The 1,113,264-nt window shown below is 40.2% G+C and overlaps 47 protein-coding genes and 4 long non-coding RNA genes across 129 annotated transcripts; 28 read left to right on the top strand and 23 right to left on the bottom strand.

Moving 5' to 3' along the window:
* The first annotated feature begins 7,792 nt into the window (after window positions 1–7,792).
* Window positions 7,793–13,545, top strand: hspb7 (heat shock protein family, member 7 (cardiovascular)). Its single transcript, XM_028021367.1, has 3 exons — window positions 7,793–8,333; window positions 12,588–12,712; window positions 12,788–13,545. Exons 1-3 carry the CDS (start codon window positions 8,168–8,170, stop codon window positions 12,965–12,967), a joined length of 471 nt encoding a protein of 156 aa, XP_027877168.1. The 5' UTR covers window positions 7,793–8,167; the 3' UTR covers window positions 12,968–13,545.
* Window positions 13,546–14,671: 1,126 nt separating this feature from the next.
* On the top strand, window positions 14,672–25,547 carry zbtb17 (zinc finger and BTB domain containing 17). Of its 5 annotated transcripts, XM_028021344.1 has the most exons (16): window positions 14,680–14,868; window positions 14,985–15,079; window positions 15,821–16,071; window positions 16,192–16,380; window positions 17,715–18,035; window positions 18,114–18,197; window positions 18,626–18,879; window positions 20,368–20,510; window positions 20,598–20,898; window positions 20,980–21,067; window positions 21,846–21,962; window positions 22,099–22,219; window positions 23,302–23,432; window positions 23,542–23,802; window positions 23,894–23,983; window positions 24,680–25,547. In XM_028021344.1, exons 3-16 carry the CDS (start codon window positions 15,867–15,869, stop codon window positions 25,087–25,089), a joined length of 2,715 nt encoding a protein of 904 aa, XP_027877145.1. In that variant the 5' UTR covers window positions 14,680–14,868; window positions 14,985–15,079; window positions 15,821–15,866; the 3' UTR covers window positions 25,090–25,547. The 5 variants fall into 5 exon arrangements, with proteins under 5 accessions (XP_027877127.1, XP_027877118.1, XP_027877108.1 ...); XM_028021326.1 differs by lacking the exon at window positions 14,985–15,079 and having other exon boundaries at window positions 14,672–14,868; window positions 23,924–23,983; XM_028021317.1 differs by lacking the exon at window positions 14,985–15,079 and having other exon boundaries at window positions 14,679–14,853.
* Window positions 25,548–26,060: 513 nt separating this feature from the next.
* Window positions 26,061–31,205, top strand: ddost (dolichyl-diphosphooligosaccharide--protein glycosyltransferase subunit (non-catalytic)). The gene is made up of 11 exons (XM_028021355.1): window positions 26,061–26,322; window positions 27,012–27,122; window positions 27,218–27,304; window positions 27,390–27,493; window positions 27,582–27,676; window positions 28,004–28,097; window positions 29,637–29,785; window positions 29,893–30,040; window positions 30,119–30,239; window positions 30,339–30,445; window positions 30,626–31,205. The coding sequence occupies exons 1-11, from the start codon at window positions 26,091–26,093 to the stop codon at window positions 30,773–30,775; spliced, it is 1,398 nt and encodes a 465-aa protein (XP_027877156.1). The 5' UTR covers window positions 26,061–26,090; the 3' UTR covers window positions 30,776–31,205.
* Window positions 31,206–31,772: 567 nt separating this feature from the next.
* On the top strand, window positions 31,773–53,813 carry plekhm2 (pleckstrin homology domain containing, family M (with RUN domain) member 2). Of its 5 annotated transcripts, none has more exons than XM_028021270.1 (20): window positions 31,773–32,353; window positions 34,758–34,864; window positions 37,615–37,724; window positions 37,832–37,931; window positions 38,066–38,153; window positions 38,237–38,411; window positions 39,343–39,402; window positions 43,169–43,439; window positions 43,527–44,306; window positions 44,388–44,457; window positions 45,437–45,527; window positions 45,703–45,761; window positions 45,946–46,034; window positions 46,935–47,067; window positions 47,188–47,378; window positions 48,711–48,776; window positions 48,865–49,024; window positions 49,436–49,615; window positions 50,727–50,843; window positions 51,294–53,813. In XM_028021270.1, exons 1-20 carry the CDS (start codon window positions 32,294–32,296, stop codon window positions 51,429–51,431), a joined length of 3,045 nt encoding a protein of 1,014 aa, XP_027877071.1. In that variant the 5' UTR covers window positions 31,773–32,293; the 3' UTR covers window positions 51,432–53,813. The 5 variants fall into 5 exon arrangements, with proteins under 5 accessions (XP_027877071.1, XP_027877066.1, XP_027877080.1 ...); XM_028021265.1 differs by having other exon boundaries at window positions 31,774–32,353; window positions 45,697–45,761; XM_028021279.1 differs by lacking the exon at window positions 39,343–39,402 and adding an exon at window positions 39,104–39,118 and having other exon boundaries at window positions 31,774–32,353; window positions 45,697–45,761.
* A 1,043-nt stretch (window positions 53,814–54,856) lies between these two features.
* Window positions 54,857–74,851, top strand: ano11 (anoctamin 11). Its single transcript, XM_028025473.1, has 24 exons — window positions 54,857–56,396; window positions 56,564–56,725; window positions 58,624–58,750; window positions 58,828–58,982; window positions 59,079–59,186; window positions 59,519–59,655; window positions 59,743–59,800; window positions 59,891–60,001; window positions 60,085–60,250; window positions 61,166–61,256; window positions 61,811–61,907; window positions 62,008–62,151; window positions 62,394–62,531; window positions 63,153–63,251; window positions 63,342–63,444; window positions 63,732–63,843; window positions 63,935–63,989; window positions 64,083–64,180; window positions 64,357–64,493; window positions 65,446–65,651; window positions 65,749–65,885; window positions 66,634–66,724; window positions 66,937–67,068; window positions 72,958–74,851. The coding sequence occupies exons 2-24, from the start codon at window positions 56,594–56,596 to the stop codon at window positions 72,979–72,981; spliced, it is 2,658 nt and encodes an 885-aa protein (XP_027881274.1). The 5' UTR covers window positions 54,857–56,396; window positions 56,564–56,593; the 3' UTR covers window positions 72,982–74,851.
* A 2,596-nt stretch (window positions 74,852–77,447) lies between these two features.
* arhgef19 (Rho guanine nucleotide exchange factor (GEF) 19) lies at window positions 77,448–105,274 on the top strand. 2 transcript variants are annotated; one of them, XM_028014829.1, is made up of 16 exons: window positions 77,448–77,801; window positions 95,047–95,743; window positions 95,826–96,320; window positions 96,956–97,088; window positions 97,171–97,256; window positions 97,341–97,597; window positions 97,686–97,846; window positions 97,960–98,112; window positions 99,187–99,316; window positions 99,487–99,561; window positions 99,652–99,741; window positions 99,843–100,006; window positions 100,664–100,822; window positions 100,914–100,993; window positions 101,081–101,185; window positions 102,029–105,274. In XM_028014829.1, exons 2-16 carry the CDS (start codon window positions 95,068–95,070, stop codon window positions 102,181–102,183), a joined length of 2,919 nt encoding a protein of 972 aa, XP_027870630.1. In that variant the 5' UTR covers window positions 77,448–77,801; window positions 95,047–95,067; the 3' UTR covers window positions 102,184–105,274. The 2 variants fall into 2 exon arrangements, with proteins under 2 accessions (XP_027870630.1, XP_027870639.1); XM_028014838.1 differs by lacking the exon at window positions 77,448–77,801 and adding an exon at window positions 77,822–77,909.
* On the bottom strand, window positions 103,508–118,524 carry LOC114143099 (uncharacterized). The gene is made up of 11 exons (XM_028014866.1): window positions 116,847–118,524; window positions 111,018–111,132; window positions 110,051–110,197; window positions 108,670–108,756; window positions 107,848–107,935; window positions 107,634–107,770; window positions 107,396–107,542; window positions 106,970–107,056; window positions 106,641–106,716; window positions 106,411–106,487; window positions 103,508–105,930 (listed from the first exon to the last, which is right to left on the bottom strand). The coding sequence occupies exons 1-11, from the start codon at window positions 116,939–116,941 to the stop codon at window positions 105,799–105,801; spliced, it is 1,188 nt and encodes a 395-aa protein (XP_027870667.1). The 5' UTR covers window positions 116,942–118,524; the 3' UTR covers window positions 103,508–105,798.
* Window positions 118,525–119,052: 528 nt separating this feature from the next.
* On the bottom strand, window positions 119,053–142,736 carry ttll10 (tubulin tyrosine ligase-like family, member 10). 2 transcript variants are annotated; one of them, XM_028014859.1, is made up of 13 exons: window positions 142,643–142,736; window positions 128,758–128,851; window positions 127,286–127,561; window positions 126,571–126,721; window positions 126,283–126,401; window positions 126,035–126,155; window positions 125,525–125,628; window positions 123,249–123,435; window positions 122,853–123,024; window positions 122,158–122,298; window positions 121,194–121,310; window positions 121,025–121,118; window positions 119,053–119,591 (listed from the first exon to the last, which is right to left on the bottom strand). In XM_028014859.1, the coding sequence occupies exons 3-13, from the start codon at window positions 127,542–127,544 to the stop codon at window positions 119,182–119,184; spliced, it is 1,875 nt and encodes a 624-aa protein (XP_027870660.1). In that variant the 5' UTR covers window positions 127,545–127,561; window positions 128,758–128,851; window positions 142,643–142,736; the 3' UTR covers window positions 119,053–119,181. The 2 variants fall into 2 exon arrangements, with proteins under 2 accessions (XP_027870660.1, XP_027870650.1); XM_028014849.1 differs by lacking the exon at window positions 142,643–142,736 and adding an exon at window positions 128,938–128,985.
* A 42,291-nt stretch (window positions 142,737–185,027) lies between these two features.
* mib2 (MIB E3 ubiquitin protein ligase 2) lies at window positions 185,028–236,060 on the bottom strand. Of its 4 annotated transcripts, XM_028015831.1 has the most exons (20): window positions 235,902–236,060; window positions 231,675–232,004; window positions 221,258–221,653; window positions 219,632–219,803; window positions 211,978–212,084; window positions 210,657–210,851; window positions 209,522–209,664; window positions 209,049–209,156; window positions 208,845–208,949; window positions 207,547–207,709; window positions 206,835–206,968; window positions 204,202–204,350; window positions 203,371–203,527; window positions 202,048–202,202; window positions 193,579–193,705; window positions 193,197–193,457; window positions 190,450–190,628; window positions 189,956–190,149; window positions 189,012–189,077; window positions 185,028–188,829 (listed from the first exon to the last, which is right to left on the bottom strand). In XM_028015831.1, exons 2-20 carry the CDS (start codon window positions 231,682–231,684, stop codon window positions 188,588–188,590), a joined length of 3,063 nt encoding a protein of 1,020 aa, XP_027871632.1. In that variant the 5' UTR covers window positions 231,685–232,004; window positions 235,902–236,060; the 3' UTR covers window positions 185,028–188,587. The 4 variants fall into 4 exon arrangements, with proteins under 4 accessions (XP_027871632.1, XP_027871642.1, XP_027871621.1 ...); XM_028015841.1 differs by lacking the exon at window positions 231,675–232,004; XM_028015820.1 differs by lacking the exons at window positions 231,675–232,004; window positions 235,902–236,060 and adding an exon at window positions 228,511–228,677.
* Window positions 236,061–238,634: 2,574 nt separating this feature from the next.
* ubiad1 (UbiA prenyltransferase domain containing 1) lies at window positions 238,635–243,735 on the bottom strand. 2 transcript variants are annotated; one of them, XM_028023148.1, is made up of 3 exons: window positions 243,549–243,735; window positions 241,364–241,966; window positions 238,635–239,606 (listed from the first exon to the last, which is right to left on the bottom strand). In XM_028023148.1, the coding sequence occupies exons 2-3, from the start codon at window positions 241,938–241,940 to the stop codon at window positions 239,119–239,121; spliced, it is 1,065 nt and encodes a 354-aa protein (XP_027878949.1). In that variant the 5' UTR covers window positions 241,941–241,966; window positions 243,549–243,735; the 3' UTR covers window positions 238,635–239,118. The 2 variants fall into 2 exon arrangements, with proteins under 2 accessions (XP_027878949.1, XP_027878958.1); XM_028023157.1 differs by lacking the exon at window positions 243,549–243,735 and adding an exon at window positions 242,726–243,542.
* Window positions 243,736–245,847: 2,112 nt separating this feature from the next.
* mmp23ba (matrix metallopeptidase 23ba) lies at window positions 245,848–259,573 on the top strand. 2 transcript variants are annotated; one of them, XM_028024794.1, is made up of 8 exons: window positions 245,848–246,399; window positions 252,446–252,582; window positions 254,035–254,174; window positions 254,607–254,774; window positions 254,863–255,027; window positions 255,915–256,025; window positions 259,040–259,166; window positions 259,245–259,573. In XM_028024794.1, exons 1-8 carry the CDS (start codon window positions 246,202–246,204, stop codon window positions 259,417–259,419), a joined length of 1,221 nt encoding a protein of 406 aa, XP_027880595.1. In that variant the 5' UTR covers window positions 245,848–246,201; the 3' UTR covers window positions 259,420–259,573. The 2 variants fall into 2 exon arrangements, with proteins under 2 accessions (XP_027880595.1, XP_027880604.1); XM_028024803.1 differs by having other exon boundaries at window positions 246,283–246,399; window positions 252,450–252,582.
* A 2,172-nt stretch (window positions 259,574–261,745) lies between these two features.
* cdk11b (cyclin dependent kinase 11B) lies at window positions 261,746–283,988 on the bottom strand. Of its 3 annotated transcripts, none has more exons than XM_028019885.1 (21): window positions 283,965–283,988; window positions 282,325–282,455; window positions 281,830–281,969; window positions 281,619–281,746; window positions 281,363–281,510; window positions 280,803–280,865; window positions 279,797–279,933; window positions 279,006–279,131; window positions 278,819–278,917; window positions 278,301–278,438; window positions 278,145–278,219; window positions 276,777–277,006; window positions 275,662–275,752; window positions 275,454–275,575; window positions 275,252–275,357; window positions 274,995–275,116; window positions 273,363–273,470; window positions 272,852–272,968; window positions 272,335–272,483; window positions 264,083–264,272; window positions 261,746–262,257 (listed from the first exon to the last, which is right to left on the bottom strand). In XM_028019885.1, exons 2-21 carry the CDS (start codon window positions 282,439–282,441, stop codon window positions 262,165–262,167), a joined length of 2,499 nt encoding a protein of 832 aa, XP_027875686.1. In that variant the 5' UTR covers window positions 282,442–282,455; window positions 283,965–283,988; the 3' UTR covers window positions 261,746–262,164. The 3 variants fall into 3 exon arrangements, with proteins under 3 accessions (XP_027875686.1, XP_027875694.1, XP_027875704.1); XM_028019893.1 differs by having other exon boundaries at window positions 280,803–280,862; XM_028019903.1 differs by lacking the exon at window positions 280,803–280,865.
* Window positions 283,989–289,646: 5,658 nt separating this feature from the next.
* szrd1 (SUZ RNA binding domain containing 1) lies at window positions 289,647–297,093 on the top strand. The gene is made up of 5 exons (XM_028014403.1): window positions 289,647–289,808; window positions 291,567–291,731; window positions 292,296–292,345; window positions 293,268–293,534; window positions 295,235–297,093. Exons 3-5 carry the CDS (start codon window positions 292,299–292,301, stop codon window positions 295,344–295,346), a joined length of 426 nt encoding a protein of 141 aa, XP_027870204.1. The 5' UTR covers window positions 289,647–289,808; window positions 291,567–291,731; window positions 292,296–292,298; the 3' UTR covers window positions 295,347–297,093.
* Window positions 297,094–298,138: 1,045 nt separating this feature from the next.
* atp13a2 (ATPase cation transporting 13A2) lies at window positions 298,139–319,470 on the bottom strand. 3 transcript variants are annotated; one of them, XM_028014374.1, is made up of 29 exons: window positions 319,326–319,470; window positions 313,447–313,505; window positions 312,918–313,085; window positions 312,342–312,400; window positions 312,184–312,247; window positions 312,007–312,086; window positions 311,673–311,750; window positions 311,523–311,592; window positions 309,617–309,751; window positions 309,462–309,528; window positions 308,777–308,908; window positions 308,405–308,566; window positions 307,369–307,479; window positions 307,246–307,292; window positions 306,985–307,173; window positions 306,694–306,900; window positions 306,085–306,195; window positions 304,102–304,258; window positions 303,901–304,012; window positions 303,699–303,823; window positions 301,535–301,719; window positions 301,287–301,379; window positions 301,118–301,197; window positions 300,708–300,860; window positions 300,481–300,577; window positions 299,516–299,739; window positions 299,243–299,394; window positions 298,981–299,153; window positions 298,139–298,411 (listed from the first exon to the last, which is right to left on the bottom strand). In XM_028014374.1, exons 1-29 carry the CDS (start codon window positions 319,336–319,338, stop codon window positions 298,244–298,246), a joined length of 3,471 nt encoding a protein of 1,156 aa, XP_027870175.1. In that variant the 5' UTR covers window positions 319,339–319,470; the 3' UTR covers window positions 298,139–298,243. The 3 variants fall into 3 exon arrangements, with proteins under 3 accessions (XP_027870175.1, XP_027870183.1, XP_027870193.1); XM_028014382.1 differs by lacking the exon at window positions 319,326–319,470 and adding an exon at window positions 316,137–316,263; XM_028014392.1 differs by lacking the exons at window positions 313,447–313,505; window positions 319,326–319,470 and having other exon boundaries at window positions 312,342–312,395; window positions 312,918–313,051.
* A 675-nt stretch (window positions 319,471–320,145) lies between these two features.
* Window positions 320,146–324,923, bottom strand: LOC114148928 (succinate dehydrogenase [ubiquinone] iron-sulfur subunit, mitochondrial-like). The gene is made up of 8 exons (XM_028024441.1): window positions 324,864–324,923; window positions 323,186–323,319; window positions 323,008–323,093; window positions 322,743–322,879; window positions 322,522–322,638; window positions 322,281–322,382; window positions 320,701–320,823; window positions 320,146–320,621 (listed from the first exon to the last, which is right to left on the bottom strand). The coding sequence occupies exons 1-8, from the start codon at window positions 324,921–324,923 to the stop codon at window positions 320,541–320,543; spliced, it is 840 nt and encodes a 279-aa protein (XP_027880242.1). The 3' UTR covers window positions 320,146–320,540.
* An 8,610-nt stretch (window positions 324,924–333,533) lies between these two features.
* tmem240a (transmembrane protein 240a) lies at window positions 333,534–353,580 on the bottom strand. Of its 2 annotated transcripts, none has more exons than XM_028021917.1 (4): window positions 352,708–353,580; window positions 352,115–352,221; window positions 344,803–345,011; window positions 333,534–336,154 (listed from the first exon to the last, which is right to left on the bottom strand). In XM_028021917.1, the coding sequence occupies exons 2-4, from the start codon at window positions 352,204–352,206 to the stop codon at window positions 336,000–336,002; spliced, it is 456 nt and encodes a 151-aa protein (XP_027877718.1). In that variant the 5' UTR covers window positions 352,207–352,221; window positions 352,708–353,580; the 3' UTR covers window positions 333,534–335,999. The 2 variants fall into 2 exon arrangements, with proteins under 2 accessions (XP_027877718.1, XP_027877709.1); XM_028021908.1 differs by having other exon boundaries at window positions 352,632–353,577.
* Window positions 353,581–356,402: 2,822 nt separating this feature from the next.
* Window positions 356,403–365,776, top strand: otud3 (OTU deubiquitinase 3). The gene is made up of 8 exons (XM_028013396.1): window positions 356,403–356,552; window positions 358,090–358,392; window positions 359,992–360,140; window positions 361,331–361,443; window positions 361,564–361,686; window positions 362,643–362,775; window positions 363,862–364,049; window positions 364,862–365,776. The coding sequence occupies exons 2-8, from the start codon at window positions 358,187–358,189 to the stop codon at window positions 365,024–365,026; spliced, it is 1,077 nt and encodes a 358-aa protein (XP_027869197.1). The 5' UTR covers window positions 356,403–356,552; window positions 358,090–358,186; the 3' UTR covers window positions 365,027–365,776.
* Window positions 365,777–366,127: 351 nt separating this feature from the next.
* bcas2 (BCAS2 pre-mRNA processing factor) lies at window positions 366,128–990,606 on the bottom strand. Of its 2 annotated transcripts, XM_028013804.1 has the most exons (8): window positions 990,595–990,606; window positions 989,636–989,637; window positions 368,421–368,513; window positions 368,247–368,317; window positions 367,949–368,110; window positions 367,820–367,870; window positions 367,647–367,727; window positions 366,128–367,549 (listed from the first exon to the last, which is right to left on the bottom strand). In XM_028013804.1, exons 4-8 carry the CDS (start codon window positions 368,306–368,308, stop codon window positions 367,423–367,425), a joined length of 483 nt encoding a protein of 160 aa, XP_027869605.1. In that variant the 5' UTR covers window positions 368,309–368,317; window positions 368,421–368,513; window positions 989,636–989,637; window positions 990,595–990,606; the 3' UTR covers window positions 366,128–367,422. The 2 variants fall into 2 exon arrangements, with proteins under 2 accessions (XP_027869605.1, XP_027869599.1); XM_028013798.1 differs by lacking the exons at window positions 989,636–989,637; window positions 990,595–990,606 and adding an exon at window positions 369,733–369,936.
* Window positions 376,614–407,900, top strand: trim33 (tripartite motif containing 33). Its single transcript, XM_028012736.1, is given in 22 exon segments — window positions 376,614–376,637; window positions 376,639–376,659; window positions 376,661–377,294; window positions 384,158–384,276; window positions 384,394–384,547; window positions 385,795–385,924; window positions 386,647–386,763; window positions 386,899–387,013; window positions 388,994–389,140; window positions 389,574–389,691; window positions 389,925–390,229; window positions 390,969–391,160; window positions 392,569–392,769; window positions 396,309–396,441; window positions 396,552–396,615; window positions 399,430–399,580; window positions 400,573–400,931; window positions 401,064–401,175; window positions 401,256–401,330; window positions 402,227–402,379; window positions 404,810–404,860; window positions 407,166–407,900. Coding segments are annotated over 22 exon segments (3,597 nt in total). The 3' UTR covers window positions 407,388–407,900.
* On the top strand, window positions 408,751–417,816 carry slc66a1 (solute carrier family 66 member 1). Of its 4 annotated transcripts, none has more exons than XM_028013647.1 (8): window positions 408,751–409,063; window positions 412,099–412,292; window positions 412,374–412,503; window positions 412,825–412,912; window positions 413,668–413,822; window positions 413,923–414,015; window positions 415,874–416,059; window positions 416,989–417,816. In XM_028013647.1, the coding sequence occupies exons 2-8, from the start codon at window positions 412,102–412,104 to the stop codon at window positions 417,082–417,084; spliced, it is 939 nt and encodes a 312-aa protein (XP_027869448.1). In that variant the 5' UTR covers window positions 408,751–409,063; window positions 412,099–412,101; the 3' UTR covers window positions 417,085–417,816. The 4 variants fall into 4 exon arrangements, with proteins under 4 accessions (XP_027869448.1, XP_027869440.1, XP_027869433.1 ...); XM_028013639.1 differs by having other exon boundaries at window positions 408,752–409,063; window positions 412,079–412,292; XM_028013632.1 differs by lacking the exon at window positions 408,751–409,063 and adding an exon at window positions 410,901–411,017 and having other exon boundaries at window positions 412,079–412,292.
* LOC114142053 (bile acid receptor) lies at window positions 419,493–433,820 on the top strand. Its single transcript, XM_075410489.1, is given in 10 exon segments — window positions 419,493–421,949; window positions 429,080–429,478; window positions 429,559–429,699; window positions 430,307–430,431; window positions 430,516–430,650; window positions 430,652–430,781; window positions 431,920–432,036; window positions 432,189–432,278; window positions 432,352–432,465; window positions 433,325–433,820. Coding segments are annotated over 10 exon segments (1,554 nt in total). The 5' UTR covers window positions 419,493–421,852; the 3' UTR covers window positions 433,531–433,820.
* Window positions 435,931–450,695, bottom strand: brpf3b (bromodomain and PHD finger containing, 3b). Of its 2 annotated transcripts, XM_028012609.1 has the most exons (13): window positions 450,323–450,690; window positions 445,707–447,262; window positions 445,453–445,609; window positions 445,220–445,351; window positions 444,618–444,746; window positions 443,869–444,181; window positions 443,488–443,778; window positions 440,942–441,538; window positions 438,895–438,976; window positions 438,722–438,810; window positions 438,552–438,646; window positions 438,311–438,465; window positions 435,931–437,070 (listed from the first exon to the last, which is right to left on the bottom strand). In XM_028012609.1, exons 2-13 carry the CDS (start codon window positions 447,236–447,238, stop codon window positions 436,887–436,889), a joined length of 3,756 nt encoding a protein of 1,251 aa, XP_027868410.1. In that variant the 5' UTR covers window positions 447,239–447,262; window positions 450,323–450,690; the 3' UTR covers window positions 435,931–436,886. The 2 variants fall into 2 exon arrangements, 1 of the variants encoding a protein (XP_027868410.1); XR_003594908.1 differs by lacking the exons at window positions 435,931–437,070; window positions 438,311–438,465 and having other exon boundaries at window positions 438,628–438,646; window positions 438,884–438,976; window positions 450,323–450,695.
* mapk13 (mitogen-activated protein kinase 13) lies at window positions 452,358–466,169 on the bottom strand. Its single transcript, XM_028013387.1, has 12 exons — window positions 465,962–466,169; window positions 463,479–463,608; window positions 463,289–463,347; window positions 460,443–460,548; window positions 460,281–460,310; window positions 458,241–458,288; window positions 456,973–457,087; window positions 456,179–456,250; window positions 455,699–455,778; window positions 455,109–455,187; window positions 453,790–453,963; window positions 452,358–452,605 (listed from the first exon to the last, which is right to left on the bottom strand). Exons 1-12 carry the CDS (start codon window positions 466,072–466,074, stop codon window positions 452,520–452,522), a joined length of 1,092 nt encoding a protein of 363 aa, XP_027869188.1. The 5' UTR covers window positions 466,075–466,169; the 3' UTR covers window positions 452,358–452,519.
* LOC114142161 (voltage-gated potassium channel subunit beta-2-like) lies at window positions 470,564–484,433 on the top strand. Of its 2 annotated transcripts, XM_028013291.1 has the most exons (15): window positions 470,564–470,710; window positions 472,273–472,589; window positions 472,858–472,901; window positions 473,150–473,187; window positions 473,933–474,012; window positions 474,797–474,841; window positions 475,048–475,092; window positions 476,053–476,096; window positions 476,364–476,450; window positions 479,422–479,507; window positions 480,147–480,267; window positions 481,920–482,014; window positions 483,544–483,664; window positions 483,797–483,885; window positions 484,215–484,433. In XM_028013291.1, the coding sequence occupies exons 1-15, from the start codon at window positions 470,660–470,662 to the stop codon at window positions 484,314–484,316; spliced, it is 1,365 nt and encodes a 454-aa protein (XP_027869092.1). In that variant the 5' UTR covers window positions 470,564–470,659; the 3' UTR covers window positions 484,317–484,433. The 2 variants fall into 2 exon arrangements, with proteins under 2 accessions (XP_027869092.1, XP_027869101.1); XM_028013300.1 differs by lacking the exon at window positions 470,564–470,710 and having other exon boundaries at window positions 472,484–472,589; window positions 473,024–473,187.
* LOC114142567 (galactose-specific lectin nattectin-like) lies at window positions 487,955–495,687 on the top strand. Its single transcript, XM_028013908.1, has 7 exons — window positions 487,955–488,055; window positions 488,216–488,310; window positions 488,420–488,459; window positions 490,799–490,890; window positions 493,415–493,549; window positions 494,068–494,179; window positions 494,381–495,687. The coding sequence occupies exons 2-7, from the start codon at window positions 488,254–488,256 to the stop codon at window positions 494,446–494,448; spliced, it is 504 nt and encodes a 167-aa protein (XP_027869709.1). The 5' UTR covers window positions 487,955–488,055; window positions 488,216–488,253; the 3' UTR covers window positions 494,449–495,687.
* On the top strand, window positions 496,230–515,271 carry mthfr (methylenetetrahydrofolate reductase (NAD(P)H)). 3 transcript variants are annotated; one of them, XM_028012923.1, is made up of 12 exons: window positions 496,230–496,460; window positions 497,071–497,332; window positions 498,066–498,304; window positions 499,666–499,776; window positions 499,997–500,190; window positions 509,771–510,021; window positions 510,950–511,084; window positions 511,246–511,426; window positions 512,702–512,884; window positions 512,971–513,072; window positions 513,153–513,272; window positions 514,552–515,271. In XM_028012923.1, exons 2-12 carry the CDS (start codon window positions 497,085–497,087, stop codon window positions 514,771–514,773), a joined length of 1,986 nt encoding a protein of 661 aa, XP_027868724.1. In that variant the 5' UTR covers window positions 496,230–496,460; window positions 497,071–497,084; the 3' UTR covers window positions 514,774–515,271. The 3 variants fall into 3 exon arrangements, with proteins under 3 accessions (XP_027868724.1, XP_027868733.1, XP_027868741.1); XM_028012932.1 differs by lacking the exon at window positions 496,230–496,460 and adding an exon at window positions 496,481–496,563; XM_028012940.1 differs by lacking the exon at window positions 496,230–496,460 and adding an exon at window positions 496,616–496,772.
* Window positions 502,625–506,512, top strand: LOC114142596 (uncharacterized). 2 transcript variants are annotated; one of them, XR_003595066.1, is made up of 3 exons: window positions 502,625–502,674; window positions 505,675–505,893; window positions 506,163–506,512. It is a non-coding gene; the product is annotated as an uncharacterized LOC114142596 (long non-coding RNA). The 2 variants fall into 2 exon arrangements; XR_003595067.1 differs by lacking the exon at window positions 502,625–502,674 and adding an exon at window positions 503,946–504,140.
* LOC114142107 (solute carrier family 2, facilitated glucose transporter member 1-like) lies at window positions 518,655–526,189 on the bottom strand. The gene is made up of 10 exons (XM_028013194.1): window positions 526,023–526,189; window positions 525,015–525,107; window positions 524,023–524,183; window positions 523,697–523,937; window positions 522,640–522,802; window positions 520,817–521,004; window positions 520,421–520,525; window positions 520,236–520,337; window positions 519,944–520,147; window positions 518,655–519,482 (listed from the first exon to the last, which is right to left on the bottom strand). Exons 1-10 carry the CDS (start codon window positions 526,038–526,040, stop codon window positions 519,276–519,278), a joined length of 1,482 nt encoding a protein of 493 aa, XP_027868995.1. The 5' UTR covers window positions 526,041–526,189; the 3' UTR covers window positions 518,655–519,275.
* LOC114142138 (sodium-coupled neutral amino acid transporter 3-like) lies at window positions 530,778–555,850 on the top strand. 3 transcript variants are annotated; one of them, XM_028013257.1, is made up of 17 exons: window positions 530,779–530,950; window positions 533,728–533,812; window positions 533,907–533,976; window positions 535,083–535,231; window positions 535,402–535,517; window positions 536,294–536,367; window positions 536,462–536,554; window positions 536,660–536,741; window positions 549,832–549,914; window positions 550,425–550,483; window positions 550,990–551,106; window positions 551,283–551,362; window positions 551,665–551,765; window positions 552,604–552,728; window positions 554,247–554,391; window positions 554,961–555,064; window positions 555,159–555,850. In XM_028013257.1, the coding sequence occupies exons 5-17, from the start codon at window positions 535,426–535,428 to the stop codon at window positions 555,261–555,263; spliced, it is 1,260 nt and encodes a 419-aa protein (XP_027869058.1). In that variant the 5' UTR covers window positions 530,779–530,950; window positions 533,728–533,812; window positions 533,907–533,976; window positions 535,083–535,231; window positions 535,402–535,425; the 3' UTR covers window positions 555,264–555,850. The 3 variants fall into 3 exon arrangements, with proteins under 3 accessions (XP_027869067.1, XP_027869058.1, XP_027869049.1); XM_028013266.1 differs by lacking the exon at window positions 535,083–535,231 and having other exon boundaries at window positions 530,778–530,950; window positions 536,294–536,363; XM_028013248.1 differs by lacking the exon at window positions 535,083–535,231.
* LOC114142249 (nucleoprotein TPR-like) lies at window positions 537,422–547,910 on the bottom strand. The gene is made up of 2 exons (XM_028013411.1): window positions 544,990–547,910; window positions 537,422–538,650 (listed from the first exon to the last, which is right to left on the bottom strand). The coding sequence occupies exon 1, from the start codon at window positions 546,199–546,201 to the stop codon at window positions 545,188–545,190; it is 1,014 nt and encodes a 337-aa protein (XP_027869212.1). The 5' UTR covers window positions 546,202–547,910; the 3' UTR covers window positions 537,422–538,650; window positions 544,990–545,187.
* LOC114142603 (uncharacterized) lies at window positions 538,666–540,810 on the top strand. Its single transcript, XR_003595070.1, has 3 exons — window positions 538,666–539,130; window positions 539,172–539,296; window positions 539,505–540,810. It is a non-coding gene; the product is annotated as an uncharacterized LOC114142603 (long non-coding RNA).
* Window positions 543,363–545,001, bottom strand: LOC114142586 (RNA-binding protein 12-like). Its single transcript, XM_028013929.1, has 2 exons — window positions 544,932–545,001; window positions 543,363–543,758 (listed from the first exon to the last, which is right to left on the bottom strand). Exons 1-2 carry the CDS (start codon window positions 544,977–544,979, stop codon window positions 543,549–543,551), a joined length of 258 nt encoding a protein of 85 aa, XP_027869730.1. The 5' UTR covers window positions 544,980–545,001; the 3' UTR covers window positions 543,363–543,548.
* On the bottom strand, window positions 557,536–576,946 carry ccdc22 (CCC complex scaffolding subunit CCDC22). 2 transcript variants are annotated; one of them, XM_028012960.1, is made up of 16 exons: window positions 576,581–576,945; window positions 576,327–576,504; window positions 575,262–575,394; window positions 574,050–574,156; window positions 572,662–572,740; window positions 564,716–564,885; window positions 562,860–563,075; window positions 562,617–562,787; window positions 561,108–561,227; window positions 560,910–561,026; window positions 560,735–560,836; window positions 559,841–559,948; window positions 559,592–559,687; window positions 559,376–559,435; window positions 559,206–559,280; window positions 557,536–558,155 (listed from the first exon to the last, which is right to left on the bottom strand). In XM_028012960.1, exons 1-16 carry the CDS (start codon window positions 576,628–576,630, stop codon window positions 558,042–558,044), a joined length of 1,896 nt encoding a protein of 631 aa, XP_027868761.1. In that variant the 5' UTR covers window positions 576,631–576,945; the 3' UTR covers window positions 557,536–558,041. The 2 variants fall into 2 exon arrangements, with proteins under 2 accessions (XP_027868761.1, XP_027868753.1); XM_028012952.1 differs by having other exon boundaries at window positions 562,617–563,075; window positions 576,581–576,946.
* Window positions 577,177–590,239, top strand: tbc1d25 (TBC1 domain family, member 25). The gene is made up of 7 exons (XM_028012757.1): window positions 577,177–578,166; window positions 579,531–579,640; window positions 579,751–579,905; window positions 580,025–580,152; window positions 580,430–580,618; window positions 581,375–581,650; window positions 583,941–590,239. Exons 1-7 carry the CDS (start codon window positions 578,122–578,124, stop codon window positions 585,576–585,578), a joined length of 2,541 nt encoding a protein of 846 aa, XP_027868558.1. The 5' UTR covers window positions 577,177–578,121; the 3' UTR covers window positions 585,579–590,239.
* Window positions 591,114–594,063, top strand: ndufb11 (NADH:ubiquinone oxidoreductase subunit B11). The gene is made up of 3 exons (XM_028013877.1): window positions 591,114–591,343; window positions 592,595–592,725; window positions 593,860–594,063. Exons 1-3 carry the CDS (start codon window positions 591,170–591,172, stop codon window positions 593,987–593,989), a joined length of 435 nt encoding a protein of 144 aa, XP_027869678.1. The 5' UTR covers window positions 591,114–591,169; the 3' UTR covers window positions 593,990–594,063.
* On the bottom strand, window positions 594,267–602,731 carry LOC114142278 (mitochondrial carrier homolog 1). Of its 12 annotated transcripts, none has more exons than XM_028013488.1 (14): window positions 602,425–602,731; window positions 600,988–601,183; window positions 600,605–600,689; window positions 600,003–600,109; window positions 599,627–599,686; window positions 599,406–599,463; window positions 599,165–599,200; window positions 599,035–599,086; window positions 597,525–597,584; window positions 597,363–597,456; window positions 595,772–595,819; window positions 595,611–595,678; window positions 595,274–595,349; window positions 594,267–595,181 (listed from the first exon to the last, which is right to left on the bottom strand). In XM_028013488.1, exons 2-14 carry the CDS (start codon window positions 601,132–601,134, stop codon window positions 595,107–595,109), a joined length of 966 nt encoding a protein of 321 aa, XP_027869289.1. In that variant the 5' UTR covers window positions 601,135–601,183; window positions 602,425–602,731; the 3' UTR covers window positions 594,267–595,106. The 12 variants fall into 12 exon arrangements, with proteins under 12 accessions (XP_027869289.1, XP_027869298.1, XP_027869305.1 ...); XM_028013497.1 differs by lacking the exon at window positions 602,425–602,731 and adding an exon at window positions 601,339–601,885 and having other exon boundaries at window positions 600,988–601,267; XM_028013504.1 differs by lacking the exon at window positions 602,425–602,731 and adding an exon at window positions 601,339–601,885.
* Window positions 604,057–631,788, bottom strand: stk35 (serine/threonine kinase 35). Of its 3 annotated transcripts, XM_028013330.1 has the most exons (4): window positions 630,983–631,788; window positions 627,832–628,640; window positions 605,434–605,544; window positions 604,057–605,077 (listed from the first exon to the last, which is right to left on the bottom strand). In XM_028013330.1, the coding sequence occupies exons 1-2, from the start codon at window positions 631,503–631,505 to the stop codon at window positions 627,898–627,900; spliced, it is 1,266 nt and encodes a 421-aa protein (XP_027869131.1). In that variant the 5' UTR covers window positions 631,506–631,788; the 3' UTR covers window positions 604,057–605,077; window positions 605,434–605,544; window positions 627,832–627,897. The 3 variants fall into 3 exon arrangements, with proteins under 3 accessions (XP_027869131.1, XP_027869139.1, XP_027869123.1); XM_028013338.1 differs by lacking the exon at window positions 605,434–605,544; XM_028013322.1 differs by lacking the exons at window positions 604,057–605,077; window positions 605,434–605,544 and adding an exon at window positions 613,909–616,865 and having other exon boundaries at window positions 630,983–631,787.
* pdyn (prodynorphin) lies at window positions 653,670–655,901 on the top strand. Of its 3 annotated transcripts, XR_003595025.1 has the most exons (4): window positions 653,735–653,863; window positions 654,074–654,287; window positions 654,584–655,429; window positions 655,685–655,901. XR_003595025.1 is itself a non-coding variant. In XM_028013783.1 (3 exons), the coding sequence occupies exons 2-3, from the start codon at window positions 654,165–654,167 to the stop codon at window positions 655,139–655,141; spliced, it is 681 nt and encodes a 226-aa protein (XP_027869584.1). In that variant the 5' UTR covers window positions 653,670–653,817; window positions 654,074–654,164; the 3' UTR covers window positions 655,142–655,901. The 3 variants fall into 3 exon arrangements, 2 of the variants coding, with proteins under 2 accessions (XP_027869584.1, XP_027869577.1); XM_028013783.1 differs by having other exon boundaries at window positions 653,670–653,817; window positions 654,584–655,901; XM_028013776.1 differs by having other exon boundaries at window positions 654,584–655,901.
* On the bottom strand, window positions 657,892–664,922 carry gmeb2 (glucocorticoid modulatory element binding protein 2). Its single transcript, XM_028013206.1, has 10 exons — window positions 664,665–664,922; window positions 663,095–663,252; window positions 661,857–661,939; window positions 661,609–661,733; window positions 661,423–661,526; window positions 660,806–660,963; window positions 660,388–660,456; window positions 660,164–660,301; window positions 659,956–660,078; window positions 657,892–658,696 (listed from the first exon to the last, which is right to left on the bottom strand). Exons 2-10 carry the CDS (start codon window positions 663,214–663,216, stop codon window positions 658,143–658,145), a joined length of 1,476 nt encoding a protein of 491 aa, XP_027869007.1. The 5' UTR covers window positions 663,217–663,252; window positions 664,665–664,922; the 3' UTR covers window positions 657,892–658,142.
* LOC114142427 (tumor necrosis factor receptor superfamily member 5-like) lies at window positions 674,323–699,966 on the top strand. Of its 3 annotated transcripts, none has more exons than XM_028013703.1 (10): window positions 674,323–674,506; window positions 683,029–683,160; window positions 697,302–697,395; window positions 697,526–697,651; window positions 698,145–698,300; window positions 698,450–698,537; window positions 698,623–698,807; window positions 698,902–698,933; window positions 699,026–699,071; window positions 699,267–699,966. In XM_028013703.1, the coding sequence occupies exons 2-10, from the start codon at window positions 683,029–683,031 to the stop codon at window positions 699,278–699,280; spliced, it is 873 nt and encodes a 290-aa protein (XP_027869504.1). In that variant the 5' UTR covers window positions 674,323–674,506; the 3' UTR covers window positions 699,281–699,966. The 3 variants fall into 3 exon arrangements, with proteins under 3 accessions (XP_027869504.1, XP_027869513.1, XP_027869522.1); XM_028013712.1 differs by lacking the exons at window positions 697,302–697,395; window positions 697,526–697,651; window positions 698,145–698,300; window positions 698,450–698,537; window positions 698,623–698,807 and adding exons at window positions 685,138–685,231; window positions 685,367–685,492; window positions 686,167–686,322; window positions 686,472–686,559; window positions 686,645–686,823; XM_028013721.1 differs by lacking the exons at window positions 674,323–674,506; window positions 683,029–683,160 and adding exons at window positions 695,550–695,710; window positions 696,108–696,204.
* LOC114141796 (myelin transcription factor 1-like) lies at window positions 704,586–734,650 on the bottom strand. 13 transcript variants are annotated; one of them, XM_028012666.1, is made up of 23 exons: window positions 734,403–734,625; window positions 730,186–730,213; window positions 729,957–730,008; window positions 727,616–727,652; window positions 727,465–727,533; window positions 726,484–726,698; window positions 725,194–726,282; window positions 723,777–723,896; window positions 723,193–723,283; window positions 722,802–722,915; window positions 722,490–722,707; window positions 721,840–722,042; window positions 721,413–721,628; window positions 721,069–721,217; window positions 718,837–718,899; window positions 713,608–713,676; window positions 713,293–713,355; window positions 713,050–713,133; window positions 710,917–711,138; window positions 709,908–709,999; window positions 708,021–708,124; window positions 707,680–707,823; window positions 704,586–704,985 (listed from the first exon to the last, which is right to left on the bottom strand). In XM_028012666.1, exons 2-23 carry the CDS (start codon window positions 730,189–730,191, stop codon window positions 704,842–704,844), a joined length of 3,564 nt encoding a protein of 1,187 aa, XP_027868467.1. In that variant the 5' UTR covers window positions 730,192–730,213; window positions 734,403–734,625; the 3' UTR covers window positions 704,586–704,841. The 13 variants fall into 13 exon arrangements, with proteins under 13 accessions (XP_027868467.1, XP_027868483.1, XP_027868476.1 ...); XM_028012682.1 differs by having other exon boundaries at window positions 727,616–727,649; XM_028012675.1 differs by having other exon boundaries at window positions 734,527–734,600.
* LOC114142172 (protein-serine O-palmitoleoyltransferase porcupine-like) lies at window positions 737,824–753,180 on the top strand. Its single transcript, XM_028013312.1, has 13 exons — window positions 737,824–738,272; window positions 740,674–740,810; window positions 741,142–741,334; window positions 743,310–743,353; window positions 745,361–745,542; window positions 745,631–745,761; window positions 747,812–747,937; window positions 748,061–748,161; window positions 748,628–748,704; window positions 749,699–749,762; window positions 750,503–750,588; window positions 752,022–752,132; window positions 752,853–753,180. The coding sequence occupies exons 2-13, from the start codon at window positions 740,675–740,677 to the stop codon at window positions 752,952–752,954; spliced, it is 1,353 nt and encodes a 450-aa protein (XP_027869113.1). The 5' UTR covers window positions 737,824–738,272; window position 740,674; the 3' UTR covers window positions 752,955–753,180.
* Window positions 756,497–767,857, top strand: suv39h1a (SUV39H1 histone lysine methyltransferase a). Its single transcript, XM_028013346.1, has 6 exons — window positions 756,497–756,647; window positions 757,306–757,454; window positions 758,895–759,554; window positions 762,409–762,555; window positions 766,365–766,494; window positions 766,602–767,857. Exons 1-6 carry the CDS (start codon window positions 756,602–756,604, stop codon window positions 766,733–766,735), a joined length of 1,266 nt encoding a protein of 421 aa, XP_027869147.1. The 5' UTR covers window positions 756,497–756,601; the 3' UTR covers window positions 766,736–767,857.
* foxp3b (forkhead box P3b) lies at window positions 775,254–793,922 on the top strand. 3 transcript variants are annotated; one of them, XM_028013444.1, is made up of 12 exons: window positions 775,254–775,296; window positions 775,496–775,586; window positions 786,834–786,927; window positions 787,155–787,314; window positions 789,216–789,308; window positions 789,668–789,755; window positions 790,788–790,856; window positions 791,307–791,412; window positions 791,946–792,010; window positions 792,159–792,260; window positions 792,375–792,496; window positions 792,590–793,922. In XM_028013444.1, the coding sequence occupies exons 3-12, from the start codon at window positions 786,846–786,848 to the stop codon at window positions 792,690–792,692; spliced, it is 990 nt and encodes a 329-aa protein (XP_027869245.1). In that variant the 5' UTR covers window positions 775,254–775,296; window positions 775,496–775,586; window positions 786,834–786,845; the 3' UTR covers window positions 792,693–793,922. The 3 variants fall into 3 exon arrangements, with proteins under 3 accessions (XP_027869245.1, XP_027869236.1, XP_027869227.1); XM_028013435.1 differs by having other exon boundaries at window positions 775,256–775,296; window positions 786,839–786,927; window positions 791,934–792,010; XM_028013426.1 differs by having other exon boundaries at window positions 775,256–775,296; window positions 791,934–792,010.
* On the bottom strand, window positions 801,563–822,974 carry LOC114142059 (paired box protein Pax-7-like). Of its 8 annotated transcripts, none has more exons than XR_003594959.1 (10): window positions 821,341–822,974; window positions 820,453–820,691; window positions 820,161–820,299; window positions 819,929–820,054; window positions 815,408–815,607; window positions 814,028–814,187; window positions 812,159–812,349; window positions 810,664–810,931; window positions 805,236–805,712; window positions 804,805–805,125 (listed from the first exon to the last, which is right to left on the bottom strand). XR_003594959.1 is itself a non-coding variant. In XM_028013112.1 (9 exons), the coding sequence occupies exons 1-9, from the start codon at window positions 821,423–821,425 to the stop codon at window positions 803,678–803,680; spliced, it is 1,524 nt and encodes a 507-aa protein (XP_027868913.1). In that variant the 5' UTR covers window positions 821,426–822,972; the 3' UTR covers window positions 801,563–803,677. The 8 variants fall into 8 exon arrangements, 6 of the variants coding, with proteins under 6 accessions (XP_027868913.1, XP_027868930.1, XP_027868945.1 ...); XR_003594958.1 differs by lacking the exon at window positions 804,805–805,125 and having other exon boundaries at window positions 805,236–805,379; window positions 805,494–805,712; XM_028013112.1 differs by lacking the exons at window positions 804,805–805,125; window positions 805,236–805,712 and adding an exon at window positions 801,563–803,793 and having other exon boundaries at window positions 821,341–822,972.
* On the top strand, window positions 826,044–831,016 carry LOC114142500 (tumor necrosis factor receptor superfamily member 14). Its single transcript, XM_028013815.1, has 6 exons — window positions 826,044–826,205; window positions 826,307–826,396; window positions 828,652–828,777; window positions 828,871–829,029; window positions 829,112–829,196; window positions 830,512–831,016. The coding sequence occupies exons 1-6, from the start codon at window positions 826,181–826,183 to the stop codon at window positions 830,684–830,686; spliced, it is 660 nt and encodes a 219-aa protein (XP_027869616.1). The 5' UTR covers window positions 826,044–826,180; the 3' UTR covers window positions 830,687–831,016.
* Window positions 831,230–937,546, top strand: prkcz (protein kinase C, zeta). Of its 9 annotated transcripts, none has more exons than XM_028012994.1 (18): window positions 831,230–831,805; window positions 843,137–843,258; window positions 845,310–845,399; window positions 846,491–846,541; window positions 881,744–881,829; window positions 890,386–890,517; window positions 893,342–893,432; window positions 895,153–895,208; window positions 895,311–895,505; window positions 900,983–901,080; window positions 903,140–903,226; window positions 905,942–906,077; window positions 906,228–906,315; window positions 906,529–906,648; window positions 912,567–912,646; window positions 912,820–912,909; window positions 925,086–925,201; window positions 935,106–937,546. In XM_028012994.1, exons 1-18 carry the CDS (start codon window positions 831,729–831,731, stop codon window positions 935,191–935,193), a joined length of 1,803 nt encoding a protein of 600 aa, XP_027868795.1. In that variant the 5' UTR covers window positions 831,230–831,728; the 3' UTR covers window positions 935,194–937,546. The 9 variants fall into 9 exon arrangements, with proteins under 9 accessions (XP_027868795.1, XP_027868786.1, XP_027868802.1 ...); XM_028012985.1 differs by having other exon boundaries at window positions 895,287–895,505; XM_028013001.1 differs by lacking the exon at window positions 890,386–890,517 and having other exon boundaries at window positions 895,287–895,505.
* On the bottom strand, window positions 937,614–946,926 carry LOC114142457 (Fanconi anemia core complex-associated protein 20). The gene is made up of 4 exons (XM_028013754.1): window positions 946,654–946,926; window positions 945,172–945,325; window positions 943,785–944,245; window positions 937,614–942,483 (listed from the first exon to the last, which is right to left on the bottom strand). Exons 1-4 carry the CDS (start codon window positions 946,794–946,796, stop codon window positions 942,411–942,413), a joined length of 831 nt encoding a protein of 276 aa, XP_027869555.1. The 5' UTR covers window positions 946,797–946,926; the 3' UTR covers window positions 937,614–942,410.
* Window positions 961,624–1,033,618, top strand: skia (v-ski avian sarcoma viral oncogene homolog a). Its single transcript, XM_028012866.1, has 7 exons — window positions 961,624–963,038; window positions 1,025,847–1,025,963; window positions 1,026,095–1,026,210; window positions 1,026,497–1,026,783; window positions 1,026,860–1,027,188; window positions 1,028,561–1,028,791; window positions 1,030,483–1,033,618. The coding sequence occupies exons 1-7, from the start codon at window positions 962,133–962,135 to the stop codon at window positions 1,030,651–1,030,653; spliced, it is 2,157 nt and encodes a 718-aa protein (XP_027868667.1). The 5' UTR covers window positions 961,624–962,132; the 3' UTR covers window positions 1,030,654–1,033,618.
* Window positions 1,033,619–1,084,255: 50,637 nt separating this feature from the next.
* LOC114142609 (uncharacterized) lies at window positions 1,084,256–1,084,893 on the bottom strand. The gene is made up of 3 exons (XR_003595071.1): window positions 1,084,707–1,084,893; window positions 1,084,421–1,084,632; window positions 1,084,256–1,084,349 (listed from the first exon to the last, which is right to left on the bottom strand). It is a non-coding gene; the product is annotated as an uncharacterized LOC114142609 (long non-coding RNA).
* Window positions 1,084,894–1,090,273: 5,380 nt separating this feature from the next.
* LOC114142626 (uncharacterized) lies at window positions 1,090,274–1,091,075 on the bottom strand. The gene is made up of 3 exons (XR_003595082.1): window positions 1,090,902–1,091,075; window positions 1,090,508–1,090,813; window positions 1,090,274–1,090,425 (listed from the first exon to the last, which is right to left on the bottom strand). It is a non-coding gene; the product is annotated as an uncharacterized LOC114142626 (long non-coding RNA).
* Window positions 1,091,076–1,113,264: the final 22,189 nt, after the last annotated feature.

Here is a 1,113,264-nt window from a genome sequence, read left to right as displayed (position 1 = left end):
GGCTTTTCCGAACGTTATGGTTTCAAATACCTTTTTCTAAGAATAGCCCCAATCCTGTAATTGTTTCACACTTCATAGGAAATCAAAGTTTAGCCTCAGTAACCTGTGGAAGGTCAATGTAATCATTGTTCACATCATTTGTCTTCTTTTAATGAGCTCCTAGCTAATGTTTATCTACCTCCGTTATTTATTCCATGTATGCTTTTAATTAGCACTTGTGTTATTTTTAGAGCCTTGAAATCAGCATGCTGTGAGCATCAGCCCTCTCACATCCATATATACAAATACACAGACAGAGAGAGAGAGCTCTTCTCAGTGTAAAACTTGTTTCCATGGAAGCGGCACACAAAGAGCGTGATGAAAAAAGTAATTTCTTTGCTGAAAAATAGAATGTAAATCCGATTCATTTTTAAACACCTTTCAGTCATTATATATATATATATATATATATATATATATGTATATATATATATATATATATATATGACAAATGCTTTGTCATTTGGTGAATATCTACGGAACAAAGAAAGAAAGTTAGAAATTTAAATGCAAACTGTACCTGTGATCACCCAAGGTTTTTCTGAGAGAGGGAATCAAATGGCATAAAAAAAGAAGAAAAGAAATGGAAAAATAAGTAAAATGGAACCCAATTTATAAGTTGAATTTAACTCTTAGTTGCATTATAACACATACAGTATATGTGCCGTTTAAAACTGTCCTTAAATTGAACTGCAACTGAGTGTCTAAGAGGGGACAAAGGGAGCTTCTGGCTCTGCAGCTCCCCTAGCGGTGACTAAAGGACATGCAGACTTTACACTAGCATCAGAAGAGAACATACAGTATTTTGTCATAAGTAAAGTCACTCAATTTGCTTATACCAGCAGTTTGATTTAGAGTAAGACATAGATAAAGGTTAGGCTAAGCCAAAAATTATTAATAGCCCTGGTAAGTTTAGTTTGTAAGTATTTTTAAAAATTTATTTTAAAACCTTTTTCCGTTTACAAAAAGAAAAATGAACATTTGGTGAATGGTTTGAGTGCTGTAATGTCAATAAATGGTTTTCCAGTTACAGTGGACAACCACATAAATAACTTTGTTATTGCTTTCATTTTATTGTTTCATTACCGTTAGAGAGACTGTGGTCTCACTTCCTAACAGAAACAAACTTCCAAAAACTTCTTAAATAGAAAAAAAATTGTTCAATTAAAAAAAAAACATGAAAGAACTTGAATCTCACATTGCTGTTTCTGTCTAGTATCAGTGCTGCATCACAGCTAACTGCAACAGGAAGCTAGAAAATCTCTTATAGAGGCATAACGCAACCCTGTATAAACTCTTAACTACATGGATCAAAAAACAGGGAGCAGGTGGTGGGCCAAACGAGTAAACAGCATGATGAAAAGCAACAGTGCTTGAAACATCACTTGTTTGGTGAAGGAGATAACATTATTTTGGAGCCCTGTGATGTTTCAGCTTTTTTTTTTTTCTTTGTACTTTTTCTATTTTCCAAGAGAAGCAATTCGACTGCAAATTATTGCAATTGAAAGGGAAGATAAATCACATCTGACAGTGTTTGTAAACTCCTTTTCCTGAGCTGCAAGGCCAGACATGTGGGAGCTGGAGAGTGAAGGTGACATCAAAGCAGCTTGCAAGGACAAAGTGGTAAATGTAAAGCACAAAGTCATTTGTAGTTTGCTCAACTCAGTGTTTAATTTGAAGCTGAAGCTGCCTCTAATCAAGAATACACTGCATTATTGATTTCTTGTAACAACATGCACAATGTGAGGTCTATTTTTAATGGAAAACAGAGCAGTGAGACACATACATGCTATTTCAATCCTACTCAGTTCGACTCGCTATCTGCCAGAGCTTCTTGATTAGATGGTTGTCAGTCTAGTCTAGGTTAGATTTTGCTTTTCATCCTCTGGATCAGATTTTTTAATAACTTTTATTTGCAATACAGTGCACCCCTGTACGGAGCTAAATAGGTGCCATAAAATCTGTTCGAAAGAAACTTTTAACAAACTTTTTGCTCATGACTTGGAATTATTATGTGCCCTGTTTTAGATTGGTGAAGCGCTCGAACCTTCACCAACGACAGCTTATCCAGACTCAAATATGTGGTTCACCAACTCTGCCCAGATGTGTTCTTGGCCTGCCGCAGATGGTTGAATCTCTGGTCACAGAGGTACTCAACTCAATGAGCCATAACGAAAAGGGTAAAAATGGGTGTTTGGAAGAAGATTTTTTTTTCTTGAATGAAATAATTTTAAAAAATCTTTACAAGCATTTTGAGATAAAACTCTAGTATGGAATATGGAAAGTTGTCAAAAATATTAAGGATCATGTAAGTTTACTAAAAACTACTTAAAGTCAGTCTCCATTGACATTATGGAAACAAGCCTGTGTGATTCAGTATTTTCCCCCAGTCTATTATAAGCCTGGCAGGCCACCAGGCTTTACTTATGCCCCCACCAGGCTAGTTTTCTGGGGGAAACCTCGCATAAGCACGAAGGAATGCATGTACACACACACACACACACACACACACACACACACACACTTATAGCTTGAATATCTGATAACTGGATCAGGGTGTCTTTTTATATATCTTCCTTTTACTTGGTTGCTTTCTCATAAATGTTGTTTTCTTTTTTTTTGTCCCAGAAACAATTGCTATCCACATTACAGTTTTATGTAATGTTTACTTTTGCAATGTTTACTATAAGTATGTTTATTTAAAGTGATGATTTGGATAATTTCTCAGAAAAAAATCCAACAAACAACGTCCCTCTGTTTAGTGTCAAACCTGATTACAGAATAAATAACCTGGCATCAGCCGTGCAGTTTGTGTTTATTTCCACTCACTCCAAGATACATAATCTTAATGCCTTCAGGTGGCAACCACACTGGCTGCCTAGATAAGATGAACCTTTTTATTAAAGGTGTAATGATTTCGGGAGCTTGGCAACACACGCCTCTTGCATCTTATGATTTAGAGTGTCCTTGAATCAGGCCAGTTGCTATGATACAATCTTTTCTGGCTTTCCCTCCAATTGCTCTTTTCTTCATGAAATACAACAGGACAGGAGTTCTTGTCAAAGGCTGAGAAACTCATATTTTGGGACAGTTAATATTTGTGATTTTAAATCAATTTGTGTGTTTTCACATGTTGCTAAAACTAAATCAGGATCACTGACAAAGAAATACAACTTTGAGAACGTTGAGATCTTAGGATACAGCATCTATCTGTCTATGCACCCTAAGAATTGCTAGGTAAAAAATGTCATTTTTCTCCAGCCTTGTCCTTAACTCAGGCAAGGCCTGGGAAGGAAACATAGCAAGGTTGGGTTTAATCCATCATACTTCGTTACACCCTCAAGAAATTATTTAAAGTGACTAACGTGCAACCGAGTATTTTGAAAATAATAACCCAGAACCTGGATTTGTAAACAAGTCATAATTAAATTAAAGTAAAAATCCATTCCTTGCAGGCTCACAGTTGGTACCAATTTCCAGAGGACAGGGAAATGCTCTGGCAGGATGCGAAGCCAGTAGCTTCATGGTGGAAAACAACGGTTCTAAGATATCATATTATTGTTGAACGTGACATTCAAACACCTAAACCTTACATAAACATACTTGTTTTGTTGTTTTATTGTTGCAATACCTATGGCCTGATTCCTCCAAACGGGAGATGAGCTCTTGTGGAATGGATAACGGCGCATTCCAGTTGTAGTCAGAACTGGGAAATTCCGATTCCCAGTCAGAAAAAGCACTTGCTTATGTGGAGTACAGCTAAAAATAATGTTCCTAAGAGGTGTTGCGAACATTCTCGATGATGAAATCCTGACTTCTCCGACAATGTAGACTGGAACACTTTTATGTGCGGAACACAACTCCGACATCGGAGGCAACAGAATCCATGTGCAACATGTTCGACATGGTGGATTCTGAAGAAGGAGGAAGCTTTTTCTAATCACACATTTTCACTAACTGGTTAAAAAAAACAAACATCCAACATCTATCCCAGCAACATAACCCAGCATTTGTTTTAACGGAATAACCCCGCAAATTTTAGAGTGAGTATTCTCAGAAACCATTCCAGCCTTTCTTGCTCGATAATCTCCCATCAAAGTCACATTTGTCAGCCTGTCATTTTTGCTCAGCTTTTGAAGCCTCTCCATCAGCACTCATCTGCGCCTCACTGGGAAAGCAGCCTGGTCACAAGCTTGACAATGTACTGGAAAATACCCAGAGGTTGTTTGGATTCTGTATCCTGTCGAGTCATTTTTATGATTCATGCACCGACTCGTTTAATCATGGCGGCTGTTGAATTTCTATTTAAAAATGAACAAAATAGCAGTCAGTGTGTGATATAAATGTGGGAAGCGTGACAGATGTTACTGATATAAGTGAGAAAAAAAAATATTCCACTCATAAATCCTTAATTTTCTGCCCACCTGATGGCTTGAATCTTAATGGTGGCTTAAGGTTCTCAAGACGAAAGCCACAGAAAATCAACAATATTCTTGTTGTTAGGGAACTGAGGGGGCCCGACATGTTCCCTGTTTGGGAGGAGGTGAGTTGCTAGGCTGGATTTAGACCCTGAGCAGGGGCCTCTCTGCTCTACGGTGATAAGGTTGAAATCAAATAATACTTAGTTGAGTGATCTGCAATGTCTGGTAACCTTAGAGCTATCTTCAATAAAGAGGCCTCTATTTGGCAGCAGGCACCGGGGGGGTTTTCAAAAATAATAATGGCAGATGTTTAATGACGGGTAGAAATCACTAGCAAATCAATGGAAGTGTTTGCCTGTCTTGAATTCTGTGCTGCATACGGCATAATGAAACACAACATCAGAGAGCCCATAAATGGATTTAAATGGATTAGCTGTCAGCGGCGCTAACTAGGAAAAAAAGAGTAGCGTTTCCTAATCATGACCGGCTGCACACCTCACGCAGATATTAATAGTCACCAAGTAATGTCACCACTAAGTCCTCTGTTCCTGCCTGTGGGCTTTGTTTTCAAGCACATTCTTTCCATCTTTGTTTTGCCCTTAACTTATCTGCAGAGATATGAGACAGGGCGTTCCCATTTAAAGAGACAGAGGAGACAGTATTTTTCCAGCTGATCTGTAGCAACTAGCCTTTAGAGCTGGTGAAGTAGAAACAGTCAGACTTGTTTTGTATGTAGTTTTGTCACACTGTGTTCAGTTTTTGTCATGTTACAGCAATTAGTTTATATAAAATTTACAGTTTATGTGAACAACAATTATTAGATTGTCTTGGGGGGGAAAAATGAAAGGTTCAGATTAGGATGTCAAAAGTTTCTGATCAGTTCATTTGAGTTTAATTTGTGGATGTATTTAAGGACAATGCCTGGAACTCTGTTTTCTTGTGTAGCAACATGGAAACATTAAATAAAATCAGCCATGACATCAGGAAGCCACGGGTGGTTCTAGACACAGGGGTCGGTGTCTCTATAGAGCTGATCCTGGCCAATGATGTGACCCCTGTACTGAGCGGACACTAAATGCATTTCTTATGATGATATGTGCTGGCCCTTGGACCAATTAAATGTTTTACTTTTATGGTTTTACTTTACAATTATTTAAAAATTAAGGTTTTACAATTTTAGCTTCAGCTGCACTGAGACAGAATCACAGCTTTCATTTGCTAGATTAAGGATCTGCAACTTGCCACAGGTGACTTTTTGGCTCTGTAGCTTATATTTAACAATGAAATATTGTCCTTGTTTTTGCTTGTCTGTTTCATTCTTTTGTTCTCTGCCCTCATGAGAAAAATTTGGCTCTCCTGTAAATTTAATCTCAGACCACCACTGTCAGAATTCATTCTTGATGGAGCAACTTTTAGATGTCTGAACGTTTTATTTATGTCTGCTTAAGTAAATTATATTCAAGTTTGACTGAAATGTCAGTGACCAGCTGTTTGGTGAAGCAGTTTCTATGTCCTAGAAATTGACATATTTTTAGTGTGAATGGTGTGAATTAACACACAGAACCAAAGCAAAAGGCCTCGTAAAGATGCTGGTTGAAGCATTTAAGCTTGTCATTATTCAATGACTTCTTCCTAGCAGAGACAGAAAGATGGAATTTCAAAATATACTGTATGCAGAGCGCTGTGAACTTTTTGTGTTTATATTTGTGATAACGTCTAGGTCCATTCATCTGGAATGGAACTTGATTCGTCTCAGAAGATCTGTTGAAATCTGTCACAAGCATAGTGTTTTACTCTATTTTGCCTCTTATAATTTCATCAACTATGCACTATGCACCAAATATGCACAAAGCAGAATAAAGCGTTTACTTTTTATTCAGTATGCTTTTTAAGAGCTAGTAAGCTCACCATCTGTTTTGACTGCCATCGGCTATTGTGTACAGTTTGAATCAGACCGGTGCATTAACTCCTGAGAATCTCTGTTTTATTTCTCAAATAAATCATACTTTACAGAAACGTAAACAAAGTTTCTTATTGTTGGGAACAGATCTGTTTTACCTTTCATTGCCAGAAAACTTCTTTTTCTCCACACTTGGTTACGGTGATTTTATTTACATGAACGATTCTTTCTGAAACTGTTGGATGCTGTCTACCATAGTGCTTTAAAATAATAGTAATAAAATTAACCTATAGTGTATAACTGTTACCATCATACTTGACGACTATTGCATAAACAGTGCAGCCCTCATCCTGGAACCAGCTGCAGCTCTGAAAGTCTCCAATCGATTCAGTTTTTAAAAGAAACCTGACAGTTTACTGGACGTGTTTTATTACTTTTTATGTTTTCATTTGTGTTTTTAGGGTTGTTGTTAGGGATGGATATTCATCGTATCATTTATCGTAAAAATATTCTTATCATGGTGAGAATTTTGATTCATGTTTGTTACAATAAATTCCCATTAATGATGTTTTTAAAAAAAAACATGCTGTCTACATTGTTGTGATTGTTAGCGTTAGTATTTTTTTTCCACTGTTTACTCAATGAGGGTATTATTATATATAATTACATTTGAAAATATGATATGCGAGCAATTTTAGTGATTCAAATCACGCTTGTTTACGTGGCTGGTGTCCTGAAAAAACGTTTTGCAAACGAATGTTTTGGAGTGCAGTATTTGTGTTTGATGTATCATGCAGTCTCAGCCATACAGTTACCTAAAAAATAAGTAACAAATAGATTTAATCATCACTTTTATCGTTTGCACAATAGCACGTCAAAATATTGTGATAAAACTTTAAGTCCATATCGTCCAACCCTAGTTGTTGTTTTTGTCCCTCTTGTAGATCTGAACAAAGGTAGACGGTACAAATAAAATTGATATAAACATCTAAAAATGGCACTTTCAAAAAATATTGCGTTTTACAAAAGATACAGATTTTTTGGTAGTGACAAAAGATTCACTGCTGGATCGCACCTTTAATGCTATGTGTTCATTACACTAGAGACGAAAACGAATAAACACATGATTAACAAGTGATCAAAGAGATGAAATAAACCCTCTCTAATGAGATCACACTACCCTGTAAAAACACTGGACTGCAAGTCATTTGATGGCAGAGCTGTCTCGGCTCCGGTTTCAAGTCAAAGACGTGGGGTTGAATGTTAAGAAAGCTGAAGATCCAGACAGAAGAAGCGATGGGGTGCAGTGAGAGTCAGAGAGTGGACGGAGAAGCTATTTTAGGGATGATGTGCCTGGAATGACAACTGTTGTGCCCCTCACTCCCCTAAACCCCCTCTGCTCATTCCCTCACTCTCTCTACAAATCCCTCTCTCTTTCTCTCTCTCCCTCTCTCAACCTCAGGCCCTTCATCACGCAAAACTTTTCCAACCACAGACTCTCCTCTTCATCCCTCTGTGCGTCTCGCGATAAAAATAGAACAATATTAGCCTTTTCCAAATGAGCTGTGACACATGTGCCACCTCCCCAGCATGCGTGAGTATATAACGTCGAGGAGTACTCTGCTGTCGGAGAGCAGGACAATAAGTCCTAAAGAAAAAAAAAACCAGACATAAAAGGAAATCATTCAGGAGAACAAAGTAGTTGTGTGATTTATTTTTAATATCCAGACCTGCGCCAGGAACAATCCGCTTCTCTCCGCCTCCTTCTGCTCTCCTCCTCTGCCTTATCCAGCACTTGCGACCATCCATGAGTGTGACCAACTCCTCTGCCTATCGATCGGAGCGCAGTTTCCACCAGACTTCGTCCTCGACCTCGTCCTCTTGCAACCCTTACATGGAGAAGAGCCGGGGGCTTTTCGCCGAGGATTTTGGATCCTTCATGAGGCCTGGGAGTGACGCCTTGGGATTTTCCAGTAAGTTGGGAGGGAACCTTATACCCTTGGGGCTCATTTTGTCAGCAAGAAAAAGTTGATCAAGAAAGAATAAAAGTGCACCTGGATCTGTGAAAGTGATTTATTCTTCTTCCAAACAGATGATAAAATATGTAAGTAAGGCGGTCAGAGGCAAGAGGGAGTTTGATGTGGCTGATGTGAGTGAACAAAAGCTTTTGTATGGGAGACAGCAAAAAAGATGCAGCTGATGCAAACAAAACAAATGCAGAAATGCAGTTTTTTCTGCACTTTTCTGGCTGAAATACAGAGTAAAGTCATGAAGTGTTGCACTTTAAAGTATGCTGTTTGTTCTTGGACTCAGCAATACCTCCAGGTGGTGTGAGCTAGTTGGATATTACTGCATATACAAAATACAAGTGTCAAAATATGACATGGGAACTTTAAATAAAGTCACACCACAGGCTGGTGTCCTCTATAGGTCCAAGGTCACGGTAGGATTGTTTGAAACTCTATACCAGCGCCATCTTATAGGATGGGTACACACTGCATAATGATATAAAATGCCTAGTTGACGTATTTAAACATCTTGACCTGGAAAGAGGGAAGGGTTTTTAGGGTTAAGTACAGCATAAATGTAAAGTGGAAGGACAAAATGCTTTTTGATTCCCTTTGAAAAAGACCCAGATTGAAAAGTCATAATAACATAAGTGAACAAGCAACAACATGAAGACAAAGGAACACACAGCACTCAGGTCAAAAATGAAGTTGGGGAAGTGAGAGATTAAAATAATATCTACTTTTCCCTACATGCAAAACTTCTGCCTCACCTTAGGCATACCATCTCCACGGTGATACTTTGCCCTTACTGTACAATATATATGTTTTTTATTCTGTTTTTATATATATATACATATATATTCTATCTTTGTGTGAGTCTATTTGATGTGTTGTCATTTTGCTGCTGTTGCACAGAAATTTCCCCACTGTGGGAGAATAAAGAAGTATCTATTCTTCCATTCTATTCTGTGCGATGGCGGCAGCATCATGTTGTGAGGATGTTTGAAAGCTTTTCACAGTTGCTGGGAGGCTGAATGGAGCCAAATGCAGGACGATGCTGAACAAAAGTCACTGTGAGGCTGCATAAGACTTGACACTGGGGTGGAGGTTTACCTTCCAGCATGATGAAGACCCAAAACATGCAGACACAGCTACATTAATATTGTTTAGATTAAAGTACATTAATGTCGTGGGGGTTAGGTCTAGTCAAAGCCTAGACCTAAAATCCGGTTGTGAATGTATCGCAAGTCTTCTCGGATGTGCGCTGCCTAATCTGACTTAGTTTGAGCTACTTGTTTTAAAAACAGAATAGGCATTAATTATTGCACATGGTAGAGACATTCCCCTAAGTTCTTACCACTGTAATAGCAGCAAAAGTTGGTACTACAAAGTATGGCCTCAGAAGGGATGAATACAAAATCACATTATTTTTATTTATTTTTTTTAATTAGAAAACCACAAATAATTTGTCTTCCACTTTGCGTTCATGTTCTACTTTACGCTGGACTGTCACATAAAACCCAATGCAACAGAGGAACATTTGAGGTAGCTCCACTTGCAAGGCAAGAGTGTCTGAGCGCAGCAGTTCTGGACAAACTCCTGACTGTTTGACTTCACATGCTGAGTATCTGGGATGACGCCTGCATAAGGAATGAGCAAATGGTTGCTGGGTGATCAGACTCTACACACAACACACACACACACACACACACACACACACCCTACATGCACAGAGTTAAAATGATGTCATGTACTGAAACTGACATGTGCAGTCAGAGTTCACACACTGACACCGAGAGTCACGTGATACTTTAGTGAACCCAGAATCCACCTGGTTTCTGGGTTCACTAAATAAACTGGATATGCCAAACAGGAAAAAATATTTTCTACTAAAACATTAAAACTAACCAGCTTTTAGTATTTAGTAGATCAGATCATAAACAAAGAGCATGCATAGTGACAAATCCTGAAACCTGGGTCTGACAATCCTTTCACCTCTACAGATTTATTTTTGCTCTTAGCCACATTGTTTTCTATTGGAGCTTCTTTTAGATAGACAAAAGCAGTGCATGTGCAGGAAAAAGTCTATACCACTTTGACAGATCAATATTGGGAAAATGACCCATTGTTGAAGAGCGCCATGGTGTTGGTAAGGTAGAGACGGAGAGAATGAAGCCAGTTGAAGCCACTGAGTTGGTGGCTGATTTATGCCTCATTTATGTTCGGCTGAACTTCACAGCAACTCTTATCATTCAGCTGATTGATACCAGCTTGTTGTTTTAATCAACAAGCACTTTGTATTGCCTTGTAGCTGAAAATGGGCTATACAAATAAAATTACCTTTACCTTTAACATCACGCCCAGTGATGGCTTTTAATACTGGTTATATGGGGACTTGGGGGGCTACATAGGGAGGTGCTCAAGTACCTAATTAAAATAAATCTCTGCACTGCACCCTGAACTGTTTTTTATTGCTCCTAGGTAAATGTAGTCAGAGGACAAAAGGCAACCCCTGCTTGCTGGAGACTATTTTATATGCTTTGTGCAGCAGTGGACTTCATTATATCCTATCATAGAAATTAGTTGATTGTCTGGATTTTGATAGTTCAGGTGGCAACAGATAAAGGGGCTCATCCAGGGTGCAGCTAATGGCTATTTTTGGTTTGTGTGCACAAACAAGGACATAAAAGACACATTTTGTTCCAACGTCACAGCTGTTTGAAATGTTCACAGAAAATGTAGTCCTCGACGGCCGGTATCTTGCATGTTTTAGTTCTTTCTCTGGTGGTAGTAACAACCTCCTCAGCATGTCAACGTCTTTCTTAGGCCTTCTAATGATCCAGGTGCGTTAAACCGGGGACAGAACTATGACGGCCCTCGAGGACCGACTTTGGACACCACAGTGAATTGTTTTATACAGTTAATGTGAATATCTGTATCTTACATACACACTAGTTACATGACATTTACTAAATACAAAAAAGATTAAAGGTTTGCCCCCAGTGGTCTTAGAATAGAATGTGTAAATTGTATTTACATTTGTGGCAAATTTAAAGTATTTATCCTTTAATCTTTAGGGGTTGTGGGATTTTTCAATTGCATTCTTCCGTCAACTAGTGCATTCTAATGCAGTAGTTAATAAATAATAAAAAGGATGTTGGGTGTGTGATTTGCTTCCTGAATTCTTTTTATTTGTTGTCTTTTTCATGTTTTTAACATCTTTTAAAGTTTTAATTAATAGTTATTTTGGTGTCCTGAACGCCCTTTTACATTTTCTCATGTCAAGACTGTCTGTTTTTTTACTCCAATACTGGACTATTTTTTGTTTTAGTTTGCTATTACTTAGCTATTATTTTCAAGAGTCACTGGTGGCATAATTATTGCTGTCGATCCTTCGCGATGGTTGCTCTCTTCTGCTCCGCTCACCGCACAGATTTTCCGTTGAATTAAAGTTTGAGGACAGTGATCAGAGAAAAAAAGTTGACTTCGGATCTGGTGAACCAAGCCCACATTTGAAATCGCCTGGTATTCCTACGGCTCACAGCTTCACAGCTCCACCAATACTTAAAAGTGGAAAGGAGGCTCTTTCCTGATACTAATTGTTTAATGTCAAACTTATCTGTTAGGAGTAGAAAAGCTCAGTATGGTTTCAAACCGTTCCAGAGAAGTTAGCCAACTATGCATGTTTATGTTTTTAATAGTAGGGCAAAAATGATGTTTTCTTGGTATTCTCCCTAGACAACAAGCTGCAATGTAGATGATGTCTAGAGCAGTGGTTCCCAAAGTGTGGGGCGCGACCCCTAGGGGGTGCGCAGTGCCATTGCACAGTTACACAAAAGTGTTTCACTGTACAGATGGTTTGTAGTTTTGTTGCAACCTGAAGTGTGAAATAAACTTCAGTGGAATTTGAAAACAAAATGTGTGTATAGGTTTATGTCTGGTTGAACGATGTGTGTGCCCAGTTAATTTTTTTTTTTTCATGTCATATCAATAGTGCATGGTAGCAGAACGTGATTTTTCTATAAGTTCCAAGAAGAGTAAAATTTTTCCTATAGGAATTATTAGTGGTGCCTATAAATAATGCAATTGCCGATTTTATTAAAAACGGTTATTCCTTCACATGATATTTTTTCCCAATGGCACCAATACCTGTTAACATATGTAACTATACTTCCTTTTAACCAAACATATTTTCTGCTTTTTGTTTGGTGTTTTCAGGTGGGGCTGGAAATATCAAAACTATTGACGATTCGTATCAGTTTACAGTTGACGTCCGAGACTTCTCTCCAGAGGATGTGATCGTAACAACATCCAACAATCAGATAGAAGTCCGTGCGGAAAAGGTGAGCAGTGCGTTGGATTTTTAGTGTGAGAAACAGAAGCATTGGTCCTCCATAACATTCAATATCTCTCTGCAGTTGGCCCAAGATGGTTCAGTCATGAACACTTTCACCCACAAGTGCCAACTCCCTGAAGATGTGGACCCGACATCGGTGACGTCGTCCCTGGGCCTTGAGGGGACTCTGACGGTCCGGGCGCGCAGACAGCCGGCTAAACATGAGCTCGCACAGACCTTCCGCACTGAGATCAAAATCTAGAGACAGACCGACTTCCTCAGCACAAACTCACCACTTTTTGTGTTTTTAGAGTTAATAAATGTAACTTCAATGGATGAGGATATGAATTGTCGTACGTAGACACAAAAACGTCAAATTACCTGTTCCTACATACAGGTTGGAAACAAAAGGAGCACGAACATGAACTTGCAGGTACCAGGAGAATACATAACTTCACTGACTCACAAACATAATTCAACAGTTCTTTTAATACTTATTATATTATTATTATTATTATTGTATCCCTGCCACACAGGTACATATTTGCCTTTTGCTTCAGTGGCATCAGAAGACATGAGTCCATGGAAAATGAATATTGTAGCAGACACAAGTTTTTCATAAGCTAATCTGTCCAAACACTGCTAAAAAAGAGAGCCACAACTTTCACACACCATGTAAAAACATACATACACAGCACAGTTACACACCTCAGCATAACACAAAAAGTGAAACGGATGTCATGACCTAGTTTTTGATTGCTTCAGCAACTAGTTCTCTGACCACTGGGGCACTCACAGCGCCTTCAAATTTCATAGGCAGATGGTCAGTTGATCCTTAAATATAAACAAACATAATCTAAATGGTGATGTGTTAATAATCACCCCATCCTCACACTGCAGGGCACAGCCTTGATCCCAACACACATGCCCTATTCAGAATCGATGCACACATGCCTCAAATCAGTCTCTCTTTTCAAACAATATTAATTCTGATGTGTCATCCATATTAATTTATTGTATTTTTTTGTGTGACAAAACTTGCAATAAACATGACAACAAATAAATACAACGTTCTGTTTTGCTTTTTTTTTTTTTTTACAGAATATATCAGCTAAGAAGTCACTCAAATGAAAATAAACTTACCAAATTTTATTTCATGATCATTTTTTTTAAAAATAAGCAACATCAAGCATCATTATTATGTTTCTTCACGCTCTATTTTAGGACATATTTACAAATTTCTCATTTCAGCTCAGCAATTTAAAACTACAATATGTTGATTTTCATTTGAGTGGAGTCAGAAAACAATTGCCCCAAAGCTAAAGCTTATCACGAACACCACATGATTCTCTCCTCCATCCAATTTATTACAGTCTGCCTGGTACAGTTTAGCATACAGCTGGTTGGAGCCTTTCCTAGTTCACAGGAAGTGACAACCACAAGGCCAGCTATTTGCAAAATCGATCTGAAGCTGAAAAATGATTTAGTAACTGCTTTTATCATGTACCCTCTACTCATGTTGTGATAAAATTGAAAGAAGCTATTCAAAGTGAAAATGTTAAAAAAGTATTTGTTGCACAGCACCCTCCAAGCTTATTGCCAATGTGAACAAATATTAAAACAGGTATGTTTTATTGCAGTAGCACGATTTAGTTCAAAATGGCTTGGAAAAATCTATATAAAATTACATAAAATTAGTATTATTCAGAACAACAGTGGCTCAGGAGGTAGGGGTTAGACTTGCTGGGTTGCTGGTTCAAACCCCTGCTTGGCCTCTCTGTCTTGCTCTCTAACTATATTTATATATATATATATATATATATATATATATATATATATATATATATATATATATATCTGGTACATAGAGAGAGAGATCCCTCCATCCTTTTTCTGTACACACTTGTCCCTAGTGGGGTCGGGAGGGGTGCTGGTGCCTATCTTACTTATATATAGATGACCGATTTTATTAACAATAATTTACGAATCATTTTGCGCCATCTTGTGGTCATTGTTTGCCTAACAAATGCTCCTACTGCGCCTGCTCGTCCGGCACATCCGGTTGGTCCCTATCAATCGATCAGAGAGAAGAAGATGGCGGTGGATGTGCTACGCAAGGAAGGATCGATCACCGAAAAACTCGATTGGGTTCGTTTTTTTCTCGTGAGTTAGAAACCAAACGCTACCACGTAAATTACTACTGTGAAGCCGGAGTGAAGAGGTCGCAACAAATTGGTAATTATGGAATTTTCCTTCTCATGTAATAATGGCGCTGAAAGAGGGCTTAGAGACGGAGCTAGCCGTGAAAACAACAAGACAGGAGAACAGGCCTGACTCTCCGCTCCGACATCTTGTTTCTTCACTACACATGCATGTAGGCACGCTAAATTAATCCCTGATAGCAAAGCTGCTAGGATGGAGGAATTGTAATCGATGCGATGCACTGTCAAACCTAAAACTGTTTACTTTAATGTACTGCATTCATGTTCATGTCTGTAAGCGTGTGCTTAACCAGTAGGGCAAAAGTTGAACTTTAGTGTATTGCCACTCGTGTTTTTGCTGGTATTTCTCACATTGCGCTCTATGCTTTTGTTGGCTGCAATGTGTTATTGTTTATTAAAACTTTCATTATAATAAAAAAAAACTAAAGAAAACCTGTATTCATTCCACTAATTGCGTGGTATGAATTATGAATAGGGTCACTACAAGGTGTTCAGAGCAATGATTTTTAAACAATGGTTTTTGCTGCTCTGTTTAAATGATCCCCAATGTAAAATTTATTTAGTCAATTTATTTTGACTTGTTTACCTGTATTCTTTAGGTTACATTTTCTTTTCTTTTTAGTATGTACACTTAGATGTATATCTGTTTTATGTCCCTATTTTCAATCATTTGTTAAACTTGTCTTTTTTTTACTTGTATATCTATTCTTTGCTTTAGAGATATTTACTATATAATTGTATTTATTTGTCTTTGTTGTGTATTTTTATTAAAATTTACACCATTCAGCTTTTTTCTTACATAAATATAGACTCATACAGGGTGAACAATTCACATTAACTGAAATGAGTTCAGGTAAAATTAAGAAGCTTAAGCGTTCCTTCTGTTGCTTCAGATACACAGCGACTGAGCTCTGTCTTCGCCCTTTGACCCTGACATCAATGGAGTTCCCGTGGCACAGCGGGGAGGTTCTGGAGCAGCTCAACCGGCAGCGTAAGCAGGGGCTGCTTTGTGACTGCACCTTCGTGGTGGACGGCGTGGACTTCAAGGCCCACAAAGCCGTGCTGGCAGCATGCAGCGTCTACTTCCGAACCCTTTTCTTGGACCAGAAGGATGTGGTGCATTTGGACATCAGCAATGCTGCTGGTAGGATCCGATTGTGATGTGGAAACTTTCTGACTATTTTAGAAGCAACTACGGCTGCTTATTCGTCATCGGCTCCTAACCAAATCTTGTATTTCTCTGTGTTTTCTTTTCCTTATGCAGGTTTGGGTCATGTCCTAGACTTTATGTACACCTCCAAACTGTGCTTAAATCCCAACAATATTGAGGACGTGCTCTCTGTTGCCCACTTCTTGCAGATGCAGGAAATCATAAATGCTTGTTCTGCATATCAGTCGATGTCAAATCAACCTCCATCCATCATAACTCTGGATCTTCCTGATGATCAACCAGGTCTTTAAGTATTTGACTGTTTGTGTGTGTGGAGAAGCTGAGAATAATCAGATTAAGGCTGCACAATTTGAGTTGTAAAGCTAATGCTGAGTGTTGGGATGATACACTTCTTTAAGGCAGTCATATAAAGAGGTTTGTATCACTAAGCAGTAGAAAATAACTGTATTTAGTCATATTTTCAAATGTTTTGACATGACGCTTTTGTTGGACCGTGGAGAAAATTGTAAAACTAAACCCTGACAATACAAACCGTTATAAGAAATTTATCATGATAAATAGTAATACGATGAATACCAATTGCAGTAACAGTTGCATTTGACGTATTGTGCAGCTCTACATTAGATGACTTTATTTACTCTGAATTTTGCTCTGTACCAGAAAACCCTGTTGTCTTGAAGAGAGAGTTTGTTGATGAACCAAAATGCAGAAAGGAGTTGGAACATGGATCATGTTGAAAGTTTTAAAGAAAAAACAAAAACTTACAAAAACAAGCCATGGAGAACACATGGAGCCAGAGCAGAACTACATTAACAGGAACAACAGGGAGGCAGCAGGATAAACAGGATTTAACAGGAGGAACAAGCAAGGCGTGTGAGCAGGAGAAGGGTTTAAATACTGTGAGGGTGAATTCTGGAACAAAAGTGCCTGGGCTGATTAGCTAATGGGTTGCAGGTGTGAGGAGAGACCAGTGAGGTGGACAAAGGAGGGGGAAAGAGGAACCAACAGGGAAACTGACTAGACCCCAGGATGGGAGTCAGTGGGGCTTAATGAAGTAAATGGATGAAGAAAAAAAAAAAATCAATACAAGGAAATAACAGCAGCAAAGAGTCCAAATAACACAGGTTATGACACCTGTAGATGAATGTTCGGCTAGTGGTTTTAAGCTCGAGACCACTTGGCTTTATGTGGCCTTAAAAAAATTTGGGCTTTGGGCCACTCAAAGTCTGGAAAAGTCAGCAAAGTCGATTCATTCCTGTAATCCCTCAAATTCTGCTGAATTAAAAATAATGCTGTAAAGAACAGTTGGTTCACACTGATGCCAGTTATCGCCATTGCTGCTGCTCAGCGTGGCACAACAAAGGGTAATTACTTTTTCACAAGGGGTCAGGATTTGGTGTATACATTTTTTAATTTTAACAGTAGAAGCAGTATTTGAAAACCGCATTTTGTATTTACTACATTTGTTTAGTCTGAAGTGTAAAGGTATAAATACATGTACATTTTTGTTTTTACATTAGATCATCTTACAGTCTGCGGCTTAAATTTGAATCTTTGTTTTTCCATCATATCCTTATACCCTAACACATCTGGTCTCATATTTCCTAACAAACCAGGTGAAAAGGCAGGTGGAAGAGAACAGAAAGAAAATCAGCTGTCAGAAGTTGCAGGACAAGCGGAGGAGTTTCCGTCTGGCACACCGACAGAAGATCTCAAGAACTCACAGAGTGAGGATGTGAACGGAGACATTTCTGCTGATCCGGAACAAACCGCTTCTCAGCCGAATCCCATCAGAAAGCACCCGGGCCGGGGAAGACCCCCCAAAAGCTCTCAGGTTTCTGCACAGAAGACGGTGTCGGTGAAGGAGGAAGAGGAGGGTTCTTTGGCAAACACGACAGGATTTCAGGACGACCCCTCGGATGCTGACTACGCACCCAGTAAAAACATTTTTATAAGATTTTAAGGTCCATAAATTTGCATGTAGCAAATCTTATAACCGGGTCATTTATCTGCAGAACCACAGTCGAGATCTTCAGGCAGCTACTTGAACTCGCGTGGAAGAAGGATCAGAAAACCTGCTCGACGTAGGAGTTCACCTGGTGAGCTGTGTGCTTGTACCAGCTTCCTTTGATATTTACCAGGCTGTCCGCGCATTACATCTTAAATCAAGCGTCATTAACACTGTTAAGACCTTTATGAATGAAACTTAAGACTAATGTCATAAAAATGTGCATATATAAATGTGCAGCGAGAAAATAAAAAACTACATAATACATACGAGATTAAATAGCCCTGTCATGACAAGACCTGTAATTAACGTATTCAAGGTCAACTTACATTTTTTAAATAAATTTAAGACACTTTAAGGTCTTAGATTCATTTAAAAAGTGTTTAGTTTGAGTTGGTGAAACCTCCAGAAACCCTGTCTAAACTTGGGACAAAAATGTATAGCATAGAACTGTTTTACTTTTTGTCTTTTGTTTATAAGACAAAACGCCTTACATGCTTTTGATTATAATCTTTCCAGAAAATGACTTGGAAGACGAAGGTCCATCGAAGGGAAAAAAGGAGAAAAGGGCGAGGGAGGACGAAGAGGTGGCGGACAGACAGGAACTACATGATGGGGAGGCCAGTGAGGGAGAGGAGGTGGAAGAGGCAGAAGACGACATCGAACTGCAAGGGGAAGGAGACAGCGAGGAAGACGGAAGACCATCTCAGGCATCATCTATGAGCAACCGAACCGAATCGAAGCCGTACAGCTCTGTGACGCACAAATGTGGGGTGAGACATAAAGCGTTTGTAGGAAGTGGCGTTCTGACCGTGTCTGACTTTAATCTTTCTTAACACTATTCATCCAACTTGAACTTTTGTATTTTATTGGGAATTTAGATGAAAGTATAAAACAAAGTTGTGAGTAATTGTTACGTGGAAGAAAATTACATCATGGTTTTCCAAATTTTTTAATGACTAAAAATCTAAAAAAAAAAAAAGTCATGCACTTATTTTCAACTTACCCAAGCCGATGCTATCTGCCCTCCAGTTCACAGGATGTGTCTAAATCCTGTGTCTACCAGCATCAATTTTGATGTGAGCATTGATTTTCAGGTATCGACGCAATTTCCTAGCTGATTTCAAGTTTGGACTTTGACTAGGCCATTGTTACGCATAAATATGCATTAATCTGGGCAATTCTACACCTTCTTAAATGTATGCCTTAAATGCCTGACAGCAAACCGGATCTCTCACTGTTTTTTTGTCTTGCTGCTCTTCCATGAAGAGTTGGGCCTTAGAAATAATGATTTTGTTCATAACTTCTCACACTTTAGTTTTGGATCTCCAACTCCTCCAGAGCCACTTCTCTGATTAATGTTCTCCTTCACTTTCTTTATATTTGATGTGGACAGCTGGTTATGTTCCAGATGATGGATTGAGAAGAGCTAAAGTTTTTGGGGTATTGTTTTGTGACCCCACCCTGCTAGAATTTACACTGAGAGCTGTTTTTAGAAATTTATTTGTTTAAAAACATTGAAAACCATGTCTAACTTTTCTTCTACAAATATGCATTACTTCATGCTGATCTATCAACCGTGTGCAGACGTCAGTCAGGGTGTATTCACAGGCTAGAAAGTTCAGTTCATTTGGGCAGGTGTGAATGCATAATCAAACTGTGATGAGGACCAAAAAAGCAAAACTCTGATTCAAAAAACATGGGTCTTTATTCAGTTGAAGTGAACACTGAACGCCAAGCGGACCGGAGACCGCTCCAAAAGCAAGAATGGACTAAACTGCAGGCATTTTGGGTGAATGTCTAGAGCGTAAGCAGGAAAAAAAGGCTCGTGGTCTTTTACCAAAGACAAAAGAGAAATCGTACAACTGCTAAAATCTGACTCTACTCCATTTTTGTTTACATTTTGTGAAGAAGGAAGTTGCGCTCAATGTCTTCTTCAGCAGTTTTCGTGTCGTTGTCTTCATTAATTCTTGGTGCAGCGCCACCACTGGCAAGAGGGGGAACAGGTTTTTCAAAGGGTCTGCGTTATGTGGCACAGTGCAGAGAATGTGTACTGCACCAGCTAAAAATGTGGCAAATGTTGCAAGTTTAGTTGCCTATGAAACTGAATCAGCCGGAATATCAAGATTTTTTTCTTTTTTAAATGCCGGATAAAAAAATAAGCTAGTTGTTAGTTTAAACTCCATTGAGTTTTGCACACTGTATCATTCAGTTTCAGTGTCTTGTTTTTTTATGTCAGCTCTTTTCTTTTATTCTTGTAGGACTGCGGGAAGAAATTTACCCACACAGGTAATTTCAAGAGACACATGCGTATCCACACTGGAGAAAAGCCATTCAGCTGTCGGGACTGCAACAAGGCTTTCTCTGACCCTGCCGCTTGCAAAGCCCACGAGAAAACACACAGGTGAGGTTCACATTTTCATACATTCTTCCACCTCTTTCTACTCAGTCAGCTTCATATCCTTTGTCGCACCATCGTCACCCCCTGTAGCCCCCTGAAGCCGTACTGCTGCTCCACTTGTGGGAAGAGCTACCGGCAGGTCAGCCTGCTAAACCTGCACCGGAAACGGCACACGGGTGAAGCGCGCTACAGCTGTGACGTCTGTGGCAAGCTTTTCACCACTTCGGGGAATCTGAAGCGCCACCAGCTGGTGCACAGCGGGGAGAAGCCGTACCACTGCGACTTCTGTGGCAAAGCTTTCTCCGACCCCACCGCCAAGATGCGACACCTGGAGACCCATGATACGGAGAAAGGCAACAAGTGTCCGCACTGTGACAAACGCTTCAACCAGGTGACAGTATTGCATTATAAAGTAAGGTAATTACATTTGCAATTTTTTGTGACGCATATTTTATTTTATTTTTTTAACCAGGTAGGAAATCTGAAAGCTCACCTAAAGATTCATATTGCAGACGGGCCCCTGAAGTGCAAGGAGTGCAGCAAACAGTTCACCACTTCAGGTAAAGAAAGAAATTGTTTTTTAAGAAAAACTTTTAAATAAGTAAAAAAAAAAAGTAACAAAATCTTTACTGGGAACATTGGTGTTTATGCTGAAACTGCATTGTCCCTGGAACTTCATCATGTTTTTTTACACCATTGTAGTGCTGAAATGTGAAGTTTAAGGTTAAAAATACAGGATATTCAAAAATATGTAAATTGTGGATCTTATTTGTATTTAGGTCCCTGAGAAGAGTTTAGATCAAACCCAACTCAATCCGACCTGATTAACTTTAATTACAGGTTCACACTTAGTCTCTGCTTGTTTCCGAAACATGGAACTGCCTTCCATGTTTGAGCGTGAGGAGAGGTTTTGATTACAATCATTACAAGTTTTAAGAAGAAAGACATGAAGTCCTGGTTTCAAAATAAAATAAAAATGTAAGCAAAAGTATTAAAAGTTTTGGGGACAAAAGACATGAAATCCTGCTTTCAGACTAAAAGTGTGTGCTCTTGGATTATGGCAGAAAAATTCCCCCATGAGCTGAATATTATTCAGATTATTCCAGTTTACTGGTGCACCCCTAGTATGTGTATTGATCAATGAATCAAACTTGGAGCCAGTATTGGGGGGGACGGGGAATGTAAAACATATGTATTCATAAAATCAGCACTTTTCATAATTGAATGTCTCATATGTTTAAGTTTTCTAAAACGTCATTTTTAAACAAAGTTGGCATCATTGTTTGGTTTCTTTGAATCATCTGATCTCACCTTTGTGGGTTGGTGTGTGCTTTTTAGGCAATCTGAAAAGACACCTGCGTGTTCACAGCGGGGAGAAACCATACGTGTGTTCGCACTGTCAGAGAGCTTTCAGTGATCCCGGAGCTCTGCAGCGCCACGAGCGCATTCACACAGGTAATCCTGTCACGTTCTGAACTGTTATTCTTTGCTTTATCAGCTACATTTTCTCATTTTCCTTATTCCCCAAAGAAATTCCAAATTAATGTTGATTATTTCCCACCAACATGAGACAGTGTTGTATGTGTTACAGGAGAAAAACCCTGCGTCTGTCTTGTGTGCGGCAAGGCTTTTACTCAAGCCAGCTCCCTCATTGCTCATGTCCGGCAGCACACCGGGGAGAAGCCCTACGTCTGTGATCGCTGCGGCAAAAGGTGAGATTTAAGCCCTATGTCAGTGTGGAAATAATTTGCACGTGTTTTATTTTGCATTTAACTAAGCTTGGAAATCTGAGATTTTTCAATGATGATAGATGTGAAAGAGAGAACAGAAAAGTAAAGACATCTTGAAATATTTTGTAAAAGGACAGAATGTAAACATGTTTTTTTCTGATCCCTATGTTTAGTTAGAGATGCAGCAAACCAAAATTAATATCTGTATCGGTCCAGATATTGATAAAAATTCTAGATCGGATATTGTGACAATGGGGTAGATCTTTTTTTTTTTTTCCTTTTTTTTTTCCGAAGAGTTTTTGCGGCGCTAGTGGCTCGTATTTTTTCTACAGTAGGCAGACAGGAAACAGGGAAGGAGAGGGGGGAAGACATGCGGCAAAGGTCGTCGGGACCGAGAGTCGAACCCGCGACGTCCGCGTCGAGGACTAAGGCCTCCAAACGTGGGGCGTGCTAACACCCTGCGCCACCACAGCACGCCCCGGGTAGATCTATTCAAGCTTTGTGTTTTGTGCTCTGAGCAACTATTTACTATTTATTCTGCATTATATTTAGAATTTCTAATGTCACTTTGTGAACCATTTGAAAGTAGGTTTGTTGCAGTTTAGTATTTACATGTTTGACCAAGGAAGTCACCCAATTGTTTTAGTCAGTTTCTTTATTTATTTTACATTGGCTACTATACTCCTAATTGCACTGACTGAACAAATTAAAGTTGAGCTGATTTTACATTTTTGACCAAGTTTGTACTTGAGTGTGCTGTACTGGTACAGAGTTAGCAAATAAATTTGTAATTCAGTACATTTATGTCTCTATTTAAAAAAAGAACAATATTTTAAGTCGATTCAGTTTTTCTGTATCCGATTGTATCGGCCGATGTTAGACCTCAGATATCAGTATCGAAGTGAAAAAGTGGATCGGCGCATATTTATGTTTAATGATATAATATTTCATCTTCTGTAATAAAGAGTAGGTCAAATTGACCCCAACAAGACTTCTACAGCTATGTTCTCTCTGCCCATCCTGTCGCAGGAATACTGACCTGTTCCAACTTAATTCCTCAACAGGTTTGTGCAGTCCAGCCAGTTGGCAAATCACATTCGACACCACGACAACGTGCGACCACACAAGTGCCAGATGTGCAACAAGGCATTTGTGAACGTGGGGGATTTATCCAAACACATCATCATTCACACAGGTAAGAACTAACTTTGGTACGAAACTCAGTTTAGAGTAACGCTGGAAATCTGTAGGCTACTTCCTCTGAAAACATTCTGGCTTGTAAAATTTCGTCCGTCTGGTTCCAGGTGAAAAACCGTTTCTTTGTGATAAATGCGGCCGTGGCTTTAACCGGGTGGACAACCTGCGCTCCCATGTTAAGACTGTTCACCACGGCAAAGCCGGCATGAAGAGGCTGGTGCTGACGGGGGGAACCATCGAAGAAGTTAGCGACGACTGTGCTGAAGCTGGGTCTTCGGATGAGATCAAGATAGTCACTGTTACCACAGAGGACATTGTCACCCTTACGGCCGAGGCCCTGGCAGGAAGTGCTGTGGCTCAGCTCACGGGTCAGTATCTTTCTCTGAACAATGCCTCAGACAATAGGCCCCATCTTTTATAGGAAATGAAGATAGACGCTTGTCCTGTTCTGGTTAACAGTCCTCCCAGTGACTGCCTCGGTGTCTGCAGATGAAACGGAGGCTTTGAAAGCTGAAATCACCAAGGCAGTAGAGAAGGTGCAAGAAGAAGGTAAAATCTGAACTGTTCTTTATCTCTTAAAATTTGAAAAACGTCAGATAAACTGTAAACAGTGATTCCACAATCCTATGATTCTTCCATACAAAGTTGGTTCATGTTTTGTGGGGAAAAAGTCACATTTTTCTTACACTTGCAGTGATTTTCAAAAGAATTCATACACTTGTAATTTTTCCACAGTTTGAATGTTACAACCAGTTTCACTGGGATTTTATGTGATATACTAACAAATGAAAGGGACACATGGTTTTCTTTTTTTTTTTAATACTTATTTTTACGGGATGTAAAATGAAAACATTTTGTGGTAATAAATAAATAAATTAGCTCTTAATAATTAATAATTGTTTAGAATTATGTATTATTTGAAAAATTTGTCAGTACACAAAAATGTTGAAAATCTTGAATCATTTTCCCATTCCTACGCTACATCAACCTAATAATCCACATTTTACTACCATTATATTGTAAGTTACTACGTTTAACATAATTAGATTTAATCATCAGCATCAACCATAAACACAGGAAGCTGGAGGATGAAAACTGGTTGAAAATTGTGATATTTCATGTCTTAAAAATTTTTTTAAATAGATTTTAAAAAACAAAACTTAATAATAGGCCTTTATATCTTACAAAATGACATACAATTAGAGACATGATTTGAAATGACAGTACAAATTTTCTTCTGCTCAGACCCCAACACCCAGATCCTGTATGCTTGCGACTCATGCGGCGATAAATTTCTGGACGCCACCTCTTTGGCTCAGCATGTTCGGATCCACACGGCCCAAGCCTTGGTCATGTTTCAGGCAGATTCCGACTTCTACCAGTACACCGCGGCAGCCGCCACCGGAGAGGGGGATGATGCTGCTGCCGCTGCAATCTGGCAACCTGCGCCCGGACAAGTTATTCAGCAAGAAGAGCTGATCTTCCGTACAGACGAAGAAGAGGGGAAATCAGAGGAGATGCATGGAGAGCAAGTGTCAGAGACTGTCATTCATGTGGAGGAGGCGGTTGAAGTGGAAGAAACTACTTCTGAGCACCAAACAAATGAGAGGGATGGAGAAGAAGAAAAGGAAGAGAATGTTAAAAGTAAAGATTAGACGTAGTGGAACAGGTTCATCTGTGATGTATAAAATGTTGCTTTTGTTAGAAATCTAATTTATACGAGAGGAAATTAGGATATTATGTTTCTTGATGAATTATACATTAGGTTATAACATGATGTTTAAAGAAAACTGATCTGGATTCAATCATTTTAAATAAAATGTATTTTAACCTAATTTAATCTTTAGTGATGCATTTGCTTTACTCTTTACAGCAATAGTTTGGTAAAGAGTTGCAGAGATGATTAAACAAGTTTGTATAGTTTGTTTGTTTTAAGACTGAAATGTAGGACTGTGTTTTGTCCTTTTATGCTAGATTGTAAATCTAATAGAGACTCGTATTTTTCCATTTTTTGATTAAATATCTACTCTTTCTTCAAACGTGCACTGTGTTTCACTGTGCTTAGTGTACAGTGCTTAATTTAGGATTGGTAAATAAACATGAGTCTACTGAAGACTTAAGTGAGAGTTAAGAACCTTTAGCATACAAGGTTTGAAATTTTTTTTATTTGTATTTTTTTTTTAGCAGGTTTCACCCATCCTGTGCTTGCATAATTGCAAGAAAGTCCTAATATATCAGATTTATAATCCTGTAGTTTTGAGCTGATTTCAAGGTGTTTTACTCTTTATTTGATATGTTTATTTTGCCACCTGTAAAAATAATTTGCAGTAAATATGTGTTGAATTGCTCAGACTTGGTGTCTGAGTCACTTCTGTTTGATATGCAAAATTCTTTATTTTTTATTTATTTTTGGCTTAGTTCAAGAATAACATGTACAATTTGAACTTATTTCTATAAAACTATGCGACAATAACAGATATTTAATAAGTGTGGCAATTCAAATTCCTTCTTTCCATATTCCTAATAAATAACACTAACTTAATTTCATTGGTGGAGTGGCTGTCAGCCCCGACGCGTTCCTTCCTGTGATTGGCTGGATGTTGGGGTCAAAGTTGAGTATACCTCCGCTAACGCTGACGTCGACTTGTGTAGCAAAATGGCGGCGTTTACAGCAGTAGGGCAGGCGGACCGGTTCGGTTCTTTATTATCTAAAAAGCGAACCGGAATGAAGAGGACAAGATACTGGACGCTTTTGGACTGCAGTGTCCTCGTGTTGCTTTCGTTGGCCTCCATGCTGCACGGCGCTATGGCTGACGGGAAAACGCTGGTGCTACTGGACAACCTCAACATCAAAGACACCCATTCAATCTTCTTCCGCAGTCTGGCAGGTCAGTCAAACGATGGCATATCTTTACATTTGTAGTTTTAGCATCATAAACCCAATTAGTCCCACCTGTGTGCGGTTTTAAAGCGTTTTCTAGACCATTTGAAAATGCTTGGACAGAACTGCTTCCGTCATTCAGCACAGCATGGCTGCTAACCTTTGCTAAACCAGTTTTGGTTGTCACCAAATTCCATAAAAAAACACTATTAAATTTCGGTAAAATATGTAACGTAACTAAGCTCAAACATACTCGATCAGGGTTAATGTTTCCGAGTGCAATTAAAAGACTTACTCACAGATAAATCTCAATTTTTATCATAAACCATATAATTTATTGTGCAGAGTTTCCTGCTAAACCACAAATGAATTACATAAAGAGATAATTGTCAGTAGCAGCTGATCAACTAAATATTTTTAATGTTCTTCATTCAAATGCTGAGTGCACAGAATTAATACATCTCTGTTTCTGTTGTTGTTCACAACATTTCCAAAAACAAATGGATAATTCAGAATGGAAGAAAAAATTACTACTTGTTATACGTGCGTTACAGTATTTACTTAGAGGCATTTCTATACATTGATTGCTTTTAGCTGCAAAATAATGGTTCAGGGAGATTCAGAGGTCTCCACAAACCTTAATTTACCAAAGGAGTAGAGAAAAAGGAAAAACAGAAACTTGTTTTATTTTTCCAGATCGTGGATTTGACCTGGCATTCAAGACTGCTGATGACCCCTCTCTGTCCTTGATCAAATATGGGCAATTCCTCTACGACCACCTAATAATCTTCGCACCGTCAGTTGAAGGTAAATTTCACTTGGCTTTTTATACCTTGTGTTAACTTTTTAACATGAGAAAAAGTTTTTAACTTTAAAAACATTTTTTCTGGTTGTTTTTGCAGACTTTGGTGGAAATATAAACTTGGAGACAATAACATCCTTCATTGATGGTGGAGGCAACGTCCTGATCGCTGCAAGTTCAGATATTGGTCAGTCGACAGATAAAATATTTACTTTATAATTAATATATACTTGTTGAAATGCACATTATTCATAGTAATTCCTGTAATGCAGGGGACCCTCTGAGGGAGCTGGGTAGTGAGTGTGGCATTGAGTTTGATGAGGAAAAAACGGCTGTTATTGATCACCACAACTATGATGTTTCTGATCCTGGAGAGGTAAACAGCTTGGTCTTCACAGTATTTATATTGATGTTGCTCCAATCCCAAGTTTTGACTCTCTTATTTTCTGGTTATTGGTTTCCAGCACACCCTGATTGTTGCCGACCCAGAGAACCTACTCAAAGCTGCCACGATTGTTGGCAAACCAACCAGCAAGCCTGTTCTATTTAAGGGTGTTGGGTAAGTAAAAAATAATAATTAAAAATCAAATTGCAGTGTCTGCTTGTAAATTAAAGACATTATTTTAATTGGAGTTGAATATACAAGAATGTTGGTTGAATAGTTTTCCCTTTCATGGTGGATTTTCAATTGGTTTTTGTTTTTTTGGTGTGTTTTTTCACCAATGAACTTGTAAAAACAACTTGTAACTAACCTGTCACTTAATTGAACGTGTAACTAATTTGTTAGTTTTTGTATTAATTTGGAATTATAACTTTTTATTTAAAAAAAAAGAGTCTTATTTAGGAATGTGAAGCTTTAAATGAACCTTGTGCTGTATCATTCCAGCATGGTTGCTGACCCAGACAACCCACTCGTCCTCGACATTCTCACTGGTTCTTCAACTTCTTACTCCTATTTCCCCGACAGACCCATTTCTCAGGTAACACCACCTCTTACTGTCCGGTCTTTTTTTTTCTTTTTTTTTAATTGAGACATTTTCTTAAATCTGAACTTTGCTCAAAAACACTGGATATATAAATCCAATATGATTACCAAGCCGCATCACCTAGAAACTAAACTACATCTAAACGTTGTGGTCCGATTCTTTCTGAGATTCGTGTGGACATGCAGAATTAATATTCGACTATTTATTATTTAATATTTTCAGAATGTCATATAAGAGAAACCTTTGCATAAAGATGCACCAGTCAGTCTGCAAGAGAGCAGAATCATATTTTCCCTTGACGTCCTCGGTTCAGTGATCAGGAGGTAAATCACAAAAAACAAAAATAAGCATTTCTTTTCTCCACAAATGAATTAAATTAACACTCCCAAGTGTTTTAAGTTTTTAAATGCATCAACAAAAAGCATATACTTATATTTGTTGAGTATAGCAACATTCAGATAAAGGTTAGTGATGAATGCTTTGGTGTAGAAATTGGCAGATCCTGATATTCCTTGATTTGCTGTTGGACTCAACTGCTAACTCTTTTGGATAACTTGCAGGACTGTCGCCTTTGTGTTTTATTTTTTTGAAAAAGCAAAGTACGGGCAGGTCAAACCTGCCCATAGAAATTAGTGTCAGCCAGGGAGACACAGATCAGTTATTCTCTTATTTGTCCATGGAAACAAATGTCACTTAAACGCTTTTTACATTAGCATTGCGGATGTTTTAAAATGACTAGTTTGTGGTTTTATTTCTTGTGACTCCAGTATATGTTGAAGGGCAGAAACTAAATGCGTGCGTCAAAGAGTACACTCTAGTTTTGAACTAGTAAAACCTAACCTAGATTTAGATTTTATTTTGTTCTGGTCAACTAAAAAAGGAGAACGTAGTGCACCCCATTGGATATAAAACAAAAAAATCCATCTGTCTTGTAGCAATGCTGCTTGGCAAAAAATATATTTGGAAAGCTTGTGAGTTTTCTGGGCGTTTTTATTTTTTTCATTGGTACTCCATTTGTAGTGAAAGTACATTTGCTGCTTGAGCAGCATAATTGAATATATAACAATCTACTGATGCCAAGCTGCTTATTCTGCTATTAATTCTTGTTTGGTGTCATTTATGGGATTGGAAACTTGAATAAATGAATCATTTGGCAGTTAAAAATTTATTAATTTAACAAAATAGGATCACAGCAGTGTGTGGGACATTCATACACCACCTTGGAATGAAGCCTGGTTGCACTTTTGCAGAGGCAACATTTTGTTCTTCAGTTTACTACAAGCTGTTTGGCCTTAGCAGTGACAAGCTTTTCCTGGGTGCAATTAGCACAACGCTTCTCAACCCACAAATCAACAAAACGTTTAATTTCAGTTTTACTTCATAAAATATGCCTTATTTGCTGTTTCATTCTCATAATCAGCCTCTTTTTTTAGGTTAAAGCTAACGATTTGAGGAGTGTAATTTGTTGTAGATGGCATAATATTTTCTGTTAGAAACTATGGGGTTGTTGAAGGGAGCTTTTTACCTTTGCAGTACCCCCATGCTGTGGGGAAGAACACACTGCTGATCGCCGGGCTGCAGGCCAGAAACAATGCCAGAGTGGTTTTCAGCGGCTCCCTGGACTTCTTCAGCGACGCCTTCTTCAACTCTGCAGTGCAGAAAGCAAGACCAGGCTCTCAAAGGTATACATCAGTTATTTTTGCTTTGTTGCTTATGTAAGACATTACTTTGATTTTTGGTCTTATAAAACCCCCCCAAAACTAACTTCCCCGTTGTCTGGGTTTCCCAGGCACGAGCAAACGGGGAACTTGGAGCTGGCTGTGTCTCTGTCCCGCTGGGTGTTTAAGGAGGCGGGAGTGCTTAGAGTGGGAGCCGTTACCCATCATCCTGTGGGAGAGACGGCTCCTCCTGCAGCGTACACAGTTACTGACCTTGTGGTGAGTTTAACAGCAATCGGTACAGTTTAAGGTTTGCATAAGTGAGGAGCTGTGGATGCGAATACAACCTTCTTTCAGGAATACAGCATTGTCATCGAGATGCTGTCCGAGGGCCGCTGGGTCCCCTTCGACGGCGACGATATTCAGCTCGAGTTTGTGAGGATCGACCCCTTTGTCAGAACTTATCTCAAGAAAAATGGTAAACTTGAACACATTCCATTATATAATGTATTTTTATTGCATAAATCTGTACGTTTTCTGTTGATTTTTACCGATATGTTTCATGGTTTTTCATCAGGAGGTAAATACAGCGTTCAGTTCAAGTTGCCTGACGTGTACGGAGTCTTCCAGTTCAAGGTGGACTACAACCGACTGGGATACACACATCTCTACTCATCCACTCAGGCAAGCTCAATAAACTTAACCTACCTGGGTTTACACTCATCAAATTACTTGGATTGTTTGCGCTTTAAGAGATTACGTCACAAGGATTTTATTTGAAGTAATTTTCTGTTGGTTATCTTGCCCATTTATCCATAAAAGATGATTAGGATTTAATTATTCTGTACGACTTGTCCTCTGCAGGTTTCAGTCCGGCCCCTGCAGCACACTCAGTACGAGCGCTTCATTCCCTCAGCCTTCCCGTACTACGCCAGCGCCTTCTCCATGATGACAGGACTTTTCGTCTTCAGTGTAGTCTTCCTGCATATGAGAGAGAAGGAGAAGTCCGACTAAAGCAAAGACGACAAAAAGTGTGAAATTTTAAAGTGCGAGGGGAAGAATTGAAACTGAAGGTCCTTATGGGTCAAAGGTGTCATTTTGAGATTTTGTTCATATTTTGTTAAGGGCATGTGGCTGGTGTGTGTGTGTCTGACAGGGTGCTGGCTGCAATTTAATGCAGTAGTTTTTCTTTTTTTTTTTGTTTTAAAGATGTATCTTAAAATCTCCCAGAGCCCCGTTTGTTGTGAAGTCAGTCCGCTTATGTATAAAAGTTGCTCCACATTTGGCTAAAATATAAGAAAGAGCAGTTGCAAATCACTTAAATTTAATCTACTGTCTTCTCAGAAAATGCACTGAAAATGCCAACAATTTTTTTGTTTTTGAAAAAAGATTTTTGAAAAAGCTGCAGACCTCTTTGAAAATAAAATAACCACATTCCACTTGACATGAGTTTGCGTTTTTATTACAAAACATACTGTGCCTGTGAAGAAATATTTATACCCATTGAGCTTCTTTTTACATTTTTATGTCACCTGTAATATGATACCCAAATCCAGTGAAACCAGTCGTCTGTACAAATTGCCATCTCATTATAAAAGAAGGAAAGCATCAGCCAGGACGTTGGAAGCATAGTTATGTTATAAACATTACCTCAAGTTTGGATATCTCATTCATTTCGATTAAATTATACTTTAGTTATCCCATAGGGAAATATGTCACTTTTAATAATTTTATTAAAAGCGTTGTAGATGTTGATGGTTGTGGGCAGAAAGGACCTTCTGTAGTGGACAAGAAGAAAATCATAAAATGTCAAAGTACTCTGGTGTTAGTCTCAAATAAGATCAACACTGAATGTTATAGCTTTAACCATAATTTTAAATATGGAAATAGAATCCAAATTACATAAAAATGTGACCAACCAGAAAGTTATTAGTTCTAATAAAGGGAAGTCCTTCATAATAATAGTATGCATGTCATAAAGGGAAATGCAGGATAATACCTCTTGCCTTTTTTTTATTATTAATATACTTCTTGCCTTTCACACAAAAGTCACGTTCAGGTGACGTAACCCTCCGCCGGTTGGATTTCCGTTCACACCTCAGAAGACGTTAGCATGCTGTACGTTTCATTCATCGACTAAATAGCCAAATGCTCCCAAAGGTAACATTTAACACTTTCCCGACCTGAGTGACACGGGTTTTATCTAAAGAATGCTCTACGCTATCTGTTCTGGGCCGAGAAGTCGCTTATTAGCCTCGAAGAAGAAGAAGAAAGTGCAGGTTTAAGCTAACTCGTAGACATTAACGCTAAGCTGAAGCGACGCGCAGTTTGACTGACACGAGCGTAAACATTTTAAACTAACGAAAGAGTTTCCAGAACTGAAACCACAAGCTGTGTGTTTAGTTTAGCGTAAAAATGCAACGGAGGGTTTGTTGAGCAGCGAATGTGGGCGGCGTTAGCTTTAGCAACAAAAGAGCGTCGCTTTGGGAGAGTCAGCTGACTGACTGCCTTCTGCTGCCAACTGCCCCAGTGATGGATCAACTCAAAGTGAAGGACCGCATATTGGAAAACATCTCGATGTCTGTCAAGAAGGTAAAGCTCTAAACGGTCTGAATTTACCGTTTTTGATGTACTTATAGTAGCAACATCTACTCCACATGCTTGAGTCATTGTAGCTAGTTATTAGGTCATCTTCTGTTTGCGAAAGAGGGCAACTTTCAAGCTGGAAGGACACCAGCAGTTTATAAGGGCCTTGCCCCTGCGGGAATAACTAATCAAAGAGTGAACTTGCTCAAACGAACCCTCGGTTTGACAGCTAACACTTTAATTTGAACATTATAGTTTGTGTTTTTTGTCCACGGTCAGCAGTAGCGGCACTAACCCTCCTTGTGCTCGCACACTGCGGCAATGAAGAGTGTAAACAAAGCTGCAATCACTCTACAGATGGATCCGCGACATCACAATGAAACATTAGCAGTTTCCTCCTCCTCTCTGTTTATAAGAACATACTCCGTGATGATGAGTGTAATGCATGCAGAAATGCGCTTTTCGTCTTCTTTCTGCTGATTGATTAAGTGAATGCTCAAAACTGTACACGTTATTATTTTTCTGAGGGTGATCTGATTGTTAGTATTTTTGAAGAGTTGTCTCATTGCAGTCTGATTGGATTAGAAAGCTTCTTTTTTGGTAATGCACCTAGATAAGCTTTGACTAACGACCACCTTAACCCACCAATGAGAAGAAAAGGGTCAAATTTAAGTGTACTTGCTACTTAATTGCCTTCATTGCCCCCCATATTAATTTGGTGTTTACAAACTGTGCCTTTAGCTTTCAAGGTTTACCTTGTGCGCTTTACGCATCACATGATGCAGTTGATCTCAGCTGCATTTTGAATTGAAAGGTTACATTGATTTTCTTGATGTCCTGTTGTGCTGTCCCTTGTAAAAATATTCATGCCCCTTGCAGCTTTTCAAACTTATTACAAAGTCGTGCAGATTTACACTTCTAAAGGCAAATAGACAATAGCTATCCCTCAGCCAAATTGAATAAAGATTATTTAACAACAGTTAAGTCTTGCCACATATTCTAAGTTAGATATAAGTCTGTACTTTGACTTGGCCAATCTAATGCACCAATGTGCCTTGATCTAAGCTACTCCTGTCCACCCCTGGCTGTATGAACACCTTAAGCCATTTGCAGACCCCTGTCAATTCAACTCCCCTATTCTATCTACCACCATGTTTCACAGTGGAGATCTGTAAGTTTTTGCAGCAATGTGCATTTGGCATTTTGGTCTTCTTCTAGGGTGTTGACATTGCACATAGTTTCCAGCTTACTAACAAGAAAAAATAGAACTAAATAAAAATAATGGGTACTTTTAGTGTCATTCTACTGTAAAGATTAAATGTAATTGTAAATGTAAAAATAGCTAAAACTTGCATTTGTTATATGTCTATTTTTTTAACTTCAGTTGTAAATGTAAAAATAGCTAAAATCTGCATTTGTTATATATCTATTTTTTTTAAAACTTCAGTAGTTTCTTTATCATTTTTAGTCAAAGTTTTTAAGAGCCGTTGTGGAAGGTCCAGAGAGCCAGTTGCAGCTCCGGAGCCTTGTTGCAGACCCCTGATGTAGGGTATGAATAGTTTTGGAAGTCACATTATATAGTTAGGTTCTAAAAGTCACTTGAAGCATAATGAGCAACACAATGAGCAACACTGGAACTTTAACTCGATCACGTACAGTGACACCTATTTTCATTTAGCTGTCATTATTTTTTAGAAATCAATTTTCACTTTGAAATTCAGGGGGGGAGGAGCTGTATTTTTTGTTTTTTTGTCAAAAAAACCCCCCAAAATATATTGATTCTGATTGATTGATTGATTGATTTGTTAAAGCAATAAAAAAGAGGAAAACATACAAAGGGATGAATATTTTTCATACACATTTTATCTTTCCCTTAACATTCCAACATTGACTCTCTGTGTATCTAACAGGGGGAGTGTGATTTATCTATGTTTCCAGGAACATAGGGCAGCTAAACTGAACAGCAACTTGCTTAAATCTACAATCCACAGACAATAGTTGGCATTTTGCCTGTTTTCTAGCAAAGCTGTTTCAGGTTCGTGTTGCAGACTGCTTCGTTTACTGCTTGTATGAGTGCTTTCAAATAGCTCCCTGGATTATGTGCTAGTCAAAGTGATTCCTCTGCTTAGACCTGTGTTTTTTGTTTTAGTTGTTGTCTAGCTGCACAATTGAAATATGCAGTAAGCATCTTTAAAAGAAGCTAATTTATAAAGTTATCATTTTAACCTTGTGCTGCAGGGTTAAAAGCATACCCACAAAGTCAGTCTTCTGCAGATGACCTATTGTGCAAATTCACCAACTTTTTAAACCCATCGTATTAAGAAATGCTTGGAATTCCTACTCTGAATGCCTGAAAGACTTGCACCTTCTCTCTCTGTAAGAGCAATCTGATCTGCATGTGTCTTTACAGTTACAGAGTTACTTTGCAGCCTGTGAGGATGAAACTCCGGCTATCCGCAATCACGACCGGGTCCTCCAGCGTCTTTGTGAACACCTTGACCATGCTCTGCTGTATGGGTAAGATATTTACTGCAAGATAGCTGCAGAATGTTGGAAATTAAAGAAACATTACTTCAAATTCTTTGTGCTATTTTGCGTGGATCAGATTGTTCTGATTGTAGTGTTACATATGTATGAGAGCTGTGTACGTGTACTTTTATTGTGACGTGTCATTCGGTAAATGAGACTTTTAATGCAAAGTTGACATTTCAAATGAACTTTTAATGCAGTTTTACAGTTGACACTTGTAATGCACTTTTAATGCAACTTTTATGGCAGTTTTCTATTAAAAGTTTCATTATTTACCATATGACACTTTATGACAATTCATGAACATTTATGAAGACTGCTTCGTGTTCACAAGAGGTGTTATGACATGTTTATGACAGTGTCATGTCAGTCTTATGCACACCCCTTCAAATAGTATTATCTGTTATGCTTTGCATCTAAGGTATTACTATTACCAAATACCATGTTTCCAGATTTTAAAGACTAATCTTGATTTCTAAATTTACTGAAATAACAGTTGTTGCAATTGTTTTCCCATTTTTAAGTAGCAGCTCTTTTAAAAGTGTATTTAAGCTAGATTCAAAAACAGCATTTCAAAGTGTGTAGAATATTATCAAAGGCCTTCAACTATTTTGAAAAGTGGAAGGGTGGGTGTATAAAAAAAGCATTAATACAATTCCAACATTATGTTTTTTTTTTGTTTGTTTTGTTTTTTTTCTTTACTTTGAAAGCTTTTCATGTGCCTGCAGTACCATGTAGATTTTAGGAAATACCCAGGTCTAAGAAAAACATTCAGTCATTCGATCAAACAGCCTCAGACATAAAAGCATCACTTTTCTTTGAAAAACCCATCAGACTTCTATCTCTGAGGCCATTTGATCGCATGTCTAATGACAGTTTTCTGAGGATATCTGAAAATTTACACTGTACTACAAGATAATACATTGGCATTGATTCAACATAGTGGCATGGCAATATAGTTCTCTAATGACTTTATCAAATCCTCTTCTTAAGTCATTTTCTACAGCTATAAACAAACGGGACCAACTATATGTCTGGCAAACAGAATGACTGCACTGCGTGTGCATAATATGTTATATTTATTTCTTTCCCACTCTTCTTTGCACACACTGATATGTCACTTTGCATCCGTTTGTGTCATGTTTCATCTGATATCATTTTTTGGTTTTCTTTATGTTTGCATGTCTTCCTTCCTGTTTCACCACTTCTCTATTGGTGAAAAGAGTTGAGCCATGTCTTGCTTCTTCAGATTTTCCATTTTTTTATTATTTTTGACAGTTTCTCATTTTCTGCAAATAAATAAAAACTTTTTGCTGGGAATTTCAGAAACATGTTGTCAGTAGTTCATAGAACAATGTTCATTTTACTCAAACACATTCCTATAAAAAGTAAAAACAGAGAAACTGATAACTTTAAGTGGTCTTTTAATTTTGTCCTTAGCTGTATTTATCCACTAACAATGATGACAAAATTTTCATTCTGAATTGTTTTAAGTAGCTAACACAATGGTAGCACAACGGTTTCTAAATAATTATGTTGTTAACTGTCACTACTTGGAGGATTTCTTTATTGTTCAACAAGCTCACAGTGATATGACCTAATGTACTACAGTAAAATTAGTATTAGGCAAAATAGCTTTACAAGACCTGTATAAATCTTTAACACTGACTGACAAGCCATAAAACATAACAAAAGTACCTACTTCTAAAGATATTCTTGGTTATTCTAGGTAAGAGTCCTTTTGTGTAAAGAGCTTATACCATTAGCCAAACACTCAGAAGATAAAGGATGTTGCATATACTTGATTATGTATCAGATCCTAGCTTAATTTCTCAAATATTTTCTTCAAGGTGCTTTAAATTCTTTGTTTTTGACATATCTTATATTTGCTCAACATCAATAACAATATATAGCACTCATGGGCATATATAGCAATATTTTTTGCTATTCTAATGTATACCGAAGCATTCCTTTACAATGGCACTGATACAATGATATCAGTGAAATGTTTCCCAACTTTGTCTGAAAATCAACAGTAGACATTGTGAGGTTATTCTTTTAAATTATACAGTTTCTTGTTTGTTTACTTTTACCTTAGTATAATTATCCATGTTCCCACTTACCGTAACTTGGTGGAGGGACATCTGAATTTCCCCACTGTGGGACAATAAAATAGATATTTCTATTCTAATCTAATGACAGGGTGTCCTTAAAAAGTAGTAATTTCATTTATCTAAAATTAAGGCCTTATTCTCTTAAATTCATTTTAAACAAGTAAGTTGGCCTTTAATGCGTTTATCATTTTGTCTTGGCTGGACTTGCATTTTCTTGTAGGAAATTTTTGTTAGGCAAAAGTTTAAGTCATACTCGGACATCTTTATTGCGTTCTGTGACTCGAGACAGTTGAGGCTAACTCTCTGCTAACATACCCTTGCTACCCAGCTAGCTAGCTAGCCTTTTTGCGTCTATCATTGTAAGCGCAAATTTATTGCCATTTGGCTGCATTATGTTCGTACATTTCTAATAAGTCTTAAATTTATGCTTGGTTTCACAAGCATAATGACATTAAAACGATCTTAAGTCTAAAATTTTAATCTGCAGGAACCCCAATTGGTGCTCTGATCTTCTCAGGTCAATCTGCCTGAGGATAGATATTATTTACGCAATATTTTAAACAACCTGACATACGTTTCCTATTTGTGTTAGCCATTTCCTTTATGAATGTGTTATTGTTTTAGGCTGCAGGACATATCGTCAGGCTACTGGGTGCTGGTGGTTCACTTCACCAGGAGGGAGGCTGTCCGACAGATAGACGAGCTGCAGCACATAGCCACCAACCTCGGTCGAAGTATGACGTATTAACTGCATAGGGAATTGCATTTGAAATAAAAGGAAACATCATTTATTAGACTGTCAGATGCATTCATTAAAGAAGGCTTCAACTGTTCTGTGCAGGTCGAGCATGGTTGTACCTGGCGTTGAGTGAGAGCTCTTTAGAAAGCTATCTGCGCCTCTTCCAAGAGAATCAAGGATTGTTACAGAAGTATTACTTCAAGTATGTTAAGATTTTTTTTTTTATTACCATTTTTAAGAAATGCATGTGACTGCTGTTAAAGTTTTCTGCTTGGACTTTTACTGTTCACTTCATATGCATTAAATGCCTTAAATCATAATATCTTTGACTTGTAGAAATGCGTTGGTCTGCAGTCACGACCACCTTACGCTGTTCCTTACACTGGTGTCCGGCCTGGAGTTCATTCGCTTTGATCTGGAGCTGGTCAGCATAAGCTTAATCACAACATTATCACACACTGCAGTCATCTGTGTCCTTAACTTGTCAGACGCCTGTTCCTGGTTTAGGATGTGCCCTATCTGGATGTAGCTCCATACATGCCGGAGTACTACAAACCACACAACCTGCTGGACTTCGAGGAAAGGCTCCCCAGCTCGGACAGCTTGTCTCTGCACTCGTTTACCTCCCTGACCTCCACCAACCTGGAGTGGGACGACAGCGCCATAGCTCCCTCCAGTGAAGGTAGAGCATGCTGTATTTTGTCTACTCACCCTGTTTCTTACTATACGTCTTTACCTAAATTAGTATAGTAAAACCTGGCAGTGAGATGCAGACTGATTTTCATTTTTGTTTTTTATGCTTAAAGTAGGACTTGGCAATATTTAATTCTGCCTTTGGTTTATCTGTCTAAAGAACATTGTACCAGAAGTCGTCCTCTTTGTCTACGTTCTTTCTGGGAAACTCCAGTCTGGCCTTCATGTTTTTCTTGGAGAACGAAGTTTTCTTTCTCATTGTATAGATATTCACTTCTACATCCACTGATGACATTTTAGGGTGTTTCTATATATGCCGTATCATTTTAAAGAGTAAATATAAGGTTTATTCAACAGGGTAAAAAAAATGCTGACTTTGAATGTTCTAATCATATGCACCAAATGTAACAACTAGGAGTGTTTCAGCCATTTGAAATTAGAAGTAATGTGGGGTTGTTTTAATTTATTCATCACCAGAAATGTTTTTTTATAGATTTGGCAGAAATTTTAAACTATTCCTTTGTTTTTCTTTTTTAATTAGTTGATTTTTTTTCTGTATTTTTACAATTAGTGATAAATATATGTCAAAAGATGTTAGCTAAACATCCAGGCTGTCATGGGTTGTGCTATCATTTCTTCACATGACTGTATTTTATTTCATATGCTCACCGATGGTGGCAGAATACCTTCACTGGGGTAATTGCAGCGCTCAGCCCCCACAAAGCACTGAGCCAGTTCCCTGTTTTAGTTCCCATTTCTCATTGTTTTACCCTCATTGGTTTAGTTGTTTGACATTCCATGTATCATGTTATTTTACTGTTTCTCTGTCATTTATTCAGACTCATCTGTCTTTTGTTTCTTCAGTCAGACTTTTTCTAATTTTCAATGTTATCCCTCCTTTTCTTTTCTTTTTTTTTTAGATTATGATTTTGGTGACATGTTCCCCGTGTTGCAGTCATTGCCAAGCTCAAACTGGGAAGGTGGGACAATGGTCAACCCTTCCTTCCTGCTTACTCATTCCATATTTTCTCTCCCTCCTTTATAGCATGAGTTTGAGCACAACTTGGGATTAAATGCATGCTGGGAACCTGAACTGTAAAACAGCCACTGATGCAAGATAATGTATCTGAATTTGATAAGATGAAGTAAATGGAACAAAAAAATTAAAGGTTTTTGGCAGTTGGTCCTGAAAGATTTAGTTTTCTGTGGTATTTAAGGCAGTATGTTTAATGTACTGTGTTTACATCAAAAGCAATTATGTAGTGGCCAGCATCTGATTATTATGATCTGTTTACTTTGTGGAAGAATTCCACAGCTTCACTAAATTTAGACAAAACAATAAAGCATGACAAGCTCTGAAAGCTTTTGTTTTAAACAGAAAGAAACACAACCTTACTGCTGCAAAAATAATGTAGCATAGTGATCATTTCAGTTATAATTAAGTGTGCACCAATAGTAGTTTTCCTGCCGATCACCAATCTTGAAAAAGCCTGAACTGCTGATTCCGATGTTGTGCAGTACCAATTTTTGTCTGAAAAGTCTCTAAATATAGCTCATTGGATATTATTGGGTTTATGTGTAAGTATCAGTTGATCAGCCAAAATTAAGGAAATCTGAGCTAATTTATCAGAGAAATTTAATCTGTTTTCAAACACTTGTTAAAACCGTGTTATATTTTAACTCAGATTATTATTTTTTTATAATTTGACAGAAATATCTTTTAAGTGATTCATCATATTTAGAAAAAGAAGCACATTATTTTCTGATGTTTATTGGATTAATGATACAGTTGAAACAGATTTACATAAACTTTATATAAATACAATTATTCCTTTACTTTTTGGCATCAACTGACTGTTCCTAGTTTAAGTTAATCAGTATTACAAAACATGAAACCTTGTGAAGATGCTGGCATAAGCTTCTTAAAGATAGAAAGAAAACATCTGTAACTACAGAGTCGACATAAATAGCCAGATTACAATTTTCAAAAACGTGCCCTGTGATCTGGTGCAATTTAACTTTTTACAAAGATTCAAGAACCATTGTTACATTTGGAGAGATAAGGGGATGAGCTTGCAAGCATGAAACAACATCCCAACTGTGAAATGCACTGAAACACTTCAGGAAGAAAGAACTAGATATTGGAGGGCATCTCAAGAGGTCAACCAGGAAGTTAAAGCTTGGGGTCAAATAAGTCTTCCAAATGGAAATTTGTTATAAGGTGGCTGAAGGATAAAGTCAGTGTTTAGGAATGGACATCACAAAGCCCTGATCATAGATCCATGTGCAACTAAGGTGACCTACAAACCTGAGTCTGTTACACCAAAGCTCAGTTAACTATTGTGAGAAATTTGTGGAAGGATACCCAGATTATTTGACCCACCTTTAAAGGCAACTCCATCAAATGCAAAGGAAATGTAAGTAAACTTCTAAATTTGAAGAAAGTTAATATATGTTACCAAAACACCCCTGGCAACACTGCAAAATGTTGTTGTTATTATTATTATTATTACTATCATCATAGGTAGATATTTTTTATGTTATTTCCTAAAAGATACAATGTCGCCAATACCTGTTTATGCTCCTCTGGCAATTTTCATAGTTGTTTGACTTGGATGGTCCCTTTATTGCTATATTGCAAACAGACTATGAAATAAATCAAATTTCCAACAGATCAAGATAAAAAGTTGTTCCATTCAGTTAAAACAAATTTTATTAGATGAGGAGAGACGGTCCTTTGGGGATGCCTATGAAACCCAAGGGTAAAATAAATAGAAATACATTTATATTATCTCATACTTTTGTAGTCATACTTATTCAAATGTCATAAATCAAAATAGAAAAATGAAACAAACTGTGTTTATGCACAGTAAAGTGAATCATTAATTTGGGAATTTATTGCTGGGTGGGTTACCTGTCTGTCATTTTCTGCATGTGTTGCTTATTTGGAGAACTGTCTCATTCAAGCTTACTCTGCGTAACTGTTGACACAGCAGTGGGAAAGCCCGAAGCAGCTGGTACTCACCTTGTCCTTTCTAGGCTTCTCTCTTTACTGTGTATCTCTCTGTGTTGCATATTATGGTGTATCTTCTTCCTGTTGATGTCTTTCACTGGCCTAGGTTCAGCTAAGCTGTAGTGTTGGTTGAAAATCAGCCAATCAGTTTTACAAGTGACTTGTTTGAAATATTTAAGATTACACTTTAGGTTCTCAAATTGCTTGAGAATAAACAGTTATTTGTCAGTTTCTATCCTTGCCTTTTAGCTGTAGCTGCTCCAGTAACACTGCTTGACCTGGGCCTGTGACTCTGCAAAGAAACCCGCTGCCTGATATGTCTCATATTGTGTGGTGCCTTTGTTTTTATTTAACCCTTTAAAAAAATAGATTGCTTTGCCCTAACACTGGCTATTTCTATGCTAATGAGGAAATGCACAGTATTTCTGTATACTTGTTTGGTTGGTCAGCATTTCAACACTGCAAAAACGCACAAAAGAAATTAAAACCAAATCAGTTCCTTGTAAATACGGTGCTGGTGAGAAGTTTATATACACCTGACTTGATTGTAAATCTCCTGGGTTGGTAAAAGCATTACCAACTGAATGCTTTTTTCTGTTGGCAATTACTATACAACAAACAAATTCTTTGACTTGGCAGTAATGAATAATTAAATGTAACTATTTGAAATAGTTGATTTTTCTAGTCCACATAAGCTCAAATGCAAAACAAAAAAAATATACATATGTATTCTTGCTGGATGCTTTCTATGCAGCCCTTCGTAGGTTGCAGAGGAACCAAATAATTCATGAGCCATCAACAAGCTTCTGATAAAATTGTGGCTGGATATTCAACCTCCGTTATTATGAAATGTTACCTTTTTTAAACTAACAGATTTACCAATAGGGACCCAGCTTTTAAATATATTAAACAAATTGCCCTTCCATAGATTTAATGTTGCATGGACTGGTTTTATTATTTTCAAAAACAGATTTGAAGCCTTTTGGTATACCTGGTTTTGTCAAAGTTTCCAACATCAAGCTGTTGGTTTGAGGCAGGGGTGTCTTGATACAGTTTATTCTTTTTCCGATACAATACCAATATGGCAGCTTTGACTATTGGCTGACACAGATACTGACTCAATACATTATCAGCACGAACCATACATACATTTATTACTTATTTTGTAGTGTGGGATGTTAGAAAAGGCTTGATTAAGTGATACTACTCGAACAGAGAACAATTGTCGACAGCAATAGGTATGAGAACAACTAGCTAATATGTCTGACAGTGAGATACAAGCACTGAAGTATATAAATGCTGGAGTGGATTGCTTCTATCAGCGTCCTTATATCAGAGATTTTAAATTTCCAGAATATGCTTAAAAGTGAGTTCTGTGCCGAACAACTCAACCAGTTTAAACAAATTATCAATTCTGCCATTGAAAATTCTGCTGGAAGCTTGTTGATGCTTCCAAAAATGTGTTATTTTACTGCAACTTTCAACACATAAGCATATGTTTTACCATGTAAATTCAAACTTGTGAAGACAACACAGCTCAAATATTCTTTTAATGAGTGTAATAAAGTTTTCATTGGCACTGTAACTTTTGTCAACAAGCCAATTGACATAAATTCTGCTGCCACCAATGCAGGAGAGGCAGTCTGTGTATTTCCTTTACTCTTTAGATATAAACCTGGACAACAGCTGCATTTGCATTTACTCAGTTATCTTTTTGCGGCTCTTGACAATAGAGGGTGACTTGACCGACCAGGCCAGCTGCCCACGGTCGACTGGCTCTGATCCCCAGACGGTCGTCAGTGACACAGTAGTTGTCACCAGCACAGCCGTGGGGAAAACGGTTGCTCGCCTTTCCCCGAACAGCCCCACATCTCGACACAACCCGTTCAATGAGGACTCTGACACGAACACCTCAGCGGACGTCACACCAGTTCATGCAGCCAGCTGTCGGAACACCACCGAAGATGAGACCGAGGTCAACGGCAATGAGCTTGAAGTCATCAGGTAGTGAATGTTTTAGGGTCTTACCTTTAAGAAGCATCTTTTGCTTATGCGGGAAGCTAAATTTACCATCTTCATTATCTGTCCTAGGATGGCTAAACGAAAGAAGCCAGCCAAGAAGCGACGTGGCAGGGGATCTACGGATTCCAGCAGCAGCATCCATGCCTCGCTCTCCTCTGAACATGAGGAGATTGTGAACCACAGCATGTTGCAAGAAGTTGACTCGATAAACTCCACTGTAGCGCTACTGGACAGTGAAGGAGAGCAAAGCAGGAGCAGAGTGGGGTCTGCGATTGTAGAGGAAGGGGGCGAAGAAGGGGTGGAAGGCTTGCTTCGGCTCCCAGAGATGACAGACACCTCCATGGACACCGTTGGACAACCCCTCCGGGATGTCATGGAGAGGCTCAACGGGTCCTGGGTACCCCCTGAAGAACAGGATCACAATCAAAGCTGTGATCAGAGGTCCCTGACTCCGGTGCAGCAGCCCTTTCGCAACGATTCCGAAGGAAAACCTCCTGACCCAACTCCACAAGAGACGTTTGACTCCTCTCTGGCCGACAGACCAGACTGCCTGCAGACCTCTAGTGTGTCTGCGGACCTATGCTGCATTACCACCGACAGTACAGACTCTGCTGACACAAGTGGTGGCCACAATGACTCTACAGAGCAAAGCCAGTCACAGACTCTTTCAGGTAGCCTTGAAGATGAGGAAGAAGCAGAAGAGCCAGCAGGACGGAAGCTCCACATGAAGGAGGAGGAAGAGGAAGAGACCGTAGAGGGAGATTCAGCAGGCAGAACATCTGTAACCGAGGAAACGGAGCAACAGGAGAAACTCAGTCCTTCTGAGATTTGTCACCCAGCAGAGTTCAAGTAAGATGTCAAGATATGACCAGATATTTGTTCTGGTGCTGGTTCTCATTGCAAATCTAATCCTCTTCAACCACGTTGCAGGGTGGACAACAATCACCTGCTTCTTCTCATGATCCATGTTTTCAGAGAGAACGAGGAGCAACTTTTCAGAGTGAGGATGGAAGAAGCTTTCTTTTCTTTTTTCAGACTTTTTCTAAACCTCAAGAGAGTCACGTCTCAATTCATTGTTCAACAATTAGATTAACAGATTGATTTGGCATCACAAATAAAATGTGTAGAGAACAAAAATTCCACTCTGTCCCTTTAAGAAAGTTGAAAGTTTTGATGTTATGTCCTCTTAGAAGTGGCTATGAAACAGTCTTTCTTTGGAAATGTTGCAAGGCCCACTTTGTCAATGCCTTTTACACTTCTTCCTTATAGACTGACAAATTACAAAAGTTTGCTCTTTTACAACCATGAGGTGCCTATAATCAGGGTGCCTGCACTTAAAGTCTTAAATTCATTAATCTAAAAGTAAGGCTTTAAAATGTCTTAAAATTATTTTAAAAAGAAGTCTGTTGGCCTTTAATCATATGTCTTCAATTTTGCCTTGACAGGATTATTTCATTTCATATATTCAGTGTATTTTTTTTTCTAGACTTTTCTGTCAGGCAAAATCTTCATAGCGTTCTCATGAGAGCCTCAGTTGTCTCTCATGAGACAACTGAGGCTACCAGTAATTACCTGCTAATACCCTTCCTAGCTAGCTTATATGTGTCTATCGTGGCTAAGTTCAAATGTACCTCCTGGATGACATCCACACTTCTTCTGTGGAGATGTAGGTCTTAAATTTCATTAAAATTGGTCTTAAAGATTTTTTTAAAAGTCTTAAATTTGACTTGGTGAAACCTGCAGAAACCATGTTTAAAATGTTCTAACTTTGCCACATTTGCTTCTAAGTCTTCTCAAAAAGCAGGAAGAACAATCTGCCCATGAGGACTACCTCTGTATATAAAAATTGTCTGCTTTCCTTCACATTATAAAAACATCACAGTAAATCCTCCATGGAGATGCTAACAATAGTAAATGCTTCATTAGAGACAAATAAAACTCCCTAAGGATTTCTCTGCCATTCATTTTGTGTTTTCCAGATGTTGAGAATGAGTACAGGTCACATGGAGGGGGACCTGCAGCCTCTTTATCTGCTGCTGACTGACTGTTACATCTACTTACTAAGAAAGGGTGAGTAAATAACATAATCAGCCAGCACCTCTGGCTCTGGTATCCAAAACTGACACCAGCCCTATGTCATGGGAAACCTTAGAATTTGTGTGCTGCACAGAGTTTTTTTCATGGATCATATATTTTGCGATTCATTTGGCATACATTAATAACTGCCTATTATTGTTAGGAGCAGCTGAAAAACCCTACACAGTAGAAGATGCTGTTTCCTATAATGAGCTCGACTATCTCTCTGTAAGTCATCTGCACCTCACAAGTTTATCTCATTTTTTCTAGATAGATTTCAATACATTTATATTATATTTTTCTTCTAAACTTATTGCTTTTGTGTTATTGCTAATGCAATGATTGACAATGATAAAACAGGAGATTTACTTAATATGTTTTAAACAAGATAGATCTAATTTTTTCCCATTAGGTGGGCCTTGACCAACAGACAATAGCACTGGTTTGCACCAACAGAAGAAGGAAGTTCCTGTTGGATACAGCTGATGGCTCGCTGACTGTGTAAATTCACTTATATTGGTTTTTATTAATATTCTTGACTTATACGTTCTCTTTGTGTATTAAAAGAGGTCGCAAATGCAATTTCATTCTGTTCCTTTTTTTGGACAGATATTTACACCATTGGCTAAATTGTCAAATTAACTTTTGTTTTTTTTTATACATTTCTTGCAAAGTGCTCCTTTTTATTGTAAAATGATGATCTAACAAGATTTCAGTCTAAAACTTTTGATTCGATATCCCATGGTGACCTACTCCTCCCCTACGACGCTTTTTCTGGCCGTTGACAAGCTTCCAACATAATTCAGTCTAAATATTATCCACTGCTAGCAGTAGATCTTATAAAAGCCAGATGTTTTGCTGGTGTGTGAACCAAGTCTTACATTCACAACTGTTCATCAGGTAGTCCATTGCAGAAGTTTAATATTACACTGCTTTACATATTATCCTTTATTTATACAGAAAAAAATCTCTTGAGTCAATGTCTCATTTACAAGAGAGATCTGTTACATACGTCACAAAAGCATAAAAAGAACAATACAGTCTACTAAACACTTACGCATTCTCTAAAGTTTGGAATCATTTTATCTTGAACACAACCAATTGTGTCAGCGTTTCAACTATCTCGTCCCAACTGTGACCCTTACATGAAAAGAGATAGATTATAAACCTTAGAAACGACCAAGTATCCGGTCACTATTTTGAAACTGCTGGAACATCAGTGTGACCCTATAGAGAAGGTTCTGATCTGGGAGATCTCAAACATTTCTCCATTCATCTTTTCTGACTTGTCTCCTACTTCCTGCCACTGACAAACATTCATCTTGGAAAACTGTTGGTTTCCTTCTCACTGAGTGATTGCCTGTCCACTGGCATTCAATCTCCTTTCTCCTTCATTTTTAGCTGGTTCCTGTCTGTGCTGAAGTCCGCCATGGTCCACGGTTGTCGAGAGCCTCCATATCCAGCTGTTCTGACAGATGCCACCATGGAAAAACTGGCCTTGAATAAGTTTGTCTCTCAGGAGTGTCATTGTGAGGTAGAATATTGTTACAACTGATTTGTGCTGTAGCAGCTTTCGACAACCAAACCTTCCAATCATTATGACATTTGTTGCTGATTATTCTCAGGTATCTGAAGTGTCTATTATTATTCTCAGGTATCTGAAGTGTCTATCCAGCTTTATTCACTGGTTCACTGGGAGGACCCAATGGATATGACCATGTCTCCCCAAGGAGGCACACCCACCTCTGGTGTCCCTTCCAATATCAAAGAAGGTTCTCTGCAGTACAGGGCTGGGATCACGTACCTCGGTAAAGAGATGTGGAAGAGCTGCTACGTCATCCTCGGGTACAGACCATACTCATGTTCATATTTTCCTTTTCAAACTCCCCTCCAGTTGTTTTTATGCTGAATAGCTGAGTCTTTGTCTCCTCGGACCAAAACTGGAGTTCTCTAACATAGGAGATTAGGAGATTTTCCATCTCCTTCTACTGGGAAGATGAGCTTAAATTGCCATCCAGCCTTGATTTTCTCCATTCCAGTTTGAATCTAATTCTTGCTCTGACTGTGGCTATGGGCAAAATTTCAAAACTGTAGTTGACTCGTTTTGGGTTTTTTTGAGTTCCTGAATTAACAGACAACATGCCATGTCTAAATGGCATGTTTTAATGTCTTATTCTAAAGTGTGACTAAAGAAAATGTGACATTTCATATTTCTACCTCTGTGAAACAGGAAGTTCTAAATTACAGATTGAAAGTTCCTACATAACATCATCAAGTAAAGTATGATTTAAGTCATTGGGATATTTTTATATAATTTAATTTTGCCACCAATAACCATATTTTTGGTTTTTGCTATTGCGGGATTTCTCCCCACTGAATAAATGTACTCAAAATAAGATTTTTTTACTCATATTAAAGTTGCAGTAACTTTTATAAACAATATACATCTCCATATTTGTTAAAACTGTTACCATGTTGTGACAGATAATATGCGAAAAAAAACTAGCTCCTTCATCTCCTCTTCGTGCTAATATCACCATCTACAGAAGTGCACCGCTCTTGGTCCAAAAACAACCAATCAGAGTCAAGAGGAGGGTCTTTGCGCTGTCAATCAAGCTTGTAGCGACACTGCTCAGTATGCTTATGGAGGAGAAACAGCTTACAGTTGGAGAAAAACTATTTATTCTCTGTCATTGGTGGTTATGCTAACTGCGCTGAGCATTCATGACGGGAAACCAGCTGTAGCGTAGCAGAAAGAGAGAGAGTGTGAACAGCATTATTGACAGCACTAAGACCCTCCTCCTGGCTCTGATTGGTTGTTTTTGACCAAGAGCGGTGCATTTCTGCAGATGGCTGAAGGACCACACAGGGAAGCAGAGGAGCTTGATTTTTTTTTTTTTCACAGATTAACAAACATATTGCTTATTAAAGTTACATACTGCACCTTTAAGGCTTTTTCACATTATAGAAGTACTTTATTCATCCCAGCAGGGAAATTACTTAAAGAGGGGTACTAATGACAGCGAGTGGTGCTGTATCATTTGAACAGGTTTTATTACATAATATAATTTCTTGTATAATTTGTTTCTTTCATGTTTTACTGAAAATATTAATCTGACAGTCTGTCCAAATGTCATCCAGTATATGAAGCTAAATGTTTGTTCTCTCTTTGTGCAGCAAAGGGATTCTGTACTTGTATGCAGAGAGGACAGATGTGACCCCTCTGATGTCTGTCACCATGGGGTAAGTCTCAGAAAGCTCAACTTCCAGATTGAAAATGATGCCCTCTGAGGGGCTCTCCCTGTTTAGACAACTCTTTGTTTGTCCTCAGGGGGGAACACTGTGGAGGGTGCCGTCGCTCCAACAACACAGAGCGTCCCCACGCCTTCCAGGTCATCTTGACAGAGCGCCCCCCACTGGTACTCAGTGCCAACAATGAGCAGGACATGGCCGAATGGATGCAGCTTCTCTGTCAGTCTGTTTCCAAAGGGGTAAGTGGAGAAAGTTGGAATAATGCGCTGTTCATATTACAAATTTTGCATCCATTGGTTTTAAGTTAGAGATTTCTATGGATAAACTTAGGAATGGTGGAAAAGAAAAACCTTATTATGGACAGGATTTATTTAATGTTTGTACAATTTTCATCTGTATGAGACATTATAAGCAAAGGTTTCTCATTTTCTTCAGCTACCTTGCTAAATAGGGTATTTCAAAAATATTTGTCCCCTTTCTATGTTCTTATGAATAGCTTTTTGAACCTTGTACTCTTGTTTTCTTCCATTAAACATTTTCATTTGCTTCTGTTATTTTTTTTGTTTTTGTTGGATTTAACAGACATTATTTTGGTTGCATAATTTCCTATTGAATATGGACCTATGAAAACTACAGCCCCTTTACCACAGGTTATCCCTCAGGGTGTGGCCCCCACCCCATGTATCCCATGTTGCCTGGTGGTGACGGACAAGCGGCTGCTAACTTGTCATCAGGATTGTCAGACGAGCTTTTTCCGTTCGCTGGGCAGTGTCGATATCTGTGATGTGACCACTGTGAGCTTGGAGTCTGACAAGGAATACTGTGTTATTGTGAGTGATCTTCTGCTTACCTTTGTCTGTGATTGGTACTTCAGAAAATTACTATGTGTATTTTACTAATACTTTAGGTAACGGCTATTTCCGCTGCCAAGTGTTCTTCCCATATCATGTTGATTCCTTTTACAGAATAAATAAGGACTGTTGGGGATACTTCATTTAAACAGTTTCTATGGTAACCATATCTACTTGAGTTATCAGAAAATAGAGCAGTCAGTAACCAATTCCTTTGTATTCAGATATTGGGTTTAGATTTTCTAATCATACGTGATGCGTATTGAGTTAACATGGTTCATACATAGGTCCTGAATTGTCTGGATCTTTATTTGACGATTTTCCAGGACTTGAAAATGAAATGGAATATGGAATAGTGTTTTATTTTTTAAGGCAATACATCTAATAATGTTTATGATGTGCACACTATGGCTTTACATTAATTTATAACAAATTGACATTCTTCAGCTCCTATTTGCTACATCAAACCTTGCTTTTTGGCATTTTATTATTTCGGTTTCTTAACTTTTTCACAAAACGGCAATTACTTTATTTTTAGTACTTCAGACAACTTCAGACATATGATCCTTCGACTTTGGCTTTTTAAAATACAATTAATATCAACTAACATACTAAAACTGCTACAGTAAAGATACCAAGGTTCTCAAATTGTGCTTTGAATAATTTCCATCTAACATATGATATCCCAATCCATAACTGATAACTAAAAACGTTACAGATTTTGAAATAAAGCTTGAACTCAACAATGCAATGGTGCTAATCAACCAAACTGGTTGAGATTAACTTGTTCTCATGGTACAGATTTAGATGAGAAGCAAATTTTTCTTTTACTTGTATGGCGTGTTTTGTCATCTAAGGAAAATTGGACGTTCTGTGTTGTTTTTCCCACTGATCAAAAATACCCAAATTAAAGATCAGATGTTTTGATGTTTCAAACTTTGTTCTAGAAATTGAATTCATTTGAAAGAATCTTTACAAGCTGTGACAATACCTGTGGAATTGTTTCTTGTCTTTGTGTTGCTTTTCCTAATGAAAATCTTCCCATTTGGGCTTTTTCCAGTGCTGTAACATCGGCTTTTGCTCTCTACAGGAGTTTGCAGCAGATCGAACTCAGTTCCTCCCTCCATGGGTGTTATACTTCAGCGGCTGTGAAGAGAGGGATCGGCTTCTAAATGCATTAAACAAGACATGGAAAGACATTTTTCAGGTCAGAATGAACTGTCAACCTTGTTCTTGACGGGATAAAATCAACATGTAGTGGTTTTACAAATCCAGCATCGGTTAGGCAGGAAAAAAAAGAGTTTAGAAGATAGTTTATCAGGGCTTCCTTCAAAAAACTTGCTAAGCCCGTTGGCTGCTAGGCCACTTCACCAACAGCCAAGATGACAGAAAATATAAAAATATTTCTTAATAACTATGTTGTTGGAAGATATTATTGACAATACTTAAACACTAACTATAGATTTTAAGAAAATTGCAAAAACAAATAAAATTTCTTTAATATCTTTTCTTTTTTTTTTTTTTGCACTTCGATTAAGCAAGTTGTGCCTAGCAGCCCGCCAGGCTTAACTTTATATAACTTTATGCAAAAAGAGCTTTATAGCATGTTCTCTTGCGCTGTGTAGTTAAACATGTTGCCTGTTGTCGTCATACACAGGTTGACCTCCCGCACCACGAGCTGTTGGACCCGCTGGTGCAGAAGCGCTGCGGTGAGGCCCTGGAGCTGATGAAGAGTGCCTGGCAGAGGGCAGACAGCCTGGCTCGAGGCAGAGCCCAGCGGGAACCCTGGTGCTGACACACACACACACACATATCCACACCCCATCATCTGTGTGTGCTTCCCTGGTACGACACAATCCAATGGAGGGTTACGTATCAGAATACTCAGAAGTAACATTCTGGTCCATCAGACATGCGGCGGTAATTTTGCTGAAGCCAAGTTTCAGAACTACTTCCATTTAAAACATTTAATGCTAAAGTTGTGGTGCATGTGCACACAGAGATATTGATTCCACTAAAATAGCTACATTTGGCAGAAACGGTGAAGGTTTGTTGTCATAAACCTCTAACCTTTAACTCTGAAGATTTTGCTAAGTCTGAAGCATGACGAGAATCAGCAGCTAGGAAGTTTTCTTTTATATGTCTGCCAATCTGAGTGCTTCATATTATACACATCTGGATGGATTCACAATTTTATCCTGCACAAAAATTTTTTAGGATACTCACCGCTTGCGTAATGCACACAACTGTGTGAATTTGAAGGTCTTTTGACACTGATGCTAATGCTAACTGTTAAAACGTGTCTTGATAAAGCTGACCTGAAGTGCAAACGTACAAAACTTTACGGTGTCGGTGCACGAGCGCTGACGCTGGTCTGATATTCAGATTAGCTGTGAGCGAGAGTACACACCTTCACAAGGAGTAATTCTCACATAAACTTTAGACAAGACCCTGCGGGAATGAAGATCTGAAGCAGATGTTGATATTTTACACATATCAAGCACTCTGGGAAACACACTCATGCCTGATATTTGCTGTTCTAGAAGTTGAAATGTTTCCACCTAAATTTGCCTTTTTTTTCACGGTGTGGAGACAGATAACATTTGCACATTATTTTTGCTCTTTTTTTTTGGTACTAGGTTTATATTTTTCTCTTTCCAGAAGTATTGGAGGAGGAGGATTCAGATGAATTATTTAAATTGCTAGTTGATTAGATTAGTTGGGATTTTTCTGATGTTTGCATCTATGTATATTAGTGTTGCAGTCTGTTTGAATCATATTTCACAGAATAATGTGTTATTTGACCAGACTTCTTCCTTTGATTTTTGTGTCAAGTGTTGATGACATTGAACTTTTATTTATAAGTTTATCATTATGCTCACTGCAATGCATGATTTCTAAGGAAATCCTCACCTTTTTCTGATTACTTTCTTTTTTGATGTAATACTAAGGCTTCGCAGAACATAAAAATTGCAAAGATTTGAATCTCAATACAATCTCTCCTACACAATAAAATATTGGCTGTCATTAAAACATGAAATAATGTGTTGACAATTTTGCCTTTTATGATCTGTAATGGGTAAATTGACTAATTTCAGCTAAATTAATCCTTTTGACATTTTAAACAGATGCCTTTTCAGGTATATTTGCTTTCAGATCACTGAAATTTACATTTTGTTTTAATTTTATCTCAGATGTTCTCTTCTTCCAATTAAATTTTACGTTAAACAGGCACATGGATGTGAAACCTAAATACTCTAAACGGACTTTGAAGAACTTCCACCAGGTGTTGCATTTTAGGCTAAACAAGTTTTATCAGAAGTGCTGTTTTTATACAACTTAACTCTGTGGTTAAATATGCACTGCATTAACATGCCTCTTAGCCATATACATACATGTGTACATCTTGTACAATTTACAGTGTGTTACTCCTGTGTTAGCATTAATTAGGTCAGTAAACCTTTCTAAGTGCCACTTGGTCTTGCTTTTTTTTTTCTTTTTTTTTGGTAACAAAGAAATCTCAGGTGAATAAAGGTTCCAAAACCTTAAGAGTCACCTTGTGTGTTTTTGTTTTGCTACAGCGTCTCTTGAATCTCAGTGCAGTATTTTTTAAATCACAATTTTCTTTAAGCTTTGGGACATTGCAAGTCTCAGTGCAGCGTTATGAAGCTATGTTTACACACACATGGGGAGGAACATTTGGAGAAGGTTTTATAAAAGGTTTTGCTCTTTGCAAGAAAAATAGAGTCCGAATTCCTAAAGGATCCGTTGGTTTGGGAGCGTAAAGTTGGAGATGTTGAAGACTTGAAATGTTTCTTCTGTGCTTTGAATTGTGCCTGTGGACTGTATATGAAGAAAAAGTTAAGGAAGTGTTCTTGAGCGTTTGAAATTCAGGAAATTGCTGGTCAATGATGGATAATACCTTGTAAACGATGTGCTGTCAGAGTTTTTCTGTTTTTTGTTTTTCCTGTTTGTTTACATGCACATTGCATAGAATATTTGTATTATTCATTGGATTTATTGAAATGTAAATAAAGCACTAATAATAATAATAACAGTCTGTTAAGTCCCACTTAACCATATGCATGTTTTGAAAGTTTTATATTGTTCTGAATCTCAGAGAATGTACAAACAAAGCTTTGGAAAATGCAACTAAATAAACTGCAAAGAAAGTGGACTCCTGCGGTGACTCTGTGGATTTTAAAGATTCTCGTGTTTGGTTTCAACACTTGCAAATATAATCAAGGATGAAAGCTGCGGCAGTCATGTTAGAGCAGGACCAGAAACTTTACAAGTTACTGCAGCTCAGTCGAAATGTTTTTTCTTTTTTTGTTAAATGCAACATTGTAATCTGGAATTACACTGCAGCACACAAAGCAGAAGCTCCCTGTCTTTAGGGCAACAGGACTTTGAGTTTGTTGTTTATTGTATGTCCTTAAAATATGAACATGCACTCTATTGGTTCTACATGTTTTGTTGAAGAATACCTTGTAATTATCTTTTCAGTTTTTAGAGAAGGCAATGAACAGAAAAGTCTAAATCCTACGTTGTCGTCTTGCATGTAAAACATGGTGATAACTGCAGAAAACACAAAAGAATAAGATTATTTTCACTTCTGACATTCAATATTTCGTTAGTTCTTTCTCATGCCGCTGCAGTGGATGGACAAACTGCATCTAGTGTGTATGTAGTCATACATACACACACACACACACACACACACACATATATATATATATATATATATATATATATATATATATATATATATATATATACTGTATATGTATGTATACTGTTAGCACTATGTTATTACTAGATTTCACTGTTTGTTTCACTTAGAGCAACAATAACACAGTGAAATTGGGTTTGATGAAATTCCTAAATATAGGTTCTATAAGTGAAGGTTAATTGAAAACATCAGTACTGTCTGCTTCAACAATTTATTTCTTTGGCTTCTTGTTAGCTTCTTATATCATTTATTTTGTCTCTTAAGTGGAATCAAAATGCCTTGAGAGCATCACTACAGTGACGGAACCATGAAGCACTTAGCATATTTTTTCATAAAACATAATGAAAATGATGCTTTTGGGGGAATGGGAAAGATACATTTTAGGAGATCTGAGGGCTCTTGTGCTAATTTATATATATAAAAAAAATACTTATTAGCATTTATACATCCCGTGGGGAGGGCTATTGCTATAGTATTTTCATTCTTGCCATACTGGTGACGCTGCCAATGTTTTATTTATTGCTGGAGGAACTTGGCTGATAAAATGGAGTGTTTAACTGGTATAACTGGTATATATTTAAGAAATATATAGTAGCATTACAACACAAAGCAGGTAAATTTTAAACAGGCACTTTTCTAACTTCCTGTGTTAGCTACCTTTGCCGTAGTACTAGCTTGTACAAAAGCAGAACCAAGTACAGATTTAGTTTCCCTTCTCTATTTAGTTACTGTTTTCATCCTCTATAATAGTGCTGAAGTGGAAAATTGTCTTTGCATCTGTCCGTGTGAAGCAAACTATTCTCTAGAGTTGAGTTGGTAAGTTTCTTTTTACCACAAGAGGGCGCTGCATGTCATTTTACCATATTAATTAGAAAGTCAGTGCCGTCTGATCTGTAGTTCAGATTTTATTAAAGATGCATCAGGGGTCTTTTTATTTAAAGTGTATGACTTTTCATTTTTTAGAAAATGTGCTGTATTTTCTGCAGCATCTATTCGTATCCTGAGTCTTCCCTAAGGATTTGTGGACAAAAGATTCTTGGATGTTCTCTTAATCTAAACAGAATAAGCAGACAGGTTTCTTTTCTTTACTTCAGTTAATCAAAACTTAAGAGTTAAGAGTTTTGTGGCCTAGTCAAAGTCTAAACTCACCTGCACTGGTGCCAACTTAAGCAGGCTGTTCATCCTGGAAAACTTGAGGTTATAGAAAAGAAGAAGACTCGCATCCCCACAGCATGGTTCGCACCACCACAGGAATGTTTTCATTTCCCCCATCAAACTTATGTGAAATCCTCTAAAGTCGTCACAGATCAAATTGCATACAGATTAACTCTGTTTACTAATTCAACAGTTTCTCTATTTTTATATTTGGGGGCACCAGAGTAAAGGGAGTGGAAAGGCTTTCCTGCATTTTTCATTCATGATTCATTAATTTCATTAAAAGGCCAAAGTTAAGATTTTGTTGAGATCTTCTATTAACATTTTCTTCACTAGCTTTATGGCTCTCACCAAACTGAAAAGTAAACTGTCATCTGATTTCTCTCTCTCTTTTTTTTTCGTCCCCTCACTCCTGCGTTAAAGTTACAGCCACGCAGGGCGTAGCTCTCCTGCTGATGTTCATGCTTAATAAATTATGCAAATGTTTGTCACGTTCAAACCTGGCTGTGAGAATGCACTAAATCTTCTCTCGTGGACACAGGAAAACGCACTCAACAGATGCGTTTTTATCTTCTATTACAGTCACAGAGGGCTTCTGCTCCTGACTCCACATTCAATTATTTATGCCTCTGAAATGTGCAGGGTGCGTCTCTCATGCTGGGATGCAGCAAAGCAGAGAATGTGCCGCTGCCCCTGAGTTGGATGCATTACGGTACTCCACAGCTAATGCAGTGGCACTGAAGTTGGGGGTGGTGTGCGTGTAGGTGGGTGGAAGGGGGGGGACTTGAAGGATACTGAGATGAAGAGGAGGAAGAGCACAATGGAAGCACAGACTGTTACAAATCCCCCAGCCTAGTTTTCACTGCAGAGAAGGTATCCATTCATTTATTTGGCTTGCTTTGTTATTTCTTTAAGATGCTGTTTGCACAATTCTACTTCAGAGAAAACTACAGATTTTGTATGTTGTTGCACAAGTTTCATGTAAATCATCAGTATACTGTGTTTTGTTTTGTTTTGTTTTTTTATTTATATTTTTGTAGACAGCCAGCAGTGCGGTTTTTTTTTTCATTATGATGAAGAAGAGCTGGGAGGTGCGGAGTGGAGACAGAGAAGTCCTTCTGGATTTGGACGCCAGGGGTGAAGCTCACACCACAGACGGCTACGGCAGTCTGCAGAACGGGGACTTTTTCCCTTTACGATGTGTAAGCACCTTTCTTTTTTCTTTTTTCTTTTTACTTCTCTCACATAATTGCATACTGTGCAGCACACCCGACATGTGGCCAATACGTTGCTCTGTTTCTCTGCCTCATCTTTTCGCACTTCACTAACTTCACGCGTTGAGCTGGGAATCTGGATCTGCAGTCTCTGCTGCTGGAAATTCTGATGCGCACACAAGAAGTTGCTTGTGGGCTAAATGACTGTGCCGTATATAGTGTGTATGTGTGTTATCATGCAGAAAGCACAGGGACTGCTTTCTGTCTCCATGTTTCCGGGCTCATTACTGCAGAGTGCAGGCTTTTATGGTGCAGTGTCTTGCACAAGAGTGTGGGGTTTAATCTCATCCAAAGGCAGGGAAGTGTTCGCCAGCAAAGCCTCAGATTAGTGATCTTTGAAAGCCAAAATAACAGTTTTCCGCTTTAGAAGGAAAATTATGCATGGTCTTCAAAACACTACAAATAAAAAACCTGAGAATCATGTGGTGCTTTTGTCTTCAGCCCATTTTACTCCGATACCTCTAAATCAGTAGTGTCCAAATTTGTTTTTGCGCCTGGTGCCAAAACTGCCAATTTCAAACTACTGGCAAGCCACAATATTCATGACATTTAAAATGCAAACAAATATTTTATTGTAACATTTTTTTTTTTTGGTTTACCTACTTCAAACAATTTTAAAAAAAAATCTATAACTCCTTAAAAAAAAAAAAAAAAAACATAAAATAAATGCATTGGATATCATCAGCAGCTCGGTTTCTGCTGCCCCAAGGTTGAGCTACTGGCATGTCAGGAGAATCATGAGACCAACATTAGGGCTGAAACAATTAATTTTATTAATAGTGATGAATTATTATTGGAATAATCATCAATCAACTTAGTAGTCCATTAATTGCTAACTGTCGTATACATACTCAAAAAAGGCCTTTTGCTGAACTCCCGCCCCAAACACACACATTCAGAGCAGTAATTAAGCCAAAACTGTACAATATATATATATATATGCATTTTGCATTTAAGATATAAAATGTATTTAAAAACATCTTTGTTTGTCAATGTGTTTTATCCAAAACTTCTCAAGTGGTTTTTTTTTTAATATATATTCACTCAGTTCAAACTGACTGACGGAATGCAATGGTTTGCTTTAAACAACAAAATGTTTATTAAAAAAAGTTAATTATTTGTTTATTTCATACTTTTAATGTATTTCTAATATTGCATAGCAAAGGCCCTATGTGGTCAAATGAAAAACCAGCACAATAGTATTTTTTTTTATCTGATAATCGATTAATTATCAAAATAATTGATAGATTAATTGATTACTGAAAGAATCATTATTTGCAACCCCAACTGCAGCAGCAACAGCCTCTCCAGACTCCTATCATGATACGAGTTACAGCAACATTTAATTTCCCTTTGGGATAGATAAAGTTTCTTTGAGTTGAATTGCATTGATTTGGGGGTGGAGATTTACTTTCCAGCTGGACAAAACAATAAGTTCAGATCCAGTGCTGCAATAGGACATTTAAGATAAAAATCAACTTGTTTTAGAACAACCCAGTTCGGTTGAGAATCCGTGGCAAAGCTCGACAATTTCAGTCTCTTACTGCGCAAAGCTGGCAGAGACGTATCCTGAAGACTTGCTGCTGTAACTGCAGCAAAGGGTGACTCTAGAGAGGAGGGAGCGCAATACAGAGGCAGAAAAATGCCAGGATAATTTTTATTTTCATCACATGTTGCAGTTTTAAGCTACTTTGTGTTGATATAACACATAAAACTCCAAGAAAATATGCTACAGTTTGAGGTTTTACATTGACAAAACGTAAATAAATGATTTAACACTGCAAGTTACGTGTTTGTCATATTGGCCAAATCACGTTCCTTCTCAGTTTTCAGCCGCAGCTTCAAAGTGCCACGTCCACGGCGATGATCCAATTAATTTGCACTGTATGACAAGAGATAACCAAGCGGTCTCAAAGATGGGCAACCACTTCAGAGATGGACGAACTAAAATTGGTATGCATCACCAGTGTTGTTTTGAATCATGTTTGGGCTTCCAGTTAATTATTTTAGAATTTAATGTTGGCTTTCAGATTTTGTGCTGGTGTGGGAGATCCGGTCACGGGGCAAGCAGCGAGGGAAGGGGAAAAGCAACGGGAACTGTGAGGATGGGGAGTCTGCACAACAGGCAGAGTGGAGGGACAAGTTTGTCCAGAACCTCCAGAGTGCCGGACTGCTCTTGGAAAAGGTGCTGTTGTTTATTTTGTTAGTCCAGGAGGACTGTCAGAATTCATGTTCTTTAATGTCACTCACCAGCTTTTCTCTTTCCGCTCTCTCCATTCAGGAGGAATCTGCAAATGAAAAGAAAACCATACATTTTCTTAAAGTCAGCGCCCCCTGGGATGTGTTGGTTTACTATGCTGAGGAACTTTGCCTCCGAGCTCCACTGCAGGTCAGCAAAGCTGTTCCTTACAATCATTTAATGGGACCATTTAAATATCTCTGTCCCTTTTTTGGAAACTAATTCATATTAATCCCATTTGCCGTGGAGCACACATTCATTTGCTACAGAGAGATGGTATTAAGGAAAGATAAAACTTGTCTTTTTAATAAATTCACTGCCATCCAAAACTATTTATATCCCCTTAACCTTGCCCAGGGTCTCTGTAGGTTTCACTAACTCAAATTTAAGTCTTTTAAAGACCCATTTAAGATCATTATGAATGGAATTTAAGACCTATATCGCCACAAAAAAGCAAATTGTAAGTCTCTCGGGATTTCCAGGCCCAGCAACACCTGGACCTTAACACATCTTCCGTTGTTCTAAGAAGACTCTGCGTTCCCAACATAATGATGGAATCGGTGCCAAACAGGCCGCTGGACTATTACACATGCGCCTTCCGCAAGTCAAAGATGAACAGGTGAGTTCCACTTGATATCAGCGACCCCAAGCACATCAAATTCAGACCCGGTGTCTGTATGTTCATGAATGAATTGCTTTTATGTAGATTCCTCGGCTCCGAAGACCAAGACAGCTACTTCACTAACACTCAGAGACACCAGGTTGTAAGTAAACACTCCTGTTACCGCATAGCAGTGTTTTGGGATGGTTGTGTTTCCCACATCCTACAGATGAAGTATTGTGTTCTAACGTAGGTTTATGAGATTCTAGCTCGGACGGTGTACGGCAAAAGAAAGAGGACGGAGGTTGGCGTGGACAGACTGGTAAATGAAGGGGCCTACACAGCAGCTTATCCTCTGCATGAGGTGAAAGATTGTTATCTGCTGGGTAATGTTTACCTTAGCTGTGTTTCCCTCTCTAATAAGCCTCGTTTTTTGGCTTGCAACAGGGACCTTTCAAGCTTCCGAGCCACGAGATCCATCCTGACGAGCTCAACCAGAGGCAGGTCCTGCACTACTACTGGGCTCGCTGGTGCAAATGGTTCAAGTACCAACCACTAGATCACATTAGGGAGTACTTTGGAGAGAAGATTGCCCTCTACTTTGCTTGGCTAGGTATAAAATCATTCTTATTTTTGGAAATATCTGAGTTACTCTGTATACTTGCTAGAGCTCCATTTTCAGAGTGAAGAACGTAACTTAAAGGTGCAGTAAGTAACTTTTAAAAAAATATATGTTTTTTTTTTATATATATTTCTTAAAATTGTCACCATTTTGGGACAATATAGTAGGAAACAGATAATATGTGAAAAGATTGATCTCCTACACCTCCTCCTTGAGCTACTATTGCCATCTAACACACACACCGCAGATGAAAACTTTATCCTTTTAAAGTGTCTAAGCAAGCTCACTTCAAATGGCCTGAGCTGGGGCACCAATATGTAGGAATATTAAAAGTACATTGCACTGTATTAGTGTTGCTGAGTTATTTAGTGTCATAATGAACTAGTGTCTTCCTGCTGAGCTAACTTTATCTCTCTTTATTTCTGCTTGTCCTTGTGATCTCTCTCTCTCCGGCTCAAAACGTAAACATTTTTGAGAGCTGGGAACTCTTAAAATCAAAATGAAATTAGTCAATTAACCAACGTTGTCCTTCAACTGATGAACTAAAACAAAACTTCAAAACTCCTTTTAAAACCTTGAAGGGACGACACTGCTGAACTGCAAAAAATAAATGAATAAAAATAAAAAATCGAGCTTATAGCCTACTGCAGCAGCTGTCTGGCAGATACTGTTGACAGAGTATCATGTGTTGAGCAAACAAACAGCAGGTGGAAGTATGTTTCATAGGAATAGATGAACAACAGGACCAGAGCAGCATCAGCAGAAGACATGTGGATGTGTTTGGGACAGTTAAACCATTAGAACCGTCTCTTGCAGCGCAACATCAACCTCGGAGCAGCTTTGTAGTTTCATTTCCCCTCCATCAACTGAGAGCTGCACTCTAATGGAGCTCTGTGTTCCCTGCAGGTTTCTACACAGCCTGGCTGCTGCCGGCGGCCATAGTGGGAACGCTGATTTTTGTGTCAGGAGTCATGTCCATGGACACTAACACACCAGCGTGAGTCTCCAATGAAAACGCAAAGAGTACCACAGGAAATACTACACATGCTTCACTGCAACATAGAGCAGAGCGGCTTTATATGAAGCAACATTTAGAGATGATTAGCAGCGATTATTAATTTAGCCGAGGTAATGATACGACCACAACTTCTGGCAAGAAAGATCTGTTCGTGCAGAGAAGTTGATGGATTTTCTACTTCTGAGGCTGTCGAGTTCGATATTTGGCACCAGCTGCAGTGGAGCACCTAATGTACAGATATGAGATTAGCATTGATCCTCTGAGGAAAAAGCATGTTATAGCTTTCCTCCAAGGAATGCTGTGATTTGCAGGGAAATAAACCTTTCTAGAATCTTCAACACTTATTTGCGAATTAAGCGAGACACATTGAAAGGGTAAATTTCACCAAGCGATAGTAGAGCTTTGCAAACTTACAGCGACAGCCCATAAACATTTTCACATTTTCTCACTCGATGACAAACTATAGTGTGTTTTATTCCAATTTTAAGCCAAAGTGATGTGCATTTTTGAAGATTATTTGGGACTGTCAACAGGGAGGACATTTGTACCAGTGGTGCGAAGTATCCGATGTGTCCCCTTTGTAAAACATGCGATGCTTGGAACATGTCTGATATCTGCACCATGGCAAAGGTAAGCTATATTTACTCCTTCAATTGCTGTGAAACTCAGTTTAGTCACAACATGAACAAGCTCAGAGCTTAAACCTGTTCCTTGCCACTGCGTGCTACAGCTTGGGTACCTGTTCGACCACCCCGGTACCGTGCTCTTCAGCGTTTTCATGTCCTTCTGGGCCGTGACCTTTCTGGAGTTCTGGAAGCGCAAGATGGCTACTCTGGCCCATCATTGGGACTGCATGGATTTCCATGAGGAGGAGGTTATTTGTTACATTAGCATGAGCATCCCTATGCTGATTTATTCTCATGGTTCCTGCAAATGGAAAGACTGAAAGATGTTGTGGTGGAGTAACATGAGAAAATGATAGTATTTAAAAACTTGTTCCATCCATTTCCTGACGTTAATTTATCACAAAACACCTTCAGCAGTACCTTTTCATTTAGAGAATGCACACTAACAAAGCTTTGCTGAATAGAAACCTGACCTGCTGGTTCCTCTCAGGAACGTCCCCGTCCTGAGTTTGCCGCCACGGCCCCAACTGTGGAGGAAAATCCAGTGACTGGAGTCAAAGAGCCGTACTTTCCAGAGAAGACGAGACTGTCTCGCATGTTCACTGGCTCCATGGTCATTGTCCTGATGGTGAGTCGTGTCTGATGGCTTCTTACTTGACAAAAATGTAGAGGTGTGCAATACTGAGAATTTTGGTGTTGATCTTATTCCAAGTAAATTCAGGGATATTGTCGCCGATACCAATACTTTTTAAAAATAATGCCATCATTGTCATTGAGCGTTTTGGCAATCTGACTTCAGTAGGTTAATTATAAGTGTTAGCATAAGTGTTTTTATTAACTAAATACATTAGAAAATAGTGTGTATGTATAGAAATAGCATAGCTACTGAAACCTTTTTATTGGCAGTTTCAGGACATTGGAGTTGTCTCTACTCAGTGAAGTTAAGAAGAGGTATAACAAATTGAAGTGATAGCCTCATTGAACTAAAGATGATCTGATTATCTTTGTCATTGTTCCTACATTCTTCTAAAGAGAACTGGGACAATGGTAAAAAATAAAATAAAATAAAAAATAAAAATCAAGCAGCTCCACCATCAATAAAAACCTCAGAGTAAGGCACAGGATAGATCATGAAGATTGCTCTTCAGTCAACTTTCTGGCTGTGAACTATCATGGTAGACGAATTGCACTTTCTGAACATTTTTTTTTTTAACCAAAACAATTCCTCTGCAACATAATGTCTCCTCAGCTGTGTGTGGTGATAATCTTCCTGGTGACAGTGGTCATGTGTCGAGGAGTCATCAGCGTCATGATGTACCAGAGCGGGAGCCCTGTGCTGCGTACAGAGGTATGTCAGATCTACGCACAACATGTCAGATTCCTTTGTTTGATTTAAAATATGTTAGAAACTTTAGCGCTGATGTCATTTCCTCCTCAGGCTGGAACCATAGCTAACATCTGCAGCAGCATTGTGAACCTGGGCTTCATTCTGGTAATGGGTCAGGTTTATACGGCCTTAGCTGAGCAGCTCACCAAATGGGGTAAGAGTCAATGCAGAATTGGGAAACATCTGAGCTGTAAACGATCAACACTGTATTTGTCTGCAAGGAAATGTAAGCTGAAAGTTTTCAAAAAAGAAAAGATAACATTCTGTTTTTGTTTTTTTTTACTAAATGATGAAAACACCAAATTCATCCTTTTAAAGGCTGGCTTTTGTTAGAGTGAAATCTGCTAGTACCTTACTCAGATACAGTATTTAGCAATTCCCCTTAAATCTTTTTACATGTCTTCAACTTCATCACTGCATTCCTCTGCACTCACATTACAGAGATGCACAGAACCCAAACCCAGCATGATAACGCTTTCACCCTCAAAGTGTTCATCTTCCAGTTTGTCAACTTCTACTCGTCTCCCTTCTACGTGGCTTTCTTTAAGGGAAGGTAAGACATGGCCCAGTCACATGAAACACTTGATCAGACGTTCATTCCTCTAGAAATATAAGCGGTTCTCTTTTTGTCTCCGTGTGTTTAGGTTTGTAGGTTACCCTACAAACTATGGAACCTTGTTTGGGATGAGAAACGAAGATGTTAGTGCTTTTTTAATATGAATTCTTGGGATGTTTCACACTATCTTCCTGTGTTGCTGCATTGAGTTGTTTCTGTGCGCCTTGTGATTTCAGTGTGGTCCTGGTGGCTGCCTCATTGAGTTGGCAGAACAACTCTTCATCATAATGGTGGGAAAGCAGCTCATCAACAACATCCAGGAGTTCATTATACCGTATGTTGCCACTTGTACAACCATGCTGCTGTTGTTAGATCAAACTGAATTCATATCTGTGTGGTTTCCAAAAAGGCCATCTTGTTCATTTACAGTGACGTTGCTTTTCTTTACATCCAGTCCAACTGATAAATGATTATTTACATGTTAACCCATCTATTATTCCTTGTATGCAGCAAAGTAAAAGCCTGGCGGCAGAAAAGAACCTTGGCCAGCGTGTTGGGAGATAATGAACAAGACGAGCCTCGGCGCTGGGAGGAAGACTACAAGCTGGTACCGTGTGGGGGCCTGTTTGAAGAATATCTGGAAATGGGTAATTAGATAAGAACTTGTTCTTCTTTGGATCAATTCCCAGATCAATAAAGATGTTATTAATACAAAGCCCTTCTCACGTATTGGCACAGCTGGTCAATATGAGAGGAAATGGGTTAAAGGTATAGAACAATCTCCTGAGTTTTTAAACGTGAGTTTATAAGGAGAGTAGTTCATGATCTAAAGGACCTGAAGGTCATCTGGGGTACAAATAAGAACCTGTTTTTATCCTCATTGAGCTGGAGAAAGCTAAATGGAGAAAGTTCATGTAGTTTACATGTTGAATGAGGGTTAATACTGATTAAAAGATGAATATCACAAGTTCCCAGAGGCTGTGTGGCATCCTGTGTTTAGCAGTAATTGGCTCTTGTGATTAAGATTTTACCGGAAAAGTATATTTTTAAGATAAATGAATGACAGACCAGTGCAAAGTTGTGTAAGAAATGCTTGCCTTACCCCACAGAATTGGAAACAGAGCCAAAGGGTTTATGTTCATGGCAAAATCCCATGGTTAAAAAAAAAAGAGTTTTCACAAAATCAATGGGGGCATGTTTTTTGGCACTAATTGATAGTAGATAGTAATGTAGCTGATTTGGTTGTTAAAAAAAAGAGTCAATGTCTAGGATTTTTTAATATGTAACCCTTGACTGTCTGTTTTCCTTGGGCATAACTACAGCATGATGTGATACAGAGGCCTCTTTTTCAAACCAAGCCATTAAAAATAGGAGAGACAGGAAGTGTTGATCCTCATAATTTATTAAATGGCTGCAAGAAGACAGAGAATCTCCTAAATTTCACCAGATGTACAGTTAGCAAGTCACCAAGCCTCTATAACAACCCTTTCTTTAAGGCCTTTGAACACACCTTCACCAGCAGGACCCATAGTTCTGGAGGGCATTAGTTGTAATTTTATGTTTGGCTGCTCAGAGTAAAACTGTCTCCCTGTCCTCCAGTCCTCCAGTTTGGGTTCATCACAATTTTTGTAGCAGCGTTCCCCCTCGCGCCGCTCTTCGCTCTCCTGAACAACTGGGTGGAGATTCGCCTTGACGCCCACAAGTTTGTGTGCGAGTACCGCCGACCGGTGGCTGAGCGGGCTCAAAACATCGGAGTCTGGTTCAACATCTTAGAAGCCTTGTCCCATCTGTCTGTCATTGCCAACGTCAGTAGATCTGTAGTTATGCTTTTACAAGATGTTGCATAGTTATCACTAAGATGAATATGTGTTTAACAAAATGGTGATGCTTTTATTTTCTCAGGCCTTTCTAATCGCCTTCACATCAGATTTTTTACCACGCCTGCTCTACCAGTACAAATTCAGGAATGATCTTAATGGATATGTTAACTTCACCTTGGCCTATGCACCACTCAACTACACTGACTACCCTAGGTGCAGGTATGGTGGCAACATTGAATTTATAAGTCAAGGCTTCTCGAAAACATTGGAAATAAATTAATTCAGAAAGTTTTCTACATTTTGGTGTATTTTAGAGAAGTGTATAAACAGGTTCAGCGTTATTTTCTCATTTATTTATTTTAGCTAATGTAAACATTGGGGTGAGTCTGAATGCCTTGCCGTGTCGGTGGCAATTACTCTTTACAAAAGCCGGAGGAAAGTAAGATATACTTTCTGTAGCATCTTAACTTCGTGGTTTGTTGGTCATTTTTGTTCTCAAGATTTATTTACTAAAACTTGAATGACTCATTCAAGAATGTAATTTTTCTTTTATAATCTCTAGTAACAGTTATTCAAAGTGTTTACTTTTAGTACTTCTAAACTTGATTTGATTTTTGGATATTATCCGAAGAACCCCGTGTTGGTACTTTATGACCCACAGATTAGGGGGCCGTCGACTTAATCCGATTGATTTGAATGTGAATAAATCATTATACCACTACTAATTTTTTTTGTTGAGATAAAATATTGTTGAGTTCATTTGAATGTAAATGTTTAACTGAATCAGGATTAGGTGTTTAATTATATTTCTGTTCAATACAAAAGTTGCATTTTTCTTTTGCGTTTTTGAAATCCTAGACTTGACCAGTAGAGGGCAGTGTAGGTCGCCTTCCAAATTGAATTTGTTATGACTTCTTGTTCTGCAGCTGTACATGCTCTGCATTGACTGTGCTTCATTTATTTCCAGATATAAAGCATTCAGAGACAATGATGGAATGTATACACTCTTCTACTGGGAACTCCTCGCCGTGCGACTTGGTTTTATCATTGCATTTGAGGTTTGAATGGAGACACTTGAAATCCACTAATGTTTAGCTTAAAACTATGGGTTTCTTCAGTTGAATCATGTTCTCCCTGCATATTTGTCTTCTAATACAAGTTTTAACGGATCATTTCCAATAGTCAATCCAGAGGTTAGAAATAATTTAATTATTCCTCAGTGTAAAGGGTGCCATCTTGTTGTCTTCTTTCTTTTTTTCCTTCAACATAGCATGTGGTGTTTTTTGTTCTGCGAGCCATTGACTGGATCGTACCTGACGTACCCGAGTCCTTGGAGCTGAAGATCAAGCGAGAGCGCTACCTGGCCAAGCAAGCGCTGGCTGAAAACCAGGAGGCACTGTTGGTAAGTTGAGGTCAACGAGAAACCCGACGCTGTTCAGCCAGATCCAACTCAGGTCATTGAGACAGTGAGGCACACAAAGTTTTATGTACTAATAATAAGACATTCATATATTATTTAATAAACACTAAAGACCAAAATCCATCAGCTGAATGTTTTATGGACAAATGTTAAACCTGTGTTTTTGAGAACATGTCAAGAAATGTGTTGCTGTGTTAATGTTCTAACATCTGGGGAGCTGTAGCAGTTATAAATCACAAAACACCAGGATTTGCTAATTGTTGTTGTGCTAACTACTATTAGCATTGCAAGCCAAAGCCATATAATTCTCTTCAATCTTTCAATTTAAACACAACACAAATATCTTGCAAGTAGACATTTTAAATAACTGTGTATGCCACTGGCCTAAAGAGATTCCAGCTGCCAGAGGTTCCAGTAAATAGGTTCATTACATTGTATGTGCATGTCAGTCAGACTGGATGCTAAACTCCTGGATGCTCGGAGAGTTGGAATTCTGACTACAAAGGCTGTTCTTGTTTTATTTCCAAATGGGAATTTGGAAAATCCCACTTCTGAGCACAAAGCGTTAGTTGATCACATCAATTGTGTGATCAACTAATAAAGCCATGTGTTTATTTTAGCACTTATTAGCTACATCCTTAACAGAGTAATTAACAGAATCCAGAAAACCTACTGTATTTTTGGTTCAATTTCAACTTGGTTTATTACACAAGACACAGTGTGCTATCTGAGACACAATATACTGTACATCAATTATACAGACCCCAATTAAGCACAAGTTATGTTTGGTGATTTTCTGCAGTTCAAACAAAAAGTCAGATTCAGATATACTGTCTACTTTAACTCTAATTCTTATACAACAGCCACATTGAATAGGTACATCATGTTCCACATTATTATGCAAGTGATATTTTCTCAGATTTTCTTAAATGGTCAATGCAAATGATGCTCAGTATAATTTTCAAGTCATTAACTATTACAGTATGAATCAAAGTTTACTGAACAAAGCTCCCCATGAGAACAGTATTTTTTTCAAAAATAAAGAAACTCAAAATGCACTGTTCCAAATTATTATGCACAGCAGATTTTCTAAACATTTTATGGATTATAAAGAACTGCAAACAGTCATTCTTTGAATGTGCAGCATTAAGTGTTCACATGTACTAAAATCAAAAGCTATTTCAATCAAAAACATCTTAACAGACAGAGTTACATGTTAACATAGGACCTTCTTTGATATCACCTGCACAATTCTTGATCCATTGAACTTGTAAGTTTGTGGAAAGTTTCTGCTTGAATTTCTTTGCAGGATATTAGAAAACCTTCCCAGAGCTGCTGGTTTGATATGAACTGCATTCAGATCTTCTGCTTGAGGAAACTCCAAAGGTTTTCAATAGGGTTGAGGTCAGAGGAGGATGGTGACCACACCATGAGTTTCTCATAGCAGCCAATGACACAGTGGTATTCCTTGCAGCATTCATTGTCATGATGAAGATGATTTTGCTACTGAAGGTACGGTTCTTCTTTTTGAACCATGAAAGAAAGTGATCAGTCAGAAAGTCCATCTACTTTGCTGAGATCATTTTCACACCTTCAGGGACTCTGAAGGGGCCGACCAGCTCTCTCTCTCTCCCCATGATTTCAGCCCAAAGCATGACTCCACCACCTCCTTGCTGACATCACAGCCGTGTTGGGACGTGGTGGCCGTCCACCACCAATCCACTACTGCATCCATCTGGACCATCCAGGGTTGCACAGCAGTCATCAGTGAACAAGTCTGTTTGAAAATTAATCTTCATGTACGGCTGGACCCACTGCCACCGTTTCTGCTTGTGAGCTCTGGTTAGGGGCCCAGTAGTAGCTTCATGCACCGCAAGCCTCTGGAGGATCCTCCACCTTGAGGTTCCAGAGGAACCAGCAGCTTCAAATAACTGTTTGCTGCTTTGTAAGGGCATTTTAACAGCTGCTCTCTTAATCCGATGAATTTGTCTAACAGAAACCTTCCTCATTTTGCCTTTATCTGTACAAACCATCTTTGTTCTGAATCAGCCACAAATCTCTTCACAGTACGATAACGCTTCAGTTTTCGTTAAATATCTAATATTTTCATATCTTGTCATACGGCACTACACTATCTGATGATTTTCGTCAGCAGAGATCCTTTCTCTTTCCTATATTGCTTGAAACCTGTGGCCTGCTTAATAATGTGGAACATCCTTCTTAACTAGATTTCCTTTAATTGAGGCCACCAGACAAACTAATCAACCAGCTCTCTGAAATTAATTATAGTGATTCAAAGAGCCCTGACACACAATACCATCTATAAATTTAATAGCACAACAAAAAATGTTATCTTTATGACACTTTAATCCAATTTGCATAATAATTTGGAACACGGTGTAGTTGGTAAAACATTATCAAGGGAAGATAAGATAAGATAAGATAAATCTTTATTGTCATTGTCACAAGGACAACGAAATTCAAAGGGTGCCATCAGTCGGTGCACATGCCCAAAAACAAAAAATAACTGTCTCACAGACATCTGAATCATTGACTTTGCAGCAATCTTTCATTCCCTGCAAGGATGTGGCAACTGTAGGGAAGAAGAACCACTCCATTACTTAGATCTAATTCTGAATTTGAATCAGAGTCTGTGCCATCTCTTTATAGAACCTATTAAATACCAAGTCACTTATATCATAAAAGCAAAGAATTGACAGAGAGTATACTTTCACTTCAGAGTAGCAGATTCCACAGTAGCATCCAGGTGTAGCTTTATGAAGCTATATAACAAAAGAGTAAAATCAATATGCATTTAGCTCGGTACAAACACAAACACAGGTGAGTATAAGAGATTTACAGGAACCTGATTTCAATGAATGCATGGACAGAATGTTTAGTGTTCCACTTTAAGCTATAACATAAACTGTCTGTATAAACAAAAACTAGCTTAGTAATTCACCCGAAGCAGAGTATACATATGCTCAAACATACACATCCACAACCACACCCGATTAGGAAGCGAAACCGTCTGTCATCATCAATAAACCTCTAGCGTAATTCTTTCTGACTGGATACTTCACCACTCTTATCAGAAGTAGAAGAGTAAATTGGTTGGCGTCCTCGAATGAGCTTGAGTTTTAACAAGGTTGACGTCAGGGCTTTGGTAATTCATTCCCAAATGTTAAAGTCGGCTGGCTTTATTCATTCTAAAACCAGTTTTATTGGTGTTTGGACTCACTTTCCTAGTGGAAAACCTGTTTATGTTCAAGTTTCAATTATCAAGCTGGTTTTTCTTTTTTGCAGGAAAGCTGGAGAATTTTGAAACAGACTCCGTTTTTTTACTCTATCGTCCTTGTTTAATCTACCAGTACCAGTGGCATCAAAACCGTCCCACAGCATGATGTTACCATCACCATGCTTAACAGTCTGTACAGTTAGGGTTAGTCTTGGGTTTGAAAAGCATCACCATGACTGCATAGAACATATTCACCATCCAATAATGAAGCTTGAAGGTATTCGGCTTGTCTGTGTGAAGCTGCGAAGGTAAGTTGAGCTTGAAAATGTTGGTTTTGCAACATCACCTTCTGTCTTGAGCTGAATCTTCTTGATCCATCAGAATATAAAACTGGTTTTGATATGGAGACAGACAGTAGCACCGGGTTGTACAAGTTTGCAGTTCTTGCTTTGCTTGATGCTATTTGCCATCATCCTTACTATTTTCCTTTCTTCTCAGATTTTTTCAGACCATGCCAAAGTGCTGACGCATTACTGAAGTGTATGTTTACCTATTATTTCAAACGGAAGAACTTCTGCATTTATTGGTGCCTGCAGTAGCATTGTAGTAGCCCTCGTGCTAACATTAGCATTTTAGCTAGTTTTTATATCTTACTACCTTTGTGAATGAAGAAAGTCAATGTTAGTCAGTACGCTAGTGATAGCCCACATGCTAAAGATGGCCTTTTAGTTAACCATTGCATTGTCGCTAATTCTGTAAATGTAACAAAGAATGACATAAACAATCTGTTTTGTAAATCTTTTTATGCTTTAATGGTCACACTTCAGGCCTACTAGACCTAACTTTTCATCACAGCCTAACATTTGGATCAGAAAACCACAAACTTTGGCAGACCCCTTTTAAATTTTTCAGAAATATTCTACTTTAGAAAATGTCCCCTAAACTTCCTTGAACTCCTTGAACTTCCCCCTGGTTCTTGGTAATGATTGAGTTTTGTCAAGCAAATACTTTTTATGCTGCCTTTATCTGCAATGACACATTGACATTTCTGAGCTTTCATCACCACTTACGAAAAGATATTTTTGAAAAATGTATTTATTTTAGCCTTTATGTATAATTTGGATCCTGTAAGACTTTCTGTAAAGTCCAAGTGAATTTAAATGCTGGTGGCTCCTTTTAAAGTTGCAAGGTATATAACTATACGACCCTGAAGGACGTAATGTTCAAGCACAATATTAAAAGCTCAAAATTCTGATGTAAAACTATTTGCTAGACAATGTCAAACATTGAGAAGTTTTAATTATTCTTTTCAAACATTATCAAACTCGCCATTTTGTAGCCAAAATACCTCAGAAATATACAGAGCCAAGCAGGAGAATCAACTAATTTCAAGTTAAAACCCAGCTTCACACAAAGACGTTAGCATAAATGTTTGGCTGTTGAACTGGACCGTTCAAGGTCGATATAAAGCTAATTTTCTATTAGCAGCTTCACAGATCTTTTTTACAAACATTATGAAGACATATTAAAATATAATTTTATCTTGGCTTTTTTCTATTCTTCCTCTTTTCAATCAATCAATCAAATTTTATTTGTATAACACATTTCAGCAGCAAGGCATTTCAAAGTGCTTTACATCATATCAAACACAGAGACACAAAGCAACATAGAATCAACAATCAAAACACGACATTAAGTCAGGTTCCATCAATAAATTTGTAATTGATTATGTTGCAAATACAATCCTAAACAGGTGGGTTTTTAGTCGAGTTTGCATCCATAAAAGGTTTACCTGTTACACTCCTACTGTGTTGTATGGAACAAAATACCTATTGCTATTTTTATTCCCACTCACAATCACACAGTTTAAAATGATGTAGACAGCATTTTAATGGGCTTCTGGCACAAGGCTCCATACACCTCGTTCACGGAATTTCGAGCAGGGACTCCGCCGTCCCTCACGGATTTTTGTGCAATTCTATGGTACCTGTTAGTGTCTAGAATTTACAGGGTTTGTGTTACGCACAGTGACCCTCAGTCACTCGCTGTTTTTCTTCCGGCACTAGGCTTCGTACACCTCTCACAGAATTTCACTCTGGGACTCCGTCGCCCCTCACGGATTTTTGTGCAATTTCAACATAGAACCAACAATCAAAATATGACATTAAGTCAAGTTGTGTCAATAAATTTGTAATTGATTACGTTTCAAATACAATCCTAAACAGGTGGGTTTTTAGTCTAGATTTAAAGCAAGTCAGTGTTTCAGCTGTTTTACAGTTTTCTGGAAGTTTGTTCCGAATTTGTGGTGCATAGATGCTGAATGCTGCTTCTCCTTGTTTGGTTCTGGTTCTGGGGATGCAGAGCAGAACCAGAAGACCTGAGAGGTCTGGAAGGTTGATACAACACATTTCCATAATAGGAACATTCTCCAAGGTTTCCCATTCACTGATACTAGAGTTTTTAAATTATAGGGTTTATTAAAGGTACCAACAGCTGAAAATTACTGCATCACAGCAAAACTAATCTGTGCCAGCACTATTCAGTTTCCATAGAGCAGCCGCTGTGACAAAACTAACTCTCATCTCTCTTCCTTCTTTTTATGTCTAAATCTAATTGCACCGCCCCACTTGAAGCAAGCGACACGTCCTTTGGATTGATGAATCGGGACTGGAATGGAATGCTGGGAGGAAACATTCGAGGAAGACGCTCCTTTGAATTTAGAAAGATAATTTTTTCATCATTTGAAAGTCAAAAAGCCAGCTCCAGATGAGATTCTTGATGCTGCTGCACGCATACTGAGGCAAAGGAAACTAAGGTCACTGGGTGGCTCTTTCACCAGGAGGATTCTAACTTCAGTTGTTGGATATTTGAGCTATAATTTAGATGGGCTTTCCTTTTTGGAGCAAGGCGTAATTCATCAAGCATGAGGAATAATGACGCCGCTTCTCTGCAGATTAACTTGATTTATGACTACCAGCAGCTACAGCATGCATTGTTGATGCAGATGTGTACAGAGTCTCGCAAACGTACTCACAGCCCCTTTATCTTTTTTTTTTTTTTTTTTTACCCTTTGTCACATTGCAACCACAAACGTCACTGTTTTACTGGGATTTCATCTGTCAGAAAAAAACATTTGTAAAGTACAAGTTATATTCAAAGTAAAATATGTAGTTTATCATATTTTTTTGTCTTAAAAATAAAACTCTGAAGAGTGTGGCCTGCATTTCTTTTCACCCCTTTTACTCTGACTCCCCTGAAGATACAGTTCATGAGAAGAAAATAAATCTCTTTGGCCTAAAGGCATAACACTGTCCACCCTGAACACACCACGACCCCACCGTGAACCCTCTTTCTAAACTCTGGACATCCGTCGGCATCTTTGTTAGCCGAGATCAGTTGGCTAATCTTTATTTAGCCCAGAAAATGCACATATCCGGTCCAGATTTAGCGCAACCAAAGGCTTTATTAGCTCAGCTATGTTTTTAAGCATGATTAGTCTCACCACAGTTCAACGTTGTTTTGGTGAAACCGTCTTCCTAGCAAAATAGTTTTTTGGGGGATATCAGTGGCAACATCATGACTTGAAATGTTTTGAAAAGTCCCAGTCAAAAAATCTGAATAATCTAATCTAATCCACTGCTACTCTTAACGGAATCTAATCTAATCTAATCAGTGGGAAAACAATTATGTTTACAGATGTTCTGCGGAAGGTTTGAGCAATTGAACGAGCAAAAAGGTCTTCAGATGAAATGTGGTGGAGACATGGCCTCGACAAACAAATTTTGTTTGTATCAGAGTACAGGGGTCTGAATATCTTTGTTTATGAAGCGTTTGGTGTTTGTCACATAAAATACCAGTAAAATACTATGAAGTCTGTGGTCTCACACGACGAAATGTTTATTATGAAAACATTCTCGTGGAACTCTATGTTACCTTTAATTAAAAGCTGTAGTTTGTGTCAAACCAAAATATTTTTCACTGGTAGGAGTTTTTGTTTTTTTCCTGAAGGATCCGTCGGGTGAAAACCTGACTCAACCTCGGTCTGCAATGTCAGCTCTCTGTTAATCATTTGTAGTCTTTAACCTCAAGCACAGATAACCCAAATTTTTCTCACACTTGAAAATGCCTCTGCAGAGACATGAAAGACAATAAACATCCGACTTCCTGGACTCAGTCGGGGTTTCCCACTGCTTGAAAACCAACCGCAATCTATAAATCGGAGCTTTTGCTCTGACCTCAGCCTTGAGGTCAAAGTTTGCCTTCCATTTTTATTGCTGGCTAATACTGTAAGGCTGCACAGAGGGCCAGCTTTTCTTTACTCTCCTTGTTAACTTTCAGAAGATTGTAAAATTTGTTTTCCCTCATAAGCACGTCAGGGGGTTTTTTCTACTTGAATGAACTGAGCAATATTGTATTAACAGTATTGTATGTACTGCTGAACAAGAAAGTTTTTCATTTCAGAGTTGCTTTTTTTTTTTTTTTTTTTGCATTTTAGACCAGAATAAAGCTAGTTTATTGAACGCAGCACACTGCTGCTTGGTAATTGTCTCTGCTGAGCGATGAAATGCTGCAGGGACGAACGTTCATTGATCATCCCCGAACCAGGCTCCTTCCTTCGTTTCTCCTTTTTCTCTCCATGTTGCATCTTTCTCTGCTCTGCAGAGACGTATGAAGAAGATCCTGATTTATGAGCAGACAGAAACAGACAGGCGTTCGTTAATGATTTCTCTCTTCCTCTCACACTATCCACCAATGGCTCCAACCCTTGGGCAATTTCTGACTTTTGTTTGATCTCCTCTTCTCCGCCTCACGTTTTTCTTCACTCGTTTCCCCTCTTCCCTCTTAGAATTGTTTCTTCTTCTGCTCATTTAATTCCTGGCATCATCTCTCTTTAATGCCCTCTCCCCCTCCCTCTCTGCCTGTCCTCCCTCTTTGCCACGTTCATCTTTTGAATTGTTGTGATTGCTGCGCGTTCCTCTGCCATGGCCTGCAGGAAGAGTGAGTTAGTACATGTCTGTCAGTGAGCGCAGGTATGCGCTGTGGACACTGGCTGGATCGCTACACCGCCTGCAAGGGCGAGGAAGCCAACGCTCGCATGCAGGAGCTGCTGAAGGAGAGCTGCGAATCAATTGCCTGGGGGTAAAGATGCAGCAAAGCCAACAAAGCATAAGACGCACCAAAACTCTGCTCTGTTGCATTTGTGCCGTTTTGAAACACACTGTAGATACTAAGAAATGACTGGCACCGAAGCCGTTATCTGTTGCTGGTGTTTTGTTCTGCAGACTATTTTTTTTCTTCCTTCTTTTTTTGTGCTCCAGCGAAAACGCAAAAACAATCAGCGCATCCAGCACTGCAGAGTAAACTGCTGTCCCGATTGAACCCGCCACCCTCTTCCCGTCATCTCTGATAAGTGAACACAGTTGACACACAGCAGCGAGCGCACCGAAATAGACGAGAGCTGAAGAAACCCTGGGCAGCTCCTTCCTATCGCAGCATGACGTTTGGATTGGGAGCAGGCTTTCTTTTTGGGGTTGGGGGGGGGTGCTAACAGTGCATAAAAGCGCAAAGACATGCAAATTATTTTTCTGCAAAGTTTTTTTTATGTGTTGAATGTGCTTGCAGTCAGATAGCACAGAACAGTCCCTCCTTGAATGTAAGAGCTTTGCAACTTTAACGTGTTTTGATTTGATGCAGACTGCTATAAATTAGTAGCACAATAACAGGGTGGATTGAATAGATAAAAAATCTGTAATGTGTGGTGTGGATTTATATTCTGCATCACTACCATACTCCAATATTAATAAATCGAATCCAGACATTTGGACCAAACGTTAGAAGATGCAGAACAAAATGTGACAGAAAGGCTGACGTCACACGTTACCCTGACACGAGTCGCCATCATAACACATAGCAGTGGCAGGGTCATGCTGTGGGGCGTCTTCAGTAGGAACAATGAGAAGGTGGATAAAGATAAATACAGCATGGTCCTGGTATAAATGTATTTTATGTCCTGTATTTAGCATTATTGGGATTGTGTAGTATGTGTAAGACCAGCACAATGTGCAGTGAACATACAGAACAATATATTCTATATTTAAAAATTCCAAGATTTTCAATTTCATTTCATTTAATCTGTAGGTGTTAATATATGGTTGTTTGTATTCTCGCTAGATATTTTCATATTCAATGAGGTCCATTTTGTTACTGTGCTGATGCAACAATATAATATATAACTGTGGCAAATGTCTTTCTAAGGTTTTTACAAACACAAATCTCAGGGATCCTAATCAATTATTCACGTCTGAAATTTCAGCTTTGCTCAGGCTCAAATCTACACTTTCTTGTCCTTTAAGTACCGTTTTAAAAGAGCAACGCCAATGTTCATGAATTTTCTCAACATTTAAGTTTTAAAAGAGAGAACATGGAAACACCACACAAACACAGAAATGCACAGAGGAGAGGGAAGGAAAGAAGCAAGAAACAATAAGGGAGGAAGAACAAGAAGATGGTAGAGGGTGAAAGGACAAAAAAAAACAATCAAAAAAAAGAACAACACAACAAAAGAGAGTATAAAAAGAAGGATAAACGAAATGTGGAGCAAATGAAAGAAAGAAGTGAAAGAAGGGAGGACAAAAAGTCAGTATGAAAGAAAAAGTAAAACAAAAGAGATACGAAGACACAAGGAAGGAAACAAATCTTAGAGCATGAGAATAAATGCAAATAATTTTGAAGACTTCTCCAGACCTGGAAAATCCTGAAATCAAACCTCAAACTTTTCCAGCCTGCATAGGACTCGGATTTATTTAGCCCCCCTTTAATCTGACACATCCAAATTAAATGAAGGTCTGGCCTCGCACAAAAATAGCAGTTTCAGGTTAAACAGTGCAGATACTGTACACTCATGGAGTATGAATCCTTTTTCAAGGCACTGCATACACTTTCGTATCGGAGGGTCATCATTTTTCGTCCCTCTCCCTTTCTCCTCTTTCTGTGTCAGGGCAGGTGCTGAAATGAGACACTAAATAACTATTAGAGGAAGGGCAAGAGAAAGGGAGGAGAATATGAGAAAAAAAGGAGAGCTCTTCCTCAACAGTAGCAGAGAGAGAGGAGAAAGAGAGAGAGAAGGAGGGTGGGAGGGTAAAGAAGCTCAGAGAGAGACTGGATCTGCATTATAAGTAGCTATGAGAGCAGCAAGTGTCGGGTGTTTTCAACCTGTTTTTTAAAATGCTCTAATGCGAGGAAAAGAGCGAGCGGAGCAAAAGGAGGAGGAACCAAGAAGTGGGACATCAGTTCTGAAAAGTCTGCTGTGATTAGGAAGAAAGCCAAGTGCAAAGAAGGGAGGAGGGGAAGCCGAGAGGAACACAAGGCAGCAATGGATTGCAGAATGGCTCGGCCTGACCCTGGGACGGCCTGCTGGATTCACACACTGCCGCTGGACGCTGTCCAGCACACGCTCTAGGCTGCGAACGGCGGAGAGGTACGGGACCGGTCGTCCCTCAAAATAACTGAGCACATAAATCAACATTTTAGCACCTTCAAAACACATGTCATCTGAGCACTTTGTTGCAGCAGCAGGGAGTGAAAGGTGAGCTGTGCTGTTTGGGACCAAGGCTGTGCTTCCTGTTTGTGTGCTTGGTGCAAGCGAAGCTGTGGAGCTCATCCAGGTGACCTGCAGGCTCAGGAGGAAAATTTAGGATTTGTATTTGGAGACAAAAACTAAATTAAAGTCCCTCTTGGATGGAGAATGTCAAATTATCCAGCTCAAGCAGATGCATGTTTGGTACATGAGAGATGATTAGCTTCCCTGTGCACTTGATTCCCTTTGAAGACGCTGTTGCTTCTTGCATCGGTAATGTTTCCAGCAGCTCCTTAGGCAGTGAGGCTTTAAATGCGACGGCTGCAGCGCAGCAGTGAGCCGCTGCAGAGCGAGGCAGGTAAGTGCATGCCTGGAATATGTTAGATGAAAGGCTGGTGGGGGAACTGTACGTGGCTAAAAGTTGGCGCTCGCCTCTCTGTGGAATAGTTCAAGGTAAGGCTGAAACCTGCGCACTTACCTGTGGGCACTGCCAGGCAGAGCACTTTTTACTCACCCGCAGGGGTGTGTGTGTGTGTGTGTGTGTGTTTTGAAATGTGTGAGTCATATCTTCACTCAAGTTCTCGTCCAGTTGTCGTGTGCATCATCCAGAGGTGCCTTGGTTGTTCAAACTTTATCAGAGAGAAGGTGAGCTGAGGTGAGACCGTCTGCCCACCTGATGACTAAGAGCTTTGTCATGTGAGGCGTCTGCAGCCATGCCTGTATAAAATAGTCTGGCGGTAAATAGGCTGGTGCACAATATGGTGGTGTAAATGGTCGGATTTACTACCTTAGGTCCAGATATGTGTACAGTGCCCAAAAAGTAGAGTGAAGTAGGAGTAGTACTACTTAAATATACAGTATGTATATATATATATATATACACACACATATATATATATATATATATATATAAATTATTAAAGTATTAAAGCAGCTGTCCAAGAAATTACTCAAATAAGAGTTCAAAAGTATTTGGTACAAAGAATATTCAAGTACCGAGTAACAAATCATAACATAAAGCATTCAATGATTAAAAATGACATCATCAGAGCAACCGAAATATAAAGTTATAATGTTGGTACTTTAAGGAGCAAAATGAAAATAATTCCTATAAATAATTTTAAAATAACACAATCAGGCAAATTTTTATTTTGTTTCCAAATTTATTTGTTTCAATATGAAACTTTAACACAAACTGAAGATGTTTTTGTTAGTCAGTTTTGTCAGTGTGTGTTTGTGTCTGGTAATGTTTTGGTTAAGCAAGCTTGTTTTTCGTTTAGTGAAATTACGCAGAGTGGATAGAGTAACCAGAATTTTGTTTTACTCAAGTAAGATCAACAATATTTTTATAAAGTTACTTAAGTAAGAGTAAAAAGTGCAGTGTAGGAAAAATACTCCTAAAAGTCCATTTTTCCCCCAAAAAAGTTACTCAAGCACATGTAACTAGACACTACCTAAACAAGTTACTGCTGACCTGAATGCACCACCTGCATGTTGGGTAAATGTGTAGCAGCACAACGTATAAATCTGGACCTTGAACCACTTAACTGCTGTTTATCACAGCCAGTTGGTCCTCTGCATGATCACTGACCGCTTGATAACCCTTTGCTTTGAAATCCTCTCTTCGTGAGAAAGAGATCAGAACCAGGCCAAAAAGCTGTGAATGAATTTCTCCACTATAGGCTGCTTTAGATTTGATTTCTTTACGCAAGTCTGCTCACATAACACTCAGATGTAAAGTATGGCCACCCTCCCACTTCCTTCTTCCCCCGCGAGTGTCTGGAGAGCACCTGCCCCCATCACCTGCCAGTCAGACGGCGGCTGTCTGAGCATGTAGGGGTGAGTCTGTGTGTGCACCATATAGGAAAGCAGGCGGGATACACACATCAACTCAGTTCCGTCATTTAACTAAAGCTGCACTCAAATACTCCCTCTGCTGCATCTTCGGTTCATACAACTCTTTGTAACAGCGTCGTATGTTTAGGATGTTTACACTAGAAGCTAGATCAAAAATACTTTGAAAGATTTTGTGTTTTTTGCTGGACGTACGTCCGTTTTCAAGTCCTACCTTAAATTCTCTTTTTTATTTACGTCTGAACTTTGACTAGGCCGTCCAAACATATAAATATGCTTCAATTTGGACCATTCCACTGTGGCTCCGGCTACATCTTTTTTTTTTTTACTGGAAGTCGAATCAAGTCGAGTTTATTTGTGTAGCACATTTCAGCAACAAAGCAGTTCAAAGTGCTGTACATCATAAAAAGATAACGCAGCAACCAGTTATGAAACAGGCAGTAAACAACGTCTCTCGTCTAATGTCATCATCAGAATCACAAAGCAAACAAATCGGATATAATGATCAATGTTCCACTTATTATGAATCAAAGGCAATTCTAAGCAGGTGGACTTTCATTTGCGCTAGATTTTAGATAGAGGTGTCAAAGTAAAGGAGTCTTTGATGCTTTTCAGATTCTTGTTTGTAAGACATTTAAAAAACCATTTAGAGTTTTCATTCCACATCAAAGCGTTCCACTATTATTCCCACCTCACAGTTTTCCAAACCATTACGCATCACCGACTTAAAGAAAACAGCAGTTTCAACACAGGCGCTGGAGTTATTTTAAACAAACTCGGTCACTTTTTCGCCGTTTTGGCTCGCGGCCCAGATGCCAGCAGCTTTAATAGTCCATAATAGCAGCTTTTGCTCCTGCGCGTGCATAGTTTCGGTGTTTTCTTGCTTCCTGTCTCAGCCCAGAGTTCAGTTTCAGAGGAATGAGCATGCCAAGTCATTCGGGGAATGTGGAATAGAGTCTCAGTGTGTCAGAGAGGCTCATCTGGGACGGTAGCTGGACATGCCCTTGTCATGAAGCCAAGACTGTAAAGCAGACCACCTACTGAGTTAAGAACCTCATGCATTCAGGTGGTAATTATTAAACCGTGTAGCAGCAGATGTAGAAAGGTTTGCTCTTATCTTCCAGAAAGCAGGAGCTTTGACACGTTCTAGGCAGCAGTTCTCCTTCTGCTCCTCTCAGGATTATTTTGTCCAATGCACGAAGGCTGCATCAGTCAGAATCTAGACATTCGAGCCTCCGGCTGTGAACACTGCGGACAGCCCTGCACACCTGTCTGGCTCTGCAGCCCTCAGGTTATTTCACATTCAGCCTCGGCCAATTTAATGCAGTGTGTGCTGCACTTTTTTTTTTTTTTCTACTCAAACGGTTTGCTTTTGGAGGTTGACTAACACTTCTTCAGGGGAATAGTTTGTTGTTTTTTTGTTACCCTGTGTGTCTTTGCTTCTCCGAGAAAAACTAAAACTCCAAACAAGTTGCTACCGGTCATATCAAAACACTTCTAGCTTCTTTTTTTTTTCCATATTCTTTCCAATTGAAGCTGTGCAGCACCCATAGCTGCAAGGTTGTCAGTTGTATGTGTTTGGTGTTCATACTTACCCAATCGCATTTAGAAGACAACACATGACTTTTCCATCCATGTCCAGATAAGAAACGTTGGGAATGGGGAGTTGCTGATAGCGTTGGAGCAAAACGGAGTTTGAAAACAGGAACGAATAGCCAGAGTTAAAACTTGAGCAGATAAATGCAGGGGCTGCATCAGAAAAGTAGGTCACGCTTTTGGAAGGATCTGCTGCACAGGATCAGATTTGAACCAGAATGCTGTGACTGACAGTTTGAGCCCAACAAGCCCAGCCTCTTCCTTTTTGACAGATCAGGACGGAAATAAGGTGCATTGGAGTCTAACAAGCATGCAGATTGAGAAAAACAAGAGTTTGGATTTTAGAAAAGCTTTCACAGAAAGCAAACTGCATTTTAAGACACTTGTAACTATGGAAAATGATCAATCCCAGCCGTCATTAGTGCATAATTTGCAGTTATAAATTGAAGTTGCTCATGATGCCAACAAGGATGTAAATCACTTGCTTATTGTTTTAGCAAAAAGAAAGATTTAATATATGTCAAAGTATTTTTAGATCATCTCTATCCAACGCAGAACCGTCTACGTCAAACCAACGCAGATCACACTGGAGAAACTGTGAACTAGCCCTGATTTGTACAATTAATAGAAAGTTTGACTTAGTTCAGTTCAGTTTACTTTCTTTTTATAAACTTGTTTAAAAAGAGTAGATTTTTTTGCAAAGCAAGAAAGATAAATAAAAAATGTAACAAAAACGATTAAAATTTAGAAAAATAAATAAAAAGCTAAAGTTTTTATTTAGCTTTTTATAATAGAAAGTTTGACTCAGTTCGGTTTAGTTTCTCTTTATAAACCTGTTTAAAAAGAGTAGATTTTTTTTTGCAAAGCAAGAAAGATAAATAAAAAATGTAACAAAAACGATTAAAATTTAGAAAAATAAATAAAAAGCTAAAGTTGTGAAGCAGTAGCTTGGAACCCCTTCTGCCCACCAACGTTGTGTTTCCGCAGTCATGATTTTATATCAGACCAGGCGATAACCTGAGGAAACAGAAACATTTTCTTAATTTTCAAATGGTGGAAATTAAGAGATAGAAAGCTAACCAAGCCAACCGTGCCCCATTGTGGGAAGTAATTTTCTCCTAAGATCTAATAACAGCTTTCGTCGTTCTGGCAACAACCACCACCATCACAAGTTTGTGATGACAGGCAGTGAGTTTATTACACCGTCACTCCGACTCCTCGTTGCAGAATTGACTTCAAGCACGAACACTGTCTTCAACTCATATCCATCATACTTTTCCAGAATTTTACTAGATCTGTTTTCTTTCTGTTTTTTCTTTTCTTTTCGTTTTGGGAGCCAGTACGGTGGCACAGTTGGTTTGGTTCTCAGTCTGGGGTCTTTTTGCATGGAGTTTTCATGTTCTCTCTATGTATGCATTGGTTCTTATTGGGTACTCCAGCTTTCTCCCACAGCCCAAAAACATTAATTGATTTCTCTAAATCGCCCCTTGGTATGACTGTGTGTGTGTGTGTGTGTAGGTGTGTGTGTGTGTGTGTGTGTGTGTGTGTTTGTCCTGTGTCTCTGTATGATGCACTGTAATGGACCGGCGACCTGTCCAGGGTTTTCCCCCTGACTCTCGTTCAATTACCACGGGAAAAAGTCCCTGGCAACTCTGTGAAATAAGTGGGTACAGATGATGGATGAGTAGATGTTTTTTTCTTTTCACTAAGTTGCGTGTTTACTGGTGTGTTTCAGACGGTGCTCTTTTACCCATGTGTGTTTGACCTTAAGGTCACAAACAGATTCTCCTTCCAGATTTGCTGCTATACAGCAGAATTCCATACTTTGTTAATTACGATGCAGCATTTAGTTCCTGAAGAAGATAAGAATACCCAGTCATCACTCTACCACCACAATGTAAGCCCATGGGTATGAAATGTTTCTCTGAAATGTTGTTAGTTTCACACCTGGTGTATCTTGAGACTACAGCTTCTTTTACCTGCTCAGTCTGCTGCACATCTTTTCAAAACTCTAAAGGATCATCAACATGTTTGGAATGTGAGAAGAGGCTTTGTTTGTGCTTTGGTCAGCATTTAGCGTGATTGTTTCTTATTGTTGTGTTGTGAACTTTGACCTCAACTGACACGATTAGGTCTGCAGCATTTTCTCCTGGAAGAATTGTTGGTGTGGTCGTTAAGTTAATTTTGGCCAGCCTCACCTGGGAAGAGCTTATATGGTTCCATGTTTTCATCGTGTCTCTGTGGTTTACTGGTGACCCAAAAACCTTAGAAATGGCTCCGTGGGGTTCGCCAAACTTTAGGCTAGTGAAACTGGACCTGATGAAGGTCAGGAGCCAAAACATGTTAGTCTGCTAATGAACTTGTTTGCTTGCACTTCTGGAGTCTTCACTTAACCAGATTTTTCACCCTCTCCATGCCGTGAAGTTGAGCCAAAAACTTTTGACTCACTTGTGAAACTAAACACAAGTTTCTAAAAACAATTAGTGAATTTATGATTTAACAAGATGTGCAATTACTTTCTATTCGTGCAGGGACAAGTTGGTTTGAAAAGCATTTTTCCCCTCAGTACATGGCAATATTGTCTGAACTCTGTTATATAAACACACTTCATTTTTGAATGATATTATTTTTGGGGGGGAGGAAAGGGGGATCAGAAAGACTTGTCTCAAAAAAAGTACTAAAACAATGAAATAATTTTTCAAAGCACTGTGTTTCCTTTCTTTCTTCAAAACAAGGGCTTCAACCACGCATAACAGTAAAGCACTCAGCAATCCAAAACCATGCAGGATCTAATTATACCTCTATAGTTGTTGATGATTCTGTAATTTCTAAGCAAACGTCATGAGAACAAACAAAAAGCCAGCCATTAGACATTTACTGATTATACCATCCCAAGGCTTCCTGGTGCCCAACAGAAACTTCAACCTTTGAAAAATGGATCATAAAAAGCAGTTAAATCATTCACTAAAACAGCAAAGCCACTCACGGCTTGAGCAAACATTAATTAAAAAAAGTAAACAAGGCATATATTAGACTCCATTTTTAGCAGTGGGGTAATACAGTGTTTGGTATTCTACTACTTACACTGATAAGTGCACTCAAGAGATAGCAAACAATGGAAACGTTGAGATTCATGAGGGGTTTGTTTTGCACGTTTTCAGCCAATAGTGTGTAAAAATGTCAGCTGCTGTTGCCACACATGTTAGAAACTCCAATGACACAGGGGAGGTTTCTACAAAAATGTTATTTCTTATTTCACCCACGCATGAGATAAAACGGACAGAACAGGAGTTAACCAAGTACTGCGTCCGAATTGAAACTCAAGGCAAAGTCTCATCATTCTTTACGGTTCAGCGCAACAACCTGGTCAGACTTCACTGGAACTCTTTCACAGGATAAAATGGACAATTGTAATATTATGTGGTATAATGATGCTAATACCAGTTGTTTGTGTTGATGTCTTTAATCCGATTAGGCACTTCTCCACGGTTCTATCCCAGTTTGGAGGACTCCATTGCGGTCTGCTCCTCCTAGCTGTGGTCGACTCTTTGATTATGTTTGCAGCGACACTCAGCAGTGGAGAACCTCGAGGTTGTGTTTCTGATGGTCTCACATAAACCCAAATATTTCATTTTGTTTTATGGAAATTCCTTGCTGGCCCAAACATAATGAGCACAGTTCAAGACAGCCGAATGGTTTGCCATAAATATATCTGTATTACCTTATTTTTTACCATGTGAAACCATTAGTGCAACTGAATTAAAACAATCCTGCAAAGAGGAGTGAAAGAGATGTAAAAGACTCGTTGTCTGTCACAATGAGCGATTAATTAATTAGTGATTAACAGAAATGAACTTGATCATTTCTGTCCTGATCATTAATATTTTTCAAGGGAAATACAGTGACAACATAACTTATTTTTTGTTTCTGTGGTATGTGTGTATTTTTGTCAGTGTTATTTATTGTTTTTGATTGTCGCATTTTACTTTGGATATCACCACCTTCCTAAAATAATTGCCTTAGTCTTTTTTCTTTTTTTTTTGCCAAAAGTGTTTTAGGCCAAAATAAATAAATCAACCCCTGATTTACGCCAATAGATGGCAAAGTAAAAAAAAAAAAAATCACTTTTGGCAAAAAATGACTTAGGCCATTATTTTAGGAAGGTGATGATATTTAAAATGTCTTCCATTTCCTGTGCTAAGTGTTCTTTACAAAATTACAGGTTATTGGTTTTTGAGATGATGAAATTGCATTGTTATTCCATTATCAACATATCACTTAAAAATATTTCAAAACAACAATATTATCATTTATCGCAATCATTTCTGGAACAATGTATTGATTTATCGCCCAGCAGTATATATTATTGTGACAGCTCAACAATTGCTGGTTTGTAAACACTTAATAGCAATTGTGTTGGCTGGCTATTAGGTTTAGGAGGCTTTGTCTTTGTTGCATAGCGATTGTTTTGTGTAGCTTTGCTAGTTTTTTCCTTTTTTTCTTAACAAATGTGTTTATTCCTGAAACTAAATATGATTTATTCTGGCAACCTCTCTATAAATTCAACTTGTCTGAGATAAGGACTTCTGGCTAAACAAACCCGCGAGCATTACTTTTGATGCGAGGATTTAAATTATATTTTTTGAACTCGGACATCTTATTTAAATAAAGCAGGTCTCTAATGCCAGAAAACATCTTGTTCCTTTCAATCTCATTGCTTACAGACACCCCGAGTCTGTCTAAAACTACTGATTATGGGATTTTCAGGCTTTACTACCTGTTCAGCTCGTTATTAACATGGCAGCTTTTGCGACTTATGACAAAGCGGCATAATTGGATCAGGTTGTTGCAACAAGTTTTGTCAATGGCTCCTTTGTGTCCTTCCTAGTCACAGCGTGCATCTTCTGCTGGAGTGGAAAACTGAATTTGCAGGGAGTCGGGGTTAAAGGTCCCGAAGCTCTTGCGTTTACGTGTGAGATGGTCACCATTTTTCCAAGTCTGGAAGCAAACTATTGCTGTTTGTCTGGCACTGTAAGCGGGAATCCCCTTGGGCGGGTCAGGGTCAGCTTGTTGCTTTCAGTCAGAAGCTGATGGATGCTCATGCTCACTGTCACCCAGGTGGACCTTGCATTGCGGCGTTCTGTGGGTGTGTAGGCAGGTACCATCATGGTGTCCCAGAAGGTTCTGACTACGTAGCCTGAGGTCTTGGAGGAGGATTAAGACAACCAGAGGTATATTCAAGCATTTGGGTAACCCTCCCCTCGGCCTTCTCCATAGCCATGCTCACCTGTCTCTGTAGGCGAAAGCTGGAAGACAAATGAAGACATCCATGACCCGACACAAAAGAGGATGTCCAACTTCAGGCGAAAAAGGTGGACACCACCTTGACATCAGGTGTGACTTCTCTAATTGGAATTTTGGAAGAGTTTGTTTTGGCAAGAAATAAAGAAACCCATTAGTACGCCATGAAAGTTTTTGTTGGTTTTCATTAATCCATTTAAGCCAACTCATATCTACAAAGCTTGGCATGAGTTAGCATTCTCATGAAGTTCAAGTAAACAGACAAAGATACGTTTGTACTTCGGAGGACACAGGTTGAGTCACATTATTAATTAATTACTCAACCGTAGAGGCCAACAAAAGGCGAGATTCAGATTTGTGAGGTGGTGGAAAGTTACCAGAACCTCACTGCTTATCACCCGTCGACGAGAGCAAAATGAATCACAAACTTGTCTGTGTTAACGGAGTTCTTTTTCCAACAAGTGAGGCTACATGACATCATGTCTTGTCTCCGCCGACAGAGCTGGGCTCCTTAAATCCACATCTTGGCAATTAGTGGTCTAACGTGACCAAGTAAAACTGCGATTTTGCACATGAACGCCAGTAGGTCTCACCACACTGCGAGGACACTCGGCTTTGTCTGACCAAACACGCTCAACCTGAGCTCATGGAGAAAGTTGTGTGCCAACAAAGGGACAAACTGTGAGATATTTTTTTAAAGTATTTCCTATTACTGTTTGAGTAACAGGATTTGATTATTTCCATTTGTACATTGTACACTTGTGTCAGTTGTATCAATTTGTGTTCAAAGTGCTAGAAATATATTGTTCTCTAATGTTATCTTTGCTCACATGAACTTGTGAATAATGGGAGAGGTTCAAACGCATCTGCCCTTTTTGTGTATTCTAAAGTTTTTGTTAGAAAACAAATTGTTCTGAACATTTTAACTGAAAAGGTAACCCATGTAGTTTTCACGTCCTGCACATTTACGTTTGGTGACCTGTCAGATCCGGTTTCAAGTCTTCTACATCCCTTTATCAATGAATTACAGCTCTACAGACTTTATGAGCAACCCTTTGATGAAAATGTGAATGTTAAACACAGGTATCCCTTTTTTTTTTGGCTCAGACGGCTTTTATTTGAGAGTAGTTGGACAGAAAAGTGGGTAATGAAAGAGGGGGAAGACATGCAGCAAAGGTGATCAGGCCGGGAATCGAACCTGCGACTGAGGTCTCCTTATGTGGGTTGTGCTCTACCCCAGAACCACCACAGCACCCCGGTCGGTACCGGATCTGTCCCTGGTGAAGCTTGCATCATGACGTCAGATGTAGGATATGAACGCAGCATTTAACTTAATTGTTTCAAGTAAAGTCAAAGTAAAAACGTCCTTTAAGTTAAAAATGTGTAACTTTTAAGTTAATTCGACGCAAAAAGTAAGATGTCATCACTAAACCTAAAGAATTAAGTGAGATTAATGTAAATTAGTCCATGACATGAACTACAGCTCAATTACACTTTTTAGAGTGTGGTTCAAAATGGCCTCCAGTGAAGAGTGACACACCTGCTAGTCTTCTTCCATCTGAACTGTGTTCAGACCTTCAGGCTTGTGGGGATACTTGTTGTGCGATCTAATCTTCAGTTCTTTTTGCATTAATTTTCAATTAAATAGAAGTTAGATGATCGACTGGACTATTTTTTTCCAACAGTTTTACGTTCTTTCTCCGGAAACAGTCAAGAGCTTCCTTGGCTTTGTGTGTTTGTGACTATTTTCTTCCTTGGAATCTTCATTCATTTCATCTTCACAGTTTCATCAAGAGTGTACACTTCTGCTTTCATCTTCTTCTTCACTAGTAGGAAGTCTGCCAGTGCGCTTCAAGGCAGCCCACACAACTATGCTCCCACCTTTAAGCTTGTCCTTTGGTTTGGTGTTTCTGCGGTAAAGTGCAGAGCCACTCTTCCTTCACACATGGTGTGTGCAATGACGTCCAAAGCTTAGTTTTGGTTTCATCTGAGCAGACTGGATTTTCCCAGTTTTTCACTGGTTTGTCCAAGTCTTCTGCAGCTGATCATAAAGAAGGTTCAACATCCTTTCTTTACAAAAGTGTGCATAAAGGACGTTGCTGTTGAGTTATTTCTTTGTTTACTTGAGGAAAAATAAAGCTGCGATTTCATTGACTTTCTTATAGTCTCGCTGGCTGTTGGACAAGGTCTTTGGCTTTTCTTTTGACTGCCAGAAAGTTTTTAAGAGGAGGATTTGGTGAAATGACGTTCTCTCCCCTTCCTGATTGAGGCTTACGCTGTTTTGATTTTCATATTGTTCAGAGCGATATTTTAGGCATGAGGAAACTTAAGGCTATCAGTCAATATTTAGCCAGCTGGTACTGATTTGCACATACCAGCAGGAATGTTTTCTAAAAATAACTGTAAAGTGATGTTTTTGCCAATCCAGCCCTCTCCCAGTGAGAGTTGTTGCAAACTGAGTAAAGAATATACTTTTTGGAACATTTTTAAATTTGACTTCAGAATAAAATGCTTCTTCTTCTCTGGTGGCTATTTACCGTAGAGTCATGGAAGATGGAATTACTTTATCAATGGTGCCTTTAATCAGTTGGATTAATCTATTGTCTGTGGCGGGCTGTGTGTGTGTGTGTGAGAGTTTTTTAAACAAAACACAACCTTTGATCCGAATAGTGAGTGAAAAATATAGCCTAGAGTCAAGGTAGGAAGTGCTTTGTGGGGCATGAACAGAATATGACTTAGAATTTGAGCTAAAAATAAAAATCTGCAGGTAAGTTGTGAAATGTCATTGAGAACCAAATATATAAGGATTTCTTTAAGCAGGGTTTTTTTTAAATCTTGGAATAATACTTTAGTCTCTGATTGTCAGACATAAGCAAACGCATTGTAATCCATTTTAACTGTGTAGAGGATTAACATGATCATTTTCCACTCACATGTTGCCTCTTTAAAACGCTGTTAGTGTAATTCTCCCAAACGTTTGCAAAGTAAACGGAGCAGACCTTTGCGTCCTCATAAAGCGCATTATCTCCTGCCTTAAATCCGTTTGTTTTAACATTCTCCCCTCCGCCCTGGGAACCATGAAATGCGCTTTAATGATGTGATTACGTAACATTTTGCTGCGTCAAGGAGCTGAATCAGCAGCGGGTTCGGGCTCCCTCGCGTGATCCACGAAAGGATTATTCGAGATGGAAATGTAAAACATTGAAAAGTGCTCCTCGTGTGACTGATGGCATTAATGACGAGTCAGAAGGCCGTTCGTTAACTTCCCTACGCCAGACGTGGCGTCTTGGATCAGCCTGGTGAAATTACAGGGGATGAAACTATGGCAGCAAAGTCCTTAACAGTCACAAATAACAGCCTGGTGTGACAAGCAAAATTACACGTCTAAGGAGTAAAATTTTAATGGCGTGATATAATTGTATCAATGCGAGGAATGTGCAGTTTAGCTTGATGCTTTCATGTCTTGGTGGTGAAGCTTACTGTGATTTTTTTTTATGATCTTTTGAAGCTTTTGATCAAATAAGAAAAATGGCTAATTCTGTCTTTAAGATGGGGTTGGTTTACGATGGACTTAGAGTTAGTGCAGGATTGAGAGAAGAGTTATTCACTTAGATTGCAGCATATAAATCTTTTGGTCTGGATAATATATTGCAAATAACTCAGCTTTGATCTCCAGGTTACAGACGGTAGCTGCAGTTAAGCAAAGTTTGCATAATGCTGAAAACAGAGCAGGATTACAGCGTAAGCAGTGGTTGATCACCTGCAGACACCATTAAGATCGGGTCATTATGCAGCCGTGGTATGGATGTATTTATATGGCTCAGTGGCTGCACTATATGAGTGGATGATTGGAAGTAGTTCCCACACCCTCTCAGGTGTCCTGTGCTCAGGGCAGCCTGGCACAGGTAAGCACACAAAGGTTTTCTTTGTGTGCGGCCGGGAACAGGTAACCATTTGTGCCAGCCCTGCAATGTGCATGAGTCTTTCTGAAACAAAGACGGGTAGGATTTTCTGGCCGGCCTACCCCACAAGAGCAGGTGTGGCTTTTCAGTGGCTTCGTATTCGCCGAATGTGGCACAAGTGCGCTCGGTAAACAGAAAGATAAAACTGTGATTTCCACCCTGCGATTCCCAAGACAGCTAGCAGCATACGGAGACGGATAACCTTTGAGAAACAAACGTTTAAGTATGCTTTTGTGTTCTTCAGAGACACTATGTGAGTGTATCTCGCAAGTGCAAAAGAAATTTAATATAATATTAATAAAGGTAAACGAATAGGAAACAGTCATAGTTTGTTAATATTTGCGGCCTTTGAACATGAATATGAATGGCGAATGATAAATGACCTCTATGGTTTAATAGCTCTCAGGTGCATGCTGGCAGGAGCAAATAGTTCAAAGATAAAAAGTTAAAAATTAACATTCAGTCGGCCTTTTTGTCTTAAAGTGCTCACTGTACACTGTTCACTCTGTTTTAAGCAACTGCAAGGTGAAATTAAAAGGAACATTTGCTTTTATTTCTTCTGTGCAGCTCTTTTGAAATGACAGGTTCACTAAGGAATACGTTGTAAAATCAGTAGACTGAACTACGTGAAGCTTTATGAAAGATATCTGACTTTGTTGTGTTGGGTGTTGAGCGGATTAGATTCACAAAGGACGAAGTTGGATTACGTCATGTTCAGAGTCCACTGCATATTGTAAATTAAACTAAACATGGACTAGTCTGCGGGGCCTCTCAGGACAAAAACGATGTTTTGTCTCTCACACACTACTAAAGATTCATACACACTCACAAAATATTGAAATTGCACATATATACTACTAAAATGTCATACACTATTTTCTCTCTCACACACAAAATACTAAAATTGCGCATGTTCACTATTAAAATATCACACGCGCATACAATATTTTGTCCTCACACGCACACATAAAAGACTAAGATTGCACATATAAACTACTAAAATATCACACACACACACACACACACGAAGCATACAGACACACTATTCTGAATGATACTATTCAGATCGCGCATGCGTTGATACCACAGTGAAGTTAGCTTCAAGTTGGGTATTGGCGCTCCACGGTGTAAGAGTTTAGCTCAAGGTTGATCCGATTTATGGACGCTAATTTCGGCCAGCCGTTCTCTACCGCGCCCTCACCTCCGAGCGCTGGTATTTTGTGTTTGTGAGAGAGAAAAATTGTATGTGTGTGTGACATTTTAATAGTATATATGTGCAATTTGTATATTTTGCGAGTAGTAGTAGTCTATGAGAGACAAAACCTAGTTTTTGTCCTAAACGGCCCCTCATAGACTAGTTTCCCTTCCTTCATCAGTTTATGGTTCGTGTTTGTAGCCTGACCTTTTCCAGCTAACTGTTCAAATCTCTTCTGTACACTTAGCTGTTAATAAACCTTAATTTATCCAAACTGTCACTAAAGCAGTTATTTATTATTATTATTATTATTTATAGCTATTTCTATCAGAACAAGAATCCAGAGAAACCCTTACCAGTTTATAGTTTACAGATGACTTATTCTTATTAAACATGGGGAACCAATATGTAGTTTTACACTTTTACCTTTTTGTCTTTCTTTCGGTGTGTTGTTTTGTTTGTATTTCTTTCTAATTCATGTAAAGCACTTTGAACTGCTTTGTTGCTGAAACTGTGCTATCTAAATAAAATTGCCTTACCTTAATTGCTTCATTACTTTAGTTGTAAAAAAAAACAAACCAAAATGAATCTGAAAAGTTGGCTGATAATTTCTTCGATTGGAACTAGAGCCACAAATGTGACCAAATGTACCTCTAATAACATTTTGATTATACTTAAGCACATCAGCTAATAAAATGTCAACAAGTTCAACTATTGACATTTGTTCTGTCATTCTGGCTACTTGTGTGATGGACGGAGAGAAAACTCATGAGTTAAATTATAAAGTAGGCTGCAGCTTCATTCCTCTGTTTGTCTTTGCAGCAGGCTCTGTACAGTAACATCATTTTTGATGGTTAGAGCATGAACCTTCAATAGTCCAGTAAAAAATTTGTTCATTTTAAAGCAAGAGGAAAGGCGTATATTAACTAATACTTCAAACAAAGACACATGAATGCGCTAAAAGCCTGAGCTAAGCCTGCTAAGGGCTCTGCAGGCGTGCCGATTCTGAAAGCTTTGTGTCATTTTGTTCTTAGCCTCATGGCATCTACCTCTTCTTGTCACGGTCTCCTAGACGAGCTTCTGTGTGTAAAACTATTGAATGATTGGTCAGAATTTCGTGGCTGTGTTTGCTGCTGAAAACAAAACCCGAGCACTCAACTTCCAGACGTGGATCTTTCCAGTCAGAGAGCAGGACGGATAGTTTTGAGCAGCAATTATCCGAGACAGGCAGAAAGCATTTGCTGCTGGACCAAACACTGAACTTCCACCTATTCGGTTCTAGTTCGATGCAGCGGGTCAACAGCCCAGCGTCGCTGTCTGTCTTTGTTGTTTTTCACTGAAAATAAAATTAGATGTTGCAGCTCATCAGTAATTATTCCTTCTCCTCTGAGCCTGTGAATTTGTAATAGTCGTCGTCCCGCTCTGTCATGATTTCTGTGTTTATTCCACTGTTGTTTGACTTCACCTGATTCTGCCGGGCCCTTTACACACAGCAGTCACCGAGCTCTTACCTTTGATGGAAAATATTGACTGTTTTCTGGATAAAATAGCCAATGTTTGTCTTCAAACGTTCTTAGGGTGCATAACTATTACTCTCAAATAGACAGTTGCTAAATGTTGCTCAGATGAGCTGGGTTCAGCTTAAGTTTCTAATGTAAGAAAACAGCATTGTTGAGGCCAGTGTTCTAACAGGTCAACGTCTTGAATGACGTCGTGAATGTGCTGATTTTAACATTTGTGTTTGTTGGTTTTCTATTGTCTTGTTGTGATTTCTCCCTCCCCCCAAGTCTTTGTTACAAGTCTGTCCAGGTCTTTTTTAAAATCTGGGTAAATTGTTATAAACTTTGTTTTAAGGATTATTTGTTTTGTCTCCTTTTTCTGTTTCCTGTTGCTTGTTTTGTTGTTCAGTTATCTGCTCCTTGCTTAATGCTGTGAACCAGGGCAACTTTGCGCCCTGGTTCACAGCACTACTTTTATGTGCCTCTACAGTTTTGCCCATCTCAGGCACGTCCTTTCCTTAAAAAAGCCAGAGAATAGCTGCTTAAAAATGGAAGAATTAGGTTCTCTCACTTTAACTGTTTAACAACAGCAGCCAAGCAGAAGACAAGAATGTTTGCCTTCTCTTGTGCATGAGACTGTGTGGTGATGTACGTCAGAGTTCCTGTAACAGGTGTTTAAAAGCAGGTCTTGAGGATTAGCTGCTCAGGAAGCAGCGGCGTAAAACGCAACAGAGCGGCCCTGGTGTGTGTGTGTTCAACGACTCTGTCGTGTCATTTTCCTCCATAACCAATTTCTGGCTTTTAATAGAAGTTCACAGCAAGTATTCAGTCGAGCAGCGATACCTGCCATCAAAGACACTGACGGGCTTTGTGATTGCTTGGTGCAGGTGAAAGGCGAGAGCGTGGAGGACGTGCCGTCTTCCTCTGTCTGTGTCGCTGTTGTGGGGTTCTGTCTGGGGCTGCCGTGTCGCTGTGTTTGTAGATGTTAAGTACAGGGGCCGGATGCCATGTGGAGAAGTCTTTAATTAGAGCAGGTAGACATTGCTCAGGAGACACACCAGACCAGACGTCAGTGTGTGGGTGTGTGTGTGTGTGTGTGTGTGTGAGTGTGTCTACCTGTGAGGACTGGGCCTGGCTGTTAAACATCCTGCACATCTCAATAGTTTTATTTTCTTTGTTTGTTTTACCTGTGAGTCTTTCTATAATGCGTGTGTGTTTTAATAATGTAGCTGCATGCTTTCAAAAATACACCAGGGTGTGCTGCACTCCTAATCAAAATCTACAGTCTGGGAGAAAGTTTGAGGTATTCATGTTTAACTCTACTGGATCATAACCAGTAAGGACTTTTGGGCTGAAACAGGCTGCTCATCACCTGACCAAAACTTTGAGACCGTTTGTTAAGAATTTGACTTGTTCAGGTTAAAACTAGACTATGAAACTTTTATTTAAAAATATGTTCTTTTACATATTTATTAAAATAGTCACTATGTTTTGACACTTTGACATATGACAGATAATCAGTGAAATAAATCAAGCTCCTCTTCCTCCCTGAGCTACTGTTGTTTTTTGGAGAAATCCAAACATGTCAAAAACGTATTTTTATAAAAGTCACATACAATACCTTTACAAGAATTGTATGTTTTATCACAGCAGTACGATGTCACACTGATTCCATTTGGGATCTTTCACACTTGCATGCAAATTAATTCCATTTTTGTTTTATATCTGTGTTGCTGCAGCTCCTATGTGGCTGTCTAGCCATGCTCCCTGCGTATGGATTCTCACCTTTTCCTGATTTCCATCCCCACCTTCACGCTTTTCGCTGCCGAGGAGAGAGCCCCAGCATGTGGATTCCTGGCTCCGGAGAGTCCCACAGTCCGAGCGAGTCCAAGGAGGGTCGGCCTCTCCTCCATCCCATCCATCCCAACCACGTGGCGGTGTGCCAGCAGGAAACGCTGGCGTTTATTGAGCTACAACAACCAGCACCTTCTAAGTTAAACTGTCTTGGCTCTCAGAGGCAGAGCAGTGATCCAGACGCACACTCCCAACCTCTAAATGGTTTACAACAAACTCTTAATGAACTGAATGACATGCAAAAAGGCAAACACAGGACACACACTGATCATGGAATGAATGTAAACACTCCGTCACACGCTGTGGATGACGCTGAGGTTGTTCAGCAGACCAGCACCAGGACTTCTTGGCAGGACCAAAACGAGAAGCCTCGGACAGTAACGACAGTTTGCCGCCCACTCCACGCAGCTCTCAGCCTCCCTCTGTCCTTTCCTCTGTCCTCTTTGTACACAAACAGGGACTCCTGGGAATCTCGGGTACCTTACTCCTCATCCTCACCAGAATGTCCAGAGTTTCCAGGCCCACACGCCAGCCAGCCTCAGAGGAGAACATCACATGGATCTCTGAAAGAGAAGTCTATTCGTGAGTGGACGGAGCAAATCAGATTTTAGAAGCTTTTAACTCGTTTTCATTTAAGGTAAAATGATTCTTTTCTTGTCCTCAGGGCGAAAGGTGCAGGTTTATTCTCCAGACAGCCCAAGCGATGAATCACTCAGCAGTCCAATCCTGGAGGCAGACTACATCTTCCCCGGACCTTTTGCCTCTTTTCTGGAGGAAGACCTCAGTGGATTATCTTCTCTGGATGCAGCTTCAACTCCCTCGTCCACAGCTGGCACGCCAGATCTCCCATGCATCAGCCATGGAGATATTTTCAGTGTTCAGTCAGAACCCTTGCAGATAATAGAGGACTCAGAATCCGGAGCGGAGGAGGAGGAGGGCGGCATCGTAGAGACATCGCTTCACCCAGCAGGGAGCTTTTTGCCACGCAGTCGACAAACTGACCAAGAGCGTCGGCGTTTCTCAGCTTCAGAGCTAATATCAAGACTGCAGCTCTCCCAGAGGAAGAACTCGTTCACCTTAAAGCTGGGCAAGTCATTGTCTGCTCGGGTGGCCTCCAAAGACAAGCAGAACTCCAACAGCCTGAGCCCCAACCTGGACTGTGAGTGGATGGATGGATGGATGGATGGATGGATGGATGGATGGATGGATGGATGGATGGATGGATGATATTATGACATGTTATGACATCACACAGTTGTTGCAGAAGTTTTGGATGCTCATCTATGATGCAAAATCTTCCTTTCAACTCAAAAGTGTTGTGTTGCATTGAGAAAAATAACAGCTTAGGAAGATTTCAGCTTTATCCTGCTGGAAGAAGGCATCAGAAGATGGGCACAGTGTCAGAAAGGGATCAAGATGGTCAGCAACAACACTCTGGTGGGATGTGAGGTCAAAACAAGGCTCAATTTGTACAATTTGGTCCAAAGTGTGCAAAGAAAATTTCACTGCCACCACCTCTCTGAACCATTCCCTGGAATGCAATTTGGATCAATCCTTTCATGAGGATTTAGCACTGTCCTTTCTTCTTGAACCAGGGAACGTTTTCAGCAGTCCGTTACCATCTAATGTTGGTGAACTTGTGTGAATTGTTGTCCGTTTGTCGCTAACAAGAGTGCCACATGGTTTATCTAAGTAGGGCTCAATCTATTTGCATTGAATCATTCAACTGCTGCGACTGACTCAAGTTTGATACGTTTCTTCACATGTTCAACGTTTTGTGTTTATTCGCTATAGATAAGTGTAACTCTAGACATCGCAGCTCGGGAGGCTCTAGTGACAGCGGCACCTACAGTCCTGTTGGAACTGGGCTCCCACTGCCCAGTGGCGACAATGGGATATCTTCTTATCGGTGGAGCACTAAACTTGGGTAACGAAAATCGAATGTGAGAATACGTTTTTCCAGTAAATCTATGAAGTTTAAATAAAATCTGGTTGGTGTGGTTTCGCAGAATGCGTAAGAAATCCATAGAGGAAGACTTGAGCATACCTTCATCATTTCCCACTTCAAATCGCCTGTCACGTTTTTTGCCAAGCTGTAAGTTTGCCTAAGTTTGCCTGTCTTACCATCTGTTATTCCTGCAACAAAAAAATTCTCCTGTCAACATTTTTGATTTTGCAGCGATCCTCTACCAGGAGTACAGCGATGTGGCAATCAACCGAGAGATCCAGAGGCAACAAGGGAAGGATCCAGGAACAGAGGAGGAGGGACTCAGAGATGAAGGCTCAGATGGAACTCCATCTCCGTCAAATCTTTCTCCATCCAGCTCGTTTCGCTCTTCTCGAGGCTCTGCATTTGCACTGTGGCAGGATATACCTGATGTGCGAACGAGCGGTCAGTTAGACACCTTCAGCAACGAGGAGAGAAAACTGCAGGAGGTGACGGGACGTCAAGCTTGCCTTTTTTTGGGGGGGTTGTTTCATCCCTTCTTTGACTTCTTCAATTCTTTGTGTTTTCCCCCTTCAGGCAAAGTTTGAGCTGGTAACTTCTGAGGCGTCATACATTCGTAGCCTGACGATTGCTGTGGACCATTTCATGTTGTCTCAGGAGCTCACAGAGTGTCTTGGGGCTCAGAGGAAGCAGTGGCTCTTTTCCAAGCTGCCTGAAGTCAAAGATGTCAGTGAGAGGTGAAGAGATCTGCAGCTGATTGCCTCCCTTGCACTCAGACTCTATGTTTTAACACTTTCAGCTGTCATTCCTCACTCCCTGAGAGCGTTCTCTCCTCCATCGCTGTCTGCAGGTTCCTTCAGGACCTGGAGCACAGGCTGGAGAAAGACATTCTCCGTTTTGATGTGTGTGACATAGTCCTGGATCACTGCCCAGCTCTGAGAAGGGTCTATTTGCCTTACGTAACCAACCAGGCTTATCAGGAGCAGACATACCAGCGGTTGCTGTGAGTAATTGTTTTTGGTTTATGTTCAGTCGATCTGTTTCAGAGCTCAGTACGCACTCTTGGTGCGGTCTGTGCTTCTTGGTTGCTTTTGTGCAGAAGCTCTAAGCCAAACCTTGGGCTATCCAAACGCAATAACAAAGAGGCTTGCGAGAGTATTCATCGCTCTTGAATTTCTTCATTTTTCTCACCATTATGACCACAAACACCATTGTCTTTATTGAGATTTTACATGCTAGACTACTAGAAAGTAGGGCCTGATTGTAAAGACTAAGGAAATAAATACATATTTTTAAATCCTAAAATGAATTCATCTGTAACATCACCCATAAACTCTGACCAACTTTCCTCTCTCTATAAAAATATTTACCCTCACAACATAATGCTGCATCACCCATGATTCATGGTGGGGATGGTGTGCCACATAACTTTTATTATATCGTAACAAAGAGTGGAGCTTTGGTCTCATCTGGCCAGAGTTCCACCCTCTTCATGTTTGTTTTGTCCCTCATTGCAAACTCCATGCAGGACTTTTTCATGGTTTTCCTTTATCAACGGTTTCGTCTTGCAATTCCTCTGAAAGCATGCATATTTAGTTTTCTCTTATAGTTGTAGGAATGGGAACGTAACAGCATTCTGGGTGCCATCTTGTGGCAAATTGCTAATGCTTTTGGGTGTCTAAGAGGCTTTAATGTGTTCTACCCAAGCTTTCAGATTCATAACAACATAATAATTGTGACAGAGACTTACGATTCAAGCTGTTTGAACCAATCAAATGAAACAATACAACCCTGTTCATTCCTGATTACTCCGCACATTCAATTAGAAACCAGAAGACGCCTCAAGACCCCCATACTTTGAGAATGAGTGCATTAATGTCCTCTGGTGTTGCAAAGTCCAACTTTATCCTGCTTCTATTCAGGTGTAAATTTTCACCTGCATGACTTAACTTGTAGGCAGCTTTTCTTGGCTGAGTTAAACTTTTTTTTCTCTCTCTCTCTCTCAGGAGTAAAAACAGCTGGAATTTTGATTCACCAAAAAAATCATTCAGAGTTTCATTTGTAAATGCCCTCTCAGGCAGGACAACCCTCGCTTCCCTGGCATCCTGGCTCGCCTGGAGGAGGACCCCATCTGCCAAAGGCTGCCCCTGACCTCCTTTTTAATCCTCCCGTTTCAGAGGATCACACGACTCAAAATGTTGGTGGAGGTACGACTTTAAACTTTCACAGTAGGGATCCTGTTCACCCTCGAAACATTCTGTAAACGGGGTGTCTGACTGATATTTTAGCGGAAACCATGTTCTTTCCGTCCAACTTTGTGAAGCTGAAATCCAGTTTACCTTAGGGCTTGCCTTCTTACACCATCTTTACTTTTCAGAACATCTTAAAGAGGACAACACCGGGCTCCAGAGATGAGGACACGGCCACAAAGGCTTTCAACGAGCTAAAAAAGGTGGTGACCGTCAGCTCTAATGACCAGAAGACCGGCATCATCACGGATGAGGTGTAGCAGTAATAACAGTGTTGGTGTGTGCCTCCTTAGATCATCAAAGAGTGTAATTCCAGCGTGCAGTCTATGAAGAGGATGGAGGAACTCATCCACCTCAACAAGAAAATCAACTTTGAGGGCAAAGTAAGTTACTTTTGTGAATTTTTCTTGTTGCTTTTAGCAGCTTTGAGCTCAATTTACCCAATTAGCCGACCCATCCTGAGTCTGGTTTTCTTCCTCTGCAGATCTTTCCTCTCATCTCCCAGTCCCGCTGGTTGGTGAAGCACGGTGAGCTCCTGGAAGTGGACACCCAGATGATGAGCATTTCGGGATCAAAACTCAAGCTGCCCACCAAGCCAGTGTACCTCCACTTGTTTAACGACTGCCTGCTGCTGTCCAGGAGGAAGGAGTAAGCGGCGCCATGTGGCATTAAACTTTAATTTGACTGCCCGTTTAGTGCGGAGATCGTATCCCATGTTTCTTCAAAACATGTTGCTTTTATAGTTTTTAGCTCATGTATAACAGCAAGGATTTGTTTGTTACATTTCCCAAAGGGGGCAAATTTCTGTTGTCCCCTAAATGAATAAATACAAAGAAGGGAGGCTGCCAGTTTTAACTTATCATGTATCACCTGGTTTCATGTTTATTTTCTCAGGATTTGTATTTCAGAAATACATATGCACTGTTTATATATATATATGTACATTTGTACTTTATCCTTGTTTTATTTGAAATCTAAGACGTTTAAACTAAATTTAGTCATTTTCTAAAAAAACCCACAAAAAATCAAATAGGCAGGGTTCATTTGCAGTCATTCTAGCAAAATGTTTCTTAAAAGATCTTAAAGCAGGGGTGTCAAACTCATTTTCATTCCAGGCCACATCAAAATCATGAATTTCCTCAAAAAGTCTGTAGCAGAATGAATAAATAAAAGTCATTTTTAATAAACTGTTTTTTCGGTTACTGCACTAGAATTATAATTACACATAATAATTAAAAAATTTGTATTAAAGTGAAACATTGGGCTTAGATATCAATTGCAAAACCTCATCTGTTTTTGTTACAGCACATGGAAGTTCATGGTGTTTGTGCACGCTAAGATTGGAGAGCTGAAAGTGAAGGATCTCAGCCAGAAGCTGCAGGGAATCTCAGGCTTCATCTTCCATCTGCAGCTGTGTGAAGGCCAGCAGCTCAAACATCAGATCCTTCTCAAATCACACACAGAGTAAGTCAAAAAAGAAGAAAGAAACTTTCTCTCATCATCTCCACTCAGGGCTACTTTATGTTAATCGTTCCTATTGGTTGTGTCTGCCAAGGAGTGGTAAGCAGAGATGGATCACAGCAATGTTTCCATCTGATCCATTTGAAGACATTGAGCAGGCCAGTGAAAATGATGGTAAGTAGAGATGTTTATGTGTGCAGCACATCAATGTATCTGCGCTAACATGTTTTTTTTTCTTATTTTTATGTGTTTTTATTGCAGATATATCCCAGGTGCAGTGCATTAAAAGCTATCAAGCCCAAGAACATGATGAGTTAACTTTGGAAAAAGCTGACATTCTTCAAGCTAAAACCATTACAAGTGACGGTAAGAGTCTTGAGCCAGTTTTAAACATAGTGCCTTGAAAATGTACTTGTGGCCCTTGAATTTTTTTCACATTTTGTCACGTGAAAAATCCAAGGGATTTTTTAAAAATCATGCTAACATAAACCAACAGAAAACAGCGGTAAGATATAAATTTGGTTAAAAACGATACATGACTTCAACATACCTTTACATGTGAAAAGTGTTGTGTGCATTTACTGTCATTCTGATGCCCCTAAAAAAATCCTCTGGAACAAAATTCTTTCCAAAATCACCTAATTAATAACAATTGTTGTAAATAACACCACAATTGAACTTATTAGTCTGCATGCAAAATGCTGGAAAATGAACACAGCAATGTGAAACACGGCGTATCAAAGTATGTTAGAATTAATGGGAGGACAAAAAAAAAAAACATTTTAGATGCTGCAAATAAGTTTGAGACCAAGCTTTGATGTAGAGCCATGCTTTAGATCAAAACATATTTGTCTATTAGAACGTCCAGACTTAAATCAAATACAGAATCTGTGGCAAGACTAATATTCAGTGATTATCTTTGTCCTATAATATAACAGAGTTTGAGCTGTTTTATCAGGCCACACTTTTGGCAATTTTCCTTGTAAAACATTTTGAAAGCCACTTCACATTTATGCATGGCTTTGTGTTGGTCTAACACCTAAAAAAAATAACGTTTGTAGCAATAATGTGACAAAACGTGTAAGAGTCTAAAGGGTAAGATATGAACTGCATTCCAACTTCCTCGTGGACATTAGCGAAAGCATTCTGCGTGTCTAAAACGTGCAACGCTTGGATGCTTGATGTGTAGGTGCTGATGTGTCTCTGCAGGCTGGGTGGAGGGCATCAGGCTGTCAGATGGGGAGCGGGGCTGGTTCCCCAAAACCTACGTGGAGGAAATCACAAGTCGGAGCGCTCGCCTCCGCAACCTCAGAGAAAACATCCGCATCAAATGTGTCACACAGAAACTGAAAGGGGAGGACTGAGAGCTTTTACTGCAAAGCTGCGATCCGGATGATCGATTTCATTTAAGGTGGATGTCTGGAATTCTTACAGTCAGCAGGTGCTGAAATAAGACTTATTTTTTTCCTCTAACATGTTAAAAAGACAGCAAAAATATAAATTTCTATTTTACATTTTCATCTCAAACTTTTCACCTGTAAAAAAAACCCGGCTACATTAACAATTTAAAGCTCAAATTATTTATTTTTATCAAAACATTTTTACGACTATTTTAGTTTGGTATACAGTGAAAAAACTTTGAAACAAGGATTTAACCCAGAAACAAAATTGTCTGCAATTTCTCCGGCTGAATATATCTTCAGATTGTCCCATGCAGACATGTGAGCTTCGGAAGGCACACAGGATAAACTCAAGACATCAGATATTTGCTGCTGCAATGCCTCAGGACACAAGCTTTAGGCATCGCTTCTTCTCTTCACAAGGCCTTAAAACTCTGCTCTGTCTTCTGCATACGACCAAATCCTGAGCGGAGCAACAGATAAATTGATTTCTCAGGAGAGTTTCTGTATCTGAAACCATTAAACTGAGACAGCGGGAAATGCTTAAGTCGCCTCTTTTTAGGCTTTCATACCAGAGAGCCATATTTGACTGGACTCTTTCACTGATCATAAATGAATGAGCAGGAAATGAAGGCCTGTTTTACCTTATACAGTAGTTTCTAATTCATCGAAGTGTAGAAAAAAGTATTTTATTACTCCGTATAGCTGTTGAGGAGAAACAAAGGTCAACTAAAAAACAGTTGACTTTTCTGTGGTTAGCTGGGCAGGACTATAAAACTACCTCCTGCCAAATTTTTGTTTTGAGGAAATAGGAAAAATCCAGCAATGACCCAAACAAAGAAAATATCCCAGGTAACGAACTATTTACCTGGTAAACATTCCCACTTGTATGTAAAACAGTTTTTATATATATATATATCTATATATATAGATATATATAGATATAAATTCTCTGTTACGTCCAGAACTCTGTTTCATCCCTTGATTTTAGTTTTCATCGACTCTTGAGTTAAACTAGTAAAGAAAAGTTTTTTAGTGAGCGACTGTTGAAGGTCCCGTAAAACACTACAAGAAAGTTTAGCTCCTTTCACCTGGAACCAAAGGAAATATGTTTTGGCCCGAGTTATTTTGCAAACTACTGTTTTTCTATTTACAAAGCATGAATCCTGAGACAATGCATCTCCCTGTGCGGAAAGCAATAATTTTCTGTTCAAACTGTTCCATCAAAATCTATAATTTAGCTGAGTCCTGAGGCGGATGCATTTCTGAAAAACACGAGCAGGTTTTTTTTTTTGTAAGTTTCAAACACTTCATCCTTCTGTTGTAAATTGTAGCCAAATTTTCACTGCTGAAAATAAAAACCCAAATAATGATGCACTGTTTACTACTGACAAAAAGACCTCCTGTGTGGGATATTTGCTGTTTTTTAAGAATTTGTGAACGGACCAGAATACGGTGGTTAGGGTAGACCTTTTCATATTTGTTTACTGTATATAAGGAAAATAACGTGTTTGCTATGAAAAGTGTACAAACATATTCAGCTCCACTTAAACCTTGACATACATTCACCTCCATAAATCCCACATCACTTTAGGCATTTTCATGATTTGGCCAAGAACTGATTATACTGCCAGTTTAAGTATCTTGACACCCTATGTCATTATATACAGCAGCGTTTCCCAACCCTGGTCCTCGAGGCACCCTGACCTGCTTGTTTCCCTTCAGCACATCCCTTTCAGATGATTACAATTCAGTAAAAGCCTGTTAATCAGCGATCAATTGAAATCCTGTGTGCTGAAGCAGAGAAATGCCTAAAACATGCAGGGCATTGTGCCTTGAGGACCAGGACTGAAAAACACTGACATACCGAACAACCTAGTCACTGAAGTCCATGCTTTGGAGTAGCGAGGAAAAGTGTTTAAAGTAAATGGGGCCTGACTTGTCCAGCAATGGACCAGAAGAGCATTGTGGGATATGTAGTATAAGCATTGCATGCACTTTTTACCAGTGGGCCAATCCTTGTAGGGATTTAGGGTGCATTCCCTGTTTAGTCCGTGTTAATCAAACTCTAGTCTGTCTAGATTCTAGACAGACTAGAATCTGTCTAGAACCCCACCTCCCCAAATTGGGGAGGTGGGAATGCGCAATTAAACTCTGTTGCAGACAAAAAAATCAAACACTGATCTGCCTAGAAATCTCGGTCTCGGTTCAGCTGAAGTGAACTCTGGTGTCGTTCAAATACATGTGAATGCAAGTGGACTGGAAACCGCTCCAAAAGCAGGAATGGACTACAGCACAGAGCGTTCTGGGTAAATACGACGAAAGCAAACGTGTGAGTCTAGCGCCACCAGAAGAAATGGTTTGTGGTCATTTACCAAAAATAAATCCTACAACGGTTAAAATCTGATTTTGTTTACATTGTGTGAAGAAGGGAGCTGCGCTCAGTGTCTTTTTGTGTCGTTTCCTTCAGCGGTTCATGGTGCAGCGCCACCACAGGCTGGGGGACGAACATATTTTTTCAAAGGTTTTTTTTTTAGTTTGATAGTGCAGTGAGAAAGCAAACCACACCAGCTGAAAATGTAACAAATGTTGTAATTTCGCTCCCTGGTTGAGCTGACTCTACTGGACTTTTCTTAGAATTGTGAAGCAATTATTTGAATTCCTAAACTAATACGACATTTATGCTCATGATGTGTGGTTGGAAAGTGATTCCATTTACAAATCTGTGTGAAAAATATAAATTTTACTTTCACAGATGCTTAAGTAAAAAATGTGCATGCTCTGACCTCTGACCCGGCTTTAAGTCAGTGTTTTTCCACTGTAGCTCCTTTCAGTCAGCATTATTTGATGAGCAGCCCAGTGTGACTGAGCTGAGATCTGTTTATGGACCACTATAATCCACTTTTCCAGTGGCACATGCAATGTTTCGGACTTTCTGTCAAATAGCTGTTTGTTGTAATTTAAACTGTTGCTGTTGTGGCATCTGTATTTATGTTCCCCCAGATTCTGATGTGTTTTACTGTAGATGGCGTTGTGTATAAAGAGTTAGAACTTGGCTTGTTTTCTTTGTGTGACTGTAATTTATATGCAGAGACATTTGAATTTGAATCGTTTCCACCGGTGCTTTTGGTTTTTAACCCTGATGCCATTGTCAATATAATGCCATTATACACTGGACTTCTGTACACTACTATAAATGTTCCAACCCTCAGATAAACACTGATTCTTGTTTATTGCTCAGTAAGTGAGTCTTTATTTGAAAACTGTTTATTAGTAAAGTTCTACATACATAAATGTACAATATTTCCAGCCCTGGCTTTCTGCTCTGTATATTTACCGTCTCTCCTCTAAAACCAGGTCATGACCTGGTTTCAGTCTGTTCACACATGAAATAGTACCGTAAAACCTTTCTTTTACGGTACTTACAAATAATCAACTCAGCGAATTATATCTAAATTAGGACAAGAACTTTCCACCCTTATTCTGGCAAACATCCAAGTAAATAAATACTTTATCTAAAAGTTGATTTGGACTTATATTGAACAGTCCAGTTTTAAAGATTTTCCTGAGACCTGCAGGTCAGCTCCTGCCGTTGATGTGACACTGGTCGCCTGCTAAAATCGGCTCCTGGGACTCCTTCCTGTTCCTCTGCAGCTTTGGCACTAAGGGAGGAGGCGGCTGACTCATAATAATGTGGCTGTCTCTGTCTGGCTGTGGATCGAAGAGAAAAAACAGCTTGGTCAAAGTCAACTGTCAATATTCCTGGGAAAACATAAGAAGGAGAAGTTCCTCAGGAAAGAGTTAGGAATAGCATTTCTTTAACACAACATTCTGCCTTTAACCCTTCTTTGATGCTGAAAATGTAAAGAAATAAAATTTTTGACTGCAAGTATGTGTTAAGTAACTCAACAGAGTCACTGATTTGCTCAGTTCTCAGACCTTAAGTTCTTATCTTTTTATTGGTTCTTAAGTTCTTATCTTTGTATAATTTATAGTTATTATCATTTTATTATTTAATAATATTTATGTGCTGTGTGAAACTTCTGCCCTTATCGTTGTGTTTTTCCCTTCTAAACCTCCGCCCCCCCACTTTCTCTTTGGCTGCAGGTACCGCAACACATTTCACATTACTGCGCGTAACTGTGCATGTGACAAATACAGCGAATCTAATCTAAGATAAATGAATCTAACCTGCTGCAGATAAAAAATCCAGGCCTGATAATCCTCCACGCAGGTGCAGGAGACCTGCAGCGTCTCCAGCAGCTCCCCTATTGCCAAAAAAAACCCAAAAAAAACAGCCGTTCTATAAAGTCAGTAAGTGCATTTGCTTTTTCCCCATTTGGGCAAAATGGCAAAAACAAAAAAAAGGAATGTTTCTTCTTAAAAAAGGAAAACAGCAAAGCATTTTCTGACGCGTTTACCTCTTAGTTCAAACTCTAAGCGTCCAGGAAGTGCTGAGCGCTCCACTGCTTTGATGCTCTGTCTAGCCAACCTGCCCTGTCATAGACAATATGAAAAACACAAAGAAGGAATTTGTGCATTTCCTTAACTATACTACGGTACATTTCTTGATTTTTTTAAAAGATATTTTAAGAAAACCACATGTAGCAGGTTCGATTTGGAAGATTTTTCCCCGAAACTGGTGTTGTAAAACATAAAATGCTGTAATGATTATTTTCACACAAATCTGTCTCATGGTGGTGTAAAAGCTGTTATTATGGATTTTCCTCTCAGAGTCATTATACATTACCTCATATTTTATATGCAGCCTCTTACTGTCCACAGAAAGCAGCAGGAGATCTTGAGGAAAGAGAATCATCAGTCTTTCTTGGAGACCCTACACGACCACAATTATCAATTAAAAACACTCTAAAACGATATCTTTCATAGTTTATAATGATCTCAAGCTTGCAGTTTTACTGCATTGTTGCCATGGTACCTCTTGGAAACTAAATGAAAACAGATGTTGAAAAATACTGAATGCCTTCTCAGTATTTTTCAACATCCTCCTCTGAACGATGTTCATCAGTGTACGATGCACGATTAGTCACATCGTGTGCAGCAGCATGGGGGCCGTCATAGCGTTGCAGTTAAAATAAGCTCTACTATTAAACTAATCCTGTTGGGAATGTGCTTATAAAGCAGTCCTGCAAATAAAATCAGAAAACCCGACTACCTGTCTTTGAGTGTTGATGATGTGAACAATGGAGGTGTGTCCAGGCTGACCCATGTGGTGTATGGGTGAGCCCTCCCAGTTCCATATAGGGGCCTGCATTACATATTTCTTCAGTTCCTCTCTTTTCCAGTTTTCATCACAAGGCAGCTAGTGAACAAAGACATAAGCGCGATATCAGTTGCGCCACTCCAGCCATCCACAGCTGGAACCAGATGTGCAACAGATGTGAAAACATTACAAGATAAGAAAGAGCACACTGGGAGGGACTCATGGGTTGCATCATGGACTCATATCTCCGGTCTTCTATGTGCTGAATCCATCTCTGTGACTCTCCTGCACTGGCACATGTAAACACCTTGGAGTCCACCATTGCACCTGGATGCAAAAGACAGAACTGGGTGAATTTACACCCAAGTGACAAATCTTTGCTGAGATTAAGAATTTCCACTCACTGGTGATTTCAAACATGTGTGTTGGATGTGACGCATCCAGCTGCAGGGATACGCCTCGAACAGACAGGCCAGAAACAGGAAGTATACCCTGCCAGTTAAGAAAATGCAAAACCTTTGAGTGACATGCATTACTCTGCCAGCATTTAGTAAATTCTATCAGCAAACTAAGGCTGCGTTCACACTGCAGCCTGAAGTGATCCAATTCCGATTTTTTTGTCAAATCTAATTTTTATTTTATTTATTTTTTTGCTGTGGCTGTTCACACTTATATGCAATCTCCAGTTTGAACTGCAAACGACCTTAAAGGGTCCCGCATGCGCAGTAGAGGGCGCAATAACGTCACACATATAGAGCGTGCTAAGTGTTCATGAGGAAGCAGTAGTGCTCAGTGTTTGCGGAAGTAAATATGGATGCTAACGGTGGAGGACAGCTTACGATTTTGAAGTTGTCCGACCGTAGCCAGCATACTACCAACTTAATCCTCATTACAGTCCGCCGTGGTTGTTTTTTTTCTTCCTGCTTACGCGTATCAGGACACAGGATATTGACGTTTGTCGAGTACCAGTGACGTTCAGGTCAGATGAATGTGACCTGGACTTTAGGTCACATTTGAATCGGATACATATCGGATATCCAAGTGGCCTGGGTCGCATTCGAGAAAAATCCGACTTGTGTTGTTCAGACTGTCGTGAAAGGATCAGATACAGGTTGCATTACGCCAGAAAAACTGGAATTGGGTCACTTCAGAATGCGGTGTGAACGCAGCCCAACATGGTGAGTTAAATGGATGGATAAAAAAACTGACAGATTGGAATATAGTACCTCGTAAATGAAGTCTTCTTGGGAGTGATCCAGGGAGAGGATTAAAAGGTGAAAAGGAAACAACAACAAGAACCGTTCACTTTGTTCCTGTGAACACACAAAGCAGAGGGGCAATCAGCTTTCTGTTCTTGGTTGTTCCATTGAGAGAAAATGTTCTGCCTCAGTGGAAAGCAATAAAGTAACTGCACTACAATAACTAAATAAGGTGGACTGTTAATAAATAGCTGATAAAAAAACTTTAAAATTAGTATCTAAATCTGTTAATTAAAATAACAAACAGTAAACACAAGCAAATTGCTAGGAAAGTAGAAAAGGGCTTAGATGAGGCCTTAGGTGTTAATAAAGTAAGTAGTTTTTGAATTTGCGTTGAATTTTTAAAGAAATCTTTCAACGTCATAAAAACATCCCACATTAAGAAATAATTTTTCTATTAATCACTGCCACCACAATTTTTGCAACCCTTGACTGACGTTTAGATTACCGTACATGAAATTAAGTTGTTTTTTTTTTGTATTGTGTGATTAAGTGTGTCCAGGAACTTTTAAATAGTTACTTCCTGTTTAGCTATGGGCTGCACAGTGGCGCAGTTGGTAGCACTGTTGCCTTGCAGCAAGAAGGTCCTGGGTTCGATTCCTGGCCGGGGTCTTTCTGCATGGAGTTTGCATGTTCTCCCTGTGCATGCGTGGGTTCTCTCCGGGTACTCCGGCTTCCTCCCACAGTCCAAAAACATGACTGTCAGGTCAACTGGTTTCTCTAAATTCTCCCTAGGTGTGAGTGTGTGTGTGCATGGTTGTTTGTCCTGTGTGTCTCTGTGTTGCCCTGCGACAGACTGGCGACCTGTCCAGGGTGAACCCCGCCTCTCGCCCGGAACGTAGCTGGAGATGGGCACCAGCAACCCTCCTGACCCCATTAGGGACAAGGGTGAACAGAAAATGGATGGATGGATGGATGTTTAGCTATGTTATAAATATGATGTGACGCAGAGGTCCATTTCTATTAACTACTCCTCAAAATGGAAAAGTTAAGAAAACATGCCATCACTGATCCTCATTAATCAGGAAATTGCTAAAAGAAAGTTGATGCTTGCCTATTTCTACGGCCAGAATGGTAGCTCAAAAGTCTAAAAATGGAAATATGTCAAACGAGCCTGAATGCTGAATAGTTATCTTGCCATCACTCACAGGGAGGAGGATGGTAAAGAAAGGGAAAAAAATGAGTCTGTTGTTGTAATAACACATTTTTGATTTCATGTTTTTATTTTGCCAAAGTTTATTACAAGTGTAAATATGTGTAGAAGAGGCCAGCAAAAGGCACATATTTTGTGAAGAAGTGATTTTATTTGATAAATCCCCAGTACCTTCCTAACATCTTTCCATTTTACCTCTGAATAGTTGTTGCAGAGAGACACCACAGAGGAGTGGATGACCTCTCCGTAAACATGAGCGGGTTGGCCCTCCCAGCCCCTGATCGGCTGCTGAGAGTAAATCCTGTGGTGGAGCTCATCTCTGGTCCTGCCCCACAGCACCACCTGCAGGCACAAGAAAGTATGAGTGCAAACCACTCTTATTTTTTTTATTTTGGAATTACAGGGACAAACATTCTCATCTTCTCATCTTTAAAGCTTTCTGAAAACCGTAAAAAGTTTTCTTTGCACTTTGGCTCTTTTTTCCCCCTCACATTTTCAGCCTTGAATTTGACCTTTAAAATAGTGCTGTTGTTTGTCTGAACTATGACCTTTTCAAGCAGAAAAGTGTCCTGCAGGGAAACAGTGAACCAGTGTTGTGTCTACACACAAAAGGCAGTTGTTGAATGGCTCTCCACTCAGGGTGTCATGATCTGCAGGAGGCCATGACCAAAAAAAACAACTTAACAATCATAACAGCTCAAGCAAGTTTTTTTTTTTTTGCCTACATGTCTGTAGAATTTTTCACAGGGTCACTAAACATAGAAGTTACAACAGAAAAAAAACAACAACAACAAAAAAACTACTGTTAAAGAATTACGACTAACCTGTTCTATAAAGACAATTTTGTCTGGACCCAAAATGAGTGAAAAAGCAGCTAAAGAAAAATCCAGCAGACTTTTAGGAACAATTGCTCTTTGCATGCTCAATATCAAAAATAAGGGTTGGGGAAACAACGTGCGTGACTAGTTTTATTTTTATTTTTTATCTTAGGTAAAAGAGAAAGAATTAAAAATCTGTTTGATCTTGTTTTCTTGCAGAGTGTATTATACATGTGAGTGTGAGAAAATGGAAAAGGTTTGTCTGCCTGATATTTCCTGAACCACCTCTGCACTCTCACTTTAAAGACTTCAGATCTGCAGTGGGTTTGTGGCTTTACTCTGACCTCCCGTTCCAGGTGTCGCACTGAGGCTTTACACGGCGGCTGTGGTGCCAGCTGCTGCTCATCTCTGCTGTTCCTCACCGACAGCTGAACTCTGTTTTCGCTCAGACTCCATACTCTGAAAACACACACACACACACAAGCAGACATGACACATCGTGTGTCAGCGGTCAGTGATGAACTTGCTGCAGCAAGTAAAATGACTGTGGCTCTGCTGCTTTGTACTCTGTGTGAATGTTTAATTCGTAGTGGCTCTTAAGTGTCAGAAATGCAACAGAACTGTGAATTTGCTGACGTTTCTTTTTCTTGAAAAATATGCTCTGTTCAGCCGGAAACAGCCTTTGTCAACAATATGAAGATAACATAAGGATGAACAGTATTAAAACCTAATGCTAACGACATGTCTGCATCCCCCCAGCCTAGACTAATCAGATTATAGAGATCAGAGGGGAGACAGACGTGCTGCTCATCTATTCCTGCAAACAATTTGCAGCTTTATCCTCCAAAAAGAATGACTGTTGAGTAGATTAGTTTGGTAGAAGTTAGAACACACCAAACCAGTCATTGCACTGGAAACTACACAGAATACAGAAGGATTTCTCTTAAATCATGTTGATGTAAAAATGAGTAAACAGACACAGTGTTTTGAAAAAGGGTTTTCTAGTCTGGTCTTCTGGTTCTGGTTTGATCTGCATCCCCAGAACCAGACATGGAGAAGTAGAGGTTTCCACATGTTTGGATTAGCAAACCTTTGTTTATGCTTCTCTAATCTGGAACAAACTTCCAGAAAACTGCAAAACGTCTGAAACGCTGAGTTCCTGCACACTGTGGATTATTATGATGCGCACAATTATTAGGCAAGTTTTAGTTTTGACTATATCATAATTTCATGCATATTTTACAACTCCGAGCTGTATAAACCTGAATGCTTATTGAATATAAACATGTCAGCTGATGTGTGGGCCAAAGGAGATCAACACTCTGTATCAAGTGTGCATAATTATTATACAGCTTCTTTTCTTCGGGCAAAATGGACCAACAACGAGATTTAAGTGGCAATGAAAAGTACAACATTGTAAAAAGTCTTTCAGAGGAATGCAGTACTCTTGAAATTGTTAAGATATTGGGACAATGACAACAGAACCATCAAACATTTTGCTGCAAATAGTCAACAGGGTTTAGGACTAAGGTGTGAACTGAGTTTAGGTCAGGTTTCGGGTTCGGCATGTACTGTTAATGGTTAGGTTTACAGTAAATCCTTGTGGAGATAGACAGACATTATGTGTGTGTGTGTGTGTGTGTGTGTGCGACCCAGATGGATTGGTTATAGTCCTCCACTAGTGCTATCAGACCAGTGTACTACAGCATATGGTCTTGCAATACACAGCATGTGTCAACTGGCATCTCACAGGCTGACTCTGACTATTTCTGCATTTTAAACCTTAACCATATCACACTGCAAATAGTGTTCACACTTTACTGCAAGTACCACAATCCTCTCTTAAAGAATTTTTTTTTTTTCACCCTAACACCTTCCACAGTTGGCAGCACTGTTGCCTTGCAGAAAGAAGGTCATAAGTTCAAATCCCACCCTCGGGTCTTTCTGTATGAAGTTTGCATGCATGCAAACTTCATACAGTGTGCACGCAAACTGTATGAACTCACATTTAATAATACTCCAGGTACTCCGACTTCGTCCCACAGTTCAAAAACATGACTGTTAGCTTAACTTCTCTTTCTAAATTGTCCTTATGCCTGTTTGCGCGTGTGCATGTGTGTGTGGTTACTTTCCCTGTCTGATAGGGACTATCATCAGGATGGTCCCTGTCTGGGTAGTCCTTTCATCATTGATTATCCTGTCCCTGATGAAGAAAATGTCCTCCCATGACATAATGCTGGCAATTGTTGAAAAGCTCATGGGGATGAAGAGAGACGTCTCAGAGAATGCTTAGAGTTCTGCTCCTGGAGTGGCTCTGAAACAAATCCTGGACGGAACGATCAGATCCAATGATCCTTTTAGCTCCCTTCACTATCGTCCCCAGGGATACAACTAGAGTCTTATCTACAGCTAGAGTTGTAGATAAGACATTCTACATCTCAGCGAGATGTAGAATGTCAACAGACTCAACCACTGCTTTGCAGAAGTGTCTGATGATGATAGGAGAGAGGCCGATTTTACCATCCCAGCAGTGTTCTATCGTTAAGGACTCTGTACTTACAAGAATTTAAAATAGATGTGCAACATTCTTTTTAATGCCATAAAACACATCCTCTGTGACGCTATTGTAACACTGGTCATAATTTAAATGTTTCCAATGCGTGACTCTGGTTTTTGGGTCATACGATGTCAGGAAGCAGCTCTCTAACACTATACTCTTTGCATACTTAGGAAAGCAAGATTACACGGTCAGTACATGTGCATGTGGCGGTTGCTCCAAGTCCAGTCTGTCGAGTTCTCCCAGAACATTAGCATCAGTTTTCTCCAGACGTTTAGATCAGATTAGATCTGGTCAAATGCATACGTTTCTGTTCCATGCCAGTGACAGTGAGAATTTGCAATATGTCATGTTTTTAACATCAAGCACCGCATATTTAAAATGAATGATCTTCTTTTGATGATTTAGGAACTCTGAAAGCTTCAAAAAGAAACCATTATTAATTTAAGATTTCAAACTTAAATAAGGATTAATGTGTGAAACCCTGAATGTGATAAAATAGCGACCTGGTGAGAAAGTAATGCTGATATGGAACTCATGAGTATTTTTTGAAACCCACATTTAATAATACTGATGACTTCTTGATACATTAGCACAGTTTTAATGTAGCCTATCAATGCCCTAAAGTGGCATGTCTAATAAATTCCCTGTTCAAAACATCTAGACACTCTGCCTTCTGCTGACCACGGAGAGCTGAACAATAGCCAACCAGACTGATAAGTAAATCCACTTAGTTTTGGTGCAAAATGGATGTGTAGCTGAATAGGAGCTCCTAGAATTTTGAAAACCAAAGTGAAAGATGCTGTTAAAAACTATTCACAATACCTCTGACGACGATGAACGATTGTTCAAACAAAGACGTCCAAATTATTTCTGTATTTTTAATAAGCAATCCAATCTAAAAGATTCAACGAATCCTCCAGAAGAGCGAAGTACTCACTTACCAATGTTGGCTATGAACATTTTCTACAAAAACTTAAATCAAAATTGTGAATAAGAAATTAACCTTTAGGGTCATAATGATGACATTTTTGCGGCAAATCTGAAAAGTTTCATCTGGAAATCTAACACATTTGTTGTCTCAGGAGGAAGTGCCCTGAAAGAACTTTCATTGGTGTTGAGTCTATCTATCTATCTATCTATCTATCTATCTATCTATCTATCTATCTATCTATCTATCTATCTATCTATCTATCTATCTATCTATCTATCTATCTATCTATCTATCTATCTATCTATCTATCTATCTATCTATCTATCTATCTATCTATCTATCTATTGATAGATAGATATAAATGCCTCTTCCTTTTGTATTATGACAAACACATTCCAGTGCAAGGAAAGAGAGCAAATTTTCAGTTAGTATTCATGTCGGTTGCTTTTGTGACCACATTACACTATAAATGCATAATCATAGCAAGCACGATTGTAGTATTACATTTCGAAGGAAATGTTCTATCTTCTCACGCTTAATAAAATACATCAGTACTCTGAAGGAAATATATCACTTTTCTGTGCAACTACAAAAGCAGCTCAGCACGGTGATCACTACGTACTGTTGTCAGATATAGATGCTGTGGATTTGACCGATGAGATAACTCACTTCAAGCATTGGGTTTTTTTTCTTGCAAGTCAGACATTTCCTCCTAAAAGACCCATCTGGGTTTATGTTGTAGTCTTGGATGACCAGCTGTTTTAAGTGGCATTAATTAAACAACCCATAAGAAGCTGCAGTTCCTGTTTGCGATTAGCTTCCTGGTAATCCCTGCTGCCTCAGACTGATGGAGGATTTGTCCAGCCCTTTACTTTGTATTAAACCTCTCCACGCTCTTGTCTGGCAATAATCTGCTAATCATATCAGTGTCGCCTCACCAGCTTCACAAGTTTGACCTGGGGGAACAGGAGTGCTTAAGTTTGTCTGTGTCATTCTTCTTGCTGCCTGCTAGTGGTTAAAATATCATATCGATGCTGATAGCATCAGCCTGACGCAACTGTTTATCCATCACCACAGATCCACCAAGTTTTCTGACTTGAAACACATCCTGGCACTGTGAATAGTTTTGCAAATGTATTGATACTTCTTGAGCTTTTTCATATTTTGCAAAATTGTGTGTATTATACTTCATATGATTGACGGACATAAAGTAGCACGTAACTGTTAAATGGAACGAGCATAAGTTGGGATTTTCAAAATCATTTACTAATAAAAGTCGGGAAAGTGGGGGGGGTTTCTGTGTTTAGCTTCTCTGACTCAAACGTTTTAGCTGCAAGTCTTTTGAGGAATGTCGTCATCTTTACACATACAGAAAATACAGAATAGCATAGTGCTATAGTACAATATTTTGTTGCGAAATAACTCAAATTCATTCATATTGGAGCGAGAGTCACATAGAGCACAGGGTTCTATGTTTTCAAGTTCTCAGTTGGATGTTGGCCTGGACTTTGACTGGACCATTCTAACTCATAAATGTGCTTTGATCCACCCCTATCTCAAATATTTTGCAGCTTCTAATAGTTTTTCTCCAAACATTTTCCTTCCCTGTCCCTTAAAGAAAGGCATTTTCACAACATGATGTCCCCGCCACCCTGTTTCTCTTTGGGGACGTTATGTTTATGGTTAGTTTTATATCACAGCTAGTGCTCTGCAACTAACCCAAAAAGTTTCGTTTTGATCTTATCTGATAAGAGCACTTTCTTACACATGTTTGCTTTTCGTCACGCATGGCTTATAGCAAACCTTAAAAAGGACTCCTTCAGGTTTGGTGGATTGAAAAGAACTGTTTGAGATGTTCAAACAGTTCTGTGATGTCACAGAATGTGAAAAACGCTATATTTGAATCCTGTTGTCTGTAAAATCCTGGAAATTATCTGACTACAGGGTTCTAATTCATGTGTTTTAAAACAGTCTTGCAACAAATGTTTGTAGTTCTCAAACCTAATAATATCCTCTTGAACTTAACCCGATGGTTTAACTTCCTCATCTCATGAAGTCCAATATTATTTAGCTTTAAAGATTTTGCAGTTTGATTTTATCAAGAGGAACATGAAAATGGAAAGGAAATGACTTGACATTTGTGGCATCCAAAACTGAAACTGCCAACTTACCAGAATCCTGAGGTTTTGATGTTTTTGTAAAAAAAAAAAAAAACATTAAAGATTCTGATTCATTTTTTAATGCAAACCAACCAAAGTTATTGCAGAAAGAAAGAAATCAGATAAATTTCTTACATCGTTATAACATCAAGTAGCTGTAAGTACTTTTGAACCTTTGAAGACACCATACAGTCTGAGCATGGCCTTGCAGAACATGGTGCAGTTTTGAAAACATGAAGGAGCTCCTACATTGTTTTTACATTTTAACAACCTGACAAACCTGACAAACCACAAAGGTGGTTTTATCTGGCAGTATGGCAGTGTTTCACTTCATACCATACTTCCTCTTCCAGAACTTACAAGACCGTGTTTAAAAATGTAAGCTTAAAATGATGCAATTTGTCTGTCAAATTCACATTTCAGGCGATGCGCTCCCTTTAATCCTTGCAGCTCTTTTTTGCTCTTCTTAATATTCCAGACCAACTAACAACCCTAAGCCCAAACCAAGTTGCGCACATCTTACCCCAAATTGTCTCCAGAGAGTTCCAGCAGTTCAATTTCATCTGGACCCACTTCGTCCACTCCCGTATGCCTCTGAGTCACGCTGCAGCATCCCATGACCAGCAAGGACCTTACGCTGTACGTCCTGTCTCAGCAAGCCGTCCGCACACTGAGAACCGCCTGCACTCATCCAAGCAGTTTGTGGCAAAACAAAACCAAGCAGACAACATGAAAAGTAGAGAGGTTAGGGGAGGTTGGGTTTAGAAGGGGATCTTGTTCCTCAGAAGAGGAGGGGCGGCATAAGGAGAATGAGCAGTAGTTCCCCCTTTCTAGCGGCATGCAGAGCATATTTCCGTAGACTCCTTAGAACAAAAGATGTCGCGGCTCTTAAAGAGGTACTGAAGATAAAAGGTGGTAAGGTTTTGGCAAGTCACAGTTCAGAAGCTGTTCCTTCCTGTTGAGAGGTGGCAGAGGACTGAGCTGCTTCCTCACTTTGCTTATTTGACTCTGCACATGCCGGGGATCTGCTGCTGTGAGAAATGAAAGCTGTCTGTGATGTCGCTCAGACACACTGGCTAAACAAAAGATGGAAAAGCTCTTACACCTCTTCTTGTTGACAACATGAGTTCATTGATGCCTTTACTGAGAAGCAGATGGATGGTGAAGCAAACTTCTCGTTGGGAAAGATATGCGGTCACGCTCACCCCATGTTTGCTGACTTCCACCCTGAATGTGGTTTGTCGACTGAGATAATTGCGAGTTATGACACAGCAAGGTAAAGAGCTACAGTCAAAACAAGCTGCAACAGCTGCGAGGCGCAGGCCAGTGGCAATCTTCCCGGTTGGAGGACGATGAGAGGGTTTGGATACAGTCTGTGGAAGGACACAAATGAAGTCTCAACCTCTGTTGGAAACTAGGTCACCTGGCAAAATGCATGTTTCCCCATGAACAGACCAAGCAGAAACAATTTGCATTGCCCAATTGGGAGGTTTCACAATTAAACACAAGATGCCGTTTTCAATAACTACTGCAGTTTCACAAATAATGCATTCCTCCATCAGAATAGCATCTTTCATACTTAGTACAGCACAATTTATCAACTTCGCCATTCATGATTCATAGCTTTCCTGGAGAATCTTAGCCTACTCCTTTCCACTTCTTTCATATTCTTAATTCAGGCGACCATTAGGGTCACTTTATTTTCCTTGGCTTCTTCTGAAACCAAGTCTTGACTGATTTTGAGATATGCTTTGGATCCTTCTGCTTCCATTGATCCCCGAACTTGAGCTTCCTCATTGGTAGTACCACATTTTTCCTAAAGATGGTCTGGTACTTGACTGAATACATCTTACAAACCACATTCTGCAGTTTCCCAGTACCAGAGGAAGCAGGGCAACCCCGGAGCATCACTGAGTCAATGCAATGTTTCAGTATAACAAGCCGTACCTCTGATCTGCAGGTCTGAAAAGATCCAGTTTTAATCCATCGCTCCACAGAACAGAACGTCCAAAACCCTTTGGTTTATTTACAAAGTTGTGTGGAAATTGGAGTGGACTTTTCTTTTTGTTTTTTTGTCAGTGTTGGTATACTTCTTGCCTGAAGTTCAGGCAGGAAACCCTTCAGTGTTTATTATGTGTCTTTTCCTGGTAACTAAAACCACTGTGGTTGCTGCCACCAAGTCTTGCTACAAAGCTACGTCTTTGGCGGTCAGCTAGGGGCTTTGGTCAACCGCCTCCTCGACGACAGTCATTAACAGCTTCCTCTTTTAGTAATGCCTAGGTGGTGGAGGCACCTTCCTCTTAAACTTGTGAAGTATATTTAAAGCTGCATCTCTTGATACATTCAGGGCCTTTTCTATCTATTTTATTATCTTTTAGTGTAAAACAGTGAGCTCTTCTCTAACTGTTTGGGCAATTAACCTGACTCAGCCATATTTCTACAAAATCTAAGACAGTAGTCCAGGTACTTACAGTTTTCTATCTCAAACACACTTCATGCAACTTCATGCAACTTGGCTGATTGCATCAGGTTTACCTAAGACACCACTGGGTTTAGTAATGTTACACTGCAAAGTCAAATTTCTTTTACGTCATGTTTGATACATACATTTTTATAACAGCTGAAGGTAACAAAGTTTCTTGACTCTGCGATAAAATGGCACTATGTGCCTGGAAAATACATAATAGACTGCCTTCCTGTGCAGAGGAAAACAATAAAAATAGACAATGTTGTGGAAGAGAAAGGCAGTCTTTATTGTCAACCAAAACCGTTTGAGTTTTTATCAGAAGGCCTGCAGACAGAACTGAAGTCACCTGGATTGTAAACGATGACAGAAACGTGGGGATCTTTCTCTTCAGCTAAGCCTTCGGTTGCTTCCCATCATCTTCGGCTTTCAAACGACCCTCAGCAGAATCGCATTTGCTCAGCTTCTGTCTGACTCCAGGTACTGCGGTCTTCCTCCTGACAACCTTCTGGCATCCACCTACTGACAGTGCGTTTTGATAAAGAGGTAACGTTTCTGTCTCAGTGACTTCAGTCAGAGGATCCTCCTGTGGTGCAACATTCCCTTTTGTGATCTCTGTCCTGGTCTTGTGCTGTCTGGGCTTCCTGTTGTTTTTAGCTTTCTGGTAGAACTCACTACTATCGGTCCTCTTGTTGTCGACATGTCCTAAGACACCGCAATACAGCAGTACAAAGTCCTGTTGATTGACTAAAGGAAGGATTTGCTGCCTGAGACGACACTTGTTGAACAGCTCCAGAGCTAAATCTAGGCAGAAAAAGCAGTAGAGGAAATGTTTAGATCTTTTAGCAAACATAAGTGCCAAGAATGAGAAATCTAGCTCATGCATAATGAGTGAATGTGCTTTGAAATATGCTGTGTGAAGAAAGTTGAACCTGAATTTAAAGATCATTGAAATGATACTGGCTAGTCATTTTGTGGCTGAAGTAAAAAAAAAAAAAAAAAAACATGTGAAAGTGAGACTTTTGTTAACTGTATGTCATTTTGTGAGTCTTAAAAACAATCCTTATCAATTTAAAATAGCACAATAAAAACCTGAAGCAGAAAAGTTTCAGTCAGTCGGCAGTTTGAAGTGCCAATTTATGGAAACATAATATGAGTAAGCAGTGGGCAGAGATAAAATCAGAAACCAAGACTGGTTACGTTATATCTCAATTGTTAAAAAATGCTGAAGTACAGGCACATGTTTAGTCAGGAGGAGAGATACTCATTAACATCCACAATGTGATTTTTAAAAACCCTGGAGGCAAAACATGTCTTTTACCAGTGTTTCTGCTAAATGTTAAGAATTATTTTAAAAAACTGATTCTAAAAGCAAAGTCTTAGAGAAGGATTTGAAGATCTGCCACTTTATTACTTCTTCAGCTGCATTTGCTCAGCTTTCTTTTCATATATGATTTCTAGTTGTGCTTTAGGAAGTCCAGTATTGTTGTTCGTGGAAAAACCAGACGCTCCAAAACCCAGGCAAAAATAACCGTCTTTTGAAAGGGGTGATCCTAAAAGTGGTCAAAACAACTTTCAGCTGAGATGGATTAAATGTATGTTTACAAAATTAAAATCCAAACAACTTGCTATGTTACCCACTAGCAACTCTGCCATGGGAAAAAAGTATCTAATAAAGTTTTGCTCGAAAAGATTAGTTGGCTAAAGTCTGTAGGTGTCAAAGTTATTTAATTCATTTGTGATTGAATTCAAGTCACATTCTTAAAAAAACACCAGAATCCATTGATGACATTCTATGTAACTTGTTTATGTGTTGTCAAGTAAACTAACTTAAATTCAAGTTGTTTTTCCATCCATGTACAGCAAGCCTTAAAATTAAATGATAGTAATCTCAAAAATGTCTTTAAACAGGACTCTAAAAGTCCAAACAGTATTCATTTCAACTTCTTTTAATCTGAACAAATATGTATATATTTCAGTTAGTATGCCATAAAGGAAGGCTGTGAAACAAACACTTCCCAGAGGGGAGAAATTGGGTCTTAAGTAGAAATAGACACTCAAGTTGACGTAGCGCAAACCTGTAGCTAAGTAGAGGACCATGAAACAACACTTAAAGAACATTGGGGAGGTTTCACACTTAAGTGACTTAAGCAATTAAGCAGTAACACATATCATACCCGCAACTATAAAAAAAACAACAACTTGTGCTCAAAGTTTGCAGCATGTGCTAAACTGACCCAGTGCTTCTCCAACAGTGCGGGGTATCACCTCCTTCAGCACCTCGCAGTTTCTGTGTAAGGCTGGATTACAGTTCATTTCCAGAAGCCACACCTGGAAGTGTCACATGAAGACATAATTTACCAGCATATTAATATCCAGCTCTGCCTCAGAGGTTTAAAAATCCACCTTGAAGTCCTCGTCGATCATGAAGTCGCAGCCAATCAAGTCAAAGAATCCAGGGCGGCAGTCTAACTTGGTCTTGACGGCAAAGAAGCACTGGGTCATGATCTGTTGCATGCGCTTCTGATATATGAACAGAAAAAAAAATATATCCATAAGTTAATCCGTACTTTCTCATGGCTTAGGGTCAGTGTATGTTTCAGAATCTACTCATTGGCCAAGCTCGTGCGCACAAACAACAAATTTGACAAATTTGCCAGCACTGGGTAATCACAGTGGATCGTCCAGCAGGACAATAATCAAAAACATATAATCAAATGACAGAATTAGTTTAGTCACGCCAGACGTTTTCTAATATTTTTCTTACAGTAAAATATTATGCCACTGCTATAAAAAACATAATTTGTTTCAAGGAATGTACCATCCTTGTCTCAACGTGTCAACGTCGTACAGATTTCATGTTCTACCTCTCTAACAAAACTAAACATTTTATCTCTCAAAGACGGATGAGTTCCTTTAGTGCTCTCTTTAAATAATCTGATGCATTAGTGAGTTTGGGCACATTTTAGTATGTCATAAAACCCACGATGCAGATACTCGGTGCGGTTATGACGTCTTTAAAAATTAAAAGTCAAACTCGCATCTAGATTTATAACTGAGCTGCATCAGCAGGTTTCTGAAGAAAACACAGAGGTAGTGGCTAACTTTGTAGACCATGAAAGATGCCACAATCAAGGTTTAGAGTTCTATTTAACAAAGCTAACGCTAAAAAAACCCGGCTTATTATAATGCATGTCAGTATGGAGAAAAACAACCTGTAATATTTCCTTTTGAGCCATAAGTTGATGACTCTTCATACATAAATGAGCTCATGTAAAACTAACCACATTCTCAATTAGCTACCAGTGCCAACTACCACTTCTGTGCTGGCAATTGGTCCCTGAGAGCTACAGCACACCACAGACCTCACCGCAAAGGCTCCCAGCACCCAGTCCCTGGGCAGGCCCTTGGCAACCTGAAACCTTTCGTTGACGTAGGTGTTGAAGCTCTCCATAGACCATACAGTGTCCTCCTTGAGCAGGCTGTACAAAGGGTTTCTCTTCTGCATGTACTGGAGACGAACAGCAGGGGGAGAAGAGACACACAAAACACAAAAGTGTAGGCAGCAACTCTTTTTAAAGGCTTTGAATGACTCAGTATTGTGGAGATGCATGACTCTTTTTTTATTTCAGCTCAGCTATGACACCGGGCAGAAACTAGAATGTAAAAAGCAGAAGGAAAACAAAGCAACAAGGTTTATTGCTGGATGAACAATTTCAGCTGTGTTGTACAGCAAGTTGTACTGGAGATCAGTACTGTATACCTCTGTTAACCACTCGACAAAAATGTTCTTCAAAGTTATTTCATATTTTCCAGATTTCAGACAGAAAGCCAAGTCAACGCTGCTCGTATTTTCTGAAATGCTTTGCTTTGGAAGTACCCAACAAGAAGTTTAAGACTTAGGTGTGAATTGAGTTGGGTTAGGTTTAATGATAGAGTAGGATTGGTGTTAGGTATGTACTGGTAATGGTTAAGTTTAGGGTAAGAAATGAATGAAAAATGAATGAAGGTCAATTCAAAGTCCCTGTGAAGTTAGAAAGACACACTATGTGTGTGTTTGTTTACCTGGTTGGTGAGATGAGCAGAGAGGTTTTTGGATCTGGGATCGTAGACGTCACACGTCAGTCGGACATACCCATGACGAAAGAAGACCATGTAGGGCGCAGTGGAGGCAATGAGAAGGTAAGAGCGCACATCAAACTTTCTGCCGTTTAGTAGAAGGGGTTTCTGGATGTAACTGGGAGAAAAGAAAATACAAAAAAAAACTATTTTAAAGGCCACGTTGCTAAGAAAAAGAAATGTAACTTTCTAAAAATAAAGTATGTTAGATATATTGACATGTATTTAAATATAGTTTTTAGTTGTATGACCGTGGCTGGAAGTAGAGAAAGGGATTAGGGTCAATCCTTCTACTTGTAAGGATAATTTGTTTTACACCTTGACAGTCGGGCGTTCGCCTACCGCTGGACAATGTGAGCCTGAATCGGGCGGAGAGGCATCTTACGCTCAGCCTGGTACTCCTCCATCTTCTGTAGCTTCAGTCTGAATTCGGCCACCTCCTGCTGGTTCTTCAGGAGGAAGATTCCTTTGCCCCGGTTCAGGCCCGTGGGCTTACAGATCCACATGCTGCTCTCTGCGTTCTCCAAGTCTGCCACCACAAACATAGCCACATCAATTACATGTCGACCTGCTATTGAAACAGTTTGTTCTTCTGTTGTGCAGGAGCAGGCATGTCGAAGTAATTGTTTATTATATTTTGTCCTGGAGCTGTTTCAGTTGCTCCTGTAACTATATAAGCTTGGCATTGAGTGAAACCTCTCTAGTTTTGCAGTCAAACATGAAGAATTAGTCAAAGTCAAGCCTTTACAGGTACAAGACATGTAAAGTTATTACTGTTTTAAAAAATACTTTTGTGCTCCAAAATAAATACACAAAACACAAATCTGATGAGAATGGTAATCAGGTAAACCAGGAGTGGAAAGGAGTGGAACATTCCTTTCCGGAAGTTGTAATTGTTAATGCTTCTTACATTTTACTGCTGTTTTGTGACACTTATTGCAGACTTTTACTCTAAGGGCAAAATTACACACTCTGCTTGCGAGAGCTAAATCTGTTTGTGAGTTAGTACATTTCTAGATTTGAATCTCGTCACAAAGATAATCTAAAGATCGACAGACGATGTCTTTGACTGCATTGCTTGCCATGCATGTTTAAACCGCATGCATAACCGTATACCAAGGACAAGAATCTGTCTTTCCACATCATTTTCAATAAGTTGAATTTAACATCATTCAATTTGTCACAACATCTGTTATGTGCATTTGATGTTTTCTACTCTTGCTTTTCATTTTCAGTCAAAAACAAGATACTTACTTAAATACCGTACTTACTATATAAGTAAGTTTCAATTCAGCTTACTTGTACAGCGCCAATTCACAACACGTCATCTCAAGGCACTTCACAGAAAAAGTTAATGAAAACCACATTCATGCTTCGTATCAAACAAGGCAACAAGTTTAGTTCATTATTCAGATTAGTTTAAAAGTTTCTATCTAAAGGAATGCACCAAATTATATCAACAAGATTCCTTCCTTATTGTTTTTGTCAGTATGCGATGCAATAACTTTGAGAGTAAAGATTTGAAATTACGTTGCAAGCATTGAGAACTGTTTCTGAATTTACTTAATTACTTATAACTTTATAATGAACCACTTTTAGAGGGGATTTTCAGGGTCTTTGTTTCCAGCAGCCAATTTCTTCCCATTCTTTCAGCTGCGTTTATGACAAATACAAGAGGTTACAGCTTAATAGACTTCTTCTTCTGTGTGTCCACTTACTCTTGCTTACTCATATTCCTAGTTTTCTTAGGCATACACAGCACAGAACATGAAAGAGCAAGGCAGGCTGAAGTAATGGGTTTTAGGACATCTGCACAATACTTTACTTTGGAAAAGTAAAGTATTGAAAACTGAAAATTTTCTTTTTAATGGACAATAGTAGCTCACAACTACCTGCAAGCCTTTTTTTGTTTATTTCACAGTACAGAACGTGAGACTTGTGTCGAGAGTGTAAACCGGTTTACATCTTTAACATTTCTAGTTTGACTTTGTTCTTTTTTCATGTTTTATTCTTCTCTCGTCTATCCCATGAACCCATCCGTCAGCTAGAGATCTAAACCAGCTGTTTGAGACCTTCTCCTGTTTGCTCAATGATAGCTGTGTTTGACTAACCTGTACTCCACTTACCACAATGTGTTTGTGATGAACCAATCAATCTAGATCTAGTCATTTTTATCTCCAAGTCCCAGCACAACATCAACTGTGTTTTTCTTTTTATCATTATAAGTTAGGAAAGACCTTCATCTGCTTCTCATAGCTTTGTTCAGAACGGCAGCAACGCTGCGTTCAGGATCTTCTTGTTTGTGTCTCAGCCCTGCCCTCTGCTGACTCATCTCCATGGCAGCAGCATGCTACCCTAGTGATTTTATCAGTGCCTCATGGGAGGTGAAGTGCATTATTTTCCAACGTTTTCAACCCCTTGATCAAACACTCACCTAGGCAACTGTTGTCCTAAGACCATCCAGAACAAACTTCTTTTCATTGTCATGCTCACAAGCAGTTATGTATGATTAATCTTTGCCAAGTGAAGCCAGCAAACGTGGGGTATATCCGGTTTAACCGGTGAACAGTTGTCGTTGCAGCGGGACGTTAGTTTGATGTACACAGGATGTGTTTTACCTGTTTCACCCTCCTGTGGGGCGTTGCGGGAAAAGAAATCTTCCCTCTCTTCCTTCACATCCATGCGGAACGTTGTAGGAATGAACTCCTCCATTTTCAGCCTCCTGTAAGGGACATTTTTTTATTTTTTACATATAAAAGTCTGAAAGTGTGTCATGTACTCGGTCAGATCCCTTTAATCCGATAACCGTAAATAAAATCTCAGCCAATCCACTGCCCACAGAAGTCACTTAGCTAGTAAAAAAAAAAGAAGAAAAAGAAAGTCCACTTGTGAGTATTTTAATCTCGGTATAAATCCAGCTGTTACCTGAAAGGTTCAGGGTCTTAGCTTGGGGTGTTTTCACACCTAGTAGTCTGGTAGACTCAGTACGATTGGGGACCAAAATTTGCAACAGTTATTACATTTTCAGCTGGCGCGTTTCGCTTTCACACAGCACTTTGTCAAACAATCCAAACCCTTTGAAAAGCCTGTTCCCCCGGATGAAAGGGAAAACTGGCTGTTTGGTTTACCTGTGTCCGTCTTTATATTTGATTCTGCTGCTTATTCTCTCAAATTCCCGCAGGCTGGTGAGGAGGCCGATTTTAGTGGTGAGAACCATGTTGTTGGGTATCTGGAACACCAAGTGTCTACCTAGAAACAAAACGTGTGAATTTATCATTTTAGAAACGTGTGTGTTTTTGTTTTTCGGCTGTCTTTTTGTTTTGTTTTGCACAGTTTAAATTGAGAGTTCATCTTGTATTGTTTAACTCTACAGCACCTTGCTTGAAGCGGCTGTAGTTCATTTGAGATTTGGTCTCGCACCACTTGAGCCTGAAATCTTCCCTTTGCTTGTTATAAATTCTCTTCCATCCTCTCCTCTCGCAGTAGCTGCACACTCTGTGAGAAATCAGCCACATACATAGAAGCAAACAAAAAACCAGAGGTAAGAGCGGAGAATGAGTCAAAACCTTTCCTCTGTTGCAGTAAAACAAATGACTTTGTGACTTTCTAAGAGGCTTTCATGTTAAATAGGATAATATTTCTGTGTTTCACATCTCTTGCTCACATTTCAGCCCCATTGGTTCCTCCAAAGAAGTAGAATGGCCCAAGTCCACGAGGCTCCTCTATCTTGATGTCTTTGTAATGTCCTTTGTTAGAGCAGGGCGTCGGGCCCCTTGGTTTGGACCTTTGGAAGCTGTCCTCCACTTTGGATCCATCTGATGTTTTAAAACATTTTAATATTGCATATTTCAACAAATACACATCATGCCTTGTAACAGCATGACTGCAAGTTTTTCACATTTTATCACATCATAACAACCTTAATTTTTTTTAATTTTTTTTTTTAGTTTTTCAATTCAAATCTGAAAAAAGTGGTGAGCAGCTGCATTCTTTCTTCCCACATGTTGACTGTGGAGGAGCTGCAGAAATTCAAAGGTCTGGAAGATTTGTTAAAAGGACAAGAAGGAGCAAATCTGGGTTTTATGGAAGAGTCCCAGGAAGAATGCAATTGTTAAGCTGGTCAGAGCTGATCCACTGCAAAAACACAGAGTCTTACCAAGTACATTTGTTCTAGTTTCTAGTGTAAATATCTTACACTTGAAATAAGGCCAAACTATCTTACAAGTGAATTTTCAGAAAGATACATGAGCTTGTTTTAAGTCAATAATGCCTTAATAAAGGTGATAAACCAGTAAGACGTCCAGATAAATACTCAATGTGTTGACAGAATATCAAACTATTTGTATAACGGCTTGCTCTGCTCTCACACGTACACACACCTGTCTGTCCACATGGTCTCTTCTGCTTGACAGAGAAGTGTGAATGTTTCCTTCCCTCCTCCCGAGTCAAAGCCCCCTCCCTGTGGGCACACTCCAACCCTTCTGATGTCATTTCCTGTGAGTCCGAGCAGTCAGGTGACACAGATTGTCCTGTTGTTGGCTCCTCCTTCTTTCCATAAAAAATCTGCTTGTTTTCCTTTGCCAGTGTGTCTTCACTGTACATTTCTTGGCAGCACTCAGATGTTATGGGCTCTTGCATAAGCACTAATCGACCTTCTGTAATGTTAAAATCGCACAGTTCAATATATTTTATTGGGTTCCCAAGTAAATAAAAAAAACACAAAGAAATGCATAGTTGTGCATTGGAGGTAAATTGATTGAGGTTTCTTGGTTGTTTTGTTTTTAGACTGACATTTTTGTCTGTGTTCTCAGGAATAGCTGAATCAAATGGGTGTATTCTCTCCATTTAAACTATTAAATGACAACTAGTTGACTTCATATTTTTCTCTATTGCTGTTCTCAGAAGTCATACATGGGCTGGCGTGTGGTTAGCTGTGTCACCTTCTTGGAAGAAGCCACCAGCTGAGCCTGTCAATACCTTCATGTTTTCTTACTAGAGATGATTCACTTTGTCATGTTTTTCTGTTTTTAAGCTGACCTGGACTTTTTAATCTTAAGAGTTTATCAGTCTTGCTTTCTTCTTAAATATATTCACAGAAGGACATACTGCTCCCTTTGTCTGCGTACTGATTTTCTTTTTGCCAGGCTTTACTGGACATTTCTTACTTCTATTACAACAGAGTCAATCCTTTTCACTGTCGCCACATGCATGCTCAGTATGACTGACTGCTGCACAGTTAGCATCTCTATGCAATTAGCTGATCTTAGGTGGGAAAACTTTCCGTTTGCCAATTAATTGGATTTGAGTGCATAATAACTCAATTGAATGCATATCATTGAATTAGAATCTGTGTTTTTGAATTAATTAAACTGATATAAATGGATCTTAAAATGGACATTGTCTCAAGCTTTTTATGTCTTTAGAGAGCCTTGAAATGTTCAAAATTAAACCTTGTCCTATTTTGTCCTTTCTGCATAGCTCTATGCCAGACGTCATGTTCATTAACCCTGTGTCAAGCTTTTTTATTTAAAACATTTATAGTTATTTTTCTGGTTCACAATTATGTAGAATCCCAATAATCACAATAAAAACCATGAATCTTGCTTATATGTTGACATCTATGTTGTCAGAGAGAGAAGTGTCATATTTTGAAAAAAAAAATGAAATCATAAAATTAGACTGACAAGTCATGATAGAATTAATTACTACATACTGGGGTTTTACATTTAATTAACTCACATTTAAACATCTTTAAACATAGAATAAAATAGCAGAAATTTCATAAATTTAAATTAAAAGTATTCTTAGAGATAACAGGCATATTCCGACCAGCAGCACTGAGTTTACATACCTGTAACTCCATGACTAATACGACTTGAAGGCAGAGTTTATGGAAACCTTTCTAAGCCGATTCTTCTGCATCCACCTCCACTCTTATTGACCAACTGCAAAACAAAAAATAAGAGAAACAACAAACTTTGCAGGAAATCATATTTGAGATCTGCAGTTTTACCCTCCAAAGGAAGCTAACCTGGAGGGCTAATGTCAACAAGAGCAGTTACCGGCTTTATGGGTCTCTTAGCAACAGTTGCCATTTGTAGAATGAATATTACAACAACAACAACAACCTCTGAAGACAAACTCACAACTCATGTTTAATGTATTCCTTGCATACCCCCCGTCTAAGCTTAGCTTCATTCAATATTTATCTCCAGTAAGCCTTTTCTCTGTGAACCGTTTGGTAAACTTAGAGGAGGGTGTCGGTCAAAACAGGTATTATATGCTGATCCAGAGGGTTAAATAGCATTTTAACCTGCTCTTTAACACACAGTGTGCATTCTCTCATAAAACTGGAATGTGTATATCCCTGTGTGTGTAAATATGTATATATGTTCATTAATAAGAAACTAATTAAAACATAACTCATAAACACATCAGAATCAGTTGCATTTATTAAGTTCAACATTAATTTGTGCTGATGACTCAGTTGATGATATTGTTAATCAAACTCTACTGACAAATTCAGAGCCAAGGTATGCAGTTGAGCAACATAGCATTTGTCTGCTTGCAAGGCAAATCCACTAATTACCTTCTGTCTCTGTGATTTGACTCAGGAGGAAACACCCAGGCCCAAATACCGTTGGAAATTATGAATAATCCCTTCCCTTCCCCACAAAAGCACAATAATTGACAGGAGGCGGGCGCCTCCAAGGCCCAAAATCATATAATTATGCATCCAGTGTGAAAAAGTCATGCATCAATTTTAGGTCCACGTTGTTGAGAACGTTTTGTGGATTTTAAATTTACTCAGGGCAAAACAAGTAAAATTGTTTGATTTTTTTTACTTACTTACTTTTTTTTTTTTTTTAAGAATTAGCAAGTTGTAGGATGACAAGCACAAATATGCTACTTTTTATTACTGCAACTAATAAATAATTTTCCCCAAAGCGTCATTTTAGAAAAAAGGTGAGTATGACGGAAGGCAAATCTTAAAGGGATGTGCTGCAGTTTTTAAGTTCTATTAAGTTAATGAACTTCAGTCTAGAAAAACATTTATGTAAATACTATTTTGTGAACCCCTAATGCCATCATTACCTTAGCATTTTAACAGATATTTACAAAAAGCAAATGATTATTTACATAGAAAGTACAATTCCAGAATGGTGCCACAGTAATAGCTCTGTTACCCTCATTCAGATTTTAATTTTTGAAACTTTCATTCCAGCGTTTTTGGCGGCGCAAAAAGCTTTTTGCGACAACCGTCCCTTCTGGGCCTGGATGCTGTGCAGCTGGATTGTTTTTTTGCCAATGGTTTTTATAATTTGCGCTTTTGTTATGATGCGTAACCGTAGCAACAAGGTGGTTTACAACATGGAGCAGTTGGTTAACATGAAATAATATCACAACATGAAACCAGAAATCCCAGAGTAGTTGAAAAGGAAGCATCGCGGATGCAGAGCAGGAGCAAACAGGAGACAGAGAGAGCGAGAAAGTTCAAACTGTCTCTTTCTAACACACGGATCTGAACATTTACAACTCAAACATCCTCATTTTGTCCTCAGTCCACAGCGTAGAGGCGCATATTTTAAATTACCTTTTTGAAACACAATCTTGTCATTTTTGATGCATGTGTATTATAGGAAATCAGGTGTCACTTTTAAAGAGTCACCAGTTCACTTCTGTTTTTAAGCTTTAAAAGGAAGAAAAGAAAAAAAAACTGCAAAAAGGGGGATGATACCATTTTTTCTGCTGCGCACATCGGCTAAACGGAAAAAACCATCACGTTTTACAGTTTTAGAGCGCTGTTGGGTTTTAAAGTGCCTTTAGCTGTGCCTGGATTTCAGTTTATTTCAGTTATTATTATTATTTTTAATTTTTTTTGCATTATGTAATGAAATGTCTTGTGCTGGAGTCTAGATGCAGAACCACAGTTATTAGAGGCAGACCTGCCATGTTCCTGTTTAGCAGAGCTTTGTGTGGAGCCAGTGTCAGCCACACCTTGATAAAGAGCCGCCATCTGATAGACACACCGTGCAAAGTGCTGCGTAGGTGGACAAAGAGAACAGGCTTGTTTTACAGCCCCGTCGACCTTGTGCTTCAACATATGCCAGCAGTCTGTGTGCATTTGTCTGGGTTAGGAAACGATATCAGAATAAACACCACCATTATGTGTTTATCTCTGTTATTTTCCGTCAGGTTTGATGAGCTTAATGGCTTTAACTTAATTGAAAATATGTAAGGCATCATTTAGAAAGGATTTTTAAATTCTATTTCCCATAGATGACTTTACAGACTCCAGCTTATCAAAGCAACCCATTACTGTTGTAGTTCTTTAACTCACTTCAAATAACTCAACCACATCAAACAGATTCAGCAACAACTTCTAGAGGGTGAAAATGTTGGTTTTCTCAGACACATTGATTATTATATGAAAACTAGGTGCGTACAGGTGTGTGTTTCAGTCCGTCTGTCTCAGGGCGGTTACACTATAAGTTGTGTGTGTGTGGGGGGGGTGTATGTATTTGGAGATTCGCCCATTCTCATGTCATCTCAACTGCCTGCTACTAGGAAGTGCTCAGCAATTACCGGGATGCAGCCTGCAGCAATGGTGTCCCTGCTCAACCTATTATTTGGAGGGATTCTCCTTGTGGAGGTGTTATATTGGAAGACATGGAGTTGAGTTACGCTGTAAAGAAAAGTCTGTCTCAGTAGGGCCTCCCTTTCCCCTCCTATTCATGATTTCCTTATAGAATTTCACTGGGTAGAGGGTATGAGGCCCATTCTAATGGAGAGAGGGGGTCAGTTTGTTCCCAGGGTATGCATACGCTTATTTCATCTTGTAAAAAAGTATCACTGACACAGCGACATTGTGCAAATGTTTTCCCTATATATGTTTATCTTGACAGTTAGCCTTTTTGTGGGTCAAAAATTCCTGAAATGAATTTATGTAAGTCTCTCCAATGGCTTTACCCTACTTCTTGGACTGAGCTTGTTTTCTAGATATGGCATACCCAGTTGGTTAAGCGTCTGAACTGATGTCATCGAATAAATTAGCTGCACCCTGTAGAGCTATGAAAAGACATATGAATCATAGCTAGATGGAAAAAGACTCACAGTTTACATCAGGAGACACTGGTAATTAACTAGGGCAAATATAACCAAGAGAAGGAAACACTCCAGTTTTAGTATTGCCTCAGGATGCACCAATTAAAGTGTGTGTGCGCTGAAATCTCTGGGCTCTCTGCAGATCAGATCAGACGGCGGCTTCAGAGCAGTTCAGAGCTGGGTCAGCACTTGAACATTTTGCAAACATGAACTTTGAAGAATTGTTTGCCATGTTGCTCAAGTGAGTCTAACTTACATACTTTGCGACACATTCGAAAGAAAAGTCGGCATTTTCAAAGGAAACATTAAAAATTAAAATAAATCCCTGTACATTAAATTCAAGTGCATCATTATAGGTGAGAAAATAATATACAAAAATGCTACTGTAGAAATGCAAGATTTTTTTGGTTTATGATAGAAAACTAAATCAATCAATGACCATTTGGGTGTCACTGTTTCTTAATCTAGGGATTTTACACTCTGTAATGAATCAACAATTTTGATCCAGCAAAGTTGCATCTGACTCATTCCAACACAACCTGGAACCATCCTTTCATTCTGATGATCTGGGTCATGTGTCGGGTTTGACTACACCATGTGCTAAAGTTGAACACGCTGTACCACATTTTCAAGACGTTGTTAATGAAAAGCAACATAACCGTTAATAAACATTTCATGAATCTTTCTAAATGTAGGCCCTATATACAGTATTATCGTTAAGTACATTGTTGAGATAAAACAACATAATGTAACTGGTGTGGAGTTATACCAAACCTCAGCTAAAAGATTTCTGCACCCACTGGAAGATTGATTAAAGGAACAGATTGATTAAAGGAACAGATTGATTAAAGGAACAATGCACAATTCACATATTTTGAAGTGGAGATTTTCTCAGCATTTGATCATCAGTATTTCTCTCAGCATCTTTACATTAACAAACTTATTCGTTTCTGCAAATCAGAGTTATTAGGTTTAAACTGTGACCAACATAAAAAATTACCATTAGGTTTGCATTACTTACATAGGGATCTGTAGCTTTCTACAGCCTAAAAAAAGACTACACTGAACTACTAAAAAATGGTAAATGTTACGCACATTTGATAATTAAACATCTGATAGGCAATATAAAAAATCAGTATAATAGCCTCTGGCTGTATGGGTCAAAAGGTCAAAAAACTGAATTTTTCATATAAATTTTAAAATAGATATTGTACAAAAGAAACATGTCAACAGGTCATATTAGTCATGTTCAAATAAATAATTAAACTGAAAGTGGTGGCATTGCTTTTAGTTAAATCAATTGAAACGTGTCACACGTTTGATCAGACAGTTAAAAGTGAAACAGGTTGAGCCAGTAAACTGGTCTACATAAACTAAACTGAAAGAAAAAGCTTAAACCACAATGACCACCTGGATAAGGATAATGCAGAACCAGTTCTGTGTTTCAAATTAAATGACTTTGAAATTTAAGCCAGTTTTTGTTTTTTTTTTGTTTTATAATACCAAGTTTAAACAAAACGTTAAATTTTGCAGTGTACATGGCGTTTATGATTCTGGTTTGATCTGAGCTGTGCTTGCCTGCCACTTTCTTCCACAGTAATGCTCTGAGATACTATCTGACTGAAGAGAAAGTGAAACAGATTTTTTTTTTTTTCTTCTTCTTCTTGTAACTGCAGCATAGAGAAGACAACATGTATGAACAAAACAAACTTTACACCTTTGACCTCAAGAGAAACAGACAACCCTACATGTGAAGATGGTTTAGTAAATGTTTTTAATAATTCAGTAAAAGGTTTCATTTTGGCAACTTTTACAGATACAGTTGGCTTAAGTGGCACTGCGACTTACTGAGGCCATTGCTTCATTTTGTTTTGCTGTTTACAAGTAGCAGAACAAAGCTGACGAGGTGTCTCAAAAATTTGAATATTAATGTTTTTCTTCTTAGCTTATTTTCAGAATGACATCTACGTCATGGCAAATGTGTATTTATACACGCGTAAATAAATGTAACTAAGATGGGTGTGTGTGTGTGTGTGTTGCTCACTTTAAGTGTACGTCACCACACCTGCAGGAGCCGTTCAAGCCTTTTTGTCGTGTTCCTGTTCTACTCCAGTGGCAACCCAGCTTAGCAGACCGGGCCTCCGTCAATGCAACCGGCAGAATTGCAAAAATCCTGTCTGATTGCGCTGAACATGCACAGGCCGGTGCAGGAATCCTCCACAGGCTGTCCGCCAGCCAGGAATGCAAACCGTCGACGTCACCGGAGCAGACAGCAACAGAGGCTAACAGTGTGTGCTGCTTTGGACGCTGACATGCTGCAGCTTCACGTGTTTTCTTATTGTAATGGGAATAAATATGATGCAACGTTTTTGAGAGATCATGACCGAATTTCTGAAATGAAAACATCGAGACAAAATTTTTGCTTTAAAAAAGATTTTAAAATATTGTTGAGCAGCACCTCAAAAATATGAGCTGTTAACCTTTTAGCATTAACAATGTCCTGTTTTGGCCTTTTGAATTCAGTTTGTGCAAATCTGACATTGTATTTCAAATGGATTAAGTGCAGAATTTGAAATTCACTGATGCTTTAAAAGTTCACAAATTATTATTATTATTATTACTTATTCATAATGACAATGATTCGGATATTTTAGAGTAAATAGCTACATAATATTATTAATTCATTCTAAATACGTGCATGCATTCATACCTGAGCAAATTTAGATTTAAAACTTTATTCCTGATAATAAATGCTGCAGATGTCACTCAAAAGATAATGAAGTAATGCAGCAAGAAGGTCCTGGGTTCAATTCCCGAGTTCCCAGGGTTTTTCTGCATGGAGTTTGCATGTTCTCCCTGTGCATGCGTGGGTTCTCTCCGGGTACTCCGGCTTCCTCCCACAGTCCAAAAACATGACTGTTAGGTTAAATGGTCTTTCTAAATTCTCCATAGGTGTGTGTGTGTGTGTACATGGTTGTGTGTCCTGTCTGTCTCTGTGTTGCCCTGCGACAGGCTGGCGACCTGTCCAGGGTGACCCGCCTCTCGCCCGGAACGTTAGCTGGAGATAGGCACCAGCACCTCCTGACCTCATTGGGGACAAGGGTGTAAAATGGATGGATGCACAATAAGCATCAATTGTTTTAAGTTGTGCTTTATTTAAAAGGGAGCATGTAAAACATTTGTAGCGTTCTCAGTAATCCATGAAATGAGCTCCAGAAGTGTGGTTGATAACTGGCCTCCTTGCCATCACCCTAATCTGTAGCTTCCTGCTCAGAACCTGGAGTCGCAGTGAGACTCCTCCAAAACATTAATATCATTTCCTGTCAGAAGAAATTTGTTGGTAATGTTACTGGTTACTTTAAACCTAAATCTTTCAGGGGTGCAAATCATTTTCAGTTTAACTGTAATATATAATATAATGAGTACAATTATAATACTACTATTAATAATTGTTATTACTATTATTATTATTATTAGTAGTAGTAGTAATAATAATAACAAAAATTATAACTGCTATTATAATTATAATAATAATAACTACTATTATATTAATTGTACACTATATCTTAAATATTACACACAATGCCTATTTTAATGCAGTTAGTTAGATCTAAATTTTGTGGTATTCGCCCTTTTTTATTGTTGTAGAAAAGTAATCCAACCTTTAATCATTTCAAATATAAATGCTGACAGTGTAAAAATACTTTAGCATCATATTTAATCTTCTCATTGGGACTAGAATTTAAATTTGCTTAATTATGTGTTTCTGGTCAGTTCTGTTCCCACCATGTACTGTTTTTTACTCATTACAGTAGATAAAATAAACAATAATATTAAATCTCATGTTTAATAACATATCAATGGAAAACATAATAAGATTTTATTAATTAGTCCAACTCTGTTGAGCATAACTCTAGCTGATACACTTATAGGAAGCTGTGTTTAATTGAATTACAAAGGACAAAGTGGAACAATCTGTTTCTGCCTTGTAGTTGAAGAGATAAAAATGTTCCTTTTTGCTCACAGTCCTGTGAAAAGTGAAGAGTGGGTTGGGTTTAATCATTAATTAATCAGGATGCCAGGATTAGAGTATTTGAATATAGAGTTACAGGAAGCCATTATAACTACCCATAAATAACACAGCTCATATAATAATTTACCACAACCAGTTAGAGGCTGAGAAATGTAAGTCCTATTGAACTTTTTTTTTTTTTTGGCAAACTAAAACAGATTAAACATGTTTCCCTCCAAGCTGAGTCGGATTCCTGAAGAGTGCCGTAAGGATCGTGATGTTTCTGGGAATTGTAAACTCTCCCCCCAGGCCGAGGCGATCAATGAGGCTTGAGGCCTGCTATGTTAAGCGGCTAAATGGTTTTTCTGTTTGTGTTCGAGCTGATAACATCTGCTGACTGCGTTTAGACAGTCAACTGAAACCCAGAGTCAGTCTAATGCAATATCTATAGTCTATAGTCTTGTGTCTCTGACGTAGATAACAGACTTTTTACCTTCATGGGTGTAAAAGAAACCAAAGCATTTCTGCAGACACAGTTGCCTAGTTTGAAGCACAGAAAACACGCCTTGTGCTGCCCGGGTTTATCAGGCCGGCCTACTATGTGCCGCCATACAGGGAGGCACAATGAGGGCTTAGCTGATGGAGGGACCTCATGGGTAAATTGAGGTATTTAAAAAGAAGCTCTGTTCGGTGGTAACCTGATCCACACCTGACTGAGGCTCGGCATTCCGCTGCGTCCGAGGGAAGAGTTCACGATTAGCAGGAAAGCTGCAGCAGAAGGAAAAACTGTCTAAAACGTGTTTTAAAGAACAGAAAACAAACAAAAATACCATTTGTAAATTTAGCCCATTTATTAAACATTCCAATTTGCATTACAAAACATTATTATGCAGTATTAAGTGGCAAACGGATTTTGTACAGGATTACAAGTTTTAAAAATATCTACACATTATTCCTGGAAGAAAAGGGGAAAAAAACAAACAAATAACTGAAGACAAAATGAGAGGAAATAAAATTAACATTTCACAGGAAAGTCATTTTAAATACAAAATGTGTGAATGTCGTTCTGGACAGCCGATTGAAGAAGAAACTTTGACTCGTGACACATGGAAGAACCCAAACGAAATTCATCCATCTTCCAGTGCAAGGATCACAGTTCCACAGTAATCATCACTCAGCGCCACCTGCCACTAAATGTCAATACGTTGCTGCTCAGGGCTTGACTTTAGTCAATGCAAAGCACGTCAAATGCACAGAGGAAGAGGAAGGGGGTGGAAGGGAAGTAAGAGAGCAGAAGGCAGCGCCATTTAATGGACGGCATTACCAGACAGTATTAGACACCAGTAATTACATCTAACCATGTCTGGTAAGACGCCTATCAACAGGCTAGAAGGGATGACCCCTGAGTGTTCATCTGTGCTAAGAGGAAGTGCTGGAGGAAACAGAACAGCTTGAAAACCCTTTTCTTTTTTTTTTTTTTGGCCCTTTTGTGTGCTTAAATTTGCAAAGCATGCAGTGAAGTAAAAGCGTGAGTAAACAGACCAAGAAACGCGAAGAGAGTTAAGCGAGGTTAGCTGAAACGGTTCTGTTAAATACAAAACATGTGGCAACGTCACAAACGTGAAGCATAATAGCACAGGGGCATTAAAAAAAAAAATTTGCTATTTCATGTTGCGGTGGCTTGGATAATGGAGCCTGGAGGGCAAATAAAGGTGTGGCTCAATATCTGTGGGGTATATCTCCCTCCTTTGACAAACGCAGTGTCTATGCTGGCTCTGTTCTTTACTTTTTTTAGTCTGGTTTAAAAGTTTAACGCTACATCTTTTGAAATACTATCACATGAACTAAGAATACATTTACAATTGCTTTACAGTTGTTACTTACAAGCATTTAAAATTTTAAAGAAGGCCTAAAGTCTGTTGCACATCTTCTTGTTAGTGGGTTTCGTTTGACTTTCTTTACGTAGAAAAAGCTTGGAGGAACTGAGAGAAAGCCAGAGCTGTTTTTTTTCTTCCTTCCTTTCTCTTTAACACATGAGGTCCTGAAACGGAGCTCATGTGTCCGTTTCAGGATGTGCCACGCAGGTAAAGCACTGCCGACCAATCACTGCTAAACAGCACAAAGACCAACGCTGTTCAGGGGGAGGGAACAAGGAAACAAGGCCCTGCAGGACCAGTGGAACCATCAACCGACTGCTATTCTTTAACTTGGGTGGGGTTGAGATTGCTATAAAGGCTTTTTCTTTTTTTTTTTCAAAGGCAGCGAGACAAGAGGAAAAAACCCACATTAGAAATCTATTCTTTTCACAGAAGTCTCTGTTTGGTTGAAACTTTACTCAAGGAAAACGTCTACATGCTAATGTTTATGTATTAACATCTGTCAGCGCCTTTCTTTTCAGTTTGAACAATCAACAGTACAGAGTAGCCTGGGGGATGAGGGAGGGTATCCATGGTGCTAGTTTAATGTAAACACAAGTCCAAAACAAAAAGTACACTTCTCTTGGAATTACCCTAAAATTCAAAGCAACCAACTTTACCCTTCCACGCTGGCCTCTAAAGTCGACCGCATCTCGGCAACCGTCCCACAGTCAAGTTGGAGGAACACAGCCGCCCAGGAAACATCGTTACCAGACAGTGTTAGAGCAACGGTTGTACAATCCAGCACTGTCGGGTAAGATGGATCCTGGGAAGCACTTCTGTCACTGCGCAAGCATCAGGTCTGATCCCGGAGGCTCAACGGGAGTAAGTTCCTGCGGGGAAAGCAGTTTTTCTGGTCGCCGTCAGCAGATGAGTATCATCATCATTACCAGGCAGTATTAGAGAAAGGAATGATATCCAATGCTGCCTCGTAAGATGGAGATAGTCACCCAAAAACGTCCACTATCTAAACTTATAGCAGAATCATCAATACTTGGTTGGAGAATATGAATTAATGTTTTCAATTAATGTTTTTAATGGTTAACAAAGTCTAACTAGAAACCCCCGACTAAAGTTTCACTAAAGAATTTTCAGCTTCCAACCACAAAGTAACAGTGGAAAACCCTCATTGCCCCGACAGCCGATAAATTAATGTCATGTACTTGCCAGTGGTGTTTTTAAATCTACGTTTATATTTAAGGCATTAAAATGCTTTGCAATCATCATGTTTGTTATTTAGTTTAATTTAACTAAACAGCAACCTTACTGGATAGCAACCCAAACGTTGGAAAACAAAATAATGAGTGGCATTCTCTCACATCTAATATGTAAAAGTTTGGGTGAAATGTAAGTTCACTGAGCGGACTAATTTATCCGGCTATACTTTGAAACAGGAAAAATCTTCATCTTACATATCTGGTCTCCATAAAGACAAAGTCTGGCCATTTAGCCAAAGAGAAGGGTGTCCACAGATGTCCAGTGTCTAAAGAAAGAAGACTACGCCACGAAACAAAATGGAGAAAAAACTCTATCAGTAATGGTGGCGACACAGAGTTGAGCAATCAAGGCAAATTAATAGTTTTACATTTGCGGTGAAGGTAATGCTCAAAGTGAGCCAGAAGCAGCGTTGCAGTTGGAAAAGGAGACGCGTGTATGCGGGGAACACCCTGCCGATGAGTAAGTGGCAAAGCTGTGATGTGGCGGGGGTTTACCGCTTAAACCTGCTGTCACAGACGACTGGGCCACAGAGGCTGTTAATGATTGCCGAAACCTGTTCTGACTAGTCTACACCTATGGCACGACAAAGTTTGGGAGGGCTTCTTCTCACACAATGCATGGCTGTAAGTCATTTATAAATGGCCACCAAGTTTAAGACGCCCCTCCCCCCCCTGGAAGCTGGTTGGGTTACATATCTTACTGTATCCGAAGCTCTTTGAGATTAAGCTTTGCGTTTCGCATTGGTGATTTTGTCACGTCTGTCTCGACATATGCTGAAAGAGAAGGATAACTGTCTCTTTTTTTTTTTTCCCTTTATTCCACCCTGTTTTTTCCGTTGAGTTCTGCCGGTCCGTTGTCTTTGTGTTTGCCGTGTGATGAAAGGCCGATGGAATGCCGTCTGGCTCGATCTGAGCCAACGGCGCGAACGCAGAAGGTCACAGAAAACAGCCCTCATTTACTGAATAACACGGATATTTCACAGGTACGACGCGTGAAGTCCTCACACCCTGTGCTGGCATTTTTAGAGTTTGTTCAAATTCTTTGCATTTTAGCCTCAAGTTCCCTTTTTTTTCCTATGGCAAACATGCAAATAGACGTATCCCTACTTCCTTGTTCAAGTCGTCAAATAATTACAGTTTTCAATCAGGAAAAAAAGGTTTGCAATCATCCTGTAATGCAATGCAAATGTTGCTCAGGAAGGCAGGGTGAAGGAGGCAGAAAAGAGGTTTAAGGGAGGGGAAAATTTCAGGAAAAAAGAAGGTGGAGAAGGAAAACAGAGAATGCACCTGTAACCTTACCGTCGTGAAAGGTACCCCACGGAAAGAATGCAACAAAACCAAAGTGAAGAAAACAAGTTTAGAGTGAGGGAGCTGAAAAGGAGATCTTGAGTTTCCAGCCGGCTGCTTGAGAGCGCTTCGTCTTCCCTCCAGCCAGGCAGGCCCCATGAAATGAGAAAGTCAAGCAGACCTGCTCTCCCAGACTCTTAGTTAGTTAATCATCAGCATTATAAACCAGTGCTGCAGGCCGCTCTGAGGAAGAAAAGAGGAAGAGATATGAAGAAGAGGGTGAGCCCAGAAAATTTCAAGCAGGTAGAAACAAAGCAGTGGGACTGATCTGTACCTGAACAGAGTAGAAGCTTGTTTTGCATCTAACCGACTCAAACGTCCTATCAGTTTCTCCTCCATTTGTCCAGATACTTCCTCTCCCGCTTGTGGCTATATTCTGCAGAGTTTTTTTTTTTTTTTTTTTCCCCAATTGTTGATCACGGTGCTCCTAGCAGTGGGAGTCTCAACAGCTACCCACGCTTCTTTGCCTGTTGGTAGTGAGGCGTGATCAGGTAACTCTGCCCTCTCTGCTGGAATGTGACTCTGCTGCGAAGTGAACAACCCGATAGGTAAACCGGCCTGGACCTTAATCAATAGTTGCTGTCTTTGTGGGAAAACAATGGCAGAGAGAAACCCAAAACCTTATTTAACTCCCGGCCTTATCTCATCTCAAACTAATTGGCCCTTCAGAGCCGGGCCAACACAGCTACTGTGATATTTAGGCCAAAGAACTAGTTATCATACAGCTGCCACTTATTGTGCTGGTTTCTACATATATATTCATTGACGGAGTTGGTTTTACATATTATTTGGTTGCTCCACCCCCATTCCCTCTCTTAGACTTACCGTCTTTGCTACCTCTGTATTTTAACTGATTTGAATATTTCAAATGAAAGACAAAAATGTTCCACTGATTTGACTTTTTGAACTTCTTCTCACAGTTTTTACTCAGTAAAGTTTCACTTTTTAAATGTTTTCTATTTTACTACTAAACTTATTCGTTCCTACTATTAGGGAAAAGTTTATATCTTTGACTAAAAGCTGTGAAAAGTTAAATATTTAAGGCTTTTTCAATTTCAGGCAATTCAATCTGCTGTGAACAACATGCCTGTTGTCATCCCCCCTGAGGCACCAAATGTAACATAAAATCCTTTTTTTTAAATCTTATTTTATTTTTATTTAAACTCTACATCCAAACTTTAATTGCCACTCTGAGGATAAATAAAGTTTTTTGAATTTAATTGAATTTGATTAAGAGCTAAAATGCATTTAGTATTTTGAATAATAATGCCTAATCACTATTCTTCCCTAATAAAGAAGGTGAACTTGATTTCAAGGTGTCGCATTCGCGTTTTAAAAATGGCCCTGGCACATAATGCTAAGTCATACACCTCTGTGTCAGCGTTACTGTTGCTTTAAATTCTCCTCCTCAGGTGATAAGAGATAAACTTTCACTTGAATTCAAACTGTGGCTCAAGCTTTGACAAACACTTTCAACTTAAGGCCGCCTCTCCCAAAGCTTAAATGACAACGAGTCGAAATTCTGCCCTGCACTTCCTGCTCCGCTGCCGTACACCAGCAGAGTTGGCGGCACTCATGTGACCAGCAGCTATTTGGGTGTACAAAGAGAAATGAACAAATGTTTCCTCCTCAGCCAATCACAACCCTCCACATTGCTCCGTAGTCTTCCCTGTACAGTACTCGGTCGACATTTTCCCTCCATTTTCCCCCCTTCTCTTCCCCAGACATCCCGCGGCTAGTCCGCCTCGTAGCGCCGTCGACAGCAGCCCAGACAGCAAGATAATATGCACCTTCCAAACTCTGGAAACTCTCTGCCGTGTTTAGCCTCTGCCCTGCCTGAACTTGCCGCAGTACCTCAGAGGCAGGAAAAGTGGATGAGCAGACATTTTACATCCGGCTCGCATCCACTTCCCAGCAGAAAGTGAATGAAGCTTGTAAGCTCCATCTTGAAAAGCCAAAAAAAAAAAAAAAAAGAAGAAGCAAGCAGCGACTTGTTAGAGAAGGATATAAAACTAAAAACAAGGTTTTAAAGTTTAATGGGTTATGGAAAAATGTTCATAAGTGAGTTTTACTGACGATGTTTGTTAAAAGTAACTGGCTACTGCTTCCAGATAATTAGTTTGTAAAGCAGATTCTTACCGGGATGCTGCTGATGTCTCGTCGTAAGCAGAATTTTAGCTCTTTAGAAGAAGGAGTCAGCGTTTGTCTTCATATCCTTTGACAAGTCTGGCAGTTTGCCTTTACCTGCCCCAACTGGTCTATCCAGTTTAGGAATGAGCGTTAGCCCCTATTGTTTCCTCTTCTTTCTCTCTGCTTAAATGGAGTTGGAATTTGATACATTATTATTTTCGCTTCTCATCGAAACTCGCTAAACCCTGCGATCCCACCCAAGAACACCAATCTTATTTGTTTGCCACACATTTTGCAGTTTTAGCAGTTCTCTTAAAAGTTTTTAACTGCCGCGTCGCTGAGCAACAACTCATGACGACTACTAACTTCAAGACGGAGAAAGAAGACACAGAAGGGATTTTTTTTTTGTTACCCTATCTTTCCCAGGTGCGGTCACCGAGCCAGAAACCCAAGACAAGAGGCATCATTGTACAAGGGCTCTTGCCGCCCCCGTTGGCTAGTCTTCCTCGTTCCTGTTCCCGCTGAAGGACGGTCGACCTCTCGGGCGGCGATCTGGGCGGAAAGAGAAAAAGCTGTCCCTCTCAGGTAGGTTGCAGCTGAAGAGACGGAGGATGAGCCAAGCCCCGGAACAAACCCAACCAGTTTGAAGCGCGTCACTTATCTTCCTGTCGCCGAAGCGAGGCTTGTTTTTTTCCATGAGCTCTCCTTGGCGGTGTGAAGCGGTTAAGCTCCTCAAGAAGACAGAGGCTGAATTTGTAAAGGGCTTGGTTTACATGTAGACTGACCCACCCCTCCACCCTCTTTTCCCCACAGGTGTAATTTTCAGGTCACAGCCAATCTCCTTAGCCTCTGGCGCTCACAGGTGCGTCCTCCATAGGACTTCAGCCAATGGTAGAAAAGACTAACCCCCCCAACACCATCAACACCAAACACCTCCTGCCCTCAGACTCCCACCACACTGGTTGCCTCACCTCCACCCTCCTCATAAGCCCCTAGGTACCTTGTTGTGTGTTTTTTATGATGTCAGCTCAAGCTTCTGTGGGAACGACCTCCTCTGTTCGTATTACAACTAAGACAACAACTGCGCCTCCATCAACATGAACTGCTGAACACAGCCATGATGTCTAAGCAAAGAATATAAATTGAGAGGCCCGACACAATGCAAGGGTCAAGCATCAACCCTTTAGCTTACTTTTCAGCTCATGAGCCCTCTACCTCAAATACCTGCCCTTTGCTCTCATGACTTCCCTCTCCCTCTTCTTGAGTACATACTCCTTCGTTTTGTCCTGGAACAATAACCCGGATGAGTTACAGCAAGCACGACAGCCGAACAAAGTGCAGGTGAGTAAAACCTGAGAAAGACACACCAGCAACTTTAGGTCAGTTTGGGGAGTCAGAAGCAGAGTAGGTGGGAGGCAGAGATAAAGAGCCTGCTGGGGATTTTGACCCATGAGGGCCCAACAGGGGGCTTACTCCACAGCCTGCCCTGAGTTTTACTGGATGCGGGCTGGGCAAGGCGTTAACTTTCGGTCCTGAGGTTTAATTATTGGGATTAGACCCTCAACAATGAGAACAATGCCAGAATCGTATCTCGTTTCTGGTGGGGTGTGGCACAGGTTGCTGCTGAACCGCACTGGTAAAGATGGAAGTAGAGGGCTATTTTTCAATTTGAAAGACATAAAAGAAGTGGACTTCATTTTGTTTGATGGTTTTGCTTTTCTAAAGAAAAACTGATCTATCAATGATATTTTTCACATAGTTATACCTTAGTTCTTTACTATGATTGGCAGCTTTGTCTGAAATCCTTCACTCAAACTTATCCTAACTAGAAATGGGTTGTTGAGTGATATCAAGATAAGTTTGTCAGTAAAAAAAAAAAGCAAAAACATTACATCATCATCATCTACAGTTATTTTAATGAGATGCCAGTCAATGCACCACAGTGATGTACTTGTTTGATTCAGCACCGCCCCTCCCCCACCTGTTGATACTCATTTCCTGTCAGTTGGCTGATTATTCTTTTTCTGTTCCAGTTTTATATATATAGCAAAACCATGGGATTTCTAATGATGTTTGAAAAAAAATGCAAATAATTAGAACCAGGATATCCTAGAGTCTTAGCATGAACAGGAACCTCTGGGTTGATTGCAATAAGGTTTAAGCTTAGTCATTTATAACAAACTACTAATTCTTTTTCTGACCCTTTCAGAGGGAACAGGTAGTGAGTTTCTCTGCCCTGAAAGGTCGGCTTTGTTTGGACTTTGAATTTGCATACCAAATGAGTTTTGGAGTGAAGCACAGAGGCCTGACCTGAACTCATTTGGCTACCGATGGGTATCTGGGCAGCTAGTCACGCAAGATAGGATGTAAGGACATCCATCAGTGAGGCTGAGCAACAGCTCCAGGAACCACAACCAGACAAAGACACACAGAGAGACACATATGTTTGCCTGCTTACACATCCTCACACACCAAAGTGCAAATATACATCCGGATCCGAGGCCTTTTTTTTTTCTCGTACATTCAGTGGGCTGTTTAGCTTTCATTGGCTGTTTGTGATCTTTGGAAATCAAAACTGAAAAATGTTTGCCTCCTTAATTCAATATTTGAATCAAATGCCCTACATGTTATGCATGCATATGTCCTTCTATAAAATATTCATAATGATAAGTGTTCTACACAAACTTTAATTCAGTCTGTTTTAGTTTTACTAATAATGCAAGCTGGGAAGTAAACTGTAACCAGCATCTTGTTGATCAAGTAACAGTTCCCACCAAAATGACATAGCCTCTTTTGGAAGCTTATTTATGGCTCTAAACTATGGACATTTTAACACCCCGTTGAGTTGGTGTTGAACCATTGCATTTGTCACATTTTCAGCTGGTGTGATTTGCTTTCACACTGCCCCGGGGTCAAACGAACCAAACTTTTTGAAATGCCTCTTCCTTCCCTCGCCTGTGGCGGCGCTGCACCAATAACCACTGAAGGAAACAACACAAAAGCATCTGAAGAAGACATGAGCGCAACTTACTCCTTTGCAAAAACGTACATAAAACTGGAATAGCATCAGATTTTAGCGATTGTAGGATTTCTCTTTTGTCTTTGGTAAAAGACCACAAGACATTTCTTCCGCTAGCATTGGAATTGGTTGTATTTATCCAGAATGCCCTTTTCTATAGTCCGTTTCATGCTTTTGGAATGTTCTCCAGTCCGCTTGCATCCACATCAGCATTCAAACCACAACAGCAACCTAGGTTTTTAGGCAAACCAGAGTTTGCTTTTGTTGTCCATATCAGAGTTCGATTATGCATTCACACCTCCCCAAATGAATCAGACTTTTTAGAAAAGAGGCCTGACCTGAACTGACAACCTGGCAAATTAACTATGAAAGATTAAAGTGGACTAAACAGCACTGGTAGCACCCTACATGATCTTAGTCACATACCAAAAATGAACAAGGAGATTCAGACACGCAGGCTGAAGAAAAGACTTCTTTTTCTGTGGGTAACATCTACGTGTCCACATTCCAGTCTCTCTACAGCTGCTTTGATACAAAAACAAATACTGTTTTGGGCTTTGAACAGTTTGCACACAGCAAAGAACAAGATACAAAAAAGACTGGAAGAGAGTCGATGAGATATTCAACTAATAAGCATCATGCAAATCTTCATGTCTATTGTAAGACATGCAATTAAACACAATGAAGTATGACGACTGAAGACAACTGCTGATAATAAATTTGGCAGCTTTGTTCTTCATAATAACTAGTAGCATAAAATACACCATAAAAAATACCACAACAATGAGGCAATTGCTTGTTGCAGCTTTACATTGTTACTTATGTAACTTCCTGTATCAACCAGTGTTAAGGAAGATTAAAAAGGCCAAACATTTATGTCTCATGTCTTCTAATGTACAAAGTAAAAAAAAAAAAAGTCTCAAAACAACATTCGACAGGTGAGATTGCTGTGATATGGAGATACTTAAATAAAATGTTCTATCTCTTCTCCTTTTCTTATTGCTATAGTTTACACGGGCTGAACCTCAATTTTGTGTCTTAAATAAAATTGTAGTGTCCATCCAGTGTGATCACCGTTCTGGTCTGTATGTCTTCTACAAGATGTTTTATTGAAACTAGCTAGTTGCAAGCTAGTAGCTAGTTGCAAGCTAGTAGCTAGTTGCAAGCTAGTAGCTAGTTGCAAGCTAGTAGCTAGTTGCAAGCTAAACTGATAGTCATGGTAAGAAAAAATGCAAAGACACACCCTGCTGACATTTTGACTTTTACAGACAGCCTCTGATGAACTTCCATTCATCCATTGTCTACACCCGCTGATCCATGCAGGGTCCTGGGGAGGGAATGATGCCTATCTCCAGTGGTCATTGGGCATGAGTCAGAGTTACAACACCCTTGAGAGATTGCCAGTCCATCACAAGGCCTCTCAAGAACTTGCTTGGAATTTTGAAAAATGTCAAATATGTCTAGTAGAAGTAATTTTCTTATTGAAAAAAAGAAGATATAAGGTCAGATTTCTAAACTCCAGTAATTTCTCACGTCTAAAATGGTTTGTGCTTGGATCATGGGAAAATGGTGCATTAAGAAAAATCATGAGAAAAGCGGTTTTGGCTCAATTTTAGTACGTCCTGTTCCATATGGATGCAGTCTATCGTTTTCTTTTGTCTTTTTACTAGCCTGAACTCGCCATTTTGAACTCCAAAACGTAATACTCCAGTTTTCCAAAAAATTTTCTGTAAATACTTTGCATGTTGAAGCATTTGACTAAACGTTTGTGATTAACCACTGAAATAATATTTAATGTTTGAAATCTGGGCTTTCTTTACCGACACAAAAGAAAGCACTCTCTAAAGCTGGGAGAGTGTACAAAGGGCTCTTTTTTCACGTGAATATCAAACAGGTGCTAGTAAAGTGTTTTGACCCAGCATTAATAGAACAGCATTACCTCCCACCCTCAGCACACAATGCATAATGATGCATAATAGAACAGGTGTTGCAAGCTCAAAAGTCAGGAAAAGTCTCCATTTTAGATTAGGTTGTAGTCTGATCACATACTTGTAAAATGCAAAAGATTTTCATAACTATTTCACATTCTTGCTGGTGTCATCATACAATTACCAACTGTAATTTGTGTTTTAAACCTAAACTATTTTCTTTTTTGATCCCTGAATTGGTTTGTGTACTCAAAGTGCCTACAGTCACAGAAATCTGAGTGCTTTAAATAGTTTGCTGCAGTAAAGTAAAGACTAATAGATAGAAATACGTACAATCTGTATTATAAATTATTCTTTGGACATTTTCAAGTCACTTGACCAATCAGAATCTACTGTTTCTTTTAAAACTCATCATGTATCCCACCTGAGGGCTTTGTGGAGCTGCTGTTATTGTGCTCAGCCACCTGAATGTGGTAATAGATTCAAACCAGTGACTTCTAACTACACAACAAGCAATTTGCAACCGGAAAGACAGAAAGAAAATTATGTGTGCTCCAATATTTAAATGGACATTATTGGCCTACACTCAAAGCTTTATATTAATTGTGAAGCACGGTGGTGGCTGCTGCATGTTATGGGGATTAGACAAAGACAGTGATGAGTGTTCAGAGACGATTTTCATAAAAATCTGATGAAGATTGAACTTTTTTTTTTGCGAAGAACGGGCTTATATTTCAAATCAAACATATTTATGGTATTAATTTCTCAGATTTTTGTTTAAAAAATTGAAAGCCATTTAACTTTTTCCTTCCGCTTCCACTTTCTGCTGACCTATAACACAAATTCCCAATGAAGTTTTCACATTGTTTCAGCTTCTAATGAGACAAAATATGAAAAAGTATGACAAGTATTGCAAGGGCCTGTAAGCCAGACTATCAAGGTACCTCTACAAGGAACTGTGTGTTGCTGCGTTTCCATGGCAAATGTGTGAACATCTTTGTCAATATTGCGTGTGTTGCTTAATTAGTGAGTGGGGAAAGTCTCAGCCGCTATTAGAACGTGGAGCGGGTCCATTCTGCAGAGCCAACACACTACTGTGGTTGTTGGGTTTTATGTTCAGCACAGAGAAAAGCACAACTTTTTCTGGTATTTTAAGGGAATTTGTAAGGAAACTGCGCAAGTCAGGGCTTCTATTCTCGATAGAAGCCCTGACTTCCTTTTGTGCCAATATAAACAATACATTATTACGTAATCTGAACACATCTCAATCCGATCAAGGAACATTGCACAAGAAAACACAACATGACTAATTCCTGTTGCGTATTGTAATTGCAGCTCGAGTCATTCAGTTTAAAGGATTAGGTGAGGCGTTGCAGAGATGTGGGCTTCTATATGAAATGAATCAGACCGCAATCACAAGAAAATAAAGCTCAGAGAAGCTAAAATATTTGATACATTTATTTTTACAGTGACAGGTGGCAATAAACATAATGCTACATTCTTCTCTCTCAAGACTCAGAATGATGCGATCTTCTGAACGCATCCAACAACATAGCATCTGTTCAAGCTGATTTCCACGGAACCCTGCAATCACCTGGGTCCAGGTGCGATGTGCAAAGACGAGAACACACAAAAGAAATGTGGTTAAATGTTTAAAGAAAGAACTACAGAGTAGAAAATTGTTTACCAGAAGATCTATGAGTAAGAAAATGCCTCTGTTCTAATACCAGCTTGAGCTGTTACTTTACTCTGAACTATGTTGAAAACTGGAACATATCTGTAAACCCTGTTTCATTAGATAAATACAGGCTGTGGTAGAACATGTCATTAGATATTCAGTGCTTTTAGGTTAAGAACTGTAAGTCATCGCAAAGTCCAGCAAGTCTTTGCAGCTGACGCCTTATTAATAAAATGATTCGTTTGATGCATGTAGGCAGCCCACATGGATCTTAAAAAGGATAATGCACTAGGTGCTTTATACTGCACATAGTATAATGTGCAGTATATATTATTTATTATTCATCTGAGATGAATAATTAAAAACAATCTTTCCAACAGTTTCTAAACCAAAAAAAAGTATGCAATCATAAAAGGAGCAGATCATATCAGCTGTTTTTGCCGTTATTTATTTTCTGTCTTTTAAATTGGGGGCCTTATCGCTCAATATGCAGCATGTATGTTCGCGGCTTTCATGTTGTTTTATCCACCTGTCTGCAGCCCTGCCCTTCTGCTCAGGTGACTGCGGGATAATTACAGAGATTTACATTGTCTTCAAGGAAATTGGAGGAGTTAGCCCAGGTGTGATGTTTATAGGCCCCTCATTACTCTGATCAGCACTCAACCGCTGATTTTTTGACAAGTCTCCAGCCAATTAGTGGTCTGTCTTCCGCAGCAGCAGACATCCACCGCCGCCTCAAAGTAAGAAATTAGCAGCTGAATATTCCTTTCTCTTTGTGTCTACAGGTTTTACTGCAACATCTGTTTGCCTAAAATCCGCGTTGACACCTCTTGTGTACAAGAGAAGAGAGCTGAATATATTTTTTGACAAAGCCAGAGAACTACCGAGGGAGCGGCGTGCACGCCAGCGGTCTAGCAGCCACAGCCGTGCTCCGACTTGCAGACTGCCACCACCAGTGGGTAATTGGCCCCGCAGGATCCAGGGTGGGATGGTGCGTGCAGATGGAAGAGTCGTATCCCATAATCTCCGAGGAGGGCATGTTGCTATAGGGAAATGGAGTGAGGCACACCAATTATTACCAGCGTCTTCTTCCACAACACACCTGTTTGCCTTGCCTGCTGCTTAACCGGCCAGCTGAGAGTCATGACCAAAACCCGAATGAATGGCCCTCTGTTAGGGCACTTTTAGAGAATCCATTGGATGCAGGTTTATAATTTATTCTTTCAGCATTTTCAGTATTTACGCTGTGTGTAAAAAGTCACAGCTTTTTGTCCTTACTGTCAGACATAAATCGGGTTAGGTTAACCTGATACATTATTGTTTGTATAACATTTAACGTAGTTTTTTTTTTTTTACTTCACCAGTAACACCTGCATAGATGTATACCAGTATGAACGTGTGTATGTACATGCATATATAGTCACACTTATTGTTTTTCAGTATTTTTTCTGCACTCTGGTAGCTGAGCAACGACATTTCGTTGCCAAATTACCTGCTGCGTCTTTGTGCAATGACAACAGTGGAAGTAGGTCTCTACACTTGAACCATTCAGGTCAGCTTGGTTTGCCAAAATTATTTATAAAATGACAGAACAATGTAAGAGATAAAATGTTAAAGAATTGTTGTTTGACTTCAGATCTAAAACGTTTGCATAAACCTTTATCATATTTGGTAGAATTTTGATTTGGATCAAATATTCTTGGTATTTTTACAGAAAGCTTCTTATACTGGTTACCTGGAACTTTGGGCGACTTCTGGCCAAGTCAGGTGTGTACTCTGCTTTGCTCACTCACATCTTTGAAGATGCGTACAAACAGTAAATGCTCAATAAGATTTACACTCCAATGCATCACTGTTTGATAATTGGGATCTGTTGGAATGTAAGTGTGATTCAATTGAAATGGCTTATTTGTAAAGTGCCTTAAGATGATGTGTGTTGTGAATCGGTGCCATGTAAATAAACGTATTTGAATTGAACAGAATAAAATTGGACCAACAACAGCAAAAGTCAAATTCATGAAAGAAATGTATTATTAACAATGCAGAAATCTTACATACCCTGCTATTTTCCTATAAAACAGCAAAAATACACAAGTCCGTACATGTGTAAATATGTTTCACAAATCAGACTAATTCAACTACAAACAGTAGCCATTCATCCATCCATCCATCCATTATCATACACGCTTATCCCTGCTAGGGTCACCAGGGTTGCTCCAGCGATCAACAGGCAAGAGACGGGGTGCAGCATGGACAGGTCGCCGGTCCATCGCAGACAAACAATAGCAGAACCCTAAGTCGTATTATTCCGTCTGAGTGATTTTCTTTCTGTAGAGTTTTTTTGTGTTGTATAAATTATTATTCTAAACTACATCTGTTTTATGTAATCAACCCAATTTACCCCTTTTGTTTAAAGTTTTAATAAAACGTTTGAAATAACCAATGAGCACAGAAAGCACACCTGACTTTGCAGGTTTGTTGCTGATCCTGTCCAGATGGAAGCTCCCATCGTACAAACATCACCCAACTACAGCCGGATGCTGCTGTTTCTTTTTCGCTTTTCAACCCTGTTGTCACTTTTGCCTACGAGCGTTTACATTTGGTTCCCCGTCTCTCTGAGGCTCCGTGCAGCAGGCTGCAGCCTTCATGGCATGTCTGTGTTTGCATGTGTTTGTGCTGCTTGGTGTGCCCATCAAAACAAAGTAGCAGCCCATGCATGGCGGGATTCAGCCATTCCTGATGGGAGTTGACAGAGAGGTGGCTCTCTGGACAACATGTCACTACAGCAAACTAAAGAGCCCTGACCAGGTGAAACGGAGCGCTGAAGCTGTAAAGATATGCTGGAAAATGAATGAATTGAACATAAGTGATGAATAGGAAATCTTATTTTAAAATAATGTATGTTTTCAAAATACTTTTGAGATTTGAGTGTAGGGTTGTAGCGCTTTTGTTGGAGATCTGGTTAGTTTTTCTGCTCACAGTTTAGCATGTTATGAATTATTCCTTCATTTCTTCATATTTCGTCTCCAATCCACCAGACTTTCATAAGTTTTCCAACTGAAGTCACACTTATGCTGCAAAAATAAAAGACTTCAGACTCGACTTTTAGGATTTGTATCCTAAAAGATTTTAGACTTGACTTGTACTCGTGGTTGGAGACTTGAGTTTTGGTAACAGTTTATATCCAATGTAGTGAAGCCAGTGAGTTAGATAGAAACTGCAGCTGCAGTTTATGTTGCGTTGAGAGGATGAGCTTGATTATTATCCAGTGACATTGATGAATTATTGGATCACAGTGACTCATAATAATCTATTTATGTTGGCTGTAACTTCATTATAATGACCACGTGGATTTCTCTTCAACTCAATGATGTATTAAGTGACTTTTGATAATTTCAGAACAAAATAAATCTGACAATCTATCACTGTTAAGCTATTTTTAAGATAAGGACACTTCTGGCTGAAAATATTAAAATAAAAGCACCTCCTGTTTCGTTCAATTAGAAGTTTAAGACCATTACTTACTACACTATGTCTTCTTCATAATGTTTACTTATACTAAATATTTAAACCTATAGAACAGAAGCCTGAAATGAAAATGTGAACATATTTTTTTTTTTTTTTTTTTAAATCTCAAGCTCAGAATGAGCAAAAGAAAACCTTCTAAACCACATTAAATGCAATATATAGTGAAGCCATAAACGAGGGTTCTAACATATTTCCTTTAGGTTTTGCTTTGAAACGGTGAACGTAATCACTGACCAATTGTCATAATATAAAATGGCTTTTATGAATGCTGAATTAAATAGATGAATTAAAAATAAAAAAAATAGGCTTGCTGTGGTGGCGCAGGGGGTTAGCACGCCCCACGTTTGGAGGCCTTCGTCCTCGACTTGGACGTCGCGGGTTCGACTCCCGGTCCCGACGACCTTTACCGCATGTCTTCCCCTCTCTCCTCGCCCTCCTTCCTGTCTGCCTACTGTACAAAAAATACGAGCCACTAGCACCGCAAAAACTCTTCGGAGAAGGAAAAAAATAAAAAAATAAATAAAAAAAAATAGATTAAGGCATAATTGTTCCTAAAAATGTATAGATTTAAAGATAAATTTGACCTATTCTTGCAATGATTCTGGCCTACAGATTCCTGACCTGCAGTGATGCAGTTAAAGACGACCCAAATCTTTCATGAGAAAATGTTTATTTCAGTCACTGCTTGAATTTTGGACTTCGACTTATGGCAAAAGACTTGCTGTGTTCCCGAACTTCCCAATAATATTTAACCAGATTCTCTGAACGTTTTTCTCTGGTTTTGTATATTTTTATTTTTATATTTTTTTGGACTTTAACTTCTTTCTCACTATTTTTCAGTCACATATGTGGCCATTTTTAAAGGTGCAAAAAAATTCTAATCCCAAGGGATGAATTAGTCACGTCTTGGCTTTGCTTTCATCAACCTGTCACAAACATACGTTGTTGGTTTTTTTCTATTTTGTTTGCAGCAAACTTGATCTGATCAACCAATGATGAATCTCTCTGCTATTTAGAAAAATTTTTTCTATTACTGAAAATTCTTTGAGAAATTGTCAATCTTTTATGAATATCTTTTTTATGCCTGACAGTTTTTTTTAACTGCTTCACTCACTATTAAGCCAGTACCACACTACATTTTGTCAGTGTCAGTTAAAAAAAATGAGTAAAAAGTTTGCCAAACATTAAAGAATGTCTTAAAAGATCACAAGAAAGAGACCAGTCCTTCAGTTTGTTTGTATAAATGTAAGATGACCAAGCTGATCCATATTAAAGTGCTGTCTGTAAGCATTGTAAGAAACCTTCTTTTATTGCTGCCACTCATCTCACGTCGTTTGACCCCCATGAAGATTAAACATAATAAAGAATTTATTTCCTTCTAAGCCTTCTTGTCCTCCCTTTTAGTTTTTGAGTGCAATTGGTGAATATCGCTCTTCTCCTTAACTCCCTCTCTGCTCAGCTCAAATATATGTTTTGGCTTCGACGATGAGGATTACAGAGAGCGGCGCGTCTTCCCAGGCTATAAATCCCACTTAATTGAATCCCTTCTTCTCTTTACCAGCAGTGATTTAGCAGCAAAAGGCAGCAATGTAATGAAATGCTTCCATGACGGTTTTATGTGATGAAATCATGCAAAAACATGGAGCAAAATCTGCATTAGTAATACACTTGGATTTTAGTATTTTGTCAGAAAGACAAGTATTCATACTCCTGAATGTTTTTCACTTTTTTTTACATTACAGCCACAAACACAAATATTTTTAATCTGTATTTTATGTGCCAGACAGACACAAAGTAGTCTATAAATAAAGATCATTTTAAAACCCTTTGAACCTTGTATCTTTGGTGCAGTAGATATTCTGCTCTATTCAACTGAAATACATAGACATTTTTCATATCTATTTATCTTTATATTATTTGTATTATAGAAGATGGAATGTAATCTAAAAGTTTTTCCTTCCCAGGGAAACACTCAGTCCTTAAATTTAAAGTGTTCTCAAAGCTTGAGGAAGAACAATTTCCAGTTTTCTGAAGCCAAATGGGTCAAATTTCCCAAAGACAAGCTTGGTACAAAAGCAACACGTCAGCCTCTCTCCACAATGAAACATGGTGGTGGCAGCATCATGACCTGGGTTTACTTTCTTGGATAAAATCCTGTTAGAGACTTTAAAAGATCAGAGATTGAAGCAAGGGTTCACCTTCCAGCAGGGCGACAACTCTGTTCATGCAGCAAGGACTACAAAAGGTAGTTTTAATTAAATTATTTTTACAGAATGGTCCAGTTAAAGTCCAGGGTTAAATGCAATTATGGAGACTTGGAAAATGATGGTCAAAGATGGTCTGAGTCCAGTTTGACTGAGCCTGAGCTAATTTTTTTTCCAAAAGAAAAAGAAAAAAAGAGTAGACAAAAATAAAGAAATAAAACAGTTAAGAGACCCTCCCCTAAAAGCTTAAATGCAGCAAAATGTTGTTTTGCAAACTGTTGACTCAGGAGTGCTGAATGTGAATGTCTTACTTTTCTGTTTTCAATTTGATATGTTCAAAATCATTTATCTTTTCCTTCCACTTTATAATCATCTACTGCTGTGTGCTGCTCTGACTACAAAAATACATAGAAGTTTGTATTATGTGTGAGAAAGTTCAAGGGGTAGAAATACTGTTACAAGCTTTCTGCTCTGCCTGTTTTATGTTATTTACATCCAATTGCATTGCCAAGGTTTCCTCTTGTGTCTGTGGGGACATCTGACATAATGCCTTTGCAACTTAAGAGAACACATTGCAACCATGACACTAATGTGACTTAACAAATGCCTTCCAATGTCTTTATCTACTTCCAGTCACACCAACGTGCCTGCTGAGGTCTGTAATCGTGTTTTTGTCGTGGCCCTGACCTGCAGAGGAAGTCAAGCAGTGCATGTGAAGATGTTGGAGTGGGGAGGGGCTGTGTTCCTTGGTAACTGGTACCAATGGGCTGCTTCCTGATGGTGTCTTCACCTGAACCATGACTCCCCAAAGAACCTCCACATCACAAACATGTCTTGCATCATGAGCACAACCCGCTGTTACCCTGCACACTGACCCCATGACACACTCTGTGGGAGAGGCTGATCATTATCCAGTGTACATTTACAAGTCAAGGCTTTCAGTGAGTCAGAGACAAGCATGCAGCTCTGCATAGGTTGGTAAATGTGTTTTCACAGCTGACAATGCAGTAGACTTGATTTGATTGGGGGACCAAAATTGCAACATTTGTTGCGTTTTCAGCTGGTGCAGTTCGCTTTCACACTGCACTGTGTCAAATGATCCAAACCCTTTGAAAAACCCCGATAACCCCCTTAGCCTGTGGTGGCGCTGCACCAAAACTACTGAAGGAAACAATGCAAAACCCTCCAAAGAAAACATGAGCGCAAAAAGGAAATAGCGTCAGATTTTAGTAATTGTTGGATTTCTCTTTTGTCATTGGTAAGAGACCACAAGTCATTCTCTCGCTAGCGTTAGACTTGCACAATTGCTTTGGTTTTATTTACCCAGAATGCCCCACACTATGGCCCGTTTCCTGCTTTTGGGGTGGTGGCTGGTTCGCTTGCATTAACATTCAAACACCACTTCAATCGAACACAAACCTAAGTTTTTAAGTTTTTGGGGTCCACTGTGGAAGCCTTTTCAATAATTCAGAAACTTAGATTTGGATTAATGAAAAATTATATATTTGAATTTAGTTTTTCCCCCAAACAACCAGGCAAGTCAAAAGATTGGCTGAGGCTCTGCGTGAAATCAGAACTGTTCTACACAATAAGTATTATAAATGTTTGGAGCAGCGTGCTACTGTATTACTTTAGCTTTTTATTGACTTCTTTATCTTATGAACACTGGCTGCCTCTAATTCTGGCAGAGGATTTGCTTATCCAAATGCTGCAGTCGAGCAGGACACAACATGCATCGACTTTTTTCTTGCTCAGAGTGCTTTAGTCTGCACAGCAGTCTGCTTTCGTATATCAAGCTTTTGCTCTTCATGGCTTGGTTCATTTCTTCTTGGTGTTACGTTACTGAGTATCGATGCTCTTGGAGATCAAAACATATTTGGGAATAGATACTAAAGTTGGTTTTGCCATACAATCTTTCAATCTGAAATAAATGACTACTGAAATTTGAACCTGTCTCTGTACCTTTGGAAAACAGATGTACATACAGTACATCCCAGTGAGTGTTTTATGATTCAATGTAGAGAGGAACCTATATGATCAGAGGAAAACTAAGTTGGGGTATATTAGGTAAGAGAGAGAGTCTTAAGTCTAAATCTGGTTTATTAGGGCTGTAAGTGTAAACATGTTTTAGTCTGGCCTAAAAGGTCTGAAAGAAAATGAGAAATGATTTGTGTTGAGCTTTAATGAGCTTAATTTTTGAAAAATTCTTAAAGCTACAGCCGCATGTGGTTCTGTGATGGATCCTGTGCGGCTGTTTGAAACTGAAATTTCCCCACACTCCTTGAAGGCAGCACTGACAAAAAGCTGCATAACCTGAAGCGCAGGTTGTGAACTTCTGTTAAGCTAGCTGTACAAGTCTGCAGTAGTTCTCAGTAAGACTGTTGAGCAGGAATCCAGGGAGTTTTTAAAGAGAGCTAACTGGTGAATTAGTGATTATCTTGGTGTATTACACCAAAATAATGTTTAACATACAGTGTAAAATATGCAAATGTTAGAGGTCACCACCTCAAATCCAAATTGAGCCACAGGAGTAAATTGTCCTACATGCTTCTGCATGAGACACCTCCACATCCGCCGGTTTGGCAGACGGAGCTCCAAAGTTTTCCGTGTGTCTGTTAATGAATTTTTGCTATGCTTAAACAAGCTACGTCTAATTATTGTCCTGTTTCCACTGACACACACGTGAAGGAGTTGATTCAAGCATCTAAAGACAAACCTAAAGACACTTGTAGAAATTAAACACTGTTTCACTAAGAGCCTTAAGGACTGAGAAAAATAACAGTTTCAGCAATGTGGTGTAAAGCTAATCTTGAAATTGCTGTGTGGCTCTTCACAGTGATGATGAATTCAATTTGGCTCTTAATGCTCAACTGGTTTGCCACCCTTGAGCTAAAAGTATATAACTTTTACAAAAATATGTTGTTGTAGTTTTTTTTTTACATATTTGTTCAAACTGTTACCATGCCGTGACATTATAGTAGGAGACAGCTCATCTGTGAAAAAATCCAGTTCCTCCAACTCCTCTCAGTCCTACTATTATCTGCAGAAATGCACTCCTCTTGATCAAAAACAACCAATCACAGTCAGAGGGAGCATGTTAGCACTGTCAATCAACCTCATGTACTCGCTGCTCAATGTGCTAATGACAGGGAAACAACTTACTGTTGTTTACCAGGAAAACCATTTATCCACCGTCATTGGTGACTATGCTAACTAGCCTTAGCATTCACCACATCAGGCTGTGATGTGGTGAACCGGCTGTATCATAGCAGAGAAGAAGGTCCTCTTCCTGTCTCTGATTGGCTGTTTCTGTCAGAACTGTGCATTCATGCAGGTGACAGCAGGACGTAGGAGGTAGAGTAGCTCGATTTTTCAAATTATATATTTGTCATGAGATAGTAATAGTTTTAACAAATATGTAAAAAGAAAAAAAAACATGTTATAAAAGCTGCATACTGCAACTCTAAGTATATCTGGTAAATCAAAATATTGCAAACTTTCTGTGCTGCCTCTGTCTGTCTCTCCCTACGTTCGCTATCTCACAGACACAAAAGGCTAGCATGCTGGGCACTCCTTTCTTTGTTAATGTCAATTAGAGCTTGACTGAATGAAATACAACACAATTGTCACTGCTGTTAATGCTAATATCTCAGTAAACACATTACAGGGGGCTAATAGCACTGGATCAAACAGCAGGCCTTTTGGAAGAAACAGACAGGTGTGTTTGGAGATGCTACGCTAACATAGCACTTCATAATGCCCTAAGAGCAAACACACACAAGCCCTTTAAAAGCACAACAATACAAAAAATTGTCCCTGAAGAAGGAGCGGCCAGCTTGTTGTTTAAAGACGAACACAATGCACGGCGAGCTGCAGGTTAGCATTTACTCTCATTTCCTAAACAAACTTCAACGTCTCGACCGTGAATGACTGAAACTTGACCCGACCAGCAGGCCTGCAGGTGTGTTTGACAGGCAACAGGGGGAAACGATGCATGGGTGGGGGTGTGTGTGGGGGTGTGTGGGCGTGAGTACATGCAATGTTGGTTCAGGAAGCAGGAAGCTGTCCTCTGACATTGAACTTCTCAAAAAAACGTCACAGCACCAGTCCTTCTTTCTGCATTGATCTCTTTAACTAACTTTTGAATTTATTAACTCTTGAGGATTAAGTTATATTTTCTATACTTGCCAAACCGTTGGAACATATGAAGTTCTGGTTAGAGGATGGGTACACTTTACACACTTTGCCTTATGCTGACAAAACATTCTTCATCCTGTAAAAGAATCAACGATGTTTTAAAGAGTTCAAACCTCTCCTGTTTGTCTTTAGGCCAAAATTATTACAAGAACAGTTAGGAATTTCAATCTAGTCGTTTTCATAAGCAATTAAGCATTAATCATTTAGCATTTAATTCAGCATTCAAAATAACTGATAAAAGATTATATTATGGTGACAATTGATATATAACAAATGTTATATTTAATACTTCAAGAAAATAAATAAACATTTAATTCAAAGAAAGATATTAAAACCCCTATAGTTTTCTTCTCTTCCCTCTCAGCGTTCGAATTTGGGATTTTTTTAAAGAAATAATTTTCTAAATCTACATAAAAAGCTTTTATTCTCAATTAATAGTAAAAACGTTCAAATATACATTGCAACATAATGAACAAGACATAGTGAAGTAAGTTATGGTGCTAACATCTAATTGAATGAAAGCAAAAGTGCTTTTATTTTGGAATTTTAAGCCTCAAGTGTCCTTATGTTAAAAACAGCTTAATAGTGATGGATGATCGAAAGTCATTTAATACATCATTGAGTTGAAGAGACATCCATGTGGTCATTACAATGCAGCTACAGCAAACAAAGACACATTATTATGATCCAATGGATAATAATCAAGCTCATCCTCTCAACGCAACATAAACTGCAGCTGCAGTTTCTATCTAACTCACTGGCTTCACTACATTAGATATAAACTGTTACCAAAACTCAAGTCTCCAACAACGAGTACAAGTCAAGTCTAAAATCTTTCAGGATACAAATCAAAGTTGAGTCTGAAGTCTTTTATTTTTGCAGCATAAGTGTGACTTCAGTTGGAAAACTTATGAAAGTCTGGTGGATTGGAGACGAAATATGAAGAAATGAAGGAATAATTCATAACATGCTAAACTGTGAGCAGAAAAACTAACCAGATCTCCAACAAAAGCGCTACAACCCTACACTCAAATCTCAAAAGTATTTTGAAAACATACATTATTTTAAAACTGTGTTTCTCAATTCCAGTTGTCACGCCCCCCCAAGCCTCCCTGCATGTTTTAGGTGTTTCCCTTCTGCCGCACACCTGGATTGAATATTTTGTTGATTAATAGGCTTCTGCAGTACTTGATGGTCATGCAATCATTTGAATCAGCTGTTCTGGAGTAGAGGCACATCTAAAACATGCAGAGCAGGGGGGGGTCCGAGGACTGGGTTTGATTTCCTATTCATTACTTATGTTTAATTCATTCATTTTCCAGCATATCTTTACAGCTTCAGCGCTCCGTTTCACCTGGTCAGGGCTCTTTAGTTTGCTGTAGTGACATGTTGTCCAGAGAGCCACCTCTCTGTCAACTCCCATCAGGAATGGCTGAATCCCGCCATGCATGGGCTGCTACTTTGTTTTGATGGGCACACCAAGCAGCACAAACACATGCAAACACAGACATGCCATGAAGGCTGCAGCCTGCTGCACGGAGCCTCAGAGAGACGGGGAACCAAATGTAAACGCTCGTAGGCAAAAGTGACAACAGGGTTGAAAAGCGAAAAAGAAACAGCAGCATCCGGCTGTAGCTGGGGGATACTGCCAGCTGCAAAGACGAATGCAGAATTTGTAAAATGAAAACATTCATCAGAGCTGAATCAGCAACAAACCTGCAGAGTCACGTGTTCATTTCAAGATTTGATTAAAATGTAAAACTAGTTTGTGTGCTTTTACTTTTGTCATAATGGGAAAAAAAGTTACAAAATGTTTTTTATGATGAAAATGACTTAAAATATCACATACAAATACACAAATCAATCATAGCTGCCAAATTAGGCAAAATACAAAATACACATGCTTATAAAAATGATTCTTGGATGTTCAATGTTTTTATTTAATTGTCATTATTCTGTAGAAATTAGTTTTCATTCTGACATTAATGGATTTTTTTTGTACATTTCTTGTCCAAACACCCTAATTTAGTTTTTACCATGATTGATTTGTAATATCAATAAAAAGGGGGAAATGTTCAAGAGGGTTAATACTAGGGTGCTGAGATGTGGCAAGGAGAGATCACAACCTACATAAGGAGGCCTTAATCCCTGACGCGGCCGTTTGATTCCCGGCCTGATGACCTTTGCCCTCTCTCTTTACCCACTTTCCTGTCTGACCACTCTCATAAAACGTCACTAGAGCCAACGAAATCTCTTTTTTAAAAAGGGTGAATACTTTTCATAGGCACTATAAAAGGCCCCAACTGATTAATATTAAAATTTTACAGCTGCCACATGCTTTGCTGTAGTTGAATCTGCCATGTGTGCACACGCACACACACCCCTACACACACGTTGCATGTCGGCTTGTTTCTGAATGTGTGCACAGAAATGGAGGAAGAAGTTTTAGTTGAAGTGTGGAAGTGTTTGCAACTGGAGAGGTGTAAAAAAAAAAAAAACAGCACACAAGTGAGACAAGTCAAACCAGAGGGCAGAGAGGAGCCGGGTCCCGGCGAGCAGCCAGAGCGAACTGATAGCTGAACCGATTAGCGCATATCGATTATGCGCATATTCGTCAACTATTTGTTTTGTGCTGCTTTTTATAATAATCATTGAAAGGAAAGTAGTCTTTTTGTTTTGCTTTTCAAATAAACTGGCACCATTGGCTGGGGCTTTTCACCATAAATTTAAACTTTCCAGTTCGTTATTTAAAACTTGTTGCATATTTTACAGACCTGCAGAGCCATTCAATACATTAGGATATTATTGAAACGGCCATTTATTTCAGTAGAACACATTATACAGATTAATTAAACGCAGATGGATATTTGAAAGCTTTTATTTCTGTTCACTCTGAGTTTCTTCCATTGAAGCTCAACAAAACATTTAAAATTGGAATATTACATCAGACCAAAAACAAAAAGTGAAGGAAATGTGGGCTTGATGAGATGTAGGTTTAATATCTGCTTAAACATTGCTATTTTCAAAAGATACTTCTAATCCAACAAACGAGATGATGTTTATGACTATTTATATCAATGCTTACCAAAATGAATACAACTAATACTGCATAATTGATTGATTATTACCACTTTAAAACATTGTACAGTAAGTATATCTGACTTCTTGGAAGATAAGAAAATTAGGATGACTAAGTACTTTTGGACAGTTCTGTTTTACACAAAACACTGTTATGAAAAAAGTGTGAAAGAGCAAAAAAAAAAAAACAAACAAATTAAATCCACTTTGAGCTACACGGGCAGCATAAATAGAGCATTGAGCTTGCGTAACTCGGGAGGTCAGTTTGAAGATGAAAAATCTGAAATGCTTCACACACCCCTCTGTTTACCCTGCATCCAATTCAACCTGCAAGAACTCTGAGTTTGTCCTCAAGAGTCCACTTGGCCTCTCACTGTGAGTAAATGATCGCCACATTTGACTCATTTGTGTGAATCAGAAAGAAATAAGTACCAAAGTCCAGAGGCCTAAACATTACCCCAGCGTCTCAGCCTCTCGACCGCGCCACAGGAGGAGAGCTACACATTAACACGTTCGGCTCTCTCAGCCAGAGCTTTACAACCTTCTAAACACACCCTTTGGATCAGGGCGCCACTCTGTAAACACTGCAACTTTCCAGACGCTGGGATCGGCGGTTCGTACAGTGCGCTCAGCCAATCGGAAACCAACAGAGAGCTGTTATATTCTCCTGCGAGAGCCTATGGGAGGCCAGCAGCCGTGGAGGCCAGCTGCTCATCGGGTGATGGGAGTGCAGCTAAAGGTTGTGTTTTGGCAAGCAAGAGTGTATATACACTGCTTGATGGTGGTGTTTTATGGCCTGTGCACCCTGCATGTCCATGTTTATACAATCTATTATCTCATCGTGCAGCATGACACTGTTTAGTCCTTTTGATCGAACTTTAGTCCGTTTGTCTAGACAGTCTGCTTCGTTTGGGGAGGAACGAATGCGCAATCAAACTCTGATGCGGACCACAAAAGCCAACTGTGTTCCGTCCAAAAACCTAGACATTAGTTCGGTTGAAGTGAACTCTGGTGCAATTCGAATGCATGTGTGAACGCCAAGCAGACCGGAAACTGTACCAAAAGCAGAAAGCAGACTATTGCGAGGGGCATTCTGGGTAAATACAATCAAAACAAAGGAGTCTAGCACTAGCAGGAGAAATGACTCAGGGTCTTTTGCCAAAGACAAAAGAGAAATCGGATAACTGCTAAAAATCGGATGCTACCACATTTTTGTTTACATTTTGTGAAAGAGGAAGCGCTCGGGGTCTTCTTCAGAAGTTTTCAAGTCATTTCTTTCAGTGGCTCTTGGTGCAGCGCCACCACAGGCAAGTGGAGGGACAAGTTTTTCAAAGGGTTTGGCTCATTTGATACAAGTCGAGTGTGAAAGCGAACCACATCGGCTGAACATGTAACAAATGTGGCAGTTTTGGTCCCCAATTGAAGCGAGTCTACTGGACTATCAGCTGTGACAACACCCTCACATTAAACAACGTTTGAATGAAAACACTTTAATTTTGCCAAGAAAAACCATAAAATGATCAAATTCAGCAGTATGGTCTACGTTTTTTTAAAACTGAAGTAGCCATTAAAAGTTTAAACAGGAGAAAGTTTCGATCCCCAGACTGTTTCAAATCCGATTGGAAGGACAAGGTTTTCAGTGGACATGGGAACACCTGCAGCTGTAACCCTTGCTGACCTACCTCCTGATGAACGCAGTAACCTGCAGCATCGCAATAACGATCCCCCAGATCTCTTCATCTCCGCTAAACAAAGCAGCACAGAGGGAATCCTCCAAAGTGGCAGCCTAATTCCTGTCCCCCCTCACAGTGGGACCCTTATGCTCTCCGGCTCAGATGGACTGCATTGAAAAAGAGAGCTGGGAAAAAGTGAAGCAAAGATGCTGCCAGCTGTGATATGTGTTGAGAGGAATGCACCGGTGTTATCGCTCACTGAGTTATGCAAGAACGATTTGGTGGAAACCTTTGCCTGGTACAGTATTGGGCCTCTGCCTCCTCATGCACAAACTACACACACACCCGCACACACACACATGCCTAGATACACAAAGCCAAGTAGCTCCTGCCTTGAAGATTTTCTAATTACCCTGAGTGAATGGGAGGCAGACGGACACACAGAGGGCAGACTGCCTAGGTTATCACACACACTTCCAAGACTCCCGGATCTTCTTCCAAACATACGGCCCTATTTTTAGCTTTCATCTGTGGTGCTTTTCAGTCAGAGCGAATGAGGGGCATGGGAGGTACCGAAACCAGAAGATCTGTTTGGGTGCCACTTTGTAACCTGAGCCAAATTGAAACCTTTTCTTTTGAGGTTCATCCGCTTAAAAAAGAGGAATAAAAAAAAAAAAAGCCGATACTTGTTAAATTGTAGCAACAACAGCACACGTTACTATATTTTCAGTAAGCAAAAGTTCTGATGAATATTCTAGGGAAAGAACCCTCCACATTTATTGGCACTCCTGGAAAAGATGTGTAAAACGTTTCAAAATGGATTAAATCTCACAATCAATATTTAATTTGAGTACATTTATTCTGAACAAAGGTGAAGGAATTCTTGTTTTAAATCAAATCACCACTACCAAACTAATTATCAGCCACTGTTGACCGTTCAGACAATCCTCTTAGCCGATAGAAAGGATCACAAATGGATCTTTGACTATTCTTCTTTGTACAGCTCTTCCAAAATCCTGGATTCTTTCTTGTAATCTATTCAGCTCACTGAAACGTTCTCTATCAGATTCAGTTATATCCCAATTATAAAACAATGCAGTCATGTTCAGATTAGTGAAGAAATTATCCATGAAGCACAGCTGATTACACTGAGTAACCTCACATCAAGATGGAGGCAGTGGAAAAGAACGACAACATGATGCTACTGACAGCAGTAGCTCAGCTGATTGGACCCTCCAGGAAGGCCTCACAGATTAACAGAAATGTAACTTCTATAAAGAAGAAAAGAACAGAAAACAAAACCCTTATTATAGCAATAATTGGGTATAATGTATGATCGGAGAGGAGTAGGAGAACGAAACAGAGGAAGGAAATGTGGTCTATTGCAACAAAAGTACTGAGATAGCTCAGGGTAACCAAGGCCTAGACAATAAACTTCATCACAAAGGATTATAAGCCTAGCGTGGTTCCGTAGTGGAGCACGCACATGCCTCCAGTTAACATCCCAGGACAGGTTAACATATTTCACATGTTTACATTTGTGATGGTAGGCTAGAAAAGGTGTATTAGTTTTTAACTGGCATCATGCTCAACTCAAATGTTTGGCATGTAAATAGCATCTAGTGGATGTTGTAGAGACTCGGTGACCCCAAAATGCTGCGAAAATGAGCTCCACGTTGTGCTTGGTGATAAAGTAAATATGGGCCCAATGACTAAATGATGCAGGTCTCTGTAACACAGGGAAACAGGAAGTCATGGATTAACAAGTAGAAGTTCTCAGAAAAAAAATGTAAGTAGGAATTTAAGATAAATTCACACTGCAAAAACACAAAATCTTGCCTGGAAGTTTTTGTCTAATTTCCAGTGCAAATATCTTACTGGACTTGAAATAAAACAAAACTAACTTAGAAGTGACTTTTCAGCTAAATATAGGAGCTTGAGTCAATAATTCCTTAATTTTTTATGAATTTCTTTGAAGTGCAGTTATATTTATTATTGTTTGGTGGGGGTTTTTTACGTTAACATGCGGTCCCCCAAATTAAAGATTGTATTTGTATGAAAATTTCTATGCGAGATTAGATAGCTGCAATAAGAGCTGAATTTATCAAAAGACGACATATTACTCCTTTTTCTCACCCAGCTAACTGGACGGTGTGCTGATGCTATCAACTATGAGTAACGATGAGTATTCCTCCAAGTCTGCGCCGTCCCTGAACACACTCCAGTCTGTATGCTCAAAGCAGTCCTGAAGTGCAGAGGAGGCCTCCTCAGTCCAGACCTGAACTATTCTGGTGGTCGGCTTAGTTCTGCAGGCCAGAGGCTTGTAAGCCGACCACCAGAATAGTTCAGGTCTGGACTGAGGAGGCCTCCTCTGCACTTCAGGACTGCTTTGAGCATACAGACTGGAGTGTGTTCAGGGACGGCGCAGACTTGGAGGAATACTCATCGTCCGTTCTGTCCTATGTTCAGTTCTGCACCGACGCTGTCCTCCCTGTTAAGACCATAAAAGTGTTTCCAAACCAGAAACCATGGCTGGACAGCACAGTACGGGCCCTGCTGAAAGCCCGGGATGCTGCCTACAGGTCTGGAGACAGGTTGGCTTATAGCAGGGCCCGGTCGGAACTGAAAAAAGGTATTAAGCAGGCCAAGCTCCAGTACAAACAGCAGATTGAGGAACATTTCATCAACAACAACCCCCGAAGCATGTGGAGAGGCATTAGAACCATGACGGACTACAAACACAGCACTCAGCTGACCAGCCGCGACCCCACCCTGCCTGACACCTTAAACAGTTTCTTTGCCCGCTTTGACACGGCGGGCAGCAGAGAAGCCGTACATCTACCCCAACTGGAAGAGCAGCACCAGCCCCTCGTCTTACAGAAGCATCAGGTGACGTCCACCCTGAGGAGGATCAACACCCACAAAGCTCCAGGACCGGACAAGGTGTCAGGCCAGACGCTGAAAACCTGCGCCGACCAGCTGGCAGGAGTGTTTCTGGACATTTTCAATCTGTCCCTGCAGCTCGCCATGGTTCCTGAGTGCCTCAAGTCTTCCACCATCATCCCTGTACCGAAGAAGAGGTCCATCACCAGCCTGAACGATTACCGGCCCGTCGCTCTGACCCCGGTGATCATGAAGTGCTTTGAGAGGATTCTTCTGAGGTACATCAGAGACTTCATCCCCACAAACCTGGACAGCCTTCAGTTCGCCTACAGAGCGAACCGGTCAACAGAGGATGCTGTCTCCATCACTCTGCACACAGCCCTGACCCATCTGCAGCATCCCAACACCTACGTCAGGATGCTATTTGTAGACTTCAGCTCAGCATTTAATACCGTCATCCCAGACAAGCTGGTGCTGAAGCTACTCGAGGTGGGGCTGCCCGCTTCACTGTGCCACTGGATCAGAGACTTCCTCACCAACAGGCCTCAGGTGGTGAGAATAGGTGGCTCAACATCATCCCCACTGGTCCTCAACACAGGCATGCCGCAGGGCTGTGTGCTCAGCCCAGCTCTCTTCACCCTGTTTACACACGACTGCGTGGCCATCCACCCCACCAACACAGTCGTGAAGTACGCGGACGACACAACAGTAGTGGGTCTCATTTCAGACAACAACGAGACCCACTACAGAGAGGAGATTCTGCAGCTCACTCAGTGGTGTTCAGCCAACAACTTGGTGCTGAACACAGGGAAGACCAAGGAGGTCATTGTGGACTACAGAAGGTCCAGGAGGTCGGCTCACACTTCCCTTCTCATAGATGGAGAAGTGGTGGAACGTGTGGACAACATCAAGTTCCTGGGCCTCCACATCACGTCTGACTTCTCCTGGAACACAAACACCTCCCACCTGGTGAAGAAAGCACAACAAAGGCTCTTCTTCCTCAGGAAACTGAGACGGGCTGGACTTTCCTCACGGCTGCTCGTGAACTTTTACAGGGCGACGATCGAGAGCATCCTCTGCCTCAACATGACTGTGTGGTATGGTAGCTGCACAGCACTGGAGAGGAAACAACTGACACGGGTGGTGAGAACAGCACAAGGCATTGTGGGATGCCCCCTCCCAGACCTGGACTCCATTTACACAGACCGGGTCAAGAAGAGAGCTGGATCCATAGCCATGGATCCCAGCCACCCGGGCCACAGACTGTTTGTGCCGCTGCCATCAGGCAAGCGGTACAGGAATATATGGACTACAACAAATAGACTGAGAAACAGTTTCTTCCCCACAGCCGTCAGAGCCATTACTCCCTGCCGCCCCCCCCTCCCACACATATCATAACCTCGCAGTCACACATACATATCCCCCACCCCCACACAGTCATATTGTTCTGCACTTTGCACTGTCACATCATCTGTACTTTGCCATAATTGGACCTGCTGCTACTTCTTTGGTGTGGTTGAGTTCCTTTAGTTAATTTAGTTGTATATATTGTTATTATTATTATTGTGTGTTTGCTTATTTATACTGTATATATTTGACCTTTTGCACGGGAGCTGCAATGGAAATTTCGTTGAATTCTGTTCAATGACAATAAATGCTATCTATCTATCTATCTCTCAGCCTTGCATAAATCTCATTGAAAAATTGCTCTGTCCAAAAGTGTCCAATCATTTCTAAGTGAGTCTTTACAAGAGTGATGGCCTTGGAAGTAAACAATACCACAATACGCTGTCTTGATGACTTCTGCATGGCATGCCATCATTTTTCCTTAACCACCATTTAGCTGTCGATCTGCATGAAACACTCCTTTGAAACTATTTACGGATCCCTGGACTATACAGAGCGCCAACGAGCTGCGGCCTGGAGCTACGGCGCTGAACAGAGCAACAGTAAGGCGAGGAATCGTGGTATCAGGTGAACACATGAAAGAGGGGAGGTCGCTGGATTTAAGGCTTTTTGTCTTTGGGCGTTCAAAGGAGACAGCTGTCGACTGCACAGGGCCTGGCTCTATTCATGTGGGAGGGACCGCAGACAGAGAGCACGCCAAAAAACACACACATATACTTCAAAGGAAGGGGTGTGTGTGTGTGTGTGTGTGTGTGCGTGTGTGTGTGTGTGTAAGTGTGAATGCAAGCCATCTCCCCACTGATTGTTGCTGTTATTATCATCATTTAACAATATGCTCGCTTTTATTCATGTGACCATAACTGTATGTTTATTCTCAAGATCTCTTTGGTATCTGGGCTTTTCATCACATACGCACGTAATCATAATCCCTCTGTCTAACCTACAGCGCTTTGCAAAAGTATGAACTTTCTTCCATTTTGTCTCGTTGCGACAGCAGACGTCAACGTCTTGTGCTGGGATTTTATGTGAGAGTCCAACACAAAGCAGAGCAAAAATTCACATATGGAAGGAAAGCAGGATTCTTAAAATTTTTTGCAAATAACATTTTTTTCAAAAAATGGGGCGTGCATTTGCATTCAACTCCCCCTGCAAAATCCCTGTAGCTGTTCCATTAAAGCCTCAGAAGTTTCTTAGAGAACATTAGTGACCAAACAGCATCGTGAAGACCAAGACACAGGTCAGGGAGAAAGTTGTAGAGAAGTTTAAAGTGGAGTTAGGTAATAAAATAACCCGCGAACAGCTTACTTAGGAGTATCTGTGGTCATATTTACTCCTGCACTTCACATATCTGGCCTTTATTGAAGAGGAAGAAGGAATCCATTGTTCAAGTCATTAGAAATCAACACAGCCTGTGTGTATGACTCTAAACACACAGGCAAAGCTAGTCAAATCAAGTCACGTTTATTTGTACAGCACATTTCATCAACAAGGTGGTTCAAAGTGCTTTACCCCATAAAAACATCATGCAGTCACCAATTGCTAAACAAGAAGTAAACATTACATTTTGTCAAATGTTATCATCATCAAAAGCAAATGTCAGCTGTGTTGGCAGATACAGAAAACCTGTAGTGCCTGCATATAAACACACAGATTTGAGATTCTTATTTGAAAAGACACACAAAAAAAAACACAATACGGATTGTGCTTGTAACGTGACGAAATATGAAAATGTTGAAGTAGTACGAAAACTTTTACAAGGCACTGTCATGGTAACCATTTTAATATCCCCTTAGGTTACACACCTCTTCTGCATTTAAACCAACCATTCGCTCACGAGTGGAAATTCCCATGTTTGCCACCTTTCCCTGTGCAGACTGTCTGAACACACCAACCCAGGTCGAAGTTGAAAAATTACAAGCAGTTGGTCATTTTGGTAACAGATTACTATCAATTGGTTATTTTGTCAAACCAGAGGAGAATATTTTTGAGGGAGGAACATTATTAATAGTGCAATGTAAGAATCGTAGTCAGCAGGCCAGGTGTGTCTGTAACGGATGTGAAGTGTGAATTTAAGTGGGATTTCAAATCGCCGCCTATCTTCTCCTCACCTCTTACCTCAGAACACCTGACCTGTTTCGTTACTGTGATGAATATTATAACTCACGCCTTCTCTTGGTGTCTGAAAGATGTCGATTTCTGACTTTGGAGGGCATCTTAATTGTTATCTTTTTGATCCGGTTTAGTCTTTTGGGCACATTTCATACGTTTAAAAAGCAATCTCGCATCTAATGATGCCATCTGGTGTTGGTCACCCAGGAGTCCTGTTATTTTGAGATCCATAAAAGAGATAAAAAAAAAGTCAAATTATCTGCAAGATTTCTGGAGGTTTTTATAACTTTATCTTTAGACTTTGGTTTCTGTTTTGTCTATTTGTTGTTCAGGACCAGAGTATTTTTAGGAGTTTAAGAACACCTATCTTAAATGTAACTTTTTAAGGCAAGTCAAGTAAAGTTTATTTGTATTGCACAATTCAAGAACAAAGGCAGGTCAAATTGCTTTACACCGGCCCTCTAGGACCGACTTTGGGCATCACAATTATGTATAGTAACCAGCTTTGAAAAAAAGCAATAAACATTACATTTGTCAAATGCCATCATCAAAATCATTAACACTATTAATCATCAAATGTACATCAAATCTACTGACCACTGTTCCAATTATTTCTAATAAAAAGGCAAACAGGTGTGTGTTTGGCCTTGATTTGAAGGAATTCAGTGTTTTGACAGTTTTGAAGTTTTCTGGAAGTTTGTTCCAGATTAGAGGAGCATAGAAGTTCAATGCTGATTCTCCATCTTTGGTTCTGGTTCTGGGGATGCAGAGTAGACTACAACCAGAAGACTGTCGAGGTTGATACAAGAACAACAACAACAGCAGATCTTTAATATATTTTGGTGTTAAGTCATCCATTGATTTATAAACCCACAAAAGTATTTTAAAGTTTATTTTCTGAGCTCCAGGGTGGAAGAGTAAGAACTTTGGATCGGCGGTTAGTAGCCCGCTGTCCCAGAAAGACAATTTATTCATATTGTTTGGAGTTTAATCAATTCAAAGTACCCACAAATACAGAGTTTAAGAGGCTTAAAATAAAATGTTAGCACCAACAACGTGATTTCAGAAAAGCCAATAGCAGAAAGCTTGACATACACTAGTTGACTAAAAGCAAGAAGAAAAATCTGTCAGTTCTTGTAAGACTTTTTGTTGGATTTCTCCTGTTTTTCAAATACATGAGTTTCAGGTGCTGCTTGGTATGGCTAATGTTTTCAGTCCACAATTAACAATATACTTTCACAGTAAAATACATGCACTGCAGTAAACCTTAGTGTCCAAAGATTAATTTTTAAATTTTCACAAATTGTAAAAAATATTGAGCGAGATTAGCTCAAAATGTAAACGTAAACATTTTGTAGAGTATTTTGGCTCTGAGGGTGTGAACTTGGAAGAGATAAAGAAATCGGTGACTGCCCGTCCGGATTTAGACTTCTTTTCTTTTTTCAACATTTAAAGCGAGAATCAATCAAAAAAAACAAACTTGAACATGTTGAGGATAAAAGTTGAATTTTTTGTTAATGAAAACGCTGCTGGTGGCTGGATGCTGATCTGTTTTTTTAACTCAGATAGTGGTGCCTCTAGTGACACCAGTTTTCAGAGGGTGTCACTAACACCAAATAAAAAGTCAAAAACGACATTCCGTAAACAACAAGGAAATGAACAGAGAAATTAAATTTAACAGCAACTAGAAACCCAAACCCTGTTCCACTAACACTGATAATCCTATATGCTCAATATTGTTAAGAAGGAATAACTTAATACAGGTGGTGGATGCTCTTTAGTTGAATACAAAATTGTATGAAAGATCTGGGTGAGCCACTGACGAAAGCATCTGGTCAGTAGTTTAAGATCATTTGATTGACATTTGCAAAACAAAGCGAGGCAAAGCATTACTTTTGAATCCTCCATTTTGCCATGTGAACAAACATTTCCTTTTACCTAAAAGGATTTTCTTTCCTCTTCCTGTTGGCTTTTCTGATTCTTCCATGCGACTTCAGTCTTCAGTTGACATTTGCATCGGAGGCAAATCAGTCAGGCTGCATGAAAGGAGAGCTGTAGCAACAGAGCAAAACATTGGTATTCCTAAAATTAGGAAGCCATGGCAACAAGAGATGACTTTCATACTATTCCCAGGGCTCTCTACTATTTAAATAGTTATCTGAAGATGCATCATGGTGTTTGAATGTGGACATGTTTGAAGTAATGAACAAAATAAATTCAACTAAAACCTTTTTTTGTTTCATTCACTTCCTGTATTTTTGTTTTTAGTCTATAATCAAGTCTAAAACTGCATGTCAGCATGTTGTAACCCTGTATTTCTAATCCATACTCTCTGGAGCACAGAACAGAGTGAATAATGAGGAAACACAACACCCCGTCTCCTGAAAGCATCCCTTATATTTTCCTATTCAAATAACTTTGCATTCGCTGGGATGCAGCTGTATCAGCTGCAGGAGACAAGGCCGTTTTGTCATGCTCACACCCCTTCCTTCCTGACTTTGTTGGGGTTTTTTTCACATTAGCCCCTAGATGCGAAACGTCATTTTTGACCAGACAACACTGAGACAAAACCTTTTGTTCACTGCAGTAAAAGTCTAAAAAGGAAGGATTAAACTCATCATAATCAGCAAAAAAAAACTGTGCAATCACTCGTAGTAAGTTGTGAGGAAATGTTAGTCATCATATAAAAAATTTTTTTTTAAAATATTCTAAAGTTTTCTTGCAACTAAAACCAAATGTTTGAACAGAACTTTTTGAAACAAACATTTCATTTTGGGATGAAAGTGGCTTGAGGTAAAAGCAGATTTTGCTGACCTTTGGTTACCAGGGTTACCAAGATACAGCATTTATGTTCGTATTATGAAAAGGCTTCATTTGAAAGTAAAACCAACATTGATTATTTGTTCTCCAAATATTTTAAATATTGTTTTATAACAGACATGAGAAAACCTCAACTAAGTGGGAGTAGTTGCTCATAACATAGAACAAACTTAATATGTTTTCCTCCTTGAGATTAAGACTGGAAAATATTTCATGCACATTTATCTGTTTGGGAATAAATGATTGAATAACAGCTTTTTTTCATGGTTGCTTGTAAACACAACATTAAATTTGGCCCCTCCTCCAAAAATCTTCCTGTATCTAATTCCTTTTCACCAGATGTGATTGTCAAAGAGCAGATGAGCGATAACTCCCACATCATTTAACATTCAACACACTGAGACACTTAAAGCCACCTCTAAACAATTAGGTTTTCACATTTAATCACTTTGCCAAGCAGCTTTGTCAATCCACTTTTTAATGCATTCATTGTGGCACAATAGGGAAGGAAAGTGTAACAGCTGAAATACCCAAAGCTACTCCATGCTGTTCAGCTTTTCCCTCGTCTGAACCTTCTGACTTTTTCATCATGTTTTAAGAAATTTGGAGTGTCAAACGTGCTCGATAAAGCTTTACTAACATACTCCGAGAAAAAAAGAGACGTTCATGTTGAAGAATGTGAAGCAACTGATACTATTGCTTATTTAAAGTGAATTTGTTGTTAGCAGAAAACAAAAATGATTGAGCACAAACAAAACGAATGGCAGGTAAGACACGGTGGTGGGACTGGTGAGCTTTAGCTGATGTGCCTCCCACCCCCAAATAAAACCGTTCTTTGGGCCTCATCGGACTTTGGGCCGGCTCTGGGTATGCAGCGTTCTCCAGCGAAGCAACACATGGCATCTGGGTGTCATCGGGCTGTAATTACCCAGCTCCCCATGTAGTTTACCCATCTGCTGCGGCGGCTCCCTCCACATATGGGCCGTATGCTCCTATAGGACGAGTAATGATCACCTTCTTAACAAATCTGCTGTGAGCCAAGACAACAGCAGGACTTAAAAACAATGCAGGCCAACTGGGGGTCTACGGGCGGAGGGGAAAGAGGGTGGGAAGATATGGTGGTTAAGCAGGAACTGAAAGGTGCGGCCGGTTTGAAGGGAGGTGAACGAGGGTCACACTCTGACACGACTGTTCAGGTCGCGATGTGGACGAAAGTGTGTATTTTTATTGCTGGATGAACAGTTTTTTTCTGAAACTGGAAGGTAAAAACATGCCATAGCTACATAAATACATGTGTGGAGAGCTTAAAGCACACACATGCACACGCACGCCCACACACCTCAGCTCAGGTACCAACAGGGTTGAGTCTTACTTGGCGGATATTGCATCAGAATCAGTCTGGGGAGGAGAAGGCACACGAAGCAAAACAAGGCGATCACAGGGCGCCTCCCGATTTGAACGTGAGAATCAACACAACCTTTACATTGCTGTCCACTTGTCCAATAGGATTCGATCTCAGTTTAAAGGCTAAGTGAGGATAACTGGACCAGCATGACAGAGGTCATGCTCCAGGCGGTATGTTTGTGGACATTTTATGGCCCGTTCCTAGAACTGGTCTAACTTTATCATTGACTCTCCAGTTTTTACATCAGCTGTGCTGGGGTTGTTTTCCACCATGGCCTGGTTTGTGTGTGGGGAGACTCTCCTGCAGGGAACAACTTTAGGTTTGTTGATGAAACGTGCAAAGCAACGGCTTTAAGCGGGTCGGCTGGGGTGCAGGTGCCTTGTAACCAAAGGTTGCTCCTCTTTAGGTGACTTTAGCAAGATGTTTTGGGTTTGTTTGTGAGACAAATTAGTCACTTCTATGGACATGTCATTAGATTTGAATGTTTTATTGCTTCAGGTCAAAGAAAATTACATTTACTTCACCAACATCAGAAGAAGAACAGGCAAATCCATCAACTATATGTTAATGTGTTAGTTTTAAACCATCATATGAATCCGATGATAAGCATGTTTAAATGTTGTTTAAAGGTTTTTAACACGACAAAAAGAATTTCAACATACTTTACAACAAAAGTGTTTATGTTATATCATAGTTGCATATATTTCAGTTCAGTCCATTGTGATTTTATTTGATGCAGTCTAAAATTCAACACCAATAAAATCAGATTAAACAAATAAAATTAAACCTATCAATAGGGCTTTTTTTTTTTTTTAAACTGCTAATGTAGAATTTAAGTTGAGCTTAGATGATTTGGTAAAAAGTGTCAAATTAAACATTCTGCTAAAACTTAATTTAAAATGATGTCATGGCTGGAGTCCAGGGGTGGGCAACACACTTAGAATTTTATCACAGTATTTTAAGGTACTATTTATAATTGTGATAACAATAAAAGTCACAATAAGAATGATCTATCACGTCTTTTTTAGGTAACTGTATGCAAGCAGCAGCATTCATAGCACCACAAACTAAAACTGTTCTTGAAAAACATACCAAATCGAAAGATGGTTCTTCAGAAGGACAATTATTTAATTGTGATTTATATCATTAACTGCAGTCAACGAGATTTTTGAATTTACAGACATTTATTGTTGCTCTTGTGGACAAATAGTAAAAATGACATTTGAGTCAAGTTTTTTTTTTAACATTAACTGAAATGTATCAATCAAAATCTGTGTCATGACAATACATTTTTGACTATAAAAGATAAACAATCTGATAAATGCCCACCACTTCTGCAGGCTATAAGAACATTGTGTAAAAGTAACTAGCCTTGCAAAGCATCACTAAGGTAAATAATTTAAGCTTTCCCAGTCCAAGGTGCTCTACATCAAAAACAAGTATATCAACAACACAAAATACAAGAAGCAATGACAAAAGAAAAAAAAAACTTCATAAACTAAAGAGACGACTGGAACCTGGAAATGCTAAACAAAAAGGTGCTTCAGACTTTGGCAGTGAAGCTTATTGCAGAGGAGAAGCAGAAACGATAACTGAACAAAGAAATATTATTCAAGTTTCGTCTTCAGGGATTTAGCACTATTAGCCCTGGATGACAGCAGGGGAGGACTGCGCTTTCTTCTTGTTTGCTTTCGCCCTGCCTTTACAAAACATTAACCCTCTAGGCCCCGAGCGTGCGATCTCATTTACCTTAAGATACCCATGTGAAGAGGAAGCACACCTTGAAGCTTTAACAGAGCCAAGTGTCGGCCAAAAGGCAGCTGATAAGAAATCTCAAGCTTCAAGACAAAAGGTCAATACAGACTGAGAAATGAAAGGGCAATGTCATAAAATCCTCTTATAGAGCTTGGAAACCTATAAATACTGAAAATGTGAAACATAAATCATAATCTGTCCTTCCCTTGTTTCAAAAGCAGATTAGAAAATTTATAAAAGCCTTTTTAGCCTCTCTGGAAATAAAACAGGAGATCAGCATCATATGGATGATAATGACGATGATGATGTGTTTGTGGATATACATTATCTGATCAGTTTTAACAAGAATATTCCTGAAAGGTGTGTAGCTACTTGGTGCAACCAAAACATCACGTAATTGTGTTAGCCTAAGAACGTTCCTGAAGCACCAAGTCTGTGAGAGAAGAGTCATTAAATTAGCAACTAAAACCAGTGCAAACAACAAAAAAATTGAAAATATATACTTAAAAAAGATAATCTGCTATTCTAAGAGAATTACACTGAAATGCCTCCAAGTACGGTGAAGAAATGTGGATCCAGGAGCACAACTTGTTCAGCCTCCTCCGTCTCCCCAGAAGGAGCAAATAATAGATTCCTTCACCAAGTGTTTTTGTTTCTTCTTCTACAGATCTGACTCATTTTTCTGCCGTGTGCATAACGCCATCAGAGCCAGACATTACAAATGGATTACAGAGGGGAACAGAATTTCTTTTTCAGTGTTTATTTTATTAATTAATTTTTTTAATGAATGCATGTGTTGCAGACATTGTACTTCATTTAGACTCATTCATAGGCTCATACCAGGTGAGTTGTAATAATATTTTGAGATTTGTATGAATATAAACAATACAAAGAATTGTATTGTATTGCAGCTTATTTTATAACCTATTCATAGAGTTACACGCCAATGTATTTAAACTATCTGCATCATCAGTTTTTACCCAATTATGTATAAAACTACCTATTGATGTAGTGCAATTTCGTCACCTTCCTAAAGTCATTTTCTACAAAAGCAATTTCTGGGGGTTTTTTTATGTATGTAAAAACATACATTTTTTTTTATGTATGTAAAAAACGTCAGTGAAATAATTTATTTCTTGGAAAAAATGTATGTTTGTTTCTAACAGTTAGGATAATGTATTTTAAGTTGTTTGGTTCACGTTTTAAGATTTGTGTAAAATGATTGTATTTTATTTCGGGTCAAACTATTTTTTTTGTTGAAGGTTATCGCGAGATTTGCGAAAGGCTGCGAGACTTGAATAAACAGAGAAGGAGCAGAAACCTGGAACAGAGCTACGTGTAGCAGCTTCTTGTCTCCTGTAGCTGTCAAGGTATTCTGTAGTTATGTTTGTAATATTTTGTAAATTTATTGGTTATGGTGTTTTAATTACTCAATATTTTAATTTAGAGTGGGACGATGAAGAATTAATCTGTTATAGACCTCCGAAGTGACTGTCTGTAAATGTATCTATGTCAAAAGCTTTTGTCTTTTATTTCTATAGTTTTGGCATTTAATAAAGGATAGCCGTGCTAGTGTTGTCACTTTGGAGCTACAATGTAAAATATCTTTTGGCAAAAAAAACTTGGGCCATCATTTTAGGAAGAAGGCCATTTGGATTAGTAAAACAATTCTTCTCTAATGGGTATGGAACCAAAACGGTTTCCAGCCAAGGGACCCACATCCTTGTAAGTCCTTGGAATGAACATTATAGGAAACAGTGCAGCATACCGATGCCACCGGAGAGGCTTATAGGAATATTGTACACTGTTCAAAAAGTCACTGTAGAATTCCCAGTAACTTCCTGGCAGCAGGTTTTCCAGCCAGTTACTGTAATGTTTATACTAAAAACAGTGCAGTAACCTAACTGTAGTCCCATACTGTAATTTGTTTTACAGCAACCTTACTGTAAATTTTTTACAGTAACCTTACTGTAAATTTTTTTACAGTAACCTTACTGTAATTTTAATACAGTTTTACTGTAATTTATATTATAATAGCATAAAAGAATATATAACAGTATTTATAGTACATGGTTATCGTGATTTCATCACATTTTTATAATAATAAAATTATTGTATTCCTGTAGTAGAACTTTTAAAAAGTACTTAAACGGTGAAAATCGGCCCCGCCAACAATGACTCTAGCCTGTTAAAGTTCGCCTCCAGCCGGTAAATATCCCACAATGCAGCTGTACATTTAAAATTTACAGTACAGCTGTAAATTTCCGCACATGACCCAGCGGTCCAATCACGTCCCATATACTTTCCTTACGCATTTCAGATCACAGTAAAGAGCTGTATTTTCAAAACCCAGCCACCTTACTGTATTTTCATGCTGTAGTTTTTACAGCCATTTGTTACAGTGAAGGTAAACAAAATTATATTCCCTATTATACTGTTATTATTCACATTTTAAATTTGTGGTAAATATAATACAACACATGTTAATATTTATGTGTCTCACATTAACTGGAGAAAGTTTTATGGTCAGCAGTGTGATGATTGACAGAAACTGAGCTTGAAGCTGTTGACAATAGAATAGAATGGACTTTATTGAAGACCTCTGTTCCTCCTCTTCCCTCTTCATCTCACTCATAATATGAATGAGACAGACATGTCAAATCTGAGTTTTTCATAATCATAAAGAAACTTTCATGTCTTACACTCAGCTACCCTACAGGAGCTTTGTAAAGCTTGACAATCGCCTAGGGAACAGTCTGCTTCCCTACACGACAGCAACCATTCCTGGCAACTAAATAACGCAGCAACGCATGCCGCATTAGCAAATTCACAGCAACTGTTTGGCTGCTGGTGATGAGCTTGTTGTTGTTTGTATTGGGACGGAGACGCAGTCGATTCAGCGCGACCCGTTGATGGGATAACACGTGTTTAGTGACAGTGCAAACACCGGGTTTCATCCGGCGGAGTCCGGACGTTGGACCCAAAGCCGCCGACAGTCCCCCACGTCTTGGTTTCCATGAAAACATCTAGAAACGTTTCTCTTCACAATTTAATTCATTGTTGCTTCAAAGACTGGAATTGGGCCGCTCAGGCCGGCATACAAAAAGTCAGACTTGGGTCACGTCTGGGCAGGAAAATTATATTTAGTTGCATTTGTCTGCTGTCTGAATACAGCAATAGCTGTGTGAACTTTCAGATCAACATGGTAAATTGAGTGATAGGAACAGAAAACACTCTGCCAGGATAGTAAAATCCTGGCAAAAAGTTAAAAACTGTGAGCTGACACAAGCTGAACGTTTTACACAATTTAACTTTTAAAAAAACCAGCTAAAGTTTACACCATTTATCCCATTATATATACAGTATCATAAGGGCCACATCATGAACAGTACAAATAGGTATGCAATTTTCTTGCTACTCCAAACTCATTTCATTTCATTTCTATGCTACTGAATAGACCAATTATATTCTGTTTAACAGAGGACAAAATGAGACGAGGTAAAGTTGAAGATTTATGAATTTTCATTTTAAACTTCATTGGAAATCATTGTGAAGCTCATTCAGTTTATGAATACATTAAGAGTTTGGGGTTTTTTTTAAAGGCAAAAATCATGCTTCATATATATAAATATATGCTTCATCTATGCCATCCAGTGTAAGTGACTGCTTGCTTGTGTTGTGCTAAGATCCAAACACAGAGATCTGAGTCTTGTCTGGATTTAAACAGCTGACTTATGTCTTGAACTCTAAATGCATAAACCTTTTTTTTTCCAAGTCCAAAGTTGGAGTAATTTAGTCTTTAGTGCATCTCTTATTAAAGTAGATGCTCTACTTGTCCTGTCTTCCTAAATGTCTGTAATTATCATAAATTCAACAAGACGCCACATCTGTCACCATCTGTTGTATTTTCCTTCTTGATATAATTTTATGCAAGGTTAATTATCCATGTTGTTGGGCTGTGGGAGGACAGAGGAGAAGCTACTGTGTTTCCTGTGTCATTTAGCTGGAATTTGCTGTTCCTGAAAAGAAAAGAAAAAAAATCCGTGGTTGTTGAAAGCTGCCATGCTTGATTTTTCGTGTAACAGTTCCAGCTAAAGTGCTGCTACAGGAGCAAACGAGAGGCTGAGGAGCAAAACTGACAGCTCAACGATTAACAGAAAACTTGAGTACTTGATTTAATTATCTGTTTTTCTAACACAATGGAACTTAAATAAATCAAATCCACAGTTTTATTCTGATATGCATTTTCAGTAAACAATCCAGAGAATCTGAAGACTTTCCAGGAGCAACACAGAGACTTTCAGAGGTCAATGAGGACGTTTAAAAAAAAAACTAAAAAAAACTGACTGTAGCTCAACCTGTTCTGTCACAGCACCACCACAACAGCTCTGACTGGTGTCCCGGCCAGCATGAAACCTGCCAACAACTGAACAACTGGAATGGGAGGAAGCATCGACGGGTAACCTTAGAAATGCTTACTGGCACTTTTCTCCACCATTACAAAAACAAATGAAGGAATTAATATACTTTATTAATCCCAAAGGGAAATTCACAACTTTCAGTACAACCCGTCCAAACGTTTAGACCGGTCACTGAGACTGCATCCCTTCACCCAGAGGGGAGGCGCCACCCTTTAACCAAAGTAATGTGGTAATTGCAAAAGAAAAAATTTTATTAATTGCACTTTTAAGGATGACATATTTAGTCAACCAATAACACAGAAACACAGCTTTGTTAAAAAAAAAAAAAAAGACAACTTTGCTTTCCATTTAAACTGGAAACATGTGCAATTAAAAAGTAAAAGAAGGAGCCATCCACATGAAATTGTCTATTAATGTTTTAAAGTGGTCAAGAAGTTTTGCACATTACCGAAATTTTACATCTTACACCTTTGGTTCAGTTCAATTTTGATGGGATCTTTAGGCTAAAGCCTCGAATTTTAGCCCAGTGTTTTAAAAACGGATGACTTTAGGTTATTTTGTTGATCCAACCCAATGTTACACATGAACTGACCCAGGGTGGGCTCAGCAAAACAAAATTGGGTCACGGGTTTGACCTGGACTGCTTGGTTAGGTTTTCAACGCCCCCAAATGTTTAGGGTACTAAAGTGTGGATTGAATGCCCATCGCCTTGAGAGATTAAGTAAATAATACATCAGTTTTCTACACTTTTTAACCCTTTCAGTGGAGAGACATGAAAGGATTAAAAAAAAAAGCCCTGTAGAGTAAGAGCACATAAGCTAACGGTCAGAGGAAGCCAGTGTACCTTGAGAGAGAACGCACTGAGCACACAGAAAGGCCAATGCCAGCGTTTGAGCTTTAAAACCTTGAAACCTCACTAAAGTTTGGTGGGGTCATTGCTTAGTTCAAAATTGTAGCCTGTGAAAATAATGACAAACCTTCTCAAGACCAACCCTGGTGAAATCAGGCAAACAGAAATGTGTCAAGAAACTGATTTATTCAGCCGTGATTCAGAAAACTGACATGTAACTCATGCCTGCTGCTGCATCTGATTAGTTATATTGAAAAACTGGCCTCTCTATCACACTGGTTCTGTCGCCTGTAGAGAATCTGACTGAGCGCGCCTCTTATTTTACTGAGAGTTGTTAAATAAATACATTTCACTGGTCAAACCCTCTGAGACACATCTATCTAAAACAGGAGCTTTAAACAAAAGCTAGGCTTGTGGTTTTTTTCAGTTCTGTTCTAGCCTGGAACCACCTAATGAAATGATTTCCTCTTCTTGTATTTCTATTCATGCAGGTGATTTTTCCCATAAGGGAACAGGAACATCTGACCAAACACCCAGAACAGGCAGCAAGGCTTGAATAACTGCTAAAAAAAATCACTACCAAATGGAGAAGTTGTGTCCATGATCAATCAAATGAGCTACTTTTAAAGTGGTACTTGTTTGGACCTTCTAGCAACATCCTTCAACACAAAAACATGAATTACTTTTAGTTATGCAGCGGTGAGTCAAGATCTAAAAGTCACTCAGAGACGTGTTTCTACAAAAAACAGTGTGGAGATTTAAAAATCATCCAAATGTGGGCATCAATCAGCACAAACCTGTTAACAGATACAGGTAGAAAATTCAGCATTTTCGTTTTCGCAGCTTTTAGTGTAAAAGCTGTTGTTTAACCACTTTAAGTTGTTCTGGTTTTTTCATTGTAATTATGTGGATACTGTTGTAGAACCTTGCATGGTGGAGTGCTAAAGAGCCTGATCCCAAATATATTTAGTCTGTTTTTGCTTTTTTGTCACACTTACATTTTTCGAATCGTCAAACAAGTATTGGATTAACATTAGAATAAAAAGCTGTTTTCAAATCATGATTTAAATATTTACGGGTGTTGAAGCTATTCAAACAAACCTGAAAAAGTAATTGACCCAGAATCTAATAAGTAATTGTGTCAGATTTAACAATCGTCAATGGCAACAACTGCATTAATCAGGTCTGGGGTCGGCTTGTGAAACAGTTCTCAGTTCTCTAAATAATTGTTGTTAATAGTTGTTTAATCACAATTAATTCATTATTTAATAAGGAGGGCAATTACTATTTCACTTAGGGGCAGGTTGGTTTGGATAGTTTATTTTCCCCTAAAGAAATGAAATCATAATTTTGAAAATGCTTTTTGTTTTCACTCAAGATATTTTTATCCGTTATTAAAATTTATTTCATGACCTAAAACCTTCAAGTGCAAGGGAAAAAAATATCAATACATATTTAAGGGGACAAATACCATTTCACAGTACTGCATGATACGCAGTTTGACACAACTGCTTTATTTACAGTAAAAAATAAAAAAAGTTCAAATTGTAAAAATATAAAATGTTTAAACTGAGGAAACGGCGTGTAGTTTTTAGCTATTTGAACGTTTTGCTGATGGGAGATAAATGCAGGGTTGTCAGGTTGAAGCTCGCGTCATAATATGGCTTCGGTTCTGTAAACAAGTGCGCCCTCTGTAGGAGACAACATGCCCCTGTCGTCATTTAATTTAGAGATTTAAAAAAAATATAAACAACACAGATAGCTGATTGGTAATAACAATAAGACAGGGAAAGAAATGTAAAATGTTTTAAACTAATTAAGGAGAATGTAGATTGTTGGTTTGTTATTTAGATCCACACAACAGGAAGTGTCAGTTCATTCTTAGTATTTTTATCCACCACTAGGTGGAGCTCTCCCCTACTGGGTTTCTCCTGTGTTAACAAGTGAACGAAATAAAATCAGAAAACATTTTTTTTAATGTTAAAAAAAAAGTTAAAATAATACAGAACACAAAGTAATGGAATTAGGGCGATGGTAGCAATCATTACCTCCACATATAATAAGCAACATGACAATTTATAAATAAATATGAAGCTGTTAGAAAGATTTCGAAGGTATGAAGCAATATTTCTGGAGGAACAAGGTCAGGACAAACCATATTTTCATCATGGGAGAAGTGAAGGTGGTTGAGGAATATAAATATCTCAGTGTTCGCCTGGACAACAGCCTGGACTGGAGATGCAACTGTGAAGCCGTACAAAGAAGAGACAGAGCAGACGGGACTTTGTGAGGAAGCTAAGATCATTCAAGGTTTGCAGCAAGATGCTGAAGATCTATCAGTCTGTTGTTGAGAGCATCTTGCACCTGAGGTGTAAATGAAAAAGGAGTAAATGTCTTAGGGGTAGACAAAAAATCTTTGTCTACTCCTAAGAAAAAGAAGAAAAGGGATCAGGAAACGTGTCTCATTTAAAAGAAACAAAAAAAAATCCCTCTGGAATGGAACAGGATCACAAACTTAAAACAAATCAGGAAAGAGTTGACTAAATATAGCACTTTCAAACACATTCTGACACACTAACACAAGTCTGAAATGACAGTGAGTTCGAGGCCACTTGCCAGCTTACGTCACGTTTCAGTGGATGTTTAGTGGCTGCCCTGTAGCTGCTCCAGCTCACTGTTACAGTTAAGCTGCCAAATGCATAAGAACCAAAGTTCATATAGAAAATAGAAAGAAAATGAACAAATCACAGGAAACATCTGCATTCCCACCACTTTCTTCAACCCTTCTGGTGGCCGAGAACAGCAATAATCAAACATTGTAAATCTACCTCATAACGCTGGTCATAAATATTCTTATGTATTTATGACATTTACAGCCAGATAATAAATCAAAAAGAGGACAACCCATTATTTTTGTCAGACATGCAATTTCTCATTGAAAAACTGAACCATCATTTCAGGAACATGTAGAAGATTTTCATTTCAGACACAAAGAAGTTTCTGAAACAACAAACTAAAAGTAGAATTTCAAATAAAGGCGCGTCGCACAGCTTTCGTTACAACAATAACCCATCAATTTAAAATAAGTAAGTTACTGTTGCCTCAAAGAGGTTCGTTCATAAAAACAAACTTTAAAATAAGGACTTATGAAGGAAACAAAAAGTAATATGTATTCTGGTTAGAGGTATACCCATCAATCAAAAATTTTAAACTAACTCACACTTGATTGGTAAAAAAGAAAAGAATGGATTTTTTTTTTTTTTTTCTGTTCAGCTCCAGCTTAAATCAGAAAGTCAACATATTGGTCGTTAGTCACACGTTTCTGGGCAAACTGAATTCTAATTCATCTTCAAAACTGACAAAATATCTCATAAAATAGCTTTAAAACCCGATTCTTTCAGTTAAATGCTGTTTCTGTAATAAAACAAATGATCCAGTCTTTAAAAAACAGTTCCATATTTATTGCAAAATATTTTTGTACAGAATTCAACTGAAAAAGAACCATCAACAGAGGAGGAATGGACAGTAAGGCCAACATCAGAACTCCGAGAGTCGAACTGTACAAACACAGACAGTAACATTTTGCTGCTTTAATTAAGAACTTTTGTACAGAAACCGTTTCGCCGCGCTCACAGCAAGACTCCTTAAAAAGGAGGAAAGGAAATTAAAACAATTTCACACATTTTTTTCTCTTAAACATTATTGCCTCGCCTGTAAACCCATCAACTCAGAACACCAAAGGACAATCTTTAAATACTGAAACTTCTATAAGAAACATGTCCCTTGATTGATAATGTCTCACAAAATATAAATATATATATATATATATATATATTATATAAGTACATATATAGTTGTAAAAAGCTCAGAACGGCTCACGTTTTGGGAATGAGAGTAGCGTCTTCTGTCGTAGAGGTTCAGCGTGTGACTGCTGAAGCTAGAAGGCTAACACCACAAACAGAGAGAGAGAAAGAATACGTCCGATCCGGAGTCGAACCCGACGCTATGCTTTGTTTCGCTTTGTAACACACCGCTAGAATAATCTGCCCCCCGTCTGACGTTGAGGGGGGGTTGGGGTAGAAGAGTGCATCTGTGTAGTAACGGGCGTGCATGTTCAGGTTCATGTTCATGTTCATGTTCATGCACAACCTCATGCGATTTGGCACTGATGTAAAAGTCATTTCCTCATCATAAACCACAAGGATATCCTAGCTCTTTTTTTTTTTTTCTTTAGACGTTTTTGTTTTTCTTCACATATTAAAAAAAAGGCAGCGTGAGACAGGATACATTATCTCCCCTACCAACATTCAAATGTACATCTTTAACATTGTCTCTCCCACCGTCGGGGAGACACTGAGGACATTAAAAACCCCTCCTGTCTCTGGAAGTTCCAGATAAAAAATAAGAAAAAAGATTCAATTAAAATTAGACTAGATTTGTTGTTGTTGTCGTTGTTATATATGCATAAGCCCTTCAAAGAAAACACAACATACAAAAAAAAAAAAAAAAAAATTTTAATAAAACGACGAAGCTGATGTACAATCCAGAACTCCAGAGGAGGAAAAACGGGGCGGCTTGCTTCTGAAATACTCCACTGGTAAGACAAGATGTGAACCTTAGACAGAAACACACAGACTGTGTGTTTGTGTGTGTGATTACACATTGCACGATACACCTGATAAAAACTAACAAAAAAACAAATAAAAACAAAGCATGAGCCTCTTTAAATAGGGGGAATCCAGTGAAAAACCCTAAGGAGCAGACCAACACAATCAGACATGAAGTTGTGTGGAACCTTCTTATATTGATTGGGGATGTTTGGACAACACCTGGCACCAGCACCCATCCTGGACAACCCAACCACATGGAAACAACCCTAAATACATGCTATGACGCATTTCAAACCGCCTTCGTAGTTGGTCTGCACTCATTGCATCTGCAGTAATTCCTACTGTCTAGACTGTTTTACCATGAGGCCTGATGATGACGGGAGTGTCATCATCAGTGCTGCTGGCTGTGTGACCATCAAGATTCCCACAGAAAATAAAAACCAAACTCGCTCATCTGCAAGGTCCAAGGGGCTCACATTCACAGACTTGGAGAGGTATTGTCAAAGCATATAGCTGAGCGGTCAGACACAGAAATGACCCCAAACTGACCTGAGCCAATTTCACTAAAAGAGCAGAGTTACTCAAACTGCTCCTGGATAAAAAAAAAAAAAAAAACAACTAAAACAAAAAGCAGAAATAAAAACCATCATTCTATAAATCTTGTTGCCCTAATCAGCACAGTTGTTGCCAAAAGTGACAAAACAGATGCTTTGTTCTCTATAAAAAAGATTTTCTTGGTTAAAAATGTTGAATAGAATCAATAAAAGACGCTCTATCACAAGTCGTGATTTTTACAGATCAGAGGTCATCAGCCAGGGTAACAGCTTATGAGGTTCCTCCTCAGTATTTTATATATTTTATATTTTTGGAGCTGAATAAGGTCAACAGATTATGAAATAACTCATGAAAAGCTCATATAACTTTCTCAATTTTTCACATTTATGCAGCATAATGCTAGTAGCCTAATAACGGTGAGTGGAGCAGCTGCTGGCCGCCTGCAGACCCTCAGTGCTGCGCTTATGATCAGCTTAACTCATCATAAGTATGAAGCAGAAATAACAAAAACATGAAGAACTGATATTAATTTCAACTGTCATAATGAGTGAGGCCTATTTTCTTGTGAACCAGAGAGAATGTGTGTCAATATGAGATTTCTAGTATAATTTGTGAAAAGGAAACTTGAGATGCTTCAGACTAAAAAGATAATCCATGTTAATCCAGATTTGGATCCAGTTTTTTTTTTTTTTTTTTCATTAGGAAGAGTTTGCACCTTCTCACTTCTTCATTTTGTATGTTTTGAAGGGAAATTGAAGTCTTTTCGCAGAATCTGCTCCACAACCGTCCACATTTCAACTGAGAATGACACGTTTTGTGTTTATTTTAGTCATTAATGCCAAAATCTATTTGTTTTTGTTACATTTCCTCCTCTTGGTGATCCACCAGAACAAATCGATACAACGCACTGTAATGGTGTTGGTGAGAGAGTCTGGGAAAGGGCTCCTAAAACATTTATGGATAGTCCAAGTGCTTCCAAGATGCAATACCCTGAGTAGCAGACGTAGGCTTGGGTTAAACCTCAGTAGAGACAAAACACAAAGATAAACAAGACAAAACACCTTTCACACATAAATAAAACTTTGTAGTCAAAGGTACATTGGCAACCACAAGCGTAACCCTAGAGTAAGACAAAACCCTAGTTTATCTGTGACAAAACAAGTCGTTTTCAGCTGGATAATATGCATAAACTCATGCATATATAGTGTCTGTCTCCCTTTGCATATAGACAGAAGTGTTTTGGGGTCTGCATAGAGAGCTTTCAGCTATACCCTCTCTCTGCAGAGCCTTACATTGAGAATTAAGAGATGGATGTAAATGAGAGCGATGTACTTCACGGGCCAAGGAGCGCCAGGACAACAACCGATCTCTGTGCAGACATGTAAACAAAAGAGGCCAGAAAACCACAGAGGATGATGGGTAACAGACATCCACTTAAAGCAGCAGAAGGGTCGGACAAAGTACAACAGGAAACACGAGGAGGACCCCCTCAGTTGCTCCTTTATCAATCAAGAGGATTCAAAATGGAGGGAGGCGCCACGTCCACTCTGCCTCGTGCGATTCCTCAGAGCCTGTCCTGCAGCAGGAATTTAAATTAAAGCAATGTTCCTCCGCTGTTCCAGATGGAAATGAACCCAAAATGTAACGGCAAACTCTGAGCGATCTACAGCAGCGTCTCTTTAGAAAAAAAGTCGAACGAATGTTTGACCGCCGCTGGTGAGGTGCGGCGGCCAGAGGCTAGAGGGCACGAGAGCGGCGCAGCTCCGCAGCCCTTCCCGGGGTCCGTCTCTGGGGTCTGTGGGCCGGCGGACCCAGGAGGACACAAACCTGGAGCTCAGACAAACAACTGGATCCGCTCCCGGATGGTCTGCCTGCAGATGGGGCAGGTCTTGAGCGCGGCGCTGCAGTCGATGCAGGAGGCGTGGCCACACTGGAAGACCAGCTTGATGTGGTTGTCGATGCAGATGGGGCAGGTGATGCGCTCCTCCATCTGCCTGTAGCGGGACTGCAGCTGCTCCAGCAGGTTGTGCTGCTCAGAGTTCTCGGTGCCGGGGCTGCAGTCCACCTCGGTTTGGTCTGCGGAGTCAAAATCATTGACAATGCCCAGTTTTAATCCAGAGTTTTACGTGTAGTTGCAGTATTATTGTGCAAGATGAGACTGGTCGGCTGTTTGTTGCCACTCCATTCCAGGAATGGACAAAAGCTAGCTCCGAAACGTTCCACACACCAGAAAATAAAAGTTTCTAATCTCCTCTTACCTTGCCGTATTTTCTTGGTTATTGTGACCTGACATTTGATGCATTTCTTCATGCGATGTGCACATTCTGTTAAGACAAAACTAGTGTTACTGACTACAGGGTTTCTACAGGTTTCACCAACTCAAACTTAAGACTTTTTATGACCATTATGAAAGATCCTACAGGCCTGTGGCAGTAAACAGTAAATCAGTTAATACCATAATAAATTAAAACCAGCTCCATAATTTCCATTTGCATGATTTATTATTTTCTGTTTTTTCTCTCTTTCTACCAAAAACAGGATGAGTCTCAACTAACCCTTTTATTAAAGTACAATTTTGTTTTCAGAGGCTTCATAGGTCATTTTATTTGTTGTTTCTGTTGTTTTGTTTATTTAATTTTGGATATTTAAAAGGTGTTCCAGTTAAATGTTCATTAAAATTGAAAGTTTATTGATCTTTGAGAATGTCTTCTTGCATTTTTTTATGCCATTATCATTATATTACTTTATATTAATTGAAAACTGTCTCAAAACAACATTATCATTTATTGCAATAACTGCTGGGACAACTTATCGTCCAGCAAAATGTGTTATTGTGACATATCTATCTCTATCTCCACAGAAATGTACAAACTTTCTCTGGCCATAAATTTATATTTACCCATCATAGATGCAAAAAAAAAAAAAAAAAAAGCTAGCTAGCCAGCGTGAAGATGTCTGTGTGACTCAACCTTTTGCCTGCCAGAAAAATCCCATGAGAAAAATAAACATACACATAGAATATACAATTAAATAATTCTGCCGAGACAAAACTTAAGACACGTGATTAACAAATTTAAGGTAAATTTTAAGGCCTTAATAGTAGATACATAGATTTATGGCTTTTTAAGGATCCGCAGTCAATCTGGAATACATAGAAGACACTCCTCCCGACACCCCTCACCACCTCAGCTTGCAGACGTACCTTCACAGGCCACGCTGTGCTGGCAGGGGCAGAACAGAACCAGCAGAGCCAGCTCAGAACAGATGAGGCATTCACTGGGACCGGCCGGTGTGGGAAAAACCAGGTTGGTCATGGTGTTGGGCGTTGTGTGGACCCGCCGCAGGCTCGCGCTGCTCAGGCCCTGCCCACATGTGATGGCCTGCAGGCGCTGCAACCTGAACGACAACAGACAGCCATAAGAGCTCCTCTGAAATGGCTAACACGTCAACATAAAAAAACTACAGCTTTTTATCTAAATCAAACTCTCACATGGATTTGTTGTCATAAAAAATTTTCTTTATGAGCTACATTTCATTCCTAGCCTGTCTTGTACAATGTTTCTGCTTCTTGCTATCCAATGAAAATGTAATTTTTTTTGGGGGGGGGGTATTGTTAATTTTATACTCAAACCAAAATAACCTCGTCGTTGCCCTGTAATCATAGCTGACTTCTATGCCAGTTTTCTGAACACGTACCTGTGCTTCTCAGAAAAGTTCTTAATAAGCTGCATCATGGTGCTGTCTCCCACCAAGTCCAGAGGACTCTTGCCCTTGTGGTTGGCGTAGCTGATGTCAGCACCTTCCTGGGCCAGAAAACAAGCAATCGCCATGGCGACGTTCAGCTCGGTGTTCCCCAGGAGACCCGAGGCATTCAGCTGTGGACACAGAAGGAGGAAGACGAGAGGATAAGGAGAAGGAGGACGGAAAGTCTGAGCTAAAACCATTATGATAAAACCATTATAAATGAGATTGTGTTATTCCAAGAGGAAATTCTAAAAACAAAAGTCAAAGATGCAGGAGAATTGAGCATAAGAGAAGTGTAAGAAGTTCAATGAGAGTCATCCAGATTTAGACGCTACATAAACCCACATCTAATCAGCACAGAAGAACTCCCAGGACAACTCATCTGCTGACGGTGGCCAAAACAGCCCCGAGCACTCAAGTCTAGCCACCTTCATGGCTGTGTATGGGTGGGTTGGTGTGTGTGTGTGTGTGTGTTGGCTCAAAGCCCATGATGCTGAGAGGAGCTGCAGTGTTAGCAGTGATCTGGAGCGGTGAGGATGTTCTTTTAAATCATGAAATATTTACACCATGTAATGGGACAGAGCTTGTGTGAAATGTTTCACATCAGGGGAACAACAGAAGGTTTTTTTCTAAGAAAAAATAATAGAGTTTGACAAAGGGTTGCGTTGATGCCTCTGAAATACAAAAGGGACAAACATTTTGATGACAGTGCAGTTCTGGTCTGCACAATTCTACCAAACATCAAACTGACTCCATACTTATAAAGCACACTTTAGACACAGATGAGTCGGCTATTGACCGCAAATGGATGATCAACACTAATCACCGACCAGGCTAGTCGTAAACCCAAAAATCTATTTTTTTCCGATCAGTGAACACACCATAAATAAAGACAACTACATCGAACAAATATCACCCCTCTAGGTGGATGCTGTTATTGAGAGAAGAAGATGAAAAGTTAGCTGATTTTAGCATCCGACCGTTCTATTACTACTAGCCATGCTAATTGGTAGCATGGCACAGACAAAATGCTAACTACATCATATTTGTTCTAGTAAAACCCTGTTTCACAGCTAATGCTCACACGCAAACACTGTAAAATTACTTCTGGTTCTAATTTAATTAATCAGTGATGACCCTACAGAATATATTTTATTACTATTCTTATAAATTCTCACGCTAAAGTTTGTAAAGAGAAATCTGAGTCAACTAACACTGGAATTTGTAGATCAAAGCTTCAAAGGAAAAAGAAAATGGGAGATCAGAAATTGTCCACAAAATTGATCAGAGTATTTCTAGTCTTCCATAATGGAAACAGCTCAGTAAGCACCACAGACCTCCTAACTAAAGCTTCATCTTGGCTTATTTCCATTCTTGAATTTCCCTCTAAATTTATTCCCAATAACGCTGTGGATCTCGTACAAATACAACCTTTAAAACAACAGAGCTGTCCGTGACATCATCTTTACTTCAAGAAAGTGAATCTTTTATGTTCTGTACCCATATTTTTACTTTTATTAAACACTGAAACTATAACACATTACTCAGGTTATATTTAGCTCCACTTCTCTGCACTCTAACTTTATTACTGTCTCTTAAGTTAATCTGGGTTCTTGCGACCTGCTTGCACAATGAACTGAGGTCCTTTTTCCTCAGATAAATCTGTTCCAAGCTCAGCCACATAAATCCCCATTTTACCTTCTTTCACCTTTCATCCTGCTGTTTACCTGGAACCCAACTAACAGCTTCGTCCTAAACATATCCCAGGAGACTAAGCATACACTGTAACATTGATTGGTTAAGGTCTGTTGCCTCACTGAGTTTCTTATATGTTTCCCAGAGCGTCTTTTTTTTTTAATCTCACTTGGAGACTATATTTATCTCTTTAAGGCTACAAGAATTAGATGTTTCTATTTTAGAGTAGATCAGCAACGTCTGGTTAGGTCTTTATTACTTTATTTAGCTTATGTTGACTTATATAGGGGTTATTTATTTATTTTTACCTCTTTGTTTTGTAACTGTCACTTCAAGTTCTTAACTACATACTTGGTCATTTTGTTTATTTAGATAGATTCAGGTATTACACTTCAAAAACACAAAATATTACTAAGTTTATTTGGTGTAGTTTCTAGGGCAAATATTTAAGTAAATTTAAAATAAGACGAAACTAACTGACATGTCATTTTTAAGCAAATAATTTTGAAGGAGCTTGTTTTAAGTCAACAATTCCTTGTCAACAATAAACAAGGAATGTAAAATATGAATTTCTGTGCTCGCATAGCCATCATCTTCTCGTAGCTGAAAGTAGACATAGCGAAAAAAGAATTTTTATTTTAATTGTATTTTTTAAAGCAAATGTGTTATCTTTAATCCAGAATTTACCAATAACACTTCTTAATGGCATAAAAAATATTGGTACACCTACAATGCAGAGCAACTGATATTTTCTAGACTTGCGCATTAGTTCTACTAGCACCATGACGCTTTAAAAATATAATCTACATCCTAAATATTGATGAAAAAGAACAAATTATAAGTGAAATAATCTCCCAGTGCAACTTGCACTTTGAACTTTGTGATTTGAGGCCTTTGGATGAGTTTCTGTCCAACAATGCCTTTGTAATTCCAAGTAGAAAGTAACAGTAATCTATCATTTAATAAGCCCACCCTCCATGTTTAGATTCCCCATCGGCCCTCACCCTGCAATAGAGCGACGTGGACGAGCAGCCCTCGCTGCCCTCCTCCGTGCTGCTGCCCCCTGCTGACGGGGTGAGCATGACGTTGGCCAGCTGCGGGCGAAGCAGGGCCACATGCATCGCCGTGTCACCGTCCTCGTCCTCCATGTTGACATCGGCGCCCTCGTCCACCAGCAGCTGCACCAGGTCCGTGTGGCCCTGTGTGACGGACAGCTGCAGCGGTGACTGGTTTCGGTTGTTGCGGATATTGACATCACAGCGCCCCTAACAAGAAACAAGACGAATGAAGTGCTTTTTTTTTTTTTTTACATCAAATGTGGATTTAAATGAATAAATAAAAATGAATACTAAAGAGGCGACACTGGAGCTCTTATTTCTGGCTCACCTCCTTGATGAGGACCTCGGCAACGTCTCTGTGGTTGTTGAGAGCAGCCAGATGAAGGGCAGAGAAGCCGTCTTCCTTTTTAACGTCCACCAGCTGTCGAGCTCGGGCCAGGATCTTTTCTGTGGCCCTGAAGACAAAATGAACAGACAACTTGACCAGTCACAACTCAGATTATACCCATTCAGAAACTATTCGTAAGCTGGCAGAGGAAAAACCCAGAAAACACGACATGTCTGTCAGATTTGTATGTATTAAAGCAACAGCAGAGTACCCAAAAATTGTACTCAAATAAGAGAAGCACTACTTCAGGTAATTCAACATAGTTTTACTGAAGTAAAAGTAAAAAGTAGCCAAAGTACCAAAAAAGTATTTGGTAAAAAGGCAACTCAAGTACTGATTACTGATAAAAAGAGCAATTATTTTATATTTATGTAATATCAATTATATAAATCAGACGAACAAAAGAATGAAGTTATGTGGACATTTTGATATTTTAAAGATTAAAATGAAAATAATATATATAAATAACATAGTTACAAAATCAGGCAAAATGAACTTTTTTTCCAAATTTCTTTCAATACTAAACATATGAAACTAACAAAAACTGCAGGTGTGCAGGTCTGGTAAAATTTTTGGCTAAAACAAGCTTGTTCATTATTCAGTAAGGCTACTCACAGTGGTCAGCGGTAGAGTAGCGGTACTTCATAATGAAATTACTCAAATAAAAGTTAAAAAAAACACAGCGCACTAAAAATAACCCTAATAGTTTGTTTTTTTTTCAAAAAATTACTCAACAAAATGTAACTGAGTAAATGTAACTAGTTACTACCAATCTCTAGTCAACACTTTGAAGGACTATGTATAATTTTCCCTTCACTACAAAATGAAATATTAGTTTCTGCTTGAATGCATCATTGAAAATCCCAATAAAATACACTGACATTTACTGTTGTGAAGAGGAGAAGTTTAAGGTGAATTTTCTTTATTTTGTGACCTTTTTTCATACATTTGATTCAACATGGAGTTGTTGTTTTGTTTTGTTTTTTTTTCTTCACAAAAGCACCGTTGTGTACGTTTCATTATTCGTTTACAAAGCGCATAGTTTTCATAACAAGAAGCCCTCATTATTATAAGTCGAAGTTCCTGACATCTGAACAGAACAGCAGCTGGTTCAAAAGCTGCAAACAAGACAATCTGAGCAGAAAGTGTGCTCTTCAACATGACTCGAGACAAAGTCCCAAATATTAACCTTCCTGTTTGCCATCCATCAGGATTAGTCAGGTTGCGGCGCATTAAGCTGAATATCAGTCTGTTTAATTGCAGAGCGTAATGAGGCCTCAGTCAGTGAAATGAGACCATCGCAACTTTGTTTGCAGTTTATGCAGTGCAAGTCTGGGCTGCGCCGTTTGAATACCCTCTCCTCTCTGCCTGAGTGGGCTTTATGAAATGTGAAATTGAAGCCGACAGCCTTAGCAAGCGCCCAGGAAGCTGGCAAATCACCACAGAGGCATTAGTGTGACATGAACCAAAACTTCTGGAGGAAGTTGGGTTTAATTTACTGCTTGCCTCTGCAGGATTTTACTGTGTGGAAACACTGATGGCACACACGCTGACAGACGACCCTGCCGTCCGTTGTTTCAAAAGCGAAGAATAACGAGGAGAAGGGCGGAGAGCATCGGCTGATGTACTAAGACCTCTGTAGAAACAGCTTTTACTAACATGATTAATCGATTATAACAACTCCTTATTCATTAGTTGCTCACTGCGAATGCATTTGGAGGTGTGGGCTGAACCCGTTTGTAGCAGAGTCAGTCAGATGTGACTTGGATTGCCTGTGTGATTTAAAGGCATCCAAAGAAGACATTGCCAGAGGTCACAGCTACCTGCATTGCAGATCTGTAAGCTGGTGGTCCAAGCGCTGACTGAGCCTCTTATACAGCAGTTCCTGCTTTCCACGTCACAGTCAAAAGATTAAACTGCTCAGGTTTTTTTATTTAATGTGGCCACTCCTGTCTGTACCAACTCATCCTCAGTTCTCTGCTTTCACATTAAGACCTACGTAGTTGACCATGAATGAATTTTGAGACGTTTTGGTATGTGATCAAAGCTCAGTGAAAGCAAAATAAATTCAAAATGCAAATAGTTCTGAGTGAAGTGAGTCCATTCAGACTCACGTTTAAACTAAACTTATTTTGTGTATATAATATATTATGTGAAATTATTAATCCTGACTGTCATGCTATGAAAATATTTGACAGTAGATGGAAAAAGGAGTGATAAAGAGAGAAAAGTAAAGTTACAAAAGGGAGAAACGTCATGAAGTCAAACCAGAGCGGCATCTCTTCTCCAGTATAAACCGTTAACCCATTATCTAACCCATTTGTGTCTTCAGAAGATATCTGGCAACATGCCTTGTTCCTTCACTTTCCCAGGCCTCCCTGTGAACTTGGCACATAGCTGTCTTTTTCCATTTCCTCAAACAAAATACATAGACTGATAAACAATCCATTTTTGTCTTTCTGTCACAAAAAACAGATGTTCACAGCTGCTCTCTGAAATAACTTCAGTTTATGAATTTGGAAACAACCCTCAATTTATCTGTGCAAGACAAAACATCAACAGATTAACAGATTGTTTTAGTTTGGGGTAAGTGTGGGGTTAAGTGTGAATCACATGTTTTTCCTAGTCCTTTTAGGTCAATATATTAAAGAGCAGATATAAAAGATCACTGTACAAATGATGGCAGTTTTTTTCTACTGGGTTTAAATATGGAACTTGCAAAATTGAACCAATCACTCTATGGATGACTCAATCGAGACAGATCTGGAAAATATGCGTTGTATGTCCTAAACTGTTCTAGACCAAGTTAGGAACCCTGTAGCCATGACTACAGCTCACCATAAAAACAAATGACTAATTCACACAAAACTTTCAATATTACTAAAATGTATTATTTATAAAAACTCAGACCAGCGGAGATTTGAGAAAACTCTGAATTGGTGTTTGCTTGTGTACTAAACTGAAATTTAGGGTGGCGCTCATTAAAGTCTGCCGCAAATAATGCGTCAGCATATCCCCATACTTAATTTGATGTAATTCTCAATCAACATTGTGTTACGTTTGATCAATTTTGTATTCTAACACGCTATTTAAAAAAAATAAACCTCCTGGCGCCATGTTTAATTCCTAACAGGAAGCTGTGGTTGTTTTGAAGCAATCAGAGTAGCTGACGTAGATTTTAGCTTTGCACCACACCGCCCCCTATGGGTCAGGCATGTTTAAAACACCTCTTTATTTTAGTGGGTTCATGTGGATGAAAACTTTTCTGAAACGGATTCTGTGTGCACAATATTAGTTTTTAAATGACACGGCGGAGATATTCTGTTGGCTACGTGTGTACAAGGTCTAAGAGTTATCAAGTTTGATTTTGTTACAAACCTATGTTTTATGACTCTTTCCAAACTGAGCAGAAACACTGAAGAATTAAAAAAAAAACACAGTTAGCTAACCTAACAAAGACAAATCACTTAAACTGAATGAGCCTTGACCTTTAAATGTAATGTATACACACACACACACACACACACACACACACGTGTGTCAGTGTAAGTGCAGTGAAGGACGTTTGATGATACATGAATGAACTAGTAAAGAGAGTCATTCCTGAACACTGTAAATCATGTCTCTCTTCATAGCGTGAAGCAGCTGGTGTCAGGCTGAATGAATGCTGAAGACTGCAGCCTGAACTCAGAGACCTGAACACACGACTCGTGCCAGAGCAGACTGAACATTAATTAAAGAATTGCCTGCAGAGGTCCCAATTCTCCTGCACTGTTCTTGCTCACTTGCAAGTTGTGTCTTTTATTTTGTGCACATGTAACTCTCCTGTACAGATCTGAACGGAAATTATATTTTTAGAACAATCAGGAGGGTCCGTATCTTTTTAACTAGGTCAGATTTGACAAGGCGGTATGCATGAAGAATGTGACAGGAGTAAAGAGAAATAAAGATAGATAAAATAGGGGGAAAAAGTAATCAGGGGCGTTCAAAGAAATAGCCTGATAACAAGAATCAGACGATTTTCAGCCATTTGGAAAGGCAAAAATCTGACTTGTTTTTTTTTTTTTAATCAGTGAACGCACTACAGCTAAACACTCTTAGGTCACAGTAACTACCACCGATAGTTATCTGTCACACTATCACTACCAACATCAAAATAGTTAAGAAGAAAATGTACCTAGAAACAGAAAGGCTGAACTTATTGCCTACAAAATTGCTTTGCTTTTTCCCCTCACTCTCCTTTTACCATTTGTAATAAGACAGCCTGTATTTGGAAATATGAACTACCTACAAGAAGCACTGACAGAGACTGATGTTTATGCTTGCTAATGATACTCAGACTAATTGTGATATACAGTATATTTATATATATATATATAGTTATATAGTTTTTATAAATAAATAATATATATATATATATATATATATATATATATATATATATATATATATACTGTATATATATATACTGTATATATATATACATATATATATATATATATATATTGTTCGATCGAAATCAGAAAGATCGATCGATAGATAGATCGATCGATAGATAGATAGATAGATAGATCGATAGATCGATCGATCGATAGATAGATATAGGCAACATAAAAAATAAGTTCTGTAGCTTTGCTAAATGTTAAATGCTTAAAAACTATACAGTTTTCACACAAGCTTTCCCAGATTATTAAGTATGAAAAAAGGCTTCTTTTGCAGAAAACTGACCAATACCAGTCTCTAAGTCTTAACTAATCGAAGATTTCTAATCTATCCCACAACCTTTGGATTTGTAGGTACAAAATACAAAGCTTTGCACATGTCACCTCAATCCATCTGCTAAATTTCCTTAATTTCAATGATTAAAAAAAATGAGAAATTGTGTCCATTGGGAGAGGGAACTTTCCAAATAACCTACTTTAACTATTTACTTCGTATAATCGGTCTTTGGTTAAGAATCTTGATATACTGTGTTTCTTGGTGGCTCCTTTAAATTCATAAAGCAAACCAATTCAGGTGTCAAAGCTAGCTCTTTTCCAGATTTCACCTTTTGCCAGTGTAAAGCCTTGCTTTACCGCATGAAGACACTGAAGGAAGTATCCATGCTTTCATGTCAACACTTTCAGATGACTAATCTGAAAGTGTTGAAAATGACTGATCTATGTCAACTTAGATCAGTCATTACTTCATTGCTTGCAAAAGATAAAATATTCTGCCATTTGAATATAAACAGGAACTATAAGTAGAGGCTTATCACTCAACTGTTGACCTTACTAAACTGACTTCCTGTATTTTTAGGTTCTTTTCACAGGTTTGACTTTCAGAAGCTACTGTACATCTGTTTATAAGTACTATAAATGATGGAATAGTTCACCAATCTATATGAACAATAGACAGTAGGGCACGTTTCAAAACCCACCATGTTTATTTGGCTTTCAACTGAAGTAGAGATTCACATTTTCTATTTTTATATTTCATTTCACTTTACAGTTTTCTTTAAACATTGCAATGTTTATTCCAATTCTATTTTTGTTTTGTCATTGTGAAAACACACTCTGAGTAATCCACTAAGTCTCTTCCTGCCTGGTCAGTGTCATGCCCAGTTTGTGATTGAGATTTACACTCTGTGCCAGACAAACGGACTAAGGAGCCTATATGTGACCAGTATCATATGTGACCTATATGTGACCAGTATCAAAGACACTTGGTGGAAGTGTGAGACACTGGTCACATGTAGCCAAGCGTAAAGAAATATAGGCAAGCTTAAAGAAATGAATTTTCTCAAGTATAAAGAAAATGGCTTTCCCCATCTTTCATAACTTGTTGATATCATTCATTTTTACTATGAAAGTAGCATGTTTCACTAGATTTCTCTAAATCTAATAAATTATCAGCTGCGCTAAAATTACAGGAATTCACTTTGCCCCTAATTGGCATGTTTACAGAGAAAGCTGCGATACACACCTCACACAAATAAGATACACTAATTGCACCTTTCAGGGACAAGCTTTTAAGCAACGGGGACAAGAAGGGATGGCGTTATCTTGTGTGACTAACCACAGGGAGAAGAACATTCAGGTACCTTGTTTATTGTTTTGTACAACAGCAGTAGTCACACACACACACACACACATGCACGTACACACACACACACGTACACACACACATATGAAGTGAGGGCTGGTTGCTATGAGAGCAGATATGAAAAATAGAGACTTCCATGGTGTCTCTTTTGTCTGGAAATTTTTGGTGTCAGATTGAGGCTGCAAAATATATCATAATTTATCAATATCGCAATATACATATCATGAAGATCTTAATGGGTTGTATTAATATGAGCTAATTATTTAAGTATCTTAGATTCTCTACTAGCATGCATCTGATGACACTTGTTGCAAACTGCTGCAGAAGGCTGTTTTAGGAGCTAAAGAACTAAAATCATTAAGAAACTAAACCAAACCAGCAGATGTCAACAAACTACAACTAGGTATTTTATGTAGCAAAATGGCACATAACTTTTCAATATGGTTGCTTACTTTTGCTAGTGTTCTGCAGCTCTTCAGATGATTATTCAAAATACAGTTAGTGTGAAGGTTTCTGGTAGAAAAAGTGAGCTGTGTTCACTCTTGCAGACCCGGCAGCAGAAGCCTCATTAAGAAGCAGAAAAATGTCGCTCATTATGCTCCTTTTAATGTCTTTCAGTTGATGAAATTTAAACCATCTGATCTTGAACTGAACATCAAACAAACTCTTTTGGACACAAAAATGAGATATTGAAGGTTTTGATTTGTTCTTTTACTAAAATGGAAGAAGAAAAAATTTACATTAAAAGCTAAAATATGAAATAAAGTTTGATTAATGTAAAATTGATGTTTTATTGCAAGCAACATGCCAGGCATGTCCAAAATTTTTGTCACTTGGGTCAAAATTGTTGAATCAAAAATGCTAGCAAGCCAAAAACAAATTAAGTAGTTCTTCATTGTAAATTAAAAAATTTAAAAAGGATTTTGTACATTTGGTGCATTACAAGAAAGGCATCTAGCTTTTTAAAAACGTTTTGCATCAATAAAGTAACTTTATTCTCATGAGGGTTTAGGGTTTAGTTAACTCTCTTTCAAAAATGGTTGTATAAGTTTAATAAATTACATAAAACCTGATTAGGGTACAGCAAAGTTGGCTTTTCCGTAAAAGTCTTGAACATGACTCTACTTATTATAACAAGACAAATATTTTGTACCACACTTAACTTTTTCAGTTGAAAGAAAATGATGTCAGTAACAACTTCATTCTTATTAAAAGCCTCCATCTGTATGAAGCACCTGTGCTGAATGGATCAAATTTGTATCATTCTTGAATTGCAGCTGGAGGGGCAACACTAAATCAGTCCTGGGGGCATAAATGACCCTCTGCCCGCACTTTGGAGACACCTGCATTAATGCTATGAACCTTTTCATCTTCTGTTTTTACTTGTTCGTCTTAAATTATTTTGATTAAATAACAACTCTGCTACATTGAAGAATTTTCAGCCATTAGAAACAAAAGCTTGCTCAAGGTCATGCCACAGCATCGTAATACTTAAGTCCAGACGTTGACTAGGCCACTCAACAACCTTGAGTTGATAGATAGATATTCTCCTTCAGAATGTTCTTGCACAAAGCAGAATTTATGACTCTGTTAACTACAGCAAGTTGTCAAAAAAAAAGACAAAAAAACAGAAGATGAAGAAGAAAGGCGACAAATACTTTTCACTGCACTATCCCTGGTATTTACAATATATATTGATGTCAGAAAAGTAAACAGTGAGCTTGTCCTTCCTGTGAAACGTTCTCTGAGACTGATGAGAGCTTGTTTGGATTCCTGGAATGTTTTATCTAATTTGCCCCCAAACAATGAAGTTACTGCATATAGTCTGGGAACAAGTTTGAGTACAAGTGTGTGTGTGCATAGAGAGACAAAAAAATACAGATTGCTGCATTTCTGAGAGATATCGACTCCCAGCCTGCTGACAGCAGCAACAACTGTGTGGGGGACGAGCGCTCTGCAAGCTCTCTGTAACAGATAGCTTTGAGAATTGACCTTGGGATCCTCATTTGAACTCACAGGAGAGATTCACACACACAGAAAAAAAAAACACATCCTTTCCAAAAATGAGATACATTCATTCTAATGAGATGCTGCAAAAGAGCAGGATACAGAACAATGTGAAAAGTGTAGCTACATAAAAATTACTCTGCATTTTTCTAATAGAAAGGATAGATGGAAGGGACTCGACATATAGAAATTACACTACACTATTATTTGTTTTTTACCTCAAAGGGACTGCTGCTTAAACTGATTAGCTTTGATATCGCCCGATTTTCATTGCTCAGCGATTTCAAAGTTTAATCTTTGGACATGATTCCCACTTACAATTTGTTTCCTTTGAGGGCGGCGTGGTGAAGCAGGTTGAAGCCTCTGTGGTTCTGCTGGGTGAAGTCAATGTTGGGCACTACGACCAGGATCTCAATGATGCTGCGGAAATCCTTAGCAATGGCATCATGGAGCGGCGTGTCCCCGTATGAATCCTAACAGAGTAAGTTGACAGGCAGCACAATAAGAAAAGATGTTGCATAAGTTAAAAGAAAACTGAACCTGGATGCTTTTCAACGATAATTAAAAGCAAACGTTTGTTTTAGTCTGAAGACCTCTGAATGCCTTCCATGAAACATTCTTCCAAGTCAGTGCAAAAGCAGACGGAGAAATAGACCATATGCACATTTGTCACAGATAAAACACAAACACACTCCAGGCTGACATGTTTTTAGCTGAGTAGCCACATCATTCAAGCAGAATAAACTGAGTTACTTAGTCAAATCAGGGCCAGGCTGCAGGCATGTTAGGCCATCTGAAAAAAATCTATTCAAACAAATAAATTATCTTAATGAGACAGTAACACCGGGTCAGGAAAACTATAAATAAATATTCATACAGAGTTCCAACAATTTTTTTCATTTCTACGGAATTCTAAAGGAAGGAGATAAAGACTAAAAATGGATGAACGACGGAGGGCAGATTAATTCATCCATGGTCGGTCGGAAAATGCGTAATCTATATCTAAAATTTGTCCAGACAGTGTAGGACCCCTGTATCCATGACTACGATGTCTGATGGTACAAGATTTTGAATTTCTTCCCAAGATATTTCAACAATCCTGTCACTATTTTAACAAGTCAAAGTAGAAACAACAACCAAAAGTAGCACAAAAAAAAGAAAAAGACAAAAAAAAGAGCTTTAAAAGAAAAAAATATCCATTAGAGTTGGGCATGTCACAATAAAATTTTTTGCTGGACAATAAATTGTCCCAGTAATGATTGTGACAAATGATAATATTGTTGGTTTGAGACCATTTTCAAGCAATATAATGATAATGGCATAATAATGGACTTTGATTTTGTAAAGAACTACTAGAACTTGAAGACATTTCAAATAAACAAAATAAAGCCAAAAATAAGTAAGATGTAAATAAAAACCACAAATAACCAAAACCATAAATAAAATGGATTATGATGAAATAAAATATTAATTGTCAGAGTAGAAATTATTGAGCTCATTTTAATGTATTATGTGATAAATTGATTAATTGTGACAAGCTTAATTAGGGTGTTTTTTTTTGTTGTTCTTTTCAGGGCGTGCATGTATAGTACAACATATTGTGGTTAACACTGGAGAGGTAAGCACTCTGCACCCGCTCACCTGGAGATTGACGTCAGCCGCATGTTCAGTCAGCACTCGCACCACGTCAGTGAAGCCCTTGTTGACAGCGATGTGGAGCGCCGAGCACATGGAGTTGTTCAGTACGTTGACATTCGCCCCTTTGCTCAGCAGCAGCCGCGCAATCTCAGCCTGGTTACTGAGTCAAAACAAAACCAATGCAGGTAAATTATACATTCTTTTGATTGGCAAGTCTTCATTTTTATCAAATGCTGAATTAATTGTGAACTAAATTAGCAATCGATTAATTGTTAACTGGAGTATACAGATTCAAAAACGGTCAGTTGCTGAAAGAACAACATACTCAGGGAAACCATTAAAACTGTACAAGAAATATAAAATTTTTGCTTTAAAGGTGAACAGAAACCTTTGTCTGTAAATATGTTTTGCCCAGAACTCCTGAAGTGTCATAGTTTCAGAATCACCTGGTTCAAATTCTGTTATAAAAAACTAATATTAAGGACCTTTTGCTATCCAATTATTAATTGATTAATCCAAAAAACAGTCACCAGATTTATCCTACACAGTACTGCTTTTCATGTGTTGATAGCAGAAGCATTTATTTGGCTGCTGATGCATCCTTTGCTACAAATGATCACGTGCGCACTAGAGGGATTTTATGTTGTTGCATTTTAGGCAATAAAATGTTTTTCGCGTTTAAAAAAAATTCTGCCCACTTTTTTTATTTGATTAATCGATTAATCATCAGAACAGTCGACGGAAAAGTCGGTGACTAGAATGATTGTTCGTTGCAGCCCTAATCAAAACATTTCATCAACTGAGTGCAGCACAAGAACATGAATGCGCCCTCACCCGAAGGCAGTGTAGTGTAAAGCTGTGTCTCCGTCTTCATCTTTGACCTCGACGGAGCTGTTGGCCTGCAGCAGGGTCTTCACCACCTCTGTGTGGCCTTGGTGAGCGGCGACCTGCAGAGCCGTCTTGCCTTGGTTCTTGATATCCACCTGGCAGGAGCACAGACACAGTTGGAGATTCATCCGAAGCAGAGAAGCAGCGCACACCAACAGAGCTGATCAAACACTGGCAGGAAATAATCTGCGTATGGACAACCATGCTCGTCATACACGTGACGGGAGATAATCCCACCAGACAGTGGCGTCATAGCAGAATGGATCCGAGGGGGCACAACAAACACAGCAGCGAAAGTGTTCATCCCCCTTAAACCTTTCCTCATTTTCTCACTTTAATAACAACAAACTCCAATGTGCTTTACGTGGGTTTGAAGTAATTATGGCTGAAACAATCGGATGAATAAAGTATTGAAAAAATGTTGTCAACTAAATTAGTGTACAGGCTCAAAAAAAAAGGTAAAGAAAACAACATATTCAGAACAGTAATTAAGCCAAAGCTGTACAGAAAAATATAGACATTTTGCTTTAAGATAAAAATGCCTTTGTCTATAAATGTGTTTTAGCCAAAGCTCCTCCAGTAGTAAAGTTTTACCTTCACCCAGTTCAGATTTACTAAAGGAATACTACAGTATCGCATTTTAAGAAAATGTTAATTTTCTTTATTATTTCTTTATTTCCATTTTTAAGGTATTTCTAAAACTGTATAAAAAAGGCTAGTAGGGTTAAATGAAAAATTTGTAGCATGTGATTTTTTTATCTGATTAATCAATTAATCATCAGAATAATTGATAAATTAATCAATTTCAAAAATAATAATTAATTGCAGCTCTAGAAGTAGCAGAGAAACAAGAAATGCATAATATATAAGTGTGTAATGAACTTGTGTTTAACCCCTCCAGACGTTGACGTGGCTGGAATGTGAAAAAACGTTAAAAATGTCGATGGGGTGTCAATACTTTTGCAAGGCACCGTACCTGGACACGCTTTCCGAAATACTCTAAGGTATAAAAAGTAGAATAATCTTTAACAAGAAATTTTATTAGTAAAAAAATAAAAAAAATAGGCATAAAGATTTAAAAAAACAATATAAAGAGACGTCTGTCAGGACGCAGCATGTTTAACGTCTTTCTCCTCAAACGAGTTCAGATTGTTAAATTATTTGTATCCTCACTTTATAAGTACTGCACATGGGTTATGTGGAAAAGGGCTGTTTTTTCCCCAAATCACTGGGAAACAACTCGCTCTGTCTGACTGAAGGTTGCAGAGTTCCATTTATGAGGTTTATTTAATCCTTAGAAAGAGTTTTCCCTGCACATAAAACACGGCAGTGACGTAGTCATTTCTTTGTGAAGCAAGTGTAAAGGTACAAAAAGGTAAAAAAAAAACCAGCATTATCACATTTGTGCCTTTCTAATGTAATTCATTAGAAGGGCGCTCATACACACCAGAAGATATGGTTTTAAAGCTGGGGTCTTTAAGTCCATCAAGGGCCAATGTCCTGTGAATTTTAGATGGGTCTCTGAGAAAGGGACACATCTTAATGTTGCAGGACATCAGCCCTTAAGGCTTGGAGTAGAAGATCCATAACGTAAAACATTTTTTTAAAAGTAATGGTTAGAGTTTTCCTAAATTTGTATGGATGTTTCCAAGCAAAGCATTGGGGAACTTGGTTAAACATGATGGTAATTCTGATCAATCTGTGTTTTCTGACATAACTTCTGCTGTTCCTTTTCTTTTTATCACACAAATATATGATAGGCTTTGAATTATACTTCCCTTTCATGTTTTTTTAGATGTCTGGATTGAGATCTTACAGTTACTATAAATAGACACATAAATGCCAAAAATGGGGAAAAGTTTACCAGTGAACTTGTTAACACAATGACATAAATGAAATTAACCACATAAAAAATAACAAACATTTGAGACTTTTGATTTAGAAGGCAGTGTTGCGGTCACAATGGGAGTAGATCCAGAGTTCTCTTGTGGAGATAGGACCATCCCGAAGGTCAATCGTTGCTAATGCACTCCACCAATAAGGTCAATATATCAACAAAGTATTAACAACTATTAACGGTTGTATGTATGATTTATTTCAGTTGTTTTTAGATTGTTTGATTAATTTACAATGAGGGATGTGCTGTGGTGGTGCAGAGGTTAAGCTCAACCCACATATGGAGGCCTTAGTCCTCAACGTGGCCGTCGCAGGTTCGATTCCCAGCCTGGCGACCTTTGCCGCATGTCTTCCCCTTCTCTCATTACCCACTTTCCTGTCAATTAACTATCAAATAAAGGCCACTAGAGCCTATAAAACCTTTAAAAAAACAAAAAGAAACAAAAAACTGGTAATTTACAACAAAATCTCCAACAGATCATTTCTACTTTGTCATTATTGTGTGCAGAAGTTTTCTGCATTTCTCTTTTCTTTAGAAAACGCAAGTAACAAAAAGAGGAAAATGTGAAAAATAATCAGAATGCAAAAAAATAATAAAAAATAGAATCTGTCTGCACATCAATGTGCAGTTTTGTCTCTTGAAGCAATGAGACACACCCCTGACTGCAGCATGTCGCACTAACCTTGTCGGGATGTTTCTGCACCAACTCCCGCACTTTGCTGGCACTCCCGTGGGCTGCCTCGATGACGAGCCGGCCGGGGTTGTCCTGCTCCGTGGACTGAGACAGCAGCTTCTCCAGCACGGAGATGACAGTACCTGAAAAGATACAAAGAGGAGCAGGGAAAGGTTGAGGGAAGGGAAGACACAAGAAAGAGGGAAAATGTTACTTTCTTTAATCCAAAAGTTAACTGCAAAGGATGTTCGGCAGGGGAAGGCAAAATCTGAATGCTGCAACTGCTAATGAATTTGTCAGAACCGAGCAAAACCAAAGGAATGAGTCAAAATGTCCCTTCCATGCAGAGTGAATCTGACCACACACACACACACGTCGGCATGTTAGCACCTTTCAATCCACTGAGGTGAACATAAACACAGAGTATGCCATCATTAAGAGGCTGCTGAGAACTTCAGACATGATGACAAATGTCTGCTGAGCTGCCAAAGCGTCTTGCTGTCAGCACACTGGACCATAACATGCTTCGGGTGAAGAGCGCTTAAACAAACAGACACCTTGTTCGCACATTAATGGAAAAAAAAGGAAAAGAGAAGGCCCTTATTGGCAGCCTGTGTGAGGAAACATGCAAAAGCAGAGATGGAGCTAGGAGGAAGGCTGGAGAGGACTGAAAGAGCGCAGCGTTTGAGTCGGGCCCCCTCGATTCCCGCAGAGGCCTTACTTCCAGATTCGTTGGGGTTCTCGGCCGTCATGAGGTTGGCATCAACCTCTGCAGGCTGGGCCGTAAGGCACGCCGGGTTGAACGTCCACGTCTGACCTCCAAACGCCACCCGCAGGTCACCGTCAGCGTATACTTTCAGCACCTTTCCCACCTGGCCAAGAACCTACAGACAAAAGGCACCAAGTTAACAAACATCCTGCAGAACGTAGTCTGGTTACAATTCGTTTTGTAATTTAGAGATTTTCCATTTCTAATTCGGATACAGGTCAGGTATATTACAGATTTATTTTGGTACGTGAAGTAAGTACATTTATAAGAGATGTACGAAGAAACCAGATGGGCCGACTTATCTTCATCTGCCTCTTTTCCCCAATCAGCGAACACACCGAACATATGAGCTGCTGCATTACAACAACAACAATCCTTCACGTGGACAGAAAACCTAAAAGCTATCTCCTTCAGGATCAGAAAGGTTCTACACAGCAGAGCAAGAGCAATGTGAGAAGCTATTTAAAAGTAGCTATGTCAAGACATATCAGTGTTTTATTCAGGCATAGTGAGAGAAAGAGACTTTCAATAGATAACAGTAAGGTTGAAGGTCTTACAGCAAAGTAAATCTGTTTTATCCATCTCTCTGAGAACATACTAGATTTTGAAATGCTGACAGCCTTTTCGAAGTTGTGGATCACAGAAAGTATTTTTATTGTCCTGAAAAAACATACATATTAAGGTGGTTTGGTGATGCGCAAACCTCATTCATCTCTAAGGTAACAGCTTAATATGTTAACGTATTTTAAAACAGAAAAGTCTTGCTTTACAGCTTCTCCTTGATGCTAACATAAATAAGCACAACAGAAAGGCTAGATATAAATATATAACATTTTTAGAGTTACTCTTCTTAAAAAATTATTTTTAAAAAAATCCATCTGATGAAGTTTTCTTCTAGTAGGTCAAAGAAATCAGCCACAAAATTATGACCGGGGCATTTTAGTTGTACGAGTGAGGTAAGTCAGACATGGGGCGATAATCAAGTTAGTTATAAAAAGGCAAGCAATACTTTCACAAATAAAAATAGTGATCATATATAGCCCAATGGAAACTTGTTTTTACATCAGAATATGGACCTTTCACCACCAAATAATTTAATTCAATCTTTCTCCTTTTTAAAGGGAGATTGCATTAATAATAGGGACTCAAAGTCTCAAGACAATCTGTGTAAACTTCAGTTCTTCGTTTTCCTAGATCAAAAATCAAAGCATATAAAACTAGAGTTAGATAGAAAGTAAAACTTAGCATACAGGAGTCATGCTGTCTGTCCACTCCCCATGGCCAGCCTGAAGTCTCTTCACATTTTCCAGCTCATCCAGTACTTTAACCAGTTCGCCAACTCCAAAGGTGTTCACCTGTCGGAAGAGAAGGGGGAAAACACATGAATGAATCTGTGAAGCTAAATTTAAATCATACTGAAGATGTGATCAGAGAGGTTTTCTGTGATTCGGTACTTTGGTGAGAGCTCCCGGGTGGAAAGTCCAGCGGATGTTGTTGCTATACTGGACCCGGACGTCTCCTCTGTCAGTTATTCTATGAACCGTCCCGATCCGACAAATGTACTGCAAACATAAATAGGTTGTGTCACTCCAGGTCCCCCCACAACTCCCTCCACTGCTGCTCTGACCTCAACGTTGCCTTTGGCAGCTGTGACTGAAAACGTGAATGCTCCGTTTGCCTTCATTTTATTAAAGCATCCACCTGAACCACTTATATAATATAAAGTCTCTGTGAGCCAAGCGGGCTCACATGCTGGACTTGTGACTGCATTCTCACTGCACATGTGCACAGGACAAACCAACTGGAAAGCAAAAAGAAGTGCATTTTGTACTTTACATTCCACGGAAACCAAGAGAAGAGTTGAGTAAAGCTGCCTGTTCTCATGAGTGGGATGTGAATTTCTCACCGGAAGGGATGCTTCTCGTACCTCTGCCATTTTGGGATTCCACCCTCCGTGTCCTTCCTGCATCTGTCGCAAGATGTCCACCTCCAATAGACATTTGACTTTGTCTCCCTGCTGAAACGAGTGGCCATCAGCGCTCTCCTGGCGCTGGAGCTCTGCATGCTCACCTGGATGGGGAGGAATCAGCAAGAAGACACCATCAATACTCGGGGACAGATTCAGAAGGATAACCTTTTAAATATTGTACTTGATGTTTCTACGCTGTTAGGTCTTGAAATCAAAGTCAAAATGTTTGTTTGGGCAGACAATTTTGCCTTGTAAGGTCAATTCTGAAAACGTAAAAGTTTCCAACCTAATGACACAAACTAAAACATTTTGTTGTGGAAATTTACTGCAAATATCCTCAAAAAAGTTTGCATTTGTTGTTCTATTTATATTTAAAAATATTACTTGGTCCTTATTTAATTTTTGCCAAAGTTATTAAGAGTGGAAAGTCCAAAGAGCAACAGGTTACAGACTCCTGCACTAGCCCGGAGTTGAAAAGCAGGAGAAAAATATATGGTTTTATTTTATTTTTGTCATAGAAATGAAAGACACATGTACCTATATGTAGATACATTTCAGTGCACTGAAGTGGCTTCCAATTAGTGACTTGTGTGTAATGTCATCCAAGGATAAATGCAGCTGCTGTTTGAAGACTGACGAGTTTCTACAGATTAAAACTAAAAGTATCAGCAGGCAGGAACAGGGTTGTGGAGAAGCTTAAAACAGAGAATAGTTAATTACTAAAATAAATGTTAGTTTATTTTAGTAGCTAAAACCTAGTCCTAACCTGGACCCAGAATTTGCTGACAAGACCTGAACATCAGTAAATAAAGATACAAGTCAATTTTCAAATTATTATTGTAAATTGAAAATCATATATTATTTTCCTACAACTACTTTGTGTTGGTCCATTACATAAAATCCCAAAAGAATCACCCAGACACACACAGATGCAAAATTTTTCGGGTTATTGAGGCGTGCGGTTAGAATGGTATTCATATGGTGAGGCATTTTGAACACATACTATGTTTAAAGAAACAGCACAAAAAAAAGAGGAATTTCAAAGAGGGAAAAGATTAATATTTTTGTAGTAGAAACAATATATCTTACTGACCAAGCTTAGGTAGGTGATCTTTGTAGTAGAAGCCTCCCTGGCCATCTGACACGTACTTCAGGTCCACTTTGCCTTTGTGGCCCATTCGGTAGACATTGGTGGTGCCATTGGACCAGGTGACACTGGCCACGCTGCGGCCAGACTCCGTGTCCCAACCACGAATGTCTACTACTTTTCCAACCTTACCCTCCCCGCCTAAACATAGAAATACAAACACACACACACACACACAAAAATAACACACACACACAAAAGAGATATGCAAAAAGCGGAGCTGCATAAGTTTGTGGGAAGAAAAGCTCAGTGAAAATTAAAATCTGACCATTATGTTTAAGAATAGCAAATAATAGTTATGAAAAAAACACACAGGGTAGAACAGAAACATGCAACACATGGATTAAACACTTAACTGACAAAACACACTTGTCCATTATTTCTTTAAATTATTCTTTCTACACATACATTTCAGAGCCATATTATAAGAACACGTATTTTATGATGTCTTTAAACTATTTAAGACACTTGATTGCTTTACTTCTAATTAACTCCAAATAAATCAGTGAACTACATAATGACTTGTTTGGAAAAAAAGGGGAATGTGAGAATGCTCAGAAAGGCCCACATGCACTGGCTGAATACACCATTTAAGCCTGATGAGTGAGTTAACCAAACCCCAGGGCAGAAACCAAAAGGACATTTTGACTCATTCAGATTCAGACAAACAAACAAACAAAAAGTTATGACCACTCTGTCTTTCTTTGAAGGGAACATCACCAAGCGATCATTTTCATTTCAGTTTCTAATCATTTCTAAGCACAACTGAGAGCAAAGCCGTGCTTATCTGACAGAGGAAGCATTACAGACAGAAGCATGACATGTCACATTGTGCAAAAACATGTAAGTGCAGATGTTCACAGATGACAACCAATACACAAATAACTGAACCACAGAGTTCAAGTAATGGGACCCCCCCCCCCCCCTCCCTTCCAAATATGAAAAAAAAATGCAAAGAACACGTTATAAAATAAGCATTCGATAAAGACACTGACACAAACAGGCTGGCGCATCTGTGGGACAGACTCAGATGACTCACTGGCGGTGTAAGTGCACCCAGACACACACAGATGCAACATTTTTCGGGTTATTGAGGCGTGCGGTTAGAATGGTATTCATATGGTGAGGCATTTTGAACACATACTATGTTTAAAGAAACAGCACCAAAAAAAAGAGGAATTTCAAAATGAATACAACCAGGTCGGTAACAAGAACAACTCCTACCCTCACCCCTCCTCCTTTAAACACACAAACACACACCACTCACCGTCTTGGTTCCCCCAGTCCCAGTCTGGTCCACGGACGACTTTAACGCCCTGGAAGATTCCTTTGAGGATGATGCGTGGGAGGTTCTGCCTCGGTGTCAGGTTCACTCTGTGACAGAAAGAAGAAAGATGTGTCAGCTCACACCTGAGCAGACAATTTGAATTAGTGGTTTTTCCTAACAAGTATAACCTTAGCGCACACTAAGTATACCAAGTAAGACCAAAGTAGTGGAAAGCTGAACGACCGTACTTAGCTTCTTGTGTAACATCGTGAAAAAAAGAAAACTCTTCATTGATAATGCATCATTTTTTGAAGGAGGCAGTTACATTAGGTAGCCAATTTTTACACAGGAGTTGAAATTCTGCAGAAGTCTAGAAATGTACTAAATTACAAAACTTTACTCTACACTTATTACTTTCCTATTGTGTGGGATGGTGGGGTTCCAGATAAAACAACAATAATCAATAGTTCACAACGACTTATGTATAAATGCATGCCTGTAACAAGGTGCACCAAGGTTTTATAATGCTGATAAAAAGTCCAAAATTCAGACATTACACAGTCACACACACACACCCACACACAAACACCCCTGCATTTTAACTTTATTCCACCTTGATCATTAAATTGTCAAGTGATAGCACCACAAAAACATCGGTGCTATGATGCATAAGCGGATCCATTTGGTTATGCTGGCAGAACGTCAGAAATATTAAATCCAAGGATTTAATCTACTGATCGTTCATGATAGAGTGCTAGTTCTGCTTTAAGAAACAAACAAATATAACAAAAAATCTTTCCACATGTCTTTTTGGGCTAAGGAATATCGGTTTTTGCAAGTATTAAAAAATAAGTCAAGTATAAGATCAAATATCCTGATTTATAAAAGCATCATCCAGAGACCTAAGTAGTTAGACATTCTTTTTATTAAAAAAAATTAAAATCTAAATAGTTTTGGCCTATTAATTAAATTAATCAAAACTAAGAACTCGAATCATGTTCAATCTACAAACTGCTCAATAAACAGCTTGTGCTTGGATGCACTTCTGTGAGCTTAAATAAATGCAGATAAAGATTAGAGAGAAAAGCTTTAATTCAAAACTGAAGACAATCATGCAATTTCTTCATGTTCTCTTGGATACTAAACTCCTACGTCTGCCCTGGAGCACATTTTCCTCTACTTAATGTCCAATAGTCTTAGAAAAAAAAAAGGTCAAACCTAGAATTGACCTCAGAAAACATGACATTGGCATTCTGCAGAGAAAACTGAGGCATACCTTATTGTGAAGATTTGATCAGGCCTGGTTGCAAAGGAGCTGCCTATTCCCATACTTCAACAGGATCCAGCACCAGCTTCCATTGCAACCAAACAGCTCTCCGACGAACGCAAAGTCAATTAAAATCAGATGGAATTTAAAAAGAAAAAGGAAAGAAAGAACGGATTTTATGAGCACTCCTTTTTAAGGTCGTAGACGTTTTCTTGGCATATCAGGTCCCTTTCATGCTAAGTTTTTTTGCTAGACATGCTTGTAGGATCCTCAGAGCTACAGTGGTAAATAGCTGCCCATTTGGCTCGTAAAGCCAACTAACAGTAAATCTCAGCGTGTGGCTGAGGTCGGGCAGGTTTGTGCAGAGGTTTTAGCCTAATCCTAGACAGCAGAGCGATCAGAAAGCACCTTAGGGCAAGTCATAAACATCCACATGCTGCCAAGTAAATGCCGACGTAAATATACAAATGCACCATCTATAAAATGAAATAAGGTTATTTTTAGAGCTTTACAGGGGGGGGGAAATTATGAGATTGCACTTCGTCATGCAAAACTGATTGATAGACCGAGTCAAATGATCAAAACAAACAAGAGTAGCACTGCTTACGACAACAAAGCTTCCTTATTACTATGAAACTGTAGCAAGAAGCGGATGTGCAGTGACAGATGTTCTAGTTTTATGACAGGGAAACATGACCTCAGCGCTTGACATTTGTTTTTAATTGCAGCCTCTCTTCCGAGGGATCAACTTTTGTAATCCTGCTGAACCAAATGTCAACCCCGATAACAGAAAGGATCAAGAGCAAAGACCTGTACCTACTGGCACACAGGCAGGTTCAGCTACCACTCGTCAATACTTACAACAAACACACAAGAACAAAGGGCAAAGTGATCCCTGCGTATTAAGCTACTCGTTTGATTAAAAGAAGTTTTGAAGTGAGGTTTTGTATGAAAGGTATAAGCAGTTAATGTCTTACCTGCCGTAGATTTTGGTGGAGTCATTTAGTAGAAATGTTAGGTTCAGCTCAGGTTGAGCCTAACAGCTCATCAGAGAAGAGCCGAGAGTCTAGAGTAAAAATCAATACAAAACATTTCACTTACCAACCATTATGACACTGCTGCTTTTTATACCACTGTCTAGATAATTGTTGGTTTGTATGTAAATAAGGCAAATAAGCATCTGGATTTATACTAAACAAAGATACTATGAATAGTATCTACTGTATATATAATGTTAGCTGCTTATAAACTTTACACAGAACCTCACTTTAGAAATTATGAACTATCCCGTTAATATCAGTGCCTTCTGAGGTATGCTAGCCAGTAAAAATATGTCCAGATTAAAACAAATGTGTTTGGTTCATTTCTTTTAACATCTTCAAGAACAATTAAACAGTGAACCAGTGTTGAGAGTATGGAAATGAGAAGCTGTATGAAAAATGAAAATAATTTTGCAAAGAAAACCAATTGTTCCCTGCAGCCCAAATGAGGCAAAATATGCATTAAAAGCTCGACTTAAAGGTTAGAAAATCAACATAAAAGAAAATAAAAAAAATCACACCCTGTTATGGGTCTGACGTGAGCACGGACTGGAAAACAAACAATGATCCTGTGGCAGCAGTGTAGTGCTTTATGTGCAGAGTAAAGGATTAGACAGAGACTTGATCCGATTGGTTCCCTGGAACTGCATGTGTGCTGTTTGTGTAAGAAAGAGCCGATTAACTAGCTGCACACATCCCAGCTATTTGTAAACATATGGTCCAGACGTATGCCTCCAGATGCTTTGTCCAGCAGTCACAGAGATGTTCCACAGTCCGATTCAGTGTGAGAATCAAGCTTGATGAAATGGATCACTAAGAGAGCTGCCCTGAACACCAAATGTAAAATAAGAAACAATATTTATATATACATATAAATAAAAGATAATTCGCCAACATCTTCTTCTACCCAAACCTGTTCCTGATTTGCCTCTCGATGCTACCTGGGTATCTTCTAGGAAACTTAAAATTCTTAATCCGAACATAATCCATTTAAATCTGATGTAATTATAAAGGGACACTTATTAACGGTACATCCGGCTCACATCGCACACCATGTTTACAAAAGCGAAACTCGTCATCCCGTCAGGAGACTGGAGTTTCAACTACCCCGGTCATTAACCGCAACTCCAATAATTTGCCTTTAAGGCGTCTTTCAGTCTGTCTTAACACCCCTTTCATAAATCTTTCCTGGCTCTACGATAGGTCACACATATTAGAAAACCAAGCTAAATTTGGCAGTCTGGACACATAGCAGTGTGTCTCATGATTGCCAGAGTATAAATTAGTCTTTTGAAATGCTGTCAATGAAATTTGGGTCAATGTGGTCTAGAAATAAAGAGCCATTGTGTGTTAAGATGGGGAATACATATTCCTCGCCATTTGGCTGTCCCATTTGTTTGACAGGTACAGCAAATAACTTTCATGTGACGTCCCAGATGTGAAATCTGCGTCAGTGTTGGTCAGAATGCAAAATATCATTTTTGGAGAAATTGCAAAGTCTGCAACTGGAAACAAAGTTTAATTTAGAAAAACAAATAAATAAATAAATATCCCTCTTTGTAGTTTTTGAGTCTACTATAATCATACAAATGATTCGACACAATCAGCCAATTTCAACAATAGCGTCATAAACACATTCTCATGAGATGTTGGAGAAAGTGCTGAAAAAGAAAACGACTGCAAAGATAAATTTAGCTGTTTACAAATATTTCTATAAAAAAAAAAAAGAAACACGGATGCAGGTTGACAACAGACCAAAAACCCAGAGCAATAAACCAATTAATTTAGGATTAGCTCATTCTACCCCCCGTGTTACTCGCTGAAGAGCAAAATAATTTAAGGATATAGTGGTTGCAAAAAAGCATGCTTCTGTAAAAACTAAGGTTAAATTAATCGCCCTTTATTGGGGATGTAAAGCTGTGAAAAAGTTGTAGCATTTCTAGAATGCTTCAAGAATAAAGAAAAATGTAAGAATATCTTATTAATTCAATACAAAAACAAGAAGATTAAAATTGGTGAATTGTTGGGAAAAGCCCTCATGACCACAAACATGTCTGCCGCTATAAAGACTCGTTAGCATTTGAGGCTGTTTGAATGTTACAGGCAGCTAGGTTTTATTTCTCCTCCATACCAGTGAGGATTGCCTTTAGCTTGTGCATTATGTCAAATGAGTAATTACACAAAACGTTTGGTTGGTCAACCTTCCTTTATCCATTAGATCTGTTCCTGTTCTTTGTGTTAGTACTGTTATGTAGAGATACACTGCGATATTTTTGCTCTAGGTAATCATACTGTAAGAATCTCAGTAGTCCATCACTGCATGGATTAGTTGGTTAGTATATGACAGGCTGTATCTCATGATAAAGGTTAAAAAAAAAATCATTTTGCTAGTAGATATTGATTATTGGAAATACATGCTTATGTTTCCTTTAAGTGAACTGAGTAGATAACAGAAAGAAAGAAAAAAAAAACAGAATCTTCAGTTGTCTGATCAAAACTGTATATGTTCAAAATACTAAAACTGTAAATGTTCAAAATAATACAAGGCGCAAATGAACAGGACCATATACACCTGGATGCGAGTAAAGCCTAATTGGGAAAAATAGGTTATTTTTCCCAATTAGGCCTCTCATCGTCTTTTGTTTTGGATTTGTACTATATAAATACACTGGCTTCTTGCTGTTCTTGTTAGTTATTCAATTCTCTCATTTCGTGTTTACTTCCTGGCTCATCCCAGCTAGGTTCTGACTAGTTTCCAACCTCTCGAGGGGCAAAAACAAACCAAAAAAGGAAAAACAACAAAACCTGATGACTCGGTCACATTGAAAAGAGCAGTGAGTCATGATTCCTACACCTATTTGCAGCATTCATTGGACAAGCAGGCTCAGGGAAATAAATGGAAAGGGGCTGGACCTGTACCAGGCTAAACTCTAGAAGAAATCTGGGTCATACATATCACCTCGTTAAAATGAGAACAGGCCATCCAGCTGACATTCAGACAGTGCCGCGAGCCGTTTGGAGCGTTGCTGTGAACCGATGCAGAAGAGAGGATTCTGAAGGGACAACTCAGTCGAGTAAATCTGGGTTCACAGGACACTTGCAGTCAGCTCACTAAACATTTGTACAAATCTAAGCCACATGTGGTTTGTCCAAGCTGACAAAAGAACAAAGCTATTTGAAAATATGTGCGCCATTAGAAACAAACAAACAAAAGCAATAAAAATCCAAATTATTTACCGGTAACTGCAGTGATAATGAGGCAGGTTTGTTTTTTTGCTTTACCTAGGAACGCTTCTCTTCAGCTCCTTGAAACTCACATGCAATTATTTTGTAGTAACAGACAAGATTCAATATTCACTTGAAGAAAATACACTAAAAAGACACCACAGACCCGGTTTTTCTAATTTTAGGTTTGTATCCAAAAAATACTTTGTTTACCAAATGTGAGCAACTATTGATTGATATGTGTCTACTACAAGCTAAAAGACTGACAGCACTATTCTGGAAGAGAACAACAGGACCAGGTATCAAACAATGGATCAGGCAAATGTTGAAGACTTTACGTCTGGAACACATAACATATCTCCAAAAAGGGAAAAGTGAATTATTTGAAAACATTTGGAGACCCTTCAGAAATTTTGTTGAAGATCTGGACTTGTCTCAAGATGAAGAAACCAGCTAAAGACAAGATTAATGTCAAACCATAATGTTAAACAAGGGAGCCTCAGCAGTGGACTATTATCTCCTGTATACTTAAAGGAATGTATGTAGATATGTATCTAAGAGGGCGTTTGTTGGTCTTGTTTATTGTATTGGTTACATGGCAGGTATATCTGTAAAAAATACAATAAAAATATTGTTGGAAAAAAAAAAGACACCACAATGGATTCCAATATGAGAGAAAGACACTAATGAATTGAACATAAAAGTAAGGTTTTCTTCTAAATGAGAATCAAATTTTATTTGATTTTATTAAGGCTTCTTTGCTTTCTGAAACCCGGTTCCATGCTGGTATGGGCCCTTTTCACAACTGTAGTTCTCCATACTCTCTTGGGGTTATTTATAACTCATTGTCCTTCATTTTAAAGACCACCGTTTTTCTCGCTGTTGGTGGGTATTAAAACAAATTTAATACTCACAGTCTCAGAGACACCATAACAGTCCTACAGTATGTCTCATTATTGACGGGATGTGCTTTTCCTGGTTTAGGCCTATAACGTCTGTGCCAAGTGCACATTACTGGGCACATTGTAATGTGCCAAGTAATTTATGCTAGAACTAAATATCTTTGGGTTATACATATTATGAGTCTTTTTTTGTGATGTCGGCAAACTTTGCATAATTTAATTTAACATTTTACAAACCACTTAATTAGCTGTGAAGATAATCTTGTGCTTATTTGGAAACAAACCTAATTCCAACTAGAAGCCCTAGCCAAAAGCTGAGGGAGACACATATGAGAGAATTTAAGCCTCTCTTTTGTATATGGCTTATTTAAATAAATGTAAATAAGATACATTTATTTACTTGTGATAAAAGCAAAATTGACACCTTGATCTGGGGTATTATGATCACCTGAAGGTTTGTTGCATTATAACTACTTAATCAGAGTAAGCAGCATCAATTTTCAATGAGAGCTCTTGTATAAATGGAGTCCACCTTTACCGCTGTTTAAATATGAATAGTAATAATATGGCTAATTAGTGGTGTATCTAACAAAGCAGTAAACCTTTCATAAATCAGTAATCAGTGTGGAATAATTCCGTTCAAGTTTGACCTGCTGATACGAAGTAGTTTTTATGCATTACCTCGAACTAATGTGGTCCTGCTGCCTCTTTTACATTTTGTCATAAAAAAATACTGACTTTTTTTAAATTTAAAATTTTACCTTAATAAATGTCTATTCAGGGCAGAATAATCCAGCCGCGGTTAACTGAGTTTAAGTGTTTTAGATTTTCAAGCTGGAGACATTCAGATGCAGCTCTAAAAGCTGCAAAATTCTCCTTTAATTGGACGTCAAGTTGAAAACTATGAATTTGACTCCTGTCTGAGCAACATTACTCACCTGTGGCACAGACCTAGATTTTATTACATTTCTGCACCAAACAACAATCACACTCCCTGCTGACGAGACATACAATCAACCAAAAGAAAGCAAAAGAAGGTATAAGTGACAGATAACTGTTTTGTGTGCATCCATATGAACCACATAAAAACTGCAACTTATCTTCCTTTTTTGGGCTGGAAAAGATTTGAGCTATGAAACGTTCTGCATAGATTCCTGCACACGGACAAGATCATTGAAATTTGGGGAATGTTAAAATTAAAGGTGAAGTGCAGCACTCACGGCTGGGAATGGGCCGTCTCATAACGCTCAAACGGATGACTGAGGTCGTGCTTGTTGTTCATGTAACACTGGGTACACAGGTCGTAGTCGAAGCACACTTTGCACTTCCACCGCATTCCCATGATGCCATGCTTCTTGCAGCTGTCACAGATGATATTGGAGTGACGGACTCCTGCAAACAGAACAAGTGGTGAGGAAAAGGAAATGGCTGGGCACATTCCTGACATTTCAGTTTTCTATTTTTAACTGAAGGAAACAGTTTTACCTACAGTGTGGAGAATGGACCAAACTAAACCCAACTAATGTGGCAAAACATTCAAGTTATTTGATATATGTTAAAGCATAATAGTATCTAAAGCTAACAAACAGTAAAGAGGATCAAAGAGGTTCAAACAATTGAACAAAATACTCTCAGCCCCAAGGCCTCTTTTTTGTCTTTTGCTGAACTAATTGAAGGAGCTTCTGAAGCAGAAGTATGTTGTTGTAAAGAGTGTGTGTGGGTGTGTGTGTGTGTGTGTGTGGGGGGGGGGGGTGTGTGTGTGTGTGTAATCCCAAATAGACCATGATGGGTGATGACAAGACCCCTGAAAATGGGTTTCGCAAAGCTTGAGCACAGACGATGACATACAAGCTGGAATATTGCAAACAAAAAAACAACAAAAAAAAAAACATTTTAGGAATCAGAGGAGAACAGAACTATTTCTTCACATCGTAATAGAATAGAAAATGTACTTTTAAAATTAAAAAAATATAGAGAGATTTTTGGGAGAAAAATATAACAATTATTCATGAAGATGCACAGAGAAATCTGTTGGTGACCATGTTTGTCTGAGTTTGGTGTGGAAGTTGAGGGAACTCAGAGTCAGCTGTATGTAGTTAGTTGTTTAAAGATTAATTCAAAGGAAGCACAAAAAAGCTATATAAAATAAAACTGTATTTTTTACATTATTTACGCTGCAAGAGAAAGAGGATTTCTGACAAATAAACTCAGAAGAATGTTAAAAAGTCTCAAAGTAGCTCATTTCTGTTCTACTTGAACTGTCCACCTCTGGCATGGAACATGCTGCGATTAGAGGAGGTGGAAGTTTCATGGAAGTTGAGAGCTAAACTGTTAATAACCAGGGAGACAGAAATGTTAGCACTGCTAGCCATGCTATGTGGTAATAAGTTGCTAAAAACAGTTTAAAATGACAGCACTGTGAACTTTCACCTAAAAATGTTATCAATGTAAATCTAATCATTGTACAATTTTTACTTAATGGGTAAAATGAATCTGATCAGAAGTAGGCCAATCACAATACCTTTTGCTGGATGATAAATTGTCCCAGTGTTTGTGATGAACTATAATATTGGGGGGTTTTGTTATAGTTTAACATACTTATATGATAACCTATAGCAATGTTATATTTTATCATATAAGTATTGATAATGACATAATAAACCAGTTCACGCTCTCAAAAAGCAAAAATCTTTGATTTTGTAAAGAACTTTTAGCACCGAAACTGTAAGATCATTTAAATCCTCAAAATAAAATATGACAACTAATTTATCCAGCAATTAATCGCTCAAAGCAACGGGTGTAATCATGAGTTTATGTTTTAGCACAACCTGATCTTCACTGCTTACCAATTTGAGCATTGTCATACAGCAGCAGGTCATAGGCAGCTTGGTATCCTGTGCGGTAGTTGGTTCGTGTGCCGCTGTCCCACTGAACCACCACCGTCTTGTCCGGGGTCGTCGTGCTCCCCTGCCGACCGATTTCCACCACGGTGCCCACGTGACCCTCGCCGTCGTCCTGGTTTCCCCACTTCCAGTCCAGGCCACGCACCACGCGCATCCCTACCTCCATGCTGCCTCTTTTCGGGCCTGGCCTGCAGGCTGCGGGCAAAGGCCGAGGCCTGGCAGCACAGTCACCCCCGCTGCTGCGCCTCCGGGCCTTGTAGGAGGAGGAGGCGGATCGCACAAAGGGTATCGCCGGGAGAGACGGCACCAGCGTCGTTTCCGGGAACAGATCGGGGGTGACTGAAAGAAAGAGCAGGAGGAAGCGCATGAAGCACGTTACAAATGTAGAGGTAACCACTGAGAAATAAGCTATGAGAGAAATAAAAGTGTCTTAAAATGCTTTGCCTTTGGCACCAATCGAATAAACATGAGATGTCGTTTAGATCAGATTCCAATACTTTTAAACAAGTTAATCCTCCGACCTGTATGCACGTTCACACAGCCTGCGCACAATTGTCAGCTACTGCTGAGGGATTCGACACAGCGCGCCATATGTCTCATTAATTTCAGAACATAGTTCTGTTGGCTGGTGGATCGTTCACTGGAGGCCTCACTGTGTGTCATGGCATACTTCTGCAGAGAGCAGCTGGACTTGACTGCTACGTCCTGCTGAGCTAATCAAGCCCTGACCTGGCACAAACACTCACCGACAGCCTTGTACCAACATCCTTAACAGGATCCACAACTATTGTTGACCTCATTTTGGCTCCTCCGTAAGTCTGGTTCATTTTTGTGTAAAATTTCCAGATGCCTGAAGATAGCACATCCATCTGTTGAAACTGTTTTATTCAAGTAAAAACACAATGGGAACGTCCTCCCATCGTCCTGTTCTGGAAGGAAATGGGTTCTACTTTCCAGATATGGACAGATTTGGTTTCAAATGTCCATCAACCCAAAAATAAAAGCAAAAAAACTTTGTGAGCAAAGACAAATGGGGCCCTTAGCCATGAAAAAGCATTCACTCCAAAAGAAATAAAAAGCTAAATTTACAGTTTACAAATGCTTACAGCACACTTGATGTAATCTGATGAAACTAAAACAAAAAGTAAAACATTTTTGGACATTATGTTCATTGGTACATTTGCTGTAAAACAGGAATGTCACCACATTGCTGAAATACCGGTTAGTTAGCTGAAGGAAGGACTGGTGCACTTTACAAAACCAATGGCTTCAGGAATAAAAAACATGATGTGAAAATATTGAAATGACATCTCAAGACCTTGGCCACCAAGTTTTAGCTTTGGTGCAAGAAGGTCAGTGACCCTGCAAACACCACCAAATTAGTTACAAAGTGGCTTAAGGAGATTTTAAAAATACATTAAAGCGACCATAACAAGGCCCTGATTCCAGTCAGGGCCAAATCATTGGTTTTATAGACAACTTTTGGAAGAGCTGGAAAGGTGTCTGCAAGCAAGACAGCCTACAGACCTGACTCAATAATGACCGTTCTGTCAGGAGCAATGGGCCAAAATTCCAAACAATTGAGCAAATGTATATAATGTGACATGCAGGAAACAGTAATTATTTTTGGTCATTCTAAACAACCAAAAACAGGAAGCATTCAGTGTGAATTAATGTTTGGTTTCAGTTCTGTAAACGTCTGAAACTGGAAATAAGAAGCCAGAGCCTCGTCACAATAAAGGAGGTCTAAGGACTTGTGTTTCAACCCTATGATAAACAGCACCAGTGGTTTTAATGACTGCAGCTGAGGGCTAAGTGCTAGAGACAGGAAGCGATACAGAAAGGAAGCAACATTTAGAGGATACGAAAGCTCGAGTCAGCAATACAGCAAGAAACTTCTGCTGAGGACCATGATAATCTAATTACACTCATTAGTCACATATGATGTATTAAGACATTCATTTATGCTCTTGCAGTTTTCTTCCTTTCTGATGCATACAAAAAGTTGTGGGATTTCTGTGTCTAATCACACTACAAGAAAAAAAAAGACAAAGAAATTGAAAATGCCAGGAAGCACAGAATAGTTCTCAGCAATAAACGCCTCGTGTGTGAGGTTTTGTGTGCACAATGAATTGTTTTATTTTAAGTGGCGATATTTTTACTCAATAATTTGCAACAAGTGTCCATCGTTAATGAAATAAAATGTATGTTTATAAACTGCTCTTATTATCAGGTCTTTAAACAAATTTACCACAAATGTAAAGCGAATAACACCAAAATAACAAGATGGAAAGAAGCTGAGATTACTCATACTGCATCTTTATCAAGATTGCAAGGTGATTTCTGCATTAAGCTGTCCCTGCTTATGATTGAAAACATTTAGGATGTGGGTTGTTTAAAGAAGAGAACGTAAGCTGTTAGAATCTTTTTTTTAGGTCCAAAATGTCAGCTCAGCACACATAAAAAAAAAAAATCCAGCCGCCTAATCTTAAAGAATGAAGATGGAGGAGGTCCTTCTCACTGAAGAAGTTTATAGGAAGCTCCTTGTCAGATCATTTTAACACTAGAACTTCAAAAACCTTAAAACTGCAGAAGAATTGCACAAGGAAAAGAAACAAAATAGTCCATCACTGAAATGCAAATACAACGTAGGACCTGAGAGAGATAACGTTAAAAATAACTGTTTTAATTTTATCCAGTAGGTTTCTTCAGACTGGAAGTACTATTAACATTTTGAAGTAGCAGAGCCAGAGTCCCAATTCAAGGAAGTAGAAAGATTAGGGTTATGAGGAAGCATCAAAACTCAAACATTTTGGCGCTCATAACCAAAGATAAAGCAAAATAAAGACAAACATATATTTGGTCAGCAATTAAAAGAAGGGATTGATAGTTGAAATACCCATGATGTTTTTTATTGATTATTGAGAAAGGTTTAAAATCATTTTTGACATGTTAGTTTTTTTTAATAAAATGAAAATAACTCTGTACAAAATTGACTGTCCTCTTACATTGCTTTAGTATCTTTTGAGAGATGTCTTTCTCTCGTACTTTAACTTCTTCTTTTAAAAAAAACAACTGAAATTCACAAACACACAATCCAGAGAAAAATCTGGCTCAGTTTTCAGAACTAAGGCAACGTGAAAAGTGAGGGCCTTCTTAATGAATCAACCACTGGGAAATCCGAGATTTACATCGTAGCAAGTGTTTAGTGAAACTATTTCTTGAAACTTTGTTGCAAAAAGAAAAAGGAACATATCCACGCTTGGGAAAAAAACCCAGCAACTATAAAGTTCATTTGTTATTAAATCTTCAAGGCTCTTTTATTGAAGTTTCTGCGTTGCACAACATAATGACACCAAACTGTGAAACTTTTAAATGTGGCATTAACTGTTTATTGCGAGTCACTACAACAAAAGCCAAAAGAAAAAAGCGAAAGAAAAGCAAAGCAATCAAACTGTAATGTAGCTGATGATGTCATTTTGGCCCAACAGGTGAAACCACAGAGGATGTTTTGTTATTCCAGGGGTCGGCTGTCTGCTGTCCATTCCTCTGTCATGTTTGTCTGTGTCGGCGTGTGTGTGCGTGTGTGTGCTTGTCATGACTAGGCCACCTGTGTTGATGAAATGTCACTGCCAATCTGCAACAAAGGGCTAGAACATACGGGATTACAGCTCTCTGCCTGCAATAACAGATGGGTTGGCTTCCGTCACACACTGCCGAGGGCTGGTTGCCGATGCCACCGTCAACCGCCTCCGCAAAATCAGCCTTTTAGCTACATTGCAAAACACATGTATTCAGAACCAGGAGATATTTTCTGTAATAGACAGAAAATTACAATTCTGGTGTTCTAAATGGTGTCACACACCATGTGCTTCAGCAACATAACTACATCAACTGTAAATTATTAAAAAATAAATAATAAAACTCTACAGGAATGACCCGCTTCCTATAAAAGTTTTCCCATGATAATGTCGGTACTCAAACTTTTATCCACTGCACCACGCAGCAACTTGCATTGCATAAATATCATACTTTAACAGAAATGCTTAGCTTGAACCATCAAATACTGTACAGTGTTGTTCTTCTAAAATTTACATCTACACAAACACAGCTTAATAAGAGTACAGATATGTAACTAACAGTCAGGCAGTGGCTGGTCAGTGACCCCAGCCCTTATGTTTTTTTTCTGTCCAAGTAGAAAGAAAATGATATATGGTTTTTCATCTGTATTTTGTATGCAAAATTGAAAGTGTGGCATGCGTTTGTTTTTTTGTTGTTTTTTTTTACGTCAACCACCTTTACTGCAATATCCATAAATCAAATTCAGCAACAACCACCTGCCTTCAGAAGTCACTCATTGGTAAACAGAATATGCCTGCAAGTAATTTAATCTCAGGATAAATACAAAAAAAATGTTTTTTTTGTGTTTATACAAAAACAAAGTTCTTAGCGATTTATTACAGAGCATTTGGGAACAGAACATCGTGAAGTCTGGTGTGCCTCCAAGTAGTTGCAAAGAAATTTATTTCCACAAATTATTGACATAAGGGGGAGAATATAAAAGCATGTCACATTTTCAGATTTTATTATGATTTTTTTATAATAAATCATTTATTATTTTCCTTCACTTCACAATTAGACATAAGTTTACCACATAAAATACCAGTAAAACAAACTCGGGGTTTTGGCTGGCATGTGACAAAATACAAAAACTTAAAGGGTTAAGAATACTTTTTTAAAGCTCTTAATCTGTACAAAAGAGAAATCTGTTTTTGTAGTATAAACCTGACCTGCATTTTCTTTCAAATGTGGCAGAGCGCGATTTAATGTAAAGTCTAGAGTTTGCACTGGTTGTCAGATGAGGTGTTGTGATGTCACCAGTGCCACAATGACGTTTTGCTAAAGAGGATCCATGACAGAACAGAAATGATTGACTATTTCACTGTTGCTGTACTGTGGAACCTATTTAGAATCAATAAATGGTTCAAACATCCATGTTTGAAAGCTTTAATAAATCTGAGAAGAATAAGTTCCCCAGAAGGGTGAAAACACAGCTTTGTTTTTGGAGCCCTTTTTTGCTTTTTTGCTTTCCCACTTACATTCTTCATACCACTAAAAAAATGTTAGGGTCAAGTAAAGGTAACCTTCTTAAGCAATCAGCCTGATCGTATTTGAAAATGCATCTGCCCTCCTTCCTAAATGATGAATAAAATGTAATTAACCACATTTTTTTATTTTAGTTGCACTAACCAGAAATCACTTAAATAAAAGCTGTCTGCTAATATAAATGAGGCTAAATTATCACAAAAAACAACACATCATGCCCTGAACTAAAAAGAAATAAGAAACAATGACTGAAGAGGGTTACAAAGTTTTTAGAACTGCTGTCTGCAAATGGAGAAAACAGGGAACTGCGGTAAATGTCCCCAGAAGTGGCTGACCTTCCAAATTTTACTTCAAGAGTGCGTTGATGGCTCATACAGGAGATCCATTTTGCACAACTGCACTGTGGCACACTTGCTGTACATATATTTATATATACATATCTGCATTTTTTTTTAATCTTTGCAAAGACTGCTCTTAAGTTGCTTTTTATATTAACAGCATTTTATATTTTTACAATTTATAGCATTTTATATTTTGTCTTGTATTTTTTATTTTATCTACAACTACTACTCAGTGGTAGTTGTTATTGTGTCTTGTCTCTATGCTGTAACTGCGAAGTAATTTCCCTGCTGGGATGAATAAAGTACTTCTATTCTATTCTATTCTATTCTATTCTATATTCATAACAGGACCCAGAACATCCAAAGCACTGCAGGCCTCACTTGTCTCAATTAAGGGCCGTGTTCGTGATTCAAAAAGACTGGGCAAAAATGGCCTCCATGGGAGCGCTCCAACAGAAGAACGGCTGCTGAACGAAAACAAAACAAAGGTCCGTCTCACATTTGATCAAAGAGTCTATTGATCTTGACTTTCTTTTTGTGAAGTAAAAAAAAAATGCATCCATCTAAAAGCCTCAAGGCCTAAATGCAACTAAATGTTTTCTCGCATTATATTTGCAGGAAAACTACATTATTATTCACCAGATTTTGTGGAAAATGTTCTATGGACTGGTGACACAAAAGTAGAGGATTTGGAAGGTGTCTGTCCTGTTACATCCAGAGGGAAAAAAATCAAACAGCATGTCAGAAACAGACATGTAGTCAAACATGGCTGTGGTGGTGTGATGGTCTGGGACTGCTTTCTAACTTCAGTTTCTGGATGACTCGCAGTAATTGATAAAAATCATAAATTTTCCTCCCTTTTGCAATCATATAAAGGAGAATACCGAGCAATCAGTTTGTGACTTTACGGTCAAGAGCATTTGCATAGAGCACAATTGTCCGAAGCACACCGCTAAACGACTCAAAAAAGACACATGTTGGATTTAAGTTCAGTTGCTTAAATCCAACTGAGCTGCTATTGTATGACATTTTGCAGACCGTTCACACTGAAAATCAATCCAGTGTGGCTGAATTAACAATTCTGCAACATTTCAAAATTCTTACAGGTTACTAAAATTCGTTTGTTATTCTGAGACATTTAAAAAAATACATCAGAACAAGAACAGGAGACATATGTAAGGGTGCAAATAGTTTTTCACAGCTATTTATTGCTGTACTCAACAAGAACTGGTGCAGTTTTTATAAAGAAATTAGTAAGAAGCTGCAGAAATGGGAACCTGTTGAACACATCTGGTAGCAGATGGGACAAAAAAATCAATAAGAATCTAGAGTAAATAATACATGTACTAACAACTTTTTGCCTGCATAAAACTCCATAAGTTGCCACCTTATTTTTAATTCATAAAATTAACAATGTCATCTGTATCCACAAAATAGCTTGTAAGTCTAAACATTGATGTAATAACATGTAACTGAGCAACTATCAAATTAATTCCTGATGCTCTACATTGCCATATTTAAACATCCATCAGGGATTACTTCAAAAGATGTCTTTTCAAAGTGCAATAATCTCAACAAAACTCTAAAGATTTATTAATATTCACTCATAATCCCCAGAGCTTTTTGAGAGCAAACATTTAAAAAAAAAGAAAAAAAAAAGCCACACACACAAAGACGTCCACTGATCCCCAAAAGCACCCAATGGAAACTTGACAAGATTAAGTCATTATCACAAATTATCGTACTCACTCCCCATGATCTTCATTCCACTTTTGAACATGCCAGAAGCCGTGCAGGACTTTGTTTTCGCACACGAGCTTACAATCCCACTAATATCTCTGCGTTTATCGGGCTGCGAGAAGCGGCTGGAAATCAGCAGCTCTGTGGAACTGTGGCTCAAACTAAACAGGGGACTGAACCCGCTCTGGCACAATCTTAGTATTTGGTTAGCTGTGAACTTTGATCCATGCTTTGGAAGATACTGTTTTCCATTCTGATGTGGGTTTTTTTTTGTTTGTTTGGCAGATGTCGATCAACAAGCAGGGTTACTTATCTGGGTGAGAAAGAAAAATAATAATAAAAACATGAAACCTGTCTAAAGCTGGGCAAATAATGGAAAAGGTCTAGTTCTTTGAGAGGACTATGTTTAAGGTAAATACATTACTTTTACATTTGATTGCTAATCACTAGACGACTCTGCTATAAAAAAAAAAAATTTAAAACCAAGAGGCTTTCCAGACAGTCTGCCCTGGGTCAAAATTTGTGTTAAACATTGTTTAAAAAGTTTACGCTGTGCCAAATTTTGCTACTTGCACATTAATCTTTCAATTTATACCAGAAAAAAAAAGTCATCAATTTGTAAATTAACATAGCCATTAATCATTCTGTTATGGCACTGAAATCCTGGTTTCATGATCGTTTTCAGGATAATCAGGTACCAAATGTTTTCATTCCAACTTGTAACACCCAACGTGATTTAGTAACCCAAAATGACTTGCACAAGTTTGGGATCACATAACAGACTGGTGTGATAACGAGTCTGCAGGTTAAGGCAGGGATGGTTGTCAGCAATTTGTTGCACAAAACTGGACATGCCTGATGCCTTATAGAGGAAAAACTACAACCACACAGGCTGGGTAAGGTGGAGAACGTGATCACAGGTTGCCTGTAAAATAGTGTTAAATGGTGTTAAAGATAATTTATTCTGATAAATTTGGGGGAAAAAATAAACTGAAGTAAGCTGGGAGGGATTTTTTTAACATGTTATCTGCTAAAGCGTTCTGACCTTCACTGCCTGCCGTAGTTTTTATGACGTCATCGGCTGAGATTGGAGTGGCTTGCTGCTATTTGACGCTTCTGGCTTTCTGGATTTCTGTTAGTGTCTGTAGAAATGGAAGGAAATAGTGTGCAGTCTTTTCATTTAAAAATAATTATTTATTTAGTTGTAATAAGGTCGAAAAATCCCATTACTGATTCACAGATTAAGCAATTTTTTTTAAACAGAGGATGAAAACCTCGCTTTAATTTTCTTGCGTTACTACTCTCCTGTAAAAATCCCTTATACTACTTGTAGCAATACATTTTTAAATATTTGTGTTGAATTTTAAGTTGAAGCAAAACCAACTCATAGTTAGATTGCAGGTAAAACATCTGTAAGCATCATTTCACTAATTCAGAGGTAGATTTAGGTCTGGGTCTAACATGCATATGCTTTGACTCACAACAAACTATGTTATGAGTTGTAGGTTGAATTATTTCTGTCTCATCTGACCAGACATGCCCACTGGTTGCTTCTCTGATTAATCTTCTCATTGCCCACAATGTTGTTTTAGATCGACAGCCATGTCTTAGTAAGTTTACACTTGTGCCATACGCTTTACTGAATTTTTAGATGATATACTGAACAGTTTGCCATGTATTGTCAAACCTTAGAATATTTTTTTTATAGTCTAACTCTGCTGTAAGCTTCTCCACAACATTCTCCCAGACTGGGTTGGTCTCAATGATGCCGTTCGTTGACTGATGTCAACGAATAGTTGACATTAGATTAATGTTCCCTACTAAGATTAAATTTCACACAGGTGTATTCGGTTGGATAATTATGAATGCCAGTGATTATACCGGATTTTATGTGGGGGCATCACATCAAATGGGTCTAAATGCAAGTATACACCAGACTTTTCTGAATTTGAAACAGAGTTTCCGCTGGTTTCCCCAAATCAAATTTAAGACCTTTTTAAGACCATTGTGCACGAAATTTAAGACGTGTATCATGACAGAAATATACAAAAGAAAATTGTATATTTTATAGAGATGCCAAGCTTTTTTGCCCAGAGTGCACTTAGCACCGCACGGATTGGCAACAGAAGACAAGCTTACTCCAGTCAACTGGCAATAATTTACACTTACCACTAAGAGACACAAACAAGCTAGCTAGCCAGTAATGGTCTATTAGCAGCTGGTTAGGGGTAGCCTCAACCACCTTGAGTCACAGAATGTAATGAAGATGTCTGCATGTGATTCAAACTTTTGCCTGACAGAAAAGTCTCACAAGAAAAATAAACTACATAAAAGAGTAAATAGTCATATCATGACCAAATTTAAGACCTCTGATTAACGTATTTAAGGCCAACTCACATTATTTTAATAAATTTAAAACGTATTAAGGCCTTAATTTTGAATACATGAACGTAAAACGTTTTAAGAATGAAAAGCCATGTATACTATTTATTGATTGCACTACTTTTATGTTCATATTGTCAACCTCAAATCTTCATAAAATACACTAAAATTTCTTGTTGTGATGTAAACCTTCAAGTGGCTTGAAGGCCTGCTTCACTTTTGTTAACCTGTTAAAGCGTCTGCTGATTCATGTACAGAGTCCACACAGTGAAACAAAACTACAGGGTCAACTCTGGCATCGCGTATCCATCACCTCAATGCAGCACCACCAGGTACAAACTGGGACAAAGAGGGCTTCGCACACCCAACTCCCCCAACCCCCATTTAATCAGCACTGCTCTGTTCCACAAATGGCGACACTTACAGCCAGTGCAAACAACAAACTGCTTACTTGGCACATCATCTCGCTTTACTACAAACCACAGCAACATGTGCAGCGGCATCGCCGTGGACCGACACCAGCTGCACGCGTGCTGCCTTTGCTCTTCATCACCCCACCTGCAGACACGTCCTTAACAACTATTGACGTGCAATATAGTAATAATTCCTTTTCAACAGGGGAAATAGAAGATGGATATGTTCCACTGTCCCTCCCGCGCCGTTGAAGTCTCATTTGTTGAGAAAAGCTTTAAAACAAACTGAAATATAAGAAGAGAATCACCAACACGGAGAGAGACGACTCACACTGCATCACCTGATAAATAAAGCATGTGCCTGTTTGGCTGGTTTACCTGTTGGCATACAGATGTGCAGCGAGACCGACAACAGCAGGATGCAGCTCTGATATTTAGCTACATGAACCCATCAGATGTTTAAAATAAATAAATAATTAGCCACCTGTAGTCCAGGAAACAAATGGGAAATGTAGGAAAAAAATATTTTAAAAAAGCCTCTGTTGTGATGCTCTCCCTGAATGAACCGGCCGACGAATGAGGAGGAGGAAGAGGCGGAGGATTAGAAGAGCCAGGCCAGCATTCCAGGGATGTGATTTATAGATCCAAGTCCTCTTTAAACAACATCCCCGACGTATGGACAGACAGGTTGGCCGTGTAGGATCAGAGCTGGAAGAAGAAGAAGAGAAGAAGGCTACTGGAGGATGCAGGCAGCATTTAGTCCTTTGTGCGTGGTGTCAGCAAGGATTACCACTGTAGATGAGGAGGAGGAGGAGGAGGAAACGGAGGAGGAGAGCGAGAGCGCTGCGTTCAGCCTGACGTTCCGCTGCTTTCGTATAAAACTGGGCCAGTGGGCTTTGCTCTGTGCATGCTGTATTCCATCACTGGGTGGGGGGGGAGGTGAGCGTGTGAAGCAGACGCGTTGCCTTTATGGGCCAATATGTGCAAACACATGCGCATCAAAAAGCTCTGCATAAAGATGTACAGCCTCCCCCCCCCCTTTCCTCTAGTAGCCTGTGGGGACACTATTCGCCCTACTGCCAGCCAGAGAGCAGAAGACAAGAGGGGAGGGGGGAGGGGCGCACATTACAGGGGCATGGTCTGGATGTTTTTCCTTTTCTTTTTTTTTTTGAGGGAAAAAAAATGGGTGTGGCTGGAGGCAAATCTGACAAATGGACACCTGTCACAATTTTCAATTTCAGGCTTAAAAAATCTTTTTTTATTATTATTATTATTATTATTTTTATTTTGCTACGTCCGCTGATTCCCTAAAGCACAGCCAGGAAGGAGCAAAGAGGGAGACTGTCTGCATGCTTCCCGAAGCTTTCATAGCCTTGGAATATTTACTTTAATGTGGCCACAGCTGCAAGAGACAATATGGTTACAAAAAAAGAAAGAAAAAAAAAAAAACAGACGACGCAGCGTTCTGCTGATCCCGGCAAACACACGTGAATCTATACAGCTGGCATTGGCAGGACAAGCACAGGCAAAAGAATGAATGGGTGTTTAGGAAATGGCTGAGACACAAGCTCATAATGAAGTTTATTACGGCACACTGCAAGCTGGTGAACAAAGCTATCGCTGTCCAATGCAACATTCATGTTGGTGTGAAACACATGAAGGGAGGCATTCAGTCCCACAGCTCTTCTCCGCTTCACGGTTAAAAATAGAAAAACATTTCAGCAGATGTCTGTCATCAGAGTCAGAGGGGAGATTAAAGGTAAAGGCTTACTGCCAAGCAAATACCAATGAAATGGATAATAAGTCAAAAGTTTCAATGTAGCGAGCTGCAAGGCAGAATGACTAGATCTCTAGTCTAAAAACTAAAAGCAACTATGGTCCAACGAGCTGGACAAAAACATAAATGACATTATTTATAAAAATCAATGTAAAAAACCTTTTCATTTTATAAAATTCAGAATTTTATAAAACGAAGGACTTAATGTGTTTGATTTTTTTTTGTATGTTGTTTTTGTACAAGCACTGGATAGGCTCTGGCTGAAAGGTGCTATAAAGTTGCCTTTAGCTTCCAGTTGCTGAAGTAAAGAGCAAATATAAATGTTTCTATATTCAAACGTCTTCTTTGAATACTTATTTACACTTGAGAAATGTTAAAATCTAATTCCAGTTACTTCATATTATTAAACATAGACTTGTAGTTTGATTCTGAAACTTAAGACATGGATTAAATGCCCACTAAATATTTATTACACTATAATAAGTACAAATATTTTGACGTAAAATCAAAGTGCTGCAAATTTCCTAAAAAAAAGTAAGTGAAGTTGGTATCTTAACTTACTACACACGTATGTGTGGATTTATGCATCCACACATATGTCCCTGACCGTTATCCGATTTTTACTTAACTCTAAACAAAGGGCATCAAAGGACAATGCTGTTTGTTGATGCATTTGCTGGTTGAAAACTGTAGGAGTTTACAGCTGCGATGCATTTAGCAAGCGGAAAAAAACACCCAAGCTTTTCCACGTCAAAGGAAGATTAGCTAACTGATTGGTTTATCACGCTTTGGCAATTACAGTCGCTTCCTTATGCTGACTGACCCAAAAATTAGCATCAAGATTAGAACTGGGTTTATATTATAAAGAGCAAGAAAAGCCTTTTTACAGAACAGGGCATATAACACAACACAAGGGCACCAGGCGAAGGGCATGTCTGACGCAACAAAAATGCTAACAAAGATATTATCTCTCAACAATGTTTTGGGTCAAACCCTTAACATCCTGATAAGCAGCTAACTCCATGTTTACTGGCATCTCTCAACTCTCAGGAGCATCAGTTCTTTCTCACAAGGAGCCAATTCACCTGTAGGCATAAAGTAATCATAGTCACTTGTTTTCAAATTTGTATTTTCACTTTGAATGAAAATTAATACAAAACTGTACTGATTGTAAGTTGCATTCTTCCGTTCAGACGATGCAGATACTGAAACTGTCTGAACTAGACTAAAACTTATTCTTGATTCACTCTCAATACTAAGACAAAGCAGCAGTTTTTAAAATGATACCTTAATGTTTTGCAAGAAAATAAAGCCTTTGCTTTTATCTTTCAACAGTCATAATAATTTTTATTATTTGATCAATGAATGAAGTCACAGCTATGACTACAATATCGGTGCGTTTAGTATTGCATTCACAAAGGATTGCTTGGGTACTTTTCTGGAGTGGTATAATAATTCACTTATTAAGTAAAACTCGCTTTACCAAGAATATGTCTACATTTTAGTTTTAGTCAAGTTGTTTTCAATTGATATGCTCTAATCAGAGATTAGCACAACAAATACTTAATAACAACAACAACAACAATAATAATAATAATAATAATAATAAACAGCAATAAAATAACATTGTAAAATTCTCTATTTATTCAAAATAACTAAAGTATAAGCCACTGCCATAATCTGCAAACGCACCAAACAACAGCTTGTACTTTGACATACTTTTGGAGGGGTTGATAAAAATGAAATCAAGATTTGGGGTTTATGTTTTGAAAACTACTACCTTTATCACCATGTAGTGGTGACCAGTAGTACATATTTATCTTTCTTCTATTTATTATAGTCCTTAAGAAGAAAAAAAATGTTAGTCAGAATTGTTATCAGGAGTCCAGAGTTTAAACAAAACTGGTATAACGGCTGTAATAAAATGAATAAATAAATAAATATAAATGAAACATGTATATGTTTCATTGTGGTTCATATCACTGTCTTACCAGATCAGACCAGCATCTTCCCAAAGTTGGTAGCTGTTCTTCTGAGATTAATTCACACATTTTGCGCTCATATGCTGAACCCGTTCCACAGTTTGGTAATCCTAACTGACATAAACCGGAAAAGTGTAGTCTGACTTTCCATTTATCTAAAAAACGCTCTTACGCTTTTCTTTCAAATTTTCCAAGTTCCTGCTCACTGTCATTCACAAAAGTCCAGACAAGTCCTGTAAAGTCCAGGACTCTCTTTTTAAAAATCAGGGCTTTTGTGTGGTTTTCCCCCACTTTCAGTCAGGTGACAGTCAATGCACGTCTTTGAGAAGCAGAAGCAGAAGCAGAGGCAGAGGCAGAAGCCTGCAGCTTGGCCGGTCCTGACAGGTCTGACCCCACATGCAGCCCGCCTCCAGGCAGAGACAACACCTTTCCCGTTACTCCCAACCGACACTGTCAAAGCCACACGGTGGATTCACCCGTTTTCAACACATAACTTAAAGTCATGACATTTTTTATCTTATTTTATTTTATTTTTTTGTCAGACAGGAGCATCTCTAAATCAGAAGAAGAAACAGCTTCCTCAACAATACGTCCCTATTAGGATTGTCATAATGAGCCATTTTTTAACAAGAAAATTAACTGCACCCCCGCAAATCTCCACTGAGGCATCCCACATTTTAAACAAACTCATATTTATGCATATAGATGCGGACACTCTGCTGTACTTCTCATCGCTTCAAAGCATAATCAGACTGTACGCAGCTGTAAGCCTGTCTAAGGCTGACGCTAGCTTGCTAACAGCTGCCCTGCCGTAAACTCAACTTCCCTCGCAGCGGGTCCACTTACCGGCTCCTTGTCAAGAATGTTCACTTTGCAGTCAAATGAAACTCCATACTGTCGTAAACTAATAACCCCGACTTGGTTTGTTTTAGGATAAATATGTATTTACAAGGCTGAGAGGTTTTGCTGCACACAGCCATGACAACACTCCCATGCATTGCGTCACTGGTCATGCTGCCTTCACTGGCTGCTCGTAACAAGCAGCATTCTTCATGACAGCTGATTAAAAGAACCCAAATATAGATATCCGGGGTTTAGTAGAGGTTTTGTTAGTAACGTTTGCGGTTTATAAGAAATACGTCAAAATGAAACAGCAAATAAATGAACATGTTTGCTTTGTGTATGTTTATTAAGGTAATTCGTGTATTGTTAGTTTGTTATTTGCTTTATTGCTTCACGTCAGTTGGCACCCCAAGTAAAGGTGTGAACCAAAACTTTAAAAGACCAGATAATGCTGCATTTTTGCTTATGCAGCATTATCTCACTGGAAATTAGAGAAAAGTCCGACCTCCATTTTCAGTACGCGTATTACGTGCAGGAAAAATCCTAAATGTAGAAACCAACTGATTTTAGTAACATCACTATAACAATAATAATAATCAGTTTTATTTATAATGCCTTTTATGTCTCCAATTGAAATCACCTCACTGAGGGCACAATGCTGGCACCACGCTGTACAGTTGTTTTGCTGTTGTGATGTTGTTTTGTTTGGTTTTTTCTAGCAGACGAGCACTCATAGCATTTGACAAAGTCTGAGCACAGAAAGAACAATTTGTGACCATTCTGCTTTGTGAAATGTCTGTAAATCCTTTCTTCTCTGAAAGCTTCTTCTCCAGTCTCATTTTGTCCTTTCTTCGCCTCACCATGTGTTCTCTAAAGGGCAGATGTCTGAGGATTGGAAAAAAAGATGGAAGAGATGGATTTTGTCTTCCAAAAGACCCGATGACCTATTTTCAGGGGGTTTGTTGTTTTGTTTTTGTGTTTTTTGTTTTTCTGGTTTTCTGGCACACTCCTCAAAGATTTTTTGTTTAAAATATCCTGGTATTGCAAGGTGTTCATAGTGCTTTGCACAAGATTTCCAAAACATTTGGGAGAAAAACAGTCCCAAAGCATCACAGACTCCAAAATAATAGTGGGCATTAGGTATTTTTCAACATATTCCTTCCTTGTATCATATCCAACTTGCTTGAACTGTTTGTTGCCAAAAAAAAATTTCTGTCAATCTATCGTAACTAAACCACACAGTTTCAGTTAAAATCCTACAAGAGTTTAGCAAATAGCATATGTTTTCAGGTCCTGGCATGCCTCTTATCCAAACATTTGACCTGGAGATACCATCTACTGGTTGTCATAGAGACTTGGTGATTCCAAAATGTTTGCTGACGTTCTCCAAATGTGAGCTTTTGAGATGTTTTTGTGCCTTCCTATGTATCCACAGTTCTCTATGCATAACAGTGTGCGGTGGGTCCTTATCCAGCCAGTCAGTGGCTAAACGAAATTACCTTCTGTGTGACACCATTTTTGTACCTCAGGAAGTCATGGATTACAAATTAGAAGTTTCTAGAAACTTGGAAAAACTTTAAAACATAAAATATAAACACTTAGTTACGTTTACCCAGAATGGATTGTTAGGGGTGGTGGTAAGAGATACAGTATTTGAACTAAATTAACAATTTTTAGAAATATATTTCAGAGACGGTGGTTGTCAGCTTATGCTGCCCGCTTGTACTGCAATAAAATTACTTATCTGTGGCCAGAGTTGATCTGGGTGTTTGATGAGTCACACTAAATTATGTACATAATGCTTATAGTGTCTGTTGTTGTCTCGTGGCTTCTGCAAAATATAGCACAAGCCACGTCAGATCTCCAAGTCTTTCTTCACTTTCAGCATTATTTACCTTGTCACTTACATGACAAGGTAAATGTATGAAACGATGTACTCTAGAAAAGATTACAAAACAACTTTGAAAACCGTGTTGTTGAAGCATAAATGAAAAGGGCATCTGAGGACAGCAGTATTGTAAAGACACAGCAATTCTATGATTGCCGGAAAATAAAAAGTGATGCAAATACAAATATTGATTTCTTTGGGACCAAATCACTAAAACTGCTGAAGTGAAATATCTGGTCACAGATATTTCACTTAGATATTAGAGATTTTAGCATATATTTACTCAAACATGGAACAGCTGCCAATGTGCTGGTTCAATACTGCCCCCTGCTGACATGTGACATGTTTTTCTTCTTTTATTATTTTTTGGTAAATCTAGTTTTCAACTAAACTGTGATGCTATATTAAAATGTGTATATCCTTAAACTTTTTATATTACCAGGCCCACTATACCTTATAAAAACGGTAATGTAGACTTGAAAGAAAATAATGTTGCTATCTTTTAATATGGCAAAAGAGGTGTTGTTTCACAAAACTGATCAATAGAAGAGACATGTATAATAATAAAAGCTAATTACAAATTTCACAGAACCAGGTTACTTGCAGCAATCCTCCCACCCCCTTAATCCCCACCTACAAAAACAAAATGTTTTTAAATTTGCTGTCTTTCATATTGATATAAACTGGTCTAAAATAAGCAAATTTGGCACAAAAGTTAAGATTGAAGAAATTTCTGAGGTGCCAATTCTTTTCACAGCACTGATCAGATATAAAGCAAAAATGTGTTCAATGTTTGTAAATATTCTGAAATATGCTTTCATATATGTATAAAAAAAACATTGAAGACATTTTTGCTCTACATCTGATTTTAATGCAAAGTGTCAGTACTCAAGTAAGCATCTTTTGACCAAAAACAGAGACATTGTAGATCAGCACAAGTGAGTTTTATTACAATGACCTCAAATTATTTGGCTCTTGAGAAATAAAAATGACAAACACCAAATGGACTCTGAGTACCATAAAAACAAAACAAAACAAAAAAACAACATAATGTTGAGGAGTATGGTTTATTATATTTGTGCTGATATCATGTACTTTACTACAAATCCGGCAGCTGCAGATTTGCTTTTCTCTTAACAGATTAAAGATGGTTTAATACTGTCAGAAACCTGCTTTGTTTTGTCACTTTGAAAGCTAAACTTTTCAGCTTATAAATTAGCAAATAAATTAAAGCCAGCACAAGCCTTTAGACTTTTTGTTTTTACAAATAAAAAGAGGTACTATAAACTAGTGAATAATAAACAAGAGTTTCAATGCGTTGACTCTAAAGAATCACAGTAGCGGCAAGCTGCCGGGAGGCGCCAGAATGATCCCAAAAACGTAGAAGAGTCCCATGAGGAGGTTGAGCTTGGCAGTTTTTTGGGGGATCTTGGCGTAGCAACGACTCCTGAACTGCTTCTCCAGAGGGAAGGCCATTGGCAGGGTGAGCAGCGGTAGAGCCATGCTGATGGTGTACCGGGTGGCGAGGATGCAAAACAGCACGTACGGGACGAAGAGCAGGAGATTGTAGAGGACGTAAGACAGCGTGGGGCCTATGAGGATGGCCAGCGTGACGATGCCGGCTTGCTTGTCCGAGTCCATGTCTCTTGTGTTGTTGCTGTGCAGGATGGCTTCTGTGTTGAGGGCCAGCGGGATGGCGTAGACCAGCGGCAGCACCGACAGGTAGCCCACCTGCACAGCATGGGCGAACATCACCGCCAGGGGGCCGAAGGTGATGAGGATCACTATGTCTCCCAGGGCAACATACTTGAGGCCGATGCCTGGGGAAAAGAAAAGAAAGAAAAATGGTTTGGTTTGTAGGCTGGGTATTGAAAGGCAGTTTATGATGAAAGTTCAGTGTCGCAGGTTTGAATAAGAAGAACAAGCATACACCGCCTCACAGGTTATTTTGCTTTTAAGCATCACATAATAAAGCCTGGTCATTATAATGTAGCGAACTCATCTTTATATTCCTGAGGAAGCACATGTACCTTGGCCATAGCTGCTGACAAATGCTACAAAAATTTCCAGAATTTGTTTTGTTTAGTAATGGTGTAAAACTTAAGCCACAAGATTTTTTTTGTGCATTTCAATTCAATATCTTTAGATGGAAATTGTATTTTATTGAATCATAATGTGAAAAGGTTTTTGACTAGGATCTAAAATAATGTGTGCACTTCCAAGTAGAACATTTATATTTTTCAATTTGGAACAAAAACTGCAAATATGTGATGCAGAAATAAGCAACAGATAAAAATTCTACTTTATTTTATGTCTTTCTGCCTCTTTCCAGCATTAATTTATTGTTAGAGTCAATATTTTTGCTTCACTATGTACTATTTGATGTAGAAACAAAAAGCTTTATTCCAACCATATTAATGTCTGATTATTTTGGCAAGAATGAGTAAAGAATTAGAGAACAGAAATGAGAAACATTGCTCCCTGTATTGCATAGGAAGCCATTCTGCATCTCCTTTCACTATTCAGTTTGGGCTTTGTCAGGTCTAAATACCTATTAGAGACAATTTTACACAAACACAGGAAAGACAAGAGAGTTAGATTCTTTGTTTCTCGCAAGGAGAACGGACAGAGATGTGCTTTCAGTTACAAATCTCCTACCGCTCTGAAAAACACATCTCCCGCTCTTCTGTTTTATTGATTTTAGGAACCCTGCCACACGGGGCGCTGCAACTCTAGGGGGTGGGGTCAAAGCATTTTAGTTGCAGTGCTACAAGACAATCACTAAACTAAACACATGGTATCTACAATCTAAATCCTTCCTGCTCCAGGCACGGCGTCGAATAGGACACGTTGTATAGCTTCAAAGCCTCCAAGCACGGCGTCGAATGGGACACGTTGTATAGCTTCAAAGGCTACATAATACAACAAATATTTGATAATACTAAAAATATAATTTACCCAACAGGCTTTCTCCCATTGAGCTGGATTTCTCCGCTAGAATTTCTACTGGGTTGATCAGCAAACAGAAGGAGAAAGTTATGAATAATGACAATAATGTTTTAAAATTTGAGTCTGACTGTAGGTGTAGCAATGGCAGCAGAGAAAGGGAAGGAAGCAATTCAGTCTGTGTTGGTCACGCTTCCAAATATTAAATTAACATCAACAGCTGCCTCATTCAGATCGGCACTTTTTTCTTTGCAGAGAAGGATGGTTATGTGCAGAGCAGGCGATTTCTGTGAAGCTCTTTAGCGTCAAACTGGCGCATTGCATACGTCACTGCCAAATGTTAGTGATTAGGTAAAATTTCAAACTTCTACACAGACGTTTCTCAAGACCCAAGTGAACCTCCAGCAAGCAATTGTTTCTCAAGAGCCAAGACTCCAGACCCTCTGTACAAAGAAAGGAGTAGTACAAATGGCTGGTTATTTCTCTAATTTTAAATCTAAAAATGATTACTAATCACCCACATATACTGTTCACATTCCTGCCATTTTACAAAGACTTTATTTTAAAAGATACCAATATGCAATGTCCCCTACAGCTAAAAGAAAAACATTCAGGTTGGAAATCTACTCACCTCCAGTGTATAAAAAAGAGCTGGAAAGACCCCCAAAGTAAATAAGGGCGAGGTGCTCCAGCTTGAGCGTCGATAGGAAGTAGAGGAGAGTGGCGCACAGGCACCCCAAGGAATACAGCAGCGCACCGAACATGACGACATCCTGTGGTGCCAGAATTTCATCGACGAGAGTCCTGTCGTCACTCTTCTTGTGGTCGATTCCTTTGGAGAAGTCGTAGTAGGTGTTCACAAGATTCCCGGCGCCGTGGACCACGAGGACGGCCACGGCGCACACCATCAGGACCACCAGGTCCACAGAGCCGTCCAGCTTGTACGCCAAGGCACTGCCGAGGGCCACGGGTATGAGCGAGGCACTGAAGCTCCACGGCCTCAGCGCTAGCACGTAGGCCGCGCACTTGTGTCTGACGTCGGAGGCGACGCGGGCCATCCTAGAGACGTGGTTGGCCGTGGCAGGGTGGTCTGATCTCGAGTTGTTGGCGTCGGTCTGCCACTGCTGGCCATTGTGACCATTCGATCCAGCCAGCACAAATGTCTCCACTCTGTTGTGCCTCTGATCTTTAGCCATCTTCCTCAGCATGAGCAGCGTTAATTAATCTGGTGTTCCTGTGGGGAAAGAAAATATAAAACAAAGCAGGAAGCTGACATTCAGAGTAAGGGTGGGAAATATGGATTTCCACTTCGATCACAATTTTTCGTGGTGTTTACATCGTACCTAAGAATTACATCGATAACCTAACCGTACACTTAGTGTTTAACAAAATATTTATGAAGTTACAGCTCCACAAAAACTGTAAACAACAAAGCCATCCTTGAACAACCCAGGAAAAGTAAGAGTAGTAAAACATCTTGCAAATTACAGCAACAAAACTGTAAGGGACTAAGGATCTATGCAACAAGACGGTAGTAACAAATACAGACTGAAACATGTTATTCACAATATTGTCTGTAGATATTATTCAACTAAAAGGCTTTTAAAACTGTCATGAAGTCTTTTTTTTTAGACTTGCTTTGTCTCTTTAATCTAAAAATAAGGAGAGGCTAGCTGCAGTCATGTGCCAGGGTCGTTTTAATAAACGAAAAGGAACCCAAAATGGCAAACAAAATTGCAGGACTGACCTCACGAAAATCCTCACAACTTGCATCAAAGTACACAGCCCAGCTCAATAAAATATGATGATTTGAATTACTGTATATTTACAGGTGGGATGGTATGTGTTGGCGTGTGTGTTGCTAACTTGTCAACTGGAGGCGTAAAGTTGCTAGAGTGTGGAGAAAGGTAAAAACAGCAGCGCAGCCCCAAGGCATTACACTCCCACCACCCAGCTCTACTGTAGGGAACACACCTGAATTTGGACTTCTCACCTGGTTGCTGCCACACAAACTTCACACCATGTGAACCAAATAAGTTGATCTTGACATCATCAGACCGCAGGTTCTAGTTTCAGGGTCGTGGCAATCTTCTTGTAGCCTATAGTCCATCTTTATGTTTGGTAACAATTCTTGTTTTCAAATCCACTGTTTGTGTTTTTTTTTTTACCATGTTAAGCTTCCAGTGACTAGTATAAGAGAGCACTGATGCGATAACAACAAATTTAACACGCCTGCTACTCCATTCACACCTCAGAGCTTGTAACACTAGCGGTTTAGACATTAATGGCTAGGGAATAGCAAACTTACATTATTATACGAACTGGCTGCCTCAAGTACAATATATTAAATATTGTCCCATGATAAAGATACAATATTTACAAACGTGAAGTGAGGGTTGTGCTCACTTTTGTGGGATGCTGTACCTGTTTTGTTTCCGGATCAGAATCTATACATATGGGGCCGAGTTCTTTTAAAATATGTTTAGACACATTTTAAATCTGAACATCAACGAGCCTTAAGCGTAATGCTTTAAACTCCTATTCAAACACTTTTGCTAAAAGCATGTAGACCATGTCTGACACAGTTAGATAAGTGCTTTTCACAGTGATGTCGTTCTTTACGCTCATTCTGATTGGGTCTCTTGTCGACCATGCGGGATTCTGCTCGAAACTACATTCAGGTGAAGCCAGCTCGGACAGTCAAACGAACTGACCCTAACTGTTGAGATTATAGGATTAGAGCTAATAAGCTAGCCGCCTAGCCTTAAGAGGGGTAACTTAGGGCGGTGAATATCAGTGACGGCAGTAGCTCTTACCTGCTACGTCTTTATTATCCGACCAGAACCCGGTTTCTCTCCGCTTAAAATCATATTTCTAAGCTCAACGAGCCTGGCGCTGCAAAAAGCAACGACAAAGTCTACGTGTCAACTCCGAGGGTAAAGTCACTGGTTGGCTACGGAACGCTTTTTCTCCCACACGAGCGCGACGACGCGTGAGGGACAGAAGAAACTGTGTATCTCGCACAATGGTTCCGCCCTGAAAATATGTTAATAAAATAAGACGCGGATGTGCAGGGTTGTCAATTAAAATGTACAAATTCGGTTATAATTAGTTATAAATAAATAAATAAGTTTTTTTCCTTTGGTTCATTAGGCGTTAATAACGGAAAGGGGAACAATGTATTTGCTAATAGAGGTCAATGTCATTGCTCCCAAATTATAGTCAAGCAACAGATTATTATTTGCATGCAAATATTTTCTCCCAAGACTAAGTAGTTGTAAATAAATCACTGCATAATCATTAAATACCTTGCGTCAGGTGCAATAAAGTAGAAAGTGCTGCTGATTTATATATAAAAAAAAGTTTGTTTGTTTTTTTATTTAGTTTGGACAAGCTCTTGGGCAAAATGTATAAAGCAACAATAACATAAAAAAACCCCAAAAAACAAGAACTCACTGATCCAGGCTTTACGTTCTGTAGTTTGCTCTCACATGGCCTCATTGTTCTTGTTAGTCTTTGGACCCTCAGTTCTCCATCTTGCACAGCTGGACTTCATGTCAACCTGAACGCCTGTGTACATATCTCACAATCGACAGCAAGCCTAGATCTATCACTGGCACTTTTTGTCTTGCATTCCCCCATAATAGTAAGCATTTGTACTTTCATTGCTTCTACAAATTTAATTATGCAAACCTCATTCATTTCTACCAAATAATATTATATTGCATGGTGAAATGCTTGCCTGTTAAGCCAATGGTAACTATTAGTACAGCAGGTAATACTAGCTATTCCTAGTTAACTTTTATATCACTTTTAGTAATAGCTACTTCCTAGCTGAGTGTCTTTTCATCACATTGTATGACTCGTTTCAATGTGAATAATGACACTCTCGTATTTTCTGATTGTCTTTTGCTTTTGTTCTGAGGATGTTTCACGCATTTTGTTTTTCTTTGAAACACCAGAACTCATCTTCTTCTAAAACAGTAATGATGTCTGAAAGCATTTGCAAGCTATAACTTGCACTTTTATTTTACTTTGGGGGTATTGGTTCCTTCTTTGCTGAGTGGCCTTTCAGCCCATGGACTTGTTTCACTGTCTTGCCATCTTTGGCCAGCATCTTCACAAAGTCTTTTGTTTTTGTTCTAGGACAGATTCATACATTATGCACCTCTAAGTGTCTATCTCTGGGATGCAGAAACTGTCTCCTTCCTGAAAATTATTATGACTGGACATTCCAGTGGTGTTTATATGGGTGGATAATTGTTTAAACAGATGAATGTGATACCTTCAAGCAACTGGAAATAGTACCCAAAGATGAAACAGTCTTGTAGAGGTGCTCTAGTCTCTTCTTGATATCTTGGCTGATTTCTTTCGATTTTCTCAATATCTTACAAAAGAAGGATGTGTATTTGAGGTGTTACCCACATGTTGTTAAAAAATTCAGATCTCTAGCCAACTTATCTGAGTCAGGAAGCAGGGATTTGTCCTGCAGGTCATTGTGTCCTTGGGCAAGACACTTCACAAGCCTTGCCTGCTCCTGGGGTTCTGATGGCACCAATTCAATGGCAGACTAATTTTGTTTGTTTGCCCTAGTGTGACCACATTGTAGCTTACTTACCACTATCAGTTTTGGTGGTGTGCATGAAAGGGTGATTGACTGATTGCGTTGTAAAGTGCTTTGGAGTCCTCAGACTTGATAAAGCGCAGTGCATATGCAGATAATTTACCTTTTACATGTGATGCTCTTGTGAAAAATCGCAAATTACACGATGACCATGCAGCAATTCAGAAATTCAATATGATGCTCATGTGAAATTAAAAATCTACATACTATTGCACACATGAAACGTATAGCTAATGTCCATTAGAAAACCACAAACTGCAAACTGTGGCATGTGAAGGCCATTTACTTCAGGTGCAGCCCCCACCAAGGATATGAATGATATTAATAGCAGTGGCTTGCTATGGGAGGAATAAGAGCAACTAAACATCCAGGCAGGTGAAGAAAAAAAAGAGGGCTCCAGCCCCCCATGTGCTTTAAAATACTAACAACGCCCCTGTCCGTTCTCCTGTGCCCAGATGCCTGTGCATGAGCGTTTTTTTTTTTCCCCCAGGAGGATTACATAAACACTAAAGAAAGAGAGAAAAACAGAACAACCCATCTGATAGTGCTGTAACTGAGGTTTCGTGGTTGGAAGCAGTGGTGCGACGGACAGCGCGTTTGGTTTTCATTAGGTCGTCTCGACACTGACCCCCTGCCCCGACTACAGCAACGTGAATCCAGCCCGCTGGCAAGGCAGGCAGGCAGGCAGGCGTGCTGCTGAGCGGAAGAGAGCCGAGCAGAGCTGATGTGCAGTCTGCACTTTCCTTTACGCGGTCCGCAGGCTGGACTGCGCTCCCGCACAGAGTGACAGAAAGCTACACGCAAAGTTGCGCGCAATGGGCATGAAGTAGCGCCGGCGGGCATCGATGGTTGGAGCTTTCTTCGCAGACAGACGCAAATACTTCCCACAGTGTGTCAGTGCTGCAGCCATGGTGAGCTGCGGGACTCCTGGAGGTTTACGCAGCGGTGACTGGTGTTCCGCTCCTCTGCTGACCGCAGCGCTGCTCAGCCTTCTGTTCGCAGGGATGCATCTAACCACCGCGTTTCCCTCCTGGAGGTTAGAGGTATGCTGTGACCACTCGGTGACCCGGAGGACTCGGAGTTAGAGCTGCGCATTAAACTAATTAAGAAGCTGGTTACCTTTTTATTCATTTTTTAACGACATATTCTGTCTATATAATTGTCCGAGATAATACATTTCCCAAAAATAATCGTGATTTTTCAGAAAGTTACAACTGAATGTTAACTTTTGAAAGACAGCACTAGTACTTCAAAACATTCTAAGTGCTGTGAAAAGATTGAATTTGAAAATTTGACAAACCTCTTTATGTGGAGTCTTGAGACTTCTAAGGAGCTGGATGATTTCCTGCTGACTTTTTTTTATTATTTATTTATTTACAATTTATCATAAAGGACTTTAATTGATATTAACTGTTCAGCCTAATCACTACCAAAAGCTGGAGTCATTTAAAGTAATGGACATCAGATCTAGTTAAAGTTCAGTTCAGTTGACGTTAGATGAATACCAGAATTGGTTTCGGCAACACAGTGGATCCTTGTAAGGTAATGTCTTCAGTGAATAGGAAAAATGTCTTCCCCTACACATTACTTCACTTCTCTCCAGCCACCCACTGTGATCGAGAGCCTGAGGGACAGCTTTGTGTCATTTCCTTTGCCACACATTCTTATTAGCTGTCATTCAAGAGAACTGCTGCGTTAACTTTTATTAGATAAACTGACAGCATAAATCCGGCATGTGAAAAAGATTCAGTCCGCTGTGTATTGCAAAAGTATTTGCACCACCTGAATTTATTCTCTTTTTTTTTTTTTTTTTTTACCTCACCTCTACCTTACTTTCAAATTTAATTATTGGGGATGTTCTGAAATAGACTAACACAGAGAAGGGCATAATATGAAAGATGATTTATGGATTTCTTTTTCTTTATTTATTTTAGCAAATACAAATATGAACAGTGTGGTGTTCGTATGTATTAAGCTACATAGACTTATCCCGTTTTTAAAAGAATGCTTTGCATATCTAGAGACTGACTTTTTTCCTCTTTTGTCAAATATTCTTTACAAAATAGCACAAACTCACTTAGATTGAGTGTCTGTGAACATTAAGATGGAAGTCGTGCAACATATTCGTAATGGGACTTAGGCGTGGGCTTTGACTGGACCATAAATCTGCTTTCATCGAAACAATTCCACAGTAGCTGTTGTATTTTTAGAGTGGTTGTCTCCTCAACTTTTACCAGCTTTCCTGCCCATCTTGAAGAACAAAAATAATAATAATAAAATCATTCACACAGCATGATGCAGCCATCACCATGTTTGTCAGGGGGATGATGTGTTCAGGATAATACGAAGTGCTAGTGCTCCACCTCAGACAGTATTTTGTATTGGTCTTATCTGACCAGAGCATCTTCCTAAATTTCTTTCACTGTGGCAAACTGTAAGCAGGACTTCTTATTACTTTCTTTCAACTGAGACTTTTTACTTGCCACCTATTCATACAGACTAGATCTGTTTTGCTCTTGGTAGGGTTGAAGTTGGTCGCTCTAAATGTTATTTTGCGGTACTTCGGAAAAGAGAGTTTAATATAACTGAATTCAGTTCGAATCTAAAAGTACTTTATTGATCTCAACGGGAAATTAGATGTGCGATGACACACTTGTCAGATTTATTTGTTCTAAAGCATTTTTGGAAACCACGTAAATTTACCCTTGACTTTTTAATTATGTTTTGATTTGTGTTAGTCTGTCCTCAGAAAACCCCAATGGAAAACGTTTAAGTATGTGGTCGTAGCATGACAAAATGTGAAAAAAGAAAAAAACAAGTCAAAGACCTTTGTAAGGAACTCAGATGTACATCATTCAACAAACAGACTGTTTTAAATTACATTCAAAATGCAGCATTTGCTGCAAAAAAAAAGGATTCTTGTGTGCGTGTGTGTGTGTGTTGGAGATGAGGAATGAAAATCATAATCCCTTGTTTAGTAGTTTGAGGCTAAGCTATTCCAGACTCCCTCTAGAGTCCTCAGAGATGTCTCCCCGCATGTTTTAGTCTGCGAGCTCACTCACGGCTTCAAGGTTTAGTCTAGAGAGAGCCTACTCCGGTCCTCGCAGTTCCCCCAATTCATCTTCATTTGAGCCAAAGCGTGAGTGCCGATGTGCAGTGACACGGCACATGGAGAGAGGGAGAGAGCTGTGCTGGCCTGAATGCATCAGACGCCTCATAAGTCACCGAGTGCATGACTGCGAGGTGTCAGCGGAGGTCAGTAGAGCATATTGGGGAAGTGATTTGGAAGAAAAAGAGCATTCTTTGAAAATTGAGGGAGAGACTTTATCAAGTTTCCCAACAGAATGCGCCTGCCTCTGTTTCAGTATTTTTGGAAAGGAAGTAATATATTACTCATGACGGGGCAAATCTGGAACAGAATCCAGAGGATAAGGTGCAGAATGCAAAATAAAGGGTGCTCTAGTTTACCCCAGACAGGTGCTGCTACAGAACAGGTTGCATCAGGTGAAGTTTTTGACTAACTCCATGATGATGTAATGGCACACATGAAGAGAATGTAGTATTTATCATAAAATAAACTGTAGTTCTGCAGTGAGACAAGCCAGCTCTTCGACTGAGTCCAAAGCGTTTTCTGGGCTTTTTGCTTGTGAAAATATGCCTGATGTTTTTAGAATGCTGCTGGTCACACTGAAGGCATTGCACTTAATTCAATCCGAATGCAACTGGTAAGCTCTATAAACGCTACCTTAGTAAAAATAACACAGTTTCACAGCATTTATACAAAAATGTTAAACTGATGTTAACCACAATCCAATTGCATTTACGCGAAACAGAAAAGCAGCAATCCTCCCAAGTGTTGCTAAAATAATATAACACTTCACAATGTAACCGTAATGAAAGTGATGGGCGGTGCTCGTTTTGATTCCACACCATGACCCCTTGGATTTTTCCAAATAGCGGAATTTGTGTTTCTATAAAAAACACAAGTCAGCCGGCACACCACCAGCTTCAAGGAACGGGCATATAGAATAAACGTTGCTTTAAAAGTCGCCCAAAAAGTCTGACCAACATCTGCTGACATCTAAAGTTAAACGGAGCAAATCAGATTGATATCAAATTGAGCCAATAAATGCAAGACTTAGGTCAAGTCAAGTTCACTTGTGTGGCACTTTTCAGCAACAAGATGGTTCAAAGTACTTTACAACATAAAAACGTCATACAGTCACCAATTGCCAAACAAGCGATAAACATTACATTTTGTCAAAAGTCGTCATCAAAATAATCAAGCAAATACTTGTTGTACAGTGTTCCACTTACGACTAATCACATGTGTGCTTTAAGTCTTGATCTGAAGGAACTCAGTGTTTCAGCAGATGTGTAGTTTTTCTGGAAGTTTGTTACAGATTAGTGGTGTGTAGAAGCTGAGTGCTGCTTCTCCATGTTTGGTTGTGGGGATGGAGAGCAGACCAGATCCAGAAAACCTGAGTGGTCTGGAAGGTTGATAGAACAGCAATTAATTTAAGTAAGCTGATGCTGAGAGCAGCATGTCCCTCACATTTGACATAATGCAGTCATTAATGGGTGTTTTACTGGCAACTGCCAATGGCAGACTCATCCGTTCAACTGCCAAATGCGTCATGATTCATTGCTCCAATGCACATCTCCACCGCTTCAGAGTCCAGTCCAGTAGTGGTTCAAACCATTGCTCCCAACTTGCTGCATTGCGATTGGTGATGTAAGGTTTGGATGCAGCTGCTCTGCCATGGAAACCCATTGCATGAAGCTTTTTAGTCACAGTTCTAATACGAAGGCCAAATAAAGTTTGAAAGTCTGTCTACTGAGTCTGGGCACTACGTGCCTCAGCATCTGCTGATCCCACTCTGTGATTTTTAAGTACTCCACCACTTCAAGACTCAGTTGCTGCTGTTCCCAGTAACTTCCACTTTGTTATATTACCAGTAACAATTGACTGTGGAATATTTAGTTTGGAGGAAATTTCACAAGTGGATTTATTGCACAGATGGCATCCTATCATGTTACCGGACTGAAATTTACTGAGCTCAAGAGCAACCCATTCTTTCACAGACGCTTGTTGAAGCAGTCTGCATTTTGTTGTGATTGGAATACCCAAATTCAATGATATGGGGGCATGGCTGGGTACTTTTGGCAACATTAGTCTACGAGACCATTGCAGCCAATAAAGTATTTGATCAAGCATCTTCTTCCCCATTTTACTATTAGATCCACTGTGCAGGGCTTGAGGGAGCTGGAGTTTATCTCCAGCAGTAAGTGAATGAGGAGGGTGGCAGACCCTGGTTAGACCAGCTGTTGATCAAATGTCAACAGGTCACACAGAGACACAAAGGCAACCATTGGATATTTATGATTTTTTTACAAAACAAAGCACCAGATCACAGGCTTTAAAATCTATGAGAAAATGTATACTTCAAAATTTGGAGTTTTTGTTACTCATCCCCACTTTAAATGCCTTCAATGCTTCAGAGCTTCATTTCTTAGAAATGCTTTTGCACAAAATTTATTGACAATCATACCAAACAGATTTCGTCCAGACAATTGCCATTGTTTCGCACTAGCACCTTAAAGGGATAAAGGTTCTGTTAAAATTTTAAGCAGTTATCACCCACGCTGTCTTAATTTAGTGTTATTCCAGATTAGGCGTAGACCGAGGTGGACATCTAAATTCCTGAAAGAACTCGAAATACTGCAACACTGCTATTTAATGACCCTGCTTACTGCTGTCATTTTATAGAACTGAACTCCTGAGTCTAACACACTCAAAGAGCAGAGCAAGTGGAGCTCTGTGCCCATTACTGATCCAGCTGCGGGTCGATCCATCTGGTCCGTCAAGAGTCACTCTTATCTCATGAGTCCATAAAACCTTTGACAAATCTGTCTTCGGATGTGTCTTGGCCCAGTCTTGACATTTCAACTTGTGTCTTGTTCAGTGGTGGTCGGGTTTCAGCCGTCCTTACTTTGGCCATGTCTCTGAGCTCTGAACATCTTGTATTTCTGGGCCCTCCAGGTAGGTTGCAGTACTGGAATGTGACAGCACTGGAAGATAACGGGATCCTGGTAGCTTCACGTTTGATTCTTCTCAAATCTTTGGCAGTTGATTTACCTGTTTTTTTCCTCAACATGTTTCTTGTGACCCTGCTGACAATTAGCAGCAAAATGTTTGATGGTTCTGTGAACACGCCCCAATATCTTAGCAGTTTCAAGAGTGCTGCATCCCTCTAAAAGACTTTTTACAATTTTTGGACTTTTCAGAGTCGCTTAAATCTCTTTTTGTCCCCATTTTGCCTGAGGAAAAGAAACTGCCCAATAATTATGGTTGATCTCCTTAGGAACCACCCTCCCTCATTAAACAAAGCATTCAAGTTTATACAGCTCGGAGTTAGAAAATATGCATGAAAATGATAAAAACTAAAACTCGCCTAGTAAAATTGTACACAGTATATATCAGGCAGAAATTCTGACCAGAAATGCTGTTCTCTTTCTCCCTAAATTTCATGACAGGTTTGTTGGGTGTGCACCACCTCCTATTTACATTTCCTGTGTAATTAATCATCTTATTGTAAGTTTAAAGATTCTTAAGTAGTGATCACATGAACCATACCATGCCATGGTGCTTTTGAGTTCGGAGTTGCTTTAACCCTCCCGTGGTCTTAGTGAAGACCACTCAGGAGGAGTGCGCTAAAGGTCATGGTTGGACAGTGGGGAAGTTAGCGGGGTCAGTGCACAGAGTAAAAAACCTGTGAGGTCTACATAACTCCATCTCTGAAGACCGCAGAAGGGTTAAGATAGTAGAAGTCCACTTTAGACTCGGGCTCTCTTACGGTTAGCTCCAAACTCCAGCACCGACTAATCTGAATGACGCTGTACGAAGATGCAGATCCAGTAGATGCAGAGGTGGCTTCCAGCTGCATTGGAACCCACCTCACCTTTAACAGGGAGCCACTTCAAAAGTTCTGAACTAGATCTTTAATACGGCGTGAAGTCGAAGTGAGCACTCTGTCTTCACTTCGCAATCTGTAATGTGAAACATTAAAGGTTTTTGCTTTGTCCAAGGAAGAAGCTCACACCACCATGTTGGTCATCGGGATCCGCAAAGAGGCCCGCTCACAAGTCCTCCACCTGTCCAGGAACAAGCGCTACACCCTGACCCCAGAGCAGCTCAAATGGGACAAATTCAAGCTAACTTATAAGTATTTACTCACACACTGTTCCCTTACTAGCACAATTAAGTAGACAAGAGCATATCAAGACTTTGAGGGCGATGACACTAACACCAAGACCAAAGTGGAGGAAGAGAAAACTAATGGGCTCTGTTCATAACAATGCAGCTGTTGATACAAACATTTATAGAAAACACATCTGTTGCATTTCTATAGCAAACTGGCACTTCCTCAGACAGATGCAATGCCGCAACATTTAAGGGAACCCAAACTTGTATGTCGGCAGACCCTCAGCTACATGCTGCTACTTGTTCAATGAATCTGGCAAGCAAACAGAGCAATTATGTGCTGCCAAATGTTAGCTAACTTAGCATTAGTTGCAGGCAGAGTGAGTAAAATTGGGTGGCTTAATGGTCTTTCTTTGTGTGTCTTGTACAGACAGAAAAATACCCAAGTATTTGCACTGGAAGTTATTTATTCTAGGTGTTTTCTCATGTCTCAAGTAAAAAAGAAAACTGTAGGGAGTTTGAATCCTGTCAGGATTCAAACTAAAACGAAGGGACATTGCAATCGTGGTCTTGATTGGTTTGAGAAGAAAGGCCTGAGATTCCTCTGATCATCATATCCGAGACATAAAAAAAAGTAGAAATGTAGTCGAGATTTAGACAAGACCAAGACTTAAATAATGTGGTCTCCTTACCGGCCTTGTGTGCTACACAAAACAGCTTATTGCAGCTTGCAGAAAGTGCTGAATAAATACCAATTTACTTGAAGCAGTGCGCGTACCGTCACGATGGTTTTAGCGGGACAATACAAATACTTTCGTCTTAGTCAAAGTCTGCCGTTGCAAATATTCAAAACATTTCTGAAGGTACTTAAATCTGACATCTGTGGATGTGGTCTGAAGAAATTGTTTATTCCGAATTGAAAAGCTTACCATGTTTTTCTCACGCATTCCAAGGTACACACTGACTTGTTATCCACCAAAAGTGGCTCCACATCACCGCCATGCTTAACTACAGAAAGCTACTATAAAATTGTACAGAAAGGACTTCAAACTGTTTGGATACCATTGTACAAATTGCTTTGAAGAAAACCTTCACCAATTTTTACGTCCTCTGGCGTCCTCAGTCAGCCCATAAACTCTTCAGTAAGAGATTAGATTAGAAAAGCCAACACTGAATTTCACCAACTGCGGTGATCTAAAAGTCCCTACAAGAAGATTACAGATGATCTGATTAACACATAACCCTCATTAAAAGTTCCTGCACAGATCTAACCCTGGCTGAGATACTCAAGAAGATGAAGTAATGGAGCTGTACTCAGCGACACTTGTGGGAATTTGTGCGCTACTGAACAGTAGCTGCTGTGTTTTTCTTTTATTTATTTATTTTTTATTTTTTTTATTTTTTTGCTGACTCCTCAGCTGCAGAGAGGAATGCGTACAGAGAGCAGTACTAACGGCACGGTGCTTCCCAACAGGTTGCTGTCTTTTCCCACAAACCTGATAAATGCCAGCGACACGCGTCGAGGCATTGCCAGGGCTTTTGGCCTGTGGAGTGACGTTTCCCCGTTCTCATTCAGAGAGGTGCCAGCTGACGAGGAGGCAGACATTAAGATTGGTGGGTGCTTGCTCTGCCTGCATGCTGCTGTCTCCAACAGATGTTGCTTGGCACCCGGCTCCAGAGTTCTGCTTTGCTGTTGCTTTTCCTTAAATTGCCGTGTGCCGAGACTGGGGTACAAAGCCTATATTCAGCATGACTCATAATTCTGCAAGAAGAAAAAAAACTGTAAAATGCTTGACAGCTTCCATAGCAAAGCGGTGTGAATTATGCTTTATTCGTACTTCTGGGACTAAACTCAAGAGCCCGGCATAAATTGTCAGTGACAAGGAGAGGCATGGTTGTCATCCTGAAGGCTGAGGCTTTAGCAAAGAGCTCTCTGTCTTTGGTAATTCATCACTTCCCATCTGCAGTCTGCAGAGAGCAGAAATAATGGGGTGAGGGCTTCCCTCCTTGACTCAGAGGTATGCATTCTTCTCTCTCTCTTGGCAGGATTCTACCCGGTCAACCACACGGACTGCTGGCAGTCCTACCTGCACCACTGTTTTGACGGCATCACGGGTGAACTGGCTCACGCCTTCTTCCCTCCAACGGGCGAGATCCACTTTGACGACCAGGAATACTGGATTCTGGGAGACATGCGCTTCAGCTGGAAGAAAGGCAGGAATATGTATATATGTATATATTTTTTTGTACCCACAGACAATTAGTGAAGTGAACGACAATAGCAGTTATGTTCGTGTTGCAGGGGTTTGGCTGACAGACATTGTCCACGTGGCGACGCATGAAATCGGCCACGTCCTCGGACTCATGCACTCTATGGATCCGAAGGCTATAATGCACCTGAATGCTACTCTGACAGGACGCAAGCAGATCACGCAGGATGAGGTCTGGGGTTTGCACCGTCTCTATGGTACGTTTGTTGTTCTCCGGTTTGAGACATCCCTGTCGGACCAGAGCAAGATTTTAGAAAGTTACCATTTGAAACTGCTGAATATTTTCTATATTGCCATTTTGGCTAGTGCAAGGGGTGTCATTTACTCAATTGCGAAAGTTCAAAAAGATCAAATTACCATGGAGAGGGTGGGCAACGAAAGAAAGACTGAGACATCTGTGGCATAAAGGGATAACGCCTGAAATATTTTTAATCAAAGATTGGAAAGTGTCTAACACTGATGCTAAGGCAAGCTCAGATGTGAGTCAAGACAGGTGAGCGAATACTTTTGGCAGCATAGTGTAAGCGGTAAGTTGATGTAAAAAAAACACAATTCATATATATATATATGAAAACAACAACAACAATAATAATAATAATAATAATACAGACCTTTGGGCACTTAAATAACTTAAAAACAACATTATATGTAGGAGAAAACATAAGAAACTCCATATATATATATACATATATACTGTAGGCCAAGGAAGGAAAGAACATGAACAAAATGATCAATTTCATCTGTGAATGACAAAAAAAAGCTGAAACATTTTGTACTCTGATCCTGGAATTGGAGGAATTACACTCAGATAAATACGTTAAAAACTGGTTAAATAACACGCAGTGACACATCTTTGGATCAGAACCAAAGGGAAAACAGACCACCGAGTTTGTCTTTGACGCTGACAGCCAACGTGGCATTAATGCACATTGCATAAACTCATGAGTCATCATTAGTGTGTATTACAGTGACTCATTTTTGTTGGCACAAAAAAAAATGATTGGGGATCCAGCTTTTCCTTTTGCTGCTGACTGGTCCTGCTCCTCCTAAATCCACCCTCTAACCTCCCCACTCTTTCTTCCAGGATGTTTGGATCGCTTATTTATCTGTCCTTCCTGGGCTCGGAAAGGCTACTGCGACAGCAAGCGCAGGCTCATGCAGAGGCACTGCCCTTCCAGCTGTGATTTCTGTTACGGTAAGGCTGCAGAGAGCAGCAGCAGCAGCCCGGGGAGGGGAAAAAAAAAAGAGAAAGCTTTCACAGCGTAAAGAGCTGCTGTGAACCGTTTGCCAATGGAACAGCTGGAGCCAACAGGTCCAACCTCGTAGAGCTGTGATGGAGTTTTTTTAAGTGTGTGATTTAAGAGGGGAATTAAAGTGTATTTCTACTGAAGGAGAAGCCTTTCCTCGAGGCTCGGCGGAGTTGGTACCTGTTGGCTGCCATCTAAAGGGACCTGCTTCGCGTGCAGTCCACCACATCAGCAGTCTGAGGGCCTCCTTAGGTTCCACTGTGGGATGCTCTTCTTGCACAACAGGAACCAGCCCCTCTAAACTATCACAACCCTTGCATTTCTTGGCTTTCCAGTGGGTTTTGTCAGCAACTGGGGGGACAGTTCGGAGACAAGCGCGAGGATACGATTTCTGGCCTGCAGGAATCTGTTCCTCATTGTTGATTTCAGAGACGCTGTACGGCTGTGGAAAATTCCAGAGCCACTCCAAACCGCTGGAATTTCAGACTGTGGCTCGAGGGTTAGAGACGCACAGGGTCAATTGGGATTTTTGCGGCATTAACGAGAAAATGAGGGGCTCTTAAGCAGCCTAAGAACTGATCGCAGACTGCTCTGTTTGTGTTTGTCAGAAGCCAGATGGGAGATGTTATAATGACAGGAGCCCCACGGCCCCGACAGGTCAGCATCACTCTCTCAGATGAGGGTTGGATCACGACATTTATGATAATCGGGTTTTAGTGGAGGTGCTTATCGGGGAACAATGTTGTATTTTTATATTACGAATGAAACAGAGATGAAACTATTTTTTCATAATATGCATTAATAGTATTGGGATTTTGTGTGACAGACCAACACAAAGGTCCATATAATTGTGAAGTTGAAGATTCCCATCTTCTATTTTGGACTAGTTTAAATTTAAGCAACATGCTGAGACAAAATCTACCGCAAAATACACGTGCACTAGGGGTGTAAACAATTAATTGACCTGCGGCTAATAGTCGAATGGTTTATTAGATTAAAGTTAGTTCCAGTCGATTAACTAATAACGTCCACCTAGACATTCTTTTAGTGTTTAGCCGAAGGCAGAAGGAGCTGCTGGTCATCCTACAGCGGAGCCCTGTTGATAACAGAATAAAGATGGCGGGGGCATACCAGAGCGGGAAAGAGAAATGGTCCAAACAGAAGCCAGTGTGGGATGAAAAATGCTCTTTTTGCGGTTCTGCTGTGAAACGTAACACTCGGCAAACTCCTTATGTCACGCCTTAACAGTGCCGATTCAGCCGAGCTGCTTGGCGGGAGCAGCGTCAATTTCTCATTCAAAAATTAGAGATGTGCTACGACAGAAAAGCCGAGGACACGAACGGAAACAACGGTGACATTATAAGAGAAGGCATGGTGGCAAAAAAAACTGGCTGATGTTGGGGGCTGTCGCGAGTTAAAGAATTTCATGGAGGGAAGTTTTAGCATTCCTTCAAGAGTGACCACAGACACTTCTGTATGAACATCTGTCTGTTCACGGAGAATTAAGTGTTTCACATATTTATTAATTTTTATTTCTATTCAGCAATCTAAGAGATTCCTGTTTTGTTATATTTCACAAATGTCTAAATTCAATAATAAGAGAAAACTACAATTTCCTGTTTATTCACTCAGTATTTAATACAGCTGACACATAAATAATATAAATTTTTTTATTTAATTTAATTTTGCATATTGTGAAACATTCAGCCTTTCATGCTTTTGAAAGACGGTTAGCCCTCTGGATTTGAGAGAAATCTCAGGTTTTTAAGAAAATGACCACTTATCAATTAATCCTTAGTTGATTAACCCTACACTAACTCATTAACCAGTGACTTACACCTAATTACTACATAGAGTATACCTATGTGCCATTTAATGGTAGTAGAAATACAGCTGTTCAGATCTTTAAGCAAGCATCATAAAGACTAGAGACAGCTCACAGATAAAACTACAAAGAAGTTTAAATCAGGATTAGGTGGTAAAACGATATCCAAAAATTTGAATATCTCACCAAGCACTGCTCAGTACATTAGCCAGGAATGGAAAGAGAATGGCACACTACAGTAGACGTGCCAACAGCTGTTCATATAAACTGAAAGTCTAGAGCTAGAAAAGGATTAATCAGAGACGCAGCCAAGACGTGGTGAAGATGCAGAGGTCCACAGCTAAAACTAGGATAGCTTTAGCAGATAGAGTATTCGTTGTGCAGTCCACAAACCTGGCCTTTTTGAAAAGGAGCAAAAAGAAATGTATTGTTGTATTAAAACTGGGCTAAATTGATTAAAAGATCATTAGTGGCTGCTGAAGACTTGAAACTTCGGGTTGGAGGTTTTCCGTCTCATGTGGCCATGACATGCAACGTACAGTCACTCTACAATGGTGTGGTTTACATCAAACAATACTTGTGTAAGAATGGCCCAGTCAAAGTCCGGGTTGTACATTGAATCAAGAATCTGTGGTAAGATCTGAAAATTAAGTCAACAAATTTGCTTAATCCAGCTTATTTTGTAGAGAAGAATGACCGTCAGTGGCCGTTCCTCTTAAGACCATCTCAGTAATCTTAAAAGACTTGCAGCTGGAATAGCATGATAATAATAGTAATAATACACTAGAACATAAATGCAGACTAAACTGCTGGAGATAGGCACCAACACCTAATGATGCATGGATGGAGGATAAATGCAAAGTTTTCAGATGTTTCTTTGTAAACAAATAGGGGAAAAAACACATGTATGTTTGATGTCCTTTTTTTGTAATTGCGCTCTGTGTTGCGTCAATTTGCCCAATGAAATCCCAACACGAATGCTGAAGTTTGTGGACGAAATACGTACAAGTTCGAAAGGCTTGAAAGCTCTGAATGACGCTTCGCTGTTAGCTGCTCCCATTAAAGGAATAAACAAATTGATTGGATATCCACATCCTTTTCTTTGTTTTCCCTCTAACGTGTTCATTCCCGTTGCAGAATTTCCTTTCCCCACTGCCGCTCCCACACCCACTCCACCTAGGACCAAACACAAGCTGGTCACTGAGGGAAAGAAGCTAACTTTTCGCTGTGGGAAGAAAATCGCATCAAAGAGAGGCAATATATAGTAAGTTCATGTGACGCGTCATCACTTGTCCTATGGCTGCGGTGACGACACTCGAACAGCGTCTGCCTTCTGTTTCAGCTGGTACAAAGACGGGGAGCTGCTGGAGCACTCTCACCCAAACTACATTTCTTTGAAAGACGATCACATCACCATAGTGGCCAACGCCATCAACGAAGGCACGTACACTTGCATCGTAAAGAAAAGGGACAAAGTTCTCACAAGCTACTCATGGAGGGTACGCGTGCGCTTCTGATGGAAAGCCGCAGAGCACACAGGACTCTAGGGCACATATTTCAATTTTACAAAAGAAAAAGAATCTTGTATCATCCATAAAACCTGTCTGCCTTTCATTGTCATTTTGTAAATCAATGTTTGTACATGCAAACAATAAATGGTTTATACTACCCAACACTGAAAAGCTACTTTTTTTTTGGCAAATGTGTAGCTGTTTGAAGCAACGTTAGTTTTATTGGAATGGTATCATGGAATCTGAGAAATACCAGATTTCAAATCCAAATTCTGCCAGAAAACCCAAGAGATTAGAATTGGGTCTTTCACCCAGGACTCCGCAGAACCCAAAGAAATATAGGACTGAAATGATTAATGAATTAAAACTAATCAAAACTAATTTTGTAGTCAATTAATCGTTAAATTGAAGTAGAAAGTTGTTTTTTTTTTTATGTTTTTTTTTTTTGTTGGAGCAACGACACATTTGGAGCAATAATTAAGTCAAAACTGTACCAAAACATAAATACATTTTGCATTTAAGTAAAAAAAAAAAAAAAAAAAAAAAAACAGCGTATAAATATGTTCTCCCAAAACTCCTCAGGTGGCATACTTCTAGCTTTTTTTTTTTTTTTTTACAAATTCTATAAACAAAATATATAAATAAAAATATCTAAGACACATCGTTTGCTACCCAATTAATAGGTTAATTGAAACAATAATTGTTAAATCAACCCTAAACTGTATTGATAAGTCAAGCAAAAAGAACTGAGCTTTTCATGTGGACGTTAGAAATATTTCTTTAGCTGAAGATGTATCCTTTGCTACAAATGATGAAGCATGCTAAAGAAATGCTATGTTGTTGAATGCTAACTTATTGTATTTTAAAAAGGAATTGAAGTATTTTTTTGCATCTTTTAAGGTATTTCTAATATTGTTCCCAAAAAAATTTTTTTAAAGGCTTAAGCAGTTAAATGAAAAACATGCAAATTGTGTATCTGATTAGAATAACTGATAGAATAATTGAACTGAATACTAAAAGAATCCCTTGCTGCAGCTCTAAAGAGATTCCCTCTCTGTACGCTAATATATATATATATATTTTAACCCTCCAGTGGTCTGAGTGTGATGATCAGGAGGAGCGTGGCAGATATCACGGTCGGACAGCGTGTAAACACGGGGCTGTCCCGTGAGACCACCCAAATCCACACAGACAAAAAAAAAACTGTCCTAGAACTGTCCACACACGGGGTCAGTGCGACCCCGCCGGAACCGAACACGGGGTAAAAAGCTTGTGGAGGCTTTTAACATCACATCTAGTGTTGTAAAAGCAAGTGGTGAAAAGAATTGAGGGGGGTGCTAATGAGTGTGACACCAGTGACTTTTGTTGGGGTTTTTTTCCACCTTCTAATCAAAATGTTCACTTCTCTAAAGTTCCAGCACAGTGCAGCATTAAAAGAGAAAACCTCTGGGTGTGAAAGATAATTCCACACCATCAGGGGAAAAGAGGTGATTTCTTTAAAAAAAAAAAAAAAAAAAAAATTACATAATCAATCCTATTTAAAAAAAGAAAAAAAATCTCCCCCACTCCAACCAAAAGTAAATCCTTACACGGTCGATGAGTTTTCCTTTTCAGCGCCCCCAAAAAGTCACAGAAGCCGTTTTCTCTGATGCAGCGTAATTACACACCCACCAAACTGAGCCACTGAAGCAAAAAAAAAAAAAAAAGAGCCGTAATTTCAGCGGCCTTTGGAGATATCTGGACCTTAAAACCGCACATGGAACATCTCAGACGTCTAGCTTACTTTACTAGCCTGGCAACGAGGCCAGCAGTCTGCCTCCAGGGACTCCGCAGCCAGCCCCACTCGCAGCTCTTTCCAAGCTCATTCAACACATCAGGTGTAATAATCTGCAGAAGGAGCTGTGGCGGAGGCAGGGGACAGATAAAACTGATTAATGAATTTTTCCATTTACGGCTGTCTGCAGAAGAACCAGGACAAGCGGAGGGGCGGGGATGAGGGGGAGGCGGGAGGAGGTTCTACCCGTCCAGCGAAAGCAGCTCGCAGCCTTGCAGGAACCGAAGCGAGGCTGTTTATTTTTCTTTGGCTCTCAATCAGAGAATTTATTGGTTTAAATCTGATGCCATAAAGCTGGTTACTAAACAAAGGCAGTCAAGTTTTTTTGATTTTTTTTGCTACTTAAAAGAACAAAAAAAGAAAAAATTGAGACAAAGTGTGCAAATCAACTTTAGTTCTCTGAATTCAACAGTTTAGTTAAAAGACTGGACTTCTGCAAGGTTTGATTTTCCTGTGTTTGTGCAGGCTGGGCAGGCCTTGTAAATACAGCAGACAAAGCAAAGTTAAAATTTTTATTTCTTACAAAAACAGTCAACCTAACGTCATGTCGGCAGTAAATTTCTGATGGATCATATGGCAAGTATGCATAATTATACAGTAGCTCAGGTAGTCAGGGAAGCATTTAAAAATAAAAAAAAGGTCAAACATGAGAGCTAAACTTCTAGATGGTGCATTCCTGCTGAGGAGCAGAAACAAGTCACTTCTGAAATGTTGAATTCACAGAAATGAGAAGATTTCCAACCACAATGAGTCCTGCTGTTGGACAGTCCTGAGTATCTGAGATCAGTTGTTGTTTAGCAGACACCAAGCTGGTCTGCAGCGGCAAAGCCGCCTGGCTTCAAACACACGAGTCCCAGAACTTGTTGCTTTGTTCCTCTCAAGCGAGGCAGAGAAACGTCCCGGCTGGTTTCTCCTGATCAGAATTTGAGGCTGAACCCGGGCCCAACAGCAGACACTCCGAGGTTGCTGGTCGTCAGGTGGAAACCAGTGTCTTTCAGGTCGTCGTCACCCTGGTGTTAAAAACAAAACAAATGCAATTGTTTTACATTTCTATGTTTGTTATGTACAGCCCCTTAAAAAATTACTCATACGCCTTTATTTTTTCTCTCCACATTTTGTCACGTTTCAACCACATTGGACTTTAGGTGATGTCTCAAAGTATAGCAGGACTCTGTAAAACATAGAAATGTTTTACAAATAAAATTTGGAGAAGTGTGCCATGTATGTGTTTTCACTGAGGCTCAAGATCGATGTCAAAACCAAATTTTCGAGATTTTGGTCTAGTTATGGACTCTAAATTTTTACTTGATCATATCGTGGTCTTGGGATGGAGCCTTCGAGGCCAAGAGATTTTCCTTTTTTTGTTTAGTTACAAGAATAAAGCCACAATGTTAGCAGAATAAAGGCACAAAATACCAGAAGAAAGTCGTAAATTTAGAAGAAAAAATTGTTTAGACGAGAGCAAAGCTTGGATAGAGTTACCCAGGTGTGACGTGACCAGATCGTCAGGTCCGTGATTTTTTCTTCAAAATAGACACAGTAGTTGGCTCAATCATTTCAAAGTTCAACTACCGAAGATAATTTGATTTTGATGTGTTAAAAAATTTGTAAAATCGATGCCAAAGTACAACTTCACAAGATGCTCAACATTCCTCATTTAAAGTTTATTCTTGTATTATTCAGATTTTATTGTCATACGACTTTTTTCCTGTGTTATTACAACTTTCTTCTAGTATTATTTTAACTGTCGTACAACTATCACAAGACCTTACTCTTGTAATTATTTGTTTTCTTAGCCTTGACGCTAATATTCTGTCGTACAGCCTGGGATGTGCTAAACTGGGTGCATTAAAGTTAGGGAAGCACCGATCCACTTTTTTCATTTCCGAAACTGATAGCTGAGGTTTGGTATTGGCCGATACCGATCTGATACAGAAAAGCAACCCTGAATTGACTTAAAACGTTTCTTTTCTTTCTTTTTTAGAAACATAAATGTATGGAACTACAAATACATTTGGTCATTCTGAACCAGTACAGCACACTTAAATACAGCAGTAGCTTCACAAACTTGGTCAAATATGCAAAAACAACTCAACTTTAATTGAAACTGAAACTAGCTAAAACAATAGGTTGAGTACCTTCATCAAACATGTAAAGAATAAACTGCAACAAATTTTCTTTCAAATGGTTCAGAAAGTAGAATTAGACATTTTTAATATAATATAATTGCCCTGCCTAATCAGCACAATGATTTCCTTATGTGGGGAAAGATGGTGACTGCATGATATTTTCCTGTATGACTGAGTTGGTCAATTGCAAAATATCCAAATAAATACTTTAAAGTTGGTATTTGTATCTGGAAAGAAGCAAGCAAACTGAATACTTTTGCAAGTGTTTAGCACAGACCATTATAAATTACACTGGAATTATTTTTCAAGTGGATCTTTTATTGTTAATCCAAAGAAGCAGCCAAGAGAACGCTAATTATTAACACAGTTATCGATCATTCCGGGTTCGGCAGCTTTATGGGTTTGGGCGTTTCTCGAGAATAAAACTGAAATAACAACCAACAGCTTTTTGGCCCGCTTCCGTTTCGTCCGGGAAGGTGGAAAATATTGAAACTGCTGCTGAAAAGTTTCAATAATATCCTTATGGGTGAGCGGGACCGCTGCAGAAAACATTAGAAACTTCAGGGAGCACATCTTGGAAAACACAAGGAGGAAATAGTCGGACACTAAGCAGAAGCTCGAGGGTCTGTAATCTATTTAACACAGACAGCACTAAGAAAGCCTGGTAGCTGTGTGTAATGGAGAAAGTGGAGTCTAATGTCATTACCAGTTGACTGTATCCCAGGCCTCCCTCAGGCGGACGAGGGCTGGTGCCTCTCTTCACCCTCTGCTGCTCGCTCTTGGCCGGCCAGGTGGGGAACATAGAGGGGTCGATCGGGAGAGGCGTCTCCCTGAGGTACTCGTGCTTCAAAGCCTCGTCAGCTGAGATCCTCTTACCGGGGCAGTAGGTGAGGAATCTGGAAAACGGACAATCACTTATTATTTATTTGTTGATCTTTAAAAGGTGCAAAAGTGCCTAGTTTGGACTGCGATGTGAAATGGGGCAATTATTATTTGAATTTCTCCAGTGCCTGACTTGTGCATAGCTGACCTTGCCTCTGATTCTTTCATCGCAGGTTTGGGGTTTAGCTCATTCAGAGCCGTCTCTCTCCATTTGGAAAACAGATTAGGGCTTTTTAGGCAGAACGAAATACAAAGGAATCCTCTTTCTGTGCAAGAGCCAAAAAAAAAAAAAAGAAAAAAAAATGGTGGAGAGAAACGGCCAGTAGATGCTGCAAGAGATGGTGACACACACCAAACTCAATTTCTTTTTCTAACACACTACCAAAAGGCTAAAACCAATAGCAGCCAACCATTTCTGTGTTAAAAAGTAGTGAAATTGATCCAAGAGTGATGATTTGACCTAGAATCCACCATTTTGGAAAGTCAATGCTTTCAATCAACCAGCAACTGACTCCTGTCATTTCTCTTCTGGGGCGCTGCTAAATTAGCCGCACTTCAGGGTGTGTGTTTGCTGCTACTGTTTTAATGTTTTAATGCTGTTTTAATGTTAATAATCGTGATGTTTACTGCGTCAGATATATGAACATTCATATGTGTAAGATTTCGCTGATTGCCAGATAAAGGGGGATTGCTTGGTGGTGTGATTCCAGCAAAACTTGGATCTCGGGGTACATCTTTTGCTTGTGCCCAAGATTATTTCATTCTACCAATGTGTTTTAGTATTTTTAGGTAGAAACGCCTCTGCCGTCTGGCGTCATTAATTGATTCTAAAAAGTTCAGTTTATACAAAATTTAGCCTGTTGTTTGTTCAGAGTTAAGATACTACACAATCAGGGTGATCCCAGAAAATGTGCTAAGCCTGGTAGTCGGGGCGCTGAGGCGGACCACCATGTTTTTGTATTAAAAAATGTTAAGTTGAAAGGAAATGTAAAATATTGCTGGGTAATTCTGTTACTGGAAGACATTGCTGACAACACTTAAACCCAAAATCATATAGTCTTAAAAACAACAAATCAAAAAACCAATTAAAATAAATATCAATTATTTGCACTTCCCTTAAGTCCAAATTAAGTCATCAGTCAGTGGATCTACAAACACGACGCCAGGCTGATCACATTTAGAACAGGCCCATGACATAAATGAAATAAGCAGCTCCTTAAGGCGCCCGGACCCTCAGGGGCCCCATATGGCCTAATGATTTAACACAGACCAGACATAGAATTTGATCACTGAACGCTCATTGCGCACCTCTGAAAGCGTGACTACAGCTTATATTTGCAGTTCACATTGAGCTGAGCAAGCAGAGCAAACGCAGTGGCTTTTAAACTTGATAAAGATTTCTCCAAAGAAACATGAGTCCTCACGGGGGGCGTTGACATAAATGTCGACGCAGGTGAGCCGATGTCCAGCTTGAGTGAAAAGAGGCCCAAGCTAATAATCTCCAGCATTGGCCTTAAAGAGACAGTGTGCTTTTTAAGAGAATCAAAAAACTGTGTAGGTGGAGGAAAAAAATGTGGTGAAAAATCTTAATTTTGCAAAAGTATTTGTGTTTGGACATGCTGTAAGACTGAGGATTCTCAACATCTATTCTTGGAAGTCCGAAAAGTTAAATGCCCTGACTTGGTGTCTCAATGACAGCATTTCTTATTGATCCAATTAGGGTCACTGAGTGCATTTAACTCCTAAACTTCAACATCATCACGCATCAAAACATCAAAAACAGCTGCCAGTAGAGTCATGGCAAAGCCGAGTCAACATGTCTGCAGTGTGTAATTATTAAAAGAAAAATCACTACTTTTAATGTCTTTAAGTAGCTCTTTTCAGGACCCGGTAATTGCAGAGATTTGTTTAATACCGCCAATTTGATTACACATAAATGGTTTAAAAACTTAAATACTTGGCTGAATACAATGGGTTTACTCAGCTGAATCGGACTAAGGCACAGCTGAAGTAAAACACTTCAAATGGTTTTCAACTCACAGCACTTTATTTTTCATTACCTACCAGATGCTGTACATCTAAAGCCAGACGTTTGATCTAACCCACGACCCATCACCACTGTGGTTTGGTGCAAAAACTGCCCTTCAAGTTCTTCTTTTTTTTTTTTTTTACAGATTCAGTTTCTTCAAAACATTCTGGACATGTGAACGCAAAATACTTACCTGGTTGGATTTAATTTTCGGTATGTTCCACAATTTATTAAACAACAATTCTGATTCACGTGGCAAAGGAATATTTTGCTGCGTTGACTGACTGAAGTCAGGTGTTTCTTTATTCACCGGAACGCCGTAATCACTTCCTGACTTTACCCGTTTACATGCTAACAACTTCAGCAAATAAAGTGGCAAGTGTATTTTTTGTGTTTGCTTCTTTACAGTTTCAAATTTCCTATCAACCTTAAACATTTAACTCAAAAGCACACTTGATAACTGCCCATGTGCCCCTACTGCCTGGCCAAGTAAGTTTTCTGGGGGAAACCCTGAGCCTTCTCTCATAGGAGAGGAAAAGGAGACAGTGGCTGATTTTCAGACCTTTGTGGAGACAAAGATTGGTGGTCAATCACAGATCTCCCAAAATTAGGGCTGTTGTAAAAGAATATTTTAGTAATCGAGTACTCTATAGAATATTTTTACGATTAATCGAGGAATCTTCTCTCTCTCTAAAACAGTGACGACGCGATTCCGAAAGCACAAAAGCTATCGCAAAATTCAATAATCCTTAAGCCTGACAAACCCAACCCAAACCCTGACAAAGCGCTGCACAATTCAACACCAAGCTGCTGCTAGCACTTCACAACAACTCATAGGCGGAAATAAGAGCGCTGCCCTCCACAAGTAATGATCTGGGGGGAACATGGTGCGCTTAGGCCTGTCACGATAGCAAATTTTGCTCAACGATTAATTGTCTCAAAAATTATTGCGATAAACGATAATATTGTTTGAAGACCTTTTTACACTGATTTAATGGAAATGACGTAAAAATGCATGTGATTTCCTGCCAAAGATAGATGCACTTTATTTTCTAAAGAACACTTAACACTGGAACTGATAAACAAAATAAACAAAACGACCAAAAACCAAGATAAAATGGATTCTCAGTCTCCATTAACAAAAAACGCACTTGAAAAAAAAACTAAACATAAAGCCAAAGTGGAAATAAATACTGCATTCAACCAAAAGATTATGAAGTCTGTATATTATATTCCCCTTCAGTAATAATTATATTTAAATAGAGAAGATGGGCACATCGACTACCTGATGCAATAGTTCACACTATATGATTTTTTGCTCCTATTTTTCCCCTTACAACAATCTTAAAACGTTGGTCTTTCTAAGATTGTGTGGTGTGTTACGGTAGATCGTCGTTGCCTCTCCGATCTAAATCAGGGATTTTCCCCGACTGGGATCTTAACTACACCTGTTGAATGTGACAGGCAGCCAATCAGAAAGCGCGGATTCTCCTCCGTGTTTTCTGAGGGGAAATTACGTCGGGGAATCCCAAACAGCTGACACGGCGCAACCCGAAGTCCAGCGGATATTGGAGATAATATGTGGAAACAACATTATTGTTTATTCAACATGCAAAGAATATAGAAATGACAAGAGGAGGAGTTGGAGCGAAATCGTTACCGCAGTTGATAAACCCGGTAACTTTTCAGCTGTTCTTCGTTAATGTGACGTAAACAGGTTCTAATGATTTTCATTCAGTCAGGACTTTACGCTGCCACTAGAGCCACACGCATTGCAGGTAGATTGTAGTAAAGCATTGATTAATGCCTGGTTTTAAAATTAGTTCACTGAACTTGTAGCCATTATTCTGTGCCCATTGTTGGACACCACACGGCAGGAACGAACCCGATCGAACCGTTATACCTAGGATTTCTGTCGGCTAATGTTTGGTCTGTCAGGTTTTGAAAATGGGCCGACAATCAGCCGACAGCTCTAAGATCATGTCGTCCGCTGGGCTTTACACTAAGGAAATGAGGAAGGAGGGTCAGTGGAGAGCACCGGAGTTGAGCTTTTTTTCATTCAGTGTCATTAACAGAAAGAGAAAAAGGCCGGAAGAGACGATAATGCCGATAATTAAAATGACGTGGATAGTTTTAATTTATCGTACGATTAATTGATTTACCGTTTATCGCGACAGGCCTAGGTGCGCTACATAATAAAATGTAGTTTAACGAAGCTTCGAGGCAAATTAATTTTCCTCAAGGAATTTTAATAATCGAGGTACTCGAATCATTCGAGGAATCATTTCAGCCCTACCCAAAATTAAGAAAATCTGTAGCACAGCCCTTGTTGGGGGACGGGAAGCCCCTTTGCGCTAGCTGCCTCCTCGATATAGCTAGGTAGCTCGAGGAGGAAAACATCAGGGCCGGCCCAAGGCATAAGCAAACTAAGCAGCCACTTAGGGCCCCAAGTCCAGTAAGGGGCCCCCTCAGTGGAGGTGATTTTTTTTTTAGTAATAATTTCTGTCATTATAATATCAAAAACACACAATTTTACAATAGACTGATTTGCTTTCACAATAATATATATTTGATAATGTATGTAGAAATTATTATTTTATTGATAAAAAGAAAAAAAACATAAATTGCCCTTGGGGGGCCCCTGGTGGCCGCGGTAGGTACCGCACGCTTTGCCGGTAACGAGCTGCTGCAATGTGCAGAGGGCATCCAAACGTCCAAAGCTCCGGTCAGAAGTTAAGTTAGAAAAACAATGTCTCTAAAAAGGACTTATCCTTCAGGGAGAGAGAAAAGAAAGAGGAAGAATAGAAAAAAGCCAAGAGAACGGTTTGTTTGAATGTGTCTTGGTAATGTAATGTAATGTAAAAGATTTGTAAAGCTATAGCTTGATAGCAACGTGGAACGGTCCAGTTCAACAGCCAAACATTGAATCTCCTGCTTGGCTCTGTATATTTCTGATTTTTGGTCTGTCAGTCACACCTCTCACTGCAGAGCACCAGAGGACAGAGACTGATTTTTAAACCTTTGCTGACAAAGATAAGATTAGGGGATAAGATCAGCTTCACATGATCACAGATCACAATCCCCCAAAATTAAGGAAATCGGTGCCCAGAAATCAACTGGTTGATAAATCAATTGGCCAATAAATGTATCCTGTATTATACATGTATGTAATGTAAACAGCACTGCCAGAGATGCAATAAGTTTATAGCAGGTCTGTGAATGATTTAATGATCGGGCTGCTGATTGCAGCCAGTCCACATTGTTAGCAGAACTAAAGGGCCAAAAAAAACACATTTTGCTTAGGGCCCCAAGGAGGCTTGGGCCAGTCCTGAAAAACATATACTAATGTTGGATAAACGAAAGGTTATGAATGATTCAAAGAAAATGCTGCATAGGATGCTGGTTAGGCAGAGAGATCGCTGTCCCAATGCATGCAGCATCACATACATCACAGTCTTGTTTTCCACAGAAAGGAATGAATATAAAGAATTTAAACTTTGCATCAGCAGACGATGAAGCTTAGATAATTCGGATAAGATGATGGAAAAAAAATCTTGATTCCCCAGGAAGTTGAACAGGTTTAGAAAGTACTTCTGGTGCTGAGGCCCTTCTGAAGTCTGACAGCAAATACAGCAATATTCAAACACATTCCCAACACAAGGATGTGTGACATTCCAAACAGTCCACTGGAATCTAAACCTACAGACTCCCACACTACTCTGCCCTCATGCTTTTTACCCTGAACGCCTCTCCATGTTGACCTTCCATGGTCTGAACAAGTCCCAGGGTAAAACGTTTTCCGACAAATGGAGAGTTTGGGCAGCCCTGGCCAGACTTCCACTGGACTGTGATTCCTCAAGCAGCACAGTGGACTTGCTGTTAGTGTCACGAGTGTAGACAAAAGACTCAGCGGGTCAGGAAAAATCTGAGTAAAAAGACTCTCGCCCTGCAGCTGGTGAGCAAATATTTGGAACACGCAAGAGAAAATTACGACGTCATTACTGCGATATGAAAATGATTTTCGTAAGAACGGTGCTGTCCAAACATTTCCTTGAAGAGCGGGTCGTGAATTGGAACGTGTACTTGGATCTGACTCTCACAGGGGCGTATTGACGAATGACCGACCCGTCACTGTTGTCATGTTTCGCATCAGCTCGCCAAGAACGTTCCGACCCGACGGGAAAAAAATGTACAGCAGAAGGAGCTTAGCACATTTTAAACATGTTTCGCTCATTTATAGAAATTTTTACTGTATGCTTGTAACTAACTAATGAAGCATGCTCTCTGTTTATGAAATATTCAATACTGGCTACCGGTTCATTTAAGGTTCTTTTCTTATTATTCCTTGTAATTCAGCTGATAATATTGCCATAAAAATATTTTTTTTTGTCTCCTGCAATATCACCAAATGTTCCAAACAATGTGACAAATAAAACTTTTTTAAAAATGCAGCATTAATCACACCGACTGTTGATCTGTGTTTGTGTGTTATGCAGCAGTTACTGTGCAAAAAGCAAAGAAGAGTCCCTGAGGTTCCCAAACCAAACCACCTTCTTTCCGTGACTACACCCTGAGATCCCGACAACGAAATACAGCAAACAAGATCAAAGACAGGGGATGAAGTTAAAACAGTTTACATTTTCTTCATTTGTTTTTGATAGTTATGCTATAAAACATAAGAGATTTTGTGCCTTCATGAAAAATGTAATGTGTGAAGCTGTGAAAAATATCATTATTACAACTACTAACGTTACCAGTTATTGTGATATAGCATTTTCACACCACTGCACAAGTATGACGTAGCAGGAGTGGCGAATGAGTGGTGCATCATTGTTAAAAGTGAGTACAATTTTTTTTTTAGATAATCAGACAGCTTGCACAAATTTCATGCACATATTCAATAAAGGGATGCACGATATTGTGCATTATATTGTGGTGAAGTCAGCAGTATGGTTGTTTGTTTAAAGATATTAAAAAAGTAGTGAAATATAGATAATATCAGTAAATATCAGTTATCAGCCATAAGGGCAATATCAATATCCAATACTGGTCCAAATTTTCATATCGGTGCATCCCTATTTCAATGTTAACGTCTTCAGCCAAAATAAAGTTGTTTAGAGCCACAAAAGCAATGTGACTCTTTGAAACAAAAAGCTTCTTTTTGCAATTTGGACTATAGAAATTTTAGTTGGATTTAAAAAAGAAAAGAACATTTATTTACATTTCACACATTTTTTTAATAGGAATTTCAAGCCTAAGAATAAGGATGCACCCATGGCATTTTTGGGGGGCAAATCACTAATATTTAAAAAGTCTGACCTGCCGATTTAGATTTTGGCCAGTATGGATTCATTTTTGCCTTAAAAGTTACTAAATAATAAGACAGTCGCTAAGTTGGCGATAGTCGGGTGACTATTGTTAACCAAACATGTTCAGACATGCACAGGTCTGTCAATCAGCTCTCTCTCACGGCACAGCAAAAGTGAACTGCAGCTTATTTTCAGACCTTTGTAAAGCTAGATAAGATCGGTTTCTCATGCCAGCGTCGGCCGATCGTTGATCTTATAAAATTAAAGAAATTGGGGCCAGTTTATTGGTGCAAGTCTACTTAAAAACCACAGTGGAGGTTAAGAGTTGAAACAAACTACTGGTGAAACTGGGATCTGGACTTCACCGTAAAAGCCATACTGTGTAATTTTTGGCATATTGTCCAGATCATATTTCCACCCCAGACAACAACAAAATTACGGATTATTATAAACTTTCTATGCTCCTCGATCAACTTTAAAAAATCAAACTAAAAAACCTTGTGTATTTTACAGGAAACAATGACAAACAGTGGCACGAGTGATTAAGAACAAAAACAATTATTTCTAAATGTGGGGGTTTTTCCCCATCGAGTAAATTAAAAAAGTTAAATTAAAGGTTGGATCTTTTGTCATTAAAAAGTGTGACGCTATGTCACTTTAAAGAAAAAAATGTATATTTTTAATACTTTTTATGCGTCTTTCTCAGAAGTGCCAATGGACTCCAGAAAAAAGTCTTACTTGTTCATGAGGTCGAAGCCTTGGTCTGACAGCAGCGCTCCGAAGCGCTTTCTCAAGTTGTTGTAGGGATACTCTGTGAAGCTCATCTTCTTCACAGCAGGCAACTCGCTGTAGCCAGGCCAGATCTTCTCACTGGGTGATCCCAAATCCTGCAGTCAACACAAACACAAACACACACGTCAACTGCTATACTTGCATAAGATTGATATAGTTAGTTAGAGAACAATTTCCCTCCTGGGAGAAATGAAGGATGCATTTTTAATTTGTTAGTCGTAAAATAGGAGGCATTAATACACGCATGCAGGGCTATATTGCTTTACAGCATGTGAATCACTAAAATATGGAAAGCTTCTTGGTCTAGTCAGCTGTCTGCCAACAGCTCCCCCTGGGAAAAACTGTTGAACTACGTTCTTAATCCTCTTAACACTACATTAAATTCATAGGCAGTAAACATGGTAATTTTGCTCTTCGCAGTTACAATTTAGCTTAAATTTGAAGGCCAAATGATGGCATTCACCTTGTAAATCTTGTTAATTTGGTCAATTTCAGATTTTCCAGGGAAAAGAGGTTTCTGGGTGAGGAGCTCGCCAAATATGCAGCCCACTGACCACATGTCCACAGCCGTAGAGTACTCCTGCAGAGAGAAGAACAAACACGGCGGTAATCCACAGAAACATCAAGCAGACGGTCTTGCCTGGCAAAATTCTGTTTGAGTTCATCATCATCCCCCCCCACAAGAAAAGACAGAGAGTGTGGATGTTCTCCAATAGCTTTCTGGGCCTCTGCCGTCTGGCTGAAACAAAGCCTGTGCTCTACAACTCCTGCAACAACTTGCGGTATTTGGTGACTTACAAGCCAAATGCTTCACAGATGTTGTCTTTTAATGGAAATATATCTCTGAGACCAACAGTCCAGATGATGCAATCAGTCTGAAAAAAAAAGTTCATCACTTTTGTCTGGAACGTCAGCTGCTGCTTAAGTATTTCGTCTGACAGCCCCTTTGCGGTTTGCAAAACTTGAGATCTCACCTTGGCTCCGAGCAGCAGCTCTGGAGATCGGTACCACAGAGTCACCACAACAGGGGTGTACTGCTTCAGGGGTGAGCCGTACTCCCGCGCCAAACCGAAGTCCCCAATCTATAGAACAAGACAAAACAAGGGAAACTGTAAGACCTCAGGGTTTTTGCTGGCGAAGGGGTTCATGTCTTCGGAGGATTTCCCCAAACACGTCTATATCAAGTTTCTCGAATCAAGTACTAATCAGTTGTTTTGTAAAATATCAAGATGGGTCAAATTTAAAGCTCACAGGTGTCTACGCAATTTTTTTCAACTTGGAGATTCAGAAACATTTGCATTTGGCTTTTTTCAACTATGTTTTCCCAATGGAACTTCTTTCCCTGGAACCTTTTAATTTACCCTGGCTGTTTCTCGTGCGTTTTTCCACTGCAGGTTACAAAACAGAGACATTTGTGTAAATTATATCCGCAGATGCTAGGCTGCAGCAATGTTGACGAACGTCAAGGACAAGCTACGAATGTGTGGGGGAGAGACTCCTGTGATGAAAAGAAAATATAATACGCTCAGCAATAAAACTATAAATGATGACTAGGTGATTAATTAAGGCATAGTCACTATACAGTCTACAGAAAGATTAACTGCAAAAACTTCAAAAGGTACTTTGACACTTTTTAAGCAAGAAAGAAGTGATAGAGTTGAGATTCTTTCAAAGCGGTTGCACTCTGAATCTGGGAATGCACCACTTTTTTCACTTCCGATACCAAATCCAGTATCTGAGGTTCAGGTTCAGCCAATACCGATCCAATGGAGAAAAATAGTGCTGAATTGACTTAAAACATTTCTTATAAATATAAAAAATTGGGAAGGGAGGGAGTTGGGGGGAGCGGTTTGCGTTAGCCACTGTTCACATTTAGATTCCAGTTGAGGGCAGAGGGGGTAGCCCCCCACAAGATGCCGCCCTGGGCGGTTGTCCATGTGACATATACCATTTCTATGGAGTTTGTGCGGTGAGGCAGCAGTTGCTTGCACTCATTCCAACAAGCGAACAGTATAATTTGTTCATGTGAAATTTCTAGCTCATACACGTAGACACGCAGGCTACCAACACTACACAAGAAAGTTGAAAATTGATCAACTTTTGTCGTCATTTCGCTGCCGTGTCCCATGTATTGGGTTCAGCTTGAGTGGAGGAAAACGGAGGCTTTTAACTCCCCGGGTGTTGAGCCGTTACCATGGAAGCAAGAGAGGAGGAGTAACTCCAGAGTGAAGCTTTTTGTCATCCAGTCTCTTCGATAGAAAGAGAAAGAGACGCAACAAAAACAACCAAGCATAATTATCGCCCTCATTTTCTTATCGAGCTCATTTTAATTGATTTATTGTTTATCATGACAGGCCTAATTTTAAGTATAATTACTTAACTTACATAAAGTTTTAACAAACTTGATTCTCAGACTTTCCTACCTCTTGTTATCTTTACATGGCATGAGGTAATTGAACCTCTTTTTATGTTTGTCACAATCGCCTTCTCTACCTTTTATTCTACACAGAGGCCATTAACCCATCACACACACACACACACACACACACACACACACACACACACACACAAACGTACTTTAGCTTACAGTTTCTGGGTCAGCTTACCTTGAGGATTCCCTTGTGGCTCAGCAGCAGATTAGACGTCTTCAGATCCCGATGAAGAATCCAGTTGTCATGGAGATGTCGGACTCCTCGAAGGAGCTGAAGCATTAGAGTCTTTATTTCTCCTAAAAGAAAAAGCCTTGCATGAGGTTCTAATAATTGCCTGCTAGTTAATAACCTTTTTACGTCACAAAAATGTCAGAATGAATTTTTCACTACTTTTACAAGAAGAAGAAGAAAAAAAAATTATGCCACAATACCAGGCAAGAAAGGCTGCTTCATGGTTTCCATCAGACTCTTCAGGTCATGCTCTACATAGTTCATTACGATATAGATCTTATCCATATTGCTTCCAACAACAATTTCCTGACAACAATGCAAAAAAGAAACAAATAGGTCATTCTAGAAAAAAAGCCAAACAGCAAATGTTATTCACCCAAACTTATTGTCAAGTTGCCTCACCCTGACTGTGACGATATTTGGATGTTGGGCTTTCAGAATAGTGTTGATCTCTCTTAAAGACGTGATGGGAAAGCCTTCCTTCTCCTTCTCCATCTTCAACCTCTTTAAGGCAACAATCTCATCTGCAAATATAAAACAGCATTCATCTAGAGAAAGCACATTAAAAAAACCACAAAATCAAAACATAAACAGGAGTCTATTTACATACCAGTCTTCTTGTCCTTGGCTCTGTACACCACTCCGTAGGTTCCTTCCTCTATCCGGTTCAGACACTGAAACTCTTCAACGCTGCGGCAACCCTAAAAAAAATGTCATTACGAATAATCAAATTTTTAGAGGTTTATTCAATTAAGGTAAGGATGCATTTTCTTTTCTCTAAAGCATCACCTTGTGGTTAGTAGAGTGACTGAAGGGAGACTAAACAGTCTGTCATCATGACACAGTAATTTGTTCTGATGCAAGGCTAAATTTAAGTGCTTATTAAATCTGGTTGAATAAAGAGCAAAGACCTTTATTGACAGAATTTCCTTAACTCACAAAACCGAAACCTATGTGAACATAATCGAGAGGCTGTTGGGAGGGAAACGATGTAAAATGAAACTGAAACAAAAAAAAGAAACATTTCGATACTCCACGATTGCCAGAAAAAACACAAGTTCACAATTGTAGTGGTTCCATTTAATCAAAATCACATATATTTTTAAATATATATCACAAATATATTTAAACCATTTAAAACAACCTTAAATATGCACTTTAAGTGGGCTATTATTGTTACAGGTTAATTTTCTAAACTGTAGGAAAGTAATTGTTAGGGATACTCAACATTGGTGCAGGTGTCAATATCTGACAGTAATACTGTCAGATATTGACAGTATTACTGTCAATATCATGGCAGCATTTACCAATATTTTATTTGATAGAATGTTTTATTTGATTACTTGATTAATTGTCAGAAAAATCAATAGAATACTCGATTACTAAAATAACTGTTTACAACAGTACTAATCCTGATACACTGGTGGAGCTGTTTTGAGTCAGTTGCCATGGCAATGAGTGTGCGTGTAGTGTAGCCGTTACGTGGTTTTGTGTTATTCTTCAACAATTTTCCTGCGTTATTTTTCCATTTGTTGTGGTGCATTGTACTAAATTAATAACATCTCCAGGCTTTATTTAGTGAACAGAATTGTTCTACCAAGGTAGCGAGACTATGGATGGCATGTAAAAGAATCGTCTTTTTGCCCTTCACCGTTGTGCACATGCTCGAAATTTCCAAATGTACACAACATGCAACGTGTCTACATTCGTAGAGCTAACACTTACCTGTAAAGCCGGCAGATATTTGGGAAGCTCCTTCTTCAGCTCCACAGGTGAAACTGGCGGGGACTCTGGAATGTAGTTCTCCTCGGGGGTGGGCGAGCGGGAGTGAGTTTGGGATTGAGGGGTGGGGTCACCCTCTCTACCTTCCTCTTCGTCGTCCTCCTCTTCGTCATCCTCCTCCTCCTCCTCCTCGCCGGTCTCCTCAGAATCGTGGTCAAAACGGGATTCTGGAACTGCGACAGCAAGAGCGAAGTCAGTAAAAATTATTTGATTAAGTTTGTTTGATGAGGGCCATGAATTCAGAAACTACATGATCAATGTTGTGATTCTGTAGCTGAATTTATTTTTTTTTGTTCTTTTTTTATGGCAGATGCTATTAAAGTCCAATCTAACAATGCGTTGAACTGACTGTATTAAAATCAACAATCTAATAAATCAATAAAACAGTTATTTTCTTCTGTACAACAAGCAAAAGAATATCACTTTGTGTATGTATTCTTATTCTTTTTTTGGTTTAAAAATTTAAATTTAATATTTAAATTTCATGGCACACAAATTGATCTGACATATCAAGCATACTGAGGCATTTTAAAATGATTGGTGCAACAATCAGTTATGAAACTCAACTCCTAATCTCTGTTGTTGAAGTGCTAATAACGAGTTTGAGCAAACCATGCCGCTAATTTGTATCAATTATCTTCTTTTTTTTAGCTGCAAAGCTTGCAAAAGTGTAACATAGGCTGTGAAGATTATTATTTTGCTGATCCAGTTAATTGTTTTCCAAGAGATTTAGAACAAAAAGATTGAGTGTCACAGAAAGCAGCCAAAAAACTAATCATTACATTTTATGACGTAACGCCCTAAATTTACAAACTTCTTTAACTCAACTCCTAATCTCTGCATGCATAAGATTAACTGCAACCACATTGAGAAGTCAAATATGAACATGATGAACAAAAAACTAAAATTCTGATAAATCGTTAGGAACGAATTATAAAGCAATAAGAGTGATGGCTATTCAGATATCTGGAAGAAACTGAACAGTTGGGACAAAGTGTTTGGTGCCATCAAAAAAATACACAGGAGAGATCCAGAACCTCATTGGTGAGTAAATTCAGCAGAAAACTGAAGAAACGTTGAGCTTTATTTTACGGCATCTCAAGCATTTCAATGAAGAATAAGACTGTAATAGAAATGTCTTCTCTTAATCAACTACAAAGAGATGGACTTAAAAGCTAGAAGCTCCTGAAAAAAAACAATTAAGGAGCTGTCAGCTGAAGATGACCAGCAGTTGAGAAATAAGAAAAATGTTTGTGTCAATTTCACAAAAATGCCAGTGTCTGACAGCTCATGAATGTGGGCTTCACCAACCTGCAGGTATGTGCTTTCCATTTTCTCTCTCTTCCTCAGCATCTTCCTCTGACTGCTCTTCCTCACTCACATCCTCTAAATGGGGAAAAGGTCATGTTTTTATTATTATTATTAGGCTTGAGGGACATTTAGAAACAGAAAAACAACACATTTTACCTGCACTCTGCTCAGACCGTCCTGATGCTGATACAGACTCTCCTTCGTCTTCTTCTTCTTCCTCCTCCTCCTCACTCTGGCTACTGGACTGGTCCTCTCCTTCCTCTTCTTCCTCCTCCTCGGAGCCTGACCCTGATGCTAAGCAAGACAAAGAGAATTTGACTGTCAATCAATGAAGCTGGGAAGGTAAAAAATAATCAACTTATAGTGTAGAAAGAGGCACGATGCAGATAATCTGAATTTTTATAACTGTAAAAGGAATAAAAATTAAATTTCCTTCAAAAGTATTTGGGTTGCAACACTAGTCAACTAGTTATTGATGGAACTTGACTTAATGTCGTGTTTTGATTGTTGATTCTATGTTGCATTTTGTTTCTGTGTTTGATATGATGTAAAGCACTTTGAAATGCCTTGCTGCTGAAATGTGCTATACAAATAAAATTTGATTTGATTTTTGATTTGAACATGAGTTTAAAACTATATGGTCATGGTCATTGTTAAGTGCAGCTCCACTTTACCAATGGAGGATTCTGCCGTGCTGGTCTTCCTTTCAACATCACTAATGTCTTGGAGGTCTGCAAGCAAGTCTTGAACATCTGGCCTCTCCTCTTTTGATGCTGAATAAATTTTTTAAAAAATGACTATAACAACAGCCGACATGGAAATGATCTGAAGAAGGACACAGGTTTTACGCTAAACCCTCACCTGGAATTTTCCGTGGCTCACTGTGCTCAGACCGGTCCCGAGAGCCGCGAGCCGGACTGCGACTACGGTGAGCTTGTTTTGACTTGTCGTCGTACTCGTCGGATAGTATGCGATGGTGAGACGGTACTGTGAATGAGAGCACCTCAGATTCAAAAGAGAGCTTTGCGAATTTACAGGGTGAAACTGATGAGTCCTTTCTGTTAATAGAGATGCACAAATAAATTGGCTGTGGACCTAAAGCTGAGAATTTTCAACTTGATCGGAAACTCTGTCATTGAGCCTATAATGTCACTTTTGGTTCCAATATAAATAATTTACTTTTCAAACCAGAAATGCATGAAATGTGATGCTCAATGCAGTCAGTCACAAGAGCAGATGAAAAGGGGAAATCGTAATCTCCTCAAGTTTGTACTGACAGGCCAAAGTTTAATCATAGATTGAAAAATCTGTCACGACACTCACTGATAACAAATGTATTTAGCGTAACTCATCAAGATTAGAACTGTCAATTATATCAATTTACATGCAGTTAAAACATTGTGGAATGCAATTGTAACATTGGTAATGTATTATTTCTCTCAATATTGTGGTATTTAGCAAAAAGAAATCATTTTGGTAATTTTGACTGACATAAACGAGACATTTGGTCTGATTTAACTTCAGAAGAAACCAAAAGATGCGTGTGTCTTTTTATTTCTGATTTACTGTATATGATTTCATCCCACTGAAGACAGAACATCATTCAATAAGCAGGGAAGAATGTAAAAAATACATCCTTTCTAAAGACTAACTTTCTCGTCGACTCCCTCTCTCTTTGTGTCGATCGTCCACCCTTCGCTCTCTCTCTTTAAATTCCCGTTCCTCTTTCTGTTGCTCACGAATCTTCCGGTCTCGTTCGCGCTGGCGCTCCTGCTGCTCCAGACGGTCTCTGTTGTCAAAAACATCGAACAAGAAGCAGATTGTTTACACCAGCGACAAAATGAAGAAACTTTGCCACATCATCCAAATGTTTTGTGTGTTTTTGGTTTAGATGCTTTTAGGGAATAAATGCACAACTACAGCAAAACTTAAGGATGGGCAATATGTCCAATACATTTGTGTAATAAATCCTGATTTAATGACATTAAAGCACAGCTGTTACGATAAAGGCCTAATGGAGCACTTTGGTAGAGATTTTGATCATTTGCATAATTTTCATAAGTTGTAACCAGCACAACTGATATTTAATTTGAACACTGGCATATTTACACCTTGTCTAAAATGGTTTTGCCAAATTCAAAATGATTTATTATAACTTAAAATGTAAAACAACACCAGTACTCAGGTAAGGTGCACTGTTACTACTTAATATCTATGTACTATCTACTACTTAATAGCCTGCATTTTGATCATTATGTATATTTATGACAGATATTATTCAACTTAATTATAAATGTTACAATTATTACTATTACTATTATCATTATTATTATTATTAGAAATAGAATTTTCATATTCTTCCCAAGTTCCCTCACCAACCCACTCATGTTTTTGGTTTATCAAAATAAAATACAATGTTTCGACCCAAACAATACTGTAAGTCTTTTTAATTAGCTGCAAATACTATATTTTAAGTTACTGTTAAGGTCTGCTGCAGTGACACTGTATGAAATTACATCTAAACCCTGCTGTAATTATTTTAACTGTCGTGCTGAGTAGAAGCACGTTGTTCACAAAACCTCACAAATCAACAACAAGTTCAACAGACTAACCAGACCACTGAGGAGCTAGCAAACAACCACCTAAATGTTTACTTACTTAGCATTAGCCGCTAGACACCTAGGAACAGCTGGAGGAGGGGAGTGTTCTTGGAGTTTTCTTCTGTGTGTAATGAGGACAAAATAGCTTCAATTGCATTTGGTGGACAATCAGAAACACCTGAGTCTTTAGTAGCACCGTACCTGAATATGGCTTTAAAGGTAATTTAACTTTCAAACTCTTAAAACTGACTTGTTCGGATATCAAACGGATACCATGGTACACATGGAAAACCAGTAGTCATTTCATTCCTGCTACATAAAAGTTAATTTATGAAGCTGAAGGAAACAGACAAAACAGAAACTGATGTATCTGAGCAAAAGCGTAAACCCGCAGGACCTGTGAGCCCACCAGATCTCTGCTTTGGTAAATCCTCAACAGGTTGTAGTTGTTTAAGATGTAATATTGTCATATCGCCCACCCCAAAGTTTAACATATTATTAAAAAAAATAACTACATTTATAAAATCTATTACATCCACAGATGCTGGGGTGGTTACATTTAAAACCATATTGGCTTTACTACCATGAAATCAATCGATAACTAACATTAACGCTCACCTCTCTCTGCGAGAATGAGCTCTGGCTTGTTCCCTTCGTTTCTGCCTCTCCCAGTCTCTGCGTGCCTTGTCTTCCTCCCATCGTCGCTTCTGGCGATCGCTGTCTCGCTCCTTTTCTTTGTCTTTGGCTCGCACATGTTTACCTCCAGCTTTAATCGTAATCAACAGAGGGAAAAAAAGCAAAAGAAATGATCGAAAGTTTGGTAAGACACTCCGTCAATCACGTTCCTGTGTGCGTAATCGATCAAACATCTCACCGCCTTCAGCAGAGTGACTGCGGTGACGTCTTTTATCCTTTCTCTTCTCCTCCTTTCTGTGATGCGTTTTGTCCTTCCTCGCAACCTGCTGTGGGGGCTTGATTGCTAATGACTCGTCTTCCTCTCCTCTACCAGAAACATAACCCAAACCCTGTTGGATTTCACTATTGACCGTTACTAATTAACACATCTGTATCATGATATAATCTACCTGTCCTCTGTCGAGTCCTCCCGTACGTACGGGGAATTACGAATTGTTATTTCCATTCTTTGATCTCGTAGTTCTCCTTCCTCCGGAGTGTCTCGTTTCGGTTCCCGATCATTCGTCTGTGGAACAACGCCCTGTGAGAACTGCGTAAAACAAGACGACATTTATTAGTGTCTGAAATCCAAACCCTTATCAATATCGAGTGACAACAGCTAATTATTAGAGCAAGCTCAAATCAGAAACAGCCATATTTAAAATACACCTACAAAACTCAGTTAGCTTTTTGGGCTTTTTTGTGTTACAATTGTTAAGAGAGAAAAAACAATAAATGCTGATCTGATACAAAAAAATTACAAATTAAAAATATCTCTGAAAATGAAATTGTAATTTAGTTTATTAACATTACCAGGAATATTTTATGAATAATGCTCACATTTTCATAAGCATGCATGTTTTACATTGTTACAATATTTATGTTTTTCCTTAAAGGCACTTTACATTTTTCTGGCGCTTAATAACCGTTTTCTCTTCTAATTCTCGTCGACGTTTTTTTTCCTGCAAGATTTCGTCAAGAGTTTTTACTTTCCAGGTCTCCTTTTCGTCCCCCATCAGCATCCACAATCCACCACCTGATTCACATGACAAACACAGACGTACACAAAGATTTATCACAGCATTGGTGTTACAGATTTCTCTTCTCAAGAGGCATTAGTAAACACAAGCCTGACATTTCTATTTAAGGTGGCCAGATTGGTCCCACCACTCCTATTTGGCTGGTCAGTTTCAAACTCCTGAAAAAAAAAAAAAAACGTTTTAAACGCAAGTTAGAAATACTAGAGCTACTTTAAGAAGTTATCTCTCCAGCATTTTGGGCAACAAATTAGAGACGCATTACAACATCGAATAGGAAGAATATACTAAGCTGTGAATCTAGCAGAGGTGAAAGTGAACTGCTGTTAGTGAGAATTAAAGTATATGCTGCGCCTAAATAAAGTTTTTTTGTTGTTTTTTTTAGTTCAAGAAATTGTTTCCGCCGCAACAAAACCACACGAGCGCAACTTTGTTTTTGTATATATATATATATATATATATATATATATACAGTACAGACCAAAAGTTTTTTACACACCTTTGTAATTCAATGGGTTTTCTTTATTTTCATGACTATTTATAAGGCAAGAAATCCCACTTATTAACCTGACAGAGCAACACCTATGAAGTGAAAACCATTTCAGGTGACGACCTCTTGAAGCTCATCAAGAAAATGCAGAGTGTGTGCAAAGCAGTAATCACAGCAAAAGGTTGATACTTTGAAGAAACTAGAATATAAGGGGTATTTTCAGTTGTTTTACACTGTTTTGTTTAGTGCATATTTCCACATGTGTTATTCATAGTTTTGATGCCTTCAGTGTGAATCTACAATGTCAATAGTCATGAAAATAAAGGAAACTCATTGAATTAAAAGGTGTGTCCAAACTGTTGGTCTGTACTGTATATATATATATATATATATATATATATATATATAGTATAGATTAAACAGTAATGCATTTGTTTTCAAAATGATTCATGTCTGACGTTACTGCAACCTTTTTGAGTTGTATTCTCCTGTTAAAACAGCGTTTAGGTACACAAAACACTAATAATATACAGTACTGTTCATACGTAAGCTGCATATGGACTCAACATATATATGGACTAACCCGTTTCCACCTTACAGTGCTAGTTAACGTTGCCACAGTCGTGTTATAAGCAGGTTTATATAGCTAAGTCAGTAAAATAGCTTAAAACCTTAAACTCTATGACGAATTTGTTAAGCTGTACGCAGCGTGTAAACTCACAAATTGCAAAGAGTAACATAGCAGCATGTTAAACTTTCAAAGGCCGTTTTAAGTTTTATGTTTGACAAGAATGCTAGCACGGTGCTAGCATTAGCAAACTTTAGCCTATGCTAGCATGTGAGACCGTTGCTTAAGAAATGCTGCAGGTTAAAATATACATTTTACAAAGAAATACATATCACAGTTCTTATACATTTTAACTGGCGTGCGTGTAGCAGTTTTGATATCTTAAAATAAAGTTGTGAATGCAGAGCTTGATTAAAATAATCGCTGAGAAAATAAAACACCAAAACACACCTGAAAATGCGCAGCGGAAATTTAATCGCGTCACAAACGTTCACACTGCTTCCGGTGTGAAACAAAACCTTCCGCTTGAATAATTAATTAGCACATCTAATCGAATGAAAATTTACGAAATTCAAGAAATCTTTTGTTCTATTTAAAAAAACACTGTGTCACTGCCCCTTATGTTATATCATATCACGTCATACTCAAAGTATAAACTGGAATACAGTTTGCATTTTCCCCTATACACTATTAATAACTAACTATTAATAATCAGTAATATTAAAACCTTATGGTCTGTTAATTAAACCATAAGGCAAAACATTCAAGTCTTTTTCTACTTTCAATTTTTAATTTTATGTAAAAATGACCCTTAGCTGCTGTTATGCTTCATATCCCGTATTCTAGATCAAAAATGTTTTTGTTGTTGTTGACAAAATGAATAGCATATATGCCAGGTGAGCTGTCAGGAACATATTTGATGCCTTTTTGTTCCATGCTTTGCATTTCTTTGTATCTGCTCAGGATGTGATCAAACCCAGAATTTAAAATAGCAAGTAATAAACTGGGTTTATCACTGGGAAAGTGTTATAAGGTTAAGTAGAAGAACTAGAACAGCTCATAGATTTATGACAGAATGGAAACTGTGAACTTTGGCCAAAGTCTGACACTGAGACCGAGGCACTGCTTTCTTTTCAAGGATTTGAAAGAAGACTTTCCAAACTTGCTGTTGTCAGCCACAGGTAAGACTGACAGAGTTATTGTTTGACATTAGTTTTGAAGGTAAGAATCTATATGAGGTTCCTTTTTTACTCATCAAAGTAATCAGCCAACCTCACAGATATCAAACCTCATTTTAAATCAAATTCATTTCCTTGCTAGTGCAAATATTGACTTCCTTGTAACATCTTGTACCTCTCCTGCGTCTAGACTGACACTGACCAGGGAATAACTACACAACAACCCATAATAATAGAAGAAGACACTTCCAATGGAGTCCAGTGGGGAGGGCAGCGTGCATTATGACTGCTGGAATGAGAGTAACATCAACATGAACGTGGAAGCTTCAGAGTCTACTGCAAGGAGGTGAGACGAAGATGAATCCCAAAAATCTATTTCACATGTAGGGAATAGTTTTCTCACACAGTCGAGTAATCGGCTAAACTGCTAGGTTCCTTAGACAGGGAGGCACAACAGTGAAGAAATATTTTAAACTTGTTTTCATAATACATTTATGTAAATAATTTCACCATTTTACAACCTTGGAAAGTTCTCCAGACTTTTCTAAGGGTCTTTTTAGAGTGATGCTGCTTTTTACTTGTCTTCTCTATAGTCCTGTGTGACATGTCTATCTGTAAAATAAGCGAAGTTGATATGTGAAACACTAACTAAAAAACTATTTCCTGCATGATATCTATAATTGAGACGGAAAAAAACTAATGGGATGGAGCCTGGGAGCATGAATTAGTTGATCATTTACTCATCAAGATTGAAAAATCTTTCAGCTAATAGCTCTGCTGGACTTTTAATATAAAAACTTCAGTATCCACCAAGGTGGAAATTAAATACCTAGGAACATTTGAACAAAATATTAGTCAACTGCCATTTGTACAATTTATTTCATATCAAAATTGTTTAGTAAAAGCATTTTGCACATGACAAGGTCTAGTAAAATGGGCAGAACCTTAACTCTAATCTTTCATATCGTTGTGTAAAAGTTTTGACCCAGTTTCACATACGTAACTGTTTAATCCAGCCCCATTGGAGGGTTTCAAAGTTCACAAATTAAAGTTTTATCACAATATTTTATGGTAATGTTGTGATAAAGATAAAATGATAATACAAACTATTTATTACTTCTCTGCTATATAACTGTAAGGCTGTGACAGCATGACACATCAATCGCAGCCTCAAAAGCACAAATACTGCCCTGGAAAACATATGCATTTTTAATACGCTCAATGAGGACACTAGTCACAAAAAGAAGTGTGATTTGTATCACTAACATGCACACAGTAACAGAATTTAATTCAAAAATATTAATCAATATTTATTGTTACTTGTTTCATTAAACAAATAGTGAATAAACTGGAAAATAAATAGAAATAGAAATATTATTCATTGGAATTTATTGCAGCTGAATTCTTATCATACAAAGAAATTTCTTGTGATAAATAACAAACTATCCTTATTTCCAACTCGTCCAGGTTATAAAGCATCCAAGCAGCTTCAAAAGACCACAAGAAAAATGTTTGACTGGGATTTTTTGTTTGTTGTTTTTGGTTTTTTTAAATGCTGTATTATTCTGAGTGTAGCAAGATTCACATCTTCCTAAAAGTTAGATTTTTTTTTATCTCATCCACCCATTAATGGGAAGCCTTGGGTATCATCCAGATGTTTTTTCACAAACGTGATACAAACTTGGGTATAAATGCTGGTATTTACCTCAGATTTCCTAAGAATCTGGTTGATCAGCTATTTTTTTTAGATATGACCAGGTTGAGTCAAATAGCATTCTAAAAATATATATATATAAGAATCAGAATAATAATAAATGAATTCATTTGAAAGTTACATTTTGTATTCACCTTGGTGACCTTTGTCTGAAATTAAGATCTGAAACTTTCAAGCAGAGACAGGAAAGATCTGTAGGGGCACAAATATCTATTCTTTGCTGTGTTTATATGACAGGTTGATGGCATCAAACTACCTAAATACTCAATTTAGAGTGGGTTGTTTGCTAAATTTCCTAAATACAGCACCTAGTTTAAGTTTGTGATCATTTTAATGCATAAATTATTCAAAGATACAAGTTAATTGTATTACACAAGCACAAAAACAGTCTTCTGAAAGTAGTCAGATGCTAGACAAAAAAATAATTATTAATTATTTAGCTCTATATTAGAATTTTTATGGTTCATAAACCCAGACAAGAAAGCAAGGAAGGCGACGAGCTTGAGTAGATAACAGATTTTGAGTAGATATTGCCCCTTTGGCCATCTCAACAGTATTTTCAGATTCTGATTTATTTTTGAAATAATTATGTTCAGTAACTTTTTGGTTGGTCTAATTCATAGGCTCTACAACAGACTGTGCATCGGAAACACTGGGATCGCGCTGAAGGCTGTTGGAGCGTTAGCTGCACTGGTGGGGATTTACGTCATAGGTTATGTGACAGGATACTATGTCCACCGGTGCCCATAGTAAAGAGTGTGTTTGAAATTTTGTGAAATTGCACATTGACCTAACCAGAGTACTGTCTGCAGAATACAGAATAATTTTTTTTCAAGTAATTGGAAAATTAACAAAATTACAGAAAACGTTTTGATTGAAATGTTATCCCTATTGTACGAATGTATTTCTTGGATTTAGCATGATGTACTTTTGACACTTTACTTGTAGTAAAGTGCAGTTAAAGCTCAAATAAGTAACTACTCATATGATTTTAAGAATTATGTGCTTACATAAATGGTGAAGTGTGGCTGCATTTTTTAACATATAGTGTCAACAGATGCATTGCATTGTGTTCTGTTTATTGTGTTCATGAAACAAAACACAACAAAAGACTTTCCAAAATGCTAGAAAATAAAATACATTTGCCAACTGTTTCCTCTATTTGTACATTTTTAGAATTTCCAATCTGTCACCCATTTATAATCTGGCCATTGGTTCCTTTTGGATTAGACTTTTTGCTTTATTGTGGAAATTAAGGAGATGAGATTAGAATTATCTGCAACATCAGATACATTGTGCCAAAGTTAACTGGTTAAAGGTCTCAAGCAAGATGAACCTTACATCAGTACAGGAGAACCATCATCGCTCAGGATTTGAATGCACAATTATGATTACTGATCAAATAACTATAAGAAAGGTTGAACAGCCATGAGTGACAACCGATCTCTAAACTAAGGTTTACAACAAAAATGGGAAGGAAAAATAACAAGTATTGTATTCTGTGTTGACCATTACCTTAATATTGAAATGATAGTCCACTCCACAAAAACCCGTTTGGATTTGTTTTGTTGCAAAAATCATTTTAATAATCTTCATACGTATATCTTCATAAGTAAAATTTCATAAGTATATCTAGATTATTTATGTGTGCTTGTGAGTCTAAAAGGTGCTTCCTTTTAGACTCACATTTTAGAGAACTAAAATAAATCAAGTTGTTTTAGTTTAAACTCATATAAATTAGATAACACAGTGCTTGCAAAAGCATTTATACACCTTTTTCCTACATTGTCACATTGTAATCACAAACATCAATGTATTTTGTAGAAATGTTATTCATAGAGCGACCTAAAGCATAAAGCAGAGATTAATTGGAGAGTGAGAGGAAACTGATACATGTTTTTAAAAATATTTGATGTCATTTTTCTCTTTTTGGATTTACAACTGTAAGCTTTTTGGAGTCTCAAAATATTGCATATCATTCTTTGCCCCAAAGACCAAGTTGAGTCAGAGAGGATGGACAGCATCTTTAAAGTTAATTACATTTTCTAGTTTGCGACAGATTTTCAATGGGATTTAGTTTCTGGACTTTGACTAGAAACATGAATGTATTTTGCATGCTTAAAGTTGTTTTCCTGCTGGAAGCCGAACATTCACTCTCGTCTCAGCTCTTTATGTGACTAGTGAGACGTTATCAAATTACCTAACTACTCAATTTAGAGTGGGCTGTTTGCTGAGTTTCCTAAATACAGCACCTGTATTAAGTTTAGAATAATTTTAATGCTTGAATTATTCATAGATCCAAGTTAATTGTATTACAGAAACACAAAAGAGGTCTTCTGAAAGTAGTCGGATGCTAGGCAGAAAAATTCTAATTAAATATTTAGTCCGATATAAGAAGTTTTATGATTCCAGACATAACCGGAAGCAATGAAGGCACCGAGCTGAAAAAGAGAACAAAACAAACACCCTGGTGGGGTCGCCACAGCAGACAAAAGTATAAAGATTGAGTTACTAGGTTTTCTTCAATGATTGCGTATGCATCTTCCAATGAATTCCCCAGCTCAAGAAAAGCAATTCCACGCCACCGTGTTTTAGTCCTCGTTTAAGTGGTGCTTTAACCATGTTCTAGTAGCAAATCAGGAACAAAATAAATGCATTTTTCAGTTTTTATACTCATGACCTGGAAAAAATATTTGCTGCAACCCAAGCTAACACTAATGTCTCCATTTTATGTAAACAAAGACACAAATAAATATATTCACCATATACATATTAAAAGTGATTCATTAAGAAATAACTTTCATAGGTACCAATAAACCATCTAGTGCCTACTTCAGCTTCCACTGTGTTGGCAGCCATATTGTATTTTGAAGTTGGGGCTGGTTAGAAACCCTCAGTGTTCATTCTTGGACTTCTAACTTCACTGGGCCTTTATGCTTATTGTTCCAACTTGGACAGTTTTACTTCATTCGTGTAGTTAAGTAGACTTAGCATACAGATAGGCATTCATATAATTAATATTAATGGTTGCAGTGCTTGGAAAACGTTGCATTTAATGAGGTTGTATTTGTTTAAAAATGCTTTTAACTATTGTATGAGTATTAGTGGTAGGAGGCATGTATTACGTAAATACATTATTTATTTGTTTTTTTACGGTAGAGCAGAACAAACCTGCTCCATCATTGAGGACTTGTGTAGTCGTAATTCACTTCCTGTATCTGTGGGGAACTCCGCCATGGTGACGTCACAGCTCTCAGACGTCGGAGGAGGAGGAGGAGGAGGAGGAGGAGGAGAAAGAGGTTTTAGAGGATCTCCGCTCAGCCAACTCCACGGCGTGTTTGAGAAAAATGAAACATGGATGAGGGGTTCACCGAAAGTCGGGAGGAAGCTGCCCATTGTGGGGTAAATAATTAAACACGCAGCACGATTTTGGTTTCATGTTATTATACTTTGAGGACCTCCGTAATTCGGACGGGTTTCCCTGTAGAAGTGATCTTATCGCTGCTGAGTGTCAGTGACTCCCACGGGCCAACAATGTGGCTACAGCTAATGCTAGCTCGAAAAAACTTAGCTAGTCGAGTAACAATCGTCACCTACTGAGTTCCCTCTATATCAGACTTAATTAAGTGCATCAGCCTGACTTGTTTAGCATTTTTGTTTAAACCGGATAAAACATCTGCAGTCCTTTGCTAAGAATGATCAGCTAACGCGGCTAGGTGCAACTGCTAAGGCTAATGCTAACTAACGTAATGCTATGTTGCCTAGAGCCGCGTTGACATTTTGACAGCTTATTTTGGGTAAATAAACGCATGACACTCAATTGCTTTCTCTCTTCTGTTCAGTTCAACAAATAAATCCTAGAAGTAGTAACTGAAGAGATTTTAGACGGCGAGAAACGAGCTCTGTTCGTCAGTCAAGAGTGAAACTGTTTCTTTTTTTAATAAACTCAGAAAAAAATTGGATTTGTAAAAGTTACAATTAAGTCATTAATTTATGTTTAATAAAGTTAGCGACATTTCTACGCCATTCTTGGACATGGAAAGAGTGTTGAGTTAACCCCCTGATGTTGTCAAGTAGCCCTGAGTAGAAGCTACTTGTGTTACCAAACTGCTGCTTCACTTTTTTTTCAATCTTAACTTTATGTGTACAATGTTTGATTACAAAAATAACATAATCATTTTTGTAACCCTTAGCTTCTAACATGCGTAGCCATGTGTGAGGTAGGCAAAAAATAACGTTAGGCAGATTAACAGGATTTTTAACGGAGTTGCATCTCAAAGCTACAAACAAATTTTATTACACCACGTTTTAAATGATGTCAAGATCATTAATGTAGGTTAGACCTTTTGAAATCAGATATGCTAGGCTAATAGTCATTGAATTGACCATTTAAGTTAAGTTTCTACATTTAGCTGAAATTAACAAGATAACTGGTTTTCACAGATTTCCCCACCTTTACGCTATGCTCCCCTTTACTGTACATTCACAATAACATACTGTATGTGAAAATGTATTATTATGCTATATGAACCAGAAAGAACAGCTTTAACAGCACTTTATATGAGTAATATATGTTCAGTAAGTGAAGTCCAGTCATGATTTCTAACAATTTGTTGATGCTGGTTGCTTAAAGCTACAGATCCAGTTGAAAACAGTATTGCCACACGATTATGGTGTTTCTCTACCAAAACAAAATCTTGTTTCATTTAGGTGTCCTGAAAGGTGCTGATAAATAAAGTGCATTATTATTATTATTATTATTATTATTGTTATTATCATTGTTGTTGTTATACTTTTCACACAACTGCAAGGAGTTTTTTGTTTGCAGAAAACCTAAAACACCGAATACTTGTGCATGGGCTTGCCACAAGACGTGACATTCAACTTCATAATCACAGGTTGAGACTAACATCCATTTTCCAAGAGAGACCTGGGCATGAGAACCACAATCCACTGTGCTTCTCAATTTGTTTATATTTTGGTACTAAGGAGAAAGAATTTGATGAAAGTAACGTTTAGAAATAGTTCCTCAAACTTCCTGACTGGATTTATTTTGGTCAAGGATGTGGTGAATTTTAATTTAGTGATTATGGTTGACAAGTATTTATTCTCAGAAGAATTTATTCCAACACATACAAATGACTTGTCTTGTCTTTTTAGAAATAGGACAACATCCAACCAAGAAGCGACTCTAAGACCTGAATGATGTTCCTGGCCCACCAACCAAGCCGTTCACTGTTTGCCAAAGCTTGATCAAAAATGGTCCTGGTGGAAGGGAGGCTGCCATAAAACAAGTTTTAAAGACGCAAAAAAGGGAGGAAAAAGGTGCGTATGGTATTATTTGTAAAAACAACAACAAAAAAAGTGTTGTATTTTAATCAATCTTTTGTTAATGTGTTTCAGAGTCATTCAGGAGTGTATTTTTTTAGCCATATGTAAAACAATAGTTGTTACAATTTTGCGCTTTCTCTCCATGATGCTTTGCTTTGCCTGTCACCAAATCTGAAGTAGCTATTTATGCGAACTGCTAGAAGAAATTCTGTTTGCTCATAATAGTTCAATTCAGTTAAAGAATGAAAAGTTTGTTTCTGCCAAGATTGACTTTAAATGTCAATATTTGTAATTACCTAACCTAAGTAATACAGTATTGCTGTCTAGTTTTTTTTCCTGTTAAATTGGAATGATTTTTGAGCAGTACTTTATGTCCAATGTTGGCTAAATGGACACACAGTGTAGGACTTGGCAGCTGTCCCCTTGTGTATAAATAGCTTGTAACAGAACCCTGCTTTCCATCCTCTCCCCAGCTTTCTACCTACTTTGCTCTTTCCTGTCCCAAATCAATTTGATGTTTGTTCTCATGACTTCCTGTTTGCCCTACTTTTCCTTCAGGAAATGGAAAAACGGTTAGAAGAGAAGCTTCGCATCAGCCAGAGAGAAAAGTAAGAGCCTTAAAATGTTGAAGTTAACCACCTAAAGACGCAGTTGAGCCGTTTGTTTGCAGCTTTGAGCTGAAAGCTTCACTCTTTGTCATTGTTTACAATTGAACATCAGTTAAACCTTACCACAGTAGTGGCATTTTTCAACATTATGAATGAAATCTCAGCCACTTTAGGGAAAAAATTAAGCTTGGTGTTAATACATAGGGCTGTCACGCTAACAAATTTTGCTGAACGATTATTGTGATAAATGATATTATTGTTTTGAGACCCTTTTCAAGAAAGTTTGATGCTAATGGCATATTAATGCAAGAACACCTTTAAAGTCTAATGAACATTTAACGCTGGAACCAGAAGACATTTTAAATATCCAAAACAAATAAACAAAACAACAAATAAAATGAATTATGAAGAATCTGTTAACAAAATTGTCCTTCGAAAAAAGGACTAGCTGAAACGAATATACCAGACTGAAGACTTTCTCATCTAGTTTTTGGTAAAACGAGAGAAAAGACAAAACGGATCAATTATGGAATTGGAAATTATTGAGCTCGTTTTAATTTATTATGCGATTAATGGATTTGTCGCTTATTGCGACAGGCCTATTTATACTTCAGAACAAGATTCTACCTGTTATGTCTTCTGACACTTCAGTGGATTTGCATTTGATGAGTGGTTAGCATTAAGATATTCGCCCCAATGCTGAAAGAAGCTGTTTGTTAGTCCTGTTTTTATCACTTAATAATTTGGACCAAAAATCAGCATGATAAATATTTGAACCTTTGAGCGAAACTAAAAAAGAGTTCCCAGACAGGCTTATATATTGCTACAGAAAGCTGACCAAGCAGGACAAGTTAAATCGAAGGAAGGCTGTCGTTTCTTTTAGCTCTAAATTGATCGTCTGTGCATGTTTATTTCTCCCCAGGGAGGCCAGTAACTCCGCTCGATCACCATTAAAGACCACCATGGTGATCCAGGACAACTCTATACCAGCAGGACCCCCGCCTCAGATCCGCATTTTGAAGCGACCAGCAAGTAACGGGTCATTAGCATCGTCCATGAACCCAAACAGGCCCACTCCGCAGGTCAAGTCTCTGGCCCAGCGTGAAGCGGAGTATGCGGAGGCCAGGAAACGAATACTGGGTAGTGCCTGCCCAGAGGAGACTCCTCAGGAAAAGCCCAACACTGACAGGTAACGCTTACTAATTTGAGGTTCAGAAGCTGTATGCGGTGGTACGATGTGTGGCTCGGTGCGCTGTTCTGTCTGTTTCCATTGTAAAAGCAGCTCATTCCTGGGAACCCTTCTGTAGTAGGTCAAAGGACAAGGGTATGGGGCATGGGTAAGGGCAACTAATGGCGTCACACAACACAACCTGATTGGTGGACAGAAAAGTGTTACTGTTTGCGACAAGCAAGAGACCTACTACTGTGTTGGCATTTGGGTTTAACCCTGTGGTGGAATCGCTCTCTTGAAAACGCCAGAGCATAAAATAGCCCATTCCAAACCGCTGGATGTAAGTGAGGCATTGGTGATTAAAAAAAAACTTTCTATGCTGCACTGGGACCAGAAAGACAGTCCTCAGTTATTCCATAATCCTACAAGGCAATTTGTTGGATATATTTGCACACTTGTTTACAAACAGCTTTGTTTTTGGCCTGTATTACTGAGTACTTGCCAGAGAAAGTATGTTGAATGACTTGAAAAAATATCCAAATGCTTTTCACTCTTTACTTCCTGTTGGTCACATCTTTGTATGCTGAGCATTAACTTTTAACAGGACAATAATTTTAAGACACAATAATCTTTCACGTTTAGTTTGGATCGTATATTTTCTTTCACTCTAACGTCCACAAACCTTTTCATTTTAATTGCCTTCTCGAATCAGAGGAAAATACTTGAGGTGTTTCAAAACCTACAATACAGTATTAAAGTTGTATTGTAGGCAGGGAAACAATACAGGGAAAAAAAAAAAAAGTAAGAAAATGGTAAAATAAAACACTAAATATCTGTATTTAGTGTTTTCCCTTGTATTTGGAGATTGGGTTTTAGTTTCATTACAGATCCTGTTTGTCTTGATGCCCAGTACCACTGTTGGTATGTCGGTGCCCTCTAGTGGCAGGCTGAAGACATTTTCATGTGATCAACCTGTAATTTGAGGATGAACTGATTGGGACTTTACCAAAGGTTATGCTGTTGTTTGGTTGTTGTTGTTGTTTTCTTAACTCCCTCACGTATTCGCTTAAGCCAGCCTGACGAATGAAATAGTTTTATCACTAGAACCAAAGCTGCATACTTGGCTTGACAATGACCTAAAACCATCCACAAACACAGTGTTAGAGCTGATCAGATTGAAGTAATGCAGGACTTTTATTTGTTTTAATACTTGTGCCAATGTCATACATATGACCAACTAAACAAAATGTGTGAGTAGAGACTCTTAAAGCACTTAATTTTTAAAAAATGTGGAACAACAGTGGTAATTTTAGAGCTAGCTCTTCTTGTGAAGGTGGAACAACATTTTCAGTAGACTATAACTGTGAATGTCTGGAGGCCTGTCAGATCGATTTCAAATGGCTGAAAAAATCATTACTTTTGAGAAACTTTTCAAATCGATGCATAGATGGCGGCATCCATTACTACTTCAGTAAACAGTGTGACGTCAACGTTCTGCTTCTGCGCATGAGGTGTCGCTTTGGGGGTCGTAGGCTGTTCACACAGAAGTCTGATTGCAGTCGCTTTTGATTGGTAGCATTAACGACCATGTGGGGACAAAAAGTTGGAATTGAGCTACGAGAGTATAATTAGTATTAACTGCAGCAGACGCAACGCTGGTGGGGGGGAAAGCCGCCGTGTCCTAAATTCTTTCCGTTTCTTCTCGTTTCTTCTCCCAGGCCAGTGCGCAATAATTCCACAATGCCTTCAGAGGACACCAGATCAAACAATCACACTGTCCGCCAGCCCGCCGGCCCAGACGGCACCCAGGGGTTCCGCCAGCACAGATAAGCGGGTCTCTGGGACGCCCCAGCCACGGAGGGGAGGGGAAGAGAGAGATTAAGAGCCACCTGAGATCAAACTCAGCACCGTATTCTGTAAACTTCCTCCCTTCGCTTCCCTCATATCAGCCTGCCGGCGCGGCTCTACCCCCTCTTCCCCTTTTTCACTCTCTCAGCCGGGCGGCGAATCGAACTACTCCAGCAGGAAGTGCGAGCTGAAGTGTGCTCTTCTCTCTCTCCTCCTTGCTCATGTTTATTTGGCACTGTGATTATGGACTTATTCTGGACTCACTGTGATGATCCCGGCCCCTTTAAGAGACACCCCTGAGCCTCCATCCTTTTTGTTTTGTTTTTTCTGTGTGCTGTCTGTCTAGGGATGTGTAAAAAAAAAAAAAAAAGCAGAAGCAAAGACTCGAACTTGAGCAGTTTAAGGATGAGGTGAAACGAGGGGTCATATCGAAACTAAATCGGCTGGTTCTTGTACAGCAGCTTCTTCCCAGCAATAATAGCAGACGTTTTCTTTTCCTTTCTTTTTAATCACTTGCACATAAGGCGTGCACTGATATCAGTCGAATACAGTTCTTAACACACCGCTAAGCCTGTTAATTGAAACAGTGTTAGATTTTTAACTTTAAAACAGGAATTGAGAATCCTATTCCTCCACCGTCTCATCTGGTGGTAAAATCGAAGCCGAGATGCTGAGAACGGTTCAAAAATATCAGTGCACAATCTTGTATTAAAAGAAACTGCCATTTATTTTTAAAATCAAAGGTCAGGGGTTACGTGTGTCAAGTTATGTACATGGCAAGTTTTTTGTTTACTTTTTGTAAGCTTTTAGCCGTCTTCCTTCGCATACTTTCTATTTAAGAGTAAGATGGAATGAAAAGGAGAGAATGGATCCAAGTCGGGTTTCAAGTAGCTTTTCTGCCCTTTTTTATATGAAATGACAGCATTATAAGAGCAGTATTTAAATAAACCAAGAGGCCCCCTTTAAAAAAAACAAAACAAAAACATTTTTATGATTTGAAAAAGGTGTTGGCAGGAATCCTAGTGACATTTTTAAACACATTTTACTGCTGTCCTGTTTCCACCCAGTCAGTGACGTTTCTTCACAGCTTCCTACGAAGTAAAACTTAGGAACTCAGGTCCTTGTGAATGAGACTGAATGAATGAAATGAACGAAGATTGTATTTTTCCAGCGGGGTTTGTTTTCTCGGAAGACTAATGTACGTATTTAACTTATGGTCCGCACTTAAAAGCGGTGCTCTGTCGAGCTTAATGCAACAGAGGGGGCGGGGGGAGTTGCTGTCTCAAGGAAAGTCATTGTATTTTTTTAAATTTTTTTTTAATGTTTCCATCTTGGTGTCAGACGCTGTAGGACGATGATCGACTGCTATAACAGAGCGGCACAGCAGGTTGTGAACCGGAGAACAGGACCGTTGTGCCCAGTAACATGTTTTTTCTCACCTTTAATTGTCCAGAGGAGATCTCAAAGCCATGCGACATCATCAACACAAAGACTTGTAATGGGTGAATTCAGCTTGTGCCTCCTGGATCACATCTTTACTTCCTAGTTGTTGATTTTTTTTATTTTTTTTTATTCCTTTTTGGTTTTTAAAAGAAAAATTAGTATATTTAAAGCGGGGAATTCTCAATATAAGAGATTTTAGTTGAGGAAAAACAATCTAGTGGCAGAGCAGGAACAGGAAATACAAACTGCCTGTAAATACTGATTTAATAAAATGATTTACTTAAAATCAGATTTTCTCTGTGCTTCGTCCGTTGTGACAAACCGCCTGCTGACCGGAAAGAGAGTTAATTTAAACGTCTAGAAAACAGGAAATCTTATAATATACAGTTGTGCAAGTTTACATGTAGAAATTAGACTTTTTTTTTTTATCCCTCACAGTTTAGTAGTAGGTAGTTAAATCAAACTAAACTTCTTATTTTGGGCCAGAGTTAGCAAAATTATTTCTATTTGCTAGTGGTGCACCAATTTATCAGCTAGTCGATTAAGGCCAGTCCCTTAATTTTGGGGATTGGTGATTGGTCAATACTCGCATGTGAAGCCCACCAAGTCCTGTCTGCATGTTTGCAGTTAACAGTCACCCCACTGTTGCCCACTCAGCAACGTTTTGGCTATATTTAGCCGCATTTCAGACAAAAAAAATAATTTTTACCGGCCAAAATCGGAATCGGCAGGTCAGGCCGATTCCGATCTGTAATTGGTAGTTCGATCTTTAATCTGTAATTAAAGATCAGTAATCGGCCAGAAAACTGCAGTCGGTGCACTCCTACGATTTGCTAAATGCCACAATAATAGAATGTCAGATTTATTAATGTCTCCAAATCAGTTTTACAGAATGATTGCTTGGTTTATATTCCTTCTAAATATTGAGCAAGCCATAACAAGACAGATTTTTCAGGGTAATAGTGCAAGTGTGGTTGATGACATTTTTCTAGTGGGTTGCATTTCTTGGACCACTCCATGCAGTTATGCAACAGTTGTCTCTGATCAGCAGGATGTCTACCAGTCTTTATAGACATTGATTGCTGAAAGGACTTCTTAAAGCATATTTGTCTTGTGTCTCTTGACTTCCTGGTTGTTGATTTTACTAATTTGGTTTAAGAAAAACTTGTAAAATTGTTTGGGAAATTTTAGTTGACAAAATCTACTGGTATAGTAGGAAAAGCTAAAGGGCTGAAACTGAAAATGTACTGAAATAAGAAAAAAAAAACAACTTTGCTTCATAAAGATGCTAGATCATTAGCCTTCTTAAACTTCGAACACGCAGACAAAGCTATACATAAAAATAGCTTTTATTTTTTTTCAGGTAAACATTGCATTGTTGTCCAGGGAGGGGATGCCGTTTAGAAAATCCAACGTGGTTAAAGCTCAGGTGAGCGCTAGCTGAAGGAGATGACTGTGCTGTTTGTGGGGGACAGGGTTTCATCAAGTGGCGGCCATGATGCCGAGTCAGACAGCAGAGCCTTCAGACGTTTGTACTGCTTCTTGGATGGACGCCTCCCTCGCAGCAACCGGAGGCAGTTCAAAACACCCACATCTATCAGCAGCTGGAGAAGAAGAAAAAAAACATTCATCCAGATTAAAGTGTTGAGGTTTTTAGGATTTTTTTTATGGTATTGGGACAGCCAGGTTTTTGTTTTTTGTTTTCTCGTGGGTTTTGCCAAGCATGAACAATGATGACATGTTATAATCTTATGCAAAGGCTGGTAAAAAGTCGAGAATAAAAAATAAAACTTTCAAAGTCCTCGAGAAAAAACCTAAAACCTACAGGCTTCTATGTAAAACATGACCAGAACTTTCTTCAGTTTTTCCATTCAGCTTCTTAAAAGCCTTTCTGATTAGTTTCTGTTTTGCTTTTTCATCCAATTTTGGATGAATATCAATTGTTTCACCAAGACACCCGCATGTCCAAGGTTACTGACGGACTTCCCTGTAATATGGTGTTCATGTAATGCTGAGAATTTTCAAAAAATATTTCTGCAGACTGATAGCTTTCCGCAATAAAATCAAAAGATGCAAATATGCTGTCAAGAAACTGGGACATCTCAATGTTAGCTTTGTCTTACTAGACCAAAAAGTACTTGGTGTGTTTTTGCAGTGTAGAGTGTTGACTTACCTCTACCACAAAACACACCAAGAGGTTGAGAGCTGCCATGGCAACGAGCAGCATCTTAAAGTTCATGTCGTTGAAGTCGTACAGTTTGAATATTCTCCTGAAAAAAGGACCCGGATACAACACCAGAAAGGTCACCACGGCAAAGTGGATCAGCAGCAGGCAGAGGAAGATCACTGGAAGGAAGAGCGGTGAGAAAGAACAGCAAGGTTAAAGAAGTCTAAACCATTAACTTCCTCATTCCTGAACTTCTTTGCTGACTCACCATTATGATAGAGAGGTTTCTTATGAGGAAAGCTCTTGGTGACTATCACTGCCATGATGATGTACTGGTAAGCCGATAAGGCAAACACGGACGTGTTCTCCATGTTGGGCAGGTTTTCTGCTCCAAATACTGTTGAATTTAGCGGAATATACCTATAAAAAAAACCACAATATTTATAAAACAAACTAAATCAAATGTTGACTTCTTGGAAATGTGTAAATATTGTCCTCAATGAAAAAACAAAACATATTTCAATTGGTAACAATGGCTAACCATTCTTGCGTGGTGGTGATGAAGAATGCAGCTAGCTGGCCCAGAACGACGGTGCAGGTGTGAATGAAGAGGCTGCCAAACACGGGCAGGGCCAGCAGGCTGGCTGGGGGTCTGCAGGGATGCAGCTCCTCACTGGGACCTCCCCTCCCCATCACGATGGCCAGCAGGGTCACCAGGAACAAATCACAGAACAGGAACTGCAGGTCAGCCATGATTGTCTTCACCTGCAGGCCAAAGGCAACGCATTTGTTGAATTGTAACATAATGTCATTTGAAAATGTGAGACTGATCACATCTAGGATTGCCCAGGGCTTGATTCTCGAGCTATATTTAATCTTATATTTACCCTGTTTTTTTATTTTTTATTTATTAGGCTCTAGTGACCTTCATTCAGCAGTAAATAGACAGGAAAAAAGGGGGAAAAGAGAAAGGGAGGACATGCCCCGAGACCAGGAATTGAACCCAGAACATCTATGATGAGGACTACAACCTCTGCACATGCTGCCGAGTCAAATATTAAAAATATTTGATGAATGACGGAAAAATACGGTTGGCCTCACACAAGGCCAATCGTATTTTTCCGTCATTCATCAAATATTTTCTGCTTTTGTTTAACTGAATGTTTTACTAGTATATGAATGATGCTAAACAAATAAACTGTATCGAGTAGAATGAACATTTTAAAGTAAGCAATGCTTTTGAAATTTGTAGAAATATGAAGATGAAATCTTGTGATTTCAGGAAATGAACGTTATGCAAATACACACAGAGCCACAAACAGGGACAACATTAGAGAACATGTGCATAAAAAAAAATTATTTTGTTCATTAAACTATGAAAGACAATAGTAAAGAAAATTCTGTTACGCCAAGAAAAATATGAGACCTGGTTCAAAGTTTTCACTGAAATTACAAGTAGTAACAGATTTTATGCTGAAAAAGTGGAGTTTCTTCGTTGCAACTCACTGTGTTCAGGATGAGGACAGAGCAGAACTGGATGAGGCTGTAAAGCGCCATGTACCTGAAGAGACTGAAGGACGTAACAAGAGAACATCTGCCCTCTCTGCAAAATAAATAACATGAAAATGATTCATCTTCTACTGTCGCCACACACGAAGGGTTAGTTCAATCTTAAAGAGCTCATCCTCCGTTTCTCATCTGACTCCTTCCTTTAGATCCGCCCTGATCCTCACCTGATCAGCAGTGGGACACAGCTGATGTTTTCCGTCTTTGAGGTGAACGGCGATGCGACCGATGCCTCGGCCTCGGACAGGGAAACCCCGACGTCGGCAGCTCTCAGGGCCCCGCAGTCGTTGGCCCCGTCCCCGCACATGCCTACTCGATAGCTGCCGGAAAATTCATTATGAAACATACATGATGATACACTGTCACTACGTCTCTGTCTAAGTTTAAACCAGCTTAAGCTGAGCTTCATCTGAGCGACACAAAAAAAAAATATTTTCAGTCTCAACATAAATCTATACCAATTGATATATTGCAGCAGTGCAACAATTACACAAAAACATTTTTCCATTTTAATCGGATTTTTCCCTTTTATTACTCGTATTTTATTGTACGTGTTCAAACAAAAACCTGGACTTACTTCAGTTTCTGCAGCTCCTTCACCAGCTGGGTTTTCTGGTCGGGAGCCATGCGCGCAAATACAGTTGCTTTCATCAACACCTGCAAAAGCGTGCGGTCAATGTCCTCCCTGGATTAAGGAGTTCTATTATTGGGAGAGCTTTCTGCACGCATTATAAAGTTTAGATTACCTTCGGAAGATATCCAGGGAAGTGGTCGCAGAGGGCGGCGAAGGACTTCCCATTTATGGCGAAATGATAGTCGACACCAGCCTGGTACAGACCCTGGAGGGTTAATGGTGAAAAGGCAGTTTGCATAATTTTGTGTTATTGTGTGTACCAACGATCATGCATGAGGTTCTGACTCAAGGATTGATTAAAAATCAGAGCCCTACACATAAAATATGGTATCACCGAATTGCTGAATGTTAAAGACTTGCCTGATTAATGTGGTTTGTGGGGTCTTGGGCAGCAGCAGCAGCAGTCCCACCATCTTCTACGCTGAACCTCAAACTGGGCACCGATTCAGCAGAGTGGGGGGTTGCGATGACAAAAATCACCTTCTCGTCAGGTCTCACCATCCTGCAGTTCTTTGCCACATTCACTGCTGTTAGAATATTGTCCCCTGTGTGATAAAGAACAGAAACGCCAGGATAAAATAATCCAATTCTAAAATGCAGCGTTGCATCATTCATACCGCTTTTTCAGATATGATTTTTTGGTGATACTACCACAAACTGTGACATATTATATACAAGGACTTAATGTGAGACCGACACAAGGAATTGCAAAATTAGTCGAAGAGAAGGAGAACCAAACATGAATCTGTTTTGATCCATTTCAGTCTGCTCTGTCAGTGAAGTGCACAGACGGAGAGCAGAGCAGAGAGAGAGGTGGTAGAGAGGCGGTTGCGTTGCATGAAGCAGTAACATTGAAGCGGTCAGTTAAAGGTAAAAGGTCATTTTATTTATATTGCACATTTTTAGCAACAAGGCAATACAAAGTGCTTTACAGGATTTAAAAGGAAATACAAACAAAATAAACCAAAAGAAAGAGCAAAAGAAGAAAAAGCTAATAATGTTGATCCAAAGTATATAAACTAGACACTCCTATTCAGGGTTGGTAGATGAGTCTAAGTATTCTCTGGACTTTCTAAGTGTGCTCTAAATTTGTAAAAATAATGAGTACTCCACGGTTTCTAAGTAATAATAGGAACTAAATGTTCCTGTTCTGGAAGATTTTTTTCTGGATTCTAAGTTCGTTCTAAGTCCTTTTCTGGGTTGCGATTATATCAGTCTCTCTGCATCTAAATAGTGAGTACTCTACTGTTTCTAAAATGTAAGCTAAAGAGTGACTAATAAACTAGAGTCTCTAGATTCCAAGTTTGTTCTAATCCCTTTTCTGGATTAAAAGTGAGTACTCCACCGTTTCTAACAAAATAAAATTAAAAAAAGAGGAAAGGACACATTTCCTAATTGTGTCCACATTAGGAAAGGACACAATGTTGCACATGGCAACATTGAGACAAAACGAAGGGCAAAACAAAGACATGAGTGAAGTGACATCACAGGGCCATGAAACCACGTTGCTCAGCCTCCCGGCAGAAGCCCGACAAGATGTTGTTATCGGGGAATGTCCTTGGGAGCGCTCAGCTCCACAGCTGCATGGATAACAGAAGGGGTGAGGTGGGAAGGAGCGTTATGTTTATATATCTTCCAGGAGATTGGAAATATGCAGCCCTTCCAAGGCAACACAGGGAAAGCCAATTCAGATACAGAATGTCTTAGATCGGGTAGATTATAAATTTCAACCTTCCCTAAAGTCTCACCAATACATCTCAGTTCCCAGTCATCCAAATTAATTTGGTCGCTCCACTGAGCCGGAACTAGCAACTTCTCCAGGATCCATTCCATCTCGTTAGTGAGTTTAGAGTCCTCAGCTGGGCTGCAAGTCACGTCAAGACTCACATCCAGCGAGTGTCTCTGTCCACACCAACAGTCTGAGTGTTCGCTAGTTCGGCCAAGTCCGTCACAAATTTGTCGACAAGCCAGACATCCACAAGCTCCAAACAGCAGAAATCCTGTTATCATGAATAAATCCAGGGTGTGTCCCGCTGGGTGCGTCCCTGCAGGACAAGAGGGCCCTCCTGTGCCCAGTCTTCTCGTCGAGAAAATTTGATCTATTACATTGAGAGGCCGGTTGACCAGAACCATAATTTGTAGATTTGGAGGGTGTGCAAAGAAAGGCTCCAAAAATATAGAAAAAGACAGGACAAAAACAGAGCAAGCAGGGCAGGCATGGGAAGAGTGGGAGTTACTTCTAGGTTAGTTTTTGGCTTATTTCAAGAGAACTAAGATATTTGCACTAGACTGACCAAGAATACTTGGCATGACTTTGTGTTTTTACAGTGCTAACGTTGCTTTGTGTTCGTCTCTCACATAAAATCTCAAATACATTGACATTTTTGGTTGTACCAGCCCAAAATCTGGAAAATTTAAAGGGGTATGAATACTTGTGTATGGCAGTACTTAAGAGCAATGAAACACATTCTCAGTTAAAAACAAGGAACTCTAAGGAGTAGGAAGGCTGTGAACACAATCTCACCAGTGATCATAACACTGCGAACGTGAGCGAGTGTCAGGGTGTGGATGACCTCTGCACTCTCTGGCTTCACCAGGTTCTTCATCATCAACAAGCCCAGGAACTGCATTTCTGTCTCCACTGCCTCCCTGCACACCAACACAAAGCTGCCTTCAGATATAGAGCAACTTAACTGAATCTGAAAAATAGATTTTGCTCTTCTCACCGTTCAATGTTCAGTAAGTCAGAGTCGACATCTACTGGTTTACAGGCGAGTGCCAGAACCCTGAGGCCTTCACTGGAGACGTTACGCAGCGTGCCAGAGAACTGAACTGGAACTGGAAAAGACAAAATCATCCCGTTTTCGTCTTCAGTTCATTAGAAAAGGGCAGAAGCTGACCGATGCGTGTCGACTGGAAGGCCGAACCTGTATCAGGGCGACAGAGGCTAGCCACCATCTCTGGGGAACCTTTGAGGAAAGCCAGAGCAGAGCGTCCCCCATGGGCCACCGTCACCACACTCATCCTCTGCAAGGCCGAGGAGAAGGGAAACCTCTTGACGATGGCAACCGCCTCACTGGAGTACTGATGGCAGAACAGGAAACGAGAAAATAACGCATGGCTACTTAAAAGTCCCCCTTAAAACATTATTAAAATGATTTCATGATGAACCTTCTTGCTTTTATTTGCAGTTCGTGTTGACTTTGTATGCTCCTACAGTGAAAAGGAGGCTTAAAACAGTTCACATTAATCAAATAAATTACTTGATTACACCATATAAACATTATTCCAACCTCCAATGAAACCTAAAAAATATCTCCATTGTAGTGTACAAAGCCAAAGCCAATAAACAAAACTAGAACATGACGATTCCTAATGGATGCCTAGATGTCAGTAGAAATAGGAGAAAACAAGAACGGTTCTTGTCTGACTGCTTTGTGCCAAGTGTAAAGTTTGGTGGAGGGGGGGTTATGGTGTGGGAAAGGAACTTTCACTGGAGCTTCTTCCAGTGATGCTTTCAGGACACCGAGACATTTGGGACAATTCCATTCTCCAAACTTTGTGGGAACAGTTTGGAGCTAACTCCTTCCTCTTCCAACATGGCCGTGCACCAGTGCAGAAAGCAAGGTCCATAAAGACATGGATGGCAGAGTGTGGTGTGGACAGAGTCCTGACCTCAACCCTAGAGAACACCTTTGGGATGAATTAAAGTGGAGACTGAGAGTCAGGCTTCTCATCCAACATTAGTATGTGACCTCACAAATGCCCTTCTGGAAGAATGGTAAAAAATCCCCATAAACACTCCTAAACCTTGTGGACAGTCTTCATAGAAGAGTTGAAGCTGTTCTAGCTGCAAAGGGAGGAACAATGTCATACTGAACCCTGTGGACTAGAAATGAGACGTCACTTAAACTCATATGTGAGTCAAGGCAGGTGGGCAAATACTTTTGTCAATATAATGTGGCTTCCTCCACGTAGAACCACACTGAGCTCTCTTCTGAACGTGTTAGAGATATTTCAGACCAAACTATAAAGCTTGTTGGTTGCTAACAGCTTGTAGTAAATAAATGACAACAATTTATTGAAGTTGCTTCCACATTTCCAGCAAAGATATTAACCTCAGAGTCCTAGCTAACTTGGAAGAAGTCATCAGGGTGCAGACATCAGGGAGTCCTCTACCCTCACCCACTGAGTTTGAAGAATAAAATTGATAGCTTAGAATGATTCATGATGTGCTTCAGTACAGGCACATGAAATAACTTATTAAGTCATGAAATAATTATATCTAGTTTTCAAAATGAAATCATTTAACTGAGACAGATGTAATTAATTCTATATTTAATCAATTCTTACTGTATGACATTTAAAGAATTAAATCTGGTACTCTTCACTCTTCATTGAACAAGAAGGGGAAGACAATATAACTGAAACAGACTTAAGACTTTTCAACATAACAGAGAAAAAAAAATAGGATAGGAAATAAATAGTCATTCCTCCCCACTGATTTTTTATTTGATGTTTTTATAATTATGTGACCCATGTTGACATTATGCTTCCTGCTTTTAGCTTTTATTGATGCCGATCCTTGAGGCGACGAAGCCAGACGATATTTACCACAGTTCCTGAACGCCACAGAGATCCTGCTGTTACCGGACTGGGTGTGTTGTCAGAAATAAACACTATCTAGTTTATTTTAGAGTTGAGAAGCAGGTTCAATAAATTTCACACATGACTTGTTATGAGAGCAAACAGTGATGTGACTCTGAGCCACATCTGTGTGGTTTGTATAAATCATTAACATGTAGCTGCAGTTGAATGAGAAAGTCTCTCTTGCACAAACGAGATACAAATAAATGTGAACATTTTAAGAATAAAATTGGTTATTTTGACAACATTACGGAGACACTTACTGTTCCCTGAGCTTGAGGCCTTTGAGTTGGAGGTCTCATCACAGCCAAAACTTTGTGACCTCCAAATGTAGAGTGAGCAGCGTCTCCGTCTCCCTCTGGCTCTTGGAGAGTCTGAGGATTAAGGAAAACAAAAATACTGGCTTTCACACTGATGCATTTATTATTTTTTTTTTCAAATTTAGGCTTTTAATCAAACATTAGATTGCACTTTATTGCAAAACTGTGCAGTTTGTATATCAAGCACTTTCAATGAATTGATACAGAAATCAAGCACTTCAGCTTCTAAGCACCACAAATCTGGAACAAACTTCCAGAAAACTGCAATACTGCTGAAACACTGGGTTTCTTAAAATCAAAGCCAAGACCCCCACCTGTTCAGAGATAACTCTGATTTTAGGTAAATGAAGCACTGATCAACATATCTGATATGTATTTTCTTGATGATGGCATTTCACAAAATAAAAAGTGTATTTCTTGTTTCATAATTAGTTACTGTACTATGATTTTAGAATGTAAAGCATTCCAAACCTTGAAAACACCTCATTAAAATTCAAGCATTACCAATGATTTCAACCCTGAATAAAGATCATAAGGTGTACAGTATCATACCCAGCCAGTAGACTCCACCATTTTGAGCTCCAAGGGGTCTCCAAGGGGCTCACCCTGCAGTAGAGTAACCGTGTGACAGCAGGCCAGTGCAGCCCTCATGTCCCCTGGTGGCAGTAGTGTGGGGTCAGGGACCAGTTCTGAGAAGCCAGCAGGTCCACTTTCCAACACCCCCCACACATCCAGACCCTCCTCTGTCAGCGTTCCAGTCTGCGGAAAACAGATTTACTCCAAGTAAGCCATCGGCAATAGTTTACTCCCCATAAGCGACCAGGTATTAGCTTCCAGCCTCACCTTATCGAAGCAGAACACAGACACCTTGCCGCAGATGTTGATTCGTGGAGGGCTGATGCAGAAGATGCCCCGCTTCTTGAGCCTGCTCTGGGCGTAAATAGTTCCCGTGGTGATGGCGGCAGGCAGAGCGGGAGGCACCGCGATGGTCACAACATCCAGGCTTCTGATGATTAACTGCAGCCAGGTGATCTGGACACACACCCAGCAGTGTTAGCCCTCCACACATTCACTGCCAGGCCAGAAAACACACGGAGCACTTACATTGGTTCTGAAGAGGATCACAAAAATGTAAATAGTACCGATGAAAGCTGAAGAAAACGTAGGGAAAGATTAGAAAAATGGAAACAGAGTTAGTGAGTTAGTGAAGTCCCGGCTATGGCTTACCAATCACAGCGAGAATGAGCAGGAACTTCATGGCATCTTGGTAGAAGCGGAAGTTGATAGGCTGAGGGTATAAAATGGAGCTGACCAGGTTACCCTTGGCTGTGAAAAACCCTGCAGCAGAAACACAAAGAGCAGAACTGGTCTGATTTGGAAAGCAATGACAAAAAAAAGTTGCTTTTTTTTTTTAGGTTAATGCAACATCTGTAATTTTGGTGCCAAACAATAAGTGATGCATATATGCATTTTTAATAAAATGATGCATGTTGACAGCACAACATCTACCTCTGCATCCTCTTGAACAGATAATTCAGGATTTCTGTAACCGAGGTTCAGTTAAAAGATTTTAATCATATAAAATCAGAGCAGCATTGCTTGGAGCAGTCACCAAGCAGACAGCTCAGTAGACTAGGTTCCAATATATTTGTTATATTTTCAGCTGCTGTGGTTTGCTTTCACACAGCACTGTCAAAAGAACCAAACCCTTTGAACAACCTGGTTTTTTGCCTTTGAGCAACAGGTGATGGGGTTCCCGTAGCCGTTTCCGCTGAAGGAAATTACACAAAACGTCTGAAGACGAAAATGAGCAGAACTTCGTTCTCTGCAAAATGTACAGTAAATAAAAATGGAGTGGCGCCAGATGTTAGGATTATAGGATTTCTCTTTTGTCTTTGGCCAAAGACCACTCCTGCTAGCGGTAGACTCGAACGTTTGTGTTGGTTGCATTTACCCAGAATGGCCTACTTTGGTCCACTTCCTGTTTCTGGAGCAGTCTCTGGTCCACCTGCATCCACATTTGCATTTGAACCGCACCAGAGTTCACTTCAACCAAAGTGAAACCTAGTGGAAGTCTGGTTTGGTCTTGGTCTTTTTAACGCTAGCTATCAGCTTCAGGCTCAAGAGCCAACTGCTCTGGATCCATAAGAAACTAAAGTTGGCAAGAAATCAAGCTGGAACCTTGTGAGGTTCTTAGTAGAACCTCACTTCAAAATTTCTGAACTATCCCTTTAATTTTCTATCTACAGGCCCCCCTACCAACCGGTGCTTGTGACCACAGCAACAGCGCCGCTTCCTCCTGGCCGTCCCCCTTTAGCCTGAATGATGTGGGTGCCGCAGAAAACAGTGTGTCTGCGCTCAGTCTCTGAGCTGTAGGTCCTGTCTGCAGCTGGGAGGGGGGTTTTCAGCACTGGAACACTTTCCCCTGAAAACAACAATGTTTTACAGACAATTTAAGCACAGGAAAAAACTAAAAAGACAAAGGTAACCTAGCAACCCATAGAAACACGTATACCAAGTACACTTGGAGACAGTAACTCAATAAGGTACCCTTACATACCAAAGTCATCATCTATCAGACACCTTTATTAAAGTAAAAACAATACATCTAGTAGGTTTTCGTGACTCTGGTTACCTGTGAGCATGCTCTCGTTGACCAGACACTCCCCGGCCAGCAGGGCGGCGTCACAGGGCAGCACCAGGCCTTCCTGAGGGATGATCAGACAGTCACCAGGGACCAGCTCCTCAGAGCTCACACAGTCTTCCTCTGAGAGAACAGAAAAAAACAGTGTTGACGTTATTAATTAAACCTTGAGGGGAAACGAGCATCTAAGGGACAATTGTGGCCCTTTTATGCTATTATTATAAGGTTTTATTGTGTGGAAACAATGTTGCTCATCAGAAAACCTAAAAGTGCAGTGACAGTAATAAAAAAAAGTTGATCTTGACCCTCCAGTAAAACTTGTGAAGCCAGTTTTGCTTAAATTTGCAGACCTATAATAGGGTCTGCAAATCTAACTATCTATGCATAGTTAACATAGGTTTATGCTAACTATGTATAAATCCTAGGGATTAATGCTCCCTTTCATTGGCCTCCATTTGCTTCTTTTTTTGCTTCTTATTCTTTGTGAGAATTTTTTATTTGAGACCCAAACATGAATCCATAAAACTTTTCACAAAGCTTTTGATTCATAAAATGATATATTTTAGTTTATGAGTCACATTATAAGCAGGCACAGCTTTGCTGTCTTCCACAAAAAAATCATGCATCCATTTTCTTAGTAAAGGAAGTAAGTCATATGGGAAAACATAGGACTTGCCTCCCGAGTCTCTGCCTATTGTGACATTTGTAATGAACCGAGCCATGTTGCGAAGAGTTATACTTTGCTGTGGAGCAAGAAAAAAAAATGAAAGTTGTATTTAGAAATCAGATTAAAACATCAAATTGAATGAATGTTTCCCACTGAAGGCTCACCTTTCGAATTTCATACAGTGAGATACTGATGGAGATGACTGAGATAATAAATATGCATAAGGCATAGTAATAATACGCATCAATGCTCCACAGGGTGATGCTGAACACCTGAAATATGTAAAAAGGGTTGAGGACCTGCAGGATTAAAAACAGAGAAAAGAAATTAGATTTTGAAATATTGACTAAAAACAAAACTGGATTTATATTTTAAATTGTTACTTATCCAACTTCAATTCACAAATCTGAAGTTGAATAATACTATGCTTATTTTTTTCCCCCAAAATTAAGTTTATCTGAAAAACTGTTTTCTCCAGTGCAGAGAAAACCATTTTTGGTGTTTTAGCTTTACATGGACTGGACTTACAGCTGCAGAGTCAATACAGTTTGTTTCTCTGTTCTGTCATCCTTATCGTTTAAAGTCATTTTAATGTTTATATACACACACTGCTGGTCATAATATAGAATAGAATTCAACTTTATTGTCATTGCACTGTCACAAGTACAAGCAACGAGATGTAGTAATATACAATTTTATTCAATACTATTGTGCAAGTGTTGCCAGACCACTGTATTTGTACTTAATATTATACTATAAGAAGTTGATACTGGCCAATGATTGATTTTTACTGATGTACCAACTAACTATAAAGCAATACAACATTTAATCCCAACAAGAGGAAGTGAGAACACCACCTGCTGCAGCTTTGCTTTCAAGCATTGGTATCAATTTTTGTTAAATACCAGATTGTATTTACTGAAAGTAGCTCAAGATTGTTACGTAGCATCGTCAGGGCCGGCCCAAGCCTCCATGGGGCCTTTAGCGAAATTTGGTTTTGGGGCCCGTTATTTCTGCTAACAATGTGGATTGCTGCAATCAACAGTCAGACGATTAGATCATTTGCACGCCTGCAATAAACGTATTGCATCTCTGACAGTGCTGTTTACATTATATCCCATACCCATATATTCTATAGGATATATTTATCAGCCAGCCATTTTCCTTAAATTTGGGGGACTGATAATCGGCCGATACTTACATGTGAAGCCAATCTTATCCCCCAATCTTATCTACCTCAGTAAAGGTTTAAAAATCACCCACTGTCCTCTTCTGCTCTGCAGTGAGAGGTTTGACTGACAGACAAGCCCGCCAGGTCATGTCTATATGTTTGCACTTAAACGTACACACAGCAAAGAAAGTTGCTGTTAGCTACTTTCTTGCTATATTTAGCAATATACCTAACACAACAAAATATAAGACCTTTGAATTGTGAGACAGTTTGTTTTTTGTTTTTAAGCATATGCACTGACTGATGGCACCTTTTAAATTTCGTTGTCCTTGTGACAATGACAATAAAGATTTATCTCTATCTCTATTTCAGACAAAAAAAAAATTGATGTTGGCCAAAATCAAAATCGCCAGGTCAGGCTTTTTAAGGATTGGTAATCTGCGATCAGTCAGTTCCATAAGAAAACACCTACATAGCCCCAACAAAATATAAGACCTTTGATTAATTATTTGAGGTCAACTTCATTTTATTTAATGGATTTAAGACATTTTAAGGCCTTACTTTTAGATTCATGAATTCAAGACTTAAATTACTAAAGTTGCTGGCTGTAAATCAGGGGTGTCAAACTCCAGTCCTCGAGGGCCGCAGTCCTACAGTTTTTAGATGAGCCACATGTACAAAACACTGGAATGAAATGGCTTAATTCCCTCCTCCTTGTGTAGATCAGTTCTCCAAAGCCTTAATGACCTAATTATTTTATTCAGGTGTGGTGCAGCAGAGGCACATCTAAAAGTTGCAGGACTGTAAATACATTACTAAAGTTTGTAGTATTTTTTTCCCCATTTAGAAATTATGCTCATGTGTGTAAAATTGATTGTGATTTCATTCTCCCAACTCACTTCCTCAAACAGTAGCCTCACATAAGACTTTACAGGCACATCAATAAGGTTGGCCCCAAACATGCTTCTCCTGAAAGAAAACACACAAATAAAATCAATCAGAAATTCCTCCCGAGTTTAAAACATCTCCAACTGAGCATCTCGTTCTACCTCCAGCTCTGCTCTTGAGGACTCAACCCGTTTTGGAAGCCATACAAGCCTTTGCAAGTCCAGTCCTCATTGAGGACACTGAAGACAGGACACAAAATGTTTTACAAAGGAGGAAACATCCTATTCAAAATATTCTTCCTAAAGTAGAAATGCACGTGTTTAGGTTTTATCTCTTTTCTGGTTTACTTAAATACAGTGGTTTACTTAAATACAGTAAAACCATCAAACATGCTGTTGAGATGCAGTGAGAATATATGGTACTTTTGTGTATATAACACTTACAATAGTGTTCAGAAAACTCTTTATATGATTGAGCAGTTTTAATTTTCAATACCTAACACGACAGAAAGCTCCCTTCCTGTCCAACCAGACGTAACGAAGCCCTTCATACAAGTAGTAGCGCAGCAGTGTTTTCTGAAACGCACCAAAAGCCACTGTAAGACCTGGGCGTAACCTTAATCTGGACATCGTTTCATAAAAAATAAAATAGAATAATAACAACAAAGATCACCTCCTCTCTGTGAAGCTGAACCGTATCTCTCCAGTCCTCGTCGAGCTGCCCCAGCAGATCCAAACTGGAGGGAACAACTGAATCAGCAGAGTTCTGCATGTTTCCTTACTGCCCTTTCAGCAGAAAGTTGAAAGATGGAGAAACACACAGAAACTTACCTGCCCGCCTCCATCTCCTCCGTGAGCACCTCCACAACATGCTGCTGGCCAAAACTGTCCTGACGGAAAATAGCACATAAATAAATCAGCATTTTTTTTTTTTTTGAGCAAATCTGGCAGACATAACTTTTTCATTTAGTATGAAAATAATCAGGTTAACCGACAGCATCAGGAAACTCGAATAGGTGTGACGTCAGAGTACAAATTGCACAAAAGTATTCATACTTCTTGATTTTTCTCGGGTTTATTTCTCATTTTTACAACCACAAACTCCAGTGAATCTTATTGATATTTTATGTGACGTTTGTGTGTGTTTGTGCATATGTCAAAAGAAGGAGGAAAAAGAGAGAAAAAGAGAGGTGGGGCAAAAGGTTAAAAGGGACAAAGGGAGATAAGAATAGAGGAGGGAGAGAAGGATAAAGAGAATACAAGAAAACACAAGGGGATGCTGTCCAACCACAACACAAGTCTGTGGTTGGAAAATGGAAAAAATTCAACCAGAATGAATACATTTGAAACTCTACACAACAGCTATAGCATTGGCTTAAATTGCACACATTGCATTCATTTCCTCACTCTTAACAGCAGAACATCTGCCAAAACCAGAGGGCAGGATCGGCAGCGTGCGAGGACGGCGAGCCGGGGCCGCCAGTGAAAGACAATCAGAAGGAGACCCAAGGTCAGCAGGGCCACCAGACGACACAACCACACCCGCCAGCGCACCCACTTATACCCCTGCAAGTCCTGAGGGAGAAGAGTCAGAGTCGATTCACGAGCACATGATCAAGTTCATTCACAGGCGTTAATGATTAAACTTCTTGTTAAAATGATCCACAAACAACATCACAAGACAAGACAAGACAGAGAGACATATTTTACGAAGGCCAGAATTAAATCCAGATCTGCAACAATGTCAACTAACAGTGGCGATTCGCTTTTGGCTGTTCTTTTTAAGTTGCAAGATCAAAAATAAAAATGATACAAATCAGAACAACCTGGCAGTGCCTGGTTCAGCTGGTTATAATAAAAATAAGTGCAAAAGAAAATATTTTAAAAATCTAATCTGTCAAGGTTAGTTTAGCAGAAATGAAGAAGTGTATCTTACCATGTGTGAGTCTGGTGGATAGGATGAAGGGACTCCGTTCTGCGGATCCACAACGCTACCTGTGGGACAGGACATGATGAAACTTCCATCATAGCATGTACAAGTTAGCAGTATAACAAAACAGGTTTGAGTATTTTATTACTGATTAATCTATCAGACGATTAATTGATTATTTGGATTTTAAAAAAATTGGCACATTCTGCAGATTTGACATGCTATATTAGAAATACTTTAAAAGACGCAAACAAATAATTAAATTGCTTTTTTTAAATAAGAAAGCAAACATTTTATTGCATAGAATGCAATATCAAAATAGCTTTAGTGTACACTTGACTATTTGTAGCAAAGGATGCATCTGCAGCTCAAAAAGTACTTTGAAGATCAACAAGTGAAGCTCAGCCCTTTCTGCTGGACTTAATTAACCAATCAATAATTTGATAGCAGAAGGTACTTGATAGGATTTTTCTGTATAACTTCTCTAACTTTTATTTATTTATTTATTTTTGCTTCTATAGATCTGATTTCTTTTCCATTTTTGTCCCATTTCCTTTGTCCTATAGAAGTGAATATGAGAGATGAGGTGTCCTATACCAAATGGCAACAATCCTGCTTTACAGCTGTCATCTTTGTCTAAATAGAGTCGCTTGTGTTAATCTGGAATCTTCTCACAAAGTCAAGAAGAAATCCCCTAATTATCCAATACAGAACATGGGTGTGTAAGCCTGGGAGGTTTGTTACAGAACAGAAATGAACATACACTATGAAGTAGGTTTAGGGAACAAAATAATATCCTAACCTTTATTATTAGTTATAAACTGTGTGTAGCAAGAAGATAGGTATTTTTACTGAGAAACCTAGTAGAGTTGTGGCTATTTATGTTGAATTCTCATAAATCATAAACTCTACCAATCTAGTTTTGTCTTTAAAGTTAGAGTTAGTACAGTCTAACTTTAGAAAATACTTAAGCTAGTTTTGGAAGCTAAACCTGTAATGAATTACAGTATTTGGAAATGATGTGAGTACTTTGGTAACTTTTGGACCCTCCCATTACATTAAGAGATTAAGTACAGATCAAGGGGCATGGTTAAGAGATTTCTTTGTTTGTCAAATATCCATTGACGACGGGAAACATTTTTTTAAACTAACTTTTTACCGTTTTTAACTCGTGAGATTGGATTAAGTTAATTTATGTTTACAACTAAGTTGTAAGAAATGATCTGTTGTTATTTTATCTAGATTTTGTGCCACAAGAAATGTGGAAAACACAGTAAACATACAGCAGACCAGACAGGACCAAAACTGAACTTTGTAGTCTTCATGCAAAGAATGAGAAAACTAACACTGAACATCTGTCAGCTTCTGAACAAACACAAGGACATGACATGGTTACTTTTTATGATTTGTGTTTGACTGACTTAGTCAGTGTTGTAATTTGTTGTCCCATTAGAACATATCTGAATGTGTAGTCGTCAAGAAACAGTTCAAAGCAATAATTGTCAAAAAATATGAAGAGCAGCCATGGTCGGATCCCCGGCTACAATGATTGTTGTGGCCCCAACCTCAGTATGTCCCAGCAGCTGGTGAACCAGTTTTTTCACTGTCAACGTCAAACTCATGTCAGAGTTCATACGACTCGGAGCTTACCGACTGTCTGAGCAAGTTGGGATATATGATCTGAACCCTGAATTTTACTGGAAAAGCACAAAGGTAACACAAAGCACCAGTACTGAAATGTAATATTGCTTATTAAAAGGCATCTGATGGTTCTCCGTTTACACCAGCTGGCATTTTTATGGGATCAGTTCCTTCTTTTCTGCAACATCCTGAGAGCTAAAAGTTTGAACTTTTCCAACTGGTGTCACATTCTGACGGCAAGATTTACAACAAAGACATAGCTGCATACAGAAGTGCCACCCTTTTTACAAATAACTTCCCCAACACAATATAACTTATATAAACACCACCATCTTCTCTTCTGATAATTCTTTGTAAACCTAAAAGATGGTTGTGTATTCAATCCCAGCAGATCAACAGTTTCTGAAACCCTCACACTATCCCATCTGGCACCAATGCTACGCTCAAAGTCACCTAAATCCCTTCCCTTTGCCTTTTTGATGCTCCGTTTAAACTTCAGCAAGCTATTTCACCACCGAGTTGCTGACATGGGATTGTCTGATTCATTACTTGCGTTAAAAAGCAGGTGCCCAATAAACTGGCCAATGAGTGTGTGATTGATACGCAATAAAATAAGTCCCCTTTACTTTATTATTATTATTATTATTATCAATTGAAGTCAGAAATGTTAAATTGGCTATTGAAGATGTTTAATCTTTTATTTGAATGAGTTGATATAAAAACGCCGATTTAAACAGACCTTAAACAGAAAGCGGGGTCGCCGTGAACTTTCCCGGGGTCAGTAAACGCACCGCAGAGACAAATTCCTACTTTCGGGATACAAACAACCTCCAAAACTAAAAAAAGAGACGATGAGACTGCTTAAAGTACACAGCTTCCCTAAAAACACTTACTGACGCAATGCTTCATTAGGAAGTAATAAGCACGAGACGCCATAAATTGAAATTAACAAATATGTTTGTTTGACCGGATGCTTACTTCCGCCTCAAAGTATTGATAATTTAAAAAAAAAAAACCGAAACAACCTCCTTTAGGAAGGGAAAGAAACAACTTACCATCAAAACGAGACTAAAGCAGACTCTTCCTCTTCTGAAAGTTACGAAAATGTTCGAGAGGCTGAAGCTGAAAAAGTTCACCGCTCAGCTGCGCTGCAGTTCCTGGCTTTAGCGCTGAAACGCACTTGTTCAACCGGCTTGGGAGCAAATATCTGGCTCCTGCCTTTTCCCCGATAAAAGAACCAAAGGAAATCACGGTGGACGGTATGCCGTACATAATAACGAGATTAAAAATAATGCATTCACCGTCATTTCCCCCCCCACTTTTTGTCATAATGTCAACAGAAACTACACGTCACTAGGAGGTGTTGAGACAATAGAGTAATATAGAGTTATATACAGTAACTGTTTAATTGTAATTTCTATTCCATCAAAAACATCGCAGTCCTTCGTCATCGCAGCCAAAAGTCAACACCTATAAATTAAATATATTGAATACCGAGTTATTATTAAGAAAGAGTTGATGTAAAGGTCGCAATGACGCACTATACCTCAAAAGTGCCTCTGTCTTGTTCCTTAACTCCTCTTATGTTCGGCGCGGGAAAACACTCACACAGCCAAAAAACAAAAGAAAGGCCAAAAATGGTTCTGAGTTATCTATTGTATGCCAATACCAGAAATTATCTCAAAGTTTATCAAGGCTGGGTTTTTGAGCAAAAAAGAAGAGGAAAAATTATCACGTTCTCTCAGCCTCAGCAAAGAAATTTGCAATCCCGATTTGCAGAGTTATCAGTCATAGTAGACTGACATCAGGAAAATCACAATACACAACGTTTTAACCCCACCTGCCCCCCAGAGATAAATCAATAGCCCAATTCAGAGATCCAGCCACATCTGAAGGGACAAAGGTTCTAAATGTGACTTTATATGGCTTATGCTGTTCAGTGAGGTGACGGCAAACACAGATTTTCAGTTTCCTTCTTAAACAAGATCATCATTACCACAGACTGAACTTTCAGCAGTTTCAAAAAAGGGAAATATACCTTAGCAAACGATGAGACAGACACAAGACAGTCATCTGAGCTGAGAAAGCAAAAAAAAAAAAAAAACACTGGGTTAGCTTTAACTAGGCTGATTTTAAATTTCGATTTCTCCATTTACACATTGGTGGCGAGCACAGAAACAAAGACTTTTGATATGTGGAAAAAAATAGGTTCTAATTTTTAAAACCTTGAAACTGAGCAACTAGGTCGTAGTAGAAGAAACTGCTTGACGAGTTGGTGCAATTTGGTAATAGTTTGGTCTTTAATACATCCTACTTTTATTTTTTAAATGATAAAAAAATATTTTATAAGTAGAATATTAAACAATACTTTGAATTATGTAAGTGGTTGAAGTGTATTTAGGGGCTGTCTATGATATGCCTCTTTGAGTTGTATAAGCAAAGACTGTAAGGCAGACATGAAACTACAGCATATAACGTTTATTAAAAATATATATTTAACATATTTGTTCAAACTCATCACTACGTTGTGATTATATGACAGATAATGTGTGAAAAGACGGATCTCCTCCACCTCCTTTTTAAGCTACTGTTGCCATCTGAAGTAATGCGCCGCTACCAACCAGAAACAACCAATCAGAGCCAGGAGGAGGCTCTGATTGGTTGTTAATCAACCTCATGTACTCCCTGCTAAATATGCTAATGGCAGAGAAACAACTTACCATTCCAGGAAAACCGTTTATCCGCCATCATTGGTGGTCACGCTAACTAGCCTGAGCATTCACAACAGACTCTGTTAGGTGTAGCGTAGCACTGATCAAGGGGCGGAGAGGAGCAGGGCCACTTAGAGTGGTGACTGACAGCTCTAAGACCCGCCCACCTACTCTGATTGTTTCTAAGAAGGCAGTGGAGACTGATTGTCAAACAGTTTCAACAAATATGCAAAAAATGTTTTTTTTTAATAAAAGTTACTGAAACTTTAAATAAGTAAACATATTTATTAAGCAATCCAAATGCACAGCTTCAGCAAGTCCAAAAGACCAGTCGACGAAACTAAGCCAATAATGTTCCCTTTTGATCTCATCACAGCGTCCATTTTAAAAGGGCTCCCAGCACCACATGTGCAGGCATCCTCCAACATGTGCATCTTACAAAATTATCGCACGCTTATTTTCCACGTCAGATCCCGACACCATCTCCTCGTGCGCTTAAATTCATACATTCATTGTTTGTCCAGACTCTGGGTCGTCGACCTTTTGTTAGAATGATGTCAAAGCACACCAAAGTCCTCTGTGAGGTCAGACTCTACACTGTCAACACAGATACAAAATGCCTCCCCAGTTGGTACAAACTGGAAACATCCCAAAGTGGAAGGAAACTTTTTGTACCTGAAAAGTTCTATCTCGAAATCACCAAAACCACAAATGGAGCAAAAAAAAAAAAAAATGGAGTTCAGCTTGATGCAGCAATAAGAAGTGAATGAAGCATATTTTAGGTTATTTTCCATTTCTAATCTGACCAATCTGAGCAATGATACTGTAATTGTTTACAGTCGCATACATACACCTCTTACACCTCTTTGTTTTTCACACTATCTGTCTATTGATGACCCCAGCAAAACGCTCTTATTTACTTTATACTGTTTATACTTTATACTTTTAGTTCTACAAAGAAATTACAACAAATGGATTTGTTTTACAGCTCGTGTTGCACATGAAGTCCCTAATGAAAGCCAGAGATGCATTAGAAGTATACTTCATGAAGTAAACATAAAGTATATTTTAATAACAACATATCATTCATATGGAGGCCCATATGAATTATATGTTACTCAATATAACCATATTTCTGTTTGTAGTGGTAGTCAAAAGGTTTAAATCCAGAGACACTCAAGGATATTAAAAATTAAGTAATGGTGTTATTAATGTTCTTAGAAGCAATTTATGATTAAAGTATCAGCAAAGTCTGTAGATCATTTTAGCTTTATTATTGCACAGTGTAAACAAGCAAGGTAGATAAATCTTTTACTTTACTGAACGAAAACTATTTTTTGTTGTTGTTTACTTGCTTTATGTTTGTTTGTTTTCCTTCTTAAATCAGAAAAAGCTGACAGCAGATAAGTCGGTAGTCGTTGTTAACACACTCGAGTAGCAGCAGCCCCGGCTGACTGAGGCTAGCGGCTAGCAGTCACATTGTATCAGCTCCTCTGTGGAAGAAACAGCTAAATATCAGACAGAAACATTTACCCTGCTGGTACATCCTGTGGTCACGGCCAGAGCCTCTACATGCTTCCTGAAAACCTCAAACTGTCCTCTAACGGGAAAGGCTGCTCCGTTTCAAAACGTGCATCTGAAGACGCAGTTTGCACTCTGCTACGGCAAGCCGAATCACCCAAAAGACACAAACACGCGTAACCAATCAACGAGCCGATACAGTAAGACAGTGGTCATTTTAACATACCTGTCAAATCTCCCGTTTTGGCCGGGAAACCACCGCATTCTGCCCCTCTGTCCCGGGGAGCACGTCCCGCCCCTCTGACGGTAATCATCGCCCGCTTTTACGGTACACCTGCACTCCGTGCCCCCCCTATGGAGTCAAATCATTTTACGCACACACAAATCTTTTTGACACTATTTTCACTCCATACACCCCCCATCACCCCATACTTGACAGGTATGCATTTTAATTACAGCTAATTTGGAGATACGTTTGTCTCTCTTCTACAAAAAGAAATGTTTTTATTATTTCTTTGAAATATATTTATTTCAAAGTAGCAAGAACATATTATTTTAATAAATAAAAGTTTAGACAACTGTTCAGACCCTTCCGTAATTCTGATACTCCTAAATACATTTCAGTGCAACTCATTTCCGCCAGGAAGTCACCTAATTTCAAAAACGTGTTTTAAATAACAAAAAAGTAAGCAGTACCATTTGTGCTCAATGTTGCTAGTTACAGATGCATATCATCTTGTTTTTTATTTCTCCTCGCAAACATATCAAATGTATAATATGATCATCTTTAGTATTTCAGTGGATCCATTTGGACGAGAAAATTCCACCTCACTGTATCTTTCATGATATAATTTATTGCAGCTTAGGTTGGAACAACATTTGATTAAAATGTCTTTTCTGTCCAGATCAATGCAAAACAGCATTAGGAGCTCCAAGAATCTTTACTGAATACATTATTTACAATTACCAGATTAAATACACCAACGTGCAAAGCTCCTGTTTTCTGTTTACACACAATTAACAAAGCTGTGGTCCATAATGTTGACGCACACAATATATATTTGATGACCAGCTGTTAACTTTTACAGTTTTATTTCCCTTTAACATTCACACTCACACAAATCCACCCATACAACAATCAAAGTCTTGAAAAGTGCTAATGTAGCAGAAGGTTTGAGGTCGGTTCTCCTCCTCCTCCCTGTCCAGACGTTATTCTAGAATTGTTGTTTATGAAGCTGCAGCTTTCCTCTCCTTGTAAGTCGCCATCATTTTCTTGATTTCCGCTATGGCCTTTCCCGGGTTGAGACCCTGTTGAAAGGAATGGAACAATGAGACAAAGAAACTCATAATTATGCGACAAAATGTGTTTGTTAATTGCTCTGGGTACCTTGGGACAAGTCCTGGTGCAGTTCATGATGGTGTGACAGCGGTACAGGGAGAAAGGGTCCTGAAGTTTAGACAAACGTTCCTCTGTGAATTCATCACGGGAGTCTATCATCCACCGGTACGCCTGTGGAAAAACAACCCAGCGTGTTTAAGAGATTAAGAATTCAGAGTATTAATGGTTCCCTTTAGAGGTCTCTAGTTTCATCTCTCCGTGTATTCTTAAGTTACTATGATGCATCAAAACGCTGACTGTTCTCAATTACCAATTTAAATGTGTAGGAGTAAGGAAACCTAAAAGGAAGACAAAATACTAAGGAAGCCACACAGTTGCATGCCAAAGCAACAACTAATAGCTCTTGGAACTAATAGGTTGCTTGTGAGCATAAAGTTTCTCAGGTACAGCATGCACGTTTTTTTTTTTTACCGAGGTTTTTAATGTATATGGTCTCTCACTACAAACATGTACTTATGGTGATTATGGGTCACATCATTACATGAAATTCATAACTAGTCTCCTTAAATGTTCCTCCTCTATGTTTAGCCATAAAAAGCGGTGCATTTTTTTTCAGTGTCTGATGCAGGAAATCGTTCGCCCGCAGGTACCATCTCACTGTCCTGGAGGAATGACTGTGTACATCTTCATCAGTACAGTCAAATTCAAGCAGCAGATTTTTGCTATGACCAGGAAATCTCTCTGTGGATTCGAGCCACAGACTTTGCTAAGACTACTTTCTCCTTGAGTAGGCTTTGTGTTTTGCTTTGATGCCCAAGTTTGGAGATTTGTACATGTTTTCATCATGTGCACTTATCAACCTTTGACATGGAAATGAATACTACCATCATGAGGTGAAACTTTAAACAAATCTGAGAAGTAAAAACAGGAAAAGGTTATATTGCCTCAATAAAAAAACATATAAAACTGATAGATCAAAATTATTTCCCACTTTTTGTTCTGTCTTTAACTGAAAATAATCCCACTTCTATGTTCACGACAAGAATTACCATTGTAATCGATACAGAGCTGCAACTAACAATTATTCTAGTAATCGATTATTCCATCAATTATTCTGATGATTAATCTGATAAAAAAAACAAAGCGGCACAGTCTGAAGATTTTTCATCTTCATGGAATGACTTTTTTTTTTTTTTCAACCTTTTTAATACAATATTAGAAATACATAAACACTGGAAATAAATCATTGCATTTCCTGTTGTAAATAAGAAAATAAACATTTTGTAAAATGCAATGCCAAAGCATTCCTTTGATAAATGTGAACCGAGTGAAGCTAAGACTATACCACTTGAAGAGTTTTGTCCAAAACATATTTACAGAGCAAACTGGCTTTTTTTTTTATCTTAGATGCTAAATGTATATATTTTTGTACAGCTCTGGCTCAGTTATTGCTCTGAATATGTCATTTGTTTTCACCTGCATACTCCAGTTAACGATAATTGATTGCTAAATTTGTTGACGATTGTTTCAATAATTGACTAATCACGATTAATCAGATTAATCATGATTAATCCGTTCCAGCCCAATAACAACTTTTGCATGACAGCAATATGAATCTCATGTCTGACCTGCATGAGGACAGCCGGCCCCAGGTATTTGTCTGCGTTCCACCAGTAACTCGGACAGCTGGTGCTGCAGCAGGCACAGAGGATGCACTCGTACAAGCCGTCCTGTTGAGGCAAACAGGAGTCAGACACAATCTTTCTCTGCCTTTGTGGTCTTTACTTCTGGACCAGTTGGCCACTTAAACAAGGATGTGAAAACCAATATCGCGATTGCTGTGGAAGTATTTGAGGTGTGATTACTTACCAGTTTCTGCCTGTCCTCCACTGACTGGAAATACTGCTTCTTCCCCTCCTGACTCTCATCCTTCTTCTTCAGGTATGGCTCAATGGATTTGTACTGTGCGTAGAAGTTGCTCATATCCTGGTGGGGATAGAAATAGAAGATCAGATTTAGAGAGATTGTCTGATGTTCCTGAAATGTACAAAAAAAAATTTTTTTGAAAAAAGTCAAAGCACCGCACTCACCGGCACCAGATCTTTGACGACGTACATGTGGGGCAACGGGTAGATTTTAGTGGGTTTGCTGGTGTTTGTATCAATTTTGTTAAGGCACGCCAGTGTGTTGCCTCCGTTTATATTCATGGCACACGAGCCACAGATACCTGAGAAAGTTGGTACACAATAAGTCTGCCAGAAAGTCCGTCAGATGACTTACTTTTCATTTTTTCGAAGTTTAAAATGGCTGGCACTGTGATGTGTAAATTGACGTCATCTAGAATTGATTTACCACCTTCACGGCAGGAACGTCTGAATGTAAGCGTGGGATCAAGTTCATTCTTGATCTTGATTAGGGCATCCAGAACCATTGGACCGCAACTGCATTAAGAACAACGTTAGACGCAACATTCCCACTGACATTCAATGCAGGTACAGCAGCGTTGTTTTTCATTGATCCAGTTGTGACTTACGTGTTCAGATCTATTTCATACGTCTGCATTCGGGGTTTGTCGCCAGGGGTGTCTGGATCCCAGCGGTACACCTGGAACTTCTTGATCCTGGGCTCAGGAGCCGGCACAGCAGCGGTCTGAGCGTGACGCACCATCTGACTCACAGAAACCAATCAACAGTTACAGTGGGTATCAACTAAATAATAGTTTTCACAACAACAAATTTGTTGTAAAAAGATGCCCTAAAAACTTTAAAGTAAAATTCACCTTTCATTAAAGTTGTAAGATCTCACACATTTATTTAAGTCAGTGCCATTTGAGTATTTTAATTCAGTGAGGAAAAAAAAGTCTGTGGTAAATATACTATATATATATATATATATATATATATATATATATATATATATATATATATATATATATATATATAAATAGTTTTTTTTAGAAAAAATCTTTGTTGCCACAATTAATGGAAACCTTTGAAAATAATTCTAACTGGAAGATGTTCAAATTTATACCTTTTTTAAGTTGATCAGGGTTTTTGGGAACTTCTAATTAATAAGCTAAGACTTTATGTTTCTCTGAGATAAAAATATGATAATATGATACGGCACAGCTGTGATGGACTGGCGACCTGTCCAAGGTGTACCTCGCCTCTCACCCACTGAGAACTGGTGATAGGAACTAGCATCCCTCGCAACCCCACTAGGGACAAGCTTGTATGAAAGTCTTTTTCTGTTGATAAATTTCACCTACGGTAATAATAAAATAAAATAAAAAGACAATCATTTATTAACATGAATTTTCCCCATGAGTTCAATATCTGTACACAACTTAAAGGTTGGATTTCTCAAAAGGTTTGAAGGGTGTTGCATAGGAGCAGAACTCAACGGCCACTTTCTTGTTTTCTCACATTCATAAATGACTGAGTCCCTCTCTCTAAAATGTACTAGAACTATAATATGCATCATGTTGAAAAGTTACTCAAGGTAGAAATAAGTTGGAAATTTATGTCCATGTTAACTGCGACAGTTGAAGGGAAACTATTTCAGCGAATCATTAAAAAAAAGTGCCAAAAAACGATCAGAAGTTTCATAATTTGTAGTGTTTTGGATGGTTCTATTATTTCATTAAATTACAAAGTATGACGTCTCCCCCTAGTGGCAGCTTGGGTGAGCTGACGAGGAAGAGTTACATCACAGCTGTCCTATTATTACCTAACTGACTCCTTAAGGACAATTGAACGTAAACGTAATAATAAAAGCTAAAGTGTTTTTTGATTCCTTTCCACAAGCAGGCTTATATTTTTGTACCTTAAACCCATCTTTGAACACTTATTAAACAACAGCTTCAAAGAGAAGAGGAAACAACCAACAAGTCAGTTCAAGTACGATTACTGACAAAAAGGTCCAGATGACTAAAAAACGGTGACATTTTTCAATACAGTTATTATATTTACTAATAATCCATTATGATAATTTATTTATAAAATGTACGCATATGTAGTCCGAAAGTGTTGTGACAACTGTTTTAAATTAGTGAGAGTTTTAGTACTTTTTTTTTTTTTTTTTTTTTTGCTTAGCGCAGGCTAAACCGTGAATGAACGCACGAAAGCTCTCAGTTGGGAACATTTCTCAGAGAAGATGCAGTTATATGAGCTCTAACCCACAGACTCAGATAAAAACTGTTCCGTACTCACCACCATCATACCAGAATTCCTAAAAGCCAGAATATTTCGGCTCAAACAAACGACAGACATGGTTCCTGCTTGTGTTGATAATAAATAACTTCAAGTGTCTGTGTATGACAGTTATTACTGCTCTGTAATTGTCTTTAGAGTCAGTGAAAGCAGCCTGAATCTGAACTGTTGCGCTGAAGCCGCGCCCGCTTCGTGCGTAAAACGTCTGCGTCACTGACGCGTTCACGAGTAGTCCCTCTGCTCGGTCTTCAGAATACCCAAACATACTGTATGCTATTCATATATTTTAAATAAAAACAATATCCGGTGTGAGTTTGTTACCAGTTTATTTTGCTTTTTAGAAAAATCTTCCCTTTATTGTACACTTTACCGATAACGCAGGTTCTACTCAACAGATGTGAAACATTTGTAACGATGAACCAAATCCGAGATACATTGAAGGCGGCGTGTGAATGCGGCTATTTCACAACTCTCATTGCTCAAATGAGGGTCAGTTACATACATCTATACATAGACCTTCAGGACAACGTGCAGAGTTATCTATTAGTGTTTTATAACTCCTTGAAAGTCAGTGGCTGTCAACTACAACGCTCATGTCCTTGACAGTCAAAAGAAACGTGTTTGTTAATGAGTTAAGTAACTTCAAATTTTATTTTTGACAGTGATTTAAATGACCTAACAATTTCTTCTGTTTTTGCTTTACTTGTCACCTTTAATCATTTTAGAAAATCAAACAAATTTAAATATCAGACAAACACAACCTAAGTAAGCCTATAATGCCATTTACACAATATTGCCAAACGTATTTGCTCACTCATCCAAATGATCTGAATCAGGTTCCAATCACTTCTATGGTCACAGGTGTGTAAATTTAAGCTCCAAGGCATTCAGACAGCTTTTACCAACATTTGTGAAAGAATGGGTCGCTCTGAGTGAATTCCAGCGTTGAACTGTGATAGGAACCTGTGTAACAAATCCAGTCGTGAAATTTCCTTGTTCCTAAATATTCCACAGTCAATGGTCAGCTGTATTGTAAGAAAATTGTTTGGGAACGACAGCAACTCAGCCACAAAGTGGTACACCACGTAAACTGACAGAGCGAGGGCAGCTGATGCTGACGCACATAGTGCGAACAGATAGCCAACTTTCTGCAGTCAATCACTACAGACCTCCAACCTTTATGTGGCCTTCAGATTAGCTCAAGAACAGAAAGCTTCATGGAATGGGTTTCCATGGTCGAACAACTGCATCCAAACCATACATCACCAAGTGATATGAAAAGCATCAGGTGCAGTGGTGTAAAGTACACCACCACTGGACTCTAGAGCAGTGGAGGCGCGTTCTCTGGAGTGACGAATCACGCTTCTCCATCTGACAATCTGATGGACGAGTCTGGGTTTGGCGGTTGCCAGGAGAACTGTTCTTGTCCGTCTGCATTGTGCCAAAAGTAAAGTTTAGTGGAGGTGGATTATGGTGTGGGGTTGTTTTTCAGGAGCTGGGCTTGGCCCCCTAGTTCCAGTGAAAATAACTCTGAATGTTTCAGGACACCAAGACATTTTGGACAATTCCATGTTCCCAACTTTGTGGGAACAGAGCTGGCCCTTTCCTCTTCCACCAGTGCACAAAGCAAAGTCCATAAAGACATGGATGGCAGAGTCTGGTGTGGACAGAGTCCTGACCTCAACCCTAGAGAACACCTTTGGGATGAATTAGAGCGAAGACTGAGAGTCAGGCCTTCTCGTCCAACATCAGTATGTGACCTCAACAAATACGCTTCTGGAAGAATGGTAAAAAATCTCCGTAAACACTCCTAAACCTTGTGGACAGTCTTCACAGAAGAGTTGAAGCTGTTCTAGCTGCAAAGGGAGGAGCAGAGCAACGTCATACTGAACCCTATAGACTAGGAATGAGACGTCACTTAGGCTCATATGTGAGTCAAAGCAGGAGAGTGAATACTTTTGTCAATATAATGTATAAAGGGAAATAATCCATTCAAACAGATGTGGTTTTGTGTGAAAACATAATTCATCCCTTGTTAAATGGGTAAACCATTGTTTTTGGCAATAGTTCCCAGGCAAACATGACTGTCTGTCAGGACTCCAGGTTTTTGGGTCGGGTTTTATTTCTGTGAGTTTCTGTTCCTCTTTTAGTTTTATCAGTTAGGTTCTAGTTCACTTTTCTTTAACCCTTCCTGGTCATTCTAGTTTCATTATTTGCTGTTGCTTCTTTTGGTTAGAGTTGTCTTGTGCTTGTTTTCCTTTGTTTCAGCCCCTTGTAGTGTCTCTAGTTAGCTTCATTTCTTATTTTTGCTCTAGATCTCGGTCTAGCTCCCCAGTATTTAAGCCCCTCTTAGTCAGTGACTACTCGCCGGTTCAGCTCGTCACTCCCGTCACTGCTCCCTGGATTCCCCATGTCCCTTTGTGTCTGCAGAGAGGCTGAATTAAAGCAAGAAGAGTTGGACAAAATTCCTCCACAGTGACAGGCTTATTTAATGGTAACTTTTGTAAATATGAATCCAGTGATGTGATGTTTCTCAATCACATTTGTATTTAATCAAATAATTTAGTTATGCAAAGCCTGGCAAAAGTGTTATCACTTGTTTGTTCATGGTTCATGGTTTTATCACAAAACCATAAACTTCAACAGGATAATAGAAGATATATAGGAGATAGTGGGTAATTGTGATGGTTTTCAAAAATGTTTAATAAATAAAAATCTGGACAATTTGTTTCCAACCCCGTTGAGTCTTTGGGGCATCTCTACCATCTCTGCACATCTAGAGAAAATCTCAAGCTCACTCAGATTGGACAGAAATATCTGTGAACATCAGGAGATACAACATATTTTAATTAGATCTAGGTCTGAACTTTTACTAGGTCGTCCTAACAGATAAATTAATCCAAAATTCTACTGCAGCTCTGATTGGATGCATAGAGTTGTTGACCATCCACCAAAGTCTCAGGTCTTTAGCAGCCTCTCACAGGTTTTCTTCCAGGATGTGCTGGTATTTAGCTCCATCCATCTTCCCATCACCTCAGATTGGTGTAACATCTAGTTCCTGCAGATCTGTTTTATGTCACCATAATGATAGTGGGTTCAGAGTGAAGTTTTATTTCTGCAGCACACATACAGCTTTGCATGTAGGAGTGAGTTCAGTTTTTCCTCATCTGACCGGAAAACCTCCCTTCACATCCACTGTTTCAAACAAAAGCAACTCAATTAACATTCCTTGAATTTTCTTGGAAATACTGAGGCCAGTAAGCCAGAGTAGACGTGGCATGCTACGCAGACCTGCTGTTACTTTAATAGATAATCGAATTAGTCTGCAGGATGAAGCGGGGTTGTAAGTTCGTTCTCTTTGATGTTCTCCTGATTGCCTGAAGCATGAAGTTGATACACTCCTACACAAGAGTTCAGCTGCTGTGCCAAGAGAATTTTGATGATTCCATGTTTTTTTCCCTCTTTGTTTTTAATAAAACATTCATGACTGATGATTTCTGCTTTTGTAGGCAAAATTAGTGAGGACCTCAGAGCTTTTCTTCATGCATTCCTCTACATGTATTCCTCTATGGGGCTGTTGCCAGCCCCATACAACAGGCAGCTGGTAAAATCCAGTCCCTTATTCTATGCTTGGCTTTGTACTGTGTTTGTCCGTGACAGTTATAATCTGCCAGTTCGACGCTATGAAGCTTACCGATAATTGCCTGCATTGCAAACAGCCATCCTCCACTGCAAAGAGAGAAGCGGCAAGGCGAACAAGACGGCTACTAACGTTAATCCAATATTTGGAATCGTGGCCAAATACACAGACTGAAAGGCTTCCTTCACTTCCTCCGCTGCCATTACTAAAACTACAGGCAGACTACAAATCCTGAGCAGCGCAGAAAACAGGCATGTTCGTTCTCTACCTCTCCTTCTTTCGCTGACATCCTTGGAGTTTAACGGAGGAATCCATCTTAATGGGAGAAAGCCCAGGCACAGCACTGAAGACAGATGAGAACTGAGCAGAATTGCAAAGGAAGTTAATGACCAGGCTAGTAAAATTGTAAAGAGGAAGAAAAATGATCAGTGTTTTGCGAAATTTAGTCTGGACTTTGACTAGGCGACTGTCGTTTATTATATTGCTTTGATCGCAAACCAAATTTAGGCACTCTGCATTGCTAGGCACGACTAAAAAAAAGTAAAGTCCCATTTGATTTTAAGGATTCAGTTTTTCTTTAGTAGTAACTTGGTTGAACAATTTGACTGACTGATATCCAGTTAGATAAGATTGAAAACAAAGAGTCTGCTGTTAAGAGACAGGCTACAAGTTAATAAATTGTCCTCTGTCAGGAGACGGCAAGTACAGTATTTCATTAACATCCAGGCGGTGCTGTCGCCGAGTTGATTTACCGCTCCAAAGGACAGCGTCGGTCTCTAGAGAAGGCTTTTCCAGCTCAGGTTGCATAATGGTGTGTAAATTGTCCAATACTGTAACCACAGAGGTGTCAGAGTTACACTGGTACCTTTTATGAAAAGCCATTTGAAGAACCCAGAGGGCTGCGTACAACTAGACTGCTTTAGTTAGTTTAAATTGGACTGCAAGGATTGATTTTGGGAAGCATGGTGAGGCTTAAAATCTGCTTATTACATTGTGGTGCATTTTTGTTTTTTTAAACAGGAGGGTAAAATTGCTCTGCTTCCAGCAATGAGCATTGTCGTCCAGGTGGACAATTTGCAAACGCAAGGTTGCCTGGTGGGTAATTGGAAAAGCCTGAAAACCAGAAGAGAAACATCTAAACAGAGAAATGGGCCACCTACTCAACAGAAGACGGACGTCATTTTACGGCAGCATTAAGGGAAATTTTTTCTAATTGCTGCAACTTAGCAACGATTCAATCTTTCTCTGACATCCTTGAAGCATTTTCAGTTCCACAAACGCCCAGTTTAAAGATTAGCAGAAAGTAGAAAACAATAAAAGGAGTGTAAGGTTGGGAAACAAAGAGCAGCAGGGCATAAATATCTGTTCCCAATATTTTTGCACAAATTCTGGGATGCCTCACACATCCTTATAAGATCAGGATGAGACATACAGTACAGACCAAACGTTTGGACACACCTTTCTAATTCAATGGGTTTTCTTTATTTTCATGACTATTGATAAGGCAAGAAATCCCACTTATTAACCTGACAGGGCAACACCTATGAAGTGAAAACCATTTCAGGTGACGACCTCTTGAAGCTCATCAAGAAAATGTAGAGTGGGGCGTGCCGTGGTGGCGTAGCGGTTAGCGCGACCCACATTTGGAGGCCTCAAGTCCTCGACGCGGCCGTCGCGGGTTCAACTCCTGGACCCGGCGACGTTTACCGCATGTCTTCCCCCCTCTTCTTCCCCCTTTCCTGTCAGCCTGCTTCATGAAAAAGGGACTCTAGAGCCCAGAAAAAGACCCCCTGGAGGGGTAAAAAAAAAAAAGAAAATGCAGAGTGTGTGCAAAGCAGTAATCACAGCAAAAGGTTGCTACTTTGAAGAAACTAGAATATAAGGGGTATTTTCAGTTGTTTTACACTGTTTTGTTTAGTGCATATTTCCACATGTGTTATTCATAGTTTTGATGCCTTCAGTGTGAATCTACAATGTCAATAGTCCTGAAAATAAAGGAAACTCATTGAATTAAAAGGTGTGTCCAAACTTTTGGTCTGTACTGTACATTGAAATAAATTTAAAAGAACAATAGTTCAAAAACCCACAAAAGAAAATGGAAGCTAAACAAAGAACTACACATGATCTTTGTTTCTTGTTTAAGACAATTATTTTTGTTCCAAATTGAATGACTGAATCTATATGCCTGATTTTATCTAAAAATCTACAACATTTAGTTAATATTTTAACATTTGTTGTTGCGCAACACCCCCCCCCCTCCTTTCTGTCTCTACTCTCTCACTCTCTACTTCCTCTTCTGAGAGGGGAGATGTGCTACCAGCTCTCCTTCTAACGGGTTAATTGAGTTTCCTAAATCTGCTGGGATTTACCCTGTCCAGAACTGAAGTAAACTCTGTTTAAGCTGGTTTCGAGAAACGATTCGCCTGGTTTCTGACGGCCTACATCCAGGTGTCCCACCCTTCTTCCCCCTGTGAATTAGCCAGACTGAGCAGCCTACAGCCAACTAGTTTCACAGAGCACACCTGTTAACGGTCGCTCGTTCTCTATTTTGCAACTTGCATTTGTTATTGAACCAGGTAGGTTTTAGTGACTCGGTCGAGTCCCAAGGATGATGTTTTACATATGGGCTACCAGCAACCTAAAAACATTTTCCACTTTTTCCTCTCCAGAATCAAACATCACAGCTATTTTACAACCATCAAAGAACTTTAAGGTGACTCATTAACTGAATGTCCACAACATCTTTTAGATTTTCTTTATGCTAAATATTTTATTAGTAAGGCAGTTTTGCAAGGGTCAGTACAGCTTAATTCAGTAGCAGAAATAATCAAATAAGTAAATCAATCATCTAGTCTATCTTTCCCTACTGCTGACACTGAGAACTAAAAAAGGGAACCTTTGAGAGAGACGGACGGAGTTTGACGTTTCGAACCCCAGACCTGGCTTGATGATGAAGAAGGTGTGGCAGCAGGAGGAAGATGTTGATCGGCGAAGGCAGGGATCTCTGTAGGTCTGATGAGCTTCTTCTCCGCATGGATGGTGAGGTCACACAGGACTTGGTGCTGGCAGGAAAAAAGGCACCAGTTCTTCTTCCTTGTCTTTGTCTTCATCTTTGTCTTTGGGGTCAGAACCCAGCCGATGAGAGAAGTGCGATTCGAAGCCACGGATTGTGGGCCAGACGGGTTGGTCTCCATGAGCGCAGGACAATCTTCGGCTCTGTGGCCCCGGCTCTTCTTCAGCTGCAGAGTTCTTTGTCCATCTCGATCTTGGCTCGAAGCTGCCCGGAGGATCCAACAAAAGGTTCCTCTTTTGCACCCACCTTTTATAGGGTTTATCCACCTTTTGGTGCGTTTTCATTGGCTGTCTGCTTAGACAGATGATCTCATATCCATCACTGTCTTAAGAGACATCATGTCATGATGTCTGTGCTAATGTCTCAGGGTTGCTCAACCTCCTGTGTCTGTTGCCTGCACAACATTTTCTAAATAAAGCATTGATCATCTCTGCTCTCCTGTTAGTTCCCCTTTTTCCCTTCCTGTCACCTTTCACCTACTCTCTACCTCCAACATATCAGTGATGTTTAATTACAGTTACACCTTTTTACACCATTTCAAGTTCAATGTCAAAATCACATTTATATCACATTTATTTTCTTTAGCTTCTCTGATTTAGCATTCATTTATGATTTTATAACCATAACTTATTAGTTACTCTTATTATGATCTTAATGTGAGTTATTACAGATGTTTTTCTGAAAAGAAACCAAGAATAATACATTGATTCTAATTATTTACTACTAAAGTTACAGTTACTTGTTTTTCTTGTAGTTCCCACAAATATAAGTGTAAGTATTATTACAAGTAAATCAATATTAATATAAGTATTTTACTTTGAATCTTATCCAATTACTAATAATGTTTAGATTTCAGTCTTTAAAACTTTCATGCTTTAAAATAGTCTCAGCTATTTTTATAAATCTGCAGGCTGGAAACTTACTTCCTCTTTTTCCAGGAAACCTGCTTTTCCTGTTTAATGACTCTCTCTGACTGACTATGATTTCTTATGATTAGATAGAAAAAAGTAGAATTAAAGCAAAGTTTGCATGAGACAAAAACAACACACACAACCAGATTTATTTTATTGACACTTAAGTCTACTGTTGGGCCTTAATGTCACTTGAGTGATTCATTTTAAAGATAACTTTATTTATTATTACTGTTAAACTAACTTTATTGACACTTAAGTCTACTGCTGGGCCTTGATGTCACTTGAGTGATTCATTTTAAAGATAACTTTATTTATTATTACTGTTAAACTAACTTTATTGACACTTAAGTCTACTGCTGGGCCTTGATGTCACTTGAGTGATTCATTTTAAAGATAACTTTATTTATTATTACTGTTAAACTTAAATCTCCAGCATGGGGAAGCGGGATGAGCTCGGATTTTCTTGACACATTTTACACACCCATCATATAGAGCTGTTGAATGAAGCAAGTTTCAGTTGCTATTTGAGCTTTTTTCTACTGAAACCTGTTTGTTTTGCAGACCAACAAACTCATCATAACTAAAAAAAAAAAAAAAAATACCCACCAGTTTCGATTTTTAGAGAAATCAATTCAGGGACAAACATTATTAACGTCAAGGCTAAACGAGCTGATATAATTTTCAAAATATGAAATGATTGATGTTTTTGATCGGATGACTACTTTTTACTTTTACTTGAGTAAAAACATGAAATAGAGTTACTCTTACTTGGGTAAAATTTGGTTTTATACTCTACCCACCTTTGCTCCTGAACATTAAGAAGAACAATTATTTTTAAACGGGCCACGGAATCATAATGGACGGCTTTTCTTCACTCCACGACGGCGTAGTCAGTCGTCGCTCTTCCTTGTTTCTGCTTGAATTTCACAAAATAAAACCGGGACCATCTGCACTCAGAAATAACCTCTCCACCATGAGAGCATGCTTTCTCTGTCTCTCTCTCTCTCTCGCGCGTCTGGAATGACACAATCAAACGTCAGGGGTCACTGTTGTGCTTCAATGGCACTTTTAATAAAACAGACATTTCATTCTCACAACAGCAATGTCTGGACAGAGAGGGGCTGGGTGAGGGTTTCCTCTGCTGATAGGCTGGTTGCTCTGGGTGAGTGAGAAGGTTGGATAATGAGAACTCAAAGAACATGGATATGACTCTACAAAAAAACCCCAAAAAACTCTGAGTTTTCTTGCAAAAGGATGAACTTGAACTCTATCACATAATCTCAGCTCACATGGATTCACTTTACTTTCTGGGATTCTGTGTCATAGACCAAAATAAAGCAGAAAATCGTCGTGAAAGGGAGAGAAAATAATTTCAAGTCGAACATCTTTGACTTTTAAAACTCACACAATTTCCAAAAGTCAAAAATGTTCCCAAGTTTTGTCTAGGAAAATTAATCTCAAAATTTCAGATTTCTTTTTTTTCTTGGAAATTTTCAACTCTTGGAGTTCAGAAATTTTCAGTTTTTTTTCTAGATCATGTAAAAAATCTCTGAGTTTTTTGGCGGAAGTTTAGCTTTTCTATCTACAGCGGCCCTAATGTGCCGTCGTAGGGATCTGCAACTGTACAAACCAAAAAACCATTTTTTGCCCAAAATCCAGTAAATTTAGATAAACCTCAGTGAAAGAACTACTTAAAGTCTTTCAATAAATATCTAGAATAGGAAATTTGTGGTATTTCTTAATACCATTTTATTCTGTTTTAGGTTGTAAAGCTAAGAAAAAACATGAACTTTTTACAAAGGGAAGGTTGACAGACTTTCTACCATGAGATGTTGATCTTTGGGGAATATTATTTAAACAAAAAAAGCACTTTGTTTCCAAGGTAATGACGAGAAAAAAAACAAGTATTTTTGACACTTGTGGGATTTATTCAGCGCTAAAAATAAACTGCTCAAATCTGCACTTGTTTTGTCTGTATTTTTAAAAGTTTGTTGACTCTGCACTGTTTTAAGCCGAGTTATAAAGAGCCACCGGCGGCTCCGGAGACGCAGCATGCAGATGAATGAACAGAGCTGAATAATCCAGACGGAAAAATTGTTGGGGGCAGCTAAAGACGTAGAAGTGATGAAAGTTAATGGTTTACGTTAACGGCATCTTCGTGTACTAAAATGACCCAGTCAAAGCCCAAATTAAAAATCTATGGCGGTACTTGAAAACTTATGTTTAATGCTCTCATAAAACGTCATGGTGGTTGAATTATTTTGTAAAGAACAATTTCAGGTGAATAAAATTCAGTGTCTAGCAGTGCAAAGCCGATAACAATTAGTTCAAAAGGGAACACTATGACCTTTATTGCAACGGCAGGTCATCTACGTTTTACTATTCACAATTCTTAAAAGACTATCTATGTTTAATAGCCCCCCAAGGAGGAAAAATGAACAAACAAAATGCAAATCAGGTGTAATTTTCATTTTGCAAACACTTCCAGCACCGCTTCGTGTTGGTCTATCATTTAAAATCCCAGTAAAAGACGCTGACGTTTGTGGTGGTAACGTGGGAGAATGTGTAAAAATTGAAGGGGAGCGAATATTTCTTCCAAAGTGCTGCGGACGTGTCAGCTGGCGTCTATCTCTTCTCGTGTGTCAACTGAACAATGACAAATTAGCAGAGGAAAATCTGACCGCAGCTGCACATAGCCTCCGTCCCTCTCACGTTATTTACAGGGGGGGGGGAAATTAATACATTCAGTTAATTCACTAAGTAACAAAGCTAATTAATCTGTGTTTTTAGCAGAAATCACATTGTTTCACATCCAATTTCCAGTTCCTTCTTCCTCTAACGTTCACTCACGCAGTCCAAGTGTCCAAGTTTTCTACCAATGAACAACTCACACAAAAAGCCCCCCCACTGGCCTGTTAAATTCTGTATTTTTACCTATTTACAGAAGCAGCAGTCTAACCATCACAAAACAAACCACAAACCTGCCTGTCATAACCAATAAAGCCCCATCTGATAGAGGAAAACAAAAAGAAAACCCAGTCTCACCTCCTCATTCCATACTCTTCCCACCCTGTTCTAAAAGAGCATGCCAAGTTTAACAATAAACACAGAAAATGTCTTTATACAGAAAAAAAAGATCACCCTTAAAAATGTTTTCTTCCTCCCACGGTAGAGGACACAGACTTAAGACCAGGTTTTTAGTGGGAAGAGAGTGAAATCTCATTCCATTTTGGGATTTAAAAAAAATTTTTTTTTAGTGCTGACAGAGAAAGGTTCAGGGTCAAAAGAAAGTCCAGTTGGAAGGTTCTGAAAGAGGACCACATCATGAACAGAGAGGGGTGGGGGAGGGGGGGCAGTTTTACAGGTCTCTGAGGCAAAGTTTGGCCGTGGGGAAAGTTTTGGCGAGAACGAGTGGATGTGTTTTATAATGTACGAGATTCAAGGGGAAGATCTGCATTTTCATTCTTATTTATGTTTTCTCTCTCTCTCTCTCTTTATGATTTTTAGAGTCAGAGGTGTCGAGGACTGGGGTGGCCATTGTGGTAGAGCTTCTGCTTGATGTGGACCATGTTGCCGCTGGAGTCCTCCAGCTGTCTTAGCTGGGCTCGGCGACGGAGGTCTCGGAGGTTGCAGAACTGCGGTAACCACGACCAGGATGGAGTATCTGCAGGGAGAAGACCAGAGAGAGCAGGGAGGTTTTTATGCAGACGACACAAAAACCCAAATTCACAAGCACAAACCGAGTTTTATCATGTGCAGTGGTCTATTTATCTGCAAAAGAAAATCCACTCAGTTATCCTTGCTTTCATATTCCAGACATTTATCAGAACAGTGAAGCACTGATGTTACATTTCCACCTTTCAGCAGAGGTGAAAGCTTTTCCCAACACGTGCGCTTCAAATGTGTGGGGGGGTTTCTAGCAACCTTTAAGGGAACTGTCCGCATCAGGCTGATTGTACAATATTAATGATTCTACTTCTGTATTTTATAGCAACTATGCTTTTGAAAATTACATTCACAACGCCATGACAACAGTAGCGATAGGAATAACATGCAGTTCCACATCTGATTTATATAAGAAACTAAAATGATGTGGATTTTTTGCATATTTGCTTCCCTTTTTTTAATATAAAGTTGTCTGTCAATGTTATTATTCTGACAAAGTCTCATGCTCATATCTGAATCATTTCAAGCATATTACATGGATTTCTAAAACAACGTAGAATAATCCGTAAGTTAGCCCGACCTGGCCTCTTTAACATAAAATACTTAAGTTTTTAAAATTCAAACTCAATTCAAAAATACTTTCTTGGTCCGAAGGGGAAAATAGAGGCTTTTGTAACACAGATTATTCAGGATTCTTCAATGAGTTGTTGTACACGGTGATGGCTGCAGGAAAGGAGGATCTCCTGTAGTGGTCTGTGTCCCAGCAAATTTGAAGAAACCTCTGACAGAAGACACTGGCTGGGTTTCGATTACAAATGTGGGCAAAACTTTGCTTATATTCTGCTAATGCTGAAAGAACACAGTTTTGCAATTGCGCTGTTTCCATTCAATAGGAAATTTAATTAAAATCACAAGTGAATGTTTGTTTGTGCAACAAGTCATTAAAACCCCTGGCAGCCACATGTGATTATGTCATATTATATTCATAATTAAGCCATGACGCAAAGCGCTCGTCATCTATCAGCCATTGGAGGAGACGTCTGCATCTCATTCAGGCGTTGGAGCAACAAACCCCTCATACTTGGGAGCGGTGTTATGAAAATATTAGATGATGTTGTGAATTGTTACATGGTGACAGCAGCCTTGACCTTTCACCTGTTTTTTAATGGGACAAAAGTGGAGAGGATCTCCACCTTTCTGATTTATCAGCCACCACACTGCACACAGAATGCTTCAAGATAGAAAGTGAGGCAGCAGGTGTGCATGGGGGGGGAGTAATATGAAGTGTGGGGGATGTAATGGCGGAGCACAGATTCATGCTTGTCAGGTTATAAACTGGAGCTGGTGAGGCGAAGTGAGGTCCGCGAAGACGGCAGGGAAAGCCCCAGACATCGAGTCCGGTAAAAAAAATAAAAATAAATGGCTGTGCCCGAGAATGTGCAAGAGAAAGAGGTGGAGGAGAGGAGGGGGCGTTGCTGGTAGGATTGGGGATGAGGAGGAAAGACAGAGAGGAAGAGAGAGAAGGGAAGTTATTTATAGCTGTGAATGGTTGTGCTGTCCACAAGGACTGCTCTGAAGGGTATCCAAAGGAAAGGGGGCAACAAAGGCAGGTTTCTCTCATTTCAATAAAAGGATGAAGTCAAGAGAAAACAGAGAGAGAGAGGGAGAGAGAAAAAGCTAAGATGTGATTGTTATGCCTGCTTTAATGCCGCGTGCCAATTTATCGTTTTCTCACTTGTTTTTCAAGTGTCTTTCCAAAAAGAGCATCTGGCGTCAGATATTAACGGTAAACTGGTGGTACGGGAAAAAAAATGTTGCATCAGGAGGGAAATGGCCCAGGAGCAGATTCAATAAATGAGCAATAGGGGAGGGGTTAGAGTTGGAAAAAAGCAATGGGAATCATTGTGCATTTCAATGCACTGCGTGTGTGTGTGTGTGTGTTCCTTACTTGCCATTCCAGCTGCTCTCTTGTGCTATTTATAGTTCCATAGAAGAGAAAGGGGGTGTACATGCATGTGGGCGTGTGTGTGTGCGTGCGTGTCGGGGTGTGTGTGTTTGTGTGTGTAAATTCGGGTGGAGATGTGACAGCATCCTCATCCTGTTTCCACACACACTCTTCCCTGCTCTTTCAGCCTCACCTTCACTCCTCATCTCACAGAGGCTAAATGTGTGTGACCCAGTACTGAAGGCAACACACACACGCACACGCCTACACACACACAAACTAATGGATCAAGTCAAAAAGGCGACGGGCTTCCCACTCCAAAAAAATAAGTATGTAAAAATCAAACCACATTGAAAATACTGCCTTCTTTCAGTGGCAAACACTTAACACACAAACATGTAAAGTTTCTTGGTTATCAGTGGGAGATATAAAAAATAACACATGATTATTTATCTAGAAATGTCAAGAGAAATCAGCAGAATCCAATCTGGGTCGGAAACTTTAAATCCAGTCATTGTTGAGTGAAGAAGGAAAAGTAAGGCATTAAAAAACAACGTCAGCAAAGTTGCTCCATTTTCTCAGGTTTTTTAAAGCGTTTTTAGTTCCCATCTTAAATTAAACAGCTAAATATACACTGCTCAAAAAAATAAAGGGAACACTCAAATAACACATCCTAGATCTGAATGAAAGAAATATTCTCATTGAATACTTTGTTCTGTACAAAGTTGAATGTGCTGAGAACAAAATCACACAAAAATCATCAATGGAAATCAAATTTATTAACCAATGGAGGCCTGGATTTGGAGCCACACACAAAATAAAAGTGAAATAACACTACATGCTGATCCAACTTTAATGTAATGTCCTTAAAACAAGTCAAAATGAGGCTCAGTATTGTGTGTGGCCTCCACGTGCCTGTATGACCTCCCTACAACGCCTGGGCATGCTCCTGATGAGGTGGCGGATGGTCTCCTGAGGGATCTCCTCCCAGACCTGGACTAAAGCATCCGCCAACTCCTGGACAGTCTGTGGTGCAACGTGACGTTGGTGGATGGAGCGAGACATGATGTCCCAGATGTGCTCAATCGGATTCAGGTCTGGGGAACGGGCTGGCCAGTCCATAGCTTCAATGCCTTCATCTTGCAGGAACTGCTGACACACTCCAGCCACATGAGGTCTAGCATTGTCCTGCATTAGGAGGAACCCAGGGCCAACCGCACCAGCATATGGTCTCACAAGGGGTCTGAGGATCTCATCTCGGTACCTAATGGCAGTCAGGCTACCTCTGGTGAGCACATGGAGGGCTGTGCGGCCCTCCAAAGAAATGCCACCCCACACCATTACTGACCCACTGCCAAACCGGTCATGCTGAAGGATGTTGCAGGCAGCAGACCGCTCTCCACGGCGTCTCCAGACTCTGTCACATGTGCTCAGTGTGAACCTGCTTTCATCTGTGAAGAGCACAAGGCGCCAGTGGCGAATTTGCCAATCCTGGTGTTCTCTGGCAAATGCCAAGCGTCCTGCACGGTGTTGGGCTGTGAGCACAACCCCCATCTGTGGACGTCGGGCCCTCATACCATCCTCATGGAGTCGGTTTCTAACCGTTTGTGCAGACACATGCACATTTGTGGCCTGCTGGAGGTCATTTTGCAGGGCTCTGGCAGTGCTCCTCCTGTTCCTTCTTGCACAAAGGCGGAGGTAGCGGTCCTGCTGCTGGGTTGTTGCCCTCCTACGGCCTCCTCCACGTCTCCTGGTGTACTGGCCTGTCTCCTGGTAGCGCCTCCAGCCTCTGGACACTACGCTGACAGACACAGCAAACCTTCTTGCCACAGCTCGCATTGATGTGCCATCCTGGATGAACTGCACTACCTGAGCCACTTGTGTGGGTTGTGGAGTCCGTCTCATGCTACCACGAGTGTGAAAGCACCACCAACATTCAAAACTGACCAAAACATCAGCCAGACAGCATAGGTACTGAGAAGTGGTCTGTGGTCCCAACTGCAGAACCACTCCTTTATTGAGTGTGTCTTGCTAATTGCCAATAATTTCCACCTGTTGTCTATTCCATTTGCACAACAGCAGGTGAAATTGATTGTCAATCAGTGTTGCTTCCTAAGTGGACAGTTTGATTTCACAGAAGTTTGATTTACTTGGAGTTATATTGTGTTGTTTAAGTGTTCCCTTTATTTTTTTGAGCAGTGTAGTTTAAATATAATGGGCGCTACTTTATCCCTAGCAATACTCTTCCAAATGAAAGTAATGTGCAAAGTGTCAATCTCAAAAAAAAATTCTGCTGTGCTTTGAAGAAGCTTTTCACAATCTCTTAGACGTTTTCTGTTCACTTTGACGGAAATTTGACTAATTTAGTCCTTGTGCCCGGCCTAAGGCAAAGTGTGCTTAAAAATGAGGAAGGAACCTAGTAGCACAAAATATCCACAGAACATCTTAAAACCAAAGCCTAAAGCCTAAAGACTAAAATGTGAAACAAGACTTCAGTCGATGTAATGCAGCCGCGTCAAGCTCATTTTCCAACACATTCAACATTATGAACGTCTTTAACGAGCCAGTTGTGTCAGAATGCATTGATAAAATTACCTACTAAAGAACTGATGAAAAATAATTGCTTTCTCTAAAGTTATTTAAAATACTTTCACATTGATTTAATTTGACACAATACAAATAAAAACCGATTTGACTAGACTGATAAAATAACATTTGAGCACACAACTGTTATCTTGACACACGTTTTCAATGCCACAGAAATGGCGATGTGATCTATCGGTTCTTTAGCTATTAATGTTATCTTTTATTATTATTATTATTATTAGCTTTACAAATTTCAATTTCGGGCTGCACAGTGGCGCAGTTGGTAGCACTGTTGCCTTGCAGCAAGAAGGTCCTGGGTTCGATTCCCGGCCGGGGTCTTTCTGCATGGAGTTTGCATGTTCTCCCTGTGCATGCGTGGGTTCTCTCCGGGTACTCCGGCTTCCTCCCACAGTCCAAAAACATGACTGTCAGGTCAATTGGTTTCTCTAAATTCTCCCTAGGTGTGAGTGTGTGTGTGCATGGTTGTTTGTCCCGTATGTCTCTGTGTTGCCCTGCGACAGACTGGCGACCTGTCCGGGGTGTACCCCGCCTCTCGCCCGGAACGTAGCTGGAGATAGGCACCAGCAACCCTCCCGACCCCATTAGGGACAAGGGTGAACAGAAAATGGATGGATGGATGGATGGAATTTCAATTTCATGCAAAAACACACATTTCTTGTCAATGAACAGTTTTTAGTTTATTTTTTCATTTTTTTAATTAAAAAATATGAAGAAATTGTGTATTTGTGCCGCTAAAGATCTATTTTAAAATAGTTTTTTAAACGTGCAAACACTGCTTCATCCCTCAAGATTTTGGGCTTTTTTTATATATATATATATATAAACCTCAATAGTTTGTAATTCAGAGTTAAGCAGCTTAATAAACCAAAACATTCCTCTGTGAATGGTCGGCTGCACATAGTGGGGAAAAAAAAAAGTCAAAAGAAAAACAAAAGCCTTAAAAACTATTGATCAAGACCGCCTGAAAATATTACGTACAGGTGTGGCTCCTTTAAAGCAAAATCAGAAAAAAATAAAATAAAAACTCTATGCCTCCAAGTATTAACAGTCATTTTCCTCATCCTTCCTGAGGAGCTTTTCCACAGCGCTCCCAGTTTCCAGGTCACATATCACCTAGTTTACTCTTAAAACTGCAGATCCAGGCCAGCTCCACCACGCAGCCAAACCCCAGTACTGTGATTTATAAAGCAACAGAGACAACAGCATCTTCCAGGCCATGGTTTTATATTTAACCAGGCTATTATAGTAGATGGCCATTTGTGAGAAATGTTAGAGAAACCACCATGGCCATTAAGTTAAAACTTCTACAAGAGAGCGACGCAGCTCAAGTCTTATTTAGATATAATATATATAATGACTAGACTATTTAGCCTATTATTTCCGCTTTTGTGTCTACCAGACAACATAATGCATACAGTGGTGATGAACTACGCTCCCCATGTTCTGTCTCATTACCTTATTTTCTAAAACGACATGCTTCCTTCATCTGTCAGGTGGAGAGAGACGAGAAGGGAAACGACAGATATATTTTCCAGTTAGCGTGGAGACGCAAAGCAGGAAATTAAGAAGCAACTATCAGCCGAAGCTGGATTTCAATACACACACATACACACACAGAGACGCGCGCGCGCGCACACCCACAGAGTGCAGAAATGAGGCATTCAGAGCAGAGCATCAGATGGTGAGAGTGAAATATCTCAATCGTTGTGACGCAAGCATGGCTCATCTAATAGATCCAACTTCAAACTTGGGTCTATTTACTGTGACAGCGTTAACCAATACGAATGATTTTCTTCAGACATTTCTGGGACGTGTGGGTGCTCAGGCGGAAATCCTTTTCTGACAGCCTTAATCTCCGTTCATCTAGACTTGGTGAGGATATACCTACTGTCCCTGTACGAGCAACTGGGACCTATGAAATTAATGTTTGGTCCAAATGTCTCCAGTCATCCCTGACTCCTCTAGACTTTACTACCCAAGAGGTGAGATGATCTAACAAAAAACATATTTTAAATTACGTCTATCGGCACTCTGAGATACAATTTGTTCCTATTAATTCAAGTGAATCAATGAAAACTACCAAAGGTAACACAGTTGGACAGACATTTTAGTGGCAGTAAAATAATTTTTGCAGGATCCATTAGAAGAAAATCTGGCATGCTTCATCAACTATAGAATGAAGCACCGCTCAGGTCCATTGTCTGGTTTTATTCTCAATTCATTTCTCAATACATGCCAACCCACTATACATTTCGTAAAAATTCTTCAAACGCAAATGGTTAAGCAAGACTCAGAATACAAAATTCACATTTTGCACATACTTACTTATGTTTGGGCCTCAACTGCTTCTGAAAACAGTACAAGCCCTTAACAACACTACCCAGCCGTTTTTTGCCAATAAGTCCAAAGAACGATATTTGGAATATTTGGTAGCGCTACATTGCTCCAGAATAACCTGGTTTTCACTTATGTATAAGATTTATCCCCACAATCGAAACAATCTTTTGTAAAATATTGTTTCTTCTAAACAGCATCCTGGAAGCAACTTGATAGTTTTATCACTAGGCTATTTGTGTATTTTAGTTGATATATCACCCGAAAAGTTCAATTAACCTGCTTTTGTCCAGTATCATCTAAATAGTGGTTAATTTAGGTTTTGTTCACTGCAAATGAGGCAGGCGTTATCCTTATTAATTTTAATTAACTACCTTCATACCTGATGTAAACAGTCTCAACCTTTGCCTTTAAAACTTTTTCTTAAGAAAATTTCAGGTTATATATATTTGTTTACATTCACATTTGTTGTAAGTCATATTGTTGCAGCTCCAGTTACACCAAGCTGGATGTGTTACAAACCCCAGCTGATGTATTTACAGCTTAGAGTTGCATTGAAAGCAATATGGCCAGGAAGGGACACACGCTAAGAGCGGTGTAACTATTTCAGGCAATAAAGATATAGGTCATGAGGAAAAGCTACTGCCTCTTGACAGATTACTTTGACTGATTTTGATTCAGCATCATACTAGCTGCTTCATATGCTGACTGCTTAGTTTTTAAAAAAAAGCTTCCTGACTTGTTAGTAGATAATAAACTTCACAGAGTGAGGATTTTTGGTTTCTAGTTTGGAAACAGTCGGTTCATTTACATCAAGTGGTGTTAAAATTGAGGCTACGTTTTGCACATGTTGCACAGTCGCACCGTAACTGGATGATAGAAAATTGTGAAAACGTCGCCTGATCTCATGTCTCGATGTCAGCCGTAACTTTCAGATGGTCTGCACCTGGCATAGACATCCTGTCTGCCTTGCTGTAGCATGTCAGCCTGGTGTGGGAAATATTTTCTTGGCACACTTTGGGCTCCGTAGCACCAACTTAACACCACAACCTACTTGTTCATAGTTTACCAACTCTCTGGTGTGGTCCAAAAAAGTGAACGCTGGTGCGCCTACACGCCTAGTCTTGGTTCAGTGAACTCCGGTGTGGTTCGAATGCTTATGTGGATGCAGAGGCTGCTCCAAAAGCAGGAAGTGAACTACAGTGCAGGGCATTCTGGGTAAATACAGTATAAAACAAACGCGTGAGTCTAACGCTAGCGGGAGAATGCAGTCGTGATGTTTTACTAACAACAAGAGAAATCTTACAATCACTAAAATCCGATGCCATTCCGTTTTTGTTGTGAAGAAGAAAAACGTGCTCATGTCTTTTTCAGAGGACTTTCACACAGTTCAGTGTGAAAGTGAACCACACCAGCTGAAATTTGACGGAACAACAGCAATTTTGGTCCCCAGTCAAACCAAGTCTACCAGACTATCAGATGTGACCCTGAATCTATGAGGAACATTTTCAACACCCTGTTGAATCCATGCCAGGAAGAATGAAGGCAGTTTCTAAGAATAATGAGGGTCTAAACCTGATAGTATCAAGGTGTACTTAATAAAGTGGCTGGTGAGTGCATGTCTTCTTTCTTTGAACATTAGCTACCTAGCATCTCATTTAACTTAAAAAAAGATTAGCAAATTCTTCTTCTCAGGAATTAATTCTGCGTTTGAGTCGGTGAGTCCCCTGCCGTTTCCAGCCAGGCTGTGAGCATCTTACCGTAGTACCGGCTCGCCCTCCAGGCCCTGACGGCGCAGTGCAGGACTCCGTCAAGCCACAGCAGCAGCCAGCTGATGCAGAAACCCAACAGCAGACCCAACATCAAGTCCATCTCCTGCTTGGTCACACTGTCACTCACAAAGTAGTTCTCTGAAGAGTCCACTAAGGAGTGGTCCCCATCGTACGGGATTACGTAGTGAACATGATGCCTGGGGTGAGGACAGACAGGAGAAGAGGACAGAAGTGTTAAACTTTAAAGTAGCAACCGTCTGTACACTGGAGGTTTGCTGAAGTTTTTCTAAACTTAAATAAAGCCACACTAATCTGCACTTTACAGGAAACCCCTGAAGCCCATGTGAAGGACCACCGGGGGTTCCACAGGATGCACTTTAGGCTGGAAAGTGGATGGCTGACTTGTAATTTTTAGATATGTGGAAGAAATTCAGCCTGCTTAAAAGTGAAAGACCATCACTTTCTAAAAGTAATCTTCTGGATCAAATCTGCTGAACTGCCACAAAGAAAGGGTTTTACCTCTATGTACGATGTGGTTGTTGAAGAAATGACACGCAAGTCAAACAATTCAGTATTTTTCTTCTGATAAGCATTGTGCATTGTGATGTAATGCGCTCAGAGTTCTTTCCTAAGTTCATAACAACAATTTTCAGCCATTGTTTACATCCTGGTGTACCCCGTCTGGCTTATTCTAGTGCCGAATTATGACACGTCTCACATCAACGACGTAGGACGCGGACAAAATGCAACACGACCATCCAGACTTGAAAACCATGTGAAACATATTCTAATTAGTTCCACATATGGAAGTAACTCAGATTGGATTTTTTTTTTTTTTTTTTTGGAGGGGTGAAAAGATCAGGATTTAGCTGTTCAGAGTGTAGTGAAAAAGTCATATATGGGCAGAAAATGCCTCTATTGTGAACCAATAATTTTATTTAAATTTCCTTTGGGATCAATAAAATATTCTTAAACTTTAATGAATTGAATTTGAATGAATTGTACTCATGACAGCTGGAGATAGGCACCAGCACACTTCTCGACCCCAATGGGATAAGGGTGTAAGAAAATGGATGGATGGATGGATGGATGGATGGATGGATGGATGGATCATCAAGATTCACTTACATCGCTTCTCCATCCTGGCCTCCTCTACAACACGCTGCCATTCCAGTGGATATGAAAACCTTCGCTGACATTATCCGCCCTCCTGGGAGCAGGTATAGGCTTTTCCCAGCCTAATGACGCAGACAGATGTCTGAAGAACATCGCACGGGGAACACACCGGCAGCTCAGAGATCTGACAGCTGAGAGCGAGTACAGGTGCACTCTGGGACTTTACACTGATAACGGGGCTTTGAACTGATGGGGACGTCTGAAGACATTCACGAATGTAAAGCAGTGCTTTTCAGGAATTCACAAAGACCGGAAGGTGATAAATTAACTGTCAAGCTTCGCACAGATATATTGTGATTTCGCCTTAACAAGTGTGTATTTTTACAGTTTAAGACATGGACAAACTTTGTCGCTGTTTAAGGCCTGAAACCCAAAACACGGCACCCGAGAGAACAAGGAGTGTCACGTGAGTCAGGCTTACAACTATACATTTGTTTGTGCGACTGATAAGTGTGTTGCAGTTGTGCAACACTTGACAAATTTAAGTCAGTCTTACTCAAATCATATAATTTACTTCAAATAAAGTAGTAAACCCAGAAAGGACTTTTTTTGTTTTGCTCAGGCAGCCTTCATTTGAGAGAAGTTAGAGAGGAAAGTGGGTAATGAAAGAGGAGGAAGACATGCGGCAAAGGTCATCAGGCCAGGAATCGAACCTGCGACGACCGCGTCGAGGACTAAGGCCTCCTCATGTGGGTTGTGCTCTACCCTGGAACCACCACAGCACCCCGGTCGGTACCGGATCTGTCCCTGGTGAAGCTTGCATCATGACGTCAGACGTAGGATACGGACTTTGAACTTAATTGTTTCAAGTAAAGTCAAAGTAAGTTGTCATCACTAAACCAAAAGAATTAAGTGAGATTAATGTAAATAAGTCCAAATACACTTTTTACAGTGTGGAGTTTCCTGAGAATAAGGCTGAACTATATGTAACCCTTCTTTTTTTTCAAATCAGCCAAAGTTTGTAATTATCTGATTCTTTATTAACTGTATTTGTTTCACCTGCATCCTGTGCAGCCTATGATTAAATCTCCACCCACTTCAACATTCCAGCCACAAAGGCACCTGCTGCTCTTCAAGCTTCAATCTACCCGAAAGGGTTCATCCGTACAGCGTCCAAATCAGAATACGGACAAAGCCAAATGAGCTGACACATAAAGCTGTGTCCTCGACGGCACTAAGGTGAACGCCGTTGGCCGTCCCGGCACCTCCACGTCTCACGGACGGAAGGGCAGGCAGGCGGAGCCAGAGCTTCCCTTTCTCTTCCTCTCCACTCCACGTATAGAAGGTTTCTGCTGTTTATGTGAGAGCGGACGACTGGCTCTGGGTGGAAGACGAGGTGTGGTTACAGTAACCTGAGCACTAAGAGGTTCTTACTGAGGTTTGACTGAGCCTGCTGTCCAGTAACATGTTGATGCACTGTTTGACTTTTATACGTCTTCAGCAGCGTTGGGAAGTATTTATTCTGTTACATTACTTGAGTAACGTTTGATCAGTTTCTTAATATTTGAGTAGCCATTTTACCGAATACTTGAGTAATTTCTTGGATGATTACTTTTTGATTTTACTTGAATAAAAACAATTTGAAGTATCGCTACCCTTGCAATTGTTGGATACTCTGCTCACCTCTGATTCTCAGAGCTCGTTACCAGCAGTGGGCAGGGCAGTTTGAATGCAAAGCAAGACAGTCAATTATGAATTATCATTACTCTCAAGCCATGTTCATAAATTTAGATTTGCCTTGCCTTGCAAAAGCATTCCTACCTCTCTCACTTTTCACATGTCACATTATGACCAAAAACTGTTTCTTTGAACTTTATGACGGTCCAAAAAGCAGTGACAACAAAATAATACAAGTACTGTATACATGTACTGTCCTACATGTATGCAAACAAACAGTCTAAAGATTGTGGTGTGCATTAGTATTCAATCCAACCCCAAAAAGATGAGTGGAGAGCCTTTCAGTTAAATTCCAAAGCACTTTATTGATCCCCAAAGAGAAATTAAATATTAGTATTAATTTAAAATTAATTTAGTAATTTATTTTTATTAGAACTAATATTATTAAATATCATTTATTACTACTGTTTAAAGTATTTTCCATAGATTCTCATTTGGGTAAAGATCTGGGCTTTAACTAGGTCATTCTTGCACATGACTAAGCTATGATGTAGCGCTGTAGTTCTGGCTGCACGTTTGTACTTTTTCTTCTGCTCCTCAACAGCTTTCCTGTTCCTGCTGAGAAAAGGCATCCCCACAGCACAATGCTGCCACCAGCAGGTTTCAGATTACAGGCATTCTTGGCTAGTTTCCTTATTAATGCTCCCCTCACCTGGCCTGTAGGTGTGCAGCTAACCTTTCCCCACACATAGCTCTGCTCCATGAATTGAACCATGTGAGGGGACGAAAGCTTATTGCTTCATAAAACTAACCCGGCTTCTGCAGAAGGTTCTCCCTGAGCTGTCTGCTGCTTCTTTTGACCTTTATGATGCAGTTTGCTCACTAATGTTCTCTAACAAACCTCTCGGGGCCATCTCAAGACAGCTGGATTTATACTGAGGTCCAGTTACACACAGGTAGACTCGCTTTTGCTAATTAGGTGTCTTCTGGAGCCAAACAGTTGCATTGAATTGTATTTATGGGCAATAGAATAAAGGAGGCTGGCCACCAATGCCCATCCAGTGTTCAGATTTTTAATCTGTGGAACTCTTTTTAAAGCATTCGCAGTTTGCTTACGCTTCATAATTATGTTGTGTTACCATAACATCCAAATAAAGTGCATTGTGTATTTATAACTCAGATAAGTGTCTGTCTTGACTCCATCTATTCTTTACGGAGAAGATTGCTCTGATCTGACAATCGGCAACTCTTACTGTTGCCAATGAACTCCTACCCCCCCACACTGCTGTTTGGCTTTATTGGTAATCTTGTCTTAGTGTTCCAGCATGAACTGGTCAGGAAAAAAAAAACATCTGCATCTTTTTGGATTTTGTCTTTAAAGTTTTTAACCAATATCAACATCATGTGCTGGTGCAGAACAAGCCCTGAAGTCATTTTTTCCCCCTCTTCGCTTAGAAACTGTTCAGGGAAAGTCCATTAATGCTAGTTAAACACATTTTCATATATTAATAATGACTGTCTTGCTGATGTTTTCCCATACTTCGAACACGCTCTCTCAATGAGAACAAACATCAGGTTGCCTGACCGGCCACCAGCAGTCTGTGCACACACACATTCAGCTACAACCAGATATTTACAGACTGTTTAAAACAACACAGATATTTTTTTTTTTTTTCTCATTGTCTAACAAGAAATCAGACAACAATTTTCTTGGTTTAGGTCAGTTAGAATTACAAAAGTCATTTCTATTTGCTTAAATGCCAGGATAATGAACAACCTTGGTTTATTTAGTCCGTTATAGAGAAAAAATGTAATTTTTCAAAGTCACATTTTCACTGTGTCATTCATATATTTATACATTTCAGAGTTCCAAACTAAGTATTTAATTCACCATGTAAATATTCAGCTTACAAATGAAATATTTAGCTTTCAAATTAAGCACTTAGGAAGCTAAATATTTATTTTCCCAACTAAATGTTTAAGCCTGAGCTAAATATATAGTTCCAAATTAAATATTTAAATTGGAAACTAAACATTGAATTTTCAAACTAACTATTTACTTTTCCAAAGTAGATATTTAAATTAAAAGCAGAATATTTAGTTCATTGCTCTATAGGTTTGCTACGATAGTTTGCTGAAATTTTGATCCGTTCTGACTAAATGACTACAACATTTCTATGGGACTGAGATGAGGGCTTTTGATAACTAACCTAAAACTTTCTTGTCCTGAAGTCACTTAGTAACTAAGCCAATAACAGTTTGGTTAAAACAGATTCTAAGACAGACAGAGAAAGTGAAAACCAAGGAGCTAGCAGACGTAGGATAACAACCACCTGTGAAACATGATTACCAGATAAATTAAACAATGTGGACTGGAGGTGTCATTTGTGTGATGGACACCAGGTGAGGCCAGTTAGAGGAATGCAGAACAGGTGATGGGAGAATCTAAGCAGGGAAGTGAGGGCAGGTGACAACTAAAAACAGGGAAAAATACAGAACAGGATGCATAAAGGGTTTCACCAACCGAGAGCTAAAGACTAATGTTAACACAGTAGTCTAAACCAAAACGCACGGAGAACAAAACATAGTAAACAACTAAGAAAACTAACTCAAAACAAAGGAACTGAATAATACAGAAATACAGAATTTAGAATAATAGCCCACTTTCAAATAATTTACCCGAGCAGACAAATACAAGAGCGAACAAAAACAAAACATGACAATGACCGATGTTTTGAAATAAATCACCTCTTAACATTCTTTCCTCATGACGATAATATGAAGTAGTGCCAGCTGCCTATAAATAAGAGTTTTGGTAGTATTGAAAATCATATATCTGTATATATATAGAGGCCTGTAACAAGAACACGTTTTGCTGGACGATAAATTGAGCCAGAAGTTGTTGAGATAACTGATAATGTTGTTTTGAGACCATTTTCAAGTAACATAATGCTAGTGATATAACAATGCAAGAACACATTCTCACAGATTAAGAAACTTTAAATCCTAATGAACATTTAGAACTGGAACTGGTTGGTATATTAAATATTTCAAATAAATAAACAACACAACAGAAACAAATGAATTCTGAAAGTCTCTGTAAACAAAACTGACCTTCAAAAAAAAAGGGCTAGTTACAAAAACATTTTTTAAAAAGCACCAGACTTTAGACTTTTGTCATCCAATTTATGGTAGAAAAAGAAAGAAAAGAAAAAAAAATAAACCATGCAAATGGAAATTATTTAGCTTGCTTAAATTTATCATGCAATTTATTGATTATTGCAAAAGGCTTAGATATGTCTGACCTGTCAGAAATTAACTTCTACATGCCCGAGTCTTTTTGCTAATGAGTAATCCTCACCCTCAATGATTGGACTGATTTCAGACTATGTCGGTACAGGATTCGTTTCACTGGATCTTTTGCTTTTTAGGGGGGGCATATTTCCTGTCTGGGACACAAATCCAGTATCCCATAGTTGTTGGAGTTTTTTTTTTCTTTCTTGAACAGATGAAGATGTGGAAAGTCAATGCAAGGATGAACTAGGTCCGCTACTCTCTTCCTGATTTCTTGGCTTGTTTTCCTCGTGATGTCACCCAAATAAGGGACAACAGTTGGGGTCTACTCACAGGTGTGACTCCACCTGACTCAAAAGCTTCCAAAAAAGCCATGACATCATCATCTGTTCAAAGGCATTCTGATCTTATTGTGTCAACCTCTAAAACATAAAAAAAAAAAAAAAATAATAATAATAATAATAATAATAATAATAATAATAATAATAATAATAATAATAATAATGACAATAATCGCTGTAATTTAGCAAATGAGTTAGAAATACTTTTTGGTATTCAACGCAGGAAATTCTTTTTGGGTTTTTTTCTGAATTAATGACAGAAAAAACCCCATTAAACAGTGAATGCAAATATCTGGATTGAACTGTGGCCAATAATTCGTCTGGTAGGGTTTGTATTGTCGGTGACAGGGTGAATGTGAGAGCTGTTGTACCGCACAGCGCATTTGATGCTCAGATTGTTTTAAACGGCCTACTGTCGCTCATAGTTCATTACCTATTTATGGGTCCTGCACACACACACACACACACACACACATACACGCACACACACACACACACACGCACGCACGCACGCACGCACCCCCACACGCCTTCCTGCATGCAGCAAAGCCTTACAGTCAGCCGCTATATACCTACTGCAAAACAAACAAAACAAAAGAAAAAACCCAGCGAGATCGGGCTTTATGTAAGACAAATATCAGGACGTCAGCGGAAACCTCGGCTATAAGACGAGCGCAAATAGGACGGCAGCCTATCAGGCTGGCTTTGCGGGGTTTCACCGCTTCAAATCTTCCAGGCCTCTTCGGCAATTAAGAATTGACGGGTGGTGGTGGTGATGGTGATGGTGTGCCGGGGGAGATAAGGGGAAGACAGAGAGGGAAATACGGCACAGCATTTTTATGCCACTTATTGTGGAGGACGCTGGTATTTACCTTCCACAGTTGCAGTGACAGACGCGGTCCTCCCCTCGTAGATGCGGTAGGATGTAGTTGTGAAAGCGGTCCAGTAGTGCGTTCATGTCCATTAAACAGGCTATCGCCTGCAAAGAACCATGCCAGTCAGCTGGGACATGTCGAGCAACGGCGCTAAACTATCACCACACACAGCGAAGGGTTTTCAGAAAGAATAGGAATTACAACCAGAAGGAGGAAAATGGCAGATTTTTTTTTTCTCTCTCTCTCTCTCTCTCTCTCTCTCTCACACTCGTTTCTAAGAGAGGGAGACTGTTGCTTGAAAACCAACTGATTTATTTATGACAGCAGGTAGGCTAATTATAGATTGGCTTACCTACTTCCACATGCCACAGTGATAGGGTGTCTCAAAAAATGTATCATATTTATGTAAGTTTAAAAAAAAAATCTTTGGCATCATATAGCCTCTGCGTGGAAATGAGAGAAGAAGAAAAAAAAAGAAATCACATTGCATCTGAGGGAGGTGAGAATGTCTTACCATTACAACTGAAGCACCAAGAATCATAAAAATCATGGTGGTTGTGATCATATGCATCAAAACTTCCAAAACTGACCGCCGTCTTGGAGCCCGGGCTTCTACCCGCGGCAGTGGAGACGCTCCGGCTGGGCTGTGGGCGCTCTCTCCCGGCAGGAGCCGCTCATGGAGCCGCCGCGCCGCTCCTGGCTCCCCGTCCCTTCAAACTGCCCGGTTTTCCCTCCGTCTCCTCCTCCTCCTACACACGGCGAGCCGTTCTCTCTCAGCCTTCCTTGCACCCTCTCTCCATCCAAGTAAGGTCCCCCACCACCACCACCCCGGTCGGTCGGACGGATGCGGCTCCACAGAGGCTGTCCGCTCCTTAATTGCCGATTCGAAAGGAATCCGCTGCTCTAGCTCCGTTTCTCCCCCTCCCCGTCCAACTCTATTCCAACGTTCAAATTAACATCACCCGAAGAAAAATCATGAAATGCGTCTCTCTTTTTTTTGTATCCTCTAAGAAGGGGATGCCTCGGTGCCCTCTTCCCTCTTCCCCCCCCCCCCAAGTTCCTCCAGACCCCGCTCTGCGCTTCAGTGCCGGTGCATCCCGTCCTCCATCAGGCGAGAACGTTTCAAAGAGCTGCAGCACCAACACCTCTCGCGGCCATCGCCCTACAGTCTTCCTCGGATTGGCCTGACAAACATCCAGACGCGGTCCAAGCAGCACCGTGGCCTGCACCTAGACCCACCCTGCGCCCCGAGACCAGTCCCTATCCAGCATCGGCAACTGCATCAACGCCCGGAGCCAGACGCGCATGATTATCCCATCCTGGCTTCCAGCAGCTACACGAGCACCCACTTCCACTGCCCGTGCGTGTGCGCGCGAGCGCGATAGTGTGTACAGTGGGCGGTTAGAGGGAGGGGAGCTGGGAAGAGAGGAGAGGAGAGGAGAGAAAAGAAGAGGAGAGGTGGAACTGCAAGCTGTCTCTGTAGGCCTGTGCAGGGCCGGATTTAGGGGATTTTGGGGCCCCTATGGGCTAGAGCCACTTTTGGTTCCCTATCAGAGCTGTTTTTCTACATGCACAATTTATATTCAGGAAGGTTTATAATAAAGCGGTTGTGCTTCGGTGGAAGGATACTTCACCTTTGCAATACAGACTAGTGAAGAAATATATATACTTTAGTATATATTTCAAACATACATTTGCGTATGTAGATTTTAAATATACGAAGTATTAAGTGTACTGCATATAAATATATGTACACGAAGTATACTAACAGCATGCTTGTACCAATTTTGACATTATAACTTTAAACACACTTAAATATAATTGTACCAGAATACACTTTTAAGAAATATATAAAATAAAAGTATATTTTAAGTGAACAAAATATGTATTTGCTCAAGTGTACCAATGAAACAATGTGCTTTTTAAGATATTTTGTGTACATTTTAAAACATATGCTCAAAATAGAATCTTTTAAAATTCACTTAAAGCTTACATTAATAATAAACAATTAAATATACTGAAATTTCTGTATGTTTTAAATTACATCTCAGTGTATACCTTAGGCTATTTTAGGTGACTTAATAATCTTTTGCTATTTTGTTAAAATGACAACGAATAAAAAAACAACAATAAAAAATCTTATAGTGGAACTTGATGTAATGTTGTTTAACAAAGTAAATAATGTGTTCATGCCTCAGCATATCAAACATTGACACTTTAGTGACAGCGGTTCTAAAACAAAAACATTACTTGTCCTGGACACTAAATGTAGCAGGTGTCTTCAGTTTTACATCTCTCCGAATATGATCTGTTGTTTTCAGTTTAACTAAAACACAGAAGCTATTTTGACCAAGTCCATTTCCAGATGTGTTACGTAAGACCTATTGATTAGTGAACGGCATTAGCTCCAGTCCACGCTCCAGACCAGATGGTGGCGGTATTGCACACTTTCAGTTTTTCTTTTAAAAGCGCCATAAAAAGAACAGCATCACCGTGAAGCCGGGAGGATATACAGTATCTCTTATAAGAGATGCTCTTCAAATTCGCCATTTTTACTCGCATAATAGAGAAATGCAAGAGTACTGTACAGTACTCTGTATTGGGTCGTGTTCACATTCTTGACTGACAGCACTTGCATTGATCGGTTTTTTCTACTAAGCACTGGGCTCAATTTTCAACTATATTATAATTTAAGATCCACCTTTATACTGATAGGCTGACAGCAACTTCAAAGTTATTACATCTTGTGAACAACCAAAAAAATATTGAAGCAATCTTTTTCTTTTCTAAAAAAAAAATTAAATAAATAAAGTTTGTAACGAATCCAGAAGCATGTACCGTATTTTTCGGACTATAAGCCGCTACTTTTTCCCCCCACGCTTTGAACCATGCAGCTTATAGTCCTGTGCGGAAATCAAAGAAGAAAGTGCTGATTTTCATTTAGAACAAGCACATGCTACCAGCAGGCACCACGAAGAAATTTCTTCAAACTCAAACCCCCTCATCATGGAAACAACACAAAGAAGTTAATATGACGCAGCTGAAGCTGCACGTCAGCGAATCCATGGAGCCGCAGGGCTGCGTCCTTAATAGCAGATTTATTAAGAATCTCCCTCTGCTGTGTCCTTGTGGGAAACCGAGAGAGGCGGAGATAGTGCTTGTAGCCCGGTGTGGCTTTTATATGTAGGCTTCCAGTTTTTTTTTGTTTGTTTTTTTTTAATGTAGGTGGGGCTTATAGTGAGATGCGCTCTATAGTCCGGAAAATACTGTAATACTTGCTCTTTAAATAAGATTCCTGTATTTATTTCTTTTTCTTTCAAGCCACTAATGGTGGCAAGCTACTAGATACAGACAGCACCCACAGGTGCCCTGGGGGTATCTGACAGCAGGCAACGTAGGTGAAGTGTTTTGCCCAAGGACACAACAACAAAGAAGGATGGAGCGGGGTTAGGGTTAAACCAGCAACCCGCCAATTGCTGGGCAAACTCCTACCATTGTCGCCCTCATTGCCCCCTAAACAACTTTGAGGTTTTCTGACCTGTGAAAGGTGCTATATAAATAAAATGTACTTACTTTTCTTCCTTATTGTTTGTCATTTACATAAAATATAAATGAAATGCATACACGTTTATGGATGCAACAAAAAATAAGTGCGGAAAAAATGTCAATATCAGTAATTTGTCAGGCACTGTAAGTCCAACTAAAGTAGAATATCAGTACTTATCTATGCACACATGAACGAAACACATGCTATGGTGAATACATCTGCATTCAGATAAAATTCTGTCTTTCAGTCACCCTTGGCTGACTGTTCCTCTCTGGTGAGAGTGCTGCACATGCACAAATGTAACCTTCAGGCCAGTGTACATCTGCCAAGACAAAGCCAACAACTCACTAGACTTAATCCAAACCTGCACAGCTGGTTGGGATAAATACACAAAAAGGAATATATAACAAAGAGAAGTACATTCCCTTGGATTTTTGGTTTGATCAATACTTTGTCAGATAGTCGCTGTGAATAAAATTGTCCTCACTCTGTGGTGCAGTTTCCACCCCCACGTCATGTTCACCAACTGTGTGGTGTCATCACAAAGAGTTGAGGGTGACTGGATCTACAAGATTGGCAGAAGGTGGATGTTATTCAGAGGCGATGTTTATTACAGATCTGATACAGAGACTCTTACTTTGTACTGAGCCACAGTTGTTTGTTACGGACGGACAGACAGATCGATCTGATGTTTTTTAGGACTGTTTCGACATTATGGAGCGGTTTTAATTCGTCTTTGTCCCCTTATGGCTTCCGTACATACTGACGTACCTACAAATACGTAAGCGGAACTTTGGTTGTAAACAAATACGTAGACGGGAAATGTTTTCGTCTGAACCAAAACATGCATAAATACAGAGAAAACTCATAACTTTCCGCACATGTCAGGTAAGAGTCTTTGAGTTTAGATATATTGCGACTCGGTAGACGGAGTGTTGGAAGCGGGTAGATAAAACTGGATGTACTGGGTCGGTTATTTTCTTCATTTAGCTTCGACTAGTTGTCATTTTAGCTAACAGTAAAAATTTAACCATTTGACAACAGCGAGTTCCTCGAGTAGTTAGTGCGTTTTACATATTAATTTGAATTCTGCCGAGCAGTTTTATGCATATAAAAATGAAGTAACCGAGCTGTTACTTTAGCTTTTATTTATTAATAAAAGGCTAAAGTAATAGGCCTTTGCCTGAAAAAGAAAAGAAACCACGCAGGCAACACATTTAAAGCTGTATTAACTGAAAACGTATACCATAAAAAAAAACAAATCACTTCTTTCACCATCTAATTACACGTTATCGATTTTTAAAATGTAGCTTACAAGACTTATGAACAGAACAAGGAAACTATACAGAGACAGAATGCTAACCTATTACTGGAAATTTTTATTTTAAAAGTGAATTATTATATATTTTGGCTTCTGTTTAGATGCCATTTAGTTCTTATTGTGTCTCATTTGGGACAATCTTACGACAAAAGGTCTGGAAGCACTTTCGTTTTTCCTCAAATGTCTTTAAAATTCTTACTTTAAACAAAAGAGGTAATTTAGTTGGACCGACAAAAGCAACTGCATGTTATTAGTATAAATATCTTATTTTAAAAAGCAAAAAGTACTTTTTAAATGAACACTACAGTTACATGATTAATTAAATGAGGCTCTTTAAGAACAGTATCAGGTTGGAATTATTTCATTTTTCTGATTTACAAAGGAAAAGAAAACGCCTACATGACATTAAAAATGTATTTTGATATAAGGAAAATTCATATTATGATTTTTTTTCTTTAGTTAAAAATTTGTTGGTGTCCTAAATAAACCATTTTCAAAGTTGTTTTACAAAGAGGCTCAGATTATTTATCGGTTTCAATCTATATGGGATTTGAATAAGTTGCACTTTATATTACGGGTGTTAGTTCTGTATTTTGCTTGTGTCTATGTTCGAAAATCACTTTACATACATATTTTAGATAACATTATTATAACTTTAATAATTTATGCCTTAGTTGCAGTAGAAATATTTTTTGAGTTTCTATTGTTTCTTTGTTTTTGTTAATCCATATTAATTAGCTCAAGTTTGAAAAGTTTTGCATAAATACCATGTCGCCTTGCATTTTTACTCAAGGTTATCTTGCTAATATAATGTCATACCAGCTGGTGCCTATTAAAATAATTTCTACATTTTTTATTTTGCACTTCAGACTGAATACATCTTTTCGACACTATTTGTTTTTCTTTCAGTAGAAAGAAACAGAACAATAGGAAAATCATAATAGTTAAGTGGGAGATCTTTGGTAAAAGCTTACATACTATTTTAACACCTCCACATTGTATTATTTCAATAGAAATATATAATATCTATTCTTGCTTTGTAGCAACATGCATCCATCTTCACTTATCAGTTTCATTTCCCTACCTGTCTTTCTGTGTTTTTAGGTTGCACAAGACTGGAATTATTTAATGAAGTGCCATCTAGTTGCCAAAACAGGACATTATTTGGTGCTGCGGGCACGAAGAAACGATTAGACCAAGTATGTCTCGGAAACAGACAGCGAAACCTGTGAAGAGCAATAAAAAGGGCGAACTGGAGCGCAAGAGGGATGAACGAGCAGCTCGCCGTGCCATTGCAAAAGATCGGAAGAACCGCCCTCAGGATAACGACGAAGGGGCAGAGTATGTCAGCTTCTCCAATCAGCTCCAGGCACTCGGGCTAAAGCTGAGAGAAGTCCCAGGAGACGGGTACGAGATGGGGAAACTGTTTATATTTGTCATGTGTGTTGATCTTGGTGTGTTTGATCTAGGGCTGAAACAATTAATTGTGATTAACCAATTATTGAAATAATTATCAACTAATTTAGTAATGGATTAATCCTTAACTGAAGTATACAGACTCATAACAGGCCCTTTGCTGAAAGAACATACCTAACTACTCAGAGCGGTAATTAGACTAAAATTATATACATACGTATATATACAGTATATATACACTGCTTAAAAATTCAATACTCCACATGTGGCATAGTTTTAGCTTGACCTGGCTCAAATTCTATAAAACCATAAAACTCTTAATAAGCACTTTTGTTGTTTCCCAATCAATAATCGATTAATCCAAAAAAATAATCAGCAGATTGGCCCTACACTGTATTGTTGAGCAGAATGGGCTGAACATTCCACATGTTGATGTTATAAGTATTTCTGAATGAATTGAGTTATTTGTGTATTTTTTTTCCCCATGTATTTCTAATATTTTATAAAATAAGCTTAAGCGGTGAAATGAAAAATCTGCAAAGAAAATGTTATCCAATGAATCGATTGTCAGAATAACTGATAATATAATCCATTACTAAAATGTTTTCTAGTTGCATCCTTGAAGTTATGATTTCCATATTAACAAATGTCCTGAGACCTTTCAGTGGTTATGTTAATACTAGACTATTAACATTTATAGTCTAGTCTTCATAATAATAATAATAAAAAAAACTGTATTGTAAAAAACAAGACAAATTGACCCTTTGCTAATTACTTCCCCGTTTAGGACTTGCACATTGCCATTTTTTTCCTTTGTACTTAAATTTTATGTCTATTGATTAAACCATTGATTATCAGTCAATTTTCTTTGTAATTAATAATTATCATGAATTATGGAAGATCAATATAACAATATTCAAATCTCAACTAATTTAAAAATTATGCTATTTCCTAAAAACTTGCTTATCAAAACTTGTGCTACATTTATTTCCAATCATTTTTTTTCAGTTTCTTGTTTGACAGATCAGGACCCCTACTCAAACCTAAATGACACTAATCAATCTTTGCTAGTAGAAATGATTTAATTTGAGTCCAGTATCCACATTTCCTTACTGCGGACTATGAATATAAACAAACGTACAGTGCTGTGAAAAAATGTTTTCTCCTTTTTCCATTTTTTTGTCACACAAATAATTATATTTTAATTTCAAATCAAGATTACCTGACTAAATACAAAATGCAGTTATGGAATGTTTTATTTATTACAGGTAAAATGAGTTTTTCAAACCCTCTTTATCTAAAAACAGTCCATGTCTCAGTAGGTTTGCTGCTACGAAGCATTTCTCTCAACTCTTCCAGAATAGCTTAACTTGCCTTTATCTAATTGTAAAGATAAAATTGCTTTTTTTTTTCTTTAACTAAAGAATAATCTTTCTGATCATGACACACCGGGCTTCGGTTTGTTGAGAGAGGACCTTTTAACCCGTCCCTATTGGACAGGCTGCTTCTTTAACTCAGACAGAGCTTTTTTTTCCATATAGCAAGTAATGAGGTACATCAATCATTATGTATGACCTCTGTCTCCTGCAGGAACTGCCTGTTCAGAGCGCTCGGTGACCAGTTAGAGGGGCATTCGCGGGGTCATCTGCGGCTTCGCCAGGAGACCGTCCAGTACATGATGTCCCATCGACAAGACTTTGAGCCTTTTGTTGAAGATGATGTTCCTTTTCCACAGCACTGTAAGAAAGAAGCAGTTGGAAACACTCATTTTTATCTTTTTTTAAATTTTTTTTATTGAATAATGTTATACCAACCGTTGCTTATTATGGGATTGTTTAATTTATAGTTGATGTTGAAGCAGTGACTCCTGGAAGTTTTTGTCTGCAGGTTGGAAGTGATGAAGCATTTTTTCAGAGTTGTCATTTCCTTTTAGGTTTCATGCAGGGGGTTGAAATCCTTGAAAATGCATGAATTCCAATTCAAGATTTGGAAAGTGGTAGATATTTGCATCAGAACCTTGAAAGTGCTTCAAATTCAAACGGCACAGTTTTGTCATAAACTGCAATCTAATGCTTGAGTAAAAGCCTAAACTTGAAAAACGTTCTTTATTGTTGAAACCAGGTCACACACTTAATAAAAAGACATACACGTTTTTTTCTCACTGTCTGAAGTTAAATCAGACCAAACCTCTCTTGTTTTAGGTGAGTTAGAATTCCCCAAAGTATTTCTATTTCCTAAATGCTGGAATCTAAGACATTTCTTAGAGATTTTTGTGTAACTTTCTTCAAATTCATAAGTTTGTCTTTGAGCAGGAAAGTCAGCTACCTTAAAATGATTTAAGCAAATTATTTATTATTACTCAATAATAAATAATGAGTATTTATTATTTTTTATGACTCAATGATTTTATATTTTGCATGTTAGTTCTTGAAATTAGGGGCTCTTTTTGTTGTTAAATTAGTGTTTTGTTCTGAGACGGGTCGGGTGTATAGTGTGTGTTCGTGAGAGACATTTCAGAGCATAACATTTTTATATTTTAGTTTGCCTTTTTGAACACAGAATACAACCACAACACATTATTAACTGAAATAAATGATCTATAATAGTGAATTGAAATGGTCTTCTCTAGTTAATTTGTATTGTTTTAATCTCCAAATTGTGGAAATGTTTGAAAACTTACATTGAAAATACTTGAAAAGTGCTGAATGGGAAAAATCCATTGCGCAAACCCTCATTACTATTATAAAAAAAACCGTTTCAATAATATAAAATTTGTATGTTTTATTAGCTAAATTTCTAGTCAAATAGAGATAATTTATCAATTCTATTTGAGAGGACATTTTACATAAAGTAGTGATTTATATTATGCAATTGTACTGTTTCTTGTAAAATGTATAAAAAACTAACATATTTTTTTCTTTTCCTCCAGTGTCCAATCTCGCCCAGTCCGGTACCTTTGCTGGCAATGACGCTATTGTAGCTTTTGCTCGCAGTCAGCAAGTGAAAGTGGTCATTCATCAGCTAAACGCCCCACTTTGGGAGGTAGGGATCAAACTACAAGATGAGGCAATCAAATGACATCACATGAGCGCATACTATTTTAACCGTGGGACACCAATTCACCTGTATTTCACCAGTTCATTAGTTGTGTCGCTTTGGCAGATAAATGGTGTCGAGAAGCAAGCGTGTAGAGAGCTGCACATCGCCTACCGATATGGAGATCACTATGACAGCGTGCGGCGAGTCGGAGACAACTCTGAGAGTCCTGCACAGCTACGCATTGAGGTAGTCGTTTTATTTTATAAGGAGTTTCTAGTGGCCTTTATTCGACAGTAGTCCAACAGGAAGGGGAAAAAAACATGCGGCAAAGGAACCATGCAAGGGGAGTCGAACTCGACAGGTGAGACCTGTCGAGTTCTCACCTGTTCCCGCTCTTCCCGTATCTGTGCTCGCTTTTGGTCTCCTGCACGTTTTTCAGTCCTGTCAACTGTTTAATCCATTGTTAACGTGTTTTTACGAGCCGCATTTAAACGTAACATGACCACTAGATGCTGGCGCGGCAGTGACTGAGACATGCTGCTGTGCAGAACGGCACGCCAGTGTGTGTTAGAGTCATGGGAGCAAACCAGCAAAAGGCAAAGAACTTTGCATTGTTTTTTCCCCCAAACTAACCAGGAGTGTCGAGTAATGCTGTTGGATGCAGGAAATGTTGGCTAAATGATGACTAACTAATGCCAATATATCACATTAAGCTTGTTAACAAGAATAGGCTACTGATATTGTTATCCATGTTCAAAAGCAGGTAGCACTGGTTATATTTACTTGAGTAACTTTTTGAGGGGGAAAAAATTTACTTAGAGTAGTTTTATTCCACGGTACTTTTTTTTTCTTTTACTTGAGCAATATTGATTTTGCATTTAAAGAAATAGACTTCAGAGATTGGACCCCTTAGATTTCTGCGATGTATGAACTCATGTTTATGCAAATTTGAGCATAATTACTCAACATTTTATACATGTCAGTGTTTACATCCTTATTGTTTATTCTTTATACCAAACATGGTTATTTTTTGAACGGTTACATAAAGGTTTAAGTATTTATATTCAAACAGCTCGTTTACACTGCCCCTCCAAAATAAGCCACTGGCTTAAATTCCTCTGGATCCGGAGCAGATGCGGGGATGTATCCAGGTTGCGCGTGTTCTAATGCTTTGCTAATTGAGATGCTTTCACGGTTTCCAGACCCTGCAGAATTCCCACAGCCAGCAGCGTGTGTTTGGAGACGGTCAGAGGGAAACGCAAAAGAAACCCTTGCTGACAGCGTATGAAGAGGAAAACGTGATCCTGAGCTCCATCAAGAACCGGGGAATCCAGGGTTAGTAGCTAAATAAAACTTTAGCAGCTCTTAGATGCTGCTTGTTGTATGTATGAGGTGTTGCCACCCGCCCTGTAAAATACGGAATCGTCCCGTATTTGGCTGTTAAATGTTGCGATACGGGATGCAAATTGTTCCGTATTTCTATAAAATGTCACACCTATTACACATATATCAACATTAAGTGTAACAATAATGACGAAAGTAAAACACAGGAATTATTAAGGTCAGCTAAATTGTCGTGGCGGGAGCTAAACAGGACCCCGCCCAGAACGCTGTGGTCCGACGCTGCCATCATGGTTGCCTAGAGACGGACACCACGCAGCCACCGTGAGCTGCCATCAACCCGCGTCTTTTTAAAACGTCCTCTACCCGATTCTCCACCATGTTCTTAGAAGCAAAAACTCTTTTAAAATACAGACGTGAGTGGGAAGACGCACATTCAAGGCTGAACAATGTCACTTGGTATATCAAATGATGAAATATTGCTGGGGGGGTTTTTTCTTTCATTCTTTAAGTGTGAAACATTGAAAAAACACTGACTACCTTTGCCCCCGTGTGGTCTAGAACCAGCGTCCAAAACTAACTCCGTATTTGTATAAATATTTTGGTAATACTCTTTAAAATACAAGAATTTTCACATAACCTTATATTTTTGGTTGTCTGATTAATTAAATCTAAAATATTACATTTGGTGCAGTTACTCAGTACTTGAGAAGAAAGTTTACCAAATATTTATTACACTTGCTTAACTAAAGCTTAAGTAATTTATTAGACTGTTTCTTTATATTTCTACTTAAGTAAAAACCTGTTGAATGTATTCTACTCTGATTGGAGTACAGCTTGGGGGAATTCTAACCCACCTCTATATATGAACGATTGATCTATGAATCACTTTTTTTTTTTTTTTAAACAAAAAAACATTCCCATAAAATAAAGTCTACCACTGCAGCAGCCATCTCACCCCACGAGAGAAGGACGACACGGGCCTGGTGGGAGTCCCTTATTTTAATTTCAGAAAGGTGGCAGCCCTATATGTATGTGAACAGTAACAGATCACGGAGTTGCGTCTCCCCCCTTCTTCAGGTGATGAGGAGAACCTGCTGCAGCTAAGTGCAGCAACAATAAATGCTGAATGGCTCGCTGGGTCGTCGCTTGGCCAGCTGTGCCAGGGCAAATGCACATCGGGGTCCTGTTCAACCTGCAGAGCCGAAGCCACAGACTGCAGTGAGCATGACAAGCCAGGAGAGGGCAGCGACGTTCAAAAGCCCAAGGTATTATCATGGATGGGATCTACTGCTTTTTTTCTTCTGATTTTTTTTCCAAATAAGAAAATAAGTAATTTTCTTTAAAAACTGAAATAATACTTAAAAGATACATGATATAAATAAAAAAGCTGGGGTATTTAATATGTTGTGAATATTGATGTGATTAAAATAAAATTGAAAATGCTGTGCAGATTTGTAAATGTAATATTTTTTCCATTGATACTTGTGTTGTGTGTTGACATAGGCAGGTTATAAAAGTGAAGCATGTTGTTTTTCAAAACCAGCCTCGTACACAGAATATCAGAGATGTTTTAAAGATATTTCCAGTTTCCATAGTCCCTGGGTGCAACAGTTGTCAGTCCTGATTCCACGCCGCCTGTCATCTGTGGCCCCTCCCCGTGCTAAAACAGGACCAGTTTGAAACTGGGAAAAAAACCTGAAACTGAAAAGAAAAACCTCTGAAGTATTTTTTAACGTTTTTGTTTCAGTTTCATGTCTTTTTTTTTTTTTTTTTACAATATGAACATTTGTTTTCAGATTCATACTGTTTTTTCAGTTTCAAAGTAATTTTTCTGTTTGTTTTTCTTGTATACAAACTTTATGGTCCCAATTTAGCTCCATAGGTTTCCCACTAACACATTGCTGCATTCTGATGTTTGGTGTTTTGCTGAATTATCCCAAGTTTGCAGAGTAAATAACTGCATTTATGATGCATATAAATGCACATATGATGCATGACAATCTAGTTAATTTAGAATCTGCTTGGAAGCATACATTCAGATGGTTCTTTTATAACGTTTGTTTTCCATCCCATCTAGCTTTCAAACAAGCAAAGAAAAGAGCAACAGCGGCTGGAAAAGAAGAAGCGCCAAGAGGAGAGGCATCGGCAGAAGTTTCTTCAGAGTAAAGGAGACCAGGACCAGAACCAGAACCTTCCAGACGCTGTGACTCTAGTACCGGCTCTCAACACTCTCAGTATATAAAACTGAGGCATGGTCCACTGTTCCACACTGCAGCTTTTTCTACCAGTGGCTGTCTAGTTTTGCACATAGCTAAAATCAGAGATCCTATCACAGGGAACATTTGTTTCTGAGTTGTTCTTTTTTCTAAAAAAAAAAAAAAAAAATTAAATATATATAGAGAGAGCGTTTCTCTACACAAACAGTTAAATGGTGCCTGCTAACCTGTGTGAGTGAGACACGTGAAAGTTATTCAAAAGAACATTATGGAGTATCAGTGTTTTCTGCTGTGTTTCGGTTGAAGTTCAGTTCTCGTTCTTGTTTGTAGATCCTGCTCAGATCTGATCCACCTTCTACTCTGCCTCTCTCCTTTTCTTATGCTGGAAGTCTGGCTTTCAGCGACAACCATGCAGATAATCCGCTTTAATTTATCTTAAACTGAGTTGACATTAATTTAGGTTATTCTGCTTGTAATAAAACAGGGGAGAGAGGTATTGTAATGTAAAGAATGTGGCAATACTTGTTAATAAATGACAAATTTACTGATTCTACTGTAAGGAGACATAATGCATATTTATCACAGAAGCATGTATATTAACTAGTTTTTCCAAATTCACTCAGTGGTGTTATAGTCCTCACCCACTTTCATTTTAGAAAGTTGCAAAATGGGAAGTGTTGGAAAATTCATTTGTGATTTCACAAAGAAACCAATTGTCATCAATTATTCTGAGTATTGCAAAATGTACAAATGTGTATAAAGATATCTCATGTGAAGGGGAAAATTTGTGACTTCGACAGGATTCTAACAAATGCATAAAAATCCACTTTAGTGCTTCTTTGTAAGGAGTCTGTTCACACCAAGCTTGTGTTTGGACAAGCTTGGTGTCCAAAGTTCCAAATGAGCACAAATGAAAAATATTTTGGAGTATTTTATTCTTCAGGTCAGAGAACAGTCACTATTTTAATTTAGATTTTTTGCAGGTGGAGTCGGCCGAGAATAAGTGAAAAGTTTTTATCTAAGTGTCATATATGTACATCAATGTCATAATTTAAGGCTTTTAAATTTCAATTTAAACTGCTTTATTTCAGTGTAGATTGATACAATTGTCATGATTTCGAAAAATCTTGCACGCAGGTTTGGATTTATTGTGCATTTCCTCCACAACAGGGACAAAATTATACACACCTTCACCCATCTGGCTTTTCATAGTCATCAACAAGCTTCTGTACGGAGCCCCAAAAGGGACATCGAAGGAACAAATAAAAAAAATTAACTTCTGCCTACGCAAGTATTACGGTGATTATGGGTAGAAAATGTAAGAGTACAAACTGGTGTTTATATTCCGATTCTATAGACTTGATGTCATGCTTTATCTAATCCAAAACTATCGATCAATTTGCTGGAACACCTGATTGTCTATAAGTAGCAACCATATAACTATTGATTTCTTCCTCCATTTTTGTACCTACCTGCTCACTCCATCTCCCTTGCTTTCTGCTAGGCTTCGTCTGGTTCTCCACAGCAGAACTGTCTGAATGCTCAGGCTAGCTAGCATGGCCACCGATGATGGCGGTTAAGGTTTTCCAGTTGTTTCTCTATTAGTACGTCAAGCAGCGCGTTGCCCCTCCTGCTGGCTTTGGTTGCGTATTCCTGCAGATGGCAATAGTAGCACTGAGAGGAGCTTGATCTTTTCACAGATCCTCTCATACTGTCACAATATATGGACAGTTTTAATATATGTATATTAAAAACATTTGTATAAGTTACATACCACAGCATAAACCCACATAAGTGTTCTTGTTTATTTTAGAGTCTTAAGTTTTTACCATGTCTGGTTAGGAAAAAATCTATGAATCCAAACTTGTGCAGCAAATTCTTGTTTAGGTAATTCATTGGAGCTACACTATCATCCCACCTAAAATAAAAATATTTCAGCTCTATTATTGAAAGTAGGCAACATTCATAACCATGATGAGTGTAGATTAAAACTGTGAGTACGAAACTCTTGGACAATTGGAAAACTGTAGACGACGGTTCAAAGGGAACTATAGAAATTCATTTTATTACAAAGATTTATTTTTAAAAATGCATCAATTGACGATGTAAAACTACACTTAATGCAGTCTTCAACAGACTTGCACTATGTACACTTTCCGCTAACACATCCCTTGGCTGAAAGGCATCTATTCAAGTCCTGTGGTAAAGCAAGAGAAAAAGCTGCCACCAGTGTATCAGAAACACGAAAAGAAGCTTCTTTTAAAGCCAGAACACCCGCAGGTGTCTGAAACTTCTCCACTGTTGTTTTTACCAATCTATGTCACATCTGTGGTTTCATAACTTCTTTTTGCTCAGATTACTCCCAGTCCATGTTAGTCCAAGGGAGTCCATGTTAGTCAGAAACCTTTAAGAGTCCAGTTCTCTAAAAGTCCTGTCTGATATTCTCCTTGTTCTCGTCCCCCTGCTGCTGTCGGAGCTGACCGACTTCGTTCTCCAACTGGACGATGGCCCGCTCGATTTCGTAGTTCTTACTGACCAGTGACACCCAGCTATGGATGGAAATGTACATATGTTAAGACACAGAAGAGTACCGTGAGGTCTCATCTTCACACCATGACAAACATGCAAGCATTCTCATTGACATACTTGGACTCTAGCTCGCGTAGTTTGGCTCCAGCTGCCAACTGGTCGTTCTTACGCTGCCAGTTCAAATCTTGAATTTGCTTCCTGTAGAAGTTAAGGACATTATCTGTGAACATTTTTTATTTTTTTTTAAAAGAACTTTGGGCCATCAAATATCACCATCCTGCTGCCTTTACCTGAACTTGTGAAGCTCCTTCTGAGCCATCTCAATCATGAAGGCCAAGTTGCTGAGGAAGGAGGATGAGAACAGTCAGCCATTTTCAAACAGTAAACGGTCTTTGAAGAAAAAGGCTGATGCCTCTTACCCGTTGTAGACTTTCCATGCGTTGGTTCCGTACTGCGACATGAGCTCCAGGTTCTCGATGCGGACTGCCTGGTGCTCCAGCTGGGCCATAGAGTTGTTCACACACTCCTGCCACGCCGTTATGTCGTTCTTCTGTCCTGATGTGGGCGCCGGAAGCTCATATCTCCACAAAGAGTGACAACAAAAGTTTAAGTTACATGCTAAAAAAATGTGTGCACTCAAACTGTACATTTCTGTATTGGTGGATTAGCATAAAAAACCCCTCAAAAAGCAGCATTTCTGCAATGACCAGGTTTTACCTCTTCATGCTCAGGAGCTCCATGGGCTGCCGAGCTGCTAACCGTTCAAATTCGTTCCTCATAATTTCTGTCTGATGAGCAAAAAGATAAGAAAGAAACATTCAAATGCTGTTAATTTTCTGCCACTGCCTAAACTCATAAAATCAACCAGAGGTTGTCTAATGGATTCATAACCTCAAAAGCTGCGAAGTCAGGCGTAGGCAGGTAGCTCAGGTAGTTCTTCGTAGGCCGATATCTTCTTGTCTCTTCCTCAACCAGCGCTGCAGCCTAAAGGAATGAACAGGATTAATGTCTGACAGATTTCCAAAAATTTCAGTCTTTTCAAAGAAAATCAAAGTGTGCCGATCAGGTGATGCACGCTGTACTCTGACTCAGCTGGTCAAACTTGCTGAGACCGCCACACCTTCCCATTTTTCTGTTTCTAAACACACTGTGTTTGAAGGCAAAATGTTTATTTGCTGCCCAATGTACACCTAGTCATTGAGAGGTGTCATGGTGACAGAATGATCAGTGTTATTCTCTTCACTTTTCAGTGATCAAAATGTTTCGCCTGTGTCAGAGGTGTTGATACATGAAAATACAATTTTTTAAAACAATATTTCACACAGATTACAATAAATGAACAAGAATTATTTAAAGTAGGAGCAGACAACTTGGTTCAAAGTATCTTAGTGGTGAACTATGAACATGAATCAATTTATTTTAGCCTGACTGGACTGAGCTAAAGAGGACTTATTATGCTTCCTTTTAAACAAGTCCAGAGGGGTTTATGCGCTATACAAAACATGGTCACTGCATCTCATTCTGAGATTATCATTCTCATGGTGTGAGATTATCATTCTCAGATAATCTCAGAATGATTATCTGATGATTTCAGATTATTTTTGCACAAAATCACTATCAGATAATGAGACTTAGGCTCAGTTCTGCCTATTTTGAACTCTTTTTGGAGTGAGTTGTGTTAGGACTCTGTTCCCCTTTTATGCAAATAAGCTGTAGTTTCTGGACTGTTTCTAAACCCAGTAGAGACCCACATGGAAGAACAAAAGCATGCAAAAAATTTTTTATCTCTAATTCCCCTCTAGGAATTAGTTCTTCATGTGGGCGAAGTGGCATAACAATGATTATGGTTGATATCCAAGAATTGACTCTTTTCCATTTTATAAATGGGAAGCTATTTACTACTCAACATAAATATTAAGTCATTAGAATATGAACGTCTACATTTACAAGAATTATTCTTAAACTCTAGAATAATGCTTCTAGAGTTAGAAGGTGTATAGCTACAAACTATGCCCGAGGACAGGACACCACAGAGTCTAACAAGACCACATTTTATTAGTTATTTACTAAGCCTGTGTCGCTACAGACAATTTAAACAAATTGCAGAACTGCTAAAGGGCTACAACGAGGTGTTCTGCTGCTGCACATCCATGTAGCATAGCCAGCTAACACGTTTCTGTTAGCACGTAATGTTTTTACTCACCGCTTCTCTGACGCCTGGAGCATCGTAACCCTGGTCAAAGTACGGCAAAGCGTCCACAAAAACTTCACCTGCTACTGAAGCCGTTCCGGCCATTTTCAGTTTGTTTAATTCTCGTTTTATTTGAAGGTTCACTTCTTTCAAATGCTAAACGGACTTGGTAATTCCAACTATAAGCTTTTCCGGAAGAGAATGTTTACATCCTGTTGTGTAAGTTGTAGTTACTGCCGCCTATTGGGTTGGAGGGTAACTGCTCAAACTACTTTTTTTGCAGTAAAAGTGAAGATGCAATCCCACTGAGAAAAATCACCAAAAACTGAATTCTCTTGAAAGACCATCTTCGTCAGACAGTATTACCCTTCTGTGTTCTAGTTAATTCTCTTTCTTCCACATGTTAAGCATTTTGAGCTTAACATGTGCAGAAGCTGGTTGCCTACATGTACCAGGGTAGATTTGCTTTACAGAATTGATATCTCTGCAGTCTTGATTGTGTGTTTGACTTTATTAAACCAAGGCTGCATCCAGCATCAAACTAGGTCACGTTGCTGTAATAGTAGCCTATGTTTGTATGACCTTCAACCGCTCGGATTATTTGTGTGTCAGTGCATTGGTGTGTACATATAATTGTGTTTGTTTTGAGTGGGTGAATGCAACGTAGTAGTTGCATAGTTGTTCAAGTAGCTAGAGTGCTGTCGGACTTGCACCTAAGAGCAGCAAAGGACATGTGGACTCGGTTCTGGGAGACTGCAGCAGCAGTAGGCTTCACCCAGGGCAGCCATAGCACAGAGGTAGGTTAACAGTGAAGCACAGGAGCAGCAGACCCAAGGCCACACAGCCTACATAGTTTTCAATGGAGAATGGTTGCCTAAATTGTTTGTGTCACTGAGAAAATCACAGACTGACTCTATTCTGTTTGTAAGACCAGCTTCACCAGACCACTATTACCCTCCTACCCTTTATGTTCCGCTTTATTCTGTTATCTTCTGATTCAGATAGGTTGGCTGTCCTGGTTTTGTTGCCTCTATCGGCACGTAAACCATGATGAACTTCTCTTTTGAAACTTATTGGTATAAGGCACAACCCTTAGATGGTTCCAAACTGTCGAAAACAGTTTTTCTGTTCACCTTGGGAAGTATTCCTCTACATTTGTCCACCTTCTCTTCTTGTATATCATCCCTTTGGAGACCATTCTTAAATAGCACATGGTCTTTCTCTGTTTTGCTGTCAAAGTCCAAATTTATCTGTATATTCCAGCCAACGCTCACACTGCTATTCAAACCTGTCTCGGAGATGATCAGACATGATTACGTAAACTTTAATTTAAACAAACGCTAATTAAAATCAATGTATTTGGACAATTCAACCTCCCAGCTTCCTGTTATCAGCTCTTTAAATGTAATGAACAGATCTGCAATGTTGTAAAGACAAGCTTTTCAGCTCTGTCAGCTCAATGAAGTTACTAGTATTCATTACTTATGTTTACAAGAAATAGTTACTTTTGTTTTATCAGTATTCATTTCTCATGTTTTTCAGTTAAAATTATTAAATGTAAATTATAATCCTAATTAATTAGTTGGGGTTTTTTTGCCTGTATATTAGTGCTTAGAAAGGTTGCCTGTATGTTACTCATTGTTCCTTAAATCAAAATAACAATTCAAATTATTTTTCACACCTTAAATGAAAAGAAAATGCATTAATAAAATTTTGAGAATGTCAGTCTGTGTAAATTTCACCACATTAGAGATTTTAAGAATTAACAGAAAACAATGAACAGGAGGGTATTTTGTGTTTTCTCTGGGTAGTTTAAGTGGAGTCCATATGTGAGCCCGAAAAGAAGCATAGAGCTGACAGTCAGCTGGACAATTTACTAATTACATGACACATCAAACTATTCCGAGTGATGTTGTGATTTTGTTTTTCAAATTTTGGTCAAAATAGTACAATGATGCAGATAAGTTACTTCCTGTTATGATGACATCATAGATGATGTCATACTATGACAACATAGGATGTCAATTGACCTTTTTATGTGAAAGTTATAGCATTTCCTTTGCTTTGGCAAGTACGCCAAGTTTGCTGCTTGGTCACCCCCCCCCCAAAAAAAACAGGATTTTTGATAACTTTTAAAGGCGCACCCCTTATCTGTATAACATAGGCGTAACTTCCTCAAGGACAGGGGTGGGCATGTAATGAAACCACCAATATTTCCTGCACCTTTTTTTCTTTATGTGCCTGTATCGATTTGTGTACAGTAACTTGGCAGCAGTTGCATACTGTATTCAAAGCATTATCAGCCAGTTAATGCTTTTTAAAATTCCTTTGTAAAACATAAATGGCAAGTCCTCTCAGTGATCTAGTTGATTGGACGTCACGTGACTTACTGCGCGTCGTAGTGCGCCACATGCGCTGTTGCTTTGCATTGAGTCAGAAATGTCGGTGGTCGGGGAAATTACACAATCAAGCAAATAATCTGAAAAAGGGACGCAATGTTTTGATATTAATTATCTACACTACGACAGCAAGATAACAAGGTCCAAAGGGATGACATTTCAAAAGCTTTAATTAAAATACATATGGTGGTGAAAGTGGAGAGTAGGTTAGTTATGGTAGCATAACATTTATCACCTTAACATTTACTCTGCAGTTCGGAGTATTTCGGTTCAATTACGACAAATATAAGGCGACCCACATAGATTTTCTGACAGATAATCAGGAGAGCAGGTGTTAATCAACCACCGCGAGTGTTCAGGCGATCACATCCTAATGATCGCAAAAAGGAAATTCAAAAACCTAAACCTGCAACTGACAGAATGTTCTGTTTGGTGTTTTTACGGACTTTTTTGTGTGGGAAAAAAAGTTCCCCCATTGTGGAACCAATTGAGGGACAGCTGTGGAGTCAGAATCACATAAATGAAAAATACAAAGTTTGTACTGACAAGGATTCATTTGGTTTACGCAGAAGTTACTTAATCTGTTTTTGAAATCCTTAACATTTTGATTGCTAAGGAATCTCATGTTGTTTATTAGTGATGGTGAGATGAAGCCTCATGAGGCATTGAACCACTTGAGCCAACTGGTTTGAGAAAGGGTTCATTTCTTGAAGCTTCATGTGCACACGAAACCACCTACTGGCCAGGTGTATAATCACAGCCAGCTGTATCTTAACATGTGTGATGCATTGAATTTTTGTCTATTATGGCTCTTGGGAATGACGTCACAAAAGGTGTAGGACGAAATCGTTTGTCTACATAAATTATGTATACACATATGTGTATAATGTGTATACATTATACACATTATACTAAGCTAGCATACTGCTAAGCTAGCATTAGAGGAGCTGTACTGCCTGATCAGCGTGCAGATGAACTCCAACCCGGAGGCGGCCGTGATTGTGGCGGGGGACTTTAATCACGTGGAACTGAAGGCTGTGTTTCCCAAATTCCACAAGTCCATAAACTTTCCCACCAGAGACAATAACATTTTGGACCAGGTCTACTGCAATATCCCCGGAGCCTACAAGGCTGTAGCAGCTCCACATCTGGGCATGTCTGACCACATCTCAGTGGAGCTGATTCCTGTCTACAAACCTCTGGCCTGCAGAACTAAGCCGACTACCAGAATAGTTCAGGTCTGGACTGAGGAGGCCTCCTCTGCACTTCAGGACTGCTTTGAGCATACAGACTGGAGTGAGTTCAGGGACGGCGCAGACTTGGAGGAATACTCATCGTCCGTTCTGTCCTATGTTCAGTTCTGCACCGACGCTGTCCTCCCTGTTAAGACCATAAAAGTGTTTCCAAACCAGAAACCATGGCTGGACAGCACAGTACGGGCCCTGCTGAAAGCCCGGGATGCTGCCTACAGGTCTGGAGACAGGTTGGCTTATAGCAGGGCCCGGTCGGAACTGAAAAAAGGTATTAAGCAGGCCAAGCTCCAGTACAAACAGCAGATTGAGGAACATTTCATCAACAACAACCCCCGAAGCTTGTGGAGAGGCATCAGAACCATGACGGACTACAAACACAGCACTCAGCTGACCAGCCGCGACCCCACCCTGCCTGACACCTTAAACAGTTTCTTTGCCCGCTTTGACACGGCGGGCAGCAGCGAAGCTGTACATCTACCCCAACTGGAAGAGCAGTGCCAGCCTCTCGTCCTGCAGAAGGATCAGGTGATGGCCACCTTGAGGAAGATCAACACCCACAAAGCTACAGGACCGGACAAGGTGTCAGGCCAGACGCTGAAAACCTGCGCCGACCAGCTGGCAGGAGTGTTTCTGGACATTTTCAATCTGTCCCTGCAGCTCGCCACGGTTCCTGAGTGCCTCAAGTCTTCCACCATCATCCCTGTACCGAAGAAGAGGTCCATCACCAGCCTGAACGATTACCGGCCTGTCGGTCTGACCCCGGTGATCATGAAGTGCTTTGAGAGGATTCTTCTGAGGTACATCAGAGACTTTATCCCCGCAAACCTGGACAGCCTTCAGTTCGCCTACAGAGCGAACCGGTCAACAGAGGATGCTGTCTCCATCACTCTGCACACAGCCCTGACCCATCTGCAGCATCCCAACACCTACGTCAGGATGTTATTTGTAGACTTCAGCTCAGCATTTAATACCGTCATCCCAGACAAGCTGGTGCTGAAGCTACTCGAGGTGGGGCTGCCCGCTTCACTGTGCCACTGGATCAGAGACTTCCTCACCAACAGGCCTCAGGTGGTGAGAATAGGTGGCTCAACATCATCCCCACTGGTCCTCAACACAGGCACGCCGCAGGGCTGTGTGCTCAGCCCAGCTCTCTTCACCCTGTTTACACACGACTGCGTGGCCATCCACCCCACCAACACAGTCGTGAAGTACGCGGACGACACAACAGTAGTGGGTCTCATTTCAGACAACAACGAGACCCACTACAGAGAGGAGATTCTGCAGCTCACTCAGTGGTGTTCAGCCAACAACTTGGTGCTGAACACAGGGAAGACCAAGGAGGTCATTGTGGACTACAGAAGGTCCAGGAAGACGGATCACACTCCCCTTCTCATAGATGGAGAAGTGGTGGAACGTGTGGACAACATCAAGTTCCTGGGCCTCCACATCACTTCTGACCTCTCCTGGAATACAAACACCTCCCACCTGGTGAAGAAAGCACAACAAAGGCTCTTCTTCCTCAGGAAACTCCGGCTGCTCGTGAACTTTTACAGGGCGACGATTGAGAGCATCCTCTGCCTCAACATGACTGTGTGGTATGGTAGCTGCACAGCACTGGAGAGGAAACAACTGACACGGGTGGTGAGAACAGCGCAAGGCATTGTGGGATGCCCCCTCCCAGACCTGGACTCCATTTACACAGACCGGGTCAAGAAGAGAGCTGGATCCATAGCCATGGATCCCAGCCACCCGGGCCACAGACTGTTTGTGCCGCTGCCATCAGGCAAGCGGTACAGGAATATATGGACTACAACAAATAGACTGAGAAACAGTTTCTTCCCCACAGCCGTCAGAGCCATTACTCCCTGCCGCCCCCCCCTCCCACACATATCATAACCTCGCAGTCATACATACATATCCCCCACCCCCACACAGTCATATTGTTCTGCACTTTGCACTGTCACATCATCTGTACTTTGCCATAATTGGACCTGCTGCTACTTCTTTGGTGTGGTTGAGTGCCTTTAGTTAATTTAGTTGTATATATTGTTATTATTATTATTGTGTGCTTGCTTATTTTTACTGTATATATTTGACCTTTTGCACGGGAGCTGCAATGGAAATTTCGTTGAATTCTGTTCAATGACAATAAATGCTATCTAATCTCTAATAATAAAATATTGTTTGAATGTATTCTCTGTGTGTAATTATTCCCAAAATAGTAGTGTCATGTGATATGGCATGTTGTGTAATAAAGTTTTTCTGTGACTCTAGAAAAATGGCATGGGCTTAATCAGGCAGAGGACAGTGAAAGTGCTTGTGAAACTAGGGAGGGGGTAGTGAATAGGCTAACGCTTGTGTAACTTGGATGATTTCATGCATTTTTATTAAGAAGCAACAATTTCTCCACAGTTTTTGGTTTCAAACGATTTCTCTTTTTTGACACTACATGGATGAGGTGTTATTATTGTACCCCAACTCCTTGGAGCACAATAAACACCTCACCTTTACAGAAAATAAGAAACAGTGAAAAATACAGTTCCTCATAAGCAAACCTAATGCAACTGCAAATGTTCAGTTCACCTTACCTTGTTAGGGCTTATCAAATCAAAATGTTCCCACACAGGAGAAATCCTCCTCTTTCTCGCCGGCTCCATCCTACTCCTATCCTGTCCTCGCGCTCCTAAATCTCCTATCTATCTATCTATCTATCTATCTATCTATCTATCTATCTATCTATCTATCTATCTATCTATCTATCTATCTATCTATCTATCTATCTATCTATCTATCTATCTATCTATCTATCTATCTATCCTAAACTCTCCAAACACCAAACTAACTGTCTCAAACTAAATAACCACTATCCAAACTCTGCTATCCAAACTATCAAAACTCTATCCACTCTCTCAACTGACCGCAACTCGCCTACAACAACCCACACAAAGCAAAGGCCTTCCAGTAACTTTGGGTGCATCAACTGAATTTTTGAGGAAAATAAAATTTCTTCTGAAATGAAGAAATTGATTTCAAAATGTCACCCAGCAAGCCACTTTCTTTCTTTTTTTTTTTTTTTTTTTTTTACAACTAATTCGTTTTACGTTTTTGCACTACACCAGACCATTTCTGACTGGAGGTGGTTATATTTTCTAATTACCATTTCTTTTTCTCTTTTTTTTTTCAGTGACAACATTTGTATCTCTCTTGAGCTGTTTCGCTCGACGTCACAACTTACGTCGTCATGCGTGCTCCCGGTTCGAGAACTTTACGCAGGACGTGCAGCGGTTTGTAAGAGGAAGGAAGATGGCGGATAACAAAGGCGAGGAGGAGATGGAACCGTCGGCTAATGCGGACCCAGTGCCTTCAGGGCAAGCCGAGACGCAGTCTAGCACAGAAAGCGAAGACAAGGTAATAGCTACGGAAGCGGATTCGAAGGGAGATGCAGAAACCGAGTCCCCTAAGGACGCTAACGAGGAGCTCAATACCAGCAGTGAAGGAGTGGACGATAGCATTGACGGGGCAACCGAGGCTACTGCTACGCCTGCCGCCGCCGCCGCTGTTGTTGCGGCAGGGGAAGCAGGCGGTAACGCTAGCAACGCAGCTAGCCCCACCGAGACCAGCAACGGCAACTCGGAACCGGCGGCAGTTGACGCTGTTCCTGCCGCGGATGCTCCTGTTGGCGGAAACACAAGTGAAACATCTCCAGCTCCGACTGTCCCAGCGGCGGCGGCAACGCCGGTGTCCACTCCCATTAATTTACTGGATACGTGCGCTGTGTGTAAACAAAGTCTCCAGACTCGAGACTGCGAACCAAAACTTCTGCCCTGCCTACACTCGTTTTGCCTGAAATGTATCCCGCAGCCGGACAGACAGATAAGCGTGCAGGTGCCTGGTCCACACGGTCAAACGGATACGCATATAGGTGAGTGCTGCTGGTTTAAGGATCTAAGTGTTAGCCAGGCCTGTAGGGAACATTAAGCTGTGGAGGATTTGGAGAATGACATCTGTTTCAAATGGTAGTTTCTGTTAGATTGTGCGTCAGATAGTCTCACTTTTCCACTGAAAAGATTTAGCTACTTTTTTGTTTTTACTATGACCGATATATTTAATCGGTGATTAAAACAAATCCACCGATGTGTCGTCAGAAGTTATGTCATGCATCAAATTTGAGATTGATTGTACTGTAATAATCTGTGGCAAATGTCGTCGTCATTAGCAATGTTTTTTCCCCTTCCTTGCTTTGGTGCAGTGAACTCTAAATAGTTGGTTAGATCACACATCTTGAGCATTATCAGGCAAAATTCTAAATCTGTTTATAAATTCTAAATCTATGTACATATAAATGTTGGATTCAGTGTTAAATAATCTATTTCTAATGCCTGGTTTTTACAGCTTCAGTAGCGTATCACTAATGCATTCAGGCTCTCTGTGCATGTATTATTGATGGTGCTGGTTATTAGATCCCTAAATAAAGCTTCTGAAGGTAGAGAGGTATAGTCCATGGGCCAGAGGCCTAAATTTCACATTTTGGTCCATTTCAGGGTGGCAAAGTCTATCCATATTTTAAAAAAATATACATGTCTCTAGTTAATATTTTGTTATGATAGCCAAAATGGTAGCCGAGTCATAGTTATGAGCTCATGAAGTTAACCGCCCCTTTGGACAAATTCTGTTTTTTGAGACTGGTGAGGCGATACTGAGCTGTAATTTGAAGTCACAGAGTTAAACTACAACCTTAATAGGTTCTTTGGTGTTTGTGTATGGGATTTTGGGCAGCGGTGTTTAGGGTGTCACTCGTGTCTAGTTTGTAAGTTATAAAAAGGTTAATCAGCAATAGTAGAAATTTACACTTAAACTTTAGGATAATGTACATAGGCCTATTAATCAGATTTTATTAGTTTTTTTCCAACCCTGAGCTACCATTATGTATTGTATGTATATGTATGTATGTACCATTATAGAAACATGGCAGCATGGTAGGCTCTGTGGGGGATTCCACCTTCACTAAATGACAAATTCTGATGTAAAAAATAAAAAGTTTTTTTTTTGCAGTTGATTAGGTTACTATTGACAGCATAATCGGGATTATTATATTACATTTCTGCCAACAAATGATTATGACCTTAGGCATATTGGTCCCTACTATATTATGCTTGCAGATGTTGATTTCAGTCTGGCCCACAAATGAGTCTGTTAAAAAATAAATAAAATGAGTAAGATGGACTAGTAAGGGGGTCAAGTCATCACAATATTACAGCTAAGAACACCAAATGTCAGGTGGAAGCAACCTTTTCAATAAATGTTTGTTGTTGAAATGGAAATAGTCATCTCAAACCACAACAGATGGCTTGTAGTTGGGAGTATTCAGTTGGGACTTTGCATTCCCAACTACTGGGAGTATTATTAAGACCCCGCAGTAGTTGGACTGAATACTCATTTTTTTGGTGTCTGTTTGCCATCAGCCCAAAGCAGAAAGGCAAAAAATTGGCATTACTGAGCCTGTCACAATAGCAAATTTTGCTGGATAATAAATTGTCCCAGAAGTTATAAGTGATAATGTTGTTTGCTTTGAGGCCATTTTCAAGTAATGTAATGGCAATGGCATAATAATGCAAGAACACATTCTCAAAGATCAAGAGACCTTAAATTCTAATGGACATTTAACACTGGAAGTGGAAGATACTTTAAATATCCAAAATAAACAAAACAACTGAAACTACAAATGAAATGAATTATGAAGTCTCTGTGCACAGAACTGTATCTCAAAAAGGGTTAGTTGCTCCCGACTGAAGACTTATCATGCAGTTTCTGGTAGAGAGAGAAAAGAGAGACAGTAAATCATGCAGTTGGAAATTATTGAGCTCGTTTCAGTGATGCAGTTAATTGATTTATTGCTTGTTGCGATGGGCCTAATTAGTATATCATGATCATAGCACTGAGCAGTACTCTTCATATCTTATGTTTTCCTTCTGTTGTCCATCCATGGTATCGGTATTACATCTTTAGTTCTTTTTCTATGCAGTGCAAAGTAATTTGCAGAGAGATGCAGCAATCAATAAGTAATTCTTTGGAATCAGCCAATTTTCCCTGTATTGATTTTGTGATGTACAAGACAAATAGTAAAAAGAATAAATGAAAAAAAATTTGCCCAGTTTAAATGCATGAAAACGTCCACCATTTCCAGTTTGCTAACACATCTACCATTGATGTGTACGTTGGTCTTTTCTTTTAAATAATGTATTCAAAGCTACCACCTCTCAAATATCCTGCAACATGTTTACTTCTCTAATGTGAAATTGACCTCAAACAAATTCTGCTTGGAAAATCCTGGTTGTTGCATTTCTACATTTAGGACCCAGTGTTTGTACAGATTTGAGTTGATGCACAGATCAAACTGAGGCGGGTGCATTTTTGGAAAGCATGATTGTTGCTTGGCTAACGTCCAAAGAGTCAGCCAGCAGAAGTTCAGCTGGTGCACCATCTGAAGTGTTTAGGAGTCTTGTGTTTGTTATTTCTGCCAAAATGCAATGCTTTTTCGTCCTAGAGTAAAATTTTAGATTCTTTTACGTGAAATTAGTGAATGAAAATACACTCGCATGAATTGTACATCAATTTAACTATTTTAATCCCAACCTTCAATGTGTGTTTTAAGTGTTGATCTGAAAACTAGAGCTGAAATGATGCCTTGAATGATTTGAGTACCTCGATTATTGAAATTCTTTGAGGAAAATCTATCTCGTAACTTTGTTAAACTATTACTATTATTTTTAAAATATTTATTATGTAGCGCACCCTGTTCCGCCCGGATCATTATTTGTGGAGGGCAGCGCTCTTACTTCCGCCTAGTTGTGAAGTGCTAGCAGCAGCATGGTGTTGAAGTGTGCGTCGTTTTGCCAGGGTTTCGGGGACAAATAAGGATTGTTGAATTTTGCGGCGCGATGGTTGGACTACGACAGCTTTTCTGGCGTTGGAATCGCTTCGTCACGGTTGAGAGGGAGAGAGAAACAGAGAGAGAGAGAGAGAATTCCTCGGATAATCGTAAAAATATTCAATAGAGTACTCAATTACTAAAATATTCTTTTACAACAACCCTACCGATATGAATATTTCAGTGACTTACTGTTGCTGATTAGAGCTGGCAAATAATAAGAAAAAAACCTAATCCATCTTTTACCTCTTAGTATTTTTATATTGTACAGATTTCACCTCAAGGCTTGCGATCTCTGAACTGCATTTTGCCTTTTTGAATTGAAATAACATTGTTTTTATAAGAGGGGATCTGCCTGGAACGATCACATTTGGATTTACAAATCATTGGAACTTGTTATCCTTATTGACAAAATATATTAGTCTTTCCCTTTAAACAGAAATGGTTTTGTAAATCAGCATCTCTGAGCTGTTAGTTTTACTTGATTTCAGAAAAAACACTAAATGTTTCTCATCTACAGAGATGAAATCGACTCGCTTATTGCTTTTTGAGGTATGTTTTGCAGCCCTTCATCTCATTATATAGTCTTTTATAAGTTACATTAGTAAATTGGTTACTGAATTTTGCTGAGGCAAATAGTCAGTCATTCAATAATAGGTTATTTAGTAACCAGTTTTAGAGTGTTTATTAACCTGACTTGACATAATGGATTACAGGTTGTTCTGTCCTTTCCTGGGTCAGAGCTTTTAGCAACTTATTGATTCATTTACGCCTAGATCATCTGGTTAATGACACATGAACAGAATTCATAGTAATTACAAAACACGATGACAACGTTGTCTTTTTTGAGGTTGAGACTGTTTATTATCAGATTGCATGGATTGTTAATTTCTCTTTCATCTCATGTTTTTTCAGGCAGAAGGGAGCCAAAGATTATTCCTGTTTGATGCAGGTCACTTGCGTGCAGAATGTAAATTTGTTAGGCAGCTGACATTATAATTGTTGGTTATATTTAATTTGAACTGGTGAGGAAAGGTCAGGAACAAATAATTTCTCATTTCCTTACCTAATGTAAAAAACAAACAAACAAACAACAGCTTAATTTGTTCATTCAGTTTCAGTCTAAATCTTCTATCAAGAACTTCCTCAATATGGTGGAACAAGCAAAGTTTTCCATTTCTGATTCTTAGTTTTTATTCCTATCTGAAATTTAGGTTTAAAACTACAAATTACTTTAGTTGACATCTACTAATTGACATTAGTAGATGCAAATAAGCAAATAATTAATTTAACTTTTAAAATGACAAAATAAACATTTATTGCCTAAAATGAAATGACGTAGCATTCCTTTTGTGAATTTGAAGTGGGTGAAGCTAAAGCTATGCTATTTGCAGAGTTTTGGGTAAAATATATTTGTAGACAAAGGTCGTCTGTTGTCTCACCGCGCAAACTCCATTAGAACTGAACGGAGACGGAGCAGTGCTGTCTCTAGTCGTCACCCTGTGACAATTACCGTAGCTTAAAGCCCGGTGAGGAGGACCGAACCGGGGAAACGCAGGTTTAAAAGCCAAACGTGACAGCGGCAGTCTGCGAGCGCTTTGAATTCAAACTGAATGGCCGTAGTGAACTACTGAAACTGTGGAGCCGCTATGTTGTAAAACAGTAACGACTAAACAATACAACCAGCATATCTGCACCTAAAATGCACCGATGCTGGTTTGCTTGCTTGGGGACCATCATATGGACAATCACTGAGGTGCAGTGGCGGTTTCTGGTATGCGGGACATGGGCAACATGTTGTGGGGGACAGCCCCCTGCCATCAATTGGGATTGAGTGGGAACAGTGGCTAATGCAAACCTCCCTAACTCCCCTCCCAGGTTTTTATATTTAAAAGGTCCTCCAGTTCCATTTCTAAATCTTCTCTTGAAATTAGTTTATTGACCTCTGAGAGGTGTGTTTGCATTGTTAGACAATTTTTATGTTATTAGTTGACAATGGTCTCAAAATGACAATATTATTGTATATCGCAATAATGTCTGGGACAATTAATCGCCCAGCAAAATTTGTTATTGTGACAGGTCAATGTGTGGTTTTTATTTCACTTTCATTGTTTTTGGTTGTCATGTTTTATTTTGGATATTTAAAAGATCTACCAGTTCCAGTTTTAATTGTTCTTTTCAAAATGAAAGTTTATTTCTCTTTGAGAGGGTAAACTTGCATAATTATGCCATTAACAATATACTGCTTGTTAATAGCATAAACATAATTAATAATTAAAAACATAATTAATAGCTTGAAAATTGACTCAAAACGGCAATATTATTGTTTATTGCAGTGGCTATTTGGACAAATTTACCGTCAATTACTAAATTAGTTGGCGATTATTTCAATAAACAGTTCACGATTAATCCGATTAATCGTGTCAGCCCTAATGAGATTGTCAGAGATGTTGATTGAAAAACAAAAATATAAAGTTGGACAAATCAATCAGTGCTTTAGTTGTGTGTGGTAATGTTGCGGTTCTGTTCCTTTTTCATGTGCTATGTAAAATAAAAAATATAGCTTTGTTCAACATTAAGGAGCCCATGGCACTTTATTTCAAGCTTTTCCCAAATGGGTTTTAAATAAAAGCCGAAGCTAAACTGTGTGGTCTCCATGTTTTAGTTAAATAAAAAGTGGCCAGGAATACCAAAACAATGGCGAGCTGTAATACCCGTCATCTGTGGAAGATCCTAATGGGTCATCTCTTATGGCCCGGATTTAGCTCCGTAGACCAGTGTTGCATGCAGCTTGTTCTTATGCCAGGTATGGCATCTAAAACTAACGTCACCAGGACACAACCTGGGGCAATCAGTTGCCCCAATTTAATCCAACAAACTATTTCTAGTGTGTGTGTATTTTATTTATTCAATTAAAGTAAACACAACCCATGTCCTGTTTGGAGAAAGTTATTTTGAGCAACATTTTCAAATGTGATGGAGATCTACATTTTAAGGGTCCCATATGGGTGGCACATATGTGTTTATTTACATATTTGTGCATGTCTGTGTATATGTGTGTGTGTGGGGGGGGAGGTTAAGCCTAAACCCAGTCCAGCTGCTTCCACCACTAACCACACATGGGGACCCATGCAGCTGGCGCTCACACAAACCGGCTGTGTGCTGATCAAGCCAGTGTAAGCCAGTTCAAACTGGCCAGAACTAGTTCTTACCACAGACGGCCGGCCTTTTTTTTTCTTCTTTTTTTCAGGAGGTTTGGGGGAGTTGGGATGGTCGGTTATTGGTTTATGAGGTAGAGTAGGAGCAAAATATTTCTTTTGCATTATTTTAAAACGGCTTAAGTTTATCTTGCTCAGATGGAATTGGGTGGCAAAGTTAAAACGCTAAACTAATTATTCGTTGGCGCCAGTAACTGCAGCTCCGATTCCTCTAATTTTATTAAAGAAGTTGAATAAAGCGATTAAGCGAAGCTGACATTGTTTTTTTCTTTCGTTTTTTTTTTATGGGCCGCGTGATTTAATATTCTAATAAAAATGCCATGGGGCGATGAGATAGAATTTTCGGGAAATCGAAGTTAAGTTGATTAGCTCCCATGAATAAGCGGGCCTTCCCCACTGCACCAGGAGTTTTCATTAGAAGCAGTTCAACAAAAGGAAATTATGGAAATCCAGAAAAAACGTCAGATGAAGGATTTTTTTGTTTGAAGCAGCAGCGATTGAATTAAGTCAGGTTATCGGTTTCCATGCGGTTCTGCCTGCCTGCTGCTTTGCTTCAAAAATCTTAGCAATAAATCCTAGCGGGTGAATATGAGCCCCAGTCGTTTGATTTTTAACCCCGTGTTTTCGCTTTCTTTCTAGTAAATGTCATGCGGTGTTCGGTTTGCCACCAGGACTACAAGCAAAGTGACATCATCGACAATTACTTTGTCAAAGACACGACGGAAGCTACCAGCACATCTGATGAAAAAGCTGCACAGGTATTGCAAACAGTCGTTTTTGCCCAACTTGAATGCTTCAATTCTTTTCAGCTGTCTTCCAAACGAGCTGTGACGCTTATTTGCGTTTCTCTCTTTCTCTGCTTCTGTATTTCTAAGGTGTGCACAAGTTGTGAAGACAACGCTGGGACAGTAGGCTTTTGTGTTGAGTGTGGCGAATGGTTGTGTAAAACCTGCGTGGAGGCCCATCAGAGAGTGAAAATTACCAAAGACCACAAAATCCGTACAAAGGAAGATGCTGATGCTGCGTCTGGTAAGAACACTTAAGAGTCAGAAGCTAAACTCCCAAAGCCTGAGATGGAAAATCTTTTGGGTAGTATTTATTGGACACTACAAATAATGTTGTCATGGTTATTGGAGAGCGGATTATTATGAAAACCCTCGAGGGTTGAACCAGAATTAGATTTTTTATTTATTTATTTATTTTTCCCGTTTGGATTCTTGGTTTGATGGCTGAGCCTATAAGATCATTCTGTAAATAAATATGACAAAACATATTGGTGGGACTTCAACAATGGGTTTTAAAATTTTTTTATATATGTTGATACCGTTTTCAACTTTGACTTGGGAAAAAAAAACCTAAAGACTTAGTCATTATATCTTAAATTATTCTTGCACACAGTTATGCTTAAAATTATTCATACCTCAGACACATTTAGATTTTAATCAATATTTTCTATTGATCTACATGTTTGTTCTGAATGGAAGCAATACTAGTAATGACAAATCAAAAATGAAAGTGGAGACATCAAAATGGAGAAGAAATGAGGAAGTGTAACATTTTGTGAATCCCAACTTATCTTTCAGTCAAACTACAGTATGTCATTATTGTGAGAGGAAGGCGCTAACCTGCCATAAAAGTAGGGTTGGGCAATATGGACTTAAAATTTTATCACAATATTTTGCAGCACTATTGTGATAATGACAATTGACAATAAGAACAATTTATTACCACTACTTTTTTAAGTAACTAAAAAACTTTGACTGTATGACACAGCATTTGCAGCCACACAAACACAAATACTCTTGAAAAAAAATCATGCCTGTATTTCCTTAGGACAACAGTCACATGAAGAAGTGATTTGTGTCACTATACTGCAACACACAGTAACTGCATCTAATCATATGATCAAGTTTATTGGCTTTTTGATACTCTCATTGAACAAAATGTGGGTAAAATAGTAAAATAACACTCCCGAAAATACGGACAGTTTTGGGGGTTTTGAACATCATTAATCGGAATTTATTGAGACAACAATAAATTAAAATTCTTGTCATAAGAAATGTATCACGATAAATGATAGACATGCTCACCCCTACACAAATGACGCAGCAAACAAAACGGATGCCCATATTATTCATTTTTTGTGTTCCTTCTGTGCCATGTCTGGTTTGGTGCAATCAGGCGACGCGTTTAGCAGCTGTTAAAAAATTTAAATGTTGTTCTTTGATATGTGTTTTTTTTTGTTATTAAATTTCTTCCCTCCATTGTTTCAACAGATTCTGTCACGACAGGACAGAGGCCAGTTTTCTGTCCCATCCACAGGCAGGAACCTCTGAAACTTTTCTGCGAGACATGCGACACTCTAACGTGTCGGGACTGTCAGCTTCTGGAGCACAAGGAGCACAGGTAGGTCAACGCTCTTGCACACATCTGTTTTGTAGCTAGTAAAGCAGATTTCTTTCCTCCAAAAAAAAAAACAATTCCATAATTACTAAAATAATCGTTAGTTGCAGCCCCATTTTGTTTTTACTGTGTTAAATGTGCGGAAAGGGGATGCATAAGCATTATGTTCCTACGGCATCGTGTCTTTCTACCCCATAGAAATGAAAAACGTGCAAATTCACTAGAAAAACTAAGTGTGAAATAGTTGAGAAAATCAAACTTAACTATAGCATTGTTTGTTTCATGGAATCATGAAACCCTCTTAAGTTTATTATTATTATTATTATTATTATTATTATTATTATTATTATTATTATTATTATTATTACACTCCTTCCAGAAAATGAATTTATGAATATTTCTCTACAAAACCTTGACTCATTTTTGGACTCATGTCCATATCTGTTTACTTCTGGTGACATGTAACCTTTAAGGACTGTAAATACCACACAAGCGCTGACAAATGAATTTATTTATGCGAGGTTGCTAAAACACATTTTGTTTAACTTACAAACAAGCCAAATACAGAACTTCTGGTAAACCAAGATGGTGGGAAAACAGCCTTTTTTTCTCTAAACCCTGAAAATAAGAATAATTCAGTACCTGCAGAGTATGTACAGGCCATCAGAAGTTAATTTAGTTAATTGAACCTGATCGTGACTTGGGTTTGTTCTGTCTTCTATCAGGTACCAGTTCCTGGAAGAAGCTTTCCAGAACCATAAAGGAATCATCGAAGCCAACATGGCCAAACTACAGGAAAAAAAGAACTATGTCCATTACTCTGTGTCTCAATTGCAAAACAGGTGGGTTCAGGTTTCTCTGTGCTTCATCTATTTTGCACAATTTCTGAACAGTTTTGTATTTGACTTGTATTTGAGTGGAATTAATTTGTGTGTGTTTTGTTGTGTTTTTGTTTATTTGGGTTTTACTTAATACAGGTTAAAAGAACTGGGTGAGACTCATAGAAAAGTGGAACATGAGATCAAGATTGCTGTATTCACTCTTATAAATGAAATCAACAAAAAGGGCAAAGCGTTACTTCAGCAGTTAGAGGTAAGACTGTATTGAAACTTATTTTAAACTTAAGAATCACTATTTCTAAATGCTAAAATCTAAATAGAACACAGCTGACAGTCGTGAGATTTAATGACAGTGCTGCGATAGAAGCCTGGGTGAAAATACAAAAGTTTTGCACTTTGAAGGAAGATGCTTTTTCATTTACGTTTGAAGTTAATATTTAATTTACATCTGATATATTTTTTGGAGCTTTTTGTTGTTTTGCATTTTTTATTACATCAGAACCTTAAACTCCAGAGCCCCTTAAGGGACAATGAAGAAAAAAGAAAAAAAAAAACCGTTCTCATGCACACCATATACTATCTTGTGCCCATCATGTACACATCACATGCACAAGATCTCACACCTCCATTTTCCTGCTGCAGGGCAAAAAACCGATGATTACCATTTGTTTTAGCTGTCAAATTGTCAACAAAGGAGGCTATATCTTACATGTATGGGTGACGTATAAAAGAAAAAGGGTCGCAGTGCTTTGATAGTAATTTGTCAACACTACCACAATTAGATAGCAAGACCAGGAAAAAGTTTTATTTAAATTAAAAACGGTGAGGGAAGTAGGTCAGCTTGACTTTGACAGCCATGATATCTACAGTGAGGAAAATACGTATAAGTAACACCCTGCGACTTCGGAATTTCTCCCACTTAGAAATCATGGAGGGGTCTGAAATTTTCATCTTAGGTGCATGTCCACTGTGAGAAACATAATCTAAAAAAGATCCGGAAATCACAATCTATGAATTTTTAATTTATTTGTCTTATACTGCTGCAAATAAGTATTTGAACACCTGCCAATCAGCAAAAATTCTGGCCCTCAAAGATCTGTTAGCCTGCCTCTAAAAAGCCCACCTCCACTCCACTTATTATTCTAAATTAGAAGCACCTGTTTGAGGTCGTTAGCTGCATAAAGACTCCTGTCCACCCCCACACAATCAGTAAGAATCCAACCATGGCTAAGACCAAAGAGCTGTCCAAAGGCACCAGAGACAAAATTGCCTCCACAAGGCTGGAAAGGGCTACAGGGCAATTGCCAAGCAGCTTTGAGGAAAAAGATAAACTGTTGGAGAAATTATTAAAAAATGGAATGGAATGAGTCAGGGCTGTGTGTAGTGCAATGGAGACAGCATTCTCTGTGGTCCGGTTCCTCCTATAGGCAAACTGGTGCCTCTCTAGACCAGCAGGAAGGTTATCCTTAATGTGTTTTAGGATTATCCTCTCAAAGCACCGCATAATGACTGGGGTTAGTGCAACTGGGTGGTAGTCATTTAAGTCAGTCACAGCTTCCGGCTTGATGATGGAAGACCGTAGGCAAACAGGGACAGATTGAAAATGTCTAAAAAGTCTTGGACCAAGACAATAATGTCTTGGTTAATGACAAGTTGTCATAGGAAAGGCATTTTAAATATTAGCTTTGCATTAGAAGCTTTATTATTTACCGAATGACACATAATGACAACAGTCATAAATGTTATTGAAGACTCCTTCATGTTCATGACAGGTGTTGTGTCATGCTTATGACAGTGTCATGTCCGTCTTATGCACACCCCTTCAAATAAAATGATCTGATCTGGTAATTTCAAGCTTTACTTGTGTTATGTCACCAAAATCATAAACTCAAAATATCTGATTGACAGAAAACCTGTCTGAACTGCTTCCTTTCACATGTCAGAATCTTCATGCTAGCATTGATACTTTTTTATGTGTTAATATTCAGTTGTTTGTCATTGAACTCCTTCCATATTTTCAACCTAAGCAGCTGAAAATTGTTGGATGTTTTTCTTTTTATGGTTTTAGTTCAGATTCATTCTGTTTCTTTTTATTGCAAAACACAAACATTCAAATGCCCTCCTTACATGGCAAGATGCAATGTGGTTTGGAATCATTTAGGAGGCAACTTTTAGCTTTTTAATTCACTGATTCTTTTCTGGCAATGCTAACCAAATCCCCATGTTTATTCAGAGCGTGAACAAAGAGAGGAGCTTGAGGCTGATGGGTCAGCATAAGGACACCACCCAGCTGGCTCAACAGATCCACCATGTGCTCAACTTCTGCAACTGGGCCATCACTTCTGGCAGCAGCACTGCATTGCTCTATAGCAAGAGGCCGGTATGTTTCTCATAAGACTCACTTATTCACTCAGGGAACATGCTAACCCAAGTAGTTTCTATCAAAACCATTAACACACACACTAATGAATTTTACTTGAAGAAGATCCCAGTTTCTATTGGTTAACTTGTTAACTTTTTAACAACACTTAAGTTGCGTAAGATCAAGGTTGGCAGGTTGCGCTTAACAACAGTTTATAACCTCTAGGTGGGCATAGAGGAACATACTAGGGCCACAACATTAGCTTAGTGTTTCCTTTTTAGATGTGGTGTAGATTTAATCCTTTAGCATAAGAGACCACCCAAATGAGTTGACTTAATGGTGGATTTCGTTGTGACGTGTTCTAAAAATAACAGAATAAGATTTTAGTTGGTCTCTTTTAGACATAATTATTAATGTAATAACCTTACTCTATTTGTGCGAATGGATGTAGATCATGTACCAGCTTCGACAGCTCTTCAAGGCGAGACTGGAGCCAGCCCCACAGTCCAATGGAGTTGTAAGGTTCTTCTGTGACCCAACTTTTTGGGCTAAAAATGTTGTTAATTTAGGTGAGTAAAACATTCTAAAAGTCCCTTTTTAAAAAAAAAAAAAAGTTTATGAGTAATTTTTAAAAATTGTTTTTGTTTTGAGTCATTGCTTTTAAGGTGGCATTTCTCAAAATAATGTAAAAAAAATTTTTACTTTCACAACTGTTTTTACAGTGTTTCCTATTTTTAAATTATGGTAAGTAATGGTTTGTTTTTGGGGGGTTTTTTTTGTTTGCTTGTTTTTTAAATCATAGGTAATTTGGTTATTGAAAAACCTCCTCCAGTTCCACAACCTCCCAGTGTGATGGTAGGCGGACCGGCCATTTCACCAGGCCAAAGTCACCCCGGCAAACATCCAGGGCAGATCAACCTGGCTCAGCTCAGGCTGCAACACATGCAACAGGCTGCATACGCACAGCAAAAACATCAACAGCATCAGCAGCAGCAACAGCAGCAGCAACAACAACAGCAGCAGCAGATTCAGCAACAAATGCGTATAGCCTCCCAAATGTCCCAGCAGCATCCCAGGCCAGGCGGCCCGCCTTTGGTTCAGCAGCAGGTATGGTGAACGTGACAGTAATAGAAGGTGACTATTTTTTTATACTGTTTGTTAAAATGCTGTCTTTTGTTTGAAGTCATGTATTTGTAGCGTTTTATCAGTTTGTCTCCAGTTTTTAGGGGACTGTGATTTCTGATAATTTTATCAATCCTGGAATAATCTCTAAACAAGTTTAAACTTAATGTGGTATATTGTGGTATGCGTACCAATAACATTTATTCAACTTAGAAAATGCCCATTTGTTTTCTGTTCTCTTTACTTCAGGTTTATTCAGATACCTTCCCTCTTCATTTTAATTCACTAGATTGTGAAGCGATAGCCTATGATGGAGGCTAAGCAGCTCGAACTTCGTTTCCAGATGTTGTCAAACAGTATTTTTATAAGGCTGCAAGGTCAGAAACTTCTGCACACTTGGTGACACTGATCAGTTGGAATCTGATAACACTGATTATATCAAATAATACCAAGAAAACGGGAAAAGTCAAATTGCCGATGCAAAGCCGATTGCATCAAAATAAACAATCTTGAGTTACTAAATCAAAACTTCCTGAGAGGATGGATAATTGTTTAGTTCTGGCTCTTGTGCAGTAGGAAAGAGCAGATGAGCTGCCCGCGCAGGCTACAAAGTGAGATTCAGGTGATCGGTTTATGTGATCGACGATCACCGATCATAGACTTTTTCACGGAAGATGACCTATTATGATCAATTTATATTTGTGTGTGTGTTCTTTCTGACTAGCCTCCAAGGCTCATCAGCATGCAGCAGCTACAAAGAACTGGAGCTATCAATGGTGGGACCAACCCTTCTATGTACCCCTCCTCCCATCATATGCGTCTGGCTGGTCCACCACAAGGCCGGATGCCCACAGCTCAGCCCAGACATAACGGACAGCAGTATGCCCCTATGATGCAGTCTCAGTTACAAAGACAGGTCAGTATACGCACACACACATTAGAATTGTGTCAGAATGAGTGTGCATGTTCTCTATTCTGATACATTTGCAGATATTGTAGAGATATGATAGATGAGGCTGATCTAAAGAGCCAGGAACTCATTTTAGGTGGATTTTACATAAAAATCCACTATGCATAGCTTTAGTTATACATAGGCTTAACTATCCATTGTTAATTCAGTATAATTAAACAATCTTTAGTAACATTAAAGTTTGGTCAATTTGTGTTTGTTTTGTTGTGGTCTGCTGTGGTTCTTGTTTAGATAAAGATACTCCAAAAAGTTTAGCTGGAAAAGATTTAATTCCACTTTTTAAAAAATCCTTCCAAGAAGAATAATTTGTTTAGCTGAAGAAGTGGTAAAATTGAAGATCAAAGCTCTTAAATGCACAAAAAAAGAGACATTTCAAAGCAAAAATGTCAGAAAAACTAGATACTTAAACTCTGAGTGTTCAATTCATCAAATGTCAGAATAAAGTCAGGCTGATTTTAATCTGTGATCCCTAAATACATCATTCCATGTCTAGTAGTAATGGAATGATCTGTAACTATAACCCGGATTAAAATAACACATTTTCACTCTTTTGGTACAAATTTTTTTTTTTTTTTTAAAGAGCCTACTAAAAATATTGTTTGGTCAAACATAGCCAAGCTATTTCCAGACTGATGGGCGTCTTCTGATCTTCCCTCTTGTTTTCGATGTATTGATGATGAATAAATATAGACAAGCCAACGACAGTTTCTAAAAGTCTTATCCGAAAAGATTTCTTAGCTCTTTGTGAATTTTAACTTAAGGAATTTTCCTAAAAAGCTACTGGCTGATAATAAAATAAAAAGCTACGTTTTTTGTAAGATTACAGGTAAAGTCAATCAGTTTTAGGTTGAGCATGTATATGCTTTGATAGTGCATTTAGGATGCATGCTCATCCTCAGAATACAGGGAGTTCTTATCAATGCTGTTAGATCTTCACCACTTTGCAGACATGGAAATGTGCTGTTTGTTTTTTTTGTACATGTGAGACGAGGCAATAGAAACCTCCACTATATCCAGCCCCCTTTTTTTTCTGTGTCCAGATGTCTTTAGAATCTGAGATGAGCCACCAAAGGTTTCGTTTCTTACTCCAATCAGGGGTTTGGCACTTTTTTCCTTCTTTGTCATTCATGTGTCTTGTGCAGCATGTGTGGTTGATCACCTGCATGTTCATGAAGTCGTGTTGTTTCTAAGGCACATTATGAATAGTTGTTTGTTGTTTTTTTTAAGAGTGAGCTTCTCTTTAATGTTCCCAACCGTTCTTCTCCTCCCATTTGTTTTTCCGTATATCTTATTTTACTTTTTTCTTTTTTTGTGTGTCCTTGCCCTCCATTTTTCTCTCTCCGTCTTTGTGCAGCATTCCAACCCCGGACACGCTGGCCCCTTTCCAGTGGCGTCCCTGCATAACGCCAGTCCCACGAGTCCGACCAGTGCCAGCATGGCCGGGGCCCACGCACACCGCGGCCCTGCCAGCCCCATAATTGGTCCCATCGAACTCATCCCCTCCGTCACTAATCCTGAGAACCTGCCCTGCCTCCCTGAGATACCGCCCATCCAGGTGTGCATATTTTAAATTAAAATTTTTAAAACCAAAGTTTGATTTGTCAAAACACTTTAGCAAGACATGGCTTTATCCAGCTGTATTCAAGCATTTGCAGGTGTAATAATGTGAACAATTTGAGTGCTTACATTATTGGGACCTTACATTATTGATGCGACCGCTAGCGGCCTAGCGGTCCCACTATTTCGCACAACAAATTCTTACATCTATAGCTCTTAAATATCAATATCTTGAAAAATGCAATTAAATACAGTTGTGCATTAAGTGATACAAGTGCACTACTTCATGCAACTATTAACAATTAGTAAGTTGTTCCTTCTTAATAGGTTTTAAAGCACTTTGTCATTATCACAGGAAAGGGCACAAAATATTGTGATAAACTTCCACCTCTGTGTGATCATCCTTGTTAATCACCGTATTAGAAATGTACTGCATCTATTCTGTCTAGACAACATGGCATTTCTTTGTTTTTAATATTGCAACCAATTTTCAGGATTTCTAAAAAAAGTGTCCATTCACATGGTTTAGATAATATTTCCCCGAGGGGTGGACCCATCGATCGTATCAACCCCGATTTCTTTAAATTTGGGCAATCGGCCGATCCATGTGACAACGATCCTTTCCACCAACCTCACTTACATTTAAGTAGCCTCCAAGCTGCTGCATTTGGTGATTTTTTTTTTTTTTTTTGCACTACAAGGAAACTTGAAACTCGGGACACTTTTTAAAAAAATGTTTTAAGTTGTTTTGTTTTAAATCCTGCTGAGCAGTGCTGCACAATGTGCAAACCAGCCAGAGCCAGCAAAAAAACCCTGAAAGCTGAGTAATGCTGCTGCCTGCAGATAATGTCATCTAAATGATGGCTAGTTAATCCATGCCGGTATATCATGTTAAGCTGGAAGAACAACTGATGTTGTTGTTACCTATGTTTGCTGGTTATTTAATACTAGGAATAAATCCAATCCTCTGTAGTTTCAGTGCAGGACTTGTGCTTTCCACATATTTAAAAGAAATCTTTATTGCCACAATAGAAAGAGCAAAGAGTCAGGGAGGAAGAATTAGACCAGAGACCAGCAGCAGGACGGTGACGCAGGGTCTTCTCAGGTAAGGAGAGATTATGACTTGCAGAGAAAAAGACGTAGGTTGGTGGGAGAAACCAGGCAGGTATCAGGATTCAGAACATTCATTCATTTACACTCCAGAATATGTTCAGTCTGTACTATAGGTGGCACAATGAGAAGGTCACGTATAGTTTATATTTAGACAGCTTTTTGTTTATTATTTTAAGACATTTGTGTTCTTAAAGGCCGCATATATAAGTAATGAAATTTGAATTCATCTAAATTTTGCACATATGTGCTGCTACATTTGACTAAATTTAGTGTTGTCACTTTCTGTGTTTATGCCATTAAAATGTCCTATTATTCTTCTGCCTTGTCCTTTCCATTCTATTTTGCGTTCCAAGTAGTAACTTACGAACAGGGATGGTGTTTTATTGAACATTTACGATCACTGTTGCCATAAGATACATACATGTGTAACCCTTCTTTGCTCGTCTCAGATCCAATAGGCCGACTCCTCGACAGATACATTCAGGTTCATCGTATTTATTCTTAAGAAAAGAATAAAACAAGGAGGTGGTTATCGCCAGTCTAGCAGCTTCTGCCCCCACAGTAACGGACATCAACAGAAAAAGGGGACGAGCTGTCAATTACCGGTTACTATGGTAACCACCCACTGCCAAGAGCAACATTACAGAACTTAAAACACCAATAAATGTCTAAAGAAGCATATAAAAAAATAAAGTCAAATCAACAAATTTTGACAAACTTCACATTTACAACATTGTTACATTAAAACCTTCTTACTCATGCAATTAATCTTTTGCATGCTACCAAAACAGACGCTGGCTAGAATGTTAAAAAGGAATGCACCATACCGTTTCCCTTGCAAACAGTTTATTTCTCATGCGCCATTGTCTGATTTTGCATTTAAAGAAATGGGCTTCATAGATTGTAAACAGCTGTATTAGTTTTAGCTAAAAATTATGCTAAGCTGAACATTGCTTAGAATTTTCTGATGACACAGGCACACTTGCATGTCACTGTTTAAGTCATTACTGTCCACTTTGTAATAATAAACATGTTTATTTAATTTGAAAGGTTGCAAAAATATTTATTTTCGTATTTATATAAAATAAGAAATCTGTTTACTGCTGCACTCGGGTCAGATCGGCAGTAAAGCTGCAATTAGTGCGCCCCTAATTTCAACACTTTAAATTACATATTCAAGATCCTTAAATGGTAATTAAAACACAACACAAATGTTTTATATCAATTGAGTAAGAAGTACAAGTTCTTTAAAGCTTCAGGGTTGCTGAGTTTTAGAAAGCTGATGTAATTTGTTAACATGTGGGTCTTGGATAATTTCTAGAGGACAATTTAACTTGTGCAAAGCTAAAGTCTTTAATTGTTCTACTGATTCACATAGATTGGAGTTTGAGAAAATATGATAACATTATCAGCCTTTCTTCTTGACATGATTGCAAGATTTACCCTTGAGTGGATTAAGCATACAGAAACAATATTCTCCTGCTTCTTAAATTTAGTGTTTTTAATCTATGTCACGTGATTTTTAATGAGCCGTTCTTTGCGCTCCCACTCGTCTTTCTGACGGTAACCAGACCCTTGACAGAGCAGCTCGCCTCATGCACACCTAGAGAGGAATCTGCAGCGATTAAATTGGCTTTTGTTTCTCGCCGTTTTGTCATCGTGAACATCAGTTTATAAGTGAAAAGTCCCAAAAATCCAAATTTGTCCAGTTAAAACCAAAGTCAGTATTTTGTGTTTTACATCAAATTCCTCTGTGCGTTTTAGTGGAAGATGAATGAATCAAGTAAATATGAATAACAATCTTTTTTTTGTCAATTTAATTGCTTTTGTGATCATTTGGAACAGAAATGTAAACTGAAAGACTAATTGAGTAGTTGCACAGCCTTAGTTGCACATCAGTTTCAACTAGATTTTGACATAACTAATAATGTCTTTGTTTTTTTTAAAATGATTCAATAAAACCTGTTACACTCATCAAGTTTGTATTTTCATAAAACCTTAATCTGCTCATTCCCAACCAAAACACACTCTTTACTTACCTTAAATGTGTCCTAGATGTTTTTAGGTACTGCATTACATTAGGAAAACATTACTTCATAATAATAAAATGTAATAATCTGATGAATGAAATGCTAAGTAATGGCCCTCAAATATTACAGCCTTCCAAATATTGCTGTCAAATAGACCTTCTTTATTGTAATATTGCACTGATTGCTCTATTGTGCAGCTATGCTATTTGATTCATTAGCCAAATCTTGTTGAACCTTTTTAATGTAGTCTGTCATGTAAAAATGTCTATCTTTGTTCACCCGGAGTTGGAATAACCACCAACTACCATTGTAATATAACTCTGTCGTAGTTGCAAACTCTCTGCATCTACACACACTTGTTGACACGTTCCTAAACTCTGACTTTTGTTGTCAGCTGGAAGATGCTGGTTCCAGCAATCTCGGATACCTCCTCTCTCGTTGCATCTCCGCCAGCCAACAACACCAGCTGGGCTCCACAGACATGAACCCCTCTCCCGGACTGTCGACCCTTTCTCCTGGATCGTCAGGTACTCGCATGCTCAAAGAGAGTCATACTTTAAACCCCCATGAACTGTTTAGGTAGAAAAGGTCAAGTTTGCAACTTTATCACAGCACAGTCCATGTTCTCCTCTGGCAGGTCTGTCCAATGCTCACACACCGGCGCGACCTTCCAGTACGTCAAGTACAGGCAGCAGAGGCAGGTAATGCAACGGGAAGCTTTGTGACGCAATGAAAAGGGGTTTAAAGAAATGGAGAAAGCATCAACAAATCACAGCTTCAAATATAACTTGGGAAGAAGACCAGTTGTCTTCGTCTGGGATTTAAGTTGTAGGTAGATGTGCTTGTTGGCTCAATACAGTATTTTGGGGTTTCTGCTCATTCTTAAATTCATGTCTAAATCTAAACATGAGGCCTTAAAAAGTCTTAAATTTGTTTTAAAAATTACGGTGTATTTTTAATGTTAATTACATTGGACAACAATTGTCTTTTATCTCTATTTGCAACTGGCAAAAGTCCTTAATTTCATTCATAGTAGTCTTTAAATGTCCTAAAAAGTCTTAAATTAGCATAAATTCTGTTAGAGACATGGGAAGATATATTTTTTTATAATCTCACTGCTGCAGAACAAATGAAAGTACAAAAAGCAGGTTTCGTGTTTCAAATATGCAAAAAGAAACCAACCAAATTAAAGAAATAAATGGACAGTCGAAGCCACCGTCAATTCCTCTCGGCATGCAAAGAAGATTAAAAGCGTGCTGAAAAGGGAACAGCACCTTAGTTAGAAAGAGCTCCTCTTCTGTATGTCCAACAACTTCCCACCATTTCCTGCTTGTAGAGCCGCCACTCAGAAATTTATTGATGGCTCTACTCCTGCTGGAAGTAATAATCTCAGACAAGGTACACTCAAGTGCTCTTAGTCAGACCAGGGGAGAGCATTTCATTGTGCAGCAGAATGATGAACACAGGCACATGTCCAGAAAAAGCCAAAGAACTATTCTTGTAAAGATGAAGGGTGTCTTTGTTTTATAGAATCAGTCACCGAAGGCCAAACTAAGAGCCAAAAAAGCACTCGGTGTCTGCAGTGCAGCAGCGACTTGGAGAGGATCACCTGGGAGAAATGAATGTCTCTTCTGGTTTTTCTGAATGTAATATTTCAGGCTGTCCTTAAGCAAAGTGTATTCCATCAGCCTTTAAACATTTGCATTTTAGTTGGATTTAGTGTTACTTTTTCACATCTGCAGCCTCCGGAGGGAGAAATGTTTCCTGATTATTCCATAGAAATTCTGTCTGTGGGAAGAAACATTCAGACCAAGTGTTGGCAGTATGATGTAGTTTTTATAAGAATGTTGAAGCCCAAAGCAACACAAGATAAGAAATATATCTTTAGTATGGAGGTGTTTCTTTTACTCAGTAAGTTTATGACTTTCCTAATATTTGCAGTTTTTCTAACTTCTTATAACACTCCTGCTGTTGCTTACTCATGCCTGCTGATTTTTGCAGAGTTTTTGTGTATTTCTTGTAAATAATCTCTTGCTGTTTTCTACGTACAAATATAAAAATCCAGTACATTTTTTTAAAATATCATACTTTGCGCATTTCTTTTAAACTACTGATACCATTTTTAATAACTATACAGCATATTTTTGCTTGTGTTGTACTTTTGCTCATACTTTGCAGTATCTTATTTTTAATTTTCTGTTTTTCATAAATATTTGTTTTACTTTAATTTGAATATACATGTTTCCATGTACTTTTAACTGCCGCTTGTGCAACATTGCCAAGATTGTGGGAATATAAATATAATTTTAATAAGAGGGTTTCAGCAAAGTCCTTAAAAATCTTAAAATTATCCACATTTTTCCACATTGTTATGAAAACATGTAAAATTTAGGTTTTACAAATTATTTATTATAATCATATTATTGCAAAGTTCATTTATTTAATCAGTTCTCTATGTTAATAATGATATATGGATTAATTACACAGACTGATGTCTTTTTTGGTTAATTCTATTGATTTTCTGCTTACAGCTGGTGAAAACACAACATTTAAGATTAGAATATTACATCAGATCAACACAGAAGCCATATTTAATACAGAAATGTGAATTTAGTGAAAATTATGTTAAATGACTGATTATGAGGTCTTTTCAAAAGGTTCTTTTAATCTTAAAAATATACATTTTTGCATTGCGCTCTCTAAGACGATCACTAGCGACTGGGATATTGTGTACATTAATATCTCTGCAAAATATATTTTGCAGCAATATTAAAAGCTATGAGATAGAGGCCCAATTTGAATTGTGCCCACTGTGTAGGTTTGTGGTAAAAAACTTAGACAAAACTGCTATAAATGTTATCGAATTATTTAAATACCTTGCATTCTTTGTGCATTTTTATATATTCAGTGACACTAATCCAGTATAACAAATGTTTTAGGATGTGAAGTTGTTAAAAAAAGAAAAATAAACAACAGCTGAATTGTTTCAATAGCAGTCTTGTTTATGAAAATGTTAGGTTTTTTTTCTTCCAGTAGCTGGAATAACTATAATTGCTATAAACCCAAAGCAGAAAGACAAACATTTTAAATATTTGTTTATTTTTTGCTGGTCATCGTGTTATTGGAACATTTATCAATATCATCAAATATTACGTTTTCATAACATTGTGCAGCCCTAGTGGAAACCAAAACAGCAGCAGGCATTTTTATGGTTTATTTATGTTCGGTTTGTCCTGCCCCCCGTTTCCAGTAAGCTACGAATGAAACACTGAAGAAATAACGGAGAGGGAACAGTAAACAATGTCATAAGACTGATTTCATCCAAATGGCCACCTGCTGGTTTAGCATAGGTTTTACAGAGTTTTGATTGGAGAGGAAAAAATCTATGTAGCTACAGCTTAACATGGGCCTTAGTGGACTGATAATCTGTTGGCATAAAGAGAGCGGTCTGAGTTTTATGGTGAATTTGATCAGGTTCATTGATATTTCGATGCCTGGGTTTTGTTTGTTTTCAGTTCTAGCTCTGCTGGCAGAGCGGGGACAGGTGGTGGGTCGGCTGCAGAGCAGCTGAAGGTGAAGAAAGAACCCTGCACTGAGGATGACTACAGCTGCTCCTCTTCTGTGAAGACTGAGCGAGGCAAAGATGCTGGGAGGAGCGCCTGCATGGTACGGACAACCATTCCCAGGCTGGATGGAAATGAATGTTTTAGTTTGAAATGTAGTTTCTGGTCAGATAATTAGGTCAAAATTCTTTTGTATATATTTTCACTAAGGCTGGGCGATAAATGTCAGCACACCCAAGGCGGTTATCTTGTTTGACAAGCACGTGTTACAGCTTCTATTTATTTCATCTTTGAATTTCTTAACAATAATAAAGTCATGATATTACAAGAATGCCCTCGTATTGTTACCAGATTAAAAACATTTAATGAGAATAAATTGGTAATTTTATGAGATCTCCATCAATAAAAATAACTACAAATTAAAATGAGGAATATTGAGCATCTTGTGAAGTTATACTTTGGGATACGTTTTAGAGATAATACATGATATTATACTCTAAATCTTTTAGCACATCACCATCAAATTATTTTCAGGTGCAGGACTTTGAATCGATTGTGCTAAGTGTCTATTTTAGGGCTGTAACGATTCCTTGAATGATTCTAGTACCTCGATTGTTAAAATTCCTCCAGGAAAATTTATCCGTCTCGAAGCTTCATTAAGTTATATTTTATTTAGCGCACCGTGTTCCGGCCGGGTTATTACTTGCGTTGCGTTTTTTTCTTGTATTTTTTAGACATTTTTCAGGTACAACTATATCTTTATTCTGCTAATAGTATGACTATATTCTCGTAATTTTACAACATTAATTTAACATTTTCGTAGCCTGGCCCCATTACTCTGTCGTAGAATTCACAAAATTGATGACTGAAGTAAAAGCCACTTTTTTGAAAATATTTCCTGTCATTTTATTATTTAAAAGAAAGCGAGGAAAGAAAAAAATCAATTAAAATCAGATCTGGAGTGAAAAAAAATAGAAGATTTATTGCCCAGCTTTAATGTTCTTGCATGTTTCAGTGTTAAAGAGGCAGGTTTAAGTTATGCACCATAAAAACATTTCTCTAAAAAAAAGTGCACCTTCTGTGTTGTCGCTGTAGATGAGCAGTCCAGAGAGCAGCCCACTGGGAGTTCCATCCGCAGGGCCAGATGCTTACAGGGACGTTGGCGAACGCGTCAAAACGGAGCCCATGTCTGAGACGTCTTGCTCTGGACTGAACGGCACGTCGTCTTCCACCAACACTACGACAAGCCAGACAGGCTCTGTACTCACCAATGGAAGCGTAGTCAAAAGAAGTGGGTCGCATGATGCAGCGCAGGGCGGTGGTGGGAAAGATGACGACCCCAATGAAGACTGGTGTGCTGTTTGTATCAACGGCGGTGACCTTCTATGCTGCGACCGCTGTCCTAAAGTATTCCACATGAAATGTCACGTACCCACCATAAAAATCTTCCCACAGTAAGTGCATCCTGTGCGTTTGTATGTTTTGCCATAGTAACATTTCGGAAAGCTCATCTTTGTGGCCATATTTCGGTAAACTACATCAATCTAAAGGCTCTACTTTGTGTGATTTATTTTTTTGTCTCTTAGAGGTGAATTTCTCTGCACATTCTGCCGGAGTATAGCTGACCCAGAGATCGAGTATTGTGATGAAAGTAAGAGGATCAAAGGAGATCAGAGCCTGAGTCCTGAAGACCAGCGGGTCAGCACTGTCAAAACATCAATCGAAGACGTCTTCATGACGACTACAAGACGTGTAACTTTGTCTTTTTCTGTCTGCAGAGATGTGAACGCCTGCTTCTGTATATTTTCTGTCATGAGCTCAGCATGGGCTTTAGGGAACCTGTTGCAAGCTCTGTAAGTGTTCCCACCTTCCACACACATCATTCTACAAGCTACACTACATGAATTACATCAAATATTTTACTTATATTAGCAGTGACCACATTCGTGATCACTAAATAGTTTTTGCTTTAATTCGCTAACTTATTAGTGCACACTTTCATTCATCTCTACTGTTTTTCACAGTAGAGAAAAACAGTAGAGATTGGCATCCCAGCAGGGCCGGACTTAGGATTGCGTGGGCCCCTGGATTTGAGCCAATGTAGGGGCCCCACTTAATCATGATTCCATGTCTACAGTTGCACATAACATGTACACAGACACACAAACAGATTTATTGTGAATGAGAACATCAATCTGTGTAACCAGAGCTTCTAGTCAGGCATTGAGTCTGACACTGTTAACTAAAACACAGTGGCCATCTGTAGTCCCAACATGTACAAATATTTCACTGCTTGCTGTACTTCTTTCAGCAATTCATAATTGATCATCAAGGATCATTTGTACGACCAATGTTTTTTTGTTTTTTTTTCTTCAGCCCATCCTCTGGTTATCTCTCTTAACTAAATATGTTTAAAGGCGCATCCCTTTTCTTCCGTAACATAAATTTAGGTAAACAATCCAGTCCAACTCGTTTAGCTTAAATATAATGCATCTAGCTAACTGGATGGTCTCTTAACTCCCCTTTATGCATGACAAACTTATTTTTTCAGTGACCGAGATGGTGGCATAACTGGATGTTTTCTGACATTGTGCCTTGTACTTATTTACTCTACTTGTGTACAATCTGAAGTAGAAATCTTACATTTGTGCTATTTTCCCAGATTCCCCAGCCTACACCTCGATTTTATGAACACTGTTTTTTATTTGAAATATTTCAGTATGTAACATACCTCTGTCCTTGGATCTAGGTGCCCAACTACTACAAGATAATTAAGCAGCCCATGGACCTAAAGAAGGTGAAGAAGAAGCTGCAGCTGCGAAGCTCCCAGTATTACAAGACCATACAGGAGTTTGTGAATGACATGCGCCTTATCTTCAAAAATTGTGCAAAATACAACGAGGTGAGCAGCATGAGTCTTCAACCTGCTTGGGGAATGGCAGTGACTAAAATTGTGCATGCAGACACAAGTCACACTGATGTACACGGACGTTATGCAATCCTATTGGAAAATATAGAATCTCCACTCTTGGATGTAAGCTTTTGAAATTCCTTAAAATATTTTCTCCTTCAGTTACAGTTGGAGCAATAGGTCAAAAGCAAGAGAAGTGTCACCAAAAACAAAGTTAAAAACGTTCCGTATCATAAGAAATACAAACTTCTTTTTAAAAAATGTTAAAATTGTGAAAGATTCAACATTTTTGTCACTCAATTCAGAAAGTAAAACTCGTACTATATAGCTTTGCTAGGCATAGTGAAATATTTTGAGCCTTTGTTTCTTGTAATTTTCATGACCAACTAATTTCATGGCTAACAGGTGAGCTGGGTATGTGCTTCACTTTCTGAAACGAGTGACAAAAATACTGAACTTTTTCCACAATATTTAAATTTTTTGAGATGTATAAAGCAGGTGCAAGTGATGAACACATAGAGGTTGACTTCAGATGATGATCAACAGGATTACATATTTGTAGCGTTTATTTCATTCATATAAACTTGTAATGAGCATTTAGTTACATAGAAGAAAGCTAAATATATTAAGTAAATGAAAACAGAGTGGGGCTACATGGAAGCAGTGATGAGGACATTTTGTATTATTACTCTGAGACGTAGTTTAAAACAGAAGTTCCTCTTTTGACTTTTAAATATAATCTATACATCAAATGTATTCTTTTTTTTATAGTTCTTGATTTCACCTCTCCCCCAAGCTGCTTATGGTTTCATTTTTTTGATTGAATTTATTACCATCCAAGAGTAGCGATTCCACATTTTTTACCACCTGCTCATTCATATTATTTTTATTTTGCATTTAACCTGACCGACTTTATTTTGAAGCCATTAAAAGGGTACATCTGCATCTCCATAAAATTGGAATATAGTCAAAAAGTACATTTTAATAATTCATTTCAAGAAGAGAAATTCATAAACACACATTTATATATTTCAAGTGTTAATGTAGACGATTGTTAGTTACAGCTAATGAATAAACCACGGCCATTAAAGCAGATATTGCTGCTTTAAAATATGTACTATTAGAAATTTGTCATTTTTAATGAACCATCGTTTTATTTCTAGTTTTAGGATTTAAAATAAACATAACATTTAATAAAGGATATGGATCTTTCTTCTTTTTTTTTGTAGGATAGAAAATTATGTCAAAACTAGAAAAACTCATAGATTCCAGCCTAATGACAACAGACCTAAAACCTATTACTAGGACTTTTAAGTGTTGTTCTTTCAGGACAAATATTGCAGAAATAAACTGAAAAACATTTCATTGTTAAGATATCTAAAGTTAGAAACATTAACTGGCTTGTTTTAATTTTGTAGTCAAAGTTAAAAAGAGTCATTGTGGGACTCCAAGGAGTCCAAACTCAGCAGTTACTTCTACTACTTATGTTCTACCACACTTTTCTACTCTTGTGGTAGAAACGTTTTCTCCCACAAAACTTTTACATGAATTTAGCTTTGATATGTCACTATAGCTTCTTTATCAATGGGCAAACAGGATTGTGTAGGCTGTAACCCAACACTTCCATATTACTGTTTTTTGTATTGATCAGTTTCCAGAGGATCTAACTTTTGGCTTAGCATCATCTGTTGGCCACAATCTTCAAAACTGACAAAAGCAAATTAATCTATCACCATTCATCTCTGCAACAAGGGAATGTCACGTTATGAACTAACTTTCCAATGGTATTTCAAAAAGAGATGCACTTGTATGCTCATTACTCTTAACCACGTTTTGAACCTGGCATATTGGTTGTGATGCTTGCAGTTTTGTTCGCTTGCACTAATTGTTGTCAAGTGGAGTTTAAAGGCATCTCCTCCTCTCTTCACATTTGCCATCACTCACTACTAACACCGCTCTACCACTGCTTCACATCGGTAAACCACACGGTTGTTTAAAAAAGCTTTCATTGCGAGAGAAAACATCCACATTCTTAATAAGAGAGGAAGGTTTTCAGGTATATATTAAATGATATTTATTGTAGATATTTATTAAATGCACATGCTGGTATTTATTCGTTGAGGAAAAACATCATGTAAAGCTGAAGAGACGATTGGATGCATATTATTTGGACCAGAAAACAACATGGTGATACGAATACAGAGGGGAAAAAGTTTGGCAAACGACCATTCTCTCCGTTTGTCGTTTGCCACCTTCACTTGCTGTTAATTGATGCACTTTTTTGACTGGGTGATTTAACTGAGCACAGTTTAAAAGAAACAGATTCCTTTATCTGTTATGAACTAAACTTTCCTGTGCTATGAATTCTTCTCTCCTCCTCCTGCTTCACTGTCTGTGTTGTAATGTTATTACCCCCTTTAGATGTCTCGAATAATCCAAGTTTATGATGAGGAGAAAGAGATTAATACCCAGGTAAGCCGTTTCAAATGGGGCACCTATCTCCTGCTCCCTCCCACTGAGGCTCCAAGAAATGTGCGGAAACGCCCCGAGTGAAGCTCTTAGCAGCTGCCTTTAGATTCCATACACCTTTAAAAAAGAAAAAACTGCTGAAAATTGGTTGACACAGATCTTATTTCTCAATAAGTGGCAAAACGGGTCACTAAGTTTGCTTTCCTTTCACTTTTTCTGTGACTGTTTTCACTCTCAGATTCAGGCTTTCACTTTATATTTTGCTGGCTTTAATACAGCAGATGAGTGTAACATGAAAATATGCTGCTGACAGAAGATGCTCTTATAAAGCTCACTGACTTAAAGCAAACTAATATTGTAAACAAATGTAGACTTCACATCTAAGAAACTAACCATTTGGGACACGTCTGTTTTACATTACTAACATAAAGGAGCTTTTATTAACTTTCAGGGTCGATCTGCAATGAGCTGCTCAAGGCGGTTTGAATGTGTGCTTGCCTCATTCAAGTCGCTCAAAAATAGTAGGCTTGCATAGAAGACTTAAAAGTTACACAGTAAAAAAAAGGTTTTAAATATGCAAAATGACTAAACGTGTATAAATGGTTAGTTTTATCAACAGTAAGAAAAGTTTGAGATAGTATGCTGTTTATGCAAATGTTCCAGGGTGTGGAGTATTGGTGCAGGATCTGTCAGTCTTGGGTTTATTTGGTTGTTTTTGTCTGACATGTCATTTCCAGTTGCGTTCATTTTACTGCCTTGGACCAAAGTCAAAGAAATATTGTAAAACGGAGTAATAGAAGAACTAGCATCTTCTGCTTCTGTCATGTTTAGCAGTTTATTTCAGTAACAATTTTTACCGAAGCAGTTTCAGTTTTTAAAGAAATATCTTGGATGCTAGTTACCAAGTTTACTGTGAATACACCTAAATAAAACGGCACAAAACACATTAGAGGAATGGAGAAAGAAATCTGTAGAAATGCACCGATCAGAATTATACGACCAATTCCCGATGTCCGGTTTCACAAAGGTTTGGCCTCTGATGCAGGGGCCAGTAATTTTCCATATTAAGAGTAGAGACAGCAGACATTACAGGACTCTTTTAATATACTGAAGCAAAAAACAAAACTACACAAGTGATATTTTAGACGCCAGTTTCTGTATGTGCTCATTGAAGAATGTAGATCTTTACCTTTACAGTGAGATTTTTGGCAAGTTCCCTAATCAGGGATTTTCCATAACAGAGAAGTCGGCTCTATAAATCAGCAGGAACAATTATGAAACTGTTGTTCGTTACTATGCAGTGCCCTCAGTACATAGCTTCTGACAGTAAGTATTTAAATAAAAAGCCTTCTGTACAGTTTGACTGTACTGTATTTCAAAATAGTGTTGGAAGCAGATGTGCTTTAGTGCATGCATGATACAGGTACCTAATGCTGATATTGGAATTCACTCCAGTATCATCCAATAAACAAGTATCTAAAAGCTCCGCTCCAGCATTCATTCTGTCCCAGTTTCTATCCAGCAGCACTTATATCCTGAAAACACACCAAAAATAAATGGCCTATTGCTTCTGACTATTGTTCTCTGAGTAATGTCACTTTCTGAAGCCTTTTCTAAAGTTCCACTCTACAGAAGAAGCAATAAAAGTGTACATCATTCGTGCCGATGTCACATTGGTATCGGTATCGTCCACTACTGAAAACTATGACGTCTGCATCGTATTAGAAGGGAAAAAAATATTGTATTGGGACACTTGCAGTGAAAACCGTTTTCATTAACATCAGTGGTGTAGATTTGTTTCAGATTTTATCTTCAGCAGTGTTGAGGCTTTCAACATCAAGTTTCATGTTACCTCTGATCAATGCAGGTTAGCTTTTATTTAGTTTAATGAAAAGCTCTTCATTGAGCCATGTTCATTACATTCTTACACAACCCTGGAAATCTCGTTTTATGGAATAGATTTTTCTTTTGTTTGTTTCGGTGGGTATTGTTGACAACGGCCTCTTTGACCTGTAAGTCACTAGCGGAGATGTTTCATGGAGCCACAGTGGGACCGGAAGGCAGGACATCCTCGCTCTGTACAGCAAGGTTGAGCTGGGGCCGCTTTGCCACAAGGAGTCTTAACCAAATCTAATTTGTCTCCTCATTCTCCTCTTCCTTCTTCCTGCCTCCAACCCACTCATGTTTCCCCTATCCCGCCCACACTCAACGGTACTCACACCTTTCCTTCTCTATGTCACTCCTCACGCTCTTCTTCTTCTCCTCCTCCTCCGACCTCTTCCTCCTCCTACTGTTCCTCCTCCGACAGGCGGGATCAGAGATGGCGATATCTGGTAAGGCGGTGAGCCTGTACTTTGAGGAGAAGCTGCAGGACATATTCCCGGATCAACACTTCCCCGACTCACCGGACCCCGGGTCCTCCGACGAGAAGGAGAGGGAGGACGTGGACACGGAGGACTCCGAGGAGGACTTCATTCAGCCTCGACGCAAACGGTTGAAAACGGACGACAAGCTTGTTCACATCAAGTAAAAACCCGGCGTAAAGAAACGACAAGTTAAAAGACTGTCTTCCTTTCATCTCCCAGCCTCTGTTTTTTTTTTAATTATGATTATTTTGGAGAGACAAAAAGTAATGACGTTTTCTAAACCAACTCATTAAGATTGTTGCCTTGGAATGAAAGTATTTACAAGTCTTCTGCCATATTTTATTCTGTTTCCTCCCGAGAGCGTAAACATGGATCTTCTATTTCATGGACACTGACCCGCTTGTACAGATTTTAAGTAGGACTTCTTGTTCTGTTGTAGCTACCAACTGATTTGTTTTGTTTTCTGCCATCCATTTGCATTTGTAGAGTTGTAACAATTTCTTTATAAAAACATTTAACTTGACTTATTCTGTTTGATGTATATTATCTATGCTTTGACATTGAGCCTACTAAGTATTTGTATGACTTTGTGGAAACGTTGTGTACATAAGAGAGTCTACCGTATAGGTGTTTTGGTGCGTCAATAAAACCTGTTCTTGAAGCACACCAGAGGAAAATATTTGTACAGCAGGTTGTCGTTTCCTTACGTTTTAACTACTGCAGCTGCAACAACAACATCCGGAAGATAAATGGCAATATTCGTTCAAACAATCCAGCTTACTGTGGCGATACTAAAAAACAAAAAGAGTATGGCAGCTCAAAAACAGAAGTGCAACAAACGATTATATTAGTAATCAGTTATTCTGATGTTTGTTCTGATCAAATGTATGTAGTACTAGAAATATATTAAACAATGCGAAAACCCCCAACTCAATTCCATTTTTAATCAAGAAAATAAAAACTACTGCCTAAAATGCAATAACATAAAATGTGCCGAGTGTATTTGAACAGGTGAAGCTGAAACTAAACCACGCGAGTTTTGGCTAAAGCATGTTTTTATCTTTAATCTAAAATGTATAAATATTTTTGTACAGTTTTGACTTAATTACTGCTCTTTTTCTCAGCAAAAAATTTTGAATCCGTGTACTCTAGCTAACGATTAATCGACTACTAAATTGAAATAGCCTTCCACGTTTTCTGTCTCTCTCAGTTTGGGTTGTGGTAAACTTCAAATCGGATTTCTTTCAACAATGGCTTGTTTCTTGTCATTGTTGCGATTTGGCTAAACTTGTGGAGGATATGACTAATCCGTAATCCGAATAAAACACATTTTGTAGTTGTAATGGGGGGGGGGGGGGAGGGTTGAAATGTAAAAGACTGTTTTCAGAAATATTTACAGTTGTGTTTTTGTTGCCACTAGTTACTTTCTTCACCGCAATAGATTATTTATGTTCAAGAAGTCTCCAGTCCTCCTGGGCTGCAGCAGAACGTTCTGCTGACTTTCTCACAGGTCCTCTCTGACGGATGATCGACAGGCGGCTTTGTGCTGATTCAGTATTTGATAAGAAGATCGTATTTGCATCTGTTGGATCTATGGGGGACTGGGTTCGGTTTTTGTTCTTTGGGGGCTGATGGGTTAAGGTCGGAACGAAGCACGTGATTCCAGGAAACCTTAAAAAAACAGTATTTCGTGCTGACTTCAGTGAACTTGGTGCTGAGTCGTCAGTCTGGCGGCGGGTCAGCTGACACCTGGCCAGCACCAAACAAACCCACAAAATAACAATTGGAAGAAGACCGGTTTGTATTTTGGATTCAGCTTCGGACGTTAATAGCCTTCCTGGTAGGTTCTCTCTTTCCTCTGTTCACATGTTTTGTTTTTTTGATAAATATAGTTATACCTTACAAGGTTTACATTTCTGATTGAACGCAACTTGGTTTCCAGTTGTTTTGAGGGCTACATTGCTTAATAGATTATAATAAACATAACTGTCAATGTAATTTACGTGACAGGTCATGATAGAGGGGACATTTTGTGGTAACATGGAAAATACGAACGTCGCTCTGTAATCTTTGGCGAGGTTTGAGGAATGTTCGAGGAAAAAAAGGTTCATATCGGCTTAGAACTAGTTACAGAGTTAATGTAGGTTAATGAGGTTGATCATATGTGCTGAGAAATGTTTACTATGTGGCGATTTTTTTCTTTCCTTTCCTTATTATCGTAGTTTGGAGCTTTGTTCAGAGTTGCTCAACCAAAGCCGCGTTCTATGGGATGTATGGCAGGCCGTTTTAACATAAATTCTGTTTTACCGCCCTTACATTCCAGATATCTCAAGTTGTTTTATGACTACATGTTTTAACGATTTAAGATATCTCTAATTATATTTTTACTAGATAAAATATATATTTGAGATATCTCTAATTACATTCTGACTAGTCAAATAGAGTTGTATGGAGACTTCAAGATATCTACAATGAGTTACTGACTATCTGAAATACACATTTCAGATACAGTTAAAATTATGACTAGTCATAAAGTAAATTCAAGATATCTCGAATGGCAACATAATTCAAGATATATTAAATGTAGTTTTGAATAGCGAAATTTAAATTATAGATATCTTAAAAGCAAATAATGACTTGACAAAACTAAATTAAAGATATCTTGAATTGTAATTTTGACTAGTCAGAATTCCTTTTCAGATATCTCCAAATGAATTAGAGATATCTTGAATTGCACAGCTTTTCTATTTAAGATATCTTAAATTAACATCCTGACTAGTCAGAATGACATTACTGACATCTTGAATATGTATTCTGTACAGTCTACTCTTAATACGGAAAATTACAGTCGTAGGAGAAGGTTTGTGAGGTTGTAGTTAAAACGTTTAAGTGTAGAAATTTAACGTTTGTAGAAATTGTAATTGTGTGTGTCTACTTTTATTTTGTATTCGCAATTTCTTCATATATGTGACCACATATTTACAAGTACCTGGAGTTGCGCACAAATTTTCTTTTTACGGTTTACAAAACATGTTTCACAGATACAACTATCCAAAGTTGCACACAAAGATGTTTACACGAGTTACAAACCCAGTATTACACACGCACAGGTATTTTTACACACACACACACGCACAAGTATTTTGAGACTATTTTCACTCCATACATATCCAACATTGCCGAGCTATTTCTAGGTTGTGGCATTTACACATAATTTTGTGCAGCAAACATAAAATTCTGCAGGCAACTGTTTGGACAGCACAAAGGGGCTTCCACGCAATTCTTAATTCAGATATCTAAAATTGTAATTTTGACTAGTCATAATTAAGTTCAAGATATCTTAAATTGTAATTACGGATATATGGCCCTTCAAAGGACGGGTCCAGTGTCGTAATTTGAGATATCTTGAAAGGAATTTTGACTCGGCAAAATATAATTGAAGATATCTTGAATTATTATTCTTACTAGTCAGAATGTAAATGCAGATATCTTAAATTACCATTCCAGACAGTCAAGATGCATTTTTAGGAATGTAATTACAGAGAGTCAGACGAAACCGGATTTGTGTTAAAACGGCCTGCCATATACAGTCACTTACGCTCATTGCTACGTTTGCGGATACGTTTTTAAAATCAGCCAATCAGTGGGGGGGACGGAACACCTTTGCTGTTGTTTATTGTGATCTTCCGCGGTATGTTCCCAAACCTCCGGGCCGTGGAAACGAGTCCACACCAAATATTATTCATGTTCACATTGTTGGCTTTAAGGTGAACCAGTTTGGTCACATGTGGGAGGTAATGTCGATAGATTTTGTTGCTAACCTCTGCAGTAGCTACTGGACAGCGTGTTTGTTTTGATATCGACCTTTATAGATTTGTAACCTTTACTGGTGACGTTTCCACGTTCTGGTTTCTGCATCTGTTCTCCTGCGTTCAGATTCATTACCAATGTTTTTCTGTTGGTGTTTGTTTCTATCAGAATAAGTTGACATTTGAGCCAAATGGCCGAGACAAGCAGTTTGTTTGCTTTGGTTTCCTTTAAAGGGCGGCGTCAGTCTCGCTTATATTGTTGCGACACATTGAGGTCTGGTGGTTTATTTCTGTATTTTACTTGAATATCTGTTTAGAAAAGGGTTTTTTTTTGTGTGTTTTTTTATGAAGACTTAACAACATTGACGAAAATACAACAAGGAGGCAAAGTTTTTCTGGCCTACTCAAATTTTTTGTTTTGCTTTTTTATCTCTTGCCTTTCTGGTTTTTCTTCTTCTTTTTTTTTTTTTTAAAAAGCACTTTAACATTTTAAAGAAGTAAACATGCCCTTTATGTTCTTGGATAAGGATAGCAGCTTTGAATTCAGCCAAAAAGGAAGAAATTACACGAATATTACAAATTATGCCTCAAACGATGCAGTAAACGAAGGTCGACCTTCATTCATTATGGGTTTCTCTTTTGTCTGGATGGACAGATTCATTTTAGGTCATGAAACTCATTTTAATGACTTTCATTATACTCATTAAAATGAGTTTTGAACTTAATATGTCCTTTTATTAATTGCATAAACAGCGATCAAAAGGCTATGAGTCGTTTTCATCATGGTGGAGCAGTGTTGTTCCTCTTTTATGCAGAATTGTTTGGAGTAGTTTTTAAGCATGCTAAAGGTGATTGTGTTATTATTACTATGTTATTGTTTTATAAGCATTTCATGAATCAAGAGGGCGGGAAAAGTCAAGGTTTTTTCCATATTGGATCTGCGACTCATCCATCAGAACTAACTAAGAGTTAGGTTTTTCCTCTCTCTGGTTATTTAATCGGTGCATTTCCACAACTGAAACGTATTTTCTCGTGTTCACTAACAGACGTGCCTCTTGACCAGCAGACTATGTGGAAAGGCAGCGTCTTCACCCAGAGCTCGCCCGGATGGACAGATTCAGGAAACTTCACCTCGTTGTGTCCGAATGGCTCCCGGTGGGTTTGGGAAGGCCTGGGGGAATGCGCCCAGGATGGGAGGGACATGGCCAGCGTCTGCCTGGGCCTCCTGTCCATCGTCTGTTTCATGGTGTCCTCTCTTCCGTAAGGGTTTGCTCTTTTAGTCGGTTTTGCAGTTTGCTTAATTGTCAGGCGAAGTTCATTCTGCTCTCTGTCTGGTTACAGTCAGTACTATAGTTCCTGTAAAAAGGGGAATATGGACAGTGCCCTGTCGGTTTGGTTTCTGCTGCTGTGGTTGGGAGGCGATTCCTGCAATCTGATTGGCTCCTTTCTAGCTGACCAGCTTCCACTTCAGGTGATTATTATTATTATTTTATTTTATGATTTATTTTTACATAAACAACTTAAATATTTTATTTCAAGTTTGTCAAATGTTCAGTATTCATGATTAAAAAAAAACAACCTTTTATGGCTTTTGCCTTTAAAATAAGAAAAATAACTTCACCAGAATGCTAACAAACGACCATATATTGCATTCTTATACATGAAATCTTACTGTTATGGAATATTCTTGTATCAGTGAGTTATTTTAGTCGGCTTGAAGCATCTGAGCTCATAGGAGTCTTAGTTTTTTGTTCACCTGAGACGTGTGTATCTGTTTGTCCTCGTCATATAGATCTACACAGCGATTTATTATGTCTTGGCTGACCTGCTGATGCTCACCATGTACACCTACTACAAAATGAGACACAGAGTGGCTCACAGTGAGTATTTTTATTTTCGTCAATTAAAGTTTGGTTTTTACCCTATTGGGTATTCTTAAATAGAGTCTGGGCGTGCCGTGGTGGCGTAGGGGTTAGCGCGACCCGTATTTGGAGGCCTTGAGTCCTCGACGCGGCCGTCGCGGGTTCGACTCCCGGACCCGGCGACATTTGCTGCATGTCTTCCCCCCTCTCCTTCCCCATTCCTGTCAGCCTACTTTTGTAAAAAGGGACACTAAAAAAAAAAAAAAAATAGAGTTTAGTTCGTTTGGACCGTATTTAACACCAAAGTTTGCGACAACAACAAAGTGCGAGTTTAGACATGGAAACCCTGAGGCTCCTCACAAAACCTGCAGCCACACATAAAAAATACTAAATAGCACTAATACACTGTTTATGTACAATAATGATTAGCAAAATATCGGTTCTAAGGTTGGTGTTGGCCAGCAGTAGTCATTTATCAACATATTTTAACGGTCCGATAAATAAAACTGGGCCGATATTAAGAACTAATATTTATTTCCATAGAAATGGAAATAAACTACAGCAATATTAATACTGGATATTGATTTCGTCCCAGTAAGACATTTTGCAGAGACGGCTATAATAACTAAATTTGAAATCCTTGTGTGCTGAAAGCAAGCTTTGCATGTTTCTGACTGGTAAACTGTGAGCCGACGTTACTTTGATATAATGGTTTTTGTACCTGCTTCAGTTTTCCGTACTTGTGTCGACCTCTGCTTCCGCATCTTCACCAGGGAGGACAGTTCTGAACGTCGTGGGCATTTCTTGCGTTCTGGGCCTCACTGCTGGTCTGGCCCACCGCCCTGGGGTCGACCCCGAACCTGAAATGATCTTCTCTGGGTTCAGGAGCCGCTCTTTGCTCTCAACCTCTGATGCTAGCTCTATTCAGGTCAGACCTGCTATAGTCTACTCGTCTAAATGAAGTTTGCCAGTTTTGTCTGGCTGTTTTTGGTTATTGGTAACGTTAAATCTGTCCTGCTTTACCCCAGCCTTTTACCCCTAAAGAGATTGTTGGTTTCTCCATTGGGTCGGTGTCATCAGTCCTCTACCTCTGCTCCAGACTGCCACAAATGCACACAAATGTGAGTATGACAAGCAGGTTTGCAAAAATGTTTAAGGAATGTTGATGCCATTTACAATTTTCACCCCTTTGCCGTTTCATGCCGTTGCAGTTTTGGCCGTGTTGTCGTGTCGACTTCCAATTAAATGAAATTAGTACGGTGGCCGACAGGTGCAAATGCGCAGCAAAAGAGAAAACATGCAAACAAAAAAAAAAACACGCGCACAAATTAAATGCGGCAAGCAAAAAGCAAATAAAATGCAGCAAACAAAAAGAGAGACGCAAACAAAAAAGAAAACACCCCCGAATGAAATGCAGCAAACAAAAAGTGTTGCAAACGGAAGTGCTCCAGACCACTAGGGGGAGTCAAAGAAAATCGAGACTGAGCCCAGAACGGTATGACTGACACAAAGTCTATCACGCTACCCATAAATTATTCTGTTATTCTATAATATTATAAAAGACGGCGTATCTGAAAAGAAATATAGTAATACGTACCTTTACTTTCTTTCAAATTTCTTTCTCTGAATCTTGCATCTGGTCCCATAGAAATGAATACTATTTTCTTTGACTCCCCCTAGTGGTCTGGAGCACTTCCGTTTTCAACACTTTTTGTTTGCTGCATTTCATTCGGGGGTGTTTTCTTTTTTGTTTGCGTCTCTCTTTTTGCTTGCCGCATTTAATTTGTGCGCGTGTTTTTTTTTGTTTGCATGTTTTCTCTTTTGCTGCGCATTTGCACCTGTCGGCCACCGTAAATTAGAGTTCAGCGTTTTTTCTTTATGACGGTTTATCTCTGCAGCTCCTGAAAATCTCAAACTACAATAAAAACAATAAACTCTTCAGAAGCCAAGGGATGCAAGAACCTGGGCAAGCCTAAAATGTTTTTGTATAATTTATTAAGTGAAATGTTTGTCTGTTTTATTATATATTGCACATGCAGCAATATCAAGAATCATTGGGAGGGTGCTCAGTCACCAGTTAGTAGGTGCCATTTTTCCATAATTTTATTTAGCTCTGACCTATTTAAATGGATTTAGAGCCGCAAATATTACTTGACCTTTTGATAAAAGACATCCTAAAATTTTTGTTACCTCTTGCAGAAAATCTGTTGTTTTAAAATAGTAATATTTTTATCCCTGTTTTTAGATTTTAGTAGGAAGAAAAACATAAAACGTGTTCAGAAACGTAATATGTTGATGTTTGCACATAGTTTCCAGCCTCGGAATGAGAAATATAGATGTAAATAAAAATGACAGGTAATTTTAATGCCATTCTGCTGTGCAAATTAAATGTAATTATTATATGGAAGAAAACTGGAAAATAGCTAAAACCTGCATTTATTATTAGATCTATTTTTAAAACGTAAGTTGTTCTTTATCATTTATAGTCAATGCTATTAAGAACCGTTGTGGAAGGTCTAAAGAGCAGCTTGCAGAGCGTTGCCATTGGCTGTAGTTCAAGTACATTTGCTTAGAAAAGTTTATTTTTTTAGTAAATTAGAAGGATCAAAGCGGGAATGCATAGAGACCAGTTGGGGTCTGAACTGGTCAAAGTTTTCTTTACATTGAAGTACTGATAAGCACGTCTTCCAAAGAACGTAGTGAATCTTCTGTGAGCAACACATTGCTGGAGAGCTCTGTGTGAGTATCCAAGAGCCTAAAGTAGAAAAACAACTCATCCAAGTAGAAAAACCACAGATTCAATGTTCTTGTTAACTGAAAATGCAAAAGTGGAAGTGAATGTAATCCAGCATAAAACAGAGCTGCTGTTCCCTGTGTGACAATGTGTACAGGAATATGAGTAGGTAGAAAATGAAAACGTTCCACATCCCTCGTTCAGATGATTCACTTCCCTTGCGGTCGTCTCGTTTCTCGTCGCAGTTTAAGAGGAAGTCGACGGAGGGAGTGTCTTACTTCTTGTTTGCTCTCGTCATCTTGGGGAACACCACCTACGGCCTGAGTGTCTTACTGAAGAACCCTGAGAGGGGCCAGAGCGAGAAAAGCTACCTGGTCCATCACCTCCCCTGGCTCATCGGCAGCCTCGGAACGCTCAGCCTGGACCTCGTCGTATCCTTCCACAGAGAAAACAGAGACACTGCTGCACAATGCGCCAAGTAGAGATGATGGCTGTCAGTTTCTGTTCTACATCCTCTGGTTGTGTTTGAAACGATGTATTCAGTAGCGAATACACTGGATCCCCAGATCTATGGGAAACTGGAGTAAAGGGGTTACCTCAGCGCCCCCTGGTGGCTGCTTTGCTACAATTAGTGTTTATCAGATAGTTTATCAGTCTTTTCCCCAAATAAGCAACATTTTAATGAGTGGAAAATTCTTTTTCAACTACTAATGCACCCACATGAAACACATAGATTAGTTCTGAGTGGATCCAGCAATTGAGTTACACTCTGATCTGTGCAACAAGTTGGTTTGATAAGCTTTTTAGATCTTTATATCTGAATGCTGCTTCTCCTCGTTTGGCTCTGGAGAGCAGAACCAGAACCAGAAGACCTGAGAGGTCTGGAAGGTTCATACAACAACAGCAGATCTTTAATGTATTGTGGTGCTAAGCCGTTCAGTGATTTTCAAACTAACAATATTTTAAAGTCTATTCTCTGAGCTACAGGGAGCCAGTGTAGGGACTTTAGGACTGGGTGATGTGCTGTATCTTCCTGGTTTTAGTCAGAACGCGAGCAGCAGCGTTCTGGATCATCTGCAGCTGCTTTATTGGTAAAAGTCAGTGGTGTGACTGTCATTTACTCATTTTTTTAGACCACCATCATTTCCAACCTGCACTGGTGTTGGACTGCACTGTGAACACATGTCTGATTTCAATTTATAAACCCAATATATGGGGTCCATGACGTCGCCTAGAAAAGTATGAAATTTAAGTCATTTCTACATCTGGATATGTATTGAAAAACAAATGGATTATTGGAAAATATTACAATTTCCAGACTAAATTATCTTTCATTTACTTCCTTAACCTTGCCGCTCAGATCTCAGTGCAGTTCTTGATCTACCGTAAGGCTCCGGTTCAGAACGTGAACGGGAGCCTGGGAACTGATGAGACGGCGCCGCTGATCCCGAGCTGAACCGGCGGACGCAGGAGAAGCTCCAGGATCTCCAATCAAACTCACTTGGTCAACACACGCAAACTGCAATCCGTCAAGTTTTAGTTTTTATTTATTGAATGTTCGTCCTGATTAATGTTTACAGATGGGACTTTTTCTTATTGCCGCAATGGAAGTACAGATAAAAATTCTTAATTTATCTGCCTTTTAATTTGGGTTTCAGACGTCGGACGTGGAGCTTTGAGTCGTCAAGCATCCTGTAAATGTCGATGGTATTTGGCAGACTAGACCATTCCACAGATGTTTTTTCTGAACCAACTACGGTGCTGTAAAGTTTCTGAACCACCGCATTCAACCCCGTCTGTGGTGGTTAAATGTGCCAGAATAACTCCACTGTCTGGTGTTGTCCTTTTAAGACTTTACCTTGTATTTACATCTGCTACTCTCAACCTGCAGCAAAAACATGTCAGAAATGTTGATAGCAGATCTTTTATGCAGACCGTTCATATTTTCCTTGTAGTTTCAGGTTTTTACTCGGTGTTTTTGTGAAAATGCATGACCAGTTTTGATTGCACTTCTTGAGTTTTAAAACTGTCTCAAAACAATGATTTTATTTATTTTTTGCCTCTTTAATTTGCACATTTTGTTGTCTGTTTTTGCACATTTTAATTGGTTTTATATTGGAAATGATAAACATATCTAGTCGGTCTGTGTACTGTAAAGAAATAAACAAAATGAAGGCGACGTTTTCTCCCTTGTTGTGATGTCGTGTGTGACTCGTTGCTTAAGGGTTTTTCCCTCCTCAGATGCATTTATTAACCAGCACCTTGTGAAAGTTTTACTCCTCTTGAACTTTTCACATTTTGTCACAATCACACATTTTAATGCAACTTTATCTGGATTTCATTAGACAGCGGCACAATGCAGAACGTATCTATGAAGCGAAAAGGAAATGATTTTTCAGAAAATCTTACAAGTAAGAATCTGAAAAGTGCGGCATGGTTTTGTGTTCAGCTCCTCTGCGTGACCTCGACCGGCTCCTGACAGCCTGGCCGTTCTTCTTCATTAGCAGGATCGCGCTGACCCTTCTGCCGCGCCGTTCTCCCTCCTAACACATGGACACACACACACACACACGTTCCCTCCTCCGTGAAATCGCACACCCTGAAAACGGCGACGGCCCACCCAGCGAGGAGGTGATACTGAAACATAAAATATCAGCTCCGTAGTAAAGTGTGTGTTTGTGGTGAAACAGTGGCAGAAAGCTTGTCAGAGGAGGAGTCAGCAGCAGGACACATCCATCCATCACCAGCGATGAACAAGAGCCTGTTTATAAACAGTATATGCTGGGAATGTCTTTAATGAGACGCTTCCAGTTCCTGCAAGAACTTTTTTTCACTCTTCCTGCCAGTAAGTTCAACCCAATAGGCCCCATACGGTACAACTTAAAACTCTTTATTCTGTTATTTACAATACCAGATTTGTTTATCCCATTTCCCCTGTTGCACAAACGACTCTGTTTGCTTTTCTACTGTATGTCTAAGTAATATGTACGTCTAAATGTTGGTTTGCACTAAATGTGCGTATGAGATGAAGTGAGACAAATCTCAGTGCTGACGACATGCCAATGGCCAAGAAAAAAAGGGTGAAGGCTGGGCAAGACGAAAAGATGCTGAAACGCAAACTGCTCATCAGAGAAAAACTCTGAAATCGGCACAGAATCACTTTAGGATTCAGTGGACGGTATTGTTGAGTAAAGGCAACAGTGAGACAAAATAATACCAGTAGAAACACTCTTAGTTTAATCTCCTTTTTTTGCCTCTGCCAGTTTAGTTTGCTAATACAGTGTCTATCAGAAGTTTACATAACCCACATTATTGGGAACACTATCAGGGTTTGGTCCATTTAAATGGTTCTTTCCCCAGGGCAGTGTGAGAGCACAAACATTAACTTCAGTGTTTTTTATAAACAGGAATTGGGTGCAAAAGTAAAAATTCAGGCCTTTATGGGAATCCTCTGACAACTTAGTGTTGCTAATAAGCCGTTTAGATTGCCTAGCCCTCGGGACCGGCACTGGTCCAAAGCTAGGGAACGTTGTGGCATATATTACTGGTACTCTTTACATACAAGGAGTACCAGTATGTGGTACTCTGTACTCTTTTGGCCATCACTGGGCTTGTCACAGATTTGTGGAATGGAGGAAAATGTGTGAATACAAAAGCTTTAAGTGACGTGGACATTCTTCCCCAGGACACCCCGAAGCCCTCCCTCTCCTGCCCTGGCTCAGATGTCGGCCATGGACTTTGCTCTCTAAATCCAGGGGCCACTTTAAAGTGAGAGCTGGCTCCTTTGAGTGCGTCAGTAAACAGAACAGGCCGTTATCGAGCCGCAGCTACCGGCCAGCACACCGATAAAGACAGACAGACAGACACTGTGTCCAGGGTGGGATTTATGAAGTGCTGGATTTATCTCTTACAGCTTGAGTTATGAGGGACTAATGAGTTTGAAGGTCCGAACACTCCAAACGGTTTGTTTAAAAATGCTGTGGGGTTTGTCTTATCTTTTCACATCCTCTGTTTTTCAGAGCACTTTTTTTTTTTTTAGAAGTCTTGATGCAATTATGTTACTAATGTCCCAATTGTCCTTCCCCTTCCTCCTCCTCCTCTTCTTCTTCTCTCTTTGACACTCCTCTCCCATGGGACGAGTCCTCGTACTTAGGCCTGCGATCAACAATGTGTCCAACAGCATGACACCTCCAGAAGATCCAGGGTGACATCTGCACTGTCAGATGTCGTCTCCATCATTTAAAGCCTCTCTCGGCCCCACTTGCCTGCTCTCTGTCCTCCGCATATCCGTCAGAGGTCGGCGACTATTAGGCGGATGCTTCATCATTGCTGGACTTGTCACAGATTCGTGGAATGAAATGTGGTTCAACAATAACCCCCCTTTTTACTCTGTATTTAGGCCAGATTCGGTTAACAGTCACTTTTATTCCACACTCCACTCAAAGGCGATGAAGAAAGAGTTTGAAGATCAGCTGAGTCCTACTAAACAGCTTCTCTGTTTTTGTGACTGGTCTACAGCTCAATGCTGGACATTTCTGCACCAAATTTTACATTTGGTGAAACCGTACAAAGTCGTTTTTAACTTCAGTTGCTGTTAATTCAGTAGTTTGCCACCAAAAGCACACTTGGTTCATTCTGTTTGAAGTGGGAAGTAGGAATTCTCCATTTCCATGCCAGACAAGTGTAACTGATTTGCCCATGACGTTTCCCTGAACCTCGAGTTTGGCTCCAACACAGTTGATCATTTCTATGCTGATAACATTCAGATCTATTGTTCTTTTCAGCCTACTGAATGTCTAAAATTACCCTCCTTGATAAACTGCCAGTAGCTTCAAGCAGTGGTTCAATTACCCTTTTTCCTAAGACAGAAACACTCCTCATCTCTCCTGAGAACCAAGCAACAGAAATCAAACTATTCCTGGGTTGCTTTGGCCTCTGTCACATCGCAGCTCAGACATCTTGGCATCACCAGGACTGATCCTGAAGTCGCTATTCTGAAAAGTGAAAGTTGAAGGTCCCTGAGTAACCCTGAGTTTCCGGATCCAACATAATTGCCACCAGTCAGTAATCGTACCACTTTTCTTCAGTAACGAGTAATCTATTACTTCAAATCCAGTAATAGGATTGAAGTTACCCTGGGGAAAAACAAATATACTAAGTATGTTAAATTTAGGCTTTAAGTCAGACTAATCATGAGTGTATTTCACGTTCGGTTAGGATTATAAGAGAGTTCTCTTCAAATTAAAGACAGCGTGTATCATACATAAAACATTCCTGCTTCCCTTCTCTCTGGGACCGATCTCAGCGGTACCAGTGAAGGACTTCAGCTTCAGAAAGAATGATTGCCTCTCCCTCTCGCCTCTTGCCATCCTCCAGCCGGCTCCCACATTGAGTCAGTGAGAGGGGATGATAAGGGGCCGGGAGGACACCATCAATCCACCGTAAACACGCTGCACGTCTTAGGGGCCCCCCGCTCAAGGGCTTACATGCCCTGGGTCGGGGTCGCTCCTTTGTCTTCCTCCGGCAGGACAGGCCTCGACACCCTGCTGCTTTGGCTGAACCGTCTTGCTCGGGGAGGCGGAGGTCCCGGAGACCCTTCAGTATCAACTACTGTCTAATATTAACTGCAGCGCAAACAAATCAGCGGTAAACAAAAGGCAAGAGTAAACAAACTCCCAGGGCCTGGAAGGGGACGGACAAACTTTTATGATTCTCTTCCTCTGGTTTTTAAGGACTAAAAAACAAAACAAAATTTTGGCTCATGAAAAAAAAGTGATATATTTACTCTCTTCTGCTCTGGGAAACAAACAACTTCGCATTCACATATTCTGACGTGCAGTGAGTGTTGAATACCTCGGAGGTCTCGTGTGATTTATCAAGTCGCAGTCAGGTCCAGCTGTTTGGACAGCGGTTCCAGCCCCGTCCTTCCCGGGTGTCCCCACTTTCCCTTTCGTCGACCCCTGAGGGACGCTCAGGCCCTCCTCCAGCACTTCATCACCACTGACGAAGAGCCTCAGCTGCACTCTTCCTCTCTCTGTGTGTGTGTGTTTTTTTAAGTATATATCAGTCGTGGAGACCTGAACACATCGTGGGGACTAAGGAATGTCTCCTCACCATCCAGATCCGTCACGTTCTGTGTGAATTCTCGGACTGCTTTTGTGTTTTCTTGGTGCAAGAAAACAAACGTAAAGGTCACAGACTGGAGAGAGGATTCCTGAGTCCAGATGAGAGAGTGGACGGAGTCTGAGATGAGCTTTCCAGCAGGGGGGTATCTCTCCACCTCGGAGGGCTACTGCTCCGCTGAGCCGCTCCAGTACTACGGTGAGTCCTCCATTACACTCCACGCTCATTCTCGATGGCATAAACAGGGAGATTTTGCTTTCTTTCTTTTCCATCTTTTATATTTTCAGGTGCATCTATGGAAAGTCTATCAAAGCATCTTGTAGGGCCAAAGACTTGACTTTAAAAAGCACAATTTAGGTATTTTTTTCCCCCCAGTATTTGCACCTCTAGATTACACGCAAAATACATTTTACATTATTTTTCTATGGACAATTTATTCTGTAAACCCCATGGAAGCGATTGTACTGCGATACAGTGGCGAAGCAACGAATCAATTAACGCAAAATGAATTAAAATGAACTAGATAATTGCCTTTCTAATGATTAATACTTTTTGGAGGGCAGTTTTGTAATGTTCCTCTTTATATGCAATTTTAGTTGAGCGTGTTATTTTTAAGTTTCTGTTTTATTCGTAGTTCTTGGTTGTCTTTGTTTTAATTTGGAGATTTGAAATATGTTCCAACATGACGTGCTCTTTACGAAATGAAAGTTTACTGCGCTCTGAGAGAGCAAACTTGTATTATCATGGCCTTGTCAATATCATCAATATTGATAATATTGTTGTTTCAAAACAGCAATATTATGATTTATCGCAATCATCACTGGAACAATTTATTGTCCAGCGAAATGTGTTATTGTGATAAAGCTAAATAGGAGATAATGGACTCAGCTGCTGCACAAAAATGTTAAAACACTTTTTATTGTTGCCTATTAACGTGTCTGACCTCATTTATAAAGGCAGTATATTTAAGCTGCACTGCAAACCAAAGTCCCAAGCCAATTTCAGAATTGTGTTGTTTCACAAACCCACTAAAGTAACTTCAGATTTTAGTTCAAGCAGCTAAAAGTTCATATTTTCTACTCTGGTGTTCAGAATGTAATAAAAGCTCCTGAAAACAGAAATGGAAATTCAAACTTAGAAATCCGAGACATTTTAAAAACCAGTAGGATGCCTGTTGTGTACATTTGAGTAAAATGGCTTGTTGAAAATTATTCATGCCTTCATAACTAATGAATAGAAAATCATTTATAGGCATTACAGAAATACAACCTATTCATAACTGATGATCGGCTTTTTGCATGTTTCCACTGGTATCTTGAGGCTGGAAGGTCTCCTTGCCATAACCCTAATCTATAGCTCCTTTGATAGGCGCTCTATCAAACTCAGACCATCACTCTGGCCAAAACATCAACTTTACGTCCAGTCAGAACTGCCAGACACTTGAGCCGAGGGATCAAAATTTAGCCGGTTTTAGATTTTGAACCTAAAATGTGTGAATTTGTGAAAGATAAACTTACAGTAGTAGTAAGTTGTGTCAACTTTTTATTAATCTTGTCAAAACCTCCAAGAGTTGAATAAACTAGATTAGCACTTTAAAAAAAAACAACAAAAAAAAAACAGGAGTGGGACCTATTTCCCACAATGCTTAGTGGCATGTTTTTGGAAGTGCGCAACACCAATCTGACTTCTGTGTCACTAATGCAAATGTTTATTTTTAATGCAACTCACAGTTTCCGAAGCTTGATGATGATATCCTGTTCAAACTAAATGTTTCTGAATTCATTGTGATGTTCAGTAAAATTCAGGATCAAATCAGAAATTTTATTCATGCAATTTGAAACATGAAATTAAGTTATTCCAAACATATAATAAGTAGTTATTTTAACTTGAAATTGTAAGTATAAAATAATAGAGACATGTGTGCACTTTAACTAGGCCAGGGCAGTTGTTTTTTTTCTTGCATATTATGAAATAATTATTTGGGTTAAATTGCAGCATTAAGTTAAAACTCACATTTCAAGATTAACGAACTTCAAAAAAAAAGAAGTTTGGCTTGTCTCTTGTTTTTAAATCAACGTCATGAATTTTAATTTCTGAGTCAAACCCAATATAATTTTCTTGTTGACTTAAACTGCATTGCCAAGGCAGCAGGTGGACTTTCATTTTCAAGTTGAACCACTTTCACAAGTTTTACAGTAAAGAAACTTGCTGACAAAATTGTGCTCAACTGAATATGTTGTACAGAATTTCTATTTCTGACTTTTGGAAATGAGTGAGTTTTAAAATAAAACATATTGATGAACTGAAATAAAGTAGAGTGTAGCAGCATTAATATCTCAATGACTTTTTCAATGCCGTTTTAACATCTGACAGAGTTAATGGGTCAAACCTTCTTGACCTAAAATCAAGTTATAAAGTCTTATGAGACGTCAGGCTGAACACTGTAAAAGGACATTATTATGTATTTTCCAGGCCTTTTGTAGCACAATCAATTAGCTACGGTACCTTCAGTCGCTATATATCAAATATGACTTAAAAGAAATTTGACGGCTTAAAATTGGGTCTCTGTTCTTTAGAAACTCGTCACTTTCTGAAACTCTGCCATCAGGAAGTCATCGCAATAAACCCTCCTCTATTAACCCTTTAACTAACTTTAATTTAGCTGCCAGCGTTGCACTAAGTCCTACAATGAGCTCAGCAGACGCTCAGCTCCTCCAGGTCTTGCGGAGGTCAGTTGAGGAGTCGCTGCTCTGTGAGGCCGAAGCCCAGAAACCTGAAAGCTGCAGCTCAGATGAGGACCTCTCCCTCTAAGGCTTGGTCCACCCAGGCGTTTTGCACAGCCGGGTGGTTGCCATGGGAGATTAAAAGGATTTCTAAACATGCGTGAAAGAATCAAAGCAACACTCCAAGTATGTTTTTGATGAGGGGATGGATGACGTTATAGTGTGACGTACAGCTCACATGTTATACTGATGGGCCGGGTCACTTCTGGTGTAGAGTATTTATTTAGGCTAAACTGTGAGCAGAAAGCACAGCGGCTATAGTAGCTGCTCCTAATATCTGCTGAAAGCTGTTTTCTCAGCAATGGCGGACTTCTTCAGCCTGCGTCAACCCAAAGAGCGGCACGACAGGAAACAGATATGCTCACTACTGATGTCACTGTACATCTACTCCAACATAACTTTCACTAACTGAACTCAAATAAGATACATATACAGTATGTAGAAAATATTTTGCGGCCGACCAACCGAGCCCATTGAAATCATTACTTTAGCCTGCTGCTAACTCTGACGTCATATTCGGCTCGGCAGTTCAGTTCTTATGATGGCCAGACGGTACTAATCAGAGGCTACTAGCATTATAATCTATATGTATTATTTATGACCCAGCTTACCTGTGAACAGAAAGCTTATATCTTTTCTCAACAATGGCGCTCTTCTTCAGCCTCTGATGGCGAAATTCCTACATTGTTAGATATAATAGATGCTAACGCTAGTTTCTCTCTCCTCCTTCCATTGTTTATGTTTCTGTCGCTGCTGGTAACTGTCGCATAGAAACGGCGGTCACTCCCCAAGACGCGTAGAGGAAATTAAATTAAATTAGGAAAGAAAATAGTAACGCAAAGTGGTTTCGATAAGTAACTGTAGTCTGACTACTGGATTTGAAATAGAAACGCGTTAGATTACTCGTTACTGAAAAAAGTGGTCCAACGTCAGTAATCACTGCCTATAACGTAAAAAATTAAAGGTGTGTGTTGGGGGTAGAGGGGCTCAATAGTCATACCTTGTTCTCCTTCATAGTGCCACATCTCTTTAAAGTAAGCTTACCAAAATGTCAAAGGTCAACAGGAAGGGTCAGTAATGTATTACTTCACAATGAGTGACTGCCTGCTTTATGCAACACAACCTCCTATCCTCTCTCTGTGACAGCTGACGAATGAGAGCTGAGCTTTTATTTTGTCGTCTTCGAGAACCCAGAGACATGAGACAGTGAAAAGAACAAGAGCGACGTTGAGGTGGTTCAGCCGGACGGCATCATGGGATCTATTAATACTGATGAGTGTCATTAAGAGCCGGAGTGGGGCGAGCCGTGGGGGGTTGTTTAGCTCCCTGGCGTGCGTGGGATGGAAGGGGAGGCTGAGGAGTGTTTAGACAGCGCTCAGATGGTTTACAAACAGTACGAAGCACAGCCTCTGTCACACCGAGCAAGCAAGGACCCCCCCCACGCCTCCTCCTCGCCCCTAACCCGCCGCCAGCGTCGTCTAATGAAGACAGGAAACATCTGGACGCAAAGGGAAGGAGAGGATAACAATGACAGGGCATAACAAGGGTGAATGAGGGCCCATCTGATCGGTCTCTTAAATTCTGAGACACAGCAGACGTTTACAAAGATGGGTATTTGAATCATTAACATTTCAATATGTCAAACACTGATTTATCGGGAATAAGTCAGTGTTAACAGCTCATAGACGCTAACACTGTCTGTGATTCGGCTGCATTTACACGCCCCTGGTAAAGATCCCTAAATGAAGTCTCCTTTTATTGAAGCAGCGTCTGATCTCAGTGTCTTTAATTAGGAAGGAAGAAAGTCTCTGTTTCACGCTAAACTGGCGTGTTTGTTGCCAAAAGCTCAATCTCATCTGATCAAATCAAACAATTCAGAGCCTTGAAGTATGAAGGCGTATTAGGACCATTGTTTTCTACTCCTCCTTTTTTCCCCCATCTACAACGGTCCTAACACGCTGTCAGGTGGAATAGTTTAATATTCAACATGTTTCCGTTTTCAGTAGCAGGATAGTAAATACTTGCCTGGCATTCCTTTTAAGCTAAGCTAATTGTTCAGTCAAATTAACCCCATCATCACAACAAAGCGCCACACAGAGGGTCCCACACATCAACAGACATTGATGTGTGGGACCACATCAGTCTCTGTTGAGATCAACTTGGGAGCTAATTCTTCTGTTTCAAGCTACAAGACTTTGTCAGATTTCCTCCTTCCTGAAACCAACTCAGGCTTTGAAACTTCTTGTCAAGCAACATAAACAATTCTCTGATATGCTGCTGGTGAGAATAAAATTTGCATCCAGTTCTAACTAACTAACTAACTAACTAACTAACTAACTAACTAACTAACTAACTAACTAACTAACTAACTAACTAACTAACTAACTAACTAACTAACTAACTACCTTTACCATTAGCTCTCTTTAAAGCTAGAGAAATTAAAGGAATGCTACAAAAGACCTGCAGAAAGCTTGAAGAAATTTTGACCAAAACTTAAAAATTAATGTAATTAAAGCTGGCCTCTTGGAAGGGCCTATAAATAAATTACTACTTCAACTGTATTTTTTTTTTTTAAAGATGGCCTCACATTTTCCTCAAACCCGCTCTGATATGGTGGAATGATGCCAAAACATGACTGAGCAGGTTCTGCTGTTGCTGAAAGGCTAAGTCATAGTTAGCTTAGCCTTGAAAGGCAAACAACTTAGTAAAACAATTTAGCTTTACGCTAATCTGTCCTAAAACGTTATTCAGAAAGTGATTGTGTTCTTTGTGGCCTTTCTGCTTGTGTAGACTTCTCTTACTATCTTGTTTTTGTGAACTATCTTCGCTGTCTTTCAGTATTTCAGTAAATCTTTGATGTCCATATTAGAAAAACATCCAGGCTTTCACAGGGTGTCCTACTCATCACACCCGACACGTCTCTCCACATTCTGGGAGCTTAAACAGCCTCCGATCATATCATGGATCCTGTCGCTTGTTTACGTCTGTGTCTCCATCCTCAGCAGAGTCGATCCTGACAGTGTGGCCGCTGGGTGGGCTCTCTGTTTAATCAGCGTGTAACGGCTAACTGCTCCCACAGCGACCTCATTTGTCCAGATGTACTTTCATGCGTTGCCAGGGGCCCCACATGTTCTCTCATCAGCGAACATCTCGAAGCCCCTGAACAATCCTACATGGCACGCAGAGATCTCAGCTGCATCCTGTTTAGGCAGTCTGAACGAGTTCACGAGGTCTCACTCTGGGCCTTTTATTGAGTCCCACTAGAGCGATCAATACGGTGAAGTCACTCGGGGTCGGCTAGAGCCACAGCGCTATGACGCTCTTGGCTTTCGACCAGGGTCATCTTGAAACGCTCAGTCCGATCTCGGTCATGCTTGTGGCATCTGGTTCACTCGATTGTTATGCTGTTCGCCCCTCTGGAGAGTTTTAGATGATATCATTGTGGGACACAGGAAGCGTGAAGCAAGTGAAGCGGCAGAATTATCTAAACTCAACTCCACTCTGTTATAACAATGGTATTCCCTCATCAAAAACACACCTGGAGTGCTGCTTTGACTCTTTCATACACGTTTGAGAAATCCTTTAATCTCCACGGCAACCATTCGGCTGTGCAAAGCGCCTGGGTGGACCAAGCCCCGCCTTAGAGGACGAAGCTCCTCCTCTGAAGTTCCGCCTCAAAGAGCAGCCTCTCCCACGACTCCCCCATTCAGCTCCTCCAGACTAGCCAGCAGAAATTAGCCTAGAGTGGAACTGCACATCAACTGATCTAATTATACCAGATACTTCTCAGTGCAGCGCTGGGAAAAAAAACAACCTTGCTGAAGGGTTAATAGAGGAGCCATGTTGTGATGATTTCCTGAAGGCGGGGTTTCAGAAAGAGCAGGAGCTTTTTTTTTTTTTTTAAAGAGACAGAAGCCCAATTTTAAGGTGAGTTTTTAAGTCATATTTGATGTAAGCAGCATTTTTATAACACAGTTATTTGACTGCGCTATAAAAATGACATCATGTGCCTAGAAAACACATAACGTCATTTCTAATCACATATTAATGCTTACATAATTTGATTAACAAATCATTTCTAAGCAAAAATACCAATGCCACATTTTTCCTTCTTCAATGGTTTTACTTTTAATTGTTGTGTTTTTTCTATTTTGTATATTTTTGATATTGTGTTTTCTCCACTGCTGTGTAGTAATTATTTTTCTCATGTGATTTAGTCAAATATTTCATTTATTTATTTAGTTACTTGTTCTTACTAAAAGCTTCTGTAGCTTCATGACTCTGACATGTTAAGCCCATTTTCTGGGATCTGACACCTTGATAACTGGTTACACTCTGATTGTGATCAAATAGCTTGTTTTTCTTTATGAACTGAGATGTCAGAGAGCATCACGGCCCATACTTTGCTGTCCAGACAGAAAAGTGTTTGTCTTTATGTTTTAATCAAACTTGTGTTTGTTTGTTTAATTATTATTATAATTTTCTCTGTTGAGTAAACTGAAATTCTTGCCTCCAGAATTTCCTAATCATCCTCTCTCCTTCCAGACGTCCTGGCCGACCCTGTGGGCTATCCTCTGCAGGACCCGGACCTCCAGCTGCTCCCTTACAGCCAACAGCAGTGTTTCCCTGCCAACCTGCCTTTCCCCTTCTACAGCTCGCCTCCTTCTTCCACCTCCCCACCTTCGTCTCTGGCTTCATCCTCTCAGCTCTGCCATCCTCTGTACCAGTACGGCTCTCACAGCCTGGAGGGCCCCTGCGATCAGGGCCCGGAGCCCCTGTCTTTGGGGCTGAATCAGGGGCTGGCACCCACAGGGCTGCCTCTCGTGCGCAGGCCTCGGATGGGGTCGGGAGGAAAGGGCAAAGGCCAGGATGAGTTGTGCGTGGTGTGTGGGGATAAAGCGTCGGGTTACCACTACAACGCTCTCACCTGCGAAGGTTGCAAAGGTACTCACTCTGAGCGCTGGCTTTAAATCTGTTCACGCTTTCAAAGCTAACGCTGGTCTGGGTTTTGACTTTAACCGCAGGTTTCTTCAGGCGCAGTGTGACTAAAAAGGCCGTGTATCACTGCAAGAGCGGCGGCGGCTGCGAGATGGACATGTACATGAGGAGGAAGTGCCAAGACTGTCGGCTGAGGAAGTGCCGCGCCGTGGGAATGCTGGCGGAGTGTAAGGAAACTAATTCAACAGGATCGACATAAAATCACTGATACTGATCCTACAGTCGAGTTTATTTGTAGAGCACATTTCCGCAGCAAGATAGTTTAAAGGGCTTTACACCATAAAACATAGTACTGTCATCAGTTATAAAGTAGAAATAAATATTACATTTTGCCAAATTGCATCATCAAAATCATCAAGCAAATACACATTAAATGAACAATAGTATTTTAAAGTCTATTCTCTGAGATGCAGGAAGCCAGTAGAAGGACTTTCTATTTTCCTGGTTTTAGTCAGAACAGGAGCAGCAGCGTTCTGGATCACCCTGAAGCTTCCTCTTTTTGGTTTTTTCAGGCACGATACTGTTGCAGTAATCAGTGCAACTAGAGATAAACACATGTATGAGTTTCTCTGTATCTTGCTTGGACATTAATCCTTTAAATCTGGAAATGTCCTTCAGGTGACAGAAGGTCAACTTTGTGACCGTCTTTATGTGGCTCTGAAGGTTCAGTGCAGTGATAGCTTTCTTGACAGCTACAGCGCGCAACAGCACAAATGATGGAAACGTCTCCGTGTTTGGACTCCGTGTTCATATTGTCGTCGTTTACCTTTCAAGGCCTTCTGACAGAAGTCCAGTGCCAATCCAAGCGACTGAGGAAAGGAGGTAAAAGCAGGGGGCAAGAAGAGGAGGAGAGCGCAGACGGTCGGAGAGTCAGCTCCACCTGCCGGTTACCTGCGCAGGTACCGTGGCGATACCCTGAGGCCTATCCCCAGGGGTCAGGCCTGGGTTTCTTAACCCCATCACTTTTGTCCTCCCCATTGCAGACTCAGCCGGCCACGTTGACCCGGGAACAGAAACACGTTGTGGACAGGATGGTGGAGTCTCACCGACAGTTCAGAGATCAGGACAGCAGCAGTTACATGGTGGGGACATGTGCAGACGTCACGTCCGCCCGGGCGAGGCGGCGTGCTCATGTCGCTGTCATGTGGGCAGGTGTTTGAGTGGCAGTGTGCTCTGGAAGGAGACGGCCTGATGGATGTCCCCTCCCCACCGCTGCAAAGACTCCTGCAGTTTGCCAGAACGGTGCCGGGTGAGTCGGACGGAGGTGTTCACTCGTTCAGATGCGCACATTTCTGTATCTACGGTGTTCACATAAAAAGGAGGGAAGGGAAAAAAAGAGATAAGATTTGAAGTGTCACAGAGACATTGTAAAGGATGAATCAACATGTTTATTTACGTTAGCGCGTTTTGAATTTGAAACTATTTCAGTAAATGTTGTAAAAAAAATTTTTTTAAAAAAGGCAAAAACACAAAATCTTGCCAAGTGTTTTTGGTCTAGTTTCCAGTGTGAATATTTTAGTACGATTGAAACAAGACAAAACTTACTTAGCAGTAACTTTTCAGAAAGATATAGGAGCTTGTGTTAAGTCAGTAATTCACTAATAATGTGAAACAGTCTGCCAGTGGACCTTGCACTTTTTCATCAACATTAAGGAACTACTGACTTAAAACAAGCTCCTGTATCTTGCTGAAAAGTTACAGGAGCTAAATTAGTTTTGTCTTGTTTCAAGCGTACTAAAATATTTGAATTAGAAACTACAAGACCAAAAATCCTTGATAAGATTTTGTCTTTTTGCCGTGAACAAAACTTCTTCTTCTTCTTCTTTTTTTTATAGCACATTGAAAACATTAAAATAAAACCAACTAATACACATACAATGAACAGGCACAAAATATACTGCTCAAAAAAATAAAGGGAACACTTTAAGTGTTAAACACCTGTTTAAGTGTTCCCTTTATTTTTTTGAACAGTGTATATGAGGAGTATAATGGGGAAAAATGTTAAAAAGATAATAAGACAAAAAAATGAATGTAAGGTCAACATCACAGGGAGGGCAAGAGAAAAAAAATGTTTTCTTAATTCACTTTGAGCTCTCATGATTATACACTTAGTTTACAACAAATACTGAATTTCTTCCAATTCTTAATAAATTATGCATAAATTAGTTGAAGAGATCATCCTCTCCATGTTGAAACACTATTTATTTACTTTTATTGGTGCCCCGATCAGGAATTTCACAGGGCTTTCTAATCATTTTATGTTTTATTGTCGTAACATAATCAGAGATGAAAACCTTGCAACAGGGCCGTCCAAAGTGCGGCCATTTGTGGCCCTTGAAACTGTGAGCTTGCTGGTAAAATAAACCCAGTTCTGACCTCCGACCCAGGATTTGACCTCCTGGATTTCTCAGACCAGATGAGCCTCCTGTCTGTGTCTTCGCTGGAGGTCATGTTCCTGCTCTCTGCCCAGCAGTTCTCCAGCAACCCAGCGAGCCCCACTCCAGGTAAGGAGAAAACACACACACACACACACACACACACGCACACACACACACACACAAGACTGGAAAAGAAGATGGCGCGCTCAGAAATGTAAAACCCACCGACTCAGAATATCTACGCGTTAAACCTGTAACTCTTGCGGCCGTGTCATCAGCCTCGCAGCTTTTCAGTGCTTCCGCTTACGGCTGGCACCGACACCTGGACCCGAAGGAAAACCTGGACATCAGGATGCCCGTCAGCTCAGGTGAGCTCATTGCTCATCTCCACACCCTGGACACGATCGGTCCAATAACAGCACCTGCTTTCTGCTTGGACAGGATGCAGCGAGGATCTCCTCGGCTCGGTGCTGAACTTCCTGCACAGCATGGCAGTGCTGCGTGTGACAGAAGCCGAGTACACTCTGCTCACCGCCACGGCTCTGCTCTGCTCAGGTCAGACATGTCCAGTTTAGTGAAACTCTGGCTGCAATTGTTCCGGTGAACACAGTCTCTGAATGCACCTCTCGTTGTGTCAAATGATCTAATTTAGTTTGTGCGAATCACTGTAGCTCCGGCTGCATGTTTAGAGTTGTTTTCCTGCTGGAAGTTTATATTTTATTGCTTTAATGTCTTTTCTACAGATTCTCGCTCTTGAGCTGCGGATCTCTGCAGCTCCTTTGGGCTGCGTCTCTGATTAGTGCTGTTTTTATTTTCTGATAATGGATTCAACAAAGCTTAGAAGATTGTTTTTGCAACAACTCATATATACGACTACATTAATCACACGTGGACTCTGTTGATTAATTAGACAAGTTCCTGTAGCTTCTTAACTACATAGCAAACCGTCCCGACACATCAGACACATCAGACAGGCTGCGACTCTCAACGTTTTCCAGGCTTAAAGCACACAAGCACTCAGTTGCTTTTAAAATAGCATTAGTTGATTTTTTCCCCCTATTTTTTAAAATCTTATTTTAGTTTTTTTTTATACGTTGCTAACTGTTTTTGTTGTCCGTTTTCAAGGTCTTTTTGTGTTTCGTTGTCCTTATTCATGCAGCCAAAAATGCAGACGTTCTCATAAATCAACATGAATTTAAGTAAATGCATTCAAATTTTTTAGATTTTAACTTGTGAAAAAAAAAAGTTTACTTTTCACAGTTATGATCCACTTTGCATCGGATTGTCACATCCAGACTCCAGGATTAGCCATCCTGAGTTTTGCATTTGTGACAAGACAAACTGTGAAAAAGGTTATGAATGCTTTGAACATATGATTTCTTTTTTTGTTGTTTTTTTTGTGCGTCGCGTGCAGATCGAGCGTCCCTGCAGGCGGTTAGTGGTGTGGAGAAAATGCAGGAGCTGATCCTGGACCTGCTGTCCAGGGTGTGTGGGGCCCAGACCGGAGCAACAGGTCGCCGAGGGCCGCAGCGTTTCGGCCGCCTGCTGGGCAGATTGACGGAGCTGCGCACCCTCCATCACAACTACCTCCTCCTCACAGGACAACAGCATCCACACTGATGCAGACACTGACCATGTCTTCATGTGTGAAGGCACGAAAAAGACCGTCGTTCTGTCTTTTTGAGATCCGAGAGATGGACCAACAAATGATTGCTTTGGGGTTTTTTTTTTTCATCCGACATGTCCTTTGGTCACATCGCTTCAGTGGTTTTAGATTGTTGTAAACAATCTTTTTCAATATGTGTTGAAAACTGTTACCATAAACACTTCCAGGACAGTTTGTTTTGTTGAGCAGTTTTAAAACAAAGTGTTGCCTCTACATTTGTAAAAGTTTATCTATTAAATAAAAATTAAGAAAGAAAATGATGCAAATGGGGCTGCACAGTGGCGCAGTTGGTAGCACTGTTGCCTTGCAGCAAGAAGGTCCTGGGTTCGATTCCCGGCCGGGGTCTTTCTGCATGGAGTTTGCATGTTCTCCCTGTGTATGCGTGGGTTCTCTCCGGGTACTCCGGCTTCCTCCCACAGTCCAAAAACATGACTGTTAGGTTAATTGGTCTATCTAAATTCTCCCTAGGTGTGTGTGTTGTGTGTGAATGGTTGTTTGTCCTGTATGTCTCTGTGTTGCCCTGTGACAGACTGGCGACCTGTCCAGGGTGAACCCCGCCTCCCGCCTGGAACGTAGCTGGAGATGGGCACCAGCAACCCTCCTGACCCCATTAGGGACAAGGGTGAACAGAAAATGGATGGATGGATGGATGGATGATGCAAATGACCAGTTTCTGCTGACACGCTCTTTCCTATAGGTTGGTGTATTAAAAACTCGTGAGAATATTAGCTGATTTATTTTAAAAAATATATGTTGGCTTTCTTATTTTAGGAGCCACTTCAAGCATTCAACATGCAGAGGTGAGTGAATCCTCTTCAGTATCGACAGAGCATCTGCGTAGCAATATTTGAGGAGCACTTTTGTCAATTCTGTAGCTGTGGCACACACACACACACATATATATTATATGTAGATATATATATCTACATATACATATATATCTACATATATATACTGTATATATATGCTTAATATCAAAGGCATTAAAGGAGCAACCCTCAAACTGAAAGAAATTAAAAACCAAGTGGTAAATTCTGAGTTGAATCAGCTAAATCAACTAAAAAATGTAAACTTGTAAGTTTGATAAACTTGATAAAAAAAAAGTAAATTCACAGGTTTAATCAATGTAAAATTGTGAGTTATTCTTTAGATTATACTTAGCTTTTCATTTAGAGCTGCAAAACTGCATAGAATGAAGTTGAATCAATGTAAAACTGCGAGATGAATCAACGTTAAATCAGCTTAATGAAAACGTAAAATAGTGAGTTCAATCAACTTAATGACATCAAATAGCAAGTTGAATCAACGTAAAATCTACCTTGCTATAAATGACAAAGAAAGTTAGGTCAACTTCATTTTGATTAAGCATTTTGCACTTGACGGTTAAAGTCGATGTAACTTAACCAAGGCAACATTTGTCAAGAGTCAAGTTGAGTGAGCAAATCTTTTTTTTTTTTTTTACAGTGCAATATTGCTCAGTTGGAGGATGTAGATAAAGGATGGTTAGCAGATCCTCCTTTATTACAATCAAGCCTAGCATGAGTTGCTGTGTGCTTTTCACACTGCATATGGCTCCCTCCCATAGTGTCAAGATAAAAAGTTTTACTTGCACAGAATCCATTCATCTGCTGGTGACAGACGTGAACCAGTGGCAAAAACAAACACAGACACAAAAAGAGCTAGCTAGCGAGAGCAGAGGTATATCAGCAACTACTGGTAGTCTTAACTACCTCGAGTCACAAAAGGCATTGAAGAAAATCAAGCCTGACAGAAAACAACATATATATAAAAGTTCAGCCATCTTAAGACCTGACATTGGCATGCTTAAGGCCAACTTACTTTCTTTTAAAAAATGAATTTAAGACATTTTAAGGCCTTAAATTTAGATACTTTGAGACTTTTAAAGGATGTGTGGACACCCTGAAGTAACAGGAGAGGGTGTGACAATAACATTTAAATGCCTAAACTTACAAAAATCCACCAGCTGAATCTGAATTCTTTCGGAGGCTTGTGGGAAAAAAAACCCAGTATACACAGGGCTTACTATTTCCAACCATTATGGGGTTTGTGGTTTTGTCAACTGCCCAAATTTCTCAGCCAAAGCTACATCACACAGATGAATGTTTTTTTCCCTATTAAAACAATTGTCTGATTGCAGCTGAAAGTTGCAACAAATAAGTGGAACAGTATGTAATCTCAAACCTTATGCGAATATCTGCGTTTCTTTTGAATTTGATAACATAAAATGGATAGTTTTTTTATATATATATAGTTATACCACAACTGTTAGCCTATGTCACTGAGATATAAAACAGTGTGACAGATGACTAACAAAAAATCCACAGGACTCCAGATACATAAACATTTTTTTAATAGAATATTTTCCAAAATGTGGAAACTGGTTAAAGAATTTTGCTGAGCTGGTAAAATATAAACAGTAGCGATAAGCTTATCGGGGTGAACGTTTCATTGGATGGAATTGGGCTCTGGGAAATAAATAGAATCATTGAGTGGGTCAATATTAAAAGCTTGTGCTTGGTATCGAGTAAAAAAAATAATTAAAAAAATCAGCAAAAATCAGTTAAAATGCTGTCTGCTTTTCAATTAAAAAACCTCACTCCATTTTTCTCTTAAATAAGAACTCGCAATTTAATCAATATAACTTTATTTCTATAGTTTGTCTTCCATAAATAAATTATTTCTCTGTATCAAAAGAGATTTCAAATATAAAGAGCATCGGCTCATTTTGTCGAATGCCAAGATTACACAACAATGCAAAACACACAAACTATAGTTAATTTACAGTAAAGACAAATATCTCCATACTCTGCAGGAATTATGTCATGTCGAGTCTCGCCTCGCCCTTTAAAAGGCTGATTGAAGTACGCATTTTTAAAAATTTAATTAGAACGAGCTTGATAACGCAAAGTCGTATGTACAACAACTACTAGCAGTAAAATATACATGAGTCTTTTGTAAAAAGTGTAAAACATAGAAAATCTATTGTATAAAAGAAGGCAGTGATGTGTTCGTCGGTCTCCGGCAGCTCATTTTAAATCTCTTTCCTAATGGCTTGATCCCTCAGCAGCAGGATTAGCAGAACCTCAGGCTCTTTTACATTTGATTCGTGATATCCGGCTGGAGTTGAGCACACACCTCTGAACGCCCCTGAATGGGGGGAATTAACACTTACTGCAGCAACGTGAGGCTTAATGTAACTTCATTTACACATCGTCTCCCTAATGACACAAAACAGGTTCTGTCGGAAACCTGTGATTCGGTCTGGGACCCGACAGCTGCTCAGCGGCGTCTACAGGTAGTTGGAGGTGACGAAGCAGTGGCTGTAGCTGACTCGGCTCTGGTGGATCATGGCACGGTCGTACGCCACCTGGACGGACTTGCGGATGCTGGACTTGCGGCCCTCCATTATGCGCAGCTTGTCCGCCGTGTCGTCTGCGCCCAGGTGCGTCAATTTGTCGCGGGGGAGCCACTGCCTGAAACACCGGAGACAAGAGTTTGGTCCGTGAAGACGTTTTAAAAAGGAGCAATCATCAAAACAAAGGTAACTTCACCTTTATTTGGTCAAAATACATGTGGTTTTTATGTATATTTTACTAAAGGACAACATCTTTCTTACAGACTTTAGAAAAATATCCATCTATAGAGAAATAGTCTGCTAGTATAATTCAACCCAATCAGTGTAGACTGATTCAAGGTCAATTACATGCATGTCAATTTGATTCTAGTGCTTAAATTTGTTCCAGTTGGATTTTATGTGATAAACCAACATAAACAAAACACTCATATGTGAGTCAAGGCAGGGGAGCGAATACTTTTGTCAATATAGTGTGGCTTTCTTATTCTCTGACAAACTAAATAAATTCAGTAATGTGTTTGTCTGTGAATGAGTTTCGATGATAAATACAGAGACCTCAATAACAATAATGACAGTAATATTAATGATAAAATAATATGCAGTGCAAGTAGCCTATATCTCCTTTGATCTTCTTTGATGGGGGGGCAGTAAGGGACCTGGATAAGGGACAGGGGGGTCCTGGCCCAAAACAGGTTGAGAAACACTGTCTTAGAGACTGAATCTGTTAACATCAATCGTTCAAGTCACAGACTCCAAATAGGGTTTAGATTTGGACTAGGCCATTCTGATTTGACCTAATGCACTCCACAGAGCTGGATGTGTATGGGGGCGTTGTGAGCAATTTTTTATTTTTTTTTCTTTCCATCGGGGTTTTGCTCTACGTTTAGTTACATCCATCTTCCAAAAAGCTTCCTTGTCACTTCTAAAGAAAGTGAAAGGCCATCAGTGAAAGGTTTTCCAAACAACGTTTGGCGAGTAGACCTCAGGTCTTATCTGATGGCTGTAGCTTTGCGGTTGTGCCATACCCTCATGTTGGGACGACTGACTGACACACATACTCCCTGAAGTGCTGGAAGCCTGGAAACCCTGCATTAAACTTTCCCACAGCTTTATTTCTGACCCGTGTTCTATGTTCGTGATGCCGTTTGCATACAAACGGTTTTCAGATCTAAAAAGGTTTCGACTCACTTTCCTTCCGCCTCATCATTTTTCCTTTGTGTTGAGCTAAGCTTGTGGTCTCAACAGAACAATCAAGACAAGTTGTCCCTTTTCAGCCAGACGCTAAAATGTCTTTACCCTTTAGCCAAAACAGCTGGTTCGCAACTTCATAACCTCCGTTTAATATCTGTGACACTCACCACGTCCGCTTATTATCAAAGAAAAGCACCAGGTAGAGTCTGTCGTTTGTCTCCTCTTGTCTCTGCTCTCCCAGCCTGAGGACGTCCTTGGGTGGGACGGGGATAGGAATCCCGTTCAGCAGCAGGCCTTCCTCTGGCATCTCTGGGTCGATGATCTGAACCAAACAGAGCAACGGGGAACGTTGAGCCAAAAAGTCTTTTGACAGCTCAAACGAGATGATCATGAATATAAACAGCTCACCAGAGCGGGATAGGAGGGATATCCTCTGCACTTCGCCCACACCAGCTCCAACGGCTCCAGCTCCGTCTCGTCCTCTGACGACTGACTCCCGTTGCCTGCGAAGCGACAAATTCTGTGTTTAACGCAGATCAAGAAAAGAACATGCGTTATTATGGCACAATGTCAAGTACCGGTGTAATCCGAATCTCCGTTGACTATGTCAAGAAGAGGAACGTTGGAGAGAGAAGGCTTTCCGAGGCTTCGTTTGGGTGGCGATTTTCTGTAGGATCAAACATGCTGGACTGTCATCGACTGATCAGACATCGCCAAAACCCGACAAAGGAGATAATCACCTTCATCTTACATTTCTTTGTGAAGGACGGGACAGGATCGTGACTCTGCGTCGGAGTTGCTGTCTTTGTGCCTTTCAAACCTATTGGTCAGTCCTGAAAACAAACAACGCATCGGTTATCCTCAGTCTCGTCTTATTACTGCTATAAAAGCTTCACATTTGAGCTAAAACAATTTAAATCAAATTTACATCCTGAAGACACCAATTCAAAATTGAGATAATAAATAGAATCGAATGCCCCAAAACATTCCTTCTTGATATAATATAATAAGGCTAAACTGCAAATAGAGACCGCATTTCATTTGCTCGTATTTTCAAATTTACCTGTTTCTCGTGAGAGTAGCGGGAGAAAATAGTAAAATTAACAAATTCGTCTGGTTTTTTGCATTAACTGACATTCGCAGCAACAATTAATCAAAATTCTTACAAGAAATTTTTCACGATAAATAAAAAATGATGAACAATATGTGTCCACCTCTAGTATGAGTATGAGTATTTCTTATACTTTATGGAGATAAAAGGTCACAAGTAGGCTCAAACTTCACATTTATTGTAATTTAATTCTATATAGCTTTCTGAAAATGTTATTTTACACCATATTTTCACACATTTAGAATCTGATTCTTGTTTAGGCCTACTGACTCTTATGATACATTATAGGTTGGACAATATGACTGAAAAATGTATCACAATATGAGCGTTTCATTTCAGATGATATTGAGATTTGTTGATATTGATAATTATTACTTTGTTTTTTTCCCTAATATTTCTCTTTTACCCACTTTTCACTCCACGCTGTTATTTTTTTATTTTATGAGACACGGTGGAAAAACCTGAAACTGCTTCTGCACAAGTTCCTCAACAGCTTGTTGCTAGGTAACCAATGAGTGAGTTAGTTGATGTCACAAATCTTGCTAAGCTCCTTGAGAAGGGTTGAGCCACTAATGTCTTTGCTCTGCCTACGTCTCCCAGAATGCTGTGCGGTTCTGGGTCGGAGTTCCGTGGATATTCTACACACTGAATATTCTATGAGATGTATTATCAATAGAGGGATCATCGGTGGACGTCACGTTGCATCAACAGCCACCCTTACTGCACATGTAGCCTTCAGAACGCAGGCAGAAACCCATTATTCTAACTGTTTAAGCCATTTAAAATTAGGCTAATAAAATAATTTACAACTGGCAGCCAGCGCAGATCACCTATCTTCGCCCAACACATCTCCCGCTGCTGTCAAGAGGTTTTATTTTTAGATCAGCGTCTCTGTACCTCACACTGCATCACGTTCACCTCACTGCATTTTAATTTCTGATGGCTAAGTTTATCCCCCGTCTTGATAGATGAAGCTACATCTTCATTTTCCCTCTAATTGAGACCAAACTAGGAAGAAATTATGTTATTTGTCCTTTGTCTGAACTGAACTGGAAGTAATCTGTGCCACCGAACAGCCATCTTGCTTAACAAGAGCAGCACAAAGCATAGATAAGTCATGGCTTCGAGACCAGCAAAGACAAAGTATAGTACTCAAAAATTGTGATAGTTGTAATGTACTTATACTGTTTATAAATTACAAGGAATGCAGAAGGAGCTAAAGCGTGGAGCTTGTTCATTGTTGTCATAGGTGCCATCATGTCAGTTACAGACACCTACCAAGATGGCTGTAGGCTACAAAGTTTCTGGAAGTGTGACGTCAAATGAGAACAATATATAAATAATTTATCACGTGGTAATAATATAGGTCATTGAGGAAAGACCTTCTTGAAAAAGTTTCATCAGTCAGTGTTTCAACCAACAGCTTTACTTTCTGGGCTGCAGTTACCACGGTAACCCTTTCAAAACAAGTAAATTGTAAACTGACTGAACTTTATTTGTGTACAACACCAGACCAAATTAATCCTTGCAATTATTTGTAATGCATCTAAAATTGGAATTTTCCACAACTCTTCAGAGCTAAATAAGAGTCTCTGCTAGTCGTAGTAAATTGTTAAAGACCAGGAGACCGCCCATCTTTAAAAGAAGACATTCAAGTGTTTAACACTAGTATGTAAAGCTTTCTAACCGCTTTCCAGAGAATAATTCACCGTCCTCTCCAATTCTGTATCTGACGACGCTTCTCGACCAGGGGTCCACACCTCGTGAAGAGTGGGAGGTCCAGGGCTTTTCTGTGGGGTTCTGGACGCTGGTGTGCAGGATGGGGAGCTGGTTGTTGAACTAGGGCCGGTGGGGTTGCTGCTCGTATTCTCGTCCTGCAGCCCCTTCCCATTAAACACGGGGTTCTCTTTTTCCCTGCAAAGCTTCGCTCCGTTCTTTGCTTTCTTGAACAAGACAGAGGTCCGCCGTCCGACTCCCTCGGTGGCGGGCCGCGGAGAGACGGAGAGCGGCGGCAGGGCGTTAGCTACAACCTGCCCCTCATAGTGCAAAGTGGGAGGAGGTGTCACGCAACATTCTCCTCGTGCTTTAGTGCAATTAATGTTTTCTGAGGCGCTGTTCAAGTGGTTGCTGTCTATTTTAAGGCGTTTGCAGAACCAGGAGTGGGACTGGACCTCCCCTGTCATGGGCCGCAGTGTGGGAGGCTCCAGAGGAGGTTCTCCTTGTCGGGGAGGAGGAGACGGGCCTCTAGGTTCCAGTCTTGGGGGAGAAGTGGATTTGAGGTCCTCTAGAAGAAGAAAAAAAATATGTAAAGATAATTTGAACACAATTCTTCCCAAATGATTGGTTATGCTGTACGTAGTATGATGTGGTAGTTTTCACACACACGAAAATGGCGTCTTTTTCCCAATGGTTACATTTCATTCTTACACATTAACCACAGCCCGAAAAGAGTTAAGATATTCAAAATGGAGGACTTCATCAAGACAAGTGACTAAAGAAAATCGCTCTCACAACTGTACACCAGCAACATGGCAACATTTTACATAGAGATGCACCGTGAAACCAAAGGGTGACCAGAATCAGACGACCTTCCGCTTGAAGGGCCAGGAATTGAGATCGATCTGATGGTGGAACAAAATCTAGAAGCTACCAGGTGTGGAGGTTGTTACTGAGGGAAGAAGACTCAGGATATTTTAATTGCGTTTCGATTATAAATTTGTTGATATTCTACTAATGTCGAAAAAACACAATTTCGCAATTGTGATGCAATTACTATCACATGTGAATCTACTTGTTCAGGTGATTAAAAGTCAGGTGGGAATGAATGTAAACAGTTGCATGGGCAATATTCATATTTCAGCCACGGCGCTAGCGCTCATCTGTCAGTCATCAGAGGAGATGTTGGCGTCTTATTCAGGCCTTGGAGCCTCAAGTTCCTTATACTTCACGATGGTTATGTATACATGGGGCGTTTTAGTGATATTGCCATTTTGGGCTGCGATTTCACATAAGAACTATAGATTCGGCACTTTCAAATGACAAGCTCAACTTTTGATGAACATTGCCATGCTGTGAGATTTCTGGTTGGATGCACATAGGCCATGGAGATCAGTGTCTATTAATAAGTGAGTTGTTGCTGTACACAAACTGGCGAGTTGCGAAAAAAGTGTTTCAATTGCAATTTTGCAAAATTCACTATTTTTAATGTGGCTGAAAAACCACCTCATTCCTGCGCAGAAACTTTTTATCAATACACTCGAGTTATTTTCAAATTTATTCTGTAATTCCAATCTGCAAAATTTTATGATCAATGGAAATGCAGCTAGATGTTTTTTAAAATGAAGACAGAGAAAACAAAGTCTTAAACAGAAAACTTTTGTAAATAAATTAACATCTGGACGCTCTAGACTGCCGGAGAAAGAGGAAGACAGAAAGGCTAACAGAATACAGTAAACTAAGTTGCTTCGTTTTATCCTTTTGAGCTTCCAACATGTCATGAACATGTACAATTTGGAAATATTAGTAGCCATTTGTGAAATATAAACACAATCCCATTTTTGCCATGCAAGCTGTGCTAATCACTCATATTTCTTTAGCTTAAAAGGTAAATTCTGTTTTTGTTTTTTTTGGTTTTATTATTACAACCTCAACAGCAACTGTTTTTGCACACAGTGTGACGTTGCCTCTACTCTTATAAAAAATTGCTTGGGGCAGGAAAGCTAGAACTAATATTTTACATGATAATTGTCCATCTTCTTACTCGGTAGTTTTTAGAGAGAAATCCAGCAATGCTGGTCAATAAACCTCTCATCAGTGCATTCCTAATTTTACTGCTAAAAGTGTGTTTTGATGTTGTCTTTGAGTGTCTGACCGGACCTGTCTGTAATCAGAAGTGAGATGACATGGCATGACTGAAAGTGGCCCAAGGTGTGGTGAATCCATGAGAGTGATGCATAAAGGAGGTGCAAACACAGCGTGCACTAGAAGAGAGGAGTTGTGAGGCAGCCATGGCCAACGAGACTTTCTGGGCCCCTACTTACTAGACTGGAGACAGTGGGGTGGTTGGGGTTGGTGCGTTAGGGGAACCCTGGCTCAATTACCTGAGGACAATGTTCCATTAGCTCAAGTTTCACAACTGATCTCAATGAAACAAATTAGTCTTTCAAAAGATTCATGCACTGCAAATTTAATTCTCATGTTAATCTAGTGCATTTCATTGCCCTCTCCTCTTACCTTTGTCTGAGGAGGACAGGCAATTGGCATTGTTATTGTTGTATTCGTCGTCGTCGTCATCATCTTCGTCTTCGCCCTCTTCTTTAAGATGCCCGTTGTGGATGCCGTGGCTCATGGGTTGACCCTGTCTGAGCTGGAGCTTGTTGATCTCGCGTCGAAGATGGCGGATGCGTTTGGCCCGGGCGCCGCTGCACCGCATGGATGTGACAAAGTCTAGTTTCTCCAGAAGCTCCTTCAGCTGCTCTTCCATCGTCATGTGGAGTCGGTTATCTGGATCCAGAACACTGTCAACTGAGCACATCGACAAGTTCAAATAGGAATGGAGGTCTTAAGGAAGTGTTTCCCACAAGAAGAAGTTCCCATAATGCTGCAAGACCTTACCGTCCTCCCAGGTACAGCTGTAGAAGTCTCTTTTCTGGGGTGACTCAGGGAGGTGCATCCCCGTGTCCAGGTCAAGGCCGGCGTTTGTGGCTTGTCTTTGGGCATGGCGCAATACAGCACCCCCTAAGTCACGCAGACGCAGCGCTGCTTTGTAGAAGACTGTGTCTTTGGTGTTATACAGGAGGCAGTTTGACACCATCAGATTAAAGTCAGCCTCCAGGTCAGCCACAGAACGGTAAGCATGACTCTCAAGCTTGGAGCGCATAGTGGAGAAGTCCATTGGATAAGTGATAAACTCCAGGTAGTCTGGAACCTGAAAATGGAACAAATGTTTTCCCTTCAAAAGTGTTGAACACACTTAGATTAAAATGTACAATGTATCCACAAGTTAAGATGGCTTTACAGTGGAATAAGATAGAAAATTCAATTTAGGAGGAGTGTGGAGTAAATAATTTTATCTATGTAAATTTTCTTATGTTCAATATTATCATCAAGTGTCACAACTTTCTTTCTTTCTTTTCTTCTGGATGTCCCATTAAATCATGACATCCCATCTTTACCATAGACATATACGCGTATGGTGTTTACTTTGAGTTTCAGTCAGGTATGGTCTTTGCAGCTTTCTAAGTTTTAAAGCTAACTTCCATAAGTATTCTATAAAATTGTATTTATCTGGGAACTAAAAAACATTCAATGAAACCTGCTACAAGTTCTCCTAGAGTTTACACTACAATACTAAGAAGCCTTACCTCCTTCAAGTTAACTGGCTGGGCAAAAATGTGAGCAGTGTCCTTCTCCTGAAGATGGTCCAGGGTGGCACGCAGCAGCATCAACATTGGCGTGAGCTGCATCTCTAAAGTTGATTGGTGAACTTTGACCTGCAGTTGAAGAATACAGACTTGTCAGGTTTTAATAAGAAGAGATTTACTGAATTTGTCACAGTCTACATTTAGCAGTCTTAAATTTCCAAGGAATGTTTAAAAGTGACACAATTAGCAAAAATTCCATAGGATAAGAGACCGGAGGTAAATTATTATTACAAGGACATCAAATTACATAAGACTATGTTTTGTTTTTAAACCTTTATTTAAAAAAACCCAACTTTTTGTACAATTTCAAAACATTTAATTGGCAAGGCTTACATTTAAAGCTTTGCCAACCAGTGACTTAACTTATTTCATGAACTCTGATTTGGTTTAATCTCCTGCGTGTCCGTCTACAACAATGTGATGAAGAAGCAGCTAAACTGCACCAGATCAAGGCCTCAAGTCCAGTTAGTTTCAGCTTCTATATCTTTACATTTACATATGATAGGATGACAATGTTAGCATAAAGACTAGTCCACTGTTACCTGTTCCCGTTTGAGCTTCTCTCTTTTGCGTATGAGCTCCACCAGCAATCTGGCTTTTTCAAGATCATGCCGGAGTTTCTGCCAGTATCTCAGAGCTTCTCTTGCTGCAGAAATCTTCTCGTCCACTTCAGGCTGAACAAAACATCCCATATTACAGCTTATAAAGGTACATCTCATAAACAGTAAGTCATGGTTTTTGTTGTTGTTTCAATAATTAAAAAAGAAAAAAATACCTGTTCTGTACTCTTTTGTGATTGGATGTTAGAGTGCAACTGCCGAACCAGTGCCACACCGTTTCTTGACTGACGTTTTAGCAACCAGTAGCTATGCAGTCTGTGCATAAACTGGTTTTTCCTTTGCATGAGAATTCCTTTGGAAATTATATTCAACCTGTAACAGATGAGAAATAAGCATCTTACTAAATGGATTCTGAAAATGGAATACAAAACAAAAAAAACAATACTGGACATGATCAAGAAAAGCAAACCTGCTTGTGGGTATCTGCAGCACAAGCTGTGGAGAACCTGTGGTTTGGGTTGTACACTCTGTATTTTTCTTCCCTTTCTTCTTATCTGCTGGCTCATCTTCACACTTCCTGCCTTTTTTAGGTAAAGTAGGACCATCTGTGTAAGCGATGCGTCCTCTGCTCGCCCTTCTCCTGCTGCCCACGATTCGCCCCTCACTCTCCTCGTCGGACTCTGACTCCTGTCCCAGGGGCGAGTGCGTCTCGCAAAACGCCGTCTTCTTTACTGAGAACGTTGTGCCATTGATGCCCGTTTCCCTGACAGGATCGATCTTCATGAACAGACCGGCCCGCTGAGCACATGTGACGTGAAACGCAGTGTAACAGTTGGCCTTGTGGCACTGAATACACGCGCCGCGGCCTTTCTGCTTGCAAAGGTAGCAAGTTAACTTCCAGCGAGCTGGAGGAATGTTACCAACCCCTTCCACCGGTTCTAGAAACACAGTGTTGGCAAAGCACACTTCGGGAATCCATATAGCACACACAACGTGCGCCCAACGACCCTCGCTTGTTTGTTTGAAAGCCCCTCCCCGGTTAGGACACAAGACGCAGTCGACAGGTTTGTGAGGAGACTGAAGGCAGCAGCGGCAGAGCCACTGCCCTTCAGGGACGTAGGGAACGCCGTAACACTCCTGGTGCACAGCCAAGTTGCAAGAGTCACAGAACAGGATGACGTTGCTATTGAGGCATTCATCATCCAAGCACACACAGCAGAAGGCGTCGTCGTCAATAGCGCTTTGTGGAGGCGCTCGGATGCGTGCTTCTCTGTATGCCTCCTCCTCCAACCGATCCACCAGTAGCTCGAAATTGTCTGGCGAAATGGCTGAGAGACCCTCGGAAAGCCGGGTGGCGTTAACCATTTCCAGCCAGGCGGAGTCCTCCTCATCCATGTCATATTCTGCCTTTCTTTCCTGATCCTCAGGGGAGCACTCGATGTAACGGTAATAGGCAGCTGGCAGGGGAGGTGCCTCAACTGGAGTGAAGCTTTCCACAACACGAAACTTAGGCTCAGGGAGGGTTATGTGGGTACTGTTCGATGTGCTGGACTTTTCAGGTGTATGAGGTTGGGAATTGTGGCATTGGTTCTTGGAAGGCTGCGTCGACCTGCCAGAGGTCATTCTGGAGTCTTTCCTGCGGCCTCTGAGCGTGGAGACTTTCCGGGGAGTTTGTGCACTGCTGGTGGGCGACACCGACCGCTCACTGTTCTCTTTGTTGCTGTTGCACTCGCTGATGTCCTGAGCCACTGTCTCATCATCCGTGATGACTTCCAAGGGCTCCAGGACAGAAATGCGGTGAAGCCTTCCGTCCAGTTCAACCTCCACCACCTTCTGAGACTGAGAATAGGAGAGAGTTTCTCTACTTGGAGACGCTTTGAGGCTGTACGGGGATGGAGATCGCTGGCGGGTGCCCCCACGCCCGCCAACTGTCCCGTTGGACTTCTTGCCATTTACTCTACCTCCTCCACCGACCTGGCAAGTTCGCCGTGGCTTCCTCATAGGCCACTGCTCACACTTTCACTCCTGTAAATCAAAAACAAAGAAATTTAGGGGACAGTAGTGAATTTTACTTTGTAGAAAATTTAAACATACCACCAAGTAGGGATATGCGATACAGACTTAAGGTTTTATAACAATATTTTACGCTACTACTGTGATAATGATAAAAGTGACAATAAATTTTTTTTTTTCTTAAGAAGCTATATGGCTACGACTGTGTTTTACATCATTTATAGCCCCACAAACACAAATACTACTCTTAAAAAACAAAACAATTTGTAATATGCTTCTGTAGCTTCAAACACATACATTTGTATCACTAAACTGCATTTAATCATATTTTTAAATGTATTGATATTTGCTGCTACGACAGACTGGCGACCGAAATGTCTCGCTGGAGATGGGCACCAGCACCCCTCCCAACCCCATTAGGGACAAAGGTGTAAAGAAAATGGATGGATGGATGATATTTGTTGATGCTCTCATTGAATAAACACTGGAGAAAATATTAAAAGGAACAATCCTAACAATACAGTTTTGGAGGGGCTTAGATATCATTAACTGGAATTAATTGTGACAACAATAAATAAAAATTCTTATCATTGATAATAAATGTATCACTATAAATGAAATGCCCAAACCTACTACCAAATTCTATATTTATTTTTTGTGAACAAATGTACCCAGACAAAACACAACTCAATGTATGAAAAAGAAAAAAAACAAAACAAATGCTGCTCTGTATGCATTTTAGTTTATGACATCCCAAAAGTCACAAGAACCAAGTTGGCAGAAGAAATCGTCATGATGGAATAGCAACTTTTTCAGCAGATTCTGAATCATTTAAGTTGCACTTGAGTTGCAAAGGGTTCAACTGTGTTTGAGCCAGAGTGTGACTTCAAAGAAATCTGTGATGGATGCCACCATGGGTAGTAAAAGTAAAGCAAGAAGTGATTATGGTCTTCAGAACTTTAACTTGTACAAATTTGTTTTCATTCCTGCTTGAATTTTTTCATCTGATTTGTCTCTTATGCACATTTCCCTCTCACATAATAACAAACAGCCAGATTATTCTTGTATTACAATAAATACATTGCCCTGATGCCATTTATAAAAAAGAAAAACATCTTCAGTAAAGAAAAGCAAGCCTTGCTGTTTGCTGGCTGTCTAGCTATCACTTGTTGTGAGGACAGGATAGTCAGGATGCCCTGACTATTCTGATGGCGGATGTCTGGGCTTACAGTCGCTGACTAATGGGTGAGTTTTCTATGGTACCAGAACCAGGCAGGATGTCTTCCACAACACTGGAACCTTCTCTTAGGACCACACATCTCCGATATTGCGCTTTTGTAGTTTGCTCTCTAGCTTCCTCCTATTCACCTCCTTGCTGTCTCTAATCTTGATTTTGAGCTGCATCTGTACGCGCCTCTATAACTCTTGCTTTCTGAAGTTTCTTTTGTTTCTTCTTTAACAGTTCCTTCAGGCCACTGGTCATCCAGGGTTTACTATTAGAAAGCATCTCACTGGGGATGTTGTTGTCCACACAAAGGTTTATGTAGTCAATCACACACTTCGTTATGGCACTGATGTCCTCTCCATGTCACTGGCAAAGAACAATCCAATCTGTGCCTCAAAACAGAAGTGGAGTAGCTTTTTTGGCTTCCTTTGACCACTTTCTCATAGTCTCTGGGGTTTACATTCAGTGCACAGAAAAACAAGGCTGTGACCTGACTTTTCCAGAGGAAATGTTGGTTTGGAGATATATGAATTGACATTTTAGTAAAACAAACGTAATGTTTTGTTTCTCTGAAAGAGCAACTGACAAACTGCTTAAATGTTAGTAGTTTAGCAAAGTGAAGCGTGACTAAAATCACCAGGTATTGCCACAAATGCATTGGGGTGATGTGTCTCTGTCTTAGCTTCAACAGGTCTGATGACATCATGTGCACTGTCGACAACAGCTGAAGGTGGAATCAATAATGCTCAGGACAGCAGAAACAACATTTATTGTAACAAGTCCTGGATGACATCTATTGGTGACAAGCACTGCTAATCTACCTCCTTTACTGCATTCCTATGCTCTAGCTGAGTCCTTGTTCATCCAACTTGTTAGCTAGCCATTGTGATTGACAGAAGACATGGTTTTAACTTCTTCCTTCTCTCTCTCCTTTTTGGCCCTGCTCTGCATCCACAGTGCCTCATTTTCAAATCCTCTGAGACTTCTGGCTTCATGTGTGCTATTATTTCAGCTTTGTGGTGTTAATCAGCTGCTCCCTGTTGTAAACCACCTTGTTGCTAAGGCTACGCATCATAACAAATAAGTTGAAAAAGTGTAATCAATCCAACTCCACAGCATCCAAAACCAGAAACACCGGAATTAAAGTTTAAGAAATGAGAAATTTTAACTGAAATTAACTGTCTGTCTAGTAACTATAATTCAACATTGCAAATCATAAATGTAACACAGATGTTCTCTCACTGATAAAATGTATTTCGGTGAAAACTATTTAAAGAGATAAACCATTCAGTTGACAGCTAGTTAAATGAAAAGACTATGGGCAAACCTTCACTCCAGACACTAACAAGGTTAAGTGAGCAGTGATTTTTCTCGACTTTATCTCATAAACACTTCGTTTAATTGACCTATTCCACAAAACAACGGTCATAGCCAATCGGCTTTCAAGAAAGCTGACTGATCTGTACAAAAGCCAATCAGCTTCAAGAATACCTTAAACCGAACACATCGGAACCCTCCGTTCCAGCAGTAAAATGTCAGCCATATTTACAATTTTAAAATGCTGTCAAAAGCTTCTGTGTGTTTAACATATAGACATTAGTTCAGTGAACTAGATAAAGGGCTTAACATGTGAAGTCGGTACAAAAATGGCACGGTGATCTGCCGACTGGCAGTGTCATACAGGACTGTCACAAGTCAAAGTATACATGACAGAGCTAGCCTGCTAACTTTTTAAAGACGGTAGCCGGTTTTATTATGAAGTTTTCTAAATAAAACAGAAATAAAAGTTCTAAAAGCAGTAAACAAATTGAAAATTGCAAAAAGAGAGCAAGTTTGGTAAGTCTTACCTAAAATGCCAGCAGAGTGAACAGGGGGGATCAGTAACCGGCGGTTTGGAGCCGTTTTTCCAGTAATGGTCGCTCAGTTCGGCGGTGGGCTTTGCTACACTTCCTAAGCTAACAGCTAATAGCCTGTCACAGTTTGCTACCACAGCCGGTACATTTCACCTTCTTATAACATTCCATGTTTCCCCCAAACTGCCCTTAAAAATAAAAACAGTTAACCCTAAAGCCATAATGAAAATAGTAGGGATATATCAAGTCCAATAAATAAAGGGGCACCTTGTTGTTGAGCAAATATTATGAGGAGGAGTGCTAGCTTCTTTCGGCTAGTTGGCTAGCTGTTTAGAGTCCAGCTTTACTGTAAAAGCGGAGATAACAAGCTAGTCAAAGTATTTGACTTCCGGGTATAAATTTCACAATAATATAACTATTAAACATGGCTATGCGGATTCTACTTCCAACTACACATAATAAAGACGAGAGCGAATCTATTAGATATTTTGAAAATAGCAAAAATAATAGTAATAATAATAATAATACATAAACATAAGTCAGAATTTAGTTTGTAACTACTTGTTTTTTTATGAAGAGGAGTCAAATGATAACAAACTTATGTTATAATATTTTGTCAAACCTCCATATGGACACCTATACCTACCACTAGTTTTTTTTTTTTTTTTTTTTTTTGCATTACATCTATTTTTTCCTCTTGTTTTAGCAAGTTATTCTAATTAGAAACAAGCAATCTTTGTTTTCTTTTTTTAAAGTGTAATAATTGACAGCAATGGTTTATCACACTAACAAAAGTAAATTCTTAAAATGGCAGGAGCACAGATTTAGAAAATCATATGTTTACACTATAAACTCGTTCACTCTTGCTGTAAATGTTTATTTTGTTATTTTACTTGCCTCATAAAAGGTAACATTTCCTGGCTCTATATCCCCGTCTGTGTTCCAATAAAAAAAATAAAAAAAATCAACTCATGAATTGAGTTTGTAATAGTGCAAACCTGAATTTTTCTGCATTTATTTTGAAAGCAACGTGCCTTGCTTCCGGTTGATGGTATCTTAAAGGATTTGACACCAGCTGGTTGGTAAAAGTTTAGCCTGCTCAGCGTCCTCCCCCTTTACGTCACCAAGCCACGATTTTCGCGGGCAAGCCTCTTGATAGAAGCCTCGTCTCGTTTATCTGACGAGATGTGCGACTCCTGATGCTCTCCCCGTCGTCCATCTCTCAGTGTGACATAATAATCTTAGTAAAACACACGAAGGACATACGGGGCTTGTCTGAAAATCTATACATGAGAATATACCTGATCTATGGACTATGAAAGAAATGAGACATAAACAAAGAGTGGATTCATACATCCAGATAGGCGTGTCAAAACATCTGCTTAAATGTTACATCAAATTATATAAATTCTCAAAAGACCATGAAAGAAAAAACTAAAACAAGTAAGCAAGGAAGTCCCATGTGTTTGATAATTTAATTGATTTAATTTGAATAATTTAATTTCCCTTTGGGATCAATAAAAAAAACAAAAACACTTAAAACACTAAATAAAAAGAAGCAAGTGATCACAATAAGCTAAAAAAGACTGAAAAAAGGCAAGGGGATTTTATCAATTACATGAATTGCTTTTTATTGTAAAACCAAGGCCTTAAACAGTGTTAAAAACTTATTAGGCACAGTGTCTTCCAGACAAATTCCAGTGTGCACTGGCGACTTAGTGTACATTTACATGGTCTCCGTTTACCTTCTAGAAATCCAGTAGCCTCAATGCCCAGCATTTGTCTTCTTGGCTTATTAAAAGCATATTCAAAAAAGATTTTTACTTAAATATTTACACCATATTGTTGTAATAAAGGATGCCACAATGCAACAAGAAGGGGGGGGGGAAGCATATACAGATATTGTCTTATTGTTTAATTGGGAAACGGTATAACATTAAACCTTACAGGAAATCCTGCAGCAATTTGTCCCAATGAACTTGCAACACGATTCACCGACATGTAAGAATTTACAAATAAGTTCACATTCCAAAAGAAATTGGGGAAATCTTTATTTAAATAGATCACTGTCAACACTGAATCTAAAACACCTCCAAAGTAAAAGAAATAGTGTGATTTTGGGTCAGGAATATACAAGGGCACCGTTGGCTGTGTGTGGTCTTTGTAGGGGAGTTACGTTATGTCTGTCGTATCATGGAGACATAGTAAGAGTGTTTTTTCTCTTGGAGTCCCGCCGTGGAAATGGCACGAAGCTATTCACCTCCTTGTAGCATAACCCTGTGAGAGAAAAGGGAGGGCGGTTTGGTTTTCTTCTACACAACCACATTTTTGTTTGCAGAAAAAAAAATATGTTAAATGCGTCCATATTTACACCTAATTGCCATAAAATAATTTTGAAAGAAATCTTTTATTGTAGCAGCATGCAGAAAACAAAAAAACAGAAAGCAAAAATTCATGGCTGAATTGAGGTACCGTATTTTCCGCACTATAAGGCGCACCTACAGTAAAAGCTTTCAATTTTCTCAAAAGCCGACAGTGCGCCTTATAATCCGGTGGCCTTATATATGGACCAATATTGAGCCACAGCAGGTCTCCCAACTATGGTGAGCAGCCTCCGACTTCATTTTCCCCCGTAGAAGAAGAAACGCGCGGTGCACGCTGGGTTTTGTGTAAAGACCCCAAAATGGCTCCTATTAAGAGACACGCTTACGACGCAGAGTTTAAGCTCAAGGCGATCAGTGACGCAGTAGAACACGGGAATAGAGCAGCAGCCAGAGAATTTAACATGAACCAATCAATGGTGCGGAAGTGGATCTATATTGTGATTGCACTAACGTCTGATTTACCGCAACAGTATCAGACTGTTTTTTACGTGTTTATTGAATCGAGGAAAAGTTCCCCTCCACTATATGTTATACCTTGCTGTTGTTAAAAGATAAACTGTGTCACTAAAATACCACGTCACTGACTTTACCTCGGGGAAAATAATAAAACAGCTGTTTATTCATTTTGGGAGTGAACGGAGTTTTCAGAACGCTGGTTTGTAATTTTAATAAAGTTTGACTGTTTAAATAAAGTTTGAATGTTTGTTGACATTCCCTTTAGCGCAGTTCCATCTAATGGATGCATAACGTAACCCCAGCCTCTACTGTAGCATCTATTCTATGCGCCTTATAGTGCGGAAAATACGGTAATTTATTTAATTGCCAATTTTCTCAAAAACAGACCTTGTCGTAGGTTCACCTTGAGCTCAGGTTGTGAAAAGTTTCCTGCTGGCAGTTGTTCTGTTTGCTACTTTTAAAAACATGGCTCTCCATCTTGGACTTTGCCTTGTTTATAGTTAAGTAAATTAGGATGTTTGCTGCATATTCATTTGATAGCATTTACATTTACAATACATAACATTTATTTCCTAAAGACTAGTGTTTTCTAGTTTTGTTTTTTTCCCCCCCCCCACTTACGTTTCCACTCATCTAGGGACATGGTTGCATTGTCATGGCTGTCATCGTATGGCGTAGGCTCAGGAAAGTCCTCCGGTTCCCTTAAATTGTCAAAGTACGGGTGCTCCAGAGCGAGCTCAGCAGTGGGCCTTTCATCTCCATCCAGAACCAGCATCTTTTCAAGCAGGTCAATACCTGCCATGGACCAAAAAAAAAAAAAAAACACAGGAAAATATCAAAGTTAAAGCCATCCTACTGAAAAATCGCAAAGAATGCATCAAAGACACATGCCAGGCTCCACACAAAGACTAAACTGTGTAATGTTGAGGTCACACTATGCAACTGATCTAAAATTATTATTGCGCAAAAATACAGACAAGCAATTATGTCAGTTCTGCTACAGAATACAAAATGGAACATCTCTATTACCGTTCAATCAATCAATAATTTTGTTGTCATTATAGAAACCATTAATAAAAATAGCATGAACTATAATGAACTTGGGTGATAAATAGAACCAGAGAGCATTTAATGCCCTTATGGCTACCGGGTATAAACTGCTCTTCAGTCTGTTTGTCGTTGCTTTTATGCTCCTGTTTCTGCAGCCAGATGGCAGCAGTTGGAACAAATCGTGATCAGGGAGTGAGGAGTCTTAAAACGTTCCTGGTTTCCTGAGGCAGTGGGATCTGTGGAGATCTTCAAGAGAAAGCAGAGAGCAGCTGATGGTCCTCTGGGCAGATTGTGTGATTCTCTGGAGAGTCTTCCTCTCTGGTGCCGTGCAGCTGGAGAACCACACAGAGACAATCGCAGACGATGCTTTCAATAGAGCATCGATAGAAAGACACCGGTTTTTGAGAAATATTGTTTCTTCTGAGGACTCTCAGGAAATAGAGTCTCTGTTGGACTTTCTATGCCAGTTCTGCTGTTTACATCCCAGATCAGGTTATGAACTCCCAGGAAACTGAAGTTTGACACCCTATCAACCTGATCTCCAGAGAAGCACAGTGGTTGAAAATCTCCTAAAATCCATGAGCTCCTTGTTCTTGGCTGTGTTCAGGATCAGGTTGTCTGTGCACCACGCTGTCAGTCGCTCCACCTCATTCCTGTAGACAGACTCATTCCCCCTGAGATGAGACCCACTACAATTGTGTAGTACAGAAGATGAGGAAGTGCTCATATTTCAGAGCCAAAATGAAACAAAAATTACAATTTCTTTCCAAAATAACCAAATGAAAAACTGGAGTCTGCTGTTTTAAATAAGCTCTTTGAACCGTCTTCATATGAAGTTAAAAATAGATAATTAAATAAACTGTATCAGACAATGATACATTTGAACTCACCCTGTTCACTGGCTCTGGGGAACAATGTTGAGAAGTCTTTTCTAGGATGGCGAGGGAGGCCCTTAATGTAACTTCTGGCCTGTTGCAAAGAACAAATCAACAACAGAAGTCAAGTAACAGACATGTTGATATTTTACTTTAAATAACATTAATTTTGGGTTTCAGTGATTTATTTGAACATTCATTTTTCATGGTGAAATTAATAAATAGTATAATAATGTCGAAAAACAACCTTTAGCTTGAGGGACTATAAAAATAAATGTTTCTTTTAAAAGGTGATAATCAAGGAAATTCAAAATAAGCACATTTATTGTGGATATTCTTTAATCCAGACAAGGTTAAAGCTATACATATACGGTTAACATATACTATTTTTTTTAGAATGACATCTTAGCATGATACGCTCAAGATCTGTTAAGCTCTGGCTGCTGATCATGATGACAGCAGATGGTCCTTTTTCTTTGCCAACATGAAAATGATTAGTTTGGCAGCCTTAATTAGGGAAAAAAAATGAAATAAAGATTTCTGAGTGAAATCATGACTGACTTTTATTAGCTACATCAACACATTGACACTACATCAAGTCTTACCTCTGGACTTTCAAGCTTCTGTATAAACTCTTGTCCAGGCACGCCACACACTTTCATGATCTGGGATAGCTGGTCCATGTCTGGTTATTAAAGGGTTACGGTCAAAAATCCTGGTGCTAATCATTGATGGCTGCAAAACAAGCTCTGGGAATGTGGTTTAAAAAAAAAAACATGACAGATTAATTAAAAACAGGAAAGAGCCAATTTAAATTTCTAATAGGCTCCATAAATCTGTAAAGTACATAGGAAGTAGTAGATAAATCTAAAGTAAAAACACGATACCAAGTCAGGAAACATGTTGCTCAAATATGTAGTTTGTGGTAATAGTACCGTGTGATCCACTTAGTGCCCGATTTACTGTTCTCATCAAATTGACACGTTCCTGCTTGTGAGAGATGCTATCAACCTCTTTAATTACCACACAGTCATAAAGTCATAGTAATAAAAACAGATTAAAAAATGACAAACATTAAAGGATACAGTCTTTTCCTTTAAAGAGGGTTTTTCCGTTGATCATTTCAGCCATGATGCAACCCACGGACCAAATATCCACTAAAAGAAGGAGGGAAAGAGAAAGAAACATCAGTAACAACCAAAGCAGAATATGCCATATCTACAGCAAGGTGGAATAAAAATGAGGAAGGTGGCATTTACATGGCACCACTCAGTCCTTATTCACAACAGATAAATGGGGAACAGCTACGGGAGGCCGTTTTAACATAATTAGAGATATCTCAAATAGGTATTTTGTCTAGTCAAAACATAAGTAGAGATATCTTAAATTACTTAAACGTCTAATCATAAAACAATTTCAGATATCTGGAATGTAAGGGCAGTAAAACAGAATTTATGTTAAAACGGCCTGCCATAGAACATCTGGTGAGCAACACAATCCCAAAAAAGCTGCTCTCTGTGTGCCGCAGTGTGTTTTGAACAACTTGCTTCTAAATTTAAAATCATATCCTAGAGAGACAGACCCATCACAATGACAGACCGACGGGGCAGTTCAATCAGGCTAACAGTAAGAAAAATAAATCAAAAAAGAAAGATCAAGGAAGATGTTTCTAAATGTAACCCAATCATAAAAATGCATTTTAAGAACTAATATTCCAGATTAGGAACTTGCTGGCTCTGGAAAAGCAAAGACAAAGCAAAAACACGAGCTTCATGTAAAACAGGAAGTTTGCACGTGACGAGCAAAGGTTCAGAGTTACAGAACAGTAAGGCGAGCACAGAAGTACATTAATAATATGTAACAGCTACAGATGTCTTGCCAGTCTGGGTGTAGTGCATCCAGTTCAGAATGACCTCAGGCGCCCGGTACCAACGGGTCACCACGTAGCCCGTCATCTCTGCATCAGCACTGCGAGCCAGCCCAAAGTCCAGGATCTGTACCGGACAGCAGAGAAACTGGTAACAATCTGCACCAGGAGCACGCCATGTCTGAACGCAACGAGCACAACCTGCTTCTAAATATCTGACATGGAAACATATGTTTAGTGTTATAAAACAAGAGTTATATATATAAATGTTATGCATTTTTAAACCTAAACTAAAACTGGGCATCTACAGTGATTTGGAAAGGAAGTCACAACCCTTGAAATTTCACATTTTGTCACTTTCCTATTAATTTTGACATATTTTATTGGGATTTAATGCGACACACAACGCAAAGTATTTGTATAACGGAAGGTAAATAATAAAGGTGGGCGGATCTGTCTAAAACACTGATAACACTGATAACATTGGTATTAGTATTGGATCGACACTAGAGTGGTAAGAGCAATATTTTAGTTTCAGATTCCCTATTGAAATGTCATTTTATTGCACTTTCTCAGCTTTATCTCAATTTTTTGTTTTGTTTGGGATTTTCTTTCAGGGTATCAGAGTTAGGGCGGGCGATACGGACATAGAATTTTATTGCAATATTTTGAGGAACTATTTTGATTTAAAAGAAATATTTATTATTTGTTTTTTTAGGCAATAAATAGTTTGGCTGTAGGGTAACTGCATGTCACAGCATTCATAGCGTCACAAACACAAATATCGTTCTTGAAACACATTGTCATCTGAAATAAGCTTCTTCAGGATGCCACTTGCTTACAAAAGTGTGATTTATATCACTAAACTTCACAAAGTGACTGAATTTAACCATATTTTCAAATTTACTGATATTTATTGATGCTCTTGCGGAAGAAAAAGTGGAGACACTAGCAAAAATAATGCTCCGATCACAGTCAGTTTTATGTAAGTCAACATCCATAACTGAAATCTATCATGATAACGATAAATCCAAATTCTTGCGGCGAAAATACATTTTTCAGAATAAATGATAAACAACACCCTAATAATATCATATTAGGGTCTGAATACAAACACAACCCAGTTTACAGATTCTTATTTGCAAACATGTTCTAAACAATATGTCCCTCTCCTTCCACTTGTGCTACTTTGTGTTGGTCTGTAACATTAAATCCTAAATCTAAAGGACTTCAGGATTTGAATGAATACTTTTGAAAAAGTCATATTATAAATCTTGTACCTTCAGTTCGCAGTCTTGGTTAACAGCCAGGTTTCCAGGCTTAAGATCCTGCAAAATGAAATCAGATGAGTGATGGGTAAGCGGGTCACACAGTAATTAACAAGAAATTACAGTGACTGGACTCCCTCACTCAGCAAAAGGAGCTTTAACGTCTCAGTTCCCGTGGGGATGACGAGGCTCAGCTGTTTGTTTCAACGCGTCATGTAACGATTGTTTTTCTCCTTTAACACAAGCCTCATCGAGCGATTCAACCGCAAGCCAAAACACAAAATACTACGAAGCATTTTGATACTGCGACAGAATGTGTCGGTGACACCCGAACAGGTTTGGGTCTTAGCAGAGGAGTAGCAGGGTCGCACCGGTTTCTGCACTTCAAACACAGAGAAACCAAACAAATCCCCACACCACCAACCAGACACGATCTGTTAGGTGCATGAACACAGCTTACTACAGAATAAAAAAAAACTACGTTGAGATGGAAGAGATGAAGGATCACAGCTGTTCTCATGTTGCACAAACTGCTCATTTCGGCCCACTGCAAGAACGTTTTGCATGCGTAGCGGGTCCAGTATGTTCCCGTCTTTCAATTTCTGCAGGCAAATTCTATTCATATTCCGTTTCTAGAGTTGCGCTGCTCAAGGCATGCTGAAGTAGCTATGCTACTTTAGTTCTGATTTATTGTTTTTGTGGACTTTTGTTAATCCTTTCTTTTGGTTGAGACATTGAATGTTTGGAAAATTATTCCCTCTGGTTTTGAAAGCCGTGCAGCTGGAACAATTTTTGCTCATACTTTTTTTTTTTTTAACTTTTGGATATCTTTTATGATCCATAAACATGGCAACAAGCTGTTCAATTTTTTATTATTTATTATATTTACAACCTGGAATAGATGGGCATTCCCAACACTCTAGTAACAATAGATCTACGTTCCCAAATCCCAGAGGAGTTGAAACGAACAGATCAGGACCAACGAGCAGAGAATAAGGACGGCTCTTCCATCCGTCATTTTGGGCAAGGATCACATTCTCAACTCTTATGTCTTCAGTCAGAGGCTTCTTTAGATTTGGTGCAAGACTGACTGCTACTGGAAATCCTCCCTGCTCAGAGACTGCAGATCTACAGGGACTTTTATGAACAACCATAACTCAGGTTTGCATAGAAAGGTCAGAAAAGGGAAAATATCCAGTGAACAGCGGCTGTATAGATAAATATGTCTTGTTGATATCAGAGGAGAATGGGAATACTGGCTCAAGATAACAAAAAGGCAACAGTAGAACTTTACACTTTACCAGGACTGCCAGTAATTTTAGGGGATGCTGGTTTTGGGTTTGTTTAAAATGCTTAAAGACAATTCTGTCAGCAACAAAAAAAACCACAAACACTTTCAGTTTATGTAAAACGTTGTGGAAATCGAGATATGACGAAAGATGAGAACACACTTCTCTAAAACACAGACAGTAATGAAACTGGGAAATCTGAAGGCAAGCTCTGTAACTGTGAAATCACTCTACAAACCAGCAGGATGTCTTTCGGTTGGGAAACATTTTAAAAACATGTGGCATAAATATGCCACATAAAATGTGGTTTGAGTGGCTTCAGAAGCAGAATTAATGACTTTACATCTGCCTCTTGAAACCCAGATAGTTTTCTACAGACGATTTAATTAATAGACTCTTATTCCGATAATCAGCCTCCATTAGGGACAGTCTTGTGGTTTCTCCCTGATGCCTTCTTAAACATCCCTCTGTGATCCTCAGAGCCATGAGCGCTTTGCGTGCCCTTCAGTGCTTTTAGATGGAGAAGACAATGAACTGACTGAAGCAGTAAAGAACAACATAAGGCTAACCTACAGACCCTGGGTGTGGCCTAACAACTCTAGACATGCAGTCGAACATCAGAGGGATTCGACTCATCTTACCAGTTGGGGCAGATTTTTTTGCTGACTCGTTATTTATTATTTATTAAAATAAAAAACGGCAAAGTGTAGGCAGAGTTTACATTTCTTTGTAATACTCAATGAAAGTTGTGTCAGCTGCTTACCCTGTGGATGATTCCCGCCTTGTGAATGTACTGCAGAAGGAGAAGCAGAACCAAAGTTACATTTCTTTATTTGTGTATCTAAACTTCAAGCTGCTTTTATGTGTTTTTTTGTTTTTTAAATAAATAAAAATCACATCCTTAACATTTTGGGAAAAGCCTCACCCTCAGTCCACAGAGCATCTGGTACACGAGGAACTGGACTTTGTCTTCAGAGAGCTGACCCCTCACCTTTGACAGGTCAGTGTACATGTAAGGCATCACCAGGTAGCTGGGGAAAAGATGTGGAGATGTAAAAGGGGAAGGATGTAGAGAGGTGGGAAGGTGTGAATGCTCTGCTAAATTCCCCACCCTGCTAAAGCTGCAGCGCTATGCTTTAGCTTAGAGGAGGCTTGTGTACATTGAAGTGGGTCTGAATGAGATTCAACCTCCATTGGAAGATACTCCTGAAAAACTCCTTAAAGAAGTGTTAACATGCTTTTCTATTCAGTCCCACTTATAAGGCTTGAACTTCGTCATTAATATCTGCCTTTGTATAATTAAACTGTGAATACAGCTGTTCAGTAAAGGTGTCTGTTTATGAGTCAATGCTTTGTAAAGACAACTTTTGCTGCAGTTACAGTTGCTTTGCACATCTGAAGTGTTTGCCAATTCCTATTTGCAAAAAGGTTCAAGATCTCTAAAACTGGACAGAGAACATCTGTGACAACAAGTTTTGCTTTATTTTCTAAGTTGGATTTAGGTCTAAACTTTGACTGGGCTTAAACCACTCCATTGTAGCTGCGGCTGTATGATTAGGATTGTTGTTGAGCTACAAGGTGAACCGCCACCTCACCATTAAGCCCTTTGTGGCTGTTAGTGGGTTTTCTTCCCAGGCTAGCCTTGATTTAACTCCATCGGTTCTACAATTAAGTCTCAGCAGCTTTCCAGTCTTATTGTTAGTGCCTTGCATTAACAATAAGTTCTGTTTTGTCTTATCTGACCATCCTGCCACTTTTCCATAAAGGTCATATTCTTGAATTGCACAACAAATAGTTGGCTATTAGTCATAATACCGTAGTAGCCTTTGACAGATCCTTCCACCTGAGCTGTGGAGCTCTACAGTTCTTCCAAAGTTACCATGGTCCACCTCGGTTTTCAAATGCCTCGTTTCCACTGAGTGGTATAGCGCATGTCAGTGTGGTACACCAATTAGTCTGTTTCCATTGTAAAAGCGGGACATACAACCGCAGCATTCCTGGACCCCCTTCAGTCGTAGGTCCATAGAACAAAGATACAGTTAAGGCGGAGCTACGGCCATCAGACAACACCGTTCAGTGATGGGAGATAGAAAGACATCACTTTTTGAGACAAGCCAGGCGTCATGTGTTTGTCAACACACTAGTAAGCCATGTTGGGCGTTTGGGTTTAACCCCATCTGCCTACTGAGAGTCCAATTGGCAGTGGAAACATTCTCCCTAATACCATAAAACAGCGCACCGACCCACGCACTACCACTCAGTGGAGACGAAGCAAAACAAACATCTGAGGACTTCAGAACAGCTAGATTTATATTGGGAATAAATTGCACTCAAGTAGAGTTTAGATCAAGCTTTAAAAAAATCCAACCTAACCGGGCCTGAGCCCACAGGCATTGTGTCTGAGCCCAACTCGATCCAATTAACTTTAATTATAGGTTCGACGTGATACTTTAATTAAGATTTTACTGTTTTCATAAGCAGTGTAGCTTCTCCCTTTGTTAGCTTTTGTTTAGCGTCTCCCAGCTCCATCTTGTCGCTTGTTGTAACCATGAAGTGAGTCAAGGTCAAACCGTCGGGGATGTGTGATTGATAAGCGTGCAGTAGGGTGGACCTGTGTGTGCATGCAGTGTGCTCTGCTTGTTACAGTCTGATTAACTTCTGCACCCTACTTACTTTCTTTATTTTCTTAACAGATTAAACTATGTACTCCTCTATTTACACTATAATAAGCAGATTACCACGACTTTATATCGTGTATTCTCGTCTGGTTTTCTCTGTGCTGAATGTATTGCAGGCTTAAGAAACTCGCCACAGAAGTCCACGCCCGACCCAACCATCAGGCAAATAATTCTGGCCCGTTCAGTTCAGACAAGGCCATAAATCTAAACTTTACAAAAAGGTTTATTACTTAATTGATCTCTGACTATTTTTGGTCGCTCTAGGCTATTTTCATTTGCATCAGAGTACGGGGAGCTGAATCAAAATGCAGAAGTTAAAATTAACCCTTTTCTATTTGTCTCGTTCCTTTATTGTGTGCCTCTAAGGGAATTATTTTAGCGATAGTTAAATTTACGATGAAGGAATCATTTTAAGAACACACTTTCATCCACATGAACATGCCTTCCCTGGAAAGCAAAACCCAGAGTACATTTTACAAGCTACTCCAGCTTGCAACATATTTCAACTACTACAGAAATATGTTGCAGCAGGTCAATGAAAGTAATTTGGTAAAGTCCTGCCTAGGCCTGTCACAGCAAGCAATAAATAAATTAATCGCATAATAAATTTAAGCAAGCTCAGTAATTTCCTTTTGCATGATTTACCGTTTTTTTCTTTTCTCTCTTTTTACCAAAAACTGGATGATAAACGTCTTCAGTCTGGTGCTTTGGGCTCAACTGGCCCTTTTTAGAAGGACAATTTTGTTTACAGAGACTTCAAACTTAATTTTATTTGTTGTTTCTGTTGTTTCGTTTATGTATTTTGGATATTTAACACATCCTCCAGTTCCAGTGTTAAATGTTCATTTTGAACTTTAAAGTTTATTGATCTTTGAGAATGTGTTCTTGCATTATTATGACATTACCATTATATTACTTGAAAATGTTCTCCAGACAACAATACTGCAGTTTATGGCAATAATTTCTGGGACAAAGAGAAAACCTGCTGCCTGCTTCTCATAACCGACAACAGCTGCCTGTTCCCAGAGCCTCAGGTGTGTCCCAAGCTCCTCATATGTTGCAAGTCGATGTCAGTGCGGTAAAAAGTACTCACAAGTCCTGGAAATCATCCAAGCTGCAGGCAGGTGTAAACACATTCTGGAGTCCTATCACCTGCATGGAATGAGAGCTGGATGAAGCAAGTGATTTATTTACTGGAAGACTTTCATTTTGAGAAACTACACACGCACACACACACCCACACAAAAACACGTTTGTAGTCTGTTGTAATATCATCTCCTCACATTCTCATGCTTCATGTGTTTGAGCAGCCGGAGCTCCCTGTACGCCCTCTTGGCAAAGATCTCCGACTGGAAGGGCCTGTGGAGCTTCTTTATGGCCACTTTCTCTTTACTCTTCTCGTTTATTGCCGAGCTGTGGGAGGAAGGAGACGAAACATCAGCAACAACGCATCATTAGCTCGGTGCTAAGCCCGCGCGGGTTTCACTACGAAGGCGTCCGTGGGAAGCCAGAGCAGGGGGGGAAACGAAAGGATGAGTAGCCTTGAGGTTTTGCCCTTCGACAGGATTAGCATCTAGGTACAAAGCATGACTGGTGGTCTGCTGGTTTTTTTCTTGAGGCTCAGCGTGGAAATGTTTGGCAACTTTTGATGTGCACGCTTGCAGTGATCTGCAGAGCACCAATATGTGGGAGGAGAGGCTTGTTAGACTATTTGGAGCCGCATGCACTAACACACACCACACAAATCGCTTGTGCTGTTTTCAGCCCTGACGCACCGGTTCAAAAAACCACAAACAGGATTTTACAGTCGCTTACAGTACGTGCGCCGCAGCTAATGCATGTCACCGTACGTCTGCAGGAAGTACAGTACCTTAAACTGCTCATTTAGTGAAGTGTACCAACTCTACGATCTCTCTGCTTTACTGTTTCCATAATGAGAGTTTAGACAAGATGTGCTGTTTGGGGAAATTAGAGGTAATGGTGGCAGAGTTCATGACATGTTGTTTGTATTCAAATTCAGCCCTTTTTAATTTCCACTTTGTTCTGTTTAGCAGCCTGATGAATTGTTTTTTCACCTGTAAAGCTCCTCTGTGTACACAGCAGCTAAAGGATCACAACATAAATATAAACCATTTGGCTGTAATTTGACACACAGCTGACTAGAACTGCATTATATGTGTTTTTCTGAGGAAGCCAATTGGAAAAAAGACATAACTTCAAACACATTTTGTTTTTTTTTCTGAAAGAAAGTCAACATATTTTTTGAAGTGGATCTAATTTAGATAAACTACTGATTAATTATAACTGGAATGTGGTTTCATTTTAGTCTTATGATGATTATTTTAACAATGACAACTGAGTAAATCTTATGTTTGTTTTATGTTTTCAGCTCTGATTTGCCTTGTTTCTGAAATGTGCTATGCAAATAAACTTGCTTTGGCTTTTTATATTAATAAATTAAGTGGCAAGTAAATATTTCTGATGCATGGGGTTCTGTAGGGCACAATGAGACACATTTCGCATGCATTCACTTATATTACCTAAATATCATGACGCCAACTGGAAAACTGTTAGTTCCATGACAATTTTTAACATTTAAATATTTATGGCTGACACCAAATACTATTAACTTGTAATACCTGTGTTACGTTATAATTTATTTATTTTGAATTTTATTTTATTTATTTATTTCGAACATGACAGCAGTATAAAATAACAGACATGAACAGGCAATGCAAAAGACACATATTTTTTTGTACCACAATAATCTTAACGTGCTCGGAAAGGAGTAGGAAGAAGTAAGAAACTTCTGAACTCCATAAACTCATACCATGTTTTCAGATGGACCCTCATTATTAAAAAAAACAAACAAACAAAAAACATAGGTTAATTAATAATGGTATTAATAATAACAGTTCAATTGGCAAAAAAATGATACTATTTTGCACAATAAAAAGCTTTAAAGCTGCTACTAAACTTAGCAGTCAGTTTGCTCAGGTCAAATAGAAATAGCTGATAACATTAATATAACTGTAATAACCTGTATGTTGCGCCATTTTAACAGCAGTAGGAATAACTGTTGCTCTTTTGCATAAAAAAAGCTACTATGTTTTGGATTTTTGCTTCAAGTTACATTACACACGATAATAAACATTACAAACGGCAATATCTTTACTCATGGTTGTTGTACTGACTCCTGCCTGTATATAATATAATCCATTATATTGTCAAATCTTTCAAACCTTTTAGGATATAAATGCAAACTAATAGAGTACATTAGCATCAAAATCAATAGTGTGCATGAGGAATGCTGCATGAATCCAGTGCAGTCACCATATTCGCCTCAACATACTTTTCTCATCTGCATGACTTAATGGTTTCATAATGTAGCAACATAAGACACCTGCACATTAATGCAATCCATCTTTAATCCATATATTATCCGCACTGTGCATTAAAACACATTTTGACCTGAAAGGCAGGTGTTTATGTGTCAGAAAGTGATTTTTATTTTTCTTTCTTTTTGATAGGAAGTGGTAGAAGCTTCCATCTTCCTACGTAAGTATTTTGGCTGTGTCGTCAGGGCAGACAGACATTAGTGTTTGTACAGGATATCACGCCAGGCCCACCACACGCTGCTTGCAGCTGCTGTAGGCATCGCCAGAAACTGAACATTGTGTATACACCGAGTCCACAGCTCCACACACACACACACACACACACACACACACACACACACACACACACGCCCCCACAAGCCACTCACCACACTGCACCGTACGCCCCAGTTCCTATCTGCTTCAGCCGCGTGTATTTCTCCGGGACTTCCCACACCGTGCTGTTGATTTCCTCACGGGAGAAATGTCCCCGAGCCTCCATGATGAGAACGAGCAGGCGAAGCTAAGGAAAACTTCTGCTCCCTCCTCCTGTTTCGCCTGTCACTCGCTCAGGGGAGGAAAACGAAAACACCAACAAGTTAGAGGTGTTATCGCCTTGTTCCGGTTGTGGTGTTTCAAAATAAAACAGCCAAATTGTAGCTGTAAAAACGGACTGGTTTTGTTAACCCAGAATATCGTCCAGATGCCAGAATTACCTGATGACTAGCCCTCTATCGTAACATCCTCTTTAGGAATTTAACTGAAGTTTTTTGGTCTTTCTAGATAAAATCTGGACTCTTGTTAGCCAAAATCATCTTGAAGTCGACGTTTCCAAGTTGGAAGAATCAAATAGAACAGATACATAAAGACCGAATTCCAGCTTGGACAATCTAAGCTGACCCCAAGTTCAGACTCAGTTTTCCTGTTGGCTGCTGCACATGAACTCAAGCCACTCTTATTTGTCAGAAAATCCAGAAAACTCAGGTGGACGCCTCAACAATCGGCTGGGATCTACGACTATCTAACAAACAAACCACAGTTTGTGAGACTGAATGATTGTGTGTGTAATCAGGTCAGGTGGTCAGCAGTACATTAGTACCAAAAGGGACTGTACTCTCACTATTTCCTTTTTTCCTCTTTACATCCGAGTCTTCCGGTGTAAGTCACTCCTGATGACGTCCTCAGATGACTCTGCAGTCGTCAGGCGGATGGACAAGCCATACTGGACAGCCATTTTGGATTTTCTGTTTGAGAATGGTCAGAAACCCCATACTGTACAAATCGTCATTTCAACTCAGATGATAATTACGGTAACTTATTTTTTCAGACTTTGCACTGAGATTCACAACGTCAGACCACGAGAAAGCAAAAGTCTGCAGTCTGTGCAGTTAGCCGGCTCCAGAGCCAACAAAGAGCCAGGGGGATTCTGGAGTGTCTTTTTATCACTTTATTTGTTTAAAATAACTTACAATATAATTAGTTTAAAACAAGCGATTTATAGACAGACAGACAGACAGACAGACAGACAGACAGATAGACAGATAGATAGACAGACAGATAGATAGATAGATAGATAGATAGATAGATAGATAGATAGATAGATAGATAGATAGATAGATAGATAGATAGATAGATAGATAGATAGATAGATAGATAGATAGATAGACAGATAGATAGATAGATAGATAGATAGATAGATAGATAGATAGATAGATAGATAGATAGATAGATAGATAGATAGATAGATAGATAGATAGATAGATAGATAGATAGATAGATAGATAATTTATTACAGACTCAAAGTCCAAATTCCATAAAAAAGAAAACAAATACAATAAAAGAATAAAAAAATAAAAATAAAACAGGCTCCATTCAGGAGACAATCATACCAAAGGCTCCAAAGTACAGATGAGTATTTTACTGCACTATATTTAGCATTAGTCAAAAGTAGGATAATTCTATTATTAGATTCATTTAAACGACAAATAGATTTATGCATAAGCTTTCTTAAAACAGCCATGAAAGTGCTGATGCGAGCAAATACAAACAGTTCACTGTCACTGGCCCATCTGGGCTTTTTGCATCATTATAAGCCACCTTCAATCTAAGAAGATTTATCTGTGCACATCATTGTCGTTTTCCAAATGTCTACTTTTAAATGTTCAGCTGATTCAACACACTGAATCAAAGGAACAGTTTGTTACCAGACAAAAAGCAACAAGAAAAGCAGAGAAAACTATTCACATACTTTCTATCTAAGATAAATACCTTCGAACAGCTTCGTTCTTTTTCCTAAATTAGTGAATCCTAATTTTGTGAAACACAGCCCTCTGGAAATAGGAGTAAACCCAATCTCCTGTAAAAACTGACACTTTTAAACATTTACAAAGTAATGCCTTTATTTTATTTATTTACATACATTTTTATTTTCACCAGACTATTGTCAAAATAGGATAAAAAATAATAATAATAATTATACAACAAAAATAAAATTTCCCTCTTCAAAATTAAACAAAACTTTCATTTGAAAGGAAGGTCACTCAACTTCCTGTTGGATTTTAACATCGACTTTATGAATGGAATCGTGTGTTTTCAGATCCTTTTTTAAACTGAACTCTTACTGTTTATAGGTAGCAAAGCTGAATATCTAACAGGCATTTATTCTTGAATATGTCAGAAAAGATCAAACTAAACTAAACGCCTCAAATCACATGATCTCCTGTGAGATAAAATTTGCCGCTTTGCCTGCTGAGACATGTCAACATGACTCGCTTTTCTCCCACCCACACGCAGTAGGTGTTACTTGTCATGAATAATTACTGTACATTGGCAGAAACGTATGAATCACGGCAGCCTAGTGAGGGACGGTAACACAAACAAGAACGGGCGAAGCATGAAGATCTTTGACTTTTTAGTCTCACACTGAACGTTCACTGTCAAATCAAGGAGCTTCAAATTGTAAACACTTTGTTATTCTGCTACGATGAAAAGTCTGAAATGAATTCCGGTTATTAACTCCCATGCATGAATTATTACATTTACATTATAGTTATGACAACTTGAATAACGTGGGCCTGACCTTTGTGAAATGTGTCTGAAAACCTCAGGGGCCTCCTGATCAGATACTTTACCATTTCTACTGGCTCCTTTCAACGCAGAGGTGCAACAGTTGAGTTGAGCTGAGTTGTGTCACACACTTTGGTTTTCGATATTGTGTATTCTTCTACTTTTGCATTCTTTTCAGGGTTAGTTTACAGTCATTGTTCTTCCCTTGTGTTTGGTTTATTATAAAAAGAATTCCCTCTGCCACCTCTATGTTTCATTATTTGGATTAGATATATTCAAGGTAATGTAGTTTTTCTTCCCCTACGCATTGCATTTTGCATGTGGGTCAAAAACCTTGTCTTGGTGTACTACACCAAATCATATGATACTTTGTGGTTGTAACTCACAGGCAGGTGCAGAGGGAGGGATGGAGGGGGTTGGAGCCCCTGCTCCCTTGATGCTCCTAGTGCCCCTTTTTGAGTTTTATTTTTTGTCTGTGTGTCAGGAAGCTTGTTTGTGCCCCTCAACAGTAATATTTAACTAAATATAATAATTTAGCAAAAGAAACTAGTCTGGCTGCCCTCGTCTGGTAATGACTCTCAGTTTCTGCCTCCATGTTGTTCAGACATCGGCCCCATGGTGAGGAGGAGGAGGGGGGCCGATCTGTGCCCTCTAACGATCAAATTATGGGCAAGAATATTTTTTTCCTAACATACACTTGTGAATAAAAACGTAGGTCTGATGTTGAAGTTACAAAAACGGTTTGTTAATTTTTCTTAATTGTTCTTGCAATAGCAGGAAAAGCCTCATAAGTGTCAGTTTAATTTATCGCTCCAAATAGTCATTGGTGTGTGTGTGTGTGTGTGTGTGTGTATAATTGCTTGTCCTGTCTATCTCTGTGTTGCCCTGCAATGGACTGGCGACCTGTCCAGGGTGACCCCACCTCTAACCCAAGGTAGCCTTGAGACCCTTCTAGTGATAAGTGTGTGATGATAATGGATGGGTGGATCATGACTAAAACTTATAAAAGAGTTATAACAAAGTGCAAAGTGTTGGGGGGAAAAAACTGCTTTATCTCCTCTGACATCAAGTGGCCCACATAGTAACGATACTAAAACATTTCTTTCTTTTAATGTCTTTGAATTTTGGTAAAACCCTGAATTGAAATTTCATTATTTTCATCATTAAGCAATTATCACAATTGCTTGGTTGAAAAAATAAATAAATAACCTGACCTTTCTGGCCACTAACTTCAAATTTGGATTTTCAGTTTGAAAAATCATGTTTTTCTTCCTTCATAACATTCAGGAGCAGCACTTGTGACAGCATTGACCTGCTTCATTTTGGTAGGGCTTATGTTTTATATATATATATTTATGTGTCGTCATTTTTTACAAATTGAATGTGGTGTAAATGTATTAACTTCCACACTAAGCTGCATTAAGGAACCTATTACCAAAAGTCACATTTTAATACTAAACCAATTCTACAAGCTAAAAATATCCAGACTACAGCTTTCATCAATAATAAAGTAGAGTGTCCCACACCAATGGGAATGTTTTGACTTATCTAACAATGTTCATGTTATATAACTGTGGTTATATAATAAAGATTGTAACCTTCATTCCAACTCTTGGGATGAAGCTTCATTTCCATCCCCAGAACATTAACAGAACTAACATAAGGACTAAAACTCTTTCTACAAACAGAGTTTCTTTTAATAAATACAGAAGTTTCTAAAACATCACGAACATAATGCTACATCTGAATATGCGTTTGGTTGTCAGACAGACAGGCTTTTAGTGCAGATGCCAGTTTTAGTGCTAATATATTATTCATATGGAATATTATGTTTTGCTCTGCCATGCAGACAAAGTTGCTCATGGGGCTTTTTTGTTGCCATGTGACCAAGAAGGAAGGACTAGAAAGCTCTATAAACTTCCTCTCAAAAATGATTTTGGTGCAGTTCAGAAGCTCGCTGCTCCTCTTGGCGTCAGGCTAAGAGAGAAACACTTTACTGCCCACCATCACCGGTCGACATCATGAGCAGCATCGTTCAGCACCCCTGCGTTGGTCGGACGCCAGCTGCTAGGGTGAGTACATAAGATTGTTTCTGATTTTAAAAACTGAACTAGATGGGGAATAAGAAAACATAATATTGAAATGTATATAATTTCTGTTTTAAATAATACGGCTGGTTTGTTTTGTCTCAACCAAACTAAATTACATATTCAACAGGAAGATTCCCAAATCATTTTCTCTCTAAGGATTTGTAATTATTTTAGTAAGACAATATAAAATGTTTTTAAGACGTTCCAGTTTATCAAATGACATCAAAAGAGAGAGAGAGAAAAAAAATAGGAACTTTTTAAAATTATTTTTAAAATATCTGTACCCCCTAAACTGGGATAAATGATGGCTAAATGTTCAGAACAAATCTCATGAACTGATTTGTATTTGTTAAAAAGTTGTTCAATTCAGTTCAGTTTGTTTGCATTATAGCACTTAATAAGGCATTTTACAAAAAGAGTCCTTTCAATCCAATAGTCAATTTATTCCAATTGATCTTAGTAACCAAATAATAAAGCCAAGTGCAGATTATAATTCAAAGTAGTTCAAAAAACCCCATCAAACTGCATTGAGCTAGACTTTACAGCAATCCCTCATTCTGAGCATGCATGTGGCGACAGTGGAGAGGAAAACCTCCCTCTAAGAGAACGAAATGTAAAACCTGTTCTGTTTTTAAAGAAAAGAATAGATAGATAGATAGATAGATAGATAGATAGATAGATAGATAGATAGATAGATAGATAGATAGATAGATAGATAGATAGATAGATAGATAGATAGATAGATAGATAGATAGATAGATAGATAGATAGATAGATAGATAGATAGATAGATAGATAGATAGATAGATAGATAGTTTATTTAGCAATTGGAGTCACAAAATGAATTGTTAAAGATTTAAATATATCAAAATAAAATGTTAATATATAAGCAACTCTTCAGAACCTTCTAATTTATCAAACATTTTTGTGCACTGTTATATTGCCTTTCATTGAATAATATATTCTTTATTTCAGCACAATGCTGACAGATTAATCAACTTCAATCTAATTTCTAATAGAGGAAGTGATATCTCAATATTGTAAAAATTCTCCCATACGTCTTCCTTATGGTCATAAATAGAGACGTAAATATGCATCAGACAGTTAAATAAAATGGTGACAATCAAACCTAACCTCCGAATACAAAAAGGTTGAAGACATTGCAATTTACACAATATTGTTAGTGCTTCTATTACATAGAAATTAATAATTTAGCGAAGAAGAAAAAATGTTTTCAGTACGTTGCTACTTCAAGAAGCCTAAATTCAATAAAGTTGTAACAAAATTATAAGGTATTTTTTGCTCTACTGTGGCTTTCACAAGGTATCTTATTGAGAGAATATGCTTCTGGGATAGAAATTTTCTAAATGTTTTGAATTTTTTAAAATTGTTTTCCATTTAAGCATATACAGGGCAATAGGTTGCACGTTTTTCAGAGTACATGGAGAAAACTTCTGACATGCAGAGAAAGAAGATGCACATTCCAAACAAACAAGTGAAACTTACTCTGACATCAAGTTATCTGATTTATAATTTCTTTCTAGATGCCCAAATCTGTGACTCGTGAAAGCAGTGAGACCTCCAGAAGCAGCAGCATCAGCAGTGACAGCAGTGGTTCTGGAGGGAACATCCGTTCTCTCCTATCCATGAGTGAGAGCGTGCACGCTAATCTGAGCAGCTTCTTTCCAGAGCAAGCACTGGAGAAGGAAAAAACCCGTCAGCGGAGTCATCAGCTAGAAGAGATAAAGCGCCTAAAAGAGGTTCATGCTGCTGCTCAGCTCAAAAACCTAGAAGATTTTCTGAAGATAAACCGAATCTCTCTCAAAGACAGTTTGGCACATACTACGGGGATGATTTACAGGTAAAACACAAAAACAAAAAAAAACCCCAACAGGATATAAATGGATGCAAAACCAAAGATTAGTGAGAACAAAATTTAATGAATAAAACTGGACATTTCAGGGATGTGAATAATTTTAGGCTTGAGAATAATAATAATAATAAAATCTCCATTGCTTATTGTTTGATAAAATGCAATAGTACATTTTCACAAAGGACTAACGTATTGAGATTCTCTGGTATATACTGTATGTATAAACACAATAATTACTTTATTTTTGTGTCAACAGAAATTTGGGAAAATCAGGCCTGAGGGTGTCCTGTGTTGGATTAGGTAAGTATAAAATTAAAATAAAAGACAATCTACAATATCAACAACTACAATAAAAAAAACAAAAAAAAAAACCCTGCAGGCACGTTGGACAGCTCTCTATGGAAGTACATATGTGTCACCAGGTACAGACACAGTGCTAGCACCGGGGCCTGTAGGGCGCTCATGCCAGTTGAAGAGTTAAAGTTGGGATTTCTTTCCATAATCCCCTCTGCACCCATAAAAAGTTAAGTATTCCTGTTTTTGTGCAGGTACATGGGTTACCTTTGGAGGCCAGATCACAGATGAGGTAAGAGAAAATGTAACTACATTATCATGTACAGGTCAGAGGAAGGGCAACTACACCTTGTTCCAAATTATTATGCAAATTGGATTTAAGTGTCACAAAGATAAAAAATTTTTGTTGTGCTATTAAATTTATAGATGGTATTGTGTGTCAGGGCTCTTTGAATCACTATAATTAATTTCAGAGAGCTGGTTGATTAGTTTGTCTCATGAGCTCAATGAAAGGAAATCTACTTAAGAAGGATGTTCCACATTATTAAGCAGGCCACAGGTTTCAAGCAATATGGGAAAGAGAAAGGATCTCTGCTGACCTAAATCATCAGATAGTGTAGTGCTGTATGACAAGGTAAGAAAACATTAGATATTTAATGAAAACTGAAGCGTTGTTGTTCTGTGAAGAGATTTGTGGCTGATTCAGAACAAAGATGGTTTGTACAGATAAAGGCAAAATGAGGAAGGTTTCTGTTAGACAAATTCATCGGATTAAGAGAGCAGCTGTTAAAATGCCCTTACAAAGCAGCAAACAGTTATTTGAAGCTGCTGGTGCCTCTGGAACCTCAAGGTGGAGGATCCTCCAGAGGCTTGCAGTGCATGAAGCTACTATTGGAAATACTTGAAAATTATACTGACCATCATTTGCATTGACCATTTAAGAAAATCTGAGAAAATGTCGCTTGCATAATAATTTGGAACATGGTGCAGTATACATCAATTATGTTTGCTTAACATCTACATTGTTTTTGTCCCAGGTGGCAGAGGAAATGACAACTTTGGCATATGAGAGTGGAATCAATCTGTTCGACACATCTGAAGTGTATAACTGTGGAAGGTGAGAGTGACCTTAAAGAGGAGTGTGTCTTAGAATTAGTTCTATGGAAGAAATCAAACTTTTTTTTTAGATATTTAACACAATTTTTTTTTCACCCTGTGTAATTATGTATATGATTTTTTAAATTTATTTATTTATTTACTGTAAATCCGCCAGCAAAAATTTCACCTGGAAAAAAATTACTTGCAAAAAGCAATCTGGATTGGGCCTAAAAAAAGATCTAACTTGACCCTGTCCAACTTATGGGGGAATATTACTGCCATAAGTCGAGAGCACACATCTTCAGTTTTAAAAAAGGATTGAATGTCTTTTGCTCTCAGAACCTTTAATACTTGTTCTTATATTTTCAGACTGAAAGCAGGATTTAATGTTTTTGTTCTCAAACTTGTAATACATATATATATGATTTGTTTTCCATTGTACAAAACATAAAGTAATGCAACTGCAATGCACATATAACAATAGATAAAAGATCTAGAAACAAGTTATGCACCATGCCATGAAGGATGTGTTGAATTTTCAGACAACTGTTTGAGGTTTGCTTCTACGTTGTAAACCGATCTCCCATTTGAGAAAAGGGGCCACACTTTAAATACATATGTTAGAGATTTTGCGTTTTTCATGCACTTTTGATATGTGATTTCTCCCTCTGCAGATATTTTCGATAGAATTTGGGATTAGTATTTGGGATTAGTAATCCCAAATAATCCACAGACTGTCTGAGTCTGTGGTAAACGCTAAATATCAAAGCATTAACAGCTTTCTTTCTTCTGCCATTTCTCAGGGCAGAAGCCGTGTTGGGAGGCATTATAAAGAAGAAAGGGTGGAGGTAGATTGTTTTTATGATTATTTTAATAATAGCTTGTAATTTATGCAGTCTAAAATGAGTAAAATATAGTTGCCTTTTAAACTGATGTCTTTTTAAAATATTTTCCTCCAAAACTTGTTTTATTAACTAACTTAAATTAACTAGACATTGTGCATACAAAGCAACATTTCTGTTTCTTTTCTTCCCATGCATGTGTTCAATTGCAGGCGTTCCAGTCTCGTTATCACTACCAAAATCTTTTGGGGAGGAAAGTATGTACATATTTTCTTGTCTTCTATGTCTCTGTGTGCAGCGAAAGAAATCTGGAGTCCAACTCGATTTATTATGATCATCCAATTCAATTCAGTTTATCCATCTCAATTTACTAAGTTTTTATAACTTAATTCATTAAGTGTGTTTACCGTGACAAATTTAAGTGACTCTTACTCAAATCCTTTTTTTTCTAATAAATAATTCAAATCTCTTTGACTTAACTCTACAGAAAGTCGACTCAAACGTTTAAGTTGTTCCAAGCTAAAAAACTAAAATATATAATTTACGTTATCACTCACATTTAGCTTAAAATACATCTGGAGCTTCAATTATTTTAAACATGTATTTTAACATGTTATTTTGGTTTTTCAAAGATCCTGTACACTGAAAAACTGACATAGTAGAACCAACTTAATTGAATTGCTTCAACTGTAATTCAATTAAGTTGGTTCACCTTAATGTATTAAGTTGGTCTAACTCAATTTATCAAGTTGGGAAATTTACGTCAGTCTTACTCAAATCCTTTAGTTTCTTCAAATAAAGAAGCAAACTAAGTTTTTCTGTGGGTCAGGTGGCCTTTATTTGAGAGAAGTTAGACAGGAAGGAGAAATAATGACAGAGGACATGCAGCAAAGGTCATCAGGCCAAAATCGAACCGGCGACGGCCGTGCAGAGGACTGAAGTCTTCTTAGTCCTTAGATTAAGCACAGACCAGGGTCTACAAAGACTGTGATGTTTAGTCTGGAAGGACTTGACTTACGAGGTTTAGTCTTGAACTGAAGCCAATAAAAAAAGAAATTGGGGAATATTACAACAGAGACTGGGTCTGACTGTGGGCCCACGTCACAGCAAACTCTGCTGATAAAGAATCAGATCTTATCAAAGTTGAAATATGTTTGAAAGTAGAACAAATACTTTTTTCATATCAACAATAAATACATTTCTTTCTGTTTTTTTAGTGCAGAAATGGAAAGAGGACTTTCTAGAAAACATATAATTGAAGGTAAGATGTGGAAACAGCTTGACCAAAACCTTGGTTTGGTTTTCTAACATACACATATGAACATACATGTTGTTAGTGATCTGTTGTAATATTTTAATTTTATGAATCTTGTCATTAATTAGCAGAAAATTATTATATTTGACAGAAATAATGACATCAATCTCTGTGTAATTATTCTATGTGTTTCACTCAGTGATGTAGTTACTGAACTAAATAAACTTTTCAGGAATATTCTAAATGATGGCATTGTGCATCTAAATTTAACAGGTTTGAGAGCATCACTGGACAGACTTCAACTAGAGTACGTGGACGTTGTGTTTGCAAATCGACCAGATCCATACACACCTATAGAAGGTTAGTGTACATGTTTTTGAGATCAAGCGCTTTTTTTCCATTTTGCTTTTTAAAATTATTTTTTAATTGTTTTTCTCAGTCACTTTGTGCAATACTAAGAGCAGAATTGCAATTCTCAAATCTTCTTGTTCAATCTTTGTTGTGTCACCACAGTCCCGTCTATTGTCTACTTTAGTTATGGTACTCTTATCCACCACCTCCACTTTTTTCCTGTGTTAAAATAATGCTTGTATTCGGACTAAAAGTGAGTTTCTGTTTCAAACAAACACTTTTTTTCACTGCACAACCATATTCTACGAGTTGTTGGGGGTTTTTACCCTTTAAAATGAGCCACAACTTCTTCCCTTACTTGTGTTCCTTGGTTTTGATGATGCCGTCTGTTCACTCATGTTCTTTATAAAGTACAGTAAAGCCTGTAGATTGTTGATAAAGTTTTCCTTACGAAAGCTTATATGCCATGAAAGCAAATGATCAGATTGCATTACAAGTCTTATAAGCCTGATTAAGTAGAATATCATCATACTCAAAACAAACAAAATTATATTTGTCTGAAAGGTAATTTGTCCTAGACTGCATGAAATGAATGCTTGGAATAGATTATGAAATAGTTTCATTCTCAGAATCCCAAACTAATACTTTCATTCTGAACTGAATGATCAGATTAGATCTGGTCACAAAAGAATCAATAGTTTATCTGTTAATAATCAGAATATTCTAGTGAGGAATTGACTAAAAAGATCTGGAAAACGGGATATTTGACTACCTAAAGGGATTTATTTAAGTTTGAGAATGAAGCATTTGATTCTCTTTAATTGAAAAAGCAACCTTATTAAATGGTCTCTTGGGCTGCATGGTGGAACCGTTGGTAGCATGTTTAGAGCAAACTGGTACTGGGTTTGAAAACTGGTCACAGGCCTCCAGTCTAGGGCTGTAACGAGTCCTAGAGTGATTTGAGTAACTCGTTTATTAAAATTCCTCGAAGAAAATGTATCTGCCTCGAAGCTTCGTTAATTTATGTTTTATTATTTAGTGCACCGTGTTCTGGCCGGGTCGTTATTTGCGTTGCACAGCGCTCTTGCTTCCGCCTGTGAGTTTTTAACGAAAGCTAAGTGTTAGCAACATAACGTCCAACTTTTTATTTTGTTGAAGTTGAAAATAAATTTCATATTATCCTGATCTCAACAAATGGCGGTACATAGCTGGTAGATGAGTTTCTGTGTGTGACGAACGAAGGTGTTAGATCCCATCGCTAACATGAACATAAATGTCTGGCCAAGGTGAGAGTTCATCTATTAAATGAACTAAGTGCCATTGCAGGGGGGGCAGTATGGATGAATGAAAAAACAAACAGCTACACAAAAGTGTTTCACTGTAAAGATGGTTTGTAGTTTGTTTTGTTGCAACCTGAAGTCTGAAAAAAACTTCAGTGGAGTTTGAAAACAAAATATGTGTTTAGGTTTATGTCTGGTTGAACGATGTGTGTGGCCAGTTGATTTTTCTGTTTTCTTTTTGGGGGCATGTTATTGTAACCCGTAGGGGGGCCCAAAAATCTTTGGGAACCACTGTAGTAGAAGATGAATACACAAAGTAAAAGCTGGAGCATAGACATTTTTTATAAGCATATTTGTGAGCATCTTTATTATTACATTGAATGTAATTTCAGATTTTTGTATAATTTTTCTTCAGGTTATCTTAGAAACTGAACCATTAGCATTACAAGTAAATCTTCTAAACTACAGAAAAGTAATTGTTAGGGAAGTTCAAATATGAAAAATTAGACTGATGTTGATATCCAATAGTAACACAGCTGTTATTTTACATGTACCAATATTTTATCTTATCAATTTTTTATCTAATTACTCGATTAATCGTAAGAATAATCGATAGATTACTCGATTACTAAAATATTTGTTTATAACATATTTACTACAGTCGTCTTCCAAACCTACAATCTATGCTCCACATACTTAGCTAACTAGCCATCTGCCAGTTAGCTTCCCAGTCTGAACCAATGGAGAAAGGCAAACCTTCGGCAGCCCACCCACCCTTACCACATCCAGCCTGTCAGTCCTTTGCTTGACGTCCGTCAGCATGCTTTTTCAGCAGCATGTTTCCCTTCACATCAGCCTTCTGTTCATCCACCCTACACCTGATTAGCATGTTAGCCTTACAATTCCCACTCAGTGAGACAGTGTTTCCTAAAGCACCCAGATCTCTGTTTATCATCACAAAGCCATTACTAGGTGCCAGTCCTAAATGTACTTACCTTTAAAAAATAAATACATACATTAAACAAAAAATAATAATTTATTGAACAGCTAGAAGTTTGGAAGTAATGCAAGTCTGTGCCCACATTTGCCTCACACTCCCCTCCTCAATCAGGGACTGTGGTTTCTTAATGTCAGTGTTTATGCTGTTGAAGCGAGACAGTCGTGGGAGGAATGACATAACAGAGCTAAAACGGTCAACAGAACCTGTGAATAAAAGTCCTGATGAATGTGGAAAATATTGATTGTTTTACGTTGTCTTGTACAGAATTTACCTTGACAGGTATTACCTTTATTTTAGAAGGAGTTTTCTCCCTGCCCTCTTAACTAATTAACAATTCAGAGTTTCCCCCAGAAAACTTGCTAAGCCTGGTGGTTGGGGCGCTAGGTCAGTCATTCATTAAGTGTTTTTGAGTTAAGAAATGTTTAACGTTAACAGAAAATTTAAAAATTTCACTTGATAATTATGTATTGACAGATTAATGCCTAAGTATCAACTATAAAGTCTTACAAAATGCAAACATAAAAAAAACTAAAATAAATATGCAATTCTTAGCCTGGTGGGTGCCCAAGTAAAAGCCTGGTGGCCCACCAGGCTTATAATACACTGGGGGAAACCTTGCAATTGGTTAATGTATTCTGCTTGTGTACATTTCCTATCTGTTGTGGTCCAGTTTGTAACCCCTTTGGTCTTTTTTTGCCAGAGACAGTAAGGGCAATGACCTATGTAATCAACAGGGGGATGGCTCTGTACTGGGGAACATCACGATGGAACTCCATGGAGATTATGGCGAGTTTTATAACAAAATACTAATTAGTTTCTTATCACTAAAAGTAAGCAAGGCTTTTGTCTTGCTGAGTTGGAGTTGGTGGTGAGACCCAAGAGTGAATTTGTCATCAGAAAAGAGAACATGAACAATTCCACTGTTGTCCATGGAATTGGACAACATGGACTCGGTGTTGTCCCGTTGATATTTAATGCCTAAATATCAACTATAAAGTCTTAAAAAATGCAAACATAAAAGATCAACTGAGAGAGATCTCAGTTGATCTCTCACTGAGAGTTTGATCTCTCACTGAGAGATCAAACTCAAACTCTGTCTCTTGTCTTCACATTGCTTATTTTTTCTCCTGCCACAGAGTTAAAACCCCTTAACTGTCAAAAAAATAAGTCTAGACTTCATTTCATCTTCTCCAGGTCAGAACATAAGCTGCTCAGGCTGATTAAATCTAAACTTGATCGTTCTACAAAGAACATATCTAATAAAAATAACTGAGAGGAAAAGGGATTCTCATTTTCCATCCATCCATCCATCCATCCATCCATCCGTGCATTCACCCCGACGTCCACGTCTGCATAATGAATTTTTGGCTCAAGCAAAAATTGAATAGCTAAAGAATGGCTTTTTTTCCCTGGGTCTGTCTGCAGGAGGCGTATTCTGTAGCACGACAGTTCAACCAGATCCCACCCATTTGTGAACAGGCAGAATACCACATGTTCCAAAGGGAAAAGGTGGAAGTGCAGCTCCCACAGCTTTACCACAAAATAGGTAAGCACCTTCCATAGTATTTGGGAAAGATCCAGAACACAATGAAAAGCCTATGCTTTATTAAAATCTTTTATTACATAGCATTTTGTAATGAATTGAATTGGCATTTCCAGCTGTTTCTTCCTTGTTAAAATGCTGCAGTGGGAATCTTACTCACTTCCATCATGATTGCCTGAGTTAGAGGACAGATCAAAATGCAGACAGGAAGTGGGAGCATGTATCATGTTGAAAGTTTAATGTAAAAAAAATCACAGGGAACCAGAGCAGAACAAAGACCAAGAAGCTAGCTTCTGGCTGCAAAGTCAATTAATTCTACTCGTAAAATGATTTCTTTCATTTTTACCTGTAAAAGTTAACGCTAAAACTAGCTAGACATGATCGATATTGTGTTAGTAGTTGGTGGTACGAAAAAAAATGTGACATTTTTTACGGTTCCAAAATTATGGGCAGTTGAAATTTGCAGCTAGGTACGTAGCAATGTTTAATTAGCTATTATGTCGTAATTTGGCAAAAAAATTGAAAACTCGCCGCACTAACTTCTTTTGTTTCTTCCTTAGCATATATTACACTTGGTTTGATTGGGCTCAGAGTCGATCGGTTTTGGCTAATGCAATGTTTGTGGCTCTCTGCAGCCTTCCGACTGAGAGTCCATCGCATAACTCAGCGAGCCGTTCCACTGTATTTACTCATGTTGGCAGTGAAACCTAATTCAAAATGAATTTGTCGATTCCGCAAGAAAATGAAGTGAAACTCTTGCCTCAACCCAGAATCGAACCTGCAGCTTTCCAACTTAGAGTCAATCACTTTACTCACTGAGCTACATCTTTTGATGCATTCACATACACTGTCAAACAGAAAGAGGGGATTCGCTGGGTTTTGATTTAGCGATGAGAGCACAGGACTGCATTACTTTAGGATAAATTATAAAAAAATCTTCATTGTGAATGTGTGGTGGTCAGCCACAATAAAGTACATGTGGATTGAGCCATTTAAAGTTGATAGAAGTTGATATATATATACACAAATGAAGCAGCCTGACTGGGATGCTGACTGTTGCTGGCTCAGATAAGGTGGGTTTGGCGCCATCATGTGGCCAATTGGGATGACTACACGATGTGGTCAGATCACACTCCTATATACCCCCGGCTTATAATTGTTTTTCACATATAGAAATATTGAAAATGTCCCTAAAATGTAGTTCATACCAGTTGGTGGCTGTTTTTTTGCAAACTGCCAGTAAAAATCAAGAAGAAGAAGAAAAAGGGAAGAAGAAGAAACAGGTTGCAGGTGTGAGGGGAGAGAGCAAAAGGCAGGTCAGTACATAGAGAGAGAGTGGCACAGGGGTTGAGGGAGAGTACACAGGGGACCAAGACATAAATAAACACTAAAGAATAACTAGACCTACGAAATATAATAAAACTAAAGTAACTAAGAATAACTAGACACAAGAAATAAATGTAGTTAGAATCGCTAAGGAAGGACTGAACTAAAGTAAAACTGAAACAAGTCCGATCTATTAAAAAAGAAACTGAGGAACACAGAAAAGACAAACTTCAACTCAGTTAAACTCTGCATTATTAAGGTTAAATAGTAAACTTCATTCTGTTACTGAGCATTATTTTATATTGAATTTATTTATCTGGGAATTGCAGGCATTGGAGCTGTGACCTGGTCTCCATTGGCATGTGGGATAATCTCGGGAAAATATCGGAGTGGAATACCGCCTTCTGCACGAGCGTCACTTAAGGTAGCAAATAATTTTTCTGCTACAACTTTTGTTTGCTAACCTTTGTCTCAACCGTTAGCTTTTACACAAAAACAACTTCTGACGGAGAAAAGTTACACAAATGGGTTAAAACAAAAATATTCAAACTTTTTTCTGTGCCTAATTTTAACTGTTGCAGGTTTATTGGGCCGGTGCCATCTTTAGCAATTAGTGTGTCAGATAAACCTTGATGAGATCATCAGTCTAAATAGGCATTTATGTAGACACTCACCGGCCACTTTATTAGGTACACCTGCCCAACTCCTCATTAACATAAATGTCGAATCAGCCAATCACATGGCAGCAACTCAATCCATTTAAGCATGTAGACGTGGCCAAGACAATCTGCTGCAGTTCAAACCGAGCATCAACATGAGGAAGAAAGGTGATTTAAGTGACTTTGAATGTGGCATGTTTGTTGGTGCCAGACGGGCTGGTCTGAGTATTTCAGAAACTGCCGATCTACTGGGATTTTCACACACAACCATCTTACAGGTGGTTCGAAAAAGAGAAAATATCCAGTGAGCAGCAGTTCTGTGGGCACAATGCCTGTTGATGCCAGAGGTCAGAGGACAATGGCCAGACTGGTTTGATCTGATAGAACGATAACAGTAACTCAAATAACCACTCATTACAACCGAGGTATGCAGAGGAGCATCTCTGAAACCACAACACGTCAAACCTTGAGGCGGATGGGCTACAGCAGCAGAAGACCACAGCAGGTGCCAGTCCTGTAAGCTAAGAACAGGAAACTGAGGCTAAAATTCACACAGGTCTTACCAAAACTGGACAATAGAAGATTGGGAAAACGTTGCTTGGTCTGATGAGTCTCGATTTCTTCTGCAACATTCAGATTGTAGGGTCAGAATTTGGCGTCAACAACATGAAAGCATTTATTCATCCTGCTTTGTATCAACGGTTCAGGCTGCTGGTGGTGAAATGGTGTGGGGGATATTTTCCTGGGACATTTTGGGCTCATTAGTACCAACTGAGCATCGTGTCAACGCCACAGCCTACCTGAGTATTGTTGCTGACCAGGTCCATCCCTTTATGACCACAGTGTACCCATCTTCTGATGGCTGCTTCCAGCTTCCTGACGTGCCATGTCTTTCATAAAGTGCAAATCATCTCAGATTGGTTTCTTGAACACGACAATGAGTTCACTGAACTCGACTGGTCTCCACCTGATCTCAGTCCAATAGAACATCTTTGAGATGTGGAGGAACGGGAGATTTGCATCATGAATGTGAAGCCGACAAATCTGTAGCAACTGTGTGATGCTATCATGTCAATATGGACCAGACTCTCTGAGGAATGTTTCCAGTAACTTGTTGAATCTATGTCACGAAGCACTAAGGCAGAAGGGAGTCCAAACTGGTACTAGCAAGATGTACCTAATAAAGTGGCTTGTGAGTGAACATGTCTATCACACTGTGTCTGAATATGAACAGTTTTGTTTATTTTCCATAGTTAAAATCTGATCTGTGATATGTGTGTGCAATCTCCCACAGGGATATGAATGGATGAAAGACAAGATAAAGAGTGAGGAGGGTCACCGGGAGCAACGGAAACTGCAGGAACTAGAAACTCTCGCACAGCGACTACAGTGTACCTTGCCACAACTTGCTATTGGTAAACTATACGGGGTTTTCCTGTGACTGTCATTTTTTTTCTATCACATTATTTTGCCCATTCTGTTTGAACAGTTCCATTGCTGGTAAGGACTGAGCTCAGATTGAATCCATATGTCCTACATTTTTACAGCGTGGTGCCTGAGAAATGACAAGGTGAACTCTGTGCTGCTGGGGGCTTCCAGACCCGCTCAGCTGCTGGAGAACATCAGAGCCTTACAGGTCAGAGGTCACACAGGAAGCTAATGTAATTAGCTCAAATATGCAACCAAGCAAAACAAAACAAAACCAATAGAGTGAATCTTTTTGATACTTTAATGCTCAGGTGTCTGTGGGGGTTTCCGCTCTTATTTCTGGTGATTTTACATATTCACAGTAACACCGCAAATACAAAAAAAGGTCTGATTTAAATAAATAAGAAGACACATTAAAGTTTGACTTTAAATTGGCAAGAGTTTTTATCATTTGTGATAGCACACTAAGTGGAACTTTAAGTAAAAGTTTTTGTTTTACTTTAAAGGATAATCTTATTTTCTCCTTTATTTTTGCAGGTTCTTCCGAAGATAACAACGTCCATTGCATCTGAGATTGATTGCATCTTGAAAAACAAGCCCCACTGTAAAAACGGTTTCAGATTTTCAAAGGAGCACTGATAGGCTGCTGCAGACCCAGTGCATGGCAGGATTTTGATCCTGGTGTAATTCATGCACACGTCACTGTTTTTAAAAGAAAACAAGCGACTGAAAACAAATAAAGACATTTAGACAACACTACGTCTCGAATATATTGTGATAAATTATCTGCTGCCACGAAAACTGAGAGAAATGTTCAAAAGACCAGAGTTTGACACAAGATGGTGAAAAAAGAAACCCCAGAAAAAGAAATATGGACTGACTCTTGACCAGAGACGGATTGTTTCTCCGGTGTTGTAATGGGTCCAAACGATGTGCAGCACTTGGTTAAGTGTTTAGTCAAAGCTGTGTAAGACATTCAGTTAATGATTTTTCTTCTATTGCAAAGGAAGTTTTGTTTGTATAATGTAAACCACGTTAGGTGGCGGTTTAGCGCCACACTGAGTCGTTGACCAGGCGGGACGTGTTCTTGCTGAGCAAAAATGCAAGTAGAGAAAATTCACTTTATGGAGAAAATGTCTTGTTTCCCTGGCCGATTATTTCACTTATAGCTACTGCCTGTTTCATCAATATTAAGGAATTGGTGACTTGAAATAAGCTCATCTTTCTTGCTGAAAGTGACTTGTTAGTTTTGTCTTATTTCAAGTGTACTGCAAACTTCTCACTAGAAATTAGACCAAAAAATATTGTTAAGTTTTTGTGTTTTTACAGTGCAAGCTTTATCTGATCTTGGAGTGGCATTAAAAATGTAAAACTAAGCATAGTTCGCAGAGATGCATTAAATGGTAGGATCAAGGAGTTGCACATAATACTCTAAAGCACAAAATTAAAGTAACTTTTATTTTCCTGATGTTCATTCAGATTCCAGTAACATCACTGACCTATTCACACAAATATTCATGGAGAACTACTGAGAAGGGAAACCTGCACATCACATGCAGGGCTGGTAGTTCTGATATGCACACTAAGAACATCACAGATCAGATTAATAATAATAATAATAATAATCAACATTGCTGCTGCAATGATAGTGGGAATTTATTATAATGAAACAAACAAACATTAGGGTTACGGCTGGCCGCATCTGAAGTCGGGAAACCAAAATTGGATCTCTGATTATTGCTGTCATTATAACACGACTGGAGAGAATAAAAAAATTTACTTAAAAATTCTTGCACCAGAAATTATCTGGTGCGCACCTTTAGAGATTCCATACGATGGGACATTGAGCCTTTAAGTCCAAAAATAAAATAGTAGGTAATGGTTTTATTTGGATTTTCTTTTTTATGTAAACAGTACAAACACATGCTGTTTTGCTGCATCTGTGAGTTAACATAAAGCTGTGTGACATCAAGCATAAAAGAGAACTGGAAAACAAACTTTATTTCCACACTCACTGTCAAATCTGGAGAGTGTTGTGTCAAAAATACTTATGTTTCCAGATTTATAAATAGGAAACTGGCAGGAATGAAGCCCTAAACTGTGTTGCTTAAAACAGGAAGAACCAACAACTAAAGGATATAAAATATTGCAGTTAGATATAAAGGACAAGAAAATGTTTATATTTTTTTGGTCTTTGATCCTGAAGATGGCTGTAATGTGACAAATTGTTTGCCAACTGTTGTCATAAAACCATAAGACGTTTCAAGGTCACGGTTCAATTCTCACCTGAAACCGAAAATCCCAAACACATCGATAGAAGATAAATTGATTGATTTTGTATTCTAAACGCTTATTTATTAGAGTTTGTAGATGTAAACGTGTATGTTCTGGTGTTTTATCCAAATGACACTTTTGCTGCAGTTTTAACAAAAGAAAACACTATTTCCTTGTGTCAATCACTTTGGTCACGTGACTGATATAAACACGGCAGTCAGAGTGATCAGTGATTACTGAGTGCAGAATGGAAACCTCCTGTTCACATGACAACCAGGGGGTCCAGAGTCTTCTCCTGCTCCGCCCCTCGTCTCTGGGTCTCTTCCACAGTTCATCCATAAGTCTGATTCACTGTCTTCATTCAAATCTAACCTAAAAACTCATTTCTTACTATAATTTCTTTCTGTAATTGTGATGGATATATTGATATATGGCTTCTGTTGTTTCCTAGTTTTGAGTGCTTTGAAATTCGCCTTCAAATAAAACTTATTATTATTTTAGTGGTATCCCTATATTCCAGTTTTCTTCTGGTGTGTGTGTGTGTGTGTGTGTGTGTGTGTGTGTGTGTGTGTGTGTGTGTGTGTGGTTATAAGTCTGACATTACAAAAGAAAGCAGGTGATGCTGTGAAGAAGCATCATGTGTTTATTTGTGACACACAAACATAAATGATAAGATATCTGCGTCTTCCAAAGATGACACCATCACAGCTCATGTGAGAACAGGACAAGGACGGCCGGCGCTCGAAAGGAACAGTTTCTGCAGCAGTCCGGTGCTTCTGTAACGAGACATTTTAAAACAAACTCTGAGAAAATCTGAGACCTTCACATATTTTCTTCCTGATAGAAAATGCAGAAAACAAAACATGCATAATGTATTAGCACACGGCTAAATTAGAAGCAAAACGACACTTTTTCTGACAACTTACAAATCAGATTCTGTAACAAAGTGTGAAAGCAACTTTTTAGATGATGTAAATGAACTGTTAAATATTTTAGATATGTATTAATTTCATAGCTGTTTTCAATGAAAAAGGCCTGGGATGTTTCCTTAGGTTTTAAAACAGATCTGTACGCAGAGCCACCAGAACTGGTTGGAGATTTTAAACCAGTACCTCACAACTTCTACACCTTCCTAAAAGAAAAGCTCTCTTGTCCTCCCAGCAGTGCTGGCGTAGATTTTAATAAAAACTGATAAAACTTCTTAAACCGATCCAGATCATGTCATCAAATCAACAATCAAAAAATTTGTTTTGTCTCTCGTACCAAGAAAACATTAACATTGAGCGTTAAAATTGGAATATAAAAAATCATATTAGGACATTTTTTAAAAAGCTCAAATTGTTTCACAAACCTCTCACTTTTGCTGTCCTCCATGATTATGAATGGTTCTGTGAGGAAGCGACACTGGACTTTAGATGGGAAGCAGATAAAGGGGAACAGGAGACGCCAGGGTCAAAGACACAAACGAGCTGGTGACCAACACTGCCACTGGAATGTATGAGAGGACAAGGAGGACGATGCATTTTCAGCAGAGCTCAGGATAAATCACACATAATCAAACTCTCAGTCTTCAGAACACTTGAAGACCAAGAGAATGTTCACTTGAGAGAGAATGTTCAGGAAGAACATTCTCTTCCTGAACATTCTCTCTAACGTGAACAGTCTGTTCCGCTGGTTCTCCAAGGAAACAATGTCCTGATGGAGAGAAACAGCCTGACTTTGGGATCAGATCGTTCTTCCTGTCATGTATCACTGCTTTGCATTGGTTTTTTTGTGTGTGTTTTTTTCTTTGAGTCATTTAAAAACATTATGGCCACAAAACAAGGACTACTCAACAAAATAAGTAAATAATAAGAATAAGAAAACTGGAGGGATGTGGAGAAATGACTTCAGGTGAGGTTCCCTCCTCCTGACTGGGCAGGGTGACTGTACCATACTGGTTCTATCTTTTTTTTTTGCCACATTGGTTTTTTTAATTGCTGACCCATCAGCAGTGAATGACTGACCGACCCGCATGAGGGAAAACAACCTTTATAAGCTCCGTGTTCATGCAGTAAACAGACACTGTTTCCAGTGAAGGCTAGACCAACTTTCTCACCTCAAGGTAAAATCTGAATTCTTGGACTTTAACAATAGAAAATAAAAAAGTATTTTGTAGTAGCAAAGAATTGACCAGACCTAAACATCCAGTCTAGTGTTAAAATATACCTTTACCTTGTAAACAATCTCCTTATGAATTGAAACATGTTTGAATGATTTAACAGAGTCTCATATTAAAGGATTTAAATGCTAGCTTGCAAAGATGGACTCGGTTCTACTCCACACTTTGCTCCTTTGTGGATTTGGGATTGGATTTGCTGTAAGTAAAGTTAACTTTCATTAAATGTGCTACATACACTGACTTTTCACATTCGTATTTTGATCCCCTGTAATAAATATGTCTTTATATCTTTTAAAAACGTCCTCAGTCACGTGGACCAGGTCCACCGGACACAGCTTCAGGTCCAGGTTTGTGCTTTCATCATTTTAAATAGTGAAGTTTCATAAAACTGCATTTATAGCTGGTACTGTTTACTAAGTTCACTCTAATGTGAAACTTGATAGTTATTTGTTTACCTGTTTTCTGATGTGAGAACAGCACAAGTACTGCCGGCTCAGTTGTACTGATCTGGTGACGGTATTTTTCTTTGGGACACTTGATATTGTATAAATGATGCCAAATAATTAATTCAGATTTTAATCGTGGCAACACAGGAATATGAACTAGCTTGTTGGGTGGCTTAGACCCGATTGTCATTACACAAAGACACAACAGGGAACTAGTCAATGAAATATTGCTTGACTACCAGAGTACACACAGAATACTGGCAAAAGCTTTGCTACATAAGTAAATAAATAAATCCATGTATATAAATTAATATATTGTTGTTGCGCAACACCCCCCCCCTCCTTTCTGTCTCTACTCTCTCACTCTCGTACTTCCTCTTCTGAGAGGGGAGATGTGCTACCAGCTCTCCGTCTAACGGGTACGTTGAGTTTCCTAAATCTGCTGGGATTTACCCTGTCCAGAACTGAAGTAAACTCTGTTTAAGCTGGTTTCGAGAAACGATTCGCCTGGTTTCTGACGGCCTACATCCAGGTGTCCCACCCTTCTTCCCCCTGTGAATTAGCCAGACTGAGCAGCCTACAGCCAACTAGTTTCACAGAGCACACCTGTTAACGGTCGCTCGTTCTCTATTTTACAACTTGCATTTGTTATTGAACCAGGTAGGTTTTAGTGACTCGGGCGAGTCCCAAGGATGATGTTTTACATATGGGCTACCAGCAACCTAAAAACATTTTCCACTTTTTCCTCTCCAGAATCAAACATCACAGCTATTTTACAACCATCAAAGAACTTTAAGGTGACTCATTAACTGAATGTCCACAACATCTTTAGATTTTCTTTATGCTAAATATTTTATTAGTAAGGCATTTTTGCAAGGGTCAGTACAGCTTAATTCAGTAGCAGAAATAATCAAATAAGTAAATCAATCATCTAGTCTATCTTTCCCTACTGCTGACACTGAGAACTAAAAACGGGAACCTTTGAGAGAGACGGACGGAGTTTGACGTTTCGAACCCCAGACCTGGCCTGATGATGAAGAAGGTGAAGAAAAATAAGTATTTGAACTCCCCACTTAGAAATCATGGAGGGGTCTGAAATGTTCATCTTAGGTGCATGTCCACTGTGAGACACATGATCTAAATAAAAACATTTGGAAATCACAACATCCATCCATCCATCCATTTTCTAACACCCTTGTCCCTTAGTGGGGTCAGGAGGTGCTGGTGTTTATCTCCAGCTAACGTTCCGGGCGAGAGGCGGGGTTCACCCTGGACAGGTCGCCAGTCTGTCGCAGGGCAACACAATATATGATTTTTAAATAATTTATTTGTCTGTTACTGCTGCAAATAAGTATTTGAACACCTGCCAATCAGCAAAAATTCTGTTAGTCTGCCTATAAAAAGTCCACCTCCACTTGTTGTTCTAAATTAGAAGGTCGTTAGCTGCATAAAGACTCCTGTGGAGGACGAAGAATGAGCAGTTCCATCCCAAAAACACCATCCCTACTCTGAAGCATGGGGGTGGAAGCATCCTGCTTTGGGAGTGTTTTTCTGCACATGGGACTGGACAGCTGCACTGTATTGAGGAGAGGATGATTGGGGCCATGTATTGCGAGATATAGGGGAACAACCTCCTTCCCTCAGCTAGAACATTGAAGATGGGTCAACATGACAATGACTCGAAGCACAAAGCCAGGACAACCCAGGAGTGGCTCCGTAAGAAGCATATCAAGGTTCTGGAGTGGCCTAAATCTCTGGAGGAGCTCAAACTCTGTGTTTCTCAGCGACAGCCTGGAAACCTGGCTGGTTTAGAGAAGCTCTGTGTGGAGGAATGGGCCAAAACCCCTGCTGCAGTGCAAACCTGGGGAAAAACTACAGGAAACGATTGACCTCTGTAATGGCAAACACCAAATGTAATGGCTGCTGCACCAAAGATTAACATTCATTTTCACAGGTGTTCAAATACTTACTGGCAGCAGTAACACACAAATAAATCATTAAAAAGAATCAAACATTGTGATTTCTGGATAATTTATTTAGATTATGTGTCTCACAGTGTTCATGCACCTAAGATGAACATTTCAGACCTCTCCATGAGAACTTGCAAAGTCGCAGGATTCAATAATTGTTGCTTTCTGTGGATGTTTTCTTCTGCCACAGCTCCAGGTTTGACTTTCGATGATGTGATCAGGCTGCTGTGTTGTATCACCGTTCATATTAGTTTCCATGTTTGCTAGCAGCTGCCTATAAAAAGTGCCCTGCCGGTTGGACTCGGTATCGAGGCGACTGTTACCTTTATGACGACACTGAACTGACGTGGATTCAAGCTGAGGTACAGCACACGCATTATTATTTTTTATTTCCTTACTCTTAGGCTAAATAAGAGCTATAAAACAACCAACCTCATCAGTTCTGGGAGTTTTGATGGATTCCAGGTGTTGATCATAGAGTACAGGTAATGCTAGGTGAGGGAGTGACCAAGATCTTATTAAGAAAATGTTCTCTGAGTTTGCACACAGCAGAGAATTTCAGTCTGAAGTTAAACAATCTGTGCAGTCTTTACTATATCCTATGGTGCATTGGGCCACTTGGTAATACTCCTTTTTAACAGAAAAGCTTTCATGGCGTACATGCCTTTGCATTTTCAACACCTTTTGGAAAGGTTGTTTACCAGATTTAGGAGTAAGTTCTTGAGGACATCTTATCTCCTATATTTGTGATTTTGATGCTTTTGGCTTACAGATAATAAAACCCAAGATTCACTGTCTCCTTTTGCAAGAATGGCAGCATCCGTGTGCCATGGCATAGAGCCTGGACATCAGCCTGTGGTTCTGGTGCAGCTGAAGGTCATTTGCCTTGTTGTGTTTGGGCTCTTTCTCATTTCTCTCGTCACAACAGCCCAGAGTTTCTGTGTAAGGTCAGGGGGGGCTGCTGGCCAATCGACATCATGGTCACTAAACCAGCTTTTGTTGCCTCTAGCAGTTTGGGCCGGTACCAGTTCTGCTGTAAAATTAAACCAGCACGCTTTGTCGTCAATGCAATGAGGAGTAATGACAGCAGAGGGAGCTGGTCAGCAGTGCTCTAGAATGTCCTGCTAGATGCTGCACTGACTGTGGGCTTCAGAAAACCCAGTAGACACGAACCAGCAGATGACAGAGCACCCAAACCGTCAGTGACCATGGAAATGTCACACTGGACTTCAGGCAACGTGGACCCTGAACCTCTCCAGTCCTTCTGGGACCTGGATTTCTAAATGATATGAAAACCTTTTTCCCTTCATCTGAAAATGGGACTTTGAACCAGCATTGACCAGTTTAGTTTGTTTTTCTCTTTCACCCATGTAAGACTCTTCTGACATGTCTGGTTCATGAGTGGCTTGACACAATGTGAGACCTGTGGCCCACGTGGAGGGTCCGTCTGTGTGTATTGGCCCTGGACGCACTAACCAGATGCATGAATGAAGTTAGCTTGACAATCCTCCCAAGGCTACAGTTGCCCTTGTTGCTTATATACTTTCCATGAATCTTCTAGAACTTTTTTTTACTAAATTAAATTGTTTTGAGAGATTTTTGGGTTTCTACATCTGTAAGCCATAATAATCAGAATTACAAGAAATAAAAACTTGAAATATTTCACTCCAGTGTGTAATGACTGTCTACCTTTCTGAGGCGAGGGACAAAAATATAGAACTTTTTCATAATATCTATATTTTTTTAAGCTGAACTTGTATGTGAAGTCAAAGACTGATGATCAAGGACTATCTCAGAGTCGCTAACGCTAATTAATCCCATTCCATCAGATTGAGGTCAGGACTTTGTGTAGGCCATTAACGTTCTTTAAAGCCAAACTTGCTTCTCCGTGTCTTTATGGATCATTGTAGTACAGAAGGGATCATTTCCAAATGGTTTCCACAAAAGTAGATGCAGACAAATGGCCAAGTTACCTTCACCACAATCTTCTCTGTGCTAAACTTTATTCTTAACAAGGGGCCCAGTTAATCATTAATCAGAAAACAACTTTCCACTGGTTAGACTCCAGTGGTGCCAGGCATTACAATGGGATGACAGACTGGGGTGGACCTGCGTGGTCATGGAAACCCATCCCATCAAGCTCTCTGTGAACTGCTTTTAAGCTTCACAGAAATCCAGACAAAGTTTTGAGCTCTGAAGCCATTCAGAGCTACAACCGACCTCACTGTGTGACTGTACACCTGGTAAAACATCTGGTCGATATTTTTGCTAAGAGTTAATTGAGTAATATTTAGTAATGAGGAGCTTTCACCAGACTCCTGATAGAGACCTGTTCATGTACAACTGTTTGTAAGAGCAGACTGCACACATAGATGCTGGATTTTATCCTCTTGTGGCCACAGAGGAGATGAGAATGCCTGAGTGTGGAGAGCTGGAGGGAAGACCTGATACCTTTGACAATATAGTTCATATAGTATTAATAAATGAATAGGTTTCAATCTGATTTGTTAAAAAATGACACTCATGTTCAGCCAACTGTAAGACTAGTAAATTGTGAATTTCTGGAAAGGGCAACCAACTCTAATGATTCATTGTGCAGACTGCGATTACTGACTGCAGTGTCAACATGCAGCTCAGACCTCTGTGTTAGAGGCTTGTCTTCCTGGTTACAGTTTCACCAAAATGCCAGACTGTCAGGGATCTACTTGCAACGGTTGAATTAAAGACATTTAATAACTTTCTAGTTTATAAAATTAAGCCATCATCTACAAAATCTGACTGAATAAAGTAGTTTCCTTCTGGCTGGAAGTTACAGATGCAGCCACACAGACAAAAGCGACGTCGTGGTGACGGTTTTGTTGATTTCCATCTCATCTTTCTCTTCAGCTCCACTGCATTTCCAACCATGGAAATTTGGCCACCCTCCAAAACCGACATCAGTACGCCTTTCTGAGGAGAGTCATCTTTAAATCAGCAGGATCACATAAAAGAACTTGGGTTGGAGGCCACGATGGCGTTAAGGTGGGAGTTTCTTTAAACTCTTCATATGTGACACTACATCTTTCTCTTCTCCTTATTTGGCCTGATCTACAAATCAGGAGTGCTAAACTGCTTGAGTGAAATAAAAATAGAAAATAGCACTTGCCCTGTTGCATACGATCTACAGAGATTGCACGTGCAAAGTGCTTCTCCTTAAATCAGGATTTTGCATGCTGGCTGTCATCCTGGAGAGCAGAAGTATAATATAATTACATAAGAATAAGAAAACATTTAATTTAGATAGCTATGCAATGTAGTCCAACAAAACAAAGCTGTAGAGGTTTTAGGTACAGCTCCTCCGCCTCCCAGTATTTTGCGTTTTCTTCGCGTGTTGTTTGTAGATTAGGTTTGCACGTGCTACCAACTTTGCCCCTGTTTTTGTACACGCAAACCTTTAGAAGATCAGGTCTTAAATGTTTTGGCGCTAGGAGGTCGAACAACGACTAGGTGGGGTGGTCTGTGCAGGTTTTAAACACTGATGTTTAAATTGATTGTATTAGGAAGGCACATGGCTTTGGAGCAGAGGTGAAAAGTTTGACTTTACCCCATGGGGCCCTGGAGAGCCCAACAACTTTGAGGGAAACGAGGACTGCATGGAGATAAATGTCCAAGGTGAGAAGTTATAACTAGATGCAGTCAGAATAATAGAAGATGTGATTTTATTTTGCATGCTGTGAATTACTAATTCACTAAATAAAGAAATGCTTAATTAGAAATTACAAGTAAAGTATCTGTTTGTCACTGGAAAGTGTGCTACAATTTTTTCATCATCTTCCTCTTTCTTATTTTGTTTTTTTGCATGTTTTATCACAGGACGAGATTACGTCGGTGATTTTCGCTGCAACCATGAGAATTCCTTTATTTGTGTCAGACGGCGATAACTGAGTCCAGATTGTCCTGTTGTCCCATGACGATGTGTCACTTCCTGCAGGATGTCAAGACAGCGTCAGCGTCAAATCTTATAGTTCATTTTTTTCTTTTATTGGTGTGATTTTAAGGTTGAGATTAGAATATTTTTGCCAGAATGCCGACTCATCAGCATCAGGCCACGATGCTGTTATCTATGTTCTGAGTCCGAGTTTCAGTAGAGAATAGTGAACATATACAGTAGTTATATTTTGTATAATTTAGCCTCCTGCTGTTTGTGAAAAACAGATGTTAGTCCAGTTGTTCAGACTTCACAATGAACTTTTTCATAAGCTAGGAAACAGAAAAAAGACTTTACCATGTAGCACTTTCTAAAAAAAATAACCATTCATACACACATACATATTACCAAAAACAATGGCAAACATCAGTTATGTTACCTGAAAACCTGCCTACGAGGCACAGGGGATTCCTGACCAATCTGGCGGCAAAACATTAGTGAGGTCAGACACTAATGTTCCAGAGCTGGAGAGAATAGAAACTAAACGGTACCAGTTGTTTTTGCTCTGATCCTGGAAGCGCAAAGGGAAGAGGTTTCTGATAACCTGAGGGTTTTTTTCCTGATTTACACCTGACCAGCAGTGATGAGTTGAGATAATTCAATATAACTGAGTGTAAAAAAAATTTATAAATAACAAGAATGCACATGTATAGATGTTAATCTATAAATAATCTCTAAATGACTTCAGATAAAATTTGAATTTATTATTTAAATTAAATTTTAATCAATTTATCGTGTTTCCTGCTGATGCAACATGCACACTGAGTCTAGTGTGTTGTTGACCCATTTGTCTTCTGCATCTTGAAGTCTAAATGGAAGCATGTTTAAAAAATAATAGAGGGTAAAACAAAATAAAAATAAATATCTGTATTTTAAAGTTAATGCTTATAGCAATGTCATAGTTTAAGCAATAAAGGAATGAATGCTGCAAATCAATGACTCAGTACAATCAGCTGGGTTTTGTTAGATAGAAATTTTTTTAAACTACTTTGAATTAAGTTTACTGTACTGTTTAATAACTAGGATCAATTTGAATTTATGTGTGATTGAACTGAAATGACATAAATATACTGAGTTGAACTGAATTACACTTAATGAAGCCAATGATGTTCCAAGTTAAAACCTGAGTTGTTTTCACATGCAAGAAAATAGTCATTTAAATGAAATAAAGGGTGATTCAATGTTTGCTCAATATGTTGCATTTATTTCTACATTCCTTCGATCAGTACTCGAGTAAGAGTAGCAGCACTTCAGGATATTTTTACTCAAGAAGGAAAAAGGGAGACATCTAAAAAATTCCCCTGGAAACTGTAAAAAAAAAGAAAAAAAAAAGTACTTGTTAAAAAATAAGGTTACTCAAGAACAGAGTACTAGAGTGTATATTTCTCGTTCCTTTGTTGGTGTGAATAACAATTATAGTCCACACTATAATTATATTTTTTGGTTACAAGCTAATATATGATACACGTTTTTAGCTATTTGAATTAAATTACCTTATAAAGGTAAAATACATCCTCTTGTGGTTCATATAACATTTCCCAAAGTGAACATTTCAAGAAATCTGTTGTAAATAATTCGGTAACACAAAACCTGTAAAGGCAGCAACAGAACCATCCTGTACGCCCCAGTTTATAATTTCATTTTTTATTTATTTTTTAAAAAGCAAGAAACAGACGTGTTTCCCCTTTCCGATGGACATTGAATGAGGCACAAGTTCTCCATGTTGTTACAGCCGCAGCTCTGTTATCTGTAGCTCGTTTCCTGGTGTTAAGCTGCGGTCGCTCGTAGTTCCGCCCGGGAGCTTATTTAGTGTAACACGCAGCTGGCTTGCTGCACCAAATTTATCCGGCCGTAAACAGTTCCTGCAGCTGCTACAGCCCTCATACATGTGCTCCTACCGGAGAGGCGGCTGCGTGGATCCATCTATTTTGGAGACGTTCCCTGAATCGTGAAGGGCCGGAGTAGGTAAGAAGCATGCTGTGACTGCTGGCAGGGTTTATAAATGCTACCGATTAATGCTGCAGAGCACCGAGGGACACTGAAGGCGCCGTGAAGTCATTTGGCTCAGGTGTGTTGGGCCCTAAAGAGCAGTTTTTGGGGACCGCTTCCCTTCAGCTCAGGTTATATTGGCACCGTTTGATCTGTAAACATTGATCAGTAAAGTGACAGGAGGATCCGGTGTTAGTTTTAAGTTATCAGGTTTGATGGATTTCTGTTTGTGCATTTCAGCAGATGATGGTCGCTGACAGGGAGCGGGGCTCCACAGTCAGCACGTTGGTAACCTTTGCTTTGCTTTTTTCAGTATTGTCATCAGTTGTAAGCACTCAAAACATTACCCTGTCAATGCTTACTTGTATATTTTCAGCTTATTTGGGAGGAAATTTTAAAAAATCTGAAAAATTAATATATTGATGCTTTTAAAAATGCTGAGTAATTGAATACCTAAATGAGTATAAACTCCATAAATATATAATTTTAGGATTGGGTTGAAAGAACTGGAATGAAGACACAAATACAGCTAAAAAAAAATTCCGCAGTAAAATCACAGAAACTCTGATGTATTTTTTTTTTCCAGCCTTGTTTCTCACAATGGTGAACCAGGTGCAGCAAGTGGACGGCAGCTGGCAGTCGTGTCGAGGCGACTCCAGCGGCGCCAGCAACAGCAGCGCCGAGAGCTCCAAGGAGAGCTCCCGCTGCTCCACCCCGCTGCCGGACGCAGACCGCTCCGATCGGCTGCGGGAAAAGATGAGGAAGAGGATGGACTCCGGAGATCGGTGGTTCTCCCTGGAGTTCTTCCCTCCACGCACGGCCAGCGGTGCTGTCAACTTGATCTCCAGGTACAGGAACCAGCTTTCCGACCTTTGACCTCAGGCAGACCACGACAGAATGTTCTGCTGAAAACCCAAGTAAAGTGGAGACGTTTGGGAAGAACAGAATTGCACCCAGCTGACTGACAGCATCTGAATGCCATGTCTAAAGTATTGGACAGGACTTGAGAGATGCTTAATTTTTCTGACAATAATCTGTTGTGTGCCAAGTTTTCCGCTTGTTGGTGTCATATTACATCTCCTGCGCGCGCACACACACACATACACACACACACACACACACACACACACACACATGCTTGCGTGGCTATCTTTGTGGGGACTTTCCATTGACTGCCATTCATTTCTACAGCCTTAATCTTACCCTTATCACAACCCTAACCCTATCAACCTAACCCTAACCTAAACTCAATTCACACCTTAGTCCCAACTCTGACCCCTGCATTTCAGACCAGTCAGGTTCTGTCACATTAAACTCACTTGTCGGTTTCTCATGGACCACGCTTTTTGAACACATGCATAGTCATGTTAGGGGCATCTCTAGACTCTTAACCACTTTGGGGGCATGAAAATGTCAGAATTTCTTGTCACGCTGAAGTATTAAGATTTCCTTAAAAGCGACAAACACAGCTCACCATAACTCTCCTCCCCAGAACACCTTCAACACTTCAAAATATCCCAGCAAAATCTCAGATGAGAACATTTCAGAGCTTCTTTTTAAGGTTTATTTCTGATGTGACAGGTTTGACCGTATGGGTTCTGGAGGACCACTCTTCATTGACATCACCTGGCACCCAGCGGGAGACCCCGGCTCAGACAAGGAGACCTCCTCCATGATGATTGCCAGCACAGCGGTGAACTACTGTGGCCTGGAGAGCATCCTCCACCTGACCTGCTGCAACCAAACCAAGGAGAAGATCACCGGCTACCTGGCTAAGGCAAAGCACCTGGGCCTGAAGAACATCATGGCGCTGAGGGGAGGTACAGCGGGAGACACGAAGGGCTCAGGAAAGGTGTGACCTGGGGAGGTTTTCCTTGGATGTGTGTTTCATCGCCACGCCTCAGGAGATAAGAGCTGCATCAGTGTGTGGGTCGAGATTCCTGGAAAACAAAGAGCAGCGCTTGATTTAGACTTCTGAGAAGCGACGTGTCTGTGCAGGCGTTGTGCTGCTGTGAACGGCTCCAGCTGGAACTGCACTGCAGCGTCTCCTCAAGCTTTCCCAGGGTTCTAGTCTCCCACCTTATGTCCTCCTGTTATCTGACAGAGTCTCTGCCGGTCAGGTTTTCCACAGAATTTCTCATTCTTGGAAAATTGTGCAGCGTACATCGAGCCAAGATTTAGAGTGGCAAAAACCGACAGAAGACTCTTTACAAGCGGGTGTCTTAACCTCTCCGCTGAACACACCTGTTCAGCGGAGAGAACTTCGCCTTGGCTTTATCTGGTATTTTTTATCAAAAGTACGGGATGGGAAATATGACAAAAACAATTCATTTACAGGAAAAGAATGATCAGGATTTTTTTTACTATTTCCCTTCTTAAAAGTATAGCTCTGAAATTAAAAACATAACGTATAACTTGGGTCAAACAATATTTCAAACCGACTTTTAATGCTCTTAGACCGGGCTCTGCAGTTTTTACGATTTATTTCTGTCCAGCTGAATGAAAATTGTTTAGAGCCACTGATGTTACATAATCTTTTTGAAAAAGAGAAGTATAATTTAGGAAATTGGTTCCCCTTTTCAATTTGTTTCTTTAGTCTTCGGTTTCAATTTCCTGAGGCATTTAAGGACCAGGAGGCCTTAAATGCCTCCTGGTCCTTAAATACATCATACCTCATATGATATATAATCATATCACGTTCATATGATTATATAGCCTGTCTTTGCCCCCATTAGATAATTATTGACACATTATATTATTAGATCAGACGGTTACTGATGAGAGGAGTGCCATTGTTAACATGTTATTACTATTTTTAGACCTTTTATGCCATATTTTCTTCTATGGGATGTGTTGATATTTGTGTAAAATATAAAAAATCTAAGTTCCCAACTAAGTGATTAGAGATAAAATCATTTAGATGAACATCTCCTAAAAGATGTTTCCCTGCTGCATGAAGCTGTTGGTGCCATTTAGTTTTATTATCTGCTGCAACTTGGGTGAAAGTGCAGTCATTAAATAATGTTTTATTTTCAACTAACTATATTGATACTGTACTGCTAAAAAACGGGAACCATTTCATACCATCTGTAAGGTTAAGTGCTGAACTAACACCTGTGGTCCTCGTTTTGCCAGATCACCCAACATGGCCGACATTAAACAAAGCTCTGGTTCTCTTCAGATCCAGTGGGAGACGACTGGGAGGATGAGGAAGGAGGCTTCAACTTTGCCGTTGACCTCGTTAAGCACATTCGATCAGAGTTTGACGAATACTTTGACATTTGTGTTGCTGGTAAGTTTTCACAGCAGAGAGAGAGCAACACACTTCTAGCAGGTTTATGTACCCAGGGTGTTTCTAAATGGAGCATTTATCTGTCAGGACTCAGACTCAGCTGTGATGAGTTTGATTTCAGGACTGATCTGCTGTGGTTCATGTTTTCATTCTTTAACCTGCTCTAGTCAGGCAGACTAATCTGTACTTCCAGTCATTTTAATTAAAGGTCTTTGTGCAGGCTACCCAACGGGCCACCCTGAGGCAGAAAGCTACGAGCAGGATCTGCGGCACCTGAAGGAGAAAGTGGATGCTGGTGCAGACTTTGTCATCACGCAGCTGTTCTTCCGGGCTGACACCTTCCTGAAGTTCCTGGATGACTGCAGGGCGGCCGGGATCACATGTCCCATCCTTCCTGGAATCTTTCCCATCCAGGTACTAAAGACTTCTTCCAGGAAGCTGTAAATCATCACCACGAACCCATTGACCCATTTTCCTACCAGGCTTTTTTTTTTCAGCTGCTACACATTTCACTGTGAAGTCACCTGTTCATTAAGTTAAACGGTGCATGAAAATCTTTGGCCGTTGTGCATAACAAGCAGGGAAGAAAGCTTCCTTTTTGACGTTTACAACCAAAGTTATAAAAGTCCAAACATATGTGATCATGGACCTGTTGAGGCTCCGTGTATAACATGTAGTGGGATCTATGGACAGAAGCTGTTTCACATGTTCAGCTGTCCTAAAAGAAAGATGGCTGGTTGTCTGGAAATGAGAAAAAAAGCCCTGAATTCCTTCCTCAACACTTCATGCATGTTCAGTACATGCAGATCTGCTTTTAGTTTCACTAAACTAACCTAGTGTGTAACTTACATGAGATGTAATGTACTGTAGCAGAAGATATACACTCCTGATCAAAATCTTAAGACCAGTCAAAAAATTGCAAGAATTTGCATTTTGCACTATTGGATCTTAAGAAGGTTCTAAGTAGAGCTTCACAATGTTAAAAGAAGAAATCAGTGCAAGAGACAAGAACATTTGAGCGGGGAATTAATTGAAAACTGCATTTATACTCAAAGATGATTTTTTCAGCTGATCAAAAGTTTAAGACCATAGCTCAAAAAACCCCGAAAACCCCCCAAAACAGAAACAAAGTGTCAAAAAAAAGGACTCAGTAATGAGTAGCTCCACCATTCTTGTTGATGACTTCAAACAATCGTTTAGGCATGCTTGATGCCAGTGTTTCCAGGAGGCTAGTGGGAACGTTGCTCCAAGTGTTGAAGATGGCTTCACGAAGGGCATCCACTGTCTGGAACTGATGTCCATTTTTGTAAACTTCCCTTGCCATCCATCCCCAAATGTTCTCAATTGGGTTTAGATCCGGGGAACATGCAGGATGGTCCAAAAGAGTGATGTTATTTTCTTGGAAGAACTCCTTTATCAGGCGGGCATTGTGAACTGCAGCATTGTCCTGTTGAAAAACCCAATCATTACCACACAGACGAGGGCCCTCAGTCATGAGGGATGCCCGCTGCAACATCTCCACATAGCCAGCTGCTGTTTGACGCCCCTGCACAACCTGAAGCTCCATTGTTCCATTGAAGGAAAACGCACCCCAAATCATGATGGCGCCCCCACCACTGTGCCGTGTAGAAAACATCTCAGGTGGGATCTCCCTGTCATGCCAGTAATGTTGGAAGCCATCAGGACCATCAAGGTTACATTTTTTCTCATCAGAGAAGACAACTTTCTTCCACCTTTCAATGTCCCATGTTTGGTGCACCCTTGCAAAGTCCAAACGGGCAATTCTGTGGCGTTGAAGAAGACGTGGCCTTTGAAGACGTTTTTTGTTTCTGAAGCCCTTCTCTCGCAGATGCCGTCTGATGGTTATTGGGCTGCAGTCAGCACCAGTAATGGCCTTAATTTGGGTAGAGGATCGTCCCGTGTCTTGACGGACAGCCAATCGGATCCTGCGGCTTAGAGCTGGTGAAATTTATTTGGGTCTACCACTTGACTTTTTTGTTCCATAACCCTCAGGATCGTTTAAAAAATGCAAAATGACTGTCTTACTGCCTCCAACCTCAGCAGCGATGGCACGTTGTGAGAGGCCTTGCTTATGCAGCTCAACAATCCTACCACGTTCAAAGTCAGTGAGCTTTTTTGCTTTTGCCATCAGGAGGTCTTGACAGTGTAAAGACTTCACAGAAAATGACATGAAATCCAGATGTTTGCACAGCTTTTGGCTTTTAAAGACTATGGTCTTAAACTTTTGATCAGCTGAAGAAATCATGTTTGAGTGTAAATGCAGTTTTCAGACAATTCCCTGCTCAAATGTTCTTGTCTCTTGCACTGATTTGTCCTTTTAACATTGTGAAGCTCTACTTAGAACGTTTTTAAGATTCAATGGTGCAAAATGCAAATTCTTACAATTTTTGGACTGGTCTTAAGATTTTGATCAGGAGTGTACATCCTCGCACAGGTATAAATCCCTCACAGGACCTGCAGCAAATGTTGATTTATAAAATTCATCTGTTTTTAAGATTAGTTTTATGATTTAGCATCGAATCACAAGTTAACAGCCATTAGTTAAAGTTGGTTTTATCTCAACAAATGTTACTGCTGGATGATAAATTGTTCCAAACGTTATTGTGATAAATACGGTGGCCGACAGGTGCAAATGCGCAGCAAAAGAGAAAACATGCAAACAAAACAAAAAAACACGCGCACAAATTAAATGCGGCAAGCAAAAAGCAAATAAAATGCAGCAAACAAAAAAGAAGACACCCCCGAATGAAATGCAGCAAACAAAAAGTGTTGAAAACGGAAGTGCTCCAGACCACTAGGGGGAGTCAAAGAAAATAGTATTCATTTCTATGGGACCAGATGCAAGATTCAGAGAAAGAAATTTGAAAGAAAGTAAAGGTACGTATTACTATATTTCTTTTCAGATACGCCGTCTTTTATAATATTATAGAATAACAGAATAATTTATGGGTAGCGTGATAGACTTTGTGTCAGTCATACCGTTCTGGGCTCGGTCTCGTAGATGCTTGCCCGAATTAGCAAAGCAATTATGCTAATCATACCGCAAGAAAAAATAGATAAATTACACACTCGTATAGATAGATAGATAGATAGTGAATTCGATTTATCACCTATCTGTCACAAGAGGGATAGTGATGTTTGTAACTTTTTCATTTTTTTGTGGTGTATGTACATATCTGGTTTCAACTATACCTATGTGTAGGTATAGTTGTTTCAACTATACCATTTACCTTTTTTAGGTGGCCATGTTTTGCTGTTTCTGTGGACAAAATCTAGGAACAATTCAAGTTTTCTGTTTTTCATGTGGGAAGAATGTGCAGATCTTGGCAAAAGCTCAAGACACTGGTAAGCAGTGATGGGTTAGTTACTTGTAAAAATTAACTTAAATCGATTACATATTACTACTTGGAAAAAGTAGATTAGTGATTACTTTTTTTGGAAATTCACTAAGTTACATATTTTTTTATTTATCTCCACCACTTGTGAAAAGCTTGAACGTTGCAAATAATTAATTGCAAGTTATTAAATTATAGTAATATCAAGTATGCATCTCCGCTTATAAGGTTGAACTGAACGGGAGATTAATGGTTACAACAGCACGCACACACACACACTCACACACACACACAAAAACCTTAGTATTTTGTGTATGTTTTTGTGATTTCCACTATTGTCTGGATAACTATAAATAAGATTGTAGAGCCCCCTCCTACCTCGGCCTCTAGGTTCTGCGCTATGGCCCTGTCCGCAGATTTGTGACACTTAAAGATTATACATGCGTTTAGTTGGGCAACTTTACGGACACGTTCATTCATGGCTGCTTTCACGTTTATTGCGCTGTTCGTATTAGTCTCGATTTTGCCGTTTTCTGGAGCGCAATGCAAAAGTCAAGGTCGCTCACAACAAATATTACCTTGACATTACCAAAGGCTCAGCAAGATGGATCATCCAGGAATAGATGTACCTGGAAGTCCTGACTAAAACTACTTGGATGTCAGACAAATTACGGGGCTTATATGTTTCTGCTTATTTCCAAGTCAAAATAAGAACTTCAGGATCAAAACCAAGCCCAAAAACTTAAACCCGTGATTCATGAAATTTGAAAGCGATTTCAGAAAAAAAGAAGCCCAAAGTCGCTAATAATAATCGGACTTTGAGGACAGATGATCAAAATAGTTCCTGTTTTCCCAGCAACAACATACGCATCTCCCTCCTCCCCGTATTGTTTATGTTTCTGTCGCCGCAGATAACTGTCACATGTAAAGGGCGGTCGCTCCCCAAGACGTACATAGGGATTAAATTAAATTACAAAAGAAAATAGCAACGCACAGTGATTTGGATAAGTAACTTTAATATGGTCTACTGGATTTGAATTAGCAACGCGTTTGATGTCGCACATATTCATGAAGTACTTTTGGTTTAACAAGCCACACTTTTTTTAGATATATATCCCAGCTGTTTATCTCAATAAATATGGTCTTATTCTATTTTTTTTTATATATTTTTTAAAAATTATCATGCCTAACTGCACATAGTTTTGAAGAGTAGACTATTTATAAGCTACTTTTAATAACAGCACAGAACTTTTGCCCTTACTGTACTGTATGTTACTCAGTTTTTACACAGATTCTATTTTGGTGTGAACTTAATTGTTTGAATTGTGTAACATTTTTACTGTGCCAACTTAATTTCCCTGGTGTTGGGCAGTAAAAAGATATTCTGCTCTATTTTGTTTCACAGGATCTGAGCTGGACACCCTCTCAGAAGATGACCTGATTAGAAAGTATTTTCATGATGGCTATAGTCATTCAGAAATTTTGGATTTCTTGGGAAACCTTCACAATGTTGAAATGAGCCTTCGCTCCTTAAAGAGCAAATTAAAAAAATGATCACTCTTTAGACAAAGAAGTTACACACCGCCTCACTTGGTACGTGCTGCTATTGAAGAAGAGCTAAAGGGACCAGGCCAGCATTATGGCTATCGCTTGATGTGGCAGACACTCCGACAGAAGTATTGTCTGACTGTCAGAAGAGACGATGTCATGGCATTGATGGCAGAACTTGACCCCTCAGGAGTACAACTGCGTGCAAGACGAAGATTTATAAGAAGAGTTTATAGTTCTTGTGGCCCAAACTATGTCTGGCATGCAGATGGTTATGACAAACTAAAGCCCTATGGCTTGGCAATAAGTGGTTGCATAGATGGGTATTCTCAGAAGGTGCTATGGTTAGTGTGTCAAGCCAGCAATAATGATCCTGGAGTCATTGCTCAAAACTATGTGCAATGTGTCTCAGAATTTGGGAAGATACCAATGCGCCTCCGCACAGACTGTGGCACTGAAAATGGAACAATGGTGGCAATGCATTGTACATTAAGGTCATCACACACTGATGATTTTGCTGGGGCTGCCAGCCATATGTATGGCTCCTCAACAGCCAACCAACGCATCGAAAGCTGGTGGTCATATTTCAGAAAACAAAGGTGAGTTTGTCAACAGTTTATTGTAATTTTTGTATAAATATCAAGTAGTAGACCTTGAAAAGGTGAATAAATTTAGTAGTCTTCTTGGATAAGCAAACATTTCAAAATTATAATGCAACATTTTACTCGATTACCTCTACTTTGTCAGAAGAAATGAAGTACTTGCATATCTCTTAATGACCATTATGTTTTTGTGCTATATACAACTTAATTTTATAGTGTAACATTTGAAATGGATGAATCAGAAGCTCAACATTTAAAGTATAACAGTTGATGTCTGCTTACATTATATTTAACTTTGTAGGCCAACATATATTTAAATATTTTCATGACATAGAAACTAGTCCTATTACTTTCTGCTGATATAATTATCTTATAATTTTGGTTTATTGTAGATCTCAGTTCTGGATGGATCTCATGAACGATTTGAAGGAAAGACATCTCTTCAATGGAAGTCATGACCACACATGCCTTGTGCGGTTTGTCTTCATGGATATGCTACAGAGAGATCTTGATGAATGCAAGGACAGGTGGAATAAACATACCATAAGACCTGTTAAACAATCTTGCTGTCCATCTGGTAAACCAGATGTGATGTATCATCTACCTCACAGGTAATTTTTTGTTGTTTTTGTCTTCAACATCTGGTTAATTTAAAACCTCTTTGGGAACTCTAAAAAATAATTTGCCAAAACAAAAATAATGAACAATGTGTTAACAGTATGTCACTTTTTATTCTAAACATTTCAGATGACAATTTCTAAAATGTAAATTTAAATACAATTAATCATTTAGACAGGTTACAACAATAGTCACAGCAGTAACAGTTTAGTGAAGAAATGTAAATATAACTAAATGTTTACTGTGCTTCTTCTATTCCTAGGTTTGGTGGAACAGACTGTGGTTTCCCAGTCTCCCAGGAGCAATTGGGACAGTTTGTGACAGAGACTAACAACATTCAATGTGGAGATGAACACCTTCAGGCACATTTTGAGAACCTCCAGAGACAGTGTGGCCTAGCACATCCACAGAGTTGGGAATCATGTGTCGAAAACTATATCAAACTGAAAAACATGGCGGACTTATAAACAAACAAGAATCCAAATTTGAAGGTCGCACACAAACACTAAACAGTGTCATAACTGAACAGGTTTGACAAGTTAAATAGTTAGCATTTTGTTTTGTTGTTATGCATTTGACCTTAATAAAGCCCAAACCCAGGGGAGTTTTGAATCCCAAAGTCCATGTCTTCTTTAAACCGATGATACGTCTTGGACATTGGTATTTTGATAGTGTTGGAGCAGGTGCTACTGACAGGAAAACGAGAAGTGGCCTGAAAGATCAGTTTTGGTGGTGGCAGAATTGAAGATGGAGGTAGTGTGTTCAAGCCGGTGGCAAACATCAGGATGTCCTGGAGAGAGAGACCCGTGTTTTGTTCTAGAAAAGAAGCAATGAGTTTATGTATCAAATATTACAATAACACCAGAATATAGCAATAAATCTTAAAGTCCACCTTCTGTGTCAAGGAGAAAGTCTCTCCAGAATCCTAGCACTCTTGCTTCCTCATGTCGTCTGCTGCTACCCTTTTCACTGAGCTGAACCTCAAATATTTCCTCCAATATTTTGGATGTCAGCTGTTCCACTCTTGCACACATAAATGGCCTGAAGACGGAAGCATGCTGCTCCAAAGCATTCTGGAAGTTCAGTGTTGAAAGGCCATCCTTGAATCTATAAAAAGTTTGAAACAGAAATCACCTTAATTATTATCAAAAGAGCTGATATTTTTCAGTAACACAAAGAACATTAATATGTCTAATCTTTTTTTATTACTTTTATTTAGCATAGGTAATATTGCTGATGCACTGTACACAGTGAATTAACCTACAGTAACGTTAATTTTCTCCAGCTAAGCCGTCCAATCAATAAGGCTCCTACTTATTTGGCTGCTGGGTGCTGTTGATTGATTGATTGATTCTTGCACTATTGTACATTTGCTTGTATTAACTGAAACAAAATAGTAACTAAATTAGCATAATTAGGTTTTAAGTTAAGGAAGAGAAACATTACCTTTGAATAGAGAAATGGTTGCGGTAAATGATGTACCAATCAATGAACTCCTTTACAATTTTCAATTTGTCATCAACAGTCACAGGGAACTGCAAGCAACCAGCAGTTTGCAAGATGCTTGCATGTCTTTCAACTGACTGGTGTAGTTCAGTCAATGTACCTGCACTGGATATCTATGGTAGAGAACAATAACCAAAAACATAAATTAATATTTATGAAATCATTACTGATATAAATTTGTTATAAAAGTATTACTGATTGCACTTTAAAAATTAGGTAAGTTTATGTTATTAAAGTTATTTGAACACAGTAAGTCTTCTATTACTATGAGCCACACAGTTTTGTTCGTTGATATTAACCAAAGGAAAATGGTTACTATCATTTCAACAACCAGTGAAAAGAAATATACTATAAATGTGTACTATAAATAATAAATTTTCTTTTGCAAGGCTAAATTTTGCAATTAATAAAATGTACGTTTGTACATCAGTCTTTACAAAAGGGAGGTAGGTTTTGTAAAGAGGAAAATCCTTTGGCTTCCTTAGATAAAATATATGACATCATAGCTAGAATTAATCATGCACAGAGTTCTGGATATAGGAGGAAATTTAGCCATTTTAACTATAAGACTATAGCAAAATTGATCTTCAAACTATTTGGAATGTAGATCAAAAGCACTTACAGCTTTTTGCAAATTCCTCAACAGGGCAAATGTAAAGCGTAATTCTTTGGTAAGGCTTTCCAATTGCCTCCTTGTACTTTTGCACTGTGAAAGGAATGTCTGTTCCTGGGATGTTCTTAACCTCCCTTGCATCAGGATACAACAAGACATGGACACAATCTCTCAGGTCTATATTGACCTATATCCTTTTGCTTCTTTACAGCAGCAGCAAGCACTTGTTCCGATGCCCACTCAGGGTGAATCTCAACTGGAAGTAACTTCCCTCTCACTGTCTTAAGGGAATCTCCCTGCATCCTCATAAGCCCAACATTAATCTGGGGAGAGACAAAATTTAATCAATCAAATTAAATTATTTGATGAAGTATGTAATTTCCAGTTTGTGTTTGCACTAAATTAAAGGCATACCTTCAGTTTATTTCCCTTCTGTGTTTTGTTCTGATGCTTCTTGGTAAAAAATTTCTTTCTTTCCCTCTCTTTTATAGCTCTAAAGTTCATGAAACACTCTACACCTGAAATTCGTAATAAAAAAATACACGATTGGCACTTTAGTTATAATTTAAATGCATTAATTATTAATTGCAGGTACGATCAATACTGCAATGATCGTACCTGCATCTACAGATGGTCTAAAATGCTAACACTTAAGCATGCTGAAATAAATAACCCATGCTTCGGTTTACCTGTGCTGGTGCTTGGTTGAACATCGGGAGTTGCAGTGGTAGTGTTCCTCTCATCTTGGGCTTTGTTTGCATGATCTTGGACAAATTTTATGTTTCTGCCACATTGACAACAAAAGTCTGCAGAATTTATGGCGGCAGTTCCACAAAATGGACAGTACATCTGAAAGAAAATTTGTTTTTTAACGTCAGGAAATAAATACATTAAAAGTGGAGACATTGCCTACTAAAACGCTGAAATGAGTCATTCTCAAAAAAGATATTTAATTATACGAGTGTGTAATTTATCTATTTTTTCTTGCGGTATGATTAGCATAATTGCTTTGCTAATTCGGGCAAGCATCTACGAGACCGAGCCCAGAACGGTATGACTGACACAAAGTCTATCACGCTACCCATAAATTATTCTGTTATTCTATAATATTATAAAAGACGGCGTATCTGAAAAGAAATATAGTAATACGTACCTTTACTTTCTTTCAAATTTCTTTCTCTGAATCTTGCATCTGGTCCCATAGAAATGAATACTATTTTCTTTGACTCCCCCTAGTGGTCTGGAGCACTTCCGTTTTCAACACTTTTTGTTTGCTGCATTTCATTCGGGGGTGTCTTCTTTTTTGTTTGCTGCATTTTATTTGCTTTTTGCTTGCCGCATTTAATTTGTGCGCGTGTTTTTTGTTTGTTTGCATGTTTTCTCTTTTGCTGCGCATTTGCACCTGTCGGCCACCGTAGTCGGCCACCGTAGGATAAACAATATTATTATTATTACTTGAAACCATTTTCAAGTAATAAAATGGTAATGGCATAATAATGCAAGTTCACTGTCTCAAAGATCAATACACTTTAAATTCTAATGAATATTTAACACTGGAACTGGAGGACATTTTAAATATCCACAATAAATAAAGCAATAGAAACAAGAAATAAAATGAATCATGAAGTCCCTGCTAGTTAAACTATAATATAATTTATTATCCTCTACTTGGCACCATTGCACCAGACTGAAGACTTTTGTCGTGGTAGGAAAGAGAGAAAAGAGAAAAACAAATTGTGTGTATTTTCCAGGGATACCAGTCGCTGCGTCAGCTCGTCAAGATGTCTAAACTTGAAGTACCGGAGGAGATCACTAAAATCATAGAACCCATCAAAGACAACGATGCTGCTATCCGGAACTATGGAATCCATCAGGCGGTGGACATGTGTCGCGTCCTGCTGGACAGTGGAAAGGTACCAGGCCTCCACTTCTACACTCTGAACCGAGAAGTTGCCACCATGGAGGTCCTCCGACAGCTGGGCCTGTGGGTAGAAGACCCCAGGTCAGTCGAAATCTACTGGCGACGGAGTAAAAGATGAAACTATACCCCTAACTCTGGCTCCTGAACCTCTATCGTTTTCCTTTCTACACGCTCTTATCCTGTGTTTGGCAAATGTTATTCACTAGCTGTTACCTGTGGAGCACTTAGAAAAACAACCGAGGACTTTTTGGCCTCTACCAGCAGCCGTTTGGAGGGCTGCCAGTCCGTCTCCCTACATACACTGGTGTGTGTGTGTGTGTGTGTGTGTGTGTGCCGTCTACAGAATTAAGAACTTGCTGTCGACTAGATGTTGTGGAACCGATAAGAAAATGTTTAGAAGATGTTAGTCTTTAGACTTGGCTCTGAATTTGTTGGCAAGAGTTCCAGCTTGACTTGGAAAAATGACATGTGAACGTCTCTGCTGAGTTTCCATACTGGGTTCATTCACCTTGGTAGATATTGAACATTCTTTTTTGGTAAGTTCAAGGTTTCCCCCAAAAAACTTGCTAAGCCCGGTGGTTGGGGTACTAGTTCAGTAGCTTAGAAGCAGCCTGCCGTGCTTTTGAGTTAAAAAATGTTTAAAGTTGACAGGAAATTTGAAAATATCACTTGATAATTACGTGTTATTGAAAGGCTGGAGGATTAATACTTAAACTCCAAGTGTAAAGTCTTAAAAGATGCAGACATAAAAAAAAAAACTTTAATAAATAAGCAATGCTAAGCCTGGTGGCCCGCCAACCTTTAAATACGCTGAGGGAAACCCTGAAGTTGAAATTCATTCAGGTAGAGTAGAGTTCCTAATTACTCTTAGTCTTCATTAAGACGAAGATGCATTGAGACCTAGTTGGAGCAGGTCCTCTGTTTGTTTCTTGCAAACTTTCTGCAAGCATCTGGCCATGAAGGCAGATTTTCTTTGGTCTGCAAACTCACAGATTGTTGTTTTCGCCAGACGCCCTCTTCCCTGGGCCGTTAGTGCAAATCCAAAACGGAAGGTAGAGGATGTCCGACCAATTTTCTGGGCCTCCAGACCAAAGAGCTACATCTACAGGACCCAGGACTGGGATGAGTTCCCCAACGGCAGATGGTAGGTCTAATCGGACACAGATTCAGTACTACCTAATTCTTTGATGTTCTAAGTAAATGTTTCAACTTTAGGAACAGCTTGAAGCATTGAGCTTACAGCAGAAGAGGACAAAGTGAAGCTGAAGTTTGGTTACCTACCGACTGTTCTGCTGTTGTCTTTAGGGGAAACTCTTCGTCTCCAGCTTTTGGAGAATTAAATGACTACTACCTGTTTTACTTAAAAAGTAAGTCCTCTAAGGAAGCACTTCTACAGATGTGGGGGGAGGAACTGAAGAACGAACAAAGCGTCTTTGAAGTCTTCACATGCTACATCACAGCACAACCAAACCGAAACGGACAGAAGGTAATCAAGTCTACCTGCAGGCACTAGCCATGTGAACGATCTAAAGTCATGAAAAAGTGAAAATAAATTTATTTTTTTTTAAAATGCAGAAATAGTATGAAGATGTATTGATAGTCTTAAAGAAATCTGCAGAACTTCCTCAGTTCCTACTGAGGAAGTTCTGTTCCTCAGTAGGAACAGAACTTCCTTCAGGCGAAGTATTTTGGTAGATCTCACCCTGTACTGCTGGCAGGGTCGGCTCAAGGCATAAGTAAACCAAGCAGCAGCTTAGGGCCACTAGGAGGCCCGGTTAGTGGAACAGATATTTTTCTTTAAGTAATGATTTCTATGTGATTATGTTAACAAAAACACACTTTCATTGTAAATTTTTATGATTTTTTTTTTTACAATAATGTACTTAATCATGTAAACATGATCATGTATGCATGCATGTTTGTATAAAAACAAAAACAAACAATGCTTAGCCTGACAGGAGGCAAGTAAAGCCTGGCGACCCGCCAGGCTTACAATACACTGGGGGAAACCCTATGTCCTATGTGATACATACATAAAGGACATCATGTAAAAAGCATTGGCAGAAATGCAATAAGTCCATAGCAGGTGTGCAAATGATCTACTCATCTGCCTGTTGATTGCAGAAATACAGTAGAGGGCCTTAAAACCAAATTTTGCTTAGGACCCCATGGAGGCCTGGGCCGGCCTAAACTGTTGGTAGTTTTCAAAAAACTGCTTCCTAAGCTGATCTGTGCAAGCGAAAATCAAATGAATCCACACAGCTATGTTCTCAGTGACTGAGACAAAATGCTATGTGTTGCAGAAAAAACTAAACGTTTTCCTTTTCCAGCTGCCATTGCACTGGTAACTTGTAATAAAGTGGGTGGAGCTCTACTTGGGTTGCCAGGTGAGGTCCTGGGCATGGCTTGGGGTTGCTTGGTGTCTGCAAAACAGCTTTGCAGACACCAGCAGAACATTTATGTAGCTCTTATTTTCCTCCAAAAAACAGCTGTTTTTTTTTTTTTTTCTTTTGCTGTTGGCCTGTTTTAGAAGCAGGACATACCTAAATGACAGAACCAAAGCTTCCAAAAAGTGGAAGTTACAATACAGAAGTCAAAAAGTGACTTCTGTACTGTCATTTTGACATTACAATTGGAGTGATTGCTTAAATCATTGATCAATGAGTAAAATGTTAGGTGTTGCCCTGTCTGATTGATGAATGGGACTCCTAAAGCATCTTACAGTCTGCCAAGGCCCTCATGTCTCTCTCTCCATCCCTAGGTGTTGTGCTTACCCTGGAACGACGAGCCTTTGGCCCCAGAGACCAACTTTTTGAAAGACGAGCTTGAGAAGGTTAACAGACGTGGAGTCCTCACCATCAACTCCCAGCCCAACATCAATGGCAAACCATCTGCGGACCCTGTGGTAGGCTGGGGACCTCCAGGAGGATATGTCTTCCAGAAGGTGCTGACTCTCTTTGTTCTTTCATTCTCAACAAAGACGCTTTACTCTGAAACGTCGCCTCAGCTCTCCGCTCTTCCATCCAATAGGCCTACCTGGAGTTTTTCACCTCCAGTGAAAATGTCACAGCCCTCCTGAAGGTCCTGAAGAAGTACGAGCCTCGTGTCAACTATCACATTGTCGACGTGCATGTAAGTCTGAACCGAGAGACCTGCTAGTCACTGAGTGAGTGCAGGTTCTACATGGGCCATGTTGGATGTTTTGTGTGCAGGGACATAACATGACCAACGCACACGAAATGCAGCCTAACGCAGTGACGTGGGGCATCTTCCCAGGCAGAGAGATTGTCCAGCCCACTGTAGTGGACCCAGTCAGCTTCATGTACTGGAAGGTCTGTAGCTTCAGGAGCCTTTGGTGAAATTATCAACCTTGTCATTTCACATGTGGACTCCTGGAACATAGAAGTTCTTCAGAAACTGTATCGGTTTGACTAAATCGAAATCATTTAGCGTAGACGCACCAGGAAGGTTATGAGGTCTAAACATGTTTGAATGGAAAACATTTAGCATGGATTTTCAATTTTCACTAGTCATCGCAACGTTTCCGCAAATCTGACCAGCCACCCTAATGCTTTCTGTATGTCCTTATTTTCCCACCAATCACCGCAACTTTGCTGAATTTTGACCAATTGTTTTGGTCCTCTTCTAATTTAACTTCCTGTTTATCAAAGTCTCTTAAGAGCCAAACCTGCCAGATGAAACCATGTGTGATCCAAAACAGTATCATTTACCTTGTTTGTTTTCTTTTTTTGTTTTGTTGCAAAAACCACTTTGAGATGTTGTGTGGGATTTGCTTCTTCTGTGTAAACAGTTCATGTTACACAAAACGTTTGCACTTTGACAAAAGTGCAAAAGATGAATAAATTTAATTTCAATTAAGGGTTATATTTCAAGAAGACACTTGAACATGTTATTTGCACTTTAAATATTAACTATGTTAAAATTCCGTCTTTTGAGAAGTTTATGTGCATCAATTACAACTAATTAGACCATGTCGTGGTAAAAATAAAGATACAAATTTTTTGCAAGATCAACTGCAACTTTTTGAGACTGGGTTGCGGTAAAATCAGTAACTGGAGGTTCAACAGATCGCAAAAAAAAACTAAATTATGCCACGAATGGTAAAGAATCGAAATTAAAGATTTTCTTGCTCGATCAAATGAAATAAAAACAAAAATGTTGTATTATAAATTGGTTGAAAACCATTTTTCCTCTGGTTGCAGTATAATTTAATCATCGTAGTCCAAAATAATTGTGCAACTTTAGAGATAAAAACAATTTTTTGTTCTTAATTAAAGGCAATGGAGATATATTTTCCGGTCCTCTGAAAATGCATTGGGCATTTTTTTTTTATTTGTTTATATTTATTTTGTACGTCATCAAGCTAATCAGGCATTTTATTTTTGTCAGGCTTATTAAAATGTTATGTCATTCACACTTAAAAAAAAAAAAGGCTTATTTCAGAAATGAATGTCTCCCTTTTCCCCCCGCGTCCATTGAATAAATTGACTAAACCGTCTCATCACGGTGCTGAAAGAGCTGCACAACGTCTAAACGTGGCAGACTTTGTGTAGAAAGTGTTGGAATCATGTTTTTATCGCTGCGTTTCAGGACGAGGCGTTTGCTTTGTGGATCGAACAGTGGGCCAAACTCTACGAAGACGAGTCGCCGTCACGAATGATCATCAAGTACATCCACGACAACTACTTCCTGGTCAATCTGGTGGATAACGACTTTCCCCTGGAGAGCTGCCTGTGGCGGGTCATCGACGACATGTTCGAGTTGCTGGACGCAACGCCGGAACCGCTCAACGATGAGGCGGCCTCACAGTAAACTACGGCGTTTCTAATGACTTGTTGAGGGAAGAGACAATTCAGGGAATTATTTCATGTTGTACTTTTATTTTTACCAACAAGAGTGCCTTGGTAAGATACTGATGTACACAACAAAGCTTTTCTAGTTGGTGGTTAGTGGAAGGGAAAACGGTGCTAACAAAGAAACTGAACTGTTTCAACGTCATAAACGATGCAGCACAGTTTAGATTTCACCACAGATGTGAAATATGAAGTCCATAAAATGAATAAAAGACAAATTCAACTTAGCGGCCCCCTACTGGAGGGCATCGCTGCTGAGGAGAGACAAATAAGGAAGCAAACACAAAATATATGATGCAAAAATAAATGTGGGAAGAAAAACAAGTCTGCAGAATGCACACGGAAATCTTAAGTTAATTTTCATTTGTAGATACATTTTAACGGTTTGTATTTTCTTTAAATGTTTCTGAAATATTTGTGTTTTTTGTCATTTCAATTACAATTCATTTAAACAGGATCGTCTCAAGGTTCAATTTATATCTGGTTTCTGCATGATAAATATAATATATTCAAATTAATCCAACTCGAAGATTCACTACAGTCAGTCAGACTGGATTGAGCTTTGCAGCAATCTTCTGAAAAACCTTTAATTTTTGTCTGTTTTTGTTGGTGGTTATTGATAATTAGCTGTCTGCTAATACTTTAAGTAGTCCAGAATCATCATAATAACTGTTATTATGATTCTGCTTTATGATTTAAGTAGGACAGAATCATTGTAGTTTGCTTGAGCTTCTCATCTTTTGCCAGCTCAATGCTAATTGGCCAAAGGGTCTAAACAAAACAAGCATTAATGAAAACGTTTTTTAAATGTTTCTAAATTTGTAATAAATCAATTCTTTCTTTATTGTGTTAACATGATCAGGCTGTTAAACCATAATCGGCCGAGGTTCCTCCTGTATTTTACAGTTTCCCTGAGAGATTTGAGGTCATATTCCTCTGTACACAAGCTGACAACAATGTCGTAAATATTACTAATTGCTAATTTGTTCCAATTAGCACTATCACTTTTCAAGAAAATAAAATCATTGGTTATCATGTTACTTGAGACTTTACACATTTCGTTTTCTCACCACAGGTAGCAATAGATGGTTTGGGAAAAGCTGTTCAGTTTGTGAAAGTCACATTTGTTTGTAACCTTCAACTGAGTAAAGATCTTTTTGATTTATGGATCTGTTTCCATGTCTTTTCTTAAGACGTTATCAGAAATACCAGATAACAGAGAAACTACTTTGACATGACTTTGTTTAATGCACGTTTGTGCAGTTGTTGCCTCCCAGATTTCGTAGAGTCTCCTGTGTGAAAAGACTTAATTTTTTTTTTCTTTATTTGCTCTTACAACAAAGGCCTATGTAATCAGTAGAAGTCTGTGCATCAACCAGATCTGTGTTGTAATATTGATAGGCTGTTGAAGGTTTTAAGTCATCAGCCATGACATGGCTGATGGTCCAAAGTCCAGGTCATAACACTGAATGGTATGGTGGGGATTTTCCACTCAGAGTCACTTACTTGGTCATTAGCTGGTCAGGCCAAATATGTCCACACAGTTGAATGGCGTGAGGGGGTGGAAATAAAGTCAAACATTGTGTGAGCTGGACGCCCTCAACTTGACCTGAGTCCCTGAGTTAATGGATTGACTTTAAATTTAGATTTAGAGTGACTCTCAAAAGAACGTGCACACTTTAGACTTTAGCACCAGCTTAGTTTAACCTCTAGGAAAAATAAAAACCCTAATCGTCAGAAGGTTTTTCAGACAGCCGCACTGGAGCAGAAACAGAATGCCATTCTTCACTGAACAAAAAAAGAAAGATCCACGGCACAACAGGAATAACTTGAAGCTGCTGCTTTCTATGTGATTTTAGTCGGTCGCATCATTGTGGAGGACTTTTGGGCCTTTCTGGTTTGAGTAGAATCAAGTCTGAAGTATTTTGTGATTTTTATAAAGTTCAGATTAAAGTCAGTAAATCTGTGATGCAAGTCCAAATCACATGATTCTCCAAATTATTATGCAAGTGATATTTTCTCAGATTCAGGTTATATTTTATTCTTAAATGGTCAATGCAAATGGTGCTCAGTATAATTTTCAAGTCATGAACTATTACAGTATAAATCAAATTTTACTGAACAAAGCTCCCAATGGGCCCCTTTTTTGATATCACAGCACAATTCTTGCATCCACTGAACTTGTAAGTTTGTGGAAAGTTTCTGCTTCAATTTCTTTGCAGGATGTTAGAAAACCTTCCCAGAGCTGCTGGTTTGATATGAACTGTATTCAGATCTTCTGCTTGAGGAAACTCCAAAGGTTCTCAATAGGGTTGAGGTCAGAGGAGGATGGTGACCACACCATGAGTTTCTCATAGCAGCCAATGACACAGTGGTATTCCTTGCAGCATTCATTGTCATGCATGAAGATGATTTTGCTACTGAAGGTACGGCTCTTCTTTTTGAACCACCGCCCATTTTCACACCATCAGGGACTCTGAAGGGGCCGATCAATGATTCTCTCCCCATGACTTCGGCCCAATAAATGACTCCACCACCTCCTTGCTGACATCACAGCCGTGTTGGGATGTGGTGGCCATCCACCACCAATCCACTACTGCGTCCATCTGGACCAGTTGCACAGCAGTCATCAGTGAACAAGTCTGTTTGAAAATTAATCTTCATGTACGGCTGGGCCCACTGCGACCGGTTCTGCTTGTGAGCTCTGGTTAGGGGCCCAATAGCAGGTTCATGCACCTGGACTCTAGAGCAGTGGAGGCGCGTTCTCTGGAGTGACGAATCACGCTTCTCCATCTGGCAATCTGATGGACGAGTCTGGGTTTGGCGGTTGCCAGGAGAACTGTTTTTGTCTGTCTGCATTGTGCCAAAAGTAAAGTTTAGTGGAGGTGGATTATGGTGTGGGGTTGTTTTTCAGGAGCTGGGCTTGGCCCCCTAGTTCCAGTGAAAATAACTGAATGTTTCAGCACACCAAGACATTTTGGACAATTCCATGTTCCCAACTTTGTTTTAACAGTTTGGAGCTGGGCCTTCCTCTTCCACCATGACCATGGACAAATGCACAAAGCAAGGTCCATAAAGACATGGATGACAGAGTCTGATGTGGACAGAGTCCTGACCTCAACCCTAGAGAACACCTTTGGGATGAATTAGAGCGGAGACTGAGAGTCAGGCCTTCTCGTCCAACATCAGTATGTGACCTCACAAATACGCTTCTGGAAGAATGGTAAAAAATCTCCGTAAACACTCCTAAACCTTGTGGACAGTCTTCACAGAAGAGTTGAAGCTGTTCTAGCTGCAAAGGGAGGAGCAACGTCATACTGAACCCTATAGACTAGGAATGAGCCTGTCCAGCCCTGTGATGGACTGGTGACCTGTCCAGGGTGAACCCTGACTCTCACCTGTTGACAGCTGGAGGTAGGCACCAGCACCCCTGCCAACCTCAGTTTGATAAGGGTGTAAGAAAATGGATGGATGAATAAGGAATGGGATGTCACTTACGCTCATATGTGAGTCAAAGCAGGTGAGCGAATACTTTTGTAAATATAGTTCATGTAGAGATGAGCTGCTGCTCAGGGTGTGGTCTGCAGAGAGATAACAGCACCATCTGGTGGTGGCTCGATATCAGCATTTGAACATGAAACGTCACCAATCTCTGTTCCACAGACGGTACAGCAAAAAGCTACTTTTGATAAATACAAAATAATATATAAAAAACCACATTCAGGCCTTCTGTTTAATATACCAATCACATTAAACTGTATGACATTTATTTAAATGTTTTGCGATGCCTAAATAAATTAATACAAACAATGTTTTCAGTTTTTTTTTTTTTTTTCTGGTACACACTGAGACTTTTTAAACTAATAAAATACAACTATTACACACAATACAAAGTTGATTTAAGTTTTGAGTACCAAAACATTGACTTATGACTACCTGTGATGATAGAAATATAAGTACAGTATGGATAGAAAAGTTCTTGCGCTGAAGGAGACAGTAAAATGTTAAAATTAATTAAGCATACACACATTTCACACACTTGACCTATCAGACATTGTATCTTATTACACACATTATAACACCGAAACAGCTGGTTAAAGTAATAGACAATACAAAACCCAAAATGACAAACTCAATAATTAGCTTCTGTACATACAATAAATGAAGATAGAGCAAAAACAACCTTGAGACTGATGCAAGAAGTCAGCCATCGCAAACCGCAAATTCAATTTACTCTTTCTGATTTACCAAAAGTCTTAGCTGTTGGAGAGTCTGCATTATTTTCACTTTTATGGCAGATTCACAAAATAAAAAATTCATTTGTGCTACAGACTAAGGCCACAATGACATCTGGTGTTACAATATAAATCTATAAATATCAATGTGAATATTACACTAGCAGTGTTACATCGAGCCTCTAAGCGTGAGGGTGACTTTGCTGCAGGTGCGCGCCGAGAGCGTCTACAGGTCAGGGTCATCCCCCTTCAGCGTGTTGAATTCTTCTGGAGCTGCATACTTTTCAGCCCCCTGACCAGAGGAGTGTCGGAAACCTGCTGCGATCTCGTCAAAGGTGCGACCCTTTGTCTCGGGTACTTTGAAGTAAGTGAAGACGAAGAAGCCAAGCAGCAGTACGGTGAAGATGATGAAGACATAAGGGCCGAGGAGTTGCTGCGACAACAAGAGTTTAATTAGTCGTGATCAAGCGATGAAAATGGTGAATGCAACATTACAGCTTGTTAAGTAGTATTAAGTATTTATTTAGTTTCAATTTAATTCATTATACTCTTATTGATGGGGCAAAAGAAAATCATCAGACTTCTATGAACAGAGTCCAAGTTATTGTTTAGTTCTTTTTATCACATAGAGTTAATTTCCATCCTATGAAACTTTATAATAAAAAGAAATTAGTTATGAATATTCCATAAGGTCAAGATGCTGATATGTTTTCAAATATTTTGCACAATAATTGCCTAAATCTCACTCTCTGACTGTTATGAAAAGAGCAGAAATTTGAGTCAAGTAAAAAAGAACAATGCCTTTTCCTCACAGGAAAGTCCTCCACGCTGCAGGTCACTTCCTGTTTCTGGGAGTTTTATCTGCATTCTGATCGAAATTGAGCCCTTTCTTACCTCAACATACTGGAAGCTCATTCCCACTATGAAGTTGGCAGACCAGTTGCAGAAACCAGCAACTGCAATGGCAGCAGGCCGGGGCCCCTGGCTGAAGAGCTCAGCTACGATGAACCACGGGATGGGGCCGGGGCCGATTTCAAAAAAGGCTACGAAGCTGAAGATGGCCACGATGCTGACATAGGACATCCACCTGAGCTGGTCCTTAGCAGCAAAACAGAATGAGGCACATTCACATTGTACAATAAAAAAGTCTCAGATGAATACAGTATCAAAGGTCAGGAACACCTACCAACAGTGCCATGGCAACAGTTAAAAAAACAGCAGACACCGCCATCCCCATCAAACCGATGAGATGAAGAGGTCGTCGGCCCACACGCTCCACCACAAACAGCTGCAGCAAAGAGACAAAATGCAGAACTGCAAAGTCTCCCAGAGGCTTTGCATCTCCTGCCCCGATGCTCTTTAGTAACTTACAGAAACAACAGTAAAGGCAGTGTTGACCAACCCAGCACCAATGGTGGCATACACAGGCTGGGAAACACCTGCTCGCTCAAAGATCCCAGTAGAGTAGTAAAATACCTGCCAAGGGTGACAATGATCAGAAACATAGTGATACATTTTGGTTCTCCAGACACAGCTGTTCTAAAGCCACCGAGACCGGGACAGTCTAATTTTATTTGTAAGATTTGGGTCAAATCAAATTGTGATTGTGCTACAAAATGGCACCATGTGCCTGGAAAATACATAATACTGCATCTTCAAAAGTCTTTGGTGGTCATTTTCACCACTATACAGTTCGGTTCGTTTGTAATCTTGGTGGCACTGAAGGTTGAAGAGATTGCTGATAAAAACGTTCTCTTCCCTACTTACAGCGTTGATTCCAGACAGCTGCTGCGACAGCTGCAGCATGACGGCAACCAAGATGGGCTGGCGGTAGATGGGAGAGCGAACCAGTTCAGGAATGGTCACTTTCTTCTCCCTCATCATCTTCTGGCTCTCCTCCCTCATCTCCTGTATGTCCTCACTCACCTCGTCGGTGCCCCGCAACTTTATTAGGACTGGAGAAACACAACAATACCCTCAGCCTGTTTGGAAAACGCTGACACAGATAATCCAGGCCTCAGTGTAACCTGGTTTTGTGTTCATAAACCAGATCTGGTCGCAAGTAAAATTTTCTTATTGGTTTTAACTTTGCGTCTAAAATCAAGTGAATTATTTAAAGAGTATTTTAACTGTTCAGAGACACACTACAATCTCCATCAATCAATCAATCAATCAATCAATCAATCAATCAATCAATCAATCAATCAATCAATCCTCCTCCATCACCCTCAGCACTGGCTCACCGCAGGGCTGCGTGCTGAGCCTCCTCCTCTTCACTCTGCTGACACACGACTGCTCGGATGTCATATAGCGAAGTTTGTAGATGACACAGCACTAGAGGGACGCATCACGAACAGCGATGAGTCCAATTACAGAGAGGAGGTGGAACATCTGGTGCAGAGAAAATAACCTCTGCACCAACATGAAGAAGATGGTGGTGGACTTCAGAAGGGACAAGGATCCTCTTCAGCCCCTGTACATCAGAGGAGCAGCTGTGGAGATGGTCTCCAGCTGCAGGTACCTGGGTGTGCATATATCCAGTGACCTCATAAGGCGTACCAACACTTCCCGTCTGGTCAGGAAAACCCACCAACGTCTCTACTTCCTCAGGAAGCTGCGGAGAGCTGGACTTGGGAACTCAGAACTACTGAGGAGCTTCTATTATTGTGTGGTGGAGAGCGTTCTCTGCACCCACATCACCATGTGGCACAGCAGCTGCACTGCTGAGAGGAGGGTTCTGCAGAGGGTGGTCAAGGCTGCACTGTGGGGAGCAGCCTTTCCTCCACCTCAGACCTCTACACAGCACGATGCAGGAGGAGGGCCTCCACCTCATGAAGGACTCCACCCATCCTGCACACAGACTGTTCCAGCTGCTCCACTCAGGCAGGAAGCTGAGGAGCATCCAGAGCAAGACCCAGTTTCTTCCCTTCAGCCGTCAAACTCGTGAACTCAAGCTGCACCGAATATAGCTTCACCTCATAGATTATTTACCCACACACATGTATCTATATATCGCATAAATTCATTTATTATTCATTAATTTATTTTTGTGTGTGTAGTAAATTTCTTAATCTGGGATCTGAGTCCAAATTTCGTACCACAAACAACAAAGGGTTGTATGTCTATAATAAATCCTTGAATCCTTGAATTATTTAGAGTATTTTACTGCTCAGAGACAAACTACAATCACAGCTAAGGATCCATATCAAGATATGACTTAGTAGTTTACTTAGCTTGCCATTATAAAACACGTTATTAGAATTATTTATAGTCAAATCTTGTGGAGAAGCTTCATACTGGATCTATCAGGATCAAAAATGTAAAAGAAGCAAGAAAGTTTGGATGGCAGTGAAAGTGAAGACTAGTTTTATTTGTCATATTTTATGTACCGTCACTGAAGAAAAGTAATTGTTTCATGACTCCCCATATATATATATATATATAAATATATATATATATATATATATATACACTGCTCAAAAAAATAAAGGGAACACTTAAACAGGTGTTTAACACTTAAAGTGTTCCCTTTATTTTTTTGAGCAGTATATATATATATGTACACACAGATGAATGTGCGTAGATCTTACCGCTGCAGGCTTTGCTCTCTTCATTGCAGTTAATGAGGAGGTAGCGGGGGCTCTCTGGACAGAACGGCAGTAGAGCACACTGCAGCAAGGCCGGCAGCAGAGTGAACCCCATCAGCAGCGGCCACAGGGACGCATTCCCCAAGATAGATTCAATCCCAAAGATCTGCAGCACAACACAGACCTTATGAGAACTGAAGTAAAAACAGAGCAATTATAAAATGGTCAAGGGTTTTCAGATTACACTAAAGACAGTTCATTTCATTCATTAAGGAAAACTGAACAAACTAGCAGCAAAAAAATACAAACTTCTTTTTTTGTCCAACAAAAATGAGTCATTGTATATTTTGATTTACAGTTTTTTCAGAAACTCTCCTGCTGCAGTTCTCTGATCTCTGCCAGATGTTTGCGTTCTAGCGGTTCATTTCTCTGTGGTTTTCCCAATAACTCCATCTAATGACACCAGGGGTTACATTAATATGAGTTCTCATTTCTAACGGGTTCTAAGCCACAGAAGACCTTGGCTTTATCGCTCACTTGCCTCAGGCAGTCACATCACAAGTTCAGGAAAATTTCCTGCACAACACTAGTAGAGCTAACTAAACAGGAAGAGCTATAGGGTACAGTCTGAAACCAAACTACATTTGTTACTACAACCCTGTAAATGGTTATAAATATTTATATTTATATAAATATTGCAGCTGCAATATGTAAATATTATTTGACATATTTGTTGAAACTGTCTCTAGCAATATGACGTGTCATAACAGTATGGTATGAGACAGATAATCTGTGAAAAAATTGAGCTCCTCTGCCTTCTCCCAAAATGCTAAATAGAAACAGCCAATCAGAGCCAGGAGGCGGGACTTAACGCTTGTCCATCACAAACTTGTATGCGCTGCTAAACCCCCTTCACTCAGCATCCTGCCCTATTTAGAAGAAACGTCAGCAAATTCTGCAGCGAATGGTATAAAAATGGCTCTGGATTCTTGTGAAACAAGCGACGTGCCAAAGTAGACCTGATTCTTAAAGAGGAAGAGGAAGACTGTGAGGATCTCACCTGGGCCATGAGGATGCCAATCACCACACCGAGCTGATGCAGAGTGCCCAGGGCTCCGCGAAGAGATGTTGGAGAGATTTCCTCAACATACATGGGTACAAACCCCGTCGAGAGGCCAGAGTACACACCCACTATAAAACGTCCAATGATGAGCATCTCAAAGGAAGCTGCCAGTTTGCTGAACCCCATAAACACAGCAGCAAGGAAGGCTAACACATTGGCCATGAGCATGGAGTTCCTCCTTTAAAGATCAGATTCAGTTTACCATTAACAATCTACTTTTATGTTCCGAGCCAAACTCCTTCTCTCCGCGAACGACATCTTACCTGCCAAAGCGGTTGACAAAAAGGCCAACAGAGAAGGAGCCAAACATTCCTCCCACGGAGAAGACGGCCACAGAAAAAGACCACAGAGCTGTCAGAGTGCTCTGAGAAATGGGTTCTGAAAACCTGCTGATCCACGTCTGGTTGTAGAAGCTCTCAATGATCTTCAAGACAAACAGCACAGCGGAAAACAGGCAGGTCAAACCTGCACAGTGTGGATCCATGTGAACCGCAGGAACATTTTGGAGACTGAACTTTTCTCCTGTGTCAGTGGGATAACCTCTAACCTGAGACGAGGCAAGCCGAAAGCTTCGCCTGGGACAAGATGTTTCCGTTTTTCTTTTCAGAATAGATTTTGTTATCATCACTAGAGACAAATCCAAAAGGTATTATGAAATTTAGCTGTATATTTAAAAGGCCACAATCTCCTACTCAATTAAGTAACTAGATGTGGAGAAAATATATATTTCACGTTCTGCAGAATTTTGTGAAATAACTTCAACTGCTACTGTGTTTCATTAAATAAACATCTGATTGGTTAACCTGTACAGCAACTTAGCAGCCGATCAGTCACTTAGTAGTAATTTGATATAAATGATATATCAACAAAGAATTAAATCATTTTTTATGATTTATTTGCCATTCTATCTTCATTTTAAATAGAAATTTGTATATGAATAAAAAATCATTTGAAACCTTTACATTTATTTTATTGTGGCACTTATAATCTTCCATACATAACATCCTGGGTAGATTAAATCATTTTGTATTTAACACGCCTAGACTTGAGCAACTGTTCTGAAACTTCCCTTCTTTGAACTTCTGACAAGAAAATCTGGCTGCTTGGAAGAAGAGAGGAAGAAATGTCTACATCAGGAACGTATCTGCTTCATTATCTGGATACGAATAAGTGGTTTGATATGGGAACCGTCCTGCATATGTAGAAACGGCACAGTGTGTTTTTCTGCTTTCTTGGTCAACATATTCTTTCTCACATTCTGAGGTGCGTTGATGACACCCGTGTTGTAGCCAAACTGCAGAGAGCCGATCACAGCCGTCCCCACAGCCAGCATCAACTGGGGCGTCACCTGTATATGAACAAAACAATGGGAAAAGAAATAAACATTTAAAAATGACTCCGAAAAATATCAGGACACAGAAACATTCAGTTAAGTTTTTATTCCAATGGAATAAGAGAAATCTGAGAAAAGTTCCAGTTTTGTGGGATTGGATCACAATAATGAGTGTTTTCTGTATTTGCTGGTTTGTAGACAAACTGGGCCATTCATCTGTGGATGTGGATTTTTTTTTGTCTTTTCATTTGAGTAATAAGTATTCCTTTTGTAAGTTTTAAGTGGTGTTATGTTTGATGGGGGGGAAGAAAGCTTTTGATGACCTGCGTAAATTTGTATCGTCTTCAAAATGATAAAAACACAAAAAGCAGCATAAATAATCACAATGTGGAGTAATTCATTGACACCAATTTAGTTTGACTTGAAGGTGGAGGGAAAGGGGACCGAGGCGGGGCACCTTCAGCCAGGCCCATCAAACATGTCCGACTCTCTCCTGTTTATTTTAAGACCATTATTCTACAGTAAAGGTGGAATCATCAATCCACTCGTCGTCAGATCAATATTTTATTCACATTTCCAAGCTTTTCCAATGTTACATAATATATTACGTAATCACACAGACTGTTTCTGAGGTTTGGTTTTGTGCGGACTGGCAAGTGGAACTCGCCCACATTTTCCAACCATATTTTGCTGAATAAAGCCGAAAAACAAAGAGCTACCAGGAAGCAATCCAATTACAAATGAACTAATGATCTTCTCACATTCAAATAAATACGTTTTAGATACAATTTGAAATAACTTAAATAGTAGCTAAATAGAATAATACCTTTAAGAATCCAAAATGAATGGACAGAGTTTAAGCTGGTTGAAGTGACTACTCTTGCACAAAAATATTGGGGGGGAGGGGTATATTGATCAAGCAGCAGTTACCTTCCCGCTGCACTCCATATCAGCTCAGACAGTCCACACTTGACCTCCAGATTATGAAAAGGAGAACGATAGTTGTTAATCTGTTCCCTCAAATTAATCTGCTTTCAAGCAAAAAGTGTTCTGCTCTGTTATTTAGTCCCAAGTCAGTGTAAACAAGCGTTTACTTTCCTCCTCCATTCACCTGCAGAAGTAAGAAGCTTAGCGACGTCACCGCTAAGTGGACCTTCACGCTCTGATTGGTCGAGAGGGGCTCGCAGTGAGACTAACACATGTTTATCAGAGTGCTAATAGCAGCTTAAACAGATTGACAATCCTTAAGAGATAACTTAAGGAAAGCACAGAGCACAGACTTAAAAACTATAACATAAACTTGCTCAACGGCCAAATAAAAAGCCTTTTGTAAAGCATCTATTTCTCTTTCAAGCAGAAAGATTTTCTTCTGTTCCTGCCAACTGGTCTTGATCAATAATTGTCCATTTCCAATAAAAGGGAACTTTTGGGGCTGCTTCTATGGTATTGTATTCTATTCTAATTGAATTACGTTTTAATTAGTGTGGGGGGCAGATTCACAACAAAACACTTACAAAACAGGTCCTGTCAGTTCAGGCCTATCAAATAGACAGATTCACATTCATTTACGTACACTCCTCTGTGATCCTAGTTTATAAAAGCAGCACGATTCTCTTTTTTGTTGTGTGTGCTCTGTCTTCTCAAACCCTCAGTCATTTGTACCAGACGGTTGATCAGGCCGAGACAGATTCTGGTTCTGCTGGAGGGTTCTTTCTGGAAGAGGGGCTGTTCTTACACGCATGGCTGCTGCAAAGTCAGTGACTCAATGCAAGTAATGGTGCACTGTCACTACATGCTTGTCCAGGAGGAGTGAATGATGCAAGTCAGAAACACAATGAATTTTATTACTGCAAGCTGAATAATAAACTGAATTTGACTGCATTGTTTTGATCATTTGGAACATTTTATTATGCGATTATATTGGATTGGCTATGAAGATTTGTTGTGAGTGAGTGGGAACTATGTCAATATACACTTCAACTGATATAAAAAAAATTGTGCCGACTTTTCAAAAAAAGATTTTATCTTTTACGCCTTGGCACACATCTTATAAACATTCCAGCCTAATGTAAAAATGTAATTTCCCCATATTCCAAGCTAATATCTTAATGCCAACAATTTGATATAATGATAAAAAGACATTGAATCCTGCTGCCCATCATCCATCAACCAATCGTCTGCTTAAAGCTGCAGCACGCAACTGTTAAAAAAATGTTTTTACATATGTGCCAGGTTATGACAGAGGATCTGTGAAAAAACACAAATTGAGTCCCACTCTCTGCATTAACACACTTCATTCTGAAACAACTCAGAGCCCGGAAGAATTTCTTACCACTGTCAAACATGCTTGTGTATGTGCTGCTCACAACCTCCCCTTTGCTCTCTGTTGTGCTACAGCTCCTTCCCTACAACATAACCTGCTATGAATGATAAGGCTAGCATGGCCATAGTTGGCGGCGGATTAGCAGTTTTCCTGGAACGGTAAGTTGTTCCTCCGCCATTAGCAAAGCTGCAGCTCATACTGCGGCCACCGAGTGGCGCTAATACCTGGACAAAAATTTAAAACAGCAGCAACGCCAACTTAGTTTAACTAGAATTTTTTTTTTTTATTTAAAAAACGTAATAATAAGAATGAGCAGTACTTTACAAAAAACAGCTGTTTTTTATTTCACAATAATGTATTATGACAAAGTCAATAAAACTGCAGTGAAACAAATCTATGGCCAATAAAAGTCTTACCTGCCAACATGTGCAGCGTTGAGCTCTGGCGAAGAAAAGTTTATTAGAATTTAAATGGTTTTAAATAAAGATATGAGATGAACTTATAACTTCGAATAAATGTTGGCAATTGTTGCACAGCGGAAAATGATGTGTAACATATTTATTTAGAATAACTCTGTAAAACAGATAAACAGAGGGTTAGTTACGTCTGCTCTAAGCTCCTTCTGCAACTGGTTGACATTTTAATTAATGAAAAATCGTTTCGTAAATGAATAATTACCTGGTTTTTGGTTTAATCCTCCTCGGTTAAAGGTTTTAATAATTTGTTTTGTGCTAGACTCTGTCCCCAGCTGCCAAATTTCTTGGTACAGGAATTACTCTTATCGCCGGTTTATGAAAACTATTAGTAAAAAAGTATTTTGTCTCAGCCGCAGAAGTCTAAATCGTCGATTTGTATCACGATTTTGATCGTTCCTTGGAAAATCGAAGCTTGGACGGGTAATCACGAATCCTAGCCCAAATCCAATTCCTTAAAAAAAGAGGTTCTGTAGTCGGGAGTTCGTGTGCCAACTTCTTCACTGCGCGCCCTCTGCTGGCGAAATTCATACATTTTTAAATATAATATATTCTAACGGTACTGTCACGCTGCAAGTGACCTTTAACATAATAAAATGGGGGGCTACTATTTTCCTGTCTTGCTCTCTTTCATTGTGCCACACTATGAAACCCTATAATGATATTTTTAGTAACTATATTAAAGACCGTTTTATGACAGTTCCTTTCTTTTCCTTTTGGTACAGCTAACACACCCAGCCAGGATGAGACGGCTCCTCCTAATGTCTGGCCCCTAATGTGTTGACCAGTGTGTGTCTATGTTGTTCCCTGGCGTGTGTGTGTGTGTGTGTGTGTGTTGCGTCTCGTGTCAGTCCGGCTTAACTCATGTTGCCTCTCTAATCCTCTGATGAGCTCTTTCTAATTCTATTCAGAAGACAACATGGTGACATCTGATCTCGCCACAGCTTGTTCAGATACAAACGAAACAAACATTATGTCTGCAGCAAACCTCTGTGCAATTAATATTTCTAAAGCGGCCATATCCATGTCTACATGACTTATGTTAAATAACCAAGATGGTTATTGATCAGTGAAAAAAAAAAAAGTTTAAACTGTATTTTGTGTTGTCTTTAATTAATACATTGGTTCGATGTTCTGAAACACTAAAGTGAGACAAACATGTCAAACAATAGGACATCAGAAAGAAGGGAAACACTTTTTCACACCACTCTTTGGCCCAGTCCCAATACTGGCACTTCACCCTTGTGTCCTTTAAATGCGCGTTCACGGTTTGAGTGCGTAGTGTGTCCCAAACTCTACGCACTCCACCCCTATTTTGGATCCTATTTCCGTCCTTGCGCTAAGTCCACATCCATGCTAGATATTACATGTACAGTATAATGCTTGGTTTGCCAAAGTATTTAATTTATTTCTCCGTTTTACTGATTAAAGTTAAGCCTTCAGACATAGTAGCTTTATTTTTCTCAATGTCTTATCTGAGAGCTGGAGAGTATTACGTTTGTAAATGGATAATTTGCTTATTTATTCCTTGTAGAAATGTGCTATACCTGTTTTACAATCAAACAGATTTCCTCGCCTTGTAACGTCTTTCATTTTCTGGAACCTCAACTCCTGGCCACACTTTCCGGTTGTCTCCCCGTTCTCACTGTAGAATGACAGACTTAAAACAGTTTACCTTGTAACCTTTCCCAGGTTACAAATATGACACCAGCATCTTTGGTATTATATTTTACACATTTGTATGCTCCAGAACTTTAAAGAGCCCAAATGTCTCACTTTATGGGGAAGAACTGGTCAATTGATTATTGTTTTCAGTCAATATTTATGAATGCCATTGTTGATGAACAAAACTATTTTACTGGTGAATCGTGAGTTTAAAGAAGTGAACCAACGTCTAAAGGCAAACTTTGTAAGATGGCCTTGGAGATCTGCTTTGTCATGAATTGTGGCTGACTGTGGTGAGAATGGACATGGTAGGACTCAGGTTGAAGTGAAACAGTGATGGTTTTAATGGTGATTAGTTCACAAATCCAGCAAACAGGTGAGCAAGGAGCAGGTAAGCACAGGGAGTACACGCGACAAAGATGCGACAGGGAGCAGGTGACACAGGTGGGGTTAAATACACAGAGAGTAATCAAGGGGAAACGAGAGACAGTAGGAAATAATCAAGGGGTAGCCGTGACAACACAGAGACTCAATTAACTGATAAAACACACGCAAAATCCAAATCCTCACATGCTTGTTACGATCTTTAAAAACAACAAAAAAAGCTTGTAAACAAAGGATTGAATATAACTGTAGCATAAAGGATATCCTCATTGGTCGATCAAATCCAAACACTAACTAATTTGGTTCTTATAGAACAATCAAGGTTGTTAAATGAGCTCCAGAGATCCATGTGTCTGACAGACGTTTCCTGAGGAAACGCAGCAGAAACTGCAGCTGTGGGAACGTGTGAATGTTGAACCATCTGTAGTTGCAGAACAACTTTTTTCAGCTGCTGCTCACGTCAGTCACTTGGACTGTGCATGTATTTACTTTTCTGTGGAACCTTTTCCATATTGATCTGAAACCACAAGCTTTTTCCAGTTTGCCTTGGGTGCAGAACTGCCCAGTGGCAGCCAGATTGTTGCGCAACCCGGAGCGCTCTTCCCACCCTCTCTCCATATTTTCTCTGATTCCATATGTTAATGGCAAATAGCTTTGGAGGCCGTTAAACACTGAAACAATTCAATAGCTCCAGTGTTTCTTGGCTGACCACAAGTATGCAAAACCCATGAAGCAATCCATCACGGCTGACTCCTCTCTGTTACTCTTGTTAGGGAAGAGGAGTGTCTCTAAATGTGACATCAGGAGAAACCTGAAACCGTTATTTCCAGCAGCCCTCCCATTACTCTGTCTACTCTCACGTTTGTTCCCTCTATCCTCCCGAACCTCTCTCCGCTCTCTCAGCTGGGCTCCAAACGGCCCAACTTTTCCACCCTGTCTGCCTAAACTGCACCACCTATCCTTCCAAGAAGTACCACCGTGGAATTGACCTCCTCCTGGTTCTGCTTCTGAAGGTAGGTCTCTGAACGTGCTGCCACGTGTTGGCCGCTTTGACAAGATCTGCTCAGGACGAGTGAGGGAGCATGGGAGAAACGCTCTGACAGCTTGGTCAAACTGGTTTCACTGGGCGTTTCACTTGACTCTGGTAACAGTGTTTGATTTAAACTCTTTTTAAATCCAGCTGATTGACGTTAACTTTACTTACTTTATAAAACAGATCAGAGAAAACATTTTTAGAACACATGACATTGTCATCAATATATATTAAATTTAACCTTAAGTAAATTATTGTTGTTACTGTTATTATTATTGTAGAAGTGAAAGGGAGACATTATTGGTAAATTTTGGCTTTATGCAGAAGGTTTGATTATTTTTGTTTTCATTTCTACTTATATGAACGTGAAGTTGACAGAAAAGTACTAATCATAAAGAAGGAATGGGGAAAAAGCACACAAATAATGTCACAATATTTGTAAACATTTAATAGCAAGTTTTTTGCTTGCTGAAGACATGCCGTCATAAAACAGAGCCTCTGTCTTATATAAGCTGTAAACCCACAAGGCCCCTGTCAGGAAAAGAGGGCTGGGCCTCTCCCAGGAACAACTTGTTCACTGTTGCTCCTCGTTTGACATAGAAGGCAGAGTCAACAAAGAAGATTTTCAAACTTTGAAATAGCTATTTTATTTCAGGCTTTGGTCATTTTACAAAATTTTACTTGATGGGGAAAAGGATTACCTCGTGATTTTGATTCTCTTAAACAATGTTTGAAGCAGTTTTCAGCAAACTTATGGCACAAATTGGTGTTCAGGAGTATATAAAAACGACTTCAGGGGAATTATTAAATAAGTTGATATATTGTTAAAGACTGTAAATAAGTGAGGCAATGAAACCAAAGGAGTTCAGTAGAAGAGCACAGGTCATCTGAGTTACTGCAGCAGTACTTTGATAGTTGCCAGGTTGTATGGTTGGTTCTGGGGATCTTATCAGGATTGCAGGTGAGGGACTGCCTCACCTGCCGTCCCTGACTGCATGTCGCTGCTCCTGACCCCAAATGATGACCCCGATTGGAGTAGAAGGGGCTGCACTTTGAGGATCACCTCAATCCAAACACCATGTCCTCTGTAGAAAAGGCAGAGTCTGAGAACTTTGGGGAAGATGAATCCATCACCATTTGCATACAGCAGACAGTGGATGAGATTCACCCCAAAATGCTGAATTTATTGTTTGGATGTCATGTTGAGGTGCCTCTTTAACAATGCAAAGAGTATTGGACAACACTTGCTGAGTGGAGACTCAACAAGGGCTTGTGGTCCAAATTTCTTTTGGAAAAAAAAAAGCAGGGGCCATAGAGTATTTCAGCCATTGAAAGATCACAGTCGTTATCCTGCTTGGGAAACTTTATTCTTGGATGTTGGAAAAGAGAGTCCAACTAACTGTTGAATGTCAGACTCTGGAGAAACGGCCATGGCTTTCATCCTGGCTATGAAAAGGTGGGCTAGATGTTTACCCTGGACTGCAGAGGGGATTCTGGCTGTCCAGTCTACATGTGTTTTATGGATCTGGAGAAAACTTAAAACAAGGTTCTTTGGTGCATTTTGTGGCAGGTGATGACGGGTTTAGTGGTATCGTCCCCTACCTTGAATTAAACACGTGGTCATAATTTTACAAAAGCAGCTAAGTTTGTCCAAGGCCCAGGCATGGGTTTTGTTTGTTTGTTCAACCTTTTACCAAGGGCAGTAACAGTATTATATCCGTCACTGAAAAGTACACATGATCGCCTGATCATGTGTACTTTAAACAGAGATTCAGGACAGCACAGAAAAGAAGCTCTGAAAGCTGGTTGGATCGTTGGTTGGGTGTGTGTTCCTACGTCACAAAGAGTAAGAAATGCTCAAATGTCTGATTTCTCTTATTTTACTTTTGCTGACAATTGTTCATTCTTATTAACAAATCACACACACTGTGTGATATATATACATAATTATATGTATATATATTTGTTTTAATTTTCCAGTCTTTCTGTTATAGTGGAAGAAATATTTATCCGCCAAGACAAATTCTCATAATTAGCCCTGCCTTTACAGCTTAAAACATAAATGGTCAAGGTCTAAAGTACCCCAGTTTGTCATCTTTGACCTGGGAGGTCGGTTTAAACAAAATCACACATTCTGTCATTACTGAGGCCAACATGGAGGAGAATTCCCATGTCGGAACCATCCAGGGTTGGCCCCATTCCAGCCTCTTATCTGTACAGACATGTCACTTTCCCTGCAGTTTGCAGAACATTTACCCTCCTTAATGCTTATCTCCTCTGTCTGGGCTCAAAGTTAATAGTCTCTTTGGTCCAGTTTCATTAGCATCACCAACAAGATAAACACTAATAAAAACCAAGTGGGCATACAGCAACTGGTTTATTCATTCTGTCAATTATCTGACTCATTTCATGCAAGATATGCATTGCAAAACAAAAACATCAAAATAATTTCTATATTTGCAGGTCTCCTAAAATGGTGGCTAAGTTGAGATTCTCTGCACATTAAAATTACTGTAAATAATCTTTCTGGTGGAAAGAATTACACCAGCTTGCTCTGTCTTATTTTTCTGTTAAAGTTCATGTTTTTGAATCTTAAATAAGGACCCCATTGCTTTTCAGGCTTTTTCCCATTTTGAAATCGCTGAAACATGCAGGAAATTAACTTTTTCCCATTTCAAATTGGAGACATCAAAACTCTCTTGGCGGTGATGTCTTACAAATAACCGTCTTCACTCTCATTGTCTTTCTATGTTCCAGAATTTAAACTCAAACCCTTTACTCTAAATATGGAAATGGAGAAGATCGCAAATGGGATTAACCACGATGGGACAATGGAGGCAGGGTACGTATCCGCTGTGTGTCACATTCACTGACTTGCATTTAATCTCTATAATTTGTGTAAAATCAAATACGATAAACAAGTCTTTATATTGCAGAATACAACCAGAGGAAGAAAAGTTCCTGCAGCACAAAGACAATGATTTAAAGAGGCCACAGTTCACAGATGTGAGTAATAACTTTGAAAAGATTGAAAAGCTTCTCTAACCTGAGAAGCTGCATCTCTTCTCAGCTTAGAGAAGAGATGCTTTATGATGAAATAATGTTGTTATACTACTGCCTTACGGTTTTGAGGGTGCCTGCTGGACCATTCAGAAAAATAGAGATGCAAGTGTAACTCTTGCCATTTGTAAATTTTTTATTTGTGAAGATCTCTTGTATTTTACCATTTGCACCCTTCTGGGCATTACCTCAACCATATTGAGAAACCCTTTTAAAGTTCATCAGTTAATATTCAGCCAGCTGATATTGACTTGCACATAGGAGCATGTATGCTTCCTTAAGTACTCAGGTGGTTTGTTGACTTTCTATGCCATATTGCACATCCTTTTCCCATATGCTTATTATTTATTCCATATACCATTCCACTTCATTGTACATATTTCAATTTATGGACTTGCTTCTTTTATATTTGTGAATGACATGGGTTGTTGTCAATAAACCTTTTTAATTTCATGTCAATAGAAATACTAAAAATGTGGGCGCTGGTGAGCAAGATACGGCGTAAGACGAGATATGGCCATTTTCCAGAGCTCCTGCAAAATCAGCATCAACTACGTGTCTTGAGAACTGTCGTTAGGTTTAAATTACCTGAACACAGACACAAAGAAGAGACAAGAGTCAGAACTTAGTTTTTTACCTGCAGGGAGAACACAGCTGAAACCCAGTTACAGGCTTCGGCCTATGCGCTGAAGTTTCAACTGAGTCTTGCCCTGCTTTTATTAGAATTAGGAACACCCTAGTTACATGACAGTGTGCAGACTTGAAGGGAGGCGCAATAAAAACAGCTGCACACTCACATGAACACAACTCATTCATTTAATCTTCAAGAGCATATTTCATAAGAGTGCCAGTTTGCAGTTTCTCTAGGCCATCACTGTTGGAATGTCTCGCTCATGATACCCTCCTCTTCACTCCTCAGCAGGCCGCTTCCCACAGTTTCCTGTAGACATCTCTCACAAAACAGACATAGATTCTAACAGTCCTCAAATATAATGATTAGTATTTATATAGGTAATTATTTTAATTCTACCAACTGTCTTAATCCTTCGTAGCATAGATTCGGCAAGGTTCTGGAAACATTCCCCAGAGAATCTGGTCCATATGGACATGATGGCATCACGCAGGTCCTGTGAGATGCATCATACTTTAGGAAATAATCTGCTGAAGGATTGTGATTTTGTTTTGTTTCTTTCGCTTTTAGATAACTTTTGTTTTCTGACTGTTGAACTTTTTATATTTTTCATTGAGTCATCATCTACAAATTATTCATAATTGAAATTTGAGAATTTTCTGAATAACATGTATATGATGAACACAACTCTACAGTATTTTGGATTCATTGACTAAATTCTAATATTATGTCTTTCCCAGTTTGAAGGGAAAACCTCCTTTGGGATGTCTATTTTCAACTTAAGCAATGCCATCATGGGCAGTGGCATCTTGGGGCTGGCTTATGCAATGTCAAACACTGGCATTGTCCTTTTTCTGTGAGTAACACAAATATATACTCTTTATTACCTGGAAGGACATAATACTTTAATATATTGTTTCCCTCAATATCTCCCTCACACACCCACACAAGTAGACATAAACGAGGTCATGCTGTTTTCCAACAAAAAGAAAGTGCCTACTGTTCCACCCTTTATTTTATTCTTTAAAGGTTCCTCTATTGAGTTTGTGTCTTCTCACCAATATTTGGGCACTAAGGATTAATGGGTTGTAACTGGCACATATGCAATGTGCCAGTTACAATTTAAGAAGCTTACCAGAAAATGCCTATGCTGAAAAGAACAGTCTCTTCCACTGCGAAGAGGGTAGAGCCAATTCAAACAACATAGCTATTCATGTTCATTCAATATTTGGAGGCGTGGCCAACACGGACTGAACGGTTTCCTTCACGTCCTTCGCTCCCGTTCCTGAAACTACAGGATTTCTCGGCAAACTACAATCTAAAAACAAAAACATAACAAAAACATTGACATCATTGTTCACAACTTCTCCTTCTGTTCGTTGATTGGTCCGCTGAAAAATCTACTGGAGAGAATTTAAGTCAAGGGGAGAAACCCCAGACTGCTGTAAGCTAGAACGTTTTTTGAGTGGCGTTGCACAGGAAGGCAATGGCCAGGCTAACCTGTTTCACTCTTATTTTCAGAAAAAAATGTAAATATTAAGCTTGAATGTATTATATTTTGTAAAGCCCTGTTACAAAAGTAAGGAATTAAAAAGTTCAGAGAACAAATTCTTGACTTTTTGTCTCCTGCAGGATCCTGCTTACATGTATTGCCTGTTTATCTTGTTATTCAATCCACCTTCTGCTTCGAAGTGCTGGAGTGGTGGGTGAGGGCTCTTTCTCTCTTCAGTTCTTTATGTTTGTAGTTGAATCGGATAGAATTGTTCTTAGAATCTCAGTGTTAAATACTCATCTCTTCAGGGATCCGTGCCTATGAGCAGCTAGGCCAGAGAGCTTTTGGACATCCAGGAAAGATCCTAGCGGCTGTCATCATAACACTCCACAACATTGGGGGTAAGACCATGAAAAGTGTATGGCCAGTTGCAACACCTATGGCAAGTATGGCGTTACATTATGTCTTATGACAACGTGGTTAACTATGTTTGTCTTTAACTGCAGCCATGTCCAGCTACTTATTCATTGTAAAATCTGAGTTACCACTGGTCATTCAAGCCTTTCTTGGACAAACATCTATCACTGAGTGAGTATTGATCCAAATAGTTTGTGAAATATATTTAACTTCACAAAATCAATCTAAACAAGAAAAATACAGTAAACAAATAAAAAGACACCTTCTCCTAAGATTTTTAATGGCAGTTTGACAATTTGAAGGTAATTGCCAATCTAACATTATAGCATCCAGCTGGTAGCAAGCTAGCAGCAATAGCCCTCTGACTCACTAAAATCTAACCAGGTCCAAAGATTGTGTGAGACATAAAACAAATGTTAAGAGAACTAGTTTCTGTGCATTTAGCAGTCACTACATACCCATCAGATGATGCCTCCTATACATGAAAGTGAGAGGAAGAAGTGTTAAGCTTAGCGTGTTTATTTACCTACAGGAAATCTTAACACAAATGTGGAAGAAATGTAATTGAACACAAGAAGTTCAATTAAAAAGAGGTCTTGTGCAAAATTCTGTTACCCTGTGAAAATCTGTGCCCTCTGCATCAGGGGGCACAGGTTTTCTCCCACCTTCGCCGCCTTTCTGGCCATTTTCACTGCGCTTCTGATCGATTTCTCGGTAAAACAACTCATATAATCATGTCAAGGTTGTAACATTCAGTTTAATCGGCAGCTGTTGTTTTACAAAGAAGCAATAACAAAATTGTAAAATAAATAAATAAATAAATAAACGAGGTCTTCTTACGCCATTTTGTGTTATTTTAAACGCCAAGAGAATCGGTCTTTTTCCAACTTTTGCCACTTAAGTCTGACAAATAAAAGTCAGTCACCAAACACAGTTTTCCAACACGTAGTGTGTATTTCTCATTTTTCATTGCTGATATAAGAGGATGGAAGCTGGCTGATAGCAGGGCACAAAAATGAAGACTTCCTGAAAAGAGTGTAGACTTTCTGGTAAATCCTGGTCTAATGTGAAATATGACAGATTACTGGATTAAGGACATGTCTAGTATACTACATGCTATAACACATAATATTTTTTGAGAATTTGGAAACAGTTGCTCTTTAATTCCCAAAGTTATGGGGGGGGGAGAGGAGAGAATGGATATTTCAGCTGCCTGAAATTATTTGCCAAAGTTAAAGGAGGGGAACCAAATATTTTAGCCACCTGATATAATCCGTTCCCTACGGAAGAGGATTGGGGCCACCGAATTTACAAGAATCGTCATCACAGACCTTCCGGAATCTTTTCTTGACGGACTTGATGGCCTGGTTTTGAGACTGCTGGAGGTCTACAGAGCAGCAACCAAATCTGGAAAGAAGCAGCCACTCAAAGACACTTTGGACTGCCTTGCAAAAGATGTGAGCAGAACTGAAGATGGCTAGAAAACAAGGCATAATTTGTCAAAAGATATTAATCTTACTCTCATCTCTTGCAGGACACAAATGAAAGAGACATTAAGTTATTAAGATTAAAGTCAACGTAATGTCTTAACAAGGACTAAAAATAAGTTTTTGCAAACACAAATGCTACAAAAAGATTTTAAAGAAATGATAGCAAGAAAGAGGAATGGGTAAATATGTAAACAGTTTTTGTAATAACATTTGTTAGTCTTACATCACACATCCTGATGACAGTTGATGGATCTTTGCCAGATATGTAGCGTGGCAAACCAAGCAGAGCAGCAGCCCTTCTCCTTCTCATTATGTTAATTGGAAGTAACTTATAGAAAAACGTTGTAACTAATTGAGGGCATGACTTTTAACAGTGTAGAAACAAGAAATACACATAATTAGAATCACCAATGAAGAACAGATGTGGAAAACAAGGCAGAATTAAATGGAAACAACTAAAGAACACCAAAAGAATCTGAGGAGGATGAAGGCGGAACAGCAGCCTTGGAGGACACCGGCGGCAGAGTAGAGACCTTGGTGGACGCTGGAGGCAGAGCGGGAACCTTGGGGATGTGTCCATCCTGGCTGACCTCCTGGTCAGCCCTGGAGGCAGGAAGGGAGACCGACAGAACTCACTACGAAACCCTGGAGATTGGACAGGAGACCAACAGGACTCGCTATGAAGCCCTGGAGGCAGACCGCGAAACCGACAGGACACACTACGAAGTCCTGGAGATTGGACAGGAGACCAACAGTATTCGCTACGAAACCCTGGAGGAAGGCTGCGAGAACGACAGGACTCACTACGAAGCCCTGGAGATTGGACAGGCGACCAACGGGACTTGCTATGAAGCCCTGGAGGCAGTCCAGGAGACCGACGATACTCGCTAGGAAGCACCGGAGGTCAGCCCGGAGGCCAACGGGACTCGCTAGGAAGCCCTGAAGGTCAGCCAGGAGACCAAGAGGACTCACTATGAAGCCCTGGAGTTCAGCCAGGAGACCAAGAGGACTCAATATGAAGCCCTGATGTTCAGCCAGGATACAACGGGACTCGCTAGGAAGCCCTGGAGGTCAGCCAGGATACAACGGGACTCGCTAGGAAGCCATGGAGGTCAGCCTGGAGACCAACGGGACTCGCTAGGAAGCCCTGGAGTTCAGCCAGGAGACCAAGAGGACTCAATATGAAGCCCTGATGTTCAGCCAGGATACAACGGGACTCGCTAGGAAGCCCTGGAGGTCAGCCAGGATACAACGGGACTTGCTAGGAAGCCCTGGAGGTCAGCCAGGAGACCAACAGGACTCGCTAGGAAGCCCTCAAAGTCAGCCAGGAGACCAACTGCACTCGCTAGGAAGCCCTGAAAGTCAGCCAGGAGGCCAACGGGACTCGCTAGGAAGCCCTGGAGGTCAGCCAGGATACAACGGGACTCGCTAGGAAGCCATGGAGGTCAGCCTGGAGACCAACGGGACTCGCTAGGAAGCCCTGGAGTTCAGCCAGGAGACCAAGAGGACTCAATATGAAGCCCTGATGTTCAGCCAGGATACAACGGGACTTGCTAGGAAGCCCTGGAGGTCAGCCAGGAGACCAACAGGACTCGCTAGGAAGCCCTCAAAGTCAGCCAGGAGACCAACTGCACTCGCTAGGAAGCCCTGAAAGTCAGCCAGGAGGCCAACGGGACTCGCTAGGAAGCCCTGAAGGTCAGCCGGGAGACCAACGGGACTCACTAGGAAGCCCTGAAGGTCAGGGCTGCCTCTCCTGCCAACAACTTTCAAGCGTTAAGCTCTTCCGCCAACGGCCCCAAGTGTCAAGCTCCCCTGACACTGCAGTCCTGTTGTCCTCAAGCTTTTCTGCCACCGATAATCAAGCATGAAGCTTGGAGCCCTCATGCCACTTCTTTATTTAGAAGTACCATCTTTCAAGCCAGTGCCTTAGAGTGCCTCTATGGTACATATTCAGAAGTGTATTGATCACACGTCTGAATACAGACGGCTGAATCTGTGTCTGATCTGAAACCGACTGGCTGCTTTCGTGGGTTTCCTCTTCAGATGGCTACTGGTTCTGCTGTTCCACTCTGTCCCTCAGCCTTTTGTTCAGCTGATCCACTTCAGGATGCAGGTTGGTGTTTTCCTCCTCAAAGGCGGTGTTTAGGTGGTGTTTTTCAGCTTCCTGCAAGAGATGAGACATGCAGTAAGATGAATATCTTTTAACAAAAATAACAAATTATGCCTTGTTTTCTAGCCATCTTCAGTTCTGCTCACATCTTTTGCAAGGCAGTCCAAAATGTCTTTGAGTGGCTGCTTCTTTCCAGATTTGGTTGCTGCTTTGTAGACCTCCAGCAGTCTCAGAACCAGGCCATCAAGTCCGTCAAGAAAAGATTCTGGAAGGTCTGTGATGACGATTCTTGTAAATTCTGCCCTAATCTGAGGTGATAGAATATAAAACTTGTCAGGACACTGTTAACTCAGTAATAAATCACTAAATCTCTTGGAACTAATTCAGTTGTGCGATTACCTGTCTCTCATGGAACAGAGCAGGCCATCAGGAGATGAGCTCTGTGATGTGTGGTTGATCTCCTACAATGTCTTTCCTACGCTGAGAAAATATAGCAACCATCAAATCCTCAAGCAGCTAATGTTTTGGGTCTTTCTTCTGCATTTCAACCTCCATTATCTTGCGCTTCACCTGCATGTTTGTCTCCAGGAGAGACGAGACAAAATATTGGGTTAATGATAACACAAGGTTTTAAAACAATTTAAAGCAGGGGTGTCAAACTCAAATACACAGTGGGCCAAAATTTTAAATTGAACAAAGCCGCGGGCCAAAGTTGAACAAATGAATCTTTTAATATGGACCCAAACAAGTTTTGATTTAACAATAAATATTGAACAAGCAAGGCTTTATATAACTTAAAAGCGCAGGCGTGCAAAATTGAGTTGCTAAAAATAATAATAAAACATATAAATGGCATATTAAATAAACTTTAAATAAAAATTTAATGCCTCCTTTCTGAGGTAAATGTCAAAATTAGCTTCGTACACAGACTAATAAATTTGAAAATAAAATAACATAACAACTATGAATAAATCATTAAATAAACTATGAATAAACCATTTAGGCATTGGAGTAACAAGAAAAGGTGCGTAGAAAACATATTTATTGCTCATTTTGCGACACACTGATCTACTCTGATTCAGCCAAGTCAGATATCTGGCATCTTTTTTTGGATGCCAGTTCATCAATGTCAGGGCTCAGAGTTTGAGCTGAGGAAACCTTCATTATCGAACAAAGATGTTCGTCAGTCAGACGTCTCCTGTGAGACGTTTTCGTCATCTTCATTAAGGAGAAAAGTTGCTCACATACATATGTAAACAGATATTCTGTCTCCCACCTGTCTAGAAAAGTTATATTTTCTGTCTTTCTTTTTGCCATTTTTTGGTAGGGTAACACAGTGACAGCTGTAGTTTGAGGTCGCAGTGTGGTTTGGGGGAGAGGCCCGGGGATGCGGGGTGCGCCGGGGCTTTCAACCGAAGGAGTGCGCAAGAAGACGGATCACCACCTTTCTAATACATCTATGTCCGCTACCATAAGTGCTACTGACACAGAGGAGGATGCGTGTCTGCCTCTGTCCTGATTGACGCGCCAAAAAAACAGCAGAGCATTATGGGATTTGTAGTATACGCGGTGAATGCGGCATCACAGCGTTGCCAATGTATAGTACCGGCAGGCCGGCTCTAATATTAATTTGAAATTGCCTCGCGGGCCAACTTTGGCCCGTGGGCCAGAGTTTGACACCTATGATTTAAAGGAACCATCACTGACTAAATGGATGCTGCACTTTGACAGTAAAAGAAATTAAATATTTATTTGATCTTATCAATTAACTTAACAACTTGTTACTCAATACAACAATTAACTTAATAAAATAAATCTATGAAAAACAGAACAAAAAAGTATTTTAACATTTAAGATAATCAGTAACAGCAGTGTGGGGCAAGGCAAATCTTTGAAATTCAAAGATCTAATTGACTGTAGTAAACTAAAATTTTACAGCACTGCCATACTATGTTTTATGAGTGTTTTTATGCCTAAATTACTACTAAAAGTTATGTATTTGGTCAATTTGTTAACATTAAAATTAAAATTATATGTTAACATTGCTAACATATACCCACCTAAGAGAGGTATTTTTTTTATATTCCATCAACATAGACATCTTTAAAGTTTTCATAAGTTGTCTAAAACAGTATGGCAGTGCCTCTTATTAAACCAATTTGTATCATATTGGCTATGAAAAACAGATAAGGGCTGACCAGTCATTTTTTAAACCAAGAGCGTAAATGTATATAAGTATATACCCATATATATGTAAGCATATATATAATTTCTTTAACGGGGAAATTGCATTTGTCACCGTGAACCAGAAAAGGGACACACGTGCGCACAACACATGAAACAAAGGACACGGCTAATTACTGACAAGGAACACGATTAATTACTGACGCACAGCCTTTCCCGAAGCCGCTAATTCCCTGCAGTCAGCACGTCGATGCAAAACTTTGACCAAGCGCCACATATGTATTTCTGAGGAAGTGTACAATACAAAAATCGTGGTAGCTGCTTGTATTTTCTCTTAAGAAAAGTTCTATAAGCGCAACCAGTAGCATACTGTTTAGCTAGGCTCTTCTGCATTGACTAACTCCTGCCCTCAACAATTAGCAAGCTGTTGTTTTATGTCCTGTGTTTAAACACGTAACAGAGACACGAACTTTTAGCTCTTAACATATTCTAAAAATGGATGGCATTATCAAAAATGAAGCTTACCTTACTATGACTCCAACTCGCTTCGCATTTCGAAAAAATGTCCCGCCGAATTTGAACGCCTTTGGGACTGAGGTCGTGGAAAAATTGGTATTCATCCGCGACTTTGCTTTCGACGTCCTTAATCTGGTCAGGTGATGTTCCTCTTCTTCATTTAATATGCAATTCTAACTGGGATGGAGAACTTTATAAAGTCTGACTAAATCTTACATCATATTTAGTCCCTTATCAGATAAAGAGCGAATTTCCGGCACTATTTATATCTCGCATTAATATTGCCAGTGATGATCAGTTTTTATAAGATCCGGTTACCATTTTAAAACTCGGATTGTCACACATTTAAATTTATGTTTTACTGAACTGACTCACATCCTCGAGTTGAAATGCCAGTAACTCAGGAAATTAAATTGAAATTACATAACTTATTATGTTAATTGGAACTTATAGAAAAACGTTATGATAACTAATCGAAGGCATGACTTTTAACAGTGTAGAAACAAGAAATAAACATAATTAAGAACAATGAAGAACAGATGTAGAAAACAAGGCAAAATTAAATGGAAACAACTAAGGAATACCAAAAGACTCTGAGGAGGATACCGGCGGAACAGAAGTCTTGGAGGATACCGGCAGAACAGAAGTCTTGGAGGACACCGGCGGCGGAGCAGAAACCTAGGAGGATGTCAGCGGCAGAGTAGAAACCTTGGGGGACACTGGCAGCGGAGCAAGTACCTTGGTGGACGCTGGAGGCAGAGCAGGAACCTTGGGGGACGCTGGAGGTAGAGCGGGAACCTTGGGGGACGCTGGCAGCGGAGCAAGTACCTTGGTGGACGCTGGAGGCAGAGCGGGAACCTTGGGGGACGCTGGCAGCGGAGCAAGTACCTTGGTGGACGCTGGAGGCAAAGCGGGAACCTTAGGGGACGCTGGCAGCGGAGCAAGTACCTTGGTGGACGCTGGAGGCAGAGCGGGAACCTTGGGGAAGTGTCCCATCCGGGTTGACCTCCTGAGCCTTGTCGTTATGAAGCCCTGGAGGCAGACCAGGAGACCAACAGGACTCACTAAGAAACCCTGGAGATTGGACAGGAGACCAACAGGACTCGCTACGAAGCCCTGGAGGCAGGAAGAGAGACCGTCAGAACTCACCACGAAGTCCTGGAGATTGGACAGGAGACCAACAGTATTCGTTACAAGGACCTGGAGGCAGGCCACGAGTACGTCAGGACTCACTACAAAGCCCTGGAGATTGGACAGGAGACCAACGGGACTCACTAGGAAGCCCTGAAGGTCAGCCAGGAGACCTACAGGACTCGCTATGAAGCCCTGGAGGCAGTCCAGGAGACCAACTGGACTCGCTATGAAGCCCTGGAGGCAGTCCAGGAGACCAACAGGACTCTCTAGGAAGCCCTGAAGGTCAGCCAGGAGACCAACTGGACTCGCTATGAAGCCCTGGAGGTCAGCCCGGAGGCCAACAGGACTCGCTAGGAAGCCCTGGAGGTCAGCCCGGAGACCAACGGGACTCGCTAGGAAGCCCTGAAGGTCAGCCAGGAGACCTACAGGACTAGCTATGAAGCCCTGGAGGCAGTCCAGGAGACCTACGGGACTCGCTAGGAAGCCCTGAAGGTCAGCCAGGAGACCAACGGGACTCGCCACGAAGCCCTGAATGTCAGCCCTGAGACCAACAGGACTCACTATGAAGCCCTGAAGGTCAGCCAGGAAACCGACGGGACTCGCTATGAAGCCTTGGGGGCAGTCCAGGAGACCAACGGGACTCGCTAGGAAGCCTTGGAGGCAGTCCAGGAGACCGACGATACTCGCTAGGAAGCCCTGGAAGTCAGCCCGGAGACCGACGGGACTCGCTAGGAAGCCCTGAAAGTCAGCCAGGAAACCGACGGGACTCACTATGAAGCCCTAAAGGTCAGTCCAGGAGACCGACGGGACTCGATAGGAAGCCCTGGAGGCAGTCCAGGAGACCGACGGGACTCGCTAGGCAAGTACCTTGGTGGACGCTGGAGGCAAAGCGGGAACCTTGGGGGACGCTGGCAGCGGAGCAAGTACCTTCGTGGATGCTGGAGGCAGAGCGGGAACCTTGGGGAAGTGTCCCATCCTGGTTGACCTCCTGAGCCTTGTCGCTATGACCAATGGGACTCGCTATGAAACCCTGCCTCTCCTGCCAACAACTTTCAAGCATTGAGCTGTTTCACAAACTGCCCCAAGTGTCAAGCTCCCCTGACACTGCAGTCCTGTTGTCCTCAAGCTTTTCTGCCACCGATAATCAAACATGAAGTTTGGAGCCCTCATGACACTTCTTTATTTAGAAGTGCCATCTTTCAAGCCATTGCCTGAAAGTGCCTCTTTGGAACATATTCAGACGTCTATTGATCACACGTCTGAATACAGACGGCCGAATCTGTGGCTGGTCTGAATCCGACTGGTTGCTTTCGTGGGTTTCCTGTTCAGATGGCTGCTGGTTCTGCTGTTCCACTCTGTCCCTCAGCCTTTTGTTGAGCTGGTCCACTTCGAGATGCAGGTTGGTGTTTTCCTTCTCAAAGGTGGTGTTTTTCTGCTCTAAGGCTCTTTTTTCCTCCTCCAAGGCAGCGTATTTTTGCTCCAGGGTGGTGTTTTCCTTTGTCAGTTTATTTTTTTCGTCCTCCAAGTCTGTGTTCGTCTTCTCTAGGACAATGCGTTTCACCTCCAGAGAAGTGACTGACAGCAACAGCTTGGTTTTTTCACGCTCCAGGGCCCTTCTTCTCTGATTCAAGTCATCGATGTGCTGCTGCAGGTCGTTGTTCTCCATCTCAAAAATGATGTTGTCCCGTTGCAAGTTTTGGTTTCTCCAGTCCAGGTCGCGATTTATCACCTCCAAAAAGGGGATTCTCTGCTGCAGAGTGGTGTTTTTGTGTACTAAGGTGTTACATTGCTCCTCCATGGCGGTGTAATCCTGTGCCAGGACGGTGAAATCCTGTTCCATGGCGGCATTTTCCTGTTCCACGGTGGTGATTTTCTGCTGCAGGATGTTGTTTCTCTTCTCCAAGGCAGTCTTTTCTTTCGCCAGTACGTTACTTTTCTCCTCCAGGGCGATGTTTTCCTGCTCTAGGGTGGTGATTTTCTGGTCCAAGACTGTGCTTTTCTGCTCCAGGGTTGTGTTTTTCTGACCCAAGGCAGCTTTTATCTTCTTCAGTGAGCTGTATTTCTGACCCAAGACTGTGTTTTTCTGCTCCAACGTGTTGTTTTTCTGCTCCAACATGTTTTTGTCCTGCTCCAATGTGGTGTATTTGTGCTTCAGTGTGGTGTATTTGTGCTTCAGCGTGGTGTTTTTCTGCTCCATGGAGTTGATTTTCTGGTCCAGCGTGGTGATTTTCTGGTCCAAGGCAGTGTTTATCTGCTTCAATGTAATGTTATCCTCCTTTAAAGTTTTATTTCGATCAGACAGTTTTTATAATTCACTGTCTTTCTCCTGAAGCAGCTTGTGTATGTCTTGTGCAGCTTTTTGAATGTTTCTCGCTTGCATCTTCAGGTCCTCCTTTGCTTTTATCAGCGACTGTCTCTCTGCTGACATCATGCTGATATCTTTCAAGATGTCATGTAGCTTCTGTGTCTCTCTATCAAGTTGCATGTTGTCATTCCAAGAATGAGAAGACGATGCCTTATTGCTGTTACTCATTGTTGATTCTTTTGTCTGGACAAATCCAAAAACTGCTCAAACTTGTTAGGAGACAATCCTTCTACTTGCTTCTCTCTCTCTTCTGCAGTGGTTATGACGTTTTGGCACAGCAGGGTGCGAGGACCAACGGTCAAAGGAAACATTGTGCCCGAAAACAGAAAAAGGGGAAACGGGCGGGCTGGTTGACCCAGCTGATGATTAGATATATCTCTATATCTCTATCCTCCCCCCATAACTTTGGGAAATAAAGAGCAACTGTTTTCAAATTCTCAAAAAATATTATGTGTGATAGCATGTAGTATACTAGAAATGTCACTTAAGTCAACTTTTGTCAGACTTAAGTGACAAAAGTTGGAAAAAGACCGATTCTCTTGGCGTTTAAAATAACAACACAAAACGGCGTAAGAAGACCTCGTTTATTTATTTATTTATTTTACAATTTTGTTATTGCTTCTTTTTTAAACAACAGCTGCCGATTAAACTGAATGTTACAACCTTGACATGATTATATGAGTTGTTTTACCGAGAAATCGATCAGAGGAGCAGTGAAAATTGCCATTCGTCCCGCAAAATACGGAATCGTCCCTTATTTGGCTGGTAAATGTTGCGTCCAGTATTGAACTGATATGGGATAAGATTTGTTCCGTATTTCTACAGATGTCCGATAGGAACGCCTATCAACGCACATACCAACACCAAGTGTAACAATAATGACGAAAATAAAACACAGGCAATATTAAGGTCAACTAAATTGTGTGGCGGGACCTAAGCAGAACGCCACCGAACGCATGCTGCTGTCACGGTTGCCTAGAAACGGTCACTACGCTTCTAGCTTGGTAGCAGCTGCGAACTGCTATCAAGTCTAAACCAGCTAGCAGAGTTATCGCTCATGCTAAGGTTGAGCAGTGGGTTGGATGCTGCGAAGGCATTTAGAAATTGTAACACACTTTCTATTTGGAAAAAAATATCACGTTTTTTCATGCAAAATGGTTCAAGTCCAGTTAAAGTCATGACTCATTGATGTGAAAGTTCAAGTCGAGTCTTAAGTCTCTTTGTGATATTTATTCATGAAAGTTGTCTGACTCAATTTCACGTCAAATGACCCGAATCCACTTCTCTGGTGAAAAACAACACAATGAAATAGGAGCAAAAGAAAATGTAATTAATCACAACTTTTATTAATATGGATAAAAAATAGGGGTCTACTAAATAGCTGAATCGACGTCCAGGAAAAACAGAAGATCATCATGTTTGTGTCTTAATGTTTCTAAAAGTATCAAAGCCGTCAAAACTGGATGTTTTTTTTTTTTTATCTGGAAAGAATAAATAACTTTTATTTGTTTTATGCATTGTGTTTTATGTGGCCTTCTGTGTTCCAGTGTTGTATAGTAACGAAGTAAAAATACTTCACTACTTTACTTAAGTATATTTTGGAGTACTTCATACTTTCCTGGAGTATGAAAATTTTTGATGACTTTCACTTTTACTTCACTATATTTCCGAACTTAATTGCGTACTTTTACTCCGATACATTTTCAATGTGTGGTTTAGTTACTCGTTACAAAAAAGCGAGAGAGAGAAACAAAGTGTTTTGACCCACCTACTGATTAGCAAGTAGCAAGCAGGCTACCGAACAAAGTCCGTAGCCTGCTTGCCTGGGCTTGTTCATCACCACCAATAGGATACTTCTTCTTCTTCTTCTTTTCTATTATGGCGGATCACAAGCAACTTTAAGGTGCATACCGCCACCTACTGTACATGAGTGTGTAGCAGCATTACTTCATATCTATTAAATTCTACTTTTTAATTTTGTATTCTTAAGATAAATAAACAATGCTTTCCTTAATTTGTGAATATCTGTTATGTTTCCTTCATTTCCTAATATACCTTTAAGATTCCATTCATGCCCCATATTTCTAACTATTCTCTTTAATTCTTCCCTTTCGAGTTCATTTGACTTACAGTTCATCAATATGTGTTCTACATTTTCTTTCACTCCACATCTCTCACAGTTATCATTATTTTTCCTGCCTATTTTATAAAGCATGTCATTTAAGTAGGTATGACCTACTCTTAATCTACTAATTATTATTTCTTCTCTTCTGTTTCGTTCATTAATGCTTCGAATTTGAACTGACTTTTGTACTTCATATAATCTTCTTTCTTTCTTATCTTCATTCCACATTTTTTGCCATTTCTTGATTTCTTTACTTTTAATTAGGATACACCTGTTTCGCTTCTCCCATTAAACACAAAGCAAGTCTCGCAATCAGTAGCAGTCACATGGAAATTCTATCTTACAAAAACTCCCCGTCCAACTTGAAGAAACACATCGAGGTAACGTCTTATGAAATGGTTATAATCCTCCTGTTTCAGTAACTATAGCTTGGTCACTAGACACTACTGTATTGTGAAACGTTGACCATAAATGAACTTTGTTTGGCATTGTTTCAGTTCCACACGTGGTGTATTTAGCTTAGGCCTAATGTTGACTGTATCAGGCTACCTAGACTCCTCTGTTCAAGGGGGACAGAAGCCATAGCGATAGCAATTTAGACTAAATTTAACGAATATAGGAAAGGCATGCAAGTTCAAAACCAGGTTTACAGATGCCAATAAGCTGCATTTCCCTCCCAATTCTTTTTTTCTTTTGCATAATGACCAGTTGTGTGCACCACCTACTGACTGTAGCATTGACTGATTCACTGGTTTGTGAAGTAGAGTAATCGTAACAGATCTTTTTCTTCATGTTGGCCGCATTTTCTGTACTATTTATTTTTCTCATTTTCAGCACTGACCTTACTTGAAGGGAAAACTTAAGGCTTACAAAAACTTTGTATTTTCTGTCCTGGAGGGTTTACTAAGAAGCTGGTTCAGTTGTAAAGCAGGTTAAGTTAACCTTGTGCTATAGGTAAAGCACCTAATTTTCTTAACTAAATGATGCCTGCAGGTATATCTATTAGCAGGTTTAATTTTGCCTGCACTTGGTTGTGTACATTATTTTAAGTGTATTTGACAAGTTTACCAAAATATAAAAAATGTCATTCAAACTGCATTTGCCTTGTTTTACTTTTTACTTGTACTTTTCATTACATTACTTGAGTACATCCATTTTTACAGTAATTTTCATACTTAAGTACAAGAAGTTTCAGATACTTTAAGACTTTAACTCAAGTAACATTTCAGTCAGTGACTTCGACTTTTACCAAAGTCATATTTTGGAGAGGTACTTGTACTTTTACTTGACTCTGAGATTTCAGTACTTTATACAACACTGCTGTGTTCTGGCCTTAGGAACTGGTTTATGAATGGAAACTACCTGATCATTATTGTCACCATCTGCGTCATCTTCCCACTGGCCACAATGAAACATTTGGGTAAGTCTCTGTCCCTTAGCATTCTCATGGTTAGCAGTTTCTTACGATGTTTCAAAGGTTGATGTTGCCCAAAACATTAGGGCAGTCTCCCCCAATATATTTCTATGAAGCAAGACAAACCCTTTTTGTAATAATATATCATTGGATATTATTTGTCAGGGTTTGAAAATCAGGAGGAAAGTCAGTTACTTGGCCCAATTATTGTTAAGACGGCTGATACAGAAAACTAAACACAACCAGAAAACTTTTGAAAAACACAAACTGAAGAGCATTTCCATGTTCTTGCCAGTCTGTCCAGTTTTATCTGTAGGCTGAGCCACAAACCCCAAAGCTAATATCAAAGCAACAAAGTTTTTATTTGAACCTCACATATATGAAACAGATTATTTCTAGTCTTCAAAAAGAACTCAGAATTAGTCTGTCTTTATTGTAAATGTTAACTGCCAAATGTATTTTTGTATATCTGTGGATATATTTTTCATCTGTGTGTTGTTTTCTGCCCCTATGCAGGATATCTCGGCTATACAAGTGGCTTCTCTCTTTCCTGCATGGTCTTCTTCCTCTCTGCGGTGAGCTGTCAAAGTGCCGAACTCTGTGGGTTTTATGTCAGGAAAATCCAAATGCACCACAGCTTAAGTTTCAATTCACCAACAAGCAAATAAATATGTGAAGATACAGATATGAATTGATATCCTAAGCTTCACTTTCCTGACTGTCCTTAAGAAAGTGTCTTTTTCCCCCACATGAGGATACTTTTCAACAGAGACCTGAGTCCAAACAGCTCAAACTATGTCGAAACCTGGCCGACTACCAAAGATAGATTGATAGCCATGCTATTCAAGATGAAATGCATTGAAACAAACCTGGTGTTTATTTTACATCTAACTTTTGGCTAATTATCAAAATTCATTTAGAAGGTCAACAGCAACCCTTTTAGAATGGCATTTTTAAAGAAAAACAAGCTCCACGAAGAGTCTCTACACAAGTTTCTACAAACTTTAACAATCACCCAGAGAATGTTACGTTTCCAGAAATATCGTTTCCTTAACGGGGTTGCATACCTTTGTCACCTCAGGTCATCTACAAGAAGTTTAACATTCCTTGCCCGCTGGAGACATTCGGTAACTTCTCTGCGACCGCACCCGTCTCTGACGACACCTGCGTGGCCAAATACTTCACCGTCAACCACGAGGTGAGGCTTCGTCCTGCTGGATGGGAAGGAAACTCACATGCATGTTCATTGGGACTGTGGTGAGCTGTGGTGTTTAGAGCTCAGAGCCTGAGCACATGCAGACTGAAGCTACATGTGAGTGCCTCATGTTACACCTTCTTCGAGTTATGCCCATTAATCTTTCACTTGGTTTCTAGACAGCGTATACCATCCCCATCCTGGCATTTGCGTTTGTATGTCACCCTGAAGTGCTTCCTGTCTACACAGAGCTGAGCAAGTAAGACGTACAAAACAGATGGTAAACCATACCAATGATTTAATATAGTGTGCTTTTTTGATTTATGAAGATACATTCTTGATTCTGCAATGGTACCCTTGAATTGACTGATGAAGATATGAGATTCTAGAAAGCAAATTGAACTATAATCTACTAAATTGAAGGCGTGTTAACCTGCTGAATCAGAAGAAGACATTGAATTCTATCATATCGCCATTTTTCAGGACCGTGGCACTTCTCAGGATGTTTCTTCAACTATACCTTTGTTTAATTAAAAACTTCTCTCATATTTTTCCCATAAGTCCAACCAAGAGAAGAATGCAGACCATTGGAAATGTTTCCATCTTCGGGATGTTCATCATGTATTTCTTCACGGCTATATTTGGCTACCTGACCTTCTACGGTGAGCACTTCTCAGTTTAGTTTAATAGAAACAAAACAATTCATTTACGTTCTGTGCATTTAAATTGAGAGAAATGTCAATTATAAGCGTACAAAAATGTAGGTTCAATTGGAAAAATTTAAAATAGACATATACACATTCTGTCTTGATATGGACTAAATCACTTTATGGTGCTAAGTTGTAAAAGAAATTTATATTATTGCAGCAAATCATTGACTGTGCAGAGATCTCTCAACCTGAGCAAACATAGTTGAGAGGAATAACTCCGACATTTCCATTGTATACATTGTTCTGTATATTTTTAAATGTCCATCCGTTGTCTGTATATGTGTGTGGGGGGGATTGAGCCTGTTGGGTCAGCTGAAATTTCAGGTGCAGCAGTGTGAGCGCTGTTCAACTGGAAAATTGGTAACTTTGAATTAAAACCTGAAATCAAAACTGAAAATGGACACTCCATTAATAATTGATAAGGTGTGAAATTCAAAAACATATTCACTCAAACTACCAGGTGGGCTTAACATTTGGGAGATTTTAAATTACCTGTTTGACCTCTATGAGAATCCTTCCTTCTCCAAAGTGATCTTGCTCTGACTGACATTTATAGCAAGTATTGTAAGAGCAGAAATACTCTTTATGGAGTTGTTTTTTCACTGAGGAAATCTGGCGACATAGAAGGTCAATTTGACCTGGCTCCAGGCTCCGTGTAATCCTCTACAGTATTACACCAACTTCTCATAAGTCCACAAACCTGTGTTGCAAGCTAACACTAAATGTGTCTTATTTGACAGATTTATTGCCTGTGGAGTGAATGTCCTGAACTCTGTGTCTGATTCCACAGGAGGCACGGAAGCTGAGCTCCTCCACACCTACAGCATGGTGGATCCTCTGGACACGCTGATCCTGTGTGTGCGACTGGCCGTGCTGGTGGCCGTCACACTCACTGTACCCGTTGTCTTGTTTCCGGTAAGAATCTATTGGGACACAGGAAAAAGGTTGATAATACACAGGGCCGTGCAGACACAGGGGCGGGGGGGGGGGGACAGGAGCTCAAAGTTAAAAAGGGGCAGATTGATCTTAAAACACCGTACAACAACATAGCAACAACCCATATTAATCAGTAATCTAATATTTAATTGGATCATACTGTATCATTGACATCATGTGGGGTCAAAGCAGAGCAAATATAGTCTATGTTTTTCCTGACAGGTATAATGTTGCTGTTTCTGCTGCTGATAGTCCTGAAGGTCTGTGTTGAACTGAGACTGTAGCTGTTAAACATATCATAGGAGAAAGAGAAGGTCGCTGCTTATGAAGTTATGAAATAAACAAAATGGCTGCTATTTTACTAAATAAGCCCTACTATTTCTGTTTAAACTCCATAGCAACTTGGCTGCACACTGCTTTAAAGACCAAAAAAGCTCAGCAGGGATAACTCTTCATAATCTTTTGTTGTTAGCACCTCTGAAAGATCTATAATTGTAAGAATGAGAGATATCCAGGCTAGGAAAACTCAATAGCTGCTGGTAGGCCCCCTTCTATTATGGTTTAAATTTTAACACAGATCTAAAACTGTAGCAGTCATTTACTGATAATGACAATGATGTTACATTTTATTTAATGGTTTCAGCACGTGTACATTTAGGATTTAATTAGGAAGTTTACTTTGTAAACGTGCAAAGAACCATCTTGATAGTTTGATTGTTGGGCCTGAGTCCTCCCCTCAGGCACGTGCAGAGAGGTGGGGGGGTTAAGGGGGCCCTTTTATCCTTGATGCCCCTAGTGCCCTTTTTGAGCTGCGTCATGGTGATAGTCCTCTACCGTTTCTTTATAGCAGGCTATCTGGTTCTGACCCACAGTGGTGGGACCGACTGAGGCTGCCTGTAGCGAACTGGGCATTTAGTCCAGCACTGGGGCAGAATGATGAAGTTAAAGTCAGAAGTTTTCTCTGCAGCCAAAACATTTCTGTGTTTAGGGGAGAGGAGGATTTTTTTCCATTTTTGCGAGAACAATTACGAAAATATAAATAGAAACAGTTTTTCTAACTTCAATGTCAGACCTACGTTTTTATTCACAAACTAGTGTATGTTGGGGAAAAAAATATGTTCCTCCCCATAATTTGAGAGAGGGCGCAGTTTATACTTACCATGGGCCTGATGTTTTAACAACATGGAGGCAGAGGTGGTGAGAATCCGTTCAGTCATTAATAGATTGAGGAAAGCCATACTAGTTTATTTTTAGCTAAATATTACCGTTGAGCAGCCCAAGCAGGCCTCCTGACGCACAGATTAAAAAACTGGGGGGGAAAAACAACTCAAAAAAGGGCACTTGAAGCATCAAAGACAAAATTGGCAGAGACTCACCCCCCTCTGCATGTGCCTGATAATACAGAACATAAACAAAAATTAGCTTGATTACTAGCTAAAGAGTTTCATGATTGATACCAATGCCTGTGAAGCCTCCTGATAATCATATCTGTGTCAGATTCGTCGCGCGCTCCTGCAGCTGCTGTTCCCAGAAAAACCCTTCCGCTGGTTACGTCACATCGCCATCGCTGTGTGCCTGCTGTTCGTCGTGAACCTGCTGGTCATCTTTGTTCCCAACATTCGAGACATTTTTGGGATTACAGGTGAGATAATGGAGCTGTAAGCAGAACAAAGACTAATGCTTTTGCTTCTCCAGAGTTCACTTGAACCGAACCGGTTTGTAGGGGGAGCAGAGTTGCTTTTTATGGCCACCATCAGTTTGATGGCTACAATAGCGTATTAGTGCCAGTGTAGATAGAAAAAAGGAAGAGTAAATTTCCAATAACAAACTCAGAAATTTTGAGATTAATCTTTGAAAATTTTCAAGAAAAAATAAGGAAATTTCAGAGTTCCAAAAGTCGAAAATTCTCAACTTTACAAACTCGGAAATTTCTTCTTTTTTTTTCTTGTTTTGTCTAGAATTTAACTTACTCCTTTTTTTTCTTTCTATGGGTCTATGCAACATTGTAGATTGCACATTCACTTCCCCAAACAAAGTGGAGTTTTATTAAATTGGACTAAGTAGGGCTGATGTGAATACTCTCTTAGGATTAAGCTAAAACAGATTAAACAGTTGGATTGTGATTTTATAATTAACTATCTATTAAGCTAAGCTCCTAAAAGGTTTCTTGTGGCAGTTAGATGAATTGTTGTGTCTAATCCTCTTGTGCAGGGGCGACCACTGCTCCCACCCTGATCTTCATCCTTCCTGGGATCTTCTACATTCGAATCATTCCCAAAAACCAGGAGCCCATGAGATCCAGGCCAAAGATCCAGGTACATCTCTCTGACCCAAGTCTTCAGCAGAGGACTTGCTCAGAATGACAGAGTCAGTAAAACATTGATGTTGATGTTATCTGCTGTTTTTCAGGCTGCTTGTTTCACCACTTTGGGTTTGATCTTCATGGTCATGAGTCTGACCTTCATCATACTTGATTGGATAAGCGGAGAAAAGCGAAGTCTCGGCGGCCATTAACACGTTCCCTCCCTGACCTTTAACTTGTTGCTGTGTCCCCCTCTTCCAGGACTCTTAAAGAAAACTAATTTTTCATCTAAAGATGAAAACGTCTGTGAGACTGACATTATTCTGGTTAGTACTGGCTGTTCCTCCACTGTGACAAGCAGAAAATTTCAACCCTGATGCTGGGATAATGTTTGCTGCACGTGTTTAACTCGCACGATTTCCGACAAACCCTCAACCACAGAAAGCTCAGCGCTTTTCCTGAGGCTAAACGTGGCGTTTTATTAGCAACGGTTTTAAAAGTAAAACTCTACGACAAAAAACGGGGAGCGATCTTCTTTTCTTTTTTTTTTCTGATGACGTTTCATGATGAAAATGAGCTTATTTACAGAATGATTGTGAAATCAATCCAAGATGGTGTTTAAAACTTGGCGGACCTTAAGGTAATCTGAGAAAAGGGCGATCTTAGGTCAATGCATTTGCTCTTATCAACCTGTGAAGAACTCAATGTTTTTGTTTTGTAATTCTGTAGAAAAAGACATAAAACACTACAAGAAAACTGTCTATGAGCCAAAAATTAAAAACCCTTAAAGAACTGTGAATGTGTTCATTTGGTTGGTTTGTGAATATTCTTAAATAAAATTTATAAAAGAATACTTGTCTAACTAAGGTATGCTTACAACCTGCATTATGTCACTTTATGCACCAAAGAGTCTACATACTGTTGGTCTGAGTATCACCAGAGGCACATTGAGTCCTTGAATCAAAGTGACAAAGTCACGCACCCAGATGCAAAAATCTAATTGCAATATACAGTATTTGCTCTAGAGCCACAGCTATTGTTCAAACAATAATGAATGAGCAGAAACTTAAAGCTGTTGATCAAATTAAGCCTGTTGCTGTCATGTCCACTTTCAACTTTCTGGTGCAAAAATCATTCAGAGAAAATAAGGTTGAAACGGTAAGTACAGTAGTTTGACAGCTGGCCACAGTAGTCCACATAAATAACAGAGTGAATAAACTGGCCAGATGTTGCGGGGAAAGAGGCAGTGGTTGAATGAACCCAGAGGATGATCATGAAGATATTTAAGAATGTGTGCTCGCTTGGAGCTTACAGATTGCGGTTGCGAATTGAGCCAATGAAAGCACAATTTTAATCAGAGAAACATGAAACAGGATGGAAACTGGCAGTAGACTCCACCTTGTTCTCCTATTTCAGGTGTGTGTTATGGTGAACCAATCAGGGTTAGCATAAGACCAAGGTAGACTGGAAAGAGGGAAAGACCAAGAAGGCAAGTTTGTGACGAGTTTCTGAAGTGATTAAAGATGGGTGTAAAGATGGATCTTTGGGTTTTGGGTGTAAAGACGGGTAAAGGATTACAGTCAAGAGCAGATGCATGGACGGGACATGGCAGGGGAATTGTTTTATTAATTTGGAGTCGATGAGGTTTCCCTTGTAGCCCAAATCTGGAAACTCATGAGATGGATTGTTTTGTTTTGTTTATGGCCACCCTCTGGTATTTGCAGATCAATTGACAGGCTCCCGGAAAGTTTGGTAGACATTGTAATGTCCTACTGTTGTTTTCCTTCCTCCAGCAGTCTTGAACACCAAATCAGGGGTTCCTCTGAAGTTTGTCTGGCCTGGAGGAGAGAACCTTGGCAGAAGAGGTTGACATGCCAACAACGTTTCTTAAGCTCCTTTCCCGTTTCTCTCTTATTAATCGTCGATTCAAAAGGTTAGAGAGCGTAATTCTTCCAATGACTTGGACTTATCTCTGCTGCCCAGCTTATCCTTTAATTGTTTAGGTTTTGAAGGAAAGCTCCATGTTTTATTATTTTCTAGTCATAACCTATCTTATAACCCCCAGCTGGTTGTGGCAGATGGTCGCAAACACTGAGCCACGTTCGAGCGTTTTTCCCGTTACAGGAAGGTTTTCCTTTCCGCTGCGGCTACATGCATGCTCAGTACAGATTGCTGCAAATCTGTGATTCAATGGGATCAAACAGGATTTCCTTAGCCTGAAGACCTTTTACTGATTTAATTCATAAACTGAATTAGACAGATTTTTTGATGACTAGGATCAATTTTGAATGTAATTGACTCCATGTATGATGTGATTTACTTTTATCATAGGGAACCTTGAGACGACATTTGTTATCAGTTGAAGGCATGGAAATATACCGAATCAAAATCTGCCATAAGCATGAATAACTTTGGGGTTTAAACGTACATTTCAAATAACTGTCACTGTATCAATTAAGTCGGTTAAAAAAAAGTAAGTCCATGGATCTGTAAGGCATCTTTATTTAAGCTGGTACCATGTATACAATACTCTGCTGATGAATCTAGAAAACATTTCCATTTAACTACATTCAAATTCCATTTGTTCAACATATTATGCTCAAATATGATCAAGAAAGAACACATAACATCTGAAAATCAAACATCAATTCATGTATCAAACAATTTGACACTAAAGAAGAGCCTCTGCAAACAGATCATGAAGCCGCCGTATGCTGTGCCCAGAGTCCCATTTCACAAAACAATCAAACCAGTGGATGGACCATCAGAGCTCCTCTGTAGATTCAGTTTGAGACGAACGAGACAAAATCCATCTCTCCATTCATTCATGATGTGCATTAGCGTTACTGGTTTTTCGACGGTACAAAAACCAGCCGGTCTCCATGTTAGCGAACCTCAGTCTCTACAGCATCTACCTGAAGAGCTGCTCCTGTCCTGCTCAGACTGCTTTACACCACCGGCTGTTGGCATCGGCGGAGCAGAGCCTCCTCTCAGCCCTCTCTGACTTTGGCGGCCAGTGCAGAGTTCTCCTGTCGGATCGCTTTGTAGTCGTCCATGATCCTCTCCAGGTTGGTCACGGTTTTGTTACAGTTTTCCGTCTCAATCTGCAGACAACGGTCAGACAACAACACATCAGTCACAGAGAAAAGAATTTCTATTCACCTGATAAAATGGCAAAAGCTGTCGCTTAAGGTTTTGTATGCTTGAATTTGGATATACAGCAAAAATAATGTCAGTCTCAAAAAACACAAAAAGTTTGGCAGATTTGTTGACGTTTTAAAAAAAAAAGTAGCTCGAGGGGTTTGAAAAGGCATGAGATATAACAATAAAGTCGCTAAATTAGTGACTTAAGGATGTATCGATCTAGTTTTTTCACTTCCAATAACCAATACATCTGAGGTTTAGTGAGTGGTGATCCCGATTCATTACAGAAAAACTAAAGCTAAATCAACTTAAAACGTTTATTTCTTTTAAACAAAGAATTAAATGCACTGAATTACACATTTATTTGATAACTCTGCACCAGTACAGCACACATACAAACACCAAGAGCTTCACAAAAACTTTGTTCAGTGAGCGCAGTCAGTGCAATTACGAGTAGAACAGTGTAAAATAAATAATAAAGAAACTGAAAAAAACAATAGTTTGACCACCTTGGTCAAACATGTACAAATAAACTCCAACAAACGTTTTTTCAAACGGTTGAGAAAGTGAAATTAGTCGTTCTAAATATTATCTGGATTGGTGCCCTATCTAGAACTGTTTTCAATATGGGGGCCGATACAGATAGTGAAATTGAATTGGTGCATCTGTAGTGCAGATGTGGCTTGGTGGGTGGGTCTGTCAGTTAGCCGTCTCTCACAACAGAGCGCGGACGGCAGAGGCTGGTTTGTAAAAATATACTAAAGTGGTGGATAAGATTGGCTCCACACGGCAGCGGCACCAGAAATGACTAGGGGTCGGTTGGTGTACACATTTTACTCAGACTTTTCCAGACTTTGTTTAAGGACGTTACTATATTTCAAGACATTTAATGAACTTTAGCAGAAGATCATTTGAGTAAGGGAGAAAGAAAGCGACGTTGTGGGCAGGCAGATGCAGTTGACTGCTTCAGCACAACAAAAGGAACATGAGGTAAGTCTGCTGAAGCCTACTTGTTCCTCCAGATCTCGAATCTCTCTCAGAATTGTTCCCGTGTCCTCAATGGTTTGGATCAGCTGGTTACAGTTCTGTAGTGAATGACAGAGACATAACAGGAGACCGTTTCCTGACATGAACCAGCACAGACGACAGAAAGATCAGGGTCTCAGACACAGTGACGCACCTCATGTAAGGCAGCCAGGTACTTGTAGGATTTGCGGACAGACTCATCTTTCTTGGCATCCTAAACAGAACAACAGCAAAGGGATTTATTCTAAATGAAACAAGAAAGAGATACATTATCGATTCCTGGAAGCAGCTCCATGAAAAAAAAAAAAAAGATAGTGTGATTGAAGATTTTTGCAAAGTGTCTATGAGAAGTGAGAGACGAGCCTGCTACCTTAAAGACCAGCTCGTCAGTCACAGCAAACGTCCGGTCCAGTTTCCCAGTGAGGCTGTTGATCTCCTTCTGCAGCTCCTTGGTGTCTGACAGGATCTGAGGAGATCCCACGAGAAGTTGGTGAGTGAAAAAGCAACGGTGGCACAACAGAGTCCAAATTATTTCTCCTCAATGTAATGTGACCAACTCCATGAATCCTAGAAATCTGTGAATTAGCTTGTGCTCTTCACCAACTTCTTCAAATCTCACCTTAGTAATTTCCTCCTTCTGTTTTTTGATATTGCCAACAATCTCTAAAATCCTCTGAGTGTACGCTGATCGAGACACGTCCTGGGGAAGGCTTTCCAATTCAGTCACCTTCAGAGGTAGAGAAGAGGGACAAGGCTGACTCAAGTACACCCAGTTTGAAACCAATCTGGTCAAACATAAAACAAACACATGAATAAATAAACTTCTAAGGGGTCGTTTCAGCGTCAGTCGGGCCAACAGTGCCACACGTCGCATTTGACTTAAAGCTCCACATCTACAATGTGTCCACTGCCTACAGCTGGTCTAAGCCACTTCACACCACTACAGGTCTAAAAGATTGCTTGATTTATTGTCATCACAAAATCAAATAAAAATTTTGCTTGTGCAAAAGAATTAAAAAAAAAAAAGCACATGCAATTACTGAAGGTGTTGCGTGTGAAAATAATTTGTTTCAAGAATACTTTTTCTGACTAAAGATAAGTGAGAAGAAACCCAAAATCCAGAATTAGTCATGAGACATACTGCACTGTGGTGCAGCTGCAACTAGGGATGCATGATATATTGGAACCAATATCGGTATCGGCAGACATTAGTCAGCTTCTAACATATCGGTCTGATTTTAAAAAGCTGGTCTGATACTGATCACTGGTGTTTATTTCCATCTTGTTGCTCTTTGTTTCTGGAGGAGGTTGCTTATGTGATATTTGTTTGGTCTAGTAACGGTGATGGTGATGCAGCACGTAACTGTAAACAATATAAAATGGTTATTGGTCCAAGTTTTAATATCGCTAGATATCCCTAGCTGCAACTCTTCTCTAGTCTCACAAACAGGAATGCATTCATCACACAGTCATAACAAGAAAGCCACTGATGAGGCAGAATTAGCAGACATACCAGCTGCTTGTACGACTCTTCTTTCTTCTTCGCCTCCGCTGTGGCCGCACAGATTTTGTCGTGCAGAGAATTGATCTCTGAAAGCTTTGTGGAAGACTCGAGCTGTGGAAAGCAGAGGCAACATCAGCGCCACCAGAACTGGCTGAGCAGAGGTTATATCTACTCCACCACTCACATCCTTGGTGCTGCAGATTTCTTTTAGTCTGCGATGTTCTTCAATGAGCGGAGCGCGATGTTTTTCCCACTGAGATGCCAGATTTACCACCCGGTTGGCACTGGCCTCCACCTGGGACTGCAGGGCCGAGCAGAAACAGGGGAGTGAAAAAGAGCTTCTCTGAGGCTGGCTAAGAGTTTCCACAAGATCCTTCCTTACCTGAAGCTTCTGCAGGTTGTTGTCTGCGTCTGGCAACAGATCAATAGTTTTCTTCTTTACCTGCGTCTTCTCCTCATTTTTAGTATTTTCCATCTCCCTCTGCTTCAGTTCATCAAATACCTACCAGCAAAGCAGCTTTTTTAAGTCAATATGTTTCTAATATTTTTAAAGATATGAAGTTTATACCAGTTATCAAAGCGAACTAATCCGCACATGACATAAAGTGGTATAAAAACTGAAGACAGAGGAATGTACTCCATTCTTTGGGTAAAAGAAAAAGACACATGCTGTATGAAGTAACAATTCACATGTATTTTTAACTCATTTTTATTGTTAAAGATGTTTTAACACTTTGTTAAGTTCTCAAAAGGCTGGGAATCGAACCCAGGACAGCGTCAGTCGAGGTCAGTAGAATCTACACCAAACAACGCTCTGATCTTAACACAAACTCTATCTAAATTTTAAAAGTTCTAGTCCTTTCTATGGATGTCAGATTTTCAGTTCTTTCAAAGGATTTTCAACTGGGAACATGTCAGGTGACCGACTGGGCTAATCTAGCAGTTTCACTTTATTTCTATGAAACCAAAATAAAGTAAAGTTGACTTTTTTGGGCCTTATATTGTGTTCTGATGGTATTCCCTCATCAAAAACATACTTGGAGTGTTGCCATGATTCTAACATATTTGAGGAATTTATTAAGGTTTTTACTTTTTAAATAGTGGTAGATTTCAGCTGGTTTTTTTGGTTTTCTAAGCCTTTTTGCACATTATTTTCATGTGTTCAATACTTAGCCCCTCTTTCATTTCCCTTCATTATCATTACAACTAACTTAAATTCTTCTGCTAGATTACTTGGGCTGTAACATATTGAAGTTGCAGCGATTAACCGGTTGGGCAATAAATTTGCCCTGATTTCCTTCACTTTGGGAGATCGGCTGATCCTCACATGAGAAACCAATCATATTACCAATCTTATCTACTTTTGTGCAAGTCTGAAAAACAGCCTTTGTCCCCTTGTGACTGAGGTTTGAGTGACAGACCAAGTCTAGTCTGAATGTGTGATTACCAATAGTCACCCCACCGTTGCCAACTTAGTGACTTTCTTGCTATATTTAACAACTTTTTTTCTGAGAAAAAAGAAATCTCTACTGGCCAAAGCTGGCATCAGATTTTTAAAGATCGGTGATCGGCCAGAAAACTGATTGGGTGCACCCAGAGGTGTTAGGCCCAAAGCTCTAGTTCTATTTCTTCTTCTTTTTTTTTCCTTCGCAAATATTTATTGATACTCAAACAGTTACATTTACAGCACCAAGTTTCAGAATAAAATACAATTATTTCCTATAAATTAGGCTAATTCCATCTCTGCTGACCGCTAGAGGGAATGAGTAAAGCACTGAATGATTATTCTTGCGCCTGCACAGGTCGAGTATCTTATACCAACATGGTCACATGACCCACAGTGACACTGGTGAGGAAGAAGGACATCTACTGTAAATGCTGCGTGAAATACCTGAGCATTAGTGACACTCATGTGCTTCATGTCTGCCACCATCAGGTCGACGTCACTGCAGAGCTGCTGAAACTGCTGCTGCAGGGCAGCCAGCTCCTCCTGCTGGCGGAGCTGAGCATCACCCTCCGACTGCCGCCCCGTGTGGACTGGGCTCGGTACAGCCGCAGCCTCCTGCGGGAGCAACGCACAGTTAGCGCTGAACCCGTTCTGCAGAGCTCCGTCTACTCGTCCGGAGGCGCTCACCTGTGTGAAGGTAAACTTCTGAGTGTGTGTGAAATGGCTGCCCTTGGTAAGGATGAGGTCAGAAGGGGTGGAGCCTCTGAAGGTGTGCAAGAGGTCAGACAGCTCGGAGGCGGAGCGGGGAACGCCGAAGACACTTTCGGGAGACGGCGCGGCGGCAGAGCGCAGCTGCTCTTCAATGCGTTTACGCAGACGGGTCAGCTTCCTGGAGCGGTACTCCTGTTCAACACGCAGGAAAACACCGAAATTACACATCACACACAAACACGCGTATTATTCTCTCTGTGACTTTCAAACATTTTTCATCTGCATAATTGAAAGCCTGAAATTTCTTATCATTTTCCTCAAAGCTTTGAAAGAAGACGTGAGCTTGGGAATGACCTTTCTGAAGCCAAAATGAATCAATCGCTCAATACCTCCCTTCATTGAAGGGTGAAATATTTGAATGTTTTCACCAACGTGGTGTGATCCTTTTGGCTTCATCAACAAGAACAGATGCTGTGACTGGATGTAGTAAAATCCAAAATGTCTCTAGATGACGTGAGATGTTCAATATGAGGGAAGAAAGCCAAGAACAGATTTAAGAATGAGGATATGTCAATGGTAGACTGTGTCAAGAGTATTCAAAGTTTTTGACAAGGAATTTATATAAATGACATTTCCGTAATCAAGCAAAAACAGACAAGCTCAAGACACTGCTGTTTTCCTAGCCTCAATAGAAAGACAAGATGTAACTGGAGAGAAAAAGTTTCAGCTCCATTTTTTCCCCACCAGCCGTTTAAGCAAGTTTATTGTATAGCACATTTCAGGAACAAGGCAATTCAAAGTGATTTACATGATGAGAACAGAAGAGAATAAAAAACAAAGTATTACTGCTCCTTCCTACCCACTTCTCGCCCTACTCTGATCCGACTTATCCTGCTTTTCTTTTCTCTCTTTTTTTTTTGCAGCCTCTGTTTGCGTATCCGCAGAATCTACAAACATCTACAGAACAGGAACATCTAGTTATTGATTCAATCAACTAAAAACTATTAGTTATATCAAAAAGATCACAGAGAAACTCCTGGTGTACCTACTCCTTTGTATTATCTGATGACTTATAGAAATTGTGGAGTACTCATTATTTAGATTGAGTTGGATTGTTATATTAGATTGTTTAGATTATCACGCAGAGCAAGTTCCACTAGTTTTTCCAGAGAAATTGCTTCTAGCTTATAACTTATGGAGTTTAGCTCAACATTTAGCACCATCTACTTCATAGAGTCAAACATGGAGAACCAACATTTAGTTTTATGCCGACATTTGTCTCTCTTTTTGCTCTCTCCTTTGGTTTGTTGTTTTGTTTGTATTTCCTTCTAATTCATGTAAAGCACGTTGAACTGCCTTGTTGCTGAAAATGTTCTATATAAATATAATTACCTTACATTGCAGTATAATAAAGGAAAGTAATAAAAAATTGGAATACAGGTCAAATCAGCGATGACCAATCTACTTAATGCTTGAATGGAGATGTTGTAATGTAGAGCAGTGTATAGTAACTAATCTCATTTATCATAAGAGTAGTTACGGTAACTAATCTTAGCTCTTGCTAAACCCTGAGCTAGTGGGAGCATGTAGACATTAAATAGGAGGCCATCTTGGGGAATCCCACATGTGACTAAATCAATCTTCAAATGATGAAAAGTGTCAAATAAATGGAAAATTTCACTGGATGCTCACACATGACACAGCTGATTGTGTCCTTTCACATGCTGGACACTGAGATGGAAACCGTGCAACGACGGGACGGAAAAAGAGGAAAAAGTGTTCATCCCCTCTGATAACACTGCAACGCTTTTCTGACGTGGAGCGGCCCTGACCTGTGGCGTGAGGCGGGACAGCAGGCCCTGACTCTTCCACTCGGTATCCCACTCCTGAGCACTGCTCAAGTCCGCCGTGTGTTGCTCCAAGATGGACGACACCATAGAGGTCTGGCTGGGAAGCTGAGCGGTGACAGGAAGGAGGAAGTCTCTCTGGTAGTCCTTCACCTCTGTAAGTGCAGCACACATGCACACTCATCTCATTCAACTAAGAAATATACTAACAGTTTTATTAACCTAATGCTTTATCCTACATAAGATGTCAAATTTGACAGCAAGATTTATCCTGAATAAAACAGATGCTCGATAGTCTAACTTCCTCACTCAGCAATTTTGTTTGCAACCATTATGGTAAGGTGCAGACCTCAGTGTTGGCCATTTAGATCTTTTTTTGACATCCAAGCTTTTTTAAAATCAAGAAGTGTAATAAACTTACACAGTTACATAAGACTGTTTTTGCCTTTCCTTGCCAATTAAATGCAGTCTAACACTAAGCTCTACATATGACCAATAATAGAGAAAATGAGTCAAGGACAGAAGTTCTAGACTAAAAATTAAAGGATGAATGGTAAGGCAGGGGATTCCCATTACATCTAATGTAAAACGAACACAAAAGAGCACCATGTTGACATTCGGACATGGTAGTGGTCATGTGATGGAGCTCTGCTCTACTCCAGAATATCCTGAAGGAGAATGTTTTGCTATCAGCTTGTGATTCTGCGTTCAAGGACACTTAGGTTATGCAACCGAATAATGATCAAAAGTGCACAGCTAACTGCACCGCTACTTGGCTCAAAAACACAAAAAACAAAAGCAAAATGAAGGGTTTTAGAGTGGCCTAGACAAAGTCCAGACTAAAATCCCACAGAACTTCAGTAGCATCACCTTAAACGGAACAGATCGGCAAAGAAAAGTTAAATACTTGATGCCGAGAGTGACACAAACAGTGATCAGGCTTATGGACAATCAATTTTTCACAAATCACATCAAAAGTAGTTTTTGGATTTGGACGAGTGACTTGGTCAGATTTTTTAGTGATCTGAAACATTTAAGAGACATAAAAGCCAAATCAAATGGAATGTGAAAAGGGATAAATGATTTTTAAACTTTACATGATCTAGTTGCAACTGAAGAAACCATGATGAGTTTGAGGTGAGGTGGTAAAACCTGCATCATTCAGTACAACTCAAACCCATATGGATTACGTTGCAGCCCAAGGCTCCACCGTGTAGAGGGTTGTTTTTGTGCTTCATACTGAGCACATAGTAAGTAAGAGAACTGAAAGGATTGTTTAGCATTTTGCTAACTGAACATAAACTCTGTTCTGAATCAGCCATGTTGTGACATCACAATGAAATAAGGTATCCCAAGCAAAAAAAAAAAAAAAAAAATTAACCTCCGAGAATAAAATATAGGTTAATAAAATACACATAATTTTTGTTGTATTGGTATGTATACAAGGATGTCTTGTATGTATGTATATTATTTGTGAAAGTCCACTTAGTAAACATATGTCTGGGTCACAACTTTTACCGGAACTTATAAAAAGGAACAGAGGACACGCGACAAGGAGGAGAAAGGGGTGGGGCAACAAGCTGGAAGAGACGCCGAGCGACGGTCCGAGGAGCTGGCAAGATTAGCCCGGAGAGAACTGACTGCTGGGCTAAAAGCGTGGCCAGAGCAATTCACAAAGGGGTCAAAAGTCTTCTGGAGGCAAGGTAGAGCCACACGGAGCGTGGACCGGACCCGAGGCGCTCGCGATCCAGGCCTGACGAAGGGAACCGCCCGGGCACACAAACGCCGACCCGGTGAGACCCTTCCAATTTTTTTTTTCTTTCTTTCTTGTATTTTTGGTGCACGAAGACGGATTAATATTTTTGGGCCCCAGCGTTGGGTTTTTTTTTGCGCAAACGGAACTTTATTTTTTTTGGATTGCCTAATTATGGACTTTTTTGATGGACTATTATTATTGATGAACTATTTCTTTTTCTTTTGATTTATAGGCTGGGTTATGGACTTAGATTTGACTGTTTCATGGTGTACTTGTAAAAAATTAAAGAGTGACGGGTAAAATACTATGATTTCAGGAAAACAATTGATTATTAAATGTAGCGGGCAGCTTGTAGCCGCTTCAGTGCGCTGAGGTGTCCCCTCTTTCTTTTCATTAATGAAATCGTTTTTCTAGCATTGTTTGATGGTCATGCTTATTATCAAATTCGTATAAAAAGAAGTAAAAGGACTCACTTGAGCGTGTACATTTCCCGTTTATTCGAGGATTTTGTTACAGAGTGGTGGCCAGTATGGGGACATTTTTTTTTTATGAGTATGACTAAAGTGATGTACAGCATTTGAATGTTTGTGTTGTTTGGGGTTTTGTTAAAAACAATTAATGTGTCAGTAAAAGGGATAACTTTATTGGCATAATGGAAGAAATGTCCCATCATCAAACAGAAGCTGAGGAATCTGATGACAGAGTTTCAGGTCCCATTTTAGAGACGGAAGAAACAGATAATGTCCCAAGAGGTGATTCCTGGGTAACCCGGAGAAATCCGGTGGGGGAAATAACTTCTTTACTTAGCTCATTGTATGCATCTGATGAGGAGAATAATGAGGAGGAGGAAGAAGAGATACCAGGTTTTACTCCTGCAGATCTCTCTAGATTTAAAGATGAGTTGACAGCTATGGTTGAGAAGGTTAGTACTTTAGAGGAAAACTATCAGGACTCGGTGGCCAGTGCCTTAAATCGAGAACAAAATATAAGAACTTATATAGATAGTAGTGTTGAGGCATTAGAACAGCGTATGATTACAACCCTAAGAGAGTTTGAAGAAAAGTTGGTTCAGTGTTTACAACGACGTGATGATAGGTGGAAGGTAGAGGTAGAGAAATTGAAGCGCGCCTATCGATCTACTACTACTCGACCCCTAATCAGGGCTGAACGTGATTTGGACATTTCTGATGTTCAATGGACACCTAAGATGGCACCTTCTACAGTGCAGGCACCAGTAGTGTATACTTCAACTTGTCAGAGGCCACCAACAATCCATTCAACAGAACTGGCTTCATGTAGGCTGAGTGAAGATCATCAAAGTGCATGCTCTGGCGATCAGGATCGACCTGCACCTGGGCTTTCCGAAGAGCTGCCAGCTGTACCACCTACTAGTAGGGGAGTATCTACCCTTCACTTGGCTGTACCTCTCTCTTCTAGTAGACCGGCTGTAGTTTATGCCAAACCTCCCATCCACTTGGACTTTCCCACATTTGGAGAGGCACGAGACGTAGCAGATGTGCTGAACTTTATTGACCAGTGTGAAACATTCCTGTCTGTGAGACCACTCTCTGACCCTGAATTAATTGGGGCTTTGACTGGTGTTTTAAAAGGACCCGCTCACAGTTGGTGGTGTGTAGCCAAGAATCAAATCCAGAACTGGATGGATTTTAAGGAAGCCTTCTATGCTGCATTTCTCCCCCCAGATTACCTCTCAGAGGTGGAAGAAAAACTGCGGGAGATGGCGCAGTTGCCTGAGCAGTGCCTGAGAGACTTCGCCTTCGACTACCGAGCATTGTGTTTGAGGTGGAAGCCTGATATCTCAGAGGTCGAACTGGTGAGAAGGATCCTAAATAACTGTAATCCTAAACTGGCTGGTTGCCTCCGAGGGACTGTCACCACCATGGATCAGCTGGTTACAGTAGGATCCCAAGTGGAAAGAGACTGTGCAGGGGCTAAGGCCTATTGGGGGAAGGTTGATCATCAAAAGTCCAAAGGCAAAGCTCCAGCAAAACCTCCATCTAAAGGGAACTTTAGAAGACCAGCAGATGTAGTGTCTGTTGTTCAACGAGGCCCGAGGCTGGCGTCTTCACTTTTATATGTTCCTGTAGAGATCAGAGATAAGAAATATCATGCTGTCCTGGATACAGCCTGCACTTTTACACTAATGAGGCATAGCCAGTGGCAGGAAATGGCCCGGACAGAAGAACATTTAAAACAAGCCGACAACCAAAGGTTTGCCCTGGCAAATGGGAGAACTTACAGCGCCATGGGAAAAACAACTATCCTCTATTGTTGGCATGGCATGATGTGGTCATTAGACACGTTTGTGGTTGAAGATGCTAACCTCACATTTCCCATTATTCTAGGCCTGGATTTCCTGACCAGAACATCAACCATCATCAACTTAGGTGATCATACTTATGGAGTCAAAGGGCCCAGAGGTTATTCATTTTACCCTTTCATTGCTCCACCCCCGAGCAATTCCGCTGGGCGTCCTAGCTCATCTTCTCTAAGTCTGATCATGGCTCTGCCCATTACGGACACGGATGACTTCCCCGCAAAGAGAGGACCAGCAGCTTTTAATCAAACCCCTGAAGTTACACATCTCCTGCAAGCCTGGCCAACAGTGTGCACCGATACTTTGGGTAAGACATCCCTGGAAGTGCATCACATTTACACGACAGATGAGATACCAGTTCGATCTAGAGCCTACAGGGTGTCACCCTTTAAACGGCAGATAATCAAAGAGCATATTGAGAAAATGCTTCAAGATGGCATCATCGAGCCCTCTCAATCCTCTTGGGCATCTCCTGTGGTCCTCGTCCCAAAACCAGACAAGTCATTTAGGTTTTGTGTGGATTACAGGGCCTTAAATGCCAAAACTCGCCAAGATGCTTATCCCATGCCTCTGATTCATGAATTGCTAGAGTCCATGAATGGCGCTTCAGTTTTCAGCACTTTGGACTTGAAATCGGGGTACTGGCAAATGGCAGTGGCTGAAGAAAGTAAAGCCAAGACAGCTGTAATAACACCTTTTGGGCTGTATCAGTTTAAATGTATGCCTTTTGGACTGAAAAATGCGGGTGCCTCATTTCAGAGACTCATGGAGCGAGTGCTTGGAGAGTTGAGAGGAAAAATTTGTTTTGTTTACATTGATGATGTGATCATTTTCTCTCCCTCACCGGAACAACATATGAAAGATCTGGAGGCAGTTTTTTCCAAATTACACCAGGCAAATTTGACCCTCAATCTGGGGAAATGTAATTTTTTCCAATCAGAACTCAAATTTTTGGGTCACATAGTGTCTGGGCAGGGGGTTCAAGTAGATGCAAGTAAAAGCTTGGCCATCACAAATTACCCCGAACCGACAGATAAGAGATCGCTTCAGCGATTCTTGGGGCTAGTGGGCTGGTACCACAAATTTATTGCCCATTTTGCTGACATAGCTGCACCTTTATACCATCTTCTTAAAAAAGACAGCAAGTGGGACTGGTGTCCAGACTGCCAGCAGGCCTTTGAAAAGTTAAAACAGGCCCTGGTGGAGGCCCCGGCGCAGTACTTGTGCAAATGACACCTGAGGGCGAGAGGGTCATTGCCTATGCGTCTAGAGCTCTGAGGGGTGCAGAGTGTAATTATTCAACCTCAGAGAAAGAGTGCTTGGCTGTAGTGTGGGCAGTTGAGAAGTGGCGGCATTTCATAGATGGATCTGAGTTCACACTATTTACTGACCATGCAGCATTGACTTGGGCCTTTAATTGTCCAAAGGCATCCTCTCGTTTGACCCGGTGGGTGCTTCGGCTGCAAGAATACCATTTCAGTGTTCGATACAGAAAAGGGTTACATAATCTAGTACCCGACGCCCTGTCAAGAGCAGTGCAGAAAACCGACCTGATGTACGTTGCAGCAGTCACGTCCAAACCTGAGTCAGAGCTACCTTCATCATTGGCCGAAATCAAACTGGCACAAGAGCAGGACTCTGCTCTTCTTGACATGGTCCAGAAGTCAGCTGATAAAGACCCCAACAGAATAGGGTTCTGTCAAGTACAGGATGTCTGGTACAGGAAATCCTTTATCAAGAACCAAGGCGAAAAGTTTCAGCTGGTCGTGCCCAAGTCTATGATAATCCAGTTTCTCAGTTACTTCCATGATCATCCTCTAAGTGGGCACCTAGGGAAGTTAAAAACCCTGTTAAGGATACTGGAAGTCGCCTGGTGGCCCTCGGTCAGAAAAGATGTGTGGGCCTACGTTAAAGCCTGTGTCACCTGCCAAAAATATAAACCTGACAACAAAAAGCCTGCAGGGCTTATGCAGCCTACTGCAGTAACCGAAGCATGGGAGAAGATCGGTGTTGACCTAATGGGTCCTCTACCGCGCAGTAAGAATGGAAATAAATACCTGCTGGTAATCATTGACTATTTTACCAAGTGGATAGAGGTGTTTCCTCTCAAAGACAGCAAAGCTCAGAAAATTACCAGCATCTTGAAGAATGAAATATTTACCCGTTTTGGAGTCCCTCAAGAGCTAGTATCAGATCGTGGCCCTCAGTTTACAAGCCATGAGATGGAAAAGTTCTGTCGCACATGGGGGGTGATTCAAAAGTTTACTACGAGTTATCATCCCCAAGCCAATCTAACTGAAAGGGCAAACCGAACAATAAAGACCATGATAGCCTCTTTTGTGGGAGAACACCATTCCAACTGGGACCAATGGATCCAAGAGTTTAGATTTGCCATCAATGCCGCTCAGCATGAGACAACTGGAAGGTCTCCTGCAGAGCTCACTCTGGGTCGGCCTCTCAAAGGTCCTCTGGAGAGAATCATTGGCCACTCTCCTAGCCCTCAACAGACGCCCTATAAACTCTTGGACAGACATAAAGAAATGACTGAACAGGTTAAGCGGAAGATAGGGTTGAGCCAGGCCAGACAAGCTAAGTATTATAATGCCCGTAGGAGAAGTGTACAGCTCTTTCCGGGAGACTTAGTCTGGGTTCGGTCTCATCCCCTCTCCAAAGCTACTGATAAGTTTTCCTCTAAGCTAGCGCCTAAATGGTCAGGTCCAGCAGTAGTGAGGAAACAACTGGGTCCTGTGAATTACCAGATACAGTGGACAGACCAGAATAGAAAGACAGATACAGTAAATGTGGTGAACTTAAAACCCTATTATGGAGTTCAGGTCCAAGGGCCTCCGGCAAGGGGGGAGGATCTGTGACATCACAATGAAATAAGGTATCCCAAGCAAAAAAAAAAAAAAAAAAATTAACCTCCGAGAATAAAATATAGGTTAATAAAATACACATAATTTTTGTTGTATTGGTATGTATACAAGGATGTCTTGTATGTATGTATATTATTTGTGAAAGTCCACTTAGTAAACATATGTCTGGGTCACAACTTTTACCGGAACTTATAAAAAGGAACAGAGGACACGCGACAAGGAGGAGAAAGGGGTGGGGCAACAAGCTGGAAGAGACGCCGAGCGACGGTCCGAGGAGCTGGCAAGATTAGCCCGGAGAGAACTGACTGCTGGGCTAAAAGCGTGGCCAGAGCAATTCACAAAGGGGTCAAAAGTCTTCTGGAGGCAAGGTAGAGCCACACGGAGCGTGGACCGGACCCGAGGCGCTCGCGATCCAGGCCTGACGAAGGGAACCGCCCGGGCACACAAACGCCGACCCGGTGAGACCCTTCCAATTTTTTTTTTTCTTTCTTTCTTGTATTTTTGGTGCACGAAGACGGATTAATATTTTTGGGCCCCAGCGTTGGGTTTTTTTTTGCGCAAACGGAACTTTATTTTTTTTGGATTGCCTAATTATGGACTTTTTTGATGGACTATTATTATTGATGAACTATTTCTTTTTCTTTTGATTTATAGGCTGGGTTATGGACTTAGATTTGACTGTTTCATGGTGTACTTGTAAAAAATTAAAGAGTGACGGGTAAAATACTATGATTTCAGGAAAACAATTGATTATTAAATGTAGCGGGCAGCTTGTAGCCGCTTCAGTGCGCTGAGGTGTCCCCTCTTTCTTTTCATTAATGAAATCGTTTTTCTAGCATTGTTTGATGGTCATGCTTATTATCAAATTCGTATAAAAAGAAGTAAAAGGACTCACTTGAGCGTGTACATTTCCCGTTTATTCGAGGATTTTGTTACAATGTGTCTGCAGCAGAGGACCTACCTTTGAGATACTTCTGGCCGTTAGTGCAGTGTGGGGAGCTGAGTGGACGGACGTGGAAGCTGTGTGATGCTGCTTTATTCTAAAACACAAGGAAACGGGTTTCAGCAAAGATGGGAATGTTTTCATCCAGCTCTCAAAATCGGTGTACTTTCAGGCAGTTAGTTTCTTCGTTTGAAGTGAAAAATGAAAAAACAAAAATAGACAAATTTTGTTTGTTTTTCGTTTATTAAACCAAAATGAGAAATCGGATGACGGATCAACCCGGCTCGTTTTCCGATTTCTCATTTTGGTTTAATAGACAAAAAAAACAATATGCCTGAAAATACACTGACCTCTGAAGCGTCCAGTTGGCTTTTTGCATTGTATCAGATAAGCCTTTTAAATTTTAAACACTCGGGGCGTGCTGTGGTGGCGCAGGGGGTTAGCACGCCCCACATTTGGAGGCCTTATGCGGACGTTGCGGGTTCGACTCCCGGTCCCGGCGACCTTTGCTGCATGTCCTCCCCCCTCTCCTCACCCTCCTTCCTGTCTGCCTACTGTCGCAAAAAATACGAGCCACTAGCGCCGCAAAAACTCTTCGGAGAAAAAAATGGAAATACATTTTTTTTAAACACTTTAAAAAATTGTTTGAACAAAGTTACAATGCTCAATAAATTTAAATACAAAATTCAAAAACTTTGTTTCATTCGGACTATGTACAAAGACAACATTTAAAATGGACTAAGGCCCCCTTACGTAAGTTGTGCTAAACCTCTGCGCCACCACAGCACCACATGATTCCAGCTTTTTGAGTCCTTTAGTTGAAAAGTTCAACCTGGATGAGGATAATTTGGTTTATTTTATGGGGTTTTTAGCTTCTTTTTCCTTTTTTTTTTTAAGCATTTTATTGTACAATTTAAAAAAAAAAAAAAAAAGAACAAAACTATTTATTCCTGTGGTGCTCCCGCTGGGAATAAAATTATTTATTCAAACCCTAACCACCCTCTGCCTCCCTGGGTTCTGACTCACTGGCTCCCCTGTGTTGTCATCAAACTTGTTGGCGTGACATTAAGACAACTTGGAGTTTACATATTTACAAAAATGTATGCTATGAATACATGTTGAAAGGACAGGGCTCACAAAATTAAAGGAAGTAAAAGGTTAAGTAAGAATAAAGTCACCAGACTGAAGACCAAGCACAACTAGGGATGCACAATATAATATCGGTATAGGCCGATATTAGTCACTTTTTTAACACAGCGGTATTGGTTATTAATCAAGACCACTTGAAAAATGAGGACGTCAAACTGTTTAAAAGGAAGTGTGAAGAAATGGCCTGTGCTTGGTAAATTAGTCAAGCTGTGTGCAGCAGATGCATCATCAGTTACTGCCCTCACATGTTGACATACCTGAGTTTCACAGTGTAACGGCAACCTGCAGTTTAGAGGCACCCAGGAAACAGCCAGCTGGCCGCTGATTGCAGCAGCGATGGCTCTATGGAGGACAGCCGATTTACCTGCAGGAAGAGAGAATAACCGTGGTGATGGAGTTATGAATACATGCCTTTATAAAGTCAGGTAAACAAAGAGGAGTAAGCTATTAGTAGATAGTAAGCTAGTAGTACTTGTCTATTTTTTACTCCCTGTCAAAAAGCTATGACTTTCAATTCTTTCTCATTCATTTTATAATCAGAAATAATCGGATATTAAGAAGGACTGGTACAAAATTCGTATATTTGAATATGTTTTCTAACACCATTGTGTGATGCTTAAATTTAATGTTTTCTATTCGGGGTGACATTCTTTTGCCATTCTGGTTCAAAACTGTGGAGCCAAATTGGCCTCATAATTGTTAAAAAAAAATAAAGACAGAAAACAAGGTCCAAAATTACAGTTCAGATTCAAGGGATTTGTTGTGTCGTGTGTTTACATATGCAGTGCAGCATGTTATTTTTCAAAACCAATCACACAAACGGTTCAATGAGGATGTTCTCAGTGGACGAAAATATGACACTGACAAATTTGAGCAGTATTTTGAGACAGAATGTGGCTGATTCATCTGAAGCCCCGCCCCCATGCCAGACAAGGCCAGAAGTTTGAAACTGGGAAAAAAATGGAATCTAAAAAATAGCCGTGGACTCTGTTGAAGTTTTAAATTGGCCTTGACTTATGTAATGCGCCAGTTCGACGCTATGAAGCTTACGAGAAATTGTCCGCACATTAACGTTTCCATGGGAGCACGGGCAAAATATTGCACACAACCTGTGAATCCTTATGTACAGGTGATGTACAGAACATTAATATTCAAACAAACCATTCTCAGTTTGTCGTTATGAAGCGTGGTCTGTATTTTAAGGGAACATCTGGATTGGATTCATTGTGGAATAAAATATGTCAAAAGTGAAGTGCAATGACACACTGTAACTAAGTGGTAGTCGATACTTGTCATATTTTTTCTCAAATAAAAAGGAACAAAAATATTCACACATTTCACAGCTTCCTTTTGCTTTAACACGCCAGGAGAACAGCAAAGCAACACGGCCTGCACTTTTGTAATATTAGACTTCTTGAGGATGACAGCTTTTCCTTTTTTTTTTTAAATCGTTAGCCGTCCAGCTGTACCTGTGGGCTGGTCCGAGGCCTCAGAGCTCTCCCTGGGCATTTTCTCCACCAGGTACATGAGCAGCGAGCGAATCTCTGGCTCGTTACTGTATAGAAAAGTCTGGTAGCCAATCTCTCCTTTATAGCCGACGTCCTGGAAACACACGGGTAAAAGCGTCAGCACAGTATACTGTACAATAAGAAGAAAATATGCAAGATGTGAGAATGTTAGTGAATTTTGTAACATGACTTGTATTCTGTAGTTTTAAAGTGCAAAATGTAAGATGGATAATGCTAATTTGAGGTTCGAAGTTTCTAGTAGCTTCAGGACATAGACTGTATAACACAGAAGCAAAGGAAAGTCTTTTATTATTTCTGCATCATAGTGAAAATATTTGTTTGACATCCACATAACAGGTTAGTATTTCAGCTAATATTTCCATAAAATAATTGTATTGTCTGATCCCACATGAGCAGTTTTTTGGCAATGTGCAAGAGGACCGGCCAAGAAAAAGAGACACCGAGTTCAAAAAACAGGTTTCATATATGGACTCCAGATGCATTAGCAGACCTACAGACACTGTGACCTGAACATGCCCATATCAGGAAGACAGGCGTGTGATCATGTAAACCTTGAGGAGAGACTGTGCTGGCCAGAACCCTACAAACGGGGTGCTGATCGAGGGGATTTCACTATGATTGGGCCAAGATTTCCCCGCAATTTGGTTCATGCTGACGTATTCTGCAGTATTGTAATACAACTTTACTGTTCAAACAAAGCCTGTAGCATGCAGAGTCTTTTTCCTGCAACATCACCACACCAGCATCAAGAGGAGACTGACCAGAAGGCACAACATCAAAATACTTTAGAACCTGCTGTGCAGCTGGAAGGAGTTCTTTTCAAAGAAAGAAAGGCAACTCAAGCCTTTTCCAGGACATATTGCTGTGGAATATTATTGATCTGTTAGCATGTAATGACACTCATCTGTCACAATGTGTGATTTATCCACGTGTCCCTCTAGAAACAACTTGCTGGGGAACCATAATCAGAAGATATGATGTGTGGGCGGATCAGGGCAGTCTTACCTGGCAAGCCTGGGCCAGGCTCATGCCCACCCTGAAGCGGGCAGACATGCCCGGAGGCAGGGAGGTGGGCAGCCCTTCCCCCAGGGCCGGATCAATCACCCGGATGCATCTGACCACCGCCTCCACGATCAACTCACTGGTGAACTGGTTCAGCCTGTCGACGTCCTCACCCACCTCCCTGTGGGACACAAACCACACAGAGCCTGAGAGCTGTCAACAACTCTAGCCTGCAGGAACACGATGAAGACACTTACGTTCCGACTTGTCTGAGAGCGTGGATCAGGATTTTATCAACTTCCTCCATCGCTGAGCTTTCTCAGGAAATATTCTAACCGAGTGGCAGGAATCTAGCGAAACAGCCCGACTGCAGACAGATGCTTTATTAACATGGGTTAGCTTCCATCGACTGCTAGCAACACACTAGCTCCTATTTAGCAACTACGGCATTCCTCGCCTCCATTTTCCCTACCAGCTCAGCTAAAAGACTGTACGTAAACAAAATACTCTAAATCAGTCCAAAACTCTTCCACAATCACGTCCAACCGGCTCTAGCAGAGCTCAGAGCTGGGAGTTTTTGCTCAGAGTGGAAGTAATCGTCGACAGAAACAGAAAGGCTTTCTGGGAAGCGGAGTTTTCACTGAGTCTGTATCGGCTGGGAATCTAGGAGATGTGCACAACGTTGAAATACATATCCCAGCATGCACCAAAGCAGAGCGTCTCGTGACCTGACGCTGTGTTCGTTGACAACCGATGGAATCAGAATCGGCTTTATTGGCTAAGGTCGTGTTCACAGTTCACAAACAAGGAATTTCAGTTCTGTTTAATGTCCAGGTGTTAAATATAAATATGAAAACTTTAGATTAAATAAAAATGAATCATAAAATAAACAGTATGTACAAGTATTTTTTGTATTACAAATAGAAACAAGGCAGGTTGTGACCGTTGTTCCAATATGTTTATGTAGGTTCAGAGCAGAGTAGCTGACCAGTGAGGCTGTAAGAGGTTCACCATGTTCATTAAAGAGACTTTCTGTCTCTGTAGCACCGACCAAAAGGTACAATTCCTAAAAGTTTGTGTCCAGGGTGTGTGGGGTCTGAAGAGATGTCAGCGGCCCTTTTCCTGACCTTTGACCTGTACAAGAACTGAACGGAGAGAAGGTCAGCCCTAATGATCCTTTCTGCTGGCCTGATTGTTGCTCTCTGGACCGGTTCTGTTCTGTTGATGAGCCAAATCACAAAAGCATTCTTCTGAACAGTGTCTATGTGACACAGTGTTGAAGATGGTGAGGGGTGGGCTGGGGGGGGGTTCTGTTAGTCCAGGAGACCAGCTGATCCACCTCCCATCTATATGCAGACTCATCACTATCCAAGGTCACACCAATAACAGTGGTGCCATCTGCAAACTTCAGGAGCTTCACATGGGTCACTGAGGTCCTGTCATCCGAGTATAGAGAGAAGAAGAGTTGGGGGTTCTGGTGGTTCTGGTGCTGGTTGTTCTTAAGGGTGAAAAGATAAAAGGGAAAAAGAAAGCATGAAAGAAAAAAAGATAGAGAAGAAAGAAAGAAAAAAATGGGAAGAGAAGAAAAAGAAAGCAATCGATGACATAATCACCTTAACCAGCAGGTGGCGGTGTTGCAAACGCAAACTTCCCGAAAAAAAAATCGAAGCAGAAGGAACTGACAGACCACAGGAGCTCGGCTGGAATTAGCATCACCATCATGTCTCGGTGACCGAGTCCGTGTACCAGGGACAGCATCCTGAGAGGGGCCTTTCTGTTCCGAAACGGGATCCTTAAGATGGCAGGCGAGGAGGAGAGGGGAGTGGTTCGGGTTAAAGTCAAGGTAGGCTGCGGACGGCGGTAGTTGGTGGCGGCTAGCTGCGCCGTTAACCCGGTTCTCGTTGTGTTTACGTCTTTGTCGGAGCAGCTGACCCCGCAGTAGGTCATCCTGGACACAGTAGGTTCTGCGGGGCTGAGAAGATGAGCTCAGAACCAAACACTGTTTATGTCTGTGTTGTTTGTTTCTCGCCGGCTTTGTTTACTGTCGCGGATCTGTGAGGCAGGAGATCCACGCAGCTCCTCCCTCCTTCCTCTTATCAGCTGCTTTTATAGATTATGTCCACGGGTCACAGCTGAGGCTTTAACTCTGTTGATCAGGGATCAATAAACAACTCGCTTAGCCGAACACTGAACCTGGGGACTGACGTCACCTCCTCGGTCAGAAGCCGCGTGCGCGCGCGCGCTCCGTTAACGGTGTGACGTGATTTCTCCGCCAACCTTTGGAGAAGAGGCTTGTTGTTGTGGTGATGCTGCTTTAATACCGGCTGCAGAAATCAAAGTGAAATTGTTCAAACCCGGAGCTCGAACCCCACAGGAGGCGCTTCTGTGAAACGATGAGGATATTTTATAAGATTTGTTCAGATTCATAAATCATCCTCGTTCAACCCTCTTCGTTTTTCTTTATTTACAATCTGCCAAACTTTTCAAAATGGCCTTTGGCCAATAGCTTCCTAGTCTTTCTGAAGATCTGTGTTACAGATGGCCTTCGGATTTTGGATGTAATTTATATAGACCAATAAGATTTTAGCAACTCCCATGAGATATAAACGTTACTAGGCAATAGATGGTGTAGCATACTGATTCTGCCAAAATTGGTAGTAAAAATGGAAATAAATAGATGCTTCATAAAGTAACTAATGTGGCATATAAGTGTTTTTTTAGCTGAAAATGCGTTCTTTGCTACTTAACAATAGTCACCCAACCAGCCAACACAGTGACTTTTTTTGATATATTTAGCGATATTTCAGACGGAAAAAAATTTGTATTGGCCAAAATCGGAATCGGCAGGTCATGCTTTTTAAAGATCGATAATCTGCGATTGGCCAGAAAACTGCAATCGGTGCACCCCTAGTCAGAATAATTGATAACTAAAACATTTTAGTAATGATCGACAACTAAAATAACCTAAAAAATAAATTGTATCTGTGCATGAAAGCATGTTTCACCTGAGAGATTGGCATAGTAATGAAGCAGAGGAACACTTGCCAGTTGAGTGATAATAAAATCATCTCCTTTTAGAGCAAATGATGCAGCGTTGTTGTTTTATACTGTATTGATTACAATTTATTGCCATGTTTTTTGCATATGTTGGACAAACAAACCTTTGTTGAATTGATACTTTAGAAACTGTGTTGGGATTTCTTCTAGAAATGCGATGGGGCACTTCCTGCGGAGTCTCGCTCCTTTGCTGTTGATCCTCAGATAACGTCACTGGAGGTCCTGCAGCATATCCTCATCAGAGCCTTCGAACTCAATGGGTAAGAAGCTTCAGGTTGAGTAGATCTAATCTCAAGAGTTGACTTGAATGGGTTCTATTAAACATTTTCTTTTTGTCATCTGATTGGGAAAAAAACCCCAAACAAACTAGGAAGCGGAATTTCAGTGTCAGCTACTTGTCTCGAGATCGAAGCAGCGTGGAGATGTACCTGTCTCTGCTGTCTGACTGGGATCTGGACATTGCATTTATGAGTGCAGCCAAGCCGTTCCTGCAGCTCAAGATGGATGTGAAGCCTTCTGAGGACAGTAAGAACAGCAGTTCAGTTTTAAAGCAAACCATGCCATAAAGACAGTGAGCCGTACTGTAATATTTACTTGGCATAAAATAAGTGTAGTTAGTCTCATCTGTTTTTTCCTGGCTTCAGGTCCAGTAATGGAAGACTGGGACATCATAAGCCCAAAAGATGTGATTGGTTCAGAGCTGCTGCTTGGAGAAAGGACCAGGTCTTTGGCTTCTGCAGCGCTTCCCTTCACTCAGACTCTGCTGTCCCAAGTACGTTCATCTCCTTTCAGATGTTTTTTGTATTCAGTATTTTCTAGGTTGCACTGATAAATCTGCCTGAATTTTGGGTGATTAATGATCTGATTTTCAGACCGCAAAATCAACCATGCCTATGAGTGAGGGCATGGCATAAAGCCCCTGACAGCATGGCTCCTAGGATCACTGGGATCTAATCTAATCTAAAAACACTGACTTTATTTTCAAGAAGTGATCAAGTTAGAATAGTTCTTTGTTGAATCCAAGTGTTTGTTTCCTCGGTTGTGTTCAGGTGGGACGGACCCTGTCCCGAGTCCAGCAGGCCTTCACCTGGTCTTATGGAGAGGAGATGAAGCCTTTCAAACCTCCACTTAGTGATTCAGAGTTTCACAGCTACCTTAACGGACAGGGCCAGCTGACTCGGCCTGAAGAACTCCGACTGCGGATCTACCACGGTGGCGTGGAGCCGTCGCTGCGAAAGGTTTCCACTACATTGAAGTTAATTTATTCCAGATATATTAATTATACTCAGAGTGAGATACTTTGAGCGTTAATTCTACTACTTTACATGTTTATGGCTCCCAGCTACTGACAACCAAAATAACTTTCCATGCAGAAATTTGAATGTAACATCAGAACAATATGTAGTTCAGAAATGTGGGCCAACTGAAAATGTATATAATTTACTGTACATTATATAAACTCAACACTCGGTCGGATCTCCATTCGGCTTTCATTACACTCTTTAAGCCACCAGCTTCATTAGCAATGACCATTTGTGGCTTAACTTCAGTGAGGATGACATCACTGACTGTCTGCTATCAGTCGGCAGTATTCCCCCTGATTGTGTCGGTCATAATGTGGTCATGAAATACTACTTCTGAACTAATTATGCATGTTGGTCTATTGTGGAGGAATTCTGGACCGGTCTTCTTTGCAGAATTGATTTACACATTGTGGCACCGCATAGTTTAGTGGTAAAGCAAGTGCACTAAACATAGAGACTATGGCCATGATTTGACATCGGCTGTACTAATATTCAAACAAAATTGAAAACAGAAAGTTTTGGCATCAAAAAATTGTTCAAAAACAGCATATGAGTTAGTCATTCTTTACAGTGCAGGTCAGATCTTAGTTGCCCATGAGTTTTTGACTAAACTGTTTGTCTTTAAAAAGGCATGCATGCTTATACCATACATACGTAATTTCTGAATATTCCACTGTGGTTATTTGTTAGGTGGTTTGGCGGTACCTCCTTAATGTGTACCCCGATGGACTGAGCGGTCAGGAGAGAATGGACTACATGAAGAAGAAGACGAGGGAATACGAGCAACTAAAGAGGGAGTGGACAGCCAGGGCCAACCACGAGGACCTGGAGTTTATCCGTGGGAATGTCCTCAAGGACGTCCTGAGGACAGACCGGGCTCATCCGTACTACGCAGGCTCAGAAGACAGTCCGCACCTGACTGCCCTAACAGACCTGCTCACCACATTTGCCATCACACATCCTCAGGTGTGGACACATGCTCAGTGCTATGAGTTTTTCCAGTTTGTGGCTGTCAGGGTGCAGCAATCTTCAGAAAATAGATGATAAAAAACTCCCCATCACTCAAAGGTGTCCACTAAAGGGAAAGAGAGGATATGGTGCTCTTACCTTTTTGTATATCACCTTAGGTGCTAAATGTGTACTGTACAAAGTGTTTGTGTCAGTTGTGTGAGTCAACTCTCCTCAATCTGAAATGTTCAATTGTTTCCCTGCATTGCAGTTTTCTGGATGTCTATGTTTCTGTACAGCGAGCTCTGCCAGCCAGTCACTGCTCTCAGATTTCAGGCTGTAAGAGCTGAAACTGTGTGCTGACTATTCATCTCTCCTTCTTTGGTCCATTAACTTTACTCGATGCTTGAATGAATTTGTGGTCAACTGGCAACATTGTAATGTAGAGTTGTGTAGCGCCCCTGCTCCAGAGGGATTTTGCAGAGGCTGGGGGAGCATTGGCTTATTTTGACAGCGGGCAGACTGAGCAAGCTTTTACTGTAATACAAATACATCAGCAAACCTTTATGTAACCTTTCGAATAAAATAACCAGGTTTATAATACAAAATAAAACAAGAAAATGCACACCAAAAAGAAAAATCAGATGGCAAACAAACGTCGCAGAGCCCTGAATCTTCTTTTATATATAAATTTTTCAAAAAACATGGCTTACATGGTTTTTTGCTTCACAGCAGAAGGACATTATTCACACGTTCCTCAACCAACAACAAGAGAAAGAAAGCCACTCTGTTCTAAACCACCCAGCTTTTCAATCATTATCCTGTACCATTTCTAATTGAGGGGCAGATTCAACATTTACATGTCTGTATAAAAATAGACACAAAACGCTTAACTAATTAAAAAGAAACAAAAAACATTACCACTATTTACAGTTAGCTTTAACTACTTCAAAGCTAAAACAATCTAAACCCAAACAGAATCCAATCTCCCCTCCCTCTCAGTCAGTGTGAATTTTTTTTAAAACTATTAGGTAGGCGTAACAAACAGCAGCTGACATAAGATATTGGAAATTAATGTCCCATTAAAAATACACATATTTTGTGTTGCTTGTTTATTTATAAATTTCCTCATTCAAATAATAGCGTGACACCAGCATGTTCTCGCTAACTTTGTGATGAGTTAAACTTTGTTTCGCTCATCATAAAGTAACTATAGTAAAATGTTTATGAGGTACTAAGTTCAAATTTTGATTTAAAAAAAAAAAAACCTGTTTCACTTGAGTAGCCTACATTATTTTTGTACTCTTTCCACCTCTGCTGGCATGTATAAACACTGATGAACAATGTGTGTGCTGTGGTGGCGCAGGGGTTAAGCACAGCCAACATAAGAAGGCCTCAGTCCTCAATGCTGCTGTTGCAGGTTCGATTCCCCGGCTTGGTGACCTTTGCTGCATGTCTTCTCTCTCTTTCATTAATCTACTCCTGTCATAGAACTTTCAAATAAAGGCCACTAGAGCATAAAAAAACCTTTACATTTGATTCAAAGTGCAGCTATTCTGAATGACTGCGTACCGGCTTACCTTCACCCCTGATCACACCTTGCTGTGCGCTTTGAGTGTTAGGTCTGTCCCAAAGAATGATTTCAGTTTCACTTTTGTATTGCTAACTCTTTTGTTGATTTTTGCCGACAGTCGGGAAAACACACAGGACATCAGTAGATTCAATTTCAATTCACGAATACTTTATTGATCCCAAAGGGAAATGAAATAAAACTGAAAATAAATTTTAAACTGTTTAGTGTGGAACGACAGCGACGCATTCTTGGTACAAAGTAAAGTCATTTGTTTCACCAAATCAAGATTGAGGAGGTGAGGAAAGGAAGAGGAACTGCTGCACAAACAATCTTCACCACGTCAAAATAAGAGCATGACTACTTGAAGAATTGAAGAAGTCGATAACCAAAACTTCTACAGATGTCAAATTTTATTCAAATGAAGGTTTGCAAAACAGCAAAGTAAGTTGCTGCTTACTGTATGCCAACTTTTATCTGTAAAACTTATTTGACAGATAAAATAAATGTATTTTAATCTGTAAAAATAAATTTAGGGGAAACTAAGTGTGCTAGAAGTTTTCAAAGTTGGCAAAAAAAGCGCTAAGCAAATAATTTGCCACGCTGTCAGCAGATTAGCAGGAGTGTGCTCATCACTGTCATTCATGCCTTATATCCTCTATCTTTTTTAAAGCACATATTCTAAGCATATCATTTGACTAAAGACGTTTCTAACGTTCTGCTGATGCTGTTTTTCAGATTTCCTACTGCCAAGGCATGAGCGACATAGCCTCACCTATACTTGCAGTAATGGACAACGAAGCACACACCTTCATTTGTTTTTGTGGCATTATGAAACGCTTAGAGGGAAACTTTCGGCCAGACGGGCAGCTGATGTCCATTAAGTTCCAGCACCTGAAGCTGCTTCTGCAGTACTCTGATCCTGAGTTCTACGTCTATCTGGTGTCCCGGGGAGCCGACGACCTCTTTTTTTGTTATCGGTGGCTTCTCCTGGAGCTCAAGCGAGAGTTTGCATTTGATGACGCTTTGAGGATGCTGGAGGTAACCTGGAGCTCCCTGCCCCCAGATCCTCCAGAAACCGAGGTGGAACTTGTGGGGCCACTGCTAGAGGGAGAGGAAACAACATCGTGCAAAGACGAGGCTGTTAACGGCCTTAAAGACGAGGCGGTGCAAAAAGAGAAGCAGCGTAGACGACATATGCTGAGGCCATCCAGAGAGGAAACGGATATGAGCAGGAATCCCATCATTGAAGGGAAGGCCGATCAAACTGTAGGCTCTGGTGTAGAAATGGAGGGCGTTGAAGATGGTCATTCTGAAGAAATGTCAAAGAAGTCAAATTTGCAGGGTCATTTCTTTCAGAGACAACTCAGTTTTGGGGAGTTTAAATACTACACAGCTCGAAGTCAATGCAGCTTTGATAAGGAGGATCAGGAGCAGCCGCAGAGTTCGGTGACTTCGGAAGCAAACAACCCAAGGCGGCAGTCAACAGTTGACAGCGAGGACGACCCCGGAGAAAGAACACCTCTCATTAGAAACTCTGACTACGGTTTGTCTCCAATAACTTCACACGCTCACTTCACTGGAGGACTTCCAGTCTGGAAAACTGGCTCATCCGTCTCTCCCACACCTTCCCCTATAAACTCCAGCTGGCCAGGAGTTTCTCCGGACTTTCCTCTAGTGTCTACAGCTTCATCTGCAGCCAATTTAAGTGAGACCTCACCAAGAACTGGCTCTAAAGTATCAGCCTCTTCAGCACAAGATATTAGCTCTCCAACTGGTACTTCTAAAACATCAGCCGCGTCTCCTCCCCCTCAGAATAGATCCGTTCTCTCCTCACCCATTTTGTCGTTTGGCGGAGGCTCCTCGGCGAGCAACCTCCCCTCGCCTGGCAACAAATCCCCCAGCACCAAAGCGAACACACCAAGCTCTTTAAAAGCTGAAAGCACCAGCATCAAGCCCTGCTCTTTGCCGCCTCCTCATGAGTTCGGCAAAGGGAACCCCTTCATGCTGTTCTTGTGCCTGTCCATCTTGTTGGAGCACCGGGACCACATCATGAAGAACAACATGGACTACAATGAGATCGCCATGCACTTTGATCGCCTGGTGCGACGCCACAACCTCAGCAGGGTGCTGCAGAGAGCCAAGGCCTTGTTTGCAGACTATTTACAGAGCGAAGTCTGGGACTCGGAAGAAGGGGACGAGGTCAGCTCAGATTCCCCGACAACAGCTGCCCCACAATCCCCCTCTTCAACCATCTCCGCCAGACCCATCTACAGCCCGCTTGCCTCGCCTCCATCATCACCTAACTCGACTTACAACCTGGCCACCACCATTCCCTCCCCTTCAGTTCAAGTCTCCCTTTCCTCTGTGTCCTGATTCCCTCCTGCATCACTGGATTTTCAATGGATTTCTCAGTTGACTCTTGGTAACCTATTGGAGATCTTTTTCTAACAGCCCCTTCCCTCCTGTTGAATTGGCCTGTCACCAATCTGCCCATGCTAATTGTATGCCTGATTACATGCATTCCCTATATCTGTCTGCATCATAATGTTTCATCTTTCTCTCTGATCTGTCTGAAATATGGACTCCGACAGCTCCGTTGGCGGCTGTTTTCTCACAGGCTGTTCAAGCATGAAATACTCATTGGGTTCTTCTGCATTCGGTAACTGAATGGTTGATCTGCTCTCTTCATTCAGCCTCTTCTTTGTAGCTTTGCTTACAAGTTCAGTTGCAGTCATCTCAGAAGTGTCTCACCTGGAACCCTAATCAAAGTCACCAGAGAATATCCACAATCTGGCCTCATTAAACACAAAACTTTTGTCTGTTCCTCTTAAAAAAGAAAACTTTCATGCCTTATACCCTCTGTCTTTTTTTGATACGTATCCAAGCTGCTGTACTTTTGGTTTTGATAGCTCTCTGCATTGGGTCGAACTCATAGGCTGTATGCAAAAAATGGACGTAGCCACTGTGATGTCAACCATTGCTTTGTATGTATTATTTTAATTCTATTTCTACATTATGGGGGGGCAGGATATCAGGAACACATGCAATTTGATATACAATAAATTAATGTCTATTAAGACTGACTCAATTTTCTTGAGTCTGTCTTATTTCTTGGTGATTTTCTCATTGCTCTTTATGAGCTTCAGGATCCATCAAGTGTTGACATCAGTAGCAGTAAAAATCCATACAGCAGGTCGAATATTCAGCTAAGCACAAAATTATTCATGCCTTTGGAATATCTTTTCCTATGTTTTCTTAACTTTTTAGAGATGTCTGACTCATTTCCTATCAAAACCTCTCTCGGTTGAATGGAATCATTTAAAATCTGGATCTCAGGGTTATTAGTAATTTGAGGCTTAACTGTGTTAATGGATTGCTGAATTTGCATGCATGGCACTTAAAATATTTCCTATCGAATATTGCATCCAAGCAGTGTTTTGTGATTGCAATGTGGAATACATTGATACTGCCACAGTTCAATATATTTTGCTGCTCTCATACACATGGAAAGCTAATTGTTCTTTTATTTTGTTTAGTCTAATGTGTGCTTTAAAACTGAGCTCTTTTAATAGTTTACTGCAATAAGTAGTGGAAAAACATTTAGTGACTATACATTGTGAAATACTTTTTCTCAATGAGACTCTGCCATCTATGGGCTCATCAGTGGTGCTGTGGTCGGTCAAATTGGATCCATGCCCCAGCCTTCCAGCTGGTTGTCCTAGAGTTGGTCAGTCTACTCCTTTAGTTAGAGGCATGCTAAAGGAGTAAACAACATAAACCAATTTAATGTTGTTTACCAGTTATTTTGTGACCCAGGGTCCATATTCTCAAAGATTCCTCTCAGAGAGCTTCTATCTTAAGCTCGAAATTCCTGCCAAGGACTGTTGGCCTTAAAGAGTGGCAGTAAAATCAACTTTTTAAAGCTTTTCATCATGCAATAATGTTACTCCCTCATCAAAAACCTGCCTATAGTGCTGCTTTAAGAAATCTCTACATTCCCATGACAACCTATCATTTCCCACAAAGCTCCTCCTTGGAGCTGCAGGCTCCAGCCGAGCAAGCTGGCCTTCCTCATGCCTGACCCACTCAGCTCCTCCAGACGGGCGGCAGCAGCAGTAACTGGCAAACACTTGGTGGAACTGCAGCGTCCGCTGAGGTCATTATAAGGACCACGTCTCAGTTCAGCGCTCCTCAGAACGGTAGTGAGCGGCGTAATGGAAAGTACTGTTTGTGATGGTGTGCTGAAGGTGGATAAGTAGTAGGAAAGAGCAGGAGCTTCTTAAAGAGACAGAAGCCAAATTTTAAGGCATCAAATTTCTTTCAAGTCATGTTACCTTCATAACAACTGAAGGTAACGTAGGTATTCGACTGCTATAAAATGCCACTATGTGCCTGGAAATGCATAATACCGTCCCTTTAAGAGTGATTCATTCAACTGCTGAGGTAGGGGTTGACATTCTTCTCTTGGTGATGAGGTGTGGTTGACCCCGTTGCTATGGGTGACGCTGTCCTCTAGGGACTTTGATTGATAATTTGGCCTCTACTGGTATTTAATGGAGGTTGGTAAATAATTTCATGGAGTATTACTGCCACCAACTAGTAAGTCTGGACCAAATGCCCCCTAATTTTGATTGTACAGAAGAAATGTTCTAAGAAAAATCTTGAAATTCGAGAAATTCTAAGAATTGTCCTGCAATGACATCTGTAGAAGTCTCTTTTAGTCTCAGGATTTATTGAGAATATGGATCCCAGCTTTGTTGCACTCCTTCTTTGGGTTGTATTGATACCTGGCTTGTCTTTGGTGCCAACCTTTTAATGCTCGTCAGTGTCTTTATAACTTGCGAGGGCCCTGAGGGATTCTTCCAGGCTGTTCCCAACAGATGTCAGAGCCACACCAACATGGAAATCCTGATTGGGCTGAGACTGCGTCCATCTTTGGCATACAGTGTATGGTCCAGAGTAGTCATGTTGTACCTTGCAGTGTTTCTAGATTTCTATTTAAACCTATACTTATGCTATATACTGACGAGACAAAAGCATCAGTGTGTTATTTTTGAAGCCTTGCTCTGCACACCTTGATATTTTCGCTTTGTCGCCTTTAGAGGTCAGTTGTTCTTAAAAAGGACCTGGTGCTTCTGAAGATATGGGAGAACCTGTGAAAGATCAAATCAAAAGTTTTAGCATGTGTGAACCTGAGAGATGTTGGGTTGTTTAAATGACGGAGTTAACCTCATGCTGTATGACGCAGAACTAAGAGCTGGGCAGACCATCAAGACATTGTTTGTATTGACACGCATTAATGAATATACAATTAATGATAAATTTCCACTAATGATGCAAAGCCTTTTATTGTTAAGGGGATCCCAGATTGAATGATGGATGTTACTGCTGTGTTTTTTTAGCCGACAGTAAAACGACCACAACAGCAGAACAATCTGGAGCACAAGTGCCTCAAAATTTGAAAATTTGACTTATTCCTTCTGTGCTCTCTGTAGTTTACAATACTTTGGGTGAAACTAAGTAACAAAGTGAAATATAGTTAAGCACACGGTGATTTTTGGAATCTGTTTAAAGTTTTATTGGTAATTTGACTCTATATTGAAGGGATAACTTCAGATTTTTAGTAGAACCACTTGGTGTTCTATTGAAAAGTTGCATACTCAGCAACTTTTAAATGTCCGTTTCTAACCTTTAGATGGGTTGTTTTAAGAACAAACTCGAACAAATGTCTGGAACTGTGGTATTGTCTTGTTTGACTGTGATCCAACTTTGCACCAGCCTTTTCAGGATTTTATTTCTTACTTTTTGCATGATTTAGTTAATGAGAGCATGTCTTGATTTCAGTCTATGTTTACCAAGTGTTTTATGTTGCCTGAATTATTTCTTTAAAGGTTTCCCTAAGATATATCGTTGAGTAAAGATTCCACCCTTTTGAGCTAAAGAGGACTTTCTACATCCCAACCTTTGTCTTGGCCGGGAAAACGAGTCTCCCAAAAGAGATCTTGAATTTCTTCCAAATGTAACAAATGGGCTTGTTTTATTTTGGTTTTTGAAACAAGATGTTCCAAAAAGAGTTATTCTAAACAATCATCGCCTAATTTATTCCTGATCCACTAAATTAAATAGAATCAGAGGTGAATTGACTAAAGCAAACAATGTTGACTAAGGATAAAGGCAGAGAAAATTCCCCCTAAACTAATAATAATGGGTCAGCTTTTGCAGAATTATTTCATTTTTATAGGATTAAACCAGGAACTACATCATGTTGTGATTCCAATGTTTGATCTGAACTGTTTTCTTTTTCTCATGATTGTAACAAGCACAGACGGCACATGTCTTCTTGTTCTGTTAGATGATCTTTTGTTATTTTTCCTATGTTAATGATGTATTCATGGTGACATGCCTTAAATGAGTTTGATAGATCACATTGCAGCAAGGACTGGCAGTCTAAGCGGTGCAGGTTCACCTGCTGGAGCTTTTTCTTTGATTTAACTCCTGAACCTTTCGGTTGCCATTAAAATGAACCACCAGGCAAAAAAAAAAAAAAAAAAAACACTAAACAAAACAATAAATATTTGTTGTGGCACGTCTAATTTTCGGTTTTGAAATGTTTTTCTTAAGACTGGCGACAGTGATGGTGAAACAGAACAGCAGGAATTGTTGATGTATGATTTCTCTACCAAATAGAGAGTCAGAAATGCAGCCAACAATTCAGCATAAACAGCTTTACTGTTTTGCGTGACACTCGAAGCTCGTCTGCAGCTTCTCTTTGTGGTGCAGAATGATTTACGGAGCTCAAGAACAAAATCTCACATTTCTCCAGATTTCCCCATTTGACTGTTGCTTTTTGTAACGTGGAGAGCGGCCTCTGTCTGCAGAGACGTGCAGTGAGCAGATGGACTTCGTTGAGCTGGTGGTGAGATGCTGTTGGTTCGAACTCAACTGATGTCACTTCACACCAGTTCATCTTTTAAACGCATATTAATGTTGTTTATTGTATATTGGACACAAATAAACAATCATGCATCTCACTAGTCGGTTGTGTCGTGTAGTCATTTTCTGAATATCTAAAATTCACAAAAACGTTTGACAAAATCCAAATTTAGTTAAAGGTTATACATTACAGTTTTGCCAACCCAGCAGATTTCCCTTTCGCTTTCTCTAAAGCAAAACATGAGAAATAATCTAAAAAAATAAGTATCATTATAAAAGAGGTTAAGCGACAATGGACTGATTCTTCAAAACAAGAGAATCTGTGTTATAGATTCTGTGTTAACTTAAAGCCAGAAACAACACATTGTTAAAAAGTGAAACTACAAAACGGTTATGGAATTGTACAGTAATCTGTGTGGTAGAAGAATAATAAAATAAAAGGTGTAAGACTTGAAGGAGAACATCCCATCTTTCATCATTGAAATAAAAATAACTTAATTTGTTCTGTAACAGAATAATAGAAGAAAACACTAATAAGCTTGGCACTTGGATTCAAAACTGTTGCACAATAAAATGGAAAATAATAAACTCAAGTTTGTTCCCATTTATATTAATTAATTTGTTAGATTTGTCAGAAATTGATTGTGCATGTGAATTTCTCTTCCTTTCCCTCAAATACTTGTTAAAAACTTTGGATTTGCGATAATGCAGACCGCTACAGGAGATCTTAATGCCGACAACAAATGGCATAATATGAGTTACAACAATACCTATTTTATCTCTGTGAAGAATAAAATAGTTTGAAAATTAAATGTGAAAAAATGCTTCAATAGAAACCCAGCTGTTTTAATCCTTGTATTATTTATTGAACTGTCATTTGGAATTTCGTTATTTCTTTATTTTATATTTGGTCAGCTTGCATTACCATCGTCCACCAGCTGATGGCGGTAACGTTCCGGCTCATAGTAAGGCAAGTACAAAACGTAACATTTCCGCTTCCGGTAGCGCAGTATCCTTCTCGGGCAGGAGAAATGTTGTCCCGATTACCGCGGCTGGGGCTTGCGTTGCCCCGGTCGGTTTCTGTCCTTTCGACCCGCTTCGTGTCGCAGTCCAAGGCGGACAGCGCCATCTCCTCCACGGCTGTGACGGATCCGTACGAGCCCGTGAATCAGTCCGGACACGGCGAGGTCAGCCCGTTCGCCAAGGTGAGTGCAGCTACTGGACCTCCTGCGAACCGAGCCTGCGCTGACGGGACTGCGTCCTGGCGGGGGTGGTGGTTCTGTTTACTTTACTAGTTTATTTATGTGTTCAGGTGGGTTTGCGCTGTGCTGAAGGTTCAAATGTGACACAGTAAATCTTTATTGAGAGAACCGTTTTTATACAAACACTAGCTAAACAGACAAAACAACAACCAGCGTTGTTTTTGTTGTTACAGCAAGACTTTTACAGCATAAAGTCCTGCTGTAACTTCATGTTCAGAAGTTACAGCAAGACGTAAAACGAAGTATAGAATTGTAAAGTTTGCTAAAATCTACATTTTATCCAAACAATGTGAGGTTTTATTAGTAGTCTCTATGTAGGAAGAAAACAATTTAAGCAATTTAAGTTCGAACTTACAGTTGCGATGGATAAAATGACTTTAATTAAACAAGCAAATCCCCTTAATTAATGAAATAATTATTTTAAACAGATACATCTCATCCCTCTCAGGTATGAATGTGTATTTATAGATTTGACTCTAGATAGAATATTAAATGAGGAGAGGCATAACTCTTGACAGCTGAACGTAAAGTTAAGATTATTTTTGTTTGTCACCATTTATTTTTTGAGCTCTTGGGTATTTCTTTCTTATAAACCTAAACATTAGGTTTAGGTTTATTATTAAGTTTAGATTTACTAACGGATGATAATCACTAGATCTTTTCTGTCACATTCATAATGGCAGCATTATCATCTCTGGTATACGGACTTGGGTGGTCTGTATACTCAGTTATTACACTGAGGGATTAATAAGCCCTCAGTGTTATTACCTTGATAAAGAATGAGATTTGGTTAAGTATGAAAACAGGCTTTTAATGCTGAAAAATGACCAAATGTTACAAGTCATACATGTCATACAAATGGAACAGATACAAAGTTGCATTCACCGTCCAGCGCTGGGCCACACTGAGCTCACCTTATGGATGGAACCAAGTGAGGCAAAGATTGTAGAGCGAGTTTAGCTTTTATTCCTCTCCGCAATCTGTTCCCTCCCTAAAGAATTGTGTTTCATTTTGTTTATGTGTGACTATAGCCAGTCTTATGTGATATGGTTTTGTGAGCAGCAGCACTGTGCGTGTAAGCAGATAGGAGACAGAGGAAAACACAGAACCCATAACAGTCGTTTCAGGTCAGCTTTCGACAGCCTTCTCTTTTTTTAAAGAGTTTCTGATGTATTATTTATTATTTTTGATCAGAATCCAGATTTCCATGGCTTCTCCACCGATCCTGCAGAGGATGAGAGGAACATGAAGGTGGGCTTCTTCCTGGGCATCTCTGTGGCTCTTGTTATTGGAGGAACCTTTATCCACTATTTACCAGACCATGGGTACGTTTTTTTGTTTTTTTTAAATTTGGTTCTGTTCAGATGTGAGGTGACAGAGGTCAGGGATGCAGGAAGAGTTTATTCAGAAATGTTTGGAAGTGCAATATGTTTCGGCTGCTGTTTGAAATATTCCTTTAAATCTCTCTAACCCAATTGAACCCGTCCTGTATGTGCCCAAAAATGTTGTCATTGTTCCGATGACTATTGTTGCAGAAAGTTTGTTGGTTATTCAAATGAAAAACAAGACTAGGCAAACCTGTCATAAAAAGCAATGACATGATAAATTAAAACGAGCTTGATCGTTTCATGATTGTTTTTCTTGCGTTTCTACCAAAGACTGGTTTCTACCAAAGACTGGTTTCTACCAAAGACTGGTTTCTACCAAAGACTGGTCGACAAAAGTCTTCAGTCTGGTCTCATCGAGCCCCTTTTTTGAAGAGCTGTTTTGTTTACAGAAACTTCACTATCCATTTAATTTATTGTTTTGTTTATTTAGTTTGGATATCTAACATGTCTTCCAGTTCTAGTGTTCTATATTTATTACAAATTAAAGTTTATTGGCCTGTGAGACAGTGGACTTAAAACGAGCTCGATCGTTTCACGATTGTTTGTTTTTCGCGTCTCGTTCTACCAAAGACTGGTTGACAAAAGTCTTCAGTCTGGTGCAAAACGTATGAAAATGTTTTGAGACCATTTTCATGTTCCTTGAAAATGGTCTCAAAACAGTATTATTGTTTATAGAAATAATTTGGCTTAGTGTGGTTAAAAAAAACCCCAATGTGATGTGAATATTGCACACACTGATATTGTGGTGAGGATATATCCTGCGTATGGCGCCGCCTTACAATAAGCAGTACAGTAGAATGATGGGAATCAAAAAGGTGAAAATGGTTTCACAGCCCTTCACAAATTGATGAGCAACAGCTCGTGGCTGCTACCTCTTTTGTGTTTTAGCTTTTTAGTGGAAGCAGGAAGGAGTTTTCCTCACTACCGCTGCAGTTTGTTAAATAAGGATCCAGTATAAATGAATGAGGCAAGCGCTGACGTCAGGGAAGACTGCAAAGTTAAACGGTCCTATGTGGGCACTTTCATGTTAACGTGAGGCCTGACCAGTATTTGGGGTTGTGTGGCTTCCAGGATGCGGAAGTGGGCCAGAAGGGAAGCAGAACGACTCATTCGGCTCAGGGAGAAAGACGGTCTGCCGCTCATCCAGGAAAATTACTACGACGCCAGCAAAATCATCCTGCCCTCCTCCAACGAGGACTGACCCCTCCTGCACTGTCCCACTCTATTTCATGGTTGTTGTAAATCACTGATTAAATAAACTATGTTCTCATTGGATGATGTTTGGGGGGGTTTTTTTGCCTTCACATCTTGATTTTCAATAGTCAAATATAGCTTTTAGAGATTTCACCAATAAAATACCAATTCAGTTCTGAAGATGTTTCAGTTCACCCATATTTGACAAAAGAAAATCATAAGAAATCCAGACAAGATGTAATGACTCACTAGAGGGACCCAGAAAATCAGCCACGACACAGGAGTGAGCAGAAAACTCGGATTATTTATTAAAAGACAGCTCAGACCGGCCACACTGGATCGTCAGCTGCAGCACTGGCCTGACAATCAGGTACAAGGAAGAGAGCAGATGCTCCATTGACGCAGGGCTCAGGAGGGAGTGCCCGGGGAGGAGAAGCGCTGATGCAGGGCAGCGCACTGTAACTCTGAAGCAGCAGAAGTCCAGGAGAAGTTCCAAATCCTTGGTCGGACGGGCTGAGGTCATGTACGATGGGGCAGAGAGCAGAATCCGTGGGATTGGGCGTGAGCGGTGTAACCAAAACAGGCGTGGGTCGAGATCCAGATGGGCAAAAGGCAACAGCAAGGCGAAAGGGGCAAATCTGGGGAACAAGAGCGTGGTTGCAACGATGAGGGCGAGATGGGAGTGCTGGAAAACTACTTGCTGAAAGCGTTCGATAATCTGGCAGCGTGGTTGTGACGGAGAGAGGCTTAAGAAGGGAAACAGGGAGCGACAAGGAATAACGGAAATGAGGGACATGACATGGATCGGCTCAAAACAAAAAACAGAGCACCATGTGAACATCACACAGGAAGTAAAATGAAGGCAAAAGTGTAAGTAAAAAAAAAAACAACTTAATTGTCACAATGGCCATCAGTTCATTTTCTCCAGTTAATCAGCGCAGATCCTTTGTTGCTGCAGTGAAGACATCAGAGCTGTGTTGTGGACTGGTCACAGTGGGCTGAATGGCCCCAAATCCTGTGAAAAGCCTGACGAACCATGAACAGCACGGCCTCTTCTACTTTATCTGGAACGTAGTTCGAGGGTGAGATCTCTTCCTGCTTCATCCTAGCAAGTGATGACTACGTTAATCTTCGACAGAAGGCGGTAGAGTCACGGGCACCCGGCGGAAAAAGAGCCTGGAGCCTCTGAAGAGCTGACACTGAAGGAGGTTGGGGAGAACAGTTGAGCTCTAAATGTTCTGAGGACAGGAAGATGGACATGTGGTCACTGCAGGTCAGAATGTCAGCATACCTCGGTACTCAGATGATTCCAGCAGTGCAGCCAGGATGTAAAGACAGGAAACCGAGGAGGAAGACCTGCAGCCAGACTGGAAACACAGAGCTGAATGAGTCCGAGCGGCAGCATGGAGCAAGATCAGCTTCTGTTTTCTGTGATTCTGACAATCAGTTCAAGGTGTTGTCTAAAGCCTTCGGGGAATTAAATACAGTCCGACTTTGATCTGTTGCTTTAAATTGAGGAATCAGAGTGAGGAGTATCAAATTAAAATGAACTTCCAGGTTGTTAAAAAACAATCTGCCAGACCTCATCAAACAGAAAACAATAAATCGCGCCTCACTCCGTTACTCACCCACAGTTGTTGACGGCCATTACATCAGCAACCAGCGTGAATGGGTAAGTCAGGACCCTCAGTGTGATCTAGAGAAATGCAGTCAACATTAATGTAACCGCGGACCATCAGTAGCTGTCAAAATGAAAGTGCTATAATAATAATAATAATAATAAACTTACACTCATCACAAACTTTGTGTAGTTTCTTAGTGTTGATGCCTGACTAAACTAAAACAAGAACAGGAGTTAAACAATGCACACTGATGAAAATGTTAAACTTTTCCATTTAACTAATAGTACAAATTTCATGTGGAGTCCCAGACAGCTTTGATGGTGCAATACTAAAATAAACGGAACAGAAACATCGAAACCAACGATGTGATCTAGCAAGAAGAATGAGACAATAATTAACAGACTGAACTGATACAAACAGGTCGAGAGTTCAGAGTTCATGATCCTTCAGGTGACCTTTAACACAAGTGCTAAGAGCCTGTGGAAGACGGTCTTAAAGCTGGAGGTAAAACAGCTTCGAAAGCTGTGAATACACTCACCGGCCACTTTATTAGGTACACCTGCCCAACTCCTCATTAACATAAATGTCGAATCAGCCAATCACATGGCAGCAACTCAATCCATTTAAGCATGTAGACGTGGCCAAGACAATCTGCTGCAGTTCAAACCGAGCATCAACATGAGGAAGAAAGGTGATTTAAGTGACTTTGAATGTGGCATGTTTGTTGGTGCCAGACGGGCTGGTCTGAGTATTTCAGAAACTGCCGATCTACTGGGATTTTCACACACAACCATCTTACAGAGAATGGTTCGAAAAAGAGAAAATATCCAGTGAGCAGCAGTTCTGTGGGCACAATGCCTGTTGATGCCAGAGGTCAGAGGACAATGGCCAGACTGGTTTGATCTGATAGAACGATAACAGTAACTCAAATAACCACTCATTACAACCGAGGTATGCAGAGGAGCATCTCTGAAACCACAACACGTCAAACCTTGAGGCGGATGGGCTACAGCAGCAGAAGACCACAGCAGGTGCCAGTCCTGTAAGCTAAGAACAGGAAACTGAGGCTAAAATTCACACAGGTCTTACCAAAACTGGACAATAGAAGATTGGAAAAACGTTGCTTGGTCTGATGAGTCTCGACTTCTTCTGCAACATTCAGATGGTAGGGTCAGAATTTGGCGTCAACAACATGAAAGCATTTATTCATCCTGCTTTGTATCGACGGGAGATTTGCATCATGGATGTGAAGCCGACAAATCGGTAGCAACTGTGTGATGCTATCATGTCAATATGGACCAGACTCTCTGAGGAATGTTTCCAGCAACTTGTTGAATCTATGTCACGAAGCACTAAGGCAGAAGGGAGTCCAAACCGGTACTAGCAAGATGTACCTAATAAAGTGGCTGGTGAGTGTATTTCTTGAAAGAAAAGAAACAAAAAATAAAAAATAAAGAGAGAACAATTGATAAAAGCTTGTTGGTCAGTGTAAGCTAATTGAATTAGCAGTTTGAAACATTTCAAACCACTGCACTGTCGAGTAATGCTCTGGTGCAACATTAGACCTTTTTCAATACCTATAAAAAAAAAATGTGATCAAATATCAGCCAAGATCACTTCTGGCTGGTTTAGTTTGGACTTGGACGAACGTCATCGCAAATCTTTTCACACTCCTCTCCAAACCATCGGGCCTCAATATTAATGCGTGTTCTGATCAAACAGCATCACAGCTTGGATACAAACAGCTGGCATACGTACGCTGTGGTCTACAGCATAGGTGTTGATAAGGTAGGCCAGCAGGTTACAGCACCACAGGAAAAGGACTTCTCCCAGCACATGTGGAACAAAACCGCTGCAAACAAGCACACTGATCAGACCTTAAGGAATTAAACACACTGTAAGGACTGTAGAGCTACTTACGTATAAAATCCAGACAATCCTTCCTCCTTAAATATCGTCATGATACAACTGAATACACCACTGCAAATGAGAAAACACATTCAGCAATATTTCACCCGACACAAATGATACCATATAATTACATCAGGATTAGTGATTAAAGACTTGTTTGGGGGAGGGGGTGAGGGCGTCTTCAATTCAGATGTCTCTGCAAAATGGAACCTAGAATAATCTTTGAAAACCTCAACAAGAAGTCTGGACTAAACTAACATGTTGACTTTATGTTAAAGTCTTATGTTGACTTATGTTGAAACAAAGAACAGTTCTGACTAACTGGAGCGATTCCTACCGATAACCGGTCAAAGGAATCCAATCACTAGTGAACGACACATCAACAGTCAGCAGCTACGATGACTTAGATTCCTCTGAGTAGTCCTGGAGTTGTTTTCTCTCCACCGGTATTTGTAACTTTTCTTTTGTATAGCCCGGTTTTAAGCCAGGTTTACATAATTATTTATAACACAATTCTTTTGGAAGCTAACTGTAGAGTGGTACTTTGACCTCACGTCACGGCGAATAAACGGTCGTTTACACGCAGTACCTCGTGGACCACTAGATGGCGCCCGCGGACCACCAGTGGTCCAGGGACCATAGTTTGAGAAGGACTGCCTTAAGGTGATAATACTTTAAGGTACAAATATGTTTGTACCTTAAAAAAGCTTCAACTCCCTTTTTTTACTTTTCAGTTTCTTGTTAAAAAAAAAAAAAAAAAGATGTTCTGTTTCCTGGAAGTTAAGGTGGCTTAAAATTTTACCAGAAGTTTAGTTTTAGCACAGCATGTTTGACCCACAATATGCTAAATTATGCAAAATTAAAATTTTGCAAAAGTATTCACATCACTTGGTACTTTTCTGCTTTAATATTACCCTTTTGGAGGATACTAATCAAATTTGCTAAAAAAACAAAAACAAACAAAAAAACAACAACCCCAAAACAACAACAAAAAAACATACAAGCTAAATATTTCCTCATTTTGTCTTTTCTGTTGGGATTTGTGTCATTTTAGACTTTGCTGCAATTAACAGCTGCTGAAGCCTCATCCCACACTCGGCGTCACCAGTTTTTGTTTTTTTTTAAAGCACATGGAAAAGCTAGTTGTGCCAGGGCAGACTGCTCTAAATGGATATCAAGAGTTGGTATCCTGATTGTGTGAGTGAGTTTTTGTCCCATCAAAACTGCCTCTGACTTCAACATAAACAAATCACATCAATGAAACATAGGGACTTCTGTTTGTATGACCTTGTTTGTTAAGGGTGAGTGTGCTTGTGGGGACACAAAGTTGCTAAAAGTCACCAGGAAGGAGTCAGTCTGCCGTGTCCAGAACTCAGAAGGACCAAGGAAGGGAGAGCACAATGCAATCTCCCTCAACGTGGATCCCGATCAGTGACTAGCTCTTCCCACATCTGTGTTGACTTGAAAAACTTTATAGGAAGTTATTGTACTGTACCTGGACCAGATCTTCTGACCTTACCTGTACTTGGTCTCTCTGCCAACGAACTGGGCCATGCAGCGCACTGACATGACTGCCAAAGAAACACAAAACAGCCGATCAGATAATCTACTGACTCTGGTGTTCACTCAGAAGCAGCACCGCACATCACCTTGGCTTTTATCGGACTGATAACAGGGCGCGTAGTCTAGAGAGCGGGAGACACATTTGTTGGTTTCACCAGTTAAGCGTTAATTTCGTCCTGCATAAAAAAACAATGCGCCACTTTGGCTTCTTTTGTTTTGCTTGAAATTGTTCCATTTGCGCCATCCGAGTAAAACCTTGTAAATGACATGAGGCCCAGAGGCAAGTTCAAAACCTCTGTAGAGGAAACCATCTTATTGAGGGCATACCATGAAAAGGATGGGTGGCCACTCTGGACAGGCACCGAAAGATCATATCATGTGATGTCTGAGGGAAAAAAAAGTGGAAAGAAGAAGGCCATTATGATTTTTGATTTCAACATGGCATGCTGAAACATATGAACTGTCAGTTTAACCCTCGTGTTACTTGGATTACAGAGATAGAAAATACTGTACTGCTAATGATTCTTCAGAAACCATTGACCTCTCACCTCTTGGACCAATTTCCTAAAGGAATTCTGGTGCTCATCTTTTTTGGACTGAAGCACCCTCTGGTTATAGAAAAAAGTTACCGTTTGAATAAAAAAAAGTTGCATCTGAAAATAACTGCTGCTATCAGATCTGTGTTTATTAATGCAGTGAACATCAGTAAAAAGCAGTCGGAGCTCTGAGAACAACATCTAAATAAATGAACACAAACATTGAACATAATAAGTCCATCTGGTGTTGCACAGGAAAACTTCCAAGCTCTATTACTTTCAGTGTTATTTCCAAGTATACAACAAGTGACTACCATTAGTTTCTATCTCAGGGAGCAAAGCATGAATTGTTGTGTTAATATCACCACAATATTAGTCTCTTTCTTACCCATTCAATTTTGCCCCTCACCAAGGTAGAGATGGTGCTGGATGCTATACGAGGTGAGAGGCCCCGAAAGAGTCCCAGCTTTCCATCCACTCTGAGAACATACTGAGCTGAAAACAAGCACACTTCCTCGCAGCTGTTCTGAACTACAGCGGCACAGTTATTTCTTAGTCAGCACATTTAGTTGACACGTTAAACATGCTGCGACAGAATATATGCCGCAGCATATATAGGTCATATGCTGTGCCTTTTTTAAAAAAAATAAAAAATACTTTATTAATCCCACAAGAAAATAAAATCTGCTCGTCATTAATCCACTTGTGTCTTCTGGAGTTTCAGACAAAAGCCGATCCAAGCTGAATCAGAGAGCACGATCCTCACAGTGTTGCCTCCTTTTGTCCAGGGATGTGACTGCATCTTCAGGTGTAATGATATAAACATGCCCAACCAAATTGGAGTTAAGTGCCTTGCCCAGGGGCACATCGACATGTGACAGGAGGAAGCTGAAATCGAACCTACAACCTTCCGATCACAAGACAATTACTGTACACACAGAAGGGTGTTTTGGTCTTTGGATATCCCATATGTGCAGCCACTTAACTCACCGTAGCTGAAGAAACCAGGCAGGTATAGAACTGGTCTTCCAAGCATTGTTGACCCAACAGCTGGAGGAAGAGGTTCGTGTCCCACCTGGGAAAAACGAAATAAAGGGAGAGAATACAAACTGATCCGAGGTGGAGACAGAGGTGACACTCGCCCTGTATTTACTTCCCAGGTAAAAAAAAAAATACTTTAGTATATTTCAAACACTTACATATGCGCAAGTACATTTTAAATATACCAAGTATTATCATACTTATAATACAGTATTATCATCAAACACATTAGATTAGCTCATCCAATGCGTTTGATGATCTGTAACATCTGTAACAAAGAAATGACAGATAGTTTAGATATGCATATACATTCATATACATATATAATCTACCTCAAATGTCTCATCTCTATATATTCGGTCGGTCGGCCCAGCTACCTGAATCAGCAGTTTAACGTATAGGAGCGGGTGTGTGATGGTAGTAACAGTCGCCCCTAGCAACACAACGGCAGCGTCCACTACCACGGGAGTAGAGGGCATCCTAGTCCACGTAGGCTTCCAGTGTGGGTTCTACTTCACGGAGATCCATCTTTGGTCACACATCCCCAGAGAAAATCAGCTGGAGCTAACATGACTTCCGCTCTGAGCTCTCACTCTCAGCTGAACGCGGTTTCTGAGGTGAAACCGAGTTCAGCTACATTAACGTGTCTGATTTTAAAAAAAACAAAACAAAAAGTAGCTTACATCCTTTATCACAGCACTATTTGGTTTAAAACAGGTGGCTGGGATCTCTCGGCGGAACAAAAACAACTGGGCGGAGACTATCCGCTGACGTCACATATTTTATGATCTCAGGCGACCAGACGTTCGGTCGTCAAGGTGGCCAGATGTTATCTTCCTGAGTTTTGTTCACAGTACAATTGTATTGTTGTTTATTATAATAAATAAAGTTTAAAAAAAAAAAAAGATGGCCAGATGTTATATGGTGCTTTCACACCAAACGCTTTTCTGGCGCCAGGTTTACATTCAGACCCTAGAAAAAATATAGATACTTTAGTATATTTCAAACATACTTACATTTGTGTAAGTACATTTTAAGTATACTAAGTATTAAGTGTGGTATATAAATGAAGTACACTAACAGCATGCTTGTACCAATTTTGACATTATAACTTTAAACACACGTAATACTGTTATCTAGTATTAAGATAACAGTATCTTAACAATATGAAGATACTGTTATCTTAGTTAAGATTTACAGTAAGATGTTGTTAACAGTATTAAGATACTATTATCTTAACTGTATTAAGATAACAATACTGTTATTACTATGATAATAACAGTATTATTATGCTGTTATTAACAGTATACTAGTACTGTTGATAATCTATATGTATGATACATAACTGTATTATCACATACAGATATGCTACATAAATCTTGGCGAGCTAACCAGGAGGAGTTTGTACAGAGCTGAAGTATTGCCGTTTTCTATTTTGTTGCTACCATGAATGTATTGGAGAAACAGGGGTTTAAAATCCCTAATGCAGTGCTGATTAAATATGTGACGAACACAGAAACTGATAGTGAAGTAGCTGATTTTCTGACAGGCTATGGGTCAATGAAAAAGTTTGAAGTCATAGCTCATTCTGATTCCATTTCCCACAGCTGCATAGCTTTTGAGTTTGCCTCAGGGAGTGTGTTGGAGAGGTTACATAAAATCTTGCCGTACACCTAGACTTGTCAAACTGAAAAAAATGACTTATGAAATCGAAGAACTGTCGGTGGTTTGCTCGGAGTTTGAAGCCAAAAATAAAAACACAAACGTACCTGAGATCCTGCTGTGTCAGACCTGCAGCGTTCCAGAAAGATATTTGACAGCCTACTACCACCAGCTGCAGACATGGTTAAACATCTTCAACCAGATGCACCTCCTTTAAGTTACCTCAGAATCCTTGACTCTGCCTATGGGACAGTCCAAGATGGTGACGAACTGTATGCAAAATGTATGGAGCAGTTTCAAATCAGCAGGTGAAAAACCATCAGTCTATTTACAACGCCTGCAAGCGAACTATGAACTATGCTGTAAGGAGGGGTGGAGTGTTAGCTGCTGATTTTGAAAAACATTTGCTGAATCAATTCAAGTCGTCGCTGTTGTGATCACACCTTAATTTCTGAAGCAGTGCAAGTCAAAACCAACATCTTTGGAAGAGCTGCTAATGTTGAGAACAGAAGAAGACAGAGAAGCTGCTGAAGCTCAGCGTATGAAACAGCACCTTGGTTCCAGTAAACCCAGAGCTAGCGTGCATTCACATCACGCTTATGCACCAGCTGAAGAAAAGAGTGCTTATGATAACCTGTACATCGGCTAACTTGCCAAGCAGTTAGCTGATGTCCAAAAACAGTATGGCTGCTCAGTCTGCTCAGAAACAGTCTGTTCTACCTAAATCTCTGCATGTTGGCAAGTTCAGTCAGCCCCCACATACTAGTAAATGTGTATCTCAACCCTCTCACAAAAAGGCAGCTTTTTGTGAGCCAGGTTACTGCTACAGCTGTGGGGAAGATGGTTGTTTCCTTATTGTCAAACAAAGGGGAAAAAAATCCATATTTCTGAAAGGGATTTTTGTCAAGAATCCCTGGAGTCATTTCTGCTCCAGCATTTATAGATCTGTCAGACATTTATAGATCTTTGTATTAAAGGAGTCACTGCATCAAAATCTTTATTGGTGTTATTTATAGAGTGCAGGCCATAAAGGCCCATTTTAATGGAACATATAAATTGAGTAGAGCTGTATCTTCCTGCTCTAATCCTGCATATTGGCCCTTATCTTCGAACCCATAAAACTAATGCTTTAGGTTCATCTGGAGAGCATGTGATTTAGGATATGGCTAATATCTGGAGCTCCCACAGATAGATCTGCTTTATCTCCAGGTCAAGCGAAGGGATGGAATGGCTTAAATGCATTTGTGATTTTTGACCCTCATCATTGTCTGGTTTGAAAAAGGTTGGTATATCCAACTGGAAGCAAAAGTTCCCACTTAAATGAAACTTCATTTGTTACAAGTAATGAAGTTAAGTTTACGTCTCGCGCAGTTGCTCGAGATGTAACTGCAGTTGGTCTGTGGCCATCTTTACAGGCCACAGACCAAAACAAACATTATCCCGGTGTTTTGATTGTGTTACCGACTGCAGTGAATTCAGTTTCGAGTTGGATATTGGATATTCTTCTGTGTTCAGGCCCTTTATGTGCACAAGTGCGGAAAAGCCGACATCAGAAATGTCAGAGGAAATCTTTGAGGTTCAGCTCTGCGAAAAGGGCAGCACCAGACGACAAGAGGAAACCAGACTGCTAGGATTCTACTTGAGACAGACCAAACCTCGCTTTCCTGTTCAAACACTGTCAAAATACCAAAGCCCAGAACATACGACCAGTTCCAAAAGAGACATGGACTTAGGGATACAAAACTCTTTGGACTTTATTAAGTACAAATACAGAATCACAAAACTCAAATGTGGATGTTGGCCCGTGAAGGCAGATGTTAACTTGTGGAACCTGCTCTGTCAAAGCAGAACGGCGCTGTGGTTGTTGGACACACACCTTTAAATTTCAGACTCTCATTTATTTCCAAGTCCACCATGTTTTCCAGTCTTATGTAGTTTTCCACATAGGATTCCCAAGTCAGTGGATGCACCAGGCCACTGTCTCTGCAGGTCCTCAAACCGTCCCTAGAGACGGTCATGGCCACATTGACTGCTGTTTGACTCGGTCATAAACTGTCCCAGTTCCTCCTGGGAGTCTGGGAACCCACAGTCTGTCGTGCCAAACCCAGGAGTAAAATATGCACAGGACGCATAGATTAGTTATATTTTTACATTTCTTCATTCAACTGTCACTACCAACTGTTTTGACTATTGTTGAAAACTGTTGTAATGCTTAACTGTATTTACGTCATCAGAAATTGTTACAATAAAAAGTGACATCCTATTAACACATGGCTGATTTTTTGTTTTCTCTTTGTTTTGACAAATTATTTTTGAAAGTTGCCAAACAGGCAACAAATTAACCAGATGTCAATTAAATAAATGAGAAAAGCAACAACAACAAAAAACCCTGTTAGGTAGGTGGTACATGACATCCGGTTTACCAGTGAGACTGTTTAGCAGGTCTGATGGGATTTGTAGTCCATCTTTCCTTGCTTTCATCAATGTCACATTGCAGCAAACCCATGAACAGAAACCACACAGGTCTGCTCAACAACAAACCAAAATTACAACAAATTAAGGAAAATTTCAGAGAAGACACAAACAGTCTAGAATGACATCATTGGTTTCCATAAAATGGATCATTTCTTAATTTTGAGAAAAGGCTCATTTGAACATTGTGAACTGTTGGCAAGAAATCCAGAACTTCTGCATGACTGCAGCCGTCATGAAAGTACGCCGTAATCAGATCCTCTTGTGAGAGCGAGTCCAGCACCGACCCTGTTAAACAAAATAGAGCAGAATAGAAAAAACTTTGACTGTCCCACAATGGAGAAATTCAGGTGCTAAACTAACAATGCGACACACAATTAAAGCAGCTCGGTTCACATAAAGACAGAAGATAAAATATGTAAAAACAGAGTAAAATGCTGTAAAGGCAAAAAATTCAACGCAAGTACTGTGGAGTTATTAAAAGTAGCATATAAACAGTGTATTCAAAAGTAATGTAAGGTATGTTCATTGAAAAAAAATCTTCAAAAATCAGAATCAGAATAGCATATTTACTGATAACTAGCTGGAATTTGTGTCTCAACAAATGTGGTTTGTTGAACCAAAAGAACTTCAAGACTATTTACCGACGTCTTCGCCTTGTGCCAAGAACTGTACATTTTTCCCACAGGAAAAGCAGAACACTTGAACTGTCCCTAGATTTTTCACAGACGTTGCAAAACATGAAACATGGCCACCTAAAAAAAAAAAATAAAAAAAAAAGCCACAGTTGAAACCAGACATTTATACACCAAGAGAAAGATACAAACATATCTCTCTGTCTGTATCGATAGATTGAGATCCATCTATGGGTAAAAGAGTTCACTTCCACTCTCAAAGTGTTAGAATTGTGCACTATTCTGGTGTTATTTTATGTCCAGTGTCCTTTCAACACTGGGAGTTTGGACCCGAATGATCGCCAAGTTTGGTTTACTCTTAAAGTGCAACATATACACTTCACAATTTGCAGCGTAGTTGTAAGTTTCCCACCTGCAGTCAGAGTTATCGTAGCAAGGAGGAAGCTGCTGCTGCTCAGAGCAGCACAGAATCTCACATCCAGTTTGCATCCAAATACGTAAAACATTTTGAAAACTCATATTTTTGCAAATTTGTCAATTTTTTTTTGTAAATCCAACATAAAGTATGTTACTTAAAAACTACTATTACATTAAAAGGTATTGTTACTTTTTAAAAAATAATAATACTTTCTGCCGTTGGTGGTATGTTTCAGTGTGAAACTGATTTGCAGCCGACGGAGGGCAGCAACGCTTCCTTCAGGCTGAATGTTTTTCTGCAACACTGAGTTCCCAGGATCAGGGCGCAGCTGTAAATGTGACAGGACATCATGTCCTGAACACTGTGTGCCTCCGTACAGTGTGCCACAACAAAAGGCCGAGCCGCATCGAACCCTTTAAAGCCAGCCGTTAGACTGAGCAAGGCGTTCACTCCGGCACCTCAGTTCATCGGCTGATTGGATGCGTGAAATGATGTATGCTGGCTTCGTATCGAGGTCAGTCGCTGCAAACACTCTGTGGGCAAAACAACAATGTCTGCCGTGTTTTAAAATCTTACCATGCAAAAGTACAATGCCTATAAAAAGTATAGGAAGTTTTGCCTTTTTATTGTGCTTAAAATGAGTCATGAGCAGATTAATGTGACATTTTTGACAAAGAAAATTTTTTTAATGTAACAGTAAAACCTGATTTCTACAAAATAATGAACTTTAGATAAAAATATGTAACCTAAAATAATTGCGTAAACAATTACCCAGTCAGTCTTTATTATATGCACCTGGGCTTTGATTGGGCCACTCTAGAACATCCACCTTGTTGTCTTCAAACCATCTCTGTGTAGCTTTAGCTGGATGCTTCAGGTTGTTGTCTGGCTGGATGGTAAACGTCATCTGAAGCCATAGCTCTATGATGGAAGCTAATTTTCCTCCAGGAATTTTAGGTTTTGCTGCATTTATTTTACTTTCCACCCAGGGCTTGAGAGGCCTTCCTGCATATTGTTCGATGCTCCATTCACTGACATGGGACTGTCATAATGTAGCCAAACAAATATAACACAAATCATTTTTCAGCTTTCTTGAAGGACATCGACCTAATCAAGTGAATCCGGTCATCTCACATTTTGCCACTCGAGCTGACCAGAGTCAGAGAAAAGCCAGTGGAGATGATTGTAGCCCAAGGGGAAGGAAATAAGAACACTAAAACACAGCGGCAAAAAAGAGAAGTACTAAAAAGTTGTAATCCAGACTAGAATTAATTTCTGTGCCAGTTATTATTAATTACAAGGAAACAGAGGCTCTCATTGCCATTCGCTTGGCTTCGGCCGGTGAAGAACCTGGGCAGCAGTTTGTCTCCTCCATCTCAGCTGCTGCAGCATGTAGCTTCTTGTAATTTCTCTCTAGAATGGTTCGGTCCAGGGATCCTCATGTCCCGATGTTCCGGAGCTTTTAGATGTGTCCCTGCTCCAGCACACCTGAATCAAACGACTCAATCACCTCTTCAGCATTCAGTCAAGTTCTCAAGAGTTTGACTCAGGTGTGTGAAAGGGTTGTCGCTATGTCTCTTCCGTCTCTGGAGAGCTACAGGACCAACTTCGGAGAGCCCACAGCGTCACCACGGCCCCTTCACGGCCCCTTCAGGGCCCCTTCAGGGCCCGGCCAAGTCTTACCCTCAGTGAGGCGTTTCAGTGCAGTAAAGAGCTGTTGTCGTCCTGGACACCGCAATTTCATCCAAGCCCTAAAAAATCCTCTTTTTCTTAAGGTCCCGATCCTGATTGTTTATATTTGTCTCTGCAATATTATTTTATATTTATTAAAATATACTTATTCTTTTTTTTTTTTGGCACTGTCTTTGAGAGTTGCTATTTTTTAAATTTCGTTTTACTGTTTTTGTACAACGACAGTAAAGAGACTCTGATTCAGAGGAGTGAATGCTGAAAGTCAGTGACTCGATGCAACCTGCTGGGTTTCCTTAGATAGAAAACCTTCAAAAGTATTTTTAGCAATGAACTGAACTACTGCACTGCTTGAGAACTAAGATCAAATGGAATGAATTTTTTCTCTTTTTTTTGGTGAAGTGCCTCAAGGCAACATTTGTTGAACACTGGTGGTGTAGAAAAGAAAACTGAATTGAACTGAAAACGTCGCCTGGTTGCTTGAAAGGAAAATCTAAAAACATGGCACTGCACTGAAACCATGAAGCACTGCAAGGTGAATCCATCTATAGGAAATGAGACAAACTGTGCGATAAAGGCAGACTTGTTTGGAGTGATAACTTGTTTTTTCCTGCCGCGTCGTCCTTAAAAGAATAACCATCATCTAGGCCAGACCAGGCTATGTGGAACAAGCCGCAGGTCATTTAAAGTTTGTTCTCACAGCAGATTAAAGGCAGGTGGATTAGGATTACTCAGATCCATGTGTGTCTGTCCACACTTCCACAGGAGAAGAGAGGTCAGGAAGTGACGAGCGCTGGGATTAAAGCCCTGACTTGGGTCAAACGACAGACCGACTGCACACACACACACATATCCCCCCCCCCCCACACACACACACACAAACGACATCACAATCTGATGTTAAAAAAGAGCTGGTCATGAAATGTCAACAGTTCAAGCACAGTTCAGGTGCGAGTCTGTTTAAAACATGAATCAATGAACTTCGTATCGCCAATTTAAGACGGATGTCAGCTCTGAGGTTCAGCTAACAGTAAGTTTAACTGATACCAGCAGGAAGTTCTGGGATTCAATAAATATATTGCAAATGCATGAATTCAACAATTAGAAAATATCTAAAAGGTTCTTCCAGCTGCGTGTTTTGCATAATCTCGTTTTTGCTTCTTTTCTCTTTTTTTTTGTCACATTTAAATGTTTCAGATCTGTGATGAAGATCTTATGAAAACACAAAGAGAAACAGAGAGAGTAATCACATTTCAGTTCAATCTCCCAATCCCAGGTCTGCTCATTGACAGACGTGTGGAGTCAGGAAATCTCTTAAACATGTTAAAGTCTACATAAAGTAGGCTCACAGGAGATCTACAGGTCTAAAAAAAAAATAAATCAACCTGGGATTTCCCCGATCTACAGGAATTTAAGAGCAGTTGAGAAACTGACGTCTGCAAAATAATCTTAATGCTCTTTGACTCCAGTAATCCACAGTGAGAGACCCACAAACAGTGAAAACACAGGACAGTGGTTAGTCTTCCCAGTAGCGGACTAACCAAAATGATCCCAGGCTTCCTGGCTGCAGGAAGTCACAAAGAGCCCAGGATATTACGTCTCAGCAGGATGTCTTCGAGGTGAGGTCAGAGATCATGAAGCATTCGTCCCCAAGGATAATTATTTCCTTATTGTTTTTAAAAATCAGTCACGATTAACAAAATCTGTTTTTTTGATTAAACAAATTACCAAAACAAAAAACCTTTTTCTACTGATTTCTGCAAAAAAAAGAGTAAATTTTTAATAAAAAATGTGTACCTTAAACCCTTTACTCAGTCCTTCCGGTCCGTATTTAGTATTTGCATCTCCGGCTAATGTGCAGTTACCTTTGTCTAATATTAAAATGAGTTTGACGGGAAAAAAAGAGAAAAAAACACAAACAAAAGAAATCTGTAAGGTGCAAATCAATCGCTCAGCACTGGAGTTAAAATCTGCTAGCAGCTTGGAGATAATTTTGTGTTTCGAAATAAAGAGAGATATTCCAGTAAGGCTTTTCTGGAGGAACCTTCCTAGGACTGGACTCAGTTTGTGTTTACGTCACAGTGAACGGTCGGCGCCGCAGCAGAACTGAGTGAGCCTGGTTCTGAGCGAGACAGACTCTCTGAGGACAGCTTGTCTGTGTGGTTCTAACCCGATGTCAGGTCTGTTGTGTTTTTCTGTGACCACTGTGTGAACTCTCCACGAACTCCTCATCAGAGATTCAGAGTGGATAGAAAAAACCCCAAAAAACCCACCCTGTGCATTTGGTAGGGGAGCGGGGAAGACATGAGATCTCTAAGACACAGATCTGACTAAGACAGACCTGCAAGGCATAGATCTGACTTTGATCACAGAAGAAAATAATATAGACATATTTCATTTGGGAAGGCTCACTGAAGACTGACACAGTAAAATCACAGAATTATGTAAAAGCTTTTATGTGCTCTCCTAATCTGAGCCTGTTGTTCTGAAAGGAACATTATAACAGAGGCTGCAGAGTGAAATGATGAATCAAAAGTAAAACCAAGAGTGATGGTGGAGGAGCCTAACATCGGGTTAGTCGTCAGTATTTCCTCATGGAGATGCTGCGGCTGAACGCTGACACATTTTTATATTCATCGCTGATGTAATCTAATGTTTAAATGTGATATATGTCAACATTTTAGTTCATGTTAAAATGAACTAAAAAGACAGACAGATAGCTTACAGAAGCTGTTTTAGGCCAAATGTTGTAAACTGACTATTTCTATAAATGGAGCTCAAAACACACAGCAGGAAAAATTGTTCAGAAGAATAACATTGCACTAAAGCGTTGCCTGACTTTACGTTTTCAAAGAGGAAATCTCTAAATATTCGCTCCAAATTACTTCCATGCCCACACTTTTTGAGCCGCCGTGTCAGCCATTAAACTTGACCGCCAGAGCAGGCTAGTTTTTGTCCTGTCCATTAGCATGTCTAGGAATAAGGCTTTAGCACTTTAGCCCTAGATATATTTTAACCTCGCAGACCTTAAATCCATCCATCTTTCTACACCCTTGTCTCTAGTGGGGTCAGGAGGTGCTGGTGTCTATCTCCAGCTAACGTTCCGGGCGAGAGGCGGGGTCACCCTGGACAGGTCACCAGTCTGTCACACCTAGGGAGAATTTAGAGAGACCAGTTTACCTGACAGTCATGTTTTTGGACTGTGGGAGGAAGCCGGAGTACCCGGAGAGAACCCACGCATGCACAGGGAGAACATGCAAACTCCATGCAGAAAGACCCCGGGCCGGGAATCGAACCCAGGACCTGCTTGCTGCAAGGCAACAGTGCTACCAACTGCGCCACTGTGCAGCCCCATTTTAAAAGCCTCATCATTAAAACACTAATAAAGCCTTTTAAGTAAATCAAAAATGTTTTGTAATAAACACAAGCAAGTTTTTACCCTCAAAGTTAGCTAGCTAGCTAGTCTGCTAGCTTGGTGAGCTAGCCTAGCAGACATGTACTTCTATCGAAACGTCTTTATTCCTGCTTAGATCCAAACAAGTGAGTTCCCTCACTTCCTATTCTGATAATGCAAAGTTTATCAGTGAGTTAATATTTTTCAGCTTCTTTCATTTGTTAATATAAATGCAAACTACATCTAACGTTGCAAGTTAGCGTGATGCCTTAACTATTAATAGAGATATTACAGCTTTTTTCCCCCCCCAAACAAATCTGCCCAGAGTTTGTAGATTATGAAGGGACAAAGTAGAACATGCAGAGAGAGCATTATTAGGATTCATGTGAAAATGTGACATTATCTATTTTAGCAACCATAAAAATCGAAAGCAGCATCAGTTCCATCGTGGGACTTCTTCCCTTTCACAAAATGACTCATTCAAACATACTTGAAACACCTCGATGCGGTCAGAGTGCAGTGTTCGAAAGCAGATAAAGGAACTGATCAATAAGTCTTTTATGAGAAGCTGAGGCCTGAACAGAAAGGCAGAAGCCATTAGGCTCATTAAAGATTACTCAGCTGCATCAAACAGGACGCCGAGCGTATTGTTTTGGCTTCCTGCATGTCCACACTGAGCAGAAAGATCACAAAGCCTTCACGCATTAGACGGCATATGGTTGAAAGGACAGAAGCTAATGGAAAACTTGATGATCAATAAGACAAAGAAAAGCAAATATATTTCAGAAATCAATATGCCGAGCCCATGTGTGGAGCTCAAAATGTCAGATATTTACAGCACTTTTTTTTTTATTGTTTACTTGTCGCTTCTCCCAGCACACACACACACACACACACACACACACACACACACACACACACACACACACACACACTCCTGACATTTTGTCTTGTTCATCTCAGTTCTCTGTTCAAAATTGGCAATTTAATATTTTAGGATGAATCTGTTCACTGGAGTTCAGCTCATGTCAGTCATTTTACATTTATTTTAGTTTTTGTCAGATTAGATTCAGTGGTCATATGATTTTGCATGGAGATCTTCCATTTTAATTCACCTGATTTCCGGCTTCATGCTTTAACATAAACACTATCATTCTGTGAAACGTTTGTTTCTTTTCTCAATCGACACTGAAGGGAAGAACCAATCAGGTATGACAACAAAGGTTGAAGTCCAGCCAATCGTTGGATGTCCGGACATCAAAATCGGTGACCTCATGTTGTGATGACCTTCCCTCAGTGAAAAAAAGTATATTAAGTATATTTTAAATAACTAGAAATAGTTATTTCTGAGTTATTAGAAATAACTAGAAATAATTATTTCTAGTAATAATAATTATCATCTTGGATGAAATAAAAACACATCCAAAAATAGTTTGGATGTGTTTTTATTTCTTTCCTTCTTACAGAAAGTTTCTGTTTATATCACAGGGTTTGTGGTGCTTTTCTATTCTAAAGAAAAAGATCAAACTTCACATATTTCACAACGAGATATTAATATACATAGAAACACCTCACATAAACCGGAATAACAGAACGTACGATGGCCAGCGTAACTAATCAGTACATTATTGCGAGGGAACGCGAGTGGAAAAGAAACTCCCCACGTCCCACAGGGACTCCACAGATTCGCAAACAAAAACTTAGAATTGCAAGCAAAAGTTTGAGAAGCGCAACCAAAGGTTTCTGGCACGTGCAAATGCAAGCTTATATTTTTGCAAACAACTTTTTTTTTATTTACAAAACTAGTTATTTTAATTTTAAAAAATAGCTTTTTATATAAATAATAATAAAAAATAATAATAAAAAAAACCCTGTTATACATCCAAAAGTTTTGATCAGAATTTTTATTTTTATTTTGTGGTGTTTTTCATTGAATAATTGTGAAACAAATTTAACTCCATACAAGTATTAAAAGTTTTGGGAACCAAAGACATGAAATCCTGCTTTCAGGCTGAAAATGTGCGGCAGAAATGTATTTAGTCATTCTTGACCTAAAACAGAGCTATGATACCAAAATTATGAGGAGCTGAAGACTAAAAACAAAGATGTACAGATTTGTGTTTTTTTTATTGAATCCTTTTGAAAATATCTTTTCATCGTTTGTCAAGAGTGGCATGACGTAACAATATAATCTGAATAATATGTTTCTATTCGTATATGAATTCATCAGAATCGGCTTTATTCGCCAAGCTGAGCACAGAAACAAAGAATGTGACTTTGATTCTGCTTTTCTTTCAGGAAGACCAGGCTGAATTTAGGTAAATATGCCTGTTATCAATTTGGGCACACTTCCTATGAAGTGTTCACCAGACCACCTAGTGGTTAAACCATCTCTGTGGTGCTGCCCTGAAGGTAAAAGTCCAAACCGTTGTATCCAGAATGTGTGGGGTCTGCAGACAATGTCAGCTGCTCTGTTTTTTGGTCTCGGTTTTAATAAACTGAAAGGAATTGAACTGAATAAAGACTGAATTGTATGATTATATATGAACTTGATTTGAAAGGCATTCAGAAATGATTTAAACGAACTGGATCGTTTCTTTGGACCACGGCTATAGTTCAAATTTAACTTCAAAGTAAATAATGTAGAAATGAATTTAATCGTATTGGATTCTATTGCTTGAGTTAAGAGTGCATAAATAATGTTTTCTAAACATTTAAATGCAGCCAGAACGATTGATGGAATCTGGAAAAGATCTTCCATTTGCATTTGCAAACATTTTCCAGACTGCAGGATGGATTTAGTTTGGAGCGATCAAAGGCCGTCTGGTATTTCTAGGCTGATAAAACGGGATTAATCCAGCGGGAATTCAACCTCCTGCTGCTTGAAAACACACTGCTGGTCACAGTCGCTGTAAAACAAACCAATCTTCTGCTTGCCAGGCTTGGATGTCATCACCGAATCACACACCGACTTCCACGAACACACATTTTAAGCTTTTATTTGCCGAAAAGTTGTCAAAGATATTTACAGCAAAATAACAGATGCTTTCCTCAAACATCTAATGGCTCCTGTCAGCTTTATTAAGAACAACAACAACAAAAAGTCGCTATTTTACACCTGAAAGACGATTCTGTACACACTGAAACATGGAAAGAGTTCAAGATATCATCCACAAGAGTTCGAGGAGGGTGTGGCTCTGTGCAGCATTTACAGTGAGGCAATTAAATCTTTTGTTGCATAGTGTTCAAGTGAAGTTATCAATATTCTGCAAAAAAGGTACATGGAAAAACAGCAGCAGGAGCAAGTGAGCACAAACTGTGACATGAACTATGACCTTTCATTGCGTTTGGTGGCTATAACGATGAAACACAGAACAGGACAGAATTAACTAACACCTTCCAGGTAAAAAAAAAGAACTAAAAAGAAATAGCTCTATTACATCGTAGAACTGAAACCTTCACAGTTTGATGTTTGGTACCCTTTAACATCTACAGCTCCCGTAAAAGTTGGACATTTCATTTTGCTACCAGATGTCACTTTATTTCACACTCTGAATATTTAATGCAGAACCAGCTGCTGGCATTTTAACCACACAAGTTACTGAGAGCAAAAACACAGTTATGGCCGAGCAGGAAAACATGGGACATGCTGAGAAATTAAAAACTGCAGTATGTAACTTTTATAAAAAAATAAAATAAAAAAAGTTACATATCTGTTGAAACTGTCACCAAAGCGTGATAGTGTAATACAAGAGATAATCTGTGTGAAACAAAAAGTAAAGTTTCCCTGCCTTCTCCCAGCAGCACAGGAAGGTGGAGGAGATCAATCTTTTAACAGACTGTCTCATAAACTGTCACGACATGGTGACAGATTTAAATACATATTAAAAATAGTTTTTATGAGTTGCATACCACAGCTTTTATGTAATTCATTTGCTGTTCTCAACAACCTGAGTTCATAGACTTAACTACCCACTGAAGCCCGTCGTAGCTTCCCCAACAACTACAGAGGCCTTTCAAAACAAAAGCAGCCTTCTCAGACTTCCATGCAGAATTAATCTACATATGATTTTCAATCTTCCTGCTGAACTCATGCCAGTCTGAGCGTCCAGATGTACCCAGAGGAGGGTTAAACACCACCATCTGCCTTTAGATAAAGTCCTGGTAAAACCCTTATTGGAGCTGTAGCTTTTAAATGAACACACTGTGGCTCGTAGGTGAGATGTACATTTAGTAAAACTCTGGGAAAAAGAGAGGTGTTGGTTCCAGCCAGAACCTCGGAAGGAAGAAAAAAACATCAAGTATGGGGTAAGATGCTTTCCTACTCAGCCACTGTGAACCCTATCCTCACTCCTAAGACGTTACTACAGACAGTTGAGGGTGATGAGTGTTAAGCAGGAGGTAGCATCACGCTACAGAAGAACTAAAACAAGTCTCAGAACTGCTGTGGCTGCAGAGCCAAGTCACTGAAGGACACTCATGTCCCAAAGAGAGGCTGGTGACAACATTTCGTGCTCTCTCTCTCTCTCTGTTTGTTCAGTCATATTCCCCTGGAAGTCCTTCAAGCTCTGGATTTTTCATTTGCCTTTAGGGCTCTATAGCAGACAAGTCCAAACGTCCTGTGATTTCCTGTCTAACCAGTCAGCAGGCTACAACCGAAAGAGTTCAAATGACTTCAATAAGAAGCGGGAAGGAACCAGAGAGAAGGACGAGTGTCTCCGTGTGCCTTTGGGATTATTCTCAGATGGTACAGCTTCCAATTTCCTGAAGAAACCCCCAAATGGCACCGGACAGTGAAATATTTAAAGACTCAATACTGCTCAGGTGTAAAAGCTACAAAGTAACCCACTTCACACCATCCAAACCCGTTACAAAACTGAAAATATATAAGGTGCAATGCTGGAAATGGCTGAAATCTGCACATTTTCTAATGTATATAGAGGTTTTCTGTCAGCCTGTCCAAAATGCCACACTCAACCTCAACAGAAAAACATTCAGTTGCTAAAACATCTGCTAGTGCTGGGAAAAATCATCAAAAACCGACTCCTTGGTCATGAAGAACTCTTATGGCAAAGAAAAACCATGTGCACTTGGTCCATGAGGGGCTCTTTGGTTTGAACAGGAACTAATGCCCAGTAAGACGAGTTTAAATGATCTTGTTTGGTTACAACTGCACAGGTTGAAAGGCCTGATATGACGAGTTCGCCTCAACTCTAAAAACCCATCAGATCTTCATCTGGAATGTGGCGCAGATCATCATCAACACACATCGCTGTCGTTCTCTGATTTTAAACTTCTGGGAGATTTTTCTGATTCCTAATTGCACCTCAGTGTTGAACTCCGAGAGACCCCCCGACTGCCTCCTCTGAAATCATACCCGCTCGATGAATCATTCAAAACTTTTAAAACAAAAGTGTTTGCACATTTTGCTAGCCTGAAACTTCACAAGTTCGCAGACTTCTCAGGTTTCCATCTTGGTTCAGAACCTTCAGGATGAATTCTCCCGCAGGTCCAGTCGACTCGGGGTGAATCCTCTTAAAGGCACAGGGATGTTTGAAGGTAGCAGTCGTCTGTTCTTCAGAGTTATTACTCCCACGAATGCTTTAATTGGTGAGAACACGGCCAACCTGCCTCATAGTTCAGTACAGTACAAACGTTAAGGAAGAACAAACTCATAAAACAAACTAGATTACAAAATGAAAGCTGCTTTCTGATCCAGCCAGCACTCTGACTTCACTCTGACATTGTCCATCTCCCCCAGTAAGCGAATAGAAAATGAAAATGAGATTGTAAGGAGTTTATTTGCATATTTCTCTGCCCCAGAGGTTTGGAATAATGCTCCAGTTTGTCTTGCAGCTCAGTTCTAGATCACGAGTCTTCACATTTCAGGTTGTCAGAGTCCTTCTTCCTTCCCCGTCCACTGCCACGGAGACAACAGGTCTGCAGAGAAACAGAGTGAAGAGGTCAGAATGAGGCGACGACACAAACACAGTGACTTTTGAGGCCGTCAGTTCTTACTGCCAAAGAATCTCTTTATGACGAAAGAAACCTAACTTTTACAATCCACCTCCAGCTTTTCTTTGTCTCATTCAGTATCGGAAATCAAAGTTAAATTTTATTCCTCAGAACCTTGAGCTCTGTGAGTTTCCTCAGCAAAAATCTTTTCTTTTTTCACGGGCAGAGAGGTTTCCTTTTTACTCTTTGTGGTTCTTCACAATCAAAACTGAACAAGGACATGATGTCAAAATAAGTCCCAGGTTGCTCGAGTATTTTCCCACACAGGAGCAGCAGTGGGAAGTAACGGCCTCAGGAAAGAGCAGCTGCACTGGAATCGCCTTACTGGACAAATGTCGCGTTTTCTGTTCATTAAACCGATAATGTTGGGATTTGCTGTAGGTTCAGCAAAAGAAACTGCTCTCCTTGTGCATTTAGGATTTGTTTAGACATTTAATATTTAAAATTGTAGTATCTTGTTTACATTTCTAGAACTGGTTTTGGTTCTGGTACAGGGTGAGATGATATCCGTCAACCACAATGGTCTGTCCAAATATCCAGATATAACTTTTGTGTAAATTAGAATAATAAAAATAAATTTGCTTAATGGAAACCACACTTTCAAAAGAACACGTTTCTCAGTAAAGGTTTTTGAGTTGGAATGAAGTGGTTTTTCAGCTGCATCAAAAGTATTGTATTTTGTAAAACTGCAATGGAAGCACTTTTTTTTTTTTAAATCACGAGTCATGTGATCAACAACTGGATATTGTCACTGGCGTAAACCATGAAGAAGACAACAGGAAGTAGTTGGAGCATCATGGCGCAGCAGGGTTTTTTTTTTATTGCATGAACAAACTTATTCAGATGTTATTTTAATTGTTTAGTTATTATCACAATTGTGAAATTGTGGGGTTTTTAGCAGAATGTCAACAAAGGTTTGGACTTCATGCTCCATGAAGACCATGGACTTTACGTTGCTCATTAGCATTGTGAGAGCTGCTCTGGGTTGTTCTCAGTTGATGTTCAGACAGAACTTTCAACTCTCTGCTTTCACAAAACAAAAACAGATATAGGTTTGTTCTCTCTAGAACATCTCCGAAGAAGGCGTTGCTGGACAACAGACTGACTGGCAGAGAAATGTGTCAAATACATCTAAAGACATAGACGAAACATCAACTTATATATAATGAGATTTCAATATTCCAGAGTAAAATCATCTACATTCATATGTTAATATTCACGAGGCAAAATGTGTGAAATTATTTTCAGAAACTTCTGGGTATAGGCTTTTTTTTTTTTTTAACAAACATTCAGTTTACATAAACTTATTGCATGCATAGCCACACACCTAATAACTAGTTTAGAATGGTCCTAAACAACTGTACAAGTATTGGCACCATATATCACCATCATGTATTAGTATGTGTGGAATCAAACAGGATCTGTGGCCATGACTGAACAGAAGGGAAGAAGACTAAGTGTTATTGTGGGGTAGAGTCTCAGCCGTAGTTTGTTCCTGGAGGGAAGCTTGCTGAACCTGCGTCCATGCTGGGTTCAGTGCTCGGCTCCAAGAATAGCCCAGCGGCTGACGTGCAGCGGCTCGTTCCCCTTTCACAGGTTGCATAACAGCAGTGCACATGTTAGGAACACAAGCTCAGCTGGAGGCATGCGAGCTGGAGAGCCTCAACCAATCCCACAGCATCCACTCCGTACTGCTGACTCAGGATTTCTAGTACATCACCTCCAAGTGTGTGCTTAGTTTTTGTTTAAATCCATTAGTAGAGAAAAAACACAAACCACCCAGATGCTAAACATCTAATTTGAGGATATATTATAATGCATCAACTTTGAGGTTAGTCCACTTCTTCCCAACAGAAAAACAAGACTGTCTCCATCTGACTGTAGTGATTAAAACAGCTTCAGGAATATTTTGGATTATTTTAGGTGAACACCAGTCACGATCTGAACACCTGCAAAGAGTTCTTCAGTAAGCATCAACAAGATCAGCATTGTCATATGTTCTCAGACGTGCACAGTACTGTCTCTTTCCTCCAATAAACTGGTCCTGCTCATGTCTGAAACTAATGCCTGACCTGAAGTAATGTTTCAAAGGTCTTTTGTTTAATTGCAAGAGAAAATGATTGGAGAACAACCAAAGAAGCCCAAATAAGGAAAAAGTGGAAGAGAACATTAAATAGTGTTCCCTCTTATCTGCGTTTAAATTTGCTTATAACAATGCTCTGCATCACCAGCCTTTCGATGGTATGAAGCCAAGTTTACATCATCAGCAGTTTCATAGAAATGCTGATGAAACGTGTTGATTTGCATGTTTTACAGCCTCAAAACAACCCAGAGCCAGCAGGAAAGCCAACATTCCCTCACTAATGGAAATGAAGGGAACTGTTAGCATTATTAGCATACAAATAAGAGGCTTTCAAATTAAAAGCAGATGTTCCCGTTCTGTCTCATCTCACACTTCAAGTGTATTTCACAGCCTGAAGTCCTAATCTAAAGGCTATGTTTCCACCAGACCACTGTCTGGAAAATGCTGGTATTTTCGGATGTTGATTGGAGAAAGGTTCCATGTTTAGACTATCGAGACACCTTAAGTCAGCTGCATTGTTCATGCCAACGATTTTTGCACATCACTGAACATGCATGCACGTGTAACTCTTAGCTTCCATTTCACTCATTTTCACCTCATCGTCAACAGTAACCCGTCAACACAGATCTATTCTTCAGGAGGAATTGTGTTAAACTGAACAGGTTAAGTAGCAGAGCACAGCACAATGCTGTCTGCCATTGTTATTGTCATCTGCCATTGTTTTTGTTATCTGCCATCGTTTTTGTTATCTGCCTATGCATGTGTAGAACGAACCCAGCAATCGTTCATTCTGCGCCTCCGCGTTTTCACGCCTGCAGACGCCTCCGTGGAAGAACGGTCCAAAAACGATCTGACGTGAGAGACTCCTGTCACTAGAGACGTGTAAACAAATAACTAGACCACAACAAAAATGTTACACTTTCACCCGAAATTACATTTTTATTGCACTGGGAAAATCTCATTCATCCATTTTCTTCTGCTGATCAGGGGTCGGGTGAAGCAGCCCAAGTAGAGAAAACAGATTGATCGATAAATCAAGCCTTTTGACTCGGCTCTCTCTTCACCATGACAGACCATTACAGCACCAGCTTTACTGCAGACCCCGCTCCAGTTTTCATTCATTCATTTGTGAACAAGATCCCGAGATACTTGAACTATTCCACTTGGGGCAGAACCTCTTCCCCGACCCAGAACAGACACTCGACCCTTTTCATTCTCATAATGTCAAATTATGACTGCCGCTATCTTATGTCATACCTAGGTTTTGAAGTAATATTCATGTTGTAATATTTACAAAATGTAGGATCTTCTTGGCAGAAAAATGCAACTACTTTTTATACAAGTGTAAGTAAAACCAGGCAATAAGTGCCACTTATTTCTTAACCATAGAGAAAAAAAAGTTTGGTAAACTCAATGGACTAGCATGTTGACAAGAAAAAAATCTGATTATTCCATTTAATTTTTAGGGCACAAACAAACACAAGGACAGTCTAGCTTAATTTTTTTTAGATGAACATTAAAAACATTACAAGGTACAATAATTTTCCCAGTTTAAACACTCAACAGAGACACAGGACTTCCAGATCCCTCCTTATTTCAGCAGATGCTGCCAGTGCCCCTTTTCATCAATTATTTACACCCAGAGAGACGGCTTTTCTGCTTTATTATTCACAAAATGATCCCATTAACATCACAAAGGCACGACAATATAACCACACAAAGCATGGGACAGATCCGTTCGACTTAAAGGGGATTGAGAAGTGTAAACCAATTAGATCCAACACAGTCACCATGAATGAGGACAGCAGACGGGAAAAGATGTGGACAAATGTTATTCTAAAGCAAGGCGTAGCCACAGTTATGCCTCTACTATCCATGAACTGTACATTTCTGACCAGACTCAGACTTTTCCTCTTCCTTAATTTAAGTCTGATTCATTTTACCACAACGTTATAGATTTAGAAATCTATTTTTGTGAGTTTTCTGCTCAATTCTGTTAAACTTCCTGATAAACAAAAACACACTGAGGTGTTTAAGTCGACCAGTTATGCAACAGCTCGCTTGTGTAACCGGCTCTGAATCCCAGAAGAAACTTTTTTTTTTACAGCCTCCCCAATCACTGAACCCAGACTTTTACAAGCATGCTATGGGCACAAATGTGATGGACACTCCCAGATCTCGGAGAGCTGCCTCCCTCTGGTTCCCCAACTCCTGTTCAGAACATGTTGTACAGTACGGTGTCCTTCAGAGGAGTACTATCAAAAAGTTTGAATTATCTGAATCCTGTTTTTAAATGCTTTTGAGCATTAAATTGCGAAGCAGCAAAGCCTTGGAGGCATTGGCATATTCATTAGAACCGCTCTGCGCGGTGAAAGGCCTCAACTTGTACAACGATTGTCGGTGCTGTCAATTGAAAAAAATATATAAAAATTGATTCCTGAAGTAATGAATTACTTTATTACATTCATTCAGAGGAAGAGAGGAGCTGTCAGAGCTCTGGGCTGTTTAAGACAGAGAGGCGTAAGCCTGGCACGCAGCGAGAGGACAAAATGTTCCCGTCCAAAGCCTCCATAAGCCTTGAACCAGCAGCACTGGCTGTCCAGCAGTGGAATCAGATGGGAGTTTGAGGATCGGTCAGATGGACGACAAAATAAAAACATTCACATGATTTTCAATATTCTGATTTCACCTAAAGGCAACTCTATGAATGACATTTTCACTAAGAGGACTTTTAAAGCCGTAAAAGCACAGTAAAGCACAAATATTAATTACCAACAGGGCCGATACGATTCATTGAATGATTCCAGAACCTCAATGTTTACAATTCTTCCAGGCAAATTGTCTGCATTGAAGGTTCATTAAACTGTTTTACCATTTACCTTGCTGTGTTCCAGCTGGATAATGGTTTGTGCAGCTAAACGCTCTCACTTCCAGCGCTAAGTGCTGTTAGCATCTGTGCAGGGAGGCGGCGGGGGACAGAACGAACTGCCACCCAGAAAGAGACAAAAACCGCCAACGGCATGGGATCACTTTAAATAGAAAAAATTACACAGCTCTGTGTGTGCACTGCAGAGCAGAACTGGTGTTTCACATCAGCTTGACCTCCGACCTCAGCAGGAAACATCCATCACATGCATGGAGTTCACTGGTGGCTGCTGGGATCTGATATGTAATGCATGTACAAGAAAATACTTTTGGGCTAACATTGCATGGACTTGCTGAATAAGAAGAGAATCTACCTGAAATAAAATAACTAAAAAGTGCAGTAAATTAGAAACGTCTATTTAAAAAAAATGGTTTTTACGCTTCAAACTTGACTGAAGGTGATGTTTGAATTGTATTGTGTTTATTAAGACTTATAGACTATATAATAAAAATAGATATAATTAAATGTTTTCTTATTAAGTAAGGAACAGAATAGCTTTTTCTTACAATTTTTTCCTTTCATATTACTTTTATTAGCTTAAGTAGCAACTACAGAACAAACAGTTTACTGGAATACCTGACGGATTAGTTGATTACTAAAATAATAATTTACAACAGCCCCAAGTAGAAAGATAGATTGTTCTATAACAGTGGCTGACACATTAGTAACTAATACCTGTAACAATATACAAATCTATACGTTAGTGGTCTATTTTGAGTACATTTCAGGATTTATTTTGTGTATGATATTTTCTCTTGCCATGTCGTTTAATTGTATTTCCAACCGTTTGTTCCACTGCACCTCATCAGAACCACAGGCTGGTTTTCTCCATGCATCGATGCATGGAGCATGAACAACCATGGATGAAGTGCATAATATTGAACACACTTCCCAATAGCTGACATTTTTGTTTAAATATCACTTTTTTGTAATATTAATTTACTGAGACATTGAACTTTTGAGTTTTTGTCTCCTGTAAACCATGATCACTGAGATTACAAGAACGTGGCTTGAGAGGATGAATGAATAATATACAAGTTTCATAACTTTTTCACAATATTCTAATGTTCTGTGCTGTTTAGTAAAACAGGAGCTGAAAAAGTGGTTTGCTTATAAAAAGTTACCATTAAATGAAAAACAACTACATTTATCATATTTTCTGGTAATCAAATCTATAATAATGCAAAGTTTTAAGTAAATGGAGTTGAAATTGATAGTTTATCAGAAAATATTATTCTAGACAATAAACTCAGTTTTAAGCCTCATATTGAATATATTAAATAAAGTCGTAAAAACTTTTGGATTGTTGTTTAAAATTAAAGATTTAATAAAGGTAAAAGGCTTGAATGTTGTACACTCCTCCTTGGTTAGGCCCTATTTGTCATATTGCTCAGACGTTTGGGAAAATGCAAGTACAAGAACCATTGATATATTAGTTAAGTTACAAAAAATAGCTTTTAGGCTTATTAATAATGTGGGATATTGTGAACCAACTAACTTTTTATTCAAAGTAATACTTTTAAATGTAAAAACATTGTACATATATAAAAAAAACTGTATAAAGCTTTGAACAAAAACCTTTCTTCTGAAACTCAGAAATAATTTAAGTTAAGAGAAAATAAATATAATTTGCGAGGTTTGCTAGAGAAAAAGAGGTAAAGTTTAGATGTGTTTCAGTTATTGGTGCCAAACTGTGAAATGAATTGAATGATAATTTTAAATTATGCCCTTTCTTTAAAAGAGCCTTAACATGTGAAATGATAAAAGCTTATATTGTTATGTAGATGTTTCTATGTATTGTGTAACCATGTAAGCAGGTACTGCATGTGTATTTTTGTACATACATGCATCTTTAAATATAAATGTGTGTGTGTGTACATGTGTGTGCATATGCACACTGTATGTAAACATATTATTTCGACTTTACTCTCATAACTGAATTCTTTAAGATGTTCTCTGTGTGACTGAGTCATAGATTCTGCATAATGCAAGAGAAATAAAACCAGGCTCCACGTTGCTCCATCGCAGGTTTAGCTGTGTTCATCCTGCCGTTGTCAGCTCCCTTCAGTTTAGCAGCTGCAGACATGAACACTCCAGTAGCAGGTCCAACAGCCACTCCTCCCCTTCTTCCCAACACTAATCACTAAACCTTCTTTCCAACAGATGACAGCTTTATCAACTGAACCAGTGCTAGCCTGTTGCGTAACCGTCTATCCCGTCGTGCCACAAGAGAACGAGGCCAATCGGAGGCAGCAGGGAAACGTCCCGATTGCTCTGCCCCGAGTGCCCTCCACCCTGAGCAGCTGGGCGGTGTTATGTCACAGCGCGAGCAGCCTGTTATGACGAAGAGCTAACAGAATGGCTGAAAGGAGCGCTGAGCTAATTTGCCAAACAAACCCAGAACCCGGGCCTCGTCAGTGGAGAGTTCGGGTTCAAACAAACAGGCGGCCAGTTTGGGCCGCTGAACATCCGCTCAGCGGCGGTTTGATGTCATACATGGAGCTTCTGCTCCAAATAGCAAACTGAGACAATTAAAATCTTACAGGGACACTTTACTGCACTGCTGCCACCACAAACACATTTTTGCTAAAGAGTTTCAAATGGAGAATTCACATGCAAGAAAGATTAAAATAATCTCTCTCTGTATAGATTTAAAAATTTGGGCCATTATCAGTTATATAACTAACCTACCAACTGAAGTTGATAAATGAATGTGCCAACTATAATCATGATACAAATGTTCAAACTGTTTCACTCCTATTTTGTTGCAAGAGCATGGAGTTGTTTACCTTGTACATTAACATAAATGAATTAAAGTTTAGGTCAGAGTGCATCTGAAAGTAGGGCTGTAACGTCTCCTCATATGATTCAAGTACCTCAATTATTTAAATTCCTGGAGGCATATTATTATCTGCCTTTAAGTATTAGCAGCATAACGTCTAATTTTCAAGTTTGGTCCAGGGGGATTTTATTGATTGATAGTCTCTACTGATTGTTTTTCTGGGGATCAAAAGCATACTTAACGTAACTGGCAAGATGCATAGAGCACAGCAGCCTTTCTCCTACCAGAGCTGCTTTCTGGTGGGGAAGCGCGCGGCAGGTTTATTCATACAGGTGAGTGGATAGACTGAACATTGCATTTGGCTGTGCTGTAGTTGATGCAAGTTAACGCAAATGTAACTTTACGGACGAACCGGAAAATAAATTCATCACCATTCCAGTCTCAGCAAATGGGTGGCGCAGTGCATTGTGGCTGTACTGGAAGATGTGTTTCTGTGTGTGACGGAGGAGCCAAATCCAGTCGTTTACATGGACACAAAAGTATTTGCATAGTGAGAGTTCACCTATTGAATTGACTGAATATGAATACATGAAGGAAAAACTTGTGTATAGACATCTTTGCAAGTCTCTTTGTGAGCCTGCCTCTTTATTATCCCGCTAGTTTTGGGATTTATTTCATTGTGTTGTGTTAATTGTCATGTGGCAGCCATTTTGTTTTTCCCTATTGTGTCCATATGGTTTAGCTAAACCAGTGTTTAAATGCTCTAATGCGTAATTTCAGGAGGTCAGTCTGTCTTTTGTCAGTTTTGTCTTTGAGTTTACTATTTTGAGTTGACTTCTTTTATTGGCATGCCTGTCTAATTATGTTAATCATTTCTCATTCCTTGGGGGTAAATAAAAACCCACTTCTCTGAATTAATTTCAGCTTCTTCATTCTGCACCGTTTGGTCCCTGACAATGGCACACCTCAATTCACAGCCTGCTGTTAGAGCACTTCACATAATGAGCATGCAATGCTAAAGACATTCGGTGACAACACCTTGTTTTGGGCTTCACTCACACATCCCAGGTGTTAACATCTAATCAAAGGCTGTTTGCCCTGCGGCTCAGATTGTACCCTTCCTGCTTCCCAGTGGCAGCAGAATTGCTGACTTACATTTCTGATCAGCAGCTCTCTGGTTACCACACCCTAAATGTTCTTTTTTTTTAATCCAGTTTTGAAACTGGATTTTTAAAAAAAAATAAAAATACAGAAAAAGGTTTTGATTTTGATTTTTGACTACATTTAAAGCCCTACACTCTAAAATGTGTTTTTGGCTGTAGTTAATTTTGTGGACTTATTTACATTAATCTCACTTAATTTATTTGGTCTAGTGATGACAACTTACTTTTAATTAACTTAAAAGTTACAAAACTAACTGCCTCAAATTGACTTGCACTATAAAAAGTGTATTTCAGACAAATAAGTTCAACGGCGGTTTCGTATCCTACATCTGACACAAGATTCACCAGGGATGGATCCTGCACCAACTGTGATGGCACAGGGGTAGAGCACAACTCACATAAAGAGATCTTAGTCCTCAATGCTGCCATCGTAAGTTTGATTCCAGCCTGATGATCTTAGCTGCATGACGTCTCTCTCTGTCATTACCCACTATCCTGTCTAACTAGTCTCAAAGGCGGCCTGAGCCAAAAAAAAAAACCCTGATAAAAAAGAGATCATTTATTAGTTTACTTTTTTATTTGAAGTATATTAAATGATTTGAGCAGGACTGACTTAAATTTGTCATTTTTAACACAGTTAATGAATTCGATTATATAAACGGAGTTGGATGAACTTAATGAATTGAGTTAGATAATCATATGTTGAGTTTATCCAACTCAACATATCAAACTTAATTGAATTACTTGCTACCAATTGAAGCAATTCAATTAAGTTGGTTCAACTAATTGAACCAACTGAATTAGTTCAATTAGTTGAACCAATTAACTAATTGAACCAAGGCACCCTACATACCTAGGTAGGAAATGCTACCCAGGTATGTTTAAAGTAGAATGATGTCCACAGCTTTAAGAAAACATGTTCACAATGTGAAATTCTCATATTTTTTTAATCTTTGAGAAATTCAAGAAAGTTAATATTTATTTTTAAAAATGTCTACACAATTCCACTAGAATCTCATCTCTCTTCACTGCTTCTTCTGGGGTTTCTCCTATTGAACTTGATTTCTCTGGTAGAATTTCAACCGGGTCAATCAGGAAACCGGAGGAAAGAGGAGACGACGGCGCAAGTTGATTTTCAATACTAAAACGTGCGCCGTTTTAGTATTGTAGCCTGTCTGTAGTTTTGTAATAATAATAATAATAATAATACTAATGGCAGCGGAGGAAGTGAACAAAACAGGTCAGTCTGTGTTGGCTATGTCTCTAAATACTGAATTAACATCACCAGTCATCTAGTTCAGCTCAGCAGTTCTGTCTTCGCAGTGGAGGATGGTTCTTTACAAGTTCTGGTGAGATTCATAGCATTGAACTGGCACGTTACACACATCATGGGGAAATAGTGATTGGGTAATATTTAAAACTAGCAATTATTTTGAGGGTCCAGACATTACGGACAAAGCAAAGAGTAGAACTTGCTTTCTGACCATCACGCTCTTCTGGGTGAGTGTTGGTACTTGTGGGCTGCTTTACCTGCTGCCTGCTATCTGACCGCTCCGGATGTCTCTTTTTTCCTACATTGAGCCTAGATGTAGCCAAACTCCATCAAGTGTTTGTGTTTTTAAAAGGTATATTAGATTTGTTGTGTTGATGCATTTTGATGTGCTTCAACCCGAGGCAATTTTCCATTGCAAACGTCCCCATTCACTCTTGAGCGTTAAAGTTTCACGCGACATTGGTTAGGATTTGTTGCTGCGCGCTTGCGCAGTGTGAAGGAAAGGGGAGATGAGCTGCACATGCAGGCTGCGAAGTGAGATACAGGTGATTGGTTTTGGTGATTGGCAACAAGAGACAGTGATCGGCGATCACTGATCATACACTTTCAATCGATCGGCACACCTCTAATTACTACTAACATGGAAGAATGAGAGGCAGCCTACCTGGAGAGGAAATGGGTCCCTTCTTGTATGGGCTGGGGTAAAAAGGGAAAGGTTTAGAAGTGTTTGTCATGCAGCAAAAGTGACTTGATCCATTCGTATTTCCAGTTGGAGAGCATCTGGTCGGTCCTGAGGGTTTACTGCAAGCATGTCCAGAAGGAGTTTCTTTACCCCTTCAGTCATAGAGCTCCTGGCCTTCTGAGGGATGTGCAGAATCATCTTGGGGTTCTCTAGCAGAGCTTCCCCAACAGGAATGATCTCAGAGCCCTGTCGAACGTACGTGCCCAGTAGTTCACGCTTCGACTCTGCATCAATGAACGTGATTCGTTCGACCATTGCCCAAATGATGATGCCAAGGGCAAAGATGTCAGCTTTAGCTGTGTAGTGGCCCTCCCAAACCTCCGGGGCCATGTAGAAGTCTGAGCCGCAAGCTGATGATAACCAGAACTTGTTGATGTTGACAGTGTTGTACTGGTTGCTCCCTTTGCCACCAGCTCTCGCTGTAGGATCTTCTTCAATGGTCTTGGAGGTTAGTCCAGCACAAACCTTACTGAGGCCAAAGTCTGCTACCTTAAGTACAGGTGAACCAGATTTCTGGGAGATGAGAATGTTGTCTGGCTTCAGATCCCGGTGGACAATGTTGTTCTTGTGAAGGAAAGCAATGGCACTTGTTAGCTGGAGCATGAAGCTGCTGTTGGTCTGGGGGTCGGGTCGCCGAGACAAGATGTACTGGTTGAGGTCCCCACCTTCGCAGAACTCCATAACGAACCAAAGGTAGCATGGCTCCTCTGGGTAACCCAGGATGCGCTCACCTTAGGATTAGAAGACAATACTTTGTTACAACTCTAAAAGTCAAAAATGCCCAAATTATGAAAGCAAAAATCAAATAATGCTCAGTAACAAGAACACAATTATTTTCACATTAGCTCAGCATTAATGGTACTAAACTTTCTACAAATCTAAAAGCAATGGCATTTTCCAGGAAAGCTAACATGGCAAGGTTCTATGTCATGGCTTAAAAATGCCCCAAGTCTCTCCAATCATTCAGATATCTCAACCTGAAAAACCAGAATTGATTTACTTATTTACTTTCATTGAGGTACATTTTCCAGTACTTCTCCAGTTTCCCAAGGTCTTTCCAAGTTTTACCTTCGACTGTTTTTTCATTTTTCCCACCAGTACTAACCCTATAATCCACTTAGTGACTAAAACATAATAAATAAAACAAACAACTGACAAATCTTTGAACAATTTCCAGCAGATTAATCATGTCTAGTCAGGCACTGAAGACCCGACAAAGGACCAGAAATCGGTTGTACAGTTGTCATCAGCCCTCTGAGAAAAGCCTCGTTAATGTGACAAGATGGTAGTAAAAATCAACAAGAATGCCATTTAAGCTGGTTCTTTATTTATTTGTTAATGTAAAAAATGATCTTAATGCTCCAGTAATTAAAACAAGTGGACTGAAGTTGATTGACATTGGGCTTTTCCATCAGTGTCCCAGTGCTCAACTAGAGCTAGTGTTGGAACCAGTTCTTAACTGGTTCCACAAAAGAACTGGTTTGCTTTTACGCCACCTAAGAACAAAGCCAGTCATGTCCTGACAGTGTTTCAAAAGGTTGATCCTCCCCTGCTTTATTCTGGGTTTATGCAAGTCTTGAACAGCCTGGCAACAGCTTCCTTAAAATCATCACCATGACTTATTAAATCCTTCTAACAGCCCCTTCATTTAGTTGAAAATACCAGCTACAACTAAGCAGAACATTGACCTTTTTAAACTATGGATAGACAGTAGGAAGGATAGGAGGCAGGCTGTTTTAAATCTGACAAATCAAAAATGAAATTGAACCCGGGGGTGTAACATATGGCGCTCATTACGTTTATACTGGCTGAGTCCATATTGAGCTCTTGCAGAAAGTGATTCTTTCTTCAAGTCCAGCAGTGAACTAGTGTCGATTTAATGTTATAGAATCTGTTTTATTCAGAACAGACCTCTTCATAGCTGCAATCAGCTGAGCTTACAGCAAAAACACAACACTTTGCGACCAGACTGATTTCGTGAAGGAGCAGTGACTGAGGCTTCAGTGAAACTAGATTCATGACACGCGGAGGAAACCACGTCACTTGCACGCATTGACCTGTCATGATAATTGCTGTGAACTTGTCACGAATCGTGCCATGCCTGCTTCTTCGCTTCACACTTCTGAAACTTACAAGAATCAGAGCAAAACAAACTCAAAATGTTTAAGTCGAAGGCTTTAACATTGTTGCTGTGATCTATTATTTTCTGTTAGATAACAAAGTCTAGAAACAATGTCACTGAAGGATTTTACTTAGAGAGCCAGAACTGTGACACTTGCATAACTGCGCTGCTATTAAAAGAAGAGTCGCAAACGTAGCAGCTGGGTTTAGTTGGAAACATAGATTGAACTAGCAAAGGCTGAGTTAGTATCAATAATATAGAAATAGCAATGATCAGCAAAATCCCTAACTATGTCAGAAGAGACAGACATAAATAGGTCAAGTAGAAACCCCCGACCTGAGTCGAAAAGTGTCTGAATCATAACTGGCTGATTTTTTACGTTTCTGAGTTTATGGTGCAGCATTAACGTTAAACGTCCAAGTGTTTAGTCAGGAAGAAAGTCTCTAACATGCAGCCAAGTAGTACACTGTGTTCTCGTTTGCGCTGGAGGAAGCACAGCGTTGTTCTCTCTGCGGCTCTTCTAGGTGATGTACAGCGACATCACTGTCAGAGAGGAGGCTGCAGAAGGAAATCCAAATCACTGGAGTAGAACAACGTTTCCCTTCAACTACAGTAAAAAAAAAAACGGTGTAAATGCAAACTACTTCATTTGAGTGCAGAGTTAGCAGCAGCAGGTCCTAATCTCTCAAAGTTGCATTTTATTTTGAAACACAGAAAGGTGATAAGTAGTTATTGCTTTTAATCTAATTTTAGTAATGCAGGCTAAAATCTGCATTACATCCAATCAACTGGCTAAATCAGAAGTTTTCTATGCAGCAAGAGCATCAAAGTTTGGCTACATGTTGTTGACGCCAGTCAGCACATTATCTCCTGAATAAACTCAATTTACAGGCCCTTGTTTCAGGTTTCAAGGCCTTTGTCTAAGCACCGGGTGTGTTAAAGTACAGGTACCTTTGAGGGAGGTCTCCACTAGCCGCAGGTACTGCTTGGACTTCTTGTTGCCGTGGCTCATCTTCTGGGCCAGGCCGTTCCGCTGCAGCACGCACTCCTCTAGTTGAACCACATTCTGGTGTCGGTTCTCTAGGCTCGTCAGGGCCCAGAACTCGGCCAGTGCCAGTTCGACGTTTTCTGGGGCGTCGCACTGGAGCCTCTTCACCGCAACCCTGGCCCCTGTTCTCCGGGCCACGGCCTCGTACACCACCCCGTAGCTTCCCCGGCCCACCTCCCGCAGCAGGCTGTACCGCGGAGACACGGCCGCCGCCGGCCTGGAGGGGTCACTCCGGAGGAAGGAAATGGAGAAGCAGTCCTCGTCGTCTTCCTCGTCCATGGCCTCAGCACGCCTGTTGTTGTTCCCCACTGAGAGGGAGCGGAGGACCTTCACCGCCTCCCGCTTCATCTTGGCGGCCACGCTGCGCCTGCAGCCCCGCACGCCGCCGCTTACCTTTCTTCTTCTCTTCCCGTCGCATATATCCATAGCTTATTCTTCGTCGCAAGCAAACATGAGGCGATTACGTGTTTATCTGTCATTACTTAAACTCTTGCCAAATAAAAGTTGGCCGTTCTTGCGTCTTCCTGGTCGAAGGTTTCGGAGAAGTTAAACCTCTGCCTGTCTAAAATGGCACACTTACTTTTTAACCTGTTAAAATGTTAAAAGTTGCCGATAAACCTGCCGCTGCGCCACAGGCTGCCCGTCCAGATGTTCTAAATATTTTCTGCTTCCTAAACAAAATGTTCCAGCTCTTGCAGAGAACAGAGGGCGTGGCCAGAGCCGCAGCTCCGCCGCGCAGTGATTGGCGCAGAGAGGAAACGCTCGCTGACATAACAACTCCGTGTTTGTTTTAGCTTTAAACGGACAATTGTTATTGATGGTAAGCTAATTGCGTCAAAAACACATGTTTGCAGCGGGGTTATAAGTTATTATCCAGCGTAAACGGTCCTGTCCTCCGACTGTAACCTGGCGGTGGGAGCACGTGCACTCAGGCGTGCTGCACGCGCGGCTTTAAATCTGTCAGGTCACAACTGCGCGTGTGGTTGCACGTGGGTGGATGAATGGACAGATAGTAAAAATGCAACATGCAAGTAACATATAGCCCACATTAGTGCAAAACATTGTTTAAGACAACCAGATAAAGACGATGTACCGGTGCAGAATAGTTTAGAGACGTTTCTGGAGAGGGAACAAATCACAAAGGTTTTTTTTTTTGTTTGTTTGTTTTGGTTTGGTTTCTCCCAGAAGGAAGAAGCTGAACAAGACAGTGAAGGAAATGTCCTTTGTGATCTAGGAAGCATTCCTGACCACATTTCCTCATCTGAACAATATAAATATTTCCAGAGTCAGTCCTCGCCTCCTCAACCCAACACACAAACCTGTTGTACAAATGTAAGCAACTTCATGCAAATTTAAGTTCATTCATACAGATTTTCCTGGATTCTCCAACTAACCTGTCTCTGAAGTTACATGTATTATTAAAAAAATAAATAAATTAAACTTAGCTCATCAAATCACAATCATCAAAACAATGATTGTAGAGTCCATTAGTTTTGATTCAACACTTGAAATCAGTCAGTTTTGGTTTCAGTCTAGATTTTAAGAAAAACTATAAATGCTGATACATTTATTTTAAACATGTATCAGGATTATCCTCCTGTATCTTAAACGAGAACATTCAAATCTCCAGTATATGTGTGAAATTCCCACTGACTCACCAGACATTGCTTTGTATTTATCCAAACCAAAGCCGTATAAAAACACTGTAACATGTTTAACTAGTCAATTTTTTACAGTCACTTAAAACATCCAGCAGGTTTCTCTAAAACGCACCTACACTGCACAAAGAAATTAGTTCAACCAACTTAATTGAATTGCTTCCGTTGGTAACAAGTAAATCAATTCAGTTTATCCAACCTAATTTATTAAGTTTAACCGACTCAATTTATAATTTTTTTTTTCTACTGAATTCATTAAGTGTGTTTAAAATGGCAAATTTAAGTCAGCCTTAATCAAATCATTTAGTTTACTTCAAATAAAGAAGGAAACTATTAAATGATTACTTTTTCTTATCAGGGTTTTTTTTTTGTGGCTCAGGCAGTTTTTATATGAGAGTAGTTAGACAGGATAGTGGATAATGACAGAGAGAGAAGACACGCAGCTAGGTCATCTGGCTGGAATCGAACTTACGACGGCTGCACCAAAGACTAATATCTCTTTATGTGAGTGTGCTTTACCTCTGCACCATCACAGCACCCTGCTTGGTGCAGCATCTGTCCTGCTGGAGCTTGATCATGACATCAGCCGCAGGCTGCGAACGCGGCATTGAACTTAATTGCTTCAAATACACTTTTGAGATTTTTACTGATTTGAGTAAGAGTGACTTAAATGTGTCCTGCTAAACATACTTAATGAATTAAGTTATAAAAACTTAGTAAATTGAGTTGGATAAACGTAATGAACTGAATTGGAGGATCGTAACATATTGACTTGGTCAGACACAAAAATGGCATTGAACTCAATTGTTTCAAGTAAAGTAAAAAGTTCCCTGAAGTTAATGTCAGTCAGTTAGACGTGTAACTTTTAAGTTAATTAAACACAAAAAAAGTAAGTTGTCATCACCAAACCAAATGAAACAAGTGAGATGAATGTAAATAAGTCCATAAAATAAACTACAGCCAAAAACACCTTTCAGAGTGTACACCTGGTTTTGTGCCGTTTTAACGCTCTGTGTGTGTGTGGCGCTGCATAAAGCCATCAGAACTGTCTGGATCACGGTGACGTCTATTCACCCTCTGCTTTTGCCAGCAGAACGAAAACCCCACAGACCTATAAATCCATCCATTGTCTTCTTTCCTTTCTTGCTGCGCTGCATTCACAGTCCTGCATACCAGTCCTTTGGCTCTCCCAGAGTAGATGTGTCCACTGTCACAGCTCAGCAGCCAGTAAAGCTTTATTTGTGGAACTTGTCAAAAGGGGGAATTAACTTAGGCTTAGACCTCTCCACTGAAATCAGCAGGAATCTAACCGAGTCCACAGCACTGTGAACTCATCAGTGGGCACTGAACTGCATTACGTTTTGTTTTGGGGTTTTTTTTAGCAGAAAATAAGGAAGATTTAAGCATTTTTAAATTAGCTTAAGTTTTCACACCAATTTCCAACGTTAAGTTCAGTTAAAGCCAATCAAGATTTCACTCCAATTCCATCCATTCCTCCGTTATCCAGACACTCTGATCCTTGCAGGGTTGGGAGTGGGGCTGGTGCCCACCCACCTCCAGCGACAGGCAGGGAACACCATTCAGTTCTCATGTTCATCCCCCTCCTTTTGCTTCTGAAGGACAAAGAAGGCTGCACTTCCTGTGCAGCACTGCGGCTTTACGCTGATTGCACCTCGGGATGCGTGGTTGTGTGATCAGCTGTTTGTCTAGAGGCGAGGCTCTGCCCAGACAGGGTCGCGAAGGCCACTTCTCTGCAACAACAATGGCCTCCCTTCACCTCCTGGTGTGCTGTAATGTGCATTGTAGACACTCACTCATTCCTGATGTGAGAAAATGTTGGAGTCGTCTTTACCTACTGCTGCAGGAATTCAGAGAGCAGTAGCCTGCAATTCTAGCAGCTACGCTGGATCAGCGGCTGAGAAAGAATAAGAAAAGCGACAGATGGAGCTAGATAGACGAGATGGGTAGGATATTTGATCACTGATGTATGAAGCCTCAACTCGAAAAACAGAAACACACACGACAAGAATGAAATGACAGTATAAAAATGAATACTGCGTCACAAATAATCTTTGTTTTTGTTATTCTTTTCTATACAAGCTTGCTCAGCCGACTGAGAAGGATTTTCGAGAAGCAGATGATTTCAGCAGTCGTGGAAAAGCTCTCTGCACGTCCACACGCAGTGTGTCTTCAGGACACAGCCCCACACCTGAAGAAACTCGTGTGGGGCTGAAAGAAAGAAATATCTTTATTCCTGCGACTTGATCAAAAATATGGGCTTTGCAGAATGACGATCGAGGACTTTCTCCAAGTGGCTACTGCACTGGATCCATGCTTCGAACAGAAGACGGACAGCAGTCTGAGTCCAGATCCAGAGGGAGCTGCTAGGGCAGGAGACGTATCATTCATGCACTATTGCTTTAAGTTATTAAAATCTGAGATCTAAAGATTAGCTACGTTCTTTTTAGTCAAAGGAAAAAAAGGCTGTGGAGACGAGGTAGTCAGCAAGCAGCCTGAGGAAAGGCCTGAGAACGAGGAGGAGAATGGAAGTGCTCCACGTTTCTTTTATCATACTGTTTTAATCTAATTAAATAGAAAGTTATTAATATTCTTTTAAAAAAAATACTTTTTGTCAGTGTAATTTCAGATTTTCTAAATTTCATTCATGCCAAAGATGCAGAGCTATTTGATCTCATGTCATCCTGTCAGCTAATCTTTTATGTAGCAGCAGTTTGCATTTCAGCTCCTGAAATGAATAATGGACTGTTGTTGTTTTTTTTTTTTTTTACACCGTTTTCTAATATTTTCTTTACTTTCCACTTGTTTCCACTGTGGAGATCATAAGCACATGGAAAATTATTACCAAAATAACAATTAATGGAGTTATACATTCTAAAACAGCCGAATATTTAATGTTTTCACATTTTGAAGAGAATGATGAACAAACATCACAGAGCAGGGAGTCAGAATCCATCTGTCAGGCTTTTTGATGCTGGATGTCACTTTTTAGCCATTACGTGTGACTCCAGGAGCTTTTATGACAAAAACAAGGAGCGCCAACACTTCAAAAGCATGCTCTCCTGACCTCTTGTGGTGGACTTGGAATAGCACTCTATAAATTACACTTTTATGGACTTTTCACATTTGTGTTCCACCTCCTGAGACAGCAAACGGACATCAAAGCGTGGAGTGCCTTTAGATAATGTGGAGCCGTAAAGACATCCTCAACACCTGGACCTGGTTCAGCTGACAGGGATCAGCTGATGACTTCAGCTCACATTATTCTGAATCTAAAACTTGTTTCATCTCCTACATACAATCAGGGGGAAAAAAGAGGAGAAAACAGTTAGTGTGTTTTGTTGAGTGGAGGCGGATATTCACCGTGGTGCTCTGTGTGTGTGTGGGTGTGTGTGTGTGTGTGTGTGTGTGTGTGGTGGCTCTGACCTCGCCTGCAGAGCTTTTGTGCTACAGTCGAGATCTGGCTGCATTATTTTTTTTCCTCTGCTCTGCTCCAGGATGAATATCTTTCACGAGTTTCAGGGACGCTCACTTCGGCTTGTGAGTCAGAACAAAAAAATGGCGTTACCACGGCAACCTGAAGGCCAGTGGCGCTGAGGTAAAACGACGTGGATGCAGATACCGTGATGCTTGTTAGCTGATGTCTTTTGTCTAGTTTCCTGAGAGGTTAATTTCCTGAGCTGAGGCATCAAAGGGTTCCTGAACGCACCACACGGAAGTCAGTATAAGGGGATGGCTTGCAGAGAGCAGGGAGGAGGTGGAGGCTTACCTGGAGCAAAAGTTATGACAGATGCCCCAGTTTGAACGGTGTAGGTCACATCCACAGCGCTGCGGAGTGACAACAGCAGCAGGCTGTAAGCTTTTAAAGCGTTTCCTCCGTAGTTTTTATTTGGACTTTGTCTGCCTTCTCATTCATTTCATGCTAAGCACATCATTCTCATCTGTTTCTGGACCAAATTCTGGCCATTTTGTATGGTTGCTCAACTCGCTCCTTCACTGAGTGGGTTAGCAGATGACTTCCAGCTCTTGGTGGAAAAGCTGAAGCTTGCGAGTGAAGGTTCAAAGGAACTGTACTAGTACCGAATATTTCCTGACCAGTCCTTGTCTCTGACTGGGCAGAGTGTAATCAAAACATAGAAACATTAAGAAACGTGACTAAAGCCAAAATAAAATTAAAAAAATTGAACAGGTTGCCCATTTCAGACTGGATCAGTGCATGACCCAGTGCATTTGAGAGATTTAATGGACACAAACATGTAACTCGTTCAGGTGCTGTTTGGATTCACTGCTTTCATTTGTCTGAGAAAGCCTGAGACGAAGTTTCTTTCTCGCTTTGGGACCTAATGTTCGATCGCTTACACTTGCTCCATCTTTTCTTTTGTTTTTGCTCCTCTCCTGTTCATATTTGACAGACTGATTATTAGCACCATGTGGGACTGCTTTAGACTCAAGTACCCTTTCAGGATGAAGAAGCTGTGTTTCATCTCCTCTGTGTGGGCAAACAGAGAAAAAAAATCCTTTCTCTTAGTAAATATTGATATTCAAATCAGATGTTTCATTGAGTTGTTTCTTAGAAGCGGCACATTCAGCCTGTTGCCTCGTTATCCGTCTGTTCTGAGACATCCTGGCCTTTACCGCTGATCCAGAGGTTGGGTGTGTTTTTCAGAAATGTCAGCCTGTTTGTTATCCCTGTCTGGGTGAAGATGTGTTCGTTTCTCACCTTCAGAAGTTGGCGGAGCCGCCTGTGGAACCTGTGAAGCCCCATGTCAGGTGCAACAGGGATTCCAACACCTCGTCTCCACCTGCTTGATGTGGACTGGCAGATTCTGCAGCAAGTTCAGACAAAACACATCCACAGCAAAAAGATCAAACTTTTTCATATTTTCTTACTGGAATCAGTTAAACTCGGGAGTAGAACCGGTTCTAGTTCAACAAGGAGTGGCTTTACGAATGTTGAATCGCAGGGGTCTTCACATTTTACACCCAAGCCTCGGCGCTTCCGATTCACAGAGCAGTCGTCCCTCACAACTCCCCTGCTCAACTCCTCCAGACTAGCCAGCAGCAGTTAGCAAACACCTGGTGACACTGAGCATCTGCTGAGCTCATTATAAGAGCGGCTTGTCAGTGGGACGCTGGTTAAAACGTTGTTAAAGGGTTAATAGAGGAGACATGCTGTGATGACTTCCTGAAGGCGGAGCTTCAGAAGGAGCAGGAGTTTGAAGTCCAATTTCATTTAAGCCATATTTGATATATAGCCTTTTTATAACAACTGAACAACAGCGTTACTTGATTATGCTATATAACTGCAGTATGAGCCTGGAAACCTCATAATACTGCCCCTTTAAAATGATTAAAGCTGGCTCGTGTCTACACTTACTACTGCATCTTAATACTGTTTATTCTCACATCCTTGACGCCTTATTTCCGGCAAACTGAGCAATACTTTCTTCTATCCACCTGGCCTCAGATTGACACAGTGAGTTAATCTGAAAAGTCTCTTTCATAGTGCTTGGCTACTTTAGAATTAGATGATTTGGTTTTGACTAAAGAAGCAGACATCTTTCACACTATGAAGCACATCCAGCTAGGAGCCAGCAGAGAGCGGTTCTGGCTGTTTTCCATTACAGCCAGGCCAACTGTAGCTGCAGCTCGGGTGAAATTCCCTCTGCATTACGTCCCTCATCATGATCACCCTGATGACTCTCAGTAGAGCACACGTCCTGAAGGAACAGCTAATTGGCTGACGTTTACCACTACTCCATTCTGAGTCAGCAGCCAGGTTTTATCTCTAACTTCTGGGTTTTGCTTGCTGCTTTCCTTTGCAGGTCGTCTGTGTCGATCAGCCTGACTAGAAGCACATGTACGTAAACTGCTTCATTAAAAATAACCGTCATTATTCTGACGTTCAGCAAACGTCTGAATAATTACGTTTGAGAATCCTAACTGACCTGAAGCAGGAAAAAAAACATGAATTTAATTAGCTTCCATTTGATTTTCATGTCTGCATTATATTGTTTGACTGCTTTGTCGCCACATGTAAAATTTTGTCTTTTTGCTGTTCCAACGTTTGACCTGTCAATTCAAATGTCAGTGAAATACAGTGAATATCGGGTGTGCAGACATCTGAACACTGTATGTGGCAGAGTCAAAACCAAACATTAGTTCACTTCAGCTCTAAATGGCAACAAATGTTATCTCAAGGCACTTTGCAAGAGAATCATGTCCAGTTCATATCCCGTTGTTTGTTTATAACCAAATCAATGTGGTTCATGACAATACAATGCTCTCAGACAGACAGATTAGCATATTGCGGTCCAGTTAAGTTGGTGATAATTATAATACATTAGTGCATTTGTGTAAACATGAAGAAAAAAAAAAAAGCATTTTTCTCCTTTGTCCTCATTGTAGAAATCACATTTCTTATCCACATACTCATCTTTGTTTCTTCCATGAAAGCACAACAACCATTTCCCTGAATATAAGTGTCAGGATGAGCTGTTGATTTTCCTAGATTGTTTTTTGGATGAGGTGCTTTAAGGCAGAAAAAGAATTAAGCTTTAGTTTGCAAGATACAGCGACGTGCGGTGAGGTTCATAGCTGGTGAGGGACTGACTTAATCAAAATCACATTTACAAATACAGACCCTCTGCATGTTATTGGTTACATATGGAAACTTTGCGCATGCGGACAACGCTGGAGGGCCAAAAGATTATTCTTTCACAGGCCATCCATCAGGTACGTGGGGGCTTGACCCTCTGCCCCTTTTATCCTTGATGCTCCTAGTGCCCTTTTTGAGTTTTTATTTACTTAAATTTTTTATTTTAATCTGTGTGTCAGGAGGCCTGCTTGTGCCCCTCAACAATAATATTTAGCTAAATATAATAATTTAGCAACATAAACTAGTCCGGCTGCCCTCGTCTAGTAATGACTCTGAAGACTCTCCGTTTCTCTGCCTCCATGTTGTTCAGACACCGGGTCCATGGTCAGGAGGAGGGGGGGGGATCTGCACCCTCTAATTATCAAATTATGGGCAAGAATATTTTTCTCCCAACATACACTGGTTTGTGAATAAAAACGCAGGTCTGATGTGAAGTTTCTATTTATTTTTCGTAATTGTCCTCGCAATAGCGGGAAAATCCTCCTCTCTCCTAAACACAGAAATGTTTTGGCTGCAGAGAAAACTTCTGACTTTAACTTCATCATTCTGCCCCAAAGCTGGACTAAATGCCCCAATGTTGGACTAAATGCCCCAGTGCAGGACTAAATGCCCATGCCTTGCTTCATCCAGAGGGCTCTGGACCCTCAGTTACTGAGAAATAACTGCTTTCTTACTTCTTATCTTTAATACTGTTGAAATATTACATTTTAATCAATCAAAAACATTTGAGAGGAATCAGCTTCAATTGGAAAAAGTCCAGACGGAGTACTGAAGGGAGATGAGATTTGATTGGAATTGCATTTTAAAACTTTTTTTTAAAATTGTATCTTCAAATTTTGTATGTTTTTTCTTTCTTTTATTCCATATATGTTCCATCACCGTCTCGAGTTCTTGTGCTTTTAGGTCCTGTCAACACTTAACTTTTGTGACATCTTCCAAATGTTAAAAAACAATATAGGAATATTTCATCATGGAAGAAAGTATTGCTCAACCAGTATTCTGCTGTTCATACTTGACTTCCTGTATGTTTTTATGGATGTTTTTTATAGAAAGAAATTACTAAATTGACTTTAGTTTTAAAGTAAGCTGTTTTTAAATCTAATACAGTTGTTTGCACACATTTACAATGGATCTGATCACTCTGCATAGTGTAAAGGAAGAAATATTTATTAAAACTTTGAACAAAACGTTTGGCTCGTATCTTCCTTAAAACAGCCGGATCCTCTCGGCGAGCAGCGGCCAGCTGTAAAGCGAAACCACAACACGGCGTGTTGACGTCACAGATCACAGAGTTTAATTCATACAAAGCAACGCATGAATCAGTTAACAAAGCTGCAGAGGTACAGAGATATGCATTTTTATCACAAAATAACAACAGACAAAGACAAACACAAAACACAGAGACAGACAAAGGCGCCCACGTGGAGAACAGATGGAAAAAACTCTCTATTTTCCTCCTAACACGTCATCTTATACCAAAGAGGTGTTTCCGTATTTTAATATATGCAAAGAAGGCGTTCCTCCTGTTGACCAACCGAGAGCCACCTTGGAAAAACGTCAACCTTCCCCTAAGTTTTAATGACAAAACTCAAGAGTCATTTTAGTTGTTAAAGTTATAAGTTAATTTCACAAAACCTATTTTACTCCTTTGGACTCAGCATCTCCCAAGATTTGAATCTTTGCCTTATCACGAACAATATTTAAAAGGTATATCCGAAATTAAACATAGATGTTTCCCAGATTCGAAATCTGTGATCCACTCCAGATGCAGCTCAGAGCCCCTGGGAAACCCCCAACCTCCGACCTCTAGGCAGGGGAAGATATTATTTATGGCCTGCTAATTTAACGCCTTTCAAGAGAATAGTGTTTTGTGGCTGCTCTAAGTTACAGCCTTGCCAGGAGAATGTTTATCTCTGCTTAACATTTGTCCAAATAGGAATGTTTATCTCTTAAACGCACATGGCATGAGATTAGCCATATTAAACACTCAACAATATCCATATTTCCTTAACAATAGGTATCTGAAAACAATGTCAAGTCACACAAAACTGAACAGGTGAAGTTTGAGTCAGACGCAAAACTTTTTTCTATGATTGTATAACTTTTTATGGGTTTTCTTTCAATGTGCTTTACCTCGCTCTCCTCTTAGATTAGGCAGCTTCTCCCAACAGAGTTTGTGTATTCCTTTGCCTTGCACTGTTCTTGGCTCCAGAACGTAGGACCAAATCAATCTGATCAACTGTCTGTAATTTTCCAACAGGACTACGTCAGGTGACCGTGATTTATTAGCTTCAAGGTCATCTTTTCAAACTTCTCATTTTTAAAAAATCTTTTGCAGCGTATTTATTTGGTTTTACTCTCCTACAAGTTACCTTTCATTCAAAAGCTCTTTCACTCTTTCACTACACCTCTGCAGAGCTCAGTTGAATTATACCAACATGAAAAGCTCATTCTGCCCTCAAAGCCCATCGACTCCGAAAAATTATCTCTTCATAATGTCATGAGATGTGTGCAAATAGAGAGTGACGTAAATGAAAGTTACACAGCTATTTGTTTTTGCGAACTCCCCGCTCATCGTCACCGCCTTCACTTTGTGCCTCTATTCATTGAGGTGAAAATGTATAAAGTGATCCTCCGCCCATCAAGAAGTGTTTATTTCTGCTCACAATGGCAGCTTCTCTTTATGGCTGCTATGGTTACCTTCACACCAGATTCGGTGCAGAGCTCAGGTTGGCGGTGTTATTGTCGCTTGTGCGATCACCTCACTCTCGTCTCATAATAGATATTTTTCATTGGCGGAGGTGTGAGGCATGTCGGAGGAGGCGGGAGGGGATGGGGGCGCTGCGTTAGCATGTGTGTGTGAGACAATGATGATGCATGAAATGGCATACGGAGAGGTGACAGGTTACTCTTCAAGCACTTTGTCAACCACCGGGTCATGACGGTGGCGTGTTTGGAGACGGAGAGGCTGCTGCCGAACTAGAGCAAGTAGATGGGAAGTAAATGCCATTATTTCATGCCCATTGAACACTAGACAAACAATTCAAGGTAACTCCGTGTAATTGTGCTGTAAACCATAGCACGGGAGATAACGCCAGGCTCTCTTGTGGACTGTGTGTAAGTCCAGGAGCATGTGGGAGGTGGAAGTCGGAGATGTGAAACAGGTGTCTCCAGGTTACTGAAGAATGTAAATGTACGCGAGACTGCTCAAACAAAAGACTGGAGCATGTATAAAACCTTAGGTAGCATACATCACTGAATACTGACTGGTCAAGGCAGAAGTTGTGTATGCGTGTGTTCTTGTACTTGATATTGTACCATTTTCATGATATTGTAAGGACTGACTGCTCCTCCTGGGGTTCAAAGTCTGTGCTGTTAGGATTAAGGATTAGGACTAACGGGGCGTGCTGTGGTGGCGCAGGGGGTTAGCATGCCCCACGTTTGGAGGCCTTAGTCCTCGACGCGGACGTCTCCCGGTCTGCCTACTGTGGAAAAAATACAAGCCACTAGCGCCGCAAAAACTCTTCGGAGAAAAAAAAGGAAGAAAAAAAAAAGGATTAGGACTAAGGTGTGAAGTGAGTTAAGGTTAGGATTAGGTGTGTACTGGTAATGGTTAGGTTTAAGTTTAGGATTAGGCTGTAGAAGTCAATGCAAAGTTCCTCTGAAGATAGAAAGACACTATGTGCATGTGCAAACACACACACACACACACAAAATGCACACACAGACTTATATTAAAGAAATTTTGAGATTTTATAAGGTAAATAGAAGCTAAAATATCAGCAGGAAATGCAGGTGTGTCGGGACACACACCTGGGACTTTTAGAAAAATGATGATAAGATTTTTCTTGCTTCAAAGCAGCTGATGTAACCATTATGACATCATGTGGGCCCCATTTAAATTAACCCAAACTCAAACCAGTGCTAGTTATTAAGCAAAGCAGTATTAAGTATTCATTATGTTTAAATGACTAATAAGGCATTTGTAATCAATTTAAAACATGTAACAAAACAAATAAGACCATGTAGCAAATCAAAAAACACTCATCAAAAATCTTATGTTGAATTAATCCCACCCCCCCTCCAACACCACAACGTTAATGGTTTGAGTAAGCTGTCACTCAGACTGGGTTGCTCTGAGGTTGAGGCCAGCAGGACATTCGAACTGCATGCAGAAAAACTTGAGACCAAGATTTGAACCGAGGATCATCTTTCTGTCAGTAGCAGGTTGTTTGCCGATGAAACCGAATAATTCATGATAACTGTTTAATTTTCAGTTCATGTTGAAACAATTATTTTCCTGCCTAGTGGAACAGCTGGTAACATTGTTGCCTTGCAGGTTGTGAGTTCAAATCCTGGTCTGAAGTGTTTCTGCATGGAGTTAGCATGTTCTCCCTGGGCATTCATGGGTTCTGCCTCCCTCAGTCCAACGTTCACAGGTTGGACACTCTAAAAAGTGTTCTTGGCTGTAGTTCATTTTATGGACTTATTTACATTACAACTTACTTTTTTGTGTTTAATTAACTTAAAAGTTACAAATCTAATTTAATTTAAATGAACTTAAATAACTTAAAGAAACTTTTTACTTTGACTTGAAACAATTGATTTCGATGCCAGTTTTGTATCCTACATCTGACCAACTCAATTCATTAAGTTTATCCATCTCATTTTACTAAGTTTTTATAACTTAATTAACTAAGTGTGTTTAACATGACAAATTTAAGTCGCTCTTACTCAAATCTTTTTTTCCCCTAATAAATAATTCAAAACTCTTTGACTTAATTCTACAGAAAGTCAACTCAAACTTTTAAGTTGTTCCAAACTAAAAAACTTAAATATTCAACATTACATTATCACTTACTTAAAATACAACTTGAATTAAAAAATTTTAAATGTTTGTTTTAACATGTACATTTTTTTTTCAATGATCCTGTAAACTGATAAAAGAATATACTAGAACCAACTTAATTGAATTGCTCAACAATTGGTAACAAGTAACTCAATTAAGTTTATCCAAAGAAAATTATAAAATGCATAAAGGATAAAAAATAAAGTTGGCTTCTGGCATAAGGTTCTGTAGCATCCGCTGCAGAACAGCCAAACTCAGACATATTCGTCTCTCATTGGCCATCAGGTTGCTCAACAATCCCATCACTAAGACTGACTGAGGCTGCTTGAAAATGACATATATATTTAGCAATATGTTATTATTTATATATTTATGTAATTATAGGAACACTTGTGTTTCTGTGTGTGCTCCGGTGGCCAAGCAATGACATTTAATTACCAGTTTTACTTGCATGTCTTTGTGCAACAACAATAAAATAAGTCTAAGTCTAAAAATCATTCTCAAGGTAAGTGTGGGGAAAGGAAATACAACTTAGTGCAATATCAGAGGATCCTTTAATCGCTCATTTACCCCCGATATTTAGGACATAAAACTTAAATTCAAAATGACAATTGCCAGTTCTGAAATCAAATGTGCTTGTGCAGCAATACTCACTGCTTCACCATGCGTATTGTTAATTCATAATAAATTTATAGCGACTCTTTCTGATATATTAAATTCAAACTGGAGCCAGTTTTCATCTCTGTATTTCTCACCTTAAAAATAACAACTTTGTTGGTTTTATGACGCTTTATTAAAATGTCCACTTTAGACAACGAAGAAGTCAATTTTGGCCTTGCTTTTAATACAGTGATCAGCAGGACTGCAGTGTGTCTGCGCATGTGTGTGAGTGTGAAAAGCCTGAGGAGTGGATTAATCATTTATTTAAAAAAAAAAAAAACCCCAGCAGAGACAAACAGAGGCACGTCCTTCAGGAGATGAGCAGAAACATCAGAGTCTCATTTGGTTTGTTGGACTGGAAGCTCCTGTTATTTATGGCTGCTACCCAAAGATTTTTCTCTCTCTGAGAAACCGATCGACTCTCTTCTAAAACACAGCAAAGGAATAATGCAGAAGTAAAAAACCTGGAATTTGATATCTAAAAGTGGCAGGAGACGATGCAAGGCAGATTTATTTGGGTAGCACAGATCACAAACAGAAAATTCAAGGTGCTTCATAAAACAACACAAATCACATGTTCTCAAATCTCATGATTAACATAATTAAAAATCATCTTTGTGAAATATTGGAACGAGACTAAAATGAATCTATGCTCCAGTTATCACTACAAACGCAGCTCTAAGCAGATGGGGTTTATGCATCGATTTAGAGAAATTCAGTGTTTCAGCTGTTTTGCAGTTTTCTGGAAGTTTGTTTCAGATTAGAGGAGCATAAAGACTGAATACTATTTTTACGTGTTAGTTCTGGTTGGTTCTGGTTCTGGGGAAAGTGGAGGGGCAGAGTAAACTAGAACTAAAAGACAGAGTGGCACAAAAGTCAAATATATTTAATGTATATTTTGGTGCTGAGCCGTTCAGCGATTAATAAACTAACAGAAGTATTTTAAAGTTTATTCTCTGAGCTCTTTGACTTTGATTTTCTGCACTGTTTCAGATTTGTAGTCTGCCTGTACTGGCAGTGAACAAAGCCATTCAGTCCGTGTTGGTCAGCTTCCAAACACTCATTCGTTTCTAAACTAAGGATGGTTGTCTACAGTGCAGGCAGATTTCCAGTAAGCTTCATAATGTTTTGTTATTGCCAAACATTAGCGATTGGGTAAAATTTTAAACTTCAACAGAGTCCAGAGTGGAACTGCCTTCATATGGGTCTGTGGTGGTAGTGCCACTGTGGTGTTTGAACTATTTAAATATTTCAGAGCAGGTCTCAGGTATTTATAGTTTTCACAGTGGCTGTGATCCCCGTCCAACACCACAGGTCCACCGTACTTTACTGAGATGCACCTACATGCAGCTATTTAAGGGTTTCTCATTTGTTGTCTTTAAACTGGTTTGTGCTGTTATTGGTCATAGTCCTCAATTATAAATAATTCATAATGAAATGCTATTTCCATTCAGTGTCATCATAAACATACAGTAATTCTGTGATTGCACTATTTTATTTCTACTCGTCATTAGATTTGCATTTTTGCTCTTGTACTGAAGAATCGTAGGCATGTTTGTCACCATGGACACTCTTTACAAATCTCCAACATCCACTTGATTAGTCCATTACAATGAAGCATCGGTTTATCTACTTTAAACAAAACCATGACATAAGAAAATCCAGCTGGAGGCTCCAGCAGGTAGAGGTGAATCATGTTTCACATTTCCATGCTTTGCTTCTTACTGTGCTTGTCATTACACCTCAGGGCAAAGATTCACATCTGTAACGTCTCATCACACAGAAACTGTTTTTTTTTTTGCTTTTTGTTTTCTCAAACTGACTCACTGTTGTTAATCAAGGTCAGTCTTTCAGGCTCTGTTTAGCCCCAAAATAGCGCTACATTTAAAGAAGGTAAAGTGACGGCTCCGGCGTGGGCACGTTGCTATCTCTACCGTTGAAGAAGACACGACTTGCTACAGGGTAAGATAACGGCGTGGTTATTTCAAGTTAAAGAACTTCATGTTGGCTTTAAATAGTTTGCAGCGTAATATTGCATACTCTAGACGTAGACAATAATAAATGAATAAAACCATGGAAGAGAAGAACAATACCAGAGTCCACTTTTAGGAGCAACGTACATATTTACCTTACATATTTAAGAAATAAGCAAAAGAAACCTTGAAATTAAAACAAACAAAATATTTTTTTATGGTTTTTCTTTGGCTCTATTGGTCAGAAAATCTAATTTATATATATATTAGCATTTTGTTCAGTGCTGCTTCTGCAAGGCTTGCTCATTCAAAACAATTAAAAGAAACGATCAGTTTGAGTTAAAGCACTGCTGAAATATTGTAGCTGGTTTGCATTTGCAGTGGAAAATGTTAAGATTACTACATGATCATAAGTAAAACAATGCATAACAGTATAATGATTCTAGTGTAATGCCTGAGAAAGTCTTCTGGAGCGATTTCTCTGGCCTCTGTATTACAGTAAAGTTATTAAATTGTTTCTTCCATGCACCGTCATGATGTGCTTGACTGCCCTAGTGAAAGAAGACATGTATGCTTGCCATCTGTTCTGTAACCACGGTGGTTACAATGTAAGTACACTGATGGAAAGAAACCCTCCCTGTAAAACTGTAAGCTGAGTTCTGCTCTTTGTCCTGACTGTGTTCAGTGAGCGGAGACTTGGAGCGCTCTAAAGCCTTAGAATAAATGCTGATTCAGAATATATTTTTTCTCTGGTTCTTTGGGTTTTGAAACGGTTCTTCCTCACTCTTTGTTAGAGAAGATTTCCACAACACATGCAAAACATTAACTTAAAAAGAGGAGCCCACAGTGAGCTGATGTGCAAAGGGAGCAGAAACTGCTCGGAGTTCAGAGGGTTAATGAATCCAGAGACGGCGCTTTTCTGACGGAACTGAATCTCACTTCATTATTGAACACTAAATTAGAGTGTTTCAGTTTTGAGAAAAATTAATACAAAACCAAACAGTGATTAAGAGGAGTCATTAGAGGAGGCTTCTGTGGTGGGCAGAAATGACCTCAGTTCCTTTTCACAGCAAAGCTGAAAAGCCCCTTTCTGACAAACGCTGGCTGGTTTAATCAGTTCGCTGTGTACAGGCAGTTTTCAGGTTTTTAGAAAGAACAGGTGATGGTCAATAGGAGAGATGAAAAACCTTTCTATCGTGTTCTCGTCAAGGGTGTAACAACTCTGGCTAAACACCGAGTTAAACCACAGCAAATGATGAGAGGGAGACGTGAAGTAAGGCTGATCATTTACTGTTGGCTTCCTCATTTACATGCTGAGGGAAAAACTGCAGACAGAATGAACACAAACTCAGTTATGTGTCTAAACAAACCTTACAGTACATCAGTTTAACCTAATTAGGAGCTCTGCAGTTACCTGAAATCCACAGTGAACAGCCAGATGAAAATATCAGTCACAATAATTAAACCTTACTAATTTAACAAAATAATTTCTGATACAATCCACTTTCAGATGTATGATCCGAGATCTATGAGTGAACGGTATTAGCTCCGCTTCACACTACAGACCAGATGGTGGCGGTATTGCACACTTTCAGTTTTTTTGAAAAGCGCCATAAAAAGAAGAACAGCATCATTGTGAAGCCGGGGAGAAGAAATGTTGTTCAAATTTGCCATTTTTACCCACATAATATTGCCTTAAAAGTAGAGAGAGCCTTGATAGTAGCTAGTAGTTTTGGTAAATTCAGGCTGGTGAGCTCCTAGTCCGAGTTAGACGATAACACAGGATAAACAGGACATGAATTGGATGGAAATGAAATGTGGGTCACGAAAGGAGCCCGAATGGACGGGATCTCCCAGTATCTGTAGCTCTGTGTCCGGTTTGGTAACAGCCATTTAGGGTGTAGGTGGTAGCCTCTGTTTAGGGTTCGGCCTTGGTCAGGTCGGATTGGTAGTTTCATATTCAGTACCCGAGGTAGCATAGCTCCGTTAGCACTTCAGAGAGCTTCAAGCTCTGCAGCACGGCATTTAGTTTTAGCTCCTTAAGGGGATGATCGCCTGTTAAAGCCGTTGTCATTTTTGCTCGTACAAATGATTCAAAGTCTTCTGGAGAGAAATGTTGAGGGCACAAATGTAGGTCAGTCAGAAGTTGTGTTCTCTCTCCCACTGCGCTCTTCTCTGTTTTTTGTGCGGGCAGCGATCCAGATTCACCTGACTTTTTTTTCCATTACAGCCAATAGTGACACACAGACTTCACCAGTATAACTTCTTCTGTTTGTGCTTCTTCAGAGACAGAATTTTAGGGAATAGTTGTGGAGAGAAGTATGTTGGTTTTGGGAACCTCGGGGTCTCAGTTTTGCTTTTTTTGGGATCAGCTCTTCTAAGGCTGCATTCACACAGCAGGCAAATCCGATACAAGTTTTGTTTTTTTGCCCAGATGTGATTCACATCCACCTTTTTCATAGCAGTCAGTACAATTCTGATCTTTTCACCACAAAAAAAAACATATTTGTTCTACTTCCATATGTGGTGCTAAATCGGATGTGTGTTGGCTAGTTTTCAAAGTGTAATCACATTTTATCCGACTTTTGCATAATTGGCGTGAGATATGCATCACAATTCTGAACCAGAATAAGCCAGACACTGTAGATCTGGTAAAGTAGTATCAACAACGTAACTCCAAGCTTCCTTCATCTTTCGATCTTCTGACAATACTGTTGCACAACGTCTTTAAAATTGCAAAATAGATGGCAACATCCATTAGCAGAAGTCTGATTGCAGTCAGGATTAATTAGTAGTATGAATGATCATGCTAAAAGTAAATCTGATTTCAGCAACAACAAAAAAAAATAATCTGAATTGAGCATCAAGACCTGCTATGTGAGTCTAACTCTGAGACCACACAAAGAGCAAAGTTTTCAATTCACTAGTCCATCAACAATCTAAGTCTAAACTATGGTCATGAAATACAAAGACCGGAAGAATGAGATTCAAGATACAAGCAGTCAAATTAGCTTCCTCTGAAGATCATGCCCAATCCGGTTACTGTAGGGTAACCGGATTGACAGATAGTTCTTGTCTACTATCTGAACTCAGCTTCAAGTAAGGCTGTTCCACCTCCACACCAAAACCAGTCAGTATTCGGTGGTTCATGAATCTGATTGGGATCCCTCCTGAGCGCCTCCCTCCGGAGGTTTTCCAGACATGTTCTATCTACTGGAACATGTCAAAATAATTATTTTGTTTTCAATTGATGTTGACCAAGTGTGGAGGGAGCCCAGACGTCACTGGAGGGATTTCATCTCTTCTACAGCACCTTGGGATGCCTTTGAATGAGCTGGAGTATGTTGCTGATCAGAGCGATGTCTGGATTTCTCTTCTGAGCCTGTTACCAATTCTTGCATTAGCAAAAGACAATAGATGGATAAACAAGGTCTACGCATCTCTAAAATAGTTAGTTATCTGTCTCTCTATAAAGTTTTTATGTTTGTTTTTTTATGATAGCTTTTGTGTTATGGTTTTTATTTCCGTGTTCTTTTCTACTTTGCAAATTATTTAATTTTCAGACATATTTCTTATTTTTTTAATCTGTTAAGCTTGACTATTTTTCTGTTGTTACTTTATAGCACACATAAAAATACATTTTAACACGCCGTCTTTAGACACGTCAATGCGCCTTGTGTAAATTGTGTACATTACTGCTGATGAATGGTGCTGACTTATTCAGTGCTACATCAAAACATTAGCAACAGAAGAAAAAAAAAACACCCAGAAATGCTACTTCAGGTTGCTTAGGAACCTTTCTGGCATTGTGGCAGAAACTCGTTACACATGAGATAATGTGATACTCCAACACTTAACAGTGCTGCTCTGAGAGCAACACAGACAAGAAGACTCACTCAGCCACCGACTTCTGGTTTACAGAGTACCTCACTTCATTAATTAACTCTACCTCAGTGTCATGAGGCACAACCAATTCTCTGTCAGTTCATGTAACTTTCATTCTTCCTCTTTAAACGTTCATAATGCTCATATTTTTATCACATATTGTGTTTATACGATCACTTCACATTGTCTTTCGTTTGTTTGTGTTGTCTTTTCGCGATGTGCCTCCAGAAGAGCTTTTAGCCAAGAGTTTTCCAATCAACAGTAAAAAGAAAACTGTCGTTGAAGAGTCACGTTGCCTCCGCTCATCCACAGCGCCGATTACGTGATTGGTAAATAAATGATCTGTAAATAAATATGTGCTTGAGGTGTGGTGCAGATTAACATGAAGCTAATGTCACTGGTGAAGCGCTCAGGTGTGTTTTCCCACTTTAGCTTCAATGCTAATTAATTCACACAAACACACACACATTTCCATGGGTGAAGACAGAAATAGGAGGCAATCCACTGATTGTGGGACAAACTCCTGCAGCCTTTGCCACCATTACCTCCTCCCAGCAAATTATTTTTCCCTCATGTGCCTCTACCTTCTCCTTTCCTCAGCTGCATTTACGTTCCTGCAATCAGCTCATCTGGTCCCTGTTGTCATTCCCACCTTTCCCTCAGCATCTGCTGGATCCTTCCATTTGCTGTATTAGTTGGTTCTCCTGCTCTTGTCTCCTTTGCCTTCCTGTGAGTTCATTTATGGAGTTAAATTTGTTTCCCAATTATTCAATCAAAATAATAATAATAATATCAAATAATTTAAAAAAAGCAAAATTGTGGTCAAAACTTTAGGAATTGTAATACCTTTTTTGTTTCAGACAGAAAAAAAAACTGATCTCAGTAAAAGAAAAAAACTGTGGTCAAACCTTTTTGAATTGTAATGTGTGTGTTTTTTTTTTTAAACAAAAAAAGGTTTTGTTTATAAAAACTTTTTTTTAATTATTGAAATTAAAACCACTAATCTTTTTCATAAAGTGAAAAAGTTATTTGCAGAACATAAACCTTTAGTTGCACATGTCAGAATATTTTGGTTGAAAGCCTAAGATTCTCAAACTTTTGGTTCTGATGCTCCTTTTTGTTTGATTGAACTCAAAGAGTTCACCAGCGCACCTTTGTCGAATTGCATTAAGTTGCAAATTATCCACTGCATCTGGAGGAAATATGTGTTAAAAAGCTGTTAAAGCTGAGACAGTAGCTGTTAAACAGACCAGAGGAGAGAGAGAAGGTTATGAAGTTATGAAATCAGCAAATTTGCTGCCATTTTACTAAATAAGCCCCAGTGATATCTGACAACTTGGCTGCAGGTTGATTTGAAGATGCAAAAAGCTCAGAGAGGTTAACTCTACATCATTTTTCTATGTTAGCTCCTCTGAGATCTAGAATTGTAAGGTTGTAAGACATCAAGGCAAAGAAAACTCAGTAGCTGCTGGTAGGGGCCAATCAGACATTCAGGGGCCCCTAGAAATGGTTTAGTTGTAACACAGACCATAGATCTAAACCTGTAGTATTAATTTATTGAGAATGACAATGTGGTTAAATTTTATTTAATGCATTCAACAGAGAAAATAAATAAATAGTACAGTTGAGATTTAATTAGGAAGTTCACTTTGTAAAAGTTTAAAGAATCATCTTGATAGTTTAATGGGGGTGCTACCATGGCTACAATATGATGTAATCTTTGGGTTTGTTCACAAATACATCACCGCGACGCAAACATCAGCTGCGTCGCGGTGACAGTCCGGTACCGTTATTTTATGTCAGGATGTTTGAAGACAGACATCCTTTATATGTGTCAGTGGGACCAACTCAGACTGCCTGTAGCGAACCGGGGCATTTAGTCCAGCACTGGGGCATTTAGTCGAGCACTGGGGCAGAATGATGAAGTTAAAGTCAGAACTTTTCTCTGCAGCTGAACTATTTCTGTGTTTAGGGGAGAGGAGAGTTTTCCCACTATTGCGAGGACAATTACGAAAAATAAATACAAACAGTTTTTATTTATAAACCAGTGTATGTTGGGAAAAAAATATTGTTTCCCATAATTTGATAGTTAGAGGGCGCAGATCCGCCCCCCTTCTCCTCACCATGGACCCGATGCCTGAACAACATGGAGGCAGAAACTGAGAGTCATTACTAGACGAGGGCAGCCGGACTAGTTTATGTTGCTAAATTATTACATTTAGCTACATATTATTGTTGAGGGGCACAAGCAGGCCTCCTGACACACAGATAAAAAAGAAAAAAGAAAAAGAAAATCAAAAAGGCCACTAGGGGCATCAAGGATGAAAAGTTCAGGGGCTCAAACCCCCTCTGCACCTCCCTTCTGCACGTGCCTGCTGAATTTGTCATCTTTACTACTAATAAACGGTGATATTAAACTTGGTACATGGGACCATTTCAAACTAGACGGTAGTTATTGTGAAATTAAAAAGATGTCAATTGGGAGAAATGAATGTATATATTTGCCACCGCAGCAATGACCGTTTCCAACAAGTTCCCTGAAAAACCTGCGGTGTGTCTGGGCCAGAAAGCTCTTTCTCCCACTCCACGGGAACAACGTGGAGCACAGAGTTGAGGTTTAAAACCTGCAATCTTGAATCCCCTAAATCAGCTGCAGAACGACTGCCGGAGCTGCCCTCTCTCCATCTTCATACTTTAAGGGCTCAGTTGTTTTCTGTGTCGCCGAGGAGGGGAAAATAAAGATGTCAGCGTGATTTACAGCCCATGTTTTGATCCAGACGCCCCAGAGATGGAGTGATGATCGCGTCCATAGCCCACCTTTCAACATGTGGGCGTTGTTGAAAACTCCTGAAGCGCGGAGGCGTTGGGATCACTTATGCAGCACATTTGTTTCTCATTGGTCGGCGAGCAGAAGTTGATCTGATGACACAGGCGAGGCTCCGCAGATAAAAAGGAAGGCGATAAAAAGGAAGGCGACGCGCGAGGAGGAAGTGTTGATCGGAGCGCAGAAAGCTGAAGTATCTGTCCAACTCCTGAGGTAACGACTTCCACTTTATGCTCTTATCCAGCTTTGGGACTTTAATGTAAGTCACTGTTTTTTACTTCCTTATTCAATTCTTTGCGAAATATTCAGAGGGAAAAAAAAATGTTGACGCGCAATTACGCACAGCGCACGAATCCAAAAAATGCACCAAATACATAGGTAGTGTGGTTTATTGTTTGTTTGTTTGTTTTTATTAGTTTTTACGTATTGGTGTTACTCTAAAGACAAAAATGTTCTTCTGTCTTTCCAGGTGAATGTTTCCCATGAGTCTGTAAAATCCTGGAAGAGAACCGTTTGTCGGCCTGTCTTTGGTTTGCGTGCGCCACCGAATCTGCGGAAGAATGGAGTGGTACGTCCTGGCGTTGATGCTGAGCCTGCCGCCCTCCGTCCACACGGACTGCTCGTCACAGTGCCAGAGATGCGCCGAACAAATGCTGCGCCCCGAGGCCGCGCTCAGCAGTCTGGTAGGACCAACTTTACGCGGGGACGAGACAGAGCTGCGTGTCGGTTTTTAATGTTCTAATTAAACCACATAAGATAAAACTGGAATTACACAGAGAGAAAAACTTTCATTTACTGACAATTCGATAACTTTGAAAGAACTTTACTTAATTCAAGACATAGATAGCTTCGAGACTGAACATTTAGGTGGTGGAACTCTTTCGGTTTAGAAAATAATTGTCATATTTGCGCTTTAATAAAACATCCCCAAGTTGAGTTTGGCCGTCGTCTCTCACATGTGTGTCTGTGTCATCTCCAGTCGTGCAGCGCGGAGTGTGACGAGGAGGAGCTGGAGAGCTGCGCTCCGGCTCCGCGGCTGGCCGACTTCACCGAGGACCAGGCGGCGGAGGCGGAGGAGACCCAGCAGGCAGAGCTGGTCAAGCGCTACGGCGGCTTCATCAAGAGGATCGACAAGAACAAGAACAAAGTGTTCGTCTCCTCCCCGTGGCGCGACAACTCCGTCCTGAAGGCCGCGTCTCTGCCCGAGAACTACGAGGAGCTTCTGAAGCGGCTGGAGGTGAGAGGCGCGCCCGCCGCGCAGGAGCCCGTCCCGCATGCTTACGTGAAGCGCTACGGAGGCTTTTTACGCAAGTTCGGCCCCAAGTCAAAAAGGAGGAGTCCTGCGGAGGAGGAAAGCCAGGAGCCCGAGGAGCTCCAGAAGCGCTACGGGGGCTTCATGCGGAGGGTCCGGCCGAAACTCAATAACCTGAAATGGGACAAACGCTACGGAGGCTACCTGCGGCGCCACTTCAAGTTCTCCGTCCGCTCTGCTGAGGAGCCCTACTCCTCCTCTTCCTCTGCGGAGCTCAGCCTATAGGGGCCGCTGGAAGAACTCACACCGGTGACTTGTCAGAAACCGTCTCCTGCTCATTCCCGGCCGATTCCACTCATCTGTCACCGTCTGTTCGTCAATAAACCATGTCTGTTCATAAGGGTCCCGTTTAGGCCGGTTACGTCCCTGCTTGTCCCAGTTCGAACCACTTATAGCGCACGGTTTGAGCAGCTCCTACTCTAGACTTGCTGGAAGTTTGGCCAAGATGAGAACATGATCAGAGGAACTAGATAGCAGAACAGCCAGAGTTTAGATCGGCTCCGTCTGAAACCGGTGAGCATCCAAACGGACCGTTTATTTATTTATTCTGAAATTAAACTCTTCAAATACAATAAGTAGGAAAATTTGCTGTGGTGCCAAACTCTTAAAAAAATCTAACATGTTTAAGGAATTCTCCTAGTACACGCAGTTTACCTTAATGGGGGATTCCTCCTGTAATTTCAGATAATAATAAAACAAATCAATTAATTGAAAATCTTACACGTCATATAATAAAGGTGAACCATTTGTATTCTTTTTACCAAGCAGAGTTCTTGCGCCACCTCATGGGGGAACAGCGTAACGTTTGCTCCATCTCGGACAACCCGGAGCAGGTTGCCATGGCTACACCAGATGAATGAAATCACTGAAGTGTTTCTGACTCCTGTAACCGTTTGTTTGCCAAAATGCTTTAAAACTATGTTCAAGACTTCCAGCTGACAAAAAGTTGTAAAAAAGTAATAAAGTGACAGAAGATAAAAATATATATATATATTGTTCCTGTCAATTTCTTTGTGTTTTACAGATGTGAACGTGGGAAAAATCTGCAGCAGAATAATATTTTTTTTTTTTTAACGTTTGGTCTGGAGACAGTATTTAAGGGTGGAGTCGAGGAAGACGCCATAAATGTTTCCCCATAAAACAGTTTTAAACCTTAGAGTTCTTTAACAAAGATCCACCACGTCACACAGGCTGTGTGTGTTCCCTGGTTGTCGGGTACAAATTAATGTTTAAAGCTGTAGTATGTAACTTTTAGAAACAATGTTTAAAATTTGTTAAAACTGTCACTATGTCGTCACAGTATAATACAAAAACACAATCAAGCTTCGCTGCCTCCTCTGTGGTCCTGCTGCCGTCTGCACAAATACAGCGCTCTGTCAGAAACAACCAATCAGAGTCAGGAGTGTCAATCACCCTAGTGTAAACCCTGCTCACGTTGTCCATCGTTCTCTCTGCTACGCTATAGCTGGTTTCCTACACCGAAATCTGCCATGAATGCTAAGGTTAGTTAGCATGGCCAGCTAGAACAGCAGATAGACGGTTTTCCTGGAATGGCACTAAGTTGTTTCTTTGTCATGAGAACATTTAGCAGCAGGAATCAGTAGATATCCTAAGGACCACGGGAACCATGAAGGAGGGAAAAGTTAGGACAATTCCAAGGGCCCCTGACCGGCAGGTGGCCCTCCACAAAATTGTTTTTTTTTTGTTTTTCTTCATAGAAATTGAAAAAAAATTGGGGTCTTGCCTATTACAAAATTAATTATATCGTGGGTTTTTTAAAATTGTTTTTATCAGTAAAAAAAATACATGTTACCACTTCCAGACCAAAACGCACACCTTCAAATTTACACTGGACCTGCATGAAATGGTTCCTTCCTGCTTAGCGGCGACGGTGTTCAGCACCAGGCAGATTTCTCACCAGGTTCAAACCTTCCGAGGCTCTAAATGCTCCTTCAGGCGTCTCCTTCAAAAGTCCCGTAGCAAAGGGAAAGAAGTCAGAAGCTCAGCGTCATTTATAGGGATGCTAATGCTAACGTCGTCTCCATGACTTTCATTGACGAAAGCTCAATGATGAACACACGCGCTGGTGCATGAGAGAAACTGGACTACAGAAGCTGCAAATTGCACCAGCTAAGTAATAAAAGATTCATGCAGGGCACCTTGTGTTGTAGCACAGAGTTCAGTTACAAATCACTCTTACAAGGCAAAAAATATATTAACATATATAATTATAACATATGTTAATATATTAATGTTGAATTGTTATCTTGATATAAGTCATTATAAGGTGTTATATGTGTAGCTGCTGTTCTTTGGTGCCACATCTATAATCTAGTAACGCCAATCTCCAATGTCTGCTTCATTTGGCATCACTCTTAAGGTGAGCTGAGCGAAGCTCGGCGCTGGACGGTGAATCTCTCTGTGTGTCTGTTCCATTTGTATCACCTGTAACATTTGATCATTTCTGGCATCAAAGCCTGTTTTACACTAAACCAAATCTCATTATTTCTCAAGGTAACGACTGACTGAGGTCACCAAAAATTGAATTGTTTTGGTGTGTGCACAACTAAACGGATAGTTGTGCACACACCTGTGTAGGTGAACGTCTTACCGCAAAGCTCGATTTCTGTTCACTTGTTTTCTGGCCTTCATTTGTGACCATAAAGAGGCAGAAGGACGTTCACTTAGTCTACAGGTTTTTGTGAAAATGGTTAAAATGCTAAGACAATAAACAGTTGAGACAGAGTAATGATGAGAACCCGTGGTGAGAAGATTAATTAGGTTGTTTGGTTCGGGGATAGGCTGAAACTCCAGAAAGGGCCGATACCACACTATGCAAAAAGAGACTGTTCCTCAGTTTGAGGGGTGGGTCGTTCCCTGAAGAAAATTAGAGTAGTGTGTGGTTTTGGGTCTAACAGAAAATAATCACCAATGTGATGTTTTATCAGCCAGCAAATGCACACAGTGAGACACTGTTCACTTCCAGAGCATTTAATCCCAAATAAAGGAGCATGTTGTGCTTCTAGAAAGCACAAGCTTTGTCAAACATATTGGTTAAAACCAGGATTAAAGCACAGGAGGACACGAGACACACCGTCTGCTGACGCTGAAATGTGAGACAAATGGATGAGGAAAAGTTCAAAGTTTGTCCAGCTGTTACTCGTCACAACTTCCTGAAAGCAGTTCGAGTCCAGACTAGCTGGGAGCCCAGCAGCTGTTCTTCTTCTCATTGCTGCTCCTCTTCCTCCTCCATTGCCTGCCCTGGCTGACCTTCCTCCTCCCCGTCAGCCTGGCTTACCTCCTGCAACTCGTCAGCAGCCGTCACCATGGCGTCCACCACGGTGACGGTGCTGACCTGCTGCTGCACCGCGGGGCTCTGGGTGGCCAGCGGCAGCGTGACCAGCTGGAACTGCGGCCCCATCACCTTAACGAAGGACCCGGAGGCGCCGGCCCCCTGACCGGTCGCCGCGGACAACACCGTCACATTGGAGCCGTCGGCCCCCAGCTCAGAGCCCGAGAGTGGTGAGGTGAGGAGGGTGTAGCCGCCCGCCTGGGCCCCGGCCACCGTCAGACCACTCAACTGGCCAAGTGGCAGGGCGATCTGAGTGGGCGTGGCGTTGACCGCGGCCGGGCCGGAGACGGCTCGGGTCAGCCGGGGTCGTTTGGTTGTCGGTGGGGACGGCGCCGGGGTCAGGTTCATCAGGACGTTGTTGAGGTGCTGAGATTTACTCTTCAGCTCTTTGGCTCGCTTCCTGTGCTCATCACACTGCTGCTCCAGAGCTGAGGAGGGAGACGGACCCAGTCAGGCAGAACATTATGACCACCAGAAAATCTCACCTACCCTAACTAGTACCCAACTGTACCGTTAGACAGTTGGGTCAGAACCGCAATCTGGAAAGATTTTAGATGACCTTCTTTCCCCAGATTTCTGATGCATAAATAACATAAAACACCAAACTGTGAATGTTGCTGGTTTTTCAAGCTGTAAAGTGAGACTTATCTTCATATGCCTCCATTTTAAACATCTAGCTCCAAAAACTACTGGAGCTGCATTGGTGGTGGTGATGGAGAAGTTCCTGGGGCCCAAAGTCTGGGCCCCAGGAAGAGCAGTGCTGATTTTGGGTTAGGTTTAGGGGAAATGTTGGGGTTATGCATAAATGTAGTTTACTAAAGAGAATGGAAGTCAAAACAAAGTCTTCAGTTTGTATAGTTTGTCCTGGTTTGGACTGGGAACATGTCCAAGGTAAACCCGCCTCTTACCCAATGATCCATGGTCCCTGACATATCAAGCAGGAATAGGCTGGACTGATGCAGGTCCACTCTATATGATTTAGCTATTGATATACATACAGGCTATTTTGGAAGCATTTCTGTTCACGAATTTCCCTCTGGGATAAATGTAGCATTTTGAACCTAGAGATCAGGTAAAGTTGATCTCCGTTTATAAAGAACCTGTGGCCAGAGAATGACAGTTTGTCCACCAGCCTTGAGAAAGACTGGGAGTTATTGTTAAATGGAAGAATCTAAAACGAGCATCAAACACATGCCATCTGAACCTCGACGAACGATCTGCCGTCAATGAGCCAATGGTGATGAGGACAAAGCTGGGGAATCAGCCAATAGCTACACAGCTGCAGCTTGGTAATGATCCGAAGGCAGTTGGACTACAGTCACTAAAATACTGGAACATTACACCTTAATGGACTGACTAAGACCCAAAACTTACTTCTAAACCAAAACAGAGTGTGGGCAGTTCTACTGCAAACCTGTAGATGGAGCTAAAGCTCTGAGTTGAGAAACCTAAAGAGCTGATGAAGTTTCTGTCAAGAGAAATGCATCAAAATCTCTCCTGAGATCTGATAAAACTCGGTGAACGTCATGTGTCATCGCTCTGTTGCTAATAAAGGTTTGATAAAGGCAACTGCTGCCACCTGCTAAGAACCTCGAACATCAGCAGACCTAGTGGAGCCATCGGCTGACGGGGGTCTGACCTTCATCATCATCAGTTCTGGCTGACTGCTGGGACAGCGATAACTCACCCGCCAGACTGCGGGTGTACTGCTCTCTGTAGCGGTCCATCTGGCTCTTGTGGCTGGCCAGAACCTTCTTCACCAGGTCCAGCATGCCGAAGTTCTGCACTATGTTGTTGAGCAGAACAGCGTCTGAGGAACAAAGCAGAGGAGGGTGACGCACCGTCTCAGAAATCAGCTTCCAGGAGAGCCAACGGCAACGGTGAGCAATTCCGACCTTTGACCTCCACCGGCGGATCACATACTCGCTCCTGCAGCCCCGTCAACATCTCCTGCACCTCTTTCTGGAAGTCCTCCACCACTTCCTCCAAAAGGCCCGCCTCCTTCACAGCCCGCCAGAACACCACAGAGTCCTCTGCAGGCCAGACACACACCATGTTATACTGGGTTATACTGGGATCACTGGGGGGGATACAGGGGGCTCTAGGAGCTGATGATCACCTCCGATCGTCGTGACCCACTCTGAGGGTTCCTCTGTCACATCTGGTAATGAGATAGCTGCTCCGTTCACTGCGACACACAGCAGATGGGCTTAGAGAGAATCAGGCAGTGAAGCTTTCTACAGTTTATACACAAATAAATTTATAAAAAGTATCTGTTTCAATACGTATCTATTAGTTTCAGACTTTTTGTCACAGACGTTTCAAACTCTCACCCCAATAAAATCCTAGTAATGTTATGATGCTATTTCAATACGTGGCTGTGAGTCTTTGAAATCACCGAGGAGGAATCTGGTTCCACCCATGAGTAAAGAATTGCATTAATTCGGCCAGGCTGTCCAGAATGTGACCCGCCGCTCCCACCACACACTGCTGGATGGGCTCACACACCAGTTGACGGTTCGGGCCGAGGAACTCACAGTCAGCTGAAGAGGCAGAAGCAGACAGCAGGTCGGCGGGCGGGTCGCAGCTGACCGACACCTTGGTTCCCACCAGGTCGATTTTGGTGCTGCGGCAGGTGTTGGAGCACACCTTACTGTGCTGATAGAAGTCCAGCTCACCGGAGTCCATGATCTTCCTGGGACAGGAAGAGAAATGGCAGGGTCCTCACTGACTGGGGAAACAGCGCCACCCTGTGGTTGCAACTGTAAATTATTAATGTATGAAATGAGGAAATAGATGATGATGGCGTAGTCTTCTTTAAAACTATCAATTTTTATTATTAACATCACCCTTCACCTAAAAGGGGCAGCATTACTTATTGTCCAGCCACACAGTGCCATTTAATAGCACAAACAAGTAACTATGGTAACTCCATTTGTAATAACAATGCTGGATGAATCAAATATCACTCAACAGAAATGTGATTTTGTAATTTAACGCCTTGAAACTGAACACGTCTCTCTTTAAAAACGGCTGCCGTTTCTGAGACTCCGCCTTCAGGATTTATCCATTCATGTGTAAATCACAGAAACGCGTTCAGACATTTCAAACTGACATAATGCCACCAATAAAAGTCCAGACCAGCCGTCCCAACCTGAGCATGGTGCCGTTGAGGCGGATAGCTCTCTTCCAGTCCTTTAAGGTGGATTTTCCTGCTAAACACACAAACTCTTTGGGGCTGATGAGCTGATCGGTGAACTGAAAGGAGAAAAACGGATGAGTAAACAGTTCGTCAGGGTGAGCGAGCTCAAATGGGATTCGGCGTGAGCCGGCGGAGCACCTGCACACACTTCACGTTGATCCCAGGACAGACAAACTTCTTCCACACCAGCGTGGCCTTGGCGTCTCCGCAGGTGATCGGGTAGAAGACGTCGGCCTCCACGTCCACCTCCTCAGAAAGCTTCACTGCAGAGACGGAGACAACGGAAGTAATAACATTTACTTCACACAATCTCTGAACAGGAAGAGGCCCAGCAGCTATGTGCCATCAGCTCATTCTTCCCGTTACTCAGCGCAGCTCGTTTTTACCAATTACTGCCTCCTCCTTCGACATGGAATCAGCGGTGGCCTCGGTTTCTGCTTCCACTGGCGCTACAGTGAGGATGTCCTCCCTGGAAAACAGCAGAATGTCTGTAACAGGGATTATAACTTGGAATCCAGAAAAACTAACTTAGCAGCTACTTTTTAGACTCCTATCCTTCCAAACCAGAAAAGGAATTAGACCAGAGGATACTTACTAATACTTATCGACCAACACTGAATAGGAATATCTAGTTTATTTACTTTGGATCAACATTATTAGTTTTTTCTTATTTTGCTCTTTCCTTTGGTTTGTTATTTTGTTTGTATTTCTTTTTAATTCCTGTAAGGCACTTTGAATTGCCTTGTTGCTGAAAATGTGCTATATAAATAAAATTCCCTTTTATCTTAAAAAGATTCTGCTTCCTCTGAGAGACTTCTTCAGATTTATTTCAAACACCAAGCAGGATTCACAAAAACAGATTCGGTTGCTTTTCAAACAGCTTTACGTCATCAAACCGTCCACATCCAGCCACCTTCTTCTTCTGCACTTTTTGAATCATTATTCAGCTGAACTTTATGATGGTATTTTTCGGTTTTCTGGTTTAATTGACCAACATTTATATCTAAAATCTCCAGACACTCCAGCATCCATGGTGCCTTGAACTCTGACAGGGTTCTAACAGAAGCAGGCCGACGGTATCAACTCGTCCACCGTGGTTTGCTACAAGGTGCTTTTCCACATTTTCACCTTTTGTTTTGTTTACACCTGGCCTGTTTGTTGCAGAAAAATCTAAATCTTTGACCCGATTTTGTAATGCTCGGACAGAGCAGTCGTTTTGTGACATCACTTCCTATCGTTACGTCATGGTGACCCGCTGCTTTACTCAGCTGGTCTCCCAGTTCTACCAGCCTACCCAGTGGATAAACCATGTTTATACCCCACGGAAACACACAGGGTTGCTATGGGAACCAGTAGCTGTGCCTGTAATGATTTAACCCAACACTTTTTATCCCCACTAAATTTACTTTGATTAAAGGCTGAATTTGTTTCTAAATGCTCAAGTTTGAGATAATCCTGCTGCATTAAAAGATTAAGCAGCTCCAAGCGGATAATGAAGAATATTGACCACCGCTGTAAATGATGGACAATTGATTACAGGAATCCAACCTATTGACGAATGTGGACGATGACAGTAAATAAATCAAATTCTCTCGTCACATTTGTAAAGCAGAAGGCGCGTTACCCAGCCTGAGGAGCCAGCTCGGTGGCTACCAGCACGGCCTTGTCTTCCTCCATCACAGAGGGGAGCTGGTTGGACACGACTTCTGGGAGGGTGACGATGACCACCTCACTCATCTCTGCCATGCTGACCACGTTGTGGACGGACGTCTGAAACTGCAACTAAAGCAGAACAGAGATGGTCGTCATCGTTGTTGAACGGAAATGTGGAAAACCACAGAGGTGGCTTTACTTCCCTGTATTATTTTCTGTGGACATCTGGTCACTGATTGTTTCATTAAGCAGGGCTGCCAACTATTGAGTGGAGCTTGGAGTCAATATTAGTGTGGTTAGAGTCAATATTTAAAAAATTGAAGTTTTAATTAAAGAAATTGTATTTGTTTTAAATAACCAGAAATTTAGTTTGCTTAAAAAAACATATTATTTTCATGAGAACTGAACAAGCCAACTAGTAAGAGACTAATACCTGTGTAGCATGTCTTTATTTGCTCTCTGAGAGCACAAGGTCTGCACACAGTTACCTAATAACTGTCAGATAAAACCATCCAGAAATATTCTGATAACATAGAGCGTAATAAAAAAAAAAGAAAGATAACAAACATTATGCATCACATCTATACAAATGTTTTGATGATTAAGGCTTACAGCAGAAATAAGTGCAAAATTATGCTTCTTAGGAAATTAAATGTAAAAAGGGATGCAATAGAGATTTGTTCTATTGTAGGCCAAATAATAACAGGGAAGGCAACAGAGCTGACACTGTCCACATGGAGGGAAAGCCACAAAAGGTCACTGCTTAAGAATCTGGAGATCAGTAAAGAGCTGCATACAAAGATATTAATAGAAAGTTGAGTGGAAGGAGGAAATGTGATAGAAAAAGTAGCATAATAAAAAGCAACGACAAGAGGCTTGACGTGGATTGTGCAGCAAACTGTATTCAAGAGTTGGTAGGATATTCATATGGTAAACTGCTGCTGCTGGACTCGGAGCTTCAGGAGCCCCAAACAGAGACGTATTCAGAACTAAGAGTCCACTGGTCAAGACAGTCCTGGACCAGAGACCACACCAGACGTGTCTTCACTGTCCTGCCTGGTAACATCGGGCAATTTTTAAGAGGAATTTTATTGACTTGTTAGTTTTTGTCGCAACTCTTTCACTACTGCAGTAGCGATTGAGGGATGAAATGTAAATGGAGGAAAATGGAGGGAAAAAGGTTAGCAAAAAAAATAAGTTTATTTAACAAAATAGTCAGTCCTATTATTTTCACAAAAACAATAAAAGGTGTGTTTTTTCAGTCCATCATTGGTGCCGAATAATTCTGATGTGTAGATGCGATGTAGTTTTAAGCAGAACCGCGTCAAGAAATCTCCGATAAAATAAAAGTTTCCTAAACTATAGTTTCTGTGAAGGTGAGGTTTCACTGACGCAGCGGAATAATCCTTTAGTCTGGAGAACCAGCTGTGAAACACACGCCGACTTCAGCACCAGGTTATTATTAATCTTAAATAATTATCACCGCAACTGTGCTCCTCTGTCCAGATGCCATTAATAAATAAATAAACGGGAGTTTTTACCTTCAGTCTTTGCCTGCTGGCACCGGGTGATGAAAACTGTTGTCCACCTCAAAGCCTCCAGTTAGATTTAAAACAGGCCAGGACAGACAGATGTCCCGTTTATTTGATTATATTTCTATGAAATAATAAAATCTAATAATGTCTGCGGCTTCAGTGTTGGGATGAGAATCTTTAAACTCATGTTAATCTACTCATATCACTGAGCGGTTTTCTTTTCTGTTTATACATTCGCCTCTTCCGCCTCTATTCTTCTTCTTCTGTTGAGCTATTGTACCTACCTCCGCCCCCTGGTGGTGGATTCATGCATCACCAGTTTTTGTTCACCAGACGTCCCCAAGTCGAGTCGAAAGCTGAGCATCCTGTTACTTTTAGATAAATCGCTTCTCCAACACACCTGAAAACTCAACAGCCTGATAAAGAAAGATGGTTCTGTTCTGGAGATGATGATGATGATGATGATGATGATGATGATGATGATGATGATGATGATGATGCAAAGAAGGATTCTTCATAAAGCCGAGAAAATTATGGACAACCCTGACCATCCTCTTCAGGAGACTGCCTTGGGACAACAGTGTGTTCAGTCAGAGGCTTTTTCAGATTTGCTCTGATTTGAACTGCTAGAAGAGATCTTTCCTGCCAACAGCCATGACCATCTACAAAAACCCTCTGAAGAACCTGAATTAATAAGAGTTACAGCAACATTTAATTTCCCTTTGGATCAATAGATAGATAGACCAGTTCAGAGTCACATTCATTCATTCATTCATTTATTCCTTGCACCTTTGACACACACCAGTTGCTTACAGAGCTAACAGGTCAAGTGAAGATGCTGTGGCCACTGTCCTGCTTCCTGTCTTGTCCCACCTGGAACATCGAGATAGATACTCACACATCCTCTTCATTGATTCTCTTGATCCTCTGCATTGATTCTTTTGATCCTCTTCATTGATTCTTTTGATCCTCTTCATTGATTCTCTTGATCCTCTTCATTGATTCTCTTGATCCTCTTCATTGATTCTCTTGATCCTCTTCATTGATTCTCTTGATCCTCTTCATTGATTCTCTTGATCCTCTTCATTGATTCTCTTGATCCTCTTCATTGATTCTCTTGATCCTCTTCATTGATTCTCTTGATCCTCTTCATTGATTCTTTTGATCCTCTTCATTGATTCTTTTGATCCTCTTCATTGATTCTCTTGATCCTCTTCATTGATTCTCTTGATCCTCTTCATTGATTTCAGCTCAGCATTCAACACCATCCTCCCTGACAGTTTCGTGTGTAAACTGGCAGAACTGGGAATCCCCTCTTCATATATGGAGGCCCATTTAAGTCAACTTAAAGAAATGAATCCTTGATTTAACATAATTTTGTTTTATGTCAAACAGGTTCCATATAATTGTATTATGTTAATTGAAAGCAAAACAGATATAGTAATCTGACATAATGACTTTATGTTGAACTAAAATTAATGAATTAACCCAACTACTTCAGATCACTTCAGATTGACAAAATGGAAGTTAGTTGAACTAACTTAACTTTTTTGTGTTATTCTGACAAACCAAACACCGAATGAACTTGTTTCATTTGTTCACTAAACATTTACAAATTATGTTACTATAACTACTAACATTTGCTGTTCATCAACCGTTATGTTTTTTTTTTAATATAACTTTTTTTTTGTTAAGTTAAATAAATTCAAGTTTGTCGGCAGGTTCCACACAAATCAATTAAGTAGGCTTAACTTAATTTTGTTATGTTCTTTTCTGAACACCAGAAATCTTACACATTACATTATTTTAACCAGGTTAACGGTGACAAGAACATAAACGGACAAACAATAACAAACTTTCAGCTCGAAATAATTGAGATTTGACAACATCAGGCCTTAGCAAAGTCAAAGAAATAGGATCTCAAAGGACAATTCACAGTAAAACTTCAGTAAATACTAATGTAGAGCATGATGTGATAACTCTGAGGATTCACATACAATTTAGCCATGACTGGCTTATTCTATCTAAATTATCATCTGTGAATTAGGAACTTAAAAGTACAATTAAAAAAAAACATTTTCTTTAATTAAATCATTCTGAAAATAACCCCATAACAATGTTTTTGATAATGTTCTTGGTTGTTTACATGATTTGAAACTGATCTACAACATTCTTTTAAACTTACTGCTTAATAATGTGGGCTCTCCATAGTGGTGAATGAAAGAGAATCCTTCTGGTGTTCTCTAAACACCAGAAGGATTAAACCATTGAGGATAAGTGATCAAAATGACCTTAAAGAACAACAAAAAAACAAAATCCATTTCACTCAACTGAAAGATGCAGAACAAAACCATTTTAAGACATGTATAACGATGGATCATTTGTGCTTTTCATCATTCCTTCTCATTTCCAACATTTCTAGCTACATTTTCTGTACTGAAAATGGTAAACAGTAGTGGTACACCCAAAATACAGTTCTGTCTATTTCACCTTCAATATAATATTGATGGCCCTGGTGCCACTTTTGAGGGGGTTTTTTTCTCAAAAAGTTATTTTTTCAATTTTTTATGTTTTTTAATCTGTGTGTCAGGAGGCCTGCTTGTGGCCCTCAACAATAATATTTAGCTAAATATAATAATTTAGCAACACAAGTTAGTCTGGCTAGAGAGCTGAGAGAAAAGCATTGAAGACAAAATACACAGATTTAATAAGGTCTGTATTTGATTATGCAGTATAGCTTATGGATCAGAATCAGCAACATTACTCCAAAAATTAGATAATATTCAGTATGGAGCCTTGAGGTTATGTACAGGAGCCATCAGAACAACTAAAACATCAGATTTACTGGTAGAAATGGGAGAGATGCCACTTCAACTCAGAAGGTTACAGTTAACTTCAACTTATTGGTGTCATTTAAAGGGCCATAATGGAAATCATCCATGTCAAGAAATTTTAAAACCTAGTTGGGAAAAGGGAAAAAATTATTTAAATTCTTTTGGCTGGGAAATAGAAAAGATTATAAAAGACTTTGATTTATCTCATATAAATATCAAGCAGTTCTTCTATCACCAGTTTGTCCGTCTCTATTTAAGTGTTGATTTTACTTTATTGGAGAAAAGGGAAAAATTAAACCTTTCAGATTCATGTTCAGCACAATCATATTTGCAGAAAGGAGGACGCCCCTTTTCAGTTTGCACAGGTGTGCTCATAACTCGGCGCATGTGCAGAACTTTCTGTCAGGTATTCTATAACAGCAGTAATCAAACCACTTATAAAAAAGAACAATCTGGACAAATCACTAATGCAGAATTACAGGCCGACCTCTGACCTCCCATTCATCAGCAAAGTTATTGAAAAAGCTGTTTAAACAATTAACTAGCTTCCTAACAATAACCAACCGCTTTGACTCCTTCCAGTCTGGTTTCCATGGTTACCACAGCACAGAGACTGCCCTCGTAAAAGTGTTCAATGACATCCATATAAATACAGACAGTGGGAGAACCACAGTGCTGGTTCTGTTGGACCTCAGTGCAGCTTTCGACACTGTTGACCATGACATATTACTGAATCGACTGGAGAGTTGGGTCGGACTCTCCGGTCCAGTGCTTAACTGGTTTGAATCCCACATAAAGAACAGGGATTTCTTTGTTTCAATTGAAAACTTTTCATCAAAAAGGTCAAAGGTCACATGTGGGGTACCCCAAGGTTCAATCCTAGGGCGCTCTTATTCAATATTTATATGCTCCCACTAGTTCAGGTCATAACAGGAAATAATATTAGCTACCATAACTATGCAGATGACACACAGCTCTACATTACGATGTCACCAGGTGACTCAGAGCCCATCCAATCACTGAACAGATGCTTAGAGCAGATAAATGTGTGGATGTGCCAAAACTTTCTCCAGCTGAACAGAAACAAAACTGAAGTTATTATTTTTGGACCTAAAGAGGAACGATCTAGAGTCAATGCACAGCTTCAGTTATTACAACTGAAAACCAGCGATCAGCCCGAAACCTGGGAGTAGTGATGGACTCTGACCTGAACCTTCAGAGCCACATAAAGACAGTTACAAAGTCGGCCTTCTATCACCTGAAGAACATTTCCAGGATTAAAGGACTAATGTCTCAGCAAGATCTAGAGAAACTCATCCATGCGTTCATCTTCAGTCGTATTGATTATTGCAACAGCGTCTTCACAGGTCTGTCCAACAAATCAATCAAACAGCTGCAGCTGATCCAGAATGCTGCTGCTGGCGTTCTGACTAAAACCAGGAAGATAGAGCACATAACACCAGTTTTAAAGTCCCTCCACTGGCTCCCTGTAGTTCAAAGAATAGACTTTAAAATACTGTTGTTAGTTTACAAATCACTGAACAGCTTAGCACCACAATACATTAAAGATCTGCTGTTGTTGTATCAACCTTCCAGACCTCTCAGGTCTTCTGGTTCTGGTTCTGGTCTGCTCTGCATCCCCAGAACCAAATGAGGAGAAGCAGCTTTCAGCATCTATGCACCACAAATTTGGAACAAACTTCCAGAAAACTGTAAAACAGCTGAAACACTGATTTCTTTTAAATTAGACTAAAAACTCACCTGTTTAGGATTCTATTTGAAACGTAATCAATTACAAATTTATTGATGGAACTTGACTTAATGATTGATTCTATGTTGCATTGTGTTTCTGTGTTTGTAATGATGTAAAGCACTTTGAAATGCCTTGCTGCTGAAATGTGCTATACAAATAAAATTTGATTGATTGATTGATTTGAAATATAGAGAGATATTGTATAAAAGGGATAAAGAAATGGTGTTTTAGGTCTGCAGATTGGGAAACATTTAGGAATAGTAGTGAAATAAAAATGTTAAAAGTGAATATGAGTAGTAGAATTGATGATTTAAATTATGTAATGCTTTCTTAGAAGCAGCTAATCAGGCTATAAGGAAGGAAGGTGGGGGAAGGAAAGAAGGTTTTTACCCTGGTGGACATCAGAATGTACTGAGGTTATCAAGAAATGAAATAAAGCTTTCAAATTATTTTAAAAATCACAACTTTCAGAATCTGAATGAATACAAGAAATTGCAAGCAAATGTAAGAAGAATTATTAAAAATGCAAAAAGAGATTATTGGAGGATCATCCATCCATCCATCCATCCAATTTCTTCCTCTTTATCCAGGGTCGGGTTTCGGGGGTAGCAGCTTCAGAATGGAGGCCCAGACTTCCCTCTCTCTCTCCAGCCACTTGTTCCAGCTCCTCCAGGGGAATCCAAGGCGTTTCCAGGCCAGCCGAGAGACATAGTCCCTCCAGCGTGTTCCCCTCCATGACATGGGACCTTATTATTTTTTCACAAACTCTTTAACTATGTTTATTCCTCTCTTCATCAACAACAAATCCTGTGGATTTGGTGACATTTGCTTCTTAGTTGCCAAAGTTATAAGGGGGAACCACATATTTTATCTGTTTTAGCTGACCAAAATAATCTGTTCCCCCTCCATAACATGGGAACAAATTAATTCACCAACAAGTCTTCATGAAGAGAAGAATAAACATAGTTAAAGACTTTCTGGTAAATTGATTTATTCCCATTTTATGGAGGGGCAACAGTGAGCTAAAATATGTGGTTCCCCCTCATAACTTTGTCAAATAATGAGCAAATGTTTTCAAACTTACATGATTTAATGTTGATGATGAAAGGAATAAACACAGTTAAAGACTTGCAGGTAAATTAGTTTCTTTCCATTTTATGGAGGGTGAACAGATAATTTCAGGCAGCTGAAATATCCATTCTCTCCTCTCCTCCCCCCATAACTTTGGGAAATAAAGAGCAACTGTTTCCAAATTCTCAAAAAATATTATGTGTTATAGCATGTAGTATACTAGACATGTCCTTAATCCAGTAATCTTTCATATTTCACATTAGACCAGGATTTACCAGAAAGTCTACACTCTTATCTTTTCAGGAAGTCTTCATTTTTGTGCCCTGCTATCAACCAGCTTCCATCCTCTTATATCAGCAATGAAAAATGAGAAATACACACTACGTGTTGGAAAACTGTGTTTGGTGACTGACTTTTATTTCTGTCAGGCGGAAGTGACAAAAGTTGGAAAAAGACCGATTCTCTTGGCGTTTAAAATAACAACACAAAACGGCGAAAAAGACCTCGTTTATTTATTTATTTTACAATTTTGTAGACAACAGCTGCCGAATAAACTGAATGTTACAACCTTGACATGATTATATAAGTTGTTTTTACCGAGAAATCGATCAGAAGCTTAGTGAAAATGGTGGCTGCTAGATCCAGCTGAGTGAAGCTGACGCTAGCTCCGCCTTTCTGGCTGCAATTCGCGCTCCCAAGCCAGTGATGGGATTTTCGGCTCCTTTTCGAGATGCGGCTCGAATGGCTCTTCTTACTGGCTCCCAAACCCAAACGGCTCCCCATATATATTTTTGACATTATTAATTAATTAATAGCTAAAACCTAATTTTATAATATTTTGTTTCATTATTGACATTGTTAAGCACTTATGATGAGTAAAAATGCTGCATAAAAATGCTTTATAAATAAACCTTTTATTATAACCAATTAAATTATCACAAAATAGCACCACTTCCACAAAAATAACTTAAAATAAATTAAACAGTTAAATATAAATACAAACACCCACCACAATACGAAAAAGTATCAAAGCAGCTTCATAACAGAAAAGGTGCCACAATACAAATATCAAATACAGTGCTATTAAATTAAAGTATAAATCTATGAAGGATAAAAAACATGTGAACAACACAAGTTTTGAACCACTAGAGATGAAGAACTCACTGTATTAAATCACTCAAAGACTTACAGATTGGCGTTGAGAAACACCAGGTGTCTAAGCTTGGCAGGGCTGATCCTGTTCCTTCTCTCAGTTATGATCTGTCCAGTTTTAGAGAAGATCCTCTCTGAGGGGACGGATGTTGCCACTATGCACAGTCTACCTGCCATCACGTGAGAGAGATGTGGATAGATCAGTGCCTTTGTCTCCCACCAGCTCAGTGGGTCGGCACTGCGCTGGAAAAGAGGCTCCTCGAGGTAGGACCTCACTTCCAGAATAGCATCAGCTGTAGGATTCCTGGTTGCAGTGTCTCCGCTTGCCCGCTCCTCAAAAAACCTCCAAACAGCCGATGCTTGGGGCTCCTCCAGCTCACGTGCTGCTGCTCCCTCCTCTCCTCCATGACCCCCTTGCAGGTGAGATGACTGCCGATACCTTGATGCTGCTGTAGTTATTCTTTGGAGGGCTTCGTCGACTGCTCGGTTGTCATTAAAGGCCACCTTTTTGAAACGGGGGTCGAGGATGGTGGTTTCGGACAGAACTGTGTTGTACTCCATTTGTGTCCATGCTTGAACAGAGAGAATTCACCAACTCCTTCACGCTCTCTGTGGTTACTCTGCTCTGGTCACTCTCTGAAGACCCCTGCACAGTATCAGCATTTTGGAGCCGGTAACATACCTGAAAAAAGAAGCATCAAAATATTATATTTTATATAATATTTATTTATATAGCCTATTTAGCAATATTATTTTAAGTTTCATTTCTAAATTGCTTTACATACTAATAATTTTATTTATTTGGTAGTATTATTTTCAGCCAATTCTAAACCTGTTTGTCAAATAAATAATTTAACAAATAAAAAAATTACAATGATAATAACATCATAATAAATTTTAATAGGTATCATAGTAATATTATAGTAAAGTTCAATGAGATGATGTTTGAACACTGTACCTCTCTGCGCTGACCTCCACTGTGACCTGGTCCAAGGGCTCCAGGACACTGTAGGCCTCTTGCAGAGCCTCCCACTCCTCTTGGCTGAGAGGAGCCACAGGTGCATTGATCACTGCCAATGTTGCGATAACCGCATCCTTTGATTCAAGCATTCGCTGGATCATATGGAACGTAGAATTCCAGCGGGTGACACACTCCTGTTTGAGCTTAAGCTCTGCCATAGACATCTGCCGCTGGGTGGATTTAAGTTTTTGGGTGGCTGCTGTGCTTCGGTGGAAAAATTCCACTATTGCCTTCACTTTGTCCACAGTGGGCTTCATAGCCCTCAGAGAATTTCTCACAAATAGATTAATGGTGTGTGCCAGGCATGGATGGTGTGTCCATTTCAACAGCTGGATGGCTCTTGTAATGTTGGCTGCATTGTCTGTGACACAACACACAACTTTGTTTTCCACCCCCCACTCTCTTGCCACTCGGAGGAGCTCTTCTGCCAGGTTTTCGGATGTGTGCCTGTCACTAAACTCAAAACAGTCCAGCAGAGAAGACACCATACTGTAGTTTTCAATGAAATGGCAGGTGACAGACATAAATGATGTGGTGGCGCGGGATGTCCAGCAGTCAGTGCTCAAGCATACAGCTGAGGCTCTCTTCACCCTTTCTTGCAGGGAGGCCCGTGCTGCATCATACAGGCCTGGGATTATTTTCTGTGACAGGGTTTTTCGGCTGGGGAGGGCATACATGGGATTGAGGGCATGGCAGTAACTCCTAAATCCGACATCCTCTACACTGGAAAAGGGCTGGAAATCACGTGCCACCATCTTGGCAAGCTCCTCATTGATTGCGCTCTGTCTTGCTGGAGTTAAGAGATTTCTGCAGGAACTGCTTCATAGAGCTCTGGGTTGTAGATGCAGGAAGGTGGGATCCAGGCTGGGATGTAGGAATGAGGGCAGACATTGTTGCCGAAGGAGCAGTTGATGTTCTTGCACCTGAAGAAGCAGCTGCAGTAGTTGTTGCACTTGCGCTGTCAGAAGGTTGTGGTTCCCTTTCTGGCCTCGACTCCTCCAGCAACACAAAATTGTGTTGATTTTCAGTTTCATCAACTTGTTGTGATTATTTACTTACCATATGTAAGCACATTGTTTGGTGTGGAAGTTGTTTCTTGCTGAAAAAGATTTAGCTATTGTGGCTGTGCATGCGTCTGAAGGCCTGTCGAGCCTGCACGATAGTCTCCTGCATGATAGGAAATGCTGCCTTTGCACAGTCTGCACTCTGCCCTGGAGCTTGATGTAGCATTAAAATGAGTCCAAATCTTGCTCCGTTTTCTGCCACTCATTTATTTTCACCTATTCAGTTCTCACACTGACTCCCCTTCTTTCTGTGCTTCTTGACCGCTGAGTGAGTGTCTGTACATGAACACCTGAACGCTATACAGCTTGGCCAATTGCCTGCCGTTTCCACAAAAAAAGTAGAGATAAACTTTTTTTTCAGTGTTTTCCCGCCACATTATTAATTGAAACTATGTGTGATTGGTCAGATATGTGGAGCACACGCTTGACATGAGGGCAGTGGACCGACCGAGGGGAAAAACTCAGCTCTAGCACTGACAGAAGAGCAAAACGCGCAAGGAGAGGGAGAAAAGGGGGAGAGACACAGCGAGGCACCGCAGGACAAAAAAAAAAAAAAACGATGTGGGGAAAAACTATCGGCTCTGGCACTTGCAGAGCACAAGCACAACGACAGGGAGGCGGAGAGACAGCGATATACTGTAGAAAAAAACCCGGCTCCCAAATAGGATCCTAAAACGGCTCCCATTGTGGAGCCGGTTCCAATCGTTCACTTCAAAGAGCCGGCTCTTAGAGCCGGATCGTTCGCGACCGACACATCACTAGTCACTACCCGAAGCAGGAAGAACAGATTTCCGCAGGGTGACAGAATTTCGCACAAGTCCTCTACAGCGGAAGACGAAGAAAATCAACCACGGATCTTATGACGTTACTGACCAAAGGAAATCATAAAGTGAATGTCTGAGGATGACGAACATTCAACTGAAAACTAACTTCATCGCGGTATAAGACTTCAGGTAAAATTACATTGTTAGCTGCTCATTTTATGCCTCTGTGTTTTTAATGGCGGACCTTAAACGACGGTTGTTTTCCTCTGAAGGACTGGGTGGAGAAACACTGAAGACTGAAAATATGAACTTTGAAGGAGAGGAGTTCTGTTCTGTAGTTCAGGGATTAGTTTGAAACAAAGTTATGAAAACTAATGTTGCTACTGGTTAGAGTTTTATTAAAACTGTTTATCTTTGTTTGGCAAAAAACTGTCGGGTCCTGTGTTAATTTATGGGTGAAACGAAAGTGTAACAAACAAATCGCTTTTATCACGTCAGTAAAACAGAAGTAGACATGAAACCTGTCAGTTTATTTGCTTAGGTTAATTTGCTGCTTTTGTTGTTTATTGCTGAGAGATATCAAAGTTCTGCCTTAAAAGTTCGCGTTGAGCGCGTGTACGTGGGGACTTTCCAATCCGCGTGACGCCATCACTCAGAGTCTAATTTAATGCATAAACTACAAACCAGGTACGTGCAGAGGGGGGGCTTGAGCCCCTGCCCTTTTTATCCTTGATGCCTCTAGTGCCCTTTTTGAGGTTGTTTTTTTTTCTCCAAATTTTTTAATCTGTATGCCAGAAGGCCTGTTTGTACCCCTCAGCAGTAATATTTAGTTAAATATAATAATTTAGTAAAAATAAACTAGTCTGGCTGCCCTCAGTCTAATAATGACTCTCAGAGCCTCCATGTTGTTCAGACTCCGTGTAGCTCCAAAGTGACAACTCTGGCACGGCTTTCTTAAAACGGGCTCTTTATTAAATGCCGTGAAAACTACAGAAATAAAAGACAAAGCTTTAGACATAGATACATTTACAGACAGACAGGTGACGCGTGCTTTAACAAAAAAGTTACCTCGTGGCCGCCTGCCACTTCGGAGGTCTTTAACAGAATGATTCGTTGTTCTTCACTCTAAACCAAAATATTAATTAAAACACCATAAAACACCATAACCAATAAATTCACAAAACATTACAAACATAACTACAAAATACCTTGACAACGACAGGACACGAGGCTGCTACACATAGCTCTGGCACGAGCTTCTGCTTCTTCTATGCTTACTTAAGTCTCGCAGCCTCACACATGTACACAAATCTCGCGATACCTTTCGACAAAAAATTATTTGACACGAAATAAAATACAATCATTTAACACAAATCTTAAAACGTGAACCAAACAACTTAAAATACATTATTATATCTTTTAGAAATAAACATACATTTTTTCCAAGAAATAAACTATTTTATTGACACTTACACTCCGGGTCCATGGTGAGGAGGAGGAGGGGCAGATCTGTGTCCTCTAACTATCAAATTATGGGCAAGAATATTTTTTCATACTCTGGTTTGTGAATAAAAACGTAGGTCTGATGTTGACGTTAGAAAAACTGTTTCTATTTATATTTTCGTAATCGTCCTCACAGTAGCGGGACAAAACCCGCCTCGCCCATAAACACAGAAATGTTTCAGCTGCAGAGAAACTTCTGACTTTAACTTCATCATTCTGCTAAAGGCCCGGTTCGCTACAGGCAGCTTGAGTCGGTCCACCGACAGATAGAAAGAATATCTGTCTTTATGTCAGACATACTGGTATAAGACACGGTACCGACTGTCACCATGAGTCGCAACGCAGCTCAAAGCCCCGGTACCACCTGGTACCACCCGGTATCACCTGGTATCACCCGGTATCACCTGGTACCACCTGCTCTCTGTTTGCTCTGCTTCTCCTTAACGTTTCTACCAGGCGGGTTAAAGCTGCTGACGGGATCTGGGCTGGAGGTTCTGGGCTGTAAATAGAAGTTACTGCAGAACCTCAAGTGTTAAAGGAAGATTCGGCCCATTTAGAGTCACAAAATAAACATCAGAGAAAATATTGTAGCAATAATTAGAACCGCAGCAAAAAGCCAAACATGCCGCAATTAAATGAATCAAAATGTCTCCAAAGCATCGGGGGACTGACAGGGGCCACTGGGGGATTCCAGGTAGATTCCAGAGATGCGCATCGCAGCAGCTTGTTCATGCAGGGCCGGCCCAAGGTAATATGGGGCCTTAGACAGAACCACCCGGATAAGAACCTCAGCATCACTAACATGTTTAAATATCGATCAGGTGAATCTGTGAGAAGGAGTCCAGGTTTATTGGCCCAGTTTAAAATCAATCACTGATTATTGGTTATTTGCTGTGATGTATTTGTGAACAAACCCAATTCAAACACAAAGATTACACTATATTGTAGCCATGGTAACACAACAATCAAACTATCAAGATTGTAGCGGCTAAAATCCTATATTTTAGGCTACTGGTTGTTGTGCTTGAAGGCGTTGTTCTTATGTGCATTCAGTAGAGATTCATCAGGCCGATCTTTAGTTTGACTTATAAAAAGGTCATTTATTGAACAGAACAATGTCCATTGTTTGCTACTTCAATGTAGCTACACGTAAATTCGACCTCAAAACCTAAACCAAACACAGTGGAAAACTGTTGCCTCTTCCCACTAACAACACCTGAACAGAATCACCATTGACCTTAAATACCCATCCCCCATCAGACACACAGAACTCAAAATGAAATTCGCCCCCTGGTGGCGAAAAACACAGAAAAGGATAAATGGCTCCTACACGCCAGCCCCTAATTGCGTGTGGCAGAAGACATAGCAATTACTAATCTTAAAGTAAAGGAGCCACAAATAAAGATATGTCTAAATGTACATAAGAGGCAAATCAGGTTTACACATTCATTATTCTACCAGTTTAACAGTTTGTAGCTTCACATAACAGACAAATTTTTGTTACAGGTCTTTCAATAATGTTCGTTTTTGTTTGAAGATGAACCACTCGCACCAAACCCTTTTTATCTGGAAAAGTTTTAATAACTTTCCCTAATATCCAAGACCCTCGAGGTGTTGTGGAGTCCATAACTACTACAACATCTCCAGGGATGAAGCACCTTTTTTTCTTTATCCATTTTTGTCGTTCTTGTAATAACGGTAGATATTCTCGGATCCAACGTTTCCAAAAGAGGTCTGAAATGTATTGGATTTGTTTCCACCTTCTTTTAGCGTAAAGATCTTTTTTGTCAAAGAGTCCTGGCGGAAAAGCTGGTTTTCCCTTCAGGAGCAGCAAGTGGTTGGGTATTAAAGCCTCAAGGTCATTGGGGTCCTCTGATAACTTTGTGATGGGACGATCATTAAGTATTGCCTCTGCTTCACAAAGCACAGTGTGGAATCCTTCTGCATGTCCACTATTAATGGCATTAGTCATGAAGTTTGTGTACTCTTTATGAAAATTTCTATTCTTTTTGAATTTCCCTTTCAAACCAAGTATACGCTGCAGAGCAACAGAAATGTTGTTTGGCATAAAGAGTTCTTCACTTTTGAAAGGCAGCTTCAGTTTGTAATGTCCATTCTCTAGCTGCGCTGAGCGATCCATTATGTCTAGGAATTTTTGTTCCTCTCTTGACATTTCCTCTTGTTCTGTAAAGGATTTCTCAGTAAAGTCATAGTTGTATTGGCTCGTCAGAAGCTCTTCAATTTTATCAACTGTAGTTCTGTTGACATGAACTGAAGGGTAGCCATTTTCAAGATCCTTGTAACCTTCTGCTGAAGCATTTACAACCCATCCTAGGAGGCTTCTGATTGCATAGGGCCCTTCACCCCTACTATTAACCACCTCCCAAGGTTCCATTAGTTTAGATGCATTTGTGCCCACTAATAGGTCTACACCGGCATGTATACGAGGAAAATTAATGTCCTTTAAGTATGACCATTTTGACAGCTCCTCCTTACTGATGATATTATCGGTGGAAACTGGCATTTCCTTTTGTGCAAACACAATGGGAAGCTGATAGAAATGGCTTCCATTTATTTCTGAAATCTCCAGCCCTTTAATGATAGATGTTGTCATTGTTTTACTATGACCCATTGTACGGAGATGAATCTGAGCCTTTCGACCTTGAATGTTGAGTTCATTAAGAAGTCTTTCCGAGCAGAACGTATCGGTGCTCCCTGGATCCAGAAAGGCGTATGTTTTAATGATCTTAGTTCCCTTTGAACTTTTCACTTTCACAGGCAGGATGGGAAGAATGCCTTTATGGTGGCCAGCCCCAGTATGACCACAAGTAGAGGAAGTTTTACAGCCCTTTTCTGCCTGATCCAACTCTTTCTGATGGAGTTTTTCCTTCTGTCCAATGTGCAAAATGCTGGGATGCTTTTGGTTACAGTGTTTGCAAGTGATGCGCTTATCACAGTTCCTGCTTAAATGTCCTGTATCCAAGCAACCAAAACATAAACCCTTGTCTTTTATAAAGTCTAGTTTTTCCCTGTGTGACCTCTTTCCTAATTGTCGACATTGTTCCAATACATGACCATCCTGTGTACAATACAGACAGGATGAATAATTCGATTTGTCAACAACAGTTACTTCATTTTTGAGAGACGGCATGTTACAGTCATCTTTAACAGAAACATGGGTGACAAAGCTGTTTCTTTTAAACTGTGACTTTATTTGAGGTTTGCTAGGTCTTATGATTCCCCTAGCAGGTTGTAAGTCCTGTATATCTCCAAAAATCGGATCAGAGATTATCCTAATCTGGTGTTCGATAAAAGCAACAATATCTCTGAAACATGCTCTTTGACTAGTTCTCTCAAAAATCTCATTTGCCTTTGTTCTCCATTTTTCTCTTAGTTTAAAAGGAAACTTTTGAACCAAGATTTTCATGTTAGCTGGCATGCTTAACTCATCCAAATACTGCAGTTCCTCCATTGCATTGCAGCATTCACGAAGGAACAGTCCAAATGCTTTTAATGCTTTAGCATCTTCACCTTTAATGTTGGGCCAACCAGTGGCCTTTTCTATGTAGGCTGCAGTAATATTAAATTCATTGCCAAAAGTTCTTTGAGGAGTTCCTTGGCCGCTGCATATCCTCTTTCTGCAGTCATATGAAGGCAACTACGAATGAGGTCTCTTGGTTGCCCCCTGGTGTACTGTTCAAGGTAGTACAAACAGTCTCCTTTACAACTGGCCTTTGCTTCCACAGAATGTTCAAAGGCTTTCATAAAGGAGTTGAACTGTAAAGGATTTCCGTCATAAATGGGAATTTCTCTGTATGGCAGTAACTGGCTTGTTTGCATTTGAACCAGAAGAGCTGTTATGTCATTCTGTTGTTTCAACACATTGTAGAGGTCTCCAGCAGATTGACTGTGATTTGATGGAAGCAAACTGTTTTGTGTGGTAACATTAGGATTGGAGAAAATACTAGACGCTTTAGAAATTTGGACAGCAGGGGGAGCCGTTTGTGACACCAAAGTATTGAAAACCGAGTCATCCACCTGAGGTGGAATATGCTTTTCATAGGTTGTGTTTGGATCTGACTCAACCTCTTTATCCCACCGCAGTCCAGCATCTTCTTGAAGCTTCTTTACAGGTTTGGTAACCAACTGTGAAGCTTGTGAAAGTAGTAAAGTAGGTTTGATTTTGGGTCTAGCACCCTTTCTAACATATGAATCCATTCCATCAGAATGCTTAGATGTAATGCTGCCTTTAGTGCTGCCCTCTAGTGCCATTAGCTTGGCGTTAGAAGCAGCTATTTTGGTGTCCATCTCAAGTTGCTCTTTTCTTTTCTTTAACAAGTATTCCTGCTCCTCCAGCACATGCTTCTCCTTTAAAGCAGCTGCACATGCCAGGAGTGCAGCCCTTTCCGCTTCTGCTTTTATTTGTTCAGAAAGCATTGAAGATTTGCTGGTTGTTATAGAAGAATCCCTTTGACTCCCAGCTTTTCTAAAAGACCTTAAGGAAACATTTGAAATGCTGTCATGAGGTTCAATCTGCAGCTCCTCCTCCATCATGATCATGCCACCACTGGCAGTCTTTGGTTCAGCTTCGTTATTATTTTTACTCTCATGTTCTTTAATATCATCAGGCACACTGACTGAGCAATCTTGAGCCTCAGCCAACCATTTATGAGTATCAGCAACAAAATCATGAACATTCAACATTTTAGCTTGAAACCATATGTCATGCTTTTGTGCTTCATCCACCGGCAATAATCCCACCAAACCCTGGTGTACCCATTGTGTTTCTTCAGACAAACCCAAAAACCGTTTAAATTCTACCTTAATGTCATTCACACACCCTTTGTCATTTTTCAACACTGTAATAGTTTGTCTTAATTTTGTGAGCTTATTTAACTTTGTTTTTCTTTCACTTTCTAAGTTACTGATTTTCACCAACAAAGCTTTGGCTGTTAATTTCACTTTTCTTTTTTCAGTCTTCCATTGAGGACTTTGTGTTGGACTTTCCTCTTCACCCATAATGTTATCATGACCCTCCTGATCCAGATCAACGTTTTCCTCTTCTGCCATAATGGCCATTCATAGATATCAGCGCTGACTCACATATCCCAATGATGCGTTGGCCGGCACTGATAATCTGCGTCCCGAGGTCCGCTGCTACGAATCTCAGTGGCTCCAATAGCTCGATCCATGCAGCTCTGTTCCCAGCGTCCGATGTCGATCGCTCCTCTGCGGTTCCGGTTCCGACGCCTGGTGTCCCGATCGCTCCTCTGCGGTGTCCCGATCGCTCCTCTGCGGTGTCGGTTCCGACGCCTGGTGTCACGATCGCTCCTCTGCGGTGTCGGTTCCGACGCCTGGTGTCACGATCGCTCCTCTGCGGTGTCGGTTCCGACGCCTGGTGTCACGATCGCTCCTCTGCGGTGTCGGTTCCGACGCCTGGTGTCACGATCGCTCCTCTGCGGTGTCGGTTCCGACGCCTGGTGTCACGATCGCTCCTCTGCGGTTCCGATTCCGACGCCTGGTGTCCCGATCGCTCCTCTGCGGTGTCGGTTCCGACGGCTCCAATAGCCTGCGTCGGTGCGGCGTCTTTGCGGCTTCCTCCCTCCACAATGCAGAAGAATCGATGGATCTTCCAAACGAGGCAGTTTTCCACCTAAATGTAGCGGCTAAAATCCTATATTTTAGGCTACTGGTTGTTGTGCTTGAAGGCGTTGTTCTTATGTGCATTCAGTAGAGATTCATCAGGCCGATCTTTAGTTTGACTTATAAAAGGTCATTTATTGAACAGAACAATGTCCATTGTTTGCTACTTCAATGTAGCTACACGTAAATTCGACCTCAAAACCTAAACCAAACACAGTGGAAAACTGTTGCCTCTTCCCACTAACAACACCTGAACAGAATCACCATTGACCTTAAATACCCATCCCCCATCAGACACACAGAACTCAAAATGAAATTCGCCCCCTGGTGGCGAAAAACACAGAAAAGGATAAATGGCTCCTACAAAGATGATTCTTTAAACTTTTACAAAGTAAACTTCCTAATTAAATCCTAAATGTACTATTTATTTTTCTCAGCTGAATGCATTAAATAAAATGTAATAACATTTTCATTCTCTATAAATGATGCTACAGGTTTAGATCTATGGTCTGTGTTACAATTAAACCATTTCTAGGGGCCCCTGAATGTCTGGAGGCCCCTGAATGGCCCCTACCAGCAGCTACTGAGTTTTCTTTGCCTTGATATCTCAGTCTTATAATTCTAGATCTAGAGGTTTAACATCAAACTATTATATAGAGTTAACCCCTTTGAGCTTTTTGATCTATAAATCAGTCTGCAGCCAAGTTATTCTAGAGGTTAAATAGATATTATTAGGGCTTAATTAGTAAAATGGCAGCAATTTTGCTTATTTCATTGCTTCATAACTTTGACCTTCTCTCCTCTGGTCTGTTTAACAGCTACAGTCTCAGATCAGCTCAGCCCTCCAGGACTGTCAGCAGCAGAAACAGAAACTTTATACCTGTTGGGGAAAATATAGACTAGATTTGCTTTGCATTTCCCCACATGATGGCAATGATATAGTAGGAACCAATTAGATTCTTGATTAATATGGGTAGTTGCTATGTTGTTGTACGGAGTTTTTGTTCAATGTGCCCCTTTTTTAAAATTTGAGCTCCTGCCCCTCCATAGGTCTCTGCAGGGCCCTGCTACAAACCTAATTTCAAACTAGTTTCAATGTGGTAATTTCAAACAAAAAAATATTACTGTTGCTGTTTCTGGAAAGTTTCACAATATCCAAAAGGTATTGGAATCAAATTTGTTTATCTATAGACCAGTGATATTTTTGTTTAATACAGCAGAAAATATTTTTCCAGGCTTTAAGATGGCAAAGGCAGTTGTAGAGATTACAACTACAGCAGATTTAAAGTCTGGGATCTAAAACTAGTGGATCGACTGTAATGTAAGACAGTCGATCTCATACACATTGAGAATTTATTTTCTCAATGTGTTTGTTTGAAAAAACTGTAGAAGAAAGACATCACTAATATTTAGCCATTTATTTATCACAAGTCATATTATCACCTCAACATTCAACAACAGCATCACATGCTGCATGATTTCCTAACATTCTGCAGCCCTGCTTCATGCTGCAGTTCCCAGAGTTCCTACAGGTTAACAATGTGTTTGTGTTTCTTGTTTTACAGATGTTGACCTTCAGCTTTAAGAGTCAATTTGGTTCATCCTTCATCTCTATGAGAGGTTTTCTGTTCCAGACAAGTTTCATCCTCATCCTGCCTTTGACAATGACATCCTGGGCTACAACATTTGTGCTGCTGGTAAATTTATTTATGACAAAAAAATGGATATTTTTATTAGGAAAGTGTTTTTATTTTTTATTTTTACATATGGTAATTTTATAACTGATTTGAACTCTTTCTTCAGAATCAGATCCATGATTTATTTACAGTTTCTTTTTAAGTTTGACATGTCTTGAAAACAAATCCATATTTGCTACACACAAAATACATATTTTAAAATGTATAGAAATTTTGCCAGAGAGTTTTACTGTCAGAAACGATTGACATGTACTGATGTTACTGATTATGTTATTATTGTATTTATTCTCTTTAAAACATTTAGGTTTCACAAAAGCAAAAAGAGAAATATGTAATCAAATTTGGATTTCTAGAATTGAATTGAATATATTGTTGCGTTTCTTGATATAAATAGTCTTGTAAAGTTGCTTAAGATGAAATGTGTTGTGAATTGGAACTTCATAAATAAACTGAATTAGGGCTGTTGTAGGGCTGCTCAGTGGCGCAGTTGGTAGCACTGTTGCCTTGCAGCAAGAAGGTCCTGGGTTCGATTCCCGGCCCGGGGTCTTTCTGCTTGGAGTTTGCATGTTCTCCCTGTGCATGCGTGGGTTCTCTCCGGGTACTCCGGCTTCCTCCCACAGTCCAAAAACATGACTGTCAGGTTAATTGGTCTATCTAAATTCTCCCTAGGTGTGAGTGTGTGTGTGAATGGTTGTTTGTCCTGTATGTCTCTGTGTTGCCCTGCGACAGACTGGCGACCTGTCCAGGGTGTACCCCGCCTCCCGCCCGGAACGTAGCTGGAGATAGGCACCAGCAACCCTCCCGACCCCATTAGGGACAAGGGTGAACAGAAAATGGATGGATGGATGGATGGATAGGGCTGTTGTAAAAGAATATTTTAGTAATGAAGTACTCTATAGAATATTTTTACAATTAATCGAGGAATCAGATCTCTCTCTCTCTCCATTCCTACCATTTGCTCCAAACCTGTTAGGTTTATTTTATGTCTTAACCTGCAAAGAATCAACCAAAAACACAAATTACTTTTCTGCAGAACAGGAGAGTGGACCCCAGACACGGAATACCGCTGTCAAACACTGTCTGGAATCAACTCTGCCCGATCTTTCTCTGCATTGCTCTTTATTAGAAAACCCAAGGAAGGAGGTTGGGCTTTTTCACATAGTCACACAAAGAATTTGACCAATGACCTTTTTCTACTGGGTGTTCTGGAACCTTTTGTGGACATGCCCTTACAAGGGCATGGGGCTGACCGCAACCAATCAGCCCCACAGAAAGCTGACACCACAGGAATGTGCAAACGTCTCTAGCCTCCATGCAAACATCCTAAAAATGGTCAATGGTGTACTACAAAAGAGAGAAGTCAAGTAAACATCAAACAGAATAATAATATGAAAATATAACCTTTCATATAAACTCACAAGTAAATGAACTTAGATAATTTTTCTAACAAAACCCATGACAACGCGATTCCAACAGCAAAAAAGCTTTTGTACTCCAACCATCGCGCCACAAAATTCAACAATCCTTGTTTGTCAACAAAACCTGACAAAACGCCACACACTTCAACACCAGGCTGCTACTAGCTCTTCACAACAACTCATAGGTGGTAGTAATAGTGCTGCCCTCCACAAATAATGACCCTGGTGGAAACGGTGCTACATAATAAAACATAATTTAACGAAGCTTCTAGATACATTTTCCTCCAGGAATTTTAATAATCCAGGAACTTGAATTGTTTCAGCCCTAAACTGAATTAAATTCAATAATTGCAGCAACTAATGCTAAGGACAGGTTGACCTCTACTAGAAGCTAATCTAATAATATAAATAACTGTTGGTATAAATTAATGTTATGCTGACATAGAACTGCTAAAATGTGTCATCAAAGCAGGATAAACAATAACTGATCTTAAAGGGAAATGCTGCTGTCAGCTACAATCTGATCCTAATGGTTAGAAAAATGTTTTTCTTTTCACAGGTGATTCTGATGAGAAACTTCAGAGTCGATTCCATCACATGTCATATAACTGAATACAAGATAGGAGAAGAGTGCTGTCCTATGTGTTCTGCTGGTATGTTCCAGTTATGAATTATTGATTATTCTCATATATACTCTGTTATAGGTAGGCTGGTTTCATTGCCTGAATCTTGTTCATCATGCAACCCATCTTATTCTTTAAAATGATAAACTGTTTATTTTCCAACAGGCTATAGAGTCAAAACAGACTGCACAGAGTTTAAAAGTACATCCTGTCAGAGATGTTCAGATGGGACATTTATGGACCTGCCAAATGGACTAAAGAGATGTAATCCATGTTCTACCTGTGATTCAGGTGCTGTTATGTTTGTGACTTTTCAACTTGTTTTTTTTATTTTTGCATAGAAAATTAATTTACGGCCACAAACACCTGTGTTCAAGATATATGCAGAGTTTAAAGATGTAAGACCCAAAATCTTTAGAATGGCTTTTATCTTAAAGAAGAAAATGACCTCACTGATTGAACTCCATGTTGTTGGTCCTTTTCAGCATGCTACTTTTAATGATGTAATCACACATTAATGATGTAATCACACATTAATGATTTAATCACACATTGCAGGTGGGCAAGGGCTGTTCTACATGGGGGCATCTGTGGGCAAATACCTCTCTAGATTCTAAAGGAGCTTTTCACACACTAAGGGGTTAACATGAGTTTCAGTTCTACCTCAGGCAGTGAGCTTTTCTATTAAACAATCTGTTCCTCGCTATTGTGGGTGGGATGTGAACGTGCAGCATCTGTGGTCGTCTCTGCTGATGTTTTCAAAGACACTCAGTATTGGAGAACCTCAAGGTTCTGGTTCTAATGGACTGAATTAAGCCCAAATATTTAATTTTGTGTTATAGCAAATCCTTTTTTGAGATGTCTCTTTTCATTCACTTGCAGAAACTATTCTGTCTCACTTAAATGAGATTCACCATGTTGCTGTTAGTTTTCTCCATACATGTGTAATCTGAATATGTTCACAGGAGCTGGTCTGAAGGAAAAGCAACAATGTGTAATAACTGCAGACACAGTTTGTGAACCAATGGAGGGATTCTACTGTACAGACCTTAAATCAGGAGGTTGTTCTGTAGCACAGAAACACAGGAGCTGTGAACCAGGACATTACATCAGCAGGAATGGTTGGTCTGATTCTCTTCAACACATAAATGCTTTTATTTTTAGATGAATTCTGACTTTTGAAAAGAATAAACTGAGTTACATGTTGGTCAGAACTAAAAATCAGATCAGAATCTTCTGACTAACTTTAAAGTGGTTTGTGTTTCTCCAGGAACAGCCTCCACAGACACAGAATGCTCTGAATGCAGCAGTGGATCATTTTCTGATGGAACAATGTTGTCATGTCAGCCTCACACACAGTAAGCTGGTCTCTTACAAACAGCATAAACACAGGATAATGTTTTACCAAATGATTTACCTGGATTCATGTTTCTGTTATTTCAGATGTGAAAACGAAAACCTTCAGCTGATAAAAGCAGGAACAGCTTCAACTGATGCTGAATGTGGAGGAAAAAGTTCCAACATCACAGGAATTGTGATCAGTGTTTTGTTTTTGGTGATTTTTTTAGGTACAGCCATTGGTGGTGTTTTTCTCTGGAAACACCACAGAATCACAAAACCAAGTGAGATGAATGAATGCAAATTAAAATATTAGCATTTCAAAAAGTATTACTCTTTTAATAATTGTAACATTTCATTTTTAACAGGCAGTTATACAAATCAACAACAAGGGGTAAGTAGGTTTATAGCTGAATTGTAACGCGAACAGATATTGATAACAATATTTAGTTTAGTCAATAACTTGTCTTATCTTCTACATAAAAGGGCAAAGCAGTAGACGCAGAAGAAGTAGCCTCTTTGAATGTATCAGGTAAGAAGAACTTTGTTCTTTACTTGAATATTATAGGACCGATTGTTTTTCTGGACATTATTCTGAAAAACTGAGATTTTTTTCTTTAAGGAGAGAAATCAAACTGATCTGATTCTGCTTGAGCTGCTGCTCTGGATGTTTCCATCAATATTTAATCAATTTGGTGCCTTTTTTATTTTCTATGTACAGTGTAAGAAACCCCAAACTAAACACTAAACACATGAAAATCACTGATCACTGTAGATCAAATGATTCAGGGTCTGAGTAAAACCAAACTAGAGACTGAGCCGTTGTTTTTACAGTGATCAGAAAGAGCAGCTAAAACTCATCCTCCTTTCTCTACAAGTCATGGTTCTCACTCTACATCCATGATGCTGGGCTGGAGAAAATGTAACTGGTTTGTACTTGTACAGCACTTTATAAAGGTCAGAGGCACCAAAGCGCTTCAGACTACAGCCAGTCATTCACACACACAAGCTGATGGTGGGAAGCCACATCTTTCCTAGTGCAGTCTGACAGAAGTGAAGCTGCCGTGCACCAGCACCACCAGGTCCTCTGACCACCAGCAGGCGATGAACTGTCTTGCCCAAGGACACAACGACAGAGGCAGGTGGAGCCAGGATAGAACCAGCAACCCGCCGATTGCAGCGCAAAGTCCTACCAGTAAATCAATGATTCCATGTGAAACGAAACCAAGACATTTGTACAGTTTTATAAGAAACCTGCGGATTCAGAATCTCATCAGTGACTTTATCCACAAGAACCTGACATTAACTTTTAATATTACTAATATGTTTTTAGGTATTCTGAAAACCTTAAAAAACATCTAATGTTACAGTTTTTGTTGTGTTTTCTTATTTACAGATAAAAAGGCATGAATGGATAACTTTGTACATAATAGATTTCCTTTTTTTAAATAACGTCATGCTTTTATTTTCACAAAGTTACTTAATCATAGTGACTTTTGTAGCAAAGTGGTGAAGATGTGCCATTCATACGTTGAGTTGTTCTGCTCAGCGGTGACTATAGATGTAACTTTAGAAGAGAAACGCATAGGCCTGTCGCAACGATAAATCAATTAGTGTACGATAAATTAAAACTATCGACCTCATTTTAATTATAGCTTTATCGTCTCTTCCGGCCTTTTTCTCTGTTAATGACACTGAATGACAAAAAGCTCAACTCCGGTGCTCTCCACTGACCCTCCTTCCTCATTTCCTTAGTGTAAAGCCCAGCGGACGACATGATCTTAGAGCTGTCGGCCCATTTTTAAAACCTGACAGACCAAACATTAACGGTTCGATCGGGTTCGGTCCTGCCGTGTGGTGTCCAACAATGGGCACAAAATAATGGCTACAAGTTCAGTTAACTAATTTTAAAACCAGGTATTAATCAATGCTTTACTACAATCTACCTGCAATGCGTGTGGCTCTAGTGGCAGCGTAAAGTCCTGACTGAATGAAAATCATTAGAACCTGTTTACGTCACATTAACGAAGAACAGCTGAAAAGTTACCGGGTTTATCAACTGCGGTAGCAATTTCGCTCCAACTCCTCCCCTTGTCATTTCTATATTCTTTGCTTTTGAATAAACATTAATGTTGTTTCCACGTCAGCTGGACTTCGGGTTGCGCCGTGTCAGCTGTTTGGGATTCCCCGACGTAATTTCCCCTCAGAAAGCACGAGGAGAATCCGCGCTTTCTGATTGGCTGCCTGTCACATTCAACAGGCTGCGTTAAAGATCCCAGTGGGGAAAATCCCTGATTTAGATCGGAGGACGATCTACCATAACACACCACACAATCTTAGGAAGACCAAAGGTCTAAGATTGTTGTAAGGGAAAAAATAGGAGCAAAACATCATATAGTGTGAACTATTGCATCAGGTAGTCGATGTGCCCATTTTCTCTATTTAAATCTAATTATTACTGAAGGGCAACATAATATACAGACTTCATAATCTTTTGGTTGAATGCAGTATTTATTTCCACTTTGGCTTTATGTTTAGTTTTTTTTTTTTCAAGTGAGTTTTTTGTTAATGGAGACTGAGAATCCATTTTAGTTTTTGTTTTTGGTTGTTTTGTTTATTTTGTTTATCAGTTCCAGTGTTAAATATTCTTTAGAAAATAAAGTGTATCTATCTTTGACAGGAAATCACATGCATTATTATGTCATTTCTATTAAATCAGTGTAAGAAGGTCTTCAAACAATATTATCATTTATCGTAATAATCTCTGAGACAATTAATCACTTAGCAAAATTTGTTATCGTGACAGGCCTAAGCTCATTTAGATCCCAGCTCAGAGTGAAAGAAAACTTTCTGAAACTGGGACAGTTGCTATCGTGAATGTTCTGCTTCTGACAGTATATATAATAGTGCAGAAAATGCATTACAATTCCCATTTAACATCAGTAAAACTATTTCAATTGATTATTGAGAAGAATATAATATTCTATGTGGTATTTTAATAGAATAGAATTACTTTATTCATCCCAGCAGGGAAATTATTTTGCAGTTACAGCAGCATAGAGACAAGACACACAACAACCACCACTGAGTATCAATTGTAGACAAGATAAAATAAAAATAAAATATAACATGCTGTCAATATAAAAGCAGCTTAGAGCAGTCCTTGCAAAGATTCAAAAATGCAGATACAGTATGTATATGTGAATATATGTACAGCAAGTGTGCCACAGTGCAGTTGTGCGAAATTGGACTGATTAGTGCAGAACAATGATTTAGCTTTTATTGTACAGTGAGATGGCATGTGGCAGGAAGGATTTCCTGTATCTGTCTCTACGACAGCGGAGCTGGAGCAGCCTATGTGAGAAGGTGCTCCGCTGTCTGTCCACTATGTGGTGGAGAGGCTGCTGTTTATTGTCCATAATAGACAGAACCTTCTTCAATGTCCTCCTCTCCACCACAGTTTCCAGGGACTCCAGCCTTAGTCCCAGTACAGAGCCAGCTTTCCTGATGATTTTGTCTAGTCTATTAGAGTCGCCGGCTCTGATGCTGCTTCCCCAACACACAGCAGCAAAGAAGATGGCACCGGCAACAACACTGTGATAAAAGGTCTCCAACATCTTGCTGCACACATTGAAGGATCTCAGCTTCCTTAAAAAATAGAGTCTGCTCATCCCCTTCTTGCACACAGCGTCAGTGTTAGATGCCCAGTCCAGTCTGTTGCCGATTACAACTCCCAGGTATTTGTAATCCTCCACCTCCTCCACCACTTCCCCTTTGACCTTTAGTGGCCGTGAAGGTATCTTCTTCCTTCTGAAGTCAATCACCATCTCTCTGGTCTTACTAATGTTGAGCCTCATTTGATTCTGGTCAGACCACTCCACAAAGCTGTCCACCATTGTCCTGTACTCCCCCTCCCCTCCATCCCCTACACACCCGACAACTGCTGAGTCATCAGAAAACTTCTGTAGGTGACATGACTCAGAGTTGTACTGGAAATCAGTGGTGTACCAGGTGAAGAGAAAGGGAGAAAGCACAGTTCCCTGTGGAGCTCCTACGTCACTGACCACCACATCAGACAGGACACTGCCCAGACGGACAAACTGTGGCCTGCCTGTCAAGTAGTCAGTAACCCAGGAGATCACTGAGTCGTTGACACCCATCCTCCGCAGCTTCTCACCCAGCAGCAGAGGCTGGATGGTGTTGAAGGCACTGGAGAAATCAAAGAATGTGATTCTCACAGTGTCTCCTTGTTAGGATGGCCCTTAGCGGGAGGCTGAAATAGGAGTCTGGAGGCAGGGGTAGTGCAACCAACCAGGTGTTTTAATCTCCAACATTTAACAAAGATGACATTCCTGCTTACATGGTCATGAGGTGTCGCAGCACCCGCACCTATTACCCCATCATGTGGCCAACATGCAGGCTTTGTAATCCTGGGCGGCACCAATTAACACACTTCTCAAAAGACAGGGTAGAACAAACCACATATACACCAAACAACTTAACAAAACAACCAATCTTCAACACATAAATAACAAACATTCTTCATGGTTACATACTCATTTGCTATCTAAAACTACCCTCATATAAATATTAATTTATTCATCACTTCTAAAATGCCTCAGGCTTTGTTCCCCCTCTTCCATCTGCACTTGGTCTCTTCCGGAATCTTTATCAGGTGTTCAGGCCCCCGGGGACTCTTTTCGCCTGAACACCCTACAGAGGAACAGACAGAGGTAAGCCATAATCTACAAACATTTGTAATACATTTCATAATTACCATACCTACTTCATTTATATTATTCCCCCCAGGACACCCTCAATACCCACTGAGATGCCCTGCATAAAACACCCAATAAAATACTTCAATCTATTTGTACCCGTCTCATTATCATTTACACATAATTAAAGTGTTATCCTGACCAGTAATGAAGACCTTCATTACACTCCTCCACCATCCAGGTGCGACAGTGCTCGTTGCAGCAGGAAGATGACAGCATCGTCAGTAGGCAAATTGCAGGGGGTCTAGAAACGTCCTCACCTGAGGCCTCAGCAGGGCCAGGACCAGTCTCTCCATGACCTTCATCACATGAGATGTGAGAGCGACTGGTCTGTAGTCCTCTGGGTCGGCTGGCCTTGGCTTCTTGGGAACAGGAACCACATGTGATGTCTTCCACCGCAGCAGGACTCTCTCCAGCCTCAAGCAAGGTTGTACATGTGTGCCAGTACAGGGGCCAGCTGGATGGAGCAGGTCTTCAAGATCCATGGTGTAATGCCATCAGGTCCTGCAGCCTTCCCCTGGTGTAATCGCTCCAACTGTCTCTCAACCCGGCCTGTATTCACTGTTAGCTGGGGGTAGGTGTTGTTGTCTGCAGTGGAGACAAGGAGAGGTGGTGTGCTAGAGAATGCCGGTAGGTGGATTGAACGACTTGGGGCAGTGTGGGTGTGTGGGGGGATGGTGGTGATATGGGAGTAGGAGGAGGTGAGCTGAACCTGTTGAAAAACTGGTTAAACTGGTTTGCTCTATCCAGGCTCCTGTGTGTCCTTCCCCTTCATCCCAGCGATTTGCTTCGTTCCTTTCCACACATCTCTCACACTGTTCTGCTCGAGTTTGGACTCAAGCTTCCTCCTGTAGTTGTCCTTGCATGTCCTCAGTGTCTCTCTGAGTTTCCGCTGAACTCCCCTCTGCTCCTCCTTATCTCCTGACCTGAAAGCCGTCTTCTTTTTCTTTAAAAGTGCCTTCAGGTCGCTGGTAATCCAGGGTTTATTGTTGGAGACGCAGCACACGGTCCGGGCTGGCATGACAGTCTCCTCACAGAATCTGATGTATTCTGTGATGCAGTCAGACATGTTGTCGATGTCCTCCCCATGAGGCCCACAGAGCACATCCCAGTCTGTCGACCCAAAGCAGTCCTGCAGTGCCTCAGCTGCCTCCTGTGTCCACCTCCTCACTGTCCTGCCTGATGCGCACAGGCTGCCTGCTCACTAGAGGAACATACTTGGGAGTCATCCTTACCAAGATGTGGTCCGACCTGCCAAGGGGGGGCAGGGCTGTGGCGCTGTATGCATCTTTGGCATTAGCATACAGGAGATCCAGCATTTTGTTTTCCCTGGTGGGACAGTCAACATACTGCTGGAAGTTGTGTAGCACTTTGCCCAATGAGTCATGGTTAAAGTCAGCTGTGATGACCATGAAGGCGTCTGGGTTTTTAGTCTGTAGTTTGGCTGCAGTAGAGCTGATGACGTCACAGGCCACCGCTGCATCAGCTGATGGGGGAATGTAAACAGCGATCAAAATGGCGGACGTAAACTCCCTCGGTAAATAATACGGCCGCATTCCCACAGCCAGAAGTTCAATGTCCGGGCTACAAATCTGTTCCTTCACGTTAACATGACCGGGATTACACCACCTCTCACTCACATAAAGTGCAATCCTGCCGCCCCTCTTCTTCCGACTCTTGGAAAAGTCCCTGTCCCCCCGCACCAAGGAAAATCCAGGAACCTCCACGCTGTAGTCTGGAATAAGCAAGTGTAGCCAGGTTTCCGTGAAGCAGAAGATACTGCACTCCCAGTACTCCTTCTGGGTCCTAACCAGCGCCGTGATTTCGTCTGTCTTATTCCCCAAAGACCTCAAGTTCCCCACAATAATCGCCGGTTTGTGCCGTCTCCTCTTCCCCCTCCGTTTAACTCCGGACCTGCAGCCCCGTCGTCTCCTCCGTAGCTCCTTTGGGACCACAGGCCCGTCTCCGGGCAGCAGCAGAGGCTTACACAGCGCAATCAGCTGTTCACGCTTGTAAACAATGCCTATACTCCATTCGGCGAGGTTCTCCGTAACGATCATGCCTCTACTCCGTAGAGAACAGCGACAGAACCGACAGAACCACATCCAGCCATTGTGGAAGCTTAACTGATGATCTACCATGAAAGTAAAAACTCATTATTAAAAAAATGATTTGAATCCTTTCCTAACTTCTTGACTGAATGGAAATCATCCTAAATTTAAATCTGCCAGTTGTCATTTTGGTTATTCAGTTTGTATTTTAATATATTTTGGCAAGTGTCATAATTTGTAGGTTGGTTGATGGAGGATCCAAATGCAAACAACGGAGATGTGGAGTAGGTGATTTAAAAAAAAATGGTTTATTGAAAAATGAGGAATATAAAACTTACAAAAAATAATCACGTGCAATACACGGGATCTATAAATCTTTTATTTTCTTCCGTAACCCTCTAAATTAACGATGAAGAAATAAAATTCCTTGTGATATTCTGGGGTTGGAAAGAACAGGCAGAGGGAATGTGGAGACGAAGTCTTTTAATGGTGAAACGCAGGAACAGAACAGCTACTACAGTACAGTTTTAACCCCACCTAATAAGTTGGCCTACTAAGAACTATACCTAGAACAGGCATATCTGTATTTCTACCACTAGGGGCAACAAACCTCTCTATTACATTCCTCCCCTTTTAGATTTCTACTGCAACTAATAAATAGAAAAAAATGCATAATAACAGCAAATAAATCCCCTATGGCCTTTACTAAGAATTTAACAAGTGATAAAGCACTTAATGCTTTATCACTTCAAAAATCAACTAGCAGTAACTAAATCATACTTTATACATTTTCAAAGATTCAGTCTCTATGGAGGAACTCTGTGCCTCACAGGGTATCTGCGCTCCGCTGATGGGCTTTGGGTTGTTTTAGGGGTTGATACCGAGGGCTCTTCTGTTGTCTGCCCAGGTGATTCAGCAGGCAACGATGATGCTGTCAGGGTTCCTCTCAGACTTCCTACAGGGGTCGGCAACCAATGGCTCCGGAGCCACGTGTGGCTCTTTCATCCTTCTGTTGTGGCTCCCAGTGACTTTGGGAAATAGAGTATTTTATTAAAATTAAATCATTAAAAAATTATAAATTAAAATCATTTTCAAATAAATTTCTTAATCTGAAGATTATGGTAAACTTGTAACATTAAAACAAAAGTTTTGAACATTTTTAGCACCCAAAATATACGTCATGTCCGCCGATGTGCGACAGGCATTCCTGGCGAACCCCACATGTCTGGCAGAGCGCTTTTTTTTAGCGCACTGATTTATTGACTTTTTGATCTTTGCCTGGAAGATACATCATGAATAAATCCAAGAAAAGGAAACATTCTGAAGATGGCAGAACATTTAACGCTACGTGGACAGATCATTTTGCTTTCGCCGCTGATGAAACTGGTTCACCAGTCTGCTTAATATGTGGCGACAGACTGGCAAACAACAAGAAGTCAAATGTTGAAAGACATTTCAAGAGCAAACACTCTGTCTTTGCTAAAAAATATCCCGAGGGACAGGAGAGAAAAAAGGCTGTTTCGGAGCTGATGCGTTTGGCTGAAGGCAGCAGGAGTCACTTCAAGAAGTGGATTAAGACGCAAATTCCACTACATGTCCCAGTTTCGTGGCTACTCAGGAAATAATCAAGCATGGTAAGCCATTTACAGATGGAGATTATTTACAAATATAAATACATAACTATATATTGTTAAGTGAAATAGTCTTTTTTTTTTTTTTTAATTCAGGAGGACAGGTGACCGCACACACGCGATGGGACACAGAAGCAGACTGCGCGTTTTTTGGTTTGCTTGGTTCGTTCAGTGCCGGTGGATAATATTTGGATAAGTTTTGATTTTTATCTCCTGAATAAGAGGACAGGTGACTGCATTCTGTCTCTATTTTTCCTTCAGTGCGGGTTGGGTAAGTTAAGATTTTTATTTCTTAAATACAAAGACCCAAATAGACAGAGGGTGTTTTGTTTGAAATTGAGCATCAACAAAGTGTAAAATGTGTTTTGTTACATGCAGAAATAAAATTTTGTGTTCTCTGCAGCAGTTCGTTGATTTCGTAAACGCAACATAGTATGGATTTTTGTACATAGCATATAGGTTTTATATATATGACGTCAAAATGGGTTGTGGCTCCAAGTGCTTTCTTTTTATTGAGAGGCGGTTCCAAATGGCTCTTTGAATAGAAAAGGTTGCCGATCCCTGCGGCCTAGTCGAACCGTAGACTTTCAAAATAATATTATGGATCGAGCCATAAATACCCTCTACTAACGTAACATTAAAACGCCATTACAAATGCAGAAGATGCGTAACTGAAAGAGAAACCAATCGTCGGAATTTATATTTCTGAAGGTAAGTTTGTTGAATTTACATATAAAATGTGATATGAAATAACTTCGTTTTATTCATTTATTTTAATTTAAACACCAATCGTAGGTGTTTAAATTTTTATGAAGGTAAGTTTGTTATATGTAGCCTATATGTGTGTGTGTGTGTGTGTGTGTGTGTGTGTGTGTGTGTGTGTGTGTGCGTAAGGATTCATTTCAAAATCCATCTACGTCGCGGACTTTAGTAACAACAGAGAACAGCAAAGGCTCATGGGAATAATTGCTGTTTGCTGATCATAAACCAGTGACTCATATTCAGCTGACAAAATAAACCGAAGTTGTTTTACATGTAAATTCAATGTAGTGATTGCTGTTAATACTTGAAGGGCGCCACACCTTTATACTTTCACTTTCTGTTACAGGCTGACATTTGGATTTATTGAACTCCAGAGAAGTTTACTCCTACATTTGAGAATGATTTCAAGAAGAAAAACTTGGGCTGAGATGTTTGTGCTCCTGGTAAATTTATTTATGATATACATATGATTTATGATATCATATTTATGATATGATTTGGATCATTTAATACTACATTGCTTCTTATAAAATGGTAATTTCCTGACTAATTTAAACTTTGAGTAACTTCATAATCACATCTATATATTAAGAAAACAAATTCATCATGATTTTTGTCTACACAAAAAAATACATATTTTAAGATGTCTACAAATATTGACCCAGGTCAAAAAAAGTGACCCAGGTGAAATGTAATAAATCACATTTACTTATCTTGCTGAGTACATTCTTTGTGTATTTGTAGTTTTTAAATTATGTACTTTAGTTTTACTATATATTTTGTTTTAAGAATTTAATGCATTACTGAGGAAGACAATGATGATACAGAACTTGAGATTGTGCTAAAACATCCAGAGCCAGAAGAATCTAACTCTCTGAAGGAAATGCAAAGCCTGCTGGCCAATCATGCTCTTCTGTGACACACAGAGGACATGTTGTTTGTGGTGATGCCTTGTAGTTAAAGGCAGAACAGGCAGATGATCTGATAAATCAGTATCACAGATTTCCAACGTGTATGAAGAATTGCTGTTTGAGATCTTTTAGCCTAATTTATGTTGTTAGAGAATGAAGGGATTTCAACTGGTCAAACTGGTACTTTTCTGATAAATAAAGTTATCTTAAAAAAACTTTGCATGCACTCAGGTTATGTTTGTCTGATACTGAAAATGTTTTATGATCTGAAACTTTTAGGTTTGACAGAAAAGCAGAAACAGAAGGAATCTGCATGTAATCCAATTTGGACAGAACTAAATTGCATAGATTGTTGCTTTTCTGGATATAAATAGTCTTGTAATGTTCCTTGAGATTAAATGTGTTGTGAATTGAAACTTTAGAGATAAAACTAAACTCAACAATTTGCAACTGATGCTAAAAAATGGTTGACCACTATTAGAATCTGGCCTAACATTATAAATGTTGATATAAATTAATGTGGTGTTGACATAAACCTGAACTGCTAAAGTTAAATAACTGATCAAAAAGGGGATTTGAGCCTTTCTGCAGGAAATCTGGTTCTAATTCTTAGAAAAACCTTTTCACAGATGATTCTGATGAGAGACTTCAGAGTTGATTCAATCACATGTCATCAAACTGAGTACAAGATGGGAGAAGAGTGCTGTCCTATGTGTCCTATTGGTAAGATCCAGTTATAAATTATGATTTATTCTGATATAAACTGTTACACTGCTTTCATTGCCTGAAGTTTGTTCATCATACAAAGGACCGTCCTGCTCTTTAAATTGAGAAACTCTTTATTTCCCAACAGGTAAAAGAGTCAAAGCAGACTGCACAGAGTTTGAAAATACGTTCTGTTCGCCCTGCACAGACGGGACTTTCATGGACCAGCCAAACGGACTAAAGAGATGCAATCCATGTTCTACCTGTGACTCAGGTGCAGTTATGTTGAAACTTCAACTTTGTTTTTTTTAGATGTTTTGTTTTGTTTGACGAAATTGGTTTCACATCTGCTTCCTCGACGCCACAAACAGTTATACTGTAATATCTGCAGTGTGTTAAAAAAATGGATGAGCTAAAATCTTTATTATTTTATTTTTCAGGAACAAAAATACATCACTCACTCTATGTGGTTGATCCTTTTCATCTTGCTAATTTCAGTTCATGATGTAATTAAACAGAATGAGCAGCTTTCATGTCGTGACTGGAAGAAGTGTCGCTCTACACCTGATACAAATTTATTTACAATGCAGAAATATCATTCCTATAGAAACAGTGTCTAATCTTAGTGATGTTGAACTGCTATTATATGAACACAAATATAAATGATTCTGATATCTCTGCTGTTTTGTCTGACTTAACGATGTCTTGAGATTCACCATGTTGCTGTTAGTTTTCTCCATACATGTGTAATCTGAATATGTTCACAGGAGCTGGTCTGAAGGAAAAGCAACAATGTGTAATAACTGCAGACACAGTTTGTGAACCAATGGAGGGATTCTACTGTACAGACCTTAAATCAGGAGGTTGTTCTGTAGCACAGAAACACAGGAGCTGTGAACCAGGACATTACATCAGCAGGATGGGTTGGTCTGATTCTCTTCAACACATAAATGCTTTTATTTTTAGATGAATTCTGACTTTTGAAAAGAATAAACTGAGTTACATGTTGGTCAGAACTAAAAATCAGATCAGAATCTTCTGACTAACTTTAAAGTGGTTTGTGTTTCTCCAGGAACAGCCTCCACAGACACAGAATGCTCTGAATGCAGCAGTGGATCATTTTCTGATGGAACAATGTTGTCATGTCAGCCTCACACACAGTAAGCTGGTCTCTTACAAACAGCATAAACACAGGATAATGTTTTACCAAATGATTTACCTGGATTCATGTTTGTGTTATTTCAGATGTGAAAACGAAAACCTTCAGCTGATAAAAGCAGGAACAGCTTCAACTGATGCTGAATGTGGAGAAAAAAGTTCCAACATCACAGGAATTGTGATCAGTGTTTTGTTTTTGGTGGTTTTTTTATTAGTTGCAGCAACAATTGTTGTTGTTGTTCTCTGGAAAACTGAAAAAATTAAAATACCAAGTGAGTTGGAAAAACCTGTAGTTAAAATATTATCAGCATTTTATTTTTGATTTTTATTTATTTTTCAATAATTGTAATATTTAATTTTTAACAGATATTTTTACAAAACGACAAAAACCCCAAAGGGTAAGTAGGTTTTTAACTGAACTGTAATGTGAACAGATATTGATAACAATATTTAGTTTAGTCAATAATTTGTCTCGTTTTCTACCTGAAAGGACCAAGCAGAAGCAGAACAACAGGGAGTTTGTTTAAATGCACAAGGTAAGAAGAACTTTGTTCTTTACTTGAATAATATCAAATAAATAGTTTTTTCTGGTCATTGTTCTAAAAGACTGAAATTGATTTTTTTCTCTAATGAAAGAAATCAAACTGATCTGATTCTGCTTGAGCTGCTGTTCTGGATGTTTCTATCAATATCTAATCGGTTCGTTGCCTTTTTAAATATTCTCTGTACAGAAACCTCAAACTAAACACCTGGAAGAAAATGACTGATTACTGATATGGGATACTGGCAGAAGCAAGTTGGATCTTTGTTTTTACAGTGAGCAGAAGGAGCAGCTACAGTTCTACACTTTGCTTCTTCCAGAGGGTCTGGGCTCCTGGCTGTTGAGAAATGATTGTTTCCTGGAGACGTGGACTCTGTTGAAGTTTTCAATTTCACTGAATCACTAACATTTGCACCAGTTCAACGCTAAGAAGTTTACTAGAAATTATTCTACACTGTAAAAAAAAACAACATCCGTCACTGATAAGAGATAAGTGCCAAGCTGAAAGAGGAGGCTGCTGATGTTTAGTCAGATCTTGGAAGTGTGACCAACACAGACTGAACAGCTTTGTTCCCTTCCTCCGCTGCAAATTGCTAAAACTACGGGCAGACTGCAATTCTAAAACGGCGCCGAAAATCAGCGTCGTTGTTCGTATCTTCTCTTTCTGTTTTCTGATTGGTCCAGTTGAAATTCTACCAGAGACAATCCAAGTGAAGGGAAGAAAGCCTCCAGACTGGGCAGTGAGGGAGATTTAAATTGAGTGAAATTGCACAGGAAGGGAATGGCCAGGCCCATGCTCACTGTTTAATGTCAGAGTTAGTGTGACTTTAACCCAGAATGGAGATAGGTAATGTACAACAAACCAGGCCAAATAAAGATCAGTCATTTTATGCAGCTTTGTAAGAAACGTGAGTACGCTGAACCTCACCAGTGCTTTTATCTGCAAGTTTTGAGATCACATTAACCAACCTCTGAAGCAGCTGTATTTGCACTGAGATTATTTTACATACAGATGGATTTTATTTAATCATTAGCCGTCATCAGGGAACTTTTGAAGGCAACTAATTGCACTCAGAAAAAAGGGGACTGAATACTTTTGCACTTTGCTTTTGATTTGGAAAAAAATATTTTGAATCATGTACAATTTTCTTTCCGCTTCACAATTGCATACCACTTTGTGTAGGTCTTTCACATTAAATTCCAATAAAATATATTTTATGTTTGTGTTTGAAAATGTGACAAAATATTGAAAGGCTCCAGGGATATGAATACTTTTGCCTGCCACTGCAATTAAAAAACTTCTGCAATGTTATGTTTTAAGAAAGGACTTCCTTCTTTAAAACCTTGACTCCTGCTTCTCAGCTCCAGTGAATATTTCTAGCATATTTTATGAGGAATAACAAACAGATTTGCTTAGAATTTTGCAACTTCACTGGAGTTCATCTTGAAAAGTTTCCACCCAAAAATTACTTTTCTTGAAGAAACGTGTTTATCTTTGAAATATGTTTCTACTACATATGTATATATACACTAAATTGCCAACAGTATTTGCTCACCCATCCAAATGATCGAAATCAGATGTTCCTATCACTACCACAGGTGTATAAAATTAAGCATCTAAGCATGCAGACTGTTTTTACCAACATCTGTGAAAGAATGGGTCGCTCTCTGGAGCTCAGTGAACTCCAGCGTTGAACTGTGATAGGATGCCACCTTTCACAAATCCAGTCGTGAAATTTCCTCGCTCTTAAATATTCCACATTTAACTGTCTCCTGTATTATAAGAAAACTGAAGTGTTTGGGAACGACAGCAACTCAGCCACAAAGTGGTACAGCACGTAAACTGACAGAGCGAGGGCAGCTGATGCTGAAGCACATAGTGTGAAGAGGTCACCAACTTTCTGTAGAGTCAATCACTACAGACCTCCAACCTTTATGTGGCCTTCAGATTAGTTCAAGAACAGAGAGCTTCATGGAATGGGTTTCCTGGTCGAGCAACTGCATCCAAACCATACATCACCAAGTGCTATGAAAAGAACAGTGAAGGCGCGTTCTCTGTAGGGATGAATCGCTCTGACAATCTGATAGACGAGAATGGGCTTGGCGGTTTGGTCCCTTAGTTTCAGTGAAAATAACTGAATGTTTCAGCACACCAAGACATTTTGGACAATTCCATGTTCCCAACTTTGTGGGAACAGTTTGGAGCTGGTACCTTCTTTTCCAACATGGCCGTGCACCAGTGCACAAAGCAAGGTCCATGAAGACATGGATGGCAGCGTCTGCCGTGGATGAACTTGACTGGCCTCACCTTTGTGCAGAACACTTTGGGGCTGAATTAGAGCAGATACTGAGAGCCGGGCTTTTTCCTTCAACATCAGTATGCGACCTCACAAATGCCGATCAAGAACAATGATCACAAATCCCCACAAACACTCACCTGAACCTTGTGGACAACGTTCCCAGAAGAGTTGAAGCTGTTCTAGATGCAAAAGCAACTTCATATTTAACCTTATGGATTAGGAATGGGATGTCACTGAAGCTCACAAGAGAGTGTGGTATTAAGGTATTAGTTAAACATGACAAAATAAATAATAATTTACACATTTTTTTATAGGAAACTGGATCATAAATATGAATTTAGTTTAAGTAGATAAGAAAAAATAATCGGGTCCACACTCCGCTACAGTAGATGGCGATAAAACATCTAAATGTTGGATGTCAGCCGCCATTAAACCCAAGAAGAAGAAGAAATGGAGGCCAACTTCAGAAAGTACAATGATGGTGGAGAAAAAGAAATGTGTTGCATTTATTGTGGAAGTAATAAATTGTTCAGCACTGACAGATAGTAGAACAGAGCGAATTAAAAATAATAATTAAAGCGGCAGAAAAATACCTTGAGATGGAAGATTTGTCTTTTGAGTCAATCAGTGCAGTTTTAACAACTGGAATAAATGAAAGTCAACAGTCCAGCAATGGTGAAATTTGATGGTTTTATCCATATTACAGTGGAATGCAAGAAGCTTAATTGCTAATGGCCAAGAGTTAATTTTTTTTATTGACAGACAGCATGTTAAACCAAATGTAGGAGAAGGGGTTGCTATATTTGTTCAGAAGGGAGTTAGTTATAAAGTTTTGAATATAAATGAAGAAATACTGTAAACGTTATAGTGGTTAATGTATGGATTAGTAAAAAAAGAAAATCAGGCTAATGACAAGAAAAATCATAATTATAGTAATGACAACAGCAATACTGAAAATGAGAGCGTGTACAGCATGTTGTAGTGATGGGCTATCTGAAGCCAGGCTTCGAGGCTTGTACCGAGGATTAAGCCACTTTGCAAACTAATTTGGCTGTATACACTGGGCCATTGTCTGTTCGAAACATTAATTTGACCTGAAAAGACCAACTTACTTTCAACAAACTTCCAGCATTTGATTAAAGGCATGGCACTTTTAGTGCATGTAAATGTTTTAGTGTATGTAAAATATTCCTCACCATTCTCCCTTTTATAGCCAGTATAGATTATTTTGATCATGCTTACTGACTTGGTACTGAAAAAGGTTTGTCCTATTTAATGTCAAACTTGTGGTCTTAACTGTTATCTGAGTAATGATAACGTCACCTAGTATTTGTCCAGATTAACTCAACCAGTCTTTAACATGTTGCCCTTTCCTAAACAGGTAAATGCATTCCTGTCCTTTGTGTTGCCGATGGTTGCCATTTCCGTGCTCAATGGGGTCATAGCCAATCAGCTGCTGCGGATGTTCCAGGAAGCCGAGCAAGACCACCGCATGTCCATCACCAGAGGAAATCCCACCATGCTGAACATGACAGTGGAATCCAACCGCGCTCAGTCGCTTCGCCATGGAGTTCTCGTCCTCCGTAAGTACAAACTGCTAAAACTTAAAAATCCACAAAAAAGTCGTTTGAATACATCAAAAATACTTTTGTCGTCAGGTGGCAGATTTTCTTCTTCCTTTCAAGGCTCAACTGTTGCAACTGCGTCTTTTTGAATTCTTGTGCTCACCTTTAGTTATCACCTTTAGTTACCTTTAGTTATTTCATCTGGAAAATGTCACAACTTAAGCCTATCGCTCAAAGCACCAGGGTTTTTGTAGAGAAAATATCCAGATTTATAATATTCAGATTTCATTTAAACCCACAGATTTTTTTTTTTTTTTGCGTGGCTTTAAAGGCTCCACGTCGAAGATGGTAAGAAATAAAGGCATCCTTTCTTTTTTAACCGCCATCTGCTCTGCAGTGTCGCCCGTCTGCTCTCGGCTCTCGCACACAGAGCCGTCGGCCGGTGGCCACGCTCAGCACCTCGCTCCCGTTTCAGACTCTTCCTATTAAAGTAAAAGTGAGAGAGCTGAATATTGTTGTGGACTTGAAAGGCCCTGTCCACGGGCGACGCCCACACAACCTGACAGGGCTTCAACAGTTTTGCAAGGAAGAAAAAAAAGAAGTAAAACCGTTGTGTCCGGATGAGCAAGCTTGGGCTTCAATCCCAGCACAGACTTTTCACGCAGTCACTCATTTTATGCCAAACATTTCTATGATGTTGCCATTCTTTTGCAAAAGGCAGTTGTTGTTCTTTTTTTTTCTTTTTTTACTTTGAAACTAAAAAGAGGTGGAGGATTTGAAATATAAAAGTGTAATTATTTTTGATTGATTTGTAAAAGCAAAGTAAAAACATTCAAGAGGATGGCATTGTTTTTCATAGGCAGAGTGTTTTAATGTTTCATACAGTAAACATTGTCTTTGTACCGTGGAGCTTTCCGGTGTGTTGCTTAAACAAGAGCAATGGTGTCAGAATACCTGAAGAGTGCAACAGATTTATGGTAGCTTTGCTTTTATTTCAAGATGAAGGTAAAGGCTAATCAATTTACAACCATCATTAGCACATAGACAATAAAAAATAAATATTCACCATCACTTTTTTTTATTTTTTTTTATAACCAAATAAATACCAAATATGCACAACTCCGCCTCCTTTTCTTTTACTGTATAGCAGTGTATTCAAAATAGTTTGGGGGAAATAAAAGGCAAAAGTACAGAAGCACAAAAATCTTTACAAAATTATTTAAAAACCTGTAGTTACAAAATTTTTGCACATAAAAAGATCCCAGTACATAAATAAACAATAAGATATAGAAAATAATTCATAGTTGATATCTTAAAATATTTCCTCTTTGTTCAGCCATGAAGGAAACGACCACTTGTCTCTTATTGTGTTGGAATATTTTCAAATCGGATTTTTGAAATAACTTAAAAAGCAGATAAATAATAATAAATAGCTAGAAATAATGCAGCAAATATGAGTAGTTAGTTATTCAACTAACAATTGCACAGGACACAAATAGTTACACAACAATAGCAAAATAAACCTACAAACTAGGTATTGGAGGTGCAACAACACTATTCTAATGTAGAGTACTATCAGATTTCTTGGGATATGGTAATAACTAAGAGTCACTTAAGCTCAGGCTATTTTCTGCTCTTTTAAAAAAAAAATTTGTTCTGCACACATTTCCTGGTTATGCACTTTGACTTCCTGACTTAAAGTAACCTCTGGATGCCAGTGCGGTGACACACACTCGACATGCAGTCGTCTGTTCTGGCTCATACGTCATCCAACAACATGCTAAAAAAAAAAACCCAACTAGTGGAGTTATTAAATAACCGAGTAAGAAGAATGATCACATACAATTATGTAAGAACTCAGAAGAAATGTGGCAGCTGCTTGTTTTGTCGTCGCCTTGCATCATACCTCTATGCCTTTTACTGCTTGACTGATGGACTCCAGCAGGGCCCGGGTGTCAGGGTTTTGGTAGCAGTCTTTATTGGTGAACATGTAGGTCAGAGTCTCCACGTAATTATCGAAGTTCTGCTCGGATACTGGTTCCTGCTGAAAACACGAGTTCAGAAGTCAAGATTAGTAGTCAGGATTAATTCATCAATTTGTCGAGTTGATTTGGGTAGTCAGTGTGGAGAGTTCATCCGTTCTCCATGCTGAGTTCTTGATGTATGAGGTTGAAGAAGAGTCGGTGAGTTGAATTCATGAATTCCATTTATTAATACCAAAATACAGCTGGTCCATTTCTGATGCTACCTTTAGGGGTTAGCAGGACAAAACGGCATCAAAGAAAAGTTTTCCATTCCCTTTGTTAGCCTCTATCTAAGCTACGCCATAGAGAGGGCGTTCCCTAGCGTGTCGTATCCTCTAACCCTAGCTTTGAGGGCGTTTCCTAACATGTCATAACCTTGAGCTTTAGCTTTGCAACTAGCTAAAAGAGATGGAAGGAAAAACACAGAATTATTTATTCCCAACATCAGACAGCCATGTAAGTCAGGCCCTAATTTATTTGATTAATTCACAATATATAAAGGAATAAGTCCAGCACTGATGTTCCAAACAGCACTACACTGGTATGGAATAAACATAGAGAACTTCTCTCTAACAAAACAACAACAAAAATAATTCCACCTTCCAGTTAAAATACTTTAACAAACTCACTCAGCAAGTAACACTTAACTGAGCTACCAGTAAAAATATGAGCGGCCCTGACTGTCCCTCTGAATGCTAAGCAGTTAAATTATGCCGAGTTATCTCTGTGGAGACGCTGCTGCAAGCTTGGGATGCTGGAGGACAAACTCACTTCCTTCTCCCACCTCTCTCCAATTCCACAGTTTGTCTTGATTGCTTTGACCTGGGATCCAGTCCGTTTTCTTCCTCACTATTTCAGCAGAGCAGAAGGCTCTTCTTTCATGCGTCTAAACTTGTTTTCACTGGACTGACGCGTTTTCTTCACTCCTTGTGCTAAACAGTTTACCCGAATGTCGTTAAAGCAGCTCAAACTCCATTGTTCTACATGCGGTAAACCAAACTGAAATCACTTGTTTCTAAATGTTAGAAGCTACATGGATCAATATGACGCGCCTGTTTCACACGCCACAAAAAACCTTCGACTAGTAATCAATCTGCAAACCTTTAAAGAGCTCACATATGTGTTGCTCTTTTGGATGGAGGAGGTCCATGATAGTAGAGAATGACCATCAATAATAATAAAAAATATAAATAATACTGTTGAAGATTAGATTTTTGTTTTCTTGAAGTTGTTATTCTTTGATTTTATTTTAGTTTATATTCACAGTATTACCTGTTCTATTTACTACATTTCAGTTCCCAGCAACAGATTGTCAAATAAATGTGATGGAATCAATAAAATTTGAAACAAAAATCTCTGATTCTGGATGTAATGGATTTAAAGGGACGTTGGGAGGAGGGAGGATTCTTTTTATTGGCTTTACCTTTAACATTCCTTTGGCCGTGTAATGGGTTTCCTGGTCTCTGTTTGGAGTTAATATTCATTTTTGTTTGTTAAATAACACGGCACAATATTAAAGTTTAATCGTGGTCTTTTTTGTTGTTGTTGTCGTTGTTGTTTCGGTTTCATTGCATAAATATTGTCAGGAGTCCGGCTGCACTAATTTGTCCTTATCTGACATCTTTTGCCTGTGCAATTTGTGGATCATCCAGCAGATAAATATCATCTGCACCACCATTACTGGTCCTTAGACCCGGGGCAGCCAGACACAACAGTACTGTCGCATAACGTTGTGCTGGAACTGTGCAGTAGTTTTCAGCTGTTCAAAAGTGGCATGCTGGAAGATATTTATCGTCTATTTATTTATTAATCTTACAAACATTTGGCTAGAAACGTTTTTTTTTTGTCATCGTTCTTGGGAGACAACTTGCACTTGCGAAAAGCAGGCGAGTAAGTAGTTAATAGTTTGTAAATGATCTTGCGAAAATCTGAACTGTGTTTTCGATCCCGTTTTTTTCAGGCTGTGTGTGAATATTTGTGCCACGCGCCTGAAAAGTTACAGCTCAACAAAGAAACCGCACCCATTTGTAGCCACAAACACACAGTGTTTTAGACCCCGCTGGATGCATTAAGCATGCGATGTACTGTAAAGATTTAGTTGCCTTCACACAGACGAACATATGATAGTTATACCTTTGATCACTGTGTGTATCCAGATTTATGCATCTTTTACATTTTCCAGACTTAATCGGGGTTTTGGAAACGGTATAAACTCTTCTCTGCCCTCTAAATGCTTCCGTGTTCCCCACTGACAACATCTAACCATTTCTTACAATTATTGTCCAGCCAAATCTCTACGACTGCAGTGCATCCATAATGAGACATCCAAACAACTTTATCAGGTTTAGTTAAAGTTATTTTATTAAACAACTTTAACTAAAGCGGGTTTAGTTTTTCTCCAGGTTGTTTCACATCAGAAAAAAAATGTAATTTCTGAAAAGTCATGTTTGTGTCACAGATGCATTACAAACGCCATCAAAGTATTTGAAAGAAATCTCCTGCACATGCTGTTTAAAAAGTATCATGTCGTTGGATTGAAGTTTCTACATGTTTACACCTCGATAAAAAATAAAAAAAATAAAAAATCAACCTTTGTTTTATTAACCCTCTAAACACCAGGGAGAAAGTGTAATCTTAATTACAAAAAAAAGGAAAAAAGAAATGATATAAATGTGCTTGTTTAATTTCTTTGTTTGAACCTTGAAACGACTCACCATGGTAGGCAGGCGGATGTTGGCCAGGCTGCGAATTAATACCTGACTCAGACCAGACAGCTCCAAGAACAAAGCTTCATTCTTCTCCTCTATCTGCTTGTTTTCCTCCTCCATGTTCTTTAGGTTCTTCTCCATGGAAGAAATCTGAAGCAGAAAGACAAAAGTTCTGCATTGGGTTAGGCAGAAAGACAGATTTCAAATGTTCAACCCGGGTTCTTTGATAGACATGTTTCCAAGTTTAAGTTGAGTGTAATTATAGAGGCAGGTAAACTGCACCCAACAACTGCAGAGCGATCTGATCTGGTTACGTCTGAAAACGACAGAACTTGCGTTAACCTCACCTGAGTGTGCAAATTCATCATGTCAGCCTCCATCTCTGCGTTGCACTCATTCAGTTCACTGATGTCCTTGTTCAGCTGCTTGATGTCTTCATCATTATCCAGAACTGGTTGACAGAATCACACACGATGCGTAAACATATTATTTCTGCCTGTCATGTGTTGCAGTAATAGCTTCCTCTCTGGGATGGAGCTGCATGTTTTGGTATCAATTTTGTGAGGGTGAGGTTTGGGACGCGTTTAATCTCCAGCTGTTCCCAAAGTGAGGTTCTGAATTGACTGATTGATTTGATGACAAGATTCGGGTCATCAGAAGGGAATGCAGGAGGACGGAAAGGAAGTGGGTAAAGGACTGGCTTCACGTCTCATTTGAAGCACCAAAGGAAAGTAGGAATTGTCATTACAGAGCTGTAAAGATTTCCATAACTAGTTATTTTTCCAGGATTATTAATGCCAACTTGTATGACTTTTATTATAGGAGCCATTTCTCTATTTGTTTGGTTAAATCTTAAAATTTTGATTATTTTCTTTTATTAATTTGCTTATTTTTTGGTTGATGGCTAATGAGTATATTTGTTTTTGTTTATAAGAATCAATTTGTTGGTTGGTAATTTATTTAATTAATTAATTTATCTTTATGTAGGACATGGGTGTTTCACGTATAATAGATATGTTTTAAGGAGCTCTGTGTGCACATGGGTGATCTGCACCCTATGACCCTCTATGAAATGTGTACTCAGTCGAAGTGAACATAAGGGTTTAAATACGCAGGTTACAAGCTTGCAAAAATGGGCAACGTTTTAAAGTGAGGCCAGTTAGTGGGTGAGCAGGTGAGGCAATCAGGCAGTCAAGCAAATGCAAGACATAGATCAGGAGAGGCATCTTGGGAAATGTTGTACCATGTTGTTTGCCTACAAACTCAGAATAAACCAACAATGAAATGCATTTCTGAGGGTTTTTGGACCGTTTTTTGGTATTGTGTAAACCAGAAACCCACGGCGCATCGAGTGACTATTTGAGTTACATTCACTTTACACTTACACTTTGACTTTGATCGCCTTTAAGTCTTAAGTTTTCATGGACAAGTAGTCGCTACACTTGTGTTGTGTATAGAAGACTTTACTTGGTTTTAAATGTAAACATTTGCAACCATTACATAAGGTGCATAACGATTTTGCTAACTTCTTTGTGGAATAAGTTAGACCTCAAATGTCAATAACCTGTACAAGCTAGGATCCTATTCACGTTTGCGCGACCAATACAACACTGTAAGTTTGTGTCCTGTACCAGCTGTGTGGCTCCCCCTGTGACCTTCCTCCTCGACTGCTGCAAAACGTCCTTCCTACACTGGGCCCTTTTTTCCGCTTGCCTTTATTAAGAGCATCTGACATTGGGTCAGGCCACTGTTAAATAAAGGCCACCACAGCATATTTGGGTTTTGCAAGATCTTGTAAATATATTTCAGGTGACAGAAGGCCAAATTTGCAATTGTCCTTTTGTGTCTCTGAGAGTTCATCACTATACCCAGATTTTGGGCCAGCTCAGTACTGCTGAGTCGGCAGTGTGTTCTGACTCGATTGTTTTCCTCCTTTAGCCAGAAAATAATCTCTTCAGTTTTGTTCTCATCCAGCTGAAGAAAGCTGTGGTACCTCCTCGCTTTGGTTTGTTCTTAACGCTCGAATGGGTGTCATCTGTGTGTCATAGACAAACTCATTTTATATTCCACACATCACTGACCACGATAATTGCACTTTATTTACCAAAGAGCAAAGGAACGAGACCCATAATGAAAAAAAAAGGCAAATAGACTAGTAATAGAAATATGAATGTTTTTCTTTTCTGATTATGCCTAAAATAATCTAAATAACATCATTACTGTGTTCATCTTACCGTCGCTCGCTCTGAACTTTGCTGTTATATATTCGTCTCCAGGAAGCTTGACTTTCTTCTTGCTGGCTGGAGCTCTCGGACAACCTGAGAGACTAAAGAAGATTCTTGTCATGATTTTTGTAGCTGGATCAACAGACTTTGGAACCTCAAGGAAAAAAGAAATTACTTTATCAAAAAAAAAAAAAAAATGTTTTTTTTTTTTAGTCATATCAGGACAAACTGATATGTCCTGATATGACTAAAAAGAGGGATGAATGATTGAAAGTAGCTAAGTAGTTCAGAATGACAGTGAGTTGACTACAGTGTTTGGCATAGCAGCTAAAATGCTCAGCCCAAGATGAAAAACTTTTCTTTTGCTTTTGGCTGTTTTTCTGTTATTCACTTATGTCAGTTTATGGTCTTATATTTTTTTTTACATTTTATCTGTCTAATTTTAATCTATTTGATGCGTTTTTTTCTGCTTGTATGTTGTTTTTAACTTCGAACAAGGACTTTCAATTGTCTCTGGCTGAAGGATGCTGTATAAATAAAGTTTCCTTTGCCAGATTATTGCATCAGTGTGCACCTGCCACATCCACTGCATAGTTAAATTGAATCATTTTAGTGTAAGATAATTTTTTTGTCACACTGTTCTGTAAAATTAAAATTTTCACTGAAATGCCTGCTTGTTTATTCCTGTATGTTCTTGTGGGATGTGGCGTAGAGAAAGCAAAAAAAAAAAAAAAAGAAATAAAAAGAAACAACAGTAACAAAAGACTGTGGTACTAATAGACCCGTTTAAAAATCAAAATGCATTTTTTAAAGTTGTAAATACTGCAGAAATCTCGATTTCATAATGAGTACGTTTGTAAACTGTTTCACTTTTGTGCCATTAGAATAGTTACAAACATAATTCTTTAAAATCTACATTGGTCAATAAAGAGTAGTGTTCAACATCCAGCCACTCCACACATCCAAATGTACTTGGGCAAGACACCAAAACCAACATTTTCTACAAAAAGCAGGATACCTGCGGTGTGTCAAGAAACTGCCATTAGCATGACCAGAACCGTCACAGCCTGGTGTTGGGCAGGTCGGGCCTTCGGTCTTAAAGGCCTTCCAAGAGAAAGGAGTGCCATTTAGTAGACCTTCCCTCTGTCGCTTTGCTGCAAGTGGACAGCCATAGGCACTACGGTGGGTAGCATACTTTCCACTGATGTGTCCAAGACTGTCACAGCCAGGAACTGGACACCTGGAGATAAGCAGAAATCCTAATTTGACTAAATGCTTTCTTAATGTCCCATTCAATTTATTTTTTGGTGAACGCATGTCGGTAAGGTCAAATGTTTTAGAATTGCACAAAAACTACGGCCTTTGCACTTTGATCTGATTGTTATTTAAACTCGGTTATTATATGCTGTCACTATCCTATGACACAAACGACTGTCCGGCCCACAACCACAACCGCATCGTTAATTTGCTGACGACACCTCGGTGATCGGACTCATCTCACAGGGTGATGAGGCAGAGAGAGTGTTCAGGCAATAACCTCACTCTGAACACCAAGAAAACCAAGGAGGTCACCATGTACTTCAGGAAGCTCAGCACCGACCCAGGTACTCTCTCTAGACCACGGCGGGAGTGTGGAGAGGGTCCACACCTTCAGGTTTCTTGGCCTCCTCATCTCCGCCGACATCTCCTGGACTAACTACATCGCAGCAGCTACACTTCCTGAGAATCCTCAAGAAGCATAAACTGAACTCCAAGCTGCTATTGACCTTCTACAGCTCATCCATTGACGGCCTGCTGACACACTGCATGCACTATGGTATGGCATCTGCACTGTTGCATGCAGAGTGAGGCTTCAGAGGCTTGTTAAGATCATTCAGTGGATCGTTGGATGGATGTTTGGCTTCTATATTGCATTTTAGATTTGTACAACTGACTCTAGAGAAATCATACTTCATCAGTCATGAACCTCACTGCTACCTGTGGCGGTGAAAGTGAAAAGGCTCTATTGGATGTAGACCACAGCTAAGTTTGACTCTACAGTGTGTACTATTGAGGTAGAGGCTCTAGTCTGCAGAAACATTACAAGCTGCTTTTTTTTGGCGCTTAACTATAAAGTGTGGACAGCACAATCATGCAAAAATCATCAGCTGTTTGCTAATGTTTATTTGTCAATGTAACGTTGATCATTGAAGGAAGTGACCTTACCCAACCATAACATCCAATCCACTGTCTGAAGCTCACTCAAAGCCCCACCCAGAGGCTGGAAAATTGACAGAAACAGGTGCAACCAAAGTAAAAAACCAAAACAAAACACCCAAACACCAGCTTAGTGGTGTGGTACATGTAGTCCAGTGTAGGGGGAAATGTTCAGACTTTTATACTGGAGAAACTAAACAGCAGCTACACACACAAACAGTCCAACATACTTTTGATCAAAACTCAGCAGTTCATTTACAAGGGGCACTGGTTTGAAGAGAGAAAAGAGCGTACTTGTGACAGGGAGGACAGGCATTGTGAGCCATCTATGTCAAAATAAATAAACAAAAACAAAAGAGCTTCAGCGTCGTCAGATTTCATAATTCTAACATTTACTCTGCAGCCCTGACTCGTCTCCTGACATCGTTATATTCACACAAACAAGCATGCTAGCATTGAACCTCAACAATGGACCAGAAAATGTAGTCAGATCGATGACTGTGACTTTTCTGATTGATACTTCAAACCCATGACGAGAACTGAAAAGCCTTTTCCATAAACAAGAAGAAATGATCAGCCGCCTTCGATTTAGAATTCTTATTTAATCCTAAATTGTTTTTAAATGTTTGCATTAGTTGAATGTCTTATTTTTGCCCGTCCCTAACTTCTTGTTTGAAAAGAAATCCTAACAGCATTAAAGCTTTTCTTTCCGGTAGATGGTATTAACACAGCAGAATTTAAGATTCCACTGTGTTAATACAATATAATAATGAATTAACCAAGACAGAGTCTTGGCTTGGTATGTTTCAGGATAATCAGCCTTTAAGACAACTTAACGGTTCTGTCTACAGATGTTTTAGGAATGCTTTATAATTCTGTCCTCCCAGCATTATTCATGAACTGCTAGTCTAATAGAAAACAGAAACAGGAATGATGCTAAGATACAGTCACTTACCTCAGCAGCTCAGATTCTTCCTTGTCGTCTTTGCAAGGTGCTGATTTGACTCCTCCTTTCTTGGCCCGTGGACATCCAGACAAACTGGCAGAGTCGCACGCAAAAATGTCAACACTTTTGTAAAGTAAGGAGGCCGAATAATTAAAGTACAATTAATAATATTCGTTATTATTAAGATGCCACCTCATTAGGTGTCATTACTTTACTTATATGGATCAAAATGCAAACGTGAGGAGCTCCCACCTCCTGTGCGACGCGTAGTTTCCAGTGATGTGACCCGATCCATCACAGCCTGGAGTCGGACACCTGAGACACATGTAGGCAGGCTTTCAGCACACTTTCATTATTATTATTTTTAATTTTCCTCACTATGCACCTAATAGTTACTGCTGTATGCTTCCAGCTAGATATCCACCACCCTTATTTGCTGTTTTCATCTTTTAATCGAATTGAAGCATGGAGAAGAGAAAATGGACCAAGCCGTAGCTGCAGAGCTTTCAGTAAACTTGTTGAGGTTTCTAGTCAGGAAACAATTAACTCAATAAAACACACACATACTTCAGTTCAGCTGTGTGGGCAGCCATGAGGGTCCGAAGTGATTTATCAGCAAGAGGACAGCCTGACAGACTGAAAAAGTAGAAGGAGAGAGTCAGAAAACAGAAGTTAGAACAGAAGGAAAGAGCCGGAACACAAGCTCAACCAGAACGGAAGTCAAGTCAGAACTGGGTTGCACCCATAAGAAGAGATTTGATGCATTATCTACCTGAGCAGTGTAATTGTTAGAAAAATTTAAAAAAATATGAATCACCATGTGCAGTGTAAACGATGTCGTCTGCTCCTGAAAAGGTGTGTACAAATTTTGAATTAAAAACTCACAAACTGCCTAAATTAGATAGAATACACAGGGGCCAAATGACGCCACAGCGTTTCGTCGGTGGATGACATAATCTTCAAATTACAAATTATGCATGTGGACAAAACTGTTAGAGCTGCTGAGACAACAAAGATCCTTGAATCCTTCAAATTGAAGAGAAGGTTAATATGAACTGCCCTGCGACAGGCTGGCGACCTGTCCAGGGTGTACCCCGCCTCCCGCCTGGAACGTAGCTGGAGATGGGCACCAGCAACCCTCCCGACCCCATTAGGGACAAGGGTGAACAGACAATGGATGGATGGATGGATGGGTTAATATGAACAACAAACAAAGAGGCGGGACACAAAAATTACCCCCAAAAAAAGAAAGAAAAAGAAAAGAGGACTGAATAGAGAGCCTTAAGTCGCTGCGACTGCATGCGCTGCTATGACAACCACAGGAACAATATCACAGATGTGTGGTCAGGGATGAAGAAGATCACAGGCTTCAAGCAAACGGAGGATCAGACAGATGAAAGTCTGGACAGAGCAAATGAGTTGAACACATTGTTCAATAGGTTCAGTTCTGGAACAAGCTCATCCCACCCTGCTTTGACCCACAGCTGTCAGACGCTCTGTCTTCCACCTCAGTCATGGACTCTTCTGCTTCTACAAGTTTGTCTTTGACCACATCAGGAGATACTGCTGCTCCCTTTGCATCCCCCTCCCACTTTTCTGTATCTAGATGTCAGGTGAAAAGGCAAATGGAGAGGCTGGACCAGAACAAGGCTGAAGGTCTGGTGCTGTCAGCCCCAGAGTCCCAAAGGCCTGTGCAGAGCAGCTCTGTGGGATTCTGCAGCAGCTTGACCCAACGGAAGGTTCTGTTGTTGTGGAAGACATCCCGCTTGGTTCCGGTTCCGACTCACCCATCAGTCATTAATGACTACAGACTCGTTGCCCTGATAATCCCACATCAGAAAGGTCCTGGGGAGACGCCTGTTAGCCCTCTTGAGTTAGCATACAAGCACATACCAGGACTCCCTGCAATTTGCTTGTTATGTCCAAGGAGTTGAAGATGCCATCATACATCTGCCTCAACAAACCCGCTGTCATCTGGACAGAGCAGGCAGCACTGTGACGATCATGTTCTTTGATTTCTCCAGTGCATTTAACACAATGCAGCCCGATCTGCTTTGTCAGAAACTCTAGAAGACACAGGATCTATGACTGAATGATAAACAGACCACAGATCATTAGACCACTGAAGGTCTGTGTGTCTAACCAGGTGGTCAGCAACACAGGAGCACCACAGGGCTCTGTACTCTCACCATTCCTATTCACTCTCTACACTTCAAACTTCCAGCACAAGTCCGACTTCTGTCATCTACAGAAATGCTCAGGTGACTCTGCATTTATTGAATGTATCATAGATGGACACGAATCTGAGTACTGAGAGCTGGTTTTACCGCTTTGTCTGCCAGCTTGCTTATGGTTATAGATTTCAGGAGAAACAGGGTTAGATCAAACCCTATTCCCATCGCGTGAGAAGGAGTGGAAGTGAAAGTTTGTGGCTTAATTGCCACAAACTGTGCAAATTAGATCTCTAGTAGGTTTGTGCAATGATGAATATGTTTCAAAATGGAAAAATCTGAAAATTGGTAGAAAGGATATGGAATTAAGAAAAGAAATAGTCCACAAAGGACTATTGGCATAAATAAGTTAAGTAGTTAGTTGGATTTTAATACTAAAACTATAATTGAAACTAATAATTATAAATTAGAGAAAGAAACCAGGAGCTTGAATTGGTTTGCTTGGACCTCGAATTTATGATAAAGGGTTTAAGCTGCTAACAAAAAGACAAAATTTGGTCTGGACAACTAAGATCAATATTGATATTTATAGATGAGAGATTACTGTGAGAAAGAGATACAAACCAACATACTGTAAGTAAAATTGAGATAATTCAAAAAAATGACAAGGGGAAAAATGCGGACTGATGTCAGACAGGAAAACATCTACTATATTAAAGAAAAATGGCAAAAGGAACTTAAAGAACATAAAAGTGAAGAAAAAAACCAGACAAACAATAACGTATGGAATATCCAGAACATGTAGGACAATCTATTTGGGGAGTCTTACACACGACATACTACAAAAAGAAGACAGATAGACAAATACCTGGTAAAAATATTGCCTTCAGCAAGTCAGAAAGCCATTACAAGATTATGATATAAAAAGGAAGCGATTGTGGAGCAATGGCTGTGCATTATGGAGGAGATATCTGTGATGAAAAAACTCACATATAAACTGAGATTGCAAGTGGGTCAATTTGTTGGAAAATGGAAAATATTTAATGACTATAGAACCAAGGAAGACACCACTGTCACAACCAGACAATATGGACATTAATGTTGAACAATAGTATCAGCATGTAAACGTGTTGATACCTCTCCACTGTATCTGTTCAGAGTAAAGCACAGTGAAAAACAAAAAATAAATAAACTTAGAAATAAACTTGACTAGCTCCCCGATGGATGGCAAAAAGCTGGTTTTAGCTGTCGAGCTGCTAATGCGCTAAATCTTAAATGAATGTATAAAAGAAAAGAGACGCAGAGCTTTGCTACTAATTGTTAATAATACAACAAGATAACAATGTCATGGAAAAGTTTGAATTTAAAAAATAAAATAGCGAGAGAGAGAAGAAGCAGGTCATTTATGACAGCCTGACTTTGACAACCATAACATGTAGATGTGCTTGGTGTGTTTTGGTGTTTTCAGGTTAGTTAAAAAACTGAAACACCAACTCAGATCATCGGTGAAGCAGAGGCTTACACTAGCCAATCAACCGCTGCTATGGCAGATAGTAATCATCTTAATAATTGTAAAATACTCATCAAGCCTCAAAACATAAAACCTTTATACTCAATTCCAATTTTTTACTGAAATCCATTTTTTTTTCTGCATGGTCGTTCATACTAGTGATTACGCCCAACTGCTGTGTGAACTGTTAATATCCGCAAAGCGACCCACATGAGCAGAAGAACATTGGAGTCGCATACCAGTGTATGGAAGTGGGCTGGTCAGAGAGCCTTACGTTTGACATGTTAGTTCCTCCGTATAATGTGGTGACTATGTTAGCTCATTACTGCTCCAGTTGCACCTGAGAGGTGGGGGTGACAGGTATACAGGTGGCTTAAACACAGTGTTTAGGTCTCTCTCAGCTTTCTGTCTCCCTCTGGGAGGCTGGCAAACTGGTAATGTTTTTGTTAATAGCTGTTTTTTTTTGTTTGTTTCTCGGTTATTCAATCTTTTCAGTAAGATATAATAACAGATAATTATATCTGATATTCTGATATCTGATATCGATATAATTATCTCTTCTTTTCACAGTGAACAGTTTTTGGATAAAGACATGTGAGCAAGTTGTGGTTTGTCTGTGGAGTCTCCTATTTTGTTCCAAGCTATGAGCCAAGCTGGTAACAGAAGTAATCATAGATGGAATCGTTTATGTTTTAACGTTTATTCAGCAACGGGAGCCGACATTATTGTCACAAGACCACGACAACACGAAGGAAGGTAATAACAAAAGGACAACTAATAGCAATGGATTTTTGTGCCGCATTTACTGCAATTTCTTCACAGAAGACCATCTGGATCCATAGTCAGAAACCAGCTGATTGTGGTGTGATGACCTTCAGTGACAGACTTGTTTCAAAAGTTAATGAGCATAGTTTTCAGGGATTAAATCTAATTTTCTCTGGACTCATTTATAGATTAACACATTTTCATGTCAACTCTTGTTATTTTATTTATTTATTATTTACATAACATCATATTTAAATCACTTACAGCACACTTAGGTGTATATGATAAAGGATACATTCTATTCTATTCTTTACATCCTGATTTTACTGTATTTGGCTTTTTTTGGTGTAAAATTATGACATCAATGTCATAAAAGTTGGAAAAACGCGACTTGACCATTCGGATTGCAAACGCTTTGAAAACAATTGGATACCTATCAGAATTAGTTCAAGTACAAGTGGCACAGATCGTATTTTTGGGGAGTGAAAAACTGGAATATAGGTCCCACATGGGCAAAGAAGTGGCTCTAAAGTGTATTGAACATAGAAGGAGCTGAAAGAGGCCTTTTGAAGAAATTCGCCCTCCAAACTTAAGACAGCTGGAGGAGTTTGTTCACTAGTAGTGGACCAAAAATACCTGTGGACAAGTACAGAAGTCTTATTAACAAACGCATAAATTATTTGATTGCAGTGATTGTCTCAAAAGGTTGCACAACCAAATATTCAGTTACAGGTATCATTTTTTGTCCAAGCCTGCTTCATTTGTTTGCTTTTTAAAATGATTGTATTCAACCACATTTCAAAAGCAATGTGGATTTTCAGTGGTTGAGTTCCATAAATGCTATGTATTACTTTTGCCAGTTTTAAATTATTTCAGGGACCATTGTGGGCTTTTAGGTCACAAAGTGTTGCCAACAATTTTGCACACGTGCGTGAAGAAGCTGCTATAAGAGGATAAGAAGATTCTTATTAATAAAAGGGGTTTTCTGAAATTGGTGTCTTCTTAAATTTTGCTACAAATATTTTGAAAATAAGCCAAGGAGTATGTTGAATTTACTTGACTGTTATTGTCAGCCTCATGTTAACTTTATTTAAGCTTTGATAACGTTATAAAATAAATGTATAGAAATTTACAAGACCACTGATCACACATATGCAGGCTTTTATATATTTATATTCATAGTCATAAATAACTTATGAGGAAAAAGTAGGACTGTTTAAAATTACTAGAGGTAAGTTCATGACTATAGCCTCAGTATTCAGTCATTTATTTGTCAGTTAAATTAACAAATATACTAACAAATGAATGGCTTAACATGATAAAAAAAACATTTTCGTAATACACACTTACCTTCGATGTGATGCATAATTGCCAGTTATATGCCCACTGCCATCACAGCCTGGTGTTGGACATCTAAATCACAGGAAATAATAATCATGGATTAGACCTGAGCCATGTAGGTTTCTTCCTGTTGCTACAGTCCACTGTTATGGCATGCTGAGCCAGCAACTCTATGATAGCTGCTAGGTTTTCTTGAATAGAAGGCTACTTTGGCCAATTTAAATTATAAGCTAAACTTTTTGATACCTAGCATCACTTGAAATGGATGTATAATTTGATTGACTTGATTTTCTTTCCTTTTTTGTAAAGCAAGTTGAGCTGTGTCGTGGGCTGCCGGTGTTGAAAGATGACATGTTGTGACTATATACTATATAAATGAACCAAAATGAACTGAAATTAAATTACACAAAACAAAATCTTCAAAAGATTTCTTGCAGTCAGCATCTATCATGAGGTTGAGTTACGTGTGTAAACAATCATGTTGCATATGTGACGGCAGACACACTGGTTTGTGCGTAAAAGAGTGTCTCTATTCTGTGAAGACAAAAATCAGATGCTGTAGTAGTGGCTTTGCTGCGATACTGACGACTGTTCAGCCAGTAGATACAATATGTTTACACTGAGCTTCTTCTGTATAAGGCTTGGAAGTCAGTCTCTCTTGTGCGCCACTACTGCCATCTTTTAGCATAAAATGGCATTGCACCAGAAATTACTCCTAATTTCTGGTGCATGATAGTTGCACCAGATAGTTGTAAATAATCATAATAGTTGGAATTATTATGATTACTAAGATAAAGTAACAATAGACTTTATCTTAGAAGTATTTATTTCAGATGTAAAAACAGTGCAGTAATAATAATGTAGGTTGTCTAGTTTCTATAAATTTTAATACAATATTGTCACATGAAAGTCACCATGTTGTTCACTCTGAAGTGCTTTCTGGAGTAAATGACATCTAAAGGTCCAACTGTGCTAGCTCCGTCCAGCCAAACCTGCGATGGGGATGTACAGTAGAAGTCACAAGAGGTAATGAAGATGAGGAGGACCAAACAGAGGAAGAGGACAGCTTTGGCTGAAGAAGCTGGGGTTTTGCTGCAGGTCGGATTGGCGGTTTCATATTCAGTACTGCCAGCCGTGTAGCTCTGTTAGCATTTCAAGTAGTAGCAGCTCAGTTACCACTGCTTGTCTTTGATGTTTCTCCCAGCGTCTGTATCTCTGTGTCCATTCCAGTAACAGCTGTTTATAGTCTGGTCTCGGTCCAGTCAGATCCATGGTTTCATATTCAGTACTGCTGGCAGTACAGCTCCGTTAGCACCTTAAAGAGCTTCCTGTTCTGACTGTCTCAACACTGGCAGCACGGCATTTATTTTTAGCTCGTTAAGGTAAGGATCACCTGTCAGAGCCTTTGTCGGTTTTGCTCCTACAAAGTCTTCTGGAGAGAAATGTTGAGGGCACAAATTATGTAGGTCCTTCAGAAGTTGTGTTCTGCTTCGGCTCTCTCCCACTGTGCTCTCCTTTTTTATGTGGGAAATTATTCAGATTCCCCTCACTGTTTTTTTTTATTAAAGCCAATAGTAACACAGTGTGGCATTATCAAAAATTACATGAGTCAAACGCAATATGATAAACAACTACTCAGGTAAAGTTAGCCTTCATGTGTTTACTCTGTAAACTCCAGTACAGGATGAACCAAAACGAGTCATCAGCCCAGCAGGTTTAAAAATGGCGACCTCCATCGGTGAAAGTTCTAACACAAGATGTACATTTTTGAAGTAATAATGAGTTTAGGTGGTTTCATAATCACCAAAACCACCAAAACTGTACTGCAAACAGCAATTTCTCAGTTAAAATAAAATTTACAGCATATTTAGGGAAACATGTTCACCTAATCCTGGATCACTTTAAGCTTTTCAGCCACAAATCTCACTGTAGATCCTGCTACTTGATATTCCACTGCTGCAAATCTTTGATAGATTTAATTAAAAACTGTGTTTTAATATTTCAGCTAATTTTACTTTATCAACAAGTCTTACTCCATCTCTTCAGATTCTTCAGCAAACCAGTGAATTGATTCAGCATTTTGTATTCACACCGCCGTTTGATAAGAAATACAATATTTCCAGTTCTTGATTTAGGTCTGACACTACTTGGTAGCTATTATCAAACACTGAGCTGAAGATCACCTGTCGTGTCACATGCCCTATTTTCACGAGTTTTAAAATGGGAAGATCTTGAACTTACACAATAACTTCTTTTTTGTTGTCTTTGGGCTGAAACTTGACTTTAAAACTGCCAGTAGTGACTTCACCGGGGTATTTCCGGTCCTCTGAGTTTTCTTGGTTCTCTTCCTCGTCATCAGATGATGTATATGAAGGAGCTGTGTATTCCATCTAGTCAGAAGTAAACATAGAGCATAAATGGCTAAGATACTTTTGAAAAAGTTGATCTAATCAGAATTCTGTTTCCAACTTTAAAATTGTTTGAATGCATATACAGTTGCTACAGCCACAAGACACTGATATTTCCTCTTTTCCTTGAGCTTTTGTTTTGTACGGAAATGTCCTGTTAGTGGAAAAATTCATTACCTCTTCATGGTCTTCCTCCTTGTCTTCATTGGGCTTGGTGAAATCTAGTGGACCGTCCCAATCTGACTGAGGATGGTCCTGAGACAACGTGGCATCCACAAGTTGAGAGGAGGAAGGCAAAGAACATGCAGTCTCTGCAGACTGTATGTCCTCTCTCTTGGTCTTTTTCATGCTGAGGTCTAAGGTGCCATTCTCATCCACCTCAATCGCGACCTCCTGCAGTGTTAAAATAAATGGTGAAAGTGAAGTATGGGATAGATGTTGGGCATAACTGGAAAAGCCAATGTTCACATCCGAAGCTGGCTTTGAGTCACACACCAGACAAATCAGCGTCACTGACGTTCTCCTCGGGTGCAATTGTACAGTAAGCGGCTTTAGCTAAACCGTTCTTGTATTCTTTAGTATCCATCGCAGTAGATCTGCTTACCTTGGTGCAAGGCTCCCGGAGTTTAGTGCCGCAGGTTTCCGGTCTCTCCCAGCAGCGGGTGGACAGGTTGAGGATTGCTGTTGCTGCCATATGGGCTGCCTCTGCATCCTGGCTGTAGTCATAACCACTAGAGGATGGGATGTTCTTGGCGAAACCTCCTGATGAACCATGGCTTGGGGAGGACGCCTTGGAAAATGGTTTAGCTGTGTGCAAATGGCACATAAATAAATACTTAGGTTAATAGATTGATTGATATGGCGTCTTCAATTATGTGAGCTCTCATTTACCAATTAATCTATGTTCCACCCTCATCTCTTTAATTTAAATGGACTTAATTTTCTGCGTCTTTCTTTGATTTTATGTTCACTTGCTGGGTAGAATAAAGTTTTTTGAATTGTGAATCAAATTACATCAAGCTCAAATGGGTGTTTATTGTGTGCAATATAATTTCTCCAACTGATACAGAGTTGCGTGAAAAAACATGATGCTTTATGCAGCAAAGGTCATGAGGCCAGGACTCAAACCTGTGAGGGCCGCGTCAAGGACTAAGGACCCCTTAGTGCTCAGTCCTTCACGCCTGTGCCACCACAGAACCCGTAAGCATTCAAGACTTGTTTTGTGGCAAAATCTAGAGCAGGAGTTAGACTTACATTTGAAAACTTTAGTGGATGTGTCGGTAGTGTCGGGCATCTTTGGAACAATCATACGCTTTCCAAACACTTGGACATCAAAGCTTGCATAGTCAAAAGAAACCTTGGAGTATTTCTCCAGCTCCTTGGCAAGGTTAGCTCGAGGTGTGGTAGTCACTGTGTTGGGGCGGTAGCTGCCATACTGAGGGATCTCCAGCTGCTTCACAAAACACATTGGCCTGCAAGAAAAATCAGAGGTTCGACCACAATGCATCAGCAGACATGGACTTCCATAGAGGTGAAGAGGAAACGGAACGTTGTTTCCTGTCTTGCCTTAGCACTCTGTCAGAGTTTGAGGTCGGCTCACTGGCTGAAGCTTGCAGATGAACCTGCTTGTCCTGGTTCTTGTTCAGCTTAGTTGCTGCTGCTATGGGGCAACCGGACAGGCTGAAAGGGGTGGAAGATCCAAAACATGGATTTTTAATTAGCAAAGCAAACATCGAGATTTTTATCTTAGATGATTTGATCAAACATGTGTTAGTTCTATTAGAGGACATTAATTTGTCTTAATTTTCTGCTGCTTATTTTATAAGTCTATCTTTAAAATCAGTCCTCATGCTATATTTTGAAATAAATAATGAAGAGAAATTATACTAAGGCATAAAATGACCTGCTGTGTGCATGCCTTTGTCGGCGTGTGTGTGTGTGTGTGTGCTTTAACAACCTGCGGTGTGTGTTGCGGTTACTGTTCACATGACCTTGGCCGGTGCAGCCGGGAGTAGGACACTTCAAGACATTTTCGTGCATGGCCAAAACTACAGACAGCAGAAGCACACTAAGGTCAGTATATGTAGAACAGGATGTGTACTATGAACACACACAGTGACTGTGAGCTAAAGAAAGCCGTTGCTACAAGTATTAGTCAGTCTTCAGTAGTTGTGTTAGTTGAACTGATTATGTTACAAGTGCTGGTGAAGACGTCTAGACAGAAAGATGACAGAAACATTTTTCTTCTCATCTAAAACGCCTTCGCCATCTTTAGCTCACTGCAGTCGTTCCCAAAGTTGTGATCAGATACATTGAGGGTTGTGAAATGTCAAGTTGGTACTTTTACAATGTCACTGAATTCAATACATTTTTGAAGTGATAATATATATATATTTTTAAAAATAGTATGAAACAGCTGTTTGGTTGATCCGTCTGCGTTTTCATTCCCTCCTTTTATTGTTCTGTGAGTGAAATTGTTTAACTTCCACCGATACCAGCTGTAGGGTGAAAGGTTTGGGAACCACTGGGTGATGTACTCACTCTCTGGAGGTATTCTGTCTTTGTGGGGACATCCAGAAAGACTGCGGTGGTGAGGATACAACCCAGTGATGTGGCCTGTTCCGTCACAACCTGGAGTTGGACACTTGACTTCCTTCTTTTCTGAAAAGATGCGAAGAAGCTTAATTAAATGTCATCAAAACACAAGAGCCTTATGAAAACAAAAGTATATTTTGCTTGTATTTTAACTGATTACGGGAAAATGATGTTTTTCTGAAGTCCAACATGGGAGAGACCAAACAATCCATATATATTGCATTTTTCTGATAAGATTCTGTGCCGCACAGTTTGACACAAACGTAATTTCTTCAACATTAAACATTAGAATCAAAACGTCAAATCTTTGCCACATTAATTGCAATAACCAGACGGCAGCGCTTACAGTTAGACGTGTTGCTCTATGTCAGGGGTGTTGAACTCAATTTAGTTTTGGGCCAAATCAAGATCATGAATGTTATTAAAGGACCGGTTGTGCCAGAATCTCTTGCTAAAACCCGTTAATGAATTGTTGAAAAATGAACAAAATTCTTAAAATTAAATAATATCGAACATCTTGTTGATATCGTATTCCGTGAAAGAGGTGTACGGAGCCTCGTGTCTGAAGCCCTTTGAAAGGCTGTTTACATCGTTTTAAACGGCGCGATTGTGAGCGTGAGTGGGAATAAAAATACCAAATAGGTATTTCGTTCCATATAACACAGTAGGAGTGTAACCGGTAAACCTTTTATGGATGCAAAAGCAAGAACCCCCCACTTGATGACTTTGTGTTTCTGTGTTTGATATGATGTAAAGCACTTTGAAATGCCTTGCTGCTGAAATGTGTCATACAAATAAAATTTGATTGATTGATCTTTTCAGTCCCTCCAGGATTTTGCAGCTGTCTTTTGGATTTTTTGCAATAAAAATTAACATGTTTTGTGGTTCTAATTTTGAAATACTTGCACTTTTGTATGATGGGAAATAGGACATTTTATTACTCGCTGTATCGCTGTGGATTATACATAAAGTAAGGCTGAGGCAGGTGTTTAGTAGAAGTAAGAGACACATCCACCTGCAGGTGGGAATAAACAGTGCCTTGGATCCAACACTTTTCACCACTTTTGCCAAAAATCTACAATAAACTCACAATTATGCTTCAGTGCAAAAAAATAAATAAAAAGGCAGGGCTTTGTTGATTTTACGAGAATTTACACAATGATTCGCAGAAAGGTGGCGAGACTGATTGATGTAATTTAACAGTAAACAGATAAAAACTGCTTTGATTTGACTGAAAAAATAAAATGTTTAAGCACACCGTTATCTTTTTTGTCGGTTCTAGGGCCACATATGGCGGGCCAGATTTGGCCCTCGGGGCCTTGAGTTTGACACCCGTGCTCTATGTCATTGGCAGACAGTGTACCTTTGCTACAGTGGGTGGAGCAGCGGACTCCAGCAGAACCGTCAGAGTTCTTCATGGAGGCGTTGCTCGGTTGGTAGTCGACAGAACTGCTGCTCTCCTGACCTCCCTGGATCTCCTCTGCCTTCAGAGCAATGGCCTGCTCCAGCAGCCCCAGATTCCCTCGCGTCATGTCCCAGTTTTCAGAGTCGTCCGTGACGCCCGATCCCTCGGAGACACGATCCAATTCCTCTCCCCTGTCCTCGTCCTCCTCCTCCTCCTCCTCGTCTTCCTCCTCCAGTTCCTCGTCGTCTTCCTCTTCCTCCTCTTCCTCCTCGTCCTCCTCGTGTTCCTCCTCTTCGGCGTGAACTTCGATGATGACTGTGCTCGGAGAGGCTTTGCTTGAGTTTCCTTCTTCTTCCTCATCATCTTCTTCATCTTCTTCTTCCTCGTCTTCTTCTTCTTCTTGCTCTACTTCACCGGCTTTGCTGCTTCGCTTCTCCTCTGCTGCTTCTTCCTCGGCCCTGAGGGTGTCGCACTGCTCTTCCCTGAGTGACACAGTCGCTTCAGATTCCTGAATGAAAACTGTCTCAACTTGTCTCACTGCTCCATCGTCTTCGTCCTCTTCCTCCTCCTCCTCCTCTTCCTCTTCCTCTGCGTCCTCCTCGTCCTCCTCCTCTTCTTCAGTCTCATTATTTTCTATCGGTTTTGACTCTTTGGCCTGATTTTTGTAATCTCCACTTGAGTACTGATGATCAGAATTTTCCTGCCTGATCATCTGTCTTCTTATCTCCGTCTCTTCTGCAACATTCCTCTGACTTTCCAGTTCCTCCTCCTCCTCCTCCAGGTTTGCCTTTTTTTCTCCATCCTCTTCCTCATCTTTTGTCTCTTCATGGCAAGGGACAGTTGTTTCTTCTGCTGGGAGCTGTGGCGGGAGGCACGCGGATGCTGACTGAGCCTCCTCTTCCTCTGTGATTATCACACACGTTACCTCCTCGCTAAAGTTTTCTGTCTCTACTTTGTTCTCAGTCTCTGAGGTGATACTTCTGCTCTTGTCATCAGGTGAAGGGCAAGGTTGTTCTGGGCTGTCTGTGGTCGCCGAGGTGCGTTCAACTGTGGAACCCAAGTACACAAAAACGTCAGAGCTGCTATGTTGTTCATTTGTAACCTTGTCTAAATCCGTACGTAAAAAGATCGGCGACAGATTTGTGCGGTTGGTCTAAGCAGCAATGAAAATTGTTCACACTTGCATTCACATTCACATTTTTGAGCTTAAAGAAATCGGAGAAATGTGTGAAAGATTGAGTTACGCGCCTTTTCCCGTCTCGCTCTTTGTTTCTTTTTTCTTTTTGTCTTTGATGCCATCTTTTTCCTCTCCATCTTCCTCATTCTGCTCCTCCTCTTCTGCCATGTCACTGTCCTCATCGGCCTGTTTGGTAGGCTGGGTCCTCTTCCTGGGCGACAGCGGGTTCTCTTCGATCTCAGCCTCCTGTAGCTTCCTTTTCTTTACAATTGGGCACCCTAGCGCGCTGAGCGCAAGATGGACAAAACAAAACAACCGTTACGTTGTATCACACTCGGGCAGCGAACTACATGGTGCGTTAATTTGACCGGAAATGAATGTTTAGTCAAATAAATTATGTGGTTAAGGTCGAAATGATGCAAGCACACTGATAACGGAGCAGTATCATAACCGTGGAGAAAGTTGCTTTCACAACAAATCTGATAAAAGTTCTCTATTATCGTCTCCATATTTTAGAGGTGTAATTCACCCAGTGGGCTATGTAGGAATTCATGGGACAAAGAAAACAAACGGGTGAAGGCCTGAAGGAGGGGCTTTCTGCATACGATGGAACAAATGAAATTTCCAAATCTCTCTTGTAAATTCGATCTGTTTACTTGTGTGAATAAAGTTGAAATAACAAAATGATGCTGTTTAGGAAAGCTTCAGAGATGCTGGAAGGATGACCTTGTCTGCCTCATGAAATAGGCCGGTTCACAACAGCAGGAAACCTGTGGGCTATTCATCAGTAAGACAATGTCGCCCTAAAAGGAGCTGAGAAAAAACAAAATGGTTTCCTCTCGAGTACAGGAAACGTTTTACGTCAACAAATATTCCAGCTCCCAAAATTCATAACATGGATGTCTCGTCCCTCTGTTCGCCCTACAAAAACAGAAAGTCCATCATCTGCAGAAGTAAATCGTCAGGCAGATTTTCAATACTCTGACACATTTATATTGTTGCTGATAAGTCCTGCTCTCAAATGATTGCTCATCATTTCTGCTGGATCCCACCTTCTGTGTCTCGAATATCTTCCACTGACGTGACCTTTGCCATCACATCCAGGGGTGGGACAGCTGCTGCTGGCAAAAACCAAGAAAAACCTACATTTCAAACACATCACACTGCTTGATTTGAGAGCCGTTCAGGACAAGAATACATCACCTCATTTCCAGCTTCATTGCTTGTCCAACTTGTTCTGCTGACAGAGAGTAGCGTTCACCGCGTTGTCCGAGAACACAAACAAATATCTCACGTTACACGTCTTGTGACAGAATAGGAAGAGCAGTTATTAATTGATCATCTTCAGGCTGTCGAATGTCTTCATGTCATGTCAAATATGCATTCATGGGGTTGTGTGATTTAAATCTACTGTTCTTTGCATGCAGTCCGATTAGCGAAAAGACTGAACAGCTCCACAACTACCAGCAGCCAGCAATCAATTCAAACCACAGCTTTATGAACGTCAGTTGCTCCTTATCGCCGTTACCAATCGGCGATTGTAAAAAGTTAAAATCTTGCAAAACATGTTTCAGTTTGTTTTATTTTGAGTAGTCAAAATAACTAACATTTTGTCCACTGTGTTTTCTGATGTCCACGGCAAATAGCCATCTACTAGCTACTAGCTGTCCATATATAGGGACAGAATAGAGATCACTGTTCTTAAAAATACCTTATATTTAATTTTCTTTTTTTTTAAATGACTGATCACAGGACTTTGTGGATGTTCTACATGGACTAACTTTTCTAATGAAAAGAGCCAGTGTACTTTTGGATCATAACCTTAAAACTACGTGATGACAACACTGTAACAGAGTTACAGGGTTTGATGTTGCAAATGAATTAGCATTTGAGAGTAAAAGCTTCTGGATATATTTGCAAACTTCAAATCTAATTGTAACTTTTTACAAAACAACTATTCCAACTAAATTTAAATCAAATAACTTTTCAAAATTAAATCCATGTGTCTGGTTTTGTCAAGACACACTTTTATTACTGAAAACCAATGGGGGGATTTTTCTTTCAGTCTTAACAATTTTTTTTATAATGTTAAAAATTTTGATATTTTTTCTTATTTCAGAAAGTAAAAGAATTAAATTTACATACAATGAGATATATTCAAGTTTTCATTTATTCTAATTTTGATGATTATGTCTTATAGAAAACAAAACCCCAAATTCTGTGTCTCATATATTAGTGTATGCTAAAAGAAATCATATTATATTCATAGAAAGTTGAGTGGAAGGAAAAATGTGTTATACCAATAGGCACACCACCTAACAGGGATAATCACAACCTTACGATGACTGCCAAGTAAAATCCATTCAAGAAATTGAAGGAGATTCACAGAAGTGGAATGAGAATATAATAAGATTTCCCATTTCATTTGTAGATAAAAAACCCCATAGAATACTAAAATAGAAAATACTTTAAAAATTAGACATACAATGAAAATGTATAGGAGAAGCACAAACTAAAATCCCTATTTCACCTGGTGTCAAAGAGTTTTGAGGAGTGAAAAGAATCCTTAAACGTTTGGGAAGCCAGTGGAAGACAAGAATGTGGAAAATGTGATTAGAACTGATTCCTCCAGACTGAAGACCTGCCACAGCATTTTGAATTTTCTGTAACTGGCCGAAATAGGAACCACTGCACCCCATACAAAGTGTATTTCAGGAATCTGGTCAAGCCTTAATGAAGGCATGAAGATGTCAAACTGCTTACTAAAACAAACTGCCTTTATTTTCCCCAACTCCCTCAGCTGATGTGAAATGGGCTTTACAACAGAATCCAAGTTGCTTGAAATCCAGAGTAAAGGTTCCAATCGGTGATAATTTGGGGTGCCATGTTATCTGTTGGTGCTCATTCACTGTTTTCTGAAGTACATGGTAAATGTAGTCATACATCAGTAAATTTTAAGGCACTTTATACTTCATTCTGCTCACAAGCTCTATGAAGATGCTGATTTTTATTTTCCAACAGGGCGAACACAGTGCCAACCAAATACTGAGAGCGTAGAGGTAAACACACTCTTCAAAAGCCTGACACTTATGTTTAAAACATCCTTTTCATTGGTCTGATGTTAATATTCAAATCTGTAACTGTCTGTAAGCCACGATCATCAAAATTCTGAGATATAAAGGAGTTCAATATTTTTTCTCTGTGTCACATAAGTTTCACTTTCGAAAATGAGTCAAAAGAAAATTTGTACTTTATCACAATGTTATCATTTTTGGAGCTGTATTGGTGTCAGCAATCCACTTATTTGTAATTTCTGATTTGCTGGAAGGACGAATGATTGATTTGATAAACCAAAAATGAATAGAAGAAAATATCTGAGACAGTGTGCTGGTTTCTCGGCTTTCTAACACTCCTGACGTGACTGGACTGGGTTTTTAGAATATGAATGAGACGTGAGACAGAGTGAGGAGAGCAGATCTTTGGGAATCAAGTCTCACTTTCTGCTCTCGTTTCTGCATGCAGGCTTGTCAGTGCTCACACTCACCCCGGATGGCTTTGGAACGAGCTCGTGTTCTTGTCTCTGTGTCTTGACTCATCTATGTGACAGAGGGTTGGGTGAAAGGTTTACAACAAACAGACAACGTGGCATGGAGGAATGATTAAGAGGGTAAATCGTTGTCAAACAGACACAGGAGAGATGGCCAGACAGACAGACAGACAGAGAAAACAGACATGGAGGGAAAAAACAACAACAAAAAAACTTTGTCACTTACTTTCATCTATCTTTGAACTCATTTATGCCTAGAGTTGGACACAAAATGAGGAAATGAGCTCGGATAAAGCTTTGGGTTCGCTCTTAAGAAGAGCAATCTACATTCTGCCTTTCTGAATGAAAATACAAACTTTACTGGGTTCTGTCAGATCAGAGTGATCCAAAAAAAAAAAAAGAGAGAGAACATGTTTGGCTATTTGATTTCATAAGTAACTTTAAGCATAACAGATAAAAACTGAAGCCACATGCAGACTCTGATTTGCTGCCTCTAAAAAGCAATATTTTCAATTAAACCTCAAGAAAAATTACGCGTTTGATTTTTCTTCTTTTCTTTCTCATTGGACCATCAACTAAAATAATCACAGATTACACTGTTAATTTCAACACCGGGAAACGGCAATGTTAATGCCAAGTTAATATTTAGGAAATATTTGGAAATAAACTAATATATTTCTACAAACATATGTATCAGTATAATTGTCTTGGAAGTTTTTGGTAAGTCATGGTTAGAATTAAATATTTCAAAGAGGCGTACACGTGTCATGTCTAACAAGACGTATTGTACAGGCATACCTCTGTATACCTATCCATATAGTTGATAGCTCTGTACAGGCATAAAGGCCCCTGATCTACAGATGAAACTCCTTCATTCAAACTACTGCAATGCTCCCTTCCACCTGGAGCAGCATCAGCCCCTGACCCTGCAGCTCAACCAGGTGACTTCTTCTCTAAAGAGCATTAACCCCAACAAAGTCCCAGGTGCTGACAAAGTGTTGGGGAGGACTCTGAGGTCATGTGCTGACCCGTTGGCAGGGGTCTTTTCAGACATTTTCAATCTGCAGTTTTCAGCTGTCCCGGTCTTCCTCAACTGCTCCATCTTTGTGGTTTTGCCAGAAGAATCTGTTGTGACCTGCTTGAATGACTGCCGCCGGGTCACACTAACCCCAGTGATTACAAAACGATGTGAGAGGATCATCCTAAAACACATTAGGGATGCCACAGAACGGGGCGTCTCCATTGCACTACACACAGCCCTTAGACACTTGCAGCATGCTGACACTTATGCTGAACTTCAGTTCCCCATTTAACACCATCGTCCTGGGAAAGCTGATAGTGAAGCTCCACAATCTGGGACTTCAAACAGCAATTTGCTTTGGATCAGCGACTTTCTCAACCACCGCTCTCAGGTGGTGACAGTAGGGGGTCGACCATCCTCCACCCTGGCCCTGAATACAGACACACCACAGGGCTGTGTGCTTAGCCCGGTTCTTTTGACACTATTCACCCACAACTGTGCAGCTATCCCCTGCTCCAACAGGGTTCAGATGATGCTACCGTAGTGGGTCTAATAGCAAACAATGACGAGACCCTGTACAGAAAAGAGATCCAGCACTTGTCCCAGTGGTGTTCACTGAACCACCTGGTACTCAACACCAGCAAGACCAACAAGGTCATAGTGGTCTACAGGAGATGAAGGAGGACAGTGCACCCACCTATTACAATTCAAGGATATGTGGTGGAGTGTGTGGACAATATCAACTTCCTGGGCACCCACATCACCTCGGATCTGACCTGGTTGGTGAACAAGTCTTTCTTGGTGATGAAGGCCCAACATCATCATCAAGGGTCCTCAGGGTTTCCTGAGGACCCTTTATCCTCAGGAAACTGAAAATGGTTGAACTCCCTGCTCAGTTGCTCAAGAACTTCTATAGAGATGTGACTGAAATTCCCCTATTGTCATAAGGGTGAGTGGATGGACCCAAATGCAGCAGGCTGGAAACGTCAAGCTATGCTGAAGATCTAATGAAAAATTAAAGAACAAAAAACTCACAAAAATCCAAAGAAAGCATAGATTCCAGAGAAGGACAAAAACCAATAAATCCAAGGGAAAGACAGCAGGTCAGAGGGGAAGAACAACAGGATATGATGGGAGTAGATGAGAGGGACTGGCAAGGAGTGAAAGGAGGCGTATCAATACTGGGAGAGTGAATACAATGGACCTGGGCTGGGAACTGTGGCCTTGCAGCAAGAAGGTCCTGGGTTCAATTCCTGGCCCGGGGTCTTTCTGTTTGTTCTCTCTGCATGCGTCGGTTCTCTCCGGGTACTCCGGCTTCCTCCCACAGTCCAAAAACATGACTGTCAGGTTAATTGGTCTTTCTAAATTCTCCTCAGGTGTGTGTGTGTGTGTGTGCATGGTTGTTTGTCCTGTCTGTCTCTGTGTCCATTGCCCTGCGATGGACTGGCGACCTGTAGGGTGATCCCGCCTCTCTCCTGTTGACCTCAGGACCCCTCATGACCCCTCATGACCCCTCATGACCCCACTAGGATCATGATTATCCCTAGTGTAAGATTATCCCTATCTTTTCAGTCCGTGTCCAGAACCCTACAATCAAATAATCAGCTTTTACTGACCATTCCTCTGACCCGCCTTAAGAGGAAAGGAGATTGGGCTTTTTCTGTTGTTGCTCCTCTTCTATGGAACAATCTTCTTATCCAAATTAGATCTGCCCACAGCCTGGATCATTTTAAATTGCTTCTTAAAACTCATTTTTATTCCTTGGCATTTAATTGAACTAGTGTTTTGATATTCTGTTTTTATTCCTTTGTGTTATTGTCATTCTTGTACAGCACTTTGGTGCTGCTATTCTGCCTGTTTTTAAAGTGTTATATAAATAAGTTTGACATTGGCATTGACATTACACTAGGGATAAGCGTGTAAGATAATGGATGGATGGATGGATGGATGGATGGATGGATGGATGGATGGATGGACGGACGGACGGACGGACGGACCTGGCCTGGTTAGCTTACTGACTGCAGGTGTGAGGGGAGAGAGCAGAAGACAGACTGAGGAGAGAGAGAGAGTGAGAAAGTGGTACAGGGAGCGTGGGAGAGTACACAAGGACTAGGAAATGAATCTAACACTAAATAATAACTACTAATAAGAAACATGATTAAACTAGAGTAACAAAGAACATCTTCACAAGAAATAAACATAATAAACTAGAATTGCTAAGGAAGGACTGAACTAAAGTAAAACAGAAATAAGTGCTATTTTTGTTGGAGGGAGCTAATAAAAAGAAACTAAAGAATACAGAATAAACAAACCTCAAAGCAACACAGGATTCTAACACATAATTAAGTGTCTATATATATATATATGCATATATATGACAAAATAAAAATCTTATTTTATGTCTTGGACTCGTGTCTTACTTCTGCTGTCTGCAGCTTTGTGGAGTTGAACTTTTATGACATCTGACGTATCAACGTAACTTTGAGCGGCATGCTCTTTTTTTATTATTATTATTAAAAAGTCAGCCACAAAACGGTAAAAATGCGAAGTTAGGGCTGAAGTAACAAGCACCCGCTAGACAGTATGGTATGATTAAAAGTATTTAGTAAATCACATACAGTAAATTATATGGGAGAATATCGTGTTTAAAGTACAACGATGCGAAACGGTTTGTTTACGAATAAAAAAAAAAGAAAAAAAAAAGTGACTGGGACAAAACGGAGGAGTGAAAAACTGCGGCAGGAAATTGGGTTGATAAGCAGCTCAACAATTATTATGTAATCAAATCAAAGGTGAAAACATACAAATAACAATAATAATAATAATAATAATAATAATAATAATAATAATAAAAACATGACGAATAAACCAAGCTGAATTTTCCCAGAATCGACGATAGATGAAAAACACAAAAACAAAACCACATTGTAAATGCAGCTGGATGAAAAGCTTGGTGGCGCCTGACTGCGGGGAGCCGCTGCTGCCTGATGCGCTGTGACACAAAAGGAAACATGAGAAGCGCACATGCAGAGTGAAGGCGTTCAGCGCGTTGACAACAGAGACGTGAAGGCCTCTCAGGCCCTTCCCTCTGCTAATCTGTCATTCTGAACAAATATACCAATCGCGGCTTTTTACAGGTTTTTTTCTTCCTTCTTCTTCACGGTTTGTGCTAGCGGTAGACCTAAACACTAAGCAGAATATAAAGACCATCCAATACTAAGACGCTTTTGAAAGCAATGACCGCACGCATATTTGGATCGAGCCTCGTCGGCTCTCAAAAACAAAACCGGGCAGAAAACGTCTGATTCCGTTTAGTGTCACCTCCGCCCTGCCCGTCATGAAACCCAACATCATCTCTGCTGTTAGAGTGTAGGTAAGAACAGAGAATAAAAGAGCTCTTTGTTGGTGAACCATAGCCTTACCTTACTCACACTACAATCCTCCCCTCCCCCTCCGCCTTGACATTTCTAGGGAGGCGGACTGTCGCCCTCAGTAACGATGCTCCACGCAACAACAACAAAAAAAACAACTACAAAAGCAAAGCACCTGAACACAGCGCAAAAACTTTGAATTCTCCAGTGGTGTCCGCGGATGAGGTCCAGGCCCCATGAGCCTCCCAGCACCCTGGACAGAGCCGATTCTGCTTTCAGCACCACGGACAGAGGGCTGATTCTACTGCCCCCTGCAGGTGGACAGGAAAGATGCAGGCCTGTCGTGGCTGGGACTTCCCCTGCCCAGTCTGTGACGTCATGTCAGTATTTAAAGAGCCGTCCCGCTTGCCATAGGCGGCGAAAATAATGTCAGTACAGACGGGATTACAGCCTGTTGCTTGAACACACGTTAACGGCGGCGTGCAGTTTTTGAGAACATTTTTGGCTTACATTATAGAATTAGAATGAGAATTTATTGTTGTTTGACATTGTACACATGTACGGGTTACCAACTCCAAAACAGTGCAGTGTAAGAATACAAACACAAATGTGGTGATGAGCATGTAACTCTGACCACTTATGATGCTCTGTGTCGACCTTCCACCACACGGAGACAAGACAGTTTGAGGGTTTGATGTTTAAAACTTAGAGTCAAACTGGATCTATACATTACTAGTCCATTTGCAATTTTTTGCACTGTATACTTAAATTCTCCTAGGGTGGAAGTCGCTTTTTTTCTAGGAAAGCTCCATGCCTGACCCCCCCTTGATCTAATCAAGAAGATCTTGTGTCAGATGACATGTGTCAGGTCTTGTGTCAGGTCTCTCTGGCTTTAAAGCAGGGAGGACTGTATGATCTTCGGGCCCCCTGGCTGTCTCCTGGGTCATTATCAGTCAAAGTCTATACAAAAAGTCTCAGTTGTTAATGGTTAAAGTGCTGTGTAAATAATATTCAACTGCCATAGAAAGAAAAAAACATTTTGAACATCTGACTTCTCATAGCTGGTGGAGAGACCAGACCCAGAACTACAGGAAGGGCTAGGCAGGTTGAGCTCGTAATACGCGCCACAGATTTTGTTTGTTTTGGTTGCCCGGGCTTTATGGAGTGGGTTTTTCCAATTGCCATTCCTTATTGTCAGTCGGGTGGTCCTGCACTGTCTCTTGAAATCTGTTTTACTGGAGCAACAGAAGCCAGAAGGTGCAGTTTGAGACCACTGGCTTAGCCCACTATGCTATATTGCATAGCCCACTATGCTATATTGCATAGCCCACTATGCTATATTGCATAGCCCACTATGATATATTGCGTAGCCCACTATGCTATATTGCATAGCCCTCTATGATATATTGCGTAGCCCTCTATGCTATATTGCGTAGCCCACTATGCTATATTGCATAGCCCACTATGCTATATTGCATAGCCCACTATGCTATATTGCATAGCCCACTATGATATATTGCGTAGCCCACTATGCTATATTGCATAGCCCTCTATGCTATATTGCGTAGCCCACTATGCTATATTGCATAGCCCACTATGCTATATTGCATAGCCCACTATGCTATATTGCATAGCCCTCTATGATATATTGCATAGCCCACTATGCTATATTGCATAGCCCTCTATGATATATTGCATAGCCCACTATGCTATATTGCATAGCCCACTATGCTATATTGCATAGCCCTCTATGATATATTGCATAGCCCACTATGCTATATTGCGTAGCCCACTATGCTATATTGCATAGCCCTCTATGCTATATTGCGTAGCCCACTATGCTATATTGCATAGCCCTCTATGATATATTGCGTAGCCCACTATGCTATATTGCATAGCCCACTATGCTATATTGCGTAGCCCACTATGCTATATTGCATAGCCCTCTATGATATATTGCGTAGCCCACTATGCTATATTGCATAGCCCACTATGCTATATTGCATAGCCCACTATGCTATATTGCATAGCCCTCTATGATATATTGCGTAGCCCACTATGCTATATTGCATAGCCCTCTATGCTATATTGCGTAGCCCACTATGCTATATTGCATAGCCCACTATGCTATATTGCATAGCCCTCTATGCTATATTGCGTAGCCCACTATGCTATATTGCATAGCCCACTATGCTATATTGCATAGCCCTCTATGATATATTGCATAGCCCACTATGATATATTGCGTAGCCCACTATGATATATTGCGTAGCCCACTATGATATATTGCGTAGCCCACTATGATATATTGCGTAGCCCACTATGATATATTGCGTAGCCCTCTATGCTATATTGCATAGCCCTTTATGCTATATTGCATAGCCCTCTATGCTATATTGCATAGCCCTTTATGCTATATTGCATAGCCCTCTATGATATATTGCATAGCCCACTATGCCAATCCGCCCCTGCTTTACAGCGCAAAGAGTTTTCACTGCTAGATGTGGTCATGGTGGCATGGCACCATGTCACGCTGTTGCCATAAGTTTGGCTCTAAATTCCACATATATCAGCCGAGCTGCACCAAACTCACTACTTACGATCAATAGGACTGCAGTTCAATACTTGGTGGGCTTGCCCTAATTCTTCCACAGCCTCCTGTGTCCAGAGACAAAAACAGAAGGCAAGACCAAATCTTGCTACACTGAAGATAAAAGAAAAAGAGAAAACAGAATGTTAAAAGTGGAACTAACAGCAAAAAGTGTAAATTTCAGGGAAGGAGGAGTTCAGTTCACATGTGGTGCAGATGCATAAAACGGGCTGAAATCCCTCTTTATTGAAGTATCAAATCAAATAAAGGTTTCACAAATCACAAACTTGGTTTTAAATATCCTGCTATTAGTTGAGAATAATCTAGTCTGGGTATGTGGAGTCTACGGTCTATACACTCTTAAAACAAATGTGTTATATTTTTAACACATTTAAGAGCCGATCCAGCCATGACAAGCATCAGCTGCTCTAACGCCACATGCATCTTCCACAGCCTGGAGAAAGCGTTTGTGGCAGCTTGTCCATGTGATGAATAAGTGAGCACAGCAGATCACTTAGAACCTGGAAGTGTGTTCCTTGTGAAAACAAAAGATTTTCTTCATGAACGTTGGTCCAAACGCAGAAAGTTGTGTGTATTTCGAAAAAAAAGTGTTTTAGAAGTGCAATTTCAATATAAAGCAGAAATAGTCCTTGAAGTTTAGCAGAACTTCAGGGGATTGTTGCACGAGTTATTTTTTCTGGTCAATGTGTATCAAGAACCAGTATTTATGTGTAAACAATCGAGAAAACTTATATATATATATATATATATTTTTTTTTTTTCTTTTTTTTTTTTTTTCAGAAAAAAATTATTGGCACACCTGTTGGCACGTTGTATTGTTTCAAAAGCGGCCGTGCCACTCACAATATGGCGCTCGCGTTGACGCATAGACAGCGTCAACAAAACTAGTGAGGCCCAACGCAGGACACACTGGCGCTAACAGGATGCGGCTTTTCGCAGCCTGCCCGCAGGCCATCGCTGGCCATCACTTTCTCCTGCGCTGTCCGGCACGAACCAAATAGGTGAATTTTCATGACATCCCCCTTCTCCCAAAACATAGATGACGTCTTTCCTGTGATGGAAAACCACGCTATTTCCGGTGAAGATTCGCACCACATACCCACGAAACATTAAGTTCTCCGCTCTGCCGCAGCCACTCGGGATGCTCCGAAAAGGAGGCTCATGCAAAACTCTTGTAAATGTGAGCGTAGAGGAAAATCTAACTGCTTAGGTTTCATCGAGACCGCTGGGAACATCTGGTTCCACCTCATGGTCGAGAGTTATCCCGTGTTTTAGGGGAAACCTTGGAGTTTCCCTTCCAGAAAAGAGAGGTGAGTCTTGTTCTTTTTTCACCCCCAAACTTTATTTATAACGAACACTATATTGTTAACATCAGCGGATTACAAAACAGTCGAGACAGACCTGACAAGGGCTCAAAACATAGGGGAGTTAAGGGCAGACACAGGAAAATTATTGAAGATTATATAACAGGAATTTAGGTTTAACGGGTTGTACAAAACCAAAAATTCACTGTCTGCAACACTTTCCAATTCTTTGAAGAAAAGTTTTTTTCTTTTACGTGAAATTCAAACTCTTATAAGTCAGAAGAAATTCTGAAAATCCAAAAATACATCTGTGAAGAAATAGGATAGAAATGGAGGCTAAGTAGAAATAGAGTAAAATGTGTAACAAAAAAAAATTAAATAAAGTCGTATGACACGACGATATAAATGAAGCTCTATTGTCTTGTTTTATATGCATCAGTTACGGCAGACATATTGAAGCGACAGAAAAAATGCAATTCTTTTTTCAGTGAGATTCTGACACTGGGAAGAGGAGGTCACCACTTCCTCATGGTCAGGGCAGCAGGAGCTGGTTGCAAACCTTAGTGATGGTGGGTCTTCTGGGAATCTCTTTCTGTGCTTTTGTGAATATTGACACTGTTTTAGTTCCGTCATAGCATACACATTTACATGCACATAAAGATAAAGAAAATTGAATATGAGTCATTTCAGTCTTTTTTGGACTTCCTAATTGAAGTCATCTCATGGATGGACTCCAACTTTCTTCATCGTAACAAAAATACAACTGGGGTAATTTTATTTGGACAGAAGGATTTTCATGCTAGTCCAGAAACAATTCTTGGTTGGTACTTTATGTCCATTTCACTAGACAGCTGTAAAAACTGTGGTGTTGTCATTGTCAGCCATTTGAAGCGGGATAAACCAGCGAGTCAGGTTGTTGGATCTAGTTTTTTATTTATTTGTCTTTTTGCTAAGGTCAAGTCCTGCTTCTTTAAGGATTTTGAAAAATATGTCCATGCTTTTATTACAACCCATCTGGATTGCTGTAATTCTTTATATATAATGGTTTAGATCAGCATAATTTACACCATCTTCAGGTGGTTAAAATTGAACAGCGAGACCTCTAACTGGGACTGGGAAACAAGAGCCCTTTCCACCAGTTGTGGCTTCCCTAGTACTCTTTCAAATTGATTTAAAATTTTTATTGCTAGTTTAAAAAAAAAAAAAATTAAACGGCTTAGCTCCATTTTGTTTGCAAGATCTGTTGCATCTGCAACTGCTATGAAATCTTTATGGTCAAGTAATCAAAATTTCCTAGATGTCTCTCGGTCCAGACTCGAGCAAAGAGGATTGTGCCTTTTCTGTGTTCCCAGGCTTTCCCTCAGCGTGTTATAAGCCTGGCGGGCCACCAGGCTTCACTTGTGCGCCCGCCAGGCTTTGTATGTCTTATTTATTTGAGTATTTTATATATTTTTTAACCCCCCCAGGGGGTTTTTTGTGGGCTCTAGTGTCCCTTATATGACAGTGGGCTGACAGGAAACGGGGAAGGAGAGGAGGGAAGACATGCGGCAAATATCATCGGGTCCGGGAGTCGAACCCGCGCCTTATATTAGAAGGCAGATTGAGGTCTGCTCAAGGCTTAAATGATTTTAAGGTGCTACATCAGGAAAGCTGTACAAGATGGTGGTGAGACCAGCAATGCTGTTTGGTTTAGAGACATTGGCAATGATGAAGAGGCAGAAGGCGGAGCTAGCAGAGACGAAAATGGTGAGGTTCTCTTTGGGAGTGGCAAGAATGGATATGGACAGAAATAAGTACATCAGAGGAGCAGCGCATGTCAGATGTGCGGGCGATAAAGTCAGAGAAGCTGGTTTGGACAGAGGAGAGACAGTGAATAGGTCAGTAGAAGGTTGCTGAGGATGGACCTGCCAGACAGGAGACCTAGTAGAAGACCGAAGAGGAGATTTATGGATTGAGTGAAAGAGGACATGGAGGTAGCTTGTGTGAGGGAAGAAGATGCGGAAAATAGGGTTACGTAGAGACGGATGAGTTGCTGTGGCGACCCCTAAAGGGAAAACCCGAAAGGAAAAGAAGAACAAGTTCAAAGTTCTTTTATGAGGATTTTCTTTTCTTTCTTTGTTTTTTTTTTTTTTTTAGATATAGTGTATTTACTGGTATTCATTTCTGTACAGCACTTTGGTGAATCTAAATAATTTTGACATTATGTGGTCATATGGTGATATCATCTAACCCCCCGTGAGAAAAGAGTCACAGACTCCATCTCTGACCCAATTGACCTAATTATGATGATCTTGATTAGGTGAATTTCAGGTCAGGTTCAGGGTTTGGAAAAGTCAATGCAAAATCTTTGAGAAGAATGTTAATATGTGTGTGGTGTGTGTGTGTGTGTGTGTGTGTTTGGGCAAAGGATGGACTTAAGCACCAGGCTAATGATGTGGCAGGAGCTGGCTGTGAGCTGTGGCTTCACTACGTTACATCAGAGCCTGCAGCAGGTGTGGCGGCTGCTTCTTCTCTGTCTCATCTGCAGAGTCTGCTTCAGGCTAGGTTGGTATAACTGGTTCCTATGTTAATATTTGTATAATTACACACATTTTGCTTTTAATTTGCCTTTCTACACCTGTTCCTTTTTTCCCCTCTGTGACACATAAACAGGGATCCTTTGAAATCCCATATTTATCAACTTGATTTGTCTTGTTTCTGTTAAGACTGAAAAAAATGAAGGGAAAAATGCTCAACCAGCACATCTTGCCTTAATTTCAGCAGCATTTTACAATTCTTTGTATTTAAATGATGTAACAAATCTAATGTCTGGAATATCTATGGGTTATTTACAATGTAGTCTTTTTTTTTATTGCTTTGTGTTTCCATCACCCAGGAGTCGCACCAGCGGTGAAGCATGTCGCGTCCACGTTGATCGGAATGTACGGCCTGTTCCTGTTCCTGGAGTTGCACATGGTGTGGGTGCTGCTGCTCAGTATTATCTGTTACCTCGGCCTCCTGCTCTGCAGACACTCTAGCAACAAAGGCCTCTTCCTCTCAGGCATTATCCTCGTCTACCTTCTCATTGGGTGAGAGAACAGCGCACAAAACAACACGGCTTTTTTTTTTTTTTTGGGTTAAAACACTGCTTGACCTCTTTGCGCTTTAGTAGGAGTCCAATTTTGGCTATGAATAATTATAATAATTACTTAAAGCAATTATTAGTAAAACTAGTATTTTAGATCAAAATGACCAAATTGGAGCTGCACTCTGATCAAGAAAATTGGCCAAGACGTTCAGTCGCAGTTATTATTTATAACTACATGCTTCATAAGGCCTGTGTTTTAAAATAATAGAAAAGCCGAAGTCCACCAGCGGCATTATCTAAACAGGAAGGTGGAGTGAACAAGACAACTTCTTTCAAGTATGCAGGAATTTTACAGCTTTACAGTTGAACATTGTATTAAACAACACACATAAACATACTGAGAACAAGATTATGAAAATGGATTTTTTTTTTACACTGGTGAAAAAAAATTATATTGCAATATCAAATGATGATGTCATTTAAGTGAGCCGGACCTGTGCATTTGCAAGGCGCTACCTGGTCTACACTCCTTACCTGGTGGCTTCCTTCAGTTGTTTGCCAACAGCCATTAAAATAAAGAAGAAGCTGGCCAGCTGATCCAAAGTCGTACCCGCCGTTACCTGGCGAGGCGGAGCTCTCCCATTCTCAGCTCAGCTCTTCTCTCCACACAGACAGAATGGAGTGAGCTGCAGCCGGTCACATCTGCTGATTCTTTAACATTTAAATCAATCAGTAGAAGTGAGATTGAAGGTGCTTACTGCTGTGTCCCGAATCAGATATTCCTTTACAGTGTTTCCCCCGAGGTTCCTGGCTTTAGAAGGTGCTGGGTCGGGGGTCATTTTTATTGTTCGTAGCCCCACTTCCTTTAATTTTGGGTGATCGACGATCGGTCAATACCTGCATGCGATACCGATCGTATCCACTAATCCTTCTTGCCTTTCACAAGGCTCTGAGAGAGGGCTTCATTTGTCAATGTCCGATTTATTTGTATTGCACATTTAAAACAGCAGCAGTTGACCAAAGTGCTTCATAATTACACCAACCATCATAGCATAAAACACAGGCTAAAACAATAAAAATGAAACCCAGAGATATTAAACAACATAAAACCAGTTGAATCGAAGAAACAGAAAAGCAGCAACTCAAGCTGCATTAAAAGCCGGTGAGAACAAATGTATTTTGAAAAGAGATTTAAAAGAAGTACTTGGACATGTCTTGAATATGTCCACATATTTGGGAGAACATTCCTAAGGAAGAAAATCTGGAAAATGTTCTCTGTTCATCTTCAAAGAACTGTATTTATATGCATCTTCAGTAAATCTGTGTTTATCTACTGTATTTTTCTCTCTCTCCCTCTCCAACTATCATGTAAGTTTTTCCTGACCAAGCGTAGTCTTATGCAGCCGGCAGCTGGGAGAGTATTTCTACTCTTGACTTCCAGACCAGGTTAACAACTTTTATTTGGTGACGACTGGATTTGTGCTTCGTGTCAAGGGTTAGGGGCATTAAGCATTTAGGCTATTTCTACTCGTACCTGCTGCTGCTTGCAGGAGAGCAAAGCGCCTCCACCAAAATGAAATTCAGCACGTTTAAAAACAGGCAGATATCATTGCTGCCTTTTCAAGTTTTTGCGACTGTTTTTCTGTGCTCTCTCTGTCTGTAGCTGAGTGAAGCTGGCAGCCCACCCACGTGAGCGGTTTCAGCAAATAGACGGAGTGGTTAGTGCTGCTTTGGTATCCGAGATAATAAAAAAATATTTTTTAAGTCATCCAGGCATTAATCAGCTAAGATACCATTAAAATAGTCTTTTGGGCAGCTTTTGTTTATGAGATATTATAAATTGAGCATTCAACTTGTATCCTTTTCTAAAGGCTAATTAGCTTTGCGGAAATAAATTGTCTGAAGTTTAAAGTGCAATATGTAGGATAGAGATTACTTTGAAAGTTTGAAAGAATTGTCTTTTTGATTTATTTCAGAGAGTTGCATTTTTTCGACATGGGAACCTGGAATAAAATACGAGGTAAGTACAAAATTATTCATATCCGCGAGAAATGTAGGTTCAGAGGGATTTGTCAATGTTTCTTCTGACTGTAAGTGATATAGAGAAACACAGAGCCACAGTCCAGAACTGAATCTCGCAGAGAACGGGTGAGAAATTAAAAGTTTACAGTGACGGCAATGAGGCCTTCCAATCTCAAAGTAAAATAATAAACATTTTTACACTATATTTGTCATTAACCTGTAATTACAATTTTAATTTGAACCTGACTTTCTTTTATTATAATATTGTTTTATTATAAGCAGACAGTTGAAACGAGATATTTATGTACACTGATTAAAAAGACACATACACATTTTTTCCTCATTGTCTGCAGTTAAATCTGATCAAATATCTCAGGTTTTATGTCAGTCAGAATTACCCAAATTATTTCCTGAATGCCAGAAAACATAACAAGAAGATTATTTTTAGAATAATTTTTTTCCCTTGAATTAAAAGATTTACATAAATGTGGTCAGTGTTGGGATAATTATCTTTAAAAATAGGCCTTGAGTTAAACCTTTTGGGCTTCCTTCCACAAACCCCTGATAGCTTAACAGACACATCTGATTGAGTTAATTGGAGGAACGCCTGTGGATATATATTAAGGCTTTATTATTTGACATGATAAGAAGGTCCAAAGAAATCAGCCAAGACATCAGGAAGAGTATTGTGTTGCTGCACAAGTCTGGTTTATCTTTGGGAACAATTTACAGATGCTTGAAGGGGCCACGTTCATCTGCAGGGCAACATAGAGAGAGACAGGAAAAACAATCATCATAAACACACATGATAAGAATTTAGAGGGACTAGTGATGTCATCTTGTTGGACTGTGGGAAGACGCCGGAGTACCCGGAGAAAGCAAAGACCCTGTCTTCGGAATCGAACCCAGGACCTTCTTGCTGCTAAGCAACAGTGCCACCAACTGCGCCACTGTGCAGCCCGTTTTTTAAATGTGCAGTTTTCTGGCCAATCACTGATATTTAAAATACCCCACTGTGTTTTGCCTACACCGATTTGTTTGTTACAGCAAAAAAGTTGCAAAGTTGGCAATAGTAGGCTGACTATTGTGAGACGTCGCCCTCTCAGACCTTTGTGGTGGTAGAAAAGACTGGTGGGGGCGCAGGGGCGGAGCACGGCCCACATGTTGAGGCCTTAGTCCTCCTGGCGGTGGTCGCAGGTTCCATTCCCGGCTTAGCGACATTTGCCGTATATCTGCCCCCTCTCTCATTACCCTGTTTCCTGTCAAACTACTTTCAAATAAAGGCCACTAGAGCCAACAAAAATCTTAAATAACAAAAAAGTTAATTTAAAAAAAAAAAGGCCGGTAGATAAGATTGGATTCACATGTTAATAACTACTGATAGTCGATCATCCACCCTCCTGCCCTCAGGCCAAATCCATAAGGGAAACATTTATATGGATAAATTGGTTAGATACTTTATTAATCCCATGTGGGAAATTGTTTTCCTGCGGCAACAACAACAGGCAAATAGAAATAAATAAATAGGGGCCACTATGAGACAACCAATCACTCCTTAAAAGTTGAATAGTACAAGCACCTTATACATTTACCAATGTGGTAGGAAAAGGGCCACAATATTGGCCCTTTGCCACAGTGTTCAATGAAAGCAACACTGTGGCCTTGCTTTCATTGAATTGCCCATTCGCTCTTCTGTTTAACAAAGTCTTTCTAGACTCACATTTGTCTGATGGCTCAGCTGTAATTATTTCCTCAGCATAATAATCCAAAGTAGGTGTTTGCCAAGTCCAGATCTCAGCCCACTTTTACTGTTTACCTTAAGCCAGCAAACACCCAAATCCTAAGTACATTTTTTTGACATAATTATGTTACATAGGAAATCTCCACTACCAGATTACAGGCTCCCATCGCTATCAGTTGTTGCTAAATTGTGAAATACCACAGTTTGTAAATCAGTTCTTTCTGGTGCGAAAGGAGAGTAATTATGACAGTGTGTTTGTGTCAGGCTCTCAGATGGTGGTGGCCATGAAGGTCATCTCGCTGGCCTTTGAGCTCGACAGAAGAAAAGACAACAACCTGCCAGGCCCTGCTGAGTTCCTTGGCTATGTCTTCTTTGTGGGTACTGTTGTGTTTGGCCCATGGATCAGCTTGTCAAGTTACAAAAATGCACTTGATGGTCCAAAACTGGTGAGTTTTTTTTTTTTAGTCTTATTTACATCTCTGTTTATGTTATTGATTGTCATATTTGGGGATGACTGAATGGTTCATTTCCCAGAGCTACTTGTGGCTGTCCAGTTCCCTCGTCAGACTCGTAAAAAGTCAGATTTGTCTGCTGGTGTCAACCTGCGTCGCTCCATATCTTTTCCCTTTGTTCCTGCCAATATATGGGAATTCTATCACACAAAAGTAAGTAATGGATTTATACAAATCCTGTTGGTCTTGTCCAAAGCAATAGACTTTAAAAATCTCTATTTTTCAAGGAACATTGTGTCTGTCTCTTTCTGCTTCCAAGATGCAATTGAACAGGGTAAGGCTTCAACATGACATATTCAATTGCATTTAATTTTCATTCAGTTTGACACTGTGACGACAAGACATCATTTTTCACAGTTCAGTGAAAAAAATTTTTAACAAAAAAGTGTTGGTTGCCATGACAACTGCTGTGCGCCTGGAGTAAAGGCGACACACGGAGATAAAGAAAATAATATAAGTGGTTATTAGTTGTTCACCTGTTTTTCAGCATTATGTTCCCTTTGCTGTGGTGCACTTTAATTTTTGACAGTTCATTAAACTGCACTGCCTCTTTGATTTGTTGAACATCAGGATATAACAACCGTCAAATAGGAAAAAATATCATAAAGTAGTTAACAAACTACATCTCCAATTATATATTTAGATATATAATATATTTAGTCCTCGCTCGCATTTTCATAGAACTGAACAGAACCAATATGTTTATAGATTTCTATCAAGGGAGAAAACGCATTTTATGTATCCAAGTATTGGCAGTTTTCTGAGCTTTATTTTAAGCCATATTTGACAGAAGTTGGATAAGAAATAAGGGCACTGCAACCATTTTTGTGACAGATTTATGCTCGTCCTGCATCAGAATGGTGTGGTTTTCTGGACAATGCATAGTAATGGCGCCTGAAGTCACTGTCCAATCCAGTAAGCAATCAATCAATCAAGCTTATCTGTGTAGCAAATTTCAGCAACAAGGCAGTTCAAAGTGATTTACATCATAAAAACACAAAAATACAAAGTCATAAAAGACACCATGTTGTTCCTTCTAGAAATGTTAACCTCCTTTGTGTCTCCTTATGGCTTTCCATTACTTTAACCAGAGCATCCTTCATTGCTAAGCTCAGTATCTCGCTTTGACTTCCATTGGCTTATCTTCGAGTGTGTTGATTTTCTCAGTGTTGGTGGATATATTCCGGTAGATTTCACTTTTTATTTCCTTCAACGCAGTTTTTATGTCTTCTTTAAATTCTTCTTTTAATTGTTGGAAGTCTTGTTTGTTTTCATCTGTATAGCTTGTAGCACCAAGCTAACGTTTTCCTTGTGATGTTGCTGATCATCCATTTTTACTGGCGTATTTCTACACTGCGGGCCCCAAATTTCTGTGGGTCCCAAGCTCCTGTGCTGTTGGATCTTCAGACCTCGGCGTTCCACTGGCCGAAAGGTCAACCCTGAGGTTCTCTTCATGGGTTCCTCCAAGGTTCTTGCTCCTTCGTTGCCGGCCTCCAGCCTCTCTGCTCCTTTATTGCCAGGCAGCTCACTGTGGCCATTGTGAACTTAATGGAGCTCTAGTTTTGTCCTTTGGAGGTCCCTTCCGCCCACCCTGGTTGGGAAAGTTTTTTTTTGTTTTGTTTCTGCTCTCCAGTATTTATATTTTTTTGTTCTGCTACGGCTCGCTGCATTCCCTGTGATTTTTGTACGTTTTCTGTCTTCATTTTTTTAATAAAAACTTCATCACCTCGCCACCTCTGCCTCACTGCATTTGGGTCGTCCACCAGAACCTACAACATGACAAGGCCTTACCCTAATATTAAGAAGAACCTTTCTTTTACCAAGAATCAAGCCATTTCTCTTCTTATTCTATTCCAGATTTCTCTGTGTTTTCCTTCCTCTTTTTACTCCTGTATTTTTTGTCCACTTCACAACAACTACAAAAACAAACTGGACTATTAAAAGCAAGTAAAAAAAAACAACAACATTATTGGTGCTGTGGTTTACATTCGCACTATTTTTGGGCTAATCTTTTTTTTTTTTCTAACGTTAGAATAGATGACCTTAGTGCTTTTCTTAACTATTTTACGTCTGCAAAAACATTGTTTGAAATGAAAGTATTGTAAGATTTTCTGTGCTTCATTGAGTTTATTTTAAGTTCAAAGTGCCAAGTGTTTGACGTTGAGGAGGAAGAAGGCCAGCTGAATGTGTGTGTGCCGTACAGGTGGCTGCGTGCTTATGAGAATGCAGTGTCCTTCCACTTCAGTAATTACTTCGTGGGTCATCTAAGTGAAGGCACCAGCATGTTGGCAGGAGTGGGTTTCACAGAAGAAAAAGACAACATCCAATGGTAACTTTCACCGAGCTTGGCTACTGGACTTATCTAATTTATAGTGGAGTATTTGTGAAAAGACGAACTCGGTAAACGTAGAATATGTTTATTTCTGATCACACTTTGTATTTTTTTGTGCAGGAATATGAGGATAGTGAAGCCCCTGAGTGTGGAAATGCCTCGCTCCATGGTGCTGGTCGTGATATCCTGGAACATCCCGATGTCTCAGTGGTTAAAAACCTGTGGGTCACGGCCTCCCTCATTCAGTATTACTAGATATTATGGTTGAAGTCAAACACACCCAACATTTTTCAAACCAATACAATGGTGAATATGTTTGGCTTCATGGTTTAACTATCTTGATTTCGATAGTTAATCAAGATGGTTAATCTTTAATTAACTATCTTGACCAAGGATTAAGATGGTTCTAACACTGCTGAACCGCTTAGCAGCTTCTCATTTGTCTCAGAGTTAGAATCCACATCTCCATCCATCCACCCATCCATTTCCTGTTCACCCTTGTCCCTAATGGGGTCGGGAGGGTTGCTGGTGCCCATCTCCAGCTACGTACCGGGCGAGAGGCGGGGTACACCCTGGACAGGTCGCCAGTCTGTCGCAGGGCAGAATCCACATCTCTTGGAAGGCAAACAAAGAGCTGTGTATGTTAAATAACTGGTTTGAACGTGTTCTTTTCTCTGTCTTTCTCAGATGTGTTTAAAACCTCCATGAAACTTGGAACCTTCCCTGCAATCCTTGTGACATACACAGCCAGCGCCCTCCTGCATGTCAGTCACAGAGGCATTTGTCTTTGTTCACAAGTCTCTGGTGGATGAGATGGGCGAAACTAATTTCATACATAAAGCTATGGATGTTTGTGTGTGTTTGTATGTCTGGACTGTACTGTAATTCCTATACTTGAGTTTTTTGTCATCTTACTGGGCTGGCTAATTTGACTGGAATTAATAAGTTAAATTTTTTGCAAATGCAAAACTTTTACAGGAAGGGCAAAAGTCTGTGAGACTGTAGCACGGCGTTTACATAAGCAGGAGCCTTCGCTCTGTGAATTGGAATATGAAATATAAAATAATTTCTCAAACAATACATCATTTTTAACTCCAGTTTGCTCATGGACTCCTTTTGGATTACAGGGTTAAAAACTGAACGTATCATTGAATATAACTTTTATTTTGCATGTTAGCAGACCAGAAGACTTAAATTCAGACAGCTTCTGTTTAGTCAATTTTATTCCAGTTTCATGTATTTTAGTTAAAGTTTAGGTCCGTCTGTATGTACGTATGTATGTATGTATGTATGTATGTATGTATGTATGTATGTATGTATGTATGTATGTATGTATGTATGTATGTATGTATGTATGTATGTATGTATGTATGTATGTATGTATGTATGTATGTATGTATGTATGTATGTATGTATGTATGTATGTATGTATGTATGTATGTATGTATGTATGTATGTATGTATGTATGTATGTATGTACGGACATACCGTCCTGTCCTTGCAGGGTTTTTGGAAGTGGCAGGTGCCTATCTCCGGCGGTCAAAAGAAACCAGAAGCTTATCTTAATTCCAACAGTAAATTTAGTTACGAGAAGGAAGTAAATATGCTTGCTAGGCCTCTTTTGTTGTCAATTGGAAAAAAAAATATACATAAATAAGAATGATAAAAATATAGAAGCATAATATAACTTCAGTCTGTTTGTTTCTTCAAGGAAATTGATGAATAGATGAGGCTGTTTTGTGCTGTTGTTTTCTTCAGGGCCTGAGTTTTCACCTGGGAGCTGTTCTGCTCACACTGGGATTCATCACATATGTTGAACATGGTATGTAACCATCTCTGCCTGTGCACTAGGTAACTTTATGGCAGCCTCATAAATGCAGGATACACTAATTGTCTTCATCTGAAATGAACTTCTGCGTACAGGAAGAAATGCTTGTACTCGTGACACAAAGGCACTGTCTGGGTCTTGGGTTGTTGAGTTGTTTTGGGGCTTGTTTATTATTTGTATGTTCCTTAGTCTCTTATTTTGATAAGATCAGCCTTGTTTCTATTTTGGTGCCATTTTTTCTCTCTCTCCTCAGCCTGCCATCTGCTCTTTCCCCTCACACCTACAACCTGTTAGTCAGTTAATCCCTTGTTCCAGTATTCACACTCCCAGTATTTATTCATTGCTCTCTCATTCCTCCTGTTTAATCCCATTACATCCCTGTTCATCCTGCTGGCTTTTTGTTTCCTGACTCCTGAGTTTGTTTGTTTTTTGTTCTGCTCTGGCTCCCTGCTTCCCCTGTGACTTTTGCAAGTTTTTGTTAAGCATTTTTATTAAACTTTCATCACCACTCGCTACCTCTGCCTCTCTGCCACTTCAACATTTAACACCCTTCTATACTCAAATTAGTATTAAATGCAATAATTACTTTTAAGTATTTTGCTATTACACATTTTTCCTTGATGTTCCTTTACCTCATATTCCTGAAGTCCAGCACATTTCTTTTGCATGAATAAAATGCCATTTCCTTTTAGCTAGTTGATTAATTAATAATGACCTTTTTTGCCTGTTGTCAGTTCTGAGAAAGAAGCTTGCATACATCCTTAGTGCCTGCATTCTGTCCAGGCCCTGTGCATCTGACTGCAGCCATCGACACAAGAAGGTGCAGTCCTATTGTTTTTTATTATTGCTGTTAAATTAACTAAAGAAAGCAGTTCCATTTCTAAACATGCATTTTAACTAAATAACCAGAAGAGAAAGAATACAATATTGGTAAATTAAACTGATGCTGCCTTTTAAGCAGCATCAGTTTTCCTTAAAGAGATTATCAAATTATTTTGTATTCAGGATTTTTACATTTTCAGAAAGTTACCATGGTTTATTTGACAATTGAATAATACATACTGACAGCTGAAGTGCCTGAAAAGAACAATGCTTTAAACATTTTCACTTCACAGCTAATAGTAGGGGTGTAGGAATAAATCTAGCTCATAAAGCGAGACAGAAGATGATCAGGTAATTAGTCAAAATTAGCCGTGGTGAGAGACAATTTCACCAAACGTTAAGGTGTTTTACTGAAGTCAGTTTATTAGGCTGTGTCTTTGCTTTTTAGAATTGATGTAGTTCTGTTTAGGAACAACATTTCTCAGTGTACAATTGCAAGTAATTTTGGGATTTCATCATCTGCGCTCCATAATATAATAAAACCATTTAGATAATCTGGGGAAATCGTCAAGTAAGCATACAGCCAGAGTGGTTATAAAGTGGCTTAAGGACAACAAAATTAATGTTTGAAGTGTCACTTCAAACATTAATTTTTGAAGCTGTTAAAAGCTTTTGTCTTCACAAAAGCTTTTAACAGATAATTTTCACAGAATCGCATAAATGCAGCGTGTCGCCGTTTCCGTGTGGAGTAACTGTAGTTGGTGTGGTTTGACTTACCTGGATTACGTCACAAGATGGGGCTGGCGGTTTGACAGAATCAGCAACATTTTTATTCGTAGTGTGAGAAAAACGTATTGTCAAAAGCTTTTGTGTGCACAGAATGAAAGCACAACAGTTAATCTTTTTAAATCATGTCAGTGACACTTTTAGTGTCAACATCACAAAGCCCTGAGACGTTGTAGGCAGAACTGAAGAGGCGTATGCGAGTTAGGTGGCTTGCAAACTTGACTGACTAGCCCCTGTTAGTTATTCCTAAAACTGACCAAATGTATGTAAATTCCTGAATTTGAAGGTCCAAAGAAAAAAAAATTATGTTTTCTGGCATTTAGCAATTAGAAATAATTTTAGTATTTCTAACCAACGTAAAACAAGAGACGTTTGATCTGAGGAAGAGGAAAAAGAGTATAAAAACTTGTTTTATTTCTGGTTTCAGCGGTATGTACTATATAGCTTATTGCACTTAGACTTAGTTTAGAGTTGGTGATATTTACGTTGCATATTAACAGCTCATGAAAAGTTCCCAGATGCTGGTATTGAACACAGATTCAGTACACTGGCCCACTTTGGGCGCTAGTTGTAGCTATTTGGATTTTTACTGCTGAATTTTGAACAATGATTCTTATTTCCAGTTTTTGCTCTACTCTACTCTAGAATGCTTGGGTGCTGTTGCTGAATCTAGTGTTCAGTTTGCTAGTCGTCTTCCATCTCACCTACTTGGGCTCCATGTTTGATCCTGGATCTGACGAACAGGAAGTAGAAGAGGTAAACAGTTCTACTGGATTTGCATGGGATCTTGATGATGGTGATAAAGAAGAACAGTCTCATTATTTTGTTTTCATTTCTTTGTATTTCTATATAAGATCATCTCCAGGCACAATGGATTTTCTCTTCACAGATAGATAGATAGATAACTTCCGTATTAACTTTTTAGTCTAAGGCAAGCTTTTATGTTGCTTTAATAAAGAACTTTTACCTAAGGAATGTATTTAGAAATTAGGAGAGTGGAACCCTGACTTTATATACAAGTCAGCTTTTCGTTAACATACTTTAGAATTGCTGAGGGAAAAAAACCACAAGGTCATTTTTGTTTTCTATGTCTGATGAAACGGAAGAACACGAAGGTGTAAAGCAGACATCTCAGCCAGAACTGACCTCCACCCATGTTTTGGAGGAGAATTCAATTAGTACATGCTGTTTAAACAAAAGAGCAAACAGTGACACGGCTCTCCTGACTTTCAAATTCTTAATGCCAATGCTCTGACACTGAGGAAAGAATATGCTGGCACTTTTTTACCCCAGCCTGTTTTTATACAAACTCGTACTATGTGAGATCTACACTGAGCACCAGGTCAATCAAGTGTATTTACTCTTTTTCAGACGTAGTTGATTTGTACACAGAATGAAAGCACAATAGTTTTCTACACCTTGGAGAAAAAGGTCGAGATCTGAATAAAACCGTAATCGTTGTTATTTCTGTTAAAGGGTTACGCAGCGATCCACACCATTCAGAGGTGGTCCGAGCTGAACTGGGCAAGCCACTGGATCATTTTTGCTTGCTGGGTTTTCTATCGTTTAATTCAGTGATCTTGTAGTAGATTAAAAAAAAAATTGTCCATCATTAAAACTTTTGTACACAAAATATTTCCTTGAACTTTGATTTTTATTATTTTTTTTGTATCAACATGCATCCATGTGACTGAAATAAACAATAAAAACGAGGTTCTGTAATGAGCATGAATTGTGTAGTTCACATCTAAACTACACAAAAACTTAGCATACAAATATGTTACGTTTTTAAAACTACTGTAAATAGTAATGGGCTAAACTTGCAAATCCTTCATCATGTCGTCACAGTTTATTTTCTTAAACTGGTCCTGTTCACCAACTGTTTGCATGTTTCTTTTATTATATTTTGCATATTATGGTTGTTTTTTTTGTTGTTGCAATCTTTAGTCCATGAGTATTTCTGTAAATGTTCAGAGTCTTTGTGATAATGTAAACAATAAAAGTGTCCTGTGAAAGTGTTCACATTTTTTTTATATAGAGCGTTTTAATAATAACAATAATACATGTATACAATTTTTAGAGCGCTTTTAGGACACTTAAAGATGCTTTATAAGGGGAAAAATAACTAAATAACACACACACACACACACACACACACACACACGGCGGTGGTGGATAGACGAGGTTAAACAGGTCTTGAGTAATAAATTGAAGATATGTAGCGACCGGAAGCCCATTTCTGCCAGATACATTTTTTTTAAAATAATTTCATCATAATGAGATAGATACTGAGATACTGCATTTCCCCCCCCCAAAATTCTCTTACCAAATTACAGTACAAAAAGGTACCAATTCTTCATAAATGCTTAGAATTATCTAAAAAAAAAAAGTAAGAAATTGACCAAAGTTTTATTTCTGTTACAAAGCATATATATTTCGCATAAGAGTAGCACATTTTTCCAGTGGGTCATATTTGAAGAAATGGCATTTATGTAAATAGTCTTTACCTAATATAATCAGAAAATTGACCCCATATTCGCTATTATCAAACTCACTAAATACCCTGAATTGGATTTCTCTTGAGCTGAAAGCAGGTAGTTAAAATGTCAGTAATATCAGAGTATATGTCTTGTCTAATCATATCCTGCAAAAGTAATGGGATAGTGTTTAAAATTTGGTTATATTTTTTAATTAGTGCAGTGGATTAGAATTTTTTTTTATTTTTTTTACAGAACTGCTGATGTTGTCAAAGGTTTTTATTTTGCTACCCATACAGTGGGCAACAGCCCACAATTATTTGAGTACCACTCGTCAATAAAAATAGATTTTCTATCACTCAGAAGGTACCGTTTACCGCGGTTTATGCAGGAGCATTATGCCGTGTCAAATTCTGAGTAAAAATGAGTTTCCAGCAAAGAACAAAATCTCCAAATCCCAAACTAGTAAAATAATTGGACGTAAATGTATGTTCAACAGAATGGGACGCTTCATAAAAATCTAAGAAAAAAATGTAAACCCATTTCCAACAGTCAAGTCTGTTGTGGTTGATTCAGCGTAAGCCAAAGAATTTATTCCAGGTGAGACCAGACACAAGTTCTATTCACTCATTCATTAAGAAATACGTAGATTATTAGTTATGTATAGAAAGATTTAATGCCCAATGATGCAATGTAAAATGCAAACTCATTTTGGAACAGAGATACAGTTAGTACAAAGAGTCTGTCACTGTCCAGCAATGTGCTGCACCCAGCAAATTTTAGAGTGAAGGAAGTTATGGAGAACACTTTTCTGCTTTTATGTATGCCACTGTGGCAGGCTGTTTTAACATAAATTTGGTTTTACCGCCCTTACCTTCCAAATATCTCAAATTGTTTTATGACTAGACGTTTTAGCGATTTAAGATATCTCAAATTATATTTTGACTAGATAAAATACCTATTTGAGATATCTCTAATTACATTCTGACTAGTCAGACATACCATAGAATTGTATGGAAAAACCAAATTTATGTAAAAACGGCTTGCCATACGGCTTCTCTATTTAAGATATCTTAAATTAACATTCCCTGACTTTACATGACAATTTGAAAGTGTAATGAAACAATGAAAAATAGAAAAAACGAAAAAAGATGTGACGCACAACTTTCATGTTGAAAATGCTTTGACAAGAGCAATTTTAACTTTTCAAAGCTGTTTTTAAGTGCATTCGGTTTGTCGGAAACGAACAAACAGGAAATTCTTTGCATATTTGAGAATCAGTCTTATAGTTGATGAAGTTTTGAGTTCTCCGCATATCCAACATTGCCGAGCTCTTTCTGCGTTGAGGCATTTACTGACAATTTTATGCAGGAAACATAAAATTCTGCAGGCAACTGTTTGGACAGCACAAAGGGGCTTCTTAATTCTTAATTCGGATATCTAAAATTGTAATTTTGACTAGTCATAATTAAGTTCAAGATATCTTAAATTGTAATTTGACGGATCCAGTGTCGTAATTTGAGATACATTGAAAGGAATTTTGACTCGTCAAAATGTAATTGCAGATATCTTGAATTATTATTATTATTACTAGTCAGAATGTAAATGCAGATATCTTAAATTACCATTCCGGATAGTCAAAGTGTAGTTTTGTCTAGTCAAGATGCATTTTTAGATATCTAGAATGTAATCACGGATAGTCAGACGAAACTGAATTAACGTTAAAATAGCTTGCTACTGACTGATTTGTCTTCCTCTTTTATAGTGATGTGTCGGTCGCTAACGATCCGGCTCCAAGAGCCGGCTCTTTGAAGAGAACGATTGAAACCGGCTCCACAATGGGAGCCGTTTTAGGATCCTATTTGGGAGCCGGGTTTTTTTCTACAGTATATCGCTGTCTCTCCGCCTCCCGGTCGTTGTGCTTGTGCTCTGCAAGTGCCAGAGCCGATAGTTTTTCCCCACATCGTTTTTTTTTTGTCCTGCGGTGCCTCGCTGTCCTCCTCCCCTTCTCCTCCCCCTTCTCCCTCTCCTTGCGCGTTTTGCTCTTCTGCCAGTGCTAGTAGAGCTGAGAGTTTTTCCCCTCGGTCGGTCCACTGCCCTCATGTCAAGCGTGTGCTCCACACATCTGACCAATCACACATAACACTGAATATTATTTGATATTTGTATTGTGGCACCTTTTCTGTTGTGAAGCTGCTTTGATACTTTTTCGTATTGTGGTGGGTGTTTGTATTTATATTTAACTGTTTAATTTATTTTAAGTTATTTTTGTGGAAGTGGTGCTATTTTGTGATAATTTAATTGGTTATAATAAAAGGTTTATTTATAAAGCATTGTTATGCGGCATTTTTACTCATCATAAGTGCTTAACAATGTCAGTAATGAAACAAAATATTATAAAATTAGGTTTAAGCTATTAATTAATTAATAATGTCAAAAATATATATGGGAAGCCGTAAGAGCCGGCTCTCCACAGTAAGAAGAGCCATTAGAGCCGCATCTCGAAAAGGAGCCGAAAATCCCATCACTGCTCTGTTGAGCTACGAGGTCGCTTCGGTACGACCAATAAAAATCCACTGGCTGGCTCTCAACCTACCGTTTCCTTAGTTTTTCTCGAACGAGCCAATAGCAGAGCGTCTTTCCTCTCCCTCTGCTTTTGCACCAATGAGTTGGCTAAGAGACGCAGCTCGTCCAATCAGCAACTGCTAAGATCCGTGGTGGAGGGCGGTCTTAGCCACTGGCGTTTTAATGTATTTTGGCGGTTATGCGGAAAACATGGCGCAAATTTTGCAAGGTACTGTACCATGAGTGTTGTTTAACTGTGTTTTCGGGGTATCCTTCGTTAGAAAGTTGTAACGTGAGAATTCTTGTTATTCTGCTGATCCACGGGTCGTCTTTGTGACAAAACTTTACTGTCAACTTTGTTTTTGTTATGCAGAGTGTCTTTATCGCGACTGCTCGACTATTCAAATTACTTGCGCCTCCTCATGAATTCGGTTGTCAAGTTTTAATACGGTTTAAGATGTGTGCTCAGAGAAGCAGGTTGCCATGTCTGGAAGATTGTTGTGAAGGAAGAGGGACAGAACGGCCTGAGGAAACGGAGAGATCCACGCGGGAAGCAGCGCCTTGAAAACTTTTAAATGTCTGTGGATCTGTACTCGGACGTATCCGGGTTCACATTTAGACTTACGAGAAGTTGCATTTTGTTCTGTATTTGACAATTAGTCAGTTAGCTTAGCCAGAGCAGTAAAAACAAATATTTCTCCCAATCCTTTTCTAGATAATGAATAAAGTCTCTTGGTTTATGCGGACACATGTTCAAAAACATCAATAAATTCTGTCCCAAGGGTTCTGTTATTGTTCTGATTTGCGCTTTTGAATCAGACTAAAACCTTGCTTTTTGCGTTGCCGTCTTGCATTTAAGTACATCTTTTTGATTTTTGCATTGCCAGATTGCTGCGTGCCTTGCAAGATAACTTTGGATGAGCTAGAGACGCTTTGCCGTGGGGAGAAGCTGTGCTGTCAAGAGCTTAGTGTCAACAGAGCCAATGTCAATGACTACGAAGTGGAGTTTCTCTGTGATTACAAGAGGACCAGGGAGGTATGGCCTTATTATTTTAGCAATAAATATAACTGGCTCTGTCCATTTTTCATATTTTTTTTAATGTCGAGAAATAAGATGCATTCTCAATATTTTTTCTTGTCATTAACTGATTTAAAGAAGATATAGTTTAGCCAGGGTTTGCTTATACATGCATTCCTTTTTTTATTTCCCAGAAAACCAACACATGAAACTGCAAATATTGTCTCAAGTTTCACCAGACTTATTGCTAAAGTGTCTTGGGGGGGGAACAACAACGGTAGTTTAGAAGTGTGCATGGAGATAACGACTTCAGTTTATTTTCTGAAGATCTGTGGGTTATCTTTTCCACGCCTTTTGTTTTGAAACCAGTGTAGAAAAGCATACTGTCAGTTATTACAACAGTATGCTTTGACTGAGCTTAGCTATGCTGTAAAGCAGCAGAAACAAAAACCAAGTTATTTGAACAATAAATAATTGAATATAAGTAATCTAAACTTGAAAAGGTAGTGCTGAAATTCCACAACGTCTATGTTTGCATGCAAGTAGGCTAAAAAATACCGATGATTTCAATTTGTAAGATCTGTTTTTATTAGAGGACTGCTTTTAAAATATTCTTTAGATTGATAAAAACACATTCTAACTGGATAAAACAACTCCTTTCATATTATTTTAGACCCTTTCCAAAGTTTGAACTAATCAAATATGTTTATAGATTTCTTGTCGGCCTTGGAAAGTAAAACGGTCCTACACCTTACACTTTTCATATACAAACATTAGTGGTGTCTCGATACCAGCGTTAAGTAGTCATGCTCCGAACCGATACCACTTTACACTGCAGTGCAACTCGCTAAACCACACTGCATACCAAGTTATGGTGGTAAAACATTAATAAGTTATTTGTTGATCCTCCAAAAAAGAAGAAGAAATGATAAATGTGATAGCAGGAGGGAGTGAAAATGTCAATAGTTTGGAGCAGAGGTGGCACTAGACATTTTTGGTGTCCATAATTTTGACTGTGCCAAGCAAAATGTAGTCCTAATCTCTTTTTACCCGCACATTTTAAATTGAGAGCTGGACAGACAATCCACTGTGTCAGCATCAAGCTGAATACATTTAACTTTTTCTCTGAAAGTTAACATTTCACCAATTGAAGTAATCAGAAGTCAGCAAGACTGCAAACATTATCCTCACTGGATGAATAATCCCACAGTAGTGGTTCAAATCGAGATGGGGATAATAAAAAGTTGGCCACTATGAGGTGAAAAAACCAAACAAAACACAGCTTCCATGGCGGGCACGGCTGACTCTGTGTTTATGGAAAGTGCCTCAAGACATTTGCTGTGAATTGGCAGCATATAAATATACTGAAAAATGCAATTGAGTCATCTCTCTTTAACTTGGTGAAAGACGTGCAGATCAGTCTTTGGGAGGACTATCTAAAGTTTTTATGTGTTTCAGGGAGAAGAGTTCTACTTTGTTAAGTGGAAAGGCTTCCCCGAATCTGTCAATACGTGGGAACCCAAAAGGAACCTCAAATGTCCAAAACTAATGAAACTGTTCCACCTGGACCTGGATCAAATACTGAAGCGCCAAAAGGGGCGTGGCCTCCCCAAGCGTTTGGATAAAGAAACTGTCTTGATCCTGATTCAGAAAGCCGAACTTCGTCAGAGTCTGCATCAGTGGGAAATCCATTTAAACAAGACTCGCAATCACCCGGGTCGCATTTTTGTCATAAACGAAGTGGACCTAGATGGCCCTCCGAAGCACTTCACCTACATTAACAATTACAAAGTCGGTCCAGGTATTGTGATCAACGAAATGGCCGTCGGCTGCGAATGCATGGACTGCGTGAACGAGCCGGTGAATGGCTGCTGCCCGGGGGCCTCGCTCCATCGAATGGCCTACAACGACAAGGGTCAAGTACGGATCCGGCCGGGACAGCCCATCTACGAGTGCAACTCCAGGTGCAACTGTGGCCCCGACTGCGCCAACAGAGTGGTGCAGAAAGGCATCCAGTTCGACCTGTGCATCTTTAAGACGGAGAACGGCCGTGGCTGGGGCGTCCGCACGCTGCAGCACATCAAGAAGAACACATTTGTCATGGAGTATGTTGGAGAGGTGAGACCTGCTCAAATGTTATATTCTTTTAGTAAACTCGGGTCTAATTTTATTTGATGTTTTTAGGTAAATCTGTGCCGTGTGTGTGGCTCACTAAGTACAGCTCAGCTAATAATTATATTCTTAATGTGATGAAATTAAGGTATTCTAAAAAGAGCTGTTTTGTCAACAGATGTAGCTCAACAAAACTAGGTTGGTGTTTAGTTTCCTGTTCGTGTTGCGGTGAAGAGACCTGCAGTGTTCTGCGCAATACGGAATGCTTATTTATGTAAGGTCAGTGTTTCCCAACCCTGGTCATCAAAGGCACACTGCCCTGCATGTTTTACGTGTTTCCCTGCTTCAACACAACAGAACTGCACTCATCTGAACCACACGTGTTTAAAACGGAGAAACATGTACAGCAGGGGTGTCCAAAGTCGGTCCTCCAGGGCTGGCATCTTGCATGTTTTTGTTCTCTCCCTGGTTTAACTCACCTGGATCCAATGATGGCTCGTTAGAGCAATAAGAAGAACATTGACATGCTGAGAAGGTTGTTACTACCACCAGGGAGAGAACTAAATCACGCAGGATGCCGGCCCTCCAGGACCCACTTTGGGCACCCCTGATCTACAACATGCAGGACACTGTGCCCCAAAGGGACCAAAGTGCTGCACAGAATACATAAAAACAATGCAAATGCCATTATAAAGACAAAAACATAAAACAGAGAAATAGAAAATGGTCTAAAAATACATTTCCATCAATGCAATAAAAGACTACAAACATACACAGGAGATAATATCAACGTCTTGCGTGGCGTCAAAGGTTACAGGTTTCAAACTGCGCATACACGAGATGACCCGGTCAAGGCAGTTGAAGACCTGCGATATCTGAGAATTGTAATTGTAATGCTGCGTTGAAGGCAGTTGAAAGGCTTGGATATCTGAGCATTATCAGATTTAATGGGAATAATTCCGTATTTTTGGCTTGACCCAGTGGCACAAAACCACTATAGTAAAGAGATGCGCTTCCGTCAAAATTACTGGACTCTGCAAATGTTAACTTTGTAGGCTGCACTACTGAAATATACCAGTTTAGATGAAAATGTTCTTCTTTTCCTGGAAAAATAAAAACTCTGTGAAAACTAACGACAGCAGCAGCACAATCTTCAGCGCAACGGTTTAGCCTCCATCATGGGTCAGATTACACATAACGTGGTCCATCTTCTGTATTATAGTTTGTTTATTTTAAAGGTTTTATTGGCTCAATGTGTCATAATTACAAAATTTGGATCTCATAATAATGAGATCCAAATGTCATAAATTTGAAAGGTATCTTTCAAATTTAGGTATCTCATAATCATGAGATACCTGAAAAGATGCCATGAATGTCACTGCCTGGCCTTCTGTGTCACTCATAGCCTGGGACTTCCACAGAGAGCCGGTGTTTTTCCTTACTATTACTATTATTATACTATTATTATTATTATACTACACAGCTTTGGAATTTAAGATTTAAAAGAGCTGGCAAGTTTGTAAAAGTGCAAAGAACAATCTTTATAGTTAGTATTTTGTTACCAGGGTTTTCCCCAATGTATTATAAGCCTGGCGGGCCACCAGGCTTTACTTGTGCCCCCACCAGGCTTAGAATTGCTTATTTTTTTAAAAAAAAAATTTTATTTTGCATTGTTTAAGACTTTACAGTTGATGTTCAACTATAAACACAAACTAATCTTCCTATAACACAGAATTATCAAGTGATATTTAAAAATTTTCTGTGAACTTTAAACAATTTTTAACTCAAAAACATGACGAGCTGCTGGATGAGAGACTGCCCTACCACCCAGCCAAAAGGCTTAGCAAGTTTTCTGGGGGAAACCTTGGTTACCATAACAACTATTTGATGCTTTAATCTTTGTGTTTGAACTCAGTTGGTTCAGCAAATTACAATTATCACCGACTGCTTTTAAGCTTGGCCAATTAAACAAGACCCTCTCTCCCAGATTCCACTAAATCTATATTGTTGTCAGTGATGCTGATATTCTTAGCAGGAAGAGGGGCCCATTAATCAAATTGTGCTCAAGACCACATACTACCTTGGACCAGCCTTGCATGACACGCAAGAGTTGCGACACTGCGCCTGGAGCGACGAATGGGGAGATTTAATTTATGTGGCACTATTAGGGAACAGCACCATAGAGAGATGGTAGGGACCAAGCGTTTCCATTTTCCTGACTGTTGAGGCTATTTGATTTGTAGGCTGATTATGAGAAGTTTGTCCTGATCTCTGCTCTTGTCAGCTGACTGGCCCTTTAGTGCTCGTTCGCGTATTAACGCACCAGCCAATCAGGGAGCACAAACAAACTTTATCAAGCTGCAGCGCAGACACAGAGCCAAGCAACTGCCAAACATAATTCTTTGTTCACAAAAATGTTACAAAAAACAACCTTCCCATTTAAATGGTATATTTCACCAGTGCAGCCCACAAAGCTAATAGTTGTAGAATCCACTAACTTTAATATGAGTGCATGTCTTTAATATAGTGGTTTTGTGCTACTGGAAAAAGTCAAAATTACAGTATTTCCAATAAATCTGGAAATACTCGGATGTCTGACCTTTTCACCAGGCTTGAACGCATTGTCTCAATTGCGAATCCCATGCGGTAAGAAAGTCAAAAGCGCAAGCAAGCTGATCCATGCGCTCATGTTGAGCGATCCATCCGCAGCTGGTGATTCGGGCACGCACATTTTGGGGATTTGCCCACGGTATTATTCTTGTGCAGTTTGGAACGTGCACATTTCAGAAACTGTTTACACATATGTGACTGTTGAGGCATGCATTTATGCGTTGTGTTACATGTTCCATCGTTTCCTCAGATCATTACAACGGATGAAGCAGAGAAGAGGGGCCATTTCTATGACTGCCAGGGCTCTACGTACCTCTTTGACCTGGACTATGTGGAAGATGTTTACACTGTGGATGCAGCTCACTTAGGAAACATTTCCCACTTCGTCAATCACAGCGTAAGTGTCTGCAGAGTGCGTTCACTACACAGTCCAAACATCTTTTAGTACTTCTGTCTGCCAAATGAATAACTATAAGTGAGTGCAAAGGGCATAATTAATAAAATTAGTAATTGAGATCAAAATTGCCACGTCGGGGCACTACCTGATTTGAATTAGAATTCCTCTTGTCATTGTACAAGAAAGAACAACAAAGCTTAAAAATGTCAACTCTTGAAGGCAGTGCAGCAAAGAACATATAAGTATATTGACAATATAATATAAAACTGCAGTAGAAACACTCTGAATGTTCATGAGCTGGAAAATTATGATTGCTCAGGGTTTGGATGAATTTGTGATGCTCAGGGCAGCAACAGCTCTCAGGTAGAAACTGTTATTTAGTCTGTTTGTTCTTGTCTTTGTTGCCCTGAAACGCCTTCCTAAGGGTAAGAAGAGGTGGTGGTCGGGGGGCTGAGGGATCTCTGGTGATGCTGTGGACTCTCCGGAGCAGGTCCTGTAGATCTCCTCCAGAGATGGAAGAGGGCAGCCAATCAGTCTCTGGTCAGTGTTTACAGCCCTCTGGAGCTGCTTCTTCTGTGCCGCAGTGCAGCTGGAGAACCACAGCGAGATCCCATGGCTCAACGCCGAGTCCACAGAACAGCAATATGACACCAAGAGCTCAGGACTCGGGTTGTTGAAGTGGAGTGGGCATTCCAGATCAGGTCTTCACTGGTGTAGGTGCCTAGGAACCTGAAATGTGGCACCATCTCATCCATCTCCAATGTGAGGGCCCACATTTATTATGATGGGGTGAATGTCTGGTTTACACCTCCTAAAGTCGACAATCAGTTCCTTTGACTTGTAGGAGTTGTTCCACCTCCACTCTGTAAGCGGTCTCATCTCCAGAGTTGAGCCCCACCACCGTGGTTTCATTAGCGAACTTTATGATAGTATACTAGGGGGCTTGGCACACAGCCTTTTGGGGAGTCTGTGCCGGTGCTCAGTGCTGAGGACAGGTGAAATCCTGCTCTCACTCTCTGGGAGCTGTCTGTCAGGAAGTCCATAATCTAACAGCAGATGTTGTTGGATCCCACAGCTTTCTCACCAATCTGCTTGGAATAACGTGGTGTGCAGAGCAGGAGAGATGGCATTCTCTGTAGACCATTTGGTTGTGCAGGCAAACCGGTGGGGGTCGAGTGTGGGGTGGCAGGCGTGAAGTGATGTGACTTTGAACCACTTTCTCACAGTGCTTTGCAAGATAGTGCCTCTGGTCGGTAGTCATGGAGAATGCTAATGTTGTTCCTTTTCTCCTGAATCACTAAGACTGTGCTTATTGGGGAACAGAAGTGAGGTGCCATAGTTGAATATTCGCTTGGCTTGTGCTCATTTGTAAAGCTACCCTTACACTAAGCTACAGAGCTGGAGCGCTGTTGTAATCCATGCATCGTGTCAGTCTATTGGTCCCCCGAAAAGCGGTGAAAACCCGAATATGTCCAGGGAAAAGAGTTTGGCCACTATTTTGTGCTAATAGCACCCAGCATTCATTAACAGAAGTGGTGGAAGAGAGATCGTTGTTCAGCACAAATATTTATCCGGCCAGAACACATGGCGCTAAGTAGTAAAAGAATCAATTAGCCTACTAATAATTAATAAATCTGCTTGTATTACAAACCTCTACACTACAGCTGCTACCATGTCATGTATACAAATAAAATGCATAATGCACACTCACTCCATTGCTGATTATTTCTTTACAGACAAAATGCGTCCTCCTCTCTTTGCACAGAAGCTCATTTTAGTTCCATCAACAAATCTTGTTCTATGGTTTGTTCTTTCTGCAAATTATTTTTCTCTTGTTACCCCCTGGCACTATTCACTGTACAGGGTTTCCCCCAGAAAACTTTCTAAGCCCGGTGGTTGGCGCGCCGAGGCGGTAACCATGGTAACCATGGTGTTTTTGTATTAAAAGATGTTAAGTAAACAGGAAATGTAAAAATATAACTCGGTAATTATATGTCACGGGAAAACATCGCCAGTGAAACGATATTTAAACCCACAACTAGTCTTAAAAACAACAAATCAAAAAAGACAATTAAAATGAATATCAATTATTTGCACTTCTGTTTAATCCAAAGTAAGTCAGCGGCTCCATCAGGCCCCCCAGGGCTTCAGGGGCCCATAAATGCTAATATTTTAACACAGACCACAGATACATAAATGTATCATTTGTTTATTCAGATGATGAATGCTGATAAATTTGATTTAATGGTTTCAGCATAAATAAATTAAAAGATTTAAATTGTTTAACATGTATATGTAAGATTTTAAGGAGCCGGCAAGTTTACTTTGTAAAAGACCAAAGAAAAATATTCATAGTTAAATTGTTTTGTTACCACAGCAACAATCTGATGCTGTGAGTTTAATCTTTGAGTTTAATCTCTGTTTGTTCACAAATAAAATGAGTAAATTGCAATTATAACTGATTGCTTGTTAGGTTGGCCAGTTAAACTGCTCCCCCTCTCCCAGATGTCACTAAGTCTGACACAGAAGCTGTTAGAGATGCTGGTGTTTTTAGCAACAAGAGGGGCCCCTAAGTCAGATTCTGCTCAAGGCCTCATACAGCCTTGGACCGGCCCTGCAGCATGAGTTAAATCCACTGCACTGCGCAACAAACGGGAGATTTAATTTAATGCTGCTAATGTGGCTTTAGTAGCTCTTCCATTTCGTGTCTGTTGAGTTTTTAACAAGGGGACAGAAACTATGTTGGTTGGTCCAGCTTAGGGGACGAGTTTCTCAGATCGCTCCTCTGAAAGCGCCACCACAAGTTATTCCTGCGGTTCACGTAGAGCTGCGCAACCAGAGCTAACGTTGTGGGGTTTAAGCTCTTACCTTGATCAAAAACTCTGGAGAGAAACATAATTCCTCAAAGGGGGTTGATGTAAATATCCACACAGGTCAGCCTGTGTCCAGTTTGACTGAAAGGATCTGCGTTGAGGTAAACTTAAGACATCCAGCTGCTGCAACGCGCAGAGGCTCCAGCTGTGTGATTGGTCCGGCTTTAAATGCATAAACTATAAACCTACCTTCTATAAACATCTTTTAGGAATAAATCTGCTCCACCAGTGAAACGCTTAGAGCAACAGAAACGCTTGCAATCCAGCTTAAAAAAAAAAAAAAAAAGCAATGTTTTTATTTTTTTCATAAAAACATAAACAAGAAAGGCTTAGCCTGGCGGTGGGGCTAGTAAAGCATGGCGGGCGCCAGGCCTTTAATACACTGGGGGAAACCCTGCTGTGTGACGTGCTGTCACAGCACTGCCTCAACCCAGTCTTCTTTAGGCAATGCGTAAATTCAACAATTTTCATTAAAATAAAAAAAATAATAATTGTACGACCAATAAAAAAACCCTAATTTATATAAAAGTGGACAAATTGATTTTCTCTCATCATTGTAAGCATCTATGTTGCTCCACATGTACTCTTTGTGCTTGTAAGGATTATATGTAGCAGATTTAATGACAAATCAACTCATTAAATCTGTGGAGCGATGCTCCATATATCACACTTAGTTTTGCTTTTCTGTTCATGGCTGTATTAGGCTTTGAGATTTTCATTTTTGTTAGTCTTAAACCCTTTTAATGGTTATTTTATAGTTTTAGCGGCTTAATGTTAAGGGCAACTTGCAGTTCAATTTTAATAGGCATTTACATAAAAATATGCTTTTTTTTTTTTTTTTTGAAAGATGCTGCGGTACAGTTTTCTTAAAATATGTAAAAACATTTCTTTTTATTCTTGTTATATTTGAGCCTGAAAATCGTTTCTTTTTTGTAGTGCAACCCAAACCTGCAGGTCTTCAATGTGTTCATTGATAACATAGACGAGAGGCTTCCCAGAATTGCTTTATTTTCAACACGGGCGATTCGTGCTGGAGAAGAGCTGACATTCGACTACAAGATGCAAAGTAAGTATTACTCACTTTTGTGTATTCTCTTGTAGATTATTGAAGTCTGCTTTTGGAAGAAATACCCCTCCGACTTTCTACGTGTGCCTTGCTGTCTTTGTTTGTAGTTGATCCAGTGGACACAGAAAGTACCAAAATGGACTCCAGTTTCAGTCTGGCAGGACTCCCTACCTCACCAAAGAAAAGGATTCGAGTGGAGTGTCGCTGTGGATCAGAATCCTGTCGAAAGTACCTGTTTTGACAGGCCTGCAAACAATGTTGCCTTAAAAGAAAGAAATGACAGCTGGAGTTGAAGTTGTTTTTTATTTTTTATATAAAGTTTTTTGTTGTTTTTTTACTTATATTTTCACATGGCAGTGTTTTAATACATACGGTGTAGTTGTTTTCTACCATAAACTGCAGCTTCTGTTGTTAAATGTTTGATTCTACTTTAGTCAGCCATTACAACGGCGTATCTTTAACCCTGCGTTAAAATGCAGTTTTACAGACTGAACAGCATTTATAAATGTTCTTCAGTGACAGAGACCAAATGAAACAAACTTGAATTTCATTCCATCTGTCACGCTCTGTAGCTGTTTTGACTTTGGCATTCGTCAACGGATTTGCTGCAGTGCAAATTCACAAGTTGTGGGAAGCTCTTTATATTTGTGCCTGGACTTTAGATTGACCTAAATTTAAGGCATAAATGAAATGGTTTTGGTTTTTATAGTGCTCTCACAGGTTTGATGGTCTAGTGAGTTCTGACTGAGGACAAAATTTTTTCTAGACTAATGATGAAAAACTGTTCATCTATTTTGTCCGCTGCATTATGTTATGTTGATTATAGTCTTCTAAAACTCGAGTCTACGAATGTTTGAACTTCAGTTCATGTCCCGTACGCTGTTCGTTTTTAACGAGTTGTCGGATCCCTTAACTTTACCGCGTTATGCATATTGTATGTTTTTATTATGTTGTTGGCGCCCATGTTGCCAATGCTGTGTAGCAAGTACAGTGATGTCTGTCAAGACATACTGGCTTGCAGAATGATGTGGAAAATCTTGTCCTCATGCCAATGTCTTTGTGTCTTTTGTAAATATTTGTAGTAAAGATGAGACTGTGTGCTTGAATGAAAGAAAAAAAGAGCATATTTAAGAAAGACTGTTTCTGTATCATATTTGTCTAAAATTTATTTTCTCATGTTGGATTATATTCATTAGGGCTGAAACAATTAATGGGTTTAATTGTGAAATAATTAAACTTAAATTGTATTTTGAATAATTTGAAATTCGTAAACATATTTTTGAAATCCTAGTATTGTGATGACGACATGCTCCATTATGCTTTTGGTTTATTATTGCCAATGAAGTTCACTTCTGGTACTTTATTACTCTGTACGTTATATATTTCATTACAATGCTGGAAAAATATTATGCTACCAATGTTGAATTGCATAAGGGCCTCTTCAACACACCTTCCATGTGAAAAATAATAGAGTATTAAATATATTCACATTTTAAGATTGCATTGCCAATGCAGAAGTGTGCAAACTGTGAATATATCGACAGTTTACAGACAATATGTTCACAAAAATGTGCACAGTTTTTGTAAAAATAGGTACACTTTAGAGGAAATATGAAAAATATTTCACCAAGGATGGAATACTGTTTTAATCCAATGTCACAGTATTACTTTAGACAAATTGACATTTCTCGTTCCTAAGAGCAGCGAGGAACGATGAAGGAAAACTCCCATTTACTGCACTTTGCAAAAACCTACAGAAAAGAACAATAGAGCAATTAAACAGAGAAAGTATTTGTATGTGGAATCAGGAGAATCAATATTCTATAATGACAAAATCTTTATCGTAGTATAGAATAAACGATAATGAACTTGGGTGATAAATAGAACCAGAGAGCATTTAATGCCCTTATGGCTACCGGGTATAAACTGCTCTTCAGTCTGTTTGTCGTTGCTTTTATGCTCCTGATTCTGCAGCCAGATGGCAGCAGTTGGAACAAATCGTGATCAGGGAGTGAGGAGTCTTAAAACGTTCCTGGTTTCCTGAGGCAGTGGGATCTGTGGAGATCTTCAAGAGAAAGCAGAGAGCAGCTGATGGTCCTCTGGGCAGATTGTGTGATTCTCTGGAGAGTCTTCCTCTCTGCTGCAGTGCAGCTGGAGAACCACACAGAGACAATCGCAGACGATGCTTTCAATAGAGCATCGATAGAAAGACACCAGTTTTTGAGAAATATTGTTTCTTCTGAGGACTCTCAGGAAATAGAGTCTCTGTTGGACTTTCTTTGCCAGTTCTGCTGTTTACATCCCAGATCAGGTTATGAACTCCCAGGAAACTGAAGTTTGATACTCTATCAACCTGATCTCTACATATTATTGTATAGTGGTTGAATTTCTCCTTTACTGCTAAAATCCATGAGCTCCTTGTTCTTGGCTGTGTTCAGGATCAGGTTGTCTGTGCACCACGCTGTCAGTCGCTCCACCTCATTCCTGTAGACAGACTCATTCCCCCTGAGATGAGACCCACTACAGTTGTGCTGTCTGCAAATTTAGCAAGGATGCTACATTAACGGACTGAAACACAATCGTGTGTGTACAACGTGAAGAGCAGAGGGCTCAACACAGAGCCCCGAGGAGAGCCAGTACTGATACTGATAGCTGAAGAGCTATGGGGGCCCATACTGACTCTGTCTGTGATCCATCAGAAAGTCCTTAATCCAGCAACAGGTGGAAGAAGGGATTCCCTGATCTGACAGTTTGCACAGCAGTCTGTCAGGAGGGTGGTATTTAATACAGAGCTGAAATCAATCAAGAGGATGTGTGGGTAGCTCTCTTTGCTCAAGGTAAGACAAGACAGCATGCAGGACAGTGGCAACAGCTCTATAAGCAAACCAGTGTATCAAAGATGTGAGGATTGTACACCAAGATAGGACTCTGACCCAGCCTCTCAAAACATTTCATTACCAATGGGGTGAGAGCCACTGGTTGGTAGTCATTCAGGCAGGTGATGGATTCGTTTGTTTTTTTAAAAACTGGAACGATGTTGGAGGATTTCAGGCAGGATGGGACTCTGGCCTTTTACTGGAAACAATTAAAGATCTTCATAAAAGATCTCAGCACACGCAGGACCACCATCAGGTCCGGCTGACTTTCTGGGTATTGACACACAGAACTAGTGTGATGATGATTGGGACTGGATGCCTGGGGTGAAAAAACATTTCAGGGTGCCTCCTTTGTCTGCATGTGTATATGGGAGAAGTAGAAAAACAGTCGGCAATATAAAATCAGTTGATGCATTAACATAAGTGTGAGTTGTCAGATTAGAGATTTAAGGGGGACAAACTACCTTTAAAGCTTTCCATTCATCCATTAGCCAACACACATATCCTGGCAGGGTGGTGAGGAGGACTGGTGGTGTCCATCTCCAGCAGTCAACAGGTGAGAGGCGGGTTCACCCTGGACAGGTCACCAGTCCATTACAGGGTAAAAGCTAGCAATGGATAAAATGTATGAAAGAGAAATGGTAGATTAACAAGGGGAATAAACTCTGTCCAATTATTTTCAAATCAAGAGGTTTATTAAGCACTTAGTGTTGGGAACACACCAGTTTTTGCTGTTAAAAATGTGGCCAGCTGTTCAGTTAAAAAAAAGAGAAAAAAAAGTCTTCCACCACGAAGACGATGTGGAGCTTCATCCTCAGAACTGGTTGGTGATCTGGTGAAGCCGGAGCCTCTTCTGAGACAGGAAAGTCTTTAAGTTTTCTAATTCCTGGTCCCTGGCTCCCTCTTTCATAATATTTCAAAATATGTTGAAGATAAAAATAATGATGAACGAGTTATAACAACAGCCTCACAATATCAAAGTCTCTTTGTCATACAGAGCTTAATTAACTCCAGAGTAAGTTTATGTTGAAAACTAAATTAAGTTGCAATACACAGAACCTCCAAGCAGTTGCAACATGAAGTTTATAAATTGCACTGCTCTGCTGCACTGTTAATAAATAAATGGTTTGTTCTTTGTGCTGCTCTCTGGCAAAAGGTTAAACTTCAACATTTTCAGCAAAGTCCCGTTTTTAGGTTTTCTACAGAAGACAAGAAGTTGAGACAACTGCTAAAGTTCTTAAACCCATTTATTAGCAAAGCTTTTTTTCTTCTTCTTTTTAAAAAAAAAAAAACAAGCTTTGAAATAAGTTGCGCTTCAGTTTTGTCTCAGTGGCATTCTTAGGTGAGATGACCTTTGCCTACAGAAAAAACAACCTCAGAAATTGCTCTGACACCTGTTAGAATGTCAAAGCATGTAAATGGGCTTCCCCAGCGCTTGCTGCTGTCAATGTTTCCTCTTCAAAAAAGCGGTGTGACATTTTACACTGATAACTGAGTTTACAAAAGAAAAAAAACACACAAAAAAAACTGCTCCGGCTGAAGAAATGCAGGTTCCAACATAGACATGGTGTAAAAAAAAAAAAAAGTAAATTTATTACAGAAAATGCAAAAGGTGTGCTTCGTTTAGCTATTAACATCCCAAACAGGGAGGAGGAAAATGACAAGAAGAGGAAAAATAGATAAATCTTTCCTCTTTTTTTTTTTGTGCTAATTATGACATTTAGTATGTGTGGCATTGCACTTTTTAAATATGTTTCATACTTAGTTTAACATTTTTCTTATAACTTACTCCATCCATCCATTCATCCATCATCTTACACGCTTATCCCTCGTGGGGTTACTGGTAAATATCTCCAGCGGACAACGGGTGAGAGGTGGGGTCACCCTGGACAGGTCGCCAGAACATTGCAGTCCACAAAAAGGTGAAGTTGTTGGCATGTAACCTGAACAACAATGGCCCCAGGATCAATCTCTGGGGTACTCCATAGTACACTCTCTCAGCTGAGATACTACACCATTTACTCACACACACACCGGAAGCGTCCAGTTTGGTGAATCTTGTCAATTGGTAAGTTGCGCCGTAGTGTTTTAATTTAGACAATGGCACAACGTGGTTAAACATGTCAAAAGCCCAAAGTTTAACTGTAAAATGTCTAAAAATATCTTCTTTTCTGTGTCAACATTCATTTTTATTGACTACATAAAATAACAACGTGCCGTTTCAGTAAAATTAGCTCTGAAGTCAAATTGCACGGGTTGAAACAAGCCTCGTTTTCAAGATATGTTGTTTGCTGTTTAGCAGCCATTTTTCTGGAACCTTTGAAAATCTACAGACAAATGTAGTTATTCTAAACAACTAATGGCTTGTTTATCTCCTAACTTGTAAATTGGGGTTGCAATGGCAGGATTTAGTTCAGTAGGAAAAGCACATTCCTCAAGTATTTATGATTTTGACAGATGGAGATATCAAATATAGTTGTTTTTTTTTCTTTCAAACCAATGGATGTGCTCTAGCTTTAGAATTTCACGACCGGCTACAATTTGATGTTTATATTCACTTCGAAGATATTTACTCAAGGATAGGGGAGGATGTCAGGCCTGTTGCTAATTTGGTTAGCACAGCTTTAGGTGCATCTGAAATTCGACATCACTGTAGGCTTTGTAGGAGGTTTTAGGTGAACAAGTATGAACAATAACTGGACAATGGTGTTCTGGACATGAATATATTACCCACTTAAAATATAGCAATGTTCAAAATCTTTTAAAAACATTAGTTTTATATTGCAGTGTGCTTAATGTTATAAACCATTTAGCTAATTGCTGACAGAGTGCCATATATCTCTCTGTAGTAAGACATCATAAAAAATAATTGTAATAGGTTGGTAATGTTGCAGTGAAATATTTAGGCAGTTCTGTTACTAAAAGCTTGGTTTTTAATCTGAACGTTTAGCACTTTTATGCTCGTTAAATATCAAATGCATTAGCACTTTGCATCTAATTGTGTACTCCTGTTTATAACACGGTTGTCTGACAAATGCAAAAGATACTGGTGTAGAGACGAGACTGAAAACATTTATATCTGGGGCATGATCTTCAATCCACAACATTTGTCCATGATAAGATTTGAAACATGTAATGAGGCGTCTCTAAAAAGGCAGGAAAACAATGAAAGTGAAGTATTTATTGTGAAAACAAAAGTAGATGTTTTTATTTACAATATTAAATGACATGTTAAAAATGATACACAACCAGTGGAACATCGCAGCAATCAAACTCTTTTGATAATTGCTGAGCAGCTTTTTGCTTATTTCCTCTGGTATTTGATGATTTATCTTTGGTGATTTATCTTCAGTGATTTATCTTTGGTGATTTATCTTCGGTGATTTATCTTTGGTGATTTATCTTTGGTGATTTATCTTTGGTGATTTATCTTTGGTGATTTATCTTTGGTGATTTATCTTTGGTGATTTATCTTCAGTGATTTATCTTCGGTGATTTATCTTTGGTGATTTATCTTTGGTGATTTATCTTCAGTGATTTATCTTCGGTGATTTATCTTTGGTGATTTATCTTCGGTGATTTATCTTTGGTGATTTATCTTCAGTGATTTATCTTCAGTGATTTATCTTTGGCAGTATTTCTCGCCCTCCCAGCCTTTTGCTTCCTCAACCGAATTTTACCTGGTGGTGAGATTAAAGATGACTTTACCCGCCTAGGGGTGTGAATAACTTTGGTCTTAATTGCATATTTTAATATTAGTACATGTTAACAGTTACTTTAAACATTTTTACATGTAGAAGAAATGTATTTATTTATGTATTTTGCCAAATGTGTCTTATATTTATGGAAACACATTACTGCAAGCTGTATTACAAAGAGAGACTTTTTTTTTTACTTGTATCTTAATTTCCAACTATAGAAAGTATTTTTAGACCATATATCGACGGAGTTATTTTGCAGAAAGAAAGGCTTGACAAAGGGATCATTCGTGCAAACCCCACTGATAATAAAGCACTTGAAAAGTAATGAAAGCTAAACCATGAGAGTAGCTTGGCACATCCTTTGCTAAACCTTGACAGTTCATGAGGATGATTGTAAGCCAAAGGGACTCCTCCTGAGGTTGTGCACAACTTTATTCTCCTTTAGACAACATCACCAGAGCAGCAACCACGACTGTAGGCGACAACGTTTCTAAAACATCACTTGCCTAAATCACTGCCGTCGTCTAGCTGTCCTTATCCTTGTGATTCGTGTGTTTGGAGAGGATTATATAGCACAGCTGGATGCCTCAGCTGCCACCAGACCGCTTATTGAGGCAGGTCTACATGAGGATCCATCAGCACTAGAATTCAAGTGGCCGTGGCTCAACTAGAACCACCAGGTACAAACATCAACGCTCTTTTCTAGATTAGATCCCCCTTCAGCCCCAAAACGTCTCGTTGAACTACTACAACACCGTTTCACTCTCAGAACAACCGTCTTTCTTCCAAAGAGACCTTGCATCTCCGATAAAGTCCCGCAGAATAACGACTGCCGAGTTACGTGCTCAGCTCAACCCTGTTTACCCAACACACCCAGAACAGCGTCTTCATCCACAACACAAACACCGTACAAGATCTGCTGACAAAAAGGTAAGGATTTACAAAAAATGATGACGACGACGAAATCCTGTACAGGGAGAAAGTCCGACACATGACCCATCGGGGTTTAGACAACAGCCTCACCCCTGAGCACCTCGGAAGCAATCGAAGTTGCTGGAAGCTTCATTAGGACAGAAGTGGAATGACTGCTCTCCATCTAAATGACTCTTTGTACCTTTAAATAAAGCTGGTGATAAAGACAATATCACTTGATAATTCATAACCTTCACACTGAAATGAAACAAGTGCAACGTCTCTAATCTGGACTGAATTAGCTGAGTAAGATTTGACATCCAACATCTGTGAGAAGGAAAAGATGAATCATTGTCTGAACCCGAACACAAGCTGTGCCTTTTCAGGGTTTTGTGATTCACACACTGAAAGGACAAATCGTCTTTACAGCTCCTCAGCAACCTTGTCAGCAAGTTTCAAAACATTGTCCTCAAATGATTATACAGGCATATTTTAAAGAGAAACGGTTTCTCTGTTTCTTACCCAAATCAACATGAGATGGCAAAATGCAACAGAAACAAGACATCGAGATTCAAACACACAGACTTCAATTGGTCCCATTGAATCTTGTATTTTGTATTAAAAATACAAAATACAAGATCCACTTGATTAGTTTTTACAAGGAATTCACAAAATCTTACTTATTTATGATCTTTGTAATAATGGAGCAACTTATCAGCTAATTTACTGCATGATCTTTATATTCTTACACTAAATGTTTAAGACGTTTTATATGCAGCTGTCGCACATGAAGAAAAGTCATTACACACTTATTGTGAGTTTTTGATTTAACAATATTCATCATCTTATCGGAGTAGCACCATAAAATACTATAAAATAAAATAATATCTAATAATATCTCCCCCCCCCTCCGCCATGTTTTTTAAGCCAAAAAGTCAAAATATAATTTCATTCATCATAGCAATGCTGACACAAATACATCAATTATATTAATATACATGTACAAATAGCATGCCTAAAGCCTGAGAGCCCCAGCAACAAAATTTAACGTATAATACATTTTATTTATAATGCTCTTTTCATCTCATGATGTTAAGGGGTGAAAAACAGAACCAACACATAAAACATAACAGATGTATATAAACTGTTAAGAATGTGAGCCAAAAATGCCAGCACCAAAACAAGAATAAATGAGTGTTGTATGGTTTGTTAAGTCGGTGCGCGGATGAGACGAACACCTTTGACATCGCCCGTTTGCATAAATACAGAGGGTAGATGTCAAAGCTGCCTTTTCCTCTTCAGACTGCAGTGAGGTTGGTTTCTTTCGTGCATTCTTTTCTCGTTTTGTTGTAATGTCAGTAAAACGCAACCTATCCGCACCTGATTATTGTCTAATAAATGTAGATAGAAAATATGTTACACAATTTAAACTCTGACTATGGTTGTTTTATTTAGACATGCCTTTTGGTCGTCTTCTCAACACATGCATTGTGGATTCTTCTTCTTCTTCAGGTAAAAATAGATTTCCTGTGGAATACATCTTCATCTGCATTCTGTCAGGGCAGAAAACAAAGGCAGTGGCAGGCAGGAGATTCTGCGTACGGTAAGCGCAAACCTCACTGCTTGACTTTAAAAGTTACAACTCTTAGAGAATGTCGAAAACGAGGAGAACAGTGGGCAACTGAGAAAGTGCGGTAGTTAGTGAGTGTAACGCAGCGATACACCAAGACATGACAACATTCATGTGTTAACATGTGAGGCCGCACATTTTAACGAGAGGCAAAAAGATTCTCCCTAATTCAAAGTGACTTTATTGTTAAGTGAGGTCTAGTTCATACACAGACTCTCTTTTCAATTGGACATTTTCATGGAAAATGTCCAAAACGTAAAACTGACAGTCTCAAGATTTAAGTAGCTGCAACCAGTCATAATGTAAACTAGTACTGAAATCACTGTCATTTCAATAATGTAAGTATTTTCTCAGCTTCATTTTTTCCCCCCCCTTTTTAAACTTGAAGCATTAAGTAAAATGTGTCTTAAATATCTGATTTAAATATTTAAAGAAATATATTTAAATGGAATATTTACTGAAAACTGGGAGCAATTTTAAAATTTGAAGTCATTTCTAATTACTTAAAAAAATACTTAAATCCTTTAAGAGTAACTTAAGGATTTAGAGTAGTCTGAACAATGGTCCCATTATTCTGCTCTTCTGCATGACGGCCACTTGGTTCCATGTTTCCAAATGCTTCACAGCTGGAGTCTGTTCATCAGAACCAAGAGTTTTCTGTTCCAAACTTTCTGCATTTTATCAGTATTTATGCATAAATAACTAATTCTTTCTTTCAAGTAAACTACTTCGACCTTTGACCTCCATTTTGTTATTCATCATATTGTTAAAAACAGCCTCAAATTGGGATTTGCGACTGCTTCTCTTAAACAGCGTGCAATCTGAATGATTGCCGTCACTGTTGTGTGTTTCTAACCTAGGTGTGAGAACGCAACACAGTTTGTCTTCTGTGGAAATTTTGGATTTCAGCAGCTCTTAGGGTTGGTATGATTAAACTGTGATAAAGGAATAGTGAAGTAATAAGAAAACAGTATTAATTCAATCTAAAACTGTTTTTTGTGAGAATTTATATGAGAATAAAGCACATTTTGTGAAATATAAAGTTTAATCCTGAATGTGGTTTATGTGTTACCTATACACATATAGACAATGTACATGTATGCATACATATAAGTACATTATGACATGTTGCTATGTCTATATATACAATGACTGTCCAGCCATCTTGGAATTAGTCTTTATACATAATCTGCTAGAACTGCAGCTTCTAAAATCATTTAGATCCCAAGGGGAAATTAAATTATTAGATAAACAACAGCTTGGGCTATTTTTGGTGCCACTTCAATCAGTTGTTCATAATAAGCTCAGTGAGTGTCATTCAGTGCAGATTTCAAAGAGCAGCATGGCATTTCCCAGAGTTATTATCAGATCAGATGTTGTGAGATTTTGTCCAACGCAAACATTTCATTGAAGTGGTATATATATGTTTAATACCCCAATTCTAAGTTCTAATTCGGATCCCGCACTGAGCAGTAGGTACTTCAGTATAATTCAGGTTACTTATATACCACCATACACAACAAGTGTGAATTATTGTGTTGATTCAGTGAGATGCTTTAGGAAAATCTCCTCCTGGATACCGACAGCAGGAAACTGTTTCCGTTGTGTTGTTGGCTTTGCAGCAGTCCCTCAGACCAAGCATGCATGTAGTGACAGCAGAAAGGAAAAACTTCGCTTTAACAGGAAATAATCTCCGGCAGAACCAGAAACGCGCTCAGCACAATCGACCAGCTGCCACAACCCAGAAGACAGAGCAGAATCCACAAGGAGAAACAGATGAACTGAGTGCAGAATTAGACTGAAAAAAAGAACTCTTTGGATGAACATAAAAAAAATCATGGAAAGGATTTCCACCTGATTACTTTGCTTTATTTCAGCACCATGTGATTCTGTTACTCCTATTTAAAGCAAATGTGTTGGGTCAACTTAATTTACTAAGGTTATTCCAATTGAAAGCAATTGTGTTGGCTCAATTTAATTTATAAAGGTTGATTCAACTCATTTACTATAGTTGGACCCAATGTAATTTAAAAGAGCCAGCCCAACTAATTTTCAATGTTTTGGACCAAATAATTTACTTTACTAAGATTAATGCAAATTTAGTTGAAACAAACCTTTTTTTTTTTTTCGCGGCGCTAGTGGCTCGTATTTTTTTGAGACTGTAGGCAGACAGGAAAGAGGGCGGAGGACATGCGACAAAGGTCACCTGGACTCGAACCAGCGACGTCGAGGACCTAGGCCTCCAAACGTGGGGCCTGCTAACCCCCTGCGCCACCACGGCATGCCCAAGAAACCATCTTATGTTACGGTGGTACCTTCACACTACTTAATTAAGTTGATCCAACTCACGAACATTAAGTTAGCTCAACAAACATGCTTCATGCTGAAAGAAAGCTATTTAACCGTGTGGAAATTCTTTCCATGATTTAATTACGTTAATTCAAAGACATTTTTCTAAGCTACATTACATTAAGTGTTTTAAGACAGGACTGGGTGAAAGGGTAGAAAGATCACTCAACAATTAGAAAAGGTACAACAGAACTGTATTTTCAAAACCCAGCCGCCTTACTGTATTTCCATGCTGTAGTTTTTACGGCCATTTGTTACAGTGCAGTTCTTAAATGCCAACAGTGCCCTGCAGAGAAAAACAAATACCTATAGTTTAATGTGTAATTAAAACCGCTTTGAAGTTTTCCCAGGCACAAAACTGTTATGTCGCGTGATCTTCCATGATCTCTCCTGATCCCCTGATCTCGCTAGACCCCCCTCGGAGGGAGATCAATCTGACTATAATGAATCACGTTATCTCAACTTGAATAAATATTATTCAAGTTGAGACAAAAAACAATTGTCTCGCGTGCTATCCCGTGATCTCACTCGTCGTCTTCTGCACAATATCAGACTGACTATAATGAATCACGTTATCTCAACACGATTACATTTCATAAACGTTAAGTTGTTGAATTTCTTGTTTATCCAACATGATTGTATCACGTTTTTGTTTGAAACATGAAATTATTTAGTTAAAGGTACATGATATTCTTTTGTTAATGTGATAACCCCCTAAGTTCATTTTTTTTCAGTGTATTTATGATGTTCATGAAAGTAAAAAAGTTAATAGCAAGAGAGGAAAAACGACTAGTTGGCAGGAGCGTTACCTCAGCAGATGCCCTCCTCCAGGAAGGAGTCACAGCCAAACAGGATGCCAGACCGGGTGTAGCTCCTATGGAGAGCAAAACAGCTGAGAGGAAACGAAATGTTAACAGTTAAAATACCAGAAAATCCTGCAAACTTGAGAGTAGTAAAAGAAGAAAGTGAGAAAATGTGTCCAGTTTGTCCTGCAGTCGTCTAATTCTACGGCAGCGTAACTACAGAGATAACTCAGGATAACCTAAGACAGTCTAACTACATGTTTTATCAAAACGGAAAGTTTTTGACAAAACATATCAAAAACCTGGGCAGTCGGGTTTCTGCCCCACTGACTCAAACCGATCTGGCTCCACTTATTGAGAAAGGATCTGGCCCATTCTGTGTTTTGAAATTCTAGGAACCAGCAGTAAACCTGCAGCCCGACGGTGAAGTGGTGCTGAGTTTATGACACATGGAACAATCGAATCTCTGATGTGTGTTGGAGCTTGATTATTAAGAGCTTTACGTGTGAGAAGAGAATCTTAAATTCTGAAGAGAAGCTAAAACAGGAAAAAAAATTTTTATTGTCATCTGAACTCTTGCTGCAACATTTTGGATCAGCTGAAGGCTTTTAACTGAATTTTGTGGGCTTCCTGAGAGTAAAGGGTTAGAGTAATCCAGCATTGAAATAAAATAACAAATGTATGACTAGTTTATTTCTAATATTAGCCACTTTTCGGAGATGAAAGAAGTAACTTCTAGAAACATGATTAATATGGGATTGAAATGACTCATCCTGGTCAAAAGCAACATTCAGGTTCTTTACGTTTTTAAGCCGATTTAATGCTGTCCGGATCAAATGAGTGACTGAACAGCTTCGTTTTCAAAGGTTCTGGTCCAAGAGCCATAACTTCTGTCAAGACAGAATTTAAAAGAAGAGAGTTTAGAGTCATCAAGACATGTCTGCAATCTACCTAATAGATTGGATTCACCAGGATTTATGGATTGATATAGCTGAATACCATTAGCATAACAGTGAAAATTGATCTGATGCTGTCTGATGCAGAGCAGCGCAGAGCCCTGTGGTGCTCCACAAGTCACCCTGGATTGTGAAGAAGATTTATCATTCACATTGACAAACTGGAAACCATCAGAGAGATGAGATTTAAACCAGCCCAGTGCTGGTCCCTTAATATCTACATGTTCAAGCCATTCTCAGAGAATATTGCGGTCAACTGTGTCCATCAGGAAATTAAGCTCAGACCAATATTAGAAAGATAGAAATGTGATTTTATAGATTTCAAAATGCACCTGTATTATGTACACAGCGATGATCTGGCGTCTGTTATATCCTTAAATAAAATAGATCTAAGCAAATCCTTGTTAAATGTCAGTGTAAGGGAATTTGATGCCAATGATTCATTAGGCAGTTAAATTAGCTTGGTGGTTTTGCTAAAGCTAGTCCTCCAGCTTTGACTCACACTCGGCCTACAAGGAAAAAATGATGTGCAAAATCCATCCATCTATCCGTCCGTCCGTCTGTCCGTCCGTCAGCTTACATCCTTATCTCCAGTAGGGTTGGGAGGAGTGCTGGTGCCTGTACTGTCCTCTACAGGCATCAGCAATGCTTTTGCTGAAGCTCCTTCATATAGTTTTTGTAGCATGGATTGTCAAGACTGATTGTGATACATAAAAATAAATAAATCAACTAAAAATCATGTACCAAAATAGCCAGCCTCTAATCCTTTACAGTGAGAGTGATTCCAGTTTTAAACTTGGTCGTGGCTCTTCTGCACCAAGTTTCCATTTTCTTCTTTTGGCTTTGAAGGTTTTCTGTATGTAAACTCATATATATCAAGAGGCCGCCCTAAACGCACTTCAGGAGTGAGTGTGAGTGTTCAGGGCTATGTTCACCACCTCTGTTACTACCTCGCACAAGATAAAGCGTGTAATAATGACGAGGACAATTAAGATTTCAACATACAATAACAGTTCACTTTTGTATAATTGACTGAGTCGAAGTAACACAAACCTACGTTCAAGTTACATTACAACAAATATGCTTAGACAACACTAACACTGTCTGACAGTCAAGACACATTTATTTTATTGCTTCAAAATTACTTGTTTTCAAGTAATAATCGAAAACAAGAGTGTTCTACTCCTTTACTTTGACGTGACGCGTCATTTGAAATGAGTAGTAAACCCACACATTTGTAGTAGTGCCTGTATGAGGCAGTTTTCCAAACTGTACTGTGGCCTACAGCTACATCCCCACATGGAAATATTGAGTTTCAATATAGAATATCAGTGTGTTGTGAGAACACAAGATTATAATGACTAAGATTAACCGATCAGCTCACTGCTCTGAGACGGACGGTCAGGACTGAAGCTCCGCTCTTTTTCAGTTGTAGCACAGAGTTAAAAATGAAAGCCAGAATAAGAAATCACACTGAAAAACCACAACATTTGAGAGCTCTCACTTTCTACTGAATTCCTGTGTCTGTGGGTGTGCATTTGCAGATACGTATCTGCTGTTTGGGTTGCTGTATAAATGCGCGCTGTATTCCCGATGTGGCTTTCAGATAAGCAAAAGAGAGATAACGCTATTCTTTAATTTCAAATGTTTACATGCTGCAGGTGCCTGTAAATGTAAGCAATATTTCAAGGAATGCCCATGAAATTTGTCTAATTACTTAAAAATAGCTAACAGCATGGTAGACATACAGTACATTGGAAAATATGCATCTTTTATAGAAGACTTTTATAGATTTTTTTTATATTAACATTTGCTACATCTAGCACATCAGTCAGAGTGGCTTGTGGAAGTATTAATACTTTCACAAGCCATTATTAATATTAATACTGTATTTGTATAAATACTGTATTCAGTCATTACATACAGTATATATATAGTTCTCAGGACTTTGTCTGTGAAATCTAAAACTGAGCTAAAGTTTCATCTTCTTAGATGATCCAAACCTGTAAGCATTTAGGTGATTTGAGTTGTTCTGTAGTTAATTAAATTCCAATGTTGCTTATTGATCAATTTGATTAATTATCACAAAATATATTTTTCACAAAATTTGATTTAAGAATAACCTAGAAACATCACATTCTTTTGATAAAACAAACATATTTACATTTTCTCCAATGGGTTCTGGATACAATGATCTAACACGCTCAGTGCTGTTCAGTCAAAACCTTTAATGACTCCATTTAGAGGGAAATTGTTTGACAGTAGTGGTAAGAAAACAAACACACACACACACACACACACACACACACACACACACACAGAACACTCCAATTTCCAGCCTTTCTCAAGTTAATGAAAATGGTGCTCTTCCTATCTAGAGGAGACCCTTTGCCAAGCTAGAACATTGTATTTGTCATCATCAATAGAGGAAAATAATCCTAGGTTTCTTCTTAGTTGCCAAACTTACTCAGAGTCATAACTCTGCTGAACCGTCAGTTCTCCCCGCTCTCAGCAGTAACGATCTCATGGGATCCTCCTGAAATAAAATTGATTCCAATAAAAACAAAACGACTGGCATCCTCCCGTACATGATCGCTTCATCCTCAGCAAGTGGTGCAGCCCTGAATATAACTGTAGAAACGGATATGTGTTTGGACTGTTTTACGTCAGTTGAGCTTTCCGAGTTGTTAAAAATGTCGGCGTCGGAGAGTACTGACGGTGTCACGCTGTGAACGGCGGGAGAAGAGGCTGCTCTGAAGAACACCGCTAAAGCTACCACTAAGACAAGACATAAACAACACAGGAAAAACCTGCTTCTAAGCTGATATAGAGTTCCCATGGAAAATATGGTTTAAAGGGAAGAGGATGGAAGGGAAATGTGCAAGAGAAAAGAGTGCCAGGTCAGTGAAGGTTCAAGCGATGCACTCAGAGCCGTCAAATGAGGACTGGAACTTGACTGCACTTCACGAGCTGCAGGGGTTATGAAGAACACACTGAAGCAGTAGGAGACCCAAGAGAGCATTAGCTAGGCTTGGAACGAGCTTGAAAGAGCTTGTGGACAGGACAATGTCCTTGGAGCAGAAGGTAGCTCACAAGGAGGAAAGAAAGAGTGGCGAATACTGAAGACAAGATAATACGGATAGAATGGACGGTGAAATTCCTACTCTGAGAAGCTATGAAACTCTCAGAGAAACGTAACGGCTTGGAGTCAAGGACGAGGCACAACAATATCCATGGCTTTTCAGAAAGGGTGGGGGGAAAACCCCCCGCAATTTATTTCATAGTGCAATTTATTAGGTGGTGCAAAAGAAAAGGAAGGAGGTGAGGGAAGTCATCAAACAGCTGAAGAAGAAAAATGGCCAGCTCAAAGTGTTTCTGGACACAGGAAGGGAGACATTTACCGTAATGGAAGAAACGCCGCCTATGCTGAAGGAAACGGGCATCAACGTGAAGGAGGTCAGACTAGAGAGGATCCACCAGGCGACGGCGCAGACGACGAAGGGGAACAGGTGGAAGCAGAGGCAGATCTGAGGACGACATCGTCCACAGTGGCACCGTAATAAAGGCTAAATAACATCTACATGTTCTCATGCTCATCCTGATGGATGTTCTTAGTAGCCCTTAAGAAACAAAATATATGCTGTGGTATATTAGAGAGAAAAATGTCAGTGCAGCACACAATGTATTCTCGCACATGAAACGTAGTATTATATTTTACAATATATTGCAAATTCTTGCAAATTCAAATATTTGCAAATATATTTGAGAATTATACTTTTTTTTAATTCAAATGTAAAAATGTAATAATTTTTAAATGGAAAATTTTCATGTAATTTTTCCTGAGATGAAATTAAATAATATAATAAAAATGTTTCTCATTAAGTAGCCTATATACATCTAATGCTTTTTTTTATTGACAAATTCTCACTTTGAGTAAAACTGTATTGTATAATACATTCTTTTACTGTAGAGCAGGTTTGGCTGTAGTACCCAGATCTGGTCTTACACAACAGCAACGCCAAAACAAATCAAACAAACAAACAAATGTGATCAACACAATAAGCTAAATAACCCAGGACAAATTAAGTCTTTGCTCTAGTACAGTCAGAGTAAAGCTACCCTATTTCTAACAGAATTTATTAACATAAGCACAATGTATAAAGTTTGAAATTGAAAATATGAGAGTAGCAAACAGCGTTTTTGGTGCAAAGCTGTTTTTACCCTTCTTTGCTTTACATCTTTTTGTGTAAAAGCAATGAAATAAAACTGTATAATATATCAAGAATTGGGATAAACATATGCATCACTCAAAAATGCTGTTTTTGTTCATGGCTGAGAGACGCGCTACCATCCCCCCACCTCAAATCAGGCAAGTGGTTTCACCGCATACGTCAGGAAGTCAGGTGTGCAACATGTATCTTCACCCAACAATGCAGGAACAAACTTTACCACTTCCTAAGCACAAGTTAGAACTATTTCTCTGTTTTTTAGTGGCAAAAACAGGATGGACATTTTTTTTTTCTATGTAGAATAAAAACACAGAAAAAAAAAATAATCTGAGTGGAAATTTGTATGATATCAAACCTTGACTTTGGTTTTCAGGCTCTTCCAACATACAGACATCAGGTATGAATATATAAACTTCTGGTGCTGCATCTCCTTTGTCAGACTTTCCCCAGGGCAGCTGTGGCTACAGTGTAGTGCACCTTGGCACCGTGTGTGTGTGTGTGCGTGTGTGTGTGTGTGTGTGTGTGTGTGTGTGTGTGAACGCCTGAATGGCTGAATGTGGTGTCTTCTTGAAAAAGCGCTGTACATCTACAGGCCATTTACCATAAATATGAAGCTGACATTTTTTTCTAAGTTAGTCATTGCTTCTGGAACTATGATGAATGCTTTTGATCAGTAAAATCTATTTTTATGATATATTGCTCTTAAACCTGCACCTAACTCGACACTTTCAACTCCTTACCATAATTAACAACAATAAAAATCGAACCTACTCATTTTGTCACTTTCACTCAGTATCATGGCTGACTCACCAGCAGCTACTGGCTTATTTGTGTTTTACAAACTTTCATGTTGCTGATCTGTAGATGCATCCGATTTTGTGATTCATGGAATTTACATTGTTCAGGTTTGAATCCCTTTCTTCTCCTTAAGCATAATATACCTGAGAATCAGTACTACTACCTGCCTTTGTCTTTCATCAAACTGAACGTTCCCTACAGGTTTCTTTAATATTCCACACATTTACATCCAGATACAGACGTACAATTTACCTGAATTCAGCAAAACACTTTTTCAAAACACAAGTTCTAGGATGACCCGTTGCACTTCACAGGTGGTCAATGAGCAAGACGTAGGGGACACCCGACAACAAACTATCCATAGTCCCACCTTTAGGCAACTTATTTGTGCTAGCATGTTTTTGTACACTGAGTGGAAGCCCAGAAAGAACATTGGTAAAGTGCCACAATGAAACCTAAAAATATATGCACTTTTAAAACAAAACAAATCATTCTGTCATTTCCTCAACTTTCCAAAGCACAAATGCTGCCGAAATCACCGCACCCCTGGAGAGACTGATTTAAACACATCTACTGGTTCACCAAAACCAATAAGTGCCTGACTGGAAACACACTGTTACACAGTTCATTCTTGCACACTGGGTAAATCAAGGTGCTGCAAATGGATCATTGCGTGTTTCTTCTCAAAGGTGAACTAAATAGTAATTACAAATTTGCTTCTAAATCAGACAATTAGTTATGCAACTTACTGACCTCGCAGCAGTGAAACCATAGAATCCCATACGAGGGATGGAAACAACTAATTGAGTTACGGTTTGTTGGTGAATGGTTTATTATATTTGAATTAAATTAGCGCACAATGCAGACTTTAATGCTAAATTCTGATTTATTTATGGTTGTTAAATCCACATTTTGGTAACACTACTGGTCATAAACATGTCATGAACATGAGTAAGTCTTCATGAATATTTATGACTGTTGTCATAAAGTGTCATGATTTACCAAATGTATATGTAATTAAACTTTAGCTTTAATAACATAAAGCTACATAATTTTTAAAGTTTAATCAGTAATACATTTATAACAAATTTATGTCAGATCATGATTTCTTGATTTATTTTTTTTAATAGATTTTTACTTTTTTTTTTTCCCCAAAGAGTTTTTGCGGTGCTAGTGGCTCGTATTTTTTTTGACAGTGGGCAGACAGGAAGGAGGAGAGGGTGAAGACATGCGGCAAAGGTCGTCAGGACCGGGAGTCGAACCCGCGACGTCCGCGTCGAGGACTAAGGCCTCCAAATGTGGGGCGTGCTAACCCCCTGCGCCACCACAGCACGCCCCATGATTTCTTGATTAATGTCAAGTTGTCATGACGAAGACATTTTGGATAATGTCAACTTTGTGTTAAAAGTGTCATGATTTACTGAATGGCACTTTATGACAACAGTCATAAATATTCATGAAGACTCACTCATGTTCATGACAGGTGTTATGTCATGTTCATGACGGTGTCATGACAGTCTTAATCACAACCTGTCAAATAAAGCGTTACCCAAATTTTTTTATGTGGTGGTTGACATTTCCAAATATATGCAACTTGTATGTGATCTCCTGATGTGAACTTCAAACTATCTGAAAGTGTCTCCTTCCCATTGCACTTACTAATAACTATTGATGGCAGAACAACATCATTGTTCATCCAGGCATTTTTTTATTTTGTAGCTGCACACGTTCGCCTGGTCGTGGTTTGTGTTGTATCAGTTCTGTGAACAATTCACTTAAAAGTGCTTCTATGTTGTAAATTAAATAACTGCACAGAAACTGGAAACTTAAAATCAAGCTTACTTTAAAAGATATACAGCCTAATTATTTTGACTTAATTCATATTTCTTTGGAAATTTGTAAAGACTTTATAAATGTCTAAAAGATTTAAGTGCCGCCATGCTTCTTCATAGCACAGTTATTTAAAAGTCGGTGTTTCTTTTGCCTGAGAGCTGTGCTCTATAAAATAAAGTAGTTTGCGGATGTACCATGGCTCAGATTTGGGGGTTCTCTAATTTTTATTTTGCCATATATATTTTTTTTTAGTTTAGGAGCAGAATGGATGAGATACAAAAACATAAACAGAGGAGGCCATCTGTGCTGCGTCACGTTCCACAAGCAGCTTCCAGACAACAACATGGTAGGAAAATGTTTTTCTGTGACTTGCTCCAGTCAATAATGCACATCCACGGCAATTGTGCCACCTAGTGCTGACTTTAGATCAGTCTGATCCTCAGCTACAGCGTTGTTCCAAAAATATGCAAGGTCTTTTTGGTTTTGTCTTTCAAGAAATATATTACTATCCATATTGCCTCTATGTGTACATAACAGTCCAACAAAGTTTTTTTTTTCTGCCGTAAAATTTAGACAGTAGTGGATCTGGGTCTCTCTGTAAAGAGGAGGTGGATACAGATCATCTTTCCTGGTCAAATTCCTCTCGGACGCTGCCAAACCCAAGCCTTTATCTTTTGTCACCGAGAGGAGACAATGCAAAGCAACCTTCAGTCAAGATTGGACTTAACAACGGGTGAGTAAATGCAAACTTAATGTATCTACTACAACTGTTATGACAGAGCGGTATCATTCAGTGTCCAGTAGTTGACTGACTGAAGCAATACATGTCAGTAAGGATCATAAAGCAAAACACTTAAGAATGATGATGTAAGATGAATGATTTAATAAAATCTGGATTTGTGGAAATGTTATAAAGTCACAGTGCTGTGATGAGCACATCTGACACGAGATTCAGAACACAAGCTCTGCCCAAAACCTTGAACAAAATACCAAACAGTAAAAACCTTTCAACTTAGCAGATTACTTTTTTTTTTAACCGAATCTTGAAGAGGAATAAAGGTCCTCAGAAGTTTAGGCTTGAATCAGACAGAGAAGAGTCACAACAAAGAAGGGACCAGGTAATGAACTTTGTGCAATAATTTACCATTTTGTGAACTACAGTGTGATACTGCAGGAGATGTGATGAGATTTGTGACAGATTTTAGCAGCTATGCAGTGATGTCCATCATTCAGACACTTTGAACACAAGAACATGAACACAAGTACAAACTGTGTTCCTTCTCTAGGAAAGGATCTAAACTTCAGCCATACCTGTGACATCTTACAAAGGGCTTTATTTCTTCTTCTTGGTCTACAGGAGGGATGGTTAGGAAATACCCTGCTGAAAGGAGGCACTTAGGAAAAGAAGAGAACAAACTCATAATCCCTGACAGAAAATCAAGTTTATGTGGGTCCCTGGAAAGCAACAGATAAAAAAAGAAGTGTTGAGCAAAACCTAACAGAGATTCAGGGAGCTAATTAAAAACATACTCGTCGGATTGGTATTTTCAATTTTCCATCAACCAACAAGTTTGTTTCTACAAAGAAGTAGAATGAAATGGAATCAAAGAATCCTTTGCTGCTGCTCAGTGGGGAAATCCAGGACTACAAGCAGCGAAGTGACAGGAAAACGAGCCTGGCAGAAACCAGCCGCTTGTTAAACGCTTTGCTTCAAACAGAGAATTGCTTCCTGGAGGCCTGGACTCTTTTGAGGTTTTAATTCTTACCTAATCTCTAGTGGTTGATGCTGTGAAGCTTATCGGAAATCGTCTGCGCTGCGAATGACCGCCATGACCCTTAGGGCGCATCCACACCAGTACTGTTTAGTCCGTTTTAATCAAACTGTTGATCATTTGTCTAGAAAGTCCGGTTCACTCGTGGAGGCGTGATTGTGCAACTGAACTCTTATTGCGGACCAAAAAAAAAAAAAAAACCAACTCTGAGTCCGCCTAACATCCTGCGTCTCGGTTCGGTGGAAGCGAACCCAGGTGCGGTTATATGTGGCTGCGAGTGGGCCGGAGACCTCTCCAAAAGCAGGAAGTGAACTGTAGCACAGCACCTTCTGGGTAAATACAACTGGAACAAATGTGTGAGTCTAGCACCACCGGGGGAAATGGTTTGTGGTCTTTTACCAGAGACAATAGAGAAATCCTACAACCGCTAAAACCTGATGCCACTCCGGTTCTGTTTACATTTTGTGAAGAAGGAAGCTGCGCTGGTCTTCTTGGGAGGTTTTTGTGTCGTTTCCTTCAGCAGTCGTTGGTGCAGCGTCATCACAGGCGAGAAGGTGAACAGGCTTGGATCGTCCGACGCAGCGCAGTGTGGACGCGAGCCGCACCAGCTGAAAATGTAACAAGTGCAGCAATTTTTGTCCCCAGTAGAACCGAGTCTGTCAGGAAACATTATGACTCCCTGGTGTATTTTCAATACACCACTTTTGTGCTTCCTGTGTGGTGGCTGTGTCTTTCAAGTTGGTCCTTGTGGGTGTCAGAAAAGCAAGGAAGAAACAAAACGTGATAACGTCTTTGACGAATAAGAGATTTTCAACTGTTTGTTAACACTGAGAATGACGAGAGACCTTTCTATTTCTCCCAGGATACCAGAAGGGATGAGTGCACTGTTTGTGAGTGGTCTTTGCCGCTGGCCAGGCTGTGGAGTCATATTGGAAAATTTCTCCACTTTCTTAAAGTAAGTCAGTTCCTAAACAGAATCCTAACAACATCCCATAATGCAGCTGTTGGACGTAGATGTTGACATCCTCCAATAGATATTTTTCTGACCTATTTCTAAGACTATTAAGTGTAATATAGCTATTATATTACCTTCTGTTGTTATGAAAATGTTACACGTCTAAAATAAGACAATAAATTTGACTTTGCATCATAGTCATGTCTTGCAACCTTTTGCCAAGCAAAATCCATTCAAGAATTTAGGGGAGCTTCACAAGGAGGAGACAGAGGCTGTGTTTCAAGGGCATGTCCTCGAAAATAAAGTTTTTAGGATGCTGAGGAAATGCTTAGACGACTTTGAATTATTTTGTGTTTCAGGCACCTCCACTCTGAACACAGACACAACGACAAAAGCATTGCTCAGTGGAGGGTGCAGCAGGATATCGTGCAGTACATGGAACGTCAGGTGAGACTCCATTTTAGGTGCGCTTGAACTGGTTGTGATTCCTTCACAGACTCTTACATTTTCTATAAATCTAGAAAAAAAGTATTGTGTGGTCTTCACAAAATAATACATTTGTTGGTGATGTCCCACGTGGCAGATTGTTTTAGGTTATTCAAAATAAATTCATTTTCTCATGTCCATAAATCTTTAATTTCGGTTTACAGCAACAGTTCTCTCTCTCTCTCTCTCTCTCTCTCCCACAGTTTTTTCCACATTAGGACTTTGTATTGACTTCCATTCAATTCAGTAACTACGTTCATGCTAAACTCAGATATTTTTCCTGACTCTAATCATTTCTAGTATATTCCTAACCTTAACCAAAACCTAATTCACATCCTACCTCAAAACTCTGACCTTATAAAAGGAGGCCCACTCTTATGCACACCGTGTCAAATAAACTATTACCAACCGGTTTCATTAAATTGTGACTCCTGAGGTCTAGATATCTTTATTTCCTGACAAATTCTGTGGTAGGGTTGATTTTCAGTATCAAATTAAATAAGATTTTTAGGCACTTGTTTTATTTTTTAAATTCTAAGACGCTCGAGGTATTTTAAATATAAAAGTATTTAGGCATGTGGTGTTACAGACTGTAATGCATGGACCTATGACTCATTGGAAAATGTCTTTTTGCCTCTACATAGTGCTTGTAGTCTAACGCAGAGGCACCAGTTTAGGTTTAAGAGCAGCGCAGCTGGAAAGGAAAACGAAAGAATACTGGGAGAGGCTGAGTTTTTCCACTAACATGAGTGTTCCTTGATCATGTTTCACATTTTCAGTCGCTAAGCAGACTGGTTTTACAATGCAGCATTCACACATCACAAGTCTGCTGGAGAAACCAAATGCAACACGTCGTAGCATCTTTCCTTAATCGACGGCAGAGTTTGAACTCCACACACAAGAGTTAATCCATCGCTCTTCTGTTACTTTGGAGCGCTGCAAAACACGACAAATTTGATCACAACCTGATGTGACATGTTCTGTATTTTTCAGCTTGTCCTGGAAAAGCAAAAACTTCTCGCAATGCAACTTCATCTTTCAGAGAACAGCTACTCTACCCTGGTATGTAAGATCGTTTTAGCTCATGTAGACAGCAGGATGTTTCTTCGTTGTACATTTGAACACTAAAGAGAATGTTTGCTTGTTTACATTTGCTCTGTAATTGCAATCAGTGGAAAGTCTAAATAAAAATCTTAAATTCCAAGAAGGGCGAGTGGCCGTGGCGCAGCGGTGGGGCACGGCCCATGTGTGGACGCCCCGGTCCTTGGCGTGGGAGTCTTTGCTTCCTTCTCCCTCACAACCTGCCTTGCTGTCTGACCATTATTGAATGAAGGCCACTAGAGCTGACAAAACCTGAAAAAAATAAAAAAATAATCAAGATGTCACTGTTAAATCTTAATTTCTGTCTTGTAGAATAAGAACATGAAATGATTAGCTTATGTCTGTTTTTATTTTATTTTTTTTGCAGAAAATATGAGTTGATGCTAAACTTTTTTTCTGTTGCTCCTCCAGGCTCAGGTGATCAACGAAGACAGAATCCAGCTGGGGGAACTCAAAAATCCAAATCAGACACTTCAACATGACTGGACAGCTAAAGCCTCCACACACCTTCTGCCAGGTAACCTGGTGATCACATTCACCACACACACCCACACGGACACACCCACACGCCACGCCCGCCCACGCACACCCACACACACCCCCACCCCCACACGCCTATATACTCAGGTGTGATATTAGAGAGAGAGTTGTCTTTGTTTAGCCACTTATCGCAGAGAGTTGTGTGCTCTTCAAACCATTGGTGTTTGGTGAAGAAAAAAACTCAGTTAGCTACATTTTACAAGAAAAAAAAGTTAAAGTTATTTTAAAAGCTGTCATAGCCCTTATGCTAACAGCTGTTTGCGTATCGATATGACCCCTGAGCATATTTGCTTGTACTTGTACACGTGTGTGACGGTGTAAGTTTCCAGGCTCCCTCCCAGCTGGCAACCTGCTTATGATCCAGACTTCAGATGCTGGTCACCCTTGTGTTGCTGTGGACTCTTCTGTTTCCTAACTCGTCACCAAAGATTAACAGATTATCTGATTTGTCTCTGCATTTCTTTACTAGCTTGTTGACCTGTAGTGGTTATTTTGCAGATTTTTTTCCAGGTATTGAATGCTACAAATACAACAACATCAGGCCTCCATACACCTATGCTTACCTGATAAGATGGGTAAGTACATTCGAGTTTTTAAATGACGTCAAGGTTCAGAACACTGCAGTATTACTGCAAATACAAGTCAAGTTGTTGGCTTAGTATGAGTGTGAGGACACTTGATTCTTGTAACAAGTTGCTCTTATCTGTGACCCTTATTTTGTAGTCTATCTTGGAGTCTCCAGACAAACAGAGGACTCTAAATGAGATTTACAACTGGTTTACTACCATGTTCTTCTACTTCAGACACAACACAGCAACATGGAAGGTTTAAACAATTCAAGTGAATTCTTTCTGTACACTTTTCATCTCCCTAACAGAATCAAAATGTTATCCATAGCAAAACAAGAAACACAAAACATTTCCTTACTCATCTTCCCAGAATGCAATACGTCACAATCTCAGCCTTCACAAGTGCTTTGTGCGAGTGGAAGGAGAGAAGGGAGCTGTGTGGACCGTGGACGAAACAGAGTACCAGAGAAGGAAGGGGCAAAAATATCACCGGTAAAAATACTGCAGGATTTTTTTTGCAGCTTACTGGAATACATGGCAAACTTGTAGAATTCGTCACACCTCTTTCACACGTTGTGTTTTCAGAGACTGCCCAGTGAAGTGGCTGACTTCTTACTCCCATTTCAGTTCAGAGGAGCCGACAGCAGCAGACAGCAGCACAGTGTCTCTCCTGTTGTCTCGATGTTGAAGTCTTGTCCAGACTATACATTCTTGGATTCAAAGTCATTGCTTTTATTTGATTTTCTTATTGTTTGTTGGCCTGGCCATATGTGTTATGCTTGAATTAATGGTTGGTGGTTGTATTAACTAAGACCACTTATTACACAAACTGAATTCTAATTGTCCTTTTTTTTTAAAACCAGTAAAAGATTAGGGTAACAAAACGAAGCCTTTACTTACAATTTTTATATAGACCTGAATTACAAAGAACCTTTAGTTTACAAAAAATGAAATGGGCCACAATCACATTCAGTCTGATTCATCCAAAGATTATAATTGAAGTTGATTGTGTTAAATCCAGTAGAAGTGGGGGAAAAAAAAACTAACTTTAGAGCTGCAGTGTGAACCTGTTATAAATAAAAAGATTATTATTTTTTTTACATATTTGTTGAAATTGCCACTCTGATAATAGAAATTCTGTGAAAAAATTCAAGCTCCTCCTCAAAATTAACCAATCAGAACCAGGAGGAAGATCTTAGCGCCGCTCGATTTGCCAATGACAAAGAGACAACTTACTGTCATCGGTGGCTATGCTAACCAGCCATGCTAACCAGAGAGTAGGGCTGAGCGATATTGTCAGTGAATGATATCACAATATATATCTTTAAATATATTGATATCAACATCACAGATGATATCCCACATTCTCTGCTTTTCTTTTCATTTCATTCTTTTTACTGGATTTGCCCAAATATGTAACTTCACCAACTTCACCGCATCGACGGGAAGATGAACGAGGCCATGTACGGCAAAAACCTGGATGAAAACTTCCTCGCCTCGGTCAGGGCACCGCAAATGGGTCCTGGGCGGGTCTTCCAGCATGACAGCGACCCAAAACACCCAGCCAAGGAAACAAAGGAGTGGCTCCAGAGGAAGCATACCAGCGTCATGGAATGGCCTCACCTCAATCCCACTGAAGAATCTATGGAGAGAGCTGAAGCACGCCTAAAAACTTCAAGGATTTGGATTTGAACTGCAGGGAGGAGTTACTGTGTGCACACCTTATAAAAACTAAAAGACACGTCTGGCTGCTGTGCTCGCCAACAAGGGTTTTGCCGCCAAGTATTAAACGATGTTTCACTGGGGGGTCAAATACTTATTTCCTTCTATAAAATGCAAATTAATTTCTTTCTCATTTTACGTCATTTTCTCAGTTTTCCTTTAGTGTCACTGTTAAAATAAAGCGGGCATAAAATTATGAGATGTTTCTTTTTTTTTTTTTGTATAAAACATGTTAAAGTCAGTGGGGGATCAAATACATATTTCCTCCACTTTATACAAATATATTTTTAAAAACTTAATAAATATAAAATGTTGTTTATTAATTTTCTTTTAATGACTATTTAACCGCTGGGCTGCACAGTGGCGCAGTTGGTAGAGCTGTTGCTTTGCAGCAAGAAGGTCCTGGGTTCGATTCCCGGCCCGGGGTCTTTCAGCACGGAGTTTGCATGTTCTCCCTGTGCATGGTGGGTTCTCTCTGGGTTCTCCGGCTTCCTCCCACAGAGAGAGGTTAAATGGTCTTTCTAAATTCTCTCGCCCTAGGTGTGTGTGTCCTGTCTGTTTCTGTGTTGCCCTGTGACAGACTGGCGACCTTTACAGACGGAACGTTAGCTGGAGATAGACACCAGCACCCTGCCGACCCCACGAGGGACAAGAGTGTAAGAAAATGGGTGGATCGGCTATTTAACTGGCTTTCCTGTTTTAATTATGAAATTTAGATTTATTGTAGTGAAGTTGTTCAGTTTTGCAATATGTAAACTTTTGTTTCATGAATGTTAGATGATCTTCGTTTACAGGCATTTAATTCTTTTTTTTAAATATTTTTGCCTGGTAGATAACTTCATTAATAGTTATTAATAGTTTAGTTATATGTGTCTGTGATGGACCGAGTTAAAAACAGGAGGAGTCACAGGACATATTAGAAAAATAGGGGTTTTTTATTTTAACCCAAAGATTATAAATAACAAAAGATAAACTGAGCTCATAAAAGAGGTGAAAGAAACAAAACTGAACTCAGGCAAAAAATGTAAACAAACTGGCTGCACAAACAAACATAACTGACCTAACAAAGAAACGACACACAGGGGTTTATATACTGGCTGATCAGACTGATTAAGACACAATAGGGGTAACTAAACAGAATACAATTACAAATAACACAAAAACAAATAACAGTACAGCTAAGTTTGGCTAAACTAAAGACCCAAAACTGAAAATTAAAAATATTAAACTTTAAATACTAATATTTACTTAAATACAAAACTTATCTTAAGAAAGAAACTACAAATTCCCCCTGCCAGCAGGAACTAGTGGTGCAGTCCAATCAGCATGTAAGCCTGCTGAGCTCTGGCCCCCATCCTTTGTCTGGCAACTCCAAGGCAGGTAAGTACCGGTGGGAAAACAAACAGAATTAATCTTAAGCAAACAAAATTAATTTTAAGTTGATATAAATATATATGTTAACTAAATGTGCGCGCTAACAAATAGAACAAATGCATTCAAATCAACTAATAAATGTTTTTATTGAACTAAAGTGTTGTGTTTGTATGAAAAAATAAACTGTGCATAAAAAGAGTTACCGACATCAGAGTGTGGGCATGGATTTGGCCATCACAGTGACACTCATGTTGATTTTACAGTTTTAAGTTGAATGGAATAATTTAGAATGAATAAAAGTTCATTGTAATTTATGCATTTTTAAATGCATACTTCAAAGGCCTGCCAAATATTTTCAGGGGCAACAAATATTTTACTTGTGTCTGGTCAATATTTTCAATTGCACCATATATTCACTAGGTGGCAGCATATTTTCTTCTGTCAGTCTCTGTTAAAGACCTGAACACAGAAGAGATGTTCTTTTGGCTTAACTCTTTCTCCTTAGGCGTAAGTGTGTTCATGCACTTTTTAAAAAGGTTTTATTGGCTCTAGTGGCCTTTATTTAATAGTGAATTGACAGGAAAGAGAGTAATGAGAGAAGGGGAAGACATGCGTCAAAGGTCGCCAGGCCGGAAATCAAACCTGCGACAGCCGTGTCGAGGACTAAGGCCTCCATATGTAGATTGTGCTTTACCCCTGCACCACCACAGCACCCTCAAGTGTGTGCATGCATGATTGTTTGTCCTGCCTGTCTCTGTGTTGCCCTGCGATGAACTGGCGGCCTGTCCAGGTGACCCCGCCTCAGAACCCCTGGTGACCCCACAAGGGATAGAAAGACACCATCTATATCTCACTCCCCACCAGCCGAAAAAAACCAGTGAGAGAAGCGGAACCTTCCCTTGCTGATATCAGCTCTCTGGCCTCAAGGAAACAGAAATCAATTAGCTTCTTTTTCAGATCTTTTCGAAGAGGAGGCCAGTTATACTGAGAGCCAGTTATGAAAGATGAAGTCCACTCAATTCATTGCACTGGAAGAAAAGGAAACAAAAGAAGTCCCCAAGTAATCAGAAGACGCCACCAGAATGCAGTTTGGAGAGCAAAGAAAGACTCTCCAATATGCAAGAATCAAAAGCAACTGGCCTAAAATCAAACAAGCTAGAGCGCTGCGTAAGGCGGCATTTTACAAAGGCCACATTGCTGGGACAGATGCACAACAACAAGTTATTTAATTGTAACTTAAAAAAGAAGTTCTCTCAACAGGAATGCTTATTTAAATGTTCACTGCAACTCTGGTTATCCACTTGTTCTCAGCAGCTGGTCATTGTGAGGCTTGTTGTTGGAGCAGTTAACTAGACAAAGAAACCTAACCAGAGTAACTAAGAAAGGACCAGACACGATGAATAAACATAACTACAATCTCTAAGAAGGAGCTGGAGTGAAAACAGAGGCAAGGCAGAATTAAAAGAGAAAATAAACTGGAGCACAAATAACAACAAAACCCAAAACAAACTCAAACAACCAAAGATCCTGACACAGACATAACTAGAACCCTGGACATGTGTACCAAAGTTTTGTCATAGTTCGATTTCTCACTAATGAATTGTTTGAAGTTTAACAGCCAGAGGGACCAAGTCTTAAACGTTGCCCCTGCCACTGTATTTTTCTCACAAATAGCACAGCTTAAGCTTTGCATTTAAAGTTCTCGCTGCACTCTTTAAAGATGCAAAGTGAACTTATTTGGATGAATTCACTTAAAGCCTTTAGCTTAAAGCAACTCCCCCCACCAACAACAACCTACGCCGCATCCTTCTCACTGGGAAAAACAACGTCTCTCCTCAATCACACAGCCAGCAAATCTATAACTATGAATAACTATTATCCCATATATGACCTCAGCTAATCACAGAATAATAAAAAGACACGGTTCTCCTGTCATAGTCACGCCTTCGCCCTGGAATGTTGTGAGAGGACGGTTTAGTCTACATCTGTGGAGTAGAGCGTTTACACTTCCTGCATGATGCTGGTGTGAGAGTGAGAACCAGTGAGCGAGGATGGTGTTGTAGGGGATCAGAGCTGCTTTGGTTTTCCAGTTCTTCTCTCTTTGATCCGTATCCCCAGGCCTGCCTCTCTAACTCAGGCCTCTGCTTGTGATTCCTGACAACTGTCGGCATGAGATAAGGAGGTGGAAGGGGGCTGAGTGTGCGAGGGGGGAGTCCCTTTCTGCAACCCAAGCCCCCCATCTGCCCCACACGATGTAGCTTCACAAAACACACTTATGTATTTAATAATAATAATTGTTTGTTTTTAAAAATAAATGTTCTGAATTATGTGCAAGAAATTCAAGCAAACAGAGTCCTGAACGTTGGAAAATAGAGACTCCTGAAGGATGGGCAGACGACTCCGTGCCTCTTTTTGGGTCTGCTTTCATTTTCAGCTGCTGTTAAATGTTGAAATAAACAGAAATAAGCTCTTTGACTGGGCAGCTTGTCAACTGGCATAGTGCGGTTTCAACATATCCAAAAGGATAAGCAAATATTTAGTTTTTTCCTTCAACCAAAAATAGAACCCTAGAACGGTTTGTTGAAAATTACAAATATCCTGGTTTAGTGGGGAAAAACAGGGAAGGCATTTTTTTTTTTTCCCCTTCTCAAAAATTATGACCTGAAATGTTTCCTCTCGATTCTCCTTTGGTAAATTAAATTTAAACTTAAATTCTGATTTATAGAGTAATTATTTAAATACTGTTAATATTTTACTGCAAGGTGAATGAGGAATAAGAAGCACAGGACAGCTTTTTAAAAAAAAGAAAAAGGTTTTACCTTCCTTATCCTTTTAGCCAGTGATAGTTTCCTGTCACTGCTGACTGCTGATGCTCCATTTTGTATTCCGTCTCTAAATTACACGGCACAATATTTAGGTTTAATCAAGGTGTTTTTCATTTTGATTTAACTGCATAAAGATTATCAGCAGTCCGGCTGCATTAATCTGTCTTATGCAGACATTATTTTGCCTGCACAATTTTTTAAACATGCAGCAATCATAATCTCCATGACCTTATAGGCATGCAGACAACAGCGTTGGGCCATAAATGCACTGGAATCAAATAATCTGCGGCTTAAAATTGGCATTACTGGCGGATATTTCTCATCTATTTTTTAAAATAAATACTTTGTAAATGTTCCAAGTATTTTGATAAGCAGACTCTGTTGTGTATCCTTCTCACCCTAGTGAACCATTTTTGCATGCCAGTTTCCACCTGTTTGTTCTAATGTGCTAAATATAGATACAAAAACAAACTTAATAGACCGTATAGGCGGTAAGTCAATACATCCACCTCTGAGTGGTTTACTCTCCCTGGTGATCAGCACACAGAGTTCACACCGCCTGAACTTTTCCATATTTTGCCACATTACAACCGCAGACATATAAATCTGTTTCATTGGAATCGAATGTGGAGGAACAACACAGAGTGTTATACAATTTTGAAGTAGAAAGAAAATTATACGTAATTTAAAACACTCTTTGCAAATAAAAAGAACTGAAAAGTGTGGTAAAAGTATTCATCCCCCAGAGTCAAGAGTTTTAAGAATTACATTTTAAAGGGGAAGTATTTTGCAAAATCAACTTTTTTGAGCTCTACATCGTGCTATAATGTTATTCCCTTATCAGTAACATGCCTGTTGCCTTTATTCTTTTATGCATGTTTGTAAAAATCCTTTAATCTCCTGTAGTGTAATCTCCAAAACACCTGGTTGGACCTGGCACCACCTTCGAGACGCAGCTCCTCCCCAGAGCTGAAGTCTTTAGTGCTTCTGCCTCACAGATTATTCCTCCGCTACGACTCTCCCACTCAGCTCCTTCAGACTAGCCAGCAGCAATTAGCAAACACCTGGTGAAACATCTTCTTAGCTCAATATAGGAGCTACTCTGCAACACTGCCGGAGTTTCAGAAAGAGTAGGAGTTTTTAAAGAGACAGACGCCCAATTTCAAGGCATTAAACTAGGAAGTAAATTTTCTTTTAAGTCATATTTGGCACATACATCATTTTTATAAGTAAGGTTAACATAGTTTCTAGATTATGCTGTAGGATGGCACTACATGCCTGGAAAAGAAATACTTCTCCTTAAAGTTGCACTTTTATGGAATGGGAATGCCTCCAATTCACAAAGGTCTATTAATTTCCAATTATGAAAGCAGCGATTTTCGGTCACAATACGAAAATCAGATCACTGCAGCAAATTGCAATTTAATTCCTGCCTTTTCAGCCACAGTGTAGATGAACCTTATGGTTGTGTGATTTATAATTCCGTGAAGCTTCTACTAGAAGCCTTCTGGTATCTTACATATAGCAACCCAATTTTCCTCCCTCGTTCCTGGGAGATGAGTGCCCAGGAACGAGGAAGTGACTGGAGTAGACTAAAGGATCCAGTGAGGAGTGACTGAAAACGAGAAGCTTAAATACTGGGAACTTGAATGCTGATACAAAGGAACCGGGAGGATCAGCTAAGTAATCGCAGGTGTGAGAGGAGAGAGCAGAAGGCAGACAGGAGAAAGAGAGAGAGAGAGAAGTGGTACAGGGGTGAGGCGGAGCACACTGGGGACTAGGAAATGGATCTAACACTAAAGAATAACTACACCAAAGAAAAACATTAAAACTAGAGTAACTAGGAATAACTAGAAACAGAAATAAACATAACTAGAAACACTAAGAATTACTAAACTAAAGTAAAACAACAACAGGACTGACACAAATAAAAGAGGAACAAAGAAACACATAAATGAACAAAACCCAAATAAAACCCCCCAGATCCCAACAAGGTCTTGATGTGGCCCAAAAATGAAAGTGAGTGTGACGCCCCTGTGTTAGAGAGTTAATCCTATATTTCTTTTTGTATAAATTAGATTTGCAACCTACATAGATTAAACGACCTTGCATGCTTCATTGTACTGTTTAGATACTTTACTTTCTTCTCTTGTTCAGCACACGAATTGCTGCAACTTACCCACACACCGCTAAGTCCTTGGAGCCACACATAGATAAGAAGGGCACACACGCCCACGCCAACACACACACAAGGAAACGCCTTAGAGGGAGCAGCTCAGGAATAGATCAAAACCAGTCGCCCTTCTTATCCTGTACTTCTCTTGGTCTCATCCTTCAGGAGAACTGAGCAGCAGGCTCTCGCTGCAGAGGTGAAGGTATTTAAATCAACTAATCTACCACAGGAGTGGTAGATTGTGGCACTTAATCTAACTGGTAGCTAATGGACTACAGCAATGACTTATTTATAATCGCATGATTGCATTGGCAAATGAACATCAAGCCTGAAAACCAAAAACTGTAGCGAACAAGCCCCTCACTCCTGAACCCTGTGCATTAAGTGGATCTAAACAATAACACGAAATGTATCTATTGCTGAACAATATTTAGGTGAGTTTTGATGCTATGTAGTTTGATATTGTTGATAGAACAAGTTTGGTTTGGTTTTTGTGCATGTGCACCACCATTTATACACCATGAGGACCCAGGTCCTTTACAGTAGAGCTAGTTACCATTTGGGTAACATGTACGCTCGATATGAGGGACTGTTGTAAAGTCAACGACACAACGCAAGTGATTTTTGAATGTTGCTACAGGCCGGTGTCTTGACTAGCAATTTGTGGGCATTACTCAGATGTTATTTATTTATTTTGTCCAGTAAGGACAATAAACCGAACTTGATTGCATTCTTTAGTAAGTAGAATCTTTTAGAATTAATGATTAGACTGAATTAATTTTCTTTGTAAATTCCCTGGGCACATGTGCTACTTCTGCAAGATACCCATATGTCCAAATGTAAGCATTAAAATGTAAAAATACGGTTATTTAAATTCTTTCTCCTGCACCTATAAAAATACCAGGAGAAAAGGGAAAATTACATTTTAAGTTCACCAATTACCAAAAAAAGAACATGACAATATTATTAGACTCAAGGCAAATAAAAGCTCTGGAAGCGAGAGCTTCCCCAATGAATGGTACAAGCTCTTTAGTGAACTAATATCAGATTTATTTAATTTAATTCTTAAAAATGCCAAAAACCCTCCCTCGTGGAAAAAACTGCATATCTGTCCTATCAAAAGAAGGTAAAAATGTGGGGTATTGCAAATCTTCTAGATGAGTTTCTATCTTGAACACTGATGGCAAGTTATTTAAATCAGTAACAAGATTAGAAGCTATTCTTCCCAATCTGGTATATGAAAATCAGAGAGTTTTCATAGAAGGAGGTCCAACACAAGATAATCAATGTACTTTATACATCATAAATGAAGTTAAAAACCAAAACATTCCCACATTATTAGTTAGCTGGTGGGAAAGGCTTTTGGTCATCAGTTTTAATATCATTTGTAAGTCAAGTTTTGTTTTATTAGTGTTGATGACAGTCTGTCTAATTTTAAAATGCAAAAAAAAAATGTAATAAAAAAAAGAGAGATATCCTTTATTGGAAAAATTCACGAGTGTGAAAGACAAATGGAAGCATGCAGATTTTCACAATGGCAAAAACAAAACATACAAAATCATGAACTACAAAATTGGCATTTGCAGTTTTACATTTATTTTTTTCGCTTCAGAAAACGTCATTACTCAAGGCAAAAGTTTTTTCTTTTAAATAATAACAGGTGTGGTATTTTGAAAACCATATCAATGCATTCATTACACTTACCTAATGTGGTGTTTGGAAGTGATTTTAAAAAAAAATCAGATTTGACTCGTCTTTGACCCAGTGTGCAACTCTAAACCTGGACAAACTGATTCAAAGAATTTAGCTTCGTCAGGAACAAGCAGGCATGTAATCCTTCACATACTCAGAGATTAATATTTCAGTCCCTGCTGAACCTCCTCTCATATTCTCCTGTCTGCTTCTCAGTGGTCTTGTAAACACTGACTGATGTGCATCCAAAACCTTAATGAACTATCAATAACAGTAACTATCAATATTTGAGCTCCTACAGTTCAGCCTGTGTATGTCAGTAATGAATCTTTAGATGGGACTTTTTAATTATTGCTGGCGCCTCTCCATACTAGTGTAAGGCACGAGATACATGTAAAATGTGTCCATTCCTTTTTTTTTTTTCTGCAGACACCTGTCACTTCAACTTGTTTTACACTGATGTTGACTGCTCTCTACGTCATATCTAACCCCCGACTCAGTAAGTATTTTAGAATAACTCAAAAGTTATATACCAGTTGCTAGGTGCAACCTAGTTACAACAGGAACTGAGGTAAGTGTAAAATGAATTAGCCGGATGCAGGAAATGAGCAAAAATAGTTCTTATTTTGTAGAAAGTGATCAAATAAAGTATAGTTTAACCACAACGGTAAGAGTAATGGCAAGCTGGCATGTCAAAATCAAAACCTCAGTCCTTCAGAGCTCAGTATTTCAGTTTGTCTTTTCAGTCGTTTATCGAGTCAAAATGTGTTTTTCACTTCAGTTTTTTCTCCGTTCAGTGGTTTGTATCGTTACCACATGGACGTTCCAGGAATCCGATCCAGCAAAAAATAAAATAAATAAAATAAAATACAATCTAACCAAGATGAGGTATCAATACGGATAGAGCAACAGACAGCCACAGAGATTCTCCATCTCGTTTACACAGCATGTCCACAGCCTGCCGCTTCCTTTTTCAAAGTGCAGAGAGAATTCAGAATTAAAGTTAGAAAGAAAAGATCACGCTTCCTCTTCAAGCCAGAAATAAAGCTACAAAGAGAGGATTACACTTCCCTTTTTTAAAACAAAAGCCTTTTCAAACTAAAAGAGTGCAAGTGCATTGATATAAATAAAAGGGGGAGGAACGTTATCTCTTCTGGGATACATCTCTTTAATGTCAGAATTTATATCTAATTGTACAAAAACAATATTATTTGTTTTGCTATCAATCAAATATTAAATAAATTAGAGATTAATTTAAAGAGATTAATTTAGTATAAATTTAGGGATGGTACTGGCTGATGACCATACACACTGAAGAAATAAAACATTTAAATAATAATAAAAAAAAAAATCTTTAATCACATAATGGGAATACTGGCACAGAATTTAAAATTTCTTCAGTTGCACACACATTTAATATATATGTATAGCAAATAAAAATTGATATTAATCGTTTTGATTCTACTGAGTTTGCTTAAAGGTTAAGGTGTGCAACTTAAGAGAAGGATGAATTAACACTGGAATAACTCCAGCTCACTGTCTCTTTCCTTCCTGCTGTTATTTTATGTGAATGTTGGTCACTATGTCCCTAAAGAATAACATTTACATTTCCCTTAAAGACCAAACAAGACAAACATAGATATTTAATACAAATGTAGAACAGCAGAGCTGCATTGGTGCCCCGTGAACCACCACGGAAAGTCTAAACTCTCCAAACCAAGAACCAAACATTTACTGGAAGAGATACTGTATTTCAAGAGGTGTTGTGGCTCTTCATCTGCAGGAAAAAACACTCGCATTGGCAGGAAACCTCTGTGCGAGTTTTGTGTTGCAGCAGGAGTCATAGGGGCTGCTGGTGGCCAGGTTTGCTGCCGTCTGTTTAAAGTACTAGTAGGCCTGGCCAGTACTGACATGCAGCATTCCCAGCACAGCTGAGTGATTGGTCAACTTCATCTTGTGCTGACTGAAGAGGCTAATGTTCTTTGCCAAGTAATCCACAGCAGCTGGGAACAGACAAGTGACAAAATAGAAAATTACTTTCAAATCTTACTTTAAGTTTAATTGATCACAAATCAAACAGTGCTGCAAAAAGCCAGTGAAAGCGCAGGTAAGAAAATATAAATAAATAACAGGACAGTGGCGGAATGAGTTCCAGCTCCTGAATTGTGTTTCTTTGACTGACATGTAGTGCAGAACGTTGCATGTTTATTTCTGGATTTGTCAAGACCAAACTTCTGAACTACCCTCGTGAAAAATAAACATATTAAATCTTAGAATACTTGAAGCCAGACTCATCCCCAGTTTACTTCAAGTGTGTAAACGATTATTTGACTTAAAACATGTTATTTTGAAACAACTATATTTGTACTTGATATATTTTAGCTGTAGTAAAATTTTTGAAAATCACAGTTTGAAGTGCTTTAAGTGTACTATTGTGCGTTAAACTGGAACAATTTCAAGTATTCTTTGTACACTTTAAGCATATGGCTGTTTATGTTTTATGTACTTGCTTGACGAGTAAAAATGAAGTGTACCATTTTGAGAAAGAATTACATTTAAATTGTATTTTTAAGGTATTCCAAATTGACAGACCTTATACTTTTGAAATCCTAGTGTTGAGGTGACTGTATGCTCTGTTATACTTTGGTTTCTTAGAATTAGTAAGGAAGTAAACTTTTTAGCTACTGATCCTTTATTACCTTGTGCATTATATGCTTCAGTACACACTACAGTACTGTAGTACGTAAATATATTAAATACCAATACACTGAAGGTTGAAGGGCCTACTCAACATATTCTCCAGGTGAAAAAAAATTTACTTTTGTATTAAATATAGTCACGTAGTCAAGAGTACATTGGCAATTTACTAACACAAAGTTGTACTAACTGTCAATATTAAAAGTTTACAGACAATATGTTTATAAAAATTAGCATATTGTCTGTACAGCTACCTCTAAAGTGTACCTATAAATATGTGCACTTTAGAGGAAATATGAAAAATATTTCACCAAATATAAATTAAAAATATTGTTTTAATTCAGTGTCACAGGATTTCAGCATAACTTCAGACAAAATGACATTTCTCCTTAAAACAGTGAGCATCAATGACAGAACATTCCCATTCACTGCACCACTGCACTTTACAGAAAACTACAAAAAAGAACAATAGAGCAATTAGACAGAGACAGCACTTGTATTTGAAAGAGTGCAGAAAAAAAGTAAAATTTACAATTTAATGACATTGTGGACTCGCTATGTATTTTGCATCAAAAGAACTGATGATGATTGGGACTGGATGCCTGGAGTGTAAAAACATTTCAGGGTGCCTCCTTTGTCTGCATGTGTATATGGGAGAAATAGAAAAACAGTCGGCAATATAAAATCAGTTGATGCATTAACATAAAGTATGGTTTATCAGTTTAGAAACTTAAGGGGGACAAACTACCTTTAAAGCTTTCCATTCATCCATTAGCCAACACACATATCCTGGCAGGGTGGTGAGGAGGACTGGTGGTGTCCATCTCCAGCAGTCAACAGGTGAGAGGCGGGTTCACCCTGGACAGGTCACCAGTCCATTACAGGGTAAAAGCTAGCAATGGATAAAATGTATGAAAGAGAAATGGTAGATTAACAAGGGGAATAAACTCTGTCCAATTATTTTCAAATCAAGAGGTTTATTAAGCACTTAGTGTTGGGAACACACCAGTTTTAAATGGAGCCATAATCCTGGGCAGCTAACTGCTAAAGAAAAAAAACAACAAAACAAAAACAAACATGTCTTCCACCATGAAGACGATGTGGAGCTTCATCCTCAGAACTGGTTGGTGATCTGGTGAAGCTGGAGCCTCTTCTGAGACGGGAAAGTCTTTAAGTTTTCTAATTCCTGATCCCTGGCTCCCTCTTTCATCTTCATTTGCTTAGACTGCAAAAATGTGTTGAAGATAAAAACAATGATGAACGAGTTATAACAACCTCACAATATCAAAGTCTCTTTGGCATGCTGAGCTTAATTACAACCAGGTTAAGTTTATGAAGAAAATTATATCAAGTCGCAAAAACAGAGCCTCCGTGCAGTTGTAACATTAAATAGATTTCTGGGTAAATGACGTGTGTCATGTCTGATTATGCTAGCTCCATCCAGCCAAAACAGCAAAGAGTAACATTAAGCCTTTCAGTTTGAACCAGAGCAAGTTGACATTGATGGCAGTGTAGAAATCAAAAGTGGTAATGAAGATGAGGAGGACCAAATGAAGGAAGAGGAAAGAATTGACGGAAGAAGCTGGTGCTTGTGCTGCTGCCAACTTCAGCTTCACAAATGAAATAATGATTGACACGTACCTCTGGTCATACTGTGTGATCCGGTAAGTACTTCTGTAGCTCTGTCAGGTCCGGTCTTTGGTCCGGTGACACCTTTTTAGGGTCTGGTCTTCGGTCTGGTGTCAGTTCTGTGGTTCCACATGCAGTACTGATGGCAGTGGCAATAGCTTTGTTGTCATTTAAGAGCTTCCACTTCTAGCTGTCTCTGATGTTTCTCCCAGTGTCTTTAGCTCGCTAGCCAGTGGAGCGGTTTAGGCACTTTGTGGATGCAAATTGTCGGCGCAACATTTGTTTTTATCTTTCAAGGGTAGCAACCATCAGTTAGACCATCCTTCATCAATTTTGCTCGTAAAAATAACTCAAAGTCTTCTGGAGAGAAATGTTGAGAGCACAAATGTAGGTGTTTTGGAAGTCGTATTCGACTCTTTCCCACTGCGCTCTTCTTTTTGTTTTTTCATCTTGGAAGCAACGCAGACTCATAACTATTTTTTTATTACAGCCAAAAGTGATGCAGTATTGCACTGTCTAAATTTACACCAGTCAAATGCAACAGGATACAAAAACAACGCGGGAAGTTAGTCCTCCTGTGTTTGCTACACTCTTCTGTTCCTGTTCCTTCCTTTGATCCAACTGTGTCATCAAGCCAGCATGCATTGTGCAGGCAAAAAAGTGGCAACCCCCATGGATGAGAAATATAACAAAAGATATAACAAAAATGTTTACGCAAGTATGTGTTTTTATTTATCACAAACATCCTTTCTTTATAGGAAAATTACAACATATTTAGGCCAACATGTTCAACTAATCATGGACTCATTTAAGCAAACTTAACACTTTAACAACCTTCATTCCTTTGGGTTCTTTTGGTGACCTACATTTTATTTCCATCCAGTTGTTGTCCTGCTTTATTGTCCAAATATATAATGCATATATATGTATATATATTTAGGAAAATATAAGATAAAACTATTCGGCTGTAAAGCTATAAAATAAAACACTCAAGCAATCACAATAGCCACATTTTGTCGATAGAATAAAGCATTTTGTATGCCAAAGGTAAATGTCATATTTAGTCTGGTTAACAGACCATAAATATATATATATATATTCCAACAGATCCACATTTCATCTCTCGCCCATTTCTGAAATGTGGATCTGTTGGAATATGGAGGGTTCCATCCCAAATCCAGCACCCTGAGACTGTACACGAGCCGCAAGGAAGGAGGCAGAGGACTAGTGAGTGTGAGAACCACAGTCCAGGACGAAACAACTAAGATCCATAAATACATCAGGGACAAAGCCTCAACAGACAATGTGCTCAGTGAATGTCTCAGACAACATGGATCGGAGGTTGAGGTGCCAGAGATACCATCATGGGAGGACAAGCCCCTACATGGGATGTACCACCAGCAAATAACCCAAGTGGCTGATATCAGTAAATCCTACCAATGGCTGGAAAAAGCTGGACTCAAGGACAGCACAGAGGCCCTCATCCTGGCCGCCCAGGAACAGGCCCTAAACACCAGAGCAATAGAGGCCCAGATCTACCACACCAGACAAGACCCAAGGTGTAGGTTGTGCAAGGAGGCCCCTGAGACAGTCCAGCACATAACAGCAGGGTGCAAGATACTGGCAGGGAAAGTGAACATGGAACGACATAACCAAGTTGCAGGCATAGTGTACAGAAACATCTGTGCAGAATATGGACTGGAAACCCCGAGATCAAAGTGGGAAACACCCCCAAAGGTGACGGAGAACGCCAGAGCTAAGATCCTGTGGGACTTCCAGATCCAGACAGACAAAATGGTAATGGCGAACCAACCAGACATTGTCGTAGTGGATAAACAAGAGAGGAAAGCCGTTGTGGTAGATGTAGCAATACCAAGCGACTGCAACATCAGGAAAAAGGAGCACGAGAAACTAGAGAAATACCAGGGCCTCAGGGAGGAACTGGAGAGGGCCTGGAAGGTGAAGACCACAGTGGTGCCTGTGGTCATCGGGGCCCTCGGGGCAGTCACCCCCAAACTGGACCAATGGCTACAACAGATCCCAGGAACAACATCAGACATCTCAGTCCAAAAATGTGCAGTCCTTGGCACAGCCAAGATACTGCGCAGGACCCTCAAGCTCCCAGGCCTCTGGTAGAGGACCCGAGCACAGAGGATAAGAACCAACCGCGGTGGGTGAGAAGGGAATTTTATATATATATATCTATATATATATAGATATATATATAAACAAGCTGAATTGGATTGAAATTCCAATCAGCTCAACAGTTTCATGTCAACAGGATACTTTTTCCATTGTGTGATCATAAAATCTTTAAGAAATTAAAGTAACATTTTATTTACATTTTTTTATTATTATTATTTCTTTGTCATCTTGACAAAATTGTTATCCGAGATCTCTATTTTGAGTATTCAAACAGTGAATTTAATAAACTGGTTTTCATCTCCATTCCAAGCTAGCATTTCTGCAATCATTTTTAGCACTTTACTCTTGACATGTGACCTTCGCTATAAAGTTGTAGAGTAGAGATCAGAGTCCACAGGAGTAAAATAACTGACATGTACATAAATGTGCTTATGAGTAAACACATTACATCTCAGAGGCAGGGACTATCTGTTTGCCTCCTCACAGAGGATTTAAGGCATAAACCTGGCTGGCAGGAAAAACATTCTCTTAAAGGGTCCCTGTCACTAAGCCCATCCACAAATCGCCTCCCCCCTTACCACCCACCCCCACCTCCGTTGTCCCAATCCCTCTTCCCCCACACACACACAAATATTGCCCCCCACCAGCTCTTTAGGTAAATGACATCTTGGCAGATAATCCTGCCCATGCATGTTTTTTTTTTACTTCTTAGCAAAGGTGTGACAGTTCTCTTTCTGATCTGAACTGACAGACGCTGCCTATCTCCTCCCAGATGCCCAAACATACACAGATCCTATAATGTCACTCGTGCTGTCTGAGAAGGCATCACCAGCTGAACCTGGGAGGAGCAACGTCAGCAACTAAGTAAATATTTGTTGAGAATTAATACCAGCCATCAGATAAAAAGGAGCTTTCTGAGTGAGCTTAACTGCTTACTGCTTCCTTCAAACATTCCTGTCTTGTTTCTGTACAGTTTAAAACAGTGTTACATTGTATATCATGCAAATGTAGTGTCCTAATATAGTAATTGTTTTAAAGATACTTTATACCAAACAATAGAAATAATACTGGAAAAATTGTGGACTTCTCCACAAGCCGGGGGCTGTTACTGATCCAGAGGTTTAAGTATCTTAGCATCATGTTTACAGGTGATGTCAGAAAGACTCCCGTTTGCCCACCTGCAGCTGGTTTTCTTGTTGGTACCAAATCCACTGTCATGTAAACACAGCAGCACTGTGAGAGCAATGTTCTTTGATTTCTCCAGTGCATTTAACACAAGTCAGCTTCTTTATCAGAAACCCCCCAGTGGAAGCTCCAAAAATCACCTGGATCAATGACAACCTGACAAACAGCACCACAGTGTGAAAATGAAAGGTCAAAGGTATAAACAGGTGGTCAGCAGCACCACAGGGCACTGCACTCTTGCCATTCGTTTTCACTGTAAAATTCAGGTTTCCTGTACAGTACAGTCCATAAACACGCTGAATAAACAAGCTGAATACAGAACTGAGACAATACAATCCGCGGGGTTTCCTCAAATAGGAACTTTTAAAAACTGCTTTGAATAATAATATATTGAAGTACTGTACTAACGTTTTGATAACTAGGATCTATTGGAATGTGTTTATTATTGAATTGAAATGATTTTTTTCTGATTTACCTTGAAATGACGTTTATAAAGTGGAGTTATATAAATAAATTGAATCAAATTGAATTCTCAAGAACTGTTATGTTTTAGAATTGAGATTACGTGTGAGAATCAAGTTTGTCATTTTTTAATCCATTTATTACCAGCCCTTGAACAAACACAGATAATTTCCTTAAATCTGTTGTATGTAACTTTAACAAAAATATGTTGTTCAATATTTGTCAAAAGTGTTGCCATGTTATGACAGTATAGTACGAGACGGTAAATCTGTGAATAGTTTGAGCTCCGTCACCTCCTCCCTGAGCTACTATTGGAAGTTTTTACCACTGTCAATCGATCTTGTGTACACTGATCAATGGGCTGATGATAACTGATCAATGGGCTGATGGTAGAGGAACAACTTTCCAGGAAAACCGTTTATCTGCCCCCATCAGTGACCATGCTAACTAGCCTGAGCATTCCTGGCTGACTCCGTTGAGGTGAACCAGCTGTAGCATAGCAGAGAGAAAGAGGGAGGATCTGAGCAGCGCATACACAAAGTGTTTGGCAGTAGCATATTTCAACAGATGACACCAGGACCATAGAACAAGGCAGAGAACTCAAATCTTTCCATTGGTCACCGTTGTCACATTCTACTGTATAGCCACAGCTTAAACAAACACGTAAAAAACACTTTTTTTTTCTTTTTTTTTTTTTATAAAAGTTGCATACTGCAGCTTTAAAACTTTAAAATATGTAATAAAATAACACTCACTCTGACCATACTGACTGTACTGGTAGTTGGCAGCTGTCACAACTGGGTCCACGCTGTAGCTGGTGGTGCCGTATGTGGTTGGGGAGTAAGATTCGGATGAATGAAAGCTCTCCGCCATCTTAACAGAGACCTCTGCTGACTGTGGACTGCCGTTGGCGGCCATGATGTTGGATAAAGAAGAGTCCAAAGACCTTGGGCGAGGCGACAGGTTGAAGTCATGGTGTGGCTTTGAGGAAACACGACATGAATTACTCACGATGCTCATAACCTGCAAACAGAAAGAAGAGGTGCTTCAAGATTGTCATCAAACTTTTTATATCAAGGTGTAGGATTTATCAAGTGTATTATCAAAATACGCAAGGTAAGTGGTGCCTTCAGGTTCATTTTATTTTTGGAATTGGTAAAAAAAAAAAAAAATTCTTTCCAAGGAAACCCAGCTGATTGGATCAAGTCAATACCTTGCAGCATTTATTCCTTCTAGACAAGAATGTAGTGGCAGTGGACAGTGGATTACATTAAATCATTGACTTTGCAATTAGCCCTTCCATGAATTAGCCCTTGCATGTTATGACAGCAGAAAGGAAAACGTCCCTTTAACTGGAAGAAACCTTCAACAGGTTCATTGTGATCGCTCGTCTGCCTCCATCTGCTGGGTTTCGAGAAGACAGAGCAGATATACAGAAATAAAAACCAGAAGCACTAATTCAGTAGCACCTTCTATGTTAAAGGAAACATTGCTCACCCATCATTTGGATGGGTGAGCAAATACGTTTGACAATATAGTGCAGGATATGGCCTGGGAGCTCTTACCAAACACAAACACACAGAACAAGATAAGATACAGCCCTGTTCCTATTAACCTACTGACCTAAATGTCGCTGTTTGTGATACGTAAAAAACTATTTAAAAAAGTCTTTATTATGTTTTTCACCTACAAAGGCTGCCATTTTTTTCAAACTGCACAATGCATGCCAGGCTGCAGGCTAAGTGGAGACAGGCTTAGTGATGTCATGAGAGGAGAAAACAGTCAAAACATAAATCTATTAGTAATAGGGAATAAAATAAGCCTATAGAAACCACAACAGATGAGTGGTTTCATCTAAAAAGGATTGCATAGTGTTCATACTAAAAGTGTATGAAAATACTGTGTATGGCAAAAAAGAAAACATAGATTTGTAAAACCATGCGACACGCCAGCACACAATTTTCCTTAATAGATCACAACTGTACCTCAAACTGACTTGAAATAAAGTTTACACTCTACCACCAGTATTTCAGGAGGCATTCTTCACAGATGAGATCTCATGGGTGCTAGTATTATTAAAGCACACCTCCTCTGTACTCTGGGGGGAGCAACATAGACCCATGTAGCAACGCCCCTCAGCAGGTTGAGGCAATTCTCTGAATAAAATTTAGTTTCCTGTAAGTTGTTAAAAACATATGTACACATACTTAATCAGACCGAGCCAATCAGTAATAACCCAAAAGGTCTTACCTGTTGTGAAAGTCCACTGTTAATGGCATTGCTCTGAGCTGCAGAGCTCAGAAAGGAATCAGAATAACTGGAGAACCCATTGCAGTTGGAGGAAAGAGCATAGGCAGGACCGCTGTCCACGTTGGACAAACCGATTTGGTGCACAGTGGACGGAGGCAGTGGTTGTGGACGATGAACTGTGTCATCATTCTCTGAAAATGACCATACAACAATGTGTGTATAAGCAACAGAAGTTATTCGTAAGGCAAAAACATCGATGTAGATATTTCTCATTCTTAAATAAGGAAAGATTTAAGGGTTCTATCTGGCTTTCTACTTCCACCTTGTTAATAAAGAAACATTAGATATATTGCTGGGTTATCCTTTGAAAGAGTTACTGGTAGCAGCGAGTTGTACTGTGCTTGGCTTATACTCCAAATCCAATACCCGCTCTCTCCTGGACATGGCTATTGGCTGTCTGAGCTTTTATGTGCTCTCTTTCATCTTATACACTTTAAAACTGAGAGCTTTTAGCTGCGTCCCTCTCCTAGAAAAAGGAACAAAAGGAGCTAATCATACTCTCCTGTTTTGGCCAGGAAACTACCATATTTTACCCCTCTGCCCCACTGCGCTCCCATATTAGTATTTTCCCATAAATTTCCCATATTGTAGTAATTACATGGCACATCACTCGCCCACTCCCCATTCCTTTTACAGTAATCTTCTTCACCAGCCCACCCGATGCTGGTCTTCCACCAATGCAGTCTCTAGCCCTCCCACCACCCCCTGCTCCGACAGCAGCAGCAGACGGATAAATATTTCCCGTATCCTCAAGTCCAAAACTTGATAGGTTATGGAGCTAATGCTAATATTTTGTCTAAGTTTTTAAACATAGGAAGTAATCCAGGATTGGTGGTTCTTCGTTTTCTTTGTGAATACTCTATCTTCTCAAACCCCAGGTCATTCTCATGCCAGGTTCAGCTGGAAGTTTCTTCCTGTTAAAAGGGAGTTCTCTGCTGTCGCTACATATATGCTTAGTATGAGGCATTACAGCAAGGTCAATGACTAGATGTAATTGACTGTCCACAGTCTCTACACATTTGCTACATGCTCATTCAGGAGAAGCGAATGATGCTGGTCAGTGACTCAGTGCAATCTCCTGGGCTTCCTTAGACAGAAAACTCTTTAGACAGTTAGAATAAGGCAATGATTTTGACTGCACTGTTTTATAACTTGCATCAAGTTGGAACTGACTTTGAATTGGTTTAAAACTTACATGAATTCGCTATGTCACACAAGCACAGTGTATTCAGTTGCTAAAGCAGAGAAAAGTACGTGGAAAGTTGTGCAATGAAGAGTCAAGACAAAAATCAACGGAAGATGAGGCTTGCAAATGAGAGAAACTACACATCTTTGTTGAACAACAACTTCATGCAAAATCTGTTCTACTCATCATAGACGCTCAGTTAAAATTGAATTTACCGTACTTTGATTATTTTGGCTGAACCTGTCAATAATCCATCCATATGATCCCAAAAGTTTCATTGTGAGTGTTAGCTTAAGACAACCTAATATCTTTTAATATTTAATGTTGGTTTAATTACACAACAAAGATTCTAAAAGACGTTCCAGTTTTGCACAGATTTCTTCCAGCACCAGGACTTCCAAGATGAACCATATGGCTGGGAACCAAGTTGATCCTTTCAATTTGTTGAGCCCTTTGAATTATTCAGAATATTGACAAATCGAAATCAGAGCAAAACGATAAAAAAACCCTAAATGTTCCTTTCACAAATCCGAAGGTAAACAGAAAAAAAAGAATATCTCATGTGTAGAAAAGAACCGGCCTCTACAGAATGAACTAATGATGACATGTGAGGTGTGCTTTACCATGGGACAGAGAGGAGTAGCCTGATTCTGAAAGCTGATATGTCGAAAACGTTGACACCCCTGTTGAAGAAAATCCATTGGGCAAGAGGTTGTTGAATGCTGCTAGTTGACTGGCTCCTGCTTGCTTGCGCCACCTGGCTCTGCGATTGCTAAACCACACCTTAAAAACAAGAACATCTGACAGAATGAATGTGTGTTGAATATCTAGTGAACAATGCTTTGGCTTATGACTGTTCCAATCCCACACCAGCTTGAGTTTCTCACTTAAGTTACTTTGCTATTATATACCTTTTGAAAGGCTGTTCATGCACACAATTTACATTGGTTATATTACTTTTAATCTAAAACTGAGACTGAACGTGCGTATTAATCTAAAACCACGTACACTCTAAACTTTATTCATATAAACCATATGAAACAGACCAGACCATTGTTTCACCGTGTGTGAGACGGATCACTGATCAGAAATATCACTTTTGCATCTTGTCTCAAAAAATACAGTACAAAACTATTCATGCCCTTTGAACTTTTCCATGGCTTGTCACATTGTAAACACAAACATAAAAATATTCCATTGTAATTTAATGCGAAAGACCGTTCTACTTTTCAAGTGACATACAATTGAAAAGTAGAAAGAAAATGATACGTGATTAAGAGTGGAAGTCAGCAAAAAGAAACAAAAGGCATTCGCATTCTCATCTTAAATAAGGTGTGCGTCTAACAACGAACACTAACACGAAATGGCACAGCAAAAAAAAAAAAAAAACACTTCTTTCTCACACACTATATCCATTCTCTTACACAAAAACAGCCTATGTTCTAGTGTGAAATATAAATGGAGGTGTCCGCCTCATTTCTCCAAAATCACTCAACAGTTTTTATGTCTCGAGAAACATAATTATAAAACTATAAAGGTTGTCGTCAAAACGGAAATGAAATACTTGAATTCCCTCTAAACTGGACTGCTTCCAACATGTATTAACAACAAGTTCTTGTTTACCTCAGCTTGTCCTAAGACTCTGCAGCTACTGTAGACTCTTAAGTGGAGGAAACAGAAAAACTCGTCTCAATTCGGTTTTACGGTCTGTGCACAGGCTACCTTGTAATTTTAGAGTTCATTTTAAAATCCTGACTTTACCTTTCAGGGCCGTGGGTGGTAAAGAAACTTTATGAAAACTTAAATGTTTTTATGCTTTTGTAATGTGATTTTGCTTTTAAGTTTTACATTTGGAAATGTAATTGTGTTTCTGATTTTGAGCCAATAAATGATATCCTAAATTGTCTGCTAAAGCAGCTCGTTAATCGAGCAATGTTCTTGAAGCTGAGCCGGTCCGACTCAGCCCGGCCCCATCTGAAGCTCTGGATGTGTCTGTGTTTTACCTGAACCCTGGCCTCAGTCAGCCTGGTCCGCTGGGCCAGTTCCTCTCTGGTATAAATGTCAGGATAGTGTGTTCTTTCAAAAGCCTTTTCTAACTCCTCAAGCTGCTCTGCTGTGAAGGTGGTCCGACTTCTGCGCTTCTTCCTTTTAAGACGGAGGTCAGGTTCCGATTCTACATCCGACACTTCTTCCATTTGGCTTCCTGAAACCAGCGAAGAGACAATTGGACTTACTTAATATTCCTGTTCAAATCGGTGAGATTTGTGTTTAGGTTTGCAGCGTTTCTCCCTTATTTTGTTAAAAAATTTGAACTTCAACTTAATACCTAAAACCCTAAATAATGCTTTAACCTGAACTGTGATTTGTTCCAGGACAGCTGACCAAGTCTCAGGAGTGTTACTTTATGAATCCAGAGAAGATTTTGTCCAGAAAAGATCCAAAGTTGTTTACGTTAACATTATCAGTCCATCCATAATCATACACCCTTGTCCCCAGTGGGGTCAGGAGGATTGCTGGTGCCTGTCTCCAGCGGTCAATGGGTGAGAGGTGGGTACACCCTGGACAGGTCATCTGCCCGCCGCAATAGTTAACATAATTTTTATTTAAAAATAACAATTTTAAATAAACATTTATTTAAAATAGCAACTTTAAATAAATGAATTTAAAAGATATATAAATAAAATGATGTCAGGGATCTCTTTCTCAAGGGACAGTGGAGATTGTTCAACATCCTGCGATATAAATTTGCCTAAATTAGATCAAATATGCTCATTTTTATCGACACTCCCTCTAGCAGTTAAAACCAGCCTCACTTCTAAACATATACACAGTCTGCAGTAACTATAACTTGCATTTAAACTAAGACTTCTTTTATTAATTAGCTTAAACCGTCTCATGTGTCCAAACTAAGTGCAACACTTCTGAAAAGTCGTCGTCAAATGGTTTTTGGGACCTTTTGCTGTTACTGGTGCATAAACCTGCGCGCTCCAAAAACTGGCAGCCGATTCTTTGTTGCTCGTATCTGAATAGAAGCAACAAAACTCGACAGTTTTCTCAATGCCCTGGTGTAGATATTTAAAGGAAGGCGATTATAAATCCTGACCAGCCGACGCATCTGAGTAGAGAAGCTTTTCTCTCCCCGTTTTGCTGTTGTCTAGTTGAATCATGTCAGGTTGCGGGAGTCTGTGCACAGCCATTCATGCTTCTGTCTTGAAGGAACAATACGGCCACTTCACAAACTGTCAGCCCTCTTTCATGAAGTGTGCAGCATATACTGTTTCAGCAAACAATTCGGTGTGGTTCATCAGCTCTTTCAGGGCAAACACAAAAGATTTTTTTTCCTTGCAGCAGCTGTTTGTGTGCTTGCAGAACCATATATGAAAAAAGATATTCCAACTTCCATGTTCACATGCTTGTTTTCTATACTGACCTGACAGATTGGTTGAAAATGGAGAGCGGTTTGTTTTAATGATCAATCTTGGTAATAAGCTCCACGATCATTTTATTGAGATTCGGCATTCTCCTTAAGCAGTATGCCTTCCAAACATCATTTGACGGTTACCAGGAGTGACACTGGTGAGCATGCTGTAGCTTTAGACTGAAAATGGGCTGCGATGTGGTGGGGAGGGAGGGAGCAAAGTGCTACCGAGCCGTACCGCTGCAACCGATGGAGAAATTCAACTGCCCAAGAACCGTTCGACCAGCAGCGAGACGGTTCTAGGCAAAATAAGGCAGAACTTAAAGAATTCACCAAAAATGTCCAAATCTGGAGAAAAACAAAAAGATAGAATCCTAAATAACCTATTTAGACAGTTTATCAGCAAAAAAAAAAAAAAAAATGTCGACTTGAGGGTAAATAAATTTTAAAATTAGTTTAAAATTAAAGAACTGAAAACAAAAGTCAATACTTGTGTTTTTTTTCACCCAGTTTTCATAAAATCCATAAGAGATATATTTTTTATGACAATCATGCTAAAACAGAATTTCTAAAATACCAAAGATGGCGTTTTTATTTATGTGACTTGAATGCCTATATATATATATATATAGGCATTATATATGCCTATATATAGGCATATATATAGGCATATATATATGCCTATATATATAGGCATATATATATAGGCCTATATATATATGCCTATATATATAGGCCTATATATATAGGCCTATATATATACAGGCCTATATATACACAGGCCTATATAGGCCTGTGTATATATGCCTATATACACAGGCATACACAGGCATGTGTATGCCTGTGTATATAGGCATACACATATGTGTATGTGTACACACACATACACACACATATATATATCAGGGCCTCAGGGCGTCTGGCTGAACTGTAGCCCTGTGTCGCTTCTGTTATAGCTGTAATTACTTTATGAATTTTCCTAAAATGTGCATGTAAAATCAAAAAGAATTTAAACGAGTTCTAAAATAATTTTGACTTCATTTGCCTGTTTTGTGTCAGACGTCGTCTGGAATCTGGCTCACATGCAGCGTTAATGTCACGGGGGGGAAATGCACTAAACGCATGCTTTGACACGAGACAGTAAAACAGTTCAAATTATTAGTGCTGAAAAAAAATTCCTCAGTGCTTCACACTGATTTATTCCCACCACTTTTTTTGGTATATGTTCATTAAGACCAGGATTTTTGGTGCAAGCCAGGGGGGGCAGAAAGGGGAAATGAATCCCACTTTAATAAACTGATACACAGCCAAAGACCAATGCTGGGATGATTGTGTTATCACCCTCCAAACATTTGGGCCGTTATTTCAACCTGCTCAAATATGAAGATGGTGTGGAGTAAAAGTGTGCGCCTGGGGAAAATTATTTTTGATAGCTACAACTTGCCACTGAACGTGGCCACGTGTTTCTTTGCCCTATGCGGCATTTGTTTGAAGTACCACGCACCCCAATCCTTGCTGTACACATATTTGTACATTCTCCCAAGCTGGACTTGAGAACCAAAGCATGTGTTGTCACTCACGTATGCACAGAATACTCTTACTGCATCTCAACTTCAGCAGGCAATTTCCGTCTTTATGAATTATGTGCCAAAATATTTATCAACATCAAAGAAAAGGCTGATTTCTAGAGGTTAGGCTTCAACATGTTGCCAAGGAATTTAAGGTAAATACATCATTTAGTATTTACATATAAAACACACACACACACACACACACACACACATATATATATATATATATATATATATATATATATATATATATATATATATATATATATATATATATATATATATACTGCTCAAAAAAATAAAGGGAACACTTTAAGTGTTAAACACCTGTTTAAGTGTTCCCTTTATTTTTTTGAGCAGTGTATATATATATATATATATATATATATATATATATATATAATTTTTTTTTTTTTTTTTTATGTACATGGGTTATATCTTATTTCCGAGAATGCGTAATAAAACTCAAAACACATTTCTGGGAGTTTTTCCTCAAACTGAGACAAAACATTAATTGACATGAAGGTAATGTAAAGGATTCAGTGAAGCATCTCCAGTCATGTGGATCTTTTCTCTCTCTCTCTCTCTTTGTTATTTTTGATATCAAATTGATGCCGTATATAACTAATTTACATCTTGTACGTAGCATATTTTATTTTGGTGCTCAAAAACAATACTTGATTGGTTTGTTCGTAACAAGGGAATACAGCCAGAACTAACTCTCACTTCAGGCCCTCGACATTTTCTACAGAAGCATCACATCAGATTTACACATTGAAATCTGAATTCAAAACACGCCGTGCGCCCCGGACGGATGACAGTGAAAAGAAATAAAGGGCTGAATTTAATCTGCTTTGAAGCCTTTGAACGTGGAACATGTGCCTGGGAATAGGAGAGTGAGGGCTGATAGGGGATAAATGTATTGGAGCTGTTACACCTTCTCCTGCACAATTGCCTGTTCATCACACTCTAGTTTCATTACCAGTTGTAATATAGGCTCAGTCGTCAAATTATTAAAACTTAAGACCTGGATGACAGGAAGCAAACAGGAAAATATTCCCCAGTGTGTGCAAAGGAGGAGACAGGCTCGAAAGTAATATAGAGTATTTTTCACGCAATAAGAGGATAGAGTGTTATTAACATTAACATTACCATTTTTAATTTAGTTAATTGTAAGCCTATCATTCCAACTGTAGGTTTGATGATCGTGCCCTTCTTCTTCTTTCTCAGACATTAGGAAAAGCTCCTGCTCTGCTCCTAACAGGCCGCCGAGGCCCCCCGCCGTGTGTCAGTGATCTAACTCAATCTGACTGCAGCCAGCAGCCCCCCCATCTGCTTTGCTGTCGGCAGAACATTTAACCAGCACCAGGGGACCCAGATCCACTTTAGCGATTCCACAATATAAATAATTAAGCGCCTGCTGGGAAAACACAAAAACCCAGAGCGACAAAAACTATACTGCCCGAGCCCCAGTTTGTCGACAGTTTATCGCTTTAGAACCGAGCAGCCGGCGGCCTGACGGCGGTCGCTCCTACCTTTGCCGCCCAGAATGCCGTCTATGCTGTGGTTGTTTCGTTTTTCTGCCTCTTCGTCCTTTTTGTCACGTTCGTCCTCATCCTTTCTCCCAAATCGATTTCGAAGCACGCGGCTGATCGAACTCACTGCAATTGGTCCAGGCGTGGTTAGAAAAAAATAAACAATTATATGATCAATAATAATAATAATAATAATAATAATAATAATAATAATAATAATAATAATAATAACCTGAAGGGACTGTGCCTCTGTCACACGCTCCGTCCTTCAGCAGCTTGTCCCGTATTTCCCAGCTGAACATCCCGGGGTTCTCGTGCTTGTATTCCTCTATCCGCGTCTCCACGTCCAACGTAGATAACTGCTGCAGGACCTCGCGCACATTCAGGTACACACTTATGCATGTTGTTCACAAACATGCGCGCGCTCACGCACACGCACACACACACACACACACACACGCACACACGCACACACACACACACACACACACACACACACACACATATTTATCGAGTTGTCTCACCCTGGACTTGCTGCCACCGATGGCTCCTGGTCGGATTGAACCCGTCTCCTGAAACCGGCAGAGGATCTTAGAGACGCAGCCGTGAGAGACGCGCAGCTGCCGGGAGATGACGCAGGGCCGGACCCCTTGGTGGGCCATCTCCACTATCTTGTGCCGGATGTGGTTTGGTAGAGGCCGGCCGTTAATGAAAACACCTCCCAGCTGGTTGACCCGTCCCTGCCCGAGAGCAGTGGACACTGCTGGCACACAAGAAGGGTTTAAAAAAAAAAAAAAAAAGAAGAATATGTTAATTCTGCTACTGTGTTATAATTGTGTAGATCTCTTTTTTCTTCTTTAATGCTTGTTGAAACCGAATTAAAAGTCTTTTCGTCTTCATTGGGCTACTCATTTCAGATATCGAAGTGGCCGACCTTCCGCACGTGTCCACACGTTCCTGGGTTTTAAGAGCGAATTAAAGTTGATAAAAGTGGCCGCTGAATATTCAGCTATCATAAATAGTTTGGCAAAAAAAAAAAAAGAAAGAAAGAAAGAAAGAAAAACAACAACACAGAATTGGACCCTCGAAATATATTCTCATGGAAAAAAATACAGATTTTACGACCAGTTCCAAAAATATCTCACCCCGAAAACTTCTAAATAACAATAACAATAATAATAATAATAATAATAATAATAATAATATAGTTTATGATTATAATAGCAGTAAAACCGACTCAGTCTGAGCAGGCGGTGTTTCAAGTAGTCCAAGCATATTAACCTTTGTTTTCTTTTCTTTTCTTTTCTTTTCTTTTCTTTTCTTTTCTTTTCTTTCATTTATTCATTTCTAAATAAAATAGCTGGACTCCAGCCTGCCTCTCTCTGGGCCCTACAGCCTACAGTGAAGCTCACCGTCCAGCGGGAGTCCAGTGCGCTGGTAGTTCTGTCTGGGTGCCGGGCGCATCATTTGCTGGACCATTCCTGGTAACGAAGACATTTCATGCAAAACAAGAGCGGACTTGACAAGAAGGGGTCGGGGAGAGGAGGAGGAGGAGGAGGGAGGGGGGCGGGGGAGAGCGATACAATTAATTAAAGAGCAGAGGCGTCTCAAGTTCAAGTCTTGAGTTGTTGATCTGGTGTAAAACGGGGGAAAAAAAAAAATATTGAGTCAATCCAATCTGTTGATTAGGAGATGAAATCAGAAGAGCATGAAATCCTCCTCAGCACAGAGGGAACTGATCCAACTCCGAGACCCGCTCACTCATCAGCGAGCCGCGTCGGCGAGTCCTTTACGTCACATGGGGCCCAGGCGGCTGCAGGAAGACGGGCACAGGTCTGAAGTCCCCGAGGGTTCCCGGAGCTTCCTCTCATCACTCTGGTGGATGGTCCAACAGGTTTCTGCAGCCAAACGCAAACGAGTTTCTGCAACCAATGGGAAGACAGGAACCACGAGGAGCCCGAGTCCCACGTTCTCCTCATCGGCACATCCGGTCAGGGAAGAGCCACAGTAAGATTTATGGCTGAAAAAAAAAAAAAAAAATCCTCAAGTGTAAAAGAAGATTTGTTATTGTACAACATGATGTGTAACACAGTTTATAAATGCGCACCTCCACATTCACATTTGTGTCAGCAGTTTCTCAAATGTACACACGTCAAACTACACATCTGGTGTAATTACACACTAAGCATGCAAATCGCCAAAAATGCGCGTGCACGAACCCCCGGAGACTTTTCTTACCGCACGGGAGATGATGCGTTCAATGCTGGTGAAAAGCTGGGATTTCTAAGAATTGTAATTGCAGTGCTGCGTCGAAGGCAGAAGAAAAGCTCGGATATTTGAGCCTTCCAAGTCTTATCGGAAATACAGTAGCTTTGACTAGCAGTCCAAAACCACTATATTAGAGACATGCTCTTATATAAAAGTTACTGAATTCTAAAAAAAAAATATTGACTTTGTAGGTTGCACTGTTGAAATACGGAAAAAAATAACAACTCCCTGAAAACTAAGGTGAGCAGCAGCGCCATCCTGTGGCAGAGGTTTAACTTCCAGAAACCACAGGTTGGTCCGTCTTCTGAAAGTGTGATCTTAATGTGCAACAAAAACAACAAAAAAAAAGTTAACTGTTGGTTAACAGTCCAGTTTGTTAGTACAAACATATATTTTTGAACAACACATTTTTAAAACAACTGGAAATTCGTTTGAAACCATTTTTTGGTTTGCTGTTAAGAGTTTTTGATTCATTAGAAGATCAAAACCTCCCTATGTCGAGACTGAAACATTAAATCTCCAAATTCTGAGTAGTGGAGAAAACCAGACAGATTATGCAATTTTGTACTAAGAACATGTGAGTGATTCTTTTCTATATAAATAAAAAAATGTTTTCAAACGATCAAAATGTTTGGACAAACAACCGACGTAGTAATAATGTTTGGATGCGTAAAATGACCCGACGTGCACTGTAAAAAAAAAAAAAAACAAACAAAAAAAACAACCTGTAGAATTATCCCCCCAAAATTGAGATACTGAGTTTGGTAGAGATTTAATCAAATATTTTTAGTAATTAATGTCAACAGCTCTGAAACACCAAAAAAAAAAAAGTTAAGGTCTACTTAACGTTTCTGGGAATAAATAATTTCCTGACCGCTGGAGACCCAGCACCTCTACACGTCCACTAGGATTAAGCGTGTAAAATAATGGATGGATATAATTTTCTTAGAAATTTGAGTAATTGTAATGCTTATTTTGTCATTGCTGATCCACTTAACACATAATAATTAATAAAAATAATTAACAACTACTGACCTCTGGAAAAGTTCCACAGAAATGCATCGGAGCAGAACCCGCCCGCTGCAGACCCCCGCCCGCTGCAGACCCCCGCCCGCTGCAGACCCCGCCCGCTGCAGACCCAGCCCGCTGCCTAAAAGCATAAAATCAACTCAGGCCTTGCGCTGTCGGCTAAGCCGAAGTTGGCTTCCGATTCGGAAAATGGCTAAAGGGCCATTCCACCTAATTTTTCACTACCTTCCGCATCTTTAATCTACTCTAGTTAAAAAACTACAACACCTAGACACGTCAAACTTGGACTGGATTATTCTGTGATTATTATTATTATTGAAGTGTCACGAATCAGAAAAAGGTTTGACACATCCCAAACATAGTTCTAAATATTCTGCTATCAGAGCAGAATGATCTAGTCCAAGTTTGAAGTGTCTATGTGTTGTAGTTTTTTAACTAGAGTAGATTAAAGACGCGGAAAGTAGTGAAAAATTAGGTGGAATCGTCCTTTAGCCATTTCCCCGAATCGGAAGCAGGAATCGTCAAACCAACTTCAGCTTCGTCACCTGCTCGCAGTAGCTGAGTGACAGCTCGGTTCCATTCCTCGGTTCCTCGCTCATTCCACAGCTCGCGGTACCAGATAGGTAAGACGCACTTAATACACTTATAAATGACACATAAAGCATTTCAAAGTATTGTAGAAATATGAATTGGTTGAGTATTTTCACACTTGAGCGCCTACGCGTGTTGTGTCTACTTTTCAATGTTGTCTCATATTTATATGTATTATAAAGCTAAATCATTGCTCTGCACTAATCAGTCCAATTTTGCACAACTGCACTGTGGCACACTTGCTGTACATATATTTACATATACATACTGTATCTGCATTTTTTTAAATCTTTGCAAGGACTGCTCTAAGCTGCCTTTTATATTAACAGCATGTTATATTTTATTTTTATTTTTATTTTGTCTACAATTGCTACTCAGTGGTGGTTGTTGTGTGTCTTGTCTCTATGCTGCTGTAACTGCAAAATAATTTCCCTGCTGGGATGAATAAAGTAATTCTATTCTATTCTATTCTATTCTATTCTATTCTATTCTATTCTATTTACTCTATTTGCGTTCTGGTATCGTTTTATTCACAAATGAAGTACTAAAGTGAAGGTAACATAGTCACTTGATAGCACTTTGCTCCGAGAACATACATGATACTGCCCCTTTAAATATCCTGTCCCCCTCACCCTGGTTTTTGTCTTTACAACGTCACTGCTGGGTTGCCATATAAGCATTTCTCCCGCACCTATCTGCGTTTTCAACATTCTTTCTACATTCTTTTCTTAAGCAAATGTCAGCGCGGATGCGCATTTTTGCAACTCCCTATCTAGGTCTGTTTACGGCACGGATCCTTGGCAACAAGTTCTAGAGTTTCTATGTCCGGCCATTAATTAAGGGACGGGAAGCGGCCACTGGAGCCGCCACCTTCAGGCCACTTGAAGTAGAAAGTGCAGCGTTTGCAGTCAGCCCTCACTGTCCTGAGAGGCGCCGAGGAACACGGCGGATGAAGAAACGACATGTTGCTGTTTGGGCTCTTATTTTTTCCATTACTAACCAGGAAAACACCTTGTTTGGTTTTTCAACTCACAACAGAGAGCATTTAATTTTTTACTACTGACGCTATGAATAACAGTAAGGATGTATTTTTGAGTTATTCTACTCTAATATAGACAATAAATACAATTTTTGATCAAATATGATTCATTTGAAATAACTTTAAATACTCATTTTTGGCTTTTTAAAAGTAAGAAGGGAAACGCTTCAGTTGACGTCGTCGTTCTGTGTGTTTATCTGCTCTGAATGTGTAATTATGCTTTTCACTCATGTAACAGGGTAGAACCACATCCTGCTGATGACACAGCAGGTTGCAGTGCAGAGAGCCATCAGAGACCAAGAAGGGAAACATACGAGGATTACATATAATAATGAAAAGCAGAGACAAGCCTACCAACAACATACGTTCTTAAAAGATTGAAGTAAAAAAATAAATAAAAAATTCAAGCACGTGTGTACAATCAAACGATTAATTGCTCAACCACAGCTGAACGTCCAGAGCTTTCAGTAATTTTCCAATCTCTTGGTTTGGGTCACCTGTCTTGCTGTACACTGTGTGTGATGGCGAATGGAAAATGTTGGATTCTACGTTTGCATAATAATGTTTAACCACCACACTCACATCCTGAAGGTTCAAGTGAAGTGTTTGTATAAACTGCCCTGTTTTTGGTTGGCAATAAAGTGAAGAAAGAAAATAAGAAATGTGCTCCCCGGCAGGAAGCAGACGGGTGGATGTGGTAAGTAAGATGCTTACTCAGAACCAAATCTCAAACCATAAACTGTCACGTCACTGATCAAAACCTGTCAAGATGGCAGACAAGCTAAACTCGGAGATAATGCTGCTCATTCGGATTGGTTCTCTACAGTTAGTTAAATGTAATTGCTGCACTATAATATAAATGAGTAAACACTCTAAAAATTGCTTTCATTTTGATCCTTATGGGCACATGTTGCGTGGCATTTAATGAACTGTTCTATATATTTTCAGGAATTGTTATTTTTCATTGGTTGTTTTCGGATGGCCGTATAATGTGATAAATGTTCCATTTGGATCAAGGTCTTCATCTTAGACTTTAAACGAAACTTTGTTGTTTCTGGGATGGAAACAGATGCGAGGATGGAAAAGGAAAGGGAACATTTGCGGATCAAATAATAAAAAAACTGGCCACATATTGTCCCATTCCACAAATAACTGCTTACAGTGAACACTATAATGTAGGTTTTCCAGACAAATCTGGCAACTAGGGTTTTTTTTTTCTCTAGGTTTTAACGGTTTGGTTTGGTGTCGAATTTCTAAAAACCAAATCATAGAGAACCGCCAGAAATCTCATCAGAAACATATAAATCAGCGGTGCATGATGTAACATGTTTTCCGTGCTGGTCGCGTTAGGTGAGTCTGACTTCATTGTCCTTTAAGACATTTGAACGGATCTCACGATGAAGAAGACGCTCAACGCAACCGTTCTTTCCCTGTGTGACGTTCTTTTGCAGTGGGTGTTGCCGTGTTTGACCCACTATCAGCCTGCCACCACACAGAATACCCAGCGAGCGGCGGGCAATGTTGCCCCATGTGCCAAAAAGGTACGAGAGCAACGAACACAACAAAAACAAAAGGAAAACCGAAACCTGGGAGCCATTTTGTGTGGTTCGCATGACTTCCGTTGAACAAAGCCCTCATTGAACGTCGCCTTGGCAAACTGTACTGGGCGCCATTGTTGATGCGACAGGGAGGAGACGTTCGAAATAAAAACAACGTCCGCGTTTTAAAACATGCGATGCTTTATACCAGGGGTGTCAAATTCATTTTGGTTTGGGGCCAAAATGAGCATTCATGACTCATCAAGGTCATGAATGCTCTTAAAGGGCCGGTTGTGCCAGAATGTATTGATGAAATCTGTTCACAAACTGTTAAAAATATCAACGAATCCTTAAAAAGTAAGATTTTGTGAAACTTTTCTTTGTGTTGTTTGCAAATAAAAATCTTAAGTGTTTGTGGTGCTAATTTGGAAATACTTGCACTTATTTATGACGGTAAATGCAACTTTTTATTACTGGCTGTATAGATCATGAACTATAATCTGACGTCAATTAAAACTGAGGCAGCTGCTTAGTACAAGCAAGGACGTTTTTTGTCAATTTTGGAGGAAAATCTGCTATAAACTCCCAATAATGTTTTAGCGCAAAAATTCACAAATGATCGTGAATTTCCATGACAATTCTCAAGAAACTGGAGGGACTGGTTGATATAATTTGGCAGTAAACAGATAAACGCTGCATTGATTTGATTGATAACATAATATTTAATCACGCTTACCGTTTAGTCTGGAATTTGGAGGGCCACATAAAAAGCTGTGGCGGGCCAGATTTGGCCCACGGGCCTTGAGTTTGACACATGTGCTTTATACCATAAGATAAGAGGTGTAGCCCACCCAATATTGAATTTACTACTTCTATATATTTTTTACATAAGTAATAAGTATCCATGGAATGACAAGAGTAAAAAAAAAAAGTATTTGGTATAAAGGCTAGTTGGGGATGTAAGTAGATGTTTACTTACATTCCCAAATTTAATTATTTGAGGATAAATTGTTTTAAAATGTTAAAACAATTTCATATTTTTAAATTATGTCAGGCGGACAAACAATATAACATTATATGAAAAAATGAGTATTTTAAAGGCCAAAATATGGTTTCAGTCTTTAAAAAATAAAAAAATACAAAACAAGAAATCATACCAGAAAAAAACCCTTTTCCAAATTATTATTTAATAAATATAACCACCGACAATATATAGGTTACTGTATCTTTATCACATTCAAAAGTCTCATCAGATTCAGACAGATATGAAGATCGGAACAACAAAGCTTGTAGTAAAATAAATATTCTCATTTTGACAAACTGTAACTGTGTGTCTGTATCTGTTAAGGTTTTGCTTAAAACCTGTTTGTTCTTCATTCAGTGACATTACACAGAGCAGATAGAGTATTACTGAAGTGAAAGCAAAACATGCAGCGCAGCAAAACTACTTAGAAGAAAATATTTTTCAAAAAGTTACTCAATTAACTGAGTTAAAGTAATTAATTACTACCCCCTCTGCTTAGGATCCACACAGTGGAAGGAAGAAAAACCCATTTAAAGAAATTTGAAGCACCACAACTGATTAGCATGCCATAAAAAGAGACACAACAAGCAAAGCAGCAGCACTACAAGAATGTCCTTTTTGTCCTCTTTGACCCTTATAAATAATAAAATCATCCACAATATTTTCTCAGACAAAATCAATAGCTGACTTCCCAAGAGATGTTAAACTGTTGTCTGCTGCAGGAAATATGTTGACTAGCGCTAGGACAGGTTCTCTGTATGACCCCATTTCAAACAACAGTCTCTTTTTAACTCTATTTGGAATCTTAACTATAATCTTAGCTATGTATTTTATAGCTATAAAGCTATAGAAATGAATAGGTATCTTCAAAACCCCTAAAGATTTCCTGGATCGTCAGCTTAATGCTTTAAGATTGATAGCAAAGTAGTTTCCAACACTGGAGAAGAAACAGCTGCATACATAAACTTCAAGTAAGTCTTATTATGAGACATAAAAGCCTGTAATGATGTGTCCGTGGGAAGGTATTTAGAACTATTACAGTGTCCTATTATCAGCATAAAGGGGCCTTTTTGAGAGCATTTCCAGAGTACCGCCGCTGCGCTGCTAACAGGACGTGGACGCATAGCAGTCTCCTCACGTCTCAACGCTACATGATGGATTACATGCCAATGTTGTACCTGAGCTGATGAAGATCTACTTCTAGTGAAATAATGATCCTGCTGTATTCTTGCAGGAACCGTGGTGGGCAGGGACTGCACGGCTGAGTCAGGAACACGCTGCGTCCCCTGTGCGACGGGAACCTACATGAACCAAGAAAATGGACTGAAGAGGTGTTTCTCCTGTTCCACCTGTGACCCAGGTGCAGTCAGGTGGAAGGGTGTCCGGGGAAACTGAAAAGACGGGACGTTCGATAACGTTTTACATAATCATAACAAGTGCTCTTGTTTTCTAGTGCTTGGTCTCTTTGCGAAGCAGGACTGTAAATCAACATCAGATGCGGTTTGCGATGTTCTAAGTGGGTTTTTCTGCAAAAGCTTAACAGATAGCACAGGATGCAGCACAGCAGAGAAACATTCAGTCTGTAAGCCTGGAGAGAGAATAAAACAACCTGGTGAGTCTGAATTCATTCGTGGATTTAAAAGCATTTGTAAATGTTGGTGTGTTTCTGTGTTAAACTGTTTGTGTTTTAACAGGAACCAGCAGACATGATGCAGTGTGTGAAGCTTGTCAGCAAGGATCCTTTTCCACAGATGGGGTGAACTGCACTCTGTGGACAAAGTAAGATAGCAGGACCTTTCAGCTCATCCTTTCATTCCACATGGCTCTCGTTCCTCAAAATGAACTGAAACGTCCCGACTTAGAATGGAGGGTTAAAACAGACTAACCATTGTTATAACCCTGATCGACCTCGCAATGTAGTCATAAACCCGTGTCCACTTTGAACTGCATGGTCGTGGAACCAGTGTGGCATGACTTAAGGCGAAGACAGAAGTGCCATAAGGCCATTTTGCACTGCAGGACTCCAACACAATAAGCAATGATGACGCTCAGACAGATTTAATAGCTGCAGAGGAACTTCAGGAGTCTGGCAGGTGTTTAACGTGAGGAATAAACTGAAATATCAATGTTGAAAAATCTCCTCATTATATTTTATCTACATCAGAATTCTCTTCCAGCAAGACTTTTCTTCTACTGCCATCAGCTGCAGACAGATGAAATTGAGTTTAAATTAGTTTTCTTTTTTTCCATGTAAGAATAATGGGAATAGCGTGGGCACCGGCGGCTCAGGAGGTAGGAGTTTATCCCGTTACCGGTGGGTGGCCAGTTAGGACCCCAGCTTTGTTTGTCTCAGTCGTGGTGTCTGCCGGTGACAGACCGCTGCTTGCCCATCATCATATGAACGACTGAATGTAGTGGGAAGCATGACTCTGCACTCGATAAAGTGCTTTACAAGTGCAGGTGCCAATTGCTGCCCTTGCATAGCACCCCGTTATACAAGTACAGGTCATAATGTCGGGCGGAAAAAAATGTAGCTTCATTTAGAGCAGTGGTGCCCAAAGTGGGTCCTCGAGGACCGGCATCCTGCATGTTTCAGTTCTCTGCCTGGTGGTAGTAACAACTTCCTCAGCATGTCAATGTTCTTCTTAGGCCATCTAATGAGCCATCATTCGACCCAGGAGCGTTAAACTGGGGAGTTTTATTCTCTCTCCAGGCTAAAACATGCAGAATGCCGGCCCTCGAGGACCGACTTTGTTCACCACTGATTTAGAGTCTCTGCGTTCCAGTCGTCAGGGTCCACTGCCCTGCATGTTTTAGGTGTTTCACTTCTGCCACACACCTGACGTGTGGGTGTAGCACATTGCATGCAGAGGAGATCATGTAGTAATTTGAATCAGGCGTTCTGGAACAGAGACATCTAAAATATGTAAGGCCGTCTTCCCTGGGGACCGGAATCGAGCAACTCCGATTTAAATCAAACAATGGTAAAACATGGCCGTTTACTCTAAAGAGAGACAGTTCATTAAAGGCAGAACAAATGTGTGCAAATTTGGTAGTAGAAGGCTAAAATGTTTTTCTTTTTTTTCTCAAACAGATGCTCTGAAAACCAAACCCCAGTCCAAGACGGAAGCTTCACGGCCAATGTCGTCTGCAGCAGTGGATCATCAAGACACAGATATTTTCTGTCGCTGCCATTTGTTTGCTTCTTAATACCGTGCTTAGTGCTTTCCAGAGTGCTTTGTGGTGATGTGAATAAGTGTTTGCTTTAAGTTTGATAACTTAAAGCTTTAACCAACTTTAAGTATGGCTAAAGTTTAGCTTAGCTTTTTAACTTTTTACCAGCAGATGGTGCATTTTAGCAGGATTTAACATGAAATGTTACATTTAGCCACAGCTAACGTTTTTAATATCTAAAAAACTGCACTTTTTTCAGTATTATTGTTATGTAGTAGAAGTTCGTTCACTCTTTGAATTTGAATAAAGACAAAAATAACTTTAGTTGTTCAGTACTGTACAGCAATTTTGCATCCACTGCGGATTCTCCACCAGATGGCGCCTCGTGACTTTATATTTGTGAACGTCAACGATGAAATATGTTTTTTAAGCATATCCCTAAATATTTTTGCAAAATCGCACCAATAAAATAAAGTATTTCACTGTAACACTTCAAAAACTTTAAAAAAAATTACACTGTAGGATATAATTATTTCACGTCCGCTGAATAAGTCCCGTTTATATTGCTACGAAAGAGGAAAATCTGGGAGAATACTTTGACAAGAAGTTACAATAAACATTTTATTAAAGTTATTCAACAAAAGTATTGCCAGTCTCTGTTTCCGCGTCGCTAGTGTTAGACTTGTTGCTGTGGCAGCCGTGGACAGGAACAGCGGGACAGGTGAATTTGGATTACCGTAACCATAGTGAGAGAGAAGACGTTCTGTCAAGCTACGTCAGACATTGTTTAAACTGCAGAGAAGGTTTGCTTCCAAAATAAAAGTGCTACCATATCCCCGCCGTATATATTAACAGACAATAATTAGCATTAGTCCTATTTTGAAAATCAATTCCGGAAATAACAACGCTACTTAAGTTCCTTTGACTAAAAACTCCGTCATCGAAGCCTTAATGATTCTGAAACAACAGAAAACTTTAAAGTAGCTTTAGTAGGTTAATTCAGACATAGCGTCACCTCCAGCCTCGGTATGTAAAACCTTGTATTCTGAAGTGACAAGAAGAAGTTCGGGACAGCAAAGTTTGGACGTGTCCAGCTAACCTTGGGCTGCTTGGGAGTTTGAACCAAAACTCTTAACGATGCATATGCTGGCGTCAAACGGATCCATCATGGACCTGAACTCCGAGTGGGTGAAAGTTAAAGCTCACTACCGTGGGTGAGTGATTCTCCGTGGGATGCACCCCGGAAAGCTGCCATTATTTATCCGAGCCGAGGTGACGAGGGGAAACAGCGAGATTGTGTTGTGGGTCAAACTGTACCCTCGTCATCTTGGCTCGCGCTCAGAGTGCTTCCGCCGCACACCTTACGGACGAGACTCTCAGCTGTACGGAGGAAAACTAGTTCCAGCTTGGAGAGCGGTTGCACAAATGTCCGAAACTCGCAATTCTTTATTTAGAATGTATGTCAGAAGGTAATAACTGAGGTGTATTTGTTTTCCTGCGGCGTGTTCACGGACCATTATGCCAAGGCTTTTTTGGTTTAAACCATGAAGATCGGATGAAGTTGAGTGTGACGCAATTTTATAATCAGAAAATGTTCAACACGAGGCAAAGAAATGTTCTCCTGCATCGGTGTTCATTTTGGCTGATGGAAGAGGGCCCAGAAGTTTCTTCTCATGCAGTTGAGGCATACATAAAGCATAAAGGTGAACACACCTTTAGATTCAAAGTTATTTTTGAATTCAGTCAAGAAGATTGCTTCTGGTAGAAAATGACCCATGGAAACTCCCTAAAGATGAGACAATGTACAGGACATGTCATTGTTTATTTACATAAAAAAAGGCATGTCAAAATCTATTCATACCCCTTCTCAATAACCAAAAAACCCCCTCTTTACTAGCAAACCCCTCTTTACCGTCAGCAACACAATTGCTGGCGGTTTTGCATGGTTCCATATCTTTTTTCTTTTTCAATTACCGCTGATCTTTAGGGAGAATTTGCTCCTGGCCATGACCCTAATCTTTAGCTTCCTCAAATTCAAAAATACTCCTAAATTCAAAAATTCTTTATTGATCTCTATGAAAAAATACGTTTTTTACTACAGATTCTGTATCAAATTTAAGTCAGTACTCTGAATGGGCCACTCCAAAACATTATTCTTTATTGTAGTTATTCCAGGCAACATTCAAACAAATAATCTTTCGATGAATGACTTGTTCTCTTATTCTTTCTGTTACTGAAATACATGTTTTCTCCTCTAGAAACAGGGACAGGCAGTAGTAGTCTACCTTTAAATAAAAATACAGTTATCTTCCATTGTTTTTGCTGACAGTAATTCCTGAAAACTCAGCTCTAAATTATTTCCAGGTATGGATGGACGTCACTCAGTGTCAAGTGCTCTAGTATCACATCAGTAGATCTTTGGAACACAGGTTGCCTGAAAACACAAGCTGACAACCTGGTTTATTTACTCATGAATTCCCCTCATCTTCTTGTAAATCACAAATTCCATCTCCAAACTCTCCTCCCCTGAACAGGAACAAGGCAATGACATTGGAGATAGGCTCATGTCAGTATATTCAATTCTCGTACCATAATAAACACTAGTAGATAAATCTACTGCTTTATGCAGCAGGTAGATGCCGATAAAGCATCTTCATGTAAGCATCTACCTGCTTTCATTCATGTGAATGACAGCACTCTGTAAATGTTATTAAAGGGAGTGAAACCGATCAGTCTCGGATGGGCTCTGTTCTCTTGGACTCTGATTTTGGTCTACCAGAGTGACTCTTGTGTCTGTGTAAGAATGGAGTGCTGCTTATTGTTGTTCAGGATGCAAAAGTCTTAATGAAGAAAACACACCTGAGGTCCCACCAGCGTGTCTCCCTGTGGACCAGTGTGTGTGTGTGTACTGTTTGACACTTAACAGCCTGCTTTCTTTAAACCTGTTGTAAAAGAAACTCATTTTTTTCTGTTCTTAGAAGGCAGTCACTGTATTCCTGAGGTCCCTCTGCTTCGAGGTTCGAACTTCAACAACTCGTCCTCATCACATCCCTGTCGCATCTACATATCTGCCTACAGTGCAGTTGGTTAGAAAGCTAAACGGCAAAACATTGACCTCTCGTTAGATGTTTGTGACGAGTGGTAGAAATAAAAAATGCGCAAAGTTCCAGATCATTAAGAAGTGAGCTCAAGCTTTTGCAAAGCTTGGGTTTTGTTGTTTAGCATGTTTTTTTTAAAATTGTTGAGCCTGTTTAAAAGGAAAGATTGCCTTTTATATTAAAACAAGATTCTTAGTTTTGCATGTAACGTTTGAGTTCTTAAAAAAACACGAGGGAGAAACTCTTTCTAACATCATGTAGAACTGATGTTCTGTTGAACTACAGCAGTCTGCTTCAGTTGCGGATTTAGTTATTTTTATTTACACTGAACCGATTTCAGATTGTTGTTTGTTGGCCAAAGTTAGTATACATTTTTATTTATTTATTGGTTTTGTATTTTCTTTGATGCACTAAGCATATTGTGTGATTTTGCGTTTGTATATGAATATATTCTTTAACTCTAGTGACTTTGTCTGGCCAAATCAAAGTAAAGAAGAAACAAGAAAATGCGGAATATCATCTGTGATATTGAGGTTTTTAAAAAATATATATTGCGATATCATTTTTTGGCACTATCGATCACCGCTGGTCTAAATGTGCCTGCATAATTCAGTTAAACTCAATTAGGTTTATTTGATAGGGACAGACGCACATTAACATTGGCAAACTGAATAAAACAGCAATTCCATGCTTGTATCATGGTGCTTATAGCGCGAGCTAATTTGCAGCTCTTGTCCCTGGATGGGCTTTTCTGAACAATATATCTAAAAACTATTAAGAAGTCAAATTGTATTAGAAATTTAAAATAATGAAACATGGTGTTGACAACATATGCAAAATCATAAATATAAAGCAAGAAAATGTAAAAATGTGGCAGTAAAAAAGAAACATTTAAATATGGTTACATTTCTGTTTTTGATATAGCCAGAGTTTTTTTTTTTTTTTTTTTTTGAACATACTGAAATTGGTTAAAGATTTTAAATCGACAGGGAGTGCGTTCCAAACTTCGGATCCTCTCACGGTGAGAGTACTTCAGGCAAAAGTGGTTCTACGGGAGGGGAACGGTGAAGTTGCCATGTAAAGCCGCTCTGGTTGATCTACTGCAATTTCTGTATACAATCGCTTAACGGTTTAGGTGCAAGTCCATTTAAACATTTAAAAATCAATTTAAAGAAGTTGTGACATAAAGTTGGAAAAATCCAGGATACTGAGTTTTGAAAAAAATATGACGGTGATTAAATCTAATTCACTTTTTCATATAATACCTTAAGTTATACTATTAAATGTTAGTATACTTATTCCTTTCAAATTATGGGTGAACCGATAGATCAGCCCGGATTTCCTTTATATCGGGAGATTGGCCGATAGATGTAAAACCAATCTTATCTTCCGATTTTATCTACGTGCGAAAGGTCTGAAAATCAGCCACTTTTTAAAAGAGATTGGTGATTGGCCAGAAAATTGCAATGTGTGCACTCTTAATTCCAATATCATTAAACTATTGATGTAAACATCATTAATCACACCGATGAGGCTGGCTGAGTCTTTAGACCTAAATCAGGTTTAGGTCTAAAGACTCAAAATCACAGAAAATGACTGTTTTGTGATTCTGATCATTTTGGTGCTGCTTACTCTGACATTTATCTTAAAGGGACAGTACAATTGTGTTTTTCAACTACGTGGAAATATTTTATAGCACAATCAAGTAACTGTTGCCCTTAACTGTCAGTTGCAGAGGAGCCCCACAGGGCACTGTACTCTCACCATTCCTTTTCACTCTGTGCACTTCAGACTTCCGGCACAAGTCCGACTTCTGTCATTTACAGAAATACTCAGATAACTCTGCAGTTGTTGTCTGTTTCAGAGATGGGCAAGAGGCTCAGTACAGAGAGCTGGTGGACTGATTAATGTCATGGTGTGGGAACAATCCTCAATTTGAACGACAATCAAAAAAGATTGGGGCAAAGAGTCTACGGACTTGTTTGCTTTTTGTGTTTTTACACAAGAATTCTGATTAATAAGTCAATCAGATATTAATATAAGATACTTTATTCATCCCCAAAAGGGGGCAGGGGGGGATTTGGTTTGTCCCAGCATAGTACATGTGCATGCATAAGTTTTTATCAGGTTACATGTTTCCAAATATTGCATGTTCTTCAACAGTTTTAAATAACTGCATCGTACTGTTCGATATGTAGCTTATGTTTTATTAATGTTTGCTTTGTCAGTTTCTTCTGTAAAATTGTGTGTTTAACAGCAACACAACTTATATGTACTGTACCTTGTAAATGGTGCAAAAGAAAAAGTTGAACAAATAAAAGCAACACTATGGTATATTTGCTGTTGTGTTGCCATTGTACGGTTTTTCAGTAAAAACTCTTGAATGCCACACCCAGAGTCGGGCTCACGGACCTCTTACATCTTTATTTTGTGGGTCAGAAGCTGGAAGGTTTGTGAATCACTGGCATGGAGGACGTCTGCGTAAAGAGGACTTTAAGACCTCCGCAGAATGTTCTTTATTTAAAAATGCTGTTGTGTTTGTGATTCAGACATAATCTCCACCTGATGGTGCAGCCTGGAATGTTTGTGTTACTCAGTGGACGTGTTCTCAGGAACGTCCAGCAGTTTCTGCCTTTAAAGTAGCAGCTAATGCATACTTATAGTAAATTCAGTCACAACTCAGCTGATCAGACCTGTGTGTGTGTATAGTTGTATATACTACTAGTAGACCACTTTCACAATATTTTCCAACAAAAGGGTGGTCATTTGTGGAAAGTGACCTTTTCCCCGGTCCTCTGTTCTTTTGCAGTTCTACTAGTGAGGTTTAGAGGTATAATGTGAATAACGTTTTGATTAAGTGTAGGGTTATGGATAGACTAGTAATGGTGAGGGTTATAGAAAATGCCTGGATTAGGCATAAATACGGTTATACGGTTACTAAAATGAATAGAGGTCAATATAAAGTCCACAGTTTGTATAGAAGCACAAGGCTGTGTGCGTGCGTAGGGGTGTGTGTGTGTGTGTGTGTGTGTGGGCGCGCGCGCTGGTGTGTGTGTAGGGGCTGTAGGTGATGTCGCCCAATAATGCTGAAGTTAATTCCATCGGTTTCCTATAATCCTCCTTTTTGATTCATGCTGAACACACTGACCCCTTCCTTTGTGACTCATGTCCAGATGAATCTCATCTTGGCCAGAGTATTAGCCACATTGTTCCACTTCTTGGATTATTCTCTCTGCGTGAAGTTTTCCTAGAATTTACTGTTTTCTACAGAGAATATTGCTGCAAAAACTAGAACAGTGTGTATTTGTCACACATTAGGCTAACATTGACTTAGGGAGCTTGTGAGTAGAAAACATGGATGAAGTTATGAATCTGACGAGATGCTTACTGTCTGCTTGACTGATACTCTGCTTCAGTGGCTAGCACACAAGTAGCAAGGCAACAAACAGCGACCCAGGAAATCATGTTAAAAACAATCCTTTAAACAATAAAGGAATATAGCGCCAGTCCATAAAATCAGAACATAAAAATGATCAAGTAAAAAAAAAAAATTAATCAGGTAATGAAAATATAAGGTATGTGTACTTGGAATAAGCTACACGTTTGCTGATCCTTAAATAGTTTTTACATTATATGCAGCCTGTGGACCGAAGTGTCTGCTTAGAAGTCTACAGTCAGTGTTTTAGCACCTATGATATCTGTGGAGTATGTGCGCTGCATTTTTCAAGCAAATCCCCAAAAAATGTGGATCGCTCAAGTTGTTTAGAATAACCAAAGTTAGCTTAGCTGTCTGGTAATGTGTGTTAAACAGCTTCTTCTTCTTATATGCAAGTCTATTTTTACCATTAACAAAAGGGCTGTTTTTAGCTAGCATGTTCTTATGTATTACTAAGTATCCTTAACTAAGTACTTGTTCACATGCAGAGTTCGTTATGTGCTGACATGATGAGCCTCCATAGCTGATCATCCAGGATCTGAGCTGTGCTGTTCCTCACTACAAAACTCTAGAAATGACTGCATTGGGAAAAATATGTTGTCCGTCACTTAAAACTATGGGTTAAATCACGTTAGCATACATTGCATTAAAGGATCCAGTGAAGCTAAATAGCTGCAGGTTGCTTCCTGTTGAAGGACAGTTGGTTGTTTCCACTGCGGTCACATGCTTGCTGAGGAGGAAAGCTAGCTCATTGACTCGATGAAACTGGATTATTACTGAGTGGAATTAAATTAAATAAAATAAAAAACTTGTTTATATTTTATTATATAAACAAGTTTTTCATATGACTAATTCATAGTCATATGAATTAATTACATTGGTTACAAACTGGGATGCACAGTGGCTTTGTTGCCTTGCAGCTGGAAGGTCCTATAGGTTTGAGTCCCACCCCGGGGAGTAGGCCATGCATGCGTGGTTTCTCTCCTGGTACTCCAGCTTCCTCCCACAGTCCAAAAACAAGACTGTTAGGTTATTTGGTGGTGTTGCCCTGTGATGGAATGGCAATCTGTCCAGGGTAAGACGGAGATAGGCACAGCAACCCTTTCTCCATCTTATAGAGAGACAGGGGGGCCCCCTGGGGATTCCATAAGGAATTCATTAGAATGCCATCATGTCCTGTGAGCCTGTCTGGTTGAGAGCTCAGCCTAAAATCTCATCTACAGTGTCTTATTTCAGCAGCTGTGGCTTAGGGTGCTGACTTGGACCAAAGGCTTCCTGGTTACTGTTGATGGAGCAGGAAGTGATCTGTGTTATCAGGCTTCAGGCTACGCAGGCGTTGTATCTATCTACGCTCCCCTCTGCTGTGGGTGTGTCATCTTAATTACCTCAGATTGTGAGATAAAGGTAAAGATTCCAATATATGTGCAACCCCAATTACATTCACTTTAATAACTGAACTGAACTTCTGATCATTTTATTGTATTTATTGTTGATCTTAACTTTTTATTTTTGCAACTGTTGTGAATTAGCCGTGGTTATAAAATTCAGATTATCTTCATCTGTCCCTATCAAATAAACATTGAATAAAAAGTAAGTTTGTGTGAAGGTTAACCTTCCCTTAAAAAGAGGGAGAATTAAATGTTATATAATTATTAAACATTAAACCCCCCAAAAAACCCTTAATGTTGAAGGACTGGAACTTCCAGTCCCTTGTTGTCCTGTAGATGGAGATAAACATGAAACACATTCATATTCTGCATGGCAGGCCTGTGTGGTTAGAATGAAAAAAAGTGGAATTTGGGGGGGAAAAAATCAAACAGATTGCATAGAGTCCCATCAATGCTGGCAGGAAGTAGGAAGGCGATGTATTTTTTTCTTTAATACAGAACGTTTACTTCTTTACAAATATCTCCAGGCTTCAGTCATTGTTGCTGTTGGTCTTCATCAAGACAACATTTTAAAAACACGTAGACGAGTCTGTCTGCTGTACTGTGGAACAAGAACCCTGAAGAATGCAACTATGGGACTGCTTCAAGACGGGGGGGCAACGAATGAGGAGGGAGGCGGTGTGTACCCTGAAAAACGTTGGTTTCCAGCAGCAGCACAGGTGTGATGGATGAGCATCTGAGGCAGAGGCACAGAGGAGCTGCAGAGGGGATGAGAGAAAAGAGAGAAATGCTAGACTCTAGGAAGTTTGACAAGTTGTATCTGTCAGAACTGTTACTGCTCAGGCTGTTATTACACTTTAAATGTGTAAGTAATGTAAAATATAAATAGATATAATTAGATATTAGGGGTTTCCTAGTGTGATATTGATATCGCAGCCTAGACTATTGGCTGTTACCAATACAGATCCAGCCCAGTATCTGTACCTACTTTTATTACTTTTTTTTTTTTTTGTGAAATTTTAGAAAAGGCTTGATCAAGCAATATTACTGAGAGAACAATAGTCAACGACAGTAGGTATGAGACAAAATGACTCATTTGTTATTAACCAATGTCTTACATCAAACTTAAACCTAAACATAATATTCTACAATTGAATAAAAAAAAAATAGTAAAGGGAAGACCCTGGAAAAGCCACCCAGGTGCTTCTATATGGTTGGGAAAAAAAACAAAAAACTTTTTGTCTATATTTCCAACTGTTTTAAACGTAAGAGTCTACAGCTCCAGTTTCACTGACTGTGCCCCAAACAATGTGATCTTTATTAAAACAACAGCGTAAACAAATTAGGTGTTAACAAATCAACTTATCACTGCAATCCTTAACGTGTGACCAACTCCTAAGTCAATTTTATTTTTGCTGATGAACTGCCTAAATGAGTTGTTTTTGGTTCTATCCTTATGTTTCTGTGGGAATTTTGAATTTTTGCATAAATTTGCATAGTTCTCCACCATCTCAGTCCTTGGCCAGTCTGGAGCCGGAGTAACGAGTGTTGCCATGGTGAGCACTGATGATAGCGTTACTCGGTGTTACAAATGTGTGATTCATTTGGTATACGCACTGTAAATGGGGCTCTTCTGCTCTGACTATTGTTGAGGGTGTAATAATAAAATACTCTCGTCTTTATTCATTTGTGTTTTAACCAAAGATGAATGTTTTCATTTGAGCTGAGTATTATATTAGAAACAAGAACATATCTGACATGATTAGCTTGGTACGATAAGCTATGTTTATGGCGACATCTTAATAATTCCAGTGAGTCGAGGCGCTCTGTATCTGAACGAATTAAGAAACATTTGCTGGATCAGTAATGAAGCACCTTTAGTTGATCTCTGCAGTTATACCTTTAAGCCAGAGTGTGGCGTTTACGTTCTTGATGGCGCTCTACATTCACTCAGGTGGGTGTTAAACAGTGTGGAGCAATGCCTGCAGAGAGGCACGCTGTTTCTGCTCCACCTTGTCAGAGTCCAACTGATATTTGCTATAAACACACCCAGAAAGCTGTCTGACACACTCGGGAGACCACTCGCTGCAGCTCAGACAGATTCCACTCTAGAACACACTGCCGGTGTGTGTTTGGCCCTGTCTCCAGGTGGACGTTGGTACTGATCAGCTGCATTGTTGAATGTCAATAGAACAATCCACAGTCAGTCCCCAACAGAACTCTGAGTGTGGATGTTGAAACTGAACATGTGCACCCTTATTTATAAAAGTCCTTAGCTGATAAGGGTACATGAAGGCCACAACTGAGATGAAATTCAAACTACAGAGATGGTAAACGCATTGTTTATGACCTTTGAGTTCACCATTGTGCTCATTTTATAGCCTCAGTGTTTAAGAGAGGGTAAAGTCTTGGTCATTGATTCGTAAACTGGAAAAGTGACACATTTGTTCTCAGCCATGTGGTGTGTGTGTACATAAGCTCCATTTAGTGGTTTCGAAGAATAAATATCAGCTGAACTAGCTAAAAAGTTTGCTAGTTCAGCTAACATTTTCTTTGAGTGGGATTGTGAGGAAACATTGTTAGTAGTCAGCATCTCACCTGTAATATAGTCAGACCATGCTCCAAAAAGTTCAGTATTATAGATTGCAGATCACCATGGCTTTCAGTGTAAATGATGGATGCCCATATAAAAAAGATTCTGGACTCTGTGGAGAGCGATACATGAGTAAAAATCATGTCATGCTCCTTGAACCTCTCGGTCACAATCAGAGCCCAGTGAGTCCTGGCATTGTCATCCTGGAACATCCCTCTGGAAGAGAGTCGGTCTGGAATCATCACTCAATCAATCAAGTTTATGTCTATAGCACATTTCAGCAACGAGGCTGAAATGTGCTCACAGGGACTTAACATTGATTATTGCAACAGCATCTTCACAGTTCGGCTTAACAAATCAAACAGCTGCAGCTGATCCAGAATGCTGCTGCTTGCGTTCTCACTAAAACAAATCAGATAACACCAGTCCTAAAATTCCTACACTGGCTCCCTGTAGCTCAAAAAATAGACTTTAAAATACTGTTGTTAGTTTACAATCACTGAACGGCTTAGCACCACAATACATTAAAGATCTGCTGTTCTTGTATCAACCTTCCAGACCTCTCAGGTCTTCTGGTTCTGGTTCTGCTCTGCATCCCCAGAACCAGAACTAAACGAGGAGAAGCAGCTTTCAGCATCTATGCACCACAAATCTGGAACAAAAACTGTAAAACAGCTGAAACACTGACTTCCTTTAAATCTCGACTAAAAACCCAACCGTGGGAGAGTTGTATTTGAAACGTAATCAGTAACGAATTTAACGATGGCACTTGACTTAATGTCATGGTTTGATTGTTGAGTCTATGTTGCATGACTTTGTGTTTTTGTGTTTGTTTTGATGTGAAGCACTTTGAAATGCCTTGCTGCTGAAATGTGCTATACAAATAAAATTTGATTGATTGATAATGTGTGCACTTTATGACGTAAAGTGATTTACATCATAAAAACACAAAAATAAAATGTCAACAACACCATACAGTCAACTGTTGAGTAACCAGAAACAAACATTACATTTTGTCAAGTGCCATCATCAAAATCATTATCACACGTCATGTATGTCTGTCAATCTTCCAGTCATAATGGGTTCAAAGCTACTCTAAACTGGTATGATTTTAGCTTTGATTTAAAGGAACTCAGTGTTTGACCTGTTTTGTTTTCTGACAGTTTGTTCCAGATGTGTGGCATATAGAAGCTAAATGCCGTCACCTGAAAGGTCTGGAAGGTTGATACAACAGCAGCTCTTTAATGTATTTTGGTGCTAAGTCTTTCACCGATTTATAAACTAACAACAATATTTTAAAATCTGTTCTCTGAGCTACAGGGAGCCAGTGTAAGGGATTTGGAATTGGCATGATGCGCTCTATATTCCTGGTTTTAGTGAGAACGAGATAAGCAGCGTTCTGCATCAGCTGTAGCTGTCTGATTATTTTTCTTTTTAGGCAGACCTGTGAAAACACAGTTGCAGTAATCAATGAGACTAAAGATAAATGCATGGAGGAGTTTCTCTAGGTCTTGTTGGGAGCATATAGTTATTAGACCACATGACCCTCCATTGCTCTTTAATGGAGAAATACTCTTACTTTCACTGCATTAGCCAGAACATAGCCAAGTTCTACTCTCGTACGTCTTCGATTTGATTTCACCAAAGGTTTAAGTGATTGCCGTCGATCATGAGACTGTGAGAGCCACCATAGTTTGTAGCATGCAGCACTGGATCCTGATGTGTTATTTTTGCTGTATTTGTTTACATGCTTTATAAAAATGATAAACAAGACAGCTGTAACGAGTGGGCCTTTATGAATACATAGTCATTTTCTCTGTAAACCTGTTTGTGTGTCCTTGCCATGTAAATGCCTTGAGGGAGCAGCTGAAACATCTGGCTTCTTTGTTGTATTGCACATTATCAAGGTGAAGTTTTGTCTGCATTCAGTAATAATGAAGGAATTTACCCTTTGGTTAGAATTCTTACGTTAAGATCCAGTGTTTAAAGTAAAAACCTGTTCTTGACATCTTCTGTTTGTATGGTTTCAGGTTGATGTTGATCACTGACTTGGCTGCCACTGTAAGCTTCGTGGAGCTGTGTGAGGAAGTGAGAACTATGTGCAGCGTTGCTAAGCAACAGCCCATCACACTCAAGTGGATCGATGATGAAGGTGAATGAGCTACATGATCAGATACCATATATCTGTTCAACTTCTGCTGAGTTTGTATATTATCTTCTGAGTACTTCTGCAAACTGAAGTCCTCTTCCTGGGCTTCCTGGACTGGCCATTTCACAAGTCATCACCATGACAGTGCACTTGGAAATTATTTTGTCTTGCATCTGTAGAATTATAGAAGACTTGTTGACTCATCACAAAAATAAGACTTCAGACTCAACTTGGATTTGTGCCCTAAAGACGTGAGTCTTGACTTGGACTCCTGGTCTGAGATGCAAGTCTTAGTACCAGCTTTATCCCAACTATACCTCTTAATCTAAAACTTGCTATTAATACTTAGCAAGTTTAAAGTATTTGCTAAGTATTCATCTTTATTGTGTGTCACAGTTTGATCTGTCATCTGCTATCCCAGCCTACTCTGAATGCACCAGTTACTCTCTGCCTGATTACCTCAATTGCATGCCCCTGTTTTGCTGCCCATAAAGCTCTCAGGTTCTCTCCAGTCCTTTGCCAGATCATCTGCAGCCCTGACTCAGCTTTCAAGCCAACTGTTCTCTGCCTGCCTTTGGAAGATTAGGGACTGTTTTTGATCCCGCCTAAGTTGTGGCTCCTTAGAGTCTGTTAGTTGTATGCTTATTTGGATTGCTTTGTGGTGCATGACTCCTGCTCTCTGTCTGACTAGCCGTTTGGATTCTGGATTTTGTACTTAGTACTTGGATTCTGGAGTTTAGATCTGGATTAGATTCTGGATTTGTGTGGACCAAGTTACACCTCATTTTCCCAAGAGGAACTTTGAGTTTGTGTATTCTTCTCTGACCATCCCTCAGGATTCTTCAGCGTACCCTAGGGTGGAAGAATTATCCTTTATGGTAAAGGAATGGGTCAGTGAAACCCTTGTCTGTCATGCTTTTGGGTATGCTTTTGGCCCACATGCAAAAGGTTTTTGAACAAAGTGAATAATGAAATGTGCATCTTTGTCTGGAGTTCTGGAAACGGGAGTGAATGGGAACAATGGAAATGGAGCGGTGATGGAACAGATGAGATAAAGGTGGTCCACCAGGGGGAGGTAAGTGGAGTGTCCTCACACAGGATTGCTCCTGTGGGCAGTGGAGGGTTCTTGGAGTGATCTGATAGGAGCTGCTGGATGAAAGAATCTTTGGAGGGCAGACAGGTTTCGCAGAGCTGACATAGAGTAAGAAGAGTGAAGTACTGCCAGTCATGGGAATGAAACCAGAATTCTTCACAGAGAGTCTTGAAGATTCGAGGAGGAACCAGGCAGCACAAGCAGCTTTATCCAGGGAGCTGCTGAGAAACTCTAAAGGAAACCACAACAAGTAAGTGTATGGTCATTGAAAACTCATGGAGACACAGAGAGCACTGGACACAGGTGGATTGAGGTACCACTGAAGGTAACCACTCATGTACCAGAGGACTGGCAACTGGCTCCTCTTATACTCTGGCAGATGAGGCTGATCGATTTCAGGTGCTTCTGATCATGCACCAGATCCACCCTCCAGTGGAGCAGCAGCTCCCTGGCTTCCTCCGGTGGATATCTGCGGGTAATGAAGGAAACCACAGATAGCCCAAAAGCTTCCCAACACCGTCCCTTTACTGAGCTTTGTCCTTTAAAAGACAATTTCTTACTATGATTGTCACCTGCACAGTAAAGGCAAAGCCAACCACAAAACCTTTTCAGATTTTCACACAACTTCTCCATAAGACTGAGCTCAGGACTTTGTGTGATGGCCACACAAAACTCTGACTTTGTTGTCCATCAGCCACTTTGTAACCACTTTGACTGGATGCTTCTGGGTTTTGTCCATTTGGAAGACCAATCTGTGCACAAGCTTTTACTTCCTGGCTGACATCATTAGATGCTGCTTAAATATTTCAACATAATGTTCTTTCCTCATGATTATGAATTGTACCAGTTCCTCCTACAGCAAAACAACACCACAACATGATGCTACCATCCCCATATTTCACAGTTAGGATGGTACAGGCACCCCATTTTTCCTTCAAATGTGACCTGTTTGTGTCTGCAGGAGACCCTTGCACTATTTCCTCTCAGATGGAACTGGAGGAGGCTTTTAGGATTTACAGCAGAAGCAAGAGATCTGGACTGCTGCTGCATGGTGAGTTCCTTCCTCAGCTGTTTTCAAACTGGACATTAGGCATTTTGTCTTGGAGCATAATAAGTTCTGGAGGCAAATTATCATTAAATCATAATTTCAAAACATCTGTTGCCAAAAACCTTGTCTTGTTTCTAACCATATAATCCAGACTGGGGATGTAAACAAATAATCGATATATTTATTGTCATTAACAATTTATTGTCAATAAATGGTTCATTGGATTAAAATTCATTTCATTCAATTATTGGGAATCAGAATTTACATTGCCATTTGGCTTATGCAGTTATTACTGATTATAATAATTCATCATTGATTAAATTATTAATAAAAACAAATTCTTTAGTTTAAGTGGCACCTCAAACAGTGACAGCATTCTCTAACCATTAAAAAAAGTAGATTTCTCATTTGCTGAAATGATCTTTACCTTCTACTGGTGCCCAAAGGCCTATTTGTATTAAATTTGTGAGCCCCCCCCTTCTTCTTTTATTTAGTTAATAATCAAACTCTAAAGGTTGTTGTTCAACCTGATCCTCAGTAGATAACAGCCAAACACTTTAGACCAGCTTTTTACTGTCTCTAGCATGTTGTTATGAAATAAAATAATAGTGAAATAATTCCTATTTACCGAAAGCACAAAAATAACAACTGATTATTGAAATGTTCATATGTATAAATATGTATTTTATGTGTCATAAAATACATATTTATACAAATTTAGTTGATTAATCTGTGGCACTTAAGGCCTTCCACACCTTCCACACGGTGAATCTAATCATGTCGTATACACTGATGCGACATGTTTAGATGTGAGTCTTCCAGTCTTCCAAGTCTACTTTTTTGGCAACTTTAGCCTTTCAATCAAAATCTAATTTCTTGTATCACTTTCCAGGAAAAAAAAAATCTGTATTGTTTTTAAGAACTATAAGAGTATCAATAAATTTTGTCCTGGTCTGTAACTAAAGTTTACATTTTTACATTTGTCGCTGCCATTACTTATAACTCACTCTTGCTTTTTAGAACCTGAGCGCAGAGTAAATCAGTAAGGTTTTTGTTTGGAGTGTACCCTCTGAAACTCTTTTTGTCTCTTCCAGTTTTCCCCAGCGCTCCAGAGCAGCCAGGCATGCCCTGCCCTGGAGAAGACAGTAAGAGAATTCTTTAGCCCCACTTTTCACATTTATTTCAACTTTGCACAGTTTTTTTCAGCTGTAGCAGAGAGGCAGCTAGCATAGAACTGTGTAATTGTCAGCAATATGTGCTTGGGACTTGGTCAGAGATAACATGCAGGTCACTTAGGAGCTGAACAGCGGACTTTCTAAAACCTTTCTAAATCAAGATTTTAGAAAACAAAGTGACCTAATGTGTGGATGTTGCCGGCTTTCCTTTGAACTTTCTCTGTAAGGTTCTATAATACTAAAAACTTTGGGTCACCTGTCTTTACTCGTATATAAAATCACAAGACTAAAACTAGAATATGCTCTGACCCATATTATATGAAGTTCCAACAATTGCAACTATTCTGGAGGCGAGGCTTAGTAGCAGGTTTATGTAAACTGACCATTCTACCAGAACGTCATTATTGAGGTCAATTACTGTTCTTGAATGACAGTGCCTGGCTCACAATCTTCAGTTGAATGCTTCCCAAAAGTGTTTTAATAAAAAGTTCAACTCAGGGCTATGTGCTGACCAGGAAGATTCCTCCACACTAAAGCCACTCCTCAATGTCCTTACGGACCTTTTTGAGTTTCAATGCTGAGACTGAAGGGACCGTCTGCCGTCTCTCCACCAGAATGAAAGGGTCCAGAATGTCTGGGTATCCCGAAGCATTAAGATTTTCTTTACCTGAACTAAACAGCTAGGCCCAACTCATGGCAAACAACCTTATGTCATAATCCTCCTTCCAGCAAACATTATACTTGACATGATTCAGTAAGGTGTGTGCTGTTCGTCTTGCAGCGGCCAAATCAAGATTCTTTATTAGAATCGCAGACAGAGACATGATTTGTCAGACAACATGTCTCCACTGCTCTGGAGTGCATTGGCAGTGTAGAAACCATTTTATGAAGCTCTCTGATCAATTTTCTTGAGATAATGCGAAGGTGACATGATCTTTGGATTGACTTTGTAGAGAGGTGGCAATCTCTACATCCTCTCAGCCCACTCTCTGATTTTATTCCTCCTACAACTTGGTGATTGACCTGTTGTTCCCAGTCACCTCTGTGTTATGACACCACTAAGATTTGACTGTGGCATATTTAGCAATGAGGAAATTTAGCAAGATGTCTTATTGGATTGGTAGCATTTTATATTTTGCATTTACAGTGCCAGCCTGGAATTCTGGTAGGCCAGAAAGTGACCTAATTTTTCCTTAGTAGAAGCAGAAAGAGAGTCTATTAGTGCTCTTACTTCACATTTCTGCTGTATGCTTGAGTTATTTTCAGCCCCATAACTCTAGAAATAACTGAGAGATGCCCCATAACTCTAGAAATGTTAGCATGAAAGTGACTGGGATACTACTGGATTGGATCCATTTACACAGATATGTAAATATTAGCCCAAAACAATGAGCCTTGGCTAAACCATCAGCATCTATATACACGCAGAGAAATACAGCTCAGAGAAACACAGCAAACATTGCTAATGAGTTTGAACATTGTCTTTCATTTTGACTTGGATCAGTACAAAAAGATATGAAAAACGGTGTAAAATGTAGTAATTAACAATGTCTCCAGCCTTTAGGCTTACAGATCAAGCACTTCTAGGCCATCAGATTGGGGTCTCTGTACAGAGAGGACAAGTCTACGTCCTGTTATCCTGATAATGTTAGAACATAAACATGAATTTCTAAAATGTTAGTTGGAAGTAACCTAGTGTTTGTTTGATAAAGAACTGGTTTGTTCTAACAATGTCCTGAGGACTAAGCAATAAAATAACATTCTATGCAGAAGTTAATATAGCACTTAAATTATATTCAACAAAATTTCCTTTGGACACTGCACATCGAAAATGACTTGGAGGAGCAAAGGGCAGGCTGTAATTAAAAGCACCGGGTTTGGTCTCTGAGGGACATAAATGTGCTTATCCAATTTCATGGTGGCCTTCTCATCAATGTGATGTACATTCTGCAAGTTGAACAGTTGAGCCTCAAACGCCAGAATTCGCTGGTTTACAAGATTACATTTTTAGAGAAGTTTAATTGGTAAGATCAGGGAAACAAATATGGAATTCACCGTATTAACATTTGAAATGTTTTGGTTAGCTCCTAGAGGCAAATGTTAAACACCTGAATGAACAGTGAGCCATGCAACCAAAAACTCCCCTGAGTTTTTGGTTGCAGGAACTCCTTGTGTCTGGCTGTGTAGAAAGAGGAATGTAGTGACCTTGAACAACATGGTTGTTGGAGCCAGAAAAGGTCTGGTCTAATTTATCACACACAACCATCTTTTAGGTTAACGGAGAGCAATCTGAAACAGAAATTATGCAATGGGCTGCAGATGTGTGGACAAAAATGGTTCAGGTAATAACAATTCAACAGATCTTCTAACCCCTGGTCAGAACAGAATAGGATATTCTATATTGATCCCCAAGGGGAAGTTGCTTATTTGCTACTTGTTTGCTATTTGTTACTCCATCCAAGTTGTTAGATATAAGTAAATACAAATATTACCATAAGCAATATAACATTTATAAAACATCTATACATAAGTGTGATGACTAAATATAAAATAAATACATAAGTAATAAATAGTTACAACTAAGGTATGCACAAAACCATCTCTAAGTACACAACCATGGCAACACTACTGTAAGCAGAAACTTCAAACTACAATTGGACAGATTGGAAAGACTTTGGTTTGAATTTTAATCATTGTACCTGTGACATTCAGATGGTAGAATCAGAGTTTGGTGTACACCATCCATGCCACCTCGATTCAACATGGTGATGGTGATGGAGATGTTGATATGGTTTAAAATTCTAAAAGTTTCTTCCATCCTCGTTGGATGGAGAGCAGACTAACAAGTTACAGCTGACCTGGAAGACTGACACAACCAGCATCACTTCAGAGACACGTGAATGTTGTTCAGCAGGGAAAATGTGAGAAATCCAACTGAACTGAAGAACAAATAATCTAAGATGATGTAATATTTAACTGATATAACCATTTTCAGTTTAGAATGTTTTAACTAAAGTCAGCTAAGGCGGGTGACTGGCTTTCAAATGTTTAGTTTGAAAACGTCCACGAATCCATGAATGTATTCACGTTCCAGAAAGTAATATGACATTTTTCTGCTTGAAGTGCAAGTTCAAGCAGAAACTTGAACTTGCACTAAGTTCAGCATCTAATCAGAGTTGATGCTGATTAGAACTGCATTTAAAAATAATCTGGACTGAGCCTTTAGGGAAATAGTAATTTATGCTACTTGTGTGTATAAAGCCAGATTTTAGTGTTTGAGAAAGACATGCCGCTTGTTAAACATGTTTTGCAACGAACAGAGTCAAATAGAGAAATGAACATATGTAATTACAGATTGAATAAAGTTGTCAGAGCTCGTAGCTGACCCTTTTTGATTCTGGAATATAAAGAGTATACATGTGGATGGATGGACAAGTTGATACACAACAATGTAGAATCAGTCCAGCTGTTGAACTGCGAGGATTCACTGTTGCCATGTTCCTCCCCCAGTTTGTTCTCACACTGTTTGCTTCACTCCCTCGCTGTCCATTTGCTGTGCTAGCAACTTTCTACTGATTTTGAACCATACTCCTGGGTGTGTGTGTGTGTGTGTTTCTGTGTGTTGTATTTCATGGGGAACTGTCGGCTTTAGTGGAGACTTAACCCAGGTTTACTGGACGAAGAGAAGAGTGTTGTTCTGTGGGTAGGTAATGAAAGTTTTACTTTTATATTATCTGTGGCTCACTGCTGTGATTTTCTCTGTTACGCTTAATTTGGTTCCATACTTTGTTAATTATTTGAATGATGAGGCGAGGACAGGCTTATCTTCTCAGGGAGGAGTAGCAGGGTTCACAGGATTGAAGGATGAAAGAAGTCACAGTTGCTTATTTATTTTCACACTGTTTATTTTCAAGGCTAACTCAGATCTTCTGAAACTATGCAGAACAAAAAAAAAAAAAAAGAAAAAACCCAAGATGTTTCCACAACTGGGTTTTATGCAGGGAATATTTTCAAGAAACTTGATATTCTGAAAGTTTTAGTGGCCAATTCCAAAAGATTTACTCAATTCTCAGTTTTTATTTTTATAAGCAATTTTCTACATAAATGAATGATGTTTTTTTTTTTTTAGCATTTAAATGTCTTAAAGTGGACATGCCATGCTTTTAAATCCTTCCTTTTTGCATTGAAATCGTTCAGTTGTGGTTTATGAAAAGGTGAAATGAAATGATTTAGTCTGAATTCCTCATCGTAGTTCCACAGGCCGCTAGTTTAGCCCGTTCTAAGGTGCATCTGAGAGCAACTTGTTTTGGTACCGTCTCTTTAAAAGCAAATGAGATACTTCACATCCCCACCCTCACTCCAGGTCACAGTGTTGTTCGGCCATTTTTACAGTTTGATGGCAGAGATGCGATGGTCTCGCAGTGCAGAAACATCACTGAATGCGTTTGGATCAAGACAAAAATTACAAACAAAAAACTAGGGCAAACTTAATATCACCCAATAAATTCATGTCTACAATAAAGTCTGCCTTTATAGTGTTATTTACAGCTTACTGATTTGCTGTGTCTGTCGTTTCCATAGACAGAAGGAACTGACCCTTCACTCAGACAAAATCCTTTGGGAAATTCTTGATATTAGTGGAGAACCTTTTCAAAGTTCCTGGTTAAATGTAGCTTTTTTTTTTTTTTAAATGTTCCCACATCGGTGGGAAAGTCCTCTGTGATTGTACAAAGCACTTCAAGGAAGAGAGCTTTAGGTATGTGATGCTGTTTGCACAGTGTAATGAATTGTGTGGCTCAATACACCAAACAATCAAACATCTTGACTCATCCGCTTGCAGCAAAAGATTTCTGTCAGAAATGAATATGGATGGATTTGCAAAACTTGTTAGATGGAGGTCCATGACCTTGTTGAGTAATAGTAAAAAATAAAAATAAAAAACTGAACAGACTGAAACATATAACTCAATATATGCGTATTGCATGTCCATGTAACAACGAAAGGCTCATTCAAACAACAGAAGCAAGTTCCAACCCTAAGAAGCTAAATAGCAGAAGCAACAAACACACGTGCTCAGCAAAACAAAAAGTGCAACATGGTCACAGCAATACAAGCAGCCTTTCAAATTAAAGTATCACCACTCTACATGCAAAACTCACTCGACCAGCTGCCATGCAAGGCAATAAATAAGTCTTATTTCAGAAAGTCAAAAACATAACTTCAGTTTTATTTTTTGCTGTTTTATGCTGTGTTAAGAGCAAATTTTTCCACTCAGATCCTGTAATCCATTGTCCCTGCATCACACTGATAAGATTCCTGACTGCTTTGGGCTTTTTTTGTCTCATGGATACTCTCAAAAAGATTGTGCCGCTACATTACTTCACAGATTAATAATTTCCCTTGTTGATAAAATGCATTGGAAAAAAAATTGCTAACTGCTACAAATGATAACAACTAGCGACGCATAATATATCAACACTAAAATCGATATCGGCCGATATTAGTCATTTTTAAAAATATTTGTATTAGTCTGATAAATAAAACTAAATAAACTAAGTTTATGAATAACCAGTATTTATTTTCATCTTGTTGCTGTTTGTTTCGGGAGGGCAGTAGGTTGGTCATGCAGTATGTGGTTGGTCATGTCAGTGACAGTGATGCAGCGCTGCATTGTGGGGATTTGAGCTATAGAAGAGCAGCAGTGGTGAAGACCGCTCTGTGCTTGTTTTTATTTTTCTTCAAGGTGTCAAAAGGCTAATGAAATATATATGATACATACAATATTGGTTGTCAGTTCGAGCCCCATTCTGCCTCTCTCTGTTGTTGTGCCCTTGGGCAAGACACTTCACCCACCCTGCCTGCTGGTGGTCAGAGGACCTGATAGCACCGTTGGGGGGCCTCTGTGGCTACTATCCTGCAGCTTGCCACCATCAGTGTGTGAATGCGTGAATGACTGAATGTAGTGTGTAGCGCTTTGGGCTTCAGAGGACTATACAAATAAAGATAATTTACCATAACAGCGATATGAAGATCAGATATCAATATCAGACCAAATGTTCATATCTTTTCATTCCTAATAAAACCAGGGTTTTACTATAGCTCCAAGGTTGTTGTCCAGCTCAAAACCCAAATCACTTACAGTTCTTTTGAAATAAAACCAACAACGTCAACAAAAAGTGGACTCATGGTGCCAAATGGCATCACCACTCGTTTCTGTTATTTAAACAGTTAATAGTTATCTTTCAGTCTTTTAATAGTCATAAACATTTATTATTTAGTTGTTGAAATCAAATTGATCACAAGTAAAATTTTGGGTTTTGCTATTTAAGTGGAATTACTGTATGTCACTTTCTTTTCTAGAGATAGAAATATTTATATGTGAAAATTTACTCTAAAATGACATAATATTAAATGGGAATCTTTCATTAATGTCAGTATGTTTTAATGATGCAAAAGTCGTACGACACCAGCTACATCAAAGGTTAGTGAAGAAGAAAATTCTCCTGAAAGTAGTTTGATGTTGATAATTTAACCAAACTAAGAGGCATATGGAGTGTGTGTGTGTGAAGAGAGAGAGAGAGAGATTGGATGAACAGACCTCCCTCTGTGTGCTGAAACTGATGCAAACTGGGAGGAGGTGAAAATGTTAAAATCCTGGATGATGTGCTCAGGGGACAGAGGCTGCTTTGCACTGTAACCCCCCTTCCACCCTTCTTGTCCCCATCACCACCAAACTACACCCTCCTCCTGCTCCTTCACACTGCCGCCCCTTTTTCCCATCATCCCCCTCTCTTCCCATCAGCTGGCCTGGCACCGCTGTCTCTCCGGGGGCGGAGCCTGCCTCTCTGCTGCATCAACACAAGAAACAGAGGCGGACACAGTGTGAAAGTGAGGCAGGCAGGCAGGCAGGAGAGGTTTGTTTTATTCTGTACATAATGTACAACATGAGCCTGCCGCCTCTTTAGCTCTGAGTTTATTTTTGATTGTTTTCTGTGCCAAAGAAAATTGACAAAGCAGATGGAGCATGATTGACTCCGAAGGGAGGAGCTGAGAAGAGGAGAAGGAGAAAAGCAAAGCAGCTCTATCAGCTGTGAGCAGAGGGAGGGGAGGGAAGGGCGAGTGAGCTGGAGAGAGAGAGAGAGAAAGGAAATAATGAAATAAATCACAGGGAGGAGAGAGCAAGAGGGAGGGATCATCAGAGAGAGGCAGAGGAGGGGATGTAGCGGTGTGTATCCTTGCCGGCTCGCCACACATCCACATACACACCCGTACATGTCCACACACACACACACTTAGCCTGGATAATGTGCAGATAGAGGAGGAGAGAGAGAAAGGAAGAAGGCAACCCGGTGAGCTATCTATCTCATATCTTCTCCTGCATCCATCAGTCCATCATTTCATCTCTCCATCTTCCTCACCAGCCTCTTTGTTTGAGACGAAGGACGAGGATGTCCCTGTCTCAGTTGTTTCTGTTGTGTTACGGAGGGAGGAGATCTGTTTTCCTCCGAGATTTTGCATGTGTGTGTGATTCACTGAGCTAGCGGCTAGCTGGCTGCCTGCTGGCTGCCTTCACTCTGCTGTAAGCTGGGAGCTTGTGTTTGCCGGAGGCTGCCCCTGCCAGTGACTGACATGATGTTGGCGTGTATACGCGGCTGCCATGTTGTTGTTGTGTCTGCATCCAGTGTTACCTTCAAGCTAATAACCATGCTACATCAGAGTATGTTGCATTGACTACATCACCTGATATAACTGCTGTGATGGAGGCTGGCTGCTCATTACAGCATCGCTCCTCTAGTTGTCCTCAGAGCTCTGATCATCAGGACTAACAGCCAAATGCTGCTTTGGAAGGTTATCCTGCAAAAACCCCCCCCAAAAAACCCAGAAAAAACACAGCTCTTTCTGCTGAGCTGTGTGGCCTAGAATCGGTTAAAGGCTAAATGTAGGACAAGATAGGACTCAGGTGAATGATCGACCTTCAAAAAGCTCCTTTTGCCCCTTAGTTGCATTCATCAGATGTAAAGCTAAGTGTCGCTTTGTCTCAGATATTCAGTCACGATGCAGAAATGTTTAAACTTGAGTCTGGGATTGCTTTAGGGGATTTCTCACTTTGTAGCTGTGCTCCTATCAGAAGATGAGAAAACAGTAAAAACACTTCTTATTGTTGCTTTTGGTTCGCTTTTCTTTTTATATATAAAAGGTTAAAGAGAGCGGAGGTACAAACCAAGTGAAATAAAATGTTATTGATTCTTTCTGGTGATGCCTTCAGGATTATCTCAGAAGGACTTGGATCAAAGACAATATCACTTGTGGCTTTGTGTGATCCATCTTTATAAAGCTGTGATTATACATTACAGTTTGTACCTGTAGACATGGGCTGGGATCAAATTACTGTGGAACAAAACGTGAGCAAAAATTGCAACAGTTTGCCATTATTACAAACAAATCATATGTAGAATAATTTAAACTGAATGCTCATTGTACAGTTATGTAACAATGGTGCTACAGTCAACCCCCTCCCCCCACTACCATCAGTGTAAAAGAGTAATGAGAAAAGTACATTTAAGCAAAAGATAGAATAGAAGACATTTACAAAACCACACAATATTGCAAAAATATTGACTGCAGTGAATATACAGTTTGTCTGCATATGATGTAAACTGTACATAGGCTAATATTTTGCCAGTGCAAGTCTATGCTGAATAAATAAAGCTTAAAGTTTACAGAAAATGTGTTCATACAATATAGAACTATAGTGTATATGAATTCATACAAATTCTTTTAGGTAGTTTAGTATTTGTAGAATTATATATGATTTCTTTATAGGTTTTGTTGTATTGCATGTATCAATATAAGGACAGGTGAGTGTGTTGCATCAGCTCAGGTATATGTTCAGCTTACAGGGTGAGACCAAGCACAATATCTGCTTCATAAGACCGAGACCAGACAATATTTTATTTAATATTTATTACTATTGGACTTTAGATCCATAACTACGTAGTCTGTTGCTTTCATATTTCATATCACTGGTTATGTAAGGCTACGTCCTCTTAGGTTCTAGCAAGTTACTGCCACGTTAGTGCAGTGAGTTTAGCACTTTAAACCATTGTTGAAAGTATTACGTCTATAACTTCTCTCCGCTGCCTCATGACCACTGGTTTCTCTCATTGCTTGATCATGTATGACGCCTGTAGTGATGCAGATGTACAGTCTTTGTATTGTTTTACTTTTGGTTAGCAGAAGTGGCCTTCTTGTTCCCTACAGCACCAGTTGTACTGATGCTATATGGGCAATGATCAATAAATTGAGACATGAAAACTGTAAAGTGTTGAAACATTCTCTCTGTAGGACTGCCTGCTGTCCATCTGGGGACTTTTTGAACATTTTTCTCAAACAACAGGTTAAATAGCAGTTCCTCAGTGCTTTAGGATTGCTTTGTTTTAGTGGTTGACACTGACCTCTATAATGGACAGCTCAGGATCATCGTGCCTAGCTTCTAGACGTGTTTTACCTAAAGTACCTAAAGTGTGGTGTTTGTGCTTTCAGCCTCATTAACCCTCACTTGCTCTCTGAAGTTTTATGTCTCAGAGGCTTATGAAGTTTTAGAGGATTTTAGGCTAATATGAGTTGTATTATTCTGTGCAATGCGTCCTCATTGCACAGAGTAATCTGATAAATCTGATCGTTTATCCAAAGCTATTTATGGATCAAAGAGAAAATGTATATGTATGTGTGTGTTGTTTGTTTTGGTCCTGCATGTCCTTTTTGTTGACCTGTTTTTAGCACTTAATGGACAATGCTCAGCTGTATGCCTCAGTCTGCAACATAAGTCATTAATATGCAACAAACACAATAATACATCTGCATCAATTTCCTCTTGTTAATGGACATCACTCTTAATCAGTGCACAGAAGCTGCTACAGCGCTCCTTGGATTCTAGCTGTAGGGTCCAGCGGGACAGCAGGATAAAACTCCAGTCAGTTGTAAGTAGTTGAACAGGTTAACTAGATACTATCAGACTAGATCACAGACTGCCTTCCAGTTTACTAGCTGATTGTGTGTGCCAGCATCTCCAGTTTGGAGCACCTGATTTCAATGTCTATTTTTATTTCTCTTCTAACCGGTCTGCATTCATTACAGAGGAAACCTGGTGGTCTGTCAGAACAACTGAATCAAGAGTGCAGGCTCAACGCTGGAGGCTCTCAGTTTGTCATTGTCATGCTTGTGCTTCTTTCTGCTTAACCTTGGAGGAAAGAGTTGTTGGAAATGCTCTCATATCATTGCTGGAAGGCGTCCTGGCCAGCAACACAGTCAAACAAGGGAGAGGCTTTTCTGTCTTTATCACATCACATAACGCTCCAGTTTTTAAATGGGCTTTTGGACAAATCAGTGGCAGCCTGTGGCAGCTAATCTGAGAGCTAAAACTCTTTGTGAACAAGGCCAGGCTGGGGGTTGTTTTAAGACTCGATATTGCAGTCGACGCAGTAATTATGAGCATCTATGTTCTCTACAAAGAATGTTAGCAGCTGAAGCACAGGAAAAATAAGTCATGTTCTCCCTTCTGTATTACATTAGGATTTCTAGCATTCATCTCTCGATGCTTTGTTTACATTCTAACAGGGAAGAAATTCACTCGGCTAAGTTTGGGCAAACTGTGGCATTACATAACCTCATCATCCCCAACTTACGACCAGGGTTGGAAAGCTACTTCCAGCATACTCATTACTTGCTTTAAGTTGCAACCAACAATGTAATTCTCTGGCATGCTTCTGCTCAGAGATATAATCTGATGGGTTCTGACAGTAGTGGATTCATCACTGCACAATAACTTGTGCGTGGAAATGAGTTAATCAGTTACGCTTTGAACAAGTCTTAGTTCCCTTCTGCCCATGCGGGGAGGTGCGTGCTAAATCAATGTCAATTTGCGCCACTTAGTTTTGTTGACAACGAAAATCTTCACTATAAATCTGTATTTTCTACAAACAAACTAACTTCTCTTTTGCTAATAATTAATCAAGAAAATACATTTTTTAAAAAAGTTTCTGGTAATAATAACTTCAGCTGTTGTTGTTCAGACTCTGTTGAATCACCATGTTTTGAAGAAATCCATCAGTTATTTGCCAACAGTGAAGTTACAGATTTTTATAGATTCTGAACATGTGGATAAGCTCTCCAATGATATCAAACACATGAAAATAAAAAGAGAAATGAAGTATGGCCATTTGAATTCAGAAAACGAGATTTCTGAAAGATTCTCCCCATCTTTTCTCCCCAGACCTGCTGAGCAACCTGGTGGTGTAAAGAGGAAAGAGTTTAAGAGTTTATATTACTTTACATTACTTTGCAATAACCCCTCAACCCTCAGCATTGTCTGTAAACTGATGATAGAACTTGTGGCCCTTTAGTTGAAATCGAATCTCTAGCATCTGTTCACTTTACAAAGCCGTTAAAAATATAAATTTCGGAACATTTACATTTTTCTATTAACATTTTATCGCTAATACAGTTTTTATGAGTGAAATTTACTAAAGGTCTAATCTTTGTATGTGTAAGGCCAAAGCAACCTCATTCAACTCCATTCCCAAAGGTGCCCCTAGTTCATTGGGGGCCATCCCTGTCCCCTACCTTTGCTGCTTTTCCAATCTGTTCGTCATCACTGCACCCAATTAGCACATTTCCATCTCGCTGATGATTTTTGTAAGTTTCAGTGACTAAGCTTCTTTACACCATCCTCATCCTGTAGAATCTACCTCTTTCTTTCAGTGACATTGCCTTGTTTATTTCCTAACTTACCTCCATGCATTTCCTTTACTTTCCCCACTTAAACAAGTTTCTTCCCTGCTCTTGCCATACTTCATGTTATTGCTAACCTCAATTCTCCACGCCATCCCCTCTTCCTCGACACAGCGATTTCACAGCTGAATCTAATTCCGTGTCACCTTTCTACCAAGCTCCCGAAAGAGAGGATCATTACACATCCAGCTGCCAGGGGACTTCTGGCTTGAAGGAGCTTTTATTGGTGGACACCTGTGAGTGAGGGGCAGCAAGCAATAATCAGGCACAGGTGAATAGAATGAATGTAATTGGTGACAGAGCAGAGAGCAGAATTTGAAATATACAGATTTCAGCCACCACTCTACAACTTTTAGATGCATCCCTGCACGACTGAGTCAAAAGGCTGACTTCCCTCACTAGCAGTATCTTGGCTCTGCAGAGGCCTGCTCACGAGCCATTCATTTGATGGAGCAGGTATTGAACCAGCAACCCACTGATTGCGGGACAAACCCCTACCAATAGGTAGAAATATCTTTTTCTCAACAATATTCACCACCAATGACAAAACTAAACCAGTAACTGTTATTCCTTGAACGTTTGTAGACAAAAGAAAAAATAAAGTTACCTGGATATGATCGTCTCACAAGTAGATATAAAATATGCTGTTGGCGACGATAAAGTTCTTGTATTTTCTCTAGAGTTAAAATAGCAGTATATAAAAAAAACACAATTTTGATCTCCACTCTTTCTTTGGTTGTTTTGTCATAGTTGCTAGGCAACAGGATATATGGCGAGGTAAACCTGAAGGCAAGACCGTCCCAATTCACAGCTGCTGACGGGACAAGCCAGGTCCTTTGAAGGATGTGGCTGCTGAATTGAGACACAACCTGAGTGACTTAGTATATAATAGAAGCAGGTTTTTTTGTACTACAATAGGGAATTTAAGAGATAATAACATCACATATAAAGGCTCACACAAAAGCATGAAGTTCTTAAAGTGTTAAAAACTTCGATGCCTTCTCTTTAACAGAGGGATCCCTTACTGATTTTGTTAATTGTTTGTTTTTATATTGCGAGGCACACAAGAAGTTGGGTCCACCAGGGCCCAGCATCTTGGGGGCAGCTGTGCTCTGTGTGTCACAAGCTGACTTAGGGCTCTGCTCTGCTCTGGCTCTAACTTTACTCCTGGCCGACTCCTGGCTAACCCAGTCCCTGCTTTATCTACCTGCTTTTGGTGACGCTAGCCACCACGGTGCTGGATGCTGCCTGTCTGTTTTGTTTGACCTTCTTTTATTTTTACTCAAGAAAGAGCTTAAATATTTTGTATGTCCGTGTCTCCCTGTCCTTTGTTACAGCTCAGTGAGCCAGGCCGTAACAAAGTGGGGGCTTGTGGTCACCTGAACAGGACTTTTGTGCTTGCGCTCAAATGTTTGATTGTCTTTTGGCTAAATTGTGTTTGTTTGCCTTGTCCTTTGTTTAGATTTTTGAGCACAAACTGTTTGAGCAGTGTCTTGTCCCTCATCAACTGGGTCGTAACAAAAACAAAATATAAAAATCAAGATCAACAATAACCAGTTGGGCGGAAGATGTTGCCTGTATAGAGATTGTGCTGACTTGGTTGTCCTCTGACATTTTGACCAGGATTTCTTTGAAACAGAGGTTTTAATCTCAGTAGGTGATTTTATTCTGGTAAAATAAAGAACAAATAAAATAATGAATCTGTCCACCAGCAGCAGCAGCAGCAGAATCCTTTCAGGGTTTAAAACATCTGTCCCACATTACTCCCCTCTGCCTGTATAATAAGCTGCTCATTTGGAGGATGCCTTGCCACATGGCTGCTGTCATCTGCGGTTATTACTAACGAGAGCATTTGGACATTGAGCCCGGCTCCACACCCATACCAGTCAGCACACCTCCACTTCTGGCCATCTCTGGTTCCAGAAATAGCAGCGGTTTTATAACGGGTCAGATCTCCCTGCTGCACTGCAGCACACCCACATGTTCTCTCTGCTGCTAGCAGAGCGGAGCAGCTGATGCTCCTACAGCATCTGTCTGGATGTGGAACTGATTGCTGTGGAACAGATGGTTTTAGTTGCAGGCAACGTTTGGTAAATCATCCGAGTACTACCTGTGGAAGATCCAACTTGTAGACGGAGTAAATGATGAAAAGCCTGAACTCTACCTCCCGTGGTTGTTTTGTTCATCTGCTCTTAGGAGGGTTCATTTCAGCTTTAGAGTCTCTGCCAGCGCCGTAGCTTTGAAGCTCTCAATCTCGCCTTGTCAGAGGATTGTCAACTGTGGCACAGCAGTGCTCCATTGTTCTGCCTTTAACACACTGAAGTTTCTATAGTGAGCAGAATGATGCATTGTGACTGACAGGCACGCTCTCCTGAGACAGTTCTGGGTTTGTGTTGACAAATCTGTCTGTGATGGACACTTCCATCAAACAAAGCTGCTGAATATTTACACGTTTACAATTTTCCCATGTTATTGTTGGACATTGAAGCACATTTGTGTACAAGAATGAAATATGACGTGAAATACTATGTTCAGATTACTTTCTTTTCTGGCTTGTGGTTCTTTCTGTGAAGGGTTGCTGTCTTGTTTGGCTGTTGAGGAGGTCCCAGATAAAGAGTTGAGAATGGCAGGATTGGAAGCTTTCTTAAGAGGATAGCAGTGACCAAGACTAGAACCAGGACCGGAATCAGAACCAGAACCATCCTCTATTAACCCTTGAGTGATGTTGTGTCAACTTCCTGGAGGCGGATGGTCGGAAAGAGAAGGACTTTCTTAATGAGGCAGTGGCCCAATTTCAAGGCGTTAAATCACAAAGTCATGCTTGATATATTCAGCATTTTTTATAACAACATAAGGTAACATAGTTACTTGATTTAGCTATAAAATGATTGTGTGTGACTGTAAAATACATCACACTGTCCCTTTAAAGCCAATGCTGGGACATTGAGTGGTGCCGTGGTCAGAGCGGCGCCCCACATACGGAGGCTGCAGAACTCGACGCTGCCGTCCTGAGTGATGGGGGCCCCCATTCCTGACAGCCTAGTGGTGTCAAAAAAAAATCTTTGAAATAAAGAACACTAACCTCTACTAATGGTACCAGGATTTTTATTGTTATTATTGTTTCATCTCTGTTCATGGTTTATTTAGGATGTTAATAAATCGTCATTTATTTTGTACATTTCATTATATTTGTATGACAAACATACAAAGCGTGTTTCAGACACAACTGTACTTTTGATTTGATTGGATTTATTTCAAATGGAAAAAACCAATCAGTAGGATCCAGGAAACATGTGCATACATAACCAAGAACAAAATAATTAGTTTACCTCTACTTTTCTGTTTGGTCATTAAGCCAGATTCCATACCCATACACTGGTATGGGAGTAGGAAAAAGGGAACACTTATTTAACACAATCTCAATCTTGGTTTAAAAAAAAAATAAAAATCAGTTGTTTTCACCGAGCTAGCATTATGCCAATTAGCTGCTAATGTCATCTTGTTTTCTGTTGCTTTGAATCTACAAGCCTTGAGAAAAGAGAACTTATCTGCTGTTTCTTATTAGTTGCACAAAAAACTAATGGAGCATTATTTTACTGTGTTGAATAGTCTCAGTTCCAGTGTGTTGGGATAGCAGCTGGAGACCTGATAGAGGAACTGAGGGCTGCATGCCAAGTAAAATGCTAACAGCTCTTTGTTGGCGATGTTGTCTGACCAGAGGAGGAAGCCAAGCAACTGGTCCCAAGTTTTTAAATGTGTTTCATCCTCTATGGGACGATTCCCAGCAATCAGAATGACTTGATTTAATTCATATGAAGCTTTCTTCCTGCTAACCCAACAGAATGCAATTGTGGCGAGAAAATAGGGAGAATCCAAATCAGGTTTTATTCAAGCATTATAACAAGGTTGCAGACAAAATACAATTAAAGAAAAATATGTCTATGTCTTGACAGCAAAGTATGCAGTGGCGGTTTCTGATATGGGCAACATGGGCAACCGCCAAGGGCGACATGTGCACCCATCCCTACAACCGGAGGATCTGAATGTCAATAGTGCCTAATGCAAACCATAATCCCCCGATCAACAACACGCCCCGGTTATTATGGCCACCGATTATGGCGGATAAACGGTTTTCCTGGGACTGTAAGTTGTTTCTCTACCTTTAGCACATTTAGCAGCATATACTTTAAATTGATTGACATCGCCATTTTGACTGGGAGGAGTTTGATCTTTAAACAGATTATCTGGCTCATAATATACTGTCACGACACAGTGACAGTTTTAAAAAGCATATTTTTTAAATAAAAGTTGCATGCTTCAGCTTTAATGATTTAAGTTAATTATTATTTTTTATATTCATTTAATATGTAATAATTTATGCTTTTGTTTATGTTGACATAATTTTTTTAAATTTCTGCTCTGATACATAGTGTGTTGCTCATTTTCTTTGAACTTGAAATATGCTTTACTTATTTCCAGAACCTTGTTTTCTGGAGTTCTGGCACCAATGTATGAGTATTAAAGCACATCAAACAAGCCCTCTTACCTTAAATACATCATTAGCAGGCAGGCTCCTTGTTCAAGGTCGGATGATGGGATATGATGTACTATTTGAATAGATTTGACCTTATTTTGAGACTTTTAGGTGATCTGTAAAAAGCCTGACCTCAGCTCTTTAGCAGCTTCCAGTAGCTGGTGGTGTTGAAGCTCAGGTGTAGTTATGATCAGGTCCTGATGCTCAGCTCCGCCTCCCCAGCTGCCAGCCTGGCCCACTCCGCCTCCGACACATTGCCACTTCTCGGTGACGTCCAGCCTCTTCAGCTGCTGCTGCAGGGATTGCTCAGTTAGTGTGCAGACCAGCATGATGCTGCTACACTCGCACTGCAGTGTGAAGAAAAAAAAGGATGCAGGCAGAGTGAGAGGTGTGTGAAACAGCAGCAGCAGCAGCGTCAGGAGTGAAAAGGACTGACTGCCATCTGTGATGAATATGAGTCACGGATGTGATGCGAGGAATCCAGAGGTAATGTTGGCTTGCTAATGACGCGGCCGGGCCTGACACCGCCTCGCCGGGCTGAGCCAACTTTCATGGGAGTCTCCAGGGATTTTATCCATTCTGGGGAGAGTTGCTTCAGTTTGACCAGGTTCTAGTCTGTTGCTTTTCTCCAGTGCAGACATGCAAGCAGTGCTGCGGCTAAAAATAATCAGACACACTTTTAGGTGTCATGAGGATGATATTTTTATTAGTACAGCTGCTTCCGCCAGCCAGAGGAAAACCTGATATGTGGGTGTGATCCATTCAGGTCGGATCATTTCTAAAAGAACTTAGCATTAATGGATTTCTCTTTTTTCTGGGCGGTGTCTGTTTTTACAGAACACAACCGGATACAGCTTGTTTACAGACTGATATGACATACTGACTGAGGTCCTTATCAGAGGTCTGTGCCATGGTTAGATCAAAATGCATCAGTGTTATAGTATCAGGCTTCTCCTAAAGCTTTTCCAGGGCTGAATTAAAGCTGCTTTGATAAAACAGCCTCCCACCTAGTCAGTTACTTCATCATAAAAGTCTCGTCCTGTGAATAATTTTACTTCTTAACTGTTTTAGTATGAGTTTTTGTGGAGGTTTGGGGAGCAAGAAACAATTCAACTGATCAAATGACTCGGCAGATGTAATAGTGTGTTTAACTTAATTTAGTAATGCTGTTTTAAACAACTTGCCCTACTTATGTTTATTTATGCTTCCCAATCTCAACCAGCAGATGAAGTTATCGTTTCACCTCAAGGTCACAAACTTCACGGTATTTATTTTTTTTACCCCTCCAGGGGGTCTTTTTTTTTGTGGGCTCTAATGTCCCATATGACAGCAGGCTGACAGGAAACTGGGAAGGAGAGTGGGGAAGACATGCGGCAAATATCGTCGGGTCCGGGAGTCAAACCCGCGACGGCCGCGTTTAGGACTCAAGGCCTTCAAATATGGGTCGCGCTAACCACTACGCCACCACGGCACGCCCCAACTTCACGGTATTTTATCGGACAAAGCAACACAGAGTTGTGCATAACTGTGAGGTGAAAGGACATAAGACATAGTTTTCAAATCTTAACGAGAAAACGGTGAACAATTATGCTGTGCGTCTGTATTTTGCTCTACTGACTTGTCAGAAAACAGCTGCAGGTCCACCTGGAGGTCTGTTTAGGTTGCTCTCCACTACAACGTCTACAGAATCACACATTTGGCTCTTCGTCTTTGTAAAACATCTGAAGCAAAGCCAAATTGGATGGAGACTTTCTGAACATTAGTTTTCAGGTCTTACCACAGATTCTCTCTGGGTTTGCGTTTGAGCTTTGACAAGGCTAGTCTAATTCATGAATAGTCTTGACCTGAACAAATCTATTGTAGCTCTGGCTGTGTGTTTGGGTGGTTGACCAGTCTCTGGTCCTCTGCAGCCTCTAACTGATTACTTCCAGGGTTGTTAAGGATTTAGTTTCATCCATCTTACTGAATAAAGGCAAAGCCTCGGGATAATACTAACACCACTGTGTTGTATGGTTGTGGTTGAGTAGGTGAATGTTCAATCTTCCTTCTCAGCCACTCATAGCCTTTTGTTTGTCGATCAAAACTTTATTTTGATCCGATATAACCACATCATCTTCTTGAACATGTCAGTTGTGTCCCCTAGATACCAGATCTAGTAGCAAACTTTAACTGGGACTTCTTATGGTTTTCTTTCAACTGCAGCATTTTTCTTGCCACTTTTCTACGAAGTCCCGTACCCATTGACTAACATGTAAGCGTTTTGGGATTGAATATCTCCACAACATTCTCCCTGACCTGTCTGCTGTGTTCCTTGGTCTTCATCATGCTGCTTGTTTTCTGAGGCCAGAAGAAGAGCAACTCCTGTTAGCCTCAGATGACATCACACACACCTGGTCTTTATTCTCCAGGCAACGTCTAAAGTTCAATACAAGTACACACCACACTTTTCAGATTTTTATTTGTTTAAAAAAAAAAAGACACTTTATTCAGCTTCACAATTATTGATGCATCTACTTTATTGCATAAAATCCTCCATAACACATAGACGTTTGTGGTTGGAATATGAAATAGAGAAGGAAGTTCCCTTCGTTTTCCTTTGTCAGATTTGTTCATTGAACAAGATATTTTCATACATGAGCAGCCAAAACAGAAATATTTCCTAGATTTACTAGCATAAACCACACACTTAAAAACATGACAGTTTCCAAAACATGTTCACTTTAAAATCAAATGACTCTGTCAGTGTAGGTCTCACCTTCTTTTACCTCGGTCCGTTTTAAATAATGAATGTGGATAAATGCTAACAACTAGAAGTTTGTGAACGTGAGAACGCAGACTGGTATAAGTGTCTGAAACCAGATTAGATCTTTAACACACTCAAGATGAGACCTGTGTGCTGAGATTGGCCTAGTCTACAGCTACAGGCTGCTATGGATGTGTATGGATAAAGACCACGGCTTGGAGGTCCAATGTACACAAGCAGAGATGCCAAATATGGGAAGCTGTGGTTGTGCTTCCTGCACCCCGATACATGGCAGAGAGTCTAGGTTTGGGGTGGAATTTTTGACTACCTTAAGCTCAAAATTTTGGGCTGAATCTAGAAGTATATTTAGATTTCTTAATAAATATGTTCACTCATTAAGTCTGTCTTACAGAGACTTCACTTATGCGTCTCACAGAGGAATATTATGGACAACAAAAATATACTTGAAAAGTCAGGAAATATATATACAGGAAATACAGAAAATCTCTTTATAAAGAAATAAACCAGGTAAATCTCTAGAGAACTTTAGCAGACAGTCTGAGCTGCTCATGCCAACTAACAGCAAGGTTAGGTCGATATTTATGAATAGTCTCATGTTTTTGAGTTTAATCTCTAATTGTTCTTAAAAGACTCGAAGAATTTTAACTGAAATCTTCACTGTGGTGTAAATGAGGCTGATTGCAGTGAAATTCCTTACTGAAAAGCAAACAGCCGGAGAATGAAGCTCCTGTCCCTGTGCCTCTCAGTGCTCACATTACATTCAGTCATTTATTCTGTTTTTATGAGTTAACTTGAGCCGCTTTTAATAAAGCTGGAAGCAGGGCTTACTGTACTCCTACTCTTATAAATGATGTCATTTAGTTTAGCCTAGCCTAGCCTTCGGGAATTCAACATTCCAGTGAAAGTCTGAAACAGTCCTACTCTCCCCAAATCCGAACATCAGCTTAGAAACAGTTGTATGGAAACCTTTTTGATCTCATTCTGAAGGAGAAGTGTTTATCGGGTCACATAGACACAAAGGTTTGGGAAAAGACAGATTTCCCCCTGCCCTTGAATTTGTCATCTTATTTTTGCTAATCAGATAAAGTTAAACATTAGAGGAGACACTCAGCACCCCACCACCCCTCTGCAAGACATCGTCTTCAGTTCTCTTTTTTGCTGATTTCCCAGTTGTGACTCCTCACTGACAGCTGGAGAAGCTGCTGGGTGGATTTCTCACTCCAGGTTCCCCGGAAGCTGGAGGTGCAGTACAGACTGGTCACCCATTGTTATCCAGAGAAAACATTGACGTTATTCCATTTTTGGTTTTCTGACACACTGTTTGCTATGCAGCTTTAGTTTGACATTTTCACGTTTCTTATTCTAGCTGCCAACTATGTCAGATTCACTTCAGGAGCAGAAAAAACCTGATTTGACTCTGATTGGAAGCTGACATTGTGACGTGATCACCGGAGGAAATTCGGACTGATCTCGGATCAGACTGGGATCCTCATCCAGGTGTTTTCATCTGTAATGGAGTTAGAGTAGCTTCTCATCTGTGTAGCAGCAATAGCAGCACACCGGCACACATTCCTGTCCCATAAAGAAGCTTTGTTTTAGTCAACACACGTGGCATGATGGTGACATCATCAGCCTTAGTCGATGAAAATGCTGATATGACTTTGACGCTCATTCGGCTGAACTGGCCTGATAGCAACAGAAAACGTTTTAGAAACAGCCGACTCATGCAAACTAAAACTGCAATACATTAATAAATCATCATTATTCAGGAGACTCATGGATAAACACAGTTCATCAATAAATATCAGAGCTTTGTACCAACCTGGACTCGAATTCTTCCATTTGACTGCTGACAATTATTGGAAAAGCTTTTGTTACCAAACCTGTGTTATTAATAATAGAGACTGACTGGGAATGAAAACAAAACGTCCATTTCCTGTTTGGAACAATGATCCTGTATCTGGATCAGATTTTCAGCAACACAGACAGCAGACACTATTAAAAACCTGAAAACATGGTTAAAATGGAAAGATGCTACCACCACCACATTCATCTACACACTGACAGATGATCCAGACGGCTGAAGGTCATTTAAACACAGGTTACTTCTCCAGCCTGGAGTCCATTCCGCATCTTTTTATTCTAGTTCTCTAATCTCTAATACATCAAAAATGAACTGCCCCGCTAAAAAATTCTCCGTCAATTGTGAAGTTGCCTGATGACTAAATAGAGTCCACCTGTGTGTAATCTAATCTCCTTACAAGCCCAGCTGCTCTGACTGTGAATACTTTTGCACACCACACTTTTCAGTTTTTTATTTGTAAACATTTTTTTGAATCATTTGTAATTTTTCCTCTTCTCCACAATTGCATACCACTTTATGTTGGCCTTCCACACTGATTTTCAATGAAATATCTTTGTGGTTGTAATGTGTCAAAAGATGACAAAGTTCAAGGGGTGTGAATACTTTTGCAAGCCGTTGTATCTCTCTGGAGATGAGGAGAACAGTGGTCTGACCAACAGATGATTGAAACTTTGTCTGACCTGGGCTTCTTTGTCTAATCCAGGGGTGTCAAACTCCAGTCCCCAAGGGCCACACCGGCCCTTGGGGACTGGAGTTTGACACCTGTGGTCTAATCCCTCTGTTACAAATCCTCAGAAAAGAAAAGATTAGAGATTTGATTACCAGTTAATTTTTCTAAGAGCTGCACTGCTCAACTGACTGGTTTTATGGATTGTAGTTCATTTCTTTCATTAACTCCCCTCCACCCCACCAGGTCTGATCCAGTGGAGGTCTCCGGATCAGAAGTTTGCAAGCTCATCGTGTGTGATGGTTCAAACAAAATGGGGTTGGAGAAAAGTCCTCATCACAACAGTGGTTCGAAGCGTGTTTTTACCTGTCTTTTACTCACTCTTGTCCCAATTCCAAACTGTAGACTCAACTTTTGAGGAATAAGTTTTTACAGAAAGTCAGCTCCTCATTCAAAATTTGACCATAATCGTAACCAGTTATTGAAGGTTGTGTTAAAAGCTGTTTGCAAATATTTGAACAAAATGAACAGAAGTGTTTTCTTAGCCTCCATTTATAATTTAAAGCAACACAAGACTTATGAAGAAAATGCCGCCCAACTGCCTTCTGCTTAACCTGTGACTGCCTTCTGCTCTTTTTGACTGCAGTGATTTCAAATAAGACAGTTTGGGGCATTGTCAATTGGATTTTATTTTACTGTGACCCCCCTCCCCCCCAAAAAAAACTTGTTTCATACAGTTTGTTTATAGCAAACTGTATAACTTGCACTTCCTGTGCAAGTTGCAGTAATCACTATGACTAAAGATAAACACATGGATGAGTTTCTCTAAATGTTACCGAGACATTAGTGCCTTAATCATGGAAATGCTCTTCAGGTGATAGAAGCCCGACTTTGTAACTGTTTTTATGTGGCTCTCCATCCATTCATTGCTTTGTTCTAAGCATCTGTTCAGTGCACGGATGGGGACCCATTGCTTGTAAGCTATTCAGTGGGCTTCAGGGTGACAGTTAAGGGCTTTTAAAGCCTTAGTGACTGCATTTCTCTTTGAGCTCTGCCTCCTTTCTGCCTCTGCTGCTGCTGCTTCATTCTGTTGTTCTCCAGGATTTGGAGCTGCTGCTATGTCCTGCTGCTGAACCTACGATGAATGGCGCTAGCCCGCAGCACATCTGTTCAGAAGGCTAATCCACAAACGACGTGCTCTCTTGCATAATGCTCCCACTGGGCCGCCACTTCAGCTGGCACAAACAAGCCGTACAACAATAGTGTCACTGCAGCCACCAATGAGGAGACCATAGTGGAGCAGAAAGAGAGCTCTGCTTCGCCGCTGCCTGAGTTCCTCCGAACTGAACTGGCCTCATTTCAGAAGTCTCCCCTGTGGCATTCCCTCTTTATTTAACTGCCCCCTCTTTCAGATATTACTCCTCCCTTCATCGGTGCCCTTTCTTTTCAATAACAGTCTGCTCTCTCCTTGCTGTCACAGCTTTTTTAAACGCCTGTTCTTGTGCTGGTCTGCGTTTCTCTGCTCACTGAACCTCACGCCTGACCGGGTCACCTTGCTGTTCTCAGTTGGTAATGTGAAGTGAAAGCATTTTAACCATGATTTTTTAAAGTATGTCTGCAGAAACAGTGGAGCACAGTGACTTGTCAAGGTCACAGACATCATAAATGAGAAGGAAGACCTTTAATCATTTGCATTTTTCCAAACTTTGTTCTGTGTATTACTGTTACTGTTCTGGTGGACTGATGGTTCAACTTCCTCCCAGTTATGAGAGCATAGCTCCGGGTCAGGAAATCATATTTTATGCGAGTTGAAAAAATCCCCAAGAAAAATGCTGCGAGCGTTTCTTTTGAGTGGCATCATCTAACAGTAGACAAGTTAAATTTAAAGTTTGATTTGGGCTAAAAACCATCCAAGACGGAGGTTCTCCACCCTCAGGAAGTAATCCACAATAGAAAAATAATGCACAATATTACACAGGTACAGTAATTTCTGGACTGGAGAGAAAAAGAGTGAGAAATTCCTTAGTCAGTGGGTTAAATTCTCTTAAGATGTGTAGTTATGATTACATCATGCATAGCTATTTTTAATTCTGAAGATGGTGGCTTATAATTCTGATTTTAACCTCCAGACCAGAGATACAGCAGCCAGGGTTTTCATCTCTGTGCTCCGTTACCAAGGCAGCATTGTTCAGAGTTGATAATCTGTATCACAGTGATGTTCAAAGTGTCATGACAGGAGTGGTGCAAGAACTTCTTGATTTATTTATTATGCTCTATATTTTTATTTTTATTTTTTTTACAAGTGGAGCTAATGTATACTTGGATAATGTTTCCATGGCGACATGACAAGGTGTGACACTGCAACAGCACCTATAAACTGATCACTCATTCGCCGACTCCTTTCTGCTATTGTTAGCCAAAAAGGCTACATTCAAACTTGATGCTTAGTTCCGATTCTTTGCTGAAATCTGACCTTTTTTTATCTGGTCGTTCATACTGCTGATTAAATGCGACCTCTATCAGACTGGAATGTGAACAGTTTACTTTCATACACACCGTCTTCCAAATTATTATGCAAATTGGACTAAAGTGTCATAAAGATTAAATTTTTTGTTGTGCTATTAAATTTATAGATGGTATTGTGTGTCAGGGCTCTTTGAATCACTATAATTAATTTCAGAGATCTGGTTGATTAGTTTGTCTCATGAGCTCAATGAAAGGAAATCTACTTAAGAAGGATGTTCCACATTATTAAGCAGGCCACAGGTTTCAAGCAATATAGGAAAGAGAAAGGATCTCTGCTGACGAAAATCATCAGATAGTGTAGTGCTGTATGACAAGGTATGAAAACATTAGATATTTAACTAAAACTGAAGCGTTATCGTACTGTGAAGAGATTTGTGGCTGATTCAGAACAAAGATGAGTTTGTACAGATAAAGGCAAAATGAGGAAGGTTTCTGTTAGACAAATTCATCAGATTAAGAGAGCAGCTGTTAAAATGCCCTTACAAAGCAGCAAACAGTTATTTGAAGCTGCTGGAGCCTCTGGAACCTCAAGGTGGAGGATCCTCCAGAGGCTTGCAGTGCATGAAGCTACTATTGGGCCCCTAACCAGAGCTCACAAGCAGAAACGGTGGCAGTGGGTCCAGCCGTACATGAAGATTAATTTTCAAACAGACTTGTTCACTGATGACCGCTGTGCAACTGGTCCAGATGGACGCAGTAGTGGATTGGTGGTGGATGGCCACCACATCCCAACACGGCTGTGATGTCAGCAAGGAGGTGGTGGAGTCATTTTTTGGGATGAGGAGAGAATCTTTGGTCGACCCTTCAGAGTCCCTGAAGGTGTGAAAATGGACGGTGGTTCAAAAAGAAGAGCCGTACCTTCAGTAGCAAAAATCATCTTCATGCATGCAATTATACTGACCATCATTTGCATTGACCATTTAAGAAAATCTGAGAAAATATCACTTGCATAATAATTTGGGACACCGTGTAGATCTGGTCTTAAGCAGGTTCTGAAATCATTTCGGTGTTTGAGTGAAATAAACTCCAGGTGCCCTAGAGCCACCTTTTCTGTCTGATTTGATAGGTTTCTGACATTGTTGTGGTGAAATGTTGGTCCACTGTTCTTTTTAATGTTTCTTGAAATCATTTAGATTTGCTAAGTCTCCAAAGGACACTGTTCCAGAAGTTTTGTTACTTTCAGATGCAACTTTGCTTCTTAGAGAGGAAAGGTTTTCTGCAGGCCACTCTTCCTTAGTTGGCTTAGTCTGGCTTAGGCTTAGTCTTTTTCTGACTGTCCTGTCCTGAAATTTAACATTAACATGCTACTGGGGCCTGTAGAGTCCAAAATTGAGCATGTGCACTGCTATAGCCTTTTCTTCTTGGCATTGTGCTGACACACTCCTCTCCATAGCAACAAGGGGCTGATATTTACGAAGGGGATCATATTTGCTGATGATTATTTATTTGCTTTGACATGCAGCATCTGTCTGGCTGCTACTTTCCTGTTTCCACCTTTTGAAACAAGAGGGGGTACTTAGTTTTTCACACAATTTTCTTCTTACTCTTTATATTCTTTACATCATAACATTGTGGAAACCTTTTTTTTATTGCCCCGCAAGGGGTCATTTTGTGGGCTCTAGTGTCCCTTTTTCAAAGTAGACTGACAGGAAAGGGGGAAGGAGAGGGGGGAAGACATGCGGTAAACGTCGTCGGGTCCGGGAGCCGAACCCACGACAGCCGCGTCGAGGCTACGTTGCCTCTGAATGTGGGTCGCGCTAACCCCTCCGCCACCACGGCGCGCCGTGTAAACCTTTAATACACATGAGTTTAGATGCAGGAGCTGCACCAGTCAAGATTTTCCCAGCCAGTATAAATTTCTGTTATCCTTTCAGCTCTGACCTGCCATGTCCACTTTGGAATAGTCATGATCTTCCTCATTTGGTTAAAATTAGTTTTAATTCAGCAGGTAAATATAACAATGTATCTGCAGCTGCAGAAAAGAGTGGAGCTTAAATGTTGAACTTACTTTGATACAAAGGATTTTTCAATTGCCTTTTCCTCAGAGTTCATTTTCATCCAACAGATTCTATGTAAAGGTCAGCTTGTATCTTTTTCACTTGGTGTAAGCTTCCAGAGAGAAGCTGTAGAGCATTAAGATGGCACATTCATTGACTGAAAAAGGTTTACCTTCTCTTTGGGTGAGTTAGTAATTCATCTCAAGAAATTGGTTTATTGCATAAAAGTACAACATTTTTTGCCAGTCAACTCAGAAAATCATCACATATGTATTAATATATACAAGCCTTTATTTCTTGCACATTTTATGAATATGAAAACCTATTATCTGTAGCACAAAGAATACTTTGAAAAATCTCATTAATGGAAACTCATGGTCTCACGCACTAATCTGCAAATGAACTCAAGGCGGCTGCAAAGCTTTCCTGAGCCTTCGAATGGCCTCTAACTCTGGGTCAGTAGGACACAATCATGAGGAAGAGTGTTGACTGGACAGACGTCATCGACATCCTTCACAAGGAGTGGAAGCCACAACAGGTCGTTGCTGAAGAAGCTGGTTAGTCTGTTCAAGGATATCAACAGAAAAGGTAGTGGAAGGAAAAAGGGCAACAGGGAGAACGTCAGTCTTTAGAGGATTGTCAGGCAAAATTCTTTCTGGAAAGACACCACACACTGATGAACACTTTTATTTATACCTGAAAAGGTTTCGATCAGTTGGAGCCTGTTAAGCAATTGTTGTCTGGAGGTGGGAACTCTGTAATGTGCCAGTTCAACGCCATGAAGCTTACAGGAAATTCCCTGCACTGTAAGCAACCATTCTCCACAGCAAAGAGAGAAGCACCAATAGAGATAGACCTTGTTGGTCACACTAATGTTAATTCAATATTTGGAAACACTGTCTGAATGGCTTCCTTCACTTCCTCATCGGCTGTTGCTACAATTCTAAAACAGCGCATCGTTCACAGCTTCTCCTTCTGTTCACTGTTTGGCCCAGTGGAAATTCTACCGTAGAAATTACCGTCACTGGGAGAAAGCCCAGACTGAGCTTTGAAGAGATGAGAATTGAACAGAATAGTGGAGGAAGGCAACCCATGTAAACCCAGTCAGTAACAAGGTAAAAAAAAAAGCAATGCACTATATTTTCTTTCAGCTACTCACTTCCTTAAAAACCCCTTAGCTATCACCTTCAAAACACTTAATGAAAGTCAGTAGGTTTCAAGCACTCTGGTATTCTCATGACAGTTGAGGGACGATAGTATAAATATCTTTAAAATTATGTTATCTGTGTTTCAATGCTTATTTTAGCCAACGTTTTGATTCAGAGAAAATAGCTGCCTAACCCAGGTTGCTGCCGACAAATTCAGATAAAGGAGAAATGTCTTGAAGGTTGCGCTGATAAAAGTGTCTCCAGACTTCCCTCGTCACTGTTTAAGAATTCAGAAAATGTTTGAACAACCTCACTGCTGTTGCAACACTGGCCGGCAAGAAAAGACCAAAGCCTGTCCAAGTCTGAATTTGGCTGGGAGAAGGAGATTCTACTGTGAGCCTGTATTTGTGTTTATGGTTGAATTTATGGCTTTTGTCATCTTGTCAGCTGAAGGTTTTTTTGTTTATCGCACTTACCACACATTATAGTCTCGGTTCGTTCTGATATAAAATACATGAACGTGGTTGATGTTAGAGACTTGTGAGTCTGCTGTTTGGACTTGTTTGTTCTTACAGAGCTTTTTCAGATAGGCATGTAGAAAGTCTGGAAGTTACCATAGATAGATGTTTCCCCATCAGTCCTGAGCAGCTGTGTGATGTGACAAGGCTCGTTGTGTCATTATTGTTTCTGGGGTCATTTTATTGTCCCAAGATGACCAAGACGAGCTTAATGACCAATATAGAGAACCTACAGAACCACACATTCAAAGAAATGCATCCCATTGTTGTTATTATTCTATTTATGCCCTCTCCATCCATACCAACAACCTATAACATGGAATCTATTTTAAATATTGTGTGCATGCGTGCCAGACCCCTATTAAAATATGAATGCTACCACAATATGAACGAAGTAAACAAGCATCCACATTTAGCCTATGCAAGCTTCAAGAAGGTCACGGAATGCATTAGACAAAGACGGCAAAAAAACAAAGCCAAATAATTATATTCAAAACATGGAATAGAGTTATTTCCTCAAGGACGCAGCTAAAAGCTGGCACACAGCGCTAATGATCAAACCAATGACTAGAACGTCAATAGCAACAAAAAATATATGTCTGAAATAAGCTTAGTTGTCTTTTTAGTGTTATTTGGAGCTTACCGTTCTGCTGTGTCCGTCATTTCCATAGAGTGAAGGAACTGACCCTCAGTCAGTCATTAGGGAAATCCGTCTTGATACCGGCAGAGGTTGCTGAAGCAGTGGCAAGTAAGTGCCCCAAAAACAGATTTTCCCCACTGATGTAGATGCATACCTGAGAAAAATCAAATTTAACAAGGTACTTTGAAGAGGCTGTGATGCTGGAGTGCCATATAGCGAATCATGTTGGTCAATACATACTAGAACCAAACATTTCCACTTGTCTACTGACAACTTTGGCATAACTGACCTTGGGCTACAAAATCAGTGAGAAAAAAAACCTGTCAGATTCACAAAACCGATTAATCAGAAGTCCATGACCTTCCACAGCAACTGCAAATGCAGTGACATAGTTGACAAGAAAGTCTAATGGAGAATAGAGATACATTACTTTGCATCAAAAATGTGAATTCTCACATTTCCTGCAGTGTCTGTTTTTAACTTATAGCAACTATGATCCAAATGAGACAGCTTAATGTCACCTGTGACCTGCTGTCTTTGGTGGTGCAGAGGTACACAGAACTGTTAGACCTGCTCGTTTCACCTGCTTTGTGAGTGCATGTAGATTTCATCTGGTTTCTACAAGTAAGGAAGGTTTATATTTGTGTTAAAAGGTGGAGGGAGCAGATGCTGCAGATATCACAACCAATTTTGCCATCTTGTGGGCATGAAGCTGAAACTGCAACACTATTGCACACTGCTCTGAAAAGGCTCAGGCGTGTGGTTTAGTTTTCCCTTCTGCCAGGAGCTTCAGTTGCCCGACCAGATCAGGACTAGAACAGTTTAGTGGTGGAGCTGGAGGAGCTTTCTGATGTGTGTAACTTGCCATGTTTATGGCAGGAAGCTGAAGATGAGCACTTCTCAGGAGATTACAGACGAATAAAAAGGAAGGGGAGGAGGGAGAGAGGAGAGCAGAGCGGAAAGACAAGCAGCTCTGTGAGACTGATACAGAGATGTGGAGGAGAGTTCCTGATCTGGAAGTCAGCCGGTGATCCAGAGGATGAAGGACTGATTGGTTTCTGGCTGGAGGGATGCTGCTCACGCTGCTCTTCTATTTTCGAATCAAAGGTAGGAGAACATGGAGGATTCAGGAGGACTTCACTATGTGTCTTTTATTAAAGCAAAGGTTCTCTGGGACCAGTCCAGTTTCTCATCAGAGACTCTTTAAGAGAATGAAGCAGTTCGGTCTGTTAACAGTGACACTGTAGCTGAACATAGATCAGATCTGCTCCAGGTTTTCTTTGCTTGCCGATTGAATCTCTGTCGGCCATACAGAACATGACTAGACAGTACATACAGGTGCAGTTATCTTATTAATTCATTTTACAATTTGAGCGTTATTGTCCTTTAAATGCATCAGTCAGATTTATGTTTGAGCTGTAGGAAAATGTTCAGTTGTTAGAGAACGGCTTTTCTGCAGGAACAGCAGGAAAGCGAAACACAGAAAGCTGTGATGCGGACCTACTGAAGGTCCGGCCCCACATCTTCAGTAGAGTTCCTCTCACAACTAAAAGATCAAATGTTGAGCAGTGGAAGGAAGAAGGAGTGTTGATGATCAGATTTTTTAGCAGGTGTTTGCTGATCTTGACATTTCTTTCTTCAGAGCATGCAGCACCATGAATCTTCTGAAAGTCTGCTCACATTTAAAACCTTCTGTAGCTCACCGTGTCAGTCAGCCTCTGAAGCCCTCACAGCTCCCTGCGTTGGCGCTCTTCTGAAGCCGTGAACAAGAACTCTGTTGTGGGAGTTTCTGTCGAACTGACAGGAAGAGATTTCACAGTAGTAGTGTTGTTGTCAGCTACATGCCTCAGCTGATGGTGCAGCTTCAGTGATGGCCAGCAGCTTGATGAATAAAACCCAGCTGTTATTACTTTGTGTCTCTGTGCACCAGCAATGTACTTCTTATTAAACACCCAGCATGGATCTGCATCAGACATGGCTGTTATACCTTATCAGCTGTTGTTTTCAATGTAGATGCCTTAGTCGTTAATTGCAAATCTAGCTTTTATGAACATTTGACTTGCTGATGTACTTTTTAGCTCCTAGAGGAACCAACACTATGGAGGGTGGAGCCGAAAGGACAGCAGTACCAATCACCAGTCAGGGCTAAACAAACCCTTTCTGGTCAACGGCTGGTTGACCTGCCTGCCTTTCTCAGTGCATCCCCGGATTTAAAACAGTGTTACTTTAATAAGAATTATGAGCAGAGTTTGACTAGCGATAACTAGTAACTAAATGACTAGTTCTTGCTACCAGAAGCATTTTGAAAACCTAAGGCTACGCACAGCATGATGGGAGGCATCGTGCTCTTCCTGTACCTGATTTTTGTGTTCACCTCGTTGGCTGTAAATTTTGTTTTGATCACAATTTCTCATTAATTCTTCACCATCTGCTCGATGCCTCTCCCTCTCTGTATTGGTCCACCACAACAATAATCGAACATGACAGTCATTATAGTTAACTATTAAAAGTGCTGTTGATTAAAGTGCTAGCTTGAAGCAGCACTGAATGTTGTTGCATTACATAGCAAGAAGTTGTAAAAGCAAATAAACAAATTACATTTTTATTGTTGAATAAATACAATGCATTTATTCCTCACAGCTCAGTTACACCTGCAGGCTGACAAGTACTATCGTTTTGCTTTGCTGTGTGTTTTGGTTCATTGTTAGTCAGGTTTTATAAATCTGCGCTATACTTGGCAGACAAGACATGTTTGTGTTGTGTTTCATTAGAGTAATGAAGTCTCTTCAACTGAACCGATCCCATTGAAGCGCACTCGGCACTTGCCAGCGCACTTGCTCTAAAGCAAGTGAAATTCGAAGTGAAATTGGATAGCGTGGTGGATCATATCAACTCATATTGGGGTTTGTTTTGCTTTTGCTTTTTGTTTTTTTGACTTGCATATCTGAAATCACTCAGAGTGTATAGCCAGCATCTGCCAGACATGTACAGCCCCGCACCGGTAAGGTGAGGGCGGGGTCTTCATTGTGACTGTTTGGATCAGTTCACGAACTAAACGAGGTTTTCACAGTTTACTGTGCAGAATAAATTAAACTGTTTAAAATAGATTGAGCCGAGTGACTGTGGAGGTCAGTCACTGCTTTAAGTCGCTGATGTTGAGCTTCAACATTTTCTCATACTGTGTCGGCTCATACTGGCGTCATCGCCCACTTTGATGCGCCGCATGCTGTTCTTATGCATACCTCACTGCTCAGTGCTGTGAGTTGGATGCGGGGGTAACATGGCAATAGATCTGTTGGCATGGTGTCACCTAGATGGACTGACTCATCAGCACGTGGCACTGATTTGTCTGCCATCCCACATGGTGGTTTGTACCTCTGCCATCCAATGCTGTGGAAGAACTGCAGAGACCGCAGAACCCCTCATTTAGTGTACATCTAAATATAGATGTACACTATATGTACATTATATTTAGATGTGTCAGAGTAAAGGAGGTTAAACTCTCGACATGTTTATTAGAAGAAAAATGTTTGAAAGCAAGTTTTGTTTTCTTAGTCACTACTTTGTGTTGGTTTGTCACATAAAATCCAGATGAAATATGCTGACGTTTTTGGTTGGAACTTAACAAACATTGAAGTTTGTTTGGGTGTGAAGATTTTTGCGAGAAGCTGTACTTTGGCAGAGCAACATGAACACAAGATTTACATCGTTACACCATGACCACTGTGTTTGTGTGTGAGGGAAAGGGCGGGTCTTGTTGGCAGTAAATTGTGACTGCTACTTTCCTGTGAAATGAACAATGTCTGGAAGTGAGTCAAGCCTTTGTAAATGTCCTGTCCTGATAGATTTGCTTGTACCACCCTGAACTTCAGCTGCTCGGCTCATTTCTCAACCTGCAGTCCATCAGCGGCACGCTGGATTCTCGTCTTTATTCCCCCTTCAGAGAGAATGGCAGGACTCTGCGTGTTGGCCTATACATCTGGAGGTGTTGTATTTTACCTTTAACCTGTTCTCATCCCTCCCTCTGTGTCCTCCCCCCTCTCTTTGGAAGAAATGTGGGGCGCTGGAGCAGTTGTGTTCCTCTGAGGATGGTGCTGAAATTTGTCAGTGATTTGAAGGAGCGTTAGGCAAGTGCAAACGTGTTGTAGGAGCATCATCAGCATTTCTGACCTTCGGGGTGGGAGTGGAGAAGACAGGACTTGTGCTCTAAGTGACTGCACTAAAATGGAACAGAGCGGATTCTAGCAACAACAGATAATCTGATTAAACCTGAAGGAAGAAACTGAAAGAGGAAATCTCTGGTGTGTTTGGGTTTGGGTTCTATTACCAGCTCACCTGTATAGTTAGCGATGTTTACAGCTGTAGTCACCAAACCGTCATCTGCGAGTTTAGTCAAATGGATCCACAATCAGCTGTGACATTAGACTTTACTTTATTCATTTTAGACATTGCAGTAAAAACATTGTGAACTGTTTGGTTTTTCAATTTAAATAAAAGTTTTTCACATGGACGGATGGTTTCTGGGTAAATGACGTATGCTAGGTCCAATTGCGCTAGCTCCATCCGGCCTAAACAGCAATGAGTAACATGTGAACAGCAGTGTCTGTTTACATTCCCAGAGATTGTAGATTTAAACCTCTTAGAAAATCAAGCATCTCCCAGGATTTCCAAATTCAGTATCTTCCACAGCGGACAGAACCGGACTAAGTGCTGTAAGTCCTGCTCTCCTGAATAACCTGCAGGAAAACAGCATTTCGTCTTCCAGTTGAATCTTCAGCTCACCACTAATGCTGAACGCAGCCAATTGATCCTTCAGTCAGGGGCAGTGTCTACACCAGAGTCTAAAGCCAAACACAATGTGTTAGTCTAGTTTTGCTGACTGTCTCAGGAGGATGCACAGGGAGCTGTGGTTTCTCCTGTTTGTTGATCTGGTGACTAACAGATTCTACAGACCTGCAGCTGTCTGCCAGCTTTGTAAAGCTTCACCTCAATCAGACGCAGTTGGTGTGTTTGTGTCAGACGGTCCCACTCGGTCCCAGTCTGATTAGTCCCATCCTGTGTGCCATGATGTCTGTCTGTGTGAGTTTGTTTAAATGATTGGCTAACTCTGCTGTGTACTGTGTGTTTTGGATAAGATTCTCATGTTTCCCTGACCACAGTGGTCAACACGGACCCTCCCTCACATTCCACAGGCCCTCTGCAGTGACCCGCCTTCTCTTGACAGCCATTTGAATGTCAGTGTCTCTAATCCTGCTGGCAGAGCCCAAATATATCTTAGCCAATTCAGTATGTGACTCATTTGATTTGTCTAACTCCATGATTTCACCCATGTTTTCTGGATTGTAAGAATCACAGAGATCATCACATTTCCTGAATGTAACGTCACTTAGTTGACTTTAATAACATATTTATTCTTAGTGGTTGTGCTAGTGCTTTAATACCATTATTATTTTTATCTTATTCTACCTGAAGCCTTTTGCTCTTTCTATCCAAGTGATTTTATTTTGTCATATCATTTTTAAAAAAATACAATGTATTATTATTATTATCTAGCATGAGATGTAAGAAGGTGTAGTATCTCACACTTCTATTCAGAGAACAAGGAACTAAGACGATGACAGACTGACTTGAACTGATTTCAGGAGGTGGCCTGCTTCTGTTCCTGATCCTTCATGCTGATCTCACCAACCCTGAATCACAGAGATAGAAACAGAATTTATTATCACATGGACATTCGTCACACAACCAGAAACCCAAAACCTTTAACTTCAGCATGTGCATCATGCAGCATATAATCTTCTAAAAACCTAATCTGCTTAGATTGCTGAATCTAAATGGGTCATATTGTTACACACCAGACTGTAGCCATGGATAAAGTGTCATGTTTATTTACTCATCTTTGTGGCTGCAGTTGCAGACTAGCTGCAGCCACAAAGATGGGATGAAAGATGGCTGTTAAATGGAATGGAATGAGTTTTATTTTTTGAAAAAGAAAGTAGTCATGCTTCACATGCAGAGGTGGAATAATACATTTTTGGCTCAAAGAAGATGATCAGAAAATCTGGAGTTCACTCTGGGGCATGCAGGTACAAAACTGTGAGGTGTCAGCATCTTCTTCCTGCTGCTTTGCTTCAGTCAGTTTCATCAAGCATCACACAGTGAGCTTTGATCTTGAGCTAGCTGTAACACTTTTATTAGAAGACCATGTCATCCTGACATCCTCACTGACAATAGCTGGCAGATATATGGTCTGACTGCCATGGCAACAGAGGGGAAAATGAGTTATTGGAGGAATGTATCATAGCCACACCCACTAACAGCAGCCAGACATACTAGGAAACCAGTAAAGTCTGGGAGAGCAGCTAATGAATTATTACTGGGAGATCATCTCAGCAGCTCGGTGTCTACATCCTGCTTTTTACTTATTGTACAGCATAATAGCTGTTTCAACAAACCATAGCTACACATCTAACTCAGCTGAAAGGCAAACACGTCTCTGCGAGAAAATAAACCAGTAAAGATACAGGAACCTTGTAGCAAAATGTGCTTTAAATACGATCTGATTCATACTGATAAAATCATCATAGACATCATGAAAAGTAAAATGGCTTTAAAAGCATTTATTGTAGTGGGATGATGGAAAATATTATACTATTATGTTATTATAAAGCCTTAGCAAAGCTACCAGGCTGCGGCTCTTCAGCTTTTTAAATCTGTTTTCCAGAATCAGTCTACCGCCGCCGGGCCAGAAGATGGAGGAAGCTCTACCGAGTGAACGGACACCTTTTCCAGGCCAAAAGCTTTAACAGGGTGAGTCTCTCACCTTTCTCTGACATACACACACAATTCACTCTCAGCTGCAGACAACTGGTGGAAAAAAAGTGAACAAAGATTGAGTCAGTTATATTTGACTGAATCCAGCAGTATTTAAAATTTGAAGCTTGATATACACTAATTTTCTTAGGATGTGCTGTTTGTTTTCCCCATGGTGAAACAACTGAGTTTGATGTGAACTCCAACCTGCAGATTAAACCATTAATATTTTTTCCCATTTTGCCTTCTGCTTGTTTATATTGATATAATGTGCAGACATACAGACAGTCTTATGTACCAGTTTTAGCTGCTGTGTGAGCTGCAGACTGCAGCTGCTGCACTGTGAAAGGAAGATCTTGATTATTAGCCAGTGGTGTTGATGGGTTATTATGGCTCATAGCAATCTGTTGATATTAGCTGTAGCTTCATAATGATGCCCACATGAATTTCTTTTTCTAAATGAACGTTGTATTAAAGGATTTTGGATCATTTAAAAGCAAAATAGTGTAACTTACCTTTGGAGAAGTACTTCCTGTTGCGTTTAGCGGAAAATGTCATCATAAAATCACTATCTGTTTTGTTCATGGGAGTGGGAATAAAAATAGCAACAGGTATTTTGTTCCATATAACACAGTATGAGTGTAAGAGGTAAACGTTCTATGGATGCAAACTCGACTAAAAACCCACCTGTTTGGAATTGTATTTGAAACGTATTCAATTACAAATTTATTGATGGAACCTGAATTAATGTCGTGTTTTGATTGTTGATTCTATGTTGCATTGTGTTTCTGTGTTTGATATGATGTAAAGCACTTTGAAATGCCTTGCTGCTGAAATGTGCTATACAAATAAAATTTGATTGATTGTTTGACTCATTCAGAATAAATTACTCATTTATTTCCCTACTAGACTTTGTCGTGTTCACGATGTTGCAATTTGTACCTTAAATTTAAACATCTTCACTATATAGAATTGAGAGCAAAGATTTTAAATATGGATGTAGAAAATGGTTTTCAATGTTGTTAAAAATTGTTCAGGATGAGACGAAAATGTGGTTTAAAGCAATATATAATGAAGTGTTGGACAGTATGAATGCAGAGATGAACAGATGTCAATTTACTAATTCCAGAGACAAAAAAAAGGCCAGACTTAAGACTTGACTTGTACTTTGCCACATTTGTACATTGCCAGTTCATCCCAAGCTACACTTGTGCCTGACGACTCCTTTACATACCTAAAATAATCAGGTGCAAAACAACCAAAACTATAGTGAAGAAAAGTTCAGTTCAAATTGCATATATATCATTTGTTCACAACAACGTCTATCTCAAAGTACTTTACAAAATGTATTTAATTTGTATCCAGAAATATTTAGTAAATTCAATCCAATTATATAGAGAGTATTTTCTCCCAAGTTCAGTTTATTATTTAAACTGGTTACTCCAAAGTTTATTTCAGCATTCTGCAAAATAACTTTTCATCTACAGTTCAGCTGAGAGGCAGTCTCATTTAGAAATGCACTAAGAAAATTTGGTAACACTTTATTTGACGGAATGTGCATAAGACTGACATGACACTGTCATAAACATGACCTGTCATGAACATGAAGGAGTGTTTATGAACGTCTGACTGTTGTCCTGAAGTGTCATTCTGTAAATAATGACACTTTTAATGCAACGTTGCTCTAAAAGTTGCCTTGAAAGTCCATTAAAAGTGCCAGCTTTGCATTATTTTGTAAATAATGACACTTTAATGCAAAGTTGGCACTTTCAATGGACTTTCAAGGCAACTTTTAGAGCAACGCTGCATTAAAAGTGTCATTATTTGCAGAATGACACTTCATGACAACAGTCATAAACATTCATAAAGACTCCTTTATGCTCATGACAGGTGTCATGTCATGTTTATGACAGTGCCTTGTCAGTCTTATGCACACCCCGTCTAATAAACTGTTGCCGAAAAATTAGTGCATCTTTACAGCTTTTTTACAGCTTTGATTTGCACATTTTGATCATTATGAATGCTCTTCCAGTTGTCACTTAAGAGAGATATTAAAAATGTGCTAAATATTTTCCATTGCCTTTCCTGTACTGAGCTGGAATATTCTCGATTTTATTTCCTCACTGATACTTAAAATCTCCGTCACTATGTAGTAGCGTAGAAGATGTGCTGGTATAACACTGACATGCTATACCAGTGTGGTCAGTGCAGCCTGGTATAGCATGCCAAGTGTGGTGTATGCAGTGCTCTCACATAAGGCTGGAGTTTTGAGGTCCCATATGGCCAATCAGCATTCAGATCTGATGAAGATGAAATTTTCTCAGTCAGGTCAGGTCGCTTTTGTTGTTGTAATGAAAAGTTATTTGTAACTCAGTAGCTACATGAAGAAAGGATTGTGTCCTGTACATCCCAGGAGCGTTGGGAGAGAACAGCATGTTTGATTAGAATCTGTTACAAGTCAAGTCCTTACTACAATTATTTGCTTCTAAATGTGAGCTGAACACAGGACTCTTCCTGTTTATCTGTAGGGAAGGTGCGGCACATTCAGTCATGGTCACATTGCCATTGAATTATAAATCGCAAGTAATCAAGTCAGATCTACAGCTGAGCTTTCTGACTGCTGATCCATAATTCATGCTGACCTAGTTGTGGTTTGTTTAGCTGATGCCTCGTCTCTGAGACGCGAGCTTCCATCATTTCCCTGCTACGATGTTAAAAGGCTCCACTTGCCCATCCTGCCTTCTCAAACAGGATGTAAGTGATCTTCTACAGCACTGGAAGAAATGGAGCATGCTACTTTCAGATCTTAAGTAGCATGGTCGCACTGAAGGGAGATCAGGTTCCACCTGCCAGAAAAAGACCTCACGTCTGTGTTTAATGTTGTTAAAAGGTTTGGCTGTGGCATGTTGGGGTTATTTCCTACAGTTTGCCTCTTAGGCAGTGGCAGATACAGTTCCTGTAAAAACGTATTCACCCCTAGGATGCTTTACAATTTTACTGCTCCTAAAAATCAATCATGGTCAAAATAATTAGGCTTCTTTGGTGCTAGTAGTCTTACAGTGAGTGGAGCAAAGATCAGCAGAGTGCAGAGAGCGTGCTTGCAGTTATTCTAGTATAAAGACAGCTGGTTCTGAAAGGTCCATTCAGTGGTTCATCAGTGTACCTGGCTATCATTACAGCACGACTAGTGAGAGAAGACACCAGGTCACCAAAGTTATGCTGAGGCAGTTAAAAGCGTCAGCTGATGATTGTTGCCAGCCAAAGCTTTATGGGAGTGTAGGGATGAGAAATCAATGCTGGAACTAGAGTTTGCCAAAAGGCACGCGGGAAGAGGCTCCAGGATTTAGTGGAAGAAAGTTCTTTGGTCTGATGAAACCAAAATGGAGCTTTTTAGGAAGACAAGACATAATGTTTTGGTAGACATCAAACACTGCTCATCAGCACTGCAAACACTATCCCTGCAGTGAAACATAGCGTTGGCTGCATTATGCTGCATGAGCAGCAGGCCCTGAAAGGCTTTTAAATGTAGAAGGTCAGATGAAGTCAGCAGAATAAAGGGAAATCCTGGAGGACAATTAGTTTCTATTAGCAGGACAACTACAGCTTCAGAGAAAATGTATTATCCAGTAGTTCCCTCTGCTTTGTCTCTTTGGAGATGTTCTCGACAAATGTTCAATTTCTTCCTGCTTACTATTGTTGAATTAATGACAAATTACAGATGACACATAATAAGGCACTTTAACTGTTCCTGATCCAGTTTTTATGTCTGAATGTAAATACAGTATAAGCCAATAGAAATATTCTCCTCATTACTAAAGTTTGCACCTGACCACCATGTTGTTTTTGTCATTGTAAATATCATTAAACCTCATATACACAGCCAGTCTGACTGATGCACTTTCTGCTCTCATCTTCCTCTGTGTCATTATAACCATTTATTACATAATAAGCCTAAGAATAAACCTCTCATGCTAATCTTTAGCAAATGAGCTGCTAAAGCTGTACACAGAATGGAGAAACAAAGGTCAACACAAGGTTCTTAATTATTAAAAAGCTTAATCTTTATTGTTTTGTTTGGTGTTAAATGAACAGATGCACAATTAGTCAATAAAATATTTCAGTGAGTGTAATTTACTGAGCCTTTCTGCCAATAATAGGTAGAAATATATGTAAGAGTGGAAGTGTGGGAGATTGACGCCTAACCAGTTGTTGGAGACTTTTAGTCAAACATTTTTACCTTGTTAACCAATTTCTATGCCTGTTTAAAACTGTGGGAGAGGTCAGCATTGCTGACTGAAACATCAGCTCTGTCGTGAATTGTGGTTATTGTGGTGAGGATGGAAGCGCGGTGGACCCCGGTGGCAGTGAGAAATGATGTTTTTAATTATGATTACAAAGTATAGAGGTCCAGGCAGCACAGGTGAGCAATGAGGCGAAGAACTCAGACACTGGTAGCGCTTAACACGACTGGAACGGGACACGGGACAGGGTCCGACAAGGAGCAGGAGACACAGGTGGGGTTACATACATAGAGGGTAATCAGTGAAAATGAGGGACAGCTGGAAACACAGAGACTAAATTAACTGAAAAACACACACACACACACAAATTCCAAATTATTACAAGCTCTTCACATATGTGACTGGCCAGAACAAAACCAGGAAACAAGTCTCCGTGGGATTTATTTACAGATTCTGAAAATGTGAATTCTAAACCTTTACTGATGTCAAACACACACACACACACACACACACAAAAAATGAAGACGATATGGTCATTTGAATGTTGACACTCTGCAAACAAAAGTGTCAAATTTTCAAAAGAATTTTCCCCAAACCTGATTAGCCACTGGGGGGTGTTAACTTAGCTTTTCATTTAAATTACTTTGCAATAACTACCTAATAATTAACTGCTCCAATCATATAAGTAGTCCTGGTGTGTTTTCTTTTCACTGGTATCTTTCTTGTGGATTTTGTCATCAACAAGTAAGGCTCTTTTGGTTTCTCGTATTCTTGTGGTGTGTCACATATATCTAGTTTGTTAATGTAACTGTTTTGTGTCAGGCTAAGAAAACTATTGACATTTCCAGAAGCTCTAAGAACATGAAATTGTCCAAAATGTCTTTGTGTGTTGCAGCGTTAAGAGTTCCATTCACTAGAAATAAGAGAGCTAAACCCAGAAAAACATCCACACACACACACACAGCTGTTGTACTTCCACTACCCGGCTGTAAAACCTTTTTTTTTTGTTTCCGGTGTTTCAAAAGATTTCCTTTCGATTTCACTCATCCTGAGGCTAACATTGATCTTGTCCAAATCATTTTCTCTTTACATGTCTTCACTATAAACTGTCAAAGTACTGAACTCACACATTTCAGAGTCATGTCTTCTGCCTTCCTTTAAATTCCATCCTAAATGAACATTAAATTAATTAAAGTCTGACTTGTCTATATTGATCTCCATATGTCAGAAAATAGTGTTTTTTCCCCTCCAATTCCTTATTATTTTTGATCTCTTTGATATTAGCGTATAATTTGTCTTCTGGTTGCTTTTATAACATTTCAGGATCAATTTTAATATGCTAACCTGTTTAATAACAAAGCCGGTGGATATTGAACGTCTTCTGCCCAAACTGTGTAGTTCCTGTCTGGGAACAACAGTTTTCCTGGTTAGCCTTAGCGGTAATGAGTGCCATAGCCAGCCTCTACCTGATGTGTAGTTGTGATCTGAGCTGAGCTTGGTTGAGAATGAAAACAAGAAGCTTTTCTCTTTTCTTAAATTATTATTTTTTTGTAGAAATTACCGAGTGGATTTTTAGCGCAGTTGATTTATCTTAGTCAGCCTGCAGCCTCTGCTTGGTTCCCTCTGCTGTCCTCCGCATATAAATAAGACAAACATAAGTAGGTCAGACTCCCTCCAACCTCCACCCTCTTCTTCTCTCACTCCTTCCTTCCTTTTTTCCTGCCAGATCCAACACCCTCATCTTTCAGCACTATTTCCACCTTTCCATCTCTCTCTATCTGTCCCCGCCGGTGCCATTTACGTTGAAAGCATCCCAAAAACATAATGAGGTTGGCAGAATTTAGTCTTCCACCTCTTAAAGATGATCTACTGTGAAAAATTCCCTCAGACAAACAAGCACAAAGGCCACAAAATATCTCATGTGAGGGCAGAAAGATTGACTATATTACAGAGGGAAAATATTCTTTTCCAGCACCTGTTAATGATACAAGATCAAAGTGTTTCAGATGCGTCCTCTACATCAGTGGTCCCCAACCTTTTTAGGGTGGGGTTAGGGAACTGCATTCCACCCTCAGATCTTCTGCTTGAGGAAACTCCAAAGGTTCTCAATAGGGTTGAGGTCAGAGGTGGATGGTGACCACACCATGAGTTTCTCCCCTTTTATGCCCATAGCAGCCAATGACACAGTGGTATTCCTTGCAGCATTCATTGTCATGCATGAAGATGATTTTGCTACTGAAGATACGGCTCTTCTTTTTGAACCATGAAAGAAAGTGATCAGTCAGAAAGTCCATCTACTTTGCTGAGGTCATTTTCACACCTTCAGGGACTCTGAAGGGGCCGACCAATGATCCTTTCTCTTTCCCATATTGCTTGAAACCTGTGGCCTGCTTAATAATGTGGAACATCCTTCTTGAGTATATTTCCTTTAATTGAGCTCACCAGACAAACTAATCAACCATCTCTCTGAAATTAATTATAGTGATTCAAAGAGCCCTGACACACAATACCATCTATACATTTAAGAGCACAACAAAAAATTGAATCTTTATGACACTTAAATCCAATTTGCATAATAATTTGGAACACGGTGTACACTATTAGTAGAGCCTCATTTTTATTTTCTCATAACAAAAACGGCTCACATACCTTGTTGTTACCTCAAACAACAAGCTGTTTTCAATCTGGTCTGGAGTGTTTAATCATCCTTTAATGTTTATCCCAGAGTAGCTGCTATTCTCCACTGCTTGTTACTGACTGAAGCTTCTAAACGCTGTATAATAACTATCTATTTCTAATAGTTGTGGGTGTTACGGAAAACAGACCAGACTTTCCAACATGTTTCTTTTATTGTATTGATCAGGCCAAAGTTTAAAGGAGGATCTTTTTACTCCACAGGGCATTCCTGTGTGTTGCAGAGAAGGGATGTAGAAAACTTTATGAATATTTTATAAATGTACGCTTAACATCTGCTCAGAGTTGGCTTTGCATGAGTGAACGTAGCCTCTTGAAGTTTCACTGGAAAAGAGCAGTGACTGAGGCCCTTTGTTCTTTACAGCCTCTGTCAATGAATGGTACTGGTACAGCCAGATCCGTGCGCCGCATTTCAAGTGTCAGCTTCCTTTCTGAGGAGTTGTGGTTTGATGAGTCATGAACATGTCGAAGCTAAGACTAATGTAGCATAAATAAACACAAGCCAAGATAGCCAGCAACAGAAACTGTAGGAACGGGCAAACTCATTGGAGAGCTTGTGATGTAACTGAGACGCAGCCTTGAAGTAAATGTGTAAGAATAAGTGAATCTGAACTCTATGATCATACTGCAAACCAGATAAAAGTATAGGGAAGATAAGGAAGAGGAACTTTTGTCCAATTTTATATAACCTTTCCTACTCTGAGACACAATCTACAGTTTAACCTCTAACCTCCAGTTCAGAGCAAAAGACTGATATCCAGCAAGTCAGATCCCAACAGCTGTCCAATCTAAAGAAGAGACAGACAGCTGCAACATCTGAAATTTTTTTTTCCCATTTAGTTGTGAATTTCTGCATCATCGAAACTACAACAGCTTCTACACCAAACAAATGTAGCGTAAGATGCTCTAAACACATGAGTTATAGTTTAAGCCAAACTGAAAATAAGCTAACCCGTAAGCTAACCCGTTAAAATATATGTTTTTGCAAAGTTTAGTTTTTTTAAATTTAGCCTTCATACGCTTCAGCCAGTGTTGATTAGACCTACTGAAACATCTATCACAAAATGTACTGGAATAAGTGCACCTTGTACACCATGTACATACACCATGTAACAATCATGTGGACTGTTGCATGGTCATGGTGTGCATGTACACATCACTGTACAGTATTGAAACTGTATATTTCATGTTTTATGTTTCTAAAACATGAAGAGCATGCAGATATTAAAGGACTTAGTTGCTAAATTTCACCGTTCTGAATTGAACTAAGATAAAATCAGTTTACTTTAATTAGAATGCAGGTGTATTAGAATCGGAATCTGATTATTGGATGAACCTGGCAGATTGTGGCAATAATTCAACCAGACCAGTTTACTTTGTAAATAAAGTGTCTGAGGAGAATTTTTGTTGTGAACCGAACCCATCAACAACCTAAAAAGGAAGAACACGAAATTAATTTGATATATTATTTTGCAAATAGATCCTTAAAAGCCTGATTTTACATTTATTGTCATTTCTTAACATTATTGCTTGTGTTTGATGAATAAATTCAGCAGTGATCGAGAAACTAATGTGTGTGTGTGTTTAGTCTGTGCTCGTGTGTGTCTGTGTCTTCCAGAAAGCCTACTGTGGCCACTGTAGCGAAAGGATATGGGGGCTGGGCGGGCAGGGCTACAAGTGTATCAGCTGCAAACTGTTGGTCCATAAGCGCTGTCACAGACTCCTCCCTCAGACCTGCCAAAGGCTTATGGTGAGTTATTCATTTGCATATGGGCTCGACGGAACACTCCGGTCTGAAATCAAGTTTCACACAGTTAGAAAGTGTGAGGATATGTTCCCTGAGTGGGAAAACGCCGTGGAGTCCAACATGTCAAAGCACTGCGTGCTGATCTTAAGGCAACAAGTTGAATGTTGAACCTGCATCGTGTCAGAATTCTGGTAGCATCGCAGAGTTCTTTGATGCATACGATTTAGCTTTCCAAGACGTTTCACTCATGACATTTTCTCTAGGATTAGCAGTAAGTTTAATTGAGGTAGTCCAAGGATGGCGCATTCAGTATATGAGCCTTAAAGTTTTTGCACCAAGGTAGTTTTGTCTTCTGATTGGTTAATGTAGACCAATCAGAAGAAATTTTTACAAAATAAAAACCCTTCCTCACAGAACAAAGCAGACCTCAGGTCTTTTACAAAGACCATCCACCTGTTAAGATTCCCTTAAAGGAGTCCTCCATTAGCGGGATATGCTCACAGCCCCATCGTGGGACAACTGGAGAAGATATTTTAAAGCTAAAAACAGAGCTCAAGGCTCAGTGTTAAGACTACATGTAGAATGAAATCTTCAAGAATAAACTTTGCCAAAAAGGAAATACAATCATTTTAGTCCTTCTCAATTGTTGTTTACTTTTTAATCCCTTCCTTTAGTCTTGTTTTCTGTGTACAACTGTTCTTCTACTGGGAAAAAGTTGGTCCATCCCCAAATCTAACTTGTATACATCTGGTAGTCTTCCTCATACATAAAATGTTTCACCAGAGGATACTGCTCCAAATGAAATTAGTTTGGAGCTTCAAATTGCTAGGCTAATTCAGTATGGAGCTGACCTAGCAACACACTCTTATTACATTCAGTCTGCTGAAACTGTATGGGGGAATTTTTCTCCCATAATTCGAGAGCACACATTTTTAGTCTGGAAGCAGGATTCAATTTTTTTTGTTCTCAAAAATTTTAATATTTTTGCTTACATTTTCATCTTGAAAGCAGGACTTCTCGTCTTTCTTCTCAAAACTTATCTTGCTCTAACCTTTCTCCTCACGCTCTTACAGAGCGTCTTACTCCCGTCGAATGATTCGTAAGCGAGTCATTCTCGCTTACGAATCATTCGTAAGCGAGATTGCGAGATGCGTTTGTTTCCTTTGAGCAGGTGTGCATGTGTGGCTACTATCGATTGTAGTAACCTGTGCCACCCACTGGATGTAGGGAGTTGGTTGGGTGAACAAACTCCTGCCTAATATCAGAAAGCTTTTAGCGATCAGCACACTGCTAGCAGATATGTAACATGGAGCAGAAAGCTGAGGCCGTTGTTTTTCCCTACATCCAGTGGGTGGCGCAGGTTACTACAATCGATCAATCAACACACTTACAGTACAACACTTTCATTCTATTTGCTGAGAGGTTTCCAGGCGACGGTGTATTTTTGCTCCAGAAGCAAGCAGAAAATGTTTCGTAAGGAAGCTGAGAGTCCGAACAGAGACTATGTCTGAGCCCGAAGAGGAGTTTTGAGTGCAAGCATTACAAGTTTTGAGAACAAAAGGCATGAAATCCTGCTTTCAAATTGAAAATGTGTGCTCTTGGATTATGGCAGAAAAAAAAAATTGGTGTAAGTATCAAAACTGTTCAGTCCACATATAATGATTCATTTTATGCCTGTTGCACAATTCGGGATGCGACATGATCCAGTATGTGCTATTTAAGACGAGCGAAGCATAACAGGTCGTTTTGTTATGCTCTTTAACGCGGATGGGAAATAACGGGGAGGAATCAGGTCGTGGCGTTGGAGAAGGAGAGCAACTTGGCACGTTTGACTTCTGTTTGAATTTGTTTTGTGTGTCACTAATGTATGGATCCACATGCCAGCCTGAGCTACATTCCTGTTGGCTTATCCGTACACACAGGCTGTCGCAACACAGCTAGAAAATGAGCCCGATTATTTTTGGCCCCTAGGTAACCGACAGTCTTTGAACCTCTCGGTATCCAAGGTGGAGCTGAAGCTTTTCTTCTGTGTTTGAGCAATAACCAGTCTTTTTTTGCAGTGCTCCTTATTTGTCTGGCCAAAAAAATACCCCTGTGTTTACTTCTTTACATGTGAAACTCAGTCATCTTGACTGATTAGCTGGTCAATGTTTTGGTTTCTATCTTTCTTGGATGACACACTCAACTTTGCTCTGTGAGATGTTTTCTAATCTAACCCCACTTTAAACTTCTTTTACCACCTACTAAACTTCTTAATGTGTTATTAATACTGTCTAATGGGTCTAAGTGATCACCAGTCACTGTTTGGCTGTCAGTAAGCATAGAACGTGTCCTGCAGTGTCTTAAGCGGTCACTGTGCAGCTCAGCTTCCTGCTCCATCCTCTGTAAAGTTAGCTAACACTACAGCACAGCGGCGTGCTCCACGTGGCCAGTCGAGTTGACCACAGAGCAGAGCAGATTCCAAGCTCAGCAATCTGAAGACAGAAGTCCAGATTAGAAAATCAATGTGGTCAATAATGCTAGCTCTGACAGTGAGCTCAGTGTCCGCTGTCTGAATATTGACCAGCATGTCATCTTCAGAGGCAGGTTAGTGACTCTGTGGCCCCAGAAAGCTGAATGCCTGTTTCGGAGGGAGTCCTACGTTCTCTTTCCTTAGGCTACTTGTGTGGAAGCAACTCTACAAATGCAGTTTTCGTCCACGGTCCTTGCTGATGTGATTCAGCATACTCTTCACCAAGAGTGTAAAAACATCCAAGGACATGTAACTGGATATCTGGGGGATCACGTCGGTGGATATTTAGATGAAGTTTTGAAATTCTTTTTTCAGGATCCAGTCATGCCATCACAGGAACCCCCTGCAGACGCCAAGAGAGAGGAGGTGGACGTCCCACCGGATGACACGGAGGACGCAGACGGGAGTAAGACATTTCTTCTTTAAGGAGAAGTTATCCCCGACCGTGTTTGTGCTTCACCCTGTTAAAAAGGTTTTAACCCTTAACCAATCTGGTGAACATTTAGTTTGAAATGTGCAGAATGATAGTAGCTCATGTTTACCAAGATATTTATTTACATTTTTGTGAAAAAAATCTTTCATTAGTTTCTCAAATCAGCTCAAAGTAGCTAAGCTACACCTAAACCAAGACAGTTGTTCCAAAGGACAAAACATGTCTCTTTGAAAAGCAACTAAAACACCATATTGGATCTTAAGCTAACATAATTAATTATTTTATTTGTGTTAGGACTAATTAATTATGATATTTCTAATTACTATGTTCACCCACTAGATGGTGCTGCCTTTTGCCCATTTAAAGCAATGTGTGACCCTGTTTACTCTTTTCCTGCTTCTGATGCTGAATAAATAAACTTTAGAATGTATTCTGTATAATATTCATACATTGCAACATAATATACATTGTATATTTTTAGCTTTGGTAGTTTTAAAATATTGGTCTGTTAAAAATAAAACAAAAGATCAATATTTATCTTACAGATTTAAGGAAGCTTTCAGTTTCCTATAATTATGAGTTGGTTGTGGCTGATCAGTGATCCGTCTCAGGACTTGATGATTTCTTATGCTTAATGTATAATAAATTTGATAATTTTTTTCAATTAGTTCAATGATTACTTAGTTCTTAACTGTGAAATTAAGTGACCACGTGGTATTAATAAGGTGAAAAATATCCAAAATGGAATTAATGTTCATTATGGATGAATAAATTAGGCTGAGGTAGTTTTAAAAGACTTCCATGTGAATATCAACATATATTTTTTTTCTATGATGCTTAACTTTTCGCAAGGTTAGCAAAACACAGCATAGTTTTGCAATTATCCCCAAGTGCACTTTCTTCCAAAAACAAGTATCTGAATCATCTCACTTTGAACTTTGGGAAATGATCTCAGGTGGGCAGAGCAGCCAAAAGCTTTACTCAAGGAAATGAAGCTTCTTTAAATGAGTCAAAACGTATTTGGTAAAAAAACGACAATTTAAGCACTTGAGCAGAATTGCTTAATCAGATTTAAGTTGTGAGAATGATGTCATCTTAAGGGGTAACCTGGGCCCCCAGGGGTAACCTTTCTTGGCTCTAAGCCTATAATGTGTTAGAGCAAAAAATATGAGACTTACCACTGATGTAATGCACATTGACTTGTGTTATCTCAGTTAGTCCATAACCTGATCCTCCCACTGCAGCCTCTGTGTATCTATAATACATGAGAAGTTCAAGGTAGTATTTACAATTTTTAATTTGAGAATGAACCATGTGGAAGAATGTAACCATCGGGGTTAGACTCCCCTTGATAGAAGAGTCTGTTAACATCAACAACAGAATTTCTTTGTCAAAAAGACTAAACCTTGGTCACTTCACCTCACATTCATCATCACTGCTTATGTAACTCTCAGCGGTTATCTAACTACTTTAGCCCACATGCCTCCTGCTCAGCTGATGCTCCTGTTAAACGGGCTCTGATGGGCTAACCAGACTGACCGTTTGTTTGGAGTTGCTGTTGCAAAGAGCTGCATGGTTTCACTTGGTTTGATGTTTTCCCATAACTCTGTTTGTTATTATGTTTCTCCCTCTGCTGGCCCTAAACAGGATTGCATGTTTACGTTGCCGTCTGACTCTTTTCCGTTCTTCGCAGTATCCTTTCTGCCACACAACTGTGCAGTGGATACAAGGGGAGATGCAGAGACGGAGGTGAGAGATTGGCCTGGCCACTCTTTCACTTAAAGCATCCAAACCAAAACTCATCGTACTGCATCCTCCGACTTACAGGACTCTGACCTCAATCCCCTGCAGGACATCAAGGCTGTAGTGGACGGCATCGACGGCATCAAGTTGTCCCAAGGCACCACTCTGGGTCTGGGTGACTTTGAGCTGATCCGGGTAATTGGGCGAGGTAGCTACGCCAAGGTGCTGCTGGTCCGGCTAAAGAAGAATGAGCAGGTGTTTGCCATGAAAGTGGTGAAGAAGGAGCTGGTCCATGATGATGAGGTAAGTGAGGCTGTGAGATTAGCAGAAGCTTGTGTTTGTTGTTGAATATTTTATCTTCCTGCTACTCAGGTTTTTATTATGGCATGACGATACTTGACCTGCTGCCCTCAGGGAGGCGCTACAGGTGCATCAAAACAAAAGCAAACAGACTCAAAAACAGCTTCTTCCCAAAAGCATTTAACACCCCGAAAGCTCACGCACTAATCGTACGGTAGTTATGTGTTTATTTGTGTTTGTATATATAAATTTAACTGATTTAATATCGTAAATCATGTAAATATCACCATATTTATGCTTATCTTGTACATATTCCCTACATTGTTTGTACTGTTGGAGCGGATTTTAATCTCACTGTTCAGTGACAAACAATAAAGTCTAATTCTAATTGTAACAATCCCACACTCGGCTTCACTAAATGTATGTTGAAATAACCAGCATTTTATTTTGTTGGAAACTAACTTTACATTTTTAGTCCACAAAATGTGTCCTTACTAAATATTGCTGCCAACACCAACTTCAAATTATACACATATACTACTACACAATTCAGTACAGTTAGGTTGCATGCTGGAACAGCAACAGTAGCTGAAATGACCACTTGTTAGAGTATGCAGAATATTGTGTGGCAACACTCAACATGTCAGACCTGAAAGCAGACGGGCTTCAGCAGCATGAGACAACGATGGACGCCACTACTGTCAGCTAAGAGCAGGAAAGTGAAGCTACGGTCCAAACAGACTCACCAGAACTGGACTAGAACAGATTGAAGTAAAGCTGCCCAGTCTAATGAGCCTCAGTCTCATCTGCAGCATTCAGATGTTCGGCTCAGGAGGATAATGCACCGTGTTTTCTCTCTCAGATGGTCTCCCAAGTGCCTTTTTTTTAAAGGATTTTTGACCTTTATTTGATAGTGAGCGGACAGGAAAGTGGGTCATCCGTGCCTCTCTGTCAGATGAGCATGATGAGATGATGAACACAATAATGAAGATTATCAGTTTTACTCGGTCATCCTCTTCTACCAGCATCACAGGGTGAGGGAATTCCTCAGAGAAGTCCATGCCAATGCCGATGACCTTCTGCTGCACAACAATGTGAGACAGCTTAGCAAACGCAGGGCTTTGGCACGCTTCTGGTCCATCAGGAGGGAAATAACATCTTTTCTGGCAGAGGTAAAAGAAATGTCATAAGGGAACACAGTTTTCTGAATTCCTAGAAAATGAGAAACAGATGAACAGTATGGCCTTTTGGTTGACATTACTTCACATGTAGGTGAGCTGAACTTGAGGCTACAGGGCAGGGGCAATTCATTTCAGAGGAAACTTGAGAAGTTGATGCCGGCTCACTTCCCTGCAGTGCAGGACAAGGGTTAAAGACAGAAAGATGCGTCTTCTTCTCTTGACTTTATTGAGAAACTCACTGTAAACTTTTGACAGCTTCAGCTCACCATGTTCATTTAGAACCCATGTCTGAAGCTTCTCAAATGAAGTCACACAGCACTTCAAGTGAGTAAATGTTGGGCCTCTACAGATGCAGAGTTGACCTCCAAGCAGATTTGGTCCTGAAGGAGTAGTTTGTCAGGACCGATCCTTCCACTTTATGGCTCCAAATGGTTCCTGTTTTAGCTTTCGCACGTCTGAAGCAAGTAGCCTTGCAGATCTTGACCATGTTTGGCTCCAAACACAACTGTGAGAGACCCCATTCCGTTTGGCCATTTTTGTAGTTTGATAGCAGCGATATCATTATCTACCAGCAGGGAAACCTTTTATTCCAAAGTTTATTAAATATGTCAACAACGGAGGACTTGTCCATCCAGTCTTACATGTTGGAGCCAGAGTCGTACTCAGAGCAGGAGAATGAAGACGGCAGAATTATGCATTCAAATAAATGCATTGCAATGGTGTTATTAGTGTATTTACACCCTCACCATCTAGACCAATTACCATCAATAAGGAGCGTAGCTTAACTATAGTGTCCATGCATATCAGATACCTATTTAAATATTAATGCTACCACAATATGAATGAAGTAAACAAAGCCTCAACATAATGAAGGACTTATCTACTGTGAACATCAAGATCGTCACTGAATGCATTTGGGTTATGTGTTTCCCAAGGCAAAAATGGTTAAAAAAAAAAGCCAAATAATTATATTCAAAACATGCTCAAAGAGGCAGCTAAAAGCTAGCACACAGCGCTAACAGAAGCAGAAGGCTCAATGCTATCAAACCAATGACAAGGACCTCATAATGTATATCCAACATTGATGTCTAAAATAAACTTTGCTGTCATTTTAGCGTTAACAGCTTGCTGCTTTGCTGTGTACCTCATAAGTGCTCCACAAAACAAACTTTCATTCCAGAGAAAAATGTTATTTAACCAGACACTTCAAAGAGGCTCTGATGTCTAAGGACAATGTAAAAACTCGTGTGTGTTAATACACCCTTGAACTGAACATTTTGACTTGTCTACCTACAACTTCAGCATAACTGAACTTGGACTACAAAATCACTGGGAGAGAGAAAAAAAAAAGGCAGATTCACCCAACTTATTAGCCAGAAGCCATGACCTTGTTTAGCAGAGCCAGTGATCCGTAGTGCTGCAGATTGGCTGTTGTATTTTTAACTGGTCATCCAGCAGATGGCAGTATTGCTCAACAAATTCTCATTAAAAAAAAAAAAACAACCCAATGTGTTCCTTGGGTTGCACTTAAGATCAGCATCCAGCATCTTTACCCTTTAGTATTAAAGTGAACTGGACTCAGTAGCAAACTGGTTTTGTACCAACAAAGACTCGAAGGAAAGATTTTTTTCATCTTTTCACTTGAAAATCCTATTGGCACTGATTCTCTGGTCTGTTTGTTCACACCACTTTAATACTTCTCAACTCTCCTTTAATCTGGCATCAGAGAAGCCTGGGAGCCTCCACTGAGAGCTAGTTGAAGTAGCTGAATTGAAAAGATAAAATACTTTGCTATTCAGTTTTCTGCGTGATTACAGATTCTTGAAGCCAACAAGAAGGAATTCAGAATCATGAGCGCAGCATGTGGTTTGTGTTGTGCTGTTGTGAATTAGGCCTTAACCGTATCAGAGCACAGCATGGCGACTTAAGATGTAGAAACGGTTTATTGTGGCACACATAAAACGTGAACTTTAATCCATTAAATCAGTATCAAACACTCCCGCCTCAGGCTGAGCACTCTAGTTCTGATCAAAAACAGCTGACTGACGCCATAAATACTCTGTGACTCTGTCACACAGCCTACATGGGATAAAAGGTAAGGTCCTGACTGTCCTTTTACCGACTTTATGGTCTAATGGGGAATTTTGCACTCTTGCAGAGTGCTTAGAGCAGGGGTGTCCAAACTTTCTGTCATGCGAGCCAAAATCATCCCGTCAAAAGTGCTCCGAAAGAAAACAGCAAAAATCAAGCAAATAGTCCTCCAGTTTTATTTAGTTTTTAGTTATTATTAGTTTTAGTTTCTTTTTTTTTAAACATAGATTCAAAATATTAAATGGGTTTTGCATGTTTGCTGTATTACAAGAGCTTTCATAACAGTTTTCAAATTATTTTGGATTCGATTGGACATATTTCTTTCCAGTTATAAAAGCAGGATTTGAGTTGCATTCTTTCAAAAATGTTTGCTATATTTAGCCAAGTTTAATAAATTCATTAAAAGAGTTGGCTTTTCAGTGGTCATAAAAAGATGAATACTTTGTGTCTTACTTAACATTTTCTATCTAAGCAAATTAGTGTCATTCTTAAACTGCAGCTGGGGGACACAAAAAAAACAAAACAATCCAAGTGCCACAAATGGCCCCCAGGCCGCACTTTGGACACTCCTGTTTTAGGACATCTTTGATATGATCTTTAGGACAATAGAAGTGTGTGTTGGCCAACACAAAGACCAGAAGGAGAACAGATTTCCAGAAACTAGGTTATAGTGTTTGGTCAATTATTTCTCTCCTGAAACATGCTTTTGAAAATAAATTTACTTTTGGAAAGCTGATTTAATTACCCTTACATCAGGAGTTTCTCAGACTTTATGGGCTGAAATCCCCCCGTTATTCTTGATCACAGAACTCTCAACAACACCCACTGAATGCCTTCTGCTTTACTTTAGATCTTTTCTTTCTTTAAAACCGGCCCGTATGAGGAAATGAGACCCGGTGTCTTAGCGCTACCTGAGCTGGAAAGGGTTCAGTCTGAACAACATGAACTGAAATGGTGGGAAAAACTTGCAAAACTTACATGTGCATATTCTCAAGGCGTAAATTGTACGTTTTAGTTTTAGGTAGGCAAGAAGAAAATGAATTAAAACGTATTATATTGTTAAGAGTGTATGTGTTTTGTTTTTTTTGTTTTATCAAAGACGGGATCTAGTCCTTGTGGCTGTTTCTTTTGGTAAATGAACAAACTGTTAAATTGCCAATATGTCTTGACTTTTCAAATCTTATTGAATCCAATAAGATTGAATCCAAACAAGAGTCGATAGCAGAATAAGCTGTTTGGCCCTGATGAAGGGGATTACGGATCCACATAGTCAACTCTGCTGCTCAACACACGCATGCATTTTCTTTACAAGTGTGGGACCATTTAAAGGGAACTAAACACATTCCAACAGTCTCAAATTTGTTTCCAAAGCCTGCTACAGCAAAAGAAAACATCAGCAAAGCACAACTTTCATTTTTTTTTATGTCAGGGATATAAATTCAAATTAAACTGTACATATTTCAGCTCCAACTAAAGCAGACATAGTGTTTACGTTTTAAAATAGAGGATTTTTCTATGGACGTGGTTAAAATTATGAAATGGAAAAAGTCACAATAATTAAAAAATCACTGATACTGGTAATGAATGAAAATCATGCACTATCTTTGAACTGTGGTTCAACAAAATCAATAAAAAAAAACAACAACAAACAAATGAAACAGGCTTGGACAGAAATGATGGGACCTGTAACTAAATAGTTTGTTACAAAAAAAACAACAACAAAAAAAGCCATTTCTGCAATTAATGATTTCTGCAAATGAAAATTAGATTTCTCATTTCTCTATAGAATGCTTTGGTAGTTTTGAGATTCCTTTGTCGTCAGGCCGCTTTTTGCGTTTTAAAAAAAAATGTTTTACTTAAATAAGACTTCTTTTAATGTGATGAATGAAACGGGATGTAGCTACATGATAGAAAGGTTTGGCTTTCATGAAGGTTTCCACAGCGTTCCTGAGCTACAGTGATTCCTGTCGGTCTGTCACTTGTGTGAGTCAATAAGATTGTAAGAGAAGTTTCTAATGTTTCCTTGTTCCAGCCCATCAGCCAAGGTGCAGTCTTTTATCTGGGACGACTCAGAGAAGCAAACAGTTTGAATCACCCTGAGCATGAACACCAACTGATCGCAGGAGTATCAGTCTGTCTGAGGAAGCCTATCGATCAGACAGATTGATTGTAATTATCTGCCATCTCCGTCTTTGCTCTTCTCTGCAGGATATCGACTGGGTGCAGACAGAGAAGCATGTGTTCGAGCAGGCGTCTACAAATCCATTCTTAGTCGGCCTCCACTCCTGTTTCCAGACAGAAAGTCGGTAAGAGCCAGATAAGACTGACAGTGTTGAGTTACAGGCCAGCCCTTCTCGGCTACAACTTTTTTTATGTTCTCTGAACACTAGAAGGACATTTTAAATTACCAAAAAAAAATCAATTTACTCCTCAACTGTTGTCTTGATATTTTCTGCCTTTAATAGAATGTTAAATCAGCTAAGCAATCCAAGTTCAGCTCTTTTGATAATGAAGTCCAATATTCCTGCATTTGGATCAATATCTGATGAGGACATTTTTGACAGAAATCACATCAACTCCATGTCCTTATAAACAAATCCATGACTAAACAGTCAGAACTTTACACTCTGTTATGGTTTTCCTTTTTTTACCTTCCTCGGCGTGTTTGATCAGCTCTCCTCTCCTGTTTGCTTTCTGTGCTATTTGGATTAGAAAACAGACTTTGAAGCCCTTTTGTGTTTGCAGTTCTCAGCTGTTTGTGTGATCACATTCCATTCATAAGTTGGACACTGAAGGTTTTCCTACAATTGCTGATGATTCTTACAGCAATGAAATTGGCTTTACATTGCATTTCTTTTCCAAATGTTTTCTGTCATTAGCCCGCTAACTCCTCCAGATGCTAACACAAGGGTTAGTCTGTCATTTTCACTTCAGGCCACATTGTGAATCATGAATGGGCCATCAAAGGGCCAGTTGTGGCAGAAATTATTGATCGAACCAATCAAATCACCTTAACCTATATTTGTTGATCTTAATTATTTCACCATTAATTACACAATCTTAACAATTAATTTGTCACGAATGCTTACACATTAAACGACCAGTACTGTAACTGATCTGTCAGAGATGAGGACACAGCAAATCAACTAAGAGGCAAATCACCGACACCTACTGCTTGAATAAAAGTACAAATTTACATTTAATCAAATTAGTCTTTATTTACAGGCATTTATTAATGAGAAACATCAGTAACCAAAGAGACTACAGAAATCAAAGGCGATAAAACAAAAACACATAACCTGTTTGCAATAATCAGCGTTTAAAAGGCGGCGGCTTGAATCCTAAATGAACCTTTGGTGACTCATTGTTCAACCCAATTCAAGCATTAAGAGCTTTCAGACTTTAGCAGATCAACTCTATGAGAACGTCTCCTTGTCTTATCTGATCATCTGTCTAGCTTTCATAAGTTGGGGAAAAGGGAAAAAGAGGTAAAGAGTTGCCCAGTTCATCCAGCATATTCCATTAGCATTTCTTACTGGTAATAGGAACAATCCTATTTGTGTGGCAGAAGACTTTACTGTCAAACCACCATCATGTTGCTGAAAGCAACAGGGGAGAATGTTTTTTGTAAAGACAAAACAAAATGCAGAAAGTGTCTTTTTTCCGGATGGCATGAATAAAGCAAACAGGGCTGAGAGATAAGATTTTTTTTTCAAATAATCTTGTGGAAAAGCTGATCAGGCGATCCCACAGATGGCATGTTCTCTGTAAAGTCCAAAGCTCTGACAATGATGTCTTAGATCTAGTTTTCCAGCCAAATCAAGGCTCTGTCTTCCAGAAGTTCATACCAGGTCAGCAAGAGCAGATCAGACCAGATGTTGAAGACGCCTCCTCTGTCCTTCAAAATCAGAGGATTTTAATCACAATCGTCTTCTCAAACCTTACGGGTCTCATTATTCTACACTTTATTCGTAACTATCACAGTTTTGAGCTAATAGTGAGCATTTGTGCCACTAGATGCCAGTACCTTAACACACCTACGTAAATGTATGTTTGTTTTAATTATTCCCTTTTTACAGCAAAGTTAATTTGTCTCCATCCTAATAAAACTAAAAGAATGTCCCACCTAAACGAGACTCAAAATTTCTTTAAACTTTTTTCTGAGGTAGCGAGCAGAAGTTTAGTTTGACTAACCACAGGTTTTATTTTGGTGTTCTTTAATGTGTGTTTTATTTCAACAGTAACATTCAGTGTGTGAATGTGTGTATGGCTGACTGTAGAGTAAAGCCATTTACCATGTTAAGTGGTTCTTCAGAATGTTTACCACGGTGTGGGTGATTAATAAAGTCCTGGCTGCGTTTTCAGGTTATTTCTGGTGATCGAATATGTGAATGGTGGGGATCTGATGTTTCATATGCAACGGCAGCGGAAACTCCCAGAGGAACATGCCAGGTAAGCATCCAGATGTTCAGCAGCTGTTTCCACACACGATCCAAGTCTCTGTCCAGTTCTGCAGTCAGACCTCTTTAACTGGCCTTCATTCACATGCAAGGTTACTAGTATAGGTTTTTCATGTGTCGGCGTTATTTTGAGTTAGTAATATAATTGTATTTGGATTTTCTGCGTCCGCTGTAAAAATCACTGTGGGCCAGATTAGAGCTGAGAGGCATCTGCTGCAGGGCCAGGAGGATCAGTAAACGGTGCTTTTATTGGACTTTGGTTAAGCTGATGTGGCAGCTGCTCAGGAGAGACGCATGCATGGAACCACCAGCTGTTTAACCGTGGACTCACTGGAGGGATGGGACGTTCTCTGGGAACGAGAAGCATCGGTTTTATGAAAGGATCTGGCGAAGTGCGGTCGGCGATAGCGAGTAAAGATCTTTTTATAAGCATTTTCCTGCGGGGCCTCCATTTTCACACCGAGCAGATTCTCGCGGGGACGTTGTGATGCTTCCAAATCTGAATTAAGACTTTTTTACATCTTGAAGAAATGCAGCGAGCACCCATAATTCATTGTGCCTGTCTGCTACTGATAAATGTCGGATCAAAGGCTCTGTAATTTAGAGAGGCACCGTTGGGCCCCTGGTCGGCCTCTTCAATCTGCAACCTGGAGACAGTGGCTGTACATATGCAAAGCAGCATGTTAAGCACTCATCATGATTGTACATATTCATGAGCGGCGCTCTTCGACAGAGCCCTGACGCGCTCCCCCGCGCAGTGGGCGACGCGGGTGATGCTGATAGGACGTGTCTCTGCGCCGTCTGAAGGCAGCAGAGGAACAACAGAGGCTGCCAGAGCCGAGATGTGGGGGAGCGCCGTGGGATCTGTGATTCTTCTGTCAAACGCAGACTTTCTACCCCCCCCCCCCCTCACTGTTTGACAATCATTGGTTTACAGCAGCCAGACACAGAAAGCCTTGTCAGAGTTAATGAAGGCTTGTCTCCAAGAGACAGAAAACACTACCTACACACGGAGAGAAAACACACCGCTGACTCATCAAAGAAGCACTCCAAGTACATTTTATCATCACCAAACGGGCTCCGAGCATGACTCACAGCAGGAGACTGAAGGAGCTGCTGCAAAGTGCCGGCGCAGCGCTGTCCAAAGTTTCACTTGTTTAACGCGTGAGTTTAGGAACTCTGCTCCAACGAGTCGGAAACTAGAGAAGCCCAAGGAAACTCGGAGTGACCAGATTATTGACATCCCCAGGAAACCGAAGAAACCTTAATGTCTGTTTCCTTTTACACTTCAGGTATTTTATTTTGTCCCGAGAGTTGATTTTTTGTTAAATTGTGTATGCCATGATTAAGAGCATCTACAGAAATGTGTGACCACAGTGCCGTATGAAGTGAACTGAAAAGTGCAGTGTCCCCTTCCACATGTGTGTTTTTATCATGTTTTCAGTGGCTTGAACTTTTCCATATTTTGTCACATTACAACCACAAACATAAATATATTTTATTGAAATTTAATGTGACAGACCACGCAGGAAGAAAATGATACACAAAACATTTTTTTTTCTTTTTTTTTTTTTTACAAATAAACTGAAAAGTGTGGTGTCCACTTATATCACTTTGTGTTGGTATTTCACATTAAAATCCAATCAAATATATTTATGTTTGTGGTTGTAATGTGACAAAATACAGTGGCTTGTAATACTTTTACAAGCCACTGTAAATAGAAGAAACTTTAAGATCAATTTTTACAATACAAATGGACTTCAGTAGAAAAATTAAGAAAGACTGGTCTTTAAATTTCCACACGTTAAATAAACTAAATTGAATTTGTGGTCAGGAATGAAATTGGAACAATGGATGCATTATGGGAACATGGTCACTGAGCATTTTGAAGGAGGTTTGTCCTGCTCACACCTCTTAGTTTGGTGCGCTTGACTGTTGTTGACGTGAATATGAACTCAATGAAAACTCAAGAGCCATCTACACCTTGAGACTGCAGCAGTCTTTTCCACTTTAACAACATAACCAGGCAGCCAGTTTGTATTTCTTAAAGGTGACTGAAACCACTAAAATCAGCCAGCCTTGTTTTCAGCTCATTATAATAACAAAACATTAATTAATGGCATTTATTTCTTTAATTCTTCTTTTTGTCTTTTCTCTATTTTTCCCCTGATTATCTTTTTGTTTATATTCAGATTTTAAACTTTTTTTTGGTTCTACTTTTTTTTTTTACAATTGTTTTCGTATTTAATTCTGAAGTATCGCCTTAGCCCTATGGTTTATTCCTTTAGTGAAGGAAAATACATTTTTATATTTATCAAAGATTTAGGCAGGTTTTGTCCTATATCACAAAGTTGAATTAGCTTAGAGTACATTTGTATCTGCATTACATTCTTGATTACCTGTTTCCTGTTTTTTATTCTGACATTACCTCTGAGCATTGCAGACACTTTAAGAGAAGAACTTGAGTTTATCTCCTTTCTCCTAATATAAAATCTGTAACTAATTGGACAGTAGTAGCCCAGGTGCTGGAGGCTTTGCTCCCCAATGCTTTTATGGCTGCAAATATTTGCTGTTAAACCTTGTATTTTTTGCAATACACCGGTGCACAAACAATGGAGACTAATGACTTTAAGAGTCTCAGGTATGTGTGTGCACACCTTTGGCCTGCTGGTGGCGCTGTGTGACAATTTAAACATTTTCTTCACAGATTTTATGCTGCTGAAATCTGCATCGCTCTGAACTTCCTTCATGAGAAGGGGATTATTTACCGAGATCTAAAACTTGACAACGTGCTGTTGGACCACGAAGGACACATCAAGCTTACGGACTACGGCATGTGCAAGGTCTACAAGAACCAAACATTTACTGAAGTTCTAATCGTGTTGTCTACCAAGCTGAGCAGCCTGAACTGGAAGCTCTAGCATAACCTCTGTTTTTGTTGTTGTCCCCACACTGACTGCGTTGCTCACATCCCGTTATAATCCACCTACCAGGAGGGCATCAGACCGGGGGACACCACCAGCACTTTCTGTGGGACCCCCAACTACATTGCACCGGAGATCCTGAGAGGAGAGGACTATGGTGAGATCTGTAGCGTGATGTTCCAGAACTGGAACAATAGTTTCATTTCAGGATTTCTGTCCTGTAAGGTTGCTAAGCTGCTTTAAATTATGTCACACTCGAGTATCCATGAATGTGTGTTGGTGCTAAGCAACAAAAAGTGTTGCTGAGGCGAGTTTATGCTGATGAACTTTGCTTAGTTACCAGCCCATCCTGTGTGTGTGTTTCCCTCAGGCTTCAGTGTAGACTGGTGGGCTCTGGGTGTGCTGATGTTCGAGATGATGGCCGGAAGGTCTCCGTTTGATATTATTACTGACAATCCTGACATGAACACAGAGGAATACCTCTTCCAAGGTGAGACACAGTCATTCGCTCTGCTTGCCGTTACCCTAAGCTGGAAGTGATTGAGTTTAGTCATTTCATGGAGCTTGGACTGAAAGGTCAACTGAAAACTCAAAGTAGTCCAGAGGTTTCCTTCACTTGGCTCACTTTACATATGCCTCGTCTTTGGTTTAATTCTTATTAGTTGATCTGGTAACACTTTATTTGACGGCTTGTGCATAAAAACGACATGACACTGTCATAAACATGAAGGAGTCTTTATGAATGTCTATGACTGTTGTCATGAAATGTCATTCTTTTAACGCAAAGTTGCATTGAAAGTCCACTAGAAGTGTCAACTTTGTATTATTTTGTAAATGATGTCACTTTAATTCAAAGTTGGCACTTTTAATGGACTGTCAACACAACTTTTAGAGAAACTTTGCATTAAAAGAATGACGCTTCATGACATCAGTCATAGACATTCATAAAGACTCCTTCATGTTCATCACAGGTGTTGTGTCATGGTCATGACAGTGCCATGTCAGTCTTATGCACACGCCGTCAAATGTTACAGTTGATTTCAAAATTATTTGAAACTCATTAAGAAAATAATTTGTCAAATATGAAGAAAGTGGATTTTATAGCAGTGCAGCTTTAGAACAGGCACATTCAGATGAAACTGGGACAATTTTACAGCTGACAAAATAAAATGAAGTATACAGAACGTATACAGTGTAAGCGTGAAAGTTGGGCCTTTTTGTACTATCTAGATTTTTTCAGTGCTACAGAGAAAAACTAGACCTTAAACTGGAAATCATCTTTGTCTGCGTGATCTGCCAGTAACATAACGTAGGTCTGGACTAACACGATGAACAGCTACAGAGACACTATCCGCTATCCAGGCGAGCAACGAACATTTGGAAAGCCACTCCTGATCAGTTTCTGCTGCGTCAGTGTAACTGGATGGAGTCTGTGACTGTAAACTGTGTTCTTCAAATACCATAACAGTTCATGTTATCACATAAATCTTTAAAAGAGGTGCAATTATTCGATCTCTCAGTGTAAACGCTTGAACTCGGAATGACGTTGGCTAAAAACACATCCTCAGTACGAAGTCCTGCCCCACAAGAGCCCTGGAGGATTTGGCAGTACATCATGGCCTCTATAACAAATGGGACTCGGTTGCATGTGAGGACCAGTGGAGTGTTTCCTTCATGCGTTTGCTTCATTTGGCAGCTGATGGACTTTTCATCGAGCAGAAATGGAGCCAGATCATTATCCTGAGCCACCTGAAATCACAGAACTCTCTTCTGTCGCTTCAGTGACGAAATGTTGGTGATGGATCCAGGGTTCTGAGCAGGAAATGCTTCAGTGTTTGTCACAATTTTATTTTTATAAGGACACATTTGGAGAAATTCCAGGAGTTGCTAGGGAGGTTTTTGTCGAGGTTTTTGCAGTTCTTTAGACCTGCACTGTTTTATTCTGTAAGGACCAAAGCTAACTAACGCAACAGTCACAGTAGGATAATAAAAATCAATGACATCTAATACAATATAATACAACATGACACAGAGTGATCCAATGCCATAATTCACTTTATAATTAATGTTTATGCGTTAAGGCATGCTATCAATCTGAAGATTTTAACGTGTTAGCAGTACATAAAGCAGATTAATCAATCTACCTATTTCGACCTAAAAGCTTCTCTCCTGCTGAGGGTTACGTAGTTCACAGCACAACGGGCTTGACACAAGGGGAGCGACGAACGACAGCAGACACCAACAAAAGTTGAACATTTTTCAACTTTCTTGTGTTGCTTTGTCAGCCCGCTCGTGCACATCTATGTGCACAAGCTCAAAATTTCACATGCACAAATTATGGCGGTTGCTTGGCTGGATGAGGACAAGCGACTGCCGCCTCGTCCCACAAGTTCCATATTAAATGAATGGAGGGGGACATTAATTTAAGATTTTAGACAAAACCTTTAAACCTTTCTGAATACAAAAACCTGGAAAACTGAGAATCTTCAGACAGGTTTGGTTTGAGACAATAAAACAATTTCTTAAACGTTTTCTGAAAACGTGCATGCAGACGCAGTTTATGATTTGGGCTATATGGGGAGAGGTACGCAAGAACTAGAAAACTAAATATATCTGTCAGTTGTCCCCTGAACAAGTTTGCTACTACTTGTATACCTGTGTAGTGGAGTAAGTTTCCCTTAGATGCTGTTGAGTGCTGGAAGACTACCTCACTGGAGTATGTGGGGTATGGAAAGTAGGTGTGCACAACGGATCAAAAGTTAAATACAAACTGAAGGATGTTACTAATTTCTTGCACCTGTCAGAAATCAAGCCCAGGAGATCATGTAGGTCTTTACATGATGACCTAATCTGGCCTGAGCATCAAGAAAACTGTGTATCGATCTATGGATAGCATCTATGTTCATTCAACTGCAGAATGGCTGCAGCCCTGCTTACCACAGCAGGTTAGCTTTGTTCCAAGATGGAGGCTTCCATCTGTGCAGGAAAGACTCAACTTGGGCAACAGCTGAGGGAGTTGAATCAGCGTTTGGTTGATGTCATCAGTGTGCATCAGAAGCTGGACGTATCTAAGCGGAGGATCAGTCGATCCAGGGAACAAATGAGCTCCAGTTACTAAAATGCCAGGTTTAACTGACCACATGGAAGTAACCATTTATGTCACTGAAATATTTGCGTCATAAACTAAAGGATTAGTCTTTTAATACAACATTTCACTACCTTCTTAAGACATGGACTGAAGGATGGGAAGTGAAGTAGTCAGATTTCTTGAGTGAGGTTTTGGGGATTTTCTCAATCAAATAAAACTGATGTGGTTTTAAAAGACTGGCCCAACTCATTTATTTACACAGAGCTGTTGCAACAACACACACTTGGCTCTAATAAGAAGGAAACTAAACTGTGGCTTCACTCTAACAAGACGTTCAAGTTTTCCGGGAGCAGCATGTCAGCATTCAGTAATTCTCTCAGCCAGTCGGATGTTTGCAGATGTGCATTCTGAGCAGAAACCAACATGTTCATCCCACCTGCTGTTTGTCAAGATTCACTTCAATTTATTCAGTTCTAAAATACTTTATTAGTCCCTTTGTGTTGTTAATCCAGCTTCCAATTCAGCTTCCCTCTTGTTTAGGGTACCTTTAAGCAGGCAGTTTTACTTGCTCCTGAAGGAATGTTAAAACGTGGCTCCATGAAGCGCTCTCACTCACAACATCCCTCAAAATCAACTGTGCTAAACTTTTTCTGCATCATTCTCGCCTTCGTGGCACATCGATAACTTTTGATTGAGAAGTTGACAGTGCTGTCTGTCTTGAGTATCAGCTGAATAAACGCAGATCACCTTCACTCTGTAAGTTAAGGTGGTAACTTAGCTTACGGAGTTTGTTTAGATTTCAGAACAGAACCGCTTCAAGTGCAATTAGCATCCGACAGCGGACTCTGTTTGGAGCATTTCTCCTTCCTATTCTCGGATGGTTCCGCCATGTTTATTTCTCTTACAATTGGTTCCGGCTTAAGGATGACCAGTGGTTCCCTCTTATGTGCTACAACACTGAAAGAAAGTGTAAGCTCATGTTATTAGTTAATCAAAAGGAAAAATATATATATTAAGCCATTAAACAAAAATTAATCATAAGTCAATCAATTGTTTGCATCCCTACTTTGTGGTTCGTGTGTGCGTGTTTTTTTTTCTTACCGTTTTCTTCATGTTAAAACTTCAGTTTAAAACTTCATGTTAAAACTTATAAACTGGGCTTAGTTGTTCACCTCAATAGTTGTTTTTTGGTACCTCTCTGTAGCAGCTCTGTCTAAAGAGACCTGAAGAGACATGTTTCATTTGCTTATTGACAATCATTATTGGATGTTTCAACATTAATACAATCACAGGGTTTTGGATAAAAAAAGATATGGCTAACACAGATCCGACTATCTTTTGAACTTTGTTGCAACAGCGTGCTAAAGAGCGAGAGCTCAGCAGAAATCGAGCTGTAGGTGTCATCACACTTCATCATTGTGGAGAATTTCTCTGCTTCTATTTGTGTTTGTGTTTCCTCGAGCCATATGGTCTCCTTACATAGCGCAACCCCATCACCTCCTCCTCCCTTCCTCGCACTGTCCGCAGCAGCAGAAATTCCTCCATACTACAGTGTGACGCACTTTGTCTCAGCTGTGACCGTCAGGAGCTTATAGCGCGGCGCCACAGCTAGCATCTGCCACCAGTACCATCCTCCTGGTGGTTTTTCTGTGGCTGATCAGCAGGTTCCTGGGCGAACGCCTGCCAACGGAAACCAACTCTTTCACTAGAAGAGCCACCCACCATATGGCACCGAGATGGCGCCGGTGCCATGGGTGTGCTGTGGCTGTTGGTGCAGCACATGCCATCCCCAGAGCTAAGATACTCAGAGACTGGTGAACATTGGAGTTATTCTGATAATCAACCAGAAATTTATGTCAAAGCAGGAACAAGAGGGGAGAATTTAAGAAATCTAAAAATGAGCAAATTACCCCATAGGATATAGGTACATTATAAAAATGTTCTTGAATAATTATGTTGTTTTACTGTACATAGTATTTAAAATAATAAAATATTTGCAATAATATTTTATGATGAGCACTGAACCCAATTCAAAGGCAGTTCAAAGTGCTTTACACCCTAAGAAATACAGAAACCAATTGTGAACCATGATGTTGCCTTCTTATTTAACTACTGCAAAAGCATGTAATGTTCTTTTTGCTTTTCCAAAGAACCTGCTACACAGTGGTAAGTGACCAGGATCATGCTTTGTATACAAGATGTAATTTTCCCATCGCATATTGTGGCTCATTTTTTATACAGACCACGGTGGACATGGTGAACCATGTTCCCTCAAAGTAAAACAGACACAGAACCTCCCTCGCTCAAGATTGAAACTAATCTTTGACTAATCTAGTCAATTTTCAACTGTTCCTTGACCTGTGTGCCATTTGTCTAAATCTCTCAGCCTCTCAATTCAAAAATACTTATGAAAAATATCTATCTAAATGTTAAATTAAATGTCATTGTAACTCCTATCGTCCAAGTATGGTCAAAGAGTCCATGCTGTAGGCAGGAAGGATTATGACAATTTCCTGGCTGCAATTACAGGCTAACAGCTCAGTATTTCATTTGCTGTTGCTGCTCCTTCTCTCCCTGGTTGTTTGGGCAGAGAGCTGTTGGAGTCTGGGTGTGATCATTGCCTACTATGATGAACTTCCTTCTCTCTGTTCTGCTCTGCATCCACAAAGCCTCCTTTTTCTACCTCTCTGAGTTTTGGGGCGATGGCAACTGTTTTAATATAAAAAAGTAAAAATTCTTCCCTCTGGGCAGCTCTCAGAACCAGAGCGATTAATTGTCCTAACATGCATCAAAAAAACAAACAACCAAAACAAAATCTGAACTAAAGTCTTGAGAAAGAACAAATCAGAGCTAAGAGAGAAACTCCTACATGCTGCCACCAGGAGTGGCACGATTCCAGAAAGATCTAAAGCAGAGAAGTTAGTAGCTGCGGTTTGAAGTGTGTAAACAGCACACAGAGCCACTTTTCAGTGTGTAATTCTGAATCATGAGTGAAAAACACACTCTGATCACATTACCTTGAACAGAAATTCAGCATGAATGCTTTGGACATCCTTGAAGTGAGGTTTTAAGGTGAAAGAAAAATCTGTTTTCAAGCTCTTCTCATTTGTGTGAGTTCCAAGGTTATTAGTGGAGCATGGAACGTGATGCAGAAAACAGAGCAGCGTTCACTGCGTGTCCTCCCTTCCTCCGACTCCCACTCAGCAGACATGGCCGCCCACAGGCAGGTTGAATCATCCTTCTCCCAACTCATGACTGCCCTTTCATTGTCTCTGTCTTCTTTCTCTTCTCCTGTGGCCGTCCTTCCTTTTTGTCGACAGTTATCCTCGAGAAGCCCATTCGCATCCCGAGGTCTCTGTCAGTGAAAGCTGCCAGCGTGCTGAAGGGCTTTCTAAACAAGGTGAGAGCCGTCCACACCCGTCACCTCCGGTCATCCAGTTATTTAACGTGGAACAATACATTCGGCATCCAGTCGTGAAACAGCCACGGTGCAGGAAAAGATGGAGCGGGCATTCACTACGTACTTGCAGTATGTCTGTAAGCATGACGCTGACCAATGTCTCATCCCTACAGGATCCCAAGGAGCGCCTTGGTTGCCAGGTCCAAACAGGCTTCACAGATATCAAGTCACACACGTTTTTCCGCAATATAGACTGGGACCAGGTAAGAACTAAATCACTGAGAGGTTTTTTTCTTTTATATCGTTGCATTTTCCAAGTAAAACATCCAACCTAAATTTGAACTCTAAACTGTCGAAATGTGAACATTCGTTTCATTGAAATTGAGCCTGAAGAGAAAGCCACTTTCAAGTGCTTTTCAAGAAATTAGAATATCATCAAAAGGTGTATTAGCAGGTATATAAAATCATAGTCCCTAAGTTAACTTCATAGGGAAGTTAACTTTTCCTTATTTGTATTATAAAATATTAAAATCTTCTTAGACCCAAAATTTGGGATTTCTATTAGAGATAAGCCACAGTTATCAAGATGAATAAAAACCAACTATTGAAATATATTGTAGCCCTTTATTTGAAGGAGTGTGCTGACATGGCACTGTCATAAACATGACATAACACCTGTCATGAATATGAAGGAGTCTTTGTAAATATTTATGGCTCTTGACTTGAACTATCATTCGGTAAATGACATGAAGACACCTGCATGTTCACGACAGGTGTTATGTCATGTTTATGACAGTGCCATGTCAGTCATATGCACAGCGCTTCAAATGAAGTGTTACCAAATATATTACCATGTGTGTAAGGAATCTGCACTAGTTTCACTTTTTGTATTGCATCTTTAAAATACAGAAACCTTTTGATGCCGTTTCATTTTATTGTAATATACACAGGTGTAAAACATTTGTTGGTAATCCTCTGCTAATAACTGAAGCCCACAGTAGCCACTTAAATAACTTGAAATTGATAACAATGATAATCAAAAGGGGAATACAAAAAAAATTACCAATGAAAATCAGATATTACTTTTGAATGGTGGCTCACAATAATAATAATAATAATAATAATAATAATAATTTAATGAAACAGGTCTGAACAAAAATGGTCTTGGCTTCCCAGATTTTATGTTTGCTCTGTGGTTCACTTGAAGCCCTGGGACACCCTGGATGATTTAGAAATTTGGAGCTGTGTCGCTCTGTCTGAGCCCCTTCATCAAATCTTGATAATCAGCCATATCAAACGGCTCAGTGTGAGAGGTGAGACTGTAAGATACAACATGGCGCCCTACTGTAATAAGTCCAAGTGAAGTTAGTGACGCAGTGCAGAATTGTGGGGCGTTTTAACAGAAGCAGTGATGCAGTCAGCGGTGTGCTTGTTTTTCCACATGGGACCCAAAGGTTAGTGAAATAGTTCGGTAAATATCGGTTATCGCCCAAAACAGCAATGTTCAAAATTAAACATCAACCTCGGCCAACATTTTCACATCAGCGCACCCGTACTCCACGAACACTAACTTTGATGCTTTCTGATGTTTAGAAGACCAATTTAAACCCCCATCCACTTGATTTAGGACAACCTTTTTGAATAAAGCTTGTGTGGGAATATAAGAAAAACCCTGGGAATAACCTTCGAATTATCTCTGATTCCCATTTAGAAAAGGCTGTACTCCACGTTTTCCTGTCACCGTCGGAGCATCATGACTGCGTGTTGCTTCCTGACAGACAGCTGCTCACGCATGATCTGTGCTCTGACTCCTCGCCCTGACATTTCACTTAAAACACATCTGAAAATCAACAAAAGGCTGCACGCCCACATTTAATGTGAGTCAGCTCAGCGCGGCAGAGCACGCAGCTGTCATTATGCATTCTGAAGCGCCTTCATCAGGCTCCGGTCTCTGGCTCTACTGTACATATGAAGGCATTAAACAACACACAGAACACACCCTCCTGTTGATGATCTGGGGGTGTGTGTGTGTGTGTGGGGAGGAGGGGAGAGTTGTGTTAGAAATAACTGATGTAGTTCTGAACACTGCGTAGACTCCTGCAGCATGTGTTCCCCCCGGGTGAAGCAACACAAGGCAAATAAAAGGGAATCATTAATCACACACGTACTCACTTATTCATTCTGAAACATTTGTACTGCACTTTACTTTTTATTCACACAATAAAAGGATAAAAACAGTGGCAGATCAGATTCTTTTTTAAAATCGTGTGGGTTTTTAGAATAATTCTCATCTTAATGTATGTTTATCATGATTTGAGAAAAATGGTGTCAATTAAATATACAAATGCACAGAATTCAGTCCAGTGGACCCCCGCCTATTCAGGGTTGAGTAGTCAAAGGTTTCTTCAGTAAGTATGCATAAATATCTAAATATTTCATTTTCAGAGGGGCGTCTGAAGTATTTGTGAATTCTACCTGCAATAACCGGGGTCTACTAAATAAAATAATTGAGCTTGGTTCAGTGGATGTGTCTGGAAATGGAATGTCATAAACAACCATTACAGTCGAACTGATCTCTATCTGAAAGCTCAAGACTGATTTGAGTTGGAAGCATGTGTAATGAGTTATTAGATGAACTGCACATGTTTCTTGTGATTGTGACATGAAGTCATCTGTGGGCCCCATGTGTCTAGCTTCGTGAAATTAACACACAGGATGGAAATCTATGTTCACCTGCCTCTTTATGAGGTACATTGAGCTGGTTCGGTTTTAGAGCCCTTTCCCGTTCAGATCCTACTTAATTCTTTGAGGCGTAGAGTCAGCTGAACCGGTGGTCTGTCCACGGTGTACCTCTGCTGCTCAAACAGAGACTGAACCAGGAAATGTTTTTTTTTTCCAATCTGGTACTGTTGAAAGTCAATGAGCCGTGTTAATAGTAGCCTTAGTTTCCTGTTTTCTGCTGCTGTTGCCCAAGCTTCAAGGTTTGTGATCAAAGACGGTGTTCTGCTTACATTACCTCTTCATTGGAACTGCTGTTGCCTTTCTGGCATCTAGAATCATTCTCCTCTCCCCCTGACAGCAACAATAACGTTTTATCCACTCAACTGCTCAATGGATGCAATATTTTCTCCTTCTTTTTCGGTAAACCTGGGAAATGGTGGCTGGGAAAAATCCCAGTACCATCCAGTCTTACACCAACAACCAAAGTCTCTTAAAATGCCCATTTTGTTGGGATTCTGGGTTGTTTTGAGATTTGTTTATTATTCTGTATTACTTAGCCTCTTTCTTTGTTTAGATCAGTCTTGTGTCTGTTTTACTTTAGTTCAGTCCTTTCCTAGTGATTCTAGTTTATGATGTTTATTTCTCGTTTCTAGTTATTCCTTGTCTAGTTTAATTATGCCCCTTATGTCTAGTTATTCTTTCGTGTTGTAGTCATTTCCTAGTCTCTTATGTACTCTCGCTCGCCCCCATGCCATTTTCTCTCTCTCTGTCCTCAGCCTGCCGTCTGCTCTCTCCCCTCACACCTGCAACCTGCTTCTAGTCGGCCATCTGCTCCTTATTCTAGTAATGAAAATCCCCAGTATATTTACTACTCAGCCTCAGTTCCTCCTTGCTGGTTCCTCCTGTTAGATCTTGTTTCAAGTTTTTGTTTATCATCTTTTTATGAAACTTTCAACTCCACTCTCTGCTGCTGCTGCTTTTGTGCATTTGGTTCCACCATCACCAACGTCTTGCCGCATTCATATTCACCATATCTGGATGTCAAATGCAGGAAGGATCCTGTAATGTGATTGGCTAATTTCCTGTTTGTGTTAGCAAACCATTTCTGCATGCCATACATTGGCCTGTAAGTGTGGAGCTGAATTTATCTCCACGTTTAAGGCTGAATGCGTTTGATTACAGCAGTTGCAGTTCAAGTAACATTTCAGTTTTTGTTTTTGGGAGCCCATTTTGTTTGATGGAGGGCAAGTTTAATGTATTTGATTACCTCCATCAGCATACTTCAGTTCGGTAGTAATTTGTGGTGGGACTCGGATCAAAAATGTTTAATCGAGTTAATCGCAGGGTCTATTATTAAATCATCAAAATTAATTGCGTTTTCATAAAAAAATTATATGCCAGCAAAATAGACCTTTATAATTTAAAAACGACAAACTCAGAAACAAATGTATTAATTTTTGAATCCGTTTAAGTTAAATGATCACATTTTAATCAAATGATATATAGAGAAAATAAACATTTTCAATTCAAAACCCCTTTTAGTTGCCAAGTGGTTGAATAAATAGAAACATGAGCTCCACAGCAAAGATATTTATAGCTTTTTAATCTCAAGGTTCTTCAATCACCAGAGTGGAGCAAGGTGCTATTCTGGCCTTTCATCGTTCTGGTGTTTCAGGAAGCCCTGATTGTTCATGGAGCGTCTATAGAAATGTGGAGATCCAGAGGAAAACCCAGGACACGCTGGAGGGACTATGTTTCCGCATTCCCCTGGAGAAGCTGGCCCAAGTGGCTGGGAAGAATGAAGTCCGGGCCTCCTTACTTAGGCTGCTACCCATATGTCCCAACTCCGGATAAGCGGAAGAAGATGGATAGACAAACGGACGGACTGTGGATGCTGACATTGGCGTTGGGGACATCTGTGCTGCTGAAGCATGTTTAGCAATTGAAATGCTATTTGAGGCTTGAATAACTGTGGCGACCTGCCCAATTTTGTACATTTTGAACACAGCACTAGTGTTTTCCAGTATTCAATTCTGCTTCACATCGTTTTTGAAGCAGAAACAAACGGGGCTGCAAGAGAGGCAGTTCTGTCATCCATTTCCGTTGTGTGGCTTGCGTGGCTGTAGCTTGTGCACCAGAAACACCAGAAACCAGAAACACCAGAAACACGCAACATATTATAATACAGGGGCCTATGTATGACCAAAAAAATAGAAAAGCGATTGATTGCTTCAACATTTTTAACATGTTGAAATCGATTTAATTAACTAATCCAAATGAACAAGTTAAAAACCCAGCCCTAATAATAGTAGTACATTTCATTTAAAGACGCCCGTTAGCACACACAAGGTCACCTAACAGAAATACAGCAATTAAAAAAAAGCTGATCTTGGTATCGTTACATGTCTGTTGGCCAACTGACAAGTGATGGAAAACAGCTGCATTCAAAGCATGAACCTTTTCAGGAATCTTTTGTCGATTCAATATGACTGTGGTCAGAAGACATCTTGAGTCTTATGTCAGTGTTTCTATGCGTCATTACTTTGCTTGCTAAACAGTGTCAAGTCATTGGAGATTCCGAATCCAAATTTCCAAAGGAGCATTTAAGGTCGCCTTGTTTATTTTTAGTTTCATGTTGGAACATTAGATGAGCACTGCAGCTGTTTGCTGTGCAGATGTTAGCTGCAGGAATGACTCTGAAGTTTGGGTAGAGAGCAGCAGCAGGTTTGATTTTTCCACTGGGGGGATTTCCAGGGATTTTCAGGATCATGAAATGTGCCTCTTTTAACCAGAGCTAACATCAGCTTTTCTACCTCACCTATTGTAGTTCAACAGTGATTGAGCTAAAAATATCACCTGAAAAAAATGGATATTGTGCAGTCTTAATATAACCAGAACTTAGACCAGCAAAAAGCAGAAAACCTGCAGGACTTTAAACGTCTGGCTGCTTGAAAGGATTTGGGATTAAGTCCAACTTTAGTGCAGGACTGTGTAAAAAAGCTAAAGAACACAATACATGACCAGCTCTGTGTTCAGGAATAACTCAGCCTCTTTCTCCAACTTCATTGCTTCAGTGTTCCTGTGAGACAATAAAGCAGAGCAGCAGGTAATAAAAACAGAAAATTGATTGTTTGTGTCTTAATGAGTTGTGCCTTAGTTCTGGTTCATGGGAGTCCCCCTCAGTCCAGCACCAACACACCCACACACTGCAGTGGGAAGCAGGTTGACAAAGCTGGGAGAAGAAGAGAAGCGACACTTTGTGGCCTTAAACCAAGAACCCGTGTCCGTCTCCATACCTGGCAGGCTTGGCACGCCACGTCTGCTGTTAACACATATTAATATTCGTCAGACATTTCCTGAGGGGGCGGCGGCTGTTCTCTGTGAAACGATGACACGTTTGAAACATCATTTAGCTGCCGCTCGCTGTTATTCCCCCTCCAAACGCAGCGTTCCTAACTGCCAGAGCACTGTCAGGGTGATGAGCTCGGAGTAAAGACTCATAAGCTGGATGGTATTTCTCAGTGGCACTGAGAGCAGATCTGAGCAGGAAGCGGGATGAACATGCTGCCGAGACATCGTTAAACAGCATTAACCCAGACAAGGCTAAACGTAGCACTTCCACCCCAAAAATGGCATTTCTACTTTGGAAAACAAAGGAGTAGGCTCCATTTCAGGATCTGTTATTGAATTTCGATATCCGCCCCAATAGTGGACGTGAACATGCTGAGGTGCAAGGAATGTTTTATTTGACACATAAAGATTTCCATCAAACAACAAAATATGTTTTTCTGATATTTTAAAGAGATTTCACTCCCCTGACTGCAGTAAGAAAACACACACACACACACCCGCCCACCCCTGCACACATGCTCTTCTACTCCTGTCGACGAATTTTTATTGACTTCCATTAATTTCAGTACATTAACTGCATTTATGCCTAACCCACTTACCCCATTTGCGTATCATCAACCAAAACGTTGTTCACACCAAATCTGTAAAGCTAAAAGTGGAGCACAGCATAGTGTGAGAACTAGGAAAATGTCCTTACTTCACAAAAAAGATTTTCCTTTGTTGGTCAAACATGTTTTTAGACTTTGTATGTAGCATGTACAAGTTCCCTCTCTCTCTTTCACTCTCTCTCTCTTGTGTTAAACTCCTTCATGTGGAGATGTACTAAAGCACCACTCAGGGCGTCTGATTCATTGATGCTGTAGAGTAAACTGTAGTGTGTTCTGAGTCACCTGCCTTAGATTGAGCCAACTGTTGCATCAATGCTTTTGGAACACACACACACACACACACGCCTGCACCCTCACGGTGGCTGTTGTCTTCTGAGCGTGTCTGGTGTGTGTGTGGAGCCTGATGGACTCTTCAGTGCTTTCAGTGCAGCTCTGGGCCCAGCGACATGCTGGGGTTGTGTGTTGCATGCGCTGGGCCATTAGCACCTTCCTGCTCCCGCCTGCCTGACAACACATCAGAGAGACTGGGAGGAGAGGAAAGGGAGGTGGAGAGATTAAAGAATTGAAAACAAGCGAGGCAGACATGAGCAGAGAGGAGGAGGCTGAGGACAGGATACGAGAGGGAGTGGAGGGAACTGACAGGAGCGTAGGTAGAAGCTGAAAAAGAAATTAACAAATAAAAGGAGGACAGAAAGAGGAACAAGAACAAGGTGGTGAGAGTTTTTTCTGCTTCTTTAGAAAATCATTTGAGCCGGTGTATTGAAACCACAATCCAAAGCTCTGCTGGAACTCACAGGATTAAACAGATTACCTAACATTGCTCAGCTAAAATAAGGAGGATTTTGTTTTTAAGAGGAGGGCCACAAACTGATTAGTTTTAAGATTAAAACGGTATTAAATGAAACTACCATAGCCCTGTCTGTGTCGAGGCTTTATTCCTGAGACCATCAAGGTTTGTTGTTTTTTTGTTTTGTCTTTTTGAAGAATTTGGTTGATTTGAATTGGAGTAGGTCCGAGCAGTCAGTGTCATCCCTGTAGAAGTACATTCAGAGTGCTGGCCCTTTGGATCCTCAGGGAGAAACTGGAATAGTGAGGTCAATCCACCAAGACCCACCAAGAGATCAGCTGGTGACCAGAGGGATCATTACAAGCTCTATTTACAGTTCTCTCCAAATTGTTCCAACTTTTCTGGTTTTCTACTTTTATATACTTAATTTCCATTCTTAGATTAAATATTGTCTCAGTGTATTTTTAGCTTGAGCAGCCTGTCAAAAACCCCAAATCCAATCTTTTATGATCAGCCCTCCATTCCTGAACAAAAACAGGTTGCACTTACAATATTTTCTGTGAGGATCTGAAAAATAAAATCAGACGAAGCTAGACGGCTGCTTAACTAGGCTGGGTTCTGTGCAAGATGTCCAGAGCTGGACCTGGATGAATGGTGGGGAAACACTATCCAGCATTTTCAGTTGCTAGAGAGCAACTGAAAATGCAATATAAGCAATATAAAGTCTAAAAACATGTTTGACCGGCAAAGGACTACCTCTGGCGTCCTTGTGTGTGCCAGAGGTAGTCCTTTCATTAGCAACAGGGCGAATCAACCCACAGTGCACTGTAGCTGCAAACTTTGCTTTTAATACAAAAATATTTTTTAAAAAACCTTCTCCTGGTTGTTTACACCAGAAATGTGTTTTTAACCAAATTGGTGTAGTTAAAATAAACACTATGTATGAGGAAAAAAAAAAAACAACTAAAAATGTTTCCCTAAGACTTATAATATCTATAGTCTAGGGGCCAGACCATCTTCTGCTCCATCTCAGGGTAGCAAAGCCTAGGCATAATCTTCAAAAAAAAGATACATGCCTCAAGTCTAGATAATAGTTTGGTATGATACCCCTTCCAAATAATACACAATTTTCACACTTTTTGCCTATACTACATATATATATTTTTTTCATCAGGGACACAAGTTAAGAACCGAAATACTTAACAGACTCTATGCATTCAAAAAATATATAACGTACCCATAATGTCCGTCTATGAGAGGCGAGTCTGAGCTGTAATTTGAAGTCACAGATTTGTGCTATAATCTTAACTGGTTCTTTGGTGTGTGTGTGTGTGTGTGTGTGTGTGTGTGTGTGTGTGTGTGTGTGTGTGTGTGTGTGTGTGTGTGTGTGTGTGTGTGTGTGTGTGTGTGTGTGTGCGTGCGTGCGTGCGTGCGTGCGTGCGTGCGTGCATGGGGGCTGGGTGGAAGGTATCACTCGTGTTATAAAAAGGTTAGTCAGCATTAGTAGAAATTAACACTTACATGAAATTTAGAATGCTATTCAGGCCTATTCATCAGATTTAGTGAGTTTTTCCATCATGGGCCACCATGATGTAGCCCATGATAACCACATAGAAGTGTAACGGGATGGTAGACTTTGAGGGAGGAATCCACCCTCACTAAACGACAAATTTGGAGGTAAAAATAAACGTAAATGATTATTTTTCAGATGATTAAATTGACAGCATAATTACGATTATTATATTACATTTGTGCCACCAGACGATGACGATCTGAGGCACATTGGTACCAACTACATTATGCTTGCTGATGATGTTGATTTCAGTCCGGCCCATTAAAAACTTTATTAAATCAGAAAGAGCTACCCATTAACCCACATGTGTGCTAACTAGTACAAACTGCCTTCTGATGACTTGGCCTGGAGCTGAGAGACACACACACAAAAAGCATCTGCTCAGTTGCCTTTAATTAAATAAACATAATTAAAATAAACATAAACCTATAAAGTTATTTCCATACCATTCTAGAGATGTTTGTTTGTGCCTGCTGTAGAATATGACAACCCTTTGTGCCCCCTACCTTTATTTGCCACCCGTCGTTTTAATGACAGAACAGTTGGTCTCTCTGCACTACTGCTGTCAGTAACAGTGAAGTGGGAATGACTTCATCTGCAGCGCAGAGTCTCTGTATAGTGACAGTTCAACAGCACAGATCGTGTTCAAACAAAACAACAGCTTTATCAGCACCAGGGGTTTATATTAGGATTCAGCAGAGATGGTGACTCAAGCTTTAGACTCTGACATGAGTCACACTTAAGTCGCAAAAATAAGATTACACACCTAACTTAGACTTGTGCCCTACAGACTTGAGTCTTGCTCAAGTCTTTAACTCATCCCACAACAAGGGATAACTGGAAGTGACTTGGCACAAGCAGCTAGAGAAAGTCTGTCTCGTTCACCGGAAGATCTTTGCTGTTGTTTATGTAGCACATTTTCAGGAACAAGGCGGTTCAAAGTGCTTTACATAAACTAGTAGGACTTTCTCTGGAAACCCCTATTAGTAAAGTACACATTGAATGTTATAAAAACATTCAATATCTCCTATCTCTGTTGGCATACTTACTGTATGTTGAACTCCTATATCAACTTCTTTTTACACCATTTCCAATTATGTTTGTGTGGGGAAAGCTTTGCACGTCGGTTTGTAGTTGATGGGCAGCGTTGCAGTGTGCTGCTGTGTTCAGGCCTCTCACTCAACTACAGGCCTAAGTGGGACAAACAAGAGAAATCACAAAAAGACTGACCTTTTCACTTCTCTTTCAATGAGTCGTGGCTTCTGTGAAGCTTGGATTCTTATAACACCAAGTTTTGTAAGATCAGATGTGCAAAATACTTTGTCCAATTTTCTGGGTGGCAGCTGGACCCAGATCTGAACTGGAGCTCATGGCTGATATAGAGAAATAGGACTGAGTCACAGACCATCTAATCATATTTTAAATGCAACACAAGAGTAATCAAAGTAATGTTTGTAAAGAAGCCCAGCCCATTGGACAAAGTCATTCTTCCTACTGAGCAAGCATGTGGCGACAGTGAACAGGTGCAGACTGCATGGTGCTTTGACTAATGTGTCCAAGTCTGCAGTTTTTCTGTCCCTCTGTGAGGAGCTGGTGTCCAGAGGACTTAGTAGTTCTTGTATTCAGTTCGGTCCTGGGTTCTGTTTGTGGATGCGGGGGGTAACTGTTGGCTCGCAGTGCGCTCCCAGCTTAACTCGATCCATGTCCATGTATTAACCAACCACTTCCTGTCAAGTGTTGCCCCAGGGCTTGAAGAACATCCAGCTATGCTTTCTGCTTTTGGCCTTGTTGAATTGAGGTTTGCACAGATGACCTGAATCTGTTGCACCCTTCTGCTGTGATGTGCACAGACTTTATGGTTATTTGCAACAGTGAGCCATGATTCGCTTGCTGAATTTAGCACCACAAAGATTATTTTGTGCTTTTTGATATGATCAATGTGTAATCTTCTGGACGTTCTTTTTAAAGAACGTGCAGTGCGCATTAACTGATCAGATAAGACAACCCCCCCCCCCACTCGATCATTACCAAAATAAGCTAAAACCAATGTTCAGTCGTCCGGTCGGGTTTAGTCCGCCTGCTAAGACTTAACAAACCCTCACAAAACGCATGAAGAAGGAAACATTGTACCTGTTTGTGTTCTAGGAAAATGTCCTCAGCCTCAAATTGAAAAGGGTGAGTTACTGATGTGAAACCATGGAAACACAGCAGACAAAAATTCTCCCAGCTGAATCACTCCAGCTCAATTATTCTGCTGCCTCTACATTCAGCATTTTGTTGTTTTTCTATCCTCTTGCCGTCACTGCCGCAAAAAGAACCCCCCCCCCCCCCCCCCCGTTTTCACTGCAGCACATCTGAGCGTGTTGAAAGGACCGGGTGGACCGAACAGTACAGTATTTATATTTGGGCTCGGCGTTTGCTTAACCACCTAACATGTACGAGGGTATTTTCCTTTCCTCGGGTCAAACACAAAACATGTGTTCACCGCAGATGCGGCAACAGTAACGCTTCCACTCTCTTTTTTTTTTTTAATAGAAGTTCACAATCACACAGAGGCTTTGAGTCTCTGCTTTATCAGCAGAGGGCCAGGACAATCTGTCACAAAACTTCCAAGGTGGGAAAAAACACAATGAGTTCTGATGAGAGAAATGAAGGATAAATATTTCTGTGACTACAGTATATCAGCACTATGCAAACAGAAGATTAACTAGGATTGAGTGTGTAGAAAAAGGGGGGAAGAAATCCTTCACATCCTGTCCAGCAGTGGTATATCTGCTGTAGTAGTTTTCTGAAGGAAAACAACAGCAGCTCAGTCCACTGTGTGAATGTGACACAGGGACTAAATTTACCCATAATTCCCTGAACACTTGGTCGTATTGAAATACAGAAAGAGGTTACAATATAGGTTACAATATCTTTTCCTAATGAGAATGTAAAAGTGTGACAGACCTTCGTAGCTATTAAGTATGAATATAGGACCATTGATACGGTCTCCAAGTATGAATTTATGGGAATTTATAAATTGTAAGATTTATATGCTAATATAAATCTCACACAAAGCCAGATAAAGACCTCACATTTGGGGATTTATACTTGTTAAAACTGTTACTATGTTGTGTAACATGAGACGGATAATCTCCTCCTCTATTTCCTCCTCCTTCCGACACGTCGCCAGTCTCTGAAACGCGACTGAAAACGTTAAAAAAACGGCAGCACAGGAAAAAAGTGAGGAAGCCCAAAAACAAACAGCGTATTAGGAACAAATCAACATGGTCATTAGCTGTGTTTTGACACAGGCTGTTTGTTCTTCTCTCCTTGGCCTCCGCTCCGTAGTTCTGAAGAGAAAAATTGTTGTGGCACACGGTGATGACGCACGTTAATGGGTTTGTTTTTCTTCAGCTGGAAAAGAAGGAGATGACGGCGCCCTTCAAACCTCAAATCTCTGATGAGTACGGCTTGGAAAATTTTGACACGCAGTTTACCAACGAACCAGTGCAGCTAACACCAGACGATGAGTGAGTACTGTTTCTTCTCTGCTTCTTCTCTGCTCATATGAAGTGTTTGTAGTTCTAATTAATGCCGTCCAGCGTTGTGAAAAAGTATTTGCTCCCCTTACGTATTTGTTCTTTGCAATGTGTTGCAGTGAAATGTTATCTGTCATCTAACGGATGTTACTCTCTGACTAAGATAATCTGTGTAAAGATAAAAAGTAGGTTTAGTAAAGTGGGGAAAAAATCCTCATAAATCCCCTGCTAAAATAATGAATGAGTTCAGTTTTACCCACTGTCCCTTCATGAACTATTTTGCATTAATTTGTCATGCTTGTATGTAATGCAATTGGAAAAATAAAGGTCAAGTGCTGCAGTTACCATATTGATTGTGCCATTCGGGCCATTTATTTTCATACATTTTTCTCCTGGTCACTTTAACTAAATAACAGAATTTTAATATGACTAAATTCTTCATCAAAATGCTCTCTTTTACATATTTTCCTGCTTTAGCTGTCAGAAAGGAATGAATGTTTGGCTGGATAGCAGCCCAGTAGGACAACTTGTTTGATAGGAGACTTTTTTTTAAAAGGAGAATTAAGTCAGTTTTTGTCTGAAATAAATGATGGATTTTGTTTAAGCATGTCAGTCAATATATTCACAATATAAAGCAGCTGACAGGCGGCTTCGAATGTATTCGAAGGCGGTTAGCAGTTGCTTCATTCCTCTGCTTCAGCCAGAGCTCACACACTGTACCAACAGAGCTGGGGGGGCAGAAACAATTCAGAAGAATATGTCTGTTTTAATAATTTTATAGTCTATAGATACAATTAGTGTGAGAGAGGGGGATTAATAGGTCCACACAGCAACAGATTGATGGATGTTTACTCTTATCTGCATAAAGAAGTTATTCGGTTTATATCTTTCAGTCACTCCCAATCAAAGCACCATTTACTGATACCAGGAAGACTTCAGTTCACTTTATTTATATGGTGCCGATTCACAAAAAATGGCATCTTAAGGCACTTTGCAAGGCAGATAGAAACAGTTCATGTGCAGAAGTATGTAATCAAATAAGTCCAATGATATAAACATATATGAAGTCACTTAGAAATGTTTCTATTTAATTTTAGTTCGATAAGCAGTCAAGTTGAGGCAGTTATTGCTTTAAAAATTCCATCTAAGAAAATACCTCAAATTACATCGCAGCAATCCCTCCTCATGCAGCATGCAGCTACTGTGGGCAGTCAGTTTCATTCAGTGGTTTACTTTACAGCAATGGTGAGCATGCATGTGACAATACCGTGATATCAACTGGGGTTTGAGCACAAACTTTAAAAACACAGGAGCACCAATCCAGGAGTTTCTTCTAAAAAAGGGCAAAGTAAAGGATTGATGGAGGCAGTAGCTCCTTCAGGAACATTCTCATTCAAACACAAGGCAACACTGGTGGTAGATCAGAGACGCCATCTTCCACTAACTCATCCTGGACAATTCTCCTCAGTTAAACCGGTAGGCTCATGTTCTGGAATCCCACCAGAGCATTTTCTTTTACCAACTGTTTTCTCTGGTTTAGTGGTCAGTTTTGATGGATGGATGGATGGATGGATGGATGGATGGATGGATGGATGGATGGATGGAATCCACATTTATTCAGGTCTCACTGTGAAACTCCACATCATTGTTACCATAGCAACACGTATTGCTGCAGCACATCATCTGGACATGTCACAGTGGTCCTGTTGGGTAAAACGTACCCCTTTAGACATGAATAAAGATGATGAATACCTTCTGTTAACGACAGCATACATACAGTGAGTCTGGGAGGGAGAAGGAGGGGGCTTAACGGGAGGTGGTGGTAGGGGGGAAATTGTTCCCTCCATCCATGGTGAACATGGAGAAGCCCCTCCCCATCCTACCTTCACGCCAGCGCTGCATGCTGTTCCGTCTTCCCACAGGACTTTCTCATCAAATACAGCAAAACATCCCCCACGGGGTTCCCAGGCTGATGTCTTTATCCATCAGGGACATTGTCTTGATTAACACCAGCATGGAGCTTTTAGGGCCTGACAGGAGCTCTTGTTTAAGATTTGACTTTTCGAGAGAAAAGAGGCTGAGGATATCTGGCACGACAACAGAGATGAGTCGCGCTCTGCTGCTGGGGATCGTCTGCAGACGCAGCACGAAGACACAAGCTCGGCCTGTTTTCCTCCGTGCCATTAGAAACAGCTTCCATACGCCTTTAATAAGGCCTGTCAATAGATACCAGGCTTTTGTTAGACAAGATTTTTCTATAAATCCATGCAGGATTGATTGTTCAGGCTCCAGCATTTAAACTTCTCCTGCAAAGCATTTATTGGACTGTTTTTTTTTTTTTCATCAATCTCTGAACAGAGCAGCTGCTCAAAAACAGACGTACTGAAAATTCAATACCCGCTGTGTATAATACACTTTAAAAAACAGTCCTCTCATAAACTGGAAGAAATGGACATTTTAATAAGGCTTGACAGTTTAATATTAAACAGGAATGAAACTCTGTGTTGTTGAAGCATATTCTATAGGACTGTGAACATCTAGAAAGAACTGGACTGCAGCGGTTCTAGAACCTGTTGAGGTTTTTGACTCTTGGACTTGTTCTTATCTCAGAGCTGATCCCAGTCTTCTGCCTCCTGGTGCTCCACCGGGTTCTTACCAACAGGACTTTCTGGCCTCGTTTCCAATTTGTCTCTGTTCTGATTTTCTGCTCGAGGTTCTGAGAAACATCAGCAGATCATCACCACATCGCGTCTGGGTTGCTGGACCAAGTTGCACTAGGTGGATGTTTTCATCCCCTCTATTTGTGGTTGTTGGGTAGAAGTGGGATGAGAAGAATCTCCACGCCTTGGGCTGGATCTGTATGCGTTGCTGTCGGCAACAAACCAGGACCCCTTGTGGCTCTCCCCCCTTTGCTTTCTCCAGATCTCCAATCCAGCTGAACTTCGCCTTGAAATTCTTGACGATCCAGAAAACTGTTTAGCTGCTAATTTCTCTCAGCTGTGACCATTTGACTTTTTAAATTCAGTGAAACTCAGTATGGGGTAAACACATGTTGCATCCAGCTACCATCCAGGTCGCGTCTGCGGGCTAAGAGTCCGACGGCCCCAAACGTGACCTTCCTAGCAACACAAAACTAAAGGGCCAGTTCCGTTTTTTAACGAGACTGCAAGTGCATTTAACATCGTTAGTTCAAACTCTCGGATGCGGGTCATTTGGAAAGTATTCACAGCACTTCACTTTTTCCACGTTTTATGCTCCAGCCTTATTCAAAAAAGGTTTCCAATCAAACTCTTTCCTCAGGATTCTAGACACAAATACCCCGTTATGACAATGTGGAAAAGGTTTTTGAGATTAAAATGTGTAGATCAATTAGGTAAGTATTCACACCCTTTGCCATGAAGCTTCACTTTGTGCTGTTTCCACTGAAATTCAGCTGATTGGACTTGATTTAGAAAGGCATACACCTGTCTTTGTAAGGTGACAGCAAGTCAGAGGTCAAACACTGAACATTAAATCGTAGGAGCAGTCTGTAGAACTTTGAGAATGCATCGTCTTGAGGCAGAAATCTGGAGTTTACCTAAAGGTGCCTGAAGGACTCTGACCAGGAGGAACCGGATGCTCTGGTCTGATAAGGCAAAGGCTGAGCTCTTTGGTGCAAAGGAAACCAGGTAGAGCTCATCTCCAGTTCATTACCATCCCTACAGTGAGGCATGGTGGTGTTAGAATCATGCTGGGGAAGTGGCAGACTAGCCAGGACAGAGAGGAAAATGAACGCAACAATGCAGCAGAGACACCCAGAACGAAAACCTGCTGCAGCATTCTGACCTCAGTCTGAGACAACGGGTCGGGACAACAACCCCAAGATGCATGGCTGAAATGAAGCAGGCAGAGCCCAGATTGAAATCTGACTGAACATCTCTGGAGAGGAGTGAACTTGGCTGACTGACACCTCCATCCAACCTAGTGGAGCTGGAGAAGAACTGCAGAGCAGGATGGAAGAAACAGCATCAACAACGCATGCGCTGCACTCAGACTAATCAAACGTGTCTGAACTTAATCATCTCATATCGGTTGCTCTTTGAACTTTTTATTACTCATCTACTGTTTAGAGTGTTGATTCACAATGAACATGTTGAGGCCTTGTAAAAAAAAAAACTGATCCAACTTGAAGCTAATTAAATTCATATGATTTAAATTGAGATTGAATTCTACAGTCAAATCTGATGCAGTTCTAAACAAAGACATCCAGATCCAGATGTATGTTAGTTTTCTAAGTCTGTCCTCCTGAGCATGCACACGGCGACAGCGGGGAGAAACGTGAGCACAGCCATGTGTCGCCACACACGGGATGAGCACAGAGCAGACCCTTCATCGTCAGACTGAGCCAGGCGTGCTTTCTACAGGAAAAAATAAGAAGTCCTGGGTTAACATCGCCATCTACAATGAGTCTTTAAACCATGACTCTTTTGATCCAGTAAAGTATTTTGAATCGAGTAAACCCTAGCGCTAACTGAAAGTCTGCTATTACCAAGGAGAGGAGGACTCTGCAGCCGTCTGTAGGCTGATCAGATTATTGCCGATTTCTGCTGTTTGTCTTCTCTTCATAGGAAAACTATAGGCGTGCAGATTGATGCCAGATTATTTTCAGTTTCAGTATTTAGGTCTGTTTAAGTCTCGCAGCATCATATTTGAGATATGAATATCACGGCTCAGATATGTGACCTGTAAAATCACCCCGTGCCGTGCTGCCACCACCCGCCCGTCCTGGATCCTCATTATATTCCCCTTCAGCTGGAGCAACATGAACTTCCCCCGGTCCTGCGAGGTGGCACTGAACTAATGTCACGCCGTGACTCCTTCAGTCTGAAGGTGCCGCTTTGCTTGTCAGACTTCAGAGCTCATTAAAAAAGCTGCAGCGGGGTGGCGCCGAAGCTCCGCCCCTCGTTGTGACAGGGTGTGATGAGGAGGAGAGTCTGTCACAGACCTGTGGGTTTGTGGGTGTGGAACGCCTGTTGGTTCAGGAGTGGAGACATTAGCTCGGCCTCAAACAACGCATCAGAAGACGGTGCAGGACAAGGTGGCTTGCAGCACCGTTTCAGGTGGAGACTGTTTGATGGAGTAACATGAGCTCCGCTCCTCACATCCCCCAGAATCCCTCTCTGCTCTCCTGCGTATGAAAGGCAAATTAACAACAAAAAAAAGGAGAAAATAAAAGAAAGACCCACGCATCTTTGCCTGCGTCTCGCACTTTGTCTCCCCTTCCCTTTCTCTTCCCTCTGTTACCAAGGAGAGGGGCTGGCATCGCCCACTCCCGCTAGGAGGGGGTGATGCAAAAAGCACTTCAGTCTCCTCTCGCTCCCACTCATGACGGGCTTGGCACAAGAAGAAAGAAACGTGAAAGCTGTGTGGGGAGAGAGGAGTGTAAGCCCTCCATGTTAGAGATTTACATTGCTACATTAAAAGCCAGGATTGCTGGGGGCCCACTCCTGCATTGCTGGGGGTGGGGGAGGTGGCGGTGGGGTCTTTGTGCCAGCTCTGTCTGGGAGAAAATGGCTGTCTCAGCTACTGCCCAGGAAAGCACATTTTGTGTCCTCTGTCCCTGGTCCAGGTGGTGTGTGTGACAACCAGCTGTAGTGAGGGTCATCACTGCTCACTGATGACCAGTCTACCCAGTTACCCCCCTCCTCCCATCCATCCATTCTTCTCATTTTGCAGCATGTTACAGTCTGTTCTCGCCTCAAGAAGTCCCAACAGAGTCTTTAGGAGCCTGTTGTGTTCATACCGTTTTACTATCAACAGGAACTCGTCTGTGAAAAGTTTTGCTCCGCAGTCCAGGAGTTGGTCAACATGTTCAGCTTGGCCAACTCTAGTCGAAGGTTTCATCAGCAGGAATGTTCCTCTGGGTTTCCTGACGGATCCATATGTACGGCTGGGGGTGGCGGTAAATCTCCTACTGTTCCTCTTGGATGTCGTTCTCAGATTGCGTAACCCAATGCTGATCCATGTCTGAGCTTATTGCTGGCTTTTATGATCTGAATCCAACAAACAACGTGAAGTCTAATGATTGGAGCATTTGAGAAACTGCTACCTTTTGTAATATATTGATCCATTACTGCCGATGGGTCACCTTTACTGCTTCCACAGAGGTAAGAGAGAAAGCAGAGAGCACTTGCTGCTAATAATATGGAATTGATTTTCTTGCTGAATCATCAGCGAGTGAGAAGGCCTGAGCAACAGCAGGGATGTGGGCAGTTTGCTGCTCTGGAGCAGCAGTACGCTCTGTGTGTGCGGGCGTGTGTGAACACAATGTCAAGTAGGAGACGCGTGAGCAGCGATCCTAAAGAAACAACTGTTGCTGCCATCAACCAGAGGAGGTTTATTCAATGAACACAGTTCTTTAGAAGGAAAACTTATGAGGTGATATTTTAACAGCAGGTTGAGAACAGGCAGTGCTCAGAGAAACTAGATCAGACTCTACAGGCCTCAGATAGCTGGCTGGGTGTTAGAGTCCACCCCCCTCCGCCCCCAGCAAATCTACAATAGATTGGACAAAATTAAAACCTGTGCTGCAGTGGCCTAGTAAAAGTCTAGGCCTCAATCTGAATGATTTGTGCTGATAGATTAATTTGTCTTCCCGTCGAAACGAGCTGCAGTCCATGTTTTAGAGAGCAGGCTGGCCCCGCTGTCCTCCTGACGGGTACTACGGGGTTCTGAACTGTTCCGAATCGCTCCGAACCGTTCCGATCCGTTCCGATCCGTTCTGAACCAGTACAAACCCTTCTGAACTATTCCCAGCCATTCGAAACCTTTCCGAACCATTATGAGCCGTTCTGAATTGTTCCAAACTGTTCTGAACCTGTTCAGCTGTTCCTGACTGGTCTGAACCGTTCTGAACCATTACTGTTGTCCCAAACCGTCCCAAACCATTCCCGACTGTTCCTAACCGGGTTGAACTGTTCCTTCTGTTCAGGACCATTAAAAACTGTTCCCCTGCATCACTCTGTTTCACTTTGACTCAGCAATCCCTCGTCACTGAGAGAACACAGGCGGATGCAGTGAAAAGTCCAACATGTGGAAGTACTGTGGATTCTTTTCTCTCTGGGGAAAAATCCTGCAGAGGTCGTTTTTTGTAATGAGGTGTTAACATCGTGGCAGGAAAAACGTCTGTCTTCCCATCATTAGTAAAGATCCAGAGAATAGTCTAAACCATAAAATCTGACCTTTTCTTTATTAGACATGGCCTTTGTTGTTAACATCTTAAATAAAACCACCTCAAATGAGCCGTTTTGCGACTCTAGGAAGCGAATCTTCTGGTAGTTTTTGGTAGAACTACTCAGACTCGTGATTGTGCTCGCCTCCGTGCCACAGTCTGTCCCGCGGTCACTCTGAGTTCACGTCGTACCGTGTTGGTTTGAGTGGCGTCCAGCCTCCCTGGTCCTCCTCCTCCCTCAGCGCGCTCCTCTCTCTGCATCTGGTAATGCTTTCAGCTCCTCCTGGCCCGGAAGAGAAGAATATTTGTTTTGGTCCCCTCCCAGAGCGTCTCCTCTCCGCTGTGTGTCCCTCTCTGTTGCTCCGTCTCTCCGCCTTTCAGAAAGTCCTCCGTGTTCCAAATCCCAATTGTTGTCTCGCTGGTTGACCTCCTCCTACGCTCGCGGCACTTCACACGAGATCAGACGGAAGAAAAATATTTGCTTCATCAATATTCCGCTCGGCACACTCGAGGAAAGACACTGTAGTGTTTTATTCCCTTGTCCCGGTGCTCCGTGTGGGTGGGACGGGCAACCTGTTGGACGCCGCTGGTGGCCCTTAACGGGAGACTCCCACCCACCTGGTGGACCACTCAGCGCACCTTTTGTTTTAACTTCAAAGCCCAAGGGGTCCCTGCAGACCCGCTCAGTGTCTGCAGGGAGAAAGCCTCCCGGCCTTTCTAGCAGGAGGCCTCCTTTTTGGGTTTGGTCTCTCCTTCGACCCCCAGATGAGTAAACACCCTGTTGCTACAGAAGAAGAAAGCAGCAGCGTTGCTAAGGGAGTCCATTTATTTTATACTCTGCTACTTCCTCACTCTCTCTGCATGGGGGTCCCACTTCATTTACCTTTTCCATTGTCCTTTTGTTGTTAGCAGAAATATTCTCAGGAAAATAAACAAGAAGACAAAACAAAACAAATTATTGCTTTTTGTTTTGCTGCCCGAGGAGGAAACGCGTGGCTTTTGTTCCGCAGCGAGCTGAAAGAACGGGCCCCATTCAGGCGCAGCAGAGCAGGTACAGGCTCGGACCGCACACAGGTGCCGAGAGACAACAAAGACGAGCGGCTTGTCCCGTTAACACCTGCGCCGCAAATCAAGCGCCATTGTGAAGTCCTGGCTGTCGAGTTCAAACCAGTTTGGCTTCTCCTTTGGTTCGGGGAATCCCGAATGGGATTGCAGTTTGTAACAGTGAAACGAAGATCTGTCTACAGTCCTGACGGGATGAGCAGCAATGAGGGAAAACTCCCCATTATGATGACGTAGAGTCAATAAGCTGCTGGGATAAAAGTAATAAACAACAAGTAAGAAATGTCTCCGTCGAGGTTGGAACGTTAGAGACACGCCGGGCCAATCGGTGGCGCCAGAGATCCACACAAAAGACACAGGACGACACTAGGCTTGTCACCATGACAAATTTTGCTGGACGATAAATTGTCCCAGGAGTTATTGCGATAAACGATGACGTTGTTGTTTTGAGACCATTTTTAGGTATTGTGATGGCAATGGCATAATAATAATACAAGAACACATTCTAAAAGATCAGTGAACTTTCAATTCTAATGAACATTTTGACACTGGAACTGGAAGACATTTTGAATATCCAAAATAAATAAAACAACAAATAAAATTAACTTTGAAGTCTTTGCAAACAAAATTGTCCTTCAATAAAAGCGCCAAACCGCCAAACTTAAGACTTTTATCATCCAGTTTTTGGTAAAAACAAAAAAAAGAGAGATAAACGATGAATCAAAATGATTGAGTTTGTTTTAATTTATCATGCGATTAATTGATTTATTGATTATCGTGGCAGGCCCTAGCGATGTTTGAGAGAGCGAGGCGCATGGAGCTATGATGTCATCATGGCTCCATGGAAACATGAAACCTTGTATTCAGAACCCGGTTTAAAAAAAAAAGGTAGTTTCTGGAGACCAAAGACAGCGACTCTGTGTGAACGCAACAAGCTAAATAACAAAACAAAAAAACGTTTGAGGACACACCTAACACCGTCTCCATGGTGACAGCAGCATGCTGTGGGCTTACTCGCTTCTAATCAAACCAGGGTTTTGTTAAGGTGGATGAAATTATGAGTAGTTCTAGAAATGTACAGTTTGATTTCATTTTCCTGCTCCGCAGTGAGTCCAGTCAAATCGAGAAATGACCAAGTTCAGAACTAAATCTGATCAAATATCAAACATCTCCTGATATTGAACCTGAGACCTTCTCCCAATCTGACTGATTTAGAGAACTTTTACAAAGTAGAACAGTAAATATTAACACTTTGGTGAGTTGAATGCTGCCTGCCATAAATGCTTCAACAGCGTATTGGATTTTATGCCTGGAGTTTTCAGGAAAAATGTTTGGGACAAATATCACATTAAAGGTCAAGAAAGCTTAGAAATGACATTTTATTACTTATATCCCGACAATAAAGCATTACAACGGGATACGTAAAACTTTTATATCACGGCATAAAAACAAGTTTTTTTTTTTTTTTCTGTAAGACGGGACATATTTCCAATTGCAGGCCACCAGGTGTTGATGTTCAAATTGGCAGAATAAAATCCAAAGAGAGCCAGGTGATTTGTTTTTACTGGAACAATTCTAACAAGTTTTTTTTTTTGTTGTTTTTTTTCTCCTTCTCCTCCTCAGGGACGTCATCAAGAGAATAGACCAGTCAGAGTTTGAGGGATTTGAATACATCAACCCCCTCCTGCTATCCACAGAGGAGTCTGTATGAAGGAGAGAGCAACTTCCTCTGTCGCCCACCTTCTGTCTGTCCAAGCTGCCGTCTTAGCCAAAAATAAAACCAACACAAGCCAACAGTGGAAGGCCAGGAGGAGGAGGATGAACTCGCTTCATGAAGGCGACGCGGACGGGGGGACGGGAGAGTTTCCTCTCCTGGACTTTTGGGTTGTTTTGTTGAGCAGCAGACTCTGCTGCCTGTGTAGTTTTGTAAGTGGAAAACAAACCGTGGGAACAGTTTCCCTGCCCTTTCTGCTCTCCTCTCCTTTTCTTTCTCAGCTTATTTCCATCCTCGAGTCAAAGCATGACCGGTTTTGTAAATTCAGAGCAGAAGTGTGTCGTTCTGTGCCTGCCATCGTGAAGACGTGTCGACCCGTCCCAGGATGAGGACCAGAGTTCTGACCGAGGGCTCCAGATGACTTTAGGTGCGCCTGTTCCTCGTTTCTGTGTTTCTGTCTCGTAGACGAGGCCGCGCCTCGGACCGAGCAAGAATGTACAATGACAACGTGAAGAATTAGGTCGTTGCGTGTCACGATGTAGGTAACGAATCCAAAATTGACGATGCCTTTTGTTGATGCGACTGGCACATTCTCATTCCCAACCTCAAAATGTTCTCGCTCTCTTTTTTTTATCTTCTCTGATTGTCTCTAACTAAACGTGGGACTCTGTCCGAGAGAGAAGTTTTTATTTAAAAAGTGCCTCAAAGATCAAATGAGTTCCGTCTCTGATTGCTCCTCCTGGACCTTCTCCGCCCAGCGGCTCCAGCCGCTCAGTCCAATCCTCTTGTTTTCAGTGTTAAAACCTCTCGGCGATGATTGTCTGTAGGTTTGCTGGAGCAGAATCAGGACACAGGGAGAGCTCGTTGAGTCTTTAATGTCTGAACAGACGCCCACTTCCTGCCAGGAAGCTGGACAGAAGCATCCGCACTCGACTGGTTCTGACTTCCACAGCGAGACGCCATGTGTCTCCATCTCCGAACCAAGGTCGGCTTTGCTGGATGTAGTGTCAGTTCAGAGCCTCTGATAGCTGGACTTTGGATCCGCAGTGGACCATAGAGCACCGGCAGAAGGTTTCAAGAGATGAACGTCTGACGGTTTAGCCTTGTTGTGTTAGCTGATGGCTGTTTGGTATCAGTGTCGTCCCTTCAGCCAGACACAGTTTGAATCGCAAGTCTCGCTCGCCAAACTGGGTAGAATTAAATGAACGATGACCTAAGCTGTTACCAGAGGGTTCTGACAAGATGGAGCAGAAGACGGATGGGTGGAGCCTGCAGTGCTGCCGCCGCTGCGCCGATCTGTTGTGGGGAAGAAAGGCTGAGCCAAAACCCAGCTCAACGCTCTGCCCCGACTCTCACCGCTGTTAGGAGAGACGGATCATGACCAGAATCACAAGATACCGGATCTGAGCTTCCCCTGCAGGCTGGCTGGGTTCTGCCTTACAGACAACCGGTTCTGTCACCCGGATGACTTAAGCTGACCAGAACTGGTTGTGGAAGTAGAAGTGAAACGTCTGGAAGTGTGACAGTGAGCCTGTCATGCTTCCAGACAGGCTCACTGTGTTCAGTTACAGAGTCGATATCCTCCGTCTGCATCTGGACCCGAGCTGATCCGCGAAGCTTAGAACCCGTTGAGCCCTGAATGAACAAAGTCAGCATTCCTGAACATTGAGACCGTATTCCTAGATCAGCCTCACTCTGCTCTGTGACCTAAACCTTTTCACACTCTTCTCAAGATCGGACCTCTAACTCCACTGGCTGTGTGCGGAGTCAGGAGGAAGACAAAACGGATAACTACGTGGCGTTCTGCTGGACACTAGAGAGAGGAGAGGATTTGGGAAGGTAAACCAAGGTCCAGTTTGGTTGGATCAATTGCATGAGCTGTCTCTTCAACGTTTGATTCCTGTGTGATGTAAATGCACCAGTCTGTGCATCAGGCCCTTGGTGTTTTGTGAAGGACCTTCTGCCTGAGTCTAACGCTCAGAAGGTTTAAAGCAGGGATCGCATCAGTGATCCAGTTGGACGGTGGTGCTGCTGCTGGAAGACGTGTGTCGGTTCTACACCGAGCCTTCCTCATGGTCCAGAGCCCAGCCGCCTCCTGCAGCTCAGCGGCGGCGCACGCTTTGCAGTTTGAAGGTAATCCGGGTTCTAGCTGGTCCTGCCTCTCTCACAGCTGACGTTTCTGGAAACAGGAGCTTTGAGCCGGAATCACAACATTGACAATATGTCACATTTTCAGGTTCAGATGTTCGTTTCCCTCGCGTTGCATATATTTCCGTCGAACATAAAAAGCAGACTGCTGTCCTGAGACGGAGAATGAATGATTCTTCTGTCGAAGAAAAACAGCTGGAGTGGATCTCCATCTCGTCCATTTTCTCGTCCTGGAATGGAATGCATCTCGTCCATTTTTATACATGATCTACTGAGTTGGAGAATTAAGTTTGAGCTTCTTTTTTTTTTTTTAAACACCCAGATTCTTCCATCTTCTTTTACCCGATTTCTCCTGGAGCAGAACTGTTGTGTTCAGGAACACGGGGTTCCTGAACACAACAGTTCTGTGAATATCAGCTCTGAGGATGGAGGTCGATCTCCTCCGGGTGGGGGGGGGGCTCTCTGTGGGCCGGGAATTACGAGATGAACTGTGACCTGTGCTAATTTGATAACGACATAATAGGATTAATTAGCTCACCTTGACTCTGAATCTTAATAATCTGCAGGGTGGGATCGGATGGGTAACGAAGTGCTTCGGTTTCCACCGACATGCTGATGGAGACCAGAGGAAGCCTCCCCGATAAACTCCACCTGTGTTGCTGCATGTTCTAAACGATTTCGTTGAGCTTTTTGTACATCAGATGACATGTTTTCTGAGGGACCAATGGATGAACTGAGCGTCCTTGAATCCAAACGTCAGAACACTTTAAAGAATGACTGAAAAATGAATGAAATAAGACCACGATTTTTATTAAATATAACGCTGGGTCAATCTGCTTACTGTTGCTTCACCACATTCTTGTAAATATGTGTAATTATTAAAATGATACTGGTTTTCCGTGACCTGGCTCCGTTCTTGTTTGATTTGCAGGGAAATGAAGCTCCGGCGTTAAACGGCATCAAAGCTCATCACCGCTCCCTACGTTCACACAGCGAGGGAAGAACCTTCTTAGATCATCCTCTGAAATTTTCATCTGTCTACTAGAATATTCATGAATCTGCATCTTCACATGATTGGGTCAGCTTAGTCCAAATCAGTTCAAAATGTAGGCCGGTGTGCTTGAATGTTTTTTTGATAGTTTGTACATTTTCAGGGTGCTGAGAAAAAAAAAAAAAAATCACACTCACTTCTTCCAATCTGCATCTTTTCTACATAAATGCTGCCATAACTGGCATATTTCTGCAGTCACAAGTTCCACTGAAGAAACCTAAAAGCCAACGCAGGCGTACAAAGAACATCCCAAGGCCTAATGTATGTTCATCTACCGGGACAAATGAAGTAGCATTGATACAGTTGTGTTCAAAACAACTGTTTATTTCTCACATCAGTTTGAAAAGAGAAACCTGAAGAGGCCGCGCTGCCTTATGCTCAAGATCCTCCATGCGAGAATTAATTGTGTGATCTGGAAAGGTTTTTTTGTTATATAAAATCCTTTCCATATCCTTTGCTTGAGAGTTTCCAGTCTTTTTTCAGCTCCTGCACCTAAATGAACAATCATTCATTTCATTCCAATTCACAACAAATCTCTTCTCAAGGCTTTTTATGAAAGTTACTTTAATTCATTCGCACAATTGATCTCGGTTATCAAACGGCGCTTTTAGCTCAGTTCATTATTCAAATTAGTGGAAAAACCCAGCAGGGCGTCGACTTGCAGTATTCACTCCTGGACGTAGACAATTGCTTGCATTGAGTCGATGACTTGATACTCCATATGTAGCAGCAGCAAAGAGGAAAAACTCCCTTTTAACAGGAAGGAACATGCAGCGTAAACAGAACGTGGCTCTGAGGTTTGACAAGACAGAACAGAGTCTCCCCTAGAAAACACCAAGAACTGATGTAGGAGTAGAGATCAGACAGAAATGCAGCCGGGCCAGAATGATTTGCTTGATGTTCGGGCTCCTGGTCGGGCTTCTGTGGCATGTGTAATAAATTCAATGTTGTCGTAACTCGTTCATTCAAATGCATGTTTAAGGTCGCAACATCTTAACTGGACGAAAGTCACAAACTGACAGCTGGAGATTCTCCTGCATGTTTTCTGACGCGGATCTGAATTCATGGTTTGAGGCGGGATGTGACGCCACTTGCTAGCTTTTCTGGCCTACTTCATGTTGTCAAGAAGGTTCTATTTAAGTGGCTAGTTGATTCCACAGGTCAAGCAGAATTTGGGTCTAGATGCGGCCAGTAAACCTGAAACAGGAAGGAGAATTTATCACACTGATATCTGACAAAGATTATTTTTTCCCAGTTGATAACATCTGTTTAGCATGTATGAAAATACATTTCAGCAATAAAGCAGTTCAAAGTGCTTTACACTATAAAATCATGCTACAGCAGCCATTTATAAAATAAAAGCACTTTGTCAAATGTCATCAACTTTATTCCTCCTCTTCGAAGTAACTAAGTAAACGGGTTTAATTTATTAAATCCTTGATTTAAAGGAGCTCAGTGTGCAGCACAGCTCGACAAGCAGCTCTCGCTCAAATGCAAGTATAACGAATCCAAATCAGTCCGGTTCAGACCCAGTTACACACACAATGTAAAGTAGGACAATCGAACTCCATCGATCACATGACACCGAGTGGTAAAAAAAATAAAAATAAAAAAAAGACGGGCCTGGCTGATTGCATCAAGGAAGTCCTCCTGAGGCAAGCATGTGGCGCCGCCTCCTAACGCCACGACGGCAGGACTCGATCCTGTTGTTTGGAATGATTTCCAGTTCGGTAATGGTTCCCAGCAGCAGCGCTGAGCTCTGACCACTTGTTCTCCATGTGAGGCAGATGATCTGATAAAAAAAAAAAAAAAAAAAAAAAAAAAAAAAAAGCACCTTGCAGAGTCAAGTTGCCAGTTGATGAGGGATCACAGAGTAAAGCTCGCCCGCATTTCCTTCACATAAAACGTTCACCGTGAAGCGCGTCACACAAAACAACGCTTTCCAATTACCCAGCCAATTACCTTGATTAGCAGGAAGGAGGCTGATCGCTGTGAACGCAACCTCCCAAGATCCGAATCACTTCTTTACAGATAATCCGACTTCATTTTACCCTGCTGTGTACATTTCCATAGCAGTGAATTTTTTAAATATTTCCGGGAAACACACTTTCTTCACTGTGTTCAAAAAAAATAAATAAATAAATGATGCGAACAATGATCTACTGCATTAAACCATTAGGACCAACACAAGTCCTAAGCCTTTTTGTACATGAGGTAAATGATGAGTGCAGTGCATATAAAGTTGTTAAAGTTTTACTTCATGTGTTCACACCACATTAATATTGAGTGTTAGGCATCTTCTATGTACAATGGAAGGATCATTAAAATTATTAGAGAAATGCGATGAAAACAAATTATTGCAGAGCAAAATTGCTACAATTTAGCAACAAGCAAATAAAAAAACAAAACAATGTTAAACAGCATAAACTTCAATGAAATAATATTTTCATTGAAAAATATTATTTCACAAATTGTGTTAGAAGACTCATACTGACCATGAAAACTATTGCGATAGTAAATATTTTCATACATAAATTACCGTGTAGAGACCTGGGGAGACTCTTATGAAATGAAAAGAAAACCTATCTACACGCTTCAGAAGAAAGCTACGTGAAATATAAATGTTTTCATCCAACTAAACTTATTTCTTGCATTGCATACTTCAAAATGTTCGAATTTAGTCAAGCGCAGAATGGCAATGACGATGTGCAAAGCTCACAACATGCTGATTCCAAGGCGTCTGCAGAAGTGGCTCAAGATTAAAGAAACAGATCAGTAATGAAGAGAAAGATTTATTTAACCCGTCATGAGGATGATGGGAGCGCCATTGACTTGCATGAAAGTGTTTTTGGTGCGACAGTTAAGGGATAAAAAAAAGAAAATAAAAAATTCAGGACAAACGTTTTAAAAAAAAAATGGTTGTACCCCATGAAACATTTGTGTTTTTGCCTTTGACAGGAATTTAAATATTGTTTATTTCTGCTAGTTTTGTCTTCTTTTTTTTTTTCAGTTTCAATATTTATTATACTAAGCATATTTATTTTTCACAAGGCGAACCCAAAGACATCCAGAAAATATTCTGTGGAACGATGAGACAAAAGGTGAATTTCTTGGGAGGTGAGGGGTCGTGTCGTCTCCATGGCGGTCGTGAACTCGCCGTTCATCCTGGACAACCGTCCAACATGGCTTAAATCAAACATTCATATTAAACTGTGGATTCAGACAAATGATGCCGATTCTTACAGAAATCCACTCCAAGGTGAAAGTATAAACAGGCTACAAAAAAATGTCTTCACACCGGTTTGTACCGATTGGGTTTAAAGGCTGTTACCATGGTGACAAAACCATCCCAACACTGGAAGCTGACCCCCTGCACATATGTGCACCGAATTTCTTTTTTTTTTTAAGAACATATTCCACTCTGAGTTTCATCAAATTGGAAAAATACATTTATATGACTGCAATTACAGATTCAAGAACAAAAATCACATCTTTTAAATTTCTCTTCTAAAAAAAAAATGATTTTTTTTTTTTTTTTTTAAATGGAGGAGTAAAACAGAGGTTGAAAATCTCCAGTTTTACAGATCTGAAATGTGTAACATGAGCTTGAATTTATCCAATAATAGAACAAGTGCCTCATCTCCTTAGCTCTGCAGGCGCTGGGCCTGAAGGACTGTTCAGCTGCTTTCCCTGAGCCTGGACTTCAATACAGATAATTATGTTTCCTGAACCAGCTGTAAGTGGGTCAAAAAGCTGAAAAAAAGCCAAAGTTTCCTTTTCAAAAGTCATTTAGAGAAGAAGAAACAGCTACGAGGGGCAAGTCTCATCAGATTCTCAGTTCAAGTCAAAGCCCTCTAACTTTCTCCCAGCTCTGACCCTCTGATACGCGAGTGTTCAGTCTACGTCAGTGGAGTAGATGACTTGACCGCGCCCTCTTCCAGCTGACCGGGTCCTGGAGTGTGTCGGGGCATCTGGCTGCCTGAAGCCCCGGGACGGCCGCCAGCTTCCTGTCGCCTCACCAGGTCATGTCCACGCTCAGCTCAGAGAGACACTGGGCCAGGTGGCCGTCCTGCTCCGTCTGCGTGAACCTGGAGGGCCAGAAAGCATCACACTCAGAGGGACGAGATCACCAGGAAGCTGCCAACTAGGAGAAAATAATAATAATAATAATAATACATTTTGTCCTGCAACACCTTCTCAAAAAACTCTAGATACTTTATCTCTAATATTCCATGAATCTAATGAAAGAACTGAACACTTGGGTACATAACGCAGGACATTAATCACACACTGATGGAAACAGGCGAGTATCTGAGCTGTGGTGAGTGTGAGACGGGTCGGTGCGGTCAAGGGTGTGTCGGCGTGTCCCGTTTCTGATGTGACTGAAACGGTGTCAGACAGGATTTCTATTAGTATTTGGAGCAGAACCCATGGACACCAGCTGGGGAAGCTAAAAGAACACATGGTGACCGTAAACAGAGCCACTAACGTCCGTCATTAACTGACCAGAATTTACTACGAGAGTCGTAATAAAACCCTGCAGAGACGTGATGGACAGTGAGCCGATATAGTTTTAATGACCGTCTTTCAGTTGATCAGACCTTTGACTCTGGGGGGTCGTCGTTCCCAGAACGCTTTAGTTGGAACAAGTCAGACAACATGAAGGTTTGGACCAAGGACTCATTACTCCCATCACATCTCATCAATAATGAATCCTGCAGCATAGCTCAGCTCAATAAACTAAGAACAATTCATTTCAGAGATTTAGATGGAAATGTAATTGTACTTCATGGGAATACTCTCCGGATTTGAGTTAATATTACAGGAGTCAGAAAAAGGATGAGTGCGCAAATAATGAGGCGTGTTCAATGCACCCACCCCAACAGGACGACTAACACGCCAATCATGAGCAGCATCTTCATCCTCAACAGGACGTTTCGACCACAATGTCTGACTTTTACTTTGAATTTACTTCTATAAATCCACCGACAGCTAAAATCTACTGGTTATTTAAATGCAGCTCAGAGTTTGCCTCTGAACTTTAGCTGCTGCAGGACTTCCTGCTGCGCCGTCCTGATTCATCCGGCTCACCCAGACCGAAAACTCTCGCCTGGTTTTTCTCTCGGGACTTGATCCAATGGGTTTCCCCGCACACAGCAGATTTTTACTGGTAAGAGTGAGCCTGAACTAAACGCCGACACCATCACTCAGTGGTAAGCTGCACTGTTAAGATTTAGTCCCACGTAGTCGGCTTGTGTGTATATGTTCATGTTCGACTGTCATTATTTCGCCGTTAGTCCTCTGCCACTCAAGAGGACTAACGGGAAAGAATGTTCCCTTTTCATTTTAGTGTGAAAAGAAGAGAAAGTGAGTGATGAGCAGCTCTTACCCAGAAGGGAACACATGAAGACACATGGGGCAGCTCTCCAGAGCTCCTACTTCATGTTTGCTAGCATTCTGCACCACCACCGTCTTCTCCTCCTCCTCGCCACATGGAGAAACCGGTGGGTTGGAAACCTTCAGCGACTCGGCTAGAAGCCGTCTGCTCAACGGTCCGACCCTCGGCTCTCCTGCTGAAGACGGAGCTGGCTTCTCCCAGTTCTGAGTCCTGCTGAGGGATCCGGGAGGTTCGGCTTGCTGTTCAGGACTCTGTCTGCTGTCAGACGATGGCCCTTTGTCAGGTGACTCTCCAGAAGGCCTGGTCTGGACTGGGGCAATCTCCTGGGGAGAAGACGCACTCTGAGGGTCTGATGGAAGTCCCTGGGTGAGTGGGCCGTCTTCTGGAAAGGGAGGAGCATCACTGAAGAGATCAATCGTCCACTGCTCCTCTACCTCTGGTGTGGCAGGTCTCTAAATAGAATTTAAACAAAACAAAAAAAAACTAGTCTTATTAGGTCTACAAAATTTAAGACAAGCTATCTATTGCCGTCATCATTCAGGCAAACACACCAAAAACATGCAAAAATGATCATGCTGCCCTGAGCCCACTGCGTCTCGATTGTTTTCATGAAGCAGTCGCTGGGGAGACCTCAGCCAATCAGACCACAGAAGCTGTATGGTTGAAACGCAAACCAGTGACAGAGCAACTCGTCTACTTTCCATGTCTTATACTTCTGAGTCACAGGTTGTTGCTTACAACGGGTCGCACTGAAACATGTGAATAGAGGAAGCGGAGTTCAATTGGCAGTGACGACTGTGATTGGCTGAGGTGTATTTGTGAACAAACAGCTCAAACATAGAGATTAAACCCACAGCAGGGAAGTCTTCAAGGGGAAACCCAGCATAGAAAACACTCCTGGATCACCTCTCTGTCTTTTTTTGTGTGCATCTGCTCGGTCTTGTCAAGCCCCCTGTTGGTTTTGGCAGACGGCTGGTCCGACCGAGTCCGGTTCTGGATCTACTGGAGGTTTCTTCCTGTTAAAGGAAGGGGAGCTTTTCCTCTCCACTGTCGCTACACGCATTCTCAGTATGAGGGATTGCTGCAAAGTCAACAAAGACAACATTTTGTCCGCTGTTGCTACATCATCCAGGAGAAGTCAATGCTGCATGTCAACGACCTGCTGGGCTTCCTTAGATGGAAAACCTGATGCACTGTTTGATAGAGGATCCGTTGAATTATGCTTCCAGATGACATTTGTTGTGAGCTGGTGCTATAGGAACAACCTGAACTGAAGTGAACTGGTGCGTGTCTGAATTTGGACTTTTAACGCAGCACGTTGTTGAATATTTTTGAAGAGAGCAGTATTCTCCACAGGAGCAGCTTTCGGTAAACTTACCGCAGCAGGAGGAAGGGGAAGATCAGGAACCGGGTCCCAGAGCTGGTTCTGCAGGTGCGGCAGAGCAGACATCAGTGTGAACGCCCACAGGCTCTCCACAGCGGGGGGCCGCAACACGTTCCACCATGCTGCTGCTGCTGCAGGCGGCCGACACCTGAAAGCAGCTCACACACTCTGTTCCTCAGCATCACCAAGCTAACTGAGCTCTTTCTTCATCAGGCCCGACGATGACTACTTTCCAAAAAATAAAAAAATGAGACACACTGCAACAGATTTTTTAAGTTTTTGGAGAAACAAAACAAAACACACAAAAAAAGGGACTAATTTTAATTTGTCGTCTTCCCCGTTACAAAAAAAAAAAAAGATTTTCATTGCATTTTTAATCTAGGCATTAAATTATTTATGAGGCTCCTCTTTGATCTGGTGCTCTGTGACTCCTTTTGTAAAATAAGAGAATTTAGAAAAAGCGCAAGAGAGAGAGAGAGAGAGAGATGTTGAATATCTTCTGAATATATTAAGAGGAGAAGCTGAAATCTGGCTGCTTTGCAGAAACAGAAGCAGGTTGGAGCCAGGTGGAGGTGACAGACTGCCACTGGACCAAACTTCAAACTATAATGGCGCATTTTGGACTCTTGTCTTTTTCAATGAACTGGAATTTGTGCCCAAATCCAGAACCTTCTGAAAACAACATGACTGACGCAGTTCCGTCTTGCAAGCTTTCGGCACTGTAAAAAGGTTCAAGTAAATAATTCTGAGACAGCATCTTGTAAGGAATCCATTGTTGCCCATTAATGGCATAAAGCAGCAGCCAGGAATGCCTCTTCAAATGCTCATGATCCACAGTTTTCTAGACTGAGCAGCCAAATTAATTGGAAAGAAGAACCTTCTAAATATTTTTCATTTTTTTATTAATCCTTCAGCGATGGATTGAACTTTACTACTTGGTGAGCTGTACTATCCACAACAAGCAAAGACTTGTTTCCTGGATGGTAAAGATACTGAACGGCTTTTTCTACACTTGGCAAACCGAAACCTAGTTGAAGGTTCATTATGACAGATCACAATAAACCCAGCCCTCAACAATAAATAAATAATAAAAATAAATACATCTTGGCATATTGGTGTGCTTTAGAGTCACTAATGTTGCAGTGATTTAAAATGATGGATTAGTATCCCGATAAAAGAAAGGATGGAGAGATATAGCTGAGAACACGACAGACAGAAAGTAGCTCGAGGTTTCTGCTGCTGTATTTCTGTTGTCTCTGACGCTTAACATGTCAGGAAACTCATATAACCTCCCTTACAGAGTGAACCTGAATGCAACATGGCGATTAAAACTCATCCGGAATAACCGGCCAGCAGTCCGGTGAGCCAGAAGAGTCGGAACGGAGCATGTTCCGGTTCCGGAGCATGCCGTAAACACCCGAGACGTTTAGTTCGCCTTGGATGTTGTTCCTGCTGAATGTCCGTAAAGAGCCTGACCTGTCAGGATGCGCCGCTCCGCCTCTGGACGGCGGAGCCGCGCCGCTCCTCTCCGCGGTTCCTCGGGAACCCAGTTCAGACTTCGGCTCCTCCACGGAACTCCTCTTCCGTTTCAGCTTAGACTTTGAGCCGTTTTCAGCCATCTCGTTTCGTTGCTTCTTGGTTTCCGCGCCGAACTTTGAGAAGGGCTTTTCCGGGGTTATACGTGCAACGTCATTTAACAGCACCCAATCAGAAGCTTCAGTAGTTTGTCATTAAAGATGGCCTGTCCAATCAGGTGAAAGTAAACCTATTGCGGAGAGGCAGGCCGGAAGTAAACCTACTGATGATGAATTTAGGCCTGGGCAGCGCTTCAATCGCCTCTTATTTCCTAAAAACTCATTCTTGACTTGTCATCTGCTTTGTTTAACTCTCAATGAAGTCTGAGAATTTGTAACAATAAATGTTCCAGGCGGACTTGGCACATTTATTAATTATCATCTCATCTTAAATGTGAACAAAACATCCCAGGCATGTGCAGAGGAGATAGGCATAGGGGGGCTTGAGCCCCTTCCCCCTTTATCCTTAATGCCCCAAGTGTATTAAGGATATTTTTTTCAATTACTGAGGGCAGCAGTCTGGCTGAGGGCATATGCATCAGAAATGTGTCTGTTGTAAAGCTTGCTGCTGTTGGCTTCTATATTTTTGCTTTAATAATCTATATCAGGGATCCTCAGTTCCAGGCCTGGAGGGCCGGTGTCCTACAGGTGTCTCTGCTTCAACACACCTGAGTCACATAATGAGGTTATTAGCAGGACTCTGGGGGGCTTGACTGCACCGAAGAGGTAACGCAGATATCTGATTGACGCATGTTGAACCAGGGACACATCTCAGCACTGCCAGACGCCGGCCCTCGAGGGCTGGATTTGAAGACCCCTGATCTATATGTCAATGCTTTTGATAGTCTGCGTGCATCCAGAATTGGAAAAAGTTCAAATCAGATTTATTTATCTTCCTTTAAACAATGAAATCAGATGTTATTCTCCACCTTAGCATGCCAGTGACACCAGCGGAACGGAAGGAAGCTGGACTCTTGACTTTCAGAAAACGGAATAGTGTTGCTCAGCATGTAAACTAAACTTTGCAATTGTAATGCAATCAATGAAAGGATTTGTGATTTGGTTGTGCCTTAAAGCAAGAAACAGCAGGATAAGCAGCGTTCTCTGTTCCACAGTTTGATTGTACAGTATCATTTAATCCCTGACTCTTACTTTTAATGCTCTAACAAAATTATGTCAGTCCTGCACAAGGATTTCTACTTAGCGCAAAGCACAGCAGGTTACATCATGCAAGTATGCTAACTGTTATGATGGGGCTTTGTTCCCTCTGCAAGGACACACGTAAAGTGGAAAGTTGAAGTCATAGTGTTGGTGGGACTTTCTGAGTCTTTTAAGCTTTTGGCCAGAGGGACGACCAACGGAGAGCAGCTGTAATTATGCAATGGAAAAAAAGACAAGGGAAAGCTGGAGTGAAAGGAAGGAAAAGAGAACATCATAGAAATGAAAGACAGGGGAGAGGAGGGGGGGATAATGTGTGCAAATCTTGAATTATGTTTATGTTTATGGTTACTATTCCTTCCTTTTTCAAACTTCTGCACCATAACCTGAGGACTGCAGCGAGGCGTTTTCTGAACTGACCGTATTGCACAATCTTTCTTTTTGGGTCACACTGGGGGAAAAGCACAAAAGCAGAGGACTGGGCCAGGGTTGTCTGCAGCGCTACACTGGGAAAAATCCTGCTGGCGCCTGGAAAGAAACCTTACATCACACGCTGCAAGTGATGCTGTGTTGTCCCCTGCTGTCATGGAGACCAGGGAAGTGAAGATGCCTCTGCAGAAATTGCAAACGTACCCGCTGAATGCAGAGGAAAGTGAAAAAAGACACAGCTCCATTTATCTTTAGACAGAAAATTGATGCATAACAACTAAAATTAGGTCTGCAGCCTCACAAAGACTCTGTCTGTTTGTTTGTTTGTTTAGTCAATACTTAAAAAAAAATGAAGCTAAGATCACAAAATTTGACAGGCAGAAGCTAAGATTTTAGCACTAATGAAATTATTCAAAATGGTAACAATTAGGTGAAAACTATATTAACAGACCTTGAACGTCCCCACATTTTTGCACAGTCAAGCTGTACATCTCAGTAGGTTCTATGTGGATTTTACAAGCTAGGCAAACACAAAGTAGTTAAGTGGAAGGCTGAGACACATTGTTTCAAAATCGACGTATCTGAAAGGTGTGCCTCCTGAGCCCATCGTTTGTAGAACCACCTCTTGCTATAGTCAGCTCTTCATGTCTTTTCTTGCCCGTGTCCACCAGCTTTGGACATCTAAACAGCTCAACCACAGTCAGACTAGAGAGAGAGTATCTTTAAACATTCATTTTCTTGTTTTGTCTGACCTTTGACTAGGCCGTCCTACCACCCGGATATAATTTGATGACAGCCATCCTGGCTGTTTGTTTTGGGTGGTGGTTCTGTTGGAAGGTGAACCTCCACCCTGTTCTTAAGTCTTCTTATCAACTCTGGCCAGGTTCCCTGGCCCTGCTGAAGAAGCACATCGCCACCCAAGCGTAGGTGATACTTGAGCAAATCACTGTACGTCTCTCTGCACACCCTGTCGAGCTGTCCAGAGACAAAGCAGCAAACACTACCAGATGTAAGAAAGATACATACTTTTAAAATGTCTGCAAAAATCAAGCTAAATTATTAGAGAAAAATGTAAAAAATAAAAAGTTGCAGTAGCCTGGTTGCATAAGCTGCACATCCTTTTAAATACTTCTATTTATGTTTCAGTATTCAGTCTTCTGAACTCCACACCTTACCGTCGGTTGTTGAGAATTTGATAAACCTTAAATAAAGTCCAACTAACCTTATACAATTACCGGTATTCTTATATTTGCTAATATAAAGCCACAGTTTACAGAGCTTAGAAAGCATCAAATGGATCTGAAAGTTATCCAGTAAGAGAAGATTACAACTAAAGCATTTTGTACTCACTATGGTACACTGAAGACTGTCACCAGTAATTGGACAAGTTATCAGACAACAGGGACAAGACAGACACTGGATATAGTCCCCCAAACTGGGTCATGTTTGAATATGAGACTTTTTCAAGCAGTCAACCACAACGGACACAAATAGGAAGTTTTTTAATATTTATTGGAAAGATGAGTCTTTTTTTGGACAAGAAGAGAAAAGGTGAGTGGTTGTCATTATCATTAAGGTAAGTATTATCTGGAAACTTTGACTCGGGCTTCTTACTAGAAGCTGGTAAGAAAAGTGTTATGACTGGTGATGTTATGGTTGGACCAGCATGTAGACACAAACTCAGAGTTATTGAAGAACACACGACGAAAATTATGGAAATACTCACGAAATAAATAAACTGCAGGAAAACAAGACATTCACATAGGTGATAATGGATTAATCACGAAAATGGTAAGGAAACCAGAGGAGCTAATCAGAGAGAAGTGGGCGCAGCTGTGAAAAGCGCAGGTGGAGGTGATGGATGCAGACTGACAGTCTGAGGGAAGGTGAAAGATAAACAGAGAAACTAACACCGGAAAAGAATGACACTCATGTGAGAGAACATAATCCAGAGCGCAATGGGACGAGTCAGATGAACAACAGAACCACGACAAAAGGACTAAACTAAAACGGAAAGATCCAAGAGCGTACATAAGGAGAGGGATGACAAAATACCACGAAACACAAACACCTGTGGATCATGACAGGAGCCCCAATCCCCCCAAAATATCTAAATCCTGAAATAAAAGTTGGATGAGAGTTGAAAGTGGTTAGGCCTCAGTGGAGTTTCATCAAAGCAACAGAAACGGTCAATAGAGACAAAAAGGACTTTTGATTTTAGAGGAAGGAAGACTCCTGACGAAGTCTACAATGTAGGATCATAAACGTCTGCGGATGGACAGAGGTTGGAGAAAGGCCAGTGGGGTCAATTAGACCTTTTATTGTGGTGCAGGTGGAACAGCCTGAGGCATGCTCATAAATGTGTTTAAAAAGTTATTTTAGCAGTTCTATTTCATAAGGAATTTTGGTGATATCAACAGCAAATGACCAAGGAAATCAGTCAAGCACACGTGCAGACCAGAGTAAGAAATCCCTACACTTGCTAATTGTTCCAGATAAATGCTCCGAAGTGAAGAAGATGGCAACCAGGAAGACGGGAGAAGAGTGAGAGCTGACAGTGAAAAGTGGAAAGGGAATGGATTTGAGACTGAGGCATGAGGATTGGATGTTTGGATTTATTTTATGTAATCGTTGGATTAGGTGAGAGAGAGCACTAATCCGACCTGCTCACAGTCCTGCCGACATGACGGGCCGATGAAAAGATGAGCGAGGCTCCCAGGAGACCGAAGGAGCTGCAGGTTGTGTTCTACGTGCGACTTTTATTTATATATACAATAAAAGTCGCTGCTCACAAGCAGCAACAGTTTCAGGTAAATTGCCCCAGCTGTGCTTCAAGTGCTCACTCATCTCATGTGATCAGATGTTCGGCACGCTACAGTCATTTATGATGCCGTTCAAGACTGAAGTTGAGTCTCTTAAGAAACAGGCCGGAATGAACCTTTATCACAAGCGCTTGACGTTTCTCTTGCTGCGAGCGCTGCAGCAAGAGTCTCCTCTGTCCTCCATATGTCTTGACTGGGCAGTGTGGGGTTAATATGACAGCAGCTTCAAATAAATCTGAAAAGAAATATTGGCACTAAGGCGAAATATTGTCACGAAAAAACATAATTGTTCTGAAAATATCTGAAATAAATGTACTGAAAAATGTTGTATTGAAAGTGAGCCTAAATTGAACATGAATTACGATGAACTGAAACTCAAAATACATACAGTAAAACAAAAACCTGTCTTCACACCATTTGTTTAAACTGTCAATGTGATCCAAATCAACTTATAAAAACTGCAATACAATTTGAAAGGTTTTTTACAAAATAATGAACAAGGGGCAGTATTTAGTCAATTCAATCCATTCATAAAAACAAATTCAAAGTGATTTACATTTATTTCAATTATAGTTGCAGAAACTCTCAGATTTAGTTTATCAAGTCAATTAGTGAAAAGGTTTAGTCAAAAACAAAAACATTAACATACTGTCTTTGCAGCAATCCGTCATGTAGCGACAGTAGAAAGGAAAACTACCCTTTCACAGGAAGAAACCTTCAGCAGAACCAGAACCTGACTCAGTCTAAGCGGCCATCTGCCACAGCTGATCCAGGAACACTTTCTACGTTAAAGAAACTGTAAAACGTTAATGGCAGCAGCAGCAGCAGCTCTTCAGTGGCCTCGGCAAGGAAAGAAACAGCTAAACAAACAACCTCTGAGGCTTTAGTACAAAATCGATGGGATGAAAAACAGAAGAAAAAACATTGGTGGCAACAAGGTTTTATTTTAGAGACCGCATTGGCCAAGTCCATCATCTATAGAGAGAGAACATGAAGTTATTGGCAGCAATAGCTCAGCTAATGGTCCTTTCCAGGAAGGTGTCACAGGTAAGCGTAATTGCTGGGCTAGGTGTAACTTTTATAAAGAGAAAACCAGAGAGAACATAAAGGAAATGGCTTCAATAAGGGCAGATATGCTGCTCTTGGCCAGGATTCCCTTGAGAAAGAGGTTTTTAATCTCCATGAGTTTTTATCCTGGTAAAATAAAGGTGAGAAGAGAAAAAAATAACAAAGATGAGAAGAATAATGAGCGAGTACTAAGAGAATGTAACAAAGTGAGAAAACGTTCAGTTTGTCCTCCAGCAGCCTAAGCCTACGTCAGCATAACTACAGAAATAACGTAGGATAACATAAGCCAGTCTAACTTTTATCTTGATCAAAAAGGAACGTTTTAAGCCTTCTCTTAAAAGTACACGGGTTTCTGCCTCACTGACTAAAGCTGGGCGCTGGTCAAACAGGCAAGGAGCCCGAGAACTCGCTTCCTGTTCTACTTTTCGAAATTCTGGGAACCAGCAGTAAACCTGCAGTCTGAGAGCAACGTGCCGAGTTGAGATCAGGTAGACCAATCAGGTCTCTGCTATATGATGGAGGTGGATTATTAAGAGCTTGACTATATGTGTGAAGGAGAATCTTAAATTCTGCTATAGATTTAACAAGAAGGCAATGAAGGGAAGCTAAAACAGAAGAAATATTATGTCTTTTTAAAATTTTCATCAGAACTCTTTCTTGCTGCAGCATTTTAGGTCAGCTGAAGGCTTTTACATTTGTTGGACTTCATAATTCCAAAGAATTACAATAGTCCTGCTGAGAAGTAACAAATGCTTGGACTAATTCCAAAAGTGGAACTATACTGTTTAAATATTTACGGTTCTGGGGGAGAGTGTGACCATCTGAAGAATAGATGAGCTTTGCTCTAAACTCCTTCACTTTCTGGCCAACAAAAAAAAAAAAAAGAAGATTTTTTTCATTTGTAAACATTGAAAAACCTTCCACACTTATCTTCCTCCATCACTTGAGAGACAGCTCAAGGATTTCTATTTAATCCATTTTATTTCCCATTTCAAAGGTCTTATCTTTTTTTTTTAATCTGATTTGACAAAACATGAAGGATGAAAAACTGTAAATAAACATTTTGGTGACTTATTCACAAGACTGCTATGCTTTCAGACTGAAACACAAGAGTCCTCAGATAAACTTTAAGTCACCATTGTTTCCCGATTTTTGAGCTCACCTAATTTAAGCTACAGCCACCGACTTTAAAAGGAAACACAGAGTACACGTGTAGGCTGCAGATATATACATTATAACATGAGATACACAAAAAAGACTTTTAGTTAACTTAAATGAAACACTTTGAAAAATGCTTTTTCCAAACAGTACCTGTAACAGGCTACTTTTTTTTTTTTTTTTAAAGAAATTGGTCATTGTCTTCATCTTCCTCCTGTGCGCTCCTCTATTAACTTTCTTAACAATGTTTTTATCAGCAGTAGCTCCTATAATGAGCCCAATTGGTGCGCAGTTCCATCAGATGTTTGCTAATTGCTGTTAGCTAGTCTGAAGGAGCTGATTAGGGAGAGTCACGAGGGAGGTCTGCTCTCTGTCTGTCTGTCTGTCTTGCAGTTCATTGGCAGAGATGAAGACTGAGGCTTGGTCATCACAATCACAGAAGCGTAAGGAGAGTGAAAACAAAGCATCAACAGCACACGAGGAGAGGCTAGCACAGGGGCTCCATGTTGGCAACATTACATGAAACATCTAAAAGCAGGGTTGGCATTCACTCTGCTGTCTGGCAGCTTTGGCCCAAGTGGGATGAGAAGCCTGAAGGCACAGCAAGTTTTGCATCACACTTTCCTCCATTATCACCAAATCTCCACACAGACAGCTGCAGGCCTGACTTTACTGTCTGTCGCTGCCAGAGTTAATCGCAGTGCTTCGTGCCAGCACGCAGACTGAACACAAAGCATGTCTGATCATTCTTCCCAGGTCAACTGTTTCCTAAGTCATATAGGAGGATTCTGAGTGTTTTCAGAAATTGTTATATTTAGGTGTTCTTCACGAAAGTCCTTTTATGTTTGTTTTTTCATTCACATAAAATTGGAATCACTTGTTATTTTGTATATTTGTATTTAGAAGTTTAGAAAGGTTATTTTTTATACTTTCCCCCCTAATTTTATCTTTCTGTTCTATTCAATTCAGTTCAATTCGGCATATTTACACAGCGTCCATTTGCAACAAATGTTGTCTTTTAAGGCCCTTTACGAAAAGTAATTTTGATTGAATTATAAACACATTCCAAATGATCCTCGTTATCAAACTGTACAGTTTCACATTACCATTTCTTTCTATATATTCATGATGCATTGACATGATTTTCCTTGGGTCATAAAAGCAGTTTATTAAACAAAAAAGAAACAAATACGCAAAAGCTGGTCTCAGTGTGCTAAAAATTACTTGGCTATTGCCATTTGATTTGCTGTCAGCCAGCCAATCTCTTAAGTACATCAGCTCTTCTCCAAAATAATCCATCCTGTGAAGCAGGGAAACGCCTTTAGAAAGCATCAAGAGCTAATGATTAGCATGACCTTTAAAAGATCAAAAGGAAAATGTGGTAGTTCAGAAGCAATTTACTGAACATAAAACTTTTGCACCACAGGCTGTTGAATCTCAATATATCACAGTTTCTCTCAGTTACTTTGGTGCATTCCTCAAAACAGAATTGTAATTCTCAAAACTACTTCACTTTCATAGTTTCTCATTCCTTTGAACAAGTTATAAATGCTACTTCCATGCAAACTATTATGCATAAACTGTTGCTTTTCTTCCTACATTTCCAATTGGCATGTTGTAATTACATACATCTGCTGAATTGCCTCGACCTCCACAACATTTAAGCATAAGTTTGTCATTTAAGTTTTAACATGCAGAATGCTTAAATGGGTTGTCATGAGATGTCAATCATACATTTCAATTACACTTTTTTCTAAATCTGTCCTGACTGATAAGTTGCTCCCAGGTGAATCCTGTAATCCCAATTACCAACCAGTTTTCTGAAATAGTTCAAAGATGCATTTCATGATCCATCAACTGGGAAGTATATGGCGTATGTGTAGAAAACTCACTGTTACATTTCTGACAATGGAAGGATGGGGGGGAAGAAGAAGAAGAAGAGTGAGGCTGTGGTGGAAGAGTTAGGAGGCAAAACAGGAGAAGAGGCAGAGGAGGTTGAGGAGGTTTGACAGGGGCAGTCACTCCAACATCATCAGGAGACGACACGACAGGATGCTGATGGAGTTCCTCTCATCCTGCTCTTCGTTCCTTAACTTCATTGCAGACTTTCTCTCAGCATGGAGATGAAAAGCATAGGAAGAATACCCTGTAATCCCTACAGCACTGTTTTTCTAGTTTTTCTAAAGGAGGTTGTCCTTTGTTCCCATTTCAACGTTAGCTTGTTTTTCTTTGTTCTTTAGAAAAATACATGGCCCTGGCTGCCCTGCTCAGTCTAATAATGACTGAACAGATTCTCAGTTTCTCTGCTTCCATGATGTTAAGACAACAGGCCCATGGTAAGGAAGGGACAGGATTAAATGCACCCTCTATCAAATTATTGGCATGACTGTTTTTTGCTCAATAGACACTTGTTTGCTTATGAAACGATAGGTCTGATGTTGAAGTTAGAAAAATTGTCTTTATTTTTTATTTTTGTACATGTCCTGGCAATAGCAGGAAAACACCCTCCTCGCCCCCAAACTCAGAAATGGTTCGGCTGCAGAGAAAACTTCTGACTTTAATTTTACCAGGCTGCCTCAGTGGTGGACTTAAATGCCCGGTTCGCTACATGTAGACTGAGGCGGTCCCACTGCTGGGGGTCAGAATCAAATATCCTGATTCAAAGAAAAAGCACCCAGCTGCGACTGTCACTGCTACACATCTCAAATCCCCTGGCTACCACCGGCTCACACCTTCCTACTCAGAACATCAGAATCACTAGCTGTGTTTAAATACAGATTCAGTGAAGTCTGTGAGAGAGCGCCCAGCTTCGTTGCTTCAGCTTAAAATCAACCGCTGATTATTGGCCATTATTTATTGTGATGTATTTGTGAACAAAGCCAGCGTAAACACAAAGATTGCAAATAGCATCTGACTGTAGCCATGGTAACACAACAATCAAAGTATCTAGATGATTCTTTGCACTTATACAAAGTAAGCTTCCTAATCAAACAATTCATTTTTATCTCCGCTGAAAGGCTGAAATACAAGTTAATAACATTGTTGTTCGAAATAAATGACCGCTAAAGTTTTAGATCAATGGTTTGTGTTACAATTCAACCATTTCTAGGGCCCCCTGAATGTCTGGAGGGGCCTACCAGCAGCTACTGACTTTTCTTTGCCCTGATGTCTTTCAGTTTTACAATTCTAGATCTCAGAGGAGCTATCATCCAAAAATAATGTAGAGTTAACCCCTCTGAGCTTTTTCAGTCTTGAAAATAGCCTGCAGCCAAGTTAGTATGGAGGTTAAACAGTCAGATATTATTAGGGTTTATTTAGTAACATAGTAACAAATTGGCTTATTTCATAACTTCATAAGCAGGGACCTTCTCTCTCTCCTATTATCTGTTCAACAGCTACAGTCACAGATCAACTCAGACCTCCAGGACTGTCAGCAGCACAAACAGCAACATTATACCTATCAAGGAAAACAGACTATATTTGCTTTGCATTGACCCCACATGATGACAATGATACAGTATGATCCGATTAAATACTAGATTCTTGATTAGTATGGGTTGTTGCTGTGTTGTTGCACGGTGTTTTAAGATCGTGTCCCCGTTTTAACTCTGAGCCCCAGGCCCTCCAAAAGCCTCTGCACGGCCCTGCCGTACGCAATGAAAAAAAAGGACTTGACATTCTGAAGCGCTGATATGTTCACTGACACAGATAATTCATTTTGAGAGATGAGCTAAGTGTTTTGAGGCATAGACTGGATTTTGCAGTTTTTCAATGGTTTCTTGCTGTTTGAAGAAATAATTTTGAGAAATGCAATCACTGTTCTGCAAACATCAAGGATGATTTGAGAAATTCACCAAAGCACCTAAAAAAAAAGCCTAGAAGTATATCATTCGCTTTTTAGGCAAAACCCAGACATTTTCAGTTAGGTGTAATCTCAAAATAGAGAGCATTAAAGTCTTGACTTTGAAAATGAATTAGTGAGATGTCCATTAAATGGTCCGTTGATCATTAAATTCTTGCAGGTGCCACTTAAGCTGGAATTTAGGTGGCAAAAGCTTTTCCCCTGGGCTGCACAGTGGGGAAGTTGTTAGCTCTGTTGCTTCAGAACAAGAAGCTCCTGACTTTCCCCCAAGGATTCCCCTCCAACTCCAAAAACACCCATGTTGGGTTAATTGGCTGCTCTCCAGTGAACATTGCTGTGAGTGTGGATGCCGCATGGCCCTTTGATGGACTGATAACCTTTCCAGAGGCTGGAGACATATTGGCTGTAAAACGTATTCACTCCCTTTGGTGTCTTACCCTTTTTACTGCTTTTACAAATCAGTCACAATCAACAAATCTTTGGATTTTCTGACAAAAGAAAAATCACAAAAATTTCCTTATGTTAGCCGCAGCACTGTGCGTGTAAGTAGATAAACGAGGAAAACACAGAATCCATAACAGAACCTTTTGCCCAGTCACACAAGATGGACAGCAAACACTGTACATCACCACAAACACACTATCTCCACTGTGAAGCATGGTGGTGGCTGCATCATGCTGTGGGGTGCTTCTCAGCAAAGCATTTTTTAATGTAGAAGGTCAGATGAAGGCAGCAGAACAAAGGGAAAGCCTGGAGGACAATTAGTTTCCAGCTGCAGGAGAACTACGCATTCAGGGAACATTTATTATCCAGCCAAACAGCTAAAGCTACACAGAGACGGTTTGAAGACAGCAACGTGGACGTTCTGAAGTGACCTAGTCAAAGCCCAGACCTCAGTCCCATAGAGAATGTGGGGCTAGGCTAGTAAAGGGCTGTTGATCCCCACCAACCCGGGATCCACACTGACTCCCTGCTCAGAAGTCAGCCAAGGGGGTCGATATCTCTGCAATCTGTTTTTATGATAAGTGATTTTTATTTAATTGATGTTTTTTTAGAAATCATTTTTAACATTTACATTACATTTTTGGTCATGATTTTGGTCAAAAAATTTTTTTGGCCCCATATATTGTTAATCATGAAAAGTGATTTATCAAATAAACAAAATGGTAAAAAGTCCAAGATTGGAATAACTTACTAGAGACACTCTAGTCTAGACTCTGTAAGCATTAGAAATAAATGGGAGTACTCTGCCTTCTTGGTAATAAATGAATATGTAATATCTGTAAATCTACTTACAACATTTTCAAACGTATATTTAAAAATAAAACTTTGGATCGGTAAACCAATGGCAGGATGTGGAATCAGGACATGGACATATTTTATACCCCCTAAAAAAGAAGATATTGAAAAACAAAACATTTAACCTTAGCTGCTCCTCTTAATTGTCATTACTGTCATTATGATTCCACATTTGTTTCCTCCTAAGCTCTCTGTGTTTTCCATGTGTTTGATACTGTAGGTGCTCTTTGAACACAGCTAAGCGATGCTTTCAGGTCATGACCCACATTTTAGGTTGCAGTTGCAGCCGGATTTGGACAGGGGACGCTAAAAGAGCAGAAACCACCAGAACTCTCCGGGAGTTGAACTTGCCCTCAAACACATGAACCCAAACCCCGCCAGTCCTCCCCGTTTGGTTTGGATTACAGATCAGGATTATCTTTTACTATTCCTCCAGTTTTACTTCTTTCTCTGTAACAAAACTGAATCTAAAAAAAAAAAAACCCGATTAAGCAAGCAGCGTATCTAAATATGTAGTTTGAAAATACTTACGCTGTACAGATTTACAAACTTTATGATTCCTTTGAAAAAAAGGCATGTAAAAACATAGAAATATTGCTGTTTATCAACTTCTGATCGTTTTTGCCTATGCAAAACATTAACAAGAACATTGCCTCTCACTGATATTTCTTCTTAGCACATTAAAGCAGAAGGTACACTAAACCACAGCCAGACGTGTTGCTTAAATATGTCCTGTCTCACAAGACAACACCCATCCTCTTTTACGTTCTTCTCTCACTGAACCAAATGACTTGCATAAATTCAGCCCTAGAAATTGTGAGCTGGCTAATCTACACAAATAAAACCCCAAATCTGTCTTTCAGCTTAGTTTCCTGTAGAGAATTATTACAAAGCACTAATATGTGCATTCATATGGTGATGTTTCTTGAGCATGTGTCAAAATCTGAAAAGACAGTACTGCTGTACAGAGCAGCGATCTGTTCTGTATTTCAGCAGAGTTAGGTATGATGTCTTTTTATTGCAATATTTGTCATGGTATTTTTTTCAATGTCTTTTTTGATTTTCTCCTGCTGTTAAAACATGTTTTTTTTTCATACTTTAAACAGATCCAGCTCTAGGAATACATTTTCTTTGTGACATAGTTGGTGGAGTTCTTCAAAGCAGGTTATGTCAAAATGGAATCACTTACAGAATTCAGCATGCTTTTGTCTGATCTCAGAAAACACATTTTTGACACAGTGACTAGATAAATCAGTGGGTGACAACCCTTTTTGCTTTGAGCACACCATAAAGCTTTGCTCCTTCCTTTGATATTTGCCCTCCATATGTTCACTGTTTATGCGTCATTGTTCTGGAAAGTACATCGCAAAGAAAAACTCAATAAAATCAAATGTTACCGTGGAGGACAGTGATGGCATTTACTTTGAAAAAGTAACTTTAATCGGATTACTGATTACTCCTTGAAAAAGTAACTCAGTTAGATTACTGACTACTTGATTTGGAAAGTAACTAAGTTACATTAAAAGTAACTTTTTTACTTACTTTCAGCAGCAGCTGCTAACAACAACGTTGTGAAAATTACATTGATCTTTGCCAATACTTAATTGTAAGCTATTTTATTGTGGTAACATCCACAATGTGTCTCCACTTATAAGGTTGAACTTAAGGGGAGAGTTTTTAATGGTTACAGTACAAAAAAAAAAAGAAATAAACATTAGTAATTTTAAACCCCCCCCCCCCCCCCCCCCCGGCCCCCAGGTTCTGCGTTACGGCCCTGTGTTTGGTGTCAGAGCGCAGCGCTGACACCAAAGATCCAAGATCATGCGGCTCCACAGTTCAGATGGCTGCTGCACATATTTGTGACACTTATCTTAATATTAATAATCATAATGGCGTTTAGTTGCACAACTGTACGGACTCGTTCACTCGTGGCTGTTTTCACGTTTATTGCGCTGTTCATATTAGTCTCGATGTTTCCAATGTTCTGGATAGCTCGACGTAATTCACAGGTAATAAATTAACTTGACATTAACAGAGACGCAGCGGGACGGATCATCCGGGAAATGATGGGCAGGTAGAGCCTGACTAAAACTAACTGGAGGTCAGACACATTCTGGGGTTTATGTCTGCTTATTTCCAAGCCCAAATGAGCAACTTCACGTTAAAAAACGAGCCCAAAAAGCAAAACCCGCGACTCGTTAAATTCGCTAGCGACTTAAAAAAAAAAAAAAAAAAAAAAGCCCACAGCAACTTATAATAATCGGACTTGGCGACAGAAACTCTAAATAGTTCCTGTTTTTCTACCAACAAAATGCGCATCTCTCTCCTCGTTTCTGTCGCTGCTGATACTGTCGCATAGAAACGGCGATCACTCGACAAGACGCGTAGAGGAAATACAATTAAATTCCAAAAGAAAATAGTAACGCACAAAAAATGATTTTGATAAGTAACTACTGGATATGAAATAGCAACGCGTTAGATTACTCGTTACTGAAAAAAGTGGTCCGACATGTGTAACTTTCATTACACATTTAAGTAATGTGTAGTGACTGATTTAACTGTCATGCATAATTGTTTCTTCTCCAGCTATGGTGGCTGACCAGAACCTATGACTATCAGCATGGGGTCTCATACGTCCGTCCTTGGTTTGGCTAATATTCAAACTTTACATTTGTTGTAAAACAAAACAAACAAAAAAAAAGCTTTACAACACACAATAATAAAATGCGATCGATTAAAAACAAATATTTCCCCTACGCACTCTTTAAAGCAGCACATGTCTTCTTACTTTCTTCACCTTTTCTTCCTGCTTCGAGGTAGCAGCTTTGTTTAAGCCGTGCGCGCAGTGCATGCGCGTGCGGCGCACGTCGTATGCGCGCGTGTCTACGGTGTCTGTCGGCGGCGGTGAGGGGGTGACGGCTCGTTCCTGGAAGAGCCCGGCCTGCCTGCAGAGTCACTCGCATTCCTGGCTGGGATTCAATGACTGAGCCAGACACACAAACACTGAGGGTGGAGGAAGAGCGGTGGAGGGTAGGGGAGAGAGGGAGGGAGAGGGCGCGCGTGAGAGAGAGCTAGACGGGGCGCGAGGCAGAGAGAGGCGCGCGCGGACGGGCACGGCAGGCTGCCTCTCAGACTTCTCATCTCCATCCAGTCAGAGTGAACTGCGGGGGCAGACCGAGCGGATCTCTGCAGTCCTCGACAGCGGAAAGAAACCCAGAATAAGATTTTTTTTTTTTCTCTCGCCGAGCTTTTCCCTCCCCGCTTCGGTTGGTTTTCGCCTACTCTGCTTTGGGACTCGACCAGCGGAACTTTTCGGCCCTCTGGAGTTTCAAACAGTCTCGTTTTTATTTTTATATTTTTTTTGGAAAAGGGACAGTCGGCGACCTGCTGCGGGGAGCGATGTTCACTGAGCTGGACTAAAACTGCAAGAACTTTAAAAGCTCCATTCACTGGATGTTTGATGAAGCTCTTCTCGGTTTTACTCAGTTCTGGGACGCCGTGGATTTACCAGGTCGGGGAACGGATTGATACTTGCGACTCCCGTTCAGCGAGAAGGATTAACGCTTCCAAAGTTGGAAGAAAAACATGGAGACTGTAAGTCGGCAGAGCTTCCAGCCTCACCCGGGACTGCAACAAACTCTGAAGCAGTTTCACCTCAGCGCCATAAACTCCCTGGGCGGACCGGCGGCTTTCTCGGCCCGGTGGCAGCATGAGCTCCTCTTCAAGAAGGACGGGAAAGAGCCCGAGCCGGTCCTGCAGCATCTGCCGCCGCCCGTGATGCCGGGCCCGCTGTTCATCCCGTCCGACCGCTCCACGGAGAGGTGCGAGACGGTGCTGGAGGGGGAGACCATCTCGTGCTTCGTGGTCGGCGGGGAGAAACGCCTGTGCTTGCCGCAGATCCTCAACACGGTGCTCCGGGACTTCTCCCTGCAGCAGATCAACTCGGTGTGCGACGAGCTGCACATCTACTGCTCCCGCTGCACGGCGGACCAGCTGGAGATCCTCAAAGTCATGGGCATCCTGCCCTTCTCCGCGCCGTCCTGCGGTCTCATCACAAAGACGGACGCCGAGCGGCTCTGCAACGCCCTGATCTATGGAGGAGCATACCCGCCGCGATGCAAGAAGGACCCGGGCTCCGGCTCCCTGGAGCTGCAGCTCACCGATCGGAGCTTCAAGATCTACCACGAGTGTTTCGGCAAGTGCCAGGGCTTGTTCGTACCGGAGCTGTACAGCAGCCCCAACGCAGCGTGCATCCAGTGCATGGACTGCAGACTCATGTATCCGACCCACAAGTTCGTGGTGCACAGCCACAAGGCGCAGGAGAACAGGACTTGCCACTGGGGCTTCGACTCGGCCAACTGGAGGGTGTACATCCTCCTGGGTCAGGATTACACGGGCAAAGAGGAGAAGGCGCGCCTGGAGCTGCTGCTGGACGAGATCAAGGAGAAATTTGACTTCGCCAACAAGTACAAGAGGAAAGCATCATCCAGGGTGAGTCAGTCTGGCTGCCTTCAAGCGCCACTGCTGCTGCTGCTGCTGACAACTTTGAGCTCTGCCATGCTTTATCCACTGATTGCCCCATCCAAAAGGAAGGAATCCATGTGCGGATCACAGTTTTGCCCCAAAGTTTTTCCTACATCCCTAAAATGGATTTCTCTCTGATCCCTGTTTAGATCGTCCCACTTTGAGGAAGCCCGCAGTGTTCGGCCATCATTGGCATATTGACACTAATTAGGCCTCATCCACTGGTGGCAACAAAACGCCGCTGGTGGCAATAAAGTCATTATTCGAGTCGTGAAACTGTTAAAGCCTTCTTTATTGGCTCGTACAGTAAACACGATCTCATGTAGCAACAAATGGCTCAGCGGGGGTGGGGGGGTGCACGCATTGGTTGGGAGGGAGACGTTCACCTGAAGGTAGTTTATTTCCCAAACTGTTTTACAGTTTACACCCTGAGCTAAAAAACTTTGGTTGTTTCTAAACTGGATTTTAAATCCTTTTCTACGGCTTTCTGTCAAATTTCTGAATGAATCATTCTATCTTCACACACTTGGAATGTTTGGATGTGTCGCTGTGTTTGCTGAGGTTCAGTTGATGAGACGGAAACTCTTCGAAATCAAATCAAATTTTATTTATACAGCACATTTCAGCAGCAAGGCATTTCAAAGTGTTTTACATCATATCAAACACAGAGACACAAAGCAACATAGAATCAACAATCAAAACACGACATTAAGTCAAGTTCCATCAATAAATTTGTAATTGATTACATTTCAAATACAATTCTAAACAGGTGGGTTTTTAGTCTAATTTAAAAGAAGTCAGTGTTTCAGCTGTTTTACAGTTTTCTGGAAGTTTGTTCCAAATTTGTGGTGCATAGATGCTGAAAGCTGCTTCTCCTCGTTTGGTTCTGGGGATGCAGAGCAGACCAGAACCGGAAGACCTGAGAGGTCTAGAAGGTTGATACAACAACAGCAGATCTTTAATGTATTGTGGTGCTGAGTCGTTCAGTGATTTATAAACTAACAACAGTATTTTAAAGTCTATTCTTTGAGCTACAGGGAGCCAGTGGAGGGACTTTAAAACTGGTGTTATGTGCTCTATCTTCCTGGTTTTAGTGAGAACGCGAGCAGCAGCGTTCTGGATCAGCTGCAGCTGTTTGATTGATTTGTTGGACAGACCTGTGAAGACGCTGTTGCAATAATCAATACGACTGAAGATGAATGCATGGATGAGTTTCTCTAGATCTGGCTGAGACATTAGTCCTTTAATCCTGGAAATGTTCTTCAGGTGATAGAAGGCCGACTTTGTAACTGTCTTTATGTGGCTCTGAAGGTTCAGGTCAGAGTCCATCACTACTCCCAGGTTTCGGGTCTGATCGCTTGTTTTCAGTTGTAATAACTGAAGCTGTGCATTGACTCTAGATCTATAACTCTAGATCTATAACTCTAGATCTATAACTCTAGATTGCTCCTCTTTAGGTCCAAAAATAAGAACTTCAGTTTTGTTTCTGTTCAGCTGGAGAAAGTTTTGGCACACCCACACATTTATCTGTTCTAAGCATCTGTTCAGTGATTGGATAGATTCGGAGTCCCCTGGTGACATCGTAAGAAGTTTGAGTGAAATCCTGAGAAGGGGTTTGCAGGCAGGGATCGGCTGATTTAAAAGGAGTCTCACCCCCACATCCACCCCCTCGGTGAAAAAGGCCCAGTGCGGCCATTTGCATGAACTGTTCCACATCAATGGAGCTGATGAAGCAGGGTTTAGAGTATTGTGGTGGGAACATATTATGATTCCAACAAAGGGGAGCATTCAGTAAACAGAGCGGACCACCCATCCCCACCTCCGACATGTTCCCCCTTCCCCCTCTCCTCCTCACCTCCTGGGTTATTTTGCATCCTGTCGGAGCGTCTGATTGGAGCCTCGGCGGCCTTCTTGTTGAAGGAGCTCAGGAAGTGTTTAGGGGCAGGCCACCTTCTTCCAGTCAGACCCAGAGACCAAACAGGAACTAGGGGAATCCTCCAGAGTCCTGCAATGCCTGCTGGGAACAAGACTGGCACACACACACTTTGTGTTCAGACTGGAGTGAGAACACCGACAAGGCCTCGACTCTGAGGGGGGGGAGGAGCTTTTCTGTTTCTAAAAGGTGCAAACAAGACAACCCACTCCTGTTTCATAAAGTGACTAACGAGGTTCTGGGACGTGAAGAGGTTCTGTGGATGCGGCGAGGCCCACAGAGGACAAGGTGGCGGTGGGAGCTCAACGGCCGGCCATTTCTGTGAATGTTAATAAGGCTGTTACAGAAGTGTGAGCATCAGTCTCGTATGCAGACAGACGCAGGAAGTGATATTGCCACACTTCCCTCCTTGCAGACGCTCTTTTGAAAGCTTCAGCTTGAGGCTCGTGACTGATCCACAGAGAACCTCGGCTCTCGGGGGTCCCAGGGCGAATGAGCTTTCCGTTCCCTGCTGCTTATCTCAGAGGATGCACGGCGCCGTGAACAGCGGTGGGCTGATGTGGCGCAGCGCTGGGCTGAGCTGGGTGTGGAGCTCTGATGCCAGGCCTTGGCTGTGAGACTCTTTGGTTTCTGGCTGGTGCACATGTGGGTGGTGCGCATAATCAGTGGCTTTCCGCATCAGGATGTTTAGATAAGAATTGTGGCCGCAGATTTAGCAAGTTTCTAACTTTATAATTTGCCCTCAAGATGAAGTGATTTCTCCGCAGGCTGCCTGTTTGGAGAAGATATGAGAGCAAAGAGGAGCCAGGCACTGCAGGCTGCGTAAGGAGAGGGGGGGAGCTTTGCAGACTGAGTTTATGTTCCAAGCTGAACCTCCCGTTTTGGAGGTAAACCTGGTCATTAGGCCTCAGCTGCTGCTGCCTCTGGGCATTAAGCATGGCATTCGCATGGCCTGCTGTTTACCGCTGCTAACTTTAGTGGAGACCTCACTTCCTGTTGTATGAAACTGATCCGTGTCGGGATAAAAGTGCATCAGGATTCCAAGGAGAACAATAAAACAGACTCTGCGCTCGCTCCACACATGTTGTTGTTATGCTGACAGCCAGCGCATTCCTGCAGGCCGTCACCATGTGTTTACTCTGGATATCTCTGTGAAAACCAAAGCAGGCTGAAATTGAAGCTGACGTGTGTGGTTGTTTTGAGCTTTTGACTCCTACAAATAGATGCTGTTTGCGGTCGACGCATTTTCCTCCGCAGCTGCAGGGATGCTTTTAAACTTTGGGACGTTCTCAAACTTCCAGTTTTACTTAGAGGGCCGCTCCTGCCCCTACCCCTCCTCGCTGCTGCAGCTCGGGATGTCTGGCCTCCAGCTGAAGGGGCCGCTTGTTTCAGGCCGGAGGAGGGGTCTGTGGTGGTTGGGGCTCAGAGGAAGTGAACTCCCAGAGGGGCTGGAGGGCCATGTCCTGTTTCATATGCAAGGCGCAGAGTTGGAGCAAGCTTGCTGACTGGCAGCCGTGTGCTCAGAGAGAACAGCTGGGAACTTTCAGGCCTGTTCTCAGAGAGGTGCAGCAGAGCTTCTTGTTGTCCTGACAACAGGAAGGCTGGAGATGCTTCCCATTGGCTCTTCTCTTCCTGTTCTGATGCTCTTCATTCCAAACAGCACCGTCTCATGATATGGAATATTTAAGATTTATGGAAATAGTTTTTTCGTCTCCGTCTATCAGTTACTGTAAAACAGGGATGTGTTATTATTTTATAAGAAGGATGAATGAAGTGATTTGAAGATAACATTTTAAACCATCTGTAGCATCTTTTATTAGCACTTAGCATGGCTAGCTCTCAAACAGCACTTTCTGTGTGTGTATGATAGAAAACGTGGATCATTTCTTTACCTCTGAGATTCCCAAAAGGCTTCCAGCATATTCCATAAGAGAGAGCGATTGAAAGCTCTAAAGGATAAAACAGAACATTGTTGTTGTGTTCTGTTCAGCCTTCCTGTTACCTGCTAAAAGTCTTTCTCTCTCTGCCGCTGTGCCACAGACAAGTTTGGTTTCCTTATTTATATCCTCTGTTTGCTTTTAAGCACCTCATTAAACTGAAAGAACCGACTTTGACCCAACAATATCAGCATCCATAAGAAAGACTGGTAGCTTTTAATATGTTGTGTCAGATTTTGTAATGCCTGACTGATTCCTATGGACGGCTCTCTACATAATATTAATGCGTTAAAAGTTTCAGATTAATTGCATGAGGTGCATGAGAACTTCAACATTAAATTGGCCAAATACTTGGTATTTCAATTCAATTTTCCCCAAATACCTTTTCTATCAGTTTATTGATCTCTTATTCCAGAAAACACTAATGGCTTCAAGGTAAAACTGCCCATGGTTAGCTTTGTTAGTCCTGCCGTCTGCAACAGGAAACAACCATCCTGTTGTCTTTGAAATGTTGATGCGCCACATGATTTCCACTCTGGCACCAGAATTCCTTCCACAGTTTAACCCTGTTTAAATGCAACCTTTAACCTTTGGGTATCTACTGCAATTGAACTCCAGCCAAAAGCTAACCATGGGACTTTGACCCAACAGAGTAAATCCTTGATTCTTGGAATATAACAGTCAACATATTTAGCATGTTGTGATCTTCTCATTGGATACAAAGATATTCTAAGTAATTCTGTGGATGTGTTGTGCAGTCGTGCTGCAGATAGAACTCACTTTTTTCCCCCTGTAATTTTATTTCATATTCCAAAGATAATGACGGTTAGAGCCAGCTTCAGCCAGCCTGCCGTCGTCTTAGGGGCTCATGGTGTGATCCACGATGAGGCAGAGTGAAATCAATGCCACATTGACCTTTAAGAGTCTCAACATCGAGTGGGATTGAAAAGTCACTCCCTGTTGAGCTCACAGTGACAGTCTGACACAAAACAGAGGGACTTCAAATGCCAACTTGCCAGTCTCTGGGCTGTTCATCATTTCGGAGGTTTAAACCGGTGTTCAGTTTCTTTATATATGGCTATTCACAACAAATGTCATCTCAAGGCGCATTTAAAAAAAAATCATTTCAATTCAGTCACACATAGATTCTAATCGACCCTAGTTATCAAGCGGTTCGGTGTAATCAATAAATTCTTCAAAGTAGATTAAAACATTTCTATCTAAGGAACCCCAGCAGTCAGTCACTGACTTGCAGCATTCACTCCTCCCGGACGAGGATGGAGCAGATCGCTTGTGTTAAGTCCTGGACTGTACAGTAATCCCTGTGCAGCATGAATGTAGTGACAGTGGAGAGGAAAAACTCCCCTTTAACAGGACGAAACCTCCAGCAGAACCAGAGCTGAGTATGAGCTTCTGCAGCGACTGGCTGAGGGTTTGTATGTTTTCCTCAGAGTGTTTCCTAATCCCTTCCATCTCTCCCTCAAAACTGGAAATCCGACGTATCGAACACAGAAATAATTATACTTGAGAAGTAGTCTTGCTTTCTTTCCCTCTTCCTTTGTGGAAAGGAAACCTCTCTTTGAGGCTTGCTGACATTAACTTTGAGGAACGGTATCTTCACACTGGGCTTGATGCGCCTTAAAACTGTGGCTTTATTTTTCACCACAACTGCTGACAGGAAAAGCGCTGCGGCGCGCACAGAAACGGAGGAAAAGCGAGCAGCAGAACATCTCAGATTGCATCGCTTTGCTTTATTTGTTTGGGAAAAAAAACAAAAAACTTTCAAGAGGCGGTCACTGAAGCAGCAGTGGAAACTGAAATAAGTGCAGCGATTCTTTCTGGAAGGTACGTCTTCCTGCCAGAAGCTGTTTCTTTCAGAAGACTTTAAAGCTGTGAGAAGAAAAAGGGATTTTCCCAGTTGATGCCTGATCATGTGGAAAGCGTGAAGGCTTTAGCAGACAGTCTGCATTTCACTGGGTTCTGATGTAACAGCTCTGACTGACTCAACACACACAACGTTCAAATCTCTCCTGAAACAGGAAACTTTCTTACTCAAGCAGCAGTTAAAACAGATTTCTCTTTATGAAATCATTAAAAACATCAGAATGAAGAACTCTGTCTACTATAACTCTGTAGCTATAATCAGACGGTGTGGGACACACCTTAATGCTTCTCTTGTAATTCTTCCTTTGTCTGTTAGATATCAAACTTCTACATTGCTCTTCCTATTTGATGTGTTATAGTCCTTCAAAAAATGAACTCAAGATTGTTTCCCGTTAAAGGAAAAAAATGTTACGGTATCTGACAGGAAACAGCCAATTGGTTCGCCTCAAGAGGAAAAGGTTGCTTGGGACTTTTTGAACAGAATTAAATGGATTCATGCCTGAATGATTCATAGATTTTAGAGGGTTAGCAATCCAGAAAAGGTTTCTGTGAACACGGTCATGCAGTACGCTGAAAATGATCCAAGGACCAAGGAAAAACTCTGAAAGCCATCAAGAAGTCTTGGAGGATCACTGCGACCGATCACTGGAATGCTTACAGGAAGCTAAGGAAGTTTGGGATGAGCTGAAAACTTTGGAAATTCCCAGTGTTAGTACTGAGGTTTGATTAATGAGAAATAAAACAGAAGACCTCATTGTCAGTTCCGCCCACTGGGCTGTTAGCCTTTGACCGCCAGGGCCTCCGGCCTCTCCATCCACCCTCAAAGATAGATGGAGGTAGCAGTGCATGGAGTGCTTCAGTGAGCACTCACCTGGAAGACGGTGGTCTGCATCGATCCACTGCCTGGGATTGACAGTAGCTAGTCAGTCTTAGAGCAGAGAGGGATAGGGGTATAAACAAAGCCTACCTCTATCACTCCAGTCAAAAACCAACTGCCTCCCAGGCCATACGATGCTTTGTTGTTGTGAACCATCCCAGCCTAAAGAGCCCACTCCTCCCAATCTGTCAGAATATCCACAGCATTGCAGTGCAGTGTGACCTTCCTGCTGCAGTGCAACCTTCCTTGTGCTTTCCGCTTTTCTGAACCTCCTCCAGATGTAGCGTGGTAAAGAAGCTGTTTCTCCTGATGGCCCGCTTTGAATCTACACACACAGGTTTTTGTGACCTTTCAATATTTATGATATGTTTCTGTAGGAGGAGAGGTCTGCTGTGTTTATTTAATGAAAGAAGCTTTGAAATATTCAAAATCACATGTGGCTGCGTAAGACGTAATGGCTCCATCCACAGACCTTTGACCCCTTTAGAGCCGACCTGCATGCTGAGCCCAGCGCGTTGCTGAGTTTTCCCATGTTGTGTGAAGCTTAAAGCCTTGCTGCAGCTATTGATGGAGAAGAAAGCCTGCCCTTCAGTAGCAAATGTGGATGCGCTTTGGATGAAAATATCTTTGCCAGTTTTTATGTTCTCAGACATCCAGTGTGTTCAAGGGTTAGTGGATTAAAGTGTCATTACAGATTTATCTCATAATTGCTGCCTTTTTGGATCATCAATATGCAACACATTCCTTACGCACTCATTTTTCTTTGCTCAATTTAACTAAAAAATGAATAAAAGTAAAATTAAAATTCAGAACAGATTTAGCTTTTGTTGTTGAGCCAACCAGGTGTTTTTTTTTGTTTTTTTTTAGTTAGTTCAATGATAGTTTCTTACTTTAAAAAACATCAGTCAGTCAGTCAGTTCCAGTAACCAGGGCTGTAACGTAGTTCAGAGCTGGTAAACAGCCGATGAGGTGACTGATGGTTATTTTATGCTGCGTCAGCCTGGGACTATCTTTTGTGTAGGACGGCAAAGCCACTGACCCCCACCCTTTCTCCACCCCAACCACTATACCCCCTCCACCCCTCCCCATGTGAGCACATGACCTTTTCCCTCCTCAGATAAAGCTGCGACCCCCTTCAGCTCCCCCTCTCCTCCCCGGTTGGGCACCAGGATCCTCAGATAGAAGCTTTTAGCTTGATGCTAATAAATGAACGGTTAGGTTGCTGATGGTGGGCTGGGTTTAGATGGTGTTCATTATAAATGAGATCCATGCTGCTGCTTCATAGCACCGGCTTCCTCAGCCTCATTCAGACTGGACCTGATCCAGTGTGTTATTTGTAGTGTCACATGTGGGGGTGTGTGTGCGTGTGTGGATCAGCTGTAGGAGATTAGCATGAGCTCTCTGCTTACTCATTTCCATCCCCATCTGCCTGTCTCCCACAGTGATGCCGCCCCACCCCCGACACACACACACCAACACACCCCGCCCTACAACCACACTGACATGTGCTCAGACGTCCACACAGCACCCACTTCCCACCCACACAATGCATCAAGGTCCCCTGACAGATGCAGGAGGAAGATGTGTGTCCCCCGAGCTTGAAGTCATCATGTCCATCTTGGTGGACGGCAGGATCGTTGACGGGAACCAGCGGTCCAGCTCTTAGTTGGGAGAACTTATATTTCCAAAGGAATTTACCCCTGTAGAGAAACACATTGGATGTACAGGGAGCTCAAACTGCTGCAGTTACTCAAAGGAAGAAATTGCAAAGTCTGCTTTATGTAGATTGATATTTAAATGAACCCATATGAAGATTCTTGCTCTTCTGTTCTGTTATTTGCTGGTGCACAATCATCATTTCCCCCGAAGATCCCACTGAAATTCTGCTTCAGCTGGGATTTCTTATCATGACCTCCATCCTCTTCATCACGGTGCTGAACTAAATGAACCAAGTGGTTTGTTTAGTATTTGGAGAATTATTCCCATACTGACTAGTTAAGAAAAGATGTCTTAAAAGAAAAAAAACAAAACACTTTGGTTCTCAAACTAGGGGAATATTAAATATTTCAGTTCTACTTTACCCTAAATCTAGTCAGTTTATTGATGTGGCAGCAGCTTTAAAGATAAAACAACAAATGACTCTGACAATCATGACAGGACAACTCACAAACTCATCAACGGAATAGAAAAAACTCATGAATGCATAAAACCCTTTGTCACGCTTTACAACATTATCATCTCAAAGCACAGCAATGCAAACACCTCCTGATCATATTCTATTAAAAACATGGAATTAAATGCATTACATTCATACCAGTGCAGGACAGTCATTTGGACGGGAGCTGAAACGGTCCAGTTGGATCGTAATTAAAATGCAATACAGTCATATTCAGTTGATCATATTAGTTGGTAAAAAATTTATTTATCAACCAACATAAATAATTTATAAATAATAGATAATCTAGTGTTAATGAAACCCTAACCCAGAAGTGGTGTTCAATTATAGTAGAGCTGACTGACCCAAAGAGTCCGTCTAAACTCATCTGAACTCTCTTACTGTCGTGAGGTATAGATGTTTGTTGTAGGACCCAAATGCAGGAGAGAGAAGCAAGTGAATATGAAGATTTAATAAAGCATGTGGAGGTAGAAATTTACAAAAACCAAAGGGAGCCAAGGCAAAAAAACAAAAATCCACGTAAAAAAAGATCCAGCAAGGGGAACACGAGGAAGTGACGGGAGTAGACAAGAATCCGGTGAGTGGTGGGTGAGGATGAGAGGGTTAAATACCACGGAGGTTGTGAGCTTGACAAAAAGGCCTGGGCTGATGAACTAATGGATTACAGGTGTGAGTGGAAGGAGAGGAAGCAGACTGAGGAGAGGGAGAAAGAAAAGTGGCACAGGAGAGCGAGGGAGAGAACTCTGGGGAACAGAAAATAATACTAACTCTAAAGAATAACTTAGACTAAAGAAATATGATAAACTAGAACAACAGAAATAACTAAACAAGAAAAATCGCAACTAGAACCAACAAGGAAGAACAGATGTGAAAAATAAGACAAAAATAGGATACGATAGGGACACGAAAAATGGCAAAAATCCAAAACCAAACTCAAGCAACCCCGGATCCTGACACTGATGACATGGAATAATCAGCAATACCTGCATTAATAAGGAGAGACGTAAAGTAGTGCAATGAAATACGATATTAACCTGGGGACCTATGAAGCTTGGGAATCCTGCCTCCTGATGACCTGATGGCCTTTAAATATTAAAACAGATTGGAACGTGATTATAAAGCATTGATAGACCATTTATGAATTAAACATATTGTTACCGTTGCTTCCTTGTGAAATGTTTGTTTTAGCCAGATGAAACCATCCAATGATATGCTGTGAGAGTAGAGTTGGGAAAGCCTGGAGGTGTTTTCTGATGTCCTTAATGAGGCTCTTTGTTGGCCTCCTCTTTCTGCCAGGAAGGTGGGGGCGGAAAGAGGGGTCACATTGGCTTGACCTCATCCATGTGGAAGGAAGCTCCCAGCAGCTTGGTATAAGGTATTGTTGTGAGAGCGTAGAGTGATGATGGGGGGGGGGAAGTGGGGCTCCACTGACCAGCCATTGTCCCTCCTTTTGTAGTGGCTATCAGATGCGGATCTGTGTTTGGGGGACAGATACCAGTGACCGCTCCTCCCCCACTTCACCGCTGGATGGTCAGGGTCCCCAAAGAGCCTGAGTCATGGACCAGTGGTCATTGTTTGCCTCCCCCACCTCAGTCCTCCAGCCCGCCTTTGGTCGGTTTTCCTGGAAGTTTCATGCTTTCTTCTTTCTTGGATAAACAGAGCAGAAGGTGACAGAACCATAGAGGAAAATGCTCCCGTTGCTTTATTTACAAGATGAAATCTGGAGTGGGTTCTTGACTCCAACCCACAATGTAAATGTTTAAGACTACATGTTGTCTTCAGCATCCATCTCGACTTACATGTAGATCTGTCCTACATTTAGCCTCTCAGAGACCATCTAATCTAAATCATGGAAATACTCTTTGGTTTATGTTTGCTGAAGTTGAAACACAGGTGATAAAAACCCCAAATACAATCAGAAACCAGGCCAAAGTGTTTTAGCTGCTGTCCTGATGTTTTTGTAAGCTTTAGCTCGGAGGAAAGGGATTGGCTTCTAATGGCTGACCAGGGACCAGTGGTGGTGGGACCAGGGGGGAGGGTAGGAAAACATATCAGGGACATTACACAGCCAGAGATGGTCCAATACCTGTTAAATGAATACAACATTACAGATTATTCTGGCAGCATGATGAATAAGCACACTTGATGTGTCCATTCTGTTTAGTCTGCTCTGACTCACGGCTGCTTCTATGTAAGGTGGGGCTAGTTAAACTTAAACTAATCAGAAGAACAGACGTCCTCCCCTAATGAGCCAGCCTAGAGCAACCAGTCAGTTGACAGAGCCGATAGTAGAACTCTGAGACGTGACGCAGCCGGTTCAGCCTAGTTGGGGAATGTTACAAAGAACCAGACTATCTTCATTCAACACCTTATCTGTGAATTAAAACCACACCTCAGCTGCAGCTTCTCAGAAGGCTCCCGCACTATTTTGCAACGGTGATGACTTTGGTTGCAATTAACCCACATTTCCCATCCAGCATGACATGCCACCTCTCTTCTCAGTCCCTGAAACCAAAGGAAGACTCGGTTGTAAATGGCAGAGAAAGTTCATCCAACTGACCCAACTTATTGTTTCCATGCGGAGCATTAAAGCCTTGCTCTTAGGATATACAGTAGCTGCCCACTAACTGTTTGATTCAAACAGTTCTTTGCAAGTGTGATTTTACACACTTTTATATGAGAAGAGCGCCATGAAACCAGCTGCTAACCTGAATGTTAGCTTCATGAGCTCGTAGCCTGATGTTCTGCCTCTCAGGCCACCACACTTAGCCATCTTTCAAAGTCTGGAATTACATTTTCTAACTTTCAAAATTCAAAAAAAGAAGAAGAAAACTTCTTTGATTTTATTGTGCAAATCAAGTCTCCCTTATTCTAATTGTGGGTAAATTAGGTCTGTTGCAATAGACCATAAACGAGTTGATTGCTTGGTCAGAATTAATCAGCTGTTCAGAAACACGAGAATGCGGTGTTGTTTAAAAGAGTGGATCACCGTGCTTCACCCTCCTCAGGGGGCAGAACCTGCATCTGCATGGTCTACTAAAGCATCCATGCAGATGTTGAAGCAGAATTCCAGCTGCTGTTCACAGCGCCCAGACTTGCTCTTTGCTTTTTACTCCATTGATTATACATCCAACCCCCATCCTCCTCCTCATCTTTTTCTCTCTTCATACACTCATTCACGTGCAACACTCTCATTGTGCTCCAGAGCAGACAATAGGGCTCTTATAATGATAGTAATTGTAGATCTCTGAGACGAGGTGGTGTGTGGAGTGTGGGACGGCCTCTGAGGCGAGGTCTCAGCCTGCTCGCTGCTGCTGCTGCTGCTGCTGCTGCTGCTGCTGATGCCGCTCAGGACGTCTGGCAGGACCTCTGGCTACGCTGACTCAGCTGAGCTCACTGCTCCTCTGTGACCCTCGCGTTCTCGCCGGCCTCGTCGGTCTGCCGGTTTTAATTATCCGCTCACACACAGAAACAGGAACTCATCTGTCAGAACCTCCCCCCCCCCCTCTGACTGAGGAGGTGTGGTGTGTATAGTTGTATCCCAGCAGTAGTGTTTTACCGTGCAGGATGAGGCTGGAGTTCAAAGGTTAACTGAGATAAAATCCTTGGTTTGGCTCACTTAACTAGAAGTGCAGATATATAGGTTACCATTATTTTCCTCAATCTCGCAGCACAGCTCACTCATCACATCTCTGAAGAATCAAACGTCCTCTGAGACAGAGACAGGCCGTTGAGCCACACACCGGTATTGTATTCAAATGTGAAACAGGTGGTTTGATCAAAGCCACATTGATCAAACCAATTGATCAAACCACAAAAACCCCACTTACAGATACACATTATGATACTATCTGGCTGTTTCACAAAATCCCTTCTGGGCTTGGTTTCCTGCCATTAGAACCACGCTTTGGTCTGAAAGTCATCTGGTACTTTTAAGGAAGAAATGTGGACAACTCAGGGGTACATGTGTCTGCATGTGATGGGTCTTCTCCAAGCAGAAATGAAATCAATGAGGTAGGATCAGCCCATCTAGCCCTTTACCAAATACTGGATCTTGTTTCTGTTTCCGAACTGCAACGCTGTTGGGAAGGTTTACATTTCAGAGTGAATGTATTTGATTTTATTGATTTTATTGATCTTTAAATAAAAGCACTTTTAAAAAAATGTCCACTTATTAACTATTAATCAGGATGGCGCTGTGGGCTGTTCTAAAGATGATAAACGCTGCCAGACATTAATATTCCTAACAGATTGTAGAAGATTTGTATGTTTGAAAAATGAAGAGTGTAAGCAACTAGTTATGATCAAAATCGGAGAGCGATTGTTCACATCTCTACAACTCCGACTAAAGACAAAGCTCCAACTGCACACACATACACACACACACACAATTGCATATCTCATATTTTAGGGCGTCAGGCTCCTGAAACACAGGATAGCGATTGATTTTTCCACGGAGCAGCAGTCGGCTCTCTTTGAAAAAGAAGGAGAGTCATTGTTTGGTCTCAGCCCAAGGACAAAGCCAAAGCTGCGTCTGCCTCTGCACTCCTTCTCCTCCTCCAAGCCTTTTTCTTTGTTCTTGCTGTTTTTCTAAAACTGGTTACTTCCCCTGTGTCGAGTCTCTTCCTCCACCCGGCCAGAACCCACAGCTTTCACTGTCGGTGGCGCAACCGTCTAACTCAGGAAGCTCTCTGAAACATCAGATTGCACTTCCTGCATCGATCAATACATCTCACGTCCAGCACACAGCTGCGATGCACAAAGCTGTGTGTGCCACGGAGTGCACGCGTACACACACTGGCACACACACATGCACTCATACGGTGTGAATTCCTGCTGCAAGCATCAAAAATGGGCTTTATTTAGAGCAACATCCTGAAGCTGTCAGGCAGTGAGATGAGAAAAGATGGGTTCAAACAGCTTGCTTGGCCTTAGGTAGTTAAACAACAATGAATCAAATAAAAAATGTGTTCATCTTCAAACATTGACATTTAAAAGAGTGTTCCAGCACGCTGACATACAATAAGTTCAGTTCTAATATAAAATAACCTCATGAGAGCAAGTGATCGTCTCTGTAAACTCTCTGGTTCATTTCTCTGCCATAGCTTAGCCTCTGCTCTTGAAGCAAGCAGCATTCATGGATTGATAGCAGACATGAGTAGGCGATACTTCCAGGACGGACGTCTCCTCCTCCTCCACCTAAACGGCAGTAATGAAATGATAAATCCCTGATGTGGATGGAAGAAGAAGTGAAGGAATGACCTCAGGCCACCTAATCGTCGCAGTGGGAGAAGCCGGCAGCTAATGTGTCCATTAACCCTCCCTTCCTCCAGAGGAGAACCAACCTGACTGGGAGGGAGACAGCAGAGGATGGAGGACAGGATAGGAAACAACGCAGCTCCTTCACCGCTCTTAGTGTCTGTTAGATTTCTATTTGAGTTTTTGCCGCTTCTTGACTGTCCTTAGAGGGGATTGAAGTTCAATTCGGGGCTTAATGAAAACTCAGGTTTGCTGGAACAAAATAGCTGTTCTGGACAGGCGCTCTTCAACCTTCCTGGGCTGTCCAGAATGGAAGCAGTGTTGACTCAGTGTCTCTGTCTGACCCCTGCACAAACATAGATGATCTCTGTGGTTGTGTAAATGTTGTCTACTGTCGGTTCCTGGTCTGCTGAATGGTTCATCAACGGGAGGGGGCAGAGGGAGAGGTCAGGGAGGTTGCTGATACCAGAGTTTTCTCCCATGAAAGCCCTTCCTCATGGTGCGACCCCATGTGGGGTGACAGCAACCACTAGCCCATCACTGGGGCCTTTTATCGTTCAGATTTCAAACATAGCAGCAGTACACACAGCTGAACTCATGCAGCGTCACATGACCTTCTGCTGCTCTGAATTTCCTCCCACTTCCCCTTTTCTTGGTACAGCCCGGATGAGCAGAGTGTCGGCTGTCGGCCACAACAACTCTGCAGGCTGTCAGCCGAAATGTCTACCGCAGAGCCGTGGCAGGCACAAACCCTTACACTGGTTTCGACACCACACTGCCTTCATTTTGGGACTCCACCCTGCTGACAGAAGCATCTTGATGCAACAGTCTCAGAAATATGCGCCGTCTTATACCCTAATTTCCCTTTTTCCTACCTCAAACAAGGCTGGATGGATGTACTGGTCTCGTATTTCTTGACTGAAGCTTTTTTAGAGGGCATAGTTCCCTCATTCATTCTAAGACTAAATCAAGAAACCATTAAAACATTGGGTTGGATTCACTCTAATCAGATTAGAATGTAATGTAGACATGCTCTGCCCCCCTCATAGCAGCATTTTTAGGGGATCTTTAGGGTATTACTTTGTCCTAACAGAAACCACTCTCAGAAATAGAGAGACTGATCTGAATATCACAAGCAGCCTGAAAGCTTTTTTGGATGAATCTCAAAAAGAAGAAATAATAATAATAATAAAAAAACAAATACAAGTTTAAAATGCAGGAACAAAGGTTTGTCATCAAACTTCTCAAATTGTACCTTTCCACATAACCTATGTGATGTAGAGCTATCTGGGTACTAGAGATGTGGTGGTCTACCTGCCGATTCCAATTTATCTCCCAAAGTTATAATTAACATTTCCCTTTAACCATACTGTCATCCTGCAACATTAATCATATGTCAGGATCAGAGATGCCATCCCACTTTGTATGTGAGAGAGCAGTCGGCATAAAATAAGGTTTTGCTAATTTAAGATCTAGGTAATGGAATTCGGAGTTGACATCTTTAGCGTCCCATATTAGCTAGCGCTAATTGTGCAGTTTCATGTGTTTCCCATAGAGAACGTAAACCTCATATCTTGACACTGAGCTTCCAAAAGGCTGCTAAAATCTCTATATGCAATAGCTATATTCCATAATGGAGATATTTTTTAAAGCTGAAAGGAAATAAAAGAGATCAAGTCCACTGCAGTACATTTAACCCAAGGTCAGCTCAGGGTCAGTTTGATGCAACACCCCAGTGTATGTACAAATTAACATCCTGTGGCAGACGGCGCTTTTTCCTCCACAAAAAAATAATCAAACAGCAAAAGTATGGAGTGGTGACGGAATAACCAGCAAAATGAAATATTGGCAACTTAAAGGGTAATCCTATTAGAACCACAGCTCTGTTTGGCTTCAATCCACAGTATATGGAGCATTAGGGTTAATTTGAGAAAACAGGATTGGCAAAGGGTCTTGTCAATCCTGACATATCAGAAAATGCTCCGTCTGTATTCCCAGTTGAGGACAGTGTTATAATGAAGCATCAGAAATAGAAAACAAGTCATTCTATTCTCGCTACAATCAGGCTTTTGGACTCTAGAGACTTTATGCATACAATATGCTGATACCGGAACCAGATTTCCAGATCCTCCTCCCTCACTTCCAGCCGTCCTTCCTCTCCACTGGAAAATTATGTGATCTGGCTCCACAGTCAAACCTCTCACTCTCCCTTTCACTTGATCAGCTTATTCCAGAGTTCAGCGGTGGAACAAAATGTCCGACCCTGGAGTGGAAAACACCAGCATGTACTGGCCGGTCGACTCGGTTACGAGACTGCCCAGTGTCCTGTTCTGAACCGAGAGGCCTCTTTGTGCTCTGGCCTTACAAAGATTTACCCGAGCAGCAGAAAAGAAACAAAAAAAAAAAACACCTCCTAAAAACAAACCCAACAGCAGCGTCTTGGTCATGGACATGCCTGCAGCCCCGGCCAAGTAAAGGAGCTGGCTTCAAAAATATCCAGTGAATAAAGCAGAGAAAACAGAGGAAGGAAGTTTCCCATTTGACCTGAAGGGGCCCCACGTGGTTTGCTTCCCGTTATTATGGACCAAACCAGGACTGCTCTACAATTACTCCAGTTTTTCTAAGAGTTGTGCACTCTACATTACTAGCCATGGCTTTACTGCACGGTACACCGCATGTGTCCAGAGATACAGGGCTCTAGGTCAGCTGTTTTTATTGTGGATCATAATGTCAAACAGCAGGAGATGCTTGGAGCTAACCTTACTGATCCACTTCCCTAATGGCTGGTTTCCATTGATCTTATAAGGGCAGCCTTTAAGATGGGACATTAGCAAACACACTTTGGAAAGCTAAAATCATGACTTTTAGGATTTACTTCAGTTTGGCTCTTTGCAACCAAGACTTGTTTTGTATATAGAGGAATGGAAACATTTATGGCAATTATTGAATAATTTTTCACATCCTCAACTTTACTTTCTAAGGCACAAAACCAGCTGATATCAAATATAATAATGTACATACAATAATAATACATACTTAAGAAGTATTTCTTTGTCCTGCTCTATTAAGGTCGCTGGTTTTTCTCTTTATCCACCATCCGCATACAAATTTAAGAAAGCTGTGCTTAAAATGGCCTTCAGCATCATCTCCATTTGTGGCCAACACAACCACACATGTGCCCGATGAACACACAGGTGGTGAATCAGTTAAGCACTCCCTGCACACTAGTAGGAAAGACGTAAGACTTTATCTCAGGTTGATTCAGACAGTTTCAGATTCCCATCGTCTGAATGACTATCGTGTCTATTTGTGTGAAAACATTTGATCTGTTCACTGATCATTGGGGCCAAAATGTCGCACTGCATTTCAGTATTTATTATTGCAATTAGTTACAATACAGTTTATTTAAAGGTGCCAATTCACAACATACGTCATCTCAACACACTTAAAAAAAAGGCCAATTCAACTCCATCATGCATGCATTCTGTGGAGATTTATCCTTCCTCTGTCAGGTTCTTGACGTATGAGGTTAAAGAAGAGTCAGTGAGTTGAATTCATGAATTCCACTTATTAAGACTAAAATACAGCTGGTCCATTGGTTCATGTTATCCTTATGGGCTAACAGAGCAAAATGGCACCAAACAGCAGTTTGTAATTCCCTGTTTTTCTCTAAGAGATAGAGGAAAACAGATTTATTTATACTCAACAATTCAAGAATTACTATGTATCATAGTTACGAAACAATGCAGTCCAGTTCAATTTATTGTTCAAGTTAGTTTAAAATTTTTCTGTGTGAGGAAACCCAGAGAAGCATCAAGTCATTAACTCCCACCATTTACTCCTTCTACGTACGTACATTCTGGTAACGGACAACCACTTCTGCCGTGTTGTTGATTTTGCATCAATCCTTCATACTGAGCATGCATGTAGTGACAGTGGAGAGGACAACACTCCTCTTTAATAGGAAGAAACCTCTATCAGAACCAGAACCTGGCTCAGTACCAGCGGCCAGGATTGAGAAGACAGAACAGACACAAAAATGAAACGGAATCACTGAAGCAAGTACTTCCTGATTGAGAGATGTAAAATGCCAATTTCAGTAGCTCCTCTAATGGCTTCATCTAGGAGAGAAACACAGCTGAGCAGATCAGCTGATAAAGATGATTTTCCTTCATCCTGCTTCCAGCAAAGATATGTAATGATTGATAATATGACGTCAGGAGAGTTTTTATTTGAACTGTGGCGTGATTGCCACAGGTTGGTTTCCTATCCTTTCATAAAGTCAGATGTGCTTGGCTCAAAGTTAATGTGCTTTACTGATAAGTAGAAAGATCTGAATCAGTGTCTGTTTCTTCTAGGTTGAATGAAAATTGAAATCAGTTGCGTTTAAATGGACGGCGTGTAAATAGATTTGAGGAGGAGTTGATTTAAGAAACACGTGAGCCGTTACAAACCCATATTGGAGTGGACTGGAATCTTGTTTCACACTCAATATTTTATTTAAATAGTTTAAAAAATGAATTGATGGACTGAACGTTAGCTTGGGACTTGAATTAAAATGGCAGATGAGGAATCAGTCCATCCTTGCCAATCGTATACGTGGTCTTTGGTGTGAAGCCTCAAGCAGGGATGTCTGGGAAAGTGTTACAGTCTCACTTAACTCCAAAGTTTCAAAGTGGTGAGCCTCTCACAGGTGACTGCGTCTCATTCAGCCTCCTCCTTGTCCCTCTGTCTGTGTTTCCAAACAGCGGTGAACTTTGATCCCTGTCTGGAGGCCTCAGCCACCATGTGTGATAGTGAAATCACGCCGGTCCCTAATGAACTTCTCCAGCAGCCTGATTACTCTCACCTTTACACCACTGCAACACAAACACGGCGTGGGCAGCTTTATTGTTTACTGCTGCATGTGTTCAGGGTGTGCCGAACAAAGTCTCCTTTCAAGTGTTAATTGGGCCCGAAGTTCAGCGTCCGGCAGTTGATTCCAGGAATAGCCGCGGGTCGTGGCGAGGAGAGCCCAGACTGGGTGCTGGGTTTCAGTCCAACATGGACGACTCAGCCAGCATCAACAGCAGCTACCGCACATGTCTATTTTAGTCTGTTTGTCGGTGTGTGTGGGTGTGTGGAGTGGAGATGGGGGGGGCAGACAGTCAGACACCTCTGTGGCATACAGAGGGAGGGGAAAGCGATAATGGTTTTACTCTGGTGCGCCTTTTCAAGGTGCCAGACAATGTTTCACTCCCTTCCTCTCTAGAAGCGGCTAGGCAGTATCTCAAGCATTAAGGGGAAAAAAACCCTCTTCCTCTTCCTTTCATGCTCGGGGAGAGCAACAGCAGCATTAAGTGAGACAGCCATCACACTAGTGTGTGTGTGCGTGTGTGTTGCTTTTTGAGGCTAATGCACCGCCTCCACATAGAAGAGCACAGCTCTCTGGGCCGGCATTATCCCAAATGCTGCTGTGATTGGAGCTGGAACGTGGTTGCTAAGCAGATGCAGTTCTCTTGGACTAAATTGCAATGGGCAAGACTACTTCCTGGCTGGCAGGCTTGTGGGCCGGACTCAGGTGCTGCGGCTGCTGTTGTGCTAACGATCCCCACAAGCCTGTCTGGTCTGTGGCAGCGAGTTCATCTCAGCCTCATCTTACTGCTTATTATCAAGGATATATTTAGATTTCTCAAACCCCATACAGTTAGACCACATTTCAACCAAAAGTATCAGGTTCCCTGAGCCCTGGGGAGTTTTATTCAGGAAACTTAAAGAAAGTGGCTGTTTTCTTTTCCAGCGTGGTCTAAAAGCAGGGCGAGGATGAAACAAGTCAGTCGGCCGCCTCCGTGCTGCTGCACATCTGTTTTAGGAAGCAGAGAACTCCAGCTGCAGATCAGCAGCGCGCCGCCGTGGCCACAGGTCTGGGTGGTTACCCTGGGGCTTCATTTTATATATATATATATATATATACATACAGTATATATATATATATATATATATATATATATATATATATATATATATAGTATATATACTGTTTCAGCATGGAGTGAGCCTGCTGAAACAGAGTCCACCCAGCAAAAGTTGTCTTGTAAGATTTGTCATATTTGCAGCCCATGGCAAGAGCATGACTAATTATGAGTTCAATGAATCATGCAGCCATTCCAGGCCACAACAAAGGGTTTCAGATGATTCAGTGAAAGTAGCTGTAGTTCATTACTAACTGTCCTGCAGCTCTGAAGGGTTCAATAAAGTTGCGTTTACTTGCTGTGCATCTAATGAAAACAAAAATACAGTAAAAGGGAAGAGAGTCAAGTTGTGTTTCTTCAACTAAATGCTTTCAAGTTGATTACTGTAAAACATAATTAGTACTGGGGGGGGGTTGAGCTTATGGTTATGGTGCGTATGGTTATGGTTATGGTACCCCACAGTTTGTTAAGTGTCCTGGATTTAAAGTCCATCCATCCATTTTCTGTTCACCCTTGTCCATAATGGGGTCGGGAGGGTTACCAGTGTCTATCTCCAGCTACGATCCGGGCGAGAGGCGGGGTACACCCTGGACAGGTCGCCAGTCTGTCGCAAGGATTTAAAGTCACGGTTTAATATATATTCAGTATGCTTTAATCAAGAAAGAAAACATTGAAATAGATGTTCTTTTTAATCGGTTCAACAGTAAACAAAACATCTTTTTCTGTTACTGCAATTAATCTGATTTGACTATTCTCTAAAATATATAGAACTGACTGGAGATGTGATTGCATTTTTCTATGAATAAAGTAGCATTAGAAGGCGTAGCCAGTGCCTAGACAGATAGAATAAACAGCAGTATAATCATGTGAAATGGTCAGCATTGATGGTTAGAAATTATGGGTTCACCGAGAAATCGACCAGCCGATAAATCAACCACATTTTTCCTTCATTTTGGGATCAGTGATTGGCTTATACATGTGAAGCTGGTCTTATCTACCTCAGTCTAAAAATTAGCCACTGTTCTCTTTTGCTGCTGTGACACAAGCTTGATTGTTAGTCTTCCCCACCAGGTCATGTCTGCACGTTTGCAGTCAACAATACTCAGCCCTCTGTTGCCAACTCAGCAACTTTCTTGCTACATTTAGCAACAATTCAGACCCCCCAAAAAATCAGCTTTATCCAAAATCGGAATTGGCAGGTCAGGCTTTATAAAGATTGTAATCAGCAATCGGCCAGACAACTGCAATCTGTGCACCCCTGTTAAATATAACTGTGTTCATATTTAGGATATAACATATTTGTATGATACAGCGGGGATATTAGTTTTTCTTGCCTGTTGCATCAAGTTCAGTTTAATGAGCTAAAACGTTCTATAGCTAAGGAAGCCCAGTAGGCTACATCCAGTCACTGACTTTACAACAGATTCTCATGTAGCGCACGCAGTGTTGAAGAAAACTGCCCTTTAACATGAAGAAACGTCCAGCAGAACCACAAAACTGGCTCAGTGTGAACAGCCACCTTTCACCACTGACTGAGGATTCAGGCTACTCAGTTATGATTCAGCTTGATAAATCCAAAGACTCTTAAAAGTTGTAACTGATTGAAACAATTAAATACTAAACTGGCCAAAGTGATTCGGTTAGTCGTTAGATGTAGCCAAAGGAAACTGCTTGGACTTCCTTCCCAGGGTGTTGAGGTCATTCTCAAAGTGTGGCCTACATAGTGTGTTTTTACTGTTATGGTGGAGCCTGGTCCGCTCCTCCTCTGAGGTTCCCTTTCAGCCAGCCAGCAGCCGGCTTGGGTTTCCAGTAAGTTGAGACTCCAGGTTTCAGGCGTCAGCCTGAGTGAGCTTTTGGTGCAGACTGGAGTGGAAGCAGGGACATGGTTAGGGTTGGGACTCTGCTTAGAGTAACAGAGGAGCAATTAGACTTCTCAGGAGTCAAGGCTGTCCAAATGTAACCTATGAAGCAGGTTGAGGGCTCCAGAAGTCTCCATCTTGGCTCTTGTTTTACACATGGGAGCAGGAAGCCATCAGCTATAAGCTGTTCAGTCCATCATGTCACCTTTCCTTACATTACCTCTCAGAATGGAGCGCCACTGAACCGATGTTTCCTCTGCACCACACAGGTTCTCTGATTTGTTTCAGAACAAGTCATTCATTATTCCTTTCTATAGACCAGGTAGATTTTTAAGGAACAAGCTCTGTTTTTTTAAAATCAATGGTTCAGTTAGCAGGCATACCCCAACGATGCGTTTTTACCTAACGAATGAAATGAAAGCTAGGACGACAAAGTTTCCAATAAGTTATCCTACCGTTTTATAAGGTCAGATGGAACTCTTTGTTTTTCTTAGTCAAATATTGACTTAATATTTTTGCTGTTTTGAACAATTTTTATAACAAGCTAATGAAAATAAATAATAAACAGTTAAGGAATGAGATACATTTTCAAAATATGTACCTTTGTCTTAAGAACTGCAGGAATTTATGGACTGCAAAAATGTCAATTTCTCAACCGGTAAGGTATTAATGTACAAGCAGTACAAAATAATGCAGATCAGATTCCTAATACTGTTTGTAATCTTTTCTCCATTTCTTCAAATCTGTTGTGGCTAACGACCAACAAGTGAGATGTTGCAGGTCATAATGGTAACCAGAGTAGGTAACAGGTTGCTTAGCATCTCATTATGCTGGATACATGGTATCCAACGTTACAGGATGTTTTAGCAAAGTACTGAGAGATGAATAACAATAACAATAAAAAAAACAATAACAATCACTGATAAAAGTGAGTCTTTAGCAAAGGGAACTAAGACGTAATCTGTTAGCAGCTGAGCTCCATGCATGTAGTTCATGGTATTTCCTGCTGAGGTGTTTGAGGATGAGCTGATAGTACACGCACTGAGGTGTTTAACCTTTTTTATTCCGTTTAGAATGATCCCATACTGCTGACACTTTTTGTCTCTTTTTTGGCGCCGCCACATTCTTTCCCTCTTCGTCTCCCTCCATAGATACTAATAGCACTTAGCGCTCGTCAACAGATGATTGGTGGAAGTAAGAGTGTTGTGCAACACAAATAATCATCTGAGTGGAACACCGCACGTTAAGTAATAAAACTTAATTCAATGAAGTTTGAGGCAGATCATTTGCCTTGAGGAATTTTAAAAATCAAGGTCCTGTAATCAATGAATGGTGCAGAGAAACAAGGACTTGGAGGCATAAAAATACCTCACTGATCCTATAAGTGGTTCTCTGTAGCCCAGTGTAATGTAGCACAAGCATGCACAAGTGTGCTCTCTGCTGCTATATAGATCCTTTCTATGTGCGAGGGAGGCCTCATGTGGGCCTGACCTGATTCTAACCAACCATTGCGTGCCTGACCAGAGGATCGCTGTTATTTCTTTCCTTCTCTCTTCTTTCATCTATCCCTTGTTTCCTTTATTCTTCTCTTGCTCTCTTTTCTTCTCCACATTACAGCCTGCCTCAGCGCCCGTGCTGCAAAGCTCCCTCTCTTTGTTACATGGCCTACCAGCATGTTTACCTTAGGAAAACTGAAGAGGAAAAACTCACAGAGGCAGCGTCAGATTTCCCCTTGTTCAAACTTGATAGTGAAATTGTACACCTCTGTCTTGGAGGCGGCTCCTTTTTGCCCTGTTACATGTAAACCACCATCTTTTTGCAGCACAGACATTTCTTACAAAACTACTTTTTTTTTTTTTTTTTTTTTTTTACAATATCTTGCTCCTTTCTGCTTCCTATGGCCTGCATTCCGAGCTGCAGAGGCTTTTCCTTGAGCAGTCCTGAGGGGCAGCTTCTCCCTGCAGTTGGAGCTCTGCCAGCTCAGAGTACAGGCCGCGCCCCGGGGTTTAGGTTTCACCCCTTAGGGGGAAGTGGGTAGTAGTGCACGCTCACTGAGACGACAGGAAGAGCTCCACGGTAAAACTCAGAGGTGTAAAGGATACTGTTGTTTACCTGCTTCATGTAATCCCATTCCAACTAAGTCCCTTAAACTAACACAGCTAACAGTTCAAATACAATCAGGCAAAGTCCTTTCAAAGGGTTGAGTTAATTCTAACCTGCAGGTTAGAGTGAGGTCTAACCTCACTCTGCCTCCATTTTTAATGTTGTGAAGGATTATGGAGGATCTGTCATTCCCTATTAACCAGATGTTAGTCTTATCCTCCAGTCCTGCCATTAATCCCCCCTTTCCTTGGCTGAACTGTTGTGGTCCTCAGTACCATGTTTAGGGTGAACGTAGAGAAGCTGCTCCTCTGCTTCCTGATCATCGCAGCAGTCTGACAGCCCCTGGTAAAATCAACACTGGTTCCATCACAAACCTGGGCTGATTACATCATTTAAATCATTCATTGGCACTGGTTGACTGGTGGTAAGATCAGGGTTTTTTTTTTTTACACATTGTTTTATCTTCCTTTGATTTCTTGTTTCTGGTCCTGTGGCAGTTGGTCAGAGCAGATTCGGGGCTTTGCTCCCTCTTTTTACACAATTCACACATGGGACTGCTAGGTTATTTGGTAGGCTGCAATGTTTCAAGTGCTCGGCTGTTTGGTCAGAAGGACAGACTCTCACTGCTTGAGATGCTGAAGCTAAAGGAGAGAGGTGGAAACATCATGAAGATGGAAAGCGAAGAAGAGAAAATAAATCAGTGTCACTTCATTATTCAGCAAAAATATCCCAATTTTACATTTCCTTATATTGTACGGTGATAATTCTATTAGGATGATTTTACAGATTTACATCTGATGCCATCAATCCATTCTACAGGCTCATAGGTTCTGTGTCTGAGGTTCTTATTTCCTCATGGCTCTTTTCACTTGATGGAAATTCAAGTTTAGAAATAAACCAAAGCATAACCACTAATATGTTGTGAATATTTTACAAATAATATCAAGGTTTCACAGACTGACAAACTGTGGCTGAAAGAATCTGGGTTTAAAACAGGAGAAGCCAGTCCAGATTTAAGTTTGCCCATACAAGAAATAAACAAAGCCAACTTAAGATGATACAGGCCTCTATCACCCTGTTCAGTTAGAGCCTCATTGTACTGAGTCATGATCTGTTGAACATACAGGTAAAAACTCAATGACTGACATGTTTTGTACTCAGTTGTTGGAAAGACTGGCTAAAAAATCAGGACATCTGAGCCTGGAAAAGTCTGAATTATGAAAAAAACTATCAACTCTGACTAGATTATCCTGTATGCATTGTCGTTCCGATTGATCTTTTTCAACCTCAGTAGTTTTTTGTTGCCTTATGAGGTCTCGTACTGGTTAGAAGGGAGAGAGAACAGGCTGCCACTGCTGTGTCTTTAAAAATCTCTCCAAGCTGCTTTTCAGATTACCAGCACTGCAAACTAGGTAATCTCCTCTCAGCACGAAAAGGCTTATATGCCAACTGCAAAGTCTTCACAATTCATTTCCCAGCGCCACCTAACTCTGCTCACACAACTTTAATGGGCTTCTTGTTTCTGCTGGTTAGTTCTCAGTGGTGGGAGTGGGGTGTGCTTGTTTACCACCTACTCCTTAAGCCCTCTCAGCTTCTTCCTGGTGGCAGGTGACTGCAGCATGATGTCACTATGCACACAGAGTAAACCAAACACACTGACATGAGAGGGCTGCACAAGAGTTAGAAAGAAGAGCTCACCTGGAAACTAACTTCAAATGTATCTTTACCTTGAGACAGACACCTGATGTACCTCCGTCTGTCTTTTGAGTCTTTGGTGTTACCTCTGTTGGTCCTGCTGCAGGCATATATGCAGAACATTGTTAGTTTAAATAATTCTATCAACATCATCATTGTTTAGTTTTGATACACAAACTTCTGCAAACGTATATATTACACTATTAACATACTGTTATTGATGCAGTGAGCAGGTCATACTGGTAGATGTTCCCTCAGTTTTCACACCACGACCACCAGTACACTCAGGAATATTTCAATGGAGTTTGATGTTGTGGGCTTGGTGTAAGTAGGAACCGTCTTTCAGCCAGCTGACCAGCAGTGCACATCAACAGGTGGGGAGGGGCAGAGCCGCTATTCTATAATCTCCTACAGTGTGTGTTTCCTCTGGCATCATATGAAGAAGACTTTTAAGTATAGAAACTGTATCATGAAACCCATCAGTGGTTTCCAAGCCCTAACTTTGATAAACCTTGACAGCGATAATCAGCACAAACCTAACTTCTAACCAATCAGCTGCAACCTCTGTAGTCCACCGCCAATGCAGACCACTTCCAGGTGTTTTTCTGCCTTTCCATTCGCCTTTCTTCCTTTATGAACTGATACGGGTGTTAGTGGTTAACACCAAACAGAGACTGGTTGTTTTGAGGTGAGGTGCAGCTAGAGGGAGATGGTGGCCAGGCAAGACGTCATCCTTCTGGAGCCAAGAGGACTGCTTTAACACTGGTGCATAGAGAAGAGCACCAGAGTCTGAGCTGACGTTTCACATCCAAAGCCAGCTATGAATGTGGCTGCTTTTCTGTGTTTGGAGGAAAACTCAATCCCCAACAGCCACCTACAACAGGATGTACCGCTTGGTGTAAGCCTCAGACCTGGCATACCGGAACAGCAGCAGATGTTGCGTTCATTTAGACAGGCAAGAGAAGCCCTAATTGGTTTAGAGGTAGAGATTCCACTTGAGCCGAAGGAAGAGCTTGTTGTGGGCTTGTTTAAAACGGAGTTGCAGCCTCGCATGGTGAGGGGGAAGAGGAATGGAAGAAGTGAGTTTTGGGAGATTTCTGGCACATAGCTTCTGTGTTCTGAGGACAACACCCCCTTCCTCCAATGTTCCTTTCTCAGCTCATATGCTTCCCATCAGGCAGAGCAATCTGGATGACGTTAGTGAGGGGGTGTGTATGTGTGTGTGGGGTTGGGGGGGTGTGCGTGTGGGTGTGTGTGTGTGTGTGCATGCTCTTGAGGACTGGCAGGGACAACCAGTCCTGCTTTCCAGATGTGAGAGGAAAGGAGTGAGATGAGGAGAACAAGTGAGGGTGAAGCGATGCTCTGTTTCAGCCTCTCTGGTGGCCACCAGTGTTTCTACAGATGGATTGGTCTGATCATCTAATATTGCACCAGAATATAGTTTCTTCCTCTTGCGGAGTTAGAACTTCCCTCTCTGGTTGGTAATCCCTTATCCCGCTGACATGTGTGACAGACAGGTGTGAGCAGCTCTTGATGCTGCCCAAACATCCTGCTGAACTATTATTCAACCTGACCTTTGTGTGACCCTGGGCTGGCCTGGGATTTGCGGCCGTTAGAGAAAGGGCTGTGGTTCCTTGTCATTAGAGGACATTTGGTGCAATTAAGCCTCTAAGTGTCCCTCCCTTGATCACTTCTCCAGATAGTGTTTGCAGAGTGAGGCTGCATTTCTAAAGGCTAGACAGCCCACACCCCAGCCCCCCTTTTGCTGTTTTTACAGTGGGCCAGACCATAAAGTCACACAAGAGGTGGCTTTGGCTGCTTCTTGGAGAGGTCGCAAGGGGTCGTGAACCTTCTCTGACACCTGGAAAAGAATCCCGAGGGACACGTCTGCCTCAGAAACCCCTCTGAATAGTTGATGAAGTTGGAGTTTCTGTCAGAGTGCACTTCTACCTCAGTGATTCACTGCATTTAGAGCTTCAGCTAGAACAACAGGACCAACTCAAGCAGATGGAATTTTTTTTCAGTATTTCTCCTCTGAGTCAGTCTCCTCAGGTGACCTGATCGATGTGACATGGCTAGAGCCTTGTTGTCTTAGACGTCAGGTTTATGTGTCCTCGGGGTCAGTGGTCAGCGTTTTACAGGGGTAGAGGCTAGTTCACAGGCAACCCAGGCCCCTATGATGCCATCTGGCAGTCATAAAACCAGTAAGTCGGACTTTTGGACAGTTCATTGGGTCTCTCTGGGGGCAAGCTGGAGGGTAGGAGTAATATAGGACTTTGTTTTGCCTTTCGCTCCCTCACCTTTTACCCGAGTCTGCACTTTTATTCTCCTCCACAACAGAAGGTCAGAAGTTCAGTACTGAAAGCTGCTTGACTTGATTCGACTTTCTTCAGCTGCTGCTAAAAAAGAGTTTGTGACTTTTTCACCTCAGTTGACTTAAGTCCTAATGTAGTAAGCTGCCAAATGGCAAGTCCTCCTTCATCATTCATTGATTGCCTGCAGCAGAGTGCTTGCTGAAGGTTGCACAGAGGATGCTACTGTAATATTCATCGCACATCTAGTTTTCCTTTTATCCTCTGTAAACAAGCCCTGACGACAGTGAAGAGGCGTAAAATGGCTAACATCTGAAGCATGAGCCGTTGTGGGGGCTGGGGTGGGGTTGGGGGGTTTGACTGGGGCCCAATGTGTGGATTCTTCCTTCACACCTGCCTGCTAATTCCAGTTCACCCACTATTCTGGCTGCTGAGAATATGGAGACTCTCACAGCGCCCATCGTGCCAACAGAGGGACACACAGAACAAACAAACACACACTCACCCCCCCCGCACACACACACACACTCATAACTAAGTTATTAGAGTAAGCAATAAACATGCAGGTATGTATTTAGTCTAGAGTTTAGGTCGGGCCTAAATAATACAACATGAGCTGAGCCCATATTGTATCCGAGCCTGATCCAACCCGACCAATTCACTTTAATTGTAGGTTTGAGTGAGCCTGAAGTAAACCCAACATACAGTATTATCTTAATTAAGATTTTAATGCTTTCGATGTTCAAACACCATTTAAATAAGCAGTGTAACTTCTCCCATTTTTAGCTTTGGCTTAGCGCCTTCCAGCTCCAGCTTGTGGCTTGTTGTGACCACCGGGTAAGTCAGGTGTAAATCATCAGGGGTGTGTGTGATAGAGTCCTATCTCTGCTGCTGCTACAGTTGAGTTGTGTGCACATGCAATGCGCTGCCCTTGTTACAGCCTGATTAACTTCTGCACCCTACTTGCTTTCTTTATTTCCTCCACAGGTTCAGATATCTACTCATCTGTTTGCATAATAGTAGGCGGATTAACACGACTTCACAACAATGTCACGTTCATTTTTATTTGACTTCCTGTGTGCTGAATGTATTGCAGGCGCATTAAGTACCTGTCAATCGTCAGCACAGAAGCCTGACGATTTTAGGTTGGATTGGGGGTCAGGGCGAGTCATAAACCTTAACTCTGATTTAGACTGAATGAACTGGTTTTCCTCGAGGACGCGTCTTCTTCCCCAAACTTTTAGAGCAAATTTTTCAAATAACATCGGCAAACCATCCAGCTCATATCCGTCATGTCTTCAGATTCAGTCCTTCTCGCCCATTGCCACTTTCCCCCCGTCTCATTCGTCAACTCTGCACCTGATCTGGCAACATCAAAAGATTTCACAAGCCTACAATTTAGAGAAAATTTCTTTATTCCATTCATAATGAGCTAGAAAGAAATGCGATTTCATGACTTGGTCTCTAGTTGTGTCGAGCCCCTCGGAGCTGTAAAGTCAAATCAATAGGACCTTACAGTCTGCTTTCAGGTTGCATCCTGCATAATGGCGGGGAGGAGCATTGTAATTTAGATTTTGGATTGTGATTCCACCTCAGAGACATGATCATAGCTTCCCTGAACATCCAGCCCACCCTGAGTCAGGAGCGCTGCCTGCAGAGAAGCTGACTGTATTTAGCGGCCCTCTACAGAGGGAGCCCAGAGCCAAAGTAGGTTGAGGACAGCGCTTTTGTCCCAATTACCACTAATCCCTTTAGCGGCAGAGAAAGTGGGAAACCCCGCTGGCTTGCTCTGAATACACAGAAAAAGCTGCAGGGTGAGGGTAGCAAAGCAAATGATGATTGCACTAGGGGGGTGGGGACAAGCGGGGGGCTTCACCATCCTAAAGAGAAGAGAAAGTCAAGACCCATCATCTGCCTTTTGTCTTTGGGTGCCATTTGTCTTTCAGATGAAAACGTGCCATTTGCAGCCGGGCCTGAAATATGTTAAGCACTGAGACATTAGCCAGACCAATCCTGTTATGAGCTTCAGAGCCTGGGGCCCGGGGCATCCGGAGGGTCTGGGGGCCAGGGGAGAGCCGGGCTGGGTGGCACAATCTTCTTAAGTGATTAATCACCATGTGAAAGTGAAACCCAGTCAGGAGGGATTCTCCTCCTCACAGTCACAGCTGCAGTTTGCTTCCCCCCACTCTCCCAGAGAAACGTTTTTCTCTTCACTTGGATGAAAATATGGTTTTAACCAGAATATTTCACTTCAGATTGATCCATTAGAGCGATCACTTCAGAGCGTTAGCGGAGGAGGAGAAGCTAGTCAGTCAGAACCGTCCCAGACTGCAGCAGAAAGCAATCAGCCGGCCAGGTAACACTGTGAAGGCGGCCATGATGCCTCAGCCTCAGGACTGGGGGCCCGGCAGGTTCCTTCTGGACGTCAGGACAGAACGATCAGAGGAGGCGCTGGGGTTCAGGAAGCAACACATTCTGCAGGTCCAGATCTGTCTGTCTCGCCGTCTGCTCATTCATTGCAAATGAGTGTGTATGTATGTGTGTGTGTGAGTTAGCTTTGAAAAGGTGTTTGGGAGGCTGAAACCAGAAGTAGTGCTTCAGGAGCTCAAACACTTAGATGAGTTCACTTTAACAGCATCAGGAAGCCCAGCTTGCACCTTTAACCTCCCACAGGAACACATCCTGCTTGACTGAAGATGGAAACATAAACTTATTTCTATACAACAGAAAAGTAATTTTTAGGGATGCACAAATATGAAAACGTGGGCTGATATTGATATCTGACATTAAAACTGCTGTTATGCCAGTATTTACCAATATATTTTCTAATTCTTTTTATTAGATTACTCAATTAATCGTCAGAATAACTGATAAATTACTTGACTATTAAAATAATCGTTTACAACAGCTCTAATCTGGAACTGGGCCAGGAACAGTTCAGAAGACAGACACAGATCTGGCTTGAAAGTTCTTCCAGGTTCTGAACCCAATTAGTGGAAAGTGGCCCCCCGGTGTTCCAGATAGAGAGGAAGGCATTGAAGGCAGCAGTTACTCTCATTGTTTCTAATGAGGATCAGGAAGTGTTTCTCCAGAGCGGGAGCCGAGCTTTCACTGAGTCACTTTGCAAGAACTTGGTGCTGACAGTTTCCCCTTTTCTCTCTCTCTCTCTCTTCCATGGCTCCATGTCTCCATGGCGTGTCCCTGCTGCTGTTTCATCATCTCTAGGTGAGTGTCACTCTGTGTTCTTCTTCCCCTCTCTCCCCTTCAGTTTCCATGGCTCCAGTCATAACAGCGTCAGATGGCATAGGGTTTTGACATGCTGCGGCGGTGAGCTGCGCCTGCCGGGGGCCTGCATCAGGCCTGCTGCAGGGTCTGTTGCATGGCCGCTGCAGGCCTGCTGTGTGGCTTGCAGTGGCCCTGCCTGCATCATGCCTGCAGCCGCCTGCTGCAGCAGGGCCACTGCAGGCTTTGCTGCAGGGCTTGTTGCGCGGGGAGCTTGCAGGCTTCCTTGCAAGCCTTCTGGCAGCGCCAGACGTTGTAAGCTGAGATTTGTTTGGTCGTTTTGGGAGGAACATGCGCTGCACCAGGGAGGGGAAGGGTGCGGTAGTGAAACCCCAAGTGCAGACCAACATGGGTTTAACCAAAATGGCCGCCCGCCACAGGCCTCTGTGAGATGGAGCTGGGTGTAACCGCATGCCTGCGCTATCTTCTGAACTGCAGCAGTACATGCATTGACTACAAACCGTTCGGAGCGCGCTCAGTGAGGCTTCGCCTGCTCCTGCTCTTTGTCTTACAAGGTTTTTTTTTTTTAAACCATCCCCGCCACTGACTTTCAGTTTGCATCACCCTGAGCTCTTCAAAGCCACAGAGCCGTGCAGACGGCCCAGCCTTGCAACAGTCATCACTAGCTGAACGTGGCTGCCTGCTCCTCTAATGCCTTCCACTTGACTCATCTGCATTCAGCTGCCACTGACTGTCACCGATGGAGAGAAGGTGATCTGGCCGCTCATCTGAATTATGGGTGAAAGTGCGCAGACCCACAGGGGAAGAACTTTTCATTCTTAATAGTTTGACAAGAAAAACTGATCTGTGTCCCATGAATGGTTACAGAGTCAGCAGGAGGAGCCTGGTTTATCCGGAGATGAACCCGTCAGGCTCCCCTCCACTTCCTCATTGACTAGAACACATGACGACACACCTGCTGCAGGTGTGTCGTCAAGGTAGCAGTTTGGAATTCAACATAGTTTTGATCAATTTAACGAACAAAGCAAAAAAAAAAAAAGACTTGAAAGTATTTACTGAGCCAAAGGAGGAGAAATAAGTAGATTCTGACCTAGTCAAGTCCTCCCATCTCTTCTGGGGGGGGGGCACAGTGTTTTATGTGTTCCTGCCTGTTTCTTCACACCAAAGATACTGGCAGAAGTTCATGAAGTTCATTTCCGCCCCAACATTTCAACTCTCTCATTCCAAACATCTTTCATTCTATGGGGGGAGACGTCCTTCTGTCCACAGAGGGACGTCCTGCCAGACAGAGGCTCTGCTTGTCCAGTCGGAAATTCTGGGAGCTCATCTGTGGATGGGTGGGGTCAGAGTCAGCAGGTCAAGGGTCAGGGTGGACCGTGTTTGTGGTGTCCCGCTCTGATAGGCAGGTCAGTGCAGTTTGGTCCAGGTCAAAGGTCAGAGGTTATGTCCTTCAGCCCAGGCTGCAGTTGGTTGAGTGCCTAGTGCTCAGGGGTTCTGTTGGTCTGAGTACAGGTCCGGTTCTGATGCATGCTGTCAACACAGCCAGCATGGAGGAACTGAGCAGCTGTGGTTTCACTCACATGATTTAAGATGGAGGAAATGTTCTGAGACTTTAGTTGGACTGTTGGTCTGATGAGCCTGTCTCTTCTCTAAGAGCAGAAGCAGCTGATCGCTCTTGTGACGCTCATGGGAGACGAATCGGTCTGATGCTCCAAATGTTTCACTGCATGTTCTGCTTTTCTGTCACATAAACCACAATCACCGGAAGACAGTTCGCGACAACACACTCTGGTCATCAGTCTGAGCAGACAGTGAGTCTGACGGGATGTTGCATCCAGATCAGAGATGATCAACCGGAGGCTGCAGGGCTGCATGGACCCGCCAGCATGTCAAATATTCACTTCTTAACTTGTTACACACTCGTTCATGATAGATCCGTCCTGTTCCAGTCAGACAGAACAGCAGCTTCAGCTGTGTTATCTCAGAGTCCCACAACCACCTGCGGAGTCTCCTGTTACCATGGCGATTCCCGCCTTTTCAAGGGAGCAGACAGAATTTAGACTTCGAACAAACGCGCTGTGTGAAAGCCACAAGCTGCTGCTGGCACACTTGTGTGCGTGCATGTGTTGGCGTGCGCGTGAGAGCGTGTGCAGTGTGACGCGTTACACTACATAATGAGTTCTATAGGAACCTGCAGGCATGCTGAGTGTGAGTTAAAAGGCAGTGATGTGTAATTATAGTGTTCCTGAAGGCTGTTAGCCCTGCAGGTCTGCAACTCACCTCTAATGTCTGCAGCTGCATGCCTACTGCAGCTCCCAGCCTGCTGGCCTGACCAGCACAACTCTTGCATGTCTTCAGCAGGCGGCGCGCCCTTGCAGGTTTCTCTATCATTCAGCTTCCATTAATTTTTAATTGCTTCCTCCGCCTGGCACACAGTGAGCAGGAAGGACTTTTCCAACAAAGGAGAGGGGAAGAAGAGACGGAGAAGAGGAGGAGGAGAGATAAGGAGGCAGGAAATTAGAGGAAGAGATTAAATGGCTCCAGCAGCCAGGTCTGGCTCTGCTCTTTACTATGAAACTGTCCCAGCCTGCCGCTCCTCAACCTTCCTGACCTTGCTCACCTTCCTCAGGCTCGTCTTCTCACTCTGTCGCTTTGATCACTGTTGGTGAATACGTGAACAGGAAAGCTGAAGCCTTCGAAGGAAAACAGGGTTTTCTGCCCTCCATCGCTCCTCTAGCTGAGGCAACACCACTGATGCTGGCTGGCCTCTGTCTTACACTTTCAACATTTCCCCCCTGGTTTCCCCTAGTTTGGCCCTGACCCCGAGGCCTGGGCCCTGACCCCCGACTCTCTCCTCTCAGTGGGACCTTCCTCCTGAACAGCTGGGACGGTTCCACCTCGTCTCCTGTCTGATGGAGGAAGACAGAAAGTGGAGAATGAAGCATGGCTGCCAGCCTGTGTTTTGCTAGCAGAGAGCCAGGTGTAGCAGACGCTCGTAAACATTAGCCTCTGGCAGACTGCTTCCTAACTCCCCCTCTCACTGCTCCCATCTCTGCATTCATTCTGGAATGCTCCAGCAGGACCCACAAAACAAACAAAACCCCCCCCCAAAACACAAGAAATTGGACAGAAAATCAAATTTCTCCCACCGGGAACACAGTGGAAGGCTGTTCCCAACTCCAGCGAAAAGCATGGGACATTTTCTGGGGTCACCAGACAGACAACGTCTTCCAGAGCTTATTTGAATGTTAAATAGAGCAGAATTGCAATTAACTATTCCTTAAATTGGTTTTCCAAATTGGATTGGCAGAGTGTGACATGATGGAGTCCCAGTGGAGGCAGGGCCTCTCTGAAACCATTGGCTCAGGCTTTCCTGATGCTGCCGTACACCACAGAAAGGCTCTGTTTTCTCCAATACATCACACAAGTAGAAGACGGCACCAGAAAGTGAGCATATTATCTTCCTCCGTCTCTCTGCTGCCTCCTGCGCCACGGCGACGCGCTCTCTGCCGGCTGAAGCAGATGGCACGTGGATCTTGAAAGGGCACCACTCACCAGTCGTCACCCAACAACCCGGCAGCACCCTCCCCTCAGCCACCTGGTCCTCATGTCTGTTTGACCCTCGTGTGCAGTCACACACGCACACACGCCGTCATGTTTTTGTGTTTTGTGGGGACTTTGCATTGACTTCCATTCATTTTGTATAGCCTAATGCTAACCCTAAAGCTGCAATTCCTCTTGTGAGGACCAGGATTTATTCCCACATGAAGCAGTTTTATGTCTAACCCAGACATTTCCCATAATCTTAACCATTACTAGTCTATCCCTAACCCTAACCCTATCCTTAACCAAAACTTCATTCACACTGTACTTCTAAACCTAACTAGTAGAGTGCAGTAGAACTACAAAAACAGTGAGGACCTGGAAAAGGTCACTTTCCACAGATCACCTCCCTTTGTTGGCAAATATTGTGAAGTTGTTCTCTAAATGTACACATACACAGATCCACACACTATTAAGTATGTGAAGTTCACATAATGGTACAAATGATCAACCCTCTCCTGATGCATTTCTCTTACGTTCCTCTCATTTAGACTTGTGCAACATGCATTCTTTGACGCGCCAGCATCCATATCATGATAGCAGACAGTAGAGCCGCTGCTCAACTGACTGAAAACTCAGACCTGCCCTCTAATGGAGCATTTCAGTCTGATAGATAGTTGTGCCTCAGAGGACAATGGGGTTTTCAAATTTGCAAAGTTTATTATCTGTATGCAAACATACAGATAATAAACCTCTGAAACTCTAATAGTAGTGGAAAATCACAGTAATGGTGATAATTTTTGCTTCTGGTGATGGTGTCCATGCATTTCACAAGAGACACTCAACTTTAAGATTATGTCTAGTTCTTTTCCCAGTTTCCCTTTTCCTGAGGCATGTGGGCTACCTTGGTGTGGAGTTTCAATAAGACTTGCTTGTTCCAAAACAGATGAGGGGTGTTGCGCTGTCCACAGGCAGAGAGAATGAGCTCATTGTTTATAGTTGAACCTGGTGCTAATCTTTTCTGAAACACTAACAGCTGCCTGCCTGCTGCCCTTCACCTCCCTCCCCACTAGCCCGCCCACCATCACTGTTTTAGTCTCAACTCTGCTCAGACTCCTAAACACCAACCAGGCGCCTGATGATTGCCAACCTTCCCACTCAGAGAACCATCAGCTCCAACCCAGCGCTCTCCCCAAATCTAATCTACGCAATGAAATCGATTACTGTGGGCTGACTGGCCCGTGTTGGGTTACCTTCCCTAACACCGCCCACCGTCAGGGGGTTTCAGACCTTGAACAGTATGTATACATATAGACTCCTGTTCATTAATCACAACATAGAATGAAAATGTATTGCTATGGCAAAATAAAAACATCTTCCTTTTGTGATGGAGTGGTGAGCTGTCCAGCCCACCCTGGCTCTACCATCCTGACTGCTGAAGGCTGATCACTGCCAGGCAGTTTTGTAAAAACACTGGATATATACCTAAATACTAAAAAAACCCTAAAAAGACTTCTGCTTAATTTCCTTTTCATATATTTATATTTTAATGGCCTTGATTGAGAGCAGGGTGAAAACAAAGTCTAAGTTCCTGGCCCTTGCACACTCTTGGTGAATAAAGCTGGTTCTGATTCTAGCTTAGTTTAAAACACACATGAAAGAGAGAAAACAGAAATAAGATGAGGACTTTTCTGTGTTTTCAGGTATGCCAGCTCACAGAAATCTTCTTTGGTCTGGTGGCTGTTAACGTCTCTGCTGTTAGGCTCTCTATTTGTGGTCTTCCTACCTTCTCCTCTGTGGAACTCCAATCACTCTGAGAGGAAGTAAAAGAAAAGGCAGCTTTCTCTTTTACACTTCATAGACCGCCTTAACTTACCAGCCCACATCTTGTATCGGGGGATTCAGTTATCAGAGTGAAAGAGTAAGAGGAGTCAGGGGAAAGAGGCACACTGAAGAAAGATTATAGCTGGTGGAAAATGTCCAGACCTGTCAGTTCCAGCTGGAAACAATACTTTGATTCCCCCTAGTCTCTGATAGAAAGACAGATGTTCTCCTGCTCAGAGCAACAGACAGATGTTCAGTCTTCCTGCTCACCACCCAGCCACCAGCCAGTAATAATTGTTTTTTTTTTCAGGAAGTGACTTTGAACTTTAACTGGCTGAAAGTTGATCAATTCTTCTAAATCTCTTCCTCTACTTGACGGAAAATGAAAATATAAATAAGGAAACAACTGAACTCATGTCTGTTCTAAGTTGGCATGGTCTGCTTTTAGATTATCAGCTAACATTATGAAAGTTACACTTCAATAAAATTTTTACAACTGTTCAAAATAAAAATGGCAAACATGATCTAATAATTTTAATGTGAACTCCGCCCCCCCAAAAAAAAAAAACATGCCTGAAATATCTTTCTGGCATGATAAGGTTAAGGGTGTCTAGTAACCTCTGACCCCCTGACCAACAGGCCGCTCACTGACCAGCTTCTTCATCTGGAGCTGGTCTGCTGTAGAAACAATCGGCTTCCAGTTTTGGTTTGAGGAAGTCATGTTTTTACTTTTACTGTCCAGATGAACAGTGACTGTGATCCACAGCGCTGCAGAAGCCACTGAGACACGTCTGTCTGGGAACCTCGGCTCCTCTGACTCAAACATAGGAGATGAGTGTGATGTGAGGATGAAGGAGGGTGCTGCCTAGTTTGTAAATGCAGTTATGTAACTGAGTCCTGGTTGCAGAGCAGATCAACATGAAAAACACGGAGATGTTCGCAGCAGGGAGAAGGAAGTCATTTTTGCAGAGTGTTTGTCTGTTTTAATGTCACCCTGCAGTCCTGCTGTTAGTTCAGGGTTTCTAGTCAGATAGTAACAGTCATAATGGCCAGAGCCAGACAGGACAGCAAGGCCACTCTTCAGCTCAGGGAAAATGTAAAGCTGGAGGAGGGCTGCTGACAGACAGCTGACTCTGTCCAGAGACAGCTGATAGAACCCCTGTGACGTCTTCTGCCAGAGTCTGTCTCCCTTACTCTCATCTCCGTGTCACGTAGACTTTTCCCACAGCCTCCATCAGCGCTCCCTTCCTTCCTTTCCCTCTGTCCCAACCCACAAATCCCAGAGGACGTGGGTTGGCCTGGGGCTGATGGTCTTCAGCAACAGCTGGGGGGCTGATGGGTTGACGGGCTGATGTTGACGAGCTGATGGGTTGACGGACCAGCAGGGCGATGGTTTGACAGGCCGATGGTTTGATGGACTGGCAGGCTAGCGGAGTGATGGACTAACAGGGCGACTGGCCTGGTGCTGCTCACCCTCAGCTCACAAGAACTGTAGACATAAAGGATGTGCCTCTAGTGGAATCTGTGCACCTCCAAGGAAGAACCACTCATTATTGATGAGAGCTCTTTAAGTGTTTTCACTGAGTGAGTTCTTTCTTCAATCAGACCCCAAGCTGGTTAACACCAGCTCCTCCTGTTTAACAGCAAATAATGCATCCTGAAGTCCCTCTACAGCAGGATCGGGGTCAGGAGAGCACAGGGTTGCCATATTTACGTTTGGTCAGTGGTTACAACTTTACTGTTACTGTTTATGTTTATTATCACAAAAATGAAACTGTATCACTCATTTCCAATTATACAGATATATGAACTCATAACAGTACTGTCCAACAATGTAGACAGATGTCATGCACATAAAATATAACCTGATCCTAATGGTAGAAGATATTCCAGTTCTGATTGTAATGCCAGCAGAACCAGACTAAGTGTTTGGTCCTGTGTGAGTGGTGCTGGTTTTGAGTGAAAACATATTACTTTTGTTGTGATCCAGTTTACTTGTCCCTAGGGATCGGAGTCTCTCACGCCGGCACTTTTTCAAATCAGGTGTCACAGTGGAACTTTGAAGTGCTCTTTGGGATACCAGAAGTTTGGAAAATGTCAGTAGTTTCCATAGAGCAGTCTACACAAAGCCTAAGTAACCCATGTGCAACCAACTGGGGCTGGCTGTATTGTTGCAGTTTGCTAAGAAGGGCCTCATGTGTCTCTCTGTTCCGAGTTGCATTATTTATTCATTTATTTATTTCAAACTGGTTTTAAAAACAAAGTAAACAATTAACCAATATAAGAAAACACATGCATTCATAACCAAAAACAAAATAATTAGCTTACCACTATTTTTCTATTTGAAAAGGAGTACAAAGAAGTCTTCAAGAATTGTAGGAAGAAGTTCCTACAATTCTTGTAGTCTTTAGGTAGTGTAGTGTGATAGGGTTAGGGTTCGGGTCCAGACTGCTGGACTGTATTTCCAGCAGTCTGTCTCAGAGCTGCTATAGGGAATGTCGGCATACCATATGATCAGCTGAAGGATAGAGCATGTATTTAATGTAGGGCAACCCAGTCTAGGTTGTATCCTGACCTGGAAAATGGTCAAACTGAAATTTCTAGACTTTTTTGATGTAAATTACATTGAATGATTTTCAAGAAGCTGATGGAAAAGCATTAGAACACTGCAAAAACACAACAGGACAAAAAGGACGAGAGATCACAACACACAGCCACAGTCCCCACCGATAAATCTCAAACGTCCTGCAATGGAATGAGCAAAGGATAAGCAGCAGAGAGTGGAGAACACGGGTGACGATGGTGTCCTCCATGGGTCACATGTTGCTCCCAATAGGTTGATAGTCTTTGGGATGATGCTTCTGTCCTCACTGATCCTGCTGTCAGCTTGCGGTGTGGAAAGGCCTCCTGATCAGTTCTGTTTTCTGCAAACGTACGTAAGCATGTGCTCTACACTTTCATGCAAGTTTGCGTGGGAATCAAGACTTAAAATTTATTAAAGTAAAAAGGTTTTCAGTGGACCGAGAAGGTCTAATGGAAGACTTGGACGTCCTGTCAGAACACCTGAAAAACTGCTGATCAGGACCACAAAGGTTTACAGGACAGTGTGGCTGCTTGATGAATGATTCAAGACTTCTGCAGAGCGCCATGCACCACATAATGTGAATGCCTGTTTTATCTCTTTTGTTTTCCACGGATTCCAAGGCACTCTGACATGTGTGGGTTTCATTAAGAGTTTTCATGTTAAGGGAATGTCTTGGAGGGAAGTTTTCCTTGTTGCTTCTCTGGCCAGGAAACGTCAAACTCATGAGATTCGTCATTTGTCCCATCTGGCAGCTCCAGTGGAGGGTTTGGACGGGGCTTAGCGCTTACATAACTTAAACAAATATCTGACATTTTAGGGGATTACCTCATAGGAAGGGATGAAAACTGCTAGGTTCAACTTGTTTTTATGCTGGGATGCAGTGGTGCTAAAAGATTTCGTGTTGGTTTCTGAAAACCTGGGATCCTCATTTTCCATCATAATTACAGCAGAATAAAAAAAGTCATCTCACAAAAAGTGGTTTAATCATCACTAAGAACTTCTGCACATTCGGAGGAGAATTTACAGCAAGCTTGGAGGGGTTTTTTTCTCTCAACTCTCCTTGCAGCTTTTAAAAGTCTTGTGGTTGAGCTGGAAGTGCTCTAAAATTGGGTGTGAGTAGCTCACGGAGACGGAGGGAACAAGGGAAAAAAAAACCTGCTTTCGCACATGCCGAGTATATGATGGATTTTATTTGGCCTCTGTTTGCAGAGCCCAAGCTCTGCTTTGTTGGACTGTTTTGTCGGTTTCTATGGTGAAAAACACAGGCCATGCCAGACGCTGAGTTGTAGAGGGAAGTAAAAAAAATAAAAAATGAGAGAGGGAAACATGTGTGGGGCTGGGGTGAGGAGCGGTGGAAATTTGATTCCAAGAATTCAGAGGGTGTGGAATCGCAAGCAGCGCGCCACGCCGCGGCAGACAGAGAGTGTGCAGCAGAGCAAAGCGAGCTCGACCCCGAAGCAAAGCGTTCAGAACCTGCGTCAGAACGCTGAGACAAGCGGCCGGGACGTTTGGATGGCCCTGTGTGTGCGTAACCAGCGCAGTGTGGGAGAATCAGCTGAATTCTATTATATGGTTTTACGAGCTCGTTATTCGCGCTCATCAGTTGTGCAAATACCAAGATTGCTCGTAAAAACCGAAGAGGCCTTTCCAGTTTTAAATGGGGTGCTTTATTTAGGATTTTTGAGCTTCTTTTCGAAGAGAAAAAGAGCTGGGCTAGAGGCATAAATTCCCCTTTGGCCCAGAGAACCAGAAAGCGAGACATGGTGAGGCCCGGCTGTGAGCTGAAGTCCAACTGCCTCGCTGCTGTTAACACTGATCCCACATTTCAACATGAACTCATCCTGTTTCCTCTTCATGAATGAAAGATGAGGTGCATTAACACTCACTGACAAGTGATTGATTGTGTGTGTGTAGGGGTGTGTGTGTGTCTGTGTGTGAGGTGAAGAAGAGATGAGGAGCGTTGCTGTGTCAGAGGCAGATTGATGGGCAGCATTTTATTTAACAGATTGAAGTGGGTGAAAGGTCAATGCTGAGTGCCATGCTTCCATTTCCTTGATTGGTGTGTGTGTGTTGGGGTGAGTGTTCGTGAGAAAGCAGATGTTTGGGTTAAATCTTAGTAGGTGTGTTGTATCTGCAGCTGCATCAAGCCTCCCTTTTTATGTTGGCGTCGGCAGGCCCGTACCTGCTCACCTGCTATCGCTTCATCTTTCCACAGCTTAGCGAGTGGTATGCAACTCACCTGCAGAGAAAACACTCCCACACTCTGACTGGGCCAGCACACACACACCGTTTGCGTGCGTGCGTGTTTCTGTGTGTGCTTATTGGCACAAGGGAGGGCACAGTTACAGAGTAAAGAGGTAATACAGTCGGTACATATTGGCACACAGGACTGCACGTTGGTGCAGGCAAACACACAAATATATTTACACTTCTCACAGCAAGTGTTGCCCGTCTGCAAACAGGCGGGTTGACTCACTTGTAGTCTCCCACTCTTTTATACACACACACACACACACACACACAATCTGGCCAGATACATGAGCAAACAGTTGTCATGCTGACCAAAAACCCAGCAGCGCCGATGTTGTTGGTGGCAGGTCACAGTGACCCCAGCTGCTGTCTGTGCTCCGTGGAGCCGCTCTTCTTCTCCTGCCTCCTCAGTCCTGTATCAAGGACTGGCTTTCCGTCTGACCTCTGGTGACCCCAGGATGGGAAGAAGAAAAAAGTTATGACAACTTTTTTTGCGTGTTGTTAAATATGTTTTTTTTTGTGTGTGTTTTTGGGGGGTAGGTGTCAAGGTAATAATGACAGAGTGATGACTTCATTAAAGTACCTGAGTCTAACTCTGACGTATGAATCATTCAGAAATCAACAGACCTTTAAACTCAAGCGATGGACCAGTGCTGTGTCTACACTTGGACTTACTATAGACAGCAGCATTCCTCTTAGATTCAGCCTTTTTCGTTTAGAGATGCACCAATCACAGGTTTTGGTTTCTTATCTACCTGTGTTTACTTCAAAACAGAAATCCTTTTCTCATCAGTCTGTGCTGCATATTGCCGGTGGGATCATACAGACTCTGGAGGAGGATGCAGTGTCTCTGGTCAGCACTGAATGGTCCCGAGTAAGGAGAGATGATCGTTAGAGCTGATAGTTTTCATTTATAGTTTCTTGAACAGAAGTACCCCACATGCATCCTGTAAGGCAGCCAGTCCGACGGAGAGCCATGCCCTGTTTCCAGACCTGAACCGATCAGGGCCATTCTGAAGCTAATGGGCTGTGACTCCAGAAATGTGTGCTGGTGGCGAGGGCATGGCCGCCAGCCCACATGCGTCCGTGTGGCCGCCTCAGAGTTAACACATCCGCCAAACACACCCTGATTGATGGGAACAGCAGCGCTCCAGCGTTCTGGCCCCTTCAGACGGAAGCTGGAAGCGGCCCCAGCCCCACATGTGCCTCTGCAAGTACACGCTAGCTTCTTCAGTTTGCTGTGGCAACAACAACAAGCTGCAAGTCCTTTCAAGGTTTATTAATGTGTTTTGCTCTCAGCCTTCAAACCGGTTCTTTATTAATCTTTTATCACCTGCAAATAAGACTTGGCTGGTGGGTAATTACAGGGTTCCTGAAGGGAGACTCACTGTGAAGATGCAGAATCACACAGAGAATTGAGGAATGTTTCGAGATGTTCTTGGGATTTTTTGGGGGGATTCTTCTGTGAGATGGAACAAAACTGTTTCCTTTAAGAAGAAACAAGCTGCTTCTCCTCTGCTTCCCTCTCAACATGTTTGCAGTGCAGCCGGCTCCCCTCAGGCACACACTTAATGCATAACCAATTATTTTAATTAAGACGGATTCCAGCAAGGAACAAAGTGCTATCCCATCAAGCAACACACACACACACACACACACACTCTCACACGCACAGAAATGGCAGCTTGGTATCGTCTGTTTTCTCTTCCTGCTGTATCGCTCTTTCATCCCTTCTCTTTGAGCTGATGTCATCCTGAGCGTGCTGCTCGAGTCAGATGCTCAACAGTCGCAGTCGCCGCAGAAAGCACGGCGGCTACAGGACCGACCCGAAGAGCTTGACCCCCACCTGCTCTCTGAATGACCCCAGACTCACTCGGCCCCTTGTGCTTTTTCCTTTAGTTTTTACAACTACTTGTCTCTGTCGTGTCTCTGCACCCCTTCTCTACACTCCCAGCCCCCACTCCTAACACCCTCGCCGCAGAATACAACGGAACAACAAACCCAAATAGTGGCTATAAACTTCAGACTTTTTTATGGCGGGGGTCTGGTTGCTCACCTCTGGGTGAACTCCTCTAACAGACACCTCTATGCTCTCCTATTGGAGCAGAAAAACAAGCCAACCCCAACTTCACCCTGTCCCTGTCCTCTGGGTGACTGCAGCAGGACAGACGTGTCCTTTATTCCCCCTGGTTTTCCAGCAGGTTTTGACCAATCTGTTCTGTAGGAACTGGTCCTGGTCCCAGCTTCCTGTCACTTAGAAGAATGTTAGAATTTGTTTACTTCATAACATCTGCAGCGCAGGCATGTTAGGAGATGAATATTCAGCTCAGGAAAAGCTTTAACCTCTGAATCGTGGGCTGCATCATGACCTTTAAATAAGACTCCCGAATAAGACTCTAGTTCTCTAGGTCTGAAAAAATAAAGAAAAATGTTTTCTGGGATTCTTTTCCTTTTTCCATTTTCTAATGGACAAGAATCTTGTTTGTTCAGGTTAAATCAGACCTGAGCTTTTTATTATGTCATAATATGTTGTAACATAATATGGTATTTCCTGTCTTTATGGACTCACTAGGACTTTCACCTGACTCCACAAGGCAAGGTTCTGCATTTGTGTTCATTGGAGAATACCTTTTTGATTTAGAGGTCTTTGGTCTTTGGAAGGCTGAGATGGTTGGACCATCTGACCCAACACATGCAGGCTTTCTACCCATTTCATAGGGTCACAGAGGTTTTCTCCAACTCTTAAAAAATCTATATCGAACACTTAAACATCAGAAGGAACTGAAGTACATAACAACAATCAGACAAACTAAGGATTATTGATTAAAAAGATTTTCTGCACGTGAGTCAAAAATCTCTAAATGTTGGAAGATGATTTGGCTTTCTGAAAGGATACCGCAGACGAACTCTAACTTCTGTTAGAAGGGAGTCATTCCCCCTCACTGTCGCCTCATTCTTGCTCAGGCTGGAGGATTCCTGCCATCAAGTGGGCTTCCATAGACAAACTGTTTTTTCTAACCAGTTGATATTATATGACCCACTATATTAATCATAATATTATTGGATTGCATGTACTGGAATGATCTGAATTAGTTAGCCTTATGAACTCAAGAGCCAACATGAAGATTTTGGTAATCTCATAATTCACCAGATTTGAACTGAGCAGGAAGGTTATGGATGGGGGAAATTATGATGTTACTGAGATGGAAAATAGCCTGTCAAGATGCTCTAGACTTCCATTTCATAGTCAGGCTGAATAAGATCTCGGTGTGATCATCATGCTCCATCACAACACTCTGATGTCATCCAGCTGTAGGGCTTGTGGTCTAGAAATGGGCTGCTATGGTTGGTAGTTAAGATTTCACTACATCACTTACTTGTTCTATTAGTTAAGATATGATTATTCAGCATTTGGTTTTTATTTTCCATGCAGAGCTGCTAAACGGTTCTGGGGTTGAGCTGACAAACAGCTGGTTGGTTTGGTTGGATGGATGGAAAGTTCCTTGTTAAGATGTTAATCTGCTCAACAGGCCATCTGCCGCTGTTTGTGGGATTAAATGTGACCATGCAGCACGTGAGTCAGACATTCACATTAATGCACAAAGATGATTCAGTGCACCAGTGCTGAGCAGAGTGAGATTAGGGAATGCGGCTTCAACCTGCCGACCAGTTGGCCCGACCGGTCTCTGCCTGCTGCCCACATCTAAAGAGCCATGATTACTATTTTATTACAGCATGTCAGTATTCTGATGCTATCAATAGAAATTAATTGACCGACAATTGATTTGCAATAACGCTCCCCTCCTCAGCGCGGGCCCTGGGAGAGCCTCCAGTGCTCATTGATTGGTTCCTCCTGAATGGCCCTAATGAGGCCTTCACCTTTCACAGCCTGCACCACAGAGACATCACTGCTGGGTTTGAAGGGATTTATCTGCTTTCCCTCAGACCTGGCCTCTTACCTTGACAAAATCAGCCATGCAACGCAGACTTTCAAAGAAACATATGGATACGTTCTCTGGAGGAAATGGACACAGATGATTTTGGGCTTCTGATCTCGTTTTTGTTCATGACTTTGACCAATATTACTCCTTCAAGAGCTTTAATAGAAGAAGATATGAAAACAGTATTGAACAGATTCATCCAATCTTCCTGGTGTGAGAGCTCATTGACATCAACATCACAGTGCATCCAGCTAGCAATCCTAAGGCAGCAGTTTAACCCTGAAGCTTCCAGAAGGCTGCACACGTCCTGGTATCTGCTAAAAGCCTCTGGACCTTGATTAACCTCAGAAATGTTACTTTCAGAATATCCGGCTATATTACTGCACTTCCTCTGATTGTACTTCATCACTTCACTGATTGTGGAAACAGTAAACCTTGACTGGTCTTGATTCAGTAACAGCTGTCACACGGAAGAGTGTTACGTTGAGTCTGGACTGGTCCTCAGTTTCTCTTTGCTTTGCTCCCACTCACTGAGCCTTTCTGTTCCCTTTAGCACACCTCTATTTTTACCCTCCAAACCCAAACACAGCAGTGGAGCAGAGCTGGCCCGTTTCCAGGAGTTTGTGCCTCTGCTGGTAAAATGGTTGAGGAGACTGATTAGAAGAGGACCGGCTCCCAGCTGGCCACGGGGCATGCAGAACATCATTAATGCCAAGTGTCTGAAAGCTGTCGAAAACATTCCCATCACAGCGCAACTGGAGTGCTCCCTAACAACCCGGAGCCTTATGCTGCCGCTCCCCGAGCGGGCCGCCAGGCCGAGCCCTCCAGCAGCCGGCTCGTCTTCGCTCACCTCCGTCGCTCGGGTCTCAAGGCCTGAAAGCCAGCAGCTCACCTCGGGGAGTAAGAGGAAGTGTGTGACAGCTGTCAGACCCTTCCAGACTTTTATTATCACCATGAATCCAGCGGCAGACACTGCTCTCCACAGTGCTCCCCTGTGGGTCAAGTCTTTAAAGTGTTAGCGCCGACTCCCGGCTGCCAGCTAATGATGGTAATATCTGTGGTTTCCTGTTGCAGCGTTACGGGAACATGGTGTTGTCTATTTTGTCAGAGATCTTCTAGATGCACACTTCAGCCTGTGGAGGACGTGACCTAATGTCTCTCACTGAAGCACTTCTCTTTTTCTCACAAAGCAGCTGCCGACTTCCTGTCTGGTGAGCTTGTTGAAAGGAGCCAGTGGCATGGCATTAAATGCGACATGCTGTTAGAAAGGCTTCTGGCTCTGATGCAAATTCTGCCTTTCTAGGAAAAAAAAAGAAGAATGCATTCAAGTACAGCACTGGTGGTACCACTGCTGCAGCCGACTGCATTCTGCTGCACCTGCTAAATGGAACAGGAAGTGGGAGGACGGGCTGATTCGAGGCAATTTAAGCGCTGATCTTCACCCTGGAGCGCATCCCCATTTCCCATCATCCTTAGCCCTCCACCATGATGAGGGGAGGGCTAACCATCTACAGCAGGGGTCTCAGACTCCAGGCCTCGAGGGCCGCAGTCCTGCAACTTTTAGATGTGCCTGTGCTGCACCACACCTGAATATAATAATTAGGTCATTAGCAGGACTCTGAAGAACTGATCTACACAAGGAGGAGGTAATTAAGCCATTTCATTCCAGTGTTTTGTACCTGTGGCACATCTAAAAACTGTAGGACAGCGACTGGAGGACTGGAGTTTGAGACCCCTGATCTACAGTGAGATAGGTTCTCTGCTTTATTTGTTCTGCACATAGTTTAAAGTGGCCAGGAAAACATTTTGGTCTATTGTTGAAGATTTGATTAAAACTAAGGCTACACAATGTAAAACATATACTGTGTATGAGTATTAATGGCAGTGCGTCCAGAATGAATAACTCCAAAATATGCATGGACAGCAATGTCTGTTGGCTGCAATATTGGCGACACGAATCCACAATTTCATTGCAAGTGTTTGTCAGACATTCTGGGTGGTTCATGTTAAAGGTCACAAAAAGAAATGCTACCCGGATAAATGGGTTTGGAGAGTTTACGTATTTACCAAAGAGTCAACATAGCTGAAAGTCTGTGTTTATTAAAGGTTTTCAGAAAGGTTTCATTAGAACTGGGCAATAAAACAGTAGTAACATATATTGCAAAAATATTTTTTCCTCGATAGACATAGAAAGGGTCGGTATAGAGTAGACCTTGAATATACACAAAGGATGAACAGAAGGAAGAAAAGATTAACTAGACAGCAAATGGCATCGCAGTTCAGTCATCTGGAGGTATCATGGCTATTTAAAGTCAGACCAAAAACAAAGTAGAGTGCACTGCGAATTGTGCTGACCATATAACGAAGTCGGGGAATACTGCCGATCTGTTTTAACCAGAACCAGCGGAGCCCCCTGGAGCACACAGAAGGTAAAATTTTACAATCCCAGATGAGAGCGCTAATCCCTTACAAACCCACCAAGAATTAAATCTGTCCAACATAATATCCGACCCACTGGTTCTGAAACAGTACTCCCCTAATTGGAGACCATGTCTGTTTTATTTAGTCTTTATCTTTGAAAGGTGCCAAAGTTTGCACCAAGGATATAAAGATTTTTTTTTGGTCTTTTTAGATTTCTTTTTCCGTATTCTTAAAGATATAAAGATGCAATATTTATTATTGCATTGCAAAAGGAGGATTTTTGAGAACGTATTTATTTATTTGACATCAAGAAAAGAATGTCGATTTTCATTCTGTTCTCCAGTAATTCTTGAAGGTTTTAGTTTAAAACATACCTGCTTCTATTTATCCAAAGCAGTACTATGGCGTTTAATGACATGCTCAACGTTTTTAAATACATTTTTGAAATCAAAAATGAATCTTCTATCTTCAAATATCGATTAATAAGATTAGACTGATGGTGGCTCCATTGGAGCTGGACTCCCCTGTCCTGTCATCGTGTCTCCGTCCTGCAGAGACTCCTGTTCTTCGCCACTGTTTGCTCCTCAGCAGCCATCGCTCTGGGAGAGTCTGTTTCTCCACGGCAGACGATGGACTCAGCTTGCCGCTCCCTCTGACCCCACATGTCTGCACATGCATTAGCGCGACCACACTCGCCCACTTAACACGCCGCTACAACAAACACGGCCGTCAATAGAAACAGCCGCCTTTTTATGCAGCATATAGTGAGCTGCTGTCCCACTTGTGAGGGGCCCAGTGTGCTGAGCGCTAGTGTAAAATGCGGGCAGAGCCTGGTTAGGATGGTGTGGTGTCAAGCTGACAGTTTGACCTCATCTTACCACGGAGACAGGAAGGCGTGAGAAAGGGTGCAGCCTGCGGCCATCAGAGCGCTGCGCGCTCAAAGAGCGGCTGTGTGTGAGGCGAAGGTGGATGGCTGGCTGGAGAGGAACGCTTTATCTGCACCTCTTCTTACTGGTTCATGTTTAAATACACGCTGGAGATTAATATCAAGTATTTGGAAAGGATGACCCAGAATTCCCACCATCGCTATCAGGCTAAGATTGAATGCAATGATCTGGACGACTTTAACCTGCTGAGCAACATTTTTCTGCTCAGCCATAAATTCTGGGGAGGAAGGTTTAGTACTCAGGCTGATAGGAAGGACAGCAGCTTGTTTTTTTTCTTCTTTTTTTTTTTCTTGTTGAGACATTACGAGCCTCTCCAGTCCCAGAAACAATCTTTGTAGCTTGTTGTCTCTGTTTATCCTGGTTTGTAAAGGCAAGATTTGGGCCTGGCCACCACGTCCGTCAGTGCTGACCTGTTCTGGCGCTAACGGCCCAGTCAGGTCGCTGCCTGCTGGGCAGTCCCGCTTCAAACCACAGCATTTCCTCCTGGATGTTTGCTCCTTCTCCAGTCAGTGTGGCTGCTGCTCTCACAGGAAGAGCAGACGTTTGCACAGAGCACCAAAACATTTCCACACACCAAATTAGAAATACTACTGTATGCGTTTCCCATTAGAGTGTTTGCTATAAACAGAGAGGCTCCCGACTGAACTGGATCCTCATTCTGGTTGAGTGAGCTCCACCTGAGGGAGGGAGGCTCATCTGGACACCACCGCCTACCCAGACTCACACCTTCCCTTCACTATTTGTTTCCAGCTACTAAGTCACAGTGGAGCGCTCCATCATGAGTCTTTTACTGATGCAGTCACTCCGCGCTGAAAGGGTCAGCTGGGCTGCAGATCAGACCCTTCTGGTTCCAGCTCTGTCCCACTTACATAGCAAACCTTGCATGTTTTCTTCAATTTATTACATTAACAACAATAACAGAAATATTAAAGGACTTAAGCTATACATTTGTGAGAAGAAAAGAAACCATACAATAAATAATCTTGCTGTTCAGACAGCGCTGGACTTTGTTGCTCTTAATAGCCATTGACACTTCTGTTTTTAAATGACTATCATTTATGGAGATAGTATTTTGGTAAATGAGATTTTATTTTTAAAGATATAGTTCAGGATTTTGGGGGTTCTGTGCAAAAGTTAGAAAAGTTAACATTGCTTCTCTAGTAAATAACTCTGTTGGTTTATACGGATGATGTTAATAATGCACCACTACTGATCTTCCAGTAAGAAACTTGAGTACACAGAGTAGTTGCCTAATAACTAAACAGTAACTACCTCGCTTAAAGAAAATAATCATTTTACATTCACTTAAACTGACCACAGATCATCTGAGTATCAGACTGTGACTGTGACCATGAAATGCTTCACATATTCTATTTTCAGTGCATGTGGCAGAGCGTTGTCCTCTGGTAAAATAACTGCACAATGCAACCTGACTGACAGAAGTCCTTCTGTCTGATGGACAAACTGTTAGCTTGACTGATGTAGATTTATACAAAAGAAACCAAAACCTGCCTTGTCAAAAAATATTCACTGTTAAAAAATTGAAGCAGAATGTTCTTTCAAACATTAGGACCTATCCCTCTAAAAGAGAGACCTAAAACAAATGTGCATAGTGTATGATTAATACCAGGCTAAAAAAAAAAAAGTACAAGTTTCTTTTTTATTAAAATGTTCCAATCTTGATTGGATGCCTTTTTTCAGAGTATAAAAATCGCATTTTATAATCCTGACATAGTTTATGTGCATTGGTATTAACTTATCAGTTCAAATCCAGTCTTTGCTATGGCTGTGAGACAAACTGGGATTTGGTTGAACTGTATAACAAGGACGAAGCCAAACACCTGACCTGACTCCAGGTCGCAGTAGAGTGCCATCAGCCTGGTTCGCCTCGTCTAGCTGCTCCACATTTAAACATCCATGACTAATGGACCATGTCCTCAACATAGTCCTACGTAACAGCTCAGCGTGTCAAGATGGACAGTTCTTGTTTTATCAAGGATTGTTGACATTAGTCCAAAGATGGCTCATCTCATTGTAACTCAAACTGGTCAGATCATGTGGAGAGAGTTGACCTGTCCCATGAGGCAGCATCTTCTTCCTCTCTCCTACTCTAGGTACCAGGGAGATAGACAGGGGGACCATAGGTGGTCTGTCCTCTCACTGGACAAGAAGATCCAGTAAGAGGACAAGGCTCTAGCAGGCACATTGAGGCCTGGAAAAGGACCGCCAACCCTTCCTTACAGCCTCACATTCCCCTCACTGAGAGGTCCATCCCTGCAGATCAACCCCCTTATCCTGTATGGGAAACACTACTACTACTGTAAACAAGTGTTGGACATCTTTCAAAATCACCCCATGCATCTATTGTCCTGATTTTCACAAAATCTGTTAACTGTAGTAACACATTTACACTGAAATACCTGAAATTTTCTACTGACAGGGCTTTACAGTGGCGCAGTTGGTAGCACTGTTGCCTTGCAGAAAGACCCCGGGCTGGGATTCAAACCCAGGACCTTCTTGCTGCAAGGCAACAGTGCTACCAATTGTTTCTGGGTTCGAATCCACAACCAGAATGTTTGCATGTTCTTCCCGTGTATGTGTGGGTTCTCTCCGGGTACTCCGGCTTCCTCCCACAGTCCAAAAACATGACTGTCACTCTCTAAATTTCCTTTAAGTGTGAGTGTGTTTGTCCTGTCTGTCTCTGTGTTGCCCTCCAATGAACTGGCGACCTGTCCAAAGTGACCCCACCGCTGAAGATAAGTACTAGCAACCCTCACAACCACACGAGAGATAAGCGTTTAAAATAATGGGTGGATGGATGTTTTACTGATGAAATCAGAATGAAAGCAAATTTATTTTGTCTTGTACTGTTAGTGTGATGTCAACTTATAGGCTGCTTTAAATCATTTGGCTGAACATTTTTGTTACTCTCTGTTTACTATAGATTAACTTTGCATTTAACGAGACCTTATGTAAGCATGTCTCTTGGCTGAAGTTACATCTTTCTTAACCTCTATAGACCCTCATTTTAAAGACACCAGGAATTACTGTGCTCATGTTAATGTTAGAATTCAGTCCCAGAGCAGGATAGAAAAGTTGTTGAAATGTCCGAGCTGTATTTACTTACCCTCCAGAGCCGTCTTTAAGCTTTCCATCACTTCCAACCTTCCAATTCCTGGTCAGCTCTGAACAAGGAGCGCCGCTCTTTTCCTTATTTCCACGGAAACTGTTGCCAAAGCTAATTTGGCGAGAGGAAACAGAGACCCCAACCCCTGCCCAAACCTCCCCAATCGTTCCCCTTTCTTCACTCTGTCTGTAAACCTAGACATGCATGGAGACAGTCTGTAGTAGAAGAAGACTTGTTTATTGTTTTTCACTTCTCCAGGCTTTTATCACTGTGGGCGTGTGGTTGTTTAATGACTTCCAGCCTCTTCAGGTTAAACTCTTCAGTCAGGATGCAGAGATCTGAAGATCTGATCAAGTTGAAAACAGGATATCTTGAGGAAGGATAGTTGGTTAAAAGCAATCATCTTTTTGTGTTTATGCATCTGTGGGACCAAATGACCAAGAAACCTCTTGACTAGAGTTGAGTAGTTTTTACTACAGCAATCACTTTTGCTTGCCTGTTTATTGATGGGTGGTACTCAAGGTCAGGCTTTAGCTAAGTTGCTGTCACTTTGTCTAAGCAGGTCATCGCTAATGCCTCATTCTAGATGTTCTTCTGTCATGTTTTTCTGATGCATTTCATGCAATTAATTTCTTTTTGATTGTTTGTTTTAAAAAGCTAGTTTTGAACTTTTACCCAGTTCTGTAGAAGCGTTGAACCTTCAGCCAGTTTCAGCAGTTCTGGGAGGCTTCTCCTGTTTTTGATTCTGGTGTCCCTCTGGACTCTTCTTGGGAGTGGGAGGTTGAAAAGTACTGCAATTTTACTGCAGGGAAATAATAATAATAATTTTGAATAGCAGTAGGCCATCTGGTTTGTAGAAGGAGGGCGGTCCTCTGGGAAAGTGCTCAGAGATGTCCGGAACAGTGTGTGTCTGGAGTGTTTCTTTCAAGTAGCAGGGATGCAGACGAAGCTGCTGTGGGATGAATGACGGCTTCCATGAGAGGAGACAGTACAGGCAGGTACTGCTGGGGGCCAGAGGCCCCTCATGACTGTACACATGGGAGTGTCAACATCTGCCATGTGTCTGCACACTCACCAGGTCAGGCGGGAGTCTTTTTCCACGGCTTTACTCAACAAGTTCATACTTGCTCCCAATAAATCCAAAGTTATTGAGTAAATACAGTCACTTATGTGCTGAGCACAGGAAAAATTACTCGGCAGCACATCAAAGAGAATATTAGATGAGGTCATTTAAAGTCTAGTCAGCAAACCGGTTCATCTCAAACACAAAACTGCATCTCAGCAAGTCTGCAGGCTCCTGAATAATAAGACGATAGGATCCTTTTTTCAGCACAATGCTGCAGCGGCCCAACTGGAGCAATGGAAAGTGTTTTTGCTGTTTACTTCATTGAAGACAGAAGCCCTATTGTTCTCCGTGACTCCTCAGCCAAGGAGGTGATGGTGAGATGAACTGGTTGCCAAATTTAGAGCTCTTCTGTGTTCGCCTGTAACCCACAAACACTCACTCGAGGATTCGCTCTGCAGCAAGCTGCTTTTTCTTTTTCTCTGCACCATGCTTGGCTCTCGAGCGGCATGCACAGAAACAGGCAGATGTGGAGCAAAGAGAGGACACTACATGCAAACATAAACATAAGCAGGTGGTGGGAGCTGAACTCATCTTCTGAGGGCTGCAGGACCTTTTTTTTTTTTTTTTTTTTTTTGCATAAACAGATGAGCCATTTGTTGTCTGACACCTGCTTGTTTCTTCTGCGTGTGCAGGTATTCTTTTGTGGCCAGGGCTGAACTAAACCGACACTTTTCTTGCAGGAAGGGTCCCCGCCCTTTTCTCAGCTCAAGGGGGCCCTCTGAAAGACATGCAGAGAGGCCAAAGTCAGGTCACAGGCAGGGTGGGGCCCCGTTCAGCCTCCTGACTCAAGACAAAAGCAAAGAAAACAGGTTGCTCGGCCTTTTATCTCAGTCTGGTCTGCAGGGATGCTTGATCTGCAACCACTTCTCCAGCCAAACATCTAAAGTTTGAATGTTTTCTGCTGAGAGTCACACAACACTCACAAAAAGACTATCCAAGTTTAATCACCTATTTATACAAACCAATCACCAACATCTAGGCCTTCATCTCCATTTTTCAGACGAAACTACGTGTATGTAGTCACATATTGCCAGCTAACCTGATTTTACATATTTAAGCATATTGTTCTGTATGAACAGAAACATATTTATCACAAATGTCTCTAACATATCGAACGGTGGCCACGTGTGTGCAGATTACTTTAAAACCACCTCTTGCTTCAGTCACTGCGTGTTCTGTTTCAGGAAGAAAATGAGTGTTTAGGTTTAGAACAGGTCTGAACCCAACTGGGAGATTCTGCAGCTTTCTGCTTGCTTCACTCTGCAGCTGGACTTTAGCTTGTTTGCAGAAGACATCCTGTAATCTGTGACACAGGAAATGCTCTCAGACAGATAGATGAACGCCGAGGGGCGGGGGAGGGTTTTAGGAAACACAGGGAGTGGTAGAAAGGAAACAAGGTGTTGACCAAAGTGACAGATTGTATCAGGACAGAGATTCTGTTTTGTCTTAATAAAGGCTGGCTGTCATCTGTGAGCTGTTCAGGCTTACTGGCTCTCATATTTTCAGCATTACATGGTGCCTGTAAAAAAACCCCACAATGTTTGGTTTCACCTCAAACTGACTTAATTTCCCTGAAGTTCCCGAAGATATTTTTCTTCCAAAAGCTTTCAAGACAGCATTTATATAATGACAGAGGAACCACAACACTTTTCTCACAAAACAGTTTCACTGTTTTAGTGAGCAGAAAATTAGCAAGAGTGCAGAAACGAGCAGATTTCATGCTTAAGTTTCAGAAGGTTTCAAACCGGTAGTTCTCATTAAATGCAATGTTTGTCTGATTATCAGGTAGTGCAACCAGCTCTATAATGGCATGGCTTTTCTCAGTTCCCAGCTGTGGAGCTTTTGGTGTGTGTTATCAGAGTGCTAACACACACCAAAAACATCAAACACCCATCTATCTGTCTGAGAAGATTGACACCCAATCTTACCAAGTTTTTTTTCTAATTACTAGAAACTTGCAAATGTCAACATCCTTCCAGCGTGTTGTAAGACAATAATAAAATCTAAGCCCAAATACTCTAAACCTGGTTCTGCAACCCGTTTGTTCACGCATTGCTTCCATCCTGCTTTTTGGGTTTTATTCAGTTATTTCATTTTATTTATTTCGTTAGTTAACATTACATCACAGAAATATAAGCATTGTTCATAAAAAGATTGTATTTTTTATTTTTAGTACGTCGTGTTTGTGCTCCTAAGTGTTCCTCCTTTTATCGTCACATTTTTAAGTAGATAAAAACTGTTGACCTTGTTTTCAAAGTGGTAGGAGATCCTAGGTTTTACAACCAAACCTCTGAACAGTTTGTTTTCTCCTGAGTGTCACGCAATCCTCACACCGAACACAGTGAGCAGCCAGAGCAGGAAAGGAAATCAAATCATTAAGTTGCATTATTTAACAAGGTCTGATGATTGTGCGTGAATTGATTAGAAAGTCTGGTATTTAAATCTGGAAGGTCAGCACAGTGAAAGTGGAGTGCAGTCAGTCTCATTGAGACTTCACTTCCCTAAATCCCTTCGTCTAAACCGGAAGTGTTTGGACGTGATTCCTGGTATAAAATAATTTGAAAGAAAATCTTCCAGAATCTGTCCTTCCAGCATTATGGAGCAGAAACAGAACAACTTGCCAGAGAGTTCAGGTCTGCTGTAGATTTCTCTGAAAACGAGTGTCTTGTCTCAGTGGAGCAGCAGACACAGGAAGTTAAAGAACAAGGGTTTTTGAAAGTCTTTAGGAGAATACCCCACCCATCCTGTCTCTGCCACAAACAGCCTCTCTAGCAGACACACACGCACGCAGACTGAAGATGTGCATGGGGCCCCTGCAGCAGCTGAGACATGCTGCTGACACTCTGACTGATGTGGCCCCATGACTTAATGTTATTCCTGACTGCCATGTGCAAAGTGAGGGTCCGTAAATTAGACACACATGAGCTGCAGAGCTCCGCTGCTCATGGTTGAATCCACACAGCAAGCATTAAAACACATGAAACACACAATAGAAATGCAAATATAAGTCAAATACATGTATGATCTTATTTACATTTAAGAAAATTATTTCCATCAAAATCGAAGCTTGGCATGAAACCAAGGTTTTCAGTCTGAATAACTATATCAGGACTTAATGGGATCGGTTTGGAAATAAAGGCAGTCGGTAACCTGAGTTAATAGCAAGGAGGACATAAGAGAAATTCTTCCTCAGTGGTGGACACTGGAAGGAGAGTGGCAGATTCAACTCTTTTACAGGCGTAGTTTGAACTCTGACCTCATTGTAGCAAATAGCAAATAGCAGTTGCCATGATGATCCAGAAAGGATTTAATTGATTTTAATAGCAGTAAAAATGTTAAGATTAGGTCTTAGTATGTTTACCTGGAAGTCTTGTGTTTTAAAGTCTTGAGTCACACCAAACGTCTGACAACCTCTGAGGGTTTAAACAACAAAAGTCTCGGAGAACAGGTGCAATGTCTCCATTCCTAAACATGGAGCTAAAGAATCGCATGAGAAGCATCTGAACCTGCTCACATGGTGAGCCACCGATTGGTCCATTCAGCTCTGCTGCTCTGCAGATGAAGCAGTTGCTTCGTAACTGAAGCATGCTTGTAACGCGGTGCCACTGTGCCGATAGTACGAGGTGTGCTGTTCTTAGTGTGAGGTGTTGCAGCAGACGGTGCAGTGTGAGCACGTCTAACACACCCCGACTAATCTTTAAGCCTTATCTCAGAGGTGTGACATCCTGTCTATGCAGTGCGAGCCACGGCGGATCGCAGACAGCTGCGGGAGAGCATGAGCATGATTCCATTTGCATCATGCACAGCGACTTCCTGTTGGTCGGTCAGGGCTTCATCAGGAGACCACTAAAGGGTTTCCGTGGAGGGCCTTGTCTGTTCAGGTCTGATTGCAGAAAGATTTCTTATGTTTACATCCCTGAGTCAGAGATGTGTGTCTGACTATGTTCAAGCACCAAGAAAGACATCCACTCTTGTGATGGGATCTTTCTAGGTGATCAAGATGAAGAGGCCTGAGGAACCAGACCTCTGCCTCTGTGCTGGATGAAAACTCCCAGCCTCATGCCTCTCAGCCTCGTTCCTTAAACATGCAGATTTGTCTCTCTTCCTCCGAGTCGCCCTCCCGCCCTCTCCGCTGCTGAGACCCACAGGCTCAGCTGCTGGTTTTGTTGACCCCTAAACGCTCTGCTCCAGCCAAGATTTCTAGCGGATCTCGTCCTGCCGGAGAGCCGCAGTATTGGCAACCAGTGATCCACGAGACAAGGACTGACACGTGGCATGGAGGCGCAGATTTTGTGTGTGCGTGTGTGTGTTGGAGAGAGAGGATCAGCCGCTCTGTAGGCTAGCCACTTGCCTCTAGCCCTGCTTTGCTACAGTCAAATCTAGGACAAATCTCCTCATCTCTAGATAACCCACAAACTGTCAGCCTCTCTGGGTTCAGCTCTGCTTCCAGGACTCTGACAGCACTGAAACATGGGGACAAAAAATACAGAGTACTTCAGAATACCTTTAGTCACTTTTGACTGCAAATTGATCAGTACTGGAGGTAATTGACAGAAAAGCTGAACAAACTGGATCCATCTGGTCAGTCACAAACTTTTCCAGCTCTAAATGGTTTATTTGGGTTTTTTGCAGTTTGATGATGGAGACTTCCTCAAACAAAACCAAAATATCTTCAGCATTTTTGTGAACCTATAGTATTTTTTTCTGTATCATATGGCTTCTGAAGTTGTACTAATTGGCCAGAAAAGGACTCCCATGATGTAATGGAAAGTTAATGGAAGTCGTGGAGCTGAGCCCTCAGGAGTCTAGTGGAACGAGGACAGCTGTCATGTTGGGAGTGCTCGCCCGTCTAGTCTCACCAATTCCCCGCCAGAGCAGCTCTGATTACATCCACAAGTGGCAAAGCAGGCCGCCGTGCCAACGTGATGGGGGGGAGAACGACCTCACCCGGCTGCAAAGGACCACCTGTTGCTTTGTCCCAGTGTGTTCAGAGCGCTGTCCTCTGTCCAGTCCTGACATTGTGTTGCTGTAAACTTGAAGGAAGAACAAGAGCATCGCATCCTCCAGAGCAAAACAGATTCCTCGTGCAACAGTTTTTACAGTGTCTGCTGTAGATAACTTTTGGATTCACAGCAGATGACATATTTATCACATTTTTGTGTTAGGGGGGGAGGAACAGATGAAAGTGCTCATACCCAGAACCCACAAACCAACCATATTCAAACCAGCTGAGCCTCATTTTACCCACTGAAAGACAGATTATAGTCACCGTGTTACTCTTATACCTTGACAGCTCCTCCACTTCCTGTAGAGCCCTCGTCAACAACAGACATCCCCACTCAGGTGCTCAGCTTAACATTTTAAATCAATTATAAAGGCAGAATCATTGGCTATTGAGGTCTTCATGGTATGAAAGTCATAAGTAAATATTCTGCAGTAAAACATTGCCAGTGTTTACAACAACAACGTGTGAAACATGATGTAATTTCTTGTATTTAAAGTAGATAACTAACAATTACCCCTGCTGCTGTCATGAAGCGGTGCGGTGTAAGGTGGTGAGGCAGACGCTTGAGACCCAGGTAGAAATGAAAATGATGATTTTAATGACGGGAACACAGTCCAAACAACGAGCAGCAGGCAGATGGACACGACGACTAGACATTGACAACGACAAGGACCCGACGAGGAACAAGGAACACAGGTGGAGTTAAATACATGGGCGGGTAATCACAGAAACGAGACACACCTGGGAACAATCAAGGGGAGGACAGGACAACGAAGAGACTCAAGGACACAGAAAACTCTAAATAAACACAGAAAAACACAGATCCTGACAGTACCCCCCCCTCAAGGGCGGCTACCAGACGCCCACAAAAAAAAAAAACACAAGGGTGGGCGGAGGGGCGCTGGACGGGGGGCCAGAGTCCAGAAAAACAAAAAACAACCCACCATCGTGGGCGGAAACACAAGAAGGGCCAAGAGTCCATAAACAAACAAAAAACTACCCACAGGGTGGGCGGAGGCAAAGGAGGCGGGAACCACAGAGGTGGTCTGGCGGTCGTCCGCGGCGCTGGAGGCGGGAACCACGGAGGCGGTCCGGCGGCCGTCCGTGGCGCTGGAGGCGGGAACCACGGAGGCGGTCCGGCGGCCGTCTGCGGCGCTGGAGGCGGGAACCACGGAGGCGGTCCGGCGGCCGTCCGCGGCGCTGGAGGCGGGAACCACGGAGGCGGGACCCCCGGAGGCGGTCCAGCGGCCGTCCGCGGCGCTGGAGGTGGAAATGGGGAGTCCCGGGGGCCGCCCACAGACGGCGATGACGAGCCCCCCGAGGTAGGGTCTCGGTCGGAGCACAAGGGGTCTCGGTCGGAGCGCTGGAGGTCAGGGTCTCGGTCGGAACGCTGGAGGTCAGGGTCTCGGTCGGAACGCTGGAGGTCAGGGTCTCGGTCGGAACGCTGGAGGTCAGGGTCTCGGGTGGAACGCTGGAGGTCAGGGTCTCGGGAGGAACGCAGGGGGTCTCGGGAGGAACGCAGGGGGTCTCGGGAGGAACGCAGGGGGTCTCGGTCTCGGGAGGAACGCAGGGGGTCTGGGTCTCGGGTGCGCCGGCAGGAACGCCGGCTGGAACGGCCTCCGGTGCGCCGGCAGGAACGCCGGCTGGAACGGCCTCCGGTGCGCCGGCAGGAACGCCGGCTGGAACGGCCTCCGGTGCGCCGGCAGGAACGCCGGCTGGAACACCGGCTGACTTGGCCGGGGGTGCGCCGACCGGAACGCCGGCTGATTCGGCCTGGAGTGCGCCGGCTGAAACGGCCTCGGGGGCGCCGGCTGGAACGCTGGCTGGAGTTGCTGGTCCCGGAACTGGAGCGGGATCTGGGCTGGCGGAGAAACTGTGCGGCTTGGGAGGCAGAGGTTCGCCAGCCATGACGGCTAGGGCCGCCTTACGCTCCCACTCTGCCTCCCTCTGCAACTCCACCAACCCCGGGTGCGGAAAACGAGGAACCCAGTAGTCCAGCAACAGTCCCAAGCGGATGGCGAAACCGAGGCGTCGGCCGGCAGCGTACGGCTTGGCCATAGCCTCCTCATACTCGCTGATCGTTTCCGTCAGCTCCTTTAACTCCTCTGGGTCCATGATGAAAAGTAAATACAGCGTGCCTCACCGTTCGGTCTGGTCGGGTCCTTCTGTCATGAAGCGGTGCGGTGTGAGGTGGTGAGGCAGACGCTTGAGACCCAGGTAGAAATGAAAATGATGATTTTAATGACGGGAACACAGTCCAAACAACGAGCAGCAGGCAGATGGACACGACGACTAGACATTGACAACGACATACAACGACAAGGACCCGACGAGGAACAAGGAACACAGGTGGAGTTAAATACATGGGCGGGTAATCACAGAAACGAGACACACCTGGGAACAATCAAGGGGAGGACAGGACAACGAAGAGACTCAAGGACACAGAAAACTCTAAATAAACACAGAAAAACACAGATCCTGACAGCTGCTATTGTTACAGTTCTAACATTTTGCCATGAAAGCCTCTGCTGTTTGGTAAGACAAATGTTGAAAACTCCTAATAAGCTGATTAGTTAGTGGGGCTATCTGCTCGGGTTTCTAGCCTGCAGTCTGCTGCTTTATGACAGCTACAGTTTCTAGACAGCGCTACCTTAAATAGAATAATGGGTAGAGCAGAATTGTGTTGGAGCACAGCGCCCCCTCAGGATGGAGGTGTGCACAGTTTGGTCTAGCCTGATTTGTGTTGCTGTCGGAGTTTTTGATTTTTGAGATTTGACCTTTGCCTTTGAGTGTATCGTCAGCCTTGCCTTGTGCGACTTCTGCAGTTTGGTTGTTCTTTTTTTTAGGGAATATCTTTTTTAATGCTTTTGTCTGCTTTCAACACTCTGTGTTGGTCGATTTGACTTTGCTGAACCAGTCAGGTTCAGCTTCCATTAAGAAAAAGTACCATAGATATTTATTTCTTTTTTTAGAGAGCGACACACTTTCTGTTCAGTTTCTGCAGTAACTCAGAGTGCGTGTGTGTGTTTGTGCGGCAGCTAGTGACAGCCACAGCTGGGAGAAGCTGAGGTCATAATGACAAAGCCCTGCTTGTCTGCCTTTCTGGGTGTATCGGTGTGTGACAGACGGCGTGTGTGAGTGTGTGTCAGACACTCACACTGCCCCAGTCACCTCTTGCCTTCTCTCTTGGCTGGCCATATGCAAACACACCTTCGCTGCCGTGTGTGATGCAGAGTGTGGGTCGTGTGTGTGTGTGTGTGTGAAGTTCCCCATAAATAGAAAGATCCACTCAAAGTGCGTTTTCACTTGATGGATTGTTTTAGTGTAGCAACCTCTAGCTAGCAGTGCGACCTGTGGTGACTTCCATCCCAAAGGGACACATGAACTCAGACTAATGTGTAAAATCAAAGCAGTGTCTGTTGTGAGGAACTCTGTTGGAAATTCATTCTTACTGAGCTTTCTTCCAGGGTGTGTAAAAGGCCAGGTTATCATCGTTAACTAAAGCTAACAAAATAACCAAAACCGAAATTGAGAAAGCATTTTTGTTAACTGAAATAAGTAATGTAGAAAAACTGCAAGTAACTGAAACTATATTACGCAAATTATAAAACAAACTAAAATAGACTATAATTGCAGATATAATATCTTTTGTTTTTGTATTATAAATCTATTTATTAGTCTTTTGAACTGATGTGAAGTTGACTTTCTCTTTTTCCACACGCAAGCAGCAAATTACGGGACTCCGTGCTCCTCCTGGCGGCTCTCTGCTGGTCCTCGAAACGGCGACAGCAAAAGCTGGGAGAAAACGCAGCATCAGTTGGTTGTTCAGCAATAATTTATTACATTTTTTGAAAACGGGACCTTCTGCTGAGTATTCATTCCTCAGTCGATGTATACATAATCACAATGTATAATGACCTTTGACCTTTTTGAATTCTGCACCTAAAAAAGCTAACCTACTATTACAACGAATAAAAACGTAACCATTCGCTAAAACTAAACAATGTTTAACTAATAAGAACTAATAAAACCTCACAAACACATGTCGACAAACTAAATAAAAAAAACTGAATTTAACAAATAAAAAGCTTCAACAAAATAAAGCTATCATGAAAAATGCAACTATTATAACTATAATAGATATAGCAATATAACTATTGTAACCCTGGTAACAGAGTATAAATACATATCGTCATCACAGTATTAGCATCTGCAGTGTTGTCACTATGAAGAACTATTCAGCAGTTGTCGGCCATTACGTTCCACTCTGTGCCAGTGATAAATTCAGCCTCTCGGTTGAGGTCTCTGCTAACAACTTTTAACAATTTAACAATAACATGAGAAGATTCTCTAATGTCATAATAATTTCTTCTGATAAAGATGTGTGTGTAAAAGGCAACGCCTGCTCTGTTTTGGAGTGTCCACATCAGGGCGGCCCTTCTGATATGCATTCCCCTTAGAGTTTGTTAGGATTATGCTTTATTAGCTGTCGGCAGTCAGAGTCTCATGTGCTCCAGACAGAGGTCAGATTAGACTCAGGTCGGACGGAATCAGACATCATTCATGTCGGAGTCAAGCTAACAGACAAGCGCACACACACTTCCCATGTTCATTTCCCTCCATCTGGAATACGTGAAAACTCTTCCAGCTTTTTATATAAAACATATGAAGTATTTTTGACATGACTGCGAAACTCTCAGTGGCAGTGATTTTATAAAGGAGACACAACGCCCTGACTAACATGGAGTCTTTTTGTCAACTTCCTGTCTGTCTTTTAGGCATCTGATGGCATCCCTGTGAAAAAGTCCAAACTGGAAGACGTCCCATCACAGTCTCCGCTTGGTGACAAAGAGAAGCAGCACGACTGGCTGCAGTCCCTGTCTGCCTCAAACAAGGTTGGTGTGGCTGAGCTCAGAGGGAAGCTGTGTTTTCATCTCCCAACTTTTCTATGACCTTAAAGCACTTCCAAGTCCTGATCACTTCAGATCAAGTCTGCTGGTCTAAAGTGAGATCTTGTGTCTCTCAGGGGTTCAACTGCCTGCAGTCCAGACAGAGACCTTCAGCTTTCAGACCATGGTCTCCTCACATCTCTGCTGGGGAGAAGGAGCCGCCCCCTCACCCTCTGGCTCTGCTGAGAGACAGGTGAGTCCAGCTCACCACCCACCCATTGATCCACCTTGTGATCTAACCCCCTGTGATCCACCCTGTAGTTGATCTGCTACCTTATTGAAACATCTGATTCTTTTAGCTCTTTATATTCAGTCACAGCATAGAGAAAATCTAATCTCTTAAAGCCACAGACAGCCGCGGTTTGAACATCATGGCTGTTCACTTGTCTGGGTTTTCAGGGATCCAGGGCTAGACTGCCACCTTTATAGAGCAAAACACTCTATAACACTCTATAACATCACCTGTCGTTGTCCTCCAGCTTCTACAACTACAAGAGCCTCGAGAATGCTGTGGCCCCCAACGTGGCCCTCACGCCACTCCCTCTGGGGAAGGCGGGGCCCACATCCCCGTCTGCCGCCAACACGTCCCAGCCTTCAGATGAGGGTGCCAGCCACAGCTCCAGACCTCGTAAGAGAAGAGCTACGGAGGAGCTGCCAGCTCCGGCTCCAGAGGGCCCCTGCCCCCCGCCTGCCGCCGCCTGCCGGCCCCCGCCGCAGGATGACAAGGACTCTGAGGTGGAGGTGGAGGTGGAGAGCCGTGACGACTGTGAGTAGCGCTCCGGCCCCCTGTGTTCATAAACGTGTGGCAGTCGTTGACGTGTTTCTGATCTTTTCCTCCACAGTCACGTCCTCCATGTCCTCCCTGTCCTCGCCGTCCTTCACCTCATCCAGCAGCTCAGCCAAGGACCTGAGCTCACCGGGGGCCCAAGGGCCGGTCTGCACCGTCACGTCGGCAGAATGCTCCGCCCCAGCCGCCGGAGCCCCCGCTGTGACCGTGGCACCTTCGGAGCTGGGGCTGGAGTCAGAGCTGGAGAGCCTCAGGCAGGCGCTGGACGGCGGGCTGGACTCCAAGGAGTCAAAGGAGAAGTTCCTGCATGAGATCGTGAAGATGAGAGTGAAGCAGGAGGAGAAGCTGGGCTCAGCCCTGCAGGCCAAGCGGAGCCTCCAGCAGGTACAGTTAGGCTCTGCACTCATTTACTCCACATTCCAGCTACACACTGCTTACAGTGATGTGCAACAAACTAATCAAAGAAGAAGGACTTCAACACAAGTGATCTCACAACTGGTTTCTCAAAACTAAAAAGTCACTTTTATTGGCGACTGTACTCACGCAAATATTCAGCACATTCATGACAAGCATGTTCAGTATGCAGTGGAGCACCTTCTGCTGTTCTGATCTGCTGCACGTGAGATTTATAGGCAGGCACCGGAGGAACCAGTCCTTTCCTTAATAGCTGGGTTTGGAAGCGCCTTAGTTAAATCTCACCATGTAGACTTCAAGTCAGGTGACTTGAAGGGCCTTTCTTCCTCTGAAACCCAACCTTGCTGGACTCTGAGGTAACGGCTGGGTTCATTGCTCTGTCCAGTCTGGACATGAAACCCTGCAGCACCTAGCAGTGCCTTCCAGTGGATGCTGCAGTCACTCCAGGTTTTTTACAGGCTTCTTTTACTGTCTCCAGGTGGCGTAGCAACTGTTCCTTTAACTTTGAAGTTGTGAACTTTGCTCTTAGCCCAGTTTCTAGGAACCCCAAGGGTCTTTGCTCAGTTGTGATGCGTTTCCTTGGTTTTGATCCTTTCTCTCAACATTGTGAACAGTTCTTTTCACTACCAGAAAGTGAAGCCTTACACCAAGACGTTGCTCCGAATGACCTGTTGTATTGTACTGTACGTCTGTGTGGCATGAATACCGGATGCTTGGCTGCGGACAAGAAAGCCACAGAGAGAATCATAAAGACAGCAGAAAGATCGTCCTGCGTCCCTTCCAATCCCTGCAAGAGCAGGCACATTTTATCAAAAGCCAGAAACATCATGGAGGATATTATCCATCCTGGCCACTTTCTGTTCCAACTGTTACCTCTGGCAGGCGCTATAGAGCCAGCAAATCCAGGACTTTTAGATTCTCTAAGATTTTTTGTTTTTCCATTTGCCATATATTTAGTGAATAACCACTGATGCATACCTTGTCCTTTTGTCTTGAGTGAATGTACTTTACCTGGGGTGAATTTTAATTATTTATGTCTTTTAATTTCTTTTGATGCCTTATCTCATACCGTGGAGTTGCAGTCCAAAACTTGTTGAAGTATTTAAAAGACAATAAAGGTTTTCTACTCTTCTATTGTATTCTAATAACGCTCCTGATAAGCCTCACACTCTACCGGTTGTTAAAAATAGCATTAATTTCACTCTTTGTAACAGTAGTTTTATTTAACATTTTAAATGGTTTCAGTCATTTGTTGATTACAATTTAGAAATCTGCCAATAAGAAGACCTTGAATTGCACATGGAGAACTTGCGGGCTAACTGTGGCCGTCTCTTCTTCACAGGAGTTGGAATTCCTGCGGGTGGCGAAGAAGGAGAAGCTCCGAGAGGCGACCGAGGCCAAGCGCAGCCTGAGGAAGGAAATTGAGCGTCTGCGAGCCGAGAGCGAGAAGAAGATGAAGGAGGCGAACGAGTCGCGGATCCGACTGAAGAGGGAGCTGGAGCAGGCGCGGCAGCTGAGGGTCTGCGATAAAGGCTGCGAGGCCGGGCGTCTCCGCGCCAAATACTCCACACAGGTCCGGCACAAACTGGAGCCTCTCACCCTCTGACTTCCAAATGTGGAAACACTGAAAAACCGTCAGAGCCTGAAGGTGGCTGAGCTGCTGTATGTAAACAGCCGTCATATTGTCTCGCTTTCAGGACAGGGGGAGACAGAAAGTGTTCTCTTCCTCCCAGTCAGAAATGAACGGGTGTAGTTCGGTTCCTCCCCCTGGAAGAGGAAACAGGAAGAGGCGTCAGCTTCCCTGAGGCAACTTTAGACAAAACAAAGAAGGAGGCTGTGTCCTTCAGCTGCGTCCACGTCCTCCTGCGGAGGCGCGGCCGTCTCAGAGAGGAGACGCTGTCAGCGCGGCCAGGAAAACAAACAGGATTAGGACGTGAGAGCAGCAGAGTGCTTGGATGAGTGTGAGACACTGAGCTCTTCATCTTTGATCTGTGGTCCAGTTCCAACCAGTTGTCTGGCAGCAAAACCTGATCACTGTTTCTGGAAAGTACTGGGTGGAAGGACGTTCAGCAGCCAAGCTGCTGCTGCTGCATACATCTCCATGTGAAACCCTCTGTTTGGGTTTGAATGGATGTGGCTGCAGTGAGGAGCACACGGTGTGGTGAGGTCACACTGAGCTGGCCTATCAGCGCTCTGTGTTAGGTCATCCAGCCACCTCAGCCAATGGGAAGACGTGTTATTCTGGGACGGCTGAACGTCTCCAGCCTGAGGGAGGACCCTGCACCCACAATCAGCCGTGTTTAACTCTCTGTTCCCAGGAGCAACAGGCCTTCCTCCGTTTTTCCTGTGCTTCTTGGCTTCACAGCTAATGCAGCTAATGAGCAGGGGGCGGAGCTAATTCTTTACTCGGCGCATAGGAACCTGAGCAAAAGAACGAGTCGAAACTCAAAATGGCTCATAATGACAGTAATGTTGGTCTCTGGTTGATTCTAGCAATTCATCCATGAGAGATTTTGCCAGTGGGAACTTTCGACCGTGCGAGGCTGTTTCACGACAGAACCATGAACGGTTGCCGTGACAACATTAAGAGACCTTGGGTTTGAGAAAGAACAGCAGCTGAGAGGAATCAGTTGGGGGTTTTTTTCAGGCCTTACAACACAAATAAAATGACTCTTTCCATACAATATCAGAACTATTTGATCAGTCAGTTACATGCGGTCATGGGTTCTACCTCCTTTACTCAGATTGTCTCCGGTCAAATTTTGACCAGGTCAATCAGCGAACAGAGCGAGAAATTGTGGACGTTGATTTTCTGCATCGTTTTAGAATAGCGGCCCGCCTGTAGTTTTAGCTTTGGCAGCTAGAGGTGAACAAAAGCCGTTCAGTCTGTGTTGGTCACGCTTCCAAATCTTCAATGAACATCAGCCATCTCTATGACTGCTGTCTATGCAGTGGAGGTTGGTTGTTTACAGTGCGCCAGTTTGAGGTTCATAGCATCAAACTGGCGCCTTGTGTAAGTCACGGGCAAACGTAAGCAGTTGGGTCAAACTTAAAACAGAGTCCACACCTGCAGGAAGCCATCATTTCTTGATAGCCGAGAGCCCAGACTCTCTGGACGAAGCAAAGTGTAGGACAACGGGCTGGTTTTTACCAGACTAGGGCTTCACCTGTCACAGTTTTCTGGCCGATCATTGTGTTTGAAGTTTATTTAAATAGAATTGAAGGTTTTGTCTCTTAAGGTGACTTCTCTTTTCTGTTTATCAGATCGAGGACCTCCAGATGAAGCTGCAGCATGCCGAGGCCGACCGCGAGCAGCTCAGAGCCGACGTGCTGCAGGAGCGGGAGGCCAGGGAGCACCTGGAGAGGGTGGTAAAGGAGCTCCAACAGCAGCTCTGGCCCAAACCTGGCTACAAAGAAGCGCCCCCTAACAAGTAACCCCGAGAAAAGCCTCGGCACTCAATCATTCCCCCTCATTGCTCTCATCCCATTCGACACAGCCTGCTGCTCCAGTAGCTCTGGGCCGACCCACGGCACCACTGTCACCGACACCTGAACCCAAATCGTCCAGAAGACAGAGAAAAAGTTCCCATCAGAGGAAACACGCAGGTGTTTTCTGATCCAGACCCATGAAGAGTGAAGGGAGAGCAGAAGCAGCCAGGGGACACGCGTTTCTAAATCCAGCACCGACTGACTCACCGTTCACACTCAGACCTGCAAACAGACGAGGACACAGAGTTCACCGAGCGCAGCCGCGCCCACCAGGAAGCGAAACGAGACTCTCACTCCGCACTAACAAACTGCTGGAAGGCCGTCATTACATCACAGCTGCAGCGAGGGGCCGCAGCCCAGAGGGCCGGGCGGGCCCCCCAAATAAAAGGCTTCCAGCGTCGGCTCACGGCTGGAAGCAGGCAGAGGCTTTTCAAGACATTATAAGCTATCTACAGACTACATAGCGATATGTACAGGAAAACAAAAATGCTTTTGTCAGTGCTGGTGGAGTGGAAGCAGAGGCAGTTCAAATGAATACGATGGACGATAAATATAAAAGATGCAAACTCCACCACGGCGTGGTTGTTCAGGAGGTTTCCTGTCATTCAGCTACGGATCCATTAAGGCACAGTTAAAGGCACCTTCTCTGTTTTCACTGAGCACTTATTGGACAGTCTCACACACATCCACGCTGGTTGCCATAGTTTTACTTTGATTTTTTAGCTTCTTTTTTTTTTCTTTTTCCCTCCAGTGTGAGCGTGGCCTTGTGTTCTCGTAACGTTTGAATGACAGTCGGCGTGTTTTTTTTGTTTGTTTTTTTTTTTTTTTTCCCTCCAGACCGGCTTCGTCATCCGGGAGCCGTTCAGTGGGCTCTCATCAACTACCACAAAAATGTCTGATTGTCAAGTTAAGGCGTGTAAATAAATAAAAAAAAAAGGTTCTTTTTGTTTTGTATTTTACAGTAATGAATCGCACTTTTGGCAAAACTTTAAAAAATAAAATTAAAAAAATCCAGTTTAAACGCGTTTTACTGCCAAGTTGTCATCCAGTGGCCACAGGGTCAAAGCGAGCGTTTTGTGAGCAAGAGCTGCTGCGGTTTCCAGCAGCCGATTGTAAATAGACGGGAAAATGTTCAGCAGGCAGGACTTTTCAGGACGTTTGGAGCAGCTCAGATCTCTGCGGGCTGGACTGTTACAGCAGCACGAACAAACAAACAAACAAACAAACAAACAGTCAACTCCTGGATGTCGTTTTTGTACGTGGAGATACTTTTACTGCTTGTCTGTTGTGTTCACAATTAGTTTTCGGTAGGAATCTCATCTTCTTTATGCATGAGAAACGAAAAAGGTTTGCCATTCATGTAGTCACTTATTGGGCATTGATACTGTACATGTAAGGGTTTTTATTGTGTTATGCAACATAAAGCAACTTGTCTTATTTAGCAGGAAAAGCATTGGTGTTAAATAAAAGCCAAATGCCATTTTTAGATCAACTTGCATTTACAAAAAAAAACAAACAAAAAAAAAATACAAATATTAAAAGAGGAAAACAAACAAACAAAAACAAAGTGCAATGCCGGACAACCTCAAGTGCCTGAGAGATGGGCGAAAGGTTTCCAGAGTCAGAAACCTGATGGTGGCGCTGCCGTCTAGTTCCCATCAGCAGGTTTCGAAGTGAAGAGGCCCTTCTGTGCTCTGCAGCGCTTTAATCAGTGTTTCCTTGAATCAGCAGTTTACAGAACTCTACGCAGCGCAGAAAACGCTCTCAACAAATGCTTCAAATGTTTCTGTTGGGGTTTTTTTGTGAGTTTTTTTTTTTTTTCTGACGTCTGAACCAGTGATATGCATGCTCTCAGAGGAGATTTTATAAACGATCCTGTAAAAAGCAAACAAACAAAAAAAAAACTTGGTAAATTGTTACTATAGATTGTACATAAGGACTTTTGCTGATGCAAGTGTTGGAACGGGCCTTTTCTGATCCAGCATTACAGATGTTCCCTGATGTTGCCTCCCTCCAGCAGACCTGTGTTGGTACATTTTTCTAGTAGTTTTTACTCCTCAGAGCTCATACCCTCTATGTTCTGGTTTTCTACGGCGGAGGGAAGCGCTAACATTGGCCTGTTTGCTCTCCCGTGCAAAAGCAAAGGAAAAAAAAATAAATAAAGCGATTTAATGATGTCTTGTTTTCTAAAAGAGAATCATTTTTTTCTAAGCGACGGGCAGCAAAGCAGCAATAACAGTCCGTATTAATAGGCCAAAAACTAGTCAGTGTGAAGATTTCAATACAAATTTACACGTGTAAATATGTTTTTCGTTTACGATACTGTATTATAAATGTACATGGTGTTTCCATTCGTTTCTTACAGCAGCTGTTTGTTTTTCCTTTTTCTTTTTTTTTTTTTTAAGTTTGTGTTTTAATGAAAATGTTTCAGGAACAGAGAATATTCCCATCATGAACATTTCATCCTGTTTTCTTTTTTTTTTGCTTTTCCATACTAAATAGTTTTTTTTACTGAATTATCTTTTTTCACTTCATATAGGTTTTAAGCAAATGTTCAGCATCGTATAGCCGGCCCACATGACTTCCTCTCCCCTCGCCCTCATGTATTACTTTTCAGCCCTGTGCTGCTGCTGATACTATATACAGTTCTAGAAATATTTTTATGTAAGAGGCAAGCTTTGTCATGTATTAATGCCACATATATAATATGAAAAGAAGCTTGGCTTATTCATCTACGTCCGTTTTTTCCCCCGTGTTTTGACACCTTTCCCCTTCCCTTCTCTTAACGACTCGGACTATATTGTAAAGGACTTTATGAGATTATGTTTGAAAATAGCCATGCTTATATACTACAGTGACTGAATGTACAGTGTATAGATGCATTACCAGAAATAAAGATGTTTGTCCAGATTGAATGGCTCAGAGAATAGACTTTAAAATACTGTTGTTAGTTCATAAATCACTGAACGGCTTAGCACCACAATACATTAAAGACCTGCTGCTGTTGTATCAACCTACCAGGCCTCTCAGGTCTTCTGGTTCTGGTTCTGGTTCTGGTTCTGCTCTGCGTCCCCGGAGCCAGAACCAAACATAGAGAAGCAGCATTCAGCTTCTACTCACCACAAATCTGGAACAAACTTCCAGAAAACTGCAAGTAAAAACAGTCTTTCTACAAACCCATTAGTAGTATTCGTCTTAGTCTGTATTCCAACTTCTCACCTGTGTGCTAGTGGGGATGCGGTCATTGTCCTGTTGACCGCTCTCATAATTTCTGGGAGCGTCCTGTCCTTAGGTCATTCTGGGAGGGTGTCCGTCACACTGTCAGAGAGCTTGGTAGCACTTTATTTGAAGGCATAAGACTGACATGACACTGTCATAAACATGGCATGAGACCTTTATGAATGTCTATGACTGTTGTCATGAAGTGTCATTTGGTAAATTATGGCACTTTGAATGCAAAGTGGCTTTAAAAGTTGCATTAATAGTATTCAGGCCATGGAGCATTTGACCTTTAAATTAAGACTACAAGAAGAAAAGGGGGATGCTTTCTGGAAAAAATGGGACATGCACCCTATGGTAAGAGGTGACAACCTGTCCTTATCTTGGCACTGCTTGTGTGTCTTTTTTTTTTCTCTGCCTGGTCATCATTGGTATTCTTGGTTTTTAAGATCTCTTGCTTCCCCCAAAATGTTCCACTTTATATGTTTGTACTCCCCCCCTCAGCCCCTGCCCCCTTTCCTGTACTATTTTGCTGCTTTATAATGTAAAATGTTTTGATGAGGAAAAAAAACAAAACTGAAATAATAGTAACAATAATAACAAGAGTATGTTCTTGCTTCCATTTCCCATCTGGTTTATGTACCCAGATATGGTTGTTTCAGAGCAGCTGCAGGGAAGAAGAAGAAAAAAAAAGCCCTCCATAATTACAGAGGAAACCTTGAAAAGCAAAAGACGAGCTGCAAACTCTGAACTAGACACTAGTGCACCCCGGATCTCCATTTTACGCCTACTCTGCCTGCCAGCATTTCATGTAAACATTCATTAGTGTGAGCTCCAAAGCCGTGCGTGTGTGTGTGGGGGTGGGTGTGGGTGTGTGTGTGTGTGTGTGTAGAGTATAGCTTAGCTTTAGGCCCCTCTCCATCTAGTGGATGTTGTTTATGGCCAACCAACCGATTTTTCAAAGGTAAATTAGTCTTTAAATACCCAAAGAACTTCAAAGGTTACCTTAAAGTAAAATAAGAAATCATATTTCTCCAGTTCTAGTTTTTCTTGCTGCAGTGTCATTGCACTGCCCACTGTTGCTACATGCTAATCCAAGGGGAGTGGATGCTGAAAGTCACTGACTTGATGCAATTAGCTGGGTTTCCTTAGAAAACTGTTTACACATTTGAATGATTAATAGAGCCTGAATGCGTTGATTGGCAGCCAGGATCAAATCAGAACATACGACTTTTCTGTGTTTGTGTAGGATTAGATTTAGTTGATTGGATATATCTGGATATGAATTAGATTTTTCTTGGGAAGTGTCTTGAAGCTATTGTTGTGAATTAGTGCTATATGGATAAACCAAGTTGAATTAGAATAAATTTAGTCAGTAAAATAATTTTTCCTACACAAATAACGATGAATCACTCAAATACATTTTTTACTATAAATCTTACTTATCAAATGCTACATCCGCAGATCAGATTCAACAGATGTGCAGACGAAGGATCTGTGTAGAGGTAAGTCCAACACTGTTGATGAACATGGGGGACAGAAGCAGTTTTTGAAGGAGATCATATTTTCTCCTGCTTGAGCTTCCCTTCATCGGCTCCCTGTTAAATACACATCCACATACAGGGGGACTCTAGTCATTAATTGTTATCAGGAAACTTCTGAAGGCAAGTGGTTGCGTTCAGAAAAAAGGGGCCTGGATACTTTTGCATACCGCACTTTTCAGTTTACTGTTATTTATAAAACATGTTTTGAATCATGTATGATTTTCTTTCTACTCCACAATTGTATACCACTTAGTTTTGGTATTTCACATAAATGATATATATATATATATATATATATATATATATATATATATATATCTACAGTATATAGCTGTATGTAGCTGTCAGATTCAGGTGACTGATCCAATCACAGCCGTCACACGAGGAAGAGCATCCAGTAGTCAGCTCATCAGTCTCTGGAGCTCCTCTGCAGTTACTGCTGAGCCTCATGGTGTGTTATGGCGTTAGCTCAGTCACTTCAGTCAGGTGAAATGATCCCGTTCTGTGTTCTCAGCTGTGTCGGTATGAATGATTTCACATATTTCAGTGTTTCACAAAGCGTCCAACGCTTCATGTCGATTAGAGCTTAAAACCCGTTAGAGTGGAACTCCTCCGTTTGTTGTCTAGATGTCGCTGATGTATTTTAAAAGTAGTTCACTTTCTATACAGTCTTTGAGGTCCTCTGGATTTGATAAAGCACCTGTAGGCACATGGGACCAAAACGAAAGACTACTCACAGACGTAGTCTAAAAAAATAGAAATCTTTTTATAGTATGACATAAAACTTACGTCTGTGTTACATTGTTTGATTTAGTTTGGGATTGATGCATCACTGATCCCATGAATCTCATACCCAGCTTGGTTTAAACCAGTTTTAGTGTCCTTTCATACAATTTTACATTTAGTGAGAAAACGAACTGAAGTACGAGTGGTTTGCACTTCCTCAGCAATTCAGTCAAATAGTCATTCTGTCCATTAAAGCAAAGCTGTAGGTGTGTACACAAAGGTCCAATTTGATTTACTTTTGAAAGCTAAAATCTAATCATTGTCCATGCCATGGACACAGATTGCTGAAAACAACACATATGCTTCCAATGCTCAGTGGATTTGAATTGTTTATGTATGTATGAGAATACTTTCAAAAAGTGAAGAGAATAGATACTGCTTACTTTTACATTATTCCACCTACTATAGCCAACATTTCATCACATGCAGCAGACTTGACCTTTCTCTCTCTGCTGCACTTACGCACACACTCAGCTGGGTTCCTCAGAAAGGCCGCTATTAGCCGGTGCAGGTCACTGGCCTCTGGGCAGGTTCAATATTTATGGGTCGCTGCAGCGTTTTACCATCCCAGCTTGACAAAAGTGATCAACGTCTCAGGTCCTGTGCCTGTCAATCCAACAACTCTGCACATCATGTCGGCTGCCGTCACAGTCGGCCCTGCAGGATGTCTGTCACTGGCTGACGAGCCGTGACTGTCAGGAGGTCGCACACAAAAACGGGCCAGTAGGCTGGCATTGCTTATCCTTGATCTCTCCAGATTTAAGCAGGTGTGCCTGTATGCATATTCACATCAAAAATATCCAGGACAAGTTTGGAACGCACGTGTGCCAAACAGCCGCAACAGCGTTGTTTTATACCTAAACCCAAGTAGCGGATGCATGTGCAGGACTACGTATGTAGTGCAATGTTCTGTGGCACAAAGAAATTCTAGCTAACACTAGATGTAGTGATTGCTTTTCAATTCAATTCACTTCCAAAGTACTTTATCATCCCAAAGGAAATTCAATGTTTCTTCAAAGAGTTATTGGAGATAGTGATGGCTGTTGCCAAAGAAGATCTCTTGTAGAGAAATTTGAAGCAGATGTACTGATTTTCTATAACGCTGTTGTATCAGGGTTGTCCGTATTTTTTTTCCTGCTTTTATGAAGAATCCTGCTTTGCATCAACATCATCTACGGAGGTTCCAGTCGTCCCCAGAACAGAACCAGCCTTCTTCATCAGGCTGTTGAGCCTTTTTAGGTCCCTGGGTCTGATGCTGCTGGCCCAACAGATGACAGCAGAAGAGATTATGCTCTCAACAACAGACTTATAGAAGAATTGCAGCCTCTTGCTGCAAACCATGAAGGATGTTAGCTTCCTCAAGTAGTCCAGTCTGCTCTGTCTCTTCTTATAGACGGCTTCACTGTTGCGTCTCCAGTCCAGTCTGTTGTCCAGGTGAACACTGAGGTATTTATATCCTTCAACCACCTTCACTTCTCCTCCCATGATGGAAATAGGATCTGATCTTTGACCCTGTTTCTCATGAAATCTATGAACTTCTCCTTTATCATTTGAGATGAGATAATTGTTCCCACACCACGACACAGAGCAGTCCGCCAGATTCTTGTCCATTTCTGACTCGCTCGATAACTGCAGAGTCATCTGAGCATTTCTGGAGATGACCGAAGTCGGACTTGTGCTGGAAATCTGAAGTGTATAGAGTAAAAATGAATGGTGGAAGTACAGTGCCCTGTGGTGCTCCTTTGCACCTGGTTAGACACACAGTCCTTCAGTCTCTCAAACTGCGCGGTCTATTTATCAGGTAGTCCTAGATCCAGGTGATTGTTGAGGCCTCCACCTGTGTCTTTTGGAGTTTCTGACAAAGCAGGTCAGGCTAAAGCAGCAGTATTTACTTATGTATTTAATTTTTTTATTATTGAAACTGACACTCTGTTGTGACAGTATGGTATGAGACAGATGATCTATGAAAAAATCAAACTCCTCGGCCTTCTCCTAGCGCTAACAAGCAACAACCAATCAGAGTCAAACGGAGGGTCTAAGCGCTGCCAATCACCCTTGTATAGTACGTGCGCTGCACATGCCCCTCCGACTCCGTCCCTTGCTCTTTGCAACGCTACAGCGTCTTACTGACAGCAGAACCTGTCCTGAACGCTCAGATTAGTTAGCATGGTCATAGATGATGGGGATAAATGGTTTTCCTTGTTTCTCTACCATTAGTACATTTAGCATGGCGTACACAAGGTTTGAGTGACACTGCCAGTATCTTCCTCCTGGCTCTGATTGGTTGTTGTGGGTCGGGAACGGTACATTTCTTCAGACAGCAATAGTAGCACTGGGGAGGAGTTTGATGTTTTAAAAGATTGTCTGTCTCATATCATACTCTCATCACATGGTGACAGTTTTAACAAATATTTAAGGAATATATATATATATATATATATATATATATATATATATATATATATATATAAATAAGTTACACTGGAAAACATGATTCTCATTGTGCTGTCTGCTTTGTCTAGATCAGTGGTTCTCAAACTTTTTTCAGTGATGTACCCCCTTAAAAATATATTTTTAGTCAAGTACCCCCTAACACTGGCAAAACATTTTTGGAATAAAAAAGAGGTACAGTGCCTTCTTTTTCACTTTATCTGTACTTTCAGCAGCATTGCTGCTGCGCTTTAGCCACGTCTCCATAGTTACAGTGTAATCATGATAACGACAGGTCGTTGACGAGTGCCCTGGGTCCGTGGGTCAAACTAACTTGGTGGGGGGGTCCGTTTTATTTTAAAGGATATTGAAACTAAATACTGAATATAAAATTCAGTGCATGAACACACATTTATATTTTATCGAACTTTTTCCAAAATAATTTTTCCCAAGACTTATTATGAGGAGCCTACTGATTTTTTAAAGATATTTTGAAAAGCTTCACGTACCCCCTGCAGTACCTCCACGTACCCCCAGGGGTACGCGTACCCCCATTTGAGAACCACTGGTCTAGATGACAGTGTGTTTGTTGAAGCAGGTGTACGATAGCTTGTTCAACTCCACAGTGATGAGAAAATGGCTCTGATTGGTTGTTTCCGGCCCAGCTGTGTATTTCTGCAGATAGCAATAGGACCACAGGGAGAAGGCGGAGGAACCCGATTTGTTTCATAGATGATCTGTTTCAATTTACACCGTCAACACCTAGTAACAATTTTAACAAATATGTGAAGAAACGTGCTGTTTTTAAAAAATGACAAACTGCAACTTTAAAGCATCTGGAAAGTCATAAGAAATCACGTGGAAATTCAACAAAATAACTTTGAAGACACAACATGTAGAACCTATCTTTAACAGGAGTCCTAAACCAAGGTTAAAGAACGCTGCAGTTGTGTAGCAAACCTGACTGCATCTGAGCGCTGGGGTGAAAGCAGTCCAGTAAAGAATGAACAGTGTTACTGACCATGCTACCTTCCTTGCAGCCTTCGGGGGGCATAATGAGGGGGTTGTAATTGACTGTGGTTTACAGAGGGTGCTGGGACATCTGTGTCACGCCGGTGAAGCTGAACTGACATGACGTGCCCTTCAGAGGCTGCCTGCGCAGCAGGGCTCCTGTCACATGTACCCACTGAAGAGCTCCTATTATTTATTCCAGATGGTTGCGATGTTTTTAAACGGCTTTTCAGCCACTGGTTAGGTGAACTTAGGCTTTTGTCTGAGCTGCTTCTGTCCAAACATCATAAAACAAGATGGATGAACATGTGCCTTTCACAGTCAGTAGTGATACGAGATTATAAATAGTTTGCCGTTGAACAAAACGCAGTGTATCTTGCTAATTATTTAGTCCACAATTTAAAAATGTGGTGAAACAATGTCTTTCATTTAAATACAGGGAGACATGCCAGGATCTTGGGTTGTTTGAGTTGGTTTTGGGTTCATTTCTGTCCCTCAGTTCCTGTTCTTTGATTAGATCAGCCTCGTTTCAGTTTGTTCAGTCCTGTCTAGTTTGTTTTCTAGTTTATGTTTATTTCTTGTGTCTAGTCCTTTCTAAGCTACTCTAGTTCTACGTTTCTCATGTGTAGTCATTACTTAATGATAGATTCATTTCCTGCTTGTGAATCCCAAATGTAGGTATGTGTGTGTTACAATCACACTCACGCCCATGTACTCCCTTCTCTTGCTCATGCACATGTGAGCAAGAGCATTACCACCGTTAAAAATGTTGTGCTACAGGCTTTGCATGTTCAAGAACCAGACACAGTTTTCCTGTGTTGACTCGGTGTTCCTCCAACCTTTACAGGAAACTTAAAGACAATCACATTAAGCAGCTCCTGTTAATTCCTTCTGCTGACTTCTTCTGTATGTTGGAATATTTCCTCTTTGAGATCAACCTCAGCTACAACAGTTTGCGCTACGGGTTCCGTATTGTTCAAATGCATTAAGTTCAAAACTTGGGCCTTCTGGAGTTGCTATTGGCTGAATGAGAAAGATGCTCTAATGCAAGGGCCTGGAAATAAAGTTTAAACGGTGAGCTTTGTGTTTCATCAATTACATCTGAACATGAGGCCACGATTTAGTTTGCTATTATCAGACTAATGATCTAAATTTATCAATGGATTTGGAAACTAAAACATTTTGCACACTGCAGTAGCTGTTCATCGTTTGAAATCCTTTTTAAACAAAAGATAATTCTCTAGTTTAATGTTAAAGTAAATCTGTAGTGATTGTGATATGGAGATTAGTTTCGTCTCTCTTGCAGGGTAGATTAAAAAGTTTTCATGAATCCATGGCTTGAGGTTTGTTTTTCTTTTTTTTTTTTTTTTTTTTTTACTCCTAATCAGATGGTTTGGCAAAGTCAAAAATGTGTTTCATGGACATAGCAAAACAATATGCAATGCCATTGTTGTTAAAACATGGTGATTAGCTACATTAGTTATATTCAATAAATGAGAATATTACGGAAAAGTTCATGTATTTCGTGAAACCCACTATGGAATAATTCCACACAGACAACTTTCTTTATTCCTTTATTTCTGTTTATGCTCATTTTCCACTTACATCAAATAAAAACCGGACATTTAGTTTGATGCACAGTATTGCATCAAACCAAAAGACAAATGTTTTATGCAGAAATTTGAACTTGATAAAAAAGTATGTCTAATACCTGCTGAAAAAGGTTGTTATTTTCAGAAGCTACTTTAGATCTGACGAGAAAGCCTCAACTGGACGCATATTCCATCTGATGAAGCATCACTGTGCATCAGTTCATTGCAAAAAACCCCCCAAAAAAACGTGAATGTCATAGCAACAACCGCAGACAGCTAAAAAATACCAGCTAACCTCATTTCTGTTCAGTCATGTCAAATGCACTGTAAAGTTGAAGCAAACACAACATTTAGAAATACAGCTGCTGCCCCGCAGCATTTGCATCCCAACGTTCTGGCGGTGACTGAACCCCAGAAGCTGCAACATTCAAGTCTTAAACCGGATTTTCTTTCATGCAGTTAGAAAATGCCTCCTTATAAAGTTGCAGTATACAAAGGAAATAGAAGTCCTGTTACAATTTGAGATTCTTATCTTCAAATACTGTTAAGCCAGCTGACCTGGAGCTGACCAGCTGAAGAAAAATGAGGTGAAACTCTGGGCTCAGTTCTGTGTGGACGGTGACCGGGAACGGTAAATTTAAGGTGAAACATAAAAAGAGCTTGACAAGAACAGAGGAAAAAGAATAGAGCAGTGCAAAACAGCCAGTTGGGGATCAAGAGGGTGGAAAACTTCCAAGGTCAGCCTCTGCCATGTCATGTCAATATTAAACCGCTGCTGTAGGTGTACATGACTTACAAATCCCCGCCGACCATTCCGGTCAGGCATGGAGAGAGAGAGAGAGAGATAGAGAGAAAGAGAGAGAGACCAGGTCCCAGGTTGTGAAGAGAGTCTATTGATGCCCTGAGGCGTACAGCCTCCTTCACAACTCCTTTTTCCATGCAAAGCTCCTGCATTGAATTAATCATGTGCAATATGATAGTTCCAGCTCTCCTCCTCCTCCTCCTCCTGCAATTTGGGGGCATCTCTTTGTGACACTGGGATCACACCTGCACTGCTACTGGTAAAAATGGCTTCAAAGTGAGCGTGAATAGCCAAAAGGAGAGAAAAGGAAATGAACACAAGCAGGGATAAGGGAGTGACATACCACCACCGAGTGAAAGTGGAATCCAATGGCTTCTCTAGCCACTGGCTTGTTAGCACAACTGACCTTCCAAGTTCAGACTTGTCACACTAGCCTGCAGCTATGTTACCACTAACTAGCGTTATGACCTTCCATGATCATGAATGAGTAAAAGGCTGGGGGGCACTGGGTGCTGGACCCCACTGTAGGGTGTGTGCACAAAAATCTTTCATGTTTTCTATTAGTACATCACAAGAAAAAAAGTTTCAGTCAATCACGTTTATTTGTATAGTACAGCAACAAGACAGTTCAAAGTGTTTTACACCATGAGAAGACAAGAATTAGAAGTCATAGAAACATCCAGTGTTGTATAAAGTACTGAAATCTCAGAGTCAAGTAAAAGTACAAGTACCTCTCCAAAATATGACTTTGGTAAAAGTCCAAGTCACTGACTGAAATGTTACTTGAGTTAAAGTCTTAAAGTATCTGAAACTTCTTGTACTTAAGTATGGAAATTACTGTAAAAATGGATGTACTCAAGTAATGTAATGAAAAGTACAAGTAAAAAGTAAAACAAAGCAAATGCAGTTTGAATGACATTTTTTATATTTTGGTAAACTTGTCAAATACACTTAAAATAATGTACCCAACCAAGTGCAGGCAAAATTAAACCTGTTAATAGATATACCTGCAGGCATCATTTAGTTAAGAAAATTAGGTGCTTTACCTATAGCACAAGGTTAACTTAACCTGCTTTACAACTGAACCAGCTTCTTAGTAAACCCTCCAGGACAGAAAATACAAAGTTTTTGTAAGCCTTAAGTTTTCCCTTCAAGTAAGGTCAGTGCTGAAAATGAGAAAAATAAATAGTACAGAAAATGCGGCCAACATGAAGAAAAATATCTGTTACGATTACTCTACTTCACAAACCAGTGAATCAGTCAATGCTACAGTCAGTAGGTGGTGCACACAACTGGTCATTATGCAAAAGAAAAAAAGAATTGGGAGGGAAATGCAGCTTATTGGCATCTGTAAACCTGGTTTTGAACTTGCATGCCTTTCCTATATTCGTTAAATTTAGTCTAAATTGCTATCGCTATGGCTTCTGTCCCCCTTGAACAGAGGAGTCTAGGTAGCCTGATACAGTCAACATTAGGCCTAAGCTAAATACACCACGTGTGGAACTGAAACAATGCCAAACAAAGTTCATTTATGGTCAACGTTTCACAATACAGTAGTGTCTAGTGACCAAGCTATAGTTACTGAAACAGGAGGATTATAACCATTTCATAAGACGTTGCCTCGATGTGTTTCTTCAAGTTGGACGGGGAGTTTTTGTAAGATAGAATTTCCACATCTTCGGGCAGGAATAACATAAACCGCATGCGGTACGACGAATCTTTAACACCCACGAAAGAGTATATTGTGTTTAAATAAGGCCATGGGCTCTCATCACCAGCTGGTGGTTCCCCTGGAGCCGTGTCCGACACACATTGAAAATGTATCGGAGTAAAAGTACGCAATTAAGTTTGGAAATATAGTGAAGTAAAAGTGAAAGTCATCAAAAATTTTCATACTCGAGGAAAGTATGAAGTACTCCAAAATATACTTAAGTAAAGTAGTGAAGTGTTTTTACTTCGTTACTATACAACACTGGAAACATCACATAGTCAAGAATTGAGAAACCAGTGACAGACATTACATTTTGATGAGTGACATCATCGAGATCATCAATATACATTGGATATGTGGTTTCAATTTTCCATTTATTATGGTTCAAAAGCAGCTCTAAACAGGTGGGGCTTTAGCCTCGATTTAAAGGAACTCAGTGTTTCAGCTGTTTTGCAGTTTTCTGGAAGTTTATTCCAGATTTGTGGTGCATGAAAGCTGAATGCTGCTTCTCCATGTTTGGTTCTGGTTCTGGGTATGCAGAGCAGAACCAGATCCAGAAGACCTGAATGGTCTGAAAGCAGAAGGTTGATACAGCAGTAGAGCTTTAATGCATTTTGGTGCTAAGTCATTGAATGATTTATAAACTAACAACAGTATTTATTAACAACAGTGGAGAGCGCTTTTGGCATTTTTGGTAAAACTAAGCAGAAGAAACCTGAATTTTTAAATACAGTTTAAAAGTTAGCTAGCTAAGCCAGCCTAATAGCTGGCTCAGCTCGCAATAACGCTAACTAGCTAATACATCTCTGTGGGCTCTTTCTGACCGCCTGCTGACGGTCAGCTCTTGCTGGTCAAAGGCAGTCAAGGTTCTTGTCACTCCAGAAATTCTCCATGACGTAGCTGATCTAAGCAATGCAGCTATTGCTTAGATCAACTCATTTATGTCTCTGAAGACGCTTTCCATTTTGTTGCTGTAGTAAACCTCCAAGGTTTTCACCAAGGGCAGAAAATCATATTTTCAAAGATTTTCATGGCGCTGGTAGGCCGTGAGGCAAGAGGTGTCTCATTCTGTTTCCCCAGCATGTGGTCTACCGTAACGGTGGCGCAGACACAACCACCTGGACAGCTGAGGGAGTCACCGAATAACACCACCTTTCTAAAACGGTTACAAAAACATGAGCCGTCCAAGACCAATATGGACAGTGGTCTTAAATCTTTAGGTGAATATTGGCACACAGTTATTTGGTAGCTACAGGCTAGCAGTTTAATGTCACAATATTGAATTGATTAGAAACCATAACATCTTGGCCTATGTCATAGACAGTGAATTTTTGCTGAGTGTTTAAATTATTTCTGTGGGGAAAAGACAAAGATGAGGACTCAAACAACCCTGACGTTCACCATGGCTTAGTGGCCTCAGGAGCATTTGAGGGACACTGGCACTGTTTTAAAGGATTGTGCTAATGGCAATGCCCACAATCAAAAGTCAGCAAGTTTAAAAGATCAGTGAACATAGCGCATCTGCAACAGTGAAGTTGTAATCGTAGATGACACAATTTAACATTATGCTCTACTTTTTCAGATTCTGCACTGTGCAATTCTCCATTATACCACAAGTACAAATTAAAGCATAAAAATGATCCCTTAGCCAAGAGCTTCAGCAGGTTCTAAATAGTGAAGCAATAAAATGATGATCATGAGCAAATGGGGCTCTTTCACTGGTCGCAATGTGACCAATCACACACTCTGAAAGTCTGAGCAGTGTCCCAGTCATGCAGAAGAAAAGCATTCCCACAGCATCATGCCCAGGGTGATCTTCACCAACTTTCTGTCACACTCCTCCAGATTCAACATGGCCCCCTTGGTTGCTCCTCCATGTTGTAGTGATATCAGTATCAACAGCATTTTATCAGATTTTGAAATGAAAATCTTCCGAGCTCAGCGGCAAAGTGCCCTAATTCTTTACAATTGTGCTGTACTTAAAATCCCAAGACGAACAAAAAAGAAGAATCTTTATCAATAAGTGACAGGAGAACTGGTTGGTTGTTTTGTTAATAGCAGCAGCTGTTATTACATTTATTTGATTAATTTTTCAATGCATTTCCAGGGATTTAGTTCCTGTTAATCAGCCTCACAGCTTTCCAGATTAATAAGGCAAGAAAAACAGAGAAAGCACACTGCTGCCTTATTTTACACAGTGGTCTGTTGTGTTTTTGTTCCTCACAGTATGAAGAACATTTGACTCCAGTGCCCTCGAGTTAGCCTTAGTGTATGTATGTGGGTGTAGTGAGACTGTCCTCCTCTTTATAACTTCCATCGTTCACTTGTCAAGTATCTGTTAAAAGGATTCAGAGGAGCAGTGGGTGGGAGAGCCAACACGTGTCCACCACTGTTAATGCTGGTCAACTTATTGAAGCCACTCTGAGCTTACATACTGCTCAAGCTCTCCAGCAGAGAAACTGCACTACAGCGCCTACACACACACACACACGCGCGCGCATGTTTGCGGGGCTATCTTTGTGGGGACTTTCCATTGACTTCCATTCATTTCTACAGCCTAAACCTTACAAAACCCTAACCTCGTCTACCTATCTAACCCTAACCCTAACCAAAACTCAATTCACACCTTAGTCCTAAAATTAACCCCTGACCCAAAAACAACGTTTCCCCTTGTGGGGACCAGGCTTCGGTCCCCACAAGGAGCAGTGGGTCCCCACAACATAATATGTGACAGGAAAATGGTCCCCACAAGGTATTACAAACAAATGCACACACACACACACACACACACACACACCCATATGCCCACACACACGCAGACACATATATGGAATTGGGACTGTTCCCTTAATCAACAAAAAGCAGACTTCAGGACAGAGAAGCAGAGCAGTACAGAACACATCAATACTCAGATAACACAGACATCACACCAGTTTGCACATAAGTAATTTCCCATACAGCAAAGAAAAGTGGCTCTATCAACAGACCTTCAGGTCAGTGTCCAATGAGTGACACTGACTTTGCTGTACGGTACATTTCCTGGAAACTCGGTCCCGACCACGTGGAATCTTTAGCGATGGCACTTTGAGCAAGTGAGCTACTTATTACGGAAATTAGCTTAACTGTTCTTCTGAACCGTATTTTATGCAATGAAGCAAACACAGTAAGTCACTTATGGGTTGTAGCGTGACTTTCCTGCACTGAGTTGAACTAAGATAAGTCTTGATTCTTTCAGAACATGTGACTCATTAAAATCTGATCTGATCCAAACAGGTTTCCAGAAATGTTGTGTTAATCGTTTCATGCTTAGCAGTTGCAATAGTGGACAACTATCTAAAAGACAAACATTTTCTTGTGTTTCTTGTGGATTTTTATGCTATAAATTTATAACATAACATGTGTGCCAGTAGTTGATATGAAGACACTAGTGCATCATATCAACTACCGGCCATCCACTGCAAGCGGACTGGTTACATGGTTCTTAGGCAGGTGAATTTTCCTACTGGTTGCTGCGGTATGGCTTGGTACAACTTGTATTTCGTCAACTGAAGATCAGTAACCGCTTCCGTGGACACTAATGGGGTTCCTTATAAATAAACAGATAAAATGTGTCCCATCAAACCCATGATAATGTAACATACCTATCTAGACGGAGAGACAATTTATAGTTGCTCAGAAGGGAGTGACAAAGTATTTTAATCTTTGAGACGCTGAAATTCGGGTATTCTCCTGTAATCCATATTCATAAAAAATACAGATTCATTGTGAAATGCCTGCTCTGTGTGAAATAAACACCTATAAAATGAGTTTCAGTTTATTTTTGATCCACGTCCTGTGGTTAATTTATTGTTGACCACCTGATCCTTTGTGTGAGCAAATGATAAGAGTTATATTTCTGACTGCTGCTCAGTAAAATCGCTGTACATCTTTATGCTTCTTTCCTTGTGTAATGACTGGATGCTATTTTAGATGTTATTTGTTAGGTGGTTGGAAACAAATACAATTAATCTTCAGTCAAAAAAATCTAAGTAGCAAGTAGATAAATAATTTATCAAATGTTTACATCTAAGTGAGTTATTGGGTTATGCCTGTGAAAGTCCCAATTAATCTCCAAACCTTTGGGTATTTAATAAAGTCACATGTAAAGTACTTGACTTTGTGATATTAGTCTGATTTGATTCTCCATTTAAGCCAGTATTTTGTTTTTAATTCTAAATGCTGCTGAAATTAGGACATTCCTTATTTAAATATTCTGTTTACATATACTTCTAAAAACAGCAGTAGGCTACATTATGTTTCTAAGGAGTCAAAAACTGTTGTTTTGGGGGAGTTGCACTAAATTTAAAGGTTGAAGATTATAACTGCAGCTCAAAAACATAATTACATGGCTATACACCCACCTACCATGTAAACTAACTCAGGAATGTACCGAGCCTTTAGTGCATTAGTAAAGTGTTCACATTTTATGCCCTCTGGCAAGACCGGCTGTTTCTGTAAAGGCAAAGGTCAAAGGTTATTTTTCGTTCTACAGAAATGTAAATCGACTGCAAGTTTTCAAAACACTTTAAAAAAAATATATAAAGGTTTGCATTTTAAATCCCTTCACCTGGTAAAATAAAGCAAAGAGTAGCGGCAGCTATTTTTCGGTCTGGATGTTCCTTTAAATGTGTGTGTGGGCAGAAGCCATACTCTGCAGAGGCTGCTGGTTGGACAGAAACTGGCAGTTGGCTGCGTTCCAGGTGGATGGAGGCTGAGCGACGCCTCGGCGCGCTGAAATATTGATTCAGAAAGGTGAAGACGCCTGCAGGCTATAGGCTTCGTTTGGACAATGCATGCAGGGGAATGTGAAAGTTAAATTTCTGCATCTGTATCTCGTCTGAGTGGGGAAACATTTGGATTGTTGAGTCTTCTTCCGAACTCGCTTTACATAAACCTCCTAGATTTACATTTCTCCATAGAAATGTGTGAGACTTTGTGCATAAATCATTCATAGTTTAACTGTAGCTGAACTGACACAAAAATGGATGTTTAGGTGCATCATATCACTGCAGCATCGTTATAGAAACAACTCTGCTGCTGCTGCTAGATAGAGCCAGGCTGAAGTAATTCAGATGAATCCGCATCAACAGATTTCTTCGATCGACCAATGAGATCGATCACAGATTCACTGATGCTGCTCTAAGTAGAACGTTTTGACAATTTCATGACAAGTCCATTTAAAACAGCTCAACCCAGGAATGTCTGGCTGTTACTCCTGCTGGTTGAGTGGATAACGACAGTAGACAAACATTTGCTGTGTGCCATTGACTTTACAGCAATCCCTCAAACTGAGCATGCATGCACATCAATTTTAAGTTTGCTCAGTCTGTGTGATGTGCATTTTAGACTAAACACTGCATTGCTACAATAAACTTTGCCACATTTTCTGGTCTTTTCTAGCAGCTGTTGTCTCTTGCTTTAATTAAGTCCTCTGTTTTCCTTTCACAAACATCTCCGTCTCTCCTCCTCCATCAGCTCCGGATACCACTGTGCTTTGGCGTTTTATGTTGTTCAAATGAACTAATCATTTGACTGCACAAACAGAAACAAATCAATTTACAGATTTGTTCTTTTGTCAGTTCAGATGGCGTTAGCCTGAGCGCGGCAGGTCGGTGGAACATCTGTGTTCTATGTGCCACACCAGCACAGTGGTTGTACTGCAAATCTGGACTGGAGCCATTCAAAGCTGTGTGCACCACATCACAGCACTTGTTCTTTTTCGGTCACCTTTCCTCTTAATCTTAAAAAAATGACAAGAGCAGACTGTACTTCTTGAGGAAGCTAAGGTCCTTTAATGTTTGCATCAAAATGCTGCAGCTCTTCTATAATCTCTTCAGCCATCATCTGTTGGGGCAGCAGCATCAGAGCCAGGGACCTAAAAAGACTCAACAACCTGAAAAAGAAGGCTGGTTCTGTTCTGGGCACGACTGTGGAGATGATGACGATGCTGCAAAGAAGGCTTCTTCATAAAATCAAGAAGATTATGGACAACCCTGTCCATCCTCTTAGAACGGCAGAGTGTTTCAGTCAGAGGCTTGTTCAGATTCGCTGTAATACAGACTGCTGCTGGAGATCTTTCCTGCCAACAGCTGTCACTATCCATAATAACTCTTTCATTAAATGAGCCACAACAACATTTAATTTCCCTTTGGCTTCAATAAAGCATTTTTTGAATTTGAATCTCAGCACATCTCATTGATGTGCTGATGCTAGAGATTCAGAACGGCTGTTCCCACCACGGAGCGTCCCTGACTATGTAGATTACCTCTCTACTGGGCCAAACAGGCAGCCTGTTGATTAGTTTGAGCACTGCTGCCACCTAGTGGCTGGAGGCTTGTCTCTCATTCAAGCATGAATAAAGGCACAAAAAAAAAAAGGAAAAAAAAGACCTCAACATAAAAGGAAAATAGAACAGAATGATGTAGCAGAGATACACTCCAGTCTGCTATGGAGAACCAATACAGCTTTGTGACAGCTATAAAAGCAAAGTGCAGCACAAAGAATGTGTCCTTATGTTATATTAGTGATGTGTGGGCAGTAATGTCATTGAGATAAGTTGAGAGAAAGCATATTAATCTGGAAATCATAATAATCATAATGGCGGTCTGATCACCCTGTCCTGATGGAGATTTCTGGAGTATTTGCTCTCTGTGTACAGCCTCCTTCAGGACAGGACCTGCATTTTCTAAGCTTTTCCTTGTGCCAAGTCTCAGCTAAAGGAGTAAAGCAGACTTATACTCACAACTCTGCAACCAAACAACTTACTCTGAGTTTTTACCAATCAAAGCTTTTTTAAACAGGCCCTAGAATAAGATGTAAACATTAAGGCCAAAGAAGATGAGAAGACAGCGTCGTTTGGACAAAACTACTGTCTGTATGCAGCTTTTGAAATGAGACTGAAGTGAAGTTGCTGAGGAGCTCCAGAGAAGAAAGCCGTGTTGCCTTAATGCCAAACTCAAAGTAAGAATGCCATTTACGTGGCGCTCATAGCCACATATTGCACACAAAATTTAATTATTCGTGCGTCAAACAGCCCATTTTCTTTGTTCTTACAGGAAGCTGTTCATCATTTTCACATTGTTGAAACAAACAAGCCCCTACAAACGAGAGCTTTAAAATCCAGTGTAGTGAACTCTTAGAATACAAACAGTTTTTTTGTTTGTTTGTTTGTTTTTTAACAGATGGAGCGAAAACTGACCTTGTGTAAAATTTGGTTCCCCTGAAAAAGTCAGTTCCTGCTCTTAAGAAAAAGCAGGAACTCTCAGCCAAATACAACATAGCACTTCACAGACCACTGCTGTTCTAAGTTGGACAGAAAGATCTTTAGACTTGCATGTGTTGAGGGATTAAAGAAATGGCCTGTAGAGAAGCAAAGGTGTTGTAATCAAGTCAAGTCATTTGGGTTGTAGCACACCACCGTTTTAATTTAAAATAACATTAAAAACTTAAAATGACTGTAGTCATGGCATAAAATAAAACAAATGCACAGTTTAAGTCACACAATATTTGAAATATACTTGCGTGTGAGTTCCTGTCTGGAGCAGGAACTCACTGCTGGAGCGCTCTAGACCTCTGTGCTGCTGCTCACCTGGTCCCAATCATCTCATCAAGCTGGCTGGTGTATAAAATGAGCTGCAGAACCTTTATTCCTCGCTGGACGATTACCTGTGATGCTACTTCTAGCCAGCTCTAGAGCTCTACTGAACTTCTGGTGCCTCTGTTCTTTATCTCAAGTTGCTTTGTCTCCTGTGGTCCAGGTTGCCTCAAGCTCTCACGTTTTCTTCTGATTCCCACTAAGGAAAACTTACCTGTACTGCCAATCGCAGCTTGACAGTTTCAGTTCCTTCTGCCCGCTGTCCAGAGAGTAATACATCCCTCACACACTTTCTCTCTAGAACCTCTGGAGTTTTCTCTTCTCAGTCAGAAAACGTGAGCACTAGCATTCTGGATCAGCTGTGACTGTCTGACTTTTTAGGCAGACCTGTGAGAACACTTACACTAATTAATGCAACTAAAGATAAATGTATGGATGAGATTCTCTAGATCCATCCACATTAGTCCTTTAATCTATCATGGACGCCGGGAGAAGTCTGGTCATAGGAGGCTGACTCTTTCATTATTTCTGTTAGATCTTTCAAAATGTTATATATATATTTTTTGACACTAGCTGTCAAAATGAAAGACATCGAGAAGTTTTTGAGCTCCTCTGACTCAGAAGTCTGGCGGATGACTTGTCTCTGTACCCGCCCCCACAGCCAATCCACCAATCAACAGCTGACTTCGAACCAGATCCTTACATTGAGAAAATGGGATCAATATCAAAACATGTTTAATAAACCAAGATACTCCGGGTGAGATTCAGGCTGCTCCTTGTGGAGAATTAACCGTTCTCCATGCTGAGTTCTTGTTATATGAGGTTACAGAAGAGTCAGTGAGTTGAATTCATGAATTCCATTTATTAATACCAAAATAAAAAATAAAGCTGGACCATTTCACATGCCACCTTTAAGAGGTAGCAACCCCAGAAGGGGTTGTGATCTCCTTTGTTAGCCTCTACCTAAGTTACGCCCCAAAGAGGTCGTTTCCTAGCTCCTAGTATCCTTTAATCTTATCTTTTAGGGTGTTTCCTAACATGTAATTTCTTTTAGCTTTAGCTTAGCAACTAGCTAACAGAGAAAGAAGGAAAACACTGAATTATTTACTCTCAACATCATACCTATTGTACATAACCTGTACAGGAAAATCTAACTTAAAAGCAAATCCGCAAACAGAGCTGTGAGTCTTTGTCAGCCTGGTTACAGTGGGATAAAAATGAAGGATGTATTTTTTACTATTATCATTACTAGATTTCTGTTTGAAAATAATTTTCTCAATATTGTATAATTTCTACTATATTAGACAAAGAGAAATTTAGTCCTAAGTGAAATTGAAACTGTCCTGAAGTGTGTTTTGAAGCATGGAGCCTTTTAATTGAAACCATGATGCTGGCCTTCTGACTGAAGCTGAGGCAGCATTACTGCACAGTGCACTCAAAACAAAACACTTGCTAATTATCTTATAATTGGTGTTCACAACAAACTGTGACTTTGCAGTCATTTGAGCCAGATTTTTTTGTAATAATGAGGACAAGCCTCGGTGGATTTGGGCTGAGCCACAGACGAGGCCTGATGGTCTCTTGTGGTAAGGTGGATGGGGAAAAACCAGCAGAATAAGAAGAGAAAACGGAGAAGGGAAAAGTAAAGCTCAAGGCCAGAAAGCGGACTAATTAGTTATAAGCAAAGGGATAAGAAATTAAGGGGAACCAGCAGTACCACACTGTACAGTAAACATGGAGAACAGCCTTTAATATACTGGGAATATACAGAAATTTCATAAAGTTACCAGACTGTAACATCTTTATGATGTTCCAATGGTTGGAAGGTACTACAGTAACCAAAGTTGTGTACTTCATTAGAACCTTTATGTATAGTGCTTGTGGCCTCTGAGAGAACTGCACCGGGGGCGAGGGAGGGGACACAAAAGGGGAACTGGGAAAATGAATTGAAAAGTAACAAAGAATAACTAGAAATAAATAAATAAACATAACAAACCTAGAATCACTAAGAAGAACTGAACCAACGTAAAATAGAAACAAGGTTGATCTAATCAAAGAAAGAAATACAAAACAATAACTCAAACAACCCGAGACCTGACATCACTCCCCGCGCCCTCAGGGCAGATAACAGACGCCATTCAAGTCTAAAACCAAAACAACTCAAACAACCCAGAAATTGGTAAAAACATTACTTCCTCAGTATAAGGTTTTATTATTGCACATTTCTGGTGTTGCTGTATGAAAATGAACCTGAATTAGTTAAAACTAATTAACATCCCATTTTCCTCATGAAACAAATCTTTGGTTTCAATGGTCAGAATTCCTACTGAACTGTGACATCGTCATTTCAATGGTTCTACTTTTATGTATTTTCACCTTTAAAAGTTTTAGTTTCACCATTTTGTCTTCCTCTCGGTTTTGGTTGTGTGTGTTAGCGTAGTGAGTTGGTCTATATTTATTCCAGGATATGTAGCATCTTGCTGTTCAGGATAAGCCCAGTGCTGAACTTGTGCCTCCAATTGTTATTTTAAAACCTGGGCCTTATCGGGCAGATATGATAAGTGATAACCAAGACTGAACTTTCTAGCTATAATATATATTTTTCTCAATAAGTGAGTGGTGCCTTGATTTAGTAATGTTTCATCTAAATTACTAATTTTGTTAATAATTGCCATAAGCAATTGTAGTTTTTCATAGCCAAAGCTAAAGCTGCTGGAGTGCATTTCTGGCTCCATGGATCTACTTCCCAACACTTTTGGTTCTGCTTAAACTAAGCAAATGTTTGTACTAATAAATTAATGAATAACAAATGATCAATAATTACATGAGTCAAACATTTATGCAAATTCAGATTCATAAAGGTTTGGGCTCCACCATTTGAGGTTGCCATAACAGTTTGGTTTGCAGACTTCTGATTCCCAACAAGTGACAAGTGGACACTGTGCTGGTTAGTGACTTGATGTTTACTACACTGAACATGGACCACAGGAAGCCAAGAAGGACTGACACAGGAAATGAAGAAAACAAGCTCAAGGTGAAGGCTATCGGACCGCCTCCATCAAGCTCCAAGCAGCTTGATGCTCCTGTGACTACAGCTGCATAGGTTATTTAGAAGCTTAAATAAGCTTAAATTGGATTGTAGCCAACCTCCCAGACCGTGGTGTATGACGAAAATTGACTGCGGCACAGAACTGAAGCACGACCTTTGTACGGAGGCCTTAACCCTCGACACGGCTGTCGTGGGTTCGGGTTCCAGCTGCAAGCCGGTCTCTCATAACCCACTTTCCTGTCTGACAACTGCTAAATAAAGGCCAGTAGCACCAACAAAATCTTTAAGAAATGCTACTCAATTACAGTATTCCTTTCCAAGAACTATACTTAAGTACATTACTCAAGTAATTTTACCATTTGCTAAACATGTGAATGGGACCCATTTACTTTTTTCTCACTGTGGTTGCAATTAATTTGTCACTTGCTACAATCCAATGCAGGCAATAATAGATAGAACCACAGAGGCTCTGCTGACTGACTTCTGTCTGTTTTACATGTTCACAGGTCAGAGCTGTGCTGGAAGCCCACATCATCTTAAACTGGTGGTTTTAATGTGTTGCACAACCATTGTGTCTTGTGGCAGAACTCAGTTCTGTAGCCTGGTCACAGACTTTTCCCATGACTTCAGATCCCCCGGGGGTGTGTGGAGTGGAGGTTTTGCATGTGTGAGAAAGAGTGTGTGGGTGGGTGGGGAACATGCACAGACCTGCCTTTGAGCTAAACTGAGTATTCTACTGAGAGAGAAGAGCTGGATTAAAGACAGACTAGAAAGACGAGATTAATGTAATGCTGGGATGAAAGGATCCACTCACAGGAAGTCGGGACATTCTGAACTGCAACATGTGGTTAAAGAAAAGTTTTTGTTTTTTAATTAATTATTCGTGTTGTGCTTATTTAGTGCACACTTACCAACAGATATTCCTATTGAGTATGTTTTCACATGTTGGCAACCTGTTGCAGCAGACCATCATGGGCATTCCTGGAAGCCTCCCAGTGATGGGATGTCTCAGTGGGTGCACAACTTCAAGATACCCAGTAGTGACAAAAGCTCCCAAAGCTGATTATCATCTGCAGCCTCGTAGTTCAGCTTAACCTGGCATTATTCCCTCCAAACCTCACTGACATACAGTTCAGAGAAAGCAAAGGTCGGACGAGAGGTCGCGCTTCTAAAGGAGTGGCTGGCAGGCTCAGGAGTCTCAAAAGAAATTAGAATCAACAAAGTGCGTATTAAAACAGTTTTAACATCCCCACCTTGTCTGACACCGGCCTCCAGTCAGCCATTAACAGAGTGGCAAGATCAGAAGAAGAGTTGCCAGAAATAGATGTAATCATTTTCCAAAATTTGCGTGAGTCATTTTTGAATCAAATTTTTTTTTTTTCAATTTTAGTTAGATAATATGAACTTGTTGCCTTTTTGATCAATGCAGTGCATTTATTTTGTAACTGGCAAGAAGCATTCAGCTTCTATGTACCACAAATATGGAACAACCTTCCAGAAAACTGCAAATCAGCTGAAACACTGAGTTCCTTTAAGTCTAGACTAGAAACAAACCTGATCAGAGTCGGTTTTGGACCATAATAAATGCAACATTGACCAACATATTTGATGTGTAGCGACGATGTTTGTTATGTTACTGGTTTCTCAATTGTTGACTGTATGCTGTTTTTTTTAAATGACTTTTTAATTGTTGTACTTTTAATATGTAAAGCTCTTTGATCTGCCTTGTTGCTCAAATGTTCTATACAGATAAGATTGATTGATTAATTGATCCTTTATTGAGCAACAAATGGGAAATTTCAGAGCAGCAAAGTGACAGGCAATTGAAGCCTGCATATTCACCCAAACATAAAATATTTAAATAATCATATTAAGAACATATGATACAATAGTGGCAAAAGCTTCAATATGTAAATAATGTCATTATAAATAGCATACTCTGATCCTAGCGAATGTGCAGTAGGATCATTTAAGAAATGTACCAAAATGTGCAGAGGCGGATGGAGTGGGTATCAAACTATCAACCCCGAGTACCACAGAGCTGGGTACATTTATTCACAGTATCTGCTTTGTTAACTATGCTATCTGAAATGGGCCCTAACATCACTGTGGCCCTTCTAACCCCACAGTTAGTCCACCGAGCTAAAGGTCAGTGTAGTTGTGCATTTCTAATGAACCTATTAATAAATCAGCACCTCTTATCCTCTTCCTATAGCTGTGTTTGATTATTTCCTGAGATTCAGCCAAGTGTTTATTATTATTATTATTATTTACTTTTCCGCACACTTGTGTGATGTGGTTGAATTTCTGGGACCCAAGTCTCAGTCTTGATATCAATTTGAAAGTCAAGAAACTGTTCTCTTTTGTCAAAGTGTGATGTTTTTTCTTTATTCTAAAACCTAAAAACAGAATTGAAGTAATAGAAAACGAATGATCAAATCTATCCATTTGATACTTACTTTTATATAAAGTCTACTAAATTCTGAACAGCGTAACAACTGTGGTAAAGTATATAATTCAAACCTCAGTTAATTTATAGATTCTCCATAAAATATTTTTGAAGGTCAATTATCATTTGCAGCTCTAGAAAACATGCCATGCTCTAGAGAACATAACAGAACTGAGGGCGAAAATGACTCTCGTAAGTGTAGAGGTGCATCAAACTTTATTCAACCAGGATGAAAAAAACCTCCTTGAGGTTAGAAATCTTTTACAAGAGCATCCTGGCAAGTGACAGAACTTTCCCCACTCAACTGTCCTTCCAGTTTGGGAACATGGCGCCCGGAGGCCTTGGGAGAACATGGAAACTCTTCACCAAAGCAGACAAGCAAGTTCAAATGCACAACCCTTCTTGCTTTGGGGCAACAATGCTAATCAATGCAACACCATGCAGCCCTAATTTGCATAAGACCAAATTTATTAATGGCAGAGACTTTACAGCTCTGAAAGAATCTTCTGGTAAAATAAACAGTTTTAACTTTTTGAAATCAGATTTCTATGAATAAGCCCTGATGTGAAGATGCAGTTTGTATATACTGACACTGGTGCTCCACTTACACTTATCTCTCTATTTAGAATGTAAAGTGTATTTATTTTTAAAAAAAAGGTCCTATATGCAGAACCTGCTAATTGCTGTGTGTGCAAAGTTGAAAGTTAATAAAAAGCTCCAACGTAGAACCGTTTCCAAACTCTCTGCAGCGTCTTGCATTGAGAACAGAAGGTACTATTTTGTCTCACGGGTAAACAAACTTGAACACACAAAGACAAAAGGAAACACTCAGACCAAAAAAAACAAACACACAGTGTGAAAAGCCAGCTTGCTGGCTGGCTTAGCTGTCAAACAACACGGACTGCTCTCAGGTTCAACCCACCTTGGCTTGTCATGAAAGGCTTCCTCTGTGGCATCTGCTTGGAGCATATCAAAGACTGTTTCTGGTGGAAATCCAGCTTGAAGGACAACAAATGAAAACAGGGAACCTTCACCTTCCATACGTTTCTCTCCTTGTTTGGCATGGATAGTGTGCATACGATTTTGGAAAAAGATGCTCTTTTCCCACAAAAGGTGAATAAAGACTGTAAGAGTGGCTCCTCTGCGGCTGTTTTTTTCCACTACACTATTGTGTAGTGGAAAAGCACAAAGATTTCTATGTTTATAAACGGACTGTGCTTGCATAGTCGTTTATCAGGTCCACAATCCGTGCCACCGCGCCCTCTGACCTCCACCAGCAGGGAAGGCGGGTCAAACAGTTGTGGCAGAATATATAGATTTTCTTTCTAACTTTTATTTGACTAGGTAAGTTGTTTTTAACACAGACCTGTTCAGATAACATCACATAACAGAACACCGCGCAGCAAAACCCAGAAGAGTATCGAAACTACCCATTAATAGATGATTAAAATCGCTCTCAGTGAGTTCTTCTTGAAATGACATAATGTTGAACATCTTTCCGCATTGATTTAATTTGGCAGTTTACAGATAAAATCTGCTTTGACTTGAAAAATAAAATATTATCTTGGAAGTTTAATTTATTTGTCCTCATAGAGTCCATGGGGCCACATAAAACCTTACGGCGGGCCGGATTTGGCCACTGGGCCTTTGGTTTGACACTGAGCTGAACACAGGAAGGATCACAGTAGGATGTGGTGAGAATCTGTGCTGAATCCATGCTGCATTTGTAGCTGGAACAATCTCATGTTGTTGCCTCAGTGTTCCCTTTACTTTAGTTTTCCCATATACTTATGTGGACTAAGCTGCTGTGTGCACAGACATGTTCTAAATACGCAGAGGACAAGAAAAACTCTATAAATCCACAGGCATAAAAACAAAGTCAATAGATCCAGAGAATTCTAACAAACTGAAACACATAATTACCAGGCTGTTTCACCTCTGTAGTAGCACGTGAAATGTAAGGACTGTAATTACCCACATGTTGACCTATGGAAACAGCACACACGTCAGGTTACTGTGTTAAAGTACAGCTACTGCTGTGTAGAGACATGAATGCCTCTTGGTATCCAGAACTTTGCTCATGCTAAGGTAAGGTAATTTTATTTATATTGCACATTTTCGGCAACAAGGCAATACCAAGTGCCTTACAGGAATTGAAGGAAAATACAAACAAAATAACAAACCAAGGGAAAGAGCAAAAGAAGAAGAATCTAATGTTGATCTAAAGTATGTAAGATAGATACTCCTGTTCAGGGTTGCTAAGTATCCTCTGGTCTAATGTCTGGGTTAGAAGAGCAGAAGTCTAAAAAGTAGTCTAATAATGTTGATCCAAAGTAAATAAACTAGATATTCCTATTCAGTGTTGGTAGATAAGTATTAGTAAGTATCCTCTGGTCTAATTCCTTTTCTGGTTTGGAAGGATAGGAGTCTAAAAAGTAGCTGCTAAGTATTTGTAATGAGTGCTCCACAGTTTCTAAGTAATAATAAAAACTAAGTGTTCCTGTCCTGGAAGAAATTTATTTTCTGGATTCTAAGTTTGTTCTAAGTAAAGGAATGTGCTGCTGATGTTAGGTTTGGGCCACTCCAGGCAGTTGCTTGCTGCATAGATTGTTACTCACTGATGCATTTTAAGGCAGGTGTGGCCCCAGACCAGGTTGCTTCTTCACCAAACCGCAGTCACACTGCATCCTTTAATATTTTCATAGTGCATAATCCGTCTATTTCACACTCATGTAATATAACCATTGTACAATAATTAAAATACACAAGTGCATATCTGTTTATTTTCCTTTACGCCATTTCCTGTTGCATTCCTGCTAACATTCAGACAGACAAAAACCTGATTGCATTACATAAATTGCTTGACGTAAGAGCGGCGGAACAACAAAAAAATGGTTGCAGCTTTGAAGAAGTGCAGCACAAAGAGAGCAGAAAAAGAGATGAAGGGGAGTGAGGTTAGTCATCAAAGCCTTTTCTGCCCAAAATTTGACTGGTTGCTTTGTTGTTGGAGGCCGTCTCCAGTAGTCTCTTGTTCTCGTTCCAGTGAAAAGAAGGAAAATGGCAGTCTTGTCTGAAAGAACAAATCCCTTGTTAGATCAATAACGAGTAGGCAACATCTATCTCTGTGAGCCAGATTTCCAAATGAAGCAGTCATATTTACCCAAGGCTAAGCCTACCCTTATGTTAACAATAGAAATGACAGCACATTCGACTGTCTAATGTGTTGATGTGCACGTGGTGTATGAACTACATGGATAATGTGGAAGCTGTGTGAAGCTTGCATAGAATAACCATGTTTGACTACACATCAGTTGAAAGATGGTCATGAATGTTAAAAATGTAAAGCTTGTAAAATATGTGACTCTATGAAAGCTTTATGGATTAGAGATGTTATTTCCATTCAGGAGTCTGCAGCATGTATGTACATTTAGTTCTCCAGTCAGTACTCTGTTCCTGTTAGCGTCTGCGGCATTCATTTTGTAGCGGCTGTATGGATGTATGTGCTGCATACCTTCAGGTTTTACTTCAAGTAAAAAAATAAATAAATAAAAATGCATATAGTAGTTATTATTATTATCATTATCAATTGTGTACTACTTTTTAATACAGTTTGATAGTCTAAAGCTAATAAAACACAAAACGATGTTGATTGGGAATCTTGTCAGAGTAAGCATGTAGATATATTAGTGCTGTTATTAGACTATTACTCAATAAAGTTCTCAAAAGAGTTTCCACATCTGAAAAGATTACTTGAGAACATTTAACAATAAAAATGAAAGCTGTCCAAGGTAAATATTGCCAGGTCATTGATTCAGGACACAGGAGAGGATACAGAGAGTTGTTGTTAGAGATACCTATCAGTTGTTCTTCTTTACTTTGAATTGTGCCAACAAATTTGGGGTTGTTTCTGTCACGACTACTATGCCATCCAGCATTGAAACTACCTGGAGCATTCCTTGCCTCTGTCCTCACCATCCATGTTTTCTTCTTCCAACATGGACGTAATGAACACAGAGTCTGACAGAGATTGAGAGCCTTGTGGATCCTACATCAAGGGACAGGAGAGATCTGCTTTGTGTACATATATTTATAGATCTATTCCTCATATAAGTTCTAATGGTGCGTTCACACCAAACGCGATTTAAGTGTCAGGTGCATCTGGTTTACATTCAAAGTCTATGTGGATGCTCATTTCACGTGTCAAGCGCTGTGCGATTGAAGCGTTTCGATTATTTTGACCGTTTGACGTGCGTCAAGCACATCGGACACATCAGCGTCAACCAATCAGAGAGACTCTGCTATGTGACGTAGTGGCCTGCAGTTGGTGTCCTGCCAGGAGATGTGGGCACCGATACTGGTTAGAAGTAGTCCATCAAACTGGACTAAGGTGAGATGAAGACAACGCTGATCGCAACCGATGAATATGCTGCAAAAACATCCAACGAAGTTGAAGGTCATTTCCAGGCCCATCCCAACAACAGCTAAAATGTGATGGAAATCTGACACCGTGACATTCTCTAAACAATGCCTAGAAAAAATCTTCTCCTGCTTCCATGAATAAGATCTCTAAATGAAGACTCATTGTTGGCAGAAGCTGAGTAACCAAGAGAAGCAGGCTGTCCTGTTTACCTGCAGCGTGGAGGTTTCTGTCACCTTCTCAACACAAACTGAGGCTGAAATTGGTCCCAAGACCCCAGAGCCTCCTGCTTGCACAGCAGGAATATAAACAGGCCCTCTTATTATGTTTCCCCTTCTCTGCCTCATTTCATAATCTCAACTGTGCTTTCAGATGTAGGTTCATCCTCCTACACACACACACACACACACACACCTTGACAGATTACTTTATGATATGAACAAATAAGATTCAAACTGGCTTCACTGGCTTACAATTGTTTCTGCAAAAAAGTAACAAAATGAAACTCATGTCCATCGTATAAAAATTTTATGAATGTCTGTGTCTGCCAGTGGTTTGAATGATGGTGAAGAAGGAAAGGAGGTTGAACTGGTAAAGCATCCTTTTTATTCACCACTGATTCATCAGCGTCAAGTCTCTATTATTGCTCTCTGGTACTCCCACTGTCCTTGTTCTGTCTGTGCAGCTGCAGTTCTCGCTGCACTAATCCTTGTCTCTTCTCTGTGTGCTGGAACGCCACCCAGCTATTTAACCACAGCCCTGAAACAAACTAACATCTGTTTGGCTGCTGGCCTGGACCCGGCCGCTGCCTCCTCACTGCAAACACCGCCATCTTAACCCCCTGGTGCCCAATACAAACACAAGGCTGTGCCAAGAAGCCAGTTGCAGAAATCCATGTTCCGGGATGGAGTTAAATTTAATAAAGAATTTTTTTGGTATGTTTTCAAACTTAAATTTTACACATGCGACTTTTTATTATTATCATTGTTTTAAGCTTGTAATCTTTAAGATGGCAGGTGTTCATCATAACGTGCACATAAAGCCTTCAATTCCAGAGAGACAAACTAAAAGTTTTGAGTTGTGGAAGATAATTATTTATGAAATAATCAATATGTACGTGCACGTGGATGACATATTCTCAAAAGTCTACTGTATATATGAATGGCAAAGATGTTTTACATGTCATTTCCATCCACAGGCCGACAATGGCGAGCTATCAGAGAGTAGCCACAGCTGCCCTGACGGAGGCGAGGCTGCCATTTTGTGCCATTAGCCCTTCTAACCAACATCGGCAGACAAGGCGGGGGAGGCGTCTTGCTCACGGACACAATGATGGAGGTGGAAGGAGTGGTAATTGAGCTGGTGCCTCACCAACTGCAGGACAATCTCCTACTGCCATCGCCGCCATCACCCAAAAGTCTTAGAAAGTCTTACCACTATCAGAGCTTGTCAGGAAAAAATGTAGAGCCATTTAGTCCAAAGAGCTGTTGAAATGTATAACCTTTAACCTTCTCAGGAGCATGAAATCATCTGAATTTCTTTCGCAGTGGATGTTTAATGGCAGAGGTGGGTATAGAGCACTTAAAAATTAAGTTTAAGCAAAAGTAGCAACCAAAAATATTTTTACTCAAGTGAAAGCAAAAAGTAGTTGTCCAAGAAATTACTCAAATGTAGAAAAATACTTTGTAATAAAGGTACTCAAGTAGCAACTGGTAAGAGTAATTGATCAAAACATCTGATTTAATGTTTTACAATGACGTCATCAGACAAACTAAAAATAATATGGGGAAATGCACACATTTTACAGACTAAAATAAAAACCCCCACAAATAACATAGTTACAAAGTAACAAATTTTGAGCAAAAGAAACATTTTCAAATCAATTTTCTTCAACATAAAACTAATGAAACTATATCGTTTCTCCCGGCATTGTTTATTTTGTCCCCTAACTCCACTGTTCTTCGTCTTCTCCTTCTTCTTCTCTTTGGGTTTTCTGGTCCCGCCACAAACTTACTCTACTTGACAGTACCAAAGTATTGTAGCATTAAATCCAAGCTAATGCATTTGCAAGCTACAGCTTGGCAGATACTGGATTATTTGACATTGATCCAATTCCAAGATGGCACCGACAAAGAGAAGGTTAGTAGTTAGTTCTTGGGTTTAAACTGACTGGGATAAGACAGGATGACGCTGGACACGAAGGTCTTGGTTCTTGAGAGAACCTAGGTTTTCTTTTGATTTATTTGACTGTCACATGAAACGGGCAGAGAGAGCAAACCTATGTCCAGGAGGGAGACTTAGACAACATGACAACAAGATCATGAGTTTAGCGCCGGGAGGTCAAAACACATCAAGTGTCGAATAGTCATCTAATGCTGGTTTCTCAGTTGTAGTTGGAATTGGAAGATTCTGCCTAACAATCGACTGTGACGGTCTCCGTTACAGAAGTCAGATTTTCCTGTCTTCAGAGGCAGTCTAATGAAGGCACTAGGACGACTTCCCGATATCACTTCTAAGGCTCATTTTGTGTTTGCATCAACAAAAGGAATCGGTGGTGAAAACATGTTGATGTTACAAGACAGGCATGTAAAAATGCATCTAAATCAGCGTTAAATGTGGCGCCTGCAACTCTAAGCTGAGCGAATTTAAAGGTTCATGTTTGATGTTTGTAAGATGTTGTAAGATGACTTCTCTGACCATGTTTACTGGAACGCTGTCACCCCCAAGTTCCAACTTCTGAGGCATCTGGAAATCAGCAGGCCAGCCCCATAAGGACGCCATCCAAACAAAGGGAACTGTTACCTCACAGGTGCATAGCAGCAGCCAGTGTTACGCATCTCCAACACAAGACCTCTGGAAGAGAGACCACACACATGTACACAAAACTCACACTCAAATGGATCCTGACATCATCTTTAAATAGTATTGGTTCCTAGCATTGGATAAGTTCAATGTCAGTATGCTGTTTGGTTTTTGAGGTACTTTTAAGGCCATTTATTCAAAGACAAGTCACAAACCACTTTAACCATGTGAAGATTCTAACTGCTGTGAAATTTTCAAAATTTTTCCCAAGTCCCACTTGTCTGCCACCAAAGCTCTGAAACACAGATGCTACATGCCTGAAAGATAATCCAGAAGTTCCTTTGGATAAAAGTAAAAACCTGTGCCATTGGCTGCCGGTATTTGCCACATGAAACCAACATCTGAAGTATGTGTGATGCTCCACTGGCCTAGACATGCAACCAAGCAACAGGCAGGTCCACTAAATGAATCACCGGTGAGGCCATCTGGGGAGATGAATGTGTCATGCTGTGCCAAGCTGCAGAAAAATAACTCATCACTCAGTCCTCAGAGGAAGACAGAAGGCAGAGGAAAGGAGCGATAGCTGTGCCAACGCTGCTCATAATCCATCATTATTGTGAGGAGAACCTGGGACAGATGAATCACCACAAGTCATTTCATTGTCTGCACACTGGGATTCAGTTGCCACGATGTTCTGACACTCGAACTTGGTCTTTGTGTCAAAGTTAAGTTCAGTTTTACAGTTTCATCATTAATCCTACGCTACACTGCCTCTGCCACAATATACAGATTGGGGAATACTTGTCGGCGCTGTGGTCGCGAGGTAGTTGGTGCCTGTGTTTCACATTATGAAGTGACTCTCCAGCATTCAGTCCTTGACAGTTTTGTGTTGAACCACAGGAGTTATCAACCGGAGTGGAGAAGTTAAGAAGTTTACTTTAGTGCAAATTAAAACAGGTTCTATTTTACTGTGATCTATTCTACAAGTAGCTCTTCATCGGTGCTGGTGCTGATGGTTTGAAACCACACAGCTCAAGTTTTTCTAAAAGCAAGTTGTGATCAATCACATCAAACACTGTGGAAAAGTCTAATAGGACGACTCCACACATCTTCCTGGTTATGTATACCAGTGGTTCTCAAACTTTTTTCAGTGATGTACCCCCTTAAAAATATATTTTTAGTCAAGTACCCCCTGACATGGGCAAAACATTTTTGGAATAAAAAAGAGGTACAGTGCCTTCTTTTTCACTTTATCTGTACTTTCAGCAGCATTGCTGCTACGCTTTAGCCACGTCTCCATAGTTACAGTGTAATCATGATAACGACAGGTCATTGACGAGTGCCCTGGGTCTGTGGGTCAAACTAACTTGGTGGGGGGGTCCGTTTTATTTTAAAGGATATTGAAACTAAATACTGAATATAAAATTCAGTGCATGAACACACATTTATATTTTATCAAACTTTTTACAAAATAATTTTTCCCAAGACTTATTATGAGGAGCCTACTGATTTTTTAAAGATATTTTGAAAAGCTTCACGTACCCCCTGCAGTACCTCCACGTACCCCCAGGGGTACGCGTACCCCCATTTGAGAACCACTGATGTATACCATTCATCAATCATTTGCATCAATGCTGTACATGAAGAATATCCTTTTGATTAGGAATGTTATAAAGGTGTCAAAGGACCACTATTAGAAAAATATGATTATATTTGATCAAGGGTCGCCTTTTGAAAAATCTTATAATACGCTTATTGGCCAAGTGCTGGGGCCAGGCCTGTGGAAATGCAATTGTTTTAAAGCTGGTATTGATAACATGACAATGTATTCTGCTGGTAAGTAGATTATAGTTTCTCGTTTATGTTATCAAACCCTGGTTGCTTCTCTTTACATGCCATTTTAATTTTTTTCTGCATTAAAACGGTAAAACTCAAAATTGCATGATTTGTTTTTCATAAATTCCTTTAGATCTACTTTTTAACAATCAGTTTTATGTGTCACTGGTCTCTTCAAATTGTGGGTTTTGCAATAGAAGTCATTTAAATGGTTTGCTACATCTCTTGGATTTGTAATATTAACGTTTCCACATTCGATAAAAGTATGTTGTGTAGGAATCTTTCTGCTCAACTCCCCGTTTAGAGTTTTCCACAGTTTTTGATCATTTTTTTGTTCTAATTGCTGTGCAAAATAACATTTATTTTTCTTTAGATTTAACTTAACCACAAACTTGCTCAACTTATAGTACTTTTGCTTATCTTCTTCCATTTTAGTTTTTGAGCTAGTTGTTTGGGACATAAAAATCTTCAACTCATGATCAACTCAAGGTGCTCGATTTCTCCTCACAGTCAATGTCTTAACAGCTCGGTGGGCTTGCAACCCCCTGAGTCATTCAGGGTCAAATGCAAACCACCTCCCAACAACAGGTCAACAGGCTCCTTTGGCAAGCCATGGCCCAGAAACCACAGATCAAGACAGGGCTGTGCAGAGACCTTTGGAGGGGCAGGGGCTCAAAGTTGAAAAAGGGCACATTGAACTAAAGCTAAAAACTCCGTACTACAACATAGCAACAACCCATATTAATCAAGAAGCTAATTGGATCCTACTATATCATTGCCATCATGCGGGGAAATGCAAAGCAAATATAGTCTATATTTTCCCCAACATGTATAAAGTTTCTGTTTCTGCTGCTGACAGTCCTGAAGATCTGAGCTGATCTGAGACTGTAGCTGTTAAACAGACCAGAGGAGAGAAGGTCAAAGGTTATGAAGTTATGAAATAAACAAATTTGAGGCCATTTTACTAATGAAGCCCTAATAATACCTATTTAACCTCTAGAACAACTTGGCTGCAGACTGATTTATAGATCAAAAAGCTCAAAGGGGTTAACTCTATATAATAGTTTGATGTTAAACCTCTAGATCTAGAATTATAAGACTAGATTATCAAGGCAAAGAAAACTCAGTAGCTGCTGGTAGGGGCCATTCAGGGGCCCCTAGAAATGGTTTAATTGTAACACAGACCATAGATCTAAACCTGTAGCATCATTTATAGAGAATAACAATGTTATTACATTTTATTTAATGCATTCAGCTGAGAAAAATAAATAGTACATTTAGGATTTAATTAGGACGTTTACTTTGTAAAAGTTTAAAGAATCATCTTGATAGTTTGATTGTTGTGTTACCATGGCTACAATATGGTGCAATCTTTGTGTTTGAATTGGGTTTGTTCACAAATACATCACAGCAAATAACCAATAATCAGTGATTGATTTTAAACTTGGCCAATAAACCTGGACTCCTTCTCACAGATTCACCTGATCGATATTTAAACATGTTAGTGATGCTGAGGTTCTTAGTAGGATGGGGACGGGGGGGTTCTGTCTAAGGCCCCATATTACCTTGGGCCAGCCCTGCATGAACAGCTGCTGCGATGCGCATCTCTGGAATCTACCTTTAATCCCCCTGGAATCTACCTGGAATCTACCTGGAATCTACCTGGAATCCCCCAGTGGCCCCTGTCAGTCCCCCGATGCTTTGGAGACATTTTGATTCATTTAATTGCGGCATGTTTGGCTTTTTGCTGCGGTTCTAATTATTACTACAATATTTTCTCTGATGTTTATTTTGTGACTCTAAATGGGCCGAATCTTCCTTTAACACTTGAGGTTCTGCAGTAACTTATATTTACAGCCCAGAACCTCCAGCCCAGATCCCGTCAGCAGCTTTAACCCGCCTGGTAGAAACGTTAAGGAGAAGCAGAGCGAACAGAGAGCAGGTGGTACCAGGTGGTACCAGGTGGTACCGGGTGGTACCGGGGCTTCGAGGTGCTTCACTCGCTGTGACAGTCGGTACCGTGTCTTATACCAGTATGTCTGACATAAAGACAGATATTCTTTCTATCTGTCGGTGGACCGACTCAAGCTGCCTGTAGTGAACCGGGCCTTTAGCAGAATGATGAAGTTAAAGTCAGAAGTTTCTCTGCAGCTGAATCATTTCTGTGTTTATGGGCGAGGCGGGTTTTGTCCCGTTACTGTGAGGACGATTACGAAAATATAAATAGAAACAGTTTTTCTAACATCAACATCAGACCTACGTTTTTATTCACAAACCAGAGTATGAAAAAATATTCTTGCCCATAATTTGATAGTTAGAGGACACAGATCTGCCCCTCCTCCTCCTCACCATGGACCCGGAGTCTGAACAACATGGAGGCTCTGAGAGTCATTATTAGACTGAGGGCAGCCAGACTAGTTTATTTTTGCTCAATTATTATATTTAACTAAATATTACTGCTGAGGGTTACAAACAGGCCTTCTGGCATACAGATTAAAAAAGAAACTCAAAAAGGGCACTAGGGGCATCAATAATAAAAGGGACAGGGGCTCAAGCCCCCTTTGCCCCCCCACCCTCTGCACGTGCCTGGATCAAGGGCACACCCCCAGCAGATGTCCAACCAGGGCAAAGCTTCAACTGGGATTCAGCCCACAGTTCTTCTACATTGCCTGAATCTAAAAGGTTCCACATAAAAAAACAAAAAGCAAAAAATGCCAATAACGTGCCACAATATTGATAAATTTGTATGGATTGCAAAAATAATAAGGTAATCTGACTTACCTTACTTACATTATGATTGGGCCAGCAATTAATTTCTATAAGACAAAATGCAATATCAGCGTTTATTTGAGTCAAAAACCACATCCTCCAGGTTCTCCAATGCAAGTGTTGCTGCGAACAACTTCATTGGAGTGTCCCAACATTGGCGCTGTTGCCCATATTTACTCCCAGAATATTGAGAAACAGACACTAAGCGGTCAGACATTGACCGCTTAGAGTACGGTTATCTAAACAGGAAATGAGCAGGTGGTCAGACAGTAACCGCAGGGAGCGAAACTTAACAATGATGAAGAAGATTTTGAGGGCTGTCTTCTCCCTGATCTTGTTTGTAAAGTTCCAACATTTGAATCACCATATCACCTTTATTTTTATTTTTGATCACTATCTGTTTGACATCATTGGAAAGCTTAGAATGCACACTATCAGAATTTGTAAATACTGTAACTCAAAATGCCCCATGGGAGATTAAGTCCTTTAAGTTGAGTCAGACTCAACTTGTAGGTCCACCTCTCTGCTCCGCTGCTGATAAAGATGTCTGGGATGATGTCTTGTGTTTTGCTCTTATAATTCCGCATAATTCACCATGTCAATATTTGCGTGAATATGTAAAACCTGTTGCCGTTAAGCATTTTCGCTTACGTGTCTATCACGTCCCCGTGACAACTTTTTGTGACTTTTCTCATGTTGAGCTCAACTTTGAAACAACATGAACTCATAAAACCCTTATTCTCAACCTTATCAGCCCGGTGTCACACGAAAACCAGTTCGATGTGAACATTGTTTCCACCGGGTAGTTTAATGTGCGACACTGAGTACCCGCACGCGGACATGTCAGGCGGACGTCCGCTTCGAGTATGTTGGGGCCTTAACTGCAGAAACTCCAGTTGAAAGATGTGTATTTTACTTGTCCTGTTCCTAACACGTGTTTTCACCAAGGAATGTATATTTTCCTTCAACATGCATTTTTGTCAACAAATGCATATATTTTCCTTTGCCTTTTCCTTGTACAAGCCTTTTTGTCAGGATATTTTCTATTCACTTCTCAACTAAAAAGTGTCATAATCACACCATTCCAGGAGTTGCCTGTTTCATTTGCTCAACGGCACAACTTTAAACTGAAAAATGAGCAGTAGAAATCAATACAGTAAAGTGATGCAATTCTCATACCGGATTAATTTACACAGAATATACATGACAGTCCTGCACTTTGGAGATGTTCCCCCTCCTGTTGCCGCGGAACAACTTTTGCATCTTTTCGCTCAAGGCAACAAAGTTCTGGTTCTGGGGCTGCAGAGCAGACCAGAACCAGAAGACCTGAGTGATCTGGAGTATTGATACAACAACAACAGGTCATTAATGTGTTTTGGTGCTAGCCGTTCAGTGATTTACTAACAACGGTAGTCTGTTCTCTGAGCTACAGGAAGCCAGTGTATGGACTTTAGAACTGGGGTGATGTGCTCTATCTTCCAGGTTTTAGTGAGAATGTTAGCAGCAGCGTTCTGGATCAGTTGATTAACTTTTTAATTAGACAGCTGCAATGTATGAGTTAATGGATACGTTTCTGTTGTTATTGCTGGGACATTAGTCCTTTAATCATAGAAATGTTCTTCAAGTGATTGGATGCCGACTTTTCACATAAAATTCTAGAAGTTTGAAGCACAGAGCTGTAAGAAACAGATGTGTGTATTGAGTATACATCTCTTAAATAAGATATTTTGTGTTGCTAACCCATATCTGCTATGCAGAGGTTGAGGCTTCCAGAGCTTTAAGGATAAAAATACATAGGCTACACACACAGACTTCACTATGATGAGTCGAGTAGCGGTTGCAAATTGCAGCTTGGGGAAAGTCTTTCCTTGTTGCTTGGCATTAGCCCTCTTTGAAAAGAGCAGAGAGAGACTAGCGAGTGGTAAGGAATTTTGGGATTGTGAGACAGTTTCTTTTTCTAAGCATCTGGCCTGACCATGCATGCATGATGTCCTTGGATCTGGACCTCTTCAACCTCCAACCACAAAGCTCTTCCTTTTTCCTTCCAGAACCTTGGTTTTTTTGGGGTGTCTTCCATTGACATTTGTTCCTATCTGACTTCTATTTTCTGCCACTGTATATGCTATTATTTTTTCCCAATATGGGATTGGGATTTTTGGCTTGTTTACTATAAAACAGCAAACTGTCATGTCATTGGTGGTTGAGTTTGACCCAAATGCAGCAACAAACAGCGGCAGCAAGTAGATTTGGTTTTTTTAATCATTTCAATAATTCAGCCATACATCTGCTGAGACCGGGTGGAGAGGGTGTCAGACTTCTGTTTCCTGGGAGTTCACATGATGGATAACCTGGCCTGGGATGAAAGGACAGCACAACTGGCAAAGAAGGCCGAGTAGACACTCCTGAGAGTTCTCAAGAGAAACAATATTTCTCAAAAACTGCTGGTGTCCTTCTATCAATGCTCTTTTGAAAATATCATCTGCTATTGTCTTTGGGGAGTCTTCCTTTGTGCTGCTGTGCAGCTGGAGAACCACACAGAGAATCACACAATCAGCCCAGAGGACCATCAGCTGCTCTCTGCCTTCTCTTGGAGAACTCCACAGATCCCACTGCCTCAGCAACGTTTTAAAAGACTCCTCTCACCCTGGTCACGATCTGCTCCAACCCATCTGGCTGCAGAAGCAGTGGGAGAGAGGCTTTTAGGTAAAAATAGGTAGGTTGATTGTTCTGTCATGTGATATTAGCGTGTGAAAATGTTCAGATTAACTCGTTGACTTTGACAGCCCTTGGTGTAGATACAATGCTTGGTAACAGAACTGTGCGCTGAGCCCACTCCTGTGGTGCCTCTACGCCCACGACTGTCCGGCCCACAGCGACAACCTTCATCGTTCATTTGCTGACGACACCACGGCAATCGGACTCATCCTCACAGGGTGAGGAGGCAGAGAGAGTGTTCAGAGAATAACCTCACTCTGAACACCAAGAAAACCAAAGGAGGTCACCATGTACTTCAGGAAGCTCATATGTATATGTATTTATTTCTGTGTCTGTGTGCGTCCTCATTTGTGTACAGTGACAAACAATTCAAATTCTACATTCTACCTGCTTTCTGCTACAAAAAAACCAGAAAAAAACCCTGAAAATGATGTGTATTTTTATTGCCTGGAGTGCGGCAGGAGGGGTTTGCGCAACTATGTGCTTATTTATACCTCATGCTTACAAAGTTAGGCAATGCAATTAATCGTGATTAATCACAGCTCCAGAGTGTGGTTAATCTGATAAAATTTTTTAATCGATTGACAGCACTATGACTGCCTATGCTAGTCTATCATCAAAGATAGTGAGGTAGCGTTCAATATACTGAACCTTATCTGTCACTTGGACAGATAAGTGTGTGTTTTTAAAGGAATATCGTGAAAGTGCATTGAAAACTGCTGTTCATTCCCTTGCATATTCTCAGGACCCTCGTCTTGTCAGGCCTGAAATTATTAGAGTGGATAATCAGCTAAAAACAGGATGAAGACCCACCATCAACTCGCTTCCCGTGTGAATTTAAACCCAAGTCCAAACCCTGTCCTGGGGATCTCCCTCACAACAAACCACACACACAAACAAAGCTCAACAGACTCTCGCACCACACACCCAGATCCCCCAGTCCCTCTTGCTGCTTTCCTCTCTGACCCCTACTTGCTTTTATGCCTTCATTCTCACAGTGTGAGAATTCTGACAATGTGAATGAACAAAATTCCAGAACAGCGGCAGGATATGGAAAAAGCACATATGGAAGCAGTTTGCCTTTCCCCTGAAAAAGACTGGGGATGTTAAGTTTTATACATTTATTCTGAGCAGAAAATGATGTCACTGGTATAAGTCAGGAGCCTGTTTTCACTTATTCCTTACAGGAACTTAAATCCCTGCTGTTTAGACCTGACTATGGTGTTCAGGGATTTATTTGCTTGTCTCCGATTTCTGCAGCTCAAAATACCTGGTTTGCAAGGGTTCTGTCACCTCATGGGGATTTCTGTTCTGTTTGTGATAAAGTGGGTATTAACAGGAAGCCACCTGTCATCCAATCCACTTTAGCCTCATTGATTACTGCAACAGTGTTTCAGTCTGCCTAAAACTCCAGACACCTGCAGCTGATCCAGAACGCTGCTGCTCACATTCTCATTAAAACCAGGAAGATAGAGCACATCACCTCAGTTCTAATGTCCTTACCACGGCTCCTGTAGCTCAGAGTGTAGACTTTAAAATATTGTTGCTAGTAAGAATAGCAGATGTTTAATGTATATCGGCGCTAAGCCATTGAGTGATTTACAAACTGACTTTAATCCTTTAAGCCTGGGAAGAAGACCAACTTTGCAACTGTCTTTAGTTCATCACCACACAATTTGGACCAAATTGCTCATTTCTAAATGTAACAACCAAATTTGTGAGCTTTGATTGCTCCTCTTTAGGTCCAAAGATAATAACTTCAGTTTTGTTTCTGTTCAGCTGGAGAAAGCTGTGGCGCATCCACACATTTATCTGTTCTAAACATGTATTTAGTGTACGTATGGGTCACCATCTGCATAGTTTTTATAGCTAATCTTATATTCAGTTATGACTTGAGCCAGTGGGAGCATATACATGTGGAATAGGAGGGGTCCTGGGACTGATCCTTGGGGTACCTCGTATGTGAATAACATCTGCTTTGATATGAAATTACCTATTGAAAGAAAGAAATTTCTGTTATGTAAGATTCAAATTAATTAAGTACTGGACTGGACAGTCCCACCAAGCTCTCCAGTCGTTTCAGTAATATGTCGAGATCAACATATTACTGAAAATGGAAAAGTTTACTATTTGAATCAGATCAGATGAAATGACAGGCAGGACTTTCATGAGGAAAGTTGTGGATAAATGATCAATGCAGCAGGTGAAGGACCTTAATTGATTTGTAATTTATTCTAACCTTTTGTAATTGAGTGGTTACAATTTTCAAATTTTCTCTGCATTTGTTTTGTTTTCTGGCACAGCATGGCTTGTTTTCTGGCCATGCTGTGCAACCCTCTAAAATCACAAAATCAGGTTACTTGATTGATCAATGTTTAAAAATGTTAGCATTTTTTCCCTTCAAGTTATGAGCCATAAACTCTCTTTTTTCCCTTTTTAGGGAAATGTAACGTTCTCTGTCACCTTGTTCACATTCATTGCCTTTATACTTTGTCTCTTATTATCTGGGAAGAGAGAAAGAAATGAAAATTATTGTTGGATGGATGAGTCTGTTATTCCAGCTCATTCTGTTGAAACGTGACCCTGCCCTCGTTCAGCTGGAGACAAGTGTATATCCACAGTGTGTGATTACACCGTCTTCTCTACCTTTAACTTACTGAATGCCGACTTCATTTTTCTTGGATGCAAGTGTGTCTCTCATGGGTGCAGAAAAATGCTAGGAGTAAAGACAGATATTTTGCTTGCAGGAAACAGATCCAGGTCTCACGCTCCTGCCCTCCAGGGCCATTTTCACTGTGTTGCCCATCAAAAAGAACCACATGCTTTGTCTGAATAGCAGAGCCGGTGTGCGGAGAATCACTGTCAGAGAGTGCAAAAATGGACTTGGCATGTGGTAAGATTCATAAACCCGGCGAAATAGGAAAGAAATATATTGAAGAACGTGTGAAGTTTTGTGAATTTATATCCAGTCACTCTGTGGTCCAGTCAAAGACTTCATGCAGTCCGCCGGGTTTCCTGTGACGGAAAACGTTTTGTACTGATCCAAGTAATAATAATTATTTTGTTCAATGATCTATTGAAATGCATGTTTGACTAAACTGAGTTGCCTTTTTGTAAAGTGCCTTGATTTGACATGTGCCATGAATTGGTGCTATATAAATAAAATGAATTGAATTAAATAATGAATATACTGTCAGGATCTGTGCTGTGTTGTGTTTCCGTGTGACTCTGAGTCTCTCCTGAGCAGCCTGGTATGGAGCAGCGCACCTGCAGCTCGTTGGGTCATCAACCTGGGAGGATTTTATATATATATATAATCAGTTTTGTTTCTGTTCAGTTGGAGAAAGTTGTGGCACATCCACACATTTATCTGTTCTAAACATGTATCTAGTGTACGTATGGGTCACCTGGTAGCAGTGTAATGTTACCAGGCGTACATCATGCTTGTAAAAGTAACATTACACTGTTATAAGCATGATGTATGTATATATATATATATATATATATATATATATATAGAGAGAGAGAGAGAGAGAGAGAAAGAGAGATTTAAGCCTAGCTTACTGTAAGTGGGCCAGTCTGTCAGGAGCTCGAGGGCAGCTTTTTCTCCTCAGTTCACCCCTAGTCCAGTCTGTTGTTTAAAGGACCTCTGACTTGTCCAATTGGAGGGAAAGAAATTGGGGACAAAAAGGACAGCGACCCTCGTCTGCTACCTAGAGCCACCTAGAGTTCCTGCCATCCTTCGGGACATTCCAAGGACTGTGGAAAAGCAGAGTGTTTTCATAAAGAAGGGGGCCCCTGAGATGCAGTTAGAATCCCCTGCTGATCTTGCTCTTTTCACTGAAAACACAAAACAGTGCACGCAGCCTCTGCGGGACCCTGAAGGAGGTATATTCCCCTCTATCCAGAATCTATTGGCCATGAAGGCCTTGCAGAAACTTGGAGGGCTTTTTTCCCCCCCCGACAAGCATATCTCTCACTAAATGATGTAGAAACAAAGCAAGTGGGTCACTGTGAACAGGATGAGTAAGGGCAAATGGATTATCAAACTGGCTTGGCACATTCACAATTCTTTTAGAACAAATTAGTTGTTTTCAGCCTTGTTATCAGGTATTGATATTGCTTGAATTAAAAAATCACTGTCCCACAGTGTTTCCTGGTTTTTATTTATTCTGTAAATAATAAGTGCTTTTTTGTTCATCCTGTTCCAGTATATATCAAATGCATCTTATACACTGTGCAATAGATAGGAATGTGTTTTGTTGCACTGGGGAACTTTTTCCCAAGTGGATGAAAGTAGTGAAAAAATCCAGTACTGGGGGTTCCAGTCACTTTCTCCATCCTTATCAGCTTACCTGATTTAGTGTGCATTTAGTGTGACTTAGTGAGTTGTTGTAACTCAGATATACATAAAAAGCCATATTTCTTTCAACTCAATAAAAAGTGTGTTGGATGGTAGGCCTGGAGCGCAAATACAAATGTTCAGTGACTTTTCCTGCCTTCATGTTTTAAATAATTATTTCAAATTACAAGTTATTATAAAATACAAGAAACAGTCAGCTGTGACAGACTGGCGACCTGTCCAGGGTGACCCCGCCTCCCGCCCAGAACGTTAGCTGGAGACAGACACCAGCACCTCCTGACCCCACTAGGGACAAGGGTGTTAGAAAATGGATGGATGGATGAAACACTCAGTTCCATTTACCACAAGCTGTAGCTTATGTCTTCTCTACCATGAAAATTTGTTTTTTTTTCCCAATTATATGTTTATGCAAGGGGTTGATAATGTCACATGTGTGGATGTATGTATGTATGCATGTATAGACTGAGACTAAAATAAAAAATGTACAAAAAGAACTGTAGTTAGTTGCATTGTAAAAATTACTCGATAATAAATACTGTCTGGAGGGGATAAGCTGAGGCTTTGCAAGCTTTCTATTAAGTAGGGGAGGGAAGAAGCGGTGCAGAGGAGCTGGTATTGTCGAGAAGTTTCTACCACTGAGTAAGGCTCGGTGCCACCGCCGTGCCTTCGCTGTGAGTTTTTATTTTGTGACTTGGTCGGGGTTTGTGTCCGACAGGAAAAGCAGAAGCTTTGCCTATGGGTTTACTTCATGGCCTAGATACATCCCATCTATGCACGAGCTGTCATTGCTTTACTGAGACCACCTAGAGGAGAAAAACCATCAACTGAACAACTGGGAATGAAAGCCAGACAGCTTTGCAGAGGGTGCAGACATATTCTGAAACATGGTTAATCTACCTTTGGCAGCGTTTCAGCAGCTGTCAGTTTAACAAAAAGCTGCAGTTTATTCACACAACCAGGCATTGTTTGCTTTTTTCCCCCAGTATCTCTTTTTACAGCTGTACACATCTAAAATGGAGAAATTACCAAAGAGGTTTTTCATTTTCTTCCAACATAAGGTCATTATTAAACCATGGAATACAGTTTATTAGTTTTGTTAGAGGTGGGTTTATTTACAATGTGCTAGCAGCAGAAGGGTCTTCTATGAGCCAACATGAACTATGAGCTGAACTGTGTGATTTCATCCTTAGAAAAACTAGTTCTAATATCGACCAGGTTAAAATTAATTCAATTCAAAACTTGAATTCCCAGAGGGAAGTCAGGTTTTCCGTTTTCTTCCAGTTGTTGTATGACTGTGAACAGGAAAGATCTGCTGTAGCAGTCACTGTTCCAGCAATTATGAAGTCACTCTGACTGAAGTCACTGTTGTTGTTTAATGCTCCGGGTTGTCCATAATTTGTTTTGATTTTATGAGTAATCCTCCTTTGAGCCATCATCTCCAGAGGTTCTGTCCCAGAACAGAACCAGCCTTCCTTATCAGATCACATTTGTATCTGTGGTCAGTGTTAATAATACTGACGTCTTAGACAAAAATACTCATCGAACAATTTTGTGATAATTGCAACCATGTGTGGTTGTCCATATATATTGCTGACAATTAAGGGAGTTAAGACAGAAAATACTTATTCTGTTTAAGTACTATAAGCTTGATCAGATAAGTCTTCAATTATATCGCTAAAATCCATCCCTGCTCTTCTTTCAGTCACTTGCAAGAAGATCAGAAACAAGAGTTTTATGTTCCAACTCCTCTGCTTTGTCCACAACGGGAAAAAAAAAATCTGTCAGCAAAAACTACTGTGCTTCTCAACAGTTTCCACTTTTGGGGCTTGTGCACATGACTTCACAAACTTTTACTGTCTCTGTTGCCCCTCCCCATCTAGGCATAAAGAGCAGACAAAGAGCATACACCGTGAAAGAAAATTATGTGGATCTTTCTTCTTGAATCATCCAAAATCTATCCCTAAGAAAAACAGTGACAATATTTTTTCACCCTCACTTACATGGTGCTTTTAAGGTACTTCGTCGTGAGCTGTGTTACCTTCACGTTCTTTGATTAAGACACAGCATCATTCAGTTCAATGTTCTCAAAAATGTGAACTTAACTCATGAACGGATTCATGCACAACACTACAGCTGCATGCAATGGTTTGAATGCCTTTGCACTGGATGGAAGCCATGGCATCATTCCAGAACACTCGGGCTTTCTGGTTCTGGGTATGCAGAGCAGAACCAGAACCAGAACCAAACATGGTGAAGCAGCGTTCAGTTTCTATGCACCACAAATCTGTAACAAGCTCCCAGAAAACTGCAAAGCAGCTGAAACACTGAGTGCCTTTAAATCTATACTAAAAGCCCACCTGTTCAGAGTTACTTTTGAACCCTAGTAAATGGAACATTGACAAACTTATTTGATGTGAACTCATGATTTTAATGATGGCACTTGACAAGATGTCAAGTATCACAATTTTTGACTATGCAATGACTTTATAATGATTTTTGTGTTTTCAAGATGACTGCCACGTTGCTAAAAGGTGCTATACAAATAAACTTTATTGATTGATTGATGACAAATAAATTAAGAAAGTCTTGGTCAAGGGTTGAGAACATTGGTGTTAGCGTGGCATTTACATGAAGCCTGTGAAAGCAGCGTTAACTTGGTTAATTGAGAATTTGAAGCAGGATTGTCAATGCTTGCCTAAACCTGTTGCTCCACACTGAAAATACCAGAGGAAGCAACAAAGTTGCTAAGCTATTATAAGAAAGGCGTGATTGGTGTAATGCTAAAAATATTTTTCTATCATTTCTGGAAAAACAATAATGCAACCAATAATGTTAATTGAAAATGTAAATAAAAACAGATGAGTTATTATTTTTCAAAGAGAAAAATAACATTGTTGTCATGCCAATCTACTGGGGGTATTAGAGATTTTGAGCCCAACTGTTTTGTAATATATGCATATTCATATTCATATCTTTCTCCATGTACATCAATCAAATCAATCAAATTTTATTTGTATAGACATTTCAGCAGCAAGGCATTTCAAAGTGTTTTACATCATATCAAACACAGAAACACAATGCAACATAGAATCAACAATCAAAACACGACATTAAGTCAGGTTCCATCAATAAATTTGTAATTGATTACGTTTCAAATACAATTCTAAACAGGTGGGTTTTTAGTCGAGTTTGGATCCATGAACAAATGATAATCCTGCATTGGGCAGAGTTTGCTGTAGCACTGTGAGGTGTATTAATATATTTCTGCATCCTGACACTGTTGGGGACAGTGATATCAAGAGCAAGGAAAAGCTTGACAGGTACATAAAGTGTAGCAACAAACTTTATGTTGAAAGTTTAGAGTTCCAAAGAAAAAGAGCAGTTCAGACTAACTTTATCAGCCAGAATTACCAGTATGGAAACATTTCTTTATTCTACGGCCAATTTTACTGCTCCATTGTCACTATATTCAACTCGTATTTAAATAACTTGGAGAAGGGGATCTAGATTGATAGATTCTACTACAAAGTGACTTCAAAAAGTAAAATTGACATTTTTACAGTTATATATGTCATGACAAAGTTACTTTAAAAAATGCTGAAATATGAAATTTGTTTTAAAATTTCATATGCCAGCCTTACTACAAAACACTAGTCAATAAAAGCTGTCCCTCGTTGAACAGGTTACAGTCTGGACCTCCATGAAGACCTCACACCAACAGGCCTCTGTGTTTTTCTTCTGCCCTCTATTCTTCATTATCTAATTCAAGTGTCAATTTTCAGCCACTGCCTGTGTTGACCCTTTTTTCTACCATTGTCAATGCTCAGCAGGGCAGGATGCCTCCTACTTAATCGTTGATCCAATTAATTTGGGAAACCTTTCTCTGCCTCTTTACAAGACTGATGGCCGCTGAATAAAAAACGAGCAACAAAAGGCACAAATGAACCCGGGGCGGCGTTGGTGATTGACACTGGTGCCAAAATGCCTGTGGGTTTCCTTTATGCTGGATAGAGTTATGGAACCTTTGCAAAGAAAGGTGGCCTCGATGAAAGAGATGAACATGTCTAATTAACTTTTGTCACATAAAAGTTTCAAACCCCTCACAAGCGTCTAGGCCCCCCTGCAGGTTTTTATGGTTTTTGCCTCCTGGTAGGGTTTTTTTCAGACTAGTGACACTTATTAAACTGATGTCATTTTATCTTTGTGTCAGGAGAACGCACCTGGTGTCTCTATGCAGCATTATGGGACACATCGTGTAATACTAGGCTGAGATACAGTAAACCATCACACAGTAGTCGTATTCTGCAAGAAGATTTCTATAATAAATGAGCCTTTGGCCAACAACTTTTACATTCTAAATAATCACACTCCCAATACCTCATAACACGTACACAGGGAGTGGCTGCTGTGGTAAAGCTCAAATCTATGCTAATTAGACTACACCCACAATCAGCTATTTATAAAGGCATAGATTTTCATTAAGATGATTAAAGGCATTTTTCCACTGGCAAGTTGCGCACCAAACGGTTAACGGTTCTACTCCAGTACTGACTGCAGTAGAATTAGACGTATTATAGACGTATAATGAGCGTCTACATTATACGGTCTGCTCCTCCTTATAACGTGTAGGTCGTGTTTGGAGCAACATGTCCTGGATAATAAGATGGAAAAACAGGAGACGTTCTGAGTGTGTTAAAATTCTGATGAAACAATATTAAAACCACTACTGCTACCAGTCGTATGGCTATATTGACGATGAACGCAACCTCTCATGAATTTGCCTACAATAATAATCTTTAGACTGTTAAATTGTATTTAATAGCAGCACTCATTACTTTAGGAGTTTTGCTTAATTTTGAAGGCAAATATAAAATAAGTTGGCATCAGTTTGCAGTTGTTGCTCTAGATTGCCATTAATTTAGACTTTGTGTCTTAAGAATAGCAACTTATTTTGAAAATGTGAAGTCTGCTTTACACAATTTGGCAAAATTGTGAAATTTGACAATTATTTTATTCACTAAAATAATTTAGTGCGATATTCTACTTTCAGAACTATGGCTATTAACATCATCATGAAATGTTTGTGATCTTTCTTAAAAATCATCATAAGAAAATTGATAATGATATTCTTGTCATATCACCAACTCAATTTATCACCAATTTATAAACCTTCTATGCAGCAGCATAAACTTTTATTTTGGCTCCAATGATAAGCAGGTGAACCATTAGTGGACTTTTGGTTATTAAAACTCAAAAAGAAAACATCAAGGAGAACAGATATTTCCACAGCATGTGAATAAAGCTGCTTGATTACCCCCCCCTGCACTTTCAATTTCATGTAGTGGAACAATTAATATCACTGTATGCAGTTTGTCAATCCACCTACTCACCCTGAAATTGCAGAGATGGGAGTAATTACGCACACTCACCTGCAGCCGCTCCATGGGAAGCCACCAGGGATGAGAGTGGAGAGGATTAGTAATTTTGTAATTCTGCTTTTATTTATCTGGATTTCTCAACTACAGGTCTGTGTCTAAATGATTCTGTTGTCTCGCCACAACCATTGAATAGCCTACATGTGGTATATGTTAGCAAATAAAAGAATGGCTAACGGGTTCTATGTTAACTTGAAAACAGATATTGTCATCTAAGTTGTAGGATAAAGTCACAAAAGTGTGACCATACTTGATTGTTATGGTAAAAAAAAAAAAAAAATCTTGAGTACTACTTCAAGGTAGAATTATATATTATTGTTTTCTGAAAGTTTGATCAATATTAGAGGAGCATAAAAGAGAATGCTGCTTCTTAATGTTTGGTTCTAAATCAAGAAGACCTGAGTAGTGAGACTACAACATGTCTTTAATGTATTTTGGTGCTAAGACATTTAGTGATTTATAAACTAACAACAGTATTTTAAAGTCTATTCTCTGAGCAACAGGGAGCCAGCGGAAGGACTTTTGATCTGGGCTGATGTACTCTGTCTTCCTGGTTTTAGTCAGAAGGCCAGCAGCAGCGTTCTGGATCAGCTGCAGCTGCTTGATTTTTAGACAGACTGTTGCAGTAATCAATGCGACTAAAGATAAACTCAAGGTGTGTTATACGCTTGAGTCCATTGCTTTCGGAGTCCATTGCTTTCGGTTGTGCATTCAGCTAGGACACAACTGTGTCTTAGCTGAAGAGCGATTCAATCAGCTACTGAAAACAACTCTGAGCGAGGAGTCAGCAGATCTTCCTATTAGGGCCGTAACAATTCATTGAATGATTTGAGTACCTTGATTATTAATTTATTGTCTAGTGCCGTGTGTTCCAGCACAGCAGTATATTTATTTGTGTTGTCCAATGTTCTCACTTCCACCAGTGAGTTGTTAACGATTGCTAAAAACTATTAGCCTAACACAGGGCAACCAGACATTGTCTTTTCCCCAAACATGTCCACATCTGGGGGGGATTTTATTAATTGATGAAAATGTCTGGGTTTTCATAGTTTTTCAGTGGACATGTAGGCATCTTTTAACTGATTCACATGATGCATGGAGTACAAGAGCCTTTCTCCTGGATTTTCTGCCTGCTGGCTGGCCTGGAGTGAATAGCCGCGAAGTGTGTGGTGGGTGTATGAATACTGGTGGAGCGGAGAAGCATGCAGATAGACGGAACACAGCAGGCTGCTGTAGCTGATGCTTAGCAGAAGTAAAGCTTCACAGATGAGTCATTAATGGCTGGGCTTAGTGAGAGTACATCTATGAAATTGACTGAAGATGAATAAACAGAAATTAGAGTGTGCAAATTTTAAGTGTCTGTGACTTGTTGCTTTATTATTTTTATTATTAAATGTAATATTTCCTTTGTATAGTTTTTGTCACAGTTCGCTTAAGAAGTGTTGGAAGTCAATTTTCTAAGCCACAGGAAAGTAATAGTTAGAGATGCACAAATATGAAAACTGTTTATATCCAATATTAATACTGCTGTTATGACAATACAGTATTTACCAATATAAAAAAAAACTGTTCACGAAAGACCTACTTCCTAGCATATTGAGGAGGTGTAATTGGCTTGTGGGGATGGCGATGTGGTTGATACTTCATGCTCAATACTTGGGCATCAAGTATTGAGAATCAATTGTAAATTTAATTCTGGGAGAATTTGAATGATTCCCCCAGAATCATTCAAATTTTTAATTTCAAATGTGGAGTTTTGATTCTCGGGCAACCAGCTGAACAACACAGAAGAATCAGCTGGAAGTGTGTGCCCGGGCATCAGTAGTGCGCAGCTGTGATTGAGTGTTAGTTTCTTAAGATAGAGCAAAAAGATTTTAGTGAAACAATTAGATTTTTTTTTCCAGTTTATTCTGGAAATAGAAGGGACAGAAAAACAAAACTATTTCTTTCCTGTTTCTGTGCGGTTATGAGGAACAGAGGGATTGTAAGGATTTGGTTTTCTTTGTGTTGATTTGAGTTTTTCTGTGTTTATTTTGGGTTTCTGTGTCTTTTAAGTCTCCTGTTGTCCTGTCTACCCCTTGATTGTTCTCACGTGTGTCTCGTTCCCTGGTTACCCTCTGTGTATCTAATGTCACCTGTGTTCCATGTTCTTTGTTGGGTCCTTGTCTCATTTGGCGTATTTGTCTGCTGTCACGTCTGTAGTTTTTGTTCAGTTGTTTCCAGTTGTTACCAGCCCTGATCTTAGTTAGGAAGCATATTCTTAATGTCTCCCTTCATGACTTGCATCAGTCAGTGACAAAGCCCTGAGGCAAATTATAAACTTTTACTTCATTTCTCATATTTTGGTTATTGCTTTAAGTTTGAAGTCATGGTTTAAGTTTAGGCAACAACATTCCCTGATTTGTCTGAGAAATGTTTGAGAACAGGGTATTTGTACATACTTAAAAAGTCTTAAATTCATGCATCTAAAATGAAGAATGTCTTAAATTCATTTACAAAAATAAAGTCAGTTGGTCTTACTCACAGTTCTTACATTTCTTTCTTGACAGGACTAGTTAATCTCATATAGTAGCTTTATTTTATTTGTTATCTCATGTAGTTTTATTGCTTGACTTCTGTTAGGCAAAAGTTTTAGTCGTGCTGTGAAATCATTACTTTCTGTGACTCAAGGCAGCTAACTGGATGGATGGATGGATGGATGGATGGATGGATGGATGGATGGATCTCCTGTAGCAGTCTGTGTTGGAGAGTTACCAGTTCACAGTACTGCTAACAAATAGCTTTGCCAAGTTGGAAGTTGAAACCTGTCCTAAAGTCAGACATTGTATCCAGTTCCAGGATTAATTTGGATAAACAATAAACTTACTGATTAGAAATGTCTTAAATTGTTGTGTATGTGAATAATCTGTCTCCTCTGACAGGTGCCTGTCATGTTTTGGTTTACTCGATTAACCCACATGCGCAGAACACACTAGAGAGACCACAGTTAGTTCAATGATTTATTATAAACACGGTGCAAAAATGTGAAAGACATCCAGGATGGGACACTCGGGAGGGCGGAACCGGACCAATGGTCTTCCTGAAGAGGAACACAGAAGTGAGAACAGAGTGACGGGAGGGAAACGGAAGTTCAACGGTTCGAGGCCTTACTTGCTGGTGGAAAAGGCGGAGCTGAGAGGGATAGGCAGCACGGTGGATCAGGGGTTGGAGCAGAGAGGACGGGCGACTGCGGCGTTGGAGGGCGGACAGGTGAGACAGGCTCTTCGGAAACCAAGGAGGACCAGGTCGTGTGGTCTCGATGATTCCTCCGGCTACTGGGAATTCAGATGGACAGAATGCCGGCAGTTCCGCGGCAACGAAACCTGAGGCAAGGCCACAAGAGCAGAATATTAGAACGGAGCTGGTGGTCTGAAGGCCAGCAATAAACTGGATCTACCATTTACGAGCTAACACTCTGGCACTAGAGTGTTGACGATGTCCTCCTGAAATACTCCTCCCAACAAGGTAAGTGGCAGCAGGTGTGCCGGTAGGATCCGCCGACCACGCCCACTACGATGTTCCTGAACGCCCCCTGGTGGAGAAGGCCGCAGGAACCTCATCCAGTCCTCCGGAGATCCACAACAGTGCCTTCAAACAAATCTACCCTGCATTGTCTGAACTAAGTTCAAACTATTTAAAAGCAATTAATTCTCTAACATTAGAAGTACACAAGGTGTAAGCACAATACTGACCATTTTTCTGGTAGTTGAGTAATCATTTGCTGGGATGGAGTTGTAATCCCGATTTAGAGAGCAAAACTACTGGCAAGAAATTGACCATGTTTCTAGTTGCTTTGACAGAAAGGTAGAAAGCAGGAAGCTTAGGTCTGAGGCAAAAACAACAGATATTCCTGGGTACATTTATAAAATATCAACTAATGAAAATTTGAATAGGACAATTTGGGATGCATTGCAGAGTTCAATTTGCAGAACACTTTGATCAGGCACCATTTGTTAGGAGACTCATTTCATGAGGGGGTGTAGACCAGGGGTGGGCAATCCTGGTCCTCGAGGGCCGGTCTCCTGCAACTTTTAGATGTATCTCTACTCCAACACACCTGAGTCAAATAATGAGGTCATTAACAGGACTCTGGAGAACTTGACTGCACTTAAGAGGTGATTCAACTATTGGATTCAAGTGTGTTGGACCAGGGAGACATATAAGAGTTGCAGGACACCGGCCCTCGAGGACCAGGATTGCCCACCCCTGGTGTAGACAGAACTGAAATTGTTTTTGCGTCACTTAACCAAAAAGGGGGATTAAATCATTCGAAAAATAGGTTTTGAAATCCAGGATTACTCATGTCTGGAAGTCACCCACTCATAATAAAACAAGCCAACTGACGACAAATTAAGCTGGAGGGAAGAAGGCAATTGTAAAAGCACCATGAGAACATTCGCCTACTAGCAATATTCGGATGCCATGCTTGGAGTTGATTGATGTCACAGGTTTGGCATAAAAAGCAAATACGCAAGTCCTACGCTACTTCTCCTGTATGCAGGAGAGAGGACTGAGAAGTCTGTGTTCAGCTTTCTGATGTCCACCCATGTGGCTGTAATATCTTAAACCTCGCTCTTGAGTAGATGGTAATTTATTCAAAAATCTCCTAATAATTTTTTTTTTTTGAAAGTTCTGACCAAGACATGTTGTGCATTAACACTGAAAAATGCAAAGTCGGTCCAACAAAACATCAGCCTGTGAAAGCCAGGCATTAGATCAGGGGCAGCCTGCACTTAAATAATTTAAGAACTCCAGGAAGGCTTTCAAAGCTCTCAAAACTTCAGGATTCAGAAGTAAAGGTTATTTGACACAAAAGTCGTCTACAGCAATTTAATAACTATTGTTAGAAACAATAAACAGAATGAAGCATTTTTTTAGTCTTACGCCTGAAAGAACCTTTACACGACTCGCATTCAGTCATCTGAATATTCAACATTCACAAATGAAGTTGGTTGCCAACTTGGGCTTTATGTCTTGACACAAGACAGGGAAAGGTTGGAGTCAGAGTTGGGCAGTAACAATGCAAAATGTACATTTACTTGGGTATGCAGTTACAGTTGTTGGGAATTTGTTCTTTGGGTTTTTGCATGTGTTATTGTCACTCCTGTTCATTTTAATGATAAAATATATACTTTTCACTCCACTACATTTCTCTTGTTTTCTGTTACTTGCTACATCTGTTGGCTGTGTTACTTTGCTCCACCGACAAGACTGTAAAATTACACACTACACCCGTCTATGGTAGGTGGTGACATGTAGGAATCATTTTCTCCTGCAAGTGCTGCTTTGCACATCAATGTATATCATTACGTTACCTATTAACTTCTATGTTGCTAGTGATGTCCACCTGCAGGCGCCATCACTGTGCATTGAGTCATGGCGACAAAAACATCCTGTTCCAGTGCAGGATGTGTAGAAATCTATCACAAAAATGTTTATATTTCCCTTACTTTTAGTCCAATTTCTAAGAAATATAAAAGCTGATATTGTGATGTATTCCGTCAGTGTCTTCAAGATTCCAATTCCAATTCAAAAGTACTGTATTCACCCCAAAGGGAAATTAAATGTTGTTGTAACTCATTAATTTAGACTCTTAAAAGAGTTATTGAAGACGGTGACGGCTGTTGGCAGGAAAGATCTTCTGCAGCCGATGTTGATGTGGTGACCACCAGAACTACGTCTAAGTTTGACTGAGGAGTGAATGAATAATGCAGAAAATCGTAAAGCAACTCCAAGAGTCTAAAGAAGCACTATATAAGACTAATGAATTATTACGTATGAAAAGTTGCTGATCTGTCCCATATAGAATCCATTTTTTCCCAATTACTATGCACTATAATTAAGTGAAATGTTAAAAAAAAAAAAAAACACTTTTTTTAAATACTCTCAATACGTACGTATTTCTGAAAGCACATACTCCAGGTATTTAACTTAAGTAATAACTTGATCAGTATTAGCACTGACTAGAGTAAAGAAACAGAGTACGACTGGCTGGAATCAAACTCCAACCCCTCTGGTTGTTTTAAGAACACAGAGTTACAGTTTTCGACAAAGGAGTCAGAAAATTTTAACAAACTTCCAGGATTCTTCCTTGAAAAGTTGATATATTCCCACAGCCTGAAGTTTCATTCTCTGAGCTTCAGGAGCGTTTCATAAGATTTTACTTCTGGCTTAGCTGTGGGATATAGTTTATCGGTCATACCTTAACATCTACCATGCAGCTACAGTATAAAACTCATCAATAATAGATTTTTCTGTAATCCGAGAATTCGTGGATAAAATGGCAAAAACCAACAATAATCTCAGGAGACTCTCTATGTGCAAGGACAAAGCAACATTTAATCCAATTAAATGTGCATTCGCAGCCATGCCGAGGTTTTATCATAAAACTCAATGATCAAGGGTGGAAGTAAGTGTTTTAAATGCTGGGGGGGGATGACACGATTCATTAATTTTCAAACTAAGCACTGTCTGCCATTGCCTGTTTTGTCCTTAGTCATAAAGGCAGTCATGTAGAGGTTACTGCTGCTTTCTTTATATGTCCAACTCTTGAAGGCTTGTTTCCCTCTGCTCCCTGGGGGTTGCACTGATTTCTGTATGTCTTGTTGCACCAACCAATTAACCCGCCGTGTTAGCAAGTGTGCACCACACAGGGGTGAATATGCCTCAACCTGCCCCTTCGATTTACACAATCGCACCACGGCCTCATTATCTCTTTTCGCTAATAGCAAGTGCTTCTTCTGCATGCTTATTTGCTTTTGCTGATTGTTTACATTTAATTATGTCAGCTGGTGAAGAGACGGGTGAAGCTCAGCAGGGAGTACAGCTCCCCCACAACTAATCTGACCCTCCACCTTATAAAAGCTGTGAGTTGGTTTGCAGCTCTGAGTGCAAGCTGGCTGGCACCAGCCGACGAGCGTATGATTCATCCTGGAAGCAGAGAGGTGGGCAAATGGCAGTGATTGCCTCTTAGCGGTTCATTAGACAGCAATAAGGTCGAGCATTAGCCCACAGCTATAGGATATTCATGGCTGCAGATTCGACTTAGCCCAGCATCTGCTTCTGCTGCTCGTGTCAAAGTCAATCTTTAAACACGCCAAATCAATATGCCAGAGATAATCACAAAGCACTCAAATCATGTCTGACAGCAGGCTGAGCGAATACAGGATACTCCTAGAGGCCAAACCAAAGGTTACTGTGGGTAAGTGCTTGGTTTATTTTATCCACACATAGGTCAAGAATTTAAAAATGTCAAGGGAACATCGAGCCAGAAGTCATCATTAAAAGATTAGAAAAGCAGCTGCGGTGTCAAAACATACAGTACTGATATTTTAAAAGTGTGGCATTCTGTTTGCTAGTATAACTGTACTTAATGCACCAGTCCAGGTCTGGATTGAATTAGCACAACAGGGTTGGGTTAATGTGCGGCAGCAGTGTTCAAACTAGCCTGTTCAACCCAGTAGAAGAAGTAGCCTACAGATGCACAATGGTGTGCAGATCCGATGAAGGCGGACAGATTGAGAAGTTCGTCTCAGTAAAAAGAAAAACTGAGGAAATAACTGAGAACCACAGGGCAAGAGGCAAAAACAAGACTACTTACTTATGCTGGTCTCCAGCTTCGAAGTAGGATTAAAGCAACTGATATCTAATGTTAAGCCTACCAAACAGTGAGTGGAAAAAGAATAATGCATACCAATCCATTACAGGAACACACAGGACAGACATTTGGACACACACCAGCCATTTAGACTGTTGGAGTTAAGCTGGAGTACACTGACTGAACCCACACACGCACAGGGAAAACATGCAAACTCCTATATACAGTGGTTCAAAATAGTAGCCTGTAAAGGCTTAAAAAGCTCTTTTCTGGTTAACAAACAGGGTCAGAAAGGTTTAAACCTTCTGCTGCCTTTTGAAGCCTTGAGAACGTTTGATGTTGCGACTGTCCTTGAAACGAGAGCACCTGCTGATGTCAACTATGTCCTTAGACATTTAAAGCGTAATGAAATGTGACCACAACAGCAGAAGGAGAAGAAATTAGGACAAAGCATTAATTTTGAGCCCGTTCACCTCATTGACTCAGAAATTGAATCCTTAACTCAGAGGGAGGAAATGTGCACTCGAAGCAGAGCAGAAAAACAGAGGAGTGAGGCACCAACTCAGAGGAAGGGAGCACACTCCATTAAATCAATTAAGTCTGCATGCTGCAGGAGCCTGGCCAGCGGGATAATTATTTAGGGAGGGTGATCAGAGACTAATCTAGTGGTGATGCCCTTTGCTACCCACAACTAGACTTGATGAAGCAGAGCTCCTGCGGGACAAGGCCCTGACTGTGAAAATGAGGTAACACACACACATACACACACACACACGCCCACGCACTCACACACAAACGGATGAAGGACATGCAGCTCCTTCAGTATTTTTTTGTCTTCACATGTGATTGAATGTGTTAAGGTAATATCGTCATTATGTTGTTGTGTTGAGGATTTAAACTGCTCATTCTGAAATTAAAAATGATCCAAATGTGATCTAAGTCCATTGTCTGAGGCCAAGAGAATATTATTTGTACCTTGTGCTGAAATGACGAGCTCTGAAAGCTGACTGGAGCTCTTCAAACAGATCAGTACCATTTAAATTCTTACACATTTGATTAGCAACTAGTTTCTTCCTTTCTTCATTTCCTTGCTGCAGATAGGAAAGGAAGATTAGATGTAGGTGTTTAATTTATTAAATCATGTTGATTGAGAGTTTTCTTAAAGTGCAGCCACTTGTACTTTAAAACTTGTAATAAATGTGTAGGTAAAGATAGGTTAATCATAAATGTTCAAAGGGAACACTTCTCTAAATAATTTGGTTGGGACAAGGTCCAACATGCAAATGGAAGGTTTGGAAGAAACTAATATTTTTGATAACTCAGAAAGCTAAACAGACTCAAAACTGTCCAAACATATATCTGTCATGATGAGTATATAATTCCAGCCCAAATGCAGAACACGACACAGGAGAGCGATATATATAATAAGTGAATTTATTACAACAGCAATAATAGAATGTACTGAAGATTGCGGGTCCTTTCCAGGGGGAAGGAAAAGGCTCACGGAGTGGTCGGCTCACTATAAAGAACACAGCGAGGAGATGGTGCGTTCACAGGGTGTAGGAGACGGGAGTGATGACAGAGAATTGGAGCAATCTTACTTGTTGAGTGGGAGTTTGCAGGTTTGGAGGGATAACTGCCGTACTCGGGGTTCTTGATTCCGTATGATCCAGGTGGAACAGCGCTGGGCCACTGAGATCCGGAAGGCGGCGAGGGAATGTTGTTGGGGTGGGGACGGACAGGTAGGTTTTGGCAGGACAGAGACAGAGGAGCCACACGACTGCCAGTCGGGACATCCAGGAGGGAACTGCGATAGCCGGAGGAGGTGAGTCTGGAAACTCGGGCAACCAGTGGGTAGGTTCCACAGCGTCACGATGGGGGAACCCAGGACTTCTCAGGAAAGACACCTGAAGACAGGAGACAACAAGGAGATTCACTAAGAGATCAGACACCGAGGAGAAAAACAGAGACTAGCTCAAGGGGGCTCAGAGGTACCGTTACTGGCTAACACTCAGGCGTCGAAGTGCTGGCAGTCAGCTCCTCTTGTACACCTTGCCTGACGAGCAGATAGATCACAGGTGCGCCGGATGACAACACCCCACTCCAGAGAGAGAGGTGAAGCTGGCGCCATCTGGTGGCTAGATGGTGAATAGCAGCAAGCCGACCTCCACAAGGGAAACCAAGAACCCCGGAACACGACAATATCAGGTTCTACAGTTAGATTCAGTGCTGCATCGCTTTATTTCTAATGGAATCAATTTTATTTAAGAAGAATCTCATTGCTGCTCAAAGCTGGAAGAATCGATGGTCTCAACAGAGCTTTGACTTTGTGTAAGTTTGGCAACTGCATTAAAAAGAAACCTGTAGGATTATTCTTACTCTCCTGTGTTAATGGTGAAAAATACAATGTTCTATCTTGACAAAGAATCTTTTTATACAGCAGTAGACTATGTTTCTACTTTACTCTAGATTTGAAGAGCAGCATTTTCTCTGAAATATCCAAGTGTTCTGCTTCAAAGTATACACTTCTGAATTACGCCAAGAAGCCAACATCCTAGAGATAACATCGCCTAATGCCACACACAATGAGGAAGTAACAATATGAACTATAGCATCAATTTGAGATTGAATTGTTGTCTTCAGCTGTGTCTCTCTGAGATTCTGGGGAAATTAAACATAGAACAGATTCTTTAAAAGTTTTTGCAGCGTTGTCTGGTAAAGATCTACTACAAGGACATTTTCTGAGGTTTTAAATACTAATTTGAAATAAACTCAAAGGTTGATAATACAGAGACAGGGTAATGGGGAAGTGCTGTTATTTCAGCATAAGGTCTAAAGCAGGACTCAGTCCAGTCCTCAAGGTCGGGTGTCCTGCTACCTTTAGATGAGTCCCTGGTTCAAAACACTTCAATCAAATATCTGAATTACCTCATCAGTGCAACCAAGCTCTCCAGAGTCCTGCTAATGACCTGATTATTCGACTCATGTGTGTTGAAGCAGAGGCGGGTCTAAAACCTGCAGTGCGTTGGCCCTCGAGGCCTGAATCTGAGGATCCCTGGTCTAAAACACCACGAGACCAGGAAGGACTGTTCATTTTTTGACTAAAGCCAACTGAGCTTTAGTCAATATTATACGCAATATTTAGGCTATCCACCACTATAACGATCTCACATTTATTTACCACTAAACCACATAAAAAAATAATCTGAGGACTGATCTAAAAATTGAGAGTAAGAGCTTCAGAAATATTCAAGCCACTGAGCCATTTCTAGCCCATCAACAAATGCAAGACTGTGAGTTTTGGATGAAGACGGTCTAAAGCTGGGCGAATTACTCTTGAACAACAGCTCCAACAAAACCTCCTGGACATTCTGTTGGAGGTTCCCAAGAAGTTGTCAGATGGAAAAGATCCATGTTTTACTGCAGAAAATTTTAAAGTGTATAATTATCTTGAAGAATTTGATGAAAGAAGTTGAAAGAGGGCAGTGGATTGTATCGTTAGAGAAAGTCTTTTCTAATTGGAATAAAATATTACTAAGAGTTTTTACAGTTATTAGTCAAAGTGACTTACTTCAGTTTCTCTATCTCTCTGTCAAAATGAGGTACAGAACAATTACTGATGTTGTCAATCGCTATAGGAGGCTCTTTTAGCGTATTCAGACTATGACAGCTACCAGTGTTTTTTCTGTCTATCCAGTTGTTTCCTTTCACTGATGTTGCTCGTCTCTAGTGTGCCTTTAAGTTAAGTCCTTCCCTCTCCTGGTGGACAGTAAACACATTGTGTTATTTCTGCTCCCGGCCCTTTTCTCTCTCTCTCTCTCTGGGCGCCGAACAGATATCCCGGAAGGAGCCAGGGATGATCCCACCAGGCGATTTCCACTTGACAGGGAGAGGGCTGCTTTTGAACTCTCCCTGACGAAAGTTGTCTCTCATTTTCAGTCTTCGCATGAGGCAGACGTGTCTCGGGCTTAAAGAGGAGTTGAAGTGTGTGATAAAAGCAAAAGTCAAGGGATCTTTGGATCAGGGAGCATGATTAGAAATAAACAGAAAAGCTTGTGGACAGTCATAGACTCCTGTCGAACGATGATGGAAAACACTTTTGAAATTTGTCTTTGACCTTAAAGCTGCTGCATAAATCTTCTACAAGATATTTTATTTTTATATATTTGTTAAAACTGCCACTGTTTCATGACAGCATAATAAAAATCAAGTAAACTAAGGTCCTCCACTTGTATCATAGTACTATTGCAGTCTGCAGAAATGCATCTCTTCCAGGTCAGAAACAACTCAATAGATTCAGGAGGAAGGTCTTAGCACTGCCAATCAGGCTTGTGTACACGCTGCTCAATTCGTTAATGGCGGAGAACCAACTTACCATTACAGGACAACTTTATCTGCCATCAGTGGCCTTGCTAACATGTCTCATATTACACTGTCACGGCATAGTGACAGTATTAGATATGTAAAGACATTTTTCAAAAATGACGTACTGCAGCTTTAAAGCCATTGGCGAAGATTGCAGAAATCCTCCCTGGTTTAACTGTGACAACAAAAAACTGGGGCCTGTTTATCTGTGTGGAACCAGTCAGATTTCCCATCCAGCAGTCTTGTAATATTAGGAAATGATCTTGGTTAACAGTTTTCCAGATTTTCTGGAGATCTTCCAGAAATTTTAAGCCTAATACAGTTAAGAAGAGATGTCGTGTTCTACATGCTTTGATTTAATTTTTTGGAATTTATTTATTTAAAGTTTTAAAAAATTACAATCCTTTGCCATGCACGTTCACCCCAAACTATTTTTTTGTGACATGCTGAGTTCAGTCCGATGCCACCAGCAGACAGTCTTCCACTCAGTCTTGAAGTCCTCTCATAACAAGATGGTACTCAAATATGCAAAGCAATTCAAATTCAATGCAAAAATACTCCATTGATCCCAAAGGGGAGTTAAATAAGCAGCAAAGCTGTACAAAGACAAAGTGGAAAACAAAAAGAGAGAGAGGTGGGACAACAAAAGGTCAAGCAAAAAGGAACTAGAAGTAATATTTTCCATGGAATTATTCCGGGATAAAAGGAGTCCTAAACCGATTAACCACTACTATGTCTACAAATACATGAAAAAAGCAGCAAAGAACTAATCAAATTTGATTTTCAGATGCTTTTTGTTCTCAGTAGTCGTCACAAAATGTCAGTGAATTCTGATCTCTTTTGAACAATTTGTAAAAAAAAACAAACAAAAACATAAATAACACGGTATAAGCAACAACATATTTCATTTTAGTTCCTGCAAGGTAATCAAAAAGGACTGTTAGTAGAAAACTTGACATTTAATAAAGGACAATGTGTACTTTTTTTTTTTTTGCTGGTTCATAAAAAAATGACTTTCAGAAAGGGATTATCTGTTGGAGATGTGAAGACTCATTCAGTCTCCACTTGACATTGTTAACCACAGATTGCACAATGTGCTGTTGAGGTCAGACTCAAGGTCTGAGCTGAAAATAGGTGAGAACATCTATCTGCTTAGAAGCAAATATGAAGAAACAGGGAAAAAAATTAAACTTTTGCAAAGAACTGTTGTAGGTCCACATGACCTAAAACATCTAAGGGCTCTGAGATCGGCCATGACGACATGTTGACATCGGGTCAATGCTTCAGAGGATCACAACAAACTTAAATAATCTAGAATTTACATCTTCATAATCAAATCAAAAATCTATTTAGCATCTGCAATTCAATCTCCTTTAAAATAAAATATCTCAAATGAAGAACCAGTTTTGTGCACACACATAACAGAAATATTATCATAACTCAAGAGTCTGCATGTTTTGCCAGCCATCAGTCACTATTTTTGGTAAATTCATGAACAATCCCAAAGATGTACGTCGAAGAAACATTTAGAAATGAAAAGTCTGCTGAACTCTGAATAAGGGTGCAACACAGGCGTGGCGTCATCTTGTAGTGATCATTCAGTGCAAAGGCTCCACTTTGTGGAAAGGATCACCTGTTGGGGGAGGGTTTCAACTGTGGGATGTAGAAGACAACATCTTGAGGTTCCTTCAGGTCTAGAAAATCTTAAACATCTTACAGTTATAAGCTGTGTGGGAACAGCAAGGCATATAAAATAAACAGCAAACCATGGACACACAGCACAGTGCTGTCTCTGTATTATGCTAGCTGCAACAATTGTTGCCATGGTTACATTCACTCTTCTTATGATCAAAATATGGATGAATGGATACAATTTTCTTTATACATCAGTAGAAGACACTTTAAAGAACATACAGTATGTTCAAAATATATATATATATTTTATTAAAGTATTTTACTGACTTTCTCTTTGTGTACCTCCAGCATTACAGGCAGGAAGTAAAGAGGTCTGGTCAGAGCTTAGTGTAGACACTCTATTATTTGATTTAAAAACTTCAATTAGGTGCTAAAAGTCAAAACAATTATTTTACAGCTTCCAGAAGTTAGAAAAAATGTCTGGCAACAATTGTTGCCGGTGGGATTAAATAGGTTAATTTCACCTTGTGTCACGTTGAAGGTGATAATTGTCAGCTAAGACACGACAGAGAAATGTTTTCTATTTGAACCTCTTTCTCTCAGACCTGAACCTCCTGCTGTGGAGCACTATCCGAGACGATCTTCTGTATTTCTGCTTTCTGTGTGTGTATTGCGTGAACCTACTGCCTGGGTATGTGTGTGTGTGTGAGTGGATGATTTTAACGGCATCGTTAGTGGGGATGCATTTGGGAAGCACTAATTAGGACTGGAAACCCACACAGCAATCAAACTGATATTTACAAGCCAAGCAAATATAGGTTTCATATGTAGAATTAAAGAGATGTGTGGGCATGCGGGCGTGTGTCTGTGTGTGTGAAATAAGACGCTATAGCATCACTGGAACACTTCACACACAATATGTTTGCATTAATTATCTGGAAGGGCCCTTGTAGACACATGAGCGGCCATGGTGGTAAAGTCAATAGCATTCCCAGCAGCAGGTGGTCGAGCCTGTTGAACTGTAGGCACAGCAGAGACGCAGAGATCTGCCTGGAGCCGACTGATGAAAGCAGTGGGGCAGAGGCTGCTGAAGGAGTGATAAAAATGTAAGGTCATGGTGACCAAAATTACACGCTCAGTTTGTTCTATGAGATCTTGTGACATATGCTCTCAAATAATAGAAAAACAGAATATTTTTTTATATGCTACAAAATGTCATTGACTTGTCTGTACTTTGGTGTAGGAATCAATGTTAGTTCTGGGTGTGAAGGTCCGTTTCAGCAGATATTAGCGTTGAAGAAGCATTGTCAGTTGGACAGACAGTATACCCAAGTTATTAATGTTGGGAGAATGCTAACTGTTAGCAGCTTTTGACAATAGGTGGGTAGTAACTAGTTACAATTACCCTGGTGATTTTTCAATAAATGTACTAAGAGTAATTTTAGTCCACCATCCTTTTTTTTTAACCTCTACAAGAGTGATTTTACTTTGGAAGTATTGTTAGTCTTACCTTTGGATAATTTCTGGCTTCTCTATCCAGCTCTACTTCACAGAGTTAAAAACAGGCATGTTTTCCAAGCAAGAATATTTCTTAAGATTACCATCCTCATTATTGGGTGTCGTTATAAGTTTTGGAAATCAGCATAAAAATCCTGTGTGAACTAGGCATAACCTGACATATTTTGGTAGTTTTCAAGTATTTTGTTTTGTATCAATTATGCCAATGTTCAGGAATGTGTGGTTTCCACAGTATGGGATGAGTTGGTGCAGTTCAAAAGCTATTTTGTCCGTTTCAATTGTAAAAATGTTCCATCCAACCAGCTTTCTAGTTAATTTATTTCTATCATGTAGTTCTTTTGTTATCAGCTCCAGGAAAGAAGTTTGAGTCAGCCGTCAGGTCACAGAAACCAAAACTGAATTGATTTTGACTACATATAGAGATGTACAGGGCTGGACTGTATCTTATAGCCCTTTAATTAGAATGCAATATATTTTTATCTTCTTAGGCTGAATGTAGGAACAAATATTTTTTTAGGGTTTTGTGTTCTGGAGGTGTGTCGGGGTGTGAGTTGGGGTGTGTGTGTGTGCGTTTGTTTCTAATACCTTGCGGGGACCATTTCCTGACATATACTACGTTGTGGGGACCCACTGCTCCTTGTGGGGACCAACAACGGGAAACACTGTTTTTGGGTCAGGGGTCAGATTTAGGACTAAGGTGTGAATTGAGTTTTGGTTAGGGTTAGTAATGGTTATGTAATGGGTAGGATTAGTTTAGGCTGTAGAAATGAATGGAAGTCAATGGAAAGTCCCCGCAAAGATAGCTGCACAAACATGTGTGTGTGGGGGTGTACGTGTGTGTGTGAGTCCTTGTGAGACTCTCCTCCTGAACAGTAGGTCTCTGCTGGAGGCTGAGGTGAACCTGCTGCAGTTGTAACACCTGGCTTTAATAATCTAATCACCTGCTTAGGTTCTTGCTGGATGATCCTTCATCAGTTAACCTATTCTGGGTAGATTGAAGCCACAGCTTGTCTTTCCTCATCGAGTACAGATTTGTTCATCTTTCACCAGCTAACACCTGGCTTCTCTGTAACACTCAGGTTTTAACCTCCTAACTGGTTCCCAGACCAGCCTTCAGTCCAAGACCGCCTTCCTCCTTCACCTCAGGAACTTCCCTCACACGATCTCCCACTGACCTATCCGCATGCCTGCTCTTCAACATCTCCGCTGTTCAGAAAAAGATTTCACTAGCCATCTGTTCTAGAATAACAAAGACTCTCCACCAAACCCAGCCATCATCCCTCTCTCTACCTGGATGGTCTCACCCCATCAATGCCCAGACTCTAGCGCTTAGCAGAAAGCTCATGGATGTTCCATTTCTCTATCAACTTTTGTCTTCAAGAAAACCTCCACTCTTGTTAATTGCCGTCCTCTTTTCCAGACACCACTACCCGTAAGCCAGAGTTTTCTCTCTGCACATTACTTATCCTTTTGTGGATAAACCATTTGTCATATACATTGCATCCTGCCTCTGCTTCTGCATGTGTGTCAGAAAGCTACCCTGAGACGGGACACTGGGCCAATAGTGTGAACAGGCCAGCCTCTGCACACATGAGCTCAATGGAACAAGACTGTTGTTCTAGGTGTGTAGCTAATTGCAACCTACTAATAGTAGACAGACCTTGGAGATACATGAGCTGTTTCTCAGCCGTAAGAAGACTGTCTGAATACAAAGAGAGGTTACATAAAAATCCCATAAAGCTCTCTAAGTGCCTAAAAATTGTATGAAGACAAAGAGTAGGGTTTCCCCCCAGAAAACTCACTACGCCCAGTGGAAGGGGCTCACCCCCTGTGTTTTTGTGTTCAAAAATGTTAACAGGAAATGTGAAAATAACTCTGTGTTACTGGAATGCATTACATTTATAGTACTTTAACACCAACTATAGTCTTAAAAAGGAAAACACAAAAAAATGCAATTGAAATAAATAAAATCAAGGGAATTTTTGTACTTAAGCACTCACCGAAAAGACAACCTTCATAGAGAGCTCTCACGCAGGTGAAAGGATCTGTAAGAGCATCTTTCAAATAGACCACTTTGAGTAAAAGGTGGTGTGTGTGATCCACACCAAGTTCAGAAACAAATGCAGTTTGTAAAAAGCACCTATGTCAAATTTGTGGTTGCACTAGTTCACTGGATCACAATAAAATCCCCCCCAAAAACGAAAAAAAAAAATCTACTGGGCATACACATCGTTCAACCAGACATAAACCTATACACATATTTTCAAACTCCACTGAAGTTTATTTCACACTTCAGGTTGCAACAAAACCATCTTTACAGTGAAACACTTTTGTGTAACTGTTTTTTTTTTTCATTCATCCATACTGCTTCCAGCACTAGGGGGCGCGCTCCACACATTGTGAACCACTACACTAGTTTGACCCAATGTTATCTGTTTGCGTTTCACCCCACTTGAATGCTGCTAGTGGTGGAAACGCTCTTCTGAATCCACCAGACAATAATGTAGCATACCAAACTACACTGATCCATGTCGGACCACTCACTGGAAACTATACTTATACGTCTATCAAGTATAATGAAGGTTTTCCAGTACTTCTCACTGTTTCCTAAGCATTAGAACTACAAGCCTTTTTGGTGCTGCTTCAATAAACTGAAATCAGTTGTAATTGACCTCAAGTGGAAATATTAAAAAGAAGGAGAAAAGGACTGATTACCAAAATACAGAACTGCTCTAATGCTGGGAACAGAGGCTGTGTGAGTCAGTGTGATTAAAGGATTTGCTGCCATATGCACCACTGTCTCCCTTCAGCTTCCAGGTAGCAGGCGGGAGCAGCTCCACCAACCCTTAGCAGTGGGCTGTCTGATCAGCTTCCAGCCTCCCACTCTCCCTCCAGGAGCAACGAGTCAACCTCCTCTACACAGCCCAATTTAGACGCTGCTAACACCGACACAGTGGGGGAGGTCTGTCGAGTCGTCCTCTGGAGCTTTTCAAAGGCTCCCTCCATCAAAGGCCTGGATAACAACCCGAAAATGAGGCAGAAGCAGTGAGCAAGTCTTAGCAGGAGAGAAAAGATGCACATAAGAGTTGGGGATGAGGGGGGAATGAAGAAGAGGAGAAAAATTAGAAGATAGAAATTAGAAAACACTGGGAAGTTTCACATCTTGAGATAGCTTAGTAAAATTCAAGAAGTCAGCTGGGATGTGAGAAGTTGAAGTCCAGGGGGAAAGAAGAAACAAAGGACCTTATATCATGAAACATCTTTTCTTTTACAAAGACAGGGTGCTGTTCTCAGAAAGACTGCCAAGCTATAAAGGATAAAGCATAAAACGTTTGTACAGAAAAGCTGGTTGGGATATTCATTACTGCTCTCAATAAATATCAAAATCTGACCCAACATTATGCATTTAACCCCTAATCATTAATCAATATAGCTAACTTTCTAAGCTTGAAATATAAATTTACCTTTACTGCTTCCTAGCAACAAGGGGTGACTCAACTCATCCCAGTTTCTGCTGTCTTCTACTATATCTATTTTTTAGTGCTTTGTTTCTCTGGAAGAAACTAATGGAACTTGCTCTGCATAATAATCTGAAAAGTATAATATTGGTCTAAATGGTGAGTACTCCACAATTTTTAAAAGTAACAAAATACACTAGACAAACAAACAGGGCAAAAAGAGGAGAAGGAAGCCCTTTTCTACCTTAATATCAAGGTACAATATTATCAAACCTGTAAGAACATGCTCTGCTGTAAGAGATGCTTAGAACTGCACCAGGCTACAAGACAGATTAAACGCAGGCAGCTGTAAGCACTCATGTCTGAACAAGGGTGCTAAAAAAGAATGAATGCCAGACAAACTGGCAAGAAAGGAGTTACAGGAAAGGATTTTGTCGCATCCTTTTAGATACCAAGACCATGACTGGAGCGTAGGAGCACAAAGCTTGGCAGACAATCAAACAGGAGTCTGTTCTTTCCTGACAGATACCTTTGTTTGCTACCTCTCATAGATTTGAAACCATTGAAAATGTTTGGCTGAGGGGGCTTTAAAGAAATTCACCAGACAAGAGATTAAAAATGAAAACCATGATAAACACACTAAAAAGATTTTGACAGGGACCGTACTGTTTTTGTTGTCGCGTCGTTTCAGTGAGTAAATCCCACGGCAGGGATGTCAGCAACTACAAAGGTGTCTGGATGTAGAGAGAGTTCGATGTTCCGGGATTACTTCAGAAATCCGGTCAATCTGTTGGACAGATAGATGACTTTTTGGGATTGGGTTTGTTACCGAAAGCCTCTGCTTTACCCTGGAAAATTTATTTACAGCGGCTCTCAAAGGTACTGCAGTCGTGTAAGAATGGCACAGGTAAAGTTTGGCAACGTAAAAACTGAAACCATGGAAAATCATTTCTTTGGCTTTGTGTTTCTGCTAAAGGATTAGGAGTGTCTGCTGTCTGACTTACCTTTTGATTTTCTACTTTTTATGAATGTGCAGCTTTCGTCTTGAGTGGATAGATGGAGAGAGTTTTACAAATATACCAAATGTTGGTTTTAACTTAGATTATATATATTTTTTTAACACGTTAACATTTGATTTACATTCAGAACAAAATCATTTTGCAGTTGATGGTGGAAAGTTAGGCAACTTAAGTGGAGGGACACTAGAAAAAAGAAAATTAAAAGAACGAGGGGTCAGAGTTAATTTTACATTTAGTACTGTTCCAGTGTGTCAAATATTTGGCTCTAAAAGTGAAAGAAATGGACAGGAACAAAACATGCAGGTGTGATTGGCTGGATACTTTCATGTTTGCGTTCTCACTAAAACCAGGAAGATAGAGCACATAACACCAGCTTTAAAGTCCCTCCACTGGCTCCCTGTAGTTCAAAGAATAGACTTTAAAATACTGTTGTTAGTTTATAAATCACTGAACGGCTTAGCACCACAATACATTAAAGATCTGCTGTTGTTGTATCAACCTTCCAGACCTCTCAGGTCTTCTGGTTCTGGTTCTGGTCTGCTCTGCATCACCAGAACCAGAACCAAACGAGGAGAAGCAGCTTTCAGCATCTATGCACCACAAATTTGGAACAAACTTCCAGAAAACTGTAAAACAGCTGAAACACTGACTTCTTTTAAATCTAGACTAAAAACCCACCTGTTTAGAATTGTATTTGAAATGTAATCAATTACAAATTTATTGATGGAACTTGACTTAATGTCGTGTTTTGATTGTTGATTCTATGTTGCTTTGTGTCTCTGTGTTTGATATGATGTAAAACACTTTGAAATGCCTTGCTGCTGGAATGTGCTATACAAATAAAATTTGATTGATTGATTGATGTTTGTTGCAACTGTCACTGATGATCAGATAAGTTTTGTCCTCCACTATGTGGTTTCAGTACCCCTCTTGACTCCTACATGATCTGTTAAAGATGAAGAGCTCCATCAGGAGACTCCATGAGACCACATAGGAAACCGAGTATCTCTGAGCAGGGTTCTGAGTGATGATAGTGAAACTGAGGGTAGTAATGTCTGGTTTGAAGTGTTGTAGGTTCTATCTTTTTCTCTATCTCTTTTAGCCTCTTTTAACTGCTTACACGCACACGCTGCAGCTTACATAATCATGTTTATGTGTGACTGCCGGCAGTCATAAACAGACTGAAAGTGATTAGACTACGATTTAGGGAGGGTATGGATCGCACAAAAGAATAAAAGCTAAACTCGCTCTACAATCTTTGCCTCACTTGGTTCCATCCATAAGGTGAGCTCAGTGTGGCCCAGTGCTGGACGATGAATGCAACTTTGTATCTGTTCCATTTGTATGACATGTATGGCTTGTAACATTTGGTCATTTTTCGGCATTAAAGCCTGTTTTTATATATAACCAAATCTCATTATATCTCAAGGAAGTTTACACTCAGGGGTTCTGATCAGGTCCTGAAACTGGTAAACAGGTCTGGTGGAGCAGAGAGACAAAAGTGAATGAACTCCACTAGAAGGAAGCAGAGAAAGTGAGAAGAGGACGACCCGAGTCTCACTGCAAGTTTTGTGAAATGAGAAGAAGTGTTTTCTTTGTAGAAGGTTCTTGACCTGGAGAAGGCCAGATACTGACAGGCAGTTTGGCAACAAATGATTTTAAAAAAAAAAATTGGAGCTGCCGCGGAAGGCTCATGCAAAACCTTAATGCCTACAAATTTGAGTCAAACATTTCAAGGAGTTGAAGACCACAGAGCTCTGTGAAGTTTAATAGTTCTCGATGAGAAACGGTGGACCGATACGAGGTCATGATGAGAACTCTCAGGATCACCTCTGTTTGTGGTTCCCCTCTAGTCTGTGTGCAGGATGGGTGGAGTCCTTCATGACGCCGAGTGCCCTCCCCTGCATCACGATGCTCAGAAGTGATGGGCTTTTTGTTTTTTAGGCACATGATTGGTCTGCGCGCTGTTGTAGTAAAAGCTCCAGTGCATATGGACGCTCTTCTGTCTTGTCTTGCTGTCTGTTTGTGAAAACGTAGCTGGAGCTGCTTCTCCACTGCATCCGCTGCTGTCTGGGCAGCTGGTTGATTGGGCAGCGCATGCCTCCTCTGACCCTGCTGCTGCAACGGGGTGCAGGACTGAACATGAACTGTTTCTTCCACAATTTGCATTGCATTTGAGTCTTTTTCTCACTTTTTGTATTTGTTTTGCTGTATTATTTAATTTACTAATGTGTTTGTTTCCTTTTTGGTCTTGATTGCTGATTCGCCTGATTTTTGCATTGCATGTTTTTTTTTGTTGTGTGTGGAATAACTGACATAACTGTCTTTACCTGACACCTTCCTGTGTCTCCTGAGGGATCGAGTAGTGTGCCTGAAGCCTGGGATTACGTTTTAATGAATCGTTCATAAAATAGAATATTTTGTAGAACTCAGTTTAATGTTCATGTGCATTTGTGAACCTAATTATTTCAATTTGTTGGCTAGTAACATCCCCCAACTGGAGTCGTTGCACCTTAAACAAAACTTTAAACAATTTCCCCCCTTCTGGCCATATTGAGGACCAAATTACATCAATGACAAAATATATTTATAAATTGTTACATTTAAAGAAGTACTATTTAATGCAGAGGAAAGAATATACATTTTAACAGTTTGTTAACAAGTAGTTTTATCAACACATTCTGCCGCAACATCGATGATCTCGGTGTGGTCCATAAAGAAAATGGTTTTCACATGACTGGTATAAACGGAGCAGCTTCCCTTCAGACCCTGCATATTGTTGCATTCAGTGATACCTGTTAGCATCTCTTTCTTTTGATAAACTGAAAGCTAATCCAATAGCCTGTGTCAGGACTCTTGTGTTGTGTTTTGTGTATTCCTGTGTTTCTGTTCCTCTTTTGTTTTATCACTCATGTTCTAGTTAATCTTTGTTCATCCCGTCTTGGTCATTTTAGTTTCATTAAGTCCTGTTATTCCTCATTGTTTGTATTTTTGATTGCTCTCCCCTCCCCGCCTTGTGTAACGTCTCACACATGCTAGCTAAAGAGACTGTGTAGTTTTGGTCAAATACATTTCCTAATATTAAGTTGTCTAATTTGCGGGCTTCTTACCACTGCAAAGTTGCAAGCCATGTTTTACATGTAAATAGTGCCACAATAAAAACAAGTAAGCAAGTAATTTCAAGTCATTCACTGTTTAAAAAAAAAAAAAAAAGTTCTATAAGAATAAATGAGAACTTTCAGATTTGTTCACAAATGGCAGCTTTGGTGCGACGGAGTCATCAAATTGTTCCACGTCGTTTCGAGGAGCTTCTCATTTGCGCGTCACCTGATGTCTTCTCTTCCTCTGTCTGCATGTGGATTTGCTGGACTTACTCCAAGCTGTCACCTCCCTCTGCCATTTTAGAAGCACCACCTGTCACATACAAGCCGATTTCAATGTCTAATCAGGGCCATTCACTTTCCCCCAATGACTCACGCTGAAAAATCATAGTTTCAGAGGCCTCTTTTCAATACCAACTGCGGATTTTCATAGAGCTCCACGCGCTCATTACCAGAGCTTGAGAGGAAGCTGGGAAATCAGCGGCCTGGGTCAAAGCACTTTGAGCAAAGAAGGCAGCTCTTTGTTGCTCTCTCTTTCTCTCTCTCTGGAGACTCCTCTGGATTTGGGACTGGGCACACACAAGGTTAGATTAGCATACAACATCAGATGTGTGTTCGGAGGCGTCCAAGAGGCTGCTCAGGTCTCAGCTTATGCATATATGTACATGTGTTAATAGCCTACATGTCTTACAAAAAAAAGGAAAGGTCGTGTCATCCTGTGTAATGTTGCACTGTAGAGTACAACATCCCAGCTGTCAGTGTGGGGAAGTGCCACTATTTCATGGTATGATATGTAACATAAAACAACCAGAAACAAAAACCTCAATACACATTATTTCTACCTTCCTTTCACACTGTCAGATCTCCACAAATCGATAATTTGGTCTTTAAAGTGGAATAAACTTTTATAGTATTTTTTTATTAAATTATTTTTATAGATGTTTTTACATCAAAGAAGCTGCATTATGCAGTGAAGATCAATATTGTAGCCCCAGAGCAGCTCCTCTGTGCAAAAGGCTGGCAACCTTACCCCACCATGAATGGTCTTTGCTTTATTTTTCTGCAGTTTCTGCAAAAAAGAACAAAACGACTCTCGGACAGAGCTAAGTTGAGTCTCATCTTAGAGACAATTTGAATTGTTTACTTTCAGACCACTTGGGAATACATTTGTAATCAACTATAAGAACAGCCTGAGTACGCACAGAGGTCATTAAAAAAAGCTTCCCGGTAAATCTATATCTACGCATCTTTTGTATTTCAACGCGTCCCGTTCAGCACGTAGCACTCAGATTCGTTGTCTGTCAATAGGAGCATTGCTGCCTTGAGTGCGCGTGTGTGTGTGTGTGTAATATCACCATAATGAATTTAGCATGCTATTAATTTATATGAACCACAAAAATATGTAATTTAAGAATAAATCACTTGCATGGTGGTCCCTGCTAGCATAGCTACTGCACAAGTGTTTCTAGTTAATGAGATTAATAAAGTAATTGGGAACAGAATTGACTAAATACCAGTTAATGTTGTTTTCTAGAAGTGGCCTGTAAAGAGAGACTTTTCAGAGGCACACTTAGAAACAAAGGTGAGTGAATTTGTCTTGGAGATCTTTTTACCATTGAAGATATTTTCACCACAAAGCACATATTAAATGTTCCATTATTGTGTTTGACGATTGGTGTTAGTTGTTGTGGTGTGATGGACTGACCACATGTTCACAGCTGACAGTGTTTTGTGAAAGAGGCTTCAAAAAGCCAGTCATGACTTGCTGGGATACTATTTGAATAAGAGAATAGGACGTTAAATATTCTATACAGAATGGCAGCGTTTTCTTACAGTAGAATAGATTTTTACACCTCTGCTTTTTCTTTGCACAAAAGATTACACATGGTTAGTCTTAGTACATCACAAGTCGAAGCACCATTCAATCAGTAGCGTTGTAATTGCAAATGTCTGCATATTTCGATTTGTTGAAGCTGCGGTCCCCCCCACGGTTATAAGCCGTGGGGGAGGAGAGAAGCGCAGCAGAAATTAGGACTTATGATATGAACGGTGATGATGTTAGTGTGCGTAGTGAAACAATGGGGCCACATGAAGAGAAGGAAACGATCAATAACACAGGAGTGTAAAGAAGTCGGTTCAGCAACATGAAGCCCAGTGTGGAAATTTGCACGCCAGTCAAGTTCTTCCTGGTTTCAGAAAATTAGACACTCCTCCATTAGGAGTGTCCCAGTCAAGGAATTTTCAAAGTATGGATGTGAACCTAAACCCGACTACAGATACCTGTTTTTGATCTGCTGCCTAGGATTATGCTTATGCAATAAGACCTGCAGCCTCCTTGTGCACAATCCCAACCTATTTTCACATTAAGGACAAAAATATGGTTAGTGCTGTCAACCTTAGCCATGTGGCTGCTTTTCACTCAATCCTTCACACAATTTCCACAATATATAACCAACCACTCTACTTAAGCTGCAAAGAATCCTGCTGCACTCTGAAGGTCCTGCAGCGTTTCTAGCAGCTTCTGGACTTGGAGATCAGAGACCCTCTCACCATTATCATTTTACACACACAAAGAGTACAGATTATGGCTCTTACTGTGAAAATTTGAAAGAAAGGTATCTCAGGTAATCCTGTAACTTGAGGTACTTTCTGTACCTCAAGTTACATATGCATATACTACAGCCATCCAGGTTGGAAAACTAAACCTCCAACTGCATTCTTCCGCTCTGAAATCTGTCTCCACCAAGTCCCTGCCTCTCCATCCCTCTGCTGCCACTGTTCACGCCTTCATCCCTCCCAGAGGGCCATCAATAATGCAGCAAGCAACTTCTCAAACAGTGTATACACCCAGAGTACCATAACACACACATGCGGTGTTCAAATAACACGCTGCGTGTGATTTACAGATAAACACTGAACGAGGGTCCTCCAGTGTGGGCCATTGTCATGCAGGCAGGCGCATCTGCAGACATCAATAAGTGAGGTGGGGGTGGCGAAAGGGTCTACAGGTCAAGGCGGTGGGGTGCTTCACACATCAGCAGGACTCCTCTCTGACTGTCACAGCCTTTCACAAGCAGATCCAAAAACAAACCTTCCACCACGGCTGTCAGTCAGTCAGTCTGCTGGCGGCTGAAGAAAAGAGCAAGGGGCTTCAAAGGGACATGTGCCTGAACAGGAGAGAGGCCAAAGAGCAACTCCAAAACATCCACAGATCAACAGACTGATTAGACAGCAGTGGAGGTCATATTCAATATGTAGCATAAAAAAATATTCAAATTAAGACAATTTTAATAAAAAATCCAGGTAAGAGATACACCATTTAGCTTCCCATAATAACAAAGATCTGAATTTACACACAACACCTGCATACAGCGTACTTTTATTTTCAGCATAAAGAATACTCTGTATCGAAGCTAAAAGACGTTACAATGTCATCAACCAAGAAACATTTTAGTTAACCCAGTTGACTCTGGTCGAAGTCCTCATAAGAACTGTAAAATAGCATAATTATCTATTAAAATTGAATAGTTATTGATGACGAAGTGGAGAAGCAGCAGTAGTTCCCTCCTCTTCCTCCTTTCTAAGGATTTGTCTAGCAGCTCGTTTCACACGTTTCTAGTTCTTTTAGTCATTATTAGTTAGCGTGTTTCTCCAGTGGTCACTGGGTATGGTCCACCATGGACTGGTTGGCAGGCCATCACAGAAGACAAGCAGCACAAACAATTTAGACAAAACCAGTTAACCTGACTGTTAGAGGAAACCAGAGTACCCCTATGTGATAAGACATTTTACTGCAGTTAAAATAAACAGTCACCCTAAAACCTCTGTTATCCAGCATGTAGTAAACGAGCGGGCGTGTTCATAAGATGCTGGCTTCATTAACTGGAGGTCCAAAGTATCCTGATCCTGAAAACTCACTGGCTGATTGGGATTCAACAGATGTGCAAAGAAAAAATATATATTTATTTTAATTGTTTTGGGTTTTTTTGGTTTGTTGTTTTCAAGGACATACTTAAGTGTTTAAACATATCGTCCTGTAACATAATTACCCAGTAATATTGTTAGATTTCCTGCAAACTCACCATTTTTTGTTACAAGAAACATGGTGGAGCCACTGTAAATGGGTAACAAAACCAGAGAACATCTTTAACAGTGAGGAGACCGCTGCATTAAATAAGTAATAATCTTTATAACCAGTAATGAAATACAAGGTGGGCCTTCTAAAAGCTAAAAGCTGATCCCAAAAAAGCTGCTTTTGCTTTTGTGGGATCATTAGAAGTAAAGAAAAGGTTTATTACAGCATATTTGGTAAGTTTGCATGAAATCCGGGGCAACACCTCTCAATGTCCAGTGAGCGCTGTCCCTCACTGACCACGTACAAGCTGCACTGTATGTGCAGGACGTTCTCGCGTCTCTGCCATCTTCAAAGTGTTCAACAGGGAGATGAAAAGGTATGCTGTAGGAAGAAGAGCAGAAAAAAAAGAGTAGCATGCAAATTATGGAAGAAATGGGAGAGAAAAAAAGAGAGTCAAGGTCAAAGAAAATCAAAGTGATGAATGTGTAGACTTTTAGCCTGAATGATGGAGGGAAGAACCAGACTCTAAGTCTGTAGTTTCAAGTTGTGACACATCAATTATAATTTAAAATTCTGGTGCATTGATGAGTCTTCGGATGAACAGATGGGACTGCTGCGGATGCTGAGAAGTATTTTTGACTTTTTTCAGGCAGACTGGGACATTCCAGCCTGGAACAAACTAATCCCTTGGATTACACTTTGCTTCACACAAACGGCCTGGGCTCTCAGCTATCAAGAAACAATTTCTTCCTGGGGGCTTGCCTGTGCTGTGAACAGCCGTCCTTCACTTCAAAGAGAAACGCAGATAGAGGTGGCTGTTAACCCATCCATTTTCTAACACCCTTGTCCCTAGTGGGGTCGGGAGGTGCTGGTGTCTATCTCCAGCTAACGTTCTGGGCGAGAGGCGGGGGTCACCCTGGACAGGTCGCCAGTCTGTGGTCGCTGTTAATGTTGATTCAATTTTAGGAAGAATGACCAACACAAACTAAACTGCTTCGTTCACTTCTGCCATCGCTAAAACTACAGGCAGACCACAATCCTAAAACGCCGCAGAAAACTGATTTCATCGATAACAACTTCTTCTTCTTCTTCTGTTGGCTGATTGGCTCAGAGGAAATTCTACCAGAGAGAATCCAAGTGAAAAGGAGAAAACCCCGACTGTGCTGTTACTGAGATTGAATTGGGCGGAACAGCGCCGGAATGCAGTGATCAGGCTAGTGGAGAGTCGTCTCTCTCTCTTTCTCCCATTACCTCGTTGTCTCGCCGTCCACCTCTCTGAGGGTGTGCTCTCTCTCCACTGCTGCGTTTGTAGCCTTCCTTTATAATGAAAACCGACTCACAGTGAGGAGTAGGCTCCCGCTGTTCGCTTCAAAGAGCCAGCTCTCAAAGCTGGAACGTTTGTGACCAACCCATCACTAGTCTGCTGAGCTTTTTATACAAACTACCTCAGAGCATTGCTCCTTAGAACAATGTTGAAGGCAGAGGCAGAGCGCATATATATGTTACTGTGATGAAGTCGGCGTGTCGGAAAGAGCTTCATAAAGAAACAGACGTCAATTTCTAAGGGTCAAATTAGGAAGTTAATTTTAAAGCATGTCTATGAAAACGGAAGGTAACAGTTTTTGGTTGTGCTGTGAAGTGGCACCATGTGTCTGGAAAATACAAAAATCCCCCTTTAAAAAGATTTTTAAGCATTCACATCTGTTATAAAATTCTTTTTCAAAAGGTGTCAGAGTAATTAATATGTAGAAATTAGACTCAAATTTCATAAACTCTCAGTACTGAGGCTTCTCTGAAGGCCTCAGAGGCCCTGAGACCCTGTCTGGTGTTAAACCTGTAAGCAGCCGTCTGAGAGGACGACCTGACCTTTGACTCTGAGGAGCGTAGCTTACATTTCAGCAGACGTATGCTTTTTCCTTGAGAGAGAAAGATCCATATGCCATATCCCTTATTTATCAGCGTTATCAGCTGGACCAACATTCTTTTAATCTTCAAATCTCGGCTTCATTTGATAACATACCTATCAGAGTTTTATAGATCCACCTCATTCACGTTCTCGCATCACTATTCGCGCACGTCTGTGAGCTTCTGTTCTGTTTCGATGTGCTGCTCGGTGGGACGGGATGGGGGAACCGGGAGGTTCGGGAAGGAAATCGTGGGGATTTGCAGCTCAATCTGCTTCGGTAGGCACTTCCCCTGTCTGCCGCGCCGTGTGACTGAAGGCTGTGGATGTGCCGCCTCACTGCAGCTGACAGGAGCTGCCTGCTACAAAATCAATACAACTCCTTTCTCTCCACTTCCGCGCGTCTCTGCTGGCGGCTTCTCCTGCCGACACTAAATCAATGAGTCCTGAAGCTGATTAGCAGGTTCAAGCGGAGGTCATTTCACAGAGTCGGTTTTAAAAACAAAAAACCTCAAAACAATTACCCTAATCATATTTACTGTAACGACTCACTACAGGCAGAGGAATGTTGCTGTCGAGCTTTCAATGAGCTTTCTGACTACAAATAAAAACAGAAACTGAAAGAAGACTCTATTTACCTGTATTTTAATGGGGTTTTTTTGTCCACAATTGCAGTGTAAAAAAACATCTTTTAAATTGTAAAATACCAACAGTTAAAGACTGCGACATCTAAAGCATCACATCTGGGTTGGCTTGAGCAGGACATGTTAGTAGAAGAAACGTTTTCTGAATGGAATCCTTTTACTGTGTTAAAATAAGTCACGGAAAAACGTATGTTTTTACTCTTGCATCGTAACATCAAAATGCAAAAAAATCTGCTTGATGGTTGTTAGTTCTGTTGCCCCGCAGCAACAAAGTCCTGGGCTTGAGTTCCAGCCAGAGTTCCTGCAGCATGGAGTTTGCATGTTTTGCCTGTGCATGCATGGATTCCCTCCAGGACCTCCAGCCTCCTCCCTCAGTCTAAACGTGGCTCCGGTAGGGTTAAATGTTCATCCATGAATACACCAGGACGCATGTTCAAAGACAGGTTTTGACACACTTTGGATGAAATAAGAATTGAACCTAAAGTGACTTTGGTTGTGGCTTTTGTAGAGCCCTGAAAATGTGTCCAATCTGGCCTATTTATACACATAAGAAAAAATTCACGACATGCATAACTTATTATAACAAAGAATGGTTACTAGAGTGTTCAGAAATATTTTAGAAGCATAAAGATTCAATGCCACATCCTGCAGATGTCATTGTCTCAATGTGCCGAGTGACCTTTGACCTCATTTGATTAGTTCATCAGTTAGGCCAAATCAGGTGAAAATGTTAGTATGAACAAATCTGCATCTGAGAGGACATTGGTCCTGCTCCACCAGACCAAGCACAAGACCTTTGCCTTGTCCTGAACTAGTTTCAGGTGTAGAGCCCTGAAAATACGTTAAGAGCATGATAATGTTGAATTAATAGGTATGATTATCTTATTGGGCAAGTATTCATTTGATTTAGAACAATTCATTTTGTTTATGGCTAAATACGTGCTCAAACTACTTTATTTTCTTTTATTTAATCGATTTCTGTCATGATAAAATCCCTTTAAGAAGGACACAATGCATGATGGGAGTTGAAAGTTCATGACCCGTGATTATATACGGAAAGAGAGAAAACTGCACACGCCGTATGCTCGAACCGTGGATTTTGTTTAATAAAAGCGAATATCTATTTTGAGGTTGTCTTTTTTTCTTTTGTTCTTTTCAAGGGTGCAACACTTTGGTGCATGTATTGAACTCCAAAAAGACTAAGTAGAATTTTGTGTGCTTTGGAGATGAGCTCATCTGTTTCCTCTGAGCATTGGAAATGTTTAGGAATAATTTATAAATCCCGCAATACTAACGGAAAGAAATTAAAAGAAGTTCAGAATAGATTTCATACTAAAGTTCTCATTGTGCTACACTGAATCCATCAACTGTTATGATTTCTAAATTATATCATCGCTCCATGTGGCAAACAGAGTTTAAATGTCACAAAATGTCAAGGAAGAAGAAAACCTTCAGGATGTGAAAATGAAGCTAGGAGGGCTGAGATTTTTCCTTCCAGTTCTTTGCTCTAACATAAACCATCACTGAACACAAGTTACAGCAATCCTACAGCGCCCCCAAGTGGTCTTCCATTACCATTTCAAATGGTGATGGGCATCTGCATGATTTCCATTTGGCTGTGGGGTATGAAAGCAGGGAAACCTCCTCCGATTGTCCACAATCCTTTATCATTTACTTCCACAGCCTAAACCAAACAGCACTTCTTCTTCTGGGGCTCAGGGTTTGGGCCTCGGTCCTTACGTTGTATTAAACATAAGACCACATACACATGCAATCAAACACATTCAGGAATTTTCAGATAAACTCTATTGGGCTGTGGTTGCCTCTTGTTGCATTTTGTATTAACTTGTACCATGTAATTTTCAGTGATATTATATATATATATATATATATATATGTACATGTGTTTCTATAGTTTCTTGGTTCTGTTTTTGTTTCTCTTTTTCTGCAGGTGTAGCAGCAGACCACACACTGCAGAAACTGCTGGAGACAGGGTGTCGTTTTGCATATTCTTCTTTCTCTCCTCCAGTTCATGTCTCCATTCCCTTTTTCTCCCTTTCTTGTCTCCTATCTTTTTCATCCCTTTCTCCATTACATTTGAACCCAAAGCAATTTTCTAATGAAACTTTAGATTATACCAAGTGGAGCATTAAGTCGTAACATTCCACTCATAAACGTAAATCTGTTGGGTTTTACTCAGGCAACAACAATGCGGGACAAGACATGTATACATAATACTAATCAAATAAAATCCAATGGTGGGAGGTCATACAAACCCAAGTTACTATCACATTAAAGTGGCCTAAATTGTTTTTTTCAAATGTGTTTTATTTCCTGAAATACCAAAAGTTGAAACATTTAAATTAAAAAAAAGGATAACAGTCCAATATATTCTGCAAGGAATTAACATGTTTTTTTTTTTGTTCATGTAAGGTTTCTTCTCTAGCTTTCTCTCACCACTGTCCATAAACATTTATGTTAAGTTAGTTGGTTTCTCAGGTCTCTCTTTAGAAGTGTGTGTCCAATCCACCTCCTGTCTAATGGCTGCTGGAGATGGGCAGCATCTCAACACGCTGCATGGATCAGCGCTTATAGACGATACTATTTTCCTCAGGTTACTCTAATTCTTTGTGTTGGTCT

Source organism: Xiphophorus couchianus, chromosome 1 (assembly GCF_001444195.1).
Source record: "Xiphophorus couchianus chromosome 1, X_couchianus-1.0, whole genome shotgun sequence".
Classification (NCBI taxonomy): domain Eukaryota; kingdom Metazoa; phylum Chordata; class Actinopteri; order Cyprinodontiformes; family Poeciliidae; genus Xiphophorus; species Xiphophorus couchianus.
This window is presented reverse-complemented; position numbering and strand designations above follow the sequence as displayed.

Coding starts and splice junctions, on each gene's coding strand:
- szrd1 (XM_028014403.1), top strand. CDS start 292,299: ATGGAAAAACGGTTAGAAGAGAAGCTTCGCATCAGCCAGAGAGAAAA. Junction 292,346..293,267: donor CGCATCAGCCAGAGAGAAAA/GTAAGAGCCTTA, acceptor ATTTCTCCCCAG/GGAGGCCAGTAACTCCGCTC. Junction 293,535..295,234: donor GAAAAGCCCAACACTGACAG/GTAACGCTTACT, acceptor TTCTTCTCCCAG/GCCAGTGCGCAATAATTCCA.
- mthfr (XM_028012923.1), top strand. CDS start 497,085: ATGGTGAACCAGGTGCAGCAAGTGGACGGCAGCTGGCAGTCGTGTCGA. Junction 497,333..498,065: donor GCTGTCAACTTGATCTCCAG/GTACAGGAACCA, acceptor CTGATGTGACAG/GTTTGACCGTATGGGTTCTG. Junction 500,191..509,770: donor CTGGAATCTTTCCCATCCAG/GTACTAAAGACT, acceptor TGTATTTTCCAG/GGATACCAGTCGCTGCGTCA.
- bcas2 (XM_028013798.1), bottom strand. CDS start 369,825: ATGGCCGGAACGGCTTCAGTAGCAGGTGAAGTTTTTGTGGACGCTTTG. Junction 368,111..368,246: donor GAGCTCCTGAGCATGAAGAG/GTAAAACCTGGT, acceptor CTCTTTGTGGAG/ATATGAGCTTCCGGCGCCCA. Junction 367,871..367,948: donor GCATGGAAAGTCTACAACGG/GTAAGAGGCATC, acceptor CTCCTTCCTCAG/CAACTTGGCCTTCATGATTG.
- LOC114142278 (XM_028013488.1), bottom strand. CDS start 601,134: ATGCCCTCTACTCCCGTGGTAGTGGACGCTGCCGTTGTGTTGCTAGGG. Junction 597,585..599,034: donor GGCAGAGAGACCAAGTACAG/GTAAGGTCAGAA, acceptor TCTCATTTGCAG/TGGTGTATTCAGTTGTATCA. Junction 597,457..597,524: donor GGATTGTCTGGATTTTATAC/GTAAGTAGCTCT, acceptor GCTTGTTTGCAG/CGGTTTTGTTCCACATGTGC.
- mapk13 (XM_028013387.1), bottom strand. CDS start 466,074: ATGGAGGCTCGGGGACATTTCTCCCGTGAGGAAATCAACAGCACGGTG. Junction 460,549..463,288: donor TTGGATGATTTCCAGGACTT/GTGAGTACTTTT, acceptor TCTTTTCCCCAG/CTACCTGGTGATGCCTTACA. Junction 460,311..460,442: donor AGATGCTCTGTGGACTGAGG/GTGAGGCTTTTC, acceptor CTCCTTCTGCAG/TACATTCACAAGGCGGGAAT.
- LOC114141796 (XM_028012624.1), bottom strand. CDS start 734,589: ATGGGGCCTGGACCTCATCCGCGGACACCACTGGAGAATTCAAAGTTT. Junction 727,534..727,615: donor GCAATGAAGCTGGAAATGAG/GTGATGTATTCT, acceptor GGTTTTTGCCAG/CAGCAGCTGTCCCACCCCTG. Junction 718,900..721,068: donor AACAAAAAAGAAGTTATTGT/GTAAGTTCAAGA, acceptor CCTGTGATTTAG/ATGTCCAACACCAGGCTGTG.
- cdk11b (XM_028019885.1), bottom strand. CDS start 282,441: ATGCTGATGGGGGACGAAAAGGAGACCTGGAAAGTAAAAACTCTTGAC. Junction 272,484..272,851: donor AAATTAACAAGATTTACAAG/GTGAATGCCATC, acceptor TGTTGACTGCAG/GATTTGGGATCACCCAGTGA. Junction 262,258..264,082: donor GCCTGGGATACAGTCAACTG/GTAATGACATTA, acceptor TTTTAACACCAG/GGTGACGACGACCTGAAAGA.
- atp13a2 (XM_028014374.1), bottom strand. Junction 307,293..307,368: donor GCTCATTCTCGCTGTGATTG/GTAAGCCATAGC, acceptor CGTTTTCTTCAG/CTTTCATCGGTACTATTTAC. Junction 299,740..300,480: donor CTGTCCTCATCCTGAACACA/GTGAGTTGCAAC, acceptor TTTGGCCTGCAG/GTGAAGACAATCATGGCTGA.
- ndufb11 (XM_028013877.1), top strand. CDS start 591,170: ATGTTGTCCCGATTACCGCGGCTGGGGCTTGCGTTGCCCCGGTCGGTT. Junction 591,344..592,594: donor AGGTCAGCCCGTTCGCCAAG/GTGAGTGCAGCT, acceptor ATTTTTGATCAG/AATCCAGATTTCCATGGCTT. Junction 592,726..593,859: donor CACTATTTACCAGACCATGG/GTACGTTTTTTT, acceptor TGTGGCTTCCAG/GATGCGGAAGTGGGCCAGAA.
- pdyn (XM_028013783.1), top strand. CDS start 654,165: ATGGAGTGGTACGTCCTGGCGTTGATGCTGAGCCTGCCGCCCTCCGTC. Junction 654,288..654,583: donor AGGCCGCGCTCAGCAGTCTG/GTAGGACCAACT, acceptor TGTCATCTCCAG/TCGTGCAGCGCGGAGTGTGA.
- skia (XM_028012866.1), top strand. CDS start 962,133: ATGGAGACTGTAAGTCGGCAGAGCTTCCAGCCTCACCCGGGACTGCAA. Junction 963,039..1,025,846: donor AGAGGAAAGCATCATCCAGG/GTGAGTCAGTCT, acceptor TCTGTCTTTTAG/GCATCTGATGGCATCCCTGT. Junction 1,025,964..1,026,094: donor CCCTGTCTGCCTCAAACAAG/GTTGGTGTGGCT, acceptor TGTGTCTCTCAG/GGGTTCAACTGCCTGCAGTC.
- zbtb17 (XM_028021307.1), top strand. CDS start 14,732: ATGCTCCTACTGCGCCTGCTCGTCCGGCACATCCGGTTGGTCCCTATC. Junction 18,036..18,113: donor GGATGCTGACTACGCACCCA/GTAAAAACATTT, acceptor ATTTATCTGCAG/AACCACAGTCGAGATCTTCA. Junction 23,803..23,893: donor TGCTGTGGCTCAGCTCACGG/GTCAGTATCTTT, acceptor TCTGGTTAACAG/TCCTCCCAGTGACTGCCTCG.
- mib2 (XM_028015820.1), bottom strand. CDS start 228,541: ATGTTCAAAAGTGGAATGAAGATCATGGGGA. Junction 209,665..210,656: donor AGATCACCTACCTAAGCTTG/GTCAGTAAGATA, acceptor CTCCCCATCCAG/GTGAGCATGCAGAGCTCCAG. Junction 188,830..189,011: donor AACCAAGAAAATACGGCAAG/GTAAGAGGAGAT, acceptor TTGACTCCGCAG/ACCAAACCGAGGTGGACTGC.
- LOC114142161 (XM_028013291.1), top strand. CDS start 470,660: ATGAGCAGCATCGTTCAGCACCCCTGCGTTGGTCGGACGCCAGCTGCT. Junction 476,451..479,421: donor TCCATACACACCTATAGAAG/GTTAGTGTACAT, acceptor TTTTTTTGCCAG/AGACAGTAAGGGCAATGACC. Junction 482,015..483,543: donor CTGCACGAGCGTCACTTAAG/GTAGCAAATAAT, acceptor AATCTCCCACAG/GGATATGAATGGATGAAAGA.
- ccdc22 (XM_028012952.1), bottom strand. CDS start 576,630: ATGGAGGAAGTTGATAAAATCCTGATCCACGCTCTCAGACAAGTCGGA. Junction 576,505..576,580: donor GCTCTCAGACAAGTCGGAAC/GTAAGTGTCTTC, acceptor TGTGTCCCACAG/GGAGGTGGGTGAGGACGTCG. Junction 572,741..574,049: donor CGTTACACTGTGAAACTCAG/GTATGTCAACAT, acceptor CTTGTGTTTTAG/AATAAAGCAGCATCACACAG.
- LOC114142567 (XM_028013908.1), top strand. CDS start 488,254: ATGGACTCGGTTCTACTCCACACTTTGCTCCTTTGTGGATTTGGGATT. Junction 488,460..490,798: donor GGACACAGCTTCAGGTCCAG/GTTTGTGCTTTC, acceptor GTTTGCTAGCAG/CTGCCTATAAAAAGTGCCCT. Junction 494,180..494,380: donor CATGGAGATAAATGTCCAAG/GTGAGAAGTTAT, acceptor GTTTTATCACAG/GACGAGATTACGTCGGTGAT.
- ano11 (XM_028025473.1), top strand. CDS start 56,594: ATGATGAAGAAGAGCTGGGAGGTGCGGAGTGGAGACAGAGAAGTCCTT. Junction 59,801..59,890: donor ACACTCAGAGACACCAGGTT/GTAAGTAAACAC, acceptor GTTCTAACGTAG/GTTTATGAGATTCTAGCTCG. Junction 62,532..63,152: donor CCATGGTCATTGTCCTGATG/GTGAGTCGTGTC, acceptor ATGTCTCCTCAG/CTGTGTGTGGTGATAATCTT.
- brpf3b (XM_028012609.1), bottom strand. CDS start 447,238: ATGAGGAAGCCACGGCGAACTTGCCAGGTCGGTGGAGGAGGTAGAGTA. Junction 444,182..444,617: donor AGCCAGTTAACTTGAAGGAG/GTAAGGCTTCTT, acceptor TTCCATTTTCAG/GTTCCAGACTACCTGGAGTT. Junction 443,779..443,868: donor CAGCTGTACCTGGGAGGACG/GTAAGGTCTTGC, acceptor CGATGTGCTCAG/TTGACAGTGTTCTGGATCCA.
- LOC114143099 (XM_028014866.1), bottom strand. CDS start 116,941: ATGGGATGCTGCAGCGTGACTCAGAGGCATACGGGAGTGGACGAAGTG. Junction 107,543..107,633: donor AGTGTGCTCTTTCTTATCTT/GTAATGTTTTCA, acceptor TTTGTTCACTAG/CTGCCTTGTGATGAAAACTG. Junction 106,488..106,640: donor CTTAGAGTTTGAACTAAGAG/GTAAACGCGTCA, acceptor TTTTGGCAATAG/GGGAGCTGCTGGAGACGCTG.
- LOC114142427 (XM_028013703.1), top strand. CDS start 683,029: ATGTTGACCTTCAGCTTTAAGAGTCAATTTGGTTCATCCTTCATCTCT. Junction 697,652..698,144: donor ATGTTCTACCTGTGACTCAG/GTGCAGTTATGT, acceptor ATATGTTCACAG/GAGCTGGTCTGAAGGAAAAG. Junction 698,808..698,901: donor TGAAAAAATTAAAATACCAA/GTGAGTTGGAAA, acceptor AATTTTTAACAG/ATATTTTTACAAAACGACAA.
- LOC114142172 (XM_028013312.1), top strand. CDS start 740,675: ATGGACTTAAGCACCAGGCTAATGATGTGGCAGGAGCTGGCTGTGAGC. Junction 740,811..741,141: donor CAGAGTCTGCTTCAGGCTAG/GTTGGTATAACT, acceptor TCCATCACCCAG/GAGTCGCACCAGCGGTGAAG. Junction 745,543..745,630: donor CACTTGATGGTCCAAAACTG/GTGAGTTTTTTT, acceptor TTCATTTCCCAG/AGCTACTTGTGGCTGTCCAG.
- hspb7 (XM_028021367.1), top strand. CDS start 8,168: ATGAGTGTGACCAACTCCTCTGCCTATCGATCGGAGCGCAGTTTCCAC. Junction 8,334..12,587: donor TGACGCCTTGGGATTTTCCA/GTAAGTTGGGAG, acceptor TGGTGTTTTCAG/GTGGGGCTGGAAATATCAAA. Junction 12,713..12,787: donor TAGAAGTCCGTGCGGAAAAG/GTGAGCAGTGCG, acceptor ATCTCTCTGCAG/TTGGCCCAAGATGGTTCAGT.
- LOC114142249 (XM_028013411.1), bottom strand. CDS start 546,201: ATGGAGCAGAAAAACACCACGCTGAAGCACAAATACACCACACTGAAG.
- stk35 (XM_028013330.1), bottom strand. CDS start 631,505: ATGGATATATGCGACGGGAAGAGAAGAAGAAAGGTAAGCGGCGGCGTG. Junction 628,641..630,982: donor AGTGGAGACCTCCCTCAAAG/GTACCTGTACTT, acceptor TCTAATCCTAAG/GTGAGCGCATCCTGGGTTAC.
- slc66a1 (XM_028013623.1), top strand. Junction 412,293..412,373: donor TTCATGGTGTCCTCTCTTCC/GTAAGGGTTTGC, acceptor GTCTGGTTACAG/TCAGTACTATAGTTCCTGTA. Junction 413,823..413,922: donor CTGATGCTAGCTCTATTCAG/GTCAGACCTGCT, acceptor GCTTTACCCCAG/CCTTTTACCCCTAAAGAGAT.
- ubiad1 (XM_028023148.1), bottom strand. CDS start 241,940: ATGCTGAGGAAGATGGCTAAAGATCAGAGGCACAACAGAGTGGAGACA. Junction 239,607..241,363: donor CTCTTTTTTATACACTGGAG/GTGAGTAGATTT, acceptor TCTTTTCCCCAG/GCATCGGCCTCAAGTATGTT.
- LOC114142586 (XM_028013929.1), bottom strand. CDS start 544,979: ATGGGACACTTCCCCAAGGTTCCCGCTCTGCCTCCAGCATCCACGAAG. Junction 543,759..544,931: donor TGCCTCCAGCATCCACGAAG/GTACTTGCTCCG, acceptor GCGTCCACCAAG/GTACTTGCTCCGCTGCCAGC.
- foxp3b (XM_028013435.1), top strand. CDS start 786,846: ATGGATGAGATACAAAAACATAAACAGAGGAGGCCATCTGTGCTGCGT. Junction 787,315..789,215: donor AAGATTGGACTTAACAACGG/GTGAGTAAATGC, acceptor TATTTCTCCCAG/GATACCAGAAGGGATGAGTG. Junction 790,857..791,306: donor AGAACAGCTACTCTACCCTG/GTATGTAAGATC, acceptor TTGCTCCTCCAG/GCTCAGGTGATCAACGAAGA.
- plekhm2 (XM_028021265.1), top strand. CDS start 32,294: ATGGATCAACTCAAAGTGAAGGACCGCATATTGGAAAACATCTCGATG. Junction 37,932..38,065: donor TTACAGAAGTATTACTTCAA/GTATGTTAAGAT, acceptor TTTGACTTGTAG/AAATGCGTTGGTCTGCAGTC. Junction 48,777..48,864: donor CTGATGTCTGTCACCATGGG/GTAAGTCTCAGA, acceptor GTTTGTCCTCAG/GGGGGAACACTGTGGAGGGT.
- gmeb2 (XM_028013206.1), bottom strand. CDS start 663,216: ATGGCAGAGATGAGTGAGGTGGTCATCGTCACCCTCCCAGAAGTCGTG. Junction 661,734..661,856: donor GAAGGAGGAGGCAGTAATTG/GTAAAAACGAGC, acceptor CCGTCTCTGCAG/TGAAGCTTTCTGAGGAGGTG. Junction 661,527..661,608: donor TCAACGTGAAGTGTGTGCAG/GTGCTCCGCCGG, acceptor TTCTCCTTTCAG/TTCACCGATCAGCTCATCAG.
- ttll10 (XM_028014859.1), bottom strand. CDS start 127,544: ATGCAAGAGCCCATAACATCTGAGTGCTGCCAAGAAATGTACAGTGAA. Junction 123,436..125,524: donor CCCACAGGAGGGTGAAACAG/GTAAAACACATC, acceptor TTGTGGTGGCAG/ACTTGGAGAACGCAGAGAGC. Junction 121,311..122,157: donor GGGTGCTGGGAGCCTTTGCG/GTGAGGTCTGTG, acceptor TTCATATATCAG/AAGCGCATGCAACAGATCAT.
- otud3 (XM_028013396.1), top strand. CDS start 358,187: ATGTCTCGGAAACAGACAGCGAAACCTGTGAAGAGCAATAAAAAGGGC. Junction 362,776..363,861: donor CAAGAACCGGGGAATCCAGG/GTTAGTAGCTAA, acceptor CCCCTTCTTCAG/GTGATGAGGAGAACCTGCTG. Junction 364,050..364,861: donor GCGACGTTCAAAAGCCCAAG/GTATTATCATGG, acceptor CATCCCATCTAG/CTTTCAAACAAGCAAAGAAA.
- mmp23ba (XM_028024794.1), top strand. CDS start 246,202: ATGGTTGGAGCTTTCTTCGCAGACAGACGCAAATACTTCCCACAGTGT. Junction 254,175..254,606: donor GGAGGCAGACATTAAGATTG/GTGGGTGCTTGC, acceptor CTCTCTTGGCAG/GATTCTACCCGGTCAACCAC. Junction 256,026..259,039: donor CAGCTGTGATTTCTGTTACG/GTAAGGCTGCAG, acceptor TTCCCGTTGCAG/AATTTCCTTTCCCCACTGCC.
- LOC114142138 (XM_028013248.1), top strand. CDS start 533,757: ATGGAAATGGAGAAGATCGCAAATGGGATTAACCACGATGGGACAATG. Junction 536,742..549,831: donor GGACAAACATCTATCACTGA/GTGAGTATTGAT, acceptor TTCTGGCCTTAG/GAACTGGTTTATGAATGGAA. Junction 554,392..554,960: donor AGACATTTTTGGGATTACAG/GTGAGATAATGG, acceptor CCTCTTGTGCAG/GGGCGACCACTGCTCCCACC.
- LOC114142059 (XM_028013112.1), bottom strand. CDS start 821,425: ATGTCTTCGTTACCAGGAATGGTCCAGCAAATGATGCGCCCGGCACCC. Junction 820,055..820,160: donor CAGAGGCACAGTCCCTTCAG/GTTATTATTATT, acceptor GACCAATTGCAG/TGAGTTCGATCAGCCGCGTG. Junction 814,188..815,407: donor TGACTGAGGCCAGGGTTCAG/GTAAAACACAGA, acceptor CTTGTTTTTAAG/GTGTGGTTTAGCAATCGCAG.
- tmem240a (XM_028021908.1), bottom strand. CDS start 352,688: ATGCATATGATCACAACCACCATGATTTTTATGATTCTTGGTGCTTCA. Junction 345,012..352,114: donor TGTCACTGCAACTGTGGAAG/GTAAATACCAGC, acceptor TCCTCACCCCAG/GCATCATGTTCACTACGTAA. Junction 336,155..344,802: donor GAGGGCGAGCCGGTACTACG/GTAAGATGCTCA, acceptor TTCTCCCTGCAG/ATACTCCATCCTGGTCGTGG.
- tbc1d25 (XM_028012757.1), top strand. CDS start 578,122: ATGGCAGGCGAGGAGGAGAGGGGAGTGGTTCGGGTTAAAGTCAAG. Junction 578,167..579,530: donor TGGTTCGGGTTAAAGTCAAG/GTAGGCTGCGGA, acceptor GATTTCTTCTAG/AAATGCGATGGGGCACTTCC. Junction 579,906..580,024: donor TGTGAAGCCTTCTGAGGACA/GTAAGAACAGCA, acceptor TCCTGGCTTCAG/GTCCAGTAATGGAAGACTGG.
- ddost (XM_028021355.1), top strand. CDS start 26,091: ATGGCGGCGTTTACAGCAGTAGGGCAGGCGGACCGGTTCGGTTCTTTA. Junction 27,123..27,217: donor CTTCGCACCGTCAGTTGAAG/GTAAATTTCACT, acceptor TTGTTTTTGCAG/ACTTTGGTGGAAATATAAAC. Junction 29,786..29,892: donor GCAAGACCAGGCTCTCAAAG/GTATACATCAGT, acceptor TGGGTTTCCCAG/GCACGAGCAAACGGGGAACT.
- suv39h1a (XM_028013346.1), top strand. CDS start 756,602: ATGTATTTTGGCGGTTATGCGGAAAACATGGCGCAAATTTTGCAAG. Junction 757,455..758,894: donor ATTACAAGAGGACCAGGGAG/GTATGGCCTTAT, acceptor TATGTGTTTCAG/GGAGAAGAGTTCTACTTTGT. Junction 759,555..762,408: donor TCATGGAGTATGTTGGAGAG/GTGAGACCTGCT, acceptor TCGTTTCCTCAG/ATCATTACAACGGATGAAGC.
- LOC114148928 (XM_028024441.1), bottom strand. CDS start 324,923: ATGTCTGTCGTTTGTTTGAGCCGAAATATTCTGGCTTTTAGGAATTCT. Junction 322,383..322,521: donor TGGAGGACAGGCAGAAACTG/GTAAGTAATCAC, acceptor TTGCCTCAACAG/GACGGCTTGTACGAGTGCAT. Junction 320,622..320,700: donor GCACCAGGACTTGTCCCAAG/GTACCCAGAGCA, acceptor TCCTTTCAACAG/GGTCTCAACCCGGGAAAGGC.
- LOC114142457 (XM_028013754.1), bottom strand. CDS start 946,796: ATGGCTGAAAACGGCTCAAAGTCTAAGCTGAAACGGAAGAGGAGTTCC. Junction 945,326..946,653: donor GGAGCGGCGCATCCTGACAG/GTCAGGCTCTTT, acceptor AGCTGCTTTCAG/GTGTCGGCCGCCTGCAGCAG. Junction 942,484..943,784: donor CTTCATGTGTTCCCTTCTGG/GTAAGAGCTGCT, acceptor CTGGCCCTCCAG/GTTCACGCAGACGGAGCAGG.
- arhgef19 (XM_028014829.1), top strand. CDS start 95,068: ATGCTCCCTGCGTATGGATTCTCACCTTTTCCTGATTTCCATCCCCAC. Junction 97,847..97,959: donor GTCAAAGATGTCAGTGAGAG/GTGAAGAGATCT, acceptor CGCTGTCTGCAG/GTTCCTTCAGGACCTGGAGC. Junction 99,562..99,651: donor CTTTCAACGAGCTAAAAAAG/GTGGTGACCGTC, acceptor GTGCCTCCTTAG/ATCATCAAAGAGTGTAATTC.
- LOC114142500 (XM_028013815.1), top strand. CDS start 826,181: ATGTTTTCCGTGCTGGTCGCGTTAG. Junction 826,206..826,306: donor TTCCGTGCTGGTCGCGTTAG/GTGAGTCTGACT, acceptor GTTCTTTTGCAG/TGGGTGTTGCCGTGTTTGAC. Junction 829,197..830,511: donor AACTGCACTCTGTGGACAAA/GTAAGATAGCAG, acceptor TTTCTCAAACAG/ATGCTCTGAAAACCAAACCC.
- LOC114142107 (XM_028013194.1), bottom strand. Junction 524,184..525,014: donor TCATCAACGCACCTCAGAAT/GTGAGAAAGAAT, acceptor TTTGTCTTGAAG/ATCATTGAGAGCTTCTACAA. Junction 522,803..523,696: donor TTGGCATCCTCATGGCCCAG/GTGAGATCCTCA, acceptor GTTGTGCTGCAG/ATCTTTGGGATTGAATCTAT.
- prkcz (XM_028012985.1), top strand. CDS start 831,729: ATGCATATGCTGGCGTCAAACGGATCCATCATGGACCTGAACTCCGAG. Junction 881,830..890,385: donor AGGCCAAAAGCTTTAACAGG/GTGAGTCTCTCA, acceptor TGTGTCTTCCAG/AAAGCCTACTGTGGCCACTG. Junction 895,209..895,286: donor GGGGAGATGCAGAGACGGAG/GTGAGAGATTGG, acceptor TCCGACTTACAG/GACTCTGACCTCAATCCCCT.